Source organism: Microcaecilia unicolor, chromosome 11, assembly GCF_901765095.1.
Source record: "Microcaecilia unicolor chromosome 11, aMicUni1.1, whole genome shotgun sequence".
NCBI lineage: Eukaryota > Metazoa > Chordata > Amphibia > Gymnophiona > Siphonopidae > Microcaecilia > Microcaecilia unicolor.
In genome coordinates this window covers 52756588-53893416 of record NC_044041.1, presented here as the reverse complement: position 1 = coordinate 53893416, position 1136829 = coordinate 52756588, and the positions used below count along the sequence as shown (strand labels likewise).

At 43.8% G+C, this 1136829-nt stretch overlaps 4 protein-coding genes and 1 long non-coding RNA gene across 22 annotated transcripts; 2 read left to right on the top strand and 3 right to left on the bottom strand.

Moving 5' to 3' along the window:
* Window positions 1-79817: 79817 nt before the first annotated feature.
* On the top strand, window positions 79818-123487 carry LOC115480040. The gene is made up of 3 exons (XM_030218444.1): window positions 79818-79968; window positions 122757-123339; window positions 123444-123487. The coding sequence occupies exons 1-3, from the start codon at window positions 79882-79884 to the stop codon at window positions 123485-123487; spliced, it is 714 nt and encodes a 237-aa protein (XP_030074304.1). The 5' UTR covers window positions 79818-79881.
* On the top strand, window positions 123410-159318 carry LOC115479660. The gene is made up of 6 exons (XM_030217728.1): window positions 123410-123781; window positions 148298-148346; window positions 148458-148560; window positions 150938-151098; window positions 157244-157459; window positions 157942-159318. The coding sequence occupies exons 1-6, from the start codon at window positions 123561-123563 to the stop codon at window positions 158617-158619; spliced, it is 1428 nt and encodes a 475-aa protein (XP_030073588.1). The 5' UTR covers window positions 123410-123560; the 3' UTR covers window positions 158620-159318.
* A 10052-nt stretch (window positions 159319-169370) lies between these two features.
* On the bottom strand, window positions 169371-224894 carry CHFR (checkpoint with forkhead and ring finger domains). 4 transcript variants are annotated; one of them, XM_030217727.1, is made up of 18 exons: window positions 224814-224879; window positions 224400-224535; window positions 216463-216559; window positions 215143-215252; window positions 214177-214236; window positions 210872-211039; window positions 209092-209262; window positions 203799-203946; window positions 202001-202155; window positions 201731-201893; window positions 201181-201317; window positions 198129-198252; window positions 195773-195855; window positions 195209-195279; window positions 194576-194663; window positions 189821-189928; window positions 170165-170237; window positions 169371-169815 (listed from the first exon to the last, which is right to left on the bottom strand). In XM_030217727.1, exons 2-18 carry the CDS (start codon window positions 224506-224508, stop codon window positions 169773-169775), a joined length of 1908 nt encoding a protein of 635 aa, XP_030073587.1. In that variant the 5' UTR covers window positions 224509-224535; window positions 224814-224879; the 3' UTR covers window positions 169371-169772. The 4 variants fall into 4 exon arrangements, 1 of the variants encoding a protein (XP_030073587.1); XR_003943736.1 differs by lacking the exons at window positions 169371-169815; window positions 170165-170237; window positions 189821-189928 and having other exon boundaries at window positions 194643-194663; window positions 198133-198252; XR_003943735.1 differs by lacking the exons at window positions 169371-169815; window positions 170165-170237; window positions 189821-189928 and having other exon boundaries at window positions 194636-194663; window positions 195209-195855; window positions 198133-198252; window positions 224400-224520; window positions 224814-224894.
* Window positions 224895-289494: 64600 nt separating this feature from the next.
* FBRSL1 (fibrosin like 1) lies at window positions 289495-1097865 on the bottom strand. Of its 15 annotated transcripts, none has more exons than XM_030220293.1 (19): window positions 1096804-1097865; window positions 892104-892295; window positions 767768-767863; window positions 749747-749782; window positions 555200-555229; window positions 371942-371990; window positions 339775-340162; window positions 337906-338174; window positions 315406-315566; window positions 310915-310965; window positions 309385-309480; window positions 305002-305073; window positions 304659-304688; window positions 303350-303427; window positions 301790-301922; window positions 294912-294995; window positions 293492-293575; window positions 291732-291966; window positions 289495-291105 (listed from the first exon to the last, which is right to left on the bottom strand). In XM_030220293.1, exons 1-19 carry the CDS (start codon window positions 1097095-1097097, stop codon window positions 289881-289883), a joined length of 3603 nt encoding a protein of 1200 aa, XP_030076153.1. In that variant the 5' UTR covers window positions 1097098-1097865; the 3' UTR covers window positions 289495-289880. The 15 variants fall into 15 exon arrangements, with proteins under 15 accessions (XP_030076153.1, XP_030076146.1, XP_030076150.1 ...); XM_030220286.1 differs by lacking the exon at window positions 315406-315566 and adding an exon at window positions 315095-315309; XM_030220290.1 differs by lacking the exon at window positions 315406-315566 and adding an exon at window positions 315095-315309 and having other exon boundaries at window positions 294918-294995.
* Window positions 672962-673144, bottom strand: LOC115481203. The gene is made up of 2 exons (XR_003943902.1): window positions 673104-673144; window positions 672962-673015 (listed from the first exon to the last, which is right to left on the bottom strand). It is a non-coding gene; the product is annotated as an uncharacterized LOC115481203 (long non-coding RNA).
* Window positions 1097866-1136829: the final 38964 nt, after the last annotated feature.

Here is a 1136829-nt window from a genome sequence, read left to right as displayed (position 1 = left end):
CAAGGCCTTTGAGCATTTTGCGCAGAATAATGTGTGTGAAAATCAGGTGCTAACAGCTTTTTTTTTTTAATGCTAGTATTAGTTTTGGTTAAATACCACTTGTGCTCATTCAACGGGAGCACAAGTCCCATATAAAAAACTCTCTATCCTTTCAGCGCCTCTGGTACAGCATTGGCTGGAAAAGGGACATTCTCTTTCTGATTTTAGATGGAGGATTATTGATCACATCAGTATGGGGTGGGAGGGTGGTAATATTACTCAACTTTTAAACTTTAGGGAACAAAAATGGATATTCAAATTAAACACTCTTTTTCCTCATGGGCTCAACTCGGAATTAGATTGGTGGTCATTGGTGTAATCGTGATTGCTGCAGATTTATTGGTTGTTGTGCTTAAACTGAGTATCCAATCGCATTGTTCCTTTCCTGATCAGCTGTAGCTCATTTAAAAGTAAGGCTCGCGTAGAAACGCCGCGGCCATTTTGTGATATGCAGGATGAATTGGTAAAGATATTATTGTAACCCTAGTAAATAAGTATTTGTTTGTTGTAAGGATGGATATTAATGGTTATATGCTTTATATTTCAGAGAGCCTCTTCCTTGATAAAGCACTATGCGAAACTTGGCCATGTCGGCGGGGGTTCCCTGTTATTTTTAAGTCGCTGCTTTTTAAAGATAAGTTAATGTTTAAAAGCAATATATTTAATTACTTTTGCGAGTTTGCACAAGCTTGGGATATAAAACATGTAAAAATAACAAAAAAGAAGTAAAGGGATTACATGAGCATTTGCACCACACCATTTCGCTTATAGGCCCTCATGATCAAAAGCCCCGCGCTGTTCCAAACAGCGCCCTAAAAATAGCGCCTGGACAGCGCAGGGCTTTTCTGCATCGATGATCAAAGATAATGCATGCTAATCTAAGCAGCGCTATTATCTTTGATTATCATGTTGAAGTGCGGGAGAATTGCGCCCGAGCATGCACTCAGCACAAAAGCCCAAACCTGTCAAACAGCCTGGCCTGAGGCTCGAACAACGAGGCCCCCCCACCAAACCCCCAGAAAACGTTGTGGCCGCCGCCGCCAGTCAAACCCTCTCCCACCCTCCCACCCAGCGACGGGGGTGGGGGCTGGAGGATCGGTGGGTCTCCAGCCCCCGAAACCCCCAGTAATCGCTGGTCCATCGACGGGGGGGGGGGGGGTGCTGGAGGTCCGGTGGACCTCCAGCCCACCCCAAATCCTCCCCCCAGCGTTGTCTTTAAATTCCCTGGTGGTCCGTGGTGTGGTGACACCCCCCTGGCCCCGTCCCAGCCCCCTCCCGGCCCCCCTACCTTTCTGTTGGAGGAGGGACGCAGCCTACCTGCCTCCCTCCTCTTCCTGTCAGTCGAAGCCCAAAATGGCGGCGCCCAGCACCGCCCACTGCATCCTGGGATGCTCTGGGCGGGGCTACATACCATGTAAGGGAGCGATTCCCTTACATGGTCTGTAGCCCCGCCCAGTGCATCCCAGGATGCAGTGGGCAGTGCTGGGCGCCGCCATTTTGGGCTTCGACTGACAGGAAGAGGAGGGAGGCAGGCTGTGTCCCTCCTCCAACACAAGGTAGGGGGGACGGGGCCAGGGGGGTGTCACCACACCACGGACCACCAGGGAATTTAAGGAGAACGCTGGGGGGAGGATTTGGGGTGGGCTGGAGGTCCACCGGACCTCTAGCGCCCCCCCCCCCCCGTCGATGGAGCAACGATTTCTGGGGGTTTCGGGGGCTGGAGACCCACCGGACCTCCAGCCCCACCCCCCCCCCGTTGATGGATCGACGATTTCTGGGGATTTCGGGGGCTGGAGACCCACCGGACCTCCAGCCCCCGTTCGCGTTTGCCTTGGGGGGGGAAGGGGGGCCTGCCAGCATGCAACTGCATGCTGGACAGGGCTCACCATTCCTCCCCAATGATCCGCAAAATCTAACGCCAGCTCGGAGGTGGCGTTGATTTTGCTGCGGCCAGCAACCCAATCTTTGGCACGCTGGTCGCTGATCATTGGGGATGAATGCGTTAAGCGCCAATTAGCATGCATTTGCAAGCTAATTGCGCTAGAAGCCCTGTTTAGCATGCATTTGCATGCTACTTGCGCTGAGAGCCCTCGAGTGCGCTGTTTCAGGCGCTCGAGGGCTCTGATCATGGGTCGACTGCAAACTCTGGCGCTAGTATGGCGTTAACTGCCTCTATGCCCCTGTAGCTTTATTTTACTGTTTGTTGCCATTTTGAAAAAGGATTTTTCCCTTTTATCCACATCAGTGGCGTTCCTAGGCTGGCTGACACCCGGGGCGGATCGCCAATGCAACCCCCTCCCAGGCGAAATTACAACCCCCCCCCCCCCCCCCCCCGGGTGCATTTTTACCTGCTGGGGGGGGTGGGGGTGCCACGCGCCTGTCAGCTCCGAGTCTGCTCATTCCCTGCTACTCCCTCTGCCCCGGAACAGGAAGTAACCTGTTCCGCGCAGAGAAAGCAGCAGGGAGGGAACGAGCGGATTTGGCCAACAGGCGCGCGGCACCCCTCCCCCAGCGGCGTGCACCCGGGGCGGGCCGCCCCCCCCCCCCCCCCCTTGGAACGCGCTGATCCACATTGAATGTAATTTCTTAAAGCATTTTCTGTGTGTGAGTCATATTCTACACACGGAAATGGCTTTAATGAAAAAACAATTGTGGATGTATATGTAAGTACATGTAAATGTTTCTTTGTGCAGCTGCACACCTTCTCTTTAGAAGCCATGTACTAGTCCTGGCCTGCTGGAACTGTGGTTAGTGCAGCAGCCTGAGAACCTGGGGATCTGGGTTCAATTCCCACTGCAGCTCCTTGTGATTCTGGGCAAGTCACTTAACCCTCAGTTGCCCCAGGTACAAAATAAATATCTGTATATAATATGTAAACCGCTTTGATTGCAACCACAGAAAGGCGGTATATTTTTTAAATTTATTTATTTTGCTGCATTTGTATCCCGCATTTTCCCACCTATTTGCAGGCTCAATGTGGCTTACATTATGCCATAATGGCGATCGCCATTAACAGAATGATAAATATAGAGTATTATTGCAAATAAAATACAGAAAATATAAAATAAGTTAGAAATGATTAGCTATTCAATACATTTCAGGTATTTGAGAACAAGGATAATATATAACATTCAATAGTGTCAATGAGATTAAAGTAAACAAATGAGAGAAAAGTTCAATGTTAACTTGTATATCAAGTCCCATCACCTTTGCCCTTCATTCTCTTCCCTCCCTCTTGCTGCTACTCTGGCGGCGGCGGCTGCTGCTGCTGCTGCAGACCAGCAAAAAAACAAAGGACGTTCATGGCTGCTGGTCCCTGCCCCTCTGACATCACTTCCTGCTCTGGGGCAAAGCCACCAGCTGTAAAACTACACTGTGTGCTTCACAGTGTCTGTCTTTTGTTTTGGTGCTGCTGGTCTGGAGCAGTAGTAGTGGTGGGGATGAGCTCGGACACTGGAAGGAAAGGTCAGAGAGAAGGGACAAATGCTGGAAGGAGTGGGAGAGAGGGGACAGATGCTAGAAGGAAGGAGGGCTTTGGGCTTTTAAGTATTTATGCATGATTTTATGTTGGATTTTTATTTTCATTGATCTCTTTTGCTGTCTCTTTTTGGATTTTGCAGACTGCACATTTGCTTTCTTGTTACTTCACATTATGCCTGGTACTAGAGTTTGGATTTAGATCACACCTTTCTCAGTAGTAGCTCAAGGCAAGTTAAATTTAGGTACAGTAGGTATTTTCCTACTACTACTACTATTTAGCATTTCTATAGCGCTACAAAGCGTACGCAGCGCTGCACAAAAATAGAAGAAAGACAGTCCCTTCTCAAAGAGCTTACAATCTAGTAGACAAAAAATAAAGCAAACAAATCAATTAATGTGTAGAGGAAAGAGGAGAGGAGGGTAGGTGGAGGCGAGTGGAGCGCTTACAATTTTAAGTATTGTACCTGAGTCAATGGAGAATTTAGTGACTTGTCAAAGATCTCAAGGAACAGCAGTAGGGTTTGAATTCTGGCTTCCCTGGTTCTCACCTGCTGCTTTAACCATTAGGTACATATTAGCTGTACCTAATGTTTGGTAACTCAACAACCATCTAAAGGCTAGCAGAACCGAAGCCTGGTGGACCTTCGACAACCTCCAAAAAACATTTGAAGAGTAACATGGACCTCATCTGTCCCAGTATGTTCTTAGTTTATGGATGCCAGTGACCTCAAGATTTTTGTTACAGTGCTGCTGAAAATCACATGGCCAATAGGAAGATGCTGCAAATACTATTCCGTTTAATATGTTGTAGTATTTTGCTGTGCATTGTTTTGATTTTTCTTTTTTGGTACATAATTCCCTGAAGTTCCTATAGTGTTCAAACCACCCCAGCTAGACACAGTAGACACACTATTGACAAAATACACGCATGCATACTGCCTAATAGTTAATCCCGCCCCTCTGACGTAGGAAGTTTACATCAAAGGGGTGAGAGCAGCTGAGCTTGTGGCAGCACACGCACATCTTTGCTTGTAAAAAATGATACTGCCCAACCAAGAAAACAGCAACGGGGTGAGCAGGAGATAAGGGGAAGAGAGAGAAAGGAGAGGTGCTAGATGGATGAGATGGGGGGGAGGAGAGAGAGAGACAGGACAATGCTGGATAAAGGAAAAGAGACAGAGAGAGAGATAGGGTAATGCTTAATGCGGGGTACAGAGAGAGTTAAGAGGCGGGGTTAATGCTGGATGGGGTGAAATGAGAGAGGTGGGGAATAGTGCTAAAAGAGAAGAAATGAGAGAGGGAGACAGGGTAATGCTGGATTGGGGAGAAAGAGATGGGGTAATTCTTAATGGGGGAGAACGGACAGAGAGAGAAAGAGAGGGACTAGTGCTGGATGGGGTAAAGTGAGACAGAGAGGGAATAATGCTGGATAGAGAGAAGTGAGAGGGCGAGGAGGTAATGCTGGATGGAGGAGAAGATACACAAAGAGAAAGATGGGGTAATGCTGGATGGGGAGAAAAAAGAGAGAGATGGGTAATGGTGAATAGGAGAGAGGGACACAGGAGAGAGATGGGGATAATTCTGGACAGGGTGGCATGAGACAGAGATGAGGTAATGGTGGATGGGGAAAAAAGAGACGGGGTGATACTGGATAGAGGAGAAGAGGAAAGGAATGAGAGGGCCTGGGTAGAGTGAAAGATATGGAAAGCTTTAGTTAAATGTAGTGAATAAAGGGAGATGGGATAGTAAGAGTGAATTAAATTTGAATGGACAGAGGCAGAAAAATAGAAGAAAGCTGAACGGAAAAGATCAATGTCGGTGATGGAGAAAGTGAAGAAGACAGGAGAAGAGAGAAGAAAAACAAACAGGAGACCCTGGAAAGAGATCTAAGAGAAGACAAGAAAACAGTAACCAGAGACTAGGACCTATACAATGAGAAAAATTAAATGGCCAGACAACAAAGATAGAAAAAAAATGGGTGAAGCAGTGCATAGCAATGTTAGTTCACTTTAGATGTTAATAAATTAAAATAAAGCGAAAAACTGAAAATAAGGTGATATCTTTTCATTGGACTAGATACATTCTTTAGCTAGCACTTTCAGAGGTCAAAACCAACTTCCTCAGGTCAGCATAGAACCTGACCTGAAGAAGGAGGGGTTTTGGCTTCTCTCATCCTTGGTGATTTTAATATTCCTGCTAATGATCCTTCCAACTCTTATATTTCCAAGTTACTCACTTTAACGTCCTCCTTTAATCTCCAACTATGCTCCACCTCCCCCACTCATCAAAATGGTCACTGTCTTGATCTCATCTTCTCCTCCAACTGTTCACCCTCTAGTTTCCTTGCCTCTGATCTTCCCTCCTCTGATCACCATCTTATAACTTTCACACTTAAATCTCCTCCCTCCCAGTCCCGTCCTATCTTATCTAATTTATCTAGGAATCTTCACGATATTGACCCTTCATCTCTATCCTCCCATGTTTCAAACCTCCTCTCTACTGTAGCACCATCCACGTCTGTCAACGAGGCTGTTTCTTCTTACAACAATACTCTATCCTCTGCCTTAGACACTCTTGCACCTTTGATGACCCGCCCTGTAAGGCGTACAAAACCCCAACCTTGGCTGACTTCTAATATCCGCTACCTACGTTCCTGTACCCGCTCCGCCGAACGCCTCTGGCGGAAATCTCGGGCCCTTGCTGATTTCTTACACTTTAAGTTCATGCTGACCTCCTTCCAATCTGCTCTTTTACGTGCCAAACAGGATTATTATATCCAACTGACCAACTCTCTTGGCTCTAACCCTCGACTTCTCTTCACCACATTGAACTCTCTCTTCAAGGTGCCCCTCCCCCAACTCCCCCTTCATTATCTCCTCAGACCCTTGCTGAATTCTTTTACAACAAGGTTCAAAAGATAAACCTTGCTTTCTCTACCTCACCACCTCTCCCTCCACTAGTCCGTTCCCCTCTCTCCTTCCCCTCATTCCCTTTCCTCTTTTCCCGAAGTTACTATTGAGGAAACTACACTTCTCCTTTCTTCCTCAAAATGTACCACCTGTTCCTCTGATCCCATTCCCACCCACCTTCTTAATGCCATCTCTCCTGCTCTTATTTCTTTTATCTGTCACATTCTCAACCTCTCACTTTCCACTGCAACTGTCCCTGCTTCCTTTAAACATGCTGTGGTCACACCTCTCCTTAAGAAGCCTTCACTCGACCCTACTTGTCCCTCTAATTACCGACCCATCTCCCTCCTTCCTTTTCTCTCCAAATTACTTGAGCGTGCTGTTCACCGCCGCTGCCTTGATTTTCTCTCCTCACATGCTATTCTTGACCCACTACAATCTGGTTTTCGCCCTCTCCACTCAAACCGAAACTGCGCTTACTAAAGTCTCCAATGACCTATTACTGGCTAAATCCAGAGGTCAATATTCCATCCTCATTCTTCTTGATCTTTCCGCTGCTTTTGACACTGTCGATCACAGCATACTTCTCGATACCCTGTCCTCACTTGGATTCCAGGGCTCTGTCCTTTCCTGGTTCTCTTCCTACCTTTCCCTCCGCACCTTTAGTGTTCACTCTGGTGGATCCTCTTCTACTTCTATCCCTCTGCCTGTCGGCGTACCTCAGGGTTCTGTTCTTGGTCCCCTCCTCTTTTCTAACTACACTTCTTCCCTTGGTTCATTAATCTCATCCCATGGCTTTTCCTACCATCTCTATGCTGATGACTCCCAAATCTACCTTTCTACCCCTGATATCTCACCTTGCATCCAAACCAAAGTTTCAGCGTGCTTGTCTGACATTGCTGTCTGGATGTCTGAACGCCACCTGAAATTAAATATGACCAAAACCGAGCTTCTCATTTTCCCCCCCCAAACCCACCTCCCCGCTCCCCCCGTTTTCTATTTCTGTTGATGGCTCTCTCATTCTCCCTGTCTCCTCAGCTCGAAACCTTGGGGTCATCTTTGACTCTTCTCTCTCCTTCTCTGCTCATATCCAGAAGACTGCCAAGACCTGTCGTTTCTTTCTTTACAACATCCATAAAATCCGCCCCTTTCTTTCCGAGCAATCTACCAAAACCCTCATCCACACCTTTGTCACCTTTCGTTTAGACTACTGCAATCTGCTTCTTGCTGGCCTCCCACTTAGTCACCTCTCCCCTCTCCAGTCGGTTCAAAACTCTGCTGCCCATCTCGTCTTCCGCCAGGGTCGCTTTACTCATACTACCCCTCTCCTTAAGACCCTTCACTGGCTCCCTATCCGTTTTCGCATCCTGTTCAAACTTCTTCTACTAACCTATAAATGTACTCACTCTGCTGCTCCCCAGTATCTCTCCACACTCGTCCTTCCCTACACCCCTTCCCGTGCACTCCGCTCCATGGATAAATCCTTCTTATCTGTTCCCTTCTCCACTACTGCCAACTCCAGACTTCGCGCCTTCTGTTTCGCTGCACCCTACGCCTGGAATAAACTTCCTGAGCCCCTACGTCTTGCCCCATCCTTGGCCACCTTTAAATCTAGACTGAAAGCCCACCTCTTTAACATTGCTTTTGACTCGTAACCACTCACCTCCACCTACCCTCCTCTCTTCCTTCCCGTTCACATTAATTGATTTGATTTGCTTACTTTATTTATTTTTTGTCTATTAGATTGTAAGCTCTTTGAGCAGGGACTGTGTTTCTTCTATGTTTGTGCAGTGCTGCGTACGCCTTGTAGCGCTATAGAAATGCTAAATAGTAGTAGTAGTAATAGTAGTAGTAGTACTCTGAGGTATGACCTTTATTTTCAATTATTTAAATGTATTAATTTGTAATATGATTGGAATGTATCAGTTTCTGAAAGTTATATCTGTTTTCTCTATTTTGCATAGTACAGGAGGACATGTATCACTGTTTCTCTTTCTCTGTTGTTGCACTATATGCAGAGTCTGATTTCTTGGGGATTCCGTTTAATTTTGGTGTACATATTTCTATTCTTAGTTTGTGGTTTCTTATTCTATAGGTGGTAAGGGGTGTAACTGTATTCTGTTTGTGTGAAAAAAGGTATTGATTGCCCTTGTAGGATTGATATGTACTAATCTGGCTTATTTAGTTTTTCTAATGGTGTATTGATGTTCTGCTGCCCACTGCAATATTTAGTGTGTTGCCTTTTCTTAGGTAGGTCCTTGTGCGACTCCTGGAAGTTAGTGTATTATGGTATGGTAGAATGACTTAGGTCTTGAGTGATTTTTGTAGGGTTTTGTATTGATTCACAATATGTCTTGTAATAGATTTTGGATTTGGATTTAGCTCATGCTTTTCTTAGTAGTGGTATCAAGGTGAGTTACTTTCAGGTACAGGAGGTATTTTCCTGTCCCTGGAGGGCTTACGGTCTAAGTTTGTACCTGAGGTAATGGAGAGTTAAGTGACTTGCCAAGCGACATTGATTGAACCCTGGCTTCTCTGGTTCTCACACTATTGCTCTAACCATTAGATACTGATAATACGGATAATGCATATACTAAACCGTTAGCTCAACAATAAACTAAAAGTCAGCAGATCTGAAGCCTGGTGACCATTTGGCAACCTACCAAAAACATTGATAGACAATTCACGTTATGGTTGCCAGTAACCACAGGATTTCTGTTACAGTGCTGCTGAACATCACAGTTAACATGGCCAACAGGAAGATGCTGGACTGGGGGGCTAGGGTTGTCTGGAAGCCAAATGTTAAAGTACCTGCAGATGTTTCCAGAATACTGCAATATTCTGTTTAATATGTTGTATTGTTTTGGTGCATTTTCCTTTTTTTTATTTGGCACATAATTCCCTGGAGTGTATTCAATGTGCATATTACCATCAGTAATAGAGGTACTGTCAAGGCAGGCAGCTGGTGCAGCTGCACCACAGGGACACAGTGGAGAGATACTTCCCTACTGTGTTCTAAAGTAACCCATTTACTGCCACTATAGGTGTCGCTCCCCATTCTGCCCTATTTCACCCTAGCCCTACCCAGTCCCGCCCCTCTTTAGCCTCCCTAAACATCTGAGTCACCGACCATCGATGTTGTAGCTATTACCTTCCTCTGGCCAGCCCTGGGGTCCTTCTTCCCTTAGATACAACTTGTTTTGCCACATGGGTGCTGCAAAGGGAAAGGATCAGGGTGGCCAGTGGAAAGCTTGATACAATCGCTGCCGGCAACAGATATAAGTTAGTAAACTTGTGGCTGACAGGAAAGAAACCGGATCCCAGGGGTGAGGAGAAAGCAGGTAGGGAGATTAGATCCACAGGAGAGAACAGAAGTGGGAAAGAGGTGAGACATGCTGCACAGGAAAGTAGAAGGATAGACATACTGCACAATAAAGAGAAGGGAGAGGGAGGGACATGCACAAAAAGGGAAGAAGTCACAAACACAGGCAGCCAGATCCATTGAACGTTGGAGGTGAGAATTATTATATAGGATATAGCAGAAGTGCTTTTCAGCCTATATAGACAAGCTATAATGGCTGGCTTAAATTCAAACATTTAGAAGGAAGCTGAATTGGGTATTTAATAGTCATTTCCTGGATTTCTAGTTAACTAATGTTTACACTAAGTTATATTTTTGCTGTCTAAATTTAATATTTGTTTTCCTTGTTTTTTTTTATAGAATGCTCTGTATAAGATGGAAGTGATGGACTAGGACAGTTATCCCTGGAGTTTTACAAAAAAAATTGTTGGTCTTTCTCAGATGATAGTCCACCACAGCATCCAAGGGATGCACTCATGATCAATGTGAACTTGACTGACGAGCAAGAAAAGCAGATATGCCGGCAAAAGATGTGGAAGAAACTTGGTGAAAAGATCAACATTGTAGAAGTGATGAATAGGCATGAATACCTGCCACAGATACTCCAGGCTCCGCCCTTTCTGCCTCACCTCACCCCCATGCTTGGAATAAACTCCCTGAGCCCATACGCCAGGCCCCCTCCATGCCCATCTTCAAATCCTTACTCAAAGCCCCTCTCTTCAATGTCGCCTTCGGCACCTAACCACTATACCTCTATTCAAGAATTCTAGACTGCCCCAACTTAACATTTCGTCCTTTAGATTTTAAGCTCCTTTGAGCAGGAACTGGCCTTTTTTGTTAAACTGTACAGCGCTGTGTAACCCTAGTAGCGCTCTAGAAATGTTAAGTAGTAGATACCAGTTCAGTCAGAGGTGGACAATGGGGGGTTTTTTTTTTGTTTTTTAATGTAATTTACATATTACAGTATACACTTGTACAGAAAAATGCTAAAGATACAAACCATTATAAATGAAATGAAATATAATAAAGAAAAAAAATATTGCAGTAGCATCTATCAAGCCCACACTAAGAGGAATAGAAGGACAGAAAATTGAGAAGAAATAAGTTAGCAATAAAACAAACAGCAAAAAAGCACTGTGTTCCAGGAGCATTTAGATATATAGCAAACACAAATCTTAGACAAGATCTACACTCAGTTCCATCTTATTAATAAAGGTGACTGGAGGTTTGAACAATATATTTCACAGAACTGTATGTTGACTATATGTTTGCATGGAATTGGAGAAATGGTTTTGATAAAAGTTTAGTGGAGGTTCAGCCATACTTATACCATATGAATCTGTAACTTAGTAGGAGATTTTCTTATTATCCACTGATAACTCTCTCCCTTCAGCTAAGGATCTTGCCCTATTCTTTATGGGTGAAAGAAGATTTAGATGATCTCTTCTGAAAAATAATGAAGGCATAGTGTAGAAACTGGGCCTGTTTTCACCCTTCTACACAAACTTTAGTTACGATGTATTTGAAAAAATACTCCTCTACTATCCTGTACCTTGGACAACTGCCCAGTGTATCTAATAAGAAATGCCTCAGGAAGTTCTAGTTAAACAGCTGATCCACTGTCTGGTATACATGAACTCTGGTTCTTTTCCTTGCAATATTGGTCATATTATACCAACACCTATTAGTAAGATTTCCTCTTTAAGGATCAATGATGTAAGTAAGTAACTATAGATCGGTGGTATGTGTACCTCTATTAACTAAGGTGATAAAAGGAATATTTAGAACATTATAATATTCTACATGAATCTCAATTTGGTTTTAGACATGGTTATATCACGAAAACAGTTCTAGGAATTTTGCTATATTTATTTTATTTATTTGTTGCATTTGTATCCCACCTTATCCCACCTCTTTGCAGGCTCAAAGTGGCTTACAATACATCATGAGTAGTGGAAGAGTGTTAGTAATATAAACATTTAGTATTGCATGATTTTGGTTAGTATGATGATAAAAACAAAGTAGTAGTATACAAGCAGATTTTAAGAAACAATTCTGAAATTGGATAGGCGAGTTGTGTAGTGTATATTCACTTGGGTTGGTCTTTTTGGTATGCTCTTTCAAAGAGATGGGTCTTCAGTAATATGTGGAAGTTCGTTCTTTCATAGATCGATTTCAAGTTGCGCAGCATTGCGTTCCATAACTGTGTGCTCAAGTAGGTGAAGTTTGACATGTGCATTGATTTGTATTTCATTCTTTTACAACTGGGGAAGTGCATATGTGAGTTTAGAGGAGATTAGGCATGGTAAAAGGGTTCTTTTAATGCAATTAGATATATCAAGTGCATTTGATTTGGTGGATCATGATATCCTGTTGGACTTTATTAAGTCAATATGGTGTACGTGATTTAGGAAGAGAATAGTTCAAGGGTTTCCTGATGAGTCATTCTTATCAGGTTAAAATGAATAGCATTTGTTCTTTTTCCTGGGTCCTCACTTGTGCAGTGCCCCACGGTTCACCAATATCGTCAATCTTGTTTAATATTCTTCTAGCCCCCTTAGGTAATAAACTGTCCAAGAGTTTATATATATTTACAGAAGATTTTCAGAAATCGATACCTGATATCATAGGCGGTTAGCTTGGCAAAGTTTAAAAAGGGGTTGGACAGTTTCCTAAAGGACAAGTCCATAGACCGCTACTAAATGGACTTGGGAAAAATCCATAATTTCGGGAATAACATGTATAAAATGTTTGTACGTTTGGGTAGCTTGCCAAGTGCCCTTGACCTGGATTGGCCGCTGCCGGGGACAGGATGCTGGGCTCGATGGATCTTTGGTCTTTTCCCAGTATGGCATTACTTATGTACTTATGTGGGTTAGACATTTTAGAGTCTTGGGCATCAATGTTCAGATTTAAAACTTTAATAAAGACTAGATTAAATTTATAGTTTTTAGTAACATGTTTAATCTCATTCTAGAAAAAACTTGCACAGTTAATAGTATAAACTATAGTTTGGATCCCCAACTCAAGATACTTGGGGTAACTTTTGACAACTTTCTTACTTTCAATCACCAGGTTTAGGTACTCGGCACAAAAGTATTTAGATTTAGTTGTAAATTCAGGAGGGTTTAGATCCAGTTTTGATCTGGAATCTTTTCAGATAATCGCCCAACCAATGATCCTAGCTCATATTGATGGTTGCAATATCATTTATGTAGGTTGCAAACAAGCCACTTTAAAGAGGCCACCTTGCATGTAGGATATCAAAATTTGACAGTATAACCTTTTTTTTTTTTTTTAAAGCCCCATTGGTTACCGGTAGAAGCATGCATGATTTTCACTGTTCTTTAGTATTTTTAATCTTGAATGGTCAAGCTTCTGTTTACATGGCCATTCTCGTTCATTCTGCAGTCAGAAATTTTGAAGCTTCATTAAAACACCTTTTAACCATTAATTTTCCTAATATGAGTAAAATAAGTTTTATAAAACCCTATACAGTTTAAAAAAAAACAACAAAAAACACAATCGTAATACTTGTTTCTTTAAATGATAAAATGTATCCTTAAAGTGTTACATGACAATTTTAGCACATTGGCAGTGTGTTATGAGATTGAAAATCGCTGCTCTAGAGCAATAGTTTAAGGGCCCCTACCAAAGAGGGTGTGTTACAGTTCCCTTCTTCCCCGTGGTCCAGTATCTCTCCCTCTCTCTTTCCCTGTGGCACATCTCTTCCTCCTTCCGCTTCCCTCTGGCCTCAGGTCCAACATCTCACCCCGTCCTTCCTTCAACCTAGTGTTTCCTTAGTGTCTGGGCTGTATTATCCTTAACAAGCAAATTGTTCAGGTCAGCAAGTCTCTCCTCGCAAATCCCATACTATTTTTGTAGCTTTTCTTTGCACCACTTCCAGTCTTTTTACATCTTTAGCAAGATACGGCCTCCAAAACTGAACACAATACTCCAAGTGGGGCATCAACAACACCTTTCTTCTGCTGGTTATGCCCCTTTCTATGCAGCCTAGCATCCTTCTGGCCACGGCCGTCGACTTGTCGCTTTGTTTCTTCACCTTTAGATCCTGAAGACACCAACACCCCAAGGTCTCTCTCCTGAGTTGAGCTTACTAATCTCTCTCCTCCTATCCATTATCTCTCTTTTGGGTTTCCACTCGATGTGGAAACTCAAACGCCTGAAATAATTCTTCCCAAGGAATACATTTCGCAACCTGGTACAATCAATGGTACTAAGCCACCTAGATTACTGCAATGGAATTCACGTGGGATGCAAGGAACAGACCTTAAAGAAGCTACAGACCGCTCAGAACACCCGCTCAGAACACAGCAGCTAGACTTATATTTGGAAAAATGCAATATGAAAGCGCAAAACCCTTCTGCGAAAAACTACACTGGCTCCCAATCAAAGAATGCATTATCTTCAAAATCTGCACCATGGTTCACTAAATAATCTACGGTGAAACCCCTGGATACATGACAGACTTGATCGACTTACCAACTAGAAACACAATGTTTATAGTGGAGTTTGTTCTTATATGGCCCCCTCTGACAACCTAGTCTCAGAGAGAGCTGTAATTATGTGGGAATTATTTCTCTGATATATTTCTACTTACTATAGGAAATATACCATTTGGACAGGTGAGGCAACAGGGTTACTATCTCCTTACATCCACCCCAAGATACCGTGATAGCTTTTGTCCTTTCTGTCTTTTCTATGTTCCTTCCAAAGGGATAGTCTTTATTCCAATATAGATAATAACAAAGCAATCAGGCAATAGAGCAATTCGACAAAGTAATCAGGCAAAGTAACTAGGTAAAGTAATCAGACAAAGTAACAAATAGCAAAGAAATCAAGCAATAAACTCAGGAAATCCAGACTGCCCCTATCAGACTGACTGTTCATGTGTCCTTTAGATTGTAAGCTCTTTGAGCAGGGACTGTCCTTCTATGTTAAATTGTACAGCGCTGAGTAACCCTAGTAGCGCTTTAGAAATGTTAAGTAGTAGTAAGTAGCAATAGCAATTTGTTACGAGAAGGCGAGAGAGACCACTGTGATAAAGAGTCACTCAGTTGATCACCTCACCCCTCTAACTAGATACAACACAACAGTGCCTTATATACAGTGGATTGGGCATCAATTCCCTCCCAACTTGCAATTTCAGCTGATTTCTGTCTTACTTTGTTGTTTTACGTAGAATGGAACACGCTGTCTAAATGTTATAGCACACAGAACATTTGTTTATAGAACACAGAATTTCCAAGGTTTCCTCTACAGAAGATTGTAGTCGCCATTTCGTTACAGGAATTTCCCTAGCACCCATGTTTATCTTAGTGTTATCTAAAACCTCAACAATTCTTCGCCTTCAAACCTTGTGAAGGAGAATCAGTGGCACCAAACTCTGTCAGGGGAGGGGGAAGAGAGCTCTTAAGAGTCAGCATGACCCAGAATTTAAAGTTTCAGCAGAAAGTATAGAAATTGCTGCTGTAAGGACTCTGGCTACACAGAATGCTGAAACAGAGCTTTTAGCCAGAAAGATGCAGCTGTCAGGCTTCTTAAGTTTATGACCCATGAACTGCATGTCTAAAGGCTCAATCTGACTTGTCGGTGGTCAGAAAAGAGCAAATCAATTCAACATCAAAATCAACACGAACATATTTAAATCTGCATTACCCAAGCTGCAAAGGCCTCAAATACAAATCAACATGCATCCAGCTTTTCCTACATAAGCACACAACTCTGGAACACACTACCAAAAGCCTTGAAAACAACGCACGACCACCTAAGCTTCCGGAAATCACTAAAAACTAACCTATTCAAAAAAGTATACCCCGCCGATCCAACCTAAATGCCTGATCTCTGCGACACAACAAAATTAAAGTACATAATGGACATAATTCAGCTCCTCCGCTGCACGTTTCCTAAATGTGACTGCGCCACATGAACTTTATCCTACCGCATTATCACTTTGTATTTGCTCTCACCGGAGCCGGCAAACGCCTTCCGGTACTATGTAAGCCACATTGAGCCTACAAATATGCTACAAATAAATAAATAAAACTATCCTTTCTTTCAGCAGCGACTCCATTATTTTGCCTACCACAGACATGAGACTTACCGGTCTGTAGTTTCCCACTTCTTCCCTGTCTCCACTTTTGTGAAGAGGGACCACATCCGCTCATCTCCAATCTCTCAGAACTTCTCCCATCTCGAAAGATCTATTAAATCTTTAAGAGGTCCTGCCAAGACCTCTCTGAGCTCCTTCAGTATCCTGGGATGTATCCCATCTGGCCCCATAGCTTTGTCCACCTTCAGATTCTCCAGCTGTTTGTAAACTTTCATCCGTAAACAGCGCAGTATCCACTCCATTCCCAGACATTCACTCGGCAGCCAACCACGGTCCTCCAGGATTTTCCTCCGTGATTACAGAAGAGAAATAATTGTTTAGCACGTTTGCGTTATCTTCATCACTTTCCACATAGCCATTTTCATTATCTTTCAGTCTCGCAATTCCATTCCTATCTCTTCTTCTCTCTCCAATATATCTGAAAAAAGTCTTGTCACCTCTCTTTACACCTTTAGCCATGTTTTCTTCCGCGCGCGCTTTCGCTAACCATATTTCCCTCTTCACTTCTTTCAGTTTAATCTGATAATCTTTTCCATGATCCTCTTGTTGCGTTCTTTTGTATTTCTTGAACAAAGCCTCTTTTGCTCTTTATTTTCTCAGTTGTTCTTTCAGTCTGTTGGAGTGAACAATACAACTACTCTTCCTGCCTTCTTTTAAACAGGAGGATTGTTGTTCAGAATTGTGCTTCCTGCGCACGCTGGATGTGCAGCGAGTGTTTATTCAGTATTTGCAGGTTACTAATCACTTCTATTGCTCTGATTACCTTTTTGTTATTATGCAGCTTCCAAGGCAACTATTTATCAATGGATTATTATTATTATTTGTTACATTTGTATCCCACATTTTCCCACCTATTTGTAGGCTCAATGTGGCTTACATAGTACTGGAGCTGCGTTTGCAGACTCCGGTGTAAACAAATACAAAGTGATGATGTGGTAAGATAAAGTTTATGTGGCACAGCCACATTTGGGAATCGTACAACGGAAGAGTTGTGTCATGTCCTTTACGTACTTTACTTTTGGTTCGTTGCAGAGATTGCTATTTATGTTGGATTGGTAGGATATGCCTTTTTAAACAGGTAAGTTTGTAGTGATTTCCGGAAGTTTAGGTGGTCATGCGTGGTTTTCAAGGCTTTTGGTAATGCGTTCCACAGTTGTGTGCTTATGTAGGAGAAACTGGATTTGAGTCCTTTGCAGCTTGGGTAGTGTTGATTCGGGTGCGTTTCTAGTTAGTAGGTCGATCAGGTCTGTCATGTATCCCGGGGCTTCACCACGGATAATTTTGTGAACCAGAGTGCAGATTTTGAAGGCAATGCGTTCTTTGATTGGGAGCCAGTGTAGTTTTTTGCGGAGGGGTTTTGCGCTTTCAAATCACGTTTTTCCGAAGATAATCCTAGCTACCGTGCTTTGAGCGGTCTGAAGTTTCTTTAATGTTTGTTCTTTGCATCCCGCATAAATTCCATTGCAGTAGTCTACCTGGCTTAGTACCATTGATTTGTATCAGGTTGCGAAATGTTTCCCTCGGGAAGAATTGTTTTACGCGTGTGAGTTCCCACATTGAGTGGAACATTTTCTTTGTTGTGGATGTCACTTGGCTCTCTAATGTTAAGTTGCGGTCCATTGTAACGCTGAGACTTTTCAGGCTGTCTGAGATAGGGAGGGTGTAATCTAGGGTGTTGATGATTGTGGGGTTGTCCGCACTGTGTTGTGATGAGAGGATGAGACAGTGTGTTTTTTCTTTGTTGAGTTTTAGTTGAAATGCATTTGCCCAAGAGTCCATGATGTTCAAGCTGTTCTTGATTTCGTTGGTGATTTCTGTCAGTTTAGATTTGTAAGGAATGTATATTGTAACATCGTCTGCATAGATGAAGGGGTTAAGGCCTTGGTTGGATAAGGACTTGGCTAGTGGGGTCATCATTAGATTGAAGAGGATCGGTGATAGTGGTGATCATTGTGGTACTCCGCAGTCTGCTTTCCACGGTGATGATATGTTTGAGTTTGATTTTACTTGATATGTTCTTGTGGTTAGGAAACCCTTGATCCAGCTAAGTGTGTTTCCACCAATTCCGAACTTATCTAGTAATCTTATTAATATGTTATCGTTTACCATGTTGAATGCACTAGACATGTCGAATTGGAGGAGGAGGAGGAGGAGGAGGATGTTTTTGCCTATTGCTATTTCCTGCTTGAATTTGCTTAGGAGAGTGAGTAGTACTGTTTCTGTGCTGTGGAGGGGGAAAAACCTGACTGTGATTCTTGTAATGTTGAGAATCTGTTTATATAATCTGTAAATTGTTTGGCTACCATGCTTTCCATCAGTTTGACTGACAACGGGATGGATGCTACTGGACGGTAGTTAGTGATTTCATTGAGTTTTTTTCTTGGTGTCTTTTGGTATCGGGGTGAGTAGGATATTGCCATTTTCCTTAGGGAAGAGACCTTGCTGTAGCATGTAATTTAGATGGGATGTGAGGTCTGCTATGAAGCGGTGGGGGGCGGATTTCATTAGGTAGTTGGGGCAGGTATCCAGTTTACAGTGGGTGTTGGAGAACCTGCTGATCGCCTGTGTAACTGTATGGACGGTAAGGAGGGCAAAGTTTAACCAGGTTCGGTCAACTGGGTATTCTCCAGTGGTTGAGTCCAATTCATTAAGGAAGTTTTCGATGTCAGTGTTGTTCTGAGGTAGTGTGCTTATCTTCTGTCCAACAAACAGCTTCCTCTGGTTCTGCGGGCTCATTCTACCCAAACTACGGTGACTTCATGCGTGGAGTCTACCACTTTTAGAGATTTTTAGAGCAGCGATGTGGTTGTTATATACCTTTTGCTAAGCACTAACATTTGGATGTTGTGGCGAGGAGCAACATGGCCTTAGTGGCAGAAATGTCCGGTTCCCATCCGACATGACTGCTTTACTACATCCCACAAGTCTCTGGATTCATCTGCTGCTGACAATAAGGAAGGAAAAGTTATGTCTTGCCTGATAATTTTCTTTCCTTTAGTCGCAGCAGATGCACCCCACCCTTTCTTTATCACTTCTGTGGTTCGTGCAGTTTACTTCTGTGTTACAGTTCTAGTTGTTCCTGTTTGTTAGTTTTTTGGCCTCAGTTATGAAGGAGTCTGTTTCACTCTGTAAGGAAGAGGGTAAAGGAAGAACCAGGAGGGATACTGTCCTATAACATAGAATTCCCTGCTGGATTCATCTGCTGCATCTAAAGGAAAGAAAGTTATCAGGTAAGACATAACTTTTCCTTAGCAAAGAAAGTGTTTCCAGCCATGGTGTTTTGTTACTTTACATAGGACATGCAAGTCTTTTTCATTCTAGGTCCAGGTTTAGAAGGCCTTTAAGGACTGGTGAGGCCAGTGCTCACCTGCCCTTTGCAAAGTTCAGGTTCTCTAGATTCTCAGCTTTCTGCAACAGGGCTCAGCACTCTTAAGGTTCAGCTGCCAGTTCTCCCCTGTTTTCATAGCGAGAGCCTCTGTCTTGCCACTCATGTGGGCATTGTTCAGGTTTTAGAGGAGGTCATTCCTTTGCTGTCCCCCTGTGCTTGCTTCTTTCCTCTTGAATTTCAGCTTGGGGCTCAGTCTTTTCTCAGATTCTCTGAGCCTTTAAATTGGTTTTGATTAAGGACCTTATTCTGAAAACTGTAATCCTGGCGCCCATTTAGTCAGTCAGGAGAGGATCAGAGCCTAAGCTCCCGTTGGGATCCTTATTTCTCCTATTCAGAGGGTTTAGTTTATGTCTGCTCTCAGTGCCCTCCCTTCTGCTTGGCAGTTTGGGCTCTACTTCTGAAAGCTTCTCTGAGGTCAGCTGCAGGCAGCATGTGTGAAGCACTGCCAGTGTCCTCTAGTGCTAAACACAAATTTTGAAGGTGTTTATTTATTACATTTGTATTCCACATTTTCCCACTTATTTGCAGGCTCAATGTGGCTTACATAGTACTGTAAAGGCATTCGCCAATTCCGGTATGAACAAATACAGTATTGTGGTAGAATAAGGTTTGTGTGTACAGATACATTAGGGAATCGTAGAGAGGAAGAGTTATTATATGTCCATTACGAGCTTTGGTTTCGTTGTGTTGCAGGGTACAGGCATTTAAGTTGGGTCGGTACGGTATGCCTTTTTGAACAGGTTAGGTTTTAATGATTTCCGGAAGTTTAGGTGATCATAAGTTGTTTTCATGGCTTTTGGTAATGCATTCCATAGTTGTGTGCTTATGTAGGAAAAGCTGGATTCATAGGTTGATTTATATTTGAGTCCTTTGCAGCTTGGGTAGTGGAGATTTAGGTATGTTCGTGTTGATCCTGTTGTGTTTCTGGTTGGTAGGTCTATGAGGTCTGTCATGTATCCTGGGGCTTCGCCTTAGATAATTTTATGAACCATGGTGCAGATTTTGAAAGCAATACGTTCTTTGATTGGGAGCCAGTGCAGTTTTTCTTGGAGGGGTTTAGTGCTTTCGAATCGCATTTTTCCAAATATAAGCTTGGCTGCCGTGTTTTGAGCGCTCTGAAGTTTCTTTATAATTTGTACTTTGCGTTTGGGTTTCCACATTGAGTGGAACATTTTCTTTGTTGTAGATTTCACTTGGTTCTCTAGTGTGAGGTTACTGTCGATTGTAACACCGAGAATTTTCAGGCTGTCTGAGATAGGGAGGGTATAATCTGGGGTGTTTATGTTTGTGGGTTTGTTTGTATTGTATTGGGATGAGAGGGTGAGACTGTGTGTTTTTTCTGTGTTTTAGTTGAAATGCGTTTGCCCATGAGTCCATGATATTCAAGCTGAGCTTGATTTCATTGGTGATTTCTGTCAGATCATGTTTGTAAGGAATGTATATTGTGACATCGTCTGCATAAATGGAAGGGTTAAGGCCTTGGTTGGATAAGGATTTGGCTAGTGGGGTCATCATTAGGTTGAAAAGGATCGGTGATAGTGGTGATCCTTGAGGTACTCCACATTCTGCTTTCCACGGTGGTGATATGTTTGAGCTTGATTTCAGTTGATATGTTCTAGTGGTTAGGAAACCCTTGATCCAACTAAGTATGTGTCCGCCAATTCCGAAGTAATCTAGGAGTCTTAGTAGTATTTTATGGTTTACCATGTCGAACGCACTGGACATGTCGAATTGGAGGAGAAGTATGCTTTTGCCTGTTGCTATTTCCTGCTTGAATTTGGCTAGGCGGGTAATTAGTACTGTTACAGTGCTGTGGAGGGGGCGAAATCCTGGTTGTGATTCATGTAATATTGTGAATTTGTTTATATATTCAGTAAGTTGTTTGGTTACCATGCTTTCCATCAGTTTGACTACCAGTGGGATTGATGCTACTGGTCGGTAGTTAGTGATTTCGTTTGTATTTTTTCTTGGGATCTTTTGGTATTGGGGTGAGTAGGATGTTGCCATTTTCCTTAGGGAAGAGACCTTGTTGAAGCATGTAGTTTAAGTGGGATGTGAGGTCTGCTATGAAGCGGTGGGGGGCGGATTTTATTAGGTAGCTGGGGCAGGTATCCAATTGACAGTGAGAGTTAATCGCCTGGGTGACTGTTTCCCCGGTGAGGAGAGCGAAGTTTGACCAGGTTCGGTCCACTGGGTATTCACCAGGGGTTGGGTCCAAGCCAATGATGAAATTTTCGATATCGGTGTTGTCCTGAGGTAGCGTGTTACGTAGGTTTGCAATTTTTTTCTTTGACGTATTTAGCAGGGTTGTCTGCAAATGGGATGTCTGTATTGGTTGTGATGACCAAGGTGATGTTTTGTACTTTTTTGGGATCTTGCCAGGTATTTGTGACCTGAATTGACCACTGTTGGAAACAGGATGCTGGGCTTGATGGACCTTTGGCCTTTCCCAGTATGGCAATACTTATGTACTTCATCACATCAAGTAAGAATGAAATCCAAACAATGAGACTAACCTGATGAAAAGAGAACTCTGAAAAGTTTAAACAATCTATCGCTTGCAACTCTGTTGATTGACCCCTAGAGGGAGCTCTTTTCCCAAAGCAACATCTGGAAATCTGGATAACAAGTACATTACCTATTCTATTTGGTATGTGTAGCCCGTCCTGCACAACAGAAGATTTATGTAATTTGGTCTGGGAACAATCATTTAATAGCCTGGTTTGTATCCCCCTCGCTCTCAATGTTTATTTAATTACTTCTACACTATAGGCATGTGCCTGTGGATTACCCAGTCAGACTCAGAAATATGATGATTTATCAGAGGTCCAGTATAAATATATATTCCAGATTTATCAAAGAAACTGGAGCAAAGTGTTATTAAATCCTTCCTCATCTGTTAGGTTCATTATGCTCAAACACCATGTTAACACAGAAAGCAAGTGAGTGCCTGCATAATTTCTGTCGAGGAGCACAGAAAAATAACAAGGTGAGAAAAAGATCATACAAGTCTTTTTTTTTTTTTTTCACTTCTCTTTCAGTTAATTTATAGTTACCATTGAAAAACAATGCAATGCGCTACTGCTTTGTGGAAACTATACTGCTGAAGTATTTCAGTCCCTCTCAAATACTCCAGAACTATTCACAGAGCTCGGGTCCACTTTAGCGGTGGAGCAGACCTATGGAGTCTCCTGTATTCAGTGGGAGACTCTTGCTTCTGCATGTCATTTTCCCCACACTCGCTGGGGAGCCAAGAACTCCCGCTGAGCAGCCTCCCCTTCCATCAGCAGCAGGAGATGGTTAATAAGATGACATCTCCTGTTGCCGTGGGACCAGTCTCTCACACTAAAAACTGCAGAATCTCACAGAACTGGTCCAGTGTCAGGTGTTTTATTAAGGCATCTCCTACTGCTCGAGGGAGAGATCGGTTGTTGGTGCTGGCTGCGGTGGAGGAGGTCTGTAAGGGGGTGGGGCCAGGAGGTGGAGTAAGCAGAGTGGGGTGGAACTGGGGCAGAGCTGGTGGTGTAGAGGCCCCTTTGAAAGCTCTGGTGGAGGGAAGTTAAAATTGATGCTGCTGTGGCAGCTCCTACAGGCCATTGATAGGACATGGAAGGACGCACTGCTCCAGCCTTTGGATCAATGAAGATCACTTTTATCAGTTTGAGGAGAGGAAAGAGACAGATAACTGAGATTATAGAAAACTAAAAAAATTACCTAGCACCAATATCGGTGAACATCAAACATGATCCTTATCCAACATCAAATTTTATGTAATGGATAATATTTTTTAAAGTTTTATGTTAAACTGGACCTGCTGTACCACTGCCTTGGGTTAATTTGTTCATAAAGGCAGCTAATAGATCCCAATAAATAAATTATCCCAGGGGTAGACTGACACAGCTAGTATGTTTCACCCCACACCATATGGCTTACAGCTTCCCCTTCTCAGGCAGTGCTGTGTCACCTGTTTTTGCAAGTGGCTTCTGATTGTGTGGATTTGAGCACTGGATTCAAACTCCTGTAAGTTTCACATCACATGAAACACCATGTGTAAGAGATTTTTAACACATGCCTTGAGTGAGTAGTGAGCCAAATATCAAATGTCATCATAAATACAGTACATAAGCACTGTACTGAGATAGACTGAAGGGCCATCAAGCCCAGTATCCTGTTTCCAGCAATGGTCAATCGGCGTCACAAGTACCTGGCAGGATCCCAAAAGAGTAAAATGGATTTCATGCTGCTTATCACAGGAATAAGCATTGGATTTTCCTGAAGTCCACCTTCATAAGAGTTTATGAACTTTTCTTCTAGGAACTTGTCCAAACCTTTTTTGAAACCTGCTATGCTAATCACTTTTACCATGTTGGCAATGAATACCTGAAGTTAATTATACATGAGGTCCCAATGCTCAAAAGTAAACGGGCGCTTGAGGCCATTAGCTCCAGATTAGTGCCCGGGTTTACTGGCACAGGATGTTCAGAGGTCCAGAGTGCAAGAAGGAATAGTGCAATCAGTATGCAAATGCATGCTGATGAGCTCATTTGCTATTCCTCCTCAATGCTTAGTGGGCAGCTCACTAAAGGATGCTCAGAGCTGGCATAAGGGTACAGGAGAGGCAGGAGAAGGGCCCCCCCTTTCTTCCTCTCAGCACACTTCACTTGCTTATGTAGAATTTTTATACTCCCTCTACTAACAGTGATCAGATACTGCAAGCCAATCTAAAACAGACTCTGATGAGAAAGTCAAGCATTTCAATTTTGGTCAGTTGGATAGATGCTTCCTGCCCTGCTCAAGTTTTGTTTCGGTGTGTAACTCAATGACCTAACCAGGTAGTCACAGCAAGATCAACACCCTGCCCCTCTGTATTCTGAGCGACAGCCAGCGGTGACTCTGTGCAGACTGTCACAGTGGTAAATCTAGAAAGTACCTTGCAAATCCCAAAGACTGACTCAAAGGGCAGCTCTTTCTCCTCCCTCCCTTCTCCCCCTCCAGCGTTCTGGGCTTCTGCTTAAGAGCTGTACTTGACGCACAAGTCTTGAGTGCATGCGCCATGCACAATCCTCCCCCCTGAACTCCCTAATGATCAATGCTAATAGCATGCCTACATATGGATATATTTAGCGTTGAACATTAGGGAGTCCCTTCGCTGTGCTGATCTGGCGGCATTTTTCTGGCGCTGTTCAGAACAATGCCAGAGTTTTGATCATCTGCCTCTGAGTGAAGAAATACTTTCTATTTTTTGTTTTAAATATACTACTTAGTAACATCATTGTGTGCCCCCTAGTCCATGGCATACACCCCAGGGTACTGAAAGAACTCAAATATAAAATTGCTGACCTGTTGGTGGTGATCTGTAACCTGCCGTTAAGATCATCCGTAGCACCTGAAGATTAGAGGGTGGCCAATGTAATGCTGTTTTTGTTTTTAAATAGGTTCCAGGTTGATCCAGAAAATTACAGACCGGTAAGCCTGACTTCAGCACTGGGGAAATAGTGGAAACTATTATAAAGAATAAAATTATGGAACACATAGACAATGGGACAGAGTCAGCATGGGTTCAGCCAATTTGCCTCACCAATTTGCTTCATTTCTTTAAAGGCATAAATAAATATGTGGATAAAGGTGAGACGGTTGATGTAGTGTATCTGGATTTTCAGAAAGCTTAAGTTCCTCATGAGAGACGCCTGAGAAAATTAAGAAGTCATGGGATAGGAGGCAATGTCAGTCTGTGGGTTAGGAATTGGTTATTGGACAGAAAACAGAGGGTAGGGTTAAATGGTCATTTTTCTCAATGGAGGAGGGTGAATAGTGGAGTGCCCCAGGGATTTGTACTGGGACCGGTACTATTTAACATATTTATAAATGATCTGGAAAACGGAATGATGAGTGAGGTGATTACATTTGCAGATGACACAAAACTATTCAAAGATGTCAAAACACATGCGGATTGTGAAAAATTGCAGGAAGACCTTAGGAAACTGGAAGACTGAGCATCCAAATGGCAGATGAAACTTAATGTGGACAACTGCAAAGTGATGCACATTGGGAACAATAGTCCAAATTTTAGTTACCTGATGCTAGGGTCCACGTTAGGAGTCAGTACTCAAGAAAATGATCTAGGTGTCATTGTAGACTGTACTCTGAAATTTTCTGTCCAGTGTGTGGTGGCAGTGGCCAAAAAAAGCACAAACAGGATGGTAGGAATTATTAGGAAAGGGATGCAAAATAAAACCAAGAATATTATAATGCCTCTGTATTGCTCCATAGTGCGACCTTACCTGCAATATTGTGTTCAATTCTGGTCACTGTATCTCAAAAAAGATATAGTGGAATTAGGAAAGGTTTAAAGAAGAGCGAACAAAATGATAAAGGGGTAGAACTCCTCCCATATGAGGAAAGGCTAAAGAGGTTAGGGCTCTTCAGCTTGGAAAAGGGATTGCTGAGGAGGGATACGACTGAGGTCTAAAACCTTGAGTGGTGTAGAACAGGTAGAAGTGAATCAATTTTTCACTTTTCCAAAAAGTACAAAGACAGGGGACACTCAATGAAATTACATGGAAATACCATTTAAACAAATAGGAAGAAATATTTTTTCACTCAAAGAATAGTTAAGCTCTGGAACTTGCTGCTGGAGGGTGTGGTAACAGTGGTTAATGTATCTGGGTTTAAAAAAGGTTTGGACAAGTTCCTGGAAGAAAAGTCCATAGCTTGTTATTGAGATGGACATGGGGGAAGCCACTGCTTGCCCTGGGATTAGTAGCATGAAATGTTGCTACTAACTGGGTTTCTAGAAATCAGCACAAAAAGAGGAGAGGTGTGTAAAAAGTGTAGCAATCACCCAATTATGTTACAACTCATTTAAAGCTAAAGGTAGCCTGTTCCTTAGGACGTGGAGCCAGATGGTAACCCTAGAACATTATGATGTCATAACACATAGAGCTACCAAGTTACCCAGTTCCAGGTAGGAGTTATATGGCTAGATCTGAAGCTCTGACAGCCCCATCCTGATACATTATGGGACCGGCTGAATTGATTTCAACAGATAGACTACAGATATAGTGAATTGGAGATGTAGGTCAAAACCAGGACTGAGTAAAAAGTCTCCTTCCTGGAACTGGGTAATTTAGCAACTGTGTCAGCATCCATATGTCCTTCCCTAATGGCTTCTTCCCTTTCTAGTTTACTTTTACAGATTAGGGTGGCTTCAGAGCCCTGCCCACATTTTGTAAAATATTTAAACTTTTTTTTTTTTTTTTTAGATCTGTTACTTTTCTTGTGACATGGAACAAGGGCTGCCCAAGTTACTAAGCAATACACTCTAAACCTTGTCCCAAACAACCACAGCATTTTATAGTATTTTATTTTCTTTTTTCCTTTTCACTCACTGCAACAATGTAGCCCTCGGTAGCATAAATTTCTCTAACATTGTAGCTTTTATATTTAATTTGGGCTTCGGGGATCATCAGATACTAATGCTGCTCTCACAATGTGAACACAAAGTTCAGTGTTCACTGTCCATCCAGAAAAATGGTTGAGGCGCAAATCCTCATAGATAACCCAAGTTATCTTTACCTACAACATTAGCAAAATCCGCCCCTTCCTTTCTGATTATGCTACCAGAACCCTTATCCACACCCTTGTCACCTCTCGTTTGGACTATTGCAGTTTACTTCTCACTGGTCTTCCGCTCAGCCATCTCGCTCCTCTCCAATCTGACCAGAATTCTGCGGCACGACTTATTTTCCGCCAGAATCGTTATACCCACACTAGCCCACTCCTCAAGTCACTTCACTGGCTCCCTGTCCGCTTCCGCATACAGTATAAACTTCTCTTACTGACCTTTAAGTGCATCCACTCTGCAGCCCCCCCATTACCTCTCCGCTCTCATCTCTCCCTACATTCCTTCCCGTGAACTCCGCTCACTGGACAAATCTCTCTTGTCGTCCCCCTTCTCCTCTACTGCTAACTCCAGGCTTCGTTCCTTTTCTCTCGCGGCACCTTATGCCTGGAATCGACTTCCTGGATCTTTACGTCTAGCTCCATCTTTACCTGTTTTCAAATCCATGCTGAAAACCCACCTTTTCACTGCTGCTTTTGGCTCCTAGCCTCTACTCATTTGCCCTCCCTTGTTCCTTCCTTCCTTCTCACCCAGTACTTCCCTCATCCGTAACTGTCTTGTCTGTCTGTAGTATTTAGATTGTAAGCTCTTTTGAGCAGGGACTGTCTTTGTGTCAGGTGTTCAGCGCTGCGTGCGTCTGGTGGCGCTATGCAAATGCTAATAATAATAATAATACATTTCTACTACTTGTGTATCTATAGATTTTTTTGTAACATTTTGTTTTTCAATGAATTTTTTCTAACATTTTTCTTAAAAGTTGAACATTCATGACTGCACTGATCTTTCATATCGGCAGCATTTTTATCAACAGGAGAACCTCCGCCAAGTTACTAAGCAGCAGTTTTCTGCAGGAATTCCTGTTCTCTCAAGTTTTAAGTAGACTAATGTCAGGAACACAGATCACAACTGATAGAAAAGAGGAAAGATTACTTCAGAACTGGTTTGTAACCTGATAGGACTCTGTGCCGTTTCTTTCTGTTTGCATAACCTTTTAAAACATCAATGAACCACATGTTTGGGACAAAAAAAGTACTAAGCTTTAAGAACAGTGGGTGTATTATATTGCTCCTGTCCTTTTTTTTTCTTTTTTAGTAATGTGTTTTTAAATAAAGTAACAAAAGAATGTATACAAAATGATGTATGTAAAGGGAGGAAAATACACTTAAAGGTGATAGAAGCAATTCTAGTGTCTTGCCTTGCTCCCATTAAGGAATTTTTCTGATAGATCATATTACAGTGGAACCATGTTATAACGCACCCCGCAATAATGTGAACCCAATTATAATGTGATCATGTCTTGACTACCTTTTTACATACAGTTCCTCTGTCAGCAATGTCTAGCTACAGTGCCATGGGGCCCTTTCCTTGTGCCTGCATGAAAACCACTCCAGCTAATGTCTAGCCATGCTGAGGTGGGGGGGGGGGGGTCCACCCCCGTCCACCGCCTTCTCTATATGAAAAATACTGCAGCCAATGTCTAGCTATGCAGGGGTGGGCCTGGAGCCACCCCAGGGTGAACTCTGTCTACACCATTGAAGGCTGTCCTCAGTGCCGGTATGAAAACAGCTTAGGGTAACCTCTATGCAGCTGAAGGCCGCCCTCAGTGCCAGTGTGAAAACAACATAAGGTGAACTCTATCTATGCGACTGTAGGCTGTGAGCTCTGATCTACGTGGCTTGAAGGCTGCCCTTGGTGCTGGAGCAAAAACAGCTTCAGGTGAGCTCTGGTCTACATGGCTAAAGGCTGCCCTTGGTGCCGGTGTGAAAACAACTTAGACTATCTATGTGGCTGAAGGCTGCCCTCAGTGCTGGTGTGAAAACAGCTTGGGGTGAACTCTGTCCCACGGAGAAATTATCTCATAAGTGGAAGTCTTCCACTACTAAAGAAAAGTTATCTACATTCAATCAACTGACGTCTGGTAAGCAACAAACTCAGCTGACCAAACAGCTTGGCATCAATGAATCTACACTAAGAGGATGGAGGAAAGAAGAAGAAAAGCTACGAGATTTGCCCTGTATTTTAGGAGAGGAAGCAGAATAACAGAGAAAAAAATTAAAGTTGCTAGTGATGAAAACTTGGATTCAGCACTATATCAATGGTTTGTCCAAGCTCGGTCCCAAGGAGTCCCTATTTCTGTCCCCATCATGAAAACCCAAGCAGAAAAATTTGACCGACAGCTGAATGGCCAAGAGTTGATGTTCAAAACCAGTAATGGATGGCTTGACAGATTTAAAGAAAAGGCATGCCATCAGTCAAATCCTCATCTCAGCGGAGCTCTATTCAGCTCTCAAGGGCGCAGCAAATTCTTACCCAGAGAACTTTAAAAAACTGCTGGAAGAAGGAGAGAATACTGAGGATCACGTGTACAATTGTGACAAAACAGGACTGTGTTTCAAAATGTTACCAGATTATACATTTAGCAGCCAAGAATGATGTACACAAACAGGAAGGCTTTAAATAAATTAAAGACAAAGTGACCATTCTTTTTTGCGTTAGTAAATCTGTCAGTCATAGCACAGAAACAGTATTAGTCACTCTTATGACTAAATTTAAACAAATAATAGCAACTGGCAACAATATACTCCTCCTACAATTTGACATGTCAAGCGCCTTCGACATGGTCGACCACGGAATCCTACTACACATACTTGAATACTTTGGCATTGGAGGAAATGTCCTGAACTGGTTCAAGGGGTTCCTAACCCTGCGTTCGTATCAAGTCACATCAAATTCAACCACGTCCAAGGCATGGACACCTGAATGTGGAGTTCCACAAGGATCACCTGTCTCACCAACTATTTTCAACCTAATGATGATCCCTTTAGCAAAACTCCTATCAAACCATAACCTCAACCCATATATATACACCATTGATGTGACAATATACATCCCTTTCAAACAAGACATCAAAGAAATCTTCAACGAAATCAATCAAAGTCTATACATCATGAACACATGGGCAGATGCATTTCGTCTGAAATTAAATGCAGAAAAAACTCAATGCCTGATACTCACCTCCCAATACAACACAAATGAATTCAACGCGATAAACACACCAAACCTAAACCTTCCAATCTCAGAAACGCTAAAAATCCTTGGAGTCACTATCGACCGCCACCTAACACTCGAAACCCATGCAAACAACACAACTAAGAAGATGTTCTACTGCATGTGGAAATTGAAAAGGATAAGACCATTCTTCCCAAGATTCGTCTTTCGCAACCTAGTGCAATCCCTCGTCCTCAGCCATCTGGATTACTGCAACTCACTATACGCAGGCTGCAAAGAGCAAATACTGAGGAAACTTCAAACAGCCCAGAACACAGCAGCCAGACTCATCTTCGGAAAACCAAAATATGAAAGGGCAACACCACTATGAGAGAAACTACACTGGCTTCCACTTAAGGAACGCGTCACTTTTAAGGTATGCACATTAGTCCACAAGATCATTCACGGTGAAGCCCCAGCCTACATGTCCGAGTTGATAGACCTACCACCCAGAAATGCTAAAAGATCATCCCGAACATACCTCAACCTCCACTTCCCTAATTGCAAGGGCGTGAAATACAAGACGCTACACGCGTCAACCTTTTCTCACATGAGCACACAGCTTTGGAATACACTGCCGCGCAACTTAAGAACGATTTACGAACAAGCTTCCTTCCGCAAATTATTGAAGACCCATCTGTTTGAAACAATTTACGGAAAGAGCCAAAACACATAGAGTCCACACTCACTGTTCATCAGTGCATCATACATCCACTTCTGACCCTCATCCCCCGCAATTCCACACCACTCATACATTTACTCACAGAAATATGTACACCATATGTCTTTGTGTCTTAATACTGCCCTTTAAGCTTCCCATTGTCTCCTTCCAATGTTTCAGTGTTGATGTCCCATTGTTATATTCCTAACGATACTTCGATGGTCTCGCATAACTTGTACAATGTAACCCATAACCAAGTTGTAACAAATGTATTTCCATTATTCATATCTTATTGTAAGCCACACTGAGCCCGCAAAGAGGTGGGAAAATGTGGGATACAAATGCAATAAATAAAAAAAAATAAGTAAAGTAAAACCACTCATGATTGGGAAGTCCAAATCACCCAGGTGTTTTCACCATGTGAATATTAAATATTTGCCTTTTGAATATACAAACAGCAAGAATGCTTGGATGAACTCTTCAGTCTTTACAAACTCATAAATCCTTTGTTCCAGCTGTTAGAGCTCATCTACATAAACTTAAACAAGAGAAAAAGGCCCTATTTCTAGATTATATTATATCTCTGGTATTTGAATTTCAGTGCTGTTAAATGTGTATATTTTTGATACTGTTTCACTGTAGTTCTATTATTAGGTTTCAATATACTGTTTTCAAGTTTACCTCATTTATTGTATTTATGTTTATTCATGGTTATTTTACTATTATGCTGTTAAATTGTAAGTTTTATGTTAAACTGTACTTGCTGTACACTGCCTTTGGTGAGTCTCTTATAAAGCTGATTAATAAATCCCAATAGCTAACTGCCCAGCACACCCTGTGGCAGAAGAGCTTGTGAGCCGTGATGGTAACATCAAAGCGTCTTATCTACCAAGAATACGGCTTTGGAGATCCAACCCCTGGATCAGAGCATTATTTCAGTGTTTAAAACAAACTACCAACATGAATTGATTAAGAGGATGGTGGTAGATAACACTGATGTACACACAGAAGAAACAAATCTCCGCAAGAGTAAGGAGTGTAGAACAAAACAGCAAAGATGACTCAAAAACAATGGACGACGTTCCAGAAGAACATTTTTTTTTATTAAGGATGGTAAACACTCGCACAGCTGTGTTTCGGCCGACTAGGCCTGCATCTGGTGTCTTATTACAAAAAATCATAATAAAATCATAAATATTTACCTTTTAGGAAAATGTTAAAGTCCCATTTTTTCAAGCAAGTTTACCCTAATGGACCAGCTTAATTCCACCAGATCACCTACGATACTCCTGCTAAGACGTCGACGCTTACTCTGACCCCAATGTTATACTCAATCTCTCATCTTCTTCCCTCCATCCTTTACCATTTCCCTCCCATTCTCCTTCCCTTTCACCTATCATATCCTTGTCTACCTTCCCTTTTCTAGTTCATTACGTTCTTTTCACATGTCCTTTGTAATGCCTTTCATAATGTAAGTAGTTATGATCATCACAATTTATAATACTGTTCCTACATTTCCTTGTTTTTACTGTATTCTTTACCATGTAAGATGCTTTCTTTTACTATGTAAGCCACACTGGACCTGCTGTATGTGGGAAAGAGCGGGGTACAAATGTAATAAATAAACATAATATACAAACTAGCTTTAAAACATGAAAACAGCTTAAAACATAAATGCTTGAGAACATAAAAACAAACTTTGACACAGTCATACAATTCTAAAATTATGACACAATTATGCAGTTCTAAAATTATAAAAGTGGAGGGTGCAAACTAGATCTCCCACAAGACGTATAGCCAAAACTAAATAGAGTGACACTACTTTAGAAAAAAGACTCATAAATGATATATAATAGATAAAGTATTTATAATTTATTTACTTATTTATTTATTTATTTATTTTATTGCATTTGTATCCCACATTTTCCCACCTCTTTGCGGGCTCAGTGTGGCTTACAATATAAGATGAATGGTGGAAATACAATTCGTTACAACTTGGTTATGGATTACATTGTGAAGAATTATGCGAGACAATCAAAGTGTCGTTAAGGAATATAGCAATGGAACAAAACTTTGAAACATAGGAAGGAGACAAAGGGAAGCGAACAGGGCAGTATTAAGATACGAAGACATATGGTAGAAATAGTTCTGTGAGTCAAGGAATGAGTGAAATGAGGTTATGGGGGATGAGAGATCGGGAGTGGATTGTTGATGCATTAATGGACATTGGGTGTGGATTTTATGTGTTTCGGTTCTTTCCGTAAGTTTTTTCAAAAAGATGGGTCTTCAATAATTTGCGGAAGGAGGCTTGCTCATAGATCGTAGATACGTAAATAAGTACCTCTTGTGTTCACTAAGATCATCCACTTAGAATATCTAGGTAGAGTGAAACCAATATATGTCAATAATCAGAACTAGTAGTAAAAATAACATATCAAATCAAGCACATTTAAAAAAAATGAAAACAGAGTTGTAACAAAATGGCAACATAGCGTATTGAGACTTTGTAATTAATTACCAATTGAGAATGTTCTATGTGCTGCTTGTGAATAATAATGAAAATACTATGTGTGGAGTGGACCGTAGACTGTAATAAAAAGAGTAAATGGATGATAAACTTACTTGTTGTAAGTATAATAAAGCAACAAGTTGGTGCGCTCTGTGCACCAAAGTTGAGTAAAAGCTATGCACGGAAGAAAGTATATGTAAACATCTGAGACTGGCGCCAAAACTGCCATCAAGGCAAGAGAAACTAACAACGGAAACACTGCCACAGTTGATGCAGTGCCGGCATCACCCAACCTGAAAGACATCTGCCACCTCAGTGGAAAGGCCTGGGATTTTATCTCAGCAACTTGCATCGAGCGATGCTGAATGAAGGGGTTTGGATCTGTATTCCTCATCGACAATTGATGAGGGTGATGCCCACAAGGAAATTTTTTTGTGACTTTTCTCCAGAGGACATGTGGTTAGCTGAAGAGGCATTACAAAAATTCAAACATGTGCATAATGCTATCCTGAATTGGGTTTCGATTGATAACAAGTGCTCCACTTACGAACATGTGTCCGATGAAGAAATTGTGGCAAATGTGCAGTGAAAGGTCACAGCCATGCCATCGTAAGACAACACAGACTATAAGAAAGATGGTGATGATGGACCTCCTGCTCCTCCACTAAAAGTGTCAGAGGCTATAGAACATCTTAAGGCAAGTTTGAGATGGCTAGAAAATCAGGATGTGGACAGCATCAAAAGTTTACAGCTACAAAACTTTCTTGGTTTTGCAAAAAGCCAACAGTTTGCTTTAAGAAAACAGACCATGCCAACGCTAGATAGGTTCCTGTACTAGTACAGTATTGTACTGTATGATCTATTAATGTCAGGGCTGCCAAGAGACTGAGCCAGGCCTGGGGTAAGGCCGCCCCCCGGGGCCCCGCCGACACCCCCCCAATTGCTACTCAGGCCGCAGCCACAGTTCCAAGTCTCACCCACCTGTCCTCGGCTCTGTCGACAGCCCCTCTCCATCCACCACCGGGCCCCCTGCATTCAAATCGATTCAGCAGCGCCTCACCGCCATGTGAAAGTGCAGCGGCAGATCGCCTCCCTTTGGCCCTTCAATCCCTGTGCCCCGCCCTCGTGGAAACAGGAAGTTACATCAGACGAGGGCGGGACACAGGGAGAGAAGGCCCAAAAGGAAGGCGATCTGCTGCTGCACTTTCACACGGAGGTGAGGCGCTGCCGAATCGATTTGAATGCAGGGGGCCAGGTCGCGGACGGAGAGGGGCTGTCAACGGAGCCGAGGGATGGCAGGCGGGTGAGACCGGGGACTGCGGCCCCAGGCCCGGGGAATTTTGTCCCCCCTGCCCCCCCCCCCCCACCTCTGCGGCCCTGATTAATGTTGTACAATATATATATACACAGTGGTTCAGCCATAATGCTCACAGTTGCGTGCATGCTGTCTTGGTTTGTAGCAAATAAATCTGTTGCAGCAGATCAATTTTTGGTTCAATTGTCTCCATGTTCCATTGACCCCAATATAATGCGACCCCACATTTAACACGATGATATTTAATGGATCCCAGTCATCACGTTATAACAGGTTTCCACTGTATCTCAGATCTTCACCCACCATTTTATAGAATTTATCATTGTACATTTCACAGCTTGGAAATTACTTCACTGTTTGACATCAAATTTGTCATATCTGGACCTTTTTTTTACAGCAGGTTTATGAAAGTTGAAAATATTGTTGGGATGGGAAAAAAAAAAAACAATTAAAAATTGCATTTCTGCTTTTTTCACCGTACAGTGCTTACGGGGGAAAAAAATCAATCTTACTTTGCTGGGTGGACTTCCTTGCACTCACACTTGTACTTTAGAGGACACAGATGATTTCCTTGCTCAGCATGGAACAATTACATGTCTTTGATATCTCATCCACCGAGGAAGAGAAATTTCAACATATATGGGAGCAATTTTGGGCAACGTTGCAGCCAGCTGCTTGTAATAGAATCCTTAACCAGTAGGCCTCAGCCTCCAAGAGCTCCTTTATGATAATTGATCTGCAGTGTATAGGGAGGGGTGGGTGGATAAGGAGGAGGTTGGTATTGGGAGGGGATTATTTTTGTTAATTCTGTGTGTGTTATTGTGACTTGAGCAACCGATAAGAGTTACTGTATTGCCTTTTGAGTTGATTACTGTTTCAATGCTCATTGCCTGTTTCATGCTTAATAAAGAAGATTTAAACTGAAAAAATCTTTGCATCAAACTCTAGAGGCTATATCAGATAGAGTTTATATAAATCTTTTTGAAATACCTTCAGCCTTTACATTGACAGCTTGCTAATTATCTGTTTCAGTGATACAAGGGAAGGCCAAAAGCCCTATTTGATCAAAGTCAACTACAGCTGCAGATAAAAAAGCTACAGCTGAGTTCAGCATCTCTCAGAATCTCCTTGACCAAGCTGGACAGATTGACCTGGTGTGCAGCTCCAAAGTTGCCTGGTTTTACTTGCATGTAGACTGTTCATGGCTGCAGCACTTTGCTATTGCATTGTGTAAGATGTTTGGGGGTGGGATAGAGTTGTCATATGTCCTAGCTTTCCTTGAAAGGCCTTTGGTTTGGTTTTCTCCAGCCTCCAAGGAGGTTTATTTGACAGGAGACGGCAGGAGAGTGCTTGATTATCTGGCCTGAATCCAGTCGTCAGAGTTTGCCGCTATAGAAAGTAATATATTTTGAATGTATTAAGATGGTGGCAGCTGCGTAGGGAAGCAATTAAACCTCCTTGGGTGTAGACAGCTTCAGCCTTGTCATATGATGCTGTCTCCTGTCAATCAAACCTTGTACTGCCTCTTGTGAGAACTTACTTCTGTTGTCAGATCCTGGTTTTGATTGTGCCCAAAATGCACAGTCAGTCTGAGAACAGCCAGAAAAGTCCTACTTGTGCTACTGTAGCTGCCCTGCATTCTGTAGTGCAGTTCAGATTTTCTGCTTAGTCCAGAGTAAGTTTCTGGGTAGGGCTTTAATAAGCATTGAAAGAGCTGATGTTTCCCATCTTTTTTATTTTATTATTTTTTGTTACATTTGTACCCCGTGCTTTCCCACTCATGGCAGGCTAAATGTGGCTTACATGGGGCAATGGAGGGTTAAGTGACTACTAGGCCACTCCACTTCTGTAGTGCTTTGCTGTACAGCTTCTTAGAGTGTCCCTTAGTTCTACTTCTAGAAATGTGGCAGCCCTGTGAGGGGGACTTCCTCATTTATTATATCTGGATGACTTGCATTATTTAATCATGGTATTTGTGTACTGATGAATTAGTGTTTACCTTCTGGAATGCTGTGCACACTCTCAGTGATGCTTACAAATGAATAACAGTAGTATTAGTAAAATATACAGTGTCAGACTAATGGTCCATCTAGCCCAGTATCGTGTTTCCAACAGTGGCCAATCCAGGTCACAAGTACCTGGCAGAACCCAAAAGAGTAGCAACATTCCCGCATCCCAAGAAGTAGCAACATTCCATGCTATCAATCCCAGGGCAAGCAGTATTTTCCCCATTTTTATGTCAACAGTAGACTATGGACTTTTTTCTGCAGGAACTTCTCTAAACCTTTTCTTAAACCCAGATACGCTAACTGCTGTTACCACATCCTCTGGCAACGAGTTCTGGAGTGTAACTATTTCTTGAGTGAAAAAATATTTCCTCCTATTTGGTGTTGGTTTGTTTTATGGAGATTTGTAAGCTCAACTGCCAGGGTGCTAGAAAGCCAGTGAAAGAATCTCAGCTGGCTAGACTGAATGGGTCAATTTGGTCTTTTTCTGCTGTCATTTTCTATATGATACTATGCAACAGATGCATACCAGGCTTTCAGCTTTACTCATTCTTTCTTGGTAGTAGTAATACAGTATTACTGGGCTCAAGCTTTCAGAAAGTGTTTGGTGTTTTTTCATCATGGTGCCTTGGCTATACTTTTTAATATCTATTTGTGCCCTCTGTGCGCATTATATTGGGAATGTCATATAGAGCATATTCCAATGACATTCAGGTTTTTCCCCCCCTTTGTCTAGGGCTGATCCTGATGGAATTTCTAAATTACAAGAAATTTTGAATACTGTCTTGTCTTGGATGACCCAAAATAGATTACAATTGAATATTGAGAAAACAGAGGTTATGTATGTTGTTTGTGATTCATCTGTTGCGTTGTTCTGTACTTTATTGGTACTAGAAATGACTGTTGAAACATCTATACAAGTTTTAAAAAATTGAGGGTTATATTAATGTAACCAGTATAAAATATTTAGTTTTTTATTTATACCTGGTGAACCGTGGTGGACCCAGCGCCCCCTCCAGAGCTCCCAGGGCCAGGTATATATATAAAAAAACTAAATCTTTTATACTGGTTACACTAATATAACCCTCAATTTTTAAATAAATTTTTTCTATCAAATCACTAATCATACACACAATTATAACTCTAGCCAGCTTATTTTCGAAAAAGAGAAAGACGCCCATATTTCGACCCAAATCGGGAGATGGGCATCTTTCTCCCATGTGTGAACAAATCGGTATAATCGAAAGACGATTTTGGTCGTCTTCAACTGCACTCCGTCGCAGGAACGAATAAAGTTGATGGGGGCGTGTCGGAGGTGTGGCGAAGGCGGAACTGGGGCATGGTTATCGGCCGAGGAGAGATGTGCTTCTTTAGCTGATAATCGAAACAAGAAGGGCGTTTTGGACGAGAATTTGGTCTGTTTTATTTGGACCCTTTTTTTTCAGGTCCAAGTCCCAAAAAAGTGCCCCAACTGACCAGATGACCACCGGAGGGAATCGGAGATCACCTCCCCTGACTCCCCCAGTGGTCACTAACCCCCTCCCACCAAAAAAAACCCACTTTAAAAACTTTTTTTCCAGCCTCAAATGCTGTACCCACCTCCATGACATCAGAATGTGTTCTATCCTCTGACAGCCTTTCCCTGGTTCTGATGTGGGTCTCGGGTGAGTGTGACACCTTTTCTGTTATGCGCACTGCAGAGTCACATCAGCAATGCATTGTGGTGGGTGTATGTTATTGGGCTCCGTGATTCCACTAGCTTGTGTTAAATGCTCACGATGTTGGTAGTTGGTAGGCTCTACTCCCATGGTGCTTTTCCCCCTGCTTACTGGGTCAAAGTGTGCCCTGTTTTGTTTCCGGTAGTCCATGAGGTAGTGGCCATTTTTGTAACACAGTTCTAGATCCCTTTCATGTGTTAGCCACGTTACAGAACTTAGTTCTTCCCTTGAATGTTGCTGAAAGAGGGCATTGTACAGCATTCTGCCAGCTCTGACCTACTGCTAATCTCAGTACCAGGAAGACTCTTTGCCAGTGAGGCACAACCTCTGATCTGCAGTTAACTGTGAGTAAATGTGCTTATTCAAATAAAGGACTTTTTCAAAGAGATTAGTCTTCAGGTGTCAACTGGTGTGCCAAGGTTATACAGCAGCAAGTCCTAGAGGCCTGCGTGTATGCAGGTCCCTGGAGCACTTTTAGTGGGTACCGCAGTGCACTTAAGGCAGGCGGGACCCAGGCCCATCCCCCCCACCTGTAACACTTGTGCTGGTAAATGGGAGGACTCCAAAACCCACTGTACCCACATGTAGGTGCCCCATTCACCCCTAAGAGCTATGGTAGTGTTGTACATTTGTGGGTAGTGGGTTTTGGGGAAGGGGGGTTGGGGACTCAGCACCCGTGGGAAGGGAGCTATGCATGTGGGATCGTTTTCTGAAGTCCACCACACTGACCTCTAGGGTGTCCAGTTAGTGTCCTGGCATGTCAGGGGGGCGAGTGTACTACGAATCCTGGCCCCTCCCACGACCAAATGGCTTGGATTAGGACGTTTCTGAGCTGGGCGTTTGTATTTTCCATTATCGCCCAGCTCACAAATGACTAAATCCATGGCATTTTGGTCCATACAAACCGTATTTTCGAAACGAAAGATGGACGCCCATTTTTTTTTTAAATACGGTCTGTCCCACCCCTTCACGTACCCGTTCTCAGACATATATGCCCATGGAGATGGGCGTTCGCGTTCGATTATGCCCCTCCACATCAACTAAATTATTTAACATACTTCTTGTGCAATAATTACCTGAGGGTTCTGTGTGAGACATCTGTGAAAGAAAGAGTATTAGTATTGTAGAATCTGGATCAGTAGGTTAAATTTTTATTATTTTTTAACATTTTTAATTAGTTATATTTAATAGCTGGTGCAATAAATTCACTCTTTTGCACTTTATTGAATAGTTTATCTATTCTTACCTTGTGTGTGATATAAGTACATAAGTATTGCCACACTGGGACAGACCAAAGGTCCATCAAGCCCAGCATCCTGTTTCCAACAGTGGCCAGTCCAGGACACAAATACCTGGCAAGATCCTGAAAAAGTTCAATACATTTTATGCTGTTTATTCCAAAAATAGCAGTGGATTTTCCCCAAGTCAATTGAATAATGGTCTATGGACTTTTCCTTTAGGAAGCTGTCCAGACCTTTTTTAAACCTCACTAAGCTAACTGCCTTTACCACATTCTCTGGCAATGAATTCCAGAGTTTAATTACAACACGTTGAGTGAAGAAAAATGTTATATGATTCATATATGAGACTTGTAACATCAATTGACTCTCTTAACTGCCTTACACTCACACACTATAATCTATATTAATTTTCATCCAGAAACCTCCCTCCTGTGAGTTTATTTATTTATTTAGATTTTGCTCACACCTTTTTCAGTAGTAGCTCAAGGTGACTTACATTCAGGTACGGTGGATATTTCTGTCCCAGGAGGGCTCACAATCTAAGTTTGTACCTGAGGCAATGGAGGGTTAAGTGACTTGCCCAAGATCACAAGGAGCAGCAGCGGGATTTGAACTGCTGGTTACATTAGATCACATTTTCTCTTTTTGAGTACAAGTGCAAACAACAGTATGTAATGCTTATTACAACATGCTTATGTTGTGTAAGTTGAAACCATTATTGTTATAGGAATATTTCCAGAAGGTAGTGAATCAAACAAAATAAAACATGGAAAAGAAAATAAGATGATACCTTTTTTATTGTTCATAACTTAATACATTTCTTGATTAGCTTTCGAAGGTTGCCCTTCTTCCTCAGATTGGAAATAAGCAAATGTGCTAGCTGACAGTGTATATAAGTGAAAACATTCAAGCATTACTATGACAGTCTGACAGGGTGGGAGGATGGGGGTGGGTCGGAGGTATGCATGGGGACATCAAAGCATATCATTGATATTCTAACAGGATGGGTGTGGATAGGTGAGGGGTGGGGTGATCAACAGAGACATACAGCTTTATGGTTTATAATGGGCTAGGAACCCCAGGTCCTTGTTAAGTCCTTTCTGTTGGGTGTTAAAATATTCAATCATTCTGACTTCAAAGGTCTTACGTTCTTGTATGGTTTTAAAGTTACCTTTCAGTATTCTCACTGTGAAATCACTGGTACAGTGTCCTTGTTCTGTGAAGTGCTGTCCCACCGGGGTGGGGGCCCTACTGGCTGTATTGTTCATATGATGTCTATGTAAATTGAATCTTGTCTTAAGCATCTGGCCTGTTTCTCCAATATAGCATCCTTCATTACATTTTTTGCACTGAATGATATATACCACATTGGAAGATGAGCAAGTGAAAGATCCCTTTATGTTGAATATCTTTCCTTTGTGGATGACTTTGGGGTCCTGTGAAATATTTTGGCATAGTTTGCAACTGGATACATTACAGGGAAGTGTGCCCTTCTGTTCCTTTTCAGTCTGTGATGGAAGTTTACTTCTGATTAGCTTGTGTTTTAAGTTGGGTGGCTGTCGGAAGGCCAGTACTGGTGGGGATGGGAATATCTCTTTCAGTAATTCATCCTCCTGGAGTATAGGTTGTAGATCTCTTATGATTTTCCTCAGTTTTTCCAGCTCTGGATTGTATGTCACTACAAGGGGGATTCTGTCTGTGGATTTTTTTCTCCTTGTACTGTAGCAGATTCTCCCTGGATGTTTTGAGGGAGGAGGCAATATTCTTGGAGATTATTTTGGGGTTGTAGCCTTTCTGTTTGAAGGATGCACTCAGGCTTTTAAGGTGTCTGTCTCTGTCCCCTGGGTCAGAGCAGATACGGTGGTATCTTGTGGCTTGGCTGTAAATGATGGATCTTTTTGTTTGTGAAGGATGGAAGCTGGAGTTGTGGAGGTAGGTGCATCTGTCTGTGGGTTTCTTGTATATAGATGTTTGTATACAGCCATCACTGATTGAGACCGTGGTGTCCAAAAAATTGACTTTTTCTGGGGAGTAGTCAATTTTGAATCTGATTGTAGGATGGTATGTATTGAAGGCAGAATAAAATTGTTTCAGAGTTTCTTCACCCTCCGTCCAAATCATAAAAATGTCATCGATGTACCCATAGGCGCCCGGTATAAGAGGCTTGGGGAGGCTAAGCCTCCCCAGCCAGAAGTCCGTCAGATTTTGATTGACAGCTCAGCTGGTGGGATTCGGACCACGACGACGCCAACATGACACACACCGCATCGGCATCAGCCCCCAGTTCCGCCTGCGGGCCCCGGGGCTCGCCGCTTGGCCCAGCATCGTCTTTTTAAGACCCGCCGACGCGCGCGACCATGACGATGCCCACACACGGACGGGCACATGCACCATCCTAAATTCAGCCCGCCCAGCCCCAGGCCCTTGAGTTCCAAACTTCCGCCCGCTCGGGCTCTCACCAGCGCGCCGGTTGGTCCTGTGCTGCTGCCTTACTGCGAATCAGAAGACAAGACGGACGTGCGGCTAGCGGCTTCTTTTTCTTTCTTCGCCCCGCCCTCGGCTGGGCTCACCTAGGTCCTCCTCAGCTCACGTCAGCCTTCTTCGCGCTCTGGCTCGCTCCCGTCCCGTGGTGTACTGTTCCGCATAGGCGGGAACGCGTGGGACGGCACACGTAGTAGGAGAAGAAGAAAGACAGAGAGTACTCTCTGTCTGATGATCCCTCCCACTTCCTTCTAGAAATTTGCCCCGGGTCCGGGGGGGCCGCTTGGATTTCAGGAGACAGAGAGGTAAGTGCTGCTCTGCTGTGCTGACTGACTGAAGGAAGGTTTTTTAAAACAAAAGAAAGAAGTAAAAAAAAATTAAATATTTTGTTATTTTTCTAAGTTTCATGCAGATCTCTTTGTTTAAACATAACTTAGTTAAACAAAGAGATCTGCATGAAACTTACAAAAATAACAAAATATTTAATTTTTTTTTACTTGGGCAGTATGTTATACAAGGCTCTATGTGAACCCTTGTTTGAGCAGTAATTTCAATATTATTTGGAGCAAGTGGTAGCCATTTGTAGATAGTTTCAGTAGAATTTATGACATAAGAAATATTGCTGTTGATTTCATATCTTTTTTGAAAGGTATATCATTTCACTAGCCATGGTAATATGGCTCAGGGCATGTTCAGACTGAGCTGGAAAACCAAAAAGGAATTAAATATTTTCCCCGTTTGGAAAAAACATTCCTGTAACAGCTAGTGGATTTGGAAGCTGGTTTGAGAACAACCAAATAGGTCAAAGGGGATGAAGGAAATGCTGCATGTTGACAAGTACCATTAGAATTCTTACAATTCTTTTTTTTTAATCATTTATATTGGTGTATTAGGTTCTGCCCAGTGTAATATTTATGGTTCTGAGTGTGTTTTTGCACAAAGTTGTGCATAGTGTTTTGCAGTTGAGTGATTGTGGTTAGAATATGCTTTGAGCAACCACTTTATTCTTTGACATATGATACATATCTAATATCTAAATGTAATAAAAGGTATTGTGACTTTTATTTTTATTTATTTATTTTTTATGTGTGTTAACAGACAATTATGGATTTAAGCTTCACCCCGCCCCTTTAGCCTCCCCAAACAGTTGGGCCACCGACCGCCTATGGATGTACCGGTAGTATTTTAGAGGTTTGGTCTGGTGTGTATTCAGAAATGTCTCTTCCAGCTCAGCCATAAAAAGGTTGGCATATTGGGGTGCTGTCCTGGTGCCCATCGCAGTGCCCATTATTTGCAGATAGATATCATTGTCAAAGCGGAAGTAGTTGTGAGCTAAAATGAATTTGATTAATTTTGTAATAGTTTCTGGTGAGTATTGATGGTCCACTGTTTATTTGAAATGAGCTGTGATGTGATATGTACCGAAGCGTGCATTACAATCATGGGATCAACGCGATCTTTTAGTACCTGCTGTACAACACCTTCGTTTGGACTTGACTAGGGCCAGTGCTTTTTCTGCCATCATACCAGTAGAGTGGAATAAGTTGCCTTTATTCTTAAAGGCTGAATCCAGGCTAGTGCATTTCATGAGCGTTTTGAGACTATTTTGTTTGGCGGTTTTTTTTTTTAACCCTCTTGCTTTTGCTGTGCTTGTGGACTCAGTTTTAGCTGGGATTTGCTGCTACCATGGATTTTCATCCTTTTATTTGTATTTTTTTTATTATGTATAGTTTGTTTTTTGTTTGTTTTTATTCTCACCTTGGATAAAGGCAATGTATAAATAAACATTCTAAATTCCAATGCAGCATTACTGGGCTTAGGCTCTTGGAAAATTTTTTTTTTGGAGGGGGGGGGGGGTCACCATGGTGCCTTCCAAGCAGCCACATCTTCCCTCTTTAAATAAGAGGCTTCTCCAATCACATAGAAGACAAGTGGTAAAATTGCTAACTGACCTGGTATGCTGGAATGAACCCCAGGCATCCAGTGCAGACCTCACTCAAAGGAAACACATTTGTTTTGGATTAAATGCTGCAACTTCATAAAGGCTTTAAAAGAGATTGTCTTCCTGCTCTGGATTAGGAATTCTCGAGCGGGTGCTTTTTAAAATTTTTTTCTTGTCTTAGATTAATGTGGCTGCTTATTTATAGCAGTCCTGTGGTCTTCTTTAAACATGGCCAGGTGTTTGGTATGTTCCAGGCTCAACACAAGGAAAGTTTGCTACTGTCAAGTCCTGTTTCCTGTATTGAAAGAAGTTCCTATTTCTAGACCTGCTCCCAGTCACTGGAGAGGGACTTTGTAAAAAAAAAAAAAAAATAGCCAGGACTGGGAGCAGTTCTAGAAATAGGAACTTCTTTCAATACAGGAAACAGGACTTGACAGTAGCAAACTTTCCTTGTGTATTTTTGTTACCTGTAAGATCTGAGTTTGCATACATGTTGCTAGGATGACAAATCCCACAATACAGTGAGGTGACATTTACATTTAAAAAAGAACCAGGAGTAGTTTGAAGTTTCCTCACAATGGAACTGGCTGACTTGGAAGCACTGTATAAATTTCAGATTGAACCACCAGACCAGGGCTTCCCAACCATTAGGAACAAGTAGGCAGTCTCCTAGGGCACCTGCCTCTGGGGCGTGCCAATGAACAGCAACAGGCAAAACAAAACAATAGGTCCACTCCTGAGGACCACACCAACTCAGAGAAACAGCAGAAGATACTTTTTGTAGCATGGAGCTGGGCAGTTTTCAAATAACCTATTTATCCATATTATTGTGGGAAAGGTGGGGTTTGGGGTGATCATGAATGGTGCAGGGACTAAGGAGCTTAAGAGTTAATTAGGAGGGGGGCACAGGGCAGATTTTTTTTTTTTTTTTGCCTAGGGTAGTGTTTCCCAAGTCCAGTCCTGTCGTACCCCTTGCCAGTCAGGTTTTCAAGATATCCACAATTGCACCACCCTGTATGAGACTTTACTGTAGTTGTTTTGATGTGACCAATCACGGGGCTTAATGTTCATGTGCAAAGAGTCACATATGGCACAGGCCAGCAGGGAGAAGGAAATGACTGCTCTTGTCCCTGGTATGAGTCTGTGAGATAGTAGTGAGCATATGTACACACAGCAGTTATTGAACGCTCATGGTTTTTGCACCCAAATAACCCCTTGAAAAGGAATCGGATAAGAAGAAAAAAAGGTGCAGTTTTAGCATTGTATAATTTGTCAGGTCTTGATTTATTGAGCTTCCCCACCCCCAGACAGTAATGAGAGAAAAAGTATAATGAATGGGTACCTTCTGAAACATTATGCTAGTTCTATGAAACACTTCTTTTTGTAATGCTACTGAACATAGACAGAAGGAAAGGCTAAAGAGGTTAGGGCTCTTCAGCTTGGAAAAGAGACGGATGAGGGGAGATATGATTGAGGTCTACAAAATCCTGAGTGGTGTAGAACAAGTAGAAGTAAATTGATTTTTTTTACTCATTCCAAAAGTACAAAGACTAGGGGACATCCAAGGAAGTTACATGGAAATACTTTTATGTCTATGTTTAAATCATCTTTATTCATGTGACAAAGGTTGTGTGCGATACAAACAAACAAGTATTACTATCAGATTATACCCCCCCCCCCTTACCAAACTACTTCCTACCTCCCCCCCTCTCCACCTCTCCCCAAGACCACTATCTTGCCCCTCCCCCTCCTAAACCCCCTACCCCCCTCTCCCCCTTCCCCCCCTCCCTTCAGCACAAGTATTCAAATCGTTTAGTCATTTGTCCAAATGTACACTTAATTTAAGATTCTGCTTCTCGCTGCTGGTTGCAATGTATCCCCAAAATTTGTCCAGGTCTTTTGCAGGTGTTTGCCCTCCCTAGATGATAAGTCCTGGATTCCACACCTCTTCAGCTTCAAAAGTTTGATCATGTGCGCAGTGGCGCACCAAGGGGGGGCAGTGGGGGCGGTCCGCCCCAGGTGCATGCCGCTGGGGGGGGTGCCACGCGCCGGTCAGTGTCGTTCGTTTCCATGCTCCCTCTGCCCCAGAACAGGAAGTAACCTGTTCTGGGACAGAGGGAGCATGGAAACGAATGACGCTGACCGGCGCGCGGCACCCCCCCCAGCGGCTTACACCCGGGGGGGTTCTTTTGCTGGGGTGAGGGTGTCCTTTCACCGGGGGGGGCGCGCTGCACCGGGGGGGGGCGCTGCACCCGGGGGCGGAGTGCATCAGCGATCCGCCCCGGGTGTCAGCCCCTCTAGGAACGCCACTGCATGTGCGTCCTCCATATTCCTATGGATGGAGCCGCGCTGTCTCGCCAGTGAAGCAATATGATCTTCTTCCCAATCAACATCGCTCTCTGGAAATACTTTTAAAACAAATACGAGGAAATATTTTTTCACTCGATGAATAGTTAAGCTGTGGAACTCTTTTGCGGAGGATGTGGTAACAGCGTATTTGGCTGGCAGTTAGCGTATCTGGGTTTAAAAAAGGTTTGGACAAGTTTCTGGAAGAAAAGTCCATAGTCTGCTATTGAGACAGACATGGAGAAGCCACTTCTTGCCCTGGGATTTGTAGCACGGAATGTTGTGACAATTTGGGGTTTTGCCAGTTACTTGTGACCTGGATTGGCCACTGTTGGAAACAGGATACTGGGCTAGATGGACCATTGGTCTGACCCGGTATGGCTGTTCTTACGGAGGTATTCAGATACAATGTGCAGAGTTGTCAAGCTACCCAGTTCTAAGAGGGAGGCTTTTTGGCTAAGCTTGGTTTTGAACTGCCATCCCAAAAGCAATGTGGGATTTGAATCCTTGATTCTACCCAATTGAAATCAGAACTTCAGGTCCCATCGTGCAACAGAATAGGGTTGTCAGAAACTAGGACTGGCCTAGAATCTCCCTTTTAGAACTGGGTAACTTGGAAGCTTTGAATATGCCCCCTGCCACAAACAGCTGATCATGTAAATAGGTGCATGAATCACTAGGAAATAGTGCTTTACCTAAGATCACAACTGGTGGCAGAGAAGCAGGATTTGAACCTAGCTTTTAGCCCATTGCTGAAATCACTAGGCCACTTTTTTCACTTGTTAAGGATACCCACTTATTCCTTCAGCTGTTTTTCTTTTTTGTTCTAAACCCAAAACAGACGTGCTTAACAGATGTGGTTGCTTAATTTCTGACTCAAATGAATGTGGCCTCCTCAAAATGTCAGAGTAGTTAGGAGGACTTTTAGAAGGCTGCTGAGTAACATGTTAGGTATTATAAGTGCCAGAAGCTGGGCGGCCTCAGTCAGTCCCATTTCATTAGCTGCAGAATCAGTGGTCTGAGAGTCCTTAGCCAAGCATCAGGTTGCCAAATGTCCCTCGGGGGAAATAACATGACATATTGTGGGTTTTAGACTGCCTGCAGCTTTGGAAATATAAAAGTAACAAAAAAAAAAAAAGAGGCAATGTTGTTATAAACTCAAACCCAGCGTGATGTCCACGTGAATTTTCATTTGTCTACAACAAAAGTAGATTTTGATGTCCAAAAACCTTCTGTTTACTGCAAAATAAAAAAAAAGAAGATTAGTTAATGAAATCTACTGAAAATAATTGTGTCTGGATTAAGAACATAAGAAAAGCTTTTTTTTTTCCAGTTCAAACTTTTTTTATTGACTTTTAGAAAATATAACAAAACATAATTAACAATACAATAAGGATGGATGTCACAGAACAGAGGCATATATTACATGGAATTAAAGTATATTTAGAGTTCTTTTTCCCAACTCATGTTTGCTGGGAGAATAGATCTGCTTAAAGTTTTATAGAAGGATGGAATTGTTTTTCCTTCTATATAAGACTTTGTAACTAGTAATTGCAAGGAAGGGTTGTTTTGCAAATTTTCTAGATTGATCGAGCTCTTTTTTGTAGTGCGTATTAACTGTAACCAGTTAAACAAGACTTAGGAAGATTAAATTGATGGGTTAATTCTTCAAATGTGAGAAAAGTTGAGTTGTTTATAACTTGTTTTGATGACCAAATTCCAACACTTTTCCAGGATTTTCAAGATATTCTGAACTGATGTATTTTAAATTTTGGGTTGTTCCATAGATATTATAGAATTGCCATGTATTGATTTTTTTTTTTTTTGGAAAAACAAACAAACATGCTGGCGACAACTAGCAAAATTTGCATGGGGCTCCTGTACATTCCTGCTACCAGCACATCTTCTATTGCAGGAAGGACTGTGGAAGACAGGAGAGCTAGACTGAATCCTGAGATTGTTGATGACTTCTTATTCATCCACAGATTAAAAAATCATATCAGTACTTCATAGGGCATATTTTTCCTCTCTAGGGCATATAGAATGGGTTGTATTTTGTACCCCTGGACATTTTAACAGGGTGGATTAGGATTCCTTAGGGTAGTAGAAATCAGCTATTGTTGGGGTTGGAAGGGTAGAGGATGGTGGTGAGGAGGGTTTTTATAGCTGTTCACTTTTATTATTGCTTTTTATTTTTAATTTATACACAACAGTTGCACAGCATATTGTTCCTTTTTATACTTTAATACAAAGATTTAAATATAAAATCATAATTGTGCGAGGCTTCTGTAGATGAGGACAGAGTCCGTGGGGATGGAGCAGGGATGGAGACAGAACCCGTGGGGATGGGGCCAAACTTTGTCCCCATGTCATTTTCTAGTGTATATGCAAGGTCATCCTGGTGTCCAGTTGAATTTCTTCTCTTCCAGCCACTAGAGGTTCTGCCTACTCCGAGGAGTCAACATACAGCCTGAAGCCCATCCTAACAACATAGCTACGGAACATTTTTGGACTCTCTTATTCTTTCCCTATTTTCTCCTTTGCCTGTTTCTTCCATTCTATCTGATTTGATTGTAATTGTATCACCTCTGATCTGAAACAGTGTAAGCCACTTTGAGCCTGCACAACTGTGGGAAAAAGTGGGGTATAAATGTACGATAAATAAATAAATAAATAAATATATATATATATATATATATATATATATATATATATATATATATATATATATATATATATATATATATATATATATATATATATATATATTGTAAGGAATATGCCGAAAGGAAGAGGGACCCCAGCTACCCACCGGAGAAAAGAGAGCCGGAGGGTAGGAGGGAAGACCCTAGGGATGCTCAGGTTTTGCCCAAAAGGGACATAAAGATGGGAAACTACAACTCCCAGAAGGCCACAGGAGAGCTCCGGGGGAGGAGAAGTAGGGTGCAGAACCAAAGAGCTCCAGAAGAGGGCCGCCAGGGAAAAGGAAAAGCTGATTCTCCCACCTGGTGGAGGAGGTGGTGGAACCGGTGGCAGGAGAAGGAAAAGCAGCCTAGCAGAGTTAATGAAGAAAAGTGTAATCAGCTGGAAAAGGGGTGGGGGGAGGAGGAGGAGAAAATGGACTGGGCTACTGAAGGAGAAGGGGAGAAGGAACCAGAGAAGATGGAGCAAGAGGAGGCTGAGCTGGTCTTAGACGAACCCATGGAGCTCTTGGCTATGGCTCAGCCAGCACGGGAGGTATAGGGGAGAGGCCTGGGTCAAAGCGGGAGGAGGTCAGGAGAATAGAGACTGACCCAGAGGGTGGGACCCAAGGCTTTGAGCCCGCGCAAAGCCCAACTTTATTGAGCTGTGCTAAGAGAAGCCTGGCTGTACTTGGACTGTGTTTGAAACAGCCTAGCTCCATTGAACTGTGCTGAGAGAAGCCTGGCTGTAATTGGACTGTGTTGGAAACAGCCTGACTTTATTGAGCTGTGCTGAGAGAAGCCTAGCTGTACTTGGACTGTGTTTGAAACAGCCTAGCTCCATTGAACTGTACTGAGAGAAGCCTGGCTGTAATTGGACTGTGTTAGAAACAGCCTGACTTTATTGAGCTGTGCTGAGAGAAGCCTGGCTGTACTTGGACTGTGTTTGAAACAGCCTAGCTCCATTGAACTGTGCTGAAAGAAGCCTGGCTGTAATTGGACTGTGTTAGAAACAGCCCGACTTTATTGAGCTGTGCTGAGAGAACCCTGGCTGTAATTGGACTGGGTTTAAAACAGCCGAGGAGCTGTTGAAGAAAAGGGGGCTGGGTTGCAAATCCCAAAAACAGGCCCAAGAAAGAAGAAGAAACACATAAAGAGGAAAACAGAGAGCTCGGTGCTGGTGGTGAGGAGGCTTCACGGACTTAGCCAGTAGGAGCATTGTTTACAAGTGGTGGCAGTGGTGGGATTTTGCTGCGGGACCTGTCGCTAGAGGAGGCCGTGACCCGACTGGACGAGAAGCCCCACGAGAGGGCCAACGCTGAGAAAGGCGCAGACCCATCTTGGGTTCCGGTAAGCGGGCCTAACTGGGGGAGGGGGGAGGTGTTAGAGGGATCAGAGAAAGAGTCCAACTTAAGTGAGGTAATCGCACTTGGAGGTGGTTCTCTGTTGTTTTGTCCCTCCCCCAGGTGGCAGTGCCAGTGCCGTGATGGACCCCAAGGAGATCTTCGGGTGGATGACTCTCCAGTTCCAAAAACAGCAGGAGCTGACGGCCAAGATAGTCGAGGACTCTCTGATGGCGGCCCGGGATCAGCAGCAACCAGTACTCAACATGCTACAAGACTTTTTCCAGAGAGGGGCTAATGTTCCCCATGAGGGGGAAACCGGAGCAAATGGACACGAGCCCGGAGGAGGCGGTGCGGTAGGACATGTCTCCATGAATGCACTTAACTGGGGGAAGTTGTCCGAGCAGGATAATGTGGACGATTTTTTGACAGCATTTGAGAGGGTGGCTGGGGCGGCTGGGTGGCCACAAGAGCAGTGGGCCATGAGATTGGTGCCTTCTCTATCCGGGGAGGCTTTGGCAGCCTTTAGGGATTTGTCTCCGGAAGAGGCTGCCAACTATGGAAGGTTGAAAGAAGCTATCAAGGACAGATATGGACTCAGTACACAAGCTTACAGACGTAAGTTTAGAGCCACCAAATGGGAAAAGGGGACCCCCCCTAAAGCGGTAGCAAATAAGCTAATGGATTTAGTGAAAAAATGGTTGGAGCCCGAGCGACACAACCTGCACGAGGTACTGCAAGAATTAGTAGTGGAGCAATTCCTCCAGGGTCTGCCCGACGAATTTAGGGCCGAATTAATAAAGAGGGGATGTAAGACGGTAGAGGGGGTGACATCGGGTTTGGAATGTTACCTGGAAGCCCAGCAGTGGGGGGGGGGGGCTAGAGCGGGAGGGAGGCAGGACTCGGGCGTTAGAAAAAGGGGGCCCGAAAGTTTCCCTAATTAAGCCGGAGACCCCCGCAGGGAGTAAAAAGACCGAGTTAGACGCCGGCCCAAGTAGAAAGGCTATTCCTTTTGGGAGCAAGGGGTGTTTTAAGTGTGGTAAGGTAGGCCATTTCAAAAAGGATTGCCAGTGGCGGGAGGGGTGGATCTCTCAGGTAGAAAAAGGAGTTAGGCCCAGGTACCTAACTCAAGTTAAGGTGGAGGGAGTACCCATCACCGCCATGTTAGACTCTGGGGCCGACCAATCCATGATCTCCCGGAGGCTGTGGCAACAGATAAGAAAGAGGAGGGCCCCGGGCAGGGAGACCTATGATGGAGGGGTGTCTATCCAATGTATTCATGGGGCCAGGACCCGTTATGCACTCCAGCGGGTCAACTTACAGGGGCCCACCGGAGAGCTAGAGCTGGCCATGGCCGTTCTACCCAGATTGCCGCATGAGATGATTTTAGGGAGGGATTGGCCTCCATTTATAGAGTGTATGGGAGAGAGAAAAGTGTTAGTCACTACCAGGGCCCAGGCTCACCGCGAGGTAGATGAAGAAACAGAAGGAATAGGGGGGGTTTTTCCTTTTCAGGGGGAGGTATTGGGCGAACCGGGCCGGGAAAAAAAAAAGGAAAGCCGTGAAAAAAAAGGAGTAGAAGGGTGCCAAATTGGGAGCACTCGGGCGGAGGGAAACAGCTGGTGGTACCCCGAGCTTTTCGTCCGCTGGTGGTAAGGCTGGCCCACGACCATCCTCTGAGCGGACATAAGGGCTCCCAGGCCACCCTGACCCAAATATTGGCGAGGTTTTATTGGCCGGGCATATATGGGGAGGTGGAAAAATACTGCAAGTCCTGCCCCAGATGTCAGAAGGTATCAGACAGATTCCCTCCTAAAGCCCCATTAAAGCCGCTGCCACGGGTAGAGCAACCGGTGAGGAGAATAGCCATGGATATTGTGGGGCCAGTAACAAGGTCACAGAGAGGGTATCTCTATGTGTTAGTAGTTATGGACATGGCCACCAGGTATCCATGGGCCCTACCCTTAAGGAACATTTCGGCCAAGGGTATTGCCTGGGAACTCATAAAAATTTTTTGTGAGGTAGGTTTTCCCCAAGAAGTTTTGACAGATCGGGGTTCCAACTTTATGTCCCATACCTTAAGACAAGTATGGGAGGCCTTTGGGATAAAACATGTACGTACGGCGGCTTACCATCCCCAAACCAATGGGATGGTAGAACGCTTTAACAGGACCTTAAAGGGGATGCTAAAAAAAGCCTTGGGGGAGGATAGGACCGGGTGGGACCAACTTTTACCCTTTGTGCTCTATGCATACCGGGAGAAGGTGCAAGACTCCTTAGGAGTTTCACCGTATGAGTTAATGTTTGGCAGAAGACCCAGGGGTATATTAGATATCGTACAGGAACACTGGGTACCTCCGGAAACCAGCGAGCAGTCCGTGGGTGAATATTTGCAGGATCTAAGGGGCCGATTGGGTAGGATGCAGGAGTATGCCCAGGACCGGCTAGAACAGAGCCAAGAACAACAAAAGGGATATTACGATAGAGGGACTCGGAACAGGGAGTTTGCCGCCGGGGATAGGGTCCTCATCTTAATCTCGGAAGATCCCCATAGGTTCGCCTCTAGATGGAAAGGACCCTGGGTGGTGAAGAGGAGACTCGGTCCCCTCACGTATGAGGTGGCGAATGAGAGGGGTCGGGTCCAGACGTTTCACGTTAATCTTATGAAACCTTGGGTAGCGAGGGTAGGGTTTCAAACGCGAGGGGACGAAAAGGAAGGAGAGGAGTTAGGGCCTCAAATAAGAGAGATTTTCAAACCCTGCGAGCCCGGAGTTAACCCCCGGTTACCCCAGGGGCAGCAAAAAGAGATAGGAAGGCTCTTAGAGCGCTTTAAAGATGTTTTGACAGCATGCCCGGGGAGTACCCACCTAGTAGAGCATGACATTGTAACTGAACAGGGTAAGATAGTAAGGCAAAGGCCCTATAGACTCTCACCAATGAAAAGGAGGGAAGTCATTAAACAAGTGCAGGAAATGTTGGACTTTGGGGTAATTGAGGAATCCCATAGTCCCTGGTCCAGCCCGGTGGTGTTGGTGCCAAAACCTGAAGGGGAGTGGAGATTTTGTATTGATTTCCGTCAGCTTAATGCTATCTCTCAAGCTGATGCCTATCCTATGCCTTATATTGAAGAGTTGGTAGACAGGTTGGGGTCAGCCCAGTATCTTACCACTTTAGATTTAACAAAAGGGTACTGGCAGATTCCCCTTTCCCCCGGAGCCCAAGCAAAGACAGCTTTTAGTACCCCTATAGGCTTGTACCAATTCAAAAGGCTGCCCTTTGGCCTAAATTCGGCGGCGGCGAGCTGCCAACGATTGCTGGACCAAGTCCTCAGACCACATCAGACATATGCCGCGGCCTATATGGATGATGTGGTAGTACACAGTGAGGACTGGAACAATCATTTGAAACAGGTAGGGGCAGTGTTGCAATCGTTTAGGGAGGCTGGACTTACCCTTAACCCGAAGAAATGTTACTTTGCCCAGTATAGGGTGAAGTATTTGGGGTATAATGTAGGCCGGGGGGAGGTGCGACCCTTACTGAATAAAGTTAAAAGCATCCAAGACTTTCCCCGACCCAATCGAAAAAAACAATTGCGTAGGTTCCTGGGTATGGTGGGGTATTACAGGAGATTCATCCCGCACTTTTCTGTAATGGCTACTCCCTTAACGGACATGTTGAGGGGTAAGAGCCCGGACCAGCTGAGGTGGGGGGAGGCAGAGTTGCGAGCGTTAGAGCAGATGCAGCAGGCCCTGTGCCAGGAACCGGTGTTGAAGGCCGTAGATTTCGAAAAACCCTTTATCCTACAAACGGATGTGTCGGGGAGGGGGCTAGGGGCAGTGCTGTCTCAGGAACATGAAGGGGCAGAACATCCCGTGCTATATCTAAGCCGTAAACTCCTACCTCATGAGAACCATTACTCCACCATAGAGAAGGAGTGTTTAGCTATTAGGTGGGCAATACAAGAGTGTACGGTCTATCTCGAAGGGAGGCAATTTAAGCTAGTAACGGACCATGCCCCACTGAAGTGGCTAAATTTAATGAAAAATAACAATGGGAGGCTAATGCGGTGGTATTTAGCACTACAACCCTTCCAATACACAGTGGAGCATCGTCCGGGGAGATGTTTGGGAAATGTGGATGCCCTATCCCGGGTCGGCGAGGATAAGGAAGAAAAGGGGGAAGAATTGGGGAGTAAAAGCTTAAGGGAGGGGGTATGTAAGGAATATGCCGAAAGGAAGAGGGACCCCAGCTACCCACCGGAGAAAAGAGAGCCGGAGGGTAGGAGGGAAGACCCTAGGGATGCTCAGGTTTTGCCCAAAAGGGACATAAAGATGGGAAACTACAACTCCCAGAAGGCCACAGGAGAGCTCCGGGGGAGGAAAAGTAGGGTGCAGAACCAAGGAGCTCCAGAAGAGGGCCGCCAGGGAAAAGGAAAAGCTGATTCTCCCACCTGGTGGAGGAGGTGGTGGAACCGGTGGCAGGAGAAGGAAAAGCAGCCTAGCAGAGTTAATGAAGAAAAGTGTAATCAGCTGGAAAAGGGGTGGGGGGAGGAGGAGGAGAAAATGGACTGGGCTACTGAAGGAGAAGGGGAGAAGGAACCAGAGAAGATGGAGCAAGAGGAGGCTGAGCTGGTCTTAGACGAACCCATGGAGCTCTTGGCTATGGCTCAGCCAGCACGGGAGGTATAGGGGAGAGGCCTGGGTCAAAGCGGGAGGAGGTCAGGAGAATAGAGACTGACCCAGAGGGTGGGACCCCAGGCTTTGAGCCCGCGCAAAGCCCAACTTTATTGAGCTGTGCTGAGAGAAGCCTGGCTGTACTTGGACTGTGTTTGAAACAGCCTAGCTCCATTGAACTGTGCTGAGAGAAGCCTGGCTGTAATTGGACTGTGTTGGAAACAGCCTGACTTTATTGAGCTGTGCTGAGAGAAGCCTAGCTGTACTTGGACTGTGTTTGAAACAGCCTAGCTCCATTGAACTGTGCTGAGAGAAGCCTGGCTGTAATTGGACTGTGTTAGAAACAGCCTGACTTTATTGAGCTGTGCTGAGAGAAGCCTGGCTGTACTTGGACTGTGTTTGAAACAGCCTAGCTCCATTGAACTGTGCTGAGAGAAGCCTGGCTGTAATTGGACTGTGTTAGAAACAGCCCGACTTTATTGAGCTGTGCTGAGAGAACCCTGGCTGTAATTGGACTGGGTTTAAAACAGCCGAGGAGCTGTTGAAGAAAAGGGGGCTGGGTTGCAAATCCCAAAAACAGGCCCAAGAAAGAAGAAGAAACACATAAAGAGGAAAACAGAGAGCTCGGTGCTGGTGGTGAGGAGGCTTCACGGACTTAGCCAGTAGGAGCATTGTTTACAATATATATATATATATATATCAAACATATAAATGGCGAGTGTCATACTCGCAAATGCGCAGTAGAGACCCTCTCTGCCCCGCCCCCGCGTCAATACGTGATGATGGGGCGGAACAGAGAGAGTCTCTACTGCGCATTTGCGAGGGATGAAAATGCCGTCGCTAACGCTCCCCCCACCCTCCACCCGGCCGGGCCCTCGCTCCGCTATTGAAACAGCGAGGGAACGCAGCACACAGCTCTGCTCTGCTGAACTGCCGTCCTTCCTTCTTCTTCTCTGCCTGTGTCCCGCCCTCGACGACGTTACATCACACGAGAGTGCGACACAGGCAGAGAAGAAGAAGGAAGGCCGACGGCAGCTCAGCAGAGCAGAGCTGTGTGCTGCGTTCCCTCGCTGTTTCAATAGCGGAGCGAGGACCCGCGCCGGATGGAGGGGTGGCGGTGACTCGGGGGGGCCAGCTCGGCGGCGGGGGGGGCCTTGCTGTGGCGACGAGAAGGGGCTTTCAACCCCCCCCCTTCCTATACTAGCCCGTTTTTACGGGCTCAACGGCTAGTATATATATATATATATATATATATATATATATATACACATGGCTCTTTCTGGTTAAAGTTTGATCAAAACATCTGTTCCAAACCAGTTTGGTTAGAATAGGAATGCATTACTGAACTTCATTCCTGTGCAACTTATATTAGTGACAGACTTAACCCTCCTTTCAATAGATAATAAACCAGTACCATATTATCTGTTGAAAGGAGGGTTAAGTCTGTCACTAATGTAAGTTGCGCAGGAATGAAGTTCAGTAATGCATTTCCTATTTCTAACCAAACTGGTTTGGAAGAGAGATTTTGATCAAAATGTAACCAGAAAGAGCCAAAACAGGCAAGAGAGGGAAGTGATATGAATAAAAAATCAGAAAACCTACTTTCCTGATGTGTTTGGATTCTTTTAGCGTTTTTAATGCTATTCTGGGGGTTTTGTTTTCCAAAGAAATTTTGCTAATTTTGAATCAATATTTTTATAAAATGATTTAGGACATAATCTTGGTACCATGATAAAAATGTAATTAATCTGAGAAGGACCATTTTTATTGTTTCCATTGTGCCTCACCAGGACAAAAATAACAGTGACCATTTATGGAGGCCTCATCAATTAATTTATTGATGTTTTTTTCCATATTAATGTGTGCCGTTTGCTTGAGATCTTTGTGAGCTACATTCCCAAATATTTGAGCAGTAGAGGGGTCCATTTAAACTTTTAAGCCACAATATTGTCTTGGGTGGCAGTATTGTTCAGTGGCATTATTTCAGATTTATTCCAGTTTATATTCAGAAAACTGGGAGAAAGTGTCAACTGTATAGGAACTGGGATTAGGTACAAATATTAAAATGTCTTCTGGATATGCAGCTAGTTTAGTTTTATATTGGAATATCTTTATGCTTCTACTTTTGTCATTAAGGCGGTCATTTTGAAAGTACGTAGAAAGTAATGGTGTATTTTCAAAGCACTTAAACTTACAGAGTTCCATAGTGCTTTGAAAATAAGCCTCTGTATCTAATTGCAGTTATTAATTGTTTAAGAACAATATTAAAAAGAAGTGGAGATAAAGGACAGCCTTGTCCTGTACCTCTATGGAGTACTATAAAGAAAAAAGGAAAGCCACACTGCTTTGGGTTGTAAATTCAAAACCAAGCTTGTCACAAAACCTTCCATCTGGAACTGGGTAACTGGGCCTTTCTGTCTCTAAGGGATCCTTTTTGAATGGCGCACTAGCATTTTTAGGGCCCTGTCTACTAAGGTGCGTTAGTGTTTTTTAGCACACCTACACTTAGCGTGCGCGCTAATCATGTAGGCACCTGTAGGGATATTGTAAACGTACATGATTAATGCGCGTTAAAAATGTTAACGCGCCAATAACACTGCTTAGTAAACAGGGCCCTTAATGTGCAGTAAAAATAAACACACGCTACACGGTACAGCTGCCCATCTATTTCTATGGGCATCTCTAGCGTTTAGCGCACGCTAATCATTACCACACCTTTGTAAAATGACCCCTAATTATCTTCTTGAAGCAAAGATGAGAAAGCAAAGTTCCGGTCATCAGGGCCAGGTTCAGCCGGTCCAGGTTTTTCTTTCTCAGTTGTATCCAGGGAATTGTAATCCTGAATTCTCAACAACAACAAGAAAAGAAAGGATGACAGTGGAACTGTATTTAGATGTTGATATTCTGATCTATATTAGATTTTTCCAATAAAAAATCATATATAGATGTACATTTCTATGTGTAATTAAACATTCATAGGTGTTGTATGACAAAACCTAAGACTGTCTAAACCTGTCTTTAAGACTTATTATTAACCCTAATTGGGGTTGAACCCCTTCCCTTATCTCACTACCCCCTCCCCCCCCCCAGTTATTTGATTTAAAAAACAAGGGGGGGGGGGGGACTTGGATTTCCTTTCCCTTACCGAGCTGCTACTCTTGGTATAACCCTATAACCAAATAAAAAGCAGCAATGCGATCAAATAGACAATTGATTCTTCTTGGGTGTGAAGGCTACAACGGTGACTCAGAAGTTGTTCATTTCTCTTACAATGATCCTTTTTTTTCTCTCTGAGGAGCAGTGAAAGTGATATGTGTTTATGTTCTGTACAGGCAAGCTGAAGGTGGCTTTGTAAATAGATTTTTAGAAAATCTTTGAACCTTTAAGTTCTAACTTGGTACTCAGGTGAAGAATCTTTCATTCGTGGTGCAGCTGAACAAACAATAAAAATGCAACCAAGGCTCTGGGGACTGAGGGATAGAAGAACCAGACAGAATTTTGCAATACAGTACAAAGGAGTGGATGAGAGATTAGCTATAGCAGGGGTTTTTGTTTGTACTTTGAATGGGCATGAAGGCATGAGTCACTCAAATGTTAAACCAGCATTCAGAACAATTGTGGAAGGGGAATAGAGCAGCAGCATGAAAACAGGTAGCCACACTAGTGAACACCCACACACACACACTCATTTTGCCTTTTTAGTAAACCACTTGTACACATTTCCTTAAAGTAGAATGTTATTACCACACAGCAGGGGCGTAGCCAGACACCCAAGTTTGGGTGGGCCTGGGCTCAAGATGGGTGGGCAGAAGAACCTCGCCCCGTCCCACCCGTGATTTTGTCTCTCCTTCTCTCGCCTGCATGCCATATGGTCACTCAAACATCCCCCCTCTCCCGTATACCTTTTAAATAGCAGATTTTCACCAGCATCGAGCAGCAACTAATACACACTGCTCATGTTGGCCCTACACCCTTCCCTCTGATGCAACTTCCTGTTTCTGCCTAGGCAGAAATACATCAGAGGGAAGGCTGTAGGGCCGGTGCGAGCAGTATGTATGTCACTGCTCACTGCAGGCAAAGATCTGCTACTTACAAGGTATGCAGGAGGGACACTTGTTGGGAGTTTTTGGCTGGTGGGGCCTGGGGATCCCTGCCAGCCACATCATAGGTATGCTGCTACTGGGTGGGCCTAAACCCAAAGTGGGTGGGCATGTGCCCACCCAAGCCCACCCTTAGCTACGCCACTACCACACAGAATTTATTTTAACAGTGGAGAAGTGAGGAACGGGAAAACCCCTCCCACCACGCGTGTAGATTAGAGATAAAGGGAAGACGATCTCAGCACCACATCAACAGGTGGCAGCACACCAGCCGAAAAGGAGGAGGAATAAAACTGTGGATAAGATCTCAGCACCGTATCAACCAATGACAGCACACCAGCCAAAAAGAAGGCTGTATAAAGCTGGAGGTGCTCAAGTGCCATTCGATCAAGGGTAGGCAACCATGATCCTCAAGGGCCATAATCCAGTCTGATTTTCAAGATTTCCACAATGAATAGACATGAGATGTATTTGCATACAATGCAAGCAGTACAAGCAAACCAATGAAAACATATATGTATGTGTGTGTGTATATATATATATATATATATATATATTTTTTTTTTTTTTAGCAAAAACTTAATTGTCTACCAGTAAATACAGAGCTAAATGTAAAACTCTGTCTGATCTTCAAGGCCTTTAAACGAAATAGCCCCGAGTACCTGAAGAATAGGACACTAAGGAAGAAATAACTAACTTGCTAGTCTCACTCACATACACAAGGAGTGACACGGGCTGCACATTCTGCAGCAGGACATGTTTAATCCACTCCTACCCTAGCTGAGATAATATATAATTATCTCTCTGACCTCATGTGCACCTTTCTTTAAATTAGTCACCTTATTTTCTAACTCCTCTTACTCTCTTACCTATGTGTATGTTCCATCTTTGCTTATACCCTTCACTGTCAATTAAAATGTTCTATTACGTATTGTGTTGACATTGTAAGTAGTATACTATACTATACCATTCCTTGTATTGTTATTTGAATATTTTTACTGCTGTAATTGTCAATTGCTCATGCTTGATTTATTCTTATTGTACACTGCCTTGAATGAATTCCTTCAAAAAGGCAGTAAATAAATCCTAATAAATAAATAAAAGATAAGCTATGGCACGCACATCTGCTGCAATCAACTCAACCACCTCTCTCTCCCTATCCCACAGAGATCACAGTGGCCAAGTGACCACTGTGAACACCCATGAAACAAAGAGGAGGCCCAGGGCGGCATCTGAGTTTTGCACTTTAGGCCATCAAATGGGCGATTAAGGTCCCTTAGTTTTAGACCTCAGAAGCAGCATCTTTACCATTCCTTTTCCAGTTTTCCTATATTGAATATCAATAATAGGGGTCCTTTTACTAAAAGGACAAAAAAAAAGACCACAAAAGTGGAAACAACACAAAGGCCCCACGGGCTGGACAAAGTAAAAAAAACAAGAAGTGGGAACTGGATCAGCCTCTTCAAAAACAGACTCAGGACTTCAAAGTAAAATTATAGATGTTTAAGCTGACTCGACACGGTACCATGGTTCGGCACATACTTGCATGGCTCAGGAGTCTTGATGCATATACTTAACAATCACATTTGTCCTTGACAGTACGTCTGGTAAACTAAACATAAGCTGGTCTTTAAAAAGACTTGATGAAAGAAAAAGAAAATGATGAGTAGCATGTAAAATGCCTCTGTGGTGCATACACTATGATTAGCACATGGGTTTCCTCGTGCTCTGAGACCACTTTTAGTGTGGCTGTAAAATGACAGCATTTCCCTTTTTCCTCTATTAATCGCCAGGTGCTAATTAGCACATCAGCCCTTACTGACATTTAGTAGGTGGAAAGGGCTCACCCACTAACCATGTGGTAATCAGTTGATGTGCAGCAATGTAGCTGTGCTAACCAATTAGTGCTGGGTATGCCTAATCTCTGTCCCCTCCCCCCCACAAACAAGCCCTGACACTAAAAAATAGAACACGTTTTTTTGTGCCAGAGAAGTGTGTGCAGATGCCTGATATACTGCAGGGCACCTGAGCGTGCCCCAGGGTAGTGCATGCTGGCACACAGGAAGTACATGGTAGTGGTTATCGATGCTTAGTAAAAGGACTCTATACTGAGATATCACCCTCATTTTCAGGCTGATACTTCACTGAAGGACAGTCATGTTCTCTTTGCTCTGCACATTAACAGTATCCCCTTTCTATCAGATTTACCTACTATAACCCCTGGAAGGGACATAGCCTCATGCGTCAGTCCACACATCAAGATGAGAGAGAAGTAGATGACCATCAGTGACCTTGGTTATACTACTATTCTTCAAGGGCATGATTCACCAAGGACTTTGGAGAAGTGACCCAAGTGCTTAAAGCAACAGGCTGAGAACCAGGGAAGCCATGGTTCAAATCTTCCAGTTCCCATCTATGGTCATTGTGACTTCAGCCTTCACTGCCTCAGGCACAACCTAGATTGTAAGGGCACTCAGCTAGGGTGAGTACCTGATTACAACTCACCTTGCACCTGGATTTGGAAAGGCAAGTAATTAAATCTAAGAATCCAAGTTGGGGAGGTAGAGTCTTACAATAAGATAGGAATAAGTCCAATTTCTGTTAATGCAAAGCCATGTCTGAGAATTAATTTAAATGTAATTATTTTGCCTCCTATGAACAAAAGTATGGTCAATTGTCCTTGACTCATCCTTCCATTCTCTGAATGTTGCACACCTTCCAGATCCCTCGCCGTTGATGTATGGACTTTCTTGCTTGTTTGTTTATAGTACCGAAAAGCATTCACTGTGCTTAATTTTTGAAGTTAAAAGTGAAAGAAACACTAACTGGCTTTAGGACTTTTGGCATTTGAGAGGTACCTGTATGCTTTCCTTTTCCTGTGACATCAACCATCAAGACTTCTTGCCATATTAACAAACACCAGGTGTGTGCAGGACGCAAAATGAAAAGCATGCAATGGAAAATAATATGATTACTGTAATATATGTTACCATATATTACATTTTACAATATGCACTTTAAATGCTGAAATGAAGCCTCAGAGCGGTATAAATAATATATAGGAGGCCTTTTACTAAGCTGCAGTAAAAATAGGCCTTAGTGCAACCTTACATGGGTCTTTTCTGTGCACTAAGGCCATTTTTCCATCACCCTAAAATAGAGAGCTGCACGGGAACGGGGTTAGCGGGAATCCCCTCCAGGTCCATGGGACTCCTGCGGGGATGGATGCAGGCCCTGCAGGGTTCCCACAGGGATGGATGAAGGTCCTGCAGGGTTCCTGCAGAGGTACAATGCCAGGCTAGCCTATCTATCCTTTCTTTGTGTTTCTAAGCTAGCTTAGCAATTATAATAGCACTAAAAAAAATTAATGGATATGGTAGATAGCATTGAAATCCCCATAAGCACTGAGAGGGGAAATGGTCAACATGGGCTACTGTTGAGTTATTTTAACATGTCAGGTTATTTTTGTTCAGGGGACAGGCAGGGATAGAGGAGATTCCAGTGGGGAGGGGCGGTAACGGGTGAAACTTCTGTCCCTGTGCACAGTGACGATCCTAGGTCGGCTAACACCTGGGGTGAATCGCCAATGCACACCCCCCCCCCCGGGTGCAGCACGACACCCCCTCCTGGCGCAATGACACCCCCCTGGTGCATCAACCCCCCCCCCCCAGGCTCTCGGCTCCGCTGGCTCCCTGCTCCCTCTGCCCCGGAAAAGGAAGTAACCTGTTCTAGGGCAGAGGGAGCAGGGAACCAGCGGAGCCAACAGGTGCACAGCTGCTCTTTGCACCCCACCAGCAGCGTGCACCCGGGGCGGACCGCCCCCACCGCTCCGCCCTTGGTACGCTGTTGCCTGTGCAACTCTCTACCCTAAAACCCCCAATTTTCTATTTTTTTGCATTAATGGCCATGCACTAATGTTGTCATTAGCACACAAACATTTTTTTACAATAACCGCGTGAGCACTTACTGCCAGTGATTTTGTAGGTAGTAAAGGCTTCTGTGCACTAATCAGTTAGCATGTAGTAATATAGGTGTGCTAACTGGTCAGGCCAGAAACGCCCACTCTCCGCCCTGACACACCCCCTCACAAAAATGATAAACATTTTTTAGCGCATGGTTAATGCACACTAGAGAGTTGCACGGGGATAGAAATCTAACCTGTCTCCGCCCATCCTCACTGGAACCTCCTCCATCGTTGCCTATCCCAGCAATTAATCTCCGCCTGTTCTCTGCACTAAAATAACCCGACTTGTGCTACTATTAAGCTGGGTTATTTTACCACATGCTGATAATTCCTCTCGCAGCGCTTAGATGGGGATTTCAATGCACCATTTTTTAGTGCTATTATAATTGCTAAGATAGGAAAGGATAGGTAGGCTGGCCTGGCACTACATTTACGTGAGAACTCCGCAGGACCCGAGTCTATCCCCACAGACCCAGGGGCGTATGTGGACTCCGGCGGTAGGGGGGGCCAGAGCCAGAGGGAGGGGGCACATTTTAGCCCCCCCCCCCCGCCGCCACTGACCCCCCCCCCCGCCATTGTCAGAGCCCCCACCGCCACCAATGACGTCAGACTCCGAAGTGGATTCAACAGCTCCTATCAACAGCAGCATGGCCACGGAGGCCGAAGATGAATTTTAAACACCTCGGGGCGGCTGGCGGGGGTTTAGTGTCCCCCGCCGGCTGAAGAAGTAGTTTTTAAGGCAGCGGCAGGTGGAAGTGGACCTCGGCTGGCGGGGGTTGGGGCCCCCGCCAGCAAAAGTAAGCAGGGGAGCGTTGATGGCGGTAGGGGGGTCCAGGGCAAAATCTGTGGGGGCCCAGACCCCTGAGGCCCCACGCAGATATGCCCCTGCACAGACCTGCTCCACAGGATTCCTGCTAACCCTATTCCCATGTGGCTCTCTAGCGCACAAAGATTTCAAAGTTACTGCAGGACACCTGAGCCCATCCCATGGTAGTCCATTTTTTGTGCATTAGGCATACATTAACATCTAATGCAGCTTAATAAAAGGGTCCCATAGATAGACTGCTCACACTCATGCCACTCAATTCGTATGCATAACATTCATAATATTAAGCAGCTACACTCATTATGGGAAATAAGAGGCTGCAGATTTAGGTTTAATAATTTTTATTGATGAATGCAGAAACAGCACCAATCCATGTTAAACATAATAACTCAAACATTTAACATTGCCATCCTGTACTAATACAGCAAGACTACTATCATCAAGTTTTCTTTGTTCCTCCCCTCACCTTTCCCCCCCCTCCTCCCCCTCCATATTACTATATGAATTAACAATGGCATATGCATGCAACCGAGTTACACATGACTATGGTCAATAACTCTGCCTGTGATTTTTAACATGTATCAATTAGTGACCTAAACATTATGTAACAATGTTTAAAAATAAATATAAATCACTGGTGTCATTCTGTGTGCTTAGTTTTATTAATCTCCTATAAAACCACATTTCTTTAACTTAACTCTGTTTTCATCTGCTGCAGCATAAATACAACACACATCCTCCCCCACCCCTCCCTCCTCCCCCTCCCTCCCATCTCCTTACCCACCCTCCTCCCTCCCACATCAGCCTATTTTACCAACTCTTCTTTTTATCACAAGCTATATTGTGAGTGAGTTCACTAGTAAGCTGCGGGCTCTACCTGACAGGGCCTGTACATATGACTCCCAAATCTCCCAGAATCGGTGTTTACTCCTAGGGCTACGATGTACCTCACGCGCCTCCCAAAGCACCAGGGCATGAAGCGAATTCCTCCATTGCCAGAAAGAGGGCCCAATATCCTGAGTCCAAAATTGCATAATGCATTGCTTCCCTATAATTATTGCCTTATACATGAATATACCTTCTGTATGCCTCAGATTGAGCCCGCTCCCCCCTGGGCCCAATATTAGATTTTTAGGTACCCATCTAATTGTCTTATGAAGTAATGTCTCACAGAATTTCCTGACATTATCCCAGAATTTCTTAATGTCCGGACACTCCCACAGCATATGATATAGTGATGCTCTCTGGAAGTTACACTTGCTACAATGTGGTGCTTGTAGTCTTCCAGCATAGTAGGCCTGTACAGGGGAGAAGTATGCTCTCATAATGATTCTGAATTGGATCTCTCTATGTCGTGCACTAGTCACTTTATGTACTATTTCCTTCAGGGCCTGGGCTATATCTCCACTTCTAACCTCCACTCTCATATCCGCGGACCACCTTCGAGCAATGTCCTCATATTCACGGGGCGGGGAAATCATTCTCAGTTGTTTATAAAGTGTCGATATCGAGGTCTGTTCTCTACCCTGAGGTAGAAATATATTCACCAGTAGGTCATACAGCCCTCTCTCGCAACCAGCAGAATTTAACTGCTTGATATAACTATGTAATTGATAATAATCAAACCATGTCACATTCTCAGCTCCCACTATATCCTCTAAGACCTCTCTCGATATAATCTTCCCCGAATCCTGCATAACATCCGCCACCAATACTACCCCTTCCCGTGCCCAGTTTCTGATCCTCGGTTGTAAATTCCCAGGTTCAAAGGCGCTGTTCCCCACCAGAGGAAGCAGATCCGTACAGTGTGGATTCTTATTTAATCTCTTTAGTATATAATGCCAAACCCGTCGCATTGGATGTAATAAAATATGCTGACTCCATCCCTTAGGTAACCCCTTCCCTTGAGCATGCAGCATATAGTAGGGGTGATAAGGCTCAAACATTTCACACTCTGTACTCCACACCGTATGTTCCTCTGTGTCTAATATCCAATCCGCTAAGTGTCTGGCCAAACATGCCCAATTATATTGTTTGATATCAGGCATCTCAAAGCCTCCCTCTTTCCTACTTCCATACATATATTCCATTTTAACTTTGGCCTTCTTTCCACCCCAGCAAAATCTGGTCACCATTCTCCTAAGTTTCTTTAAATCCTTAATCTGTAATAAAATCGGCATTTGTCTTAAAACATACAGCCACCTCGGGAACAGCATCATAGCATACATACCAATTCGGCCACTCAATGTTAACGGCAGACCCTCTCATAGATCCAATTGATTCCTTGTATGGTTTAATAACTCATCCACATTTCTTCTATATAATCTTCTCAAGTCTCCGGTCAGTTTTATACCCAGGTACTTGAATTCCTGATCCGCCCATTTTAATGGAAATGGTCCCTTCCACCTCTCTCTTACCCTGCTGCTAGTGGGTAATCCTTCTGATTTTGAAAATTTAACCTAAAGCCCGAGAAGGCCCCGTATTCTGCAAATACTTCCATTAACACCGGCAGCGTTTCCTCCGGTCTCGCCAGATGGACTAAAATGTCATCAGCAAATGCCGATACTTTAAATTCTCGATGACCCAATTTTATCCCCTCTATCTCCACATTCCCCTGAATTTCCCTAATCAGGGGATCCAAGGTGATGGCAAATAATAAGGGGGACAGAGGGCAGCCCTGTCTGGTTCCCCGATTTATTGGGAAACATCGAGAATATGTGCCATTTACTAATACTCTCGCTGCCGGGTTCTTATACAAAATGGATATCGCTTGTGTAAAATATCCTTCAAGGCCATATGCTTTTAGCGATGCAAAGAGAAACTCCCACTCAACCCGATCAAACGCCTTTTCGGCGTCGAAGCTGATCAAGAGGGAGTTCTCTCCCTCCCTTCGCACTCTCTCCATCGTGGCCAATATCAACCTGATATTCTTCCCACTCTGTCTTCCCTGTATAAATCCCACCTGCGGTGGCGCCACTAGCCTAGAGGCCAAAATCTGAGCCAATAATTTAGCTTCATAGCTAATGAGTGATATAGGCCTATATGAGTCTGGCAAAGTCGAGTTTCTCCCTGGTTTCAAGAAAACCATAATATCTGCCAGACACAGGGATTGCGGTAGCTCCCCTAATTCAACTGACTTATTAAAGGCATCTGTCAGAGGTTCTCCTATATCCTGCATTAAGATCTTATACAGTTCTGCCCTAAATCCATCTGGCCCCGCAGCTTTATGTAATGCACTATCTCTAATTTCTCTCAGGACCTCTTCTAGATCTATCGGCTTGTTTAACTCTTCCTGCTGCTGCGCTGTTATCTTCGGCAACTTAGCATTCTCAAGATAGATATCTGGATCTAAATCATCCATCTCATTCTTAGTATACAGCTTAGCATAATAGTCATGAAATACATCTTGTATCTCTGTATCAGTATGTACCAGTCTCCCAGCCTGCGTCCGAATCGCAAACACTCTCCGCTGTCCCTTCGCCCTTCTCACTAGACCCGCCATCATCCTCCCTGGCTTATTACCAAACTTATACAATTGATATTTATAGTATTCTGCCGATTTATTAGCACGCTGATGTAATAACTCATTCAGAGATGTCTGCGTGGCTAATAATTGCTCACGAACGTGGTCCGCAGACTGTTGCCCGTAGGCTCTCCTCAACCGTAACAGGTTATCTCCTAATCTTATAATCTCCTTATCTCTACGTCTCTTCTTCCTAATGCTATATGCTATTATCTCTCCTCTTAAAACAGCCTTTCCAGCTTCCCAAAACAATATCGGGTTATGCCTGTGAGATGCGTTGTGTGCTGAGTATTCTTTCCACTTTTCTCTAATATACGTCCAAAACTCCGTGTCCTTATACAGATCCATAGGGAAAGCCCACCTAAACTGTCTATTATGTGAAGTTTGATCTCGAAATTTGATATATATCGCCGCATGATCTGATATAATCGTAGGATCAATATCAGCCTCCGCTATATGTGTGAAGCTCTCTTCATCTATCAATAAGTAATCAATCCTCGATTGAGTGTGATGGGCTCTTGAGTAGTGTGTATAATCTTTAGTATTTGGATGTAACACCCTCCACACATCAACCACTCCCAGTGCTCCACATAGCAGTTTTATGCCTTTCCCCGCCCCCACCACAGAATTTGCTGTCCCGTGGGATCTATCCAGCATTGAGTCCGCCACCACATTAAAGTCCCCTCCTATTATCTTCTGTTGGGTGTTAAATTGCTGTATCTTACTGATTATTGTATGATAAAATTGCTTACAATACACATTGGGGGCATAAATATTACTGACGAGACATACATTGCCATTCACCTTTACCTGTGCCAGTATATACCTCCCTTCAGAATCCGCACACACCTGTCCCACCTCCACCTGCAAGGACTTATGAAATAAAATAGCAACGCCCGCTTTTTTCCCCACTGCCGGGGCCTCCAACACAGTCCCCACCCACCAGGTTCTCAACTTCTCATGTTCCTGTTTTGATAAATGTGTCTCCTGAAGGAGCGCTACATCTGCCCTTTTCTTTTTAAGATTATGCAGTATTTTCTTTCTTTTTATGGGGGAAGATATTCCCCCCACATTCCAGGAGTACACTTTAAGGCCCTTCAAGCTCCATCATCTCTTACATATACCAGCTCACAATTCTTATCTAATGGTAAGTAGGCGTGGTGTCCCAGCGGCACCACCCCCACCATTCTGTCTCGCAGCCATTCAACATTCCACTCACTCACATATCTTCTTCTGCCCTCTTTTGGTAGTCGTTTCTCTGCTTCCCAACCCCTGATTTCTCCCCCCTCCCCCCCCCATGTATGCCCTACCTATTCCCTATTCCCCTATCCTTCCCCCCCATCCCTCCTGTTCCCAGAACTAGTCACGTTATAACACCTGCACTCCCCCTACAACATACCACACATCCCCCCTTCCCCCAGGGTTCTTTCCCAACTTCCCCAACATACATAACTTAACATGTCATATCTCTAGTGACAGATCTTAGTTGTCTCACACTTCCATTCCTGTGTAGATCCCCCGGTGTTCAGTATTACGTAGTTCTTATACTTCCAGATCCTGCAGACTTCTGACTTCTGCTCCATATCTAATAGTCACAATGTAATCATTGGAGGTCTGCCACGTCGTCAGCATCTGGAGCCACAAGGCGCCGAGACGATCCGGGTATACCCGGAATACTGTCTTGGGTACATTCCCAGAATATATCAGCACCATCTGTCATGGGTCCACCATCCATGTGCTCAGTCCAAAGGTTCACATCATCAATCTCCAAATCTTCTCTCCACTGTAAAACTATATTATAGTCTCCAACGTCCTCTTTTGAGCCTCTGTACCATCCTGCACACTACCTCCACTTCACTTAGGCTCTGATGTCCCTCCATGTTGTTGTAAATATTCTTTAGCTGCCTCCACCCATTCAAAAAACTGAGTTATACCATTTATAGTGAGTCTGAGCTTGGCAGGGTAGAGGAGTGCAAATTTTATCTTCTTGTTATATAACTCCGTGCATAATGACGCGAAGGATTTCCTCTTCAATTGTACCTGATGTGAATAGTCTTGAAAACAAAGGATTTTTTTCCCTTGATAGGTAAGTGATTGTCCTGCTCGAAGCGCCTCCAATATATATTGTTTATGTCTGAAATTAAGAGTCTTTAAGATCACCACTCTTGTTCTGTTCCCTGGCTGCCGCATGGGCCCCACCCGATGGGCCCGCTCCACGCAGAATTGTTGTAATTTATCCTCTATTTGTAAAGTTTTTGGCAGCCATTCTTCCAAGAAATTGGGCAAATCCCTATCCAATAGTGACTCTGGAAGTCCAATCAAGCGCAGATTATTGCGCCTGCTTCGATTCTCCAAATCATCCAGTTTAACCTCCAGATCCTGCACTCTCTTTTCCAGTTTCATATTTAGCTCCTTCTGCGCCTCCACGCTCCCCTCTACCTCTGATACGCGCTGCAGTCCATCCAGCTCTAAACTCATGCTATCAATGCGTTCATGAGCCTCCTCCGTGCGATCATATAGTTGTTGGAGCTTCTTGTCCAGCGCTGCCTCCACCGCTGCAGTTACTTCGGCGGTAATTTCTGCTAGCCACGCGGAGCCCACGGCAAGCTCCCCGGGCTCACGCTGGTCGGCCATCTTGGCATCGGCCGCCTTAGTCGTCTTTCTCTCTGCGAACTGTTTTCGCAGCCATGCCGTACCTCTGCACTGTTTCGGCGATCGCTATCGATGCCCACTTCTTTAACACACTAACCAGCGCCGTTTCCCTCCTTGGGGCCGTTAAATTTGCTGATTTTTGGGCGAATGTGCGCGGAGCCTAGCTATCCAGCGTCAGCCTTGCATCATGGCGTCACGTGATCCTCCGAGGCTGCAGATTTATTAAATCAACAAATCAGTCATTTTTGGAGGACACCTGAGCCATGAACCAAGTGGAGCCTTGCAGTCCCTCCTCAACTTGCCATGCCAACTAGGGCATTATATCATCAGAAGTCGAGCAGTGACCGCTGTGTTGTCCACCAGCCAGGTCACGTTATGCATCAAGTTTTCCAAACTGTGGAGCTTCATCAAGTTTTCCAAGCTGTGGAGCTGAACAAGCTCATGCCCACTGTGCTGTCCAGCTAGATACTACCACCAATGTTAACCACTTAGTATGTTCCAAAATCTTGGTTCATGCGCAGTATGATGTTCCCTTTGATCCAAGGATGCTCCTTTGGCTCAGGTGCCACCACCAGCTGAGACAAGTATAAACAAGGTTAAATTGCTACAAGGCACAGATATCCAAACTAGCCAAAAAAGCCATCCTGGCATCTAGACTACACAAAGACAGAATACGATGGCAACTGGGAATAACATCAGTAATAGGGGAGGGAGGATGGGAGAGCATCCATGAGGCAGGAACAAGAGGAACTGGTGTTAGCAAGCACCTCCCTTTATGTCAGCCCCTCATTGATGATCTAGCACATAAGTGGAGGAGTGGCCTAGTGGTTAGGGTGGTGGACTTTGGTCCTGAGGAACTGAGTTCAATTCCCGGCACAGGCAGCTCCTTGTGACTTTGGGCAAGTCACTTAACCCTCCATTGCCTGCTACATTGAGCCTGCCATGAGTGGGAAAGTGCGGGGTACAAATGTAACAAAAAAATAAAATAAGTGCATTACTGTTGCCATACTAGGACAGACTGGAGGTCCATCAAGCCCAGCATCCTGTTTCCAATCCAGGCTACAAGTACCTGGCAAGATCCCAATACATTTCATGCTGCTTATCCTAGTTATCCTAGAAATAAGTAGTGGATTTTCCCCAAGTCCATCTTAATAATCTTTTAGGAAGCTCTACCTGTTCTCCACCAAATCTTCACCAATCAGCATCCGAGGCCTATGATATGATGTAGCATGGCAAGACAGCAGGCACTGGGGCTTGGTTAGATATACAAGGGGGTGGAATGAGTTACCAGCACTGAGCATGGTCACTGCCATGTTACATGCAGCTCATAGCCCACCATTGCTATTTAGTTTCTTTGGGGAATGGAATACATCCCTTCCACGTACTGCAGCTTAAAAGGGGAAAGGGAATGAGACGTATATACTGCCTTTCTGTGGTTTTTCCAACTACATTCAAAGTGGTTTACATATTATATACAGGTACTTATTTGTACCTGGGACAATGGGTTACGTGACTTGCCCAGAGTCACAAGAAGCTGCAGTGGGAATCAAACCCACTTCCCCAGGATCAGAGTCCGCTGCACTAACCACTAGGCTACTCCTCCACTTGATAGCTAGCAGAAAACATAGAGCAAAATAATTACAATTCTCTCCTTCCGTTCCAATTTAGCTCTAATTTCTCTAAAGACAAATGTGTTACCACTAGTTTCTTAGAGGCTCTGGCCAGCCTGATTCCTTTTGGCATGATGTCCCCTGGGGCATGTCATGGGTAATTAAACTTCGGTGCTGCTGTACTCATTGCCAGAACTCTGGGCTAGGACCATCAGAAACACCTAGAACACAACTGACCAGTGACCTTGAACTGAAAAATACTTTTAAATACCCTTTATCGCAAGCAAATATTAAGATATAGGATCTTTTGAACAAATAACAATAAAAGGAAACCTAGAAATAAAACCTATACGTGGTAGCACAGGAGAGGAATGAAGGAAACAGTAAAGTAATGGTCTGATGGATATATAAATTAGTGAAGAGCAATTTAAAATTGCCTCCCCCCCCCCCCCCCCCCCCAGTGGAAGTGTGAATCACTTGTAGCATGCAATGCATCTGCTAATTAAACAGCTACAACACCATTTCACTATGGTAGTGCACCCTGGTTGCACAGATGCCATTTTACTGCCACAGATACTACAAAGGAGTCACTGAAGGACAGCTTAAGGCAGGAGTCTCAAATTCCTATCCTGGAGGGCCAGTGGTGTACCATGGGTCACCAGCACCTGGGGCCAATTGTTTACACTTAACAATTTTCCCTTTCTTGTGATCCTTCCTCTCTGTCTAGTATCTCCTCCCTTGGTCTTATGTCTCCCCTTTCTTACTTGCCCCCCCCCCTCCCCCCCAGTCTAGAAGGATGGTGTATCATTTTAGAAATCAAGCTTCTAATGCTTTACTCATTCTTTGCCTTAACCTTTTTTAGACTGTAAAAGTTGACAGTGAAAATTGTGTCTCATTTTATATAAACACACATGCTGCTCATTTTGGTTCTGTATTCATATGTTTGGTGTGTGCTGTTAATTGGATTGGACTTTTTTTTTCACCTCCCTGCCTATTTCTTGCTTTTTCCCCTCATGCTGGCCCCTCTTCTCCCTCAGCAGTTCTTGTTTCATTTTCATACAGCTGGGGCACTGTTAGAAGCCATTGGTTACTCTGTACATGGCAGATGTCTGGAATCTGAGCCCTGCTTATGAAAACTGAACAGCAGAAAAAAAAATACTCATCCTATTTCTTGCTCCATCTCTAGCCCTATTCAAATTTAGGCTAAAACGCCACCTTTTTGAGGCTGCTTTTAACTCAACCCCCTACTCACCAATTCAGTACCCATGTTTGTTTAATCATTCCCACAATAAATAACTCCCTAATCCTTGTTTGTCCTGTTTGTCTGTCTTGAATAGATTGTAAACTCTACTGAGCAGGGACTGTCTCATACGCTGTTTAGTGTACAGAGCTGCGTACGTCTAGTAGCACTATAGAAATGATAAGAAGTAGCAGTAGTAACAATAGAGGTACTTATCAAAGTGTAATAATGTGACTACCACACTGCTGCCTGCTGCAGTATGAAAAAAAACATACACTTAGATCTAAGATCATACATTGTGCCCGCGTGTGTGGGAAAATGTGGGGTAAGTTACCTACACTGACTACATAGTTTGTAACCTTTAGATTGTAAGCTCTTTTGAGCAGGGACTGTCCTTCCCCATGCTAAACTTTTACAGCGCTGCGTAACCCTAGCAGCGCTATAGAAATGCTAAGTAGTAGTAGTAGTAGTAGTAGAAATGTACTATAAATAAATAAGGAAGGAGACAAGACCCCAACATGGAGTAGCTTCCTTAACAGATAACCAAACTACTTATGCAGGATAACGTACGTTATTGATCACAGTTCTCATTATACTAAATTGGAGCAAACTCATAAGAACTGCCGTATTGGGACAGATCATCAAGGTCCATTAAGCCCAGTACCATTTTTCCAACAGTGTCAGCATTACCTGTCGATATCTTAAACAGTCGATACGCTTTTCCCAGGTCTACCTTAATAACTGTTTATCGATTTTTTTTCTCTCCAGTAACTTATCCAAAACTTTTTAAAACCCAGTTATAATTGTTTGTGACATCCTTCAGTAATGAGTTCCCGATCTTAATTATGCATTGCATAAAAAAATATTTTCTCAAATTCCTTTTAAATGTACTACTCAGGGGTAAGTTTATTGCATGATCTCTGGCTTTTGTACTTTTTACTGATTCACATTTATCTGTTTCAGTGGCATAGCCACAGGGTGGGCCCTCCAAAACTGGAGATCTTTGGAATGGCTGGCAGGGCTGCCGCTGCCCAAGCCCTGCCAGCTGAAGTGGTCCACTGCCTGAGTCCCCTCCTGCGCTGCCTGAACAGTGAAGAAGTCTGCCGGCATCAGCAGCTGAAGCACAGCGCCAATGCCGGCACTCTCGTGCACTCTCAGTATGTGCTGCTGAACTGACCATGTGTGATTTACAAGTTGCTTCATGGCCTGTGATTGTGTAGGCACGTGTTTTGGATGCGTGAAGGTCCATTTTTCAGCGCGCCTGCAAAAAAGGCCTTTTTTGTGGCCAAAAATGGACGTATGGCAAAATTAAAACTAGTGCGCATGCATTTTTGGCCTGAGACCTTACCACCACCCATTGACAGTGGTAAGCAGTGGTGTAGCTACGTGGGGCCACGGGAGCCTGGGCCCCCGTAGATTTGGCCCTGGACCTCCCCTGCTGATGACCCTCTCGACCTCCCCTCCCGCCACCAACCCGCCATTGCCTACCTTTGCTGGCGGGGGACCCCAACCCCATCCAGCCGAGGTCCTCTTCTTCCGGCAGAAGGCTTCGTTCTGTTTCCAAGTCTGACATCCTGTATGTATGTGCAGGACATCAGACTCAGAAACAGAACGAAGCCTTGCGACGGAAGAAGAGGACCTCGGCTGGTGGGGGTTGGGGGCAGTCAGGGGCAATCCTAAAATTTGCATGCAGTGCTATAGAATACTAGGGATGTGCTGAGGATTATATCTGCTTTTAGCAGGCATAAATCCTGGCACCTAAATTGGCACTCAGTGCTGTTCTATAATGGATGCTCATCTCCAAGTGCCCAGAATTGTATTGAGTACTGATTTTTGAGTGCCATTTACTGAATCTAGCCCTAAGTGACAAGCCACCATGTTAACAGCACACAATAATTCCCGACAAGGGCAGACTGAGAGCCAACTTTTCAAAATTATTGGGGGTGCTAAGCCCAGTGGAAATAATCCTTCCTTGGACACATATAAGGAATTTTCTCAATACTGGGGGTGCTCAAGCACCCCCAGAGTCGGCTCCTATGGTCTGAGCCCCTCCACTTGTCCTCTGCCTGACATCACCCCCTCCACCCTTGATGTCCTACCAGAGGGGTCCAGGTAGTCTGGTAGCCTCTGCAGGGGGGGGCATGTTCTTTTCTGCCTGCTGTGCTGCTGCTATTCTGCCACCTACCTGCCATGTTTTCAAAATGGCGGCTGAGATTCCTGTTGTAGTCTCGCAGGTTTCAACAGTCTCACAAGACTTCCGCAGAGAGTCTCGGCCGCCATTTTAAAAATACAGTGATGTCAGGAGGGGAGAGGGGGTAGCAGCAGCTCAGCGGGCTGGGCAGAAAAGAACATGGTCCCCCCCCCCCCCCCCCCCCGCTGAGGTCACTAGATCACCAGTGCTATGCCAGGCATCCACCCAGAGCCTCTGGACCCCCTAGAGCCGCTGGGCCCTTGGGCACTGCCTGGTTGCCCGAATGGTCAGTCTGCCACTGATTCCCTATGTTAACTGCTTAACACACTTTAGTAAAAGGGTTCCTTAGTGTCCTCCCTTAGTCAGTGGCGATCCTAGGTCAGCTGCCACCTGGGGTGGATCGACGCTGCGCACCCCCCCGGGTGCAGTGGCGTCCATCCCCCCAGGGTGCAGCATGACCCCCCCCCCCCCCCGGCGTAATGACACCCCCCTCCACGGCACATCAAGCCCTCCCCGGGTGCATTCTTGGCTGCTGGAGGGTGCAGAGAGCAGCCGCGCGCCTGTCGGCTCCACTGGCTCTCTGCTCCCTCTGCCCCGGAACAGGAAGTAACCTGTTCCGGGGCAGAGGGAGCAAGGAACCAGTGGAGCTGACAGGCGCGCGGCTGCTCTCTGCACCCTCCAGCAGCGTGCACCCGGGGCAGACTGCCCCCACCGCCCCACCCTTCCTACGCCACTGCCCTTAGTTCTTGAGCACTGTAACCCTGTAGTGTTTTAGGACTGAATATACATGAGATTTGATTGATTGATTGATTGATTGATTTAATTAATTAAACTCTACTCTGTCCATGATCTTCTAGGTGAAGTATAATTAAACACAAGCATAATTAAAAAAAAAACTAACATCATTAACTAATGCACATATATACACTCAAACTAAACAAAACCCATAGTACAAGTCATCCCTAATATATATTAAAAATGCTACTGATTCCCCACAACAGAATTCTTCCTCGCTGAAAATCAGCCTCCATTCTATGCCTGTCGGAACAGATATAGTAACATAGTAACATTTATTTATTGATTGCATTTGTATCCCACATTTTCCCACCTATTTGCAGGCTCAGTGTGGCTTACATAGTTTTGTTATGACATTATCATTACAGGATATCAGATACAATTAGTAGTGTGTGCAGATATTGAGTAAGGGAAGAAAGAAGGAAATGATTAGGTGGGTAAGTATAGAAGGTAGACTTTCATAGCTGGGTGGGTTGGTGGTGGATTAGTGAAGCTATGGGTTCTCTTTGTAGGCCTTGTTGAAGAAATATGTCTTCAGAGATTTGCGAAAGTTAGTTATTTCGTTGATTGATTTCAGGTCTGTAGGTAGTATATTCCATATCATAGTAGGTGACGGCAGAAAAAGACGGTCCATCCAGTCTGCCCAACAAGATAAACTCATATGTGCTACTTTTTGTGTATACCTTACCTTGATTTGTATCTGTCATTTTTAGGGCACAGCACTAGCCCCGCCTCCCACCACCGGCTCCACCCCCCAATCTCGGCTAAGCTTCTGAGGAGCTCTTTTTAGCGATTGCCTTCACTGTATGCAAATAGATCTCATACATATTCGCTGTTGGAAATCCTGAAAATGCGACTGTGTTGTGGCTCTTGAGGACCAAGTGTGCCCAGTCGTGTTCTATATGGACCTTTATGTTGAAAAGCAAGACACTTCCAGTGGAAGCAGATCACAAACATAGAAAACGTAACTTAATCCTCTTTGTTAGAAACTTAAAATAGTAAAGGACTATTTTTGGAAAAATATGATTAGCTTAATAAAGAGGCAGATGCACTAAAGCTAAATGAGCCTTTAATGACCCTCCAACGAGGAAAATTTGATCCGTTGCATGCATCAAAGGGCTTTTACCGAGGAAGCCAGCAGCTAACGAAAACGGAATGGAGATGAGCAATTAGTGTGAAAACCCCATTGAAACGACATGCACTAACCTTTTCCGATTGCCTTTACGCAGGAAAAAGGCAGGAAATCTAACGAGAGGTCTGGACCTCTCGTTAGGACAGTTCTGTGCCAGGAAAAATCATTAAGTGAAAAAATAAACAAACTTTGAGCCAATCCCAGCGCATTAGCAGAGCTAAAAACGCTGTGATTGGTCCAAAGGACGTCAGAAAACACATCAAATAAAAAAAATAAAAAAAGGATCGGGAGGGGGCAAGGGCGCTCATCAGGAGCGTCCTGTATGGACGGCCTTGCCCCCCCCCCGCTGCTCCCCACTTTCCGCCGCTCCCCCCCCCCCGAAAAAGCAAAATGCTAGCTGCCTCGGTCCCCCTCCCTTCCTGTTCCTGTGTTCTGCAGAGCTAACTCCGCCTCCCGTCATTCTTCTGCCCCGTGCCCCGCCCCCGCTGCCCCCCCTGAGGTCGATTACGCCGCTCCCCCCCTCCACCGAGACCCCCCTCCCTATTAACGACCCGAGCAGCGCCTCTCACCTCTTTCTGAAGCGCTGCAAAGGCAGGAAGATCTATTGTGTTGGTTGTAGAGTCTCCATGATGTCTCTTCTTCCCTGGCCTAGGCCCTGCCTCCTTCTGATGTAAGTAACCTACGTCAGAAGGAGGCGGGGCCTGGGCCAGGGAAGAAGAGATGTCATGGAGACTCTACAACCAACACAATAGATCTTCCTGCCCGTGCAGCGCTTCAGAAAGAGGTGAGAGGCGCTGCTTGGGTCGTTAATAGGGAGGGGGGTCTCGGTGGAGGGGGGGAGCGGCGTAGTCGACCTCAGGGGGGGCAGCGGGGGCAGGGCACGGGGCGAAAGAATGATGGGAGGCGGAGTTAGCTCTGCAGAACACAAGAACAGGAAGGGAGGGGGACCGGGGCAGCTAGCATTTTGCTTTTTCGTGGTGGGTGGGAAAACGGGGGAAGTGGGGAGCAGCCGGGGGGGGGGGGGGGGCAAGGCCGTCCATACAGGACGCCTCGGACGAGCGCCCTTGCCCCCTCCTGATCCTTTGTTTTTGGATTTTGCTGACTGGGTAGCCACGTGTATGTGTTGTGGCTTTTTTTTTGTTTGTTTTTACGTTTGCAGCATGCGCAGAGCAGCCAGCAAAACGCTTGGCTGCTCTGCGCATGATTTAGGGGCCGATTACCGATGTGTATTGTGATTCTTCTTTGATACATTGTACGTCTGAATACCGATCTGAGCATGTGTGACTTTTTTTTTTGGTGCATTCTTCGTTTTTTAAAAATCGTTAGGGACTTTAACGATTTTGATTTTTTTACGTTTGGTTGCTGCATCTGCCTCAAAGTGTTAGTGAGGGATCAAAATGTAATAAAGGAAATCTGGATTCTAAAACACATTTTATTAATTTGCCCAAAAAGGATCTTATTATCACATTGCAGTTATAGCACAAATCCCCTTAGCAATTTACAAAAAGTGATGGCCTCTGAGTAATTACAAGTATCCACAAACCAGTACTAAACCTGAAATACAAAGAGTTACAAAAACAAATAAAATATAAAATAAATCTATAGAAAGAATCCAGAGAAGACCAAACTTAAGCTAATACGCTGGGGAAAAAAAGGACCAGGGGAAGCAGGAAAGGAATGTGCTTTGCTCATGCTACTGTCCACATGCTGCAGGGAAAAGGCTGTGGAGGAGAGGTCAGAGAAAGACACTAGGTTAAGAAACTACAAAAAGAAAAAAAAAAGTAATGTGTGAGCAAGAAAAGGGGAAAAATTAAGGACACACCTCCTCTCTAAGTCCACCCTACCCAGGCAAAGCTGAGCAAAGTGGTAAAAACTGGACTGTAAGAAGGATACAAAGATGGGTAGAGTCAGGAGTAGGATGCAAAAACAGCTACCTTCAGGGCAGTATAGCAGAGACATCCGAAAGAAGGTTGACAATATGGACCAGTGAAAATAAATAAAGGCAGAAGCAAAGAGATGCAGGAAAAACAGTAGGTGACACATACAGAGACAAGGGATACACAAAGAGAATAGAGTAGGTGGGCCACCAACATAACAGCACTGAGGGAAGGGCTACACCGAGGAGGTAAGGCTGGAGCAACTAACCTCCTCGGGTAGAACAGACACCAACTTAACTACACAGAGGGAAGGGTTACTCATTAGAGCTGTGGGGCTGGAGAGACAAACGCACTGGGAAGGGTTACACAGAAGGGACAGAGCTGGAGGGACAGACAACACAGAGGGAAGGGCTAGAGAGACACAAGCAGAGACAAGAGGGTAGGAAAGATACAGAAAGGGGACCCAAGGGCTGGACAGGCTTACACTGTGGGGAGAAGATAGGAAAGATACACATAAAGAGGGAAGGGTTACACAGAAGAAAGAAGGGAGGGGTTGCACAGAGGAGAGCTGGGCTGGAGAGACACACAGGGAGGGCGAGAGCTGGGGAGCACAACAGAAGGAAGGGTTGGGGGAGGGAAGGACAGATAAACAAAGAGGGAAGGATTATACTGTGGAGAGGGGCTAGAGAGACAAACAGAGGGAGGGGGTTACACACAGGAGACAGAACTGGAGCGGGGGGGGGGGGGCTTTAGGAAAGATGCACCGTAGGGAAGGGGTGGAGTGGACAGACACACACAGAGGGAGCAGCAGGTTGCCCACAGGAAACAGAGCTGAAGAGGTGAGAAGGGCTGAGACCTGCATAGAGGGAAGGATTACACATGGGATGAAACGCACAGAGGGAAGGGTTAGACGACACGAGAGAGAGAGAGTTGCACACAGGGGAGCGAGTAGGAGGGACAGACTTCCAGTAAGAAGGGAGGGAGAGAGGGGTCCAGGCGGGGGAAGCGCAGCTGCTCGGTCAGTGCCACTGTCCCTCACTTCCATTCAGCGGATCCGGGACGGGTAGGAGCCGATCATGGGGAACCCTTCGCTCCCCAACTCCCTACGTTGGACCCTTATGACAGCTTTTTGCCTGTGGATCTGGAAGCCAGGAGAAGCCAAGGTAAAGTGCCCCAGCTACGATCAGCCCTTCTTTTCCCCAGCATAGGTCTGTCCGCGTTTGAAGGAGCGGCGAGCGACCCCAGTCTGAACCTCACTACACCGCTCTCTCTGTTCCTCCTTTTCCGGCACAAGAACATATCACAGGGGTCTCCGGCTGCTCCCTGTCCATCCGTCCTTTGCCCTGGGGGAGTCCTCAGATATTCCCTGTCTGTCCATCTGTCGGTGTCCGGGTGCTGCTTTCTGTCTGTCTCTCCGCCCCCACCCCTGAAAGGATAGAGGAGACTGACCACCCTGAGCTGCCCCTCGCCCGAAAGAGGGCGCAGATCAGACTCCGGCTCCCCGCCTGCCCCCGGCCTTTGCTGGCAGCTGCCCTCCCCGGGTACTCTGAGGACTCCGCCGCTTAGGTGAGTGGCATGTGCTACGTATAATTAGCTTTTAAGCGCTTTACTGATTTCGCTCTTACCTAGAAGTGCAAGAAAAGAAGTTTGAAATTCCTCAGATGCTAGTGGGGATTTAATTGAGTTTTCACACCTTGGAACTGGAAAGGCCCATTTTTTTTTTATCCACGGGGGTACCTGGGCCTGTGTAAGAATTTTGGGCACCCTAAGCAAAGCTTCAGCTTTACGCCTCTCCCTTCTCCCCCCCTCCCCATTAACTTTCAGAACCTAGCCGGTCCCCCCCCCCCCCCCGAAGGTTTCGATAATTAAACTCAACAGTCATGATCATCCTACATTGATCCTACAAAAACACATATCAATGACAAGTTCCAAAATTCATTTACCCAGGTGAATGGGCTATTTGAAAATCGCCTAATCCTCTGTGATGGTTCTTTGAGTTTCAGTGGCTGTCAGCACCCCTCGTTTTGCTTTGACTGCATCTGCTCTTTGCTACTCTCTAGAAATTGCTGTCCTAGGCAACTACCTGGTCTTGCCTAATGGTTAGGTCAGCATGGGAGGGGGATGCTCTGCCCTCCTGCCAGCCATTTGTAACTGGCACCATTCCACAGGTTCAAAATCTTGGGATGACTAGATAATTTCATACACAGCCAAGTAGCCCCTCCCCCTAACAGCTTGTGTTTTCCACCACTTATGCTGTAATAATTAGTTTAAATATTTCAATTAATTATGCATAAAATCATATTTTGTAGTGTATTTATACATTGAATTCCCTGCAATTCAGCTTTTTTTTCCTTCTTTTAATTTTTAATTTTTTTAATCATTTAACTGGTCAAGAGAGAAATGTAAACAATACAAAAAAGGGGACTACTTCCTCACCACCCCCCCTCATTAAACATATAACCAATCACCAGGAGAGTTCTGTCACAACTAACTGGACATCTTCTCTTCTGTTTTACACCTCACCTCAGTCCAGCTGTTACAAGAACAGTCCTCAGCTAGGAGCATACATTAGGACTTTTGTTACATTTGTACCCCACACTTTCCCACTCATAGCAGGTTCAATGTGGCTTACAATTATATACAGGTACTTATTTGTACCTGGGGCAATGGAGGGTTAAGTGACTTGCCCAGAGTCACAAGGAGCTGCCTGTGCCTGCAGTGGGAATTGAACCCAGTTCCCCAGGACCAAAGTCCACCACACTAACCACTAGGCCACTCCCCTTCCGGCAGCTTGCAGTCATCCTATATAATAAAACTCACCCTCAACGTTCTGAGGACAGTGACGTCACTGTCACTTCCTTCCAGAATGGTTCGTAAGACCGTGGTGGTGAAGCCACCGAAATCGCCCAGGCTATGGGCCCCGCCCTCGCAGCAAACGTCATGACATCGAGGGCGGAGCAATGGCATCCGGTGCGTCGAACAGGTGTGGAGCAATGGCGTCAGAACGACGAAGGGGTCCGTAGGTAGGTAGGGAGGGAGAAGGGGCGACGAAGGGGTCGGTAGGTAGGGAGGGAGGGAGGGAGAAGGGGGGGTTGGGGAGAAAAACCTTGCTAGCGCCCGTTTCATTTGCTCCTGAAACGGGCCTGTTTTACTAGTGGGTCATAAATTCAGTCATTGGGTGTCACTTTTGCAATATGACTGTAATACCTTCTCCCCCTTCTGCACCATCCACAGCCCACCTGGGTAGCTCTCCACTGCATCAGGTATACACTTAAGACCTTATTTACTACCATGAGCATTTATGTGATTTATTTATTTATTTATTTATTTATTGGGTGCCTTTATGAAGAGATTTACCCAAGGCGGTGTACAGCAGGTACAGTTTAACATAAATCTTACCATTTTGTTAACAGCATAACAATAGTAAAATATTCAAGAATAAACATAAATACAATAAATGAGGTAAACTTGAAAACAGTAAATTGAAACCTAATAATAGAACTACCATGAAACAGTATCAAAAATATAAACATTTAACAGCACTGGAATTCAAATACCAGAGGTATAATACAATGTTAGCCTAATACTAATGATACACCTAATAAGCATGCATTAGAACATTCAACTAACATAGATATGATGCTAAAGATTTTCTACAGTATGGCTTACCATATAGCTGAGGGGCCAAGAGCAGATATATGATGGGAGCAAGATGCATGGTACAGAGTCAGTTGGGATAATTGATGGTTAGTTAAAACTCAAGGCAAGTTCGTTGTATAGTTAAGCAACAGACAAGGAACTGATCTAAGTTACAGTAGGTGTAGCAAACTAGTCCAGGTGCAGAATGGGTGTATAGGCACCTTTGATATGGTGGACCATGGCCTGCTTCTTTCCCGTTTGGCAAGTTTGAGAATTGTCAATTCAGTACAGGTCAAAGTACACACAATAATGAAAATGTCAAAAAGCACCAAGGGCCGTTCAAGCATGGGATAGTAAAGAATCTTTAATAATAGACCAGACATGGGCTTTGTTTCAGCGTCAGGCACCTGCATCAGGGGTCAATAGGAATCAGTCTATTTAAAATAGCTGAAGGTTCATATGATCAGCGAATTGAAGCTGATGAGAAATATGTCAGAGAGTAAAAGTGTATTATCGCACACCATTGTCTTCAAATTGGCTCCAATTTGAAGATGCTGGTGTGCGATTACGCAGTTTTGTTCTGTTTATGACATATTTCACATCAGGTTTGATTCGCTAACAATATGAGCCTTCAGCTCACTATTTTAAATAGACTGATTCCTATTGACCCCTGATGACCTCAGTCACTATACATAAAATCCATGGTGTTTAATTCCTATTAGTAAATAAGGCCTTTAGACTGTAAGCCCTTTGGAGACATAGAAACATAGAAAATGACAGCAGATAAAGGCCATATGGCCCATCCAGTCTATACATCCATATCATCTGCTATCTCTTCATCCCCCCTAAGAGATCCCAAATGTCTGTCCCATACTTTATTGAATTCAGATACAGTCCTCATCTCCATCGCCTCCACTGGAAGGTCATTCCGCGGACCCACCACCCTTTCCGTAAAGAAGTATTTCCTTAGATTACTTTTGAGTCTATCTTCCTTTGGGTTTCTGTAGCCCAAGTACATGACCCTGCATTTTTTTGCATTAAATCTTAATTGCCAATTTCTGGACCATTCTTCTAGCTTAGCTAGATCCCTGCTCATGCTATTCACACCATCAGGGGTGTCTACCCTATTACAGAGTTTTGTATCATCTACAAAGAGGCATATCTTACCCGACAACTCTTCAGCAATATCACTTACAAAGATGTTAAAAAGAGCTAGGCCAAGAACCGATCCCTGTGGTACACCATTAGTAACATCCTTGTCCTCTGAGTGAACTCCATTTACCACCACCCTCTGTCTTCTTCCACTTAACCAGTTTCTAACCCAGTTAGTGACTTTTTGGTCCAGACCAAAGGCACTCAGTTTATCAACCAGTCGCTTATGTGGAGCCGTGTTAAAGGCTTTGCTGAAATCTAAGTACACCACATCTAGTGCTCCCCTTAAATCCAACCGTTTTGTCACCTAGTGGAATAAATTAATCAGAAGACCTTCCTCAAAACCATGCTACCTCGGATCATGCAATCCATTTAATTCGACAAACCTCTTTATTTTAGAAACATTTCCATTAATTTACTCACCACTGAGGTAAGACTAACCAGCCAGTAGTTCCCAACCTCCTCCTTACTTCTGCTTTTATGGAGAGGGACCACATCTTCCCTTCTCCAGTCCTCCGGGACCACTCCTGACTCTGGAGAATCATTAAAAAAGGTCAGACAGCAGAGACACCAGAACTTCCCTAAGCTCCTTCAGTGCTCTCGGATGTATCCCATCTGACCCCATCAGCCCCATCCCACTGGAAATACCTACTGTCTGTGAAGGTAACTTACTATGACCTCTGATTTGGAAAAGGCAAATATTTATTTATTATGGTTTATTTACTGCCCTTTAGAACAAATTCACTCAATGCGGTGTACAGCAAGAATAAGTCAAATATAGGCAATAGACAATTACAGCAGTAAAAATATTCATAGTATGGCATAATATACCACTTACAATGTCAACACAATATGCAGTAAAACATTTTCATAGACAATATAGGGTGTAAGCAAAGATGGAGCATATATATAGATAAGATAGAATAACAGGAGTTAGAAAATAAGGGAACTAATTTAAAGAAAGTTGCATGCAAAGTCAGAAAGATGCTTGGGGGGCCCTTTTACCAAGCTGTGGCAAAAGGGGGCCGTTTCTGGCATTGCTGCTTGTTTTACTTGCATTCCAAGGCCCCCTTTTACCGCAGCTGGTAAAAGGGAAGTCTCACTTTCTGACAGGACATGGCCGGGCGGCAAGTAAAGCACTTGCTGCATGGCCATTTTGGGGAGGAGCCCTTACCGCCACCCACTGAGGCGGTAAGGACTCCTGCGCTAACCCGGCGGTAACTGGGCAGCACGCAGGTACAGTCCGGCATTACAAAAATTTATGCGCAGTAGGGGTGGGAAGTACTGCTTGGCTGCTGCGGTAGCCTGGTGGTACTTCCATTATAGCGAGCGGTAAGCCCACATTGGGCTTACCGCCACTTAGTAAAAGGAGCCCTTGATTATTATCTTAGCTGGGATAGGAGTGGATAAGCAAGTGCAGCCAGTGTTAGTCCTTGTGTGTTAAATTATGAATTTATTAGAATTTCCTGGAGCACCTTTCAACATTATCAAAAGGATTAGCTATTTAAAAAGTATAAACTTAGTCTTGGAAAGGGAGCAGGAAGAGTCTGTGAGGTAAATGAAACTCCAGCCTGAGGCTAGCTGAATCCCTATAAATGGCCCAAAAAGCAGATGTACAATAGCAGTTGTGGTGAAGAAAGTTTGGCCTGGTCACCTCCGGTTGAGTCATGCACTAATTTGAAGCCAGTCCTCTGCTAATGCTGAAGTTTCACTTGTTTACTTGCTGAGGTAAACATTTCCGGGTGAAATCAGTTGACCTTTTACACTTCAGGAAACCCTCCACATGGTGGGGTTAAGGCAGTGATGGCAAACACATGGTTGCCCCATGGCTAATTCTGCTGGCACTTAGGAGCCAGAGATCACATTTTGTAGCCTTGAGCTCCTAAGACAGATTGACAGCATTCTGTGATGAGGGTGAGGCATGGAACCCTTCAGGGTATTTCGTAGCTAAAATAACTTTTTCTTTAATAATAATACATAATGTTTACACTTTTATACTGCCTTCATCCATATAATCATTGTTGTTACTCAAAGAATAAATGTGTATAAGAGAAATGATGAGTGTGTGTATATAGAAAACTTTTGTGGTCTTTCTCTGCCTGTCTGGCCTGCAGCCGTACCACTATGACTTCTAGCACCATAAAATCTCCAAAGTCCAGCAGAGTCTGGTGGTCTAGCTCATAGCTGGACCGAACATCTGCAAAGAACACAAACATTACTGGCAGTGGGCAGAGGGGCATCCATTCCTCTGAGCCAGAGCACACCAGCCTTGGTATATGTTGTGTGGGAGAGAGAGACACCTCAACTTTTGAAACTAGGTATTGCCTAGTCCAGTATTTCCCAACTCCAGTCCTGGAGCACCCCTTGCCAGTCAGGTTTTCAGCATATCCAGAATGAATATGCATGAACTTGATTTGTATACCTCCATTATATGCAAATCTCTTTCATTCACATTCATTGTGGATATCCTGAAACCCTGACTGGCAAAGGGGTACTCCAGGACTGGAGCTGGGAAACACTGGTCTAGTCTGTGAACATGAGAGCTCTTGGAGCACTTTTGTTAGAGCTGGGATGCTAATTCCCGTTTCATGGTCAGATTTCAGTAGAGTTTGAACAATCTGCCATCTCCCAAATTTCTTCTGAAGAAACAATCTGATTCAGTTGAGAAATTTTTGCTTTAGTTGTAGTCAATGTATGTCTCCTATGTTAACCTTTGTGCAATTCCTTGGATAGATCAGTTAAACAGGTGACCTCTGAAGTAGAGACCTGTGTGGCCTACAAAGCTCATGTACAAATCTATTTTGAGATAAGTCATAGGTTCTTGATCCAATAAATGGTATCACAGCCTGGAGAAAGCTGTAGTTTTGAGTGGGATCTGTAGCGCTACCTACAGAAGTCTGCACTATATGTGAGAAATAATGTTAAAAATTGTGTTTTGTAAGAGTAATTACCTAGCAAACGAATAACCATCCTTACAAACTTTAATGGTATCTTTTCTGTCTAGTATGATGTGTCTCTCTTAGGGACCCTTTTATGAACCCGGTAAAAAGTGGCCTTACTGCCTTATACAAGTCATTCTCACACACTAGGGCTGTTTTTACCACTGGGGTAAAATGGCTGATTTTCTTATTTTTTTTATTTATTAATGGCCATGTGCTAATTTTCCCGCTAGCACATAAACCCTTACCACCACCTATTCTGTATGCAGTCACACTACACCTTCATAAGTACATAAGTATTGCCACACTGGGACAGACCAAAGGTCCATCAAGCCCAGCATCCTGTTTCCAATCCAGGTCACAAATATCTGGCAAGATCCCGAAAAAGTTCAATACATTTTATGCTGCTTATCCCAGAAATAGACATTTAGTATTGCAAAAATATCTTGGGTGACATGATAATGATAAAGCATGATAGTAATATAACAAGCAAAAATCGTTAGGCAGTACTGGATATATGTGTAGGAGTTCACATTTGTTGATCTTTGTGGTATGCCTTGTCAAAGAGATGGGTCTTCAGTAGTTTGCGGAAGTTAGTTAGTTCATAGATCATTTTTAAGTTGCGCTGCAGCACGTTCCAGAATTGTGTGCTCAAGTAGGAAAAGGTTGACGCATGCGTTAGTTTGTATTTTAGACCTTTGCAGTTGGGGAAGTGAAGATTAAGGAATGTGCGGGATGTTTTTTTAGCGTTCCTGGGTGGTAGGTCTGTCAGGTCTGACATGTAGGCTGGGGCATCTCCATGAATGATTTTGTGAACTAGGGTACATACTTTGAATGTGATGCGTTCTTTGAATGGGAGCCAGTGTAGTTTTTCTCGTAGGGGTTTAGCACTTTCATATTTTGTTTTACCGAATATGAGTCTAGCTGCAGTGTTCTGGGCTGTCTGAAGTTTCTTGATTATTTGCTCTTTGCAGTCAGCATAGAGTGCGTTGCAATAGTCTAGATGGCTGAGAACCATTGATTGTACCAGGTTGCGGAAGACAGTCCTTGGGAAGAAAGGTCTTACTCTTTTTAATTTCCACATTGAGTGGAACATCTTCTTGGTTTCATCACATGCCCCCTAGTCCTAGTATTTTTGGAAAGAGTAAACAAATGATTCACGTCTACCTGTTCCACTCCACTCATTATTTTATAGACCTCTATCATATCTCCCCTCAGCCGACTTTTCTCCAAGCTGAAGAGCCCTAGACGTTTCAGCCTTTCCTCATAGGGAAGTTGTCCCATCCCCTTATCATTTTTGTCGCCCTTCTCGTCGCCCTTCTAATTCCACTATATCTTTTTTGAGATGCGGCAACCAGAATTGAACACGATATTCGAGGTGCGGTGGCACCATGGACCGACACGGAAGTTTTTTATTTAGTTATTTATTTATTGGGATTTATTAACCGCCTTTATGAAGAGATTCACTGAAGGTGGTGTACAGCAGGTACAGGTTAGTGCACGGCAATGCCCTGCTCTAATCGATTAGCGTAGAACACGCCTACTCTCTGCCCCAGACCTGCCCCCAGTGCTAAAAAATAATTTTTTATAGCACGTGGGTAGTGCATGCACATCCTCAAATTACCATGGGATGCCTCAGTGTGCCCTACTGTAATCCATTTTTTGCTGTGGTAAGCACAAATTAGTGCTTACTGCAGCTTTGTAAAATGGCTCCTCAGTTTCCCTTTTCGTGGACACTACTCTGATGGGGGATTTAAAAATATATTTGAAACAATTTTTTTTCCAAACAACATCTAGCTTGCTATGAGAGTCACTGGTGTTAAATTTTTTTGTTTGTTTATTTTTTTTGTCATGAGAGTGACTGATGTTTGATTTTCTTTGGTTTCTTTGGTTTCTTAGCATGAGAGTGATGAAGTTTGATTTTACGAGGAGGTTTTATGTTTATTTTCTTGGAATGAGAGTGTTTGGTATCTAATTTTCTTTGGGGGTTTTTTTTTTTTTGGCATTAGAGTGATTATTTTCTTTGGTTTATGTTCTTGGCATTAGAGTGATGGTGGTTGGTTTATTATTATTTTCTTGGCCTGCAAGTGACTGATGTTTGATTTTCTTGGCATGAGAATAACTTGTGCTTGATTTTTTCTTAGTTTATTCTTTTGTCCAATGGCACTTCAGTATTTTGCATTTGGTACCTACCTGAAGGTTAACTGAGTTCGATTCCCACTGCAGCTCTTTGTGACTCTGGGCAAGTCACTTAACCCTCCATTGCCCCTGGTACAAAATAAGTACCTCAGAAAGGCGGTATATCAAGTCCCATTTCCCTTTCCCCTTTCCCTTAAAGGGTCATAGAAGCTCAAAGGAAATAAAATTCCCTTGGGAGGCTTTCTTACAGCTTTATTGCAAAGGTAAAGCTTAATTGTTTTAAATAATTTCTCTGCATATGTTCAGTATCTCTTTTCCTACTACTGCCTTCAAACTTTATCCCAAGAATATTTCATTTTATACAATTACTAGTAAAAAAGCCCCGTTTCTGATGCAAATGAAACGGGGGCTAGCAAGGTTTTCTTCTGTGTGCATGTGGGAGTGTGTGTGTCCCTGCCCTCTGCCCTCTCTCCCCTCCCCCCTCGGAGTCCTTCACTGTTACAGAGAGAGCGATTTGATTTTGTGCTTTGCTGTGTTTTCCTTCACTGTTTGTGTTACAGAGAGAGCGAGGGCGGGGCAGACACTCATGGGGAAACCAGATATCTCTCCCCCTTCACACTTCCGGCTGGAGGCTTCATTTAGAACATTGGTGGTGCCTTTTATATATAGAGATATTCTGCCTTTTTAGAATAAAAGTACCGCTGAAAACATGAGAGAGCAAGTAAAATGGAACTGTTAAAATCCTAGATCAGATGCGTTCTGTTCTGCACTTGTAAGAATTCTCAGGGAGGGGAGAGTTAATGTCACCAAACAGCTCAGTTTTTCATGCACAGTGACAGTAATGAACCTTATTCTCAACGTAGGGTATGTGGAATATGATCGCAATCTTCAGTGCAAGAATCCTGGAGATCCCAAGGGTCTCCCACTGCAGCTCCTTGTGACTATAGGCAACTCACTTAACCTTCCTTTACCCCAGGTACAAAATAAGTACTTGTATTTAATGTGTAAACCACTTTGACTTGCGGAGGAGTGGCCTAGTGATTAGAGCACTGGTCTTGCAATCCAGAGGTGGCCAGTTTAAATCCTTATCGTGGGCAAGTCACTTAACCCTCCATTGCCTCAGGTACAAACTTAGATTATGAGCCCTCCTGGGACAGAGAAATATCCAGTGTACCTGAATGTAACTCGCCTTGAGCTACTACTGAAAAAGGTGTGAGCAAAATCCAAATAAATAAATAACCACAGAAAGGTGGTATATCAAATCTCATCCCCTTTCCCTTTCTCTATGAGGCTCAAGCTCAAACAGTGGAGAGTGAATTCGAAAAAGACGCCAAATAATCTGAAACATTTTCCATTGAGATTCATTTTTATCATCCACTGCCATTCTTTCCATAGTCAGCAATCGTTATCATTTGCGCTTGCCGTTTCTGTACCATAGGAGCTTATGTTGTTGTCCAAAGCAGTAACCAGGAAGACAAGTTGAAGTAACTCTGGTTAGGTAGGTGTTCTTGTTACACTTCACGCATATCATTAATCACTTAGAGGCCCTTTTACTAAGCTGTGTAAGGGCCAATGCGTGTACAGCATACGCCAAATCAGCACTACTGCGCCGGGTGGTAATTCTGAATTTGGCGCGCACCGAGGTCCCGATCTAATAAAATACAGAATGGGAGAAAGACCTTGCTGAATTAAAGAATTTTTGGATTGGCAGGTGATACATTTTTGTAAATAAATAAACTAGCCCTTAACCCTCAGATGCTATAAACAGCTACTAAAGTTGTGTGCGCAAATCAGCACGTGTAGCCAATTTGTGCACGCAACTCAATTGCTTAACAAGCTAATCAAGCACCAATAATTGGCCACTGACAAACAATTATTGGCACTAATTGGCACTAATTAGAATTTATGCACGCAACTTTCTAAGTGTATTCTGTAAAGTGGTGCACATAAATTCTAATGTGCAGATCACAAAGGGGCGTGGCCATGCGAGGGGCATGGGCGTTCCTATCAATTACGCGTACTGTTATAGAATACACCCGATCTGCACCTATATTTTAGTCATGGTACAGGTGCTAAGCATATTCTATGAGCTGCGTCTAACTTTAGGCGAGGTTTATAGATTAGCTCTAAACGTGTTTTTTTTCAGTGCCAGCATTTTAGGTACCATTTATAGAATTTGGTCCTAAGTGCTTAATCTTAGCCGGTTCTCTCAGCTGTCAAAACGTGGAATGTTTTAGAAGAACTTTGAATAAATTCTGTTTTTTGAACATCGTCTGTGAGGAGTTTTCGCTACTCTACTTCTTCCATTTTTTGAGTCTGAGTATCAGTCATGTGATTTGTATTTAATTTATATACCGAGGGGTGGTGGGGGGGAGGAGAATACTCTTTCACACTTCTGAATGTAACAAACCTTTTTTTAAGCCAACTGGCAAACAGAGGAGTGGGATTCATGCTCGTCCAGTACAAGGTAATCACCAACTGGACAGCCAGAAGCTTATAATTCTCAGGATTCATTTTATTAAGAGGCCTATCAGCATAATGAGTGGTAAACCCTAAAAGCATTAACATTTACTTCATGAGCAATTTAAGGCCTGTAATGTCAATTTTATGATTCCAAATCTTTATCTAAAATGCCTTTATAATTGGACAGTCTTACCAAACGTGTTCAGAAGTACAGTAATCTGCATTTCGTTTATGGAACAGGAGTTTCCAGTATTTTCAACTAAAAGCAGTGTTTTAAATATATTTCTTCCTCGTTGCTCTGTCCCCCTGCCAGGATCTTGTTCACGACCTTGTTCTTCTATAGATTACCAAAAGATTCTCAGCCCACAGTTTCCCTGAAGATTGAGTCTGTTGAGCCTGTTCACAGAGCTGCCAACTAAGGGGTCCTTTTACTAAGCTGCACTGAAATATGGCCTGCGGTAGTGTAGGTGGGGTTTTTTGGGCGCGCACAGAATCATTTTTCAGCACACCTGTAAAAAAAGGCCTTTTAAAAATTTTTTGCCGAAAATGGACGTGCGACAAAATCAAAATTGCTGCGCGCCCATTTTGGGTCTCAGACCTTACCGCCAGCCAATGACCTCCGCATGCCAAATGCCACTTGGCGTGCGTCTGATATGCGCGGCAGAAAATAAAAATTATTTTTCGGCCGCACGTATCGGACACGCACCAAAAATGAAATTACCACCATGCGGTAACTCGATTTTGGCGTGCGTTGGGCGCGCATAGATGCTTACGCGGCTTAGTAAAAGGGCTCCTAAAAGAGCCCAATGAGAGGGAGGTTTTAAGACACACTCAAACCCTGCCCTACTCCACCCAGTTCTGCTCTGTTCCAGCCCCATCCACTCTATCTCCTGGTTCCACTTCCTGACAGTACGGTATTAACAAGCCGCCTCCCCCCTCGGACAGGCTTAATAACATGTCATCTTGCATGAATTGAGCATGTGCAACGAGTCTCAGCAGCTAGAGAAAAGCAGCTGACTTTCTCTTATTGCAACAGGACAAGGAGGAGGAGAGCGGTTCAGGCAGTTCATGCAGCAAATTTCTTTGACTGATGGGGCTTCAGCAGCCCCACCAGCAAACAGTTCACCTCTTTGCCTTCCCCCCAAAAAAGTGGAGGGCTGGCTGTGCAAGGAAGGGGAGGCTGCTGAGCAAGAGTTTTTGGCTCCCTAGCAGGAGTGTGGGAGATGACTTGCCAAAGCAGGAGTTTCCCACTGACAGGCAGATGATCAAAAGCAAACGCCGGTGCTAGAGGCTGTTAGCGCCATACTAGCGCCGGCGTTTGCTACCGCCCCATGATCAGAGCCCTCGAGCACATGAAACAACGCGCTCGAGGGCTCTTAGCGGAAGCAGCCTGCAAATGCATGCTAATCAGCGCTTACCGCATTCATCCCCAATGATCAGCGTCCAGCGCGCTAAAGATTGGGTTGCTGGCCGCGACAAACCCTACTCCAGCTCCGAGCTGGCATTAGGGTTTGCAGATCATTGGGGAGGAATGGTGAGCCCTGTCCAACATGCATTTGCATGCTGGCAGGCCCCCATTTTCCCCTACAGCAAACCTGCCAGCAAGGGCAGTTGAAGACGTCCAAAATTTGGACGTTTCTGTGACGGGGCAGTTGAGGACGTCCAAAATTGGATGCTTCTATGAGAAAGACGTCTTTCTTATAGAACCATCCAATTTTGGACGTCCTTAACTGCCCATTGCAGAAACGTCCAAATTTTGTGGACGTCCTCTACTGCCCTGTCGCTATACCTCCGACACCCCCTTGAAATTTGGCCGTCCCTGCAACAGGACAGTTGAGGCTGTCCATCTTCTGATTTAAAGATGGACGTCCTCTTTTCATTGGTCTCCAGCCCAGACCTGTCAAACAAGTGCGGGAAGATTGTGCTGAGTGCATGCTCAGGCGCAATTCTCCCGCACTTCTACCCCATAATCAGAGATATTTGTGCTGCTTAAATTTGCATGCATGATCTCTGATCATAGGTCTAATAGCGCCCCACGCTGTTCCAGCGCTATTTTAGAGCGCTGTTTGGAACAGCGCAGGGCTTTTGATCATCTGCCTGTGAATGCGAGAGACTTGGCAGGCCTGTGTTCAGGCTGCAGTGTTGCAGAGGCAGTAATTCCAGTTTCCAGGTGTAGGCACTGACCTGTGTAGTGCAAGCTAGAGATTCATATTGGTGTTTCCTGGACTGTCTGTTTTGAAGGTGACAGTGTCTCAAGGTGGAGTTCTTACTGAGTCCTGATTTATTGCCCTTTACTAGGAAAATTGTGTCTGCTTTGAGGGAGGGTTGGCAGTGAGCCCCTTAGTCTGAACATTAGAATATTTCAGTTTGTGCTTCCCCCACACTTTCCACCACACTCCAACTTTCCTTTCCTTGGTTGCCAGGTAGCTGCAGATGGAACTTCAGGCCAGGGAGTTACAAAAATGTTTCTTCTCCAAAGGCTGTCCATTGTCTGTGTGAGGACTGATTGCTGGAGTAAACAGGGAGGGAGGAAGGCACTGCCAGGCGCTTTTCTCCCCATTCTTGCCCAGCTTGTGAGGAAGAATTTTCACTGTAGATTTATTTCCCACCGTCCTGGTACCTGACAGACCACACCCTGTGACATCTTTTGAATACGTTACATAGAGAAGGGAAGAGATTTTGGATTTAGCTCATGCTTTTTCAGGTACACTAGATATTTCCCTGTTCCTGGATAGCTTACAATCTGAGCGGCCCTTTTTCGGAGGCATGGTAGGGCTACTGTGTGAGTAGCATGTGCCAAAACAGCATTACCGCCAGGCACCTGGTAGTTCTGATTTTGGCACGTGCCGGGGGGGGGGGGGGAGCATTCCCAGTGGTAATTGGCAGCGCGGACACATTGGCATGAGCTTCCTGATTACCACCGGTTTAGGCGGTGAGCCCTTACCACCTAGCAAACAGGAGGTGGAAAGGGCTCACACAGTAAATGCCCAGGTGCTCATTCTGAACTTAGTCCCTGGCTATTATTGCCCTGGATCATCACGTACATTCATGAATCTCCACTACCCAAGTTGCAAAGGACTAAAATATAAACTAACATATGCATCCAGCTTCTCCTACATAAGTGCGCAACTATGGAATGCGTTACCAAAAGCCACAAAAACAATACACGACATAACTAATTTCCGAAAACAACTAAAAACCAACCTGTTCAATAAGGCATACCACAATGATCCATCCTAAATACTAGACAATAAAACTCATACCAGAACTGTACAAAACGGAACTCTCTATTCTTGACTGCTTAAGTTACTCTATCACGATGGAACTTTAATGAATTACCTTTTTATTCTCATTACGAACATGAATTCTCTTTACTTGAATGCCTAATCCACTCTGTCACCTGCAATATAACTATGTATTTCTCATTCCGGAATTGGCGATCGCCATTATGGAACAATGTAAGCCACAATGAACCTGCAAATAGGTGGAAAAATGTGGGATACAAATGCTACAAATAAATAAATAGAAAATCAGCTTTATTGCAGCCGTGCTAAGAGGTGGCCAGAGTGCGCTGGAAAATCACTACCGCCAGCCACCTTTTAGCGTAAAAGGGTCCCTAAATTTGTATGTGAGGCAACGGATGGTTAAGTGTCTTTCCTAAGATCACAAGGAGCGGCAGCAGCTTCCCTGGTTCTCAGCCCTGCTGCTGCAACTATCAGACCATTCCTCTATTCCACATAAACTGTACCAGGAACAAGCACCTGGCTCCCTTCAGAAAAATCATTAAAGGGTCAGGGCAAGGACAGACATGAAATGTTCTTATTTAATGGATTAATTCAAATAATGAGGGTAATGATATCATTGAAGACTATGGAGGCATGTGATACAGAGAAGTCTGAAAAGTGAGGAATGTGGAACCATTATTCAAAGTGTGGCGGATAGGTGAAACTCCAATTACAGCTGCTGGGAGTGCAGCTGAGACAATGGTTTTCAACATGTGAAGCAGGGTCCATCGCTGGGAGGAGGGGGCAGGAGACAGTTAAATGCTTCAGAACACTATGGAAAGAACTGAAGACCCGCCTTTTCAAAAATGTTTATAACTTAACAGCCTAAGATACCAATGTTCTACAGTACTTCCTAACTGTAAAACATTACTGCAATCAAGCCTAACTGTAAATTGTAAGCTAGGTTGAACCAAAACTTGTTTTTGGAAAATAGTGGAATGCTTAAATAAATAAATAAACTGCCCCTGTGCAAGGGTGCTGGGAAGCAGCCAGCTGTTTCCCACCTCCTCCTCCTGCTCCTGACCACTAAAGCAGCAGAAAGGAATTGAGACAAAGCAAGGGTATCTGCCTCTTTCCTGTTCCTGCCACCAGTGGAGAGGAAGTGGATAATAAGCAACACTAGCTTCCTTCTCCTCTCAACCCACTCAATGTTGGCAGAAGCCAAGAATGAGTGGGCATCTGAATCCCTCTGCCCTCCCCCACTTGCCTGCCTTCTCCATTTTAGTCAACAAATTCTTTACTGTCTGGAACTTATGTTCAGTGGCGTACCCCGGGTGTACGCTGCAAGGAGGCACAGGGAGCGGCTGCATGGCTGTCGGCTCGGCTCTGCCGGTTCCCTGCTCCCTCTGATGTTACTTCCTGTTCCAGGGCAGAGAACCAGTGATGCACTTAGGGTGGTGAAGGTGATGTGCCAGGGGAGGTGTGATTCGCTGAGGGGGGGGGGTGCAGTGGTGATCTACCCCGGATGGCAGCCGACCTAGGAACACCACTGCTTATGTTTGGTCCGATTCCTACTTGAGGTAAAGTAGTTTTCTTCCCTCATCCATGTGCTAGTCCTACACTGCCTCCACTATTCTATTTTCTTCTATCCTAATCTAAAAAGTTCCTCTATGAAACATTTACGATTGATTCAAAACAAGGCTGTGAAACTTCTCTATGACACAAGTTTTGTCTACGCTAGTCCTGTTCTAGCACTGGCTCCCCATCTCTTCCAGGTATAGATATAAGATGCTAGTGCTCTGCACCATGGCTCCCCTGCTTATCCTGTTTATACCCTTAGGGAAAGGGATGGATTAGTTCAAGGTGAGTTGCATTCAGGTGCAGTAGGTATTTTTCTTGGAGAGTTTATACTCTAAGACAGACTTATCCAACCTTTTTCTATCAGGGGCCACATTTTATACTTTGTAACATTCGGAGGGCCAAAACACGCACTTTTGTATGTTTCATCAAACAGTAGCAAAATATAATGGTTCATTATCCCCTCCCCAGCGTTTACCCAGTCTCACTCATGTAATCCCCCCCCCCCCAGCCTTTACCTAGTTTCTCTCACTCATATAACCCCCCACCCCCCCACCAGCCTTCACCGGATTTATTTTACCTCACCTGGCTTCAGCTACAGAAGAAACAGTGGGATTCTTGCTTCCCTACATGACTTTGCTCTCTGCAAGCTTGAGCCAAACCGTGCTGGAAGTTTGGGTTGATCTTGTTGTTTCAAGTCGAACTTCCAGCACTGTGTGGCTCACGCTTTCAGAGAACCAAGTTATGGTGGGGAAGCAGGAATCCCATTCTAAGCACCACAAGAATTGCCAAGCTTCTGAGGGCCAGAAAAAAAGCACTTGATGGGCCGTAGGTTGGACAAACCTGCTCTAAGAGGCTAATACTCAAAACCGAGCACGAAAACTCATAACACAACCACAACACAAAAAAAAAAATAGCAAAGCGATGCTCAAAAGAAATCATGTACAAATGACATACATTATTAATTTGCACTAACAAACCAAAAATAAGAGGAGGAACCTGCCTGGCACAGGCGCACAAAGGTTTTGTGATAAGCGTGGCTCTTGTGAGCATGCCCAAACAAAACTGGAAATGTAAGCACACATTGGTGCTGTTCTTCTGTACTTTTAAATATGAGCCTTTCAAAAATGGTTTGCACTTAACATTTTTGAAAGGCTGTTATTTAAGCACAGAAAAAAAAAAAGCACTGATGTGTGCTTTCCCTTTTGGTTGTGCTCAGACTTGCACACGTTTGTTTCTCACTATCAGCATTTAAAACTTGCACGGGTTTCCTTCTGCTTGTAAACGAAGATCAGACATAGAGTTTTAAATTTAGCCCTGTATTCTATTGGTAGCCAATGAAGTTTTTGCAAAAATGGGGTGATATGGTCACGTCGCTTGCAACCTTCTATGAGTCTTACTGCTGCATTCTGAATCAACTGGAGCTGGTGCAGGCCCTTTGTAGTCAGACCATTGTAGAGTGCATTACAGTAATCCACTCTTGATGTTATCATGGCATGTACAACTGGGATAAGATTTACCTTCTCGATGTAAGGAGAGAGGCAGTGTAGCTGTCGCAAATAGTAGAAGCAGCTCTTGAAGGTTGCTTGGATTTGGGGAATCAGAGTAAGTGTTGAATTTAACTGTATTCCAAGGTTTCTGACTTGTGATTTGGGAGGGAGTTCATACTTCCCAAAAGGGATTTTGATGTCAGGTATGTATCCACTTGGGTTAGGGACCCAGAGAAGCTCGGTTTTACTTGGGTTCCGGCAAAGTTTGTTGTGTTTAGCCCATTCTTGAATTGATGTTAGACAGGTAATCAGTTTATTCAAGGCTGTAGGTAAGTCAGGTTCAATGGGTATGAGTAGCTGCACATCATCCGCATAGTTGTAGAACTGAGTGTCCATTGACCAAATCAGCTCATCTAGTGGCTTGAGGTAGATATTGAACAGACTAGGTGACAGTATCGATCCTTGTGGTACCCCACAGGTCATTGTCCATGGTGGTGATGAGTTGCTGCCAAACATTGTGGATTGTTGCCTGTCTGATAGGTAGCATCTGAACCAAGCAAGTAATATTCCATTGATACCTGTTTCTGTCAATCGTGCTAGCATGATATCATGATCCACGGTGTCAAACGCTGCAGAGAAATCAAGCAATACTAACATTGAGGGATTCGTGCTTTTAATATACTTTAAAAAATTTTACTATGTGTTTTAGCCTGCAACGCAATCTTTTTTTCAAGTCCTTCTTTGCCTTCCTTATCAGCGCTTTGCATTTGACTTGCCATTCCTTATGCTGTTTCTTATTATTTTCAGTCAGATCCTTCTTCCATTTTCTGAAGGATTTTCCTTTAGCTCTAATAGTTTCCTTCAACGTATTTTTTAACCATGCTGGCTGTTGTTTGGTCTTCCTTCCTCCTTTTTTAATACACGGAATTTGATGGTATTTTTGAACAGCATCCACACCTGATGTAAATTTTTGACCTTCACAGCTGTTTGTCTGGGGTTTTTTTTCACCGTTCTTCTCATTTTATCAGTCTCCTTTTTGAAAGTTAAATGCTAACTTATTGGATTTCCTGTGTGTATGTACTCCAAAGCCAATATCAAATCTGATCATATTATGATCACTGTTATCAAGCGGAAAGAGAATTCTTTCCATTTCAGAATCAGGGTTAATACTTGACTCTCCTCACTGGCCTTTGGAAATAGGGGTCATGTCAGGAGATGGTGTCTTATTTTTTAGCCTAAATGATATGTATGTTTTTGGAACCAGGGCTCTGAGAGTCAAAGCTGGGCCCGGGGCAAACAATCTTCAAGGCTCCGCCACACCACATCCAACCCCCCCCAACCGCCTCCACCACCACTGCCGCCCCCCTTCTGCAGCAGTGAATGAGAGAGAGTGCTCTGACAGCTACAGGCCCTTCTTCCTGCCGCATCCCGCCTCCAGTGAAGTAACTTCCTGTTTCCGCATAGGTAGGATGTGGCAGGAAGAAGGACCTGTGGCCACAGAGCAGTCTCTTTTGATCGCTGGTACCGGGCCCTCCTTGCCCCCCGCCCCTGTCCTCTCGGTGGCCTTGTTTGGAACCATTTGTAATTATTTGTCCTCCAGCTTAATCCTATGCTCTCTCTGGGTATTTACAGCTGTCATCAGTGATTTTATCGTTGAGAATTATGGCATTTTCTTTGTGGTGTATATAATGAAAAGCAGTATATCAAATCATTAACATAAATTTAACTAAACTCCCCAGTGTGCAATAATCTCATTGGTCTCACACACAAAACAACTTTCCATTTGAAAGCTTTCCCCCCTCCCTTTGAAAAGGGCTATAGTGCTATAGGTTAGTGCTACAGCTTTCCCAGGATTGTAGGTCATTTTTCTGCTCAAAGTCCTTGTTAAAGCTGGGATAGCAAGAGGGGCATAATCGAATGGGGCGCCCAAGTTTTCCTGAGGATGTTTTCGCAGGACATCCCTGCGGAGGAGCGGGGAAACCCGTATTACCGAAGCAAGATGGGCGTCCATCTTTCGTTTCGATAATACAGTCAGGGACGCCCAAATCTCAGCACTTAGGTCGACCTTAGAGATGGTCGTTCCCGATTTTCGGCGATAATGGAAACCAAGGACGCCCATCTCAGAAACGACCAAATCCAAGCCATTTGGTCCTGGGAGGAGCCAGCATTCATAGTGCACTGGTCCCCCTCACATGCCAGGACACCAACCGGGCACCCTAGGGGGCACTGCAGTGGACTTCAGAAAAACCTCCCAGGTGCATAGCTCCCTTACCTTGTGTGCTGAGCCCCCCAAAACCCACTCTCCACTACTGTACACCACTACCATAGCCCTTAGGGATGAAGAGGGGGCCCCTAGATGTGGGTACTGTGGGTTTGTGTAACAGTGTAGGGGGGGATGGGCCTGGGTCCGCCTGCCTGAAGTGCACTACAGTACCCACTAAAACTGCTCCAGGGACCTGCATACTGCTGTCATGGAGCTGGGTATGATATTTGAGGCTGGCTTAGAGGCTGGAAAAATATTTAAACATTTTTTCTTAGGGTGGGAGGGGGTTAGTGACCACTGGGGGAATAAGGGGAGGTCATCCCCGATCCCCTCCAGTGGTCATCTGGTCATTTAGGGCACATTTTTGTGGCTTGGTTGTAAATAAAAAAGGACCAAGTAAAGTCGTCCAAGTGTTCGTCAGGGACGCCCTTCTTTTTTCCATTATCGGCCAAGGACGCCCATTTGTTAAGCATGCCCCAGTCCCTCCTTCGCTATGCTTCCCACATACCCCCGTGAACTTTGGTCGTCCCTGCGATGGAAAGCAGTTGAGGAATCCCAAAATCGACTTTCAATTATGCCGATTTGGGCGAGCCTGTGAGAAGGACGCCCATCTTGCGATTTGTGTCAAAAGATGGGTGCCCTTCTCTTTCGAAAATAAGTCTGCAAGTCACCTATCAACTGATTTGACTTGTGGTTTCCGCCCTCACACATTGGTTCAGCACAGCCTGTCCACAGTCTGTTCTATTTCCACTTAAATGAAAACCAGACTCTAAAAAGAAAAGCAACCCTTGTGGGTTTGTGCTGGCACTGCTGGATCCACTTCTGTACCATATTAGTGTGGGAGAGATTGATTCAGAACTCTCTCCCCTCCCCCCCCCCCTACTTGGACAGGAGACCCTGTCACCTTGAACTCATTCTACTGCTTTTCTCTTGTTTACAGTTTCCCAGTCAGATTCAGTTACATTATTTGTCAGAAGAGAAGTTCTTCTGATGCCTTTCCAGGCTTTCCTTTGTGTGGATAAGGAGGGAAGAGGAGGAATTCATCAGTATTAATTTATTTTACAAGAAGATATGTTGCTTGACTTCACATGATTAAAACCGGGGCGAAAGACATCTTTTTCTGGGCGCAGAAGGGCATTCCACCTGTATGCTTTAAAATGCGACCAAGCCATACCCAGCTTCTTCCTCTCCTCTCGCCCTACCACTCACAGCAGAGAAGAGACTGCAGGGGTGGGGAGAGAGGAGCTGTTAGGGACTTAGCTGAGCAGATTACCTCGCTCTTACATTCTCTGAAGGGATGGCTTCTTTTAGTTTAAACAGAAGTGGTTGGATTTTTAAAAATCATTTAAACTTAGATGCAGATATGTCGCCAGCTAGAAGTTTGGTCTTGTTTTCTTACCTCTAAGGTGTCATTTTCTATCTTATTTATTTATTTGGGATTTTATTAGCTGCCTTTATGAATAGATTCACCCAAGCCAATGTACAATAGGTGCCGTTCAATATAAAACTTACAGTGTTGTTAACAGCACAACAATAGTAAAATTGACCAAATATAAACATAAATACAATCAATGAGATAAACGTGGAAATGGCAAATTGAAACCTAGTATTAGGACTAACATAAAACAGTATCAACAATATACACATATAACAGTATTGCAGAACAGCCATATAACAGAAATATGATAAATATCAGAACAATACAAATTATACTATAATAGGCAGCTTGGAAGAACATTCAAATAACGTAGATTTGATGCTCCTGTTCCTATAATACAATGAAACATCTTACTATGTAGCTGAGGGACAGAGTGCAGATATATAGACTGGGATAAGATGGGTCGTACAAAGTAAATTGGGATAAATAGATGGGTGGCTAAACTGAAGGCAAATTATATGTACGGTTGAATAAAGTATGAAGAACTAGTCTTAGTTACAGAGTGTGAAGCAATTGAGTCCAATGTGGAGTGAGCGGATAGTCAGCCACCACATGAAGTAAAGGCTTGGGAAAAGAGCCAGGCTGTTTCCTGCTCTCTGAAGTAAAAGTGGTCTTGAGAGTTCAGCGTAACTACTACTACTACTTATCATTTCTGTAGTGCTACTAGGTGTATGCAGCACTGTACACTGGCCATGAAAAGACAGTTCCTGCTCAACAGCTTACAATCTAATTAGGACAGACAAACAGGACACATAAGGGGATAAGGGAATTACTGAGGTGGAAATGATAAACCATGGGTACTGAACAAGTGAGTAAGGGTTAGGAGTTAAAAGCAGCATCAAAAAGGTGGGCTTTTAGCCTAGATTTGAAGACATCCAGAGATGGAGCTTGACTTACTGGCTCAGGAAGGCTATTCCAGGCATATGGTGCAACAAGATAAAAGGAACAGAGTCTGAAGTTATCAGTTTAGGAGAAGGGTGCAGAAAAGAGAGATTTACCCAGTGAACGGAGTTCCCGGGGAGGACTATAGGGAGAGATAAGAGTGGAGAGGTACTGAGGAGCTGCAGAGTGAATTCACTTGTAAGTCAATAAGAGGAGTTTGAACTGTATGTGGAAACGGATAGGGAGCCAATGAAGTGACTTGAGGAGAGGGCTAATATGAGCATAGCGACACTAGTGGAATATAAGTCATGCAGCAGAATTTTGAACAGATTGAAGGGGAGAGAGATGGCTTAGAAGTTCCAGATTGTGTTTCCATTTCTAAGCTCTTTGGTCCAGGGATCCCTCTTTTCCTCATTGTACCTCTACAACTTACCTTTAAACCTTACTGAACCATTGTATTAGTTATCTGTGCATGCTTTCTTTAAAGCTGCAGTATTAGTATAGTGTAAAACAAATCATTTTTGGCCAGAAATTATATATATATATATATATATATATATATATATATATATAACATCTGATAAATCAAGTCATATTCTTGATCTTGTAAAGATATATTCTATAACACATGGATGGATTATCAACAAAAGTGTGCGTTCCTTATTATAGACCCAATCAAGCTGACAAATTGTAATGTGGTTTTCAATTTATGCATATATTCTAACTAAGAGGTCCTTTTACAAAGCTGTGATAGAGTGTGGCCTTAGTTCACCTTTACACGGGTCTTTCCCATGCGCTAAGGCCATTTCTACTACAGTTGGAAAATAGCTGATTTTTCATTTTCTGAATTAATGGCATTGCACTAATGTTAGACACAATGTTCACATGGAAACTATTGTATACGGGGAAAAGGTCTCATTTGTCACAGGGTCTTGGTACTCTGGTCTTCAACACCAGGTACATAGGTAAAGCCCACTAGTGACTGTTGTAGTCAACGACAAAAAAAACCCCTCCTACCTATAACTGTATTTGTATCTTTTTGATTGTATCTTTCAAAACTTTTCTCAACTCAGTAATGACACTGAAAAGTTCTCTATGGAGTAACTGGCAATTGGCATAAAGCTCATGTATTTTGATTACACCCTTTTCAGTAGTAGCTCAAGGTGAGTTACATTCAGGTACTCTGGATATTTCTCTGTCCCAGGAGGGCTCACAATCTAAGTTTGTACCTGAGGCAATGGAGGGTTAAGTGACTTGCCCAAGATCACAAGGAGCAGCAGTGGGATTTGAACTGGCTACTTCTGGATTGCAAGGCCAGTGCTCTAACCACTAGACCACTCCTTCACTCATGTAGTATCACTTCTCTTAAAACTGGTTGAACCTCGACAGGCACCCGTCTCGCTGCCGCTTTTTCAAGGGATCTGAACCAATGGATACATAGTGCTTAGCTTGCTCAATGCTGGCATCATAAGTCAGGTGTTCAGGATTACCCCAATGAATATTCATAGGATCTATTTGCATGCACTTCCTCCATTGTATGCTAATAGATCTCATGCATATTCACTGGGCAAATCCTGAAAACATGACCTGGCGAGGGCCAGTGTTGGACACCTCTTATGTATGTTATTTATACTCCACTTAGATTTTTAGATCATATGGGTTATATATTTTGTTTGTAAATAAATAAAGATCATCACACACATTCCTCAATCTCCACTATCCTAACTGTAAAGGGCTAAAATATAAATCCACATACGCGACCAGTTTCTAATACATCTGCACGCAGCTATGGAACGCACTACCGAAGGCCATAAAAACAACACAAGACCTAACCATCTTCCGAAGGCTACTGAAAACAGATCTCTTCAAGAAGGCATACCATAAACACTCATCTTTTAAACATGACCTATACAAAACCAAACTTTTATCACATGACTGACTAAACACTCTGCTATTAATAATCAAGCATTACCACTTTAAACTTTATGTCGAATAGGGTCTCTCTATAGTCGTTGACCTAATGTATATTACAATCCAATGTATTACTCAGGAACCTTCACGCAATACCATAATGTATTCTTCTTTAACATGCATGTATACACATGGTATATATATATATATACCATGATCTGTTCCATATATATTATGTTCCATGTATGTTACCATGTATGTATGCACCTTAATGCAATACCATTTGTGATTCTGTAACCCGGAAATGGCAACCGCCATTACGGCAAATGTAAGCCACATTGAACCTGCAAATTGGTGGGAAAATGTGGGATACAAATGCTACAAATAAATTAAATAAATAAATAGGACTCTGACAAGGCAATTTTTTTGTGTGTGGGGGGGGGGGGGGGAGGATACATGTATATGTGCAGACTGTAGTTGTGTGCACATCCTGGAAAGTAGGCTCCTTTAATAGGGATGGAAGTTATGGATTTTGTGTCAATGTCATCCAAGCAGTCCCTGTGGTATGGGGGGGAGGGGTCCAGGGAAGATGGTTCCCCATTTTAGCTGCTCCTGTATCTTCTGATGTGGATCTCCCTGTTCTGGGGCCTCTTTCTAATATTGTGCTTGGGAGCTTTTAATTTGAACTTCTGCCATTGATTGTGGACTTCATATCCCATCACATTCTGCTGTTTTCAGTTATGCGGGGGGGGGGGGGGGGGAGGATAAGAAGGGGGACATGAGGATGTCAGGACTAACAACTGGGTCAAACTACAGCAGAGTGGATCAGAAATAACACAATAGGTCCACTTCCTTGTAGGGAAAGGGCAGGGAAAATGTCCCTAGTTGTTAGTTCCACTAGCATCATATTAGCTGTTTCATTTGATACCCAAAACCACAGACTGTTCCTCATGCCACTGTGAAAGGGCTGTTGGATGACTCAGCACTGCAGATCTTCTAAAGAGAATTGTTGAAGTAAATGCTTACTCAAGGACAGACACTTCTGTCTCATACCACATAATGTCTTTGTTCCTGGGGAAGGTGTCCAATGCAGTCTCATGGACTGGGGGAAGGGGGCAGATTCCAACAGGCCAGGGAATCTGGCGCACTGGGAGCCATTGTCCAAATAGTGGTGTGCAATGCACACAGGGCCCCCCAAATCTGGTGTTGCTTTAAACCCCAAAATGTCTTAAAGTGCTCTTTCTGTCAGGCCAAGTAAATTCTATGTCTCTGCCTGTAAGACTGTATCCCATTATCTTGCCTGCTTCTTGTGCTCATATGTGTCATATCAAATGCTCTCCTCCTCCCACATCCCTACTTCCAATCTCTGCAAAAACAGAAATGTGGGGATGTTGACATCACAGTGCAATTATGCAGTTTGCTCAAGACGGGGGATCAAAATACAGGGCAGCTGTGAGGCCAGTGCCTCAAGGTCTTAAAGAAACAGCAGCAATGCTGGCGACACTTGAGAGACAAGTTAATCCCTGGAAATTGATCTGATTTGGGGTGCTGGGAGTGGAGCTTGTTGTAATTCCTCCATAGTTGGTGACACTAGTCTATCCTGGGTTCTCTGCAGGATGTCACATCCTTTTCAGCAATGATCTTCCCTGTTTTTAAGACAAAAGCCACCTTGGCACAAAGTCTTCAATGTGACAGCTAGGATTATAAGCAAAGTGGCCACTGCCTTTGTTGGGGGGCGGGTATCCTCTACTGATACAACTAACCCAGCTGCTCTGGTACACCCAGATCAACTCTGTCCATAGTACCTCCTTCAGCCCACTTCCCTCTAAACACCCTTTCCTCAGCTGGTCTTCCCCAATACACTCTTTCTCCCCAGTTCCCCTTCCCCCACACTTCACATTCACTCCAAGCTCCCTCCCAGCTAGTCTTAATACCTACCTGACTTTTCTACCAGTCAGCCTCAACCATCCTGTTTCCATGATCCCCTTCCCCTCTAAATTGTCTCTCCACCCACTGTATTACTATTTCTCTCACATTCTGCAGGGGCTTGTTGCCAGTTCCACCTGAAGAATAGCTGTTGTCATTTCTTGCGACATTGTGGGGAACCGAAATTTCTGCACTATTCTTATATTAGGATAAAAGTTGACAATGTGGCCGTGTAATGTGTCTAGAATTTGTGATAGCGCGTAATAAAAAAATGTTTGAAATAAAAAAAATTCTCATTGTACTTGACCAAAATGACATTTGCCCAGAAGAAAAGTTTTTTTTTGTTTTATTTTTAATTCACTTCTCTTAATCCCTCACAACAAATATTGGAATTTTCTTTCCTTTATGTTATGATTCCTTTTATACTTTAACTGATATTATTAAGTAGATTTCTGATTTCCTGGCCTTCCCTTGGGCACATAAGTACATAAGTATTGCCATACTGGGACAGACCGAAGGTTCATCATGCCCAGCATCCTGTTTCTAACAGTGGCCAATCTAGGTCACAAGTACCTGGCAAGATCCAAAAAAAAGTACAATGCATTTTATGCTGCTTAGAAATAAGCAGTGGATTTTCCCCAAGTCCTTTTTAATAATGGCCTATGGACTTTTCCTTTAGGAAGTCATCCAAACCTTTTTTAAACCCCACTATGCTAACTGCTTTTACTACATTCTCTGGCAATAAATTCCAGAGTTTAATTACACATTGAGTGAAGAAAAATTTTCTCTGATTCGTTTTAAATTTACTACTTTGTAGCTTCATCGCGTTCCCCCTAGTCCTAGTATTTTTGGAAAGAGTAAACAAGCAATTCACGTCTACCCGTTCCACTCCACTCCACTCATTATTTTATAGACCTCTGTCATATCTCCCCTCAGCTGTTTTTTTCTCCAAGCTGAAGAGCCCTAGCTGCTTCAGCCTTTCCTCATAGGGAAGTCTTCCCATCCCCTTTATCATTTTCGTCGCCCTTCTCTGTACCTTTTCTAATTCCACTATATCTTTTTTGAGATGCAACAACTAGAATTGAGCACAGTATTCAAGGTGCGGTCACACCATGGAGCGATACAAAAGCATTATAAGGTCCTCGTTTTTGTTTTCCATTCCTTTCCTAATAACACCTAGCATCCTATTTGCTTTCTTAGCCTCCACCACACACTGAGCAGAGGGTTTCAATGTATCATCAACGATGACGCTTAGATCCCTTTCCTGGTCAGTGACTCCTAATGTGGAACCTTGCATTATGTAGCTATAATTCAGGTTCCTCTTTCCCACATGTATCACTTTGCACTTGCTAACATTATACATCATCTGCCATTTAGACGCCCAGTCTCGTAAGGTCTTCTTGTAATTTTTCACAATCCTCTTACGATTTAACAACTTTGAATAACTTTATGTCATCGGCAAATTTAATTACCTCACTAGTTACTCCCATCTCTAGATCATCTATATAAATAAAATCCCCCCTCAGACGTTCTGAAGCTCACTCCATCTGTCCTGAACTCCTGTCCTCCTGGTAGGCTAGGCTATTCGGACTACTCACCCTCAGTCTCAGCCACGCTCATCTGGCCCGTAGGCCACGCCCCATCTGCACATAAAAAGCACCCTCAACGTTCTAAAGCACACTCTGAGGCTTCAACAGTTCGTATGTTCGAAGCTCTGTAACCATTTTTAAGCACCCTACATCTCTGCCCCGCCCTGACCTATCAGAGAAGGGAGGAGTGTCACAGCTGCACCGCTCTGACCTATCAAAGGGAACTGAAACAGGAAAAGGGAGGAGCGTCACACTGAATGACGGACCTATCAGGGAAGTCAAATAGAAGAAGGGAGGAGCATCAGAAGCCAAGGGGACGGCCGTATCTACGTCTCATAGGTTTCCTTGCTTTCTTTTCAGTGTATTGCAGCTGCAGCCACTTAGGTAAGTCTAGCAAGCCTGTCAGCTACTGAATACAGAAAGCAAAAGATAGCATGTGGAAACTTGCTCCATTTTGTTCTCTGGAATGCAGTGATTATTATACAAATGGTCTTGCTTTCATTATTTTGGTAGGGGCTGCCTTCATGACTGTCCACAGTCCCCCCAGTCCTGACACCTGACAGGGGGGACAGGGAAGGACACTCACTGTCTCACATAAGCACTCGCACACACTCATTCTCACATACACACACCCACTCTCTGTCACACACACACACTTGCACATTCTCACTCTCACACAGTCACTCTCACAGACACTCTCTCAAACATACACACTCCGCGCAAAACCTTGCTAGTGCCCGTTTCATTTCAGCCAGAAACGGGCCTTTTTTACTAGTTTATACATAATTTCGATAACAAAGCTATCCTTCTATTGGAATCAACCATATTAAGTTTGGCTGAATCAAGATTTGCTAAAATAGGATTCTGAAGATGAATTAGTATGATACCTCATCTCTAAACATAGTGGAGCCTCCCCAACTTAGCTTGTCTGACATTAGATTGCTTAAGCTTGAACACAAAATGGAGAACTTGAGTAGGTATAACAAAAAAAATCCAAATAAAAAAACTTGTGTACTTCCATTCTCAAATTAAATGATTAAATCCAACAGTCTTTAAAAAAAAAAAAAAAAATCTTAAGTGGAGAAAAAAAATCTCAGTAAAAAGTCATCTCAACCCCAACTATAAGGCTTAATGGTTGGACATTTCAATCATTGGTCATAAAAACAAAAATCAATGTGTAAAGAGAACCTTCTCTTATCTGAACAGGAGAACACTCAAATGTAGCCAAAACTTAAATGTCAGTCCAACATGATTGTTCACAGAGTTCGTTTAACTCACTGTAGTGTCTAATTGAAAGTAAAGACTATTCCACTTATAATCATAATGATAATCATAATTAATCTTGTATACCGTATCAACACCAAACAGTTCGGAATGGTTCACAAAAGAAAAAAGAATTAACACTCAGGAAAATCAATAGAACATAAGTTTCTCAATCTACCAGAAAATTTCAAATCATATTATACAGTACTTCAAGAATAGTATTTGGATAAAAACCAAGATTTAAGTAATTTCCGAAATCTGAGATAATTAGTCTCCATTCAGACACTAGAAGGCAAGGCGTTCCAGATGGGAATAACAGCTAGCGTAAATAATCGTTTACTCGTATTTGCTAGTTGAGGTTTTTGATAAAAGGGAAACTGCAATTTATTCACATGCATAATGCTGGTTGTAGACTTATGTAGTTGAACAAAAATCAAAGTTAAAAAATATTCAGGACAGAGTCCTTGCAAGATCTCAAAAATAAAGCATAAAGCCTTGAAATGCATCCTGGTCTGAACAGATAACTAATGTCTGCAACAGTGGTGTAACATGCTGGTCTTTACTTTTCAAAAGAATTAATTGAGCTCTTTCAAAAAGAGAATCTCATGTAGCCTGTATTCCATCCTAGTAACAAAGTCCCAACAAGGGCACACCCTGTTTCGCTGTAGCTGCTTCAGGGGATTTATTGGATTCTTGTCTTCCACAAATTGACTTTCAACATGGGAATGCCCTATCAATGTCAGTGTTACTGGGATGAGCACCACTAGCTGGTATGCTCAGCGTAATGCAGCATCTCTGAGCATGAAATATTACATGAGATTCTCTTTTGAAAGATAAGTGGAATATTCTCTGCTTTACAGTGATTGAAATTAACTGTATGAACATTGAAGCATGTTGGACTGATATTTAGGTTTGGATACATTTGAGTGTTCCATTCAGATAAGAGAAGGTTTTCTTTTTGCGTTAAGTAGAGGTTTTTTTATGATCAATGGTTGAAGATTCCAACCATTATTTTAGCTGGGTTTATTTATACAATTTGTTTCACCACCTTTCAATCCAGAGTATACCAAAAGGGTTTACAATATAATATATTCACTACAGAATAAAATAAAAATGTAAAAAGAAACGAAAGGAAGAGGAATGTAAATTACACAACAATTAAAATCCATCCAACAATTCTTTAAAATCATTGGCACACAAGGAAACTTAACTGCCCAGGGCTACTCAACCAAAATCATTGTAGACTGTAGAGTCAAATAAAAACAACTATCTAAACAACTATGGTCTTTTACAAAAATGCACTATGGATTAGCATGCGCTGAATGGGAAGAAGCCCATGGGAATTGAATGGGCTTCTTCGCATTCAGTAAGTACCCCGCTAATAGGTAGTGGCACTTTGTAAAAGGAGCCCTATGATTTTTACTGGGGTCTTTTTTTCTCCACTTGAGATGTTTTTGAAAGACCATTGGATTGTTGAAGACTCCTCCTGTCTTGATCTCACAGCAGGGTGTGGGGTGTGGTGATACAGGAATGTGTCTCTTTGAAGCTATATAGTAAGGAAAGGCTATTTCTACTGACAGCAAGACTGCCTTTGCTAGCTGGAAGAAGAATGGGAGGGGGGAGGTGAGAAGGGGTCAACTGAGTAACTTTGATATCAAGTCTGGCAAGTTATCATTCTGGATGGACTGTGAATTAAGGATCCTTTTACTAAAGATGTTCTCCCATTTTGTCTAAGGGGAAAAATTGTTTAGTAAATAAGGGTCTAAGTTGCTAAAGAAGTCATGGCACTGTAAACCTCTGAACCATCTAATTTTCTTGTTTGTGTGCAATTTCCTCTTTAAGTTGCTTTAATTTTGAAGGTTGCAACCATTTTACTCTTAAAGCATATGATATTTTTATCATGACTGTGCAGAATGAGGAACTGGGCCGAGGGGTAAGATCATTGATATTGAATAACCTGCTGCTTGATGTGAGACAGCAGGGCCGCTGAGAGGGGGGAGGGGGCAAGATTCCCATAGGCCTGGCCTTCAAGGGGGACCTGGTGCTGGCAATAGAAAAGCTGCTTTCTTGAGGCTTCCAGTGGCAGGCCCGGGAGAAGGCTGCTTCTCTGTGCCAGGTTGTCTCGTTATCATGTTAACTGCATATAGATGTCAGAGAAGGGCTACCCCTGTATTTGTTCACACCGGAGCCTACAAAGGCTTCTCCGGGTGTTATGTAAGCCACATTGAGCCTACAAATAGGTGGGAAAATGTGGGTTACAAATATAATAAATAATAAACTGTGCGTCCACATTCCACCTCCTGTGCGAAGAACTTCCTATTTCCACATCGGTGGGAGGGGATGTGGCAGGAGGGAGGACCAGGGCCGCCGAGAGGGGGGGACAGGGGGGACAAAATTCCCCGGGCCCGGGCCTCTACCCGCAGTCTGGCCCGCCCACCCGCCCTCCGTCGCTCCCTGGCATTGAACTTAAGCGCCTCACCTTCGAAAGTGAAGTAAACAGCAGCAGACCACTCCTTCCTTCCGTGTCCCGCGCTCGCCTGACGTAACTTCCGCGAGAGCGGGACACAGAAGGAAGGAGTGGTCTGCCGCTGCTTGCTGCGCTTTCGAAGGTGAGGCGCTTAAGGTCAGTGCAGAGGGCCAGGGGGTGGAGAGAGGGCCCGGCCTGGTGGCGGGGGGGGGGGGGAGGTGACCTCATGTGGGGGGGGGGGCCCGGGGGCGGCCTTGTCCCAGGCCTGGCCCAGTCTCTCGGCGGCCCTGGGAAGGACCCAAGGCCAGCAGAACAGAGTTAAAGCGATAATGTGGCACACAGGAACAGGAAACAGATGGAGCGAACAGTAAGTTACTGCAAAGTTGGGGGGGGGAACCACCCTCAATTGTTTGCCCCAGGTGTAGCTTGGTCTCTCTGTGGCTTTGTGAGAGAGCAGGAGACAGAGTTGTGGACAGGATGACTCATCAGTGCTATTGTGGAATGTAAGAGAGGACAAGATGAGGATTATCAGTGCTGTACACATTAGTATTATCATGAAAGTACTAAGGAAGAAACAGGAATGTGCTCTAAGGGACACTTCTCCCATTGGTGTGTTGTATGGTCTGCTTGGACATGTTATCATATATCATCATAAGGTGGAACTAATGCACACATAACCCTGTTCTAGTTACTGAGTGCCGCTCTCAGAGATGCACTTGGCTCTGATTTCAACACAGCTATTCGAACCGCCTGCCACCAGATGTCTTAACCAAACAAGCCTAAAGAAATAAACCAAAGACCTGCACTACTTTCAGAAATGGGTTCTTAAGCTGTGTTTCAGCATAACCAACTCACCCCTCCCCCATATGCAGACAGTTTCCAGAAGGAAAATTTTCTCTTTAAAATCTACTTTTCTCTGTATACTTTGGAGGTTGTCCCAGTCCACTCCCTCTGCTCTTCTCCTGGACACAGTCCAGCAGGGGAGAAGAATCTGAAGTTTGTTAATATTATTTGTACATTCAAAGGGTGTCTCGCTCTGTACTCCGATACCCCAGCAGAGAGTGCCAGCTATGGAAAATTACTTAGATTGACTTTTGCAGGGAATAAGAGTCTGTTGAGCTGAATTAATAGAACAGAAGGACATGACTGGGAAAATTCGTAACACCTACAATCCTATGAATCGTGTCCTTCAAAATAGAAGTGCAGGGATCCACAGTCTCCAGATAGATTCACCTTCACTCAAATCTGTTCAAATGAAGAGATGCCAAGTTACTAAGGCTGCCAAGTGGATCCCAATTTGTAGGACAGGGTTGATACTGAGTAGAGTGGAACAGGTAGATTTGAATTGCATGTTTATTCTTTCCAAGAATACTAGGACTAGGGAGCATGCAATGAAGCTACTAAGAAGTAAATTTAAAACAAACTGGATAAAATATTTCTTCACTTAACGTGTAATTAGACTCTGAAATTCATTGCCAGAGAATGTGGTAAAAGCGGTTAGCTTAGCAGAATTTAAGAAAGATTTGGATAATTTCCTACAAGAAAAGTCTATAAGCCATTATTAAGATGGACTTGGGAAAATCCACTACATATTCTAGGATAAGCAGCATAAAATCTGCTTTACTCTTTTGGGATCTTGCCAGGAACTTGTGAGCTGGATTGGCCACTGTTGGGACACAGGATACTGGGCTTGATAGACCTTCAGTCTGTCCCAGTGTGGCAACGCTTATGTTCTTATCCAGTCCTGGATTTATCCTGTTGCATGCAGGGACTTGTAGTTCTGATTTCCCTTTTCCAGTCCCTAAAAACAGCACGACTACAAGTCCCAGCATGTACTGTCCTGTGAATCTGGATCCAGTTGGCAGCCTTACAAGTTACCCAATTCCAGGCTGGAGATTTTGGAACAGGCCTGGTTCTGAACTTGCCTTGTAGTTCCTGATCTGCCCATTGAAATCAGTGTTGCAAGTTCAATAATGCACAAGGATTGGTTGGTCAAAAATCCAGGACTGTCCCAACATCTTCAACCTGGAACTGGGTAACTTGGCACAGTGCACCTCTGCAAATGCTATGTTAATGTTTTTCATATGTGGGCACAGCCTGTGACTAAAGAAGTAAGCATTTTATTTATTTATTTATTTATTTATTTATTTGGCTTTAGCTCACAGCCTTTTTCAGTTGTAGCTCAAAGTGAATTACATCAGGTACACTAGGCATTTCCCTGTCCCTGGAGAAGGCTCACAATCTAAGTGTATACATGAGACAACGGAGGGTTAAGTGAATGGCCCAAAATCACAAGGAGCAGCAGTGGGATTTGAACTGAGCTTCCGTGGTTGTCAGTCCAGTGTTCTAACCCTTTTGCTCTTCCTGCTGCTTTCCTTTGCCTCACAGATTTACATCTTTCACACATGTGACCTTCAGCTGCCTTTTCTTTATAAAAAATGGTAGACAAGGTTGAATTAGCACAAGGTTGAAACCTGCTCACGTTGACAACATCATCAAGGCTTCTGTAATGGTAGCTGATCATTTGTAAGTCTGGATACGGAAGCTTTAGCTAGCTATTTATTTGGATATAGCTTTTTTTTTTTTTTTTGTAGAGTAGCTCAAGGACAGGTGAGTTACATTCTGTAGGGATTTTCACATCCCTGGAGGGTTTATAATGATATTTAAACGGTTTTTATTGATGATCAGACATTTTAAACAAAATTATAGAAAGTAAACAGATTAAAGTCATAACAATACAGCATATGCATTTATATACATCTTAATTGTTTCATCAGTGATCATCAATTTTTTTATATAACAGTAACTCCCCTTCAACCATCTCCCTCCCCTCCCCCCCCCCCCCCCCCCCCCCCCCATAGCCTCTACTCTGAGCTCCTTACTTCATGGTATCATATTTCAAAAACCAACGTCAATCTATACCTAATTACACAAGCAGTACAGTATATGTCAACCGAGCTCTTCTCAAATTAGGATTTACCTAAATTATTGAGTACTGCACTTCTTGCTTTATGAGAGATATTTTGTAAGTATGGATTCCATATAGTTATAAAATGCTTCCTTCTCTTTGGGCTGTTAAAGGCCGATCTGGCCTCCCAGAGCATTAGCTCATGGAATCTATTCCTCCAGAGCCACACTGAGGGTGGCTCTGCCTGTGTCCAGTGCCTGAGTATACATTTCTTCCCCACTGCGTATGCCTTACAGAAGAGTAACTCCAAATTTTTATTTGAAATTCCATATGCATTATTTTTATTCAAAAGTACCCCTCTCCACATCCTTTGCCCCGATATTTTTTCAAGATAGTTTTGTATTGCTTTCCAATATGATTTAATTTTATTACATCTCCAGAATGTGTGCATAAAAGTGTTCCTCTCTTTGCTGCATTTCGGACATTGGGCATCAGATATCCATCCGGCCCTTGCTGCCTGCGATTGTGTTATGTATCCTCGGTGTATAATCCTATATTGACTCTCCTGCAGCTCCGCCCCACTTACTTGTTTGGGTATGTCTTTGATCAGTTTATCAAAATTTATTCCCTTCAGCTCATATCCCAAATCTTTACTCCATGAGTCTTTAAGCTTATCATATACTCGAGGTGGATTGAGCATCATTAAGGCTCTGTGTAAACCTGATATTGACACCTGTCCATTTGCATCTCCCCTCATAAAATCACGCAGCCTTTGACCTACCCTCATATCCAAGGCTGCTGGGTCCAAACTAAACCAATAATGATGTAATTGTCTATATGTATAGTAATCTTTATTGGTAAGTGAAAACCTCTGCTGCATGTCCTGAAATCCATACAATCCCCCTTCTTCATTCCTCAAATGTTCAAGCAAAGTGATTCCTGATGTCGACCATCTTTCAAATATCCCTTTCTCTAATCCCGGGGGGAAATCCCTGTTCCCTTTTAACGGAAGTTGATCACTTATATTAGGGTCTTGACTCCAGGATCGCATGAGATATTGCCAAATACGTCGCAATGGTTGCAGTAATACACTTTTCCTGCATACAGGTGGCAAACTCTTTGTTTTAGCCTGAAGAAGGAAATTCAAATGCCAAGGCCTAAATAATGCGCACTCCCAACTAAGTGGCGTATGTTGATTCATGTTAAGTAACCAATCCCTGAGGTGTCTCAAAAGACACGCCTGATTGTATCTTCTTATACAAGGGAATCCTAACCCTCCCTGCGCCCATCCATCATACAAAAGTTCAAATCGTATTTTAGACTTCCTTCCTCCCCACAGAAATTTCCGACACATCCTGTTTAGCTTGTTTAAATCTTTCCCAAGAATATGTATTGGCAACACCTGTAAAATATAAAGCCATCTCGGGAATATGACCATTTTAAATAAATTTATTCTACCCATTAACGAGATGGGTAGATGGTTCCATTTCTCAAGAGAACCTCTGGTATCCTGTAACAATTTGTCTATATTAAGTTTATAAAGCATATTAGTGTCCATCGCCGGAGGGTTTATAATTAAAATTTGTACCTGAGGCAATGGGTTAAGTGACTTGCTGGAGATCACAAGGAGCATCTGTGGGATTGGAACCCAGTTCTCCTGCATATATTTGACTACTAACCAATGGCAGGGCAGCTTTCAAAATGCTTATGATTTCCACTGACCTAAAGTAGTCCAGTTCTCAACAGGAAACAAAAAGAAAAATGGATTCTAAGTGCCGAGGGAGTTTGAGGGAACACATGAAAAGCATGAACCTGGAATCAGTGGGAAAAATGTGAATGAAATCAGATGGACAGTTCAAAATTGTTGAGGTGGGGGGAAACAGGCAAATAAGGTAGTGTTATAAGCCAAACTTTCCTTTATGATTATAGTCTAATAGCATACCATAATCCCTTTCCTCCTCGCCTCATTAAAAACTGTCATCTCCCGAGGTGACTGCAAGACTATTGTTAAAATGATGTTTGGAAATTTGCGTAAGAAGAATTTACATCTGTATTTATACGAGCTGGCACTAAGTGACCACATTGTTAAAGTCATACTCTAAAAATATTCTCCTTAGTAGAGTAACGTCAAAGAGTTCCAGTTTAAAATGGTTCTTTGAAAGGGAGAACGGCAGAAATGCAGTAGGGTGACCTGCTCTTCTACTTTCTTGAGAGTTGAAAGTTTTCACGATCCTTCACTTTCTCCATGGCAATATCTGAACGGGACAGTCTGTGCCTGCTCATAGTTAAAATAGGAGATGTGAATGCTCACAGCAAGGGACGTGCTTTGGTCTGGAAGACCTCATGGTACATAGACACCCACAAAGGGCTCAGACCACAAGAAGGTAAAAAGGAGTGAGCTCCCAGATCCAGAGGCCAACAGAAAGATAGAAGATGCTGGCAGAAAAGGAACGCAAGGTCCTCACCCTCTGCTCTCTTGTACCTGTCACAGGTCCTGTCTGAGCTGTGGTTTTCTCCTTGATTTAGCTACTAAGCAGAGATTTCAATTCCAGGCTGGAGATTTTGGAACAGGCCTGGTCTGAACTTACAACAGTATGGGACTTGTAGTGCCTGATCCTTTCCCATTTAAATCAGTGTTACAAGTCCCATAATGCAACAGGATGGGTTGGTCAGAACATAAGAATAGCCATACTGGGTCAGACCAATGGTCCGTCTAGCCCAGTATCCTGTTTCCCAACAGTGGCCAATCCAGGTCACAAGTACCTGGCAGAACCCCAAATAGTAGCAACATTACATGCTACCAACTCCAGGGCAAGCAGTGGCTTCCATATGTCTGTCTCAGTAGCAGACTATGGACTTTTCCTCCAGGAACTTGTCCAAACCTTTAAACTAATGTCTAGTTTGCCAGCACTCTTCTTATGTCTTCATCTCTTCTTGCAGTCACACATCCTTGACACTGGTTTTCTTGCCTTTAGGTTAATTTAAATCTTGGGGGGGGGGGGGGCTGAAAGGCCACTGCTGGTGCATTTATGGATATTCTACAATTATTTTAGAGCAGGTTGCTTTGATGGGACCCTTCATCAGAATAGCAGTGGAAACAGTATTAACAGCTAATGAGGACTCTCCTTTAATACAGTAGATACCACTGAAACACTAGTGCCTGGTACCAGGAGATTCATGATGATTTGCCTGCTAGAAGAGGCAGGCAGTCCTGATTTTGATGCTGGAAGAGATTTACAGCATTGAAGAATTCAGCCTCCTAGTAGTTTGTGGCTGTCAGACATCACCTGCGTAGGAGAAACTGGACTTATAAACCTCTATGAATATTTCTCTGGATCTCTTTAGGACTCACACTAGCGGATGAACCCAATGACTGAGGTCAGAGACTGGAACCAGTTAGAGAACAGAGTGGGGTTCTGTTTTGGAAAGTGCAATGCTGACAAACAGACCCTCTGATGACCTTGTAATGACCTTCAGATATTTATTGCTTTGACTTAGTGGTGAAATTCACCACACCACAGTCTTCTGTCACAGACTTGTTTCTCTGATCTTGATTAATGTGGTGCCTGCAACAAAGCAAAGATTTCTCTCCTGCAGCTGTCAAGGAAATGCCTTGGAAGTTCAGACAGGGTCTGGGAGGATGCCATGGCCCCTCAGTTCTGTACTGTGATGTGTTTCAGGAAAGGGGAGCCCTGATAGGGGATTCCTGGTGAGACTAGCTTCCTGCTGCCAATGAAGAATGTTTGACCTTTGTTTTCCAGGTCAGGCTCAGACTGCCTGCCTCAGGCACTTCAAAGGCATTCATTATTTGAAGTTCCAAAAACATTTTATGAACTTAGTTTTCTCCACTATTTCAGGTACCTCCAGTAATTTTGGTTTTAAGTCAAAGGGTTGAAGAGTAACAACAAATCATGAATTTACTCTTATAATTCTATATGATTTTAATGAAAGCATCATGATCTAGGGATGTCCCCTTTTTAAAAGTATAACAGTAGTCTTTTTCCATAAGCCCCTAGGTGACTGCAAGAATATTGTTGAAATGATGTTTGGAAGTTCAGACAGGGTCTGGAAGGATGCTATTTTGGATCCAAATGAGCTGAAGGAGAGCTGCCAAATATCTGACCAGTGTGTGTCAATGACATCTACCGCAGAAGGAATGAATGGAAAAATTTAACGCACCAGCCCGCTTTCAAACTTTTCATTGGGGATGTGCTTTCTTCATCACTTGAAAAATGCCTTGTCCTTCAAGCGTGTGGCTTTTCTTCCCATTCACTTTCCCCTTTCAGTCATCAGCTTTGGTAGAGAGGCAAAGAGTCGCAGAAAAAAAAAAGATGATGAAGAGGGCTGCCATTGGCCATCATGTCTTGCATGTTCTCCAACAAACACCACTAGTACTAGAGCCCCCGCCTTGAATCAGTGTTTGTGTACTACTACTACTTATCATAAGAACCTAAGGATAGCCATACTGGGTCAGACCCAATGGTCTATCTAGCCCAGTATCCTGCTTCCAACAGCCAATCCACATCATAAGTACCTGGCAGAAACCCAAATAACAGCAACATTGCATTCTACCAATCCCGGGGCAAGCAATCGTTTCCCCATGCCTGCCTAAATAGAACATGACAGAATTGTGGAAATCCAGTTAGTTATACTCTGCCGTGTAAGTGGCATTAATAAATTGGGAGCTAAAATGTCAGAGAAACCAAGAATCTAGGGCATTTAATGAATTCTAAGGAATGAGATGGATTAATGCCAGAAGACAAAGGTCACGCTAGGGCTTTTCATCAAACATTTCTTATTCTTATGTTATAATAGTCTCACATAAACCCCGAAGAAAGTCCCCAATCTGTACCTGCTGCTCCTGAAGAATGAAATAGCACCTTTCCGTGCTCATTAAAAGAGCTTAAAATAGCTGCAAGATCATTTTGGTCATGCTAAGCTTAGTGTTTTCATCTGGTAATAAGGTGGTTTACAATAGAGTGATGGAGTAGAAAGTTCAGGAAAGATGTGAGCAGCATAGAGACAGATTACAATCATAAGAGGCATCTGAGGTGGATTTAAGGAGGAATACACGGTCATCTATCCATTGTTTCTTTCATTCCATATTCTTGCAGCAAGTGTGGGGAAAAAAGTGAGTTTATACCCTAAAATGGTTGTTGAGAAACTGATTCTTCTTCTACATCAAGCTAAAGTAAAGCAGCTCAGGCCACTTAGTGGCCAATCCAGGTTACAAGTACCTGGCAGAAACCCAATTAGTAGCAACATTCCATGCTACCAATCCCAGAGCAAGCAGTGGCTTCCCCCATATCCATCTCAATAATAGACTATGAATCTTTCCTCCAAGAGCTTGTGCAAACCTTTTTTAAACACGGATACGCTAAATGCTGTTACCACATCCTCTGGCAACGAGTTCCAGAGCTTAACTATTCTTTGAGTGAAAAAATATTTCCTCCTATTTGTTTTAAAAGTATTTCTATGTAATTTCATTGAGTGTCCCCTGGTCTTTGTACTTTTTGAAAGAGTGAAAAATTGATTCACTTTTACCCGTTCTACTCCACTCAGGATTGTATAGATCTTAATTATATCTCCCCTCATCTGTCTCTTTTCCAAGCTAACCTCTTTAGCAGTGGCTTAGCTAGGTGGGGTGCCAGGGGAGCGGCCGCTACCCCAAACGGAGTTGTGCCTGCTCATATTTTTTTCTCGTCGTGTTTCATTGAAAATGTGTGCCAGTGCCAGCGGAAGTCCGCTTTCGCTCTCCCTGCACCGTCAACCTGGCTCCACTTCTGCCCTTTAGCCTTTTCTCATATGAGAGGAGTTCCTTTATCTCCTTTATCATTTTGGTCGCTCTTCTTTGAACCTTTTCTAATTCTGCTATATTTTTTTGAGATACGGCGACCAGAACTGAACGCAATACTCAAGTGCTATTAGAAATACACAGTGCTGTACACATTGGACTAAACTCTATATATGGTGCCTAAAAGATCAGTGCCAAAAATGCACTTAGCACTATTCTATAAACTTAGCTTAAAGTTAGGCATGGTTTATAGAATACGCCTAGCGCCCATTTCTGCAACTAAAATTTAGGCATGTCCATTTACACCAACTAAAACCTGATGTAAATACAGTTGCCTAACTTAGACGCAGATCAGGTGTATTCTATAGCACTGCGTGTTAATTTTAGGATCATTTTATGTTTTATAGTGGGATAGAAAGCTCAGATCTTTAAGTCCTGTCTGGTGGGTGTCAAAATATTTATCATTTTGACTTCAAAGGTCTTACGTTCCTGGGTTGTCTTAAAATGTCCTTTTAGTGTTCTTACCCACAGTATTCATACCCACAGAAAGGCGGTATATCAAATCCATGACCCTCAACCCCCTTTACTGTTGATGTTTAGTTAGGGTTACCATACATCTGGTTTTACCTGGACATGTCCTCTTTTTGAGGACATGGTCGGGCAACTGGGTGAGTTTTGCCAGCCTGCCCGCTTGTCCAGATTTGCGGACGAACTGGCAGGTGAACGGGCATCCTATCCTCCCCTCCCCTCCTTTACCTTAGTGTGGTACCCTGGTGGTCTAGTGACCTCTTTGGGGCAGAGAAGAGCCCCCTCTTTCCTGCCCGGCGTGTCTGCAGACTGTTTTTCTCCCAGCGCCAATTCAAAATGGCTGCCAAGAGGTCAAGTGGCAGCCTTGCAAGACTTCCACAGAAGTCTTGCAAGGTCACTGCTTGTGTTAGGCCTGCCCTAATCACGCCCCCGACTTCTCCCCTTGTATTTTAGCATACTGCTGATGAACTGCATAGATAAATGTCTGCAAAACAGGTTTCAAATATTCCGATTTAGATGTTTTGAGCAGGAATACGTCCAAATAGCACTTTATGCCATTTTTTTTAGATGTTTTTCTCTTTTGAAAATGAGCCCCATATTTAGGGTTACCATATTTTATCCCCCCGTCACACACCCCGTCACTCCCCCTCCCCGTCACCCCCCTCACCTTACCTTACTACTGCCCTGGTGGTCTAGTGACCTCTTCCGCCTTCGGGGCAGGAAAGAGCTCCCTCTTTCCTGACCGGAGCGCTGCCCTGCATGCATCCTTCCTGTTCGTGATCTTGGTGCCGGTTCAAAATGGCCACCAAGAGTTGAAGTCTCGCGAGGTCACTTCAACTCTCGGTGGCCATTTTGAATCGGCGCCGAGATCACGAACAGGAAGGATGCATGCAGTGCAGCGCTCCGGGCAGGAAAGAGGGGGCTCTTTCCTGCCCCGAAGGTGGAAGAGGTCACTAGACCACCAGGGCAGTAGTAATTAAGGGGAGGGGAGGCTAGCAATCTGCCTGTTTGTCCGGATTTCTGGACAAACGGGCAGATTGGCAAAACCAACCCGGTTGCCCGGACATGTCCTCAAAAAGAGGACATGTCCGGGTAAATCCAGACTTATGGTAACCCTACCCATATTATACTGAAGCAGTTTACCGTCAGATTCCTGTTCTCTGTCAAGCTATGGATCACCCCCTTCCTCCAGCCTTCTGTGAAGACGAAATATATGAAAATAGTTACTGAGAATTTGATGGCAGGTAAGGCCCATCCAGTCTGTCCACTTTCATTACACATGCAGTGCCATAGATCCCAGATCTTCTCTGACTTTCCTTTCACTTCTCTCTGCTTGTTCCAGTCTCTAAAATCTTTATCTTGGGAGGCCAATGGATATTCCTTGCATCTACTACCCTTTCCCTGAAGATATGTTTTTCTGATAGTACTCCTGAGACTCATACCATCATGCTGTCTTCTTAAAAAAAAAAAAAAAGAGAATTTGTGCATTATTTAAACCTTTGAAGAGGCATTCAAAAGTGTTTCCACATTTATTTTATCTTGATATTTATTTAGGGGTCCTTTCACAAAGCTGCGCTAAGCACTAGCATGTGCTTACCACAGCTGAAAAGGGCTTACTGCAAGATATGCTGAGGCTGCTTGCACTGGTCCTGAGCCTCTCCTCTGACCTGGTTCTGCCTATGTGGAAACAGGAAGTTGCATCAGAGGGAAGTCTTGGAGCCAGCGTGAGCACAGGTACAAGTTTCTGCTCACTGCCAGCAAAGAACGGAAATATTTAAAAGATGTGGAGGGGTTGGGGTGGAGTAGAGAGACCCCAGAATGCCTGTAGGGGAGAGGAGGGAGAAATGCCTGGTGGGAAGGGTGGGGTTCTCGTACCCACCCACTTTAGGCTCAGGCCCACACAAAATTGGGTGTCTGTCTATGCAGTGGTGTAGGAAGGGGGGGGGGGGGCGGTCCGCCCCGGGTGCACGCCGCTGGGGGGGGGGTGTCGACTCCGCTGGTTCCCTGCTCTCTCTGCCCTGGAACAGGTTACTTCCTTTTCCGGGGCAGAGAGAGCAGGGAACCAGCGGAGCCGACGCAGCTCCCAGTGACGTGCACTCCGGGCGGAGCGGCCCTCTCACCCATCCCATTTCCTACATTAGAGGTAAGAATGCGCTCCGGGGGGGTGTGCGCACGCCAAGGGGGGTGCGCAGCGGCAACCTGCCCCGGATGTCAGCCGCCCTCGCTACGGTACTGTGTCTATGCCCCTGAATAGGAGCAATTAGGATAAGATTTTCTCTGCTACTAAAGTGTTCCACAAGCAGACCTCACAACCATGATTATAAAGAAAACTTTTGCCATACTTTCTGTGTGTTGCAGGTCTATATTTCCTGTGGAGCAGAGCTGAACTCCATGGAGAGGGGCCTCATTTTATCACCAGGCTTCCCGAACAGCTATGACCCAGGGTCCCACTGTGTGTGGCAGTTTGTTGTGCCCGCTGGATACCAACTTGTGATGGAGATCTTTGACTTTGATGTTTTTGAGAACACAAGTGACTCCAGTGATAGCTTCCCCTTCTCTTTCAAAAGGCTCAATACAAATACGCCTTTCACAGAGGAGAGTTCGTTTAGTGACCTTCACCAAAGTATTCCCACAGCACCACCCTTTCATCATGCGGAACCTTGGAAGACATTGCACAATCAGCACCAGGACCCCCCCTTTGCGAGTGCTGAAGGTCATCTTGATGAGGTCTTCAGCAACATCAAAATATGGGAGTCAGCCAAACAGATGGATGAACAAAAGTGGCTCTCACAAGGAGACTCAGCCAAAGATCCGTCCAATGAATTGCAGTCTACAGCAGAAGCTTCAGTTTCTGTTAATTATAATGCTCCAAGACAAGAGATCAGTACTCAAGATACAGGCCAAAAAAGGATTACTAAAAACAAGTTTGCTCATCTGCCTGGTAGGAGGGAGAGAGGGAGCAAGACTAACAAAGACTATGATTTATATATACGTCAGCCACCCATAAGTGAAGGAGTAACAGAGTCTGTAACGGCTTTCCTTCAGGACTCCTCTTCTCTGCCCTTGCCGGTGGATATATGTCCTCATGACGTATTGTACATTTCAGACCTTATCACCTTTTCCTCACGTTTTTGTGGAACAAACTCCCCCTTAAACAAGACCATGGTCTTTGGGTCTTCAGTAGGGTTGGTGGAGGTCATTATGGAGCTCATCACCACCACAGATCGAGGGCGGGGTTTTGCTATGCTCTTTGAATATAAAAATGACACCGGAGTCACTTCTATGGATTTACGAAGGCACGGGGAAAATATGGTAATCTTGGCAATAATTACTGGAACAATCTTCTTCGCCTTGATTCTCACCACATTGTATTTGGTATACAGGTAAGAATGTTTCTCTATACAGAGCTTTATTTACGTATTAATTAGTAACATTCAGTATGCTTCAGTCAGTACTGTAGGTGTGTGTGTGTGTGTGTGTGAGCTACTTATTGGATTGGCTATCCACCTGGTCCTTAATATCTTACAATTTGACTTCATGAATCTATTTACAATTTTCAATAGTTTTTGCATGTGGAAAAGGAGGCAAATCACTGCTCATACTTTTTAATGCACACACCCATGGATTTTGAAGAGCAACCTTATTCATTTGGACTTAGCTCCAGTGCTTTTTTTGTAGGAAAAAAGGTACCGGTACTCATTATGGGTGGGGTCACCATATATGGCTCCACCCATATGGTAGCCACACCCCTTATACCAGCCATGGCGCATATAAACAGGTATCATTGAAAATACTATACCAGTATAGGAGAAAAAATAATTTGTAATTTTTTTTTTCATTATAAATAATTTCTGTAAGCTGTTACAGCTCCAGTATACCCAGTGCAAAAAAAGACAGCAGATGTAAATTCTCAAATTGGACATACTCCAAACACTAAAATAAAAATAAAATGATTTTTCTACCTCTGTTGTCTGGTGACTTTGTTTTTCTGATCATGTTGGTCCCAGTCTCTGATTCTGCTGCTCTCTATCTGTTCCCTTAACTCCGTTTCCAGAGTTTCCTTTCCATTTATTTCTTTACTTTCCTCCTTTCTTCTTTATTTCTTGCTCTACATCCATAGGTAAAAGCTGGGTCCTTCGCAGACTTGACTGGAGGAGGTATAGAGTGGATCCAGTTTTTGCCTGTTTTCTCCATCCAGGTGCAGTTTTTCTCCTCTTTTCCCTTTCCCTTATTGCCATCAGTATGCATCTCCTTCCTATTCTTCCCTCCCCTCCATCCATATGCATCTCCTTCCACTCTCTTCCCTCTCATCCATCCATGTCCAGCATTTCTCCTCTCTATCCATGTCCATCTCACTTCCTCTCTCTTCCCTCCCTCCATCCATGTCCAGCATTTCAACTCTCTCCCCTCCATCCATGTCCAGAATTTCTCATCTTCCCTAAATCCATGTGAATCTCCTCCTCTGTCTTCCCTCCCCTCCATCCATGTACAGCATTTCTCCTATCCCCGTCCCCTCCCCTCCATCCATGTTCATCTCACTTCCTCTCTCTTTCCTCCTCGCCATCCATGTCCAGCATTTCAACTCTCTCCCCTCCCCTCCATCCATGTGCATATCCTTCCTGTCTTCTCTCTCCTCCATCCATGTCCAGCATTTCTCCTCTCTCCCTTCCCCTCCATCCGTGTGCATCTTCTTCTTGTGTCTTTCCTTCCCTCCAACATTTCTCTTCCCTGCCCTCCACTCCATGTCCAGCATTTCTCCTCTCTCCCCTCCCCTCCATCCATGTGCATCTCCTTCATATCTTCCCTCTCCTCCATCCATGTCCAGCAATTCTCCTGCCCTCCCCTCCATCCATCCATGTCCAGCAACTTTCCCCTCTCCCCTCCCATCTATGCCCAGTGATTCTCCTCTCTCCCCTTCCCTCCCCTTCCATCCATGTCCAGCGATTCTCCTCTGGCCTCCCCTCCATGTCCAGCGATTCTCCTCTGGCCTCTCCTCCCATCCATGTCCAGCAATTCTCCTTTGCCCCTATCCTCCCCTCCCATCCATGTCTAGTGATTCTCCTCTCTCTCCTGCCATCCCCTCCCATCCATGTCCAGTGATTCTCCTCTCTCTCCTGCCATCCCCTCCTATCCATGTCCAGTGATTCTCCTTTGCCCCTATCCTTCCCTCCCATCCATGTCCACCAATTCTCCTCTGCCCTACCCTCCATGTCCAGCGATTCCCCTTTGCCCCCTATCCTCCCCCTCCCTTCCATATCCAGTGACTCGCCCCAGCCTCCACCTGCCCACCCTCAGCTCCCCGACTTTCCGTTCGTGCCCCCTGCATTGAAATCTTCTACTTTTTACCTGAAATCGCAGCAGCGAACCGGCAGTGAAAGCAGCAGACAGGCTCACCTCCTCGTCACTTCCCTTCTCTCTCAGCGTTCCGCCCTCGCGGAAAGGAAACATCAGAGGAAGGACTTGGGAAAATCCACTGCTTATTTCTAGGATACAAAAAAACAAAACTAATGGCTAAACCTTGTCCAACAATAATTTGTAGAAATACACAACAATAACTAGACAAAGTAAATGTATTGCAATAAAAAATCTAACGACTGAAGAGGTTATCTCATAACATCCAGAGTGTCCATGTATGCCAACTGCTATTATGGCTCACAAGTCTGTATATATTTGTAATCATTGAACACCTCCAGCCAGCCAGTAGTACCAAATAGTGCTCATATAAATAAGCTTAAGTGCCTCTTTGTTATTCACTGATTTTTCATTAATTGAATGAAAGCATAGATATCTAGGCACAGGAATATCAATGTGTACTACTGTTCAGAAAATTCAAAAATTAAACATTATTGCAATAAATAAGCAAATAATGCACAAAATGCACTTAACTTGATTATTTCTAGGATAAGCAGCATAAAATGTATTGCACTGTTTTGGGATGTTGCCAGGTACTTATGATGTGGATTGGCTGTTGGAAACAGGATACTGGGCTTGATGGACCGTCAGTCTGTCCCAGTATGGCAACACTTATGTACTTAAGTATGTAAATGCAAATGATAACACTGCCAAATATCAAGTTCTAATTAAACATGTGGCACAGGGAACTTTAGAACCAGCCAGAAGGTAATGCGTTAATGCTAAATATTAAGATGTGTGTATTAAATGTAGGAGATGGGTTCTGGCAAATGCTAAAGCAAATGAAAACAGAAGAACAAGCCCTCTCAATACACAAAGAACACCCAACACACAGTGAAGGTGACAAATTCACACCAAACTGCATTTTATATGTTCAAATCATTTAACATCCAAGACTCGACACTGGTTGTGTTTCGGCCACTAGGCCTGCATCAGGAGTCTGAGAGGGATGTGCATTCACTTGAGTATCGCACTGTAATAGAAAGCAGAAAAAAACTCGCCCAATGCTGACTTTGAAATAGAGCCAAGTGATGAGTCATGTTGGTAGTGGCAATTGCGTTTTCTGCATTTGAGACAAGACTGCTGCACTGAATGTAGCCCAAAGAGAATCCACACGCAGTGGAGAACTCAATAGATCCCACGGGTAGTGAAACAAAGAAAAAGAGGTGGGAAAATAAGTCAGGCTATCCAAAGGATGGAACCAAATGTTTATGTTAAAAAACAAAATTTATTAATCTTTAAACAAAAAATGATATAACAATAACTCATTAAGATTGACTCAATCTTAATGAGTTATTGTTATATCATTTTTTGTTTAAAGCACTGAATGTAGCAGCATAATTACTTACTCCTATTTGAAAGTCGGCATCTGCCATGTTTTTTTCTGCTTTTTATTGCAGCGCGATACTCAAGTGAATGCACATCCCTCTCAAACTCCTGATGCAGGCCTAGTGATTGAAACTCGGCCTGTGTCGAGTCTTGCATGTTAATAAATGATTTGAACATATAGAGCGCCATTTGTTGTGAATTTGTCACCTTTGCTGTGTGTTGAGTGTTGTTGGCAAATTCTGCCAGAGAGTTACTGGAAGCAGAGAAACCAAAAATAAATTTTTCCAGGTGATTTTGTGTTCTGCAGAAAGTGCTCAGAATTAAGCACAAGGATTACAGACATTGTCATGTGCGTTTGTAATGGCATAATAAGCTTTTGTGATAGCTGCTTGACTATCATTGGCCAGCGCTCTGCCTGACATGCAAATGACATGTTTATTGCATTCATAGATTCAGGCAGTTCTGATCTGTGACATTCTGAAAAGGATATCTAACATTAGGGTAGCAAAAGCCAAACAGACCCCTTCAGTTTGGAAAAGAGACGGAAGAGGGGAGATATGATTGAAGTCTACAAAATCCTGAGTGGTGTAGAACGAGTAGAAGTAAATTGATTTTCTACTCGTTCCAAAAGTACAAAGACTAGGGGACACTCAAGGAAATTGCATAGAAATACTTTTAAAGCAAATAGGAAGAAATATTTTTTTCACTGAATGAATAGTTCCCTCTGGAACTCTTTGCTGGAGTATATGGTAACAGCGGTTAGCGCATCTGGGTTTAAAAAAAGGTTTGGACAAGTTCCTGGAGGAAAAGTCCACAAGCTGCTATTGAGACAGACATGGGGAAGCAACTGCTTTCCTGGGATTTGTAGCACGAAATGTTATCATGATTTGGGTTTCTGACAGATACTTGTGACCTGGATTGGCCACTGTTGGAAACAGTATACTGGGCTAGATGGACCATTGGTCTGACCCAGTATGGCTACTCTTATGTTCTTATGAAATCTTTCAAAGAGGATTATCATAGGCAGCCTGGGGTCAAGCTTCCTCATGATCTGAGAAAAATAGAAGTAATCCACAAGGAATTCTCTAATTAATTCACATAAATTAATATAGATTAATTCTGAAAGCAGGGCTTTCACATTCGTTCTTTTCTAAATCAAACATATGAGATGACTCCCTTAGAAATGCTTCTTGCAATTCTGCAGAACATGGATCTTCTTTACTTAATATATCATGACTAAGTGTTAGAAGTTCTACCATGCCCTGACACAGGTCCTAGAAATTGCCAGGAGGGCCTAGTGGTTAGAGTGGTAGACTTTGGTCCTGGGGAACTGGGTTTGATTCCCACTGCAGGCACAGGCAGCTCCTTGTGACTCTGGGCAAGTCACTTAACCCTCCATTGCCCCAGGTACAAATAAGTACCTAAGCCACATTGAGCCTGCCATGAGTGGGAAAGCACAGGGTACAAAAAAAAAATTTGTGCCTGCAGCCCTAGTACTGTCTGAAAAACATTGTCAACGTGTCCCTTTAAAGCAGAGTGACCCTGGCTGCTGTGACAACAGTAACCATGTTTTTTAAATATGTAAACTACAAAAACAAATAGGAAAATTGACATTTGAATATTTCAAACTTTCCATTAGTCTAATACAGAACAAACAGTAAGACCAAGACCCCCTAAAAAGTACATCCCACCTGGCCAGACCACTGCGACTGTTCCCTATAAGCTGAGTGGGAGTCTTCCAACTGCATTGCTGCCAGGGGGGGGGGGGTGCTTCAATATTATGTTTTCTATTTCTAGGGACAAGTAGATTCCCTGGAGTCCTGCAGAGCTTGCCTGTCCCTCACTATTGAAAATGTGATAGTAAAACAGCACCCCCCCCCCCCCCCCCCACTGGCAGGACTGTAGGTGGAGAACTCCAGGAGTAGCCTAGTGGTTAGTGCAGTGGTCTTTGATCCTGGGGAACTGGGCTTGATTCCCAGTGCAGCTCCTTGTGACTCTGGGCAAGTCACTTAACCCTTCATTGCCCCTGGTACAAAATAAGTACCTGACTATATGTAAACCGCTTTGAATGTAGTTGCAAAAACCTCAGAAAGGTATATCAAGTCCCATTTCTCTTTCTGTATTTGAGATTCTACATGGAATGTTGCTGTTGCTACTAATTGAGATTCTGGAATGTTGCTACTATTGAGATTCTGTTGCTACTATTTGAGATTCTACATGGAATGTTGCTATTCCACTAGCAACATTCCATGTAGAAGCCTGCCCTTGCAGATCAGCAATGCGGCCGCGCAGGCTTCTGATTCTGTGGATCTGACGTCCTGCACGTACATTGAAAGTGGTGACTTGCCAGGAGTCACACAGAGCTGCAGTGGGAATCAAGCCCAGTTCCCCAGGATCAAAGACCACTGCACTAACCACTAGGCTACTCCACTAGCAACATTCCATGTAGAAGCCTGCCCTTGCAGATCAGAAACGCGGCTGCGCAGGCTTCTGTTTCTATGAGTCTGATGTCCTGCACTCCACGACCTAAAGATGCCAAGAAAAGCACAATGGACTTAACCAACTACCGACCAGTCGCTTCTATCCCACTCACAACAAAATTGATGGAAGGCATAGTGACGAAACAACTCACGGAATACCTGACCAAACACTCAATTCTACACGATTCTCAATCAGGATTTCGATCAAATCACAGCACTGAAACTGTACTAGTGTCGGTAATGAACACATTCAAAAAAACGATCGCAACCGCAAGAACATACTCATACTACAATTCGACATGTCCAGTGCCTTCGACATGGTGGATCATGAAATACTATTACACCTACTAGAGTATTTTGGAATCGGAGGCCCAGTTCTCAAATGGTTTGAAGGATTCCTCACCACCAGATCCTACCAAGTAACAACAAACACGGACAGATCGCCTCCTTGGAGACCAGAATGCGGAGTTCCTCTAGGATCCCCCCTCTCGCCGACTATCTTCAACCTAATGATGATACCATTAGCCAAACTCCTAGCCAATCAAAACCTTAACCCTTACATTTATGCCGATGACGTTACGATCCATATCCCGTTCAAAAGTGACTTAAATGAAATAACCAACGAGATCAACCGGAGCTTCCAGACCATGCACTCTTGGGCGGACTCATTCAAGCTAAAGCTCAATGCAGAAAAAACTCAGTGTCTAGTTCTCACCTCCCAACACAACACAAACAAATACCCCACAATAACCACACCCTACTGCACACTTCCCATCTCAGAAAATCTGAAAATCCTTGGAGTCACTGTAGATCGAAACCTTACTCTCGACACCCACGCGAAGAACATGACAAAAAAAATGTTCCAATCGATGTGGAAACTCAAAAGAATAAAACCTTTTTTCCCAAGAAACATCTTCCGCACCCTAGTGCAGTCATTGGTACTAAGCCACTTGGACTACTGTAACGCTCTGTACGCAGGCTGCAAAGAACAGACCATCAAAAAACTCCAAACAGCCCAGAACACCGCAGCCAGACTCATTTTTGGAACACCTAAATACGAAAGTGCGAAACCCCTCAGAGAGAAACTGCACTGGCTCCCGCTCAAGGAACGAATTGAGTTCAAGATCTGCACGTCTTTTCACAAAATCATTCACGCTGATGCCCCACTCTATATGTTAAACTTAGTGGAATTACTGCCAAGGAATGCCAAAAGATCGGCCCGCAAATTCCTCAACTTGAACTTTCCCAGCTGCAAAGGAATGAAATACAAACAGGCTTATGCTACTACCTTTGCGTACAAAAGTATACAGTCTTGGAACGCACTACCCATGGCCCTAAAAACCATGACCAATCTAACCAGTTTTCGCAAAGCTTTAAAAACACATCTCTTCAACAGAGCCTACAAAAGTCACCTTTAATGAAACAAATCATTCCTTAAACCACCCAAGTACACCAAAACACCTCTCACACGAACTTACCTAACACCTTCTACCTAATTTCCTCTTTCACCTTAGCTTATGATCGACTGTTTTCTTATATCATGTAATGACGTTTTCATTTCCATACTCTGTAAGCCACATTGAGCCTGCAAAAAGGTGGGAAAATGTGGGGTACAAATACAATAAATAAATAAATAAAAAATAAATAAATATAATTCAGATCAAACATTTATCTCTGATCAACTATCTCAGATCAAATATTTATTTCAGATCAAATATTAAGGTTTCCTTGCTTACAGTCACTTAAATCTACCTAGCCTTTATATAGCTTATAGGATTTAAACACTCTTAAACTGAAATTCACCCTTTTCTATTCTTCATAAACTTCAAGTAATGCTGAAATATTCAGATCCTTTTCTCACTAGAGAAACCTCAAACTTCAATCTCCACCAACCTCTTTTAATTCATATTTTCTCATTTACCACATAATCAGGCACTCTTTTATAATTTCAGTCAACACACACAGGAACTCACAGGTGCATGTCTCTCTTGGCCAAACCAACCGTCAGTTGCTGTCTCACTCTGTTCCCTTCCCGGCAGATTTCTAACAGAAGCTGATCATGCAATCAGAGAGCTCTATTTGAATGCAGATTAACATACAGACACTGTAATGGGAATTTTTAGTCAAAAACACTAGATAAACCCTTCGTTTTTGGATCAAACTTCACACTTTTGATCAGAGCCAAGACCTAACATTAAGGCTGTAAACATTTCCATAATTTTTTATCCATAAATATGCAAATGAGAACCTCCCAAAAACGGACTAATTTGCATATGATTTAAACAAATCTGAGCATATGACAACCAAGTACAGATTCCCAGCACCTGAATTCTGCAATTAGATTTAATGCAAATACTTTTAAAACTTATTTTTAGCACTTTTAACATTTCAGGTTCTATTTAATTTGAATGCTGTGCAAGCTCTGAAGCTCACCCTGAGTGAGGAGTTATCCCCAAACCAAAGCATATATAGCAATCTGGTTGCCTTCTCTCAAATAACTTGAAGAGCCTGCCTGCCTCAGTGAATACTGCTGTGTTGCTTTCACTTCCGGTTTGCCATGAAAAGGAGGGCAGGGGAGATAGGAGAATCGCAACTTCAGGTAAAAGATTTTGCAAGTGAGCGGAAGGCAGGGACGGCAGGGCAGCGGCGCCCCTCGAAGGCAGGCGCCCCCCTGCCTTGCTTACCCCGCTTACCACATTGGCATGGCCCTGATCAAGACCCATTCCCTTAGAGCAGGGGTTCTCAAACCAGTCCTTGGGACACACCTAGCCAGTCAGGTCTTCAGGATACCCCCAATAAATATTCAAGAGATAAATGGAGGTTGGGCATGCAAATATATTTCATGAGTATTGTGGGTATAACCTGACTGGCTTAGAGGGAACAGGAACTGTTGCTGAAGCCCCCATCCCTCCAGACTAAATCTCCAGTGCCTGTGGGGGGTGGGGATTGGAGCAGGACCAGCTACAGCCAAATTGTATTGGCTGTTTCTGCATTTTGTACCATCAGGGTTTAAGATGCATGCCATTCAGCCAGAGTGAAGGGTTCTGGGGAGACTCCAGGTTTCTTTAATTTTGAATTACCCAGCAATTAGTTTAAATCCATGTTGGACAGTTCTTTTATGTTTCAAGAGGCAAAAGTCTGGAATACCCTTCCACTACAGATTAGAGCAATAACTTCTTATATTCTTTTTCATGTCATATAGTTTAAGGTTTAGTTCATTAGTTGATACCCAGTTTTCTGACTTAATTTATGTAATTCTCAACATCTGAGCTGACTTCTTATTGAAATCTGCTTAGAATCCACATGGAACAGTGTGGGGTATATGCACCCAGAAAAGAATAGACAAGATTGATTTCTGTTGCACTGATACTTTGTTTACTGTTTCAAGTAAGGAATTAAATGGTCACCTGTTAACTGATCAGTAATTCTAATTGGTGTTGCCCATAAAGACCTGGCTTGAAGTCCTTTTAGCTTGCCTTCAAGAAACAGAACCTGGTTACCTTTATGAGGACCCCCCTCCCCAGAACACTCACTCCTGAGGATGCTCTAGAGGAAAGAGCAATCAGAAACCACCATATGATGTTGCACTCCCAGTATGAGCCCCGGGGTTTTTTTGTTGGTGTTTACAGAAAGAATCATTTATGGAGTTCAGCAAGTTCTTTTACTGTTACACTGTCTCAAAAATGCTAAAACAAATTTCCTAGTGCACTGGTTCTGTTTCCGACAGTGGCCAATAAAAGTCACAAGTACCTGGTAGAAACCCAAATAGTTGCAACATTCCAGAACCCCAAAGAGTAGCAACATTCTGGAATCCCAAGGAGTAGCAACATTCCATGCTACCAATTCCAGTGCAAATAGTGGCTTCCCCCATGTCCATTTCAATAATAGACTATGGACGTTTCCTCCAGGAACGTGTCCAAACCTTTTTTAAACCCAGGTATGCTAACTGCTGTTACCTTATCCTCCGGCAACAAGTTCCAAAGATTAACTATTTGTTGAATGAAAAAAATATTTCCTCCTATTTATTTTAAAAGTATTTCCGTGTAACTTCATTGAGTGTCCCCAACTATCTTTAAGGGAGGGACCCAATAAACCTGTTTCTCTTATTAAAGCCACCTTTCCTAAGCTAACTAGCCACACTTCTCCATCAGTCAGCACTGCTGGTCTGTGCGTCTCTGTTCTCCTTACAAAGATGAACAGGTATTTAGTATCCTCAGAAGGCTTCTTTAAGTTGAGGGAGTTTATATTCAGCCCTCGGGTTGTTAACCCTGAGAGAGAGTTCAAGGGTCCCAATCTGTTCTACAGAAACAGCAATCGCTTTCCTAGAAACATTGGGTATATTTATTGTTTAAGTCTCATAATCCTCAAATCTAGTCTCCATCTCACAGGTTTGCCTCCATTGCCGTAATTAAGCTGTTGGTTTACATTTGTTTATGTTTATATTTGCACTTACTCTTTTTTTTTAATTTATGGAAGATCTTTATTGAATCACAGCAAAATAGCCAAATAGTCATGCTTAATATATAATAGTATGAAATGTAATAACATAACCTGTTAAGTTTACAAAACTGCAATAACAAAGCTACAAAACTTTCAGGAATACAACTGTTTAGGAATTTATTTTCCCTTATTCCCCTCCCCCCCAAGAGGACGTCATCCAATCCACATATATTCAGCCAGCCACTACAATCATGCAGCAAAGGGGCCCATATTTTCTCCCATTTTCAAGTAGATGACTTCTGCTCAGCTACGCTCTTCTCCAAGCCCCAGCCAGAACTAGCTTCACTGCATGAAAGCAAACAGCCCATTTTGAGCCAGAGACAAACCCAACACCCTACATCTGCAACTTCTTCTTGACTTGATATACCACCCTTTGACAGATGCCATCAAGAAGGTTAGCAATAAAGCGAATGCTACATACCTGTAGAAGGTATTCTCCGAGGACAGCAGGCTGATTGTTCTCACTGATGGGTGACGTCCACGGCAGCCCCTCCAATCGGAAACTTCACTAGCAAAGTCCTTTGCTAGCCCTCGCGCGCCCGCGCGCACCGCGCATGCGCGGCCGTCTTCCCGCCCGAAACCGGCTCGAGCCGGCCAGTCCAGTATGTAGCAAGACAATACACTTCAAGGGAAGACACAACTCCAAAGGGGAGGCGGGCGGGTTTGTGAGAACAATCAGCCTGCTGTCCTCGGAGAATACCTTCTACAGGTATGTAGCATTCGCTTTCTCCGAGGACAAGCAGGCTGCTTGTTCTCACTGATGGGGTATCCCTAGCCCCCAGGCTCACTCAAAACAACAACATTGGTCAATTGGGCCTCGCAACGGCGAGGACATAACTGAGATTGACCTAAAAAATTTACCAACTAACTGAGAGTGTAGCCTGGAACAGAACAAACAGGGCCCTCGGGGGGTGGAGTTGGATCCTAAAGCCCAAACAGGTTCTGAAGAACTGACTGCCCGAACCGACTGTCACGTCGGGTATCCTGCTGCAGGCAGTAATGAGATGTGAATGTGTGGACAGATGACCACGTCGCAGCTTTGCAAATTTCCTCCATGGTGGCTGACTTCAAGTGGGCTACCGACGCTGCCATGGCTCTAACATTATGAGCCGTGACATGACCCTCAAGAGCCAGCCCAGCCTGGGCGTAAGTGAAGGAAATGCAATCTGCTAGCCAATTGGATATGGTGCGTTTCCCTACAGCCACTCCCCTTTTGTTGGGATCAAAAGAAACAAACAATTGGGCGGACTGTCTGTGGGGCTGTGTCCGCTCCAGATAGAAGGCCAATGCTCTCTTGCAGTCCAATGTGTGCAGCTGACGTTCAGCAGGGCAGGAATGAGGACGGGGAAAGAATGTTGGCAAGACAATTGACTGGTTCAGATGGAACTCCGACACAACCTTTGGCAGAAACTTAGGGTGAGTGCGGAGGACTACTCTGTTGTGATGAAATTTGGTGTAAGGGGCCTGGGCTACCAGGGCCTGAAGCTCACTGACTCTACGAGCCGAGGTAACTGCCACCAAGAAAATGACCTTCCAGGTCAAGTACTTCGGATGGCAGGAATTCAGTGGCTCGAAAGGAGGTTTCATCAGCTGGGTGAGAACGACATTGAGATCCCATGACACTGTAGGAGGCTTGACAGGGGGCTTTGACAAAAGCAAACCTCTCATGAAGCGAACAACTAAAGGCTGTCCTGAGATCGGCTTACCTTCCACTTGGTAATGGTATGCACTGATTGCACTAAGGTGAACCCTTACGGAGTTGGTCTTCAGACCAGACTCAGACAAGTGGAGAAGGTATTCAAGCAGGGTCTGTGTAGGACAAGAGCGAGGATCTAGGGCCTTGCTGTCACACCAGACGGCAAACCTCCTCCAATGAAAGAAGTAACTTCTCTTAGTGGAGTCTTTCCTGGAAGCAAGCAAGATGCGGGAGACACCCTCTGGCAGACCCAAAGAGGCAAAGTCTACGCCCTCAACATCCAGGCCGTGAGAGCCAGGGACTGGAGGTTGGGATGCAGAAGAGCCCCTTCGTCCTGCGTGATGAGGGTCGGAAAACACTCCAATCTCCACGGTTCTTCGGAGGATAACTCCAGAAGAAGAGGGAACCAGATCTGACGCGGCCAAAAGGGAGCAATCAGAATCATGGTGCCTCGGTCTTGCTTGAGTTTCAACAAAGTCTTCCCCACCAGAGGAATGGGAGGATAAGCATACAGCAGACCTTCCCCCAATCCAGGAGGAAGGCATCCGACGCCAGTCTGCCGTGGGCCTGAAGCCTGGAACAGAACTGAGGGACCTTGTGGTTCACTTGAGATGCGAAGAGATCCACCAGGGGGGTGCCCCACGCCTGGAAGATCTGTCGCACCACACGGGAATTGAGCGACCACTCGTGAGGTTGCATAATCCTGCTCAACCTGTCGGCCAGACTGTTGTTTACGCCTGCCAGATATGTGGCTTGGAGCACCATGCCTTGACGGCGAGCCCAGAGCCACATGCTGACGGCTTCCTGACACAGGGGGCGAGATCCGGTGCCCCCCTGCTTGTTGACATAGTACATGGCAACCTGATTGTCTGTCTGAATTTGGATAATTTGGTGGGACAGCCGATCTCTGAAAGCCTTCAGAGCGTTCCAGATCGCTCGCAACTCCAGAAGATTGATCTGTAGATCGCTTTCTTGGAGGGACCACCTTCCTTGGGTGTGAAGCCCATCGACATGAGCTCCCCATCCCAGGAGAGACGCATCCGTGGTCAGCACTTTTTGAGGCTGAGGAATTTGGAAGGGACGTCCCAGAGTCAAATTGGAGCAAATCGTCCACCAATACAGGGATTCGAGAAAACTCGTGGACAGGTGGATCACGTCCTCTAGACCCCCGGCGGCCTGATACCACTGGGAGGCTAGGGTCCATTGAGCAGATCTCATGTGAAGGCGGGCCATGGGAGTCACATGAACTGTGGAAGCCATGTGGCCCAGCAATCTCAACATCTGCCGAGCTGTGATCTGCTGGGACGCTCGCACCCGCGAGACGAGGGACAACAAGTTGTTGGCCCTCGCCTCTGGGAGATAGGCGCGAGCCGTCCGAGAATCCAGCAGGGCTCCGATGAATTCGAGTTTCTGCACTGGGAGAAGATGGGACTTTGGGTAATTTATCACAAACCCCAGTAGCTCCAGGAGGCGAATAGTCATCTGCATGGACTGCAGGGCTCCTGCCTCGGATGTGTTCTTCACCAGCCAATCGTCGAGATATGGGAACACGTGCACCCCCAGCCTGCGAAGCGCCGCTGCTACCACAGCTAGGCACTTTGTGAACACCCTGGGCGCAGAGGCGAGCCCAAAGGGTAGCACACAGTACTGGAAGTGGCGTGCGCCCAGCTGAAATCGCAGATACTGTCTGTGAGCTGGCAGTATCGGGATGTGTGTGTAGGCATCCTTCAAGTCCAGAGAGCATAGCCAATCGTTTTGCTGAATCATGGGGAGAAGGGTGCCCAGGGAAAGCATCCTGAACTTTTCTTTTACGAGATATTTGTTCAGGGCCCTTAGGTCTAGGATGGGACGCATCCCCCCTGTTTTCTTTTCCACAAGGAAGTACCTGGAATAGAACCCCAGCCCTTCTTGCCCGGATGGCACGGGCTCGACCGCATTGGCGCTGAGAAGGGCGGAGAGTTCCTCTGCAAGTACCTGCTTGTGCTGGAAGCTGTAGGACTGAGCTCCCGGTGGACAATTTGGAGGTTGTGAGGCCAAATTGAGGGTGTATCCTTGCCGGACTATTTGGAGAACCCACTGATCGGAGGTTATGAGAGGCCACCTTTGGTGAAAAGCTTTCAACCTCCCTCCGACAGGCAGGTCGCCCGGCACTGACACTTGGATGTCGGCTATGCTCTGCTGGAGCCAGTCAAAAGCTCGCCCCTTGCTTTTGCTGGGGAGCCGCGGGGCCTTGCTGATTCGCACGCTGCTGACGAGAGCGAGCGCGCTGGGGCTTAGCCTGGGCCGCAGGCTGTCGGGAAGGAGGATTGTACCTACGCTTGCCAGAAGTATAGGGAACAGTCTTCCTTCCCCCGAAAAATCGTCTACCTGTAGAGGTAGAAGCTGAAGGCTGCCGGCGGGCGAACTTGTCGAATGCGGTGTCCCGCTGGTGGAGAGACTCTACCACCTGCTCGACTTTTTCGCCAAAAATGTTATCCGCACGGCAAGGCGAGTCCGCAATCCGCTGCTGGATTCTATTCTCCAGGTCGGCGGCACGCAGCCATGAGAGCCTGCGCATCACCACACCTTGAGCAGCGGCCCTGGACGCAACATCAAAAGTGTCATAAACTCCTCTGGCCAGGAATTTTCTGCACGCCTTCAGCTGCCTGACCACCTCCTGAAAAGGCTTGGCTTGCTCAGGGGGAAGAGCATCAACCAAGCCCGCCAACTGCCGCACATTATTCCGCATGTGTATGCTCGTGTAGAGCTGGTAAGACTGGATCTTGGACACGAGCATAGAGGAATGGTAGGCCTTCCTCCCAAAGGAGTCTAAGGTTCTAGCGTCCTTGCCCGGGGGCGCCGAAGCATGTTCCCTAGAACTCTTAGCCTTCTTTAGGGCCAAATCCACAACTCCAGAGTCATGAGGCAACTGAGTGCGCATCAGCTCTGGGTCCCCATGGATCCGGTACTGGGACTCGATCTTCTTGGGAATGTGGGGATTAGTTAATGGCTTGGTCCAGTTCGCAAGCAATGTCTTCTTCAGGACATGGTGCAAGGGAACAGTGGACGCTTCCTTAGGTGGAGAAGGATAGTCCAGGAGCTCAAACATTTCAGCCCTGGGCTCGTCCTCCACAACCACCGGGAAGGGGATGGCCGTAGACATCTCCCGGACAAAGGAGGCAAAAGACAGACTCTCGGGAGGAGAAAGCTGTCTCTCAGGAGAGGGAGTGGGATCAGACGGAAGACCCTCAGACTCCTCGTCAGAGAAATATCTGGGATCTTCCTCTTCCTCCCACGAGGCCTCACCCTCGGTGTCAGACACAAGTTCACGGACCTGTGTCTGCAACCTCGCCCTGCTCGACTCCGTGGAACCCCGTCCACGATGGGGGCGTCGAGAGGTAGACTCCCTCGCCCGCATCGGCGAAGCTCCCTCCGCCGACGTAGTCGGGGAGCCTTCCTGGGAGGTGGCCGCGGTCGGTACCGCACGCGGTACCGACGTCGGGGACCTCAACCTGGGCGATGGGCCAGCCGGCGCCACGCTCGACGGTACCGGTGGCGCAAGCACCGCCGGTACCGGAGGGGTAGGGCGCAACAGCTCTCCCAGAATCTCTGGGAGAACGGCCCGGAGGCTCTCGTTTAGAGCGGCTGCAGAGAAAGGCTGAGAGGTCGATGCAGGCGTCGACGTCAGTAACCTGTTCCGGGCGTGGAGGCTGTTCCGGGCTGTCCAGAGCGGAGCGCATCGACACCTCCTGAACAGAGGGTGAGCGGTCCTCTCGGTGCCGATGCCTGCTGGGTGCCGAATCCCTCGGCGACCCAGAGCTCTCGGTGCCGACACGGGGAGGAGACCGGTGTCGATGCTTCTTCGATTTCTTCCGAAGCATGTCACCGGAGCTCCCCGGCACCGACGAGGAGGACGTCGAATCCATCCGTCGCTTCCTCGGGGCCGAGACTGAAGAAGGTCGATCTCGGGGGGGCTGTACCGCAGGAGCCCTCAGGGTAGGCGGAGACCCACCCGAGGGCTCACCGCCACCAGCAGGGGAATGGACAGCCCTCACCTGCACTCCACCCGATGCACCACCGTCCGACGACATCAGCAGACGAGGTCCTGGTACCACCGACGTCGATGCAGCTATCCGATGTCTCGGCGCCGATGCAGAGGCCCGATGCCTCGATGCACTCGATGCAGGGGCGGCCGAGGAAGAAGGTCTGGACGCTGACGACGTCGATGCACTCGAAGATCCCGGTGCCGATGCCGACGAAGAGCCCGAGAACAACACGTTCCACTGGGCTAGTCTCGCTACCTGAGTCCGCCTTTGAAGCAGGGAACACAGACTGCAGTTCTGAGGGCGGTGCTCGGCCCCCAGACACTGAAGACACGACGAGTGTCGATCAGTGAGCGAGATAACCCGGGCGCACTGGGTGCACTTCTTGAAGCCGCTGGAAGGCTTCGATGTCATGGGCGGAAAAATCACGCCGGCGAAATCAAAAGCCGAAATGGCGAAATTTGAAGCACCAAATTTAGAGGGAGAAAAAATCTCGACCGAGGCCGAAAAGAGGCCTACCCCGACGACGAAAGAAAACTTACCGGGGCAAAAAAGCTGGAAGTACGGGGAGGATTTACACGAAACCCGGCGGGGGGTTTCCGGAGCACTTCCCGACTAGGACAAAGCTTTCCCGAAGGAAAAAAAAACACGTTCAAAACAAATTGGACGCGCGAGGTCGACTTTCCGGGGCTCGACACGGCGAAAACACGACCGTACCGAGTGCGGACAAAAGAAGACTGGCCGGCTCGAGCCGGTTTCGGGCGGGAAGACGGCCGCGCATGCGCGGTGCGCGCGGGCGCGCGAGGGCTAGCAAAGGACTTTGCTAGTGAAGTTTCCGATTGGAGGGGCTGCCGTGGACGTCACCCATCAGTGAGAACAAGCAGCCTGCTTGTCCTCGGAGAATAACATTAAATACAATAAAATCTAAAAATGATAAAGCAAGAAAATAATAAATATGATCCATCAAAATACAAATAGCATAGAAAACTAGTAAATAACAAAGAGGACCTTTTACTAAGACACACCCAAAAGTGGCCTGCGCCGGTGTAGGCGCGTGTTTTGGATGCATACTGGTCCATTTCCTGAGTGTGCCTGGAAAAAAGAGGATTTTTTAATGTGCCAGAAAAATGAAAACCTGCATTCATCCATTTTCAGCGCCACCCATTGACTTGGCGGTAAGTGTGCAGCGCATGCCAACTGCTGATTACCGCCGGGTAAGGGCCCCGTGGTGTTTTGGGTGCATGCCAAAAGAAGAATTAGTGCCCAGGGCATGCAGTAGCTGGGCGGTAGTGCCAATTTGACTGGGTGACCAGAGAATGGAATCAAGGATGTGCTATAGATGTAATCTACTTAGGTTTCAGCAAAGCTTTTGACACGGTTCCCCACAGGAGGATCTTGAATAAATTTGACAGGCTGAAGATAGGATCCAGTGTGGTGAACTGGATTAGGAACTGGTTGACGGACAGACACCAGAGGGTGGTGGTTAATGGAATTCACTTGGATGAGGGAAAGGTGAGTAGTGGAGTGCCTCAGGGATTGGTGCTGGGGCCGATTCTGTTCAATATATTTGTGAGTGACATTGCCGAAGGGTTAGAAGGTAAAGTTTGCCTTTTTGTGGATGATACTAAGATTTGTAACAGAGTGGACACCCCGGAGGGAATGGAAAACATAAAAAAGGATCTGTGGAAGCTAGAAGAATGGTCTAAGGTTTGGCAATTAAAATTCAATGCGAAGAAATGCAAAGTCATGCACTTAGGGAGTAGAAATCCTTGGGAGACATATGTGTTAGGTTGTGAGAGTCTGATATGTACAGACAGGGAGAGGGATCTTGGGGTGATAGTATCTGAGGATCTGAAAGTGACAAAACAGTGTGACAAGGCGGTGGCTGTAGCCAGAAGGTTGCTAGGCTGTATAGAGAGGTGTGACCAGCAGAAGAAAGGAGGTGTTGATGCCCCTGTACACGTTGTTGGTGAGGCCCCACTTGGAGTATTGTGTTCAGTTTTGGAGGCCATATCTTACTAAGGATGTAAAAAGAATTGGTGGTGCAAAGAAAAGCTACAAAAGTGGTATGGGATTTGCGTTACAAGACGTATGAGGAGAGACTTGCTGACCTGAACATGTATACCCTGGAGGAAAGGAGAAACAGGGGTGATATGATACAGATATTCAAATATTTCAAAGGTATTAATCCGCAAACATGAAATGAGGTTGAAGGGGGGCAGACTCAAGAAAAATGCCAGGAAGTATTTTTTCATGGAGAGAGTGGTGGATACTTGGAATGCCCTCCCGCGGGAGGTGGTGGAGATGAAAACGGTAACGGAATTCAAAAATGTGTGGGATAAACATAAAGGAATCCTGTTCGGAAGGAATGGATCCTCAGAAGCTTAGCAGAGATTGGGTGGCAGCACCAGTGGTTGGGAGGCGGAGCTAGTGCTGGGCAGACTTCTACAGTCTGTGCCCTGAAAATGGCAGCTACAAATCAAGGTCAGGTATACATATAAAGTAGCACATATGAGTTTATCTTGTTGGGCAGACTGGATGGACCGTACAGGTCTTTCTCTGCTGTCATCTACTATGTTACTATGTTAGACGTGCATAGGTGTACTTATGGTGAAGGCGGTTAGCTTGGCAGAGTTTAAAAGGGAGTTAGACGGTTTCCTAAAAGACAAGTCCATAAACCGCTACTAAATGGACTTGGGAAAAATCCACAATTCCGGGAATAACATGTATAGAATGTTTGTACGTTTGGGAAGCTTGCCAGGTGCCCTTGGCCTGGATTGGCCGCTGTCGTGGACAGGATGCTGGGCTCGATGGACCCTTGGTCTTTTCCCAGTGTGGCATTACTTATGTACTTATGTACCCACCTTTGTAAAAGAGCCCCATAGTAAAGCTTTTTAAAAGAGAGCAAAAAAAGGAAAACCCCACAAATAAGATCAAAGAGTAATGATGACTTCCCAAATGGTAAACAAAGAAATAACAAACCCCGATCTGCCTCTGCAAGCCCTCAGCAAAGCTTCAAGCCGGCTCAAGCCAAGCTCTCAAATGCAGATTTGAAAAAAAAAATGTTTTGAGGCCTAAAGTCAATGGTGCTGAGTCACCTAGACTACTGCAATGCACTCTACGCTGGTTGTAAAGAACAAATCATCAAGAAACTTCAGACAGCCCAGAACACCGCCGCTAGACTCATATTTGGGAAAGCAAAGTATGAAAGCCCAAAACCCCTAAGAGAAAAACTACACTGGCTTCCACTTAAAGAACGTATCGCGGTCAAGGTCTGCACTCTAGTTCACAAAATCATTCACGGAGAAGCCCCGGCATACATGTCAGACCTGATCGACTTACCACCCAGGAACGCTAAAAGATCATCCCGAACATTCCTTAATCTTCACTTCCCCAACTGTAAGTGAATAAAATACAAACTAACACATGTGTCCAGTTTTTCCTACCTAAGCACGCAGATGTGGAATGTACTGCCACTTAACCTAAGAACAATTTACGAATTAACTAACTTTCGTATATCCCTGAAGACCTACCTCTTCAACAAGGCATACCACAATGAGCAACAATTATAATCATAATATATCGCTCCTGTTACCTTATATTCTAAACTGATTTCTTCCAAGATTTGGTTGTATAACAGTCTAATACTATTAAGTTTTATTTTCTATGTTCTCAATGTAACACCAATTTGTATTCTTCTCACTCTGGAATGGCAAATGCCATAATGGAGCATTGTAAGCCACATTGAGCCTGCAAATAGGTGGGGAAATGTGGGATACAAATGCAACAAATAAATAAAATAAATAAATAAAGACACAGGTAGAATGATAAGAAATTCCATAAGTTCAGGGCCAGTTTGGAGAGGTAACAAAGGTTGGAGACAGGACGGTTACTGGATGCTGAAGATAACTCCAGAGTAGGCTGCTTAAAACTGGGACGAAGAATAACTAATTTCCAGGTGGTCTGGAAGGAGTCCTTCTTACCTACAGAGGCTGGACCTAGCTAATCCTGCCTAAAGGATGTGAAGTAGCATTGTAACCCATGCTGGCTAAAGGCGGTCATAGCAAAGTGCAGCTTTAATGGAAAAACTTGGATTTGCAGAGCAGATGGCTGTTCAGGGTTTATCTTTCATAACTACTGTGCTGGAGGTAGAGAATTTAACATCTTGGACTGAGGATAGGCAGGTGGAGACGGGAGGGAATCAGGGATGATCCCCATTTACTTCCCCATTGGTCACTGACCCCCTCCCACCCCCAAAAAATGTGAATAAAAAATTACTTACCAGCCTTTATGACAGCTTCAGATATAATGGCCAGGTCTATTAGAGTGGCATAAAGGTCCCTGGAATAATGTAGTGCACTGTAGACATGGACCCAGGCCCATATCTCCCCCTACCTGTTACACTTGTGGTGGAAACTGTGAGCCCTCTCAAACTCACCAGAAACCTACTTTACCCGTATATATGTGCCCCTTCACCCATAACGGCTATTATAGTTTTGTACTCATTCTGCCTCGCCTCATCCTATGCTTGGAACAACCTTCCTTACGCCAAGCCCCCTCCCTGCCCATCTTCAAGTCTTTGCTTAAAGCCCACCTCTTCAATGCTGCATTCGGCACCTAACTCTTACCTTTCAGGAATTCCAGACTGCCCCAATTTGTCTGCCCATATCGGTCTGACTGTTCACGTGTCCTTTAGATTGTAAGCTCTTTGAGCAGGGATTGTCCTTCTATGTTAAATTGTACAGCGCTGTGTAACCCTAGTAGCGCTTTAGAAATGTTAAGTAGTAGTAGTAGTAGTAGTGTACAGATGGGGGCAGTGGGGTTTTGGTGGGTTTTGGAGGGCTCAGCAGACAAGATAAGGGAGCAAGAATGAGATGTGTACCTGGAAGCATTTATATGAAATCCGCAGTAGTGCCCCATTGCTCTCCTGGGATGTCTGAGGGACCAGTCTACTAAAAATGTACAATAACTTGATTTTCTCTGTTTTGCATTGGACTTTTTTTTTTTTTTTTAATGAACCAAAAAGATAAATGTTACAGTACATCTAGAAAATAGCCATTTTCAGAAAAAAAAAGATAGATGTTTTTCTGAATTTTGGATGTTTTGAGCAAAACGTCCAAAGGGGCATAATCGAATGGGGTGCCCAAGTTTTCCTGAGGGCGTCCTCGCAAGACGTCCCTGCGAAGGGGCGGGGAAACCTGTATTATTGAAACAAGATGGGCGTTCATCTTTCGTTTCGATAATACGGTCAGGGACACCCAAATCTGGAAATTTAGGTCAACCTTAGAGATGGTCGACATAAATGGTCGACCTTAGAGATGGTTGTTCCTGGTTTTCAATGATAATGGAAACCGAGGATGGCCATCTCAAATATGACCAAATCTAACTCATTTGGTCATGGGAGGAGCCAGCATTTGTAGTGCACTAGACCCCCTGACATGCCAGGACACCAACCGGGCACCCTAGGGGGCACTGCAGTGGACTAACTGATGCACTAACTGAACGGAAAAAGCCCTTCCCTTACCGATCCTTTAGCGATTCGGAAAGGAACGGGCATGCAAATGAGCTGCTCACTGTTAGCTCATTTGCACACGATTTTCTTCCTAAGGAGGGGAAGCCAGTACAGAGCAGCCACGCGTTATGCGTGGCTGCTCTGCGCATGCCAAAGACGGCTTCATATACGCAGACAAGATGCGTGTATAATAGCCGTCTACAACCTTAAAAAAACACAAGTCCAGGTGAAAATGTCCCAGTGCTTGTCAGGGACATCTTTTTTTTTTTTTTTTTTAGTATGGGTGAAGGATGTCCAAGTATTAGGTGCCTTCGCTATGCCTCCGTCCCTGCGATGGGCAGTTGAGGACGTCCAAAATGTGGATATTCATGCCTTTGCTATGCCTCTGACATTCCCCTTTATTTATTTATTTGGATTTTGGATCACAAGTAGCAGCAGTGGGATTTGAACTGGCCACCTCTGGATTGCAAGACCAGTGCTCTAACCACTAGGCCACTCCACTCCACTTCCTTGAAATTTGGCTGTCCTTGTAGGGGGGTAGTTCAGGACGTCCAAAATGTTTGAAAGAAGGACGTCCACGCCTTCGCTATGCCTCCATTGACACACATACACCTCCCCCCCCCCCCCCCCCAGGGACCTGCATACTGCTGCAATGGACTTGAGTATGATACTTGAGGCTGGCAAAAAAAGTTTTTAAAGTTGGGAGGGGGTTAGTCACCACTGGGGGAGTCAGGGGAGGTCATTCCCGATTACCTCCGGTGGTCATCTGGTCAGTTCGGGCACCTTTTTGAGGCTTGGTCGTAAGAAAAAATGGACCAAGTAAAGTTGGCCAAGTGCTCATCAGGGACACCCTTCTTTTTTCCATTATTGCTCGAGGACGCCCATCTGTTAGGCACACCCCAGCCCCGCCTTCGCTACACCTCCGACACACCCCCGGGAACTTTGGTCGTTCCCGCGACGGGAAGCAGTTGGGGATGCCCAAAATCGGCTTTCGATTATGCCGATTTGGGTGACCCTGAGAGAAGGACGCCCATCTCCCAATTTGTGTCGAAAGATGGGCGCCCTTCTCTTTCGAAAATAAGCCTGTTAGACATCTTATCGAAAATGCACCTCCACATAATCTAAGTACAATGCAATTTTGAGTCACTTTTAATTTTGCATGAAGACATTTTCTGTAATCCATTCCTCATTATATTAAGCTCTGTTAGACACAGGACTATGTAGAGAAACTTATATAGCTAGTATTCTAGGAGATTTGCCTCATTTAGAGATCTAATTTATTAATTTTTGTGTCCTGTCTTTCTGTGTGAAAGGCTCATAACAGGTTCAAACAAAACATCTACAAATACAAATATAACATTACACACTTCCTAACAATAACACTGAAACAACCCCATTATCATGAAATACAACACTAACAAACACACCTCATTAAAACAACAATAAACCACCCCATGAACACCAATGAAAGCCAAAAATCACAGACAAATGATTATGTAAAATACAACAGCTTGGCCTAAGAAAAACAAGTGTATCATTTCTGATCACATCTGAACCTTGAGTTTTGTGGCGATAAATATGTTTGTGCAGATTCTCCCTTCCCAAAAGTGCAGGAAATTAAATCCATGGGCACTATGTGAAACTAGTACATTTTTAGTTTTGCCCTGTCTATACCCCTTCTGTGAATTCCTTCTCTATAGAGCTCCTTGCTTAAACTAATGGAAATAGCTATCTTAGCATGAGAGACAGACTATTCCACATTGCCTGGATCTGATTGGTTCATAATGAAGTAGTTCCTGATTGTGTCATTGACATGGCTGTACCTAAAGTTGGGAAGAAGGAAGGCCAATTATAAGGTTTCAAAAATAAATGCCTCGTAGATGTCTCAGTATTACAGCTTGCAATGTGACTATTAGATATACTACATGGTATGGTGTGACAAAATTCATAGTCACCCGCCTGGGGCTAATCCTGCGGCCACCTGAAGGGTCTATCCCCAGCACAGCTCAGGTCCACCTGCACCTGCCGCTTGTGCTCTACACTAGCACCTTCCTCCCACCGACTGCATCCCAACCAGCTCTGGGCGAGTCTCCCGCTCTCAAATTATTCCCAAGTGATTTCTAGGACACTGGGGCTACACTCCAGGGGTCCCACAGTCCCAGAAAGCACCCATAGACTCAACACACAAATCACCAGGATTCTTGGTCAGTCCAGACAAGCAGAGGCAATAAACTAAAGAAGGTTTATTGTCATGAAAAATATTGAACAGTGAACCATAAAACAGATGAAACAAAAATAGCACACAATAAAAGGTAACTGAATATGGATCAATTATAAAACTAAACATTTTATCGCTACCTGAATAGTGGCTGGGGAGTTCAGGAAATATAGCTGCTCACAAGTTACAGAATGTAACTGATGACAGGGTCTCAGCAGAGAGGTCTTTCTTCCTCTACTTCCAAACTGAGACTAACAAATTACCTCAGTTAGGTGGGAAAAAGAAAACTGTCACTTCTGGTACAGCTCAAAAACAAAAAAAAGACAATCACCATCTGCTGGCCAACTAGGAGAAACACATCTCATCAGCAAAACAACCAGGAGAAATTCATGTCATCAGCAAAACAATACAGTTCATAGGCTCAGAAACCCATTGTTTCATCACATATGGCTTTCTTTGAAGAGATTAAAAAGTACATTTCTAGAGATACCAAGTTACCCAGGTCCAGGCTGGAGATTTGGGCCAGTCCTGTATTTCTGACCACCTCATCCTAGTGCAATACGGGACTTGCAACACTGATTTCAATGGTCAGGATCAGGCACTACAAATCCCCCACTTCTTTGGGATGTAAGTTCAAAACCAGGACTATCCCAAAAATCTCCAGCCTGGAACTAGGTAACTTGATATCTTTGAATTTCAGAGCACTAAAGCATTTCTTGTTTCTCTTTAGGCAGAAGATATGGTCCAAGAGACAATCAGGTGGCTTCAGTGAGCAGGAGGTAGAGTACATTTTCCACAGCCTCTGTGCGCCTTCTCTTCCTTTTGTTTTGTATGTGTTTTCCCTCTGTTATGCTCATCAGATGCTTACTGGGGCATGTTCTGAGTTGTAGAATGGAATCCAGAATGCAGCCGTCGATATTAGTGAGCTGCAGCTCGTAGTCCAGAGCTGGAAGAGTGATAACGACAGAAGCTTTATGGGCCCAGACATTGCTGGTAAGCCTGCTCTCCAGTTCAACAGGAGAGTGCTCCAGTTCCAGGTTTTGATCTCTCATCTCAACCTAAGGCTGCCAAATGGATCCAGATTCACAGGTTGATCCACTCCTGGGTTTACCTCATTGCATGCAGGGACTTGTAGTTCTGATTTCCCCATTGCACTCCCTAAGAAAAGCAAGACTACAAGTTCCAGCATACACTGAGGTAAACCTAGGACAGGATCAACCTTGTCCTGTGAATCTGGATCCAGTTGGCAGGAAGGTAAACAATAGGGTAGCTACCTGGCTCTGTGCCATAATGAAGAGGTTAATCCAGTCCAGTTTTGCCTCATGCATACATTAATTTGTAGTGCTAACATTTTGGGGGAAATACATGCATGCCATCCATGGAGTAAGCCCAGGGCTGGATCTTCTCTTTGTTATGGCATGGAGCCAGGTAGAAAAGCTTCTTTGCTCCTGCCACTTGTCTGTATCACTTTGTAGGAGAGGCATCTGGCTTCCCTTTTTGACCCTTTGATCTTGTTTCTTTCATTAAGTACTGGGTGTTCAATCCGGGCTTCCCAGAGATACCAAATTCCAGACTGAAGATTTTGGGCAGTCCTGGATTTCTGATCACCCCATCCTGTTGTATTATGGGACTTGTGGCACTGGTTTCAATGGGCAGGATCAGGCACTACAAAATTCTATACTATTTTGGGATGTAAGTTCAAAACCAGGAGTGGCCAAAGAGTCTCCGGTGTGGAACTTGGTAATTTGACATCTCTGGCTTCCCCAGAACCTCCAAGTTACTCAGACCCAGGAGGGAGATTTTAGAGCAGTCCTGGATTTCTGACAACCTCATCCTGATGCATTATGAGACCTTCAATTCTGATTTCTGCCTACTGCAGTGACCACTAGCTTACTCTTCAGACATGCTTTCTTCAATTCTGATTTCAATGTGTAGAATCAGAAACTACAAATCCAAACTAGAACTGGCCAAAAAGTCTGCCTCCTGGAACTGGGTAACTTGACAGCTCTGGCTTCCCTAATGTGTGTTGCAGAGCCAATGTTTTATTTTATTTATTTATTAGGATTTATTTACCACCTTTTTGAAGGAATTCACTGAAGGCAGTGTACAGCAAGAACATGGCAAACATAAGCACTAGACAATTACAGCAGTAAAAATATTCAAACAACAATACAAGGTTTGGCATAGTATACTACATTACAATGCCAACACAATACCCAATAAAACATTTTAATAGCATAGAATCTAAGCAAAGATGGAACATATAGAAAGATAAAACAGAGTAGCAGAAGTAAGAAAATAAGGGACTAGGTAAAGAGAATTGCAAATGAGTTCAGAAAGGTCCTTGAACATTAGCTTGGCTAGGGTAGGAGTGGATAAAACATGTCCTGCCATATTATGTGCAGCCGGTCTCATTTACTTCTTCTGTTAAAGACCTGGTTGAAGAGCCAAGCTTTCACCTACTTCCTGAAGCAGAGATAGTCTTGTGTTAAGTGAAGCCTTTCAAGAAGTTTATTTATTTATTGCATTTGTAGCCCACATTTTCCCACCTTTTTGCAGGCTCAATGTGGCTTACAATACATCATGAATAGTGGAAATATATAAGAAAATAGACATTTAGTATTGCAAAAAATCTTGGGTAAACATGATAATGATAAAGCATGATAGTAGTATAACAAGCAAGTATTGTAAGGCAGTACTGGATATATGTGTAGGAGTTCACATTTGTTGATCTTTGTGGTATGCCTTATTAAAGAGATGGGTCTTCAATAGTTTGCGGAAGTTAGTTAGTTCATAGTCCCTGTTCAGGCTATGCTTCCTACAGTATGGGGCGGACTTGGGACACTTGTTGCATGGGGGCCCAGGGTAAGAGCCTTGGTTGCTTGCACCCCTTAACCCTGGCCATGCAATGGAAACCTACTATATGCAAAGTTATTCCGTGATTGTGGAAGGTCATTGTGGATAGCCTGAAAATCTAACAGGGTGTGGGATCATGAGGACAGATTTAGGAAGCCCTGCCTTAAATTCAGATGCATTAATAAACACGGTATACCCTGCCCGTTCATCTGTTGTAAATAAACATCCTGGACATCCTACCTGATATCTGTAAAGCACTGTTGTCTGCCCTTGCAGCCATGGGGCAGCTAGACGAGACACCTCTCAGTGCATCTAGATACAGAGCCATGCATCACTACACAAAGCAAGTTTGGACAGAAGCAGGAATTGTAGATGAGCTGGGGCACTTAAATGATCTTTGCTTTGGACTGGGGTAGAGAGGGTGGGGGCTATGTTTGATTAAAAGAGACTTTTCAAGTGAAATCAGTGCAGCAAATGAGGGCGTGCTCTGAGTACCCTTTTACCCTTCTTTCAGGGAACAGCAGAGGGGGACAAGGCAGAGAACCCTCTCACCAGACACTCACAGAAGACCCATCATCCCCCTCAGCAGCAAGTGCTTCTGGAAGTGAGAAGGTCTTTGCTGGTTTATCTGGAGAAGGGACCAGTGAGCCGAGTTTTACAAGTTGCAGAATGCAGGTCAGTATTTTACATTTAATGTGGCTATAGATGGTGGGATTAACACTCCCAAGAGTTCCACAGAAAGTACTAACATAATAACATAGTAGATGATGGCAGATAAAAACCTGTATAGTCCATCCAGTCTGCTCAACAATATATACTCATAGCATAAGGTATGAGACAATACTACATATGCATACTTGATCTTGATTTGTCCTTGCCATTTTCAGGGCACAGACCATAGAAGTCTGCCCAACACTGGCCTTGTTCCCCCAGCTACTAAAGCTGTACTAAAGCCTCACTCCAGCCCATCCAAAATATGTCCAACCATGATCAAGGCACAGACCTTAGAAGCCTGCCTGGCACTGGCTTTGCTTCCCAATTAATGGAGTTGCCATCTAAGCACTGCTAAATTTGATTGTTTCCATTCTTTTTTTTTTTTTTAATAGCCGTACTGGGTCAGACCAATGATCCATCGAGCCTGATATCCTGCTTCCAGCAGTGATCAATCCAGGTCACAAGTACCTGGCAGAAACCCAATTAGAAGCAACATTCCAATCCCAGGGCAAGCAGTGGCTTCTCCGATGTCCATCTCAATAAAAGACTATGGACTTTTCCTCCAGGAACTTCTCCGAACCTTTTTTAAACCCTGATACGCTAACCACTGTTACCATATCCCCCGGCAAAGAGTTCCACAACTTATCTATTCTTTGAGTGAAAAAATATTTCCTCCTATTTGTTTTTAAAGTATTTTCATGTAATTTCATTCAGTGTCACCTGGCCTTTGCATTTTTTGAAAGAGTGAAAAATCGATTCACTTTTACCTGTTCTAAACCACGCAGGATTTTGTAGACCTCAGTCATAGCCCCTCCAGCTGTCTCTTTTTCAAGATGAAGAGTCCTAACCTCTTTAGCCTTTCCTCCTATGGGAGGAGTTCCATCCTCTTTATCATTTTGGTTGCTGTTCTTTGAACCTTTTCTAATTCTGCTATATCTTTTTAGAGATACGGCGACCAGGTTTGAACGCAATACTCAAGGTGAGGTTGCACCATGGAACAATACAGAAGCATTATAATATTCTTGGTCTTATTTTGCATCCCTTTCCTGTATTGTCTACAATGACAACTAGATCTTTCCATACAGGATTCCTTTGTGTTTATCCTGTGCATTTTTTAATTCCATTACTGTTTACATCAACACTGCCTCTGCAGGAGGGCATTCCAGGTATTTACCACCCTTTCCATGAAAAAGTACTGCCTGACTTTATTCCTGAGTCAGCCCCCCTGCAACCTAAATTCATGTCCTCTAGTTCTACTGCCTTCCCATCTTTGGAAAAGGTTTGTTTGTATATAAATATCTTTCAAATATTTGAATGTCTATATCATATCACCTGTTTCTCAATTCCTCCAGGGTATACAGGTCATCAAGTCTCTCCTCATACGTCTCGTGGTGCAAACCCCATACCATTTTTGTCGCTTTTCTCTAAACCATTTCAAGTATTTTTACGTCCTTAACAAGATAGTCTCCAAAACTGACCACCAATGACTTGTACAGGGGCATCAACAACTCCTTTCTTCTGCTGGTTATACCATTATCTATGCAGCCTAGCATCCTCCTGGCTGTGGCCACCACCTTGTCACATTGTTTTGTCACTTTGAGATCCTTCGAACCCATCATCCCAAGGTCCCTCTCCTGAGCTGTGCTTGTCATTCTCTCGTCTCCTTTGGCGCACTCTGCACTTCTACACATTAAATTTTAACTGCCAGACCTTTGCCTATTCTTCTAATTTTTGGAGATCTCTTCTCATGGTTTCTACTCCTTCCGAGGTATCCACTGTGTTGGTGATCTTCGAGTTAGCCTCAAAAAGGCAAGCTTTTCCTTCTACCCCTTCAGCAAATATATTAAACAGAATAGGACCCAGTACCAAACCCTGAGGCACTTCACTACTCACCTTCCTTTTCTCCAAATGAATTCCATTTAATCACCATCCTCTGTTGCCTGTCAGTCAACCAGTTTCCAATCCATTCACCACTTTGGGTCCTAGGTTCAGCCCTCTCAGCTTATTCATGCGTCCTTTGTGAGGAACCGTATCAAAGACTTTGCTGAAATCCAAGTAGATTACATCTAGTGCATGTCTTTTATCCAGTTCTTTGGTCACCCAGTGAAAGAAATCAATCAGATTTGTTTGGCAGGATTTTGCTTTGGTAAAACCAAGTTGCCTTGGATCCTGCAAACTGTTGGATTCTAGAAAGTTAACTATTTTTTCCTTCAGTAGAGACATCATTATTTTTCCTATGACCGACTTGAGGCTTACTGGCCTGTAGTTTCTCACCTCTTCCCTATCTCCGCTTTTCTGAAGAGGGACCAAATCCTCTCATTTCCAATCCTACGGAATTTCTCCCATCTCTAAAGATCTATTAAATAAATTCTTAAGCAGTCCCTCCAGGATTTCTCTGAGCTCCCCCAGTATTCTGGGATGTATCCATCCAGCCCCACAGCTTTGTCCAATTTCAGATTTTCCAGTTGTTTATAAACGCTTTCTTCCGTGAACAGTGCAATATCCACTCCATTCCGAGATATACTCTCAGCATCCAACCACAGTCCTTCTCCAGTTTTATGATAAGACCCAGTGGCCACTCCAAGAGCTGTAGTGGCAGAAGCATAGGTTGAGGGTGTGGGGGGAGCAGAAAGCAGACCGCCAACGGCATGTGTATTTTAAACACAACAGATCACGTCAAAAATAGGCGCCGGTGCCATTGGAAGTCCGTTTGGGGGAGTGGCTGCTCCCATGGCGACCCACCTAGCTACGCCTCTGAGTAGTGGAAGTAGCTGTCTCCTGTTTTAGTAGCCATAGAAGCACCAAAAAAAAAAAAAAAGGGAAGGACAAGTGTACAGAGAGGAGCAAAGCGCTAAACAAAACCTGTCTCACATGCCACAATCTTGAGGTGGGTCTAACGCACTCTAGTGGGTTATTTGAGAACTGCAATATCAGCATTGGGGAAACCTGCACAGAAAATGGGTTTAATCCTAAACAGTAGTAAAATAATTATACCCTGCTCGCCAAAAGTAATGGAGGTCACCTGCATGGAGTGGTCATTATATTTATATTTATTTTATTAAACACTTTTATGAAAAGATTCACTCAAAGTGATGTACCAGAGGTACAGCTTGACATAAAACTTACAATTTTGCATAACAATAATGACAAAGACCAAATATAAACATAAATACAATCAATGACGTTTAATGTGAGCAAGTGCAAAGTGATGCATGTGGGAAAGAGGGACCTGAATTATAGCTACATCATGCAAGGTTCCACGTTAGGAGTCACTGACCAAAAAGGGATCTAGGTGTCGTCGTTGATGATACGTTGAAACCTTCTGCTCAGTGTGCTGCTGAGGCTAAGAAAGCAAATAGAATGTTAGGTATTATTAGGAAAGGAATGGAAAACAAAAATGAGGATGTTATAATGCCTTCGTATCGCTCCATGGTGCGACCGCACCTCGAATACTGTGTTCAATTCTGGTCACTGCATCTCAAAAAAGATATAGTGGAATTAGAAAAGGTGCAGAGAAGGGCGAAGAAGATGATAAAGGGGATGGGATGACTTCCCTATGAGGAAAGGCTAAAGCGGCTAGGGCTCTTCAGCTTGGAGAAAAGGCGGCTGAGGGGAGATATGATAGAGGTCTATAAAATAATGAGTGGAGTTGAACAGGTAGATGTGAAGCATCTGTTTACGCTTTCCAAAAATACTAGGACTAGGGGGCATGCGATGAAGCTACAATTTAGTAAATTTAAAACAAATCGGAGAAAATGTTTCTTCACTCAACGTGTAATTAAACTCTGGAATTCGTTGCCAGAGAATGTGGTAAAGGCGGTTAGCGTAGCGGAGTTTAAAAAAGGTTTGGACAGCTTCCTAAAGGAAAAGTCCATAGGCCGTTATTAAATGGACTTGGGGAAAATCCACTATTTCTGGGATAAGCAGTATAAAATGTTTTGTACATTTTTGGGATCTTACCGGGTATTTGTGACCTGGATTGGCCACTGTAGGAAACAGGATGCTGGGCTCGATGGACCTTTGGTCTTTCCCAGTATGGCAATACTTATGTACTTATGTAGGACTATGATACAGTAGCAGAAATATAAACATTTAACAGCACTGTAAAACAATCATATAAGAGAAATATGTTAAAATGTCATACAGTACAAATGATATCATAATAGACAGCTTAGGAAAAAATTCAAATAACAGATTTGATACTCAGATTATCAGCCCAATACAAATGAAACTCCACAATAGGCACACACAGTAGAGCATTCAAATAACATAGATATGGTGCTAACGCTGTGTATACAATACAATGAAACATCTTAATAGGTAGCTGGGGGGGCAAATACAGTTGAGACATAGATGGGACAAGATACATAGTACAAAGTCATTGGGCGGCAGCAGGGGCAGACTCAGTGATCTGGGCCCCTGGGCAGAAGGGGTCATTGGGCGGCCACCGCCCCTGCCCCCACCTTTGTTTCCAGCCCCCCCCCCCCCCCCCGGGGCCTACCTTGAAGGGCCCTGGTAGTCTAGTGGCTTCTTCAGGGGACAGAAAAGAGCTCCACCCTTTCCTGCCTGCTGCTGCTTTACTCAGTGCTACTCCTTTTTCTTAATGGCTGCCTAGACTTCCTGCAGCAGTCTCTTGGGTCTTGGCTGCCGAGACTTCCTGCAGCAGTCACTTGGGTCTTGGCAGCCACTTTGAAGATGCAGCAGTGCCGGACAGAGCAGTGCAATGGGCAGGAAAGAGTGGGGTTCTTTCCTGTCCCCCAAAGAGGTCTCTAGACCACCAGAGCCCTTCAAAGTAGGCCCACTGAGGCTCAGGGGACTGTAGTGTGCGGGGGGGGGGGGGGGGGGGGCAGACCCTCTGGCACTGCCTGGTTGCCCGTATGGGAATTACAATAAGAAATTATCTACTGTCACTTCCAACTTGTCTATATACCATCTTATTTTTAAACTTCAGTGTCACTGTCACCATTTCCCTGCGCTCCATGAAGCATGTACAAGTTGGTGCACAAGAAATCTTTCTTCAGACACCCTAGCTGGCGTTACATTTTTAGCGGTAAGGGTAGGGTTTGTTTTGTGTGCTGTTTCTGAGCATTGGAAGGTAATAGCTAAAGACCTCATTTGCCTAGGATTAGCTGCATTTTAATGCTACTTGCAGTCATCTTTAGTGCACAGATTGTCCCCAGCATCAGTGCCCTCTGAACATTTTGCACATCCTAACGCTGGTACCATTCTGGCGTTAATCATCTCTAGCGCTGGCATTAGGTTCTGAATATCAGCCTATTGGTGCATTGTACTTCATGCCTATCAGTGTTAACTCCTTTCATTTCCAGAACTTGCAGCCCAGGAGTTTGACTGGTTACTGATTAGAGCCCCACCTACACGTAGGGAAAAAAAAACTGAGTGACTAGTGCAGACCTGAAAACAGAAATAATTTGCCCTTGCTGGCTTCTGATTCTTCAAATTAGCATCCTTGCCAATTGTATGTTTTGCTCTTTTATGTATTTTGTTTTCTTCTGCACCTTCAGTTATAAATCAAAACAAATAGTAAACTCCAGTGCGAAGCTTTGTAGAGATGCTAAGAGTTACCTAGTTCCAGGCTGGAGACTTTTTGGCCAGTGTGGGATTTGTAGGGCCTCATCTCTTCTCATTTAAATTGATGCTGGAAGTCCCATAATGCACAGAGTGGAATGTTCAAGAATCCAGGATTGTCCCAAAATCTCCAGCCTGGAAGTGAATAGCTTGGCATCTCTGCTACTGGGTTCCCTTTTGCATCAACCTCCTTTCCTTCCTCTGGGCCCTGTACATAAGCCAGCTGTGCTCCTGCCTAGAAGCTCAGGAAGAGGGCAGATTGTTTCACACTCTATCTTCAAGTCCTTATATGCCCAGTACCTGTAACACATCTTCCTACTGCATAAGGGGGAAAAGTTAAATATGCACTGGAGTGGGGGTTTCTAAACCCATTCCAATCAACCCACTGTCAATCTGGTTTTCAACTGTTCATGAAGAAATTTGTAACTGGGTTAGTGCATGTATATACAGTAGTTTCTCTATCTCAAAGTGCATGAATGTGAAAGATTGATTTCATGAAACCATAGTTCATTTGTTATAGGACAAAAACCTGAAGAGAAGCATTACAAGCCCAGCCTCTGTGTTTGCTGGGGAAGCCACAGACAACAGCAGTGAGAGAATTGTTCCTAACACACCAAGGCAACGAACCTGGAGTATCCGAACATTTCATGATCTCCTGCCACCCCTACCTCAACTACAGAGAAAAAGATGCAGCAGCTGGACCACAAATAGCCCCTTCACCAAACTTCTGGACAGCGTGAGTAGTGATGAGAGAGAACCTCTGAACTTCCTTACCTGTCTATATTCCAAATGCTTGATAGCGTACTTTGTGTTAAAGCACTCACTAATAAAGCTCACTATTGTAACCAACCTTTCATCCATTGCTCCAACTATCTGGTACCTAAGTTACCCCTCCTTAACTCTCTATAGTAGTAGCAGCAGCATCACCTGCCTGTATAAAGCAACACAGAACTTACTTGGCTCTATTTTACGTTTGCATCCATAACATTTCCCATCTCCATTTCTGAGGTCTTTGAGTCTTCTGTGCTCTCATGGCTAATAGATGGAGAGCAGACTGGGCAATGTTCTTCCCAAAGTTGTACATACAGACCCCCCACCCAATGCTTACACATCTAAATCAGATGCAGGCAGGAGGGGGGAATCAGGACCCTGATCAGAAGCTGGAAGATTTTCACCATGCTGCCATCATACTCATTGTCTTTCTTGACTTCATTGCAGGGCTCCTCCATAGATGCAAAGAACTGGAGTGAAGAAAGTCATAGGCCCAGCTGTTCAGCCCTTTATTCAGAACCATCCTGCAGCAATGCCACAGGTCAGCTATACCAACCTGCACAACAGCATCACAGGCTTGGCCCATGTCAACTCAAAAAGTCACTCTTTGGAAGCCCTTCCTTTGGATTTTTAACCAGTAGTAACCATGCTGTGGACAGGCAGAGCACTATAGTAGATTCTTATCAACCAGAGAATGGAAATCTTGGCCCAGACAACACCCTTGAACCTTTCGAACCCCACACAAGCAGTCAAGCCAACAGCTGCAGACCAAAAGAGCTTACTGCAGAACTGGAAACATTAAAACCAGTGTTTGTCATTTCTGAGGAAGAAGATGACCAGCTGCCTTTGGTGCTTGCTGAACAACTAAGCCAAACTAGTGACACACTACCCATAGGACGAGGTAATAGCGAAAGCACAGTAGGAACCAGGGCAGATACCCAGCAGCCATCACAGGGCTTCCTTCTGGGTTCCAACACCAACGTTGCCTCTGATCTCAGCACCCGGACAAGATCTCCAACTTCACATAACTTTCAGTATTTCAGTCACACTGGAGGCTTGAGGTCTCCCAGGAGCCTGAGCAGTCTGATTACATTGGATAGCAGTCAAACCAGGTCACCTATTTAAAATAAAACTCTACCCTGTTTCTGCAGCATGAACCCTAGTAAAAGTGCAAAGTGCATCAGGAATCTTACAAACACATTTACATTTTTTTCACCATTAACAAACCATAACTTAGTGCAACTCTGGGTTGGGGACCATTGCTTGAAGAAAATTTGCTTTCATGTATGTCTTAGACATATGACAGATAAATCTCTTAGAGTAATGTCTACAACTGGGTAATTATGCACATACCATGACGGAAGTGAACTTCACTTTATGCCAGAGTCTGCTGGACACAAGCACAGTCTCTCAGATTCACTGCTGATCTCAACACTTGCTTTGTGCCACAGCGACAGCGGTCTTACGTCTGGAGTTCATAAGGTGTAATATGCACAGGCAGTATACCAAGGTGTGCTTAGAGATTCTTTTTCGTCAGTTAGGACTATTTCTCTATCTTTCTGGGACATTGGCTTGGTCTCTGTTTGCAGTAGTCGATACTTGAGGCTCATCTCTTTTTCCACACAATGTACAGAATAGTTACTTAGCACTGACACCTCTATAACAGCACAATCCTTATGCTTTTAGCACAGGGGAGTGTAACTAGTTACGGTCCTGAAGGGTCACAACCCAGTCAAATGTTCAAGAATACATATGCATGATATCAAATTGCAGAAATGGAATTGGTACACACAACTCAATCAATCTCATGCATATTTTGTGGAAATCTTGAAAAGTCAAATGGGTTGTGGCCCTTATAGACTGTGGGTACCCACCCCTGTTCTATTGGCTGTTTGGGTGGAGGTAATGCTTTTGTCAGTAGCAAACTGTGGGAGAAGTCTACTTAGAGAAAAAAACCTGTTGACTCAAATATAAACCAAGATTAGAAATTTGGATGATCAACGTGAGCCAATCTACAAAGACTAGGACATCCTTGCCATAAGTTTTCTTGTTGTGGGAAGCAGGGTACAATTTGCTGCTATGAGTCTCGATTCACACATTTTTATATTCGCTCATTATTTACTACCCCTGCCACTTAAGCAGTGAGTGTCATCCAGCAGGGCTAGTACCAGAATCTCACAGTCATGGGTCCCAAATACAGGCCCTAGCTTCAACTGTTACTATAACCATGACTCAGGCAATGAAGGCAACATAGTAAGAGGACTATTGTACACCAGTTTATTAGAATAAAAACACCTGATGGAGGCCAAGAAAATTAGTTAAGAGTTAAAAATACATACAATCTCTTCTTCACCCCCGGCTGACTAGTATTTGTTCTCCTCCCCAACCGCCATCGCACTTACCTTTATGTTGCTCACTGAAGCTGACGTGAATGTTCTGAGCTAGGCCTTCAGCATCTGCGCGTACTCAAGGCCTACTGGCTCCCACCCTCCCCAGGATTCTCAGAGAGGGCAGGAGCCGGCAGACCTTGAGAGCACGTGCAGAAGCTCAAAGTCCTACACTAGCCTAGCACAGAGCATTCGCCTCAGCTTCAGTGAATGGCAGAAAGATAAGAGCAATGCCGGTGGGGGAGGGGGGGAAGGAGTAGAGGACAGTACTGCTGGTCATTGGGGGAGGGGGTGAGGTGAGGAGGATGAAAGTGCCAGTCATCAGGTGGGGGCTCAAAAATAAACCAAGATCACCACTTTTTGGCCCAAAAAGGAGAAATTAGGTCTTTCCTGCTAATTTTATTTCCTTTAAGCACTCCAGACTAGTCCAGCTTCTGATGTATGGATTATGCTCACCTACCAGCAGATGAAGACTAAGAACACAGTTTCCAAGACTTATAGATTAGGCTTGTGTCTTCTCTCAGCCAGCCAGTATGTAACTACCAAGGCAGATTAACTAGAGTCTGCTTGCGACTATTCTCTCTGTGAGAATGCTGCTGCGACTTATGACAAGCCACCCAGTGCAAAACTTTTTTATTTTATTATGTAAAAACTTGGAATAGAACCACACACACCACAGCAACCTTCACCTCCAAGAACAGGATGTGTCCACCAACTATGTACAGCCTTACTTATGAAGTAAGGAAGTCCTCTGCAAAGAATAAAAAAACCAAGACAGAAAGCCATTCTCAAAGATGTATCACAGAAATGCACAGGTGTTGCTGAGCCGGATAAATGGGAACATGCAGATGCTTCCATGTGGTCCAAGGAAGTGAGGAACTCCCCAGCCTAAACCGCCACAATGACAGACCAAAGGGTCTCCATGCAAAAATGAGGCACCTTTAAGGCTCTGTTATGCACTAAGTCTAGAATAGGATGGAAGGCACCCTCCAGTTTGGGTACCACGAAATAAATCGAATATGCTGCATTCCTGCAGAGGCACTGAAACCACAGTGCAGACCCCAATTAGTCTTTGCAAAGTGGACTTGACCACCACTACCTTCAAAGGAGCTCGGCAAGGAGACTCCACGAACAAATTGGGAACTGGGTGAGCGAAAACTAGAGGGTAACTGTCCCGCACCACTTCTAGGACCCACCTCCAATGAAACAACTCAGCCTCGCTCCCAAATTGGGAAGAGGAGGACCTGAGAAACCTTCACTGTGAGGCGCAGGATTGGCCTAAATCCCAGCCCCCCACGGCCACCCTGAAAGGACTGCATCCACTGGTAATAGTGACCACATTGAGGACCGCATGACCTGCCTTGCTTATAGCTGCATGTATCCTTCAGTCTTGGGCCTGTCCTCATGCAAGTGTGGAACCTTAGCTTCCCCTAAGCCCTTAACCAATTTGTTCGAGCTCTTCCCAAAAGAGCATAGAGCCTTCTAAAAGGGAGCAAACAGAGCTTAGCCTTGGAAGCCGCATTGGCAGCCCAATTACAAAGCCAAAGGGCTCTGTGGGCCGCAACTGCAAAGGCCATATTCTTGGCTGAAGCCCGCAGGAGGTCATATAAGGCGTCCGCCAGAAAGGAAGAGCCCATCTTCAACTCTGCCACCTCCTTGTCCACTAAGGCCCAATCACGTGATCTAAAACCCTCTCAGACCAACAGAAACCGGCTCTATCCACCAGACCACCACACAAGGCTGCCTGCAGCACACCAGGACAGATTGAAACTCTTCTTCAACAGAGATTGCATCTTCTGATCCTGCCACGCCTCTATCTACAGGAATAGTCTTCGTGGTAATGGCTATCACCAGGGCATTCACTGTAGGAGGATGCAACAACTCCTGGTCACTGGAAGGGATAGGGTACAGCTTAGGCAGGACCCACTGCACCTTACAAGATGAATATCGTTGAACTCCACTCGGCAAAGATCATCTCCCGGAGGTCTTTATTCATTGGAAAGGTCTTCGGAGGTCATCTACTTTCCTTAACCAAGTGGTCCACTTTCTGCGTGGACGACTCCACCACAGGTTTATTCTCAAAATGGATGGCACAGATCTGAGATGAGTTCCGCCAGCTCATCTCAGTGAAAGATCTGCGCCACTGCGGGATCCTCCCCTGGGAGAAGCTGCTCTCCCTCCACATCCAGAAGAACCAAATTGTCATCCTCCAGGTCACTGAAGTCCTCAGGGTGAAAAAATAAGTCCTCATAGACTCCACCACAGTAGTGGCACACGATATACTCGGTAAGGTATCGGTTCCTGCCAAAAAGGAAACCAGTACCGCATCTCCAACTCCACCCACGGGAACTCTTGCAGACCCATTGGTCACCGTCCTGCCCGTCTCTTGCATGCCTGCAGACTTCAGTTCTCCACAAAAAGCACTGGAAATTCCAGGCTGCAGCAGCCACACACCTTACAGCGAAGTAAGTGGGAAGACATGGCGTGCCCCTATGCAAACACTCCCAAAGTACCAAGGAGCCCCAAACTGGTCAAGCTGACTCACAGAGGACTTCCACCACACAGAAAAGGCACTGGCACTTGGAGAGCCTAAGTAGCAGCTGTTTCTATTTGCTCTATCCTTTTTGTTTTTTTAAGTGGTTGCTGCAATGTCCAGGAAGGCACCAAGTCCTCCCAGATGTCTGGGGCCTCAGGGGAGGGACCCGGCCAACTGGGTAACGGGTTTGCACCCCAGGGGTCACTGTGGCCCCCGTGGACCACTACTCCAGTAGCAGGTTCCCCTAAGGAAAGAACAGGCAGGAAAGCATAACCCCAAACCTTTATTTATTTTTTTACTTCTGTGTAATAGGAAGGGTTAAGCAAAGGCTTCTTCCAAAAAATAAAATCACCAGAAGAGAATGGCCCCCCCTACAGGCCTACCAGACTGGCTGTAGACTGCACGGGCTGCTCAACCACCATCTGCTGGAGACTAAAAACATACTGGCTGGCTTAGAGACAGGTCTTGGAAATTGTGTTCTCAGTCTCCATCTGCTGGTAGGCGAGCATAACCCACACATCAGCAGCTGGACCAGTCTGGAGCTCTCACTACTACTACTACTTATCATTTCTATAGCGCTACAAGGCACATGCAGCGCTGTACACCATACACAAAAAGACAGTCCGTGCTCAAAGAGCTTACAATCTAGATAGCTCACAAGGAATTTTCGTTTATAGTTGACTATATAAGTGCAGTAGTGGTTGCTGGTCTTCAATCTCTCATAGATGAAGCCTCTTCTCTACAGCTTTGGGTATATGTGTGACGGCTCTCATTTCTCTTATGCAATTTGGCTTTCTCCCAACTGCTTAGGCCTTTTGCTCTGTGAGTCCTGTCTTTTTTCAAGAAGGGCTCATTCAGAAAGTAGGGATGCATAATTTTAAATGTGTGAAAGAATCTTCAGCATGCTTATACAGTATTGTGCTCCTAATTTCAGTTCTAAAATAAGTGATTTTTTTCAACTCTCTCCAGAGAAGCTGCAATCAGAGCAAGGACATATATGCTCAGACTATCTCATGCAATATTTATAAGAATGAATTTTCTCAGTATTCCTAAAACAGCAGGTGTCATGTGCTTGCTTACCATAATCAGTACGTCTAGTGCCTTACAGAACAATTACAATTTACATGTAAAGTATTTTTTGAGATCTAAGTTAAACATGGCCATCAGCATACTCCTCTGTTTGTTTTTTCTAGTTTCTAGCTATAAACTTCTCCATCTGCTATGGTATGCAAATTCCTACTGGCTAATCGCTAAGGAGAAACAGGATCACCTAAGCTGTAGCACAGAAACAGCAAAGAGCAGAAATCGAGGTAGACCATCTTTTAAAAAAAACAAACATCTTAAGTGATCACAAGATTTCTGGCTCTATCACTTTTTAGTGTGGAACATCTACTAGCTGCATTAGATTCCTCCTCTACTTAATCTCCCTTATTTTGATCAATGGCAATTAGAAGTCTGTGGGTACACAGTTGAGCCAGTGAGGTTGTTCTTTACAGAAGAATGGGGTCGGTATGGATATCAAAGTGTTTAACAACAACAACAAAAAACCTTTGCAAAGTTGATTTAAGGATGGCATTTTCCCAGAAAGGGTAAATAATTCTTCAACAAAAGCAGTTGATCAGAATCGCTGCATGTATTTCAATTGGCATGTTTCCACGAAAATTTAACCCCCTTACACTGTTGTCTGGTCGTTATTTCTTTATAGTTGTGGCCCAACATCTTTGGGCTTTCACCAGTTTGGTTATAGCCTGTCCAATCTGGGTGCAATCAGGGCTGGGAGTAGACATTCTGGAGCCCAGGGGGCCCCAAAGGCTGTCAGTAAGCTGCACATTCTTCAATTCTGCGCAGGCTCTGGGTTCCTTTTGATATGGGGGCCCAGGGCAATTGTTCTGTTCACACCCACCTAATGCCAGCCCTGGCTGTAGTGTCCGGAGCTTCCAGGCCCAACCCAGTTACAACCTTCTGATAGAGAGGCACAGGACCCAGCTGATGCACTTGAGCCAGCCAGCCAGCAGGTGGCATTGTTGACCAATTCTCTAGCAAGGAGGCTTCTAGGGTCGCTTCCATAGCACCCAATTAAATGGTCTGCTGCACCATAACATGCTATTGGAGCAGTCTCCCCAGCTGTAAAAATATACAGCAAAAATATTGGCTACAGTTTTATTGTTCTGATAGGCTGGTCCTCAGAGTTGCCAATGCAGGCACAGCAAAAAGGAGGTGGTATGTTACTCTGTCTCGCACCCGAATCCCTTAAGTTAGAGAACACAAAGGGCTATGTGTGGTTTGATGGGCTGATGAGATCTAGGACCTCTTCCCATAGAGAGGATATAATAAACAGGCTGCACAGGGAGGTACAAGGAGCACATTTTCAGAAGAAAAACTCCCCTTAGCATTTCTCTTAAAATAATCTGGGCCTGCAACCACATATCAGCGGTATAAATTACCTATATACATTGTACATACATCTGCCTTCCCCAAAGTTGACAAAGCTGCAAAGCATATAAATTGAAACTTTAGGCCCATCAGTCACTATTACAAAATGGTTCCGTCTATCCCTTCTCTTCTGCTTTTGCTGCTAACAACCACCTTCTATTGAGGCTTGATGAATGTAAAGTCTGCACTTTTAGTACATGAACAAGACAGAAAAAAAAAAAAAAGACAGCAAGATTCAGAGCACACATTCCTCATTAATCTGCAGAGAAAGACTTTATGCACATGATAGACCTCATGATGTCTGTGTTACCATCAGAAAGAGGAGTGGCCTAGTGGTTAGGGTGGTGGACTTTGGTCCTGGGGAACTGAGGAACTGAGTTCGATTCCCACTTCAGGCACAGGCAGTGACTCTGGGCAAGTCACTTAACCCTCCATTGCCCCATGTAAGCCGCATTGAGCCTGCCATGAGTGGGAAAGCGCAGGGTACAAATGTAACAAAAATAAAATAGATACTATTGGAGATTCTACTTGGAATGTTACTAGCAACATTCCATGTAGAAGGCTGCGCAGGCTTCCGTTTCTGTGAGTCTGACGTCCTGCACGTCAGACTCGCAGAAGCCTGCGCGGCCACATTGGTGATCTGCAAGGGCTGACTTCTACATGGAATGTTGCTAATAGCAACATTCCATGTAGAATCTCAAATAGTAGCAACAGTGGAGGAGTGGCCTAGTGGTTAGGGTGGTGGACTTTGGTCCTGAGGAACTGAGTTTGATTCTCACTTCAGGCACAGGCAGCTCCTTGTGACTCTGGGCAAGTCACTTAACCCTCCATTGCCCCATGTAAGCCACACAGAGCCTGCTATGAGTGGGAAAGCGCAGGGTACAAATGTAACAAAAAAAAAAAAAAAAAAAGTAGGACAACACTCATTGGATATAAGTATTTATTCTGTGACAGGACACAGCGCAAGGCTGTAGTACAAAGGCAATACAATGAATGGCTGAACTTCTGGCCTCTAATAAGTTTTAAATGGCCATATTGAGACTGTTCGCACAGTTGTACAATACCTGTGCTTACAGAGGAAGGTCACTAAGGACCAGAAAAAAAGAGAGGTGCACAGGCTTCCTTTTATTAAGTTGAGCTCAATTTCTATCCTACACATGCACAGTAAGCCTCTGCATCTGGCACTACAATCTCTAACTTGTCCTGTCATGTTGAACAGTTGTATTGTAGTACAGTGTTTTATGATAACTCCTGTTGAATCAGATGTATAAATTTTAGCAAGAACATATTGAGATAATTATTCCAATACAAAAAGAAACCTTTTACAAAAATCACTTGTGCACTAGGTACATTATATTACAAAGAATGAGTTCACCTGACTATTGCTTTATCCCTGCTATGGCTGGTTGTGGGAAGGGTCTACTTCTAAAGGTGTTCATTTCCTCCTATGGGTCTCACAAATGACCTTCATTCAGAAAGCTGCTTCCACAGACCCTTAAAAAAATTCATATAATTTGAGACCTTTGCTTTAATTCTCATCACTGTTCAGAGCTTCTGAAGAAACACGCAAGTGATACTGTTTGGAAATCTGAAAGATCACTTATTACTGGATGTTAAAAGAGAAAGGGTGAGTGAGCTCCAATTCTGCTGTTCTAAAATTTATCTGCAGGACACTTTCAGGGGCATTTTCGAAAGAGAAGGGCGCCCATCTTCCAACACAAATTGGGAGATGGACGTCCTTCTCTCAGGGTCGCCCAAATCAAAAGCTGGTTTTGGGTGCCCTCAACCGCAGTCCGTCGCGGGGACGACCAAAGTTCACGGGGGCATGTCGGAGGCGTAGCGAAGGCAAGACTGGGGCGTGCTTAAGAGATGGGGGTCCTCAGCCGATAATGGAAAAAAGAAGGGCAGACCTGGCGAGCATTTGGTCGACTTGGTCCATTTTTTTTCACGACCAAGCCTCAAAAAGTTGCCCGAACTGACCAGATGACCACCGGAGGGAATTGGGGATACATAGTAACATAGTAAATGAAGGCAGATAAAGACCGACCTCCCTTTACTCCCCCAGTGGTCACCAACCCCCTCCCACCCTAAAAAAAAAATAAAATAAAAATTTTTTTTTGCCAGCCTCAAATGTCATACCAAGCTCCATGACAGCAGTATGCAGGTCCCTGGAGCAGTTTTAGTGGGTGCAGTGCACTTCAGGCAGGCGGACCCAGGCCCCCCCCCCCCCTAAACTGTTACACTTGTGCTGGTAAATCTGAGCCCTCCAAAACCCACCCGAAACCCACTGTACCCACATCTCGGTGCCCCCCTACACCCCTTAGGGCTATGGTAGTGGTGTACAGTTGTGGGGAGTGGGTTTTGGGGGGGGGGGGGGTTGGTGGGCTCAGCACACAAGGTAAGGGAGCTATGCACCTGGGAGCAATTTCTGAAGTCCACTGCAGTGCTCCCGTAGGGTGCCCGGTTGGTGTCCTGGCATGTGAGGGGGACCAGTGCACTACAAATGCTGGCTCCTCCCACGACCAAATGGCTTGGATTTGGTCGTTTTTGAGATGGGCGTCCTCGGTTTCCATTATTGCCGAAAACCGGGGACAACCATCTCTAAGGTCGACCTAAATGTTGAGATTTGGGCATCCCCAACCGTATTATCGAAACGAAAGATGAACGCCCATCTTGTTTCGATAATAGCGGTTTCCCCGCCCCTTCACGGGGACATCCTGCAGGGACACCCTCAGGAAAACTTGGGCGCCCTGTTCGATTATGCCCCTCTTTCACTACCTCACAATCTTGAATGGGGGAACAGTGCTACAACCTGTCCAGAAATCCTACTGAAGTAGCTCCCTGGCAGCAGCACGACCCATCTATAAACCTGGTAATTGAATTGTTTTAAAACAACCCCTCACCAGTGGACAACAGTACAACACAGGCATCACTCCTCCATGGAAAGAAAACAAGTTGGTCTGCTGGAGGTTTCAGAACAACTATCTTGGAGGGCTGCTGATACCGTTCTAATTTTGAGGTGTAGTTAGTTGATTTGATTTTAGTTCCTCACTACGTCTCCACTTTGCATAGCCTCCAGAAATCTCCCCGATTTCCGCTGCACTCCCTCTCCCATAACCAACCTACTATCAGCACAGCTTTCCTACCACAATGTCAGAAGTCACAAGAAAACACTGTCCCTCAGGCGTGTAACTGGAAGGCATCCCTGCCCGACATGCAAGAGAAAAAAATGTTAAAGTATTACTGTAGATTGAAATTTAAATTAGAAGCATTTTATTTATTCAATCCATTTTCCTTCATAATAGAATTATAAATCTCACTTGTGCTAACAGTTTGCATTATATCAAAAACAGTTAAAGACATCCCACAACCCTTCTAAACCAGGCAAAGCTTTCACCCACTTTAATAAGTAGCCGAAATGACCCCAGCCTGCCCTTTCCCTGGGGTACCTCTTTCTAACTGCCCCAATAATGTATCAATGAGAAAAACACAATTCTGCCCCAATATCAACATACTGTTCATTTTTTTTTTTAAGTGTAATACAGTTAAAGTAACAACCCAAAACTTCAATGAGGTCAGGAAAAGGGTAAGGTTTTTTTTTTTTTTTACAAAGAGCATGCCAACACTATTCTTCTAGCCTTCTGGGTATGCTTTAGGTACCAGATTAACAGTTCAGGAATTTTCCTTCCTCCTGAAAGTGACTAGAGCTGAATGAACCATAAAGTACTTCATCCTTTACTTGAGCCCAAACTCATCAATCCCATTCCACACCTGAACCCCAACCCCTTCTGACAGCAGATTTGAAGACAAAGTTTCAGAAATGTTCAGTTGATCACAATTTTTTTGTATAAATCAGAAATAAACCCATGATACTGAGATAGGGTTTACAAACTTAATCAAAACTGTTTTTCACACTCTGCTTCTACCAAGAACTTCCGTGTATAATTTAATATAATCAAACACCAGGGGACACCGGCATTGAATCCTACTACTAAATACCGACACAAGATATACTGAGGAATCCCCTTGTTCCTTCAGTGATTTACTATATAGTAATGGCTTAGTACAAAGTCACTCATGGCTTTAAGGCCTGACATCTGTGCTTCTGGAGTAGACACTCCCTACATACCTTAGCCATGAAGCTAATAGCAGAGGGGAGTTTTGCTAGACAGGACAACACACATATCAGATTTATCTTTTCAGGATATAAAGTGTTTTTGTGCTGACAGTTATCTTATTAAAAAAAACAAAAAAACAAAACAATGTTCCTTAATACAGAAGATGTGATAGAATGTAATAACAGCTGCTAGTTATGCTGTCAAGATTAACCATTAGCAAATCAGTGCTTGAGATTTCAAACGGAGTGGAGGAGTGGCCTAGTAGTTAGGGTGGTGGACTTTGGTCCTGGGGAACTGAGTTCTATTCCCACTTCAGGCACAGGCAGCTCCTTGTGACTCTGGGCAAGTCACTTAACCCTCCATTGCCCCAGGTACAAATAAGTACCTGTATATAATATGTAAGCCGCATTGAGCCTGCCATGAGTGGGAAAGCGCGGGGTACAAATGTAACAAAAAAAACTTTTCACTGGGTTTCAACCACCTCCAGGTCTGCATAGAGCTACTCTCCATTACAATGATGTAACCTACTCCCAGTTCAAAGTAATGCTCCAAACCTAAAACATGTAAATCCATACTGAGGCATTTATCCACTCCTCCGTTAATGTCCAGTAACATTTGTGATAGGTGGAATGAGTAAAGTGGGAGTTGCTGGTAAAGTGAGACCATGTAAAATTCTGAGATGGGAGATCACACCAGAGCACATGGGGAAGAGGTATTCACTTTGGGCCAGGAGAGCACTTGGGAGAATCACAACCCCTGATCCTGCTTTCCAATGTGGTGCCTGGACCAGTCGAGTGCAAAAGGTCAGTTCTTGAAACGAGTTTGTTCACAAATATGATTAAATTTCCTAAATAAAACAAAAAGAAAAAAAGCATTACAGGTGCCAGATTCATAACCTGTAAATCCCTCTAAATCAATCTGGGAAGCTTAAATTAAAGTCAAACCTGGAAAGGTCAAGGATTTGACATGCACATAAAAACAATGAATGCTGGAATGAAAGCCTCTTTCAGAGTCTCCTGTTCAGTGTGTCCTCCAGCACCTGCCATCATCCAAGCCGTTCACAACTTCCTGGATGCTGTCCACTATCCCTGAAAGCCTGGTCTGTGTGATGCATCCCCGATTCTGTCAGTCTGTTTTCACAAGACTGGGTCAGACCCCCAAAGCATTTTAAAATAAGGATTAAGTGTAAAACTCACGTGGCATGGTGCGCTTTAATCTGTGTACGACAGTTACGACCCCAATAACAGTTAGGACGGGAAGTTACTCCAACTGTAAGAAACCCAAAACAAGCATATGAGGAAAAGAATGAAGTTTCACTGGAGCAAGCTTCCTATTTTCATACTAATTTTTAAACTAATTTCTGTTTTTAACCATTTAAATGCAGATGCAGGAGTTGCTTGGGTGTATGTGTGTATTATATATTTATTTATTTATTTTTTAATGTAATGCTCATTAGGATCCTTTACCAGACCAGGAAGGGGCATGTCTGATACACTAGACTTTCAGGCTGCACTAAAGACCTCTCTTTTCTGACAAACATTTGACCCCAAATTCTATAAAAGTTTCTACAAATGAACATGCAAATTTGGGTGTGCATGCAATCTAATTGAATGAGCCAATCAGCACCGATAATTCTCTTCTTTACAAGCAATTATTGGCGCTAATTGGATTAATGTCAATTTTTTTTTATAATCTTTTTTATTGACATAACATCGTTATCACAGAGATATCACTTCGTCATAACACAATTCACATATGAAATACAACATTCGAACCATTTTTTTTTTCTTTATGTCAACGGTGAGTATTTCCCCCTTTACAAGAGAGTCCATAAAGGGGGTGGCTCCCACAATTTATGGGCCCCTTTTACAAAGCAGCGGTAAGCCCAATGCGGGCTTACCACTCACTAAACAGGAAGTACCACTGGGATACTGCAGCATCCCAGCAATACTTCCCACCCCCAGTGCGCCATCATATCCATATATTTTTGTGGCACCACTGTGTACCTGGCGGGGCACTGCCACGCATTGCCCAGTTACAGCCAGGTTAGCGAGGGAGCCCTTACCACCACCTCAATGGATGGCGGTAAGGACTCCCCCCTCCCCCCTAAAATGGCCAAGCAGCAAGTGCTTTGGTTGCAGCATGGCCATTTCCTGCTGAAAACAAAGACCTATCCTTTTACCTGCTGTGGTAAAAGGGGGCCTCGTCATGCATCAAAAACACGAACCAACGCCAGCACAGGCCACGTTTTGCCGCAGCTTGGTAAAAGGGGCCCTAAGTGCATTGATATAGAATAACGGGGGATTTACATCAAGGTTTTGTTGGTGTAAATGCTGGCGCTTAAAATTAGTCGCAGTTCCTGGCGCTAACAGCTAGTCTATAAATGGTGTCCAACTTTAAGCGCCGTTTATAGAATGGCACTAAGCTCTGGGTTTTTTCAGCGATGATTTTTTAGGGGCCATTTATAGAATTATGTGATAGACTCATTTCTTTCTAGGGAGATGAGGGAGCTGGGTTGCTCGGACCAAACTTTGATCTGGCTTGACTGGCAGTTTGACTCTCCTGAGTTGGGTCCGAACAGCTGGACCTTTCCACCTGACTTGTATACTGATCCAAAATTTCAGAACAAACTTCTGTAATGTTGGAGTGGAGGACTGGCCTAGTGGTTAGAGCACTGGTCTTGAAAGCCAGAGGTGGCTGGTTCAAATCCCACTGCTGCTCCTTGTGATCTTGGGCAAGTCACTTAACCCTCCATTGCCTCAGGTACAAACTTAGATTGTGAGCCCTCCTGGGACAGAGAAGTATCCAGTGTACCTGAATGTAACTCACCTTGAGCTACTACTGAAAAAGGTGTGAGCAGAATCTAAATAAATAAATATAAGGTGACTAACCAGGCCCATGAGGACAATTCAATATTGTACTGGGAAATGGCAAAACTGTTTTGCATAGCAAAATAATTAGTTACTCCAGCTCTGAGACCGGGAGCTCCTTAGATGGACTCTCCTATAGTTTTCAAGATAAACCATCACTGTTAGAAACACAGACTGCCTTAAATGAGCTAATTCATCAGTGGACCAGTCTCAGGAGTGCTATAAATTCCAGCTTTACAGGCATGGTAATAAAAGTGGCAGGCTTCTAGACCAGTTAATTGCTACTAAATCTGGCTCCAAAACAATTCTGTCATTGAAAAATGACGCTGGGGTGAGGGTCCATACTGATAGAGAAATATGTACCATCTTCCATGACTAATATACTAAAAGCTTTATGCCCCCCCCCCCCCGGGTGCACGCCCCTGGGGGGTGTCAGCTCCGCTGGTTCACTGCTTTCTCTGCCCTGGAACAGGTTACTTCCTGTTCCGGGGCAGAGAGAGCAAGGAACCAGCGGAGCCGACGCAGCTCCCAGCGACGACGTGCACTCAGGGTGGAGCGCCAGTGGTAAGAATGCGCTTCGGGGGGGGGGGTGCGCCGTGCTGCACCCGGGGGGGGGGGGGGGGTGCGCAGCCGCCCTCGCTACGCCACTGGGGTGTTCCCTTTAAAATGGGCACAGATATCTTTTATGTTTCAACGGTTTTTATTGATGACAATAAACATTGTAAACAGAGTCCATAAATTCAAACATTTCGTTAACCTAAGAACAGGTCACTGTTGCATACATACATCATAACTGCATCATCAATATTTTCTATCATCGTTTTCTCCCCCTCCCCCCCCCCCCCCAGGTTCACATCTTTACAATAATCTTTTTACTTCATAGCGTCTAGTCTTTTCCAATATCTATTACAGGACTATACCCATTTACATCCTGAAGTGCTTATCTCCGGAACACCTCATTTGCTAAGGCGCTCCAAGTCTATTTAGCACCGCACTTCGTGCTTTGTGGGATATGTTTTGCAAATACTTACTCCATATATTAATAAACTCCTTTCTTTTCTTTGGATTACCATAAGCCGTCCTAGCCTCCCAAAGCATTAATTCATGCATCCTATTTCTCCAGTACCAAAAGGAGGGTGGATCTTCTTGCATCCAGTGTTTAAGTATGCATTTTTTCCCCACTGCATATACCTTACATAAAAATAGCTCTATATGTCTGTTTGCTATCCCATATGCATCCCTTTTGTTCAACAACACTCCTCTCCATGAGGGGAGTAATCTTTGCCCTATGAGATGTTCAGTATAATTCTGTATCGCTCTCCAAAATAGTTTTATTCGAGCACATTTCCAGAATGCATGCAAAAAGGTATTACTTTCTCTATTGCACTTGGAGCATTGAGCTTCGCCTATCCAACCCGCTCTTGCTGCTTGATTTTGTGTTATGTATCCCCTGTGTATTACCCTATATTGACTCTCCTGTAACTCTGCCCCATCTACTTGGTGTGGTATATCTTTTATCAATTTTTCAAAATTTATTCCTTTCAATTCGTATCCCAGATCCTTACTCCATGCCTCTTTAAGTTTCTCGTATGTACGGGGGGGACTCAGTGCTACTAAAGCTCTATGTAAACTCGATATTGATACCTGCCCGTGTGCATCTCCCTTTAAAAATTCACGAAGCCTGCAACCAAGCCTCGTGCCTATTGCTTCTTGGTCCATACTGCCCCAATAATGATGTAATTGTCTATATGAGTAATGATCCTGGTTGGCTAAGGACAATCTTTGCTGCAGATCCTGGAATCCATACAACCCTCCCTCCTCATTAACTAGGTGTTCGAGCAAAGTAATCCCCGCCCTTGACCACCTATCAAATATACCTTTCTCCATTCCCGGTGGAAAGTCTCCATTTCCTTTTAGTGGAAGCTGATCGCTAACATTGGGGTTTTGCTTCCACATCTGCATAAGCGATCGCCATATGCTTCTCATTGGCCTTAGCAATATACTTTTTCGAAAGTTTAATGGTAAATTTTTTGTTTTGGCCTGCAATATAAAATTCAGGTGCCAGGGCTCAAATAGTGTTCTCTCCCATCTAGTCGGCGTATACTGGTTTGTATCTAGCATCCAATCCCTAAGATGTCGCAACAGGCAAGCTTGATTGTATCGTTTTATACAGGGTAATCCCACTCCCCCCTGCATCCAACCATCATACAGATATTCAAAACGAACTTTTGATTTCTTCCCCCCCCACAGGAACTTTCGGATTATCCTATTTAACTTTTTGATATCTTTACCCAGTATATGCAGTGGTAATACCTGCAGTATGTAGAGCCACCTTGGGAATATAATCATTTTAAACATATTGATTCTGCCTATTAAGGACAGGGGCAAATGGTTCCATCTCTCTAGAGAGCTGCTGGTGTCTTGTAACAGCTTTTCTATGTTAATTTTATATAGATTAGTAGTGTCCATAGTCAAGCGCACTCCCAGATATTTGAACGATTCCTCCGCCCATTTTAACGGTAGTTGTCCTTGCCATTCTCTAACATGGGCTCCCTCCCTCTGCATAGCTTCAGACTTCTCTAGATTTAGCTTAAAGCCTGAAAAGTCGCCATACTCTGCCATACACTCAACGAGAGCTGGTAGTGATTCCTCAGGCTGAGTCACATGTGCTAATAAGTCATCAGCAAATGCTGCTATTTTAAAAGTTTCCGTGCCCAGCCTAACTCCCTGTATATCGGGTGTTTGTTGAATATTCCTAATCAATGGGTCTAGTGTTAATACAAATAATAAAGGTGATAGTGGGCATCCCTGCCTTGTTCCCCGACAAATGGGAAAAGGAGGGGACAGTATTCCATTCGCCCACACCTGGGCTTGGGGAAGATAGTATAATGCTCTAATTGCCTCCTGAAAAAACCCCGTTATTCCATACGCATCCAATGTTCCAAACAAAAAGTCCCATACCACCCTGTCGAATGCCTTTTCGGCATCGAAGCTGACCAGCACCGACGGCGTGGCCCGCTCCGCTACCGCCTCCAATGTTACCAATATCTTTCTCACATTTTTTGTAATATTTCGACCCTGTACAAATCCCACCTGTGAATCTTCAATAATATCCGGCAGAATTCGCGATAATCGATTTGCCAAAACCTTGGCAAATAGTTTAGCCTCATAATTGAGTAGCGAAATTGGCCTATAAGATTCTGGTTTCTGTGTATCCCGTCCAGGTTTTGGGAGTACGATGATCTGAGCTGTTCTCAGGGAGATGGGCATTTGTTTTTCTTGTACTATGGCATTAAACATTAATGTGATGGGTACCACTACTTCATCCCTCAACATTTTATAGAATTCTCCTCTATATCCATCTGGTCCCGGGGCTTTCCCCAAGGGCCCCTGCTGTATGGCCCATGCTACTTCATCTTCCGTTATGGGGGCATTTAACATTTCTTGGCTCTCTATATCTATGCTCTGAAGATTTTGTCCCTCCAGATACATTTCGCTATCCATCGGAGGTGGGTCTGGGATATCATACAGCCGCCTGTAATACTCCTGCAAAATTCTATTTATTTGGGCATCTTTATTTTCTAAAGTTCCCTTGGCCGAATATAGTGCATTTATTTTTTGGGGTCCTTGCCTGGGTTTTGCTAACCTAGCCAACATCTTTCCCCCTCTGTTAGCATATTTATATAATTTATATCTGTAAGAACCATAGTTGTGTTGGGCCTTTCTATGAAGTCTCTCACTGAGGGTTTGCTGCAGTTCTAAAAGTTGGGCTTTTAGTGTGACAGTATGTTGGCGTCCATATTCCCGTCGTACCCGTGTTATTTCCTTCTCTAGCCAAATCTGTTCCTTCTCCCTTGCCTTTTTTTGATGGCTAGTATATGCGATTATCTCTCCCCTAAGTACTGCCTTTGCCGTGTCCCAATAAAGTATAGGAGTTGTTGTATGTGCCTGATTGGTGTCTTGGAACTGCTTATATTTTTTAATTATAAAGTCTCGGAATCCCTGATCTTTGTGTAACCAAATAGGGAACCTCCACTGGAACTGTCTAACCTCTCTCTCCATGGGCTCCCATACAGTCATTACCATTGCATGATCTGATATTTTAATGGGGCCTATTTCTGCACTACATATTTTAGTAAATATTGAACGAGATATGAATATATAATCAATCCTCGACATGGTGGCATGTGCGCGAGATAAATGAGTATAGTCTCGCTCTACGGGATGCAATGTTCTCCACACATCCACCAGGTCCAGGACCTCACTTAACACATCCAGTCCTCTTGATTCCATCCCTGCACCTCTTCTTCCCCCCTGTGACCTATCCAGTGTGGGATCCATTACTGCATTGAAATCTCCCCCAGCTAGTATGGGTGTTCCTTCAAAACTTATTAAATGGTGTAAAAGTTGTTTGTAAAAAGCTTTGTTATACGTGTTAGGAGCATATACATTACACACAACCACTGGTTGACGTTCTACAGTTAAATGTACTATTACAAATCTTCCCGCATCATCAGCTATTACTTTGTGTGTAGTTATTTGCACCCCTTTCTTGACTAGAATTATGACTCCCGCCTTTTTTGCCTGCGCTGGGGATTCATAATATGAGCCCACCCACCAGCGGCATAATTTCTCATGTTCCTTGGCATTTAAATGCGTTTCTTGAAGTAATGCAATTGACACCTTTTGCTTGTGGAGTGCTTGGAGTATCTTCTGCCTTTTTATCGGCGAAGAAATACCTCCCACATTCCATGTCACTACTTTAAGGGCCATTAGGTTACATCTTGAGTTAGCTGTAATATTACCTTGATTCCTTCTCTGACTGAGTGGGGAGGGCATCCCAGCCTATACCCCCCCCCCCCCCCCTGTAATTGATCCTGTTTCCACATGGGTGCTCATCCTGTGTGTCACCTGCTGTGTTGCCTGTATTCCCCTGTTCCTCTGTAACCATGAAGTTTTTGTCCCACATTATCCTTCTCCCTCTCCCTCCCCCACCCTCCCCCCTACTACCCAACTTCCCCATATTCTTATTAGCACCTATAGTGCTCTACTTCCGTGCTTCCGACCAGGGATCCCTTCTATACCAATCCTTGTTTGTATGGTTTTTTTTTTTTTTTTACCCCCTTCCCCCTCATTGTACCTTATTGACTTTACAAACAATATCAACAACTTCAAAACTTTATAACTCTGCATCAAATAGTCACTGGTCTCCTCACCACTTCTGCTTTTCCTCTTACTGTAGTACCAGTCTCTCTTTTATTATCCACTGCACTATTCAGGTTTTGCTCGCCGTTCTCGGCCTTTCTTCCTCCAGCCGGTCCACAAATGCTTGAGCGGCTTCCACCATGTCACAAAATTTGACTGAACCATTGTGCTGGATTCTCAATTTTGCTGGATATAATAGACTGAACCTTATCTGCATTTTATGTAGTCGCCCACATATTTGTGAATATTGCTTGCGCTGGAGGGAAACTTTGGTAGAATAGTCCTGAAAGCACAGTATCTTATGTCCGTCCACCTCCAGCTTCTCTCCTTTCCGAAGAGCTATTAATACATCCATCTTATGTTGATAATGTAGCATTCGCAATATGACCACTCTAGGCCTTGTGTTAGTCTCTTTTCTTGGACCCAAACGGTGTGCTCGTTCTATCTTGATTGGTCCCGCGGTACTTTGGTTGGTCAAAGACTTGGTGAGCCATGGCTCCAAAAAACCTCTCAGTTCCGCCTCTGGTATTGATTCTGGTATGCCTACCAGCCGAAGATTATTCCTTCGAGATCTATTCTCCAAGTCGTCCACCTTGTCTTCCAAGGTTGTCACCATTGCTTGTAGATGCTCGATGGATTTCGATGCCTCCTGCGAGGAGGTTTCCACCTCCCCCAGTCTCTGTTGAACCTCCTGGAACTCATTGGTAAACGTGGTGATTCTTTGATCCATTCCTTCAAGCTTGTCAATTATTTGCTGTAATTTGTTGTTCATGGTTTCCTCCACCGCCATTTTTACCTCTGTGACTATTTCGGTGGCCCAGACAGAGCTCACTGATGGTGACGGTGGGGAATTTTTGTCCGCCATCTTTGTGCCCCCGTTCTTGTTCTTCTCCGGCTCTTTCCTGGAGCTTCTGGTCGCCATACAGCAATACACGGGGCTGCTACAGTCTTTTCAACAAATTTAATACTATGCTTTGTCTCCGTTTCTCATCTGCAGTGGGTTAACTCAGCTTGTTATTATGTACTGGATACTGTTTTATTAGTCTTTGTCTCTATGCTAAATATTCCTCTGTCTCTTTATTCTTCAATTGGCACAGTTTCATATACAGTGACTGGTGCTGTGTTCCTTGCTCTTGTTTCCCCGTGCTTCTCTGCTCATTAGCTCTCCGCCATTTTCTCCCGATAGCACATTACCTTGTCCTCTATTCCTCTTGCCCCACGCTCTTGTCCGTCCTCCGCCGCAACCTCATCTGGCTGCTCCTACCTGCGATCCCAATCGCCCGTTCCAGAGCACATCAGCGAGACCCTTTTATCGTGATCTTCCAGGTCTCCCGCCCGCATCGGGCCCGTTCCGCTCCCTGCTTCTCGCTGGCCGCCTCCTGCCCCGGCTCCACGTGGTTGCGGTCGGACGCTCGATCGCCGTTTTTCACCGCGCCGTCTTTACCAAGCGGCTTCGCGGTTCTCAATTAGGCGCCTGGGACTTTCCTCCACAATAACCCGTCCACTCCGTCTTGTTCTGGGGGTTGGGGTTGTCTTAATCGGTAGGTTCCCTGGTCGTTGCCTGCAGGAGCTCACATTACAGCGGCCATCTTGGTTCGCAGCTCCACCGGAAGTCATCTGGGCACAGATATCTTTTAAATATATTCAGTTGTCACCTTTGGTTCCAGATTTTTACAAACTCAATGTAGCGGCCTTGATACCAACTACAGAATGACAACTAGCCCAATGGATGGAGTTACCACTTTCTTTAATAGGCAGAATAAGTCTCATCCGTATGGTCATTTTTCCTAGATGGCCACATGCCGCTGTGCCTGCTGCAGAAAGACCTGAGATATATCAATTTGTTATTTTCTAAATTCTGTTGGGCTCAGAAGAAACCCAAATTTAAATATGCCTTTTGCTGGGGAACTGGACACAGGGGAGCTTAGGTCTACCAAATTTACGATTATAGAATCATGCTTGTTTATTGCACCATATTAATGATTGGCAATTTAATACTGACGTTAACTACCCCATTGGCGTTAGAGACAGATTATTATGCCCCTTACTATCTCTTTTCACTTTTGCAGACCTCACTCAGGAAAGTTCCCTCACATCTACGTTCCAGTGTGTTATTGTGTCCTTTACGAGAGGGCCTGGAAACATTTAATTTCCTAGTTGGGTGGTTCCCCTTCCATTACTGAACTGCTTCCGATTAGAGGTAATGTTGACTTTCTCCCAGGTATGGATAATACAGCATAATTCCTGATGTTTAAAAACAAAAACCAAAACAAACACACAATTTTAGTCTTCCTATCGCAAAACCATCCTCCTGCCATCCTGGAAATAGCCAATCAGGATGAACACCAGTCATAAAAGGAGCAATGTAAAGTACCTAGAGGGCCTGTGTTCTTATGGCCTCCCAGGAGTCTAAACTAGCGAGACTGGTAGCTGGAAACTAACCAAAACAACAATAACCACATCTAGGTCTCAAGAGGAATTAAGTATGTCGCTCCGAGTCCTCGGTGATAATTTCTGAATATAGGGTTCCCATATGGAGAGGAATGGTCTTTTGTATTTAAGTGAAAAACAAGAACATTTATGTTCCATTAGCATCAAGGAATGAAGCTTATGGCACAATGCCCAGAAGGAGGGAGCTTTAGAGACTGTCCAAACCCCTAGAATAATTTTCTTACAAAGCAGCCCTGCCTTCCTAATAAAGTGCTGTGCCCCCCTGCCCTGCAGCACAAAAATCTCATAGCGGTCCAACAAAACACCCACCGGGGATAAAGGGATCGATGACTGTAAAACCGTCTCTACAAAATTAATGACAGATCTCCAAAAATGTTGAACAGAACATGACTAAAAGGTATGGAAAAAAGTGGCATCAACTTGATGGCATTTCTGGCAAAGGGACGTATCAACTTTACCAGTCTTAAATAACTGCTCCCTGGTGAGATAAGCACGATGTAACACCCTAAACTGGCATTCCCTTAAGTCTACATTACTAGTCAAACTAGAGATGTGTCCAGTTAAAGACAGTAGATCGAACGTTTAAGGGTTCTGATGGAGATCCGTACACCATTTATGAATTAAATCCACCAATGCTCACTGTGGAAGTAGCGCTGTTAATTTTTTATGCAGGAGAGAAACAGAAAGAAGGTCCACCCCTTCTCCCAGAAAAAAGGTGTGGAATCGAGTTGTGTGACCAGCCTGCAATGCCGTAATATCCAAGGAAGAAATATAATGTGTCAGTTGTCTGTAAGCAAAAACATCTCTAATTCCCAAGAGGGTACCATCCCCCAAAGAATGAAAAGGCTTTAATTTACCATTACCTCCCAGCACGTGATAAATATTTATCTAGTCTATCCCATAATTGAAATAAGTCTCATTATCCAACCCCAGGGGAAAGGCATTATTATCTTGAATAGGCAACATATCAAGAGACAGTGGCGGAGATATTCCAGCAACCTACCATAGCTCTACACATGGCTTAATACAGACTTTTTAACATAGGAGAAGCCATTACACTGTTGGAGCATGTTCTTGTAGGTGATACTCAATTACTTCCGTGGAAGATCTCCAACTGCATATAGGAGAGAGATGGGAGAACACATTCACATATTGCCAGTTAAAGTATTATGTGAATTCCTTGGATTGGCGATTAACCTCCTCACTGGAGCCAAATTAAGAGTTGCCTTTGGTGATATAGCGGAAGAGGTGGTCTCCATCTCAGAAATACATAAAGCTCTAGCCAAATTAGATACTAATAAAGACATGAGTGAGATTAGAGGCAGATGGAAACAAGATCTTGATCACGGCTTGCCAATATCAAAGTTATCCCAGGTTTAACTACTAATGCAAGTCTCCAAGAATGTTATTTTCGTACTTTGCACAGGGCATATTTTACTCAACTGCAACTACATACATCTGGTCATGCACAGTCCTCATTATTTAGAAGATGTCTGCTTTCTGATAATACTTTATTCCATGCTTTTTGGGCTTGCCCCCAAATTAGACTGTTTTGGTCAGCTATTGTACATTAAATTTCTGACTTGACAGGTCAAACTCTATTGAACTCGCCCATTAATCTTCTCCTGGACAAGCCTGGGACTACCAGGGGAAGTACTACAGGGGCTACTCTTCTTATTTGGAGACTATGGGGCTCATTTTCGAAAGAGAAGGACGTCCATCTTTTGACATAAATCGAGAGATGGACGTCCTCCTCCCAGGGACATCCAAAACGGTATAATCAAAGCTTGATTTAGGATGTCTCCAACTGCACTCTGTCGCAAGGACGGTCAAAGTTCAAGGGGGCGTGTCAGAACTTCAGACCGCTCAAAACAAGGCAGCCAGGCTTATATTTGGGAAAATGCGATTTGAAAGCACAAAACCCCTCCGTGAAAAACTGCACTGGCTCCCAATCAAAGAATGTATTGATTTCAAAACCTGCACCCTGGTTCATAAAATTTTCTTCGGCGAAGCCCCGGGATACATGACAGACCTCATAGACCTACCAACCAGAAACACATCCGAATCAACACGATCATATCTAAATCTCCACTACCCACACTGCAAAGGACTTAAATACAAATCAACTTACGCATCCAGTTTTTCCTACATAAGCACACAACTGTGGAACGCATTACCAAAAGCCTTGAAAACAACGTATGACCACCTAAACTTCCGGAAATCACTAAACACTAACCTGTTTAAAAAGGCACACCCTACCGATCCAACTTAAATGCTTGAACTCTGCAACACAACGAAACCAAAACACGTAATGGACATAACACAACTCTTCCACTCTACGATTCCCTAATGTGTCTGTTCCACATGAACCATATCTTACCACAACATCACTTTGTATTTGTTCATACTGGAGTCGGCGAACGCCTCTCCGGTACTATGTAAGCCACATCGAGCCTGCAAATAGGTGGGAAAATTTGGGATACAAATGTAACCAATAAAATAAAAATAAATACATATTTTTAAATCTCTGGGTCACTGGCAGAAGCCATAAGAACCAAGGCCAACGGTGATTTTATTTTTTGCTTCACAACGGGGAAGGGGGGTTGATAACGTGGGCTACAGCCAGGCATGGAGACCTCATCAAATACAGACAGAGGCAGTGTACTATCAAAAAAAAAACCCAAAAAAACCTTTATTCTGTTCAAAGCAAAAATAAGGAAATAACAGGCTTGTTCCCTTACTGGCTATTCACTCTCAAAGACTCTCTTAGGTTCAGAGGAACTAGCTTTAAATCCCCAGTATTTCACACGCAGGACTTCTGTTAGCCAGACCCAAGAACAGCAGTCGTATAAGGGCTTTAACGTGTACCTACCTTGTATCAGATCGGGTAGCTTCTACAAGTTGTGGAGACCCTCACTCCCGGTCAGCTTCTTTCCTCTCCAGGGTCTCCTTAACCTCTTGCTGGGGCTTTTACCTGGGGACCTTTCCCCTGCCCTGCTGAGCCTCATGGCTTTTAATTTCCCCCTGGCCTGAGCCCCAACCCTCTGGCTCAGGCACAGGCTTAGCCTCTGCAGCCTAACACCATCTGCTGCAAGATGGCTGAACTGTGTCAGCCTCAGCCAACTGACACCATCTGCCGAAGGGGGGCTGAACTGCACCAGTGAGGGAGTGTTTCCTGCCTCTACATCACTCTCTCCCTCACAGGGGGGGTCATATAAAAACTGGTGAAGCCTGTTTGAATTGTAGTTTACTAATCACTTTGCTGGCATGTGTTCTTTTTACTTTGTCTTCCTTTGTTCATTTGTTTTGTACAACATACTATTTGTTTGCTGGCTTGCCAATAAAAATTGTTTGATACTAAAATTGTTGGAGCACTGCAGATACAGTTTCAAGCATCCACCACTCTTTCATGGTAACGGTGATGCACGCCTGGAATGCCCTTCCACTGCAGGTGATGGAAACAAACAGTGATGTAATTTAAAATGCATGGGATAAACACAGTGGATCCCTATATGGCAGCGGTTCTCAACCTAGCCCTCAGGACACATCTAGCCAGTGTGGTTTTCAGGATATCCCCCAAGAATATACATGAGCTAGATTTGTATATAATGAAGGCAGTGGAAACAAATTTTGCTCGTGCATATTCATTGGGAATATCTGGAAAACCACACTTTTAGATGTGCCCCGCAGACTGGGTTGAGAACCTCTGCTATATGGCAAGGGGATGGAATCAAAGGTAAAATTATGTATAATCATACCTGATAATTTTCTTTCCATTAATCATAGCTGATCAATCCATAGACTGGTGGGTTGTGTCCATCTACCAGCAGGTGGAGATAGAGAGCAAACTTTTGCCTCCCTATATGTGGTCATGTGCTGCCGGAAACTCCTCAGTATGTCGATATCAAAGCTCCATCCGCAGGACTCAGCACTTAGAGAATTACACCCACGAAGGGACACTCTGCCCAGCTCACCACCGCCGAAACGGGGGAGGGGAATTAACCCAGCTCATCCCCACACAAGTGGGGGAGGGGAATCCGTCCAGCTCATCCCCGCGGAGCGGGGGAGGGACACCACACCCGCCGATGCGGGGGGATCTGGCTTATCCTGCAACCGCAACCGCGGGAGGAGCTGACTGACCCTAACACCGCCGAAGCGGGAGGGGTACAAAGCTGCCCTACAGCCGCACGAAGCGGGAGGGAGTGCCGGCAGAATTTATGTCTCAATCCAGCCCCGTAAAACGGAGGGGAGAGGAATGCAGCAGCTCACTGTAACACAAACTCGTCTCAACTCTTGAAGAATCCAAGTGAAAGAACTTGAACACGAAGTCTTTCTGAAATAACTGAAGACTAAACTTGAACCTGAAATGCAACCAGAATAAAAACAGAACAGATATCTGGGAGGGGCTATGGATTGATCAGCTATGATTAATGGAAAGAAAATTATCAGGTATGATTATACATAATTTTACCTTCCATATCATCAAGCTGATCAATCCATAGACTGGTGGGATGTACCGAAGCAGTACTCACCCAGGGCGGGACATTGAAATCCCTGACCTCAACACTGAAGCTCCAAACCGGGCCTCCGCCCGTGCAGCCACAGTCAAACGGTAATGCTTGGAGAATGTATGAGCCGAAGCCCAAGTTGCCGCCTTGCATATCTCTTCCAAGGAGACGGATCCGGCCTCTGCCATCGAGGCCGCCTGAGCTCTCGTGGAGTGAGCCTTCAGCTGGATAGGCGGCACCTTCCCCGCGGCCACATAAGCCGCTGCAATGGCTTCCTTGACCCATCTTGCCACTGTAGGCTTAGCAGCCTGCAGACCCTTACGAGGACCTGCAAACAGGACAAACAGATGATCCGATTTCCGGAAATCATTGGTCACTTCCAAGTATCTGAAGATGACTCGTCTCACATCCAGATAATTAAGAGCAGAGTACTCCTCTGGGTAGTCCTCCCTACGAAAGGAAGGGAGACAGAGCTGCTGATTCACATGGAAGCGAGAAACAATCTTGGGCAGGAAGGAAGGCACTGTGCGAATAGTCACTCCTGCCTCAGTGAACTGCAGAAAAGGCTCTCGACATGAGAGCGCCTGGAGCTCGGAACTCTTCTGGCTGAAGTGATAGCCACCAAAAAGACTGCTTTCAACGTCAGGTCTTTCAGAGATGCCCTCGACAAGGGTTCAAAAGGCGGCTTCTGCAATGCTCTTAGCACCAGGTTGAGATTCCACGCAGGCACCACTGAGTGCAGAGGAGGGCGCAGGTGATTAACTCCCTTGAGAAAGCGCACCACATCTGGCTGCGAAGCCAGGGAAGCACCCTTCAGGCGGCCCCTGAAGCAAGCCAGAGCCGCTACCTGGACTTTAAGGGAACTGAGCGACAGGCCTTTCTCCAGACCTTCTTGCAGGAACGCCAACACTGAAGAAATTGGAGCAGTGAAGGGAGAAAGTGAGCCTGCTTCACACCATGCTGCAAAGATACGCCAAACCCTGGCGTAAGCAGTAGAAGTAGAGCGTTTCCTCGCTCTCAGCATAGTGGCGATGACCTTGTCTGAGAAGCCCTTCTTCCTCAGACGCTGCCGCTCAATAGCCAGGCCGTAAGACCAAAGGGAGAGGGATCCTCCATCACCACGGGACCCTGATGTAACCGGCCCTGCTCCACTGACAGCCGCAGAGGATCGTCGACTGAGAGCCTGATCAAGTCCGCATACCAGGGACGTCTGGGCCAATCCGGACCCACCAGGATTACCCTGCCGGGATGCTTTGCCACCCGGTCTAGCACCCTGCCCAACATGGGCCAGGGCGGGAACACATAGAGGAGCTCTTGTGTCGGCCACTGTTGGAGAAGAGCATCTACTCCCAGGGATCGAGGGTCCCGTCCTCTGCTGAAAAAGCGCGGCACTTGGCAATTGGCCGATGACGCCATCAGATCTAGGCTCGGCTGGCCCCAGCGCTTCGTGATGTCCAAGAACGCCTGAGCAGATAGTTGCCACTCTCCGGGCTCCAAGGTATGGCGACTGAGAAAGTCCGCCTTGACATTCATGACTCCGGCAATGTGGGCCGCTGAAAGCTGCTCCAGGTTCGCTTCCGCCCACTGGCAAAGACTCATAGCCTCCTTGGCTAGAGGGGCGCTCTTGGTACCTCCCTGGCGGTTGATATAGGCCACAGCCGTGGCATTGTCTGACAGGACCCGTACAGGCTACAACACCAGTACCGGGATGAACTCCAATAACACCAACCGAATGGCTCTGAGTTCCAGGAGGTTGATAGACCACTTGCCTCTGCAGGAGACTAGAGCCCCTGCGCTGTCCTTCCCAAGCAGTGGGCTCCCCAGCCCATCAAAGAGGCGTCTGTCGTGATGACAATCCACTCCGGGGTCACCAGAGGCAATCCTGCAGACAACTTGTCTGTCTGCGTCCACCAGCTCAGCGCCTTGCGCACTGCTGGGTCCACGGGAAGGCGCACAGCATAATCCTCCGACATCGGAGTCCAGCGCAGCAGCAGAGATAGCTGTAGTGGTCTCATATGAGCCCTGGCCCAGGGCACTACTTCCATCGTGGCCGTCATAGAGCCCAACAGCTGCACGTAGTCCCAAGCCCGAATAGGAGAGGCTACTAGGAACTAGTCCACCTGAGCCTGAAGCTTGACAATCCGATTGTCTGGCAGGAACACTCTGCCCACTTGGGTGTCGAATCGAACTCCCAGATACTCCAGGGACTGAGTCGGGCGCAGCTGGCTCTTCTTCCAGTTGATGATCCATCCCAGGGAGCTCACAAGAGCAACTACCCGGTCCATAGCTTTGCCACACTCTGCATAAGAGGGGGCTCGGATCAACCAGTCGTCCAGATAAGGATGGACTTGTACTCCTTCCTTTAGCAGGAAGGCCGCTATGACCCCCATTACTTTGGAAAAGGTCCGCGGAGCAGTAGCCAACCCGAAAGGGAGGGCTCTGAACTGGAAGTGTCGTCTCAGGACTGTAAAACGCAGAAAGCGTTGGAGAGGAGGCCAGATGGGAATATGCAAGTACGCTTCCTTGATGTCCAAGGAAGCCAAGAACTCTCCTGCCTTCACTGCCGCTATAACAGAGCGGAGAGTCTCCATGCGAAAGTGCCTCACTTTCCAGGCCCGATTGACCCCTTTGAGGTCGAGGATAGGCCGGACAGAACCTCCTTTCTTTGGAACCACAAAGTAAATGGAGTAACGTCCCTTGCCAATCTGATTTTTTGGCACCGGAACGACCGCACCCAGGCGGATCAGGTTGTCCAAGGTCTGCTGCACTGCCACAGCTTGACCGGAGACTTGCAGGGAGAGAGTACAAACCCGTCTCTTAAGGGTTGGCAGAACTCTAGCTTGTAGCCGTCTCTGATGACTTCCAGCACCCACGCGTCTGAAGTTATAGTGGTCCACTCGCCCAGAAACGAGGACAGCCGTCCTCCAATCTGCACTGGGGCGTGGACCAAGGCCCCGTCATTGGGTACGAGACCCTGGGGGAGGACCGGAGGGAGCACCTCCGGGACGGCGGTCTCTGCGAAAGGAATGCTGCTTGGGGGAGAAATTCCTCTTGAAGGAAGAGGGGGCAGAGGAACCCGACTTGCCCGGGCGGTACCGACGGGCTTCCAGCAACCGTCCTCTGGAGGTACCGGGACGAGTACTAGCCCGAGCCCTGACCTCTGGTAATTTCTTGCCCTTAGACGTGCCGAGATCGGTCACGATTTTGTCCAGCTCGACCCCAAAGAGCAGCTTGCCTTTAAAAGGCAATCTAGCCAGGCGGAATTTAGAGGCGTGGTCAGCAGACCAATGTTTCAGCCAAAGCCACCGCCGCGCAGAGACTGTCTGAGCCATGCCTTTAGCTGAGGCTCTCAAGACATCATACAGCAAGTCTGCCAAATAGGCTAAGCCCGATTCCAGGGCCGGCCAATCAGCCCTCAAGGAAAGATCCGAGGGGGAAGCCCGCTGCACCATAGTCAGGCACGCCCTGGCCACATAGGAGCCGCAAACTGAGGCCTGCAAACTTAAAGCAGCTGCCTCAAAGGACGACCTTAAGGCCGCCTCCAATCTTCTGTCTTGGGCGTCCTTTAGGGCCGTGCCACCTTCCACCGGCAACGCCGTTTTCTTAGTCACCGCAGTGATTAAAGAATCCACGGTAGGCCACAGATAGGCCTCACGTTCACTCACAGCCAAAGGATAGAGGCGGGACATAGCCCTAGCCACTTTAAGGCTCGTTTCCGGGACATCCCATTGAGCCGCAATTAAGGTGTGCATGGCATCATGCACGTGGAAGGATCTAGGCGGGCGCTTCGTCCCCAGCATAATGGCAGAGCCAACAGGGGCTGAGGGAGAGACGTCCTCCGGAGAGGAAATCTTCAAAGTGTCCATGGCCTGTAAAAACAGGTTGGGCAAATCCTCTGGGCTAAAAAGCCGCGCTGCAGAGGGGTCATCCGCTCCATCCGAGCGGGGATCTATCTCCTCCAAGGAATCCGCAAAGGACCGTTGGGAGACCTCAGACACGCTGCGCTCATCTACACCGGAGGAGACAAAGTCCTCCAAGGCCTGGAAATCAACCCGAGGGCGTTTACCTCTGGGAACCTCAACCTCTTTATCAGAAGAGGGAGCAGGGGCAGCGTTTTGCATGAGGAAAGCCTGATGCAGCAGCAAAACAAACTCGGGGGAGAAACCCCCCAGACTGTGCACTTCCGCAGCCTGGGCAACAGCCCTAGACGCACTCTCAACCGGCGCTCGCAATAGCAGGGGAGAGACATGCTGCGCATCCAAAATGGCGTCCGGCGCGAAACTCCGCGAAGGAGCCGCGCGGGAAGAACGGCGCTTAACTTTAGCCGCTTGTGCCGTCGCCCAAATTAAGGGCGTTCATGGCATTAATGTCTCCAACCTCAAGGGCGGCCCACGAAGAAGCCGTCCGAGCCGCGTGGCCGGCCAAGATGGCGGAGGCGAGGAGCGGGGGATGGGCGTTTATGGCGGGAAAAAACCGCCACGCCGGAGGAACGACCGGGACATTCATCGGTCACTAAACTGTCACCCATCAAGGGCGAATCAGGTTGTAAAACCCCCGCATCCCCTCTAGAAGCGCTCCAGCGATCCGGGGAGCGACCCTTTGCGCCCTCGCCCTCCGACGCCATATGCCACGAGGAGAAGAATCGGGGAACCCCCTGCCCGCTATAAAAGGTAAAATTACCTGCTTGCCGCTCCGAGCTGTAACGAACTGGTGTCCCAGTGAGTAGCTGCAATGAACGTTTAAAGAAACGTCGAATTAAACGCCTTTAAAGACGTTTAAAATTTTTTTTTTTTTTTTTTTTTAAACGGAGCCAGCGGGAGGGGGGAGAAAAGGAGGGACCTGGCACCACCAGGTTTGCACTTGCTCAAAGAGCCCTCAACCCCAGGCCTCAACAAAACCTAAGGATTAGGCTTGGAGGCCTAGCCAGAGCTGCTGCTGTGTGTGACCACCACCTGCTGAGATAGAGAACATACTGGGGAGTTTCCGGCAGCACATGACCACATATAGGGAGGCAAAAGTTTGCTCTCTATCTCCACCTGCTGGTAGATGGACACAACCCACCAGTCTATGGATTGATCAGCTTGATGATATGGAAGTAAGATTATTTCCACTTATAGCAAGTCTTAAGTGATTTTCAAAATTAAAAAAAGACATTGGGGGGGGGGGGGGGGGGGGGGGCTAAAACTGCACGCCACCTTTCTGGGCAGACTAGACATGCTGGATCTTTATCTGCTCTCATTACTTATTTATTTTAAACATTTGTATACCGTTGCCGGAAAACGTGGTGAAGGCGGTTAGCTTGGCAGAGTTTAAAAAGGGGTTATACGGTTTCCTAAAGGACAAGTCCATAAACCACTACTAAATGGACTTGGGAAAAATCCACAATTCCAGGAATAACATGTATAGAATGTTTGTACATTTGAGAAAGCTTGCCATGTGCCCTTGGCTTGGATTGGCCGCTGTCGTGGACAGGATGCTGGTCTCGATGGACCCTTGGTCTTTTCCCAGTGTGGCATTACTTACGTACTTATGTACCTAAAACCTAGGTGGTTTCCAAAAATACACTCATAATAAAACGTATACAATACATAAGACAAAATTAATTGAACATAAAAATATATTTCTTCATTCCTAAGCCCTCGTTACTGAAAAGAGCTACCTAAGGAACACAGAACAGTCAAATTCTCAAAAGTATGCTACCACAAATAGCTGTATTTTCAAAAGTTTCTTAAATTGTGTAACAACGCATTCTATAAAACAGTTCCTGACACCGTAAAAGGTGGACACCCTTGTCTCTATGTTACTATGTTACTCATACCTGGGAGTTCAGAAGGAGAAATATTTTGCCTGTACTGATAGGTGAGCTCTCTGAAGCTGCGGAGGCCACAACAGTAACAGAGGACCGTGTTCCCACTTATTCTGTAATCTGTAGAGAAACAGCAGCAAAAATGTTAGAACATTGGAGTGGAGGAGCAGCCTAGTGGTTAAAGCAGCAGGATCAGAACCAGGGAAGACAAGGTTCAAATCCTCCTTCTCCCACCGATATTCCTTGTGATTTGGGAATTTCACTTAACCACTCTATTGTTTCAGGTACAAACTATTGTAAACCATCCACAGATAGTAAAATATATACTGTAGCTGAATCTAACTCACCTTCAATAACTACTAAAAAGCTATGAGCTAAATCCACATATCTATTTTATATACACACAAATGATGAGACTGAATACAATAAAACAGAATGGATACTTCTTACTGCATTGGATGGCTTACTCCAAAGTGAGATACGAGTTAAACTAAATTACAAACCATGGGGGTCGTTTACTATGCCGCAATAGCGTTTTTAGCTCACGGTGGAAATCAGTTAGCGGTAAATGCCAAGACACCCATAGGAATAGGAATATAATGGGATATGGACCAAAGTTGGTAAAAGTTTTGTGACCCTCCAACAGGACCCCAGATTTTGATTCCATTTACAAATAAAATCTGCATTGTCGAGTCACATCAAATCTCCATCAAGTTCCACATGTATAAGGACCTACCTGTTGGGACATCTATGTCAAGGAACTTGTGGATGGTATTCACATATCCTGTTTAGTATCCCCCTTGATCAAACAAATTCAGATAGCGATGCAACTGAGATTGGATGGCTGCAGGTCTCACTTTGCTTGTCGATTTGTCTATATAAGCCACTTCCGTCCCGTTGTCAGAGAAAACTCGGACCGGGGCCCCCCACCAGAAAGGAAGCAAAAGTTGCATAAAGTATTCCACACTGCCCTTCCACCGGCACAAGGTGGTCTTCTTAGTTACCACAAAAACAAGGGCATTCACCCTGGGAAGTTACAATTTACCCTTCTCTTCCGGAACCAATGGGTACAGGTGAACAATGGCTCTTCCCACTCTCAGTTCCGCATCCGGTGAGACCCATTCATGATCTAAACAAAATCATCAACGAAATCAACCAAAGCCTCCAAATCATGCACTCCTGGGCGGATGCATTCCAGCTCTCACTCAACACAGAAAAAACACAATGCCTTGTACTCCCTTCCCAACACAACACAAACAATTACTCCACCATAACCACACCATATTGTTCTCTTCCTGTCTCACAAAATCTGAAAATTCTTGGAGTTACCATTGATCGAAACCTCACACTCGATGCCCACGTGAAGAATACGACAAAAAAGATGTTCCACTCCATGTAGAAACTCAAAAGAGTAAAACCTTTCTTCCCGAGATACATCTTCCGTACCCTGGTACAGTCAATGGTAATAAGTTATCTGGACTACTGCAACACACTGTACACGCTGGCTGCAAAAAACAGACTATCAAAAAACTCCAAACAGCCCAGAATACCGCAGCCAGGCTCATATTTGGAAAAACTAAATATGAAAGTTCAAAACCCCTAAGAGAGAAACTTCACTGGCTCCCACCCAAGGAACGCATTGCGTTCAAGATATACACGATTGCACACAAAATCATTCACGCAGACACCCCAATCTACATGCAATCTGCACTTCCCCAGCTGTAAAGGGCTAAAATACAAGCTGACACATGCCACCACCTTCTTTTAAATGAGCATGCAGTTGTGGAATGCACTACCTACAGCCCTGAAAACCATTGACGAAATAACTAACTTTCGCAAATCTCGGAAGACACATCTCTTCAACAAGACCTACAAAGAGAACCCATAATCTTACAAAACTACCTCACCAATCTACCCAGTTATCAAAGCCCACCTTCTATACTATCCTGCCTAACACCTTCCTTCTCTCTTCCCTTACTTAATCGTTGTACATTACTAATTGTATCTGATATCCTGGAATGACTATGTCATAACAAAACTCTGTAAGCCACATTGAGCCTGCAAATAGGTGGGAAAATGTGGGATACAAATGCAATAAATAAATAATCAGGTCTTGAATCTCTGGATGGATTGGGAAGGCCTTAGAAGGACCTCTAAGCCCGCTCATGATTAATGAAAGAGGAACTTCTGACACTGAAGCAGAAGGCTCCTCAACTAAAAGCACCGCCAGTGCCTCAGAAGAGTACAGAGCTCCTCTTCATGAAACAACCTTGGTACTTTCGATCATCTCCCTCCTCTAGCTCCTACAGTAGCTCCTCTAAATAGACCAAGGCCACATCAGATAAGGAGGAAGAAGCAGAGATAGCCTCATCTATTCCTGGAGGTCTGAACGAGATCTCTTAGGAGCCAGAAGGGCAGCAAGATGAAGCACCATGTAGCAACTCTGACTGTTCGTGCTTCACTAAATAGGCCTGGTGTAAGTGCAATATAAACTCCAGAGAAAACAAAGATCCTGATGCAGCTGAATGCTCTGTCGGAACCGGACACTGTAAAACAGTGTCTGTGATCTGCACATGATCAGAGGAAGGCAGTTCCTCACTGCTAGTTGGACCCAACACCATTCCCATGCTCTCCTGCATCAAACTGTGCACCGGCCCTGCCAGAGAGCCCCCAGGTCCCCAGCATATTCGGATGCTGCGCCAAATCCAAAATTGTGCTTGCTACTGACCATTTCCTCCACATCCCTACTACTACTAATCATTTCTATAGCGCTACTAGACGTATGCAGCACTGTACACTTGAACATGAAGAGACGGTCCCTGCTCAAAAGAGCTTACAATCTAATCAGGACAGACAAACAGGACAAATAAGGGATAAGGGAATTAATAAGGTGGTAAAGATAAAACATACAAGGGTACTGTACAAGTGAATAGGGATTAGAAGTTAAAAGCAGCATCAAAAAGGTGGGCTTTTAGCCTAGATTTGAAGGCAGCCAGAGATGGAGCTTGACATACTGGCTCAGATCCTGGCTTGCACACACTGCAACGTCCCGATGCCAGCTGACTGGTCCCAAAGCGGGAGCACCACTTAATAGCCAACGTGAGAGTCACTATTCACCCTGTCACAGACGCTGCACAACACGGTCCCAAGCAATAAGTCAGTATCCCTCCACTGCCCCAAGTAGAACCTGCATCCCTCCAAGCAGTTCTGTCAAACTTTAGGTCGGACTTACAACTACTGGCCGCTCCCCCCAAGCTCAGACAAGCTCAGAGTCTCCAGATGTCCTACCTCAGATGAGAAAGGATCAGGACTCAATCTCCTCCTTTCTTTTCTTTTTTTTTCAAGGTTGTTGTGCTGGAAAAGGAGAGCTCCACAGAAAACAGGAGAGGTGAAGGGAGGGAAGAAGTAAATTCACAAGGCTCCAGAGTCAGGAATCTGAAGACCTCCAGATATGACTCTGCAGACTCAAGACACCTGCAAAACTCAACAGGGGACCAGTTGACCAACTGGACCAGGAGCAAAATCACTCAGGGACAGATACATTAAAGTCCCCAGAAACAATGTTGAACGTTGAGATACTCGGTAAAATTTACTGAGTTGGAAACAGCAAGCGAGTCCCAAAGAGAATCACATGCAAATGAGCTGCACAGACTTGCTGCTAGCTGTTTGGTAGCGAAAGTGCCCAGCGCATGTCTAGAGAAGTTAATCACTAAGCGTGGCTGCTGTGTGCATGCCCAGAACATCTTGTACACGTGTGTTCAGCTTTTTTTCTCTCTTGTGATCAGCACACAGCTGTGGCAGGCAGGAAGATGCTTTTTGGTGGCAGGGGTATGGATGCAGCTTTTGCCTATCTTTCCTAAGCAGGCAGGCAGGGAGAAGGAAGTGCCAGTGCTTTGTTTTTACAGGCTGGCAGTGCAGATACCCCTAACCCTCACCTTCTGTCTCTGGTCCCGGCTCAATCTGCCAATGCTTGGTGCTGCTCCTGCTGCTCCCTCTCTGCCCACATAGGTGACATCTTGCCCTTTAGGAGAGGCCCCAGCCTGTGACTTCATGCTGGGATCTGAATGCAGAACCCCAACCGCTTCTTCTATTAACAAGCAGCTGCTTCCCTCATCAGACTGCAGACTGCTCCACCGAGAAGCTACCATTACTGTACGACAGCTCCTGACCTCAAGTAAAATTTTCACCATAAAAAGGTAGAAGCTGTTGCACATTAACGTACTAATTAGCTCATTAAAAATCTTTGCATAGATTCCCATTAGCTGCTACCGCAACTGGAAAAGAGCCTGCAGAAACCTTTTGTGCATGTCTGGCTGGATTCTGTGTCTGTTAAACCAGCTAGAACCGGTAAAAAATGCACGTTGTTGTTTTATACATCTCAGAGGCTGAAAAGTGTGTCCATCCAACTGCTTGAGATAGAAAATACTGAGGTTCTGGACTAGATGCCAAGAGAGATACATCTCAGCAAAGTTTTCAGTTCTCTTTCTCCACCTGCTGGTTTGATGGACACAACTATCTCACAGGTTCTGGAATAGTGGGAAGCTATGTAATGGAAAGTAAAGTTTTAAGATCCTAGTCATGCATTCAGAAAACCTAAGAGATGATCGGTACAGAAGGAAGGGGAGCCAACACAGTTGTTTGTAATCAGAAACCCTTTGCAAATGGACATGAAGAAATGAGCAATTATCTTCCAGCATCTCTAGCTAAAAATCAAGTAAACACAAAAGCAGTAACGAAATACTAAAAACATGAAGGTAGATGTCCCACCTGATAGCATGAACACTCCTCTCTGAAGAGCCATGAGACTCTCATTTAGAACATTTTTCCAAGTAAGACTCCTGGATGCCAGGTAATTCTGAAAAGGAAGCAGAAAGGGGTTAGGGCACATCACATGAAGATTCAAGTGCTAGACAAAATCTTCAAAGACTTCAGCTGTAGACTCCCCCCTTCCCTCCCACCACAAGCTTCTGGCAGCTCCAGGATGCTGGGCAAAATGCTTTTCCCTTCCGCTTAATCCAGTTCATATCAGAATATTTTGATAAACTATAAACTCGTACTGATCAATTTTGGGGAAACCACTGAAGTCATCTGGCCAGATCTCCCGCATATACTTCGCGGAAATGAGATGTGCTTCATCATTAATTGATTTTTTTCTTTTATTGATTCCTTTGGAAAATAGTGACCAAAATTTGAAAGGAGAAATGACAAGATGCCTTGTTCTGAAAATACTTACAAGCAGAAAGAATATGTTAAAGGAAAAAAAAGAGCAAATACTAGTGGATGTTTAACTGAGCTGATAACCCAGCAAGGGTAGGTTTATGGCAACACAAATCAAACAATTTGACCCTTCAGATGAAGAATCTCTCTACGAAGACATTTTTAGAAAGAAATATAGAGTACCTTTAGAACATCCGATTCATAGTGGTTCTCATTTATAACACCATCTAAGCATTTTTCCCCAAGATTTAAATCTGCAAACAAAAAAAATGAGTTTTGGGGGTTTTTTTTTTTTTTGAAATTTTGATTGTACAGATTGTTTCGCTAATCTTCTGGGGAAACCCACACACAGCAGAAATTCTTGTGTTTGCCAGAAAATACCAAGTCATTCAGTTGACTGGTACTGGACACTGCATAGCAGAGAACTGGCATTCCACTGATTGAAGACCCCCACCATCAATTCACACCAAGAGCTAAAGGGTAATGGAAGGACTTGGAAGGATTAAACATTAATAAAAAAATGCATGGGGAAGATTTCCACATGTGTAAAGAAATAACCCAAACATTACAAGTTAAACTCACAGGATTCAGCTCTGTGGATGCTTGAGAACCCCCAACATTGAGCAAACTCTTTGAATGTGTCAAGGAAGGGGAACATTCTGGAAAATTGGCTCAAATGGTTAAACTTACTGAATGAGTTAGGAAAACTGCAGGAAAGAGGCTAAGGAACAGACTGGTGTACCGTACCACAGAATGGTGCCAGGCAGCCAAAACACCCCATTCGATCACAGCCCCAGTACATGTGACAGAAGAACTGAAACACACAGTGCCTGTGAACACAGAATAAACACTTGAAGCCAGCAGTGCTCTTGCAGTATTTAAGTACAAATACAGAAGGGAGACTTGTCCATCAGTTTGATATGGAAGGGACCGGATAGAGTAGATGAGGCATTTTATTAAACATAATGAAGAATGTCATTTGAATTTACAGAGATCCCTTCTGATCCCAACACCACCTTGACATGCTTTGTAAGTGAATACATCAGAAATGCACATGCAGCCACTCCTGGCAGAACAAACGAGAAAAAGAGGATTGAAATATATGACCCGGGAGAATACTAAACTACAAGTTAGAATGTCTAAGTTTCTCCTCTTACTCTGAGATAAAACAGGCAGCAAAACCTGGAACAAGGTATTAGAATCATCACTGTGGGTTGTATATGTCCAGCACTTTGCATTTCTGTGTACTTCACACACAAACACGAGGCACCAGCATCGTGAGCAGGAACCAAAAGAACAAACCCATAGACTGCTTAGAAAATATAAATACCTACTTTTCAACTCGCAATATAAGTGATAAATAGAAATAAAACAAAACATTGAAAAGAAATAAGGTGATACCTTTCGCATTGAGCTAACTTAATACATTCTTCTTCAGATCAGAAATAAGCAAATGATGACAAATATCAGAATACATAAGTGAAACACAAATGCGTTCCAAAGACAGTCTCATAGGAAGAGGGTGGGGTGGGGTGGGTTAGGAGAGAAACAGCGAGAGATGGGTGAGTGAGAGACAAAATGATGAAATATTTTGACACCCACCAGACAGGGCTTACAGATCTGGGTTTTCTATCCCACTACAAACCATAAAATTATATTGCTTTGTCACCCTCTTATTAGAGAGTTACACGGGGACAGAAATCTAACCTGTCCCCACAGAAATCTGACCCATCCCCGCTTGTCCCCACTGCAAGTAATCTCTTCCTACCCCTGGCCCATTCAGCCCCACCCCTGCTGCATCGCATCACACCCTGCCATACAGTCACCTTGACCCCCTCCCTCCCAAGAAAGCCATATTCTATAAGCAGTGAAAATACTGGTAAAAGTAACAAATGCATTTTCTAAAATTTTAAAATACGTACATTTTCAAAAAAGCAAACATCCATAAGCAACTTGTCCCCCTTTCCTTTCATCAATAAGCAGAATGTTCCCCTATCCTCTCTATCCCATATGCTCTATTTTCCCTTCTCCTCCTCACCAATCTTTTTCCAGCCCCCTCCCTCCCTCGCTGCAATCACACTCCATCTACCCTTTATACAGCTCCCTCCCACCCAACCACAACTCCATCCATCCATCCACCTCCCCTACCGAGTCAGGGTGCCCTCCACGAATGTACCTCAATGCACTCTGCTGGTCTAGTAGCCGCTTTGGGGCAGGAAAGATCCCCACTCTTTCCTGCCCCCTGCTGCTGCTTCTTTAAAATGGCTGCTGAGACTTCAAGCGGTGGCCTTGCAAGACTTCCGCTTGAATTCTCAGCAGCCATTTTGATGAAGTGGTGGCAGCAAGCAAATCGCCAGCAGTGGGCTGGAAAGAGCAAGGATCTTTCCTGCCCTGGAGGCCACTAAACCACCAGGGTGCATTCAGCTATATTCGTGGAGGGCACCGAGGCTCGGGGGGGGGGGGGGGGGGGAAGAAGGCTTGCATGCACTTGTACAGGAACCCCACAGGGCCTGGGTCCATCCCCACGGAAACCACGGGATTCCCATTAACCCCGTTCCCGTGCAACTCTCTACCTCTCATCACCCATCCATCTCTCCCTGTCTCTCACCTAACCCACCCCACCCTCTTCCTGTGAGACTGGTCATTGGAATGCTTTTGTGTTTCACTTACATACTCTGATATTTGTCAACATTCACTCACTCCTGATCTGAAGAAGGGATACTTTCGAAAAATAATCAAAAAATGTATTAAGTTCATTCAAAAGGTATCATCTTATTTTCTTTTCTCTGTTTTGTTTTGTTTTATTTCTATTTATTACTTTTAAAAAGTAGACTACCTGGTTACCACACCACAACTCTCAATATGCAATCCTAAAGACCATTCTGAAGATCTGTCAACTCTCCTTTTAATATACTAAGAATGGTGGATGTCTCCAAAAGTATGAATACCATTTGAACATTCACTCTGTGTGACACTCCCCTTTGCTTCATAAGTGGAGCAACATGCTCTTCACAAATAGTCTACGTGAAGTGTTCAGGCATGTCAGTTGCTTTGGGATAACGTGTTTTCAATTATCCTGACTGATCTGAAAGTCGGTAGTTGCTCACATTGCTGGGGAGGAATATGTGGGCTCCGCTCCCGTTCTGCTCTCCGATCTGGCATTGGCTGAAAGCAACATGTGCATATCACATGACTCCCTTGAAACGGGCATGTGTATTCCTGGACACCTGGAGAGTACAAAAGTGCAGAAACAAGCAGAATTAAACCAGTCTACAAATACCTCTTTTAGCAATGTGAGAAATCTCATCATTCATTCTATGGAGAAATTAGGTCTTACTTGATAAACTTTATCTCCATTAGTTCAACCCGCAGGCAGAGATAGAGAACTGAAAACTGAGCTGAGACATATCTCTTGGCATCCAGTCCAGCTCCTCAGTATTTACATAGACAAGCAGTAAAGAGAAACTCAGAACACACACAACCATCCTAAACAACTTGCTAACCTAAAACTAACCAGATGAGCAAACATGTCTGGACATCTTTCATCTCTGGCCAATTATAGAGAACAAGAGATATGCAGGAGACACCACGCAAGGTGAGTCATCTCACCCACTACGTCTCACTGACTAAACATCTCAGAAACCTCGGGTGGGTCTCTGGAATAGTGGAAGAACCAATGGAAAGAAAAATTATCAAGTAAGGCCTAATTTCGCCTTCCATTACGTAGCTTCCCACTATTCCAGAACCTGTGGGATTTTTTAAAAGCAATCCCTAAAGTGGGTGGGATCCTGGTGCTGCCGCCCTGAGGACCAACACTGTCTTCCGAGTGCGCTGCAGCGTCCACCCTGTAGTGCTTGGTAAAGGTATGCAGAGTTGACCACGTCACTGCCTTGCAAATATCCACTGCAGACAGTAAAGTAGTGCCTGCTTCCCTGCAAGCAAATAAGCTCACGCAATAGTCTCCTTCAGCCATCTAGCAATAGTGGGCTTGAAAGCCACAAGGCCAAGCCTTTGCTTACCAAAGTAAGGCTAACACACAAACCCTCCACTGCAAAACACTATGCACAAACTTGTGCAAAAACCACATTTAGAAACTTAACATCACTAACTCCCAGGACTCAAAATGAATCAACCTTATCTGTGTTATGGATCTCTATGCAGAATACAGCACCTTATAACAAATATAAAACAAGGGACCACAGATCAGTAGTACGGGTTCATGGGCTGCTGGAGTTACCTGAATATTCGGACTGCAAAGAAGTTGTGCAGCGCCTTGCGGCCCACTTGCTCTCTGACCCTGATAATCCCCATACACCTGCATCTATTCGGACTGAAAGTGCTCACCGAGCAATTTCTCTTTCTCCTTTGGAACCAGCGGGTAAAGGTGAGCCATGGCTCTTCCCACTCTCCAGCTCACATCCTGCTGTAATCAGGTTTTGAATGTCTGGATGCACTGGGAAGGCCTTAGAAGGACCTCTAAGCCCGCTCATGATTGACGAAGATCAATGGAAAGCACCACCAATGCCTCAGAAATAAGAGTACTGAGCTCCTCTTTATGAAACCACCCAGTACCTTCAGGTTATCTCCCTCCTCTAACAGCGCCTTCATTGATGGCTCATCTAGAAAGACCGAGGCCACATCTGATAAGGACAGAGAAGCAGAGGAAGACCTCCAGGAGTGGGCAGATGAGGCTAAACGAGATCTCTTAGGAATTGAACGGGCAGCGGGGCAAGAAACTGAAGAACTTGGGAGCAAATTCTGACTGTTTCTGCTTCAGTGTATGAATAATATAAACTCCAGAGAAAACAAACAAAGATACCAATGCAGCTGAATGCTCTGTTGCGCCCTGAGGTTGTAAAATGGAGGCTATGCTCCACGTGTGATGGCTGCTCCTCACTGCCAGTTGGCCCCAACAACATGGGGCCCATTCCCGTGCTCTCCCGCATCAAACTGCGCACCAGCTCTACCAGACTGCCTTAAGTCCCATATTTGGATACTGCAAAAGATCTGAAGATGCACTGCCGCCAACCGTTTCCCCCATGTCCCGTGGGATTCCTGCTTAGATGCACTGCAACGCCCCAATGAGAACACCGCTTAACTGCCTCTGTGGGAGTCGCCTTTCACCCCAACTGGCACAAGCACAGCACAATGTAGTCCCACATGGTGAGTCAGGATCCCACCCCTGCATTAAGTAGAACTTGGAGCCCTCCAAGGGGTTCTGAGTCAAACTTTAGTTGGACTTACCACTGCCGGGTGCTCCCCCCAAACCCACAGTCTCCACAAGCCTTACCCCAGATAAGAAAGAATCAGGACTGATACTCTGTCCCACGTTCTCCAGTAAATCTCTTTCCTTTTTATTTTTAAAGACTGTTCTGCTGAAAAAGGAGAACTCCACAGGAAACGGGAGAGGTGAATGGAGGCACCAGAGACAGGGATCTGAAGACCTCCAGATATGACTCTGCAGACTCAAGCCACCCACAAAGTTCAACTGGGGACCAGCTGACCAACTGGACCAGGAGCAAATCACTCAGAACCAGAGGCTGAATAGTGTGTCCATCCACCTGCTGGAGATAGAAAACACTGAGCAGCTGGACTGGATATCAAGAGAAATACATCTCAGCACAGTTATCAGTTCTCCATTTCCATCTGCTGGTTAATTGACACAACTATCCCACAGATCCTGGAATAGTGAGAAGCTACAAAATGGAACCTGAGTTTTCTGCAATTTAGATATCATTTTCTCGTTATTAACAATACATCATCTTGAGCCAGCCCAATAGCTCAGCAGCAGTGCAACGTGCTGTCATGCAGAAGACCTGATTCAATTTCTGGGCTGGGCATCGCTAGGCCTGAAACATTACACAATGGTGATACCTTCCGGCCAGACTGAAGATGAATGCACACCAGGTTGCGGAGGAAGCTGCAGTCTGGGTCATAGTCAAGGATGCTCACTGCAATGGCTAGACTAGGCATGTGCGTAGGTGAGAGTGGTAGAATAGGGGGAAACCCCCAACAGTTGTGAACATATGCTCAGGATGCCATAGTCCAATAAAAAGCTGGTCCTCACTTAAATGGAAATACAAAGAAACAGGAGAAAACCCCAAGACCAAAGTGTCTCCCTTTACCCTCAAAACTATGTAACATCTGTGACTAACCTGAAGGATCATCAGATGAGGTGGAGGGCACGTCACCTGGAACGCAGACTCCTGAGCTGCTCTCTGAGGCTGTGTAGAGCAGGGACTGAACAGCTGGTCTGTATCCTATACATTGCCTGCACGTTACATAAGGCTGACTGCAAAGAGGAAAACCAATTCATTAGGACTTTCAAATAGGAACCTTATCCTGTAGGTAATCTGACACACAGGACCTTAATCAAAAAGGTTTTCCTACTCTTATGTATGTAAAAAATTCTTAAGTCTTAAGGATCCCAGTTATTTAAGAATTGATACCCACAGGGAGGATAATTTCCAAAGTGCTTTAGCCTAATAAACAGGTATTTAACCAGGTATGCCCTGCTTGAGAACTGCCCCCCCCCCATGAGCTTCAACGTACATGCTTTTATCCAGACACAAGCATTCTCAGGGGGTCTTTAGGTTGGGATGGAAAGACTATAAATGCAGATTTGATTATTGGAAGCAACACATGCTGTGTGCTCTTGATTCCATGCCCCTATGCCAATGCTTTTAAATGTATGAAAGACATTACCCAATATCTGAGGATTCGCTGTCTATATCCGACAGCACCAGCAGCTCCTCCGAACTTCCTTCCTCATCTGAAAAGGAGAGGCGCACTTTGGGTTGCAGCATATCCTGTGTGATCTTGTTTCTGGCATCCATACTGCGAATATCCTCCTCACTCCGGCACTTATCTGGGAGTTCAACAACATGGCCAACATGCTTAGAGGGAGCAGACACCATCTCATATAGGCCACAATTTATGTATCACTCCGCTTGATAAAGACATCTTGTCACTTACCTGGGTGCTGGAGCAGATAAGCTTCTACCAAGTTGTTTAGGATGTGATTTTTACAGATGCGCTCAACAGGACAACGGCAGGTTGGACAGAGAGAAGATCGTTCCATCCAACCAGAGTAGCAGGCAGCACAGAATGTGTGCATGCAGGGCTGCAAGCTGCAAGCACAGAAGAGAGTTACAGCCCCGAGATGATAGCATGCTGCACATACTGAACAGAGGTACTGGTAAATTCAAAAGGCCCTCTCCTACATTCCATAAATGGCACCCAAAGTTAGGTGCGCAATTATAGAATAGTGCCAATTACGCACACAACAATTAACAGACCATAAATACCAACAACTGGTGCTAATTTGATGCTGTGCTTGTAACAGACTTACGCCTTTATTCTATAAACAGTGCATCTAACTTCTCTTGCATGCAAATGCAAAGGGCATGTCAATGTGGGAGGGGCATGGGCAAGTCAGGGGTACTGGGAGCCGATATTCAAACTGCGGGAGTTAGCTAGGCTGCCTCCTGTGGTCAGCGGCAAAGCCGGAAATTCAATGCTGGGCCATATCCGGCAACCGGCACTGAATTTCGGGGGGGGGGGGGGGGGGGGCCCGTCTGAACATTGCCAGTTAAGCCCATATTCATCAGCTGACTGGCTAAGCTATAGTGGCAAAAGATAGACTTGATATTTATGAGGGTCAATCTGGCCGCTAAACTTAACCAGTCAGCCAATTAATACTGGCTTTAACTGGCAATGACACGTACCATAGCAGGTAACCAGGCTAGCCACTAAGCACTAATATTCAGCTAAGACAGCCGCCTATCTCACACTGAATATTAGCACTTAGTCGGCCAGGAGCCATTTCTGGCCAGTTAAATAGCGCTGAATATCGGGTGGATTATGACTATTCTTGAGCACACTTAATAAAATAGTTGCATTTTTCTATGCAACTGCCGCATTTAGGCACCAAAGAAACACAACAGCAAAGGTGATGAAGAAGAATCCAAAAAGATCGATCCTGATGATAAAATACTTTATTGTGTCGACGGAAAGACTCTACACAAATTCGTGTTTTGGCCAAAAGGCCTTCATCAGGAGTCTGATCTTACAACTCGATCGTAAACAGAGTGATGCTACTTAAACGTACGCACACACTATTGTTCTTTGATACCAGCAACAAGCAGAACTGCCTGTTACCACCGTTAGCCTGTGTGTTTGTGTAGCTAAGTTTTTCTTCTCAATGTCCGCATCCTCATGAAGGTGTATGCGTACGTTTAAGTAGCATCACTCTGTTTAAGATCGAGTTGTAAGATCAAACTCCTGATGAAGGCCTTTTGGCCGAAACATGAATTCATGTAGAGTCTGTCAACACAATAAAGTATTTTGTCATCAGGATTGATTTTTAGGGATCCTTCTTCTTTGTTACCTTTGCTGTTGTGTTCCTTTGGTGTATTTACACAAGGGTGATCTCTTCTTTTTTTGGTGTGTTCACTGCATTTAGGCGCCACCATTAACACCAGCCATAGATATGGCGTGATAGCAGCTAAAGTTTGATGCATAACTGTGGACTTACACTAATATTCTATAATGGATTCGGTTCACAACTCTACAGTTACTAGCTTAATACCCAGTTTTTTTGCACTTAAGTTTTAGTGACCTATATTGAATTTACTCTCATATGTGTACTCAGCTATTTAAAGTGATGCTTGTGCTACTGACAAGTGAAAGTGCGACTATGGCCCCAAGGGAAGGAAAAAGCGGTTCCAGTTTCTCAAGAATAGGGCAGTGGCAGATTTGTGCCACTGCGTACCTCACACAGTCATGCAGCAGTTCCTGACAGATGATGCAGGTCAGAGTTTCTTCCATCTTGTCTGGTTTGATGCTCGTGGGCTTTGCTTCCTCTGGAAGGACTTTGTTCGTGCTGGGAACAGGCACTGTTGTGGATGTGATTTGCTCATCTGCAGCACAGAAAGTACAGCCATCATTTGGGGAAATAAATCCCCCAGATTGGCCAAAAAGGTTTCATGGCAGGGACTGGCATTTGGGAGGGGAGGGGGTGTGGGGTCAGGTGGTACTGAATATTCTATGGTATTATTAAGCTGGAAAACTTAAGCAATTATGGAACTGGGAGGGATCCCCTACTAAGGGGATGGAGGCGGTGCTGGAACAAGACCATTTTTGCTTTGGATGTCTCGAATTCCAACCGAGTTTTCTAGACGTATTGGAATCCTTTTATGACGCCTCTTTTGGGTTAAGGAGTCAAGTGAAGGGGAAGTTAGGTATTAGGGATCAGAGCTCTTCCTTGGCATCACTTAGATACAAACCTCAATATCAAGTGGGGAGGGAGAGTGGGGTATTCGCTTGGTGGGAGGAGAAGGGGCTTATACATTTTCGCATGTTTTTAGATGTTGGAGAGTTTATCCCCTTCAAGGCTTTGAAAGTTACATATAACTTAAATGACGGAGATGTTTTCCCATATTTGCAGGTTAAACATTAAATGATGGGGCAAGGTTGGCTTAAATCCGATCCTGATGAGACAGAACACTTTGAAAATCTGTGGAGGGACCTGGGTAAGTTTCATAGACCCCTCTCTGTTATACAGGTTTTTTAGAGGTTGGACTTTCTAGAAATTTGGGTTTCTGGAGAGCTGGGAGACTGATTTGGGAATGGAAATTACACAGAGTGAATGGAAATGTGTATTTCAAGAGGTACAACAATCTTCTCTTTGTGTATTGATTAAAAAGAATGCTTACACGCCAGTGGCGTAGCCAGAAGTCAATTTTTGGGTGGGCCAACAGGTTGGATGGGTGGGCACTAGACAGTGGTGTGCTGGTAAATGTTTAACAACAGGCTCTCTCCCCGGTCCACCTCTGCACCCGTCCATCTCCCCTCAAAATTGCAGAGCTGGCTATAGCCGGGGAGAGAGCCTGGGGGGGGGGGGGGGGGGGCAATGCATTACTGTCTCCAGGAAAAAAAAATTAAATGATCCCAGGTTCCAATTTAATTTATGTTTAATGTGGGATAAAATGCCATAAATAAGTAAATAAATATAAACTTTTAATGTTGAGCACCTGATTCTCAAAGTGGACATATTCCAAACACTATAATGAAAATAAAATGATTTTTTTCTACCTTTGTTGTCTGGTGACTGTTTTTCTGATCATGCTGGCCCAGTATCTGATTCTGCTGCTACCTGTCCTCTTAACTCCGTTTCCAAGGCTTCCTTTCCATTTATTTCTTTACTTTCCTCCTTTCTTCTTCATTTCTTGCTCTATATCCATAAGTAAAAGCTGGGTCCTCTGCAGACTTGACTGTCTAGTGGATCCAGCTTCTGCCTATTTTCTTCATCCATGTGCAGTTTTTCTCCTCTCTTCCTTTTCCCTCATCTCATCTCCTTCCTCATTCTTCCATCCCCTCCATCCATGTCCAGCATTTCTTCTCTCTCCCTTCCCTCTCATCCATCCATGTCCAGCAACCCTCCTCTCCCCTTCCCTCCATCCAGCAACCCTCCTCTCCCCTTCTTCCACCATGTCCAGCAACCCTCCTCTCCCCTTCATCCAACAACCCTCCTCTCCCCTGCTCTCTCCTCTCCCCTTCTTCCACCATGTCCAGCAACCCTCCTCTCCCCTTCCCTCCATCCAGCAACCCTCCTCTCCCCTTCTTCCACCATGTCCAGCAACCCTCCTCTCCCCTTCATCCAGCAACCCTCCTCTCCCCTTCCCTCTCCTCTCCCCTTCTTCCACCATGTCCAGCAACCCTCCTCTCCCCTTCCCTCCATCCAGCAACCCTCCTCTCCCCTTCTTCCACCATGTCCAGCAACCCTCCTCTCCCCTTCCCTCCATCCAACCCTCCTCTCCCCTTCTTCCACCATGTCCAGCAACCCTCCTCTCCCCTTCCCTCCATCCAACCCTCCTCTCCCCTTCTTCCACCATGTCCAGCAACCCTCCTCTCCCCTTCCCTTCATCCAGCAACCCTCCTCTCCCCTTCCCTCTCCTCTCCCCTTCTTCCACCATGTCCAGCAACCCTCCTCTCCCCTTCCCTCCATCCAGCAACCCTCCTCTCCCCTTCTTCCACCATGTGCAGCAACCCTCCTCCCCTTCTTCCACCATGTCCAGCAACCCTCCTCTCCCCTTCCCTCCATCCAGCAACCCTCCTCTCCCCTTCTTCCACCATGTCCAGCAACCCTCCTCTCCCCTTCTTCCACCATATCCAGCAACCCTCCTCTCCCCTTCTTCCACCATGTCCAGCAACCCTCCTCTCCTCTCCCGTCTGCCCTGTTTCCTTCCTGCCCCCCCCCCGCCGTACCTTTAAATATTATAGTTTTGCTGGAGTTGCGAGCAGCCGGCATTGAAGACATCGGCAGGCTTACGCCGGTTCCAGCAGCCTTCCCTTCCCTCGTTGCAAGTCAGATGATGGCTCCGCCCTCGTAGAAACAGGAAATACGTCAGAAGAGGGCGGAGCCATCATCCGACTTGCAACGAGGGAAGGGAAGGCTGCTGGAACCGGCATAAGCCTGCCGATGTCTTCAATGCCAGCTGCCCGCGACTCCAGCAAAACTGTAATATTTAAAGGTACGGCGGGCGGCGGCGGGGGGCGGGGCAGTGGCGGGCTGGGGAGGCAGATGCGGGATCGGAGCTCAGCCTGCTCCCTCCGCTCCGCTGCCTCCACTGCTGGGTGGGCCTGAACCAAAACTGCCGTGGCTACGCCCCTGTTACACGCTGGTACTGTACTCCTGTCAAATTAAAAGTGATGTTCCCCACTTTAAGTACTGTTGTCTGCTGGAGGTGTCTGGAGGCTAAAGGCTCTTTTTATCATACATGGTGGGAGTGTGGGAAAAATTCAACAGTAGTAGTACAGAGTATGATCCAGAGTCTAAGCAAACCGTTTCCCCAGACTCTTAAGGCTTGTTTGTTGGGCCCGTGTTAAAAAACTGGGATGCGGTGACATGTTCGCCTCAAAAGACTTTGTTTAGCTGTGGCGACGTGCAAGACTGCAGCTCACTGGAAACAAACAAGTGGTCCTACTGTGACGGATTGGTTGGTGAGAGTGACCCATCTTCATGAATTGGAAATACTTACTGATCGTCTTCATGGCCATTATGATTCAGACAAAGAGCAGTGGACTCATCTTATGTTGTCAGGTGTTGAGTGGGAGGGGTTTACAGAACTACAGTGTGTCCCTCATTTTGATTGTTCTGGGTTGTTTGGGAGTAGGTGAGGTGGGAGTGGGGGTGGAGATGAGAAGGGGTTTCTTTTGGGGGGGGGATTTTATCCATGTGTATTTTGGAGTGTTATGGGGTAGTTTGTACTTGTTCATAATTCTTTTTCTAGTTCAATAAAAATTTGATACAAAAAAAAAAGTACAGCCATCAGTAAATAGACAGACATGCGGCAGCTAAGGCAGGGCTTCAAGTTAAAGGATATAACCAATTAATAAAAGGGCAACTACCATTCAGCACTAATTACTTATGTTTAAATAAGTATGGCAGTTGGCTTCTGTGTAGGTAGCATTACGTGAGCCATTCCACTTTATTTTTATTGTAGTTTACTGAACACTGGGAGTCTCCAAACTATGACTCAAGGGCCAGATACAGCCCTTTGGAGCAAGACTTTCTTGCTAGCCTTCCTCTTATGTCCTCATGTCAGATCTGGCCCATGGAACCTTTTTTTGCCCATATTCCATCCTGCCTCTCCCCTTTCCTTCTGCAGCTGGAGAATTTCAGACAGAAAACTGAGCAATCTGTCCTCAGTCTCAGAGATTTTTTCCCTCTCCCCAATGGAGCTTACCACTGCTCTGGACCTCTTTCTTCCCTCTGATGGAGAGCGGCAACAGCCTCAGGAATAAGGTGAGAATTTGAGGAGGCTGGGAATAGCCAATGCCCCTGGAGTCCGAGACTGCTGACTTACCAATTGCCTCTGATCCCCATGATCGCAGCTGAGCCCCAAATTGCACGTCACAGACTGGGCATCTGGGCATCATTACTCCGGGGGGGGGGGGGGGGGGAGGGATAAAGGCATGCTCCCACTCTTGGTGACATAGGGCTGAAGCATATGTTTTGTCTCCATGCTCCAGGGCTACAGGACTTGGAGTACACGCAAGTACTTTTGCCTTCTAAGGCTGCAGTTCTGGTATATATGTGCAGGTGTCCCTGGACCAGCAGCCCTGGACCGGGGGGGGGGGGGGGTGGAGAGGACAGTAAGGAGACAAATGGGAAAAAGAAAGGAGAATAGACTTTGTATGGGAATCTGTCACATTTGGCACTTGCTGCCTATCCACCTTCCACTCCCCCCAAACGGAAGATGCTGGGGAAATGGAGGGGGGGAGATAGGGGGTAAGGTTATCTGCCACACTCTGGGGAACCCTGATTCCTGCTCCATCCTTCCACAGCATTTCAAAATTATTGAAAATGGCACATATAGGCCCCTATCCCCCAAAACTCAGCAAAACTCTTTTCCTAAGAGGACCCTGCCCCTGTCAGACCCTCCTGGCAATGTGAAGTGTCCTTTGTTGCCCTTCATATGAAAGGTTTGGGGACACCTACTATATACCATCACAGCAGGACACCTGTACTCAAAGCCCTCAGGACCCTGCACTTCATCATACCGTCAGCACTAATTTTATCCTTTTTGTTCTTGCTCCCCCTGCCCACCCCTGAGACCAGTACCACAAGAAATGTCCCATCAGGTAGGTCTCCTCAGATGCAGACACCCTTCATGCTGCATTTTAAACATACACATTTAAAATGGGTCAGAGTGAGCACGTTATTTCCCCCTAGAATGTGCCTGTGAAATTCATCAGGCTAGAACAGAGACCTGATCCAGGTTCCCAATTTAAATTACATTTTGGGAATTTATCTTCCAGGAGTTCAAAGTTGCCATATTAATGGCTATGGGCACTCTCTCAGCAGAGCTGACATTTCCCTATGGTACATACAGCACCCCACACCCAAGCAAACTTACAACACCCAATATCAAAGTGACAATTTATACTCCTACAATTCCTTCATGATTTCACATTATGACATGGGGTTATTCATTCCTCTCTGCCATTTAGATAAGTTCAAGCAGCAGCAACCTTTCAATGCAGAACCAGGAAATTCTGACCTCCTCTCATTTTCTTTCTCTTGGGTTCCAAATCCTCCTCCAATTCTTGTCCTACTGACGTGACAGAAGAAGAAACCTCAGCCCCTTCTGAAGGTATGTTAGAAGTTTCTGTAATTGTGTTCATCAGGTCACCATCTGAAGGTAATCCCAAGACAGCTGCACAATCAGTCCCTGGAGGAGAGAAGAGAGACCAGTAACCTGTTTGGACGGTGAGACTGAGGCAAAAGTTTATATGAGAAAAAAAAATCAGCTAAAGTTGCATAATTCACAGCTTTCTCTACACAGTAACTCAAATTTTTGTTGAAACTAAACTAACTTGCCAGATGCCCTGTAGTTACTGTGTATTTCTTAACATGGATGCCATTTAGCATTTGGATAAATGGGACATATGTTAAGCCACCAAAGGACTGTAATAAGTTTGGTCAAGAATTACATCATGGGGATTTATTCAAAGAAATCAGCTTTTTGGGCTTTTCTCATTTACATTTGCAACAGTTACTGTATTTTGGCTTTTCAGTACAATATAGTACAAAAACCACTCAAAGAATCAGAAAGAAGGAACAGTGGTTTCTGTACATAAACTGGCAAGCAGTTCAACCCAGGACCATTCAGTGCTGATGCAACAGACAAACTAGGGGAAGCAGTATTAAGCAGCACTGCTTTCAACAAAACAGAAATTCTGTAGTATAGTATGGCACAAGAACCACCATGAAGAAATTATGCAATCAACACAAATATGACTGCACATGCTGTCACAAAACGCCTAGCCACCCGCCTGGGGCTACCCTGTGGCCACTTAGAGGGTCTATCCCCAGCACAGCTCAGGTCCACCTGCTGCTTGTGCTCTACACTAGCATCCTCCTCCCACCGACAGGGTCCTAATTGCCTCTGGGCAAGTCTCCCACTCTCAAGATGTTCCCCAGTGATTTCTAGGTTACTGGGGCCTCACTCCCAGTGGTCCCACAGTTCCTAGAAAGCACTCACAGACCGAAGACTCAAACCACCAGGATTCTTAAGTCAGTCCAGACAAGCAGAGGCAATAAACTAAACATGTTTATTGTCATGAAAAATTAGAACAATGAACAGAAAAGGTGCAATCAGCAAACAGTAACAAGTAACTGAATATGGATCAATTACAAAACTAAACATTTGTTTACTATCTATATAGTACCTGGGGAGATCAGGACATATAGCTGTTCACAGGTTATCAAATACAACTGTTCACAGGGCCTCAGCAAAGAGATTTTTCTCTCTCTTCTCCCTGGCTAAGACTAGAGAAAAGGCCAGTACATTCCTAGATGAATTGAGCTCCTGGGACAATCATAGCCCAGAACACGTTTTAAAAGTAGCTGGCCACATCACTACAGGTTACCTCTTATCTGTGTTAACTAAAGACGGAACAGTCAGTTCTCTGTAACAGCTTTAAACATAAACATGTGCCACCTACTGGCCAAACAAGAGAAACACACTTCAAGAATTAATTACAGGCTTAAAAACCCACTGTTTGGTCACACTACCAGTGATCAATAAAAAAAAAATGATACAAGGAGGAGCTAGTCACAGTTCACAGCTGAGAGAATGTCAGAGTCTTAGATTTCCCGAGGACTTTGCCAGTGTTGTATTATCTGCAGGACATCTACAAACTGAATAAGGCCCTCTTGTTTATTGCCAATGATGCGTGATATCTAGGAATCTACCACAGGAAGGATTGGGTTGCTACCAGTTAAGGTCATTAGATCTCTATTGTTATGATCACTGTGTGATTTCATGTACTTCTTACCAGATACCGAATCAGCAAGCCGTGTGGCAGAAATGGGCTCAGACACAGAAGTGGATGGTTGTACCTCCTCATAAGACAGTGGAATGACCGGCAGTGATAATGAAACTTGGCTTTCTTCTGTACCTGAGGTAGCTTTGGTCACATGGCATGAACTTTCAACATTAGCTTCTGGAATATTGAACAAGGAAAAACGTGAAGGCAGTCTCTTCGGAAAACTCTAGGGAGTCTGTTTACTGGAGTTCACTGCACAAACAGCTACGGTGCTAAAAATCCCACACTAACTAATGTGGGATGGAATGGAGAATGGGTAGAGATGGAGATGCATCACACACTACTGTTAGTGCGTGGTAATTAGCATGTGCTGGCATTTGTGCAGCTAGCACAGGTGCACTTAGGACCAGATGGCAACTCCAACACTGTACTGAACAGCACAGGAGAAATACCGTTGGATCAGCACAGAACTTCCTAACGCCTAATGAGATGCAAATATTATCACTCTCATAGCGTTGAGCATTAGGGAGTTCGGCGGGAGAACAGTGTGTGGCATATGCGCTGAAGAGCTGTAAATTAAGCACAGCTCTTCAGGGCATGCCCAGAATGCCACAGGGGAGGAGGAAGAGGTGCCAACAGCGTTCAACAGTACTCATGAGCGACATCAACCCCAGGTTGTGCTGAGTTGCCTAAGGCTTTCTACTAGCGCTGCACGGTAAGAGCTTACCTGATGACCAGCAGTGTGGAGGAAGTCACAAAGCCTTTTCTTTCAAAAAGCAGGGGGATCAGGAGCAGTGATTGGCGGGGGGGGGGGGGGGGGGGGGGGAGTGAGCTGTGCCAGGCTTTGCAGTGGTGAACATGTGCCAGTCCACCACTAAACGTCTGCTTTTATTTCCGTCTCTCTCTTGCAGCCCTGGATTCTTTTGTTATCTAGCTATTCTGGTGGTTGAGTGGCTGTTTTACAGAGCTCAGGCTGAGCATGGCTGGACTGCTTTGCAAACCCTTACGCCAGCTCCGAGCTGTCCTCTGTGCATCAGGGATGAATGGTGAATCATCCCATTAGCATGCATTTGCATGCTTATTGCACTCAGAGCTGGCGAGCTTGTTGGTTCACACACTAGCTGGCTCTGGGCGCTAATGGCCTCTCGAGTCCACATTTGCTTCGGACCATTGGGGCCCTTAATGCACAGTAACGAACATTCCTTTGTAGTAACTGCTGGGCATGCCCTGAACAGTAACAGCAAGCTGCTGCACTTACTGCGTGTTAAATTTTAGCTGTTAAAGTGCATTAATGTGTCCTTTTACCAAGCCATGCTAGAAAGTGGCAGTGCTCTGATTAGCAAGTGGGTTTGCTGCGTGCTCCAGCCACTTTATAGCATGGCTGAAAAATGGCCGCACTCAGGTATTTTTTTTTAATGGCCACGTGCTAATTTCACCATTAGTGTATGACCATTACTGCCACCTATTTAGGAGCCGGTAAGGGCTCCCGCGCTAATCCTATGCTAAATCAGGTAGCGCACGGTAATATGCCCATGCTATCTGATTAGCGTAGGCACGCATACTCTCCAACCTCAGACATGCCTCCCGTGGCAAAAAGTTAAACAAATATTACCGCGGGATTAACGAATGCCCATGGCCAAACTCCCACGGTAGTGCCTTTTTACCGTCCCGTAGGCCCACATTAGGCCTACTGCACCTTAGTAAAAGGCCTAAGTGCCTAAGTGCAGGCCCTAAATAGGTATGGGCTTAATTATGTTAAAAGTTGTGCCTGTTACTGAGTCATGTGTACAGTTTTGTGATAACTTAAATACAAGTGTACAAGAAGTGAATTTCTGCTTTGAGAGTTTATAAGAAAGAGATCTGAACAAGAAACATGGTCAGCCCAGATTAATAAATCTGTTAAAAATATGCATACAAAGTATTGTCCTGGTTCTGTGTTGTGCGCATAGAATTTCTATTTACATATGTCTTTTAAAAAAGGGCTACATGAGTCTGAAGATATGATATAAAAGTCCATAGAGCCCTGTTTCATGGATTTGAAACAATACAAATTACAAGTAGGAACATTTTCAGGTTTCCATTTGAATACTATTAGCACACAGACTGGTAATAGCAAGAGTCAATCAATTTCTCTCTCTACATTTTGGATACTATAAACAATCTTTTGTTTAATTCCACGTAGTAGGGTTCCAGAGACAAAACGCCTAAAAAAACTTGCCTTCTGTAGCCTCCCCAGTCAGGGCAGAATTCAGAGACCACAGGGAAGAAATTTCAGTCACTGCTCTTTAGCAACACCTAAAGGCAAGACTCCAGGTACACACTGATCAGGTTTTAAAGGCAGCCAATCGCACACGGCTAAGGGGAAGGGGCTTGAAATTTTAAGAAAAATCCATGAGCAGTATTGAAAATTTATTATGTTGTAATGGTAGCTCATGGCACCATTAGTCATAGAAAAAGCTGTTTCCAACTAAGAGCAATAAACAGAAATAGCACAAAAAGAAAATTAGATGATACCTTTTATTAGACTAAATTACATTTTTTGACTAGCTTTCGAAGGCAGTACCTTCTTCAGATTAAAAGAAGGTACTGCCTTCGAAATCTAGTTAAAATGTATTAAGTTAGTCTTATTTTTAAAAAAAAAGGTATCATTTCATCTTTGTTTTATTTCTATTTATCACCTTTAAATTGGACTAACATGGCAACCACACTATTTTATCCAATTAAGCAAGAAGGAATTCTTGGATCTCACAAAAAAAAACAAATCCAAAACAAAAAATAACCCACCTTTCCTAATATTTTTTATTTTATTTATTTGGATTTTGGCTTACACCTTTTCAGTTGCAGCTCAAAGTGCGTTAGAAACATACCCCTATTGTAGCTGAATGTGTCATCATTACTACTTTTCTTTTCTCTCTTTAACAATCCTATATAATAAAACTCACCCTCAACGTTCTGAGGACACTGACTTCACTGTCAGGTCCTCTGGGCACTTCCTTTCGGTTCGAAGCCTTCGTGGTGGTGAAGCCACCAAAAACACAGTGTTGGGGCCCCGCCCTCGCGTCAAACGTGATGACGTCGAGGGCGGAGCAATGGCGTCAGTGGCTTCACAACTGACGCAGCAGATTGAAGGTGGCGTGCCGAGGTCCGCAACAATGGCGGCCAGTGCCATCAGAACGCCAAAAGGGGTGAGTAGGGGGGGGGAGGTTCGGAAGGAAACCGTGCTAGCGCCCGTTTCATTGGTGCAAGAAACGGGCATGTTTTACTAGTTATTAATAATCCTTCTGTAGCTTTCAGTTAAAATAGATCTTACTCACCAACAGGCTCTTTCAATGTCGCCTGGTCTGTGACCAATGTATTATAGAGATAAGCAATATCTGTAAAGAAGAAATACATTGAGTGTTTGCAGTCATATTTCTCTACCTATCTACAAACTGAGCAGTGTATGAGGACAGCGAGCAGATTTGACAACAGGGTGGCAGGCTGCCTGTAAACTGTTAATGGCATTAGCGCTAGTGAAGAGGGAACATATTTTCTCACATTTTGCCTTGTTGCTTGTGATATGGGAAGGTTTGTTTTTGAATTAAGTGGAAGATATTAGGGCATACTGTATTTTGATGCATTATACCTAATGATTTTGATGGAATCTGTTGAGAACAAGTTTTGGATTGGAGGAATATGAATTTTTTTTATATAAGAACCTTAACATAAGAAAAGCCACGGTGGGTCAGACCAAGGTTCACTAAGCTCAGCATCCCGTCTCTGATAGCGACCGGTCTAGTTCACAAATAGTTGGCTGATCCCAAAACATAGACCAAATTTATCATAGCTCATCTCCATGGATAAGCTATGGCTCTCTCAGGTATACCTGATTTGATATTTTCCTCCGGGAATTTTTGAATGCCACTAAGGGGTCATTTTTCTAAGCTGCGGGTAAAAGGGCCCTGCGGTAGCAGCAGGGGCTGTTTTTCCCACGCACCAGGGCCATTTTTACCGCAGCGGGTAAAGCCCCCCCCCCCCCCCCCCCCAAAATGGCCATGCGGCAGGGAGCACTTACTGCTACCCATTGAGGTGGTGATAAGGGCTCCAACGGTAAACTGGCAGCACGCTGGGTTAGTGTCGCACTAGGAAAAAAAATTTCCGGCACGCCAGAAATGGAATGCGCTGGAGCCAGAACTACAGCCAACACTGTAAATGAAACTTTCTATCCACTAAGGCAAGTATACAAGGCCAGCTCTGCCCCAGACTGTTCATAGCACTTTGAAAATACTCAGCTCCCTTACTATGCTCAGGCTCATTCTTCCTATAAACAATGTAGATCACGTCTCCAGTCTGTAAGGGGCAAGTCTGCCTTTTCACCACTTTCTGTTTATTAATAACAGTTCCATTTGTGCTGTGGAGAAATTGAAGGAAATATAAAACATCATTAAATTAAGCAGACACAGTTCTCTTGCATCGTGATGGCAGGACATCTGTTGCTGGTAAAACAAGCAGATATCAAGCATTAGGAAATTCCGAGATTTTTGGGGAGAACCTAGGATCTGATTATTATGTTGGAGGAGTTGCAGTTACAATGTCAATAATTTGAAGAGACAACAAGAATTAAGTTCTTCAAGTTATATATCCTTTTAAATAGTTAGACAGTCTAAGGGAAGGCAACACATTTATAAGCGTGTGTGTGTGAACACAAGAGAAACACAGAAGGTGAAGGAATGGATGTATTTTGTATCTAATGATTGAAGATAAACGGAATTCCATACCTTAAATATCTGCTGTTACTCTGAAGTTATGTATAACTACTTGTCGTCATAATTAGAATGTTAATAAAACTACTACTATAAAAATAAGCATCATAAAAAAAATCAGGACAAAGAAAACATTTCAGCACTGCAGACTTTACTTTGCAAGACAAGATAATGTCTGAATCTACCACCACCTCAACTTAAGATTTAAGTGAAACCTTTTCATTGAACTAACTCAATACACTGGTGACTAGCTGTGAAAAGTTAAGTCATAAAATAGAAAGGTCTCCCCTACAATCCATTTGTATACATTCAAGCAGACTAACATGGCAACCACAAAATCATCATAAAGCGTTTCTGTAGCCATTCATGAAATATAGGACAATTGGACTATAACCATATTAAAATTGCCAAACTGGGTCAGACCAAAAGGTTCATCTAAGCCCAGTGTTTCCCAAGTCCAGTCTTGGAGAACTCCTTGCCAGGCAGGTTTTCAGGATATCCACAATTAATATGCATGAACTTGATTTGCACACACTGCCTCCATTATATGCAAATCTCTTATGCATATTCATTGTGGATATCCTGAAAACCTGACTGGCAAGGGGTACTCTAGGACCAAATTTGGGAAACAAGCCCAATATCCTGCTTCCAGCAGTAGCCAGTCAATGTCACGAGTACTTGGCAGAATCCCAAGAACCAGCGAGATTCAGCGCTATCAACCCCCCCCCCCCCCCCCAGTGGTCAGTCAATGTCACGAGTACTTGGAAGAATACCAAGTACAAGCAAGATTCAGCGCTATCAACCCCCCAGGGCTAGAACCTCTCTGGAAAGTGCAGAGATGCTGTCACCTGTTCTTACCTGGTGTCTTCTAATGATACTAGACCAGAATCATCTACTGTGATCTTACAGTGATCTCCAGACACCAGCTTGTTGTCAGGCAAGGACAGGTCACAGCCTAGGGAGAGAGAAAAAAAATCCTAACTATGGGCAAGCCATGCACACAACCCTCGGATTATATATAAGGCACCCAGATTTGCACACATGAGATGCACATGCAAATTACTTGCTTAACAAGCTCAATGACATCAATAATTGGGAGCTAACAATTATTAGTACATAAGTACATAAGTATTGCCATACTGGGAAAGACCACAGGTTCATCAAGCCCAGCATCCTGATTGGTACTTAGTATTTGCATGCACATCTGGCTGCATGCCATTCTATAAGGCAGTACACCTAACTCCCATAGCACGATCTAGAAAACGATTGTGGCTATGAAGGGAGCATGGACGTGTCTAGGGCTTTCCAAAAATTTGCACACATAGTTATAGAATACTGGGGTCAGTGCACCTAACTTGGACACCAGCATTTACACCAGGTTTTAGCTAGGTGCGAGATCTGCGCTTAAGCGCTATTCTAGGTTGGGTATTTACATGAGCTATAGAGCTGGTGTAGGTGATCACGTCATAAATGTAGGCACATTATTCTGTAAAGAAAGGTAGGTACCTACTTTTCTTTACAGAATAGGCTTGAATAAAATGGTGTGTAGCTGTGTTAGTCCACTTTTAAAAGTAATGAATAGAAATAAAACAAAACAAAGATCAATAATACCTTCTTTACTGGACTATCTTAATACCGGTACATTTTCCCCCAGAACCCCAAATTGTGCACACAATTTACTTGAGTAATGAGCCAATAACTAGCAATATTTACATAAGAACATAAGAGTAGCCATACTGGGTCAGACCAATGGTCCATCTAGCCCAGTATCCAGTTTTCAAAACAGTGGCCAAGCCAGGTCACAAGTACCTGGCAAAAATCCAAATCGTGGCAACACTCCATACTACAAATCCCATGGCACACAGTTGCTTCCTATGTCTGCCTCAACAGCAGACTATGGACTTTTCCTCCAGGAATTTGTCCAAACCTTTTTTAAATGCTGATACACTAACCGCTGTTACCGTCTCCTACGGCAAAGAGTTCCAGAGCTTAACTATTCGCTGAGTGAAAAAATATTTCCTCCTATTTGTTTTAAAAGTATTTCCATGTAACTTCGAGTGTCCCCTCGTCTTTGTATTTTTGGAATGAGTAAAAAAAATCGATTTTCTTCTACTCATTCTACACAATTCAGGATTTTGCAGACCTCAATCATATCTCCCCTCATCCGTCTCTTTTCCAAGCTGAAGAGCCCTAACCTCTTTAGCCTTTCCTCATACGAGAGGAAGTTATTTTCAGTTAAATAGCTCCAATTTAGGATTTACACATGTATCTTGCCAAGCACTATGAAAACGTTTCTGCAAACATTTTAGCACGCAACTGAAAAGGGGTTGCGGCCATGGGAGAGGCATCCACTAAAGATGTGCGCAGTATTATAGAATTCGGGGGATCCACGCCTAACTTATGTGTAAGGATTTACACCAGGTTTGAGTTGGTGTAAATGCTCGTACCCAAAGTGAGGCACAGAGCCCGGCACCCAACTTGGAGCACGTTTTTATCGGCGCCATTTCCTGAATCTAGTCCTTTTCGATTAGCTTTTGAAAGCAACATCTTCTTCTTCAAGCCATATCACCCTGCTTCCCATAGCATCTTCAATATTTTTATAGTTTTATTGTCCTTCAAATTGATAAACAGCACTGAACCCTAACAAATACATTTAACTATTATAATTTTGAACTTTTGCTAAATAAAGATACTTGATATAAAAAAAACACTTCATTACAAAGTAATTTGTCAACATACAAGTTCAATTAAATTTTCTTCTTTCATGTATTGACCCTTCATTTCTGGAATGAAATCTTTGTCCTGGTAGCTAGTCACTGTGTGACACTGAGGTACTAGATTCCAGCACCACTGTGCCAGCTCGAACATATGGGCAGTAGTCAGCTCTTACCAATCTGCAAAACCATGGAAAGAGTAGATGCTGAAGGTAATCAGCTGCACAGGGGCCTGCTCAGGTAAAACTCTCTCTGAGAATAGCTGCTACACACTTCAAAGAAAGAACAAGCAGGTCTGGGATCCCTCCCTCTCCAAGTATTGGCCTTTTTAATTTTCAAAATTTTTATTGATGACATGTCCAGAAAGAAAATAGCAATCAACGAGTCAAATATCAAAACAGACACAAAGTCAATACAACAAATTCCATCATCATACATTTTACAATCCCCCCCCCCCCAACTCCATCTTTGATCCTCCCCTACTCTCTATTTTCTATATTTACCTCTGCGTGTTGCAAAATTGTAAAGCTGTTCAAAAGCGAACAACAGCAGCAGGTACTGTACAATATACTAAACAAACTGCAAATTAGAAACAATCAACGTAACACACAGAAACCCTCCCATTCATGAAATCAAGCAGTTGAAGGACATGCCTCGCAAGAAATTACGAACCAGTGTAACGACACCGAAATAGTTCCGTCAGAGAATGAGCCTTTTTAATTATTTCCACCTTTGTGGACTGTGTCTGTGAGGGAAATGGCTTTGCTAGAGTTTGGTGAAGAAATTACATCATCAATCTGGAAAGGACTGGGCTGAAGTATTGATTTGAAGGCAAAAGCTGAAACCTACTGCCACACTTGGAACCAGAGGCGTATCTGGACTTCGGCGGGAGGGGGGCCAGAGCCAGAGTGAGGGGGCACATTTTAGCCCCCCCCTGGTGCCGCCGACCGTCTCCACCTCCCCCTCCCGCCGCCAACCCTCCCCCGCCGCTGTCGCCTACCTTTGCTGGCGGGGCCGAGGTCCTCTCTTCCGTTGCAGCAAAGCTTCCTTCAGTTTCAAATTCTTCTGAGTCTGACATCCTGCACATTGTACGTGCAGGACGTCAGACTCAGAACAGGAAGCTTTGCTGCAACGGAAGAGAGGACCTCAGCTGGCGGGGGTTGGGGTCCCCCGCCAGCAAAGATAGGCGACGGCGGATTGGCGGCGGGAGGGGGGGTGGAGAGGGTCGTCGGCAGGGGGGTCCAGGGCCAAATCTACGGGGGCCCAGGCCCCCGTGGCCCCATGCAGATACGCCCTTGCTTGGAACTTATCAACGATTGTACTTTACCTCCTTTCTCTATTGTTTATTGTTGAGTATCCTCTAGCTTTTAAACTGTAAACCACCCAAAGGGCAAGATAGTAAATTTTCATAAAATGTGAAACTTGAGATAACTTTTTCACTTTTCCACTAAATTTGGGATTAGTGCTGCTGGTTTTGATGAGCTTTGAATATGAGTGATCAAATCACTACTACCTGGTTGTAGTACACACGAGCAAAGCCTGTTATCAGGCCAAACATTTTGTTTCGTTTAGTTTTCCTGTGTCATGGAATTTTTCATTGTCTTTGTTTTTGTTTGTTTATCTTTTTTGGATCATTGACATTTCCCATATTATTTCAAACAAATGTAGATCCCTAATTAACATGATTTCTCTCCTGAATGCTAACATCCACGACAACAAAGTTCCCTTTCCCCATTAAGCACTATGGGCTCTATTAGTTAATATAGTTCTGAATTCAGGAGCTATTCTTAAATTTGAGGATAAGTCAAGAGTCTTTGGAGTCATCTTGGACTGTAACGTAACTCTAACATTAGGTGAATGCATTAGTAAGAAGATTTTTTTTGTGCACTGCGACGACTTGGGGCTATTAGATCCTGTTTTAGTCCTAATAATTTTAGCGTTATTGCACAGACTATGTTACTCCCTAATCTGGATTATTATAACGCTTACAGGAAACCACAGAAAGAGACTTCAACTGCTCCAAAACATTACAGCTCAACTCTGGGAAGGGAAAATATACCGAAGCTACTCCACTGTTGAATGAATTACAATGGTTAAAGGTTGAGAGTCAAATCTATTTTAAACTTGTTTGTTTGGTTTTTAAAAGTATATTTGGGCTTAATTCAAATACTTTTAATCAGTTAATGATCGTTCTAAGCAGGAGACTCCATTCAAGAAGCAAGCAACGACTAATACTAGATTTTCCGACTTTAAAAGGAGTAAATCTGTTAGAGAACGATCAATTGATTTTCAAAGCATAAGGTTTTGAAACAGCAAAACTGTTCACCTGCGGCACATTAATTCATACTTTCCTATATAATAATTCTCACCTCCACCGTTCCATGCTTGGGACCGTGGGTCCCTGGCTGCAAGTGGTCTGCGAGGCAGACATGCAGGACGTCACTGACGTCAACACAGCTGACTGCAAGGCAAGGGGAGGAGTAGGGAAACACGTGTAGCCTCGAAATCAGCTGTCACCCCCCCCCCCCGCGCTATGGCCCTCTCGAAACCCACCCCCTCCCGTGAACCTGTCGACCCCACCCCCCCCCGCCGGAACGCCGAAAACTGCGTGCGTCAGACGCACGGAGTTAAACTTTCTAAGAAGATGATTGAACAACCTACGGGAAGGGAAGGTAGCACAACAACGGTGGCGACGGTGGTTTTCGGCATTCTGGGGTGGGGGGATCGACAGGTTCGCGGGAGGGGGTGGGTTCGAGGGGGCTGTAGCACGGGGGGGGGGGGATTGCCTGCCTAAGGCCCGTTTCCTTGCCTACAGAAACGGGCCTTTTTTACTAGTTTATTTAGAAAATCTTTGAAAACTTGCAGAATTTGTAATTTTAAGCAGAATTATGTATATCTTCTAGTTTTTAATATATTGATTATACAATTGTATATAAAGTCCTTCTGAATGCAGAAGTTTTATTATTGTAATCCGCTTTGAAATTCATGTTAAAGGTGGAACAGAAGCATATCATACAATTCAGTAAACGGCACTCAAAATCTGGCACTTATCCAACAAATGTACTCCAATTATGAATATACAAAATATTTGTTAATTATCAGAACATACACATACCAATATACTATAAACCACTACAGGTTTTGTAAAGTTCACATATACCCGTATAGTGTGTCTTCATGTGTAGCCCAACAAACATTCAATCTCAGCAATTTAGCCAGTTTTCTCTAGCTAAACTCAATTGCCTACTAAATCTCTGAATTGTTCAATATCACAGTCAGAAATGGAACTAAAAACCGCTACGCCTTTATTTGGGGCAACGAAAAATCCAATGGGAAAATTCCCGCATAAGAAATTGTCCAAGTGTCCACAACAACTTGCAAATAACAGTTGTGTTGAACCAGGTGCTACTCCTTCGTATTATCTGCACCTTGGCCACATGCTCAATGGATCACCTTAACGGGGACAGGATCTCAACAAAACTGCCAAACCAAGCTGGTCAGTTAGAATGAATACCGTTCCTCAAAACAGCAAAGCTGCTGCCGGGGGGGCTCTAATGCACGCCGCCTGGGTGGCGAGCCACCTTCCCCGCCGGCCTCTGATACAAAGCATTATTTCCCATGTGTTTACAGATTGTACTCAAAATCTGGCACCAGAAAAGACATCTGCGCTATTCTACAAAAGGGCGTGCGCCTTTTATAGACTCGTGGCCTTTTATAGACTGGTGTAAATGCTGGTGCTCGTTAGGCACACCGAGGCTATATTCTTTTAACTGCAGTGCAACTTCTCGGACTACCCCTGACACGCCTGTGGCCACACCCCTTTTGGAGTTACACGCTAGTAAAGATAGGCACCAAGCCTTACAGAATAGCGCACAGCTGGATACACATGCAAATTTTAATGAATGCCAATTAACATCAAATTGGTTGTTAGCAGGGGCGTAGCTAGGTGGGGCCACAGGGGCAAGGGCCCCCACAGATTAAGCCTGGCCCCCTGTACTTTGGACCCCCTCGTCGCCAGGTACCTGTTTAGCCTTTGTTCATAGGAGAGCAGTTCCATCCCTTTCATCATTCTGGTTACCCTTCTCTGTGCCTTTTCTAGATCCATTATATCTTTTCTGCGTTGAAGGGAACTAACCACCCCAATATCCAAAGTGCAAACTGATACAGAGGCATGATGTTTTCCGATGCTGTAGCCAACTTTAATTGTAGGTTGCAGATTACTAGTAACAGGTCTACAATTTCATATTTGCTATTAAGCCAGAAATTTTGAAAACTCATCTGGTCCTATTGATATGTTACTCTTATTTCGTCAATTTGCTCTTCCAGTTTCATAGTGATTTACTTCAGTTCCTCTGAATCATTAACAAAAATATGCTTTTGATACTGGCAGCTTCTCATCACTACTTAGTAAAGGCCAAAGCAAAATTAGTTTTCCTACTATGATCTTATCCTTCCTAAGAGGACTAGGTAAAAACCAGATCTCATGCTTTCCACCTTAAAAAACACTAGCATATCTGGGGGATCCAGCTTTTAACCATTTGCTTCTCCAGTTTGCAGATAAACTGGAGGGCGTCGCAGCTTCTCTGGGCAAGGGCTGGGTGTGGCACTTGCCCTTAAACTTAAAAACAGGTGCAGAGGATCTGAAGCAGATTTCTGGATCCCCCAGATCTGCTTTTAGGAAAAATTACCAGTGCGGCAACCAACTCATTGCTGAGGGAGGAAGGGAGGGACAGCCTAACACATCCGGTCCTACTATCTTCCCGGCTACTACCTGCTCTGTAGATAATCCACTCTCCTAGTGTCCAGCCAGGGTTCGGATAGCATGCAAAGGTTAACAAGAAAATAGGTATAAACTGAATCCTCTGGATACCGTACTTTCCACTTAAAATAAAGCTGCAGATCTGTTTTTGTTTTTACACACATCTTTAAAGCCACTTCTCCAAAGGTTAAAAAAAAAGTGATATAAAGACAAGGCCACATCTCTCTTTCTTTCCACTCACATAAAAATAATGGATAGATTTACTAAAATTTAATAAAATGCCCAAAATACCGCAGCCAGACTTATATTTGGAAAAACAAAATACGAAAGTACAAAACCCCTAAGAGAGAAATTACACTGGCTCCCACTTAAAGAACGTATCGCGTTCAAGATCTGCACGATTGTTCATAAAATTATATACGGAGAAGCCCCGTCATACATGCTTGACCGCGTGGACCTCCCACCCAGGAATGCTAAAAGATCTGCCCGCACTTTTCTTAATCTACATTTCCCCAGCTGCAAAGGATTAAAATACCGACTAACACATGCGTCAAGCTTTTCCTACATGAGCATGCAGTTGTGGAATGCCCTACCAACTCACTTGAAAACGATTAACGAAATAACTAACTTTCGCAAATCGTTGAAAACCTCTCTCTTTAACAAAGCCTACCATGAGAATCCATAATTAACTACAATACACCACCATATCCTCCCTTATTTTGACTGTCTTTCCATATCTGCTTGATTAGATCGTCTTCTTAGCCTTGATTATCTTTGTAACACCAATTGTATCTTTTGTACCCTGAAATGGTGATGCCATAACAGGTCTTTGTAAGCCACATTGAGCCTGCAAATAGGTGGGAAAACGTGGGATACAAGTGCAATAAATAAATAAAAGGCATGCCAGCATATGCACACTATTTACCACATGTCCCATTATATGCAATATAAAGTATTTTATCAAAACACACGTAAATGGCAGTAGTGCACTTTAGTAAATCTAGCTATAAATGAGAAGCTCCTGGAATTGTTCAATGCCTTCATTCCTACCCTTATTTTGCTTTACGAACACTGGTACATCTAAATAGGAAAATAAAATGTCAGATGATGAATGGGGCATTGCTATCACCCCCTGGGAACAATGAAAAGGAGGAAAGGCAACACTTAATTAAACTTAAGCATTTGATCATTTATTTTGCTTTCACGAGGGGGGTTTTTTTGTCAAAAATTTTTTTTAATTATGTATAGGTACCTGATCCTATTAAGCATTGAAGGCCTGGTAACCCTCACTTGGGAGCACAAGCACCCATCAGCTTCCTCACCTTTCCTCCTCCCGATGGTGCATTCCTTTTTATTGAGGACCAGCTCAGGTTCTGCACCCCCCAAACGACTCAACTTCCCCCAGGGCCTCCTCTCTTCTGAGCCTTCCATGGCCAGCAACACCTACTCACGAGCACACTAGAAATAGGAAAGGGAGAAAACCTTGTTAGTTCATGCAACATTTCTTTTGTAATCAGCTGCACAGTAGAGAGCGACAGCAATCGCACTAGACTTGTCTCCGATGCTTAGTTAAACTCCCTGCCTCAATGTTGCGGCTGGGCTCGGCCCAAGGGGGTCCATCTCCTCCCCCACCCCACTTCTCGCTTGCTGAGATTAATCGGGAGGGGCAGGTCTCTTTTCCCACTAATCCCAGCACGCTTTTGCGGTACTGTACTCTGAGCCCTCAGTCCCGTAACCTGTTTGTATCCGCTACCCAAGCTCCCAGCTCCAGTCCAGCAGCGCCTTGTAGTCACCGGAACCAGCCACACAGCAGCTGATCGAGGGGGCAGTGCTCTGCTGACGTAAAGCAGGACGCAAAACACGTAGATTAAATCTATGTGTTTCAAGCCTCACTGTGGCGACTGACGCCATGCCCTAAACATACAGAATCTATCAAAAAGGTTAGTGGTCTAATGAGGTTAGATTGAGAACAGGAGCCGGCATGACGTCAAGGAGCTGAAGCCATTTGGGTTAGTCTCACTTTCCGACTCCTCCGCGCAGCCGTCATTCCCGTGCACACAAAACAAAGCAAGCAAACCTATGACCTGCTGTATCCACGTTGTCGTTCTTTACTGTTGGTAACATTTTTATTTGATTTCATTTATATTTTCAAACATGCTGGCTTGTGCAGCATACGGATGTACACAGAGGAAGTACTGGTTTCATCAGTTAGAGTAGTAATTAATTCTAAATTGTAAATCATTGTGTCGTTTGGAGGGGCTAGTTTAGGAACTACCTGTATTCGTCCAAAGATGTTTTCGTGTTGTGAGAATGAGGTGTATAACAATAAGACTGACTATTTATAAGTACAATTTAAAAAGAAAACATTAATTAGGTTGAAACCTGGGAGCATTTAACATATTTTTTCCCCTGTTCATACATCAAAAGAAAAGATTACATATGGGAACTTGCTCCTTTTGTTTTGTGGAATGCAGTGGTATATTATGAAAATGCACTTGCCTTTTTTTATTACTACTATTTCACAGAGAGGTATTGAATAATGAGAGAAGGGCTTCATTCATGCATAAGTTCTGTTCAGAGTCAGTCTAAATATGCAAACTTTGTCCAGTTCAGCGCACTATTAGCCGCCGAATTCATATAATGTTAAAGGCCCTGTTTACTATTCCATGTTGTAGGTGCATTAGTGTTTTTAACGTGTGTTAACCGTGTACACATGTTAACTGTGTATGTGCCCACAATGTCCCTATAGGTGCCTACATGGTTAGCGTACATGCTAATTGTAGGTACGTTAAAAACGCTAATGCGCCTTAGTAAACAGGGCCCTAATTATGTTCAGTAGAAAATAAGGGCCCTGTTTATTGTGGCTCTAGCATTAGGGTGTGCTAAAATTTAGCGCACACTAAAAATGCATCTTAGTAAACAAGGTCCTAAGTCTGTTGGCTCAGGCTGCTTGCTATCCATCACTATTTCATTATTGCTGATAAGTATTACATATTAAGGGCGTTTGCTTTAAACTTTGTTTTAATTTTTTTTTGTTACATTTGTACTCTGTGCTTTCCCACTCATGGCAGGCTCAATGTGGTGGGCAATGGAGGGTTAAGTGACTTGCCCAGAGTCACAAGGAGCTGCCTGTGCTGGGAATTGAACTCAGTTCCTTAGGACTAAAGTCCACCACCCAAACCACTAGGCCACGCCTCCACTCCATTAGTTTATCCAGTCCTTACATGCACATGGTTTTGCTTTTTAAACCCAAAGGTGAATCCTAAGGGTGATTGAACAATTAGGTATAAACTGTGTTGTTTCTGACTTTACTTGTTTTGGACTGCTTTGGGTCCTACTGATCTGTACATCTGCTATCTAGAATGTGGATGTACTCTGTAGATGCTGTTGTTTACTTTTGCAGTGTGTGTACGGATGGATGCCTGTTCTGGTGTGTTCATGTGCCAATGTTTGAATGACTGTCTATAGTTATGGCTATGATTTCTGAGCATGCAGCATCATTAAAGAACAGACTTTTAAATGTGCAGTTGGGCATATATGCTAATCTCAACTTTGTTAAATGTTTCAGACATATCCATCTACTTGCTCCAATGATATAACTGAATTCTATTATTCTGTCTCACTGTATTTTCAAATGTAAGCCACATTGAGTTTGCTTGGGATAATGTGGGATTAGAAATGTCAATCCTCCACCTTTTAAGACACTGCCTATCCAGCTGGATGGTGATGGCACAAGAAAAGAAAGTTTGATCCAGGGAAGACTAACTCAAACTAACCTGTTCCTTAGCTGGGCTCTAGTATTACTATAACTGGCTTTCTTAAAAAGATTATATAACCTTTGGATGCATGACTAGGAACAAAAACAATTACTTATTTTTTCAGTATCACAATTCCTCATGTACAGCCACACACAAACAAAAACAGCTTTTAGGGTGGATACTTTTCACAGTGAGCTTCTTTTATTATCAACCAGTGGACTAGAGGAGTGGCCTAGTGCTAAAGCACTGGTCTTGAAATCCAGAGATGGCCGGTTCAAATCCCACTGCTGCTCCTTGTGATCTTGGGCAAGTCACTTAACCCTCCATTGCCTCAGGTACAAACTTAGATTGTGAGCCCTCCTGGGACAGAGAAATAGCCAGTGTACCTGAATGTAACTCACCTTGAGCTACTACTGAAAAAGGTGTAAGCAAAATCTAAATAAATAATAACCAGAGATAAGACTTTTCAGTTTTGGCACAGTATAAGTCACCACAAGAACAAAAATATAAGAAAACCAATGGACTGCATTAGGGGCTTATAGCCCATTTAGTTATGTTTAAACAAAAGAGATCTACATGAAACAATGTATTTATTTTTATTTTTGCTTATAAAACCACTTGTCCCTGAAACATGCTCAAAACAGAATAATTCATTTGTGTATCTAAAATGTAAACTTCTACAAAACACTTGAAGTGATTATGTTTCCATGTGCCCCAGTTAAAGGAGAGTTTAATTTTACTTCCATTTAATTTCAGTATATTCCATCTTTATAGCACCAGGCTTCCCAAGGCTGATTACAACAACAGTTAAAATGAACCCATCAGGAAACAGGCTATCCTCACTTAAATTTGGCCATTCTATATTGTATAGAACAGCACAAAATGCAGAGTTTATAGCTGCTGTTTCTACCAGCTACAATCATTTTAAAGCTGTTTTAGTGATACTCAATTTTTTATTTAATGATATTTATATCTACATTTGGGAAGTTTTCAAAATAAATTAAAAGGCTGCCAAATAAGTTAAAAAATATATATATTTTGGCCTCTACCTTTTAAGGCACTGACTATCCAACTGGATAGCTTTTGATTATTTTTACAGATGAACCACATATAAGCAGTCCGTTATTTCTAATAATCTTTTGCTATTGTTTTCAATAGCGTTTGCTATTGTTTTGGGTGAGAGAAAATGGTAGCAATCTCCGTCTACTGCCAGCAAGCTCTGCCTACTGGCTTCAGCCTATATAATGGGCTAGATAGGCTCATACCGTCTCATGCTCTCAATCTAACCTCCTTGTGGTGATCATTGGGCAGTCCTGATAATGGAGAATATGTTGACAGCAAAATGGGAGGAGCAGGATTGGCTTCATAGTCATAGAAAAACAACTTTGAAGAAATGTGTGGGAGTTAACTGCTGAACCTTTCTAGGCAAACTCAGGGCTTTCTTCAGGGGAGGGGGGAGAGAGGGGGTGCAGCTTGCAGGATATTGTGAAAAGATGGAAAGATATCCTTCTGTCTCACACCCTCCTCTTCCTTCTCCCAGCCTGCAGACTGGATTCCATCTCCCTTCTCTTTCCCCTTCCCCTACAATTACTGCCCAGCTCAGAGTTTCCCTGGAAGAACAAAATGTTTCACTTCATCTCATGTTCTCCCCTAACCCTAATTGCCTTTTGTCTCAGTCTCCTGCCCCACTCCATGTTTTCTCACCCCAGTCCCCTCTTCTAACACTGTGCTGGCTTCCATCCACTCCTCCTCATGCCCTCTTCCTCTACTTAACTGCTACTCCCCACCCCTTCTCCTATTGCTCCTGCTCTATCTCTCTTCCCACCCTGATTCCTACCCAGCACTCTCCTCTTGTGCCCCTCAACCCCTCTCTCTTCCCTCTTTTGCCCTCCATCCTTTCCTGCCATCTTGAACTCTTACCCACCCTCTACTACCAGCTACCTCTCTCTGCCCTTATCCCATCTCTTTTACCAACATTTACCCCCAAACTCTTCTCTTTGCTCCTCCCTCTCAACTCACACTCAGTATTGTTTCCTTTCCTTCCACCCTCTACCCAAGACTCGGCACCAGAATTCTTACCCAGCCTTCTGTGTATTTCTCACTCCCACATCAAACAAAAACACAACTGATAACTTTGGTCACGTCCTACATCTCCTTTGTGGGGGGGGGGAGAGGAGGAGTTGGGGAGCAGAGATCAATGGTTGCAGCACAACCCCAGCACTTCAATCCTCTTCCTACATCTCATTTGGGGATGGGGGGAATGGGTGTTCAATTGAGTCCCAAGGTAGTGTCCAGAGCCCATTGACAAAAGCCATGTCAGCAGTAGATTCAGGGCAGTAAGAGAGATGCACCGCATGGGGAAGGAGGCAGAAAAGGTATGAAACAGCTTCTTAAAATGACTTCTGGCTCCTATCTTTAGCTTCTGTGGCTGCCTTCCTATCCCACAGCATGGTATTTTAGCAGGGATTCTGCCTGTATACCTCCTCCCTGTGGCAGGCATGCTCTTTGGGGTACAGATACCATGGTTTGAGAAACCCTGATATGCTATGTGAAAAGAGATTTTGCATTTCTAGCCATGGGACAAGTAGTTGCCTAGTCTTCTTTCTGGGCAGTCATAATTTCCTACTTCAGACTTCATCTTTTGTTAATTGTGATTATACTGTATATTCTTATTTGCTGTGAACTGCTTTCAGTCTAGAATTGAACAAAGATGATCTATAAGTGGATTAGTAGAGTTACTGTCTGAATTAATTCACTGTAGCTGATAGAGGAAAGGGAGCACAAGATTTAACCTTCCTAAAGTAAAATAAAATAGGCAAGGAAAGGTGATACTTTTATAGAGGTAACACATGTCATGTTTTTCAATTTGCATTTTTAAAATATGTACATCAAGAGAATTTGACTTTTGTTTTGTTCTTAGGAAGGCCAGTGTGAAAGTTGTACAGGGTGATGCCCAGGGGGCTGGCATTAAACTTCCATTGAAAGAGATTCAGCAGGGTGATGTCCCTGGACTGGCAAAATATAGCTTCTGTATAAATAAGTGTGCATGAGAAATTCACTCTATGCTTGATAAAATGCACATGGTTCACGGGGACCCTAAGTTAAGCAGTGTTCCAAATGTAGAAAACAGCTTGATGCATTATGCAGGGCCAGCTTAACCATTGGACCAGGTGAGGCTCTGGCCCAAGGCACTGGTGATTAAGGGCGCCAAAATACCATCCTCTGACCTCATCAGGTCTACAGATTAGGCCTTTTCTACCTCCTCATTCCCCCCCATAGGTTCAGCACTGCTCTATCGCCACTCAGGTCTTCTCTTTGCTGCGTCCTGCGTCTTCTGATGCAATTTCCTGTGGGCAAGACGTGTCAGAGGGAAGACCCAGGGACTGGCTGAAGGCAGTCTGTCATTCTGCTGTTGCTATGCTTGGCGCCTGATGTAACCTTTACAGGCCATGGGGAAGTGAGAGGCAAGAGGGAGCAGTACTGGACCTGCAGGGAGGGGGACAGATGCTGAACCTATGGGGGGAGGGGTGCCAGATGCGTTGCAGTGGGAGGAGGGCGCCACCACAGCAAGGTGCTCAGGGCACTACTATCCCTTGAGCCAGCCCTGGCATTATGGGCCAGATTCTGTAAATGGCAACTAAAATATAGATACATCCAAAAAAGCGCTTAGCACTATTCTATAAGCCATGCCTAAAGTTAGGCACAGTTTATAGACTAGCGCATAGGGCCAGGGAATGTGCCTACATTTAGGTGCAGCCATTTACGCCACTGAAAACGTGCTGTAAATACCCGCACCTAAATGTAGATGCGTTCCCTGAATTCTATAACAACATGCGTAAATTTAAGTAATGCCCCTCGAGATGCCCACATGCCTCCCATGGCCACACTGCCTTTTTAGCTACTCGCATTAGGATTTCCACGCACCTTTTTGAATACTCCTAAAAAGAAGTGCATGTAAGTTCCAATTATTGCCAATTAGTGATAATTGGTTGTTATTGGCCAATTATCATCCTTGATTGGCTCATTACTCAAGGTACGCATGTAAATTGGGCACCGCACCTTATATAGAATCCGGGGTTATATGGATTGTTCATACGCTGGCCTCTTACTAAATTCTACCTCCCACCTCCAAAGACAACAGTTCAAGACAAGCTTAATTAAATGTCTTCAGGCACTTACCTGGGAAGATTGGCTAGAAATAAACTTGTTTGTGGGGCTAATTTTTCTTCTGGCAAAGTCTACTCATTCCCATTCCCATCTACGTCTTTCTGTCTGCTTTACAATTGGATTTGGTTCCCAAGGGAATATTTAATGTAAAATACCCTAATGCAACATCAGCAAGAAGACACAAGGAGATAAAAAGTCAGCTTCGTTTAAAGCCAGAATACTCTTTCTGTAGGATGCAATTTGGATTTCACTCTCTAATTTCCTTTTCTGCCCTACTGAGCTACAGCTGCCTGTCTTCAGTCACATTAGATAACAGAGCTGTCTCAAGCTGCACTCGGCTCCTCATGACACTGCCCTGTTATCATCTCGTTTTGGTAGTCTTCATTAATAAAATAGAGAGGGTCAGAGGTTGATGCAGAGGTAAAAACGAAAATCTATTATTTAGATAAAACGTCCCTTTCTGAAGCGAAATGCCACCACAGCAACTGACTCCTAGAGGAGGAAAGGAGGAGAGTGTGTTGTTGTGATTGTCCTGTGACCAAAAAATAAGCCACTTTACACCTTCTCTTTCAAACTTTCCTTACCCAGTACAAATGAGATGCTCATATTTTGGAAGCAAGCAAGCGGGAAACTCTGAAGGGAATGTCTATTTCAGCACAAGAGCGCTGCAGGAAGATTCTGAACGTGAGACAGAAAAGGGTTAGCAGTATTTATTACATTCATTTACAATCTGATGAATGTATGCACAGTGAGGTGAGGTAATCTACTTAAAGTCAGAGGGAGAACTTTAAGAAAAGAGGAGCTCCTGATTCTGACTCCCAGATTCCAGCTTTCCTGCTATTAATGTTTAAAATGAGGCACTTAAGAGCCCAAGGCACACCTGCATTATCAGGCAGAGCAGACATGGGGAGGGCTGCTGGTATGGCTAAAAACAGAGGTAAGGGAAGGGCTTAAGTCCCACCAGCCTCTTCTAAATTTTAAAACAAAAGAAAAAAAATGCAGAGCTGGCAAGTTATCCAGGTCCAGGAGGGAGACATTTTGATCAGTTGTTGTTTTAAACTTATATCTTAAGTAGAGAGGTGTGGTAGCCGTGTTAGTCCACTCTTATATCTGAAAGTAGTATGGTATTTGTAGTCCCTGATTGTAGCCATTGAAATCAGTGCTGTAGGTCCCATAATGCATTATTATTATTGTTTATTTATTAGGATTTATTTACTTCCTTTTTGGAGGAATTCATTCAAGACAGTATTAGGATGAGGTTGGCAGAAATCCAGGAGTGGCCTAAAATCTCCCTACTGGAACTGGGCAACTTGGAAGCTCTAAGGGTGGAGACCAGGGGCATAGCCATGGGTGGGCTTGGGTTGGCCTAAGTACACACACTTTGGGATGAGGCCCACCCAGCAGCTCTGCACCCTTGACAGCACTGGCATGGGGGGGGTGGGGAGCAAGCTAGGCTCCACAGTTCCAGAGGCTCCCATGGTCCTGCATCTCCCTCCCTTCCTTCACAAATGTTTCTCAAGTCAAAGGGTTGCTGGTAGCAGCAGTGATTCCCGCACACAAGATGGGGGTGGTGGTGGCAAAGAAATGAATGAGAGGATGTTAGTGATTATAGAGGGTAGAATTATGGTAATGGAGAGTTGATTGATGATGAAAGGGAAAAGGCTGGGAGAAGGAGTGAGATGGGCAATGGGAAAGTTAGTGAGTGAGATAGAAATTTGATAGCTGAAAAGTAGAAAGGAGAAGGATGAGAAAGAGGGTGAAATTTGAGTGAACAGAAAGACAATAAAGAAAAAAAGAGGAAAGAGCAAAAAGGAAATATAAATATGTCAAAGGTAGGTGTAGCAATGGAACGGAACAAGACAGGACAGAGGAGAAAAGACAAATGGACAGCAGCTGCTTGAAGGAGAATTAGCAGAAGGCAGACAGGAAAGCAGAAAGGAGAAACTGGAACCAACATGATGGAAAGGTAAAATGTCCAAACTACAAAGGTAGAAAAAATCATAAGTGTGCATAGCAGATGTCTTTGTATTATGTTCAGTGGTAAAGGAAATGCATTTCTTGTTTTATTTAGTGTTGCAATACATGACAAGTTAACTTCTTGGGGTTTCCCAGTTCAGTTTTTATGATCCCTTGTTCTGTATTTGGTGAAGGTCTGTCAGTATGATGGTAATCTCAGCGGTGTAACTTGCTGGTGTCAAATATTTTTATATTGCAGGATTTATAACACCCACCTCCTCATTGATCATTCTGATCAATGAGGAGGTGGGCGTTGTAAATCTTGCAGTGTAAAAACGTTTGACACCAGCAAGTTACACCGCTGAGATCTGTTGAACACTGTGGAAACTTGTATTTGTTGATATTCCACCTTTCCATAGTAGAGATTGCCATTGTTTGTGCAAGGTATGATAGTGTAACAAGAAAAATGATTTACTTGGGGAATATTGCTCTAAAGCACTCGCTACTGTTTATAATTTAAGAGCAGGCGCTGTATTTATAAGTTTTAGGATATTAATTTCTCCACCAATCACCAAAGGTGATAATTGCAATAAATTAAATAAATTAAGTATATATCTCTGTTGAAATACAGTATTCTGTACTGCAAGATTTGAAAGCATGTACTCAGAGCATGGCACTAAGTTTAAAAGTGTCCATGCGCTATCAGTATAACCTTAACAGATACCATATACTCAGAACACAAAGAGACTATATTTTTAGCTTCAGAAAAGGTTTATTTTAAAATACAATTGCAAACGAGAGTTCTTTAAGAGATCTTTACAGATAATCTGTACTTAAGTAAGGTAGCCAGGTCTAGATCAAAAGTTATGTTACTTACAAGTCCTTGTTACATAGTATGAACATGAAGCAAAAAAGTGAGGAGTGGATGAGGATACCAACTATTGTATATTTATTTGCTTAAAAAAGTTAAAAAATGTATGTATACATTAAAACGACCCGACACGGCCGTGGTTCGGCACAATGGCCTGCCTCAGGGGTCTTTGTAACCTTGAATATTGTAACATGAAATCTATACTCCAAGGAAAATAACGGGAAACAATCCTCTCTGGTCTCCTCTCTTCAAAACAATATATATGAGATGTATATCAAAAAACAAAACGAACTTCTAATACTCCTCTCAAAAGAGATGTCTGCAATTGTATTAGAAGTTCGTTTTGTTTTTTGATATACATCTCATATATATTGTTTTGAAGAGAGGAGACCAGAGAGGATTGTTTCCCGTTATTTTCCTTGGAGTATAGATTTCATGTTACAATATTCAAGGTTACAAAGACCCCTGAGGCAGGCCATTGTGCCGAAACACGGCCATGTCGGGTCGTTTTAATGTATACATACATTTTTTAACTTTTTTAAGCAAATAAATATACAATAGTTGGTATCCTCATCCACTCTCCTCACTTTTTTGCTTCATTTTCCACGATTTCGTGAGGGTTTTTCACCTCCTTTTTTGTTTTTACATAGTATGAACAGCATGAGGTAAGCACATGTTTGCAGAAGAGGTCCTCATAGCAGGCAGGTGGGCTACAGGTCCCAGGAAGAGAGAATCCGCAGAGAAGAATCTGTGTTGCAGTTGAAGGGAAGCATCTGCTTGTCTGGAACAGCTTCTATCTTTTATACTCTTGCAAGCTGCAGGAAGACATGCCATGTGAATCTCTGTCTTGGTTTCCTGGTTTGCACACGACCCTTGGGCATTTGCAAAGCATTGTGGTATCTTGGTCTCATGTCTTATGACATCACAAGGCTTGCTGTCTGGATTTTGCTGACAAATGGTTTATTGTAGTGCAGGGTTTCCTGCTTGAATTTCTGTGATAGATATTCTGATAAGATTTGTCTGGGGCGGCCAGCAGGTGTCCTTTGTCTTTAGTAGCTGTATTTCACACCTTTCCCACCTGCCTGTCTCCTTGCCTCTACTGGATACCTTTGATATTTGTTCTGTTAATCAGCCAGGCTTTTTGATCAGAGGAAGAGAGTCAATTTAGCCTTAAGGCAATCTCTGACTTGAGAAGTCTTTTGTTAAAGAGGGAGGAAAAGGGGGAGGTGAGGTCCTTGCAGTAGTACCTTTTGTCTTTTAAATATTCCCAAAGGGAGGGGGAAGAGGGCTTTGGAATGAAAGCCAGTTGCTTCTTCAAATATATATATTTTTAAAGCTGTATTTTTGTGTTGCTATATATATATATATTTGTATCTGATTCAGCACAATCTGCTCAATAATTCTGACACCATGAGGCATATTTTCAAAGCACTTAGCCTTCCAAAGTTCCATAGGTTTCTATGGAATTTTGGAAGGCTAAGTGCTTTGAAAATATGCCTCCATGTTACATAGTTCCCTTTCTTGATTCTTAGTGACAATATTTAACACAATATTGGAACGGAGAATCACAAATAACTATAAAAGGTTACAATTTTAACACTAACATAACACAGAAACAGAATTCAAATAAAACAATAGCAAAGATATTGGACTATTTACATTGGTGTGTATATTGGGAGAGGTGAATCTTTTGACAGTGGACAGTAAACAGACTGGATGGACTGTGCAGGTCTTTTCCTGCCGTCACCTACTATGTCACGTCACTATAAATCTTGGAATATGTCCTTAGTTGGAATATGACTGTTGTAAGCAAAAAGACTCATCATTATTACCTTTGTTTGCTCTTACTCATGCCTTACATTTAGGTAGCTAGGGTTAAGTTTTCTGTGGTCAGTTTCATTAGACTTCTATTCAGTCAGGTGGCAGAGTATGGCTTTGCTCTGGTTTAAAATAGGTTTGCAAGTACACTTTATATGACTTCAGTCACACAAGTGCCATTTTGCTCTATTTCCAGAGACCATCTCTTTTTGTGTCACCTGCTCAGGCGTAGGTTGATGCCACATGATATCTTACCCAGTATGCTAGCCAAATCAATAGCATGAGAGTGCGCAATTGACCAATTTATACCACCGCAATGGGGTGGAACAATCTATTCAGTCATATTCTCAGCGTTTGACATTCCAAGGAAAAATGCTCTGTGAATGTTTCCCTATATTCTCTATTTCAGAGGCTAACTGATGTATTAATAGCAATAACATCTAAGGGAATAGGTAGTAGTTCAGGGGTGTGTAGGGATAAATCATTGGAAACATACTGCAGCATTGGTCTGTAATTACTAAAATCACTTACTATGAACAGTACATCATTAGCAATAATAGAAAGACAGATAGTTCTAATACAGAAACAAGAATGGTAATATGGAACTGCTATACTACTGTTATCATTAGAAATAAGAAAGGCATATGTATGCAATTATCATAATAATACACAAAAAGAAAATAATTATTCCTATCAATCCTATACCACAATATCTACTTAATCATTGACCAAATAAGCAAAAACAGAGTCATGGTATAGTGCCATGAAATACCTTTCAGAGAGAAACCCCTTTTGGGTTTTTTTTCAGAGAGAAACCTTTTTTATTCAGAGAGAAATCTTTTATGAGTAATGAGTGTGGTAAAAGGTTACCATATTTATCTGCTTTAGCAGTGTTTAATGTAGCAATTTAATAGACCATACTCATGTGTTTAATGTTGTAAAGAATTTAGAAAAGATATATTAATTGTGCTTTGCACACAACCAATATTTAATTTCAGAGAGAGCCATTGTGTGCGTACTGGCTGTGATACAGAATATCAGAAACATTCACTATACTGACTGTATCTGGTGGATCATATAAAGAAAAACCTTTGCTCATATTTTCAAATATACACATGTGAATATATAACCTTAGATAGCAATTGGTAGAACTTAATATATGTGAGCCATAGCTTGAATGATTCTTTTCTATAGCTTGCCTGCCAGTGAAAAGTGGTCTCTTTTTCCTTTCTTGGAAAAGGACATGGTACAATGTGAACTAATGGAGGGACTGTTAGTAGGGAGGGTCTATGAATGTCTGTGTATAGTTTCTTGGGTACCCCATAACATAAAACAAACATGGAGACCACATGACAAACAAACAAAGAACTCTATTAGGTCTTTAGGTCTCCGATCGTCCATTCCAGATCCAGGATTGAGCGTAACCTGCAAGTAGAACACCAAAAGCACCAAAAGCAGCACCTGCAGCATCCATTTGGGATTACCATAGCAGTTTCATTCATTTAGAAATAAGTAACAATTAGCAAAATTATACATGTTCACTATCTCATAAGTAGAACAGGATCAGATCTATTCCTTTAAAAATGTAGAAGAGGCATAGATCTATTTTAAAATGTAGAACAGGTATCTGAGATAGCCATGTATGTATTAATTACTAGCACCATAAAAATATTAATATGTCATAAGTAGAACAGGATCACTATCTCATAAGTAGAAATTCGAACTCTGAAAAAGACAAGAAAAAGACACTTTCACATTAATATAGCAGGTCACATGGCTGGTTCTGGTGGGGGATCCCTCTCTTGTTCCGCAGTTCCTTCCTATAATCTTAGACCATAGTATACAAGCAGCGTGCAGACAGGCTTTAGTTAGTTCATTCTACAATAATAAGCATATCTTGTTAATTCACATTAAAGCACAATATTAAGTTTCAGCTCAAGTGGGAGTTACTTATTGGAAAGAGGCAATTTTAAAACTTCTTACCCAGTATTTTAGTTTCAACTCCAGTGGGAGTCACTCATCAGAAAAAGACATTTCTAAGTCCTTAAACAGTATTATCAAAAACAAATTACAATAGAAGCTAATCATAGAGAGACATTTTAAATCTTACTTATTGCAAAGAGACATAATTAAATCTTACACATTCAAAAGAACAATAGAAGCTACATTTTTAATTCTTTACAGTGTATCAAAAGGTTAATAGCAAAAACCTTTTCTATATTCCTGTCCAACCTATACTAAAAATTCAACCACCTGGATTCCATTGCCATTTGCAGGGTGGGTCATGCTGGAGAAGTCCAGTCCAGGCTGGACGTGTCTCCTCATGTTTATTAGGAATTAAATTGCAGGAAGGGCTGACAGAATGTCAGTTTCTGGTCCAGCAGGACTTGCAGTTATAAGTTTCTGTTTATCTGGTGGCAAATTTCTCTTTTTATAAGGTTCCTGGGTGGCTGTCTGCAATATCTGCAAGGCTCTTGCAGTAAGGGCACTAGTGGGTTTATTTTCCCAATATGAAAGATTCTCACCATGAGATTTTAAAATGTCACATGCTTGCTGGCGGTTTTCAGTAGCTACATACTGAGGAGCTGATTTCTTTATTAGAGATTCCCTTCTATGGGAGCTTAGATCAGAATGCAGTCCAGGTGGTGCATCTGTGTGTTGAGGAGCTGAATCATGAGCATTTAAATTAGACTGCAGAACAGGTTGTGTTCCTATGCACTGGGGATTTGGATGCTGTGAGGGGGCCTGTGGGGCCTGCTCTTGGTATGGAGCTAAATCAGGATATAGAACTGGCCTTGGATGCTGTGAGGGGGCCTGGGAACTAATGGTTCTAGTTGAACCTCCTGCTATGGGTGTGTACTGTGATACTGTTACCACAGCTGAAACAGGCATGGCTGTAGCTATATTTGGGTCTGGAGGGGCACATGGGAGACCCGTAATGGTTGAGACCTGCATACGAGCATCCTGTAAATTTTGTCTTAAGGTTTCTATCTCCTTGTGACAGTGTACATGATCAATATTCTCATCTATATGTGGCGTTTGCAGTATTAATTCTCTGATTAAATGCTTCAAGTCTGGAACCTGGCTGGCCTGCATTTCTAAAGCTAAAATTTGGGCTTTCATTTTAGTCTTCTGTGCTGCCTGCCGTTGCACCTGTATTCTAAGGGAATCTAATTGATCATTTAAGCAACTAGCCATTGTGATTAGAGAATCCTTTTCTGTGTCTATCTGCATGCATTCTTTCTGTTTTGCAGCTATTCTATCCTTCAATTCTGCATGTTCTTTTAAGGCTTTCCTATATATAGTCCACATTAACCAGAGACAGGCAGAATTCCTCTTGCTCCCTTACTTAATTGAATATAAATCAAATTTTGTTTCAATATCAGAGGGGGTGGAAAGATCATCAGTTACATTATGGGTCCAAGGATTAGGGCCAGAGGAATTTTTGTTGTATTGCAATCATCCCAGTGCTCATGTGATATGTGTTTAAAAACTTTCATGTTCTCAACATGCTGCACATTTCGCCAGATAGGCGTCTTCAGGAGAACAAAAATAGGAGGGCAGAAGTCCACAGTCCCGCCATTGTCAGTGATAAAACAGCCTGATTATTCACAGGATCCCGACTCACATCATAACAAGCTAAGTATTTTTTAGTAGTTGATTTTATCAGCTATAGGAAGGAAGGAAGGAAGGAAGGGATGTTAGTGCTATGCTGGTGAGTCCCAGTGATATGTCATAAGCTATTTTATGGCTGTAGTACATACACTGCAATCTGAGCACTATAATTTAATGTAATATTATACACCATTTCACATATAAGGGATATGGAGGTGTGAATAATATTAATGTGAGGTTTCTATTATATTTTTTATGTGAGAATATAAGAAGAAACCGTATATTTGTGAACCCCAGAGTTTTTATATTACAAATACTGACAGACAAGAGACAGGACTGAAAGCTGCAGACAGAGCCGGTCTTAGCAAGTGCGGGGCCCTGTGCAGACCAATTTGGTGGGGCCCCATCCTAGCCCTGCCCCCCACCCCAGCTCCACCCCATTGATAAGATTATTCAATTTGTAGAAAATGTTTTATTTATGAAATTTCAAATAAAGACAAATGAAGCTAAACTTGTACACAAAAATTGATTGAAACAATAAGCACAATGCTATCATGAACCCCCCCCCCCCCCCAGAAATTATTCAGTTCAAGTCCACTACAATTAGTAGTTCCAATTCTCATAACCCCGGGGGGTCAGAGGTGCGGACACACAATCTTTCCACTGCAAAACACTATACACAAACTTGTGCAAAAACACACTCATAACCTTACCAAACCATAACAGCACTAATTCCAAGGACAGGACGAGCTACAACCTTATGCGTGGAAAGGCATAGCTGTAATTACACCAGGCTCTAAAACACCAATACACTACCTTGTGAAAAAAAACAAAACAAAAAGGGCTGCAAATACTACACGCTAGCAGGATACTGCACCTTGATCACACATGAAAAACACATGACACAACAGATATGAAGGCAAAATACTGAACTGGAAAGTTACCTCAAGAAGTCAGACTCAGCATGCAGCAATACTAGAAAAATTGAAACTTAATTGCAAAATATCACAGATGCACATTTCCAAAAGCTGACATATTCCAATTAATAAATTCTGAATAAAATAGTTTTTTCTACCTTTGTTGTCTGAGCATTTAGTTTTTCTATTCACTTTGGAGGCAGGATGAGTGAGAGCGGAAGGATGAATGAAGTTAAGGGAGCACTGCAGCAAGGATGACTAAGGCTATAATACAGGCTACTGGGGAGATGAGAGGCTTGGACATAAATATTGGGAAAGGATAACAGGATCTGGAGTGGGAGAGCACTAAGAGAGGGAGATGGATGGGGATGTGTGGCAGCACTAGTGAGAGAATGAATGATACTGGGAGGGTGGAGGGTGACTGAGGTGTAGTGTGGAGTACAGGTGAGACTTGGGGTGAACCCTGGGGAAGGATGAGGCATATGGGACTACTTACGGGAGGATGAGTAAGGCTCAGAAGGAAGAATTAATAAAATTAAGGTGCATTGAAGAAGGGAGGTAAAAGATGATTAAAAGGATATCTATGGGTAAAGGTGGGCAGGGACTGAAAGGGGAGGAAGGGGACTACTGTGGCTCACTGGAAGCAAAGGTGGGTCCCACAGGCAAAAAAAACCTTTGACAAAATGGTGGACATACAGGCAGCTGAAACATTTCTCAAACCACCACAGACAGAGACAGACAGACAGTACTTTAATTTAAAAAGGTTCTTCCTAGAAAAAAAAAAAAAGCTATCAATCATACCTGGCTTGCTGCCTGCCTGCCTTAATGGAATCCGATTGATTTTGTTGTAGGCGTCAGCAGTGACGATGGCTCACCTCACCACCTCAGACCAGGCTCCAGCTTTTCCCGCTCAGTGACTCCCACCCTCGCGGTCCGGAAACAGGAAATACATCAGAAGGCGGGACATTGAGCAGGAAGCTGGAGCCTGGAGGTGAGCCGTTGCGCTGCAACTGTCTGTCGTCGCTGTCGGAGGCGGGGCTGTCGCTGCCTGGGCTGGCTCGCTGGCATCACTGCAAAGTTAGTCGCTGGGGTCCGGGGTCTCGGGAGCTGACGGCGGGCTCAGCGGGCCCAAGCCGGGGATGGGCGGCGTGCTGGTGGTGGCGGGAGTGGAGCAGGAGTGGGATGATGATTATGCGGACGGTTGTCCAAGGCGAGCAGCTGTGGAGGTCGGAGCAGAGGCACGAGCGAGGCAGAGTTGAGGCGCGCCGCGCGGGGCCCCCTTAGGCGCGGGGCCCTATGCGGCCGCCTTGGTCGCCTCTGCCTAAGACCGGCCCTGGCCGCAGAGCAGCCACTAAAACAGGATACAAATACTGACAGACAAGAGATAGGACTGAAAGCTGCAGAGCAGCCACTAAAACAGGGTACAAATACTGACAGACAAGAGTCAGGACTGAAAGCTGCAGAGCAGCCACTAAGCAAGAGACACAGACAAACAGAAACTAGACCAAGAATACAAACCAGAAACAAGACTAAGAAATAAGCAATAAACCTAAGCTAAACTACACACAGACTAACTAGAATCAGACAAGGAACTCTACAAGAAACCAGCCTAGGCAGAAGTGCAACAAAGTACCAAGAAACCAGGGACCTTAGACGATGCAAAGGCAGAAGCTTCCAGGTGGCTAATAAAGGCCACATGCAAGGGAGTTCACCAGGTATGGGTGCTGCTAAGTTCCAAAACTCCCAAGACAATCTGGGAGGCTGGAAGATCCGGACTGGACCGGCCTGACTTCTGGAACCTGGGAAACAGCACACAGACAGTCCAGTGCAGCCACCAGATCTGGCCACCAGGTGGCAAGATGACTGAGAGCCTGAAACATGGGCATGATCGTGACACCATCTAGTCTAACACCCTTGAGATTCATGGTTTGTCTCTCTTCTGTAAAATTCTATAGAAATAAAATTGTAGCGAAATCAGTTTTATCTAGAAATTATTTTTAAAGTTATTACCATACTAGTGTAATGGCCATTAAAAGTTATGAGGAGAAAAAGCATCTTCAACACTTTTCAATATAATGATGATTCCACTGGCCAAGTCCTTATCAAAGCAAGGCCTCAACCCGTTTATCTAAGCAGACGATGTCACAATATACATCCCCTTCAGCCATGATTTAACAGAAATCAATAATAAAATCAAACTCTGCCTGAACATCATGGACTCATGGGCAAACTCTTTTCAACTGAAACTGAACACTGAAAAAACACATTGCCTCATCTTATCATCTCAACACAATATGTACAAACCCACAACCTTAATCACCCCAGAACACACCCTCCCTATCTCAAGACAGCCTGAAAATACTCGGCGTTACAATTGACCGCAACCTCACACTCGAGAGCCAAGTTAACTCTACAACAAAGAAAATGTTCCATTCAATGTGGAAACTTAAACGTGTAAAACCTTTCTTCCCGAGGGAAATATTTCGTAACCTAATACAATCAATGGTTCTAAGCCATGCAGACTACTGCAACGGAATCTACGCTGGATGCAAAGAACAACTTACTAAGAAACTCCAGACCGCTGAAAACATCAGCCAGACTGATATTTGGTAAATCGTGATTCGAAAGCGCCAAACCCCTCTGAGAAAAATTGCACTGGCTTCCAATCAAGGAACGTATTACCTTCAAAATCTGCACCCTGATCCACAAAATCATCTACGACCAAGTCCCAGGATACATGACAGACCTCATAGACCTACCAATCAGAAACATAACCAGATCATCTCGAACATACTTAAACCTCCACTACCCAAATTGCAAAGGACTTAAATACAAAGCAACCTACGCATCCAGCTTCTCCTATATGGGTACACAACTATGGAACGCATTGCCAAAAACTGTGAAAACTATCTACGGCTACCTAAACTTCAGGAAATCACTAAAAACCAACCTTTTCAATAAGGCATACACCACCGACCCAACATAAATACCTACACTCTGCAACACAGCATAACTAAAGCTCGTAATGGACATTCATAACCTTTCCTCTCCTCGTTCCCCATCATCCCTGAAACACATGTACCTTTAATCGACCACAATATCATCTTGTATATGGTTCTCTACCGGACTCATGTACCTTGAATTAACCACAATATCACCTTGTATTTGTTTCTTTACCAGACCTGGCGAATGTCTTTACTGTACTATGTTAGCCACATTGAGCCTGCAAATAGGTGGGAAAATGTGGGATACAAATGCAACAAATAAATAAATAAATCTATGTGCATAGCTCACTGTGCTTTCCTGCCCCCTGGAATGCACTGTCTGCCAGGTCTTCATGGAATGTATGTACATTTCACATGTTCCTGAGCTCACACTTATGGAAAACACATAAAAGGCAAACATCAATTAACTTGTTTGGACTGTTTTGGATAGGACACTGAGGGAAGAGTCTAAGAAATCAAAAGCAAATATTGGACTGAAAAGGCAGCATAATGAATGACTAATTTATTGATATAGAGAGAGACATAGATATAGATTTTAGGTAGAAAATAGTAACAAGCACAAGAAGAGTTTGAATGAAGTCTGAAACGTATGAGTCTCAACAGATTGTTTTTCTAGGTAAATAGTGCAACTTCTAGACGTTTATTTATTTATTGAATTCATACCCCACATTTTCCCACCTCTTTGCAGGCTCAATGTGGCTTACATTACATTACATTGTGAATAGTGGAAATTTATAAGAAAATATACATTTTAGTATTGCTTAAGGATCTTGGGTAACATGATAATAGTAAGGCAAGGTAGTAGAATAACGAGCAATATACTTTAATATTGCTTATGGATCTTGGGTAACATGATAATAGTTAAACAGGATAGTAGAGTAACAAGCTACTTTTATGTTAATGCTGCTTACCTCCTGAAAGCGTCATGTGCTTTTAACCTGCCTGTGTGATAGTTTGATATCAGGTTAATTGCACTGTAAACCAGCCCAGACTGGGATGTGAGATGCACTGTAGCCAGGTTCCCCTCTCCCACCCATTTGAAGTGCAGTTTGCATTAGCAGACAGGCTGTATTGTTTTGCTGTAGTAGACTAACACTAGGTGGCACTGTTGCCCTTTCATAAGCTCACTGGCAGCCCCTTTATCTTTGGTTGACAGGTCTGGGAATATCACTGACTACTTTATGCTTCAATCCTTTCTTTCATCTCCTCCCTCCCACACGCACTAGCTCACTTTTGTAAACTCTTTGTACACCCTCAGGCAGTTTCACAGATAAAATTTAAAAAAAAGAAAGCCCACAGCAATCTGTCAAGTGTCTTTCATTATCACACCTCTCTCACACTACCAGACTCTCCTTTTCTGTTCAAATTGGCTTTTACAGAGCTGTGAACATGAAGCAGTGATTCTGGGGTCTCACAGCTGGACAAGGATGGTTACGTTGATTGTAAGTGTAGCACTTATTCTAAGACCTGCAAAGGAAACAAGTCCCCAGGCCTGATGATAAGCAAATGTAGATATACAACAAAAAAACCACTGGAACTATGTTTTCATTTATTTTGCTCCAGTCTCCAAGTCATTCATTTTTGGTGAGCAAAAACTATCTGGCTGATGTTACTACTACTACTTATAATTTCTATAGCGCTACTAGATGTACACAGCGCTGTACACTTGTATTTTTTCATGGAGAGAGTAGTGGATGCTTGGAATGCCCTCCCGCGGGAGGTGGTGGAAATGAAAACGGTAACAGAATTCAAACATGCGTGGGATAAGCATAAAGGAATCCTGTGCCAAAGGAATGGATCCTCAGGAGCTTAGTCAAGATCGGGAGGTGGGGCTGGTGGTTGGGAGGCGGGGATAGGGCTGGGCAGACTTATACGGTCTGTGCCAGAGCCGGTGGTGGGAAGTGGGACTGGTGGTTGGGAGGCGGGGATAGTGCTGGACAGACTTGTACGGGCTGTGCCAGAGCCGGGGTTGGGAGGCAGGGCTGGGGAGGTGAGGATAGTGCTGGGCAGACTTATACGGTCTGTGCCTGTGCCAGAGCCGGTGGTTGGGAGGTGGGGCTGGTGGTTGGGAGGCGGGGATAGTGCGGGGCAGATTATACGGTCTGTGCCCTGAAGAGCACAGGTACAAATCAAAGTAGGGTATACACAAAAAGCAGCAAATATGAGTTATCTTGTTGGGCAGACTGGATGGACCGTGCAGGTCTTTTTCTGCCGTCATCTACTATGTTACTATGAAGAGACAGTCCCTGCTCGACAGAGCTTACAATCTAATTAGGACAGACAGATAGAACAAACAACAGATAAGGGAATATTAAAGTGAGGATGATAAAATAAGGGTTCTGAACAAGTGAATAAGGGTTAGGAGTTAAAAGCAGCATCAAAAAGGTGGGCTTTTAGCTTAGATTTGAAGACGGCCAGAGATGGAGCTTGATGTACTGGCTCAGGAAGTCTATTCCAGGCATATGGTGCAGCAAGATAAAAGGAATGGAGTCTGGAGTTAGCAGTGGAGAAGGGTGCAGATAAGAGAGATTTACCCAGTGAATGGAGTTCCTGGGGAGGAATGTAGGGAGAGATGAGAGTGGAGAGATACTGAGGAGCTGCAGAGTGAATGCACTTATAGGCCAATAAGAGGAGTTTGAACTGTATGCGGAAATGGATAGGAAACCAGTGAAGTGACTTGAGGAGAGGGCTAATATGAGCATAACGACACTGGCGGAATATTAGTCGTGCATAAAATTTTGAACAGATTGAAGAGGAGAGATGGCTAAGTGGGAGACCTGTGAGAAGCAAGTTGCAATAGTCTAAGTGAGAGGTGATAAGAGTGTGGATGAGGGTTCTGGTAGTGTGCTCAGAAAGGAAAGGGTGAATTTTGGTGATATTATAGAGAAAGAAATGACAGGTTTTAGCAATCTGCTGAATATGTGCAGAGAAGGAGAGGGAGGAGTCAAAGATGAAACTAACGGCGGCATTACAGCCGATTAGCGCTGGACTAGTGCCATCGTTAATCTGCACAGAATGTTCAAAGGGTCTAGCGCAGGAAATAATGTGCATGCCAGAGATGGCTGCAAATTGTATTTAAATGTATTCAAAAGGATGTTAATGAGGTTTTTTGATATTCCTTCCCGATGCTTAGACGACAGCGCTGCAATGTGCAGAGGGCCTGGATGGCTTCTAAAGGCAAAATATTAACACCAGGTCCGGGGCAGCATTGTTCTGATGGAGAAGACTTGTTGAACTTTTACCAACTGGAACTGGTGATTCATCTTGTTTTAGAATTTAAAAATGTAGAATAAATAGAATAAATAACGTGTGCTTGTAAGAGCTAAACTGAAAGGAAAAATGGATTTGATTTTGTTGCCCGGCATGTACGTGCTTGCTGTGAATCTGTCAAATACGGGACTTGAAAACAGGGCTGCCGAGAGGGGCAAGGGGCAAAATTCCCTGGGTCCAGCCTCCAAGGGGACCAGGCACTAGGCCCCGGGGTCTGTCTCTCTCCTGCTTTTATCAGGATCTGGTCCCAGCACACTGGAGCAGGTGAGAGACAGACCGCAGTGCTGCCCCCCCCCTTGGAGGCCAGGGAGAAGCATATGTACTGACGTAGGGGGCAGGGACCCCCCCTCATCAATTAGTCTGTTCCTCCCTGGCCTCCAAGGGGGCCTAGCACCGGGATCTGGTGGCAGATCGAGAGTGAGTGAGGGGCAGCAGTGGTGGCTGTGTTCCAGGTTGGGCCCGGTGGCTGCGTCCCGAGTGTGGGTGGGGGGGGGCCCAGTGGTTGCGTCCTGAGTGTGGGGGGGGGCCCAATAGTTGCATCCTGAATATGGGTGTGGGGCTCAGTGGCTGCATCCCGAGCGGGGGGTGCCCGGCAGCTGGGTCCTGAGGGGGGGGGGGGAGACCCGGCAGCAGCCCTGCCCCAGGCCCGGCTCTGTCTGTCTGTAGCCCTGTTTAAAAAACACAATTGTGCACTTTTTTGTGCTGTTCATGTTGCTTAAAATAACAAAAAAAAAAGGATGGGGTATTTGACTATGGGGCATGCATAACAAATAGGTTCTTCCCCCCCCCCCCCCACACACACCAATGCACGATGAGAGCACACACAGACGCTGATGCAAAACAAAGAGACTGGTACTGTATGTATAACAAGCCTTAGAAAACCCTCAGCATTTACACCACTTTTCAGCAGTATTTCCACACTTTACGACACACATATGTTATACACACACATGACGCAGAACCACTACAGCGCATGCACGGTAGAGAACTGCATTCTGGGCTGGTACATGAAAGAAACTCACATGCATTTCACCTACTTGGCATTTTGTTAGTGCAGTTTCACCACGCATATAATTTGAATGCCATTAGTTTTGAGCATTGGAGGGCTGTTTTTCAGTGCTGTTCCTGCACTATTTCCCAGACACTGTTCACTATAGCACCGGAGTTCAGAGCATGAGCCTGAAGAATTGTGGTCTTAAATGTGTAATTTTATTTTCCAGGAATTCAGTAAAACTAGTTGATGTATGATATTATGGGAGCTCAGAAAGTATTTTTTTTCTTTGTAAACAGTGACCACCACCGATACTTTCAAGTGAAAATGTCTTTCTTCCTTTCTTCTTCTTTGTGGGGCACATCTCCTCTGTGATCTCAGTAGCATCATATAGCTGGGGAAGTGATGTCTCTCTTTTAATAATTGGTAGGGTGTATGTAACATAGTAACATAGTAGATGACGGCAGAAAAAGACCTGCACGGTCCATCCAGTCTGCTGAGGAGGAAGGAGGTGTTTTAGAGAGCTCTGCTGACTTCCAGTGGAAAGGGAGTGAGACCTAGCTCCCTCCCCAAAGATGAGGAGGGTCCCTGGGGAGAAGGCCTCAGGAAAGTCCCAGGCTATGGGGCCTCCTGGGGCCCGGGACCAGAAGGCCGAAAGGAGTGGCTCTCTCCCTGGTTTGACTACCGGGAGAAGGGAAAGGAGTCCAGTGGACCGAAGGGAGAAGCAGCCCAGTGGAGGCCACCAGAGCATTTCCCCCTCCATGGCCCAGCTTGCGGAAGGTAAGCGAGAAGACAGTGGAGGGGGGAGGAAGATAGTACAGGCCCCAGAAGGGCGCTTCCAAGGAAGGGAGAAGGAAGAGGCGATGGAAGTTTGCCAGAAGCCTTTGCTGGAGGCAGCTGAGAGTGAGAGTGAGGAGAGTGGATCGTCAGATGAGGAGTTCCTTGAAGTGAGCTATGACCCTGATGATCCAGCAAGTAGTGTGGTAAATATTGTAAGACGAATTAAGCTGGTGGAAAAAGAAGTAGTGGAGCTAGGAAAACGTCTGAAAATGGCAAGAACTATGTGTAAATTTGCCCCAGCGGAGCACAGACAAATGTATGTTAAAGAGGAAGCCCGGATATCGAAGTTGTTGGGGAAAAAAGAACACTTGTTGAACTGTTTAAAAAAGGGCTCTGTGAATCCTTTGAGGGAGCTCTATGTTAACCGAGAAAGGATGGCTTCGATACCACAGTCTGGGGGTTCTGGAACACTACAGTTGCAGCAAGCTTCAGTGTCTTCAGCAGCATTAGAATCAAAAGAGTTGTCTGGGTTCAGAGGTGACCCCACTTTAAAATACATGAGACAGTTGGCAACACAGTCCACAGCACTTACCCAGCAGCCAGAGGATAAGGAGGCAGCGGCAGGACATGGCTCTGAGGTGGGGGCTGGAGTAGAGATCCTACCTGTGGAGGGGAGGACAGAACTCAGTAACTTTTCAAAACTCCAGATAATGGAAGCAGCAGAGGGAGACGCAGGTAGCAGCCTGTTTTCTACAGAGGTGGTGGTCGAAGTCTCAGAGGGCTTACCTGCAGTTGTGCAAACAGCAGAGACAGGTGCCGTGAAGGAGGCCCTGTTGGAAAAGGGTCAGCAGAGGCAGACTCCGGTATTTTTGGCCGGGTCTGCAATGACTGAAGTGGAAACCGAAGCAGCATGGCATCTGGAGAAGCCCCGCCCACGAAGTCCGGGAGCAGGGGAGGTCTTCCCTGAGCATGGAGTAGCTGGCGGTTTACAGGAGAGGGGTCGGAGAGAGAGGAATAGGAGCGGGCAGCAGCTGGGAGCTCATTTGACCAGCTGCCCATTACAAGAGGTGAAATCGGGGGGTGCTAACAGCCAGCCTGTGGTGGAATCAGGAACAGACAAGCCATGCCCCCGGGAAGCGCCAGCCATTGGGAGAACGCAGGAGGGACTGCACCAGAAGCAAGGGGGAAGTAACCCGATTGTTGAGAGACTTTCGTTGACTACAGAAGTGGACATGGCAAGTCTAACAGATGTGCAGCGGGTGGTGGAGCAGACCTGCCAGCAGGACGGCTGGGAGCGAGGAGCCAAGGGGAGCGGCGGAGTTCCGGAGGCTTCGCCCCTGGTGCCGGAGGTTGGAGGGAGTTCGGGGGCGGAGCGAGCAGGGAGTCTGGTATCGCCAGCTGCAGACCTGACTGGGCAGGTGCCAGAGTATCGCCAGGAGACAGAGGAGAGGAGGCGATTAGCCCAGAGGCTGGAGCCTGCAGTGGCAGGGACGAGCAGGGACGTTCCAGGAAGTGGAGATGGGCAGGACAATCAGTTGGAGGCAGCCCAAGCCGCAGAACTGACTATGGACGTTGCTGGATGTTTGTCTGAGAGGGAAGGGGACGGGGGACAGCGGGAGGGGGGAGGGGGCGGTGGATATTGAGGAAGGGAGAGGGATGAGGGGAGGGGCAGAGGGACAGAAGGGGGGGAGGCAGAGGGAAGGGCTGGAACAAGTGTGGAGGGGGGGCGGTGGGGGCTGGGGTCCAAGTCCTTTGTGGCAGTAGTCCAGGGAGGGGGAAGGAGGGAGGGGGGGGAGATCGGGTGGTTTTGAGGGCCCAGGGAGGGGTTGGGGGGAGCGGGGACAGGGGGTGGACAGCTGCCTAAGCGGCGAAATGTGGTACAGCTCAAATGGATAGGGGAGGGGGCAATGCCCTCCAGGGATCGGGTCTTGAGGCTGGTGATGGGGATGGGGTTTATACCCGAGGACTTTTACGCGTGTATACACCCCATCAACATCCCAGAATATGACTTGAGCTTCATGACCCAGAGGGGGATGGAAATATTCTGGGAAAGGTACGAGGGGGTGAGGGGAAAGGGGGAGTGGCGGGACCTCAGGGCCATTCCAATCAGCAAGCCGGACCTGGTGCAGATCACCCTGCTCGTGAGAAATGAGTCTATCTCTGGGGCAGATTTAGCCTACTGGCTACAGAGGTACGCGGAGCTGAGATCCCCACTTACAAAGTTACCGGATCCAAGCAGGGTTTGGGCAGGAGGTTGGGGAGCCCTGGTCAAATTGAGACAGGAGAGCCATGTGGTCCAGCACATTCCTTCGGCTGCCTTTATCGGTCGTGACAGGATACTGTGCTTTTACAAGGGGCAGCCGCGGCAGTGCTTCAGATGTGGTTCGTTTAGGCACTTCAGCATGTCATGCCCAGTGGTAAAGTGTGGAAGATGCGGGGATCAGCATGCCACAGAGGACTGCACCGCGATCAGGTGCAACCTCTGCGGCGGGTTAGGCCATGCATATCGGAACTGCCCTAGGGCGGCCCATAACGAGTGGGATTTGTGGGGGAAGGGACGGGAAGGGGGGGTAATGGAGGAGGGATAGGGCAGGGGGTGATAGGCAGGGAGGGGCAAGGGGGGAGAAGGAGGGGATGCAGGAGGGGGGGCGGCAGGGGGCTGGGTCAGGAGTGGAGCAGGGGGGAGAGGGGGAGTGGGTACAAGTGCCACAGAGGAAAGGGAAGTTTCGGAGGGGGGGGAAACTAGGGGTGGGCAGGGAGGGGTCGCTGCAGGGGAAGAGGGGGGGGGAACAGATTTCAGGTGTTGGAGGAGGAGGAGGAGGATAGGGAGGTTGGGAGGGAGGAGGAAGAACAGGGGGAAGGAGAAGAGGTGGAGTTAATGGAGGAAGAGGGGGCGGCAGGGGGGATTGGAGAGGGCAAACGGAAATATGAGGAAGCACTGGAGGAGGGTACTGGTGGTAGGAAGAAAGGCGGGAAGGCTCTGGGGGGAGGGGGAGGGGTGAGGGAGGAGGAAGAGGGAAGGGAGGGAGGGAGGGGAAAGGGGAGTAAGAGGAAAGCTGAGGGGCCGGGCAGGTGGTGAAGGCCCAAGTGCAGGCTTGGGGGGACAGAGTGGAGTTAGAGGAGGATCTGGAGGACTTGGAGGACTTGGGGGAGGTGGAGGACTCGGAGGAGGAGGTAGGGGGCGGGGGTGAAGAGGGGAGAGGGAGGGATCAGGGGTGGGTCCGGATAGAGCAAAAGAAGAAAGGAAGGAAGAAAGGGGGAGGGGGGGTAAGGTGCAGACAGGACGGCTGCGGGGGGGGGGGGGAGGGGGATCTGGCAGGGGATGATGTAGACCGCATAGCAGAGGACCTGCTTCAGGGTAAGAAGGGGGTATCCCAGGAGATAAGGAAAGAAGTTGGGAGTGAGCAGACCCGTGACTCGCAATGAGGATGGCAGGCTTAGTGTTGACATTTGCCACGCTGAATGTGGCCAGCATCGCCTCTCCCGAAGAAGCAGGGTTTAGCGTATGACTGGTTCGCGAGGGTCCAAGCAGATTGCTTCCTGCTCCAGGAGACTCGGCTGCGGTCCATTGAGGTGATCAGGCGGGCAAGGCGGGCCTGGAAGTGGGGTCCCTCGGTGTGGGGGTGGGCGGGGGAGAGGTAGGGTGGGGTGGGGATCTTATTTAAGTCCCACCGGGTGAATATTCAGCGAGTGGTGGAGCTGGGGGTGGGGAGATGTCTTGTTGTGGATGCGATTTGGGAGGATAGAGCACTGAGGGTGGTGAATGTGTACGGGCCCCAAAGCAAGAAGGAAAGGGTGTTCCTCTTTGGGAAGATCAAGCCCTACCTATACACTTCGCGCCAAGTAGTCTGGGGGGGAGATTTTAACACCATATTACGGAAAAAGGATAGTGGGGGACGATCGGTACAGGTGGGCTATGACGGGGTGAGGCTGGCAGGGATCATGCGGGAGGCGGAGCTGGTAGACGCGCATGTGGCCTTCTGTGAGGAACAGGAGGGGTTCACATTCTTTCGAGGGCAGTGTAAAAGTAGAATCGATAGATTCCTGGTAAAGAAGGGGGTTTGTCTGGGGGGTCCACGAACCGTGGACGTGGACTTTTCAGACCACCACATGGTCCTCCTTCAGGTGGGGGGGGGCGGCAGCGCAGAGGCCAGGGAGGGGGTTATGGCGACTAAATTTAAAGTGGTTAGGTAGCGAGCAGGTGCGGGAGGAGTACCGCCGGTTTTTGGAAGATCAGGTGTCAGTGCAGGGGGCATTTCAGTCATTGGGGGAGTGGTGGGATACAGTGAAAAGACGAACGCGGGGATTCTTTCTCAGACAGGCGAGAAGGGAGGGGAGGGAAAGGACAAAGTTGGGCATGGCAATAAAGAAAAAGAGGGACACATTGATTTCACAAGGGGGGAGGAGGAAGAAATACATGATCTCCAAGCACTCCTGGAGCAGGTACAGTACAACCGCTACACCTCCTTGGTGTATGAGCGGGACTTCGGGAAAATGTGTAGCCCGACCCCTTCGCATGCTGCCGGTGAGCGGAGGGCGCGCAGGGTGATGGAGGGGGTGCAGGATGCACAGGGGGTCCTGCAGGACACCAGGGAGGGGATTCTGGGGGCAGTGAGGGACCACTTTGCGGCGTTCCTTTCAGCCCAGCAGATTGATATGGAGCAGATGGAGTGTTATGTGGAAGGAACCCCGGGGATAGGTCACGGGGGACCCCAGCTTCAGGCCCTCTTGAACCCGTGGACAGAACAGGAAGTGGAGGAAGCCATCGGGGCGCTCCACAGGAAGACCTCGCCGGGGCCGGATGGGCTAACAACTGAGTTCTACCAGGCCTTTAAGGAGCAGCTGGTGCCGATCCTGGTGAGGGTATGGGGGGCAGCCCAGTTGGAGGGTTCCTTGCCTAGTTCCTTGACAGAGGCGGCTCTTATCCTACTAAGTAAGGGGAAGGACCCGGCGATGCTGGCCAACTGGCGGCCTATAGCACTGCTTAATACGGATCGAAAAATTTTCGCGCGAATGCTATTCCAGAGAATGAGGCAGGTGTCTGGGGATTTGCTAGCAGCCTCGCAAGCCTGTGGGGTTAAAGGGAGAGGGGTCTTGGAAGCTGCAGCGTGGGTGCGGGAGGGGGTAGAACGCAGTAGAGTGGGAGGGCATGGTAGGCTGTTGGTAACACTCGACCAGGAAAAAGCGTTTGATAGAGTGCAGTGGGGTGTCCTATGGAGCATTCTGGAGCGCTATGGGTTTCCGAAGGGTTGGATTGAGCAATTACAGCTACTCTATCGGCATGCGGGGTGTTTTCCCCTGGTTAACGGGTGGAGAGGGCAGGGGTTTGAGGTAGGGGCAGGGGTCCGACAGGGGTGCCCACTCAGCCCGCTGTTGTATGCATACGCCATCGACCCTTTTATAGACGGCTGGAGAAGGGGGGGGCGGAGGGGCTGGAAGGGGTGGAGGTGGGGGACAATAACCAGTTAAGGGTCGTGGCGTATGCAGATGACGTTACAGTGTGGGTAGCGGACCAGAGGGAGGGAGGTAGATTGCAGAACCTGATCCAGAATACTCGCAGGCAACAGCGTCGCAGGTCAATTTTCAAAAGTCCAATAGCCTGTGGGTTGGGGATCAGGGGCTGCAATTTGAGTTGGGAGGTAGGATTTCCTACAGCTGTGGAACGTATAGGGTCTTGGGAATATACTTCGAGAAGGGGGATTATAGGCTCTACAACTGGGATAGGTGTCTCCAAGAAGTGAAGGGGAGGGTGGATAGATGGAAGGGGTGGAAAATGACCATTGGGGGAGCGGGTACAGCTCATCAAGGCACACTTAGTTCCGTTGGTTTCTGTTCGTCAGTTACATCTTGCTTGCTGCCGGAGAGCCGGTACGCGGCCTTGTAGGGGTGTTCTTCCGGCTGCTCTGGGGCAACAGGACGAATCCGGTAAAACGGAATGTTACCTATTCTGCCTAGGAGGGAGGGGGGGGGTGGGCATGATAAACCCAGTCCGTTTTTCAGCGCTTTGTTCCTGCAGTTCAATCTGGGGAGGGCGGTAGGGGGCGGGAGCACGGGGTGGGCTAGGAGTGTCCTGCAGTGGTGGCCAAGATATTGGGACCTATGGCGGGAGGGGGGGGAGGGTAGTGCACTGCGAAGGGGGCTCCGGGGGGGGGGTGAGTTATTGCAAGACCCTAGTGAATTGGTGAGGGTGTGGGGGCTGACGGTGGGGGGGGGGAAGGCAGGACAACGGGGGGTCTGGATGGACAGAGTACGGGCGCAGGTGTTCTCAGCTCCTCTGGCGCTGAGGGACGCGCCGGCCCCACGGATGCAGCAGGGGTTACGGTTGATTGCTTCGAACCGCATCCCGGTGAAGTATAAAGACCTGGCGTGGCTGTCCTTTCACGGTAGACTGTACGTCCGAGGAAATTTGAAATATCGCAATGTGCGGGATAGAGGGTGCCCACGGGAGGAATGTGCTGGAACTGAAGAGACGATGGAGCATTTCCTGGTGAGGTGCCCATTTACAGTCCAGGTCTCTGACCGGGTTTCCTCGTTGCTGCAGATCCCCAGTTTCCCGCAACTACAGCTATGCGGACTGGGTGTATGGCCCAGAGGGTGGAGAGGGACGCGGGGATCCGGTAACACGCTTTCTGATTTCGGTGATATTGCGGTACTGCCTCTGGATGGCGCGCTGCAGGGTGTCCCTGTACCAGGAGGTCCGGCCGGCGGAGGTAGTCAGCTGGGATGTGGTAAGGGCGGTGCAGGAAGCGGCAAAGTGGGAAAGGGTGGAAAAAGGGGTGGGGGTGGCTTCGAGGTGGTGGAGACACGTGAGGCTTAAGCCGCCATGAGGGGACATGCTTCCCAGGGGATTGTGTGCCAGTTGTCTGAAGGGGTTGTGGGGGGTCGGGGGGGGGGGTTGATCCATTGTATTATTGAGGAGGGGGTGTACATAGATAGGCAGACCATGTCTAGCTAGTAGCCTGGGGTTTGATTTGCATGTCCGGTTTTTTTTCTTTGGTCTTTCTAATAAACAGTTTCCACTGTACTATTGAGGAGGGGGAGGGGGTGTACATAGATAGGAGGACCGTGTATAGCTAGGGGCTTGTTTTTGATTTGTATGTTATTTGTTTTTAGTTTTTTCCAATAAAAAGAGTTTTCCAGTCTGCCCAATAAGATAAACTCATATGTGTATACCTTACCTTGATTTGTACCTGTCCTTTTCAGGGCACAGACCGTCTAAGTCTGCCCAGCACCAGCCCCGCCTCCCACCACCGGCTCTGGCACAGACCATATAAGTCTACCCAGCACTATTCCCCGGCTCCCAACCACCAGTCCCATCTCCCACCACTGGCTCTGGCACAGACCGTATAAGTCTGCCCACCACTATCCTCGCCTGCCAACCACCAACCCCTCTTCCCCCCACCGGCTCCGCCACCCAATTTTGGCTAAATATTCTTATGTAAAGGAAGCAAATTTATGAAGATGGCAAAGACAGGGCCCCTTCTCATGTATGTGTATGTGCCATTGGGCATGGGCATCCTGCCACAAGATTCCAAGAAGTTGGTCTGTAAACCAGGGGCGGACTGAGCATTTGGGCAACCGGGCAGTGCCTAAGGGTCCAGAGACTCTAGGGGGCCCAGAGTCTCTGCCTGGATGCCCAGCACACCGCTGGTGATCTAGTGGACTCAGCCGGGGGGGGGGGGGGAACATATTTTTCCTGCCTGGTTTGCTGGGCTGCTGCTATTCCTCCCTGCCTGGCACCACTGTATTTTAAAAATGGCAGCTGAGACTCCCTGTGGAAGTCTCGTAAAACTGTTGAGACACGCGAGACTACCACGGGAAGTCTCGGCCGCCATTTTGAAAATACGGCAGCACTGGCAGGCGGGAGAATAGCGGCAGTGCAGCGGACAAAAAAGACCCCCCCCCCCCCCGCAGAGTCCACCAGACTACCAGGACCCCTCAGCTAGGACCGGAGCAGTGTGGGCATCAGCTGCGGCAGCAGGGGGTGTTGGGCAGTGGCTGGGTGGGGGCCCCAGACCACCCTCAGTCCTAATATCCTTTCACCAGCACCAGGGACATTGAAGAGTGGCAGAAACAGAGCTGCAGGCAAACATTCTTCAGTTAATTTCACCTGATGCTAACTAGTACCTAATACACCTGTGGACTCTGTCCGTCCATCTGTCTGTGGTGGTGCACTTCAGTAGCGTCCACAAGGTAGCAGTATTCTATCATTATAAAAGCAGATGCTGACATCTTGTGGAACTGCCTGGTACTGCAGCCTTGCATATTTCCTGGACAGACATAAGAGAATTATCACAATAAATGATATCTGTCAAGTATTGCCCGCAAATAATCAGGATGAAGCTGATTTCAGTGAAGGTAGGCTACACTTGTCAGCAATGGTACAGCTGCATTAGAACTACAAACTGGTATGGGAACTTGCAGACAATGGACCGCTTTTACTAAAGTGTGTGAAGCAGTTAATGAGAGAATTAGTGTGTTCTGTTAGAAAACACCCATGTTAACAGTTAATGCAGCAACTTGATATTTAGCAAGTGCTAATTCTCACATAAACTGCGTAATGTAGAAAGGGAGGGAATGGGCATGGACTGTGCCTACAGTATTTTACCACACATTAAGTGTTAAAGCAGCAGACAACATAAAGCCGTTAAATCGCATTTCTGTTATCTGCAATGCAGTTAACATATGGTAAAAGTGTATTGTTTTTGCTTTAACTGTATAAGATTCTGGGCATGTGTCCAACAGTTAACACACAAACTTTGCAGTTGCCATGTATGAATTTTGTAACTAGCACTTTTTAATAGAAGAAAATTGTATGCAATTTAGTAAAAGGAGAACAGTGTCAGCCAGCAGTGAAAGTACAGCAGTAGAGCCGGAGAGTTTAGAAGTTACTTATACATTATCCCCCAAATTCTGTATAGGTCACCCAAAGTTAAGTGAGCAATTTTGGGCAGAGCACAGATTCACATGTAAAGTCATTGGCTAAATTGGTGATAATTAATAGTTGGCCTGCTCATTATCCTTGCATGCCCAATTCATCTTGTGTGCAACTCCAAAATGGGCGTGGTCAAGGGAGGGGGTATGGGCGGGGTAAGGGCATTCCCAGGATTTAGGTGCAGAGATATAAAATACTTCCATTTCTGCACCTGACAGTAGTTAGATGTGAGTATTTACACCAACCTTGGGCAGATGTAAATACTTCCACTTAAATTTAGATGCAAAAATTACTTAAGCTATAATTCTAAAAAGACGGTTCCATGTGGATACAGTGGGGGAAATAAGTATTTGATCCCTTGCTGATTTTGTAAGTTTGCCCACTGACAAAGACATGAGCAGCCCATAATTGAAGGGTAGGTTATTGGTAACAGTGAGAGATAGCACATCACAAATTAAATCCGGAAAATCACATTGTGGAAAGTATATGAATTTATTTGCATTCTGCAGAGGGAAATAAGTATTTAATCCCTCTGGCAAACAAGACCTAATACTTGGTGGCAAAACCCTTGTTGGCAAGCACAGCGGTCAGACGTCTTCTGTAGTTGATGATGAGGTTTGCACACATGTCAGGAGGAATTTTGGTCCACTCCTCTTTGCAGATCATCTCTAAATCATTAAGAGTTCTGGGCTGTCGCTTGGCAACTCGCAGCTTCAGCTCCCTCCATAAGTTTTCAATGGGATTAAGGTCTGGTGACTGGCTAGGCCACTCCATGACCCTAATGTGCTTCTTCCTGAGCCACTCCTTTGTTGCCTTGGCTGTATGTTTTGGGTCATTGTCGTGCTGGAAGACCCAGCCACGACCCATTTTTTAAGGCCCTGGCGGAGGGAAGGAGGTTGTCACTCAGAATTGTACGGTACATGGCCCCATCCATTCTCCCATTGATGCGGTGAAGTAGTCCTGTGCCCTTAGCAGAGAAACACCCCCAAAACATAACATTTCCACCTCCATGCTTGACAGTGGGGACGGTGTTCTTTGGGTCATAGGCAGCATTTCTCTTCCTCCAAACACGGCGAGTTGAGTTCATGCCAAAGAGCTCAATTTTTGTCTCATCTGACCACAGCACCTTCTCCCAATCACTCTCGGCATCATCCAGGTGTTCACTGGCAAACTTCAGACGGGCCGTCACATGTGCCTTCCGGAGCAGGGGGACCTTGCGGGCACTGCAGGATTGCAATCCGTTATGTCGTAATGTGTTACCAATGGTTTTCGTGGTGACAGTGGTCCCAGCTGCCTTGAGATCATTGACAAGTTCCCCCCTTGTAGTTGTAGGCTGATTTCTAACCTTCCTCATGATCAAGGATACCCCACGAGGTGAGATTTTGCGTGGAGCCCCAGATCTTTGTCGATTGACAGTCATTTTGTACTTCTTCCATTTTCTTACTATGGCACCAACAGTTGTCTCCTTCTCGCCCAGCGTCTTACTGATGGTTTTGTAGCCCATTCCAGCCTTGTGCAGGTGTATGATCTTGTCCCTGACATCCTTAGACAGCTCCTTGCTCTTGGCCATTTTGTAGAGGTTAGAGTCTGACTGATTCACTGAGTCTGTGGACAGGTGTCTTTCATACAGGTGACCATTGCCGACAGCTGTCTGTCATGCAGGTAACGAGTTGATTTGGAGCATCTACCTGGTCTGTAGGGGCCAGATCTCTTACTGGTTGGTGGGGGATCAAATACTTATTTCCCTCTGCAGAATGCAAATAAATTCATATACTTTCCACAATGTGATTTTCCGGATTTAATTGTGATGTGCTATCTCTCACTGTTACCAATAACCTACCCTTCAATTATGGGCTGCTCATGTCTTTGTCAGTGGGCAAACTTACAAAATCAGCAAGGGATCAAATACTTATTTCCCCCACTGTATGTCATTATAGAATTTGTACTTAGCACATTATCTTGGTGTCTAACTTGGGTGCCATTTACCGAATCTACTCCATCTCTTTTTTAAAAATATGTATCAAGAAGCACTGACTTTTGAATGTACGCCCTCCTCTTCTCTCCTCCCCTCCTACCTCAATAATATCTTATTCTGCACTCCCTGTGGTAATATTCTCCTTTTCCTCCACCTTTCTAAGTATGGTCTTTATATTACATTACATGTCAGATTTATATTCCACAAAAGCCTACACAGTTCCATGCGGATCACGATAATGACAACTGGAACAGTTTATCCAGGAATTACAAAATCCAGCATTGCTTCTTAAGTTGCAAATCAACTCACATGTTTCTTAAACAAGAATGTTTTAAGTTGCTTATGATATATTAAATAATCCATTGAGGAACAAACTGAAGCAGGAAGAGAGTTCCAAACTGACAAAGATAAGAACAACTGTCTAACAGATCTAACCAAACTCACTGAAAGGAATCTTAAATAAAACCTGCCCTCACAATATTTGTCTATTTAAAGGAGGAAAAAACACTACCAAATGTTATACGGTATACAATATACAACATAGTAACATAGTAAATGACAGCAGATAAAGATCTGTACGGTCCATCCAGTTTGCCCAACAAGATAAACTCATTTTACATTGTATGTGATACTTTATACCCGAGTTTGATTTGTCCTTGCCAGTCTCGGGGCACAGACCGTAGAAGTCTGCCCAGCACTTTTCTTGTACTAAAAGTTCTGAAACTTACGTGGAAGCCCCTTAAGGTTTATACTCAAGCCCATCCGTATCCAGTCACGATCAGGGCGTAGACCGAAGAAGTCTGCCCAGCACTGGTTTTGCTTCCCAATTACCAGCATCGCCACCCAATCTTCTAAGATTTTGTGGATCTATTCCTTCTGAACAGGATTCCTTTGTGTTTGTTGTTGTTGTTGTTGTTTTTTTTTAAATAGCCATAATTAATATGTATGAGATGTGAATAAGCAAATTAATATGCAAATGTGCCAAGCCACACCCTCCCCACCCAAATGAAAAAGTCTGCTCCCCCAAATATCAAAACCTAGCTACGCCTCTGCCTCCAGCCATGGTTGTAAGATAGAGGGAGCTATGAAGTAGGAATCAGCTGGTTCAAGGTACTGACAGGAGAAGTAAATGTTTGTCCACAAATATGTTAAGATGAAAAGAAGAAACATCCCATCAAAAGCAACAGTCCTTCACTGTCTCCAGCTGGGAATCCTTCTACTTATTGTTTACTTGAAGGCAGCAAGCAAAAAAGGTCCTTGACACAATAGCAGTGCAATGACCCACATTGTCCCTTCTGAGCATTGGTAAATAGTACATCAGCAGTGAAGTTTAACATTGTCAGAGGATGGACTATCTAAAGGGAACTCCAGCAGTCAGATAGCATAGCATACAGTGTGCTGTTCATTCACATTTATACATATTCAAAAGTTGCATTCTGCAACTATACAAGATTGATTGTTTAAGTCTTAATATATCTCTTTTCAATACCAAAATGTCAGTGGTTTACAAAGCAAAAATCGGGAAGAGAGGAGAACTACAAACACCTGGATAAGAAAGCGAAGAAACGGAAACAGAGAGAGTAGACAGGAGAGTAGATTAGAACAGGTCTGCCCACTGAATCCCACAACAGGCACTTTATATTTTACCCAGGAGGAAAGGTGGAATAGAAAAGATGGGTTTTTAGTCTCTCCTGGAGTTTCTTGTGGGTGGCCTGGTATTGTAGAGAAAGGGGTGAGGGGGGGAAAAAAAGGCCATTTGCCTTGTGGATTCCAGTCATGCATGCAAAACAGGGGACAGGAGGGGCAAACATGGATAAAGGTGAGCCCGCTGATATTGTGTATCTGAATTTTCTAAAAGGGAATTTGACAAAATACCTCATGAAAGACTCCAGAGGAAATTGGAGAGTCATGGGACAGGAGGTAGTGTTCTATTGTGGATTAAAAGCTGGTTAAAAGAAAATAGAGAATAGGGTTAAATGGTCAGTATTCTCAATGGAGAAGGGTAGATAGTGGGGGTTCCCCAGGGGTCTGTGCGACCGGTGCTTTTTAACATATTTATAAATGATCTAGAGATGGGAGTAACTAGTGAGGTAATTAAATTAGCTGATGACACAACAAGCTCTCCAAAGTGGGCTAGCAGTCCCAAAGATTTCTTCCAGTTGCAGCAGTTTATAATTTTGATATTGTTCAGAGGTCATCTTCAGAATAATCACCTTGTTTCATTACTCCATCCCAACATGGTCCATATTTCTTCACCTCAAGGCTTCTTCAGGGTAAATAATCTTACAACAGATTTCAACAGGAACCCATACAGATTAGTAGCTATCAGAAATAGAAAGTTTATCAAATCATAAGCCTTAACATAAAATTACGATCGCTACTTCAGGCTAAACTCCTTGCCTGCTTCAAAACATCCATCCAGGAAAACCACACAGCTGCAGAAAATCTAGTTAAAAAATGACCACAGTATCATTCACTTCAAGAACAAGAAAACACTATTACTGCCACAACACTAAAATATATCACATGAATAAGCCTGCCACGCCATCTTATCTGCTGCCAAAGGAATGGTTTCTTTTATTCAATGGCTGTCAGACAGCTCATCACTGTTGCTTTCAGATGTAAAAGAAACAACCTTTATATATTTTGTTTAGGGCTGCATTTTAAGCAGTTAACTCTGCGATTAATGCACCATTAATAATCGCGATTAAAAAAAATAATTGCATCGCACCATCTCCTGACTCCTTCAAACATCTTAATGTTGAGCATTAGGAAGTTCCTTCGCAGTTGTGGCGGTATTTTTCCAGCGCTGTTTAGTACAGTTATGGAGTTTTGAGCAGCTGGGCCTATGTGCGCTGAAACACAATGGAATACCTCCCCCCCCCCCCCACGCACACACAGATTATGGACAGCAAAACATCTTTTTGGTCGAGGACCTATAATAACCTTCAACTGTGTGCTCCAGGCTCCCTAGTTGTTGATGCCATGTGGCTAAAACAGAGATGCCAAGTTACTCAGTTCCAGGCTGGAGATTTTGGCCTAGTCCTGGTTTTGAACTTCCATTCCAAAGCAGTGTGAGATTTGTAGTACCTGATCCTGTCCATTTAAATCAGTGCTGCAAGTTCCATAATGCACCAGGATGGGGTGGTTAGAAATCTAGGACTGGCCCAAAATCTCCAGCCCGGACCTGGATAAATTGGCTTTTCTGTAAAAAGTTTACTGTGCCAAAGCCCTGGTGACCCACCCCATCCCACATAAACCAGTTTGTCATGAAATCCCCTGACCCAAATGGTTTTTGTTTGTTGGTTTTAATGGAAGCAAATCTTTAAAATCTGGTTTAATCAGTTAGCCCTACAGCACTGTGTGTTCCTGCATCAGAAGAATCTCCCTTTGGTCAGGAGATATTTTTATTGGGAGACAGGCGGGCAGCTTGCAGTACTAGACTCTTATCAGCTCTTATCAGTGCTGGGAGTTTTGCTCTGTGTAACATTGCAGGCTTTAAGTCTTTTCAACCTTGACATCAATATGTAGTGATAAGATAAAGCTGTTTATCTGCACCAGTTCCTCAGCCTTTGATAAGATAACCCCTGTTATGCCTTCTAACAAGAGGGCAAGTTCTCTGCCTTTTTCGAAGTAATCAGTAAAAAGTGAGGTGAAGGAAGCTATTAGAGCTAAAAGAAAATCCTTCAGAAAATGGAAGAAGGAACCGACTGAAAATAATAAGAAACAGCATAAGGAATGTTAAGTCAAATGCAAAGCGCTGATAAGGAAGGCTAAGAGGGACTTAAAAAAAAAGATTACGTTGGAGGCAAAACACATAGTAAAAGTTTTTTTAGGTATATTAAAAACAGGAAGCTGGCAAGAGAATCGGTTGGACTGCTAGATGACCGAGGAGTAAAAGGGGCGATCAGGGAAGACAAAGCCGTAGCGGAGAGATTAAATTAATTCTTTGCTTTAGTCTTCACCGAGGAAGATTTGGGTGGGATATCGGTGGCGGAAATGGTATTCGAAGCTGACGAGTGGGAGAAACTTAATGAATTCTCTGTAAACCTGGAGGATGTAATGGGGCAGTTCTACAAACTGAAGAGTAGCAAATCTCCTGGACCGGATGGTATTCATCCCAGAGTACTGATAGAACTGAAAAATTAGCTTGCAGAGCTATTGTTAGTAATATGTAATTTATCCTTAAAATCGAGCGTGGTACCGGAAGATTGGAGGGTGGTCAATGTAATGCCGATTTTTTTAAAAGGTTCCAGAGGAGATCTGGGAAATTATAGACCGGTGAGTCTGACATCGGTGCCGGGCAAAATGGTAGAGACTATTATTAAGAACAAAATTACAGAGCATATTCAAAAGCATGGATTAATGAGACAAAGTCAACATGGATTTAGTGAAGGAAATCTTGCCTCACCAATCTACTACATTTCTTTGAAGGGGTGAACAAACATGTGGCTAAAGGTGAGCCGGTTGATATTGTGTATCTGGATTTTCAGAAGGCGTTTGACAAAGTACCTCATGAAAGACTCCACAGGAAATTGGAGAGTAATGGGATAGGAGGTAGTGCTCTATTGTGGATTAAAAACTGGTTAAAAGATAGAAAACAGAGAGTAGGGTTAAATGGTCAGTATTCTCAATGAAGAAGGGTAGTTAGTGGGGTTCCCCAGGGGTCTGTGCTGGGACTGCTGCTTTTTAACATATTTATAAATGACCTAGAGATGGGAGTAACTAGTGAGGTAATTAAATTTGCTGATGACACAAAGTTATTCAAAGTCGTTAAATCGCAGGAGGATTGTGAAAAATTACAAGAGGACCTTACGAGATTGGGCGTCTAAATGGCAGATGACGTTTAATGTGAGCAAGTGCAAAGTGATGCATGTGGGAAAGAGGAACCCGAATTATAGCTACGTCATGCAAGGTTCCACGTTAAGAGTCATGGACCAAGAAAGGGATCTAGGTGTCTTCATTGATGATACGTTGAAACCTTCTGCTCAGTGTGCTGCTGCGGCTAAGAAAGCAAATAGAATGTTAGATATTATTAGGAAAGGAATGGAAAACAAAAATGAGGATGTTATAATGCCTTTGTATTGCTCCATGGTGCGACCGCACCTCGAATATTGTGTTCAATTGTGGTCGCTGCATCTCAAAAAATATATAGTGGAATTAGAAAAGGTGCAGAGAAGGGTGACGAAAATGATAAAGGGGATGGGACGACTTCCCTATGAGGAAAGGCTAAAGCGGCTAGGGCACTTCAGCTTGGAGAAAAGGCGGCTGAGGGGAGATATGATACAGCTCTATAAAATAATGAGTGGAGTTGAACAGGTAGATGTGAAGCATCTGTTTACGCTTTCCAAAAATACTAGGACTAGGGGGCATGCGATGAAGCTACAATGTAGTAAATTTAAAACGAATTGGAGAAAATGTTTCTTCACTCAACGTGTAATTAAACTCTGGAATTCGTTGCCAGAGAATGTGGTAAAGGCGGTTAGCTTAGCGGAGTTTTAAAAAGGTTTGGACGGCTTCCTAAAGGAAAAGTCCATAGACCGTTATTAAATGGACTTGGGGAAAATCCACTATTTCTGGGATAAGCAGTATAAAATGTTTTGTACTTTTTTTTGGATCTTGCCAGATATTTGTGACCTGGATTGGCCACTGTTGGAAACAGGATGCTGGGCTTAATGGACCTTTGGTCTTTCCCAGTATGGCAATACTTATGTACTTATGCAGTACATAGATTATATTAAGCACCTGTGGGTAAAAAGGAGAGGAAATTGGAAAGGCGCTATGAGAGAGAGGGAAGAGAGAGAAGAGATGATTGAAGAGGAGAGGAGCAGGGCAGGATTAAGGCATAGGCAAACTAGGCACATGCAGAGGATCCAAATGCTTAGTAGGAGCCTCTCAGACAGGGGCGTAGCCAGACCTCGGCAGGAGGGAGGTCCAGAGCCCGAGGTGAGGGGGCACATTTTAGCCCGCCTCCTCCCCCACTGCCGACCCTCCCCTGCCACTTTTGACCCCTCCCCCCTGCTGCCAACCCTCCCCCGCCACTTTCAACCCCCCCCCCCCGCTGACCCTCCCCCGCCGCCACCAGGTACCTTTGCTGGTGGGGGTCCTCAACCCCCGCCAGCCAAAGTCTTCTTCAGCACCGGGTTAGGGACCCCTGCCAGTAAAGGTACCTGGCGGTGGGAGGGGGGTCGAAAGTGGCCCCACCTAGCTATGCCCCTGCTCTCAGATGTGTAATTCAGTGGTTCCCAAGACAGATATTCGCTCTAAGTCAGCTGCTGAAAGAAAGAAGAATGGGAAGGGTGGGAGGGGAACCAGAGCTGCCACCACCACTTGCAAAGGACTGTTTATTTTCCCCACAGCCTCAGGCTGATTCTCAAAACCTAACACAAGTGGTATGGCCAGTTAGTGCGGGAATAGCATGCAAATAAATCTGCGCGGAATGCCCAGAGGGCTTTAACGCAGGAGACCTGCATGGCAGAGATGACCACAAGTTGTATTTAAATGTAGTCAAACATATGTTAATGATGTCATTTGCCATGCCTTCCCAATATTCAGAGAACAGCGCCCAAATAAACCCTGCTGTTACCGCTGGAAAAATCATACCAGCTCGGAGCTGGCGATGGAAAGTTTGAAAAGAGGATTTCTTTTGATTTCCAGTTTAAAATCTGCCAGTTTTGATTTCATTTGGAAGTGGAAGAAAGCCTGTGCAAGCCTATAAGCACTGGTACTGAGAAAGAAATGTGCATGAGTCCAGGCAAATCCAAAAGTGCAGTGGTGTTCCTAGGGGGGCTGACACCCAGGGCGGATCGCCGATGCGCCCTGCCCCCCGGGTGCAGCGCCCCCCCCCCGGTGCAGCACGACCCCACCCTGGTGAAAGAACCCCCCCCCCCGGGTGCACGCCGCTGGGGGGGTGTCGTGCGCCAGTCAGCTTCATTTGTTTCCATGCTCCCTCTTTCCCCCGGAACAGGTTACATCCTGTTCCGGGGCAGAGGAAGCATGGAAACGAACGAAGCTGACCGGCACGCAGCACTCCTCCAGCGGCGTGCACCCGGGGCGGACTGCCCCCACCGCCCCCCCTTTGGTACACCACTGCTAAAGTGAAAGCATGCATTGATGCCTGTTTTCTGTACTTAGATATAAGCCTTCCAAGTAAAAAAAAAATCATTTTGAAAAAGGGTGCGGAAGAACTGCGCTGATGTGTGCTGCACAGTCAGGTTTGCCTGGCGCATGTGCACAAGAGCTGCGCTTACTGCAAAACTCTTCTGCGCATGCATCAAGCATGTTCCTACCCCTTGCTTTTGCTTTTACAGTGTGCATATAATTTGAATATCATTTCCTTTGAGCATTGGAGAGATAATTTTCTGTGCTGTTCCAGTGGTATGTGGTATGCGGTATGCGCTGTTGGCTTTACTGCGGGAGTTCTGAGAATCGGCCTGGCTGTGCCTTGAAGTACTTGGTGGGTAGTTCTTGTCTGGTGGTTCCTTCAATGCAGACTTTGCAGGGCCCCATTTGTGGGCGTTTTTAGGTTTCAACATTTTTATTAATGATAATTCAAAGGCAATACATCCAACAATATGGGTGTACAGAGATTCAGATATCAAAGCGTACACAATAAAGACAGAATAATAAAGCCCATCATCAAACTTTTAACTATTTTATCCCCCTACCCCACTCCTAACCCACCTCTTCCCACTATGTTTCATTGAAACAGGTTATTGATGACTGTGAAAAGACAAAACAGGACAAAAGTCATCCCCGCTTTATTGTTTACCCTCTCCCATAGAAAGAATCTCCCAACCCTCTCCCTGCATCCTCAGTCGTGTCCAGAAAGAACGAAAAAGGGAGAACTTAGATCCTTAGTTCTCCCCCCCCCCTCCGTAACGATTAAAGGAAAAAGGCATAAACCACCAAAACAAGAAATACCCTACACTCTGACCAAAAAACACCCACCCAAGCCACTGCTACCCAAGACCCAATCTAGGAATGTATGTCAGTAAAAAAATAAACATCTGCTCCAAATGGAACCCCCCCCCCCCCCAAATGAAGAGAGAGAAGAAAAAAAGATTAAAAAATTACCCAGCAGAACTGGATATAGCACCCAATTGATTAAGCATATGACTATGAGCTTGGGGTGGGGGTCTAAAGAATTAACAAACACCCTCATTTGTAGGAGTTTTAAAATGTATTTAGATTACCATGTGGGCCCCAACACACTTCTTTGCATTGGGCCCCTGGAAGAGAGTGGTGATAGAGAAGGAGCAAGCTAGTGGAAAGGTGTATGTGGGGAGGAGGTAGGGGAGGTGTAATGAAGAAGGCATAGGAGGGCAGGGTGGTGTGAAAAAGGTATCACAAGAGACGGTGAGGCCTTAAGCTCTAACAGTACATTACAAGCTTACTGTATGTCCAAAGGCCCGAAAAAAGTGAACACAAAACAAGTCCTTCCATACAAGAGTGTCCCCCTGTAGCCTGCTCCTGAAGGGCCACAACATATGTTGCTAGGCTCTGGTCTGGCTCCCCAGAGTTACCAGCACAATCGTTGGCAGTTCACTGAGGCCAGCCAGGTCAAAGGTACCAAAAGTACAAGGTTCTAAGTCAAATTTGGCCTACCTTATGGTAGCGGTTATAGTTTCATACATAGGTGATGTAGGCATATGCAGTGGGGCATTGCCGCTTCCCACTGGGCCTCCTTAATCTTGCTGTGCCCTGAACTTTTTTATTTCCTAGTTTCTGCTCTCCTGTCTCCTGTGTCACTTCCCCCTTGGGTGGTTCTATGGACAATGTGAGGGAATATTCTTAAGGGAAAGTGGCAGCGTCCTATAGAGTCCCTTACAGGCTCCTGTTTTCTACAGGAGTTTCTTTAAAATTCTGCAGTGCAGCTTTTTATTTTATTTGGTAAAATTTCATATACCACCTTTCAAATGTTTTAAAAATTATTTTTATTGGAGTAGAAAAGAAAAACAATTATGTAAACATTAGTTCCAAAATGTAACAATAATAATAATAAAATACATACCAACTAAACAAACTTTCTTTGGCAGTGAAATCTATTTTACGTGTTCCATTTTTCATTAAACAATAGATCAGGAGTGGGGAAGGGGTTTCTTATATCCTCACCTCGAGCGAGCACATTAAGTTCAATGAACAAATAGACTATGGGCTCGTTTTTGAAATAGAAAAACTTCCAAAAGTGTCATAAAGCACCATTTGGGCGTTTTTCTTCTCAAAGCATCCAAATCGGTATTTTTTTGAAACCTATTTTGCAGACGTTTATCTATGCAATTCATCTGCAGTGTGTCCAAATCACAAGGGGGAGTGTCGGGGGCATTTCGAAGGCAGGATTAGGGCGTGCCTAACACTTGGACGTTTTACAGCCATAATGGAACAAAACAAATACATCCAGGACTAAAACAAGACGTTTTGGTCTAGACCTGTTAGCAGAATGAATAAGGCACAAAGAGTTACTACTACTACTACTTGACATTTCTAAAGCGCTACTAGGGTTACGCAGCGCTGTACAATTTAACATAGAAGGACAGTCCCTGCTCAAAGGAGCTTACAATCTAAAGGACAAATGTACAGTCAGTCAAATAGGGGCAGTCTACATTTCCTGAAAGGTATAAAGGTTAGGTGCCGAAAGCAACATTGAAGAGGTGGGCTTTGAGCAAGGATTTGAAGATGGGTAGGGAGGGGGCTTGGCGTAAGGGCTCAGGAAGTTGATTCCAAGCATAGGATGAGGCGAGGCAGAATGAGCGGAGCCTGGAGTTGGCGGTGGTGGAGAAGGGTACTGAGAGGAGGGATTTGTCCTGTGAGCGGAGGTTACGGGCGGGAACGTAAGGGGAAATGAGGGTAGAGAGGTAATGAGGGGCTGCAGACTGAGTGCATTTGTAGGTAAGAAGGAGAAGCTTGAACTGTATGCGGTATCTGATTGGAAGCCAGTGAATTGACCTGAGAAGAGGGGTGATATGAGTATATCGGTTCAGGCGGAATATAAGACGTGCAGCAGAGTTCTGAACAGATTGAAGGGGGGATAGATGGCTAAGTGGGAGGTCAGTAAGGAGTAGGTTGCAGTAGTCAAGGCGAGAGGTAATGAGAGCGTGGACGAGAGTACGGGTGGTGTGCTCAGAGAGGAAAGGGTGAATTTTGCTGATGTTAAAGAGAAAGAAGCGACAGGACTTGGCTATCTGCTGGATATGCACAGAGAAGGAGAGGGAGATGACTCCGAGGTTGCGGGCAGATGAAAAGGGGAGGATGAGGGTGCCATCAACTGAGATAGAGAGTGGAGGAAGAGGAGAAGTGGGTTTTGGTGGAAAGACGATAAGCTCGGTCTTGGACATGTTCAGTTTCAGGTGGTGGTTGGACATCCATGCAGCAATGTCGGATAAGCAGGCCGATACCTTGGCCTGGGTCTCCGCGGTGCTGTCTGGTGTGGAGAGCTGTAGCTGGGTGTCATCAGCATAAAGATGATACTGGAAACCATGAGATGAGATCAGTGAGCCCAGGAAGAGGTTGTAGATTGAAAAAGAAGGGGTCCAATGACAGATCCCTGGGGAACTCCAACAGAGAGCGGGATGGGGGTAGAGGAAGATCCATGAGAGTGTACTCTGAAGGTGCGGTGGGAGAGATAGGAGGAGAACCAGGAGAGGACAGAACCCTGGAACCCAAATGAGGACAGTGTGGCAAGAAGTAAATCACGATTGACAGTATCAAAAGCAGCGGATAGTTGAAGGAGGATGAGGATGGAGTAGTGGCCTCTGGATTTGGCAAGGAACAGGTAATTACAGACTTTAGAGAGTGCCGTTTCTGTCGAGTGTAGAGGGCGAAAACCGGATTGAAGCGGATCGAGGATGGCATGAGAGGAGAGAAAATCAAGGCAGCGGCTGTGAACAGCACGCTCAAGTATTTTGGAGAGGAAGGATAGGAGGGAGATGGGGCGGTAGTTGGAGGGACTGGTAAGGTCAAGTGATGTTTTTTTGAGGAGAGGTGTGACTATGGCGTGCTTGAAGGTGTCAGGGACAGTTGCAGTGGAGAGAGAGAGGTTGAGGATATGACAGATGGAGGGGGTGACAGTATGAGAGATGGTGTTAAGTAAGTTGGTGGGGATGGGATCAGAGGAACAAGTGGTGCATTTCGAGGAGGAAAGAAGGTGGGCGGTTTCCTCCTCGGTGATATCTGGAAAGGAGGAGAAAGAGGCCTGGGTTGCTTGGTTGAGGGAAAGGGTTGAAGGGTGAAGAGGAAGAGGTGCCTTGGTAGTGAACTCAAGGTTGATCTTTTGCACCTTGTCACGGAAGTAGTCAGCCAGTGATTAAGGTGAGAGTGTGGGGGGGGGTGGGAGCGGAGGGCACTTTGAGGAGGGAGTTAAGGGTGGCGAAGAGACGACGAGGGTTGGCGCTGAGAGAATTGGTCAATTGGGTGTAATAGTCCTGTTTGGCAAGGAATAGAGAGGACTGGAAGGAGGATAGCATGAATTGCCCTAAATGACCACTGGAGGGAATCAGGGGTGACCCTAAATACCCCCCCCCCAGTGGTCACTGACCCCCTCTCACCCCCTAAAAATGTGAATAAAAATATGAGTTACCAGCCTTTATGACCTAAAGTTAGGTCTATTAGAGCAGCATGCAGGTCCCTGGAGTAGTGTAGTGGTCAGTGCAGTACACAGTGGGGGACCCAGGTCCCTATCTCCCTCTACCTGCATATAGTAGTTCTACGGTCCACAGAATTGCAAATGCATCATGGGCTTGGAGAAATGGAACAAAAACAAGAGCATTTTGCATTTTCTGCATTCACCAAAAGATCTATTGTTGGATGTCCTCACCACTGGAAGAGACGACAAACAACTGTATATCTAATGACCACTCATAGGGATCAAGTTGATGACTGAGAAAGTCTGCAAGTTGATTCTCAATGCCTGGAAGGTAAACTGCTTGCAGTGTGGCATGAAGCGATTGTGCAAGGTGTCATATTCTTTGGGCTTCTCAGGGCAGAATTGCTGATCCTATACATCCTTACTTGATTATATAAAACATGGCTACTTGGCTGTCTGTTTTGATCAACACCACCTGGTGTCTGATTCATGTCTTGAAGGGCGTTAGAGCACTGCTGTGAGCTCCAATGAGTTGATGTGAAAAGCATGCTCTTGACAAGTCCATAAATATGGATGGCAAAGTGAAGAAGATGAGCTCCCCAATCATGGGTTGACACATCTGTGGTTAGAGAGATAGCAGCAAGTGGCCTTTTGAGAAGGGCATTATTTTAGGAAACTGACATGACACAGAAATGAAGGAATGGATGATGGCACAGGAGTTTTCTTGAGAGATTGACAATGCTGATCCCAATATTTCCTGAGAAGTCATTGGAGTGGCATCATGTGCAGACTGAACAACGGAAACATATGTATAACCTGGGTCTCACTCTCACATCAGCGTCCTCAGCCACTGACTAGCTCTCAGGGTTGGGAACTCTTGACCCAGGCCACAAACAGTTTTATTTTCTCTTGAGCTGGGCGCAGGCCGGGTTTGAACAAAATCCAGTAGGCTGTAGGGTGTTAAGCCAAACTTTGCTTTCTATGATAGTTCCGGAAGTAAATAACCGCTCTCACTGAAAGAAAGACTCCAGTCCAGGTTTTATGATCCAAACACAAACTTTACTTAAACTCTGCAACAGTCAGTTCGTCCAGACTTTATATACACTCTCTCCTCGATATCCAAAACCATTTAACCAGCCAGGAATGGCATCTGGTTGATTAAATGGCACTTAACTGGCTATCTGGTGATATTTAGTGGGTGTTAGCCAGTTATCCCCCACTGAATATTCCTGGTTAGCACCTAGGAGATACCTGGCTATATCTCGTGATATAGCTGGCTATCCCCGAATATTCAATTTATATCTGGCTATTGTAAGTGACCACATGGGACCGCTTAAATAGCTGGTATATCTTTGTCCAATTTAAAGTTGACCAGCTATCTTCATATATCAACTTAGCCAGTTAACTTGAAACCAGCTAAAAATAAACCAGATATTCAATGCTGGTCACCAGAAACAGCCTGGCATTGCGTATCCGGGCTGACTGACGACTGCAGGAGTTAGCCGGGCTCCTTCCCGCAGTCTGAATATTGTCCCCTCTGGAGGCAAACAATTATTTTTTTTTATATCATAGAAACATGATGGCAGATAAAGGCCATATGGCCCATCCAGATTGCCCAACCTCTGTAACCCCTAATTCTTCCTTTTCCTAAGCGAGCCCACATGCTTATCCCATGCCTTCTTAAATTCAGAAAAACAAGAGAGTCCAAAATCTCCCGCAAAAAAAACAAGAAAACAACAAAACAAGCGGAAGATATCCAGAAGGACCAGACTGAAGCCACAGATGTTGGAAACCAGAATGATTTATTACGACCCAACACGGTCCATGTTTCGGCCGAAAAGGCCTTCTTCAGGGGTCTTCAGACTGGCTTATACTGGTATTCCTCCAAAAAGGATCTCACAAAAGTGAGATGATTGATCGAGAACAGGGCCAAACTAACTGAAACTTCCGTGCCAGCGGCCGCTCTCTATCTCCTTAGCAACTAGCTACAGTGCTTGCCCCTGGACCCCCTGCTGGTGACCCTCTTGACCCCCATCCTGCCATCGCCAACCCGCCGTCGCCTACCTTTGCTGGCGGGGGACCCCAACCCCCGCCAGCCGAGCCGAGGTCCTCTTCTTCCCAATCCCACGCAAGGCTTCGTTCTAGTCTGACGTCCTGCACATTGTATGTGCAGGACATCAGACTCACAGAAACAGGACAAAGCCATCTTGCAAGGCTTCGTTCTGGTTCTGTGAGTCTGACATCCTGCACGTGTAGGACGTCAGACTAGAATGAAGCCTTGTGTGGGATTGTGAAGAAGAGGACCTCGGCTCGGCTGGTGGGGGTTGGGGTCCCCCGCCAGCAAAGATAGGCGATGGCGGGAGGGGGGTCGAGAGGGTAGTTGGCAGGGGGGGGTCAAAGTTGGTGTTGGGGGGGTTGGCAATGGCAGGGGGGGGTCAAAGTTGGTGGCGGGGGGGGGTCAGTGGCACCGAGGAGGGGGCTAAAATGTGCCCCCTCACCTCATGCTCTGGACCCCCTCCCGCCGAAGTCTGGCTACGCCCCTGGGCTATACATATAAAGTATCACATACCATGTATAAGTTTATCTTGTTGGGCAGACTGTATGGACCGTACAGGTCTTTATCTGCCATCATTTACAATGTTACTACAACATATGTTATATATGGTTTTGGATGTCTTGTGTTCTAACCCCCTAATTCTATAAAGTTGCACACTCAAATTTCTGACTAGAGTGCAAATTTGTATGGGCAAGTTACAGAATAAGCTCAGTTGCACACGCAAGAATTAAATAATTGGCTATTAAGTGGCGTTTTAACAGCCAATTATTGTCCTTAATTAGCCCTTAGTCACTATTAGTTGTGTGCTCAAATTCTAAAGTATGAAATTTCAAGGGGGTGTGGACCTAAGAGGGACATGGGCTGGTCAGGCAGTTAGGTATGCAAGTTATAGAATAAGCTATCTTTTACACACCTACCTATCTACAGTTAGGCATAAGTGGAGGAGTAGCCTAGTGGTTAGTGCTGTGGACTTTGATCCTGGGGAACTGGGTTTGATTCCCACTGCAGCTCCTTGTGACTCTGGGCACCTCATTTAACCCTCCATTGCCCCAGGTATAAATAAGTACCTGTATATAATATGTAAACCGCTTTGAATGTAGTTGCAAAAAACACAGAAAGGTGGTATATCAAGTCCCTTTCCACACTAGCAGAGTTACGTTAGTGTTCTATAATGGCAGTTGTGCACACAACTATTATAAAATTCACACTTAGTGTGCATCATCCTAATGCCTGAATTTTGGCAACCTTTTGAGAATTTACCCCTAAAATCCTGAGAATATTGTGGGCCATTGTTGAACATGTTCAGCTGAGCCGAAGACTGAGGTATACAATGGTGAAGGCTCTGTCTTACAGCAAGAAAACCTTTGCCTCAGATGTGTCCAGGTTGTGTGACAATAAGGAGCATCACTGAGGTTGGACTTCTGTTCATTGGTTAAGTAGCCCAGCATTTGTAAAACAAGAATTTGTTGGAAGGAGCATTGAACTTGGATCTTCAATGAGTCCGTAATTAGACAATTGTCTAGGTATGGAAAGATGCTGTGCCACTGCCCCCTCCCCTTTGCATAAATGGGCAGCGATTACAGCTAGATACTTTGTGAAGACTCTGGATACCCATGAAAGTCCAAAGTGGAGAACGTTATACTGGTAATTATAATGCAGAAGGTGAAACAGAGGTAGTACCAATGATTTGGATGGACAGGAATTTGGGAGAAGGCATCTTTCAGGTCTAGGGAAGCAAGCCAGTCATTCTTGTCTAGGAAAGAGAGAATAGTAGCCAAGTAGTTAATTTTTAACTTCTCTTTAAAACAAAAAAAAAGTGATACTGCAAAGATCCAGAATGAGTCTCAAACCTCCTGATTTTTGGGGGGGATAATAAAAAAGTAGAACCTTTAGTCATGAAGATGGTGGGAAGTTCTGCAATTGCATAGTTGTGAAGATTTGATATCTCTTCCTCTAGAATGCAATGGTATGGAAGTAGCTTGTTGGGCTTCAAGAGATTTGTGGTGGGTGGTTAGGTGGAGAAATTTCTGTATCTATGTTTGACTACATTGAGAACTCATTGATCTGTGGTTATCACTTGCCATGCCCTGAAGAACCGAATGTTGTCTTCCACTGATAGGTAGTCAAAAAGCTGTTGGAGCGGAAGATGGTGTAGCTAGTTGTTACTTATGCTTCCTTGGATGTTGACGTTAAGGATTCTGTCAGGTATTTGTGACCTGGCTTGGCCACTGTTGGAAGCAGGATATTTGGCTAGATAGACCTTTGATCTGATCCAGTGTGGCAATTCCTATGTCCTTATAGTCTATGTCTGAGAGGTTTGTAATTGCATAAGGATTCTTTGAGAAAGTTATCTTCTTGGGTAGAACTGCTGAACGTATTGGTAATGGTAAGGTCTCTTGAAGGAGGATTGTTGACTTCTTCAGTACTGGGATTAGGACTGTGAGGGGGAAGAGAGTTTTTTGATTGTGGAACCATAATCTTTTATCTGAGAAACTGCATCCTTGACTTTGTCTGGAAAGAGATTTTCCCCTAGTAAAGGAGCATTCACTAGATGGTCATGAAGGTCCTTTCTGAGGCACTGAGCCAAGCTATACAGCACACCATGATGGTAGCTGCTTCCTAGCTGCAGTGTCGTAAGCAGCATAAGATGATAGGTCAATCCTTGAAGATCTATGTGCAGTTACTCTTGTTGAGAAGTGGACAGCAGCTGAGTTGAGCTGAATCAGCCAATCAGAGGCAGGAAGGCATGCTGGTGGTGCAGAATTTGACGTTTAGCATTTTCAAATTTAGCATTGCACACTGAAAAGCTTTTTATCCTCAATAGGACTCAAACCTTGTTATCCTTTCCTGACAGAGCCTGGGAATTTGGTGTAGAAGATTTAGACTTCTTTAGTGCAGTTTCCGACACTACTTAGCATCTCTTACAATTCTTTATATACCTACCCATTTTTTCCCCATATTAACAATCACAGACTGAATCTCATGGACCTTCTTGTACACGCTGGGCCATCAGGCATAGTGCTGCTTTTTTTTTTATCACCTGCATTATGGAATGCTCTACCATTTCCTTTATGAGCAGAAACTCCTTATAATGTATTCAGATCAAACCTCAAGAACATATTTTTTTTTCAAAATGGCCTCTGAATTAGATGACAATTAATATTCAGTCCTTAGTGGTCTTCAAGTGAATGGTAGCAGCTCACAAGATACTGCTCTAGACCTTAGAACGTAAGCTTGACTATAATTTCTTATACGATTTAGTACTTTCCTGTTTTTTTGGTGTTCTTTTCTTTCTCATTACTTTATTTTGTAAATCGCTTTGACTTACAATGCAATTAGATGGCATATCAAAACCTAATAAACAATAAATAATGGGTTAGGTGGAGCTGGTCTTGCTCTGGAGCTAAAAAGTCTTTGTACTTTGAGTTGTCTGGAGATTAGATGACCTGAGAAAGGAGTCTTCAACACTAAAAGTTGAAAATCCTGAAGAACTTGATATACTGGTAATGTAGTTAGTTGTTTGGGTGCTCCAGAAGTTTGGTGAATAGACTGGAAGTCCTTTTTGTTTGGAATACAAGTTGGACAAGAGAACAAGCTTTGGAGATCTTCTGCAAAAACTTCTCATCTGCAGCGCAACTTCATGATTCAATGGTGACTGATCTGATGTAGACTAAGGGAGTTCTTTTCCACTGAGATGAAGTCCTAGCTATAAAAGAAAGAGAGACACAAAGAAGAACCAGGCTACTTGGCTTGATGGTGAGAGAGGGAGAGGTCTGGCAACCAGCTGCTCCCAACAGGGGTGGGGAAGTGAATGGGAAACCAAGGCTGAATAATAAGGGACTGGGGCTGATATCTGTGGCTAAAGTAAGGGAGTGAAATTCGAGGTTGTAGTGGGATGTCCTGGAGAAGAGTGGCCATGCCCTGCACAAATTTACTTATTTATTACATTTGTATCCCGCACTTTCCCACTAAAAGCAGGCTCAATGTGGCTTACATAGTAATAGGTAACACAGAATTTTCTTATGTAAAGTAGGAAATTAAGTATAACATAGTAATGATGGGTAGTAATAGGATGGATGTGTACGTAGAGATAGGTGATAGAGAGGAAGGTAAGGTGGGAGATAGAGTCTGGGTCAACGTCGTTTTCTCTTCGGTATCTGGTGAGGAGCTGGTGTGAGCCAGAGGCTGCTAGAGTGAGAGAACAGGCATTGCACAGTTTGCATAATTTCTCTTTACCTGTTTGGGAGATGCGCCAGTATAAGAAATCATGAGAGGAACACAGTGTGTTTTTTTATTTTTGTTACCTCGGAGTGAGAAGAAATCAATGGTGGTGGATTTTCTTTGTTAGTAGAAGAGGCAATTAGCTTTAATGCCCACTGTAAGAAACAGGCAACTTACCGCTTTGTTCTTTTTTTTTTTTTTTTCTGAAGGGAAGCAGGATTAGATGGTACTTAATTTCAGGTGCAGATATCACTGGGAGTGGAGCTATGGTCCTGGTGCTGAGAAACTGGAGCTTTGAGAGAAATTGCTGGGCCCAAGAGACAACTGCTCCTGAGGACTTAGCCAAAGCTGCTGAAGCTTATGCTACCCCAGAGAGAGACAAAGATGGGCATTGTGGGGAAGATGTGGCAGAAATTGTCATTTTCACTGGTATTGTTGACATCAAACAGTGCCGCTGGGAGCTGTGAAAATGAAAGTAAAACTGATAGCAGTCTGTGTTGGCAGACAGGCATGGTTTTAGTGAAGCGATTTGTATAAAAGCCTGCTTTTTTTTTTCTTTGTAATATATTTATTCAGTTTTCCATGCTTGAACATTGAGATAAAACTTTAACTTCATACAAAAGGGCTCACAATCTAATGCCCAGATGATTAAAAGCCCTGCGCTGGAACAGCATGCGGCTTTACTGCCCCTATGATCAAAGATAATAGCATGCAAATTTATGCACACTATTATCTCTGATTATTGGGTAAGAAGTGCTCAGGCACAATCCTCCTGCACTTGTTTGACAGGTCCAGGCTGTCAAAAATCCAGACCGTCAAACCCCCACCCAAAGCCAGTGACACGGGGGCTGGAGGTCTGCCAGACCTCCAGTTCCCCTAACCACCCCCTGAGACTTCATGGAAAGCTGGAGATCCAGTGGATCTCCAGCCCCCCCCTAACCCCCCTCGCACCCCAAAAAAAGCCTTGGTGGCCCAGTGGGCCGCAAACCAAGCCCCCCCCCCCAACCTGGCGGTCTAGCAGCCCTCTTCTCTGCCCCCGTACGTTTGTTGAAGGAGGGAGTAGTACACTCCCTCCACTTCCAGAACTGCCTTGAAAATGGCAGCGCCTAGCCCTGTGCATACTGAGATGCGCTGGGTGGGGCTTCAACCATATGGAAGGAATATGTTTAGCATGCATTTGCATGCTTCTTGCGGTCAGAGCCTGCGAATGCGTTGTTTCATGCGCTTGGGGGCTCTGATCATGGGACAGTAGCAAACATAGGTGCTAGTATGGCGCTAATAGCTTCTAGCACCCATGTTTGCTTCTGATCATTGGCCCATAATATAGTTTGCAGCCTAACCTCAATTAATAACAATTTTGAAAAACAGCATCTGACTCTGGTGGTTATGAGCAGTGCTGGCTGCTTGTAAATATGGGCACTTAGAGCCAGGGGCGTATCTGAGGTTCAGCGGTAGGGGGGGCAGGGGCTAGAGTGAGGGGGCACATTCTAGCCCTCCCTGGCCGCCACCGCCGACCTCCCCCACCGTTGCCGTCATCTACCCCCGCCAAGGTCCGCTTCCTCCTGCCTGCTGGTGCCTTTTACTTCAGCTGGCGGGGGACCCAACCCCCGCCAGCCCAGGCGAGGTCTTGTTTAAGTTTTCTTCCTCGTGCTGTGCTGTTAAAAGCTGCATCCCTTCCCTTCCAGTTTCGGACAGAGTCTGACGTCGCAGCACGTTGTACGTGCAGGACGTCAACGTGCTGCAACGTGCAACGTGCTGCAACGTGCTGCAACTGGAAGGGAAGGGATGCAGCTTTTAACAGCACAGCACGAGGAAGAAAACTTAAACAAGACCTCGGCTGGGCTGGCAGGGGTTGGGATCCCCCACCAGCTGAAGTAAAAGGCACCGGCAGGCAGGAGAAAGCGGACCTTGGCGGGGGTAGGTGATGGCGGGGGAGGGTTGACGGCAGTAGGGGGGGTCCAGGGCGAAATCTGCGGGGGCCCAGGCCCTGTGGCCCCACGCAGATACGCCCCTGCTTAGAGCCTGCTGATTCAGTCAGAAGTGGACTGCAAGTCCCTGGCACTCTGTTCCCTGAAATAAACAAGGGGGAAGGGGGCAGCTTTGCATGGAGCTTATCTCTGTTGCCACAGAAAAAGGCCTCAAACTCATGAACACTTGGAAGCTAATTAAGACCTTTCGCTGGCGTTTAAAAGGATGAGAATGAGTTTTGTATGCTAATAAGATATCCTTGGTTTTTTTTTTTAAAGGTCAACATTGCATATGCTTTCCTACCTTTTGTTCCCTACCATTTTAAGGATTCACATGTCTGTCATTTTTTCTCCAGAGTAAGCCGGGCTGCACATTGGCAGCAACTGTAATCACAAGCAGTGGTACTTTCCCAGCAGATGGTTAATGGTGTTCTACATACAGCATGGAGACCCAAACTCCGACTTCACCTCCATCACTCACTCACTGCGTGAACGTCAGCAATCCAAATAATCTTTGTGAACAGATGGTCTCTGTTCTTTGAAGAAGGAATCGTGCAGATACAGGACTTGGATTGTGTCAACTAACAAAACATGTGAAGAACTGCAAATGCATAGTGATTCATTTACCTGGCATAGAAGGGGGTATCACAGACTGGGTTTACAGGATCAACGCCAGGCAGCAACTGAACAAGTCATTCTGGGATTTTCTGCCTGTGTGCACCAGCCCTGCCAAAGGGGGGGGGGGGGGGGAAGAGGGATGCTTGGCACCTACACAAGGTTTTCCCAATACTGCAAGGACATGAACTAAGCGAGTAACGACACAAAATGGTGCCATCATCCAGTGGCGTAGCCACAGGTGGGCCCACCCACTTTAGACTCAGGCCCACCTAAAATTGTGACACTCTTGCTGTGGCTGGTGGGGATCCCCAAGCCTTGCCAACTGAAGATTCTCTCTCCTTGGGCACCAGCGCTCTTCCAAACGTCAGCTAGTGGCACTAGCCTGGAGACTGGCCCTTCTGCACATGCTCAGTTGTCACACATGCATAAGCACTGAGCATGCATGACATGCCGGTAGCAGCATCAGTTTCAGGCAAGTGCTGCTGGCTGCCGTTTGCTCGAGGAGGAAATCTTCAGGAAGCAGGGTTTGGGGATCCCCTCCTGCTCAAGTATTTAATATTTGGGGTCTGTGGGCAGGGAAGGGTGGAGAGAAGAGCAAACCAGAGGGGGATTGGGGGGGGGGGATGTGAATTCTATGCCCACCCATCCTGGGCTCAGGCCCCCCCAAATTTGACCATCTGGCTACGCCCCTGCCATCATCACAAGATCCCAGGGCTTTGGTGTCAAAGGTCTAAACTTAAAGAGTTCTGGTTGGTGATTTTATTTACATTATTCACTGTTGACTTTTAGGATGGATGGGTACAACTGACAACCTCCGACCTTGAGGAAAGAGATTTAGTTTTGCAGCGAGGGGACAAAGACTGTAAAGAAAATGCTGGGGTGGTGTCTACTGGAAAGTAGGGAAGGCAATATTAGCTGCATGAGTGATAGTCATGATGTTATTTCTTGGATTTGAGTTTGCTAGTGGATCCTGGAACTGCTGCAGGTAACCCATGAGCTGAAGTCCCATTGTACTCACTCAACCAGGAAAGGCAACAGTAGAAAAATGAACAGGGAGTTTCTCAGCACAAATACAACATACATTTTATGCACTTACAAATGCATCTTTGTATCAGGTAGTGGAATTGTAGAGGAATACTTGATTTAAATTGGCAGGATAAAGCCTAAATTCCTGCCAGTCTGTGCTGAGTGTTGCTTCTCTCTTGATTGCATACATCTCAGGTTAATATTCAATTAATTGCCTGCTAGGGGCCTGAACCACAGGCAGCAACACATCTTCAAACAGATTAAAATGGGCAATTGTGACCATTTTGATTTCATCTCCCCTCCCTGTTTGTAGGAATAGCATTTACACAATTAAGCATTGTTTGTGGAGAAAGATAATAAATAATAATAAAATAAGACAAAACAAAGAAAGTAAGATACCTTTTTTATTGGGCTAACAATACATTTTTTATTAGCTTTCAAAGGTAACTCTTCTTTAGTTCAGAAATGAGAAAATGATGACATATATCAGAATAAAATATATATATATATATATATATATATATATATATATATATATATATATATAGGAAAGGTAGGAGTGGGTGGGGGATGAGAAACAGGGAGATATGGATGGGTGTTCAGCAGGTGACAAAGCAGTATAATTTTATGGTTTATGATGTGATAGGTAACCCAGATCTATGTTAAGTCATATCTGGTGGGTGTCAAAATATTTTATAATTTTAACTTTAAAGGTTTTTCCATGATGGCTTTTTGAAATGTTCTTTTAGTATTCTCACCATAAAGTAATTCATGCAGTGCTCTGGTCTGGCAAAATGCTGTCCTATAGAAGTGTCACCCTGGTTAGCACTGTAGTGTTTAATATGGTGCAATGTAAATTGAGCCTGGTCTCTGGGTATTTTGAGAGAAGAGGCAAATTTTTTTGATTATACTGCTTTGTTACTCTGATCACTCATCCATCTCTCCCTGTTTCTCACCCCCCACCCACTCCTACCTATCCCCATGAGGCTGTCTTTGGAATGCTTTTATATTTCATATATATATTCTGATATATATAATCATTTACTCATTTCTGATCGGAGAAGGGTTACCTTCAAAAGCTAATCAAAAAATGTATTGTTAGTCCAATAAAAAAAGGTGTCATTTCTTTTGTTTCTATTTATTACCTTAAAAAGTGGACTAACACAGCTACCCTACCACTTCACCATGTGGAGAGAAAAAGCGACCACAGTTTTATTGAACATAAGAAATACTACCCAAGTCCTGTAATCATGCCAAATGGTACATCACAACTGCCCAAGCTAGACCATCAATATATGAAGCTATCTGGAAGTGTTCAAACTAGGCTAGCAATACTTGAATGTGTGTCATGCATAGGTAAGCTAGGCCACCACTTCCTTCCCTCTGTTTACCAGGAAGCACCATGCAACCAAGCTAATCTTGCCCTGTGTGTGCACATGTATGTGGGTGGGGGTGGGGGACCAGTCATATCTCTTCTCCAAGCTAGGCTGCCTTATGCTCCCTGGAAAGAGGAGGGGGGGGGGCGGGGACTTGGCCACTGCTTTCCTTTTCAGCTTATTCATAGATATCATGAAGATATCAAGCAGATAATGCTTGTTCCCCCTCCCCTAGCTGAAGGAAGAAATAAACCTCTTGGCTTGGGTACCCTGCCAAAGCAGCAAAAATAATACAGATAAACTTTGTGGCTGACAAGGAAAGTCTGCCACCAAACGGGTTGTATGGTTAGGTAGCAATTAGCTTGGGGACCAATGCTCAAAGGTTTGCAGTTGAGCAAAATTCCTTGATAGGGATGGCAGATCAGAACCACATTGGCAATTCAAGTTGGACGTTCAAGCAACATAAATGGAATTCCATTGTACCTGCTTTTCTATACGTAGAAACAAAATCTTAGTACACTTGTTCTGAGGATAGTTCAAAAAGGCCCATTTATTAACATAGAACCCCTGTTGATAGAAACTAGTACACTTCTTGTTCTCTGCAGAACATGCTCCAACTGTTAGAAAATCAAGGAAATCTTTTATTGTTGAAGGCAGAGATATTGAACACATGGGCAAAATCAACAAAATTAGCATAGGTGTTACCCAGCTTGAATAAGGGCGGGGGGGGGGGGGGGGGGGAGTAGTTACTTTCTGATCAATCTTTTTGTCTTCTAGGTTTTTGTTAAGCCCTCTATAGGGTACCACACTGTTCCCTCAGGCATACCATTCTTCTCTGGTTTTGATTAGTGCAGTCTCTTTACTTTGTCATATGTGGGGAACAGATTCCAAGCATGTTATTCTGTCATAACAAAATCAGGACTATGTTCAACATTTGTATATGGTCAGCAACCTCATGTGTCCTACCCTACTACATGCAAATCATGTGGCAATAAATACTCTGATCTCCTCAGTTAGCCTGTAGAACAAAGATGTTTGGAGAGAAAGGAAGCTTGGCTGAGCATGGACCTGGGTAAATTGTAGAAATACAGATCTAGCAATTACTCATCATGAGCAATTAAATAACTTGCATGTTTGAGCTCTGACTTTTCCCAAGAGTTAAAAAGAACTATCATTTTGTGTGTGTGTGTGGGTGGGGGGGGTTCAGGGGTCCTTTTACAAAGGCACGCTGAAAAATGGCTTGCAGAAGTGTAGGCGCAGGTTTTGGGCACGGGCCAATCCATCTTTCAGCGTGCCTGTGAAAAAGGCCTTTAAAAAAATGTTTGCCGAAAATGGATGTGCGGTAAAATGAACATGGCCACGCATCCATTTTGGGTCCGAGACCTTACCGCCAGCCATTAACCTAGTGGTAAAGACTCATACAGTCAGTAATGACCTATACACGCCTACTGCCACTTGGTGCGCGCATCCATTACGCATGCCCGAAAATAAAAAAATATTTTCCAGACGCGTGTATCGGATGTGCGCCAAAAATGAAATTACTGCAAGAGCCATGGTAGTCGGGAGGTAGCTCCATTTTGATGCGCGTAGACGCTTACATGGCTTAGTAAAAGGACCCCCAAGTTTTTTGGGGGGAGGGAGTTTGGGAAGGATGGTGGAAAAGTGTATTGTCATTTCAGTTGCACTTCCTTGCTATTTGATTGACTGCCTTTCAGTGACTTATTGAGCATTGTTTGTTGTTCTTGTTGAATATGACAATAAAGATATTTTCACATTTCACTGTGCTGGTTGAGTGACTATCAAGTCTGGTTACAGAATGAACTAAAATTGTCCACTCTGGGTACACGGTGGTATATAGGCTGCAATCTGGATCAGACCGTGGATTGTGATTTTAGAATAAGAGAAGGGATGTTAGCAATCAGACACCAGCTGATAGTCTTTAAAAGAGATGGAATGGCTCCATCCTTCAAACATGGCTTTCCTGTTTTGTGGTTACATTGTTTTCTATTTGTGTCTTGTTAATAAGTTTTCTTCCTTTAAAAAAAATAAATCAGGTTCTTTCTTATACTCTTCATCTTTTTGACAAATTTAAAAGTGAAGACCATGCTTCAAAGGATTATCTGGTTAACTTTGGGATAAATCCTGGCTAAATCATTAAATTTGAAAAAATAAAATATTCATTGGCCAAACTGTCAAGATGTTAACTGGCTATCTCAGGAGCGAGGTGTGCCAGGGGCATGGATTGACTTTAAATCTGATGGTGCCAATATTCAGTGCTCTCTGAATAGACCACAAAAATAGCTGTCTTGCAGTTAACTGGATAACGTACCACATTATTTCCTTTGAAGATCCCATTAAAGCTAACTTATTCAGGGGTCCTTTTACTAAGGTGTGCTGAAAAATGGCCTGCGGTAGTGTAGACGTAGGTTTTGGGTGCACGCTGCTCTATTTTTCAGCGTGCCTGTAAAAAAGGCCTTTTATTTTTGCCAAAAATGGACGTGCGGCAAAATAAAAATTGGCACATGTCCATTTTGGGTCTGAGGCCTTACCGCCAGCCATTGAGACCTAGCAGTAAGATCTAACGCAGTAATGACCTACATGCGTCAAATATTTGACGCACATAGCTGGCACGCATCAGAAAATAAAAATTACTTTTTGGACGCATGTAGCGGGCATGCACCAAAAATGAAATTACCACAAGAGCCATGTGGTAGCCAGGAAGTAACTCCAAATTGGCGCATACAGGCGCTTACGTGGCTTAGTAAAAGGGCCCCTCAGTTTTCATCATGTATCTAACTACTGAATATTGATCTATAGTTCTGAGATAATCAGCACAGCAATGCCCTGAGTGTACTTAAACATTGTTCAACAAAAGACAAAACGCAGACCTTGATGAAGAAAATGCATTAAAGACTGCGTTTTCTTCAAGGTCTGCTTTTTGTCTTTTATTCCACGGTGGATATTGTGGACCGATTGCCTTCTAGTTTTCTTACCCTACACGACTTTTCATAGTTTTGGGTAACAGCTGTAGCAGCTGCTTAAACCCCACATTTTTCACCAATGACAGATGATGGTGGTCCATCTAGGGCAGGGGCTCTCAACCCAGTCCTCAGGACATATACACCTAGTCAGGTTTTCAGGATACCCACAATGAATATGCATGACACAGATCTTCCTACAATGGAGGCAGTGTATACAAATCTATTTCATGCATATTCACTATGGGTATCCTGAAAACTTGACTGGCTGGGTGTGGCCAGAGGACTGGGTTGAGGACCTCTGATCTAGGGTGACCATTTCACTGATGTACTAGGTCACTAGCTTCAGTGCTATCTGTCCCTTGCCCTGCAATGATGAAGCTCATCATTCCATCTGTTTCATGGTGGTTTGCTACTGCTAACTTGAGTATGGCAGCTTCAAGCCTGTCACTCCCACTAGGGGAAAGGAGTCAGTTTGAGTTACATAGTTCCTCTTTCCTTCTGCTTCTTTAAGTGGAGGATGGAGTCCTTAGACTATGACCAGCCTCCCCTAAAACCAGTTAAGGCATCATACAAATATTCTGATCCTTAATAAGCACTAAAGTACCTCTTTATCTGTTTTTTTTGGGGGGGGGGGGGGGGGGGGGAATTCCCTCTTGATCCTTGTGGGCCACTGTGGGGTTGAGGGCAGAGCAGGAACAATGAGGTGCTTTCACAAAAGCATGCTAGCATTTTTAGTGTGCGCTAAATGCTAGATGCCCATAGTCCAGGGGTAGGCAACTCTGGTCCTCGAGAGCCGCAGGCAGGTCAGGTTTTCAGGATATCCACAATGAATATGCAGGAGATAGATTTGCATACCATGGAGGCAGTGCTTGCAAATCTATCTCCTGCATATTCATTGTGGATATCCTGAAAACCTGACCTGCCTGCGGCTCTCGAGGACTGGAGTTGCCTACCCCTGCCATAGTCTTAAGGGGGTCTCTAGCATTTAGTGCGCGCTTATCATTAGTGCAAGCTAAAAACACTACTGCACCTTTGTAGAGGCATTTGTCCTGATCTCAATTATCCAGTGTTGCTGGAGGGTGCTCTTGACCCTGGCAGTATCAGTCACTGTCCTTACGATTACTTCTATGGCTGTTCACTTGATGTCACACTACTAACCAAACACCTCTACCGTTTACAGATTTTCAGTAGGCCTTACTCTGAATCTTCAGAAGATTCATGTTTGGGACTTGAATCAGTGGGTTTTGAAAGATCTGCTAAGACACAGCTCAGAACAAAAAGAGGTGGCAGCCTGGGTGTCATCTTCTCATCAGCCAGCCCAAGGGTATCTTACACTCTAGGGCAGGCAAAGTTTCAGGTATGTGCCTCCCACCAAGGGAAGGCTCAAGGCCCTCCCCTCTTTAGGGTGTCCAGCAGCTTTGCTTCCCTTCTCCCCACCCCCCCCCCAAAAAAAAAAAACATGTGATGTTGGACTCAGGGAGTAGAAATAGGGAAAGGGAGATGCTGAACATGGGGAGAGGGTGCTGAGTCACCCCTTGGTACACATCCCTACTGGATGCTTATGATTTGTGGTGAATTCCATGAATCAGATGTTTCTGGCAGTTGATTCCCGTGAGTATAACCAAAATGCCTGCCCGAACAGACAACATGAATACCCTCAGTAAATGCAATATGGTTTTTCCATATTCTATAGCTTAGGAGGTATTTCACAGTACTGTGCAAACGTGTTGAGGCAGGAAGTTTGCTGGAAATCTCCATTGCTGGAAGATCTTAAGCACAGTTTGTACTAGTGGTTCTTAACCCAGTCATTGGGGCGCAACTAGCCAGTTGGGTTTTCAAGGTAGTCACAATGACTATGCATGAGATAGATTTGAATGCACTGCCTTTTTGGTATGTAAATCTCTTACACATATTCATTATAGATATCCTGAAAACCTGACTGGCTGGGTGTGCCCCAAGGACTGGGTTGAGAAGCACTGGTCTAGACCAGGGGTAGGCAACTCCAGTCCTCGAGAGCCGCAGGTAGGTCAGGTTTTCAGGATATCCACAATGAATATGCAGGAGATAGATTTGCAAGCACTGCCTCCATGGTATGCAAATCTATCTCCTGCATATTCATTGTGGATATCCTGAAAACCTGACCTGCCTGCGGCTCTCGATGACTGGGAGTTGCCTACCCCTGGTCTAGACAAACATTTGTCTGGGAAACTTTGCTGTGTTGTGGCACGAGGGGAAAACATTCCACTTGCACTTGTAATTATGGTCATTTGACAATGCCATTAGTAACCACTGACTGCGGCCAGCTCATATCAACCTTTACTTCTGCCAACAGCTACGTGCTTTCCAATTTTGATTCTCTCCTTGATCTGGTCCTAAAAACTGATCACTTTTTCATCTTGTTCTAACTCAGATCTTTCAAATGATTGTAGACACTTCCATATGTTTGAGACTTTGTGTCAATAGCTTGGAATCTAGCTTTCTTAATCAGAAAATCAAAATTACAAATTCATTAATATTCGAAGCACAGTGGTCAAACCAAGATCATATAGTTATGGTGTGACTTGATGATGGATTAGGAAAGATTTGTTTAAAAAGTTATATTTTGATTAAATTCTATTGAAGCATTGTTTTAAACCTTCAATGTAGTGTTGGACGTTTCCCTCAAGGTTAATGAAATACCAGTGTCTAAAGTCCTTAACCACCAGGCAAGGGCCCTACAGATAAGCGAAGTCACAATTTGTGATCTACAGACTCAAAATTCAAGATTTGTTTATCCAAGACAGTAGGGCTTTGTGATATTTTTACACAATCATAATTTCCCAGTTTGGATTATGAGTCAAGATCACTAAACTCATTAACCATTTAAACATTTTTGGGAAAATTCCAGTCCCCTTCCAGTCATTTTTGGATTTGGGTTTGTAGGATGGCTCTATTTACTAGGGAGTGATCTGGATCATCATCATCATCATCGTAGGAGAATAATAAACCCAAGGATATTTGAGAGTCTTTTCTCCCATACTAAGCTGACCATTCAAGCCACGGTTTTTAACAGGCTTCATCTTCTTTCACAATAAGTCATTAGTTTCAGAGTGAACATAAATAGCTATGATACACAAACACTCAACTACTTCTTTTTTCATTCAAAATCAATGGTGTATTTATCTTCATTGATCTACAAGGAAACCGAATGTTTAATTTTTAAGGAGGGAGGGAGAGAAGAAAGGATAAGTGGAGAAGAATAAAGTGGACAAAAAAAGGAAAAAAGAAGAGAACTGATGGTGAACTAACTAGAGAGAAAAAAACCCCAAGATGTATAAATGACACTGGAAAACAATTAGAAATGAGGAAGAAAGACAAGCCGAGGTTTACAGCAAGTTTAAAGACAATTTACATGAGTGAAAAATAATCTATGCGAAAAAAACATAAAATTTAATGAAATGTAGTTCAAGGGTGAACCACACAGAAACAAACATTGCGCATGGTCTCCATGTATGTAAGAGATAATATCAGAATTTTTTCTAAATTTTTGAAAAATTTTCCAACCATTATATTTTTTGCACTCCTAAAATTCTACTTTGTCTGGTATACAGATTCCAATAAGAAACACTGCACAATTAAAGCACAAGGGGTCCACACATATCTGTCCTTGTTCACCTCCAGCGAACCTGCTCACAGCCAAGGAGGAGAGGAAGTGAGGAGGTACTGTCCTGTGTGTTCCACAATTCTTTTCCAGGAGCCAATTCCACTGCAAAACTGTTCTGGTGGATACATACAATTAATTCTTTTTTTTTCTCTTATCCCTCCCCCCTCAAAAAATAAAATTATTCTTGGCAGGATTACTTTTGTGGGTGTGTGGGCACCTCTTGTTTTCATGGTATTTGCAAAGTGGTGCTCATTCCTTTTCATGAATTAATTTTTTTTGTGGTGAGTAGAGAGAGGTGCAGAGAAGGAAGGGGTTTTGGGGGCCTCCTCTCTATATACTCCCCAATACCGAAAAAAACCTGTCTTCCTAATTCTTGCATAGTTGAAATGTAGAACCCCCCCACAGTGAGCTTGGAATGCATGTCCAACCGGGAATATCAACAGTGTTAAAGGTGGTGGTGGATGGTTCTAGAAACTGTCTTTTATAAAGTCCTACCTAGGTTAAGAATTTATCATCAGTTAACATTTACAGGAATGGAATATATACAATTCATTTGTTTTGATAAACAAATCAAAAGAAAAATCCTCTTAAGATTTCTGCATAATATAATAAGGCAAAAAACAAACTTTTGTACATTATTAATATTATTATTATTAGTTTTAATTATATATATATATATCTGTAACTTCGGTTTTGAAAGTACCAAACTACTTGGAGAGGTGATGTGTTCGGTCAGGGTGAAGCTTCAGGGTAAGACCATTCAAACTCACCACCATAAATAATACTTCAAGGAACCCCAGGCATCTTCTGAAGAAAGCCCTACATGGTTTTTTTTTTGTTTGTTATTTTTGTTTTTTTGTTTGTTTTTTTGCAAATGAAAATTAAGTAAAAACAAAAAGGAAGAAAAAAATTTAAAAGTGAATAAAGAGCATAAAATTAAAAAAAATATATACAAATCCATTATAAATGTTTCTCACATTTGGGAAAAATGTACAAACTCGATTTGTTTTTATAATAACAACCCATTTTCAGCACAGAAAGGTACAGAACTTTTCTAAATCAATAGCTATATATTAAATTCCCATTTCTGTACTTAAGTCTTTAATCCCCCAGTAATCCATCTCTTCCATTTATTTATGGAAATGTGCTTAAGTTCTACAAATTTACATAAAAAATGCTCTGAGCAGTGCCTTTGTAAAAGAATTTTATATATATCCAGGACATTTTTTAAAATTTAGTTGGTTTTTTTTTTTTTTAATTTTGGGGGTTAGGGAGATTATCGTGCCTCTACTTCTTTTGGATTTCTAGAGGGTGAATAGTCCCTGGGCTCTGAGTTTGTAAGTGGAGTAGTCCTTCGCGGAGAGACAGGTCTCGTGCTGCTTGCTGGCACCAAAGGAGGTGGAGCACTCAATGCTGCTGTGGGTGGGGTTCGGTTTAATATTCCATTGTGCATGGCTGTGGAGGGACTCAGTCTGGGGTAATGTATCCCGCTTAAATGTGGCATAAAGGAAGGCATGTGTGCCAAGTGCGTTTCAATAGAGGACGAGTGCAAGTGATGTAGCCTTGCACGCTCTATCTCTTCCCGCAAGTGCAAGCGTTCCCGCTCCCTCTCATCTGCCTGACGCAATCTTTCCTGCTCTCTGCGAACCTCAAGAAGATGTTCATGGCTATAGTCATGGGGCTCCCTGTCGCGGTAACGCTCATGGTCATAGAAGCTGGAGGTGGTAGGGAACCTGTGCATAGCATCTGTTCGCAGCTGGAAGTCCATTCTTCGGTGAAGATCTAGGCTCCGGTAGGTATCCCGCAGCGGATCTCTCATTGGGTCCCAGGTAAATCCAGGGTGTGGTAACCTCTCCCTTCCTGCCAATGGGTTCATGCCCATGAGCGGTGTCATCATCCGTGTACGATCCAGAACATTCATACTGTTCATCTGGTGCATGTTACCCATTGTGAGGGGCATGGTGGCAGCCATGGAATGGTGCAGTTGTAAACTGTGCAGAGAGGATGGCGGGGGCTGCTCTACTGTCCTGGAATGTGGTGAGGGTTCTGACCCCACCAAGAGAACATCAGCATCCTCCTTACGTTCCTCTTTCACCTTGATATCATTCTTAATCTTCTGTAGATCGCTGGGAAGCTCTGGCTTCCTCTCTCCATCCTTACTGTTCACTAAATTACTAAGTTTCAGGCTTTCGCTTAATGCAGGTTTGCTGTAAGGGGATACAGACTGAATCACTGGCTTGGTATTGTCCTCTAAAGATCTCTTCTCATGACTTGTTGGTTCCTTCACTGGGGAACGACTGTCCTTGATTTTGTGTTCTATTGGAGGGGGGTCTCTGAGCCGATCAGAGTGCTGCTCTCTCTCTGGTTCCTTGGGTCTCTCTCTTTCAGTGACACTGGCATTTCCGCTGTTGCTACGAATGAGGTTGCTGATCTGATGGCTCACTGGAGCCGATGCCGGTGAAGATCGGTTTGAGTGATGACGAGTTTTATCCAGGCTATCCCTGTGGAAACACAAAATTGTACTTTTCAGCCAAAAACAATGGCACAAATAAATCACAGACACATGAGCTGCAATCTAAGCAACACAGTATTTTTTTTTTGTTTTGTTCAGCAGCAGACAGCGAGCTCCAGAGTAATTATTGTGGCAGCAATCAATAAATACAATCTGCCCTTCGTAATACTGTTAGTCTCTCATTAGCCAGATATGCTTCAGCAATCCAGATTCTTGCATTGATTTGAGGAAATGTGTCTTTGGTTTACACATTACTATTCACAGCTTAATGCTGGCGGTCTGACTGAGCTTTGTGAAGACTCCCAGGCACCAGAGGCACACTCACCTGACGGATCCAGAAGTGGTGGTGCTTAAATAGAGATGGAAGAAAGAAGTCTGCCCTGAATTTCTGAGAATCAGAACTGGCTTCTCTTTCTTGCTGTGAACAGGCCAACCAGCCAAGCTGCATTCAACATTATGGCCACCTCGCTAACATAGTCACAGTAAAAGCTATGAAACAGGTGCTCAGTCTCATCCAAAAAAAATGTAAGCATTGTTTAGCACTCACTGCATGTCTTAACACATACAGAATGGTGGCTAGATTGGAGAGTTTGCAGAAATACATCTCTTATATACCTTTCCTTGTCCCGCTCTTCCTTGCTGGATGAGAGATCCTTCTTTTCTGGCTCTCTCTCTCGGTCCCTGTCGTGATTAGTTACTGAGGAGCTTCGCTCCGGATCCCCAGGCTTAGGCCACTGTGGCGGGGTTGGAAAGGAAGGCGGGGTCCTATGGAGCCGGTTCCATGGTTCATGGGGGCTGTTAAAGGTTTGTAGGTTTGCACCTTCTTTGTGATCAAATATGCTGTTGTGAGCTATAAAAGGATGGAAAAAAGATTTTTTTTTTTACACAATACAGTTGAAAAGAATAACAAAGGAAAGTTGAAACATAGTTAGAAGCATTTAATTCCTAGTACAGCTGAAGTCATCTTTCCACAGCTGCTGACACCTTGTCTTCTGACATTTAAAAATCATATAGCGATGGCTACATGACAGTAGTCTTTGAAGGCTGGTCTCTTTTTGAGCAAAAGAATTGTTAGAAAAGATCAGAATTCATGTGATCAACTTGACCATTGAGACTATGAGGTCCACAATATGATTATTGTACTAATCCAATGCACATTCCCACTGCCTCACCCCTCTGTACGCTTCGTTCAAAAGATCCACAGTTAGTCAACATTTTTCATGCTTTGTGAAGCTGGTGAGAATAAGATGATACACCTGCTCAATATCCCAGATGACATAACCATTTCACTCTTCTAAATGTAGACCAATACAATAAGAAGAGTCAAGCTTGAGCTGTCTTTTCTCTGAATACATTACAGTTCCCAGCCCACTGGTTTATACTGTCATCAGCAGAGAGAACACAACCTGAGCCAGACAATCCATTTCCCTTGATAAAGCAGTGAAGCATGTTTTATAATAAAATTACAAACCACTCAAAATAGGCAACAGCAGATGTGATCTGGAAGTCAGACCAGCAGCAACCTAAAGGGCTCTCTCCCACCAGCAAGTGACTTTAAGCAGCATAGAGACAAACAGAGAAGCAAGGCTGCCAATCACCACAGGCAAGAGAAAACCCGCAAAGTATGCTGGCAGTAGCAGAAGATACTCCTCTCTTTCATGAAAATAAGAAGTGGAACACAAAGTCCCAGCCAAGGAAACTTGAATATTTCAGCAGTCCACTGGGTGGCCATCAGATGTCCAGGCTGTCAGGGGCACCAGTCCTGCTCTTTTCTTTAAACCCCAGGAAATTCTCAGCTTTGTAGTGATATTTTTTTGCAAAGGAAGCAAGGATTCACAAATACCTAGAAGAAAAACCTGGCTATACACATCCCACGGCACTTAGGTATACAGAGCTTGGTTGATCTATGGTCTGGGGAGAAGCCATTAGTTGCAGCTCGTAACTCTGTAATAAGCTTACTAGATAACACCATGGGGGACAGCACAAGCCAATCCTGGTTTTTACACTATTGCATTTATGAACTTCTAGTAAACTGAAACTATCAGTCCGCAGATGCAATGGGTAAAACAAGGAATAGTTCAGCCATACCTTCTGGCATGGGCTACTTAGCTACGGGCTGAACAAGATGCACTGTTTGGAGAGAGAAGAGAAGAGGGAAGGGGGTGGGAGACACCCAGTGAATGTGCTTCTGACTCTTATCAAGGAGAGATCTCATCAGCTCTATTCCAAGCAGTGAGAGGCTTTCTTTGGTTTTAGAAAATAAATCTAAAAAGGGGCTCTTTGGAAGCCCCTTTTAAGTATATCTCTAAAGAGATCCAACCGACTGCTGCAAACATTAGCAAGAGGTTTGTCTAGAAAGCCCAGCCAGTACTTACTCAGAGCAGGACTGCCTAATCCTCCAAAGGCATTGTTGCCTAAGCTCCCAAGGCCGCTGAAGGTGCTTGACCTGCTAAATGGATCTGGAAAGGCAAACAGGGATTTAAGGAGGCGTTTAGCCAAGAGTATTGGAGAATGAAACCAGTCCCACCCCATCCATAATTCCCACCCACCTCTTCCCTTCTCCAGCGGTCTGGGGTTCAAACTGGATTACACCAGGACTTTGGAAGCTAATCCTTCTTAGTGCAAAGTTCTCTGCACAGAGAACCTGGACTGTGTGAAAAGGGGGAGGGGAATCCACATTCAGACCATGTGGTTTGTTTAGGCACCAGATATATAACAGGAGGGGAAGAAGTAAAGCTGATAAAAACCAGAATTTCCAAGATCTAGCTGGGATATGGCAATGCTAATATTATAATCCAATGCAGAAACAAAACAAAAAAAAAACCTTTCCAAGCTGTGTTAAGAGAAATACGGTTGAATTATGTATACTGTGCACATATGCTGACCAACAATACAAAGCTAGTATTTTTCACATAGGTATTTATTTGAAACTGCAATTCTTAGGTTCACCTTGCCCCCCCCCCCCCCCCCCGAAACACACAGCAGCCACAATGGCAAAGGCATCATTAGTGACACTGCACATACAGAAAATGGACTGGTTAAATAAAATCACATGCAGTGTCTTTGTAATGACACGTCACACTGTCATCAGATAGGGCTGCTTCTGGTGGGTAGGGGGAGGACAGGCTTAACAGATGACTGAAGGAAGCAGCACTTGAAGAATATACAAAAAAAATTAAATGACAATGGTAACACCTACAGGCTGTTCACCACTAGCCAATACAGACACTTGTAAGTGCAGTGCAAGGATCCACAGGTCTCAATTCCTCTTGCTTATGACACTGTGCTACCATCCTGTCTTTCCTCACATGCCAGAAAACCATACCACATGCCAAGACTGTCAGAGTCTCTGGCAAAGACAACCACCAATAGCTTTTGCTGTTGCTGCCTCAGGAAAACCAGTGACATAATGAATTCCACCCCCACTCCCCCATCGCTTCTTAAATTAGAAACGAATAGCTGATTTTGTTGAAATTGATGTTTCTGAGGACTTCAGGAGGCCCTGACAGCTACAGTAACACCTGCATATAATTTATTTTGTTTGGTTGGTCTACTTCAAAAAGATAAGCTGAAACCTTCAGAGTAACTTCACTTACGTGAAATCCATTTCAGAATTCAGGGGGCAAATTTGTAGCCATACTTGCAGCACAAAAGAAATTGCCCTGGATAATGTTTTTGCACGTATCTCTGGAAGGCTGGCCTCATTCCCAGCCTCTTCTCTTCAAGCTCTGCCAGAGGTCATTGTTCAGAATTATAGTCATAAAGAGTAAGTATGACAAAAAGAGGGTTACTTACACTTACCTGCCAAGTGACTTGTAGGCAGGAAGCTGCTGTGGTGGGTGGAGGCTCCAAAGGGGGTGGCACCAGGATGGGCAGCACCTGTAGAAACACAACAGAAAAGAATTCTTAGTCCAGGCCTCAAGGAGTTAATGCTGCTAGTGGCTGCAGGTTCCATGTTATGGGGAAGAGGGGTCAATGGACTCTCTTTAAATGTGAAAGAGAAGGTATTGTGTTACCTAAAGTCAAATGGTAGGCAGGGCTGACAGATTGATAGCCTGCTCAAAGTTGTTTGCTCACAGATGTCTCTGCTCTGTAACAGGACAATTTTATAATGCTTTTTACACATATAAAACCTATTCTACATACAGTAAAGGTCTTTTATAAATTGTGCAATCACATATACGTGTCAAAAGTATAAACAAAGTGTGCGCCTATGTGTATCCAATCCGTGTGCAGGCGTTCCTAGGGGCAGTGTGAAGGCAGGTTTGCAATGTTCACACATATTTTATGAAATAGACGTACAAACTGAAGATACAAACAGTTTTTTTAAATTTTTTGAAATTTTAAGCATAAGAATCTATAATTTCAAATGATATTTTTTAGGCTGTTTTGGATACAGATTTGCTAATTGAGGGGGAAGTACTTTTAACCCCTTTATTAGTTTACGGAGAGGCGGAGTGGCCTAGTGGCTAGGGTGGTGGACTTTTGTCCTGGGGAACTGAGTTTGATTCCCAGCACAGGCAGCTCCTTGTGACTCTGGGCAAGTCACTTAACCCTCCATTGCCCACCGCATTGAGCCTGCCATGAGTGGGAAAGCGCGGGGTACAAATGTAACAAAAAAAAAAGTCTCCCTTTTGGGTTTATTTGTGATCACACTACTGAATAGAAATCTGTGCATGACTATTCTTTTTATTTGTAGTTCATTAAAAGACACAACATGTTGTTCACTTCTTATGAATGTCACTTCTGTTTTGCCTGAAATGCAATTTGACACATACTCTTTGTCTGACACCATTTTTATGCATGTTATAAGAAATATTATTGTTTATGATTTCAATGCATTTTATGTATGTATGGATTTTTGTTTAACAGATATGCATGGTCATTTATTTTAATGCATGGAATTATGCATGTTATTTTGGCTTTAAGTTTTTATGATTAATTTTAATCGTTGATTTTAATTTTATGTATGTCTGGTTAACAGAGTATGTTAAACCCCTGATGCAGCCTTATTGGCAAAATATGACCATGTTGGGTATTTGAGAATAAAGAATAGTATCTGCTCATCAGTTGGTCTGCTTTTTCCTGCTTGATGGTTTTCCTGTAAGCAGATGTGCCTCTTTTTGTTTGTTTATTACAAACACACATTTACACCTTCAGAGAAGATGTAGATTTGTGAAGGCAGATAGACACCTATCCTGCCTTTCTAAAATAGGCAGCTTTTTGTATTTCTCACCCAGGCCTCCTGTCATAAAATCAAGCCCTAAATGGATTCATACAGCTCTAATATTCCAGAGGTGTCTATATGGCCTGTGCCAACCAAGACTTCAACAGCATTAAGATGAAACAACGTAAAAGAAAGATGCCTACACCATATTTGGTTAGACCAAAGGTCTACTGCAGACACATCCTGTCTGAGGCCCAGATGCATAAAACCTAACGAGCCAGCAACGTGGTTTTTAAACTGGTTCTAGCTGGTTTAGCAAGCAAGAAGTACAGTTAGACATTCACAAAAGGGTTCTCACAGCTCTTTTTCTATCACGGTAGCAGCTAACGAAAATGGAATGCAAAGCTATTATAATGAGTTAATTACTATACAAATGTGTATGCAAAGTGACGCACAGCCCTTTTCTGACCCGAAGAACAGAAGCAACCCCTGCCTTTACAGTTGAAATTTTAATGGGAGGTCTGGAGCTGTCGGTCCTGACAATTCTTCATGGTGAGTGAGCTTCACACAACAAAATAACAGGGCAGAGAGTGCTTTAGGCAAATGCACTGTAACAGTAGGGAATACTTTTAACCAGAACACAAAAAGTGTGACAAAAATCCAACCTGAAAGGCTGTAGGGAGCTGGTGAGTCCCTGCGATGGGAGGAAAGGATCCTGCTTCAGCTGCCTGGGGCCAGGCAGATAGAGAAACCAAGCTGATAAAAATCACACCCTCAATTTAATTGCTGGTCATCAGTAACCTGCTGCTGGAGAGTTCACATGCAGGTGTAAAGGTCTCCCTAAATAAGGTGGTGCCTTATAGCTCTGCCTGTGCAGGGATTCCAACTTTGAAAAAGCATTTCCTGTTCTCATTGTATAAGTGAAACCAGCAAATATGATCCATTCTCTGAACGAGAGCTGAAAGTATCTGCCCTACAGCCAGCTGCCCTTCCTGTAATCTCCTTGGCTATACGAGCAGTCTCAGCAGCCCTGAGATGGGCATCTCTAGCAGCTAACTGCCGCCTACCCACCATAAAGACATTTTCAGATCTCGCGGGACAAGAGTGGAGGCTTGTGCTTGTGAAAAAAAAACCCCAAAAACAAAAAAAAGGCTACCTCTACTGCTTTCATAGACACTGCTTGTCTGCATGTGTGAAAGCCATCTGTAGCATGCACAAAGCAGCCAAGCGCATGCTCAGCTAACCGACTGGCTTCCCCCCCCCCCCCCCCCCAGTGAAGGAAATAGCATGCAAATGAGTTAACAGCGAACAGCTCATTTGCATGCGATTTCCTTCACGCATGCTCGGCTTTTCAAAATTGCTAAGCAGCAACAGGGATCAATGACATAAGGGTTTTATGCGTGGAGTTTAGTGCACCTGGGCCTGAGAGTGGCCAATCCAAGTCACAACAAGATCCAAAGAAATGATCTATTCTCCTTGTTGCTCACTCCCAGAGATAAGCAGTAGCTTTTCCAAATCTCTATGGCTAAAAACTGAGCTTTCCGTCAGTCATTTATCTAAACCCCTTTTAAGCCCGGTTGTGCTACCTGCCTTGACCACATAGGCACCTATTCGAACATAAGAAATGCCATACTGATTCAGACCAAGGGTTCATCAAACTCACTACCCTGTCTCTGACAGTAGCTAGGAAATACTTTACAGATATCAAAGAACAGATCCATTTTGAACCAAGGCATTTAAGTACTCTACAGCTCTAGTATGCATACGAATCCAAATAATTGTGAGGGATTATGTTGCTCCGCAAAACTTTGAAATATGGGACCTAGAGGCTTCTAGCTCATATTGTCAGCCAAGTAGGGTCCTTTTTTCATATGTGGTGGTGTTACCCTTACATTCAGAGTTTCTGGGTACAGCTTCAAGCCACTCTTTCCCAAATTATTGGATGCTGTTAGGGAACGATCCTGCTTGGCTGGTACCATGTCAGCATGTGAAATTAGAAAATGGGATGTTGCTAGATGCTAGAAGTGTAATCATGAGACACTGGAAGAAATCAATGACACCCTTCTAGTACAGAATGGCTCCGGAAAGTTTGGGAGCTTGATAGTATGAACAGATAATATGTGAGCTAAGAGACTGAAAACCCAAGTTTGCCAAACATTGGGCCTCATTTTTTTGGCATATGAAATTGTTTGGCGCTACTTGAAAACAGAAACCACTGTAAGTCATTCTGGGACTCTAAGGGCTACTATTCTGGGCAACACATATATTAGATCACTGTTGCATAGAGACGGCTGGGTAATAAGGTTGGCTCAATGCAGGACAGCAAAGAGGGGGCATGGGTACACTAGGCTGTGAATTTTATTGTAAATCATTCAAATGTGTATCACGATGGGTAGTATATCAATAAACTTGAACCCTTGTTGTTCCTCACTTTTTAATACGTAGAATTGGATGTACTATATTTCTTTAAGACAAGTTATTGTAATTTTTGTGAGAAGCTTCTATTGCACACAACAGCTTTGTGCACTGTAGTCGATCTGATATAATTGCATGGTTTGTAATTCAGAGTTGTAACTGATGTTTGGAAAATTCATTAAAAAGCATTAAAATTTAAAAAGAATAGATCCATTTCTTGCAATTCCCTCCCAGGGATGAGCACTAGCATTCTGAGGTTTTTTTAACTTATGAACTTCTCTAGGAATCTGTCCAAATTCCTTTTAAACTCATCTATGGTAGATGAATTGGCCACATTCTCTGAAGACAAATTCCATAACTTGATTGTTCGAGTGAAATTTTTTTCCCTATCTGTTTTAAATTTGCCACCTGTTAGTTTTATGGCATATCCCCCTAGTCCCGGAATAGTTTATCAAACTTGATATACCACAAAGTAAAGGATAGCTAAATGGTTTGCATACGTAACTAACAAATTGAAATTAAAAAGGAAAAAAGGATGTACAATAATCATACAGTTTTGTGCAAAATGATGAAGAGGTAGTCCAGGAGATAGCAGAAGACAAGGACCGTGTATAGCCTGCCTAACCCACCCTCCCATCAGTGCTCAAGTCTGTCATCTCTTATTATCCATTCCTTAAAAAAAAAAAAAAAAATTCAAACATTAAATTCTACAGCTAAGTGACAAAATAAATTTTCTACGTTGTTTTAAGAAGGTAACCTTATAAACCTTTTTCATGCATAAAACAATAAATCAACTCTCAAAAAACTTGATTACACCTAAAAGTATGCATGGTGCAAGCTGACAAAGGCATGTTCAGGAGTGGGGCTAGGGTGGACTCATGATTTACACACATATTTTACCAGGGCTTTTACTCAGGGGTACTGAGTACTGGCACCTTTTCCATTGCCTGCTACAAGTGACCCATGGTCCTCAAGTGGTAATGAAAGAGCCCAGTCTGCACACCAGTGATGCCTTTCCATAGATTCTGTGGCTGGCTATTGTGGGGCGAGTCCTTCAGTGATGATCCCACCCCTGAAGGATGGTCTGGCATTTTAGCTAGGAAAAACACTGTATTTTATAAAATACGTATATATGTGCATAAAGTAAGCAACTAACATTCATATTTGCTTTCAAGCAGGCATAATGTCTGTGCCTTCAATACAGGTGCAATTTCTGCAGGATTTGTGTTAGTATTTTATAAAGAAACAGTTTCCTCTTCACCTCCAGTCCTAGATGCCCTGTTACTATCTGAAAAGATAAATAGCTCATTCCTTATTTGTTCCACCACATTCATGATTTTATAGACTTCCAGCATATTCATTTATTTTCCAAGCTGACAAGCCCTAATCCAGAGCTTCACAAACTATGGGTTGCAACCCCAAATGGAGTTGCAGAACCTATGTTTGAGGTCACGACCTGGGCAAGCCCTCCATAGGGAACCACTTGCCTGTGCTGCCAGGGGGCCATATGCTAACTGTGGTCATGCGAACGGAGTCACAGACACAGAAAGATGGAAGAAAGCTAACCAATTTAGCCTTTGTTCAAAGGAGAGTTGTTCCACCCCCATAATCATATTGATTGACCTTCAGTCTGCCACTCCTGAAAAGTGGATGACAACCCTCTCCTAAAATAAACCTCCTAAAAATCAACCTTCTCTTGAGGATGGGATGAGGTGCACCAGGTAGATATTCATTTAAGGTCTACCTCATAGGCAGCCCTGACAGACCACATATAAGAGAATAACATGGGGACAAAGTTTGCCCCCGTCGGCACCCTGTCCCCTTGGGTTCTGTTTCCATCCCTACCCCATCCCATGGGCTATGTCTTCATCTTCAGAAGCCTCAAACAATTATATTTAAATCTTTCAATTAAAGTATAAAAAGGAACAATATAAATTACAAATAGAAAACAATAACAACAGCGAGCAGTTATAATAACCCTCCTCACCACCACTCTCTATCCTTCCATCCCCAACAATAGCTGATTTCTACTACCCCAAGGAATCCTAATCTACCCTGTTAAAATGTCCAGGGGTACAAAGTACAACCCGTTCTGTATGCTCTAGGGGGGAGAAATATGCCCTACGAAGCACTGTTATGATTTTTTAATCTGTGGATGAATAAGAAGTCATCAACAATCTCAGGATTCAGTCTAGCTCTCCTGTCTTCCACAGTCCATCCTGCAACAGAAGATGCCTTCTTAGAAGATGTGCTGGTAGCAGGATGTACAGGATCCCGCATACAAATTTTGCTAGCTGTGGCAAGAACGTTTGCTTGTTTTTCCAAAAAATAAAAATATTTTCATCTGCATCAATCAAACATACTTAACAATCCAGTTCATTATCAGGCTTCAAAGTAGAAAGTGACACGGGGCCAAAGTCTGTCCTTGTCCTCATGGGCTCTGTTCCCATCCCTGCGGGATCTGTCCTCGTCCCATCCCCGCAAGCTCTGTCTCCATCCCTGTAGTTACTGCGGGTCCCCGTGTCATTCTCTACCACATATGTCTTCTAGCTGTATCCCTCTACAAGCAGCTAGAAAGCCAGTGATACTCCATGCTTGGCAGTATTCTGGGGATAAAATGGAGGAAGTGATTTATCCCTTTGTAGATCACAGCTGACAGACATGCTGGCTACTGTATTGCTATTTATCTAGGGCCAGAGTGTCTCATTCAATAAATCTGTTTTGTGTGTTTTCCTAAGAGGCGCATTTGCAGTCATGCCTCCAGATGGCTGGCTTCTAAGGATCACACGTTGAAGCTAAACGGAGAATGAGTTTTAACAAAATTCCATTAAATTCTCAAAGAAGTAAAAGAAGATTCTAAAATAGTCACGATTCACATTTACAGGACCATGGCCTTATTCTGAGGCCTGTCACTCCAGCTTGACACAATTTGCTTCCATTAAAGATTACTATAAACCTGTTACACCACCACCCTCTCAACCATCTTGCTAGAGAAAAACAGTACTGGTTTCTTCAGTGCTACAGAATGCTGAAAGGCCTGTGCTTGTACCATGCACATGGCCTCTGATGCACAGAAGCTATATCTCCTCACCTGTGGTGGAGAAGAGAGGTCTGGTCAGGTCGTGTGGGTAAGGAAATCCTGGGAATACTCCAGGGGCTGGAGGCCTGCTGAAGAGGTCAAGTTTACCACAGATGTCTAGCTTGTGTGGATCCAACTGCATCTGCTGTGAAAATGGAGGACGATTAGCTCTTGTCAGGAAGGGATGGATTGCAATCTGGCCTTATTGCCAATGAACTAATAGCATTTACTAAGCTTCATTTCCAAAGCCTAGGGAGAGACCTTAGCTTCATGGCCCATGTGACACAGAGGGCTTGGGTCTAGGATAAGTACAGTGATAAACTTTGGCTGTATTGTGCCTCACCTTACTAAAATGTCCTTTCTTTTTAAAACTCATTTACTTTGCTCTGTATGAAAATGTTTCACTGGTAGAAAATTATTCTTGAAATTTATCACCTGCCTTTTTGGCAGAAACATGTACAGGACAGTGACTTCTTCACTGATAGTTGGTCCCTAGGCAAGTGGATATAATTCTCCCACTTACCAGGAGTTTATTATTCATCACTAAACTCCTAATGACCCTTTTGCCAATGTGAATAGGCACCACTGAATCTAAAATTGAGATATTTCCAGCATCTAGTTTACCTCTCTAATGGTGCTAAAGGTGGGGAGGGAGACAAAGTAAGAGAAGCATTTTCTAAGGTTGGTCACACAATATAAAAAATGACATTCTGGGTGAGATCAAAATTTCATTGACTCCAGTATCCTGTCTCTGTTTCCTGGAGTTACCTGGTGGATTCCAGTGCAGAAATCCATTCCTTGTTGCTTATTCATAAAAGTAAGAGGCAACAAACCTCTATCTGGCTAATGATTGTTAATGAACCTGTACTCCAGGATGCTTTCCAAACTATTTTTACATGTGGTTTTAGTACTGGCACTGACTAGCAACAAATTCCACAGCCTAACTGTGCACTGATGGAAACAAATACATTCTTAAATTTGTTTTAAATCTGCTTTCAGTTAATTTCATGAAATGTCCTATAATTTGCAAACCCATGCATAAAGAAATATTTGTAAATACCTGGGGTCACTCTAAATAGCATAATGTTTGTGGCTTCTTTTTTGCATGTAAGGTCAATCCAGATCATGCTTTATCCAACTGCATGCATAGTCATGCAGATCTCACTTCCCGATGAATGGGTGCAGAAAATCAAAAATCCACCCTTTCAGAAGGGCTTTATGCCTGAATTATAAGCATTTATAGGACATGAAATGAATAATGTATTTTATGTTTTTTATTGGTATCCCAAGGCCAGTTAAATTCAGGTACAGTAAGTATTTCCCTGTCTCCAGAGGGCTGTTCATATCTGAATACAGTATACTCGACCCCACTGGCCAGCACCAAGAGTTGCCAGAGGCACTCGATTTATTTAACTGGCAAGCTGATCCAGCATAGTTTTATTTCAATGCACGCCTGGAGTCAAGGAAATCAGAACATGTCAACTGATAACAACATGGTAAATCAAACCAGGATTGAACCAAAAACATGGAGCCAGATGGCAACCGTAGTAGGAAGTAAATTTTTGAAAATACCTTTACCTTCATCTTCTGTTGGTGGTGGTAGATCTGCCAGGCAATCTGGACATGCACAGCACACCACTTCCCAGGTTTCTGTGAATCCACAGACATGCGATTGAGGAACAAGGAGGTAGCATCAAGGCTCCTACAACATCAACCACTCATGCAACCTTTTTACAAAGGCAGCCCACTTTCAGCATCAAACCTTGCTTGTCCCACTCTCCACAGTACTTGGGTAAAAGTAGCTATAGCATCTCAGTTCTGCTATAACTATCTTTAATGGCTGATCAAGTCATGAGCTCTCAGTATGTTACAAAGCTGGACCACTATGGATATTTTTTTGAAATATCAGCTTGAAGTCTAATGGGTAAAATAAAAACAGGAACCTGAGTTCAAAACCTGTTTGTGTCGCTGACACTCATTTTAACCTTGGGAAGTCATTTTCTCCCAGTATTGCAGGTACCCACTTAGGAATGAAAACTTGCTAGCACAGGTGACTTATCGTATCTTATATAATTTGTTGTAAAGCATCCTGGTTATTATAACTCATATAACAAACATAAAAGGCACAGGCAGAACAAGGGGAAAGAAGTGGGGATCCTGAGTGAATGGTAGACAAAGCTAAATTGATTATCAGCTCAATGATAATGCTTGGATTATATAAAACATTTTGGCTCAGCAGAAGCTAGCATTTCATACATAGTTGTCCCTGAAATTGTCCTTTGAGCACTCTTTGGGATCTTTAGTGACTATGTATTGTATATACTACTTCCAGCAGCTCTGCTCTGGAAATATCTCTTTGATGACATCTTCAGTTTGCACACTGGGGTAGGGGAATGAGGTGGGATAAGATACATCAGTGCTGTATAATCTAAGCAGTCTTTGAAACTGAGGTTTGAAATGAATATGGGCTGAATAAATGATTAATTTAGGTTTATGTTTATTAACATTTGCTTAATCGCTTTTTTTAATAGCATATTTTTGCCTGGTTGTGGCACTTGAGGACCAGAAGTTTCTATCCCTGCCTTAGCTGTATTACAAAAGAACAAGTTCCGTGCAAGACTAATAAAGTCAACTTCTTGGAAGACAGGATTCACACATCTGCACACCCTCCTGAACCCTCTGACAGCAAGTGAAAATTAGGTGTGGATGATATCTAGCACAAAATGTATTGGGGAGGAGGGACACACAGACAAACATACAGACATGGTGATCTCATAAGACTCCTTCCCTTTACAAGCAAGCTAAAAATCAGCTAAATGGTTATTAAAAAGGAATCTATTACTAATTCTCAAAACAGAAAAATAAAGGCCCCTACACTTACCCGTACTGGTGCCCTATATGGATCCGAAACCTGTGGGAAAAGCAGAAAGTTAAAGACTTTTTTTTTACACTAATAACATTCTGGACAGACACAATTAGACGTTGCAAGGCATCATAGAATGATGTGAAGAGAGCATATCACTGTGTTAATGTCTTTGACCAAGATAGTGCTGGTGAGATGTTGTACTGTACCACAGCTATGGGATTTTGTGATAAAAGTTGCGGGTGGGGGGGGGGGGGGTGAGGGTTGACATTATGTGACTGTGATATATCATGGTGTGTTTGTAACCTATTTTGGTGATGTAGCTTGGAGTGCTTGCAGAAAAGACAGTACTGTTACATACCCCAGGGGTTTTCTGTAGGAGACCGTGATGAACAGCACTAGGTCTGCCTGCCACATCAATAGGGTTTGAAGTCTGAAACAGAAGGATGGGTACCTGAGCACAGCCTGAAATGTCTGAAATATATGCTAGCACACTGGATTAGTAGTGCAGGGAGAGATGCAGAAAACTGTTTTAGAGCTTTCAGGTAACCAAAGAATCTTAAATACATAATAGAGTATGCATATCAACCAAATTTTCACGTACGTCATATTGAAATAAGAATGAGATAACATATATATGCACACGGTCTATCAGAAACCTAATCAGATATGACAAAAACACTACTGCAAAGTCCCTTGCATGCTTTCTAGAATGCAGTTCAGTGAGCAAGAGAAGCCAGGTTAAGCTCTTTCTGCTGCCCATTCAGCCCCAGTAGAGTGATGGGGGTTCTTACCCTGCAATACCTTCCTTCAGATACTATCAGACACGAGTCCCATTTAGAGACCTTAAAAGGCAGAAACTAAACTCTTTCTATTTATTTGGCAAAGAGCAGAGATTCTGTTACAACACTCAGTGGCTCCCATTTGGATATACTGCCCCCCCATGAAGAGTTTTAGGAAATAATTTTAACTTAGTTATTCCAATGCCAAAGTCCTTGTAAATCACTCTGGCCTTTTTGAAGAATGGTATATCAAATGATGTAAACTATTATTAAAAATATTGTAAGATTTCAATTAGTTTTCTTTTCCCTTTTGCCTTGCCATTGCAGCTAGACCCTTTCCATTTCACTGGATGTAACTCAATTTTATCATGATATTTTTCATTCAGTCCTCGTTTCCGAACTGGTAGACCAGTGCTTTCTGATACAGCAGGAGGAAAGGACAGGGCTATGCTGAAACAGGTATTCAAAAAACAATGACAGTCCAAAAATTTCAGGACAACACACAAAGTAATATGGAGAAGTGGAGGAGTGGCCTAGTGGTTAGGGTGGTGGACTTTGGTCCTGGGGAACCGAGTTCGATTCCCACTTCAGGCACAGGCAGCTCCTTGTGACTCTGGGCAAGTCACTTAACCCTCCATTGCCCCATGTAAGCCGCATTGAGCCTGCCATGAGTGGGAAAGCGCGGGGTACAAATGTCACAAAAAAAAAAAGTCTGGATTAGGCAGTGGGGACAAAGAGGGTAAAAGCCAGAGAGCAAGTCGGGTTCGCAGTGGTGCAGCAGGAAGAGATAACTGTCAGATTTATAGAGGCACCACAGTTTAGATTCATTTACTGTTTATAATCTTCATTTCTATATAGTTTATGAGGATGAGGGTTGAAAGTAAACAGTACAATCTCCTTTGGAGGCCTGACCTCTTCCCTTAACCTAACTCTATAATATGACTAGTGGAGAATCAATTTGATCAGTATTGCTCCCTCCCCTCCTATGTCATTATATACTAAATAAATGAGGTTTTCCTCCAACCAACGTCTGTACCCTATCACCTTAAAGAGTTTAAACCTTCTGAGAACCAAGATGGCCGCGATCTGCTAAGACGTCCCATACCTCGTTCCTGAGATGCCGAAGCGAAGAGGAAAAGTAGCGGGTAGAGCTTCCCCGCTCCCGTCTCCTTTGCCGGGTCCAATTGACCGCTTTATGAGGCCGCGGACAATTGTGCAGCATAGCAGCACTTCGCCGATTGGGAACGCCGGCGAACAGGAGAATTCGGCTTCCCCCGGCTTTGAAACAACGCTGAGTCCTGCAGCGCGAACTCCACCTCCCCAACCGCTCGGTGAAAGCTCCTTCCTCTCTGACCCTACAGGGTCCCCCTTGGAACAAGGCACAGGCCCAGAAGAGCGTCGGGGTGAAGCGTCAATTCCAACTGAGGAAGGAATGGAGGGCATTTTGCCCAAAGAACCGCAGCAAAACGAGGGGAGAGAAACTGAGAGACGGAGTGAGGAAAATGAGCAGACTTCAATAAGGTTTGAATTACCTAAGGAACTAGTGGCCAAACCAAAGGAAGTAACTTTAGAAGTATTGTGGGATTTGATGTCTAATTTGGGACAAATTTTCCTTAAACAAACTAACGAATTTTTACCTAGGGTAAAACAGGTAGAAACTGATTTACAAAAAGAGGGAAAAGAGATTAAAGTTCTGAATGAAAAAATTGAAAAAATTGATCAAAGGATTATGAAAGTTGAAACATTACAGACTATAATTATAAAAGATGTGACAAATCTCAGACAAAAAATGGAGGTTTTTGATAACTTTACTAAGAACTATAATCTGAGATTTGTCAATTTTCCAAGGATACAAACACAGTTCTCCCTCTGGATATGCTGAAACGATATTTCTGTGAAGTTTTGAACATTTTGGAAAAGGACATTCCACCCTTTTCCCAAGTTTACTATGTCCCAGAGAGGAACATTAATCCAGATAATGAAAAACCGTTGGATATCTCCCTTTTGCTTGAGACCTCTGATTCCCAACTGGCGACTGCTGCTACTCTAGTGGCGTCAGTCGCATTGATCCCTGATAAGAATTGGATCTTCCGCCTTTTTTTCCGCAATAAGGATAAACCCTTTATGGGTTTTAAAATTATGTTATTTCCTGATGTCTCGAAAGAGACAAGACGACGGAGGAAACAATTTTTGCTTCTCAAGCCTGACGTTTTGCACTTGGGGGGTACCTTTTTTCTTAGATACCCCTGCAAGTGCATAATAAGGCTGGGAGGCAAGAAGTATATGTTTACTGAACCTGCTCATGTGTCATCACTTCTAGCCTCAGTTAAATTGGAGAAGCAACATTAGATAGGGGCACAATTTCTTAGCAGAGATTAATTTCCTTTATTTTCTCCTTTGTTATATTTCTCCCTTAGATTTCCTAAAATCTTGGATCTCCCTTTATGGACTTGAGTGTCTTTGAATTTTGAAGGTGTAATGATTTAATTGCTCTTTCATTTCTTTAATTTCCTGTGTAAAAGATTTTCTATTTGATTGACACTTTCTTAAACAAGAAGTTTCTTGTAAATTTTGATTAAACGAATAAATAAAAAAAAAAAAAAAAGAGTTTAAACCTTCTAAGATTCATTACATACACAGTTCCTGGGGGAAAGATCCAGATAGTTGTAAGAATTAATTAAAAATATATAATCAAGCAGGGGGGGGGGGGGGGGATTGCTTTTTTTAAAATTCTGCAATCAAAACCTAATTATATTCTGCGATTAGTTCCCTTAAAATATATTGACTGTGCCTCTCTATTTCATTCTTAGCAGAGGGAATTTTATTCCTGAAGAGGTAAAATTTTTGGAATTCATCATGGCTCGGATTAAAATGTTTATTCCTGTGAAACTGCTAGGAAATGAACAAGACCGTGGCTTAATTCTCACCTCAGCACTCTTCAGAACCCTGCTAAGTGCAGGCTGAAAGGAAACAGTACACACTGCCGACACTAAGACCAGCAAAGTACTGGACAGACTCAATCCTACTTTAGTCTTACTGTGTCACAGAATCTATACATTGTGAGTTAAACAGAGCTCTTGAAAGTGTATCTCTTGCTGGCTCCCTACTTATTTTCAACATGGTTTAATGAAAACCTCTATATTAATCCCCAGACTCTGTAAAATTCTTCTTTAACCCATTAGTGCCCAATGTTCCCATAATAAGCTAGCATATGGGAACGTTGGGCACTAATGGGTTAATTCAGTCACAATCTACAGTATCAACAGTGGCAACTATTTTGGCTGGTTGTTATAGATACAAGTTTAAGATGACAGGGCAACAGGCTCTTCACTTAATTCAGGAATGAAATTGTGCATAGTAGTTATCGTGCCTTGCTATAGGTGCCTTGATGTGTGACTATGGTATATTGTGATGTGACTGGCACCAATGTGACAAGTCAAAACAAGAAAAAGAAACGGAAGGAGCCAAACACCACAAGTCAGGATGTCATAAAATGGTTCACTTTATTAAATGTACCCATTGTACACTACTTTTTATGTACTTTATTGGGTAAAAGGCGGTAAATAAATCCTAATAAATAAAGTGTACAGTCCCATTGGACATTGTTCTCTGAAGACTTGTTTTTAATAAAGTGAGCCATTTTGTGACATCCTGGCTTGTGGTGGTTGGCTCCTTCCATTCCTTTTCTTGGACTGACTTGTTTCCAGAAGGATTTGTTTCCCCTGTTGTGTTTGACCAATGTGACAAGCACAAGAATTTAGGCTCATTCTCCTGTGGGATGTATATGAGAACAGAGAGTCAGATAAAACTCTTCCAGGAAACAAATCAGGGCCCAGAGTGGTGTACTGTGTTCTGGCTAGTCACTATAACTGGTGCAATGATGTATTTATTTAAAATATTCATAATCCACTCCATCCAAAGAGCACTGAGCAGAGAACAACATGAAGAGGTTTATACGGTACCTTCGGCTGAAAGGCCCCCTGGAGTGAGCTGAAGGGCCCTGAATGTGGAAGCATGGGAGGCATACCAGGCATCGTTGGTGGATACGATGGAAAGAACTGTAGAAATATGGGGGAAAAAAAAGCAGATATTGTAACAGACCCACCAGGAGAAGTGATACTGGGGTGTGACAGCAAATGTGACACTGAAATATAACAGGAGGCTGACACAAAATGGTGAGCACTGCTTAACCTGCAAGAAGCAGCAGCTTCAAATGTAAACAGTTTGTAGAGGGAAGGGCTGGTTTGTTGGCTTCTCCAGTGGGATATTCAGTCCTTACATGGGTGACATCATCCAGTGTAACCCAGGTCACAGAAAGGTTAAACAAAACCTCTCTAACAGCCTTCTAGAGGGGTGTACCACAAGTGCGAATCCTCCTGTGCTTTCATTTCTGCGTGGGCCCACTTCAACTCCAGTTTAATCTCTCCTTCTCAGAGAATATATCATGACAACTCAATGAGTCCAAGAGCTGGAGAGGTGACTCTCAAAATGCTCCCTTGGTTCTACCTGCTGAGTGGTAGAAGCCACCATAGTAGTATCAGCACCAACAATAACTGCCACCTCTCCTCATATCCTTTAGGCCTCAGCTCACCATTCCCAGCCACAGAATCAGCAGTATGGTCTTGTTTTTGTCTAAAACTGTTACTAAGCAATCTCTGTTCTGTCAGAATTAAAGAAATTAAGTCCAGTTATTGAGAGTACCATGAGACCTGTTTTTTCACTCAGGCTGTAATAGCTAAAACCAAATTGAACTGTAAAGTAAGAACAAAGGTTCTCGCATTTAAATAGTAAGTATTTAGAAATGCCACTGAATCCATCCTTGCGGAGCTGGGATCCTAATAAAAACCATTCTCCTTCATGCTGTGCAACATTACAGCCCAAGAAACAGCTAAAATGTTAAAACAAACTGAAAAAGGCTAAAGCAATTGAGAGGTTGAATGAACAGATGCTTATATTACTTTATTATAAACAAACATGTGGTAAAACTATGATAACAGCAGCTGGTGGGAACTGAAAGCATCTGAAACAGTCAAGGGAGAGGACCAGAGATGAAGGCAGACCATAAGAATGGAAGAACACAATGCCAGAGGTACGGGGAGGCTGTGGGAATGAAAGCATGCAAATGTCAGAGGTGGAGGGAGGAACTGGGAGATGCCAGAGGGTCTATGAAAATGGAAGCATGTGATGGCAGAGGTGGGGAGATAAGGGGATAGTGAGAATGTAAGTAGGTGATGCTATAAGTGCAAGGTGGAGGTGCTGGTGGTGGGAATGGAACCTTGCAATACCAGAGGTGGAGGGTAAAGCGGACAGAAAGAGTGTAAAGCATGTCATGCTGGAGTTAGAAGAGGAGCTGTGAAAAAGCAAGTGTGCAGTGTCGGAGGTGAAGAAATGGGCTTCCAGAAGGGTGTGGCCCACATCTCCAAATGTGGAAGGAGGAGTCATGATAATAGAAGCATGCAATGCCGGTGTTCTCTGAAAAAGGTCATACTTACAGTGGAATGTCGAAAGAAGGAATTATCCAACTTGGATGTATACTTGTCAAACTGAAAGAGAGACACAAGAGCAAAACAATGAATACATGTCCTTAGACTTCAGGGAACACAGCAAAGTCTTCTACAGTTCCTTTCTGTAATAACGTGAAACAGATACTGCACAAATGCATCACTTCGGAATGAACATTGACACCTTCTCAAGCTATGATTTTTTTCTAGTCAGGCACTTTGTTCTCTGAATATTGGCACACAGATTGTTTATCCCCTCTATCATTCCACCATATTTTGTGAGTAGCACACATTTGCATATGATCTGTCAAACATTCCCTCCCCCCACCATGCCTGTCTTGTACTTTTGCAGTAAGTAATCCCCTAGCCAATATAAAGTATAATATTAAGAACACTAAACAGCATTGGTTATAAAAAAAATCACAAAGTTAAATTTGCAGTTTGTTTTTAAGTTCAAGACTTGGCTGCTTTTCATTATTACCAAATGCTATGCCCTTAAATATCATGCAGTCATTACACTTCATGTATAATGAAGAGATGGCAAACTCTGGTTCGCAAAGATGTTACTTCTCCCACTGCCCACTCTTGGAATGAGGGTATAATGCTATCACAGCAATAAGACTTCAGCTTCTGCTACTGTTTGCCAAGAACTGCTTGGAAAAAGAAAAGCCCACGTTTCTATTTTCAAACAACAAAGGATTTTGTAGAAACACACCGTGTCAGCTCCTACAGGATACACTAAGGAAGATTAATATCAGCCCCTGGCACATCATGTGATACATAAGGGAAGAGAGTTTACTATCTGGGTGGCAGCATATGCTAAAAAAAACCCTCACCCAATGAAGTGAAGATGCCAAAGACGGCTGAGAGTAAACTGATTATATTCTCCAAAGGAAGGGCAAGACCAGTTGATGTACTCTTCACTTGATATGGCAGTGGGCTAGGGTATCATGGGACGAAGATGAAGAATAGCTGGACAGGAGTGACTGGGAACATGTCTCTAGAGAATAAACATGATCAATCACAACCACACACAGCCAGAGTACACAGCTCAGCAGCCATGAGTCATAAACCTAATGTATTCAATAGAAGGGGGTTGGGATGGGGGGAGCTCGGAGGCTGGTACAAGAGCTGGAGAAGGGTTTACCTAGGGGATTTACAATCCTGCTAGTCAAGGATTGGGTTGTGAGGGCGAATGTGTAAGGGCTGTCAAACATCATACCAAGACAAATTTCTTTTTAATAAGGATCTGTTTAGGATTGCAAGTTGGGCCCTTGTAACAGGAGGAAGGTGAAAAGGGTCTCATTTTGATGCATGCTAGACACAAACGTTTGGTGACAGATGTTACTTATTAGAGAAAATGGAGTCCTGCAGCTGGATGACTGCACACTCACTACTACTGGAACCTACAAATTTATAAAAACATCCAAAGAACTTCTTTCGTGTAAGGGAGTGTGTTTCAATTGCCTGTTCTTGACAGGTGTAGTTCCCCCAGTTTTGACTAGATAAAATGCAGAGAAAAGAAATGTAGGTTGATGCTTTAAGAAGTACTGCATTAATAATCCTATATAATAAAACACACCTCCAACGTTCTGAAGCCGAGAAAGTGAAGCCTTCAAGCCTTGAAGCATTCCTGCAACGTTCCGGAAATACGTGTCGTCAATTGAGGAGATGGAGCCTTACAGAGTGCACGAATGCTTCAAGGCTTGAAGGCTTCACTTTCTCGGCTTCAGAACGTTGGAGGTGTGTTTTATTATATAGGATGCGCTCGGTGCTTTTCTGTAGCACATGGGGGGAATTTAATATATGCTGATTAAAGTGGAGGAGTGGCTGGAGGGAGGGGCAGGGGAGATAGGACAATCGCTGGGTGGCTGGAGGGGGGCAGGGGAGAGAGGAGAATCGCTGGGTGGCTGGAGGGGGGGGCAGGGGAGATAGGAGAATCCCTGGGTGGCTGGAGGGGGCAAGGGAAAAAGGAGAATCGCTGGATGGCTGGAGGGGGGGCAGGGGACACAGGAGAATCACTGGGTGGGCTGGAGGGGGGGCAGGGGAGAGAGGAGAATCGCTGGGTGGCTAGAGGGGGACAGAGGAGACACACTCACACCCAGCAGTCTCACTCTCTCTCTGTCACACACAAACACTCGCACATTCACTCTTCTCTCTCTCACACACAGTCAATCTCACACATACTCTCTCAAACAAACACACTCCAAGGAAAACCTTGCTAGCGCCCGTTTCATTTGTGTCAGAAACGGGCCTGTTTTACTAGTATAATTATAATTAAAGAGAGATTCCATGTAGGCTAAATGCAGATAACTCTACAAGCTGCCAAGGTGACATGCACTACAGAACTGGCAAACTCATTCTTGTGCGCATAGTGTTAATAGTGCACAGTAGTGCACATACACCATCAACTCAGAGGAGTATCTCAAAATTCTTATCTTTTTTTTTTTAGCTGCATTTCAGGCAGAAAATGTTTTGGTGCACCACCAACATTAACAGTCACCCTTATGTTCCTGTTCATTCTATCCAAGGGTACAGAAATCCTGCAACCAAGTCACATGAGTTATACCAGCTTACCAATGTCCCAGACCACTGGGATATTCACAAGCCAGAATCTGAAGACACATCAAAATGTTGCTTTTTATAATGGTGAATCAGTGAATTATGTTATTTAATTTTAAGGTGTATATGGTTTCAGTTTTTGGAATTATGGACAGGGTAAGAAAAGTGATCATATCCCAGTCCTTTAAAAAGACATTAAGAATCACAAGTGTTATATGATTGTGATATCCAAGCTGCTAATCACTGATATATATGCTATTCACAATTTGCTGTGAGATGCAACCTGTATTTTTAAAGCTAGTCTACAGTAGGGTTGTTTTCTTGTTAGGGACAGTCTGTAACAAAATATGATACCTGTATGTGTGTGTGTACTTTGCTGTGTGATCTGCACTCACATACGCAATATCAAAATGCTGTACACAGGACAGACGTTGTTAACGTTTGCAGGGCATATAGGGCAAAACTCAGGATAAATATTTTCCGCAGTTATCATCATCAAATCAACTTATGTTGTCAGCAAAAGACAGACAGCAGGCTACATGTTGTGCTCGGTATCTCTTCTGCAGAGCAACAGCATGTGCAAAGAGCAATTTGAACTAGAGGGGCTTGGAAAGAGTAGCCTTTCACAATCAACTTAAAGGTCTCATTCTCCTGTGTGGGAGAGAACATGTGTGCTCTGGTAAGTCAAACTGAGTGGCCCCATGAGCACCCAGCTAAAAATGTGCAATGCTCGATCCACCGCCTCACCAAGCACTCTGGAGTTGTAGGCTTATAGTCTCAACATGAAAAGCAAGCCTGCTGGTCCTTCAGAACAGCAGTTCAATCCAAGCTACTGCTTTCCTGCTCAGGTGGAGAAAGTTCAGTTTTGCTTACTACACATTGCTTTTCATATCATACTATACCAACACCTGTTTCTGTACTAGGCCAGGGTACACTGGCTTTTAGTATTTCAGTTTCCATGTTATTTTCAAAAATTAATAATACAACTTTACAATTGTATTTAGAGATAGAGAAAGCAATCGGTTAAAAAAAAAAAAATCCCAAACAAAAATAAAGAAATTAGCAGTCGCACAACCAGAAAGGGAAAAGGGAAAGGGGATGGGATTTGATATACCGCCTTTCTGTGGTTACAATCAAAGCAGTTTACATATTATATACAGGTACTTATTTTATACCTGGGGCAATGGAGGGTTAAGTGACTTGCCCAGAGTCACAAGGAGCTGCAGTGGGAATTGAACCCGGTTCCCCAGGTTCTCATGCTGCTGCACTAACCAATAGGCTACTCCTCCACTTCCAACATGCCAACAGAGTTGCCTACATGCTCCACATCATAACTGACAGGGGATCCAGCCCTTTAGCCCTACTGTGTCTGTGGACTTGCAGTGCCAAGCTGCCTTAGACAACTTGACACTACAAGTTCATAGATGCAGTGTGACTATGACCAGGACTGAATCAGCCTGTCTGCTATACCTTGGAGCTTACTGGCAGGATTTGAGTAATCTCATTTGGTTCCCATATAGCAGAGGAGTAAGTTTTGACTGTGCTGGGAGAGGAGGGCAGGAGAGGGAAAGGTTAGTGTCGTGAACAGAGATGCTCTACTTATCCTCACATTTCGGGCTGGGTTACGCACCATGGGAGGTGCAGTGGGCGGCATCGATGGAAAAGGGGTGAATGTGTGCTGGTGCGTGTGTTGGTGCTGGTGCGTGTGTTGGTGCTGGTGAAACTCTGCCCTCAGCAGCGGCACCGAGCCAAGGGAGGCACCGGCCCGGTCCGAAGTCTGAACCAAAAACCGGTTATTCAGCTCCTGCCTCAGAAGTTCGTGATCTAGAAGAGAAAAATGGGGTGGGGGAAAAAAGGACACAAACACGCAGCCCTGTCAGTTTCAGCAAGACATAGAGGAAGAATATATCAGATAGTCACCTGGCATTCCCTGTTTCTGCAGGTCATGCTGTGGTGGTTTTCTACATGAGGACTCATTGGTGGAGGTAAGAGAGATGCCTGTGACAAAGTACCAATCAGAATCCCTGAATGAGGCTGGCAATACATGATTGGTTGGTTGAATGATATCAACAGGCTGGTATCTAAAGACAAGAGAGAACACCATGAGTCATCCCAGCAGAAAACACAGAGGGGCTTCACAATGCATAAATAGGTTATCACCCTCCCACCACTAATATCACCATGTCCCCAGTTCAAATATAACACTTGAAATAGTTCAAGATTAAAAGAAAAGGAGAAATTAGATCTTACCTGCTAATTTGCTTTCCTTTAGTTCCTCCGGACCAGCCCAGAATGTGACTGATGGGTTGTGCACTCCTTCTAGCAGGTGGAGACTGAGAATTCTGACTCTCGTGAGAGCCAATAAGAGCCCTGGCTAGCTACAGTGAGATTCAGTATTATTTTTACAAAGCAGGATAGAAAGGAGAAAAGCTTCTGTGCAACCGGAGAACTCAAACAGCCACTGTGTGCATACAGGAAAGACCTGTAGACCTTCACTTTATAATCAATTGCCTTGTTTGGCTAATTCTGTTTTTTTTTTTTTTTTAAAAGCACCAAAGTCAAACAGACAAAGCAGCTCTTCCCCAAAAAAATGGTAAGGGAGGGATCTGGGCCGGTCCGGAGGGACTAAAGGAAAGTAAATTAGCAGGTAAGATCTAATTTCTCCTTCCTTAGCGTCCCTCTGGACAGGCCAAGAATGTGACTGATGGGACGTAATAGAGCAGTACATTTAATGGAAGGACCGTAACTATCTGGCTATAAGAACTCTGGTCCAAAAAGAAATTGCATCGTGACCACACTTTACATCCAGCCTGTAATGTTTCAAACCAGAATGCAAGGAAAACAATATGATTACCGGACACAAATCCAAAGAAGGAACCCAAGAAAAAAACCCTGCTGTGTTCCATGACATCGCCTGCCCTTTGGGAGAAAGGACTTAATGAGTCTCTCCGGAACTAGCTTCTTGGAAGCAGATAAGCCGAAGCAATCTTCTCTTTAAGCCACCTAAAAATAGTGGGTTTAGATGCAGCAATCCCTTGTGGGACCGCCCCCCCCAGGTTAGAAGAAAAATAAATCTGAATGCTTAGAACCCTCAGGGATTGCAAATAGTGTTACAGAACTGTCAACATACAGTTTACATGGGAGGCGCTGGGCTTCCGATGCACAGGAAGAACCCAAGAGTGACAAAAATACCACTTACCTCAACTGAAATCTGGAAATGACTTTCAGAAAGAAAGAAGGAATGGGACACAAAAACCACCCGCTCCTCAGAAAACTCCCCCCCCCCCAAAAAAAAGAGAGCGGCAGGAAAACAATTGCCACACTGAAACATGCGTAGTAGAGACAATGGCCTGCAAGAATATTGACTTGAGGTACAAATCCTCTAGAGAGCAGGTCGATAAAGGCTCGAAGGAGGACAAAGGCTCAAAGGAGGACAAAAAAAACTCCTCTCTCTTAATATAAGCCCTAAAACAAGAAACACTCTCAATCAAGTAAGCGCCAAACCCTCCACGATGACTTTCATAAAAGGTTTGGCGCCTCCTCATCTAAATGTGCCCCTTAAATGCACGCAGAGGAGAAACTTGAATTTATTATTTTTTTTTTCTTTTTGGCACACCTAGGCTCGAAATATGCATCAAGTCTGACTATAGCATTGCGACTATTATTTTAGAAGAAAAACCATCTTAAACAAGTGTGCCCTCCCAAAACCCAAACCATAAGACAAAATCGAGCTGGATCTAGAAGAATCCGAGGTCCCTGAAGAAGAAGGCCGGGAGACTCCGTAAGCTTCAACAGAAAGTTCACTAGAATTGCACACAAGAGCAGCATACGAAGTCCTGCAAGACCCAACTGATATTATCAAGATTAGAAGACTGTTGATCCTTTGAACGAGTCTGCCTAGAAGATTCCACAGAGGAAAGAACTTAGAACAACTATGCCCCCCACTTAGTGATCATTCCTACGACTGAAGAATCGAGGAACTTTGCAACCACAATTGGTGTCATGAGAGCCAAGACAGGAGGAGCCCAACAATGGAGAACTGCATGAAACTCACGTGCTCCGAGGGACCACTCTCCCAGGACTAGACAGTGACAAGAAACAAATCTGCTGGAACCATTGTTGTTCCCGCTACATGAGACGCTTACCATTCCGAAAGATGCTGTCGTGCCCAGGCCATGAGAAGAGTTTCTTCCTGTTGTAAAGGATGACTCTTCGTCTCCCCGCAACGATTGACCCTGGCCACTGTCGTCGTGTAGCCTGAGAGCCCTTGAATAGATTGGGATTCCAGGAGATGACAGAAATTTTCTGACTGTAAAAGCAGAACGAATTGCCCATATTTTCAACAAAGAGATCGAACTGCTTGCTTCCATAGGGAACTCCCAACCCTGAGGAAGATACCCACTCACAGAGAGGAGAGGCCCCAAGCCCCCAGGACCGGCCCCCATTAACCACTGGGGCAAAAGCAATGAAAACACCCTTGAGAAGAAATTGGGGTTTGAAGGCACTCACGGAAACTCTCTGTTTTGTAAGGCCCGAGAGACAGATAGACAGATATCGGATCCGAAAGTGGAGACCTGTGGGACAGCTGTAGAGGTCTCCTGAGTGCCTTGGCCCAAGGTACTCCTCTATCGTAGCTGTCATGGAACCTAAAAATCCAAAGATAATCCTGTCCTACCGAAGAGACCCCCAGCCCTGACAGGGCTCTAAATGACTCATAATAAGGTTTACTACCCACCCAAGGGGTTGAAGAAGCTGGACAACTGGAGATGTACCGTGCAACCTCTACTGGCGAGACTTTGTGTTGATCAACCAATCATCCCGACAAGGGTGAACTAGAAAACCAACAAACCTGAGAGCTGCAGCTACGACTACCAAGAACTTGGAAAATAGTACAGAAACTGTAGCGCGAGGCAAAGCTTGAGAGAGAAGAATCCACTGATGAAATGGACGAATTGTGTCTTGAAGACAGGCCTCCGTTAAGTCCAGAGGTGTTAGAAACTCCCCTGAATGCATTGTGACTAAGATGGAATGAAGAGTTCCATAAGAAAAGAGAATAACTTGAGAACTTTTGCCCACTTTGAGAACTAAACCAGACTAAAGGACCCTTTCTCCTTCGGAATGGCGAAGTAAGTAGACTAGCGCCCTGTTCCAGTATCTGCCAGAGGCACTGTGCAAACAGCTTGAAGTTTGAGGAGCCTGTGTAAAATAGCACTGACAGCTTCCGCGTTGAGATGTGACCGAGAGGGAGACTCTAGAAAAGTATCTCAGGCTTCCCCGCAAACTTGAAGGCGCTTTGCTTCTGTCTCCCAGTAGTGGGGAAAAAAATGAAGCTGGAATCACCCAAGGTAGCCAACAGAAGGAGAAGGGAAGGATAACTGGATTAACCATTACAGAAGAGGCCTTTGGCTGGTAAAAATGAAGTTGGAGGAGAATCTAATGGGCTCTGAAACTCAGTGACATGTAGGAAGGAAGAAGAATTGCAAATGCCTAAGAAAGGCAAACTGAGATATCAGTTATGGAATTAGTGCTAACTAGGACAGTGTCCCAGCGCTATAGACATATGCCCATAGTATGCCACTTGCATACGTGGCAAAGTTGTGTTTAACTGGTATTTTTGAAAAATAAAATATCCTCTGAGCAGCAGCACATAATACCAAAATGTGCCCAAAAATGAGAGGAGCATGGGAAGACCATGGATAAGGAACCGAGAAACATTTGAATGTTATAGAATACTATAGGTCAACCTTGGCACTTGGAACATCTAGGCCAAACTGATTTACACCTGGCATACAGGGAGGAGAGAAAAAGTCTAACTGCCAGTGCAGTGAGTCGAGAACCCGTGGAACTGGTCTAGACCCCCAGTGCCATCCTATGTGAACCCGGGCAAGGCACCTCAGACCAAGATCCCAGTAGGGGCAGAAAAAATACCTGCACAAAGAGAGGTCAACCACACTGGCTGTACCCATAGAAAGGAGAGAGATCAAATCCATGACCTTTTTGTGCCTGAAATTATTTTTTTTCCCTACCATACGAGAGGTTTGCGCTAGCAAGCTTTAACCTATACTAGTAAGCTTTAGCTTAGATGTGCCTATATGCCATGCAAAAAAAGAACACCAAACACACCCTAAACAGAGGTGCCAAGGTACTTTTATTTATTGATAAGGAATTCTGTATGCTAAAACCAAGAGACAGACATCAATGCGTGTCCAGTGGAAGGAGAAAACTGGATTGGATTTTCCAGAAGATGGAATGACATCTTTTGATTAGTGTATCTTACTATAATCACCTAAAACATACCAACGGTATGAATGCACATGCATCCACAGCTACTACAGACCGAAGAGACTGCATAAGCAGTAAAAATAGAAACTGATTATTGAATGATCTTCTCCAGGTAACAGTGCATTCTGAAGGAAAAGCATGGATGCTGTGCCTCAAAAACTGTACATAGACATCCCAACAATTATCAATGTATAGAAATGACAAAACAGGGTATGACCCAGACACAGGGTCACCCACTAGGTCCCAGGAAACCCTGAGACGCTTAAACAAAGATAAAATCCTCTCAGCATCAGAAGAAAGTGAAGCAGAGAGAGCAGGCTGAAATAACAGAAAAAGAGTAGTATAGCATGCGAACAAATGAAGAAAGAATTCATCCCTCCAGAAGACCCAGCTGGTGATAAAAAAGCTGAGAAGAAAAATCCTAACAAAGAGGCTGTGAAAGAAAAACCAGGCTGTCTCCTCGGCAGTCCTTTTCTGTAAAACAACTGTGTTGCCCGCCAAAACTAAAGTCGATGTGCATGAACGCCCTCTGTGTTACAAGAAAATGGTCTCTTTGCCTCGGCAGTTCCGTTTTCTAAAATGGTGGCATTTCCTGCTGGAACTGAAGCCGATGCTTTCAGCGGTCCCTCGGCAGTAAGAGGAGAAACCGCGGCAATACAAAGGAAACCGCCAAAGGGCAAAGTAAGAAAGTGTCGAAAAAGTACCAAACAACAGCCGCCAAACTGACCTTTTTTTTTTTAAGAGACCTTGAAGAGCCGCAGTTTCTCTGCCCTCGCAGAGACTGGCGAACTCGGCTTTTTTTTTTTTTAATGCTGACACACTCCCAGCAAGGAAAGACAGCCAAGCAGCAGCATACCCAATAAAAGTTAGAGATGCTGAAGGAAGCCAAAATAGAGCAGATTCTGGGTTTTCTTTTCTTCAGAATCAGTGTGGCTGTCTCTCCCGGCTCTCAGAACATCATTCCCGCGAGGGGGCTGAGGCAGTGCAAATTGAAGCTAGAAGCACTAAACAAACATTTGAGAATTTTGGGGGAAGGAGCCTGGCCACCCGAGTTTAGCACTCCAGAGGCTTACTGAAAACCCCCACGGGTCTCAACCTCCAACTTTAAGAGAAACACCGGAGCACAGAAAGCATGGGATATAATCATAAGATTAAAAAAAAAATTTTTTTTAAATCAAAAGGGAGAAATTAGAAAGAGACCGAAGGGCTCACATCCTTCCACCTGCTAGAGACTGAGAATACTGAATCTCACTCTAGCTAGCCAGGCCTCTTATTGGCTCTTACGAGAGTCAGAATTCTCAGTCTCCACCTGCTGGAAGGAGTGTACAACCCACCAGTCACATTCTGGGCCGGTCCAGCGGGACATTAAGGAGCAAATTTTGTTGGAGGAGGGGGGAGAAAGGAAGGGTCCTAAAGGATCTATTATCGATCCATTATCTCTCTGGAGATAAGGTGGCCCATGACAGGCAGAAGCAAGGGACATTTAATTTTCTAAAGTCTGACCAACTGTGCAGATACATACCGTGTTTCCCCGAAAATAGGGCATCCCCATAAAATAAGACCTACCGAGGTTTTTGGTGCCCTTAGAAAATATAAGGCCTCCCCCGAAAGTAAGGCCTAGCAAAGTTTTGTTTTTCCCGGTAAGTAGGGTCCCCCCCCCCTGAGATCGCCGGGCCCCCCTCCGTCGTTCTGAAACTAACCCCCCACCCGAGGTCGTCCCCCCCCACCCGAGATGGCGCCCCCACCCGAGGTCGCCGGACCCCAACCCCCTCTGTCGCTCCGAAACTAACCTGCACTTAAGCCTCCTTTCACTTTCCTTCCAGTTCGCAGCAAGCAGCAGCAGGAGGGCAGGCCACTCCTTCCTTCCGTGTCCCGCCCTCGCCTGACGTAACGTAACGTCAGGCGAGGGTGGGGCTCGGAAGGAAGGAGAGGCCTGCCCTGCCCTGCTGCTCCTGCGAACTGGAAGGAAAGTGAAAGGAGGCTTAAGTTCAGGTTAGTTTCTGAGCGACGGAGGGGGGTGGGGTCCGGCGACTTCGGGTGGGAGTGCCATCTCGGGTGGGGGGGGCGACCTCGGGTGGGGGGTTACCGGTAGTTGCAGGAGCGACGGAGGGAAGGTGGGCGGGCCAACCGTGTTTCCCCGAAATATTAAGACATCCCCTGAAAATAAGACCTAGCGCCTTTTTGGGCGCAAAAATTAATATAAGGCAGTGTCTTATATTCGGGGAAACACGGTATCAGGCTCTGTCTAGGCTGGGCTTGTGCACTTCTGGTTGCCACCATAGTAGCCTAAGGAAACAAATGTTCCATGAGATACTGTAGTATTTTAGACTACTTCTTATCTTATTATCCCCCATTCCATCCAATTTGACGCTTCCTAAATATTCCTAAGAGGTGGAACACAAGGCTCCAGCAGCAAGAATCTCAAATGGTCATAGATGTTCCGCTCTCTTCCACTTGTATTTATGACCACATATCCCAACTGTCCCTGGGGTTCAAAGAACTAAAAATTAAAATGGCTAGAGACAGCACCAATTTCCAGCCCCTCCCCCTTGACAAGGAGTATATGAGTTCTGAGGCGGTTGCTGATCCCTTCTTTAACTGATACATTTATGATCAAAATCAGAGTGGGTACTCGATGAATTTCAATATGAATATATAACAAGACTTACTCAGACAGAGGAAGTGACAGCAGATCTGAGACATTTTCAAAAGAATTTGCCTGCGTAGTTAAGGAGTTACCCAGGTTAATTTCTCCAGGCAAACTGCTCTCCATGCCAGTGGCTAAAAGTATGTTTGCTGTGTGACAGCTGCATTCATTTTGATATGGAAAATTTTGCTGGGGTAAACTTATCACACACACATTTCATTTCCAAATTTGTGTTTAATTTGTAGCTACTGTAAAGCAGGTGCTAATTCAGAAGGTAGTTTTATACCCACAGTACCCACTGGCTCTGTAGATGGGCAAGTTATCTAGGCACTGTTTTTACAATTTCATAAACTGTTGTGAATTTTTTTACTGAATGTTTTTAATTGATATATCATATGCATCTGTTGTAAACTGCATTAAGCAGTAATTAAGTAGGCATGTAGTATAACAGAAATAAATTACATGAAATCCTTTCCCCCATAAAAGCTGCAAGGCCCATGCATTCTGCCCATTCATGCTCCTATACTGCACAGCCTGATCCATTTCAGCTTTTACCTTCACGGGATCATCCCAAACTTTCTTGGACTTTTATTGTTTTCATCTCTAGAAGATTCTACAGACCTATTAAGTTTTTTGAGGAGTAAATGCCACATGACTGATTCCTGTATTGAAAGTAATTAACTTGTCTCCAGCAAGATTAAACGTGTGGCCTACTTCAGTGTTGTATGGAAGGTGTCATAATGTATGCAGTTATGGGGGCCCAGGGGCTCTGCCCGGTTGCACGCCACCGTAACTACAGCCCCCATAGGGCTCTGGTGGACTAGTGGCTACTGCCGCTATTCTCCCTGGTTGAACTGCTGTGTTTACAAAATGGCTGCCATAGTCTCAGCAGCCATTTTGTAAACACGGCGCCGTGCCAGGCAGAGTAGAGGCAGTGAGTGGGCAGGAAAGAGGGGATTTATTTCCAGCCCCCGATGAAGCCACAGCCACTAGACCACCAGGGCCCTTCAAGGTGGTGGTGGGGGTATGGTGGGGGTACAGTGGCAACATGGTGGGAAGGAGGCAGCATGGTGAGGGGGGGGCACTGGTGGCGGTGGCAGCAGCATGGTGGGGAGCAGCACAGTATGGTGGGGCGCGGGGGCCCAGAGTAGTCTCAGTACCGGGGGGACCAGAGTGCTCTCAGTCCGCCCCTGGAGTTTAATAAAAAAACAGGAGGATGAAGTGATGCTAGGCTTTGTTTTTGAAAACTGGCTTGGAATTTTACTCTTGAATGTTTTTAATTGACTACTTGTGCTGGTTGTCTGTTTTTTTTTTAGCCTAGTTCAGGGGTAGGCAACTCCGGTCCTCGAGAGTCGCAGGCAGGTCAGGTTTTCAGGATATCCACAATGAATATGCAGGAGATAGATGTGCAAGCACTGCCTCCATTGTATGCAAATCTATCTCATGCATATGAATTGTGGATATCCTGAAAACCTGACCTGCCTGCGGCTCTTGAGGACCGGAGTTGCCTACCCCTGGCCTAGTTGATAAATGAACCTGATAACACCATCATCCTGAAACATCCTAAAGGGTTATGGGGATAACAATCTTTCTAAAACATGTTACTCAAAACACCAATGCACTGGCTATGCCATAGTCCCAAAAGTTACTTAAAGCCCATGCATGCAAGTGATTTAAATAGAGAAGACACCTATGGAATTTATCCCACGAGGTGCCATAACGTGGCTGAGCAAACCCATTTCCCCATACATCCATCACTGTAATGGGTGATGGGGAGGAGTAGGTTCAGAGCTGTATTGAAAACTGGTGATTGGTGCGCAAGATTATTCATGCACCAATCAAGGAAAAGCTGTTTCAGGAGGAGAATGTTAGTGTTTTGGCAGGCAGTAATTTTGTTGAGGCCTGGGCAGAGGAAGGTTTTTTTTTTAATCCATCCGCCCTCCATTGGGGGTGGGAAAGCAGTCAGGAGGCTCTGTGGTTGTTCAATTGGGTTAGCTTCCTTTCTAGGGATGGGGGTTTGGAATGCGGGGGATTGTAGAAGTGGAGTTGTTGGGCCTTTACCCCCTTCTAGATGGTCTAGAAATCTATATAAATAAAAATGTAAATGTTCGTTTGTTCAAAATCTTAAATCTCCGAAAGTTCTTCACCGATTGCTTTCAAATTTGGACACAACGTTGCATTCGAATACGCGCATGTTTTTATATACCTACTATTATATAGATGTCACAGCTGTCGTACTCGTGGAGCAGAAGCAGTGCGACGAGTAACTGCAAATCAGACTGAGGAAGAACGGCCATCACCGAACGAGCAAAACAGACAAAAAATGGCTCAAATACGTGCCGAGGATGCAGCAGAGCCACGTGCAGCCAGACTTGACGATGCACAGTTGCAAGCATGGCGATCGCGTTCTGCAGCTTCAGATCTGTTTTGTTCTCAACAGAATCAACGCGACAGGCTGAGAGTGGCTTAAATCTCCGAAAGTTCTTCACCGATTGCTTTGAAATTTTGACACAACGTTGCATTCGAATACGCGCGTGGTTTTATATACCTACAATTGCAAATCAAACTGAAGAAGAACGGGCATCAGCGAACGAGCGAAACAGACAAAGAATGGCTCAAATACGTGCCGAGGAAACAGCACAGCGAAAAACATCGTTCGAGGCTCTTGATCAATCATTGCAAGATTTGCGTGGAAACATCAGACCATTTGGGAACACTATTGCTTGCAGGAGATTTCAGGCAAACATTAACTGCATGTACTGCAATTGAAAATCGGCGTGCTAATTATCATGTTGCGAAATATCAACCAGCCAAAGCTTTCCAACCGCACGCGGCTTGCAGTAAAAAAAATTAATGAGCAATGTCGTACAAGCAACAATCTTGACAGGACCTTTCAAAGGTGAACATGTCCTCATTCCTCACATTCCTATGATTCCAATAGATATGCCATTTCAATTTAACACACTGCAATTCACAATTCGATTGGCGTTTGCAATCACCATCAACAAAGCTCAGGGCCAATCTTTACAATTCACCCGTTTACATCTACACACAGATTGCTTCTCACATGGACAATTATATGCTGCATGTTCTACAGTCGGCAAACCAGACAATCTCTATCTCTGCACACACAATGGAACAACAACAAATATTGTATACCCACAAGCATTGTGAAATTAAACATATTAGAAACGTGCGCTTCCTCTTTTCTTTCTTTTCCATTTAACCAGACTGAGCCACAGCAACGCATGGCCGGGTAGAGCTAGTAGGTTATAAATTAAGAATGGGCTAAAGACTGGCAAGAGAAGGGGGGTCCATGTGTGATACAGATACATGAAGTAATCAACCACCGCCCCACACATCAAATGTAGTAACTTAAAATAATAACCTTTAAATGTCAATTCCTGATTAGTCAGTAATGAACTAACCCAGGAGTGGACAAACACAGTCCTCGAGGGCCACAATCTAGTCAGGTTTTCAAGATTTCCACAATGAATACACATGAGATCTATTTACTTACAATCTCATGCATAGCCATTATGGAAGTCTTGAAAACCCAACTGGACTATGGCCCTCGAGGATCATGGTTGCCCACCTCTGGGTTAATTCATTACTGACTAATCAAGAATTGACATTTAAAAGTTATTATTTTGAGTTATTACATTTGATGTGCTATAGGGGGCAATAGTTCATGATTTCATATTATCTGTGCTAATAAAGCTGTAGCCAGTTACTGCCACATGATTTATTCTGGTAGGGTTTGAGGGAAGGGAGGACTATTGAAAGTTGGGAAGAGGAAGTGTGAACGCCTTTGTGAAGGCTTTTAACTCCTTGAGGTGACACTGCTTTCAAATCAGTAAGTTGGGTTTAAGGGCATGGGATGATTTTTATATACAGTACTAAACATTAATGTAAAAATCAAAATGGCAAGCACAATCACCAACAAACAACAATGTATATCACAAAATGTGTTGACAAAACTATAACTCACTTAAAATAAAGTTTTTAAATGTATTTATGTTTAAATCATTTTTATTAGATTAGAAGCACAAACATTTTTTTTTTTGGGGGGGGGGGGGTCTAGTGCATATTCCTATCCTCGGGCACCGTTTCTACATCAGACTGCTTTGGTTGGGAGTTTTTGCACTACATAAGAGATCACAGCTGCTTTCATGGGTGACTTACATTTTTACACTGCTGGGAGGTTGTGGTTCATAGTTGGTAAGGCTTTTTGAGATGTTGTTTTAGGGAGTCTTTTGAACTTCCAGCTGTCGTAGAGGCTGGTAAGTCATATTTTTTTCACATTTTTTGGAGGTGGGAGGGAGTCGGTGACTACTGGGGGGTGGTATTGAGGGAGGGGTCATCCCTGATTCCCTCCAATGGTCATCTGGTCATTTAGGGCCCCTTTTGTGGCTTATTCCTTCTGAAAATAGGTCTAGACCAAAGCATCTTGGTTTTAGTCCTGGACGTTTTTGTTTTGTTCCATTATGGCTGCAAAACATCCAAGTGTTAGGCACGCCCTAATTCCGCCTTCAAAACACCCCCTACAAGCCTCCCTTGTGATTTGGACACACTGCAGACGAATTGCATAGATAAACGTTGGCAAAATAGGTTTCGAAAAAACCAATTTGGTTGTTTTGAGAAGAAACACATCCAAATGGTGCTTTGACACTTTTTTTGGACGTTTTTATCTTTCGAAAATGAGCCCCAAAGTGATCTACAACACTGGAGTTACTGATGCTTCACCTGTCTTTTGCCATTTGCAGGACACAGACCGTAGAAGGTTATGTCTGGCTTCGACCTTAGTTCCCGCTACTCTTGCCCAACGTAACACCTCAACAGCAGTGTTACGCATTGATTGGGATTTTCTCTGTACAGTACCCTCACCCATCCGTGGACAGCCCAGGATGAGCAGCTCTCTGAGGAGAAAAGCATAAATGAAAAACAAACTTATAAAGCAGTTCATGGTGAGGAATACTAATGTTTCGGAAGTGCCAGAATAAAGGCCTGAAGAAGCGAGGTCTCAAAGGGAACCTGGAGGTCCCCACTCCAAGCAGCCACCAGTTTTATCATAGTCCACATCTGCAGTGGTATCTTGAAGATAATGGTGTTGGCAGGTCAAAGGGACATGCTGCTGGGACCCAAAAGTAAATGCTTCTGACAGCATCTCCTGCACATCCTCTGTGAGATTTTCTGAAGCCAAGGAATGAACATAGCATCACAGCTGAAAATAGGCAGAGGGAGCTTGTATGACTGTTGTAATTTCGTAAAAGGTTTCATATGTAGTAGGTACTGGGTACTGAATCCCTTTGCAAGCCCACTGAGTAAATATCCTAGCATTCTGTCCTGGAGGAAAAGGGTTAACACAGATATACAAAAAAGGGGTTTCCTGAGGAGAAATTGGTATCGCTTACAGACCCATCTTCAAACCGCCCTGCCCGCCTGTAAAATTGGGTGAATCTTAAAGGTGCCTGAAGGAAACCCACTAAGTCCATGCAGTAAATAATATGAAGTTGAGGGACAAGGGTGTCTCCACATCAGTAAGGGAAAAGGTTTGGGTCCCTCTAAACCAATCATTTAAGTGGTGCATGCCACAAGCTATAATTAGATGATGGACACTAAGTAAATCCATCCCCCCATGAAATACAGGAATTTGTAATCTGATCATGGAGAGATGGAGAAGTTTGCCTTGCCATAGATAATTTTGCAAAACTCAATTTAATGTGAGTTTGTCCCTCCATGTCAAATAAAGGGGCAACATTTGAAAAACATATAGCCACTCTGGCACCAAAATCAAATTATATAAGCTTATACAGCTCCACAATGTCAATGGATAGGACCTCCAAAGCTGTAACTTGATCCAAGTAGTCTCCAAGACTGGTGCCACGTTCGTTCGGCTGATAAAGGGAGGACAAATTGGATGGGACAAGAATGCCAAGATATTTTAATGCATGCTCCTCCCACTGAAGAGGAAATGGACTCAGGTATAACGCACTTACGAAACCAGCGGCAGAGCTTATCAAGATAGCTTGCCATACTCCCCAATAACCTATAACAATGTAGGGAGGGCCCTCTGAGGTTCAGTCAAAAGAATCGTAACATCATCTGTGAAAGCTAAAACTTAGATTTGACAGCCCTGCAACACCACGTCCAGAACCCAGGAATCCCTGTGCACAAGACAGAGCATGGGTTCCAGTGAGAGAAGAAACAAGAGGGGGAAAGCGGACACCCCTGCTAAGTGCCCCTATCAATGGAAAAGGGGGAAGCTTGCTCCCCGTTCACCAAAAGCTGGGTCATCAGCCTAGTGTATAAACCTGAACTGCCTGAAGAAACAACTGCCTATCCCGTAGCGAGGTAGCACCGCGAACAAAAACTCCCAGCTTACTTCATCAAATGCCTTTTCAGTGTCCAAGCTTAAGGCAACAGCGGGCACCCCTCGGGATTGACAGTGGAAAAACACTAAAAGGACCTTCTACACACTATTGAGGACCTATTCTACAACCTATTAAGGACTCACTAAAGTGGGCAGAGAGATGCCAGTCAGGTTGTCAAGATTTTTGACAAGAATTTAATGTCCACATTAATAAGGGAAATAAGGCGATAAGACTCCGCCAGCTCTTGGGGTTTCTGAGGCTTAGGAAGCAAGGTGATCAAGGCTGCGTTCTCATAAAGGGGGAAACAACCCTTTGCCACCACAGAATTATGTTTAAATCATATTTATTCAAACCAAATACACAGTAGCAAAACTATTTTTGTTACAGAAATGGAGTTTTTACATTTCTCCCCTTCCCCCTCTACTCCACTCCCCTTCCCCCTCCCTTGTATTAATATCACATTATTCATACATTCAATAAATAACTTCGTGCTGATGGAGTTAATGTATTCCAAAAAGGTGCCCACAATTGCTGAAATTTTTCCCCTGCCCGTGATTCAAAGTCAACAATCTCCACCCTCTCTATCCGCATCATTAACAGCATTTTCAACCGCCATTGTTGGAGGGAGGGCGCTTTAGTAGCCAACCACTCCGTTAGGATAATCTGTTTGCCAGCTATCACGGTTCTTGCTACGAATGCTGTAAAGCCCCTCGCCAAGGGCTGCCGCAGCTGGGGTTGGCCAAACAGTAGAGCCGGATCATAACTCCAACGCTGGTGCCAAATTTTATTAACATAGTTTATAATGGCCTTCCAGAATCCTTCTATGCTTTTGCATGTCCAAAACATGTGTCCCAAGTTGGCGCCCTCTGTTCCACACTTCGGGCATTCCCCCCAGGACGACAGACCTATATAAAACGCTCTTCTAGGGGGAATATGCAGCCGAAAAACAAATTTGTACTGTAATTCCCAGTGTGTAGACTGATATGTCACCCTTCTGATTGATAGTACGTGAGACCGCACCAATGCTGGTGTAACGTCTGTCCCCAGGTCTGTTGTCCACTGTTGGGATAGAGTTTTATAGTCGGTTCTGGCATAGTATCCTTTATGTGCCTGTGGTGATGAGAGAGTGGCACTCTCTGTTGGGCCTCTAGGGAGAAAGCCAACGCAAGTTCCTCCTGAACATCCTCTGCTAGGTGCTCCCAGGGCAGAGATGTCACATAATGTTTTAACTGCTCATAGTGAAATCGCTCTCCCTCAAGAAGGCCCTATTCTGTTTTCAGGGCCTCAAACGATTTCATGTGCCCTTCCCGGGTTAGCACCTGTAGCAGGTACTCCAATCCCCGCTTTTTCCATTTCCTAAATGTCCCATACATACTGCCTGGTACAAAGGCCGGGTTATCACAAATGGGTAAGTATGGCGAGACCTTTGTTGAAAAATGATGTATCCTACTAACCCATTTCCAGGTTGCTGCCGCTGTTCTCATAATCAGGGCTTGCTGTAAGACCTGCGGGATGGGTGCACCAGTCGAGTGCAGATAATTGCTAAAATGGGTCCCCAAAGTAAAACTCAGTTCCACAGAAGTATCTGAGAAGTCGCTTAGTCCTCGGAACCAATCGTTTATATGTCTCATTCCACAGGCCACATTAAAGTACCGCACACTCAATAGTCCTAATCCTCCATAGTCCACTGGTACGCATAGTACCTTCATCGGCAATCGAGCTTTTTTGCCCCGCCACAAGTAATGCTGAATCATTCTGTCCAGTTCTTTCTCGTCTTTCTTGTTCAGGTATAACGGCATTGTTTGTAGGACGTATAACCACCTCGGGGCAATGATCATGTTGTATAAGGCTATTCTGCCCAACAAAGAGAGAGGCAATGTTGTCCATGCTTGTAGACTATTTCTTGTATCCGTTAGCAGTCTTTGTATATTAAGATCATAGAGTTCCCTCCTCTCTGCGGAAACCAGGACTCCCAAATATTTAAATTTACCTTGAGCTATCTGGAAAGGTATCTGCCCTCCCCTTACTCCCCCCTCCCCCGCATGCCCTATCCGCAGTACCACTGATTTTGATAAATTTAACTTAAATCCTGATATATGACCATACTGCCTAATATGTTCTAATAGGACCTCTGTAGATCTTTGTGGGTTGGTCAACGTTAGCAACAAATCGTCCGCATATGCCAGCACTTTTATTGACTGCTCCCCCACCTGGACCCCTTCAACTGTTTGTTCTGCTTTCAGCGTGCGCAGTAGAGGCTCCAATGCCAGGATGAACAGCAGGGGAGAGAGGGGGCAACCTTGCCTCGTGCCCCGCTCTATTTCAAATTCACTACCTTTCAGGCCATTTACCAGCACTCGCGCCGTGGGGTGACAGTAAAGAACCTTAATTATTTCTAGAAACTTGCTAGTAATACCCATATGTTCAAGCGCCTGAAACAGGTAACCCCATTGCACCCGATCAAACGCTTTTTCCGCGTCTAGGCTGAGTATCCAAGCCGGCTCAGCTTTCTCTATGCACACTGCCATTGCCAAAAGTAATCTGCGAACATTTTGGGTAGATTGTCGACCTCTCACAAACCCTACTTGTTCAGTACCTATCAAGCGAGGTAGGCAGTCAGCTAGTCTTTCGGCCATCACTTTGGCTAAGATTTTAATATCTACGTTAAGTAGTGATATCGGCCTGTATGCATCTGCTCTGTCTGGTGACCTACCCGGCTTGGGAATTAGTGTAATCAAAGCCTGATTTGCATATGGAGGGAACTGGCCCGCATCTATTACACCCTCGTAATATTCCAACAAGGAAACCAACGCTTCCGGAGCCAGCATTTTATAGTATTCCCCCGTATAACCATCCGGGCCCGGGGCCGATCTGAGCTTTAACCCCTTAATCGTTCTTTTCAATTCCTCTAAGGTCAAAGGAGCATTTAATCCCTCTTGCTCTTCTTCGGTCAACCTATCCAAGCCAGCTTTCCTCAAATATTGCTCTATTATTTGTACTTCGCTTGTTGGCCCGGCTGCATATAGCTTGGCATAGTGCTCATCAAATATCTGTGCAATCTCTTCCCTAGAATTAACCAATGACCCCGCCTGATTTTTTACCGCTACAATAGCCCTAGATCCCCCCCAGGTCTTAATCACTCTTACTAACAAGGGACCTGCTTTATTCCCAAATCTACTTAACTTATATTTGTAGTATATAGCAGATCGTGTCTCCCGTTCATGCAGAAGGGTGTTCAACGCCACCTGCACCGCCCTCAATCTTTCTAATGACTCAGGAGTGAGCTTGCGCATGTGTGTACGTCTAGCCCTCTGAAATTGTTTCTCTAAATGTAAAATACTAGCTTGTTGTCGTTTGCGCCGGGCACTACAGTACGCGATAATATCTCCCCGTATCACTGCCTTGGAAGCATTCCAAAACAGCACCGGTTGTGTTTCTGTATGAACCCCATTATAAGTAATATATGTGTCCCATTTCTCTTGCAGATATGTCTGAAATCGCACATCTCCTTGCAAATATGCCGGGAACCGCCATCCCTTACCCCCTTCCCTATCCGCCGGAACAGCAATATCCAGCCACACCAGCGCATGGTCCGAGACTTCCTCGGGACCCACCTCTGCGGCCTGCACCCAGGGGAACATGGTAGACTCCAACAGTATGTAATCTAAACGGGCTAATGTGCCATGCGCCCGTGATCTATGAGTGTATTCTCTATCCCCAGGGTGTAGGATTCTCCAGGCATCCACCAACCCCAACATTCTCCGGAAGGCACTGAAATCTTTACGCCTTTGTCCTTGATAATGTGGAGAGGTGGGGCTCGAGGTATCCATCTCAGGGTCTGAGGCCATATTGAAATCCCCAACCACTATCAATTTTGCCTCTCTATACTGCAAACAGGCGCTTCCCAGGGCCGCATAAAAACCGGGTACATACCCATTAGGGCCGTATACATTTACCAATATAAACTCCACTCCTTGTATCCAGATCTTCAAAATAAGATACCTCCCCTGTCCGCCCTGAGTTAACACATCTACTTTACACGAGAGCCCTTTCCTAATCAAGACCGCCAGGCCCCCTCTCCTCCCCTGTGCAGCTACTGCATAACATTCTCCCACCCAGGTCTTTTTCAATTTAGTATGCTCCTGGCCATTCAGCCGCGTTTCCTGTAGACAAGCTATATCTGCTTTATGCCTTCGCAGCGCTTGCAAGATCTTGTAACGTTTTGTGGGGGTGCTAATCCCCCCCACGTTCCACGATATTATCCGTGCTGGCATGATGTTTCTAAAACTGCCTCCGCGACCAACCCCTGAGCTCCTTTCCCATCTATTTGACTTCTCCCCGTTATCAGCTGATCTCCCGTGTGTGTACCTGCATCAACTAACTTCATATATCTCCATCTTCTTTGCACGTTTAATCTGGTGATATTTAATAACCTCCCATTCCAACTACCCTTCCCCCCACCCAAACCCACCCTCCCATGCTTCCTTTTATCAACCCCCCTTTCCATATTCTAGGCCTCACCTAGTTATGGAACTGAATCACGCTTTTCAGCTAGTGACCCCCACCCTCCATGTTCAAATATGTGTAGATTGCTTTTCTCTCTACTCACGTACAGTCCAAACTTTGTGCCCCCTCTATGTTAGGGCCTGTTATCGTGTTCTTGTCCTGTTCCCGTGATATCTTTGTCCCGGAGGAATTTCCGTGCGGCCTCCACTGTCGGAAACGTATGCCATTGGTCCTGTAGCTGCACCTTTAATTGTGCTGGATATTGTAGGGCAAAACGGATTTTTTTGTTGATTAACGCAGTGCATAGTGGGTGGAACTGCTTACGCTTTGCTTGCACCTCAGTTGAGAAATCTTGGAATATTAAAACGTTCCTCCCGTTATACTTGAAAGTCTCTCTCTTCATGCGAAAGCCCTGTAAGATTTCTTGTTTGTGCCTGTAGTTTAACAGCTTGGCTACCACCACTCGGGGTATTCCCTGCGTCTCCATCTTTCTCCCCACTCGGTGGGCCCGTTCCACCACCACTGGCCCCATAGAATCTGTTAGGGCCAGTTCTTTCGATAGCCACATCTCCAGCCATACCTCCAGATTACGTTCCGGGAGCGATTCAGGGAGTCCCACCAGACGTATATTGTTTCTGCGGGAGCGATTCTCCAGATCTTCCAACTTAGAGGCATGCGTTTCCATCTGCTGCTGTAAACTGGTTATATCCGGCCCGTATGCACGCGCCTCATCCTCCATCGCCGCTATTCGCACTTCCTCGTCGCTCACGCGGGTTTGCAGACCTGCCAGCGCGGTTTGGATCCCTTCCAGCTTTCTGTCAAGCGCTGCCCATTTCGGCTCCCACGCTCTTGTCATTGCGGAGGTGAGTTGTTCTAGCTGCACCTCCGAGAACACCACTGGAGCCTCGTGTGCGCCGTCCGCCATTTTGTTTTCGCCGACCGCGACTTTGATTTTCTCTTTTTTAGTGGTCTTCGGAGCCTTTGTCGCGGGTGTGCTGCGGAGATATCTATCCATGTGGGGTTCACATGTTTCGCTGTGAAAAGATATTTCGACTGCAATCGTTAATTTATGCAAATTGCGGGTGAGGGTTCCGGAGCCCAAGCAACCGACTGCTGCTTAGCTCATAGCACCACAGAATTATAATAACCTATGAAGGGCCGTATTTGCTGAACTTGCAAACACTTATAAAATTCCCCAGAGAAACCATCACCACCAGGTGCAGAGTAATCCTATCGAGGACACTTACTTGCATGAAGAAGGGCGTGTAACAGTTTTGGAGTGGCAAGTCAGGGAGCAGCCAGCTAAAATTAATGATTTGGAGAATCACTTCTAATGTAGCAACCTCCGCTTGGTGGGCTTTCCTGAGCAGGTACCAGAGTGATGTTTGGTGACCGTGTAAGAAAACAGGTTTGCTAAAGAGTTTGCCCTTTCTGATAACGCCAGGGCCTTTTGCTTGGAGCACGTGCACCATGTAGGTAGCGTGCAGGAGTGCCAAAGGAGACTGTGTGTGGTGACCCTGAAAGTTCATAACTAAATCCACAAGGTTGACATCCTCCGTGGGTACTGCCAGAAGAGAGTCACTCTTCAACACGAGGGTACCACTATTAAAAATTTTCAAGGATACTCTACCTCTCTGCAAGAAAAGAGGAAGTGTTTTACTCCCTTATGTGTGGCCTTACATGAAAAAGGAATTCATTTTTGTTGCTGAATCCCACCATTCTCGGAGTCCATGTGGGTAGATGATTAAAAGTATCCGTATTTTGAACTGTATTAGCAGACATCGAACGGGTTTCTAGTATGATATCCCTTAGTAACATTATTAATAAGAATATTATTGTTGCTAACAGTTTGATGTATCAATACATAAATACACTAGCTGTCCCTGCTGGCATTGCTTACTGATAGGTTAGTACTTTGTAATTTAAAAAAGTAAGGTTTATTTGCATGTAATAACATTAGTATGCTGTTCAGTGAGTGTGTGTGGAGGTGTGCTCCTCTGGGGTATGTGAGAACGGGTGAGTGTCAGTGGGGATGTGGTACTGAGGGGTGAGTGGGAGTGTCCTATTCTGTGATGTGTGATTAGGGTTGTTTTGCTGTGGGGTGTGTGAGAATGGCTGAGTGTGACTGTGGTGTTTTGCTGAGGAGTGTGTGATAAAGGGTGACATTGACATTGAGTTTAATACTCCCTTAAATTAGAAAATGTGGAGACTGAATCCGTACCTAGCGCTAACCTTTCTTTTCTGATCAATTTGTTTAGGTTGATTTTCTTGATTAGTTGTTACTTTCAATCTAACAAATGCCTGCCATTTGGCTTTCACCATTTTCCTGTCAATACACAGCCTTCTTTTCAAGGGCATATTGAAATACAGTTTCCCACCCTTTTCGAGGATTCCCCTGGCGGGGTAGTGAATTCATGCAGATACACACACTTCCCAACCTGAACCCACTACTTTCTTCCTACCCTGTTCCCAGCAGTCTCTGAACCTCCCTTGTACTGAAATTGTTAGGGAAGAGAATGAGAGAGGGACAACTGCACAGCTGCTGTCCATGTTTCTCCCCACCAGTCTCTGAGCCCTCACCCTGTCCAAAGCAGTCTCTATAACAGCATCCCAACCCCTCAGGTTGTCGCTTAATAGTCTGTCTCATCTCATTGACTTGGGAGGGGGTAGTGAATTCATGCACATACACACGCTTTTCCCAGCCTTATCCCAATACTCTCTCCCTACCCTGTTCCCACCAGTCTCTGAACCTCCCTTGTACTGAAATTGTTAGGGAAGAGGGTATTTAGAGAATGAGAAAGGGACACCTGAACAGAAGCTGTCCATGTTTCTCCCCATCAGTCTCTGAGTCCCTCACCCTGTCCCTGTCCCAACCATATTGTTGCTTAGCAACAGCAAGAAAGCAGTTTGTCGCTTAGCAACAGCAGGAAAGAACTTTCCAATCTGCAGCCTATTCATTTATCGGATGGAGGTATTGCTCCCTTTCCCCGTGAACCAAATTGCTTCAAACTACACAATAACCTCTGTAACGGCGGGTAGAGTCTGCATGCTGGGTTTGGTGGCCGTAGCTCTTCGGAGGCTGAAGGAGTTTGGACACAACAAACAAACACACGCATCTGCTTTATATATATAGATTAAAAATGTTGTTTTAAGTGAGTTACAGTTTTGCCAAAACATTTTGACATATATAGTAAACATATATATGTCCTCTGATAGAAATCTGATCACTGCTTATTAAAATATTTACACAAACTACATATATATATTTGGTTTATGGGTCTTGTCTAATGCTATGGTTTATAATTACGCTTTTATTTTATAGTTCTTTTGCATTTTATTGCAGTGGTTTCCAAACCTGGTCCTGGAGGCACCCCAGTCAGTCAGGTTTTCAATATACCCACAATGAATATTCATGAGATAGATTTGCATGCAGTGGAGGCAGTACATGCAAATCTCTTTCATGAATATTCATTGTGGGTATCCTGAAAACCTGACTGTCTGGGTGTCTCCAGGTCATAAGTACATAAGTACGTAAGTATTGCCATACTGCGACAGACCAAAGGTCCATCAAACCCAGCATCCTGTTTCCAACAGTGACCAATCCAGGTCACAAATATCTGGCATGATCCCAAAAAAGTTCAAAACATTTTATACTGCTTATCCCAGAAATAAGCAGTGGATTTTCCCCAAGTCCATTTTAATAATGGTCTATGGACTTTTCCTTTAGGAAGTCGTTCAAACCTTTTTTAAACCCCGCTAAGCTAACTGCCTTTACCACATTCTCTGGTAACGAATTCCAGAGTTTAATTACACGTTGAGTGAAGAAAGATTTCCTCAGATTCGTTTTAAATTTACTACTTTGTAGCTTCATTGCATGCCCCCTAGTCCTAGTATTTTTGGAAAGAGTAAACAGACGCTTCACGTCTACCCTTTCCACTCCACTCATTATTTTATAGACCTCTATCATATCTCTCCTCAGCCGTCTTTTCTCCACGCTGAAGAGCCCTAGCCGCTTTAGCCTTTCCCAGATTTGAGAACCACTGCTTTATGGGATTGTTTTATGTTTTTATTATAAACCGTGTTGGGTGAAGCTAGGGAAGAGGTCTAGAAAATGTTTTAAATAAATAAAAGGATATGATGCTAGATTCCCATATATGCTTCTCTTTTCCTGACTTTTGTAATTGTATACATGCAGTAATATTGGTGACCTATATTATCATCGTTTCTTTTAATACCAGGATAGAAAGTTCCTGTGCCACTCGAAACCACATAAATATCAGAAAACCTATAAATTATCCTAGGTGTTGCTAAAAAGCGTAATGAGTCCAACGTTCATAAGAACTACTTAAAATAGATACCTGAAATCAAGAAGAAACATTTAGTTGTTCCACAAAGCCAACTTTTCAGTTCACATGAGACCTTCATGAGTCTTGAGAGGACACACCTTTCTCAACTTTAGTCTGTAAAATAGAACTACTTTCACCCACCTAGACTGGCTAATAGCTTAGAGAGATAGCTCCTAATTGTCCCTGGCCTTTCTTTCCTCCCTCCCTCCCTTCCTCCTCTACAATCTCTCCACTAGCACAGTGAGGTCTGGAAGATGGGACTTACCTGAGTAGCCTGTTCCTGCCGGATGGCCAGGTATCACAAGGCTGTTGGTGGGTAATGCTGGTGGAGGTGGTAACGTGGGAGGGGGAGCAAACATGGCCGGATGGTGTGAGTGCTGGGTTTGAGATCTGAGAGGGAACTGTGAGGTAGCAAGGTTAGAGATGGAGAGGGGTAAGCCTGGACCAGAAGAGGGATGAGGAGGAACCTGGGGGGAGGGGGCAAGGTGTCTGGGGAGGCTGAGGCTTGCTGTGCTGCTGGCACTGCTGCTCCTGCTTTAGAGAGTAAAAAAGGAAGAGAGAATACAGAACTCATTAGTAAAAAGGGTCATAAAAAGACACATCAACAAAGACAACAAGAAACAGAAACAATAAAAGTCAGAGGGCCCAATTTTAGCACTGACTGGGACAAGACATTAATTTTCAGCAGCGTTATCTGGATAATGGCATTGAAAATGTATACGGAGTGCCTCGACATAATCCAGAAAATGCTGGTTTGAGCCAGGGGTGGAGTCTGGGTTATGGGGCAGATCACCTGGATAGTGGTAACATCCAAATAACTTGAAGCAACAAAATAGCTGAATATCACTATTTTTCAGAAACTGTCAGTGGTGGCTGTTATACCTTGATAGTCAGTGATGATATCCAAGTGTATGTTTAAATGATGCCCGTAAAGTTTAAATATTAGCCCAAAATATTGTAAAATTAAGCCTTTTCTTACACATTCATATGCTTTGATCATTGGGAGGAATCACATGAACTTGGTGACAAACTGAATGGGCTTTGTTTTCTCACTGGCCTCTAACTTCTCATCCAAGGATGCCATATCCAGCCCTCTGAGGTGTTTCTTGTAGACCACGAGTCACACTACCCTCAGCAACTCTGGTTTGGTTCACTTGTAAAAACCCAGCAGCAAGACAACCGTTCCAACCCAGCAGCCAAAACAAATAATGCTTCTCTAGTGTGTTCTTGTTCCCATCCCTCCTGCAGCCTGTTGGCCCTCAGTATGTTCCCTAGGTAAGGAACTTGGAGCAGGAGTGGAAGAGAGCCCGAGAGCCCAGCACTATCTGCCTGCTCTCCAGGCAGTTGCTCCGATTGTATTGCCAGCATGGTCCAACATCATTGTTAAACTGGCTACGAGAACAGAGAAGATGAGAGCGATAAGAAGGGAAGTTGGGGAAGCAAGGAAAGGGAAGGGAAGAACAAAGGAATGAGGATGTGGAGAGGACCTCGTGGAAGTACTAGAAGGAACAGTGAACAAGGAGATCTGACATAGGTGAGAGATGCCTTGATAGAAGTGATAAGTAGTAGTAGTAGTAAATGCTGGAGAAAAGAGAAGGGGAAGACTAATCACAGAGGAGTAAATGTGTAGAAGAAAAAGCAGGTATACATCATAGTGGCAGAAATCAATGTAAATCCCTGAAGTTGGATGCCCCCTATCTTCTTTTAAGTTTATATAAGCAGACTTAGGATGTGTATGCATGATGAGAGAGCTCAAAAGGTTTAGTTCCTTTCTGAACTGTATGGTCATCATACGTTGGACTCTTTTCCTTGACTAAGTTGTTTTTGTATATTAACATGATCATTTTTCTTTTTCTCTGTATTGACACTTGAAAATACAATTAAAAAAAATAATAATCTGGAGTAGCTTCCTGTGCACAGGCTCTGTCAATCACATCACCCATGATGTGAGCGCTTGTATTGTGCTGTTCATGGAGTACACCTGCTACAGGTAAATAACTTGGATTTCTGTGCTATGTTTAGACAAGCTGTAGAATTCACACCATAATGTAGTTCTCTTTAGCTGCAATGCCACTTATCTACTCTAGGGCTGTGTTGCCCCACTGTATCAGACTAGGCTGTAGTGTTATCCTACCTGATGTTGTTGAATCCGTTGAGAGGCTGATGCCCTTGGTAAGCAAGGTGAGGAAGGATGTGGTTTGAAGGCTGGGGCCGAAGTTCGGGGAGCAGCAGTTGAGATGGGGGCTGAGACTGAGGTCGAGACTGGGGGCGAGGCTGCGGCTGTGGTGTGAGCCGTGGCGGCGTTGGTGCTGGGATTGCTGGCTCCTTTTTCACTACAGGGCTGGCTCGGGTGCTGGGAATGGGCACAAATGAGGCAGATGTCACAACGGTGGCACTGGGTGGTGGGCTGTGGACTGGCCGTACACAGCCCACTTCTGTGCTCAGCTCCTGGCTGCGCTCCAGCCCAGACACCTTGGGGACAATGATGGCTTTCGTTTCACACTTGTCATTCGTGGGTAGACCTGGAAAACATTGATTCAGCCATTAATTCCTAAAGTTTTATAACAAGGTGACTCAATCACTGATCTGATGAAAACAGTATTGTTTTAATGAACAAGGCTTTTTGCTGATTTTAAAGACGTAAACATCATGTATTGTGCACTGGATCACTATTCACAAGCACAACAGAGTGCAACTCAAACTTGGCAGAAGAATTTCAGTATGAGTACATGTTTTTTTGAATCCCCTGAGATGCTCCATGAGAATCCGACAAACATACAGGTGTTACCAAGTTATCACACACACACAATGCAGCTTTTGCACATTAGTATCGGCCTCTAATAGGTTAACAGATGCAATTCTTCTCTCTTGTTGACCATCTAAACCTGAGAGCACCAAACTAAGAATTCTATAGTCAACCTGAGGCAGCTCTGTAAGCAGGAGATCCCTACAACTTCAGCCACAGATACCTTTCAAAGAAGTAAAAAATTAATTCCCCAACAACACATCACCATCAGAAGTCTTTTCCTTTCTGATGTTGCCTTATGAAAGCCATCAGAAAGTAGAGGCCGCTGTAAATTCTTTATTAGGTGGCTGCAGAAAGCTACTATTGGGGGGAAGTCTGTCTAAAGAACAGCCATTCATCACCTTCTCTTACCACTATGATTTATACAGGGAAGGGAGAAGAGATAAAGGACAGCCACCCACACCGACAGATGTGCAGTATTTTCCCAGGAGTAAAATGTTTTGTGTATAGCAGTCAGACAGGAAACAGCTCCTTGGTTTTCTTCTGAGCTGAGGATTCTGGAGACAGAGTTAAGAGTGTGCTTGGCATAAAAACCGGTTGGAGGATGCTGGGTTAGCATATAGGAAATCTACTACAGGATATCCAAAGGCAATTAAGGAAACGAAGAGGAATTTGTTTTCTATATCTGAGTAGTCATTGAATAAGCCAAAGGCATTATCAGGATAGTTCAACCATTTGTATCATTTCCTTTGCCTATTTTATCTACGGATCGCTCTGTATCAGTTTGTAATTTGTTTGCATCTTTCTCTAAGAATAAAATGTTGATTCATGGGGAGTTTGATGTAGTGTCAACAGATTTGTGTTGGAGCAGTTAGCAATACAGAGGGAGTGTTCTTTAAGTGTACGTTGATGAGGGGGTGCAGTCAGAAGTGGGGTTGCAATAGGCAACACGGTAGCAACTGGATGATTGTTCATCATCCCTGATTGGGGATGAAGGAACTTTGGACAGGCTGATGAGGATTATGAGTATCTCCCCAAAACAGGGACCAGATCAAGATGTATTATAGTCAGGTTACCTAGATAGTTTACAATCAGGGTTCCATGGGACCTACAGTATGGATACATTGTTGGTTTTGTTGTCGATAATCTACATAGGGATTTTGATATGGGTGAGATGTTTTTGTGGATCTGTTGCCTTCAGTATAGTAGACCACATTGTTTTGGTCAACTGGCTGAGGATAGCAGGCTTGGCAGGCTGAGTTCTGTAGTGGCTCTTGTTCTTTTCCTCTTAATGGGTTTTGCCCTTTTGCTTACCCCACTGGGCAAAACCACAGTCTTCTCTGCTTTTAAGTATGTTTTACAGTGCTACTTTGCATGTTGATATTGTATGATATTCAGACTAATTTTCCCAGTTAGACATAAAGGGTTTTAGGAGATGAATGACATCAATCAAGGTCTTGCTGACATTTCAAACTGGTGAAAGGCTAATAAGCTCAGTTTGAATGTTAGGGAGACTACGGTCTTATAGGTGGGCTTTCAAGATAAAGATCTTGATCTTTTGATCCAGTTAAACAGGCAAGATCGTCCATGTAGAAATTCAGTCTGGAATCTGGTTGGACTCTTCTGTAAGGATGCATGCTCAAGTCTCAGCTGTGACTAGTGGTGTTGTTCAGGCCTTAACTGTTGCTGACAAAATTTTTAAAACTGTTAATTTTTTTGAAATACCACAGCAAGATTTGTAGGGGGTCCAAGGGCAAGGGACCCAGCATCCTGGCTGCTATGTGATTTACCCTTTATCGACTGACTAGTGAGTAAAATTCAAGTTGCTAATGTTCAGTGTTTAAAACCTTGCATAATTTGGAATCTTATTACTGGTTGGTAGGCCTACTATATTTTTGGGCTCCGAGATGATTGCAACTGAATCTTGTTCCTACTGTCCGCCCGGTCATACATGAAAGAATGAGGTTATATACGTTCTCAGTCGGCACATGTTGTGTATACTGTGCTTGTGAAAAGTGACCCAGTGCACAGCAGATGAGATTATTTTATGCAGACATACTAGTGCTGTTTACTTTTTTTTTTTTTTTTAAATCAGCAAAACTTGTTCATTAAATTCTCAATTGCTGATCCATTTTGTCCCTTATGAGGTTCAGACTTACTGATGACTATGTAAGCTTTCTGCAAACAGGTAAAGGTAAGATTGTGCCATCTGGCTTTGAATTAAACTGATTTTTACTGTTATAGCCTAGGTTATTATTTTATTGAATTATTTGCTTATATGATTTTCATATTTTATGTTATTTGTATTTTATCAATATTCTTCATGTGATATAAATTGCTTCAGTAGAAGCAATAAATAAATAAATAAAATAAGCATCAGTATGGGGGAGGATATTCTGTGTGGCTTGCACACTATAAGCATGATCCCTCCCCTTCCCTCTAAAAAAAAAAAAAAATCCCTAGGGAAGTAACAAGTTTAACCAGCAGACAACAAATGAAATGTTTCTTATTAGAAAGATCCCACTGCGCTGAGAACAGGAAAATGGAAAACACATGCAGACTGCAGGAGTGGCAAAGGGCATGAGAGGTCTCTCCTTGGAGTATAACGCTATCCATAATTCATGAAGAAAAGGAGCCCAGCTCAGCATGTCAGGTGACTACCCTCCCCACTCCCCCCACCAACTGCTCCGCAGATGCTGGTTTTTCAGTTTGCTTTAAACTTTCCCTCCAGCATTGAGCTCATGGTGGTCAGCATTTATGCCCACTGCTGCAGGCAAAAAAACCCCATTCAGATATTCAGAGGTAGTATCCAGAGAATGCCACTGAATATCCAGATGGAGCAATGAGGTGCTGGAACTCTCTGGATACAGGCAATAATCAGCCGGCATTTTGATCACGCTTAGGACAACTAATTTACCGCCCTGAGTTATCCAGACAGTGGTGCTGAAAACTGTTGCTATCTGGGTAAATTGTGTCTTCACCTTGGCAATATTCATTCAGATAGTGATACAGCAGTCTGTAGAGATACTCAATAGCATTATCTGGATAGTGTCGCTGAATCTCTCTCTCAGCAGCATTTATCAGGGTAGCAAAATACTTCTAAATACTGGCCCCTGTGTTTTTCTTAAACAGTAGTGCAGCTTTAAGATGAGTGTTCGTGTTACCCAAACCCACACACCTTCCGCACAACAGCTCGCTTGGGTGAGATAAAAATCTCAATACATACTGCTGCTATTATGCAGAATTACTGGTGGAAACACCCTCTTACAATATGTAATTTTGTACTTAAATACACATTGGGGCATATTTTACATATATATTTCCTTGTCAAAATTGGCTGTTTAGCAAGGAAAGTATATGTAAAATATGTAACAAATCACCATTCTGCTACAACTACAGTCAGATTCATCCATGCAGGTTCCTAGGCTGTGTGTACCAAAACAAGATCCCCCCCCCCCCCCCCCCCCCCCCCCCCCCCCCCCGCATATCCACATCAGGGCTGTGTAGGCAGTAAGAGCTGTTTCTGGTTTGTTGCATGTCATTTCATTTTAGTGCACATTAAAACAATTTCACTCGCTCTCAAATGGGTTTGAAGCAAGCTAAACATTTTAGCAAGAGCTAAATGAAATGAAATGGAGCAGCATATCCCTAATTCATACACATGCTAAACTGTGAGAATTACTATGCTCCATCTGTTGTACAGTACCAGTTTTCAACTGTATCCTTCCTACACAGCTGCACATGCAAGAGACACCCAATGGTACTGAAATAATCAAATTAGAACAAGCCAAGACTAGCAAAACGTAGACGTTAGATGTACACAGCATGGAACTGCAGTAGGATGGCATAAGGAATGGGCGTCCACAAGGAAGGATGGCAGTTCAGTATATGAGGGTGTTTTCACCAGGAAGAGCCTCGTGGGGATGAATTCCATCACTCTGGCCAAATAAAACCCTCTATAGCAAAAGTATCTTGGATCCAGTGGTGTAGTCAAGGTTGGGCCCGAGTGGGCTCAGGCCCACCCAATAGCAGCACACCTATGATGTGGCTGGCAAGGATCCCCAAGCCCCACCAGCCGAAAACTGCCAACAACTGTCCCTCCTGCATACCTTGTAAATAGCAGATCTTCGCCTGCAGCGAGCAGTGACTGATATATACTGTTTGCACCGGCCCCACAGCCTTCCCTCTGATGCATTCCCGCCTATGCAGAAACAGGATGCTGCATCAGAGGGAAGGCTGTGGGGCCAACATGAGCAGTGTGTATTAGGTACTGCTTGCTGCTGGTGGAAATCTGCTATTTAAAAGGTATGCGGGGGAGGGGGGATGTTTGAGAGATCATATGGCATGTAGGCGAGAGAGGGAGAGACAAAATCACTTATGGAACAGGGCGCAGTTCTTCTGTCCACCCAAAACTGGGTGTCTGGCTACTCCCCTGCTTGGATCACTGTTCGAACAGCTATACTCCTCTCTACTTTTTCATCCCTGGTCTTTCTTCATTTCACTTTATTACATATTGGTGATCAAAGTTCCTATAATTACCTATCAAACCTAAAGACAGTGACACAATAATATACGTTATTTCAATTCATTTACATTGATTGCCAGTTTACTTCTCAATTTAATTCAATTTCCATTCTTGCAGTGTTCAATTAATTCCTATTAAGTCCACTGCGTTTTCAAGGGAAATGTGCACACTCTCCTAGACCTCCCATTTAATTCAATGGTTTTTCATTAAAACAAATGGACCTCACTCATTTTCTTAGGTTCCATGAAATCCAATTAGTTCCCTCCATACAAGAGGCCCACTCCACGTCGGTGAAAGCTATGCAATAGTGTGATTATAGACGGTGTGAAATAACCAAGTTTCTAAGTTTTACTCCTAGCAGAATTCTGTGCAAAAAAAAAAAATGAAAATTCTGTACAAATGTATTTGTAATTTATCTTGTGCAGAATTTCCCCATTATAAGGGCTGACTCCTCCCCAGACATGAAATCATCCCCCACAGTTGTTCCCCCCCTCAGGTTCCACTTTCTCCAGCTCTCTCTTAGCCTGTATCCCTTCCTTTCCCTTGGTAAGTTCAGCTCCTTGCTTTCTCTGCCTCTTCTCCAGGGTAAACACCTTCTATTTTTTCCTCCTGTCCCCCCTCAATTTACTTGTTCTCTACCCTCCAGAAACTCTCTGCATTCCACAGTTTTTTCCCCACCTGTCAGAACTCACTGCCCCACTTCTCCGTCCCTCCCAGCAAGGCTCTACCTAACCTTTCTCCAGTTCTCTACTCACCCATGGCCTACACACTATCCATCTTTCTCCAGCCCCCATCACCCATGGCAGATACACCCCACCCCTTTTCGCTAGCCCTTCTCCACCCCATAGCACAAACACATACACACATCATCCACCTTTCTCTAACTCCCCCACCCATGGCAGACACATATTGTCCACCTTTCTCCAACCACCTCCCTCACCAATGATACACACCCCATACATCTTTCTCCAGGTCCCCCTCCATGGCATGCACATGCCATGCGCCTTTCTCCAGCCACTCCATCCCCCCATTATGGCACAAACTACATTCACCCTTCTCTAGCCACTCCCCTTACCCCCATTGCACAAATCACATGTATCCTTCTCGCCCCACTGATGGTTATAGGAGCCAGTTTTGTGGGTACTTAAGCACCCCCAATACTGAACAAACTCCTTGACTGTGTCCAGGGAGAGGTAATTTCTACTGGATTTAGCACCCCAATAGTTTCGAAATGATGGTGTGATGAAGCAGAGGAGGTTCATGGCTGTACATCAGGCTGTTTTTTCTTCCTTTGCTGTCATCGGCCTGACTGTTCCTTTGAACCATGTGGGCCTCTGTATAGCAACACAGTTTAAAGTAACAGTCAGGACCAAGATGGTGACTGGATTAGGGTTACCATATTTTGTCCTCTCAAAAGAGGACACATGTCCCCCCCCTTTCGCATCCCCACTCAGATTGTACATCATCCTGTAGCACTATAAATAAGAAAGACTTTCCATGGTGGTTAGAGGTCAAACGTAGGTTGTCATAACTCTGGTCTGTAGCATGCTTCAAGCTTTGCAAGTTACAAAGGATCAAAGCTAAACTGGATTTGGTTACATCTGGTCACTAACATCCCTACATGCTCTTCTTCTGGGTGCCACAGCTGAGGATACTGCTGCTTGTTCTCAAGTTGGAGTGGTTAGCTACAGTACCTTACCTCCCAAGTTAAAGCTACAGAAATGCCTGGACAGCCCTTTTTTAATAGTGAAGCGGACTTTGTTAGTTTTCATTCAATGCTGGTATCCTCATTTTGCATTTCACGTCTTTCTTTCTTACAAAAATTAAACTATGTATAGAACATTTCAGTGAGGTAAGCTGGCTCTGAACATCAAAAGTAAGCTATACAAAAGACAAAGGAATATTTTAGATCAGGAATCACACCATGACCTGGGGCAAACCCCAATTTAAATAAAAACCCTACTAAATAAAAACAAACAGTGAAACAGAAAAGAAAAAAGGTCTTTCTTTAAGTATTGCTTTGAAGTGGGAGAAATTTCCTGAATGGAAGTGAAGGTCCTGGGGATTGTTCCAAAGGCAGGAAGGAGCCTGCCTTCCAGAGATGCTGAGTCAAAGTCTAAGCCACAACAGCACTGTCTGTGCCCAAATATCATACCCGCAATTCTTCTTAATTACATTTCTTGTACTTTTCACTTCATGAGATAGAAAAGAGGAAAACGTTTTGTTGAATGAGGAAATGAGAAAAAAGTAACAGGAGTGGCCTAGTGGTTAGGGTGGTGGACTTTGGTCCTGGGGAACTGAGTTCGATTCCCACTTCAGGCACAGGCAGCTCCTTGTGACTCTGGGCAAGTCACTTAACCCTCCATTGCCCCAGGTACAAATAAGTACCTGTATATACTATATAAACCCCACAGAAAGGCAGCATATCAAGTCCCACTTACCCTTTCCCTATTTCAGATTCTACATGGAATGTTGCAACTATTGGAGATTCTACATGGAATGTTAATGTTGTATTCCACTACCACTAGCAACATTCCATGTAGAAGCCTGCCCTTGCAGCCGCGCAGGCTTCTGTTTCTGTGAGTCTGACGTCCTGCACGTATGTGCAGGACGTCAGACTCACAGAAACAGAAGCCTGCACGGCTGCAAGGGCAGGCTTCTACATGGAATGTTGCTAGTGGAGGAGTGGCCTAGTGGTTAGAGTGGTGGACTTTGGTCCTGGGGAACTGAGTTCGATTCCCACCAGGCACAGGCAGCTCCTTGTGACTCTGGGCAAGTCATTTAACTCTCCATTGCCCCATGTAAGCCGCATTGAGCCTGCCATGAGTGGGAAAGCGCGGGGTACAAATGTAACAAAAAAAAAAAAATAAGAGGGTGCTGGAAGTGCATCATGAAGTCCGTATCACAATGGCCCTGAAACTGTGTATCAGGCATCTTGTGCTCAGTTCACTGTATGTGAGTGAGCTCCCAGGTGTTTAAAAACCCTCTTCCAGGCTACTCTCATCCATGTCCACAAGAAATGCTGTGAGAGCACTTACAGAGCAGGACAGAACTTCACTGGTAAGTTATTTGCTGAGAAATTACTTTTACACTTGGGGAAAGTTAAACTTACAGTTAAATAGGTAATCTCAGTGTTTTTATTTTGTTACTCTGCTTATCTAGCAAAGCCTGTTTAAGGAATAGTTTTTTTTTAAGCATTTTATACTTTTGAGTTTATCATAGCATCAGTGTAGAGCTAATAGTCACAGGAGCCAAAAGAATTTTCAGAACATGGACAAAAGATCCAAATGAAGAAAACAAGAAGCAATATAAGCACTGGCAAGTTAGATGCAAAAGATTGCTAAAGAAGGCCAAAAAAGAATATAAAGAGAAACTTGCCTCTGAGGCAAAAACTCATAGTAATAACTTTTCAAGTATATCAGAAGCAAAAAGCCTGTGAGGAAATCCATGGGACTGTTAGATCATCAAGGTGTAAAACGGGTACTCAGTGGGGACAGAGTCACAACAGACTACTACTACTAATCATTTCTAGAGCGCTACTAGGCATACGCAGTGCTGTACACAATATATGCAAGTACTTTCTCTATCCCTAAAGGGCTCACAATGTAAGTTTTTGTACCTGGGGCAATGGAGGGTTAAGTGAAGACTTGCCCAAGGTCACAAGGAGTTGCAGTGGGAATAAAACCCAGGTTGCCACGATCAAAGACTGTGCACTAACCATTAGGCCTCAGTCTTTACTGAAGAAGATGTAAGAGATCTACCGGTACCAGAGATGGTTTTCAAGGGTGACGGATGCAGGGGAAATTAAAGAAATCTTGGTGAACATGGAAGAATGTATCGAGCCAAATCAACAAATTAAATAGTAATAAATCACCTGGTCGGGATGGTATAAACCCCAGGGTGCCGAAAGAATTCAAATATGAAATTGCAGATCTGCTGTTGTTAAAATCATCCATAGTACCTGAAGACTGGAGGGTGACCGATGTAATGCCTATTTTTTTTTTTTTTTTTTAAAGGATCCAGGGTGATCTGAGAATTACACACCAGGTGACTTCAGTGCCAGGCAAAATAGTGGAAATTATTATAAAGAATAAAAATCATTGAACACATAGGGAAACATGGTTTAATGGGTCAGAGTCAACATGGATTCAGGCAAGGGAAGTCTTGCCTCACCTATCTGCTTCATTTCTTTGAGTGTGTGAATAAACATGTGGATAAAGGTGAGTTGATGTAGTGTATCTAGATTTTATCTGTATTTGAACTGGTGCTATTCAACATATTCACTAATGATCTGGAAAAGAGAACGACAAGTGAGCTGATTAAATCTGCAGACGACACAAAACTACTCAAAGTTGTTAAAATGCATGCAGATTGTGAAAAACTGCAGGAAGACCCTTAGGAAGTTGGAAGTCTGGGCATCCAAATGGCAGATGAAATTTAATGTGGACAAGTGCAAAGTGATGCTCATTGGGAAGAATAATCCAAATTATAGTTATTTGATGCTAGGTTCCACCCTAGGAGTCAGAATCCATGAGAAAGATCTACGTGTCATCCTAGACAATATGCTGAAAACTTCTGCCCAGTATGTGGTGGAGGCCAAAAAAGCAAATAGAATGCTAGGAATTATTAGGGATAGAAAATAAGATAAAGAATATTATAATGCCGCTGTATTGCTCCATGGTGCGACCACACCTGGAGTATGATGCGCAATTCTGGTTGCCATATTTTACAAAAGATATAGCAGAATTAGAAGAGGTTTAGAGAAGGACACCAACATGGTTAAGGAGATGGAACTCCTCTTATATGAGGAAAGGCTAAAGAGGTTAGGACTCTTCAGCTTTGGAAAGAGACAGCTAAGGGGGATATGATAGAGGTCTAGAAAATCCTGAGTGGTGTAGAACGGGTAAACATGAATCAATTTTTTACTCTTTCATTAAGTACAAAGACTAGGGGACACTCAATGAAGTACATGGTACTACTTTTAAAATGAGTAGGAGGAAATATTTTTTTCACTCAATAAATAGTTAAATGCTGGAACTCATTGCCAGAGGATGTGGTATCAGAGGTTAGTGTATCTGGGTTTAAAAAAAAGGTTTGGATGGGTTCCTGGAAGAGAAGTCCATGGTTTGATATTGAGATATACATGGGAAAAGTAACTGCTTGTCCTCTGGGAAGGGCAGAGTTTAATGAATAGTTAAACTCTGCCCTTCAATAACCCCCCCCCCCCCCCCCCACCGAAGATATGAACACCATCTCCATAACATCAGCAGCCCCTGTTGATTCAGGAGCTGAACCAGAAACATGTGCACAGAGGTGCTTGAAACTACAACTGAATCCCTGGGACGGCATTAGAAGCTCTTTTTTATTAATTGAATATAAAGAGGGGCAAAATCGAAAGGGACGTCCAAGTTTTGATGAGGACGTCCTTGCAAAACGTCCCGATGCAGGGGTGGGGAAACCCATATTATCGAAACAAGATGGATGTCCATCTTTCGTTTCGATAATACGATCAGGGACATCCAAATCTTGAAATTTTGGTCGTCCTTAGAGATGGTCGTCCCTAGACTTGGTCGTTTTGATTTTTGGCGATAATGGAAACCAAGGACGTCCATCTCAGAAACAACCAAATGCAAGCCTTTGGTCATGGGAGGAGCCAGCATTTCTAGTGCACTGGTCCCCCTGACATGCCAGGACACCAACCGGGCATCCTAGGGGGCACTGCAGTGGACTTCAGAAATTGCTCCCAGGTACATAGCTCCCTTACCTTGTGTGCTGAGCCCCCCCAAACCCACTACCCACAACTGTACACCACTACCATAGCCCTTACAGGTGAAGGGGGGCACCTAGATGTGGGTACAGTGGGTTTCTGGTGGGTTTTGGAGGGCTCGCTGTTTCCTCCACAAACATAACAGGTAGGGGGGGTATGGGCCTGGGTCCGCCTGCCTGAACTGCACTGCACCCACTAAAACTGTTCCAGGGACCTGAGTATGACATCTGAGGCTGGCAAAAAATATTCTGAAAGATATTTTTTGAGGGTGGGAGGGGGTTAGTGACCACTGGGGGAGTAACAGGAGGTCATCCCCGATTCCCTCCAGTGGTCATCTGGTCAGTTCATGCACCTTTTTGTGCCTTGGTCATGAGAAAAACATGGCCAGGTAAAGTCATCCAAGTGCTCGTCAGGGGCGTCCTTTTTTTCCCATTATGGGTCGAGGACGTCCTAGTGTTAGGCACGCCCAAGTCCCGCCTTCACTACGCCTCCGATACGCCCCCTTGAACTTCAGCCATCCCTGTAACGGAAAGCAGTTGGGGACGTCCAAAATCGGCTTTCAATTATACTGATTTGGATGACCCTGTGAGGACGTCCATCTTCCGATTTGTGTCGAAAGATGGGCTTCCTTCTCTTTCGAAAATAAACCCGAAAGAGTGTTATTGCTATTGCCCATTTTTAAAAAACTGTCTTTGACTGGTATCTTAAGTTATTCATACCCCTGCTGTGGCTATAGATGCTTTTTAGGGGCACAGTGGTAATAAATGTCTGATATATTTGGGTCGGCAGCTGAACCAGCCCTACTGTTAATTTTATTCCCTCATACTTCCAATAATGCTGCAGATTCCTAAGTCCTTTCCTGCATAAACTGCTTTCAGAAGACTGCAGGAGAATCTCCTCCACAGTTCAGCACCTTCATATGCCAGAAGGGGTTTCTACAGCAGAAGTAATCATCCTTCCTCACAGAATCATCCTGCTCCCCCTGTACCATCCCACTTTCAAACCTTAGGATCAAAGTGCCAGTCCTGGTTTTCTAATCCCCCCCCCCCCCACCCCAGCTGTTCAGTTCTAGTCTGCAGCCTTGTTTTTCTATACAGATTAACCTGCTCAGCAAACCTCATGACCCAGCTACTTGCTAAACTAATGAATATACTGCTACTACTGAGCCTCTTCATACGTACATGAATTAGGAACTAATATCAAGGCAGGTTAACAGCATAGGCAAACCAGGCACGTGCCTAGGGCCCTCTTTAAATATGCTAAGTCAATAGCTCCCATGGCAGGTTTCTGCCCTGGTAAGTCACTTGCTGTCAGAAAGAATTGGGGAGAAAGATGGCTACAGGGTCTGTCTATTCTCCTGGCTCATGTGCACCGTCCACCGGTTGGCAGGAAGAGTCACCGAACAGCAGTTCTTACCAGCTGCTTCTTCCTCTGCCAGTTTTCCTATGCAGTCAGAACCATGCAGGGCACCATTTGTGGAAATTTTACATTATGATGGGGGTGGGGGGGGGGGGTCTAATGCACTTATTTAGGGCCTCCCAAATGATTAATCCTGACTAAAAAAAAAACAACAACGCAACCCAGAGTTTACAGACACTGCATCCATATGAAATGCAAGTGAAGTATATTGTAAGGTTAACAGTAGTGGACAGAAGTGCAGCTCTCTAGACCATCTCCTGAAACCCTGAAATAGGGGAACCCTTCTGCAGGCAGCAGACTAGATTACGCTCCTGTTGCTGGCTCTCTTTGTGCAGACCTGTCTATCACTTCACATCATCCTGTGCCATGTGAAGCGCAGTGGAGCAGCTGTCACTATCAATCAGCCCTTGAGGACAGGCCTGGCTGGCAGGCACAAGCACCTGCCACTTTTAATAAACTGAGCTGCTGGACTCATTTACCCTGCTGGGACACTTCTCCAGCCCTGAGGAAGCAGCCCCAGAGGGCATGCTCTGAGGGACACCTTTTCATGTGTGTCCACGGTTCATCATGATGTGATGTGCAGCAGTTGGGTTTTGGGCACAATAAGAATGAGTGATGATTTATTTAACTTTTATTTATTTAATTTCTTATATACCACCTGCAAGACCAAAAGCTATCGAACTAGTAAACATTCAGGTACAGCAGATACTTCTGTCCCTGGCTGAAGGGCTCACAATCTGAGTGAACCTGAGGCAATGGAGGGCTAGCGACTTGCCCATGGTCACAAGGAACCACAGTGGAATTTGAACCAGGTTCTCAGTTCGTTGCTCTAACCATTAGGTTACTCCTCCACTCCACTTCAGTACAAAGAACTGAATTCTTCAATGTAGTAACAGCAGCTTCATTACATTTTTCTTTCCACCCACCCAAGAACAGCTCACAGTTTCATTGCATCCAGAGATTAACAGCACTCCTCCTATCCCACCTTTGCTTTGGCCTTCCAGTGACAATGCTGTATTCTCTATATTCTGCCATACTGGGTCAGACTAAAGGTCTATCAAGCACAACATCCAACAAGGGCCTGTCCAAGCTACAAGTACATTCCCCTCATGCATCTCTAGTCCAGATCTTGGGCTTACTTTGTGCAGTTCAGTTGCTTTTGTGTCACTGAAAACTACAAAGGTTTGTAATGTCAGAGGGTTCTCGTTTAAAATTTTTTTTTTTAATATATATATCTTTATTGATCCAAATAAACAACTAAAAAAGCATCAAAACCTTATAACAGACGTACATCAAATAGAAACAATGGTACAATACAACCATAACTTTTGACCAGGCTGTTTCCTAGCTCAGTTCTAATAAGGGCTTTGGGGGTGGGGTAAGCACCATACCTCCTTTCAGAATCCTGCAATCATGAGTCATGCTGCTGCTGCTGCAGTGTCCTTGGCTGTGGCTAGCTTGGGGATTAGAAGAGCCCTCTTGGGAACGGAAACCAGGTCTCTCCATAGGCACAGTGCCACTGAGCCATCAGGTCAACTCAAAATGTGAATGTTTTATTGTAGTACCTACAGGCAGTGGCGTACCAAGGGGGAGGGGGCGATGGGGGTGGTCCTCCCCGGGCGCACGCCGCTGGGGGGTGCCGCAGCGCGCGCCTGCTCCGAGTTCGCTAAACTTCTTTGCTCGTTCACTGCAGCTCCCTCTGCCCCGGAACAGGTTACTTCCTGTTCCGGGGTAGAGGGAGCTGCAGCGAACGAGCAAAGAAGTTTAGCGAACTCGGAGCAGGCGCGCGCTGCGGCACCCCCCCCCCCGCGGCGTGCACCCGGAGGGGGGGGGTGTCATTTCGCCGGGGGGGGGGGGGAGAAGGTGTAATTTAGTGGGGGGGGGGGCGCATCGGCGCTCTGCCCCGGGTGCCATCCAGGCAAGGAACGTCACTGCCTACAGGTCACATTTCTTTTCCAGGTTGCGACATCTTGTCTTGCACCAAGGTAAGAATTAGCCTAGTAATGACACTATTCATGGGCATTTCAAGCCCACATGGGTCCCAAGCTGGAAAGCCCAAAGAAATGATGTTTGGATTATTAGGAAATAAAAGGCAGGGTAGAATGCAGGATGTGCACTTTTCTCCTGGACCAATGTAGCTGCTGAATTCTTACAATCTAAGTTTGAACCTGGATTCTCTGGTTGTCAGCCCACTGCTCTAACCACTAGGATACTCCTCCACTCCCCGTTATTTTGAGTATAATCTATGAAACCCTAAACAAATATACATAGCTATATAATACCTATACTTGGGATCCATCTGAGAAATGTTTTCTTCTTCACATCAGTGGGTCTTAGCCAGCGGGCACCTCTATAAACTGTTTACTTTCCTTCATCAGTGCATGTCTCTGATCGAAGACACTGAGCTCACCTTCCATGGAACCAGCCTCCTACCACCATGTACGTACTCCCTTGTGTATATTGCAGATCTGCTCAGGTCAACACCAGAGCCACAAGTATCTCACCTTTTACCACTCAAGCTCAAGAATTTCAACATGTTCCAAAGCCTTTACTGCTGGAGCCATCAGTGTTCATTATCAAGGCGACACTTAGGGGGACAGGGCACGTAGAATCAGGCATCTGAAGGGCACGCAGTAGAAACCTAGTCTATAAAGGCCAGTAGGCGCCTATATGGAATACTAGTGTGGGTACAGACGCACTAACATTTAGGCGACAGCACTTATACCAGCCATAGAGGCTAGTCATAGAGGTGGTGTGTGAGCACCTAAGTGTGGCAGATACTTATAATATTCTGTAAGCCAATGGTTCCCAAACCTGGTCCTGGAGGCACTCCAGCCAGTCAGGTTTTCAGGATATCCACAATTAATATTTATGAGAGAGATTTGCATGCAGTGTGAAGAAATAGTTTCTTTCAAAATTGCCCAAACTATTTTCCTAATGTCATTTTGCACACATTTTCACTTGAGATGAGCAGGTGTGTTCCGGTGTGTTCCTGGAAGTGAACTTGGGCCTGGTTTGGATTTACATGCATGTTTTGATTTTCAAAAGTTTGTGTGTAGCTTTTCAACAACATTTTGTGAGTACTAAATAGCAGGTGTACATGTGTTTTCTCTTAGAAAATCTGGTGTTAAGTTACATGCATACTGGCTTTCCCTAGTTAGGCAGCTTTTTAAAAAATTATCTTCAAGTTGGTGTCCAAGCTTAGGGAGAAACAAAAGCTTGCTCCATCCGGGCATGGAAAGCAAACTTTCCCTTTCTGACAGGCCCTGCTTTGTTTACCTTCCACTTTCCCCAATGCAGAGCTGTGGACAGAAGCAATCCTAGTGTCAAGGAGTCCAGAAACAATCTCATTAGGACCTACCAGAGGGGGAGGTGAACAATGTCACTGCCGAGTATCACACTGATTTTGCTTCTGATTTAAACAAAGCAAATAGTGCTGTCCAGAGTGAGACACCAGAGCAATAAACCCTTGCTCTGGGTCAATCATCCTCATGCTGTTGTCTTCACAACCTGCCCATTTGCAGGAGATTGCCACAGAACCCTGTGCACCTCCCCCACCCCCTAAGCACCCACCATCTATCCTCCCTTCATTAAGAAAGCCACTAACTCTTAGATAAGTAACAATAGCCTAAGCCATAAAATTACTCAAACTGAGCTCACAGGTGGCCAATCCATCGCCAGCGTGTATCAAATCTATCCTTGCTCCCCCTTCCTCCAGCATAAAATAGGGAACAGGAAATACGAGAACAGATTCCGATTACAGAAGTACAAAAAAAATGAGAATGGGAACATATAGAAAAACGATGCATTAACATAGAAACAATGTTTTCTACCTGCTCTCCCCTCCCCCCCAACCACATACAGAAAGTGGGTAGGTGCCAGCTAAATAGAGGAGGGAGCTGCAGGCACATTAGGACATGGTGCAATAATCATCCTTTTTTTGATACCAAGGTTTGAAAATAAAGATAAACCCCTCCTTCTTCCCCAGGAAACTCTGCTCACACATTTTTCTTTTTTTAATTTTTCCAATTTTTTATATCCCCACCATCCAAAAGTCCATATCACAGACAGCAAGAAACATAAAGTAGTTTTAGGAAATAGAGGGATTCTTTTACAAAGTTGCGGTAGTGATTATTGTGCACTGAATGCGACGAAGCCCATAGGAACTGAATGGGCTTTGTCGCATTTGGCACACCACTAATCGGTAGCGTGGCTTAATAACAGGAACCCAGAGATAATTAAAAGAAAAGTCTCTATAGACAAGAGCACAATTCTACCAACGACTCCAAAGCAAAATCCTCCGACCTTTCTTTTGACCACTGAGGAAAGCATATAAATATAAACATGATTCTCTTTCTTATTTACCAACATTTATTTTTATTTAGATAAGAATTCAACTTGCAAATATAGGGGCTCCTTTTATAAACCACCCTGGCAATTCTGGCACAGAAAATGCAAAGAAGTCCATTCAATTCCTATGGGCTTTGTCGCATTTGCCGTGAGGGAATCGCTAGCGTGGCTTTGTAAGTGGAGGCCATAGTTTTCTTTCCTCCACACTTTTATTAAATGCTTAGTGCTCATAGCTGGGAATAAAGAAACCACTGAGTATGTGTGTTTTTGTGGGGGCTTCAGGCCATACTGTATTAACAATTCCACAAAAACATCACCTATTTCTTCCTCTTACTTACCTTCGATTGTTTACAAATCCATCTTGACTGAGTCAGTAAAGACTTCATTGTGTCCGGCACTGAAGATCAGTTACTTGAGTAGACCAACAATTAAATCAGAGCTGTCAAGTTACCCTGTTCCAGGAGGGAGACTTTTTGGCCCATCTTGGTTTTGAACTTACATTCCAAAGAACTGTGGTATTTAGGGTTCCTGATTCTACTCATTGAAATCAGGGTTGCAAGTCTCATAATGCACCAAGAGAGGGTTGTCAGAAATCTAGAACTGGTCTGAAAAATTTCCCTACTGAAACCGGATAACTTGGCAATTATGATACATCTATTTCTGCACACAATATTTAAAACATTTTTCAAACTTCTGCCTGCTATATATTGGTCAAAATAACACAGAACATAAAGAAGTCTAAGTAACACAGAAACAGAGAAAATTATGGCAGATAAAAGCCATATGACTTACCTAGTCTGCACATCCATCTCAACTACTAAATTCTACAATCCCTCCCTCTCCGCTTGCCCCGTGCTTTCTTGAATTGAGATACAATCTTTGTACCCACCACTTCTACCAAGAATGCAGGCATCAACTTTTTTTTTGTAAAGAAGTATTTATTTAGATTACTCCTGAGTCTATCCCCTTTTAACTTCATCCTATGTCCCCTCATTCCAGAGTTTCTTTTCAACCGAGAGTTGCTTCCTATGCATTTATGCCATGAAATGTTTTTTAAATGTCTCCATCAATATCTCCTTCTCCTGCCTTACTTCCAAAGTATACATATTGAGATCTTTAAGTCCGTCCCCCATATGCTTTATGATGAAAATCACTGACCAATTAAGCAGTCACCTCCCGGACCAATTCCATCCTGTTTATATCCTTTTGAAACTGCAGTCTCCAGAGATTTATATAGAGACACTATCACGTCCTTTTTCCTGCTGGTCATTCTTCTGACTATGCTCAATCATCCCTCTGGCTTCTGCCATCACCTTTTCTACCTGTTTGGTCATCTTAAGATCAACAGCTGTAGAAAAGTTATTATCGGGTGCAGACTTCTTAATATTTCTATGAACAGTTCCCCTAGGAGTACACAGTGATGGTGGATCATTAAGATGACCCCTTTCATTCTATGGCACCCTCTAGCCTGACCTCTCCCCACCAGGCCTGACCCCTATCACTCTTGGCTCCCTTGGGCTTAATCCCTTCCTACTCCTCACTCTCTCTCAAGCTCAACCCTTTTTATTCCATTCCTCTCTCCCACTAGAGCCTAACCCATTCTCCTGTTTATGCACTCTTGGCAATACTAAAAGCGGTATAGTAAATCTTTAATAAACAATCTCTTTTGCACTTTCTCCCTCTGGGCCCAATTTCCTCCTTGCTCATAAGTTTAATTAAAACTTGATATACCGCCTTTCCTTTTTTAGAAGTCAAGGCGCTATACAATCTAAAATCAAATTAACATTGATAAAAGCTGGAAAGGAATTCCATTTGGATAGGAAAAAACACATTCATGTACGAAGGTATATTTTCAAACTAAGAAGTTAATTCAATGTAATTTATGCTGTCAGGCTGCAAAGGGGATAAGTTGAAGGCTAGTTGGAAAACATGTATTTTTTTAAACTAAGCTTTAAATTGGGCAGAAGAAAGCTCTGACCTGATAGTGGGAGAAAGGTTGTACCAAAGGCTAGGAGCTAGGAAGTAGAATGTTGCATTTCTACTACTACTACTACTATTTAGTATTTCTATAGCACTACAAAGCGTATGCAGTGCTGCACAAACAGAAGAAAGACAGTCCCTGCTCAAAGAGCTTACAATCTAGTAGACAAAAAGTAAAGCAAACAAATCAATTAATGTGTAGATGAAAGAGGAGAGGAGGGTAGGTGGAGGCGAGTGGATACAAGTGGTTATGAGTCAAAAGCAATGTTACAGAGGTGGGCTTTCAATCTAGATTTAAAGATGGTCAAGGATGGGGCAAGACGTAGGGGCTCAGGAAGTCTATTCCAGGCTTAGGGCGCAGCAAGACAGAAGGAGCGAAGTCTGGAGTTGGCAGTAGCGGAGAAGGGAACAGATAAGAAGGATTTATCCAGGGAACAGAGTGCACGGGAAGGGGTGTAGGGAAGGACGAGTGTGGAGAGATACTGGGGTGCAGCAGAGTGAGTACATTTCTAGTAGATTGATAATGGGCAAATTTAGGAGAGGGCAGAACAAAACAGTAAGAGTCAAGGGAACGAAGAGAGCATCGCTTCTGACATTCAGAGCAGAACTCAAGACCTTCCTTTCTATAATCCTTTCATAATCCCTCTCCATCCCTAAAGGGATCAAACTGATTAACAGTACAGTTGTGAAGTACCTTCACTCCCTTTTCCCCACCTTCCTATCCTACCTACATTATATTTCAACTCTCCTTTCCTTACTGCCATGATTTGTAATTGTCCGTCTTATTACTAATCTTGTACTTTAGAATGTAAGTTGCCCAGACATGTAACTGATGGGCGGGATAGAAAGTCCTACATAAACTTGAAAGCAGGAAGGGGTATAGGGAATTACCAAAGAAGCTAGATAAGAAGGTTTATCCATGAGAAGAATTCTGAACTGTATGCAAAATTTTATCGGAAGCCAGTGGAGTTGTATATACAGAGGAGTAAAGTTTTCAAACGTTTTTGCGTTAAAAGAGTAAACGGGCAAGGAGGAGTGAATGATTCACAAAGTCAAAGGCTACCAAAGGGGCAATATTGCCCTTGTCAAAAATGGAGTGAAGTTCACTGGAAAGAGCAGAAATAGTGATTTCAATGCTATGATTGGATCTGAAGCCAGTTTGTCTAGGATGAAGAACTGATAATTGTTTGGCTCTGAGAACAAGTTTATCAAAGACAATTTTCTTGGCAATTTTAGAATCAATACTAAGGTTTGAGATTGGTCTATAATGTGATGGGTTAGAAGGATCAGGAGTAGAATTTTTAAGTATTGGTTTCATGATAGCTTTTTTCCAAGCCAATGGAACCAAGCCAGATGATAGGCTTACGGAAACTAAATGAAGAAGAAATGGAGTAAGTCTGTGACATGTAGTCTTCAACTAACTAGAGGGTACAGGGTCAAGAAGCATGTGGCTAAGCGTATATGAGCTATAGTAGTTTCAAAAGATGTGAGAGAAGGTATAGAAAAAAAACCTCCAAATTAAGACAAGCTTACTGGAACCTATGTGTGATGGGTCTGAGACAGGACAGGGTGAGGAAAGGGACACCTGTAATGAAGTAGTGAACTACGTACAGCATCAATTTTATTTTGGAAATGGGAAGTCAATGAGTCTGCTGAAGGCGTACAGAATACATTGACTGTAGGATTGCAAGTCATAAGGTGTGACACTGTTAGGAATAATTGTTTAGTAGGATTGGTGGAGTTATTTATGAGCCTAGAATAGCAGCTTTTTTTTTTTTTTAGCAATCTTGAGTTCTCTGTTGTAATGTCTGGAGATAATATGAAACTTGTGGTAAGAATCCAGAGTTGGTGTTCCGCTCGCCAGAGTTGTCGTTGCAGAACGAATAACACATCATGAAATAGTATGGCCTGCTGAGTGTGTGGGAACATCAACTACTTGGTTGAAATTAGGATTGTTGAGAAATACAAGAAACAATGTTGATCTTGAGGCAGATGGATTGTCCGCATGAAAGTTGAAGTCTCCAATAATAATAATAAGACCTGAGAACTGGGTATATGTGTCTGCAAGCACCTGCAGAAGCAGGTCCCAGTTTTGTTGCGAAACTGTAGGAGGAAAAAGACTAGGAAGTGGACACAAAGGGAACCGTTACTTTAAGAATCAAAATTTATTTTAAGAAAAAGTAGTGGCTGGAATTTCTGTCAAAGTAAACGATGACGGTAAGCAAATAGCAATACCTCCCCCTTTCGACCTTCTCCTGAGCTTCCTCTGCTCTCTCTTCCCCTACTCTCACCAGTCATAATCCTTTCTGCTCTCTCTCTTACCCTACCATAAGAGCCAACTACCTCTGTGCTCTCTGTCCCACCTACCAAGGTCTGACACCCTCATTACCTTCCTTCTTCTTGACTGACTCCTTCCATGTGACACAGGTTCATGGTGATGTGATTTGCATTCCATCTACATGGTCTATCCTGACACGGTCTACATCCTCCCATCTATGTGGCCAGCAGTGAGTAACCTGCCTCCTTCTGGTTGGACATACTCACAATAAAACTAGCTACTTCCATTCACATGCCCAACCCTGCTCGCTTCTTTCCAGCTGTGTGGACTGACAATGATACATGCTGCATGAACACTAACTGCTTCCACCCTGTCCACCTCCTCACAGTCAAATTCTGTGCAAAATATACAATTTTGTGCTGCACAGTTAGGCGGGATTCTCCTAGGTGGATTAATACATAGCTTTAAAATCTCCCTCGCTCCATGATTATGAGGGCCTCTGTGCAAACTTCTTACCCACTTACTATGGCTGGCAAGGTTGAAAAATTGAGATGAACATGTTGAGATGTGAATCTGGGCTCTCAGGTGAACATGGATCTTACACAGGCTTAGAGAGGAAAAGATTAAGAGTGATCAGAGAGGAGAGAAAACTATTATTTACTGGGATTTGTTTAGCAGGGCCACCGGGGGGGGGGGGGGGGGGGGCTGCTTCTTCCGGGTCTGTTCTCCTGCGTGCCGCTCAAAACCCGGATGATTGCATTAACGCAACATCGTGTTAATGCAATCATTCGGGTCCCAACTCCCAGCATGAGCAGAAGAGGACAGACCAAGAAGGTTGGATGAAAACAGGAGATGGGATGATTTCAAAAAGCTGAAGCCAATTAGGTTAGTCTCTCTTTCTTCTTCCCTGCGACGCACTCATCTCACAACAAAGCAAACAAACCAATGAGCTGCTGCATCCACGTTGTGGTTCTTTATTGCTTGGTAGCATTTTTATTTGATTCCACTTATGTTTTCAAACATGCCAGCTTGCGCAGCAGGCAGGGGTGGTGTCGTGAGTGGTGTGGGGGTACGGCAGTCCAGTTCTGCCCCAGGTCCGACTGTCTCTTGGCGGCTCTGTTGTTTAGGAGGCCTGAGATGAGTGAGTGCTCATAAGCTGTTAATCGAGCAGCACTGACTGGAGCCTGCCCTTTGCATTTAGTCCCCATAGCAACCAGCTCTTGGCTCTGTAAAGATGCCTTGAGAAAGAAGGTGCCAAAATGCAGCCACCAACAGCACAGTACAAGAATGGGGGGGGGGGGGGGGGGGGTGTGTGGCTGTACACAGCATTAGAGATCCTCACTGGGGAGTCTTTGAAATGTATCTGCACCTCAGATACTGTAGTACTGTATTCAGGTGGTCTTTTGGCATGCCTCCCCTTGCCAATAGACTAATCATAACAGAGAACACAAAGACATGCCCTCCTTAAGGGGACAACCTCCCCCTTCCTAGAATGCCACAAGTCAGTATTTCCCTTACATAGTTCCCAGCCTTTGTCTCTCACTTCAGAAATGTTCTGACTTTCAGTGTCACATTCAGACACTAGCTTGTGTTTCCTACTTCCAATCTCTTCTGTTTAAAATAGTCTGCACTGCAGTTGAAAAGCTACACAGAGCTCTACACTTATTCTTCCCTCCTAATTCAGAACACAAATTGGAACGCAGGAAACATGCATATATAAATAAGTCTTACTAAATAACACTGCGTTTTATTTACTTAAATTTTCCTACTTTCCTGGCACAAGAAAAACATCCCATGATAAATTAAGTTAAGGGCTTAGTGTAATCTACTTTTTCCTAATTATTACTGGAAGACATCTAATTGGAAACTGATCTTGGACTTACAGCCCTCAGGGACTGATGCAGAAAGCTAGTTCATGTGATGCAGAAAAGGGGCTTGTGCAGAAACTAACCTTGCATAAACCCCTGATTTAGGCACCAGTGCACATCCTATTTAAATGTATGGCAAGGAGGCTATTCCACCCCCCCCCCCCCCCGCAGCAAACCTAGCAGCCTCCTTAACCACTGCATTGTGTCATCTCCTCCCTTCCCCCAAAACCTCTCAATTCGCCTTCCCCCCAATCCCAGAAAGGACCTGCTCCCCCCCCCATTTCACCCCGACACAACCCCCCCAAAAATCCCAGTAATCTAGTGGATCACCTCACCTCCTGACCACCCCAAAATATCCTTGGCAGTCTAATGGACCCTCAACCCGACATCTATCCCCCTCAAAAATATACCTTGTATTCTAGTAGACCTTATCTCCTCCAGGCAGCCCCCCATCTCCACATACCTTTAACCAGAGGCAGAATGCCCTCTCGCTCCTGCAGCTGTGCTACCATCTTGCAAAATGATGGAACCTGATCCCATGTGGTACACACCACATGGGGTCACTTGGCTGTATAGTGGAATTTTTTTCCTTATTTGGCAGACTCCATCCGGACTATTAAAATAAAGGAAAAATTCCCTTGTTTGGCAGACTCATCCCATGATGCCCTGAGAAAGATCAGGTTTTGAAAGACTACTAGAGGCAGGAACGAGTCAGCATCACTCCTGCTGTTGATTAAAAGTATGTTGGTGGGGGGCAGGTGTGGGATGGAGGTCAGGGTCCACTAAACTACCAGGGACATTTCTAGGGGGGAGGGGATCGGGGATTGTAGGGGACAGGGTCCACTAGACTATCAGGGATATTTTTTTTTGGGGGGGGGGGGATCAGGCAATTAGGGAGAGGATCCACTACACTACCAGAGATTCTTCTGAGTGTGGAGGGACAGAGAGCACCTCTCAGGAGTGGGGGATAGGAGCATGGGCGGATCCTTTCTAAGGTGAGGGATTGGAAGGATTTTTTTTTTTTGGGGGGGGGGTGGAAGTGACCTCCCACACAATAGTGGGTTTAAAAAAATATGCCTCTCTTCCTGTCAGTGTATGAGTCAATCACCATATGCACAGACAGGAAGGGAGACTTTTTTTTGCTCTTCTGCATCAATGGCTGCATAATACTACCATGGTGTGTGTTGTTTATGTCTGACAGTGCACACTTTTTAACACAGCATTAACTTGTATGCCATTAATTTACTACATTAAGGAGCAAAAATTGTGCAATAGAAATCATGAGCCATCAGCACATGGCTCTAATGCAAGCTTTCTGCTTCGGCGCCTCAGAGAGGGGAGTCTCCATCATTTCATAACACAATATCTAATGGCTAAACTCAGGGTCATGCGATCTGTGGTCCCTGGCCTAAGACTGAAAGTGAAGTGATTGGGTTAAATGGGAGCAGGCGGAAAACTTGTACAGCAGTGAATGAAGGCTCAGGATGTCCCAACTGCAAGAGGCCAGCTCTGGAAACTGACCAGCTGTAAAAGGACAAATCAAGGACAGCCCTGTGATCAAGGTTGTGATGTGCTAGACTGGTGAAGGGTCTCCCAGAAGTACAGTACTGTGTAGGGAAAGGAGTCTGACTCCCTTTCGTGTACTCTCCTGACTTCCACAGTACCAGCTTCATTTCACTGGTGGACTGCTTGAGAATACAGCCTTAAAACAATACTGTGACTCCTTTAAATGATATTGCATCTGAACTACTGACCTCAACAACAATTCTCTCTCTCCATCTACAAGATCATACCTCTCTGTTTCCCAATGATGTGACACATTTCCTTACAGACTATTATTTTAGATATGAAAAATGTCATCATGATCCGGTATGTAAAAGGAAAGCAGGACTAGAAATGTACTGTGACCAGGGACAATATATAGACCAGCACCAAAAACTGGAAATTCTCCTTGTTATTGCCATTTCTGTACCCTGCAATTTCAATATTTCCCTTTTTAAATTATTTTGATCACCTTCCCACTTGTTCTATAACTTGGAGCTTATTTGCACACTGAAATTTATAGAATACTAGCACTTCTGTAAGTGCACTCAGCACTGTTGGATAAATGATACACACAACCTGTTTAGCGCACACACGCGAGGGGGGCATTCACAAGTGAAAAGCATGCGAAGAACCAACGTTCATGTGCATAAACTTACATTATACTGTAAGTTACATGCTAAAGTGTCACATTTAGGTGTGTACATTTATGGCTGCTAGTGAATGGTGTGGCCTAAATGTAGGCATGTTGATGCTGACTCATACTAGTAATCTATAACAGAATTTTGGTGCAGATGCGGTTATAGAATTAATGGTCAGTGTGCTGCATCTAGATGCCTAAATTGTGGTGCCCAGATATAGCGAAGGGAAAGGGAGATGGGACTTGATATACTGCCTTTCTGAGGTTTTTGCAACTACATTCAAAGCGGTTTACATACATTCAGGTACTTATTTTGTACCAGGGGCAATGGAGGGTTAAGTGACTTGCCCAGAGTCACAAGGAGCTGCAGTGGGAATCCAACTCAGTTCCCCAGGATCAAAGTCCACTGCACTAACCACTAGGCTACTCCTCCAAAAAGGGAAAGGGGATGGGATTTGATATACCACCTGTGTTTACAGTCAAAGCAGTTTACATATATACAGGTACTTATTTTGTACCTAAGGAAATTGAGGGTTAAAGAGGGGGGAGGAGATTCGACAAGTGGTGTTATGGCCTAAACACCATAATACTGCTTCATGAATTCCCCCTTAAGTGACTTGCCAAGAGTCACAAGAAGCTGCAGTGGGAATCAAATGCTGTTCCTTAGTTCTTAGGCCACTGCCCTAACCATTAGGCTACTCCCTTATTACTTACGACAACATACATACAACTGTCATGCCAATAAAGTTATCTGAATCTGAACTGATATTCCATACATCCTGCGGATGGAGCAAATTCACATGTTTGGGACCGTCAAAGACAAATACCCGAGTACTGGGAAAAGGACATGATGGATGCATCTTTACTGCTATGTACTGTCACACTCTAAAGGACTTCTTGATGTCTGGGCTCAATAAAGCTCCAAGTGTCCCCCTGTGTCTGGGCCAACATGGGGCTGAAGTAATACTATCGCTACTGATCACACAGGCAAGGGGAAAGCAGGGGTATCTGTGTTGTGAAAGAAGTGAGATAGCAGCCCACTGACACTTCCATCTTAATGGCTCTTAAATTTAGTTTTATGGTGTTAATTTTCCCTCTCCTCTGACAAGCACAGTGGTCATAAAAAGCAAGAGATTACATTTCGTAAGGTCAGACTGTCCCAGCAATACAGGCTTGTCCATAGTGCTTTCAGATTTTGCTAGAATGCAAGATAAATTAGCCACAGGTGAGCAGAGGGGCCTGGAGTCTGAGCCTAGAGTGCAGAAGAACATTTTAAATTAATTCTGTAAAACTGAAGAGGACTGTTTGCTTTCACGTCTCTTCTTTTCAAAGCCTCCATTGAAATTTCCTTGGGAGTGTATATTTTTACTAGGCCACCGGGGCCCTAGTGGTGCAGCTGAGCCTTTTGGTGAGGTCAGGGGAAGTGCAGCTGCTCTCTCCATGGAGTACAATGGGTTCCCTTTAGCATACCCTCCCCTCCCCTCTCTGAGCAAGGTCTGGTGTCCATCCAGAGAAAACAAACAGCAGGACAGCAACAGGCAGCTCCTTCCCCCCCCCCCCCCCCCCCCTTAACTTGTCTGGAATAACAGTCATCAGAATTGGGCTGGGAATGCCACTTGCACATCCCATGGGCAGGTAAAAACAACAAGGGAGCCAGGGAGTCAGCCAAGCCACTGCTCTCTGCCAGAGTACACACAGAACTCTGTTCCTGCCAGAGAAAACTCTACAAGGCTCTGACTTCTGCTTGTCTGGCTTCCATAGGTTGCGGTAATTAATTCACAGAGAAGAGGGTGCAATTCTGTCTCCTCCCCTGAAGCAGGCCAGGAGAAGCCAACAGTGCCAGTTGTGGCATCCTGGTTTTTGATGGTGCTGCTGTACCTTATGACCTCAGCACTCGTGTCTCTGTTGTGCAGATTACCGCAACTCCTGGCCTGTTAGTGCTCCCAAGATTATGTCAGAACAGTCAGATGTCAGGGAACAATTATTGTGGCACTAGGGTGCTCCCTCTAAAGCACTAAGCCTGTGGTAATCACCTCAATCTCTCCTTTCATTGAGGACAGCCCTAGGGTACAGTCAGTAGCTGGTTTACACCTGGGGCTTTCTCACACTGGGCACCCAGAGCAGGGGGATTCTGCCCTACACCTTGGTGTGCTCAGGAAGACAGGCAGAGCTGCAAATATCCAGCACAAAATGCCATTAATAATCTTACCACAACAAGGTCAGAGCAGGACATAGATCTCAGTTTAACATGCTGTATCCCGAAATGACATGACTGTAGGAAAGGAAACAAGTTCCTCCAGTAAACAACACAAAGGTCCAGATGTTTTGGGCTCGCCAGAAATTTCTTTCTGCTCCTTTGAGCTTCTAGCTTGATCAGAACTGGGGCTGGGATCTGGTGCCATAAACCTTCATCTCCAATTAGCCAGGGATTCCCCCCCCCCCCTTTTTAATCACCCCCTTTGTAACTCTTCCAGTATGCTCAACAACACTCCTTGACTGATATGCAAAAAGTGCAGCTTCCCTACTGCTGCTTCATGACTGGGCTTCCCTGCCATCAGAATCTGCCAGCAACAGTGTCAGATTTACCTTTGGGCTACCATCAGCTCAGGCAGGAATTGAAGCGCATTGCCAAACATTTTTAATTTTTAAACCAAGGAGACAGGAAAATTAGAACGTATCTTTCATACAACTAAAAACATTTTTAACACACAGGTGGTCTTCAAGGACAAGCTCCACATCTCCTCTCCTTGTTACTCAATTAAGCTAAAATCTGGCCATCACAACAAAGCATCTTCTATATGAAAGGCCCCAGCTACATCCGGCACTCCTACCATTACAGGATGCAGCCATCACAGCCTATCCCTGCCTTTCTCTCCACAGCCTTGAGTTAATTCAGTTTGGTAAAGCTGCCTGTGAAATACATTTGGATGAATGTAAACACATTCTTAAAAGCAGCTGCCTGGGCTCATAACTGAATCCGAGACGCCTGAGGTGTTAGACAGCGAGCGATATGCTCTTTTACAGTGGGTTCCATGGTGGTGGCATGGCCACAAATCTTCCAATAATGGAATTCAGTTAAATAAAAAAGCAGACCCAGAATGATTTCCATTTCTCATTTTTTAAAATGTCTTTCCTTAGCAGAAACCAGAAACTTCTGAAGTTTTCAAGAGGCACATCCTCACCTTTATGGATGAACTCCAGGTGCTGCTGTTCTGATCATCATCAGACAGCTGTGTTAGCAACCCCGCTGGTATAAAGCTAAGAAAACAAAAGTATTTCCCATTCTGGAGAGCTCTGCTGCAGAGGTCTGGCAGTCAAGCTGGAAGCAGCAGGTAAAATATACACCTTCTACACTTTTATCCTCCTTCAAATCAGGCTAAGTGTTTTGCTGAAAAATTTGTGCACTACGCAAAACCAAGCCCAGAGGATCTGGGAGAGCCACAGGCATTTACAATGTTCGATGTGCAACTAATACAAAAATCAATTATTGACCTGTGGTGCCTATCAGTGCTTTGATTACAGCAGGGAAGAAACTATTACTGCCCATCACTGCTTCCTGACTTAGAAGGATATGGCTGTGAGCAATCACATGCTCCCCACCTCCCTCTGTGGCACTCTAAAATCATCCCCCCCTTCCCAGCAGTGCCACAGCATGATATATGAAGCCCAGTTCATAATTTCAAAGGAATGGACCAAAGGGCAGTGGGAGACCTCTATGATCAAAGACACTGCAGCTTTAAGATGGTTTACATGGAGAAAGTGCTGCGGTTGCCATGTTAGTCCACTTTAATGGTAATGGTTAATAAACAGAAATAAAACAAAACAAAAAGAAAGTGATATCTTTTTTGGACTAACCTGATTTTTTTTTTAAACTAGTTTTCAAAGAGCAGACCCTTTTCCTCAGGTCAGGGTAGGTCAGGCTTGCATGGAAACACAATGCTGACCCCAGGGTCACTTCCTCCTGATCTGCCAAATTGCTTGTCAATTGTAGGCCTGCTGGCCTGCCTGCTGAGGGCTGGAGACTGGTAGGGGAAAGATGCTACTGTATCCGTCTCCAGGAACCCCCTCCCAGAGTGGTGTATGGTCATGGATGGCTGGCTGTTCCCCTTAGCAAGTGATTTGCAGAACATGGAATGTAAAAGGATGGCAAAAGGGAAGGAAGCGCACAAGTTCTTGTGACCCTGAAACCAGCAAGACAACTCAAAAACAAATTCCTTGTGCTACTGGCATGCAGAACGCATCCAGGACTCTCCTAATGGCTGTTTCATAGTTTTAGCAAGTTTCTGCACCAGCTGGAGAAGGGCTTTAGGCAAGAGCAGGTGGTCAGGCAGTCAAAAGCTGTGTCTTGCCTTCTGTCATTGGCTCCTGTGTTGAATGTGGGCCATGAGTGCAAAGTCTATTCAAAGAAAACCTTGATGCTTTTTAATCTAAAGGCCACAAAGTCAGGAAGCAGAAAATCAAGGCATGCACAAATTGTGCTATGTGACACTCTTAAGAATGGGACACTGAACCAGCCTCACAGTGATCTTCTCCTGAGGTGGGCAACCTCTTATTCTAGAGATTCATGGGGGTTTTCCCCCCCAAATAGGTCCTTCTCTTCATTGAGTGTAATGGAAAGCGAATGTTATCAGCACAAGAGAGTCTAACACACCCAGGGTGTCATTAGCTTAATAATAAATGAGTCTGACTTATAAACTATTAATGCCATTCCTTCACTGACATTCCCCCGACGACCATTTCTCTTTCATGTGCTGTACAGGATTCACCTGCTGAACCGCTACAGTCAGCCTGAGATCTTGTGTGGCAAGAGCGATACTCGGCATTTAAGATGAAAAACTGGTTTACAGGGGTAAGTGAGGGTCTTTCAACTGAGTCTGAGATCTGTGGGTCTTCACCTCTGTTTCCCCTCTCTCCAAATATCAGTGCCATAGGTTTTGATAGCTTAAATCAAAAGGCAATTTCAGTCTGTAATAGCCAAATAAATAATTAAAGAGCTTTTATCTAAGGCAGAGTTGCCTCAATTCATTTAATCCCATTGGCAGATGAAAAAGAAAAAAACATTAAACCAGTACCTTACAAAACCATGAAAGAATCAGACCTCCCTGCTACTGGGACAGTTACAAAGAAGGTTTTGCCATGAAAGATAATTTTTAACCTTGGATTGAAAAAGGTACAGAAAATTAAACCTGGATTAGAGCCGATACTGGTCAAATGGGATTTGGGGACAGCTGCTTTTCAAAGTACCTAAACATTGAACTGCTTCCACCCCCTCCCCCCAACTACTGACATGTGATGCATGCCATTTACAGTGACCCGATAGGAAAATAATTCTAGAAACTTAAGTGGTAAAAGTACTGGAGTGAACTAGTTGCCTAGTGGTTAGAGAACTGGGTTGACAACCAGGCAAGCTGGTTCAAATCCCACTGCAGCTCCTTGTGATATTCGGAAAGTCATTTATCCCTTAATTGCCTCAGGTACAAAATTAGATTGTAAGCCCTCTGGGGACAAAGAAATACCTAGCTTCCTAGTGTACCTTAATGTATCTCACCTTGAGTTACCAGTGAAAAATGTATGAGCTAAATCTAAATAAATAAAGTCTATGGAAAGGGATGACCTGCATCTTGCTTTCAGACTATTATTGTGGATTCCGCATGTGAATCCTGACAATGAATGGTCAATGTGTTAGATTCTTGAAAAATCTCAGCTCCCATTTGCGTAAACGCCTTGGAAAGTTTGCACATCTTACATATTTATTTATGAAACTTATACCCCGCTTAAGCGGGTCACAGTATAATGGTGCCCTGCACCTACTGGATGGACTAGACATTTTAGCTCATGGTGAGATACATTTTGTTCAGTTATAGTAGGAATGCTCCTTATCCCCAGAAGGCTTACAAACAAAGTTAATATCTGAGGCAATGAAGGATGAAGTGACATTCCAGGAGTGTTGTGGGATTTGAAGATGGCTTCCCTGCTTCTGAACCTGCTGTTTTTTTTGTGGGGTTTTTTTTTAGTTTAAAAACTTTATATCCCATACCATCTATGATTCTGGGCGGCTTAACCACTAGGTTACTCCTCTACAATTAACATAATTTGGCTACAAAGATATATATATTTTCCCCCTGGATCAAAAGTACTGGTAAAATCTAAGTTAAATTTACCAGTACTTTTGATCCAGGGGGAAAATATAAGTTAGATTTACCAGTACTTCAGTTCTAGAACAAAAAATGTAAAGCCTAATATCAAAGGTTTGGTGTACAGACTCTGCAGCCCTGTCCATATGTACCTCAGACCCAAGGGACAGGCCAGGTGATGGCAACACAAACACTGGTGCATTTTAACTTGCTTTAAAAAAAAAAAAAAAAGGATCACAAAAGGGTCATAGTGGATAACAGCACGCACACAAACACACCTGTTTAGTAAGAAAATGCAACAAACAGACATCCACAACAGAGGCAGATCTGGTTACCATATTTATCATTATTGCCTATACTATCTCTGGAGCATCTCAGTGGCTTGCAGGGTGCCCATCCCCCTTCACAGCTATGAGCTGAGAGGTCACCCCGGGTCACGCTGCATACCACCCCCAATCCCATGGCACAAGATCTACAGTGCCCTCCATCTGTCACTGTCCCTCATGTAGAAACAGGAGGAGGAGGAGGGCCCAGGGGAAGCAGCAGCACTGCTTATTAAAGCTAACAAATGATATCTGTTAAGAATGAATCCCACTACTCAAGGAAAAAAAAGCATCCATTTGATATTCATTTCACAGCTCAAGTTCCAACAATACACTTCCAATGTTCGTCTCAGTCCTCTGATTGTGGTGGGAGCCGGTGCTTGTATCTTAACCAGGAGTCATTTGAGCTAAACACGCAAGGAGACATAGAAGTCCAGTTTTGTGTGCAGAAGACTAACTTGTACCGAAGTGCCGTACATTTCTATTGTACCCCACTCTGAAGTGCCCAGCAAGTAATCAAGTTTTAATACACAGATACCTCATCCCATTTGCTGCTGGTGTCAGGGGAAACCTGCAAAAACCCCCACTCATATACATGCACATCTCTTTTCGGTAATCAGACAGTGCATGGAAAGCAAAGTCCCGGGAGCACCATCTCAGTCACACATTTAATCAGTGTTCTGCAGACTGCCTCTCCAGGAGTGGTTTAACGAAACACATGGTGCTTACCTTTCGTTGCTGCCAGGGAGAACAGCTTCTCAGAACCCACGTCTGAACCCTGAAAGATAAAAGTTACGGATTACTTAGAGGAATACAGGCTCTAGAGCCGATCTCTACTAAATACACAACTTGAGCTGGGGAAGCCTGCTGGGCTGCAGTCGCATGGAAGATCTGAAGAGGGCAATCTTGAACTGCGTGAGAGAGCAAGGAGATGCAAAGACAGAGGTGCACATGCATTCTCAGTGCTCGCTCATTTGTGGGCAAATATTTCATTCACCATACTTCCCGTTTATTTATATATAATGGTGTGTATACATACACTACAACACATGCAAGTCTGCTTGGATGTATGTAATTTACAATCAAATTCTAAGCCAGGCTGCAGGCAATTTGCACATGATTAATCAGGGGAGTCAAATTAACAAAGAAAAGCACCTTAAAACCAAAGATTTTAAAATGTTGGGATTGCTGGGAGTAGGGAACCTCCAACATTTGAAAACAAACAAACAAACAAACAACAAAACAATTATTTGCTTTTGAGTTGGGGAGGGGGAAGAGGGGGGCATTCAGAATCTCAAGTTTTTAAATTGTTCTCACAAATTGAGAAATGAGAATCAACATGCACTTCATTTCTTAAAATATTCACCCTGCTAGGTGCAGCTTTATTGATTTGTATTGACCTCCCCCACCTTCAATTACCCACCCCTACATGAGAAAATTAGTTGCAAGAATTGGAAAACAAGATGATACAACAGATAATATGTTATGCAAATTCATTCCTAATGCTGCTTGTTAATGTCAAACTACAGCTAGAACACAAACCAAAAGAAATTCAAGATACAAGGAGAATGATGTGAAATGGCAAAATACAGAAAAGTGAGATTCCCAGACGCCATGTGAAATTGTCTGAAAACTTTGGATTGAGTGAGTGCAGCTTAATTACTGAGCACCATATTGTCTTTCCCTCATTTCACTTCTGGGGTTAAATACAGAGCCAGCCACTGAAGAGATTCAATTGTATTTTGGGTTCATGCCCACCCAGCTGTGGTGCAGGTGTAAGCCCTGGGCCATCTGAACATGGGTAAGGTTGGCAGCTGGCACCTTCTATCCATGCTCAATTCATGGTTGTGAACTGAGCATGCACGAGGGGGGGGGGGGGGGGTGCTAGCGTCAGTGGCTGGAATCCCGCTGCCAACTTTACCAGTGCTTAGACAGCTGAGGGGAGGGGATGTCCAGTGGAGGTCGTCCGCTAACACGGCATAGGAATTTCTGTCAGCCAAGGTATTAATTTTTAACACAGGGAGGAAATGTGTGGGCCAATCCAGAATTAACTTCTGGCTACATTACTGAGTTGTACTCTCTTTTAGAGGGTGGGTGGTATGGAACACTGTATCTACAGGACCTCTCACTCGTGTAAGACAGACATCCTACGTTGCATGTCTAACAGCAGCTCACCTTCTCTATGCAGGCATGCAATAAGGCTCAGTAAGAATTAACATCTGACGAAAGGATTAGGTATACTTCAAATGATCCCAACATAGGATTCTGTCTGTGTTCCTTACTGCTATAAGGATGGCTGAAGAATGTTTATGAGAGTCAGTTCTATGAGCTCTTGCCGTGGAAATAATGGAAAAATTATGTCTTGCCTGATAATTTTCTTTCCTTTAGTCAGAGCAGATGAATCCAGAGACTTTTAGGTTATGACAATCTATCAGAACGTGGAGATAGAGAGTATCAAACTGAACTCTTCCATACAGAACAATATGTTCCTTGGTCAGTCAGTATTTCTTGTAATAAAGCAGAAAGAATAATAAGGCAAACATTTCTTCCTCCTCACAAAAATGAGGAATAAACCTGTTAACTAGCAGAACTATGCACAGGCAACCACAGCAAGAAACTTAAGCAGTGAAACAGACTGAACTGATAAAGTCAACCTTGTGAAAGTGTAAGACTCTGGATTCATCTGCTGTGACTAAAGGAAAGAAAATGATCAGGTAAGACATAATTTTTCCTTCCTTGTTATCAGCAGCAGATGAATCCAGAGACTTGTGTGATGTAGCAAAGCAGCCTGTAAATAGGGTGGGAACCAAACAGAGCCACAGAAAGAACAGACACCTTGAAGGATGCATTAGACCTAGCCAAACCATCAACCGTACAAGGTAGGACCATGTGGATGACCTTCATAGAAGAGAATGAAGAGGAGACATGCCTGGAGGGCATACGCCCGAACAACAGGTGCCCGACTCCAGCAAGCTATGGCTGCATATGGTGCTGCACTGCCCCAACTGGGGCCCATGCTTAGACATCCATTGGTTGCCGAAGGTACCAGAAAGGCCTACAGTGATTGTGCTATAAAACAGCAGATGGAAATTCCCAGGATGATTTTCCTCCCAAAGAATGGAGGAAACAATGGTTGATAAATGGAAATGTGGAAAACAAAAAAGGAGAAGAAAATCACCCTATGGAGTAGCTCAAGTCCAAAAAAGAAAGTAGGGGAGGATCAATCAATTTCCAACACAAGGGAAATTTACACCAAGACTAGGCGGACTGCAAAAAAAAAAAAAAAAACAGCACCAGTTCAGGTATCAGCAAGTTTCTTTGAATTTAGCAGTGTTTGTATTATCCCTAGGATCCTACTTGCTCAAACTATGATGTGATCATGGACTCTGTGGTATCACAGGATATTTATCATTAGCTTTGCAATAGCACTTATACAAATGTAGTAGTCAGACTCTTCTTTTTCTTCAAGGATAAACAAGTTTATTGTTCAGACTCAACACAGATCTGCGTTTCGGCGCACAACTGTGAACCATAAAATCCTGCATCAGAACTGGCAAAAATGTTTCTCTCCCTCAGCCATCAGAGATGGAGCTGTGCCCCACCAGGCACAGACGGTCATGTTCAGAGTCAGGACTAGGTCTGCACTCCACACACAAAAAAAGGAGGGGTTTGCTCTCCATTCAGATATGGAGCCGTTCCAACTGACAGAAAGGAAACTGGGAACACGAGACAGAACCTGAGACTGGGACCAGCAAAACATAAGTGGACCATGTTAAGATATGGTGATGTGGCCATATCTGCGCAACCCCCAATAGGAAGGCCAATAGAGCAAGTGCTAAATAATCTGAAGGGCAATCGTCCATGCCGGAACAGCCCCAAAGTGGCTAAAGGTGTAGAGAGCTGCAAGGTGGAAATGCCACAGTATGCTGAAGTCGAAGTCTGCGAATGCAGTCAGGAGTTGAAGGCTGACAATGCCACAAGGGACTAAAAAGCAGGGCCAGACAACTGGGAGTCGAAAGCTCTCAGTGTTGCATGGGATCACTGCCTTAGGGAGGCTATGCTGGGATGACTTACATACCCCAAAAGCAGCCACTACAGGAGCATACCACTAGATGCTCCTGTGGACACGGACTGCCAGCTGCCCCTACATCAGAGTGGAGTAAAAAGCCCATGCCTCAGGAAGGAGAAAAAGCAGTTCAAGCAGCAATCCAGTACCCAGAGTAAACGCAGCAGAAGACAGCAAACGCCCCTGCAAGCAAGTGCACAAGCCGAAGGCTGCCTATGCAGCCGGGAAAGAGCAAGCCAGGCACTCATGCTGCCCTATAGGTAGAGGCAAGAAGGAAATACACTCCCCCCCAAGTCCACGCCAGCATAGTCCAGGCCTCAGAAAGGGAAATGAGCTGCAGACTAAAAACGCAGCCAGGAGTAACAGCCTGGAGAACACCACTGATGAGAAGGCTCCAAGGACAGCCAAGAGTGACCTGTGAGCAGTAAGGTCCAGGTTTCTTCTGTGCGGGGATTTGAAATGCAAGAAGGAGCCCAGACCTGAAACTACAAAGGCAGACAAAAAACCTCTGCCAATTAAAGGAAGAAGTGCCATCTGCACCACAACGGCCCGAAAGCTGCGAAGACAGAAAAGGAGAAAGAGTAATCCATTATTGCAGCCTGTGACTAAAATGGCTGCCCACCAACTGAAGAGATGTACTGTAAAAAGGTGAGCTAAAATCGCTCTCGTGTTGGCCCAACGGTACTCTCCCGAAAACATAAGCAAACCCCCACACAGGCTGCTCAAAAAGAAATAGTGTACTGATGCAGCTGCACTAACCTGAATGGCACAAACCTTACAGAGGGAAGAATGAAAGTTCATACTCGCAATTTTGCTGGCCCTACCAGTACCCACAGGCCTTCTGACTCTGATCAGGTGGCTGAATTCAAACAGCTGCAGGAGTGCAGAGATACCCCCTCTCCTCCAGAATGCCACCTAAGCAAAAATCTGCTCTCTTCCAGCATTATTTTAAAGTTCTGTGAGGAGGAGAAGGAAGGAAGTGGCAGGAGAAGGGGGAAGGCGGGAGAGACGGTCCACCGCCTGCTGGAGATAGAGAATATTGACTGACCAAGCAGCATATCATCCTATGTGGCAGAGTTCAGTTTGGTACTCTATATCTACCTACTGATAGATGGTAATAACCAACAAGTCTCTGGATTTGTCTGCTGCTGACAAGGAATTCTAGTTTACAAACATTGCCACTTATTAAAACATTCTTCTAAAGTCCTGATATATTGCCTCTGCCGGTAGCAAGTCCTGTTCCAAGAACAATCCACTGTGTATTTGTTCTACAGATTATCATGGGCATGCCCTGGCAACCACCATCAGCATATTGTCTGGCTGTTTTTAAATACATCTCGTCATAGTGACACAATCCTTCATGGCTGGGATCTCATACTGATAGAAATGCCCGTCAGCGCATATTCTAAGGGAGTTTTAGCTTTCACACAGAAAGTTGGAACTTTTCCATTCGTTCTGTTCTCCTCCTGTCTGGGTTCCTGCCATAAGCTGTTGCAGCTTGCTGGGATGAATTTAACAAATCCAATAAAGATCAACCATCTAACCAGCTTGATGACAATTAGCGTCACCATGTCTCATGCCTAGTGCTAAAGATAGATCTGGAAAACGGGTAACAAGTTACCAGGGTACTTCCCTTTTTCCCAAACTTATTATTTGGGCCCAGCAATTTCCTTTTGCTTCTTTGGGGCTTTAGCATCATGAGCCATGGTGCAGCTCCCAACCAACCCCACTCCTTACCCAAAACCAAAGAGACCAGAAACACAAAAAGGAGACAGAGGAAAATGATGGATGAGGGATGATGCATTAAAGTCATTTTCTCAATTCTTATATGCTGCTATTGTACTGCATTCGAATAATAAACCTATATACCGTACACGGGAAACCCAAGTCTATCATTATTCAACAACCAAAAAGCCTAGATATCCACTGCAAAATGATCCTGATGCATATAAGACTGGGAACCTTTGTGGTGTTTATTGTAACAGGTTGCCCACTAATTCTGCTTAAAAGTGATGAGGCTCATTTTCAAAGCACTTAGACTTACAATGTTACATAGTCTAAGTGCTTTGAAAATGAGCCCCTATGTAACTTTATAAGTCTAAATACTTTGAAAATACACATCTGTGTGTCTTATGTGGGTTGAGACAATATCAGGCTCATTTTCAAAAGAGATGGACGTCCAAAAAGTGACATAAATCTGCATTTGGACGTCCATCTCACAGAAATGTCCAAATCGGTATAATTGAAAACGCATTTTGGACGTCTTTCTCAGAAGTCCGTCGGAAGGACGTCCAAATCTCAAGAGGGCGTATCAGAGGCGTGTTCAAGGTGCGACTTGGGTGTTCCTAAGACTTGGACGTCTTTGAGCCATAATGGAACAAAGCAAAAACGTCCAGCACTAAAACTTGGACGTTTTGAGCTAGACCTGTTTTTGTTACAAATAAGGCACAAAAAGGTGCCCCAAATGACCTCCCCTTACTCCCCCAGGTCACTAACCCCCTCCCACCCCCAAAAAGTGTGTTGAAGAACATTACTTGCCAGCCTCTATGCCAGCCTCAGATGTCATATTCAGGTCCATGAGAGCAGTATGCAGGTCCCTGGAGTAGTTTAGTGCACTTCCTGTTACTCTTGTGCAGGAAACTGTGAACCCTCCAAAACCTACCAGAAACCCACTGTACCCACATATAGGTGCCCCCTTCACCTGTAAGGGCTATGGTAGTGGTGTACAGTTGGGGGTAGTGGGTTTTGGGGGAGGGGGTTGTGGGGCTCAGCACACAAGATAAGGGAGCTGTGTACCTGGAAGCATTTTCTGAAGTCCACTGCAGTGCCCCCTAGGGTGCCTGACTGTTGTCCTGGCATTGTCAGGGGGACAAGTCTACTAAAAATGCTGACTCCTCCCACATCCAAATAGCTTGACTTTGGCCGTTTTCCCCCCGAAAATGGTCGAAAATCAAAGACGCCCAAATCCAAGGACATCCATGGTATTTTCGAATATAAAAGATGGACATCCATCTTTTTCAAAAATTACCTTCTCCCCACTTTGGAATTTGGACGTCTTTGTAAAACGTCCAAATTCTGATTTAGACGTTTCTTTCAAAAATGTCCCTCTATATCGCATGCATGTGACGGCATTACAAGTTATATCTTGTAGAATATATACTTGAAAATCTTAAATTTTATAAAAGCATGTGCATTTCTTTCATGTCACTACTTCTGGGGAGACTGTTCTGGAGACTCGTGACAAAAGTTGGCTAAGTTAAAATGCTACCCATGATATCTTTTTGCTAGAGGCAACATGTGACAGACAGAAATCAAGCAAAACAATACTGTGGATCTCAATTTCAATAGTTATCTTATATTATATAAAGCAACATTAAATCTATGCAAAGCTAGTAATAACTATCCTGTGATACCATAGAGTCCATGATCACATCATAGTTTGAGCAAGCAGGATCCTGGGGATAGTACAAACAACACTGCCAAATTCAAAGAAACTTGCTGATCCTGAACTGGTGCTGTTTTTTTGCAGTCCGCCTAGTCTTGCCTAATATTTAAGCTGGCCCTAACGTGTGCTCTAAGTGCTGTACCATTTTAGTTACCCTTCTCTCAACTGCTCTGATCCTCCCAATGCCCTCGCAAGAGGTGTGGCCTCCAGAACTCCTTCCCCATGCTTAACCACTACTCAAGATCAAACTCAAACTTAGAACAGTTGGGTCCTTTACGAGAGGAACGCTGTAAACAATCTTGTCCGAATCACCCCTCCCCTTAACTCCAGCCCCATCCGTCTCTACCCTGTGTCATTCTTAGAACCTATCAAATGGCAATTAATACCGCTCTGTGATGTTAGAAGCAATATGACTTGTAACACAAAAAACAGAGAAAAAGAATTAAGAGTCAATTCAGAAGAGATAACTTATCATCCTCAGAAGTGCCAAGGTCCCTGACTGGTATAATCTGTATATAAAGGCAGCACTAATTCTGAGGTCCTTAGTGTTCAGAACAGATTTTTCTTCTGGTCATAAAGCAAGAACTATCATCACCTGGTTGACAGAAGGTTCTGGAAAGACAGATTCCATCACCTTCTAACAAGAACAGGGAGCCTGACATTGGCCTGGAACATAACAGGGTGTCTAAAGTGATAGAGATGTGGGGGAAATAAGGCTGAGAGGAAGAGGTATCTTTAACAAAAAGGAAGCTGACAGGTTGTCATCTTCTAGCTGCTAGATTAAGCCTGCTGCAGACTTTGGTGCTTTCATTAGGTCTTCTCTGTTGGAAGGCCACGATCATAAACTTACCCCTCGGCATCCTGGCTTCCATCAACCTCAAGTCAGCAAACAAATGTTGGAACCAACTGCCAAGCAGGATCTTGGCATTGCTAAGAGCCAACTGTGCGAATGGACCAGTTTTCATTTATTAAGGCCACCATAAAAGGAACTTGGTAGCCAGGGGTGAAAGGGAACAGAGTGGATGTGTCAGGTAACAGTTCATAGTAATCGCTGTAGGGCAATACAAACCCCCCACTGGAAATATTTGTCAGTTTCTAAATAAAGATGTCTGTTGTTATGACTGTCCGCGCTCAAGGAGGGCTTGCCTGAGCAGCAAAGAGGATAGGACAAAAAATACTTGCTTGAAAACTGATGCACTTTCCACTTGGACCCAGGATGCATTCATTCCTTGTATCCTCATATTCATGACAGTTGAGGGCTACACAACTCCAGAACTTAAAAACAGGTGAACAAGGACAAGCAGCTGCAGAGTATAAGAAACCTCTGCTGGCAGAGGCCAAGACTCAAGATGAGCCCAGCAGGGAGAAGGGACAAGGTGGATGCCAGTGAACAAATAGCAGGATGCAGCCAGACACACAGCAAGATCGGATTAGCGCATGATCCATTTGAGATAAGCAAGAAGCAGCCTACTGCAAAGACTAATGTTTTAAGATAAGTTGTTCACCAATAGCCTCAAAGTCCAATTATTTCATAACTAGGCATTTGGAGAAAATATGCTAATTCACTGGGGAGAATGGTAAGGGATTTGCGTTACAAGACATATGAGGAGAGACTTGTTGACCTGAACATGTATACCCTGGAGGAAAGGAGAAACAGGGGTGATATGATACAGACGTTCAAATATTTGAAAGGTATTAATCTGCAAACGAACCTTTTCCGGAGAGGGGAAGGCGGTAGAATGAGAGGACATGAAATGAGATTGAAGGGGGGCAGACTCAAGAAAAATGTCAGGAAGTATTTTTTCACGGAGAGAGTGGTGGATGCTTGGAATGCCCTCCCGCGGGAGGTTGTGGAGAGGAAAACGGTAACAGAATTCAAACATGCGTGGGATAAACATAAAGGAATCCTCCTCAGAAGGAAGGGATCCCCAGAAGCTTAGCCAGCCGTGGGAGGCAGGGCCGGTGGTTGGGAGGTGGGGATAGTGCTGGGCAGACTTATACGATCTGTGCCAGAGCCGGTGGCGGGGCGGGTGGTTGGGAGGTGGGGATAGTGCTGGGCAGACTTATACGGTCTGTGCCCTGAAAAAGACAGGTACAAATCAAGGTAAGGTATACACAAAAAATGGCACATGTGAGTTTATCTTGTTGGGCAGACTGGGTGGACTGTGCAGGTCTTTTTCTGCCATTATCTACTATGTTACTATGTGTTCATGTGATCCCTGTTACCCAATCAAGAAGTCCTATTTCCTCAGTATGTTTAATTACTCAGTAACTACACAACCAAATGCTAAAGATATATCTGCACAGTAACACACAGGCTGACCGAGGGCACACTAGTTACCTTTAGTAGCTCATTTGTGGTGCTGCATGTCCACATGGGGAGTTTATGTTGTCAGCAGAAACCCATGGATAGAGCTGAGTTCACCAGCCACCACAAGCAACCCCTCTCTCCATGCAATCACATAACTGTAAAAGCCCATTCACGCACATACACATCCTGTAGTGTTCTTCAGACTCCAGCATGTGTGATCTGCACAGCGTCCCAAACCCTTCATCATTCAAGTCTTCAAAATGAAATTTTCACCCTGAAGAATCAATGAACTTAGAAAACAGCAGGAATTAAGGGGGTAAAGTGTGGGAGGATTGTGTCTGAGCATATGCTCAGGCACAATCCTCCCACACTAGTATGACAGGTCCTGGCTGTCAAAAACCCAGTCCTACTAAACGCAGTGGGACCCTTGAACTTCTGCCAATCCATTTGGCCCTGGTATTATTGCCACCCAAGACCCCCAAGGGTCCCCCCCGACCCCCCCTCGACACAAGGGGCTGGAGATCCAGTTGGTCTCCAGTCCCCATAACCCTCCCTCACCTCCCCCCCCAAAAAGCATTGGTGGCCACGTGAGCCACAAACCCAACCCCCCCACCTGATGGTCTAGTGGCCCCCCTCTTCACCTGTACCTCCACAATGGAGAAGGGAGTAGCACACTCCCTCCTCTCCAGCGCCACCTTCAACATGGCAGTGCATTCTGGGATGTGCTGGGCAGGGCTTCCCTACCATATAAGGGAGAAAGACTGCAAGCCCACTAGAGACACAGAAAGTACCTGCATATAATACATGTAAACTGCTTTGGCTGTACCACAGAAAGGCAGTATATCAAATCTATGACCCTTCTCTCCCCTGGATATCTTAAGAGAGCTGTTCTATGCTTTAAGTTTTAACATGCTTTCCATGTTTATTTTTTTTACCGTGAATGTGTAACATATGTGGCTTTTCAAGCCTATTTCTGTGGACATGCATTACGCTCTTGGGTTGGCAATTAGTTTTAATTATGTATGTTAGTTGTGATCTGCTTAGTTAGAAGTGGAATACAAATAAAATAAAACAGATGTAAACATGAATGTATTCCTGCATGTTCTTGGAATGACTGGAATACTGGGTACAGAAATAAAGATTAGTGAATGAAAACAAAATTACTGCATACTTGGATGAGTGTTCCCAATTCCTCCAACAGAGGACTGAAGAGATCTAACCCCAGTTGTGGAATCTTTAATTCATAATTTGTTGAAGTGCAGGAATAGATATGCAACTCTTTAAAAGAGAACGGCCAGTAAAAATGGAGTCAGCAGGCAGGGAACGTCAACAAAGAAAATAACTCACTTACTGCTAAGGATCTGTAGCATATATATATATATATATATATATATACACACCCACACAGACTCACTCCTGTTTTGAATTCATGGATCTGAAACATCTCTTGGCTGCTTCCCAGAGCTGCAGCCCTATCTGCCCATCCCCAACGACAGGCATGGAGCAGCTGCTGAGGTTTATCTCAGCTGCCTGTCCAACGAGTTTACAAATTAACGCCCTATCCAGGCTGCAGAGGGCTGATTAATCAGACAGAGGCAGTCTGAGGGCTTTTATCACCTACAGCCACTGCTGGGAGAGAAGCCACAAATCTCTCAGGAGGCCAGAGATGCCAAACCAGTGAGAGAAGGGGGGGGGGGGGGGGAGAGAGAGGAGATTTCTTACATACTGAAGCTATGATGGGATGGAAAAATAAGGTTGAGAAAACATAAAAATGGCTAAAATCCTGAATAATAATTTCATTCTAATCACTAGTCATTCTTCTTCCAGAGACCATATAGTTACACAAGTCAACCCCACTGCACTAATAATCAAACGCAACTTCAGTGGCCCAAAAAAATAAAAATAAAAACCAGAAAGGCCTACAAACCTCCTTCATATACGTAATGTAAATAAAGTCTAAATGTATACCTATCTGAGCTACTGGCAATTAAATAGTTCTCCCATTTAAACAATAAATACACAGTTACCTGCAGTTGAATACAGGGGCGGGTGAATTCTTGGCCCCCTTCAACAAGCACCAATGCTCTTTCAAGCAGCCAGTAGCAGTCCAGGCTGCCTCAGTTAGGGTGTCCTATAGTGTGTGTTAGAAAAGGAGACCCTAGAAATCAGATGTGGGTCAACCTGAATTATCTCCACCTCCATGAGCAGGGCCACAAAAGCCAGGGCTTTTTTTGAGGGGGTACTTGGGGGTACTGAGTACCGGCACCTTTTCCATTGTGTGCTGAAATTGGCCCATGGTTCCCAAGTTTTAATGAAAGAGCTCAAGCTCACCACACCAATTCTGCCTTGTCATAGATTCTGTGCCTGGTTGCAGGGGTCCTGGCCATTGTGGGGTGAGTCCCTCAGTGAAGGGTGGCCTGACATTTGAGTACCGGCACCTTTTTTGCTAGAAGAAACACACTGACAAAAGCTAAAATGCTACAATCATTAAACAGTTAGTTTTCAATTCCCACTTTTAAATCTATTTATAGGCTATAGATAGATGTATCAATGAAATAAAATAGATATAAAGTCTTGTTAAAACAAAAAAAAGAAGCCTTCACTCCCTTGTACATTTTTCAGAATCTGTTGTCTAAAAAATACAATTTAAAATGCCAAGTCAGAGTGTGATTCACTGATCTACATTACAGACTCTACTTTTTCATGTTGAAAGTGTAATTATAGAAATATTTAAAAGTAATGGTTTGGTTTAAGCGGCGTACAAAATAACATGAATACATTTAAAATGCTCTTTCACGTTGGCTGGGAGGATGTCTGTGGATTGCAGCCTTCAGGTCTTCCACAGATTTTCTGTTGGATTTAGGTCTGGCCTTTGACTGAGCCACTCAAGAACATTCTCTTTTTTTCTTGTTGAGCCATTCCATTGTTGCTTTTGAGGTGTGTTTAGGATCATTATCCTATGGAACAGTGAATCTTCTCCTCGTCCTAGGTGTATGGCACACTGGAACAGGTTTTCCTCCAAGATCTGCCTGTACTTTGCACCATCCATCCCTTCCCTTGATTCTTACAAGCTTCCTCACTGCTATCACCAGCTTTACTGAAACAATGATGTTAGCAGAATGATGTGTCACTTATCACTTGGCACTGAGATCTTCAGCTACTACTACTACTTGACATTTCTAAAGCGCTACTAGGGTTACGCAGCGCTGTACAATTTAACATAGAAGGACAGTCCCTGCTCAAAGGAGCTTACAATCTAAAGGACAAATGTACAGTCAGTCAAATAGGGGCAGTCTACATTTCCTGAAAGGTATAAAGGTTAGGTGCCGAAAGCAACATTGAAGAGGTGGGCTTTGAGCAAGGATTTGAAGATGGGTAGGGAGGGGGCTTGGCGTAAGGGCTCAGGAAGTTGATTTCAAGCATAGGGTGAGGCGAGGCAGAATGAGCGGAGCCTGGAGTTGGCGGTGGTGGAGAAGGGTACTGAGAGGAGGGATTTGTCCTGTGAGCGGAGGTTACGGGCGGGAACGTAAGGGGAAATGAGGGTAGAGAGGTAATGGGCTGCAGACTGAGTGCATTTGTAGGTAAGAAGGAGAAGCTTGAACTGTATGCGGTATCTGATTGGAAGCCAGTGAAGTGACCTGAGAAGAGGGGTGATATGAGTATATCGGTTCAGGCGGAATATAAGACGTGCAGCAGAGTTCTGAACAGATTGAAGGGGGGATAGATGGCTAAGTGGGAGGCCAGCTCTCATCAGATCACAAAATCTTCCCCCACAGTAAGCAGCATGGCTCTGCATGTTTCTTCGCCAACACTGTGCATATCATATCTTTTTTCAGCAGGGTCGGTGAGAGACATAGCCAGAACCAGGGCAGAACTGGACTACTACAAGCCGCTGCCCCCCCTTACCTTTCTGTCTTTGTTTCCAAGGGGGGGAACTGAGTGCTTGCTCCTGTCCATGCTGGGAGTCAGGACCCGGATGATTGCATTAATGCGATATCATGCTAATGCAATCATCCGGGTCCTGGGCGGCATGCAGCAGCTGGGGAGGACAGACCCAGAAGCAAACAGTAAGAAGTAGCTTGCCAGCGCCGGGCCCAGGGAATTCTGCCCTCCAGCCCCCCCCCCCCCCCCCCCCCAGCGGCCCTGTTTTTCAGTAGTGGTTTCCTTCTTCTCACCCATCAAGACAGTATTTGTGGAGTAATTCTGAAAATGTTGAAAAACGAACATCTTCACCAGGAAAGCTCTGCAGTTCTTAAATACTCCTAGGTCTCACAGTGACCTTCCTCAGCAGATTCCTAACCACCTCCTGGACTACCAATTTTGAAGGGGGAGTCTGATCAAAGACAGTGTCTTGATGGTGCTAATCTGCTTTCACTTTACAGTCATGGCTCTGACAGTGCCATAAGGAATATTTAAATACACTGAAATTTTCTTGTAGCCTTCTCTAATCTATAGTTTTAAATAACAATTACACCATTACTAGTATCCCCTTGTTCACTGCACCTAGATCTTTGCTTCACATTCACTTCACACAACAGAAATAGCTTGATTCTTAATCTAGCAGTATTTGAATCAGTTCAACTACTGTGACTAGACACAGGTGGGCTCTATTTAACTTATTATGGGCCTCAAGGTAATTTTTCGAAATTGGAACTAATTTGGATTTGCTGTGACAAGAGTATGAAGCCTTATTCAATCAAGACTTTTTGGTTTCATACATTTTCATTTCATTTGCGTATTTATAAACCACTTAGATCTAAGTGGTTTACAGTTTCATTTTACCTAGTGGGCCCCTAGTGTTCTCAAAGTCTAAGTAGTACATTGTACTACTGTTGTACTTGGGGCAACGGAGGGTTGAGTGACTTGCCCAGTGTCACACGGAGCTGCAGAGGGAACTGAACCTGGTTCTCCAGGATCTCAACCCACTGCCGACCATCAGGCAGCAGCGGGAACTGAACCCAGTTCCCCATGTCCACAACCCGCTACACTAACCATTAGGCCACTCCTTCACTTCACTTCTACACAGTGGTTCAACTTCTCTCACGCTGAAAGTATAAAGTATTTTGTGTAAATCACCAAAACAAAAATACTTTGATGCATTTTGAATTCTATTTTTTAGATAGTAAAACAGTGTGTGAAGGGTGTGGGTTTTTTTACAAGTCACCATAAACACACACACACAAAGCATCAATTTTAATAGGAAGACAAATTTATTGATTACAATACTGGTATAGGTATTCAAAAAGAGGTCCTGGGATGCTCCTATACCACTGTGTAATCTTGGAGATTCACCATCTCCCTCTGTGCTCCGAGAGCCATGTGAAAAAAATCTGGTTTTCCCAATAAAGATTATGAAGGCAATTTTATAACCGAGGCTTCTAGATTAACACGTACATAGCTTTATAAAATACTAGCACAAATCCTGCCGAAACAGCACCTAGATTATAGGCACTGGCATTCACGTTTGCTTGCGAGAAAGGCCTAAACATTAGGGTGTAAAGCACATATATTTTACAAAATGTATATAAACTGCGACGCCGCTCACACTTTGCTCAAACTCCTCCCCTCAGCATGACAAGTATGCACTGGCTTACACTGCATGTACTTTCAGGCATGATCTTATTGTTATAAGGCTTACATCAAAAATACGTGGTGGAAGAAAAGACCTCAGAGATCCCAGGCAACTCAAATGTCCCTGTGAGAAATCGTATGTGGGAATGACCACTAGAATGCTAAAAGTTAGAATACTGGAACATCGATCAAACATTCGTAGACAAGCTGTAAAAGAGCCCATGGTAGAACATTGCATTGAGAAAAACCATAAATTTGAAGACTTTCAATGCTATGTAATTGATAGAATTGATGTATCAAATAGAGGTGGTGATCGTAAGTTAAAATTGCAGAGACGAGAGGCTCGGTGGATCTTTGATTTAGATTCATTAGAACCTAATGGCCTCAACAGTTCTATTGACTGGCATGTTTTTTATTAGCTCATCAGTCAATTATGATTGCAAGTCAATTTAGAACTCTATAATTATCAGATGACCCATAGATGACGCTGAGACGCCATTTTGAAATGCATGGTGCTCCGTTAAGCTGTAAGCGGATCCAAGTGTGACTGTGCCAGTGTGCACTTTTTGTATTTTTTGATTCTTTTCTGCTTAAGTTTAATTTTTAATCTAATCATTTTTGTAGATTTTCAGCATCATGATCTAGCGCTCTGTTCCTGATGAAGCCTTGATGTTGGGGTGAAACGGAGGTGGCCCCCGTCGAACATAAAGATAAGAGTGCTTTACTTTTGTTATTAAGCGAAGTAATGCTGGAAGTTTAATAGTTCAGCAATTAAGAATCATACCTTTAGATAGAGTTAAAATGTTTGATAAAATCTTGAAAAAATTCTAATAAGCAAACAGTGGAGTTTTTACACCCAATGATAGAATCTGGGCGGGTGTTACTTTTGATATTAGTAACCTCGCTCTAAACCTGCGACTGTCTGTCCCAGGTTTCTGAGGGTTTTCTCCACTTCTAAGCACATTATTTTGAAGCTTTGCTTCCTAGAGTCACTGCATATTTTGTAACTCAAATAGTGTGCCACAAGAAAGACTTCTGAACGTTACCAAATATCGGGACCAGTTATAATCACTGGTCAAAAACATCTACCACAAACTTAAAATAAAGTGCTACTTGCATATATTTATTATCAGTGGGGTAAAATAGTCACATTTATCTTGGACACTGATCCCGACGGGAGTCCGTTTCACCAGCTGCTTCTTCAGGGTATCCAACAATGTCACACCTGCCTCTATACGCTGACTTACTTGCTCCCGCTATGTCCAATGTCCAAGACCTTGCTGATAATAAATATATGCAAGTAGCACTTTATTTCAAGTTTGTGGAGGAGGTTTTTGTCCGATGATTAAAATTCTGGCCGTCGTATCTCAAAAAAGATATAGCGGAATTAGAAAAGGTTCAAAGAAGAGCGACCACAATGATAAAGGGCATGGAACTTCTCTCATATGAGGAAAGGCTAAAGAGGTTAGGGCTCTTCAGCTTGGAAAAGAGACGGCTGAGGGGGAATATGATTGAGATCTATAAAATCCTGAGTGGTGTAGATCTGGTAGAAATGAATCAATTTTTCACTCTTTCAGAAAGCACAAAGACTGGGGGACACTCAATGAAATTATATGGAACCACTTTTAAAACAAATAGGAGGAAATGTTTTTTCACTCAAAGAATAGTTAAGCTCTGGAACTTGATGCCGGAGGATATGGTAACAGTGGTTAGCGTACCTGGGTTTAAACAAGGTTTGGACAAGTTACTGGAGGAAAAGTCCATAGTCTGTTATTGAGATTGAGATGGACATGGGGGAAGCCACTGATTGGTAACATGAATCCAGCTACTATTGGGATTCTGTCAGATACGTGTGACCTGGATTGGCCACTGCTGGAAGCAGGATACTGGACTAGATGGATCATTGGTCTGACCCAGTATGGCTATTCTTATGTTCTTAACTGGTCCCGATATTTGGTAACTTTCAGAAGTCCTTTTTGTGACACAATATTTGAGTTTTGTGGGTTCTCTGAGGTCTTTTCCTCCAACATGTATTTTTGATTTAAGTTCAGTGAGTAGTAATGACCCATATGTTTTGCTGGTTTACATTTATGTGTGTTTTTCTACAGGTTCCCCCATTTGTTGAAATATAAAAGTGTTCTAATTTTTATGAGGCATTTTACATAAAAAAATGGTTTATAAAACTGCCCCTCCCCCACCCGTTCTATCTTGGTGTTCCTTGTGTGTTTTTCCTGTAGGTGTTATTTGGTGTGTACCAGTTATCAATTTGAAACCATTATTATTGTTGACTCTGATACAGACTGTATATGAAACACATCAGGCAGATGACACCAGTATAAGATTTTATGACTGAATGATACTGATTTCAAGCAACACCCTTGGTGCCTTATGGTTTTTACATTTGTTTTAGATGTTTGTATTTGAATAAGGAATTTTGCATGCATCCTGTTTATTGTACTGCTCTTTTGTTTAGACTTTGCAGTACTCGTGTGCTTCTTTTTGTACTTTTCAAAAGTGGGTAAAAACCAAATTACCCAGCTAGAATGCCAGTATTGAGATTTGTCCCACTTCTCCGTGGACTGAAAGTATGCATGCTTTTAGGGGAGATATTCCTGAGGCAGGTTTTGGGCAATGCACAACAATTACAGGAATGGGTTTTATGCACATTATTTTCTGTAAACAATTGTCTCAAGGACTTTGCACCTGGATGGAAAGTTTGAAAATTGGAACAGGTGGTGGAGGCTACCATAGACATCCAGAAGGCAAGGGGTAAGCACAGAGGATTCTTAGCTGCAACAAAATGAAGAGCCAGCAGAAGCAGGACCTAGTGGCATGTGATTAAAATACTCTATTCAACTGATTCAACAAGTGTTTGGACACCAGAATGAAAAAAAAAAAAAGCAGACAATATTAAATGATGAATGTCCTATTGGAAAATACAGGTAACTAAGCAGTCGTTTCTAACAGGCTATGATAACTGAATTAACTAGCAGTTGAGTCTGTCTAGCAGGCAGCAAGTACAGTAATAACTAGAAGACCTAGTGGAAACACAGGGGCTCACATAGGCGGGTACGTCTGGCAGGCTATAAACTCCTCATATTGCAGGTTAATGGTGGCAGCTTATTGTTCATAAAGACTATAGGAGCATAGAAGACTTGATGTTTGCATAATGGTCACACTGGGTTTGGGAGCTCCAAATAATAAATACTGGAATTTATTACATTCTTAAATTGCTATCTGAAAGCATGAATTACTGTGGGGTATTCCATGGAGAGGAAAGCCAGATATGAATTAAAAATAAAGGAGCCTGCATATTGGGTTGGAGTGGAGGAGTGACCTAATGGTCAGAGTAGCGAGTTAAGGTCCTAGGGAATTGGGTTTGATTTCTGCTGCTGCCCGATAGTCAGCAATGGGTTGAGATCCGGGGGAACCTGTTTCAATTCCCTCTGCAGTTCCATATGACCCTGGACAAGTCACGTAACTCTCTTTTACCCCAGGTACAACAGTACTACAATGTACTACTTAAGACTGTGAGCCCAGTAGGGACAGACACAGTACCTGTAAAATGAAAACTGTAAACCACTTAGGTCTAAGCGGTATATAAATACCTAAAAAAGAATGAAATGAATGAATGAGTACCAAGAACAAATGCAAAAATATTTTTAAAAAACCCAAAAAACACAACAAAAACCTCATCTATGGTAAGGAGTGATACCTTGCAGATGGTCACACTCTAAGGCAGGGATCTATCCTTGGAAGTGTGGACCCAAGTAACTGGGCAGATTGGATGGGTCACTTGGGGGTCGATATTCAAAACAATTTAACTAGCCAGAAATAGCTCCTGGCTGGTGAAATTGCCTGTTCAGGCCTAACCCGTTAGTGCCGCTGAAAATAACCGATTAGCACTGAACTGAAAACTGGTTACTTGGCGGGGGTGCACCAGGGATGGAGTCAGCACTTGGCAGATTAACTGTCAATATTGGCCAGGCTAACCATATAAATAGGACTACATAAAAGTCAGTCCTGTCTTTACCTGGTAACCCATAGCTCGTTAAGTGCTGACTATCACACTTAACTGGCTGTGCATTAGCTGGCTCCAAAAACCCAGAAATTCAATGCCGGACAATGGACATGGCCCAGCACTGAATTTCCAGGTTTAATGCCGGTGGCAGTTAACAAAACGCTGCCGGCATTTTCTGCTATCATCTACACCGTTACTATGTGGATTCTTAGGAAGGATCCTTTGTAGTCTTCAAAACTGCACTGCAACATTAATGGATCATTCTTCCCCTGGTCTCAGAAACCAAGAAACTTTAAGTTCACATAAGTCGGTGCAGCTGCATGAGACTGGCAACTTCTAGTAAATGTAACTGAAGGCAGCACCTCATGGAATATCAAGCAGAACACATCGTTAGTGTATCATATGCCAAAAATGGGAACCCATTCAAAGACATCTAGATCAGCACCGGCTCCTTTCTCTGGATCAAGACTGCTGTAATCAAAGCATCAGTTCATCACATTTAATAATGCTCAAGAATACTGTGATGTGCTATGGCCTTACCGAGATCTCTAATGTCACAGTTTAGGACAGAGCAGTGGTTCCCAAATCTGATCCTGGAGGCACCCCAGCCAGTCAGATTTTGGGGATATCCACAATGAATATGCATGAGAGATTTGAATGCAATGGGGGCAGTGCATGCAAATCTCTCCACATGAACATTCATTGTGTATATCCTAAAAACCTGACTGGCTGGGGCGCCTCCTATAGAGTTCAACAGGATTCAGCTCCCCCACCTGCCCATCAATACCCTCTCATCGCAGACTGAAGACACACTGGAAACCTCACCCATTTTAAAGGATGTCTCTTCAAAGACTGATCTATGGCAACTTTCATTAGCTCTCTGTGGCATGTCTGACCCCTGCTACGTGGCATGTCTGACCCCTGCTTGCCCTAAGTCTCAAGGGCAGAGCAGACATCTCTGTTCTGATTTATGTATAATGTTGATTTTGGTTATGTCATCAATAAAAATGATTAAACATAAAAAGCTGTGGCCATTATTTATTTATTTTGTTGCAAGATATTGAGGAGTCGCTATTCCAAGCAATATAATTAGCCAGAAACAACTCCTGACTGGTTAAATCACTTGTGTGGGGGCAATCCACCGATATTCAGTGGCACTGAAGTGGTTAGTGCCACTGAATAACACCACAGACCGCTAGCCGGCTATTTTATGGGCAGCTTATGGATGGAGTTAGCACTTGACCACCTATGTTGAACTGGCAAATCGGACTGCATGAAACAAAGTCCTATTTTTCTGTGGTGTCACTTAAGTGGTTAAGTGCTGAACATTGCCCTTAACTGCATAAGAGATAGCCGGCCACATAAACCCAGATACTCAATGCCCATGCCTAGACGTGGCCTGGCACTGAATACCTGGGAATAATGCCAGTGGCAGCTAAAAATTTGCTCACCACCACCACCACCTAAATATCTACCCCGTAGAAACTACAGTAGCACAGTGCATTCAGATATTCTCCTGACCCGATGAAGGGAATGGGACTTGATATACAGCCTTTCTGTGGTTACAATCAATCAAAGTGGCTTACATACTATATACTGGTACTCATTTTGTACCTGGGGCAATGGAGGGTTAAGTGATTTACCCAGAGTCACAAGGTGCTGCAATGGAAATCAAACCCAGTTCCCCAGGATCAAAGTCTGCTGCATTAACCACTAGGCTACCCCTCTACAGGTGGTTTTGGTCTCCCAAAGCTAGTCAAAAACTGTATTGTTATTTCAACAGAAAGGTATCACATTATTTTCTATTTTGTTACATTTGCATCCCACATTTTCCCACCTATTTGCAGGCTCAATGTGGCTTACATAATACCGGAGAGGCGTTTGCAGACTCCGGTGTGAACAAATACAATGTGATGTTGTGGTAAGATAAAGTTCATGTAGCATTGCCATATTAAGGAATTGTGCAATGGTAGAGTTGAGTTATGTTCATACGTACTTTAGTTTTGTTGTGTTGCAGAGCTCAGGTATTTAAGTTGGATCGGTAGGGTATGCTTTTTTAAACATGTTGGTTTTTAGCGATTTCCGGAAGTTTAGGTGGTCGTACGACATTTTCAAGGCTTTTGGTAGTGCATTCCACAGTTGTGTGCTTATGTAGGAGAAACTGGATGCGTAGGTTGATTTGTATTTAAGTGCTTTGCAGCTTGGGTAGTGCAGATTTAGAAATGTACGTGTTGATTCGGATGAGTTTCTGGTTGGTAGCTCGACCAAGTCTGTCATGTATGCCGGGGCTTTGCCTTAGATGATTTTGTGAACCAGGGAGTGGATTTTGAAAGCAATGCGTTCTTTGATTGGGAGCCAGTGTAGCTTTTCGCGGAGGGGTTTTGCGCTTTCAAATCGCATTTTTCCAAATATAAGCCTAGCTGCTGTGTTTTGTGCTGCCACACTACTTGTCACACGCCATATACTACTCAGCCAAACAACCAGAACCTAGATTTATTTGTTTGGACATATTATTCCAAAACCCTAGGTCCTGCTCAGGTTAATTCTCTGCAGGCACAAGCCAAATAGACCCGAAAGATCTCATGTGAAAGTTGTGGAGCAACTTGAGATTCATTTCCCTTCCTGGTGAAGGCGGATCTGGGATCCTTTCCCTTTAAATAGCTGTACTTCTGGAGATGATGAGGCCAACCTATTTATTTGTGGCCTGGAACAGTATAGATATACCCAGCACTGGCTCAGATCCCAAAGCTCTGAAAGCTGGCTCCCAGTCTTCTTTTAAATGACTTTTCCTTTCCCCCCCTTCTGCAAAATGTCATCAATTTATCTTAGCCTGGGGGCCCATTTCAGGTTTTACAGCTAAATACATTCTTCAAGCTGTTGCCACTTAACAGCACTGATATTGGGGGGGGGGGGGGGGGGGGGGGGAGGGAAGGCAATACTGTTTACACATTCTGCTCCTTGGAACAAAGTGCTGAGGCCACAACAGTGCCAGAGCTGCAAAGGAGACTTTGACTGTCTCTTTTATGAGAGTTCCTCTATTTGTGTTAGTCTCAACGGTCATAAAAATAGCTATAAATCAAAAAGGCACCACAAAATTAAAAGAACAGCTGACATGTGAAAGAGGCTTTGAGATGCAGAACCCTGAGCTGAGAGCCCGAGTTTAGCTGATTTAATACCAGGTGTGAGGGGGTCTTAACAAGCTGGCCACAAAGGTATCTGTTCATACCAGCTTACTAGGAGTGCAAGATGGCCTCATCCCTATCCCCCACAAGGTCTTGTTCTAACAGACCATTTTGAAATGCCTTCAAGTGAGCCTTAAATAAATAACTGGTAAAGACATAATTCTGTTTGAAGCATTAAAAAGGAAAAGTCAACTGAATGTCAAAACATGATTATGCTTTGAATTATGGTTGCTAAGCAAAATGGCAAGATGTTTCACAAGGCCCATCCCATTTCTGGCTCTACACTGCAGCCAGAAATGACACCATGCTTATTTCTCAAGATCTCAGGAGAACTCTGGCCTTCTCCCCCCCCCCCCCCCCCAAAAAAAAAAAAAAAACCCAAGCCCCCTTCTGTATGCCGTTAACCATGTCTAGTGTCTTCCCTAGAAAATATTGACAGCTGGGGGATGAAGGAGTAGCTTGGTGGGGGCAGGAGAGTAGTGCCCAGTATTAATATTTTCTGTTAAGTTAGTTGGGTGATGAGTAACATCAGCTGGGTGGTATGCCCAATTCAAAAAGTCCTGGGGAGAACACTGATGTCACATGCTCAGGGAAGGGTCACTGTCACAAGCCTGAACTTTCATCAGTAGAGTGGTCTACAAAAGGTGATTGAGACAGACACATGGTTAAGAAGGGGGAGAAAGGACCAGAGGTCAAACAACAATAGGCAGGGGAACTGAATGAGCTCTGCAGTCCTCAGTTATTAGAAGCATTGTTAGAAGCTGCAAAGGACTAAAATACAAATCAATATATGCATCCAGCTTCTCCTATATAAGTACACAAATATGGAATGCACTACCAAACATCATGAAAACAATGTAAGAGCTAACAACCTTTCGGAAATCATTAAAGACCAATCTGTTCAAGAAGGATTACCACAACGATCCAACCTAAACACCCGAACCCTGCAACACAATGAAACTTGTACCAGGACAGGACACTTAATTCTTCCTCCCCAACTACCTAAGACAGTCTGTTACTCATGAACTTTAACGCAATTAACACGCTGTATTTCTGACACCGGAATTGGCTTTCACCATCACGGTACTATGTAAGCCACATTGAGCCTGCAAATAGGTGGGAAAATGTGGGATACAAATGCAACAAATAAATAAAATAAATAAAATTATGAATAGTGTTTTCAGGAGTGAACCTTGCGCCATAGTAAAATCAAAGGACTAAGGGACAGTAAAAATATTTGCCTGTTCATTATTGGCCAGAAGGGCTAGTGGGGCAGAGATAGGCCACGTTTAGCAGGCAGAAAAGATCTGCCCCTTCATCCCATATTTTTCAATTTCTGTCAAGTAAAAAAATGGCTGCTGTCAGCTCCATCTTGTTTGTACCAGGAGCAGAAAGGCGAATGCAGGGCCAGCATTATGAGGTACAAACAAGGCAACTGCCCTGGGCCCCAATGCCACAAGGGTTTCAAAGCTGAAGGTGGCACAGCCTGCTGGCAGGCTTTGTGATCCCCTAGGCATACCAGACCTGGGCAAGTGGGAGGTAAAGATCAAAACAAGCCATTTAATGCCAACATCTGGATTCCAAGCAGAAAGACGAGCACACACAGTTCTTTCAGACTTACACTTGCTTGCTTCCTCAAACAGAACAACAGTCAAAAATCATCCTTGCTGAGAATATAAGAACACAAGAAACGCCATGCTGAATCAGAACAAGGTCCATCGAGCCTGGCATCATGTCCCCATCACAAGTACCTGGCATATCTTAAAAAGCATATTTCTCACAGCTCATTCCAAAGATGAATAATGGCTCTCCCAAGTCTACTTGGCTAATATTATTTTATGGACTTTTCCTCCAGAAACGTGTCCAATATTCTTCTAAACCCTGATGCTAGTCACCTTGATCCATTCTCCAGCAACAGTTTCCACAGCTTAATTATACACTGCATGAAAAAATAAACCCTGTTTTGTTTTTTTCACAATTTGTTTTCAATTTGCTGGTCATTAGTTTCATGGAGTGTAGTCTTGTTTTAGTGTTGTTGGAAAGTTTTAAACAACTTTTTCCTATTTACTCATTCTACACCACTCATGCTTTACAAATTTCTACCATACCCCCTTAGTCTTCTCTCTTCTTAGCTGAACACCTGTTTAGCTTCTTTATCATTTTGGTTCTCTGAACGTTTTCTAGTCCTGCTATGTTGTTTTTGAGATGGGGCAATATACCGCACACAATACTCAAAGTACTTTGACCTATATAGAGGCATTTAATTAAAACAATTTATATCTGCATGTCTAAAATAAATAGTCTATGCGGATCACAAATCAACATCCTGAGACCCTACGTCTTGCCCCATCCTTGGCCACCTTTAAATCTAGACTGAAAGCCCTCCTCTCTAACATTGCTTTTGACTCATAACCACTTGCCTCCACCTACCCTCCTCTCCTCCTTCCTGTACAAATTAATTGATTTGATTACTTTATTTTTTGTCTATTAGATTGTAAGCTCTTTGAGCAGGGACTGTCTTTCTTCTATGTTTGTGCAGCGCTGCGTACGCCTTGTAGCGCTATAGAAATGCTAAATAGTAGTAATAGTAGTAGTAGTAGTCTATAATAATTTGCACCTCCATCTGGATGCCTGGGTTCGTATTCGTAACACACTTCCCATTGGTACGCCCTGGGGATGACATCACAGGGCGGACCAATGGGAAGTGAGAGGGAAGGGGAAGCCAGCACCAGCCACCGGAGGTCTCTCTCTCTGTCCACTTGGAGTGCAATGACGACCTGGGAAGGGAAGGCAGCACCAGCCAGCGGAGGTCAGTACAAAATCGCACCCCCGAGTTCCAGCCCCCTCCCCTCTGAGTTCCATGCCCACCTCCCTCCATTCCCACGCCCCCCTCTCCTACAAGTTACAACGCCCCGTGCCTCCCTCCCTCTCTGTGCCCTCCGAGTGGAAGCAGGACGTGTGCGGCTGCCTCTCCCCTTCGTAAGTGCTGGCTGTTATTTAAAACTTCTTAAGCTCCTGGTCCGCTGGCAAGAGTGAAGTCCAGCAGGCACGGCGTTTTACACTGCCTTCTCTTCTGTTTCAGCTCTGCCTCTGGTCCCGCCCTTTCGCAAACAGGAAATGAGGGCAGGACCAGAGGCAGAGCTGAAACAGAAGCGAAGGCAGTCTGAAGCGCCGTGCCGTGCCTGCTGGACTTCACTGTTGCCGGCCGCCAAGGTGGTAAGAAGTTTTAAATAACAGCCAGCACTTACAAAGGGGAGGGGGCAGCCGCACATATCCTGCTTCCACTCGGAGGGCACAGAGAGAGAGGGAGGGAGGCGCGGGGGTGTGTAACTCGGACGACAGGGGGTGCATTGAACTCGGACGACAGGGGAGGAGAGGGAGGGAGAGAGGGGGGATCCTGGAACTGGAAGGGGAGGGAGGTAGGGGGCATGGAACTCGGAAGGGAAGGGGCCTGGAACTCCAAGGAGAGGGACGGACACGCGGAGGTGTGGAACTCCAAAAACAGGGGTGCAAGGAATTGGCCTGTGACTAACAAAGAGAGAGAGAGGGAAGGAGGGAGGCGTGGGCGTGTAAAGGAGGACAGCGAGGGAGGCAGTGACCAGGGGGTGGGCCTTGAACTCGGAGGAGAGGGAAACAGGGGGGCCTGGAACTCGAAGGACACAGACGGGGGCCTGCAACTCAGACGACAGAGACCGAGGGAGGGAGAGCTGGAACTCCGAGGAGAGGGGAGCATGGAACTCCGAAGACAGGGAGGGGGGCCTGGAATTCACATGACAGGAATGGAGGCAGGAGGCCAAGCTGCAACTGAGAGGAAAACCTTGCTAGCGCCCGTTTCGTTTCTATCAGAAATGGGCCTTTTTTACTAGTAAGATATAAGAACAGTACATAAAACACAATTCAACTTTAACTAAAAGAAAATATGAAGATAAAGCTAAAAAAGTCACATAAAAACGTAAGACTAGAACATTCACCCGCTTATGAAAGTTAAAATCAGTAGTGGATCTTCATGTCAGTGGCAACTTAATCCATGGTTCAGAACTTGTGGTTTCTAGTTCTAACTTTACACACAGATTTCATAAGAGGACTCTGGAGCAAGCTTTGGTCAGCAGATCATAGTTGCCTTTGGCAAACATGCCAATAAAAACTGTCTGAAAATAATCTGGAACTATGCTTTACATATCAAACAAAGAATTTTAAATCTTATTCAATTTCTCCAAAGGTAACTAATGCAAACAGGGTGAAATATGATCAAATTTGGAACTACTTACTAATAAATGAGCAGTTGTATTTTAGATTGCCTGCAAAGCTTTTAAAGAAGAAGCCAGCAGATCAAAATAAATTGAATTACAGTAATCCAATGATGACAAGCAAAAGATTGAACTGCTAAGTGAAAATCAGGAAACAATAAATAAGGTTTTAACCTCCTCAACATTATGTAGCTTAAAGAAAGAGCCATGAACCAGATTTAAAATTTGTGATTTCAAAGGTCAGATAAGAATCCAAAATAACTCCAAGACTTCAGAGAAATTGAAAAGTCACCAACCTCAGCAGCCACAGAGGACATGTCAACCGAAGCATACATAACCAATAAAAACTAAACAATTCGAAGCAAATTTATCAAATACTGTCAACAAACACTCCTCAACCCTTTGAATTTGTCTAAAGTAACTTTCGCAGAGATTTTTCAGTTTTGTTCTCCATTGTTTTTCAAACAAATTCTAACATTTTGTTTGCTTTTTTGGCAGCCGCAGCACACTGAGCTGAAAATTTCAACATATTGTTCACGACGACTCCAAGATCTTTTTCTTGGATGGCGATTCCTAACTCATCGCCCAGCATGTTTTACTCTATGTAGCTGGAATTATTTTTCCTTGTGCATCACGTTTCACTTGTCCACATTAAGTTTCATTTGTCATTTTGATGCCCGGTCTCAGTCTCACAAAATCTGTCTGCAATTCCTCACAATCTCTGCTGTTTTAACAGCTTTGAATAATTTTCTGTTCTCTGCGAAGCTGATGAATTCACTCAGTGCTCTTTTCACCAGATCATTTATGAATGCATTTAACAGCACAAGTCCCAGTACAGACTGGAAAACACACCATTTAGTCCTACCTTGTCCTGTTTTTTTTTAAAGCCAGTTTTCAATCCACAATAGGGCACTGCCTTCTATCCCATGGCTTTTACATTTCCTGAGGAGTCTCTTGTAAGGGATTTTGTAAAATGTCATTTGAAAATCCAAATACACTATGGGTGCAAGTTTATAACTGGAAGTCCATTTTGGATGTTCAAAAAAGTGCCCGTTTTAGAAAAGACAACACAGATACCATGTGTCTTTATTAAATAGGCTACCAGCACTAGACCCTGTAGAGTGCAAATGCAATATACATCTACATCTGCTCTGGAGGTGGTGTAAACATGTGCAGGTCATTTTGTAAAATATTGCCTACGCGTCTTTATAAAATACTAAGGACAAACTGGCAGAAATTACAGACATTCCCCGGGATTCTATACAGCACGCCTAGAGATCGGCGCCGAAATCCAAGCCTGTTCTATAACAACATGCTAACATAATTGGCTTAACAAGCTAATCAGCGTTGATAACAGCTCTTAAGCAATTATGAGCACTAATTGGCAACAATTAGAATTTACGTACACAACTCGCTAAGCGCATTCTGCGCCTAACTTCTAACGCATGCAGGCAAAAAGGGGCATGTTATGGGAGTGGAAATGGGCATTCCTTAGGCATTCTGAAATTTATGTGCGTAGTTATAGAATGTGGCCCAGTGCACCTAAATCTACGAGCTGGGATTTACGCCACATTTTCATTGGTGTAAATAGAGGCGCATAGTTTTAGGCACTGAGATATGGAGTGGAGGAATAGCATAACGGTTAAAATGCCATTCTTGACATCCAGAGGTGGCTGGTTCAAATCCCACTGCTGGCTCCTTGTGACCTTGGACAAGTCATTTAACCTTCCATAGCCTTAGGTACAAAATTAGATTGTGAGCTCTCCAGGGACAAAGAAACATCCACTGTACTTGAATGTAACTCACCTTCAGCTACTACTGAAAAAGGTGTGAGCAAAATCCAAATAAAAATATCAACTAAGCGTATTCTATATACTGCACCTAAATCTAGGCGCCACTTTTAGAATACGATTAGTTGGCACTGATTTCCATGCCAATTTTTAGGTGCCATATATATAGAATCTTCCCCATTACGTCTACTCAGGAACAGACATAAATACGCATAAAATATGCACGTATTTTATAAACATGTAAATTGTTACTCTGCCTGTGCTCCGCCCCTGGGCATGCTTACATGTGGGTTGTGTGGAAGTACACGTTTTCTTGACATCGTGCCTATTTTTATTATTATAAACATCCTTCTAAGTGCATAAAAAAACAGTTTACAAAATTGCCTCCTACGAGTGTACTCTTGTATTTTATAAAATAGGTGGGTACACCGCGGTTCTGCTCCTGCTCCACCCAAATACACACTCAACAGCGCCTATTTGTGGCGTTCATATATATCTATACTTGTACATGTTATATAACTTGGCATAATTTGATAAAAGGCCTTTTTCACATGTAAAGCAGGCTTTGAATGTGGGAAAACCTTTATAAAATTCACCCCCCCCCCAAAAAAAAAAAAAAAAAAATCAACCAGCTCACCTTTATCTACATATTTGTTTATACCTACAAAACAAATCTAATAAATTAGTAAGGCAGGCAAAGTTTACCTTTGCTAAACTCATACTGTCTCATTCCCATTAAACCATGTCTACCTATATAGATGCTTATTTTGTTTTTTAGAATAACTTCTACCATTTTGCTTGGCACTAACGTCAGGTTCACTGGTCTATAGTTCCCTGGATCACCTCTGAAGCCCTTTGTAAAACTTGCAATTATATTTGCCACCTGCCAGTACTCTGGTACCATGGCGGTTTTAAAAACAATTATAGATTATTAATAAAAGGTTAGCAATTTCACATGTGAGCTCTTTCAGAACTCTAAGGTAAAGACCATCTGGTCCTGGTGATTTTATTACTGCTTTAGCTCTACATCGTCTAGGTTTACAATAATTTGCTTCAGTTGCTCAGAGTCATCTCCTTGAGAGAAGGTTTCTGGAATGGATATAACTTCAATATCTTCGTCAGTAAAGACAGAGAAATAATTTAATCAGTTTATCCTCTCATGCTCAGATGATCAAAAGCCCCACGCTTTACCGCCCCTATTATCTGCGATAATAGCATGCAAATGTATGTGTGCTATCTCTGATCATATGGTAAAGTGAAGGAGTAATCCTTCCAAACAGCATGACTCTGGTGGTCTAGTGCCCCCACCCCAAGCCATGAACACGGCTGGAGGTCCTGAGTCAAACACTGAAACTTCACTGATTTCAACCAAAATGAAATTCAACCAAAGTGGAGAAAAAGGCCTCAGCAATATTCCAGAACCTCCATAAGCATACATAAGTACACACTGTCTAGAATGGATACAATCTAAATACTGTTAGAACGCTCTACGTCAAAATGATTCATTTATTTATTTTAAAGAAAAAAGTCCCAAGTTCACATTTCATCATCCAGAAATGTTATAAGAATCTAAGACATAAGTATCATGTTGGGTCAGTGTCCTATCTGGGTCACCTGAAAGTATCTGGCAGATACCAACAGGATAGTATGTTTCAAACTGCTTACTCCTAGAGGCAAGCAATGGAAACGTCCATGTCTATATAGATAATAATAGATTATGAACCTGCCCTCCAAAGAATTGTCCAAATCTTTTACTAAGTTCAGCTATATTAGCTTCCCTTGTTGCAATTTCTAGCTAGAGGCAGAAGAAGCTGTGTCAAGATCATAGGGACAATGCAAGCACAAAGCAACACAGACAACATAAACCCATCTATCAGTTTAAATGAAGGAGGGACAGGGAGATGACATGCCTTCAGGCTACACGATGAAACCTGTTAACACAACTGATGTTGTGTATGGGGGAAGTGATTTCTGTAAATTAGGAAGACTATGTGATAGAAGCACTGAACAATTTTGACATAAAAACTTTCAGAACACACAAATACTCTCAAGACACCTGCAGATAACCCAACTTATACTGTACACAGTGAGAGGACCCAAGAGACGGGGAAACTGTAGATCATAACAGTAATCTAACTGAATTCTTCTATATGATACTGAAGTTTGGATAGGATTGGTTTAATGGCCTTGTCTTTTTTCATCCATCCCAGTGGAAAGCTACAAGAAACAACAATTCCACTTCCCTCACCTTCAAATCTAACCCAACTGCCAAAAATAAAAACAATCCCTCTTAAATTCATCATATATATCTTAAATTAGAAAATCTAGCTGTACCATTCCACTGGGAATGGCAAATCTCTCTCCCAGTGAGTTCTTCCTACTTGTACCCAGCTTTGATCGTCATCTGAGGGTTCACCTTGCCTTCTTACTCAGCCTTTCATGCTTCTTGAGGTTCCTTCTATCTTAAGCATGATGTTGATGGAAGCAAGGCTGAAGTATCTTGTATGGGCTGCATGTTCCCATCATGACCCCCCCCCCCCCCCCCACACACACTAAAGGATGAACGGGTGCAATAGGGTTACAAATCATCTGATTTAATTATTTCCCCCCTTTCATTTCTAAAACTCAAAATAAAATAAGATCACCAGATGCCTCCTGGTCTTGCCGTGGCTTTCTCCCATGGCATTGTTGGATTTGTAGCTCTGGTGTCCCTATGGAAAGCCAGATTACAAGTCCATATTAGCTACGTGATGGGAGTTTAAAATGAGTCCTGGCTCAACCTCTCCCTAATGGCCTAGAGGCATCTGCTAACGTTCAGTACTGAGTGCCTGTCCAAGTTAAACACTAGTATTAATAATGTGAAGGGGACACATTCGTTTGTTCTAGGTTAACAGCCAAGACCAACAGGCTGCACAAATTCCCAGAGCAATAGCTGGGTGGTGTGCTTCAGCACAGATGGTGTGCGCTGGCTTCTTGGCAACTTCCCTTTATGTGTGAATTAAAGAAAAGCAGTAAGGCACAGTAATATAAAAGTAAAACCAATAATAAGATCTCGGGCTTGTTTAAGAAATGTTGCTAAGAGATTATTTTTGAAGTTTTTTAAACCACTCCACTGAGTTCAGCCATTGTAGCTAAATTCACAAATCCACTAACATTCAACACACTAGAAAGGCACATCTTGGTCTGATGTCACAAATGAGATCACACGCTGTATTAATGAATCAGATTTCATCCCATGTGAGCCGATTTGCACCTCAATTCGGCGAGAATGACTTAGCAGCCAAATTTTTAAAAATTAGTTTTAACGGCATAGAGAGGGTACAGAAATTTTGATTTGTCTTTTTTTCTAAACTGGCCAAATGGGAGGGGGATTTTCTAAGGCTACTCATGTCACAAGATGACAGATGGCAAAACATCAAGGATGTTCAGAACAAGGACTTTTATTTTTATAGTCCATATTCTAAAATGACTTTTTACATTTAATCTTTGCCTTGGAAAGCACACTGCTCCTTAGAAAATGTAAACCCAACCAAAGCAGCATGGATGTTAAAGAACAATTCACAAAGCTGCTAATGCAAAATGCAGAAATACAGGTTTTGCAGGATTTTTAGTGAGCTTTTGGCGGAGTCTTATGAGCTTTAGTCTGGGGATTAAAATACATTTTCTGATTTGAGAGCTTTATTTTGTAACTTCTAAGAGGAGACTGAATTTAGGGACAACATTTATTTTAATAACTACTAAGATGACTAAGTAGGATTTGAAATCATGTTGTTTTACATTAATGTCAGTATTTTTTTACTGGTTTGATTTGCATTATATTGCACAGGAGAGCTTAATGTTTGATGGTTTTAAACCCGCTGAAGCAGCTGCTCTCATCATCATAAATCTAAGCAGTAGCCAAGCTCTGTGGGTGCTGAGCATCCCCAATAAGCAAGCTCCTTCACTATGTCCAGGAAGGGGTAATTTGTATGGGGTTTAGCAACCCTAAACGTTTTGAAATATTGATGCCTATGAATCTAAGTAAATTGATTGGGGAGGGGGCGAAGGGGGTGCATGAGGCTACTCAGGTTTCACCCATCCTTGTATTTCACAGATACAGATTAATTTATAAAGCATTTTATATGCAGATAGCTGTTAGAAAATTTGAATGGGTGAATATGCATATACAAAAGAACACATGTATTTTATATAATGTGTGTAAGGGAAGAAGAGGATTGACAGGTCTAGGATTTTCTCCCGGATCTGTTAAACTTAAGCCTGTCCCCCTAAACACAAGGTCTGGAGGTCTTGGTGGACCTCTAGGCTGCCCCACCCCCTAACCACTAAAAAGACCCTGGTGGTCCAATTGGAGTACTAGCCCCCACCCCAACACTAAAAAGACCCTTGTGGTCCAGTGGAACTGCTAGCCCTCCACTCTCACACATGCCCCCCCCCCCCCCCACTTTCTACCTCGTAGTTGGAGAGGGGATGGAATAGCACTCCCTTCCTCCTCTGCAGGCACCTCCTCAAAATGGTGGCACCCTGTCTGGTGCATCCTGGGATGCGCTGGGTGGGGCTTAATTCTTATATGGAAGTTAAGCCCCACACATAGTAACATAGTAGATGACGGCAGAAAAAGACCTGCATGGTCCATCCAGTCTGCCCAACAAGATAAACTCATATGTGCTACTTTTTGTGTATACCTTGATTTGTATCTGTCATTTTCAGGGCACAGACTGTATAAGTCTGCCCAGCAATATCCTCGCCTCCCAACCACCAGCCCCGCCTCCCACCACTGGCTCTGCCACCTGATCTCAGCTAAGCTTCTGAGGATCCATTCACACGGAGCATCCCAGGATGTACTGGACAGGGCAGGGTGCTGCCATTTTGAGGAGTGCCCACAGAGGAGGGAGGGAGTGCTAGTCTCTCACTCCAACTATGAGGTGGGCCACGGGGAGGGGGGTGCAAGTGTGGAAGGGCTAGCGATCCCACTGGACCACCAGGGTCTTTTTAGTGGTTGGGGGGGGGGGGCTTAGGTTTGACAGGTCCAGGAGAAAATCCCGGACCTGCCAAAACCTCTTCTGTTGGTCTCCCCCATTCCTCCCTTGCTGGCAAACGCTAACACCAGCTCCGAGCAGGCAAATGTGGGTACTAGTCCAGTGCTAATGGCCTCTAGTGCCTGCGTTTGCTTCTGATCATTGGCCCATAAGATTGCATGCACTTCTTTTCAAGCACTACCAAGATGAAAATCTGTCACATGGCCAACCCTTGCCTTTCCTAATAAAAGAAATATATATATTTAAAAAAAAAAGAACCGAGGATCTAATAAACTTTCAGAAAAACATCTCCATTTAAAATAACATAAATACCATTTATTCTCTAGTTCTAGAAGAGTTTAAAGGAAAAGACATTTTTCATCTGAGAAAGGTGGTGGATGCCTGGAAAGACCTCTAAGGGGAGACGCTAACAGTAACAGAACTCAAGAAATCCTGGAAAACTCAAGGTGATAGGTTATCTAATTCTGGGTGCCTAGAATTTAGAACCTGTTGCCTCACACCATTCTCAGCCTAACGAGCTGCTGTTACCAGCCCAGGTCAGTGTGGAAAGCAAGAAAGAAACAGCTGCTACCTGCCTAGGTCAGGGAGGCATACACCCAGAGCTGGTGCAACAACACTGGGTGCCGTAGGTGAACTTTCAGCCTTAAATCCCCCCTCCCGCCAAGGGCTCAATTAACTTCCAGCTCCCTAATCAGGACAATTTCGAAAAGCCATGTCTGCACAAAAGTAAAATTAAAAAAATAATAATATTTTTTTCTTATGTAAAAGTTTTTTTTCGCATGTAAAAGAATTTTTTGGTAATGAATAAGTACATGTCCTCAATTTTCTAAAAGTAGTACTCCGGTTTTGTATTGGTGGTTCTTTGAGTTTGAGTGGCTCTCAAGATTATTTATTTTGCTTTGACTGCAGTTGCTCTCTGCTGCCCCCCGCCCTTCAGAAACTGTTGCCCTAGTCGCCCGCCTAGTCATTGTGGCTGGCCCTGGACATACCACTGCCACCAGCTTGGGCTGGCCAAAGAGCTAGTGAGGCTTGAGGAGAATAAAGGTAAAAAGTGAAAAGGAGTTTAAAAAATGTGCGTAATACGGGATAAGAAAACAGCAGCAAAAAAAAAAAAAAAAAAAAAAAAGAACAAAATAAGCAACTCATTAAAAACATAATTGGGGGATATAACATGTTTTAGTCAGGTGCCCAAGTTTTTTTGAAAATCTTTCCACCCTGACCACTGACATTCAGCAGATGAGAGGAAATGAAGGAAAAGCCAGAAATCAAGCAGAGTTTATGACAAGTGGAATTAATAACTTTGAGGGGGAGGGGGGGGATGTCCTTAGACACTGGAAAGCAGAGGTGGTGCCTCTTTTAAGTGGTACCTGGGAATGGCCCTGAAGTGGGAGAAGGCTCCTTTATAGCTTTGGTAATCAAAACCTTTAACATTTAGGGCCAGATGCACTAAACTTAACGAGCCATTAACGAGCAAGTAGTAAACCCTGGCATGCACTAAAGACCCCCCCCCCCCCCAATGATGATGGTAGCAGCTAACGAAAACGGAATGCAGATAACAAATTGTGAAGAAACCCTATTGTAATGAGATGCACTAACCTTTTCCGATTGGCTTAACGCTGGAAAATCTAACGAGAGGTCTGCACCTCTCGTTGGGGCTGCGTGGGATTGAAAAACTGCAACAAAAGTAACCAAAAAAAAATAGCGCTCCGCTTTGGCCATCATTCCCCCTCCCCCCGAAGACACCGCGCTGCTCACCCCCTCCGATGCGGCTCGATCCAGAGGACAGTGCAATTGAGGACGCCCATCCAAAGAAAACATCCATTTTGGCCGTCATCCCCCCCCCCCCCCAATAATAAAAACGTCTTTTTTTGGCAGTGCTTCACTCAGCTGAGAGACCTGGAAGTCCCTGAGCCAATCACAACGCGTTTAGCCTTTAGCCCAGCTAAACGCGCTGTGATTGGCTCAGAAAATTCCTGGTCTCTCAGCTGAGTGAAGCACTGCCAAAAAAGACGTTTTTATTATTGCGGGGGGGGGGGGGGGGGGGGATGACGGCCAAAATAGACGGGTTTTTTTGGATGGGCGTCCTCAACTGCACTGTCCTCTGGATCGAGCTGCATCGGAGGTGAGCAGCGCGACATCGTCGGGCGGCACAGGGAGGCATATTTGGTATGTGTAGAGCAGCCAGGATAATGCTTGGCTGCTCTGCGCATGCTCAACCGGCCGACTGTTTAACGATGGAATAGAGAATACAAGTGAGCTACAACGAGCAGCTCATTTGCATTCCCTTTCCTTAATGCATGCCCGTTCCTTACCGATTCGCTAAGGGAATCGGTAAGGGAAGGGCTCTAACGATTGTTTAGTGCATCTGGTCCTTAGTGCTCTAGGCAGTTACCTGTCTCTAGATCTGGGCTTGCCCACTCCCCCTTATACATCTTGGAACTGTGCATCTCTTGCTGAAAAGCTAAACTTCCTACAAGGGAGAAAAATTATATATTAAAAAAAAAATGCAAAAAAATCGGTCCGTGAAAAAAGTGCTGCAGCATTCCTACAAGCAGCTTCAGTCGGACCTTTGAGTGTCTGTCGATCAGAGGAAACCCACCTCTGGAAGGAAGGAGAACCTCCATCTGTTCTACCTTTCCAACAGTGCTTGTTAGTGGAGGAGTGGGGGGAGAGGGAGATCATGACAGAAAGACAGCCTGTGAAATCAGGACCCCCAACCGCAGTATCAGTTTATACAGCTCCTAGGTTCTTCCTTAAGTAGGCAATTAAACCAGATAATTGGTTCAATTAGCTGTCATTTTCTTGTGAAAAAAATATATATATAGGAAAAAGGCATTTATCCTGTCATATCAATCGATACAGGAGGTTGAGGAAGGACAAGGAAACAGGCTAAAAGAGGGAGGGAGGGAGACATTTTGCCAATTTAACGCTGTATGAGCTCACACATCAACCTTTGGGAGCCGTCAACTGCTGACGAATGCTGGCTTTAAAACCTACAAGCAAAGGAATGATAAACTGAACAGCAGGTACAGTAGGATGACGATTATCCAAACTCCAATTATCCAGCTTGCTTACGTTCTTTATTTTTAACATTTTATTGTAATTTATGTATTACAGTTATCACATTACGCCTGATATTCAGTAAAAAAAAATTATATATATATACATAACTTTTTTTTTTGTTACATTTGTACCCCGCGCTTTCCCACTCATGGCAGGCTCAATGCGGCTTACATAGTCACAAGGAGCTGCCTGTGCCTGAAGTGGGAATCGAACTCAGTTCCTCAGGACCAAAGTCCACCACCCTAACCACCACTCCTCCACTGTTGCTACTATGTGGCCGTGCAGGGTTCTGCTTCTGTGAGTCTGACGTCCTGCACGTACGTGCAGGACGTCAGACTCACAGAAACAGAAGCCTGCGCAGCCTTCTACATGGAATGTTGCTAGTGGAATAGCAACATTCCATGTGGAATCTCCAATAGTAGCAACATTCCATGTAGAATCTCCAATAGTAGCAACATTCCATCTAGAATCTCCAATAGTATCTATTTTATTTTTGTTACATTTGTACCCTCCGCTTTCCCACTCATGGCAGGCTCAATGCGGCTTACATGGGGCAATGGAGGGTTAAGTGACTTGCCCAGAGTCACAAGGAGCTGCCTGTGCCTGAAGTGGGAATCGAACTCAGTTCCTCAGGACCAAAGTCCACCACCCTAACCACCACTCCTCCACTGTTGCTACTATGTGGCCGCGCAGGCTTCTACATGGAATGTTGCTAGCAACATTCCATGTAGAATCTCCAATAGTAGCAACATTCCATGTAGAATCTCCAATAATAGCAACATTCCATGTAGATTCTCCAATAGTATCTATTTTATTTTTGTTACATTTGTACCCTGCGCTTTCTCACTCACGGCAGGCTCAATGCGGCTTACATGGGGCAATAGAGGGTTAAGTGACTTGGCCAGAGTCACAAGGAGCTGCCTGTGCCTGAAGTGGGAATTGAACTCTGTTCCTCAGTTCCCCAGGACCAAAGTCCACCACCCTAACCACTAGGCCACTCCTCCACAAATAGTTTGGAATTTTTCCCCGTTATTGAAAACAAAAAAAAAAATGCACTACATGTAACGCTCAAAGTGTGTGCTCTTTTCAAAACGGAATGTCCAATCATCTTGTTTTCCATTACCCAGACTGCTCTCTGCAGAGGTTAGTTCGGATAATAGGTGTCCTACTGTACATCTCAACACACCCCAGCACTACAGCTGTGTGGAATTCTGGGGGGTGAAGGGAATGTATGAATTTATTAAAAATAGTTGTTTTATCGTTTCACTTCCTAGCAAGGGGGGTGTGGCAGTGTACAATTGACTTGGGAAAAGGACAGATGAGATGAAATGAGATGAATGCAAGGTAATGCATCTAAACTCCTGGACTGCTAACAGAACACAGAATTTATCTGCAGCACATTTGAGAAAAGACCCCCCAGTGTGATTTACTAATTTCAGAAAATATGAACATAACCTGCCCCCTCCCCCCTCTGGACTTGATGTCCCTGCAGTAACCTGACTCCAAAAATCCGAAGGAACAAACTATTTCTCAGTTACATTTGAATGAACTGGGGTGAAGAGTGGGATAAAGGAAACTGCCTGGAGTTCAAAGTTCTTCACAAAGCAAAGTCTTGAGCTCATGCTCAATCACTGGTTATATCCGAGGCCAGGAGAAGAAAACATTTCCACACCACTAAACCTATTTATGACTGGTCATAATGTAAAGGTTCTGTAAGGGAGAAGTCAATTGTCCGAGTGTGAGGATGGTACATAACTCGCGAGAAAGATTTTTTTAGTATTGTCAATTGCCCCTAGATTATGAAGGTACATATTCACACTACATTAGGGGGGTGGAGGGAAGGAGAAAGGATGCCACCAGGCTAAAACTGAGCCTTTAGAGCAGTGGTTCTCAACCAGTGTATTGGGTGTGTCCCCAAGAGATTGAGAGGTGTGCCACAAAAAATTTTGATGTAGTTAGCAATCCTGTGTTTCCTTTACAACCACCACTGCCTGCAAGCTAGGAAGACCAGCAATCTTGAGTGTCAGGTTCTTCAAATCCCTGTAACTGGTCCCTATTTCTGCTTCCCCACTAACCCAATAACTGCTGCCTCCAGTCCCAACTGAACATGTTGCAGGTCTGCCATTTATAGATTCTGTTTGCTATATAGTTTCTGAATAGTATAGATGCAGGTTTTTGTGTTGCTTCACAGTGTCTGGCAGTGGAGGGATTTTGTGTTGCTATTACTGAGGTGACACCAGAACTTGAATATATATTTTGCCTTGTACTATGACAAGTAAGAAGTCTGGAATTGATGTGTTGCATACAGCTTTTTGATGTGGGATAGGCACATTCATACTAAACTTACAGTTAAACAATGAAATATTTAGGTGTGCTTTGTTCACCTCTGAATTTTAGTGTTTGGAGTGTCACATACACGAGCATTGTCCGACACCAGAAGAAAGGTTGAGAACCACTGCTTTAGGCCATTCCACAATGGAGTGACCATCTGTGTCTTGTGAGATATCAGGATTCACCATCTAACTCTTCTGTACCTAGCATGACCAGCAATGCTGGGGTAGCAAAGCTCAGAAAGCATTATCTGTGCACCCCCGGCATTAGTATGCAGCAAGTAAAGGAAAGAACCACCCTTAAGATTTCTACCTGCTCTCTAGACATCTCAAGTCACTCTGATCCCAGATACATAGTAAAATGGAGTCACATCCAACAGCATCACGTCTGGACTGCTTGGTGCAGGTGGGGAGAGAGAAACTAGGAAGGCATATAAGCACTGGCACATTAAATATAAAACATTAATAAAGCAGGCCAAGAGAGAATCTGATGAGAGACTTGACAAAGATGTAAAAGCTATCAAAATCTTCAAGTACATTAAAAACAAGACACCTGCAAGGGAGTATGTTGGGCCATGATCACAGCTGCGATAAAAGGAAAATAAGCTGATATCAAAAAAAATAAATTCATTTATTTTGGAGGACACTGTAGAGAGAGAGATACACACACCAGAACCATTCAATGTAACTGATGATTTAGAACAGGCGGGAGTAACCTGCAACTCTGCACGTGGCCTGCAACTGAATTCTGTGACCCACGAGTCCATGGGAAGTATGCACTGAAAATATCATTAAGCAGAGTTTTAGCAATTTTAAATACTTTATTTTGCAAATATTTTCAGAATAACCACTGTCAAAGTTTTGTTTCCATTTTTTTTTCAATTACATTTTTTCACTTATGGTCTATGGAGTTCTGTGCATTTCCAGTTCCGACATTATCTAATGTTGCGGCCCGCTAGGGATAGCGCTGACATTTATGCAGCCCTCTGTGTATAAAAGTTACCCACCCCTGCTTTAGAGAAACTGAAATATCGCTGTGAATCCTGACGATCTGTTAGAGCAAACTGACACATTAAATAGCAGCAAATCACCAGGGCCTATTGGTATGAAGTTGGGGGAGGGGTGTATCTCTGGATTTGAAAATCTGAGCTGTCTTGTGGGCTTTTCACAAGGAACATAAGGTGTGATTTTTTACACTATTTTTTATTGATATTGTTATATACTTATAATTTTTGAATTGTTGTAAACCATCTTGGAGATTTTGAAGAAAGTGGTATAAAATACTAATAAATTAAATAAATGCATGCAAAATTACATACCTATTACTGACAATCTACAACTTATTCTAACCTGTTTTTGTGAGAGAGGATGGTAAGGTGGCCAATTTTCCAAAAAAGGCTCCGGGTGGAGGGGTTGGACCAAAGTAATTTCACATTGGTGAGCTTGATATCAGTAGCAGCGTAAAATTGCAAAAAGCTATGAACGAATGTGGTACTATTTAACCTGTGATAGGTTAGTATTTTTAAAATACCTGAATATTCAGCACCCAGCTTTACCCAGATAACTTCCAGCGCCACCCATAGGCCATCCCAGCATTACCTGGTCATACTGAGAATCACTGACTGGTATCCTGTTTCCAACAGTGGCCAATCCAGGTCACAAATACCTGGCAAGATCCCAAAACAATACAATACATTTTATGCTGCTTATCCTAGAAATAAGCAGTGGATTTTCCCAAGTCCATTTTAATAATGGCTTATGGACTCTTCTTTTAGGAAGATATCCACACATTTTTTAAACCCTGCTAAGCTAACTGCTTTTATCACATTCTTTGGCAACAAATTCCAGAGTTTAATTACACACTGAGTGAAAAAAATATTTTCTACAATTCGTTTTAAATTTACTACTTTGTAGCTTCAGTGCATGCCCCCTAGTCCTAATATTTTTGGAAAGAGTAAACAAGCGATTCACGTCTACTCGTTCCACTCCACCCATTATTTTATAGACCTCTATCATCTCTCTCCTCTTTTCTCCAAGCTGAAGAGCCCTAGCCACTTTAGCCTTTCCTAACAGGGATGTCGTCCCATCCCCTTTATCATTTTTGTCGCCCTTCTCTGTACCTTTTCTAATTCCGTTATATCTTTTTTGAGATGCAGTGACCAGAATTGCACACAGTATTCGAGGTGTGGTCGCACCATGGAGTGATACAAAGGCATTATAACATCCTCGTTTTTATTTTTCATTCCTTTCCTAATAATACCTAACATTCTATTTGCTTTGCCGCTGCAGCATACTGAGCAGAGGGTTTCAAAGTATCATCGATGACTCATAGATCCTTTTCCTAGTCAGTGACTCCTAATGCGGAACCTTGCATCTCGTAGCTATAGTTTGGGTTCCTCTTTCCCACATGCATCACTTTGCACTTACCCCCATTAAACGTCATCTGCCGTTTGGATACCCAGTTTTGTAAGGTCATCTTGCAATTTTTCATAATCCTCTTGCGATTTAACAACTTTGAATAACTTTGTGTCATCGGCAAATTTAAATACCTCACTAGTTATTCCCATACCTAGATCATTTATAAATATGTTAAAAAGCAGCGGTCCCAGCACCGACCACTGTGGAACCCCACACTATCAACGTTTCTCCATTGCAAATACTGACCATTTAACCCTACTCTCTGTTTTCTATCTTTTAACCAGTTTTTAATCCACAATAGAACACTACCTCCTAACCCATGACTTTCCAATGTCCTCTGGTGTCTTTCATGCTCTATTTTGTCAAATGCCGTTTGAGAATCCAGATAGACAATATTGGCCAGATCACCTTTATCCATATTTGTTCACCCCTTCAAAGAAATGTACTACATTGATGAGGGAAGATTTCCCTTCACTAAATCCATGTTGGCTTTGTCTCATTAATCCATGCTTATGTATATGCTCTATAATTTTGCTCTTTATAATAGTCTCTACCATTTTGCCCGGCACCAACGTCAGGCTCACTGGTCTGTAATTTACCGGATCACCTCTGGAACTCTTTTTAAAAATCGGTGTTACATTGGCCACCCTCCAGTCTTCCAGTACCATGCTTGATTTTAAAGATAAATTACATATTACTAACAAGTTCTGCAAGTTCATTTTTCAATTTTATCAATAGTCTGAGGATGTATACCATCTGGTCCTGGTGATTTGCTATTCTTCAATTTGTCAAATTGACCCATTACATCTTCCAGGTTTACATAGATTTGATTCAGTTTCTCTGAGATTTGTTTATATGCTTATGAGGAATTGCCTTCCATCTATTACATTTCACAAAAAGTGTTAATAAGCATGTGGATAAATGACATTTGCATTAAGCAGTATTTTATGTGTGGAAATAGGTAATACCATCATCAACAAACAGGCATGGAAACCTCACAGGCAGGGCAGAGTTCACTCTGAAGTCAAAAGGAAACTTTTATTGGTGGAAAATAATTAAAGCAAGATAGTCTATTTGTCTCACAGGTTCATTTTGGTAACAATCACAATTAATCCCTTTTCTCTTAACGCTTCTAGTTTCATCAATACAGTTCCCACTACCTATCCAGGCCTGGCTCCAGCTAGGATACTCCCAGGGGCAGGGCTGAGAAGAGGTTGAATATATGCACATACTTAAAAAAAAATACAAGCATATGCATGTCAAATAACCTTGAAAACATGTACATGGTAAAGAGAAGCTCTAAAATGTAAGCACATAAATTCCCTGGCGTAATTTCACAGCAGAAGTATGCAAACATTTTTGATTCACCAGTATCAACACAGGGAAAGAATGCATGTACACTATTTACACACAAGCTCAATTCTAAAATAATTCCTGTGGAGGGGCATAATCAAACGGGGGGCGCCCAAGTTTTCCTGAGGGCGTCCTCGGAGGACGTCCCTGTGAAGGGGCGGGGAAACCCGTATTATCAAAACAAGATGGGCGGCTATCTTTCGTTTCGATAATATGGTAGGGGACACCCAAATCTCCACATTTAGGTCGACCTTAGAGATGGTCGACAAAAATGTTGAGACAGTGGCGTAGCCAAGGGTGGGCTTGGGTGGGCCCAGGCCCACCCAGTAGCAGCACATCTATGATGTGGCTGGCAGGGATTTCCCAAGCCCCACCAGTTGAAAACTCCCAACAACCGTCCCTCCTGCATACCTTGTAAATACCAGATGCCTGCAGTGAGCAGCGACTGATACATACTGCTCGCACCAGCCCCACAGCCTTCCCGCTGATTTATTCCTGCCTATGCGGAAACAGGAAGTTACATCAGAGGGAAGGCCGTGAGGCCAACATGAGCAGTGTGTATTAGTTGCTGCTCGCTGTCAGTGAAAATCTGCTATTTAAAAGGTATGCAGGGGAGGGGCTGATGTTTGAAGGACCATATGGCATGCAGGTGAGAAAGGGAGAGACCAAATCACTTGCGGAGTACTTCTGCCCACCCATCTTGGGCCCAGGCCCACCCAAAATTGGGTGCCTGGCTATGCCCCTGTGTTGAGAGGGTCGACCTTAGAGATGGTCGTCCCCGGTTTTCGGCGATAAAGGAAACCGGGGACGCCCATCTCAAAAACGACCAAATCCAAGTCATTTGGTCATGGGAGGAGCCAGCATTCGTAGTGCACTGGTCTCCCTAATGTGCCAGGACACCAACCGGGCACCCTAGGGGGAACTGAAGTGGACTAACTGATGCACTAACTGAACGGAAAAAGCTCTTCCCTTACCGACCCCTTAGCGATTCGGAAAGGAACGGGCATGCATGAAGGAAATCACATGCAAATGAGCTGCTCGCTGTTAGCTCATTTGCACATGATTTCCTTCCTAAGGAAGGGAAGCCAGTGCAGAGCAGCCGAGCGTTATGAGTGGCTGCTCTGCGCATACCAAAGACGGCTTCATACACGTAGACAAGCTGCATGTATAATAGCCATCTACAACCTTAAAAAAACACAAGCCCAGGTGAAAAGGTCTAATTGCTCATCAGGGACGTCTTTTTTTTTCTTTTTTGAGTATGGGTGAAGGACGTCCAAGAGTTAGGCGCCTTCGCTATGCCTCCGTCCCTGCGATGAGCAGTTGAGGAAGTCCAAAATGTGGATGTTTCTGTGAGGACGACGTCCATGCCTTTGCTATGCCTCCAACATCCCCTTTATTTATTTGGATTTTGGATCACAAGTAGCGGCATTGGATTTGAACCGGCCACCTCTGGATTGCAAGACCAGTGCTCTAACCACTAGGCCACTCCTCCACTCCACTCCCTTGAAATTTGGCCGTCCCTGTGGGGAGGGGGGGGGTCAGTTCAGGACGTCCAAAATGTTTGAAAGAAGGATGTCAAGGCCTTCGCTATGCCTCCGCTGACACACACACACCTCCCGCCCCCCCCAGGGACCTGCATACTGCTGCGATGGACCCGAGTATGATATTTGAGGCTGGCAAAAAAAGTTTTTTAAGTTGTTTTTTTTTCAGGGTGGGAGGGGGTTAGTCACCACTGGGGAAGTCAGGTGAGGTCAACCCCGATTCCCTCCGGTGGTCATCTGGTCAGTTTGGGCACCTTTTTGAGGCTTGGTCATAAGAAAAAAATGGACCAAGTAAAGTCGGCCAAGTGCTCGTCAGGGACGCCCTTCTTTTTTCTTTCCATTATCGCTTGAGGATGCCCATCTGTTAGACACGCACCAGTCCCGCCTTCGCTACGCCTCCGACACGCCCCCCCCCCCCCCGGGAACTTTGGTCATCCCTGCGACGGGAAGCAGTTGGGGGACGCCCAAAATCGGCTTTCGATTATGCCGATTTGGGCGACCCTGAGAGAAAGACGCCCATCTCCTGATTTGTGTAGAAAGATAGGCGTCCTTCTCTTTCGAAAATAAGCCTGATAGTGTACTTGAATCTTCAGAAGGCACTTGCTATTGGTCCCCATGAGAAACTGGAAATTAAGTCATCATTGCATAGGAGATGATGTCTTACAGTTAATCGGTGACTGCTTAAAAATAAAAAGAGAATAGGGCTAAATGGTCAATTTTCCCCAATGGAGAGAGGTAAATAGGAATGCCTAAGGGATCTGTATTGTAGCATCAGTGTTGATGAACCGAATCCTTAGCGATCTGGAAGAAGAAGTAACAAGTGGGGTGATCAAATCTGCAGATGACAAAAATATTTTACTTTGCAAGTGGATTGTGAGAAGTTACAGGAGCAGCTTCCCAAATAGGAACTGGGCATTTACACGGCAGACAAAATTTAACGTGGGCAAGTGCAAGGTGAAGTATATAGAGTAAACTAAGGGGGATGAATATTAGGAATCAGGAAAAGGACTCAATATGAACAATATGTTGAAATTCTCAACCGTTTTGTGCAGAAACAGTTTATAAAAGCAAATCAAATGTCAGAAATTATGCGCCAAAAATGGAAAATAAAACACATCACCATTCAGAGAAGAAAGAAAGAACCAGGGTCTGCATTCTGAAGTTTCTTCCACACTGTGGGCAGGGATGGAAACCAGTGTTCTATTATATACTGAAATTCATATTTACTTACTGATGCATTTTAATGATGAAAAACATTAGTAGATGCCAAAGTAGAAAACTCACTGTCAGGACAGATTTGCTTTTGTGTCCTTGCAGTAATGCAGAAAGTGAAGAGCTGAGGAGATTTTTGTGCACAGGAACTTTTACACTATGATCATTATTTTAGACATATATGCACATGTAAACTGAAACATTTACAAGTAAATCCACCCCATGCAGAGATTTCAAGAGGGTGTAGCTTGGTTGGGACTAATATCGGTTGTGTGTATTCCCATTTTAGAAAGGAAATACATGTACATACGAGGAAAAATTCCCACGTTAGGTTTTACACCACCTTAAAGGTGTGCATAGGTTTTAAAAGAGGTCTCGTTTAGGCTAGGGCTTTTACACAAGAGATTAAAGCAGTCATACTCCTTAATGTCACGCGGACAATCCTTTTGTCTACGAGCAAGTTTTCTCGCATAAGGTCTTTTTAAAGACCCACTTCGTAGATCAATACATTACGTGTTTCCTAACGCATGCATCAGCTGTTCACTGGTGTCAGAGACCCACCCTACGGAACACCGTCGAGTGAGATTCCTGATGCAGGCCTAACGGCCGAAACACAACGGTTGTGTCGAGTCCTTTTTTTTCATCAATAAACAAGCACTTTTAAGATCCATCTCTCCAGGTTTTGTCGTGGTAAAACATCCCACTTTCTTCTATACATATACATGCAGTTTATATCCACCACCAAAAGGAAAGCTAGGTAAAAGTGCAAACATGTAGGTTTGTGAAATGGGGCACGTACATATGGAGGTGCTGCCAAATGGAAGCTGCTAGGTTTGCGCCCTTTATTTTTTCAACATGTATATTTGTAAAATAGCTGTTTCTACTGCATGTACATTACTGTACAGGAAGTGAGCCTTTTTCAACTGAAGGACAGCTCTGGAACGAGGGGGGCATACGATGAAGTTAAGAGGGAATAAGATTAGGCGTAATCTAAGAAAGTATTATTTCACAGAAAGGGTGGTGGAATTGTGGAATGGCCTCCCGGTGGAGGTTGTGGAGTAGAGGACTCTGTCTGAATTTAAGAAGGCATGGGATAAGCATGTGGGATTGCTTAGGAAAAGGAAGAGTTAGGGGTTACAGAGGATGGGCATACTGGATGGGCCATTTGGTCTTTATCTGCCGCCATGTTTCTATGTGCACTCCTGCGTGTATTTTAGAAAGGCTATGCACTGGCAGAGCCTTTTCTAAAATATCATCGAAGTGAGCACATCCCAACCTGGATGTTTCAATTCTGATCTCTATGTTCTACACAAAACGGGCTCCATGTTCTTGAGCTCTGGGACATCCATTCTGTCTCCGTGACAGTGCAATGTCACTGGCTTGTGTGCTTGGCACAATCCTGCTCGTTGAGGGGAAAATTATAGTGTATGCCTTGTAGCGCTATAGAAATGATAAGTAGTAGTAGTAGTATATGAAAGAGGATATTTTGTTTACTAAATTAGGAACCAACACCATATTGTTACAGTTATTATTCAGTTCCAGGTAATTTAATCATTGGACTTTCCTTAAATGCAATCTTAGGTTGGGCAAAGTTTGCTTAGTGTTACATTAAAATGTAAATCTCTTAGTAAGAACAGAATGTCTTCACCTGCGCATATTATTTATTGCATTTGTATCCCACATTTTCCCACCTATTTGCAGGCTCAATGTGGCTTACAGAGTATTGTTATGACAGTGCTCCTGGTGAGAGAAGACATCAGACCAGAGATTTTCAACCCAGTCCTCAATGGGGGATATCCTGAAAACCCACAACTGGCTGGGTGTGCCCCGAGAACTGGGTTGAAAACCTCTGAATTAGACAATGCTTATGCTGAAACCCTGTTTCCCCAGCAATTCACTTCAAGGTTTGCAAATCCATTAACCTTCTCAGTCAAGCGCTTTCACAGAAAGAGGAAAAGAGTCTGCACCTCCTCAGGCTAATCACAATTGATGTGCCTGGTCAGTGCTTTTGATCTCTCAGAATGTAAAGTTTATGCAGCATAAGCCTTTCAATTCTGAACAATTTTCCATCATTCAATCCTTCCTTTTTATTCAATTATTAATGTATAAAGTATATTCCACTGCTAAGCAGGAGAGCAACTGTGTTGGAGAGAATATGCAATGGTGATAGATAAATTCTGCTTCCATGTAAGGGGAAAGGGAAATGGGACTTGATATACCGCCTTTCTGAGGTTTTTGCAACTACATTCAAAGCAGTTTACATATATTCAGGTACTTATTTTTGTACCAGGGGCAATGGAGGGTTAAGTGACTTGCCCAGAGTCACAAGGAGCTGCAGTGGGACTCTGGAGGAGAGCTGCACGGAAATGGGGATCATAGGATTCCCGCGGGGATGAAAGAAATTGCTGCATGATTCCTGTGGAATTGTAGCCAAAATCTCTGGCAATGCAAGAATGAGGCTCAGAATGCACTGAGCAAGGCAACTGGATGGCAATGTAGCTTGGAAAGCAATGAAAGCGCCAACTGGAGTGCCAGACTGAGGCTTGGAACACTCATTGGTTGAACAGTGAATACCACCCAAAAAAAACAGTGGGAGGCTTTTAGGGTCAGGATGAAACAAAGGGCTGTGAGCGAGTAAGTAATAGTGTCAACTCCTGTGGGTTTTAATGGGGATGGAGGAGAAGAGATAGGTGGGGATGGAATGTATTTTAGCAGGTACGATGAGTATGGGTTAGATTCCAGTGGGGACAGGCAGGGATGGGTGAAATTTCTGTCCTTATGCAACTGTCTACATCTGAGGGTCTTGGAGCATCAGCTAAAGAAAAACAAGATTTTTGGGATCTTGCCAGGTATTTGTGACCTCGACTGGCTACTGTTGGAAACAGGATGCTGGGCTTGATGGACCTTTGGTCTGTCCCAGTATGGCAATACTTATGTAAGATTCTTTACTCCCTTCTCCCCCACTATGGATGAAAGTACATTAAGCCTCTCCCCAGGAAGTGGCACACCATAATAAAAGTCAGCTAATCTCTTCTCTAATTCCACTTGCTGGGAGAGAGTCCTTTAGCAAGCAGCATCCGAGCCTGACTGCCACAAGGACACAGCAATTTCCCCCTCTTATTTCTGCTTCCTTTAGGCCTGGGGGGGGGGGGGGTGTTCTTTCCTCCTTCAATGGCTTCATCAGAACTTCTACCAGCTCAGACATAAAATTTAGGCCTTGGGGAGGGCCTGCAGGAACAGGAGAGCATATGTGAATGCATACTGGGAGAAGTACTACGCCATCCGTTGTCTTTTATAACAATTTCTTAATGTAACTTGCTGAGCAGCATATAATTAGAGATCTTGGGGAGTAGGTTCAAACTCTGCAGTACCCTTCTAACGACCTCAAGTGGATAATCAGCCAAAGGGCTGCGGGGCTCAGCACGTCTCCACTCCCGCCGGGTGGTTCAACCTAATAATTAGAAGCCTCCACACTCCACTGCATACAGGCAGATTGCAAGGACAGCATGAAGCTGAGAAATCACAATGCCTGTGGTGGAGAAAGACAATGCCCACCCCCACCCCCCCCCCCCCTCCAGCCCCAGACAGCCTCTCTGAGGATGCTGTAAGACTCTGAATACAAAGAATTAATTTGCCTTGAAAAAAAATCTTTTCACTTCCCTGTTCATAAGGGTCACAGTAGCGAGGGCTGTGCCTCACCATACACAAGCCTCATGGACAGGGCTTTGTTCCACCATATTCCTGTGAATACTTGTCTCCTGGTCTGCCTTACCACTATGTATCGTATATACAAGAATCTGGAAGATGCAGCTAGTGCTGCATCACAGTACCCAGAAGAGATGCTACAGTGTTCTATGAAAATTTCACGCAATGCAGGAAAAGGAGCAATTCTTCATGCAAGGAAACATACCTATATGGAAAACAGGCATTAAGACAGATGACGGCCACGTACCATCAGAAAAGACTTTTTGCCACATGCAATCATGCAATGCAAAGAATTCAAGGATCATCTCTGTGAACAGCCAATCTAAAATGTGTCTGTATTCAGATGGCTCCACTGCCTCTCATTTGACTATTGTTATTCTCTTGCCTGGGAATAGGCCATTGCACTCTGCAGTTTTATTTTGTACAGTTCTGATTTCTTTTTGTAAATGATTTTGTGTTGTTCACTAAGAATGAGAAGCACAGATACACACCATTATTAAGCTATTGCTACAAATGCCACCGATTCATGAGTAACAAACATTGGTGCATGCTGTATGAGGTCAACAAACACTCTGGAATTCATTGCCAGAGAATGTGGTAAAAGCAGTTAGTTTAGCAGGGTTTAAAAAAGGTTTGGCTAATTTCCAAAAAGAAAAATTCATAAGACATTAAGATGACTTTGGGAAAATCCACTGCTTATTTCTAGCTGTGATCTGTTTTACCCTTTTGGGATCTGGCCAGGTACTTGTACCTGCATTGGCCATTGTCTCGTCTTCCGCCAGGGTCGCTTTACTCATACTACCCCTCTCCTCAAGACCCTTCACTGGCTCCCTATCCGTTTTTGCATCCTGTTCAAACTTCTTCTACTAACCTATAAATGTACTCACTCTGCTGCTCCCCAGTATCTCTCCACACTCGTCCTTCCCTACACCCCTTCCCGTGCACTCCGCTCCATGGATAAATCCTTCTTATCTGTTCCCTTCTCCACTACTGCCAACTCCAGACTTCGCGCCTTCTGTCTCGCTGCACCCTACGCCTGGAATAAACTTCCTGAGCCCCTACGTCTTGCCCCATCCTTGGCCACCTTTAAATCTAGACTGAAAGCCCACCTCTTTGACATTGTTTTTGACTCGTAACCACTCGCCTCCACCTACCCTCCTCTCCTCCTTCCTGTACACATTAATTGATTTGATTACTTTATTTTTTGTCTATTAGATTGTAAGCTCTTTGAGCAGGGACTGTCTTTCTTCTATGTTTGTGAAGCTCCGTACGCCTTGTAACGCTATAGAAAAGCTAAATAGTAGTAGTAGTAGTTGAAAACAGGATACTGGGCTTGATGGACCTTCAGTCTGTACCGGTATAGCTTTTGTTGACAGAACAAAAAAAAAAAAAAAGAGAGAGCAGAACAGACCCCCTAGTAACAGTCAACAGAAACAAAAACAAGACAGGCAGCAGACCAATGTGGTTCCAAAACAAGTAGTTTAATGATAAATAGACAGGAGAGAAATCTGTATGCACTGGAAACCCAGTATATGCATATCAGTCTCAAGCATAGTCATTATGGGTATCCTGAAATCTGACTAGCTAGGGATCAGCAGAACATGTTTGGAAAGAGCTGTCTGATATTATAAGGAAGTTCTCTCAAAGCAGGCAGCGACTTTTAAAATCGCATTATTCCTACAATGCAGAGAACACAGAACAAGAGCATAACACAATGTGGTCTATAATCCATGTACTTATAAATGGATAACACTCTCTAGAATAAGCCACCCTCAAGAAGAACAGCAACAAACTTGCTTCGGTAAATGTTACAGGTCTTCTTTGGAATGATAAAGGACTCCCTAAGATGCCAATTCAACTACACTGAAAACAACACTAACGGAGTAGTTGTAATCCCACAATAATCAAACCAAAACAACAGGGTGAAATATTTTTGTTTCCTTTCTGAATCTCTGCCTTTTTCTTCCAGACCCACGCCTTCTCTCCCTACACCAGCTCTAGAGTTGGAGAGGTATCTCTTCCAAGACTGGTAGAGATGCCACTGAGGTGGTTGCCACTTTTCTTCCATACCCAGGCCTGGATGTACCACCACTATAACATGCCTGGACCTGGCTAATCCTGGGTCCCTCATTCTGCAGAATGCAGTACTGCACCCTGAATTAGACAGAGACTTGTACTTTTAAAAAATTGTTCTTGTTATTTTTAAATTATGAAGTACAAGGAGTGAGTGATGATAGAGTAGCATGGGATTATTCAACTGAGAACAATAATTTGAATTTATATTATAGCTGTGATCCAGTTTGAAACATGAGAGATGACACTTCAGAAAATGACTGCTTGCAGTCTGGGATGACAGTTGCATTCAGAAAAGTCAACAAGAGAGAGCTCTCATGAACTCATTACTTTCCCAGTAACCAGGCTCATGCATTGCTTGTCCTGTCCACCTAGGAAAGGAAGGTCCCATGTACCACAATACACAAGGATACAGGAATACATACAAGTGTTACTGAGATGTGGATGAGGTCTGGGGGACACACCTGAACCTCTGGCTTATCTTCCTTTTGGACAAGTCCTGGTGGACTTATAACCTACAAAATGTTTCCTTTCAGTTCTCCCCTCAGGTCTCTCTTCTACTTATGCTTCAGTCTTAGGCATCCTCCAGGGCTCTAGCCTTGCTCCTACTCTTTTCAATGTCTTTCTTGAACCAATTCTTTTAATTTTACAATCTCTTGGGGTGTGGGGGGGGGGGGGGGTAGACCCTACTGTTATGTTGATGACATTTGAATTTTGTTTCATTTTATACCCTGTGGCTATCTCATACTCTTCAATTACTGCTTGAGAGCAGTTTCCTCCTGGCTTTGTACTAATCCCCTTTTTTAAAACTCTACCAAATGCAATGCTCTTCCTTACCCTTTATGCACTTTGTCCCTCACCTTTACACCTGGGTGGTGTCGCTATTCCTTTTTGTTAAACAGTTCGTGTTCTAGGTATTATCTTTGACTCTCACCTTACTTGTGTCCCACAGACAAGTGACATTATCAGTGCCTCTTTTTCACAATGCACCATATTGGCCTGTCAAGCCTTTCCTTCCCTCCCATTTGATTCATACCCTCCTTCTAATATTCTGAATTGGCTACTACAACTCTCTTCATGTTGGTTTTCCTTGAAGACTCTGAAGAAAATCCAAATTGATTCAGTCTACCGCCATTAAATTACTTCCTACTGCCAGTAGAGTTTGATCATGTGATCCCTCTTCTTTCCAGCTGCTGGTTTCCTTTAGACTTCAATTTAAAATACTATTGCTGGTCTTTACGAAATTACTTCCATGGGCCCCTAATTACTGAACTTTTCTCATCATTCCCTACACTCCTGCTTGATTGCTTCACTCCTCTCAGGTTTCACTACTGACTGTCCTGCCTCCTTCTCAAACTTGGCTTGAAACCACTTGTGCAACTGCTTTTAGCTACTTGAGGTGAACCACCTTTAAAGAGGAACCTGGCTTTTATTCTCTACCACAATCAGCAGCCCTCCCTCCTTCCCAATTTTCCCCCTTTTCTCCCTTTGGTGTAGTTCTTTTCTGTTTCCACAAATTTCTGATATTTTATATTGGCACTATGTGCATTTAGGTAGTATATCAAGCACACTTAAATAAAATAAACAACACCCCGTTGCCAGTTTAGGCTTATTCAACTGCAAAGGGGTATATTCTGATAATTCGGCACCTTTCACAGAAAAGTACATTGTGATCCCAAGTGGATTACATGTCCAATATAAAAGTTCAAGTTACGTTTCTTAAAACAATAATCTTTTAGTGCATCAGGAATAGTAGTAGGAATTCAAAAACAGTTAAGACTCTTAAATGTCGCATTAAAACTACTCTTCAGGAACACACTGTTACGCTTCTTAATGTACACAGTACCCAGAAAAAAAGAGACCCCCAACACTTTTCCAAATAACCCAAAACGTCCTACTGCCTGCAATGCGAGACTTTTCTGAGGGGCCCTTTTACAAAGGCACATGCCTACCGCCTGGGTAGCGTGTGAGACCTTACCACTAAGTCAATGGGTGGTGGTAAGGTCTCAGGCCAAAAATGGATGCATGCTGGGTTTTATTTTGCCGCACGTCCATTTTCCAGCCCCTTAAAAAAAGGTCCTTTTTATAGGACGCGGCAAAAACTGGCCCAGTGCAAGCCCAGAAGACGTGCTTGTATTGCCGCAGGCCATTTTTTGCCATGGCTTAATAAAAGGGCCCCTGAGTATTTTATCTTTCAACAGGATAGAGCTCCAATGCATCCAGATCGCAAAACAGTCGCGCTCTTAATTAATGAAACCCCAGAATTAATTGAGCCAGCAGCTCAGAGGTGTTGAAGACTTTGTGAATGTGTCAAGGTTGAAGGAGGCCACTTTGAATACAAATTATGAATTAGCTAACAAAAAAAACCCATTGTACTAATGTATTTTCAAAAGTCATACTAAATGTTTAAACAATTGCAAAGTATTTAAAAACTAGATCCTTTGCATAGTTTCAAATCGTACACTGTGTACGAACTTGTCACCAAACCAAGTGCATGGAGTTAAAAATAGAGTAAACAAACAACTGGAAAGGAAAGCCTGCACATAAAAATTCACATGGAGTCAGTAGTATGGTATTAGACACTGGGGGGGGGGGGGGGGGGGGGGAGCCAGCTACACCACACAGAGATCCCAGGGACACCATTAGTTTTCCAGCTGTGACCACCAACAACAGGACATCACAGGACACAATGAACTCTGCAGTGCTGGCTTCCAAGTGCCTGACAGGAAAATACAATGGGGATGGATAAGCACAGTGGTTCTCAAACCTGGTCCTGGAGGCACCCCAGCCAGTCAAGCTTTCAGGATACCCATAATGAATATTCATGAGAGAGGTCTGCATACACTATCTCCACTGCATGCAAATCTCTCTCATGAATACACTGGATTAGTATAAGGCTTGAGGACAGGGCTAACAGCCTGGGTTTGTTCTGACTGTGCTGCCCCACACTCCGATATGCTCTACACTCTGATGCCCACCTCCAGAACATGAATGACCACACAATGCCCAAGGACTGGGTTATGGGCTCTGACTTTCTTGATTAATTTGTCTATAAGATTATCCCAGGGAAAGTAGGTGCACACATAAGGACAGGCACATATTAATTTGTAAAATAGGCACATTAATAGCTTATCCTCCTGCACACATGGCATCCCTTGGAACATCTATTTTTATATCGCATAACAGCAGGCGCTATATTTCTGTCCATCTGGAGCTCACCTAAGTATGTACAATGCTATTCTACACACAAGTTCCTTACTCTCTAATCAAACTGTATATTTTCACCAAGAGAATCCAGTTCTGGAGTTACTGAACCGACCCATACATGTGAAGGCAGCAGAACTAGAAAGCTATCTGGTTCCCCTCTTCTTGGGGGAAGGCACTTACAAACAGTTATGGGATTCTACTGACCTTTTTCAGCATTGTTGTTCCTTGTGACTATGTTTTTTGAAACCTGCAATTTAGTTGCAATGCACAATATTTCACTCTCTTGGTATTTGCACTACCAAGGACACTGTTTTATTTTCGTTGTTTTTTTCACACATCTTTGTACAGTGTCTGCATGAGTTTGTGTGCACTGATAGCCACACCCATCTAGATTAACTTGTCTCCTGAGGCAGGCGCCACGTGCTGAAATGCTAATCTGAATAGAGTCTGACTAATAAAATTGCTTTTTACTCCACTTGGAATTGTACTGGTTCTCCCCTACTTTCATTTTTGCTCTGAGTCTTGATTCCTAGGGGTTGTCTCCTCTTCTTTTTTGTTTTCATTCTACTGACCTTGCCACTGTAGACCAGGCTATTATAATCTATCACATGGACAGCAGTAATTATTCTGGCATTTAGACAGTACAGTAAACAAGCAGTTAAGAGCACAGAGCCCACAACCAGGAGAACCAGATTCAAATCTTACTGCTGCTCCTTGGATCTCGGGCAAGTCACTTTACCTTGATTGTAAGCTCTTCTGAGACAAGGAAATACTTAGGGACCAATGAAGAAAGCTACCACTAGATCAGTCACACAGATACCATGGGGTACACACACATCAGCCACACATGGGTGTACCTCATGCACCATATACGACTATACATTGCATTCAAATGAATGCATATAAGGCCATTAACTATGCCACAGTGATGGGGGGAAAAAAGTGGCCTCGACCATGTGGTTTGTGTGTCCAGGGCAAGCGCAGCCTGACCTGACCTCCCTGCCTGGTTAGCTTTCTGCACCAGCACCCTCTCCCCCACCCCCTACTGGACCTGACCGACATTTCCTGGTGTCTAGAGCACCCTTCCCCCAACCGACCCCGGATCTAGAGCACCCACTCAATCCCCCACTCAATCCCTTTCTTCCTTACAACTATTAAAAAAAACACCCAAATTTCCCTGGTGTTTAGTGGCATCCTTCCCTTCTCTCCCCACCTGGCCCAACTTTTTTTTTTAAGTCCCTGATGTCTAGTGGGAACCCCCCTACTCCTTGCTTAGGCCCCCTTCAGATTCATACCTTCGATGAAGCAGGAGCAATGCCTACTTGCTCCTGCTTTTCAGCACCATCATCTTCAAAATGGCAGCACTTTGTCCACAAGGCATATTTTGGGAAGCACCAGACAGGTCCAAGATGCCATATAAGGGAAAACCTACTCGAGATTGGCACCATAACTCCTCCATTATAAAATCACTAGCAAGTCGAAATCCAACTGAGCTATGTAACAGCACAAAGGAAAACAAACCCCACCCGAGACTGACAATGGCAGCTCTTCCATTATCAATCATCAAAACCCAACTAAGCCCCTAATAGAACCAAGAAAACAAAGCCCATCCAAGACTGGCAATGTAGTTCCTTCATTATTAATCACCAGCAAGTTGAAACCCAACTGAGCTTTGTAAACGCACAAAGCAAAGTAAATCAAAACAAAACCCCCAGGGACCGGCAATGGTAGCGCCTCAATTATTAATCACCAGCAAGTCAAAATCCAACTGAGCCCTGTAACAGCAAATCTATTGTTATTATTCACCAAGCAAAACAAACCTACCCACGGACGTTGTTCCTCATCAAACAAGCCAAACTCCAACCAAGTCCAGCATGGCAGCTCTCTGTCACTGTTCACCAAAGAGCAGGATTAGTCATGAATCATCTACACATACGTTTAAAGGAGGAGGGAAAATGCTCTTTAAAATATTAAACTAATAAAACCTATTTCTATTTCTCTTTGAAATGGGAATTATTAACAAATGTAAGATCTCAGATCGCCAGCCAAGTTGGCTACAGACCAGAGCAAATTTATGGCCACCATGTGCTGCAAATATCAACTCTGATCCAGAAATGCTAATTCTAGTCCAGTGCAGACTGCGTGGGGGGTTTTCATTCTGGTTTGTATTTGGCACTTCCAAAAATGGCAAAAAGAAAATTCCTGATTTCAAAAGCCTGGGAACAGGCCATGTAGTTAAACAGCACAGATGTTCAACAATCTGTACTTGTGTTAATTACTCTAATGTGAGCAGAAACTCAACAGATCTTTGCTAATGAAGGAGAAAGTTTTCCAGTGTGACTACCGTATGTTTCATTGTCACAATGTTGCCAGATTTTTTTTTCTATTTCCTTTCTCTTTCCTCTCCCGTACCTGTCTTTGCATATACATTGCCTGCCACTTCCAAACATGCAGAGAGCAAAGACTGCACACAGTCAAGGCTGATGTCGTTAAGACAACTGTAACAGCAGCTGCTGAATACCCGTAACTGGGAATTTTAAAATATATTTCAAAGGGAGACAGATGTAGGGTTGTCATGAGGTAACGGCCCAAGCTCTGGGGCAAACCCCAGTACATCTTGATGTGGTTGGATCGATGTACACAGCTGAATTATACTGGCTCATGCAATGATTAAAACCCTTTGTAGAACATTCAATATCAATATCGCACTGTATCAGTTCAGACCACATCACATGTGGCAGGGCTATGGCCCCCAGTCCTCTACAACAGTGATGGCGAACCTTTCAGAGATCGAGTGCCCAAACAGCAACCCAAAATCTAATTATTTATCGCAAAGTGCCAGTACTCATTATGGCGGGGTCACCACATATGACCCAACCCCTACGATAGCCACACCCCTTACACCAGCCATGGCGCATATAAACAGACATCATTGAAAATATTATACTTGTATAGGAGAAAAAAATAACATGAGTTTCTTTCATTATAAATCATTCCTGTAAGTTGTTACAGCTCCAGTATACCCAGTGCAAAATAAGACAACAGATGTAAATTCTCAAATTGGATCTTCTCCTGTCTTCTGAGAAAATATTAAGCCCTAAAGAAATAAAAATCTTGTGCTGGGTATGAGTGCCTCTCTCAGTTATTGTGTTTCCACTAGAGGAAACGTCAATGCTTCTCAGTTGCAATGTACAGCTCATGGGTTGTTTCCAGAACATTTTGGATCAACAATAGTCACTCTGCTTCTAGAGCAGCAACAGCTGCAGTGCAGGAGGAGGAAGAGGAGGCTAAAAGTTCTGCTCTTCTGATTGCATTGAACTGCAGACCCCTGCCACCTTCAGTGCCACCTTTCTCCAGAATGGAAGTACAATAGCTTCGAATACTGGGACAGACGGAAGGTCTATCAAGCCCAGAATCCTGTTTCCAAAGGTGGCCAATACTAGTCCAAGTACCTGGAAAGATCCCAAAAGGGTAAAACAGATTTTATGCTGCTGATCCCAAGAATAAGAAGTGGAGTTTCCCCAAGTCCATTTTAATATAGGTTTATAGACTTTAAACCCTAAGCTAACCACTTCTACCACATTCTCCGGCAACAAATTCCAAAGCTTACTTACATATTGAGTGAATACTACTATTACTACTATTTAGCATTTCTATAGCGCTACAAGGCGTACACAGTGCTGCACAAACATAGAAGAAAGACAGTCCCTGCTCAAAGAGCTTACAATCTAATAGACAAAAAAAAAAAATAAAGTAAGCAAATCAATCAATTAATGTGTACAGGAAGGAGGAGAGGAGGGTAGGTGGAGGCGAGTGGTTACAAGTGGTTACGAGTCAAAGCAATGTCAAAGAGGTGGGCTTTCAGTCTAGATTTAAAGGTGGCCAAGGATGGGGCAAGACGTAGGGGCTCAGGAAGTTTTCCAGGCGTAGGGTGCAGTGAGACAGAAGGCAGCGAAGTCTGGAGTTGGCAGTATGGAGAAGGGAACAGATAAGAAGATTATCCATGGAGCAGAGTGCACGGAAGGGGTGTAGGGAAGGACGAGTTGTGGAGACATACTGGTGAGCAGCAGAGTGAGTACATTTATAGGTTAGTAGAAGAAGTTTGAACAGGATGCGAAAACGGATAGGGAGCCAGTGAAGCGACTTGAGGAGAGGGGTAGTATGATAAAGCGACCCTGGTGGAAGACGAGACGGGCAGCTGAGTTTTGAACCGATTGGAGAGGGGAGAGGTGAATAATTTTTCTCCAATTGTTTAAAATTTACTACTTAGTAGCTTCACTGTGTGTCCCTATTTCTTATATTTTTGGAAAGAGTAAACAAGCAATGTATGTCTAGCTATTCCACTCCACTCAGTATATTACAGACCTCCGTCATATCTTCCCTCAGCCTTCTCTTCTAAGTTCATTAGCCTTTCCTCATAGAGGAGCATTTATCAGTATTTGTCACCCTTTTCTGTACCTTTTCTAATCTGTCTATATCTTTTAAAGAAAAGGTTTTAAAAAAATATGGGTAAGGTATGCAGGCAAGACTTTCCTCACACATACAGCCTAGAGGAGAGTACAAGAGGGGAAGATGAGGTCAGATAGATCCATGCCACAACAGGTTTGCAGCTGCATGCCTGCCAGGACTCTCTTCCAGCAGGAGCAGGACTTTAGTTTTCCACTTCTGCAATCATGAGGTGAGGTTGGAGAGCTGTTATACATGCTGAAAGTACAAGAGGCATCTAGTAGGTTCTTTTGGGATGGGTATATGGAAGAAGGGGCTGCTGACAGATGTGCATCTGGGACAGAGCGGAGTCATTAGTGATGTGGCATGGAGAGTTGTAGCTGGATACTTCTCCCCAAGGAGCTTGGTCTGCCACAACACTGGGAGGGGCCCACTTAAAAGGACATTTTTCCCCATTCAGCCCCACATTGAAATGGAATTTGACTTCATTGCTCTAGAGATCCTACTTAGTCTCTGGTTTCACCATCACCTCCCACCTCTAAGGACCCCTCGGTGCTTCCCCCAAACCTTCTTGAATCCCGATACTATTTTTTGCATTTGCTGTCGCCCAGTGGAAGATTGTTCCATGCATCAACCGTGTTTTCCTGCATGCAACTCCTCCTCCCATTTTTCTAGAATTTTTTTATCTACTGAAAAATGCTTGTTTCTTATGCATCGTTTACACCTCCCAGGTATTTGAATGTAAACATTAGGTCTCCCACTTTTTCTCCAGGGTACACTTATTCAGCTCTTAAGTCTTACATCATAGACCTTATGGTGCAAACTCGGTATCATTTCACTTTCCCTCTTCTGAATAACAGCTGTCAGTATTATGGCCAGAACCTCTCCAGGAACTCCCTATTTCCTGGAACGTACCTCACCTGACCCCTTTAACCTGAGTTTCTTAAATCTACTTGGATTAATTTTCCAATGTAGTTCACACTTCTTCTGTAGTAGCTCGAGGCGAGTTACATTCATGTACAGCAGGTATTTTCTTATCTATGGAGGGCTTAGAATTGTAGTCTATACCTGAGAGAAGGAAAGGTTAGGTAACTTGTGCTCCTGACATGTCTGCAGTCCATCACCATTCAAGTGAGGAGGGTTTGTTCTGTACTTTTCTACCTTTCCCCTATGGCTCACAATTCCATCTCTGCACTTCCCTCTTTCACCTTGCACAAAGGATCATTAAATAAAGAGAAGCAAAATTCATAATTACTAAGTCCCATTTATTTGGGACAAGAAGGTAGAGAAGTATAAAAGAATGCACAATTGCTAGGAACTCTCCAAATTCTCAGTACTATGCTTCACCTCAATCTATTTCTGCTCCAAAGCAGGGCTGTGGAGTCGGTACACTAAACTTTCGACTCCGACTTCTGCTATGTATAGTAAATCTAAGAGAAATTTGATTACGGAAACACAGGATATATGTACAAAATTAGGACAGACCACAAAATATATTTAAGTCTGAACATAGCCAAAAACGCCATCAAATGAAATATGCATTACACTTTTGTAAATTTCTCTTTTGAAGCTGGAGTCAGTCGGTATATTTTTACAGATGCCACCTAAAATTGCTTCTGACTCTGATTCCACAGCCCCACTCCAAAGGCCATCACAAGTCAGTGCAATCAGAAAGCTTGCTCTGAAAACACGCAGATGCTCACCTTAGCCAGACTTTGATACTTCTGTCTGCTGGAGACAAGTCACAACACAAGCAATCTATCTTTAAAATTTCTCCATCAAAACAAAGAGAATAAAAGGTATCCCTCAAATTGTTCTCAGTTTTTCTCCGTGTAAAGTGAACTTTACAATTAAATACGATAGACAAAAATGTGGGAGAGCAGCGTGGCTAGGAAGGGGCAGTAAGACCCAGCAGAAAAGGGTTTAGAAAGTGTTCTTGTTTCTACTGGGTACCCTCTTCATCAGGAACCCTGGAAGCAGCACAGCTGGCAATGGTAACTTCAAGCGCCCATGGGTCAGTGAAATGACATTTTCTGTAGTTAAAAAACTGAGCCGATTTAATTACTGCACTTAATAGTAACAAAAGATGTCTCAATTTAATCTTCAAACGGCCCTTCAAGATCAAAACACAGCTGGTCATAATAAGATGGCCTAGGCCAGCAAACAAGACAGCCCAGTCTACTCAAGAGCCCCCTTTCCACTCTGTGGCATAAGGGGTCATGGACCACTTAGGTCTGTTGAACAAAAAACACCCAAACAAACAAAAAAAAGAACTCACTTTTTATTCAAAGCCTTTTTAAAACCTGCTCTCTTCTTTTATATCACACAAAAAAGAGACAGCCGATAAAAAAAGCGCAGAAGAGCTGCAAGCAGTACATACAGAGGAGAATGATGGTCAACACTGAGAAAAGAAAAGAAGGTAAAAGCTTTGTTTAAGGGCTTGCATATTGTAAAGTGGATCCTCTTCCCTCACGGGTTGCAGCTCTCCACAACCTGAAGAACACCTTCCAGTACTGCTCCCTTCTTCCCTCAGGACAATGAAGCTTTTATGGCCTAGAAGGGGTTTCCCTCCTTCCCTCAGTTGTGGCCCCAAAACACAAAACACAGCTCAGTTTAGCCAGGCTTTCAAAAACACAGTTCAGTTCTAGCCAAGCTTTCAAAACACAGCTCAGTTTAGCCAGGCTTTCAAAACACAGTTCAGTAATGGCTTTGCGCGGGCTCAAAGCCTAGGGTCCCACCCTCTTGGTCAGTCATACTCCTACCTGACCTCCTCCGCATGACCCGGCTTGGCCCCGCTACTTCCTTGGCTTTCGCTGAGCCAGAGCCGAAAAGTCCATCGGCTCTTCCAGGGTGTTCTCCGGTTCAGTCAACTCCATAGGGCAAGGCTCACTCTGCCTCTCTCTCCTCAGGAGCCCAATCCATATTCTCCTCGCCCTGCCCTCTCCCAGCTGCTCACCCTTTCTTTCATTAAAGCTCTTTGGTGGCTCTTCTTTCTCCACACTGTTGCACCACCTCTTCCACCAGGTTGGAGAATCAGCCTTATTCCTTCCCTGCGGCCCTCCTCTGGAGACTCATGGGAAGCACATAGTTTCTCTTATCCCGGTCTCCCTTGGGGCCTGCTGGAGTTGTAGTTCTTTATTTCTAGTTTTTTCCTGGGGAATGCCTGCCTATAACGGGGGTATTCTGGCCTATCCCAGGGTTCCATTGGGGCCTGTCCTAATACTCTTTACAATATGAATAAGAAAAAGTAAAGGTTGAAAGACACACATGGATAAAGGCAACTGCATTCCATTCACCCTGTCCCTCAGCTGGCTCACATGTCAATACTAGGGTCTGGATGCTTGTGCAGGGGAAGAGTGGACATAGAGAAAAATCTGAATAAAACCAAAACTTGCCAGTTTACTGAGCCTTAAGCCATGTATGTCAGCCAATCTACTACTACTATTATTAAACATTTCTATAGGGCTACTAGACTTAGGCAGCGCTGTACAAATTAACATGAAAAGATAGTCCCTGCTCACAGAGCAATCTAAGCTATTTTCCCCTGAGGCGGGAAGCAAGAGGAGGGAGGAAAACAAGGGCACTTAGCAGGTAACTTCCTGGCTTAAGAGACAGGTAAACTAGCCCTACAGGCAGAGACTTGTAATCCACAGATGCACAAAAGGAGTTGGACAGAGCCAGAATGGGCTCCCCTTACTCTGACAACACAAAGCTGGGGTAATCTAGCAGAAGAGATGCCTACTGGCATGCCCACACCTCATTTTAAGACAAACGCCTATAAACAAATCTTTTAAAGACTTTAGGAAAAGTGAGAGTTAGGAAGCCCAGGTAAGCACTTCACCTCATTTTTTTGCGGGGGAGGGGGGGGGAAGCAAATGTCTCCCTTTGCATTTGTGTACTGTTTGCTAGACTACAACATCTAGAATAAACCTGTTTTTACCACGTTGCAAGATTTTACCCCCCCCCCTATAAAAACCACCAGATGACACTCCTATCCAGACACAGTGAGGACATCATCAGGAGCCATCTTTCAACAGCTGGTGCCTCAGCACCAGGAAAGCCCTAAAGGGTGGCAGCTGGACTACCCTCCACCCCCCCCCCCCCCCCCCCCCCCCCCCCCCCTCCCCCACCCCCCCCACCCCCCCCCCCCCCCCCCCCCCCCCCCCCCACCCCCCCCCCCCCCCCCCCCCCCCCCCCCCCCCACCCCCCCCCCCCCCCCCCCCCCCCCCCCCCCCCCCCCCCCCCCCCCCCCCCCCCCCCCCCCCCCCCCCCCCCCCCCCCCCACCAATGCTATGCTGGTTAGTTTCTTCTAATAATGCTGTGAGGCTCTGGCCTTGCTTAATCCAAATCTCTGGTCCTAACCAGGGCAGGCTAAATGAGGACAACTCAGTGTCAATATCCCTGTTAACCGACTCATCCCACCTGCCTCCCCATCCTCTGTAAAAAAAAACAAAACAAAAACAAATTCCATTAAGGTTTTAATATAATTTTCTGTGTTTCCCATCTCATTACCACTGCTAATTGAAGACATCTGTGTTCAGAACAGCAGATTTTCCTCTGAGGCCCTTCCTTCCCTTCCTCCTTCAGCCAAGGATGGAACAGCTCTGGGTTTCCGAAGGACAGGCAATGCTCTGTGCTCCATCACTTAGGAATCCAGGGCCGACGAATCCACAAACTGGCAGCTATGGGAACGAAGGCCAGTTCATATAACACCAAGGCCAAGGCATGTACAAATAACCAGAGTGGAACCAAACATTGCATTTTAAAGAGGGGGCTGATCTGAAACTCTTCAATCCAATACTTCACCGAGGGAGTCTAATGGCTAGTGCAGTGGATTGAGAACCTAGGGAACTGGGTTCAATTCCCACTGCAGCTCCTTGTGACCTTAGACAAGTCACTTAACCCTCCATTACTCCAGGTACAAAAACAGATTGCAAACTCAGTAGGGCCAGAGAAAGTACCTGTACAGAATATGTAAATCACTTTGGTTGTACCACAGCAAGGCGATATATCAAGTCAATGACCCTGACCTCTTTGGGGCATGGTTCATGTTCTTCAGTGCAGTCTGCAGCGAGGAAGATAATCAAGCATTCAGGTTTCCAGGAAATCAAATACATGCTCACACCTGAAACCAAGCTGCGTGCTTGTCTGCTGCGTTTCCATATTGATTTTGCTGTATCTTCAGTTTTTGTGTTAGTCTGAATTTAGAAACTAAACCTTTAAAAAAAAAATGTAAAACAGCTGGGAAATGTGCATGATTCAGAAATTCACTAAGTATTTTTACTCACTCTCTCTTTTCTGGTTGCTGAACTTGGGCCACCGAGAAACACAGCCGGGCCAGGACTGCTCCACCTCCCAACCTGGGACACCATGCGCATGTGCCCCCCACATTTGCACCGCCATCCTTGTGTGTCATCCCCCCTCCCACATACACACTCTGGGTGTGCTTGCCGACCCCCTTACCAGTTGAGTCTCAGTCTGACTGCTCCTCCTCTTCCCTCTGTCATCTTTATCTGTCTCAGATGATTGCATTAATGCAATCATTCTGGTCCTAGCACGCAGGAGCAGGAGAGACACAGACCTGGAAGCAGGAGGCTTGCCAGGCTGCCTGTGCTGAGCCCAGGGAATTTTGTCTCCCATTAACCCCTCTCTCGGGGGCCCTGGCTGACTTTTATAGTTTTCTCTTTTGTTTTTATACTATACATATATATTTTTCGCCTCAATCTAAAGTACTGGTAAATATACTTTAGACCCAGAACACAAACTTTAAAGCCAAATATCAGTAGGAGTCAGTAAGACAATAGAAAAACAGAGGAGTTGGAGTTGAAGGTTTGGTGTACCAACTCCTTAGCCCTTCCCATCATAATGCAAAATTTTAAATAGCAGTAATCCAGACTTTATATTTAACTCAATATTCAACTGGTGCTCTGCTGAGTGAGGAGTTATTTCTGAGTAAGAATATGTCTACTTAAAATATAATAAATTATTTTAAAACAATTTTAGTGATAAAAGTGCTATAGAACCGCCCACTCAGTTCTAAAGACATAATGATGTCCAAGCATCCTCTTATCGCAATCACTGGATTTCCCAGCAGGGACTTTTGCATCTGAAGCCAAACCCTCTCAGAGCAGGGCTTCCCAAAGAGTTAGTGTATGTTAGTTCAGCTGCTCTTTTCAGACCTATTGCCTCCATTACATTCTGTGCAACCTGGAAGTTATCAGTGGCTTATCTTCAATGCTACTTTATCTCGGGGATCTTCCCAAATACAGGAGCCCCTGCAATCCTAATTTGAGACTATAATTAATCCCTGTACTTTTTTTTGTTACATTTGTACCCTGTGCTTTCCCACTCATGGCAGGCTCAATGCGGCTTACATGGGGCAATGGAGAGTTAAGTGATTTGCCCAGAATCACAAGGAGCTGACTGCGCCTGAAGTGGAATGGAACTCAGTTCCTCAGGACCAAAGCCACCACCCTAACCACTAGGCCACTCCTCCTCTCACTCTGGGAAGTGGTTAACTATTTGCTTACTTTAGAGCAGGGATTCTTAATCTGTTTTGGCTCCCTCACCCCTTTAACTGATCGATGAGATTTTCACACCCTTTTCCTAAACCACATGTCAACCAGTCAGGGTTTTGCATGTCACTGTTTGCCACTAACAGTGCCAACACCTCACTAAAATACAGTAGTACACCTTTATACCACCAATGACTGTCACTATGACTAGAAAGTTTCAATAAATTGCCTTTTTTCGCCACATCCCTTGGTTAAGAACCCCTGCTTTAGAGTTGTAAATGGCTGAGTCTACTGTTATCTTCACTCAATTCACCTGCCCGGATTAAAAAAAAAAATCCATTACAGTATAATTACCCCAACGACAAAATCTTTCAGCCGAGAAAATGAAATTTTTGTTGCCATTTGTCCCTGCAAATTTCCAACAGGTTTTCACCTTGTTTTAATATATCCACATTGTAAGCAACTATCCAAGCCCCTAATACCAGTGGCACTCTGATTCTCCTGTTCTGATGCTAGCGCACACATGTTTTAAGCATGTGTAGACACTTCACAGAAGGTGCTCCTTGCAAGATACTCGCATGGGTCTGGTTACCTAAAAGCCAAGCTCAATTTTCACACTCCCAGTTCTGAGGTCATTTTATTTTATTTTTTTAAGGGAAACTGAACCACCATAAATGGGGTTGCATACGATTACAGGGCTGATTTGTCGTAAATCTACTCCCCTTTCTTCACAAAGCCAAATCTGATTTCAATCTCTCAGACACTAGTATGATGAAACTGGTCAAGTTTCATGCCGAAGACAACAAGAGCCTTCATTATGTTCTTGATATACGTTGAGGGACATATGGATAAGTGGGCAGGAGATGGCTGCTGTGGGATGCCACCACTCCATTATGACAGTCCAGTTTCTCCTAATTTTATTTCTCCAAAGCTGATTAACCCTAGCCACACAGACATGGTAATGCCCAGCATCACCAATGGAGAGCTCACTCTTACCTACTGATGACAGGACACTGCTTGGAAATGATTTCATGTCATTTTACATTGAAGCCGCTTATACCAAAAAAAACCCCCAAAAAACCATCATACACATCAGTATTTCTACAGAACATTTCAGTATGAGAATTCCGGGCTTCAACAACATGTCTGTGGCCTCAGTGTGAGCCACGAACATGCAATGAATGCGTGCACCAGTTACCTGGTTGCTGTCAATCCATCATCTATCATTACACAGCAACTGAAAAGCATGACTCCTGCAAAAAAAAAAAAAAAATCTTTAAATTCTCCCCCTGCCTTGAAAATCCTGTAGTTGGGCTGTACCATGTCCATGAAGGCCTAATACCCTCAATGCAGCCTAAAGGAGGAAAACTTAGGCCCGTGTTCTTCACTGGAAGGCCTGGAGGCCAGCAGCAGCTCCAATAAACCTAGGTGTGGCTCTCTTACTCCCTTCCCTCAATATGAACAGTCTTCTCTCACCCTTTTTTCAAAGCCTACTTTTGGCACTGCCTCCAGAACCACCATTCTGCTTTGCTTTGGGAGTGCAGGACTCTCAGTGAATTTGAGCTATGCAGTCTCCAAACACTCATGTTATTCTCATAAGACTATGAGAACCATGAAGGAATTTGGATACTGCATGGCTCAAACTCACCTAAAGCCACAGGATACTGAAAGGAAAGGATAGCTGTCCTGGAGGTGGCATCAGCAGCAAGATTCTGTGGAAGGTGGGAGAGCATTAACAAACTAAGTGGAGATGGCCTGGAGAGAGAGGCAACAGGATGATGGAGCTGGGTAGGGATTTTTTGGGAGGGTGGGGTGGGGATTGATGTGCTACAGACGACAAGAGGTGTGTTCAGGGAGAGAGCGAGTCTAGGGAATCAGACTTCATTTTAGTTACACATGTTGATCTAAGTGTGTTTTAACAGCCAGACCTGATGCATCTTTGCAGAGGGCCTTTCCTTGGTTTCACTGCCTAGGGAAGCTCAATGGTTCAGGCTCTCACACACTTGTCTTTTGACAATGTGGTCCCTGTTAAAAAAAGAGTGAAGATCACTGCCCTAGGCTGTTTAAAAAAATATTTTAAGGTCTGAGTCATTAGAAAATAATTTTGATTTTGAACTGTTTAGCATCACACAAAGATAGGATATTTCAACCATTTGAGTGGAACTGTAAAATCTAACTTTTGTTTGTAATATGAAGTCTTGTCATTTCACCTCCTCGGAAGTCAAAGCACTGAGCTACTCTCCAGGAAGAGAAGTACATGTGCAGGGGCATTTTCAATATGACGCCCAAATCCGATTTTGGGTGTTTTACAAAACACATCCAAAAACCCAGTGCCAAACAGAATCATTTTCGTACCAGAAAAATATATTTTTTTGGTTTGAAAATCGCCCTATTTTAAGGCTACTCCAGGGACCTGCTTGCTGCTCTAAGAGGAATGGCTATTATATCTGCAGCTGTCATAAAAGCCTGGTATGTATGGTCACTTTAACCTCTTAAGAGGGATGGGGGGGGGGAGGGGGGCCAAGCCTTTATCTGTCTAGCGACTGAGAAAAAAACAGAACAACCCTCCACAAATCTCAAGCAGAGTTACAAAACAGCGAAGGTGACAAGACACCAACAGCGCTATAGGTGCTAAAAAAAAAAAACGTATTGAGAGCAGACTCAACACAGACCGTGTTTCGGCCAATAGGCCTGGCCAGGAGTCTGAAAATGTCACTTGTAATGTCTCTAATGTGATGAAATCACATACTGATGGAAGACAACAATAATCCCAATAAGTTGTCGCATACAGAATAAATGACCAGTCCTGTTTGAACTTCAAATCAGCACAAAACTTCTGGTGCGGTCATCCATAGTCTGGCTATGGTACATGCTCAAATCTAGTCTCAATAAAAGACTTTTTAGCACCTATAGCCTGTGTTTGGTGTCTTTTGTCACTGCCACTGTTTTGTTACTCTGTTTATCCCTCCAGTGGTCATCTGGTCAGTTTGGGCCCTTTCAGGCACTTAGTTGTTACTGAAACAGGTCTAGCCAACAACATCTTATTTATTGCCCTGGATGTTTTTACAATGTTCCATTATTGCAGAAAATCATCTAAATCGTGAGCCCGCTCTAGTCCCATCCAAAACCTGCCTCCAACACGCTCCCTTGAGATTTAGACAAACTGCATAGAAAAATGTCTTATAAATGAGCTTTGAAAAAAAAAAACCGTCCATCTGCCGCTGTGTGTCATTTTTTGGATGTTTTTCTGTTTTGAAAATGAGCCCAATAGTAACACATACCTCAACCACTGGCACCACCACTCATGAATTTCAAACGTTTACCAAAACAATTAGTTTTATCTATTCAAACCGAGAAGACGCTTCTCAATAGTAGCTCTGTCTGATGCACCCAGATATTTTTTGGAGATACTGAAGGGTTCTATAAAGCAGGTTCCATCTGTTCTTTCTGAGGAACCATTAATTGGTCTGATATGGAGACAACTTCTAATTGCACCTGAGTGCACAAATCCCCCTCTCCAATAACCTGTTACCAAATGGTCAAACTCACTCAGGTATTCTCAGGCTTCCTATAATATTAGATTATATGCCTTTTAAAAGCAAACTTACCTGGGTTGGCAGATAGTTTTAACTGAAATCTCCTCTAGAAGAAACTTCTTGTCCTATTCCATTTACAACAGTCTAGTAGAGTATTACTGGGCAACTTCCTAATATGAGATCATGCAACCCTTTAGGTCAGTAAATGGTTTAGGATTCTGGTGTCCTCATGGATTCATCTGTGCTACCAACAGTTATGCAGATATAAAAGAAGAGAGGGGCAGGAAAAGCAAACAACTTATGGAGCTAACTTTTATGTGGAGGAGCCTAATGGTTAGTGCAATCGTCTGAGAACCTGGAGAACTAGCTTTGATTTCCATTGTAGCTCTTTGTGCTCTGAGCAAGTATTTCAACCACCATTGCCCGGCCCCACATACAAAAAGTTAGATTTGATAGTGAGCCCACTAAGGACAGAGAAAGGACCTGCACGTATAATAAATGTAACCCACTTTGGTTGTACCAAGAAAGGTGGTATAACAAATCCATGACCCCTTCTTTACATAGCAGAAGATTTAATCATTAGGCACTCAGGAGTAGGCTAGGAATCAGTTACTTAAACAGTGACAGTTCATAATTTTGTAGATGGGCATGTGTGTCTTTCTGCTGTATCACTACCTGAATCTGCTGAATTAGGGATGGATATGACAGTGTGCAACAAGCCCTTGCTAGTCATGAAGAACAGAAGCTGAGGTGGCAAGTGCCAGAACATGCATGGGGCAGATGAAAAGGGGATCACAGATGGAGTAAGACTTGTGACAGCATTAATGGTCAGACTGGGTGAACTAAGTGGTCCTTTTCTGTCTCCTATGTTTCTACGATTTGGTGCGAGGAGAACCTTCTTTTGGCTGTCTACACAAAGACCTCTCTAAAGCCTTCTTAAGGAAAGATTTTATATACACGTCATGGGACAGTATTCTGGCTTTCAGTGAGGCAATGATTTTTGGGGGGGGGGGGTAACATTATAATATATAGTAATACCAAAAGCTACTGATAAACATGAGAGGCCGGTCAGGATTGTGTTATCTGTTCTCTGCAGCAGCAAAAAGAAGGTAAGTGTCACAGAGCCTGTTTCCCCTACTGCTAACTCTGCACTGGCCTTTCTCCACTTCTGTTTCTTATTCAAAAAATCAGTCAGACCATGAAATTAAGTTTTCTTTTTGGCTCTATCATGCAAACCTGATTCCACCCTTATTATACAGCAAAGCATTTCACACAGCTTCCCCTTGCCATGCTGGAACCCACATAACAGAAGAGGACTTCTAAGAGCTATAACAGAGGACTACAGTGAGGTCCAATGTGGTTGGAAGATGCTGGCATGTTGTGAAAGGAAAACTGTCTTCTAGATCAGAAGCAAAAGCTGGAACTATGAAATGTCACAAGAGGTGTATGTTGGGGGGGGGGGGGGTGCTACTCTATAAACTTCAGAAAACCAAAATTTAATGTTTTCAAATCAAGATTTCTTTCAAGTACTGATTTTTAAAAACTATTTAAATGGTGATATTTATTCATGCCCAATTTTGTTTCCTATTAGACATCAGTGGGCTGTGCCCCCCAGCAGATGGAGGTACAGATACTGAACTCTTCTAGTAACATCACCGGTATAAGGAATGGTGCAGCCTTGAACCCTTCAGTATGCTACCACAACATAGAATAGAGAACTTGCTATACTCACTTTGTACCCCCAATGGGAACCAAATGTAGCATATTTTTACAAACCACAAGCAAAAATAGTTATATTCAAAACCCAGGAACAGAGCAAGCAAATCTCCAAAATTTCTCAGTGCCATGGTCTTCCAGGGCAAGCACTGGACTGGTCTAGCACGACTCAAGGAAAGGAAGTCAGCATATATGAATATTTTTCACCTTCCTTATCCTGCTAGACCAGTCCAGAACAATGGGATGTTCAAAAGCAACACCCTTTGGAAAAAGGTAAGACAAGAGTCTCTAAAATCACTGCTCTACCAAAGACCACATCGCCCTTGGCTAGATCATCAATCTTGTAATGCTTCACTAAGAAATGCAGTGAGGACTACATCATCATTTTGGAAATGTCTTCTGGAGTGACTGAAACTTCACCCAAGAAGCTGCCTAGGCCATGGTGGAATGCATCCACAAACCAGCCGGTAAAACTTTCTGATGAATGATGTAAGCTGCTTTAATCACAGCCTTAATCCACTACACTATAGAGGATTAAGAAGCTACCTGTTCCTTGTGTGGTCCCTGAAGCAACCAGATGACTCTTGGTATAATTCACCACTCAGTCAAGCCTCTCCAGGAGCTTGATCACAGCTGTCATAACCACCTCCGAATCATGTTTCCGAACTGGCTTGGATTAACCAGTCGCCCAAGTAGGGATGCACCTGGATCCTCTGCTTGCAGATATATGCAGCCACCCACAACTGTGATCTTGGAGAAGGTCCATGGTGTCGTCATCAGCTTGAAGGGCATAGCCCTGAGCTGGAAGTGCCTGCCAAGCATACAGATGTGCAGGAACCACTTGTGTGACTTCTGTATGCCAACAGGAAGACATGCATCCTCCAGGATCACAAAGGTAAGAAACATCTGGCCTGACCGAGGCCATCACAGACCACAGGTCTCCATCCTGAACCGCAGGACTGAGGCGCTGGCCCCTTTTAGATCCAAGGCTGGGTAAAAGCAGCCATCCTTCTTGGAAACCACAAAACAGATACGTTTGAGGCCATTTCAGTCACTCAATGCTGTAGAAACAGCGATCTGCAGGTCACCACCACAGACGCTACAGTCCAAGAATAGATATGGACGAGATCATAAAGCACATCTGCCAAACAACTGCATCATGACTGACTTTACCCCCTCCACAGTTGTACCCAACACAAGAGCACAAGCCACACACAGCCCCTGTACACTGTGCCCTGGACCCTGACCACTGAAGAGGCGAAGCTTGCATCAGGGGCTGCTCCACCTTCCTTTCATGGACATCCTTCAACATCAAGCCCCCTTTGATGGGAATGGCTGTCTAACAGCTTTGTGCCCTGGAGGATCCCCTCTGGTGCCTCCCATTTGGCTAAGATCACCTTGAATAGGGCCCTATGAAGTGGGAAGGCCTTTGGCAGCCTCCTGAGGCCCTCAAGGATGGGGGGGGGGGCTCCCATCTGAAGGCTCCATCTGGGCTGTAGCTAAGATTCACAGGGTAGCAATCACTGAATCAATGAGCTGGCCATGCTCTAGCACCTCCTCAACCAGCGATAGGTCCCACGGCTCTGAGGAAGCACCCTCCTATGAGACCTCCTCTTCTGGCCCTCATATGTCCCCATTGGGAACGTAGCTGGGATTATGGCCAGATCTGGATCCAAGGACTCACTGAGCTGATGTAAGTGCTTGGAGCCACAGGCAGAAGTCCCCAAAGGCCTCAGGGTCATGGAAACTTATGTGCAGTTGTGGACTGAGCTCCAAAGCTTGGGGGTCCCCTTCCTCACCTCGACTGCACTGCTTCCACCACTCAGCTTCACACTTAAGTAGGAGGAAAGAAAATGGCCTTCAGTTTGACCAAAGATGGGAGAACTGCAGCTAGTGCCCAATCTTGTCACATTCTCTGTGAAAGAGCTCCTCCAGAGGTGGAGTGGAGGGCCAAAACACATTTGCCTTGTTGCAACAAGGGCAGTAGGAGCCAATGGCAGAGTTTAGCTGCCTGTTCCTGAAGGCACTGCACCAGCGCTCACCTAGCATACTCACCGCCACAGGCCAAAGGATCAATCCTACCCCCACGTGGGACCCAGAGCACACCTCACCAGAGGGGACCTGAATCTGTCTGCTGCCTCTCTGGCAGAGTGCTGCTCCCCGCTGGGCTGCCTTCCACCCTGTTTCTTGCTTTCAATTTTTTTTTTCTTACCCCAACAACTTTATTCTCCTACCATCAGTAAAGGGAATAAAGCTGAAGTCTCACTGAGCAGAGCCAAACGTGCTCAGTTCAGGGTCTCAGAAGAATAAATCCCTCTAGGATGAACCAGGGTAAGGATCATGATTTGAACCCTGGGAGCACCTTGGCCAAGTGATCCAACTACAGAGGATGCAGGCTATGGACTATGCTCCAGGACGTCAGGCCTGCATGGAAAATCTACTTTATCTGAGGGAGACAGAGAAATAACAAAGAGTTCAAGGCTGCATCAGTCCTTGTAGTGACGATGTCATTGGAAGTGTTCAGTATCTCTTATCTCCCATCTGCTGGTAGGGGATCGCAACCCATTGGTCAGGACTGGTCTACAAGGATAACAAACTTAAGATTTCTTCTTGAAGTAAGGCAAATGATGAATGAGGAATGGACTAGTGGTTAGGGTGGTGGACTTTGGTCCTGGGGAACTGAGGAACTGAGTTTGATTCCCACTTCAGGCACAGGCAGCTCCCTTGTGACTCTGGGCAAGTCACTTAACCCTCCATTGCCCCATGTAAGTCGCATTGAGCCTGCCATGAGTGGGAAAGCACAGGGTACAAATAAAATAAATTAATTAAATTAATGATTAATAATGATGACTAAAAAGAAAAACTGTAGTATGTGTGTATACACAGAGAATCTTTTGGTATAACCTGTAGAACTTATTTCTGTGGCATCCAGTGAAAAGAAATCTTAACCTCACTCTCCACTGAACTGCAGATCTGGGACAACAGAACTTTCTTGGTAAAAAAAAAAAACCTCAAAAAACTGATCCTGATACATCCTTATCTGCTTGACACTAAAATGGCCTTGATATCACTGAATATGAGGTGGGACTGATAAATGAATAAACATTCAATTCCAACCTAAAATCTCTGTCTGTTATTTGGTTATTATCAATTAGGCACTATTATCCTATTGGATAATGGGTTTATCTTATTTCTCTTCTTCTATACCAATCCAGAGATGAACCATCAGTCTGTCACAAATTACTATTTAAAAAAATATATTTTTGCATTCAACTAGAGAGTCAGTGAGGAACAACTGCTCTGTTTGCCTGAAGGAAGCAGCAATGGAGGATAAATTTGATTTTCTAAAGCTTATCGGCTTCAGCGCCATAGAAGGGAACGCTGGCTTCTAAAGCTCTTGGATAACAAGTTGTCCTTTCAGCAAAGGTACTGCAGGCCTCAGGAGACTCCAGCAATACAATGAGAGTGACCTTCAGCTAATAAAGCAGAAAAGCCCACTCCTGAGTCCATGACAGCCTGGGGAATATTCATGAAAAGTTCAAGCTTACAAGGGCCTGGATACCTTCCAGCCACCATTAACGTTCTACAAAACCTGTTATTTACTCCCAAAAGGCTACCTTGCTTACTGCCTGCAGGCAGATCATATGGCGAGACAGGCACCATATTCTTCCTGATTTAAATAGGAAAACAAAAGTCATTCCTGACAGTGACACTAATCTTCCTCCCTTATATTTTGGGCAGTGAGGTTTCTTCTGTATTTTGGCCTGTGAACAGTGCCCCAAGTCAATACTTTACAACAAATTACACGAAGAGGTAATGAGCTTCCAATCTGAGTACCTAAACTTGCTCAAAGTCACAAGGATAGAATTAGAACTCAAGTCTCCCGGTTTCCAGACAATTAATCTAGACGTTAAGGTATCCCTCTCTCTCCCTGTAAGATACAAGAGCTTATTTAAATCTGCAATATACACCAAGCAGTGGAACCTGCTACCCAATATAGAAAGGAACAAGTCTCACATGTTGCAAGGTGTAGGTAAATGCATACTACTATGAGGTCCTAAAATACTAGTAAAGCAACTTACAGAAAGTGGTTATACACTGAATGCACTAACAGATCTATAAAACAGAATCACAGCTTGAAACTGATGCAGAATAAAGGAATAGCATTTGTGATCAGCAAGGTTAGGACATTACCCTCCCATTTTCCTCTGCAACTATCAGCAGCAGAGCACATGTTTTCACCCTAGCCACCCTAAAACTTCTCATGTGTTCATAGAGTAATAGGTCCATCCTTATACGTCCAAAGAATAGCAAATACTAAGGTCTAGAGAATGGGGAGAGGAAGAGAACAGGAAAAACCCACTGTCCAATCATGGATTACTGGTGTGCACATTCTTGGCAGAGTACAAAGGTCACCATTTCTAATGACAATCCCATAATAAATGGTACACTTAGACATTATCACAAGCTAAAAACCCTCAATCTAAAGCAATTTAGTTAACAAAACGAAAACTTCCACTTTTTTTTTTTTGGTCACTGCCATCTATTTTGGGGAAGCTGGCTACAGGAAACTTAACTGCCCTCAAGAGTTTGTCTTGATGCCTATCTGACATGTGACACCCAAATCCCAGCAGCAGTAAAATCATCTTCCCATGCTTTGGAGTTCTAACTGCCAGGCAGGGTAGGTTACCTTATCTGCATGCCTCCTCAGGAGTGCACAAAGGTCATTTCACTACTGCTTTTCAAGCTGAAGAACTCCTAAATTTCATTTCCATCCTCTTGCCCCTTAGGAATCCACTCTGTATATCCCATTCCTTTTGCAATTTTTCTATTGTTTCTGTCTAAAGATTTCCACAACAAGTCTGACTTTGTGTGTTCCTGAGAGGTAAGGAGATCCCCTTTTAGCCTTCTCTCCTCTGAGTTCAAGTTCTAAGTGTCAACTTATTCCCATCTTCTATCATATACCATGGTGTTACCAAAGTCCTGCTCGTCATCTCCACCACACTCTCTAAGGTGATGATTTCACTACCTCTAGGAGGCACCATCATCAACCCACAGCTTGACCAATGCCCAAATTCTATACAATATTATAAAAGAGCATTTATGAGTCCTGAACTCTGACTAGTACATTTCCCAAGAAAGCATACTAGTGGTACTAGGCCATAAGGTCTTTATCTACCATCATTTTCTGTTTCTATGTTTACTACAATATATATAGGGTCAGTGCTGAAAGGAAAACCCATTTACATTTTGTTCTTCACTGGGTGTTTGCATGTATCCGGTAACATCCCACATTGCCTCACACACTACTTATATGAATGTACATGAATGCATGTAACATGATATATTTACTTTACTTATAATATAGGAATTTCCAGGCATGGAGTAAAATGTGAATCCCATGTTATCCATAGCTAAATTTATGAACCATGTTGACGAGCAAGGCTGTAGAGTCAGAGTCGGTAAAAATGTACTGACTGATTCCGGCGTCAAAATAAAATCTTACATTATGTTTAAATTTGTTTATTGATTTGCACGGAAAATTCCATATCATATTCAGGAAAGGCTCTAAACAATTTTCATGTCTAACATAAACAGGTTATTTATAACTTCAACTATCTCTCAATTTTACTAACATCAACTTCTAATCTATCATGAAAATCTTACATTATAATATGATAAATTTATCATTTTATAATTATATTTTTTCTTCAATTCTTTGCTCAAACTTCAAATAAATATATTTTGTCATCTATTAGACCTAATTTTGTACATAAATATCCTATGTTTCTGTAATTAATCAAACTTCTCTTAGATTTACTATACATAGTGCGAGTCGGCGTTGGCTAGTGAAATATAGAGCTGAAGTCGACGGTTTGATGTACCGACTCCACAACCCTGTTAACGAGGATGACTGTATGGTCTCAATACCATTAAGAAGAATGGCTTGTAGCATCAGGCAAGCTGCAGGCAGGAAATTTGGAAATGGCTGTGTCTTTAAAGTTCATCTAAAGCTGCTGGCTTTTAAGGAACAATTTTCTTCCAAGCCACTGCCTGAGTGAAATACCGTTTTCCCCTCCCCATAAAGCCTTTTATTACAAGAGCTTGCCGTAAAGCTTCGCACCTCAGCTCCCGAGGACATTAAATCCTTATAAAACTGCCTGCATTTTAACCACCCAATATTTCAACATAGCAGGCGCCTCTTCCTAAAAGATAGCTCTTTAATGAGAGACGAGGGGAAAATACATAAACCAAACCTCATTAGCACATATTTTTTTGGGAGACAACCAGCCTGTGGTGACACAGTAATAGTGCAGTGATTACAAAGGGGCATCACACACTGCTTGAAAGGTAGAGACCTAGAGCTGGGCTGTTAGAGGAACAAGACAGATCACCAGGGTATCTTTAACCAGATTACTTTCTTGAAGAAAAGGACATAGTTGATGAACCGCCTTGGGTGAATCTCTTCATAAAGGCGGCTAATAAATCCCAATAAATAAATAATGAAGCTTTTGGAGAGTGCCTTCAATGTCAGCCACCAAATCTTGTCATCAACAAGCGTCAAGTTTAGGATACAAATAGGAGTAAACTCAATAAATGGCACTGAAATTTAGGCACCGGGATGATGCTTGATAAGCGTGAAATCTATATTATAGAATCCTGGTGTACGTTCACAGCTTTGCACCTAACCTTTGGAGCGAGCATTTTTGCCATGTCAAAGGCTACTGTAAGTGCTCAAGCCCAACTGTTGGCAGTTAGGCACATACTCTCAGATTCTATATAGTACGCCTAGCGATCTGCGCTGAAATCGGCATGGATTCTATAACAATGCGCGTAACTTAACAAGCTAATGAACGCTAACAGCACTTAACAAGCAATAATGAGAATTGGCACTGATTTGAATTTACACACATAACTCGCTAAGCGTATTCTGTAACGAAGTGTGCTGAACTTGTAAGGTGTACAGGCAAAAAAGGGGCATGGTTATGGGCGGGGAAATGGGCATTTCAAAATTTACACGCATAGTTATGGAATATGGCCTAGTCCGCGTAAATCTACATGTCGGGATTTATGCCACAATTTCGTTAGTGTAAATGGATGCGCGTAGTTTTAGGCACTGAGATATCAGCTAAGCTTATTCTATAATCGGCATAGATTATAGAATATGCTTAATCAGCACTGATTTCAGTGCCAATTTTTTTAGGCACCATATATAGAATCTCCCCCATAACCCCTAACTCAGGCACATCCCTGACCTGCCCCTTCAAGTTGTGCACAACAAAATTGCACGTGCAGCTTCTAGAATAGTGACTAAGATTAGCTGCATGTGCAACTGCCAGTAGCACCAATTTAAGCCAATAATTGGCTAATTTAACAATTGCCTGTTAATTTGGAGTGAAGTTGTATGCGCAACTGACCTTACTCTATAAACTGAGCACCAACTTTGCACGCTAAAGGGGAAACTTTATATATGGCGCCTAGAAAATCCATGCACAAAACACTTCCACCTAAGCATATTCTAAAAGGAGTGCTATATAGAATACGCTTAATTGATATCCTAATGCCTAAAACTACGCACCTCCATTTACACCAATGAAAACAAGGTGTAAATCCCTGTGTGTAGATTTAGGCACATTGGGTCATATTCTATAATATATGTGTACATTTTGGAATGTCCACAAAACGCCCATTTCCCTACCCATAACCACATCTCTTTTGCCTGCACATTACTGGCAGTGCTCACTATTAAGTGTTGTTAACAATGCTGATTAGCTTGTTAAGCCAATTAAGTTGTTACAGAATAAACTTGGATTTCAGCATGGAATGCTAGGCGCTATATATAGAATTGAGGGATAAGTGTCAATTGAGTGCTCAATTTTACAGAATTAGGGGAATAATGAATTCTTATTGAATTACATTTAGTTTAAGGTGCAGCCAAGTTGCCTGGTTGGCTTTATCCTGAAAAATCTGAGCTGACTGTAACTCCTAAGGATTGGAGTTGCCTCAGGCCTTTTTCAGTGCAATCCACTTGTGCTTTTCAAGACCTTCTAAACTTATGCCTTATTTTTGACCACCTTCTTCGCTACTGAAATACCACCAAAGCCATCCTTCCACTCATAGAAGCACCCTTTCAAACACAACTTCCACTAGGCGATAACCAATCCTCTCACACCCAGTACCCATGCTGTCCACCCAGAGTCAACACTTTCCTCAGCATCTTGGAAAAGTGTCCAGATTACCCATTTCTTGTTATTTGAAATCACATCCTGGCGTTTGCCTAGCTGATATGGAGGTAGAGAGTGTGGGAATCAAGCATTAGATGAAATAAAAAGATCAAGCAATAACTGAGAAAAAAATATGCTAAATGACCAGAATTATTCATTGACTTACTGCTTTCATATAGACTTTTCAAAGTACTAATCCAAAAATGACACAAAACCACAGTATAACAGCAGAGGTATCACTTATGCTAAATTCTGAAAGTTAAAATGTTCCACATTCAAATCTGATCATCGAAATAATTATCATACAGTTTCTGAACCCTTTTTCTCTCCGTTGGGTAGATCAGCATTTCTCAACCTTCTTGTGGAGGAACATAGAGACAGTTGGACTTTCAGGATTACCACAATCAATATAAATATATAGCACTGGAGATCCATAGTATGTAAAATTCTCTCATGCATACTTGTTGTAGTGATCTTGAAAATCTCCAGAACTGAGCTATGTACTACAGTGTCACAACCTAACCCTTTCAAAAGTTATTTCAGTCTCACAAACTCAAAAAAATCTGCAAGGTGACAGTGCCCCCACCAAGGGGATGTACCACTAAAACACAGTACTATATGTCCTCAAAAGAAAACCTTTACATTAAAACCTATTTACTCTGTAGTTTGAGGTTTGCTCCTGGGTACAGAAAAAAAAAAGCCTTGCATAAAACTTATCAGAATGTTTTCTATATAAATCCATTAGGCCTAATGGATTATGGGTGGGATTAACACCAGCTAGGATGACCTTTAGAGTAGCCTAGATTTCAACTTTCCCATCCAGCGACTCCCAAAATAAGAACCTTAATCTTCTCCATCTTCTGGCAAGTGAATCTGTGTTAGCGTTGGATTCCTCCACAGAAACCCTTCAAAGCTTCTAGTGAATGAAAAACAAATTTCTTTACTCTGAAGCCTGGCCTCTGGGCCACACAGATAGGTATATACAGGAGACCGAGACAGAAAGACATATACAGCAGACATACAGTGACATTGTAAAGAAGTCCCACCTTTGGTCTGGCAGTCTATGTGCCACCTTAAAGGAGAGGGGTTAGATATCACCTTGATGTGGCAGAAAGTGATCCTATATTCAGGATCTGCCCCTTCAGGGGATTCAATATCCTCTCACACTATCTCCAGAAAAAGAATTTCCCTGTCTTTGGCTTCCAAGGGGCCTTGAAGGTTTTACACTGGAACTTAATCTGTGCTGCAGGATTTGAGTGAAATTAACAGATAAGGAGGAATATATTATACAAAATTTCGGAAAGAATTTGTCTATTGAAGCCTCCTTTGTCATTGGTATGACCCCTGATGCAGGTGTGGCAGCACCGAAACACAGGTCTCTCTTCAATCAAAGTTCACCATTAAAGGATTATTTTAATGAAAAACTGTGTTCCTTCCCGTTTTTAAAGGCCCTTTGTGCTCTTCTTTTTTGTGTGATCAACCTTTGAACAGGTCCCTCTGCTTTCAATGGCCAGCGTTCAGCCTCTCTGACAGGCATTTCTGAACACCCTCCAGTAATTGGGGAAATAAGACCAGGGCCGGGCAGACTTCTATAGTCTGTGCCCTGAAAATAGCAAGGGCAGCTCAAGATCAAGTAGGCATATGCTACATCACATCATGCCATACGGTACGAGTTTATCCTGTCAGGCAGACTGGATGGACCATGCAGGTCTTCGTGTCTGCTGTCATCTGCTATGTTACTATGTAACATTTGCTGGCCACACAGGGCCTACAACATTCTTCACTCTGATTGTGCCACAGACACATGGACGTCCAAAGTGTATCCAGTAACACATGTATCTTTCAACCAAGCCATTGCTCGTGGGCTTTGATAACGTCTCATGATTTTGATATGTGCGTACAGGTGACCTGTGATTTTCTAGCCTTTTTAGCTGAAAAGGGGTATGAAGTTAATAAGAAAAAACTGAAGGTGGAACAGACCCTAGGTTACGTTTCTGGGCCATGAAATTGGTGCCCGGAAGCGAAGCCTCAGTCCTGATACTTTTGAAACATGCTTCCCAATTACATATGCCTTCCAATGTTACTGAACTTAGAGCTGTACTAGGTATGCTTAACTTTTGTCGCTTGTGGATACCTAATTATTCAGAACGAACTAAACCTTTTACCAGAAATTGCTAGGCAAACATAATTCTAATAGGAATCTCTTGAATTTACTGATGCTGAAACATTAGCCTTAGTGACTTTGGTAAAAGATGTAATGCAGAAGTTCTCCACTCGCTATGGTTGATGTGTCCCATGAAGTGCATCTGTGGATAACTCATGATGAAAATACATGGGCTGCTCTGATAACTCACCATGACGATGATATAGCTTGTGGATATTTATCCGGGACTTTTACCCCAGTTGAATTGGGATTTGCATTGTGTGAAAAAGGACTCGTAGCTGCTGCTACCGCTGGTTTAAAATTGTATAGTTATATACCTCATCTGCCAGTAGTTCTTCATAGCTCACATGATATTAAGTATCTTTTGGACAAACATATTAGTCATATGACCCCTTCACGATTGCATAAATATCAAGTAGTACTACTCAGCATTGTGCACTGAATACAGCCTCTTACTTCAGCGGAATTGCAACGTTTAGATCCTTTGATTACTGTTAACGAAAGGACTGGTTTATTTCCTCACCAGTGTACTGCTCAGCTACCCTCGTTGCCCGCTTCTTTAAACATTCAATTTGAAATATTGCATACGGGACCCGTTTGGTTTACGGATGGATCCACCAAAACGGCAATGTAGGCTTTGCTGCGGTACATTACACTGCTGATGAAATACCTCTTGAAATTGTACAATATAGACTTACTACTACTACTACTTAACATTTCTAGAGCGCTACTAGGGTTACGCAGCGCTGTACAATTTAACAAAGAGAGACAGTCCCTGCTCAAAGAGCTTACAATCTAATAGACAAATGAATGGTCGGTCCGATAGGGGCAGTCAAATTGGGGCAGTCTGGATTCACTGAACGGTAAGGGTTAGGTGCCGAACGCAGCATTGAAGAGGTGGGCTTTAAGCAAAGACTTGAAGTCGGGCAGGGAGGGGGCTTGGCGTAAGGGCTCAGGAAGGTTGTTCCAAGCATAGGGTGAGGCGAGGCAGAATGAGCGGAGCCTGGAGTTGGCGGTGGTGGAGAAGGGTACTGAGAGGAGGGATTTATCCTGTGAACGGAGGTTACGGGCGAGAACGTAAGGGGAGATGAGGGTAGAAAGATAGTGAGGGGCAGCAGACTGAGTGCATTTGTAGGTAAGAAGGAGAAGCTTGAATTGAATGCGGTATCTGATCGGAAGCCAGTGAAGTGACCTGAGGAGAGGGGTGATATGAGTATATCGGTTCTGGCGGAATATGAGACTTCCGGACACTTATACTGCCCAGACTGCAGAATTGGCTGTGGTTCTATAGTCCTGCAGTTTAAAGCACTGCAGGAGGAAGGATGTGTCTACAGTTACTGATTCTAGTTATGTTTTTTGCATTTGAAACACGCAGGAGGAAGAAGAGTGAGGATACTGTGCTCTATTTAACCAACCCGGCACTTGAATGCTATCTCCATTTCCGAACACAGGCTAGTCTTTAATGATCAACAGCAGCAGCAGAGCAACAGAAAATCTGCTGCAAAACCATTTATGCTGTGTAAATTCAAGATAATAGATTCTTTCCCGATCCTAATGAGCCATTCCTATTAAAATCTGTATTAGCTTCTGGAACAGCCGCTGCCAAAAGGCTCGTTGGCACCCCATCTCTCTGTACCGAGATGTGCTTTGTTTTCTTTTTTTTACAAATAGCTCTAAGATATTAGAGAACTTATCAGTGGTGCCAAGGAGCTTCTTTTATCATTACTACAACAGATAAAATAAATGGCCTCACCACAGATATGAAATATGGCATTTTCCCCAGCACATTTCCAGCAGACTACAAATGTAAACGGTTCAACACACAGAGAGAGGAGGGGGGAGAGCGAAAGAGGACTGAGGGAAAAGGACAGACTAAGGGCTTCTTTTATAAAGCCGCAGTAGTGATTCCCATGCAGCAATTGCAACGAAGCTCATAGGAACTGAACGGGCTTCGTCATATTAGCTGCACCAGGGATCACTACCACGGCTTAGTAAAAGGAACTCCAAGTGCCTTGACTGGAAGAGACAGAAAGCAAGATAGGACAATGGATTTGGAGGGGAAAAAAAAGGCCCTTTCCTGCAGGTGACAGTCTCAACAACGACATACACATTCAGGTAATTTTACTGATGTGACCATCTTACATACCGCTGACAATTCATACAGAAGGTAATTTTAGAAAGCCACCAATGCAAATGTATACGCAAGGAGCAATCCTAGGACTAGCTTTGTGTGTGTATAAAGGAGACTTTCCTGGGAGCTGAGTTGGTAGAGTTTGGGGTTTGTAGTCATACTTTATTTTACCAAGTATTGGCGATGCAGCGAGCTCCCATTAGAGTCGTGCACTGTTGCAAAATTTTAGCTCCTCAATGCAGTACCCATATTACATGCAAATAAGCACCGTGCAAAAAAAAAAAAAAAAATGTGCGCTAACATGGGAGATCACCCCGGACACATGCACACCCGGGTGTGCGCTAGGAGCAGCTGGAGCTTGTGTACAGATCGGAGTACAAAACAAAATTGTATTGGTGCCTGGATTTGCAGCAGACACATATGTGGACATGCTGGAATGCTATTCTGTGTGTCATGTGTTTGCAATTCCAATATTTATGCACAGAATTGCATTTCAGCATGTACGCTGATGTGTGCGCAGTCCCAGGTGTTGCAACAGTTGTGCTCAGACCTGTACGTACATGCAGCTCTCACCTTCCAGCTCTTTCAGAACATCACTCCTGTCTTTTTTGCTCTTACCTATGCTCTTTGTAGAGCCAAGGAATAAGTTGAGGTCCTATACGTTGGCACTAAAGAGAAGCAAACAGGCATGAAATCCCCACTAACATGGCCACAGAAGAACAAGTTAACCTTTTAAGCCTCCTCGGACTTGGCATTAAAGTCCCAGTGTTTTGTTCAGCCTTTCAAAGTTTTTGTCCACATTTCTCCAGCTGCACAAAATAACCACCAGCCTCCTTCCCATGTTTTAAATACGTTGAGCAATGGTGTCAATGCAAGGCATTGTGGAGGGGTAGCTCATGGCAAACCCCTTTAATGTATAATTTTGTCAGTTCACAGATGTAATAAAGTCACGCTAGACGGCCCATGCACAAAATCTAGAGCACCTTATGCATCAGATACTAGGTGCACTATAACCAAGCAGACATGCACACGTGTATTACACCTGTTCTGGAGCAGGCATAAATATATACATTGTGATAAACACAGTGTCTGCCCTTACATGAGGAGGCCGCCAGAGGGCGCTCTACCATTGAAACCTAAAAATATGCCCTGATCTGGCCACTAGAGGGAGCCAAAGAGTATAGTCCATGGTAGTGACCAGAAGGAACGGCTAGGGGGTGCTCGTGGCATAGGACCTGTACTTCCCTGGGGAGGCCACCAGGGGACTCTCTGAGTGGAAGCTGGAAAGGGTGAGAGAGTTCTGGTGCGGACCTTTCTGGAAGCAGGGGGAAAGTCCTAAAGAGAGGTGGGATGGATTATTGGGGACCCTATAAAAGCATCCTCTAAGCCAAGGGAGTGGGGAGCAGATGGGGTGGACCTGCAAACACCCAGAGCCTGAGGATTACTAGCAAGGAGACGGAAGAAAGAGGACCTGCTGAGGTGGAGCTCAAGAGAAAGGTCAGGAGAAGGTTTCCTCCAAACCCAAAGAGGTACTTACCTGGTGGGGGCCAGGCAATGATATGATTGTTATGCACAATTGCTACTGAGACAGAACTAACAGCCGTGGGGGTGGAGGATAGGACCGTAAGGGTTAGGTGAATAAAGGTTGTCCTATCCAGGGAGGTGGCTGTTATACCCCTGAGACCCAGAGTCCCCCCCAGTAAATGGTCTCAGGGGTGGGTGAATCGCAGTCAGAATAAGAGTTGGAAAAGCCAGGTTCCCAAAAGACTGTAACCTAGCTAATAAACTGAATTTACATGCAACCAGCTAATTTGCACATTTTGCAAGCAGAGGAAGCTGGGCTATCTTCCAGAGAAGGGTGACCTGGGGGCCCCCACCAGAAGAACTGGTAAGGTGGGTCGGTTACCAGGTGATACAGCGGGGAGGCCGGGCCAGGACTGCAGGTTAAGGAAGAGGTCACCCTGAGGGAAAGGGGAGGACCAAACCTAGAGGCCTGAGTCAATACAGTCACAGAGAAGTCTGGTTTCAAGGTGGTTCCCTGAGGCAAAAGGCTGGTGAGGCCGGGCCGGAGCCACTAGAGGGCCACTGCACACCAGAGCACCCCTGTGGGGGTTACAAAGGGCACTATCCCAGATGGGACCTTGTTGTGGAATAACCCCCTGAAGACAAGGACATCAGAGAAGCCCTGCTACCCTTGGCAGTTGAACAGTGTCTGAAAGTTGAAACCAAGGGAAGCAGAGGGTTGGTGGGACCCAGGCAATAATTGTATCCCTAGGGAAGTGTGCAGAAAGGCCCCACTGACTACAGGCGGGTTCTGGGGGACTAGAGAACTCAAAGCGAAGCTGAGTGGAAAAGGCATCAGTCTCCGAGGAGGTTCTCCTGTGTGGGGGATAGTTGGGAGCGGTTCAAGTTCCAGAGGCAGTCAGCAGAGTGCTACGAGGTCTCCTGTGTGTCCTTTTACAAGTCTCCTGTGTGGGGGATAGTGGGAGCTGTCGAGTTCCAGAGGCAAGTCAGCAGAGTGCTACGAGGTCTCCTGTGTGTCCTTTTTACAACATACAACACAATTTCAGAAGGTAAAGTACATAGGTACCTCTCCTTTCTAAAACACCACTTTTACATGTATGTTGGCAGCATCCATCTATGCAGCCGGTTCTAAAATCGCCCTCAAAATCATTAAGATACAAGAAGAAGTCCTTCAATCTGCTACAATGAAAGGGAAAACAGCACATGCCCAACGAAGACTCGCATGGTTGCTTTTTTTCCGAGAGATATTTGGAGAAAAACAGACACAGGATAGTACGAGAGGCAGAGAAACACAGGGAGGGTAAAGCAGAGAGAACCAAGCAGAGACATACACAGTAACACATAATACAAAAGAAATAAGAGGGGAAATGGAAGAAAAATATCTGAGATGCTCAAAAAAAAAAAGAGACAATCACAATGTAGCATCTTAGCTAATACAATCTCAATTTCTCTGGCTGAATGCTAGGAAGTGGAGACAGTATGTTTTTGCTGGTACTGATGTGCCATTAGCTTGGATTTTCTTTTTTTTTTCCCCCACCTTTTCCTCTACCCCAGTTGTGTATACTTGTACCTTTGTGATTCCTTAATGTGTATTACTGACACACAAACTTTTCTTTGAGGTCTTTTTACCCAGTTGTGTTAGGTGCTAAATGAGCCTAACAGCAAAAAATGGAATACCTTGGGATGCGCTCAGGTGTCCTGTGGTAATTTTGAAATGCACTTGTGCTAAAAAGTTTTGTTTTTTGTTTTTTTTAGGGGCCGTGTCATGGCAGAGAGTAGATTACAATGCGCTAATAGTTAAGGCAGGGATACCACGTGGCTTCACTACCTACAAAATAGGTGCCTGCAAGTGCTCAAGTGGTAATTTTAAAACATGGCTGTGCGCTCTAATGGCAATTTTAGCGCATGGCCATTAATACAAAAAAATAGGCCATGGTAAAATGGCCCTAGCGCACAAAAAGACCTGTATTTTTACTGCACCCCTCTGTTGCTTTGATGTGTGATATTTTTTTTGAAAAATAGAAAAAAAAGCATATGGGGAAAAAAATGTGATTAAGCTAAAGGGCAGACCACTAAGAGAATTTTATTTAAAATAGGAAGAAAGCCCATTTAAAAACAAAACACAGATAAAACTGTGATGGACAGAGGACCGTACCACCTTCATGTTGGTACTGTGCTTACTAAGCACTGCTGGGATAACAGTCACAAGGCACAGAGAAAAAAAAGAAACCATTCAGCTTCTCCTCTCTGGCCTCCAGAGAAAAACAACCCCTCCCCCCCTCCCCCAAAAAAAACGCCTCCTGGTGCTGTCCACTTTATCAAGGTTATCTATAATTGGGAGCGACAGGTGAAAATTAATCTCCTAATTATTTCTGCTGTGTAATCTGCACTAGAGGACCTGACACAAAAGGATTACAGGGCACTCCGTATGAAAGGAATTTCCAGAGAGTTGGTCACAGTAGCTTGTAGGATGCACAAGGTGGAGTCGGTGTTTATCCAGGATTTCAACCATGCAGAAAGCCAAGCACCTCTAGCCCATGACAGCAGGAGCAAGGAAGAACAAGGATGCCCCCAAATCTCTCATGGTGTAACATTCACTTTGATCAATTCTAGCCACACAGCACTCATAACGGACCTGAGAGAATTTCAAGCTTCAGAATTTGGCACTGGCGATTTTCCAATGAATGCCGAAACAGACAGACAGTTCCTGGCTTGTAGTGCAGCGGACTTTGATCCTGGGGAACTGGGTTCGATTCCCACTGCAGCTCGTTTGGGCAAGTCAGTTAACCCCTCCATTGTCCCAGGTACAAATAAGTACCTGTATATACTATGAATGTAGTTACAAAAACCACAGAAAGCGGTATATCAAGTCCATTCCCTTTCTCCTAGGTTCTAAATAAGAAACTCAGACATTCACAGTATCATAAGGACGGAGAGTAAGTCCATGGACTTAAATATCTTCTGTATCAGTGCTCAGAATTAGCTGATGATCCAGTCAGACAGAGCCAAAATACATTATTATTCTGAGTATTATCAAATTAAAAAGAGGAAGCAAGTCTCCCTAATACTGTACAGGGTACGGAGAACACAAACAGCTGCAATCCAACCAGTTGTTGGTAAGTCAGTACTGATTACCAGCTTTAAGAAACACTGCCAGACCACACTTGCTGGAATATAGATAGATAGATAGATAGATAGATAGATAGATAGATAGATAGATAGATAGATAGATAGATAGATAGATAGAGAGAGATTTATTTGGGTGGGGGGGGAATGAACTTGTCTGATGATCGCTGCACTCCCTAACCCATCATATCATAGGCATGGTGATGTCACAGTTTCCTAGATATACCTTCTGAAGATTTCATGCAGGGCAATCAACGGGGAAGGGGAGGGGGTGAAGAGAGAAAAAGCTCCTTCCCATCATATGCATTTTCAGTATGCTGATATGCTTTTATAATGAAAAAATAGGTCTTTTTATACCACAGATTATTTTTTATGTTTCTTCATTCCACAACCAACCTCACAAAGAAATTATAAATACATGTGGTCTGTACATACTGTGATGGAAATGCACCACATCTCCAGTCCCCATGAACCCTCATGGGCAACAAGAACCTGTTCTGCATGGTGCATTCTCATCCCAGTAGAAGAAACAGTTCCACATTTTTTTTCCCTCTCTAAGCAGGTACAAATTCTTCTAGATTATTCTCATATGAGAATGGGTAGCGAGGAGGGGAAGCTCAGCAGTTTCCTTTTACTTCTTGGAATTCCAGTTCTCTCAAACTAGGTTTGGTTATCTGGTGCAGTAAGCCTTCATTAGCAACTACCCAGATTTTTCCCTCCAGCCCAGCCAGCTTGCAGTTACTGATCCTGGAGTACAAAAGAGCATCTTCTAAAACTCAGAAATCATGTGCCCTAAACCAACCACTAGGTGTCATCACTGCATAATACTATGCTCCTCCCCCCAGTTGCTGTGAATGCCTCGTTCACAACACTTCTCACAAAATAGTTACCCAGCTCTCAATATACTTCAACCATACTTTTATACTTCGTAAAAGGGTATACTTTGCATTTTTTTAGGATCCATCAGATTTTCTATCACCATCACACAGGCTAATAATGTGAGCCAGGCACTTTTGTGATGGTAGGTATTCCTCACTTGATCCATTTTAATTAAATTCAATTTTAAGAATTTTTTTAACGACTGATCACTCATCCGGAGATTGCACCGACATGAATTCACGTTTTCGCAACTAGTGCTCAAACAACTCTGAGAAACAATTCTCTGCTTTCTCCATCGTGTATCCCCTCTATTAAGTATAAATAAAAGAGATACCCTAGTAGGTTGTTCACAACACTAGCAGTTAGTAGCACTCTCACTCCAGGAGTGTGCTGCCCTGCGCAAACTTCCCTCACCCTGCCAATTTCTACAGCAAAACTTGTTCTCAAATGTATTTACTTCATGCATTGTGCATCCCTCCAGGTCAGGATTCCAAGAATATCTTCCTCCCACCATTTCACATCCAGGAAACATTACTATAACTCTGCATTTAGCTTCCAATTTGAGCAATGTTTTTTGCAATCGCCATTGACTTCTAATTTCCATTAACCTCATTCAGTGGTCATGGCTAGCGGTCTGGGACATCTGTGCAAGAGGTGGAAACAAACATGCTGACATAGCTGATCAGTTAATTCTACATTTTTATGAAGGGACTTAGGTAGCCATACACCATTCTCAGATTTTAAAGTTCAACAACCCACCTCTTCTACTGACACATTTTAAATACTTAATAGTAACATAAATGGTGCATAACAACTTGAACTATAAATGCTGGGGTTTTTTTTTTTTAATCAGTAGCTGCTTTGACCAATTTATTCTCTTCATTTTAATAATTCAAAATTAGATATTGGAACAAGAAAAACATTTTTTCTTTTGTTTTAGGAGACAGAGGGAATGTTTGATATGATGTCTAAATCCAACTTGGACATTTTGCTGAAACGTCCAAAGTCAAGTAGTGAAAATGACCATTTTCAAAACATAAAAGTCTCTCTCTTCTTTGAAAATACCATTTCCTAGATGATGTTGTGCTTAATGCATCTATCTTTTGGACCATTAAAAAAAAAAAGTCAAAAGTGAAAAACGCACAAAATCAAGCCATTGGGACATAGGGCGGAGCCAGCTTTCCTAGTAGGACTGGTCACACAGGCATCCCTGCAGAAAACAGTGGGGCACCCTTGGGGGAAACTGCAGTGGACTTCACATAAAGGTCCCTAGGCACTCATCTCATTATTACCCCATACATTGTAAGGGTGAGCCCTTCAAAACCCATTAAAACCTACTGCACCCAAGTATACACAACTACAATAGCCCTTATGGTTGCAACTATCACCTATATGTGGGTTACAGGAGGTTTTGGGGGGCTGACACTTTCCACCACAAGTGTAATAGTTAAGAATGGATATGGGCCTGGGTCACCTTCTCTACAGTGCACTGCACCAACCACTAGGCTATAGGCTAGGCACTTGCTTGCTGCTCTAAAAGGACTGGTCATGGAGGCTGGTATGTATTGATTCATTTACATATGTGTATGGGGAGGGGGGGTCAGTGACCACTGAAGGAATAAAAAAGGATGTCATTCCTTTTTTTCCTAAAGTGGTCATTTAGGGCATTTTTTTTGTAGTTTATTCATTAGTAAAATAGGTCTAGACCAAAAACTTTCAACTTATAGCCCTGGATGTTTTTGTTTTGTTCCATTATGGCAGAAAAACGACCAAGTGTTAGGAATGCCCAGATCCTGCCCTTAACACGCCCCCTTGTGATCTGAACGTAATTCTGACGGACTTCATAGGAAAACTGCTAAAAATGGGTTTCCAAAATACCAATTGGACATTTTTGTGAGAAAAACGTTTCAAATTCAGATTTATGACACTTTTCAGACATTTTTCTCTTTGAAAATGAGCCCCATGCCAAAACAAACTTCGCAAAGGCTATTTTCCCTTCCAAAAGGAGGATTACAATTAGCATTTAGCCAGTTCGCAGATTCTGCCTTGCTTATGAGCCATTCATACGCAGACAAAAGTCATGGACAGATCAGCGGGAACACTGTGTTTGGCAGAAAACGGGGCCCAAATACTGGAGAGCACTGATCTGACGCAAACATAGATACGGGGTTGGAAAAGTATTTGAAAATCTACACTAGGAGAGAGTCTGCTATGAAAGAACCAATCTTTTCATAGAAAACTCTGGGAGGTGAAAAGTAAAGGTATGCAAAATGCTTACAGAAAATCTTTATCATGGGGAAGTGCTGCTAAATTCCATCAAAACTATGGTCCAGGGCAAAAGACATCTTTCATACAAAGACACAGAAAAGCGAGACAGCAAAGCTTTAGGCTGAAACAGACTCAGTAATAGGAATGGCCTAAATGAGAATTACGTGAGACTCAGTATTCGAACCTGGACTGAATGCCATTTGAGTAGTTCCACCAGACCTCTCTCCATGAAGATGTGCCTGCCGGCAGTAGAGTCGGCCAAGTATTTCCATGCCAAAAAAAGGAGAATTGCCATAGTATGTAACACCAAAGGTCATTCAAACTTAGTACCCTGTGTCCAGCATCGAGCAGGATCCCGTTAGATTCCATGATGTTTATCCCCCCTAGGTATAAGCAGTGGATTTCTCTAAGTCCATCTCAATGGTTTATGGCCTTTTCTGCCAGGAAACCTTTTTAAAACCCCGCTATGCTTAATGCTTTTACTGTATCCTCTGGCCACAAATTCCAGAGCTTAATTATGCATGGAGTGAAAAAAAATATTTTCTCCAATTTGTTTTAAATGTGCTACTTAGTAACTTCATGGCTGAACATGAATATGACTAATTCAGGTGGCTTCATGAGTTTAAGAATCGTTATGGCATTCATCTCCTGAGGGCAACTGGTGAGCTGCTGCCTGCAACTCAGGAAGCTGCGAAGAATGAGTGGAAGATTTTGCTCGACAGTCCCCGAGATAATGTAACCGCAGAGAACAAGTCGATGGCGCAGATTAAACTGAAATGCTGTGGTGATGATTGCAACAGCTTCCTACCCCCAGATGCAGAGTTCTACTGCTGCTGTATGCAATTTGGACCCTTGTTTATTGTCAGGTGCTCAAACAGGTACAAAACAGTGCATTCTTGGTGTGTGTTTGGGGGGGGGGGGGGGGGGGGGGGGAAGGTGACCGAACATTCCAGATAAAAAAAGTTGCTCATTTTATAATTATACACTGTTCCTTTTGGATAACCTTCTTCAGAGCACATATGTCTTCTTCATAAGGCTTCTAATGGGTTAGTGGTATTTACATGATCTTTAAAGGTAGTGCAATTTCAACACACTTAAAAAGAACCTAAGAACACACCTATTTGCCCAATGTCAGACCCCGAGTTCAAATTCTAGCCCAGGAATGCTGCAGAGGCGGTGATCATAACTCCCGGTGGGGAGGAGGATGAAACCTAGTCACCATTTCACAATGATCCCTAAATCTAGCAACTAGGTGTCATGCTTGTGGGGTTCCTGTGGAGACCTGATCCAAGGTTCATGGCCCCGACCACAGATGATTGCTACAATAACTGGGCCAAGCATGTTGGAAGGGGTTAGAGAATAGGGGAAAAAAAATCCCCACATGGTTATGAACTAAAAGCTCAAGATGTCCAATCATGCTCTGATTCTAACTGAGCTGAAAACCCAAAGGAACTATGGAACCCCCAGTGTCAAAAAGAGCCATACAAGTACTTAACTTCAAGAGATCAGAGGAGTTAAATGGGAATGAATCCTGTTCCTCCAGCACCTCCACTTATCTTTGCAGTAGGTTGAGCCTACTGGCAGATAGAGAACATGCTAAGATTTTCGGATTCTATTTCCTCCTGCATTGGGCAGAGCACAAATCATTTACATTTGCCTCAAACTGTACAGGATTTTTGCCCTCCCTCTCAAAGAGGCAAAGAATAGACCAGCCTGAATGCTCAATGGGTATGCTTTTGCTGCCATATGGGAGATAATGGGTTCAAATCCTGACCTGGAATGCCACAGAAAGTGTCCAACAGCAACACCTACTGGTCAGAGTTGTGGAGTGCAGGAGGAGCCAGAGCCCTACAAGCTGTAGCCAAAGATTGTTGCAGTGCCTAGACTAGATGAGAGGTGATAAAAATGAGAGAAAACCTGTGTGAATAAAGGCTATGATCCTCAGCCCTAGCAGAAGCTGGCTCTGATTGAGCTGGAGACTGAAAGCAGCAAAATACAAGGCAAGGATCAATCCCTTAGCCCTCCCCGACCAAAGGATCCGATATTTCACATATACCAGTACCTCACAACCAAGGGACCTCAGATGGGACCCTCTCTTTATAAAGCTCTTTGTTTTCCTTTTATTCAAAACAAACGTAATGGAATGGTCTAAATAATTATTTTATAATTTCTTATGAAAACATTCTGCAAAGATGACGTATAAATGGATAGGCATAAAATTTCTCAGAAGTAAGATGTGATTTTGGGGGATACAAGAAAAAAATAAATCTCCATGTATCAAACTGCCCCATATAAGAGGGTTAAGGGCTAGAATATAATTTAAAGTATGTCTCTTTTCTTTCTCATTCTATCAGCAATACCTTCAAAATGAAGATGGACATGCTCAAATGCATTTTAAACTTGCTTTCAACAGTTGACACAAGACCTGTATGTCATCTTGCCAAAATTATTTTCATCTGCTTCTGGAATGTTGCACATTTAAAGAAGTGCCATTTGGCAGAAGCAGCCCAGCAAGGTCCCCCAAGCTCTTTTTATTCCCCTTCTTCTTTCCATCCATGTGCCCCCCCCTCCCCCACAAACATGTTCTACACAAGTCACAGTTAAACCATAGGCTTACTTCCCAGAGTTGTTTAAATGGTCAGTGCCTCTACTAGCATTGCTGAACTGGGGTTGCACAGTACTGCAGCTAAATAGTACCCCTAACCCCCCCCCCCCCCAAAAAAAAACAACCTTTCCCACTAAATCCAGGAGCCATACTACTAAACATTTCTATAGCGCTACTAGATTTACGCAGCGCTGTACAAATGAGCACGAAGAGACAGTCCCTGCCTCAACAGAGCTTACAAGCCATACATAGAACCCCCCCCCCCCCCCCCCCCCAGCAACTCACTGGCTAAGAACTCCCATACTTGTATTCAAGCAGTGTTTATTTTATTATGAACAATTTAGTGTTATGTTTTCTTCTAGAAAATCATGTGTTTAGGAACTACTTCCCAGCAATTGTTGCGTTCGATCTTTTTATGAAACTCTTCTGGTGAAGCTTTCAGGACACAGTTTTGACAGGTTGAAAAAAAAAAAAATAGGCCACTTTACCAGCAGTCTGCATAAAAATAAATCTAGGTAGTAAATCCGTCGCCCTTTCCTTCCCTACGGTTCGTGCATTGTTAAACTACTCCAGTACCAAGGTCCTGCAGCAGTTATTCTATATTTCGCCATTATACGTGCAGGATTCTCAGTCACCCTTAATTTTAGTTTGCACAGTGTCTGCACCTCGCTATATTTTAAACTGTAATTTTTACCATTTCAATAGTACAAAATATATTGAAGACAAACTCAACATGCCAACTACATTAGAAAAGGGATGTAAGAGACATTCTCTTTGTATGTACGTATACAGTATATATTGTCCCCTGCCTATATAGTTAAGATACACAAACTGATGCTATATGCCAGTTGTATATGGCTAGACCTCCATTCCTGCATCTCCAGCATATCTGGCAGCGAGCTCCATCTGTCTTGCTTCGCTTGCTTCTTCCCCTGTCTCTCCCCTTCCCCCCCACCCAAAAAAAAAAAATCTTCTCGAAATCCCAAAATTTACACGTCTGCTCCTGTCCAGGCTTTCCTCTCCCTCCCTGCAGGGGATTTGAGCGCAGGACTCGGATTTCCTTCTGGGTAGAAGATTGCGCTTCAGACCTCTCTACTAGGAGGGCAAAAGCTACATGCAAAAAGGTCCTGGAACCGAAAAATCAGCTTCCTTGTATAAGCCTGTATAAGCCCCTGAGACACCTTCAAATAGCTTTCTACGGGCTTAACAACACAGAGCTACGTTTCAAACCAGTACACACTACATCCATTTTCTCCAGGGCTGGCGTTAGGGGGTGGCAAACAGGGCAATTGCCTTGGGTCTCCATACTACAAGGGGCCCCCAAGCCTGCCTTTAGAAGGCATAGTTTGAAGGCCAGCTTTGGGGCCCCTGAATGTCTAACACCAGCCCTGCTTTTCTCAAGGATGCATCTGAATATATTCGGTGGGGGGGGGGGGGGGTTAAAATTTTGATGGGAGGGGGATCAAAGCCTAATTTACACATCATTGAAGAATATGCCCCCCAAATCTTTGTTCATTCTTGTAATCTAGACAGAAAAAAGCATATCCAGCATTTGTGAATTCGTCCAAAGCATAGAGAAACGTACCGGCATCGGTGTGACCCGCTCCGATCTCACCCTGGAATAAATGCAGGATGAACACCCCCACCCCAAGGAGGGGGGGGGGGCAAAAGAATAAAATAGGGAAGGACATGCTCAAAACTTACCCAAAGCTGCCAGCACTTCCAACCAGGTACAAACCCAAACCAAAGCACAAGTTCAGCAAAATAATCCACAGAACAACAAGGGATAAAGAGAAACATCGGTAACAATAAAAATCAGCAAAATGGTGTAAAAACAAAAGCCAAAACCAAAAACCCAGCAGGAACAGCGAGCGCTGGAATCCAGAAGAGGAAAAAATTGTTTTAATCCAGGCAGAAGATTGTCCAGCCCTAAAACACAAAGAAGCAGGAAGAAAGGAACAGGGGTGAAATGCCAGATCTGCCCCTCTCTTCTCACAGCTGCAGGTCATATCCCTGCCCTTCCATTTTATTACTTGCTTTTGCTTTGTTTAACTCAAGTTATTTTTCTTCTCTCCTCCCTCCCCCCCCCCCGGATTTAATCGTACCCCCACCGTCTCATTCGAGGCTCTGTTCAGATATCCAGCAGTACCCAGACACCTCTCGGCATCCTGGAGAGCCTCACAGATGGTGGGGTCATTGCAAGGGAAAGAGAAAAATTAAAAGAAATCTCCGATTGTATTAAAAAAAAAAAAGCCCACCCCGGCGGCGGCAGAAGGCGGAGGCGGCAGCACCAGCCCTTCCCCTTCCCCCAGCAGACAGCGGCTCAGCGCACACACACACACACACCATCTGCTGACTTCCCCAGGCTGCGAGATGCGCTGTTTTCCTTCAAGTCTCCGGATCCATTAATCCCAAGCATGTAACCACAGAAAATGCAAAAGGTGGGGTGCCGGGGGGGGGGGGGGACGATGATACCACCCTCCAGCAGCTTGAACTGGGAGAGAAGACCTCACATTCCCCTTCCCCGACGCTTCTTCTGAAGCGAGTGCGACTGCTACGATCTGCAGCGCCACAGCCACTAAAAGGTGCAGTCAGAGCCCCGGCTGGGAACTAGACCCTATCAATCAGCCAAGAGTCAGAGACCCGCCACGGCCACCGTACCCTGCTGCAGAAAAACACTACACACTGAGGAGAGGAAGAAAGGGGGTGGGGGCCACAACTGATTAAAAAAAAAAAAGTGCAGAGCCCAGCTGGGAGCTAGACTCGACCAATCCATCCAAGAGCCAGAGAGAGCCCAGTGATGGGACGGGAGTGCTCTGCTGCAACTCACAAGGAGGCAGAGGAGTCAAAACTGATAGAAAGTGCAAAGCAGAGAGTCAATCCAGGGTCACCATTCCCTGCTGTGAACACACACTAGGAGGAGGGAGGGGTCACAAAAAGTACAGAGACCTGACTGGGAGCTACCGATCCAGCCACAGTCAGGCCTGCTCTGCTGCAATTCACTCTCTAGGAAGGGTTACTTCTGATTTAAAAAATGCCGAGCTCTGACCGAGCTAAACCTGACAATCCAGACAAGAGCCTGAGTCTTGTACCCAATTCACCCTCTGGAGGTCCAGGGGGTTAACGATTAAAAAAATAATAAATGCAGAGTCCTGGCTGGGAAGCTAGACCTGACCCAATCCAGACAAAAGCCCGAGAGCTAAAGGCTCCACATGCTCTGTTGCAACTCACACTTGGGAGGGGTAGGGTTACCATATGTCCGGATTTACCCGGACATGTTCTCTTTTTGAGGGCATGTCCCGGGCGGTTTTTGCCAATCTGCCCGTTTGTCCGGATTCTGGACGAACGGGCAGATTGCTAGCCTCCCCTCCCCTACTTACTGGTGGTCTACTGACCTCTTCCGCCTTCGGGGCAGGAAAGAGCCCCCTCTTTCCTGCCTGGAGAGCTGCCTGCATGCATCCTTCCTGTTCGTGATCTCGGTGCTGATTCAAAATGGCCACAGAGAGTTGAAGTAACCTCGCGAGACTTCAACTCTCGGCGGCTATTTTGAATCTGCGCCGAGATCACGAACAGGAAGGATGCATGCAGGGCAGCGCTCCGGCCAGGAAAGAGGGGGCTCTTTCCTGCCCCAAAGAGGTCACTAGACCACCAGGGCAGAAGTAAGGTAAGGGAGGGGGATGATGGGGTGTGTGACAAGGGGGTAGAGCGAGGGTGTGAAAGGGGGTGGGGCATGTGTCCTTATTTTGGGGGGACAAAATATGGTAACCCTAGGGAGGGGAGACTGGGAGGGGGTCACAACTGATAAAATGTACAGAGCTGGGAGCTAAACCAGACTAATCCAGCCAAGAGCCCGAGCCCCCAGGTAGCCTTCTGCAACGGGGGAGGGGGACAACTGATCGAAGAGGTCACTGACCACCAGGGCTGTATAGTAAGGTAAGTGGAGCGGAGGATAGGACACCACTAGGCCCGCCCAACCGCTTGTCCAGAAATCTGGACAAACAGGCAGGCTGGCAAAACCCGCCTGGCTGCCCAGGCATGTCCTCAAAAAGACGACATGTCTGTGTAAAACCGGACATATGGTAACCCTACTAATGTTACTTCTAGCTGAGATTCCAAATGTGTTTGTATGTTTAATTGCCTCCTTTTCATAGTGTAAAAGGAGAAACAATTGGGGCAGCTCTCCCATTTCTGGCAGCAAAACAGGGTATTTTTATGAGTAGTCTCTTTTTTGGATAGCTGAAAACTAGACTTTTACGATGTGAAAATGTATCCAGCAGTCAGTGTAGTTGGGCCAAAAGCTTTAGACAAGCTGTTTGAGGAAAAGTCCATAAACCGTTATTTATTTAAAAAACAAAATCATATCCCACACTGCTTATTTTAGTTAAGCAGCGGATTTCCCCAGGTCTATTATCCCTGGGGTAAGCAGCATGGAATCTATCTCTATTTTGGAGATCTACCAGCATTGCTGGATACTGCATTTCATGGACTTTGGTCTGATCCAATATGGCAATACTTTAGGGCTGCATTTTAATTGCAGTTAACTCTGGGATTAATGCATTAATCATGCTTGAGAAAATTAATCACACTGTGGTGTCTCCTGTCTCCTTCCAACATCTCTTCTGCTCCGGAGCAGCCCACAGACAGCATATGTGCGACAATGCCACTTCTAGGGACTAAGAGAAGACCACCTTTAAAGTAGATTGGCAGGGGGAATTGGGGGGGGGATGCTGAATTCCAGGTTGGGGAAGGGGAGTGAGCTGCAGACCAAGGAGCAAACCTGGAAGGGCCACTGATGGAAGCTATGGTTGAGGCAGTGAGCTCCAGCAGCCATGAAAGAGCTTGGGGCTACTCACCACCAAGTTTGTGTTGCTGCTCATGGGGATGGAATGGAGAGGGGGAAAAGAGAGAATGAACCCCAGGAAAGAAAGATTTCGGATCTGGGGGAAGAGGAGAGATCTTGGGTTGGAGGGGGGAGGGAGGGAGGAGAGATTCTGGATTGGGGAGAGAGGGATATCATCAGTCCTTTAGGGAGGGAATAAGTCGTGCAGCAGAATTTTGAAGGGGAGAGAGATGGCTTAACAGTGGGAAACCTGTGAGAAGCAAGTTGCAGTAGTCTAAGCAAGAGGTGATAAAGAGTGTGCTCAGACAGGAAAGGACGAATTTTGGTGATATAATAGAGAAAGAAACCACAGGTTTTGGCAGCCTGTTGGACATGTGCAGAGGAAGATGTACTGCTTTCCTTCCACATATAATGCCCATAAAAGCATGAGACCATAGGAGCCAGCTCTGTGAGTGCAGAGCAACCTGAATACTGAGCAAGCTCCTTCATTTTGTCCAGGGGGCACTAATAGTTATTGTGTTTGGCACCCCCAATCATTTTGAAATGTTGGCACCTATGCATGAGACTAAGGGCCTCTTTTACTAAAGCGCAATAGTGGATTTAGCACGGGCTAAACACTAAGACACCTATTATATTCCTATGGGCGTCTTACCATTTAGCACACACTAATATTTAATGTGCAATAAATCCGCTAGCATGCCTTAAAGGGGTCCTAACTCATTTGTTAAACAAAGTCCGATCTCAGCCGGGGAACAGGACATGTGAAATATTTTTCCTGCTTTCTCTACTGGGGTCTCAATGTGTTGCTGGTATTTTTGTATGTTCACCTTGATTCTTGGGGGAACATGCTGCTCCCGAGTTAGTTGAATTGTTCTCTCACACATAGAATATTTACCTCTAGAGGGTGTTCCGTTTCAGCAGAAACTGAATCTGTGGCCAAAATTCGCCACACAGTTGGCTGAAACCGAGTAGCACAGTGTCCCCCCCCCCCCCCCCCCCCCCCCCCCGAATCAAAAGCAAGCTGCATAGCCTTCTACCCTCTCCCCGACAGAAAGCCGGTTCCTCACCCCCCTGCCCCACTGAAAGTCACTGTTTCTGTCTCTCCCACCCCCACCACTCATAGGCCCTCTTTGGGCTTACGTTAGATGGCCTAGTGGTCTAATGGCCTTGCTGGGGCCAGGACTGAAACCCAGTTAGTCCTGTCCATGCTGTCTCCAATCTCAAAATGGCTGCCGTGATTTCCCACAGCCGTCTCACAAGACTGCCAATGGAAGCTGTGGCAACCATTTTGACTGCAGAGCCGGGTTTGGCTCCTGCCCCAACAAGGCCACTAGACCAACAAGACGTCTAAAGCAAGCCTGGGGAGGGCCTAAAGGTGGTGACAGAGTGGTGGCTTTTGGCTTGGTAGGGAGGGGAGGGGGAGACAGTAGTTGCACTTTTTGTTAGGGGGTGGGGGGGTTGGTTTCAGACTAAAATGTAGTGCATTTTCGACTGAAATCTAAACATGGCCAAATATGGATTTCGGACTGTTTTTGAAACCGAAACTTGGTCGGCCTTTATTCAACTCCATGATTCCCATGGGATTCTGTTTTCCACATACTAGGCAGCAAAGCATAATTTATTATGGTTACTTTTGTAATGATATATGGCCTCTTACAACCTAATATTCCCAAATATTCATTCCCAACACAGATGCAACTATGGTGGAATAAAGTTGTGGAAAGTTGATACAAAGTAATAGCCTGACAAGCCTTTAACACATCTGCGATTGAAGCTTCTATTAGGATAACTTGGCTGTAAAGCCCTGGCACAGAACAGAAGCTGTAAGGAGACTGAGAAAAGTTGTGAAGTGTGTACTGGCACGCCACCAGTAGTTTTACAATCTTAGTATTAGTGAGTGTGTTGGTGATTTAGCTACTCTGATTCATGTTTATGTGACCTTGAGGGTTGATTATTTTAACAGCTTATATTGTGGTTTACCAAATATCAATTGAAAAGACTGCAGTTAGTACAAAATACGGCGGCACGGTTACTGAAAAATAAAAAATCTGAGCATGTGGCATCAGTTTTAGTTGACCTACACTGGCTACAAATTGAACAATGTATCCATTTCAAGATATTGGGCTCAATTCTATAAATGGCGCCTGAAAAGTCTGCGCAAAAAAAAATACACCTAGGTGTATTCTATAAAGTATGCCTAAATTTTATAGAATATGCCTAATATTCCTTATGGCTTATAGAATACGCACGACTGAATTTAGTCGCGGGCAGTTACATCAAGTAAAAACTGGTGTAAACGCTTACACCTAAATTAGGAGCGGAGTGGGTGTATACTTTAACACTGAGCATGGATTTTTAAAAAGTCAACAACGCCCCCTTTTCAACTGTATGACTTAGAATTTATGTGCAGCACGTTATAGATAATTTGAAAATCCATGGTGTTACTATTGACAGGAACCTTACATTTGCGAGCCAAGTTAACTCTACAATCAAGAAAATGTTCCATTCAATGTGGAATCTTAAAAAAGTGAAACCATTCTTCCCAAGGGCAATATTTTGCAAACTGGTACAATCAATGGTCCTTAGTCATGCAGACTACTGTAACGGAATTTATGCCGGATGCAAAGAAAATCTCATAAAGAACATTGTAACATAGTAGATGACGGCAGAAAAAGACCTGCATGGTCCATCTAGTCTGCCCAAGATAAACTCATATCTTGAATTTGTAGCTGTCTTTTTCAGGGCACAGACCGTATAAGTCTGCCCAGCAGTATTTCCCGCCTCCCAACCACCAGTCCCGTCTCCCATCACCGGCTCTGGTACAGACTGTATAAGTCTGCCCTCCCCTATCCTAGCCTCCCAACCACCAACCCCTCTTCCCCCCACCTGCTCCGCCACCCAATTTCAGCTAAGCTTCTGAGGATCCATTCCTGCTGCACAGGATTCCTTTATGCATATCCCACGCATGTTTGAATTCCGTTACCGTTTTCATCTCCACCACCTCCCGCGGGAGGGCATTCCAAGCATCCACCACCCTCTCCGTGAAAAAATACTTCCTGACATCTTTTTTGAGTCTGCCCACCTTCAATCTCATTTCATGTCCTCTCGTTCTACCACCTTCCCATCTCCGGAAAAGATTTTATTCCGGATTAATACCTTTCAAGTATTTGAATGTCTGTATCATATCACCCCTGTTCCTCCAGGGTATACATGTTCAGGTCAGCAAGTCTTTGGTCATACGTCTTGGAACGCAAATCCCATACCATTCTTGTAGCTTTTCTTTGCACCACTTCCATTTTTTTAACATCCTTCGCAAGGTACGGCCTCCAAAACTGAACACAATACTCCAGGTGGGGCCTCACCAACGACTTGTACAGGGGCATCAACACTTCCTTTCTTCTGCTGATCACACCTCTCTCTATACAGCCTAGCAACCTTCTCGCTATGGCCACCGCCTTGTCACACTGTTTCGTCGCCTTCAGATCCTCGGATACTATCACCCCAAGATCCCTCTCCCCCTCAGTACCTATCAGACTCTCCCCGCCTAACACATACGTCTCTCATGGGTTTCTACTCCCTAAATGCATCACTTTGCATTTCTTCGCATTGAATTTTAATTGCCAAACCTCAGACCATTCTTCTAGCTTCCTCAGATCCCTTTTCATGCTTTCCACTCCCTCCCGGGCGTCCACTCTGTTGCAAATCTTAGTATCATCCGCTAATAGGCAAACTTTACCTTCTAACCCTTCGGCAATGTCACTCACAAATATATTGAACAGAATCGGCCCCAGCACCGATCCCTGAGGCACTCCGCTACTCACCTTTCCCTCCTCCGAAGCTTCAGACTGCTCAAAATACGGCAGCCAGGCTTGTATTTGGAAGACCGCGATATGATAGGGCCAAACCCCTTCTTGAAAGATTACACTGGCTACCAATTAGAGAACATATTGCTTTTAAGGTTTGTACCCTGGTCCATAAGATTATATATGGTGACGCCCTAGGATATATGTCTGACCTCATAGACCTACCAACCAGAAACTCAATCAGATCATCACACTCGTCTCCGCCATCCTAGTTGCAAAGGACTCAAATACAAATCAGTTCATGGATCCAGCTTCTCATATATAAGTACACAACTCTGGAATGCACTCCCAAAAACCGCGAAAAATACGTACGGCCACCTCAACTTCCGGAAATCACTAAAGACTTACCTGTTCGAAAAGGCATATCCTAATGACCCAACTTAATTATCTGAATCCAGCAACTCAAAGAAACCCAAACTTGTTATGAACTTAATGAACTTTATATAACCTCCCTCTCTGTGTTTCCCTAATGTGTCTGTACAAATCTATTTCATTTAAAATAACATCACTCTATATTTGTTTCTTCACCGGAGGAGGCTTTTGCCCCACGGCGCTGTATAAGCCACATTGAGCCTGCAAATAGGTGGGAACATGTGGGATACAAATGTAATAAATAAATATAGAATACGCTTAGACAGCTGTGCGCACAAATCCTAATTAATGACAATTAGTATCAATAATTGCTTAAGTGGCAATCAGCACTGATTGGCTTGTTAAGTAATTAAGGAAACTATATTTATTTATTTATTTGGACTTTGCTCACATCTTTTTCAGTAGTAGCTCAGGGTGAGTTACATTCAGGTACACTGGGTATTTCCCTGTCCCTGGAGAGCTCACAATCTAATTTTGTACCTGAGGCAATGGAGGGTTAAGTGACTTGCCCAAGATCACAAGAAGCAGCAGTGGGATTTGAATGGGTCACCTCTGGATGTCAAGACGGGTGCTCTAACCACTAGACCACTCTTCCGCTCCTTAGACAAGTAATGACACCACCACTGAAAGCTATGTAAGCTTTGCACAATTATCTATTCATTGTACCACCCCAGCAGCTTCAGGTTCACACTGAATTCATACTAAAACCTTAAGCAGTCACAACAAAATAACACATTATCCTTTGGGCTCCCCACAGCCCAGAATCTGGGGTAATCTCGGGCTCCATTGAAGAAGCTCAAGGCCTGTGACAGTGCCTCTAAGTCTGACCGGTTATAAAACTTTGCTGTTCCAAGCATGAGCAAACACTCAGCTGGCTATTAGAAATCCTATCAGTTGGATTTGGTAAATCTTAGCCCTTCTAGTCAGCAAATTTGGACTTCAGAGTTATGCATCATAGTGGAACTGGCAGGTTTAAGAACAGATGCTGATTCTGGTAGCTTTAAATGTGTCTATGCAGAGCATTATTGCACCTCAATGTCTCACAGTCCAAAGCCTGATCACATCTCTCTGGTCCTGTGTAATTTGCATTGGTTCCCTACTGAGTGGAGTCTGAAACTACCCTGATTAAATAAGGACCTTTATGAAGAGGCCCTACAGTGTAGCACTGTCTATTTCAGACCCAAGGATGAAGAAATTCAAGCTCTCTTGTCATACCATCCCTAAAAGTAGCCCATCTTGTAAGCACTTGTTCTAAATCACTCGTTCTGAACACCAACACTGGCCATGTCTTCTGGAAGAGTCGGCATCTGAGTAATATTTTCCTTTTCATGAGCTAAGGCTCACTTTTCTGTGTTTGCCTTTCACTGTTAGCCCTCTCTCTACTACTGGGCTGCACTTTTTGTGGAGATCACTCACTCCCTTGATCTTCCCCACAGAAGATTACGATTCTATTACTAGTTCTCTTTAGTTCATGATAGTTGAATTAATGCTCAATTGTTGTAATACACTGAGCAGGTTGCTACTGGATCAGTGGAATATAAATGCTTGTAAATAACTGATCAATATATAAAGTGAGACCCAAGAGGCACTGAGAGCATCCTCAGTCCCCTCCCTTTGGCACTAAAAGCTGTTCTCTCTGAAATATGGGGATGGTGTAAGATCAGAGAAGATCAGGCAACTACGTAACATAATTAATTTTTCCTCAATTTACTAAGAAATATTAAGATTCTTCATGCAAATAGCACAAGAACCTGGCTTCCCTGGTAGAGACCTGCATGGGAACAGAATTTGCAGGAAACCCGCGGAATCTGCAAGAATCCTCTCCAGGGTTGCGGGGACAGAAGCAGCTCTGCAGGATTCCTGTGGGGTTGGAAGCAGTTCTTGTGGGGTTCCCGTGGAAGTGTAAGGGATGGTAACAAAACAACTCACAAACTATCTAAACAAGTTCTCAATACTGCATGATGCCCAATCAGGATTCCGGTCGAATCACAGCACAGAAACAGTATTAATTACCCTAATGACTAAATTTAAACAAATGATTGCAACCGGCAACAATATACTCCTCCTACAATTTGACATGTCAAGTGCCTTTGATATGGTTGACCACGGAATCCTATTACACATACTTGAATATTTTGGCATCGGAGGAAATGTCCTAAACTGGTTCAAGGGGTTCCTAACCCTGCACTCATATCAAATCACATCAAATTCATCTACGTCTGCTACATGGACACCTGAATGTGGAGTACCGCAAGGATCACCCCTCTCACCAACTATTTTCAACCTAATGATGATCCCCTTGGCAAAACTTCTATCAAACCATAACCTTAACCCATATATATACGCCGATGATGTAACAATATATATCCCTTTCAAACAAGACATTAAAGAAATCTTCAATGAAATCAACCAAAGTCTACACATCATGAACACCTGGGCAGATGCATTTCGATTGAAAATGCAGAAAAAACTCAATGCCTGATACTCACCTCCCAATACAACAAGAATGAATTTACCGCTATAAACACACCAAAACTAAACCTTCCAATCTCAGAAACTTTAAAAATCCTTGGAGTCACTATTGACTGCCACCTAACTCTTGAAACTCATGCAAACAACACAACCAAAAAGATGTTCTACTGCATGTGGAAACTGAAAAGAATAAGACCATTCTTCCCAAGATCCGTCTTTCGCAGCCTAGTGCAATCCCTCGTACTCAGCCATCTGGATTATTGCAACTCACTATACGCAGGTTGTAAAGAGCAAATACTGAGGAAACTTCAAATAGCCCAGAACACAGCAGCCAGACTCGTCTTCAGAAAACCAAAATATGAAAGTGCAAAACCCTTACGAGAGAAGCTACACTGGCTCCCACTCAAGGAACGCATTACTTTTAAAGTATGCACATTAGTCCACAAAATCATTCACGGTGAAGCCCCAGCCTACATGTCTGACTTAATTGACCTACCACCCAGAAACGCTAAAAGATCATCCCGAACTTTCCTCAACCTCCACTTCCCTAATTACAAAGGCATAAAATACAAAGCGCTGCACGCATCAACCTTTTCTTATATGAGCACGCAATTCTGGAATACACTATCACGCAACCTGAAAACGATCTACGAACTAACCAACTTCTGCAAATTATTGAAGACTCATCTCTTTGATAAAATTTATTGAAAGGATCAAAACACATGAAGTCCACACACACTGTCAGTAATGCATCAATACACTCGCTTGGAATTTTCATCCCCCTTTAATATTACCACATTTATAGCTTTACTTACAGAAAAATGTTATACCGAATGATCTCCTACTATTGTTTTATTGCCCTATCAGTTTCCAGTTGTCTCTTTCCATTGTTCCATTGTTCTATTCCCTTAACGATACTTTGACTTTGTCTTCGCATAACTCCTCACAATGTAATCCATAACCGAGTTGTAACAAATTGTATTTCCATCATTCACAATGTATTGTAAGCCCCACTGAACCCGCAAATAGGTGGGAAAATGTGGGATACAAATGCAATAAATAAATAAATAATAAATAAACTGCACCTGTGTCAGCCTCTCACCTACCAAGTACCAAGTTCTTTGAGTGCCACCTCCGCCTCCTCCTTGCTTTAACAGTGCAGATGTAGAAAGTCTTTCTTCTCCCGGGGCTCAGCTTTGACACAGGCAGGAGCATCAGAGGTCACCTGACCTATTGACACCTGCATGTGGCGACCTCTCAGTACACAGTGCCAGCAAATCAGAGATGAGCCTTACAGGTGCACACCAGAGTGTTCCAACTTCCATTTCTCCCTTGCTTGCAGTGCTGCTGCTCAAACCCAGAGACAATCGTAATTTTTTTTTTTAGGGTACCATTAAATTCTTGCGGGATCGGGTGGGGACGGATAAGATTCCAGCAGGGATGGGCAAGATTTCTGTCCCCCTGCAACTCTCTATTCCCCGGTTCTCAGCCCTCTCTGCTCTAGTCATTAGGCTGCTCCAACATTCCATTCCTCCACTTTGCTGGAAAGGGTTTCACACAGGATACAAACCATGGAGTGAAAAGCTGGGGACTAACTCCCTTGTTTAGTGAAGTCCAAGAGGCCCTCAGAAGCTCCTGAGATTTAAATGTACCAGGGATGCCATTTGGATTTTGGAGAGGATGTCTGGTCAGTGCTGGGAAGGCTGCAAATGGCACCTCTTTTCCCTTCATTTTAAGCACAGCTGTAGGACATATAAAGAACTAACTAGATTCCCAACCACTCACTGACTATTGACTAGCTTATCACTAATTCCTGGCCTTTCTTTTAATGCATTTCCCTCTGCTGGAAGTGCTGAGAACTATTATTTAGCCAAAGTTTTGTCTAAACTTAAAAGGCTGCAGTTTGCGAGGCTGTAATTTTGTTATCCTAACAAAGAAAGTCTTTCGGAAGGACCATGCACAATACCTATTATTTCTCTGAGCTCATGAGAGCATGTCTGATGTATGATGAAGCAGCAGCACTACAGGTTTCTAAAAGCATTTTGCGGTATTCCGTCTTATACACACAGGAAAGGTGCACCATTTCTTCTGGAGAAAAACCTTGTAATTATTGCTGACAGTCTACTAATTATATGCCACTATCAAATCTAACAATTTTCCCCAATAAAAAATATAACCACTGTAGAACATAACCAATTGAATACATACACATCTATGTCCAATTCATTTTCAAGAAGTTGAATCTTGTAACAAGCTTTTTTGGCTGGTTCCTTTTTCACTTCCCTCAAAGCAGTTCGATCAGCTTCCTGGTCTAGTTTTATGCCACTAAACTGGATTTTATCTACATATCTAGATATGGATAGATAGGTGTAGATCGTAGATTTCTTCTTGCTTGGCATGAAATAAACCCTTATCCAATCAGATTGTGACTTATTACAGTACAATTCTGCACATATAATTACCTGATATCAAACATATCCACTGCATGTGGGTATCTGGAGGTTCTCCCTGCAGTTCCAGAGGCCCTGATCAATCTATGCACTGCCCAGCTCTTACAGCAAACCTCACAGCTCCAGTGAGGTCATTGTCTTTTTTTCACAAAATGAAATGGCCGTGCGGTAAGTGAATCACAACCAATCACAGCACGTTTAGCTGTCACCGGTATCAGCTAAATGCGTTGTGATTGGCTGAGAGAGACCTGGAGGGGGGCATAATCGAAAGAGACGTCCAAATAGTTTTTTATTTGGACGTCCTCGCAGAAGAACACCCATCACAAAAAAATCTGGGGAATAATGTCCAATTGATCGTCAGGGACGTCCTTCTTTTTTTTTAATGTTTCAGTGAAGGACGTCCATGTTAGGCGTCCTCGCACGTCCCGTTGCCGGCGGTGGTAATTTGTTGCAACTCTCACCCCTCATCACCCGCAGAGCCGCACGTTCCCGGGGAGAAGGGTCTGCACGGTCAGCCGCAATCCACCCTCTTCTTCCGAGAGTGGAGCGGCAGGGATCACCGGCTGTACCGGCGGCTGCAGCTTGCGCTCCAGCCCGTGGCTCTGACAAGTGGTCGTCAGGGATGTCCTTTTTGGACGTCTTTGGCATGTGTAGAGCAGCCAGCATAATGCTTGGCTGCTCTGCACATGCTGGACCCGGCCCACTGTTCCCCCCACCCCCCAGGAAATAGAGAATGCAAGTGAGCTACAAGGAGCAGCTCATTTGCATTCCATTTACTTGATGCATGGCTGTTCTCTACCCATTCACTGTGGAATGGGTAAGGGAATGGCTCTTCCAAGGACTTTAGTGCATCTAGCCCTCAGGCCAGGTCAGCAGACAAAGGAATGAAGGCTCCCTGTGTCTTCTCTCAGATAGAGACATCAGTCACCTGAAAAAAACGTAAAACACTGCCTCAAGCTGTCTTCCTTCCACTGCATTAGCTTTGTTCTCCAGAAGAATTACAAACTTGTGCAGCTGTCCATCCCTAGAGGCCATGGCTCAGCAATCCTTCTCTCACTCTATTCATCACATGTCCCAGAGTTGAGCTGCCTTCTAAATATCTTTACCTTATACATCATCCTGTGGCTTAACTATCCAGTACTAGTGCAGCCCGGGATAATTACTCTCCATTAATGAGATAAGGGCCTGAATCCTATCAAGTCTGGTAATTTTGTAGCTTACAGCACTAAGGATCACTGGGGACATAACACCTTGAAATCTGTTTAGATCTGGGAAGTCCTGAATGCAAAGGGAAGGAGACCATGCTAAAGCCTTATTATATTTTTCGTATTTAGCTCATTCCTTTCCAGTGGTAATCCAAGGCCAGTTATATTTAGGTTCAGTATGTGTTTCTTGGTTATAACACTCGGAGAAACATATTTCTTTAATTTCATTAATGAAATGGGAAAGCTGCTTGTGGTTTAATTCTTTTCAACGACATATTGAAAACAAGGGTCAGTTATGTTCCTGGCCCTGAGTAACTATTTAAGATGTGTACTGGTTAAGGGGCACTTTTACTAAGCTATAGTGCAAAGTTGCCTTAGCACACCATTGCACGGGTTTTTCCTGTGTGCTAAGGGCCACTTTTTGTCACAGCCATAAAATGGCTGGATTTTCATTTGTATTAATGGCCGAGTGCTAATGACTCACCAAAGAAAGTCATCTAGCGTGGACTGAGGCTCTTTTTACTACTACTACTACTATTTAGCATTTCTATAGCACTACAAGGCGTATGCAGCGCTGCACAAACAGAGAAGAAAGACAGTCCCTGCTCAAAGAGCTTACAATCTAATAGACAAAAAATAAATAAAGTAAGCAAATCAAATCAATTAATGTGAACGGGAAGGAAGAGAGGAGGGTAGGTGGAGGTGAGTGGTTACAAGTGGTTACGAGTCAAAAGCAATGTTAAAGAGGTGGGCTTTCAGTCTAGATTTAAAGGTGGCCAAGGATGGGGCAAGACGTAGGGGCTCAGGAAGTTTATTCCAGGCGTAGGGTGCAGCGAGACAGAAGGCGCGAAGTCTGGAGTTGGCAGTAGTGGAGAAGGGAACAGATAAGAAGGATTTATCCATGGAGCGGAGTGCACGGGAAGGGGTGTAGGGAAGGACGAGTGTGGAGAGATACTGGGGAGCAGCAGAGTCAGTACATTTATAGGTTAATAGAAGAAGTTTGAACAGGATACGAAAACGGATAGGGAGCCAGTGAAGCGACTTGAGGAGAGGGGTAGTATGAGTAAAGCGACCCTGGCGGAAGACGAGACGGGCAGCAGAGTTTTGAACCGATTGGAGAGGGAGAGGTGACTAAGTGGGAGACCAGCGAGAAGCAGATTGCAGTAGTCTAAACGAGAGGTGACAAGGGTGTGGATGAGGGTTTTGGTAGAGTGCTCGGAAAGAAAGGGGCGGATTTTACGGATGTTGTAAAGAAAGAAACGACAGGTCTTGGGAATCTGCTGGATTTGTGGGATTTAGGAACATTTGATTAACTAGAGTGATTCCTCAGTGAAGATATTTCGCATTCTGCTAAGTTGGATATTCAGTCAAGCGCTAACGTTGTCATAAAAAAAAATTATTGCGTGAGCACTTATCACCACCCATTTTGTAGGCAGTAAGGGCTCATGTGGTAATCCTGTGTTAACCAGTTAGCGCATGGTAATGTAGGTGCGTTAATTGTTAGCGCAGGAATGACCCCTGCACACCCTTCCAATTTCTTTTTAGTGCATGGTACTTATTGCACGATAGCTTGAGTACGTCCCATGGTACGCCATTTTAAGCTGTGTTAGGTAGATACTTGGAATGCCCTCCCGCGGGAGGTGGTGGAGATGAAAACGGTAGTGGAATTCAAGCATGCGTGGGATAAACATAAAGAAATCCTGTTCAGAAGGAATGGATCCTCAGAAGCTTAGCCGAGATTGGGAGGCGGGGCTGGTGCTGGGCAAGACTTCTACGGTCTGTGCCCGGAAAATGGCAGATACAAATCAAGGTAAGGTATACACAAGAAGTAGCACATATGAGTTTATCTTGTTGGGCAGACTAGATGGACCGTGCAGGTCTTTTTCTACCGTCATCTACTATGTTACTATGTTACATGTTAACATAGTAGATGACGGCAGAAAAAGACCTGCACGGTCCATCCAGTCTGCCCAACAAGATAACTCATATGTGCTACTTTTTGTGTATACCTTACCTTGATTTGTTATCTGTCTTTTTCAGGGCACAGACCACCTAATGCAGTTTAGTAAAAGGGCCCCCAAGTCATCTAGCAGCCCTTAGATGGGGTAGACTGGACTCTTTTAAACAGCAGTGGAAGTCATTTTGGTAGTGGTTATGGCCGTCTGATTGTTTGTCACCGATGTTACTGCTGTTTCTATATTTCAGGTGGAGGTTTAGACTTTGCCTAATAGCAGTATACCAGAGGATACTTACTAACCTTACTCTAGGAGGGATTTAAGTGGTAGTTTTAAAGCTGGAGGTATTTTTTTTTTTTGGGGGGGTAGGGGGTTCAAGAGGCTAGATGGCAATTATGTGAGAAGTTAAACCTTGGGTGTATTTGTTTTTTTGATCTGTTGAAATTTTAATTAAGAGTTAACATAAAAAAAACCCAACAAAAACAAAACAGACAGGACAAATAAACAAGTGAATAAACAAAGACACTTAAAAGGCCGCGGCATGGAGGCTGTCTTTCGTTAGAAGACAGAAGAAAGAGAATAGCAAAAGACAAATCCTCCTTTCTTGAGCTAAACCAAAACCTAGGTCACTGTGGCCCCTTAAACTAGGTGGTGTAGCTCAGGTAGTAAGTATCCAGCCTCTAATGAAGACCAACTAAGGATTATACCAGGGGGAGGGGCAGGAGGAGGACACTTCTAATGCCTGCAGATCAAGAATGAGAGAGGTGGGAAAGGAGGGAGGAGGAATGCCAGAGACCCTCTGATACTGCAGGACAGTGGTTAGTACAGGAGAGTGCATGGTCTAAAGCAAAGCTCTCAATCCTCTCCTGGAGACACACCTAGCCAGTTGGTTTTTATGTTTACCACACACAAACATGCATGAGATATTTATTTAGTTAGTTAGTTAGTTAGTTATTCATTCAGACTTTCTATACTGCCAGCAGTGTACAATGTACACTAAATATGCTAAAGTCCTGTAATGTGCAGATTTTTGGTGATGAAAACAATGGAGGGAATAGAGAGTTCATGCTCTGAAAATGTTAGTGGCATGCTACTGTTTTCCCTCCACCCATCCAGTGGCCTGAAGATTCCTTGCATGCACCAGGCTTCCTGGTTCTGTAGCAAATAAGAAATCTTCACTTCTGTGCCGGAAGCAGGGGCGTAGCTAGGTGGGGCCATGGGAGCATGGGCCCCCACAGATTTAGCCCTGGCCCCCTCTACTTCTGACCCCCCCACCACCGCCCCTCCCCTGCCACTTTCGACCCTCCCCCACTGCCGCCGCCAGGTACCTTTGCTGGCCCTCCGCCAGCCGAAATCTTCTTTAGTGCCGGTCTCCAGGGCATTCGCTGATCTGTTTCTGTGAATCCTGACTCCACTTCGGCTGGCGGGGGTTGGGGACCCCCACCAGCAAAGGTACCTGGTGGCGATGGGGGAGGGTCAGCAGCAGTGGGGTCGAAAGTGGCAGGGAGTTGGCGGCGGACTAAACTGTGCCCCCCCACCTCGGGCTCTGGACCTCCCTCCCAATGAGGTCTGGCTATGCCCCTGGCTGGAAGGGGTGGCATTGTGTACTATCAACACACTGGCACAGGTGACAAAGCAGCAATAACCCTGATGGAAGTTTAACTTAAAATAGCCCTGTGGCAATCTTGAACTCCTTATAGGTCTGGTGCAGAGCACCCTATTACCATGAAAATAGCATTATGCCTGCAAAGAAAGAATAAAAGGTAATGAATAAAGCTGCCTTCTCACATGCCATGTGCTGTTTTGCTCAAATAGTTCAGCCAATGCACCTAAATACCAGCCTTTATTATTTATTTAATACATTTATAACCTGCTTGTCCAACCATCTAGGTGAGGTACAATAAAACACTCATAAAAAATACAAAAACAGACAAAATCGTACAGACAATAAAAAAAAAACCCCAAATCTCAAAACCCAAACATCAACCAAATGCTCTGGAAAACAATCAGGTTTTTAACTGCTTCTTGAACTGAGGGAGAGATGCAAATTGGCGCATGGGCAAGGGCAAAAAAAAAAAATCCATAAACAAGAGCCTACAACCACAAAAACCCCAACTAGGAATTTCTTCTAAAGGCACCTGATGAAATGATGGCAAGGTCAGAAAATTCTGGTCCCGAGATTGTAACACCTGTGAAGAACAATAAGGCTGCAAAGTGCAAACAATGCATCAAAGCCAAAGGAGCAACACCCTGACATGCCTGAAACACCAATAACAAAGAGTTAAAAACTCAATACCCTGCTCTACAGGAGGCCTTCAGTACCTCCCTTCCATTCCAGTACTGATATTCTCAGATAGGGCTCTCCCAATGCACCTCCTTCCTATCCTACAGTTCACCTGACTATTCTAGTACTGAAATCCCCACATGCAATTCTGCAAATGCTGCCTTGCAGTACTCCTTATTTCAGCAGTAAACCCCTTCCCACAAATCCAAATCTACCAATGCCTCTCATTCCTAACATGCACTGCCTTCTAAACTGCAGAACTAATACCTCATGCACAGCTCTGCCAATGCACTTTAGAAGTTAGGACTTTTCTGTACTCTCTTGCTGTTTCTTTAATAAGATTTTCCTGAACTAGCAATGGCTGGTAGTGAATCTATTATCTATAGAGGTCCAGAGGGTGACCTAAGCCACTGCTAATGGAGAGCTGAAAATGGAGATGGGCTTGTTAAATCCCAGCATTATGCAGACTGTAGACTTTTTAGAAGCCACCCTGTCTCTCTGAGCTAAAGTCTCCAGAGATGACAGCTAAGTTTTGGCCATTCTGCTCCTCCAAATGTCATTCTAATTAAAAACACACACAAAAAAAGAGTCAGTGCATTAACACATGAAGAAAGATCCTTGCCTTTCCATCCCTAATTAGGAGGTAAAGCAAAAGAGGGGAGGAGGGGAAACAGGGCAAGAACTGACATAAAGCTGAAAACTCAGGGGGCTGAAAAACATAGAAAAGTGGCTATTTCAATAAATTCCAGCCCTTTCAGACAGCCTTTCAGTTGCACTGTTTTAGCACATGGTTTTCATGATCACAACACCCATCACTATCAGATGAGAAAGGAAAAGAAAGGGGGAAGGGAATGGGACTTGATATACCGCCTTTCTGTGTTTTTTGCAACTACATTCAAAGCGGTGGTTTACATAGTATATACAGGTACTTATTTGTTTCTGGGGCAATGGAGGGTTAAGTAACTTGCCCAGAGTCACAAGGAGCTACAGTGGGAATCTAACCCAGTTCCTCAGGATCAAAGTCCGTGCACTAACCACTAGGCTACTCCTCCACTCCAAGATGCATGAAGCCACGAGAACAGGAAAAAAGGTGTGATCATTTGTGTGTGACATATAGTAATACAGTCTTGGCCAAAACCCCGCCCGCCAACTTCATTTTTCTGGCCCAGAGAAGCTCAGTAGCAACACAGATTCCTCCAAAGAGATCCCTGCTTCTCTGCTGCAAGTTCTCTAACTGCAATCTCGAGCCGAGCCACATCGGAAATCTGGACTGGTTTCACAGTTTCAAGTCTCATGAGACCAACCCAAACTTCTGGCTCCAAGCATCTCAAGCTCGCAGTTAAAAGAGTCATGGTAGGGAAGCAGGGATCTCACCGGAGGACTTTGCAGCTGAAGCCAGGTGAGGCACAATCAGTCCAACTAAAACAAGAGAGAATTCTTCTTTTTTTCAGCTTTTTCTTCCTCTGCTACTTTATGGTCAACTGATATAAAAATTAACCAAATAAGGGCGAAAGGTGCATATGAGAGAAAGAGAGAGAATGGGTGATGGCAGGGGGAACGCATATGAGAGAGAGAGTGGGTGACGGCAAGGGGAATGCTAATAAATCCTAATAAATAAATATGAGAGAGAGAATGGGTGACGATGGGGGGGCACATATGAGATAGAGAGAATAGGTGAGGGTTGGGGGGGGCACATATGTGATTCTGAGAAAGAGAGCATGAGTGTGAGCATGCACGTGTGTTTTGGCCTTCTTACTGAACCACCATAAGAGTTAAATCAAAGATCTCGCTGTACATAACAGGACCTTTCTTCAGGTCACATTTGAAATAGGACTGGAATACACCATTAGATACTTTGTGTTGATCCCATCCAATAATGGGTCACGCCCTGTAAAAAATCCAGTTTTGTCCAGGACCTCTACAGATCTGTGATGCACGGACTAGTTGTGAATCACTGCAGATTTTGGTGAAGGCGTCGTTTGTTATGACCGACTATGGACCTTTTCCTCTTGGCATCCTTTCACTACTGTGACAGCTATAATTAGAGCTCAGTCAGCAGTAATGCCGGAAATGAGTTTTATACACACAGGGTATTTCTTTTCTCTGGAGCAGACAGCAGTGACGTACCCTGTATCCAGCGCGGCAAACATGTCAGGCCTCGTTTCCGAGACTTTTCCAGCTCTCGACAAGGCTAGATGCGTGGTTGTTAAATTTCAGCCTCCAAGGAATGCCCCTCCCTCCCTGAGAGGGCACAATTAGATCTTAAAACGGCAGCATGGCATGCCCTTAATTTTGTTTAACAGGGAAAATAACTGTGATCTGAAACACTTAATGTGGTTAGAAATCTGAAAGGAAATGGAGTGGGAATAGATTACTTGAGGAATAAGACCAGGCCGCTGGAGAGTACGCTGATATTAAATATTAGGTTTCTAAACCAAATATATATAATCCATTTAGGGACCTAATGGTGGTTCTCAGCAGCGCATTTATCTTTCGCTTATGGTTCAACAAGCACCGTTATAACTCCATTTCTCATCATTAGCGGAGCAGTGCCGATGTCATAATATAGCACTGGTCCTGATAAGGTGGGGTGGGGGGAGAAAGGAGTCAGATGTGGAGGCATCATGTTACAGGCACATGTGAGGAATAACCAGGTGAAAGGCATAGGTTAAAGGAGAAAACACACTTTTGGGGGAGTTTCTGATATAGAAACTTGCTCACAGTACAGAAGGAGGTCAACAAAGTCCAAATTCTAGGTCAGGGGTGGGCAACCTTTATACACAGAGGGCTGCATGACTGTCAGAACGACCTCTGGAAGGTCGCAACATTATGAAGTGTCAGAACAGGAAATGCACTGAGCTCCACAGACCTCTGTGATAAATAAGTAAACATTTTAACTAAGAATGATGGAAACAAACTGCTAGAGTGGCTACTCTGAAAATATTTGAGAAACACAGTATTTAAAATCACCAAATGACGTTTGCTGTGTATACTGCTCATGATCTCCCGGGCTGCCCACTCCTGCTCTAGGTTCTTAGCTAGCAGCCCTAATCCTGCCCAAAGCAGAAGAAAGTGAACTTTGCTAGCTTGCTTTGAGGCCTACTCCCTCCATTTTGTTGCCACTTGGTAGCAACATTCCACCGCAGGGCGTGACTGGGCTCTAAAAGGACAACTGCTAAATCTCTGGCGCAGCAGACATGTGGGTCCCTCTCCTCCCAGAGCCTTTCAGTCACTCCTGGTGAGTGAGCCACTCTGCAGCAGGATGGATAATCTATCAGACTCTATCACCTGAGCACAGGGCTTTTTTTTAGAGGGTACTGAGTACCGGCACCTTTTCCATTGTCTGCTAAAATTGACCCATGGACCCCTAGATTTAATGAAAGCGATCAGGCTCTACACACCACTTCTGCTTTGTCATAGATTCTGTGACTGGTTGCAGGGGCCTGGCTATTGTGGGGTGGGTCCCTCAGTGATCACTCCACCTGTCACGCTTCTTGCGGAACCTCTGGGTTAGTGAGCCCTTGGACCACTGCCGAGGAGCAGCAGGAGAATCACCCAAACACAAGACAGGCAGACCAGACGTTCCGGCGAACCCAGGATAAGAACTCTCAGATGCAGGCTGTCGCCGAGGCAACTCAAGCGGGCACAATTAAGACCGGAAAAAGCCCAAACTTCACCTGCACTTAGCCACCGTTCCTCAGGAGTTGAGCCCTGAGTGTAGGCGGCCGGCAGGACTTACCGGACAGGGCAGATGGCAGACAGTAGAGAAAACCAGGATACAAGCCGGATTTGGACAGGCAGCAGACAGTAGAGAAAACCAGGATACAAGCTGGGTCTGGACAGGCAGCAGGCAGAAGAGTAAACCAGGATACAAGCAAGATCAAAACCTAAAACAGGGAAACCTCAGCAGCACTGCAACAACTCCCACCAAAGGAAACACCTCTGAGGACCTCTGTTGCAAGGCAAATTAGAGACCTACCCAGGTGGTTCATAAAGGCAACCTACAAGGGAGTTCACTAAGTACGGATACTGCTTGGTTCCAAAAAACTCCCAAAACAATCTGGAAGACTGGAAGATCTGGACCGGTCCAGCATATCTTCTGGAACATGGGAAACGGTAAACCATCAGTTCCCAGCACCCACCAGGTCTAACCAACGGGGCCGAGGTGTCTGCAAGCAAGGATCCTGGCTGGGCACAACCATGACACCACCCCTGAAGGGTGGCCTAGCATTTGAGTGCAGGCACCTTTTTTGCTAGAAGAAACACACTGCCTGAGCATGTTTGCAATCATGCTCTGGACAAATTATCACACAACTTTTTTTTTTCTTTTTACTTTATTTGAAACCAAAATATATCAAACATACTAGAGCTTTAATTTTATGTTTTGTAGTTTTTCTTTTTCTTTTTTTTGTTGTTGTTAAGATTCCTCCTTATTTTTTTTTTTCAAACTGTACATTCCACATTTTAAGCTTTAACAAGCAGCAGACTGTGATGCCATTAAGCATTGTTTATATATTGCATATTTTATCTTCAGGATCTGCTTTGATGCAGTGTGTTTGTTAAAGACAGAATATTAAGTGTAATCAAATCAATCATCAAGAGTTCAGTGATATAAACAGCGTGATCTGTACACCGACCCTGGATTTCCCAGAAACCGTTCATAACCCCCCGAGAGTATACTTTTTTCTGGCCCATTTCCTAAAACATGTGCGCCATCAAATATTTCAGACCTTTTTATCATTATTATTATTATTATTTCTGAAACTCATTATTCTAATCAAGAGTAATTTTGAGTGACATTAAACAAACACACACTGAAATCAAGATGTGTGCAAAGCAAAACCCCTCTAACTCCAGGCCATAAGCACATGGTCTAAGTAGATCTCAATTACCGGTACTTTCCCAGGCTGGTTTTGTTCAATTTGTTCCACCAGACTTTGCTAAATCTCAGATCACATACCACCAGCTGATTCATAATTGGCCACATACTTAGCTCTAGTCAGAGAGCCTCTGCTCAGTACAGTACAGGTAGAGGTCTATATCTGTTTACATCTTCTTTGTTTGTTTTCCTGGTCTTTCAACTCCTGAAATTTCTCTGCAATATTGTCTTGAAGAGCTACAGCCAGTGTTCAATTGCAACTTTGTTTTTCAATAAAAAGATTTAGAGTAGAATACAAACATTGAACAATACTTGAGTTTCTGTTTCTTCCCAACAAATATCCTCAGCTCTCCAACTCCCCCTAACCCATACATTACTTTAGAACAGCAGTTTCCAAACTGTGCGGTACGTCACTCTGGTGCACTGCAGCGAACTCTCAGGGGTGCTGTGGCGCATCGCTCCCTACTTTCCCTTCCCGCAGGTCCGGCATCTGCTGCTTCCTGCCTTTTCCCCCCACAGATGTTGCAGTGCTTGCAGGTTACATTTTTGGGCCGGCCATGATTCACACAGGCACTGCTGGGACTTCTCTCTGCCGTGTCTGGTCCTCACAACAGGAAGTTGCATCAGAGAGGGCTGGACGTCGCAGACTGTGAAGGCCCCAGAATGCCTGTATGAACTGCAGATGGCCCGAAAATGTAAGCTGCAAGCACTGGAGATGTGGCAGGAGAAGGAGAAGGAAGCAGCAGCTATCCTGGACCTGCAGGAAGGAAGATAGCAAGGGATGCTAGATTTAAGGAAGGCAGAGGTGTGCTGGTGTGCGAGGAGGGGGATGCAGGGAAAGAGAGACCCATGTGGCGGGGGGGGGGGGGGGGGGGGAGACCCATATGACCAAGGGGGGGGGGGGTGCTATGAATTGAAAAAGTTTGGGAATCCCTGCTTTACAACATTTTTCATATATTGAGTCTGAATGACAATGTCATTTGCGACTTTAAAAGAAAGCACCGAATGTTAACGATCCCCAAGTCTCCTTCTGCTCTAGTGGGGTGTCATCTGACTCTTGCCATCTCTAGAGTATCTCTATAATGACAAAGTGGGGAGTGTGATTCACTGCTCTCTTGCAGGGTTTACTGTACAGCAAAAATCTAAATGAGCCCAGTGGAAGAGGTGCAACCTGCATGCAAATAACTTGAATTTGTGTGCTTGGTGGTGAACTATTAGTCAAGAAAGAATGTGTCAGATTAGGTTTCCTGTGGTGGGGGACCAGGGTATGGTTAAAGATTTTCTGTTAGAGTAAATAGTAGTTATTTGCACCCTCACAAAGTTCAGAAAAGTCTTGCATGGATGACCAAAGGTTTTGATAATGATTCATCACTCAATTCTTGCCAGACTGACTTATCTTTAAGGCCGGTGTTTTCTGCACAAGACCCCACTTTTTGGCCCTTACTGATTTATGGAAATGAGGCACTACATAAGGCCCCATATCCCTTCACATCCACCAGAGACCCCCCCCCCCCCCCCCCCGACGTGTAATTTATAACAAGCTACATCCACAGCTAGAACTCCTAATACAAAGAGGACATTTCCTCTTTCTGGGTTTTGATGCCCTTGTTCACTGGCCATATCACTTGTAGAGTACAATAATTTTATTGGCATCTTGACAAAGACTAACCACATCCTGCCTCAGAAGCAGCTTATCTGGCCCTCAAGAGACAAGCTCTTTGGGATGATGATGACACAACCCTGAGAAGATTATTCAACTACAGGTCAATGACTGTTTTAGCTATCCAACATTTGAAAAGGCTGTCAACCATAACGTGGTCCTCTATTAATGACAGCTAAGCAACCGTGCAACATACCATCAAAAATGGGAAGGAGCTTCCCATTTCTTCTCCTTGATGTACCTATAATTTGGATTGTTTCAGAGATGCTTGGAGGGTTGTTTTTTTTTGGCATTTCTTATTAAATATGCATTGAAGCTCCAGACTAATTTCTTACTCATTTCCTCTGAATCAGAGGTAAAATTAAACCTGTTGTACCACAATGCTTCCTAATGGCTCTCCCAGCCTTGTTTTTCTTGGGCCTCACATCTGGGACTAAACCAGTAAAACACTTGAAACCAGTAACGTCAGTTCTTTAGTTGAGTTTTGTGTCTAATCAGCAAGGAAGGGCCAGGCCCCAGGTCACATATGGAAATCACTACAGCTTTTTAAGTCACCAGAGGTTATTAATAAATCTCCCACTATTTCCTTAAGTAAATAATTGAAGGCCCATCTTTCAAACAAGTTATGTCTGGCTTTGTTATGGTACCAATTTTATCCTTCCTTCTCTCTTGCTCTCCAAGCAGGAAGAACAAATCTCTGGTGACAAGAATGGCAAAGCTGTGAATTATAAACATCCATGTGGCTCTCATTTGACTGCTTCCTCAAGTTTCTTTGACAGCTGGAAAAGAGAAAGTGAGTGGCAGAAAAGAAGGCAAGATGGAGAGAAAGAAAATGGAAAAGACAGAAGGTGAGCAGGATGGAGAAAGGAAGGAAAAGGGAAAACAAGAGCAGGATGAATATAGAAAGAACAGCAGACAGCAAAGGAGAGAGAACAGCAGAGGGAGGATGAGCACAGGCTAGAGGCAGAGAGAAAGCAGGAGTGAGTAGGGTAGAAAGGAAGAGAGACACAGGATGGCAGAGGAGAGACAGCAAAGTGGAGAGAGAGGAGGAAGCATGGAGATGAGAATGAGTGAGGAGAGGAGCTGCAGGCTTCATGACTGAGCACGGGGTTGCTTTTCACAGAATCCACAGCAGTTGTGGAAAATCCATTCACATGGTCTAATGCTGAGAAGGTAACGCCAGCACTAGAAGTGATTAGCGCCCACGTTAGGGTGCGCAGAATGTTCAGAGGGCACTAACGCTGTGGACAATGTGCACACCAAAGATGGCGCAAGCGGCATTAAATTGTAGTCAATCCTATGCAAATGAGGTCTTTAGCTATTCCCTCCCAATGCTGAGAAAAGGGCACAAACCGAACCCTTCCCTTATCACTGAAAACCTAATGCCAGCTCCTGTATACGTGTCACGGGGAGCGGGGTATGGGTGATGGTGATGCTGAAGTCTACAAATAAGATGGTATAGGACAAATGGGAAGAGAGAGTAGATAATTTTTTTTGCACCTCTGTGTACTGGTCTTGAAGTTAGCCCAAAAGCCCAATTTAAAAAAAAATATTTGCCCCATCACTGCCTCCAGCCTCTGGTTCTGACAGCTGACTGCCTAACTCTTGTGCACATGCACCAAGCACGTTCCTCCCACTTAACTTCCCAATGCTCAACAGCATGCACATAATTTGCATGCTATTAGTGTTGAGCACTGGGAAGTTTTTTTTCTGCAAGACTCCACGGTATTGGCACTGTTCCCTATGCCCAACAGAAAGCAGCTTTATAAAATGGATTAAACACTAGATACATTACTTTGGTTAGGTGGACAGATTTAGTTCCCCTGGGTGGCTGCTGCTGAGAGGGGGAATGGGCAGGAGATAAATGCTCTTAGTGAGGAAAGACAGACCTGCATCTCAACAAGCCTGGAGGAATTTCAGCTTCAACAACATTTTCACAGAAGAAAAAGTCACCCTCAGGCTCTGCATTGAAAGCAAATGTCCTAAAAAGCAACAGCATCGAACAGACAGTGTTCTGTACTATGCTATCCAGCTATCCTTTATTCACCCTTCATTCTCTATCTAGTCACGGTGGGGGTAATTTTATAACACATTTTCAGTGCTTCTTTTGTAGGAAAAGAGGTACCGGTACTCTATTTGTTCTCTTAACTCAGTTTCCAGGGCCTACTGTCCATTTCTTTCTTTACTCTCCTCCTTTCTTCTTCACTTCCTGTCTAAAAGGTGGGTCGCCCTCAGACTTGACTGGAGAAGGTATAGAGTGGATCCAGCTTTTATCTATTCTCTCCATCCATGTGCAGTTTTACTCCTCTCTTCCCTTTCCCTCCTTTGCATTCATGTGCATCTCCTTCCATCCCCTGTACTACATTTCTTCTCTCTTCCCTCCATCCATGTCCAGAATTTCTCCTCGCTCCCCTCCCCTCTTGCCTCCCAATCACCCCTCCTCTCGTCCCTCCCACTCACCCATTCATCCAGCCTCACCCACTCTCTCTATTTCCTCACTTCCTTCAGTTCAACCAACATTACCCCTTCTCTCTCCCCCCACCAAAGTTCAGTATTTCTTCATGAACCTTCCCTCCTTCTCCCGCTGCCTGCCTCTGGCAGTAATCAGACTGCACACGGCCTGGCACCAGCACTAACTTTGACGCATACATGTCAGAGAGGGTAGAACCAACAGCATCTGAGGGGTGGTACCAACAGGGCCTTCCCAAGCAAATGGGCATGAAGGCTCCTCAGCGTTTGAGTTAGCGCTGGTGCTGGGCCTTGTACTGTTTGATTTGTCTTTAAACCTCCTAGGTCTGATTACTGCCAGGGGCTGGACTCTCAGAGGCAGGCAGAGGGAGGGAAACGGGATCAGCCCCATAGCGATGCCAATGGGGGAGCACGTAAAAACGGTGCTGGTATGTAGTACTGGTGTGTACCAGCATAAAAAAAGTCCTGCCACATTTTCCTTGTACAAGACATGTTTTACACGGCTCATATAAAACTGCATTGCTGATTATGCGCATTCAAGGATATGTTCAAAGAGCAGTCATACTTTTAACTGGACTGTGTGCACGTATTCTCTGAATCAGGGAGGCAGGTGTGAGGTACACACATGGTTTATAAAATACACGCAGAGAGTACATGCAAAGGTTTACATAGGGTTACCATTTTGTGTCCTCTGAAAAAGAGGACACATGTCACGCCCCCCTACCCCGCCCCCGCCACGCCTCATGCCCCGCCCCTGCCACGCCCCCTTCAGGTCCGGGTTCCGCCCCTATTCCCCCCCCCCCGTCACATAGTCCCCTCCCCCCCATCACATACCCCCCCCTCACTTACTGTCTAGCCCTGGTGGTCTAGTAGCGTCTTCTCTTCGGGGCAGGAAAGAGCCCCCTCTTTCCTGCCCGGAGCGCTGCCTGCCCTTGCCTGCTGCATCCTCCTCGGTATGGCTGGGGATTCAAAATGGCCACCGAGAGTTGAAGCGGCCTCGCGAGAGTTCAACTCTCGGCGGCCATTTTGAATCCCCAGCCAGACCGAGAAGGATGATAGACAGGGGAGGCAGCGCTCCGGGCAGGAAAGAGGGGGCTCTTTCCTGCCCCGAAGACGTCACTAGACCACCAGGGAACATGGTAAGGAAGGGGAGGGGAGGGGACGGGAGACCAGGTCACCAGACCCACGGCGCCGATCGCCCGCCCACACGCCCACGTTTGTCCAGAAATCCGGACAAACATGGGCGGGGGCAAAATCCGCCGGACGCCCCGGACATGCCCTCAAAAAGAGGACATGTCCGGGGAAATCCGGACGTATGGTAACCCTAGGTTTACACCTGACTCAGAGTAGGTGTAAATTTGTGAGGACGCATTTCTGCACTACTGGGGAATCTTGCAGGAGCCTGTTTTATCAAGGTACACAGGAGTATGTGTTGCTTTTATAAAAGAGTTGCAAATCCCTCCCCCTTCCCCTCATGAGGGTACTATTTATACTGTACTGCCAGCATTGCTGCAAAATCTACTAATACGTTTTCTTCACAGATTTTCCAGTTTCATATTCAACATTGCTAAAGGAAAATGTATCTGCAGAGATCTGTACCCCCTTTTTTGTGGGTACTTTTTATGACCCAAACAATTCGCATACTTGTGAAACTACCTATGCACTTGCACTGTTTCAGTCTCTACCCTCCCCCCACCCCTAGAATACTTCCATTGAATGGGAGTGAAAATACAAGCGCTGTTCCACAATGTGCACATTTTAACTTGCACACAAGGGGGGAGGGGCATTTTCAAAACACTTTTACCCAATGAATGGCTTGGGGAGTTGCCTATAGGAAATGCACATTAATATCTAAAGCAGATGGCACAGTTCTGATGTCACAATTAATCAGGCTGATCACATCAGAGGATGAGCCGTATGATCTTTAGAATCTTAATATTAATAACAGGTTCCCTTATTTGTTGAATAGTTATAAACGAGGCCGCCTGGTGACACTTGTGCATCCTGCCTTGACTTCCTTGAACGGTGCTTCCTTGCTGACCTTTCACACCGTATTGAGTACTGTCCTCAGTCAGATATGCTTGGAGTAGCCGCCTAGAGCTTAGAGCAGTTGGGTTCAAATTCTACCTATAGACTTTGTGACCTTGTGCAAGTTACTTCATCCTAGGGACTCAGACTTATACCTACAGTACCTGAATGTGTCTTCAAACTACCAATGAAAAGATGTGAGCTAAATCCAAATAAATATATTCATTATATTGTTTGGATTAACTGCCATGATGTGTTCTATATAGAAGGCAGGGGTTAGGCAGTTGGACATATCTCATACCCCTTAATTTTAAGTAACCCATTGAGGCATATTTTCAAAGCACTTAGCCTCCCAAAGTTCCATAGAAACCTATGGAACTTAGCCTCCCAAAGTGCTTTGAAAATAAGCCTCTAAGTGCTTTGAAAATATGCCTCATTGTGTCTTTAGATGCTTCTCATTTTGCCATCTACATTTTGCCATCTACAAATTTTAAGTAACCCATTGTGTCTTTAGATGCTTCTCATTTTGCCATCTACATTGTAATTTCTACTCAGGGAAAGGGTGCCCCAAGGCTGAGCTTAGCCCTGCCTGGGGTCTAAGCTCTTGGCACAGAGGATACACAGCTGAAGTCCCAGCACTTCAATATCAGCACAGCAGATTCCTTTCATAGACCGATCGATCTACACTTAAACATCTCCCATGTGACTACAATGTTCAGCTCAAGGTAGCAAATCCTAATTTTCAAGTTTCCAAGTCAACTAACAGATGCTTCTAATAGGCAGAAGCGTGAGCAGATCCAGACGCAGCTCTTCTGCTACATTACCCTTCAATTGTTAAATGACAAATGGTTGCAATGCCGCCTTAATCCACCTTCTTCTTTGTTTTTGTGCTTGACAGGTAGGTATATTTCTCAATACTGTCATTAGATGATTTTTTTTCAAGATAGGGGAGAGTGGAAAAGAGGGGGGGGGGGGGGGGATGAGGCAAACCAAAATAGCAACACCAGTATTTCCTGACAGGTCTCTGGGACACACTGATCTTTGAATAAGCCGGGGGGGGGGGGGGGGGGGGGGGAATTTGAAACTCCCCAACTGCCAATAGGTATAAAGGACATCTGATTTTTCTGAGTAGATATTTTTGCTACAAAACGGTGTTTCCAACCCTGCCCTAAACACATCCTTTAAGCCCATGTACTGTGGAACCCCATGTGCACTTTTAACTTGACTGAGCAATTTTTGCAGAGCCAAATTACTGGAATAAATAACTTTTCAAATTGCATCCCCACTTTAACTAAAGGTGGCCTGGCAGTAATATGGACATAAAAATAGCCCTTTAGATCCTACTGAGTGATCCTGCTCCCCCTAAGCATGTATACTATGTACATGTTCCTTTTTTGGGGGGGTGGGGGGGGGGGGGTTGAATAGGAGGCAAGAATAACCTGGACATAGGTAATATTCAAAACACTAAAAAAACATTCAAATAACATAATACACTACTTCCAAGGTTGACAACACACATTAAAACATCTGCATGGGGCAATAGGTTCGCTTACGCACAGATTACACATTATATGAAATCTTTGAACCAGGCAACCCTGAAGGGGCGGATGGGTGAAACAATTTGAGGTTTCTTTGAGGAGTTGTTGACAGAGAGGTATTCGGTCTCTGGTCTGTATGGAGCCCTGGTTCGGCGTAGACCTAAGCGACAATATGAAGGCCTTAAACACAAATGGGAGCAGGATTTAGGGTCCTTGCTAGCATCTTGGGATGTGGCAGCTACTTTGAAGGGAATTCGTACACTAGTACAGGATGAAAGGCTGAGAGAATGTGGATATAGAGTGGCCCTTCGGGGCTACATGTCTAAAGCACAGCTGGCTCATGTGTTGGGGCCGGACAGTTCAGCATGTTCCAAATGTGGACGGGGTCCCAGCTCATTATATCATGCACTATGGCAATGCCCCAAGGTGCGTGTGTTTTGACAGCGGGTAAAGGGGTTTTTGATTAGACTGGGGAATAGGATTCAAGGCACGGAAAGGCAGTTTCTGCTAGATCAACCAAGAGCTTTTGCCCCACTACGTGCCCCCGCTATAAAGCTATGTAGGAAGCTGAGTTTGGTAGCTCGAAAATGCATTATGCAATATTGGACCTCTCCGGATGAGCCGGCTTACTGGCACTGGCGTAACCAGGTGCACCTTTTGGCTTCCTGGGAGGCTAGAGACTCAAAACAATCTCCCAAACGTAGAGCACAATTTATCCAGACCTGGATGCCGTACCTGCAAATTCTTAGCCCGAGAGGACGTAGCTTGCTTCTCAATGCCTGATAAAATTAAAGGGAAGCAGTGGGGGAGCGAAGGCTGCCTGAAGCTGGAGACAGAGGTAGCACCGTTGATGCTTGCTCGGGGGGGGGGGGGGGTAGGAGGGGGTAGTTTGGGGATAGGTTTGGGAGGTGTCTGGATGGATTGGAGGCTCGTGTGTTACGGTGGAGAAAAGGGATCTAGTATGAAGTTAATATTGCAGGGACCCATGGATGTGCTTTGATATCTTTGGGTTAATGAGGCATCCCTTCCGACAGAGTCCGGATGCCGAGAGGATGGGTGGTTTCTAGCCACATGGAGAGATATGATTGGACAAGTGTTGCTGCCCATCTGGCAAACAATTAACATGCTCCAGCAAGTACAAAGACAATAGGGGTGGGTTGGAGGGGGGGGGGGGTGGAGGGATAAATAATAAAGTTTGATACTGTTGAACTGTTAGGTGGTTTAAGCACTGCACGTTTTAAATGTTCTGTTATACTGCAATTATTATTGTGATGTATTATATATTCAGGTGTCAATAAAATAGTTGAAACATAAAACATCTTAATAGACAGCACAATGGGTAAGCAGAGGTGAAACAGACGGGAAAATAAAGAGAGAAATTTATGAATATGTTTTAGGCCACCAGCTAGCACCATAATTTCAGGATATGCTGAAATCAGAATCACAAGTCCCAGCATGCATTGGGGCAAGCCCAGGACTGGATGAAGCTGACCTGAAACCATGAAGTTAGCTGATCACCCAAAGGACAGCCTTGGCTCTTTCCCTAGAGTTTGCGAAACTAGCGTCAGCCCAACCCTTAGGCAAGATTAAATGGTTGCCTAGGGCAGCAGCTTCTTGGGCACATCCATATATGGATGGCTGACCTATAGCAGTAGTACTGCAACAGTACTAGAGTTGCAGTTGCCATTTTACAGCAGCAGCCACTAGAGGCAGGAGCAAGTGGGATTTGCTCTTGCCCCAATACTCACTGGACCACTTATGGTAGGCCCGGGAGACTTATTTGGACATGGGAACTGGGAGAGGTGGGGATTGGAATCAGAGGGGAAGTAATGGTGGTGGAGCTTGGGGGGGGGGCAGAATTGGGGGAGGAGCTTGTAATGCTGGCAGGGGGTCTGGTCATGTTGAGAGGGGGAAGGGAATAGGTGTGGGAGATGTAGGCTGCCACTGACAGCTACATAGCACATGGATGTCGGTCAATATTCACTGCCGCAGTCCTTTTGGTCGATTAGCTATGTGGAGGTGGCACCGAATATCGCTGGCTCCTTTCCAACTCTGCCTCTAGAATGCCCTTCTCCGGCTCAATTTAGAAACGGCCAATTAGTGCCGATATTGAGCGACACTGCCCGGCTAAGTGTCCCTGAATATCAGCATCCACTGTACAGAGCACGATTTAAGTGGGCAGTCAGCTAAAATCAAATGCCCTCCCTTTCCTCAGAACAGATGTGTGTGTGTGTGCGTGCGTGCAAGTCGCGCACATGTCTGCTTTGCAAATCCAAAATATAAAATAATAGTTTGGCAAGGCAATAAAGGAAATGGCACAAATCACTGGGATTATCTGACTTCCTTCAACTAAGCCATAAATTGTTTACAGCCGTGGTTTTTTTTTTTTTAATTTTTACAGAAAGGGGGTGGAGTGGAGATGGGGGAAATGCTTTGATCTAAATATTTTACAGTGAAGCAGAATATTTTTTCCTGTGCTTTTCGAAAGGAAGTGTCTGTTCATGTAGCCTGGAATTCTGTGCAAAACTTCTCAGTTCTCTTCCAGGTCATCAGAAAAGCCTGGGTGTTGATGGTGACTAAAAAGAAAAGCTGTGGTCATTTAAATAATCCAAAGAAGAGGGGAGAGAAGAGAGGGAAGGTGCAGAGAAAGGCAAGAGAAGGAAAACCAGCAGAAAGGACAAAAATTAAAATGAGACAAAGACATGTTGCTGAAAGTTTATATTTTTAGCCTGCACAGTGTTTAAGTAAAAGTTGTCGTTGTATTGGATTATTTTGTCACAAGGGTGGCAGACTAGCAGTAGAGAATTGCAAGCTCTCTCCGAGCACAGGCGGGTTGGTATTCAAGCAGGCAAGAGAGGCTCCTATCCGCTTAAATTGTTTGTACCCAACCCCGGATATCCAGCAGCACTTAACCGTACAGTGTTGCTAAATAACAGAACTCACCCATCATGTCTCAACTGGGCAGGTCAAGGGCATTACAGAGGGCAGAGCTGAAAGTTATGCAGGTGGCTGGGACTGAATATCGGCCAGCATCTGCATAACCTCCGGTACCAGCTGGCTCATGGTTCAATGTTCTCCCCTCCCTCTTTCCTACCCTTACAGTAGGATTCAATCACCCCTCCCACCCCCTGACATGTAAACAATCCATCTCTTCCCACCCCCTGACATGTAAACAATCCATCTCTTTCCCAGCCCCAATACTAGAGCAAAGTAGCCATTTTTACTGCAGAGCTGCTAGGGGCAGAAGTGAGTGGGATTTGCTCCTGCTGCCATCGCCTCCTTGGACCTCCTGGAAGTTCAGGTAGGCCTGGGGAGGGGGTGGGGCTGGGAGGGAAGTCTTTGTCTGGGGGTTGGGGGCTGGTTACTTGCAGGGGAGTGAGAGGAGGGTATTTACTTGTCAGGGAAGGGCATGGACACAGGACTTATACAGGTACCACCGATATTCAGCCAGGACCTGCCTAAGGGTCTTATATGGGTCCTGGCCGAACACTGGCCAGGACCACACATAAGGGCTGGTGGCCTAACACTCTGGCCAGCCACTAATATTCAATGCAAATGCATGGACACTGCCAGGAATTTAATATCAAGGCCTAATTCTGTTCACAGTGGTCAGTGTTTAAAAATAACGCTGACTGCCGCCAACTGAATGTTGACTTGAGGGTGTACAATGAAGACCTGCTAATATGGTCGACATTCTATCACAAGCCTGCACCTCATTTCAATGTGCCACATAAAATATACTGGGAAAGGTACAAGAAGGGTTAGAGTGGGCTTTGCCTATCAGGAAGGTTATGCCTCACCTTTTATCCAACCATTAACTTTATTTGATACCACTTACAGACCACAAGTCTGATTCAGAACTGAGCAATGCAGTAGTAGAAGAACATCCATAATAGACACATATATACAATACAAATATCAATAATGCTCAACAAACACTCTTAGCCACCAAAGACAAACCTAGATTGAAAAATAACCCTACTCTCTCTCCCTTTAGCCAAAGGCTTGCTTGAACAAAAACAACTTAAACTGTGTTTGAAGGTGCACATAATCAGCCTCATCCCACAGACCCAGCGGCAACCCATTTCACAAAACTAGGCCTGCCACAAAAAAGTGGCATTACGAATAATACTCAGCCTAGCCTCATGCAGCATGGAAAAACTCAGCTTTAGAGGCTGAGCGCAATGCACAATCTGGCAAGAAATCAAACGCCCATAATGGCTTCTTGCCACAAATGTGTGTGCGTGTGGGCGGGGCGGGGGGGGGGAGGGGGTAGGGGAAGACAGAGAAAATGGAGGGACTTGAACTCTGCTCCTGCAGAACCATTTCCCTCTGGAGGAAAATGCAGGTAAGACATCAGAGTCTTGTGTGACTCTTCTCGAAGTTTTCAGCTGCTCTTCCAGTGGCAGCAGAAATCTCCTCTGACGTATGAGGAATCTGGTAAAATATCTGGTTAAAAATATCCTACATTTATTCTACGTTTAATAAGTAGAAAAATACCCCCCCCCCCAAGGCTTCAATGCACCGCCTGTGACAGATAAAAACCGAGTAAGAGTAGTGGGGTTTTCAGATTAATTAACATGTTAAGAGACGACCTGGTGCTGTTCTCCCTTTTTCCTTTAACTATTCTAGGGTGACACAAATCCTTCATCCCCTTCGCCGTGTAATTTATTTGGCAGTCCGATATCAGATATTCGCTGCTAATTTGTAGTTCTGTCTTATCACATTACAGACAAACACAGGGTCCCCCTTTACACCATGTGCAACAGAACAGCATTATTAATGAAGTGGATGGATTAATTTCCTATTTCTGAGAAACTAACCAACTGGCTGGCTTACTGACAACACTATTAATGATCCTTAATGCCCTGTAGACAGTAATGGGTCCCTATGGGGAACCTGTGAGTATCGTGGCCTGCAGTGAGGATTTAGACATAACGCACACACATACACACATGCACAGGGGCCCTCCTGGGAGCTGATCAGCGGGCACCCCAGCAGAACATGGCAGACAAATAAAAGACAGCCTAGCGATTAAATCAAAACCTCTGTTTAAAGTGTCTTACTGTCACTAATAATCTAGTCCTCTTTAAAGCCTCCAGGGTCCCCCCAAGAACAGACACAGCAGAGTGCGGGAACAAAGGGAGAGAGTGGAGGAAGAGGAGAAGACAGTAAAAATGGAAGAGAAAAGGAGAACATAAAAAATGGGAGGGTAAGAGGAGAATATGGTGGAAAGGAAATGATATGAGAAAAATGGAAGGTGGAGGAGAAAAGAGTAAGAGAGCAGAACAGGCAGGAGGTGAAGAAGAGAAAGAGGGAGGAGGAGAAGAGTTGGAAATGAAGGAGAGGAAAAGAGGCGGAAGGAGAAGAGAGTAAGAAAGGGAGGGAGAGAGGAGAACATATAGTAACATAGTAGATGATGGCAGATAAAGACCTGTATGGTTCATCCAGTCTGCCCAATAAGATAAACTCATAGCATAAGGTATGATGTGATGCTATACTATACTTGATCTTGATTTGTCCTTGACGTTTTCACAACACAGTCCATAGAAGCCTGCCTGGCACTGGCCATGTTCTCCAGCTACTGAAGCTGTCATCGACGTCCTACTCCAGTCCATTCAAATTTGTCCTGCCACAATCAGGGCACAGACTGTACAAGTCTGCCCAGTACTGCCTTTGCTTCCCATTACTGGAGTTCTCATCTAATCACTGCTAAGTTTCTTTGATTCCTTTCTTTCCATACAGGATTCCTTTGTGTTTATCCCATGAGTTTTTGAATCCCTTACCATTTTCCATCTCCACCACCTCCTGTGGGAGGGCATTCCAGGTATCTAAAATACTCTCTGTGAAAAAGTACTTCCTGACATTATTCCTGAGTCGGGCCCCCTCTGCAATCTAAATTCATCTCCTCTAGTTCTACCGCCTTCCCATCAGCTGGCCTTTGTCCTATGCTTTATTCTTTGAGGTCACTGGGATTGAATTGATTGGATCTTCTGCTGCTGGTAGGGCTGGTAAGTCTTCCTGGCATAACAGGAAGATCTCTTGAACTAACAGACTGGTTTATTGAAGCAAGTTCTCCCACCACTGCAAAGAGCATCTGTAGGGTAAAGCAATGGACTTTATTTATTATAAATAGAAACACATGTTAAAAGAAAAGGAATATCTAGACTATTTGTGATTGAATCCAAGTTCAAATCTCACGTCAGCTGTTGGTTACCGCCATTGCTAGAGGATGGCGTTTTACCAAGTTATGAGGCAGAGCATTTTTGCTTCAAGTAGCAAGGTATTCAGACACAGTGGTTCTTTACATGATTTTAAGGTCTATGCTTGACAGAACTGGGACCCCTGCTTTTTTCTGATTTTCGAGAGTCCACATTGACACACTTCTCTGACACCTGATGCAGGCGTTTAGCGCCGAAACACGGCCCATGTCAGGTCAATGAATAAAGGGCCACCGTTTATCTCAACCTTGGCTCATTAATGTACAGAATACTGTAAATTATGCGTGTAAATGTCACATTTAGATGCTAACATCTACCCTGGCCTAAATGTCAGGGTCTACATGGAGGCGGAGGCATGTTGGTGCTAGTCTAGGAAATTTGCTTTCTGTTCCTAGTATACACATTATGAGAAGAGTAGGATGATGTTTCAAAGGCTTTCTGGGTTACTGGAACAGAGTTGTAGAACAAACTTCCCTTAGATTTGAGATTAGAGAGGAATCTTATATTGTTTAGAAGGAAGTTGAAAACATGTTTGTTCCCCTGATGACTTGATTTTTAGAATGTTAGACTGAAGTGGGTTCATTATGGTTGTTTTTCTTTTTCATCTCTGCATTATTGTTTTATATGGCCGTGAACCATTTTGAATATATATCAATTTCCTGATCAAAAATAGATCAAAGGTGAATAAGTAAATAAACAAATGACACATGTAAGTATTATTGTAGAATAGGTGCACAACCCCCTTAATTTGGGCAACTAAATGGTTGTAGAACTAAACCTGTTTGTGCTGAAAACCAGGTACCGATTGGCTATGTCCTCTTAACACAATTATTTGTGATCTTTCTTCATGTCACTTTAAAACAGAGAAAATGACTGCCTCCCCCCACCCTTACAAATAAATACCCCCCCATAAAAACACCGATGCGCTGCAGTCACCTACTCTCTCAAATAGTAAAGGCACTGCTATCCCCTTCCCTTCCGCCTAGTTTTATTTTATTTTGCTATGATGGCCAAAGCAGGGCCACAGCAGGGTGATTCCATTTCCCTCAGTGAGGGCTTTAGAGTTAACCCCTGCTGTGGGCCCTGTTATGACAGTTGTAGATACCTGACAGTGTTGGATGTATTGTTGATTTTATGCCATTCTGTAGAGAGGTGAAAACAAAGTGTTGCTTAGACAGGCTTTTCATGTTTCCTGTTTTAAATTTGTGTGTACAGTACATTGTCCGTCGACACTTAAAGATGATTATGTTTATTGTGAACATCAAAAAGAAATAATGGATTTGGCAGGCTATGAATAGAAATAAATAAATGAGGGAGGGAGGGAGAAAAAGGGGTTTATGGACATTTTTTTTATTATTTGAAAGGGTGGAGGTAGAGAGGAAAAGAGGGTCATTGCACTGTGGGTGCATTTTTATTTTTTCATTAAAAGAGTTAGGAAGGAGAGTGCCTAGAAATTTACAGGCCTGCTACTGCAACACTTAAATTTGTACAGGCAATTTGGGTGGCTAGTGATGAAAATCAGTACTAGCCACCTAACTTTCTAGTCCTGCTCTAACACCATTCCATGCCCACCTACAATCTGACTGGCTAAATTTAGCTACTTACTGAATTTCAGAAGCTAAATATAGACAACAAGCATGGTCAGTTTTTAAAGTCCCTTTAGACCACTCCAAATGATGTGTATATACCATCTAGGCCACTCCTATGGCAGCATATATACCAGTACCTAAGAGTGACTGTAAGGGGTCTTACAGATTTCTTTCTTCCATCAGAGCTGCTGAGAGGGGGAGGGGGAAGACTCCTGGAACCTTGTCTCTAAGAAGACTGCTCTGCTGGCCATGGGTCCTTCATCCTGTCACATCCTGTTTATGTGGAAACAGGAAGTTACTTCACAGGAGGCGGGATGTGGCAGGAAGAAGGACAAGTGGCCGGTAGAGCACTCTCACTCATTTGCTGCTTTGTATGTGTGTGTGTGTGTGTGGGGGGGGGGGGGGGGGGGGGGGGGGGGGGGACAAGGCCCTGAAGATTGTTTGCCCCAGACCTGGCTTTATCTCTTGGTGGTCCTGCCTCCCATCTTATGCTTTCTTTATCCTCTCCTGGACTTTTATACATGTCTTGGTATATTAGGATCCTTTTTTATTGACTGACAGAAGAATTATCCAAAGCTAAGAGGATGAGCTTTGCAGCCTACAAGCCTGAACATAGGTTCCTTCTTCATATGTGCTGTTTGATTTATAGCTGAATTTTCTAAGCATGCTGTGGATCTCTTCCTTCCCTCCCCCAGTGCCTCCCTCCAGCAAAGAGCAGGAGTGCACTGAGGGAGGAGGTGCTGTAATGACAATGCCCTTGGGAGGGCCAAGGTGGTCTGCCTCCACCACAGCACAGACTACTGTGCCTGCTCACTCATAACATTTGCCATTTATTCTGCCAGGTGCTATCAAATTAAAATGCAGCCAACAACTCATTTTTCCTGCTCTCAGGGTTACAAATTGTCAATTAGGCTGTCTGCTACAAGCCTTTTCTTCCTTTTCCCAGTAACGGCCTTAGAGAATTCCTTCATAATCTCAACATTCTCCTGGGATGCCCGGGGACAACAGATGGAGCAGCTCCTGGTAATACAAGGCATTTCTTAATGACACAACATGCTGGGCATCGTTTTGCTGGTGTATCTTATATTGATGTGGTTATGTCTGATTGCACACATCCAGCAGTAAATTTTCTCCAGCTTCTTTATTCTTTATCATGCTGGGCATCGGTTTTCTGGTGTATTTTATATTGTTGTGGCTATATCTGATTGCACACATCCATCAGTTATTCACTAGGCATCATTTTTCTGGTGTATTTCATACTGCTGTGGTTTATATCTGATTGCATACATCCATTCTCTCCAGTATCTTTATTCTTTTTGCCCATCTCCATCTTTAGCCTTTCCTCTACTTCTCTCCTTCACTGGACAGAACACAGAATGAAAGGGCTAGGGTAGCTATCAGACTAATTAATGCATTTTAATTGAATAATTGTTATTTCAAAAGTGAAAGCAGAATTCCTTCAGTGCAGACATCAGGTTTTTCTTTTTGTTTGGCAGTTTCCTCCTGCTTAGTAGTTCAGTTGGAATTAGTGGGGGGTTAGAAAGCCACAAGGCTTCATTCACAACTATTCAGGGTTTCACCCTACCTTTACATCCACTTCTTAACTAATGCTCTCTCTATGGTGTGCAGGGAACTTACCAACTTCTGCACAGGGTTTGTAGCAACTGTAGACTACATGGGCCCTGTGTTGATTCAAACCGTTAAAAGGCTGGAGTGTATCTGGTGGGGCAAGTGAGAGGTGTTGGTGTTCTCCTGTGCATCTTACTAAAACACTGCCTCAACACAGCAAAACAACTGCAGCAACAATCCAAATCCTAAATCGAGAAACTGTCATTATTTTCTGCAACCTGGCCAACGTGGCCATTAAGTCTCACCACTAGATGTCGCTACTGAGCAATGATGGAGCCTTCCCTCTCCCTGGAAGTCATGAATGTTCTCTCTCTGCACCATTTCAAGCCCTATTTGGCTGAAGAATCAAACACTGGTCCCTCTGCATAGAAGGGTGCAGCACTTGCCACTGAGACATCAGGCCAGCCCTCAACATTGGTTATTTTGACACATGGCTGGGATTTCATTTCTCCAGCCCCAGAAAAGTGCAGCACTGTTTTCCACAACCCCCCCCCCCCCCCCCAAAAAAAAAAAAAAAAGTTCTGAAAAACAAGACCCACTGTCAAAATGGAAGAAACCTTCCCTGAGTACACAAGTATTTCATATGCTGATCTAGTACAATCAAACCCACCTGCTGCTCCTTGTGATCTTGGGCAAATATTACCCTAGGCACAAAATTTGATTGTACATTCTCTGGGGGCAGGGAAATATCTAACTCACCTTGAGCTACAACTGAAAAAGATGTGAACTAAATCCAAATAAATAAACACAAATCTTGTATCTGATTGAATATTGTGGATTTGGGCAAAAGACTCCTGTCTCAAAGATTTTAGATGTGTTTAATGGTGGGAGAAGAGGGGGTGTGGTTGGGAAGCAAGGATAGGGGAGGGCAGACTTATACGGTCTGTACCAGAGCCGGTGATGGGAGGCGGGACTGGTGGTTGGGAGGCGGGAAATACTGCTGGGCAGACTTATATGGTCTGTGCCCTGAAAAGGACAGGTACAAATTCAATTCAAGTTAAGGTATACACATATGAGTTTGTCTTGGGCAGACTGGATGGACCATGCAGGTCTTTTTCTGCCGTCATCTACTATGTTACTGGATTAGGCACACAATAATCTGCATTTCTAGATTGTATTCCCAGTTTGAGCTCAAGGTTGTTTAAAATAGTTTTTGTCCCTGACTCAAAGAGGTTTCAATTAACAGACCAATATAATAAAGCATACGTGAAAAAATACACATTAAAATTTATTGTCCATTTTTCTAACTCATTAGTTTAAAAAGTTAACTTGCGATGTATCGTGATTTTCAGTGTGATGATAAGAAAATGTGGGCAAAAGTCAGCAAAAATGTTTGTTAAGCTTAGGGCAACTCTGTACGTTTGCCTTGTGAATGCATCGTTTCTTTTGAATATTAGCCCAAAAGTTTTTATGAATGCATGCAGATGATTAGAAAAAGTGCTGGAGACAGACTCCCATACACAAAGAAAGAAACACCTTCATCAAACAGTGTGAAAGTATCCAAGAAGTTCATGGTGGGAAACAGCCCAAAGACATGAAAGGTTCCCTCTAAGATGAGTGCAATGCCAGGACAGAAACAGAATTTGGAAAGTACTCCAACTGGCAGTGGTGCCCAAGAAAACCCAACCTCTGTAAACACTAGGCAATGTAGAAAAGTGGCATTTGTACATTGATTGTAGCCACAAGAAAATAGGTCATTTCCTTAATTTCATTGGAACAGAGAAGGCAGTCCTGCAGGGTTCCAACTGTGAGCAAAACAGTACACAAACACTGTAACCTGTTGGCATCATCTGTGAAGGCTGTTCTCTCTACAAACAACAACAACAAAAAAATCCCTAAAAAAACAAACCTGAAGGAGAACAAAAAAAAATCCCTAAAAAAACAAACCTGAAGGAGAAAATAAATCCCTAAAAAAACAAACCTGAAGGAGGAGAGAAATAAATCCCTAAAAAACAAACCTGAAGGAGAAAAAAAAACCCCTAAAAAACAAACCTGGAGGAGAACAAAAAAAAAAAATCCCTAAAAAACAAACCTAGAGGAGAAAAAACATCCCTAAAAAACAAACCTGAAGGAGGCGAAAAAAAAAAAGAGAGGCAGAGGACAGGATGAGAAAAGACTAGTTAAAAACATCCAGAACTAGTGGATAAGTGACTGGTGGAAAGAGCTCTTTAGCTTCTTTTCTGCATCGAATAATGTGTGCACAATTTTTGTTTTTCTCTCTACCTCTGTAATATACAAAACACCAATTTCTTGTGACTGAAGTCTTTAACTTCCTCTGTTTTGACCTTCAAGGTTTTGCGGTACTTTAATAAGCTTACCCATGTAAAGCAGGCAGGCATACAAATTAAGGTCAGCTTCCACATTTCCTTCTGTGGGAGAGATCTGTAATATCTGTGCAAAGTGATGCAGGTAGGGAAGAGGAACCCAAACTACAGCTACACGATGCAAGGTTCCACACAGAAAGCTGCATGGGAATGGGGATCATAGGAACCCCATGGGGATGGAAGAAGTTACCGTGGGATTCTCATGTGTGTACTCCAGTGCATGTAAGAGGTTTACAAATCTTGCTAGTTCTTTTATAGAAAGAGTTGAGTTTAGTTATATAAAACCGGAAGAAGTGGTCACAGGAATCCTGTGGGACTGGAAGTTGTCGCAGAATTCCTGTGGGAATGTAGTCAAAATCTTTGGTGATGCCAGAATGAGGCTTGGAATGCACTATGGGGCCCTTTTACTAAGCTGCGTAAGCGTCTACGCGTACCCAATGCACGCCAAAATGGAGTTACTGCCCGACTACCACGTGGATCTTGCGGTAATTTCATTTTTGGTGCACGTCCGATGCGCACATCTGAAAAATATATTTTGTTTTCAGTAGCGTGGAATGGACGCGTGCCAAGTGGCATTTAGCACGCGTTTGTCATTACTGTGCGTTTACCGCGTGAGTCTTTACTGCTAGGTCAATGGCTTGCAGTAAGGTCTACTACTACTACTATTTAGCATTTCTATAGCGCTACAAGGTCTCAGACCCAAAATGGACACGCGACAATTTTCATTTTGCTGCACATCCATTTTCTGCAAAAAAAAAAAAAAAAAAAAAGAGGCCTTTTTTACAGGCATGCTAAATAATGGATCGGTGCGCACCCAAAACCCGCGCCTACACTACCGCAAGCCATTTTTCAGTGTCCCTTTGTAAAAGGACCCCTAAGAGAGAAAAGTTGCTCCCACACTAGTTTTCACCCAACCTGACATCAAGTTTTGAAAGTTTTGCTTTAGAGGTTAACATTCTCAATCAAATTCAATGCAGCAACTATTCAAACAGCCACCATTATGTGCCAAAAAGCAAGCAATCACTTTGCATCCCGATTTTATATCATTTATGAACAGATGTTAAGGTTTACAAATATTTTTCTTAAAGCCCTCTAACTTATTTCTGTGTGCCATCTAATAAGGCTGTACTATACTGATTGTCATCAGAACTCTGACCAGCAGTTGCCATGCTGACACTGTGTAATCATGGAAAAGCAGACCTTTAAAAAATAAGGGAATGGATTTTTAATTAAAAAAAAAAAAGCTGTCTAACTTGTTTCTTTAAAAGACTATAGGTAAAATGTAAGATATGGGATCTGTTAAGTCAAAACAGAATGAGAACCCTGACATAAGACCAAAACAGGAAATAACCAAGCCAAGAAACTGGTAAATGGATGTTTTGAGCAGGCTGGTAACCGTGCTACTTTAAAAGGCAAACTGTGGTGCATGGGTTGAATTTCATTTTCATGTGTATTATGTAAATATACAGGAGAAGTAAGCTGGAAGTTACTCTGAGAATCTTTTGTGGTCCAGACACTGTTAGCCTGGAAAGTGAATGAAAACCTGCCAGCAGCTGCTTTTCCCTCTGCTGCTAGCCTCCCTCTGATCTGATCCCTCTCTGCGCCAAGCTACGACATTACCAATCTTGCATTATTTTTTTTCTTTCGCTCCAAGGTTATTACAAACCCCTGGAAACACAGCAACAGTGTGTGGCAGCCAAGACTCGCTAGAAGGTTCTCCCTTCTGCAACCATGCCAGATGGCTCTCAGAATCAAGTCTGAGCACTGCTGATGGATAAACGGGTTATTCTCAAAGCATCCTGTGCCAGGAGAAAAACATAACTATTTAAATAAAAGCAATTTTCTCCGATTTCTGTCCTTGGGCTGGAGAGCTTTACACTTCTCAGTGGACTGGGATACACTCCTGGGCTCCATTTGGGAGCAGATAACTCAGTGCCAGAACCAGGAGGAGCTCAAACACCACCAGAGAAGGAGGAAAAGGAGATAGGCCAAACCAGGGGCGTAGCCGGACAACAGATTTTGGTTGGGCCTAGGCAAGAAGTGGGTGGGCACCAAATGTTCTCCCCCCCCCCCCCCCCAACCAAAAAATATCTTAGCTTGCAGGAAAATGCTTCTTTCCACCCTGGCAGTCTGCAGCAGGCGTGCTGAAAACTGAGCATGTGAAGGTGTCGGTATCGTGGAGAGTAGTGTTTTCGTTACCATCAGGGGGAAGTCTTCAGCTGGCCAAATTTAGGATCCCCACCAGTTACTGTTAAACGTGTGCTACAGTTGGGTGGGCCTAAGCCCTAAGTGGGTGGGCCCTGGCCCACCCAGGCCCACCTGTGGCTATGCCACTGGGCCATACATCCTCCAGGTACCCAGGAACTGTCATTTGGAAGCTGTTTTCCATTTTGCCTCCAAACACACACACACACACACGAGTGCTTAGGTGGCAGCTTGCTGAACTTCCGACAATACATTTTGACCTGGATGATTTTTGATTGAGCATATAGCTGCAACAGAGATGCAAGACACACTTCCAAGATCTAGATATATCCAGGGTGTAGGGCTTGAGACATGATGCTACATCCCATCTTCACAGCAGGATCAGTAAAATAAAATGTGGGGCTTACGGAGTCTGTTCTCACAAAAAGCATGAGAGATTTCTATTCATCACTGTCTTTTATGAGTCTCTCTCAATCTCTCTCTTTTCTTGGCACAGCTTGAGCCCTCAAGCTTTAAAGTGAAACAGAAAAAAAAAAGTGCATTAAATGGGAGGAGGGAAGTGAGCAGAGAGCGGAGAAGGGGGAGACAGAGGAAAAAAAATAAAGGTTTAACAAGCTCCAGGTCGTAGATTATAAGCTGCTGCTAAAAATTTATGGATGTTTGGATCGCTGCCATACAGAACAGATTGGCAGGCTGATCAGAATCGCAGCAGGCTGTCTAATGAGTCCCACACAATTTTTCACCCCATATTTTTCCAATAAAAAAGCAGTTAAATACCAACCACAGCCACAGCAGAGCCGATACCATCTGGCTGCCTCTTTCTCCAGCCATCATTAAAATGACTCTTGGCAGTTCACACCTCCTTTCTCAGGGCAGATGTGCAACAAATTTTCTGACAAGGCTTTGGATGAGGCGGGTGTGGGGGGGGGAGGGGGATGACTTCTACTGAGATTTGCAGAATTAACCACCAACCTTCTGGGCCCGATTCCACGTGTGCTCCAATTTAACACCAGCACTTCTAAAACGTTCCAACTGAGAGGCTCAGAGCTCAGCCGGCCTGGGAACCTAAATCTGCCCTTTTCAGGTCAATCCTGGGCAGAGGGGAAAGACGGGGAAAAGTCTTCTTCTCAAGAGGAGGTATGAAGCTACATCTGAAGAATCAAAGAGGAAAACCAACATTCCCAAAACTACTTCCAGTGCTTAATGTTTGTACAGCACTATTAGACGTACACAAAAAAAACAGCCCCTCCTTCAAAGAAGGTGAATATGTGTGCAAGATCTCATGGAGGTTTTAATAGGTTACCTAGGTGGGGATGCAAAGTGAGTGTCTATTTTGAGGTTATTTTATAAAGACAAATAATTACAGTTATAGCGCAGCAAAAACCAGCTCAGAGACAAGGTGTAGGTTTGTTATTCTATAAATATGCACATACTCTTTCCTCAGCCTGTACAAATAGCTGCTTATTTGTTATGGCCTGTAGTCATACCTGTGGGGTATTTTATTAGAGGTTTTTATGTGCATGTGCTGGCATGGATGGAGGAGTGGCCTAGTGGATAGGGTGGTGGACTTTGGTCCTGAGGAACTGAGTTCCATTCCCACTTCAGGCACAGGCAGCTCCTTGTGACTCTGGGTAAGTCACTTAACCCTCCATTGCCCCAGGTACAAATAAGTACCTGTATACAATATGTAAGCCGCATTGAGCCTGCCATGAGTGGGAAAGCGTGGGGTACAAATGTAACAAAATATAGGCATGAAAAAACACCTCATAAATGTGCACATATATATTTATAAATACTTGCATACATCCAATTGTATCCCTGCTCTGTCCAAACTACAGCCCTGAGAAATCATATGCGTATGTGTATGTGGTCAGGCAGTTTTATGAGCCCTTGTTTGTGTGTAAAATATGTTTTACACAAGGAAACTGCCAAAGAGGGCAATTTCTAAAAGCCATTTACCTGGCAAGTGGGCTACTTGAAAACTGTCCATCCTCCATATAGGTAAAGTATACGCTGATAGTTTTCGAGTTTGTTTAGCTGTTGGGGTCCCACTGGGTTGCTTTGACTGCCACCACTCTTTGCTGCCCCTCTCCAAAGTTGTTGCACTAAGCAACTGTCTAGTAGGCCCAATGATTAAACCAGCCCTGGAATACTGCAGGGGGATTACCTTACGTAGAAAATTGAAAAGAGGTGGAGGCCTAGGCCTCACGTATAATATCCAGATGATATTACAGTCCTAATCCCAACCCCGGACAATGTCCACACAATAATACCCTGCATACAGCACTGTATCACTCAGATCACCGATTGGATACCCAACAGTCACTTGAAGTTGAACTATGAAAAATGCAAATTTTCCCTAGCAGGACACCATACCCCTACCAACCAGAATCACACCTTCACGGTACATGGCCTATCCTACACTTTAGAATGTTCCTTGAAAATTCTGAGCATCAGAATAGATCAGAATCTATTCTGGGAAGCACAGATAAATGGAATGGTAAAGAAATGTTTCTTCCTCATGCGCAAGAAAATACTTCACACAAGACCTCTTCAGACTCATGGTTCAGGCCCTAATACTAACTAAACAGGACTACTGCAACATCATCTACCTAGATTGCTCAAAGACCCTGCTGTGCAAACTAAAAAAGAATATAAAATGCTGCCATCAGGCTCATCTGTGGCTTGAAAAAATATGACAGGGTCTCTCATCGCTACACACAGTTCCACTGGTTACCCATAGAGGCCAAAATTGTTTTTAAACTCTGCCGCCTTATCCTCAGAATCATCCAGGGTTTTGTCCCACTCTATATGCTCCCTCTTATTACCGCACTGAACTTGGGCTACAATACCAGAAATGCCCACAAACTGTTATGGCCATCTTACAAAGGCTTTTGTTTCAAACACAGCTTCTCACGCCTTTTCCCATATCAGACCGCCAAGATCTAGAACACCCTGTGTACACCAATGCAGAGCATCATCTGCTATACACAGTTTCGCAAAGCCATAAAAGCTACATTATTCAGAGAACATGTTCTATCATAAATCTTCTTCTAAGACTCCACTACTCAAAGCCGTACAACAAACTATTTTAAGAAGCATAGACTACCACATCTCCTCCATTATTACCTATTCACTGTTGGCCCAAATCACAATGCTATAATGAATGAAATGTATCTTTGTTATATTTCACTAGTACTATTGTTAGTCGTGGCTACCTTGCGTAACCCATCCTAGTTATGATTGTCACTAGTTTTCTCCCTCTGTAACTTCCGCTGGAACTCCCCAAGGTGTATTACTATTCTGTCTAATTCATTCAAGTTGTAACTATTACGGTCTTCTTTCGTCTGTAACCTGCTTCAAACCTCTTGAGGTGCAAGCGAATATAAGCCCCGGCCCCCAGGTAAATTAGGCTGGAACTGTTACTTATAGTTTATTCTGAAATTTAAGGTCTTCAGCTAATAACCTCAGCAATCCTAACTCTTCGCAAAGAAGATATACCTTCTAATGCATGGGTGAGCAATCTTGGTCCTTGAGGGTGGCAACCCAATCAGGTCTTCAGGATGTTCCTAATGAATGTGCATGAGATCTATCTGCATACAATGCAGTGTATGTAGATCTCATGCATATTCATCGGGGAAATCCTGAAAATCCGACTGGGTTGTGGCCTCTACGACTGAGGTTACTTACGTCAGACGGGAGCGGGCCCAAGTCAGAGAAGGAGAGACGTCCTGAAGACTCGGCGGCGATCAGATGTTCTTCTTGCCCGTGCAGTGCCTTCACACAGAGGTGGGAGGCACTGACAGGCCCGGTAAGGCGGAGGGGGGCCCGGTGGAGTGGGGGGGGGAGCGGCGGCAACAACCTCAGGGGGGTGGGGCACGGGGGCGGAAGATGGTGGGAGGCAGGGCTGCGGGAGAAAGAGTAGAGAGAAAGGAAGAGAGGAAGGGAGGGGGGTCGGGGCTGCTAAAATTTAGATTTTTGATGCAGGGGGAAGCGGGGAGCAGCGGGGACCTTGGGCTCCTGACGAGCACCTTTGCCCCCTCCCGATCCTTTTTTGATTTTTGTTTTGATTTTCTATTTAATGCAGGGGGAAGCGGGGAGCCACGTGTTTGTGTTGGTTTTTTTGTTGTTGTTGTTTTGATGTTTGTGGCATGCACAGAGCAGCCAGCATAACGCTTGGCTGCTCTGTGCATGCTTTAGGGGCCGTTTACCGACGGGGATTACACCAGTTTAATGAATCTTTAATGCACTGTACTTTACAATACCGCACCGAACATGTGCGACTTGTTTTTTTGGTGCATTCTTCGTTTTTTCAAATTCATTAAGTACTTTTACGTTTTAGATTCTTTTACATTTGGTTGATGCATCTGGGCCCTAGTTGGCTGAAACTGTAACACAAGATGATAACGTCACTCTTCCTTCTTCCTCTTGGAAGTCTTTTATGCAGTCTGGTGATTATCTTCTTCTCCATCTCATTCTCTTCTCGCCTGCACTGACTTTAATAGGATCTCGCATTAATATCAGAAATATCCCATTATAACACTTGACAGTCACAGAATCCCTCTGCCTCACTGATGAGGCAAGGTCTAGAGGTAAAGACATTCCCTGCAGGAAACCAAGCTTAACCCTTTAGAGCATTTTTAGACCAGGAAAAATATGGTGGTAGTCGGGGGGGGGGGGGGGGGGGGTGGAGGGGGAGGGGGAGGGGGGAATAGGGCATAGTGAAAAGCATTTCAAATAAAAAGTAAGAACTCAGAGCTTGCAGGGATCCCCAAAACAGTAAATACCTCTCCAATAACATGCTACTATGCTCAAAATGAATGCAAGCAAACAGAAAAGTCAGATCATTGCAATTCCCTGGCCAGGCTTCTTAAAACACTCACATCCCCTGTGTTAACAGTTATGGCTGTCAGTAGGGGTGGGCAAGATGGCCATTTGCTGGAAAGGGAGCAACAGCATCCCATGTAGCTGCTATCAAGAAATAATTAAGCTCTAGCAGCCACCTCATTTCAGAGAGACAGTTTGGTTGATGCAACATCGGAGGGGGCCCTATCCTGCTCCCTGGTAATGGTTCTGTTGATAGCCAAAAGGGCCAATAAGGAATAGGATTTGATATACCATCTTTCTGTGGTTATTGCAACTACATTCAAAGCGGTTTACACAGTATATAAAGAAGGGTTAAGGCCTTGCCCAGAGTCACAAGGAGCTGCAGTGGGAATCGAACCCAGTTCCCTAGGATCAAAGTTTGCTGCACTAGCCACTAAGCTACTCCTCCACTCCACAGTAGCTCAATAACATACAGGCTGCACATCTCATTTACACCATCAGAGTCCATAAAGTCCAGGCTCTAAATTCAAAGGACTGAGGTAAAAGTATCCTTACCTTCAAAAAAACCCTCACATTTAAAACATTTACCTGCAGCGTATAGAACTGATTCCACCATGATCTCAACATTCATGCTTTTCTTTTACAAATTCCCCACCCTGATCTGCTCTTAAGCTCCAATTCCCTGTCCTTATCAGAATTCTAGGGTACGGCTCAGGTTTTGTATAAACACCCAGCACAAACCAGCCCAGTCTAGTCTAGTCCAGTCCAGATTCCATGCATGTGTAGGTGTGTAGGTGTTCACCGCAGTACAACACGCCAAGAAATAAAGCGGAAAGCTTAAACAGCTATTTGCTTCCACAGTAATGGAAGCCACAGGGGAGAAACTAACAGTTCTAGGATATGTTTTTCCTTGGTTTTCTTTTTCCCCCTCTGAGCTCTGACAGCAGTTAAAGCTAGGCTGGCTTCCCCTACCCTAAAGGCAGCCCTGTAGCCATTAGCAAGAATCACTATTCCCTCTGTCTGAGGCACAACTTGGCCCACTCTGTCACACAAAGTACAACTCAAGCCAGGAGGGGTGTTAATTAAGAATCTTATTTGGACACAGATCTCTGAACCGTGTGTTGCATGCTTTGTAAAGCCATGCCTATATCTATCTATATATCTGAATGCACATTCACACAGCGCAAATCACGTTTACTTGTTGAGAAATTTCAGTATAGAAGATAATTCCTCTATCAAAGGACAGGGATTACCTCCTAATCTGTGTCAAATATTTGTAAAACATAAGAACTCACTGGCACAAAGCCCATGTGCCAGCCTTGCTCACATGTAGTGATTTTCCTTTGCCAGTGTGCATGCTCAGGCACGTCTCTTCTACCTGCAGAATGTAGGTGAAGGTTTTCTCTGTCTGAAGACTTCTAGCCGCCTTCTTATTATTCACTGTACTAGTATATGTTCCATAAGGAGGAACTTTCTGTAATATCTGGGCGAGACACAGTGTGAGCAAAAACTCACACCAATCTGCTTTCCAACCTTGAAGAGGCCAAACCCAAGCGTCAAGCTTCTGAGTCTACATGCTTTTAGTCTGCAACATTTAGCTCCTAAAGCTATAAGATTTCTCAAGATTAATCGTACAGTATTTAGAAATAAACAGCTGTTTTCTCTTCCACTTAAGAGGCTGTGTGTATCTTTGAGCACTTTTGGGGAGGGTTTTTGGCCATTACTACAAGAATAAGCTCCTTGACGATCTTCTTCCCCTTCCCTTCGGTACTGGCGCCAGGCATCTTATAATTACTGTTTTACTTTTTACACGGTGGCTTACCTTCCACAATGCCATATATTATGTTTTACAGAGAGAACGCACAGAGCATGCAGCACCAACATTAGGGTCACAGTGGCTGCTACAGTCACGCAAGGTACAGGAATGGGATCCTGGGGACACACTTGGCTGCACAGTGCGCACACAAAGCCCATTGAGACACATGCACCTATATAATTCTCTCTAAGACCATGGTGTCACACCATCTCCTCTTAAGCTCACATTTGATTGTCATTACTGGTACGGAGCGTTCTTCCTAAGTTTCACTGCCAAGTCTTTGTGTTTTCTGGTCAAAAACATCACCATTTTTCATCACCTTGCTCCTGAAAGTTATCTTTGTATGAGGCAGTGGCGTAGCCAGGATTGAATGGGCCCCATGCGGAAAAATTGAGATGGGTCCCCTTGTAACACCATCGTTCTCAAGGTGCACACCGGGGGGGGGGGGGGGGGGTGCACACATCCCAAAGCTCACATATTACAATTAATAAATTCAGAAATTTTTTTTTTTAACCTTTGTTGTCTGAGCACGAATCATTTCTGTAGCATTACATCTAGTAGCACTATAGAAATGATTAGTAGTATAGTAATTAACTCTTTCCAGGGTCTCCTGATTTTCTGACATTTCTTCTCTATGTCCACCATCTATCTGTCTCTATCCATCCTGTCCAGTGTCTCCCCTTTTGTGTCCCTGTCCCTCCTCATGGCCAGCTTCTCTCCTCTCTCTCTCTTCCATTCTTCCTGCAACCCCCACCCACCTTTAATCTAGCTTCTCTCTCTCCTTCCCTCCTTTAGGCCAGCATTTTTCCCCAGTCCAGTCTCTGTCTCTCTTTTTCTTCCTTCTGCTCCCCCATTCCAGCATCTGCTCCATATCTTCCCCCTCCCTCTTATGCTCCAGGCAACTCTCTCCCTTTCCTCAGCTCCCTACCACCAGGTTCAGCATTTCTCTCCCTCTCTTCCCCTTCTCTTTTCCTCCAGGTATCTCTTGCTCTCTTTCTTTTCCTACTGTTCTCTCTCCTCCCCCAGGTCCGGTGGCTCTCCACCCTCCCCTCCCTCCTCCTGGCCCGTCCTCCAAATGCTGTGGCGAGACACAGCAGAGGCAGTACTGAAAGCTGCTCTCTACCCAGTGAGGCTTTTCCTCTACCGCATCCTGCCTCTCTGATGCAACTTCCAGTGAGTGGGATGCGGCAGAGGAAAGGCCAACTGGACAAAGAGCAGCTTTCAGTGCTGCCTCTGTCACGACCCGCTGCAGCATTTGGAAGACCAGGGGGCTACGGGTAGGCAGAACTGGACAGGTACGGATGCACGGGGGGGGGGGGGGGGGGGGGGGGAGGGAGGGGAAGAGACAGGTGGAGCCAGGCATGGGATGGGGGGAAAGAGGGTGCAATTTCAGGCAGCCCCTACCATTGGGAACCTTTAAGCATTTTGCTGGGCTTGCTCAAGAGTAGCTACAACCCTGGAATGAGACCTTTCTCCCTTGTCACTGTTCACATAGGAAGTCTGGCTTCGGGAGAGATCTCAGGACGTGGGGTAATTGTGGCATTATGGAGGAAAACTACGTGGAAGAAGAGAGGGGGACTTGGCATCCTGTAAAAGCACGTGCTAAAGCAACCAACCCTGCAACGTGCACCTATAGGGAGGTGATTCCAGCTCACAATCCAGTCCTTGCATTTAATCTGGCTTTTCCCATTATCTGTATATTGACAACTTTTGTACTTGGGGCAACGGAGGGTTAAGTAACTTGCCCAGGGTCACAAGGAGCTGCCCATTTCCCTTTGTTCTCAGCCCACTGCCCTAACCATTAGGCTACTCCTTCACTCCCAGCTCTCTCCTTCTGTCCCCTCTCTTATGATATCTATTCACACTAACTTTGATTAATGTTTATTATTGCCTAGTGGCTTCACTACCCTTGCTCTCTGCACTAGGTCCTATGTACCAGTAAGAACAAGATCTAAAGTAATTTCCCTTCTGTCCTGTCCCAGTCTAACAGCACAGACACAAGGGATCTTCAGACTAGCAGGAAGAGGTTCCACATCAATCCTTGGTGGGCTCTTTTTCTCTTGGCAAATCAAAATTTGGGGCTGAGAAACCACACCTAGAGGGTGGGGAACAGAACAGCTGGCACCATGTAAATAAGATGCCAGATGTAAAATATTTTAATGGTTGAAATGCACAGGGAGAGGTAAGGAACCCAGTGCTTCTTTCAGATTCAACACTGTACTTTCGTTCCCACAATATATCTGATCATAAAACCTCACATTAAATATTCTGTGATTATAAGATGCTGTTCTGACATCTGCCTATAATTTTAGTGGCTATTGATCCTCTGATGTCTTTCAACCTATGGTAGACTCGCCCTGTGTATTCACTTCCAAAAAAAGTCAAACTTTTAGGGTTTTTTTTTTTTTACACATAACATACGTAATTCAAGCCGTACTGGAAAACTCTACCCAGATATAAGGGGATGAATGGTAAGGGAAAAGGACCATGGGTCACGAAACTACACAGCAGGGACCTGCACCATGAGGTCCGTACATACAAACACAGAGGGGTCCTTTTACGAAGCTGTGACAAAAGGGGGCCTGCGCTGGCGTCAGCGTGTGTTCTTGATGCACGCTGAGGCCCCCTTTACCGCAGCGGGTAAAAGGCAGGTCTTTCTTTTTCTTTTTTTTTTAAATGGCCATGCGGCAAGTGAAGCACTTGCCACGTGGCCATTTCAGGGGGGACGGACGGAGGGTGGCGGTATGGGCTCCCGCGCTAACCCGGCAGCACGCGGCACTGCTTGGTTACTGCTGGGTACACACCTGCACTACGAAAATAAAAATATTTTTGTAGTGCTGGATATGGCGTGCAATGGGGGTGGGAACTACCAACGGGCTGCTGTGGTAGCCCGGTGGTGCTTCCGTTTTACCAAGCGGTATGTTCGCATTGGGCTTACTGCCGCTTTGTAAAAGGACCCCAGAATGAACAAAGAATATGGCTAATGCAAAATAATTAGGAACTATAGGTGAACCTATAGATTTTGTAACCCCATTAACTTTCAGAGCCCTAGTTCCCCTCATCTCTGATGATTTTGATAATTAAACACCACAATTAATATTACCCCAGCTCTACCCCTCCCAGAACAATCCTGTAAAAAAAAAATACTTGGGACATCATTCTGCTTATAATCGAACGAGAAAAACGCCCAAGTTCCGACCTAAATCGGGAGATGGACGTTTATTGCACAAAAACGAATAACACGGTATAATCGAAAGCCGAACTTGGACGTTTTCAACTGCACTCCATCGCGGAAGCATACAAAGTTGACGGGGGCGTGTCAGAGGCGTGGTGAAGGCGTGGGGCATGGTTATCACCCGAACAGAGATGGGCGCCTTTCGCCGATAATGGAAAAAAAGTATGCGTTTGTAGCTAGAATTTAGGGCACTTTTCCTGGACCCTGTTTTTTCACGAATAAGGTCCCAAAAGGTGCCCTAAATGACCAGATTACCCCCAGAGGGAATCGGGGATGACCTCCCCTGACTCCCCCAGTGGTCACTAACCCCCTCCCACCACAAAAAATGATGTTTCACAACTTTTTATTTTCACCCTCAAATGTCATACCCACCTCCCTGGCAGCAGTATGCAGGTCCCTGGAGCAGTTGTTAGGGGGTGCAGTGGACTTCAGGCAGGTGGACCCAGGCCCACCCCCACCTACCTGTTACAATTGTGCTGCTTAATGCTTAATCGTCCAACCCCCCCAAACCCACTGTACCCACATGTAGGTCCCCCCCTTCACCCCTTAGGGCTATAGTAATAGTGTAGACTTGTGGGCAGTGGGTTTTGAGGGGGATTTGGGGGGCACAACACACAAGGGAAGGGTGCTATGCTCCTGGGAGCTCCTTTTACCTTTTTTTTTTGTAAAAATGCCCCCTAGGGTGCCCGGTTGGTGTCCTGGCATGTGAGGGGGACCAGTGCACTACGAATCCTGGCCCCTCCCACGAACAAATGCCTTGGATTTATTCGTTTTTGAGCTGGGCGCTTTCATTTTCCATTATCGCTGAAAAACAAAAACGCCCAGCTCACAAATTGTCGAATAAAACATGGATGTCTATTTTTTTTCAAAAATACGGTTCGGTCCGCCCCTTCACGGACCCATTCTCGGAGATAAACGCCCATGGAGATAGACGTTTTTGTTCGATTATGCCCCTCCATGTATTTAAAATTTGGGTGGCACTTTGATAAAAATTTTTAATTGAGATTAATCGCTTGTTGTTTATTTATTTTTGTTCTTAGTGCAGCTCCTTGTGACTTTCCCAGAGTAATAAGGAACTGCAGTGGGAACAAAAAAAACAAACAAACAAAAAACCCCATGCAATTAATCGCGATTACAAACTTTAATCAAAATGCAGCTCTAAAAAAAGTAAAGAATAAAAAGATGAGAAATAAAAAAAAAAAACCCAAACAACCTGAAAAGTTACAAATTAAAGAACCTACAATAGCATGCAGAATAGCTATAAACAGCCTTACAGTTTTCAGAGCCTACTTCAGAAAAGGAAGCCTAGTTTAAATATTAAACAGAGTAAATAGGCTATCTGACAAGTGCCTCTTTCCCCCTTCCCATGGGATGAAGTATACATTGATGGTTGGAGTTAGTGTGACTGTTAGGATCTATTGTATTGCTTTGACTACAGCTGCTTTCTCTGCCTCCTAGAAGCTGTGACCCTGGGCCATCCCTTACTCTGTCTAATGGTTAAACCAGACTTGCTTATGAACATAAGAATAGCCATACTAGGTCAGACCAATGGGTCCATTTAGCCCAGTATCCTATTTCGAACAGTGGCCAATCCAGGTCACAAGTACCTGGCAGAATCTCAAATAGTTGCAAGATTCATGCTACTGATCCCAGCAGTGGCTTTCCCCATGTCTATCTCAATAGCAGATTATGGACTTTTCCTCCAGGAACTTGTCCAAACCTTTTTCAAGCCCAGATACACTAACCACTGTTACCATATCCTCTGGTAATGAGTTCCAGAGCTTAACTATTCTTTCAGTGAAAAATATTTCCTTCTATTTGTTTTAAAAGTATTTCCATGTAATTTCATTGAGTATCCCATGGCCTTTGTACTTTTTAAAAGAGTGAAAAATCAATTTCACTTTTACCCGTTCTACAACTACTCAGGATTTTGTAGACCTCAATCATATCCCCCCTCAGCCGTAAGCTGAAAAGCTCTAACCACTTTAGCTTTTCCTCATAGGAGAGAAGGTCCATCCCCTTTATCATTTTGGTTGTTCTTCTTTGAACCCTTTCTAATTCTGCTATATCTTTTTTTGAGATACGGTGATCAGAATTGAGCGCAATACTCAAGGTGAGGTCAAACCACGGAGTGATACAGAGGCATTATAATATTAGTACATAAGTACATAAGTACATAAGTAGTGCCATACTGGGAAAGACCAAAGGTCCATCTAGCCCAGCATCCTGTCACCGACAGTGGCCAATCCAGGTCAAGGGCACCTGGCACGCTCCCCAAACGTAAAAACATTCCAGACAAGTTATACCTAAAAATGAGGAATTTTTCCAGTCCATTTAATAGCGGTCTATGGACTTGTCCTTTAGGAATCTATCTAACCCCTTTTTAAACTCCGTCAAGCTAACCGCCCGTACCACGTTCTCCGGCAATGAATTCCAGAGTCTAATTACACGTTGGGTGAAGAAAAATTTTCTCCGATTCGTTTTAAATTTACCACACTGTAGCTTCAACTCATGCCCTCTAGTCCTAGTATTTTTGGATAGCGTGAACAGTCGCTTCACATCCACCCGATCCATTCCACTCATTATTTTATACACTTCTATCATATCTCCCCTCAGCCGTCTCTTCTCCAAGCTGAAAAGCCCTAGCCTTCTCAGCCTCTCTTCATAGGAAAGTCGTCCCATCCCCACTATCATTTTCGTCGCCCTTCGCTGTACCTTTTCCAATTCTACTATATCTTTTTTGAGATACGGAGACCAGTACTGAACACAATACTCCAGGTGCGGTCGCACCATGGAGCGATACAACGGCATTATAACATCCGCACACCTGGACTCCATACCCTTCTTAATAACACCCAACATTCTATTCGCTTTCCTAGCCGCAGCAGCACACTGAGCAGAAGGTTTCAGCGTATCATCGACGACGACACCCAGATCCCTTTCTTGATCCGTAACTCCTAACGCGGAACCTTGCAAGACGTAGCTATAATTCGGGTTCCTCTTACCCACATGCATCACTTTGCACTTGTCAACATTGAACTTCATCTGCCACTTGCACGCCCATTCTCCCAGTCTCGCAAGGTCCTCCTGTAATCGTTCACATTCCTCCTGCGACTTGACGACCCTGAATAATTTTGTGTCATCGGCGAATTTAATTACCTCACTAGTTATTCCCATCTCTAGGTCATTTATAAATACATTAAAAAGCAACGGGCCCAGCACAGACCCCTGCGGGACCCCACTAACTACCCTCCTCCACTGAGAATACTGGCCACGCAATCCTACTCTCTGCTTCCTATCTTTCAACCAGTTCTTAATCCATAATAATACCCTACCTCCGATTCCATGACTCTGCAATTTCTTCAGGAGTCTTTCGTGCGGCACTTTGTCAAACGCCTTCTGAAAATCCAGATATACAATATCAACCGGCTCCCCATTGTCCACATGTTTGCTTACCCCCTCAAAAAAATGCATTAGATTGGTGAGGCAAGACTTCCCTTCACTAAATCCGTGCTGACTTGTCTCATCAGTCCATGTTTTTGTATATGCTCTGCAATTTTATTCTTAATAATAGCCTCCACCATCTTGCCCGGCACCGACGTCAGACTCACCGGTCTATAATTTCCCGGATCTCCTCTGGAACCTTTCTTAAAAATCGGAGTAACATTGGCTACCCTCCAGTCTTCCGGTATTACACTCGATTTTAGGGACAGATTGCATATTTCTAACAGTAGCTCCGCAAGTTCATTTTTTAGTTCTATTAATACTCTGGGATGAATACCATCAGGTCCCGGTGATTTACTACTCTTCAGCTTGCTGAACTGACCCATTACATCCTCCAAGGTTACAGAGAATTTGTTTAGTTTCTCCGACTCCCCCGCTTCAAATATTCTTTCCGGCACCGGTGTCCCCCCCAAATCCTCCTCGGTGAAGACCGAAGCAAAGAATTCATTTAATTTCTCCGCTACGGCTTTGTCCTCCTTGATCGCCCCTTTAACACCATTTTCGTCCAGCGGCCCAACCGACTCTTTGGCCGGTTTCCTGCTTTTAATGTATCTAAAAAAGTTTTTTACTATGTATTTTTGCTTCCAACGCTAATTTCTTCTCAAAGTCCTTTTTTGCCCTCCTTATCTCCGCTTTGCATTTGGCTTGGCATTCCTTATGATCTATCCTGTTACTTTCAGTTGGTTCTCTTCTCCACTTTCTGAAGGATTGTTTTTTGGCTCTAATGATTTCCTTTATCTTACTGTTTAGCCACGCCGGCTGACGTTTAGTCTTTTTTCCCTTTTTTCTAATACGTGGAATATATTTGTCCTGAACCTCCAGGATGGTCTTATTTACCATCTCTTTCCTAATAACTGGATGAGTGGAAAGACAACCCCGTAGGTTAAACCCCTTTTATATTTCTCTCAGACTAAAGAGAAATGCTACTGACATCTATGACCACCAATAACCTGGGAATGGGGAATATGGTGTGTGTGCTGTTCTGGTCTTTCATGTCTGTGCATCGTCCCAATACACTACTTGCTCTTGGTGTGCCCACTTTGCGCCAGTCAATGCCAAAAGGCTTGGGTAAAGGCTTGCCAAGTGAAAGTATTATGAAATAATAGTTTTAAATGCATTCACTTAAAGAGAGTAACACAGAGACACATCCTCTGTCTTTTGCTTCACAAAGTGGCAGCCAGAAGTTTAGAGACTGGCTCTTCCCTTAAGAGAATGAGTCCCACTGAGTTTTATCTTGTTTGGGCAGACTGGATGGACCCTACAGGTCTTTATCTGCCGTCATTTATAATGTTACTATGTTTAAATAAACAGGGTGGTTTTTTTCCCCCCCTTTTAACTAAATGAGATTTAGTTGCGTCAATGCTTCTAAATACACAAAATCAAATATTTATAAAGCCAAAGTAAATAATGAAAACCATACAAAATCCTTCAGGCTTCTGTTGTTTTATCTTCTCTTTCTCCTTTTCCTTTCCTTTTCTTTTCTCCACCCCCTGGAAATCAAATATTTCAGAAAAAGGTTTCTGGCTGGAATGAGTTGAGAGGAGGGGACAGGGTTGGAGTTTGGGTTTTCAGTGTTGGACAAAACTAACTAAAAACCTGGTGTTTGTAGAGATTCCTCTAATTAAATGGGAAGGAGAGAGCGCTTCAGAAACCCCAGTGCTGGGGCATCAGTCCTGTTGTGGCTGGTCATGGCTATATCCTTGGTCTGCACGGAAATCAGGGGCACAAGAAAGCTGCTTTTAATTAATGCATTGCCCATGTACAAGCAATTACTGAGAGGGCTGTGTTTATTCAATAAAAGCACTCAATCATTCAGTTTACAAATGATCTTAAAATACAAAAATCCAGAAAAAAAATTAAAATATTTTTATGGATTACATCTGTGAAATATGAGCTTCCTCTTTTCTTAAGAGGGTAGCAATAACTGATTTTTGCTTCTTTATTTAAAAATATGTAAGAATCACATTAGTGGTGAATTAGTTCCCCAACCAGAGCCTTAATAGTAATGAGATCCCACCTACTAATGATTCAGCAGGCTAAGCAATAGAGAAACTAATTTACTGCTGAATCAGTGGGCTAGAAGATTGGGAATCTTACTGACTGCTTACTCAGCAGGCCAAGCAGTATGGAAGGGGTTCCCGAACCTGTCCTGGGTGAACCCCAGCCAGTCAAGTTTTCAGGATATCCACAATAACTATGCATGAAAGATTTGCAAACCAAGGAAGAACTGCATGCAAATCGATCTAATGAATTTTCATTGTGGATATACTGAAAACCTGATTGGCTGGGGTTCCCCCAGGACAGGCTTTGGAATCGCAACAATATGGGATGCCACCTACCAGTGATTCAGCAGGCCAAGCAGTATGGAATCTAATTCACTGTTGAATTGACAAGCTAGAAGATTCGTAATCTCATTCTTTAGTGACTTAGACATTAGGGAGGGAATTCAATAAATGGTGCAGAAAAAATTCAGCGCCGAACGCAATCCTATAAAAAGCACGTGCCTTATATAGAATGGGGTTTAGCATGGTCCCATGCCTAACTTTTGGATGCTGGACTTACGCCAGTTAAAACCTGGTATAAATGCTGGTGCCCAAGTTAGGCGCGGTTAGGCAGTATTCTGCAAATCCGCAGGCAACATTTCAGAATGACCCGTCATACCCATATTCACGCCCTTTTATATACAACCACGGGAGTTAGGTGCATGCCTTAGAACAGCGCGCATCTAGATGCTCGTGCAAAATTTTAATGAGTGCCAATGAACATCACTAATTGATTGTTAGAACTGACGTTTCAGAGCTCATTATCCAATGTATCTGCATGCGCATCTCGGAAGCACGGACAAACTTGAGCATACAACTTTATTTATTTATTTGTTTGTTATATTTATACCCCGCTCTTTCCCGCTCGATAGCAGGTTCAGTGCGGCTTACATAGTATGGGTTACAAAGAGGCATATTTTCAAAGCACTTAGACTTACAAAGTTCCATAGTAACCTGTGGAACTTTGTGAGTCTAAGTGCTTTGAAAATCAGCCCCAAAGTATCACAGAAAGAACACAGTTGTAGAATGGTAGATTTATGATGTGGTTGTATAGAGTAGGACAAGAAGGAGAGATGTGCAGGGGAGGTGTGAGGTAGAGGCAGTAGTAGTGGTGTGGACTAGGCTCTTAAATTAAGTCGGGTCATTTGGATAGGCTTGCTTAAAAAGGTAAGTTTTCAGCAACTTTCGGAAGGGTAGATGTCCGTTGGTTGTTCGGATGGATCTTGGTATGGCATTCCAGAGTTGGCTGCTTATAACGGAGAAGTTGGATGCGTAGTAGGTTTTGTACTTGAGGCCTTTGCAATTGGGAAGGTGAAGGTTGAGATATGTTCGAGAAGATTTTGACCCGTTCCTAGCTGGAAGGTCAATCAGATTGGTCATGTAACTTGGAGATTCTCCGTGGATAATCTTGTGAATCAGTGTGTGGACTTTGAAGTTTATTTGTTCTTTGATAGGGAGCCAGTGGAGTTTTTCACGGAGTGATGTTGCGCTTTCGAATCGTGATTTACCAAAAATATGTCTGGCTGCCGTGTTTTGGCCAGTTTGGAAGATGCTGTTGCAGTAGTCAGCGTGGGTGAGTACAGTGGGTTGTACCAAGTTGCGGAAAGTTTTTAGGGGGAGGTATGGTTTCACTCTTTTCAGTACGCACATCATGTTGAAATTTAGGTGTCATATATAGAATCTGAGGATAAATGATATGAATGTCACTCACTAATGACTTAGCAGGCTAAGATGACCAGCTTTCCCCCCAGATCGTGGCTTTGTCAGAGCTCTCAGAAGCTTTGGTAATATGGTTGACTTCTGATCACTATTGAAGTTAAAAAAAAATGGCACCTGCTATGGAATGGACCATTTCTGACACACAACAGATTTTCCAACAGAACCTCTTCTGGGTGGAATTCACTTGCTGGTTTTGCTGCATAGGCCCTCTACCATGCAGCTATCACTTAGACACAGATCACTCCTGTACATTTATGGCTGCAGAGTGGATTCCTCACCAATTATTCTAGCACACATAGGAAAGATGTATTGATGTGCTTGTCTTCTGGAAGGAACACAATCTACACTCTGTACCGGAGAGAGATAATAAATTGTGGTTGTTGTACTCTAGGTGATGCTATACTGTATTTTAAGCATCAACAAACTCATATTAAATGACAGCAGGAAGTCCTACAGAGGTGCATTTTATATCCATGTGAATATGAAATAAACAGGTAATGACTGCAATCTTCAGACTGCACCCCTGTGAAGGGGCGGTACAGTTTATGTACACATAATACATACACAGCGAAGAAAATATATGCAAGTGTATAACCTGTATATAATAAAGGTGTAATGAGCTGTCATGACATATAACGTGAATTTTGTTAATGTGTCTCCTACTTTACTGTGCCCATAGCAAATCTTTCTAGCATATGAAGGGCTACTGGACTCCTCCTGAAGTCCCACACAGGCAGGCTTATTCTTGTAAAGCACAACCTCCAGATAAGTTGCTGGAAAGTAGATTAATGGCCAGGGTTATAGTCAAATTTGTGCATACTGTGCTGTTCTTCCATCACTTCCCACAACATATATTTGTAAATATCTAAGAAATGAAATCAGGACATAAAGAAAAGTCAAAACAGAAGCAGAAGTAAAAGCAGGAAAGTGCAAGTTGCTGTTCCAAAGAATGCAACTAGCACTGGAGTTTTAAATAACAGAACTAAAAATATCAGATTATTTTATTTTTATTTATTTATTTGTTACATTTCTACCCCACATTTCCCCACCTATTTGCAGGCTCAATGTGGCTTACATAGTACCGTAAAGGCGTTTGCCAATTTGTTTGATAGCAAATACAAGGTTCTATTGTGGTCAAATGAGGTAGGTGTGAATTGAGCGTTATGAGGGTCGAAGGGAATGAAGATTGTAGATTGACCAGTATGATCATTGGTTATGCTGTGTTGCTGGGTGTGGGAGTTTAAGTTGGATCGGTGGGATAGGCCTTCTTGAAGAGGTGGGTTTTTAGTGATTTCCTGAAGTTTAGGTGGTCACAGATTATGTAGGAGAATCTAGATGTGTAAGTTGTTTTGTATTTAAGTCCTTTGCCATTTGGGTAATGTAGATTTAGGTATGATCATGATGATCCGATTCTGTTTCTGGTTGGTAGATATATGAGGTCTGTCATGTATCCTGGGACTACACCGTAGATAATTTTGTGGACCAAAGTGCAGACTTTGAAGATGATCCATTCTTTGATTGGGAGCCAGTGGAGCTTTTCTCGAAGGGGTTTAGCACTTTCGAATTGTGTTTTACCATATATCAGTCTGGCTGCTGTGTTTTGGACGGTCTGGAGTTTTTTTGTGAGTTGTTCTTTACATCCTGCATAGATTCCGTTGCAGTAATCTGCATGGCTTAGGACCATTGATTGTATTAGGTTTCGAAAAGCTTCCCTCGGGAAGAAAGGTTTTATTTGTTTGAGTTTCCACATTGAATAGAACATTTTCTATTAATTTTCAAGATACATTTTCAAGATTAACTTAACAACCCTCTCTGTGTATAGTATCTCCAGTGATGACAGCATGGACCGGTCTCTTATTCACTCAAATTCAGAATATCCCAGCACTGGTAAGAAAAGACTGCTCCCTCTCATTCATAATGTATTAACATTGTTCTCCAGAAGAACAGATTCTGGACATGCTAAAAGTAAATGAGCTTCACAATACTGTAACCCTTAATGTATATGGGCCATTTCCAATTAATCTAATATGCCCTGCTTTCCGAATGTCTCTTCTGGCACCAGCTCGTTGCTGCCACATCTGCTTTGTTCCCCTGGATCTGGCACCAAGCCAGAAGTTGGGGGTGAGAGAATGTGGCTGCCAAGAGCCACATCTCTGGAGCTGTTGAAAAGCTCACAGTTTCTCCTGTTTCATCAAGGCCAAATGTAGTAGTGTGAGGTTCATGGGGCTCCTCATCTTATTGTTCCAAGCAATTGACTTCCTCAGCTCAACAGACCATGTTCTATCCAGGGGAATCTTAGGTTCCAGATGAATGTGGAACAGGAGGACTCTAAGTTTATCAAATCTTTTGAAACTAACAAGTTCTGAAATCCTAAGCATTGGCTTCTGGTTGTTTTCAAAGTGAAATTTACAGTCTTGATCTTGGTTTTTAAAGTACTATTTATGGACGGACCTTAGCTTTTAAGGAATAAACTTCAATGGAATGTCCGACCTCTAGTGCCATGCTTTTCTCAGGAAACTCATATCAATGTCTTCAAATTAAGAATTAAGGATATGGTCATGAAACTGAGAGCTTTTTCCTGTGGTACTCAGTTTCAAATAAACCTAAAATCTTTTTGAACAGTCTAGTCTTAGGAAAGGTTAGGCATATTTCAGGGTGACTGTGCCTGTTGTGGACAGTCAGCTTATCTGTCCATCCTTCTGTATGCATATGTTTGTTTGCACATGTGTAGGAGCTCAGAACAGCGTTAAAGCAGTGGGCAGAAAGCAGCAAGGAGGCCAGGCTCCATCAACTGGTTATCAGAAGTCCGGAGTGGCAAGGGAAATAGCAGGGAGGGAGGTCCTATGACCTGAGCATGTGCAGAAGCTGATGGCAGATGGCCATAGAGGTGTCTTTGCCCCATGAAGAAATGCAGCTTATGTGAAAAAAGTTGACAAACACAGAATCAAAGAAGCAGAACACTGAGAACCGAGAAAGATCAGGGATGTCAAAAGAAAAGTAGATCGGATTAGAAGCTTGTTATGAGACAGGTTGGCAGCACTTTCTTTCTTATCCGTATTCACAGCCCCCAATGTCAGAGAATATTTTCCTCACAAATTGGTTTTAAATGAAAGAAAGTGAAGAAGGCAATGTGCCGTCTCAGCATTTTCCCAGGTGTGCTTAATCTAATTTCATTAAGGAGATCGGGACGGATGATTGCCACAGTTGAAACATTAAGTCTGTCCATTTCTGAATGAAAACCCATTAAGTCTGTCAAAACTGCCAACTGGTGGGTTGTTTGTTATTAGAGATGAAAAGTGCACTTTGCTTCTCCCAATAAACCATCAGGAGAATTTAACTACATATTAAGTCAGTAGACAGAGGTTTAAACAAAGATCTTTCTGCCCCCTCATATCATTTCCCAGATAGTTGTACTGATGAATCAGAGGAATGCACAGCTTGGATGAGGGCAATGGATTTGGCCATCATGGCCCCGCGTGTGGCTCTTACTGGGTTGAGTGCAATTCTTATTGCCCCAACTCAAGAAACATACAGCAGAACTAGAAAAGGTACAAAGAAAAGTGACCAAATGATGAAGATGATGGAATGACTTTCTGATGAGGAAAGGCTGAAGAGGTTAGGGCTCTTAACCTTGGAGAAGAGATAGCTGAGAGGAGATATGACAGAGGCCTATAAAATCATGAGTGGGATGGAATGGGTAAACAGGAAATGATTGTTTACCCTTTCAAATAGTACTAAGCCAAGGGGACACTTCACAAATGAGAGAAAGTATTTTTCATGTCACATACAATTTAAACTGTGGAATTTGTTACCAGAAAATGTCATCATAGCACTTAACATAGCTGGGTGAAGGCTTTGGAAAGCCACTGCTTATATTAGTACATAAGTACATAAGTAGTGCCATACTGGGAAAGACCAAAGGTCCATCTAGCCCAGCATCCTGTCACCGACAGTGGCCAATCCAGGTCAAGGGCACCTGGCACGCTCCCCAAACGTAAAAACATTCCAGACAAGTTGTACCTAAAAATGAGGAATTTTTCCAGTCCATTTAATAGCGGTCTATGGACTTGTCCTTTAGGAATCTATCTAACCCCTTTTTAAACTCCGTCAAGCTAACCGCCCGTACCACGTTCTCCGGCAATGAATTCCAGAGTCTAATTACACGTTGGGTGAAGAAAAATTTTCTCCGATTCGTTTTAAATTTACCACACTGTAGCTTCAACTCATGCCCTCTAGTCCTAGTATTTTTGGATAGCGTGAACAGTCGCTTCACATCCACCCGATCCATTCCACTCATTATTTTATACACTTCTATCATATCTCCCCTCAGCCGTCTCTTCTCCAAGCTGAAAAGCCCTAGCCTTCTCAGCCTCTCTTCATAGGAAAGTCGTCCCATCCCCACTATCATTTTCGTCGCCCTTCGCTGTACCTTTTCCAATTCTACTATATCTTTTTTGAGATACGGAGACCAGTACTGAACACAATACTCCAGGTGCGGTCGCACCATGGAGCGATACAACAGCATTATAACATCCGCACACCTGGACTCCATACCCTTCTTAATAACACCCAACATTCTATTCGCTTTCCTAGCCGCAGCAGCACACTGAGCAGAAGGTTTCAGCGTATCATCGACGACGACACCCAGATCCCTTTCTTGATCCGTAACTCCTAACGCGGAACCTTGCAAGACGTAGCTATAATTCGGGTTCCTCTTACCCACATGCATCACTTTGCACTTGTCAACATTGAACTTCATCTGCCACTTGCACGCCCATTCTCCCAGTCTCGCAAGGTCCTCCTGTAATCGTTCACATTCCTCCTGCGACTTGACGACCCTGAATAATTTTGTGTCATCGGCGAATTTAATTACCTCACTAGTTATTCCCATCTCTAGGTCATTTATAAATACATTAAAAAGCAACGGACCCAGCACAGACCCCTGCGGGACCCCACTAACTACCCTCCTCCACTGAGAATACTGGCCACGCAATCCTACTCTCTGCTTCCTATCTTTCAACCAGTTCTTAATCCATAATAATACCCTACCTCCGATTCCATGACTCTGCAATTTCTTCAGGAGTCTTTCGTGCGGCACTTTGTCAAACGCCTTCTGAAAATCCAGATATACAATATCAACCGGCTCCCCATTGTCCACATGTTTGCTTACCCCCTCAAAAAAATGCATTAGATTGGTGAGGCAAGACTTCCCTTCACTAAATCCGTGCTGACTTTGTCTCATCAGTCCATGTTTTTGTATATGCTCTGCAATTTTATTCTTAATAATAGCCTCCACCATCTTGCCCGGCACCGACGTCAGACTCACCGGTCTATAATTTCCCGGATCTCCTCTGGAACCCTTCTTAAAAATCGGAGTAACATTGGCTACCCTCCAGTCTTCCGGTATTACACTCGATTTTAGGGACAGATTGCATATTTCTAACAGTATGAACAATAAGGAATCGAGCTGTACTCCTTGGGAATCTGTCAGGTACTTGTGATTGGATTGGCCACTGTCAGAGACAGGATTCTCAGACCTATTATGGCACATCTTACAATAGGTTCTCAATGTGCTCGTGCTACCACTACTGCTACTGACGCGCCACTGAAAATGAGATACTATGAAGGGAGATAGTATTAAATATGAATTAATAAGGGATAACTGTATCTAAATGAGGAATCTAAAGACCCTCCAGGAGCTCAAGTGATTATTTTTCTTTTCCATTTCTCTGACAAAGGAACATTCAGAAGAGCAAATACTAGCACCAGTTGGTACAAAAAGGCCTGTTTCCAAACTCACAGCATCTAAAGGAAACCAGATGACTCCAGGGACAGATGGGATCCTCACCTCAGAGTATTTGGTAGCTATTTATTTTAGGACAAAAATTACTTCTTTCTTGGTTTTCTTTTCCAAGGTGAGTTGCCATGTTTTCAAGATGCAACCAGGACTCATGAGTATGGTTTAAGACCATGCTAAAGTCAATGCAACCTGCAGATCATTTTTCACGCTAAGAGATTATAGACAAAATCTCATTTTAACTGAATATCAAGCAGTTATTATATAAATTCTATTTTATACTTCTGGATGTATCATAGGCACACTTCCCTTTTTACATTTTTCATATAGGAGATAAGCAGCAAGTATGTGCAACAGTCTAACGGAATCAGCGCTATATGGAGGGTTTTATACTGCAAAGAAACAACAAAATGGATTCCTGTTCACTCAACCAGACCTGAAAATAAATCATCAATGGAAGGCTGTGAACTCTGAGAAATAAGCGGAACTTTATAATTTACCTGTTTGCTATATTACCCTGCACTACACACCAATTACTGCCTGAGGACATAAGTTGGTGGGTTATATAATAAGTACAGCCTGGAAAAAATGACAGCTCTTATTTGATAATTACACATCCTCTTTCCTTCAGGCCATGATAGGAGGCTTCACTTCATAGGAGTAAATATGCTATAATCAGCGCGGCTGTACAGAATGGCAGCACAGAAATCGACTAGAGGCAATTCATTTTCTTCTTAGAAAATTTTGGACTCCATTAAAATCATTTCCATGTTCTCAACCTTTTCGCAATATTGGGCTAAGGTGTTAGCTCCATCTTGAAGAATTATCACACTGGATGACAGAAAGCCCTTCCAGGCACAGAAACCACACCCTGGCAGCTGCAAATGAACAACTTTATCACCTCAATTTTCAGTTCAAGTTTTCAAATATAGTACTATAAAGCTTGAATAGAATCTGTCTCATCACGTGATCAAAACACATTTTTAGTTTTCAACAAGCGTGAGGTCCCCAAATTGTCCTTGAAGGGTTTTTGTCACTAAAGGTACTTAGAAGTCTATTTTCCCCTTTTCTTCAGACATGAAGTATGATTCACTGTCGTCAATAAAATCTCTTCAAGATACCATGCAGTGATAAAGGATTATGTTTACTGAAAAATTAGTCATGGCAAAACCTTGCATCCTTAAGAACATAAGTTGTGCCAAACTGGGTGAAACCAAAGTTTAATCAAACTCAAAAGCCCTGTCTCCAACAGTGAGATGTTCAGGTCACAGGTACGAAGCAGATCCATTTCTTTTAGCTCACACCCAGAAATAAGTAGTGAACTTGCTCAAGCCTACATCCTTCACCATTAATACTTGCTATTATAGCTGGTTCTGGTATCAGCAGTGCATCTGATTTACTGGTAGAATGGAAAAAGCTGAGCTGGGCTGCCACAAGGTTCCACAGTTGATTTCAGTTGCAGACAGAGAAACTGGCATGGTAATTTCCTCTCAGGTATAACCTCCCCCCTCCCCGAAGATGGTGCTGGTACCACAGCAAATCCTTGATACATTGGAGTACATTTCAGTTCTTCATGCTTCTTACTGCTTCAGCTTTATTAGACATGTTAATGGGGCACTCCTGGACATAGCAGTTAGTGGGCACTGGCTGAGAAGGGAAAGATAACCAACAGATTTCTCAGCGTGTTAAATGAACAAGGGGAGTATCCCTGAACTTCAGAAATTCAGCTGAGGAAGTGTCTGCTCTCATTGGGTACATAGATTCTATATAGGTTTATACATCAGAGTTTGTCTCTCATTTTCTCATCAGAGTTTTAAAAAAGGACTCGGTAAGCTTAGACCCCTGGGTTCTATAAACTTGAGTGCCCAAATTTATGACTACCATACAAATTTGTGTAAGTTATAGAATAAGTCAACAGCAGATTTTTGGCTTAACTTGGTGTTAAATTGGTGCAAATTGGCACCACTTAACATCTGTGCAAGCAATTGCTCTTAGTCACTATAGAATTCACACTTAGCACGCATTATCTCTCCACACTAGACATCACTGCGGAAACCCAGGCCAAAGTATCGGCCTGCTTATCTGACATTGCTGCCTGGATGTCCAACCGCCACCTAAAACTGAACATGGCCAAGACCGAGCTTATTGTCTTTCCACCCAAACCCACCTCTCCTCTCCCTCCACTCTCTATCTCAGTTGACAACACCCTCATCCTTCCCGTTCCATCTGCCCGCAACCTCGGAGTCATCTTCGACTCCTCCCTCTCCTTCTCTGCGCATATCCAGCAGATAGCCAAGACCTGTCGCTTCTTTATCTATAACATCAGCAAAATTCGCCCTTTCCTCTCTGAGCACACCACCCGAACACTCGTCCACTCTCTCATTACCTCTCGCCTTGACTACTGCAACCTACTCCTCACTGGCCTCCCACTTAGCCATCTATCCCCCCTTCAATCCATTCAGAACTCTGCTGCTTGTCTTATTTTCAGTCAGGACCGATATGCCCATATCACCCCTCTCCTCAAGTCACTTCACTGGCTTCCGATCAGGTACCGCATACAGTTCAAGCTTCTCCTACATACCTACAAATGCACTTGATCTGCAGCCCCTCATTACCTCTCTACCCTCATCTCCCCTTGCGTTCCTACCGAAACCTCCGCTCACAGATCAAATCCCTCCTCTCAGTACCCTTCTCCACCACCGTCAACTCCAGGCTCCGCCCTTTCTGCCTCGCCTCACCCTATTGACTATTGACTATTGCAACCTTCTCCTTGCTGGTCTCCCGCTTAGCCACCTATCCCCCCTTCAATCTGTCCAAAATTCCGCTGCACGTCTTATCTACCGCGTGAACCGATACTCTCATATCACCCCTCTCCTCAAGTCGCTTCACTGGCTCCCGATTCGCTACCGTATTCAGTTCAAGCTTCTCCTAATGACCTTCAAATGCACTCAATCTGCAGCCCCCCATTACCTCTCTACCCTCCTCTCCCCCTATGTCCCCACCCGTAACCTCCGCTCTCAGGACAAATCACTCCTATCTGTACCCTTCTCCACCACCGCTAACTCCAGACTCCGTCCCTTCTGCCTCCCATCACCTTATGCCTGGAACAGACTCCCCGAGCCCATACGCCATGCGCCCTCCCTGCCCATCTTTAAGTCCTTACTTAAAACCCATCTCTTCTCCCTTGCTTTTGGCGCCTAACCACCTTCCCCATTCATGATACACTGACTACACTGACTACATAGTTTGTTACCTTTAGATTGTAAGCTCTCTTGAGCAGGGATTGTCCTTCCCCATGTTTTAACTTGTACAGCGCTGCGTAACCCTAGTAGCGCTATAGAAATGCTAAGTAGTAGTAGTAGTAGTAGTCCTATGCTTGGAATAAACTCCCTGAGCCCATACGCCAAGCCCCCTCCCTGCCCATCTTCAAATCCTTACTCAAAGCCCACCTCTTCAATGTCTCCTTCGGCACATAACCATTATACCTCCATTCAGAATATCTAGACTGCCCCAACTTGACATTTCGTCCTTTAGATTGTAAGCTCCTTTGAGCAGGGACTGTCCTTCTTTGTTAAACTGTACAGCGCTGCTTAACCCTAGTAGCGCTTTAGAAATGTTAAGTAGTATCATCCTGATGTCTAAATTTTGGCGCTCTCTCATGATTTTACCCCAGTGTGTGCATGGTACAGGTATTCCACTGCCTCCCTCACACTGACATGGGCAGCCTGAGAAGGATGTGGCCTCATGTGCATAAGTTAGTAAGAGATGAGAAGTAGGTAGGGCCAGCCTTGCACAATGGCTGATTAGACCTCTTACAGCAAACCAAAACTGCCTGTATCTGCACTGAGCAATCATTTTTTTTGCATCAGCTTTTTTACCACCTTTCCAATTATAGCTCAAAGTGCTTTACAATGCCAATGATTTTCTGAAAAAAAAAAAAAAAAGTGAAGTCTCCATTCCATAAACAAGTGTTTGACGGGATTAGACTGTTCTTGTTTTTGGCCTCGTCTTTCTTGAAATGCTATAATATTTCACTCCTGAAATATTCTAATTCTTTCCTCTTTAGTGTTTGTTGAATTGTCTGTCTAAATCAGTCTCTTAATGCTGCTGTATTTTTTAAATTGCTGGTTTGCATTCTGCTATGATCATGTGTTTTGGATTAGTGGATAATACATTGACAATTAAGTAAAACCTGAGCACTTGTGCTCCAGAAAAATTAGCAAACCATTTAGAAGAGGCCTAGGAAAATATTAATGTTACAAACTAAAGCAAAACCTCACATTTTAGAGTATTTCACCTGCTCGCCAATGAATGACCAATCACAAAGCACTGGTCGTGTGAGACGCTTTCTGACTGATGGGCCCAAGTTGTGGTTACTTTCAGATTGGTTCATTTGTTGTTCAATAAGTTTGAAACAAGAGAAGCTCTTCCGAGTCATTCTTTTTTTGTACTATTATGATAGAAATTCATGCACAGGGGTCTTATCTTTCTCTCTCTCCCCCCCCCCCCCTTTCTATGCAATGGGAAGCAGCTTAATATGTCACAATTCTCTTTTGTTTGACTCAGAAGTTCCCTTCTGCTCCCCGCATGACTGAAACCAGATTTGGGATCTGGTACCATGAGCCTTCATATGCAAGTTCCCAGGGATTCCTTCCTCACACCTCCTAGACATTGTAGTGATGGCTCTGGGCCAGAGGCCATGCATCAGGTTTCCTTCTAGAATCCTGCAATCGTGGGTCATGAGTCCAGCCAATGGCACAAGAACTGCCATATTGGGTCACCCTTAAGCTATGACCAAGACTTCTTCCTTCTACTCCTTTATTCAGGGGAGGGAATTCCGGACACTGCTGCCTTCACAGTCATCCTCAGCCCTAGTTGACACAAGCCATCTTGATTATATTCAGAAAAGAGGCATATAAATATAGAAACTAGAAAAATACATAAGGTGGGTCATTTACAGATATAAAACAAAAATCTGCTTATGCAATGCTGGGTTTTGACAGTGACTCTCACCACACCTACTGATGGTTGTTGAGTTTATCCTGTTATACTGCTGCATTTTCTCAAGCTTAAAGGTTACATTGAACTTCATGTTCTGACAAGATGATTAAATCAGCTCTGCGTTTAAGGATGATTCTGGAATTCAGCTGTCAAACGAAGAATTTATTTCAATTAACAGATCTAACCACCTTTATCCCCTGCATTATTAAACAGATGTCAAGTTCTCTAACTCTTCAGATAAATATCTGCAAGTTTTTTTTATTTTCCAATTTCAGGAATCAGGAATCTCTCTAGCCTGCAGCAGGGGTTCTTAACCCAGTCCTCGGGCCACACCAATCCACTCGAGTTTTCAAGATAACCATAATGAATATGCATTAAATAGATATGCATACAACAGAGGAAGTGCATGCAAAGTTCTCTCATATATAATCATTGTAGATATCCTGAAAACTAGACTGGCTTGGTGGACTGGGTTGAGAACTCCTGGTCTACTGGGAGAGGATCAAGCTTCCTCATGCATTTTTCATCATCAGAATTGGTGCTGCTCAACATTTTAACCACAATATAGCAGAATTCCAGAATAGAAAGATCTTAAGGACTTAAGCATTTCAGTCTGTCTGATCGAGCACAGATGAAGAAAGTCATTGACACGATGTCTATGACATGGGACCGTACTAATGGCAAGTCTTTTTTTTTAAATATATTAATGACACACCACTGCAGATGAGAGTCTCAAATAACACACAGTAGAACCTATCACACTTCCCTCACCTATAAAAATATTTTACATAAATATAAATTTGAGGGCAGGGTATCCCAGGTGCTGTATTTTATTTATTTGTTATATTTGTATCCCACATTTTCCCACCTATTTGTAGGCTCAATGTGGCTTACATAGTACCAGAGGCGTTTGCCGTCACCGGTGTGAACAAATACAAATACAGCACTTCCAACTCGCTAAGCGTATTCTGTAATGAACTGTGCCTAAATTCTATGGCGTGCAGTTCAAAAGGGGTGTGGCTATGGGTGGGGAAATGGGCATTCTGTGGGCGCTCCCAAATGTATGCGCATAGTTACAGTATATGGCCCAGTGTGCATACATCTACACGCAGGGATTTACACCACATTTTCGCTGGTGTAAATGGAGGTGCATAGTTTTAGGCACCACTTATAGAATACGCTTAGGCGGAATTGTTAACCGTGCGGATTTATTAGGTGCCTTATATAGACTCTGGCCTTATTTGCCACTGCACCTATATTTCCTCATATTAATGGTTTACAAAAGGACTGTATGCTTTCCCCTTCTCCTTCAAGGAAGCTGGTTGGACTTTCTTTCTCTGAGGTGAATGCACATATCAATCTGTAGCGTGGGATTGGCAGGACCAGTATTGGTGGGGAGGGGTGCAAATAGGACAATTGCCTTGGGTTTTTATGCTATCTAGCAGCCCTAAGTCTGTCTGAAGCTGAAAGATATACAACCTGCAGGCAGGGCCACAGGGCCACCTGCAGGCAAAATTCCCTAGGTCCGGGCCTACAAGAGGGGCTCGGCATCGGAGTCGCTCTCTCTCTCCTGCTCCTGATGGGATCTGAGTGATCGCATCCCGACAGGAGCTGGAGAGAGAAAACTCTGGCGCCGGGCCCCCCTTGGAAGCTGGGGAGGATCCGGAGCTTCCTCCAGCACTGCTCTTCTGCCCATTGCTGAGCGACTGCTTTTCCTCTCAGGTGCGCATGCTCAATTTTGAAACAGAGCATGCTCTGAGAGGAAAAGCAGCCACAGGGGCAGGCAGTCAGCGCTGGAGGAAGAAGACATCTTCTGCTGGCGGGGCCTGGGATCCCCTCCAGCCAAGGTATTTCAGCAGCGGCAGTGATCGTGGGGGGGGGGGGGGGGGGGGGGGGGGGGGGGGAGGCGGCAGCGATCGGGGGGCAGCAGTGGCCCTGCCTGCATGTGGGCTTTGAGTCCCCTTCTCAGATTTCTGATCTGGCCTGGGATTCAGTTAGGATGAAAAAGCACACTTTTAAAATCCCAAATTATCATTATTACTGGTACTGGAGTACTCTTGTCTTGGATTAGCAGAACTTCAGGATTCACACTTGAAGGCCAGCAACAATTTTATATGGCACACCAAACACCTATTGTGAGTGCTGCCAGCTTACAGAAAGCTATGCACCTTAAAGAGAATCACCCAGATTTTCAGCCAGCGAAAGAGAGGTCCAGGTAACAGGGGAACATATCAATACTTAGCCTTTAGAGACAAGAAGAAGAAATCCAGCTGAAAATCTTTCAGCATAGTTATTAAGAGAAAAGGAGGCAACCTTCCAAGGGCCCTGCTACAGTAAGAACAGCCATCACTCACTCCCTTATTGCATGGGATTTGACTTTCTGGCTGTGCACAGAACGCCATTTAACAGAACACATTACCAAGCTGCTAGTCACTTTTCATACCAGGGAGCAGGCAGGTAAGAGACAGCAAGTGGGAATGTTGATGGTTTATATTACTCTGTTATGTTAATGTTCACTAAAGTCTGCCCATAAGCTCCCCTCATTACATGTGTAGAAACCAATTCTCAATGGTCTTATTCCTGGGCTAAATGCTATAACTACATAAATCTCGAATTAATGGAGACTTTATAGCTCCTGAAAATGAAGGGTAATTGCGATCCGTTAATGCTGTTGTTCCTATTAAAAGTATATATTTTCAGCAAAAATGTTTATGGGCCATGAGCTTTCTATCACTTCACTGTGTAACATCAGTGAACATAGCCACATGGGTACACACTCCCCCTCTCCTCTCATGAAAGCGCAGCAAGGATCCAGATTTACTGTTGCAAATTCCTGGGCAACAGGCTCCATATAATGAGACACCTGAATGCTAACCATAATCCAGACAACAGAAAGGGAAAGGAAAATCTCCCATGGTCAAAGCCTCTGGGAGCTTACCCTTGCTCAAAATCCCCCCATCACTTCCTTTTGCCTTCCCTTCAAGCATCCATTTTCAGAGGCTTGGGAAATGGTTGATCAGTGTGCTATGATGGACTTTGCAGCCCACTCCCCAAAACACACTTCACACAGCAATAAGCATCAGCAGCAGAATCACAGTGGTCTCCACAAAGACCATATTTATACAGTGCCAGTAAAGATACTTTCCGAAAAGGAACCAGTTACACTGCGAAACCAAGAAACTAGTTGTAGTAACTTTTTCAGCAACTCTGCAGCCAGCTGAAAGAAGAGATGCCAATGGATGGGCCACATTTTAGCTTGGCTGCAAATTTCCAAATAATAAAAAGCCATCTGTGGGCATGCTGTATACAAGAAATAAGCATAAACAAATGAAGCTGGAACATTTACAAGCCGCTTTTTCGGATGTGTTTTGCATGTCCATCTGTCTTGTCCATCCGTCCATATGTATGTTGGAAATCAGATGCTGCTGGACAGATTTGGCTGAAATTTGGCAAGGAGGATGAAGACTAAAAGCCATTGTAGAATTGCAATTTTTGCTCAGATTGCTGCAAAATTACAACTGATTGACAACCTTTTACTGTTCATCCTCCATGCTGATTCTCATTTGCTCTGAGAAAGGGAAACTGGCCTTTATTTCATACGTCTAGAAGGCATTTTGCAACTTGTGTAAATATAAAACAACTGTCCTTGAAAAATTAAAATATACTTTTCTTTCAAGAAAAACAAAACAAAAACCCATAGAAAATCAAAATGGACAGATACCTCAGATTTCTGTGGACTCCTCGAAGTTCAGAGTACTGGTTCAAGCATTAATACTATATAGACTTGATTACTGTAATGTAGTTTATATTGATTGTTCCATGACATCGCTTAAGTGAATCCAACTTATTCAAAACAAGGTGGCACGACTGATACATTCTGCTGGAAGGTTTGACTCTGCTTCTCGGTTGTTTGGTAAATTACATTGGCTCCCTGTGACTGCAAGGACCCAGTTCAAAGTTTGGCCTATTATTTTTAAGATAACGTATGGGAATGCTACATCCTATTTAGGTGACTGGGTTACATTGCTACACAAAGGTAATCTCAGTAAAACTTGTAATCAAATGCTATTAGGTTTTCAATCATCAAGACAGATTATGAAATGTCGAATGTTTGATTCCTCTTTTTACTATCAAGTTGCTATTGTGTGGAGTGAGCTGTCTTTGCAAATTCGCATGTCAGAGTATTTAACATTTTGTTAAGCCTAGGAATATGTGTAATTCAATATTCGCGATCTAGTATGAACAATTTGTAGCTCCTGGTTTGTTTTCCGGCTGTCTTGGTTTTTGTGATCCGCATTGAACCAGTAATGGTATTTGCGGAATAAAAGACCTATGTAACATAACAGAAGGTCCACACATAAAAACATAACTAGGAGTTACATTCTCAAGGAAAAAGTCATAATCGACGAAGTCATTTGTTATATTAGCTAGTCACAAAAGCAATTAGTTAAATGTAGTTACTCTACAATACAAGGGAAAAAAAGAGGGGATCATGCAGATCAGTTCTGAGCAACCCGAGGCCTCTTTCTTTGACTGGTCAGGACAGTAGCTTAGAAGTCAAACACACAATAATATCACCTCCTGTGACGACAACCTTAAGTCCCATATTCAGAAAGCTAAATCAACATTGTTCTAATTTCAACTTCCTTACTACAAAGTGAAGTCAAACTTAATCTATAAAATGTGAGCCTGAGCAATAATACAATGACAGGGGTACCTAGTTTAATTCACCTATCACTAACAGATCACCTGTAAAAAACAAAACAATGCATGTTACTCAGAGCTTCATCTCATAAATGACTAACATTCTTCTGATTGGGCAAAGTGGAAAAGTTTATGCTGAGCTATTCTACTCCTCATTGGCTGAACCTAGATGAGATCCTAACAACATGCTTTTGGGATGTGAGGAACCTTCAAGCCTATGCCAAAAGTCTTTTCCTTGAATAAGTGAGCCAATGTGATTTGAGGAAGAGTTACATCATATATTTTAGTTGAATACTAGTAAAAAAGCCCCGTTTCTGATGCAAATGAAACGGGGGCTAGCAATGTTTTCTTCTGTGTGCATGTGGGAGTGTGTGTGTCCCTGCCCTCTGGCCTCTCTCCCCTCCCCCCTCTGAGTCCTTCACTGTTACAGAGCCAGCGATTTGATTTCGTGCTCTGCTGTTTTCCTTCACTGACTGTGTTACAGAGAGGGCGGGGCAGACACTCATAGGGAAACCGGATATCTCGCCCCCTTCACACTTCCGGCTGGAGACTTCATAGAACGTTGGTGTTGCCTTTTACATAGAGAGATTTCAACCATTGGGTTCCTCATCTTATAAGAACTGCCCTACTGGGTTAGACCAAGGGTTCATCTGTCCATCTAGCTCAGTATCCTGTTTCCAGCAGTGGCCAACCCAGGTCACAAGTACCTGGCAGAATCCCATAACTGGTAAGACTCCATGCTACTTAATCTTAAGAATAAGCAGTAGCTTACCCCAGGTCTACCTTAATAACGGTTTATGGACTTTTCCTCCAGGAATTGGTCCAAACTTTTTTTTAAATCCAGCTACATTAACTGTTTTTACCACTTGCTCCTGCAAAGATTCTGAGTGAAAATCTATTTTCTCCTATTTGTTTTAAATGGGCCAATATGTAATGTGATGGAGTGTCCCCTAGTCTTTGTACTTTTTGAAAGAGAAAACAACCGATTCATGATTACCTGTTCCACTCCATTCAGGATTTTAGAGACCTTTATCATATTTCCCCTCAGCTATCTCTTCTCCACACTGAAGAACCCTAACCTCTTTAGCCTTTCCTCATACGAGAGTCCTTCCATCCTACTAATCGTTTGAAAAAATGTTTTTTGAATGATGATTTTAACTTAAGGAAAGAAAGTTCAGATCTGAGGGAAGGGGGAAGATCGTTCTAAAGTTTAGGGGCCAAGAAGGAAAATGCAGAAGAGCTAGTGGATTCATAGTGAGCTAACCTAGAGGAAGGAAGAACTAAATGGTGAATGGCAAGGCAGTGGAGAGAACAAGCAAGGGAATAGGGAATAATAACTAAAGAAAGGTAAGAGAGACAAACGGAATGGAGGACCTTATGAGTAAGGACCAGGATCTTAAACCAGGACTGATAGGGGATAGGTAACCAATGCAGTCCAAGAAATAAAGGAGTGACATAATCAAACGTCTTGACCTGCAGTAATATATGGGCTGCTGAGTTCCACAGCGTCCAAAGTCAGCTGAATTTGACAAACACCGGTATAGACTGAATTACAATAGTCTAAATGAGAAATGATAAAAGCATGGATTAACATGGATAGAGGAAAGTCCAAAAACCTACTAATAGAGCAGAGATGACGTAACCAAAAGAAGCCTGATTTAACAACTTGGGAAACGTAACCTGATGCTCGATAGTCAGATGAGCTTCGATGATAACCCCCAGGCAACGAAAGGAAAACACTGGTGACAAAGGAATGTTGAAGAGTGCAAAAGGAGTGGATGGAACAGAGTGTGACCCAGTTACCCAACAGACAATAGTCTTGGAAGTGTTTAGGACACGTTTGTGGGCAGAAAGCCAATCAGAAAATGCCTGTAAAGCCGTGTACAGCGACCTAAGATCAGAGGCGGAAAAAGAATTATGGAAAATAAGCAAGATATCAGCAGCACAGAAGAAGAAACTAATACTGAAGATCTGAAGCAGGGTTGCTACTGGGCTAAGAAAAATATTGAACAACAAGATTGCAAGAACAGAACCTTGAGGAACTTCACATTGAAGAGCAAATTCCCTAGATATGGAAGTACGAATAGAGATAGTAAAAGATCGTCCCGATAGGAAAGAAGTGAACCAAGAAAGTACAGTTCCCTCAATCACAACAGCCCATAAATGTAACGTAGAAGCATGCTCTCTTGAATTCAATACAATGTTCATCTCCACCACCATTCCATGCATCCACCACCCTTTTCTGTAAATAAGTACTTCCTTAGATTATTCCTTTTCACCTTCATCCCATGCCTCCTCATTCCAGAGGGTCCTGAGTGGTGCACAACAGTTAAAAGTGAATCAATGTTTTTCAAAAAGTACAAAGACTAGGGGACACTTAATGACATTACATGGAAATACTTTTAAAACAAATAGGAGGAAATATTTATTCACTCAAAGAATAGTTAAGGAAAGGGAAAGGGAAGGGAAAGTTAAGCTCTGGAGCTTGCTGTAGCAGGATGTGGTAACAGTGGTTACAGTGGTGTTCCTAGGGGGGCTGACACCCGGGGGGGATCGCTGATGCGCCCCGCCCCCCGGGTGCAGCGCCCCCCCCCGGCAAAATAACCCCCCCCCAGGTGCACACCCCTGGGGGGGGGGGGGTGCCGCGCGCCTGCCGGCTCTTCGTTTTCATGCTTCCTCTGCAGCATGAAAACGAAGAGCCGACAGGCGCGCGGCACCCCCCCAGCGGCGTGCACCCGGGGCGGACCGCTCCCCCTTGGTACGCCACTGAGTGGTTAGCATATCTGGGTTTAAAAAAGGGTTTGGACAAGTTTCTGGATAGACATGGGGAAGCCACTGCTTGCCCTGGGATTGGTAGCATGGAATGTTACCACTATTTGGGTTTCTGCTAGGTCCTTGTGACCTGGATTGGCTACTGTTGGAAACAGGATACTGGGCTGGATGGACCACTGGTCTGACCCTGTATGGCTATTCTTATGTTCTTAATGTTCTAATTGAAATAACTTGCCTCCTGTGCTGCACCATGCAGGTATAACAATATCTCCCCTCTGCTGCCTTTCTTTCAAAGTATACATATTTAGATCTTTAAGTCTGTTTCCACGTGCTGTATGACGAAGAACATTGACAATTTTAGTAGCCGCTTTCTGGACCGACCTAGATGAGGTCTCTCTAGAGACTTAAACAGAGGCACTATCACCTCCTTTTTCCTGCTAACCATTCCTCTCCCTATGCAATCAAATAAAACACACCAGAAAGAGATAAATAGATCCATCCAGTCTGCCCAGTTATTCCTGTTCACACTGCCAAAAATAAAACCCGGCTGCCAGTGACAAAATGTGACTGCTTGTAAGATAGCACTCCGTTGTACTCCATTATCTTAGGTAGATGAGCATGAAAGGTTGCAAGTTTATTAATTCCCAGGACCCCTCCCTTCCCATATCCAATCACAAAGCTTTGTCATAATATAAATAGCCACTATAGGTACCAACTTTGTGAGTGCAGTGGGTGCTGAGCAACCCTAATATTGAGCAAACTCTCTATGTCAAGGGATATATAACGTGCATGTTTAGCACCCTCAATAACTGTCAAACGTTGACACCTATGACAGCCGTCCACACTAGCATGGCCATTTCCTGAACATCTAGCCTCCCAGGTCATTGCAGCCTTTTTGGATAGTAGTCTGCCATTAACCTGGTCCAAATGAGGAGTATGTAAGCTTGCCAGACAGACCTGGCAATGTGACTGCCTGTGTTTCTACTGGGACTTCTACTTATTACTGTACTTCCAGCTTACTAGACAGACCCAGCTGCTAGTTAATTCTGTCACTGCAGCTTGCCAGAAAGACCCAGGTGCACAGTTGCCTGTGTTTTCTTCCTAAGTTCTAACGTTTCATATTACCTACTTTGTTATTCACTCTGGCAGTCCCAACATTCACTGTTGAATCATTCAAGTAAGACATAAGCACATGCTACTAAGTCTTTCTTTTGTTCTCACCACCTTTTTGCAACTAAGAATGCTCTGTGCTTATCCCATGCCTTCCTGAAGTATGTTACAAAGAAAACACAGAAACACACAAAAAAATGGCAGATAAAGACCATATGGCCTATCCAGTCTCTCCATCCATTATTATCCCATGCTGTCCAAAGCTCTCTTGAATTCAGATACAATCTTTGTTTTTTTTTGTTTTTTGTAATTTCAAATATATTTTTATTGTTATTAGAAACATAAAGAAATGAACAGTATAGCAGAATATTGATACAATCTTTGTCTCTACCGCCGAGAGGTTGTTTCACGGATCTATCACCCTTTCGGTAAAGAAATATTTCCTTAGATTACTTCCTGAATCTATTCGCTTTCACCTTCATCCTTTCTCCCTCATTCCAGAGCTTTCTTGCAACTGAAGGAAACTTGCCTCCTGTGCATTCATGCTGCAAAGTTTCTTAAAACGTCTCCCTCATATCTCCCCTCTGCTACCCTTTTTCCAAAGTATACATATTGGGATCTTTAAGTCCGTCCCCATATGCTTTTTGACAACAGAGAGTTTGAGTCTCCATCACCTCTTCTGGGAAGAAAGTCTGATCTTGCTTTTGAGCCTCCTCCTTCAGAGTCTCATGTCATGACCTATTGTTCTAGACGATTCATTCCACTGAAAAAAAGGTTGCAACTTGTGCATTATTCATACATCTTTATTATATATTTTCTATCTCACGTCTGCTCTAGGGGATGCTTACCAACAACCTTAAATCTCATCTCATATGGCTTTTGGTACAGATCCAACATCATTTTGATCACCCATTTCTGGATCATTTCCAATATATGTCCCTTCAGAGCTACAGTCTTCAGGACCTGGCATGGTATTTCATGTGAGGTCTCACCAATATGTCTGTACAATGGCACAATCGCTTTGTTCTTCTACTTATTACATCATTCCCTATGCACCCTAGCCTCCCTTTGACTCTGGCCACCAGTGTCTCCACTGTTTTGCTACCTTGTAACCACTAGATACCATCATTCCAAGGTCTCTCTCCTACCTTGTGGGCATCAGCGTTTCATGCTTCAATCACATGCAGAACTCTGCATATTTTAGGATTGATACAGAATTGATATAATCATTAAGCAGTCAAATTCACCTTGTGCTGTCTTAGACTGTTTCTCATTCTTTCTATTAGGCATGTCCACTCTGCTGAGGTCTTAGGATCATCCCCCAAAACAAAATCTTTTCTTTCTAAACCCTCCACAAAAATACAAAACAAAAAACTGATTCCAGGACAGGGTATTTGAGGTAGAATCTTCAGAGTGAACTCGATACCCCAATAACATCTGTTGCCCCTCTATTTCTAATTCAGGCCACAGCCTGAATTAGAATTGTTGGGCAGACTGGATGGACCGTTCAGGTCTTTATCTGCCATCATTTACTATGTTACTATATGCCTTAGGTCACATCCCTGCACCATTCAGTTTATGAGCCTTCAAGGAGGACAGAACCAAAAGCTTTGCTATAATCTAAGTACATCACATCCATTACATGCACCTAGGGGTAGTTCTATAAACGTATTACGCGTATAAATGTTTAGAATACTAGCATATATATGAGAATGTGTGCGCACGTATGCCTGTAAATGCCAAAATTCTGTTAAGCGTTATTCTGTAAATATGAACTTATCTTATATAGTGTGTATTTTACAACTCGGGGCTCATTTTCAAAACACAGATGTCTCAAAATGGCCAAAAAGTGTCTATTTGCCAAAATGTCCAAACTACGATTCTGGACTGGCAGAACTTGGACATCCTACACTGCAGTTTGTTCAAATAGCAAGAGGCGTATTGTGAGTTTGTTTTGGGCGGGTCTAGGGAGGGCCCAAAATTAGGACATCTAACAGCTATAATTGAACACGAAGAAATGGCCAAGTCTAAAAAAGGGGCATTTTTAATTAGACAAATTTCAGTCACATCTAGGGTACAAAATGGTGCTCTGATTGAGTGGCTGACCACTGGAGGGATTAAGGCATGATCCCTCCTTAATCCCTCAGTGGTTGTTGTCCCCTTCCATCTCCCCTGAAAGCGAAACCAAAAGGAATACCAGGCTCTATGACAGCTTCAGGTATTATGGGCATTCTGAACAAAACAGAAAGAAGGTCTGAGGAGTACCTAGTGGTCAGTGAAGTGGACTGTAAACCAGGGGATCCGGGTTCAATTCCCACTTCAGCTCTGCTTTTTTATCCCTTAAGTTGTGAAATGTCCCAAAAAATAGCGGAATGCCTGAATTTCCTTGAACAGTGGAGGAGTGGCCTAGTGGTTAGGGTGGTGGACTCGGGTCCTGGGGAACTAGGAACTGAGTTCGATTCCCACTTCAGGCGCGGCTCCTTGTGACTCTAGGCAAGTCACTTAACCCTCCATTGCCCCAGGTACAAACAAGTACCTGTATATACTATGTAAACCCCACAGAAAGGCAGCATACCAAGTCCCAGTTCCCTTTCCCTATTTCAGATTCTACATGGAATGTTGCTACTATTGGAGATTCTAGATGGAATGTTGCTACTATTTGAGATTCTACATGGAATGTTAATGTTGCTATTCCACTAGCAACATTCCATGTAGAAGCCTGCCCTTGCAGCCGCGCAGGCTTCTGTTTCTGTGAGTCTGACGTCCTTCACGTAGGTGCAGGACGTCAGACTCATAGAAACAAGAAGCCTGTGCGGCTGCAAGGGCAGGCTTCTACATGGAATGTTGCTAGTGGAGGAGTGGCCTAGTGGTGAGAGTGGTGGACTTTGGTCCTGGGGAACTGGGTTTGATTCCCACTGCAGGCACAGGCAGCTCCTTGTGACTCTGGGCAAGTCACTTAACCCTCCACTGCCCCAGGTACAAATAAGTACCTGTATATAATATGTAAGCCGCATTGAGCCTGCCATGAGTGGGAAAGCGCGGGGTACAAATGTAACTAAAATAAAAATAAATAAAAATTCAGGCTCATTATTTTAAATTAAATAAGGACAAAATGTAGTTTTTATAAATAGGACAGGATGACAATATGTGGAATGATCATATACTGAAACTGAGTAATCCTGATTTTAAAATTTTAATTGAGATTCAAAATATGAGGAGTCTTTCTGACACGTAGTTTAACAATGGCCAAGCAGGTAAATGTGTTGGTAAAGAAAGATTTCCCAATGCTAACGTAGAATACGATGTTATCTGGAACATTCAATCTTTACATTAGTAGTTCAAAGCCTTTTATTGTCCCAGTTAGATTATTCTAATGTTGTCCATATAGGTTGTCAGAAAAACCTTTTGAAAAAGTTGTAAACTACGCAGAACATGGCTGTCCGTTTGAATTTTGTTCGCCATAAAAATGAGAAAGTATCTCCTATGTTGGTAAGACTTCATTGGTTACCAGTGGAAGCCCGAATTCAATTTAAATTGTGTACGATGATTTGTAAGATATCACACTGATTTGTCCCGCAATATATGTCAGATTGGATCTACAACTCTAGGAGTGGCAGGTCTAATAAGCTACGTAAAACTCTATCGTTACACTTTCCTAATCCCAATGGAATATGCTCAAAGAGATTTCAATGGGGTTCCATTATTTGGCATCAACTGTTTGTAATGAACTTCCATATCAAATTAGGAAGATATGTAATTATTTGTTATTTAGAAAGTTGCTTAAAGATTATTATTATAAAATATATTTGGATGTTCAAGGATACTTCTTAAAAATGTGCTTCTGATGTATTATCCCAGATGATGTCTGGCCCTCTTAAATCTCTGGAATCCACATACTATCATATGGTATAGGCGGAATATAAGAACCTTTTGCAATGTAATAAGTCCACCAGAAACATACCTACTGTTAGGGGTTACCATTTTTTGTCCTCATAAAAAGAGGACACTTGCCCCGCCCCATTTCACGCCCTCACCCCGCCCCTTTCATGCCATCGCCCCGCCCCCGGTCGCTCCCTCTTCCCCCCATCACCTTCCCTTCCCCGTCACCTCCCCTTTCCCTTACGCTACTATCCCTGGTGGTCTAGAGGTACCGCTTCGCTAGGGGCAGGAAAGAAAGAGCCCCCCTCTTTCCTGCCTGGAGCACTGTTGCTAGCTGCCCTGCTGCATCCTGTGTGAGTCCGGCTCTCGGCGTTTCAAAATGGCCGCCAAGAGTTGACGCAGCCTCGCAAGACTTCAACTCTCAGTGGCCATTTTGAAATGCCGAGAGCCGGACTCACACAGGATGCAGCAGGGCAGCTAGCAGCAGCGCTCTGGGCAGGAAAGAGGGGGCTCTTTCTTTCCTGCCCCGAAGAGCGAAGAGGTACCTCTAGACCACCAGAGATAGTAGCGTAAGGGGAGGGGAAGGGAGTCCCGCTCCCGCCAGCCAGCCCGTTTGTCCAGAAATCCGGACAAACGGGCAGGCTGGCCAAATCCGTCCGGACATGTCCTCAAAAAGAGGACATATCCGGGTAGATCCGGACGTATGGTAACCCTACCTACTGTACCTAAATTTTTATGACACCTGCAAGTTTGAAGGCTATTGAGGCGGTGTACAGTCAGGTACATTAGGCATTCCCTTGTTCCTGGAGGTATCAACTTTTAAAATAAAAGAGTTATAGGGCGATATGAACCTGGGTGTCCTGGTTTACAATCCATTGCACTGACCACTAGATTGTCTCTCTGCTCTGCAAGGATGTCCTTGTGGCCATTTTTTTAAAAAATGCTGCCAAACGTCTTTGTCCCTGGTTTTTTGGCATTCATAACTTGGACGTATCAGTTTGCAAAATGGCTGTTCATTCTGGATATTCTCATGTAATTTCAAACAGGAAATCCCAAAGTATTTCCTGTTCAAAAACAGCTGTGAGATGGATGTGTTTTTTTTTAAATTTTTTTTAGACATTATGAGCAGGACATCCTAATTCTGACTTGGACATCCTTTCAAAAATGCCCCTTTAAGTGTACACGTAGATGGAGTCTCGGAAGAGCATGGGCAGAACTCACACTTAGGCGTCAGCATTTACCCTAGTTCTCTGGCTGGAATGAGTGCTCATGCCTAATCATATATGCATCTACATATTTGATTATGCTAGAATTCTATACAGGAAAGCAGGAGCCTCTTTTCCTTTACAGAATAGGTACACTATTATAGAAGTTCCCCTCTAGTCCTCAAAATGATCTCTCTCTGATAAAAACCAGGATGTCTCAGATCATTTCACAGTAGCATAGTAGATGACGGCAGATAAAGACCTGTACGGTCCATCCAGTCTGCCCAACAAGATAACCTCATAGCTGAAGGCATGATGTGATAATACATATGTATAGTCGACCTTGATTTGTTCTTGTCATTTTTCAGGGTACAGACCTCAGAAGTCTGCCCAGCGCTGGCCTTATTCTCCAACATTTGAAGTTGTCATCAAAACCCCACTCCAGACTATATGAATCTGTCCAGCCATGATCAGGCACTGACTGTAGAAGTCTGCCAAGCACTGGCCTGTCAGCCATGTTTTGTCTCTTCCTTCAAGAACCGTCTTTAAATCTCTTTTTTGTATATGTAATTCCTCCCCCCTCCCAATTTTTTTTAATGTAACCATTCTATGTTCATTTTCCAATCTGAACCTGTTGCAGCTGGGGTTTTAGCTGAAGGGCTTTCATTCTGGGGAACTCATGATACTTTGATGTGAGGGGAAATGGAGAGTAGCAGGTGGAGTCAGACCTCCAACACCCAGGGGACTTTCAACTTCAGCTGAGCTGGAATGCCTTTTTCAGGGGTGAGGTAAATAATCTAAAGGATAAAGTTATGAATCTACACATGAAATCAGAAGGCCGACAACATGTGTAATATGAATCAATATTTTGATATGGATACAGCTGAATCTGCACATCTAGCCAAAAAAACCCATCCCAATATTCAAACGCTTTTTATGCTGGTACCTTGTGTCTCAAAAGCAAACTGCTTTGTGCATGCTTAAAATTATACAAGTAACCTTGCTTTTTGTCAATAGTATCTATTTATCCTCCCTCCCCCTCAGGATTAGGCGGCGATCTTTTAGTGCTCCAGTATCCCAGGAACCTATGAGGGAGTGGCATGCTTTCATACACTGGTGCTATAAAATATTTAAAACCTTTTAGCTAGTCATCAAGTAGAACGTGAGCTAGATGTATTCCCTCATATCTTATTTTTCTGTCATTTTAGGCATGTATACAATTCTTATGCATGTTTTCTGTACCAACAATCCCTAGTTATACAACTGCATAAAATGTAATAATTTTGAAGGCAGAAGGTTGCAAACAACTATGAATTAAAATTAAATAAAAGCAAGATCAACTTGATACCCATGCTATTATCAGCTTCCATGGGTAATCTAACATGAAGAACCAAAAGGTCACGGAAACAAACTCTCTTGGATAACTAATATTCCCGTCCTGATTAATATCCATAGGCTGCTGTCTGTGAGCCTGACTAGCCATTGTCATTCGTCTACTCTATTAAAGGGATGACATGTTCAAAAGTTAGTATACATAAAATATGAGCTCTAGGTCAAGCTGTTGGCAGGGATTCTCTCCCCCTCCCAAAATAAGATGCATGCATCACTTCAATGACACATGACCCCTTTATGTTTGAATATCCGTTTTCGCATCCTGTTCAAACTTCTTCTACTGACCTATAAATGTATTCACTCTGCTGCTCCCCAGTATCTCTCCACACTCGTCCTTCCCTACACCCCTTCCCGTGCACTCCGCTCCATGGATAAATCCTTCTTATCTGTTCCCTTCTCCACTACTGCCAACTCCAGACTTCGCGCCTTCTGTCTCGCTGCACCCTACGCCTCGAATAAACTTCCTGAGCCCCTACGTCTTGCCCCATCCTTGGCCACCTTTAAATCTAGACTGAAAACCCACCTCTTTAACATTGCTTTTGACTCGTAACCACTCGCCTCCACCTACCCTCCTCTCTTCCTTCCCGTTCACATTAATTGATTTGATTTGCTTACTTTATTTATTTTTTGTCTATTAGATTGTAAGCTCTTTGAGCAGGGACTGTCTTTCTTCTATGTTTGTACAGCGCTGCGTATGCCTTGTAGCGCTATAGAAATGCTAAATAGTAGTAGTAGTAGTAGTAGTAGAATATATTTTATTTAAGTCACCAAGCACAAAACACAGCATGCAGAAAGGGAAAGCAGGGTTGGAGGCCATAGGCAAGAGCCTCATGCATGAGTTTTAGGTAAATATGGAAAGACTGTGGACTATGTCCTAGTTATTCTAGCACAGGAGTGGGCAACCTTTATACACAGAGGGCCACATGAATGTCAGCACTACCCCTAGCAGGTCACAATAGTACATAATGTCAAAACTGGAAATGCACTGAGCTCCACAGACCTCCGTGATAAATAAATGAAAGTATCACTACAAATGGTGGAAGCAAACTGCTAGAATGGCTATTCTGAAACATTTGTGAAATACAGCATTTAAAATCACCAAACTCTGATTAATGATGTCTGCTGTGTATACTTCCCATGGTCTCGCGGGCTGCATAAAATTAAATCGTAGACCGCATTCAGCCCACAGGTTGCCCACCTCTGCTCTACCACAATGCAAAACGTTCTCATCATGACAGTTAAAGACAATTTTAAATACCTCACATGTATTGCTTTTCTTCAAGTCATGGTCTTACCTTATCGTTAATATCACTCTCGCTGTCACACTGCAGAGAAAGAAAAACAAGCATGAATTAAAGTTCAGGAAGTATTAATATATCCATTAAATTCTTCTTGCAAAATATCAAGGGGGTAATTTTATTGATGACACAAGTCCAAATAGCATAAAGGCATCTACTTTATAAAGGCAACAGAGGTGCCAAGGCCAATTAAGGGGCCCTTTTACTAAGCCGCGTAAGCATCTATGCTGCGCCAAAAGAGTTACCGCCAGGCTACTGCGTGGCTCTTGCAGTAATTTCATTTTTGGCACACGTCCAATAAGCACATCCGAAAAATAATTTTTATTTTTGCACACGTGTATTGGGTGCTTGCCAAGTGGCATTTGACGCGCATAGGTCATTACCGCTGGTTACCTACCGCATGAGACTTTACCGCTAGGTCAATGGATGGTGGTAAGGTCTCAGACCCAAAATGGCTGTGCGGCAATTTTCATTTTGCTGAACGTCTATTTTCGGCAAAAAATTTAACATTTTTTTACAGGTACGCTGAAAAATGATTCTGCGTGCGCCCAAAACACGCATCTACACTACCGCAGGCTATTTTTCTGCATGCCTTTGTAAAAGGGCCCCTAAGACATTTACACCTGCTCCAAAGCTGATGTGCATCGCAACTCCATCTTTGCTCTACCCAAGGAATGCCTAGGAGTGATTTTGCAGCTTGGTGTATATACATGCAAGTAAATAGACTTATAATTTTATAAAAGGCATTTTCTGCATGGAAAGATCTTTATAAAATTATTCCCCACAAAATGTGTTTGACTGAAGCATATTTCTACAAGTACAGATCATAGCGGTTTTCTAAAACAGCCAAGAGGATTCTATACAAATCTTAACACTGGCAAACTAAGAAACATAGAAGATGCCTTAATGAATCTGTACATCAAACTTACCCTGGCAAATATTTAAAATCATATCTTTGGTCTCTTCTTGGGGAAGGCCTATATACTGAGGAAGGAATGCATCCTTAACCACTGGTTGCAAGATACTCCTCCCCTGTTTTGGACCTGCGTAGTAAATTACATGCTTTAATAACTTGGGAGACTTGGATAGCTTGTCCTCATCCCAAGCGGCAGAGGAGTTCTCTGCTCATTTGAGAACCCTATTTAGCTTCCACATCACCTATGGCTCGTAGCCAAGTGCTTCATAAATTTTTGAGGTTCTAGGTTACCTCCATAGTGGGAAGGAGGGGGTACATCTGTGTTTAGGGTTTGAGGCCATAAGAGAACAGGCCTCAGGTCCCCAGTGTATACTCAAGTTAGGTTTCATCATCTTTTCTAGTTCTTGGGGGGGGGGGGGGTTCACTTTGTATTGTGGATGTGGTTTTCTTTCAGACATTTGGAGTTGATCTATCCATGCCTTTGTATTCCATATTGCATTGTTGAATATTTTCTAAATAAAAAGATACTTTAAAAATAAAATCATATCTTTGAAGGAAAGGAACAATGCCTTGCAAAACAATCTAATCATTTTTGAAGTTTTAAAGAAATGAAATTCACATTAATTAGGTGGTGCTGGAACAGAAGAAAGGTCTCTGTGACCACAGGAACGTTCAAGCTACTCTTGCGTGTTTTGTTTTGACTCTCTGGCTGAAGGATTCTGAGATTTGAAATTGTGGGCTTCTTCTACTTACATACAGAAATACCCTAAATATTTGTACAGCAGGACTGAAATAAAACCAATGATGGTTGTCATTCTTAAATTTGAACCATTGCTGCAAACATCTAGAGGGTTAGTTGTGTTTACCATTTTTTTGGCTGCAGACTAAGAACCTGGTAGCACCTTACAGACTAATCGATTCACTGAAGCACATCCTTGAAAGTTCATATCTTTGTAAACTGGTTTGTCTGTAAGGTACCATCAGCCTCTTTGTAGTTTTAGTGTTTTGCAAGAAGAGGGTATGTTGACTAAGTGTTCAACATTTATTGAAGTTCACTAGTGAATGTATAGTCTTCCACCAAAAGTAATTATATGCTCAAACACACCTTCCTGTGTAACCTACATGTCAGTAATGTAGCACATGGCCTCTCATCAGCAATCCACTGAAGGAGAGGTGTAATTCTGTAGGTAAAGAGAGTGATGAACATCCCTTACTTCTCCTGCAATTTGGCTCCTAAATTGAAACATCCAAGAGAATTTCAACTGATATACAGACTATGAAGGGATCATTCACAAACAGACAACTGAAATATCCTCAGGGAAAAAGAGAAACCATCCCAATCCAATCCCTTGACTGAAGGTACCTAACGTAAAAAAAGACAGAAACCCTACACACTGGTCTAAAACACATTGGATTTCGAGCATCAGAATATACCTGAAGGGTGAGGGCAGGAAACAGAATGCAGCTTGATCATGATACTGTAATTATCATATCTGCATTTTAATTCTGACAAAAAGCGTTGGCTGCATATTTTTTGGGGTGTTTGAGAAAAGTGAAAAAGGATGTGCTACAATGTGAAGCCTTTGATCTGGGAAGACCAATAATGACAGCAGAAACAAAATATTGACTAAAACAACCTCAAGAAAAAAAAAAATCAATAACCAGTTCTGGTGAAAAATGCTTGAGCTGGTCCGTTCATTATGTGTCACAGGAACTTTCTTGTACATACAAAAGAACAGAAACTCTGGTGGCTGTTTGACAAACAAGGCTGACAAAGAAGCAAGGAACAGGGAAAAGAAAGAAAATAAAAGGATTTCTCTCTTAGGATACATATGAAAACTTACAACAACAACAAAGAAAATGCTTTAGTATAGTAGATGTCAATAGGCCGGCTAAGATTCTCTAGTAACTTCGTGTACTAGTCCCCTGCTCTTTGGTCTTGTCTTGCTCAAATACAAAGAAAAGATCTTTGGGTCAAGAAAGAAAAAGGAGGTGGCTGATGTTTTTGTGCTGTGAGGTGGCCCAAATGTATAATTAAGCAAAAAGGAGAAACTTCAGGTTGACCCGGTAGGATTCTCTGTGACCTCTTGAGAAAAGACGGTTTTGAAAAAGAAAGGAGACTGGGAGGGGGTGGAAGGAGAAGTTCCTGTGGTATTGTTAAAAAAAAAAAAAAGCAAAAGCTAATACTAAGAGGGTGTTGAGTCATACTACTAGTTTGCACACAAGCTCTGTTTTTTTTTTCTTTAAGGAATGTCAACAGTAAGGAAGAAAAAAAAAACCCCCACAATGAACAAAAAAGTACTCCAGCTTCACCTCCCACGCAGCTGTTATCAATGGGACAAAAGCTCTTGTCAAAATACAGCCTTCAAAAAATGCAAAGAATGGCAACTGTTGACAGCTATGGGGGCTCTCAAAGACAAGCGCCTGAATTACCTGGATTTTCCTAAAGGACTGTTACCACTCCTGCTGCATGAGTAAAAGCCTATACAGCCTATTGTGCGGTGCTCAGAAAGGCTTGTAAAGGGATTATTTGCCAAGTCCTACCAATTGCTTTTTAATTCCACCAGGAATGTTTGCAAAGCAGGCCCTAATTGCCCCCCAATATTTTATAAACAGTTTCCTCCCATGACAGGTTCAAGTTGAGACTTTTCATGGTGTGATAAATGGCAACACTAAAAAGAATAGAAAAGGCAAAAACAGAAAAACCCTCAAAACAAAGAAAAAGCCTTGATGATTTGACCAGGCCCGATACCTCAGATAAACCAATAATCCTGAAAAGAAGCAAGACCAAAAGTGTAAAATGGAAAGCAAGTAGACTGAGGAGACAAACTGCAGGCATGTATGAAACACAAAATTACCTGACTATGCAGAGGTTGCTAATGAACTCTAAACCTTTTGTCACTCCCAGGCCAACAATCCACTGTTTATACAGAGGCAGGAGTACCAGAAGCATGACTGATTGCTCATTTCCAAGAACAATATAGTGCAATCTCTAAGTTAGTCCACTTAAAAACAGAAATAAGGGGCAACAAATGAGAGGTAGGTGATATTTTTTATTGCACTTATTCAATATATTTATGACTAGCGTCTGCTCCATTCATCAGGTTAATGCACAATGAGTTACGAATTATGATGTTTGAATATACTAGCAAATTGTAGACAAGATTACATCATCAGCTCTGAAAAGCAAATACTGATAACGCAGAGGACATCATACATCTAGAAAAGTTACAATGGCCAACAAAAATGTCTACAGGCATGGAACAAATCTCCACACAAGATGCTAGAAACTAGGCCTCTTCAGCTTGGAAAAGAGAAAATGAAGATGAAATGGGACAGAGGGGTTCAAAATCATGGAAGATAAGGGAAAAGTAACTACAGAAGTGGTAATCACTATAAAACATATTACTGTTAGGGGAATTCTGTGCAACTATGCAATGCAGAATAGAGCTGGGGACACAGAAGTGATGCCATCACTGAGTTCTGCAGCCAAAGTGAGTTGGCTATGCAGGAAGGAAGAATAAAGGGGCTGCAGCTGACCCTACAGCTGGAAGAGACAGGGTGGAAGTATTGATGGGATGCTTGGGAAGAGATGGGGAGGCAGTGGTCAGTTGGCCTGAGTAAGAAAAGGAAGTTTGGTGGGTTGAGCTGAGAGGAGTGAGGTGGAAGAAAAGGAGGGAAGAGATTTGAGATGAAGGAGAGACAAGTATGGAAAGGAGAAGGGGGAAGACAGCTTGGGAAGGAATCAGAATACAGGAGATGGAGACAGCAAGCAACTGGTGACTGAACCTGGGGAATGGGAGGTAAAGCTTTGAGGTAGGGACCAAGCTGGGGGGTCAAGCCTGGATGAAAACAGGAGGAACAAAACAGGTTTTCAGTTAAGGTTAGTGTTTTCCCCTAACACATATATATTAAATCCTTCTCATACAAATAATGGATCCTTAATAAGTCAAGGTAGTACTTACTAGTACTTATTTCTATAGCGCTACTAGACATACGCAGCACTGAACTCTGGACATAAAGAGACAGTACCTGCTTGACAGAGTTCACAATCTAATTAGGGCAGACAAACAGGAAAAAGGTGAGCAGGTCCCTTCCTGTGCCCCATTCTCTCACCAACTACATTTTCTCATACAGTGTTTTCAATACGCTGCATACAAGGCAGGAAAAATGCGCTCATATCAGGTTTGTCCACTCCTGGATCTCTCCTCTCTCAGAAACCAGTAGTTCTTCCAATTTTCCCCTTAGCACTATCAAACAAACATATGTGCCAGGTGTACTCTGAAGCAAGGAGGTGGGGCCCTGAGGAAAAAGAGACTCAGCATACTCTATTTAGTGTATAAATGATAATCTGTGTAGGTCCATACACTATTTAGAATTCAGACGGATAAAGTACTAAGATGTTACATATTTTTTGTGCTAATAATGTACAGGCGAATACAGCATACATGCTATGGAGGTAATATTTTTGCATAAGTACATAAATATTGCCATACTGGGACAGACCAAAGGTCCATCAAGCCCAGCATCTTGTTTTCAACAGTGGCCAATCCAGGTCACAAACACCTGGCAAGATCCCTCAAAAAAGTACAAAACATTTTATGCTGCTTATCCCAGAAATATTTTCTCCAAGTCTAATGTAATAATGGTCTATGGACTTTTCCTTTAGGAAGTAGTCCAAACCTTTTTTAAACTGTGCTAAGCTAACCGCCTTTACCACATTTTCTGGCAACGAATTCCAGAGTTGAATTACACTTTTGAGTGAAGAAATATTTTATCCGATTTGTTTTAAATTTTCTATTTTGTAGCATCATCACATGCCCCCTAGTCCTAGTACTTCTGGAAAGCGTAAACAGACGCATCACGTCTACCCACTCCAATCCACTCATTATTTTATAGACCTCTATCATATCTCCCCTCAGCCGTCTTTTGTCCCAGCTGAAGAGCCCTAGCCGCTTCACCTTTCCTCATAGGGTAGTCATCCCATCCACTTTATCATTTTTGTCGCCCTTCTCATCACCTTTTCTAATTCTACTATATCTGTTTTGAGATGCGGTGACCAGAACTGAACACAATATTCGAGGTGCGGTTGCACCATGGAGCGATACAAAAGCATTATAACGTCCTCATTTTTGTTTTCCATTCCTTTCCTAATAATACCTAACATTCTATTGGTTTTCTTAGTCGCCGCAGCACACTGAGCAGAAGGTTTCAACATATCATCGACGAAGACACCTAGATCCCTTTCTTGGTCGGCGACTCCTAACGTGGAACCCTGCATGACCTAGCTATAATTCAGGTTCCTCTTTCCCACATGCATCACTTTGCACTTGCTCACATTAAACGTCATCTGCCATTTAGATGCCCAGTCTCATAAGGTCCTCTTGTAATTTTTCACAATCCTCCCGCGATTTAACTACTTTGAATAACTTTGTGTCGTCAGCAAATGTAATTACCTCACTAGTTACCCCCCATCTCTAGGTCATTTATAAATATGTTAAAAAGCAGCGATCCCAGCATGGACCCCTGGGGAACCCCACTAACTACCCTTCTTCATTGAGAATACTGACCATTAAACCCCACTCTCTGTTTTCTTTTAACCAGTTTTTAATCCACAATAGGACACTTCCTCCTATCCCATGACTCTCCAATTTCCTCCGGAGTCTTTCATGAGGTACTTTGTCAAACGCCTTTTGAAAATCCAGATACACAATATCAACCGGCTCACCTTTATCCACATGTTTGTTCACCCCTTCAAAGAAATGTCATAGATTGGTGAGGCAAGATTTCCCTTCACTAAATCCATGTTGACTTTGCCTCATTAATCCATGCTTTGAATATGCTCTGTAATTTTGTTCTTTATAATAGTCTCTACCATTTTGCCCGGCACCGACATGAGATGCATGCTAAAATGTTGTATATTGCCTTTTAAGTGGCATTTTTGCATACGTTACATTTTTACATATTTATTGTGCAAGCTTTAGGGCATAGGTCCCTTTGCCTCATAATACAAGAATTAGGGGGCATTTGACCAGTGGATTTAAAGCAAGCAAATGCTATCAATTCTTTGGTAGCAAGTTGTTAGCTTGTGGAACTCACTGTCAGAAGAATGCTGTGGTAGGTATGTATAGGGTTGCCAACTTTTTAACAGAGAAAAACCCATCTGCCCTGCCTTATGCCCCCCTCCTCTTGCCCCATCCATGCTCCACCCCAAGTCCCTTGCTATATCTACTGTTTCACCCTTTCTAGCATTTCTCTCTCTTTCTAGTCTCCCCCCTCTCTTCCAGGTTCATCCAACATCTCTTCTGCTGCCTCTCTCTCACTTCCCGTCCATCCAGCAAGTCTGTCTCCCCCCCCCCCCCCCACAACCAGCTGATCCAACATCTTTCCTTCTCCCTGCCTCCCTCTGGAAAGATCCAGCATCTCTTGCTCTCCCTAAGCCGATCCAGCATTTCTCTATCTCTCTCCTTCCCCCCCCCCCCCCACACACATACACATTTCTTAAGCCCATCTCTGCCTCCTCCTCACTTTCCCAGGTCTATCCAGTATATCTGCCCCCCCCCCCCCCCCCCCCCCCCGGTGCTGAAATGATGCCTTACATTCAGCAGGCAGTGATTCAAGCAGATGGTATCTGATGACGCCTTCCCTTCTCTGGGCTGTGTCCCGCCTGTGCGGTAACAGGAAGTTGCATCATAGGAGGCGGAACGCAGCCGAGGGAAAGGAAAGCACCACAGCTGGTCAGAAGCTGCCTGACTGAATTGCTGTAGCTGCTGAATATTAAGGCATTGTTTCAGCCTGGGGGGGAGGGGGGAGAAGAGGCAGAGATGCTGGATGGATCTGGGGAAGTGATGGGGAGGCAGTGGAAGAGGCATCGAATGGAAGCGAGAGGGACAGATTCTGGCAGTACTGGGTCAGTGTTTCTATTGCTGGTTTTGATAGTCTGCCAGCAGCTGGCCTGGCAGTTGAAATACTGGCCAGGCCTGCTGCAAACCAGCCTGTTGGCAACCCTAGGAACACAGGCAGAAATGGGAAAAGTACCTTGCCTATAAGGTAGGTCTTTCCAAACCTGTCCTGAAGGACCCACTGTCAGTCAAGATTTTCAGGATACCCACAATGAATATGCAGGAAATAAGTGTGCATATATTGAGAGTTCATCACGCTCACTGTGGATATCCTAAAAAACAAACTGGCAGTGGGCTCTACAGGCCAAGTTTGAGACACCTGTTATATGGGAAGCAGATGCAACACTCACGCTAGATACAGAATACATAAGAGGAACCATTGATCCTTCTCTCAACTGCACATCATGCACCTTCGGGTATTGTACCTTACAAGCAAGTCTACAAAAAATTGGGCCCAGCAGTTCAGGCAGTGGACCAGAAACCAAATTTCTTTTCCTCTTACTGTGTTACCAGAAGAAATGATACAGGAGCTCAGCTGCTCTTTGGGCACATAACATTTGTATACTTGGCAAAGCCAAGCTCACAGGACATGCAGGAAGAGAAGGTGATGGACTGGCTCATTCTATTTGAGTTTGAAGATACAAAAAGAGCTTGTCTGCTGTTTAACTTGGCCCAAAACAGGCTGGATTTGTCTTTGGCACAGACAGCAAAAGTTTAAACAAAAAAAAATACAGACAGAAAATCACAAGTCTAAATGAATCTCATTTAGCACAGGGGCTTGATTTGCCAGTGCATATTGAAAAGTTTCCAAGCAGTGTGCTAGCCAAAATAAAACCATCACCAAATAATGGAAGAAGCAAGAAAGGAGAAAAATGCAACCTGTCTGCAACTACAGAGATAAAATTTAAATAAATGAAAATCAGAGTGGCTCAGTAAGAGTTGACCTTCAAGACTCTTCACACAAGAATAGGAGTTAATTTTTTTTCTTTACAATCATCTTGAGGAAGGGTATATAAACCGTAATTTGACAGAAATCAGATCCAGGAGGTCCCTGCATGGAACAGAATAATCAGGTCTGTATTTAATGAGCAGAAGCCATCTGGTAACCCACTACGTAGGGTGGTCCTTTTTCAGTCTGACACAAGAAGACCTGGTTTTCTTTAGAATCTAATTATGCAAATAAATTATTTTTTTCATACAGTTTGCATACAAGTGATACTGCATGAGTATTTTATCAGGAATATCCTGAAGACCAGAGCAGACCGCCTTTGGCTAAATAAAACACTATGTATACTTCCTATTTCAATGAGTTAGAACAGTTCTGTATTGTGGAAGAGGAAGAGAAGATAAGGGATAGTTTAAAGGGTGTCACTAATTTTGGGCCTGGCCTGAATCAGTTGTCCTGTTCTATTACCCAGCTGTTGGCCATCATCAGAACGAGAAACTGAAAGACTAAAAGACCTGTGGTCCATAATACAGGGAAAGGCTCTTTTCTGCTGCTTCCTGTCACAAACCTCACTGATTCTTCATAACAGGGCAAAGTCATGCACTCAGGCATTGGTACTAGCACTGTAGCGACTTACAGAATTATTTAGCAGATTATCAGTAACAGAAGGTCATTATCACCTGAAAATTCTCCAGTGGCCTCCATGAAACCCACTAATGGTCTCAGACTAGTTTCCAGAGGACAGGGGCCACTTTTCCACTCCTCAGCTTCACCAGAGGGCCAAAAGTCAGATCAGAATGCAAACGCAATGACCTTTCCGCCTCCTAGGAAAACCCCTTCAGGGCAGGGTAAAATGATAAAAGTTTGTATGGGGAATATCTGTTTGTGGGTAAATGAAGACTTAGGCTTCCAGCACTGTCTCGCTGGTAAATTAAATCACAAATGATATTTACAAAAATATTATTGAAAACAAGAAAACATATTTTTAGGAAAATTCCTCAGTCAAAATGCAGTTTGCCCTGTCTGTTTTTAAGATGACATATACCACAGTTTGATTCATTAATTTCCTTTGGCTGAAAGCACAGAGAGGTTGATGCAGAAAGCTAATGTGAGCTGAAGCTCTGGGTTGCCGCACCATGAGCCTCTTTTACAAAGCTGTGCTATCGACTCTCGGTGTGGCAAATGAAAGGAAGCCCATTCAATTCCTATGGGCTTCCTCTCATTTGCTGTGCGGGAATCGCTAGCGCGGCTTTGTAAAAGAAGCCCGACGAGCGCATATGTTACTGGCCACACAAAGCAGAAAGGGGTTGAGCACGGGAGTTAACTTGCGTGGTACACATGGGCGCACACGGTAATAAAATGAATGGTAATGAGACCATTAAGTATCTCCCCCCACACACACACACACAATGCACAGAAGGAAAGTGTGGCTTTTAACAAGTGTACAATGTGATACATTTTTCACCAGGCAGTGTAGAAAAGTTGTATGAGAGGATTTAAACACCGTTTTTTTTAATTTCAGTGCCTGGAATTTTAAAAAACAGGCAGTAACAACCTATGTACATAATCCCCCCCCCCCCCCCCACACCCAAAAAATGAAAGTGGCAGCACACATATGTGCGCCCAGGTGCAGCCTAAGGCAAGACGCTGCCCCGCCCCAAGCCGGGCCAAGTTCTGGCATCTGCCCCCTTCCTTCCTCCACCCTGTTCCCCGATTTTACCTTCTTTTTATGACTTTTAAAAGCCGGCGGCAGCAGCGATTCACATATGCTGCTCTGCCACCGGCACCAGCCTCTTCTCTACTGGGGCCGCCTCTGAGGAAACAGGAAGTTACATCAGAGAGGCAGCCACAGTAAAGGGAAGAGGCGGGACAGGCTGCAGGGTAGCTGTAGGGAGAAATGAGGGTAGAGAGGTAGTGAGGGGCTGCAGAGTGAATGCACTTATAGGTCAATAAGAGGAGCTTGAATTGTATGGGAATCACTTGCCACCACCAGCTTTTAAAAAAACGTAAAAAGAAGGTAAAATCGGGGAACGACATGGAGGAAGGAAGGGGGGAGATGATGCTCCCGAAAAGAGTGCTGCCTGAGGCCCCCACCAGGTGGCCTAACGGTCAGGCTGCCCCTGTCTGCGCCTTTTCTTCTACGTATAATATTGCAAGGCTAATGTTTATGTGTAGAACAACATGTGCAGATAGGTGCTGGCACATTCCTTTTATTCGAACATGCACATAGGAAAGCACCCTTACCAAAGGACTCTTGTGTGCATGTGTTGGGCAGGCTTTCCCTGATTAACATGCAAATTATGTGTGCTGGATTTACATAGTAACATGGTAGATGACAGCAGATAAAGACCTGTACAGCCCATCCAGTCTGCCCAAACAAGATACAACTCAGAGGGACTCATTCTCTTAAGGGATGAGCCAGTCTCTAAACTTCTGGCTGCCACTTTGTGAAGCAAAAGACAGAGGATGTGTCTCTGTGTTACTATCTTTAAGTGAGTGCATTTAAAACTATTTTTTTCATAATACTTTCACTTGGCAAGCCTTTAGTCTAGAGCTCAGAAACTAAAGTAAATTTATTCACTCTTTTGCTTCAAAATTTGCTCCTTCCTTCTACCGCTACCATTAATCCCCCCAGCCCCCTTCCCACTCCAAGAAATCCTCATTAGATAGATGAATGAGAAGATGGGGAAAAACAGTACAATAGTTGCTTCTTATTAAATCTGGCATCAAATTCAACCTGCTGGGGCGTGCACATGAAAATGATAGGGACAGGGAACTTCTACCTGAAGCCAAGCTGACAGAAAAAGCTGCTAATGGGACTTGGGGTATAGTCAGGAAAGAAAGTGCCAAAAAATAAGCTGCTGCCTGGAGTCAGAAGGGGCCACTGATTTATTGCAGCAATTTTACCACTGTGTCCTTTAAAAGTCCCATAAGCCCCCTTCTTCCTGGCAAGGGACCAGAAGCTGCTGCAGTTCAAGGGAGAGCGGTTTAGACACTTAGAAGAGAAACTGGCTAACAGCGAGGGAATAAAAAGGAAAAGGAGGAAATTGAAAGCCGATTTGAACTTGCCCCGAGCAGGAGAGAGTCCTCTTAAAGGCTTGGCTGGTTCCTTGACAGTTTGATGAACTGAGTCAGGACCTCCCTGTGGCCTGACCAGCCTGGCCTTAAATGACCTGGCAAAGCAGTGAGAAACAGATCGAGCCTCAAGGCCATAACTACCTATTGTTTTGTGTTTTCCCCTGGGAGGAGGTTGAGATGAACTCCGCAGATATACATGTACAGGAGAGCGAAGGGACTGGTGGGGGTGGAACAGAGACAAGAAACTGGGCTACAGAGTGTTAGTGGTGGCAGCCAAGTACTGCCCCAGGCGGGGTAGCTAATTTTGAGGGGCAATGATGCATTTTATGGTCCTGCTTGCTATTTGGCTTGGGGGGGGGGGGGGGCTGTTGTGAAGCACTGTTGAGAAAACATTTTGTCATGTGACCAGGAACTGTCATTTTCCACCTGAGAGGGGCGAGGACATCAAAGAATGAGTATCTATAGCTTGCAGCCAGATCATGTAATCCTAGCACTCTGCATTCTTAGATGTATTCTTATCAAGGAGCAATACCTAGTACTGTCTGTGAAGTAATACCTTACAGACCAGCAAGGTTGTTATTCCTTCCATGCAGATTTCATCCTAACTCACTAATAGCCTTCTCAAGTGAAAGTATGGGTTATGGCTGCATTCTAGAACCGAACCTGGGTGTCATTACATTTAAAAGGAAATTCTAGAACCCAGGGCCACATGTAAACGTGCATTTTCCCCCGGATTCTATACATGGCCAGATTTACACACCCAGATGTGCACGCAAATTGAGTAACAAGCCCTGAACTATCAACAACCAATTATTGAAGTAAATCAGCACATGTTAAAATTTGCGCATGCATCTGGTTGTATGATATTCTATAAGGCAAGGAGCCTAACTCTACCAGTGCGTAACTCAAAAGAAGGCGTGGCCATAGGTGTGTTGGGGTGTTCTAAGAAGTTGTGGTGCAATGTTGTGTGTCTTTTCAGAAGGTTATGAGGACCTGGCTGCAATTAAGAGGAGGAGCTTGGCTTCCTTTAAGAGAATGTGAGCTCCACTTGATACTGACAATTAGCAATGTGCAAGCTTGAACCTAATCTCAGCATTGTATTACTATGTGGCCTGGGAGGACGGGAAGGAGTTTTCGAATTCTGAGTTGTTGCTGATTCTATATTGTAATTTAAAGTCAATAAAAATATTGAACATTTTGAATACTGTCTTAGTGTGCGCAACTTGGGTGTTGGCATTTATACCAGCTTTCAGTAGGCGAAAGTCTGGTATGGGAATTGGCAAATACCCTTTACAGAATCACGATTAGTGATCTTTTTCAGTGCCAAATTTTAAGTGCCGTTTATATAACTTCCCCTTATCCCCCGGATTCTATATATTGCACTGAGATTTCAGCCCTCTCCTGAAGTCACTTCACTGGCTCCCTATCCGTTTCCATATACAATTCAAGCTCCTCTTATTGACCTATAAGTGCATTCACTCTGCAGCCCCTCACTACCTCTCTACCCTCATTTCTCCCTACACTCCTTCCCAGGAACTCTGTTCACTAGGTAAATCTCTCCTAAATGCACCCTTCTCCTCCACCGCTAACTCCAGACTCCGTTCCTTTTATCTTGCCGCACCTTATGCCTGGAATAGACTTCCTGAGCCGCTACGTCAAGCTCCATCTCTGGCCGCCTTCAAATCCGGGCTAAAGGCCCACCTGTTTGATGTTGCTTTTGACTCCTAACTTTTCACTTGTTCGTAACCTTTATCTTGTCTTCCTCTATTCAATAGTCCCTTATCCCTATGTGTCCTATCTGCCTGTCCTACCCTTATCCCTTATTTGTCCTGTCTATCTGTCCTACACTTTTCCCTTTTTGTCCTGTCTGTCCTGAATTAGATTGTAAGCTCTCTTGAGCAGGGACTGTCTCTTCTTCATGTTCAATTGTGAAGCGCTGCGTACGACTGGTAGCGCTATAGAAATGATTTGTAGTAGTAGTAGTAATACTGTCTTAGTGTGCGCAACTTGGGTATCGGCATTTATACCAGCTTTCAGTAGACGTAAGTCTGGCACTAAAAGTTAGGTAAGGGAATTGGCAAATACCCTTTACAGAATCACGATTAGTGATCTTTTTCAGTGCCAAATTTTCAGTGCCGTTTATGTAACTCCCCCTTATCACCCGGATTCTATATATTGCACCGAGATTTCTGTGCGGAAATTGAAGCATATTCCGTAACAATGTGCATAAACGAATTGTTTAACAAGCCAATCAGCGTTGACAACTGCCAATTAACAAGCAATTGACACTAAATGGCATTAATTTGAATTTATGTGCAGAACTGTCTAGACATATTCTAAAACATGTAAATTCTAAGTTGCATAGTTGAGAAGGGAGCATGGCCATGGGTGTGGAATGGGCGGGTCGTGAGCATTTCTAAAATCTATGTGTGTTATAGAATACACCCTTGTCTGCGCCTAATTTAGGCGTCGGTATTTACACCAGGATTTACATGGCATAACTGCCTGCAACTAAGTTTAGTTGCATGTACGGGCGCACGATGTATTCTATAAGAGTGGAAATTTAGACTTATTCTATAAAGTGCACCTAAATTCAGGCATATTTTGTAGAATGTGCTGAGGCGAATTTCATTTTGGCGCTCATCTAGTCCTATGTGCCTACATGTTTAGAATACGATACACATTGTGCACATATCTGCCTATGTGTTAGCAAAGCATCTATGTACTGTTCTGCAAATACCTGCTTTACTTACAGAGCAGATATTTGCAATGGGGTGGGGGGTGTACACATGGGTGAAGCATGGACGGGGCTTCCGATTACACACATAACTTAGAGAATCCTGTAAGTTATACAAGTCTCTACTGTAGATAGATACAAACACATCCCAGCTCTAGAAAGGGTGCAAATATGGACATCTAAATTAGGCATGCCAAGACCAGGTTATGGCTGCATTCTAGAATGGAACCCGGGTGTCGTTACATAATAGGCACGAATGGAATTTCTTCTTTTACAGCCTGGAGTACTCGAGCGATTCAATATGGTACTGAATATAGTTGCTATCATATGTAGGAACCCATTGATATGCGATCAAATCCCCAAATGAATAAATCCAATTGGCTGACTCAAATAAAGCACCCTATGGGGCTCATTTTCGAAAGACAAAAACATCCAAAAAATGGCATAAACCAGAAGATGGACGTTTTTCTTGCAAAAATGTCCAAATCGCCATTTTCAAAACACATTTTTTAAAATGCTGTTTATTTGCAGTGCGTCCAAATCACAAGGGGGATGTCGGGGACGTATAATAGGTGAGATTTGGGTGTTCCTAACACTTGGCTGTTGTTCTGCCATAATGGAATAAAAAGAAAAAAGTGTCCATGGCTAAAAGTTGGACATTCTGGTCTAGACCAGTGTTCCCAACTTCTTCAAGCCAAATACCCCCTAAATCTAATAAATTTCAACTGAGTACTCCCGACGATCCATCAGCAGAGATTTTGAAATGGACATTTTATCATTAAACTGTTAACTAACTTGACAACATATATAACACGTACAGATCACATGGTATTCAGAACAAGACACAGTTATATTTCACTCCCATATAAACTGTCTGGCCCCTTGACAGCTGGTATGTTGTTCTTACAATCTGAGTAAAAATGAACAATGGGACTTACAGATGGGATCTATTTATAAAAATAGGAGAAAAAATTTCACATGTTAAACAGATTCCCTGTTTCAGATGAAACTTGATCGGTCACTATGGGTAACTTCTCCATTTTTGTGAAGAAACTTAATTTTTTTCTTAATAAATAGTCCTCAGTGAACCAAGGTACTTTTCTATACACATAACAAATGAAAACTAAAAATAAATAGTACATAGTAATGACACAGAAGTGCAAATGTCTTCAGAATATGCCAGGAATGTAACCACTTAAATGCAAAGTATGGCCTGTTACCAGGCTTAGAGTGCACTTGATTATGGATCTCTAAATAAATAATCTGCCCAACAGCTGTCCTGCATCAACATAAACCACATACAACTTAAAGGAAACACCAACAGGTAAAATACCTTTGAAGTCTTTTCCCTTCCTCTGTAGCCTGGCATCAGCCCTGCCCCACTCCCCATCCATCCCTGAAGCCCCCAATCAGCAATACCTTTCACTTTCACCATCCATCCATCTCTGTAGCTCGGAATCCGCCCTGCTCTTCCCCACCCCTCCCCATCCATCCCCCTAGCCCTATCCTTCCCTACCTCCCCACACCCTATAGCCCAGCATCAGCCCTGCCCTCCCCCACCCCTCCTCTATGGTCTGATATCAGCGCTGCCCTTCCCCACCCCCCTTCCCATAGTCTGGTATCTCCCCTGTCCTTCCCTACCCCCTCCCACACAGTCTGGCATCTCCCCTGCCCTTTCTAATCTCCACACCCCAAACCCAGAAGAACAGCAGCATACAATTGACAACTTTTTTTTTTAATGCCCTGGGCACTGCAGAGCCTGCCCCCACCCAGAAACCCACCAACATTAAATATAATTTATTATTTTTTTACCTGGGCACTGCAGAGCCCCAAACCCACCAACTGGAAACATAAAACATTTTTTTTAAACTGCAGAGCCCACCCCCACCCAGAAACCCACCAGCATTACCTTTATATATATATATATATATAAAAAATCTGGGCTTCCCTAGAAGTCTACTCCCCTCCCCCCCATTAGGTCCTGATCAGTGTGCACATGCTGCAAAGTGGGTGAGGCTCAACCTGGCTCCTTGTAGTGCCTGTTAGCCCCCACCGCCCCCCCTAGGAACGCCATTGCCGTAGGGAAAGGGCTGATGATTGGTGCTGGAGAAATCTAGGCACTCAACTCCCCAAATTTGCCATAGGCTTCTGAGTCCGGGTCCTAGGAGCCCAAACTTCACAAACACACTGCGCCTGGTGCGGTAAGATTATGGAGGAGAAGACCCAAGCCGTGGCAAACTGGTGAATGCAGGCCACAGGACCACTAACATCACCTGTGCAGGGCAGGCTAGATTCTATTTATTTGTTGCATTTGTATCCCACCTTATCCCACCTCTTTTCTAGCCTCCAGCAGCCCTCCTTCCTGCATTTTATTGCTGCTTGAGACTCAGGGAACCTGCTTCCTACCAATGTACCTCTCTGCTTCTGTCTGTATCCCCGCGGCTGCTGCTGATATTGCATGTAGGCCTGAATACAAAATCAGCTGCAGCCGCAGGAATACAGAGGCAGAGAGGTATGCCAGTTGCAAGCAGGCTCCTGAGTCCCAAGAAGCAACAAAACACTGCTCTGCTGGGATGTCTATGTGGCCCGTCTCCTAAGAATGCTGCCCCCCCCCCCCCCCAATACGTCCCAATGGCTTGTTTTTGTGCATTTTTCCATTGGCCTTTTTTTATTTTTAAGAAAATGGTACTAAAAGATAACGGACTAAGCACAAAATGTCTAAAAAACATGTATGAAATGGCCATGCTCGAAGAAAAAAAATAGACATTTTTCAGCTTCGAAAATGGTCACGTTCACTAATCGATTTTTGGACGTTTTCATGAAATGTCCAAAGTTGGATTTAGACGTTAAATAGAAAATGCCCCATATAAACTTTGAATCAGATCCTTTATTTATCCTGTTTACCTGCTTGGGAACCTATGTATGTTGAGCCATCTTTCTCTTCATATGGCAAAAGAATGAGAGCTTAGAACATTCTATTTAAATATTTCTACCCAAAACAGAGTAAATCAGCTAAAGTTCAGGATCAGTCAACAAAGGCCTGGATTTCTCTTTCTTAGTGCTCATAAATGAATCAGAACACCCTGGCTTAGTCAAAGGGTGTTGCACAACATAAGAGAAGATCCTTTGATAATCCAAGAGCAGATCTATGTATTTTGGATGGCTGGGGGTGGGGAAAACAGAGCAGTAGGAGAGGAATGGATACAAAAAGGGAAAAGAAAGCCTCCTTCCTCTTAATTTTGTTTCTCACCATTACTTAGGTTAAAAGCTGGAGGACTTTGTACCAAATCCTAGCTGACATGAAAATACTATAAATAATTCAGAAAAAGTGTCAAAAGAGAGAATATGGCTGCCTGATGTCTCTGATACTCAGTTTCTACAACGCTAAACGATTACTCAGAGCAAGAAAGGCCAGAACCAAAGCTTTGCTTCTTGAGAAACTGGCAGACAGAAGCACCCATGGGCTTCACCTTCCCCACATCTGCTCCCTTCTCACAGCTCATAATCCAGAAGGTAGGAAGCCCCAGTGGTAGTCAACACAGGGGGCTGGTCATGCTGATACCAGAGGGCTCACTTACAAAGAAATCATTTTATTTCAGGCAAGCAGGAATCTCTGTAGGCTGTGGTACCATTCAATGAATTTATGTGAGTTTTTTGAGCACAGGCCTTTTCTTCAAACATTATCAGCTTAACAAAACAAGCACTCTGAAAGTGCTTCTAGAGAAACTCCAGGATCTCCTCCCCTGTGCCTCCCAGGGAAACCATGAGGTACAAGAATGGCCTCTTTGTGGCCAAATCATGCACCTACAAAAGCCAGAAAATAAACCACCGGCTCTTGGTTCCTGCTCTCACTTCCCTCAGTAATGCAGAAGTTCTACAATTTCTTCAATTCCAGAAAGTACACATGTCACCTACCTCCCCCTCCCTGGCACATTTATCCAGCAGGAGCATCACTGCTAAAGCAGGAGGGGGAGGGGATACAGAGTGACATTGGCTCAGCTCTTTCATGAAGGATTAGCACCATTAGAGAAGGAAGTTTTATTTTTAGCAAGATGAGGTTTGAGAATGAACATTGCTCTTTGAATCACCACCATGCTGATTTTTTAATCTTTTTTTTTTCCTGGGTCACAAGAAAAAATTGCCTAGCAACTACAATTATGATACTTTTATGTCAAATGAATTATATTACAGGAAATAAATCTTCCTAAGATGTAGAAGAGGGTTATCTGGCTCCAGTCAGACTTATGCATTACTGATTTTATATGTTATACTCTTGCTGATTAATATAGGTAATCAAATTATATTGCCTTCCAGTGGTCTCTCAGATTCAAGGCTATAATGTTTTCAGTAGCAAAGTTCATAGAGCTGCCTTAAAATAAAAAAAGAAGTATCACATGCCATACCAGCCCCTTGATTGCTGCAGTAAAATGCCCTTTTCAATTTAGTAATAAGTGATATAAAACAGAGTGCTCTGATTGGCACAGATGTATTATTTGATTTTTACCACCAGTTACTCTCCTCCAGGCAGAAGAGTAACTAAGATACTAAGGGGGGCCTTTTTACAAAGCTGAGATAGGTACCATGGGGTCCCTTTAACAAGCTGCGGTAAAAAAAGGCCCTGGGCTAGTGGTGGGGACCGTGTTTGCCATGCGCTGAGGCCCTTTTTACTGCAGCAGGTAAAAAGGCCAAAAAAAAAAGACATGGCCATGTGGTAAGATTGCTCTTACCGTGTGGCAATGTGGTGGTGGGGGGAGGGGAGCACTTACTGCCACGCACTGAGGTGGTGGTAAGAGCTTCCGCACTAACCCGGCAGTAATCAGGTACCGTGAAGCGCTGACTGATTACCGCTGGGTTAGTGCCTCGCTAAAAAATAGGGGGCCAATTTTCCCAGGTGTGGGAAATGGTGCATGCCGGGGCTGGAACTACTGCTGGTGCCCACGTAGGGCCGGCGGTAATTACAGATTAGTGTGCTGAAAGCCTGTGTTGGGCTTGCCACCGCTTTGTAAAAGGGCCTTCTAATATAGCTTTGTAAAAGGGCCTACAGTGAGACATGCTCAGTGCGCTAAAAATATTAAAAAAAAATTATTTAAGGGGCGTGTCTGGGGGAGGCGGAGAGTGGGCGCTACTGTGCTAATCAGTTAGCACAGCTACATTACCGCACACTGTTTACCTCATGAATAGAGCATGAGTCCTTATTGCCTACAAAATGGGTGGTGGGGAGTGAACACATGCTAATAGCAACATTAGCGCATAGCCATTAGTACAACAATTATTTTAAAAGACCATTTTTATGGCTGTGGTAAAAACGGCCTTAGCACGCAGGAAAAACCTGCAGAAGGGCGCACTAAGGCCACTTTTTAACTTCAGCTTAGTAAAAGCTCCACTAAGTTATGGGGAGCCTGACCTAGGTGATCACACTCCAGTCATTCCACAAACAAGACCTTGAATGATCTGCTGAATTGACCCAGAGTTGAATGGAATTCAGAGCACAAAGCAGGGACAAAGCCACGGGCAGATTTGCTCTATCCACTTTCATATCGAGCTCACTCAGCAGTAGCACACTGTTGGTGTAGCTAGTGGAGATCCCCAAGAACTGAACATATGCAGGGTGCCGGATTTTATGGTGGGCTGAAAATGTCATCAGTTGGTGGAGCTCGGGGATTTAATTTTTAAGCTTGAGAGGGGGGGGGGGAGCGGAAGGTAGGGGAAGTGAGGAAATGTGCTGAGCACACCCATTCTACCATCTATGTTTTGCCCACCCAAAACTTTCCCATCTGGCTACACCAGTGGCACAAAGCTCCAGAGACTCACGAGAATGGCTCCAACTAGGCTCCGCCCCTTCTGTCTCGCCTCACCCCATGCCTGGAACATACTCCCTGAACCCATACGCCGTGCCCCCTCCCTACCCATCTTCAAATCAATGCTCAAAGCCCACCTCTTCAATGTCGCCTTCGGCACCTAATCACTACACCTCTTCTCAGGAAAACTTATCTACCCCAACTTGACATTTCGTCCTTTAGACTGTAAGCTCTTCCAAGCAGGGACCGTCCTTAATTGTTAATTTGTACAGCGCTGCGTAACCCTAGTAGCGCTCTAGAAATGTTAAGTAGTAGTAGTAGTAGAGAATGGCTACCAAGATTTTTTATGGCAGCAGGCCTGAAAGGACTGCGAGGCTGGCACAAGGCATAGCCCTCAATTTTTACCTGCTGCACAGCACACTTGATGTGCACTCTAGATTGCAGGAGAGATTACAGTCTGAATTATAATTTGTAATCATGTCAGCAAAAGTAAGCAATTCCATTTACATTCAAGATTTAAGAAAATATTGTGATAGTAAACGCTGCGAGAGAACATAATATACCACCCCTCTCTCTTTATATGTGCACCCAATTTTAACCTAGAGGGCTCTAAGCTGCTTCTGGAGTTAGGATCCCATCTGAGCAAATGATGTGAAACAAATACACCTGACTATTAATTCATAACCACCATTGCTGTATGTTCTTAGCATGAACACAACAGATTTCAGCTGGCACCACCATCTTACAAAAAAAAAAAAAAGCCTGGAACGCTACATTCAGTTTTTGCTCCCTTGGAAAGATGAGCTCATACAAGGTCTTGAAAACAACAGAAAAACGGTAATATAACTCTGTCATATCATGTTCCACTAATCTTTTGATTAAAAATAAATCTCTTGAATGTGGCCATGCCGCTGGAAGGGGAATTAATGTCTTCGTATTAAATGATCCACCGATATTAAACTAAATTGAAATGGCCTTAGAGAGAATATGTAACACTTAATGATGGGCCCTACACCACAGGAGGTTCAAGTTAGGACATAGGCATGATATTATAGCGGGGACAGGAGCAAGCAGCTGAAAAGAAAATTACAGAAACAGAAGCAAAGGATGAAGGAGAAACACCAAATAAAGAACTGGGACCACTATATAGAACACCCAGTCTTTGAGACACATACAGGCTTATTTTCGAAAGAGAAGGGCGCCCATCTTTCGACACAAATCGCAAGATGGGCGTCCTCACAAGGTCACCCAAATCGGCACAATCGAAAGCCGATTTTGGGCGTCCTCAACTGCTTTCCGTCGCGGGGACGACCAAAGTTCATGGGGGTGTGTCAGAAGCATAGCGAAGGTGGGACTGGGGCGTGCTTAACACATGGGCGTCCTCAGCCAATAATGGAAAAAAGAAGGGCGTCCCTGACAAACACTTGGGCGACTTTACTTGGTTCCTTTTTTTTTTTTTACGACCAAGCCACAAAAATGTGCCCTAAATGACCACATAACAACCGGAGGGAATCGGGGATGACTTCCCCTTACTCCCCCAGTGGTCACTAACTCCCTCACACCCTAAAAAAAAATGTTTAAATATTTTTTCCAACCTCTATGCTAGCCTCAAATATCATACCCAGCTCCATGACAGCAGTATGCAGGTCCCTGGAGCAGTTTTAGTGGGTACTGTAGTGCACTTCAGGCAGGTGGACCCAGGCCCATTCCCCCCTACCTGTTACACTTGTGGAGGAAACAGCGAGCCCTCCAAAACCCACCACAAACCCACTGTACCCACATCTAGGTGCCCTCCTTCATCCCTAAGGGATATGGTAGTGGTGTACAGTTGTGGGGAGTGGGTATTGGGGGGGAGTTGGGGGGCTCAGCACACAAGGTAAGGGAGCTATGCACCTGGGAGCTTTTTCTGAAGTCCACTGCAGTGCTCCCTAGGGTGTCTGGTTGGTGTCCTGGCATGTGAGGGGGACCAGTGCACTACGAATGCTGGCTCCTCCCATGACCAAATGGCTTGGATTTGGTAGTTTCTGAGATGGGCATCCTCGGTTTCCATTATCGCCGAAAACCGAGGACGACCATCTCTAAGGTCGACCTAAATGTTGAGATTTGGGTATCCCCGACCATATTATCGAAACGAAAGATGGACGCCCATCTTGTTTTGATAATACGGATTTCCCTGCCCCTTTGTGGGGACGTCCTGCGAGGACGTCCTCAGGAAAACTTGGGCCCGTTCGATTATGCCCCACATAATTTTCAAGATGCCCACAATGACTATCCAGTTTCCAACAGTGGCCAATCCAGGTCACAACTACCCAGCAGAAACCCAAATAGTAGCAAGATTCCAGAATGCCAAGGAGTACCAACATTCCATGCTTCCCCATGTTTGATTCAATAGCAGACTATGGACTTTTCCTCCAGAAACTTATCTCTCTCTCTCGTAAAATAACATTCCAAAAATTTAACAGACTGGGGAAAGTGGGCCACATTGGACTGGGGTTCCAGAGAAATAAACTCCAATAAATGGCATACTGCATATTCAATATGAGAAGCACTTCCAGGTTCTAGAACATAGAAATTCTGATACAGTGAAAAACAGGAGTTAGGGAAATGCGCCTTTCAAACTGCATCTCCCCCCTTCTCTACTCTCCATATCACAAATGCCACAGCTACATACAAAAGGCAGAGACATACACAAAACACAGACACACAGATACTGCCAGACAGACAGATACACACACACACACACACTGAGGGCTTAGAAATAATTAACTATGGGAGGGTTTTTTACTAAGCAGCGGGATAAGCCCACATTCGCTAATCTGGGACTATCACCAGGCTAACACAGCAGCCAAGCAGTAGTTCCCACTCCCAGTACGTGCCATTTCTGGCACTACAAAAATATTTTGTATTTTTGTAGTGCCGGTGTTCAACTGCTGGTAATTGGGCAGTGTTGCATGCTGCCCGGTTACCACTGGGTTAGCGTGGGAGCCCTTACTGCCACCTCATTGTGTGGCGGTAAGTGCTCCCCTCCTCCAAATGGCTGCATGGCAAATGGTTCACCTACCACATAGCTATTTCTTAGAAAAAAAAAAGGCCGCTTTTTACTTGCTGTGGTAAAAGAGGGCCTCAGTGCGCATCAAAAACACGCGCCGACGCCAACGTACGCTGTGATAAAAACAGTGCTTGCCCTACCCTGAGAAGTCCACCAGAGGGCGCTCTCTGCCTGGAAACAGGGAAAATACCATGATATGGCCCCTAGAGGGAGCTCCAATTGGACATCAGGATAAGGACCTGAAGGGGCCAGTAGAGGGAGCAGGGCAGGAAGAGAACACATCTTTACCAGCTGCTCAGAAGCAGAGTGCTAGAAAGCTGGGCACAGAGCGTGTGAGCCTGGACAAGAGCCACTAGAGGGCCTCAGCCCACACGAGCACCCCTGGGGGTTTACAACACCCCCTTTTGCTGCAGCCTAGCAAAAGGGGCCCTGAGAATGCTCTGCATGCTTTCCCCACCAGGCAAATCCCGTTTTTGCCATACCCGTAACTCTTTTGAGTGGCCACTTAGTGATTCAGATGTGCATTTCTTTTCCTTTGGTGTAAATTCTACTATGAAACCACTGATTGGACAGTATAGCTATCTTAATGGTTGCTATATGTTCTGTCAACTAATACCTGTTGCCACAGGACTGTGGCATCCTATGGTTAAACTGAAAAATCCTTCCTTTGAAATCTGTTAACAGTGTCATCTAATGGTTTGATATGTTATTACACTTCGTTTCATTTTTTGACTCTTTCCAAACCAACAGATCTTTGGATACTACTTCAACCAAACCACACCCTCAGCACAATCCTCCAAGTCAAAGAAATGCACAAAGAACACAGGTATGAACAGAGAGAGTGTGAGAGGGGAGTTGGAAAGAATTCTATGAGATATGCTCCACATGCTTTCCCCACTTTTTCAGATCTCCATTCTTAACCTAACCATGTCAACATTATTTTTAAAAAGGTTCCCAATTTGAACTTCCAAAGTATTTAATTACTTAATGTTGTTCAAAACAGATAATTAGAAATGTTCTTAAGTTCTCTTCACCTTCTTTAAATATCCTTCTTATGGGCTTTCTAATGTTGACTTGTGCTTTCTTTATAAAGAGACAAGTTTCCATAACTGAAATGTAACTGAACCCAGTTGCCCATCATCTAAAGATGTTAATTCTAACCTTGGTAAGATAAAAATATACCATACTATATTCTACAACACCCTTTCTACACTGCCAAATGCACATTTCTAGATCATGTGTCATTTAAGAGATATATGTTCAGCCTGCTCCCATTCTGGCCTGTTCCTGCTTAATTAACACTGCTGAACATTTGAGCTGGAAAACTGTAATCTTCCATTAAGCTGTCATTTTAGCTGTAGGTGATCAGACCTTTCAAGCTACAGTGAGTAATTATGCTAGCAGGAATTGTTCATCATCTGAATGCTGGCAAAGGAAAGTCACAAACACGTAGGAGTGAGTGCCATCCATGTTAAATCAGAGCAGAAACTGACAACCGAGCTATGAGCCATAATATCCTTAGCTTAAGCCCCACCTGTACTAACACCATTCAAAGGATAAATTATGCATTAACTAGTTCTGTGTCAGTAAGTGGATGACTGATGGAAGCATTGTTTTTTTGGCAAGATTTGGAAGCAACGATATCTAAGGAAGGATCATAAGTAGTCTCAAAATGTTCCACCTTTGAATATTTGGTTTTGTTTATACAACTGCCTTTGTTAGCCCTCAACTCATGTTGTAAATATTTTAGTGGGTTACGTCAATTCTGCTTTCTGAAATAAGAATCAGGATGGCAGCCAGAATTATTGGGTTAACTCTTGTTCTGGTGCTGACACGGTGGCCTTCCTACCTCCCTGTGCTACAGTTCTAATCCTGACTCTTAACAATACCTCTTTGTGTGTCCCTAGGCAACAGGTAATTTGATAATAACAGTAATAAATTACAGTAATAGTATTATGAAATCAGAGTTACACAGCTTATTAGCTGGTCTATCCAAGTCAGATACCTTCTTGTTACTTATCAGCTCTTGTAACAGCAAAATCCACGGGAAGACAGAAACTCACCGACTCCACAGAATATAATGGGGGTGGGGGAGGGGGGGAATCCTTCTCTGATCCTCAGAGGAGGTTTAAGCAAGGACTTAGCTGTGGATGTTGGCTGAAGTCCCTGGAGGAATACTTTTCCTCTCCATTCTTATCATACCCAATGACCTTCTTCTTACTTATCAGCACTTCTAATGGCAAAATCTAAGGGAAGACAGAAAATCACCGACTCCTCAGGATATAATGGGGGGGGGGGGGAAGGGGGGAGAGAATCCTTCGAATTTAAGCAAGGACATAGCAGAGGATGTCATAAGAAACAAGAGGTTGGCTGAAGCCCCTGAAGAAATACTTTTCACCGTCATACCCACTGATCCCTTTTTCCAATAAATTATAAACTCTTCGGAACACCATTGCTTCCTATCAACCTGCTTTTATGAAGACCAACAGGGTTCTATTAAGAGTTTACATGGTGAAACTTGTCTCTTAAGACCACCTTTGCCCATACATTTCTGATGTTTATAAACATATGGTTTTCTTACGAAGCTTTCTCATATCCAATCCAATACCAGCTGGGGAATAATTTGGTTTATCCAATACACTGTATAAACAGCAAGATACCTTTCATTGATCATGATCCAAGGTGCTGGACTGCTGGGATGTGTGCATCAGGCTTTGGGACTGGAGTTTCACCAATCCTGGCTCTTTTGTCTAATTCTCGTATTATTTTATTACATTTTACCATAGAAATATCAACACACATCAGAGACTGGTTTCCATGATTGAAAACCTCATGAAATTCTCTTCCCAGGGCTACAACTTACATTTTCTTCGGAAATGAAAACCTAAGATGACATGGTACGTACGAAGTTCTGTAACAAAATATTTATCACAAAAATGTGTTAATGGCTTGTCATCAGTGCTATGATAGAAAAAGAGACTTGGCTATTTGTTTTCATTTGATTTTAGAGGTTGCAGGGGGATGACTCAGGAATAATGTCAGGAAGTACTTTTTCACAGAGAAGGTGGTAGATGCCTGGAATACCCTCGCGTGGGAGGTGGTGGAGATGAAAACAGTAACAGAATTCAAAATGCGTGGGATAAACAGAAAGGAATCCTGTATAGAAGGCGTGGAACCAAAAAAGCTTAGAAATGATTAAATGGCAACACCAGTAATTGGGAAGCAAAGCCAGTGCTGGGCAGACTTCTAGTCTGAGCCCTGATCCTGGCAGGACAGATTTGGATGGGCTGGAGTGGGGCTTCAATGACAACTTCAGAAGTTGGAGAACCAGGCTGGTGCCAAGCAGACTTCTAATGGTCTGTGTCATGAAAATGGCAAGGACAAATCAAGATCACATGTACGTATGTAGTATCACATTATACCTTATGCTATGACTTCATCTTGTTGGGCAGACTGGATGGACTGTACACGGCTTTATCTGCTGTTACTAGATTTTCCTCATTATTATTAGGAAGTGGGATAGGTGGAATATAAATATTTTAAATAAAGATGTTCCTCCTTCAATTAAAAAAACCCCCAAAAAAACAATAATAATAATAAAACAGACCAGCAATACAAAACAGAATAGAATATGATTCAAAACCAGTGAAGATGCAGAATGTATAAAGTGCATCAGCTTAAACACACACCAAATTGTTTTTTCCTGCTTCAAATTACACATTTTTTTCTTTTGAGTTTCTACAGTCCAGGGGCGTATCTGCGTGGGGCCACAGGGGCCTGGGCCCCCGCAGATTTCGCCCTGGCCCCCCTCCCCGCCGTCAATGTGCTGCGACGTCAGACTCCGAACTGGATTCAACGAATCAGCAGTGTTACTTACAGCATGGCCACGGAGGAGTCGGAGGAAGACGAAATATGAAGACTTCGGGTCAGACCTCGGCTGGCGGGGGTTGGGGCCCCCCGCCAGCAAAAGTAAGCAGCAGGGGAGGGTTGACGGCGGGGGGGGGGGGGGGGGGGTGGGGAGGTGGGGGGGGTGGGGAGGGAGGCAAAAATGTGCCCCCTCTCTGTGGCTCTGGCCCCCCCTACCACCGGATTCCAGATACGCCCCTGCTACAGCCTCAGTACAACTAGAACGGGGTGCCAATTAAGTGGTATACTGAAAACCAAAACACAACAACATCACAGGCCACACCCCCATCAAGTCCCATGAGCTAGCGCCTGAGTACCAGGGGATTATTCCAATTGTCTTCCACTGCATCTTTGTCACAAGACAGTGAAATAGATGTACAGCAGAATTCTTATGAGACTGACAGAAGCCACAGCGTGAATGCTTCCGCTACTACTACTACTTATTTCTATAGCGCTACTAGACGTACGCAGCCGCTGTGGCCGCTGGAACTAGAATGAGACCAAATCTCATTTCACATATCCACCCTAGCTGGGATTTGAATCAACAGCTTAAAGGTGAAATGCCACACCTTTCAATGTGCCATCCATTCCTGATTATTCCGCAAGGCTAACTGAAGGACACAAGGACAGGAGTGGGGTAAGACGAAACCTTAAAATGTGTAAAAAGATCTGCACAGAGATGTATGCACAGGTTTCAGAGGTTGGGGTGCCTTACACATGGTTTTCATTCTAATATGCATGGTGATTTCAAGACAATCTGGTACTAAAGCCTTATTTAACCACTCTTCTGAGAATCCAGGCATCACTGGAAAAAAAAAACTAACATGATAACGACAAAACAAATGAAATGTTCTAATTAGTGCTCAAAAGGAACAAAGATCCTTTCTTATTAAGTATCATTAAATGGGCTGTACATTTTTCAGGATGGTGATGTGATGAAGCGGCTAAGGACAGTTCCTTTGTTACCATGAAACAATGTATCTCCTAGGCATGTATTTCTATTGCTTTTTCAGTGAATTTCAGGATTTTATTCTGCTGTATTGTACAATCCAAGCATGAAAATTACTGTGTAGAGGCAGGCTTCATTCACTTCTGTCTGATTCTAAAAGTGAACACCAAGACAAGGATCTCCCCATTAGAATCTGCCATATACTGCCAAGTGACCCAGATTGGCCACTACTGGAGATAGGGTGCTGGGCTCAGTGGACCTTTGCTTTGACCCAGCATGGCATTGCTTATTTTATTATGTAGGAGAGTGGAGTCATAATACTTGCAAGCCACTGTTTATCTACACCATTTTTTCCTCCAAGTTCTTGGCCTTCTCTTGAGTATGGCCACCTGCGGGGTTCCTCTTTGACCAAAGATTCTTTTGTTGAGATCAGGGAACTTGAAATTCAAATTCAAAATAAATTTAAGTCTCTAGAATTTGAAGTGCGGGCAGGAACTGAACAGGGCAAGCTTTTGTTTTGCAGACTTGGGGACAAGAAGAAGCTTTTGTCCTGCTTCAATGGGAAAGAAGGGCTCTGTCTTCAACAGGCCACTTGGTATGTTAAAACTTTTTATTGGTGACAACAACAATAGACGTATCTACATATGAAAAACGCAAGATAGTAATATAGCAGGAACCAGCACCAGAACATGAGAAAGTCACCAAAAATTTTCAAGGTTAAGTATTCTCCCCCCCCCCCAATTCCCTCATACAAACTAATGGGGAGCCAGCCAACCTACACGTGACAACCAATCAAAAACGACATTGAAATACACAATGCAATATATTGCCCATCTCACCCAACCCTCTACCCCAATAAAATCCATCCACGGCAACCACTAACTCCTCCTCTCCCTAAGAGATTCTCATGTGCCTGTGCCATGCTTTCTTAAATTCAGACACCGTCCACGACTCCACCACTTCCACCGGGAGGCGACTCCACACATCCACCACATTTCCTTGAAAAAGTACTTCTTTAGATTACTCCTGAGCCTATAACCTCTTAACGTCATCATATGCCCCCTCATTCCTGAGTTTTCCTTCATTTAAGTACATAAGTACATACGTATTGCAACACTGGGACAGACCAAAGGTCCATCAAGCCCAGCATCCTGTTTCCAACAGTGGCCAATCCAGGTCACAAATACCTGGCAAGATCCCCAAAAAAGTACAAAACATTTTATGGTTGCTTATCCCAGAAATAAGCAGTGGATTTTTCCCCCAAGTCCATTTTAATGATGGTCTATGGACCACCTTTAGGAAGCCATCCAAACCTTTTTTAAATCCTGCTAAGCTAACCGCCTTTACCACATTATCTGGCAACGAATTCCAGAGTTTAATTACATGTTGAGTGAAGAAACATTTTCTCCCATTCATTTTAAATTTACTACTTTGTAGCTTCATTGCATGCCCCCTAGTCCTAGTATTTTTGGAAAGAGTAAACAAACGATTCACATCTACCCATTCCACTCCACTCATTATTTGAAAGAGGCTCACCGCCTGTACATTAATGCCACAGAGGTATTTAAACATCTCTATTATATAACCCTCTCTCCTGCCTTTCTTCTAATGAATACATTTTGAGAACCTTAAGTCTGTACCCATATGCTTTGTGACAAGAGACCACTGACCAATTTTGTAGCCACACACTCTGGATCAACTCCATCCTGTTTATATCTTTTTGTAGATGTGGTCTCCAGAACTGCACACAGTATTCTAAATGGGGCCTCACCAGAGACTTATACAAGAGCACAATAACCTCTTTTCATTTGCTGGCCATTCCTCTTCCTATGCACCCGAGCATCCTTCTGGCTTTGACTGTCACCTTTTCTCTACATGTCTGGCCACCTTGAGATCATCCAACACAATCACCTCTCTTCTTTCGTACACAGAAGTACTTTACCCCCTATACTATACCAATCCCTTGGGTTTTTGCAACCTAAGCGCATGACCCTGCCGGTCCACAATTCAGAGATATACTGTCATCAACGCCTGCTGGCTGGACAGTGATGGAGGTGGGGATTAAGTAGCCATGGACGGCCACACAGCCACTGCCTGAACCTGCATGGCAATGGTGGCATTCGGGACCAGCAGAGGTGGGAAAAGACAGAGGTTGAGACTGGCTTGGCCCTGAGACATCACATCAATATATACAATAAAGTTGCAGCCCTGTTATATCACCAGATAAAGGGGTCCTTTTGAGTATCTACTTGACAGTGTAAGTTGGAATATCTTAGAAATAAAGAATTAAAGGACTTCCATTCGATAGGGAAAAAGTCAAAACAACATCTGTCAACTGGAATACCCTTTACTTCATCATCAACTATACCTACAGTAAATTCCATTGACTGGTTTGGAAACAAAGATCTAATAGACTAGATTTTAGAGTGAAAAAAGTAGCCAATTGAAGAGCAGTAGAGGAAGTCAGTTAATTTATTAAGTAACATCTGAGCCAATTTTCTTTGAATAAAAAACTAGTCTTTTGAACTTAAGGGAACTTTTATAGGTATGCATAGCTGCTCACCATAAAGCAATCTTCAGGACTCCCACTTTTAATCCATTTATGCTGTCTACATCTAAGCTTCAAACTAGAGAGCTCTTCATTATTCTATCTAGTAATTTTAGTTTTCATATGGACAGGAGAAATATCATCTAATACCTTCTGACTAGAATGCTTCCAATTTTCTTGAAATTTACAAGGATCCACTGTAATCCAGGAAAAGTCAACTTTTTTTCAAAATAAAGTCTTGCCTATTCTTCCTTTAGAAGAAAATGTTACTGTAGGCTTAGGTATTCTTTTCTAAAGGTGATCCCAATGTATATTGAACCTAAGCACAAAATGATCAGTCCAAATCATCTTTGACCAAACTGCCTCTGAGAAGACATTATCTGAGAAGATTAATGTCACCCATTTTGGGCCTAGCTGGACAAGTATATGCAAATAAATCTAAATGATGATCCTTCTCATACATGATTTGTAATGGAGGTATATAATAATTAAATGCAGCTAAAGATGAGGCCAAATTCTGAACCCTTGGGTCAGAGTTATCCTCCAAATGAATATTTATATCGTCCAAGATAAAATTATAGGATGAATATAAAGAATTCTGTGAAATAAAATAATTTGGTACATAAATACTGCATAAAATGATAGGGTGTTTGTTGACACTAATAGAGGCTATCGAAAATTTGCCTGACTTGTCTTTAACAATTTTGTGATGAACATCTTCCAGGCCCTTCCGAAACAGGATAACCCCTGCTTTCTTCCCCACTGCAAGAGTCTCTTTGGAAGGGATCCCCAGAAGCTTAGCCGGCGGTGGGAGGTGGGGATAGCGCTGGGCAGACTTATACGGTCTGTGCCCTGAAAAAGACAGGTACAAATCAAGGCAGACTAGGTGGACCGTGCAGGTCTTTTCTGCCATCATCTACTATGTTACTATGGTGCACCCACCATCGTTTCAATTTCTCATGCTCTAAAGAATCAAGATGGGTCTCTTGAAGGAATGCTACAAAAGCTTGGTGTCGTTGCAGTGCTTGCAGTATCTTAGAATGTTTAATTGGGGAGGAAAATTTCTTCCACATTCTAAGAGATCAGTCTACCTATTATCCGATTTCCTCAGGATACCAGACAACATGCAGAAAACTTGAATGCCATTCAAATGTGGAGGACCGTCCCAGCCTACAGCCCTCCCTCCACCATCCATAGGACTTATCCTGTTGAAGTTCCTGTGGACCCCTCCTGATCTGTGATCCCACCCTAAATCCTATGAAACTATCCTGTCCCCTTCTAATAAGATCTAACCCAGTACACTCCCCTTCTCCCTCCCCCCCACCCAACTCAGTACCCTTAGCTTTCCCATTAAAAAAAACAAAAACAACCCTTAACTCCCTCAACCATCCCCCATCATAGTCCCAGACCAACCCTAGGACCCATCATGTGAACAGCCCCCACCCTTCATCAAACCAGGAACAGACAAAATTTAAATTATCACACCAACACACTACATATAAGACTGTAACAACATTAACCATGGCAGCTTAAATACAAAATAGGTGTAGAAAAAGGGCCGGTATTCACACACAACAGGGCCTAAATGAGTTGCATTATTTTAACCAAGGCTCCCTTATAGTGATCCATAATCAAACAGTCTTGACCACTAAGCACAAAGCAATAGGCCCAAACACATGATGTTTAACATAAATGAATTAAAAGACATTTTTTTTCTTTCTTTTTTCCACTGAACTGTCCACTGGCTATAGAAAGAATAACAGCTCCAAAATGGAAAAAGATCTCCGAATGTTGGGATAAAATGTAACTTAACTACCCCTTCTATCAGAGGCACATGCATGGCCAATGGGCCAGAAATAAAAAACAGAATTTATGGTCCAAAATAAGGTTGAAGCAAAGCGAACAGGAAACCACCTCTACGGGAACACAAAGGCAATAAGACAAAGTACAGGAGACAAGAGTAGAAGCTCTGGGAGTATATGCAAAAAAATCCCACAAAGGTAATTGTCCAGTAGAAAACCTTTATTTGCACTAGTATGGACCCAAAATAAAATCACCATTAAAAGCAAAGTGAACTACAATGCGGTCCCATGTAGTACTTAGCCAATTCTTATTTACTCGGATAAAGTGAAACAAAATCCAACAGAAGAAAAACAGACTCTAAACTCCAAGTGCTTTTCTTATTCCTGCAAAAGCAGAATATGGTCATGGTGGCAGCTCATTAGTTGGTAGGGTTTTCACAAAAGTCTTTGCCCCTCTACAGGCTCAAACATATATGTTTGACCAGCATGAGTAATTTGGAGGTACTCCAGATAATGGAAAGCATATTAAACTTTCCAGGTATGAAGTTCTGAGCGCAAGGGGCCAAAGGCTCTCCAGTGGGCTCCAACAGCTGCAGAATAATCTTGGAATCACAACACTTCCTGTTATTGTAATCCAAATATGGCTTGCTTATGACCAATACGCGCATAACAACATATGGGTGGTCATGCTGACCTCACTTTGCTCTGAGTTTATGGGCTCGTTCGATCCTTAAGGGCCCAAGATGTTGATCCAGGTGCAGACACTGAGTAAGCAAAGTCTCTAAGAAATCCACCAGTTCTGCATCCTTCAGGGACTCGGACAGCCATATCAGATGCAAATTATTACACCTGAACCAATTTTCTAAATCATCCAGCTATAAGAACCGCCACTGAAATTGCTCCTGTTCCCATGCCATTGACTGTACCGTCTCCTTTAGTATTCTGGTGCGGTGCTGTTGCATGTTGAGCTCAAGGCCCATGCTGTCCGGTCATGGAGTTATTTGCATCTAGTGCTGCCTCAACAGCCACCCTGACCTCCGCATCAATCTCTGACGTCCATGCGGCACTAACAGAAGAACTTGTCAGGGTCAACTGATTTGCCATTTTGGCATTTGCTCCACTCTACTTCTGCTTGCCCTTCCTCACAGCTTTTGCCGCCATTCCGGTAAATTTACTTTGTTATCTCTCAGCCCTCTGCAGAATAAGCTGCTCCACGCCCTAACAGTAAGTTGAAATCCACTTCAGAATCAATAAGGACTAAAATGTGCAATAATTTAGGTGGGGAGATGGAGAAGTCAAGCAAGTCAGTCTCTGCTCCTGCTCATGGTATCATGTGATCTCTCCAACAGACTACTTTAATGGATAGTAAATTACCCATTACAAGTGACTTGATGTTTCATAATCCAAGAATTATTCTAAAAAGCTGAAGAGCTGGATTTGTGACTTGATGAACGTGCTGTGTCCTACGTGCTTAAATGAGAGTCTACACAATACCATAGATGAGGATTTTGAACAAGCGGCATAAAACCATTTCCTGTCACCCCTCCAAGCTGAGCAGCTGTCAGATTATACGTTTAAAAGAGCAAATATTCAGAAATGAAATATTTTACCAGGTACTTCAGCAATTCCTGGAGTATTTAATTTGCCTGACATAAAAGCACAAGGTTGGAGAGTAGTTTTCACTAAGTGGATGTAAAGCATGTTATGCAGAGATCCCTATAATTAAAAAAAAGAAAATCATTGTCATTAATGCACAAGCAAGATCATAAATGAATACATGATTAAGTCCTACTGAATTAATGTTTAACTGCAATAGAGTCTAAATTGAATGAGGCAATTAATCAGAGCAAGAAGTGATGGAAAAGAGGCATATTTGATTCTGCCCCACTTTGAATATGTTAAACACTAGGACCTTCAGAGCTAAGTTTCCAATCAAAGCCAGCTGCCCACTAGTCACATAACCCCAGGGCCTCTGGGAAGAGAAAATCTCTAGTCAGGAGAACACTCAGTGTAGGTTCTCCAACATTACTAGGAAGAGTATAAAGCCCAGGAGAATAAAATGCTGTATCTTGAGAGTCCCTGGAAAGCTAAAAATAAAAAGACAAAGGAAACGAGGAGAGCTCATATCACATCATTTGCACTCCAGACCTATATCTTCAGAAAGGATGAAGGAAATGGGCAGTTATCACACACACACACACAAAAAAATCATTTTTAACAATTAAATGGGTTTGTGTTCCATGGGCAACCCCCCTAGTGACCCTACAGCAGTTGGGCCCAAAACCTGTCCTGGTGACCCCCTGTGGTCATCCAGGCCCCTTCTCTTCCCCTATCCTCTGTCCTATCGAATTATTGGTGTCCCTTTCTGCTTTCTTGATGTTTTAGCGTGTGAATCATTTTGATGTACCTGACACAAAAGGCGGTATAGTAAACATTAATAAACATAAAGGGAAATATACAGATAACTGTGGCACTTATCCAGATATTTGCCTTAGCCATGGCTGTTTGGGGATATTTGGTGGTGCTACTCGGAGAGTATCCTTGGAGACCACCTTGGCGCAGTCTGTGGGAGGAGCTGGGACAGAAATCAAAATTATCCAGGTATGGCGATATTCAGTCTTCTAACTGGATAAATATTCAGCCGGAGGTGATCAGCAGCTTTTTTTTGACTGCTGCAACATTACACCTGAATATTTAATGGTAGGCCATGTCCAGGCACTGGCACTAAATATCCAGGTATGTGGTGGCTAGTTAGCACTTACCCATATAAGTTAAACCGGACAAAGAGAGGACTGTGTTTTATGCGGTACTATTTGTGCAATACGTACCTAAATGCCTTCTGAGTACCTTTATCCCATGATAAATCCAAAAAGGGGTTCCATCACTCTAAACCTTTTTTCCAGTACTGTTTAGTTGAAGGGCTCCCCCCTCCCAAATAAATAAATTAGTCCCTTTGCACTCTGTTCTTCTAAATCATTTTGTAATCTTGGTATAAAGGAGCCCTGCCTCACCGTGATTGGCAGAGTAATTTCCTCATCAGGGCTCATTAATTTTAGCTGAAAATGGATTGAAAGGCACTACCCAATTTGCTGCCACTCTTACCAAATGCTAATCAACTTTAAATATCTAAAAGAACCATTTAAGATTGAGCACCACTAGTGAAAAAAACATCTTTCCCAACAGCAGAGGAAGGGGGTGGGGGAGGAGGGACCTAGGTGTGGCTGACCACCAGCATTGAAGTTATCAGTACTGTTAAAAGGATATGGTACTGGACCTAGGCAGGCCATTAACTGGTCACAAGAATGTGTGTAATATTTTAAACTCAAAGCTTTCAATGGGAAGCGGAGTGGTTTTATTTATACTTTCGGGGGCATGGAAAAAACTTACATATTGTTTACATAATGCCTCATACAAGATAAACCAGGCAACAGAGAAGGATTTCAGAAGCTTAAGTTCCCAGTGCCAGAAGGTTAAGTTCAAGATCACAAAACAAGTATCAGATTGACAAAGGAAACTGGCTCTCTGCCTATCTATTCAGGCAACTTTACTATAATAAACAAAGGGAAATACCTCTGCTGGTATGGAGTTAGTAAGAAGTTGAATTAGTAATAAGTGTAAACAAATGAGGTGCCAGGAGATAAAGTGGATTAGATCCTTGAGCCTGGATATTGCCACCCCAGGCACTGCCCACATGATTCTCAGGAAACAAGGATCAAAAGCTTAGATTTTCAATGTGGTAAGGAGGATAATACAAGCAATCTAGAGCAACATGGATCAAAAGCTGGGACTACTGCCTGAGAGATACAAGAAGTCAGTATATCCATTGCAGATACCTTGTGGCTGCAGGCACTGTGCTGTCAGTAACTGAACCTGGCAGAGCATAAGCACCCTCCATGTGTAGAAGCAAAAGCCAGAACTACTGCTGAAAAGGCCTGAGCTAACGCCAAAGTGATGACAACAACTCTGGCCAAACAACTGTTCATGTTCAGAAATTCTAAGGAAATGAGAATGCTGCAAATGTAGGAAGGACCACATGGGAACAAGTCCATTACAAGCAAAATACTTCTCTTCCCCTAACTAGAATGCTTAACTATTTTGACATGAGCGTTTTGGCCTTGTCTCTCAGAAGTCAGCCATATTTATTATTGAAGGTTCCGACAGTTTGTGATGAAAGAAAAGAAAGCTGTATAGTGCCCAAAGCTTCAACCAACCTCATCAGGATTTACATCTGACACTTTGAATATAAAAATGTTTATTTCAAGTCACGCAGAAGCCTTTCTGTTTCTATCAAACATAGATCATGTGGTCAAAAATTCAACAGAACTGCTAAAACCTGTAAGAAAAATTCCACGCTCATTTCAAAATGCCTTACATTCATATTGCATACAACAGAAGCAATTTTCTGTATAGTATTTAACAAATGTTCAAATGAAGTTCAAATATTTATGTGTCACCATCCCACCTATACAGGTCACCAAAATTTGGGTGTGGATCCCAGATCTGTGCATAAACATTAGTTAATGAGCCGTTAACAGTCAATAATTGGTGTTAATTGGTACTCATTTGAATTTATGCGCAGATTCTGTGAAATGTGTGCCTAAATTTTATAGTGTGTAACTCAAAAGTGGCCATGGAAGGGGCGTTCCCAGAAATTTGGTGCGATGTTATAGAGTCATTCACATGCCCAATTGCCATGAGTTGCACACCAACCAGCATTTACATCAGATTTTAGCAGATGTAAGTGCGGCAGCCAATGTTAGGCAAAACATCAGCATTTAGAGCAGTATTCTCTTAAGGGTGCTCCATGCAGAACACCATTTTAGAATGGATCTTCCTACAGCTTAACTTTGGTGCCACTTACAGAATTACCTCCCATGTGCCAATCTGCTTGTTTTCTCCTTTTATCAGATGTACCTTCTTCTTGGGAGATCCGAGTCAAGATTCTAATCCTATCATGCTTTTATGGATTTTGTTCTGTTGCACACCATCTTGACTAGGATCTCCCAAGAACAAGGTATATAAAGATGTTAAATACATAAATAAATAAAATATAAATGGAGAAAACAAGCAGAGTACAAAATTATGACCTTGGAGTTTAAATGATTTTGAGTTGGAGGGTCACAAGGTGAGTAGATAACAGAGCTAAACCCAAGACCTTTCAGCTTCAGCCACTACTAAGCCACAGTGCTGGCCCTATAGACATCTTCCTGCCAGCACCAATGAACAAGGAGCCCTGATTGCCAAAGTATTAGTGATTAATAAAAGAGTAGTGAAGTCACACAGGCACTAGCAAAGCAATCCAGTTTACCGGCACCTGAATGCAAATGAAAACATTTAACAATATCCAACTAATTACCAGCACAGCTAATTGACCCAATTGCGAAAGGGTGGGGAAAAGACTGGAGGGAAGAAAGAGACAAAAGAGCAAAAGAGAGGAGAGGAGAGAGTAGAGAACAGCAAAATATAGTGTTTCTTGCCATGGAGCCAGAAATCTAATCTGACCAGATAGAATCGGACCCAGCACAAGAATCTAACAACTGTTGTTGTTATTGACTTTCTGCATGTGTTTTATATAATTTATTTAATAGCTAAGAGCCAGTTTCCATGGTTAAAAAGCTTTTGACCTATGTAAAATCAGGATTTTGAAAATAGCCAATTCTCAACAGGGTAAGAGAGTGAGGATTGTTCTATAATGTACACTTTTATCCACATGAGCAGATGGTGACTGATTCCAAGTGTATTTGGGTCAGAGGAGAAAGCTACCACACACTAATTTCCATTCTAAGTCTCTCTATGCTGTTTTCCTTTTAATTTTTCCCACATATAAAAAGCAGACACAGAGTTTTTCTTTGGTACTGGTGCAAACCCCATGAGTAAAATGCATCTTTTCTCTTTGCACCAAGGTGGGGCACTTTCTTTATTGCCCCCAAATGGGTACTCTGACACACATGTATTATTAAGGGGAACAGTTATCAACATGGGCTTCCTTTAAGATGTAATAGTTTACCACATGTCCCATTTTATGCAATGAAACCTAGTTACTAATAATAATTGGGGTTAACAGTAAAATAACACATCTTAATGGGAGCCCACATGGATAACTTCCCTCTTAATTAAAGAAAAACGAAATGTCTCAAGAAATCAAAATCACTGTTGTATGTAATAAAAGTGAAGTATAATACAATCAAGTCATTGTGACATCACTGATGATGGCATTGGTGGAATGAGGCATTACGACATCACAATATCAGCTCTGATTACCAGATACTGAAACTCTTCAAACTAAGGGGGGAAGTTATCAACATGGGCTACCATTAAGATATGTTATTTTATCACTAACTTGTGCTATTTTAACAGGTCCCATTTTTATGCAATGATACCTAGTTACTAATATGTGGGGTTAACAGTAAAGTAATATATCTTAACGGTAGCCCATGTTGATAACTTTTCCCCTTAATTAAAGAAAGTAAATCTAGAAATTGAAATCACTGAGTCAAACAGAGAGCAATCAAGCAATTGTGACATCACTGATGAGGTTGGCTCTTAAGCATTGGTGGAATGAAACTCTTCCCACTAACGTGGAGGGGGGTGGGGTAGTTATCAACATGGGCTACTGTTAAGATGTGTTATTTTAGCACAAGTCCCATTTTATGCAATGATATCTAGTTACTAATAACTGGGATTAACAGTAAAATAACATGTCTTAACAGTAGACCACACTGCTAACTTTCTCCCCCCCCCAGGCATAATTTTATAAGGTTTTTCTACATGTATTTGGCAGTGTATATACATGGGGGGGGGGGTAATTCTTTGACAGTACACCTATATTTAGGTGCCTAGAGAGAAACCGATGACCGCTGCTGGCTGAATAGTGAGGGAGCTAATGTCCATACACGAGCTTGTAGGAACTCTGGTATGGGCATGTTCAGAGACAAAGTCTGGAGGGAGCATGGGCATAGGAGCCAGCTCTGTGGGTGCTGTAGGCACTTGAGCACCCCCAATACTGAGCAAACTCTTTGACGGTGTTTAGAGAGGGGTAATTCCCATTGGGGTCGATTTTTAGACCATAGGAGGCAGCCCAGCTAACTCCTGTGGTTGGCGGTGAGGCAAGATATTCCAGGCCAGGTTGTTTCTGGTGACAGCAACTGAACATCTGGGTTATTTTTGGCCGGCTTAAACCAGCCAAGTCAATATTCAGCGCTGGCCGGTTAAGTTTATAGTGGGCCAAAGATAGGCCTACTATTCAGACGGCCCAATTTGGCCTCCAAACTTAGTTGGCACTGTGCTGAATATTCATGGCTAGCCACCTATATCACACAGAAATGGGGATGACTCTATATATGGCACCTAAAAAAATTGGTGCGGAAATCAATTCTGATTAAGAGTATTCTATAAGCAGCGCATAGATTTAGGCATGGTATATAGAATATGCTTAGTTGATATCTCAGCGCCTAAAACTACATGCCTCCATTTACACCAATGAAAACACGGAGTAAATCCTGGCACATAGATTTAGGGGCACTGGGCCCACGAAACACCCATTTCCCTGCCCATAACCACTCCTCTTTTGAACTGCGTGCACTAGCATTTAGGCACAGTTCATTACAGAATATGCTTAGTAAGTTGCGCGTGTAAATTCTAATTATTGACAATTAGTGCTCATTATTGCTTAAGAGCTACTACTACTACTATTTAGCATTTCTATAGCGCTACAAGGCGTACGCAGCGCTGCACAAACACAGAAGAAAGACAGTCCCTGCTCAAAGAGCTTACAATCTAATAGACAAAAAATAAAGTAAGCAAATCAAATCAATTAATGTGTACAGGAAGGAGGAGAGGAGGGTAGGTGGAGGCAAGTGGTTACAAGTGGTTACGAGTCAAAAGCAATGTCAAAGAGGTGGGCTTTCAGTCTAGATTTAAAGGTGGCCAAGGATGGGGCAAGACATAGGGGCTCAGGAAGTTTATTCCAGGCGTAGGGTGCAGCGAGACAGAAGGCACGAAGTCTGGAGTTGGCAGTAGTGGAGAAGGGAACAGATAAGCTTGTTAAGCCAATTAAATTACACGCATAGTTATGCAATAAGCTTAGATTTTGGAATGGATCTATAGGCACGCTATATAGAATCCAGGGGTATATGCTGACCGCGAATATTTGGCAGGAGATAGCTGACTATCCCCGCTGAATATTCGCGGATAACCGGTTAAGTGCTATTTAACTGGCCAGGAGCCATTCCTGGCCAGTTAAACAGCACTTAATATTGGCCGGATTGAGTTTAGCATCCCTAATCATTTTGAAAAGTTGGCTCCTATGAGCATGGGTAGAGTCACAATACATGCAGCAGGACATGATTATCCACTAGGTGAGATAATATTTAACCATCTCTCTGACCTCATGTGCAACTTTCTTTAAATTAATCACCTTATTCTCTAACTCCTCTTACTCTCTTACCTATCTATATGTTAACCATCTCTCTGACCTCGTGTGCAATTCTCTAATTTAGTCGCCTTACTTTCTAACTCTTCTTACTCTCTTACCTATCTATATGTTCCATCTTTGCATTGTCAATTAAAATGTTCTATTACGTATTGTGTTGACATTGTAAGTAGTATACTAAAAAAAAAATCAAGAAAAACTGTAAGAGTGCAGAAAAATCAATAGAAACTATATCTAAATCAGCACTCTGTCATAATATCTTAGATTAGGCACTTTGATCAAAAATGCAAAGATAATCTATATAAAAAAGCCTCAAAAGTCCAGGGTACCAATAACTTAGGACACCACTGTAATGGCTAGCATCATAGGCTCCTCCTCCTTCCGAAAAAACCCACAAAGTAAAAACTTCCAAATTCAATTTTAATGGAAGAAAAAATCTGTAGTTAAAAAAATGGAAGAAAGGATAATAACTTTTAACAATTTTATTGATCAAAATACTCAAATCTAAGCTAAATTGTTCAGTACTATGCCATACTTTGTATTGTTATTTGAATATTTTTACTGCTGTAATTGTCTTTTGCTCATGTTTGATCTATTCTTACTGTACACAGCCTTGAGTGAATTCCTTAAAAAAGGCTGTAAATAAATCCTAATAATAAATAAATAAATAAATAATGAACGTTCTTGGTAAGATATGTGAAGTTGTACTCATTGTACTTGTATACATTTTCACTAGCTCTTGAACTGCTGTAAATGTATGCAAGTCTATTTTACTCACAATTTCTGCAGCTTTGGTGGACCAATTTTACAAAGACACTTGTCTTTATAAAATACGACCAAAACAGGAGCCCACTTGCACTTCACACACAGGCGCCCAGTTGTAAAATTACTCTCTAATTGTCCTGCCAATATCATTTTCTGAATATGAATCTGATTCAGAGGAAAGTAGAAACATGTAGAGAGAGGATGTAGCAGGTAGGGAGTGAGGACAGAGGGAGAGGCTAGCAGAGAAAAGGGAGGAGAGCTGGAGACCTGTAAGAGACAGGGAGCAAAGGAAGGGTGCCATTAGCAAAGAGAGGAGGAGGAGAGATAGGGGAACTGTAAAAGAAAGCCCAGCAGAGAAGGTGGGAGGAGCAATGGAGACCTGAGACTAGCTGTGGGGGAGGTAGGGAATAATCACTGGCATAGGCAAATCTACAAGATAAAAATCAACAAAGTAATTAAGCTTCAACAATAACAAGACACTTTTTTTACACTGTGGATGTTAATTACTGTGCTTTATAGCAGAGCTCAGAAGAGGGCTCTACAATATGGCATTTTGATAAAGATATGAAAAATTCATGAAGGAAGAGACATTCCTGTTGAGCTCCAGCTTCCTTGTCAAATATTTCAGCTCAGGAGGATCCTGGAAGGTTGCATGGAAAACTAAGAGCAGCACATCACCTTATTCTTATGCTATGGCAGATTTATAAGCCATGTATAATGCTGACCGATTCCGTGATATTTCCCACCCCCCTACCACCCCCAGAATGGAGGAATAGCTTAAGGGTTAGAGCAGCAGGCTGAGAGCAAGGGAAACCTAGTTCAAATCCCACTGTGGCTCTTTGTGATCTTGGCCAAGTCTCTTAACCCTGCATTGCCTTAGGTACAAACATGCAGGGAGATTCTACAACTGGGTGTGTGAAGTAATGTGCACCTTGCATATCTAAGTGTTGAGAAAATTGGCCTTATACTCATAAGCACTATGCACTATTGTGTAACAGAGAACCTAAGTGCCCTAGTGTGTAACTGCAAGGGGTGTGTACATGTGGATGGAGCATGGGCATGTCTCCATCTTACACATGTAACACCTAGAATACTATCACAAAAAACCTAGACTTTAATCACAAGCATAAACCTTAGAAACTAAATTCTTTATTATTAACTAGCATAATAAAACATAATAAATCCCAATATACATATCAAGGTGATTTAACTGGAAGATCTATTATACTCAAAACACATTTATTTATTTAGATTTTGCTCACACCTTTTTCAGTAGTAGCTCAAGGTGAGCTACATTCAGGTACTCTGGATATTTCATCAGATGCTAAAACAAAATCAAGCAAAAACCCTCAACACAAGTTACTCATCCCCATTTCCCTGTTGTTCAATCCTACACCACAGTCTAAAATCAAGTTCATTTTGAAAAAGCCTTAAGCTGAAAAATTCAGTTTAAATCCAAGCCAGGTCTTCCACTCAACTTCTTCAAAATAGACCCAGGACCAATTAGTTTCAGAAGCAGAGATGAAAAAACCTTAATCTTCACATAGCAGCAGCAAATCATGGGGCCCTTTTACTAAGCCGCGTAAGAGTCTACGCGTTCCCAACGCGCACCAAAATGGAGTTACCGTCCAACTACTGTGTGGCACTTGCAGTAATTTCATTTTTGGCGTGCGTCCGATACGCGTGTCTGAAAAATACTTTTTATTTTCGGATGTGCGCCAAGTGTCATTTGACGCACATAGGTCATAACTGCCCAGATTCTTTGCCGCTAGGTCAATGGCTAGAGGTAATGTCTCAGACCCAAAATGGAAGCGTGGCAATTTTGATTTTGCCACACATCCATTTTTGGCCAAAGAAAAAGGCCATTTTTGCAGGCATGCTGAAAAATGGACCTGCGCACGTCCACATGCGTCTACACCAGCGCAGGCCATTTTTTGGTGCACTTTAGTAAAAGGACCCCTAAGGGACTTATTAATAATACATGTTAGCAGCAATGCAATTTTATCAATCACTTGTTGAATAACCCCAGATGAATACAGGTCAGATAAAGACCGAGCAGGAGTAATTACAGAAACCATTCTTGTCACTTCCTGAACCACAATCTCCTCAAACTCAACCCATATAGGTTCTGTAATCAATGCTTCATGATCTTCCAATTGATGACAACAATCACTCACCCGCTGCTCAAGCATGGCCATCTCATCCTTCAAAAAAATCAGCATAGGCCATAGCATCAGGTCCACTTCTCTGATCTATATCCTCATACCACAACAATCCATCCTAAATTTCAGTCAACGAAACCTATACCAGAACTCTCTATAGCTGATTGCCTCATCAACTTGTCACGAATGAACTGTAACACTACATCATTCTATTTCTTATCCCGATAATGAATACTCTATACTTTTTAATGCAAATCCAAATTGTATTTCCTCATGCCGGAATGGCGATCGCCATTACAGAATATTGTAAGCCACATTGAGCCTGCAAATAGGTGGGAAAATGTGGGATACAAATGCAATCAATAAATAAATACCCTTAAATCAAAAACTTTACTATATGATACAGTTTCTGCAGTCTGTTCAGAGCATCCTGTATTTGCTTACGAAAGTAATCATTTCTCATGCATTCACATAAATCAAGATATTCCAGTAAACATAACTTATAACTGTCATAATTCTCAACACCACAGGTTTTTCTCCATTTTCTCTCAGCCTGCTTTAATTCTCTCCTAACTTGCATAACTGGTTCAGTTCTCCAAGGACATGGTTTGTAAACGCTGTTCTTTGTCAAAAATTTCACAGGGGTTACAACATTCAATGCTTCACTCAAGGGCCTATTCCACTTTTCAACAGCTTCTCGAACAGAACAATCATCATCAATATTCAATGAAGGTAGCCACTGATCAGCCAAATCATCAATTGCAAAATGTGATCTAACAGACAAGATCAAAGGACACATCTTGGTACATACATCCTTTTTTGCAACCCAAAATGCAAAATTTATTTTTGTCTGCAGGGTTAGTACAGGTTCTGTGTCAGAGACCAGTAGTTAAGATTGCTCCTTGGTCAGATCAGTATTTAATATAAGATCTGATACATGACCTGCCTTATGAGTAGCCTCATTAACAACTTACTGCAACTGCATAGCAGACAATCCACAAAAAATAACATGATCCTTTTTTCAAAAATATATCCCCAATGGATCAAACGGAATATTAAAATCTCCCATCACACATACATTCTCACTATCACCACACCATTGAAACGAAAATTCTAACAAAAAGAACAATCCACTTTCACCCTTAGCGGACAATACAATACACACAACATTAAATTCATATTTCTTAACACCAAACACTCTCCAAAATCATCAGCGCTCACACATACCACCTTAAAACCCAAGCACTCTCTAAAAAAAAAAAAAAAAAAAATCACAATTACCCCTCCTCTCTTGCGAAAATGACATGCTCATCACTCCTATTTAAACCCTGGTGGGCAACACTGTCTCACCACAATTAAATCAGACGTCAATAGCCTCGACTCAGTCACATATAAAATATCATAATTATCTTCCAGTAACAAATTATAAATCAGCACTACCTTCTTCTTAATTGATCTTGCATTCATCAAGCCTACCTGTAAAATATCCATACAACCAATCTAATTCATCTCCACAGCTTTCAAAAATCCAGTCACACCAGGAAATTCTTGCTGAAGAATGATTGTGAAAGTTATATAAAAAAAAACTAGGAAGCTTAGCGGCATTGTTGTGTCTATTTAGGCACTAAAACTATATCAGCCACTTTTGAAGGTCCAAAATAAATCTTTGAAAAATTAGTATGAATGCTTGTGAGTGATTTGAGCAATTGTATGACACATTACGAGATTTAAAAAATGAACTAATTATTGGTGCTGGGTTTCTTAACAATTCTTGGGCCTTTTTGTCTCAAAATGTCTGTGACTGATAACAATGTTGAGGTCTTTGAGATCTCTGCCTTAATTGATTACTGTATGGCTGCTAATGTTTATACTGATAGTATGACCTTTTATAAGTAAAATACGAGCATTAAATCTACCCTGCTCAATATTGCCAGCAGCCATAGACTGAATAATAGAACAGTTGTCCTTTATCATAGACACTGTCTACTGGACCTTTTCACCAACCAAATTCTCTCTTTTGCATAGGACATTAGTTATCCAATCGTGCACGTAGCCGTAGCCCTGATGCCTTTAACCATGCCAATCATCTAGTAGCTATGGCTACAACTGCTTCTCTTGCTGCTGTATCAGAAGTGGTGTCATATGCAGATCTAATAAGATGTTTAGCACATCCTTCCAAACTGCAGTAGATTGATAATGGGAGCCTGTGACAGGAAAACAACCTTGTAACTTCTCAATGATATTGTAGAGATACTAGGTCATTAGAAACTGATGTGCTGCTATCCTGGCATTAAGCTTCTTATTTTGATGAACTCTTTTCCTAGTAAAGCCCAGCAATCTTGGATCTTTTCCTGGTAGTGTATCAGAAGAGCTCTTATAACTTCTCAATGCTGATTCTATCACCACTGATTGATATGGTAATTATAACTTTTTATTTCTCATGATAGGTTGTACCCTTGACTTTGTTTCTAGACTTTTAAAGGATGGCTTTGAGGAGTAAGGTGATTGTCAAATCTTTTCTTGCAAGTCAAGAAGAATTTCATATACTGAGAAGGATGCTGTCTCTTTCAGGGCATCCAAACATTTTAAAGCTCTTAGAAACTTTGCTCTAGGGTCCAGTCTATCTTGAATGGATAAATCTAACTCCTGTGAAATCTTCTGTAGAAATTTCAGGTATGATGTATCCTCTGTCAGCTGTGATGGTGAGGAGTTTGATGGAATTCCTGAGGAATTATAAACTTGTGGAGAGGTTAAAGGAGATGTATGATCTTCTGATCAAAAATCAGAAGAGCCTATATTGGATTTCTCCAGATGCTTATTCAGTCTTACCAGTGTGGCTACTGGTCTTTTAACACCTCACCTAGGAGCACTGGTTCTCAATTAAATACTCCCTCAATTTTGACACCTTGAGCTTGCACTTAATGGCTTTGGCCCAAGCAATGGAAACACTGCTCCTGTGCGTCCATCAACGGGTCTTGGCATTATTATTTCAATGAAAGACTTTGAACAGAACGGAACACCAAAATGTAAGAAGGTAGTTGAAGTCCTGTTGAATGTGATCACAGATGAAAAACAACTGCTTCTTAATGGCTGTTCCTGGTAGTTCAAGGACACCTACTTGTGTTCATGACACTTTACTAGAGCTGGCAATGCTCTGACATTAAGTCTGTGCTGAGTGCCATCAGCAATGACTACCATCTGTGTGGCTGAATGGATCCTAGTCACCCAAAGAGAAATATATGTCTACAAGAACAACAGTTCTCAAGTCAGTCAGCCAGGGGGGTTGCCAGAACCTCTGGTTCATTGCATAGTTGCTCCATCACCATATCTCAAATGTGAACCTTCTACCTTGCTGTAATGCCTGAGATGGCCTTCCTGAATGTGTGTATTGTACTCCCTCTTTCCGGATTCAAACTCAACCTAAAAATTCAAATATTTGAAGTCACTTTGATAGCTTGAATATTAATTATTCTCATTCATAGCCTTTTTTACTTTAACCATTGTCCAGGTAGCCCAGAACCTCTTATTTGTCTTGGCTTGACGGAGCAGGCACTTTCTATTATGTGGTTCTGTACAGTGCCGTGTATGCCTTGTTAGCAACATACAAATTATTAATAACAAAAATATTAAATATGGCACATGTGTGTCTGAATCAAGCCCTCTGGTGAATATGGCTTAATATAGTTGCTTCCTGCTGGCTTCCACGGTCTCAGTCATCAGAATGAGACAAAGGCAAAGCAAGGAATTCAGATCAAAGGTCCTTATGCCTGCAGTGCACCAAGAGTTAGATGGGGTCCTGATGCATAATCCATACCTCCTGCTCTAGCCTTTGCATACCCTCACCTTTCATAGTCAACAGGAAGCCATACACAAGACTGCTTAATGTGCATGCTTCTAATTTATTTGCTAGGTGATAAAAATGCAGACCTTCCAGAAATTGACAGCCTGGGTGCAGCGGCTTCCAGCTGTGGCTTGTAGTGTGATCCTTTCATTAGACTAACAAGACAGTGGTGAAACACAGCCCAAGCAATGCCAAGGTGTTTTCAAGCCTCAATGTATTTGTAGAGAGGTGTTTCAAAGATCCAGGAAGCTTATAAACAATACTGCTACAATCTTAATGTTACAGAATATATGTCACCCTGCACATCATTAAACCACAAATAAAACAGCTTATTTAAATCTCTTCTCCTCCTTGGTCTGACTTCTGAAATATGTATTCTTTTTTTGCTTTCAAAACTTTTATGGTGTATGATCTTTGTGATGGTCTGGACATTAAAGCAGAGGCAGACAGTTGCAGTTTGAGTTGTTTAATACCATCTTAACAAGAAATGCAACCCAAGTTGGGAAGCTTCTCCCCCTGGAGGTAAAGCAGTCTCAAATGCTAGTCCTCAAGGGTCACAAACCAGTCAGGCCTTTAAGATACCCCAATTTTATTTATTTAAACAATATATAACCTGCACTATCAAAAATTCTAGGCTGTTCATAAAATTAATTTTAAAACATCTAAAAAAAACCCAAGAAACAAGATTTGGATACAATGGAGGCAGTGTACATGCAAATGTATCTCATAAATATTCATTCTGAGCGTACTGAAAACGCAACTTGGATTATGCTTCAAGGCCCTGAGTTTCAGACCCTGGTATAGAAGGTACATGTAACCCCTGTTCTAGGTACAGCCTTCAAGCTGAGCAGAGACTGAAGCTTTTGGAGGTCTGCACCTGCTGTCATGATTCTGTGCTTTCAATCCTTGGCATTTATGATTATAGATTGCCCTCCCTCGTTGGTCTGAAACTTAAGCTGCCACCTGCGTGGCAGGGTGTGGGGAACTCCTTTTGTGTGCAAGCCTTTTTGATCGATACAAGTTGAGAGTTTCCTACAAAACATCCTAATCTCCTCAAGGGGCCACCAGGCTGACCTACCACCCCACGAAAATGACACGGAATGAAGAGGAAATGGGAAATTGAAAAGAGCAAGAGAAGAAGGTTCATCTAACTCACTGTTTTTTTCCCCTAAGTTTTTTACCTGAGTGAAAACAACATCTGACCTCAATACTGTTTCTCTTATGCATCAGAACGGCGACTATTTGTGCAGCTCATAACTGCTGCAGCAACAAAGGCTCAGGGCTGGAACACATAGATATAGCATGTGGTTTGCCTACACAACATGAACAGTCCTTGCAGCTCTAAAGTGTGGCTAGTCGGAGCAGCACTTCCCCAACAGCACCTCTGCATTCCCTTGTGCAAGCACATATACACATGTATGCGTATACAATGTCTTGCAAGAGTCTTCACATCTTCGTACACATTCTTCAGTCTAAAAATTACAATTTGACATGTGTTAAAGCAGAGGTTCCCAAATCTGGTCCTGGAGGCACCCCAGCCAGTCAGGTTTTCAGGATATCCACAATGAATAGTCGTGAGAGGGATTTGCATGCAGTGGGGGCAGTGGACATCCTGTAAACCTGACTGGCTGGGTTGCCTCCAGGACCAGCTTTGGGAACCACTGCATTAAAATTTCTTTCATTGAGCTACACACAATACTCTATACTTTCAACATGAAAGAACCATTATAAAAATTTTCAAAAAATAATCATACGACACCAACAATTCTTGATTACATAAATCTTCATACCCTTTGTTATAGCAAACCCAAATTAGCTCTGGTTTAAGGTTTAAACAATTCCAATAACAAGACACACAGTGAGTTAAATACAGCCCATCTGTGTCCAGTCACAGTAAATGAGCTGATCTGAATAATCCTGGATGAAGAATTAAGCTGTTTCGTTCACATGAAGTGAATTTGAAGCAAAGGTCTAAACATGCAGAATACAAAGCTACCAAAAGAATCTCTGCAAAAGACTATTTCAATACAGACAGTGAAAGTTATAAAATTTGAATATTCCATTAGGTTCTATCAGGCCCATCACTGTAAAGTGAAAATCCTTTGGCACCACCTCAATCCTGCTGTCCTTCCATGTCAGTAGTTGTGCCATTAAAGAACAGCAGAGGAAGGTCACTGTGAGGCCTAAGATTACTATGCTTTAAAAGAACTATGGAGGTCCACGGCTGATACTGCGGAAAGTGGTGGTTATTCAACAATTTCAAGAGTTGAATAACAGTTTGCCAGTTTTGCACAAATGACTTTTGGCTATTCCTACTGCACATGTGGCTTCCACCAAGTACTGAATCAATATTTTTTTCAAAATATTGCCATAATTGTTCTTTCATACTGAATGTGTGAAAAACATCTACTTTGATTAATGTTTAATGTTTTTTAGACAGCAGAATGTGAAATGTGTATATAGGTTTGAAGACCTTTATGCTAAATAAATATTTATTTTTATTTATAGCTCTTTCCTCCAGCTCCTTTTGCTTTCCAGCTAAACTGGGACAAAAGCTGGGAACATACACCATGAGCCATGTTTTTTTTCCACTATTTTATATCCCTCCTCAACTCACCTAGCCCATTTATCCCAGCTACAGTCTTTGTATGGGGGCCTTGCAACAGAATTTCTTCTACAGCCTTACAGTCATGGCCCTAAATCCAGCCACTAGGTGTCACTGTTACAAAATGAGTGGTACTCCTCGCTAAAAGCACTGTCACTGCACCAGACTTAGGGTGCCATTTACTAAGCTGCGCTAGAGACGCGTTAGTGCTTTTAGCGTGCGCTAACCATTAGAGTGCGCTGTGTGGGCGCCCACAACATTTCTATGGGCACCTACACAGTTAGCGTGCGCTAATTTTGTGTGCGCGCTAAAAACGCTAGCACACCTTAGTAAACAGAGCCCTAAATGTCAACCAACCTGGGAGGACAATGCCCTGAGCCAGAGGTGATCAAACCCAAGCTCTCTGCCTGTCACTTAGCAGCACTACTGCTGGACCACCCAGGTAGCATTCTTTTTTTTTTTGTTACATTCCTGTATCCCCCACCCCTAACACCCAAGGAAGATCACCATAAGCTCTGTTCTTGCACTATTTCAGCTGTGACCATTCCAAAGAGAGACATCTGAACAGCTACCTATAACAGCAGAGCTTTGACCAAGAGATTAAGAGCATTCCTGCAGGGTAAAATGTCACAACACTACTCATACAGACCAGCAGAAAGCTTTCTGGCTGTTCAGAAATCCTACAGAGTAACAAGTCCACAGGGGAAAAAAAAAAGAAACACTATGTGTATACCTCTAACACTGCCAAAGTAACCACAGGGTTGGCACACCAATGATGTGGTTATGATTTACAACACAATGCTGCTTTTATATTCCCTTCTTTTTATCAGTCTTCTGATTCCATGTTTAGAAATATATATTTTATGCATTATTTCAAAAGTACAAAAGATAGTGGCAATACTTCTACCTGACATTAGCAATGCAAATTTTGCTACGACACTATCATTTTGCAAGCTCTGGGAGGCTTGTTGGCCAGGGAATCACAAACTCTTCATTATTGAGACCTCTTCTGTTGTATATTTTCAAAATTATACAGCGTGTGGGGCGGGGGAGGGGGGAGGCTTGCCTTTCTTGTAAGGCTTGAATGGCTTGCTTTCTGAGCTGTGTCACCTAAAGATCTGTAATTCAGTGACTCAAAGATTGCTTTGCTGAATGCCTCCCAGTTAGCACAGTAAGTGGCAAAGATTAGCCATTGTAGCCTGAAGTCCATCTGGGAACAATAAGCAATTTTACTTTCTATTATCCTGTACCAAGACCTTTTATTGCGCCCAGCAATCAAAAAAACAAATGAAAGGGGCACAATATTTAAAGCCACGTGCAGCTCATCAACAGAACAACTGTGAAGTGGGTCCCACTCTGACAATGCACCCCACCCTGTAGCTGCATACAGCATCCAAATTTTGCAGATTTGGCCAATTTGAACTACAATACATACTTTAATTATTGTTTTATTTATTATATACAAGTACATAAGTATTGCCATACTGGGACAGACCAAAGGTCCATCAAGCCCAGCAGTGGCCAATCCAGGTCACAAGTACCAGGCAAGATCCCAAAACAGTACATTTTATGCTGCTTATTCTAGAAATAAGCAGTAGATTTTCCCCAAGTCTATTTTAATAAAGGTCTATGGACTTTTCCTTGAGGAAGCCATCCAAACCTTTTTTAAACTCCATTAAGCTAACTGCTTTTACTACATTCTCCGGCAACGAATCCTAGAGTTTAATTACACGTTGAGTGAACAGATATTTTCTCAGATTTTTAAAAATTTACTACTCTGTAGTTTCATTGTGTGCCCCGTAGTCCTAGTGTTTTTGGAAAGAGTAAACAGACAATTCACGTCTACCCATTCCACTCCACTCATTATTTTATAGACCTATATCATATCTCCCCTCATCTGTCTTGTAAATCCATTGTTAACTGCAGATTATCAAGCCCCTAAGAAGAAGGACTTCAAGAAGTAAAAAATAATCATCTTAACACAAGGGACAAGATTTTGTACTCTCAGCTAACATGGTACAAAAAGTCAGGAAGACCTACAGTACTGAGTCACTGCATTCCTGAAGAGATCACACTGGGAATGTTATGTATCACTACAGGCCCAATCAATTCAGAGTATTACCCTTTTGCAAAGCTTTCCCTAACAGAAAAACATGAGCCTCAGACCATCAATCAGTATTGCTGCCTCACTCCCATAAAGTTTACACCTGCATCTTCAGAACCAGAGAGAACTAGAAAATGCACGTTTACACCTACATGTTCCATACATGCATAACGGGATGACTTCTGTTTCACTTTACACCATTTTCAGAAGACAAAGAAGCAGCAGTTCATCTCCCTGCCATAACAATTCAAAAATCACTGTCTACTCACAGCATCCAGAGGGGAGGCCCCTGTTTTTCTGCAGCAGCAGCAGACAGGACAAAGAAACTGGTAGCATCTCCTAGACTAACACATATCTTGAAGTATGAGCCTTCAAGGACAAGAATTCATTTTGTGAGACGCACAGCATATAAGGCATCACGAGAGCTGTACCAAGCACTGCAGCAGCTTGGAGGATTAAGCACAAAAATGTATGCACACTCCTACATTACCTCTGGCATGCCTTTTACTCAAGGTTACAGAAGCAGCAGAGCGCCAATCCTCTCAACAACTGTGTTCCTCCCGATCATAAATTCCAGGAAGTCGCAGGTAGTGACTCTGGACAGCTAGAAACGTGAAGCAGATGCCAAGCTGCACATAGCTGCCTCAGCGAGGCTGCTGTTGGGTTACAGATGCGCAGCAGGGGAGTTACTGAGACCCTGACCCACTTCCTCATGGTTTGAGTCACTTCTGTCCTCCCACAGTCACTTTCAGTCTGAGTCTTTGACTGTTCAATGAGAACCTTTTGGCTGCTGCTTTTTTCCCTTCTTTTGTTTTTTTTTTTCTTTCAGTATTGAACTATAAAAATGAAGAAGGTTTTAGTGACATACAAACACTTTCATGAAAATTTTTCCTTTGATTTTCTCCACGCACTCCAAGCACCATCACCTTATTTTCAAATGCATCCTGGAGGTACAGAGAGATGAAATGCTTCAACACAGGATCTTGCACCAAGATCAGTGATAGAGCAGGAGACTAGAGCTGAGGCCAAGGAGAAAGTGATTTGCTTGCACTCCCACATAGAGAGTCAGTGACAGAGGAGATCAACTCCTTTCCCCAGTACTGTACTTTCTAGGTTGCTCCTTCTCACATAAGTACCTAAGTATTGCCATACTGGGACAGACCAAAGATCTATCAAGCCCAGCATCCTGTGTCCAACAGTGGCCAATCCAGGTCACAAATACTGGCAAGATCCCAAAACAGTACAATACATTTTATGCTGCTTATCCCAGAAATAAGTAGCGGATTTCCTCCAAATCCATTTTAATAATGGTCTATGGGCATTTCCTTTAGGAAGCCATCCAAAACTTTTGTAAACCCTGCTAAGCTAACCGCCTTTACCACATTCTCTGGCAACGAATTGCAGAGTTTAATTTCACGTTGAGTGAAGAAACATTTTCTCAGATTAATTTTAAACGTATTGCTTTGTAGCTTCATCGCATGTCCCCTAGTCCTAGTATTTTTGGAGAGTAAACAAGCGATTCACATCTACCCATTCCACTCCACTCATTATTTTATAGACCTCTATCTTAGCTCCCCTCTACCATCTTTTCTCCAAGCTGAAGATCCCTAGCCGCTTCACCTTTCCTCATTGGGAAGTCATCCCATCCCCTTTATCTTTTTCGTCACATTTCTCTGCACTTTTCCTAATTCCACTATATCTTCTTTGAGATGGGGTGACCAGAACTGAACACAATATTCAAGGTGCGGTTGCACCATGGAGCAATACAAAGGCATTATAACGTCCTCATTTTTGTTTTCCATTCCGTTCCTAATAATACCTAACATTCTATTTGCTTTCTTAGCCGCTGCAGCACACTGAGCAGAGGGTTTCAATGTATCATCAACGACAATGCCTAGATCCCTTTCTTGGTCCGTGACTCCTAACGTGGAACCTTGCATGACATAGCTATAATTCGGGTTCCTCTTTCCCACATGTATCACTTTGCACTTGCTCACATTAAAAGTCATCTGCCATTTAGACGCCCAGTCTCCCAGTCTCATGAGGTCCTCTTGTAATTTTTCACGATCCTCTCAAAATTTGACAACTTTGAATACCTTTGTGTTATCAGCAAATTCAATTACCTCACTAGCTACTCCCATCTCTAGGTCATTTATAAATACGTTAAAAAACAGCGGTCCCAGCACAGACCCCACTATCCACCCTTCTCCACTGAGAATACTGACCATTTAACCCTACTCTCTGTTTTTTATCTTTTAACCAGTTTTTAATCCACAATAGGACCCCAAGTCATCCACAAAGGAAAGATATTCAACATAAAGGGATCTTTCACTTGCTCATCTTCCAATGTGGTATATATCATTCAGTGTAAAAAATGTAATGAAGGATGCTATATTGGAGAAACAGGCCAGATGCTTAAGACAAGATTCAATTTACATAGATATCATATAAACAATGCTGGTGCCAGCAGAGTTCCCACGCCTGTTGGGCAACATTTTACAAGACCAGGACACTGCACCAGTGACTTCACAGTGAGAATCCTCAAAGGTAACTTTAAAACCATACAAGAACGTAAGACCTTTGAAGTCAGAATGATTGAATATTTTAACACCCAACAGAAAGGACTTAACAAGGACCTAGGGTTCCTAGCCCATTATAAACCATAAAGCTGTATGTCTCTGTTGATCACCCTCCCCTCACCTATCCACACCCACCCTGTTAGAATACCAATGATATGCTTTGATGTCCCCATGCATACTTCCTACCCACCCCCATCCTCCCACCCTGTCAGACTGTCATAGCAATGCTTGAATGTTCTCACTTATATACACTGTCAGCTAGCACATTTGCTTATTTCCGATCTGACGAAGAAGGGCAACCTTCGAAAGCTAATCAAGAAATGTATTAAGTTATGTCCAATAAAAAAGGTATCATCTTATTTTCTTTTCCATGTTTTATTTTGTTTGATTTCTATTGATAATCCACAATAGGACACTAACTCTAAGGTAGGTTCTTGTTGAGGTAAACATCTTGTCATGTCACACTTCCGAAATCTGAGAACCCTTTACATTAGACACGTAGCAGAACTGAACTGCTCTCAGCCAGACTACAAACAATGTCTATTACTACCATCTTCCTTTTCCATTGTACTTCCCTCTGTTTCATGCCCATATGTCCCTCAGTGATTTAACTTGTCACCTGAAAATTGCTCACTCAATAAATGGGGCAGTTTGAAGTTGAATGATTGCAGTGCATGAATAGAAAACAAATCTGCAGGCGTGTAACTTTACTCTTGAGCTACAGAAAAGTTTAGGGCTTTCTGTTTTTAGAAATGGATTTGTCTTAATCTGACTTTCCTGATAAACAAACTAAACTGAGAAGACAATTTTCGTATACCATGTGAGACTGCAAGCTGATTTTCAAAGGGAAACCCCATAGGGAATTTCCCTTTGAAAATCCCTTAGTGAGCTGGTGCCACAGGGATGCTTTATTCCTGCATACTTTGCATGCATGGTTTTCAAAATGAAATCCCCATGCATACATTAGCAAGCCCTCCGGGACTCTGCCCTTATTCTTCTTCCACACATAATGGAGGGCCCTTTGTGATGGATTGGGTACGATCAGCAACTTCTGTTTGTGATTTTATGATTATGTATGTTTATTTTTTACTCTGCCTAGTTGCAGGCGGATTAGAAAAGTTTAAATAATTAAATAAATACATTTCCAAAAGTGAGCATTTTCAAACGATTTGCAGGAGAAGGTTCCTGGCTAAGTTCACATTGACAAATTACCCAAAACAACGAAGGACATCATACCAATAAACCAGAACTATAACTCCCAAATAGGTTACCCATTCTGTCACTTTCATTTATCTGCTACCCAAATTTTCTCATTTTTTTTGGTTTACTTGTTAGATTCAGTCTGTGGAGAGACATAAACAGGGTCTGCACGCAGTAGCTTGGATGCCACCTGGGGCGGTGCATCACCCCTCCCCCCTCCTCCAAGCAGTAAGTGGGGTACATTTGGTTGTGGGGCCGCGGTCTACATTCGCACAGCTATCAGCTCTGCCAGTTCCTTGCCCCATAACAGGAAGTTGACGTCAGAGGGGACAGGGGACTGGCAGAGCCGATAGCCGAATGAAAGTAGACTGTGTCTCTATGACTGCTCAATGCAGCCCCTTGCTGCCTGCACCTGGGGTGGACTACACCCACCGTTTGCCCATGGACTGTCTGCATGTACTTCTCTTTAACCTCAGCTTGTACATCATATGCTTTTTCTAACGTTGCTCCCATGGCCCTGTGCTTTGCAACACATTCTGTAGGAGGAAGCACACAGTAGATCAATGGGGATTTGAACCCAGGAGCCTTTTGGCTTCTCATTCTTTGCTCAGAGCAGTGTATGGTGGCTTAGCCTTTTCCTTCTCTAAACTGTGATTCATATAAACCTGGCAACAAAAGGCATGAGTTGATTCCAAAGATAAGTAAAAAGAGAAGCCACTGACTGCCGTGATAATAACAAGCAACCCACAGTCACAGACAACATTCTCTTATTTCCCTGGATGAAAGGCGACAGGTGCTCAGCCTGGACACTACAGGTTAGTTAAGCAGTTGACCCTTTATGGGGAGATCACAAGTTACTATCTTGACAGGGAGAAAAACAAGACTATTCCACCAGCCAGGATAAAATGACCCTTTTGAGCCATTCATCCTATGAATCAATATGACTGACCTTTTAAACAAAAAAGAAAATGGTTTCTCAAGAGATGAATCTTTCAGAAAGTGCTCTCTTATTGTGAAGAGAGACAGCAGAGGTTTGCTATGGCACGTGGCCCTATCCACTGAAGTCACATCAGAGCTGTCTCATGCTGTCTTCCTGCAGGACACTGGAATATGTTATGGCTTGCCTGTTTTAGCAAGGCAATGGGTATATCACATGACTCCCACTTTCCCAGTCTGTGCATTTCCTCTGTGTTTTTATTGTGGTTCTAATCTTAGAGACAAACTTGTCTTGTTTTGTCTGGCCTGTAGACTGCAAGATGGAGTCTGCAGGTTATGATCTCTCTGAATCAATAAAAACAAAAGGGGCAGAGAGAGTGTGTGATCTGAAATTGTCAGGCCTGAGTCAGGAGAATTCCTGGAAAATGGATGGGTCTTTTCTCTCAGTGGGGATTGCATTAATGAGTCTGAAATATTCCACTAAGAAGTCCGACTAGATCCTGTCTGGATGAAAAGCATCTACCAAAATCCTAATGACTACTGTTTATAATTACTTACCTATAAATAACGTTCAATTGTTCTTGAAATACAGGATTATGAAGCTGTCAAGATGTGTGGATACAAAAACAAAGAATTTCAGTACACAGGTGGCTTCTGACCATTTCAAAGACTAGGAGCAACAGCATCACAGCTACCTCCTCTGTTAACATCACTAGAGTTTGGAAAAGTTTAAACACAGGGGCTGATGCAAAATCCTTGCTGTAAGTGTTGTGCTCTATTGTTTAGCACATGGCTTCATAATGCAAGAGTAACACTAAAGTTTTGCTGCATAATGCAGTAATCAAACAGGATGCAAGCAGGCCGAGTGCAACAAATACATAACATGGGAGTGTGCACCGGACGCCTGTGTACACAGGTATGGCCTGGTGGCAGCTATAACTTGCACATAAATCAGCAACCAGACATCTACACATGTTCTGCAATGCTATTCTGTGCATAAAATGTTTGCAATACTCGTATTTAAGTGCAGAAAAGCATTCCGGCACATGTGCTGGTGTATGCACACAGAGCTCTGGATGCTGATTACATTTTCTGTTCTTGGGTCTTGTGTGTGCATGCAATTCTCAGCAGTCAAACACTTCCCCCTCTAGTGTACCAAGGGCGGGGCGGTAGGGAAGGTCTGCCCTCTGTGCAGGTAGCAAGGTGGTGTGAGGAGCAGTAGTCCTGAGGCTGTTGGCTCTGCAGGTCCACTGCCCCCTCTGAAGTCAACCGCCTGTTTCGGGGCAGAGGACCGGCGACCGACAGCCGCGTGACTGCTCAGCGCTCCCCCTTGCTTGGGAGGAGGGGGTGCTCCATCCCGGATGGCAACTACGGTAGGTACGCCACTGACTTCCCCCTCCTAGTTTTGTCTCTTTTTTAATATTTTTAACCTATGCTGTTTGTGGAACACAGAAAAAAGGTTGTGGTTCTTTATCACAGGAAAGAAGAACCAGGCATGAAATCCTCACCAATACTGGTCAGGAGCTGATCTTTCACATCTCTTCGGCCCTTGCTGTGTTGAGCTCAGCATTTTGGTCTTCTGCACACTGCTCTGATCCGTGCTGAATAACTAATAGCTTCATTAGCGTGGATTTAAATGTGCTGTCAGCTAGTGTCTACACAACGCTTTGCGCACGGTTTGCTCGTGTATAAAACTCATTTTTGTATTGTATGCTCACAAATTTGTGCTAAAAGCCGGTCTAGCCAGTGTGCAAAGCCTAGCACACTCTACTGTATCAGACACAGAGACAAACGGATCTGCTGAAGGTCACACAGAGGACTCAGGAGAAGAGCCAGAATTAGAACCTCAACACCCCAATTCCCAGTCTCAAGCTCTGAGCAGGGAACCTCACATTTTCATGACAGTCACCTCCCTTGCTAGTTTCACAATTAGGTTGTGTTAGGGTTAACAGATGAAACAAGATCAAAAGGGGACAGGTTGAGTCAGTCTGGAATTTTTTAACCCCTCCACATCAAAAGGACAGAACCAGGACCAGCTCAACTGCTCCTTTATGACCTAGAATTGAGGGTAGCTGTAAGGCTGCCTGGCATGCCTTCATCAGCACAAAAGGGAAGAAAACAATATGAAAAGCATGAATGCCATCATCTCAGAGTCTAAAATCTGAAGGGGATCACAAGGACAATCAGCTGCCCAAGTAGCAAAAAAGCACGTCAGCATTGAGCATACATTCATACCCAGGAACACAGCTAACGTGTTCCAATCAAAACCAGCCCCTTTCTCCCAATGAAACCCCACACTGTGACAATGTGTTCTACAAATACTCCTACAGAGAAGGCTAAGTAAATTAATCCATTCCCAATGACACAAAACTGCTTGCTATGTATACCCAGATTGGTTTTCGTTTGCCTGACAGAGGATGTAGTCTATGGAAGTGGCTTACCAATAGCTCCCCGGGATGTCCTTCGGATAACTGTGTGATTAAATCTTTCTACCAGTTGTAGCCTAAACACACAATTTACAGGCTCAATATTTTCACCATATCTGTGCAAATCTATCTATCTATCTATCTATCTATCTATCTATCTATCTATCTATCTATCTATCTATCAGCAACCAGAGACCAACGTCTCATGGCAGTCCTCAAATCTCCAATAACTGAGGAGGATATTAGACGAGGAGGAAAAGAATCAAAAGATCCTTCCCTAGGATTTATGGACATCCATAAAGGACCTCAGGGAGCCAACGTTCAAGGAGAAAAGTGAATAAAAAGATTCAGATTGAAAATTTCATATGATTAATGGATGGTGGGGGAAGAGTATGGAGGTGATGAATTTAATAGGACAGTCTCCAGAGAGCTCTGAAAACCTATGTGCCGTATGAAAACACACAATTTTAAACAGATGTGTCAAGTCCCACTCATTAAGAATACGTCTGGTGCAATTTAAGGTAATCTCACTCATTGCTCACACCATTAACTTTATACACCTCACTGGGATCTCACTCTAACAACAACAAAAATCACCCCACTAACCCATTCCTAAGCCAAATTCATCTGGCTAGGCAATACTGTACCTCTTGAAGAAAACTTTGATTAATTAAGACTATACACACTACACACTGCTTCTCTGTCCATTTTTTTTTTGTGCTCACAAAAGGGAATGTGCCAAGAGAAGACAGTTTGATGAAAATGTAGCATAGCAGTGGGACCAGTCAGCTTTACACAGCTGTATCAGGTCAACTCCTCTATAAGGACAGGGCAAGAGTATTCACCCTGTGCTGGGGGGAGCACAACGGTACATACAATCACTCTGAAGTTACTGGCTTCTGGCATTTTTAGAGTATTCAGATTAGGGCTGCACATTTAATGCTTTATGAACGCAACTAACACATTAACAATTTAACCCGCGCTAAAACATGTAATGAGATTAACGCATTAAGCTGTCTGCTCCTTTTCTCCCATACTCTGGCATCTGATTCTTCTTCCTTCTGGCATTTCTCAGCACTCCTACAGCCTCCCCCTCCCCCGGGCACATCTCTCTCTCTCTCCCGGCACCTCTTCTTACTTGTCCCCACACCCCAAGAGCCCCTTCTCCTCTGCGCACTCCCTCTCAGTCTCCTTTCCCCTGCCCCTCGTGAACCCTTGGAACTGGCCTTGAATGCTGCAGCGAAAGAATGCTGCTTCTCACCCACACCAAAGCCTTGCTCTGTAATGTCGGTAACAGGAAGTTCTGTCAGAGGAGGCAGGATGCTACTAAGAGGCTTTGGGCTGGTAGAGAAGCGGCGTGCTTTCGCTGCAGCTTTCAAGGCAAGTTCCGAGGGCTGCGAGGCAATGGAGAAGGACAGTGAACACATAGAGGACAGGGGGCTGTCAGAGTGTGACCAGAGGTTAAGAACTGGTGCCAGGAGAAAGAGGAGAAAAGAGAAAGAGATAAATGCGAATGGGGGGGGGGGGGGGGGGGAGAGGGGCAGGAGAAAGAAGAAAAAAAAAGAGAGATGTGTGTGTGTGTGTGGGGGGGGGGGGGGGGTGTTAGAGAAACAGATGTTGGAAATAGGGGATGAAAGAATCTACAAAGGGAAATTGTAACCATAGAAGGGAAGGGAGGTGAGGAAAGAAGGGAGGGGAAAAATGGTGATCATGGATGAGGGGAGGGGAGAGAGAAGGGTAATTGATGGGAGGATATGGTGCCCATGGAGGGGACAGAAGACAGTGCCCATAGAGAGGAGGGGAGGGGAGAGAAGAGAGATGGGAAGAGATGGTGCCCATGGAGAGGAGGGGAAAGGAACAGAAATGAGGAGATGGTGCCCATGGAGAGAAGGGGAAGGAATGGGGAGACAATTATAAAAATAAAATCATCAGACAACAAAGGTAAAAAAAAAAAAATTATATATATATATATATATATATAGTTTAGTAATTGAAATATGTAGTTTTTTAGAATTTACATCTGCTGTCTATATTTTGCACTATACAGGAGAAAATGTGAAGGGGTACTTTATGCGATTAAAAATGTTAATCAATGTGCAGCCCTAATTCAGATTGATTTGCATACACAGTAGATGACAGCAGAAAAAGACCTGCATGGTCCATTCACTCAGCCCAACAAGATAAACTCATATGTGCTACTTTTTGTGTACACCTTACCTTGATTTGTATCTGCCATTTTCAGGGCACAGACTGTAGAAGTGTTCCCAGCACTAGCCCCGCCTCCCAACCACCAGCCCGGTCTCCCACCAGTGGCTCTGCCACCCAATCTCTGCTAAGCTTCTGAGGATCCATTCCTTCTGAACAGGATTCCTTTATGTTTATCCCACGTATGGTTGAATTCCGTTACTGTTTTCCACCACCTCCCGCGGGAGGGCATTCCAAGTATCCACCACGCTCTCCGTGAAAAAATACTTCCTGACATTTTTCTTGAGCCTGCCCCCTTCAATCTCATTTCATGTCCTCTAGTTCTACCGCCTTCCCATCTACGGAAAAGATTCATTTGCGGATTAATACCTTTCAAATATTTGAACATCTGTATCATATCACCCCTGTTTCTCCTTTCCTCCAGAGTATACATGTTCAGGTCAGCAAGTCTCTCCTCATACGTCTTGTAACGCAAATCCCATACCATTCTCTTAGCTTTTCTTTGCACTGCTTCAATTCTTTTTACATCCTTAGCACGATATGGCCTCCAAAACTGAACACAATACTCCAGGTGGGGCCTCACCAACAACTTAAACAGCTTGTTCAGGAAAAAAATACAGCCCTTTAGGAAAATAAGTCTCCACCTGCAATACCACAACTTTTGCTCAAACCCAGGTGAGGGTAACCTGCGGTCTGAATGTAGCCCACAAGACCATGGGAAGTATACACAGAAAACATCATGAAGCAGAGTTCTGGCAATTTTAAATATTGTATTTCACAAATATTTCTATAGCCACTCTAGCAGTTTGTTTCCATCATTTTTAGTTAATTTTTTTTACTTATTTATCATATAAGGTCTACTATGGAGCTCATGCTGCCCTCTGTGTATAAAGGCTGCCCACCTCTGCTTCAACCAATATGATAGGATTAGAAGTGTCAAGGAAACGTTCTTTGCTAATTTGGTGGTATTCATAGAAAATTAGTTAGACTGCTCATCCAAGGAAACATTTCTCTAAGCAGTTTACAATAAACACATGCATAACATACTGATTCTAACTTGAATTCAAGAATGGGCTAAACACAACAAACTTTGCCTGAACCCAAGTAAAACCGAACTTCTCTGGGTCCCAAACACAAGTGGACACGTACCTGACATCGAAATCTCTTTTGGGAAGTACAAACTCCCCCTCAATCACAAGTCAGGAACCTTGGAATACAGTTAGATTCAACGCTTAGTCTAGTGATTCCCCAAATCCAAGCAACCTTCAAGAGCTGCTCCTACTATTTGCGACAGCTACACTGCCTCTCTCCTAACATTGAGAAGGCAAATCTTATCCCAGTTGTGCATGCCATGATAACATCAAGAGTGGATTACTGTAATGCACTCTACAATGGTCTGACTACAAAGGGTCTCCAATTGATTCAGAATGCTACAGCAAGACTAATAGAAAGTTGCAAGCGACGTGACATCACATCACACCATTTCTGCAAAATATTCACTGGCTACCAGTACAATACAGGGATAAATTTAAAACGCTATGTCTGATCTTCAAGGCCCTTACAAGAAATGGCTCCGAGTACTTGAAGAACAGGTTGACCCTCTACACACCCTCTCCAAAAGACATTACATGATGCAATAACCGCATGACATGACAACAGCCTTCTCCGGAGTAGCCCCCACACTCTGGAATGCACTCGCCTGAAAGGCTCCGCTTAACACAAGACTATCTCTACTTCAGAAAGCAGGTGAAAACTTGGTTCTTCAACCAGGCCTTTAATGGAAGAAATAACTAACTTGTTAGTCTCATACACACACAAAGAGTGACACAGGCTGCACATACTGCAGCAGGGCATGTTTATCCACTTCTACCCTAGATGAGATAACATTTAGTCAGCTCTCTGACCTCTTGTGCACCTTTCTTTAAATTAGTCACCTTATTTTCTAACTCCTCTTGCTCTCTTACCTATCTATATGCTCTTTCTTTGCTTATACCCTATGCTGTCTATTAAAATGTTCTATTATGTATTGTGTTGACATTGTAAATAGTATACTATGCCGTACTTTGTATTGTTATTTGAATATTTTTACTGCTGTAATTGTCGATTGCTCATGTTTGATTTATTCTTATTGTATACCGCCTTGAGTGAATTCTTTCAAAAAGAAAGAAATCCTAATAAATAAACATACATACATACATTTTAAACGGAGAGCATAGGACATCGGTATTAAGAGCTATTTAAAATATTAATACATTTTTGGGAAATTTGGGGGTGGACAGCTCAGTTGATTTTACAGTTTGTTTTGTTTTTTTATAAGTGAAATTTAAGAGTGCAGCATTGCCTTTTTGCACTGGATTTCAAGAAGTGTGTCATTAGTTTGTTTGAACCCCAGAAGCTGGTGACTTTGCTGAAACACCTTGATGTTGGAATTAGTGGCCTCCTTGGCTTTGGGCTCCTTTTACAGAGTGGCGCTGCCGACTGGTGTGCACTGAGTGCACAAAAGGCCATGGAAACTGAATGTTTTTTTTTTTGCAGCCACTTTGTAAAAGTGTTATGGATATAAGTACTTGCTTGATTTTCTATAAATATGTATCAGTGGTGTTACTATACGAAGAGTGTTTGGAGTACGTTCACGGACATTTTCAGCATTCACAAACTGGGAAGCAGATGATTTGATTACAATCTATTTGGTCTGGACACTACTGAGGGATTGATTCCCTGATAAAAATCCTTTGAAAATTCTGATGCCTCTCGTTTATATATCTACTAGCTGTTAAGCCCGTAACAACGGGCTAGTTTTTTGCCCCCCCAACCCCCGTCCACCAACCCTGCTCTCTCCCCTGCCCTCCTCCCAGCGTCTGTTTCCCTCGGTTCCGCCCCCTCCTTCCCTCCCTGCTCCCTCCTCCTCCGATTTCCACGCCCATGTCCAAGCCCTCCTCCTTATTGGGTTGTACTGCTGGTGGAGGCGGGGCTTGGACTTCTACACTCTCAGCGTTCCGACTCTACTGCGCATTTGCAGGTGAGTCGGTCACTTGCCGTTTATATGTTTGATATATCAGTGGTTCCCAAACCTGGTCCTGGAGGAACCCCAGCCAGTCAGGTTTTCAGGATACCCCCAATAAATATTCATGAAAGAGATTTGCATGGAGTGCAGGCAGTGCATGCAAATATCTCTCATGAAAACCCCCACGTTCCCTCTCCGTACCAGTCTGGGTTTAGATGGATTTCGGTTATGGAACTCTTGGACCAGTTCAGGGGCGTTGACATTCGTAGCAGGCTCCCAGGAATTGTCTTCTGGACCAAAGTGATTCTAGGATAGCAGGTAGAACAGCCGTCCCCTCTGACGTTTGGAGTCTAGAATCTCCTCTACCTCAAATTCAGGATCAGACTCGGAATCAGGAACGATGATCCTCTTGGGTTCTGGATGCCATCTGGAAGTTAAAAATGGTTTAAGCAGGGCTACATGGAAGGCGTTGTGAACCTTGAGGTTAGCGGGTAGTTGGAGACGGTAAGTGACAGCCCCCATCCAAGATTGCACTGGAAATGGCCCTATAAATCGGGGAGCAAATTTGAAAGAGGGTAGGCGAAGCCTCAAGTATTTGGTGCTGAGCCAGACCTTTTGTCCAGGTTGGAAAACTGGCGCAGTTTGTCTTTTCCGATCCGCGAAGAGCTTGTACTTAGCTGAGGCTCGCTGAAGATGTTGCTGGACCTTGCATATTTTTCTCGGCCGGTCGGAACACCAGGTAGAAATTAAAATGGGCAAAGAATAATGACCAGCGAGCCAACCTTTTAGCCTCCTGAAGGTATAAGAGATTCTTGTGATCTGTGATTACCGTGATGGGGTGCAAAGCCTCTTCCAGGAGGTAGCGCCACTCTTGAAAGGCCAATTTAAGGGCCAACAGTTCCTGATCTCCGACGGTATAATTTTGTTCGGCTGGAGAAAATTTTTTAGAAAAGAAAAAACAGGGGTGACGTTTGCCATACTCTGAGGCTTGAGAAAGAAGGGCCCCTGCCTCGAGGGAAGAGGCATCAACCTCCATAACGAACGGTCTTTTAACATCAGGACTTCGAAGTACTGGGGCAGACAGAAAAGCTAATTTAAGGGTGGTGAAGGCATCTAGGGCTTCCAGTGTCCAGTTCTTCACATCTGCCCCCTTCCTGGTCAACGCAGTGAGAGAGGCAGTGATGATGGAATATCGATGGATGAACTGCCGGTAGTAGTTAGCAAAGCCCAAAATTCGTTGCAAGGCCCAGAGACCCTGGGGCACGGGCCAATCGTGGATGGCTTGGAGTTTAGTGGGGTCCATTTCGAGGCCATTTGAGGAGACGATATATCCCAAGAATGGGATAGACCATTGATGAAACGAGCACTTCTCCAGCTTGGCGAATAAGCGGTGACTCCAGAGGCGCTGAAGGACCGTATGCACATGATGGACATGGTCCTTAACAGAAGTAGAGAAAACCAGGATGTCATCCAAGTAAACTATGACCGAGGAGTACAGAAGATCTTGAAAAATAAAATTGATGAATTCCTGGAACACCGCGGGTGCGTTGCAAAGGCCAAACGGCATAACTAAATATTCAAAATGTCCCTCATGGGTATTAAAAGCAGTCTTCTATTCGTCCCCATGGTGAATTCAGACTAGGTTGTATGCCCCTTGGACATCAAACTTGGTGAAGATAGATGCCCCTTGCAGACGGTCAAAAAGTTCTGGAATGAGGGGAAGCAGATACCGATTCTTGATGGTTATTTCGTTCAAACCTCAGTAGTCAATGCAGGGTCGCAACAAGCCATCTTTTTGGAAACAAAAAAGAACCCTACCCCCGCCGGGGATGAAGAGGGTCTGATGAAGCCCTTATGGAGGTTTTCTTGAATATATTCCCCCATGGTATTAGACTCCTCCTGAGAAAGGGTGTAGAGCCGGCCCCGAGGGGGCATTTTGCCTCGGAGTTGCTCAATGGGGCAGTCAAAAGGGCGATGTGGAGGAAGGGAGTCTGCCTCCTGCGCATTAAAGACGTCTTGGAAATCACTGTATTCCTTGGGGAGAGAAGCATCACAAGGGCACAAAACACCCAGGGAGGCCACAATATTCCTCGGGGATGACACCACTGGCGTGAGACATTTGGCGAAACATTGAGAACCCCAACTGCCGATATCACCCGTAGTCCAGTTGATACTTGGTGCGTGTAGTCGTAACCAGGGTAGGCCCAAAATAACAGGATGAATGGCCTGGGGAAGCACCAAAAATTGAATCTCCTCCTTATGCAAAATTCCAACTTGCATCTGTAAGGGCTGGGCAACGTGAGTGATGGAGTAGGGAAAAGTTAAACCTTGAATAGAGGTCATTTGTAGCGTAGGTTTGCAAAGAATTGAAGGAGCTCCTAGTTGGTTCAGGAGACTGGTGTCATTAAAATTTCCTCTGGCCCCAGAATCAATCAAAGCCACATTGTTAATACAGAGTTCCTTCCAGCGCAGGGAAATAGGGATGGCGACAAGATTATCTGGAAGAGGTGAAAAACGACCCAGGGCCACCCCCTTTCAATGACCCTGGGTCATGGCATTTCCCGGTTTATTCGGACAATGTCTCAGAAAGTGGCCAGCCTTCCCACAGAGGCGATGTCGTCCGATAACCATTGGCTCTTCAGGGACTCCAGAAGTAGGGTTTGCCGCACTTTTGGGAGAAGGGTGCGGCGTCCGAGAAGATGGTTTCTGAGAGCGGCGCTGAGTAGACCGTTCCAGTGACCTTTCTTGAAACCATACGTTGATACGGACGCAGAGGGTGATCAGAGCATCCAAAGCATTCGGAAGTTCCCGGCCGGCCAGTTTATCCTTGATCCGGTAGTTGAGTCCTTGCCAGAAAATGGCCATAAGGGCCTCTTGGTTCCATCTTACCTCTGAAGCTAGAGTTCGAAAGCGAACGGCATAGGTACCAACAGAACAATTGCCTTATTGAATTTGTAGAAGTTCTGCGGCAGCAGAGGAGGGCCGCCCCTGGCACATCGAAAACTAACCAGAAGTGGCAAAGAAATTCTCCATGGTCAGTGAGTAAAGGGCCCCGTTGCTCCCAGAGAGGAGAGGCCCAAGCCAAGGCGGATCTGGAGAGTAGAGAGATGATATTGGTTATCTTGAGTCTATCCGTAGAAAAGGCTGCCGGTTGCATTTCAAACAGCATACGACATTGGTTGAGGAACCCCCGGCAAGCAGAAGGGGTGCCGTCAAACCGGGGAGGCTCAGGAAGCCGCAACCATGGAGTAGGTAACATGGATCTGGATGACACAGCAGGAGACTGTCGTTGGGACTGAAGGTTTGACATCAGGGAACACACATCCTGTAGAACTCCGGACAGACGGTATAGTTGGGCCTGTTGCTGCTGAAGAACCTGGGCCAATTCAGACAGATTGGGTTTGTCCGGCGAACTCATGGCTTCGGCTTACTGTCAGACTTGTGAGTTCTTGTACCAATTAGAGCGCTGCTGAGCCTAGTACCCGGACCAGGTTCTGCTTGGTGGCAGAATCCTGGGTTTCACCTGCGTTGACTGCCATTCCCCAGAGGTTGAGCCCCTAGGTGTGGGCAGCATGCTGGACTTACGAGACAGAGCTGGAAGCGGGATGGTGAACGTACTGGCCAGGCAGGCGGCAGGCAAGAGAGTAATCCAGGCACAGGCAAAGTCAGAAGGCAGGCTGCAGGCAGAAGAGTAATCCAGGTACAGGCGAAAGTCAGTAACGAGGGACAAGTAGATAAGAAGCAGACTACAGAGTAAGTAACACCTACCAAGGTAGAAGCCAAAGCACAGAGGCAACAGAAAGTTCAGTAGAAATAGTGCTGGCATCTGACATCAGCAGAAACCAGCAGAGAAGGGAAGCTGCCATAGCACAGGCGATAACGAGACAGACAAGGGCCAATGAGAGCGAGGCACAAGGGAATCCAAGACAGCCAACAGGCTGGGGATCAACAGAGGGAGGAGACCAGTAGCCCAATTGTCGGGGTTGGCCAATCCTCAGAAAAGCAGAGGGCGGACCGCAGGGCAAAGCACCGGGAAGATGGATGGCAGCGCTGAGGACATAGGCGGATCAAAATGGAGGGGAGTCTTGTGCTTCTGGAGGAAACCACCGCTGCCGAGGAAAGTCGCACAGCAGGCAGGGGCCGCTGAGGACGCGGTGAGGAGCATGACACTTACTCCACATCAATCAATAACAAAGACGGATAATGACAACAAGAGCAGGGTTTTAGACCAAACACATCTGATAGCTCTTGTGATGAGGACAAATGTCCTCCAGGGAGTAGGCCGACTACAGTTAAGCAATGCAGTACAGAGGCATAACCGCTGCTGTGTCAGTTACATTTTGCCCATTCATTTTTCATACTCATCATGGAATGGGGGGGGGGGGGGTGCTATCTGTTACAAATGTCCTCAATCCCCAACATTGTATTCCTTAAAAATATCATACATATGTTGCAGAAATTCTTTCCCATTGTTACTCCACTGCTCTGGCAGTCTTCTCCTTGACTGCCTAACAGTGAATCTCAGTAGCTTTGTGGATTTAGACTTTTTAGTTCTCATCTGAGTGACAGCCTTGAGACTACCTCATGAAGATTTCACTTCATGGCACTCTAAGACCTAGGCACTGCCTCTCCTCCCAGACAGCCTGTTTCCCTGTTCTTTTTCATACATACTGCATTTAATGGGTATTAACAGTGGGCGTACAGACAATATGCAATTTTCCATCACGGACACGAGAGGGACTTTTTCAACCTTTTGGTTGGGGTGGTAGGTGGTAAACTGCTTGCCTACGGCTCTCTCCAGCATTGTCTGCATGCTGGCATTCTATTTCCTGACTACTGTGCTCGCCTCACTCAGGTTTCAGGCAGTGACACATGGTAATTAACCTCCTTTTCACCTCTTTTGATTCAATTACATAGCATATATACAATATGGCACAGTAGGCGGCAAAATCTGTATTTTATTTCAGTTCTGCAGGAGTCCAAGATACAAACCGATAAGTCTTTAATTTATGCTGATTCAAGTCAAGGCTTGATGTGCTATGTGGAATGTGCTGCGAGTTGAACTAAAGTTCTTTTATTTTTCATAGCTTTATACCAAGACAAAAAAGACCAGGATTATGAATCTCAGTCATACAGATCACTGTGAAAAAGCCACACTGGTGAAGCCTAGCAGTTATCTGGGACAGGCAAAGAATCCTAGAAGTGCGGTGGAAAAGGGACATCAGGAGGCCTTTTTTCATGCTGAGTTATATTCGGTAGAACATTCTGCCCAAACATGATACAAGCAAAAATAAGTCATGTCATCTTCTGCCAGTATACTGCAATTCAGAGAGAGTACAGTTTTGATGTCTGCACTCCCAATGGGTACTGTACACAGGCATGGGCATGGCATTCTCTGCAGTTTCGTCTCCAGTGCTGATTGGACGGCTCTCTCACTGCCCTCTTCCATTCCAGTACCTACTCTAGTTTGTGCATAATGGACCCAAATCTGTCAACAGTGTTTCAAGTTTATTAAAGGCTTTTTACCCCACCCATCAAAAAATGTCCAAGCGGCTTACAATGTAAGGGGGGGAAGAAAGAGTAAAGGGGAAAATAGAGACGATAACAGAACTACAGTATGAGGGATGAAATATAAAAAGAAAAGCAAAAAAGGCAGTATGGGGGGAGGGTGTATTGTGTTTTCCAGGGTACCATCACTCCCAAAGATCGTGGAGGGGTAGGTTAACTAAATCAGTAGGTTTCAAGCTTAAACTGAACATTGTATAGAGCTATTACTCTTAGCAGTACCAAACTGGTCAAATTAGAGAAAGTTACCTTCTGAATTCTAAGAAGGGTGACCTGAAAACTTAACAACCAGACCCCATACTTTCAGAATCTGGCTGAAGACGGAGGATGGAAGCAATCCATTTGAAACTAAGAACAGATGACGCAGTCATTGTTTGAAGAACAATCCGAAACAAACCTATTCATAGTGGGCCGTTCTCATCACGCTGGTGCATATGTGGTCACTTGGAACAGTCTAGTGACCTTTGCCTACCTTCAACCCTGGAGAACACAATAGAAGCACTATAAAGTCTTGCATGATTTTTTCAAGAGATGACACCTTCATGCAGTACAACAGTCTCTTAGCTCCAGGTAGAGCTACCTTATGTCCTAGTGTGCAAAACCTGTAAACTTAGGGGCCCTTTCACTCAGCTGTGTTAGGTGTTAACACGTGCCTAATGCAGCTTAAATGGCGTACCGTGGGATGTGCTCAGGTGTCCTATGGCAATTGCCAAATGTGTACATGCTGTATGCTAAAAAATATTTTTATATTTTGGGGCTGGAGCATGTCTGGGGGTGGAGAGTTGGCGTTTCTGCACTAACCAGTTAGTACATTACAATTACTCCTTTGGTTCTCAACAGTCTTCTTTTGCACTCTGCAGTGTTTGAACCAGTTTCCATAACTAGCAGAAGACCCTCTATCTACACATCCTTCCTGCTCCACACAGCAAACAGCAGACTCATATAAGTATATAGACAGCTGAGAGACAGCCAGTATATACTGAATACTAATGAGGTACATAAGAACATAAGCATTGCCATACTGGGACAGACTGAAGGTCCATCAAGCCCTGTATCCTGTTTCCAACAGTGGCCAATCCAGGTCACAAGTGGCTGGCAAGATTCCAGAACAGCAAAACAGATTTTATGCCACTTATCCTAGAAATAAGCAGCATCGCGCGCTGCCCTGTTACCGCCAGGGTAGTGATAAGTGGTCCCCACCCCCGCATGGCCATGCGGTAAATGCAATTCTATCACATGGCCATGTCAATTTTTGGCCTTTTCTACCTGCTGTTGTAAAAAGGGCCCTGGTGCATGGCAAAAACAGCTGCGGCATCTACCGCTGGGCCCTTTTTATTGCAACTTGGTAAAAGGACCCCTAAATTTGTATCTGAGGCAATGGAATAAATACAATACACAGGTAGAGGTGTAGAGTATAAATACATTTACCCTTCTTTAGTACAGATTTGAGCATTGGCATTTGCATGCTACTGGAGCTGGTTTTTGGGAGCCTATTTACAAAGGCAAATAAGATATTTCTGCCGCCTTTATAAAACCGCACAAAACAATGTGATATGCAATGATATATTTGTGGGGAAGAATACTGCACTTTTGGAGTTTTCAATAAGATGAATGAAATATAAGATTTCAATCTGATACATTTATAAATAATAACAAATTATCAAGAAATAAAAATTGGATGGATGAATACTTTAGTGAGAGGCTAATGAAAAAAATGTTCTTGTGGTGAAAGTTTGATTAGCCGTAAAACGGACTTAATATGGGCTTCTCGCATAGGTGACTTGTTAGAAAATTACCTCTGGGTCTATAAAACAACCAGAGGCAACAAATTTTTAAAAGGAAAGGAATATAATTTTCCTTATATCTTTTTCCCATTTCTTCTGTGATCAAAGAGCAAAGTCTCTGCCCATGTATCCTTAAGCTACTTACAACTGATGTTTCCTATTATTGTATGTATATATCAAACTGAATGTTTCCAGATATGTAAACAAAATGTAAATACATAAAACACAGGTTTTAAATTATTACTTCATTTAGTTAAGGAAAAAAGTTATCCATCATCCCTATGACCCCCCATGTGAAAAAATAACTGCCCCCTTAGTTAATCAACCAATTGACCAAATTTAATTGATAATTAGATTCAGCTGATTGAACACAGCTGGGTTTGATTGCAGCCAGCCCTCTTGAATCTAAACCTCACTATTACTATATACTGAACTTTACCATGACAGTGAAGTAGTCACCACAAAGTTTCTACAAGAATGCTATGCCGCAATCAAAGGAAATTCCAGGAGAGATTAGGGGGAAAAAAAAGTTGCTGAAATGTTATCAGTCTGGAAGGAATTGAAAAGTCATTTCTAAAGCTCTAGAGCTCCTCAAAACCACTGTGAGAGCCATTACCTCCTAATGGAGAAGACTTGGTGAATCTGCCTAGGAGTCGCCAGCCTGCCAAAACTACTCCAAGGGCACAATGACAACTCATCCGGGAAATCAAACACATCCCCACAAAATCCAAGGCCTCTCTACCCTCAGCTATGGTCAGTGTTCATAACTCGACAATAAGAAAGAGAGGGAGCAAAAATGGGATTCATGGGCGAGTAGCAAGGTGGAAATTGCTGCTATGCAAGGGTAGCATCAATGCTCATCTCACATTTGCAAAAACACACCTGGATGATCCCCAATCTTTTGGGGATAATGTTATATGGACAGACGAATCAAAAGTGTAACTCTTCGTACAACATAGATCCCATTCTGTCTGGCATAAAGCAAATGCAGCATTCCACAGTAAGAATATCATACCAATAATCAAACATGGTGGTGGTGGCGGCAGTGTGATGGTGTGGGGATGCTTTGTTGCCTCAGGACCTGGAAAGCTTACCGTTATTGAAGGAACCTTGAATTCTGCACTGCACCAAAAACTGCTTATGGAAAATGTCCAGTCATGATCTGTCTATGAGCTGAAGCATACTTGGGTTATGCATCAATGATCCAACACACAAAAGCAAGTCTATATCTGAATGGCTGAGAAGAAACAAAATTTTGAACAAAGTTTTGAAATGGCCTAGTCAGAGTCCTGTCTTGACTTGAACCCAACACAGATGTTGTGGCAGAACCTGAAATAAGCAGTTTATACACGAAAACCTACGAATTTGTCTGAATTAAAGTAGCTCTGCAAAGAAGAGTGGGTTAAGATTCCTCAACAGTGTCGTTAAAGACAGATATCAAATTAAAAGAAATGTTTGGTTGCAATTATTGCTGCTAAAAGTAAAGTATAGGGGGCTGTGACTCTGTCACACGGGTGATAAAGGTGTTAGATAACTTTGTTCCTTAAATAAATTAATTCTTAATTTAAAAACTGTGCTGTTTACTTAGGTTCTCTTAACATTATGGTATAACATTTTGTTTAAAGATCAGTTTGACATATATGCCATAAGAGGGGAAATCAGGAGGATGGAAAAATGTTTTCATATTACTGACTTTAGACTGGTCACGGTCACTGAGTTATTTTAATTCCAGAAAGAAAAACATAATAGCACTAAATTCAAATACTGAAAGAATATGTGGTAATTGGAAAAAAAAATCCAACTACTATGGACACAGTTCAAATATGGATAAAGTGGTGTGGTTGTCATTTTAGTCTACTTTAAGAGTAACAGAAATAACACAAAAAAGGACTATAAGATGATAGTTTTTTCTATTAGACTAAGTTAATGCATTTTTTAATTTGCCTTTGAAGGCCAGATCCTTCTTCCTCAAGTTAGGACAATATGAGCAAAAGATGGCAAAATATCAGAATATGTAAGAGAAACAACATGAAGTAACCCCACTCCTGCTCTTCGTCATATACAGTAAACATCTTTCAATGCAGAAAATGTGGTACCACCTGAGATACTACAAAGCAAACCAAGGTGGCACTTATGTGGGTGAGAATTTTTCAGGACCAAAGCACTACATCAATGACCTTATGGTCAGAATTCTAAAAGGAAACACTCCAGGGAATCATAAGACCTTAGGAAAATTATACTGCTTTGTCCCCTTCTGATCACCCATCTATTTCTTACCCCCCCCCCCAAAAAAAAAAACATTCCCCTTAAAATCATTCCAGTGACAGTCTTATGTTCCACTTATATATTCTGATATTGTCATTTTTTGCTCATATTGTCCTGATCCAAGGTAAAAGGTTATGGCCTTCGAAAGCTAGTCAAAAGATATTTATATTTAGTCCAGTAGAAAGGGGAAAGGGTCATGGGTTTGATTAGGTCTAGGATGGGACGCATCCCCCTTGTCTTTTTCTGCACAAGGAAGTACCTGGAATAGAACCCCTGCCCTTCTTCCCCTGGTGGAATGGGTTCGACCGTATGGGCCTTGAGAAAGGTGGTGAGTTCCTCTGCAAGTACCTGCTTGTGCTGAGATTTGAAAGAATGGATTCTCGGAGGACAATTGGAGGTTTGGAAAGCAAATTGAGGGTGTACCTGAGCCGGACTATTTTGAAGAAACCACCAGCGGGCTTACCACTCACTATACAGGAAGTGCTGCCGGGCTACCACAGCAGCCTGGCGGTACTTACCACCCCTAGCGCACCATCATTTCCAGCAATACAAAAATGTAATTATTTTTGTAGTGCCAGAGTGTAGCCAGTGGTAATCGGGTAGTGGTGCGCACTGCCTGGCTAAAGCCGGGTTAACCCTCAATGGGTGGCAGTAAGTGCTCTCCCCTGAAATGGCTGTGCGGCAAGTGCTTTACTTGTCGTTTGTCCATTTCCTGTAGGAAAGTGAGACTTCCCTTTTACCAGCTGCAGTAAAAGGGGGCCTCGGCGCACGTGTAAAATATGAACCGATGCCAGTGCCGGTCCTCTTTTGCCGTAGCTTGGTAAAAGGGGCCCTAAGTGACTTGCCCAAGGTTCACAAGGAGTCACAGTGGGAATCGAACCCAGTTCCCCAGGTTCTCAGTCCACTACTCCTCCACTAATTATTTCCTGGTTTTTTTTTTGTGTGTGTGTGTATCATTTCTATTTAAATATTACTGTGAAATGCATAGTTAAACCTTTAATAAAATTTCAAAGCATAGGAGAGGAAGAATAGACAGAGGATGTGGTTGCTAAGGTTATTAGCACCTTAGAAAGGATAAATCAAGAGAAACTGGACAGAACAGGAGATCAAGAGTATCACTCATGCAAACAAGAAACAGATGAAGGGCCCTACTTTCTCTTCTGAATAAGACAAAGGATATGAGGATTAAAAAACAAACGTTCCTGTACGTTTAATATGTCTTTGACAGCATTAACTAAGTATATGTAATTTGTCTTTGATTATTGATTTAACCTTGACCCTAGATGTACACTTCTACTAATTTGTATTTTTGAAGGTAATATCAACTGTTCTTGATTGTTTGTATTATATTTTGTTATATAATAAAATTGTAAACTGCTTAGTGGTACATCAAATACATTGAACCATTTACCTGGCACGCAAATCTGCGTGCCCGACACTGCATGTGGCAACACACTTCAAACAAGAAGGAGAGAAATGCTGTAACATGGAGGAACCTTATCATAAAGCATCAACAAATATCCCATTAATTGGAGCTTTGTAAACTATGTATCAGGAAGGCCTCATCAATTTGAAGAGAGGAAGAAAAAAGTCTCTCTGGAACAGAGGGAGGAGTTAGGGGATTGTCAGCTAAGTGAATGATCTGACTGGCTACATGTCTGGTACTTGGCAATTTTAATAGGAAAATAGAAATTCTAACAGACAGTTATGCATGGTGTATGCAAGGTCCCGGTGGCCTCTCTCTCTCTGTCACACACATACACAAACACAAAAATGATATTTTACAATAAAATAGTATAACAATAAAATATATGTGTAATGTTATGAAACTGAAGTGTCAACACATTCAGCTGTGGGTTTTGGAAATCTAACAAAGGTAGGACAACATCCATTGCCTGGACCATGCACGCATTAATCCTACTGAGCATTCGATCAAAGGACCACCACTTTTCAGCTTTAGCTCTATAATCTCAGGCCTCTCTCCCCTGCAGAAGGTCAACCTTCAGAAGTAACCAGACACAGCTAATCTCTCTCTATTCCAGCTCCAAAGGGAAGGTGACAATGGAAAAAAGACGGGAAGATGCTTAGCCCATGTCAGACATCACAAATGATGATAACCCTCAGCCACATAGACATTTTGTGGGTCTTGTCCAAAACACTTATCATATTGATACCTTACCCAAGTCCCTTAAAATTTAGCCATGTCATTCTTTAGATGGTTGCCCTACTTCATATGTATAAAAGAAGGGCTGATTCTGATGTAAACTTGTGCAACTTGTGTGTTTCATGAGACAGGCCATGAGAAGATTTGGGATTTAGCCCAAGGCAACACAGGCACATGCTTGGGTGCCCCAAACACCCAAAACTAAAACCTTTCTCCAGCTCTGCATTCTCCAAGGGGAATCTGCCACCCCTCTCCCAGTCCTCTCTATGAGCACTGCTTGTCCCATGCTTTCTTGTATTTGGAGACAGTCCTCATTTTCCACCAACTCATTTTTCATTCAGTACAGAAAATCCTTTGTGATCCCAAGATAGTGGTCAAAAGAAGCTCCTAAGTCATTCTCCATTAACACAAGTTTTTCAATAAAAATTAAGAGCCAGAAATGCCAATAATCTTCTATTAGTCCTTAACTGATGAGGTCTGTTTCAGGTGACAGGATAAGAACATACTGGTCAGACCAATGGTCCTTCTAGCCCAGTATCCTGTTTCCAACAGAGGTCAATCCAGGTACCTGGCAGAAACCCAAATAATAGAAACATTCCATGCTACCAATCCCAGGGTAAGCAGTGGCTTCCCCATGTCTGTTTGGACTATGGACTTTTCCTCCAGGAACTTGTCCAAACCTTTTTAAAACACAGATACGCTAATCGCTATTACCAAATCCTCCAGCAATAAGTTTTAGAGTTTAACTATTCATTCAGTGAAAAAATATTTCCTCCTATTTGTTTTAAAAGCAATTCCATGTAACTTCACTGAGTGTCCCATAGTATTTATGAAAGAATTAAAAAAATCGATTCAATTCTACTCGTTCTATACCACTCAGGAGTTTGTAGATCTCAATCATATCTCCCCTCAGCTATCTCTTTTCCAAGCTGAAGAGCCTCTTTAGTCTTTTCTCATATGAGAGAAGTCCCATCCTCTTTATAATTTTGATCACTCTTATTTGAACCTTTTCTAATTCCACAATATCTTTTTTTAAATATGGTGACCATAATTAAACGCAATACTCAAGGTGAGGTCGCACCATGGAGCGATACAGAGGCATTATAGTACTCTTGGTCTTAATTACCATCCCTTTCCTAATAACTCCTAGCATCCTGTTTGCTCTTTTGGTCACTGCCGCACACTGGGCAGAAGATTTCAGAGCTTCACCCCTTAGTATAAAGACCCACCTGTGTACCTAATGAAGCTGTTCCTTGATTGGAAACTATATAACTAGGTTTAAACTAAGAGGCTGGCTTGCCCAAGTGATGAACACTATTCAGAAGTCTACCTTTTTGTTACCTGGAGCCAGGATTTTCCAACCTGCAAAGCACATTAAAGCCTGCACCTTCTAATATGGTGTTGAAGAAGGAAGTACAGGCCTTAACAAATTCTACATATTCTTATGATCTGCTCTATTGACTATCCAGCAGTCACTACTTAGAAACAGAGAAAATGACAGCAGATAAAGGCCATATGGCCCACCTAGTCTGCCCATCCATATTATCCGCTATCTCTTCCTCCCCCTAAGAGATCCCACATACCTGTACCACACTTTCTTGAATTCAGATACAGTCCTCGTCTCCACCACATCCACTGGGAAGCTGTTCAACACATCCACCACCCTTTTCGTAAAGAAGTATTTTCTTAGATTACTTCTGAATCTAACCCCTTTTAACTTCATCTTATGCCCTCTTGTTCCAGAGCTTCCTTTCAGTTGAAAGAGACCTGCCTCCTGTGCATTTATGCCGCAGAGATATTTAAATGTCTCAATCATAACTCCTCTCTCTCGTGTTCCTTCCATATTGAGGTCTTTGAGTCTGTCTCTATATGCTTTATGATGAAGACCACTGACCATTTTAGTAGCTGCCCTTGGACCAACTCCATCCTATTTATATCTTTTTGAAGAGGTGGCCTCCAGAACTGTACACAGTACTCTAAATAGGGCCTCACCAGAGACTACTTATACACTCTAAAGGGTAATTTCTCAACCAACTTGCAATTACCGCACCATGAGAACATGAACTCTCCAAGTGCTCATATCTCTTGGGCAACTTACAATTAAAAGTACAAAACTATGCCAATTATATAATGTGTAGTTGGAGTAGCTAAACTGGGATTTTAATAAGCCTGGGTATTCAGGAACATACATTGGGAAATGCAGGTAACTTTGCCAGTTAGGTGCAGTAAAATGATTCTCATTCTGGAAGGGGAGGACATCCTGGAGGTGCGATGTTTTCTGTGCAACCAGGTTTTTCACCAAGAGAAATGCTGGCTGTGCTTCCAATGGCAAATGAATGGAGCAGCTACAGCACTTTCATTGCAGTTCTTTGTTCACTGTGTTATATAGATAGATCTTGGAGATTGGTGGAATGAAGGAAACATATGACAACAATATAAATGGTCCAAATATCTAGGCGTGATGCCTACTTAACATTCAGTCAGTAGGTTGAGAAGTAGCCTAGTGGTTAGAGCACCAGTCTTTGCATCCAGAGGTGGCCGGTTCAAATCCCACTGCTGCTCCTTGTGATCTTGGGCAAGACCCTCTATTAACCCTCTATTGCCTCAGGTACAAAGTTAGATTGCAAGCCCTTCAGGGACAAAGAAATGCCCAGTGTACCTGAATGTAACTCACTTTGAGCTACTACTGTAAAAGGTGTGAGCTAAATAAATAAAATAAATGGATTTAACCTGAATAGAAAATGTGGGAAAAGATGGAAGTAAATTGTATCCCATATAAAATCACAAGTGTGATGCTAAATATTAGTGAGAAAGCATATTAAAAGAAACACCACATTCGACAAAAGAGATGTTGAACTGGAAAGAGACTTGTACTGGCAACAATAAAGGCGATTACATTTATGCTTCATGGCTGGCACAAAGAGGAACTCTGTATCCAAAACATTATTGGAGAAAGTATATGGCATTGATCTGTGCTTTCATTTGCCTGATCTCTTATATGCATAATAATAAAAAAGCGGAAATACTCTCAGGACAGGTTAACTTTATCAACCTAAGGATTTTGCATAGCATCAGGAAATTTGTATAAGAGTGTTGTTGAACACACAAAGATGCATATAAACCACATAGCCTTCTCTCTCATTTTTTTTTAAAGAAAAATTATGTTCATTAAGTAGGGTTATGAGATTGAATATCTTTTTCTCCTGGTAACTCTGCATTAAAGGCAGGCTATTCTTATTTTACTTGTTAAATGTTGTATTATTTTCCTGTAAACCACTTTGAAACTCTCGTGGGCAACTGCGATATTCCAAAAGTTGTAATAATCAAATATAAACCTGATAAATGAATTTCAGAGGGGATGTTTCACATGTAACTGTGTCTTTCCCCCTCAAGACATCCCTCCAAGTAATTCCTGCAATATTCAATAACATATGCAGTACCGATTTTGCTTTTGAAATCCTGGAGAATTTTTAGCTTAGACCTTTCCACTTACTGCTCACGCCACATTCATCAGATGGTTAGTCACAGCTCCTGGCAGCTAAACACAAACCACAAGCTTTTAGAAAGAGAAGTAATTAGAGTAGGCCAGATGTGGTAAACAGCATGCTGTACAGAGTTAGTCAAGACAAGTGTGGTTTTTGTCTGGCTTGATCTGTAAGCCTGCACTACTCTCTATCCAAATGAGGATGCTTTTGCATTACACCAACTGAGCTCCTGGAGGTGAACTGTATTTACTGGATGTTCAGAAGTTTTGAGTCACTCTGAAAGTTGATAATCCACAAGGATGCTGCAATGGATTCTCTGGCATCAGAAAGGCAAGCACTTATAAGAGGTACACTAGTATGGCTTCCACGTGAGTTATATAACCTCTTTCGAAATCAATCTCAATCTCACATATAACCAACTGCCTGCCTACAGGTAACCAAGAAAAAATGAACTTGAGGGCATGTCCTCTTTCTTCAGCTAAACTAAAAAAAAAAAAAAAAATCCACAAAAACACAATAGGGTGAGTTGAGACTTGAGGGGGAGGGGGATGAGTTTGTGAAAACACGAATTCATCTACAATCTGGGTTTTCATTTGCAGGACAAACACAACTGACACATGTCAGTTTTCCATTTCATTAGTCAAGAGAAATGCTACAAGCAAAACGCACAGACGCATTTCAGTTGAGAAGTCAATATCCTTTTGCAGAGCACTCGCCTTTAAACCCATAATGCTCATCATACTTTATTTTGGTAAGTGAAGCCTAATAAAGTGTTATATTCCTATAGTATACACCTTTATGATTTGTACACCTTTATGATTTATCTATAGATAAGGTTGCAGACCCTGGTCCTCCACACTGCATCCCTTCCTTTCCCTTGTGGAGTCTTGCCTTTATGCTGGTGGGGTATTAATCAGTGCTCTCCAGGGGCGCATCATTAAGGAACTCAGAAACAGCTCCCATGTCTTAAGAAGTTTTTTCACCATTGCTTTCCTGCATTTTTCAGAGTCAGCTTCTCCATCCTTAATACTTCATGTGTTTGATTTCTCCACAAAGTAAGATCCAATGGTCTCTCTCTTATCCAGCGTCACAATCATAGGTCATTCTGGATAAGAGCCACTGAACCTAGTGGAAGCTCCTCTCACACATTCAAGGGACCTCTCTAGGCTTTTTTTTTAATCCATCTTTACTCCTATCAGCTTTACCGAATAGATGAAATAGAGAAGATAATGCTATAGCACATAGTGGGGAATGGCCAGACTAAATAAGCATTCCAGTCTTTCAGGCCAATGTACTAACCCCATGGGATTTCCTGTAGGCTGGCAGCTTCTTCAACTGTAATTTTTCTATGCATGTGAATGAGCTCTATTTAAAAAAAAAAAAAAACTGCCAAGAAAATTAACTACAGGACCAAGCAAAAAAATGTTATCCATATGTTTAAGGTGAAGTTATATTTTGCCAGGGACAACTAGTGCCCAAAAACGTTTCTACTAGCTGGTTTCCAAACCATGCGATAAAAATGAGCTGCTTTACATGTTTCTGCATTGCAGCAGCTCATTATTAATGAATTTGCATAAACTTCATTCATAGTGGCTACATGCAAAGGTTTACTAAAAAGACTGGGCACAAATGTCACAAATGGGCCCTACATATGAAAAAATAGCATTTTTTTTCTTTGCGCACATACCTCAACTGCAAAATAAATACGTAAATTTGCAGCTTACTACATTAGTTGTCATAGCCTGTGTTTCTGTATCATGTTATGCTCCTTGAGATGAGCTACATAATACAGCAAAACAAGGGCAGGGAACAAACAGAGCAGCAGCTTCGATACCTGTGAATCAAACATGATCATCTGGTTAATTCAGCCTCTGAACCGTCAGGCAACAAAACAGCAGGTTAAGAGTTTTAAAATTACGTTCAGCTGCAGCGACCTTTGAGAGAAATACAGAAATAAAACGAGAGAGAATGGATTCTTTCAGACCTTGGGAGAATTGCAAAAACCCTCTCCCGACTGCACTCCTGAGCGTGAATCAATTTTCTTTTAGTCGATAACTAGCGCAAAGGTTCTAACCTTCATTTGGGCTCCAAATACTCAATCGGGGATGTAGAACACATACCAATTAAGCAATTCAGCTAAAATAAGGAGGCCGTGAACCGGCATAGCTGCTGCAGTTGCCCCTGAGGAATTGAGGGTTATCAGCTTGGGGAAAAAGGTAATTTATTGAGCTTAATACTCTGCGAAATGTTCTCATGATAATAAGATTGTAAGATCATTTTAATATCTGGAGTCATGTTGGAAAGGTCATTCCTCATCTTTCACACCTCCTGCGGTCGTGTAAATCAGAGCTACTCAAACACGCTCAGGCAGGCTTCTCAGCAAAGAGGGTTGTGTTGTTTTTACTCTTTATTGGCTAAAGGAAGAGGAAAAATAAGAGAAAAGGTCAGTAGGCAAACATGACCCCCTTCCAGAGGTGATCAGGGAAATTACAGACTGGTGAGCCTGACATCGGTGTTGCGCAAAATGGTAGAGACTATTATAAAGAACAAAATACAGAGCATACGCATAAGTATGGGTTAATGTGACAAAGCCAACATGGATTTAGTCAAGGAAAAATCTTGCCTCACCAATCTACTACATTTTTCAGAGTGAATAAACATGTAGATAAAGGTGAACCGGTCGATATTGTCTATCTGGATTTTCAAAAGGCACTTGACAAAGTACCTCATGAAACATTCCTGAAGAAATTAGAAAGTCATGGAATAGGAAATAATGTCCTATTGTGGATTAAAAACTGGTTAAAAGATAGAAAATGAGGACTAGGGTTAAATGGCCAGTATTCTCAATGGAGAAGAATAGATAGTGGGGTTCCCCAGGGGTCTGTGTTGGGACCGCTGCTTTTTAACATATTTATAAATGATCTAGAGATGGGAAAAACTAGTGAGATAATTAAATTTGCTGAAGGCAAGAGGATTGTGAAAAATTGCAAGATGACCTTACGAGACTGGGCATCCAAATAGATGACGACGTTTAATGTGAGCAAGTGCAAAGTGATGCATGAGGGAAAGAGGAACCCAAACTATAACTACAAGATGCAAGGTTCCACATTAGGGGTCACTGATCAGGAAAGAGATTCTAGATGTCATCGTTGACAATACATTTAAACCCTCTGCTCAGTGTGCAGCTGTAGCTAAAAATGCAAAGAGAATGTTAGGAATTATTAGGAAAGGAACAGAATGAGAATGTTATAATGCCTTTGTATTGCTCCATTCTGATCAATGCATCTCAAGAAAGATATAGCAGAATTAGAAAAGGTACACAGAATGGCGACAAAAATGATAAAAGGGATGGGACGACCTCCCTATGAGGAAAGACTAAAGTAGCTAGAGCTCTTCTGCTTGAAGAAGAGACAGCTGAGGGGAGATATGAAAGAGGTCTATAAAATACTAAGTGGAGTGGAACGGGTAGAGCTGAATCGCTTGTTTACTCTTTCCAAAAATACTAGGACTAGGGGCTCACAATGAAGCTACTACATAGTAAATTTAAAACAAACCAGAGAAAATATTTCTTCACTCAACGTGTAATTAAACTCTGAAATTCATTGCCAGAGAATATGGGAAAAGCTGTTAGTTTAGCCATGTTTAAAAAAGGTTTGGCTAATTTCCTAAAAGAAAAGTCCATAAACTAGTGGTTCCCAAGCTTTAACCGCTGCTTCTGCCGACGGGATTGAGTCCTACTTTTGCTGGCAGGGATGCCCAAGCCCCACCAGCTGAAGAGGTCCACTGCTCGAAGCCTGAGCTCCAGAGCAAATCAGTGACATGCTTCAGCCACTAATGCCGGCACGTACATGCAGGATGTCAGACTCACAGAAACAGAAGCCTGTGCGGCCGCATTGCTGATCTGCAAGGGCAGACTTCTACATGGAATGTTGCTAGTGGAATAGCAACATTCCATGTAGAATCTCAAATAGTAGCAACAGAATCTCAATAGTAGCAACATTCCAGAATCTCAAATAGTAGCAACAGCAACATTCCATGTAGAATCTCAAATAGGGAAAGGGAAATGGGACTTGATATACCACCTTTCTGAAGTTTTTGCAACAACATTCAAAGCGGTTTACATATTATATACAGGTACTTATTTTCTACCTGGGGCAATGGAGGGATAAGTGGCTTGCCCAGAGTCACAAGGCGCTGCAGTGGGAATTGAACCCAGTTCACCTGGATCAAAGCCAGCTGCACTAACCATTAGGCTGGACGTATAGTAGCAGACACAAAGGATGGCCAATCAGAAAAAGTTTCAAACTTGAAAACAGTAGTGCCGTTTAGAAAAAAAAAACATATATCTGAAATGATTTACTTCCTCCCCACACTCTTTCTGTTTTCTTGTTTGTGGTGTTGTTAGGTTCGGGATGCTTTGGAGGCATCAAAACTGCATACTAAGGCTCATCAAAGCCCTGGCTACACCATGAAGATGTTTCTAGAAGACCTCAGGAATGATTAGGCTACTGTAGACTAGAGATAACGTCACTGAAGTTGAAAAGAATGTTTTTGAAAAGGTTTCTTCATCCACTCTTCACCTTGGATATTTCCATCAATGGAAGTTATTCTGTTCTATTCCTACAACCACCTTATTCCCCTACATGGCTTACATTAGAAAGAAGTGGAGATGAAAAGATGCCAAGTGAATGCTGAACTGCTCCATCCTGTGTCATGTTGGAGCAGGGGCGTAGCCACAGGTGGGCCTGGACGGGCCCAGGCCCAGCCAGTTTCCCTCCAGGCCCGCCCAGCCCCGGGTGTCAGCAGGTGGGGAGGGGGGATGCTCTGCTGGCGCTGCAGTCCCCACCTGCCTACCAGCTCCACGATCGACGAGCAGACGACCCTCGTCTTCCATCCGGCATCGAGTCTTAAAAGAAAAAAAAAAGCCCGGAGAAACGCCTCGCGTCTGCTGTGCACTGCTGTAAAGCAAGCAGCAAATCGTCTCGTCGGTCCTTCCTTCACTGTGCCCGCCCTTGCGGAAATAGGAAGTTACATCAGAGGGCGGGACACAGTGAAGGAAGGACCGACGAGACGATTTGCTGCTTGCTTTACAGCAGTGCACAGCAGACGCGAGGCGTTTCTCAGGGCTTTTTTTTTTTTAAAGACTCGATGCCGGATGGAAGACGAGGGTCGTCTGCTCGTCGATCGTGGAGCTGGTAGGCAGGTGGGGACTGGGTCGTGCAGGGGGGCTCAGATGGGATGTCGGGGTAGGGAGGGGTTCAAATTTATAGTATTTAACTTTTAAAGTTCATGGGGGGGGGGGGGTAGAGAAGGGAAGAAGAAATGCATGCCCACCCAACCTACCCACTGGCTCACCCAAAAATTACATTCGGGCTACGCCACTGTGTTGGAGTTCCCCACACCAATACAACTGGAAAATGAAGTATCTGCCAGTTAACCAAAAAACCACCACAACCAGCAAACACGTAAACTGAAAAGAGTGAATTTACATACTCCTGGGAGTGCCATCCTACTTCGGTCCCTTCACAGCAACAACACTACAAAAAGCATATCTTAAATGATGAATAGTTTTAAGAAACCACTATCTAGTTCTGATTTCTATCGCCCAAGTACAAATATTTGTTTAAAGTTCCTGAGAGTAACTAGATAATAACAGCACTGGCTATAGAGCTGGGTGACTCTGTATCTATCATCACTGGAAACCAACCCTTATCACCATGATCCATTTGAAGGATGTATGCGAGATAAGCCCATAACGCATATAATTTGCATACTACCCATGATCCCTGGGCTTCTGGTGGTTACTGCTAGCTGTGTACAATGGAGGCACTGTGAAAGCAAAGCAGAGCACTGGCCTAGAAACATCTTACTCATGCAGGCTAGGAAAGATACTAAAAACGTCTCTCCATCTACAAAGCTGAAAGTTTAATCACAAATATCTCCACACTTAAACTGATAAAAATCATGGTCAAAGACTTCTGCAGAGAGATTACAGATTTATAACAAGCACAAGCAAAATTAAAAAGTTATGGCAGAGTTGTGCAATATATCTACCACAGACAAACAGAGATTACATGGAAGAGTAGTAAGTTTTTATAACCTACTATGATACCTCAAAAGACCTTTATTTTTCCAGGGTCCCTTTTGAACTCATCTGCCATGAGCAGCAGAAATTTAGGAGTCAATGTAGAAAGCTACTATGGGCCGCAGTGCAAGTGAAAGTGAATGGGACTTGATATACCGTCTTTCTGTGGTTTTTGCAACTACATTCAAAGCGGTTTATACAGGTACTTATTCGTACCTAGGGCAATGGAGGGTTAAGTGACTTTCCCAGAGTCAGGAGAAGCTGCAGTGGGAATTGAACCAGTTCCCCAGGATCAAAGTCTGCTGCTCCATGGTAAACAAGCACTTTACCTGCTCATTAATGGCCACTGTATATAAAAAGGGTTTCTGCACTGAATTCAACTCCAACATTAGACACACCATTGCAAAGTGTGGGCACAGCCTACCAAATAAGAGGAAAATTCTCTTATATGGCAGACCAATCCTGCTCAGTGCATCCCCAGTATGCACTGGTCAGGGTCAAGCACCACCATTTTGAACGATGGCATTGCTCCTGCCTCATTAAGATATAGGAGTCTTGGGTGAGAGGGGGGTGGTTTGGGGCATTGCAATAGACCATCAAGGAAAGATTTATTTATGGTTGGGGAGGGAGGGAGGATTGGGGGGTGCACTAGACATCAGGGACATTTTCTTTAAATATCAGGGGGAGGGAGGGTGATCAGATTGGGTCAGGGGCAGTTTGTCAGGGCACTAGCTCAGGGGGTGGGGGGGGGGGGCAATGCCGATGTTTTATTTGCCCACAGCTTGTTTTTTTAATGTCACGCTATCTGTCAGTGCATGAGCCAGTCACTGCTCACATACTGACAGGAAGGGCAACATTTTGTAATGAGATGCAGAATTACTGCTGCAATTTTAATGCAGCAGTAAAACGCATGCTCATTGCTTAAAGCATGCTGTGGTATATTTTGATCTATAATTTTGTGGTAGAAGTCATGCATGAGCTGGCTCTACTGTGTGGCTTTCTGCATTGGTCCCAAAGTGCTTGTCATCAGTCTACTATAAAGACAGCACTGACTTTACTGAAGGGTCGAGTGATCTTTTAACTACAGCCGGATTAATCAAGAGTCCCTACCTGCCCTTTTCAGCCCACAATCAGCTAGGTGTTCAAGTTATCCACAGTGAATATAGAGATAAACTGGCATACACTGTACTACTACTACTACTTGACATTTCTAAAGCGCTACTAGGGTTACGCAGCGCTGTACAATTTAACATAGAAGGACAGTCCCTGCTCAAGGAGCTTACAATCTAAAGGACAAATGTAGACACAATACAGTGGAGGAGTGGCCTAGTGGTTAGAGCACTGGTCTTGCAATCCAGAGGTGGCCGGTTCAAATCCCACTGCTGCTCTTTGTGATCTTGGGCAAGTCACTTAACCTTCCACTGCCTCAGGTACAAACTTAGATTGTGAGCCCTCCTGGGACACAGAAATATCCAGAGTACCTGAATGTAACTCAACTTGAGCTACTACTGAAAAAGGTGTGAGTAAAATAAATAAAAATAAAAAAATTTATCACCCTGTTTACTAAGCCGCACTAGTGGCTGCGATGCACTAATGCCGACACAGCCCATTCACTTTGAATGGGCTGTGTCGGCATTGCACACAGCTTAGCATTTCCTTTAAATTCAGTTCACACCTTTTCATTGGTAGCTAAAGTTGAGTTACATTCATGTACAGTAGGTGTTTCCCTATCCCCAGAGGACTTACAATGTAAGTTTGTCCTTGAGGCAACAGGAGATAAGTGACTAAGTGACTTGACCATGATTCACAAGGAGATTCAGGGGGATAAAGAAGATTTGAACCTTGTTTTCCCCCAGTTTTTAGCTTGCTGCTCTAACTGCTACTCCCAAAAAGCAGCAAGGCAAACGATCCACAAACTCCAAAGTGGAAAACAACAAAGCAGATCAGTGGTAGATGCACACAAGATTCATTAATAGAATCGCATTAAAAACATAAATGCCCGACACAGGCTGTGTTTCGCCCAGCAGGGCTGCGTCAGGGGCTACCCTGTGATGATAGGACGTATGACTGTGAATAGATGTTGTCCCTCAGTTCTACAAATATGATCTGTGCTGTTTTTTTCTGTCCTCGGTACAGTTGATAAACATTGTTGGAACAAACATCTTTTTAGAAGAATTTCATAGTAAGGATCACTGAGTAGCCCCTGTCGCAGCCCTCCTGGGCAAAACACGGCCTGTGTCGGGCATTTATGTTTTTAATGCGATTCTATTAATAAAGCTTGTGTACATCTACCAGTGATCTGCTTTGTTGTTTTCCACTAACCACTACTCCTCCTTATACACTCATTGGGGATATCCTGAAATTTTGCTTGGCTATGGAACACACTGCACAGTTTTGGGAAGTCCTGATCTGAACCATGAACTCACTAGATAGCTGAAACAAAGATTGCCTCATGGGGCCAGAGCACAAATTCACCACAATTGAGTGGATTATAAGATAACATTTTTGCTATGCGTTTCATATGAAGTGGAGGCCTCCCTCTCTGTTTCTGCTAGATACGAGTATGTTAATAGATGATAAATTGGCCCTCAGTGGCCAAAAATCTCTCATATTTTGATAAACACTTATAAAGTAAAAGGCTGAAACTTGTTAATGTCAGGTATTCAGCTCCTTGGCCAGTTTAAAACATTCCGTCGAGAAGCCTGTATGTCATTACTGGTTGCAGAAAACATCTGCAAACTGAGGGGAAAAAAAAAGACACATGTACCTTCCTCCTCTGGCACATCCCACAAAACAACCAGGTTAATCTGTAGACAGAAAAGAAGTGGAATGGGCAAATGGGGGAGGAAGCAGGCCAGGGACTGGAGCAAGGGAAGGAGGGCTGAATTGGGGAGCAGAGTGGTTGTCTTCTGCCCTCCTCTAAGCTTATCCCCTCTTCTGTGTAGTCTGTGAGGAAGGGAGGGGCTGGAGTAGAGCATAGAGTTGCTCTAGTTCTGGAGTCCAAGAAGTGGTGGCTGAACTGACTCCAAGTCAATTCTCCAGAAATTTCCCTGAAATCAACAATCCACACAGCACTTCTGTACTATAAAGTCTGAAATAAAGATATAATTTCATCTAAAAACAGAGGGTGGAAGAAGAACAGAGCATATACAGCTAGTATATGAACAGGAAATGGGTCAAACTGAGTTTTGGATTATAAGTGGAGGCTCATAACAAAGAGACAATTTGCACTACATTTCCCTTTTATTCAGCACAATGTGAAGAAAGACGGACTGCAAAAGGGTGTCAGATATCATATGACAAGTTACAATCAATTAGAGGCAACAGGGAATGAACCCCACTGAGCCACCCTTACTGAGTCATAATATAATGCTCAGTAGCATACCAAGGGCAGGGCGGTGGGGGCGATCCGCCCAGGGTGCAGCAGCAAGGAGATGCACAGAGCAGTTGTGTGGCTGTCGGCTCTGCTGGTCCTCTACCTTCTCTGATGTTACTTCCTGTTCTAGGGCAGGGGACCGGCAGAGCCGCCAGCCGCAACGCTGCTCCATGAACACCCCCTTGCTAGGAGGAAGGATGCTGGGGGTGATGCACCTCAGGGGGTTGGGGTTTGATGCACCTCTGGGGTTGACATGCCTCAGAGGGGGGCGCAGCAGTGATTTAGAATAAAATATTTGGAATAATTTGGAATAATTTACTTGAAAGTTGTTATTTAAACATTGATGTATCATTCAAAGTGTGTTATCTTTGTTTAAAGCAAAATTAATAAAGAATTAAAAATTAACTATTAAAATATTTTGAAGCATTTTGTTGCCCTTTTTTCATCCCCACTGTTTTGCTTGTCTTGGACTTTTTGTAGAGGACTTCTCGTGTTGTTTTCTGCATGTACCACACTCATTCCACCCAGAACCCCCAGGACCCTAATGGGCATGGTGGTGCACCCCAAACTTTTGTCTGCCTCACCCAATCCCCCAGCAGGTTCAAAGCCCCCCACCCCTCCACCAGGAGTTCCAATCCCTCCCCCTGTCATGTCCGATCCCTCTCCACCATGAAGTCCAATCCCCCACACACCAAACCCGCCCCCATCCTTAACAGCAGCGGCCCACCAGAGCCTTAATCTCTCCCACTGCCTCAACACCCCCTTCCCCTACACTCACAGGGACTTACCCAGGGCTGTGGCAGTATTGCCAGGCAGTAGGGGTGTCTATTTTCTGCTGCCTGGGATAGCGCCAGGATCCAAGATTAAGCATCCCAAAAGGTGCGACTAACCACCTCCACAGAATGAGATTTTTAGACAGTGTATCCCGGGTATAAATCTAGAAAAATAAGTGTAGTATTGCTTTGTAAATGAAAAAAAGCATTACAAAATGGCATTTGCTTGTCTTTGGACCTCTGAAAGGATAGCATGGAGGTAATATGGGTGAATTCTATGAGATGAAAACTGCCTTCTGTTCAGTAGCTGGTTTCACAGCACCTGTGGTTGTAGGTGGGTAGGGGGAGACAGTACACATAAAGGTGGAGCCTCTCATGAGAGTAGAAATCAGGACCATTGCACCTGCTGAAGCTCAGATGAATGAGAAAAGGGGGAGGGTCAGAGCACTTTCAGATGAAAGCAACATATTCCTAATGAGTGAGCCTTGGCATTTCCAAATAAATGTAGACACATCTAAGCCTGCTAAATGGTGCCTATATAACTAGTGTGTTAATGGTCAGGAGATACACTTTCCAATAAATCTTAGACCAAAAATATTGCACTGCAGGAGCTTTTTAACAAAAACAAAAAAACAAACAAAAAACACTCAAAGCAAAAGAGAACTATTTCACCCAAAGCTTTCAGATATTCATGCTCTACTGCATGGTACTTCCCAAAGAAGAGTAACAGACACCAGGATTAGATAAACCTGTGTACTGGCAATGAGATATAAATCCTTCCGCATTTAAGCTGCAGGCACAGCTTGCCATGACCGAACGGATTTGCAATTTGATTACCGTTCAGCATTTAATCTGAAATGAGAAGGCGATGGACATCAAGAAATCTGTCTTTCAATATGTCACTCCTTGACGCCTTCTGTATTCTCAGGGAAGAAGCCAAGAGCTATACAAACAATGAAAGGGAACTTCCCTCTCACCCTTGAGAAGCTGGCCTTTCTGAGGTAGATTCTGGCATCTGTTCACTGTATCCCTGCCAGGGTCTCTGTCTTACTTCCACAGTTCTTCTCTAATGAATACTTCATATTCAAAATACACCTCCAAAGCTAAATGAATCAACAGTAAAGGGAAAGCTGTGTTGGACAGACACATGACTTGACATTTCAGGAAGGACCAGAGGGAGGTTGGAGAAATCCCACCCCCTCAACCCAGGACCAGAGTCTACTCTCTTATGAAAGAGGGCATAATTAGTTAACATGTCTATGTGCTTTGGTGACCTCGGCGCTTGGCTGCTCCACCATCAACATGTATATCAGAATGAAGGAAAACTCTCCCTAATGATTCTAAGCTTACTGATAACACTGGCTGTACATAAGGAACTATGGAAAAACCAACCTTTACAGAGGGGGTTGGACCCTTGAGAGTGAAACCTCTAGTCAATGTATATCCTTTCATTTATATTAGTTTCCTCTTTCAAGGTTTTATTTATGATTACCATTAAATACCTAACTGATGTCAGAAAACCCCCACAACCTTCTAATTCCACTGTATGGCAGATACTTTTCTTTTTAACATCCTTGTATCGCCAATACGATGCAACACTTGATCGGAAACAAGTATAAATTAAAAAATCTAGAAAGGAAAATTAGGAAATAACTAGGTCTACACTTTAATTGGGAAGGCCAGGAAGGGAAGAGAAAGATACCAGACCATAAATGGAGGGGGAGGGGGAAGAGAGGGAGAGATGCAGAACAGAAGGAAGGAGGGAGGGAGGGAGGGAGGAAGGCAAGGGAGGGAGATTTAGTCACTGGAGTATACATGGTGCAGGGGTGGCCTTGGGGCTCAGGTCTCCTTCAATGCTGCAGTACCTGTTCAATGGTTGGTGGGGTAGCCGAAGCCCTGCCAGCCAAAGAAATCCACTGCCTCAGTTGTACCCCTTCTTCCACGTATTGCCTCAGGAGCAAGGAAGTTGGCAACGTGCCTCCAGCCACCGACGCTAGCACTTCAGGGAGTACTAGCATTAGTGGTTGGAGACACACTGCTGACATCTTTGCCCTTCAGGCAGTACAAGGAGGAAGGGGGCGAACAGCAGCGGATTTCATCGACTGAGGGGGGGGGGGCTTCTGCATCCTCACCAGCAAAGGTGGAGGGACAAGGTATACGTGCCCCCCACCAATGGATTGCTGGCTACGCCCCTGCCTTTAATTGCACGGTTAACAATTTTAATGGACAAGCAGCCCTAAAAATAACAAAGGCTGCATCTTATTAGGCTTCAAGAGAAGTAGGCCAAGAAATCTGTCTTTCCATATGTCACTCCTTGATGCCTCCTGTAGTGAAGAGGCTAATATAAGGACAGCAAACACATTTTTCAATCTACAGAAGGAAGCAACACTGCTTTCATGCTGTAGAACCGAGGCCCTGAACTGGGATGGTCTTCATCAGACAGCAGAACAGACAGAACTGTCAGCCACTACCATGTTACACAGCCTTCCTTCAACCACACGGCTTGATCACAATCTAGCAGCTCAGCCACTGGGCTACTTTAATCAAGCAAACTGTGAGGGTGCCTTTCCTGATCTGCTTTCATAAACATGTACTGGGATGAACAGCCCCCCCCCCCCCCCCCCGAACAATCCTCTCTACCATCACCAGGAAAAGAAAAATAATAAAAGGTTGATTAATTATGCGCAATAACTGGGACCGCATATCATGAAAATTCCATTCTTGTTTACTCAGCTAATTCACTTTTTATGAGTGTTTAGGCTTTAAAGCAAAACAAAGCACTAATTACCCAATTAACAAGCAATTAAGTTACTGCAGCCTAATAGCCTGTACAGTGACTGCCTTTATGAGTCTGATGGTGAGTTAGAGACCCATTAAACAAATTTATACACAGCTGTAGCAAACACTACACATTCTGAGATGCGGCGTTACATGTTAATATTTCCATAGTACTGTCTTACTTGCTGCCTTTGTGGGTACAGAATGAATAGTAATCCAGAAACATCTCCCATCTATCTGATATAAATCATTATTTCCTTTTTCTAGTTTGCATACTTTTCTGTGTCACTCTGTGCCTGAGGAAGCGTAAGTCTACATTTATGGATGACAAACACAGTACTTGCTGTTCCTTTATTCTTTTCTTGCAAGCTTGATGGAGACAATTTTCAGCTTTTTCATCTTTGCATAGCAGAGCTGAATTATCCTCAAGTTACCATAACAAGCTTATCTAATGGTTCACTGGTAACACACAAAGCACAACCGTGCAAGGTGAGCTAGGCCGGATTCACAAGATTTTAGATTTAGTTATTTAAGTTTCCAATCTGAGCTCAAGGAATGTTTCAGATCCAGATAAAGCAGCGATTCCTTGCCTAAAGGGCCTTACAAGCTAAGGGACATTTTTGCTAAAAGGCACAAATAGATATTAATGTGTTTTATTTACCACAAGGCCCATTTTATGAAATTGGACCTATTTACTAATAATGGATGTCGGTGATGTTAGCATGTGCTAACACACTTAATTAAATCAAGCCTTATTTTGTACCTGACCACATTGAAGGTGAAGGGACTTGCCCAAGGTCACAAAAAGAAACAGTTTCCTTGGCTCTCATCCCAGTGCTCTCTAACCACAAGGCTACTCTTACACTTTAGGAATGTTTAGTACAGACAACTAGGAGATCAAAGTATGACATTGATAGGTTAGTATGAGAAGCTTCACCTGGTCTCATTTGCTTTGTTAGAGAAGCATTTTGTCATGGATTCAAACTAATAACTTCTATGCCACTCAGCAGACAGCCACATTTTTTTTAGACCTGTGCTGACCAGTGATGCTGGAAGCGGTTCTGACCATGGAAACACCCTTCCATTTGACCACTACTGCAGATGCTAGGTGCTCAAGCTGGCTCAGCATGTGTTGCCACCCACCCTCCTCTGGAACTATGAACCAACTATGGATAGGAACTATGGTTGCTAAGATTTGCTGCATATACTACTACTACTACACATTTCTATAACGCTACTAGACATACACAGCACTGTACATTGGACATGAAGAGACAGTCTCTGCTTGACAAAGCTCACAATCTAATTAGGACAGACAAACAGGACAAATAAGGGATAAGGGAGTTACAAAGGTGGGAATGTTAAAACATGGGTATTGAACAAGTGAGTAAGGGTTAAGAGTTAAAAACAGAATCAAAAAGGTGGGCTTTTAGCTTAGATTTGAAGACGGCCAGAGATGGAGCTTGATGTACCGGCTCAGGAAGTCTATTCCAGGCATATGGTGCAGCAAGATAAAAGGAACGGAGTCTGGAGTTAGCAGTGGAGAAGGGTGAAGATAAGAGAGCTTTACTCAGTGAATGGAGTTCCCAGGCAGGAATGTAGGGAGAGGTAAGAGTGGAGACGTACTGAGGAGCTGCAGAGTGAATGCACTTGTAGGTCAATAAGAGGAGTTTGAACTGTATGCAGAAATGGATAGGGAGCCAATGAAGTGCCTTGAGGAGAGGGCTAATACGAGCATAGCGACACTGGCGGAATATAAGTCACGCAGCAGAAATTAGAACAGATTGAAGGGGAGAGAGATGGCTTAGTGGGAGACCTGTGAGAAGCAAGTTGCAATAGTCTAAGTGAGAGGTGATAAGAGTGTGGATAAGGGTTCTGGTAGTGTTCTCAGAAAGGAGTGGGTTGCAAAACTTCGTTCTAACATAAACTAATTTGTCACCTGTCCTGTATTCTCATGTTCTAAGTGTAGCCAGTTTAATTTGACTATTTACTGATAAGTCAATGTTTTCGTTCATCTGTGAATGACACTTGAATGCTACATGGTGCAGAAGTAGGGTTTGATCACCATCTCATAAGATGCAAGATTGAGCTAACATTGAAAGCTCTACCAAGTTATCAACCACTACATTGATTACAGCGTGCTCTATTCCTGCATTTGCCATATTAAAAACAATTCCAAATTGAATTCCACAATTGTTTTGAGGCCCCAAAGCAAGAGAATTAATGAAAGAAATTCAAAAGAAGTTGAACAGTGACAGGGAAGATTTTTGGAACAAAAATTGCTATGGACATGGAAGCTGCTGCTGGATGGGGTGATCAAAGAACACTTTTTTGACAATAAAAATACTCACAGGCAAGTGCAGCCAGTCATCTGTAAATGTCCTCTAATCTCTTCTGGGGTAAAGGGAGTATTAATTCGCTCTATATCTTCTGCTGTCTAGACAGTCAAAAGGCTTAAAGCCAGATTTTGCAAATTGCAGCTTACTTCGGGAGCCGAGTACAACTTTTTAAAACATATTTTAAAATTGATGAACTATATGTTGATTTGATTCCATACTTAACTCTGATCATCTAATAAAGCTTCCACATAATATGGATCCAGCCATGGATGGAGAATGCCTATCAGTAGCCTAACGATCTTATTGCCAAAAGTCTACAAGTTATATTTATAATAAGTATTGTTTTTCTTGGCTCTTTCATGCACCATGGTGATTAGAATTTATGCTTATTCCACACTTGATATACTATCTTTCTGTAGATAAAGTCAAAGCAGTTTATATATACTATTTTTTTGCAGGTACTTTTCTGTCCCTAATGGGCTCACAATCTAAGGTTATTGGTATCTGGCGAATGAAGGATTAAGTGACTTACCCAGGGTCACAAGTTGCTGTAGTGGAAACTGAACCCAGTTCCCCAGGATCTCAACCTACTGCACTTTAAGAAGCCTATATGTTTTCATTCAACGAAGAGTTAAGCTCTGGAACTTTTTGCCGGAGGATGCAGTAACAGCAGTTAGCATATCTGGGTTTAAAAAAAGGTTTGGACAAATTCCTGGAGGAAAAGTCCATAGTCTGCTATTGAGACAGTCATGGGGAAACAACTGCTTCCCCGGGATTGGTAGCATGGAATGTTGCTGCTAATTGGGTTTCTGCCAGGTACTTGTGATACTGTGCTAGATGGACCATTGGTCTGACCCAGTATGGCTACTCTTTTATGTTCTATTCTAATTCTCCACTGGGGAGACTGGCTAAGTCATCTATGTTCTCATTGGAAGTCCAGCTCAAAATTTTAAAATATTTCTTGACAGTTCTTTCTTCTTTTTCATTGTATAGGCTATAATCAGGCTTATTTTTGAAAGAAAAGGGCGCCCATCTTTTCGACACAAATCGGGAGATGAGAGTCCTTCTCCCAGGGTCGCCCAAATTGGCATAATCGAAAGCCGATTTTGGGATCCTCAACTGCTTTCCATCACGGGGTGACCAAAGTTCACGGGGGCGTACTTAACACATGGGCGTCCTCGGCCGATAATGGAAAAAAGAGCGTCCCTGACAAACATTTGGCCGACTTTACTTAGTCCTTTTTTTTTCACGAACAAGCCAAGAAAATGTGCCCTAAATGACCAGATGACCACCGGAGGGAATTGGGGATGACCTCCCCTTACTCCCCCAGTGGTCACTAACCCCCTCCCACCCTAAAAAAATTTTTAAATATTTTTTCCAGCCTCTATGCCAGCCTCAAATATCATACCCAGCTCCATGACAGCAGTATGCAGGTCCACGGAGTAGTTTTAGTGGGTACGGCAGTGCACTTCAGGCAGACGGACCCAGGCCCACCCCCCCCTACCTGTTATACTTGTGGTGGTAAATGTGAGCCCTCCAAAACCCACCAGAAACCCACTGTACCCACATTTAGGTGCCCCCTCCCTTCATCCATAAGGGCTATGGTAGGGGTGTACAGTTGTGGGGAGTGGGTTTTGGGGGGCTCAGCACACAAAGTAAGGGAGCTATGCACCTGGGAGCTTTTTCTGAAGTCCACTGCAGTGTCCCCTAGGGTGCCTGGTTGGCATGTCAGGGGGACCAGTGCACTACGAATGCTGACTCCTCCCACGACCAAACGGCTTGGATTTGGTCGTTTCTGAGATGGGCGTCCTCGGTTTCCATTATCGCCGAAAATCGGGGACAACCATCTCTAAGGTCGACCTAAATGTTGAGATTTGGGCGTCCCTGACCGTATTATTGAAACAAAAGATGGCCGCCCATCTTGTTTCGATAATACGGGTTTCCCCGCCCCTTCGTGAGGACATCCTGTGAGGACGTTCTCAGGAAAACTTGGGCGCTCCGTTTGATTATGGCCCTCCGTGTCTCCTTTTAGCACGGCCTTAGCCGCATGCCAAAAAAAGAAGCAGGACTTCATAATGTTACTGGTTATGTGCACAGTAGTTGTCCCAGCTTTTTAACAAATAAGGCTGAAAATGTGGATCTTTGTAAAGATACTTACTATAGGAAACACCTTTTCCACCTACATTAGTGAGTGAATCGCTACTACATGGGGTCAATCTTGATATAAAAATACAGTCCAGCCTGGATGTGGAGGTATGGGCATAAATTCCTTCTCGGTCGGATGTAGTGTACACAACACATCCACCACATGTAAGCTAGAGCAAAGATAAGGCAAGCCTCGCAATGTTGGCACCCTCACCTCAGATCCTGCCAGTCTTTTATCCATGATTAAGTCTATTACTATGTTAAAGTCTCCACACAAAGACTGGCACCTCTCCTGGCCCAGTGCATTACTGGGTAACTTTCAACAAAAAATTACCACCATCAATATTAGGGCAATAAATATTGGCTATGAGTAATATTTGTTTTTGTCACTTCAAGATTAGCAATACATATGTCCCCCCTCCCCCCAAGGTCTTTTGCTACCTTCGCCACTATTCCCTGAAGAGCTTTACCAATCATTATAACCAATGTTCCCTCTAAGCTCTCCACACCTGACATCACTGCGGAGACTCAGGCCAAGGTATCGGCCTGTTTATCCGACATTGCGGCATGGATATCCAACCACCACCTGAAGCTGAACATGTCCAAGACCGAGCTCCTTGTCTTTCCTCCTAAACCCACTTCTCCTCTTCCTCCACTCTCTATCTCTGTTGATAACACCCTCATCCTCCCCGTCTCATCTGCCCGCAACCTCGGAGTCACCTTCGACTCCTCCCTCTCCTTCTCTGCGCATATCCAACAGACTGCCAAGACCTGTCGCTTCTTCCTTCTCAATATCAGCAAAATTCGCCCTTTCCTCTCTGAGCATACCACCAGAACTCTCGTCCACGCTCTCATTACCTCTCGCCTCGATTACTGCAACTTACTCCTCACCGGCCTCCCACTCGGCCATCTATCCCCCCTTCAATCCGTTCAGAACGCTGCTGCACGTCTTATATTCCGCCAAAACCGTTATACTCATACCACCCCTCTCCTTAAATCACTTCATTGGCTTCCGATCAGATATTGCATACAATTCAAGCTCCTCCTCCTTACCTACAAATGCACTCAGGCTGCGGCTCCTCACTACCTCTCCACCCTCATCTCCCCCTATGTTCCCGCCCGCAACCTCCGCTCACAGGACAAAGCCCTTCTCTCAGTACCCTTCTCCACTACTGCCAACTCCAGGCTCCGCTCATTCTGCCTTGCCTCACCCTATGCCTGGAATAATCTTCCTTTAACCATACGCCATGCCCCCTCCCTACCCATCTTCAAATCTCTGCTTAAAACTCACCTCTTCAATGCTGCCTTCGGCGCCTAACCGCTCGAGAAATATAAAATACCCCAATCTATCCACCCTATCAGATTAACTGTTCACTCGTTCTCTAGATTGTTCACTTGTCTTTAGTTTGTTCTCTTGTTTTTTAGATTGTAAGCTCTTTGAGCAGGGACTGTCCTTCTATGTTTGAATTGTACAGCGCTGCGTAACCCTAGTAGCACTTTAGAAATGATTGTTGTTGTTGTTGTTGTTGTAAGCTGTGCGGGAGTCCTCCACCTACATTCCTGCCAGCTTTGGTGTGGTTTCAATATCACATTTTCAACAGCAACAGACTTGAATGCTTTGCAGAACTCCAGAGGACTTGCTTGTCCATAGTAACTGAAAACACAATATTGAAGCACTGCCCTCCACTAGAAGGAATGCAGTTGGAGGACTTCCACATAGCTTAGAGGGAACATTGATTATGACCACTCCAGCTCTTTGGTGACCAGAGGAGGCATAAATAACTTTATGAATCCACATTTTTCTTTAGCTTTGTACATTGTTGTCCAACCAAGTCTCTTGCAAACAGGCCAACTGAATTTTTTGTCTCCACAGTTTGGTCAAAATGTTATGCCTTTTAATTGGGGAGCCTATACTCAATATATTTCAAGTTGCCACTTTCAACTTATCCATGTAATAATATACTTCAATGTGCATTTCCATATTTGGACCCTGGGTACCCTGCCTCCACCCATAAATCCCTGTTCCCAGGAACCTTAACAAAACTCTCATTTAGTAGTACTCTCATCTCCATGAACTCCCTTCTTATCCCTCCCCACCCCCCCAGTCTCCTGCCCCTTTGCCCATACTCACTCCCACCTAACCTTCTCCCATAGGCCCAGTCATGGCTTTGATGCCCCTCCCCCTTCCCTACTCATACTTACCACATGCACTCAACAGTTGCCAGCAATCATCTCACGTCCAGACTCAGTTATACATCACTCACCAATACCTCCAATCACACCAACATTCAGCATCTCAGATCTCCCACTTCCACATCAGCTTCCAAATGGAATATAACTTTCTCGAACTTTTTGAATTTTAGTGAGAGCATCCACAAATAACTCATGACCACTTAATCTTATACTGTGCCCTGGGCCATTAGACATTGCTCATCTTCAATAGCAAGGGCAGCCAATGGTAACAATCTGTTGTTCTTAATCTCCCATTTCACATTCTTTTCCGCCCTCCATTGAGGAACCTGCACACAGTGGTGCTTGGTCAAAGGTGTTGTGGAGTAAGGGTTCCAATGTTTGACAGGTAGCCCTTGGTCCCAAGGGGAGGGGCTAGGCTTCCGAGCTCCAGATGGCCACTGTACTCCAGTGACTGAAAATCACTGAAACATCTCTTGCTTTCTGTCATGAGAACTGAAAGCCAAGTGATGAGGAAGGAATTATAAATCCATGCTCAGAATTTGGTTCTGTTGAATATTCACTGTCTCCTGCCCATTGCTTGTTGCAAGTTAATCAATCTACTGGTCTGCAGTTGCCACAGTCTCAAACATCTTCACCTCTCCATTATGCCACAGACGGAGCCTGACCAGGTACAGCACAGTAAAATGCAATTTGCGTTCTACGAACTGCATGAAAATCTTGACATAGCTTTTTCAAAGGGCTACCATTACTGGTAACTAAATAGTCAACAGAATGAAATTCTAAGCATGGATGTATTATTTCTTCCTCTACTCCTGGCTCTTGCATGGATACAGTGCAACCAATCAGAAAACAACTGTTGATGAGCAGTCATTATGGTTGCAAACTGCTTTTTGTTTGGTTGATCTGCAGTTCTCATACTGCCAGAAAGTAAGAGATGTTTGCCAATTTTCAGCTACTGGAGTACAGTGGCCAACAGGTGCTTAGAAACCTAGCCCCTCCCCCATAAGACCAAGATTAGCACCCTTAATCCACAGCACCTTCCACCAAGCACTGCTGTGTGCAGCATCTCAAAGGGTGCATGTCATTTTCAGTGCATGGTGCCTTAAATGCCAAAGCATACATTTTAATCACTTCATCAATATGCAATGTTTTGTATTTTAAATATATACTGGCCTATTGGATTTGTGAGATTCAGATTTTTTTTTAACTGATATTGAAAGGCAAAGTGAGAGATATCAAATCCAATATCCTCTTTCTCATTAGCGCTTTTCCCATGTAGACCTTCAAATGCGCTAATAATTAATGAGTCTGTGTCAGAAAATGAATAAAAGATGGCTAAGATGTTTCACTGTAGGGGCTGACCTTTCGCGCAGTCTACTGTATTAATATATTCCTCTGTTGTCAGGCCTCAAACAGCTAACTGCCTTATGAATTATTTATCAACATAAAAAGTCTTAACCAGAAACAGTGTTAACATTAATTTCTAACCCTCTGTGTCACAGCAAAGCCTGCCTGCCTGCACTGCATAATTGAATTTTAGGTTTAAAAAAACAGTCAGAGCAGAAGGAGCTGTTGCCGTAAGGGTGGGTACTTGGGCTAGCAGAGAAAATAGGGATGGCCATGGTGGGGGTAGCAGTTCTCTTAACTGAACGTCAGCTACCTCAGAGCTTCAATGAAGTTTAATTTTTATTGGTTTTAACCTAGTACCTCCTCCCTTTCCCTGCAGGTGACGTACAACAGGTGTCCCATTTGTAGCATTTCAGGCGCATTGCTTGTGTGTCCTCTCCATGCCCCAACATGACTTCATCATGGAGTGGAGGAGTGGCCTAGTGGTTAGAGCACTGGTCTTGCAATCCAGAGGTGGCCAGTTCAAATCCCACCACTGCTCCTTGGACAAGTCACTTAACCCTCCATTGCCTCAGGTACAAACTTAGATTGTGAGCCCTCCTGGGACACAGAAATATCCAGAGTACCTGAATGTAACTCACCTTGAGCTACTACTGAAAAAAAGGTGTGAGCAAAATCTAAATAAATAAATCATGTCTCATACAAGACAAGCAAAGTCTCTTTCACCACAACACGAACAGCACACTACACAAACATCACATCTCTCCCTTGTTTCAGTAAACTTGAAGGGCCCTATCTAATTCCTTCTGAGTGGTATAATAGCAAATATCTGGAGACAAGACAGACTGTGTTGTCTGCATAGTGGCTTTCAATTCCAATGATTCAACTCTTATCGTCATTCTATTTCTAATTAATAACGATGTAGTAATTTACAGCAGCTCCATTGTATGCTTTTTTTCCTCGTGTGATGTACAGTGCTAATTATAAATATTTTCAAGAAATATACATCAGGTACCTAAGTTTAATTGTGTGTGGTACATGACACTTTGGCAGTCCTTCACATGGTCAGCTGATGGATATCCACGTTCATACAGCAGCCGTCATTTCAGAAGCTCATACATGTGTAAATACCAGCACTTACACAAGTATATAGTCTAAGAGGACAGGTACAAATCAAGGTAGGGTATACACAAAAAGTACTATGTATGTATGTATGTATGTATGTATGTATGTAATGTACAAAATCCAATTTTAGAGAGACCCAGTAATTACATGTGTACATAGGGTCTACGTTTATTTTGCAAGGGGAAGTGGTTTGGGCAGTCTAGGGCACAGTTACAGTAGGATTGAAATTTAAATAAGTATTTCCCTACCTCAAGAGGGGACAACACAAGTATGTCCTAACACTTTGCTTCATTACTACCTATCTCTCTCTGCCAGTCATCCATTCCACCTACTATCCCTATCACTTCCTTAGAGATCCTATGTACTTGTCCCAAGTTCTCTTGAATTCAGATACTATTTTTGTCTCCACCACATCCACCAGGAGGCTGTTACATGAATTCACCATCCTTTCCATGAATAAGTATTTCCTCAGGTTACTTCTGAGTCTATTCCCTTTCACCTTCATCCTATGCCCCCTTGTTCCAGAGCCTCCTTTCAATTGAAAGACACTTGCCTCCTGTGTACTTATGCCTCATAGGTATTTAAATGTCTATCATATCTCCCCTCTCCCACCTTTCTTACAAAGTGTACATATTGAGATCTTTACTTCTGTCCCCACACACTTTATGACGTTGACCACTGACCATTTTAGTTGCTGACCGCTGGACTGACTCCATCCTGTTTATGACTGTTTGAAGGTGTGGTCGCCAGAATTGTACACAATAAAATTAGGTCTCACCAGCACCTTATACAGGGGCATCAATACCTCCTTTTTTCTACTAGCCATTCCTCTGCTACCTATGCACCCAAGCATCCTTCTAGCTTTTGCTGTCACCTTTTCTACCTGTTTGACCACATTCAGATCATCACATATGATCACACCCAAGTCCCGCTCCTCTTTTGTGCCTAAAGGTCTTCACCCCCTAAACTGTACTATCTACATGTCTAGGTTTGTAAAAGGCAAATTATGTGTGTACATGCCACCATGTACAGGTTTAGGTTGGTATTTTGCAACCTATATGTGTAAGTGGCAATATACACACATTTAAGATGTGTGTATACTTTCCAAAATCAAACCTTCTCCTACATATAGCTGACACCTAACCTATACATGTGGCACCTAAAATAAAATTGCTGGCACCTACACATATATTCCCAGGTGCAAACATATGCTGATTTTAGATGGGACCTACACATGCACACCTGCCTTTCTAAAATGATGGCCAAAACTATAAGTGGACACTTCAATGTGTATTTTTGGGGATAGAGAAACTATCTAAAATGTGTCTTAACATTTGGCAATGCCACTGGAGAGCCATGTAGTCTTTCAAATGAAAAGATTAATCTAGAATGTCAGCCATTTATATTTAATCTGCAGGAAATGATGAGTCACCTTCCAAAAGATTAAGAAGAAGAGTTATATCTGCTCAGTTTTAAGGAAAGGAATGGAAAATCCATGAAAAAGAGAAATGCAGACTGCCATTACAAAATCTATTCACCAGCATAAAATCACAAGTCTCAATGTAAACTTCTGAGGGTGATTATCGGTGAACAAGATCAAGCAACAATATCTGCAGCTCCATTCAATACTGCCATCACACAGAATGCTGGAGAGAGCAGGGGTGGGAAGGGGAGGGCAAATGGCCAGTGACAGCAATTATGTATCTAGTAAACCTTCTGAGTGGGACCTGACTGAATCCTACCTCAAAAAGCACTCAATCCGCTTTGTTGTGATGGCGTTGTAGGACTGAGAACAAAAAGAGGAGGAGAAGATCCAAAACCTCACAGAAGTGCAGACATCAACGAAGTAGTGAGGTGAATACAACAAGGATGTTTAAAGATCAAGGACTTTATTATAGTCACAAAAACGACACATGTAGGACGCAAGTAGGCTGTGTTTCAGCGCGTGAGCCTGCCTCAGGGGTGATCAAACCTGTAAGCATATATCGGTGGGAATTCAAGCAGTGGCGTAGCCAAGGGTGGGCCCAGGTGGGCCCAGGCCCACCCACTTTGAGCTCAGGCCCACTCAGTAGCAGCACACCTATGATGTGGGTGACAGGGATCCCAAGCCCCACCAGCCGAAAACTCTCAACAACTGCTTACCTTGTAAATAGCAGATCTTCACCTGCAGCGATGAACAACTGATACATGCTATGGGGCCAACATGAGCCGTGTAAATTAGTTGCTGCTCACTGCCAATGAAAATCTACTATTTAAAAGGTATGTGGGGGGGGGGATGTTTGAGAGACCATATGGCATGCAGGCGAGAGAGGACGAGACCATATCACTTGTGGGACAAGGCGGAGTTCTGCCCACCCATCTTTGGCCCAGGCCCACCCAAAATTGGGTGTCTGGCTACGCCCCTGAATTCAAGTGACAAATATTTTAAAGAAAACAGTCCTGTGTTAAGTCAATTGCAGTGCCTGATCTTAGTAAACAGGATACATTTTAGCAAATCAGAGAGAAGACAGCTTTTTAGTCCGCAGACCGACCTATCATGGGCTTATTTAATCACTTGTCTTACAAAAACAGGCTGAAGGCAAGATACAACAAGGTACTTCCCTTCCCTCAGAGGGTTTATAACCTACATTTAAATCTGAGGCAACGGAGGGTGAAGTTACTTGCCCAAGGCCACAAGAAGCATCAGTGGGATTTGAACCTAGCTTTCCTGCATCTTAGGCCTGCTACTCTAACCATTAAGCCACTCTTCCAGACCTGATGAATGGATGTTCAGGATTCCATTTTTCATCAGGTTTCACTGGTGGTACTCAGAGCAAGCAATGGGCCAAAGGGTCATGGGTCAGCAGATTGAATGGGTCACAAAAATTATGGATGGGTCAGATATATCATGCGTTTGTATACTAATAATATGAGCCATCTTTTTAAAGTAGGAGCCTACCCATTCAAGCTCAATTTCAAATATTACTTCACAGTTTTCTATTACAGTTGTCATTCCCATGTACTGTCTCTCCTGGAGAATTCGATCCACTTTGATGGTGGGGGCAGCAGTGACCGATTTCCCATACATTCAGACATTGCCAGGAGGATATTCGTGATTCTCACTTCGTCTGCTGAATGTGAAAGGCATTTCAGTGCTTTCAACTCTCATATTATTACGGCACAACGAAACAACAAGAATCCAGAAACTATAATTGTGGCAATGTCAATTGTCCTTGAAGGATATAAGAACAAACTGCTAAAGCGACTTATGCAACAGTTGTCATTGATTATATTCAATATATTGCGGGTGGGTCATGGATAATGAGTTATGCAACTGATGGGTCAAATGGGTCATAGGTCAGTTTGTACAACCCATTGCTTGCTCTGGCCTAGTACTTAATTCAGAAAGATGCTATTTCCCCCTCCCTTATGTTTAGAATGAGCAAACACTGGACTTCTTTGACCATCTTCCTAAACCTTACAATATGCACTAGACCAGGGGTAGGCAACTCCGGTCCTCGAGAGCCGCAGGCAGGTCAGGTTTTCAGGATATCCACAATGAATATGCAGGAGATAGATTTGTAAGCACTGCCTCCATGGTATGCAAATCTATCTCCTGCATATTCATTGTGGATATCCTGAAAACCTGACCTGCCTGCGGCTCTCGAGGACCGGAGTTGCCTACCCCTGCACTAGAATGAACAGCACATAGCACCAGAGAATAAATTCAGTAGTTTCTGGAGGGAGAGAAGAATTTCGTTATTCAATAGAGAAGACTACCCGCTCCTTTCCAAATAGGTTCAACAACATTTTTCTTTGCTGCTTGAACTATGACCCACAGGGTCTATATAAAAGGGGAGGATATGACCTGCATGCATGTGTGTTAAGCAGAAAGGATTCTTTAATTTGGCACATTCAAACTCTTTCTGTTCATTAAGACCAACGTTTAACAAAACGATCTTTTAAACTCTGGAAGGCCAAAAGGAAATACTTTCACGTTAAGACTTCATGCCAGTTAAAAGTCTTTCTGTAAGATAAGCGTTTATTAGATCTTCCCAGACATTTCCGGCAGCCTTGCAAAGCTTGGTGATAGTCAGCAGTGCCTGCACCACAGACTCTGCAGCAGCATTATGGAAAACGACAGCAGAAGCCAACTGGAAGCTGATGAGTTTCTGTTTGAGCCAACTAAGTGCATGAGTTTTACGAATGGCAGATACACAGAGGTTGATTTCTGTTACCACTAGAGGCCCATGGAAGACATAATCCACCTGTCAGGCATTACAGCACTGGCGCGAGTCTAGAAATAGCTGTTTGGTTTATAGCTCTTCTGCACATATGGTAAACCTGCCTTGCGTTCCATCTTTTTTTTTGTATCTAACCTCTCCATGTCTCCTGCACAGAATCTCTCACTACTGGGAAACACTGTATAGTTTATGTGTTTTTTCACATCTCCAACATCAACATCCCAGAGTAGGTTTGTAAAAATCAGACGGTCACGCTCTTTTACAATAACGAAACACCCACCCTGGCAGTTATGACATAACCCTACAGACTTTTCTTGTTACTATGCTGTTTTAAGTGCCTCACTCAATGTGTATCCAATTACTGAGGATTTTGTTTTCCCCAACAAAGGGACTGTGTTTCAGGGGCCCTGTCTCATCTGGCTTTAATCATCTCTTAGGAGGGGAGCTTGGTAACAACCACCTTAGGACATCTTTTATGACAGTTTTAGGAAGGTACATGGGGTGAAAGAGTGGTAGAAGTAGGCAATTTCTTTTTTTCTGACAAGTGCATAAGTCTTCTCAGAATGACTCCATAAAGCCTTGATGTGGCACACTACAGAAAAGCTTGGAGACTATTCTGCATCGGCCACTGCTAGCAAATCAGATTGTAAAAATCCCCAAGAGACCTCTGAAAAAAGTCCCATGCATGTGGAAACTGCATGCTCTTCACTACCAAATGACTGGGCCCAGCAAGGAGGGAAGGTAACAAGTTCAAACTCTTTTGCCTCTACCTCTTACTTACTGGTTAATGACAGATGTCCATAATTTCCACATTTATTTTTCTTAGTCCGGCTCCTAGGAGTTGTGCTGTATGTCTCTAACTGAGCCAAGTAAGAGAAGGCACTAAGTCAAGCTATTAACCAACACTCATCACAACAAAACAAGATCAATGGCCAAAGTTAGGGCATCTTTACAGATACTCACTACCATTCAGAATTATTTATTTATTTGGATTTCCTCACACCTCTTTCGGTAGTAGCTCAAGGTGAATTACATTCAAGTATACTGGGTATTTCCCTGTCCCAGAAGGGCTCACAGTTTGTGCCTGAGGCAATGGAGGGTTAAGTGACTTGTCCAAGATCACAAGGAGCAGCAGCAAGATTTTAACTGGGCACCACTGGATGTCAAGACTGCTATTCTAACCACTAGGCCATTCCTCCACTCCACATTATGTTATATTTGTAGGACCTTTCATAAAATTAACTACAACTTCTAACTCTCTCGGGATTAGACGACCATCTCTATACTTCAGGTGGCAGTGTTCTTCAAGTCAACTGGTCTGCCTAAATTATTTGTAATAATCTAAACACGAGGTAGCTATTCTGGACAAAGTAGGCATCTTATATGTCTTAAGTATAAATCTTTGCAAAAATCTGTATTACATTTAGTTCTTTCCGCTTCTTTTTTTCCCCTCCATTTTCCTGTGACTTCAGACTTGTTCTGCTCTCTATCTTGCTGTCTTCCCAACATATAAAAACCATCTATTTTAATTCTGTCACCAAGCCAACTCAAACCTGACAAGTACTTGGCGCAATGCCAAAATTGCCAGGCAGAAAGGAGGCAACCACAAACCTTGCTGCCCTTTCTCGTTATGCCAAATGGTACCAAATGTCCTTTGATGACACTGGCAATCATCATAACATTGAAAGGAGAAGCGTAGTGATTCGAGACTAAGAGCATAGGAAGGTCAGTGCGCTTATAAAAATCATTATTGTGATTTCTGAATCTCACTTAACAAAAAACGGGTCCCGACAGTAGGACTTCCCAACAAAATAACCACAATAGTATATTCACAGATTAGTACATTAGACTAGGCGTATTGCATGAGTTATTAAAGTCCATTCCAGCGCCAAGGACAACTTAATTCACAGCTGTACACGAGATTAACACTGGCTGCCAATCATAAGAAGAGATCAATAACTTATTGCATATAAAGCAAAGCACTGCTGCTGTTCAAGGAAAAACACTTATTCACCTCTCCCCTTTCTTATGTGCAATAAATCTGATTCCTGCTTCCACCTCCCCCTACAAAAAACCAAGAAAAATCACATTTCTCTGTCACTATTCTAATGATTTCCAGAACATTTCATACCTTTGTGCAAACTTAAATCTGGAAATCGGCCTTCAAAAGGAATGAATGATTTCTTTTCTCTAAATCAGAAAAGTATGCAGCGTCCTTTGTAGAGCCCCACAACAATATAATTGTGGTTTCTCTGTCATTATGTGGAATGCTTTTGGTGGCTTGTTTACAAGCCAAATAAATAGCTACACACAACATCTGGAACCACAATACATCTTAAAAAAAAAAAAAGTTGCTTTGAGAAGAGCTTAGAGCCTCAATCATCGGTGGGTGCAAATGTTTCTGGCCTGCTAAGTGGGACATTAATTTATTTCATGGAAACATTTGATAAAAGCTAGGAATTCTTCAAGCGGCAAACAAAAATTTATCATTGCTCAAAACACGACTGCACTGATCTTTTCACACATAGGAAATACAGCTTTCTTGGGTGAGAACTGGCACACTGACTCAAGAAGACAGCTTTTGGAAAAGACAGTGTTACTTATTGGAGGAAGTAGAAACACTGCAAATTGAGCGCTAAGTGCTGGGAAATGAATAAGAAGATAGCAATTATGGTAAACTGTTCAATTTTTCTCAAATTTTGTTTAAAAAAACAAAGGCCTAAGTGCAAAACGCACAAAATCAAGGCACTGGGATGTAGCAGGAGCCAGCATTTTTAGTAGACTGGTCCCCCAGATATCCCAGGAAAGCAATAGGGCACCCTAGGGGCACTGCAGTGACTTGCCCAGAGTCACAAGGAGCTGCCTGTGCCTGAGGTGGGAATCGAACTCAGTTCCTCAGTTTCCCAGGACCAAAGTCCACCACCCTAACCACTAGGCCACTCCTCAACTGTACACCACTGAAGGTGGCACCTATATGTGGGTACAGTGGGTTTCTGCTGAGTTTTGGAGGACTCACAGTTTCCTCCACAAGTGTAACAGGTAGGGGGAGGTATGAACCTGGGACCACCTGTCTGCAGTGCACTGCACCGACCACTACACTAGTCCAGGGACCTGCATGCCGCTCTAATGGGCCTGAATATTACATCTGAGGCTGGAATAGAAGCTGGCAAATAATGTTTTAAATCACATTTTTGGGGGGTGGGAGGGGGTTAGTGAACACTGGGGGAGTAAGGAGAGGTCATTCCCGATTCCCTCCAGTGGTCATCTGGTCATTCAGAGCACCTTTGTGTGCCTTTTTCGTTATAAAAATAGGTCTACCTCAAAACGTCTTAGTTTTAGTCCTGTACGGTTTTGTTTTGTTCCATTATGGCTGAAAAACTTGCAAGTATTAGGAACGCTCGATCACACCCTTAATGTGCCCCTGACACACTCCATTGTGATTTTAACACACTTCTGATGGACTTCGTAGAAAGATATCTAAGAATTGGTTTTGAAAATACCAATTTGAACGTTTGTGAGAAAAACGTCCAAATGCAGATTTATGCCACTTTTTGGACGTTTTTCTGTTTTGAAAATGAGCTCCAATGAGTACTAAGCTAGTATTCTGTAAAGGTGGTTTCATGCACAGTGCCCGTTACAGAATACTAGCTTAGTATGGGTCATCCTGGTGCCTAATTCCCCCTAGTGTGTCCACTGGCCAGCAGGGATCAAAGCCCTTCACACCCTTCAGGGCCAAGTACACCATATCTCTGTAGCCTTCACTGCATGCAAATCTCTCTCATAAATAATCATTGTGGATATCCTGAAAACCTGACTGGCTGGGGTGCCTCCAGGGGGAACCACTGCCTAGCACATACTGTTCTTTTGGATTTCCACACCCCAAGTGCATCACTTTGCACTTTTTCACATTCATTTTTAACTGTGTGTTACTGTGTATTCACCTAGGAGATATTTCTGTCATTTACTTGTGGATGTGGCCACAGAGGTACATACACGACCTCATATTTATAACAGATCTAACGAAAAACGTGAATTTTACGCTACAAAATGGACTCTTCCCAAAGGAGAAAGGAAACATTCTACTCACCCCTATACCACTATAGAAGCATGCCGGATTGCAACACAGTCACTGCTCTTATACTCTTCCATCATGATCTCCAAAAATACTTAACAGATTTTAGGTACAATGTAGATAGCAGAATTTAGGCATCAAGTCAGAGTCTCAAATTCCACCAAAATCTTAGAAATACATCTGCCAATGTAGAGCAATTTCTAAAACGTAGCAGGAATGGGCACATATGTGACTACGTGAAGCTATAACACCCATTTTGCAAATGTCAGCTTCTACAATATCAATGGAGACAACTCAGCTGCAACACGTCTATCTGCAGATATGTGTAGTTTGTTATTTTAGAACATATATGTGTATATACCAGCACACAGATGTGCGTATGGTTGCCATTTTACCGGCACAAAAATGCATATGGCTGCCAATTTACCGGCACACAGGTATGCGTACGGCTGCCATTTTACTGGAACAGAAATGCATACGTCTGCCGTTTTACCAGCACAGACATGCGTACGGCTGCCATTTTACTGGAATAGAAATGCATACGTCTGCCGTTTTACCCGCACAGACGTGCGTACGTCTGCCATTTTACCGGCACAGCCATGCATACATCTGTCACTTTACCAGCACAGATATGCATAAATCTGCAGTTTTACCAGAACATAGATGTGTACATCTGCATGTCTGTGTTTTCCCCATCTGTCATAGAGTCTGGCATTATGTGCCAATATCGCTTTCAGGGAGGTGGGGAACAAAAAAACCCCATCATGAATTAAGGGGAGACCTCTTCTAATCTCTCCCCTAGAGAAATGCACAAACAGAGCACATTTAAATAACCTAGACATCCCCAGAAGCAGCTGTAAGCCCTGATGTCCATCTGAAATGGAGAGTGCATGTGCATATTTTAACCATGCATTAGTCCCATCCACATGTCCAGTCCATGTCCCCTTGACTTGGGATGTGTTACATCCCAGCTGTCTAAAATCAAGATTTAGATGTTTATGCGATATACACATCCAAATCACGAATGGGGATTCTAAAACAACTGACTTAGGCCCAGATGCACTAAATGTTTTTCATCGTTAAATGAGCGCTTAAGGAAGAATTTCCTATCCTTTCCATGCACTAAAGCCTATTTTTCAACGGCAGTAGCAGCTAACGAAACTGGAATGCAAATGAGAAACTACCATTGAAATGTAGACAATTCGGAATGCACTAACCATACCAACGATAGCAACGATTCACTTACCGCCAGAAATTTAACGTCAGCTCAGACCTGTCGTTAAAGCCTGAGCTGTCATCTCCCCACTGCCCCCTGCACGATGAAAAACCAAATTGCTGGCATGTTTTAAAAGAAAAGTGGCTCCCTACTTCCCTGTGCCTAAAATAAAAAAGGAAACTAAATTAAAAAAGGATTGGGAGGGGGCAAAGGCGCTCATCAGCAGCGTCCTGTATGGACGGCCTTGCCTTGCCCCCCCCCCCGAAGTCCCCGCTGCTCCCCGCTGCTCCGTTTGTGAAATAAAAGCTTTTAAAAATGAAACCTTTGCAGTTGCTGGGCTCCCCCTCCCTTCCTGTGTCTCTCTTCTTTAGTCGGCAATGCTCTGCCTCCTGCCCTCCTCCACCTCCATGCCCCGCCCCCCCGATTTCGTCCCCGCCGCTCCCCCCCCCCACCGGACCCCCCCTCCACTATAATGGCCGGTGCAGCGCCTCTCACCTATGTTTGAAGGCGCTGCACAGGATGGATCAGCTGTTCTTGAGCTCTTCTGTCTCTTCCGATGTCTCCTTTTTCTTCCTGTGTCCGCCCTCCTCTGACGTCAGTTATCTACGTAGATAGTTGACGTCAGAGGAGGGCGGACACAGGAAGAAAAAGGAGACAGAAGAGCTCAAGAATAGCTGATCCATCCTGTGCAGCGCCTTCAAACATAGGTGAGAGGCGCTGCACCGGCCATTATGGTGGAGGGGAGTCCAGTGGGGAGGGGGGGGAGAGGCGGGGACGAAATCTGGGGGGGGGCGGGGCACGGAGGTGGAGGAGGGCAGGAGGCGGAGCATTGCCGACTAAAGAAGAGAGACACAGGAAGGGAGGGGGAGCCCAGCAACTGCAAAGGTTTCATTTTTAAAAGCTTTTATTTCACAAACGGAGCAGCGGGGAGCAGCGGGGACTTCAGGGGGGGGGGGCAAGGCAAGGCCGTCCATACAGGACGCTGCTGATGAGCGCCTTTGCCCCCTCCCGATCCTTTAATGTTTGTGGAGACATGCAGGGGAAAGTGGGAAGCCACGTGTTTGTGTTTTCTTTTTTTTCTTACGTTTCTGGCATGTGCAGAGCAGCCAGCATAACGCTTGGCTGCTTTGCGCATGCTTTACGAGCCGATTACCGACGGGGATTAGTGCATCGTTCTTTACAATACCGCACCAAACTTTTTGGGGCTGTGTTTTTGGAGCATGCTTCGTTATTTCAGATTCGGTAAAGGTTTTTACGTTTCTGATTTTTTTACGTTTGCTTGATGCATCTACCCCTTAGTGTACCTGAATATAACTCACCTTGAATTACCTACTGATAAGGTGCGACTTAAACCAAATCCATAAATGAAAAGATTTCTTTTATATACACTACATCAGATATGTAGAGAAAGTAAAGCAATTTTGTAATTGTAGAAAAAAAGATGCACTGAACATGCATAGCAATAGTCACAAACTTTGGCACTGTACCATATTACACTGTGTGATGTCATCAGACATTATTTTCAGTCATTTTGTCCCTTTATTTTTACAGGATTATTTGCAGTCTCTGTGGGGTTCCATGTAGGTAAGTAAAAAGACTCATGCCTATTGACAGAATGTCTACAAGGAATAGACCTGGAGTCAATCTGCAATTGTACCAAACAACTTGCTCTCCTTCCCACTCAATGTAAGAACAGAAGAATAGAAAGGCAGACGTAGATATATATTTCTGTGTTTGCAAGCTCTGACTTGTTTGATATTTTCCCATCACATTTTATTCTTTACCTGCAGCAGTAACTATTTTTATTGCACTTGTTTAAGCTGAACATGAAGAACTGAGTTTAAAGATGGTCTTCAGAATGGCGTTAAGGGCATTAAACAGTAATATTCAGGAATATTTCCTCACAAATATCATCTCACCACGCAACTTATACATATAACGTGTGTTTTGACTGCTCAGGGCTCTATAGGTGCAGCATGAAGGATCACCATCTCTGGAAGGTGACAAATTCTACCATCAACAGAGATTCCAATGATCAAAGCAATTTACTTAAATTATACATTACTTGAAACGAGATAAAAGAAATGATATTGAAGGAATAAAGGAACCCCAGGGGTGTCTCTATCATGGAATAATAAGACCCCACGGGGTGCCAAGGCACAAGACACAGCTGTATCACAAGCTGAACAGGTAATTATTTTTCTTCCGTTAGGCTGTGAGTCAATGAAAGGGAAGTTTACGAACTGATTTTCTAATGAGAACACCATTAAAGAAACAAATAGAAAAGCCATGAGCACACATTATTTATAAATATATATTTATAGAGAAGGAAATATAAAGAAATTACCTGCCTGCCATTTACTTTTGGAGTTGCAGTACAATCAAGTAGTTAAAAGCATGAAAAAGTTTGTTCTACCCTCTAGAAAGATCTCCAATTAGACAGGGAGAGAGAATGCAGTCACCCCCCATTGTCTTTGTTTCATACAGCTATAAATGTGCCTGCAGGGCAAGGGAGAAAGGCTGTCAATGTCCCTTCAAGCAGCATAAAGGGTTGTAAAGGTTTTCCACCACAGGAGGAGAAATATCTCACATTAAGTGTCTGGCTGTGAAATACATAGAGGGCTCATGCAAATCTATGCACACAGCATCCAGCCTGCAAATGCAGGGCAGGTGGGAGGAGGAGAAGAGATGTCTTTCCAGGCTCTAATTTGCTTGTCTTTTTCAATAAAACTTGAATATTGATGGAAAACTCCAGGTAAATATATTTGTTAGAATATACAGCCCAGCTTCACAAGGCCATGGTTCACCATGGAATCCTCCCTCCTCTTCTACATACATAATTACCCACACACTTAAAGCTTTCTGCATCCAGTAAAGATGTCTGGGCTGGGGAAGAGGGGGGAATTCAGGATTATGAAGGGCATGCAAAATTCTCTTGTTTTAAATTCACATCAGGCCCAAACATGGTGAATGCCACCTCACAGGCAAGGTCAGGAGATGCTGGAATGTCGTGACTAGGTGTATTTGGGGGGGGGGGGGGGGGGGGGAGTCGGGAGGCTATATAATATGTATATGCACACATACAGGACTCTGGGGGGAACTTCTTTGAGGATAGGAGTGATCATGAGGAAAGGCAGAGAATAATTATTGGTCATTATGAATCCAACAAGGATAAAAAAACAGTGAGAGTTCTGTGCTGGTCCACTTAATTGTGCTGAAATAAAGACCAAAAGCAATGCAAGATGTTATCTTTTACTGGACTAACTTGACTTAGCTTTCTGGAAATGCACTCTCTCTATATACATACAGTGCATTACATGACCAAAACTGAGCTTCTCATTTTTCCCCCCAAACCCACCTCCCCACTCTACTAACCTATAAATGTACTCACTCTGCTGCTCCCCCCCAGTATCTCTCCACACTTGTCCTTCCCTACACCCCTTCCTGTGCACTCCGCTCCATGGATAAATCCTTCTTATCTGTTCCCTTCTCCACTACTGCCAACTCCAGACTTCGCGCTGTCTGTCTCGCTGCACCCTACGCCTGGAATAAACTTCCTCAGCCCTTACGTCTTGCCCCATCCTTGGCCACCTTTAAATCTAGACTGAAAGCCCACCTCTTTAACATTGCTCTTGACTCGTAACCACTCACCTCCACCTACCCTCCTCTCCTTCCTGTACACATTAATTGATTTGATTACTTTATTTTTTGTCCATTAGATTGTAAGCTCTTTGAGTAGGGACTGTCTTTCTTCTATGTTTGTGCAGCGCTGCGTACGCCTTGTAGCGCTATAGAAATGCTAAATAGTAGTAGTAGTAGCATTATATATAAATCTAAAGTACATCTTTATATATACAGTCAGTATATGAAAAGTACCTATTTTACAACTTGTGTTACCTTATTCAAATGTAACAATTAAAATGGTACAAATTATGAGAACACATTGGCATATTAGGCAGCTATATTTGATCTTCAATGATTTCCTAGTTATAGCACATAAAAGGGGGAAAATTATAGGTGAGCAATTATCCAAACAAATATATGATAAATTCGATAAGGATGATACATTGTGATTACACCGACAGTGTGGGCGATGTCAATGGTGGTCACAAACCTTAGAAGGGTCCAGCTGGCCAGATAAACTAAACGCCGCTGAATAACAGGCTTAAGAACCGTTAGCTCCTGATGCCATCTCGGAGCTAAACCGTTGTTTGGCTGTATACTGGCCCGATTTTGTTTGCGCTGGCTTCCTTTGTTGCTGCAGAGAGATCTGATTTTCACTTTATCACCTGTTTCGGTCCGTATTACCACAGGGAAGCTCCGGCCGACATTACTCATCACCAGCGTATCGGTGGGCCGTCTGACAGCCCAATCGCATCATCCGTGCCCGTGTAACGGAGTGGGGAGTCATTGGCTTCGGGGGCCCTCGGGTTATCCACTGGCGTTTGGCCGTGGATCAGCTCCTTATCGCTGGACCTGGGCCTGTCATGGTCTGGGGCGCCGTGGGAAGCCGGTTGGGCTGTTGCTGTTTAGTCGGATCAGCTCGTTGCTGCAGTTCTGCCGACCAGCCGCCGACCAACTGCGGCCTGACCCGTTCGTGCTCCAGCTGTTGCCGCTCACCTCCGGTTCCATTTTCATCACTCCGGGCCACTTACTACTACTACTACTACTATTTAGCATTTCTATAGCGCTACAAGGCATACGCAGCGCTGCACAAACACTCCTGCTTCTTTTGCACTTTGTCAGTGCCTCCTGGTACTCAGCCTGCCTGTACACCAACCATTGTTCATGGAGGCAGCACCATTGGGCCTTTAGCACCTCATCTCCTGGTCCCTGCATCCATCGTTTAGGGTGCTGGTGTGAACAGTTAAGAAACAGTTTTCCTGGCTACTTGCAACATGCTATTCCAGCTTGGCCAGTCCGGCCACATCTTTTCCTGCCTTCAAGGGTTCTAATTGTGGCCTGCTTCTTTCTCCTGGTCTGGATGGGTATTTCACCTGCTCCCCATCATGGATTGCCTTGCTGACAGTTGTACAAGCTACCCTGAACCGTCTCAGAATCTGGAGTCTAATGTAGACCAGCCTATCTCTGACTGCCATCTTCAGAATTTTAACATATTGCCTACAGTCCTTCCTAATAAAATGTCCCTAGCCCTTTTTTTGTCTCTTTTACCCTTTCCCTATTTCTTCTCTGTTCCTTCTCTCCTATTTAATGTAATTGTATTTGTAAAACAACTGGTCTGGCTATTGCCTTATCAGAACATTGTAAGCCACTTTAGAGTCCGCATCCCTGTGGAAAAAAGTGGGATATAAATGTGTAAATGAATAAATAAATAAATAAAGACCAGGGCTAGAATAAATATAACATGCAATAGTTCAAATGCATTACAATGTCCCTGTAAATTGATTTATTTGGGTCAGCCTATAAAGCCGAGTGGCGAAGTCTAACGGTTAAAGCAGCAGCCTGGAGAATTGGGTTCAATTCCTTCCGCAGCTCTTTGTGACCCTGGGCAAGACACTTAACCATCCATTGCCTCAAGTACAAAATAAGCACCTGTGTATAATATGTAAACCACTTTGACTGTAACCACAGAAAGGCAGTATATCAAATCCCATCCGCTTTCCTATAAGGGCACTTGTATGTGAATATTGGAAGTATCTGGGCACCTGTAGGTGAATCCTGGGAGTATCTGGGCACTTGTAGGTGAATCCTGGAAGTATTGATGAACCAAAAAAGACTGCTTTTCTTCATAAGGTCTGCTTTTCTTTTTGTTCCACATTGGATCTAGTAGACCATTTGCCTTCTTGTTTTCTCACCGTATCAGGAAGCAGGTGAAAGCTTGGCTCTTCAAGCAGGCCTTTAATGGAAGAAGTAACTAACTTCTTAGTCTCACTCACACACACGGAGTGACATAGGCTGCACATACTGCAGCAGGACATGTTTATCCACACCTACCCTAGCTGACATAACATTTAATAATCTCTCTGACCTGATGTGCAACTTTCTTAAATCAGTCACCTTGTTGTCTAACTCCTCTTACTCTCGTACCCATCTATACGTTAACCATCTCTATTGACCTCATGTGCAACTTTCTTTAAATTAGTCACCTTATTTTCTAACTCCTCTTACTCTCTTACCTATCTACATGTTCCATTATTGCTTATACCCTACGCTGTCTATTAAAATATTCTATTACGTATTGTGATGATATTGTAAGTAGTATACTATGCCATACTTTGTATTGTTATTTGAATATTTTTACTGCTATAAATGTCTGTTGCTTATGTTTGATTTATTCTTATTGTATACCACCTTGAGTGAATTCTTTTCGGTAAATAAATCCTAATAAATAAATAAATGCGTGCGCTGCTAGTTCAACAGTGGCTGGAGAAGTAGCACACCGATCAGGATCTAAAATGGTGGATCACTGATCAGGTGGCAGAAGAGTGGGAGGGTGGACATCAATGAAAGGATTTTTAATTGTAAAAATGTGTAGCTTCATCTAGGGTCTCAAGCCAGGAGGAAGCTAAAAACCCTGAGGCTGCACAGTTTAGGGAAGCCTCGACACAGAGGTTTCCAACTAGGGAGGAAAGAAGCCGCCCAGGAGTGAGGGGCTCCAAAGAGTGTGTGTCCATTTTCGGCAAAAAAAAAAAAAGACATTTTTTGTATGTGCGCTAAAAAACTCATTCTGCGCACGCCCAAAACATGAATCTACACTACTGCAGGCCATTTTTCAGTGCACCTTAGTAAAAGGACCCCCTACTGCATTTGGCCTCTGAAATAACCCTTAATAACCAAACTAACCCTTAGTGACCAAACAATTCACAAATTATCTAAATAAATTCTCAATACTCCACGACTCCCAGTCAGGATTCCGGTCTAACCACAGCACTGAAATAGTACTGGTTACCCTTATGACCAAATTCAAACAAATGATTGCAACTGGAAAGACCATACTACTTCTACAATTTGACATGTCAAGCGCTTTCGACATGGTCGACCATGGAATACTACTACATATCCTTGAGTGCTTCGGAATTGGAGGTAACGTTCTCACTTGGTTTAAGGGATTCCTAACCACACGATCATACCAAGTAACATCTAATTTGACTACCTCAGCCACATGGATACCTGAATGCGGAGTCCCACAGGGATCCCCCCTTTTGCCGACTCTATTCAACCTAATGATGACACCCTTAGCCAAACTATTATCAAACCAAAACCTTAACCCATACATTTATGCAGACGACATAATGATCTACATCCCATTTAAACATGATTTAATGGAAATTTCCAATGAGATCAACCAAAGCCTCCAGACCATGCATTCATGGGTGGATGCATTTCGGCTGAAACTTAATGCAGAAAAGACCCAATGCCTAATACTCACCTCTCAACATAACAAGAATGAATTCACCACCATCAACACACCAAATCTGAACCTTCCCAATCTCAGAAACCGTGAAAATTCTTGGAGTTACCATCGATCGACACCTAACACTCGACAGCCACGCGAAAAACACAACCAAGAAGATGTTCCACTCAATGTGGAAACTAAAAAGAGTAAGACCTTTCTTCCCAAGGACTGTTTTCCGTAACCTGGTACAATCAATGGTGCTCAGTCACCTAGATTACTTTAACGCACTCTACGCCGGCTGCAAAGAACAAATAATTAAGAAACTTCAGACAGCCCAGAACACTGCAGCTAGACTCATATTCGGTAAAACAAAATATGAAAGTGCTAAACCCCTATAAGAAAAGCTACACTGGCTCCCAATTAAAGAATGCATCATGTTCAAAATATGCTCCTTAGTCCACAAAATCATTCACAGAGATGCGCCAGCCTACATGTCAGACCTGATAGACTTATCACCCAGGATTTGCTGAAAGATCATCCCGCACATTCCTCAATCTGCACTACCCTAACTGCAAAGGTCTAAAATACAAACTAATGCACGCATCAAACTTTACCTACTTGAGCACACAGCTATGGAACGCATTTCCGCGCTACCTAAAAATGATCTACGAACTAATGAACTTCCGCAAACTGCTGAAGACCCATCTCTTTAACAAGGCATACCACAAAGATCAACCAATGTGAACACATACAGTTCCTCCACATATATTCAAAACTGTCTGCTTGTTATACTATTATCTTGCTTTTTCATTATCATATTGCCCAAGATTCCTCTGTAATACTAAATGTCTATTTTCTAATGTCTTCTATGTTTCAAGATGTATTGTAAGCCACATTGAGCCTGCAAAAAGGTGGGAAAATGTGGGATACAAATGCAATAAATAAATAACTATTTGAGATCCTGAAGGGGCTATGCAGAAGTCCAATATACATTATGATGGGGCATACTTTCTAAATTACAGATAGGTAACAAATTATTTTTGGCCATAAGTGGACTTACTTCCTTCTGCTGCAGAGCAGAATGTCTCGGCAGGGTTATTGGTGGTGAATTTATGGAATGGCCTCCTGGTGGAAGTGGTAGAGAGAAAAACTATCTGCAGGGCTGCCAAGAGAAACAGCTGGGCACAGGGCAGAACTGGACGGCCCCACCCCATCCTCTCTACTCATGTCGCTGCCCCTGCCCGCTGCACAAGTCGGCATGTTTGAAAATATAAGTGGGATCAAATAAAAATGCTGCCGAGCAATAAAGGACCACTATGTGGATGCAGCAGCTCATAGGTTTGTTTGATTTGTTGTGGGATGACTGCTGTGTGGGGAAGGCGAAGGAGAGACTAACCTATTTGGCTTCAACTTTTTGACATCATCCTGTCTCCTATTTTCATCCAACCTCCTTGGTCTGCCTTCTTCTGCTCACACTAGGACTCGGATGACAGCATCAACACGATATTGTGTTAATGCAATCATCCGGGTCCCGGCGACACGCAGGAGAGGACAAACCCAGAAGAAGGCAGGAAAGAAGAAGCTTGCCAGTGCCAAGGCTGGGCCTGAGGAATTCCCCATTCTTCCCCCCTCTGCGTGGCCCTGAGTATCTGAATTCAAGAGAGTTGGGACAAACACATAGGACCTCTAAGGGAGTGAAAGGGAGAGTAGACGGCATGGATGGGCAGACTGGATAAGCCAAATGGTTTTTACCTGCCTACATTTTTCTATGCTATGGAACGGAAGGCGACAGACAAGGCATTAAACATATGTTTTGCTGGAAATTCCCAACTCAAAAAATGCCTTGACTTTCAAACACTGGAATGGAGAAGTAGATAGTGTTTTCACGTTCAGATAGTGGCTTGGAGGACTGGCCTAATGGTTAGTGTAGCGGGTGTACATCTAGTAGCACTATAGAAATGATTATTATTAGTAGTAGTAGTAGATAAGATGGAGATGACTAAGGGCTCCTTTTACTAAGGTACGCTAAATGCTAAGAAACTTGTTTTATTCATTTGAGTTTCTTAGCATTTAGCGTGTGCTAAATTTGTTATCAAACTTTAGTAAAAGGACCCCTAGTCCTTAGTAGTACAGTAGTGACTTGGAAACATGCTGTAGCTTTTCCATTGCAAATACTGTGGTTGCTTTGCCATTTTGTTCAAGAATCCGCAGTTACTAGAGTTCTGGGATCCTTCTGACATATACAAAGAGCAAAGGCAGCTTTTGGTGTGATTTGTGGTGGTTGGAAAACACCAATAAGGGCATTCTGTGTACAGTGGGATGTACATCAATGATACAAAATGAGAAGGTACATGGCTTCTGTCATTGCTGACAACGCTCCTTAAAATGTAGCCAGTGCAGCAGGTCGGCTAATCACTCCATGGCTAGTATTAAGTCTAAAACAATCTCCAGGAGAGATGTCATTAATCTGTGCATGACAGCTTAAAGGTCAAAGTGAGAACACAGTGCTTCTTGACTGTAAAGAAGGAACTGGCTTATTTTTATCTCTTCTTTAAAAATTAGAGCAGCCATGAAGTGACTGAAGGCGCAGAATAATGAACGTCATAAACCTGCCTCATAAAAATGGCATTCATGCAGCAGTACCGCAGGTCAGATGAGCAGGGAACATTTCATTAAAAACTCCCCTTCTTGCCTGCCCAAGAGAGGCTTAAAACTAATCATATAAAATGGCCGAGTGACACCATTAATGAGCTTTAATATTTTAAAGCTTTAATAGTACAACAGAGCTAGGCTGTTATATTAAAATTATACAACCCTATCAGACACTTGGCAGAATTGTACTTGAACTGTCAGAAACCCCCACAGAAAATATTACAGTAGCCAAGGTGAACAGTATAAATACCTTAGAGCAGCGATTCCCACCACGGGGCGCTACAGTGAACTCACATGGAAGCTTCAGCATATTTTAAGACCCCATGGAATGGGTGGCGGGGATGCCCAAGTCCCCGCCGCTGAAGTGTTCTGCTGCCCAAACCCCGCCGACATGTGCAGGAGTGTTGGCGTTGACGACAGAAGCATGTCGCCAAGTTCCTTGAAGCTTGGAGCTCAGGCATCCCCAAAAGCAAAGGCAGAACTCCATGCCCCCATAAGGGGGTGCCATTAGGAGCACTGTGAAAAAATTACTTAAACATTAAGGGCTCCATGAACCGAGAAAGTTTGGGAACCATTGCCTTAGAGACTTGTTAGTCCATGGCAGGGAAACCTTTTGGACCAACCAGCCATGGCTAGAACCTTAACCTCTGAAGCACATGATGATGAATGGGTCAATCTTTGATCTTTCTAAGAAAGATGACCTGAATTTTTCTACTCAGTTTTTCTTGTTGAAATTTTGGAAATACCAGCTCCAAATATATTGCAGCCACCTGACAAGGACAGGCAACTCTCACCTACGTTAAAGCACCACCTGCAGTAAACATCCCTGCTTGATGCAGCATTAGTTTTGGTCTTGCTGTGTATTAAAATCTTGCATTACAACATGTTAAGCACAAAACAACGCTTTCTTGTAGAAAGGCGCCTTGGTCACTAAAGAAATCAAAAGTATTTTTTCAAACTAACCAGAAGACTCGTTTACGGAAGCAAAAATGGTAAGAAGGTGAGTAAACCTTAGATAAATCAGGCTGACCATTTATCTAATTACATTTTGTTTTTTTCTGCTTTGTGACAAATGTAATCCCAATAATACTTTACAGACATCAACACCCAAGAACAGTATAAAAATGCAGTCAGGTCCAATCTTTCACATAATAGGTTTAAAATTTAAAGTACACTTTTATAATCTGCCCAGCTCACTTAAAAGATGAATCTCCTATCTGTCCTCTTCCATCTTAATGAAGATCTCCTGAATAAGTCTACCTTACAAGTGCTCCCCCACCCCCATTGTTACCAGTTGGCTATCTCCTCTTTCTGAGGTTTGCCAGAGATTTAGAGACTGGGGTAGCAAATTAGGACAAAATTAGATTACATTGGCTCCTGGTTGAAGCTAGGTTACATTTTAAAGTTTGTGCTTTTGCTTATAAGGTTTTATATGAAGAATTACCTATATATATATGGGAGATAATTTCCAACTGTTGTCAGGTTTATCCTCACGGAATATGAGAAACTTCGTCAAAATGCATAAAACCTCATAAATTGTTAAGCAATTCATTACCCTACCAGGCAGCACTAATCTGGAACGATCTTCCTTTACCAATTAAGGGAACTACAGATTATCTTTGCTCTAGAAAACTATTGAAAATGTTTTTGTTTAGAAAATATGTAAACTAGAAGGTAGGGGTGACAAAAGAAAACAAGGGAATTCGGAAAGTCACCCCCAAAATAAACTTAATGGCAGAGGGAAAGGTCATCTAAATATAGAAAACCACCTAAACTCACTATGCAGATGGAAAGCAATGAGCACAAATGCTTTTAGTCTAGGTAAAAAGGTTCAAGACTTGCAAACCCTAATGTTTGAAGAAAACTTGGATATTGCTGCTATTACAGAGATGTGGTTCAAAGATTCCCATGAATGGGATATAACTATACCAGGCTATAATCTTTTTAGAAAGGATACAGAGGGCCGAAGGGGTGGAGGAGTGGTGCTGTATGTGAGAGACAATATAAGAGCGGCTGAAATGCGGGGGACATGGGGAAAGGAAAAAGCTTTATGGATCGTCCTGTAAAGAGAAAATGGAACCTGTATCCATATGGTGGTTATCTACAGACCTCCAGCTCAAACGGAGAAGCTATACAAGGATCTGATAGAGGATATTCAAAAGACTGGTATTAAAGGGGAGGTGCTACTGTTGGGAGATTTTAACTTGTCTGATGTGGACTGGAACATCCCGTATGCGGAATCGGAAAGAAGTAAGGAGATTGTGGGCGTCTGTCAAAGTGCCTTGCTCAGACAAATGGTGACGGAACCCATGAGAGAAGGGTTGATGCTGGATCTAGTGTTCACGAATGGAGGAAGTGTTTCTAATATCCGGGTGGGTGCCCACCTATGTAATAGTGATCATCACACGATATGGTTTGATATAAGGGCAAAGGCAGAGTGTGGATGCACAAAACTCAAAGTACTGGATTTCAGACGTACTGATTTTGATAAAATGGGGGAATACCTGAAAAAGGAGCTGTTGGACTGGGAAGGCATAGGAGAAGTGGAACATCAGTGGTCAAAGCTGAAGGCTGCTATAAATATGGTGACTGATCTTTACACGAGGAAAGAAAACAAAAACAAGAGAAACAGGAAGCCTATATGGTTCTCCAACCAAGTAGTTGAAAAAATAAGAGCAAAAGAGACTTTGTTCAAGAAATACAAAAGAAAGAAATGGAAAAGATTATCGGATTAAACTCAAAGAAAAGAAGAGGAAATACAGCTAGCGAAAGCGTGAACAGAAGTAAAATGGCTAAAGATGTAAAAAGAGGTGACAAGACCTTTTTCAGATATATTAGAGAAAGGAGAAAAGATAGGAATGGAATTGCGAGACAAAGATAATGAGAACGGTTATGTGGAGAGTGAGGAGGATAAAGCCAATGTGCTAAACAATTACTTCTCTTCGGTGTTTACGGAGGAAAATCCTGGTGAAGTACCACGGTTGGCTGCCAAAGGAATATCTGGGAATTCAATGGATACTGCGGTGTTTACGGAAGAAAGAGTTTATAAACAGCTTGAGAATCTGAAGGTGGACAAAGCTATGGGGCCGGATGGGATACATCCCAGGATACTGAGGGAGCTCAGGGAGGTCCCGGCGGGACCTCTTAAAGATGTATTTAACAGATCTTTAGAGATGGGAGAGGTTCCGCGAGATTGGAGATGAGCGGATGTGGTCCCTCTTCACAAAAGTGGAGACAGGGAAGAAGTGGGAAACTACAGACCAGTAAATCTCACGTTGATGGTAGGAAAAATAATGGAGTCACTGCTGAAAGAAAGGACAGTTCATTTTCTAGAAGACAATGGGTTACAGGACCCGAGGCAACATGGCTTTACCAAAAGAAAATCTTTCCAAACGAATCTCATTGACTTCTTTGACTGGGTGACAAAAGAAATGGATGAAGGCCATGCGCTAGATGTAATCTACTTGGATTTCAGCAAAGCCTTTGATACGGTCCCCCACAGAAGACTCGTGAATAAGCTGAAAGGGCTGAACTTAGGTGAACTGGATTGAAAACTGGTTGATCAATAGGTGGCAGAGGGTGGTTGTAAATGGAATCCTTTGGAGGAAAGCATGGTGAGCAGTGGAGTTCCTCAGGGGTTGGTACTGGGGCCCATTTTGTTTAATATATTTGTGAGAGATATTGCTGAAGGGTTGGAAGGAAAGGTTTGCCTTTTTGTGGATGACAAGAAAATAGCCAATACCCTGGAGGGAGTAGAAACAATGAGAAGGGATCACCAAAAGTTAGACGAATGGTCGAGGGTCTGGCAGTTAAAATTTAATAAGCTGATGAATATGGTGGGTTTTCAGTTAAATGTCGGTTTCCAACTAAGTAAACTTATTAGTATAACAGAAACCAAAATGCAAATGTGTTTAAGAAAAATCAATGATATGCAACATTTAAATAAAAAATTATATATAGTGAATTGTGCTCAGTTTTTTTAGGTGCTTTACAGTGACCCGAGGGCTGCAGATATAAAAACACCATTCCAGCATCATCGCATACCCTACCTCCTAGCCTATAAAAGGTTACCAAAAAAGAAAAAAGTCATAAACAGTCATAAAAATAGCTACTTAGCTGTATAGTCGTAGCAACTCTTGTAGAATCTGGAGGGGGATGATTTTATAAGTAGGATGATGAGAGCACTGGTGTCCTGTGCAGAAAAACGATGCAAGCCCCGGGGCAAAGTAATGCTTTTATATTGCAAAACACTCCATGATACATGAACGGCGTTCAATCTTCCTTGATCTTTATCTTTGGTTCCCTACATGGACCATGTTTCGCCGAGATACTGGCGTCTTCAGGGGAACTGATAGATCAGCAACTACGGGAAGGGGCAACTTTTCTCAAACCATCAAAACTTCATCAACATTTGAATGACAGACCTCTACCCAACACTGGGGTACTTGCAGGAGGTGGTGCTGGTCATCTGTCAGAAACATACTTCCTCCCAAGTCTCAATTAAATTACTGTCCCACTGAAGTATTATGGGAACAGAATTCGCTCTTCTCAGAATGCCCTATATGGTATGTATGAGACCACATAGGATGCAGTCTTTCCAGTGAAGTGCTCTATGACAGCGTTTCTCAAGTATGGTCCTGGAGTACCCCTTGTCAGTTAGGTTTTCAGGATATCCACAATGAATATGCATGAAAGAGATTTGCATATAATGGAGGCAGTGTATGCAAATCAAGTTCATGTACATTAATTGTGGATATCCTGAAAACCTGACTGGCAAGGGGTACTCCAGGACTGGAATTAGGAAAACACTGCTCTATGATTTCCAGTTCAGATTAAAATATTCTAGTCTTCTTAAAATTCTCTTGTGATAACTGGAACAGGAGGAGAAAGTTCTCCCTACCTCCATCAAAACCCTGGACTGAATATTCTGGAAAATAAGATAATCATCTGAATAGGCCTTTTAAAAAAAAAAAATACTTTTGCCTGACAATAGTAAATGGAAATGCTTTCCCTTTCCAAAACTATAGACTGAAATGTATTAATTTATTACCCTGCTCCAATATTGTTGATTGCCTTCAGCTTGCCATGTTGCTGCACAAAACCTGTATTAATGAGCCTGCATTTGAAGTAGCTCCTTTCAAATGTTATTAGCTGTGAATACATTATACTTTAGCTCTGAATAATGGTGAATTAAAAATATTACACTCATTTAAAAGCACATATTTCTTGACAGAAATGCAGTTAATATGCAAGGTTGAACACGTCTGTAAAAGGCCTCCTGACGAGTAAAAGGCGTGATAGCTCCTTCATTCTTGACACATTAAACATGGAGTCACATGTTGTCATCTGACTTAAGAGGCATTGGATGCTTCAACTGTGGAAAATGTCAACACCGTTCTCCTACCAATCCTTATCCACATTTCCCTAAACTGATGCACAGATCTGAAACAAATTGATAATAGCAACATACATAAACTTTATTGTCAAGCTCTATTTGTCCTCATTTGGATTTCATGGCTCTGTTCTTTCCTGGTTCTCCTCTTATCTCTCCCACCGTACCTACTTCAGAGTATATTCTGGTGGATCATCCTCCACCCCTATCCCACTCTCAGTTGGAGTACCTCAGGGATCTGTCCTTGGACCCCTTCTTTTTTCCATTGACACTTCTTCCCTGGGTTCTCTGATCTCATCTCATGGTTTCCAATACCATCTTTATGCTGACGACACCCAGCTCTACCTCTTCACACCTGACATTACTGCTGAAACCCAAGCCAAAGTTTCAGCCTTATTTTCCGCCAGAGTCGATATGTTCACATCAGCCCTCTCCTCATAGGCGGTCAGTGGCCCAACTGTTTGGGGAGGCTAAAGGGGGTGGGGTTAGGGGTGGGGCCAGGGGTGGAGCTTAAATTCATAATTGTCTGATAACACACAGAAAAAATAAATAAAAATAAAAGTCACAATTAATACCTTTTATTAAATTTAGATATTAGATATGTATCATATGTCAAAGAATAAAGTGGTTGCTCAAAGCATATTCTAAGCACAATCGCTCAACTGCAAAACACTATGCACAACTTTGTGCAAAAACACACTCAGAACCTTACTGTACCATAAATATTACACTGGGCAGAACCTAATACACCAATATACCACCCATACAGAAAATGCAGACCGTCAACAATATGAAACAAGGGATCATATCATCACAATTCTCATGTAGAGCCACAAAACACCCTAATTCATGTTTAATGTGGGATAAAATGCCATAAATAAGTAAATAAATATAAACTTTTAATGATGAGCACCTGATTCTCAAAGTGGACATATTCCAAACACTATAATGAAAATAAAATAATCTTTTCTACCTTTGTTGTCTGGTTGTCCGATTCTGCTGCTATCTGTTCTCAGTGCAGGTCAGGAAGTCATCCTCCTTAAATATCTCCCTGGCAACCCAGCCAACCCCCCCCCCCCCCCCGCAGTAAGGTAAACAAACCATAAACCAATTTCTACAATTGGTTACACAAGGCTAGAGGGCTTTCACTGCAGCTCCTGCTGTGAGGATGGAGGTAAATCAACAATTTAAACCTCTCAGAGCACAGCAGGGGAGGCTTAGCCTGTCCAAGCCTCTTATACCGGGCGCCTATGCCTCTCCTGATGTCACTTCACTGGCTTTCCGATCCATTACCGCATACAATTCAAGCTTCTCCTACTAACCTACAAATGCTCTCACTCTGCTGCCCCTCCTTACCTCTCCACCCTCATCTCCCCCTACATTCCTATTCGGAACCTCCGCTCACTGGACAAATCCCTCCTTTCTGCTCCCTTCTCCACCTCCGCTAACTCCAGACTCCGCTCTTTCTGCCTCGCTTCACCCTTTGCCTGGAATAGACTTGATACGTCAGGCTCCATCCCTACTCATCTTCAAATCCTTGCTCAAAGCCCATCTTTTCAACTCTGCTTTTGGCACTTAACCTAACCATTACTCCTCTATTCAATACCACTACCAATCTGTCTGTATTATGCATTTGCATACCTTAATTATCTTTAGCTGTTTATATCTATTAGTCTGTCCCGATGAACTATTGTGTAATCAGATGTACTATGCTGTCCTAATTTGATTGTCTCTGTTGTTATGTCCTTTAGATTGTAAGCTCTTTTGAGCAGGGACTGTCTCTCTTCATGCTTGACTGTACAGCGCTGCCTAAGTCTGGTAGCGCTTTAGAAATGTTGAGTAGTAGTAGTATTTAAATAAGAACATTAAGAACGTCCATCCGATAGTCAAAAGCAATTAACCAGGCAGGAGATGCTTCTGCCTGGTCAAGCCAGCTGAGCAGTCTGGCACACAATTTTCAGAGGCACTTAACCAGCTGGTGCTGTAAAATATCACTGCTAACCGCCCATCTCCTAACCAGTTAGATTAGGGGCAGGCCGGGAGCAGAACACCTGCTTAGCCAGTTAGCAATGATTTTCAGTCCACTAACTGGCTAAGTAACCGTATAAAGTCAGGATAGCAAAAAGGCTCTGCTAACTTGCACTAAAGTTAACTGGGCATCGGTCTGAATATTGGCCAGTGTCTGGTTAACTTCTGGGTGACCACTGAGACCCGGATATGCAATGCCGGGAGCAGAGCATGCCCCGGCATTGAATATCTGGGGTCAGTTCAGCCCATGGCTGTGAGTGGCTCAGACATCGCTTATCGTCACAGCCTGCATACCGGGTGGTTTATTTCCTTCCTTTGCCTTGTAGCGATCCTCTGTGTACATCCACTTCTTTTTGAATTCCATTTGCTCCATCACCTTCTCAAGGAGGACAACCACCAAGTTACAAGTTTATGTGATAAACCACCCTTTGGTGAGCCACCTGGGTGGTTTACAATGGTATTAACCACCACCCTTTCCTTGAATAAATGTTTCCTGCCATTGTTCAAGTCTACCTCCCTGCAACTTCATATGTTCCTTAGGTCTACAGCTTTTTTTTCTTTGGAAAAAATGTTTGATTCTTGGCTAATCTATATTAATAATTCTCACCTCCAATTCTGAAGCTCACAGTGTGGCAGGGAACCACTGAAGCCCTGCACTGCTGTACCCTGTCAGCACCACTCACTCTCACTCTCACTCATACACCTGCCCTCAGCCACGCCCCTAGCCACACCCTTTCCGGACATAATTCGCTACCTCAAGGTTCTATTGAGGCCCCAAGCTCCAGCCACTTCCGTGAAGGGTTCGTGGATTCATGGTGGTGAAGCCTCTCCATGGTGGTGACGCCCTCGCGTCCAACGTTATGACGTCGCGGCCGGAGCGATTTTCAAGATGGCACTGAACAGGAACGTGATGACATCGCTGACGTCACGATTTTCTGGAACGCGAATGGCGCCGAACAGGAATATCAGGACGGTGCGCCCGCACCGATTTTCACCAATGCGACGAAACGAAGATGGCACCCAACACCAGCGCAACACAAATGCACAAAACCGCTTCGGGGGCGACGCAGCCAGCCACACACACTGAACGTCGGACGGTGCAAGGGACGGATGACAACGTGGATGCAACACCTCACAGGTTTCCTCTTCTCTCCCTGTATGCCGATGATGGGAGAGGGAGGGGGAGGGGAAGGGAACCTTGCTAGCGCCCGTTTCATTTCTTACAGAAACGGGCATTTATTGCTAGTATCTTATAATGTCTGGATTGTATCTCCCCTTTCCCACCTCTCCTCTACTGTAGTGTGTGTACTGTAGTCTTTTCTCATGTGTCTTCTGGAAGAGATCACACACAATTTTGACCGCTTTCCCTCTAAACCACCCCAGAATCTTTCAATCCTTACTGAGATACAGCTTTTAGAACAGAGTGCAGACGTGAGACATTATCATTTCCTTTTTTTCTGCTTAGTCTCTCTATGTAGACCTGCATTTCTCTGATCAACATCATATCACTTTCCTGCCCACTGCTGCCACTTCTTGAAAATGGCTGCTGAGACTTCAAGCGGTGGCCTTGCAAGACTTCCGCAAAGTCTCATGAGGCCTCCACTTGATGTTTCGGCTGCCATTTTCAAGAAGCGGAGGTAGCTGGGAGGTCAGCAGCAGTGGGCAGAAAAGAGTGGAGTTCTTTCCTGCCCTGAAGAGGCTACTAGACCACCAGGGTGCGCTATGGTAGGCTGGGGGTGGGGGGACAAGTCCATCCACCAGCCCATTCGGACAAATGGGCTGGCTGGAAAAAAGCATCCAGACTCCTGACAGACCCCTGAAAAGGAGGACATCTCCAGGGAAATCTGGAAGTATGGTAATCCTACTCTTGACACCTTGCCAAGAGTTACTGTTCTCTACTTCTTCCTGGCCCCGAATCGACCTCAATCTATGAGCATTTTAATCTCAGAGATTAGTTCCCATAAAGGAAGCACACAGCTCTGTTCAGCCACATCCAACAAACATTTGAAGGTTTGATAAATGATAGCCTGATTGAAAATGGTTTCATGTTGCTAAGACCTGGTAATTATTTCCATCTGAACCTGGATTTCATTGTGCAGCAATCTCCATACAATAGTTTATGAGGCACCTAGTGATTTGTCAGGCTCCCTTCAGAGGTCACCTTCCTGACTTATTTTCAAACTGATTATGACAGTCACCACTTTTTTGGTTATATATAACAAAACATTCAAAACAGTTTCAGACTGCGAATGCTTAATTTTAATAAAATGCAAATACACAAGACTTCCCCCTCCCCAGGCTTTGAGGCCCAGTATGCTGTATGCAACTTCCACACTTTGATCATTATAAGGTTTCTTCCTTTTGTGCAATTTCCTTCTAGCTCCGGCTGCACAGCCGGCTCTGAGAAAGTTTTGTCTAATGCTCTCCTTCACCTGTGTGTGGAATTCTGGTTAAAATCATGACAAGGTAGTCCTTTCATTTACTTGGGAAGTAAAGAGAGGAAAGCTGGTGGTGAAGTTCCATAACAATACCATAAAAGACAACTTTAAAATGAGTGAAGAGTGAAACACTTTCAAATAACGAACAGATCAAGTCACACTCAACAATTTCAAGAAATGAGACCGATAACAACCACTCGGAAAATGTGTGAGGCCCAGAAAGTGCCTCCAACAATCTAAACAGCAACAGAATGAAAACCAACCATTTACACCAACACACTAGGTATAATGGAATGGAGGAGTGGCCTAGTGGTTAGAGCACCAGTCTTGCAATCCAGAGGTGGCCGGTTCAAATCCCACTGCTGCTCCTTGTCATCTTGGGCAAGTCACTTAACCTTCCATTGCCTCAGGTACAAATTTAGACTGTGAGCCCTCCTGGGACACAGAAATACCCAGTGTACCTGAATGTAACTCATCTTGAGCTACTACTGAAAAGGGTGTGAGCAAAATCTAAATAAATAAATAGTCACAGTGTTACTTCAGAGGCTTAAGGGTTCCACACTTGGCTGCAGCCTTCTACAGTTTTGCAGTCTATGTTTCCAACAAGGACACTAGAGATGCCAATTTATACTTTTCTGGTGCTAATTTAGAGCTGTACTGCTAAATCATATATTGCCCTAGCCAAGCTAGACAGTTCCTATTATCAGCACAATTGTTTTCTATTCTCTGCATATTACTTCATCCCCACCATAAGACAGCAAGTTCCTTTTTATTATGGTAGTTAGAAGGAAAACCAACTTTCATCTACAAGGATGAGGAGCAATCTGTTTTCCTGTCATGCATTTCAAGGCAATCTCTCTTTTTCCCTGTATTGTTTGTCTCCAGAAACATCAATGGCATAAGAAAACTGTCGCCCAAACTGACTTTAAAAAAAAAAAAAAACAACTACAAAATCTCTCGTCAGTGGTGTGGGCGAGTCCACTGGCTGGTGGGCCTGGGCAGAACCTGCCAATTCCTGCATTAGGTAGGTCCAACTATCTTTGACTTACAGAATAACTACACAGTTATCTGTGATGGTAAAATGGATGCTAGTAGCAAACCAGGTGTTCATAGAGGTAGAAGACAACTGGAAAATTTGAGGCTCTTTTGTCTGGCTCCAGATACAGTCACCTGGCACCTGGGGAGGTTGATGCACTTCTCTTGGACTGAGACATTGAAAGATGGTCAAAGTCTCTGTCTGCAGCAGCATTAAGGACATTCTCTGAGGAGACCACACCACATGGGTGGGAAGAAACCAGAGTTTGTAAATGAATGCCCCAAGGTCAAGGGAAAACACTACAGAGAAGTGGAAAAGAAGTGTAGAAGAGAAATAGATAGGTGAGGATAGGTAAGGAAAGAGGGTGGAGAAGAAAAGAAAATTTAGAGAGGAGGTAAAGGGAAGTGGACTTTTGAGAAAGGAGTGGTACAGAAATATAAGACAATTCTAGTCTAATATAATAAAATGCACCGTGAATGTTCTGAAGACAACGTTCTGAAGTCACTCAAACACTCCCTGAAGGGATCGTGGATTCATGTGGTGAAGCCAGCCAGCCGTCTCTGCCCCGCCCTCGCGTCAAACGTCATGACGTCGAGGGCGGAAAAAAAAAACCCAACGGATCGCACCAACGCACGGGGAGGAGTAGGGAAAGGACCATAGGCGCCCCGTATAAGAGGCTTGGGGAGGCTAAGCCTCCCCAGCCCAACCGTAACCTTTCCCTTGCTGCTACCCGTCCCCGCCCCCCAAACGCGGGGCTGCCTGGCACTGCAGCCAAGCAGCTCTCGGAGCTTTCCTCCAATCCTTCCCGCCCTCAGCTGAGCTTCCCGATGACAGCCCTCCTCTCTCCGTCCCCTCCCCCCCTCCCCCCCCGCGCATGTTTAACTTTTTTACTTACTGGCAGCGAGTAGCGACGGCAGTGATGAAGAAGAAAGCACTTCGGGCACCTCCAGCTTCTCCCCTCCTTTCCATCACACGTGTCCCGCCTTCTGCGATGACGTATTTCCTGTTTCCGTGAGGGCGGGACACTGTGTGACGGAAGAGAAGGGAGAAGCTGGAGGAACCCGCAGTTCTTTCTTCTTCATCACTGCCGTCGCCACTCGCTGCCAGTAAGTAAAACAGTTAAACATGCGCCCGGGGGGGGGGGGGGGGGGTGCGGAGAGAGGAGGGTTGTCATCGGGAATGTTTCAAAATTGCTTTTGCTAAGTGAAAAACGGGAGAAGCTGGAGGAACCCGCAGTTCTTTCTTCTTCATCACTGCCGTCGCCACTCGCTGCCAGTAAGTAAAACAGTTAAACATGCGCCCGGGGGGGGGTGCGGAGAGAGGAGGGTTGTCATCGGGAATATTTCAAAATTGCTTTTGCTAAGTGAAAATTGTGGCAGTCTTAGGTTTCTTCAAGTGATGCTGCCTGGAGTATGCCTGGGATCCTACACTCATGCTAACACTAAACCTTTCTAACCACTTCTCCTACACAAACAGATCAATGCCTCTAAGATTTGGCCAGAGAAAGAAAAGCCTTATTGTGTTTGGGATCGGAAAGGTTAAGAAAATGAAGCCTGGAAAAGCCCAACCTTTGTTTGGGAGGGGGCCTGACACCAGAGAGACACAGGAAGGGAGGTATCTCTGTCACACACACACACTCTCTCTCTCATATACAATGTCTTTCTGACTCTCACACACTCTGTCTCACACTGTATCACATTCACTCTCTATGTGCCACACAGTCACTCACACACTCGCTTGGTCTCATACACTCACTCTCACAGAGAATCTGTGTCTCACACACACTCTCTCTCTTGCACACACACACACTCTCTCTCTCACACTGTGTCTCACATACACACTTGCACACACTCTCATTCTCACACACACACTCTCTCACAAACACACTCACACCCAGACTCACTCTCTCTCTCACACACACACACTCACACTTTCACTCTGTCTCTCACACAGTCACTCTGACATACACTCTCCCAAACATACACACTCCGAGGAAAACCTTGCTAGCGCCCGTTTCATTTGTGTCAGAAACGGGCCTTTTTTACTAGTGTTATAAGAAGGGAACCATGCAATATAGACCATAATACCCTAGCTATAGCCCTCAAAAAATTAAACTGACAGGGACTGAACCACTCACCCTTCCACTATAACAATTTTAGGCGTTAGCACATCAGTGCTTGCATGAAAATTAGATCAAAAATGACTCATAAGAATGAAATACCTTATTTAAAATAGCTCCTTACGAATATTTGCATATTTAGTGCTCTGAGCTTGAGGAATAAGCAATGCCATTCTCTCAAAGAGCACGCTGTCTCCAAGGGCACCAGGAGACGTCACATAACTTCCCTTTTCTCTTTTCTTTGCAACACTGTGTTCTTTCACCTAATAAATCAAGTCAAGCCTCTTTGAGTAAAGAATGGCTTCTGCAGACATAGTGAAGAACCGCTTCATTTGACAATGCAAAAGAAGAGGGGGGGAAAAACCTCCCCATCTAATGGGGAAGTCAGCTTCATTTCAAGGTGACACTAAGCGGAGACAGAGAGCACAGCAGATTGGTATTCTACTAGGCTGTGTGCAGTCACCAGGCAAGACAGTCTTCTGATTTCAGGGAGTCTCAGTCCATTAATTCAAAATCCTTCTGAAGAGGAGGGAAGGCGGGGAGGGGGGGGGGGAGGAATAAAGAAAGGACGATGGTGGGAAGGCATAGAGCAATATGCATTATGTATCTGCTACAAAACTATTGTGTCAAAGCAATATTTAGTGGTGAATTATGGTGCTATCAGGAGTGGGATACCACATACATAAATCAATTTGTCTATCGTGCTGGCAGGATTGTGAGAAAATGATAAGAGAGCATTACTGCCATTATGGAGAGAGGGAGACGGGGGGGGGGAAAGGGGGGGGGGGGGGAGAGGGGGAGGGGGGAAAGATGCAAACACAGCCATCAAGTGTATGTAAGAAAGCTCAGAGAGCCTCAGGCTTTGGAGAATACTCTTTTGATGGTATCTGTGAAAAGGAATAGTGCCTGCAGCTTGAAGCATTGCTGCTGTCTCCCCCCCCCCCCCCCCCAACACACAAATGTTTATTTTTTTGTAATGCCATGACAGATCTAGTGATTGAGCTGAGGAATGGAGGAAGACATTTTTCTACTGTTTGCTCGGAACAGATAATTTTATGCAATTTTCTTACTTCATGGTTAATGGGCTGGATGCAGGGCACCTTGCAGAGCTGCAAACAGATTTTGGCACCTTACTAGCCCTCACCAGTAACCCCTGTGTAAAGGTTCATGCTACCTCCTTTAAATGGACTGGGTGTGCCTTCCAGCTGTAGAGAGAAAAGTACTTCATTTCCCTGCCACAGTGAGATCTCAGCCCCCAAAGAAATACCACCACCAGACAACAAAAGTGAGGCTGCATAAACTGTCCAGAATGTTGATCTGTTTCCCCTTTTTAATAGGGATCCATACTGAACAGAGGCCTGCATCAGTGCTGCATGCCCGAAGGCTTGTGCTACAACCCAGAGGTGTGGAAAGTGAGAGGCACAAGAGGTCTGTTTTGTGGGTCAGGTATATAGTCATTACCCCAGATTTCTACCCTACCCTTTGTTCTCTGATTCAGATTAAACCATGACAGAAGTATTCTCGCTGAAATGTTGAGAGAGAGAGAGAGAGAGAGAGAGAGAGAGAGAGAGAGAGAGGAGATGAACTGCACTACTGAAAGGAAATAAGAGAAAGCAATGCAATGTAATTAATGCTTTTCTTGAGATGTTCTGTTAATTACTGGGTCATCGTTCTTTGTTTTGCAATCGAGTTGTCAATTTGTGGCTAATTTATATCACGCCAGCCTAATAGCTATGTGCAGAGTGTGAAATTGCTGGAAGGGCGGAGCACATGGCCTGAAGGCAGCAGATACCATCTTGGGAGTGCCTGGGCAACCTATCATTTCAGCAACTGAGTGCCACAACCACAGACGCCTGGGGTACGCACACACAATAACTGTAAACATAGCAAGAGGAGAAAACACACATACACAGCTCGCTCCTGTATTCACACTAAGATAATAAGGTGGGGACTGTATCCTCCAGTTGCATCCTACCCTGTACTTAGGGAGGCTATATAAAGACTCTAATTATTCCCTATGTGCTCTTTTTTTTTTTGTCATCATACTGAGTGTCTTTTGTAGTGGAGTGGTAATGGTTTATTGGGATTTAGTGAATCACTTTTCCTCGGGAAGATAACAAAGTGATATACATTAAAATCAAAATAAGGTGTAGGGAGAAAGGAACGCCATTTCACTACAGGATAGGATAGAGGGAGGAAGAATAATAGCAGTAGATGAGTCAGTCATAAGTATGAAAGACTGCAGACTAGTGGATCCCCCGAAGGCCATTTCCCCCGTCTGAATTGCGAAGGTAATCTGTTTCTTAATTGTGTACATCCCAAAACCGTATGATCTCAGAACTCAAAATCCAAAAAGGAACCAATGAAAGGCAGAGACTCTGATCTCTCCCTGACATTCTGCTCCTCTTCTCACTCCTGCAAGGACATGGGAAAAAATGTAGATCTGTCTCACGTATCTAATTTATAAATCACACTAGCTGTGTGTGTGGGAGAAGAAGGGCTGTGGAGTCGGTACACTAAACCTTCAACTCCAACTCCTTTATTTTTCTACTGTCTGACTATGAATCCATATATTGGGCTTTAATTTTTTTGTTCTAGATCTAAAGTACTGGTAAACATAACATTAGATCCAGGACAAAGAAAAGAATATATAAGTATAAAATTAAAAATTTACCATATATTATAATATTTTTTTTATTTTGAAGTGGAGTCAGTATATTTTTACAGACTTCGACTCCAAAACTGCTTCCAATTGCATCTCCGACTTCGCAGTCCTGTAGAGAAGGGAGAGGTTTTCAGTCTATCAAACCACTTGATGGGTTCACATGTTCTTGTATATGTTAGAGAAGGGAGGAGCTTTTGGCCCGTCAAACCATGAGTGGATGAGTAGCCTAGTGGTTAGTACAGTAGCCTGAGAACCAGGGGAACCAGGTTTGATTCCCACCGCAGCTCCTTATGACTTTGGGCAAGTCACAACCCTCCATAGCCCCAGGTACAAAATAAGTACCTGTATATAATATGTAAACCGCTTTGACTGTAACCACAGAACGGCGGTATATCAAATCCCATCCTCTTTCCCTTTCCTTTGATGGGTTCACATGTTCCTTGCCTCTTTTTTAATACCCTTATTCATGAACTTATGGGTGGTCTTCACAGATTTTTTTCTTGCGATGTGGTCACTGCTGAAATCTGTTACCTCACCATGGTACTCTGGCAGAACCATTCACATAATTCACTAATTTGATGGTAGCTTCACCTAAGCATACATACAATAAGAAACATCAAACCATAAGAAGTCAGAAATCAAGTGGGGTTTACATTAACCTTTGTGCTAAAAGAAGATTTCATTTACCACCTAGTGAGCACATTGAAGAGTGCAGAAGACAGGAGGACAAGGGCAGCACTGATGGCTTGTTCTCTCCTTCATCTTATTCTCTCTTTCAACATACAGAGGCATTTCTAAAAGGAGTTTGAAACTTGAATGGAATATATTTCAAACATGTCTGAGAAACTTAAATGAAAACTGAACTATAAGTAAAAAAAAAAATCATGCAGGAGACCAAGACAGAGCTGTAATAACAATTCATGACAAGGGAAAAAAACATAAAAGGTTAACAGAAAAATTGATGTAACAAACATCTTCAAGTAGATTAGAAAGTACTTGATAAAATTATCAGTTTGCAACTGTATAAACAATTTTAAGTCAATTTAAAAAAAACAACCTGAAGGCAATCAAGTAAATCAGGTAATTATATCCCATAAGGGCACATAACGTTGCGAAAATTAGCTACACTTCAGCACGCAAAAGCAAAGCACGCTTTAGTTACAGAATTTCATGCTGTTACACAGTACCAGGGAACTGCATACCAAGCCCCCTTGTTTTCTCAATTGTGCCTTATCCCACCAGAACCTACTCTGGCCCTCCTCTGTCCCTCCTACCATCTCATCATCTCCTGCTTTGTCCCACCCCCAATCCAAACTCTTCTCCTTTCCTTTCAGGTATCATCAACCATAACTAGGAAGGGGGGAGCATGTAAATTCATGGATATAACTCTTTCATTCCACTTTGATTAGGAGTTGGGCTCATGGTAGGCCATAAGTAATATCTAAGTATATTACAAAGTTATATCCACATGGTCTGATACCTTCAGACCACCACAGATACATATGAGGGAAACAATTCTTATATTACCATACTTAATTTTAAGCCTCTATCATATCCCCTTCTTGCCATGCCTTTTCCAAGGTGAAGAGCTCTAACTGGTTTAGACTTTCTTCAAAAGAGAGACTTTTTTTTGCTTTTGGTTACAATATATCCCTTTTCAGAGATGATCTCTTCAAAGACTTTACCCTCAGTATCACTCCTGTAGTGGTACTTTTCTACCCTCATTTCCCAGACTCAATCATATACCTTCTGCAGCATGAGTGGTCCTACTGGCTATACTCAAAGACCTAAGCACTTCTCCTCTGATGGATACAGTCAAAGAATCACAGAAGGAGCACCAGCATCTCCCATTGTACCTATATTATCCCAAACATACACTTGACCAAGTATTAAAATCTCCCGGTGACAGATTCTTCCACTTGTATAGATAACCTGCTACCTTCACAGACTTGACTCTTCTACCAAATGTCACATTTGGATACACAGCTAAATTGAATGTGTGGGTAACTAAGTGATAAGGAACACAATGAAAATGCTCTGACTGTAGCATGTCTGCTTATGTGCTCTGGAATGACCTGCCTGGTACCCATTCATAAGCAATCATTCTTTCTTTTTCAAAGTAGTCCAGTTTCTCAATCCAAATAATTTCAAGCACATATGTAGAAACTAGGCCAAACTTGCCCTACCCTGTGAGACCTAGAATCATACTTGGGTGCCTTTGTCTGATTAAGCACTGTGGACAGTGAAAACCATCTTAAAGACACCCAAGAGTACTACAAAGAGCAGTGATATTTGGGCTGGGGAATACATACAGCAACATTTACACAGCATACAGCTTTGGCATGTAAATACAGAATAAAAAATGTAATTGAAAAAAGAAAACAAAACAACAGAACATCACAACTATTTATCAACGGTGAAGAGCCCTTCTAGAGGAAACACTCAACTTGGCACAGCCTCAAACAAACCCCAGGTGCTGGTGTCCACTGTCAGCATAGGTGACCACTTTTTCCTTTTCTGGGCAATGTGTGCATTTTAGATTTAAACTGAACCACTGCTTTAATGGGTTTCAACTGCAAACAGCCATATGCAATCCCTACTGAACAGAAGTCACTATGCACATTTTATTATTGTTATAAGGTGATGTAAAATTACACTAAATGATTGTTTGTATGTATGTAGATGTTGTACACGGCAACAGTGGAGTGCAATAAAAAGTGGAATTAAATATCCAGAAAAAAATTCTACCTTTTAAAGCTATAGTCTTTATATTCCCTACTGACATCAACAGCTGTTGGCAAACCTCCACCTTTTCTCCAAGGAATCTAGCTTAAGAGTAGAAAGGTTCCTGAAATCCCTGATGAGTCTAATGCTCCTTAAAGCAATTTCAGACACACAAAAATGGACAGGACCAGAAAGACAAGAAGACAGAACTGGACAGCTGATCAACGGACATTCCTGTCCAATAACAAACCAGGGATCAGCTTGTCTAATATTAAGCTAGAGCCTTTTAAATTATGGGATATTATGGGCTGAGGTGCTTCACTTTTAAGTGATAGCATTTCATACATATTCATGAAATAATTTATTACTAGCACTTTAGGATTATGCACACCCAATAACAAAAATAAACCAATTAAGAGTTAAATAGCACTGACTGTAGCTGTGAAAGAAGCATAAATACAATCTGTACATAACTGAATGTTCATAGAGTGCATGACAATCAAGGTGGTGTATGGAAATTTTTTCCTACCTCCTTGCTAAAGTAAGACCGGTCTATAGACTGCACAGAGAAAACAGCGCTCTCCCCCCTTACTGTAATTACTCTGAACGATTTTAGCTTCACAGTCTCAGACACAGTCATGTATATGAAATATTTATTTTATAAAATATACACTATATTGCAACTTTGACCCAGATCCACCCAAGCTACACCCGTGGGCATTTTGTGGAAAAGGCTTCTTAAAATTACCCCTAGTGCATGCTATCAAGCAACTACAGAATATACAGGTAGAAAATCTAATCCCAGAGAATGCGGCAGGAAATATTGTCACATCTTTTCCTTCTCTTGATCTTGCTAGGAGTGTACATATGGTAATAATTTTGTAAACAAATGATGGAAACGACAGAGTCTGCAGTGTTAAGCAGTTAAGACCTTTTTGCAAATTTTGTTCCCGCTCTCAGGGCAGGCTGGAGGGTATGAGTACTGCTGAAATAATGCATATAGCTTCAGAACAGAGAGACCACTGGTTTTTGGAAACTCTTTCCTGTATTCTCAGACTGTTCTACTGTGGTATGAAGGTGTGGTATCTTCTCTGTTGACAAGATATTGGGCTTCAATACACTAAGGAGTCTGGTGACTAACTGAAGAACAGGTCAGTGGTAGATACCATGTTAGTTAAAAAAAAACCCCAACAATAACAACAACAAACTTTAATTCCAGGAACAGCAATGCTTTACCCTACCAGAGTCCCTGGAAGACTCTTGGGAGAGGGTGTTTGATGTCATCCGCCGTCAACAGAAGAACCCTTTAAAATCAATGCCAGTATTAAAGTGCATGACCAAAGGGGCACGTTAAGTCCCTTAGGAGCTCCAAAGGAACCGCAAAGAAGCAGAGACTCTGCTCAGCTTTTCCCTCAAGGTACTGTGGCCTATTTTGTATTATGAGGAAGCGAAAAGGGAAAATTAAGATGGGAGCTTCCAGCACCCCAAAAATTAATGAGCCTATGGACAGACATTTGGTATCTAAGGAAAACCCTCCATCATTGGACTAGACCCCTCTCAGAAATACCACTTCCTAATGTCCCTATGCAGAAAATGGTGACGTGTCCAACCTTTGAGGATATGGACTTATAAACAAAAGAGGAAATAACTTTACAAGATATCTAGAAAGTTGTAGTTAGGACTGAGGGGTGGATAAAGTAAATGGTGCCACAATTTATGTCAGTTTTCACAGCAGACTCTAGATAAATGATCTGAAATTGAAACCATAATTATATCCATGGACTCCAGATTGACTTAGATAGCTACACTGGCTTCAAGTTTACAAGCTACTTCAGTATCTTTCATTAAAGACAGTTTGACAATACATAGGCAGTTTGACAATACATGTAGAATGTGTGCTACAACTGTACATTTTTTTTAATTTTTTTTTAAATTTTAAAAGATGGTGTCTTCTGTCCTCTGAGATTCTGTAACGTAAATATTTGAAGTATTACTTCTTGAAAATGTGGGTTTCTCTACTTGTTTTGTTTTTAAAGCTGTCCCCCCCCCCCCCCCCACCCCATCAAGAGGGCAATTTTGAGTCTTGCCATGAGATTGCAGTCTTGTAAATATTGGAACTGCAAGTTCACTTTCAAAGAGAAACTTCTTAGAGAAAATTAAGTGGTACTAGTATATTAATTATTGCAGATTTTAATAAAATATAAACTAAACTATACCGCTTACCCAATAACAATCTCAGTGGTTTACAACAGAATAATCTCAGCGGTTTTCAACAGAATAAATAAAGCAAGAATAAAAGACTCCATATAAGGATAGAACAGCCTAACCAAACACACAAAAACACCACACAAACTGCAATCCATTAGGGGACATTTGTGCTTGCTGCAGTTTCAGGGGAGGTAGGCACCTGTGCCAGTAAGCTCCAGAAAGAGGAAAACTATTAAGGAGTAATACACCATAATGAAATGAAAGGAGGTCATGATTTGGATGTCTGCCAGCCCATGGTTTGGAGATATACTGTTATCAACGCTTGCTGGATAGACAGTGATGGAGGTGGGGTTTAAGTAGCCATGGGCGGCCACACAGCCACTGCCTGAACCTGCATGGCAATGGTGGCGTTTGGTACCAGCAGAGGTGGGAAAAGACAGAGGTTGGGACTGGCTTGGGCCTGAGACATCACATCAAAATATATAATAAAGTTGCAGCCCTGTTATGTCACCAGATAAAAATAAGCATGTACTAAACGTTAGCGTCACCTATATATTTCTATGGGTGTCGCTAATGATTAGCATGCCCTAAAACCACTAGCACACATTTGTAAAAGAAGCCAAAAGTGTGCTCTGCTCTTCTGGAGGGGTAAAGAGGGAGCTTATAGCTGCTTGAATTGTGATGTGCTGGAGAAGGCTCCTGGAAGTCCTTTATGACACCATTTTCAGAAAACAATGACTGTCCCACCAGATGCAAGAACCCTGATAAAGAATTGGTAGCACCTCACTGACATATAATGAATGAAATAAGGTACATGGCAGCCCCCCCCCCCCCCCCCAATGTCTCTAATGTCATGGCTTCTCCTAGTGTTTCACTGGTTAGTGTTTCGTTGATTAAAGACATTGATTTATAAAAGCTCTACTAAGATATGGTGTCAGGCAACCTTTTGAAATTTTATATCGTGGATCTGATTTATCAGAGAATTTTTCCCATTCTGGGCCCCATGGATAAGTTGTTTTCATAGATCAGAATTTGTACCAAATCACTGCTGTGTTCACACAACCCCTCCCTCCCCGAAAATAAAATAACAAAAGCTGAGTATAAGATAAACCATAAAAAGCAGATAAGCTGGAATCGTGCAGTCTCATATCTTCTCAATTTCGCGGATGAACTGACTGAAATATTTCCCTCTGAAGTCAAAAATATTTTAGGAGAAAATTTATCATCCCTCACAAATAATTCTCTAGAAAGAATGCCAATTTGAGAATGAAACAGTTCAGCAGAGAGTTAAACAGAGGCATATAAGATATGCCACTGAGCACTCGAACAGTTTGGTTGTTGTTAAAACTCTTACTCTGATATATAGATATAATTAGAGAAAGAGAGAATAATATTAAAATATTGGATTACCAGCATGTGTATGCATATATTTGTGCACTGAAAGGATATCTGAAAGCTCAGAGTTGATACGATATTAGTTTTGACATTTCTCCTGTGGCAAGGAGATGCATAGCTCCTCAGGGTTTTGACCTCCACATTCTTCTCTTAAAATTCGCTGTCTAAGCCAGTTTTCTACTAGGCTTTCCCTTACCAATAAAAGTTGTTATTTTTTATGTGATCACAAAGTAAATGGAAGGAGTGCACATCATGTGACAGAACTGCAAATAACAATAAAACCAATGTCAAATAATTTGAGGTTTTGGGCTCACCAACGGTGTTTTATTTCTCTGGATCTCCCTCTCCAATCTGGCTCATTTTCAAACTCAATGTGTCTTTTCCTGGTTTTTCCCCTACGCCAAATCTGGTCCTGTTTTATTAAGTTTTTGGAAAGTTTTTTTTTTCTTTTTGTCAACTCAGTATGCATAACATCTTTCCAAAACTCTGTTAGGGTGGAAAGAATTTTTATAAAACAACAAAAAAAAACAACCTAAGCTGTACGCCATCTGTAAGAGGTTGGTCTTGCCTTACTATTACTAGAATGATCACGTGTGTCTACGGACCCTCTCCCAGAGCCCAAGTACCTCATGTCCCTGATATGAATCCTGGATCCCATCTATCTTGGACAACAGGCCCAAAATCATGTTCTCTTGCATTGCAATGCACGGCTCTGCAGGTACATTCTGGAAGCATTTACATGGCTGTTCTGGAGGGTTATTGGTTGAGTTCAAATTGAGTGGGAGGGAGGGTGTTGATTCTGAAAAATATGTAAACTATAAAGAACAGAGATGGATTTATTCCTTGAATACAGTAAGCCTGTTCAGTCTAAATGCAGAGATCGAATGGAGTTCTTTAATTTAACTTTGACATTTTGCAATTGGCTGTCATATGGTCAGCTGTGCTCAGTGGGGTATATTAAGAGGCGTTTTAAACGCCGCCACCATCTTGGTCATGAAAGAGTTGTGGCTTTTGATGTCTGCGGCATAAGGTATTGTATTGTATAAGACTTTTTCTAAAATACTTTTGTAACATTTTTAACCACCCATGAGTACATTCAAACTAGGCAAAGAATCAACTTCTCTAGATCATCACATCCCTAGTTCTAATTAAAGCAATAAAAACCCACCAGATTCAGATCAGAAAATACTTTCCCCTCTCTCTCCGACAGTCATTGTTCTAACAGCAATGTTACGGGTGTTTTAACTTAATGAAGTCAATGATGTGAGTAATTAAAATTAGATGATGAAAAAGAAACACTTTTTCCCTGCTTTGAAGCAACTCCGTGATCCTACTGGGAAAGTGTAGAGATGGAGCCAAGATCATCTCTCTAGCTTAGTATAGAGACTTTTCTTGTTTTGTTTTTAATACTCATCTCAAATCTTCTTGGGCCTAATATTCAAAACATAAGCTAAGCTCCTAAATTTGTGTCCTATATTCAGCCAAACTTAAAAGCCTTAGGAGCCCCTTTACTAAAGGGTTGGCGAGTGTCAACGGGCTTGTTGAGTGTCAATCTGCAACTACCGCCAGGCTACTGCATGAGTCTGACAGTAGTTCCCATCTCCAGCGCGCACCATTTCCGGTGATAAAAGAGAGGCTTTTCAAACTGCATTGTGGTTACAAGGTTGTTTTTGTTATTGGGAATATTTAGATTGATTTACAAAAGGAAAGTTATATTCCAGGGGAATTTGAAAGTTTAATCTTGAACTGAAAATCCCTTGCTCAGACTTGCTAGAGAACTTTCATTGATACAGCAACAAGCTGACTCACATTCACATTCCAAGCGTGGAGAAGCAGTGCTGACCTGTCTTACAAATGTGAAATTGAAGCCCTGAAGCAGCCGTGCGAAACGCTGGCCACCGTCAGCTTAACACATAGATAATAGAAAGAAGAGAGGGAAACAGTACAACACGCGGATTTGAGAGTTCTCACTATAAAGATAAGTGGGTTACTAAGTAACATATAACTGATTGAACTGTCTATGAAGGTGGAATACATATATATACATTGTATCCACAATCAATTTGTGTTAATTTAACAATGTAAAGCAGGTTTTTGGCCAAGGATGAAAGTAGGGTCTTGAGACCCGGTGTAGCTTCTGCAGATCTATTGATGACCTGGAAGCTTTTTGAGGCCTTTTTTCCTGCTAATACGAAGATAACCTCCGCAGGAGGCAATTTCAGTCATTCACCAGCAGCAGATCCTTTTTCGTATTAGAGTGTTGATTGCCTGATCTGCATTCGAATTGTAATTGGAATTAGATAAAGACCTGATCGCAGATATTCAAAGGTTGGGAAACAAGAGAGAGGTGCTCTTGCTGGGAGATTTCAATCTGCCGGATGTAGATTGGAAGGTTCCATCTGCGGAATCGAAAAGAAGTAGAGAGATCGTGGATGCTTTCCAAAGTGTCTTGCTCAGACAAATGGTGACGGAACCCACGAGGGAGGGAGCGACGCTGGATCTGGTGCTCACAAATGGGGATAGCATGTCAAATATCCGAGTGGGAGCCCACCTGGGCAGCAGTGACCATCAAACGGTTTAGTTTGATATTACAGCTAAAGTGGAGAGCGGCCACTCAAAACTCAAAGTCCTGGACTTCAAGCGTGCTGACTTTAGTAAAATGGGGGAATACCTGAGAAAGGAGCTGATGGGCTGGGAGGAAATACGAGAAGTGGAAGGACAGTGGTCCAGGCTGAAAGAAGCTATAAATAGGGCCACGAACCTTTATATAAGGAAAGTAAATAAAAGCAAGAGAAAAAGGAAACCGATATGGTTCTCCAAGCAAGTGGATGAGAAAATAAAGGCTAAAGAGTTGGCGTTCCAGAAATACAAAAAAATTCAAGAAAAGGAACACGAGGAGGAATACCGGATGAAACTGAAAGAAGCCAAGAGAGAGATATGTCTGGCGAAAGCACAAGCGGAAGAACAAATGGCTAGAAATGTAAGAAGGGGTGGCAAAAATTTCTTCAGGTATATTAGTGAAAGGAGAATGACTAAAAAGGGAATTGTGAGACTAAAAGATTCTGCGAACCGCTATGTGGATAATGATGAAGAAAAAGCAAATTTGCTAAATAGATACTTCTGTTCTGTTTTCACAGAAGAAAATCCTGGAGAAGGACTACGATGGACTGGAAAAAGTACAAATGAAACTGAAGTGGATAGAGCACCGTTCATGGAAGAGAGTGTGTATGAACAACTTGAAAAGCTAAAGGTGGACAAAGCCATGGGACCGGATGGGATCCACCCCAGGATATTGAGGGAGCTCAGAGAGGTTCTGGCGGGTCCTCTTAAAGATTTTTTAATATATCCTTGCAGACGGGAGAGGTTCCGAGGGATTGGAGAACGGCGGATGTGGTCCTTCTTCACAAAAGTGGTGATAGGGAAGAAGCTGGAAACTACAGGCCGGTAAGCCTCACTTCGGTTACTGGAAAAGTAATGGACGCGATGCTGAAGGAAAGGATAGTGAATCTCCTGGAAGCCGATAAGTTGCAAGATCCGAGATAACATGGTTTTACCAAAGGGAAATCGTGCCTAACGAATCTCATTGAGTTCTTTGATTTGGTGACAGGAGAATTAAATCAGGGACGAGCTATAGATGTAATCTACTTAGATTTCAGCAAAGCTTTTGACACGGTTCCCCACAGGAGGCTCTTAAATAAATTGGATGGGCTGAAGATAGGACCCAAAGTGGTGAACTGGATTAGGAACTGGTTGACAGACAGGCGCCAGAGGGTGGTGGTGAATGGAATTCGCTCAGAGGAGGGAAAGGTGAGTAGTGGAGTGCCTCAGGGATCGGTGCTGGGGCCGATTCTGTTCAATATATTTGTGAGTGACATTGCCAAAGGGTTAGAAGGTAAAGTTTGCCTATTTGCGGATGATACTAAGATCTGTAACAGAGTGGACACCCCGGAGGGAGTGGAAAACATGAAAAAGGACCTACGGAAGCTAGAAGAATGGTCTAAGGTTTGGCAATTAAAATTCAATGCGAAGAAATGCAAAGTGATGCACTTAGGGAATAGAAATCCACAGGAGACGTATGTGTTAAGTGGTGAGAGTCTGATAGGTACGGATGGGGAGAGGGATCTTGGGGTGATAGTATCTGAGGATTTGAAGGCGACAAAACAGTGTGACAAGGCGGTAGCCGTAGCTAGAAGGTTGTTAGGCTGTATAGAGAGAGGTGTGACCAGCAGAAGAAAGGGGGTGTTGATGCCCCTGTATAAGTCATTGGTGAGGCCCCACCTGGAGTATTGTGTTCAGTTTTGGAGGCCATATCTTGTTAAGGATGTAAAAAGAATTGAAGCGGTGCAAAGAAAAGCTACGAGAATGGTATGAGATTTGCGTTACAAGATGTATGAGGAGAGACTTGCAGACCTGAACATGTATACTCTAGAGAAAAGGAGAAACAGGGGTGATATGATACAGACGTTCAAATAATTGAAAGGTATTAATTCGCAAACGAACCTTTTCCGGAGATGCGAAGGTGGTAGAACGAGAGGACATGAAATGAGATTGAAGGGGGGCAGACTCAAGAAAAATGTCAGGAAGTATTTTTTCACAGAGAGAGTAGTGGATGCTTGGAATGCCCTCCCGCGGGAGGTGGTGGAAATGAAAACGGTAACGGAATTCAAACATGCGTGGGATAAACATAAAGGAATCCTGTTCAGAAGGAATGGATCCTAAGGAGCTTAGCCGAGATTGGGTGGCAGAGCCGGGAGGCAGGGGTGGTGCTGGGCAGACTTATACGGTCTACTACTACTACTACTACTATTTGACATTTCTAAAGCGCTGCTAGGGTTTCGCAGCGCTGTACAATTTAACATAGAAAGACAATCCCTGCTCAAAGAGCTTACAATCTAAAGGACAAATGAACAGTCAGTCCGATAGGGGCCGTCAAATTGGGCAGTCTGGATTTCCTGAAAGGTAAGAGTTAGGTGCCGAAAGCAGCACTGAAGAGGTGGGCTTTCAGCAAAGACTTGAATATGGGTAGGGAGGGGGCTTGGCGTAAGGGCTCAGGAAGGTTGTTCCAAGCATAGGGTGAGGCGAGGCAGTGCATGCAGGCTATTTTTGTATTTATTTGTTGCATTTGTATCCCACCTTTTTGCAGGCTCATCCTATATAATAATTCTCACCGCCAACCAACGTTCTGTGCCTGGGACCGTGGCTCCCTAGGCTGGAGGTGGTCTGCTAGGCAGACACGCACTGACGTCACTGACGTCATGACAGCTGATTCCAAGGCAAGGGGAGGAGCAGGGAAACACGCGCAGCGTCCCACTCCTCCCCCTGCCTCGGAATCAGCTGTCACCCCCCGCGCTACAGCCCCCTCGACCCCCCCCCCCTCCGCGAAACCGCCGCCCCCCCGGACCACCGAAAACCACCCCCCGCCGCCGCCGTGCACCACCCACGCCGAGAGTCTGCGCCAGAGCCGGTGGTGGGAGGTGGGACTGGTGGTTGGGAGGTGGGGATAGTGCTGGGCAGATTTATACGGTCTGTGCCCTGAAAAGGACAGGTACAAATCAAGGTAAGGTATACACAAAAAGTAGCACATATGAGTTTATCTTGTTGGGCAGACTGGATGGACCGTGCAGGTCTTTTTCTGCTGTCATCTACTATGTTACTAAAGTTTGAACCAGCCAAAGATAGGCCTGGTATTCATGCAGCCAAATATGGCCGCCAAATGATCTGAAAATCAGTGGAAAGCTGGTTATATCCCACAATATAACTGGCTGAAAATTTGCCGATAGCTGGTTATGATGCATTTAACTGACCAGATGCCGATCCTGGCCAGTTAAATGCTTACGAATACCTGGGGGATTTTCTGTCTAAATGATGTATAGCATTTTCAGCTGCAACCACATGATAAGCTTTTTATTCACTCTGGGGGCAGTTCTATGACTGGGTGGCTCCGTTTGGCCTCCCCAGGATGTGTGATGAGATCTTATTCAATGATGACATCTAGGCACCCAGATTCAGCATAACCTGGTATTGACATGCCTTAGATTTACACACCAACAGGTACACCAACCACAGAGAAGGAATAACTGCAGTCATGTGAATGTGGCACATACGCGAGAACCTTACTGTATTCTGCAAGCCACAAGCAAAAAGTGTGAGCCCTCTGCATTTAAGTATTAACCCCCGATTCTATATAGCGTGACTTGAGTGCTCAAATCCGGTCGTATTCTGGATTTGCGCATGCAACTAATTAGCTAACAAACCAATCAGCTCTGATAATTGCCAATTAACAAGCCATTCCTGACACAAGCTGGCATTAATTAGAATTTACACGCACAACTAAGCATATTCTGTAACGTGATAGGCGTAAATTCTAAGTTGCATAGTTGAAAAGGGGTGTGGCCATGGAATGAGCAGGTTGTGGGCGTTTCTAAAATCTATGCACGTTGTTATAGAATACACCCGGTCCGTGACTAATTTAGGTGTCAACATTTACACCAAGTTTTACTTGGCATAACTGCCTGCAGCTAAATTTAGTTGCACGGATGGGCGCGCGATGTATCCTATAAACTATGCAGAAATTTAGGCGTATTCAAAAAGTATACATAAATTTAGGCTTACTTTATAGACTATGCACCTAGGCAGAGTTTTTTTGCCTCCAAATTTTTAGGTGTGTTATATAAAATCTAGCCCTATGCCACTTACATGTACTTAGATGCCCTGCTAGCACTTTTGCATTTTAAGTGTATACTTACTCGCAAAAATGTCACTATTTTATAAATTTACACACACAAGGGGCGCATAAATGTGAGCACCCAGTTATAGAGCCGAAAACACCTATGTATTACAACTGAATTCTATACTATTCGATTTTTATTCCCAAAATTTAAAAAATAATAATAATTTTACAGTGTTAAGTTTTTCCAAATTAAAACAACTGAGCTAAATTGTTAGATTTATAGCAGAGTTTTATAGATACAGGAGTAAGAATCGAGTATCAAGGAAAAGGCATACAGGTGTCTTTAAATCTTTAGCAAGTGCCTTTACAGCAGTTAATTTCTGAATGCACCAAACTATTACTGGCGGTAATTTTATTTCGATTGAATATGTGAACGGCTCCTGCTGCTTGAGGGCAGGCACTTACTGAAGCAGGTCGCTAAGGTGTTGCAACAAAATGTAATAATGCTCTGTGCAGATTAAAACAAAAACCATTAGTGTTCTAGCTGGTGTTCAAAATCTAATCCCCACCCCACCTGCCAGCTGTGGGGTTCCACGACTGCCTTAAAAGGGGAAATTTGAAAAAGACTGAAATCTGCTTACAGATTTTCAACAGCCACTGCTCAAGCTCCAAGCAGAGACGAGGAGATGAGCTGGTTACTGCCAGACTCATATCAGTGTTTTCTTAGGCAGCAATACCTCTTAGGCGTATCTTGCTGGTCTGCACAAAAATGGAGCCGCTACCAAGTATTAAATGACCAAAAGTTTTTTGAGGCTGGACTAATGGTACGGTTATCATCTCTTACATTTAGGATTCAAAATCCCAGAACACTCTGGAACAGAAGAACAAACCAAGATGGACAAAGGTGTGCTTGTTGCAAAATCTGGAAAACACCAGTGCTTTTTTTTAGGGGGAACTCTGCAGTACCAGCACATTTTTCACTGCCTGCTAAACTGAGGAAGAAATGCCTTCAGCCAATCCTTGCAGGCCTATGGGAGAACATTGTGGACCTGTGGCCTGCCTGCAGGAGATCATGGAGGCATAACTCCTGGTAGTGCATAAACAGCCCAGGCCCTGCAAGACCTGGGGGAGTCAGGCTACAGCAGCCAAGCTGTTCACATAATAAAGCTACAAAAAAAGTGTAGTTTTGGTTTAGTCAGGGCCACCGAGAGACTGACCCAGGCCCAGGGCAGGGCTGCTGCCCCCCCCCCCCCCCCCAGGATCATCGCCGCCGTCGACGCCCCTCCCCAGGATTATCGCCGCCGTCGACGCCCCTCCCCAGGATTGCTGCCGCCCCCTGCCCATAGCAACTGGAAATACCTTGGCTGGCAGGGATCCCATGGCTCCGTCAGCAGAAGAGTCTTCCTCCAGCGCTGCTCTTCTTCACTCTGCTGCATGGCCTGCCCCTGCAGCTGCTTTTTCTCTCACGTCACGCATGCTCAGTTTCAGCAGAGTGAAGAAGAGTAGCGCTGGAGGAAGATCTCTTCTGCTTGCGGAGCCTGGGGAGACTCTTGCCAGCCTGCTGTGTTTGGGTCCTCCCCAGCCTCCATAAGGGGCCCAATGCCGGTTTTCTCTCTCCTGCTCCTGTCGGGACATGATCACCCAGGTCCTGTAAGGAGCAGGATAGAGAGAGAGAGATCCTGGCACCGGGCCCCCCTTGGAGGTCCAGGCTCGGGAAAGTTTTGGCTCCCCCCAATCTCTCGGCGGCCCTGGGTTTAGTGATTTTAATATGCCAACTTTGGGAATTCAAATGTACAGCATCTCTAATATCTCTGTATTTTGCACAGTACAAGAGAGAATGCATTTCTGCTTATATTTGTCTCGTGTTGTGCTCCATGTAGCCTGGCATTTTGGAGTTTCCAGCTCAGTTTTTGTTTGCAGTGTAAGGATGACCTTGCATGTGAGTACCAGCAACTTTTTTTTTTTTTTTTAAAGAAGCACTAGAAAGCCCTATCAAATTTCTAAGAATTGATGCAAATTTTAAAGATCTAGGAAAAGAATTTGTGCAGCAGAAATCGAGTTTGTGAAGGTCACAGTTAGGAACAAAGAGCTTGGTCAATCCATTAGCCCTCAAGCTTGGGGGGGGGGGTGTCTTTTATGAAAGCTTAGCTCGAGTTATCTGCAGCAGGGCCCATAGGAATAAAATGGGCCCTGCTGCAGATAACTCGAGCTAAGCTTTAGTAAAATACCCCCTTAATTTTATATTGTGATTTCAACTTGGTCCTGAGGTAATTTGTCTATGTTAATCACAATAGTGAGGAATAACCACAAACCTTTCTCTCAGATCTATTATTTTAAGGTTTAATGTTACGTAGGTGGATAGTTTAGGAGTATGTTTCATCCCAGGTCTGGTATTAAGTGCTGAATTTCTAAATTACAGAGAAATCTTTATATTATTGATGAATCATTTTCATTTTGTTTTCTCTGTGCATATTAATGGCCAAAATAGCTGAGCATCTAGACAACTACTACTACTATTTAGCATTTCTATAGCGCTACAAGGCGTACGCAGCGCTGCACAAACTGTTCATTAAATACAACATAGCCTCTTTACCATTCCACCGGTATTCGGACTCTTACTCAGAGATCAACGTTAAGATGTAATACACTGATACAAGCTTTGTTATTGTAGGTTTTACTTCTTCTTTTGTACAGTTGTTTAAATCACAGCAAGGAAGAAATGTTTCCTTGTTTTTTTTTTTTTATGACTAACAGGAAGACACAGTGAAGAGATAAAAAAGTGGCAATTCATTCTTCATGACTACCTCCAAGGACAAAGAGTGAAGATGTACCAAACTACCCTAGTCTGTGCCTAGTAGTTTTATGATACAAAAAAAATATGATTTATGCTCCAACGTCCTCCATCTATTGAACCACCCAGTCTCTTAAAATAAATACAATTTTCTTATTTACTGTCTTTTTCAAGAAATACAAGTGTAACTGGACATAATGAAATGCTTATTACATCCTGGTTCTACCGAATATCTAACGTTTCAGAGATATCCATCCACAAAGGAACATGTTTCGAGTGCCTAAACTAAGTAACTGTACCGTGAATACCAGTGCCCTGAGATAGCCTCCCTACAGATGAGAATTCATCTTCTTTATATTATCTATTTGCCAACTCAGTTATAATGTTAGTAAGTATTTTTTCACTGAGAGGGTGGTGGATACTTGGAATGCCCTTCCACAGCAGGTGGTGAATATGAAAACCATAATGAAATTCAAAAATGTGTGGGATAAACACATAGGAATCCTGTTTAGAAGAAATTGATCCAAAGAAGCTTAGCAGGGACTAGGTGGCAGCACTGGTAATTGGAATGCACTGGGCAGATTTCTATGGTCTGTGAGCTGATCGTGGACGGATGTGGATGGGCTGGAATGGAGCTTTTCAGGGGCTTTGATGACAACTTCAGAAGTTTTAGAACATGGACAGTGCCGGAAAGACTTCCACGGTCTATGCCCTGAAAATGGCATGGACAAATCAAGAGCAGGTATACATATGAAGTATCACCTTATACCTTATATAATGAGTTTATCTTCTCGAGCAGATTGGATGGACTGTACAGGTCTTTATCTGCCATCATCTACTATGTTACCAACAGGCTTATTTTCAAAAGAGAAGGGCGCCCATCTTTCGACACAAATCGCAAGATGGGCGTCCTTCTCAAAGGGTTGCACAAATCGGCATAATCGAAAGCCGATTTTGGGCGTCCTCAACTGTTTTCCGTCGCGAGGATGACCAAAGTTCACGGGGGCGTGTAGGAGGCATAGCAAAGGCGGGACGGGCGTGCCTAACAAATGGGCAACCTCGACCAATAATGGAAAAAAGAAGGGCGTCCCTGACGAACACTTGGACGACTTTATCTGGTCCTTTTTTTTCTTACAACCAAGCCACAAAAATGTGCCCTAAATGACCAGATGACCACTGGAGGGAATCAGGGATGACCTCCCCAGTGGTCACCAACCCCCCTCCCATCCTAAAAAAAAAATAAATAAATTTTTTGCCAGCCTCTATGCCAGTATCAAATGTCATACCCAGCTCCATGACAGCAATATGCAGGGTCCCTGGAGCTGTTTTAATGGGTGCAGTGCACTTCAGGCAGGCGGACCCAGGCCCATCCCCCCCTACCTGTTACACTTGTGGTGGTAAATGTGAGCCCTTCAAAACCCACCACAAACCCACTGTACCCACATCTAGGTGCCCCCCTTCACCCATAAGGGCTATAGTAGTGGTGTACAGTTGTTGGGAGTGCGTTTTTTGGGGGGGGGGTTGGGGGCTTCAGTACACAAGGTAAGGAAGCTATGCACCTGGGAGCAATTTGTGAAGTCCACTGCAGTGCCCCCTAGGGTGCCCGGTTGGTGTCTTGGCATGTCAGGGGGACCAGTGCACTATAAATGTTGGCTCCTCCCATGACCAAATGGCTTGCATTCGGTCGTTTCTGAGATGGGCGTCCTCGATTTCCATTATTATTGAAACTCGGGGACGACCATCTCTAAGGACGACCTAAATTTCGCTATTTGGGCATCCCCGACCATATTATCGAAACGAAAGATGGACGCCCATCTTGTTTCAATAATACGGGTTTCCCCGCCCCTTTGCTGGGACATCTTGCGAGGACATCCTCAGTAAAACTTGGGCGCCCCTTTAGATTATGCCCCTCTATGTATTTGCACATTTGTTATACTGCCTTTCACGTGAATATCAAAGCGGTTTACAATAAGTCAACAAAAATCCAGAAACAATAAAAACCCCATACTTGACAAACAAATAATACAAAAGGAAAGGAAAATTGTACAACAATTATTTTCATAGATGCTATACTGGACCATTCAATTCTGTATTCTTACTTGCTCCTAAAATTCAAAATGTTAATACTTAAAAAAAAACATTTAAAAATTTCTGAAATAACAAAGTTTTCAATCCTTTCTTAAATTTTTGATAAGAGAATTCTAAACTAAGAGCAACTGGAAGAGAATTCTAGTAGGTTGGAGCTACACAACTGAAGGCAGAATGCCTAGATGAATCAAGCCATATTTTCTTATCAGCTCCTCATGACTCAAGGCATATGGAAAAAGTAATGAAGGAAGATAAATTGGAATACAAGTTCAGTAGGCTTGATGGGTCAAGATCAAAATCTTGTGCTTTAATCGAGCTGCAACTGGAAGCCAATGATGTTCTTGTAAAAGCGGAGAAATATGTTCCAAAGATTTACTGTTATGAAGGGCTGCTGGCAAACCTAGACTACAAAAGCTCTTCTTTTATCAATACAGTCTCTCTGATCAGCAACTTTAAACTTTCTGCACATCCTACTTGCAATGTGGAAGGTGTACCTAAATCAAGTTCACCTCATGAACCAGATGTGCTAATTTCTTTTATCTCCAAACTAATCTGATGTTTTTCTGCACTGGAACATTTTATTTTCCCCAAATGTCTCTTGGTACAAAACAATGAAGGCCACAAAAGGAAGTAGAAAAAGAAAACATGAAGTGAACAGAAGCCCTCAAGGTGTACATGTGTGAGTTTCAGCTCATGCAGTGTAGAGAAGGGTGCCACAGCATGAAGCCTACTGATAACAGCCTTTGAATTCTGGCACACTCAATCTTGCATGTGAAATCCATTAGGAAGGAACAATGTTTCAAAGGCCACAACAGTCAGGCACATGAGTTAAAAAAGAGAAAATATGAGGGTTATTTTAAAACCAAAGTCTGGGTAAAACACATTCATTCAGATCTCTGGACAAGAAGCTTTTGCTTATTTTGGACCAAAACTTTGGAAAACGTTGCCTGAAGAACTCCATTCAATGAGAGATTATCTGAAAGAAAATCCAGGCTTGGCTGTTTGATCAGGCTTTGATAAGATGATAGAGACATTTTTTCTTTAAATAATGCATTCTGACTCGATTTCAATCTCCTTCCTGGAACATACCAATTGATCCTCTCTTGTAAATTTTGGGGCTCTCTCCTCTCCCACAGTATCGTTTCAAATCAGGGTCACTAAGCTAACTGACCAAAAACGCCCCCCTCTAGAACAAATTTCTTATGGGAGGGGAGGGACAGTGGGTTAAGTGATTATTTTCTCTTGATAATTCATAGTCAAAGATTTAGGCAATTCTCGTGATTTACTGACCTGGATACTGAAGACAGAATTTCTCTCTCCTGATGGTTGAAGTGTGACCGAATAGGAAAGATTATTCATTTCTTTACTGTGAAAGAGGCACATTATTTCATTTTGTTCTGAACTTCTTTTTTAATCTGCATTTTTAATGAAGGACATTTCTTTATAATTAATGCCCGAGGTTATGAGGCACAGGTTGGGCACAAGTGGCCATGAAGACCCTATCCAGCTTTTGGTCTATTCAAATTTGCACAGAGCGTACAAATTTCCAGCTCTGGGTCTTCAGTCCAATGCTCTTGGCCACAGAATCAGTGCAATTTTGGTCACCAGCTGTGAATGTGGGAGATCAGAACACAGCTGTGGGGAACCCAGTCATGTGAGGATACATAAGATGGCAATTTCAAGGAAGCTTGTCCTATCATGTCTAGGGGTGAATATGGTGTCAATTAATAATATACCTCTTAAGAATGGTAAGATTAAGGGGCCCTTTTATTACAGTGCAGTAAAACCTTGCAGTTACTATGCCTTATTTGCAAAAATCATCATAAAATAACTATGTTGTAACTATTGTTGTTAAAGGTAATTAGGGACGCAAACAAACTGGGCAACACAATAATAATGGGTGATTTCAATTACCCCGATATTGACTGGGTAAACGTAACATTGGGGCACGCTAGGGAGGTAAAATTCCTTGATGAAATCACGGACAGCTTTATGGAGCAGCTGGAACAAGAGCCCACGAGAGAAGGAAAAATTCTAGACCTAGCCCTTACTGGAGCGCATGATCTGGAGCAGGAGGTAACGGTGCTGAGGCCGCTTGATAACAGTGATCATAATATGATCGGATCTGATATTAGCTTTGAAATATATATAGGAAATCAAATACGTTAGCGTTTAACTTTAAAAAAGGAGACTATGATAAAATGAGAAAAACTTAGAGAAGCGGCTGAGAGGGTCAAAAATTTACATCAGACGTGGATGCTGTTCAAAAACACCATCCTGAAAGCCCAGGCCAAATATATTCTGTGTATTAAAAAAGGAGGACTGAAGACCAAACGACAGACGGCGTGGTTAAAAAGTGAGGTGAAGGAAGCTATTAGAGTTAAAAGAAAATCCTTCAGAAAATGGAAGAAGGAACCGACTGAAAATAATAAGAAACAGCATAAGGAATGTCAAGTCAAATGCAAAGCGCTGATAAGGAAGGCTAAGAAGAACTTCGAAAAAAAAAATTGCATTGGAGGCAAAAACACATAGTAAAATTGTTTTTAGGTATATTAAAAGCAGGAAGCCGGCCAAAGAATTGGTTGACCCGCTAGATGACTGAGGAGTAAAAGGGGCCATCAGGGAAGACAAAGCCGTAGTGGAGAGATTAAATTAATTCTTTACTTTGGTCTTCACCAAGGAAGATTTGGGTGGGATACCGATGCCGGAAATGGTATTCGAAGCTGACGAGTGGGAGAAACTTAATGAATTCTCTGTAAACCTGGAGGATGTAATGGGGCAGTTCTACAAACAGAAGAGTAGCAAATCTCCTGGACCGGATGGTATTCATCCCAGAGTACTGATAGAACTGAAAAATGAGCTTGCAGAGCTATTGTTAGAAATATGTAATTTATCCTTAAAATCGAGCGTGGTACCGGAAGATTGGAGGGTGGCCAATGTAATGGCGATTTTTAAAAAAGGTTCCAGAGGAGATCCGGGAAATTATAGACCAGTGAATCTGACGTCGGTGCCGGGCAAAATGAAACAGACTATTATAAAGAACAAAATTACAGAACATATTCAAAAGCATGGATTAATGAGACAAAGTCAACATGGATTTAGTGAAGGGAAATCTTGCCTCACCAATCTACTACATTTCTTTTAAGGGGTGAACAAACATGTGGATAAAGGTGAGCCAGTTGATACTGTGTATCTGGATTTTCAGAAGGCATTTGACAAAGTACCTCATGAAAGACTCCAGAGGAAATTGGAGAGTCATGGGATAGGAGGTAGTATTCTATTGTGGATTAAAAACTGGTTAAAAGATAGAAAACAGAGAGTGGGGTTAAATGGTCAGTATGCTCAATGGAGAAGGGTAGTTAGTGGGGTTCCCCAGGGGTCTGTGCTAGGACCGCTGCTTTTTAACATATTTATAAATGACCTAGAGATGGGAGTAACTAGTGAGGTAATTACATTCGCTGACGACACAAAGTTGCTCAAAGTCGTTAAATCGCGGGAGGATTGTGAAAAATTACAAGAGGACCTTATAAGACTAGGAGACTGGGCGTCTAAATGGCAGATGACGTTTAATGTGAGCAAGTGCAAAGTGATGCATGTGGGAAAGAGGAACCCGAATTATAGCTACGTCATGCAAGGTTCCACGTTAGGGAGTCACGGGATCTAGGTGTCATCGCTGATGATACGTTGAAACCTTCTGCTCAGTGTGCTGCTGCAGCTAAGAAAGCAAATAGAATGTTAGGTATTATTAGGAAAGGAATGGAAAACAAAAATGAGGATGTTATAATGCCTTTGTATCGCTACATGGTGCGACCGCACCTCGAATATTGTGTTCAATTCTGGTCGCCACATCTCAAAAAAGATATAGTGGAATTAGAAAAGGTGCAGAGAAGGGCGACGACAATGATAAAGTGGATGGGCCAACTTCCCTATGAGGAAAGGCTAAAGCGGCTAGGGCTCTTCAGCTTGGAGAAAAGGCGGCTGAGGGGAGATATGATAGAGGTCTATAAAATAATGAGTGGAATTGAACGGGTAGATGTGAAGCGTCTGTTTACGCTTTCTAAAAATACTAGGACTAGGGGGCATGCGATGAAGCTACAATGTAGTAAATTTAAAACGAATTGGAGAAAATGTTTCTTCACTCAACGTGCAATTAAACTCTGGAATTCGTTGCCAGAGAATGTGGTAAAGGCGGTTAGCTTAGAAGAGTTTAAAAAAGGTTTGGACGGCTTCCTAAAGGAAAAGTCCATAGACCATTATTAAATGGACTAGGGGAAAATCCACTATTTCTGGGATAAGCAGTGTAAAATGTTTTGCACTTTTTTGGGATCTTGCCAGGTATTTGTGACCTGGACTGGCCACTGTTGGAAACAGGATGCTGGGCTTGATGGACCTTTGGTCTTTCCCAGTATGGCAATACTGATGTACTTATGAACTGGGGGCTGCTCAGCATTTTCCCATATAGTTGGCTTACAGACAATATAACACAGAAGCACTTAACACCACCATTCCCTACCCCTTTCCACACTATATGCAAAATATGGGAATGGATGCTGTGAGGTTGCCATGTTAACCATTAGCACAAGTCTGTGTTAAAGAAGGGCATAACCACTGCTGTACTTGGCAGGGATTCCTAAGCCCTTCCAGCTGAAGACTTATTCTGAAGGCCTCTGGAGCTCATCTCATCTCACTCAACCTCAGCAATCAGCAACAGCAGTCCTGAGCTGTCAAGGCCAGCAACCTACACATGCTCAGTTCACGTATGCCAGTGCTGGCCTCTCAAGAACGCTGCCACTGACTGCCGCACTTCACGGTGGGGAGCTCTGGGGGCCTTCGAATGTCTCCAGCTGGTGGAGACTGGAGATTCCCACTAGTTAATGTATGTAAATTTTAAGCTTTAGTTGGGGAGGAGGTGGAACAGGAGAAAAAAAGAAATGCATCATGGCCACCCCCTTTCCCCACTGGTCCTCTCAAAATTGGAGTCTGTCTACACCACTGGTGCTAACAGAACATGCTAACTTACACATATGCAGGGGAATTCTATCAATGGCACTTAAATTTGGGTGCATGCCCAATTTGAGTAATGATCCTATTAGCGCCAATAATTGGGCACAAACAATTACTGGTACCAATCGGCAACAATTTATGGGCACATCTGGCCAGGTACTATTCTATAAAGATGCATGTGTGAATTCAGTATGCAACTGAAAAGGGGGCGTGGCCATGAGGGGAGCATGGGCGGATCAGGGGCATTCACTACAGACACACACAGTAGGTACATCCTTGTGCCCAAGATCCCAGTGCTAAGCACTATTCTAAAAACAGCAGCCAACTCTGAGCACCATTTATAGAACAGTGCTCATTTTTTTCAGCACCCAAATCTGGGTGCCATTTACTGAATCTAGTCATAAGTGCTTAATGCATATTAGCAAAATGGCCCCTAAATATGGCAAATGCCTTTTGCCAGAATAGACCTGGAAAACTGTGCAGCATCTACCAAGACGCCAGAAGCTGATGTAGGTATTTCTTCAAGACCATGAAGGTAAAAAAATTGAAGCGGTGCAAAGGAAAGCAACAATAATGGTATGGGATTTGCGTTACAAGATGTATGCGGAGAGACTTGCGGACCTGAACATGTATACCCTGGAGGAAAGGAGAAACAGAGGTGATATGATACAGGCGTCCAAATATTTGAAAGGTATTAATCCGCAAACGAAACTTTTCCGGAGATGGGAAGGCGGTAGAACTAGAGGGCATGAAATGAGATTGAAGGGGGGCAGACTCAAGAAAAATGTCAGGAAGTATTTTTTCACAGAGTGAGTGGTGGATACTTGGAATGCCCTCCTGCGGGAGGTGGTGGAGATGAAAACGGTAATGGAATTCAAAAATGCGTGGGATAAACATAAAGGAATCCTGTTCAGAAGCAATGGATCCACAGAAACTTAGCAGAGATTGGGTGGCAGAGCCGGTGGTGGGAGGTGGGGCTAGTGCTGGGCAGACTTATACGGTGTGTGCCCTGAAAATGGCAGATAATGGCAGATACAAATCTACTACTACTACTTAATATTTCTAAAGCGCTACTAGGGTTACGCAGCGCTGTACAATTTAACATAGAGGGACAGTCCCTGCTCAATGGGCTTACAATCTAAAAGACAAGTGAACAGTCAGTCCGAAAGGGGCAGTCAAATTGGGGCAGTCTTGATTTACTGAACGGTAAGAGTTAGGTGCCGAACGCAGCATTGAAGAGGTGGGCTTTAAGCAAAGACTTGAAGATGAGCAGGGAGGGGGCTTGGCGTAAGGGCTCAGGAAGGTTGTTCCAAGCATAGGGTGAGGCGAGGCAGAAGGAGCGGAGCCTGGAGTTGGCAGTGGTGGAGAAGGGTACTGAGAGGAGGGATTTGTCCTGTGAACGGAAATTTCGGGTGGGAACGTAAGGGGAGATGAGGGTAGAGAGGTAGTGAGGGGCGGCAGACTGAGTGCATTTGTAGGTAAGAAGGAGAAGCTTCAATTGAATGTGGTATCTGATATGAAGCCAGTGAAGTGACCTGAGGAGAGGGGTGATATGAGTATATCGGTTCTGGCGGAATATAAGATGTGCAGCAGAGTTCTGAACAAATTGAAGGGGGGATAGATGGCTAAGTGGGAGGCCGGTGAGGAGTAAGTTGCAGTAGTCAAGGCAAGAGGTAATGAGAGCGTGGACGAGAGTTCGGGTGGTGTGTTCAGAGAGGAAAGGGCGAATTTTGCTGATGTTAAAGAGGAAGAAGCGACAGGTCTTGGCTATCTGCTGGATATGTGCAGAGAAGGAGAGGGAGGAGTCAAAGATGACTCCGAGGTTGCGGGCAGATGAGACGGGGAGGATGAGGGTGTTATCAACTGAGATAGAAAGTGGAGGAAGAGGAGAAGTGGGTTTTGGTGGAAAGACGATGAGCTCGGTCTTGGACATGTTCAGTTTCAGGTGGCGGTTGGACATCCAGGCAGCAATGTCGGATAAGCAGGCTGATACCTTTTTGCCTGGGTCTCCGCGGTGATGTCTGGTGTGGAGAGATACAGCTGGGTGTCATCAGCATAGAGATGATACTGGAAACCATGAGATGAGATCAGTGAGCCCAGGGAAGAGGTGTAGACTGAGAAGAGAAGGAGTCCAAGGACAGATCCCTGGGGAACACCAACAGAGAGCGGGATGGGGTGGAGGAAGATCCATGAGAGTGAACCCTGAAGGTGCGGTGGGAGAGATAGAAGGAGAACCAGGAGAGGACAGAACCCTGGAACCCAAATGAGGACAGTGTAGCAAGGAGTAAGTCATGATTGACCGTGTCAAAAGCGGCGGATAGATCGAGGAGGATGAGGATGGAGTAGTGTCCTCTGGATTTGGCCAGGAACAGGTCATTACAGACTTTAGAGAGTGCTGTTTCTGTCGAGTGTAGAGGGCGAAAACCAGATAGAAGTGGATCGAGGATGGCATGAGAGGAGAGAAAATCAAGGCAGCGGCTGTGAACAGCACGCTCAAGTATTTTGGAGAGGAAGGGTAGGAGGGAGATGGGGCGGTAGTTAGAGGGACAGGTAGGGTCAAGTGATGGTTTTTTGAGGAGAGGTGTGACTACGGCGTGCTTGAAGGTGTCAGGGACAGTTGCAGTGGAGAGAGAGAGGTTGAGGATATGACAGATGGAGGGGGTGACAGTATGAGAGATGATGATAAGTAAGTTGGTGGGGATGGGATCAGAAGAGCAGGTGGTGCATTTCGAGGAGGAAAGAAGGGAGCGGTTTCCTCCTCGGTGATGTCAGGAAAGGAGGAGAAGGAGGCCTGGGTTGGTTGGTTGAGGGAGAGGGTTGACGGGTGAAGAGGAGGAGATGGCTTGGTAGTGAACTCAAGGTTGATCTTTTGCACCTTGTCACGGAAGTAATTAGCTAGTGATTGAAGAAAGAGCGAGGGGAGGTGTGGGAGCGGAGGGCACTTTGAGGAGGGAGTTAAGGGTGGCGAAGAGACGACGGGGGTTGGAGCTGAAAGAATTGGTCAATTGGGTGTAATAGTCCTGTTTGGCAAGGAATAGGGAGGAGTGGAAGGAGGATAGCATGAATTTGTAGTGAAGGAAGTCTGAATGGGTGTGAGATTTCCTCCAGAGGTGTTCAGCAGATCGGGTGCAGGAGCGAAGATAACGGATGCAAGAAGTCAGCGAAGGCTGGGGATTAGTATGCTTTGTGGGACGGGAGGTGGATGGTGCGAGGGTGTCCAGAGCAGAGGAAAGAGTGGTATTGTAAGCGGAGACAGCCTTGTTGACAGACTCTGAGGACATGATGGAGGGGAGGAGATTAGAGATACTAGCGGATAGGGTGGGAGGGTCAATAGCCTGGAGATTCCTGGAGGTAGTGGTTAAAGTTGGACAGGGCTGAGGGGGGGGGGGGGGTGAAGAAGAGTGAAGGTGATTAGGTGATGATCGGAGAGAGGAAGAGCTGAGGCGTGGAAATTGGAGGGAGAGCCGGAAGAGGAGAGGACGAGGTCAAGACAATGGCCGTCTCGGTGAGTAGGGGTGGTGGAACATAGCTGGAGGTTGAAGGAGGATGTTAGCGTGAGGAACTGAGAAGCGTGAGGGTCAGATTGGTCATCAACGTGTATGTTAAAGTCTCCGAGAATGAGGGACGGAGATGAGGGTTCAAGAAAAACGGAAAGTCAGGCATCGAAGTCAGTGAGGAAGGAAGAGAGGGATTCATTAGGGGGGCGGTAAATGACTGCCACTCTGAGTGGTAGTGGGTAGAATAGCCGGATGGAGTGTGCTTCAAAGGATGAGAACGAGTGAGACTGCGGTAGGAGGAGGGGTTGGAAACTACAGGAGGGCGAGAGTAGTAGCCCGACGCCTCCACCGCGGCCAGCTGGGCGGGGAGTGTGGAAGAAGAGATAACCTCCATGACAAAGGGTCGCGACTGAGGCAGAGTCGTCAGGGGAGAGCCAGGTTTCAGTTAGGGCGAGCAGTTGAAGGGAACGAGAGATGAAGAGATCGTGGGTGAAGGGCAGTTTGTTGCAGACCGAGTGGGCATTCCACAAGGCACACGAGAAGGGGAGGAAAGAGGGGGGGAGGAAGGGAATAGAAACGAGATTGGAGATATCACGGAATCGTTTGCATGGATAAGAGGAGGACAGGTGAGGGGGGCCTGGATTAGGATTAATGTCTCCCGCAGATAGCAGGAGGAGGAGCAAGAGAGTGCGGAGGAGGGTGGGGGAGGTTGGGCGACGAAGGCGGGGTGCACTTAGGAGGAATGGTGATGGGTTAATGGCAGGAAGGAAGTGTTGAAGGTTAAGAGCTAGGAAAGAGGAGGGGGACAAGAGAGATGGTGAGGTGGTGAGGGATGGGGGTGAATAGGGTATTGCCGTAGTGAGTAGGACGGAAGGGGACATGGGTGGGCAATGAGTTCCAGCGGTAGACAGCGGTAGGGGGAGGGGAAAAAGGTTAGGAAGGGACAGGGCAAGGACGAGAATGTGGACAGGGGCCATAAGTAGTGATTGCGGTTAACAGGTGTATGTGTAGTGACTGAGGTGAGATGCAGATAGATAAAGCGGAAAAGCTGGATTGGAGGCTTGGAATTGGTGTAATTGATGGACTGGAGAGCAGGTAAGTCAATGGCTGACAAGTTAGCAAGTCAGGTATACACATAAAAGAGCACATATGAGTTTATCTTGTTGGGCAGACTGGCTGGACCGTACAGGTCTTTCTCTGCCGTCATCTACTATGAATTGTCTGACTTTAAAAAATTGTTTTTCTTCAATAAATGCCATGTACAAGAATGTATTTTTCCATATGAACAGAGCTTTGCCTTTAATTAAGACCTAAAAAAGTTTTATGCTTAGAAAAAGAAAATTAAAGGGTTAATTATATGCACCATAAAACTTTTTTTTTTTTAATGATTTACATTGCACAGCCAATGTCTATAATGTGGCCATAAATAAAAGGAGAGGCTGGGAGAGCTGCAGGCAGGCAGGAGAGCAGCACACCAGCTTTAATGGGCAGTTATATGACATCCTGCTAGTCCAGGGGCAGTAAATCAGCAGAAACATCTTTTATAGAGTTCTTGGTTTTATGATATCATTAACTTTCCTCCTTATACTTAAGGGATAATGAATTAAAGTCATAAGGAGGGATCAAAGGAGGAAACCCATGCAGGGCCATTTGAAACAGCCACAGAGAAAGAACAGGCATTGCTCACTTGGCCTCCTGGACATTTCAATTAAGGCGTAGAGAGTAGGGTGTAGGGTGGGAGTGGCTTAGACTATGCATGACTTAGACATATGATAAAATGAACCATTTTGGGACATGGGCTTTATTATCACTAATATTCAAATCTCTCTCATGAATATTCATTATGGATATCCTGAAAACCTGGGTCAGAGAAATGGTATGAGAACCGGGGAAGCTAGGTTTCAGTTCCTGCTTCTGTTATTGACACTCCTTGTGACCTTAGGAAAGCCACGTTACCTCTCATTGCCTCGGATACCCATTTAGACTGTAAACCCTTTGGTTAGGTCATATTGCGCCTGAATACTCATCACCACCACCACATTCAGTTGTGCTATAAAATTGATGATGATTATTATTCTTAAGTAACCACCAGAGGCAGCACTTCCCCTATCCCTCATGCAGTGGGGAGGCTTATTGTGCTTGCTGACTGAGGACTAGATTTACTAAAACATGATACCACATTAGGGTGCGTCATTAGTGTGTATTTTCAGTATATAGATCTCACTGCGCTAAGCTGGTAGTATTTTCTACCTTTGAATTAGATATTCTTCAAAATGTTTTTTTTTTTTTGGGGGGGGGGGGGGGGAACGACGACGAGGAGTCCTGTAGTTCAATCAGCATTGGCCTTCTATGGGACCATGAGTCTTCACACTCACAGCATATTTTGCATCCTTGTTCTACCCAAAACCCATCCCAACTAGTGCAACAATGCTCCTTAGCTGCTGCTGCTGCTCCTAATAACATCCTAATCCAGTCCTCAGCCCTCTACGTGTGTTAGATATCGTTACAGTGGATGCAGACACTTCATACTTGTATTTTTTTTTTGAGGGGGGGGGGAGGTCCCAAACTTTAAATAATAATCATCACTATAAAGCACTATTTTGCAGCCAAGCTATGCCTTCTACTCTTTCCAAAAGCATCTCAATCATGTACACAGGAGCAATGAGAAGCTCCCTAAAGAGCCTACACATATACAGTGGTAGGTCCGCTATGGTTTTTCCTATACATTAAATTCTACTGCTCAGCCGGTACCACACTGAGGGCCCAATGCAAGGCACTACAGACGAGCTTCTGAAGGAGAGGACAGCACACCTTTGGCTGTTTATCTTACTTGGTATTAACTTCACATCCACATTCATTATGTGAATGAGCTGTGCAAACTGCTTCTATGAACAACTGGTGAGCTCCGCAGGCTGAGCTACCTCACTTCAATTTTAAGGTAACAGCAAATTCAATCACCGAGATGGTTATGTTCACTGCCTGGTGCAGTTCCTCATTTAGAGGCGTTTGAATGCATAAAGCTCTGTGAGCAAAGCTGCAATACTCCCATCTTTAACTTTTTCAGGCAGATCCAATATCTTCTTTTTTTTTAATTAAAACAGTAAAACGTCCTTCCTTTCTTAATATTTAGTGTTTTTGTTACTGATATCAAGAAAAGCACATAGCTGTAGTGAGCGTTTAAGTATTGTCTGCAGTACCACGGTCAAGTGCAACAACTGAAAGGATATTTTTCTCTTAACAAACCTCCTTATGCCATCAAAAGAAAGCATCGCAGGGGGCCAAGCAAGCATCAGTACAGTCCTGGAAACAGACATTTTCCAATTATCCAAGCTTCCTCCATCTGTGTGCTCCCTTTCTGGAGCTGAAAAGGAGGAGGAGCTTTCCTCATCATGACTTTCATCCCAGAAGCATGGCTACCTTTCAACTTTCTTCTCCTCAAGTTCCTCAACTCTGATATATTTCCATAGCAAACAGAAAGACTAAGGGACCCTGTTACTAATCCTTAGTATGTGCTATCTGCTGCCACAGCCTGTTTTATTACTATGGGCGTGGTGGCAATTAGCACACACTAAGGCTTGTTAATACATGCTAAGCATTAGTAAACAAACAAACAAACAAACAAATAAACATAAGAGCATATAAAGAATTTTTGAAGGTTGACTTGCGCATGTGGAGGAGTAGCCTAATGTTAGTGCAGTGGCCTGAGAACAAGAGGAAGTGGGTTTGAGTCTCACTGCAGCTCCTTATGATGCTGAGCAAGTCACGTAACCCTTCACTGCCCCAGGTACAAAACAAGTACCTGTATATAATATGTAAACCGCGTTGATTGTAACCACAGAAAGGCGGTTTATCAAGTCTCTTTCCCTTTCCTGTACAGTAGGACCTGGCAACCTTTCACTCAGTCCTCTGAGGAGTACAGAGGGCAAAGACATAGTGAAGAAAGTAAATAACAATCAAAAACACAAGATAGAAATAATGAGGGAAAAATGAGGAAGGATCCAGTGAGAAGAGTCACACTGGCTCCAGAGGAAGCTTGAGCTACACAAGCTTCTGGGGACCTAAACAGAAGTGGCCAGCAGTGAAACAGTCCCTTAGAGAAACACAACACCTACAGGGATGAAGAACAGCGTGTGGGTGCCCCTCAGCATCTCGCTTTCTTGTGGCTTCACTGTGGTACATTAAAACAGCAGAAGGAAAGCACTGAGCCATGTAGAGTATCCGCTTACTTGTATAAGCATCTAGCCATGTGGTACTGCCAACAGGATCCGATGCCAAACTCTACTTTAAGCTATTAAGGTTTTAATAGGTTTACTGCAGACATCAGCAGATGCGATAGAAGGAGGATGATAGATTAAGAAAATGAAAGAGTGAGGTTTTTGTGCACAGAAAACAGTTTCCCAGAATAAACATGTTTGCAAGAGCACAAGTCCAATGAGGCGCTCCCCTAGAGCATTTAAGCTGTGCTTTGCATTCAACCCTTCCATTTTATGTATTACTATTGCACCAAACTTTCCAAAGCACCCCTTTCATCTGCTGAAAGAGAAACTTTTCTGTATGTGGGAACAAACCTCTATCTGAACAAAGAAACAACAAAGAAAGAAAGAAAGGGAGAAAAAAATATCAAAGAATTATTAGTAAAATGAAGTTTTCTGGACTGAATTACCCAGTCTGCACCATAGCAAGTTCAGCCACTGGAAATTATTTAGAGACAACTAAAGGGGAGGGCCAAAGGCCCCAAGGCCTTTATCTGGGCTTTATGATTGATGTGCTATGGGCCCTGCTGAGCTTAACAGTGATTTTTATCTGTTGCTAGCAGCAACAGTCAGGGTCTCAGCATGAGGCCAGCAGCAGGCCTCATCACTGAAGCAGGCCCGCACACAGGGACAGACAAACAGCCTTTTCATGCTGGACAGGTCTCATGGGGGGTTTTGACATAAAAGGCCCTTTGGAAAAGCTGGAATTGTCAGTCCTTTGATGGTGTCACGCTGGGCCATTAGCTTCTGTTACTAATTTGCAGTGCCTGTGAGAGGGCAGAGCAACATGAACACCTGCAAGTGACTGCACTGCATTCTGGGAAGGCCTGAATTTCAGCATAATGCACTGCCCAAAGCAATTCCCCCTCAGTGAAAAAAAACCCGGGCATTATTACATTTAAATTATAAAAGATGGCAAATTTAAGGGTCATCTGACATAAGTGTGACCTTGTTAAATTTTAAACATAAAATGTTATGTTTCCTTTTCTTCTTAAAGGAGGAAATTTGTTCAAGGATGTGTTTAAGCAGCATAGACTAGGTTTGTTTCTTTGCTCTCATTGTTACAGTTCTGCTTTTAAGGGAATTGTTCAACATAAAATTGGAAGTGGTAATGGAATAGAATCATACCACGTACAGTAAGCGCTAGCTAATATCCTTACAACCTTCCTTCTCCAATGGAGCCATAATATATGAGAGCAACACTGCAGGAGCTATCACCAGTAAAACAGGACTGCCAAGTGCCCCATCATTAATTTTATGGAAAATATGTTTGACCAATTGTCTCACAAAACTGAGTTGATTATTTCAGGCTCCAGTAAACCATCTAATTTCACCCAACCAATGTCAATTTGCTTCTGACAGTCATGAGTACTTGTACTAATTCAGGCCCCTATTTTAAACCCTGCAGGACTGCAAAGCTTAGGAAAACAAAGGGGCCGGCTACACCATGGGTACAAAAGTGCCTGTAGACTCTGCATCTGCTTTTCAGCAAACAAAAAAGTTTATGGATGAAACTGCCATCACAAATCCCTGAAGGGGAGGGGAAAGAACACTGCCCTTTTTGATGCAGAGAAAAGTGTCTGTAATGTTTGCCCCTCAAGAATAATCCCAAATTTCAAGCTTTATCAATAAGAACATAGAACTATTAGCTCCCAAAGGCTAGTCAAGAAATGTACTGAGCGAGGCCAATTTAAAAAAGTGCCACTTTATATTATTTTTTGTTTATTAAACTTTTACTTCTATGAACTGTCCTCAGAATCCCAGCATTCTTCACGAATTGTGCTCATATTGTCTTACAAATTTAACATTCTGCATGGATTGTTCTTGAGATTACGGTGCACTGCAGGGATTATCTTTAAGAATCTAGAATTCTCTGTTTCTGTCAGACATTGCAGGACTATTTTAGCACAAGGCCCAAAAGAAAGCGATGAAGCCATGGATACAAGCTGTTTTAGACACATTATAAAGTTTACATGAAGTCTACTTGGCTGTATACCAAAAGGTTCTTATTCTCATGGGAAACTGTTCCATCTCAAGTTTCCTGAAGGTACTAACCAATTCTTGCCTCATCTCCCCATCTCGATGAATGAATTCTTTATTGAAAACAGCACCTTTCTCTTCTCAGTTTAAAGGGAACTGGAGAGATCTGAGTGGAGATAACTGCATTAGATTTGGCAGGCCCAACTACACTTTACATTTAAGGAGAATATTTGAAGGACACACATGCTCTTTAAACTTTTTCATTTTTGTTTGTTCTGAATTATAAATACAGGAATAAAGACAGGACATCTCCCACAATAAAACAAAAGAAACGAATGTAGTCAAAATACACAGAGCAAAGCCAAGCTTGCAAATAGGCATGAAAATAAGGAAATCTAGGTATAAAGCTGTACAGTTGCTTGAAGGCAAGTATGGTTACCAGTTCTGATGGAAACAAAGCTCTGTGGCTTCTGTCTGAAAGAGAGGGTAGACCAATAAAAAATGGAAATGCTGGGCTACTATGCAACCATCTCAAAGCTCTATAAGCAGAGCCAGAGGTCTGCCCTTGTGCTTTTATAATCTAGAGCAGTGGTTTTCAATCCAGTCCTTAGGGACAACCTGGCCAGTCGGGTTTTCAGGGTATCCACAATGAGTATGCATAAGAGAGAACTGCACACCCATAAGGCAGTGCATGCAAATCTATCTCATGCATATTCACTGTGGATATCCTGAAGACCCGATTGGCCATGTAGCCCTGAGGACTGAGTTGAAAACCACTGCTCTAGATTATAAATTATAAAAGCACAAGGGTATTAGCAAACTAAACCTAAAGGCATGGCAGGAATGGGCAGAGTTCACTGTTCAGTACTGGTGGAGCCATCAGTAGCAAGCAGGCAGGAAATCTAGCTCTCCTGTGGAAAGGGGGGTGGCACCTCAAGCACTGGATGCTCTTGTTGCAGAGGCAGCAGTAATGGGATCTGTGGTACCTGCTGTGGTTACACTAAATACACATCCTGGTTGTGTCACTCTTAGTTCAGGAACTCTAGCAAAATACCTGCAACTGTATCCGATACCAGAGCAGCCTGGTACCAAAACAGTCTGCGGACAGCACAATGGCTTGTGTTACCTATGACTTGCTCAGTGTATATCATTTACTATTTCTGAGCATGAGAAGTCTGGTAATGAAGCAACATCCAGAAGATGAACCCATTCACTCTTCCACCTTTCTTCAATGTAATTAATGTCAACTTTATCTGGTTCATGACACACGCTTATGCACAGAGATATGCTTGGAACAATATCATCAGAGCAGCAAAATAAATGTTTAATATATATTCAATTTTCTTTTAGAACAAAAACAAAGATATTAGATTACCAAGTACATGCACTGGACAGACATCAACAAACCCGCAGAAATATTTCTGCTTCAACAGACACAGTGTGGCCTCACTAAATATTTCAGGGTTTCAAACGGATGCCTTACCCGTAGCACGGTTTTTATTTCCACAAGGGCAGGAAGAAAGTATTTAGAGAAGGCTTGAAGCAAAATGGAGCACTTTCCTGTAAAACTTTAACTGAGAAACTGACACACTATACATCACTCTACATCACTGACTGTGAGCTGCTGTTAAAAATTTAAAGCTGTCTCAGAAGAGCTGGGTTGTTAAAATTACCATATTATGAGTAGCAGACACAATCTGTACCAGAAAAAGAAGCCGATGTTTGAGGTAGAACACGTGTTCACAGGTCTTGTTGTCATGGTTGAAACACATCATAAAGAAGACCATATACAGGAATGCAGGGGCTCCACCATTCCAGATACACAATTTGTAAATTGAGAGCACAAAGAGAGATGGCTTGACATCCAGGTGTCCTTAATAATGATGATTGATAATTATTGAGGAAGGGGCTCCTTTTCATCTCCCATAAACACACACACAAAAAGCCATCATAAGACACTCAACCACATAGGTAAGACATGTAAACAGAGCTGGCAGAAAATTTCCTACCTAAATGTATGTAAAAGTATGTGTGGGAGGAATAATCTACGGACTTATCTGCTCCTGCAGGTTATGTCATAGCTGTACACCTTGAAAACTATGTGTTGTTTTTCAGGGAAGAGCCATTTGCAGAAAAAGCAGGTCTAAATCTCAAAGTTACATTGTTCCTGGGCAACTATCAAAAAGTACAAAGAGTATTGGGAAAACTGCATATGAATTTTGTTTCTACTTGCATAGTTTTCAAAATTGCCCTAAAAATGACTTAGGCGCCAATGCACAGAAATCCCCGTAAAAACCCCCTGTTGCTTTTAGATCCCTTGTAAAAGTTAACAAGTTTGAAATAGCGAGTGATGCTCAAAGGAAATTGCATGCAAATGAGCTGCTTGCAATAACAGCAAGCAGCTCGATAGGGAAAGCGCCAGCACATACGTAGAACAGCCACCCACTAAGCGGCACAGGCGTAGGACAGTCACTTACTAAGCATCAACGCTATCTGCATGCCCAGAACAGCATGTGCTAGGATGCGCCTCCACAGCGCACTGCTACACACAGTTTTCATATAGGCATATAAAAACAGTAAACCACCCGTGGTGTGAAAGCTTCTTTTTGTGGGGTTCCACTCCAGCTTTCACACCCCAGGGGTTACTGTTTGTATGTGCCTGTATGAAAGTGAGATGTAGCTTTTTTTTCCAAAACTGCAGGTGACGTATGAGCGCCATTTTGAAGTGAGCAATGGAGGAAGGTGTATGTGAACCATAGGTTGGTTTTAAACTTTTGATTGCTCTCTTTTGAAGAATTTGTAGGTTATTTTCATAGGTAAACAGTGATATTTTGGTAAGTGTGGAACAGCACAGCTCCTGAAGAAGCTTTTGCGGAGGCAAAATGGTGTCTCCATTGGGCAAAACAGATACAGTGGGGGAAATAAGTATTTGATCCCTTGCTGATTTTGTAAGTTTGCCCACTGACAAAGACATGAGCAGCCCATAATTGAAGGGTAGGTTATTGGTAACAGTGAGAGATAGCACATCACAAATTAAATCCGGAAAATCACATTGTGGAAAGTATATGAATTTATTTGCATTCTGCAGAGGGAAATAAGTATTTGATCCCTCTGGCAAACAAGACCTAATACTTGGTGGCAAAACCCTTGTTGGCAAGCACAGCGGTCAGACGTCTTCTGTAGTTGATGATGAGGTTTGCACACATGTCAGGAGGAATTTTGGTCCACTCCTCTTTGCAGATCATCTCTAAATCATTAAGAGTTCTGGGCTGTCGCTTGGCAACTCGCAGCTTCAGCTCCCTCCATAAGTTTTCAATGGGATTAAGGTCTGGTGACTGGCTAGGCCACTCCATGACCCTAATGTGCTTCTTCCTGAGCCACTCCTTTGTTGCCTTGGCTGTATGTTTTGGGTCATTGTCGTGCTGGAAGACCCAGCCACGACCCATTTTTAAGGCCCTGGCGAAGGGAAGGAGGTTGTCACTCAGAATTGTACGGTACATGGCCCCATCCATTCTCCCATTGATGCGGTGAAGTAGTCCTGTGCCCTTAGCAGAGAACACCCCCAAAACATAACATTTCCACCTCCATGCTTGACAGTGGGGACGGTGTTCTTTGGGTCATAGGCAGCATTTCTCTTCCTCCAAACACGGCGAGTTGAGTTCATGCCAAAGAGCTCAATTTTTGTCTCATCTGACCACAGCACCTTCTCCCAATCACTCTCGGCATCATCCAGGTGTTCACTGGCAAACTTCAGACGGGCCGTCACATGTGCCTTCCGGAGCAGGGGGACCTTGCGGGCACTGCAGGATTGCAATCCGTTATGTCGTAATGTGTTACCAATGGTTTTCGTGGTGACAGTGGTCCCAGCTGCCTTGAGATCATTGACAAGTTCCCCCCTTGTAGTTGTAGGCTGATTTCTAACCTTCCTCATGATCAAGGATACCCCACGAGGTGAGATTTTGCGTGGAGCCCCAGATCTTTGTCGATTGACAGTTATTTTGTACTTCTTCCATTTTCTTACTATGGCACCAACAGTTGTCTCCTTCTCGCCCAGCGTCTTACTGATGGTTTTGTAGCCCATTCCAGCCTTGTGCAGGTGTATGATCTTGTCCCTGACATCCTTAGACAGCTCCTTGCTCTTGGCCATTTTGTAGAGGTTAGAGTCTGACTGATTCACTGAGTCTGTGGACAGGTGTCTTTCATACAGGTGACCATTGCCGACAGCTGTCTGTCATGCAGGTAACGAGTTGATTTGGAGCATCTACCTGGTCTGTAGGGGCCAGATCTCTTACTGGTTGGTGGGGGATCAAATACTTATTTCCCTCTGCAGAATGCAAATAAATTCATATACTTTCCACAATGTGATTTTCCGGATTTAATTTGTGATGTGCTATCTCTCACTGTTACCAATAACCTACCCTTCAATTATGGGCTGCTCATGTCTTTGTCAGTGGGCAAACTTACAAAATCAGCAAGGGATCAAATACTTATTTCCCCCACTGTAAGTGTTGAGCTGTTCATGGTGCTATAAATAACACCACTGAAAGTGTAAGACTTATGGAGTATTTAAATAGATATTAAATCAGAGTGTACTAATAAGAGGAAGCACAATATAAAAAGTGATGAAGTTTTGAGACCGATGAAAGAGAAACAAGTTCCAGCTATTTTCAGTTCTGGCATGGAATGTTTAACTATTTGGGTTTCAGCCAGGTACTTGCGACCGGGCTTGGCCACTGTTGGAAACAGGATACTGGACTAGATGGACCACTGGTCTGACCCAGTATGGCTATTCTTATGACCCCCTTGAGTGGGTCTCTGAGGTCTCTTTCTCCATAAAAAAAAGAGAATTTAAGATTTATGAGATTGTGTGCGGATACATTTAAGAGAGTGTGTCCACCATTTGAGAGGGATCATTCACAACACTGGTAAATGTTCATTGGATTTGTATTCATTACCTTAGTATCTGGACCAGTTTGGCAGACTGGTTTGGGACTGCTGTTAATGGTGCAAAAAACTCAAAGAGAATGATACCTCACTCTCCTCCCCCAAAAACATTTTACGAGAAAGTTCTACTTTCCTCTCATTGTACACCCCCACAAGGTTGGCTAAGGCTGAAATTCTGCTAAATGTAATTTGAGTGAAGAGGATATTGCAGGCCACACTGGAGAATATGGGTTAACAGTTTCTCAGCCCGAAAGAGATAAGTAAAGTTTCCTTTGACGTTGTAATATCTCTAAGTGGTTAGCGATAGCAGTTTCTGTTTATGATGCCTTCTCAGAAAGTGCTCCTGATTCTATCAGCCTGCAGCATGATCGTCAGATAACCGACCATCTCCAGTCTGAGCCTCCCTCTCCACCTTCCTACCCCAAGAGAAACCACACTGAGACAAGACAGGTCTCAACACAACCACAGCCCAAGCCCCAACAGATGAGGCAGGTGGGAACCTAGGCCCACTCAGCTCCTAGCTTCTTTCTCTGCTAACCAGGGGTTGGCCGCAAGCTACACAGGGGCTGGACCGCAGATAATCACACTGATAACAAGATCAAGTTTGGGTGAAGTGGCAGCTTCCTGTCAGAAGGCTCTCACAATGACAGTACTTCTCAGACTAGATTTCTTGCACAAAGCATACCCAGTCAAACAAATGATCAGGCTCCCTCACAGTATGAGACACAAAGACAACGCAACAGTGTGTTTGAATTTAAAAATTCAGAACTTGTCATAACTCCTTCATTGCAACCAGGGGTGTGCTGGTAAATTTTTAACAACAGGTTCTTTCACTGGACGTAGCCAGCTCTGCAGTTGGAAGGGCCAGGGGTGGCCGGAGGTGGGGGGGGGGGGGGAACAACACTTGTCTCTCTCTTCTCCCTCCCATCGTGCGGGCATGCTAGGCATACCTTTGCTGGCAGCCAATAAATGGACTGCCACCACTCCCAACATCTTGCTCTGAGCAGCATGCTGGAACTTCTCTCACATGCTCGAGAAGTCCCAGCCTGCTGCCCAGAGCTGGAAACAAGCAGAGGGGAGCAGCAGTAGTCTATTTACTTGGCTGGCAGGGCTCAGCATCCCCACCAGCAAAGTAAAAGATAATTCAGCAGGTTGCCCAAGCCCACATTTTGGAAGCCAGTTGTTAAAGTAGCCATGGAGGGCCCCTACTTTAACAACCGGCTCCCAAAATTCTTAAAAAACTTAACAACCGGCTCTTGCGAGCCTGTGAGCGCCTGCTCCAGCACACCACTGATTGCAACTGAACTTCACTCACTGGAAAGTAAATGTACCCATGTTCCATTATACATCTGTACATCTGATTAAAAATTAGAGCACAATCTTGTTATACTGAATGCACCCCATACACTCTTTTTTAAAATGTATTTATTTGGGTTTATCTCTTATTTTTGTTAGTAAGTTGAGGTAAGGCTCATTTAGGAACAATAGGTATTTTTCTGCTCCTGAAGTGCTTACAATCTAAGGGGTTGATATTCAAAGTGATTTAATTGGCCAGAATTGGCTCTGGGCCAGTTAAACTGCCCATCAGGGCTAACTGCTAATTTTCAGCACCACCTAACTGGTTAGTGTCCCCCTTCTCCCCCACTGCTAACTCCCGGCTCCGTTCCTTCTATCTCGCTGCTCCTTATGCCTGGAATAGACTCCCTGAGCCAGTACTTCAGGCTCAGTCTCTGGCTGTCTTCAAGTGATGTGCAATTCACCATGTGGTTACCAGTAAGATGACACCTATGTCCAAAAAACTCCATAGAAAACAATTAAAGACCTCCAGGTTTCCACACTGTTTGTGTTTGATGAGGAACTTTTATAAATTTTCACATGTGTGGCAATGGCTTACTCATGTTATTGATATGAATGCTGTTGCTACAGTCTATAGCAGAAGATATATGGGTAGGTGTTCAAATATTTGAAAGGTATTAATCCACAAACCTTCTCCAGAGAGGGGAAGGCGCTAGAGGACATGAATTGAGGATGAAAGGGTGCAGACTCAGGAATAATGACAGTAAGTATTTTTTTTTACACTGAAAGGGTGGTAGATAACTAGAATGCCCTCCCACTGGAGGTGGTGGAGATTAAAACAGTAACAGAATTTTAAAAATGCATGGGATAAACACAAAGGAATCCTGTTTAGAAGAAAATGGATCCAAAGAAGCTTAGCGGAGATTAGGAAGCAACACCGGTAATTGGGAAGCAAAGCCAGTACTGGGCAGACTTGTACGGTCTGTGCTCTAATCCTGGCTGAACTGATTCAGCTTCAGAAGTGGAGAACAAGGCCAATGCTGGCCAGACTTCTACAGTCTGTGCCGTGATCCTGGCTGAATAGATTTGGATGGGCTGAAGTGGAGCTTTTCAGGGGCTTCGACGTTAGCTTCAGAAATTTTAGAAAAAGGACAGTGCTGGGCAGACTTCTACGGTCTATATCCTGAAAATGGCAAGGACAAATCAAGACCAGGTATATATATGAAGTATCACATACCATATGTAATGAGTTTATCTTGTTGGGCAGACTGGATGGACCGTACAAGTGTTTATCTGCCATCATTCACTATGTTACAATAGCACAGTTTAAAACGAGGTGTCACCCCAAAAGAAGATACATCTGAAGATCTGAGATTAGCTAGGTCTGACCATGTTATTTTTGTCTACATTGAAATTAAACTCATTTCCTTACTATCACAAGGCAAAGGGAAAAAAAAAACAACAACAAAAAAAAGCTTGCTGGTATATTTTAACACTAATCTTTCTGCCTGGAGTCTGAAGTGCTGGCATTTCAGTCATCAGGTTCAACTCTTGAGAATGAAGTAATATGTTTAGCAGGAAGATTCACTTCATAACGTATAGGCAGTGTTATACACCTTATTAATAGCTTGTTAAATTACACTCAGCACACACACACACACACACACACATACTCACTCACAAACACGGTTTGATATTTTTTTTTTTTTGTTACCCTCCCAATTTGCAGTTTTGCTAACACAAGGCTAAATCCTCAAGTGTTAATAGGAATCCTCACAGCTGTCACATCTGACTTGGTGTTATATCTGATGCATGGGTTGATGCCGCACCTTGCGCTTTTGTTGGAAAGGTGAGTTAGAGGAGAAGAACTTGCCTGTGATCAGGGAAAAGGTGGAGCAGGAGCTCATTCCCCACAAAATATCATCAGTGCCCACAAGGGCTTGGTCTGCTCCACCAGTTAAGGCAAATCTGTCCAACACAATCACAGAAGATGAGAGAAAGTCTCCTCAGTTCCCATAGGGCAACCAGCTTGATAGCTGAATGACACTGCTGTGTTGAGGGACCTGGTTTTTATTCTCTGCTTAGGTCTTCTGCTGTTTCAGTCAACTGGGGTTAGATTGAAACTATAGAGGCAGGGCTTGCAGCCATTCAGGGGAGGGGCACCTAGGGGGTATTTGTATGTGCCTACTTTCCTTTACAGAATACTAGATATACACATGCATGCATGCAAGACTTACATCAGCCATATAGCTGGCATGTGTACTTAAATGCCCACACCTGCCCAAACTCTGCCTATGTGTACACCTAGGAGTGGAGGAGTAGCATAATGGTTAGTGCAATGGGCTGAGAAACTGGGGAACTGGGTTCAATTCCCAATGCGGCTCCTTGTGATCCTGGGCAAGTCACTTAACCCTCCACTTCCCCAGGTACAAAACTTAAGACTGTGGGGCCACTAGGGAGAGAAAGCACCTGTATATAATATATGTAAACAGCTTTGGTTGTACCACAGAAAGGCAATATATTTAATCTATGACCTGTTACACTTTACCCTTACACCTACCTGTAAAATACTATCTATGTAAGATATGTGTGTATTTTCAGAAAGCACTTATATGGGTTTTTGGCATGCATGTGAATTTATTTTGTTTCATTTTATTATTTATTTATTTGTTAGATTTTGCTCACACCTTTTTCAGTAGTAGCTCAAGGTGAGATAGATTCAGGTACACTGGATATTTCTCTGTCCCAAGAAGGCTTTTTTTTTTTTTTTGTTACATTTGTATCCCGCGCTTTCCCACTCATGGCAGGCTCAATGCAGCGGGCAATGGAGGGTTAAGTGACTTGCCCAGAGTCACAAGGAGCTGCCTGTGCCGGGAATCGAACTCAGTTCCCCAGGAGCAAAGTCCACCACCCTAACCACTAGGCCACTCCTCCACTAAGTTTGTATCTGAGGAAATGGAAGGTTAAGTGACTTGCCCAAGATCACAAGGAGCAGCAGTGGGATTGGCTCTAACCACTAGGCCACTCCTCCCACAAACACATTTTTAAAAATGCATGATTAAAGAACAGGAAATCATGACAGAAAGGCGAAAGACATGGGTCATAATGAATCACATCTATAAAAATAAATTTCTTAAATAAAAAAAAGTTTTTAAATTTTTTTGTGCGAAACTTCACATATAAGGATTCGCAACAAATATCTTTATGTAGAGCATTCCACCATTTAGATGTGTTATACTGAAAACCCACCACAAAAACTGACTTACAAACCACCCCTTTGCAAATGGGAAAATGGAGAACGTGATAGTCCCTTACCTCCTTAGTTGCACTGCGTAATGGCAATTCTACTAGGGATAACATATAACTGGAAGCCATACCATAAAGCATCTGATAAACACACAGACTCTAAAGATCACCCTGGCTCTAACTGGCAACCAATATAAAAGTTGCAGAAGAGGGGTAACGTATCATGAAGCCCCAAAAATTAATCGTGCAGCAATGTTTTGCGCTGTTTGCAACTTTTTAAAAATAATGTCCTTACATCCAATAGTCAAAAAGCAGGAAGACAGGTAGTCCGCCAAACCCAATAAGGAAGATAAAACAACAAGGCAGACCTCGTAAAAAAAAAAGCACAGTTTTTATTAATAGACTAAAAGCTCCCAGCATTTCAACATAAAATGCCCGACATGGTCATGTTTTGCCAGTAGAAATGGCTGCGTCAGGGGCAGTGGGTCACCAGCTGATATAAAATTCTAAAATTTGCCTGGCTGGTGAAGCTGTTAAAACAGAGCAAGCTAAATCCTGGGATCGGTCTCTCATAAAAACGCTGTGATTGCAGTGAAACATATAAATAATACATTTCCTCAAACTTTGTAAAAAACACATCAGGGGCTGTTTTCATAAGAAAGTTAGAGCAGGTATCCAATATACAATGGGGCTGATATTCAGACCATGGGAGGGAACCTGGCTAACTCCTGTAGTGACTGCTAAACCCAGATATTCAATGCCGGGCTGTTTCCGGTTACCGGCATTGAACATCTGGTTTATTTTTAGCCGGTTAGAAGATATGTTGATATTCAGCAGGTTATCGTATAACCTGCCAAAGATATCCCACATATTCACGCAGCCAAATATAGCTGCTAAAGTGGGGCTGAAAATCGGCAGATGGCTGGTTATGTCGGCTGATATAACCGGCTATCTGCTAACTAGTGATATTCAGAGGGAGATAACTGGCTATCTCCTGCTGCATATCGCCATATAGCCAGTTATGGGGCATTTAATCGGCCAGGTGCTGATTCTGGCTGATTAAATACGTTTGAATATTAGGGGGAATAAGATTTAGAGTACCTGCTTACAAAATGTCTGACCATATCATACCACTCTGCGGTTATTCAGAATTTCATGACAGTGTAACTTGCCCATTAGCTACTACTATGAAAATCCTGGGTATAACCATTGACCACCATCTGTCCTTTGAACCTCAGGTGTCTAAGGTGGTTTCTTGTGTCTTCAATATATTGTGGAGATTGAAGCGATTGTACCCTTTCTTTTCAAACTCTGTCTTCCGTTCTCTGGTCCAAACATTAGTTCTTTCCAAATTTGATTATTGTAATGCTGTTTGCTCAGGTCTGAAGTGCTTCTTAGTCAGGAAATTAAAATCAGCGCAGAATACTGCTGCCCGTCTTGTGTGTGGAGCTCCCCGCCATTCTAGGGCAAATCCTCTCCTGGTTAAATTGCATTAGCTTCAATAAATCTCGGATCACCTTTAAGCTTTGAATACTTGTTTACCAAATTCTCTATGGCTTATTGCCTAGTTACACGCAGATCCTGATAGACCTGACTTCAAGAAATGCTTTTCCTACATCTAGGGAATATCTCATGCTTCACTATCCAAGAATCTTCACTATAAATCTATTCATACTGCAGGTTTTATTTATCAGGCTTCTAAGATGTGGAACTCTTTGCCAAATACCAAATGCATTGAGATATGTTACTGATTATTATTTCGTAAGTTGCTGAAGGAACTTCTATTTTAACCATAAAATACTACTAAACATACTAGAATACTTCAGAATCGGTGGAAGTGTACTCAGCTGGATTAATGGCTTCCTAACCGCAAGAACATACCAAGTGATAGCAAACTCAAACACATCATTACCATGGAAACCAGAATGTGGAGTACCCCAAGGATCACCACTATCACTGACCCTTTTCAACCTAATGATGACCCCACTAGCTAAATCCCTATCTACCCAAGGCCTCAACCCCTACATCTACGCAGACGATATCACGATATACATCCCGTTCAAACATGATCTAACAGAAATCACAAACGAAATTAAACTCAGCCTCCAAACCATGAACGAATGGGCGGACACATTTCAACTAAAACTCAACATAGAAAAAACACACTGTCTTATCCTTTCATCATCATACAACACAAACAATTACACACACATAAACACCCCAGATTACACCCTTCTTGTTTCAGACAGCCTGAAAATTCTTGGAGTTACAATCGACCGAAATCTCACCCTAGAGCCAAGCGAAAAACACAACAAAGAAAATGTTCCATTCAATGTGGAAACTTAAACGAGTTGAACCTTTCTTCCCAAGGGAAATATTCCACAGCCTGGTACAATCAATGGTCACATAGAGTACTGCAATGCAATCTATGCTGGATGCAAAGAGCAAATCATGACGAAACTTCAAACTGCCCAAAACACCGCAGCCAGACTCATATTTGGAAAAACGAAATACGAAAGTGCCGAGCCATTACTTGAAAAACTACATTGGCTCCCAATCAAACAGCAAATCGCATACAAAATCTGCACCATGGTTCATAAAATTATTCATGGCGAGGCCCCAGTCTATATGGCAGACCTTATAGACCTACCAACCAGGAACACAAAAAGATCAGCACGTACATACCTAAATCTCCACTACCCTAGCTGCAAAGGATTAAAATATAAATCAACATATGCATCCAGCTTCTCTTATATAAGCATGCAACTATGGAATACACTCCCAAACGTCATGAAAACAATGCACGACCTAACACATTTCCGGAAATTGTTAAAAGCCAACCTGTTCTCAAAGGCGTACCAGAACGATCCAACCTAAACACCTATAACCCTGCAACACAATCAAAACTCCTACCAGAACTGGACAAAACTTAACTCTCTCTCCTTGTATTTATTTATTTATGTATTTATTTATTGCATTTGTATCCCTCATTTTCCCACCTCTTTGCAGGCTCAATGTGGCTTACAATACATCATGGATAGTGGAAATGAGAAGAGAGTAGACATTTGATGTTACAGAAGGATTTGGGTTGCATGGTATTGGAGTACATAATAGTAAAATACAGAAGGCATTAATTTACATTCAGGGTATATGTGGGAGTTTCACATGACTTGGTCTTTGTGGTAAATCTTGTCGAAGAGACGGGTCTTTAGTATAATATACTCTGTCACTTATGAACATTAATACTAGATCACTCTGTATTTCGCTCACCGTAATTGGCGATCACCATCACAGTACTATGTAAGCCACATTGAGCCTGCAAATAGGTGGGAAAATGTGGGATACAAATGCAACAAATAAAATAAATAAAATAAAAATAAAAATAATATTTGATCAATCCCTCACCTGAACTAGTGCTTGTTAGTTTCTAAGCATGTTATCTTATTTTGGTTACTGTACATAGGTGATTTTTTTTTTGGATTGTATATGCTCACACAGGGCTGGTCTTAGACAGGGACGATAGGGACGGTAGCACAGGGCCTTGCGCTCCCAGGGGCCCCATGCCAGCTTTGGCGTGTCCCTCTCTCTCCTTCTCCCCACTTTAAATCCAGCATCTCTCCTTCCCTCCCAGATCCGCTAAAATTGCTTCATCCCCTTCCCTGATGCCAGCTGCAATTAAGACATGCTGCTGTGGCTGGCGTTGGGGCTTTCCCTCTGCTGGTACTGCCCGTGTGGAAATAGGAAGTTACCTCAACCGGAAGACGCCAAGGTGAGACCGGCGTGAAAAACATGTTTTAAATCCTGGTTTAGACATGGGGAAGATGAGGTTTGCTACATTAAACTCCTGAATGTTTAATTAAGAACAGGAAATAAAAGAAAAGATAAAAATATTTGTTGTGAGTTAAAAGGCACTGCGGGTCTTTATGCTACCATGGACAAAAAAGAACTGAATGCTAACAGCTGTTACAGTCTTTATATAGTATGTACAATAGCGGGAATGGGGGAGCATGCGCAGAAAGTTCATTTGAGCTTTCTTAGGTTTGAAAGGCCCGGGTCAGTGACGTAGCTTTGGCGTCACATCACATGTGTGGCTGAAAGAGTCTTCTGTCATTGGAGAAAACTGCTGCTTTCACTGCAAATGGAGAGGCTGTTAGCATGCACTTTCAATCATCTCTGCCCCCAAAACCAAAGCAATTGTTTATTCCTGCCTTTGTTTTTCTCTCTGTGGTTTGTAGATGGGAAAGTCAGTACAGATATACACCCACTGCACCGCAAGACAAAGAGTAGGACACCCACTGTCAGGGTAAGATCTTGAAACCAGGCCTAACAGGAAGTGTAACTAACAGATGAGTGTACGGGGGAAGGGATAGTTGAGCTCTTTGTGAAGTCCTATGAACAGTTTCCACCAGCTTTCAACACATATCTTAACAGAAACCCATCCTAGAAAGGAAATGCACTATTATGTTGCCATAAGCCACATTTCTATTAGCAGTTTATCTTCTCACTCAGTAGCAGATAACAGTATATGTATCAGAATGTTAACATACCATTATGGCAGCCTTGATCCCAGGTTTTGAAACATTCCATGGACTGGAGACAAGAGCTGATAGCGCAAGGAGGAGGAGGAAAAAATGCACCAGCTATCATAGCCAAAATATGCAGTGTTTTACACTGGTTTGCCATGTGGCATGGTTATCAGAGGTCCAAACAAAAAAAGCTACAAAGCACCAAGGCACTTTCACTTTCTGTATCCATTTGGATACAGAAAGTGAAAGTGCCTTGGTGCTTTGTAGCTTTTACTATATGAGACGTGGGGTAAGGAATAATATACTGTAGAGGAATATATTCGAGTTATTCCCCAAGTTTTCCACGTCATCACTGTGACCCCTGACGCAGGTGCTAGTCACCGAAACACGGCCCGTGTCGGGTCTTTTTATCAAGGCTCATTCATTAAAGAACTGTGTTCCATTTTTAAAGGCCCGTGGTGCTGTCTTTTTTGTTTGGACTTTAGTTTGTACTTCGTTCCCTCTCTTTTGTTATATGGTTATCAGAGGTGAAATTATTTGAGAGCTCTGCCACGTGGAAATCCCTCAACTGATCTAGGCTCCTGTCTCATTACCATTGCACACTGACCTGCCACAGAGGAGGGAGGATTAGCCTTGCTATCAATGCCCCTTGTGTAAATATCCATGCAAATGAGCTGGTAAGGACCCCAAGAACCCTCAGCTGGCAACCCAAGCTGAGGAACTGGCCCCACACCACATCTGGTGCACACAATCAGCTTATAGTCAACAACCAATGTAGCCCCGTCCCATGGGGGGGCGGGCCTTCCTAGATCCCCTGACACAAAGGCACTGGCACGGGGGAGGATTACCCATCTGGAGCCTCCACCTCATGACTACATTGCTCCTCCACTCAGCCCACATTTTGGTGGGCTGGGGCCAAAATGGCCACCATTACCAACAAAGGAAAAAAAACAGGACCCCGCCCCCCCCCCTGTGGTTGGTGCCCAAGATTGCAACACCCAGCACACACAGGTAAAAAAGAACAAGCGGTACTGCTCTGCCACTGGTTTCAAAAGACCCCGTACCTCCAGGCATCACACTGATCTAAAACTGAGGGGAAACCCACCCCCTGACAGACAACAAGTCCGAACTCACCTCGCTCAGGTGCCAGGACATAGCTCTCTCCCCTCACTGGTGTCTAACTCCTTGTCAACAGCCTGCACTGCCAGCTCTATCCTCTCAGGGATCATTGCTATTTGTCTTTTTTATTTTTCTGAACAAACTTTAATTTCCCAAGCATACAGCCTTGGGAAATAAAGCTAACTAACAAAAAAAACCCAAACTGTCCCACTGTTGGAAGTTCCAAAAAAAACAGCAAGGCAAATGATCTGCAGACCGTTTAAGTTCTGCAGGGGTACGCTTCAGGGGGAACAAACACATGTCCCCTCCCCCAGTAGGTGTCCTGCACAGACAGCTGCCAAGCTGCCACACCATGCACAATCCCATGGGCTTGGCTCAGGGCTTCCTTGTGAGAACACCTTGACCAGGGTAAGGACCATGAGCTGAAATCCAGAAGCAAATGGCCAAAGTAGTCAACCTCACAGACGCAGGGTGTAGACTGTGGCTCGGGAAATCAGGCCCAGCAACAAAACTACTACTCTAGCTCAACCTACACCATCTGCTGGAGGTACAGAAATACCGAAGAAGATTTCCAGACTGCACCAGCTCTTATACTGGTGATGTCACTGAAAGAGGTCAGTTTTCCTACCTCCATCTGCAAGTAGGAGGACACAACCCAGTCATCTGGACTGGTCTAGCAGGATGAAAAGGAATTAATGTTTTGCTATAAAACTGCAGGATTCTGTGTTTGTGTAAAGCACCTGCTAAGAAACAGTACCTATGACAGAAAGGCTGAATTTTTCTTGAAAAGAGGAAGACACATCCAGTCAAATTCATCAGTCCTGCTGGGACCCTAATGTGGCAGCATAATTCCTCTTCCTCTACCACCCACCGTCCCTGTCACTATCTGCATTTACCACTGGTCTGATTGCTCCCCAGGGACAGCCTTCATTCATTATTGAGAGAAGTCTTAGGTAATCTTTGCAAACTGAACAGTGTACTGTCTATCCTTTCTTGGTCTCTGCTATCTAAGCTCTATATTATCAGACATATTGATTTCTGGGACTCGACAAGGGAGAAAACAGTGGTTAACGAAAGATGACTGGACTGGCTGGCAGCAGCTTGGCTGGCCACACCACGCCTGATGTTTCACAGCAGTGCACTGCGGAGTATGAACAGACTTATCTTCCCAAAGTGCAGTGCTCATATTTATCATCCTATCGATAACGAAAAAAATGTATCTAAATATTTATATAATATGCAGGTGCACACCCTCTCCTCTCTTCGATACCCCATCCATAAATCCTATGTTTTCTGCTGTACTTATCCCAAATAGCCAGTTGCACACTAACCCAAGTGCTGCAGGATCCTCTCCAGTTTGTCCTGTTTTGCTTTATGGCTGGGAAATGCAAGAGCTGAACAGAAGATGGAGGATGACAGGAGTGGCTGGGGGTGTAGACTGCCAGCTTTGAAGCTGCAAGGGGAAAGGACTGAACACAGTTCACAAATCATCCCAAGGGAGGCATTTTCTTTCTGAATGGCTCAACCAAGAAGCGGTTTGTCAGCATGTCATCAATGTCTTTAACCTCTTAACCCCTCACTTCTGCTTATTTGCTAAACATAGGAGAGGAGTGGACAAATAGATACGTTTAAGGAATCACTGGCCTGTAATGACTTACATGCAAGGTGACACTTGACACATGATATTGGGGAGAAATCTGAGATACATGCAGAAGTGAGGCTCTCAAATACACAAAACAACTGACAGCTTAGCAGTAACAGTTCTACAACCAATCTGAATATATATGGCTTGGACTTTTGCACATGAAGGAGAGCAGCCTATTGATTAGAGCCAGGGTTCAAATCTCACTTCCACTGATGCTCCTTGTGACTTTGGGCAGGTTACATTACTTTTCATTGTCTCAGGCTCAGCTTAGACTGTGAACCTTTGGTGGACCAGGAAATAAATGCCTTGAGCTCAGATTTAGAAAAGACAATTAATTACATCTAAAATGTTAAATCCATTTTGAAGGGCTGCTACCAGACATCTTGCTTGTAACCAAAGTTTTTCTTGTTTTTACTCGGTCTTATTTAAAATGCAAAACCATCAGAACAGTAATCATATTTTCCCTTCTTCTTGAAACCTTTGAGAACAGGTGCTTTTCCAAAGCACTGCTAGCTGCTGCTTTATAAAAAAATGTTAGATTCAACAGACCCTGAAGCTCTATAAACTTTTAATAATTACTATTTATTTTATTTGTTGCATTTGTACCCCACATTTTCCCACCTATTTGCAGGCTCAATGTGGCTAGAGGCATTTGCCTAGTTGGTTGATAACAGATACAAGGTTATATAATGATCGTATGAGGTATAAGTGGAGGGTCGGAAGGGATGATGATTGCGTGTTGTCCAGTACGATTATAGTCTTGCTGTGTTTCTGGGTGAAGAGGTTTACGTGGGGTCGTTGGGGTAAGCCGTTTTGAAGAGGTTGGTTTTTAGAGATTTCCTGAAGTTCAGGTGGTCGTGGATTGTTTTCACAGCTTTTGGGAGGCCGTTCCATAGTTTTGCGCTTATGTAGGAGAAGCTGGATGCGTAAATTGTTTTGTATTTCAGTCCTTTGCAATTTGGGTAGTGTAGGTTTAGGTAGGATCTTGACGATCTGATTTTGTTTCTTATTGGCAGATCTATAAGGTCTGTCATGTATCCTGGGACTACACCGTATATGATTTTGTGGACTAAGGTGCAGATTTTGAAGGTGATCCGTTCTTTGATTGGGAGACAATGCAACTTTTCTTGAAGAGGTTTGGCACTTTCGTAGCGTGTGTTGCTGAATATCAGCCTGGTTGCTGTATTTTGGGCGGTCTGGAGTTTTTTTATGAGTTGTTCTTTGCAACCCGCGTAGATTCCATTGCAATAATCTGCATGGCTTAGGACCATTGATTGTATTAGATATCGAAAGGATGCTCTTGGGAAGAAAGGTTTTAATCGTTTGAGCTTCCACATTGAATAGAACATTGTCTTTGTTACAGAGTTTACTTGGCTCTCGAGAGTAAGGTTGCGGTCAAGTGTGACGCCGAATAAGCCTGTATCACCTGCACCCCTGCAGAGGCCAAAATCTGAACCTCTGGCTAGCAACAGTGTGTCCCACACCTCCAGCATATGTCTCACCATCCCTGAGTCCGTAACCCTCCCCCCGGCTAATCTCCTCTGTCTACCTTTAACGTCAGTTTTCCCCTCCCGAACATTGGTAGCGTTTCATCTAACACCACCCGCACCAGCCACTGCATCTTCCCCTGCAGAAATATTAAATGTCGTCGGGGGAGGGGGGAAGGTCGAGACATGGCAGAGGGAAGATGCCGGGACTGGTGCGGGTTGTGTTAAGTGAAATGTTGCCAGTGCTCAGGAGGGGAAAACCACTTTTAAAGGTAGACTGGGGGTGAAGGGAGGAGTGGTAAAGAGAGGGGAGCGGTGCCAAACCTAAAGTTGGCTTAAGGCACTGAACCAAAAGTTGGTTAAAGGTGCCACAGTCTCTTGAGCCAGCCACCCCTCCCCCCCCCCAAAAGAAAAAAAATAAAACATCACTCAAATAGTAGTTATTCTTTCATTACAAATATTTTTGCTGCCAAATTGCCTAGGGCAGTACTTGCTGCATTAAGTGGTGCCAGTTACCTCCTGCCAAACTTTCTGGCTTGACCACAGGGCTGGTGAATGGCAGCCAGCTCACATGCACGGGATATGTACACCTGCGTTATACACCAGGGGTGTAGTTAGCAATCTATTTTTTGAAGGGGGGTCTGGGTGGACTGGGGGCACATATATTTCCTCTCCTTCCACCCCTTCTACCGCTTAAGTATCATACCTTTGCCGGTGGGAATTCTGAAGTCTCACCAGCCAAAGAAATCCTCTGCCCAAACTGCCCCCTACCTCCTTGTGCAGTCTCAGGAGAAAGGAAGTTGGCAGGGTGTCTCCAGCCACCAGTGCTAGCACTCCTGAGTTCACAGGTGAACTGAGCATGCTCAGGTTGTGCCAGTGTTGGTGGCTGGAAGCACACTGCCGACTTCTTCATTCGTGATGTAGCATGGTTCGGACAACAGATTTCTTCAACAGACAGGGCTTTGGCATCCACGCTAGTCACTGAACAGCTTTGGAGGAGATGTGAGCCTGAAATAGGAGGGGGGACCCAGATCCACAAAGCCTCTCCCCCACGGCTGCTCACTGTTATACACCCCATGGCATAGGCACCAACACCACAAAATGATCGGGAGTGCTAAACACAACACAAGTTATCCCTCCCTGGACATGAAAGAGCTTGCTTAATATAAGGAATGTTCAGCAACCACTGACTCCTATGTCCCGTGGTCACATTTAGCCAAATTCTAACAAACTGAAGCAAGACAGATCTGTTCCCTCTCAGCTTTATCAAATTCAGCTGCAGTTCTAACATTTAAATGCCAGATTAACTTAGTGTTGCCTCATGTTTTAATCCCAAACCCCAGCAGATAAGATTAGCGTTGTGTCATTAAAGAAAGCCGCATATGCTCATATCAGAGATTACATACAGCCGCCTGCTAAAAATACTTGCAGGATTGATTCAATTACTTCTGTCATGGTTCCATTTGTTTTCAGAGGTTTCAGCCCTGCTCAGAAGCTGGAAAGGTGCAGAATGCTTTCTCTCAGTCAGATGCAAGGTGTCAGGCTGTTTTCACATGATCAAGGACATTGGAAAGGCTGTATCAAACTTGCTTAAAATAGCAGGATCAGGGCTTTATTTAACATTCCATCACATTAAGCAGCATTCATGGAAGCCATCAGCAGAATGTCTGATAGCTGCACAGACATTACAGGACTCAGGAGGGGAAGTTTCAGTAATCAGTCTGTGGTTTCCCCACTCCTGAGTCATAAAAACTCCTCCCCTCACTCAGGAGTAGTAAGTAGAATGCCTTTAGTTAATGGACAATCATTGTGAACAATGAATGCATTTGTGTGTCTGACACAAACTAAGAGATGCTAACAATAAAACAAAAATGAAAAATAATCCTCACTCAAATTTATACATATATGCAAAGGTAGGTTAGGAAGTACTATGAAATATGATGTATTTTGAAAGTGTTTTGGATGCAGATATATATATATATTCTATTGTGCTTAAAATCTAAATAAATACCTACTACTGTATCTGGCTATAACTCACCTGAAAAAGATATCAGATTCAGATCATTACATGCATTGACTTCACCTTATCTGACATTGTAAATAGTATACTATGACATACTTTGTATTGTTATTTGAATATTTTTACTGCTGTAATTGCCTATTGCTCATGTTTGATTTATTCTTACTGTACACCGCCTTGAGCGAATTCCTTCAAAAAGGTGGTAAATAAATTCTAATAAATAAATAAAATATCTGCAAAATATTGGAACGAGTTACCGATTCAGAAAAGTCCATAGACCATTATTGAAATGGACTTGGGGAAACTCCACTGCTTACAAGCAGCATAAAATGTTTTGTACTTTTTTGGGATCATGCCAGGTATTTGTGACCTGGATTGGCCACTGTTGGAAACAGGATGCTGGGCTTGATGGACCTTTGGTCTGTCCCAGTATGGCAATACTTATGTAGATTAGATAACGACCATAACTCATTTTGGAACAAAGTCATATTATTATATGATATTCCAAGCCCCCCCTCCCCATGTTGTAAATTTCACTATGTAACTCTGACGAATGTACTGCTTTGCTTGATGTAAGTCACACTGAACTCTATATGGGAATATTGGTGACTAATAAGAATTAAAGTGAAGTAAAGGTGTGAGATAAATCCAAATAATGCAAATAATAAACAAAAAATACAGCGATGGTGCAAAAAGTTCAGAGAAAGCCTGAGCAGGTTAGGGCTCTGCAGCTTGGAAAAAAGATGACAGAGAAAATATGATAGACATCTATAAAATCATGAGTAGGTGGCAGGGGTTTAACCTTTGGAAAAACACAAAAGGAGGAAAAAAAATCCAGAACCTCACGGACGTGTAGACAACGAGGATTTCCAGAGTTTTAGGACTTTTAATGTAGTCACAACACGGCCATGTTGGGTCCTAGATGTGTTGAATTTTTTTACTACATTAAAGGTTATAAAACGTTGGAAATCCTCCTTGTTTTTACCTTACTACTTTGCCGTTGGGGGTTTAACCTTTCGAACAATACTAAAATGAGGAATCACTGTGTGAAACTAATACATACTTTGTCATTTAAACTGCTGTGTTCTGTTCGCCAGCGAAAGCGGTATAGTAAGTGTAAATAAAGAATAAAGAATTAAACTATGGAACTAGTTGCCGGAGGATACGGTCAAGGCAGTTAACATACCCTGTTTCCCCGAAAATAAGACCTAGTAGAGGTTTTGCTGAATTGCTAAATATAAGGCCTCCCCTGAAAGTAAGACCTAGCAAAGTTTTTGTTTGGCCCTGATGGGACATGGACACAGAAACCTTAATTTTTTTCGCTGCAACCCAAAGACGAAATAACATTAAAGAAATGCAAGAAACAAGACTGAGGTGGAAAATCTATCGTCCAGCGGACTCCTACCATCCCCCTTCACGCTTTTGTGAAGATCAACTACCGGTAAGTGAGCCCGGAAAGAAAAGAAACATCCCCCTTGCAGAAATAATGAAAGAAAAGAAAATGAGTAACCGAGCCCTTTCGGCGCTGCTCCATCGCCCAAGGGCTAAGTCAGACTAGAAGGATGGAAAGTGTTGTGAAAGTACAGGAGGAGCGCATAAAGCGCCACCAACGGGGAACGGAGCTACCGTAGAATTTTTTTTTTTTAACGTTTGTAATACAGTAGGGATGATCCTGCGCCCTAAGCCCTCTCACAACCTCCCGAGACCCCCAGCCAGAGCAGCTCGGCCCCACATTCCATTACCTTCCCTAGTGCATACCCCTCCTCCATTCCCAGCCCGGCCACTGTGGGCAGATAGGCGAGCTATGGCCTACTCCTGCAGGATACCGCCCCCCACTTCAATACAGTTCCCGACCGCCACAGTCCCCCTACTACTCCTGAATAAGACATCCCCTGAAAATAAGACCTAGCGCATCTTTGGGAGCAAAACTTTATATAAGACACGGTCTTATTTTTGGGGAAACACGGTAGCTGGGCTTAGAAAGGGTTTAGACATGTTCTCAAAGGAAAAGTCTATTAACTATTAGTCATGCAGATTTGGGAAATCCACCCCTCATCCCTGGTAGTAACAAGGAACGGATGCACTCTTCGGGATCCTGTCGGGTACCTGTGAGTGACCTGGACTGGCTACTGTCAAAGAGAGGATGCTGGCTTTAATGGACCTTTGAATAACCCATATTCTTACTTTCTTACATTTTTGTACTTTCATATAATTTTGTAAATAAGAGAATATTTCATATAGAGATGCGAATACATATATATATCCTCCTTCCTCTCTGCAAGATTTAAAACCTGCTCCATTTTTCTTATACAGTAAAAAGAACAAGAAAAATTCTGGGGATACTTGGGGCCAGATGCACTAAACTTTAACGACCCTTTTACAACCCTTTAACGAACAAGTTTTAAACCGTGACATGCATTAAAGGCCTTTTTCCGACAACGGTAGCAGCTAACGAAAATGGAATGCGGATGAGCAATTCATGTACAAACCCCATTGTAACGAGATGCACTAACCTTTTCCGATTGCCTTAACGCAGGAAAAACGCAGGAAATCTAACGAGAGGTCTGTACCTCTCGTTAGGGCTGCCCGGCTTCCAAACTGCAATGTTCAAACATTTTACACATTTCCACCACAGGCATCAGGCGCTGACAAAAAAAAAAATCTCCCTCTCTCTACAACTGAAAAGACGCCACAGGCCTTAAACAAATTCCCCTAGAAAGAAATGTAATCGTGAAACGCTATTTTTTTTTTTTTAATCCCTGGATGACCTGGCACAGAGAGCTATCTACCCACCCTGATCGCTTGCCAAGCAAAAATAAACAATGTGCAGTAAGACCTATATCATTAGAACCACCGATTTGATTTCTTGAAGTGCAAACTTTTTGATAACAAAACTGCTCTGTATCACTATTTAAAAAAAAACACAATAAACATTTTATTTACAGTATGTTCAGTGCACACCACGTAATTTTCTTGTGCTCCGGCCCCCCTCCCTTTCTCTCTTTCTCCCCAGCTCCGCCTCCCGCCATCCTCCGCCCCCTGCCCCGCCCCCTGAGGTCGTTGCCGCCGCTCCCCCCTCCATCTTTCCAGGCCCGCGCAGCGCCCCTCACCTCTGTATGAAGGCGCTGCACGGGCAAGAAGAACATCTGATCGCCGCCAAGTCTTCAGGACGTCTCTCTTTTCCTGACCTGGGCCCGCCCCCGTCTGACATAAGTAACTATGTTGGTTACTTACGTAAGACGGGGGCGGGTCCAGGTCAGGACAGGAGAGACGTCCTGAACACTCGGCGGCAATCAGATGTTCTTCTTGCCCGTGCAGCGCCTTCACACAGAGGTGAGAGGCACTGCGTGGGCCTGGTAAGACAGAGGGGGGGACTGGTGGAGGGGGGAGCGGTGGTGACGACCTCGGGGGGGGGGCGGCGGGGGGGCACGGGGGCGGAGGATGGCAGGAGGCGGAGCTGTGGGAGAAAGAAAGGAAGAGAGGAAGGGAGGGGGGCCGGGGCTGCTAAAGTTTGGATTTCTAAGCTGCAGGGGGAAGCGGGGGAAGCGGGGAGCAGCGGTGACCTCGGGGGGGGGGGGGCAAGGCCATCCATACAGGACGCTCCTGACAAGCACCTTTGCCCCCTCCCGAAACACACGTGTTTGTGTTTTGGTTTTTTTTTGTTGTTTTGGCGTTTGTAGCATGCGCAGAGCAGCCAGCTTGGCTGCTCTGCGCATGCTTTAGGGGCCGATTACCGACGGGGATTACACCATTTTAATGCATTGTACTTTTCAATACCCCACCGAACATGTGCGACTTGTTTTTTTGGTGCATTCTTCGTTTTTTCAAATTCGTTAAGGACTTTTACGTTTTAGATTTTTTTTACGTTTGGTTGCTGCATCTGTACCATAAAGGTTTAGCCTGTGTTTTCTTTTTCTCTGCATCCCTAAATCTCACAGCATGGAGGCAGAGTCAGGCCCCAACTGAGTTACAGCTGTGTCACACCCCAAGTTAAACAAGAGCATGTTTTTAAAGCTGCTTTCTCTGGCTCTGTATCCCCCACCCCGTACAAGTGGACCCAGAAGCAAGTAGTTGAGCCTCTGCAATCATCATGTACAACAGCTAGAAAAGAGAAAGCTAATAAACTGGTAAAGGACTTACAGAGTATCCTCTTCCTGAAAATGACTGTGCAGAACTCTGTGGAAAGAAAAGATGTACCACAGTCAGAAATGCAAGAAACAAAGGTGGGAGGCAAGGTGAGAAACACTGCAGCATTTTAACATTCTGTAAATCAGGTCTCAGTGTTTTTCAGCTGCCAGTTCTGGTAGCCACATCATTTCAGCTTTCTAATTTAACAGCAGTTAAACAGCTAGATTTACAATAGTTCTGTTGCTAAGGGGACGGGGGGGGGGGGGGGGGGGGGGGGATGCAATCACAAACAGGGTGTCCCAATCTCATTTCTGGATCATTGGTATAGACAGACCTAGTATTCTGGGTGAGTCCTCCCCTCCCCATGTGCATCCAACATCTCTCCCTCTCTCCCCAATCCTTCATCCCAACTCCTCCTCTCTCTGAACCACCTACCCCCGCCATCCCTCACATTTCATTTTTGCTGTCTGTGCCAGCCCCATAGGCTTCTCTCTGCCATGTCCCATCCTCACTGACATCACTTCCTGTTTCCTTACTGGAGGGACGCAACAGAGCAGAGGGAAGCCTGCAGGGCCAGCACAGGCAGCAAAAATGAATCGCTACAGCCACCAGGTACACCCGGAAGGGAATTTAGATACAGGGGCAGATACTGGGCTGCTGGTGGAAGAGAGTGAGAGAGGGGAGTGTGATGCTGCCACTTGGTGGGCCTGTACCCATCCAGACCCAACCGCAGCTATGCCACTGTGTCTGGATGAGAAAGTTGGACAGTGTTGTTTCTTTCCAGGTCTTTTTTCATTCCCAAATGAAAGTCGAGAGTGCATATTCTTTTTAAAGGAGCATCTATACTATGTGCAAAACGGGTACATTCTTTTTAAAGAATGCACACTCTTCCTGTTGGTCTGCACATGCTGGGCTACCCATTATGCATCTGTGTTTCACAATTCAATATACTGTGTCTATATTTTATGATTTCAGTGGGTACTGAACACCAGCTGACCTGCTGGAGGAGATGTCCATTCTATACTACAGATGTAGGGGAGTGAGAGTCTGGCAGTGAGCTAAAGGACAGATGTTTGCAATCAGCCAGTGACTAGTACTGGGAACCAAAATTCAGCATTTTCTGCATGGAAGGTTATTCATCCAGAGGTGTTACTGCAGCTTAGTATACTGCCTGAGTCATTAACCTATGGTAATACAGCACCATGGGATAGTGGCCCCTGCGGTAAATGAATGAAGAAACTTGCAATCAAACTTGCAAGATGGGTCATTCTCCTCCCCAGGAGCAATGACATCTAACATGTGGCCCAGTGCTCAAAAGGAGACATTTTAACAGGGCTAGAGCTTTAGCTCCATGAAGTGTGGTGTCTTACCTCCTTCCTCTACTCTTCCTCCGCCCCAACCTCCCCATGATATTTTTAAATTCCACAATCCAAGCCCCCTCCTCTCAGAATCTCCCTGGAACCAGTGTCTGGTGGGCTAATGCTCAAAAAGTAATGCCAGCGCTAGAGGCAAATAGCGCCGGACTAGTGCTAGCGTGAGTGCAGAATGTTCAGAGGGCTCTAGCGCAGGAGACAATGTGCACACTGAGGATTAGCACAAATAGCATGCAAATGTAGTCAAATGGATGTTAATGAGGTCATTTCCTATTCCCTCCCAATGCTCAGAGTATAGCGCACAAAACAAATGCGCCTTTACCGCTGAAAACCTAATACCAGCTCGGACCAGGAGTTAGGGTGTTTGAAGAGAGGATTTCTCAAGATTCTCTCTTTAAAACCTACTGGTTTTTATTTAATTTGTAAGCAGAAGAAAGCCTGTGCAAGCCCCTAGGCGCTGGTAGTGAGAGACCAATGTGTGCGAGTCAGAGCAAAACCAAACGTGAAAGCACACATTGGCCCCTGTTTCTTGCCCTTAAATATAAGTGTTCCAAGTAAAAAAAAATTAAATACAATTTTGAAAAGCTTATATTTAAAGGCGCAGAAAACAGGTCCTAATGTGTGCTTCACTTTCAGGTTTGACTGGAACAACAGCTGAACTTACCATGAGACTCTTGTGCGCTAAGCATGTTCGCCTCCCCCCCCCCCCCGTTTTCGCTTTTACAGTGCGCATGTAATTTGAATACCATTTCCTTTGAGCATTGGTGAGCTAGTTTTCTGCACTGTTCCAGCAGCATGGGTTCTGCACTGTTGGCTATATCGTGAGAATTCTGAGCATCGGCCAGTGGGTTGGGGACCTTTGCTTGGGGGACAGAGGGAACAGGGGATGAGAGACCATGTTTCATGTTATTAAAGTTACAGCCCTTTAAGATGATGCCTGGGAGCATCGGGCTGCATCTTGGCAGCCCAATGCTCTTGAGCAGGAAAATTAACACTAGCTTTGAGCAGGCATTATTTTCAAGGAATAATGCAGCTTGTAAAGTTTGATGCAAGCTGTGTTATTCGATTTACATACTAATGAGCAGTTCTGAATGCACCTTCACTCTTTGCATTTCATTATTTTGTAACCCATGTTATCTTACACTAACATTGCATATGGTACAATAATGGGTGTTAAAAATGACAAAATCATGCATTATTCCCTTAACGCATTTTAGTAACTATCCTCCTAAATGCATTCTCCTTTTATATGTAAATATATACAACACACAAGCACAAAAAAGAAAAAAAAACATGCTGTCATCTTTGATAACTTATTTTTAATCTAGCTCACTTAAACAACATGGAGAAAGCCAGGGATTAAACAGATTTCACTGAACCCACATGACCTTTAATTTGTATTAAAGCTGATAACATTATGCATGCAGTTTAGCTGCAGAATGCGTCAATAAACCCTTCCAGCTCAGAGAGTCTTCGAAAGAAAATGGATCTTGCCAGTGGCGACTTGCTGCCAGGTCACCTTTTTTCATCTGGCTTTCTTTTCTTGAGTTCAGCTGGAGTGGAAGGTGCCCCACCCCGCCCCCCACCAGCTTGACCTGGTAACTAAAAAGCCACCACTGGGTCTTATGAGAGCAGTTGTATAAGTTGGGAGTCTGTATATTATTGCTATGGCTCAGCCTATGATTGTCTCTGTGATCCTTAAGTGTGCTGACCCTGTTCCATTTACTCTGCAGACACATCCTTCTTCCTCATTTTCAAGTACACTCACATTTTCTCTCACTTTGGGAAGAGGTCAAGCATGTAATACAGTAAATAATGGCAGGTAAAAACCTGCATGGTCCATCCAGTCTACCCAGAAGTCACATTCATCATCAATTCATAGTAATGTAGTAGATGACAGCTGATGAAGGCCAGTCTGCCCAACAAGATGAACTCATAGTATACGGAATGATCTTGATTTGCCCTTGCCACAGTCCATAGAAGCCTGCGCAGCACTGGCTTTGGTTCCCAATTACTGGTGTTGCCATCTAATCACTGCTAAGCTTGTTTGATTCTACGCCTTCTATACAGGATTCCTTTGGTTCTATCCCACGCATTTTTTAATTCTGTTACTGTTTTCATCTCCACCACCTCCCATGGGAGGTATTCCAGGCATCTACCATCCTCTCCATGAAAAAGCACTTCCTGATATTATTCCTCTAACACGACCTTACCTAATACCTTCTAACTAATTCCTCTTCTACCTCCAGTTTATTACCTACTGTATCTAAGATTATGTAATGACTATACCATATTAACACCCTGTAAGCCACATTGAGCCTGCAAAAAGGTGGGATAATGTGGGGTACAAATGCAATAAATAAATTCCTGAGTCGGCCCCCCCAACAATTCAATTGTATTATTAACAACATTTTACTCGCTAAGTTGCACTTTAAGATATCTTCCCCTTCCCCACTGACATATACAGTACCTGCACTCATAGCATAAGGTATGAATGTAGTATAAAATACACATATTTGATCTTGAGCCATCCTTGCCATTTTCAGGGCTCAGATCTTAAAAGTCTGCCTGGCACTGGCCCTACCTACAGGTATATACATGAAACCCACTGTGCGCTTTATATGTCAGCAATGGCTACACACATCTTTCTTTTATGTGTTTTGAAGGAAATGGGAAGCTTCAGATTCCTACACTTTAACTTGATTCAGATCTCCAATAGTCTTGCTGAAAGTTCAGCATATGGGCTCTGTCCACGGCCAGGCTGCTACATCCACAGTTAAGGCTTCCTAGCCTCTTGGAATTTCTGGCATTGTAACCAGAAATGTGCAATCATCTTCCAAAAAACTGAACAATCCCACATACCTGAAAATATTTCAAATTATCCATCGGGGGGGGGGGGGGGTTCTTACAAAAAGCCCTTCCTTTCTCCCCCCCCCCCCCCCCCCCCCCCCCCCAAACACCTCAGTAATAAAAACAAAATGTAAAGTGAAATGGATCCAAGAACTTTGGAAAGAAATCTGAAAATAATCCAACTGATCTCAAATTCCTTCCAGATCTACTGAGGAACAACTGAGCAAATTTGCCCAGCAGGTCTGGACGAAATAAGAAAATTCCTTCAATACAGGTTGAAACCCTCTTAGCTGAACTGGGTTCGATTCCCACTGCAGCGCCTTGTGACTCTGGGCAAGTCACTTAACCCTCCATTGCCCCAGGTACAAATAAGTACCTGTACATACTATGTAGACCGCTTTGAATGTCATCTAACACTAGCATAGCCTACAACCATCTCTAAATGTCTACCCTTTAAATGCTAATAAACAGAATGTTACAAAAAACAAAAAAGTGATTTGAGTCCATGCAATTTAAATGGCTCACTGAAAGAGAACAACCATCAAAGAGAAATTTGCACCATTTCAAACAACTTCAGGATGCCCCTCCCCCCATATAGTCAAATTGAACTAGTGTCCATGACCTTGTCCTGCTTATTTATTTCACCAATTATAAAGGGGGTTCCAGAAAGTTTGGAATGCAAGTACCCTGTGATCCTCGTATGCCGCAACTCACTCCATCAGGCAGATGTTCAGCATTTTGAATGACATAATTCCTTGAGGGTGGTGCAGATCGTCTCCAACCACATGCAATGCAATTCTTTGTGGCAAGTAGGCAGAGGAGTATGAAAACTGCAGTCTGGCCCTGCCACTTGTATTAATCAGGCTCAATAAGCAACACTCGGGGGTGATGCAAAAAGACTTCCCTGTTATAACCCCAATTAATTCCCTCACCTTTTCCTACAGGATATGGATAAATGTACAGCCCCACCACAAATGTAAAAAGGACCCTGCCTGCCCAGAATCTTATAACCTGTCTCTAGCAGCTGCGCTGAGACTCGAGTTATTCACATATTTTGAAATATAGTACTCCACTCCTCAAAGGCAAGAGCCCTCCCCAGTTCTGCCTCCTATCTCTCTCTGAATCTCACCTGTACCCCAGTGGCCTCAATAAGCATCCCATATATAGCCGATAGGATGCCTTTACCACATTATAATAATACCTTTATATCGCTCCATGTTGCAACCGCACCTTGATGTGTGCAGTTCTGGTCACCGCATCTCAAAAAAGATATGCTGGAATTAGAAAAGGTACAGAGAAAGGCAAAAAATATGATAATGGGGATGGGCCAACTTCCCTATGAGGGAAGGGAAGGGAAATGGGACTTGATATACCGCCTTTCTGAGGTTTTTGTAACTACATTCAAAGTGGTTTATATATATTCAGGTACTTATTTTGTACCTTAAGTGACTTGCCCAGAGTCACAAAGAGCTGCAGTGGGAATCGAACTCAGTTCCCCAGGATCAAAGTCTACTGCACTAACCACTAGGCTACTCCTCCACTCCAGAAAGACTAAAGCGACTAGGGCTCTTTAGCTTGGAGAAGAGACGGCTGAGGAGAGATATGATAGAGGTCTATAAAATAATGAGTGGAGTGGAACGGGTAAACGTGAATTGATTGTTTACGCTTTCCAAAAATACTAGGGCTAGCGGGCATGCAACAAAGCTACAAAGTAGTAGATTTAAAACGAATTGGAGAAAATATTTCTTCACTCAACGTGTAATTAAACTCTGGGATTCGTTGCCAGAGAATGTAATAAAAGCAGTTAGGTTAGTGGGATTTAAAAAAGGTTTGGATAACTTCCTAAAAGAAAAGTCCATAAGCCATTATTTAAATGGACTTGGAGAAAATCCACTGCTTATTTAATAAGCAGCATAAAATGTATTGTACTGTTTTGGGATCTTGCCAGGTACTTGTGACCTGGATTGGCCACTGTTAGAAACAGGATGCTGGGCTTGATGGACCTTCAGTCTGTCCCAGTATGGCAATACTTATGTACTATATTTGCCACAGAATTTTTCAAAGGAAGTCTTTTTATATGCCATATTCTTTGTTAGAATGTAATGTCATATTTGCATATAGTCCAGGAAAGCGTGCTTCCCCAACCCATACTGCTGCTTTAACTTCTCAGAAGGAAGGAGCTGCCCATCAGTACCTACCAGTTGGGTCACTGTACTAAGACCGTAATGCTCCCATTTTCTATACATGGAATACACAGAACCCACTTCAAATTGTTTACTAAAATGGATAGGCATAAAAAAAAGAAAAACAAAACCCTGTCTCTTACCCCCTAAAAGATCACCACGCCCTCTATCTCAAATCCACATAGTCAACTGGGGATATGGGTGTGGAAAGGAAGGCTCATATCGCTGTTCCTTATGGATCCAACAGGTTCCCCCATAAGGGGGCCTCACCCAACACTGCATACTCTAATTGCGTCCAGACTTTCATCTGTTGAGGCCTTTGCCATTCCAGCATTGCCTGTAATTGGATAGCTCTATAATAATCAGCCAAGTGTGGCACCCCTAATCCCCCCTTGCTTTAATCTGAAAATCACTTTTACAGCTGGGAAAAAGCAAACACTGGGTTAACTAGTCATAAATGACTTTGAAAAGACAGCACAGTAGAAAAGTAGGCAAGATAACATTTATTAGGCCAAGAAATATTGAAAAATGCATGTTCTCAGCTCCTCGGCTATTCACTGCCCCACAGCTGTTTATTCAGACATATTTCTTATTTCAAGACTGGACTCAAAGGATCAATTAGGCTAATATTAGTCCCCTTTGATCCCTCTGGAGATCCCATAGGACATCCTGTGTTACATTCTACTCTGTAAAGACCAATGATTGATTCAAGCTATTCCTCTTCACGGCTTCACTGTGGCATAAATAGGGAAGGGAAAACAGGCAACACAAACGCACCAGGTCCTAATGGAAATGTATTACAATTTACAGAAACAGTCCTACTGAAGAAGAAGAAATCCTAATACATCTGAGAGCTGGACTGAAAGGCAAAATATGAACCAGTCCAACCTCCTTTACCATACTGTGGGTCACACCCATAGCATTTCAGTCACATCTGTTATGTTCTTAATTTCTGACTTTCCAACAAGAATTACCGTATTCTCTCTAATAGTTGCCTGGGCTATTAATAGAAGCACTGGATTTTCTGAAGTCTAGGGTGGACTGTTAATGGAGGCACCATTTCTCTCCTCCAGCCCCCCTTGATAACCACCATTTCTCTCCTCCACCCTGCTCCTTAAAGTAACTGGCACTGCCCTCCTCCCCCCACAACGACCAGATCTCTCTTCTTACCTCATCTTGAGGTTATGGTACTGGGCTGGTGCAGGGCCTTGAACATCTACGAATGCTTAAAATCTTGAGCATGCGCAGATGCTCAACGCCCTGCCCCAGGCCAGTACCATAACCTTAAGATGAGGTAAGAAGTGAGATCTGTTCATTGCTTGGGGGGTGGGGTGGGTGGGGTGGAAGGAAGTGATCGGACGATTATTGGGGGAATCCTGGTTTGCTCCGAAGACCAAATTTTTCAATGTTTTTGGGTTCCTAAGCAGGGGAGTGGGCGATTATTGGAGGTGGGTGTTTATTAGAGATAATTCGATGCCAGCTCTACTCTAGTCTGCAATACTTTCAGAACTTGGTGATGCAAAGGGCTTGAAGACCCTGTGTGCTCACAGTAGCACATATGGGTGATGAACTGAGGAGGGGCACTCTTGTAGGGACTAGTGACCATAAAGAAACTCCTTGCGACTTGGCAGTACCCTAGATTTTTCCACCGCTACTTGTGCCCCTTCTTAGTGATGCTGTCACTTTTAAGGAAATCTCCTGAATGATATGGGGCCATGACAAGCTGGTGCACTGAAGGTGTTCCATCATCCCTCATGGCAGGGTACCAGTTCTACAAAGCTATGGAGTTTGCCCAAGTACCCCAAATCAAATTTAATGCATCCAATGTCCCCTCCATCAAGACCTCAGGCAGTGGCTTTTTTCTTGCAGCCTCATGGGTTAAGCAGCCCATTCTGGGAATTGACCCAGGTTGTCCACATGGCACAACATATCCAGATCATCAGGCTGGCCAAGGACCAGGGCCTACTCAAACTTTCAAATTTCTTTCAAACAATGGCAGGGTTAAAAAAAAAAAATTCTCAAAGTCTTTAAAACAGTAGGAGGATCACAAAGGTGTTAATTTACAAGAGTTCAAAGCCTGCAGTATAGATAATCTCTTCTAAACAACAGGGGGCATTTTGTCTCTTAAGTAGATAGCACCTTTTGCAAAATATTTCCCAATCAGCTTGTTTGTACGGTCAATACTTTATATTTCCAATTTTCCCCTGAACTCTCAGCAAAAGCATCGCACCTGCCAACCTTTTCAGCTGGTCCAATAATTGCCAATTTGCTCCTTGCCTTACTATATCACTCAATTTAGCCCTTGCTGTGCCCTGCATACATCTTCATCCATCTACTTGCCCCATGACAATTAGAGTGTTACCTTCAGCTAACTAGGGTAACCTATTCTGCAGGGCTTAGAAGAGAATTAGTAGTCTATTTTTCTATCCTATGGCAAAAAAAAAAAAAATTGAGAATCCATGACAATTACATTCAGCAATTCCTTACTCTACTGCTTCCTCCTCCCCTAGCCCCTCACCTTAAAAATATTGCAAATTATCAAAGCTCTACAACCACATTCAAATTTCCCATGTTCACAGGGAGTGAGGCTCCTATTTAAATGATAATGAGGGACAATCCATTCCATTTAGTGAGGAGAAAATCCATTAAAGGCAGGCAGTTCTTAAGCTGACAGGTCAAGAAACAGATAAGACCCTTTTTTAAAAGCCATTATACAAGGCTCTATATGGATTTTTACACATCTCGGGACATCAAAAAGATTAACAGGACAATTACACAACCAAGCAGAAGTAAGGAAAAAGGAAAAAAAATACTCTCCGCTTTTACTTGGGTCAACACGGCAACATAGCAGCGGTCATTTATTCACCTCTTAATTCTCTGCTAACTTCCAATTACCTTTTCATGAAAAGACCAGAGAAGAAAGTTCCAATTCAGTCAAAGGTTTCTGGTTCTGTGTTGGTGCTACATGCAACTTGACAGAACATTGCAGGGGCATGTGGAAATGGAAGCCCTAGAGCAGACTTTGCTAAGCAAGGGCTTGAAATGGATTAAGGAAAATCTTCCTTCAAACCTGGTGATGGGGACCTGAATGAAAACAATGGCAGGCAATGATTTTCTTTAGTAAAAGCTCAAGATGTTCTGTTGAATACAGATGCACAATGTGGCATCCAATTTTTCAAAGTCAGTGGTAAAAATAAAAAGCTCTCCATGCACGATTATGAAAAAAATGCACAAAGACCATATATCTGCCTTCTCGTGTTCATTACCCAGTCCTGTCAAAATAGATTGACCAATATAAACAATTAAAATAGTTTGCTAGCCAGGAAAGCCCAGAGGTACAGGGAGCTCAAGTGACTTGGCCAAAGTCATAGACTCAACTCTCTAGACTTGACCTCATGTCCAGGACCTCTGCAGAAACATCCCTGAGCCCAAATCTTCTCCTCCTACTAACAGCTCTTCCTAAAATGTCTCACAATGTCAAGCTGCTAACTGGGATGCTGTGACTGTCTTGTGGGTTGATCTTCCATGTTGTTAGGCAATGTTATACTTCCATATCACCTTCCCTTAAACCATTAAGAAAGTTTACAAAACAACAAAATACAAAAACACAGTAGTACATTACAATAATTATCAAATTATCAAAATACAATCGGAATTCAATAGATAATTTTACAAAAATTTAAAATGTGTGTATGTATCCTTTAGAAGTTTTTCACAAGTTTTCTATTGTACGTGTGACTCTGTTTTTTATATAGATATATTACTCCTGGGAAAATTCTGCACAAAATAATTTGAAAATTCAGCAAAATTCTGCACACACTATTTGTACTTTTTTTGTGCAGGATTCCCCATTATAAGGGCTGGCATCTCTCCCCAAGCATAAAACATACCCTCCCCACCACCATCACAGCACTTTGTCATGCATCTTTCTGCAGATCTCCACACCATTCCCATGGTGCACACACAAACACACACCAACCTTTTTCCAGTCCTCCAACACTCCTTCCACCTTTTCTTCTAGCCTCCTCCCTGCACACACATATACCATCCACCTTTTTTCTAGCCCCCCCATACGCCCCATCCACCTTTTTTCAGCCCCCCACTCCATCTATACTTCTTCCAGAACCCTCCCCCCTCCCTGCACACACACCATTCTAGTATAGCAAGAGGAGGAGCTGAACAATGGTACATTGGGCTGCTTCTTACTGCTCTGCCATCCCAGGCCCAACTGTTCCTTTGAGCCATGTAGGCTTCCCTACAGCCACTCAGCTGGGACCAAGGCAGCAGAGGCGGAAGCAGCGTGACCTGTGGATGTGTAGCTCCTCCTCTTGCCGCACTGGGGCAGTAAGGGAAGCAGGCAGGCAGCTGGAGAGTGAATATTTGAGCTGCAAAAGCAGACTGCACAGAATTCTGCATGGTAAAGGCAAAACATTGCGCAGTCTGCGGAGTTGGGGAATTCTATGCAAATTCTGCATTGCGCAGTAGGCACAGAAATTCCCCCAGGAGTAATATTTTCTGTTGTCCTAATTTGCAGCTTGTACAGTAAGACCTGACTGCAAGTCTTCTAGGGTTGATTCTATAATCTGTGTAGCGAGTTGTGGACCTGGGGAACTGGGTTTGATTCCTGCTGCTGCCCGATGGTCGGCAGGGTGTTGAGATCCTGGCAGTGGGAGTTCCTAGGGTGACTGACACCCGTGGCGGATTGCCGATGCGCCCCCTCTCCTCGGGTGCAGCGTGACCCCCCCACCCCCGATGAAAGGGCACCTCCCCCCCGCGAAAGGACCACCCCCCCGGGTGCATTTTTACCTGCTGGGGGGGGGGGGTGTTGCGCGCCTGTCGGCTTTGCTCATTCCCTGCTCCCTCTGCCCCGGAACAGGAAGTAACCTGTTCCAGGACAGAGGGAGCAGAGAACGAGCGGAGCTCACAGGTGCGCGGCACCCCCCCCCCCCCAGCGGCGTGCACCCGGGGCGGACCGCCCCCCCTTGGTGCACCACTGGATCCTGGGGAACCAGGTTCAATTCCCTCTGCAGTTCCATGTAACCGTGGGCAAGTCACTTATCCCTCCGCTGCCCCAGGTACAACAGTAGTACAATGTACTACTTGGAATGTGAGCCCACTAGGAACAGACCCAGTACCTGTAAAATTAAACTGTAAACCGCTTAGGTCTTTGCAGTATATAAATACTGAAATAAATGAATCTTGCTAAATTATGAAGACCTGTTGCAAGAATCAGTAGAACTTATCCACAAACACAGGATCAGCATTCTATCTAGCTCTGGTCACAATTTTTATGGCAAAAATTCCCAAATTTGCCCCCTCCTGCAGCTCCAAAAGCACCTCCTAACTTTTTTAATTAAATGATCTAATATCTCTCCAATTACTTAGCTACACAGCATGTTTGGCTGAGCAGGAATGGCAGACAATTCTTGTACGCCACACACAAGTCTGGTGTCCAGTTAATCCGAGATATGTAAATTAACTAAAGCCACTTATGTGCTAATGTGTCTCATAAATATTTATCGTGGCTATTCTGAAAATCAGAGAGCCTGATATTCTAAACAATTTAAACAACTTTTAAATCACCTGTCCAGGGCTAACCGGATTTTTTCAGTGGCACTATCTGCTTAATGCCCAAGCTGCTGGTTTGGGGGTGGAGTCAGAGCTTAACTGACTAAGAAAACCGCATAAATAGGACTGCATAAAACGCATTCTTATCATTGTGTGGTTCTTCATAGCCAGCTAAGTGCCGGATATTGCACTTAACCAGCTATGTTGTTGTCGGCTCTGTATACCTGGAAATTCAATGCTGGAACCCGGTTATGGCCTGGCTTTGAATTTCTGGGTTTAATGCCAGTGATGATCAGCAAAACACTGATCACCACGGGCTGAATATCAGGCCCAGATTTTTTTTTGTGGAACTGAAGAGATGAAGTCTACCCCTGACAGTTAGTTGGTCTATCCGACATATTCACTGGGCAGGTGGGTACCTATATAGCCAAATCCGTCAGTTACTTCCAAGTCTTTACTTTTAACTGTCTTCTGTTCCTACAGCAGCCTCTTGCTTTAGCTATAGCTACTCTTCATTTAAGGCCTCTTTAGACTTATATATACTACTTACCCCCCCCCCCCCCCCCGTTTACTAAGCTACATTAGCGTCTGCTGCCCACCAATGCTGACACAGCCCATTCAAAATAAATGGGCTGTGTCGGCATTAGTGCACTGCCACCCGCTAGTGCGGCTTAGTAAACAGGGGGGTAGATTGTGAGCCCACTAGGGATAGACTCAGTACCTGTAAAATGAAACTAAGCGGTATATAAATACTTGAATGAATGAATGAATGAATGAATGAATGAATGAATGAATGAATGAATGAATGAATGAAAATACAGCTGGACAACCCCAAGAACTTGAACTTTTTCTTAGAGAGTTTTACTAGATTTCCATTTTCTTTTGGGATCCAGAATAAAATTGTCTTATTGATCTTTTAGATCTTGAGGGGGGGGGGGGGGCTACCCCGGAAACTTCGTCAGGGTTTCACTTGCAATACCACTTAACTGATCTGTTTCCCTCCTTCCTTACTGCTCCACTACCAAAACTTACCACTGTTGATGAAAGAAATCTTGACTGCTTCTCTCTACCCCATCAATGAAACTTTTTGTTTTGATTTTACACAATCCTCTTTCCAGGTTCTACGCACAGATGAAAAACTTTTCTCCCTTGCCCCTTTATTCCAAATCCTTGCATGGGCTGGTATTCAAACTGTTTGCAAACCCCACTCCTCCATAGCCTTTACTGCATTATTGAGTTTGCATTTTTTTTCTTGAAGGAATTGTGAAGCACCTGGGGGGGGGGGGGGGTGCATTTGCATTAAAGATGCTTTATACCCCTGTTACTGTACTATGTCATTTACACAGGTGCCTCAGAAGTCAAGCTGGTGTCACAGAAGAGAAGGACATTGAAATCACCACAGGACACCTTTATAATAAAAAATGCAGAGTCAAACATGAGTAAAAAAAACTAAAGAACATTTGTCTGCCGAGAAACTGCATTTTAATTTTGTGTGCGGTATGGTGCACTTTTCCAGGATTCACACAACCCACAGCCAGAGAGGGGACAAAAGCGATGAGCTTTGATCCTATCGGAGCATGCTTTCCCCAGCACTCCATTCACACACAGAACATGTAGCATGAAGCCCCCCCCCCCCTTCCCTCCAAGTTCCCCCCACCTCGCTGTATTTCACTGTCAGAGCCATCAAGCCGAATCCCGCTTTAATCTGCCAAAAGCACTTTTCTGCTGACATTTTTAATAAATACTTTCAGCTTTTAAACACATTTGTGAGCGCTGTTTCCCCCCTTCCTTTTCTCTCTCTCTCTCTTGATGCAGAATGGGCTCTGAAAGCCTTAATAGCAAATACATTACACTTATCAAATGGGTTTTTTCTCCTTTTTTTTTTTCCCCCTGCCATTCGTATCCCGAAGCAGAGGTAGTGTTTTCAATTTTAAAGCTAAATTAACTGTCCAATTGAATTTGGTCGGCCTGCAATGTTTTCTGTGACAGGTTTTGCTTTATAGGAAGCATATTTTGCATTAATAGGACTCAACATGAAAACTGTGTCCATGGGGATTTCTCCAGCTCACCAATGAAATGTTAAATCTAATATTTTAGACAGACTTGTGAACGCATTTGAGTGATTTCTTGCGTTTTGGAGAAAGGACATCTGTGTGCATGTGTGTATGTCATTTCAAGCTCTCTTAGGGAGACAGGAGGCAACAGCCTTAAATGGCATTAATTTTTTTTTTTTAAGTATGTTTTAAAGACATAGAAAGCTAATTGTTAAAACAAAAGCTTTCATATTTTAATTTCAGTCACGCTGTCAGGGTCTGGGTATTTTTCTCGAATCATAAGCTCATTTGTGTTTACCCATAGCACTGTTGATTTGCATGCATATATTCACATATTTCTTTTACCATTTGTTTTATTTTTCTTTCAGCACAGCACATCACTCAGCATTGGAGGAGAAGTATCCTAAAAGCAGCAGTACCAGGCGTTCGGCCTCCCTGCATGTGGAGAACTTATTTCTGAAACATGAGGTCATGTGGCAAAAAACAGGAAAAGGTTGGCAACATTTTCGTAAACAGATGCCAAATATCCATTTACTGCAATGCAACCTGTTTATTGGTAAGCGGTCTTGGTCATGAAACATGTGGAGGGGCATAATCAAACGGGGCGGGGCGCCCAAGTTTTCCTGAGGATGTCCCTGCGAAGGGGCGGGGAAACCCGTATTATCGAAACAAGAAGGGTGTCCATCTTTTGTTTCGATAATAAGGTCGGGGACGCCCAAATCTCAACTTTTAGGTTGACCATCTCAAAAACGACCAAATTCAAGCCATTTGGTCGTAGGAGGAGCCAGCATTTGTAGTGCACTGGTCCCCCTCACATGCCAGGACACCCTAGGGGGCACTGCAGGACTTCAGAAAAAGCTTCTAGGTGCATAGCTCCCTTACCTTGTGTGCTGTGCCCCCCAAAACCCACTCCCCACAACTGTACACCACTACCATAGCCCTTAGGGATAAAGGGGGTTTGGAGGGTTCACATTTACTACCACAAGTGCAACAGGTAGGAGGGGATGGGCCTGGGTCCATCTGCCTGACGTGCACTGCAGTACCCCCTAAAACTGCTCCAGGGAACTGAATACTGCTGTCATGGGGCAGGGTATGATATTTGAGGCTGGTATAGAGGCTGGAAAAAATATTTACATTTTTTTTTAGGGTAGGAGGGGGTTAGTGACCACTGGGGGAGTAAGGGGAGGTCATCCCGATTCCCTCCGGTGGTCATTTGGTCAGTTCGGGCACCTTTTTGAGGCTTGGTCGTAAGAAAAAAATGGACCAAGTAAAGTCACCCAAGTGCTTGTCAGGGACGCCTTTTTGTTTTCCATTATGGGTCGAGGACGTCCATGTGTTAGGCACGCCCCAATCCCGCCTTCGCTATGCTTCCGACACACCCCCGTGAACTTTGGTCGTCCCCATGACTGAAAGCAGTTGAGGACGCCCAAAATCGGCTTTCGATTATGCCGATTTGGGCAACCCTGGGAGAAGGACGCCCATCTCCTGATTTTTGTCGAAAGATGGGCGTCCTTCTCTTTTGAAAATAAGCCTGATAGGGACAGGCTTAGGAACCTCAACATGTATACAATGGAAGAGAGAGGAGGATATGATAAGAGACGTTAAAATACCTCAGTGGCATTAATATACAGGAGGTAAGCCTTTTTCAAATGAAGGAAAACTCTGGAATGAGGGGGAATAGGATGAAGTTAAGAGGAAACAGGCTTAGAAGGAATCTAAGAAAATACTCTTTCAAGGAAAGGGTGGTGGATGCTTGGCATGGCCTCCAGGGAGGTCGTAGAGACAAGGACTGTGTCTGAATTTAAGAAACAGCGTGACAGGCATGTGGGATCTCTTAGGAAAAGGAAGAGTTAGTGGTTACAGAGGATGGGCAGACTGGATGGGCCAGTTGGCCCTTATCTGCCGTTATGTTTCTAACCTCATTCTTTCATCTCTTCAGACATTAATATCCATATATATGTTACCAAGATATACCCAGACCACAGATATGCAATAATACATACATACATTCATTTTGGCCCCCAGGATATGATCAGTTATACCAAGGGTGTCCAAACTCAATCCTCGAGAGCCACAACCCAGCTGCTTTTTCAGGATTTCTCCAATGAATATGCATGAGATCTATTTGTATGTAACTAGATCTCATGCATATTCACTGTGGAAATCCTGAAAGCCCAACTGGCCATGGGTTGAGGTTGGACATCCCTGATGTTATACCATACATACATTTTTGGAATAAGACTTATTTGGTTTCCTCCATGAGTTACATCAAACATTATCAGCATCCACTTAACTTTATAAGTAACTTGAGGGTGTAGAAGAGCACTTCACATACCCTGGCATATTCACACATAAAACTAGGTGCTTGGAAAACTTAGCACCTCCTTCTATGTCATACTCAGGAAGAAGAAATTGGGTGGGGTAGGTGGGGGTAGGATTAGCACTCATGCATGTGTCTTATAAAACAGGCACCAAACAAATATCCTGCTTCCCTTAACCATAAGCTGAATAAATATTATAAAGTAAGAAGGGACTATCACACTATGAGTTAAGCCATAATGCAGTCAAAAGTCAAAGTGTCTTTATAGGCTAATCATTCTTTTATATTCATGGAGTCCCTTCTAATGGAAAAAGATGTGCTCAAACAATAAAAAAAAAAATAAGGCTAACATTAACATCCTGAAATGTGAAAAAACCCCCAATACTAATACAAAATAAAGTCACACTTATCAGGAGCAGCTCTTTCAAAAATAAATCAAACTCATCACATTCCCCAAAACCTGACTTGCCAAATTTCACCAATGCTGCTTAGGGAGTTGGGGAAAATTTGCCACTTCATCCATGTGCCTTCAGAGCCTAATTGCCCTGTTTAGAAATTACCCTTTCAGTTAGTTTGAACTGTCTACCCTTGTACTGAGAAAACAGCAGGGGAAACGATTCCACAAGATCCAAGATGATAATGAAAACTGAGCAGATCAAATAGACGGTAAAATAAAATGTATTAAATATGCAAACAAACAATGACCAAAGTGCCCGACACAGGCCGTGCTTCACCCACACAAGAGCTGCATCAGGGGCCGAGTGGTATGGCAAATGAAGATTACCACAATAGTGGTCACGAAGTATAGCAAAAAAACAGAAGATGGCAGCCTCCATCAGAAATCTGTGCTGTGTCTCTGCTCCTCCCTGATGCAGCCCTTGCATGGGCGAAACACAGTCTGTGTCGGGAACTTTGGGCACTGTTTTTTTGCATATTTTTAATAAATTTATTTTACCATCCATTTGATCTGCACAGTTTTCATTACTGTCTACCCTTGTAGTCGGACCATTTTGGGGTCAATATTCAAAGCGATTTAACCAGCCAGAAACGGGGTTAAATCGCTTGTGCACTTAATCGGTTAGTGCCGTTGAATATCACCACAGACTGCTCAAGGAAAAGCCGGCTACTTTGTAAGTGGTCTGGGAAGCAGAGTTCGCACTTTTGTAGTTAAGTGCCAATATTCAGCGCTGAACCGTCTAAGTTAAGTGGTCGTATTGACTGCACAAAACTCAATCCTATCTTAGGGGGTCTTTTGAAAAGCGTTGGTAAGCCCAAAGCAGTAAAAAGGGCCCTGGTGCGTGAGAAAAATGGCCCCCACCACTAGCGCAGGGCCGTTTTTCCCGCAGCTTGGAAAAAGGATCCCTTAATGCGGTGCCCCCTTAGACAGTTAAGTGCTGAACATTGTACTTAACCTCATAAGGGATAGCCGGGCTGCAGGAATCCACATGTTCAATGCCGATGCCTGGACGTGTCCTTGCACTGAATATCCGGGAATAAAGCTGCCGCCAGTGACTAAAAAAACTGCTGCCTGCTGCTGGCTGAATATTTATCCCTTTGTTTCTAACATAACCCTGCTTCTGCTCTCTCGCTTTTATATAATGTACATCAGGATCAGAATGGTGATAGAGTGATGCATAACCAGCAACTTTCACTCCTTTCCTGTATTTTTTTCTCAGGGAACTTACATCGCTGAGACGGTCCCTGGAGCTGCTGCGCTGAGAGCTGGTGGCCTCCCGGTCCTCCTCACTGTTTCTGCTGCTTTTGGTTGCAGAGAACGCCATCTGAGAAAAAGCAAGAGGATAGGAAAGAGTAAAGTTTCAGTAACAGACACCTTTTAGTGGAGTCATTTACATAACTTTTGCCAAGATGATTATCATGTATACTGGGAGTTGAAAATACAAACAGGTGAAAGGCATATCAATTCTGGGACTCCACACAGCTGTAACATCTCTATCCTGTCTGCTAGCCCCCTGCGATTCCAGTATTAAGAAGGACACAGCCAGGGACAACACAACACATCTAGGATTCCAACACAGTATTCTCAAGATACCATTTTATGTCCCAGGATACACTGTCTACACCCACCCCCTACTTTTCCATAATTTCACTGGGTCAGTGTGGAGAAAGTTGCCATGAGGTTGAGTTTTGGCTTTGGTCTCCTACACAACACTCTCAACAAAAAAAGTCAACATGCAAATCCTCCAGGATAGTCTCATTTTATTTCTATAAAGTATCCTAATTGTAAGACAAGTAATCTACTGTTTGATCAATTTTTTTTCAACAGAGCTAAATGAAATGCTCTTTTACTAAACAGATCTACAGAAAGAAGATGGGTTACTGTACATTTATATTCTATGGAAACAGTGTTGTTGTTGCTTTATCCTATTTGTATGCTGTTTTTTTATTTTTATGCCTGATGTTTTTTTACATTTATATCTTTTATATGGTTTTTTTTTTTGTTTTACACCTTTGTACATCACCTACAGCTTATGAGAAAGTAGGGGATTAATAAATGTAATAAATAAAGAAATGCTTGACAACTAGCATTTTCATATGCTATCAAAGGGTAAATCCTCACCAGTTCTTCCTTGGTATTGCCAAGAAATGGGAGATATACCTTCACATGGCAAAAAAGTAAGCCCATACAGCTTAGAGAGGCCCCATTTGGGTAAACAGATTAGAAGTAGAGCTGGTAATCATTAACCTTTCCCAGTAAATGGCATTTGTTCAACATACCCAACACTTATGCTACCCCTTTTCTGTTACTGCTGTTTAAAAGGGTCAGCAGAAGTCTTTGACAAGTCTCGCTCACTTACACCTGCTGCCTGCCAGCAGGGGAGCCCACACAGAGTGCTAAGCCAAGCTGCCTTAATTCATCAGTAATTACCCTAATGAACCACAGAAACAGGACAACCAGGATAAGTTGCTGTGCTAAATGGAAGCTCAGGCTCTCTCAGGCACACAGCCTTGTCCCCCTCCCTACATGTGGAAAACAGATTAGATAAACAATTAATGCAATTGACCAGAGAGACCCAGGAAGCAAATAATTCTCCTTAAGACCCTCACTGTGTCTCTTTCATGCATTCAAAAGACCCAGCTTTTGTTTTGCTCTGTTTTATTTTTACAGACTAAAATATAGCTAAAACTTAAATATGGAGAGCAAAGGATAATACGACTGTGGGGCACAGATTTGGTTCACTGGCAATGAAAATCACCCATTTCTAGAATATCATGCACAGACACCAATCTTCCAACCCACCCCCCACCCCCCAAAAAAAGGGTGAAGAGAGGCACAAATATCAAGAAAGCTTACAGCAGCCACTGCACAACTGTCTCACTTGTGCAATTGTTTTTTTTATTTTATTGTTTTGTTTGTTTTTTTTGCATCCTTCTTATGGTAGCTGGTTTAAACTGGCACTCCAAGGTAAATGCGTTTTAAACAGAGCAATGCCAGAAACTTACTTTTTAAGCAGCAGAGGAAAAATGTTTTCACTGTGAAATTCTGCTGAGGATTCCACAGAACGCCCTAGAAGGATATCTTTTCCTAGGAGGTTCCGTGCCATTCTGTCACTAAAGCGAAATTTAAACCCACCCTGGTGAAGTGCGCTTGCTCCACAAACATAACACCATTTTATAGGCCTTTGCTCCTCCAGGCATCAAGTCACGGGGCCAAAGCTCCAACACCTGACACATGATTTCCTCTCCTCTATGTCTCCTCCACAAAGCCATTGTTGTTATTGAAAATGTTAAGCACCACCTTTTCACAGACAGAAGATCCCTTTGTGAAGAAAAAAATATGCATGTTCATTATGACTGTTATGGCTGCTGGCCCTGCTTTTTAATGATAATAGAGCAGTGAACTCCATTTATATAAGCTTTCCATAGAATGGCACATTTTAATACGACGCATCACTTTTCAAATCATAGGCACATTGCCCTCAGTCATTATTAATAAATACACTTCCATTTATCAAAAGCTCCATCTGAGTGCCAGAGGGAGCCTGGGGCAAAAGGAGACAAATTCTTTTCTTAAGTTGTTCTGAAAGGTGGGGGGCTTAGAGCCCCTCACCCCCATTAACCCAGCAAAGCTAGTACGCTCCTACTGGGAGCGCCACAGCTTACACAGCGGCAAACTCAGAGTGATCTTCTGCCATCTCAATATATTTGTTCATTATCCTGCGCACACACAGAAGCATTTGGAAATGTACTCGGGGCACAGGCCAAATTGAATCATCTGCCTTCATTTTCCACACGATCTGAAGCTACAGCTGCTACAAACAGCCTGTGCCATTTTTTTCAAAGCTGTTTTTCTCTCTTAAAGCCCCAGCAAGGCTTTTTTTTTTTTAATCCAATTCTCCAGAGATGCCAAGTTACCCAGTTCCAGGCTGGAGATTTGGGGAGACTCCTGGATTTCTGACCACCCCCATCTGGTGTATTATGGAACTCACAGCACTGATTTTAACGGGCAGGATCAGGCACTACAAATCATTCTCACACTGCTTTGGCATGTAAATTCAAAATGGGTCTGGTCAAAAATCTCCAGCTTGGAACTGGGGGATCCTTTTACTAAGCTGCAGGAAAAAAGGGCCCCGCGGTAGCAACGTGGGCCATTTTTCCTGCTCACCAGGGCCCTTTTTACCACAGCGGGTAAAATGCCCCCCCCCCCCCAAATGGTCATGCGGTAAGATAATTCTTACCACGTGGCCATGCAGTGGGGAGCACTTACCACCACCGAGGTGGCGGTAACCGGGCAGCATGTGGCGATGCCCAATTACTGCAGGGTTAGTGCCTCATTATAAAAACAAAATTCAGGTGCACCAGAAATGGCGCATGCTGGAGCTGGAACTACTGTCGGCAGTCGCACTAAGCCTGCAGTAGTTCCGGGATAGCATGCAGTAAGCCCATGTTGTGTTTACCGCCGCTTTGTAAAAGGGCCCAACTTGATATCTCTGATTCTCATGGTGCATACGCATGTACATTTGTCCCCCGTGCAGGTACAGGTGCCTGTGTGGTACCAGCCTGTCTGTAAATATGTTTATATAGTAACATAGTAGATGACGGCAGAAAAAGACCTGCACGGTCCATCCAGTCTGCCCAACAAGATAACTCATATTTGCTGCTTTTTGTGTATACCCTACCTTGATTTGTACCTGTCCTCTTCAGGGCACAGACCGTATAAGTCTGCCCAGCACTATCCCCGCCTCCCACCCACCAGCCCCGCCTCCCACCACCGGCTCTGGCACAGACCGTATAAGTCTGCCCAGCACTATCCTCACCTCCCCAGCCCTGCCTCCCAACCCCGGCTCTGGCACAGACCGTACAAGTCTGTCCAGCACTATCCCCGCCTCCCAACCACCAGTCCCGCTTCCCACCACCGGCTCTGGCACAGACTGTATAAGTCTGCCCAGCCCTATCCCCGCCTCCCAACCACCAGCCCCGCCTCCCGATCTTGACTAAGCTCCTGAGGATCCATTCCTTCGGCACAGGATTCCTTTATGCCTATCCCACGCATGTTTGAATTCCGTTACTGTTTTCATTCCCACCACCTCCCGCGGGAGGGCATTCCAAGCATCCACTACTCTCTCCGTGAAAAAATACTTCCTGACATTTTTCTTGAGTCTGCCCCCCTTCAATCTCATTTCATGTCCTCTCGTTCTACCACCTTCCCATCTCCGGAAAAGATTTGTTTGGGGATTAATAGAGTTACCAATAGGCTTCATCTATTCGGGATTCACCTCAATCCATTCATGAATCTGTAGCTTTGATTTTCTTTGGGAAATCAGTGGGAAAAATCTAATTGCAAGTCACGGCAGGTAATGGAGAAAAACCAGGACAGGACTAGCCAACTTCAGATGGGTATATCTCTGTCCATTTTTGTTTCTCTCTGCCCCTGCCACCCCAGTATATGTGAACTTACTTGATTTACTTGCACAGGCCTGGGATTGGAGGGGGAGGGCACAGAACAAGGGTACATAAATAAAGTCTCTGTTTACTGGCTAATAACTGGAGTTGTTTTCTGCCGCAACAGGAGAAATCCTGAAGAAATGCAGAGCAAATAGTTCTATTAATCCATTAATCATCCACATTGCTGCACCAAGTTGCTCCTGGTAGGAACTGGCTGCCCCACCTGCCTGCCACAGCAATACACATAGACAGTGGGGGCCCAGAAGGTCAGCCTGGCAAATTTTCACTGATGCATGGAAGCTGTCTGCAGCTGGGATATGTGCTGTTTCTCATGGGAAAAATGGTACTAGTCTCGGGAGATGCATTAATTTCCTGACATCTCATTAGGAATTTGTACAATCTGTTTTCTTTTTTTTTTTATTCGTTTGTAAGACAGATATAGATGTACACTACCATTCCAAGGAAACAAGTATCTTATATTGGCTTAGACAAGGGTGAGTGGAAACCATGATATCAAAGCAACTAAAAGAAAATCAACACCTGCTTGGCAGCGTTCACAGTCAAAATAGATAATCAAGGTTGTACTTCAGGTCACCATGACACTAATGTTCCAGCCTGCCTCCTGTTAAATCACCTGTGCTAGGTAGCCCCAGAGGAGGGAAGGGAAGAGTTATTATCCCTATGCTAGAAATGTAAACAGTGCTTCTATTAAACAGCACTATGAGAATGGAATTTATTTGACATTTCACAGGATCCCTAAAAAGCTCAATGCGGGCTTCATACGAACAAGTATAATATAATATGTATAAATACAAATTTAAATCCCTAAAATCCAACAGAAACCTCAGAATACTCTCATTTATTTATTCATACTTGTATCCCACAATTATCCAAAAATGAGTTTTGGTTCAATGTGGCTTACATTTAACAGTTGTTAGAGATTACATTGATTCAGTTACAATAACAAGGTTGTATGATGCTGTGTTTTGCAGTGGATGGCAAGATAACTATTAATGCATACGGAATACTCATTGGATTTCTTTAGAACTGTATGTCTTAGTTCTAATCTTAAATTAAAAGATGCATTAAAATTAGTGGTTGTGTTGTGTATTGTTGTTCCAGAATGATTAGTACATATTTTACTCATAGAATTTCCTGAAGAGGTAGGTCTTTAGGTCTTTTCTGAACTGGAGGTACTTTGTGATACTTCTTATGACTATGGGAATTGAGTTCCACCATTTTGAGCCCAGGTAGCCCATTCTCATGACAAGACATGTAGCCATAGGGCAGTACAAACAACAGATCTTAGGCTTTCCTTCTCAAAGGTAAGCAACATGTTTCCTCCAAGGAGATTAAGTGCTGGTCCAAACTAAGTGCAAAGTGGAAGGCGATTTGGCTGTTCCCAGAGAAGGCTTAGCCAAAGAGAGCGCTGAGAAGACCAAAGAGACTTGCTAGGCTGGTATCATTCTATCAGAAAGGTCAAATAGGTTGGACCAATTTGATAGAAAGACTTAAAGGCTAGAATGGTAGCTCTGAACTCAAAGTAGGCATTGCTGGAGAGCCAATGCAACTCCTCCAGAGCAGGAATAATATAACAACTCAACACTCTATGTTCTAGAGGTGCTGTAAGCTAATGAATGGAATTCTGGGCAGACTTGTACAGTGTCCCATGTCCTGTATATGACAATCTGGTTTAGGATGGGCTGGAAAGGGGTTCGACAGCAACTTCAGTGGCTGGAACCAGAGGACAGTGCTAGGCACACTTCTAGAGTCTGTGTCCCACAAATGACTACTACTACTACTACACAAGACAGATAGGCTGGAGTGGGCTTCGACAGCAATAGTTGGAACGTAAGGACAGGGCTGGGTGGAAGTCTACGGGCTATGCCAAAGAAACCATGACCAAGTATTTTGCATCACATTCATTGTTGATTTAATCATGAATTGATAATAAGCGTGACAGTTGGGCAGACTGGATGGACTCTTCAGGTCTTTATCTGCCGTCACTTACTATATTACTATGATTAATTACAAAAGTTAATCCTCTTCGTAATAACAAAGGTATGATGAAGGTCAGATCCTTCTACTTAAAAGTGTCCATAAAGGGTGAATTCTGTTAAGAGACACTGCTGATATCTATAGTTCATTTAAAAATGTTCATACCACTTTTTACAAACAACTGGTCAAAGAGGTATACAATAAAAATAATTATAGATAAAAGTCAAACTGCATGAAGCAAGGTCGGAAAAGAATGCCATAAAGTTAGTATAGGATAGACTCTACACACTCTAAAAGAGGGGAGGGGCATACTACATGGGCCTGGGTCCTTCCAGTCATATGTCAAAATGTTATGAGGAACACTTTGAGGGACTGAATGTCATTTGATAAAAAGTGGGTTCTTAAAAGGGACTTAAATTTGGGAAAGGACATTTCTGATCTAATTGCTGGGGGAAGGTCATTCCGATATTTAGGAGCTACAAAAAAATAAAAAAAAAAACAGAAAGCTGAGGCGTGGGTCGATTCATAGTGGGCAAAATGAGGTGAGGGATGGACAAGTAGGTTTGAGTCAAGGGATCTGAGAGATCAGGCAGGTGTATATTGGTCAGAGAGGACAGGAAGAAAGGGGAGCCAAGATGAACAGCCTTATAAGCCAGACAAAGAATTTTGAAAATAGGTTGACAATGAATAGGGAGCCAGTACAAATTACTCAGAAATGGAATGATGTGGTTGAATTTGCGAGCCTTACAAATGAAAGAGCGAAGAGTAAAAATAAAAGCCCTAAACTATGTACTACTTGACCCTTTAAATTTCAGCTTCAGAGTACATTAGACTATTTTCAAAATCATACTATACCAAGACATTTCAGCCCATGAGATTTCTGTTTTACAACCTTGTAACACAGGACAACTCCAATCTAGTTGACAAAGTTCTATAACCAAAAACGCATCTAAGAGTGAAACTTTGTAGCAAGATACACAAAGCAAAGGGTAAAGCAGCTCTTTAGTAGCCAGGACTAGCAGCCAATTTGGAAGTACAAGGAACTGAATTAAGGGGCTTATCCAACCCTTTCTTTCTTATCGAGTTTCCTATTTCCAGCAGGATTGGGCTACTCCAAGAACTATTCTGATTCAGTAGTAAAAGAACCCAGGACAAGATAGACCAAAGCCTGAAAAAGTATTGAGAATGGCTTCCTGGCAATCCTGCTAAAAGATTTCACAAGACTAGAGTAATAATCTACTTGTATCAAATCCAAAATCTGGAACTGCAACATGGTTTCAGATCAGAGAAGAGAGGTCATTTTATTTAGAGCATAACAAAGGTGAAAAACAAAAACTCAGCACCCCTTTGGTATATGCTGTAGCTGGATACTAGTTTAAGGATAGTACACAGCTCAGCTAATGCCATGTAAAGTCACTCCTCCGCTGTGACCATATAACAACATCATCTCAATCAGAAGGCAACAAACATCCTTATTAAACACAAATGGACATTTTAATTAAAAAATATACAGGAAATTAGAACAAGAGTTTCCAAGGATGACTCATCCTCTATAAAGCACAGCACATCATTGGAAGCTACACAGGCGGGGCTGATTATATCCCAGATCACTGATTTCAAACCTTTTTGAACTGCAGAACAATCTTTGTCTTTTCTACACTGTAACTTTTTTTTGGAGGGGAAGGGGGAGGTAGAGACTCAGGCTGGCTCTGAGTCAGCACTTTTATTTGGGATGTGTGTGTGTATGGGGGGAGGGGGGGTAGCCCCTACTGTCCTTGACAGTATCTTTTCAGGGGAAAGGTGGAGGCCCTACTGTTCCCAATACCTTTTAGGGGAGAGAGGGAGGATAGAGGCCTCAACAGTACCTTTTTTTCCGGGGGGGGGGGGGGGGGGGAGGCTCCCACTAGCTCTGACTCTAACTTTTTTTGGAGGGGGGAGGGTCTACACTCTGCCCCCCCTTTTTTAAATGAAAATCATAACTTGCTTAAGTGTGCTATAACAGGCACCCAAGGAGAAAGGAGAACACCGCTTAGGGTAATTCAGTCAAGACCCCATGCAAATCTCTTCTGGGGGGGAAAAAAAATCACTAGACCAGCTTGCAGGTTTCAGTGCTTTAAAAATAAAAGCACTTCCTTAAAGCCAAAAAAGCCTATATATCAAACCAGAGCACAAAATCAGCTAAATACATTACCTCTGACTTCTTTCTTTGAAAACTGAGCGTTAATGCATTCTAACAGAATTTATCTATCCCAAGCATACGCCATAATGAGATCAGCTGGGAAAAATATCAACCGTGTTTGTATACTTTTTATGTGCTCTAACTTGGCAGTTTGGAGATTACGTATTCCCCAGGTTCCTCCTTAACTCGCTTCACACACCACAATTTGATTTTCTTTGCCTCCCCTATGCCACAATTTTTTAAAATATATTTTATTGAGTTCTGCCTCACGGGGAAACATTCTCTTTGAATTAAGGGTGCAATAATTTTCTCTAAATATGGGGATATAGCATAAAGAGCGATGTTATGGCCTGAGGATTTTATGGTTAAGGTAGGACTTGTTAAATTAAGAAACATAATTTTTGAGAAACCCATTCATTTCAAACAGATGAGGTCTTATTTTATATTTGACTAAATATAATGGTCCTATTCAGTGAAGACAAGGCGTCAAAATCACGGCCATCGTTCTCTTCACAGATGTGTCTTATCAGCCACTGCAGCCATCATGGCGATAGGTAGCCAAAGAATGCTGCAGCATTTCTACATGGCACAGGGAAGGCCGATGACCTTAAAATCCAGTTGGCAATGTTCCATAACAGAAAGCACATCTTGGAGTGGAACTAAGTACCAAGACACTCAAAAAACAAACAAACAAAAAAAAGGATTGTACAGTCAGTTTAATTCCCAAAGCTGATGTCGGCAGCAGAAACAAAACCATCATTGTGAGTTGATGTACACTCCTCAGGGTTGCCATGCTAATGCCATGTTGTCATCCTGTGATGTTACACCCCTCCCACCCGGGGGCTTAATTAATGCGCCATGGAAGGAATTCAATAAATGGTATCAAAAATTGGCGTTGAAAAATTCAGTGCCAAGCACTATTCTATAAAAGGCTTGCACTTAAATTTTGGGTGCTGGATTTACGCCAGTTAAAACCTGGTGTAAATGCCCCTGACAGGCCCATGGCTATGTCCTCTTTTGAGAGATAAGTGACATGGAGTTAGAATAGTATGCATCCAGATCTGTGCACAAATTTTAACAAGTGTCAATTAACGTCAATAATTGGTTGTTAGCAGAGCTTTTCATTCAAATTATTTGTGCGTGCAATGTTGGGTGCCATATGTAGAATCCGGGGCCCTCTAACCAAAATCAAAGAAATTGTGCAAGATGGCTCACAGTACACAATGCACCGCTCTGGGGCGAGGTGCTGTGCAGTACTGAGCACTCTGACTTCTGCAAAGGCGTTCTGTGCTGATACCACCACGGTAATAAATTGAGTCGAGTCTACACAATGCTTCTGAACATAAGAACTGACAGCTTTAACTTCACTGTCATCAAAGCGCAGAAATGCCATCTATTACAAGCTAACGTAAACAGATGCGCTGTGCATAGCAACAGTAAATTTGATACACATATTAAATTGTCCACAGCTACAAGAGACAGATGATAATACACCAAAATCTCAGACAAAACGTAATTTGTCCTTCAGAGCTCACATCTGCCTGCCTGAAAACCCACATGCAAGGAACACTAGAACAAAGGTTCTCAACCCCTCCCTGGGGCAACGCTGATTCAGTCAGGTTTTCAGGATATCCACAATGAATACGCATTATTATTATTATTAGCATTTGTATAGCGCTACCAGATGCACGCAGCGCTAAACACCTGACACCTGAACACCTGAGACAGTCCCTGCTCAATAGAGCTTACAATCTAAGTAATACAGACAGACAAGACAGTTACAGGGTGAGGGAAGTACTGGGTGAGAAGGAGGGAAGGAACAAAGCAAATGAGTAGTGGCTAGGAGCCAAAAGCAGCAGTGAAAAGATGGGTTTTCAGCATAGATTTGAAAATAGGTAGAGATGGGGCTAATAGGTCCAGGAAGTCTATTCCAGGCATAAGGTGCCGTGGAGAGAAAAGGAACGAAGCCTGGAGTTAGCAGTGGAGGAGAAGGGGGACGACAAGAGAGGTTTGTCTAGTGAGCGGAGTTCACGGGGAGGAATGTAGGGAGAGATGAGATTGGAGAGGTAATGAGACACATTTACAAACCAAGGAGTGTATATCATTGTGGATATCCTGAAAACCTGACTGGCTGGGTGTGCTCTGAGAACTGGGTTGAGAACCACTGCACTAGAAGCTCAAAGTCTTACTGTACCTAGGAACTTTATGAGGTCAGTTAAAACACTGGGACTTGGGCGTCGGCACCGAAAGCAGCCCAAAATGTCAAAGGTTTGAGAAAAAAAAAGACATACCAAGGTAGATGCTGACAGACCAGGATGGTTTTCAAGGCTGGAGCAGTTGCCTAATGGTTAAAGCAGCAGGATGAGAACCAGGGAAGTCTGATTCAAATCTCCATCCACTCCTTGTAATCTTGTAGCAAGTTACTGAACTTTCTCGTTGCCACAGATACATAATTAAGCCCTCAGAAGACAGGAAAATGCCTACCAAACCTAGGTTTACAGTATAATTAATCTATGAAGGACAGCCTGAAGCTCCAGTAGCCTATACACACCTGGCAGATGAAGACATGAAAACTTCTAAATCAAAACACAGTGGCCTTAATATCAATAAACCTGTCCTGGGACCCTACCGCTAGTCAGGTTATCAGGATATCCTCAATGGATAAGTATGAAATCAATGTACATGCACTAGAGTCTCAGTATATGTGACCCACTGAGTGAAAAGTTACCAAAAATGTGGTATGTGACTTCTTTATACCAACTGCATAATTCTGCAAAATTTCATGCTCAGGCATAGATTAATTCCACCTTTAAAAAATTAGAACATTTATCAATAAAAAAGTTAATTAACCCCAGAAATCACATAACCCACTTTAGGTACCTCCAGTTTTTACAATGTAGAACATGAAAACCATCAAAATTGTAAAAAAATGCAAATAATAAAAAAAGAAATTGCATAGCCCCATTCTATTGACCCTATAGTACACAAAATTTAAAAAAAAAATGAAAGTTGCCCCTCCAAACATTTATACCTTTTATTTATGTTATTTGTAACCCCACTTTTGGCACCTTTTCGCTAAGTGGGTCACATATGCATATTCATTATACGGATTCTGAAAATCTGACTGGCAGTGGGGTCTCCAGGACAGGTTTGGGAAGCCCTAATCTATGCACCGAGGAAGCTATTTCACTAGCTGAGTATCTCCTGTCCTACAGGACTACTTCTTACCTAGAGTAAATCTGTTCTACAGGTGAGTAATAAAGCAGCTAAGAACACACTTCTTACAGATACTAAATAAAGAAGAGAGATAATTTTACTTATTTAGATTTTGCTCACACCTTTTGCAGTAGTAGATCAAGGTGAGTTACATCCAGGTACACTGGGTAGTTCCCTGTCCCTAGAGGGCTCACAATCTAATTTTGTACCTGAGGCAATGGAGGGTTCAGTGACTTGCCCAAGATCACAAGAAGCAGCAGTGGGATTTGAGCCGGCCACCTCTGGATGTCAAGAGCAGTGATCTAACCACTAGGCCATTGCTATTCCTCCTGAGATGGCAATGGCTTGGCAACTTGCTCCTAGTAATGTAGGTCATTGGTCCAGAGGAGATGGAATGGAAGAATTCATAGTGAACATAGCATTTCATTATTTTTCTGTATTTATACAGGGCCCGAAAATAAACTGCATACCGGTATAATGCGTTCCTTCCCCAGGAAGTTTATAATTATTATTATTATTATTATTATTATTATCAGTGCTTTTTTTGTAAAAAAAAAAAAAAAAAAAAAAAAAAGGTGCCGTACTCATTGTGGGCGGAGTCATCACATATGACTCCACCCCTATTATAGCCACACCCACATAAGCCACACCCCTTATACCAGCCATAGCGCATATAAACAGACATCATTGAAAATATTATACTAGTATAGGAGAAAATAATAATGTGATTTTTTTTTCATTATAAATAATTTCTGTAAGCTGTTACAGCTCCAGTATACCCAGTGCAAAATAAGACAGCAGATGTAAATTCTCAAATTGGACATATTCCAGACACTAAAATGAAAATAAAAGAATTTTTTTCTACTTTTGTTGTCTGGTGACTTTGTTTTTCTGATCATGCTGGCCCAGTATCCGATTCTGCTGCTATCTGTCCTCTTAACTCCGTTTCCAGGGCTTCCTTTCCATTTATTTCTTTACTTTCCGCCTTTCTTCTTCATTTCTTGCCCTACATCCGTAAGTAAAAGCTGGGTCCTCTGCAGACTTGACTGTCCAGTGGATCCAGCTTCTGCCTATTTTCTACATCCATGTGTAGTTTTTCTCCTCTCTTCCTTTTCCCTCACCTCTTTCCTCACTCTTCCCTCGCCTCCATCCACCTACCCATGTCCAGCATTTATTCTCTCTCTCTCTCCCTGCCCTCCCCTCCATCCACCCATGTCCAGCGACCCTCCTTTCCCCCCTGCCATCCACCTATGTCCAGAAACCCCCTCCATCCACCCATGTCCAGTGACCCTCGTGTCCCCCCTGCCCTCCCCTGCCATCCACCTATGTCCAGAAACCCCCCTCCCCTCTATCCACCCATGTCCAGCGACCCTCCTGTCCCCCCTGCCATCCACCTATGTCCAGAAACCCCACCCCCCTCCATCCACCCATGTCCAGTGACCCTCGTGTCCCCCCTGCCCGCCCCTGCCATCCACCTATGTCCAGAAACCCCTCCCCTCTATCCACCTATGTCCAGCGACCCTCCTGTCCCCCCTGCCATCTACCTATGTCCAGAAACCCCTCCCCTCTATCCACCCATGTCCAGCGACCCTCCTGCCCCCCTGCCATCCACCTATGTCCAGAAACCCCCCTCCCCTCCATCTACCCATGTCCATTGACCCTCCTGTCCCCCTGCCATCCACCTATGTCCAGAAACCCCACCCCCTCCATCCACCCATGTCCAGTGACCCTCGTGTCCCCCCTGCCCTCCCCTGCCATCCACCTATGTCCAGAAACCCCCCTCCCCTCTATCCACCCATGTCCATTGACCCTCCTGTCCCCCCTGCCATCCACCTATGTCCAGAAACCCCATCCCCTCCATCCACCCATGTCCAGTGACCCTCCTGTCCCCCCTGCCCTCCCAGATGCCAAGCAATTCTCTCTTCCCTTCCCTCTCCTCCCCTCCCATCGATGTCCAGCAATTGTCTCTCCCCTGCCCCTGCCCTCCCATCGATGTCCAGCCATTCTTTCTTCCCTGCCCTCCCCTCCCATGATTTCCAGCGATTTTCCTCTCCTCCCCTGCTCTCCTGTCTCCCATGTCCAGCGTAGCGATTCTTCCCACAGCCCATCCTCCTCCCAGCCCGTCCTCATTCTCCACAGGCTGTCAGCATCGGAGTGAGCGAGCAGCCAGGCAGCAGCGCGAACGCCGGTGCAGGTAGCGAATCAGTGAGTGAGAGAGGCTGTCAGCATCAAAGCTTCCCTCTGACAGTCCCGCCTATGCGGAAACAGGAAGTTGTAACAACATAGGCGGGACTGTCAGAGGGAAGCTCCGACGCTGACAGCCTCTCTCACTCGCTGATTCGTTAACTGCACCGGCGTTCATGCTGCTGCTAGCTCAGTCCGACGCTGACACTACAGAGCCGTCAAAGTAAGTAGGGGGGGAGAAAAAGGTGCCGGTACGCCGTACCGTTGCGTACCGGCACAAAAAAAGCACTGATTATTATTAACATTTGTATAGTGTAAGTGGACACCTGAGACAATGGGAAATGGTGACTTTTCCAAAGTCACAATGACTGTCAGTAGGCAGGTTCAGATTTTCAACCCTGGTTTCCAGCCCATTATTCTTGCCCAGGAGTTTTCAACCCAGTCAGGTTGTCAAAATATACACAATAAATATGCATGAGATTGATTTGCATAGATTCATTGTTAATATCCTGAAAACCTGACTGGCTAGGTGTGTCCCAAGGACTGGGTGGGTTGAGAACCACTGCTCTAATCACAAGGGGGCCCTTTTACTAAGCCGCATAGGAGCCTACATGCGCCCGTGTGTCAATTTGGAGACACTGCCTGGCTACCGTGAAGCCCGGGCAGTAATTTTGTTTTTTAAGCGCATCTGCTATGCATGCTTGAATTTGTATTTTCTTGCGTGCGGCAGAAACCGTGTGGTAATCGTCATTCTACACGTGTGGACGATTACCACAAGGTTACCGCATGAGACCTTACTGCTAAGTCAATGGCTATCAGTAAGGTCTCAGACCCAAAATGGACATGCGCCAATTTTTATTTTGCCACACGTCCATTTTCGGCAAAAATACAAAAAAGGCCTTTTTTACTGGCGCGCTGAAAAATAGACCTGCGTGCACCCAAAACACGCGCCTACACTAGCGCAGCACATTTTTCAGCGTATCTTAGAAATAGAACCCCTAGGTCATTTACAGGATCATTTTCGAAAGAGAAGGACACCCATCTTTCCACACAAATCGGAAGATGGGCATCCTTCTCACAGGGTACCCAAATCGGTATAATCGAAAGCCGATTTTGGGCGTTCTCAACTGCTTTCCGTTGTGGGGACGAGCAAAGTTCACGGGGACGTGTCAGAGGTGTAGCGAAGGTGGGACTTGGGCGTGCCTTACACATGGACGTCCTCGACCCATAATGGAAAAAAAAGGGCATCCCTGACAAGCACTTGGACGACTACCTGGTCCTGTTTTTTTTTTACGACCAAGGCACAAAAAGGTGCCCGAACTGACCAGATGACCACCGGAGGGAATCAGGGATCACCTCCCCTTACTCCCCTAGTGGTCACTAACCCCCCTCCCACCCTAAAAAAACGTTTTTAAAAATATTTTTTGCCAGCCTCAAATGTCAAACTCAGGTCCATGACAGCAGTATGCAGGTCCTTGGAGCAGTTTTAATGGGTGCAGTGCACTTCAGGCAGGCAGACCCAGCCCCATCCCCCTCTACCTGCTACACTTGTGGTGGTAAATGTGAGACCTCCAAACCCCACCACAAACCTCCTGTACCCACATCTATGTGACCCCCTTCACCCCTAAGGGCTATGGTAGTGGTGTACAGTTATGGGTTTTGGGGGGCTCAGCACACAAGGTAAGGGAGCTATTTACCTAGGAGCAATTTATGAAGTCCACTGCAGTGCCCCCTAGGGTGCCCGGCTGGCATCCTGGCATGTCAGGGGGACCAGTGCACTACGAATGCTGGCTCCTCCCACGACCAAAGGGCTTGCATTTGGTCGTTTCTGAGATGGGCGTCATTGGTTTCCATTATCGCCAAAAATCAGAAACGACCAAGTCTAGGGACGACCATCTCTAAGGATGACCTAAATTTCAGGATTTGGGCGTCCCCAACCGTATTATCAAAACAAAAGATGGACGTCCATCTTGTTTCGATAATACGGGCCCCGCCCCTCCACTGTACATTTTGTGAGGACGTCCTCAGCAAAACTTGGGCGTCCCTTTCGATTATGCCCCTCTTAGGGTCTTGTCTTGGATGCTACAAAAGGTATTAAAACATATTCGACAATGTAGTCATGTAAACAATACCAGTTAGAACTCAGCGGACACAGAGATGTAAAACATCAGACACAACAAAGTCTTGCTGAAATAACCAGGTTCGCTCTAGCAGGGTAGGCTTGGTTTGACTGTGAAAGCATTCTGGATTTCAAACAGCAATCAAATTGTCAAATAGCAGGTAGCAAAAACATTTCTAGCAGTGCAGCTCAATGAAGCCAGAATGCAAAATTATTGTTGGCAAAAAAAAAAAGTAATCTGCCTTGCTTAATTAAATATTACACATTATTTAGAGACTTGTGACAGGCCTTGAAGCTGAGATCTTACTGTAAAAGCCACGTCCATCCTAACTGGACTAAACTGTAAATGCTTTAAGAACATAATAGCCATACTGGGTCAGAGCAATGGTCCATCCAGCCCAGCACCCTGCCTTCAACAGTGGCCAATCCAGGAGACAAGCATCTGGCAGAAAGCCAAATAGTAGCATGATTCTATGCTAGCAATCCCAGAGCAAGCAGTGGCTTCCCCCATGTCTATCTCAATAGCAAACTATGGACTTTTCCTCCAGGAACTCAAAACCTTTTTTTCAACTCAGATTTACACCAACCGCTATTACCACATCCTCTGGCAACGAGTTCCAGAGCTTACCTATTCTTTGAATGAAAAAATATTTCCTCCTATTTGTTTGAAATGAGTTTCCATGTAATTTCATTGGAGGTCCCCTAGTCTTTGTACTTTTTGAAAGAGTGAAAAATCAATTAACTTTTACCTGTTCTACACCACAATCATATCTCCCTTCATCCGTCTCTTTTCCAAGCTGAAGAGCCCTAACATCTTTAACCTTTCCTCATATGAGAGGAGTTCCATCCCCTTTATCATTTTGGTCGCTCTTCTTTGAACCTTTTCTAATTCCGCTATCTCTTTTTTGAGATATGGTGACTGCTGTTCACCCCTGCACATTAGCCATGAGCTTCCTGGTTTTTTTCTCTACACAAATAGCTTACTAAGATAATACTGTAACTTGGGACGTGTGAATAGAATACACAGGCGTGATACATTTCTATGATGTGGAATTCCAGCCTGATGTCTCTGGACAAGTCCAAAACGGATTCTCTTAAATTTGGCACTCTCTTTGGAATTACTACTACTTAACATTTCTAAAGCGCTACTAGGGTTAAGCAGCGCTGTACAGTTTAACATAGAAGGCCAGTCCCTGCTCAAGGAGCTTACAATCTAAAGGACAAATGTACAGTCAGTCAAATAGGGCAGTCTAGATTTCATGAATGGGTATAAAGGTTAGGTGCTGAAGGCAACACTGAAGAGGTGGGCTTTGAGCAAGGATTTGAAGATCGGTAGGGAGGGGGCTTGGCGCAAGGGCTCAGGAAGTTTATTCCAAGCATAGGGTGAGGCGAGGCAGAAAGGGCGGAGCCTGGAGTTGGCGGTGGTGGAGAAGGGTGCTGAGAGGAGGGATTTGTCCTGTGAGCAGAGGTTTCGGGTGGGAACGTAAGGGGAGATGAGGGTAGAGAGTTAATGAGGGGCTGCAGATTGAGTGCATTTGTAGGTAAGAAGAAACTTGAACTGTATGCGGTATCTGATCGGAAGCCAGTGAAGTGACTTGAGGAGAGGGGTGATATGAGCATATCGGTCTAGGCGGAATATAAGACGTGCAGCAGAGTTCTGAACACACCACCCGAACTCTCGTCCATGCTCTCATTACCTCTCGCCTTGACTACTGCAACTTACTCTTCACCGGCCTCCCACTTAGCCATCTATCCCCCCTTCAATCTGTTCAGAACTCTGCTGCACATCTTATATTCCGCCTGAACCGATATACTCATATCACCCCTCTTCTCAGGTCAATTCACTGGCTTCCAATCAGATACCGCATACAGTTCAAGCTTTTCCTTCTTACCTACAAATGCATTCAGTCTGCTGCCCCTCACTACTTCTCTACCCTCATCTCCCCTTATGTTCCCGCCCGTAACCTCCGTTCACAGGACAAATCCCTCCTCTCTGTACCAGGGGCGTATCTGCGTGGGGCCTCAGGGGCCTGGGCCCCCGCAGATTTCGCCCTGGACCCCCCTACCGCTGCCAACCCTCCCCCTCCGTTGCTCGCTTACCTTCGCTGGCGGGGGACCCCAACCCCCGCCAGCCGAGGTCCGCGTCCTCCTGCCGCTGCCGGCTGCCTTTGGTGCTTTCATTTGTCCATTGAAGCTGGCGCCGATGAAAGTTTCTTTTGAGTCTGACGTCGCTGCACGTTGTACGTGCAGGACGTCAGACTCAGAAACATTTTCTGAGTCTGACGTCCTGCACGTACAACGTGCAGCGACGTCAGAGTCAAAAGAAACTTTAGTGGGCGCCAGCTTCAATGGACAAATGAAAGCACCAAAGGCAGCCGGCAGCGGCAGCGGCAGGAGGACGCGGACCTCGGCTGGCGGGGGTTTGGGGTCCCCCGCCAGCGAAGGTAAGCGAGCAACGGAGGGGGAGGGTTGGCAATGGTAGCGGCTGGGGGGAGGGGGATCGGCAATGGCGGCGGCGGCGGCGGCGGGGGGGGGGGGGCTATAATGTGCCCCCTCACTCTGGCCCTGGCCCCCCCTACCGCCGCAGTTCAGATACGCCCCTGCTCTGTACCCTTCTCCAACACCGCCAACTCCAGGCTCCACTCACTCTGCCTCGCCTCACCCTATGCTTGGAACAACCTTCCTGAGCCCTTACGCCAAGCCCCCTCCCTGCCCATCTTCAAGTCTTTGCTTAAAACCCACCTCTTCAATGCTGCGTTCGGCACCTAACTCTTACCGTTCAGTAAATCCAGACTGCCCCAATTTGACCGCCCCCATCGGACTGTCCATTCACTTGTCTCTTAGATTGTAAGCTCCTTGAGCAGGGACCGTCCCTCTATGTTAATTTGTACAGCGCTGCGTAACCCTAGTAGCGCTTTAGAAATGTGTAGTAGTAGTAGTAGTAAGTGGGAGGCCAGTAAGTAGTAGGTTGCAGTAGTCAAGGCGAGAGGTAATTACTTGCTTAGCACAGGTTTAAAACAGTCTACTATGTCCTTCTTGCCCCTAACCTGATAGGATCCTTGTACAGCTTCCCCTACAGGAAAGAGCAGGACTTTTCCTTGTTATGTCTATCAAGTTTCCTGGCAGTAAGGTACAGAGCCACCTGCTAGTTCAGCACATGAAAACCTGTCTTCTCAGTAAGAGTTCCCAAGAGAACTTCTTCCTCTCCAGATCCCTCCTGCTGCTGCTGCTCCCCCCCCCCCCCCCCCCCCCCCCCACAGGCCTGCCAACAATACTGTGTAGACATAAGAACACTGACAGCAGCAAAACTGAAACAAGTTATAACATGAGCACAGACCCGCATTATATTAAGTCCACACCCTCTCAAACACACTTAACGAAGTAGGTTTGATTAAGACTGGCAAGAAACTAACAGAAAGAGAATTAGCAGAAAAGAGAAATTTCTCTTCTGGTGTATCTGGCAGTCCATACCAAACCCGACACTGTACTGATCTACTTGAGTGGGTTCAATACGACTTGTAAAACTCTTCTTCTCAATGCCCTACCTACCACACTGCCCACCAGCTAACATGGTAATGTTTAGTGAAAGTCTATACAAGCTCTGAAAAACAGAAATGAAAGACAGAGGCTGCATATCACTGATTCGTCTCACCAGATTGATCTGTACCAGCAAAATGTTTTCCGCCACGAAAAGTATAGAAATCAAAGCCAGCAGTTGAAAAGGAGGATTCACAATCAACTTCATATGCCAACCTATTAATCAACTTTCTTTCTGTTTATGAAATATTTAAATGTCTTGCATATGTGCAATCACATGAATAAAGTAAATGTGACTAATGAGACCTAGCACAAGGTCGCCCCATCTCCTACCTACAGGCAGGTTTACTTCCCGAGTTCCTACTCTCCTGATCATAGGCAGTGTCATCTCAACTAGTCTGTCTGGGAATTCATCTTAAATATATGAAGTGCTGAAAAGATCATTCCCCTCTGCCTACAACAGAGCCTTTGAGGTTTCTAATATCAGCCTGGGACTCTTTGTCACTGTTTAAGTGCATTATTATTAGCATTTTGACATTTATTTTCTTCTGCAAAATTGTCTGAATTTATGCGAATGTCCTGTTGCACAACCTTCTGCTAGAAGATTGCAACACATTTCCAACTGCTCCCATTCAACATAATAACCAGTGGTGTCTCATAAAAGAGATTAGCCATCAAAGTCTCTTGTCTGTATGCAACTGCCGATTTGTTTTTTTCCAAAATAAGGCAATGAGTTGCTGAAGGAGGAGTCTGGGACAGGGAGAGCAAAAGTAAGGCCAAGAGGGTAGGACTGAGGCTGGTTGATGAAGAGGTGATTATTGAGGGGGTGATAAAGGCTCAGCTGGGTAGGGGACTTAGGAAAGGGAAGGGAAATGGGACTTGATATACCGCCTTTCTGAGGTTTTTTTTTTTTGCAACTACATTCAAAGCGGTTTACATATATTCAGGTACTTATTTTGTACCAGGGGCAATGGAGGGTTAAGTGACTTGCCCAGAGTCACAAGGAGCTGCAGGGAGAATCGAACTCAGTTCCCCAGGATCAAAGTCCACTGCACTAACCACTAGGCTACTCAAATTATTATTATTAATGACATTTATATCCCATGTTATGCCGAGTAGAATTCAGGTTCATTGTGGCTTACACAACAATTAGAAAAGCATGAACATATTCAAAATACATTAATAGAAAGTAAAATACATCATATAATGTTAGACCAGTAAAACTTGAGTTAGGAAAGGTTAAGGAAAGACGAAAAGGTTGAGGGGAAAAAGGAGAAAAGACTGGTGACCAAACAGACACACAAATATACAAGGGGGAAAATACAGAAGAGGAATGATTGATACTGAGGGAATAGTAAAGCTTTGGGGGGGGGGGGGGGGGAGAAAGAACTATAGATTGAGTGGGGCAAGAAAAAAGAACAGATATACAGCACAAACAGATGCATGCAATGAAGAAACACCTTCAAAAATGACGTGAACACCATGACATAGGCCATTCCAATCTTGACAGGGGAAGAACTGTGTACTCTGCCAAGAAATCTTCAAATGCTCATCTATATATATAAAACTCACCCTCAACGTTCTATTGGCTGCTGACGTCACTGAAGCCAAGGTTCGTATGTTCGAAGCTCTGAAGCCTCCTCGAAAATCACAGTCTCTGGGCCCCGCCCTCGCGTCAAACGTTATGACGTTGACAGCGGAGGCGGAGCAATTCACCGCCCTCGCGTCAAACGTTATGGCGTTGAGGGCGGAGGCGGAGCAATTCACCCACATCGACGACGGGGGGGGGGGGGGGGGGGAGCCACAGTAAAGCCTTGCTAGCGCCCGTTTCATTGGCTCCAGAAACGGGCCTTTTTTTACTAGTATTTAATCATTTATAATGAGCGTTCATCTACTTTCCAGAATATTCATGTGCCAATATCTCCCTTCCTGAAACCAAAGCCCTAAAACAATGGTTCCCCAGCCATGTAAACTTACATCTTGTGAAATTAATATTTAACTTTTTTTTTTCAACAAGGCTCTTCCTTTCTCTGAATTATCTCTTGAAGACTAGCAGGTCAGAAACTACACAAGCACCTAGGGCAACTGGAAACTCTCTGCCATATTGTCTCTCGATGTTTTCCGTTCTTTACAAAGAGATGTGATAAGCTATCATGTGTTTGGGAAACTGTACCATGGACCTCTCTCTCATAGGCATCATTAAATCTTAAAATGTTAAATATTTGCTGCTGTAAACAGACACCTAATCCAACTCTCAAATCCCTTCAACAGACTTGGGTGAAGAGCTTTTATTTAATAAACATGTTGCCTGAAGTCAGAACTGTGATTAGGGCAAAACAGGAGTCCCTAAGAGGCTCTGTTTGTCACCTAATACATACCAGGGGCAAGACGCATTACACAAAGAGAGTGTTCCTGCTTATTATGCATATTAATCTCCAAGCAAAACACAGTGATAATTACTTGAAATAATTGTTGCTTCTTTTTTTCCCAAGCTATTCAGTGATAAGTTACTGTGTGATTTCACTTGAACTGTTCTAGCTTTAATTACGCCTGGGTTTTTTTTTTTTCAGGATATGTGAAGCGATAAATAGGATGTATCCAGGTATTCTCTGAGCAAACACCAGCCTGCTTCCCCCTGCTAAAACTAACTTTGTAGGTTTCTTAATAGTTTTTACTGTTCTCATATGTTCTCTCCCCCTCCCCCTTCTCTTTGCCTACTGCCAGATCTGCGGCAGTGGAGAACCTGTGACCTCACGATGAGTTTCCATGGCAACACATACTAAAGCGCTAAAGTTTTCACCACTGGTAGCGTGAGATCATTAACACAAAGTCAGCAAGCAGTAAATAAATACGTTCACATAATACACGAAAATTAGAAAAACTCAAGCAAATAATCCTTTATTATAAGCTATGGAGGTAACATAAAATATTTACTAATAACGATAATCATCATCTTATCATTGTTTTGAGGTTTTACTTGCTCTAAGAATTCACCTTTGGGGCTTGAAAGTGAAGGTGCAGACTAGTAAAAAGAGCAGCACCTGAAAATTTCCATGTGAAGTGAGGAGGATGAAAGAAGCAGACAAAAGGAATGTTTCGTGAGCGTCTCCTTTCCAAAATTCAAAAAGGCAAACACCAAGGGGTCCTTTTACTAATGCAGAGTAAAAGGGGGCCTGCGCTAGCATCACACCTGTTTTTCACACTGCTGAGCGCCCCCCCCCCCCCCCCCCCCCCCCCCGTTTACTGCAAGAAAGAAAGAAAGAAAGAATGGCCATGCAGAAAGTGAATCAATTACCACGCAACCATTTCAGGGGGGAGCACTTACCACTGAGGTAGTGGTAAGAGCTCCTGTGCTAACCCGGCAGTGATTCTACAAAACAGAAAATATTTTTGTAGCGCTAGAAATGGCACTCACTGGGGGTGGGAACTACTGCCACGCTGCTGCAGTAGCCTGGTGCTAATTCCTGTTTGGCTGGCTGTAAGCCCGGGGTGGGCTTACCAGCGCTTAGTAAAAGGGCCCCCCAAATTAGTTACTGCATAGAAAGATATCTGGTCACCTGTGGGGCAAGCAAGACAGAGGCATCACCAGGAGACAGCCACAAGGCTCTTTATGCACCTTTACAAAACTGATTTTCAAAAAGGAAACTGCTCAAGGCTTACTTTTTTCCCTCAGGCTTTTTGTTAGCGAGATACTTGGTTTTAGAACTGATTTTATTCTACTGTCTATACAGTCTTGTGTTCAGAATTTTATTGTGAATTTTTTTTTTTTTTTGTAAACCGCCTAGGACCTAGGATAGCGCAGTCTATAAACTGTTATAAATAAATAAAACTGACCCAGCTATTTTTTTTTGTGAGTTTCCCGTCCGCAGCAGCATAAGTTTTGCACGGAGCGCAGGAACCTCTCTTTTAAAGAATTTTCAACTGTCATGGTCAAATTAATTTAAACCGCGTTTAAACCACTGGCAACAGTGTTTAATTATCCACTAGTATTTAGTTTAGGCCTGCCATGTAGCAGGCATCAATTAAATGTGGCTGAATATCGTGGCTCTCCCCTCACTTCACTACACAGATGGTGTCAGGTCAGTCAGAATGATTTTATACCAGACTCTGTAAGGCCATTTCTATAATTTGGTGACTAATGCTAGACATCAAGTGCTTATCTGTGTTATAGAATTCTAGCACTTATGCGCATCCGAGGTGCCAATAATTATAATGATGTACCTAAGTGCCAGGCGTTATAATGAATATCGTAGCATACCGATTGAGATCTGTGAATGATACATCTAAGGAATTTTGGAATGAGGAGTGTATACACAAGCTGGAGGAAGTGACGCAATCTGAGTTTGAGGAGATGGGAGGAGCTTATGCTCCTTTTAAAATGGCGTCTGAAACTAACAGAGGCTTACCGACCTGCAGTAACTCTGAGCAGGAAACGGAGTGGAACAACTGTGGATGTAATTTTGTGTGGAAAACTTTGGAAACAACCCCTGACGCAGCACCAGCGAAACGGGGGCTCCCTGTCGGGTTTTGGAATGGCGAGTGCCGCCTGGAGAGGAACACTAGAGCGAAAGTACTGAGCTAAGTGGTTTCGGGTGACACCTTCTCGATAGACTTGTTATTTGCATTCTACAGAACATTGGTTGATATGAAAATTCCACTAGTAGCATACAGTACATTGACATAAGTTATAGTGGACACACAAAGCAGACAGCAGTGCACACAGTGTATTTGGTGATTTGAAATTTAACACACATGTAGGAGTGGAGGGTTTTTTTTAAGCTATATGATGGCAGCCTTACAGTCTTGCTTAGTTGGACTGGCTGGGCGGCGACTCTGAAGCTTTTTTTCTCCACTTTTAAAACACTGGCTTAAGCTGTTAACTGAGTGGGGGTTCCACATTACAATTACTACTACTTAACATTTCTAGAGCGCTACTAGGGTTACGCAGCGCTGTACAAAATAAACAAAGAAGGACGGTCCCTGCTCAAATGAGCTTACAATCTAAAGAACGAAATGTCAAGTTGGGCAGTCTAGATTTCCTGGGTAGAGGTGTAGAGGTTAGGTGCCGATTGCAATTACACAGGGAGTGTGAACCTGTGTTAAGAATTTCATCTATTATATTGAGCTTGCGTGTATTAATATTCGTTATAATGAATATGCCAAAATTGCTTAACGCATAACTGTGAGAGGGCAAACATGGGGGTGCAGCACAGGCAGGCCATGGATGTGACACCAAGCGACACACACACCATATAGAATACTATCAGTGGTGTGCGTTGCCTGGCGTACAGGAGTGCCAACTTACACCAGCCATTGGCCTAAGGGAGCACGCCAGGGTACCTTTGTGCTAGTATCCTCCAAGGGCTAGGGGTGCCCTGAAGCCATTACAGAACAGGTTCTAAGCTCCCCTTGGGAATACTTTCTACATGTTTTTGAAGGAGGTTTTCAAATATCCTGAAGAAGGCTTACCACCTATTTGTTTCATCTACTATGGTGGAGAGAGCAGATGGACAGCTTTTAGCTGGATTTGTCTTGAGACAGCTTGAACGTTTTAGCAGGTTTGGAGAATTCTCAGGAGGAATTGGCCTTTAGGGCCACCCTCCTGGTTTCTTTTGTTTTTCTTCAAGAAAAGAAGCTTTGATCAGACTGTATTTACATCAAGCTGCCTCATTTTATGCTCTTGGGAGAGCCTATTCGTATATTTCCTGATGTTTCCAGATGGACACAGGAGAGAAGGAAAACGTTTCTGTTGATGAGACAGGAGGTGCTGGCTTTGGAGTCCAGATACCAGCTGAGGTTTCCCTGTAAATGTGTTTTGCATATAGATTATTCTACCTTTCATTTTTTTTAAACCTTCACAGCTACATAATTTCTTGGGTGGCAGATCTTAGATGGAAGTTGGACGTTAAAAGATTTAATTGCTGTTTATTTTATTTTCCCCCTTTCTGTATAACTTCTTCTCAGGTTCTGTGAATTGTTCAAGAGTACCTGTTTGTGGACTATGAGCCTGTTCTAATATTTCTGCAGGCTGTTTGCCCCGTAAAAATCAGCGCTGAAAAAAAAAACACCTAGGTGTATTGTATAAACCACGCCTAACTTTAGGCATGGTTTACAGAATACAGCCCATCTACGCAACTAAATCTAGTCGTGGGAATTTACAACAAGAAAAACTTGGTGTAAATGTCAGTGATTAAGGGTTCCTTTTACCAGGCTGAGGCAAAAGGGGACCGGCGCTGGCATCGGCACGTGTTTTGCACGCACGCTGAGGCTCCCTTTTACCGCAGCTGGTAAAAGGGAAGTCTCGCCTTTCTACAGGAAATAGCTGTGCAGCAAGTAAAGCATTTGCTGAACTGTCATTTCAGAAGGGAGCCCTTTCCGCCACCCATTGAGGTGGCAATAAGGGCTCCTGCATTAACCCGGTGGTAATCGGGCAGTGATTACCGCTGGGTACATTCCTGCGCTACAAAAATTAATACATTTTTGTAGCGCCGACGGCACGCTGGGGTGGGAAGTACCGCCGGGCTGCTGCAGTAGCCCAGTGGTACTTTCTGTATAATGAGTGGTAAGCCCGCACAGGGCTTACCGCCGGTTAGTAAAAGGAGCCTTTAGGTGCAAAGCGGGTGTATTCTATAACAGCACACATAATTTTTAGTAACGCCCATGATCTGCCCATTCCACACCCATGGCCACCCTCCATTTTTGGCAGTATGCATTAGAATTTACATGCATTACTTTATAGAACTCGCTTAGCAAGTTGTGAGCATACATTCTAATTAAAGCCAATTAGTGCCCGTTAATTGACAATTATTGGCAGTGACTGGCTTCTTAAGCTAATTACGTTGCACACGCAATACAGAATATGACCTGAATTGTGTGTGCAACTCAAGCCGCACTACAAAGAATCTGGAGGATACACTGATTATTACCTTTGCTAATTTATGGCGTTTTTCTTTGGGTTGTACATTCAAAATTTCTACAAATAAAAAATGTTTAAAAAAAAATGTTGGCTTTAAGATTTGCCCACTGTGGCACCTACATCTTGGTGTCAAGCTATGGACTAGCCCCGGAAATGATATGGTCAGTGGGCTTATATGTATACCGGCCTCCAATGAATGAATGAGCCTGTTGGGAACACTGACCCTGCAGCTGTTAGCAGAAATGGTTTCAGAACATTTTTCAGCCAAATCTCCTACATCAGTGTGAAGACACAAACTGCCTATGGCTGTGCTGGGGTCAGTCCATTCACTACTGCTGATGACTTAAGAGGGCACTGACTGGGTCATATCTGGAAACATTAATATCTTCAGGTAGTTCCCTCTATTAGGCCACTCAATCCCATGCTCGAGGCCTGTCACAGAGCAACTATGGGGAGCATTTGAAAACTTAGAAGTGTTCTGAAGTGCAAGAGAGGGGCGAGAGAGAACCAGCTCAGCGCTTACATCAACCAAATTACACAGAAAATATATTTATAACGAAGATTCTATTCTCTTTGGAGGAAGGCGTAAATCGTGTGCTTTACTGTTAAACACCTGAAGGACTTATTCCAACCCATTCACTTCCGAGTTAGGTTGGATAAAATTTTGAAATAGATGCATCAGTTTTCCTGACTAAAAATAAAACATGTTTGCTATCCCCTGTGTTCAATGGGGAAGAGGTCCTGGAACCTGTAGGTAAAGGGTTAAGTCTGCATGTGCATGGAGGACTCAGGGACTGGTTACTGTGGTTTAAAAGAATCAAAAGGAAGGTAACAGAGGATTCCTGCATAGCCTCATCTACAAAATAGATTTAGCATGGATGGGGAATCTGATAATGGCTCAGTGAGTCTGAGTTGAAAATTTTGGGCGCTGCAGAGACATACAGCAGGACCATTGTTCCCTCTAAGCTGAGTGGGAATCTTCCAAATGCATTGCTGCCCGGGGAGGGGGGGATTTCAATATTGTGTTTTCAATTGCATGAGGGAGGAGTGGCTTAATGGTTAGTGCAGCGGGCATAGATCCTGGCATCCTGGGTTCGATTCCCACTACAGCTCCTTGTGACCTTGGGCAAGTCACTTAACCCTCCCTTACTTCAGGTACAAAAATTTAGATTGTGAGTCTTCTAGGGACAGAGAAAATACCTACATATATAATGTGTACAGCGCTGCGTATGTCCAGTAGAGCTATACAAATGATTAGTAGTAGTAGTAGGGACAGGTAAGTCTATTTATTTATTTATTTATATTTTGCTCACACCTTTTTCAGTAGTAGCTCAAGATGAATTACATTCAGGTACACTGGATATTTCTCTGTCCCAGGAGGGCTCAAAATCTAAGTTTGTACCTGAGGCAATGGAGGGTTAAGTGACTTGCCCAAGATCACAAGGAGCAGCAGTGGGATTTGAAGCGGCCACCTCTGGATTGCAAGACCGGTGCTCTAACCACTAGGCCACTCCTCCACTCAGGTTCCCTGAAGTCCTGCAGAGCTTGCCTGTCCCCCAACAGGATAGTGAAAGAGCACCCCCACCACCACTGGCAGGACTGTAGGCGGTGAACTCCCACCACCTAGAGGAACAGTGAGCAGGACTCTTGCCAATGAGCTCAGCAAAAAGCATCTTTTTAAGAAGCTGCTGACAGGTATATCCTGAGTAAATAAGGTGAAGACGTATTTAAATATTTAAACTGGAGGAGGAAGAGAAATGAGAGCAAACAAAGGCTGAAAAATGTTCCTTTCATTTAACATGCATGTGTATGTTATAGCAAGAAGAACTGGTATGTATCAAACATACAAAACAATAAGAAAAGAACATAAGTTTGTTAGAAAGAAATGAATGTACGGCATGAACAGGACAATCTGAGTGTTAGCGTGTGAGAGCATGAGCGCGAGTATGGATGGATGGCAAGAACAGGGAAACGTGCGTGTGTGAGCATGTATGGAACAGGGCAATATGCGAGTGTGTGCACGCATATGCAAACACACGTGAAAGTACAGCAAAACACTTGATACAGACCGTATGCAAATCCACTACCCTAGATAAGGTAGAGCAATCTCTCTGGCCAGGGTTCAAATCTCAACCTAAAAGAAACAACTATAATGATCTCAGCCCAACCTTATGTAGACTTTTTTTCATATCAAGAAAGAAACACAAAATGCAGCACATTCGGCCGGCTTTTCTTAATAGAGATGCTGGGATGAAAGAGGAAAGACAGAAAAGACTGAGACACACAGAGTGGCAAAAAACAATGTTTATGCTTTGAGCTGGGATGGGGACAGGATAGGGTTTCCAAGTTGGGACAATATGGCAGTCCAGGCCAGGGCAGTGTAGAGATCAGGAATGAAACAGGATGGAGGACTTCATTCAGAATGATTTTTTTGCATTTACAAAATGCCAGGGTACAAAACCATTCTGAATAGCAGATCACATGAAACACTTGCACACTGGACATTTAAGCAACTTCATGCAAAAACAGTTTTTATTCTTTGTCCTCATTTATGACAAATCTAGAAGTACAAGCAGATCCTGGTAAACAAAAGAACGCTCCTTAAGGCAGCACAGAAGCTCTCAAACATCCTGGATGGCTGCTCATGTGTGCACCTCAGGGGTTATACACTTCCTTGGGATGCAGTCCCTCAACTGGGTGCTCATCACCATAAATAAACCCTGCCAGCAGAGTACTCTCTGAATAACTGAAGGGCTGTCATCTCTGCTACCTCAAAAATCAGCTAATTCCTGAACCTACAAAGGCCGCTTTGCCTGCAAGAATGTTCTTATGATCCTTACCTTCCCACCTCATATGGCCCATCCATGATATGTCATAGTTGACATCTTGTTAATTGCTGGCTAGTTCCAGAATGACTCTGCAGCAGGGTCAGCTGATACCTTGCTCTGGTATCCATAAGGACAGCATGACACCTTGAAATTCACACTCCTTGACAAATGACTACACATTCTTAACACAGAAAATGACAGCAGATAAAAACTTGTATGGTCCGTCCAGTCTGTCCAACAAGGCAGCCAACATTGTGCCTGGACCCTTTTATGCCCTGTTTGAAGTGTAAAGATAATTTAAGCTTGGCTTTGATTCCCTCCTCTTTCTATATAGGGATGCTCAGTATTAATCATATCTGTTTTTGAATAACGTCACTGTTTTTTCCTCCCCCAGGAAGGAATTCCAGGCATCCTGATATATTACTCCTAAATCTACCACCCTCCAACCTCTAATTCTAGTGCTTCTCCGTCTCTGAAAAAGATGTGTCTTTATATTAATACCTTTCAAGTATTATATCTCCCTTCTACCTCCTTTCCTCCAGGGTATACATATTCAAGTGTTCAAGACTCTTCTCATACATCTTTTGGCACAAACCCAATACCATTTTTGTCGCTTTCGTCTGAACAGCTTCAAGTCTTTTTATGTCCTCAGTGATATATGGCTGCCAAAACTAAACAAAATATTCCCAAATGGGGCCTCACCGATGACTTATACGGGGCATTAACACCTCCTTTCTTCTGCTGGTTACGCCCTGCTACCTGTTCTGGCCACTACCTTTTTGTCACATTGTTTTGCCACCCTGAGATCCTCAGACACTATCACCTCAAGGTCCCTTTCCTGGTCTGTTCTATCACATAGAGTTCCTTTGAATTTCTACAGCCCAAGCGCATTTTTTTCACATTATATTTTAACTGTTTTTCTAATTTTTTTGTAAATCACTTCTCATGTGGTCTCCATCCTTTAGGATGTCCATTCTGTTGCAAATCTTTTATCTCATCTTCTAGTCCTCCTATAAGCAATTAAAACTGTGGTAGCCGCATCCTTCATTGTCCTGCCAAAGGTCAGCTTTCATATCACCATTAACAAGAGTCATCTTATGAAAGTCAGAAACTACAAGTTGCCATTTTCTCTGCTCCTGAACAGAACTTAAACTCCACCATCAGCCACCACAGGAGCCATCTCACTACAGGCAGAATACATGTGGAAATTTTGCTGAATCAGAATTATTGTGTGTGTACATGCAATTCTGTTCCTTCTTCTGTTCTGACTACTGTATTCTGTTTCATTAGTCTGCAAACCACTTTGCTGTGATGCCCTCTAAAAAAATGGCACAGTAAATGCCTAATAATCTTCACTTCTGGTCTTTTACTTTCCTGAGATGACCTGTGAAACAGATTTTGATTTTAGAATGTAATCTTGCCTTCGTGTTTACTCAGCACTGGGCCACATGGTGCCTGTGAATTTGCAATTCAAAGCAATATGGATGTTAAAGGAAACCATTAGCTGGCAGTGGAAGAGGGGAGGTGAAGGAAACAATCCAATCCAATGCGCCCACAATGTCCTAAAGCAATTAACTGCTGAGTTTACAGGGAAATGCATGTTAGTACAACAGATGCATACGCATTTATTTCGGCCCTTTGGTAAAAATGCACCGCTTTCAGGCCAGATGTTTTCTTTCATGCCAAAGCAGAATCCAGTTGCATCAAGCTGTGAAATTCTCCTCTGATCTGTCAAAATCTGCCATGAGCCAGAACAGAAAGGAAGAGAACCCGTGTCTGGAATAGAAGGCTTTTTCCCACTTGGGATTACAACACCATCTGTGTTTTAAAAGCTTGTAGAGTACTTGAAGTCCCTCTGTTGAAGTTTACAACATAGCAGGCAAAGGACATTAAAATACAAAATGCAGACATCCTTTACTGCCCCAAGGAAATACAGTTTAAAAGACTGCACACATAAAAAAGAAAAAGAAAAAGAACAGAGCACTTTAGAAATCACCTTTAAAATTGTTCACTTTAAATTTATACTGGTAAGAAGTATATGCTGCAGACTCCAGTGTCTGTGACAAAGTCCCCTCAAACTAGGGTTACCATATGTCCGGATTTACTCGCACATGTCCTCTTTTTGAGGACATGTCCGGGCAACCGGGCGGGTTTTGCCAATCTGCCCGTTTGTCCAGAAATCCGGACAAACGGGCAGATTGCTAGTCTCCCCTCCCCTTACTTACTACTGCCCTGGTGGTCTAGTGACCTCTTCCGCCTTCGGAGCAGGAAAGAGCCCCCTCTTTCCTGCCCGGAGCGCTGCCCTGCATACATACATTTATTTATTTATTGCATTTGTACCCCACATTTTCCCACCTATTTGCAGGCTCAATGTGGCTTACAGAGTGTTGTTATGACAAAGTCATGACAGGGAGTTGGATACAATCAAATTAATCAGAAGATGGATGATGAGTTAGAAAGGATGGTATTAGATAGGATAGTTTTGATAGGAGGTGATTTATGTCTTTAAGGGTTCTCTTTGTAGGCTCTTTTGAATAGATGTGTCTTCAGAGATTTGCGAAAATTGCTTAGATAGTCCATAGTTTTTAGGGCTGGGGGTAACCCATTCCATATCTGTGTACTTCTGTAGGAGAAGGTAGTGCCATATGCCTGCTTATATTTAAGTCCTTTGCAACTGGGGAAGTTCAGATTTAGGAATTTGCGGGCTGATCTCTTGGCATTTCTGGGCGGTAGGTCCACAAGGTTAGACATGTACAGTGGAGCATCTGCGTGAATGATCTTGTGTATGGTTGTGTAGATCTTGAATTCGATCCGTTCCTTGAGTGGAAGCCAGTGAAGTTTCTCTCTTAAGGGTTTCGCACTTTCGTATTTAGTCTTTCCAAATACGAGTCTGGCTGCGGTATTTTGGGCTGTTTGGAGTTTCTTAATAGTCTGTTCTTTGCAGCCAGCGTACAGAGTGTTACAATAGTCCAGGTGACTGATTACCATTGATTGTACCAAGGTACGGAAAATGTTTCTCGGGAAGAAAGACTTAATTCTTTTGAGTTTCCACATCGAGTAGAACATCTTTCCTGTTTGTGATCTCAGCGCCGATTCAAAATGGCCGCAGAGAGCTGAAATGATTTCGCGAGACTTCAACTCTCAGCAGCCATTTTGAATCAGCGCCGAGATCACAAACAGGAAGGATGCATGCAGGGCAGCGCTCCAGGCAGGAAAGAGGGGGCTCTTTCCTGCCCCGAAGAGATCACTAGACCACCAGGGCAGTAGTAAGATAAGGGGAGGGGTGACGGGGAGGGGGAGAAGGGGAAAATGTGACAGGGGCGGAGCGAGGGTGTCAAAGGGGGCGGGATGGGGTGTGAAAGGGGTGGGGCGGGATGTCAGGGGGTGGGGTGTCAAAGGGGGCGGGGCAGGATGTGAAAGGGGACGGGGCATGTGTCCTCCTCGACGCCCACAACCCATTCGGGTTTTCAAAATTTCCACAAAACTAGATTGATCTGCATGTGCTGCTTCCATTGTATGCAAATAGATCTCATGCATATTTATTATGGAAATCTTGAAAACCTAACTGGGTTGTGGCCCTCAAGGACCACAGTTGCCCACCCCTGATCTAGAGCAAGACAAAAAAGAGGAGGAGGAAAAGGAAGGACTTAGATCTGGTAGTCACTTTTTTATGGTTCCTGCAACCAGAGTACCGGACTATGAAACTAAGGAAGCAAGGCTTCAAATCCTGCTTCTACCATTTCATCCTTCCATTGCCTCAGGTACACAAAGAGGAAGGCAATGGCAAACCAACCTAACAGTCTGCCAAGAAACCAACACACAAATGGTGGTCCCCGTAAGTCATTCATGACTTGGTACTTGCGTACAGGGTTCTACCTTTACATTTACCTGTGTAAATGAATTTAGATCTGACAGACCCAGAATCAAGTCACATTACACTGAGGTAGCACTACCAGAGCAAAAACCAAATGAAGGTCTCCTCCACTTCTAGCAGTTGTGGCCTATGGTTGAATAGATTTTGCTCTCGTTTAACTCCATCCTCAGAGGCAAGCTCCTCTCTCACCCCCTCTAGCCTAACCTTTCCATTTACACATTTACAAGGTAGTATAAATGCCAGAATTGTCATAAAGCCATCAATTTAATTTCTCCCAAGTCTAGAAGTTCAATATTCAATCATTTTAGAACAGAGATCTTTCCCTTAGCTTCAGCTGCCCATGGTGGAAATACAGGCATAGTATGTGCACGCAAGCAAGTGCAAGTCTGGAAGTGTGCAAGCGAGTGGTGACTTTAGTGCAAAATATGTTAGCCAGCACCATAACAAGTGGCCACTAAACAATTCACAAGGATGCATATTTTCAAAGCACTTAGCCTTCCAAAGTTCCATAGGTTTCTATGGAACTTTGAAAGGCTAAGTGCTTTGAAAATATGCCTCAAGTGCACTCACAAAATCTCCTTCCCTCCTTTATGCAATTTACCTATTTCCAAGGCCTAGTTTCTCCACAAGAGGTAAGCCCACACCAGGGCTCTATTTGCGAAAACAACTGCTCCAATTCAATGCCTATGGTAAAATATCATAATAACTTTGTCTGATTGCATTCAGATTTAGTTTCCAGAGGATCCCTCAGTTTTCCTATAAAATAATCACTTAGACTAGCAGAGAACCAACCATTTCCTTTCAATAAACCTGATCTCTAGAGACCCTAATTTTAGAAATAAACTTATGAGTCCCTCAAAGGGTACATTTCAGGTAGTCCACAGAGTTTCCTTTTGAAAATCAAAAAATAATCCATGGCACCTGCTGCTCTGTAAGTATTCAGATGAAAAACAACATGCAAGGATTTCAAAATATAATCCCCATTTGAACTTCAGTTGCTCCACTGCTGGTTTTCACCCTGCTTCATGAACAGTGGGGGGGGGGGAATGGGGACAATACGTTTTAAAATAGCCTTCCATGAGGGTAAACTCCTGTTTACTGCAGCTGCCAAGAAGCCCTCTGAAAACTGGTCTCCTTGGTATGGGCTCTTTTTAATATTCTACTCATTCTAGATATTCCCTAATTTTGAAAGGATTGACTCTCAAGACTATCAGCCTATGGGCAAGCTGCTTTTCATCTGGCTTTATCTTCTCTTAATGTTCACTTTTCTCCATTTTTCACATTATAAGGAATCATTATGAGGTATTCATTTGTTATGTCTAATGTAAGGACTTGGATAACATGAACATAAAAATCCAGGCGGACAGTGTTCACATTATTAAACATTTCTTAAGTAAACATATGTTTGACAAGGATAAGGTCAGAGAGGGGCAGAGGGCCAAAACAGACTGAAAATCAAACCATATAACCTCTAAGCTAGTAGTATAACACTCTGACCTGCTAATCTCTTACAAGTTTGACAGACAAGCATTCAGACTTCTCCATTGCCTCGGGTAAAAAGCTTAGATTGCAAAGCCCTCCAGGAACAGGAAAATGCCTACTGTACCTAAATGTAACTTGCCTTGAGTTACAACTGAAAAAGACATGAGCCAAATCTAAAAATCCTTTCCCCTTCCCTTCTCCTGGAGACAATCAGGAAGCGTGTTTCTAAGCTTTGAGTGGCAGAAGTGAATTCCCTTATTATCAGTGTCAAAACGCAGTTGACAGAACTGAAGCAGAAGGATATAAAAGGAGACTTGCTCAAAGTCACACAAGATTCAGAACGAGGGGTGGGGCATTTGAACCCTCTGGATCCCTCAGGATCTAACCTAACTAATAATACTAAATAATCCTTGACTAGACTTTACAAATAAAGATATATAAATATGTTTATGTAACAAAATTATTTTAATGATCTGGAATATTTATTTAAAAATGTAAAAATGCTGGTCTAGTTCTTATACAATCTTGAGGCAGCCACTCAACAGAGGGCTCAAATATTTCTAAGCATCTCTCAGTTCTCCTAACCCCCAAAACAAAGAACAGCAAAAACCCTTTGATTCTCTTCTGCATTATAATCAGCCATTCCCATCGCAGGTAATTTATCAAGGACCAGGGTTTCTACATCTAGTTGGGCAGAGGGAATAATCAGACGCTTGATAAGGAAGTGCTAAATTTTTCATTACAACTCTTCTCCTGAGGTTTGGTGTTTAATAATTTGTACTGTATAAAATTTCACATATGGGAAAACACGAAAGCAGCGAGCCTCTCCAGATGCTTGTTCCTGTTGCTAATCATGTGAGCCCCACAGCTAAGAAGAGTGGATTTAGGGTATAATTAAAGCTTTATACTTTAATGGTGCTGCGTGCAAAAGCAACAATTTTACCTTCAAGAAGAAAACGTTACATTTCATTATAACCTTGTTTTATTAAGCACTGGGTTCTCGGCCAGAAATACTCCTGTTTCAGCCACAGACGTGGCATTAAATGGGATGTTTTCACAAGCACACAAGGCTCTCGTAAGAGCAGGATGGTTACCATCAGCAATTACGCACATTTGGGTGCATTATAAATTCAATACTGCTACAGGGGATAAGAATGCTTTGTAGAAATGCTTTCTATGATCTGGACAAACTATCTGACTCAAATTCACCTCACTATCTTTCCCTCATCTCCAGTTTTCCTGCCACTCTCCCCCCCCCCCTCCCCTTCAATCCTGCTCACCTCTCCCACTCATTTCTGTCCTCATCTCTGCTTGCTTTGTCTCACTCTCTGCCCTCTCAACCAACTGAGCTCTCCACCCACCTTCTCCAAAGCCATCTACCTCTGTCCTTCTCACTGCCCCTCATTCCGTTCCACTCACTTGCTCCTCTAGAAAGTGCTCTCTCCTCATCTCCAGCCTTTCTGCCTCTAGCGCTCTCACATTCAATCCAACTCACTCCTCCCCACTTTTCAAAAATATTCTTCACCCTATCTCCAGTCTCTTTCCCCCTGAAAATCTTCAGTCCTGCTCATCCCCCCCCCCCCCCACTCTTCGTGCTCTCTCCTCCACTAAACCCTACCCAGTTTACCTTTCCATCCCCTCTCAACTCCAGTCTATCTCTCAAATTCTCTTATCCAATCCAAGCATACCAGCCTTAGAATTCTGGAGACCGCACCTTCAAAAAGATAAACAGGATGAACAGCGGTCTTTGTCATAAAGTGTACGGGGACAGACTATTTTGGCAGAAAGGCGGGAGAGGGAAGACATGATACAGACATTCAAATACTTCCATGGCACAAATGCACAGGAGGCGAATCTCTTTCAATGAAAGGAAGCTTGGGAATGAGGGAACAGGATGAAGGTGAAAGGGTACAGATTCAGGAGTAACCGGAGGAAATATTTCTTCACGTTCCTGGAACAGCCTCCTGCTGGAGGTGGTGAAGACCAACTGTATTTGAATTCAAGCAAGCTTGGGACAAGTACATAAGATCTCTAAGGGAGAAAAAGGGACAGTAGATGGCATGGATGGGCAGACTGGATAGGCCACAGGATCATTGTTTGCCTTAATTTTTCCCTGTTTCTATTATGTTATACATAAAGCGGTTATTACAACTTTTCACTATAGAAGAAAGAAAGGGTCAAATGCAGGTGATTAAGTTATCTGACCAGCTTCTATAAAGTAGACAGGTGGTGGCATTTTCTATAATAAAAGCTCAAGGACAAAGAGTCGGGATATGAAGCTGAATGGAGGGAGGTATACGTGTTTATGAGAGAAGAATAGCTGCCTGGAATAATAATAGGCATAAATCCAAGGAATGCCCCCATTCCGCCCATGATCCTCCCATTTCCGCACTTTTTTTTTTTACTTGCATCCAAATTAATGCGCATAAATTCTAATTAAATCTAATTAGTGCCAATAACTGCTTGTTTAAAAGCCAATTATCGGTGCTAATTATCTCATTATTCAATTAAGTTGTGTGCTCAATTTTTGGCAAATTTTACAGAATTGTGGGGTATGCGCAGTTAGAGCATGTTAGAGCTTTATTAGCCTCTGAAGTCGTAAATCAATGGACACTACTTAGGCCTTTAGACTTTGGGTTCTTTTTCTTCTTCGGTGTGTCCAGCAACAATGTTTCAAATAAAAAAAACAATGAGGACTTGTCGGTGACTGATGAACTCCCAGTTTGAGCCACAATTTTTGTATCCAAAAAATTTACGAACGCTTGTGCAGAACTACATGAGCTATCGAGTGGTTTGGAGCACGAAGAGGGTGCTGTGGGTTGAATAATACTTCAAATAACGCCATATACAATATAAATCTTACATCTAAAGGCCCAGAGGCAGTATGGTGCACTGCCATGTGAGCAATCCTGGTTTGATTCTTCTGCTCTTTGGGATGGCTGAGGATGGGGATTCTTTTGACAGCACCTGGCAAAAAGAATCACAGCCCTTGCTCAACAGGCACTTGATAACCACATTGAAAGTGCACATGTACTGACTGCCAGAGAGAGCTGCAGTCTGTAGCCCCTGGCTGAGGAGTGTCACTGTGATGGATTGGAGATAGGGTTAAAAAACAGGAGAGAAAACCTCAGGAAGCTGCAAATGAAGATTCATGATAACTGCACTAGCAGCATGGGGTCTCCTCCAACTAAGGTAGAAGTTCAAAGGAGCAGCAGGAAACAGCAGTCCCAAAAAAATAACTTCCCACCAAGTTCAGACTCTGGAAAGGAGCCAAAATGAATGGCCTCCATGGCTAGGTTCGCATTAGTTTTAAGTAATTCCTTGTGCAATCTGACATTGTAGTTAGAGCACCGAGTTTCAAATCTGGAGATCCTGATTCAGATTCCACCCCCTTCCCTCACCGCATGAGCCTCCATGCAGTGAGTGAAGGGGGTGCCTCCATCTCTTACTGCGGGGGGGGGGGGGGGGGGGGACATAGAACGGGCTTTTCTATTAAGGTTTGCTGCGTACTTTTCAAGTGACCTAGACTGGCTACTCTTACGATAGGATGCTGAGCATGACAGACCACTGGTCTGAGCCACCATGGTCTCAGAGCCAAATACTACTACTACTTAACATTTCTAAAGCGCTACTAGGGTTACGCAGCGCTGTACAATTTAACATAGACGGACGGTCCCTGCTCAAGGAGCTTACAATCTAAGAGTAATTCTCAATGATAAAATGAAGTCTGTGAGTGCCACCGAAATGCAGGATTCCTATCAGCACTTGGCAACACACCCGTGGCAGCTAAGTTTAGTAAAGGCAAAATTGTTTGAGCTGAACTATTGGTCCTATAGTCCCTGTTGTCATAAATCACCCACACACTAGTGCTCTGAAAAGAGCCTCCATGTAAACTGTGATCCACAGAGACTCCTACACACTAACTCATGTGTGCCTTTGTCAGATAGTTATTACATAATACATGTGGTCTGACTCTGATCCCAGTCAGGATGCCACAGGGATTCATAATTTAATGCCAGAACATACACAAAGATGCCTTTATAATGTCATCAGCAGGTTTTGCAAATTTAGAAGCGATGAATGTTCACCAGTATTTACCAGTCAAGAGAAATGCTAAATCAACTTGTTGAATTTTAAGATGAACTGAAACTGGATCATGAATGAATTAAGGAGAAAACAAGACTGTTACTATCTCTGGAATGAGAGGGCATAAGATGAAGTTGAAGAGGGAAATACTTCTTTACGAAAGTGTGGTGGATGTGTTGAACAACCTCCCAGTGGAAGTGGTAGAGATGAGGACTGTACCTGAATTCAATAAATCATGAGACAAGTATGTGGGTTCTCTTAGGGGAAGGAAGAGATAGATGATATAAATGGTCAGACTGGATAGGCCATAGGGCCTTTATCTGCTGTCATTTTCTATGTTTCTGGAGGTCAAGAAAGGATGCAGTATTACTGGGGAGCAGCATAGAACAAAAAATGGCAGAACTTTCAAATGAAAACCTCTACAGTGTGAACTCTTCAGTGGTATCTATCTGCACACCAGTCACAAATCCTGGGGCCTCCCCAGCCAGTCCGGTTTTTAGGATATCCACAACCCCACCCCGCTAGCTCCATATCACAAGCTAAACAGCATTACCTTCTACCTATTCCTCTTCAATGCCTCCACTGCCCCATCAATCTGCTCAAAGACATTAATGTGCTCTATTTATTTTTATTTATTTGAATTTTGCTCACACCTTTTTTCAGTAGTACGGGAGCTTAAGGTGAATTACATTTGGGTACACTGGGTATTTCTCTGTACCTGGAGGGCTCACAATCCAAGTTTGTACCTGAGGCAATGGGGGGATTAATGACTTGTCCAAGATCACAAGGAGCAGCTGTGGGAATTGAAACGGGCACCTCTGGATATCAAGACTGGTGCTCTAACCAGTAGGCCACTCCTCCACTCCACACATTTGTAGACCACACTACTAATCCCCCCTGTTTAAAAGGGGCTAGCTTCAGTTATTCTAATCAGAACCCATTTTTACCATAACTTTCTGGCAACCCTACCCCACTAATAAGCCTAATTCCCACTTGATATTAACTCTTTAATCAGAACATCCAGAAAGTGACCTGGGAACTGGAGACGCACCCAGTAGACCATGCATATATATACAGCCCTGAGAAAGACAAGCCACTGAACTTTTATCACAGAGGAGGAAGGAAATCCTAGTTGCAGAAAAACATAGTCCATATCAGTGCTCTGTGTTCCTTGGAGTTAAAAAAATTTCAAAATGCATCACTGAAACAAAAAACTAAATAAATATCCTTATCTTTTTAGTTACTGTAAATAATACTTAAGTGCAAATCAAATAGTGGCTAATTTCAACACAGCAGCAGAACAAAAAGGTGCACTGTTAACATTATGCTCCCAAACTCTGCAATTCTTAATTAACATATGACATATCTGCTTTTGTAATCAGTCATTACTGATTAAATAGCAGGGAATGGTGTTGGGTATCTAATATGAATGGTTAGCACTCTGTTACCAAGGTGTTACATTTTGAAATTGCATGTGAATTGATTTCTTTTATTGAATTAAAAAGCGTTATCATACAGTACAGAAAGCAAAATTGCCAGTGAATGTGAATAACAACACATAATTAGAGAAAATCTAATTCCAATCTGCACATCCAAACCAGGTGTCAACGTTTGTTAAGGATATACAATCACGTCAAAAACTCAAGCCCTTACCTCCAAGAAGTTGACCATTTATTTCATTTTTAAAAATGTATTTATAGATATCGCTAAGATTCATGGAGGGTTACAATCAAACATTCATAAGCAGAGTAACATAACAGACATAACAAAAAAATCACACATAACATTTGTTCACGCAGAGATTAAGTCGCTATTTTCTTAAAGGAATAAACTGAGCATCCTATTCCCTACATTTTGTACAAAATCCTAGTAGGGTTAACTATGAATGAACTAGAACGTTAATAGGTCTGCAGGACTTTCGAAAATTCTGAAAGTTTTGCATTTTCCTTACATAACTGGGTAAAATATTCCACAATCATGGTGCATAGCAAGTAAATGCACAGCTCTTGTTCTGTGGTTTCTAACCAAAAAACAATGATGGCAATGTATATGTATTCTGCAATCCTGCACAGAGATACAAGTTGGAAGTATGCATTGTTAAAAGGGCATCTACTTTGTCAAATTATTGGTAAGTTTAAAGACCAACACGAAAATTCTATTTGATTTGATGCTCAACAACCATTCAAAGGAGCTGTGTCAACACTAGGGTAATATAATCAAGCCAAGACATTCCCAAAACAAGTCTAGATGCCACCTTCATTACTAACTGTAAATATTTAACTGTGGAAAACAGCAAGCTATGTAAATCACATTGCCATAGTCCGGGCACGGGCAATGCATTATAACTGCCCGAAAGGTGGAACAAAAGTCTCCATCATCTAAAATCAGATGCAAATAGCATAATACTTTCATTTATGAAATGCCGTGCCAATCGGCCTAGTGACATGTGACCTCATAGTGAAACATTGGTCCAAAATCACTCCCAACATATTTTTACATCTCTTCCTCTGTTTTGTCATGGCCAAGACTAGAAAGCTTGATTTGATTTATTTTGTCTTATTTATTTAGGTCCTCCATGAGACTTTGCAAGTCTTGGCTATTTGTAATTGTTTGGCACAAATGACTTATCACATGCAATAAAAAGGGTCTCTCAACCAAGCTGCAACATCTTGGAAGCAATTAATCTTGCCCAGCGCTTTTTTCCTTGAAAGAAAGGTGCAGGCACTTAGAAGCAGGATCGTCCTTTGGGCTGGGGCTGAATGGAGGGTGACCTGATTATTCGAGTGCCCTGCACCCCACAGCTACAGTAGCCCACTACTGCAACCAGTCGCAATTTGATCACTCCATTTTCCCATCATCCTTCTTGTGGGCAGAAGGCATAAGAGCTCATTATGTGCTGGTGCCTCTTCTGTTGTGCTCATGACACTGGAGAAGCACAAGGGAGAGAGGTTGGAAGAAATTCACCACAGCTGATTTCTCTCTCTCCCCTTCCTCCCTACTGCTACTGTTTTCTCTCCTTGCCCTACTGATGCTGTTTTTCAGATTCAGGAAACTACTGGCACAACAACCTTTATATGTGTCGTCAAAATAATAAAGTTGTTAGGAGTAGAAAAAAAGAAAAAAAAATCTAATAGCAGTAATTAAAATCACAAGGTACAGAATGGATAATTACATAGACCCTTAACATTTGCTATTCTGAATTGTCTGTGGTCACAGTATACAGGCTGCAAGTCAGACCCTCTTCTCCCAGACAGCAGCCTAGAGGGATATGGACAGGAGGGCTGAGAATGGAGCGGACAGAACAAAGAAACTGACATTTCCCAGGGCTAAAGCAGAAAACTAAAAAAGATGGACTTATTAAGTCTTCAAGAGGCAGCCAATAAAACAGGAGCGTGGGCCCACCCAATTTAGGGTCAGGCCCGCCTAGCAGCAGTGTTCCTGCACAGCGATTCCAGGTGCAGTCTCGGCTCGCAGTGATTCCCACACACTGCCTGCCGCTCAACAATCTCCTTGCAGCTACTAAGCGCTAACCCAGAAGCCTCTCCTTTGCTACATTTTGACTGGGTAGAAACTAGAAGTTGTGGCAGAGGAGAGGCTTCTGGGTTAGCGCTTAGTAGCTGCAAGGAGATTGTTGAGCGGCATCCGGCAGGCAGCATGTGGGAATCGCTGCGAGCCGAGCCTGCGACCGGAATCGCTGCAAGGTACAGGAACACTGCTGCTGGGCGGGCCTGAAGGAGGGTGAGGGAAGATGGGATGAAAGTTGCTGCACGGGGGAAGGGATGATGGGGAAAAGATGTTGCACGGGGGAGGGAAGACGGGGGACAGCAGTTGCACGGGGGAGGGAAGACGGGGGACAGCAGTTGCACGGGGGAGGGAAGACGGGGGACAGCAGTTGCACAGGGGGGAGGGAAGATGGAAGGAAAGATGCTGCACAGGGGGGAGGGAAGATGGAAAGATGAGGCATGATGGGTGGGGGAGATGCTGCACGAGGAAGGGGGAGATGCAGCAAAGGGGTGGAGGGGTGAGGAAGGGAGAAGTCTTGGCTCCATACGAGGTGGAGGGGAGGGAGGCATACTGCATAGAGAGGGGATAGGTGGTGATAGGGGGAGAAATGTTGAACATAGGGGTGGAGAGGAGGGAGAAATGGTGGGCATAGGGAAGGAAGAAATGTTAGACATGATGGTAGAGGGGAGGAAGGGAGAGATGCTGCATGGGAAGGGGAGAGAGATGTTGGACCAGAGCACAAGGGAGAGGGAGAGAGAAATGTTGGACATGATGGTAGAGGGGAGGAAGGTAGAGATGCTGTATGAGAAGGGGAGAGAGATGTTGGACCCAGAACACAAAGGAAAGGGAGAGAGAGAGATGGTGGACAGTGGGAATGAGAGGGAGAGATAGACATGGGGGTGGATGAGAGGGAGGGAGAGGTACACAGTAGGTAGTGAGGGGGAAAAATGCTGGGCCATGGGGGAGAGGACAGGAATGAAGAGAGAAGGGGCAGAAAAATATAAGGCTACCAGGGTGGGGCGGGGAGGGGATCAGATGCTGGTTAGAAGGGTGGAGGGAGGAATATGATGGGAATGGTGGAACCCTGTGGGAGAGGCAGGGGTGGCAAGGAAATGAATGAGAGATAGTGAGGGTAGAAATATGGTAATGGGGAGTAGATTAAAGATAAAAGAGAAAGTAGGGATGGGGAGGAGTAAGATGGGGAATGGGATAGCTAGTGGGTGAAAGAAGAAGATGGAAATTTGATAGGTAGTTGAAAAGTAAAAAGGAGACGAAGAAGGGTGAGAGAGGCAGAAAAGAGCTAAAAAGGAATGATCAATATGTCAGAGGCAGGAATAGTGAGGGAGGAGAGAGGAGAAAAGACAAATGTACTGCAGCTGCTTGAAGAAGAATTAGCAGATGACAGAGAGAAGTGGCGTTCCTAGGCTAGTTGACATCCGGGGCGGATCACCGATGCCCCCCCCCCCCCCGGCGAAATTACCCCCCCCCCCGGGTGCAGCATGACCCCCTGGGTGCATTTTTACCTGCTTGGGGGGGGGGGGTGCCGCGCCCCTGTCGGCTCCGAGTCCGCTTGTTCCCTGCTGCTCCCTCTGCCCCAGAACAGGATGTAACCTGTTCCGCGCAGAGGGAGCAGCAGAGAGGGAACGAGCGGACTCGGCCAACAGGCGCGCGGCACCCCCCCCCCCCCAGCGGCGTGCACCCGGGGCGGACCCCCCCCCCCCCCCACCCTTGGTACGCCACTGACAGAGAGGAAAGCAGAAAAGAGAAATTGGAACCAGCAAGATGGAAAAATAAAATGTCCAGACAACAAAGGTAGAAACAAAGCATTTTATTTTCAATGTTTTAAATGGAATACGTTAGCTTTTGGAAATGTGCATAGCAAATGTCTTTGTATTGTGTTCTGTAGAAAAGGAAATGCATCTCTGTTTTATGTCTCCAGTGTTGCAGTAATGCTGTGTTTAACGTCTTGGGGTTCCCTTTCAAATTTTTGTCTAAATATTTTTATTTCTAATTTGTGATCCCTTGTTCTGTATTTGGTGAGGGTCTGTTGGTGTGATAGTAATGGCAGGTGGGAAATTGGAGGGGAGGAAAAGAGGAGAGGGAATCGGGGAGGGGAGCTCTCCTTTATTTTCTGACCTGGGCCAAATAGGTCTTACAACAGTCCTAACCCTTGCTGTATAGCTGGTGAGGATTCCCAGGCATCCCCAGCTAAGGACCTCCTCCAAAGGCGGCCAGAACTCCCTTCTACCAAGCTCTGGCAACAGCATCCTTGAGCCATTGACAGCTAAGCATGTGTGGGGTGCTGGCATCAGTGGCTTAGGGTCATTGCTGCTGCCTGCCAAGCTTGGTAAAAGAGAGTTCTGGCCACCTTCAGAGAAAGTCTTCAGCTGACTGAGCTTGAGGATCCTCATTAGCTAAAGTATTTATATTTTGAGGTGGAGGTAGGGCAGAGCAGAGAAAATTTTGTGCCCACCCACTTTGGGCTCAGGCCCACCCAAAACTGGCTGTCTGGCTATGCCACTGCAATAAAAAGCTCTGCTCCTGCCACATCAGCCAATGATCTTCTTTCTTTGTTATTTGTCCGTAGATGAACGTACAGTCAGGTAAGAAACTTGTCACTTCCCCTCCCCCCCCCACCACACACACATCCAAATGCAGCACTGCAGCCCTGTCACCATTTTATGATTAATCTTGCCCCCTTGGGACCTGGACATAGACATATCACAGCTCTCTGCAATTCAACAATCACTTTTCCCTACTGGGCTCTCTACTGGTCCACATGACTGAACATATAGTCCATCATTATTTACTCTTCCCTATTTCATTTCACTGCTGCTCTCACCACTGTCCTGAGTAACTCTCCTAAGCATGCTCTGTCACAGTTGTGTTTACTACCACCTCTCCCGATGGGTTAGCCAAGAGATCCAGCACCACCCTCTCAGCTGTGAACTGCTTTTCCCCAGTTCATCTCTCCAGCTTCATACCCTCACCCTAGAACTGTTATTTATATAAGTCCCCTTGTTGTATAGGTGAGCTAGGCAGTTGCCTAGTCACTGCTCCAGTCTCTGAATCCTTGCTCCTGCAAGTGCCATGAATGTCTAACTGGGTAGGTATAGATAGGCCAATTTTCTCTCTCTTTTCCTCTTCGGGTGCCAGCTGCAGGTATTGGTAGAAATGGGGCTCTCCCCTGACAGGTATGGTCAGTGGCGGGAGAGGTTCCAAAGACAAGCTTTTTGGCAGCAGTCAGAGTTTAAATCTTCTTTTTGGCGTATACTACTACCATTAGCAATACCCCTTCAGAAGGTCTAACGTCTCCCTTTCTTCCAGGTTCCCTTCCAGAAACAACCAAAAACTGCTCTACTCCCCTGGCAGGATCTGGTGCCAGAAGGTCTGAGTACCTAATGCACTAGGAACAGGTGCAGGAAGCATATAGGAAAAAACAGCAGGTCCAAAGTGCAGCCTAGAGACCCTAGGTCTTATAGCTTGAAACAAAATGCTGGGTCAGGTTGACGGTGGAAATCCACCAACAACTCACTCTTATTGGCTAACAGAAAAGAAGACTGCCAGCCCCCTGCTAGATACAGACATTGATGCACTGCTAGGAACAGCAAGGGGAAAAATTAATACAGCCCTATACTGTTACATTTTTATAATGGCAAATGTCACCACCTTCTACTGTACTGAAAACTACTAACTACATACCATATTTTTCGGACTATAAGACGCACCGGACCATAAGACGCACCTAGGTTTTAGAGGAGGGAAATAGGAAAAAAAATTTTTTTCCTTTTTCCCTCCTCTAAAACCTAGGTGCTCCGGTGCGTCTTGTACGAGTTCGGGATCGCCCTCCCCTACTCACGTCACGCGATGTTCTCTGGTGGTCTAGTGACGTCGGAGCAGGAAAGAGCCCCCTCTTTCCTGCCCAGCGCGCTGCTCTCCGTCCTCCTGTATGCTGCCTGACGGTCTCGGCGAGATTCAAAATGGCCGCCGAGACTTCAATTCTCGGCGGCCATTTTGAATCTCGCCGAGACCGTCAGGCAGCATACAGGAGGACGGAGAGCAGCGCGCTGGGCAGGAAAGAGGGGGCTCTTTCCTGCCCCGACGTCACTAGACCACCAGGGAACATCGCGTGACGTGAGTAGGGGAGGGCGATCCCAAAATCGGACCTCGCTACCTTCGGACTATAAGACGCACCCCCCATTTTCCTCCCAAATTTGGGGGGAAAAAAGTGCATCTTATAGTCCGAAAAATACGGTAAATGTTTTGTTTCTCTCTCACCCAACATGTACATTTTGACTTCCTTAGGCCTCCCTCTGCAAAGTTTCCAGTGCAGCATTTTGATATGTTTGGTCTATGCAAAATGGCAAGAACCAAAGTGTTCTTAGATAAGATACAGTCATGACAATCTGTGGAAACTGGTTGGAGATATCACACCACTGTATGATTTTTCTCTTTTTTTTTTTTTTTTTTTTTTAAATATTTGTTTTTACATTTTTTGGAGAATGACAAGAACCAAAGAATAAAATATGCGCCTGTAAACTAGAGACACAAGAAATAAAAAAAAAATAAGCAACTGCAAACCATGCATGCGTCAAAATTCTGGAACCCATGTTTACTTACACAGCTGAGGCCACATGCTCTGGTGGGAAGGGAAAACACCAACAACCAGAGAGATCCAAGGAATATGAAAGAAATCAAAGCATTGCCACATCAAACCCCTGCCCCAACTCTCTCTTTCTCATTCCTGGCACCCTTGCTGACCACTCATCAGCTGGCAAATCCAGAAGTTAATCTCACAGCTGCTCAATATGCTTACGTCAACATAGACAGCCCAAATCAAATATTCCCTTTTTAGCATGCTTTGTGCTTGGAACTAAATGTAGGAAAATGCAGAGTAATATGTACCAAAAGCAGGATTCTAATCCTGCATCAACTCCTCTTTGATGGCTCTAATTTACTTCTGGCAGGTTCAATGTGTCTTGGAAATAACCTGCAGTGGAGAAGTCCCTGCACTAATCATAACATGTATAGAAATTGTAAATACCGGAGGTACTCTAATTTATAACTAATAAATGAATGTTTGTACTTAAAAATCATTCAACCAGTCATTGACTGTGGCCAAAGAATGATTTTCATTAACATTAGCCTGTATAACGAACTGTGTAGATTATATATCCCTGTTCGCCACAAGGTTAAAAAATTATGGTTGCCATTTTACTGCTCAGGCCACCAAAAGCCTTCAGGTAGCTGCTGTTCTTGGCTAATACAACCCTATAGCAGCAAGCACTAAAGAGCATTGCCTCAAGCTACTATACTGCCAATAAGACCAACTGACCAGCGCTGAGTAGGCACTCTTCTTGGATAGCCAGCTTTTGGGCTTCGACACCGAAAGCCTTGCAGGCTTTACACTGATCTGTGACTACTAACAAGGCTCTTTTCTTGGAAATCTAGCTGTTGGGTTTCGACACTGGAAGCCCTGCAGGCTCTATGCTCATATGATCTTGCTAGCAAGGTGCTCTCTTTGAAAATTCAGCTGTTGGGTTTCGACACTGGAATCCCTGCAGGCTCTACGAGGCCTGTTCTTGCTAGTCTTGCCTGGGCCAACACAGCCACTCATAATCTGAGAATGCTGGGGGCCAACGTTCACCTCTTTCATCTTGTACTTTTTTTTGGAGGAATTGCAAGGTTTTGATTAGGGACCATCAGGGTTTAGGATTAGTTTTAGCACTGAAATGGTGCTGGTGAAATGCAATGGATGAAATGCACCACCATTTGGATGCTAAAGAAAGGGAATTGTTGGTGCTATTGGATATTTCTGCAGTGTTTGATATATTGAATCATGCCCACCTATTAAGTAGGTTGCAGGAGGTGGGGTTTTTTATGGCATGGAAATACTTTCAGTCTTGAGTGATGTGGAAATGTTCCTCTTTTTTTTTTTTTTTTTAAATTAGTGAACAAAGTTTCCAGGTTTTGGGTCATGATAATTTTTCTCCTCAGATGCAGATGAAAAATTAAGTGCAGCAGGGTTCTCCCCTTTTGCCGACTTTAATTTATATTTTAGAAACACAGAAACATGATGGCAGATAAGGGCCAAATGACCCATCCAGTCCTGCTCTTTCTTAGTAACCACTAACTCCTCCTCCTCCATCCCACATGCCTGTCCCATGCTTTCTTAAATTCTGACACAGTCTTCATCTCCACGACCTCCACCGGGAGGCCATTCCACACATCCACCACCCTTTCTGTGAAGGAGTATTTTCTTAGATTCCTCCTAAAACTATTTTTTCCTCTTTGCCTTAACTTCATCCTATGCCCTCTCATTCCAGAGTTTTCCTTCATTTGAAAAAGGCTCACCTCCTGTACGTTAACGACACTGAGGCATTTAAACATCTGTATCATATCCCCTCTCTCCCAGCATATACGTGTTGAGGTTCAAAAGCCTGCCCCTATGTTTTATGAGTGTTGAGGTTCAAAAGCCTGCCCCTATGTTTTATGACAAAGACCGCTTACCAATTTAAACCTTTAGCAGATGTGATTCAAGAGTTTGGGCTCAGGCCTTTTTCTAATCTTGATGACACCCAGATTTTAGTATCACAGGTTACTACCGTGACCATTTTGAAGACCACAGTTCGGGAATGTCTGCTGGCAAGTGAATGCTTGGTTGATGCAAAATTAACTGTTTTGAATATAAGACACAGATTTTGTGGGTTGGGGCCTCGGATCTGCCAGAGAATATCTCTGTACTTTCTTATTCATCATGTGATATTCAGGTGGTATCAGAAGTGAGAACATTACGGGTTATTTTAGTTTCAGGCATAGGCAGGTGACATCCAGCTTAGAGGATCCTGTTCCCTGCATGCCAGAAGCAAGTTTTAGGCTGAGATTCCCAGGGGGAAGATAGCTAAAGAAAATGAAAGCCAGAAGAGATAGGGAAGGGGCATTGTCTGGGAAGCTTCAGGACTGAATTCGAACTAAGGGTGAGCCCCTTGAAACATTGCCTAGTGTGGAGGGCTGGGAACCAGCAGTGCTGTTCTCGGGAAGGCTGGCCAAATGAAGCACAAAAGACCTTTCTAGTGAGTCAAACTTGAACCCCAGTTGGGGAAAAGAAAAGGCGGACTCTTGAGTGGAAAGAACTGCATTGAATTTGCTGCTAAGAAGCATACACCACAGATAATGTTTTGTTTGGATTTGGGACTGATGTTATTTTTACCTTAAAGCTTTGAGTTTCTGCCAGTGGGAACTGTCTTTAAGGAAACAATAAAAGCATTTGTTTTAGAACTAGAAAACCTGGACTAGCTCTTTTTACTTCTATGGCCTGAACTCTAAGGAGGATTCAACTGGTGATTAGGAAGGGAACAGGCACTCCAGTGTAGCGCTTCTCATTATCCACATTACAAGAGGCACTGTTTACAGGTCCTGTAGGAAAAGAGAGTCTCTTCCATCTCTCAGTAATGACACCTACATAAGTACATTATTGCCATACTGGGAAAGACCAAAGGTCCATCAAGCCCAGCATCCTGTTTCCAACAGTGGTCAATACAGGTCACAAATACCTGGCAAGATCTCCCAAAAACTATAAAACATGTTATGCTGCTTATCCCAGAAATAGTGGCTATAACTACAGGCTTCTAGAAGGTGCCATGATCTGTAACCCCCAGTGAGAAAGTGCAATGGCTGGCTAAATGAGCTGATAGAATATAAAATGGAACCCTTGAGTGACTTGTGAATGAAGTCTCATAGCACTGTAGCTCAACAGAGACCAGTTTTAATTTGGTGGAGCAGAAGGAAGTACCAGATGAAACTAAACCATAACAATAACCACAGGAGTGGTTCAAAGGCACTCCACTAGTTTTGAAGATAATGGGCAGAATCTGTTCACAGGGTTATAAAACACAGCCAGTCATAAAGGGGAAGTCGCTGTGTCAAATTACTATGGCAACCAAGTACTGAGGGCAAACCAATGTCCATCCCACAGCTCTGTGGGTTAAAAGATCATTCATTATGGCCTGACCTGTGGTGAAATGCAACACCGGCCACTGTCCCTGACAAACCTTCAGCCTCACCTCTTCCTATGAAACTGGAGGGAGGAGAAGGGGGTAGAGAGGAGGACAAAGCCTTAGCAAGAAGAAACTCCACTCTCCTAGGACAAGCAGGATACGTCAGCCTATAAGTGATGTCATCTGACGGCACCCATTGGACGGAGATGCTCTCCAATAGCTCAGAGAGATTTTTTTTAAAATCCCTCTGAGCATGTGCAACAGATGCCCCCGCTGGGTGAGTCCAGGCAACTCCATTTCCTGCCTCACTCTAAGTTTTCCGCTGTTCCCAATGGTCAGATTTTTCAGCTCTCCACCAACAAACATTTAATCTGCTCATCAATTTACACATCGAGAAACAAGCTTCAGGATACCAACATCTGGATGCGGGCACCCACATGAAGGATCCAGACACACGAGGTGTATGTTCGAGATCTAGGACTAGCAGACCTCGTCTTGCCTTTTAGGAAACTGTTGCGAGGTGAACTTACATCTTCAGCAAAGTGCCCTGCAAAAATACAGGGGTGCAGAAGGGCCTAGTTGCCAAAATAGGAAAAAGAAGATACTAGATTTCCCATCCCTAGAGAGCCTGCATGCCAAAAAAGGAGACAGGGTGAAGAATGTGGGGGACCATTAAGAGAGGTCTGAAGGCGATTTCAGAGTGTTTATTGTGTCATCTAGTTGTTTCAGCTATTTGTTCAAGATTGTATCTCCTTGTCCTAAAATCTGCAGAAGCAGCAGTTGAGAAAACAAAGTTGCATTGATTTGAAAGAGAATTTTTTTTAAGGTGCCAAACTGTAGGAAAGCATCACGAACAAGAACACAGCCAAGTTCTGCTACTGAAATTACTGTCAGAGTTCCAAAATTCTAAGATAGTTCCTTAATGGTAAACTCCGTTCACTTTTCTCAGTCTATTAAAAGCACAGTGTTTTTCCACTCTCCAATAACATTCATTCTCATCTTTTTTTTTTTTTAATGTAAACAAAGACCTGTCTCTTACATCAAACAGCACCAGTTGCCTTTAAGCCCATGTAACTCTCTTGTCTTTAACACAGCATAATGTGTTACTCGATTTGAAGATCTTAAAGGGAAAAGCTGGGAGACAGACCCTGCTGTGTGTCTTAGATTTCCACTGAAGTGCTAGAAAATCTCAATTCAGTTCTATTCTCCGCCCACTAAGTGGCACCAATGTACTGCAAACCATCAGGAAGCTTCCAGCAAGCAGAGCTTGCAACAAAATAAATAAAATAACTAAAAATTAAAGTCCTGTAAAGTCTGAGCCTTGCCCAAAAGAAACTGTGTCATTAAATATTCACTGACGAAGGCTAGGTAGGGCCCTGGAGGAATAGCCGCTATAAAAACCTGCCTCCTACATCCACAATTGCCTTCACTTGTAATGTACTAGAACAAACCCGGGCCTGGTGCTTGCGCCATTCGCTCTACCCTTACTGTTATAGGCCATGTTCTCCAAATGGCAAGTACACTATTCCTTTCCAAAGACTGAATCAGTTTTACCTTAAGTACATGAATTACCTCACAAAATCCTACTCATTAAACAAGTGAGCAGTCTGTCAGGTGTACTGGAAAGCATTCCAGAAAAATTTACATTACATTACAAAAACAGAGCTCTCTGAACTGCTTATTTTCACACCTGGCCACAGGACATGTTATTTTCAGAGACTGCTAATCACCCACTGCAGTGAAACACAAACCAAATACACTGGATCAGAGGGGGGAAAAGGGGGGGGGGGGCTGAATACTTAATTATGTCTCTCAGTGGATCCTATAAGGGGGCAGCAAAGGAGTGTAAAGATATATCCAGCTAAGTGTGTCTGTCTTTTCCCAACCACAGTGGCACAGGAGGTAAACAACCATTTACAAGCCTGGAGAAAGTTGGACTGTGTGAACCATTTTGTCTGTTACTAAACCAACATAAGACTTATCTAAAAATACTGCTGGATGCAAAGTTTTATCCCTTCTTCTGCAATCCAACTGCAGCAATAATTAAAGGTCCACAGCAGCAATGATGATGACCTGTTAAGGGTGTCAGCAGCAGGGACTCTGACCCTTGCAATACAGGGGAACCTTGAGTGAGTATGGTAAAGTATGTCATCACAGCTTCTATTGTAAGTTTATAAGAACACTGAAGAAAATTTATACCACAAGTTAAAACTCACCATCCTTACAAAAAAAAACAACAACATTTAAAAACACTATGACCTGGAAACTAATTCTTTAGCAATCAAAAATTCTCAACAAATACAAGTTAATCTAATTAAAGAAAATTTACATCTTCAAAATAGAATTGAAATATTAGAGAATTATCAACGTTCAAATGCCCTCAGACTGATAAACTTTCCTAAGCAGATTGCTATTTCTCCATTGATAACCTTCAAGCAATATTTAACAGAGGTTTTAAAAATCCCAGAAAAATCACACCCACCAATTTCAAAGATTTTCTATATAGAACCATTTCGGAAGAAAGATTTAATACAAGAAGAGGAAGTAAAAGCTCAATCTTTGGACTTAAATCTGACTCAAATTATTGAAGGAGACAATGTGGGCCTAACAACTGCTACACTTAAAGTGAATTTTATACTTCAACCGGACAGAGACTGGATACTTAAACAATTTTTTTTGAATAAAAGACCAGATTTCCTAGATTGTAAAATTAGGATGTATCCTGATGTCTCAAGAATAACGCAGAAGAAAAGAAAAGAATTTCTTAAACTGAGACCAAAGGCAATTCAACTTGGAGCACTATTTTGGCTGAACTTTCCTTGCAAGTGCGTAATAAAATTAAATTCAATTAAATATGTATTTTTTGAGGCAAACCAATTGAACTCTTTTCTAGAAGCAAAGCTGAGAGACTCGCAACTCCCATCACCAGAGACATTAACAACTTCAATCCCATAACTAGTAAATATTGCCTGGAATGCCTATACTAGCCTTCATGTTTTGATTTAGAAGTTTGATTCTAAAAACTCTATTTGAATTTCCTGAAAATTGTGATAATCCCCTATTATTGTGGACTATAGACGAGTAATGGTATCTTTGTTAATTATAATTATTTTTACAAAGTTTATATTTTTTCTTAAAAGTGTAATTTCTTAAGACACTAAATCGTCTTTATCTGTATTCAAGATATAATACTTGATGTAATTGAAAAATTTAAATAAATTAAAAAAAAAAACAAAAAAACACTATGACCTATCTGAGCCCTCTATAGGGATACTGACAATGTCAAGAAAAACGTATCACAGTCAATCTAATATATGCTAAAAATACCTTTACATAGGGTTAGCATATGGCTCCAGAAAAAAAGGAGAGAATAAGGAGAAACCACACAAAAGTGGAGGAGCACATTTTAATCCCCACGAAGAAACAGTCCAATGCAAAGCGGAGAAGGAGTAGGGAAGGTGGCTCTTTCCAACTGTTTTCTTATTTATACGTCTCTCTCACTGGTTGGAAAGAGCCAGCTTCCCTACTCCTTCTCCGCTGTCCAGAAAAAGGAGGACACATTGATCCAGTCCGGGTTTTGCTTCCATTGAAAGGAATGGAAGTAAAACCCAGACTGGCTCAATCTGTCCTCCTTTTTCTGGAGCCATATGGTAACCCTACCTTTACACCAAAGCAAGGAGACAGCTTGGTTTTTGTTATAAAAGTCATATGTTACCAAGGGGGACAGAAGGAGCTGTTCTGACACTGGAATCTCATTAAGGGGGTCTTTTACTAAAGGTTAGCTCGAGTTGTCTGCAGTAGGGCCCACAGGAATAAAATGGGGCCTGCTGCAGATAACGAGCTAATCTTTAGTACAAGACCCCATAAATGAGTACTTTGTGTAGCCACAATGACACTGAAGATAGTGTGTCATGTCCCCTACCTCAATGCAAGTGGCATCCTCTGGCTGCGCGGGGTCTCGTCGACATGCACACTTGACTGGCACTGCCCTGAGAAATGTGTGTGTAGTTCATCTCTGGGTTTGTTCAGACAGACAGTGGTTGCATTGCTTCCATGCACCTGTGTCTGCTCTCTCTCTCTCTGCCTGGCTTCCAGGCTCCTTGATTGCTTTGCTTCCACCCACGGCAGTCAGCGCAGGTGAAACCCGGGGTTGTCTGGCCACCAAGCAGAACTTGGTCCGAGTACTGGGCTCAGCAGCGCTCTACTTGGTACAAGAACTCACAAGTCTGACACTGTGATAATTCCATTGGTCCAACAAAAAAAAAAAGAAAGAAAAAACATCCAGAAAAACTGGATGTGCATAAGCCACACAGGTTTCTTCATCTGATGGAATATTCATCCCTACTTAAGATGGGTCATGTGGGCCTCTGGATGTCCTAGGTACAAACTTAGATTGTGAGCCCTCCTGGGACAGTGAAATATCCAGACTATCTGAATGTAACTCACCTTGAGCTTCTACTGAAAAAGGTAAGAGCAAAATCTAAATAAATAAATAGGAGAGGACAAGCCAATCAGATTTCCTTGAAAATCTGTAGCTGATACAGAAAAGGAAGAGGATCCTGGGATAAGCCGTCAGCCCTGAGTAGGAGTTGTGATCAAAGTTGTTGTGGGGATTTAGCAAAGCTGGCTTCAAGTATTAAGGAGGGAAAAGCCCTTCAGGTTGAGATGAAAGGCATAAACTGTGTCATCTCTTTGCAACATCAACACTTTTAATTGTTTACTTTATTTTATGAAAATAGAGACAGGCTTGTGATGTGGACTTTGCACCACCCTGCTGACCTTAGGAGGTCCACACTGTAAGAAAGCCTAATTTCTATGGCAAAAAAACACACTAAAACATGATCCAACAGCTAACTGGGTTTGCAGGGTATCCACAATGAGTATACAAGAGATAAAGATATGTAAATTTATCTCATATTTTTAGGACGTCTCTGTGGAAGTCCTAAAAATGCAACTGGCTCTGGGATTACTGGCACAGATTTGGGAAGCCCTGCAATAAAGGGGAGGAGACAGAGTCAAAAGTAGAGGAAATGAAATCCAGGTTATCAGGAACCAATTCCTTTCCAACACACCTTTTTACCTGCAGCATTCATATTCAGGGACTACAAGCCATTTGTGCAGTACTAGGAATTCAAAAGGACCCTATGCCCCCCCTCGCCCCTCTCCCCCCCCCCCCCCCCGCCGCCAAAAGTCAGATCAGGCCAGTTTGCAGCCCTTGATACACATTTGCTGCCCTCATCATCCATGTGCTATCCAGCAGCTGACTATTTCACTCAAATAATTAAGCCTAGTGATCTGCAGACTGTATACACTGTTATTTACAGCTGATTATGTCCCATTTATCTCTCTTTAAATAGTTCAGGACATGGAAGAGATCCCACTCCATACCTGTGACTGATTAGAAACACCAGCTGTGTGGAGGTACCATCTCATCTCCCACTAGTGCAGAAATAAAACTTGCGGCAAGACCACAGTTTCTTACAGGCCAAAATGTTAGCTGTAAACCTCCTTGCTGCATCTCTTGCGTAAAATTGTTCATTAGTCCAAGTCCTAATGAAAGAGTGAACTACTGCGCTTCAGGATTTGGGGGGACAGAAGTGAAAAGGTCAACATGAAATATGGCTGCCGATAAAAGAAAAACAATCAGTCAAAATTACAGTTCTCACTGCCAAAATATACTCTCTTAATTTTGCAGCCTGACCACATGACATACTGGAATTTCTAGAGTTTTCCAATTGCTAGGTTAAGCCACCATTAAGTGTTGACTCATGAGTGAAGTTTTGGTTTCTCGTTGTTGTAGAGAAGCACAAACTAAATATAAGGTGTGGGAGCTGGGGGAGGTAAAAATCCAATTAAGGAATGATTGTTTCTCCAAGCATTTGGACAAGGACTCTCCTACTACAGAGAAAACCAATACCCTTGTTCACTGTTGAATGGGGGGGGGGGGGGGACATATATGTTTTCTTCTGTTTTATATATATTTTTATTTAATTATTAACTGCTCTGATCTTAGTATGGAAGGACAATTGATTAAGTCTGTAAAGAAATACATTTAAAAGGGGTACTGAGTGGATGGAAGTATGCCTGTCTTTGGTTCTTTGCATGGGGGATTCACATGGGCAGAGTGCACATTTATGAATGTAACTTATAACAGTCTATAAGTTATGCGCTTATTTCCTGCATCTAGGTGCCAGCACATACATAACTTATGCTATGAGTTTATCTTTTTTTATTGATGGTCCTCATTTGTGGAATTTGTTACTGTTGGTTATGCGCCAGTCGGCATCTGTTTCATAGTTCAAGAAATTGTTAAAAACCTGGCTATTTGCTAGGGCATTTGGCTGATGGGGGTTTTGTGATTTATAAGACTGTGTATTATTTGTGTTTTTTTAAATGAATGTTTTATTGTAATTCACCTAGATTTTTGGAGAGGCAGGTTATAAATGAAATACATACATACCATCCCAGTGTGTGTAGGCCTTTGCAGTTCTTTTCTGAATAACAATGTTCTTGTGGTTGAAAATCTCACCAGAAATCTGATCTGTAAACGCTCCTATGCATATTTGCAGATCATATGTACCACATTACATACTGACTGCATCACGTTCCTTTCCACTAGCTAAACAAAGAGATTTATGGGTTTATAAAGTGGAATTGCCCTCCCTTTTAATAGAGGCGGCAGCCCTGGTAACTAGTGAAGAACAGAATGACTTGATCTCTTCTGTAATCCTGGTCTTGGCGTTGAATTCAAGTTGGCACTTGTGTAAATTCTGACAGCAATTTTAGCCCAAGGAGCAGAAGCAGCTGAGCTGATAATGAAACAGATACAGCGAGTCACACTTATGTGCAGCAGAAGGCGAGCTACACATTCAACAACAGCGCCACCAAGAGCGATCATTCAGTCAATCCACGTAGAAATAAAAAACAGGAACAGTTTGATTCTTAATGCATTTTGAGTTGTTAGGCTTCCGGTCTTGTTGGGATCTCTTCTGCTGCTTGGGGGAGGGGAGGTCTTTGTGTGGCGCATGTCGAGAGTAATCACCCAGGGAGTGTGTGTGTTTTGATTTATTTCTCCGTCTTTTCCCAGATAGTTCTGGGGTGCTATAAGAATCCAGGCACTCCAGTCTTTCATCTCTTTTGCAGGTTGCGCTCGGAGGCTGATTCTATCTCCTTTATTTTCATCTATTATTATCCTTGGGTTATTATCTGGAGTTCTGTGCCTCTGTATTAGCAATGGGTGGGTTTGAGGTGAAGGTGGGGGGACCTTCGCTGCTTCAGATGCTGTTCCTCTGCATTACATTAAAATGTGCTGTTTCACCATGGTTTGGAGAGGCAATGTTGGGGGGGGGGGGGGGGGGGAAGATGCTTATCTTGAAAATTATATGCTGCTTCTCTTATGTTTTGAAGTTGGTTATTGTGCTACTCCTCTTTTGCAGCTCGTGCATACTGACATGTGTATTTATATTGTTGTTCTCACCAATATTTAAAATCTAACCATCCACATACTTAGTGGCGCGCTGTGAATTTGATGTGCTGCTGCCAGTAGTTTAGCTACAGTTGGACCTGGATGGGCACAGCCCACCCAATCGTGGATCAGGCCCACCTAGCGGGGGTACCACACTGCTCATGGGGGAAGCCACTGCTTGCTGTGGGACTGGTAGCGTGGAATGGTGCTCCTGACTCTGAACCCCCTCCCTCCTCAGTGTACCGTCCAGGCATCCTCACTGCCGGCAATGATTCATTCTTGCTGCGTGCGCCAGCCTCGCAGGCTTCCATCTGCCGCATCCTGCCAGACAGGAAACAAGCAATGACGTCAGCGAGGGCAGGCTGCGGCAGATGGAAGCCTGTGGGGCTCGTGCAAACAGTGAGAATTAATCGCTGCAGGCACTGAAGATGCCTCTACAGTACACTGGGAAAGAATGGGGTTCAGAGATAGCAGCGCTGATGCCGGGATGCCATGGGGGGGGGGGGGGGGGGGGGGGGGGGGGGAGATGCGGGATAAGTGAAAAAAAATTCTGTAATTTTAAAAAACACCCCCCGGGAAGATATTGGGGAGGGGGACGTAGAAGGGCCCATCCAAAATACTGAGTCAGGCTATGCCTCTGGCTGTTGCTTGTGTTTCACATCCACCATTTAGAAATTTTCTGATGGACAACCTAACATGCATTTCTACTGGTAGAAGTCTCCATCGGGGAGTACGGCTGTAAAGTGTTAAAACGATTACTACTACCTTAGCATTTTTGGGGACAGGTGACACTGAGAGGCCGATGCAGAAAGCCTTGCAGTGCAGTCAGCTCAGTAGGCAGCTCTACTGCAAAACTACCACTCCAAAAACACCAAGGCACATTCTAAGCAATAAGCATGCAAATTACTGCCCTGTTTAAACAAAAACTACCACTCCAAAAACACCAAGGCACATTCTAAGAAATAAGCATGCAAATTACTGGACTGTTAAAACAGTGCCAGTAGTCCACAGTTTATAGCAAAATGCTACCCCTCCTCTCATTGCCTGCACCTTGACTGCTTCAGGCACTGACAGGAGGGGTAACATTAAAAAAAAAAAATGGCCAGCCACGGGCACAGTCCTCTGATCCACCCAGTTTGGCCCAACCCCATCCCCTCCCCCACAATATTAAAAAAAAATCTCTGGAGTCTACTGGCCCTCCCCCCCCATCCAAAGTGATCAGCACCAGCCTCCAGCCCCCCTTCCCTCCCTGCACACTGATGTCTACCACAGGAGTGGACATCAGCACAGAAACCCTTTTAGCATTCCGCGGCCATTAAAAAGCAGGTAAACTGCATCAGCGCTGACTTTGCTACTTCCCGCCTGCAGCCATGGGCTGGAACCCTGCTTCTGGTGCTCTAAGTCTTGGTCCAGATAATGCTGACAAAGCCATGTCACACCACCTTCTAGCACTAGGCTTCTTCTGTGTGTAAGAAACTAGCCCAACAGTGCTTCCAGGTACCACTGCCCTATTCACTTGTGTTACCATTTAAAGGGTCAACATTTTCACAATTTGCCGATAACTCTTAGGAGAGGAGTATTTAGATGTTCGTTTTTAAAAAATATATATATATCTTATATATATTATTTTGAAGAGAGGAGACCAGAGAGATTTGTTTCCTGTTATTTCCCTTGGAACATATATTCTAAACTACATCATTCAAGGTTATAAAGACCCCTGAAGCAGGCCATTGTGCCGAAACACGGCCGTGTCGGGTCGCTGTTATGTACATATAATTTTTTAAGTGAATAAATATAAAACAGTTGGTATCCTCATCCATTCTCCTCACTTTTTTGTTTCATCTTCACGGTGTCGTGAGGATTTTTTACCTCCTTTTTTGCCTTCGCTTAACTTTTTAAACACTCATTAAATTGCTGCTGGGGACCATCACAACTTATCTTTTAAGTTCCTCACAGTCTGGTCACATGCCTCTGACTATGATGGCCTCCCTTATGGAAGATCACCCTACCAATCCCTCACTGCAACATGACAATTATGCATCATATTAACAAAGACAGAGACAGTGTTCCATCATGTTTCTCTGTTCTGAGAGAGCGCACACCTGGCAGAGACGTGAAAATATGTCAGCAAGCACAGTGGTGGACGTTTCAAACCCATTGGTACATTTAGGGCCCTGTTTACTAAGCTGTGTTATAGATACGTTAGTGTCTTTAACAGGCGTTAACCATGTACGCGTGTTATCTGTGTATGCACCTACAATATCCCTATAGGCGCCTACACAGTTAGCGCATGCGCTAATTGTAGGTGCGTTAAAAACGCTAACGCGCCTTAGTTGGCAGTGTTGTCATGGTACAAACACTGTTACCAAGATTAATCTTCAAATACTATATTTAGTTTAAATTTGATATTTATATCCCATACCCAATATGAGAACGCCTACTTTCTCATTAGAAAAGGTACAGCAGATATCTCCCTGACCTTAGAATGCTTAACAAAATACATGGTTAGGCTTGGAGGTTCAAAATAAACAACTGAAATCTTTCTAGAAGCAAATGCAAACGTTCCAATACAATAGGAAGTCAACTGCATTGACTGGATTCAACGTGGCTTGATAGGTTCCTTTATTTCGTACTCTTTTAATGTTAATATAAGATCATCTCCTAGATATTTTCTGTGATCTCCTGCAATACTTGCTGGGGGCTTGGTTACTGATACAGTGATAAATGTGCAAATGTACATGTTGCCTGTATTATCATGTATTGTTCTAGTTATTTTTAGCATTTTCTGGGCAAAAGATTATGTTTCTTTGTTATTTATAAAACTCTATTTAAAAAAAAAAAAAGCAAAATCTAATGTGATTTAATACACAATTTTCAGCACAATTCCCATTACTGTCAAAGGAGCCTTACATTTTAGTAAATCAAGCAACAAAGTGTTAAGTGACTGGCTCAGGGTCTCAAACAAGCATCAGCAGGATTTGAACCCCAGCTCCCACAATTCTTAGCTTGCTGCTCTAACCACTTGGCTGCTTACTCAGGCAGGACATGTTAATTGCACCTTTCAGGAAGAATACGGTAAGCAAGGAACTCGCAGGCTACACCAGCGCAAATAAAAAATAAAACAATCCCAGAGAGTGTACAGAAAAAGGAGAGTCTGGCATTCACTCCTCACCAGCAGTTTCAAAAGAGCTGTAAGCTATAGAATGTTATCTAGGATTTATCACACTTCAGCATTTATCTAAACCAAACAATCACTAGAACAGCAGCTGATAAGTGTTCCTGACAGGGCACTTTAAGAGCTGCAGCCATCCTACTACACCTAGGAAACATTTAACCTGTCACTTACCAGCCTCCTTTTACACTTTTTCACTTTTGGGCTCCACAATTTCCTTCTGATCCTTTTGGGCTTCCAGTTCAGCTGGAAACACGCCTTAGATCTGCAACCAAGGGGTTTAATTCACAAAGACCTGGGGATTATTTTTTCCCCCCATTTCTCGCTCTCTCTCTTCAGTTTGGTCCTTGCCAGGGATCCTTCTGGGCCAGGTGTCTGCCTAGGACAGCTGAATTCCGGGGGGGGGGGGGGGGGGGTGGATGGAGTGGCGGCAGCAGCAGTCCTTTGCATATCCATATACACAAAGCCAAACAAATCCTCCCCCTCCAGCAGGAAGTCTGTGTCAGGTAATGGAACACTGAAGATCTGGAACGCAGGAGTGGAGGAGTTGCCTAGTGTTTAGTGCTGCGGACTTTGATCCTGGGGAACTGGGTTTGATTCCCACTGCAGCTCCTTGCAATTCTGGGCAAGTCACTTAACCCTCCATTGCCTCAGGTACAAATAAGTACCTGTATAAACTACGTAAACTGCTTTCAATGTAGTTGCAAAAACCACAGAAAGGTGGTATATCAAGTCCCATGCCCTTTTCCTTACTCAAAGGCACTGCGCTTCTTCCTGTTCAGGTGGAGGACAGAGGTAAGATGGTAGTGGTGCAAGAGGAAGCGAAGGAGAGATGATGGATATGGTGAGGAGAGGAGGGGAAACGAGGGGGAGAGAAAGCCAGATGATGAATACCCGGGGGGGGGGGGGGGGGGGGAGGAGAGGAAGATGCTGAACTACAGTGGAGGTAAGGGTGTAGAATAGGAGATGCTGGACCATGGGTGGGAGGTGGATGGTGAAGGCTCAGCTAGGGTGTTAGATATCCCTGGGGAGACCATGAATGCTGCAACTGAAGTAACCTCCTTAGGTCAGGAGGAGGAAGAGGGGGGATAGGGCAGAAGACCTCAGCTGGGAATCTAACCCTGGTCTTTCACAGGGTGGTGCAGAGCCCTGCTAATCAACTACTGGCACAGCCCCTTCCTTCCTTACTGAATAATGCACATTTACAGTTGTTTACATAAGATGGCTGCTGTCCAGAACTCTTTTACCACAGGCAATCCTAGTCCAGTCCTGTTTTTCTTATAAAACACACCTTTTATCCAAGATCAACAAAATATAACACAGAAGTAATGTTGCTGGAACACTATCCTGCATCTCCATTACCACCTTAAAAAAAGGAAACAATGCTACGAGCTTTCAAGGAAGTGGCAAACGCACACCAGAACAGGAAGAGTCACCTGGGCTGGGTGGGCCAGGGGCAAAGAATACAGAATATCTGGATCCTGATTTTTGAATCCATCTTAATTTACGCTGATGCTTTTCATCCAGACACTGCATCAGAATGGGAGATAAAAATATGGATAAAGGGGGGTGTGGAGGGGCACAGGCATTATGGTCGTATTATTATTGTGTGAATATATCATGTTGGAATTAAATGGAAGGTGTATGGACAGGCCACACACATTACCTCTGCTGATGTAATACACCCTCACCCTGTAAAATATCCGCACGGCAAAAATGAATTCTCCCAACAGACTTCAGTGTCTCTATATCAATGATTCATCACACAAGACAATTTTTCTTTCTAAATGGCACTTTGAGACTCATGTCTGGTTGGGAGAGCAGGTGGGAGGGGGGCTGTTTTGCCTAAGAACTTCCTTTTCTCTGCCTGTCCCAGAGAAAATGCAGGTATAATTTGTGTAGTTAGTGCTTTCGAGAGCCAAATCTATCTGCTGAGCGCTGGCACTCAAGATGTTTATCATGAGCTATAAATATGTCTGAATAGCACTGGACAATGTATCCTGCAATGCTTCCTTCATAAAAGCATCTGCATGCAGGGATACCTTGCAAATATGAAGCAAAGACAATAACACAGCACTCCCCTGGGCTGACTGCGCTCTCCCTGCTAAAAGTCCAGCATTCACACCACCCTCCACCTAAGGCCCTGGTTTCTACCCTTGGTAATTAAGACCTGGCTTTGAAAATGCCACTTGCCCTGAGACCCAACAAAGAGCCATTATTTTGCAATGCACTGCTGGTTCTTTTATAATTATTTTAAATAAATTCATTTAGTTTTTCTTGTATAAATTGTTGACTCACTTCTGTCTCGTTTCAAAATGCCCTGGTCCACTGCAATGCTGAAGATGGTGCTGATGGCAGGGTGGAAGTCATTTAACCCCCACCCCCACCCCCCAATTGTAATTACATTATTATGATCTGTTAATCCTGCAGCCTCACTAATGCTGTTCACTAAAGTGCGGAACGAACCTAATTCTCGCACGCACAACTTACAGAATAAGATCAGTTGCGTTTGAAACTTAGGGGCCCTTTTACAAAGGGCCTACGCGTGCGCAATGTGCGTCAAATTGGCATTACCACCCAGCTAGCGCATTCACCTGGCAGTAATTCCGAGTTTGGCGTGCACTGAAAACCCCGTGGTAAAAAATAACTTTCTATTTTCTACCGTGGGAGCGTTTCCGGCAGTAATCAGCAGTTGGCGCGTACTAGACGGTTATTGCGTGGGTAATGCGTCAGCCCTTACCAATAAGTAAATGGGTGGCGTTAAGAGCTCAGGCCATAACTAGACGAACGCTGGTTTTCATTTTGCCATACATCCATTTCCTGGTGTGTGCCCCCCCCCCCCCATCAAAAAACGTTTTTTTCCAGAAAATGGTCCAGCGTGCTGGGCCATTTTTTACCGTAGCTGGGGAAAAGGCCCTTTTTAATGGGTCAGTAAATGGCCATGTGCTAAAAATAAAAGTGGAACGTGGCTATTTACTGCCTGAGCCCTTATTGCAACCCACTGACCTAGCGGTAAGGGCTCATGCACTACTCACGTGGTAATCAGGCAGCATGTGCCAATTACTGCCGGGAATGCTCCCCGCTGTAGAAAACAGAAAATTATTTTCTACCACGGGAAACAGTGTGCGCCAACTTCGAAACTACCACAGACCATCCACGCTACCCCTGCGGTAGTGCCAATGTGGCGTGCATCAGCCCTACCACTGCTTAGTAAAAGGCAGAAGGGATCTGATGAGTTCATATCTGGTGTATGATGTCGTTTGTGACATCACTGTCATTATAGACCAACAGGATCCAGTAAGTTTTAGGCAACCTATGACTCTCTAGATAACATGGCTGTTTACAGAGGTTCAGAGGAATTTGAGGAAGTAGGCTCAAAAGAAATTCCCATCAAATGACTTAGTAGTAACCTTTTTAAACCTGATATATATACGAAGTACACGAAGGTATATTTTCTAAAACCTCTCCAACAGAGTTCCAAAGATCTAAAAGTATTCTAGAAAAACACCCTTACAGGTACCTCAGGCTCCAGCAAAACATGTTGGGGGTGGGCTAGAGATTAATGTTTTCTAGCTAAGAGGATTTATACACAACCTTCAGCTGACTTCTGTCATACTAACCAAATGAGCACTGGTAATAGACCAGGAGAGTAGGAAATATATATGTGTAGATCCCTCAGACTTCTCCAGTTACACAGCCCCTCACCTCCATCTTGCAGCCATGCAGAAAATGCCAGGTTATTGAATTTAAGGTAACGTACATAGTAACCTGGCATTCCTCCATCTCCTGGGCATGCAGAAAATAGCAGGTTAGAGATCCCGTCAAGACAAACACAACCTCTATCAGAATATGTGTACGAGCCATTATTGACTAAAGCATGGCTATTATGTCTATTCAGACTATGATGAAAAACTTAAATGAGCAGCTAGTGTGTCTGGTACATTACAAGTACAGCAGTCAGTAGCAGGCTAGCACACAGGAGATCACACAGTCAATCGGGTCTATGCAGCAGGTACACAGGGGACTTGCGAGGTTGGACACTGCGGTAAGAACGATGCTAATACTAGCAGTTACTTGGACTACTGCAAAGCTTTATGGTTAGAAATGGGATTGAGGGGAGGGAGCAGGCTGTGAGCTAAATGGAAAATGTCATATGCTTATCCTCCTAAAAGACAGGTCAAAAAATGAGAACAAATTCTGCACAGGTTAAGATATTTTACAAATTGTCGTGCTCTACGGTTGGCGTCTGGTACTATTGCAGTAATGGGTGAATCTCTTCATAAAGGTGGTTAATAAAGCACAATAAATGAACAGAGGAAGGGAAAGTTGGGCAGAACGAATGGGCCGATTGGTCTTTTTCATTATCTTACTACATATTTATAAACAGAAATTTTGCCTTAGACAGAAAGGTATGGAATCACAGTGATTTTCTTTACAGTGATATAATTAACATGTTTTTTTTTTTTTGGGGGGGGGGGGGCAGCATAGTAGAAGTAATGTCATTCTAGTGAACCCCACCCAAGGTGAAGGCGCTGCCATACTATAAACTCCACCACTACAGACTGAGCAAAGGACACAGCAAGCATCGAACAAGAGGGCTTTCTTATTTAAAAATAATAACAAAAATAACAGATGAATCTAGTAGGAACTACTGTCCACGTTACAAATTCTTTTTAAAGAACCGTCATATAGCTGAACTATTACAGACACTGTACCAAAAATGCTTGCTATTAAAGAGACTGCCTGGAAGCTAGTGCGCTCTCTCATGTCTGTGATATGGTCTTACCTGGCTACGCCAGTGCGAACACCTCGCTTCTCTCTTCCAGCCCCATGCACATCACCAGGACCCCCATCCATCTGATTTGTTCAAAGAAACGGCTCTCCCCTCTCCTCAACCTCCTTCACGGCTGTAATTTTTATGAAAAGTTCTTTTTCCTCCCATTCACCACACCTGAGGGCTGTGATCATTTTATTCACTTTACCACCTGACTGAACAGGAATAAAGTTTGCAGTTCATTTTTTATGGGGGGAAAAACCGTACTGGCTTTGTGCAGCTGCCTTATCTCTGTTTGCACTCATTATCTGACCCAGTTAAATTTAGTTCCTTCACAGAGTTACAAGTGCATATCATTAAGCACAGCCCTTATGATAAGATGGCCATAAAGCCAGACTTTTATTGTTCCTTCAGTAATTCACACTTCTTATATATATCTGTTATTGTTTACGGAGACTGTTTTACTGCAGCCATTTGAACCCACAGTTAATGAAACAAAGAGAGAGCCATTACCTTAGCACCAAAGCACAAGCTCTCATCAGGTGGCCAGTTTATGGCATGTTCTCAAGTCCAGTCTATTATCAATGATGCATGCGAGACTACAAAATCCTGAATGCTTTGGGAGTTTTAAAAATCCCATATATGAACCAAGACAAGGTAAATCAAATATACCTACACATATGGCTCACTTGCAATTTTTCTAAAACGTTTTTATATGCTTCCAAAAAGGAAGGAGTGAGACTAACCCAGTGAAGAGAGACCTCTATTTAAAGAAAACTTTGTTTTTAATAGACAAAGATTTTGGTTTGATTATGCTTTTACAGTTATAAAGCCTGAGCTGCAAGTTTAAGGTAAGTTATTTTACATTGATATTAGCAGTGGCGTTCCTGGGGGGGGGGGGTGACACCCGGGGCGGATCGCCGATGTGCCCCCCCCGGTGAAAGGACACCCCCCGTGAAAGAACCCCCCCCCCCGGGTGCGTGCCGCTGGGGGGGGGGGCGGGTGCCGCGCGCACCGCGCGCGCCTGTTCTTCGTTCGTTCCATGCTCCCTCTGCCCCGGAACAGGTTACTTCCTGTTCCGGGGCAGAGGGAGTATGGAACGAACGAAGGACAGGCGTGCACCCGGGGCGGACCGCACCCACCATCCCCCCCCCCCTTAGGAACGCCACTGGATATTAGAAAAGTAAGGACCAGCAGGCATTAATCCTGAAGGTCTTCTCTGAGGCTCTTTCTTCCTAACTTTTTAAGCATATCATTTTTTTAATTGAAAACTGCAAGTGATTCATATTTGAAGGGCGTATTTGAGCTATCTAGTTTTTAAAATCCCAACACCATCCCCGCCCCCTTAAAAAACACACACACACACAACAACAACAACAAAAAGCATTTTGTCCTGGAACCGAGTCATCCCTCCATTGATAACCAAGATAGAACTGTTGGTTCCTAAATCCTTTGAAGGCTTTTTCCTAGCTGGATGGGCTCAGCACTGCAGGTTTACAGACAGCTCACCTGAATCCATTCCTCTAGTGTGGCAGCCTGACCTGCACTGATACCTGGTGAAGTTCAATGACATTTTGACAGTGGTTCTTATCTCTGCTAGTGTAACATTAACCAGCTTCATTCATTTTACTGCAGATCCTTATGACTAATTAGGGAAGGTCAGGAGCACAAAGATTTGTTTAGTTTTGCTAAACAGTAGAAATATAAAAAGGAGGAAGGGGGAGACTACTCTTTCTATCCAGACAGGTAAAAAGAAGTGGCCATGTCTGTGAACAGTTTTAAATCTAATGTGTGATCCTGGTTTTGATTGCATTTGTGAGTTAAACTATATAGAATTTTACTTAGAGCTCTGTTTTACTTTCTACTGGATCAAGTGCACTCCAGTAGCCATTTTGGCTGGTGCACTGTGAGACCACTGACCTTCCTAGTTGAGTCTTGCAACTAGGCTTTAGAAACATGAAACAAATGAACGTCTTGCTCTGTCTTGCAGATAGAGCTACGTATCAATTTTAAGCCTCAGGGCACATGACCATTCTTAATTTATCTTCAGGTCAGAGGTTAATGCTCTCACATTGAGGCGTGTTTAGTTAGAGGTCCTTTCACTAAGCTGTGGTAAAAGGGGGCCTGCACTAGCCCCAGCGAGTATTTTTGACGTGAGCTGAGGCTCCCTTTTACCACAGCGGATAAATGTCTGGCCATTTGGGGGGAAAAGAAATGGCCATGCGATGTGAACCACTTACCCAACGGACATTTTGGTAGGGAGCCCTTACCACCGGCCACTGAGATTGGCGGTAAGTGCTCCCACGCTAACCTGGCAGTAACCGGCAGCCTGCGGCGCTGCCCAATTACCACAAGTTCTGGTGCTATAAAAATCTCAAAAATTACTGCAGCGCTGGAAATCGCCAGCAATAGTTCCGGATTGGCGCATGGCAAGCCTCTTGCCGCGTGCCAACTCTTTAGTAAAAAGGCCCCTTAGAGAGCATGAGAGTTTCTCTCGCTTAGCCCCACACCAACTATGATGGCGATGGAATCTCCCTTTGATGGCAGCTCCATTTGACTAACAATCTATTTGTTCACTGATGTAAGACCAACGCCTGAACTGCAAACAAAATTACAGGTGATGCAGTTGAAACCTGCACTTGATTAAGTTGCAGAGTTTGCTTTACTTCACTCATTCTAATTGCCCAGGGGATATGTGTGCACATAAAATATGTACACAAACACATATGGGTCAATATTTAACTTAAAGGGTGAGACCAGCTTGTCCAGAAGCCCAACCGTTACAGGAGGATGAGCGGCACCCCGCCGGCCTGGCCGGTGACTGCGAGCTTCCAGGCTGGGTCAAAGTGAATGTGGGGAATGCTGGGCAGTGGGGGGGGGGGGGGGTCGCCGGCAAACAATCCCGAGTGGGATTGGAAGGTGACCCTAAACCCTGCAGTGGTGGGAAGGATCTGCCTATCAGGAGTCAAGAGAGAGGTTTTTAAAGGGGGATCTTCCATGGAGAAGGTCTCTTCCTACTCCTTGGAGGCGAACTGCTTCCCCTCCCCCCCTCCCCATACATAAATATTGCCATACTGGGAGAGACCAAAGGCCCGTCAAGCCCAGCATCCTGTTTCCAACAGTGGCCATACCTGGCAAGATCCCCCAAAAAGTACAAACCATTCTATACTGCTTATCCCAGATAATACTGGCAAGGTTGAACTGTTGCAGCTTGTGGGGGGGTACCTGAGCTAATGGCAGCTTTAAAGGAGGCCCTTTGAAGTAGACTTTAACGTTCACCCAGCGGTCAGCGTTAAGTCTACGCTTGCTCTGCAAGACTAGAGGTCTAGGCCTGTAACTTGCTCCAGCTGGCATGGTGGAGTTAAAGGTTAATTTGTCTGTATGGGTCTCCTAGCCAGGGGTGTAGCTATGTGGGGCCACGGGGGCATGGGCCCCCACAGATTACGCCCTGGCCCCCTCTACATTTGACCCCCCCCACCCCGCCGCTGCCCACCCCCCGCATCAAGTACCTTGTTTGCTGGCGGGGGTCCCCAATCCCTGCCAGCCAAAAAGTCTTCTTCAGCACCGGTCGACTCCGGTGCCTTCATTGTGTGATCATCTGTTTCTGACGCCTTATGTCCTGCACGGGGCTACATGGCCTAAGAACCAGACTACTTTGTGGACCTCAAGGATTAAAGGTTCAGGGTTTATGAATGGCACCTACCACAGAAAAAAATGTGCCCATGCAAAATGAAAGCCTAAAAGATCCCAGCAAACAAGGTACCTGATGCAGCAGCGGGGCAGGGGGCGAGTGGGCGGCGGCGGGGGGGCAGCAGCTAAACAGTGCCCCCCCCCCACCTCAGGCTCTGGCTCCCCCTCCCGTTGAGGTCTGGCTACGCCCCTGCTCCAAGCTATGCATGGCAGGAGGTCCCTTGAGGTTGTTGTACTTATTCATAGCTCGGGTAAGGCATGTTTCCACCCACAGGCTAAGCTGTGGCCAAAAAATATTTCCAATAAAACTCGTCTTCTCTATGGTGGTTCCAAGGAGGGTGGTGGGTCTCGCATCCCCCATTAAGCCGAGACACTCAGCATTTTTGTTTTTGAAGGCCAGTCACTGAGGCCGAATTCAATTTGGAGACTCCAGAATCCAGATAGAGGTGGGCGCTGAATATCCAGATAGGGTACACGCAGTGCTGATTTTATCTGGATAAAGGCAATATTCAGCCTGTTATTCAAATAACGTTAGGAGAGCCTTTTTGCTGTCCTAACTTTATCCAGATTGTTATCCAGTGAGCAGAATGAATATTGCTAATAAACGGATAACTTTGGGAACTATGTTGGTGCTATCCAGACAGTGCTACACAAGAAAAATGCAGCGGATGATAGGTGAAACTGAAAAATGGAGCCTCAAGTTAGAGGAAGCAAACATTTGTTTAAAGTACCCAACACGGCCCGTGTTTCGGCAATGTGCCTGCGTCAGTGGTCATATGTCAGTCTCAAGATCAGACGGCTGCTTGTCTACTTGCGTCACAAAACCAGTTAAAATCTGTGCTCTTGCTTTTCAACTCCCTGCTAAACTTTTTTTTCTCTCTCTGAAGTCTTGGTGCAAACCTGTACATAAATGTAAACTGCTTTGGTTGTACCACAGAAAGGCAGTATATCAAATACATGACCCTTACCCTATTTGCAGCGGCATTATCTGGATAGTACACTAAAATCAATGACTGGTGCTGATTAGTAAGTACTTCACTAGAAAACAGGTGCTGCTCCCCAGACAAATGTTTTCAATCTCCAGCTGGCAGCCTCTACTTATGTGTTATACTAAGAGGAACTCCTGGGAGTGGAAAATAGGCAAAGTGGGGGTGGGACTGGCACTTAGAAGAACATAAGTGTTGCCATACTGGGACAGACCAAAGGTCCATCAAGCCCAGTATCCTGTTTCCAACAGTGGCTAATTCAGGTTACAAGTACCTGGCAAGATCACAAAACCGTATGCTGCTTATCCCAGGTATAATTAGTGGCTTTTCCCCAAGTGCATCTTAATAATGGCTTTTATGAAGTTATCCAAACCTTTTTAAAACCCTGCTAAGCTAACTGCTTTTACCACATTCTATAGCAACGAACTCCAGAGTTTAATTACACGTTGAGTGAATAATAAATAGAAATAAAATAAAACATAGAAAAGAAAAGAAGATGATACCTTTTTTACTGGCTAAGTTAATACATTTTTTGATTAGCTTTCGAAGGTAACCCTTCTTCTTCAGATCAGAAATAAACAAATGTTGATAAATAACAGTATAAATAAGTGAAACATCAAAGCACTGTTATTTATCAGCCGTCTTTTCTCCAAGCCTTTGCCGCTTTAGCCTTTCCTCATAGGGAAAACATCTCACCCTCTATCATTTTCATTGACCTTCTCTGTACTTTTTCTAGTTCCACTATATCTTTTTTGAGATGCGGCGACCAGAACTGCATATAGTATTCGAGGTGCAGTCGCACCATGGAGTGATACAAAGGCATTATAACATTCTCATTCTTGCTTTCCATTCCTTCCCTAACAATACCTAACATTATATTTGTTTATGTGCATATGGTTATGCTTTCTAGTACATACTCAAACACTATAATACCTGTCTTGCAGCAGGTGTAAATGTGTGTAGCTATGGGGTAATTTTACAGAGGCATCTAGGGACATTTAAAATAAAGCTCAAAACAAGATATAGAAAACTTCCACTATGAGAGTATAAACTCAGTATAGCAAATCAAATGATCACTGTTGTTATCCAGCAACACAATCGTAAATAGTATAGGACCATCAGAGAGGGACAAAACAGAATGGTCCACTGAGCTCTTTGTCAGCTACTCAGTAATTCATCAGTCCAAATATTCATTAAGGGGTCCTTTTATTAAGGTGCGCCGAAAAGTGGCCTGTGCTGGTGTACTGGACACGCGTCGGTTCATTTTTCAGCGCACCTGCAAAAAAGGCCCTTTTTTAATTTTTTTTGGCTGAAAATGGATGTGCAGCGAAATGAAAATTGGCGCACGTCCATTTTGGGCCTCACACCTTGCCGCCACCCATTAACTTAGCGGTAAGGTCTCACGCGTTAATGGGGCTGTAATTGTCAGCACACGTACAATGTCAATTACTGCCCAGTTAGTGCCACGTGCCAGAAAATTTCCGGCACGCATAGTGGGCAAACATTAAAAAAATGAAATTACCACTCGGGCCACGCAGTAGCCTGGCAATAGTTCTTAGCATGGTGCTCTGTGTAAATGAACATTGCCGAGTTCTAGATTTCAATTAAGGACTGAAACTGTTTGACCGGAGAACGTGGCGGAGAATGTGGTGAAGGCAGTTAGCTTGGCAGAGTTTAAAAAGGGGTTAGACGGTTTCCTAAAGGACAAGTCCATAAACCACTACTAAATGGACTTGGGAAAAATCCACAATTCCAGGAATAACATGTATAGAATGTTTGTATGTTTGGGAATCTTGCCAGGTGCCCTTGGCCTGGATTGGCCACTGTCGTGGACAGGATGCTGGGCTCGATGGACCCTTGGTCTTTTCCCAGTGTGGCATTACTTATGTACTTATGACCAAAATCATTTATTTTCCCTGATGTAGGGTTGGTCCCGAAACACGATCATGTCAGATCTTGAGTTCTAAGGACCCAGTGGAGTATCATTTATGCCTATTGCAAGTTTCAATCTTAAAATAATCTTTTAAATATATTTATTGATTTATGGATATTTAGGGGTCTTTTTACTAAGCTGCAGTAAAAAACGGCCTTAGCGCTCAGGGAAGAACCTGCAGCTGGAAAATTGACGATCTCCTAGTTTTTCTATTAATGGTCATGTGCTAAGGTTGCCAACACCTGTTGTGAAGGTGGCAAGGGCTCAAGTGGTAATCCTAGGCTAGCCAGCATAAATCACTTCCTGGTAGTCTCTGTCAGATTAATGATTATTATTCTTTTAGGAAAGGTTTAAAATCTTTTTAATATAAGGCATTTGTTTAGGTTTTTAGATTATTGTTTTAATATCACAGTGAACGACTTTGGAGGTATCTGCGGAATAGAAATACTGGATTATGTTAACTGATTAGCACAGAAACGCCTGCTCTCTGCCCACTCAAACAAAAATTAAGAGAGATTTTTTAGTACACGGGTCGCACATGTATATGTGGAACTTCGCACGATGCCTGAGCACGTTCCACAGTAAGCTATTTTAAGGCGCAGTAAGCGCACACCAGTGCTTACCGCAACTTAGTAAAAGGACTCCATATTGAATATTTGGACGGATGAATGACTAGTGAGAGTAGCTGACAGTCTGGTGGAGCGTTCCATTTTTGTGCCCCTCTCTGATGCTCTTTATAATTGTGTTTCTGGACAATAGCTATAATTTGATTTGCCTTTATAAATTAGACACAAGAAATGCCTAAATGCCCTATTATAAAATTCCACATTTAATGTTTCCAAGCTTCGGATAGCCAAGTGACAGTAACTACCTCCATCTGACCCTGTCCATGGGACTGTCCTCCCAACCACTGAGGGGCCACCTTGCAGATTTTAAGGAGGTACTCGAGGGTGTCCTTCTAACCTATAATCTTATCCGTGATCCGCAGTCACTTTTCAACTGGCCATAGAACACAATTTTTTTGGATTCTGCTGCTCTCCATCCTTACAATAAAGCCTGTTTGCCGAAGACGAGCTGGATTTTTCTCCACTACAGGAACGGGACAAATTAGGCTATTGTCATCAATCTGTTGCACCTTAACTGAGAAATGCAAAAACTAAAGTGTCATTTCAGGGGAGAAGACCAGCCTATTAACAAACCTTAGCACAAGTAAAACATAGGAAATGGAGAATGAAAGACGAGCTTAAAATGAGGCAGACAGTAGGAGAAGAACATGTAGCAGTGGGTCCTATTTCCAGCCAGTCCCTGGATTAGTTATGGTGATTCTACGCAACGATTCCCTTTGCTTGCGATGCTGCTTTCTTTGTCGCATGAAGAGTAAGGCAATGCATGCTGTCATATCTCCATTCTTCAAGTCTAACCCAGCACAAAGCACACATACCAAGAGCAGCAAAATAACTTTGCTAAACTGTGGCATGCAGTGCCTCTACTTCAACCCAGAAGAAAGATTTAACACTAGGCTTCTGCTGTTCTGAAAGGGGAAAGGAAGGAAAAGGGAGTAGGTTTTGTCAGCAACCGCATTTGCCGCTGCCCAAGGCCCACGTGTCAGAAATGTTCTGCCACAAAGAGCTATGTCAGTTCAGTGCAGTTAATGCTCCCTGACTATGTGAGCCTTGAGCAAGAGGCTATAAATAAAAGCCAGAGGCAGGGTCACTTGTGAGCAAAAAGAAGAAAATAAAAATTCAAGAGAAAACCTAGTGCCCCAAGGTTTTTACAGCTGCTTAACAGACTTGAAACACATGCAGCCACTTAGCACAAAAAGGCACCCGATATATTTTTAAAACCTGGAGGATTAAGCTGGGGCAGTGTATGAGGATCACCTCAAGAGCCACGATTTTATCTGGTTTTCAGGTGATGCACAATATTGATCAGACGTATTTTCATACATCTGGCCTATGAACAGTGCCGTAGCGAGGGCTAATGGCACCCAAGGCGGGTCGCCGCTGCGCACCCCCCCCCCCCCCGGGTGCACGTCACTCGGAGCTGCGTCGGCCCCGCTGGTTACTACTACTACTACTATTTAGCATTTCTATAGCGCTACAAGGCATACGCAGCGCTGCACAAACATACCAGCGGGGCCGGCACCCCCCAAGCGCGTGCACCCGGGGCGGACCGCCCCTCCCTTCCTACGCCACTGCCTATGAACCAGATTAATTTGCACAGTCTGACTGGCCTAAGAACCAGACCACTTTGTGGACCTCAAGGACTAAAGGTTCAGGGTTTATGAATGGCACCTACCACAGAAAAAAAATGTGCCCCTGCAAAATGAAAGCCTAAAAGATCCCAGAAAATTAGGTAGAGGAAACAGAACATTTTCAGAGCAGTCAATAGCTTGGGGGTATTTCCAAAGACCTAGGGCTGGTAAAGGAACAAAGAAATTGTCACAAAATTTCAGAGAAAAAAAATACCTAAACAAATCCATAGTATAAACTTAAGCTCCTATTAAAAATGGGATACCTGGCATATATGCCTTCCAGTACTAGATTGCAAGCATGCGCTAGATGAGGGATACTTGAATTTCTGAAAAGCCTCTGATATTGTCCTGCACAGGAGGCTCATAAGTAAACTGAGCAGCCTGGGGTGGTCTGGTTTAGAAAGTGAGTGACTGAGGGCCAGCATGGTGACTCAGATGATAAATGCTCTGCATATCCATATGATTCCCAGTTTAGGACTTCCACACCCCAGGGAATTACAACCATCGTCTTGCCAACTCTGCTCATTAAGACCAATTGTCACAGCCACCTCTCAGAGGGGCCTCCCCTTCCCTCCTCTCAGCCAGGTCTCACAGGGGCCTCCCTTCCCCCCCCCAGCCCCCTCTCACAGGGACCTCTCCTTCTCCCCTCCAGTTTCCTCTCACAGGGACTTGCTCTCCCCACCTTCAAGCCACCTCTCACAGTCTGATCCTCCCCCTTCAGCCTCCTCTCACAGGGACTGATCCTCCTTCTCCCTCACAGGGACGGATCCTCCCCTTTTCCGATCTCAAAGGATATGATCCTTCCCCTCTCCCAGACACCTATTAGAGGGACCTATTCCTCTCCCCTTCTCCCAGCCACCTCTCACAGAGACTGATCCTCCCCCTCTTAAGCCTCCTCTCACAGGGATTGATCCACCCCCCTCAGCCTCCTCTTACAGGGACTGATCCTCTTTCTCCCTCTCAGTCACCTCTAACAGAGACTGATCATCCTCCCTTCCACAGGGTCCAATCCCTACTTCAGTCTCCTCTCACAGGGCTTGATCCCTCCTCCTCAGCCCCCCTCTTACAGTGACAGATCCCCCCCTCAGCCTCCTCTCACAGGGACTGATCCTCCTTCTCCCTCCCAGTCACCTGTCACAGGGACGGCCCCTCCTCTCTTCTGACCACCTCTCACAGGATATCCTTCCCAGACATCTCTTAGAGGGACCTATTCCTCTCCCAGCCACCTCTCACGGGGACTGACTCCCCCTCCTCCTAGCCACCTCTCACAGAGACTGATCCCCCCCCCCCCTCAGCCACCACTCCTCTTGTCTGAAACTTTCAGAATGAGCTTAATGGATACATTAGATCAGAGAGCTGGTGTAAATGCAATGGGTAATGACCTGTGTGATAGAATAATCTGCGAAATATAATTGTCAGATAAAAGCCAGGGGATTGCTTATTGTGGGATAGAGCAGGTCTATTAGTTTGATAAATCGGAGTAACGAGATATTGGATTTCAAGTCTTCACATTGCTCTATGCCTCAGGCCAACATTTCTTTTTTGCTTCATCTTTTCTGATTTGACTTTGCAACATTCTGAAAAGCTTTTCCTTTGTGGTAGGTCTTATGTATGACATCTAGAACACTGTTATTACAGTATTCACTACTTCATCTTTCTAAAGTATCAGAGAGAAACGATCATTCTCTTGAAGATAGTGGACTCTTGCTAACGGCATTCTATTGGTTTTGGCACATCAAGAAAACAGAGCTCAAAGCTCTAATCTCCATTAGAATTAGTGATGTGGATTGGAAGAAAGAAAGGAAAAGGAAATCAACCAATGACATAGGGGTGAAGTGCATATACAACAGTGACCAAGAAAAATGAGATTGCAGAAAGGGAAGAGAAGCACAACTAGGGAAAGGGGAAAGGGGATGGGACTTGATATACCACCTTTCTGTGGTTACAATCAAAGCAGTTTACATATTATATACAGGTACTTATTTTGTACCTGGGGCAATGGAGAGTTGAGTGACTTGCCCAGAGTCCCAAGGAGTTGCAATGGGAATTTCCCAGATTCTCAGGCCCCGGCATTAACCACTAGGCTACTCCTCCACTCAGACTGCGTAGCAACGCTCCAGGGAGAGGAGAACAAAAGGTTGGGACAGGTAGTGCTACTGTTGGAGAAGGGGGGGGTGAAGGGCAAAGGGCCAGCATGGGGATGAGAGCTGCAAAAAAGATAAGCAATGTTATGAGGGAAAGAGCAACCTCATGAGGTAGCAAAAGGTTGTGAAGAGCAGAGCAGAATATAGTGCCATCACTGGTGGGGAGGGGTGAAGAGCAGAGTAGCGCTACTGTGGGGAAACTGTGGGGCCAAGAGCACTGCTAAAGGGTGGGAGATGGACAACTCCACAGATAAAGAGAAGAAAATTCGACGGGATAAAATCTGGAGTGGCACTGCTTGCCTGCACACATTACAGGACTGTACCTTCTGCTTCACATCTCCCACAGACCGACTTGATTGTGTTTGTCAGCTGTAGTGAATCCAATTATAAACACCTTTAGTACACTAATTGCAGCTGAGCTGACAGGAAGCAAAGGCAGAGAATGCAAGCTACAACTCAAAAGCGCTGCCTGCCCTCGGCTGCCCAAAACCATCTAATTTCTCTGGCAAGAAGTGGAGGGAGCAGGGAGTCCACAAAATAATCTGCCTTGCCAAATAACCGTAATTAAATCCCATCACACAGGTTAAAGTGATTAACCTAGCGAATGCTGTTCAGAGCTCACTAAACAGCATGCACAGCTCTAGGTGCAGAGAGAGAAAAGGGAAGGGGAGGCCGCAGGGGGAACACCGGCCTGTCATCCCAAACAAAGCAAATGAGAAGGCTCCCAAAATACATCAGTCTTATTTCTGGATTGTTGGTAGACCCATGAAAGTGCTCAAAGTGATTATGGAAGCCAATGCTGTTGGTGACATAGGAGCCAATACAGAAAGCAGCTGTGGGCTTAGCCATGGGGTTTCTCGTAGGCTGAATCTGGATTTTACACGTCAACCAATGCACAGAGGAATCATGCTCAGGTGTTAGCTCACGTGGGAAGATACACCGCAGGTTGTATTAAAATGTATGCAAACGAGCTAATTAAGGTATTCTATGCAATGCAGAGAGCATGCTGCCCACAAGAATTTTTCCACGAGGGTGCGGGGTAGCACAGAAAGTTTTGCGGTGAGGATTTCTTGTCAACCTTTCCCATATAAGAGCTGGTTTTGTCTTGTTCTGCAAGTGGAAGGTAGCCCATGCAAGTTTTAAAGGCAGATGTTAAGTAACAAACATATGCGCATGTCCGAAACCAAAAGTAAAAGCACACATTGGTGTCTTGTTCTTCTGCGCCTAAATATGAGCTTCTCAAAAATTTCAAAGCAAACAGTTTGTGCAAGGCTCATATTTAGACACAGAAAAATAAGTGCCGATGTGTGCTGACACTTTCGGTTTTTGGTTTGGACATATGTACAAGAAGCCACGTTTACCTCGAAACCTTGTGCACATGCATCCAGCACCCCCCCCCCCCCCCCCCCCCCCCCGTATTTGCTGCAGGTTTGCAGCATATAAAATTTTAATGTAATCTGCTTCTTGCATACCGTGGTATTATGATCGTGGTGGAAGCCATGTGCTCAGACATCCATCACATGTGGCTCTACCGTGAGCTTTTCTGCATCACGGCCACGGTAGGGTGAAGGGCACTCCAGAGCCACAGCTCCAGTCAACTGCTGAGAGACGGCCCCTAGAAGCTCCTAGAAGGCCAGAGTTGGGACTATTTTAAGAAAAGAGAATAAAGCCTCAGTGACTGAGGAAGAGCTGGAAAAGAAGGGAAAAGGAAATGGGACTTGATATACCGCCTTTCTGAGGTTTTTGCAACTACATTCAAAGCGGTTTACATATATTCAGGTACTTATTTTGTACCAGGGGCAATGGAGGGTTAAGTGACTTGCCCAGAGTCACAAGGAGCTGCAGTGGGAATCGAACTCAGTTCCTCAAGATCAAAGTCCACTGCACTAACGACTAGGCTACTCCTCTACTCCAGGTTACAGTACACCACTTTACAGCTCCTATGTACAATGAGGTTCCTCTGGCACTAGCACCCCACAGATCTGCTAATTCCAGATGTCTGGCAATAAGGCATCTAGGAGAGCGGAGGGAATAGCAGGTGGGCAGAGAGAGCCTTGCTAATTTTCCACAAGTTGTATTAAAGAAAACAGCTGGAGTGCTCGCTGCAGGACAGTTATTACAGCGTGTTAATTCCACACATGTACATCATGCAGATCTCCACTAATTTACATATTTAACATACACAAGCAATTCTACATGAGCTGACACCTTGCAGCATCAGGAGCTGGCATAAACGCTGAAAAAGCATTCCACCAAATTAATATGCCATGCTAACGAACACTGTGATATCTATCCCACAACAGCACTTCTGGGCGGGACTAGCAAAAACCCTTCTCCTTTTCAATATGTTCATTTAGATAGCACCATTAATTGCTGATGTCCACTGTTGAAAGATATATTTCATCCCAGTACAGGGATTGTGTGTCTAAGATGCAAGTACAACTAGCCTGTTAGCCAGTTTGGGCAGGGAAATAACTCATGTAACGGAATGCAATACATCCAGATATCTATGGTGACTTCAAATTTAAACAAGTTGACAAAATATTTCTGTAAAAAAAAAGCATAGATGAACAACTGAGGCATCAGTATTTCATGTAATAACTCAGGAAACTAAGCCCATTCTCTCCTTCCTGCCCAATCTGTACCCCAGATTCCCATTATCTACTTTCCACTGAATCCCTAAACTCACAGAAAAATCACATTTCATATTCAGTGCTGTAACAGGGCCACAGTTTTATTCTATACCATCCCCACCTTCTACATGCTAATGCCATTTTCTCCGCCACTACTCCTAGCCTGCTCTGTTTATAGCCTTATTCACACACAGAAGGGGTGTATGGGTACAGGAAGAGGAAATGAAGACGTTACCAGCCAGCTCCTCTTTTACGCACCCCTAACATTCCCCCCTTCCCCCCGTGCTGATCACATCTGTTGCTTGGATTAAAGGAAGGGAGGAAAGAGGGGTACTCTCAGAGAGGGTAGGGGCTGATCAACAATCAAGTATCAAAAATATGCAGAATAAATTGGGGGAGGGGACATAAAAGCCAGAGTAGGAGGAGAAAGAAGAGAAGGATACAAGTTTCTGTGAAAGAACATCGGGAGGAGAGAAACAAATACTGGTTAATGCTGCCACCAGTGAACAAGACTGGCTAAGAACAGGGGAGGAGAGGAAAGGATCTCAATTCATAATCGAAGGAAGGCTGGGAAAAGAGATATACTACTACTACTTGACATTTCTAAAGCGCTACTAGGGTTACGCAGCGCTGTACAATTTAACATAGAAGGACAGTCCCTGCTCAAAGGAGCTTACAATCTAAAGGACAAATGTACAGTCAGTCAAATAGGGGCAGTCTAGATTTCCTGAAAGGTATATCAAACAAATAAATGGCGAGTGTTGTACTCACTCGCAAATGCGCAGTAGAGACCCTCTCTGCCCCGCCCCCGCGTCAATACGTTATGATGGGGGCGGAACAGAGAGGGTCTCTACTGTGCATTTGCGAGGGATGAAACCGCCGTTGCTAATGCTCCCCCCACCCTCCACCCGGCCGGGCCCTCGCTCCGCTATTGAAACAGCGAGGGAATGCAGCATACAGCTCTGTTGAGCTGCCGTCCTTCCTTCTTCTTCTCTGCCTGTGTCCCGCCCTCAACAACGTTACATCACACGAGGGCGGGACACAGGCAGAGAAGAAGAAGGAAGGACGGCAGCTCAACAGCGTTCCCTCGCTGTTTCAATAGTGGAGCGAGGGCCCGGGCCGGATGGAGGGGTGGTGGTGGTGGCGGCGACTCGGGGGGGGGGTGCGAGCTCAGCGGCGGGGGGGGGGCCTTGCAGTGGCAACGGGAAGGGGCTTTCAACCCCCCCTTCCTATACTAGCCCGTTTTTACGGGCTCATCGGCTAGTGTTTTATATAAAACCTTAAATTTTGAAAAGAAGGTTCCGTTCTAATATAGAAAGAGAGATTCTTCCAAAAGACTGGGGCCAGCACACTGAAGCTGCAGTGTCTACTAGAGTCACAATGGATCTGGCAGTGGGATCCTGTAAGCCACTGAGAGCTGGTTCTCATAAAGAAAAAATGGAGAGATATGGTCAAATTTCCTTAATGCAAAAAGAAGCCTGATAGCCTTGTTCTGTACAAGTTGGAGTCTTCAGAGTTGGATAAGCTGCAAACCACAGTATAGAGAATTGCAGTAATCCACCCAAGAGATCACAAGGCCAAGAAGGAGTGTATGGAAGGAGGAGAGTTTGAGGATAGAGCAAATAAGGCATTAAGTGACATCTAGAAACAACTCTCAGGATATTGGGGCAAGGAGGAAGAGTATACAATCAGTTATGACCTCAAAAATCTTTACAGAATCTCTAAGAAGGGACTGGGTTCCATGCATACTGGAGAAAGAGCCTATGACAGACGGAGTCTGCCACAAGAAGATGAGAGAATCAGAGTTTGTTGTATTGAGCTTCAATTTGTTTTCAAAAAAGCAGTCAGTTATCTTATCTAAATTAGCAAAGATAGTAGCCATCGAGGAGTGTGCCTGGGAATTAAGAAGAGAGAAGATCTAGATGTCATCAGCAAAACTGAAAAATATAAAGCCAAAGGATTGGTTGAGCAAAGCAAGACATGCAAGGAATATATTAGAGGACTGAACCTAGAATGGAATCCGGAGGGATACCAGAGACAAAAAGCATGAGTGTGGATGACTTCTTGGACCACTGAACTATGAATGACCTATTAGTAAGGTAGGATTCAAACCAGGAAAGGTTGGTGCCAGAGATGTGCGAATCTCTGAGTCTACAGAGGAGCTTGGAGTAGTTAACCAAGTCAAAAAGCAACAGATACAGTTGGTCAAGGGAAACAAAGAGCACATCTCTACCACTGTGTCTAGGATTAGGCTAATGTGTTTGGTAAGTCCAAGAAGGGTTCGTTCAGTCAAACTGTGATTGTGAAAGCCAGTTTGAAAAGGATGCAGAGCATTGGTTTTAGTAAGGAAATCTGTAGGTTGTGCCACAACAAATTGTTCAGCCAATCTGGATACAAAGGGGAGATTAGAGGAAGTTGTAGTAAAAGTGGTAAACTCTCAGGTGGAGAATGACACGGGGATAGGGACATGCGGTTAACCACAAGGACAGAGCCCGTGAGGATCGGGTTGGGGCAAACTTTGTACCCATGTCATTCTCTAAAGGCTTGAGAGTAGCCTTAAAAAGGCTGTTCCAACTAGAAGGAACAGCATCTATAAAATGATAGTATCAATACGAAAAACACATCTTAGATAACTGACAACTGAATTCAATCATAAAAAAGCTGCTTTTAGATTTAAACAAAGCACTGTTAAATAACATCATCCGTGTCTTGTCTGCTGATCAGACTACTACTATCTGCAACATCCTTTCACCACGTGCCCAGTTGCTCAAGCATCTTACTGTTACTGCAACAGATTCATTCATTCTCGCTGGCATCAAGGAGCATTTCCAACACTTAATTGACACTTATTTTCCTGTGTTAGTTCTCTTCCACACCCATGTCCCTTCTGAAAGACAATCCAATTATCTTCCCAGTTGATATAAAAAGTCAGGCAACCGAAACTTTGAGAAGAGTGTATCAAAACCAGATCAAAATGAAAGGCTTGAGTCCATCATCAAGTCAGGATCCTCCACAACCCACATTCCCAGAAAGTGTCACATCTGTGGAAGAGCCCCCCTCTCCCCACTCCAAAAGAATGAAAATGGCTGTTAGCAGTTTTATGAGCAAATTTTATGGAACAATGTCTCCTCTGAAGGCTATTGTTAATGAATTGGACAGTTATTTATATTTGAGTGATGTAGACGATTATGTTTTGATTTTTTACAAAAACAAGCAAAAGTGCTGGACAAAATTTGTAAAACTTGCACAGTGGTGTTCATGATTACCGTATTTTTCGGACTATAAGACGCACTTTTTTCCCCCAAAATTTGGGAGAAAAATGGGGGGTGCGTCTTATAGTCCGAAGGTAGCGTTTTTGGACCTCCGTTGTATACTTACAGGATTCCATGTTCCCTGGTGGTCTAGTGACGTCGGGGCAGGAAAGAGCCCCCTCTTTCCTGCCCATCGCGCTGCTCTCCGTGCTTCTCAATGCTTTCTGACGGTCTCGGCGAGATTCAAAATGGCCGCCGAGATACAACATACATCTCATACATCCGTATTGACACAGGCAATGACCCCTGATGCAGGCATAGTGCCGAAATTGTAATTACACCTGCTGTTCATGGCTCCATTCTGGTTGGCCACCTCGGCTTTGTGGGTTTCCAGACATAAAACAACTGACAAACTCTCTCTCTCCCTGCCAATTTGGGCCACAGACCAGAGAAGACTATTTGGCACTGGTCCTATTCTGAACTACTGGAGTTGCCGCTGAAGCCCACTCCAGCCGTGACCCTGATCCGTTTTTTTGCCATTTCCATGACCCAGACCATAGAGGTCTATCTGGCATTGGTCTTCCCAATCTCTGAAGCTGCCGTCAAAGCTCATTCCAGTTATGAGGTCATTTACGTTTTGCTTTAACTGGATTCCATCCTTTTCCATATAGTGTTCCTACACATTCTTGAATTCTGTCACTTTTTTGTCTTCATAATCCTCCACGGGAGGGTATTCCAGGCATCCACCACCTTTTCTGTGACATAACTTCCACCTCTAGCCAAACTCTCCTCCCAGACCACCCAGCACTAACCTGCAACTGCTGCAACAAAAGAATACATTTATATATAAATCCAAATGCATTATTTTTTCTATCCAGAGACCGAGTAAAGTTTGGATCAATGATTACAGAACCAGGTAGTGTATTTGGGTGACATAAGAAACCAACCTGCATAAATGAAAGTTTACTATTAACTGTGTTGCTATATGAATATGTTTGTGAACAAAAGTTTAGGTTGAAACTTTTTTTTTTTAGACTTTTTTTGTTCCATTTCCTCTTTAAACATATATATTGTACATCTTGTGGGTTTTGAGTAATTCATTAAGCAAACCACATTGAAAAACTGAGCTTCCGTGCTGAGGACACAGCTCTTCCTGCAGCTCGCCTCAGCTTCCCTGAAGACAGGACACAAAATACACTGCACAGGGAAATGAACTTACACTTTCCCAGGCAGAGCAGCTTAGCAGAGGCCTTGGGAGCTGGAGGCCCAAGCAACTGGCCGGGCATGGGATTTACATTAATTGTAATAAATCAGTACCTTACCATGTGTGTGTTCACTCTCATCTCTAAGGAAAGAGGGGGGAGGAGGGGGGCAGAAGGGGAGGGGAAGGGTCATCAGCCAGACAGAACTGTAATCACAATAATACTGTTATAATTATTAATGATAAGGCACTCCACACAGCAATATGGCAAACAAGACCTGACTCTCCATATTTTTGACCAGTGTGCACCCCAAATATTTTCATATGGGATCCAGTGACAATTGTAGGAAAGCACCAAATTCACACTTGGGAGTCCTTCACAGTTTGAATCTGAGAGCCAAAGAATTGCAAAGCTAATCTCTATCTGCCTGAGTCCCCTCATCCTACAATACCACAGTTAAAGGCAGGGCTGTGGAGTAGAGCCTGATCAAACCCAACATTTTTGATTTCTGCAGAAACCAAATCTGCGACTGAAACTGGACACTCAGTTTTGACAGAAAACAAACTGAAAGTGAAACTCCCCCATGCCCGCCCTACCCGGGCCCTACCTTAGGATGGACTGGTGGTCTAGTGGTTTTGCAACGGCAGCTGAGACTTCCTGCAGCAGTTTCGCTAGGCTGCTACGGGAGGACCCGGCAGTCATTTTGCGATTGGACCCAGCACTGATAGGAGCAGGTCTCTTGCCCGTCCTTATTCCAATCGCAAAATGGCTGCCGGGACCTCCTGTGGGAAGTCTCAGCAGCCACAGCAAATGGAGCAGCGGCACTGAGCAGAAATTAATGGGGTTTAATTGCTGCTCCTAAAGACTCCACTAGACTACCAAGTCTTCTTAACGTAGGAATGGGGATGGCCTACGGGTAGAATGAGGGGGTGGAAGTAGCCTAATGGTTAGTGCAGCAGGCTTTGATCCTGGTGACCTGGGTTCAATTTCCACTGCAGCTCCTTGTGACCTTGGGTAAGTCACATAACCCTCCATTGCCCTAGGTATAAAAACTTACATTGTGGACCCTCTAGTAACAGAGAAAGTACCTGCTCATAGTGTGTACAGTGCTGCGTACATCTAGTAGTGATATAGAAATGACTAGTAGTAGTAGTGATCGTACAGGGGAGGGAGGTGTGAGTTTTAGATTTCGATCCAATTTTGGAGACGAATCCAAAACCAAAATTCAGTTGGCTTCAACTATGGAGTCAGTACACCAAATCTTCAACTCTGACTCATCTATTTTTCTACTGTCCGTCTCCAACTCTTACTACATATAGTAAATCTATGAGAAATTTGATTAATTACAGAAACATAGGATCTTTCTTTATGTACAAAATTAGGACTAACAGATCAGAAAAGATATTTATTTGAAATCTGAACAAAGAAACTGAGTAAAAAAATCTATAAATATAAAATGATAAATTTACCATATAATACTGTTGTAAGTTTTATTTTGAAGTTGGCTTCAGAATCAGTACATTTTTATCAACCCTAACTACACAGCTCTGGTTAAAGGCCATCTCCAGCTTTATGACTGCTCTACCCCACTATGAATTCTCAGTCATAGTAGCCCTGTGTTTTCTTTAAGACCCCACCTCCCTTACCATTTTGGCTCCCATCACCTCCTCTGGGAGGGTGTTTCCCCGTCCAGTGACCTGCCCATTGCTCCCCAGTCTGTGAGCATACTGCTCTGTTAAATACCGAATAGTAGCTTGCCCTGGCTATACTACCACTGAAATGCTTCACCTTGTCAGCCACCCGCACAGCATTCAGGATGTATTAGTTGACCCTGACATGCCGTTTTGCCTTCCAAACTTTCAGCTAGTTGCACGGGACCTAGGCCAGCTGTCTGCAAATCAGTGAGGGGGAGATGCTCCAGTGTCAAAAGTCAGTGAGAAGCAGTTCAAATGGTTATGACGGCTGCGTCTCTGAAACCTCTCACTAGATGACCCATGGCAGTAAGGGAAGGGACCACTTTCACTGAGCAGGCAGAGGGGTGAGGTTACTAGAAGGTATGCTGTTACATTTTAACGAAAAGCTCTCAGACACACGGTTACCACATCCAGTTCTCATGCAGGAAACCCTTTCAGAGCTGTTCTCATGTCTGCAGTGAAGTGAGTTCCCCCAGGTCCCTTTTTAACATCCTATCCTCTGAGTCACTTTCATGAGAAAAGGGAGGGGGAAGGGAGGGAAGAGAGGGAATTCTCCATCTGCAAGTGTTTAAATTGATTAGCCTTCAGCAAAAAGTGCTGAAAAGCCTTCAGGAGCAGTGTTCAGGTGCAGGGAGACAGCGGGGAGGAGATCTAAGTGGATTATGGATAATTAGGGAAAGAGGGAGCTGTGCTGGAAGAAAATAAAATAAAAATTAAATTAGGCTATTGAATGTGACTCCCAATATCAATAATCCAAGGTGAGCAGCCTAACAGCCGCTAACAAGGAAGCAGTGAGAGATTTGCTATTTTGGATCAGCTAGAATGGCAATGCACCAGTCGAGCTGTATCTAATAAATGTCAGAGACCATTAACGCCATCTCTTCTGCACTACATCTCAGAAGAGTGATTTTATGGCTTCTAGTAGTTATAAGATCTGGGAGGGTGACACCTCAGAAACCTACAAAGGGGTGCCTCAGAGGATGGCTGACAAGGGTTTACTAAGTTGATCGGACAAGCAATAACCGGTAGGTTGAGGATAGAGGAATAACACAAAAATTACATTAATAGTTACCCATGTGTCAAACAGTAAGTATACTGATTATTTATCTGCTGACAGGGCTGTCTGTACCCTCTCCTCCTCCCTCCCCAATCTGTATCTTTGCAGGCATACTGAACAGCAGAGCTACAAGGCTTACCGTTGCCTTTGATGTTAGGCTGTGCAGGGATTAGCAGTAGGTCCAAGTTTCCAATTTACTCACAAGAACATAAGAAGTGTCATGTTTTGTCAGAACAATGGCCGATCAATACGTTTCCACCTTACTCTTCCCTTCTCAAAAATGGTGTTCTCTCCTCCCTCCCATGCATCTCTTTTCTTCCGTGGTAAACTGCAGACACAGCACTGAGTTTCGGCCATGAAGGCCTGCTTCAGGAGTTTGAGTACTGTAACTAGTGTAAAATTATCCACTGATTCAAATGAGGAATTGGTCAACAAACGAGAGTCTACAGGTGGCATCTTGCCACAAAGAACTCATATCTTATCAAAGGACTTTTTCAAGACCATCTTTCCAACTCTCATTTGTTGACCATTGCTCATTTGAATCAGTGGATAATTTTACACTAATTACAGTACTCCGACTCCTGAAGCAGGCCTTCATGACTGAAAACTATGCTGTGTCAAGTCTGCAGTTTACCAATAAATTCTGGAGTTCTCGAAAAGCAAAACTCCAATTCCCTGTCTCTTTTCTTTCATAACATACATCCAACGCCTCTTCTCCACCTCTCTCAAACAGTGGCCAACATGGGTCACTTGGAAGCATCCAGGACAATCTTCTCTCTGCTGTTCACTCCCGTATGCAAGAGACCGTAACCCCCACATCTGCATGCCTAATAACTGTTAATGGGCCAGTCCTTCAGAAACTTTTCCAAATGTTTTTTTTTTTCAACTCACACTATTAACCATGACCACATCCTCCAGTAACAAATTCCACAGTTTGATTGTGTATTCCTTTAATTTGTTTTAAATCTGCTACCACTTAGTACTAGGACTAGGGGATGCTCCATAAAGCTATCTGAAAGGGTAAATTAATGTTCCCTATTAACCTGTTCTACCCTACTCATGATTTATAAACTTCTTTCATATTTCCTCTGTCTATTCTCCAAGCAGAACAGCAGTTACACATTTAATCTTTCTTCATGGGGAACCATTCCATCCCTTTATCATTTTTCTTCCCCTGCTTTGAACCTTTCTAATTCTGCTAAATCTTTTCTGAGATGGCTTGGCCAGACTGTCACAGAATACTCAAGCTGTGATTGCACCACTGATCCATTCAGGGCAGTTATGATATTATCAGTTTCATTCTCTATTCTTTTCTACATGATTCTTAAGATTTTATTTGATATTTTGACCACTGCCACAAATTGAGCTGAAGATTCAACATCTTGACCCTCTTCATAAAGTCCATTTCTTAACTTTACTGTTTATTGATTCAAACACGTATCACAATATCATATTGGCTTGATGGACCTTTGGTCTGTCCCAGTAAGGCAATACTTATGTACTTATGCAATATAGAATGTAGTCATTTATCTTTCAAACATGAACCCCAACCTTACTGCCCCATTCCTCCCCCTTCCAAAGTGCTGTGCCCCCCCCCCCCCTAATAGGGATACCTTTCTTTTACTTCGCATAGTCGGTCCACCCTCCTCATACTCCCCTATTAGTAGTTCATCATGGCAAATACAAAGTATCATACACCCCCCCCCCCCCCCAAAATACTGTCAGTCAATCATTCCTGCTTTAAATTTCTCATTCCAGATATTGTGGGCTTCTCCATTTTCTCCTGCCAATCGATCATCAGAGGGCCTGATTACAAAGTGTGGGGGGAAGCCCCCGAGGTCCCTCCATGGCTACACTGTTGGTACTAATGCCTTGCACTACTGTCTGTTCATAGAGTAAGGAGTCATTAAGGGCCCCTTTTACTAAGCTGTGTAAGCATCTACATGCGCCTAATGTGTGCCAAAATGGAGTTACTGCCCGGCTACCGCGCGAGACTTAACCGCTAAGTCAATGGCTGGTGGTAAGGTCTCAGACCCAAAATGGACGTGCAGTATTTTCATTTGCTGAACGTCCATTTTCAGCAAAAAATTTTAAAAGGCATTTTTTTTACAGGTGCGCTGAAAAATGATTCTGTGCACACCCAAAACAGGTGTCTATACTAACGCAGGCCATTTTCCAGTGCACCTTTGGAAAAGGGCCCCTAAGCCTCCAATAAACCTTTCCCCTCTCCTCCCCAAACCCTTCATCTCAATTCATACAGAAGAGAGATCCAAACAATCATGCTTCCAACCTCCGATCCCTTCACTCTATGGAAGAAATTCCTGCTTGTGTAAACCAAGGGCATGTGAAAATAGAAGTAATTTCTTTCTTTAAGATATATGATGCACTCACCATATATCTACCAGGTTGAGTTTCCCAGCAAGTGCTTCAGGCTCCTGCTGTGTATAGCACTTCACTTCCTCTCTCTGGAATGTTCCAGAGCCATTTCACCTTTAACAAAACTGAACAACCCATGTTTCCCCTGCATATAAAAAGCATCAGATTGACACTGGGCGCATACACCTTAATCAATTAAAACTTCTCCCCTTGGCATATCCCCTTTAAGAAGTTTTGATAACCTCTGTCCTTTTGAAGTTTCTTTCAGTTTAATTGATGCAACACAGTTGTCAAACGGGTCCAATGATGTTGGCTGGCATCAGAGGCCAACCAAAACCAACTCAAAATCTGGATTCGGGTTTCAGATGAAAATGCTTGTGCATTTTCATATGGAATCAAAACTCTCCAACCCCCGGGATCATTCTCCTCTGCTGATGACGACACTCCCCCCCCCCCCCCCCCCCAGCAGGACCATCCTGGACCAGCCAACCATCTGACCCTAACCCCTTCAACCTCCTACCACCTGAAGGCCTTCCATGGGCCCACCTTTAAATGGCCTTATGGTCGAGTGGTTTCTTCTAGGAAAGAGCGATCCCCAGTCACTCTTGGCCCCGCAGGTTCCTCAGCCAAAATGTCTGCCAAAAATGCCTCAAGAAGTCCCCATGGCTATTTTGGGATTGGAAGCAGCATAAGCAGGATCAACTGGAGACTGCTCCTGCTTATGCTGTTTCCAATCCCAAGTTGGCTGCCCATCTTGAGATTGGAAGTTATTTTGGCTGAGGAACCGAGGCAAGAATGACTGGAGATCGCTCTGGCCCAGAAGAATCCACTAGACCCATCAGGCCATTTAAAGAAAAGGTAGGCCTGGGGAGGGCCTTCAGGTAACGGAAGGTTGGAAGGGTTTGGGTTGAGTGGCTGGCAAGTTGGCCAGCCCTCTTCTGGGTGGGGGGGGGGGGCTGGCAGCTGACCTGGGAGGACCCATGAGGCTTCATTTCAGATGGAATCAAACCACTGGTTTCGGTCAGAATCTAGCTGACATTTTGACAGGTCTTTAAATACTGCAGGTTGGTGGGCTTCTTCAATGCAGTATTTTTTTCTGAAACACTGGTGGTAACTTTATTAATTTTTTAAAAACCTTTTCTAACCTTCTTTTAGCATTCCTTTTATATTTCCAAAATGGTTTCATTTTATGTGGTTCATATAAAATTCCAATTGGTATAAAAGTGCTAACGCTGGTAGGTGTGTACAGAGGCAGAATTTGGGTGGAGTTCACAAGTGCATATATGTTGGGCGTGGCCATTTCCACCCCCTTAAGAGCAGGTTACGTGCCCGCACCTGCAAGGTAGACATGACTTCTCCACTTAAACTAATATTTCATAAAGGTGGCCAAAGGTAGAAAAGGTAAAGGCAAACGTTAGATGGATGTTTGGTGCAGAGGGAGAGGAATGGCCAGTAAGAAAAAAGAGGTGATGATGCCCCTGTAGAAGACTCTGGCGAGACCTCATTTAGAATATTGTCTACAATTCCAGAGACCACACTTTTAAAAATATATAAACAGGATGGAGTCAGTCCAAAGGGCAGCTACTAAAAGGGTCAGAGGTCTTCATCATAAAGCATATGGGGACATACTTAAAGATCTCAATTTGTATACTTTGGAAGGAAGGCAGGTGAGGGAGATACAATAGAGACCTTTAAATACCTATGCAGTATAAATGCACAGGAGGCGGGCGAGTCTCTTCCAATTAAAAGGAAGCTCTGGAACGAGGGGGCATAGGATGAAAGTGAAATGAGATAACTCAGAAGTAACCTGAAGAAATACTTCTTCACAGAAAGGGTGGTGTATTCGTGGAATGGCCTTTCAGTGGAAATAAAAACAGTATCTGAATTCAAGAGAGTTGGGACAAGTACATAGGATCTCTAAGGGAGTGATAAGGAGAGTAGATGCAGGGCCGGTCTTAGGGCGAGGTGACCACATAGGGCCTCGCGCTCAAGGGCGCCCCGCGCGGCGCACCTGAACTCGCCCCACCCCGACTGCCCGAGCTCCAGTTCCCCCTCCCTCTGAATTTTAAAAGTTTACCTCGTTGACGTCGGGTCACAGCGGCCGGCAGGTAGCAGCAGAAGTGAAAAGCGTGCAAGCAGCTCGCACGCTTTTCACTGCTGCTGCTACTTGCCGGTCGCTGTAACCCGACGTCGACGAGGTAAACTTTTAAAATTCGGGGGGGGGAGGAAGCAGGCCTTGGAGCTGGGAGGAAGGGGGACCTTGGAGCTGGGTGGGAAGCAGGGGGGCCCTGAAGCTGGCAGGGAGGCCTTGGAGCTGGGAGGGAGGGGGGGGGAGCCCTGGAGCTGGGGGGCCCTGGGGGGAGGCAGCCCTGGAGCTTGGAAGGGGAGGTGGCCGCCCTGGAGCTCAGAGGGAGGGGTGGACACCCTGGAGCTCAGAGGGAGGGGTGGCCGGCCCTGGAGCTAGGGTGGGGGTGGAACTTGGGTGGGGCGGGGCTAGGATGGGGCCCCATCAAACTGGTCTGCATAGGGGCCCCGCACTTGCTAAGACCAGCCCTGAGTAGATGGCATGGATGGGCAGACTGGATAGGCCATATGGTCTTTATCTGCCTACATTTTTCTGTTTCTATATGGGTACCTATATGTCTTTACAAAATAGCACTTAAGTAGGCAACCTGTTATAAAATTACCCTCTGCATAGACCACAACTGTGCACGCACAGAAAAGTGTAAACAGTTCACTTCCACAGTGATGTCAAGAGCAGGAATGATATAGTGAGGTTTACCTAAGGAATCAAAGATATTTGGTATCCTTGCTCACATCCTGCGCATCAAATAAAATGAGAGGCTGCTCTAAGGATGGAAGTATCTGGGAAGTATCTCCTGCTCTGATCTCTTGGCAATGAGGAGAGAGTCTGGTTTGCATCTGGCTGGTTTTGCAGACAAAAAAAAGCACTCAGCCTGTGACAGTCATTCACAAGAGAAGGCCAGCAGAGGGCCCCCATGATTCAGACACGCTGTGTTCCTGGCACTGCACACAACACATGGGCAGACAGAGGTGACACTGTCTGCTTAGAAATGTATACGTTCAAGTGCATGTGTACTCAAACCCAACCCCTGCACCCCAAAACCAGAGCTGAATTACGGAGAGGGTCTACAGGATGTGATGCCTCTGTATAAGTCGTTGGTGAGGCCCCATCTAGAGTATTGTGTTCAGTTTTGGAGGCCGTATCTTGCTAAGGATGTAAAAAGAATCGAAGCGGTGCAAAGAAAAGCTACGAGAATGGTATGGGATTTGCGTAACAAGACGTATGAGGAGAGACTTGCTGACCTGAACATGTATACCCTGGAGGAAAGGAGAAACAGGGGTGATATGATACAGACGTTCAAATATTTGAAAGGTATTAATCCGCAAACGAACCTTTTCCGGAGATACGAAGGCGGTAGAACGAGAGGACATGAAATGAGATTGAAGGGGGGCAGACTCAAGAAAAATGTCAGGAAGTATTTCTTCACGGAGAGACTGGTGGATGCTTGGAATGCCCTCCCGCGGGAGGTGGTGGAGAGGAAAACGGTAACGGAATTCAAACATGCGTGGGATAAACATAAAGGAATCCTGTTCAGAAGGAAAGGATCCTCAGGAGCTTAACTGAGATTGGATAGCAGAGCCGGTAGTGGGAGGCGGGCTGGAGGTTGGGAGGCGGGGATAGTGCGGGGCAGACTTATACGGTCTGTGCCAGAGCCAGTGGTGGGAGGCAGGACTGGAGGTTGGGAGGCAGGGATAGCGCTGGGCAGACTTATACGGTCTGTGCCAGAGCCGGTGGTGGGAGGCGGGGATAGTGCTGGGCAGACTTATACGGTCTGTGCCCTGAAGAGCACAGGTACAAATCAAAGTAGGGTATACACAAAAGTAGCACACATGAGTTGTCTTGTTGGGCAGACTGGATGGACCGTGCAGGTCTTTTTCTGCCGTCATCTACTATGTTACTATGTTAGGATCCAGTTAGTCCGACATTCTCAAGACCCGTGTCAAGAAACCCCAGGAGTAGATTCCCTGATAACTTGCAAACATTTGCATATATTTCATATTAGGTAAAATGCAGCACATTTTTTTCCTACAGAATCTTTCCCTTTTTGAACATTTTTATTAAAAAAAAAAAAAGTAAGCATTGTCTGTTTTTCTGTGTATGGATCATTTCCCCTCTATTTTTCTTTACATCTGCCTTTTCTACTATGCCTGTTTTATGCATGTCTTTTCACCTCAACCTTACTCTTGCTATCCCTCCTTCACACTGTGACTCCATTTTACTCCCTCACTCCTGTCATGTATCCAGGGGTGTGCTGGTAAATTTTAACAACGGGCTTTCTCTCCGGGCATAACCGGCCCTGAAATTTGGGGGGGGGGGGGGGGGGGGGGAATACATGCTTCTCTCTCCCCTCCCTTTAGCAGGCATGCTAGGCATACCTTTGCCGAGCCCCACCAGCCAATAAATGGACTGCCACCATTCTCTGCTGCTTGTTTCTGGCTCTGAGCAGCATGATGGAACCTTCTTGCGCTTGCATGAAAAGTCCCAGCCTGATGCTCAGAGTCAGAAAACAAGGAGCAGGGTAGCAGCAGCAGTCTCTTTACCTTGGCTGGTGGGGCCAGCATCACTGCCAGCAAAGTAAAAGAGAATACAGGAGTGGGGCCCAAGCCCACATTTGGGAGTCAGTTGTTAGTAGCCATGGGGAGGCCTACTTTAACAACCGGCTCCCCAAATCCTTAAAAACTTAACAAACGGCTCTCGCGAGCCCGTGAGAGCCCACTCCAGCACACCACTGCATGTATCCCATCGTTCTCCCTTTCCTCTCCACCTCTAGTATGTGCCATCTATTGGACCTGCAGTTGCTGGTAGAATAGTGAGCCCCAGTGGAGGGGAGTCTCAGCTGCAAAGGGGAGAGAAGTAGGGGTAGCAGGCAGCACTGGCTAGAACAGTAGGAGGCAGCTGCTGCCATTTTAAAGGAAAAAGATTCTGTGGCAAACCCAGGCCCAGAGTACACTCCAGCAGTGCAGATCAACAGCTATACTGGCCCTGAGGAAAACCGGAGTTTTGTTTTGTTTTGACTTTATTTTTTAATTACAGAAAACACCAGGACAATAACTGATCCATAATTACAACAACAAAACAAGACAACACAAGATCTTCACCTAAACTACCCTTTTCTTGATCTTTCCTGTTGTTTACATTTTCATTTTATATTTCTAATATGAAAGTACTACTAAAGGATACTACTGAAGTAATTCTCCAACTACCCCCCCACATGATTACCAATGCTACATATGCGATGAAATTCACACTGGTAAGGAACTACAACCACATATTGCAAAACGGCAGCTTAATAAGACAATATGGTAACAACACCAGTAAACTTCCAGTTAACCCCATTCAGCTTACAATACCAGCCCAGGTTGTATGATACCACACATCCCCTTCCCTTCAGCTCATGTTACCTTTACACATATCTATTTCTTTACACACTATGTCCAGAAAACTGGACAAAGGCGCAATAGTATTTTTAGCACACACTAAAGCGTGCGCTAAATGCTAGAGATGCCCATATATTCCTACGGACGTCTCTGGTATTTAGCATGTGCTAAAGGCACTAGCGCGCCTTTGTTTTTTTAATAATAATTTTTATTATTGTCGAGGGAAATGTACAAAAACAACATCCAACATGCTATAAAACATCCACTCACATAGCTCCGTGTACAGACTCTTGCAGATATCTTGTGCTGCTCTCGTGGCACTCTTTTACAGTAAATACATTGGACCACAATATAATAACTGCCGTGGGCATGAGTTCCCCAGCCTCACCATCCCAAGTATCCATTTATACACAAAGTACCATTCCCACCAATTACAGCCAAAAAGTGCGCCTTTGTAAAAGACTCCCTTAGTGAGTAGTGTTACGTTTTAAAGGACCACAAAAAAAATTGTACCAAGGAGCTTTCATGTCGGGTGGAGAATCAACCTGCTGTCTAACACAAAAGAACAGTCTAAGCAACTTCAAACAGGAGCATGAAATCTGGAAGAGAAGGACCTGTACCACGGGCAAGAGTTCTTCACCCAGTCTGCAGGACACACTGAGCCAGTCGGATTTTCAGGATATCCACGTGCATAGGAAATACATTTGCGTGCACTACCCTTTATTGAATGCAAATCTATCTCTTGCATATTGTTTGTGGATATCCTGAAAACCCAAGTGGCTGGGTGTGCACTGAGGACTGGGTTGAGAGCCACTGCCCTATATTGGAGGGTGTGTCAAAAATGGTGAGAGGCCAGGGAATGGTGTGGAGCTGACTCCATAGTAAAAATTTTTTTAGATACATTAAAAGCAGGAAACCGGCCAAAGAGTCGGTTGGGCCGCTGGACGAAAATGGTGTTAAAGGGGCGATCAAGGAGGACAAAGCCGTAGCGGAGAAATTAAATGAATTCTTTGCTTCGGTCTTCACCGAGGAGGATTGGGGGGGACACCGGTGCCGGAAAGAATATTTGAAGCGGGGGAGTCGGAGAAACTAAACAAATTCTCTGTAACCTTGGAGGATGTGATGGGTCAGTTCAGCAAGCTGAAGAGTAGTAAATCACCGGGACCTGATGGTATTCATCCCAGAGTATTAATAGAACTAAAAAATGAACTTGCGGAGCTACTGTTAGAAATATGCAATCTGTCCCTAAATCGAGTGTAGTACCGGAAGACTGGAGGGTAGCCAATGTTACTCCGATTTTTAAGAAGGGTTCCAGAGGAGATCCGGGAAATTATAGACCGGTGAGTCTGACGTCGGTGCCGGGCAAGATGGTGGAGGCTATTATTAGAATAAAATTGCAGAGCATATACAAAAACATGGACTGATGAGACAAAGTCAGCACGGATTTAGTGAAGGGAAGTCTTGCCTCACCAATCTAATGCATTTTTTTGAGGGGGTAAGCAAACATGTGGACAATGGGGAGCCGGTTGATATTGTATATCTGGATTTTCAGAAGGCGTTTGACAAAGTGCCGCACGAAAGACTCCTGAAGAAATTGCAGAGTCATGGAATCGGAGGTAGGGTATTATTATGGATTAAGAACTGGTTGAAAGATAGGAAGCAGAGAGTAGGATTGCGTGGCCAGTATTCTCAGTGGAGGAGGGTAGTTAGTGGGGTCCCGCAGGGGGTCTGTGCTGGATCCGTGCTTTTTAATGTATTTATAAATGACCTAGAGATGGGAATAACTAGTGAGGTAATTAAATTCGCCGATGACACAAAATTATTCAGGGTCGTCAAGTCGCAGGAGGAATGTGAACGATTACAGGAGGACCTTGCGAGACTGGGAGAATGGGCGTGCAAGTGGCAGATGAAGTTCAATGTTGACAAGTGCAAAGTGATGCATGTGGGTAAGAGGAACCCGAATTATAGCTACGTCTTGCAAGGTTCCGCGTTAGGAGTTACGGATCAAGAAAGGGATCTGGGTGTCGTCGTCGATGAAACGCTGAAACCTTCTGCTCAGTGTGCTGCTGCGGCTAGGAAAGCGAATAGAATGTTGGGTGTTATTAGGAAGGGTATGGAGTCCAGGTGTGCGGATGTTATAATGCCGTTGTATCGCTCCATGGTGCGACCGCACCTGGAGTATTGTGTTCAGTACTGGTCTCCGTATCTCAAAAAAGATATAGTAGAATTGGAAAAGGTACAGCGAAGGGCGACAAAAATGATAGTGGGGATGGGACGACTTTCCTATGAAGAGAGGCTGAGAAGGCTAGGGCTTTTCAGCTTGGAGAAGAGACGGCTGAGGGGAGATATGATAGAAGTGTATAAAATAATGAGTGGAATGGATCGGGTGGATGTGAAGCGACTGTTCACGCTATCCAAAAATACTAGGACTAGAGGGCATGAGTTGAAGCTACAGTGTGGTAAATTTAAAACGAATCGGAGAAAATGTTTCTTCACCCAACGTGTAATTAGACTCTGGAATTCGTTGCCGGAGAACGTGGTACGGGCGGTTAGCTTGACGGAGTTTAAAAAGGGGTTAGATAGATTCCTAAAGGACAAGTCCATAGACCGCTATTAAATGGACTTGGAAAAATTCCGCATTTTTAGGTATAACTTGTCTGGAATGTTTTTACGTTTGGGGAGCGTGCCAGGTGCCCTTGACCTGGATTGGCCACTGTCGGTGACAGGATGCTGGGCTAGATGGACCTTTGGTCTTTCCCAGTATGGCACTACTTATGTACTTATGTACTTATGTAAGTGTGCCAGAGTAAAAGAGAAGTGAGTCCAGCTGGACCAGGCTGAAACTACATGAACTCCACAAATGAGCAGAATATCAGGTTGAACCTCTTCCCCCAATATTTAAAAGGTTCCATGTCCCCTTTGAAAGTCTACATGTAGGGCAAGCTCCAGAAACATGCTCACACTGCAAGTACCCCAGGGGTGGCTGTATGTCTATTTCTAGGATATAAATCTATAAAATTAATTGGAACAGTGGCTAGGTGACAACATGCTCCACAAATCCAAATAATTCGTATTATTTACATGCTAAAACGTACGGCTTTGCTATCTGGGTGTTTCAGATAGAAAACTGGTAATATCTGGAATTAATTGCACCATGGTAACACAGAGAAGACCTTCCTGGGCCAGTGCTCTGCTCAGAGAATGCCAGCCACCTGCTCCAGTAATCATGTTATCCCCTGGATCACGGGCCTGGGCTGACACATGCACACTCCCACAGCCTCTCTTGTTTACTGACAGTCAGAGTCCGGTGTCTGACTGTCCCCTCCACTGTTCTATATAAGTTACCAGCAACCATCCTAACCCCAGAGAAAACTGCAGGAAGCCAGGCTTTGGCACCCTGAGGCAGGCCTTGTTCTAAGCACATTGTAAGTTCTGAAGTGCCCATAGGGTTTATTCTGGAACACTGAAAAATAAACAGAAGCTAGACCACAGTGACTGAATTGTTGAAAGAGAAAAGGAAAGATGTACCTAAACAGAAAGCATTCCCAAAGGCAAGAAACATTCACCACGGGCAGTCACTGGATTTTCAGAACCACCACGAAAACATGTGAGATGTATACCCAGTCTGGTGTTTTTGTAAACCGTTTTGATGATGCCGTGTAGGCCTTTGGCAGTATATCAAATGTGTCAAATAAATAAATATACTGGAGAACTCAGAACCTGTCATGGATTTGATATACCAACTTTTTGTGGAACAAGCAAGGCAGTTTGCATATTATGTCCCTAGTGGGTTCAGTTTCGCACCTGGAGCAATGGAGAGTTAAGTGATTTGCCCATAAGGAGCTGTAGTGGGACTTCAACCCAGTTCCCCAGGTTCTTAGGCTACTTGGTTCAGGGGGAGGGGGGGGCACCAAACTAGGTCTGGGAACCTTGAGTTTCTATCTTCATTTCCTCTCAACTAGAGAATGACACGGGGATGTGGATCCACACGGGGGGGGGGGGGGGGGAGACAGGGACAGAGCCCACGAGGATGGGGACAGAGCCCATGGGACAAACTTTGTCCCCGTGTCATTTTCTACTTTGAAGCCTGTTAATGAACTGGATTGTTATTCATGTTTGAGTGATGCAGACAACGATATTTTGATTTTTTGGAAAAACAAGCAAACATGCTGGCCACAACTAGCAAAATTTGCATGGGGGATCCTGTACATCCTGCTACCAGCACATCTTCTAAGAAGACATCTTCTATTGCAGGACGGACTGTGGAAGACAGGAGAGCTAGACTGAATCCTGAGATTGTTGATGACTTCTTATTCATCCACAGATTAAAAAATCATATCAGTACTTCATAGGGCATATTTTTCCTCTCTAGGGCATATAGAATGGGTTGTATTTTGTACCCCTGGACATTTTAACAGGGTGGATTAGGATTCCTTGGGGTAGTAAAAATCAGCTATTGTTGGGGTTGGAAGGGTAGAGGGTGGTGGTGGTGGGAGAGTTATTATAGCTGCTCATTGTTATTATTGCTTTCTATTTGTAATTTATACACAATAGTTGCATAGCATATTGTTCCTTTTTATACTTTAATAAAAACCTGCAGGGACGGAGACAGGGCCTATGGGGATGGAGACAGAACCTGCGGGAGACGGGGCGGGAATGGAGACAGAACCCACAGGGATGGGGTGGGGACAAACTTTGTCCCCGTGTCATTCTCTATTCTCAACTTATTGTGAACTTGCTTGAATTCTGTTCCTGGTTTTGCCTCCGTCACTCTTTACGGGCATCCACCACCCTTTTTTGTGAAGAAATGCTTCCTTCTGTAGCTTTGCCATTTTCGACCTTATGTCAAAGTACAGGAGCCAGACAAGAATCATCAGGATAGATGCATTCAGAACATGCTACAGCTACATTTATTCACTTCCCTGGGCACAGCCAGTCTGTCAGATACATTATCTGCTCAGGTTACTGTTTAACTTCATACCCAAAACATTCCCGAGTCTGAATGCTGGCCATGCTCATAAAACCTAATGCAGGGGACTCAGAGAGCCTGCTAACATTATCACCTGTTTTAATTCTCTCACAAGATATGCTGCTTTTGAACAGAAAAAATCTGACTTTTTACTAAGTTCGACTTAGACTGAACCTGGAGTTGGTCAAGTACCAGCTGAGCAAGTCTGGATTCTACTAGGCGACCTAGAATTCATATTATGTTAACTAGCGTTTTGTTCATTCCTCTAGGGGTTCTGTAAGGGGTGAATACGAAGGAACTTCAGAGTCAGGATGAATGAAATGACTGCTCCCTCAGCAGAACCTTCCATGCCAGCATGCTCGCGGCTCTATTGTCTCATATCTTATATCTGCAAGCCAAAATAGGTATTATAACCAACCTCCCCAGGGAAGCATATAAAACAAATTCTGAATGACAGAAGTTAAAAGCCAAAGCAATGTCTATCTTAAAATATGTTTGTGCTCATATGGACCATATGGTCTCAAAATTTCTAATCATCGCACATCAACTTATCAAAATATTTTTAATCCAAAAAAACCTTCAACGATTTTCAAAGTTATTTTCTCTTACCTGCTAAAATTACTAACTGCCACCTAATTGGAAATATTCAGCAGCACTTAACGTGATAGTGTAACTAAATATCCCTACACATAGACTATCCAACAAAAAAGTGGGCTGATCAAGGGCGGTGCTGGGGACAGCATTAGGGAAGAGCTGGGGGTTATGCTGGTGCCAGCAATATTCAAAAGCTGTCCTAAATTAACCCACCTAGCTATGCAGGTCAAGCACTAAATATTGGCCGGGACCTGCATTGCTTTTTAAATGTTTTAGAGGCTCCCCAATCCCCTTCCTGGCCTCCAAATAGCCCTGCTCTCCCTCCCCCAGCCCATGGATTTCTGCACTTTTTGACATTAAGGTTTTACTGCCAGACCCTTTCTTCTCATTTTTGGAGATCTCTCATGGTTTCTACCCCCTCCAGGTTATCATCTCTATTGGCTATCTTTGTGTCATCCACAAAAAGGTAAACTTTCCTTTCTAACTCTTCAGCAATGTCTCTCACAAATATATTAAACAGAATCTGTCCCAGTACAGACACCTGAGGTACTTCACTGCTCACCTTCCTTTCCACCAAGCGGATTCCATTTACCACCACCATACTTTTAATTAGAGAAGGGAAATGAAAATGATAAAGGACATGGGACAACTTCCCTATGAGGAAAGGCTAAAGCGGCTAGGATGCTTCTGCTTGGAGAAGAGACAACAGAGGGGAGATATGATAGAGGTTTACAAAATGAGTGGAGTGTAATGGGTAGATGTGAATCGCTTGCTTACTCTTTCCAAAAATACTAGCACTAGGGGGCCCGCAATGAAGCTACAAAGTAGTAAAATTAAAACAAATGGGAGAAAATATTTCTTCACTCAACGCGTAATTAAACTCTGGAATTCGTTGCCAGAGAATGTGGTAAAGCAAGTTAGCTTAGCGAGGTTTAAAAAAGGTTTGGATAACTTCTTAAAAGAAAAGTCCATAAGCCATTATTAAGATGAACTTGGGGAAAATCCACAGCTTATTTCTAGGATAAGCAGCATAAAATGTACAAGGGGCGTAGCCACGGGTGGGCCCTGGGTGGGCCCAGGCCCACCCAGTTTTGTTTCAGGCCCACCAGCAGTGGAGGCAGCGGAGCGGAGGGAGCAGGCTGAGCTCCGATCCCGCATCTGCCTCCCCAGCCCGCCACTGCCCCGCCGCCGCCCGCCGTACCTTTAAATATTACAGTTTTGCTGGAGTCGCGGGCAGCCGGCATTGAAGACATCGGCAGGCTTACGCCGGTTCCAGGAGCCTTCCCTTCCCTCGTTGCAAGTCGGATGATGGCTCCGCCCTCTTCTGACGTATTTCCTGTATCTACGAGGGCGGAGCCATCATCCGACTTGCAACGAGGGAAGGGAAGGCTCCTGGAACCGGCGTAAGCCTGCCGATGTCTTCAATGCCGGCTGCCCGCGACTCCAGCAAAACTATAATATTTAAAGGTACGGCGGGGGAGGGGCAGGAAGGAAACAGGGCAGACGGGAGAGGAGAGGAGAGGAGGGGTTGCTGCACATGGTGGAAGAAGGGGAGAGGAGGGTTGCTGGATGGAGGGAAGGGGAGAGGAGGGTTGCTGGACATGGTGGAAGAAGGGGAGAGGAGGGTTGCTGGACATGGTGGAAGAAGGGGAGAGGAGGGTTGCTGGATGAAGGGAAGGGGAGAGGAGGGTTGCTGGACATGGTGGAAGAAGAGGAGAGGGCAGGGGAGAGGAGGGTTGCTGGATGAAGGGAAGGGGAGAGGAGGGTTGCTGGACATGGTGGAAGAAGGGGAGAGGAGGGTTGCTGGATGAAGGGAAGGGGAGAGGAGGGTTGCTGGACATGGTGGAAGAAGGGGAGAGGAGGGTTGCTGGACATGGTGGAAGAAGGGGAGAGGAGGGTTGCTGGATGAAGGGAAGGGGAGAGGAGGGTTGCTGGACATGGTGGAAGAAGGGGAGAGGAGAGGGCAGGGGAGAGGAGGGTTGCTGGACATGGTGAAGAAGGGGAGAGGAGGGTTGCTGGACATGGTGGAAGAAGGGGAGAGGAGGGTTGCTGGACATGGTGGAAGAAGGGGAGAGGAGGGTTGCGGGATGGAGGGAAGGGGAGAGGAGGGTTGCTGGACATGGTGGAAGAAGGGGAGAGGAGGGTTGCTGGATGAAGGGAAGGGGAGAGGAGGGTTGCTGGACATGGTGGAAGAAGGGGAGAGGAGGGTTGCTGGATGAAGGGAAGGGGAGAGGAGGGTTGCTGGACATGGTGGAAGAAGGGGAGAGGAGGAGGGCAGGGGAGAGGAGGGTTGCTGGATGAAGGGAAGGGGAGAGGAGGGTTGCTGGACATGGTGGAAGAAGGGGAGAGGAGGGTTGCTGGATGGAGGGAAGGAGAGAGGAGGGTTGCTGGACATGGTGGAAGAAGGGGAGAGGAGGGTTGCTGGATGGAGGGAAGGGGAGAGGAGGGTTGCTGGACATGGATGGATGAGAGGGAAGGGAGAGAGAAGAAATGCTGGACATGGATGGAGGGGATGGAAGAATGAGGAAGGAGATGAGATGAGGGAAAAGGAAGAGAGGAGAAAAACTGCACATGGATGAAGAAAATAGGCAGAAGCTGGATCCACTAGACAGTCAAGTCTGCAGAGGACCCAGCTTTTACTTATGGATATAGAGCAAGAAATGAAGAAGAAAGGAGGAAAGTAAAGAAATAAATGGAAAGGAAGCCCTGGAAACGGAGTTAAGAGGACAGATAGCAGCAGAATCGGATACTGGGCCAGCATGATCAGAAAAACAGTCACCAGACAACAAAGGTAGAAAAAAAATCATTTTATTTTCATTATAGTGTTTGGAATATGTCCACTTTGAGAATCAGGTGCTCAACATTAAAAGTTTATATTTATTTACTTATTTATGGCATTTTATCCCACATTAAACATAAATTAAATTGGAACCTGGGATCATTTAAATTTTTTTTCCTGGAGACAGTAATGCATTGCCCCCCCCCCCCCCAGGCTCTCTCCCCGGCTATAGCCAGCTCTGCAATTTTGAGGGGAGGTGGACGGGTGCAGAGGTGGACCGGGGAGAGAGCCTGTTGTTAAACATTTACCAGCACACCACTGTCTAGTGCCCACCCATCCAACCTGTTGGCCCACCCAAAAGTTGACTTCTGGCTACGCCACTGAAATGTACTGTACTGTTTTGGGATCTTGCAAGGTACCTGTGACCTGAATTGGCCACTGTTGAAAACAGAATGCTGGGCTTGATGGACCTTCAGTATGCCCCAGTATGGCAATGCTTATGTTCTTATGCTACCTGTCAGTCAACCAGTTTCCAATCCAGTTCACCACTTTGGATCCCACATTTAGCCCTCTCAGTTTATTCATGAGTCCTCTGTGAAGGACTGTATCAAAGGCTTTGCTGAAATCCAAGTAACATAGTAGATGACGGCAGAAAAAGACCTGCATGGTCCATCCAGTCTGCCCAAGAAATGTGCCACTTTTTTTGTGTATACCTTACCTTGATTTGTACCTGTCTTTTTCAGGGCACAGACCGTACAAGTCTGCCCAGCACTATCCCCGCCTCCCACCATTGGCTCTAGCACAGACCGTATAAGTCTGCCCGGCACTATCCCCGCCTCCCACTACCGGCTCTGTTATCCAATCTCGGCTAAGCTCTAGCGTATGTCCATTATCCAGTTCTTTGGTCACCCAGTCAAAGAAGTCAATCAGATTAATTTGGAAGGATTTTTACCACTTTTTCACCCATCCTCATTCCACACCAAGCCACACCCTTTAAGTATATAAAACTTTGGCCATTTTATGAATAAAATGGCAAATACCCACAATCAGCAGAGAAATCTTTTTTAAAAGCTTTTATGGGGCTGGCAGTGGTGCCGACAGAATTCCTGCTTTTGAGAATCAGCCTGAGGAAGTTTTCCCCTTTACACACCTCCAGTTTGTATCCAGGAAAATGAATGGAGAAAAGTGGAGTTTGCTGAACTGTACAGCGTATATTACTGCTGTGCCATGACTTGGGGAAGTTCCAGAAACCTGGCCTCAGAATAATTTAGAAGGGAGCTACCTAGGGCCAGTCCACATCAGGAAAACAGCTTCTCAGTATTCCTTTGCCCAATCTATATATACATATATAAAAGGCAAGACCAACGTTCTGAGCCTCCAGCCGGAAGTGTGAAGCGCCAGAGATATCCGGTTTCCCCATGAGTGAAGGAAAACAGCACAGCACTAAATCCCTCTCTCTGTAACAGTGAAGGACTCAGAGGGGGAGGGGAGAGAGATGCCCTCACTCTCTCTGTAACACAGAACAGCAGGAAACTTAACACTGAAGGACTGGACTCCAAGGGGGGAGGGGGAGGGAGAGAGGGCAGAGGGCAGGGACACACACTCCCACATGCACACTCTGAAGAAAACCTTGCTAGCCCCCGTTTCATTTGCATCAGAAACGGGGCTTTTTTACTAGTTTTCAATAATGTTGACACATTTTTGGATGTAACTTATATTTATTTATTTATTTATTTATTTATTTGTTGTATTTGTGTCCCACATTTTCCCACCTATTTGCAGGCTCAGTGTGGCTTACAATACATTGTAAAGGATGGAAATACAATTTGTTGCAGTACGATTATGGGTTACATTGTGAGGAGTTATGGGAAGACAAAGTCAAATATCATATGGGGAATAGAACAATGGAATGTAACAATAGGGAACTGATAAGACGATAAAACAATAGCAAGAGAACATTAGGGTATAACCATTTTATCTGTGGGTGGAGTTTTAAGTGTGGTGAAAATACAGGGGAAGAGAACTCAGAAGAAAGTGTATTGATGCGTTTCTATTAGTGTGTATGGACTTCATGTGTTTTGATCCTTGCAGTAGATTTTCTCAAAGAGATGAGTCTTCAATAGTTTGCGGAAGTCGGTTAGTTCGTAGATCGTTTTCAGGTTGCATGGAAGTGTATTCCAGAATTGCGTGCTCATATAAGAGAAGGTTGATGCGTGCAGTACTTTGTATTTTATGCCTTTGCACTTAGGGAAGTGGAGATTGAGGAAAGTTCGGGATGATCTTTTAGCGTTTCTGGGTGCTTTCGGAGATGGCAAAAGGATAGTAATATCAGCATATATATTAAAAAAAAGATACTTTCAACTGCTCCAGAAGACTCCCTAATGGTTGTAATAAATATTGAACAGCACAGGTGAGAGGGATGAGCCCTATGGTACTCCATAGACAAGTACCCAGCAATCCGAGAGGACACCTTGCATTTTAACTCTATAATTCCCACCCATCAAAAATCCCTTGAACCAATTCATCACTGCACCGAATATCCCAAAACTTTCCTGGTTTCTTTTTGAAAGGGTCTTTTCTTAAGAGGGTTGATGGTGTAGATCTGCAATGTGGGGTTTTTCTCTTTTCCTCTCACTTTCCCTTTTTCTGTTCTGTCTGTAATTTGGAGTTTATTTTCCTGTTCTATGTTTTGATTTTATTGTAAAAGGCAGTATATCAAGTTTTAAATAAAGATATCTCACCTCTAATGCAGGAAGTGAGGACTAAATAAAAGTATAGACTATTATCCAATGAAAGTAAAACATAAATGACTCACACAAACGTAGAGAGAGAGAGATGCAATCCTGGACCCCTTTTGGGGGTAGACTGGATGGACCGTGCTGGTCTTTATCTTCCATTATTTACTTTGTATGCATGTTACTATAATGTCATGTTTGGTAGGGTTGAAGGTCAATGCAAAAGAGGAAGACCAGCATTGTGATGGAGCAATACATTAAAAGCAGCTATGGATGCACCTCGACCAACAATTAGCTGCCTGACTGAGCATTGTTCAGGACAACTAGTCATAGGATCATCATGTCGATATCAACTCAACAGCAAGTAACAAAATGTTACATAATTTGTCTTGTTTATAGACAGAAAATGTGTGTGTATTTGTATATCTGTAAGTGTTTGATCCCAAATAGCTACAAGCCATATACATTATATTACAAGCTGTATATATTATTTTGCTCAGTAGAGTTGTGAAGGTGATTTATACATTTTTTTTAAGCTAAAATTTGTAATTAAATGTATCAAATCTTCCAGCCTAGCTGTCTTTCTAGGTTTGGGGTCCTCTACCACTATTCTACTTCCACAGTACGTGTAGAGATAATGTAGCAGTGAATGAAAATCTGATGGGGTCGGGGGATGGACAGATGTCAGATGCAGAGGTGGACAGCAGAGGTTCAAATGGTGCATGGAAACTACAGAGCAGCAGGGAAGAGAACGAGGAAGCAGCATTTGAGAAATTAGCCTGCCTTTTCCAAGGAGGCTTGAGGTAGTTTAAACATTTTTAGGATTCCAGAACAGTAAGTCCTTTCCCCAAAGAGCTTACACTCGACCTCGGTATCTGAAGCAGGGGTAGTCAAAGTGATCTGCTCAAGGATGCACGGTGTGTTAGTGAGACTTGGTTATAATTTCTGAAATGCTATGCATAAGTGCTCCAACAGGATCTTTTCATGCTGTCCTTTAACTGTCCAGGCACCCAGAATAGGAGAAACCTGTGACAGTAAAGGTATGTCTGAGTCAAGCAGGTCAGCTGAGGCTTTTTCCTCCTTGTATTTCTTCCTCTTATGTTCAATTTCAGTGTGAGGATTGCTTTCAGTTATTTTTGAGTCAAGCAAGGTCCAAATGCCACTTAAACTCAAAATCATCTATTTTTAATAAGACACAAACAATGTAACCCTAGTGCAGCAATTATTAATCATTTCAAGTTGCATTATGTATGGTCCAACTCACCACAATCCATTCCCAGCTAATAGAATAATGTCACACTGTTTCAATCAGGCAATCTACATGGAAAAGCTGCGAACACGGTATGCACGGAAAGTCCACGTATAATGACACCGAGGAGTGTACCGCGTACCAACAGATGTGTTACATTTGATTACCATGTCTAAGGCATGTAAGGTTGTGATACAGCCTAAAAGGGAAATACATAGCTTGAATTCCTGCTGTCTAAGAGGTGTGCAGGGAATCAATTACCATGAAACATTTTACAACTGCAAAGCAAGGACATTATTTTACGTGCTCTGTTAAACAAGGCATCATTCTGACATGGCAATTGTCACAGGTGCAAGGTGGTGTGCTTCTTTTCCAATAGAGGATTTTTTTTTTTAATCCTGTAAATTCCACATCCCCGTTTCTCTTTCAAAAAGGAGAAAGTTTTTGAGATTACTCCAGGTGCAGCTCAAAACCAAAACAAAACAAAAAATCTCTGACATCGTCCACTGCTGGTCAGTGCAGGGATTCTGCTCTGCTAACACTTCTTTCCTCTGTTCCACGCACGGTACAGTATATGTCTACACCTCGAAACACTACATAAATCGTTTTGTAGTCACGGCTTCCCCAATCTGGTCCTCAAGAACTCATAGCAAATCTGCTTTCATGATCATTTTTATATGCGGTAAATTTACTGTATTTGTGTTTTTTGTTTAAATCAAACATTTATGCAATGGTGCCAACTGCATAGTGTAATTAATTCCAAAAAATGGAATCTAAGTTATATTAATCATGTCCTGGATCTTACTAGCTTTGTTGAAGACCATTGTAGATTAAACCACAGGGCCTCTTTATTTTATAAAATAATGTAATCCTACACTACTACTTCTTGTAGGTCTACTCAACAAGTATGGAAATTAGATCTCAATGACTCATTATCAGATACTCATTGGTCTCATGTTTGGTCCACTGGCCCAAAAGCCTCTTTATCAGCTGCCTTAACACAATCTCTTTTCTTTATCTATCATAGGGCCCTTTGGACGCCAAGAAAGAGTAAGTTGATTCCTCAAATTTCGACCTATGTTGGTCATGAAAAATATATACTGGAACTCTTATGCATCTTTTACTAGAATGCCCTAATCAAGTTTTATTTTGGTCAGATGTCTGCGATAAATTGAAGATTGTTGGTTTCCAAGAATCTTTTTACCCAAATATATAATTTGGAAGTCCATTTGTATTCCATTTCTTCTTTCAGATTATGATAAATTATTGTTTGACTTTCTAATTTCTGTTGCACTAAAATTAATAATCTCACATTGGAAAGACAACTCTCAAGTGAATGTTTATCTTTGGTGGAACTGGATTTTACTATACAAAAAATATTACTTATTCCTCACTAAGTCCTCCAACTGGCCTTAAGAAATGGAAAACTTTAGATCTTTTTCTTTCTCCTATTACTTAGCCATATAGTGTTGTTATAAAACTCAGCTTTGGTTATTATATATTCTACTAATGTACATGTTTTAGTGTTTTGAAAATGTTTGTTGTATTTTTGTAAAATTCAATAAAAATAAATTACTTAAAAAACCATGTATAAGTGCATTTCATGAATATTCATTCAGGATATGCAGAAAAGCTGACCTGTATCCGACAGATATGTGCATAATCTGGTTCCATTTTCTGTGAGGCCCTTTAGGAGATGTGTTTAGAGCCCTATGGAAAGGGAATTGCTGTAGTTGGCAGTTTTTGTTTTCTCTTATTTTAGCTTCTGGGTTAGCTAGCACACTGCCCCCATGCTGTGGGGGGGGGGGGGGGGGTTAATTTTTGTTATTCTGACTATTTTAGCTCCACCACCTAGTTCTTCAGGAGGATTAAACAGGCAGTTTAGCTGCCTTTACTGCTTAACAGCAATTGGAAAACTAACTCTTTCGGCAACCCTCATGCCTCAGGGTAGAGAATGACCTGAGGATGGGGACCCACAGTAACCGTGGGGACAGGGACATAGCCCATGGGGACGGGGCGGGGACAGAGCCTAAGGGGACATGGCAGGGATGGGGACAGAGCCTGTGGGGATGGGGACGAACCTTGACCCTGTGTCATTCTCTACTTTGAAGCCTGTTAAAGAACTGGACCATTATTTATGTTTGAGTGATGCAGACAATGATATTTTGATTTTGTTTTAAACATGCTGGACAACTGGCAAAATTTGCATGGGGGATCCTGTATGTTCTTGCTACCAGCACATCTTCTGAGAAGACAATTTCTATTGCAGGAAGGACTGTGGAAGGCAGGAGAGCTAGACTGAATCCTGAGGTTGTTGATTACTTATTCATCCACAGATTAAAAAAAAATCATAACAGTGCTTCATAGGGCATATTTTTCCTGCTAGGGCATACAGAACGGGTTGGATTTTGTACCTCCTGGACATTTTAACAGGGTGGATTAGGATTCCTTGGTGTAGAAGAAGTCAGGTATTGTTGGGGTTGGAAGGATACAGGGTGGTTGTGGTGGGGTTATTATAGTTGCTTGTTGTTATTATTGTTTTCTATTTGTGCTTTATAAACAGTTGCACAGCATACTATTCCTTTGTATATTTTAATAAAAAGATTTAAATATAAAATCCTAAGTGTTTGAGGCTTTTGCAGATGAGGACAGAGCTCACGGGGTCAGGGTGGGAATGAAGACAGGGCCCGTGGGGATGGGACGAAGACAGAATCTGCATGGACGGGGGCGGGGACAGGGACAAACTTTGTCCCCGTGTCATTCTCTATCGCAAGAGTCACCTTTCTTGTGATCAACCTCTCCGTCCCTATAAATGAACAAGGACACCCTCTGCAATGACAGGAAATGCACATGATGAACCCCCCCATCCATCAACCCTGAACCCCCACCCCCCAATGTTGCAGCCTGGTATGGATACCATATCGGCTCTTCATTTCTATAGCAGCTGAGTAACAGCCATATCTCCCAGCACATGCATCAGCTAACCTGGGCTGAATAATAACCTACAGTTATTGAAATATCAATTAAAGATACAGCCCTGTAATGCTGTGAACAGTCTCGGCACACAAGCTGAAGCCCTCTGTAACTGGGCAGTGTACTGTGTATCTATTCTTCCGAGTGGCGTAATGGGACACCTTGTACCAATTTGAAATCTATTAAGACTGTAATTAATTCCTCTGTAAGCCAAAGTGAAGCCGCCGTGGCTTCTGAGCAGGGCTGCAATTTAGCTTTGTGAGTTTCAGATCAGGCAGCAGGATGCAGAGAAACAAAAGAAGGAGAGAAAAATGTTAAAAGCCATGATATTTGCTTGTTTAAATTTAATGGAAAACCAACCAACTGTCCCTGTGAAGGGACAGTGCTGAGGGGCCTTGACAGTGACTGAAAGGTGTACCCTCACCCTGCATCCTTGCACTGGAGTGGGCCATCCTGATTTTGTAGGAAATAATGTTACATTTAAAATTATTTTTGCCTTCTGAGCATACATGACTGAGCCCTGCTGGTAACAATGCCCAGATCTTCTGATACCCAACTCAAGAGGAGGTGAGGTTTAGATAGTGCAAAGGAGAAAGATATCTGAAGAGTTATTTTTATTGTGGAATCAGCAGCAGAAGCCTTACTTCTGCCATCAAGATAAATTGCTCCCCTATGACCTGTGGCTGCCAACATGCATTTCAGTTTGCACAATAAAAACACAACAATAACAAAAAAACCAAAACAAAACAAAAGTTAGAGCTAGGCAAATAAATACTGTTATTCAGATCAGACAATCCCTCCCAGTGCAGCAGCTGCAAGAGACAGTTAAAAGCAGAGTGAAAGCCCTGGGATGCAAAGTCCGGGGGGGGGGGGGGGGGGTGTCCTGCTGCCATTAAACAGCAATTGTGAATCTCCAAACAGGGTGGATCAGTACACTGTCCCATTACATAGGGCTTCAGTTTATGCACCAGGACTGTTCCTAGCTTCTCAAGGCAGTGTCTTTTAATTGATATTTCAATAAGCGTAATTTATTAGTACTGATTAGTTGATGCCTAAAAATGGAGGGGGGACACCATTCTGTGCAGCAAGGGTCTTGATCCCTCTGAGCTTCGCCAGTTAGGTTTGCATCTATAATGCACAGCTGTACTCCAACAGTCTTGGGGTCATCGAAGTGGTACACTTTGTCTAGGCACAGGCGAATCCAGGGATTTTCAGCTGGGACCATTAAAGGGAAACTCTCTATTGCCCTTCGTGATCCTACCCTGCTCTGTCAAGGCAGCAAGCCGTTTCCTTCTGTTCAACCCCAGAACCTACAAAGCACTGGACTAGGGACCAACAAGAACATAAAGCTGGAAAATGTTGCCTCAATCTTACATGCATGAAGGTAGTGTAGGCAGGTGTCAAACATTCCAGACAGCATGGTACAAGCATAGAGGAGACTTTGTTGTGGAGAATGAGGGAAGGTCTGTGGAATTACAGCAAGAAAGGAACTGCATGAAGAGGTCCTTGCAGACCTGATGCACTATCATATTCTCTGTTTCTAGGCATTCTGGGCTAGATTCTATATATGGCGACTTAAAAAACCTGCTTAAGCAGTATTCTATAAGCTGCACCTAAAGTTCAGCGTGGTTTATAGAATTAGTGCTAAAGTGGAGAGGTTATGCATAAATTTAGGCGCCACCATCTGCGCCAACAAAACCATGGTTCAAATGCCCATGCCTAAATTTACGAGTGAAGCACCAATATTCTATAATTACGCATGTAACTCAAAACCATATCCCCAATCTGTCCCGATAAGTCCATGACCCTCCCATTTCTGTGCCCCCTTTTTCAGGCCGCATCTACATTTATGTAAGTCCCAATTAAATCTAATTAGTGCCAATAATTTCTTGTTAAAAGCCAATTATTGGCACTAATTGGATCATTATTCTATTAAATTGTGTGCGCAAATCAGGAACGCGCTTAAAGTTTTGACAACTGTTATAGAATCAGTGGGTCTATGAAAAGCAGCTCTAGGATCATGGTTGGAGTACCACAAATTAAAATGCTTAGGAAGGCCTTTACATCCAATTCAAAACCTCTCTCCTATATCCCTGCCGAGTACCGGGTGATATGTTGGCACCACGTCATACACAAAACACATCATGCACATAAAACTCAGTTCATATGTCTTAAGGAGCAGAAGCAGGAAAGTAACAGGCCAAACCACAAGAAAGCATTCTGATGTTGACAAACGCCCTTAGATTTAAAGTCACACAGCATCTGTAGCAGATAGACATTTTTTTTTTAGGTTAGTGGTACCTTTTTCCACTTTTGCTATTTCTAATTTCTCCCCATGACAAGACAGGAAAAGGAAATATAAAAAGCCATCTACAGTTTGTGGTAAGTCCAATTCAGCTGCTGTGTGGGAGGAAAAAAAATATAAAATTAAAATAAACTAGACACCGTGCCAGGAAGTGAGTGTGCTGCAAACAGGTTTCTCCAGTCTGGAGAGCAACTAGTATCTGCTTATAAATACAGCCACCTCCTTCAACATGAAACAAGATGACACAGTGCTAGAAGTCTACAAACATCTTGACAGGCAGACACCCAGTTGCCACAGGCACAGGAGGACCTCTGGGTCCCTGCATACTGTACTGTCACAGGTCTTACTCCATCTGTGGTCTTTTCCCTCCCTCCTCCTCTAAAGTCTATGTGTGTTTATCCCATGCATGCTGAATTCTGCTTTGGCTCTTATAGCTTCAACTGGAAGTCAGTTCCAGGTATCCACCATCCTTAGTGGAAAAAGTAAGGGTAAGAGTCATGGATTTCATACACCGCCTTTCTAACTGAGCTTCTCATTCCATGGAAAAAGATTTCCCCCCCCCCCCCCCCACCACTACACAGAAACCTGACAGATATTTCAATAATTTATCTCCTATTTCGGATTCCCTTCTTTCTTTCGGGCAACACATTGCTGGTTCCTTCAGTCAGTCAGTATAAAATTGATAGAACAGGCCACACACCATTTTGGTGACCTTCCTTTGAACTGTCTCTGCCTTATCAATGACAGAGTCAGAAACTGAGAAAGATGTCCCATGAGACGCATACGATACACACTGTGTGTGGACCAACAGCCACAGCTGAGAAATCTCCCAATATAAGGCACAAAGGTAATGCGTGCTACAACATGACACATATATTTATTTATTTTTATTTATTTGCTGCATTTATATCCCACATTTTCCCACCTATTTGCAGGCTCAATGTGGCTTACATTATGCCGCAATGGCGATCGCCATTAACGGGATGAGAAATTCAGATTATTAATTCAATTAAGGTACATAGTAAATAAATAAATAAATAATTCATATCAGGCATATGAGATCAAGGACAAGGTATAACATACAATAATAATAATGTGATTAAAGTAACCTAATAATAACAGTTCAAGATTGATTTGTTCTGGTGTAGTTTTGAAGTTAAGTCTTTTATGAAGGATTCATTTCATAAGACTCTTTAAACAGGTTGGTCTTCAACAGTTTCCGGAAAGTTATCAGATCATGCGTTGTTTTTATGGCATTCGGTAATGCATTCTGACAAACTTAAAATTCTCAGCGGCTTACTATATGGACGCTCACATGCAATAAAACACGGTCAGCTGTAATACTGCACAAACAAAAAAAAAGGATACTTAAACATTGTTCTGTTTGATATGTTGCAAACCCCAGGAACACCTTTACAAAGTAGTGATCCAGTGTCAGCCCTGCATACCCTCCCCCAGCCTCTAACAGTGCTTCAGGATATAGAAACAGTGATCTCACTCTCCAGGACACAGAGCAGAGGGATGAGTGGAGGGTCTTCTGGTCAGAAACCAAGAAATTAATTCTGCAGAGGACTGCACCGACTGTAGGCTCCAGAATACGGATACAAAGTGTGAGGTGTGGAAGTATTTACTCAACTTTCTGGGCACCTGATGCAGAAAAAGATTTGGGCAGAATATATCAGGCAGGGTTAGGCACCACCATTTGGAAGATGGCAGTGCGGAGGCAGAAGTGAGTGGGCATCGCTCCTACCTCTTCTTCAAGTAATGGGGGGGGGGGGGGAGGGTTCTGGGGGGGCCAAGGTGGGTTGCAGGAGCTGAAGGTCCACTACTACTACTACTACTCAACATTTCTAAAGCGCTACCATTCTTACACAGCGCTGTACAGTCAAACATGAAGAGAGACAGTCCCTGCTCACTAGACTAATAGGGATTTGCTTTTGGGGTGTCAGAGGGTCATCTCGATGAGGGGGGGGGTGAGGTAGAAGCACCTCATCGTGCCTCCTTCAGTCTTTTTTTTTTTTTTAATGTTCCCGTCAGTGCATGAGCCAATCACTGTTCATGCATTGACAGCAAATAGCTGCATATTACTGTCGCGGTACGTGTTTTATCTGACAGCACACACTTTTTAATGTGATAGTAATTTGCATGCCATTAGTTTACTCCACTGGAGAGCAAAACTTTCACATTAGGTTTGCGTTAGAAGCAGTGCACTCAGCCATTAGCGCACAGATCTAACATTGAGGGGCCGATGTAGAAAGCCGCATGTTAGATCTTACCTTGTTGCGCCTCAAGAAAAACAAAGCATCTGAACTCATGTCCATCACCATTTCTCAGCCATGGTTGCAATTAACCAGATCCCCCTCCCCCTCTCCAATATCATTCACTCCCATCCTACACTCTCTTTCTTGGCAAAACTTCAAGCAATACAAAGAAAAGCCCTCCTTTGATAAGACATTCAAACAACCAGCTCCTAGACTGTCACCCTGTATTCCCCTCACTCCTGCCTCTCCCTGCCCCACCACAGACACAGTTACTTTCCCTAAGAGACTGAGATGTGCTTCCCTGAGCCCTGTGTAATCACAGTACTTCATGTACACCATCAATCAGTCTGAAGTATGAAAATTACCTCCCTGAAGATTTCATGGAGAGAGGGAGAGAGCGAGAGCAGGAGCTGTGTGACAGCCCCAGGCAGCTCTTTGTGAGAGCAGTACTGCTGAACAATGGAACACAACAGAATCTTTGATATGTTTTCCAAGGAAAGCCAACAGAAATGGCAAAATGTCGTTAAAATGTCTTTAAACCAACAGCCAGCTCATAATCAACACTACAAAAAGACACTTCAGACGCCTACATGAATCTTAACCGAGTCGGCTGAAAATTAGATTTATTGCTGAGGTAGATTTCAGTGGCAGGCAAGGCCATTCATTCTTCCTTCCTTTCCAGCTATCTCAGACTGCAGTTACAGGATTGTGAATCAAACAAAGCCATTATATCCATGTTCAGAACCTGCTGCTGGGGGGTGGCCATTTTGTGTTATAGTGCCTGAGTGGTGACATCAGCTTCTCCCGCCCTCAACATACCACAGATAGCAGCAGCGAGGAGCGGGGGGGGGGGGGGGGGGGGGGGGGGGAGAATCCTGCTCAAGTCTCAAAGCTTCTTATTCAAGCCAGTGAGCATTACAATCAATGGAGGGTTAAGTGATCTATGGTAGGTCACAAAAACTGGCAGTGGAATTTCAACCCTGGCTTCCCTGGTTTTTCACCCCGCTGCTCTAACCACAAGGTTCTCTCATTAGAGACTGTTCACGGAATTGGTCATCGAGTGTTTTTATTTGGGGGATACTACTGGTTTACACTGATTCCCTAAAATCCAACATTCTATCTGCCTGCTTACACCAGTATGAATCATATGATTCAGGGGTGTCAGGGATGTCACCCTGGTATCAAGGGATCCTTAAAGCAGGACTGGTTGTGACAAGGCATAGTTGACTGTGTGTATGTCCAGTACTTTCACCCACTGGTTGCTCCTTTCAGAGACAGGACCCCAGGCAAGCTACACATTTGCATAAGAAGATCTGCAGCTCTGTACTAGGGAGACAAAACTTCATATGTTTATGGCAGTCTGGCAAGACAACAAGAAAGCATTCACGCAGGGAACATTTGAACAAATCCTGGGCCAGAACTATGCTGAAGGTTCTTGTATTTCAATTCATCCTGAGGGAGACTGGTACCAGACCAGCCCCTCTCTTCCAGGTGTGATGTGATGTGGTATGCTACTCCCCATAGCTGAGTTTGAAGAACTGAGCCTGGGCTTATGGCAGCTTTTTCAAATTAGCTCCTGACAGTGCAAACTGATTGGTATTGATTGGACCAAGGCTGGTTTTTTTAGGCCTTGGATTAACAGACCAGAGGACTGAACTGTCATGTCACCTGTTTGAGACCTTTGTTGCGAGGCTCCCTGGAGGGTAATTCAAGCCATACTGAATTCTTTGCCATCTCGAATCAGTGCATAAGAAGGGGCACAGCCATCCCTATCTTCATGGAATGGCAAGGTCATCTGTGGACTGTAGTTCTAATATATCTCAAGAAAGCAAAACCAGAAGAAAAGGTGTCACATAAGCTGCTCTGTGTTCTAGCCGCTCAGGACAGAGGAAAAAGAGGAATAGAGTGGTTAAAACGACAGTGATCGTGGCCTCAGTGCCCTGTGAAGGTGTAGATTGCTCTGTCGATTCTCTGAGTACTGCGAGGAGCTATATCCTGGCTGGTCTCCTATGCCCACCATAAATACAAGCAGTGCAAAGAAAAGCTAAAAAAAAAAATGGTATGGGATTTGCGTTGCAAACCGTACGAGAGACTTGCCAACCTGAACATGTATACCTTGGAGTAAAGGAGAAACGGGGTAACACGATACAGATGCTCAAATATTTGAAAGGTATTAATCCGCAAACAAACCTTTTCCGGAGACTGGAAGGCGGTAGAACTAGAGGACATGAATTGAGGTTGAAAGGGGGCAGACTCAGAAGTAATGTCAGGAAGTATTTTTTTCACGGTGGTGGATACTTGGAATGCCCTCCTGCGAGAGGTGGTGGAGATGAAAACGGTAATGGAATTCAAACATGCGTGGGATAAACACAAAGGAATCCTGTTTAGAAGGAATGTATCCACGGAATCAGCGGTGATTGGGTGGCAACGCTGGTAACTGGGAAGCAAAACCGGTGCTGGGCAGACTTCTACGGTCTAAGCCCTGATCGTGACTGAATAGATATGGATGGGCTTGAGTGTAAATTTTAAAGGGCTTCGACATTAGCTTCACAACTTTTAGTACAAGAACAGTGCTGGGCAGACGTCTATGGTCTGTGCCCTGAGAATGGCAAGGGCAAACCAAACTCGGGTATACATATAAAGTATCACACGCCATGTAAAATGAGTTTATCTTGTTGGGCAGACTGGATGGACCGTACAGGTCTTTATCTGCCGTCATTTACTATGTTACTAAGATATGAGGTACTCCCTTCACATATTCCTTGCTTATTTACGCCATCATTTGCTTCTAAACAAATGCATCTTTGTTTGCCTGCAACTGTTTATGACAATTATTCTCCTAAAGCACGAAGAGTGTTCAGGAAGATTGTGATATGTACAGGCAAAGGGTTTTCGTTGCCCCTAGTTCCTACAGGGATTTTCTGGCTTGGGGATACTGCCAACATATAAGCATAATCCTAGAATGCCCAAATCTTCTCTTTAAAAGGTTCTGAAGCCTTGCAAACATAACTTCTTAATCTGCTCAGCTACAGGAGCACTCCATAACAAAATAGGATAAGGCATGCAACGTCAGACTAAAGTCCATCAAGCCCAGGTTTCTGTCTTCAACAGTGGCCAGCTGGAGGTGTATTTTCAAAGCACTTAGACTTACATAGTTTCATAGTAACCTATGGAACTTTGTATGTCTAAGTGCTTTGAAAATAAGCCCCCTGGGGTCACAAATACTTGGTAGATCCCCAAAAGCCAATCTGCCAATCATCGGTGATGGTTTTCCGAAGCCTATCTGGCTAAATTTCTTTTTCTGGGCTTTTCCTTCGGGAACTTGTCCAAATCTCTTTTGAACTTTGCAAGGTTAATCACTTTCGTTACATCCTCCGGCAACAGATTCTGCAGCTTAATTATGCACTGCATGGAAAAAAAAAACTTCTACAATTTATTTTTAATCTGCTGGCAGTTAGTTTCATGTAGTGGCCTCTTGTTTTGCTGCTGTTTGAAGGTTTAAACAACTGATCCCTATTTAAGCGTTCTACCTGACTTAAGATTTGATATTAAACTTCGATCATATCTTTTTCTAAGCTGGACAGAGGCGTAGCTATGGGGGGGCCACGGGGGCCTGGCCCCCTCAACTGGATCTATGCCCTGGTTTGGCTGGCGGAGGTCCCCAACCCCTGCCAGCTGAAGTGTTTTTTCCAGCGCTGGTCTCCGGCGGCGCCGCATTTCCTGCCCTGCTCTCTCTTCCCCTCTCATCCAGCACGCTCGTTTTAGTGAAACTGAGCATGCGCTGAAAAATGCGCTTCAGTCTCCTATCAGCCAAGGCATGTGTGGCGGCAGTGGCGGTGCTTCAGTTGGCGGGGGTTGGGGACCCCCGCCTGTCAAGATATGTAGGTGGGTGGGGGGGTGGGGGCGGCAAGGCGGCAGTGGCAGGGAGGTGGACCAAAATGTGCCCCCTCACTTTGGGTTCTGGACCCCTCTCACCTCAAGGTCTGGCTACGCCCCTGAAGCTGAAGAATCTTAAACTGTTTAGCCTTTCCTTATAAGGCAGGTGTTCTATCCCCTGTATTACTTTTGTTCAGGGCTTTTTTTGAGGGGGTACTTGGGGGTACTGAATTTCCACTGTCTGCTAAAAGTGACCTATGGTCCCCAAGTTTTAATGAAAGAGCTCAGGCTCTCCACACAAATTCTGCCTTGTCATAGATTCTGTGACTGGTTGCAAGGGGCCTGGCTATTGTGGGATGGGTCCCTCAGTGATCACCCCACCCCTGAAGGCTGGCCTGGCATTTGAGTACCGGCACCTTTTTGTGCTAGAAAAAATGCACTGCTTTTGTTGCCTTTCTCTGAACCTTTATTAGTTCTACTATATCCCTTTTTGAGATGGGACCACTAGAACTACACTCAATACACCGTCATACCAGGAACCAAATTCTCTCTCAGTTTCCTTTCAAACAACATATTATTTGCTTTTTCACAATTTGGCACACTGAACTATATACTGTATTCTGTACTATGACTTTGGTGAATTATAAGTCACCTTCAATTTTCATTCTACAGGAGGTATGTAATCAAGTAAACATCACATTGTCCATCCCGCAGTCCTCAGGTACTGCAGCTATTCTAAACAAGTTACTAGTAACATGTTTATTTATTTATTTCATTTATAGCCCACATTATCCCAATATATCAGGTTCAATGCGGCTAACAACTTATTGTGATTAACAGTACAAAAAGGTGATGTGGGATAGTATATATTAAGTAGTAATAACGAAGTAAATGAGGATTTAGTAATTACAATATGTAATATGGAAATGAATGCTAGATGAATGTTACCAATTTTGTGTTTGAATTCGTTCAGAACTCTTGAGGTGAATACCATCTGGTCCTGGTACTTTGCTACTCTTTTTCAATTTCCTCTATTACATCTTCCAGATTTACAGTGATTTACTTAGTTGCTTTGACTCCATGCTTCTGGTGCAGTTATGACTCCAACATCCACCTCAGCTAAGACAAAGGCAAAGATTTAATTTAGAGACCTGTTTACTAAGCCGTGCTGTAGGCGCACTAACATTTCTAATGCACGCTAAAAATTAGCACACGCTAACATTAGAGACACCCATAGGAATATATGGGTGTCTCTAGCATTAGCATGCGCTAATTATTAGCATGTGCTAAAAACGCTAGCACACCTTAGTTTTTCTGCTACTACCTTGACTTCTTTGAGTGCTCCTTTTACCCCATGGTCATCTAGCAGTCTAACTGACTCTCCTATGGACTTTATGTTTGAAATGTATTTGAAAAAGATTTTAGTACTTATGTTTGCCTCTACTACACACTTCTATCTGAAGTCACTTTGCCTGCTTTATTCTTTCCAACCCTAGAGGTTGGCCCAATCTGACTGGAGATTCCAGAGAAATAAGCATTTCTTTGGAAGGAGTTCCAGCAGAACTTTTATCCTTCCTATTACATCCTAATTTGATCTGCCCTGTCTGGAGATGGAATGAACAGAAAGAAATGAGGGGGAGGGGATAGAGGGAGAAAGAGATGAGGATAGCAATACAAAGGCCTGGAGTGGTCTGATCCCCTCCTAATCTCCAACCTCCAAGTCCTTCTCCCAGTAAAACCCATAACAAAGTATAGCATTAAATTTTGGGCTAGGAAAATGACATATATTTACAAAGGAATGCATTAAATTGCAGAATGGACAAAGCATCTTAACAAGGGAATGATTACAAGTACAAGCATGGTGCAATATTAGAACTCCTCCTCACTGACAACTTAATCTCGTTTCCCAAAGAGCCCTTAAATCACTCCTTTGTATATTTGTCCAAAGATTAGCAGGATGCTGCCATTTCAATGCTTAGTTTGATTTACTAAAGAACCGTTCCCAGATACATATACACATCACAGACATAATTCAGCAAGGAATGGAGGGGGATGGAGAAGTGGAGACAAGAGGGAAAACATGGAACAGAGAAGAGAGAAGAGGAAAAGAATGGCAGTGAAAAGACGCGAGAAGGAGGAGAAAGCAAGGAGTGAAGGGGAGAGGACATCAGTACCGAATACTGAATGAGGATTCACTGAATAAATTAATATTAAGTCCTGGCTATATTGATACTTAATATTCAGCCTCCTGGTCTCTCTTCTTCTTCCTACTGGGCTAGATGGCCATCTCTTTTTAAAATTATTGGAGGGGAGGGGGTTTGACTGGATCCTCTCAATCTGTTACATATATATTTTTTTAATACGATACTGGAGGTGGAGGAGTCCATTCTGCCCCTACTTTTTAAAATGCTTGGGGTCAAAAAGGGGGTCCACTTTTTGCTTGCTTTCCCCACCCGGGAAAAATAGGTAAGCCAGAAAAATAATTGCAGGTAAGTCACGTTGGCACATAAAGCCAGCACAGAAACTTACATTAATGCTAGCAACTTTACTCCACCACATACCAGAAATTAAGCTCCCAGCAATACAAACCTATATGTTAAGCCTTCAGGGCTTGCACTGATGAATAATAGCCAAGGTCTTAATTAACAAAGGATTTAAATGGCAGTGCGGTTACATGAATGTACATTCTGACAAGCATATTTCTGCACAGTAAATTCCTTCCTGAGGGACTCGCTAAAAATGTGAGCACGGCCTGGCGCCAAGTCGTGCGTACAGCTTAATGCTCCTTATCTAACAATTAGGCTACTGGGGAACCGGGTTCAATTCCCACTGCGGCTCTTTGGGACTCTGGGCAACTCACTTAACCCTCCACTGCCCCAGGTACTAAACAGATTGTGAGCCCACTAGAGACAGGAAAGTAAACCGCTTTGGTTGTACCACAGTAAGGTCCTTTATCAAAAATCCAATACTACTACTGCCATCCACTGAAAATAACTGTAATTCATCCAATACAATTGTGCCTCTCTCCTCCCTGATAAACTGGACCTTGGCTTCAAAAAGGTGTTTCCTGACTGTGTCTATAGCAAAAGTTATATAATAGCGTTGGCTCTGCAGGACCATTTCAGGAACAGCAAAGTCCACAGAGACATGACCCCTTTAACCCCCAGATTTTCCTCTAACAGGGCTGAGCTTATTTAAAGGGTTAATGCATATCTCAAGGGGGATTCAGGAAGTTAATTTGACCACCACAAAGCACTTAACATGGGTTACATCTTGATATGGTCTTGTTAGAGATATACTTTCCTCTCTGCTGAACAGATGCTGAAACTGAAAATTTGTATGCTTAAACAATTGTATTGAAAATAAACATAGTAAACAAACCAACAGGGTATTTGTTGTTTCCTTTTAACTAAACAACAATATCAGAAATTGTGAGATAAATACAAAATTCTCTCCCCTCCATCCACCCTTCCAGCTCCCCTGATCCCTTTTCCCAAGGAGTGCAGTAGCCAGCCTCAGAAGGCCTGGATCACCTTCCACGCCACTAACAAGAAAACAAACCTAACTAATCCCCCCCCCCAAACAAACTCCATGTAAAGGATATGGTTGCATTAGCAGGCGGAAATGTCGAGGAACAATAACCTATAAGCTCTCGGGATCAAACTCCGACCCCGTGGATTAAGGGTTTGTAAACAAGGATCCCAAAACAGCAAAAAAACGCTTTTTATGTTTAGGTGATCCTTTCACATCTCTAGCCTCCCATGTCAGCAACAAACACAGTTGATTCCTCCAGTGCTAATAAGCCGGAGGTTCAGGTGATGTCCAGTAATGTAAAATACATTTATGTGCTACCAAACACATTTTATGGAATAACATGGTATTACCTTTGTGCAATCCCCCGGAAGGCTCCTGGTTTATCAATGTTCCACTGTAACCTGATACCCCTTCTCCCGACAGAGTTATCATGTATCTCCTGATTGTGGCCCAAAAACTTTGGACCCCAGGACAGGTCCAAAACGAATGACAGAATGAGTTAGCAGGTTGACAACACTTAGGACAAAGAGGGTCATGTATCCCATCCATGCAGAACAACTGTAGCTGAACCAAATGAGTCCGGTACAAAACTCTGTAATATCATTCCCTCAATCTCGCATTGGTTTTGAGGGCTGGAATACTCTTGAAATTTGACAGTATGTCCCACTCTGGTAAAGGGGTTCCCAAATCATTCTCCCCTCTATGTCTTAGTTCTGCTAAATTGTTTTTGGGCTCCTACTTACTAAGGGACTTATGAAGTCCCAAAACTGAGATCTCATCTTCAAATATCTCCTGAAAAAAAAAATCTTCAGACTCGGTCTCCCACATAATGGGTTAAGAGCCCTTTATCCAAAGAAGCAATGTGGTGACCTGGCAATAAGCAAACCTATTACCCCAGGTGGCTCCCACTCAAACTTGTACCTCCTCAAACGGGATTAAGTCACCCTCCCTGCCCAACAAGTGCTCTAATAAATATATACCTTTTTGTTCCCACAAAGCAAAAATAGTATTATCTAGTCCCGGTTCAAAGGCCACATTTCCCCTTATAAAGAGTTGATCCGTGACTAAGGGCCCCCCCCCCCCTAAACGTTTAAGAAGCGCAGTCCACACATCTTGCACCAGATGAAACAATGCGCTCCCGTTTAAAAGCTTGAGGGAGAAGGGTATGTCTGTTATACCAAAGAGTAAAAGTTATAAGGGGCATAAAATGCGCTTTTTAACTCCAATGGAATAAGAGACTGGCCCGATAATATAGTTTCATATTGGGAAGCCCCAGTGTCTCCCCCCCCCCCCCCCCCCGACTCCAACCCACCATCAAGAAAGAAAATTGTATCTTTGGTTTCTTATGGGCCTAGCAAAAATGGGAGAGTAGATGGTTGAGGCCTTTCAGATCCTTCTGTAATAAACGCAGAGGTAATGTTTGCAAAAAGTAAAGCCATTTCGGAAAAGGCAGAAACTGAAAAATGCATAAATGATCATTTCCAGGCCTGCTTAGCTGATAAACAACTGAATACATGTTTTATCTGCATTTAACTTAACCCACCAAGCACAGACATTTACCATTAATTAACAGAGCAATGAGATCTGCCTATCCATCTGGTGTCACACACAGCTCCAAAGGTTACAGATGGAGACTCACTCCAGTACAGCAAAATAAACACAAAATGCACGTTTCACATTTGGCACTTCAAATACTTTCCATACGTGATTCTAAAAAAAATAACATTGAACTCAGACTGCCTTGGGGATGCTTAGACTGCTGCATTTAGACCAACCCAGCACTTGTGTGGCAGGAAAGTTTCATGTTAAATGCTCCACAAAAGGACCATATGAAATACCACTGCATTGGCATTGAAATTCACATGAATGCTGCTTACAGGCTAACCAAGCATCAGAGGACTCTACATGACAGTAGCTGGAAAGGCTCTGGTGTTATAAAGGTGTACACAACACACAGATGACACTGAAAAGATGCCAATGTACCTGATACCACACCAAAAGGTGCTTATTTACTAACCAGGAGCTGATTTATCAAATGCATGCATACTGAAAAGGTGATAATTTACCAAAGATGTCCATGTGGTTTTACTAAATAGGCTCGCTGACATTGGTAATGAAGAGGGTAATAACCGAACAAGTGAGGAACGCATGCAGACCGCAGCTCACAGGGTTCTTTCCAACCTCTCTGTGTAGTTTTTGGAAGTGTGGGACAGTTTGAAAGGCAGTGGGGTAGATAGAGGTATAGTGTTTCTAGGGTGGGGTCAGTTTGGGTGTGTTGGGAGAGAGGAGGAAAGGGAGAGGCTATGTGAAAAGAGAAATCTGTAACTGCTGTATTTCACTGTTGGTAAGTTTCTATGCTGCAGACCCTGGAACTCCTTCTCTATGGAAATGTACTGGGATTTGGGGGGAAAGGGGGGGCTTATTTCTCTGAAACCCATGGATTAATTGATCAATTTTTAAAACTCAATTTGGTGGTGGGGTGGGGGGGTCCCACATGCCAAGTTTCATTCCATTAAGTTTTTGGAGTTATTTTGCCCACAGACAGACATAATCGACCCGTTTGTATAATTATTTCCAACATCCATTGAGCTGGAAAGAATAAAGAAGCTAACTCCTGAATTTAGGTCTGTCATTCGTTTGCCTACATTTAGGAGTCTTGTGCTGTTGCCCATCAGTTCTAAATGCCTAACTTTTTTCCCCTCCCTAAATCTACCCCCTTATGTAGGCTACTCACTTTTAGACTCCTAGATGTTTTAGGTAATGAACACAGAGGCCTTTTCTCATCTCCTATCTCAAAAAGTAACAAACAAATGGTTTACCAGTCCTACCTGTTTAGAAATTTTCAGGGGGAACTTTCGGTCCTTGCCCCGGTCCAGCTCCCTTGTGGAGTTCCTCATACCGTTCCTATGTCCATTTTCACCTGCTTCGGCTGAAAAGCAGTTTTGTGACTCTCTGGGCTTTTTGCTTGGGTGCCTCTCCCATTTCTCCTTCCGCTCCTGGGGTTTTAATGCCGCATCCTTCTGCAAAGGGTAAAACAATACGAAAAAGAAAACTTAATTACATTTTGACAATGAAAAGATAACTGGACCAATTTCATACAACAGGGTATTAAATTCAAACTATTTTACTGGCGCCATTGTGCACACTGATCCTTTTCTATTCCCCTGGGACTCTACATCATTTTGTATGTATTGTTTGTTTTTGACTCATTTTATTCAATGACATCACAATCCAACATTTGTGACCTCACAGTCAGAGACCAGCAAGAGAAGAAGGCAGAGCTTCTATTAAACACAATTTTCAATAGACCTGCTAGGAAGGGTGTATGTGAACAGGGAAGTGGGAGGGAGAGAGAGGCAGCATTTATAATTCTTTACGCTACCTAAGCAGAAAGCCATGTTCATATCTTATATTTTTATTAAGCTTCTGTTTGTTACATTTGATTCTATGCTGCTTAAAGTATATTTTTGTGGTTTCAAAAAAACTGCCAGGAGTCCCCTATTGCTTCTAGGCACTGCAGCTTTAAGGCAGAGCTTGTGAAAGTGGGACACAAGAATCACTGCTTGGGCTGGTATTTAATGGAAATGCCAATGACCTGGAAGAAGGAATGAGAGCTGAGAACTGAAAAGGCCACCAAATTATTGTAAACACACAGCAGGAGTCCATGCCTGTACAGAGGGATACAAATATGCTGGCATGTGAAATTCAATGTGCGAGCTAAGATATCTGAGTGCAACAAGATTTGAAAGGTGTAACATTAACACCAGCCCAGGAGAGGTACTGGACTGTATTAGCTGATAATAAACTGGAAACAAGAGTATGAGACCAAGCATCAGCAGCTGAGGAAGGGTATAAAGACCTCCATGGGGACTCATAATGGAGCTCAGGATTGTGCATCCTTCTTTCAAGTCAACTCCCAAATACTAGAAAGAGTGGAAGAGCAAGGCAGTGAGAGCTAACTGAAGGAGACTGAGAGATTACTTAAACTGAAAGACTGCTACATTTGTAAACAGATTTGTATAGTGTAGTTATTTTATTTTTTTACATATTTTTTTCTTATTTTTTCACATTTTTTTTTTAAGGAGAACAGCTGCCTCATCCTATGTAATGTTTTAACAGATGCATTAATTCTCCTGCTGTCGGCACATCATGGTTGTGGTTGTCATCATGACCCACAGTGCTGTTAGATGAGATGGCAGGTGTTTTCCACCCCAGTACTGTACATGCTCTCAATCTCAGTCCAAGGGCCTCAGCTCAACTGTAGTCAGCAGCCGGAGCAGGGCTTTCCAGATTTGTCCTGGTAATCCCACATTCACTTTTCAGGTTATCGAGAATGAATACGCGTGCAATAAATTTGCATGCCTGGAAGGACCAGTATGACTATCTGAAAAGCTCCTGGCTACAATCCACTCATGAGCCACTTATACCATGAAGTAACTTCAGAAGGAAATTTGACAGTTTCATTTATGAAAAAAAACCCCCTGTAAATTACAAGTCAAGAGACTCCAGAAAAAAAGTAACTTTTCTAGAGACTAATGATTAAGAACCATATTTTTTTTTTTGGGGGGGGGGGGGGATGTTTTGTTGAAGGGGGGGGGGCGGGGGGGGGAATAGGTATGACAGGTGTTGCTTTACTGTTATTTGATTACTATTATGCTCCTGCTATAGAGCTATTGATGTTTGCAACAATACTGTCGCTAATATGTATCTTTGAGTTTCAATAAAAAATTTTAAAACTAAAAAAAAATAAAAAAAAGAACCATATTTTAGAGAGGGATAGAATCTTTTTCATTGGGCTACAGGATTGTAGGCTTTCTTTGTCCCAGGATCATGAGCAGGTACCCGCTGGTCTTGGTGGAGCTTTGGTTAACATAGGGGCCTTTTTACTAAACTGCGGTAAGTGCTCCTATTCGCTTACTGCAGGACACGCTCTGGCGTCCTGCAGTAATTGCCATATCAGCATGCACTAAAAAATATTTGCTACTTTTCCACTGAGGTTACAGGGAGTGGGCATTGAATTCCTGCGCTAATCAGTTAGTGCAGCTACTGACAGGTTAGTATACAAATAGCATGTGAGCCTGTTCTGCCTACAAAATGGGTGGTGGTTAAGTGCACATGCACTAATTTTTTTTTTTGTTATGGCTGCGTGCTAATGGCAACATTAGCGCATAGCCGTTGATACAAAAAATGGAAAAGGAGAAATTTCTTTAGTCAGCAACACTGTTCTGAATGAATGCGTTCTTATCCCCTCCTACCAGCAGATGGAGGTAGAGAAAACTGAATTCTACCAGTGACATCACTGTTTAAGCCATGGTGCAGAAGTACCTTTGTAACGCGCCCAGCCCCATCAACCACTGCAGCTACAATGATAAGCAAGAGAGCAAAACACCACAGAGTGGCACTCGCTACCCTGCATATATCAGGGAATAGGCATCTCATGGGAACCCCGTATGGCTGCCAATCAGAATTATAACTGGGCTTTTTTTTCCCCAAAGAACTGAAAGAGAACACAGAGCATACCGAAAACCCCGGGACGAGGTCTTTCATGGGTGGAATTTCAGAACAGTATCGCTGACTAAAGAAAATAAAATTATCGGGAGAGACATAATTTCTCCTTTCTTTGTGTCAGCTCCACTTTCTGAATGACTGGGATGTACCAAATCAGATCTATTGGGTGGGAGAACACAAAGCCCCCTTTCTTTGTGTCAGCTCCACTTTCTGAATGACTGGGATCTACCAAATCAGATCTATTGGGTGGGAGAACACAAAGCCCCCTGAATGATTGCTCTGCCAAAGTCCAAATGGGCTCTGGCCGCACCAACAGCAGACCTACCACCTCCTGGAAGGTAGAGAAAAATATTGGACTGTTCCAAGGAGCACCACAGCTTATACAGTGATGTCACTGGTAGAACTCAGTTTCCACTACCTCCATCTGCTGGTAGGAGGGGATAACATCTCATTCATTCAGAACAGTGGAGCCCACGCTAAGTAAAGGCCCATTTTTATTGCTGCAGTAAAAATGGCCTTGGTGTGCCTTTAGTATAGTTTATAGTATATATAACTTGCTAGACCGCTCTGGCTGAGAAAGCAGTACGAGCGGTTTTACAGACTAAAAACAAAGAAATTGGAAAAGCACCTCCATTGTTTTAATAGGAAGTTCAACAGCCACACTAGAACAGAAAGGAGTAGAGGGGAAAAAATGGAGGAAAGAGAGTTGAAGTAGAGGTTCTTTCCTTGTCTGATTTTAATTTTTAATTGTACATCGCCTTGCAATTTCAAAAGGAAAGGTGGTATATCAAATAAAGCAAACCGTAAGGGACGCTAAGGCTTTTAAAAACAGCTTAGTAACTTTTCATATTTGACAATTCAAAAAGGGTAACTGACAACACAACCAAAACATTTTTAACCCTCCCAACTCTATCCTTCTTTTACCAGCACTGCTCACAGTAAGGTGGGAACATTGCCACTCCTTTGAATAACCTCTTTTAAGCATCCGGTCTTCCTAACACACCTCAGAGAGACTACTTTTGTCCTTTATTAACCTTTCATGCCAGCTAATTGGAACAGATTAGAAGCTGCTGTTAAGAATGACATGTACAGCAAAATCCATTTTTTTACCAGATTGTTAACTCATGGAGAGCCCGACACCCTCTAATCTTCTCTGCAACACATCCCTATCCTCCCCTACACTGCTGGACTCCCATCACCAGGGAATAGCAATATTTTGAAGATCCGTTCATATGCTTTCTCTCCCCCACCAACCTCAGAGTTACTCCCTATGCAGACCAGGCAAAGGAGGCAAGAGTGTCACAGTGAGGGGCATTTTTGAAAGGGACGCTCCACGTTCGATTTGGACAGTCCTCGCAAAATGTCCCAATGAGGGGCGGGGAAACCCGTTATTTTCGAAAACAAGATGGACGTCATCTTTCGTTTCGAACAATACATCAGGGGACGTCCAAATCCTTAAATTGGTTGTCCTTAGAGATGGACATCCCTAGAGATGGTCATCTCTGATTTTCAGCGATTTTCGAAACCAAGGACGTCCATACTCAGAACGACCAAATGCAAGCCATTCTAGTCGTTGGAGGAGCCAGCATTTGTAGGTGCACTGGTCCCCCTCACATGCCAGGACACCCAACCGGGCACCCCTAGGGAGCACTGCAGGGAATCTTCATAAATTGCTCCCAGGTCTACATAGCTCTTTTACCTTGTGTGCTGAGCCCCCCAACCCCCTCCAAAACCCACTACCCCAACTGTAAACCATTACCATAGCCCGTACGGGTGAAGGGGGCACCTAGATGTGGGTACGGTGGGTTTTGGATGGCTCGCTGTTTCCTCCACAAACGTAACAGGTGTGGGGGGGGGGGGCTGGGGTCCGCCTGTCTGAAGTGCACTCACCCACTAAAACTGCTCCAGGCACCTGGATACCGCTGTCATGGACCTAAGTACGACATCTGAGGCTGGCACGAAACATTTTTAAAGATGTTTTTTGAAGGCGGGAGGGGGTTAGTGACCACTTGAGGGGTAATGGGAGGTCATCCCCGATTCTCTCCGGTGGTCATCTGGTCAGTTCGGACACCATTTTGTGCCTTAGTCGTAATAAAAACAGGTCCGGGTGAAAACGTCCACGTGCTCGCCAGGGACGTCCTTATTTTTTTCCATTATGGGTCAATGACATCCAAGTCTTAGGCATGCCCAAGTCCTGCCTTCACTACGCCTCCAACACGCCCTCCTTGAACTTTGGCCGACCCTGCAACAGAGTGCAGTTGGGGACGTCCAAAATCGACTTTCGATTATACTCATCTGGACGACCCTGGGAGAAGAACGTCCATCTTCCAATTTATGTCGAAAGATGGGCGTCCTTCTCTTTTGAAAATGAGCCCAAGTGTAAATTAAAGACTCATCCATAAGTAATGCCATGCTGGGTCAGATCAATGATGCATTCTTATCCAGAATCCTGTCTTTGATACCTGCCAGGCTGGGTCATTTGGAAACACCCAGAAAATCCTAAAGGGAAGACCTCCTTCCCCACTATTCACTCTAAGAAGAAATGGCAACCCCCACAGCCACCTGAATAATAATTGTTAATCAACCTGAAAATTTAAACCCAACTATGCTAATAACCACCTACATCTTCTTGCAACAAATTTCATGGTGTAATTGTGTTAAATTTGTTTTAAACTGCCACCACTTAGTTTCATAAAGTGCTTCCTGCTCCGAGTACTATTTAAAATAGTAAAATATTAATTTCCTAATAACTTATTCCACACCATTGATGATGTTATAAACTTCTACCATACATCGTCTCAGTCATCTCTTCTCCAAGCTCCTTCATGCCCTAGGATTTTTCTTTAACTAACACAAGGCCCCTTTTACTAAGCGGCGGTAAGCCCAATGCGGGCTTACTGCTCGCTAAACAGGAAGTACTTCTCACCCCTAGCGCGCCATCCTATCCGGCGTTACAAAAATATATTAATTTTTGTAGCACCGGAGTGTACTCGGTGGTAATCGGGCAGTACCGCGCACTGCCTGGTTACCACCAGATTAGCACGGGAGCCATTACTGCCACCTCAATGGGTACATGGCCATTTCCTGCAAGAAAGAGAGACTTCCCTTTTTTACCCGCGGCGGTAAAAGGGGGCCTCACGCGCCGACACCAGTGCAGGCTCCCTTTTGCCCCAGCTTGGTAAAAGGGGCCCACGGTGACCTCTGGACAGCTCCATGTAACCTTTGAAAATTCCAGGTGGCCAAACATCTGATGGCTTTCACGCTTCTCCTCTGAATTTTCCCCAGGCCCCAATACCCTGCAGAACCAAATGGTGCTCACTAACTCCTCGCCCTTCCAGCAGGGACCTGGTTCTCACCCTGACCTAAGACAATAACAGAGATCCGGTTCTCTCCTACACTGGCCTTCCAGCGGAATGGCCACTCACAACCAAGCCAGGCTGAAAAAAAGCAACCCTGAAGGAAGGCAATAGCAGAACTTCAACACAATAAGGTACAAGTGGAAGGGAGAGCTGCAGATCATTCCTGTCAACAGCAGGAGCAATCGCCTAGTTATTCTCCTAGACAAACCATCCTAGAAGCTGCAACAGATTCAATGGTTTAAATTTCCCAAATAATCAATCAAAATAACACATAACTATATAGTCTATGAAAGGTACTATAAAAATCGTTCTTTGGTACATATTTACAATGGCCCACAGTGCTATATCACTTCAATAAAATACTTTTTAAGAGAAGGTTATTTGGCAAATAGAAATATACCAAGCTCATACATGTACCAGCTCAGCAATGCAGCACGGTAGAAGGATCATTCAACATTTTCTTTTTCTCTACGGCTATAATAAGAATTGTGTTATTTTACTGGGTGAGTTAGTCTTAATATATTTGAAGTTCAACAACGAATATACTAAAGTGATGGAGAGAAGAACCTCCTTGTCCTTTCAGAGCATCTTTATAGTGAAGAACATACAATTAGAGGATCTGCCCATTGGGCTTCGCAGGAGTAGCCCCCACAATCTGGAACTCCCTTTCCAGAGGGGCTACGCTGAACTTAAGACTACAGGAAGCAGGTGTAAGCCTGGCACTTCTCTCAAGCTTTTAATACATGAGGTGACTGACTATGCACTCACTCCACATCTGGACAGTCCTTCACATCTTCTTCAACTGTACCTGTAAATCTGCCTTCAGTTTAGCCACCCATCCATTTATCCCAATTGACTTTGTACTTCCATCTTATCCCATCTATATATCTCAACTGTACTGCCCCCCCCAGCTGTTTCACTATACTGTATGAACAGTGTTAGAACATTCAAATAATATAGATATGATGCTAACGAATGCTTTTCTTAAAGTGGTTCATTTACATTTTGCTGACATCACATCATATATATGTTATACGAATGTTCTTCCATGCTACCTATTATGGTATCATTCGTATTCAGCTGACATTTATCATATTTCTGTTATATGGTTGCTTTTACAGTGCTGTTAAATGTGTATATTTCTGATACTATATTAGGATACTCCTATTTCTAGGATTTAACTTGCCATATCCAAATTTAACTCATTCACTGTATTTATGCTTTTATATGGTCATTTTACTATTGTTACGTTGCTAACAAAACTATGCTTTATGTCAAGCTGTACCTGCTGTACACCGCCTTGAGTGAATCTCTTCATAAAGGCAATTAATAAATCCCACTCAATCAATAACATGCTACTGTCCTCCCAAAAGGATCAATTTTGATTACGGTTATAATCTAGAGATCCCAAAGAGGAAAGGGATTTGGGGAGGGGGGAGGCGATGAGAACAGGGAAAGAACACAGAGATCTATATTATATTATTAGAATTCAGATTCCAGGATAATATTTGTTCCCCTCATTCCACTCCCACCCACTACAAAATCATTCCATCAGTTCAAACTTTTTAAGTTTAAGAAAATCTATACTTTCTATAGCTTAAGTCATCTGCTCTACCCCAAACCTCTAACGTAACCAAAACCACAGGAAGCAGTGTATCTTTTTAACCAACACTGTAAGCCACAGGAGCACATGGCTAAGAAGCTGGTGTGCAACATGCTGAGTCACTAAAGCACTAATCACTGTTAAATGCATCCCAACAAGGCAATGCCAGTCACATTAGACAATACAGAAGCCCTCTGAAGCAGAAAAATAGCACCAATCCTCAACCCCATGTCCTAAAAGCTGGAACTATTTCCCCAAATTCCCTCCTCCTTTTAAGCTGCCTAGATCTGGCAAACTTGGGGAGGAGTAAAGGTTTGTTGAAGGTGGGGACTGAGACACAAGGGATGGCAAGGGTGCCCCCAAAATGGGGGGTTCTGCAGCCAAAGAACATCCCTCAGCTGACTTCTCCTGCCTGATAAGGCCTAATTGAGATTTAATTACTTAATTTTGCTTATATGTTATACAATGTTTTTAGAATATGCTTATGTTTCTTGTTCTTGTACATCACATTCCCATTCACCAAAAACAAAAGCAAGCAAGCCTATGAGCTGTTTTATCCACGTTGTCGTTGTTTATTGTTGGTAGCATTTTTATTTAATCTCACTTATATTTTCAAAACATGCTAATTGTGCAGCATACGGATGTACACAGAGGAAGCAGTGACGATCCTAGGTCAGTTGCCACCAGGGGCAGATTGCCGCTGCGCACCCCCTCCCCAGATAAAAATCCTTTATCCTCCACCTTTTAAGACACTGCCTATCCAGCTGGATGGTGATGGCACAAGGAAAGCAAGTCTGGTCCAGTAACTCAAAATAACCGGTTCCTTAGCTGGACTCCAGTATTACCATATTGAAAATGCGACCGTACCCTGCCTCTGTGGTTATGCTCCACTAATAAGTTAAACGCTTAACTGGTTTTCATGAAAAGATTATATAACCTTTGAATGCATGACTACAACAAAAAACATATACTTATTTATTCAATATCACAATTCCTTAAGTACAGCCACAAAACAACCTTTTAGGGTGGATAGTGTTCACAGTGAGCTCCTTTTATTATCAACCAGATAGAAGAGATAAGAGTTTTCAGTTCTGACACAGAATAAATCACAAGAACAAAATAAACAAAAACAAATGGACTACATTAGGGGCTTATAGCCCATTTAGTAATGTTTAAACAAAAGAAATCTGCATGAAACAAAATATTTATTTTTATTCTGACTTATAAAACTATTGTTATGCTGTTAACCAAATTGTAAAGTTTTAAGTTAAACTGTACTTGCTGTACACCACCTTAGGTGAATCTCTTCATAATGGTGGTTAATAAATCCCCCAATAACCCTGCCCCCCCCCCCCCACACTTGTCCCTGAAACATGCTCAAAACAGATCAATTTGTGTATCTAAAACGTAAACTTCTACAAAACAGAAGTGAAGACGTGATTTGCCCCAATGAAAGGAGAGTTTAATTTTACTTCCATTTAATTTCAACATATTCCATCTTTATACCACCAGGCTTCCCAAGGCAGATTACAGCAACAGTTAAGATGAACCCATTAGGAAACAGGATATCCTACCTTAAATTTGGCCATCTGTATTGTATAGAACAGTGTAGAAAAATTAGCATAAAATACAGAGTTTATTACTGCTGTTTCCAGCAGCTGCAATCATTTTTTTAAGTTGTTTTAGTGATACTCAATTTTTATTTCATGATATTTATATCTACATATGGGAAACTTTCAAATAAATTAAAAAGCTGTCAAATAAGTACACAAAATTTTTTTTTTGTCCTCCACCTTTTAAGGCACTGCCTCTCCAACTGGAACAGCTTTTGACCTTTTACAGATGGGTCACGCATAGGAAGTCCGTTATTTCTAATAATATTTTGCTATTGTTTTCAATAGTGTTTGCTATTGTTTTACGTGAGCAAAAACTGTAGCAATCTCCGCCTACCTCCAGCAAGCTCCACCTACTGGCTTCAGCCCATATAACGGGATAGATAGGCTTATGCCATCTCCTGTTCTCAATCTAACCTCCTTGGGTCACAGGGCTGGAAATCTCATTGCCTGAATATATTGCTCCAGGGACACAAATCAACAGTAACAGAAAAAAAAAAAAAGCAGCTGATCTCTATGACTTAAGCTGCTGTATGCCATATGGTTTGGGGGTTTTCTTAAGAATAAAAACCTTGGGGAACAAACGTGCAATCAGAAGGAAAGGGGCCCTTAGACCCTACCTTTACTTAAAGGTTCTGGATGCCTTCATGCACTTTTTGTGAAGCTGTTTCCCACATTTACAGTAAAACTTACTATGCCTCAACTGGAACCAAATTGTGCATTCTGATATGCAGACCTGGGAACTGTCATGTCACATCCCCCACCCTTGAAATGTCATTTCCACTCTTAGCTTCATCACCACTCTGATGCTTTAATGGGAAATTCTACTGCCCTCCTCTGGAGCTTCTTCCCACAGCTGTTTTGACTATGTTTGCCCCACTCTTGCTCACTATCCACTAGCAAATGTTTGTTTTTCTCTGGTCTAGCATCCACCTCCCCCCCACCCCCGACTGACTATGATGCCGGCCAACCTGGCACAGCCCCATCCTGTTATCTCTCCCAGTGCAGACATATAACCTGAGTTAATCAGCTTTATAACATCTTGTACTACAGTTATACAATAATAGACATTAGCACTTACCAAGACTGAATAGAAAAACTCAGCCAAGAAAAGAAAAGAACAGTTCAAATAGGAAACTCAGTTACTATTCAGCGCTTCTGTGCCTCTTTCACCACTTTGGTTTATTAAGGGCCCTTTTACAAAGGTGTGTAAGGGCCTACGTGTATCCAGAGCGTGCCAATACAACATTACCACCTGGCTACCGTGTGCCCCGGGCAGTAATTGTGAATGTGGCATGCGCTGAAAACACACGGTAGAAAATATTTTCTATTTTCTACCACGTGGCACTTACCCATCGGTAAACGGCAGTGGATGCGCGCTGCATGCCTACCGCCCGGGTAGCATGTGAGACCTTACCACTAAGTCAATGAGTGGCGGTAAGATCTCTGGCCAAAAATGGATGTGAGCTGGTTTTTATTTTGCCACACGTCCATTTTCCGGCCCCTTAAAAAAAAGCCCTTTTTTCCCAGAATGCGGCAAAAACTAGCCGAGCACATCACTGATTCAGATATAACTCCATTAAAAGGCAGTCCTCAGTAGCAGCACCTCACAGAACTTGGCTACCTCTGCACTTCAGCCATTTAGCCCTTTACGAGCAGCTCATTTTTATTTTCAAGTGGAAATAATAACAATAATGGCTCAAGCTCCCTGTCAATGGCTATTTTTCCCCTTTCTAATGGAAATTTTATGGCAAGGTCTGAGCTGCGGTTTAGCAGTCCTTCAATATTTAAAGAGGCACTTTGACTCTGGCTGAAACACCAGCCACTAAAATGTAGCATAATGTGCCACCAGGAGGGAGAAGCAACCTAAATAAGCAACTATTTCCTCCAAGCTATGAAGTCTAAAATGCAAAGCAATGCCTGTTCATCCATTTCCTTCTTGCACCCTTGGGCAATAAAAATGCCATGCAAACAAACACTACCACATCCTGAGCTTTTCAGGCCATCTCTACTCTGCAGGTGACCAAGCACAAAAAAGCAAACTGAAGAGACAAAAAGCTAGAAATAACTGAGAAGCCCACCCAAAGGCAGCCTCAGGTGCTAAGTGTTACTAGGAGGGCTATTTCAAGATTAGGGTACAGGTAGAGGAGTGTCCAGTGGATAATGAGAGTCCTGTTTGACAGAAGCAAGAAAGAGAAGATAACAGGAGCCCAAATGTACCAAAGCCCCCCCCCCCTCCATTTAGGGTATATGTACATCTGCTCATGTAAGACTATCACAAGCTCCTCAACACTGTTTCTTGACTAATCTCAGGGTGCGCACATTTATTCACGTGAAGAAAGGGTTTTAATTTCATTAATATTAAGGTGGTTTAAAAAAAAAAAAAACAATTTCCTGTGGCAGTTCTGGAGTGTCAGATGGGAGGGAGAGAACATGATCCATTCCTACTGCCCAAGAATCCTGGTTATGGAATATTTGATATATTTTGCTTACACAAAAGAAGTTCACCAAGACCCTGAGGTGGGTCTGAACACCTTATTCAGAGGAATTTCCTAGGCAGCAAACCTGTTGGCATTACTCAGTGGGAAGTCACCAGCAATCATCAGGTTTTTATGTACCTTCCCATACATCTGCTATTTTTTTAACTCACAAAGTGGGTACAGAGCGATATTAAAAATTGAAATTGAACCCAGTACAGCAGGATCTCTCTCTCCACAGGATTCTGAAGCAGATGCTAATGAATGAAAGCAGGCATCCTGTCAAACAGTCTGTGTATGAGGTTCAACCACTTGTCTATTACATTCCTGTCCTTTCATACCTCCATCCTTAACAGGACTAAATGAGGGCTTAGATATAAACACACTCCAGTAATTAGGAGGGGCATGGTGATGGAACCTGTGGGTAGACTCTAAGGCCCAAATGCGTCAACCAAACGTGAAAAAAATCAAAAACGTAAAAGTCCTTAACGAATTTTAAAAAAAACGAACAATGCACCAAAAAAACAAGTCCCACATGTTCGGTGCGGTATTTGAAAGTGCAATGCATCAAACTGGTGGAATCCCCGTCGGTAATCGGCCCCTAAAGCATGCGCAGAGCAGCCAAGCCTTATGCTGGCTGCTCTGCGCATGCCACAAACATAAAAAAACAAAAAAAAAACCCAAAACACGTGGATCGGGAAGGGGCAAAAGCGCTCATCAGGAGCGTCCTGTATGTACGGCCTTGCCCCCCCCCCCCCGCCCGTGTTCGCCGCTGCTCCCCGCTTCCTCCCGCAGCATTAAATTAAAAAACAAAACAAAAATCAAAGCTTTAGGAGCCCCAGCCCCCCTCCCTTCCTGTCTCTCAACTCTTTCTCCACACAGCCCTGCCTTCCTCCACCCTCCGCCCCGTGCCCCGCCCCCGCCCTGAGGTCGTCGCTGCCGATCCCCCCCTCCACCGGGCCCCCCCTCCGCATTACCGGGCCCGTGCAGCGCCTCTCACCTCTGTATGAAGGCGCTGCATGAGCAAGAAGACCATCAGATCATTGTAGTCTTCAGGACATCTCTCTCCTTCATCTTCCCTGACCTGGGCCCACCCCCGATGGGGGCGCTGCACGGGCCCGGTAATGTGGAGGGGGGGATCGGCGGCGACGACCTCAGGGGGGCGGCAGGGGCGGGGCACGGGGCGGAGGATGGCGGGAGGCGGGGCTGTGTGGAGAAAGAGTTGAGAGACAGGAAGGGAGGGGGGCCGGGGATCCTAAAGCTTTGATTTTTGTTTTGTTTTTTAATTTAATGCTGGGGGAGGAAGCGGGGAGCAGCGGCAACCACAGGCGAGCAGGGAGGGGGGGACAAGGCCGTCCATAAAGGACGCTCCTGACGAACGCCTTTGTCCCCTCCCGAACCTTTTTTTGTCCACTTTTATATTGATGCAGGGGGAGCAGCAGCGACCTCGGGCGTCAATAAAAGACGCCCCTGATGCGCGTTTTCATCCCCTTGCTTTTTTTTTTTGTTTGTTTTTTACATTAAAGTTTTTAGTCGGACAGCCCTAACGACAGGTACAGACCTGTCGTTAGCTTTACGGCAGTTTTCCAGCGTTAGGGTAGTCGGAAAACTTTGATGCATCTCGTTTTAATAGGGTTTCTACACAATTTGCTCATCTGCATTCCGTTTTCGTTTTCTGCTACCGTCGTCGGAAAATGGCCTTTAATGCATGCCACGGTTCGAAAATTCTTCGTTAAAGGGTCGTTAAAGTTTAGTGCATCTGGGCCTAAAGCTCAAGTAGAGTGATGCTGGATAATCTGGATGAATATCTTTGTAAAGGCGGTTAATAAATACCAATAAATAAATAAATCTTTGTGCCATTTTGGTAAAACGTATCACAACCTGAAAAGAATCCATCTATGGCTATAAATCAGTGCTTCACACCCCTCTCCTGAAGGCACACCTAGCCAATCCGATTTTCAAGATTACCACAGTGAATGTGCATGAGATAGATTTGCATTTATTAGAAATCTACTGTACACAAATCTCTTTTATGCATATTCATTGTGGTAATCCTGAAAACCTGACTGGCTAGGTATGTCTTCAAGATAGGGGTGGAAAGGAGAAATTATGTCTTACTGAATAATTTTCTTTTCTTTGGTCAGCGACACCACTCTGCAAGAATGGGTATGTTCCCCTCCCGCCTACAGGTGGACGTAGAGAAAAACTGAATTCTACTAATGACATCACCAGCATAAGCAGAAGAGCTCCCTGGAACAATCCAGTATGCATCTGCCCAAGCAGGACCCTCAGTCTGGTGCTTGGCTCCCATCAAGGACTTGACTATCCAGACCGTGTGTCTGGTGGCTTTCCCTTTGCTTATGCCGAGCTACAGGCATTGTATTGCTGGGACCCATATCTCCTTCACGGAGGACTCGGTGTCCATGTGTACAATTCCCTCCTTTCTGTCAAGAGTGATCTCTCCATTCCACATGACTCAGGAGGACTGCTTCCCCTCCTTTTTGACAAAGGGTTCCACTCCTGTAATTCGAAGGCTCCACAAGCTGGATCTCCGGAAGACGCTGCTCCAGTACCTGAGGGAGAGGACTAAATTTCGTCTCTCTATCCTCCCTTTTTTTTTTTTCTTTCCATGGATCTCGGAAGGGCCAGGCGGTCTCTGCCTCCATTGCGAGGTGGATCAAGGCAGTTATCAAGTCCATCTGCAAGAATCATCTGGTGCCTCAAGGGCTGAAGGGCCATTCTACTAGGTCTCAGGCTTCCACCTGGGCAATGTTCCCTGAGGACAATTGTAGGGGGGCAACTTGGTCATTCTTTGCAAAGCGCTAGAGGCTGGATGTGCTGCCACTTGGACTTTGGCAGAGCTGTCATTTGAAGGGCCTTGTCTTCCCCCGCCCAATAGACTGCTTCAGTACCTCCCATTTCTGCAGAATGGTGTTGCTGACACTAAGAGGGGCATAATCGAAAGGGGCGCCCAAGTTCTCCTGAGGACGTCCTCAAAGGACTTCCCAGCGAAGGGGCAGGGAAACCCGTATTATCGAAACAAGATGGGCGTCCATCTTTCGTTTATGGTTGGGATGCCCAAATCGCGAAATTTAGGTCGACCTTAGAGATGGTCATCCCCGATTTTTGGTGATAATGGAAACCTAGGATGCCCATCTCAGAAACGACCAAATCCAAGCTCTTTGGTCATGGGAAGAGCCAGCATTCATAGTGCACTGGTCACCCAGACATGCCAAGACACCAACTGGGCACCCTAGGGGGCACTGCAGTAGATTTCAGAAATTGCTCCCAGGTGCATAGCTCCCTTACCTTGTGTGCTCAGCCCCCCAAAACCCACTACCCACAACTGTACACTACTAACATAGTCCTTACAGGTGACGGGGGCAACTACATATGGGTACAGTGGGTTTGTGGTGGGTTTTGAAGGGCGCACATTTACCACCACAAGTGTAACAGGTGGGGGGGGGGGGGATGGGCCTGGGTCTGCCTGCCTGAAGTGCACTGCACCCACTAAAACAGCTCCAAGGACCTGCATACTGCTGTCATAGAGCTGGGTATGATATTTGAGGCTGGCATAGAGGCTTGAAAAAATATTTTTAAAAAATTTTTTTTGAGGGTGGGAGGGGGTTAGTGACCACTGGGGGAGTAAGGGGAGGTCATCTCCGATGCCCTCCGGTAGTCATCTGGTCATTTAGGGCACATTTTTGTGGCTTGGTCGTAAAAAAAAAAAAAAAGGACCAGGTAAAGTCGTCCAAGTGTTAGTCAGGGCCTCCCTTCTTTTTTCCATTATCTGTCAAGGATGCCCATGTGTTAGGCACGTCCCAGTCCCGCCTTCGCTACGCCTCCGACACGCCCCTGAACTTTGGTCATCCCCGTGAGATGGAAAGCAGTTGAGGACACCCAAAATCAGCTTTTGATTATGCCGATTTGGGCAACCCTGTGAGAAGAAGTGATTATGTCTTACTGGATTATTTTCTTTTCTTTAGTCAGCGACACTGTTCTGCAATCCTAACCATGGAAGACCATGCCCCAGGGATCTGGATGTGCTCTGTGCTTCTTTTTCAGTGCTTTTTTTTTTTAAGGGAATTCATCTTGTGATTGGCTGCCATACAGATTCCAGTGATATGGCTATATCCTCATATATGCAGGATAGCAAGTGCCACTCCGTGATGTTTTACTCACTTCATTATTATTGTAGTTGCAGTGGTTGGTGGGGCATGGGTGTGTTACAAAGGATGCTGCTGCACCTGGAGCTTCTCCACTCCCTCCCCCTCTGACAGAAAAGCCATCCCTATGGCCATGTCGAAGCATACCCTGGAACTGAGACACAGCAAAAGGGCTTCTGGGTTAGATCACCTCCCACCCTTCCAGGAGGAAAATGACCTAAGAGGTGATCAGACTTGCCCCGAAGCCAAGATGCATCTGAAACAGCCAGTTGTCCAGGAAGCAAAGAACCCACATACCCCGATGTTGGAGGCACGCAGCCACCAACATATCACCTTAGAAAACGTGCAAGGCAGTGTAGCCACTTGAGCCAAAATGGCTGCCATTCCCACCGAAGGCATCAGGACCTTGGGTCCTAATGCCTCAGCTGAGAGAACAGTAGCAGCATGGAGACCTTCTTCAGTTAAGGCCTCAAGTAGCCCTGCTGTTCCCTGCAGTAAGCAGGGGGCCATTAGCGTGTGGCCATTAAAATAAATTACCACGTGAGCGCTTACCCTCACCTATTTTGTATATGGGAAGGGTGCACACAGTAATCTAGCCAAACTAACTGATTAGCATAGGAACAACCACTCTCCACCCCTCCCTGACACAAACCCTTCCGCAAAAAATTTTCATCACACAATTAGAATGCACCAATTTGGAACTTACCACAGGATGCCAGAGCATGTCCCGCGGTAAGCACATGCTAGTACTTTCTGCAGCTTAGTAAAAGGCTCCCTCAGCTTTCTATGCATTTTATAAATAACTAGTAAAAAAGGCCCGTTTCTGGATCAAATGAAACGGGCGCTAGCAAGGTTTTCCTCCCCAACACCCCCTCCCTCCGTACCCACCGGTTCGTCATTCTGAAGCCACTGACGCCATAGGTCCGCACCTCGATCAGCTTCTTGGTTGTGAAGCCACTGACGCCATTGCCCCGCCCTCGATGCGTGACGCCATTGCTCCGCCCTCGACGTCATCACATTTGACGCGAGGGCGGGGCCCAGCGACATGGTGCTTTCGGTGGCTTCACCACCACGAACCCTTCATTAGGGAAGTGACGTCCGTGTCCTCAGAACGTTGAGGGTGAGTTTTATTATATTAGATAATAACTTAAAGATTTTTAAATATTTTATTTTTTATATTTTAAACACTAACAGGGCCTGTCCAACTGTTTCTGACCTTGTCAAAGAGGATGGGAGGTCTTCCCTATGAGGAAAGGCTTAAAAGGATAGGACTCTTCAGTTTAGAGAAGAGAGGGTCGAGGGGATATAAGATAAAATACTGAGTGAAGTGGAACAGGTAGATGTGAACTGTTTGTTTACTCTTTCCAAAAATACGAGTAGGGGGCATACAATGATGATACTAAGTAGTAAATTTAAAACAAATCTGAGAAAATATTTCTTCACGCAATGTGTAATTAAACTCTGGATTTCGTTGCCAGAGATGTGGTAAAAGCCGTTAGCTTAACAGGGTTTAAAAAAAGGCTTGGACAAGTTCCTGGGGGGAAAAGTCCATAAGTCGTCATAAAAATAGATTTGGGAAAATCCACTACTTCGGATAAGCAGCATGAAATCTATTTTACTTTTTTAGGATCCTACCAGGTACTACTGACCTGGATTGGCTACTGTTAGAAACAGGATAATGAGTTTGATGGACCTTCGGTCTGTCCCAGTACAGTAATGGTTATGTTCTTATGCAGCTTCCTTCTTTATACCTGTGAATTCACAGTGCTTCAACAGAAAATTCTGTGGATGCACGCTTTCAAAATCTTAAACCCGGGTTCTCTGTTTATAGCCTTGTTGTTTTAGGCCATTTTTTGTGTCTGAAGACTTTTTTGTTCTTTGCAATAATATAAAAATAGAACACTTTGATTCTAATATAAGAGTAAACAATTATATTAAGCAGCATGGACTCTCTCTCTCTACTTTTTGGGATTCTGCCAGGTACTTGTGACCTGAGGAGAGCACCTTCCCTGGTTCTGCAGTCCCTTCAGCTGCTTTCACTGGCTGCCCTAATGCCTCCCTCCAGCTGCAAAGTATGCAATCTGAAGCCAGAAGGGAGAGGCAGCAAAGTGGACTATATATATGGGGGAGGGGGAGGGAATGAATGATTAGGAAACAGCATGGGGCATGAATGTTTATGTTTATTGTACAATTTGCTATACCTTTTAGCTCAGTAGTTGCCAAACCTGGTCCTGGAGACACCACAGCCAGTCAGGTTTTCAGAATATCCACAATGAATATTCATGAGAGAGATTTGCATGCACTACCTCTACTGCATGCAAATCTCTCTCATAAATATTCATTGTGATTATTCTGAAAACCTGACTGGCTGGGGTGCCTTCCAGGACCAGGTTTGGCAACCACTAAGCTACTGGTTTAGTTAAAGCAATAGATCACAGCGGTTTAATCATAAAACATTAAAAACAATAGAAAAGAACTTCATTACAAACAGAACAGAATCCACAGCAGACAATCTCACCCATCCACCCAAGAGAGAGCCTAGTCAACAATTAGAGAGACCTCAAATCAGAACTCAACAATGTTAAGTTGAATGGGGGGGGGGGGGGGGTAAAGGAATGTGAACAAGTGGGTGTGTGAGAAAGTGTGGGAGAAGGGGTAGAAAATAGAGGCTGACCAAATTTTGGGTTCAGTTTCAGAATCGGCACCTGACCTGAAATCCAGTTTCTGCTGAAAATGCCTGTGAAGGTCTCCACAGCTATTTTGTAGTTGGAACAAGCAAGAGCAAGAGAGAGAGTGAGAGTGTGGGACATTTTATAGTGCCTCCCCCAATACACATCCCTACAGGTCTGCCATCAGCAGATATATCCCACCCACAACCACAGACCTGCATGTTTCAAACATCCTCACAAACTTCCCTTGACATAAGTCAGCCAGCCACAAGCAACTGCAAGACAAATAAAGCCTGCCATAAAAGGAACTCTTTTAAGTTGTCATCCAATTCTAGACTTCTTATCTGGTGATTTTCAACTTAAACTACTGCTTTGGAAGCACAGGGGACCCTAGACTGTGAGCCCTCCAGGGACAGTGAAATACCCAGAGTACCTGAAGGTAACTCACTTTGAACTACTACTGAAAAAGGTGTGAGCAAAATCTAAATAAATAAAGTAGGCTCTAAACAGGGACCTTCCAGGTTTATGAACACAGGTGCCCTGTTTAAAAATTATCCTCCGCATACCCAGAGCAGGGGGCTGGTAGGCACCCAGACAGATAAGGAATCCTTAAATTTCAGGAGCTCAGAATATCAAGAGCTGAGTGAGGCAGGGGATCCCAAAGCACCACACTGTTAGCAGCTTCCATTGCTCACCACAGTCCACTGCAATGGTTTGTGCAATCCTGTGCCTGCTCTTCCTAGTGACCTGGTCTCAATATCCGCTGTCATTACCCCGAGCTAAATTTCTGTAATCATACACAGAGACATGGTGCAGGTGCCTGAAGCTCTCTAATTTATGGTATCATGAATCTGTAACTTGTAACAAAGGCCCCGAAGTTTATGCATGGGGGGGGGGGGGGGGGGGGGGGGGGACACTGTGTGCCTGGAGGCAGCAGGAGAAAGAGTGCCTGATGATGGCCTGCAGCCAAGGTGGAGTCTTTGTCTATCAACCTGTCAGACCCATTCCTGTAACACTAGTACAGCACATTGCTTGTCTGGAACTGCTTTTAGCATTCTGCTCTTAAGGAGATTTTCTCCGAGTCCCCTTGACTCTTCTCCAGAATACAAAATGAATTTCTGTGCATAGTCCTCAAATGCTCCTTCCTATGGACATCTGTATCTACTTATCACAACATTTTTTTTCAATCTCATTGCATTTCTCTTTTTGAATGTATAATGATTCGAGTTACATAGAAAACTTTGGCTCTGTACTTTGTCCTTGTACCTTAGTCTTTATTTCCAGTCCTCAAGGGCTACCAGAGGGTCCAGTTTTCAGGATAACCCTCATGAATATGCAGAAGAAAGGTTGCATACAATGGAAGTAATAGGCATGTAAATTTCTCATGCATATTCATGAGGGATAGCCTGAAAATTTGTCCTGTTGGCGTTACTCAGGGACTGGAAGTAAAGAACTACGTCCTACTGCATTCCTATCTATTTCAGGTAATTTCGGTTGTAAGACTATTCCAGTTTGGTCCCAAAGATGTTTGTGTAAGATCTCATTGCTTTCTGTCCACGCAAAACAAAATAAGGGTGTGGAGCTAGAACTGCCTCACATGGAAGGATATTTTGAGGGTTTTTTTTTTTCCTTTAAAGATTGCCTATGTTATCTATTCCTCCATTTCAACAAAGAGTGCTACATAACATGTAGGGAATGCTATATGATATATTTCCTCCTGTTTAGTATGTAAGGAAAATCCTTTGATAAACAGTAATAATAAATAGTTTAGGTCTTGATTTGCTAAAAGTCAGTACTGCGCGACTACATGCTAAAATGCACAGACGTATATTATTTACTGCAGGTCCATTTTATGCAAGTGGACTCTATTACTAATAATGCACATTAAGTGCATTAGCATATTTGTGAATCTACTCTTTAATCCAGTGTTTTTAACCAGTGTGCCTTGGCTGATCCCCAGGTGTGTCGAAGGGAGTTGGGCCAGCTTAATTTTTGCCATAATGGAATAAGTTTTATATTCTCTAGCGGTCAGTAGCAGGGAGCAGTGATTCATACAGCTTGTTCATGCCAATCCTGAAGCCTTCTCTCTGATGTAACTTCCTAATTCCACTTAGACAGGAAATGTCAGATAGAAGGCTCCAGGGTTGGTGTGAGCAGGCTGTATGAATTGCTGCTCCCTGCCACTGACTGCTAGAGACCATAAAATTTGTAAAAGGCAGGGGGGGGGGGGGGGGCTGGCTGGCTGGAGAGGGGACAGAAAGGAGAGATGCTGGACTATTTTTGTGGAGTTGTGGGTGAGGGTAAAAGAAGGTAAATGCTGGACTATTTGTGAGGGTGGGTGTGGGGAACAGAAGGTAAATGCTGGACTCTGTGTGGGTGGGGGAGAAGAGAATGTAAAATGCTGGACTGGGTGGGGTGGGTGCAAGTGAGGTAAGGTAGAGTGGAGTGGGAAGAAGGTAAAATGTTGGACCACGTGTGGAGGTGTGCCTTGACAATTTTAGTGCCCTGTAAGTGTGCTGTGAGACGAAAAAGATTGAAAATCTCTGTCTTCATCTGTTAACAAGGGGGGGGGGGGGGGGGGAAAGAAGGCAAAACAAATTGAATATCTTGTTTTCAATTGGCTCCACACACTGAAAAGCACTCCCAGTAAAGCTTCACTTAACACAAAGATTATCTGTACTTCAGGAAACAGGTGAAAGTTTGTCTCTTCAACCAGGCCTTTAATGGAAGAAGTAGCTAACTTGCTAGTCACACAAACGTATACACACAAGGAGCGACACTGGCTGCACATACTATAGCAGCACGTGTTTATCCACTCCTACCTTAGCTAAGATAATATTCAAGCACTATTCTAACCTCATGTGCAGCTTTCTTTAAATTAGTCCCCTTATTTTCTAACACCTGTTGTCTGTTCTACCTCCACTTACACCCTCTGCTGTCCATTAAGATGTTTTAATGTGTATTGTGTTGACAATGTAAATAGCATACAGTGAGCTGTATCTTCAAAGCACTTAGACTTATAAAGTTACATAGCAACCTAGGAACTCTGTAAGTCTAAGTACTTTGAAAATGAGCCGCTATTGGGCTCATTTTCATAGTAACATAGTAAATGACGGCAGATAAAGACCTGAACGGTCCATCCAGTCTGTCCAACAAAATAAACTCATTTTACATGGTATGCGATACTTTATATGTATACCCAAGTTTGATTTGTCCTTGCCATTCTCAGGGCACAGACCGCAGAACCCTGCCCAGCACTCTTCTTGTACTAAAAATTCAGAAGCTAATGTCGAAGCCCCTTAAAATTTACACTCAAGTCCATCCATATCTATTCAGTCACGATCAGTGAGTAGACCGTAGAAGTCTGCCCAGCACCGGTTTTGCTTCCCAGTAACCGGCGGCGTCACCCAATCTTCGCTAAGATTCCATGGATCCATTCCTTCTAAACAGGATTCCTTTGTGTTTATTCCACGCACGTTTGAATTCCATTACCATTTTCATCTCCAACACCTCCCACAGGAGGGCATTCCATGTATCCACCACCCTTCTGTGAAAAAATACTTCTTGACATTACTCCTGAGTCTGCCCCCCTTCAACCTCAATTCACATCCTCTAGTTCTACCATCTTCCAGCTTCCAGAAAAGGTTTGTTTGTGGATTAATACCTTTCAAATATTTCAATGTTTGTATAATGTCACCCCTGTTTCTCCTTTCCTCCAAATTTGTGTCCATTCATATTGAAGTATACATATGTGATGATAATAGACAACAAAACAGAGAGGGTGATACAGCATACACAGCTTTTACTACCAGAATTACTGAGAATAAGACCCGAGGCAAACAGAAAAACTTCTAAAAAGTGGCATAAAGCAGAATTTGGATGTTTTTCTCACAAAAACGTACAAATCAGTATTTTCAAAACCAATTTTTAGATGTTTTTCTATGAAGTTCGTCAGAAGTGCATCCAAATCTCAAGGGGGAGTACCAGGGGAGTACTCAGGGCGGGACTTGGGCGTTCCTGAGATGTTTTTCAGCCATAATGGAAAAAAACAAAAACGTTCAGGACTAAAACTAAGACATTTCGAGCTAGAACTGTTTAACGAATAAGGCACAAAAAGGTGCCCTACATAACCAGATGACCACTGGAGGAAATCAGGGATGACCTCCCCTTATTCCCCCAGTGGTCACTAACCTTCTCCCACCCCCCCACCCCCAAAAAAAATGTGATGAAAAACATTACTTGCTAGCATCTGTGCCAGCCTCAGAAGTTACACTCAGGTCCATTAAAACAGCATGCAGGTCCCTGGAGTAGTCTAGTGGTGGGTGAAGTGCAATGCAGACAGGTGGACCCAGGCTTCTACCTCCCCCTACCTGTTACACTTGTGGAGGAAACTGTGAGCCCTCCAAAACTCACCAGAAACCCACTGTACCCACATATAGGTGCTCCTTTTACCCGTAAGGGCTATGGTAGTAGTGTACAGTTGGGGGTAGTGGGTTTTGGGAGGGCTCAGCAGACAAGGTAAGGGAGCAATGGTCAGATGTGTACCTGGGAGCATTTTATGAAGTCCACTGCTGTGCCCCCTAGGGTGCCCTATTGCTTTCCTGGGATGTCAGGGGGACCAGTCTACTAAAAATGCTGGTTCCTCCTATATCTCAATGGCTTGATTTTGTGCGTTTTGCACTTGGACCTTTTTTTTTTTGGGGGGGGGGGGGGGGGGGGGGTGAAAATGGACCAAAAAATAAAACGTCCAAATCACAAAACCTTCTATTTTCGAAACAAAAGATAGACATTTTTGTTTTTTTGAAAATTACCTTCTTTTGCTATTCAGATTTTGGACGCTTTTTGCAAAACGTCCAAGTCAAATTAGAGTCATATCGGGTACTGTTATTTCAACCGTTTACTGCTGTAATTAGCTATTGCCTATGTCAGCTTATTCTGCTGTACACTGCTTAGGGTGACTTTTTTCAAAAAAGACGGTAATACTTGCCCAAGGTCAAGCCAGGTAATCCTCACACTCATGCCCAGGCCTTCTCCTGAACAACGACACAATTCAGGTTGCTCCACCACTACCATTGCGTATCATTTCTACAGCACCACTAGACATACACAGCAGGTAAACAAAAGATGTAAGATAAATCCCTGCTTGACCGAGCTACAATCATTCAGCACCTGTACATTGCTTAAAACGACTGATTATCAAGGTATACCCCACTGACCGGCTATATATTCCTGGAGAATATGAAAAATGGAAGACCTTGACTGCTGATGGCTTAATCTGGACTCTGCTCAGGGATATGACCATGAGCTTCTGGAGATGGCTCGTTAATAGGTAAGAAGGAAGACCAGTCCCGTACCACAGCAAAAGAGCAGGACTCTTCTGCTATTTTTCAGGCAATAACTGCACATATTGGGCACAGCAATATTAAATGATTGTAGTTTTATGACAGGAAACAGGAATATTATTTAAACAAAACTAAAATCAGTACCACTGGCATAGTAGCTCTGCTTTGCTGTACATGAATAACATTTCTTTTTTGTCTTTCTCTCTCAGGAAAAATGTAATAAAGCTATGCTAGGAGACCATACTCCCTGTTTCTTATGCAGCGTGATGGTCATTGTGGGTCCTATTGCCCCTTACAGAGAATGATAAGAGATGGAAAAGACTTCACCTTCAATGAACAGCTCTACCAGAGATTCCTTTTTTAGGGGCTAAAAAGAGGGAAGACTGGCAGAAGAAAAAAGGCAGGCCCAAGTCCCTGTGTAACACCAGATCAACACTCCCCTCTCCCTGAAGCTGTCAACTAGAAAAGAGGCCCCCTCTGTATCTCAAGCACCCCTCATTCACTCCTCCTCATTCCCGCAGTGATGGAGTGTCTGTCACAGCCACTGTACAAGCCAGAGCTCAGTGATGACAAATCACCAGCCATTACTCATCAACACAATCAACAAGCGGGAAGACAGACAGAGGGAAACAGACAGCACGTGCATTCCACCACAGATAGACAATATCAAGACAGGGCTAAAAACAGCCAGCAGAGAGCCAGGTCAGGCACTGAGAGGCCAATGTAAATATAATAAAATGCAGAGGCTTATTACACAGCCTGGGTGGGCTCAGCACACAAATTTTTGCACTGTTATGGCCAACCCCGTGTACTAAGAAGTTCTTTTCACAAGAAATCAACAGGACTACACATTAAAATCCAATTGTAATTATTTGATACTTTATTTAATTTAAATATATTTATTGGGTAATGAAGGTCTTTGTTATTAAACCTGCATGCAAAAAAGAGCCTAAGGCTGAGCACATGGTTTTCTTTTTTCTTGCAACTTAGGGCCCCTTTTACAAAGGCGCTTAAAAATTAATGTGCGTTTTAAACGCTAAGACACCCATTATATTTCTGTGGGCATCCTAGCGTTTAGAGCACGTGACGTTTTAGTGTGCCGTTATAAAAGACTCCCTTAGTTGTTGTTTTTTGGGTTTTTTTTAAACAATCTATAATACATCAGTTCTTTCATTTACATATACAATAATGTGCTGATTCCATCAATATTGCATTAGAAATTCCATTACACTCCCAAATCCCAGGGAAAAAACAAAAACCATGTATTTTGTATTACAAAACTTAATCTTACAATTAGAGAATGAAACAGGGACAAAGTCTGTCCCCATCCCCACCCCATCCCAGTGGGTTTTGTCTCTGTCCCCACCCCATCCATGTAGGTTCTGTCTCCATCTCTGTCCCGTCCCTGTAGGCTCTGTCTTTGTCCCTGCCCAATCCCCGTGGGCTCTGTCCTCATCTGCAGAACCCTCAAACACTTATGATTTTATATTTAAATCTTTTTATTAAAGTATAAAAAGGAACAATATGCTGTGCAACTGTTATGTCCCCTACCTCAATGCACGCGGCATCCTCGGGCTGCGCGGGGTCCCCTTTCAACACGCACACTTGACTGGCACAGCCCTGAGCCGTGTGTGTGTAGTTTTTCTCTGGCTGCAGGTTCCTTGATTGCTTTGCTTCTATGCACCTGGGTCTGCTCTCTCTCTCACTCTGCCTGGCTTCCCTTGCTTCTCTCCTATTGGTCTTCCGGTTCCTCCTTCCCCTGCTCTTGTCCTATGGCTGTGCTCCTTCTCCCTGCTGATGTCAGACGTCAGCACTTTATCAGCTGAGCTCTTCATGGACTCCATGCTTTGGCTTCTATTTTGATAGGTGTTACTTGCTCAGTAGTGTGCTTCTTCTCTACTTGGTCCCTTGTTGCTGACTTTGCCTGTGCCTGGATCTCTCTCTTGACCTGCTGCCTGCCTACTGACTTTGCCTGTACCTGGATTACTCTCTTGCTTGCTGCCTGCCTACTAACTTTGCCTGTACCTGGATTACTCTCTTGCTTGCTTGCTGCCTGCCTACTGACTTTACCTGTGCCTGGATTACTCTCTTGTCTGTTGTTTGCCTATTGACATTGCCTATACCTGGATCACTCCCCTGCCTGCTGCCTGCCTGTTGACATTGCCTGTTCCTGGATTATTCCCTTGCCTGCTGCCTGCCTATTGACTTTGCCTGTACCTAGATCACTCTCTTGCCTGTTGCTTGTCTGGCCATTACGTTCCCCACCCCGCTCCCTGCTCCATCTCGTAAGTCCTACAGGTCACCCGAACCTAGGGCTCATCCTCTGGGGAACGGTGGTCAGTGTAGGTGAAACCCAAGCGGAACCTGGTCCGAGTACCTGGCTCAGCAGTGCTCTACTTAGTACAAGAATTCACAAGTCTGAGAGCAAGGGTAAATTAGGCCTTACCTGCTAATTTGCTTTCCTTTAGTCCCTCCAGACCGGCCCAGAATGTGACTGATGGGGTTGTGCACGCCTTTCAGCAGGTGGAGACTGAGAAAAAAACTGTGACTCTAGCGAGCCAATAAGAGCCCTTGCCAGCTAGAGAAAGATCCAGTAACAAAGTACCAAAGTAGAAGGAAAATCACAGAAGAAATATATAACCTGTGCATCCAAAAAACCTGAGCAGCCACCGGCACTTTGCCAACATAGGGTGAGTGCCTCCAAACATAACATGTTCCTGCAAAACAGGACGCTTTATTTATTTATTTCTCTATTATTCATTTTTTTTTTAAGTACAGAATTAAACTACCAACAAGCAACACAGCTCCAAATAAAGAAAACTCTCTTAACGACGGAACATACAGATATCTGAAGGGAGGGATCTGGGTCGGTCCAGAGGGACTAAAGGAAAGCAAATTAGCAGGTAAGGCCTAATTTACCCTTCCTTAGCGCCCCTCCGGACTGGCCCGGCCCAGAATGTGACTGATGGGAAGTAACAAAGCAGTGAAATTATGGGAGGGACCCTAGTAGCCCCGTTGACAAGACGCATGCTCCGAAAGCAACCTGCTGATGATTGAGGACGTCCAAACGATAGAGCTTAGAAAAAGAATGCAAAGACAATGATTTCACAGCCCTACAAATGTCTTCCAGAGGCACCAGATAACTCTCTGCCCAAGAGGCTGCCTGATCTCTTGTAGAGTGAGCTTTAACATGCTCTGGAACAGATTTCCCAGAAAGAAGATAAGGTGAGGCAATCATTTCTTTAAGCCATCGAGAAATAGTGGGCTTAGAGGCCATGAACCCTTTGCATGAACCTCCAATCAGAATAAACAAATGATCAGATCGCCGAATGTCATCAGTAGACTTGATATAGTGTTTCAACACCCGTTTGACATCCAAACACTTCAAAAGTCGCTGCTCTTCTGAGCTGGAGAAAGAACCTAATACAGGCAAAACCACCAGCTGAGAAACATGAAACCATAATAAGACAGTCACCACCTTGAGAAGAAAGGAAGGAACTGGCCGCAAAACTACCCGATCATTACAGAACTCCAAAAATGGTGATCTACACGACAACACCTGCAACTCCGAAACTTGCCTAGCCGAAGCAACGGCCACCAAAAATACTGGCTTCAGAGTCAAGTCTTTCAGAGTACAGGACGACAAAGGCTCGAAGGGAGGTTTAGTAAGAACTGAAAGCACCAAACTCAGATCCCAACGAGGAAAAGAACTCCGAGACAGAGGATGAAGAAGATTAACCCCCCTCAAAAAACGCACCACATCCGGATGACTAGAAAGAGATTTTCCTTGAACACGACCACGAAAACATGTTAAAGCTGCAATCTGCACCTTAAGAGAAGCCAAAGCAAGGCCCTTGTCAAAGCCTCTCTGCAAAAAATCTAAAATTTGCGGACCCGAAGTACGAAAAGGAGAAAGACTCAATTCCTTACACCATTCCTCAAATATCCTCCAGGTGTGCACATAATTCAAAGATGTTGAACGGCGACAAGAGCGAAGCATAGTAGCAATGACCTGAGCAGAATAAGCTTTCTTAGTCAGCTTAGCCCTCTCAAGACCCAGCCGAAAAACAGAATCGATCCAGATCCGGATGAACGACCAGACCCTGCGACAACAGATCTTGCGTGACCAGAAGCCTGAAGGGAACATCCACCAGAAGATGCCAAAGGTTGGCGTACCACGGCCTGCGAGGCCAATCCGGTGCTACCAAGATCAGACGTTCCTTGTGAGCCTCGACTTTCTGAAGAAGACACCCTATCAGAGGCCACGGAGGAAAAGCATACATTAGACCAACTGGCCATGATTGAAGAAGAGCGTCTACGCCCTGTGCTTTGGGATCCTTGCGACGACTGAAGAACAAAGGAAGCTTTGCATTCCCGGCTGAGGCAAACAGATCCATCCCGGGTGACCCCCAACGATTGACCAGTTGCTGAAACGCCACGTCACTTAGCAACCACTCTCCGGGATCGAGCCAGTGACGACGGAGAAAATCTGCCTGGACATTTAGGACCCCTACCACGTGAGCCACTGAAAGAGCTACCAGATGGACCTCCGCCCACTGAAGCAGCAGCAACGCCTCTCTCCCCAACTGCAGGCTCCTCGTCCTTCCTTGCCAATTGATATATGCAACCGCTGTGGCATTGTCCGACATCACTCAGACTGCCCAGCCTCTCAGCAGATGAAGAAACTTCTGGACTGCCAGACGAATCGCTCTGGTTTCTAACAGATTGATTAAAAAACAAGTCTCGAGACCAGAGACCCTGAGCAAACTGCCCCTGACAGTGAGCGCCCCAGCCTTGGAGACTGGCATCTGTCGTTTCCACAGTCCAACTGGGCTGTTCTAGTGGCATACCTTTAGTCACATTGGCCTCTCGAAGCCACCATCGAAGACTGGTCCTCACCTGGAGAGAAAGTGGCAACCTTTGATGAAGAGAATCTATCTGGGATGACCATCTCGACAGAAGTGACCTCTGGAGAGTCCTCATTTGAGCCCTGGCCCAGGGCACTGCCTTGATTGCTGCCGCCATGGATCCCAGATAGTCCCTTGCAGACGGACTCGGAAACTGCAAGAACTGATGAATCTGAGTCTGCAATTTGAGGACAAGAGCCAGCGGAAGAAACACTCGACTCCGTTTTGTGTCGAACAGACCTCCCAGATACTCCGACGACTGAGAAGGCTGAAGCCGGCTCTTCTGCACATTTACTACCCAACCTAGGGACTGTAAAAATTCTACTACCCGAGCTGTCACCTGAACACTCTCTTGATACGACTTTGCCCAGATCAACCAGTCACCTAAATAAGGATGGACTAAAATGCCCTCCGTTCTGAGAGCCACAGCTACAACTACCATGACCTTGTTAAACATACGAGGAGCAGTTGCCAGTCCAAAGGGAAGAGCCCGAAACTGAAAATGGCAACCCAGCACTGCAAAACAAAGGTAACGTTGATGCGCAGGACAAATAGGAATGTGGAAATAGGCCTCTGTAAAATCGAGCGAAGTCAGAAACTCCCCGGACCGGACCGCAACAATGACAGACCGCAAAGTCTCCATACGAAACAAGGGCACTTTGAGAGCTTGATTCACCACCTTGAGATCTAAAATTGGCTGGAAGCATCCCTCCTTTTTGGGTACCAGAAAGTAGATGGCGTAACGGCCTTGACGCTGCTCCGCCAAAGGAACCGGACAAATGGCACGAAGGTCCAGAAGTCTGCTGAGAGTATCTCTGACGGCACCGGCTTTGATGCGAGAACAGCAAGGGGATTTTAGGAAGGCATCCGACAAAGTATGAGCAAACTCTAATGCGTACCCTTCTCGAATAACCTCTAATACCCACTGGTCCGAAGTAATCTGGGCCCACCTAACTTGAAACTGTGCCAACCGAGCACCCACTTGGACTAGAAGCTGGACCCACAAACCTTCATTGTTGAGGACGGGAAGAGGAGGAAAAGGAACCACCTGCTTCTCCCCCCCCCCCCCCCCCCCTCTACAACCTCCTCGAAAGGACTGAGTCCTTTGGAGAAATCTGGAGTGCTGCCCCTGAAAAACTCTGCCTGGCTGAAAACGACGAAAATCACGGCCCCTACCACGACCAGAGAAACTGCCACGACCAGACCCCCTAGGATGATCCTCCAGCAACCTTGGAACCTTAGCCTCACCCAGGCAGAGAGAGCCATAGACTTAGAAGAAGACCGAAGCAAATCATAAAGAGCATCAGCCAAAAAAGCCAAACCCATTTCCAGCTTTGCCACCTCATTATCAATAGCAGAAAGATCATCTGAAGAACGGTCCAACACTCTTTCTGACCAGCGGAAACAAGCTGTCACTACCAAGGACCCGCAAATTGCAGCCTGTACTGCCAACAAAGGAATTCTTCAGCAACGACTCAATACGACGATCCTGGGTATCTCGCAGAGCCGTACCGCCATCCACAGGAACCGTGTTTCGCTTGGTAACCGCGGAAACTACCGCATCCACTACCGGGGGGGGGGGGGGTGCAAAAGGTCTTTATCTGAGTCAGGAACCGGATAAAGCCTAACCATTGATCTAGCAAGCCTAAAAGCAGAATCAGGAATCTCCCACTGAGCCTGAATAATATCTCTAATATCCTGATGCATAGGAAAGGACTTACCTGCTCTGCGAATACCCTTGACCAACAAATCCACCTTTCTGGGCTCGGACACCTGAAGATCCTGATCATCAAAATGCAAAGTAGAAGAAACCTGCAAGATAAGCTCTTGAAGGTCATCTTTATGAAAAATCTTTACCACCGAAGTATCCTCTCCCACAGGAAGAGATTGCTCACCTTTTGCCGTGTAGTCCAGCTTCTCAGCAAACTGCTCCTCAGGAAAACATACCTCCTCATCTAAGGTAGGCATTTCCTGGTCCGGAGAAAAAGAAAATTCTTGCTTTACCTCCTCAGAGAATCTAAAACGCTTTTGAGCTATAGAATAACCCTCCAGAGAACTTCTCCCAGGAGGGACCACAGGAACAGCCTTCTGCAGGAGAAAAGCCTGGTACACCTGTACCACAAATTCAGGAGGAAAACCTCCTTTCCCCGGTGGTAAAATGGGTGTTTGTGAAGCAGAAACAGGCCCAGCAGCCAGAGGAGCAGCAGATGGCGAGACACCCAAGATGGCGGCGTTTCCCGCCAAAATCGGCACCGGGAGGGAAGGGGATGCGACCGTCGGCAAAACACCAGTATCGGACCCCCCCCCCCCCCCCCATCGGCAGCACCAACAATTTTCCGGTTCCTGCACCCTGGTCCTCCACAGCGGTGCAGTACCTACATACCCCACTCACACCAAGCCCCCACCGCTGACAGACAGAGAAGCAGCAGAGTTTCTCCGAAATCACAAATCAAACAGCCGATCACAAAAATAAAGGCGCGAAGGAGTTGCCCTGCTTGTTTTTTTAAAGAAACAGACCAAGAACGGCTCTGCATAAACCAGCAGACTGGATGGCCCAAAATTTTCTCTCTTTCCAAGTAGCTGCCTCTCCCCACTTCCAAAGCTCCTCCCTTGAAGAGCTTGAGGAAAACTTTCTCTCTTATCTTTACTTTTAAACTGCTAGAATTGGATTCAAATAGATTCAAATAGATTAAAATAGCCAGCATCAAAGAGATATCAGGGAGGAAATGGAGGGAGGGACTCGGCCTCCCGAGTGTAACACCCCTGAGGCACCAAGAGACCCCCACGGACCTCTGCCTTTGAAAACAGGGGGGTTTTTTGTTTTCTTTTTTCATAAATGCACAGGTAACTAATCAATCTACCAATCAAGAAGATTAACCAGAAAGATAAAAAGAATTAAAGAATAGAAAGAAAGGACTGAGACTAAAGGACTCACCACCTTCCACCTGCTGGAGACTGAGATTACTGGATCTTTCTGTAGCTGGCAAGGGCTCTTATTGTCTCACTAGAGTCACAGTTTTTTTCTCAGTCTCCACCTGCTGGAAGGCGTGCGCAACCCCATCAGCCACATTCTGGGCCGGTCTGGAGGGACACTAAGGAACTGTTGTTTATAAATTACAAATAGAAAACAATAACAACAATGAGCAACTATAATAACCTACCCCCGCTACCCTTCCAACCCCAACATTAGCTGACTTCTACTACCCCAAGAAATCCTAATCCACCCTGTTAAAATGTCCAGGGGTACAAAATACAACCCATTCTGTACGCCATAGCCCTAGCACTGTTATGATTTTTGAAATCTGTGGATGAATAATAAGTCATCAACAATCTCAGGATTCAGTCTAGCTCTCCTGTCTTCCACAGTCCTTCCTGCAATAAAAGATGTCTTCTTAGATGTGCTATAACAGGAATGTACAGGATCCCTCACACAAATGTTGCTAGTTGTGGCCAGCATGTTGGCTTGTTTTTCCAAAAAAATAAAAATATCATCGTCTGCATCACTCAAACATAAATAACAGTCCAGTTCATTAACAGGCTTCAAAGTAGAAATGACACATGGATGAAGTTTGTTCCCCTCCCCATGACCTCTGTCCTCATCCCTACCCCCATCCCCGCACCCATGGTTACCTTAGGTTCCCCCCTCCTCCACCCCCCCCCCGGTCCCTGTGTCATTCTCTACTTACAACTCTTATAGATGAGGCATAAAAATGTGTGTTCAAATGCGTGGTGTTCATCTGTTTTTGTACTGATCCTTATATTAATTGTTGTTAGGGTGCAATGGGTTTGGGTCCCTATTTCTATTCTGGCCTATGGCCCGAGATTTTCTCTGTGTATCTGATTTAATGCATGTCAAGATCATTCTAAATTCTGGAGACCACACCTATGAAAAGATATAAACAGGATGAAGTTGGTCCACAGGGCGGCTACACGGTCAGTGGTCTCTGTCGTAAAGCCTATGGGGACAGACTAAAGGCTCTCAATATGTATGCATTAGAAGAAAACCAGGAGACAGGGGATATGATAGAGATGTTTTAAAACCTCTGTGGCATTAATGTACAGGAAGAGTGCCTCTTTCAAAGGAAGGAAAACTCTGGAATGAGAGGGCATAGGATGAAGTTAAAAGGATGCAGGCTCAGGAGTATTCTCAAACGTTGTTTCATGCTAGCTTATAGGGAGTTGTCCATTGTTTCAGAGAATTTTAATAAGGGGAATATTGGCTTGTAATATGCAATATGGATTGCAATTATAATTTAGTTATTCTTGGTGTATGCTGGAGTTTTGTTTTATATTCACCGTTTTAGTTATGATGTTTTTGTATGTTATCTGTAACTCATCCAGAAGTCTTTTTACGGGTAACAAATAAATAGAATAAGAATTCTGTCTTCTTACCATTGCAGAGAAGCCCTCCCTTCCTCTGACATATCTTTTTATTTCACTCCCTTAAGATGGGGAGGAGATGAAGATTCTTCCAACTCCAGGCAATTACCAGCCTAGCTGCCAGTAACAAAGTTCAATAGGTCTTTTTTTTCCTTATCATTAAAGACACTTGTGCTGCACTATAGCCTATTAACATTCAAGAACAGCTCCAGGGAATTTGTGTACCAGTAATTAATTTAATTGCCTTCAGAATCTTTGCCCAGAAAGATCTGATCTTAAGGCATTTCCACCACCTATGTCTAAATGCACCTTTTTTTTCACACCTTCTCCACCAATTCTCCATTCCTGCATTTGAAAGCTCATACATCTGGGCAAGGCTAGGATTTTACTTGTCCTGAACTCAAGTGCCCATAGCAGGCTTTCTAATATTATTCCAAATCTCTACCTATTGCTCATCAGTCCATGTCTGCTGTAGGCCCCTTTCCCACTTCTGGTATTGATGAATCTGGTGCCTGTCCTCACCTATTATAATCCCTTAAATCTTGGATATCAGTCCCCTGGCTAGACCTCCCTTGTACAGTAACATTTTTATAGAGTTCAGCTTTTTCAGCTATAGTTTGGTACTTGATTGCAAAGAATGTTCTACTTATATGAGCATGGGTGAAGGAAGGAGAGAACAGGCGTCTTGCTAGAGGACGGGGGAAATGAGATGGGGGGTATCAAGCCTGTGGGGGGGGGGCAGAGGGAAAGATAAAACTGAGGGTCTTGTGGGTGTGCATAGAAAGTTAGGGAGGGGGAATGTCAGGGAGTAGGGAGAGAAAAGAATGGGGAAGAGGGTCTGAGCCTTGGGGGAGGATGGGCAGAGAAAATTATCTTCCAGGGAACGGTGGGGTGGGGTGGGTTAACCCTGGTTGGGCAAAAAGACAAAGTGGGAAGGGGGGATTCATGCCTAGGGAAGGGGTGGGGTTGTCAACTCTGTAGAAGTCAAAACATGTTCTAAACAGGAAGGGAAAGCCAGCCGAGGTCTTACAATGGAATATAAGAGTAGCCATACTGGGTCAGACCAATGGTCCATCTAGCACAGTATCCTGTTTTCCAAACAGTGCCCAATTAGCAGCAACATTCCATGCCACCAATCCTGTGGCAAGCAGTTGCTTCCCCATGTCTGTCTCAATAGCAGACTATGGACTTTTCCTCCAGGAATTTGTCCAAACCTTTTTTAAACCCAGATACGCTAACCGTTGTTACCACATCCTCCAGCAAAGAGTTCCAGAGTTTAACTATTTGTTGAGTGAAAAAAATATTTTCTCCTATTTGTTTTAAAAGTATTTCCATTTAACTTCATTGAGTGTGCCCTAGTCTTTGCACTTTTGTAATGAGTAAAAAATCGATTTACTCCTGCACAAACAAAAAGTAAAACATCTTTGAGTAATATTTATAACACAATGCAAAAAGAAGATACTCTGTGCATCCCAAAACAGACTGGGAATACCATTGTAATGTTATGTCACATCCTGTGGTCAGCTTTTTCCACTTTCTTTAGAACAGGTGTTATTAACTTTTTTGTGCCATTGACCCCCTTTTAGAGTCAGGTTAAACCTAAGGACCCCTTCTCCAAAATGTATTTAAATGCATAAAATAAAATATAGATAGATAGTATTACAAAGGAAACCAATTACAGTTATCAAAATGTTCCACTATATCGTTTTTGAGATGCAACAACCAGAATTGCACAGCATACAAGATGTAGTTTCACCATGAAATGATACAAAGGCAGTATGATATTCTTTGTTTTATTCTCTGTTCCTTTCCTAATAATTCCTAACACTGTTTGCTTTTTTTTTTGTCTGCCACCACTCACTGAGCAGAAGATTTCAACATATCGTCCACGATGACACACACATTCTGAGAATGACAAAGGGACAGGGACACGTAGTTAACCGCAGGGACAAGGCAGAAATGGGGACAGAGCACACGGGGATGGGGACAAACTTTGTCCCTGTGCCATTCTCTAAAAGGGAAGGGAAATGGGACTTGATATACCACTTTTCTGTGGTCTTTGCAATTACATTCAAAGGGGTACTTATTTGTACCTGAGGCAATGAAGGGTTAAGTGACTTGAGCAAGGAGCTGCAGTGGGAATGGAACCCTGTTCCCCATGATCAAAGTCCCCTGCACTAACCACTAGGCTATGAGACTAGCCTTAAACAGGTTGTTCCAACTAGATGGAACAGCATCTATAAAATGCTACTATCAATATGTAAAATTTAACACATCTTTGACAACTGACAACTGAATCCAATCATAAAAAAACTACAAAAGCTGCTTTTGGATTTAAATGAAGTACTGTTAAATGACATCATTTGTGTCTTGACTGCCTTTGATGTGGCAACAAGAGTCTTGTCTGCTAATCAGCCTCCTACCATCTGCAACGCCCTTCCACTACGTGCCCCAGTTATTCAAGCATCTTACTATTACTGCAACAGATTCATTCATTTTGCTGGCATTAAGGAGCATTTTCAACACTTCATTGACACTCATTTTCCTGTTCAACTACTACACAGTGTTGATTCTCTTATACCCATGTTTGAAATACAATCCAATTAACTTCCCAGATGATGTAAGAACATAGGCAATTTAATCTTTCAGAAGGTTGTATCACATCTGTGGAAGAGCCCCCCCCCCCCCCAAACTCCAAAATAATTAAAATGGATGCTAGCAATTTTATGAGCAACTTTTATAGAACAATGCCTCCTTTGAAGGCTATTGTTAATGAATTAGACAGATTAGACAGTTATTTATATTCGAGTGATGCAGACAACAATGTTTTGTTTTGTTTTAAAGAGCAAAAGTCCTAGCCAAAACTGGCAAAATTTGCACAGGGGCTCCTGTGCATTCCTGCTACCAGTACAACTTCTGAGAGGTCATTTTCTATTGCGGGAAGGACTGTGGATGACAGGAGAGCTAGACTGAATCCTGAGATTGTCGATGACTTATTCATCCGCAATTTTTAAAAATCATAATGGTGCTTCATAAAGCATATTTCTCTTCCGCTAGGACATACAGATGGTTTGTATTTTGTCCTCCGGACATTTTAACATGGTAGATTAGGGTTCCTTGGTGTACTAGAAGTCAGATATTGTTGAGATTGGAAGGGCAGGGGGGCGGGGGAAGGGGTTATTTCAGTTGCTCATTATTATTGTTTTCTATTTGTGATTTATAAACAGCTATACAGAATCTTGTTCCTTTTTATACTTTAATAAAAAGATTTAAATATAAAATCATAAGTGTTCAAAGCCTGTGTAGATGAGGAAGAGCTGGCAGGGATGGGGACAGAGCGGAGATGAGGACAAACTATGTACCTATGCTATTTTCTACTCCTAATGTGATACCTAGCATCATTTGCTGTAATTTACGTTATTATTCCCAATGTGCATCACTATGCACTCGCCCACATTAAATTTCATCTGCCATTTGGATGCCCAGTCTTCCAGCCTCCCAAGGTCCTCTTGCAATTTCATGCTGTCCGCAGGCAATTTGAATAGTTTTGTGTCATCTGCAAATTTGATCACCTTGTCCAATGAAAGTTAAAACAAATGGAGTGCTTCTCTCCTCCTATTCTGCTCTGAACAGTTTCTGGGCTTTGTATTGAGGCCTCCTGCTCTCTCTTTCTCCTCAGGACCTCTGTATTGGGGCCTCCTGCTCGCTCTTTCTTCTCAGGACCTCTGTATTGGGGCCTCCTGCTTTTTCTCCTCAGGACCTCTGTATTGAGGCCTCCTGCTCTCCTTTCTCCTCGGGACCTTTATATCGGGGCCCCCTGCTCTCTCTTTCTCCTCAGGACCTCTGTATCTGGGCCTCCTGCTCGCTCGCTCTCTCTCCTCCTCGGGCCCTCCTGCTCTTTCTTTCTCCTTGGGACCTCTGTATTGGGCCTCCTTGATCTGTACTGCTCGAGGGCTTTTAGCTCCCTCCTGGCCTGAGCCCCGCCCCTCTGACAGGCTCAGCCTCTGTAGCCTAGCGCTATCTGCTGCTAGGTGGCTAAACTGAGTCAGCCTCAGCAGAGTAGTGCCATCTGCTGAAAGGGGGCATCAGTGAGGGAGTGTTTCCTGCCCCTACACTACTCACTCCCTCACATCATCATTTACTCAGGCTTTTTTTTTCATAATTTTTGTACTCTACAGAGCAAGTGAGCAGTTCAAAGGGACTTCTACAAGAGAGCTCACTTACCTATTAAATGCACTCATGTGAGCTGGGCTCCTTCAAGAATGCAAGAAGGCCGCCAAGGGGGGGGGGGGGGGCAGGGGGAACAAAATTCCCCAGACCCGGGCCTCCAAGGGGGGCCCGGCGCCCGGGTCAGGCTGCCGCCGCTGCAGTTCCCGGTCTCACCTGCCTGCCTCCTCGGCTCCGGGCCCCTTGCATTCGAAGCAGCAGTCACAGATCACCTCCCCTTTGGGCCTTCTCTCCCTGTGTCCCACCCTAGCGGAAACCAGAAGTTACATCAGATGAGGGCGGGACACAGGGAGGGAAGGCCAGAAGAGAGGTAGATCTGCGACTGCCACCTTGAATGCAGGGGGCCCTGAGCCTTGGAGGCTGGCAGGTGAGACTGTAGCAACCGGGGGGGGGGGGGGGGGGGCGGCAGCGGCGGGAGGCTACAGGGGTGGAGGCGGGGCAGCCTTGCCCCAGGCCTGGCCTACTCTCTTGGCGGGCCTGCTTACCAGTATTATCAGCATGATCTTAGTATGAATGTCCATGCTGGAGAGAGACCTAGAGTGCCAGGACTTCAGGGCCCATCACAATACAGACATATGCCACCAGCTCTAGGAGGAAGTTCTACTGGGTAAGCGCAAATTTCCTCTAATCTTTTATTTACTGGATATTCATAAGAAACAGTTCACTTTTCTATTCCTATTAACAAAGGCCACAAGATTCCTGCTACATTATAGTTTTTCAAAGAATGTTACTGGCAGGGCAGTAATCCTAAATTCTGAAATTACCTTTCACATTTTTCAGCTAATTAGTATTCCACCTTCTTATGCAGTTTAGCTCTGCCAGATCTCTCTCCCCTCCCCTTTCTACTTTTGTTCTTTCTTCCTTTTTCTTCCAAACATCTTCCTTCAACCCCATACAAGCATCATGGAGTTTAAGTAAATCAGGCTGTTCCCATGCTGTTCGCATTCAACCCCAATCCTGGTTCTTGATCTCTTTTGACATAGAAATGGCACCAAAACGATGATCAAATATTCTCACCCCCTCCTCCTCCTCCTTTAATTTGTATAAAATGATAATCTGGCTATGAAACAAGTAGCAGTTAGAAATTAAGCTGTTTTTTGGGGGGGAGGCGGAGAAGAAAGACCAGGACAAAACCAGCAACAAGGCAGACAATGGACATAAGTAAGGAAGAACGCTGATCATAAATTATCTGGGGTGAGGAACTAATTTCTCCATTATACTGTCTTATCTAGGTTTACCTTGTACAAGGTCGTTTTATTGCCATAACTATCTATGAAAAACAATTATAAAAAAGACCAGTGGAATTAAAAGAAATCCAATTTTCTGTTTCTTTGTGGCTTCTTTTTTATGTTGAACCAGGGACTTGTGAAACTAACTGGAGATCTTAGGTATGTGAATTGTTTTTTGGTTTATTTATCTGGTCTTCTTTTCTTGCTGAGATTTATAGTTTGTAATATTTCATGGAACTTGTTTTTGTAGATAAGTTCTCAAACAAATTCACAATTTTTTAACCATGTGTTTGGCCTGGTTATTTCTCTGATGCAAAAACCTCAAACTTCCACTCCTATTCCTACCCTTCATCAATTCATAATGCCCTACCACCTTCTAGGTTAAACAGGAGGGCACAGAATTTAGGAAGATGTGGGTTGGACTGCATTGCTTTGCTGTAAAAGGCATTTGCAAACAGCTTGGGGGGATGGGGAGGAGGGAATAAGAATGAAGCCTGCGCCAGACCCAATTCAGAAAGCCAATTTCATTGTGAAGTGCACAAGGTGGAAATGGCCCTTCATTCCCTTGGGAAAATGTGATGCAGGGAAGGAAACCTGACACAGCATTTTCCTACAAACATTTTTTTTTATTCAACCCTTTGGGCTGCTCTAGATCCACTTACACGTTTTATGCATGGGATCACATTCTCTGTGTTTTTATATTATATAATCCAAGACTATTTCAATTACCTTAAGGGGTAAACAAAAAACAAAACAAAAACAACTTTCTAATTAAAAATCACTTAACTAGATATTTTCTCCTAATTCTCTATGGTTTTGTTATCCCTGAAAGCCCATTATGCTAATGCTGGGGCCTATGGGGGTACATTACTGGGATTGGGGGGGGGGGGGCAGAGAAGATCAGGAATTCCTGATGTGGTCTATTTCCAGAATGTGGATGGTAACTTACAAAACAATCCTTTTCTGAAACACTGTAATAAAGCCAACTTTCACAAGGGAAAATTACCCATCTGTCACTTCCTGGAGCGGAGGAGCAGTAGGCCAAGAACCAGGGAAGCCAAGGTTCAAATCCCAGTATGGCATCTTGTGATTTTGGGTCAGTCACTTAACCCTCATTGCCTGATGTACAAATTTCCCCGTTTACTAAGCCGTACTAGCGGCTGCCAGTGTGCTAATGCCGACACAGCCCATTCGCTTTGAAAGGGCTGTGTCGGCATTGCCACGTGACTCAGTAAACAGGGGGGTTAGATTGTAAGTTCTCAGGGGACAAGTAAATACTTCTTGGACCTGACTAAAACACACCTTGACCTACTACTGAAAAAGGCATGAGCTAAATCCAAAGTCCCTTTCCCTTCTTCTTTCTCACAGAAGGCCAAGCAAGCAACTAGAAGACAACAATTTCCAGAAATGCAGTTTTTGGATGAAATGAAGGTCAACGTACTACTCCAGGTTGCTGGAGAAACAACGTGAGCAGAGTCAGCCTGGGAAGCCCCTGTCTCAAACAGCAAAAGCCTTCCAAAACCAGAGAGAAGTGGCCATGCAGGCACCAAGCTTCTCAGCATGTTGACCACCACAAAGAGAAATGTGGACGGACAGGTGATGTGACTCTTCTTGTCTCTTCCCTTCTGGTTTTTTAGTGATGAAGTGGCCTTTCTTTGCAGAAAGCTGATCTGGAGAAGAATGGGCTTGAGCTGCTGTTTCAAGACAGGTTCTATTTGCGCAATTGAGTAGGAACACTAGCTGGAGAATGGCCAAGGAATTTGGCAGGACAAGGGCATTAGAGTTTAGTGCCAGGCTGGGAAGAAAAGTAAACACCATAAAAGATATATTTAAGTAAGCTACCAGCACCAGTTTGTGGATAGCCCGGCTGCATCCAGAAACACATAATTTATTTCTCTTTCTGCATGCTTCGTGACTCTAGCTCAGCATACACCTATAAGAAAACTTATTCTGTAACTGTGCTTTTTGCTTTCAATTTAAGAAAACAAATGATGCAGGGCTGGTGTGCAGAGACAAGGATTCAATTCCAGGTGCTGGCACTGGCACCTCATGTCAGAAAGGAATGGGGCATTAGAGAAACAACATTCACAGCCACCCAGGAGGAAGAACTAAGCATTACTCATAGCCGGTACCTACAGGTTGGCTCATAAACACTATTCTTCTAGCTGGTGAAGGAAACTATGATCCAGGACTTTCAGTAAAAGGACTGTCGCTGTAGTGACTGGACTTGGGAGTGTGGAGAAAAAAAACCCCCAATATTGTGGGCACCGCAGTCACAGGAGGATTTGACTCTAATTATAATTCATACTCATAGAAGAAGAAGTTAGGTCTTACTGGACCATTTTCTTTCTATTATTTCTCCCCATTATTCCAGAACCTGTGGGACAGTTGTGTCCATCAACCATCAGGTAGAGATGGAGAACTGAAAACTGAGCTGAGGCATCTCTCACTTGGAATCAGTCCAGCTCCTCAGTATTTACATAGACAAGCAGTAAGAAGCAACTCAGAATAAATGCAACAACCTTAAACAACTTGCTAACCTAACATTAACCAGATGAGCAAACATCTCTGGACAACTTTTAGAGAACAAGACATATCCAGGCAGCACCATGCAAGTTGACAGTCATTATTTGGCCCATTACTTTGCACCAACTAAACATCTCAGAAACCTCGGGCGGGTCTCTGGAATAGTGGGAAGGACTAATGGAAAGAAAATTATCAGGTAAGACTTAGGTTCCCTTTCCATTACGTCATTTCCCACTACTCCAGAACCTGTGGGATGTATAGAAGTATCCTTAGAGTGGGTGGGATCCTGGCACCGCTGCCCTGAGAACCAAAGCCCCAAAACTGGCTTCCAAGTGAGCAGCAACTTCCACCCTGTAGTGTTTGGCAAAGGTGTGCAGCGCTGACCACGTCACCATCTTGCAAATATCCACCAGAGATAGTAAAGCAGTCTCCACCCAGGATGTCACTGTACACCTTATAGAATGAGCCTGCAAGGCCTGAGAAGCCTGCTTCCCCGCAAGCAAATAAGCTGACGCAATAGTCTCCTTTAGCCATCTAGCAATTGTAGGCTTTAAAGCCATGAGGCCAAGCCTCCATTTATCAAAAAGCAAGGTCAGTCTGTCCAATTTGTGAAATAACTTCCAGATATCTAATGAGGACTCTACGAACATTGAGTTTCAAGGAAGTACCAAGTCTCTTCATCCTCTCTGTGAAAGAATGGAAGCTCCACAGATTGGTTGTTGATAATTTTCTTTCCATTAGTCCTTTCCACTATTCCAGAGGCCTGCCCGAGGTTTCTGAGATACCATACCACTTTCGGAAGAAAGGAAGGAACCGTGCACAGGGAGGCCCCTGCCTTTGAAAAGCAGAGAAAGGATCCTGACGAGATCCTGAAGCTCAAAAACCCTACATGACAACGCAACAGCCACCAAGAACACTACCTTTAGCATAAGATCTTTCAAGAAGGCCTTCCAGAGTGACTCAAAAGGAGGCTTCAAGCCCAAAGGACTAAATTCAGGCTCTACTCTGGACATAGATTTCTGTGTGTACTTACTCCAGAAATTATATCAAATCTGATCATGTTATGATCACTGTTATCAAGTGGCCCCAACACCATTACCTCCTGCACCACATTCATGCGGGTCTGAGCCAAACTTTAGCTGGACTAACCACTGCCAGCTGCTCTCCTCAAGCTCACAATCTGCACAAGTCTTACCTCAGATGAAACAGAATCAGGACTGATACTCTGTCCCATGCTCTCCAGCAAACTTCTTTCATTTTCCTCTCTTTTTTTTAAAGGTTGTTGTGCTGGAAAGAAGATCTCCACACAAAACAGGGGAGAGGTGAAGGGAGGGAAGAAGTAAATTTGTGGGGCACCAGAGACAGGGATCTGAAGACCTCCAGATATGATTCTGCAGACTCAAGCCACCTGCAAAGCTCAACTGATGACCAGTTGACCAACAAGACAAGGAGCAAATCACTCAGATCCAGAGGCTGAAAAGTGTGTCCCACCCACCTGCTGGAGATAGAAAATACTGAGAAGCTGGACTTGATGCTAAGAGATGTCTTAGCTTAATTTTCAGTTCTCTTCCTCCACCTGCTAGTTGATGGACACAACTATCCACAGGTTCTGGAATAGTGGGAAGCTACATAATGGAAAGAGGTTCTAAAAAAAAAAAAGGAAGATCGAAGTTTAACTTTTGGGTTCTTCTAACAAAAGTTTAATCAAAAACTATTTTAAACACACAATTTACTTTTAAACACACAATTTATACAATGCACTTTCTACATTGTCTCTGACTGCAACCTTCATAAAAGGGTTACACAAATTTAAAATTAAATAAGATCAAATTGATTGGCTTCACTACAAAGACTTCCATGCCAAGAAATTACTTGAAATCACTCTTTAAATTTAATGCTCAATTATTTTAGTGGGTCACTAGACTCTCTCTTGCACACAGCTGTGGAGCTCAGGCTGGGCATTTCTCAGTCCAGTCACAGTACACCACACTGAGGTGATGAAGGAAGGAAGGGCTCATCCCACCTGAACCTGACGATCACTCTTGTCCCTAACCTAAGCTCAAGAAAAACAATATGCCACACACAGGCTCTATGGGAAACAGATTTCTTCCTTACCCATAAAATATGGCTGCATAATGAGAAAAAGTTCTGCTGTTCATGATGGTGACACAAAGATCTAGGCTGGCAAATGAAGTGGTAAGCCAGGGGATGGGATTCCCTGCAAGGTGATCTACAAAGTACCATCAAGTGAAACAATGCAAACCAGCCAGCACAAGAATGCATCACATCCCCTGGGGTTTCAGCACTCAACAGCACAGTACTTATCAATGCACCTGAATACAACAAACATTCTGGGGTAGTGAAATGGAAACACCGCTGGTGGCTTGCAATACATAAGAGTTTGGAGATTTTCAAATCTTCTGTTGATTCTAATCCCAAATCAAACTTTATAAATAATCCAGCACCAATACCGAAAAAAAAATTTGCCACCTATTTGCAGGCTCAATGTGGTTTACATAGTACCGTGAGGCGATCGCCTTTCCGGTATGACAAATACAGAGTGATACCATGGTATAATAGAGTGCATGTGTGAGACACATAAGGGAATGGAAAGGAGGAAGCGTTATGTTAAGTCCAGTTTGAGTATTAATATTGTTGTGTTGCAGGATGCAGGTGTTTGTCGGGTCGTTAGGGTATGCCTTTTTGAACAAGATAGTCTATAGTGATTTCCAGAAGTTTAGTAGGTCAGACTTGTTTTCACGGTGATTGGTAGTGCGTTCCAAAGTTTTGTGCTTATATAGGAGAAGCTGGATGCATAGGTTGATTTGTATTTGAGACCTTTGCAGCTTGGGTGGTGAAGATTTAGGAATGAGAGTGTCGATCTTGTTGTATTTCTGGTTGGTAGGTCTATGAGGTTTAACATGTATCCCGGGGCTTCGCAGTAGATGATTTTATGAACCAGAGTGCAGATTTTGAACACAATACGTTCTCTGATTGGGAGCCAATGCAGTTTTTCTCGTAGGGATTTGGCGCTTTCGAATCTTGTTTTGCCAATTATAAGCCTGGCTGCAATGTTTTGAGCAGTTTGGAGTTTCTTTATGATTATTTCTTTGCATCCCGCATAGATTCCATTACAGTAGTCTAGGTGGCTCAGTACCATTGATTGTACCAAGTTGTGGAATATTTCCCTTGGGAAGAAACATTTTACTCGTTTGAGTTTCCACACTGAGTGGAACATTTTCTTCGTTACAGATTTCACTTGGCTTTCCAGCGTGAGGTTTCGGTCTATTGTGACTCAAGAATTTTCAGGCTGTCTGAAACAGGAGGGGTGTAGTCTGGGGTGCTTATGTTGGTGGGTTTGTTCGTGTTGTATTGGGATGAGAGGATGAGACAGTGTGTTTTTTCTGCGTTGAGTTTTAGTTGAAATGCATTTGCCCATGATGTTCAAGTTTGATTTCATTGTTGATTTCTGCTAGATCATGTTTGTAAGGGATGTATATCGTGACATTGTCGGCGTAAATGTACGGGTTAAGGCCTTGGGTGGATAAGGACTTAGCTAATGGGGTCATCAGTAGGTTGAAAAGGATCGGTGATAGCAGTGATCCTTGGGGTACTCCGCAGTCTGTTTTCCATGGTGGTGATAAGTTCGAATTTGATTTCACTTGATATGTTCTAGTGGTTAGAAAACCCTTAATCCAATTAAGTACATTTCCACCTATTCCGAAGTATTCTAGAATGTTTAGTACTATTTTGTGGTTAACCATGTCGAATGCGCTAGACATGTCGAATTGTAGGAGAAGTATGCTTTTGCTAGTTGCAATTTCTTGTTTAAATTTGGTTAGGAGAGAAATTAGTACTGTTTCTGTGCTGTGGTTGGAGCGAAATCCTGATTGTGATTCGTGTAATATTGTGAATTTGTTTATCTAATCTGTGAGTTGTTTGGTTACCATGCTCTCCATCAGTTTGACTACCAGTGGGATGGATGCTACTGGGCAGTAGTTGGTGATTTCATTCATTTTTTTCTTTGTATCTTTGTATATAATTTCCTGGTGTTAATATGTCACGTCACAGTTCAAATAACATCAGCTGCATTAAGGTTTTGAAGCAGGCTTGTCCATTTTCAGGATATCCCCAATAAATATGAGGTGCCTCCTCATGCCCAGCTCTGGTGGAAAGGGCCAGAAGTTTGATTCCCAGCCCGTGTTCAGCGCTGCGTAACCCTAGTAGCGCTTTAGAAATGTTAAGTAGTAGTAGTAAGTAGTGTTCCCATTTCTCAGGATATGTGGACAAAAAGCACCGGATAGGCATGCTCACAGCCATGGTGACTCTTTAAGGTACTGTTCTTAAGCCCACAGAGATCAGAAGTGATCAACAAGATGTAGTCAGACCCACTGCAGAGATGATAGATAAATTCAAACGGCCGGCTAAAACCAGGGACAAGCACACACAAAATTAGAATTACCAGGGCAGTATCTCATCACTGTAGATTCTGTTTTCAAGGTGAACTTACTCATTCTAAGAAAGATTCAATAATATTTATATTTAGTTTTATTTCTTTATATATATATATATTTTTTTTGTTACATTTGTACCACGCGCTTTCCCACTCATAGCATGTTCAATGCGGCTTACATATTGTATATTCAACTGATACAGCAACCGTAAGATACAAGAATAAATAAACAAGTTCAAATGTAAACAAACGATAATTCCCAGATTGAAAGGCATGCAGAGAAACAAACCCAGCTCTAAGGGGAAAACTAAATCATCTACATTTCTCTATGGATTACAAAATGAACAGCCAAACAAGCTAATTTCCAAGCAATTATAAAGTCATGTCTAGCTACTTAGAGTCAAATGGTCACTAAAGAGAAATCCAGTGTGATCAAAGTTACGCACTAGCTGTGGAGAGGCTCTTTATTAATCCTTCTGTAAATATCACATGGTGGGACTGTTAAGACAAGGCACACACGGCACACATTTGCGTAAACAGCAGCACTGATCCATTTTCGGCTATCACAGCACCTGGAACTGATGCCCAGTAAATGTACTACTGACCACCTTTCTTCCGTCGGGACACACTGCACTCTACATTTTGAAGCTGAATGAAAAATGCTTACTAATATTTTATTTTTCGTTAAAAATGATTCAAGGGAAACATAAAATATTCTTAACAGAATTTACTTTGGAGCCCTTTTACTCAGCTGCACTAAGAAATGGGCTTCGTACGTCCTTACGTGGGCCTTTCCCGTATATTAATCCCATTTCTAGCATGGCTGTCAAAAAGGGCTTTTTCCTATCTGTTTTATTTCTGGCCATGTGCTTATGTTAGCGTTAGCGCGCGGCCATTTTAAAAACTTACCATGGGAGCACTTACCATCTATTTAGGAGGCGGTAAGGGCTCCTGCATTATGGGCATTAGCACCTAACGCAGTCGAGTAAAAGGACTTCTTTAATTTCAATATGTTTATTTTAAATATCAAGTTATTAAATGTTTTTTTAGATCACAGAAGTTTTATCTTCACTTACTTCATCAGTTTTTTGATATGGGGTTGAATGGTAGATAAATTCACACTGAACTTACTACCAACATCACCGGCCCTGTTTAAAAAGGCGCGCTGTTTTTGGCACACACTAAAAATCAGCACGCCCCAATGCTAGAGACACCTATATATTCCTATGTCTCTCTATAGTATTAGTGTGTGCTAAAAACATTAGCACGCCTACAGAGCGGCTCAGAGAACAGGGTCCCAAGAAAGCTAGGATGTTTCTCCTCACACACTGCTGTACAAAATAATTATAGTGTCACCTCAGTAACAGCAACACAAAATCCCTCCACTGTCAGATACCTCGTGAAGTGACATGAAAAGTGACTTGCCCCAAGATCCCAAGGAGCACAGTGATATTTAAGCCCTGGGTTTCCAATTCTCAACTTGCTGCTCTCACCACTAGGCTACTCCTCTACTTTCTTTATAGTGTGAAAGAGGAGGATTTGATAGCAGGAAACTGTTTTGGTCCTATATTGTATAATGCAGCATTCTGGCAGCCCTGCAGAAACCTGAAGTGATATAAGGCCAAAGTCCTGGGTTCATCATAACATTCAGGCACAGTGCTCTTACACTGACCCAATAAAAACGATTAGTAAACAAACCCCATGAACAATAATGGGGCTTGCTTTGATCTGCGTTAAACAGCATTAAATGTTAAAATACAATAACACATATTATTGCATTAACTCTAGTTAGTAAATGCATGAGGATCCTCAGAAGCTTAGCGGAGATAGGGTGGCAGAGCCGGTGGTGGGGGACGGGGCTGGTGGTTGGGAGGCAGGGCTAGTGCTGGGCAGACTTCTACAGTCTGTGCCGTGAAAATGGCAGATACTAATCAAGGTCAGGTATACACAAAAAGTAGCACATATGAGTTATCTTGTTGGGCAGACTGGATGGACCGTGCAGGTCTTTTTTTCTGCCGTCATCTACTATGTTACTATGTTTATTAAGCGGCAATAAGAACTAACACTGTTTAAAATGGCATCCTGCGGTAACTGACAAATCTGCGTGTGTTAACCACATGCTAAAAAATATATGTTCATTTTTTGGAGGTGGCAGTCTGGGAGTGGAGAATGGGTGTGACTACATTAGTATGCATTAAACAGTTAGTGTACAGATACTACATGAACCCTTACTGTCTACAAAGTGGATGGCCATAGGTGCTCACACAGTACATTTTTTAATGGCCGTGTGCTAATGGCAACATTAGCGCATAGCCATTAATACAGCTGCGGTAAAAACGGCCTTAACATGTAGGAAAAAACCATATGTGGGAGGCAGTGACGTCATCCTAAGGAATGGATGCCTAAGAGCTTAGCTCCGCAGAGTGAGCAGTATAATCCTGACATATCCCCTCTATCCAGAGCTCCGCAGACAAGATAAGGGAGCAATGGTGAGATGTGTACCTGGGTGCATTTTATGAAGTCCACGGCAGTGCCCCCTAGGGTGCCCTATTGCTTTTCTGGGATGTCAGGGGGACCAGTCTACTAAAAATGCTGGCTCTTCCTACATACCAATGGCTTGATTTTAAGCTTTATGCACTTGGACGATTTTTGTTTGAAAATGAACAAAAAACCAAAATGACCAAACCACAAAACCTTGCTCAAAACAGTATTTTCGGGGGGGGGGGGGGGGGAAGAGAGGAAATACACATTTTTCTTTTTTTTTTTAAATGACCTTTTTTCCTATTCAGATTTTGGACGTTTTTTGCAAAACTTAGACATCATATTGAAAATGCCCCTCCAAGTAACACATATTTCCTGTACTTCTTTACAAGTAAAAGTTACATTTACTTAGTTACTATACAGCATTGCAAACAATTCCTGTGTGCATTACTCGCTTAATAACATTTGCTTTACACTGGCTACAACCGGCCTAAAGCAAACATTCCTGACAGAGGGGCCCTTTTAAAAAAGCGCACCAAAAAGTGGCCTGCAGTAGTGTGGGCACGTGTGTTGGACACGCACTGAACCATTTCTCCACTGCGTCTGGCAAAAAGGAGGGTTTGGGGGGCCGGGAAATGGACATGTGGCAAAATTAAAACCAGAGTGCGTCTATTTACAGCCTGAGCCCTTAATGCCACACATTAACAGCGGTAAAGGCTCACATGTTACTCTCATGGTAACAGTCCAGAGTGCGCCAACTGCCGATTACCACTGGGAATGCATTTTCTACCGCGGGTTTTCAGCGCGCACAAAATTCGGAATTATCACCGGGTGAACGCACTAGCTGGGCAGTAATACAGATTTGACACACATGCTTTGTGAAAGGGCCCCACAGTAAGGTAACCCTTAGATGCCTTAGATAGAAACTTAGGCTAGGTTTACCAAATTATGTTAATACATCAGTACCAGGGGCGTATCTGTGTGGGGCCACAGGGGCCTGGGCCTCCGCAGATTTCGCCCTGGACCCCCCTACCGTCGCCAACCCTCCCCGGCTGTTGCTGTCGCCTACCTTCGCTGGCGGGGGACCCCAACCCCCGCCAGCCGAGGTCCGCTTCTTCCTGCCGCTGCCGGCTGCCTTTAAAAGAATTCCTTCAGTTGGCGGGGGACCCCCAACCCCTGCCAGCCAAGCCGAGGTGCTTTCATTTCTTCCACTGCAGTCTGCAAAGCTGGCGCCGAAAGTTTCTTGAGTCTGACGTCGCTGTCCCCCGCCAGCTGAAGAAATTCTTTTAAAGGCAGCCGGCAGTGGCAGGAGGAAGCGGACCTCGGCTGGCGGGGGTTGGGGTCTCCCGCCAGCGAAGGTAGGTGACAGCAACGGCGGGGGGAGGTTGGCAATGGCAGCGGCTGGGGGAAGGGAGATCGGCAATGGCGGCGGCAACAGTGGCGGCGGGGGCTATAATGTGCCCCCTCACTCTGGCCCTGGCCCCCCCTACCGCCGCAGTTCAGATACGCCCCTGATCAGTACACATATTAATCACAGTCAGCAAAGATCTCTGGCTTGTTTTCTTTTTGAGGTTTGCCCTTAGCAGGGAATGGGCCTGTTTTGTAAACAGAACCCTTTTTAGCTTCACCTGGGAAGGGAAGGAGAGAAACCCAAATTATTTCAACATCATCACTGTTTTTCCCTAAAAGCAAAACAAAAGTCAGAAAGGACTAACCTAGCACCTGACTCATTTCCTGTGGTTCTGAACCTCATCTCTCACTAGAATAGTTATCTGCAGAGACTCTTCAAGGAGAAACGCTTTCAAGGGGTTTTTTTTCTCCTCTTCAGCATGGATTCAAGTGTCAAACCTATAGATCTTCCCTTCTCCTTTCTCTCCCTTTCCCCTTTAAACTTCAAAAAGGGGGAAGTCAAAAAGACTGAACTATCATGGGCTAATATATTTTTAACAAACACTGTTCTATAAACACTACAAAGGGCTCCCAGCTCTGCAGAGCCTCCTATGTTCCCAGGCAATGCTGACATTAGAAAGGCCTTTGCCTCACCCTGCAGCTTGGTTTTGTTCAAATGAACACACAGAAGCCCTTCACTCAGTGACCTTCTGCTGGCTCTCAGCACAAAGTGGAGGGCATCTCCTTGTGTCAAGCCTGCTCGCTGCCACTGTCCTTCCTGCCACTCTGGAACACACAACTTCTCTGGGATCATTAACCCTAAAAGGCCAGCAGACAAGGCTGGGAGATGGAAAGGAATACCAGAGGTGAATTAAGTACCAGCTCATTTTAATTAATTTCTTTCTTTTACTAATTGTACTGTTCATCCGTTTCCTTCTCCTCATTTGGGTTTTCATCTTAAATTGGGGGGGGGGGGGGGGGGGGGAGTAGGAATAGGCTAGAAAACAATTAGATTTGTATTTAGCTCACGCCTTTCTCAGAACTTCAAGATGAGTTATATCTAGGTACACCGTACATTAGATATTTTTCTGTCCCTGGAAGGTGTGTAGCTATGGGAATGGAGGGTAAGTGACTTATCCCAAGATCACAAGGAGCAGCAGTGGAACTTGAACCCAGGCTTCCCTGGTTCTCAGCCTGTTGCCCTATCTGTTAGGCTAGTCATCCACTCCTCCAGGAACAAAACCTGGAGCAAGACGATTCACTCACATTTGCACCTTTACAAACTAATTTTAAAAATCAGCCAAGGAGTGAGATTATTTTCAAATTCTGGAAAGTCAGTGCAATAGTAAATATACCTAATACTTTGGAAAGCAAAGAATTCCACCCTCTAATCTTCAGTTTCTCCCCTTTCAAATCAAATAGCCACTGCTTCTTACATAGAAGTCTTGCTGCTGGTTGGTTCTTGACGGGTTCAGAAGTGGAAACTAAGGGAATTATGCAACTAAGCTGCAAGCAAACTATAAAACTACTCTTCCATAACTGTGTGACTGCCCTATTTATTATGTCAGTATTTGATCATGACACAGTGTAACCGCTGAGTGGCAGACGTGGCCCTGGCCCGCCTTATTAGGCAGACTACATGGACTATGCGGGTACATAATGTGTACAGCGCTGCGTACGTCTAGTAGCACTACAGAAATGATTAGCAGTAGTAGTAGTAGTTTATCTGCCATCATATACAGTAAAGTCTCGATTATCTGATGTAAACAGGACTGACCCATTGTCGGATAAATGAAAAGTCGGATACTACGGAAAACAATGGTAACCCCTCAAACAAAGCAGAAACAAGGCAGAAAAAGCAGGGTCCCAGCTCACAACAGTGGTAAAAGTAGGATCCCGGGTTCAGAAAACGGAACGAGAAGCTGCTTGACATCCCCGGGGGGGGGGGGGGGGGGGGGTCTGTCGGACATGACGAGCGGCCAGATTAGCGAAGGTTAGATAAGCTAGACTGTACTGTACTGTGTTACAATGACTAAGGAACAGATGGGGACAGCCAAAGGATGCCTCTCCTTATGCTGACCTCTATTCCAGCCTTTAATCCTCTTAGTTCAATTTGACTACACCCTTCATCAACAGAACCCCCAAAATTACTATCAAAATTTAAACACCACAAAACAATTCCATAGTTATTAAAAAAAAAAGGACCACTCACACAATCAACCTTGCCCATATCACAACCCAAACCCACCAAGCCTCCAATATCTCAGACAATACCCACTTCTAGCCCAACCGTCCCAATTCCCACCACAACCCTCCCCTCCACACCTCTCTCTTCAAATCGGAAAGGAGAGGGGAGAATGGGACGAAAGATTTCTACAGCCCAAAATAAGGATTCACCTTCCTGAAAAGTATACATTTTAGAGTGTGACTACTTGAAAAGCTGTCAATCATAGCTTCAGGTCCAGCAAATTCTATTCTGTATAGCACAAAGCTGCTCAAATTGTGGATCGGGACCCTCAAATTAGGTCACAAAACTCGCATTTAGATCGAAGACCCGGGTGGGATCTCTACAGATGCATCATTATTCTGCACCTCCGGGGGGGGGGCTCACACAATTTTATTTGACCATGATCAGTCAAATAAAGCCACAAAAAGATTGATAAGCACTGATGTAGTCTCTCGTTATTTCTTCACTATGAAAGTACAATAAACTGTGAATATTAGCTATGAATAGGCAATAATATAACCACGAGTATCAATAAAGGCTTCCTATCAACACACACACATCTCTAAGCAGATTTGCAAAGTAATGAATTTTGTGCAATGTAACAATCAGCCTTGCCTATGAAAACCAATGTTGTAATTCCTAATTGATTGTAGATGTTAATCTTGCGAGCCTCCTGTTTTTATGCCATGATTTATTAACTGAATCAATGACAAATTGCTTTCAACTCGGCAGGCTGCTGTTTTACACATTTTTTCCAGAAGCTCTGTGTCACTGAACCACAGGCACAGAAAAACAAAGGGAAGTGTGAGGGAGGGAGCAGGAGATTAGGTCAGCAAAGCTACTTGAAGTAATCTGAGACCATCAGTAATTAACCAGCAATTACCCTCTCACTAAATAAATGGCTAACAGTGCCAGTCCTCAACTACACAAAGGTCTGCCAATATATCACCTCTGACTATGCAAGACATTAGAATAAATTTGTATTTTGACTGAGAACCATTTTAACATGAATATTTTGGAGGCACTGAAAACTGGATCTGATGGGCAACTGTATCTGTATGCACACTACCTTAGCTATCCTTTCTGAGGAAAGGCGGTTTATTAAATATCAATAAACCATAAGTGCAGTAACAGGAGTTGAGAATCATGGTGTCTGGCCAGTACCTGGATGTGAGACCAACAGAAAATACCAAGAAGGTTAGATTGAGACAGGAGATGGCATGATGTCAAAAAGCTGACACCAAGGAAGTTTATCTACCCTTCCCTCTCCCCACAAAGCTGTCATCCCCATACACCCAAAACAAAGCAAACAAAGCTATGTGCTACCACATCCATGTTGTCGTTCTTTATTGTTGGTAGCATTTTTATTTGATCTCACTTATATTTTCAAACACGCCAGCTTGTGCAGCATACAGATGTACACAGAGGAAGTATCGGTTTCATTGGTTAGAGTACTTAATTAGTTCTAAACTGTAATCATTGTGTCATTTGAAGGGGCTGGTTATAGAGAATCCCTGTATTCGTGCAGAGATCTTTTCACCTAGTATAGGACCACCAACATAGATATGTTATGAGAATCAGGTGATCAGCAATCAGAGTTACTATTTGTAAGTACAAATGTTTTTTTTTTTTATTTTAACATGAATTAGGTTGAAACCTGGGAGCATTTAATATCTTTTTTTTCCTGTGAATACATCAAAAGAAAAATATGGCATGTGGGAATTTGCTCCTTTTGTTTTGCGGAATGCAGTGGTGTATTATAAAAACGCACTTGCCTTTTTTTATTACTACTATTCCAACAGAGAGGTATTGAATAATGAGGGAAGGGCTTCTTTCATGTAGAAGTTCTGTCCAGAGACAGTCTAAATGTGCCAACATTGTCCAGTTCAGCACTATTAGCTGCCAAGTTCATATAAAGTTAATTATGTTCAGTGGAAAATAAATGTATTGGCTGCCTGCTATGTGAATATTTCATCACTGTTTCATTATTGCCACCAAGTATTGCATATTATGGGCATTTGTTGTAAACTTTGATTGTTCTAATTTGTTTATACAGACCTTACATGCACACGGTATTGCTTGTTAAACCCAAAGGAGAAACTTATGGGTAGTTAAACAATTTGGCATAAACTGTGTTGTGCTGTAGAAGTTGTTGTTTACTTTTGCAATGTGTGTTTGGTTGTCTGTTCTGGTATGTGTATGTGATAATGTTTGAATAACTGTCTATATTTATGGATATGATTTCTGAACATGCAGCAACATTAAAGGACAGACTTTTAAATGAACAGTTGGGTATATATGCTAATCCCAACTTTGTTAAAAGTTTCAGACATATCTATTGACTTGCTCCTATGATGTTACTGAATTCTATTATTCTGTCTCACTGTATTTCCAAATGTAAACCACATTGAACCCGAGTTTGCTTGGGATAATGTGGGATACAAATGTCAAATAATTTTTAACAATCTTTTATCCTCCATCTTTTAATGCACTGCCTATCCAACTGGATGGTGATGGCATAAGGAAAGCAAGTTTGGTCCAGTGAAGGCTAACTCAAAATAACTTGTTCTTTAGCTGGGTTCTAGTATTACCATATTGAAAATGCGACCATACCATGACTTTGTTGTTATGTTCCACTAATAAGTTCAACGATTAACTGGCTTTCTTGAAAGGATTATATAATATTTGGATGCATGACTAGGAACAAAAACATACATTTATGCAATATCACAATTCCTCATGTACAGACACAAAACAATGTTTTAGGGTGGATGGTGTTCACAGTCAGCTCTTTTTAATATCAACCAGAGAGAAAACAGCTTTCAGTTTTGGCACAGTATAAGTCAGCTCAAGAAAAAAATATAAGAAAATCAATGGACTAGATTAGGGGCTTATTAGCCCTTTTAAACAAATGAGAGATCTGCATGAAATAAAATAGTAAATATTTATTTTTATTATTTTGACTTACAAAACCACTTGTCCCCAAACATGCTAAAAAAACAGAATGAGAAATTAGGCCTTACCTGCTAATTTGCTTTCCTTTAGTCCCTCCAGTCCGGCCCACCTGCTGGAAGGCGTGCACAACCCATCAGTCAATCACTGGGCCAGTCCGGAGGGACGCCAAGGAATAATCCATTTGTGTATCTAAAATGTAAACTTCTACAAATGAGATGGGGTGAAGATGTGTGCCCCAATGACAGGAGAGTGTAATTTTATTTTCATTTAATTTCAATATATTCCATCTTTATAACACCAGGCTTCCCAAGGCAGATTACAACAACAGTTAAGATGAACCCATAAGGAAACAAGATACCCTCACTTAAATTTGGCAATATATTACTGTACTCTATAGAACAGTGTAGAAAAATTAGCACAAAATACAGAGTTTATTACTGCTGTTTCTACCAGCTACAATAGTTTTTTTAAACTGTTTTAGTGATATTCAATTTTATTTTATGATATATATCTAGATATGGGAAGCTTTCAAATAAGTTTTTTTTAAATCCTTTATCCTCTACCTTTTAAGGCACTGCCTATACAACTGGAACAGCTTTAGACTTTTTACAGGTGGACCACACCTAGGCAGTCCGTTATTTCTAATAATCTTTTGCTATTGTTTTCAATAGCGTTTGCTATTGCTTTGAGTGAACTAAAATGCCAGCAAGTTCTGCCTACTGGCTTCTGCCCACATAAATGTTCTCAATCTAGCAGTTCACCTGCTGTGCCAGCTAAGTATCAGTCCGTCACCAGTGGGCACACAGGTCCTCGCCTCGTGCAGTCAAACTCTATTTCTTCTTCCATTAAGGGGGGGTGACCCTCCTCCAATGATGTACTCATTCCTGTCCCATGCTGGAACTTCCTGCCACCAACAGCACATCAGCGGTGTCATGATTCCCCCACCACCACCACCAACACCTTGCCATATTAACTGTTGGTCAATTAGTGATGGTCTCAGATTACCTCCTGCTTTCTGATCCCCTTCCTTTTCTTTTGTTGTCTGCGGTTAGTGCTGGCTCAGAGGAAGAGTGTCCCCTATGTCCCAGGGTACAGGGGCATGCTTCCTTCTGAACTAGTACTGATTCAGTGCCCAAGTACATTGCTAAATATGCTTAAAGCTTGCTGTATTCAGACAGACATATTACACTGAGGTCCTGTCCTGTCCATGGACATGACTTTTTTTTTTTCACACCACAGGGTTGCTAATCCCAGTGTCATGCCTATAAAAAGAAACTAATCTGGTGTCTGCCAAACTTCTCCTTACAGCAGGAACGTAGACAGGCTGCAGTGGCATGCTCTGCAAACTGACAAATAACCCTCTTGGGTCTGAAGTGCCAGAGCATAATGTGTAAAGCTTGGCCAAGGCCACTCAGGGGAAACTTGCACAAAAGCTTCTGACAGACCCAGGGAGGAAATAAGCTTCAGCCACTGAACCAGTGGGCATGAGAAATAATAGGACAATATTCTACAACACTCTGAAAGATGCTAAATATTGGCCCTGGGCAGCTTCCTCAGTTTAACGCCAGGACCCCTAGCTTCTCTGCTACAGTGGCACTAGGACAAATTCCCGCCACCACTCTCTGAGTGACCGTATTCTGTTACATGTGATCAAACCAGATTCCTAACCTCTCTTGCCTTTCTATGGCTTCACTTCAGTACAGAACCACCACCAGCATTCTGAGCCCAGTCACTGCAGAAAGGAATGTTAGAAAAGAAAATCCAGAGAACCCTGGATGCAGGATCGCGCCATGCATGTGGGGTGCAAGGAAGGAATGCCAGCTGTGCTCATATCTTACAAACTGGCCCCAGCCATCTCTTGGTGGCCAGGATGCTCCAGATGGCATTCAGTCATATGCTGTTGCATTCTGACAAGCAAGCCCTCTCTTTCATTATGTTGTAATTACTAGTTGGCTGGCAGCTAGGCTTAGCATGTTAATTGTAGTGCTAATTTGAGACAAAGAGAGAGAGAGCATCAGAGTGACAGGGAGGGAGGTCACTGCTATTGTGTATTCTATTACTGATTAATACAGAACCTCCACCCAGTGCCTCACATATTAGCAAGAGTCAAATACTTCCCACAGGTATGTACAGTCCAAATCTACTTATTCATTCCAAGTAGCACTGACAGCGTGAACTGCCTAAGAAGAGAGAGGGTGCCGGCCTCGCGGTCACAGCTTATAAGCGCCACCGCTCCTCCAGTCAGCACCCTGTCTTCTGTTGCACGTCTATGACGCACTACCTGTTCGCGGCTCTTGCAATCGTTGGGAGCCGCACGTATCGTGAGGGCAGGGCTAGGGGCATGGTGCCAGGTTATCCCTGGCTGCCGGGCACTCTGGCCAATGGCCCCCTCAAAGGCATAGATTTAAGCTCTCATTCCCCAGGAGCTTAACATAGGGAGGATAAGCGATTTCCTTAAAATCACACCATGAACAACGTGCAGGGAGTATGCTCACATGTGTAGTATCCCTATGACTTCCTTATGAGGAAAGACTAAAGTGGCTAGGGCTGTTCAGCTTGGAGAAGAGATGACTGAGGGACGAGAAGGTAGAGGTCTATAACACACTGAGTGGAATGGAATGGAGACGTGAATCATTTGTTTACTCTTTCCAAAAATACTTGGACTAGGGGGCATGCAATGAAGCTGCTAAGTAGTAAATTTAAAATAAACCAGAGAAAATATTTCTTCATTCTATGTGCAATTAAACTCTGGAATTCGTCGCCAGAGAATGTGGTAAAAGCAATTAGCTTAACAGGGTTTAAAAAAGGTTTAGAGAATTTCCTAAAAGAAAAGCCCATAAGACATTATAAAGATGGACTTGGGAAAATCCACTGCTTATTTCTAGGATAAACAGCATAAAATCTGTTTTACTGTTCTGGGATCTTTGACCTGGATTGGCCACGGTTGGAAACAGGATACTGGGCTTGATGGACCATCAGTCTATCTCAGTATGGCAACACTTATGTTCTTATGTAGATGCGTATTTTTTAAAATACACTGGCTTTTGAGGAAGTTTTTTGTTGTTGTTGTAATCTTCACCATTCATGGTTACTTGTATACGGCAATGCTACAGTTCCATAAGAGCAGTCCTTGCCCAGTCTCAGCTCTACTGCTCAGTGCAGAATCATATTAAAATGTGGAAGGCTTGGAAGAAAAGTGGAAGGGTGTTTTTCAAAGGAACGTTTCTAAAGAACTCAGTAGCTCCTCACATCTCTCTCTGTATATAGACCGTGATATGAAGCTGATAGATTAGACAGATATCTTCTGCGACTGAGGCACATATGCCACTACAGCACGTCGTCATGGATACAGCTGTAATGAGCTCAATAACAGGGACATTAAACTAAAGTGAGCAATAACAGGGGTTCCTTGATGTGTTGGAGGAGGAAGCTCCTGCTTCACAAGGCAAGCCCAGAAGCATGCAGCAGCACCATGCACACAGTTCTAGACACCTGTCAGAGAATCCATGATACCTCCTCTTAGAGGACAGGCTCTGTCTAACAAAATCAGGCCATTTGACTCAACAGCAGGTTTCTGACACCTCAGGGGTGCAAATTGTAGAGTGATAATCCAAGGCACTGAGAGAATTCAGTCATAAGAACAGCCATGCTGAGTTACAGTACGGTCAGACAAGCCCAATCTGAAATCTCTGACAATGACCAGCTCAGATCACAAAAAGTAGATCCATATCTCATCACTTAAAAGCAATAACTCTCCCAAGTCTATCTGGCCAATCAGTTTTATGAACCTTTCCTCCAGGAACTAAACCAAACCTCTTTCGAACCCCACTGTGTTAGTCACGTTGATCACCTCCTCTGGCAACAGATTCCATAGCTTGATTATGCACTGCATGAAAAATATTTTTATAATTTGTTTTTAATCTGCTGGTCATTAGTTTCCTGGAGTAACTCCTATTGTTAGTGTTGTTTGAAAGATTAAACACCCATTCTCTACTGAACTATTCCACTCCACTAATGATTTTATAAACGTCTATCATTTCCCCTTCTCAGTTGTCTTTTGTCCAGGTCATCATAGGTATTCTCCATCGTCCCAGGATAAGGCAATGATGGAAGCTCTCACCAGAATGACGCTCACTGCATAAGTCTACATCCATTGCTAGAATAGTCTCTGAATCTGGTGTTCCCCAGTGCGGCGGTCCATCCTAGATCCAAGAGGCCTTCCTCCTCAGGGTGGCTGATCGCGGTGAAGATCTTCTCCTTCTGGGGGGTCCCCTTCGTCTCTGAAGAGAATGAGTTCATTGATGGCGCACAGTTTAGGGTCCCCTGCCCCAGGAAGCACAGGTATGATGGCACCCAAGTCTGAAGGGCTGTAATAACCCCCACACCGGTACCTGGAAGGGTGACTGTGAGCTTTGTAGAAAAAACCCTAACTTTTTTTTCCTCCAAAAATTCTTGCGCTGCTCTTTTCTCTACAATAGCTTTCATACATGCAGATTGTATGCATGTATGAAAGCTGTGAAATGCTATTCTGAGCAACCAAACGGCACAGAAGCCACGCTTAGCAATTGACTGTTCAGCGCATGCGCATCTTAGCAATTGCATTTTTCTTTACCGAGCAGCTCATTTGCATGCGATTTTCTTTGAGAATCGCTCGGTATTTCCAGCTGGGTTTCCAAAACAGCAATTTGAACGTTTTGGCGAAAAAAGTCCATCTACCACTTTGGACCACTTTTGAAACATTTTTCTCTTTTGAAAATGAGCCCCATATGCACCTTATGTGTATTTTGAAAAATTTTAGGGTGTATTTATCCCTCCCAATATGGTGGGCCATCCACCAATACCTAGGAAGAAATAAATCACCCAAGGCTGCATCGGTTTGCTCTTTATTAGATACCTTATCAAGTATTTGTACAATTAGCAGATCAGTGATATCTCACTGTGAGTACAGAACATTGCTACACAAAATTACTTCTATATCTGAGACTCCAAAGAATATATATAAGCAACCAATAGTTTTATTATTCTCCAAATATATGTACAATCAGTTGCTTATGGGAGTACAGTACCACAGCTACACATAAGTGTTCTTCTGGGTCTGAGTCTCTAACGTTTCATTTACCAGCCAAAGCCAATAGATATAAAAGACTCAAGGCTAATTATGAAAAAGCAATAGGATTATTTGCCAATTCAGATACAATTGATTGGTTTCTCATGAGAGTGCAGCCCTGCTTGCACAAAGGTGCTGGCTGTGACTGTCTCACTCCAAAGAAATAGGAAATACACTCATTTTTTATATGCCCATTTAGGATACAGACAAAATGACAGTAACACGCCTTATTGGATATAATATATTGTAGTCACCACCTTAGTGACCATATATGGTATCATTTACCGTATGTGCTTGGCTTTTTTTTTTAGCATTGCTCAGAAAGCTTGGTCACCTTCTTGCGAGACCACTCAGTTCTACATTTCTGACCATATCTTCCTGGAAGTAACTGACCCTGCCCTGTTGGTAGACTGCACCATCCTGTTTTTGAGGTTTTTGCACCCAAGCCCCTTCCTCATTTTGCTGCATGGTGTGTCACAATAGCTCAGGAGCTTTACTGAAACTCTAGAGTTCAAAATTGGAGTTACAGGCCTGTAAGCTTTTCTGTCATTTTTAAATCCAAAGTCTCAGGCCTTACCAAAGCGCCTAGCTATGATGATAATATTCATCTCCCCCCTTGAAGGGCTTTAAAGACCTTCACCAAATATGGGAATTGCTAGTGTTCCTTGCAAGTGACCTAGTCCTGCTCCTAGGTGTTTGCGTTCACCTCAAAATCAAATTCTGATAATATTCAATTTATAGAATACTCCAAATTGCAAATTGTAGATGTGCTCTTTTAAGCGGGGGCTCAACCTTCAAACCAAACAAAACGCCCAACGCTCACATGGATTCTTCAATATCTTTATTGGTGAACAATTCTTGTGGAGGGGCATAATCGAACGGCCCAAGTTTTCATGAGGGCGTCCTTGCAGGATGGCCCCGCAAAGGGGCGGGGAAACCCGTATTATCGAAACAAGATGGGCATCCATCTTTCGTTTCGATAATAGGGTCGGGGACGCCCAAATCATGAAATTTAGGTTGACCTTAGAGATGGTTGTCCTTAGGTCGTTTTTGAGATGGTCGTCCCCGGTTTTCGGCGATAATGGAAACTGATGCCCATCTCAAAAACGACCAAATCCAAGCCATTTGGTCGTGGGAGGAGCCAGCATTCGTAGTGCACTGGTCCCCCTAACATGCCAGGACACAAACCGGGCACTGCAGTGGACTTCAGAAAAAGGCTTCAGAAAAAGGGGTGCTGAGCCCCCCAACCCCCCCCCCCCCAAAATCCACAACTGTACACCACTACCATAACCCTAAGGGATGAAGGGGGGCACCTAGATGTGGGTACAGTGGGTTTCTGGTGGGTTTTGAAGGGCTCACATTTACCACCACAAGTGTAACAGGTAGGGGTGGATGGGCCTGGGTCCACCTGCCTGAAGTACACTGCACCCACTACAACTGCTCCAGGTACCTGCATACTGCTGCGATGGACCTAAGACAGCATTGAGGGCATTGCAATTAGTAGAATTGGTGTTTTAAATATTTTTGTGTTTTATCTTTTTAATTTGTATTTTATGTATATTATGTTTGTATTTTGTAAACTACTTGGATTTAAGCAATATAGAAGTTTGGAAAATAAAATAAATAAATAAATATACATTATAAAATAAACCCCCATCCCCAAATCTAAGAATTCCACTTCTAAAGTATTGTGTTCCTGTCTGCACAGTGGCGTACCAAGGGGTGGGGGCGGTCCGCCCCGGGTGCACACCGCTGGGAGGGTGCTGTGTGTCTGTCGACTTCACTCGTTCCCTGCTCCCTCTGCCCCGGAACGGGTTACTTCCTGTTCCGGGGCAGAGGGAGCAGGGAACGAGTGAAGTCGACAGGCGCGCAGCACCCCCCCAGCAGGTAAAGATGCACCCGGGGGGTGGTGTCGTTTTGCCAGGAAAAGATGTCCGTCGTTTTGCCGCTGGGGGGGGCCGTACGTCTGTCAGCAACGCTTGTTCCCTGTTCCCTCTGCCCCGGAACAGGAAGTAACTCGTTCCGGGGCAGAGGGAGCAGGGAACGAGTGTTGCTGACAGACGCGCGGCACCCCCCCCCCCCCCCCAGCAGGTAAAGATGCACCCGGGGGGGGGGGTGTCTGTCGTTTCGCCGGGGGGTCGCGCTGCACCCGGGGGGGGGGGGGGGGGGCGGGCGCATCGGCGATCCGCCCCGGGTGGCAGCGACCCTAGGAATGCCACTTTGTCTGCATATGCAAAATATTTCAAAGAACATACAGCACATTAAACTTTCCCTTCTGGGCCTATAAAGAAGCAATTGTATCTATGGAATTGGTGGATACACCTTTGGGGCAACATTTAAAAAAATAAACGGTTGTGCATGTATGCTATCAAGCTATTGCCCCAAGGTTAGCAGAGAAGTACTATAATTTCTGACAGAAAACATAGGACCTGAGAAGTCACAGACCCTCCCATCATGATGTAGTATGAAATCAAAGAAAAGGTGTAAACCAGAGGCATTTCAAACCAGTCTGCTGTAGACCTGGTTAACGTTTCAAGTTTCATGTTTATTTTGTGTTTGATATATCGCCAAATCAGAGAACTTTCAAGGCAGTTTACAGACTACAGTTAAAAGAAAAACCAAACAAGGTATGTTAGGCATAATAATAAAAACAAAGCACGTGAAATATTTGTTGATGAAATATGATTGCATTTATCTGACATTTGCAGGCATCAGAAGGAGAGCTTCTAAGGTCACCTCCAGAGAAAGGGAGAAGTTTGCAGAATATCAAATGCCATTTCATCTGCTGGAAAGTTGGCAAGTGAATAACAATGGGATCAAACTTTCAGGAGTTCTGCCAAATGGTACAAAAATGGAGAAAAGCTTTTGAAAACAGGGATTAATAATATTTACCTTAGGAAGAATGAACATCTAAAAAAATAAATAAATAAAATTAATTTAGAAGGACAATGTGACATTTTTAAGTGCAAATGATTCCATCAGACGGCAACATTATGTTTTTATGAACTGTGTCTGACTCAGGATTTTAAAAAAGGCAGGCGGGACATGCCATTTCTGGCTAGGATCTCATATCACCTGGCTTTTCTTCATGAATGCCCTTCTAGTGCCCTGATCCAGATCTTTGTCAAAACCCCTTTTTTCCTTACATGGTGGCACGACACCCTAGCAGAAAGATGGCCAACAGTCCCTTCCAAAGCAAACCTGACACTCTGGGGCTGATTTTCTGTTAAACGTATCCAAAGGTGAAATGTAAACTTATCTATTCATTTCCTCTCATTGAGTCCTACTAGACCAGTACAGACCGATGGATTATACCTGAGCTTTCCAGTTACATCACCAGTATAAGGAACTATGTAGCCTGGAACTTACCAGTACGCCAACATCAAAGCTGATACAGAAAGAAAAAATGACAAACCAACAAACAGGACCCCCCCCCCCCCACACACACACACATATAACACACAAAGGAAATCCTCTGCTAGGCTAACCAGAAATCTGAGCTGAAAGAGGTTAAATGCAAGGTCAATTCAGGAGAAGCCCCCCCCCCCCCCCCCCCCCCCGAGAGCTACAGTCTATCGAGGTAGGACCTGGACTAGTCTACCAACATTCAAGGAAAGGAAATTAGCAAGAACAAATTTCACCTTCCTTATTATCCTGCTGATGGGATGTGCCACAGCTTGAGCAGGTGCTGTGAGGAACCTTACCACGCTAATTGCTTCCTGAGTGAGGCAGACAACAGAACTCTGATTTTGTACTGCAGAGACTTTGGAGACCAGAAGTGCCCACTGCCCAGGGCACCACTTCCAATATGGCCATCATGGAGCCCAGAAGATAATCCCAGGCCCTCAAGACCCACAGAGCACAAAACATCAACCACTGGGCCTGCAATTTGACTACTCTCTCCTGAGTCAGAGATGTCATTCCCACACTGGGAACCCAGCCAAAGCTCTCCAGTAGACAAAGCACTCTGGTTTGTGGCTGAACAAGACTCCACCAAAAAGTCAACCAAAATCAACCAATTGTTCAAGTAAAGGAGAACCTTTATCCCTTCCATGCAAAGGATGGTTGCTTTCATCACCGCGACTTTTGAAGAGGTCCTAGGGGCTGTCATGAGCCCAAAGGAGAGCATCCTAAACTGAAAGTGCATGCTTAGGACACAGAATCACAGGAAGCGCCTGAGCCTATTTCTGATCATTTTGTGCAAGTATGTCTTGGACAGATCCACAGAGGTCAGAAATTCCCCTGGCCTGACCAACGAGATCATGGAGTGCAAGGTCTTTGTGCAGAAACTGGACACCCAGAGGGAAGCATTCACCCCCTTGAAATCCAAGATGTAATAGAAAGTTCTTCTCTTCTTGGGAACAACAAAGCAGATAGAGGAACGGGGTGGAGGCATTAATCTATGAGGACTGGCTCAATGGGTCCTAACTGGAGGAGCCACTGGAGCATCTTGCCATTTTCATTAGCACTGGAAATGGACTCCACTTGCTCCAGAGCATATTCCTGTTGAATGACCTTGAGAATCCACTGAGCTGAAATAATATTGACCTGCTCCTGATATAACAGATTAAATTAGCCCCCCCCCCCCTAGCTGCACCCCAACAGAGTGGTCTGCTGCTTCTTGGAACTGAAGGAGGAGGAAGGCCCTCCTCTAGCCCTTGCCCTACAGACTCCATGAAGGGCATTAATTCTTCTGGATTTTAAGAATCAAGGAGGCAGATGACATCTGCTGTCAGAATCCAAACCATCCTCTGTCTTTTGGACTGGATTGACCCCCCAGTACCTCTGACTGTGGAAAGTGTCTTACAGAACCTCCGAAGCCTGGCTTCCCCCTAGGTCCCTGCCTAGTTTCTCTAGCTCCTTTTTGAAACAGCAACTGGCCGTGGAAGGAAAACTTGGTCAGGCGCACCTTGGATGCCCAGTGTACCAACTAAATGTGCAGGCACCATCATTTGTAGGCCGCCACCACCAAGGACTAAGAGCTGATCTGGATCACGCCATAAAGGGCATCCGGTAGAAAGGACACTGCTGACTCCAACAAAAACACATCTGGGGACTCTGGCAACTACTGAATCCAGCAAAGCAGGCTCTGGCCACCATCCGCACAGACTGCTTGAGCAGAACTTCTACCTTATAGTACTGGGAATCCTTCAAAGCCAGTCCATCTTCCACTGGAATGATGGTTTTTGTATTCTCTACCATCACTCTGGGAATGCAGAAGAGTTGGGTCCAGATCCTCCAGAAGAGGAGGATACAACCTATTAATCACCCTTGTGAACTTCAATACCAACTCCACAGCTTCCCACTCAGCCAAACCATCGGAAGAGCCTTGTGGACTGGAAAGGTCCTAGATGGCTTCACAGACACTCCAATACTGGGTCACTGTTTGCTGCCTCTTCCAGTGCCACTTCTGCCATCCGAAACACAGAAATCACCTGAGTAATTGGGAAGGTCTCTCAATGAGGACCTAGAGGGAAAATTACCGAAGCTCAAAGAAGGCAAAAGTCTGCAGACCAATCCTTGAGAGCTCCATGTGACCAAAGACTCTACCAATGGGCACAGGCCATGGACTGTGCTCCAGGAGTCAGACCTCAACAGAAGAATCCTGCTGAACCACTCCAATGAGCACCGAAGTAGGCTAAAAAATAAAATAATAACAGCCCCCATGGTTTCTCATTGTCTTAATCAGGGGCATAATTTTGCTGCCATGCAGTGGTTGATTATAGAACAAGTTTCATCAGGTTATCAGGGAGACAGGGATGCATTTTTGGCATTATGTGAACAATATTGGATTTTTGAACTAAAGGCTGTATTTCCGGAAGGTCTTAATGAAGAAATTGAATGGAACACTACCATCTAAATGGTCTTTTCAAAAATCATTGTTTATAGGGATCTCATTGGACATTTGAGTGGCTTGATATATCGTTTTTTGAACTCTTCCATTAGTTATTGCAAGTACATGTTGACGTCACTTTCGGGTTAAAAGACGTTTGCCATCAGCTGGGAACATTTAATTAAGGAGTACCTTTCAGACGTTTAAGCACTGGCGTCCCTGACGAAGATTTGTTTTGAAATGGGGATTTCTTTAGGACCTGGATGTGAACAATGTTCATGAAAATGCCTTTAATATTCTGCTAAATGATGGAGACAAATTATTCAAGACTCAGATTAGGTTTTTTTTTCCTGTTATCCTTTATTCAGTGCTGCTTTGTACCCATTGGGGTTGTGTGATTGTAGTATTAGGTTGTCTAAGTTAGATTTTTTTGACTTTGTGATTTTGATTTTTGTTTGGATACACACATTTATTAACAAATTAGAGGAATTAGAGTGATTTCGTTTCAAACAAAACAAAAAACAGGGAGTTACACATAAGAGAGTAAAAAATGATGTATGGAACGTGTTAGTGTCAGTGAGCCACATTGCGGCCAGACTCACTAAGAACAGCTCGGCTGTGGCTACAGCCCATATTGATCTCTCTGTGTACTCCTCACTAATATATTAAGTACAGAACATCTGGCACTGCAATTAGTAAAAAGCTGTTTGTCCTCACAAACTTCATACACCTAAAATATAGAGTGGGATTGACTCTTTATACAGTACATTTTGTTTTTGTCTCTCCTGTGGGATTTTTTCATTACATTGAACCACTCCAACCTGCAGCTCTATTGAAAATCAAAAGAACCCCCCCTTCCCTCTTCAAACCCCCCCAAGCCAATGCCAGCTCTGAGCTGGTGGTAGGTTTGCAAGCTGTTCTCTGAGCATTGGGAGGGAATAGCAAATTACCTCAACACCCGTTTGACTACATTTAAATATAATTTGTGGCCATCTCTGGAGTGCACATTGTTTCCTGCACTAAAGCCCTCTGACCATTCTGCACAGATTAATATGTGCTCTATTCTGGAGCTAACTGACCTTAACACCGGTGGTAGGTTTTAAGAATCAGCACCCTAGGCCTGCCCTGATGCTCAGAAGCAAACGCAGGTGCTTGAGGCCATTAGCGCTAGACTAGCGCCCACATTAGTAAGCGCAGAATGCTCAGAGGCTCTAGCGTGGGAAACGAGTGTGCCACAGCACAAATGACATGCTAATGTAGTCAAATGGATGTTAATGAGGTCATTTCCTATTTCCTCCCAATGCTCAGAGAACAGCGCACAAAACAAAGCCGCCCTTATCACTGAAAAAATAACACCAGCTCAGAGCAGGCATTTCTCAAGATATTCTTTTTAAAATCTGCTGGTTTTTATATCGTTTAGAAGCAGAAGGAAGCCTGTGAAAAGCCCCTATGTGCCAGTAGTAAGAAACAAATGTGCACTGGTCAAAACAAACTCGAAAGTGAAAGCACACAAAGGCGCCTGTTTCCTGTGTTTAAATATAAACCTTCCAAGGAAAAAAAAAAAAAAAAAAAAAAAGATTGAAACGCTAATATTTAAAGGCGCAGAAAATCATGTTTGGGTTTGCCTGGAGCATGCGCACTGCAGCTGGGCTTACCGCAAAACTCTTCTGCGCATGTGCCAAGCACGTCCCCCCTTCCTTGCTTTTGCTTTAACAGCATGCATATGATTTGCATACCATTTCCTTTGAGCACTGGCGAGCTAATTTTTTGCATTGTTCCAGCGGTATACTTTCTACGCTGTTGGCTTAGAGCAGGCATTCTGAGCATCAGGGCACTGGTTAGCTAGGTCTGGCTGAAAACTTAGCCAAACTGGCTGTTTCAGGTGCTTAGCACCTTGTCAAAACCTGACCCCTATGGAATTAGCTGCCACGGAGGGTAATGCAGCTGATACTATGCCTCCCAAGAGCATGTCTGTTGCAAAACAGGGACAAGATGCAAACAAGCCCCCTGCAGCCTGAGAGATCTTCAAAGGTAGAATAGATGGTCAGCATAATTTTCCACTAAATTTCTCTCAGCTGAAAGCTGTCTCGTGTTCTGGATTGCTCATAGGTGTCCACATATTCCTCTCTCTTCATCCTAAGTAATTATCTAACATACCCACTCTCACAAGAAGCCTCTCACCACACTGCTTGCAGACAAACTGGCTTCTGAGCCATATCCCACTGCAACAATAACCTTCAATTCTAATTAAAGGCTCCTACACTCTACTAGTAAAAGTCCATTACATCTGCTTAGTCACATGGCATGATCATTTCCACTTATTTCGCACATCACTCAGCAAGCTGTGTGAGAAAGCCAGGCTCCTGGCCCAGGCCTCTCCAGGGCGGACTAGGGATGCTGAAAGTAATTAAGATCTAACCAGTGATGATTCCCCCACCCCCACCCCACACACACCATTACTGCTGCTATTCTTTGATGTAACCCAGCTGCCAAAACTTTTAATTCTCTCTCTCACTAGATCAGAGCTAAAATGTTTGAAATAATTTCTTAACAAAACAAAAAGAGGTTGCCGAAAGGAACCTTATGACAGCTGCTCGAACAGTCATCGGCAGGCGAAACCTTTGAAAATGCTGCATATCTTGCTCTAACCTACTCGTCCCTGGAGAAATTTGTGCTCTTCTGCACCGGTAATAGGCTAGAGGTACTGCCAAATATCTACCGAACCCACCACCTCACAGTTTTAGTCAAGCTACCAAAGGGTCTAGTCCTACCAACCTTGTACATCATCAACTACAGAAGACGTCTGACCGCTGTGCTTGCCAACAAGGGTTTTGCCACCAAGTATTAGGTCTTGTTTGCCAGAGGGATTAAATACTTATTTCCCTCTGCAGAATGCAAATAAATTCATATACTTTCCACAATGTGATTTTCCGGATTTAATTTGTGATGTGCTATCTCTCACTGTTACCAATAACCTACCCTTCAATTATGGGCTGCTCATGTCTTTGTCAGTGGGCAAACTTACAAAATCAGCAAGGGATCAAATACTTATTTCCCCCACTGTATATGATCTCTAATAAAACCAATAGAAAATAATCAGCAGTCCTAAGTTTTCAAGAAAACACTACAATGTACTGAATAATACCTTACGTTTGAACGGTTTTTATTTGGGATCAGTAGAACCAGAGAACAATCACCTGAACAATAAGACTAGGCAAAGTTAACTGTCAAGTACAGCAAAGTAAAGATAAGAGAACAAGAAACTTGACATCACACAGCAATAAAGCAAAAGACACTTACGGTCCCAATTATGTTACCATCCCCACTAGCACTCACCCTCATAACCCGATTCTAAAGATATGACTTGGACAGTCCATGTCTGGACTCTTAGGACTCCAGGCCATTTTATTAGGATGAGTGTGACCAAAAACCTAAACCTTCCCATCCACCTCAGCACCCCCCCCCCCCCCCCCCCGGCAGAGGATCTCGGTGCGGCCGCTTGCTTGGCAACAAACATAGCACAAAGAACGCGGGGAAACTGTTCAGGACCGCACTCTGTGCCCTATGGGAAATAGTGTGCAAATAACAATTCCAGACTGACAAAAAGGCCTTTCGTCGTTTTGGGATGGTATGTGCAGCCCACACCTCCCATAACATTAAAGGCATGTAGCTTGTTTCTCCAATACCAATGATTAAGTATACACTTCTTACCCAATGCATAAAGCTTTAACTGAGGAACAAACGGGAAGCCTTGTCAGCAATCCCTCAGGCTTCCCACTTAGCCAACAAAGCTCCTGTTGACCAACAAGGGTCCCCAAATATCTATGAATTTGTCTCCAGAAGGCCTGGATGCCACTGCAACTCCAGAAGGCATGAAAAAAGGAACTGTCCCCCCCCCCCACTGACATTTGGAACATTGAGCCGCTTGCATTAAATAATGGAGACTATATACCCAGAGGATAAAACTGTAGCTTTTGGGGGGGGGGGGGTTATCCTACTGCTGATCTAGTGAGTAATATTAGTAGAATCTTAAGAAAACATTGGTATATAGTGCAAAGCTTGGATTGCTTTTCTGGAAAAGAGTTCACAGTAGTGTACACGAGGGGAAGAAAACTTAAGGACCTTTTAGCCCTGTCAGTCCTATCATTAGTGACGGCTGTAGATAATTCAGCAGCACTTCAGATGTGGAACATTTATGGTGTGCTCAGGTACTATACACAGCCATTTTGCAACCTGCAACTTAACAGCATTTTAGTTTTATTGGATTTATAATCAATTGTTTTGAATTTCACCACTCTATTAAACATTGCGGGGCCCTTTTACTAAAGTGTGCTAAAATCTGGGCTTAATGTGGTGTAATAAAGCATTTTACCACATGCTAAGCCCAGATTTAACGTGGCACATTTTGAGGACATTCTGTCATGCATGAATGTAGCCATTAGCGCTCAGTAACTGCAGGATGGTACCTCCTATTTAGGAGGCACTAAGAGCTGCTGCATTAACTCTGCATTAGTTTAGTTTAACCCATTAGTGCCCAATGTTCCCATAATAAGCCATATGGGAACAAACTAGGCAAAAAAAAAAAAAAAAAATCTGCAAGCCCTAATGGTAGCGGAAGACTTGGATATTGCTATCATAGATATGTGATTCAATGACATCCATTAAGATGATACTGCCATATCACTATCTTCTTTGTTAAGGAAGTACAGGAATGGCAAAAAGAAAGAACAGCAATTCCTTATGTACAATATATCAAAGTGACTGACATGCAGAGCAAATGGACGAACAGTAAAGTGTTGCGAGTCAACTTGGCAACAAGCAACAGCTCTTCCATTTTCACTGGGGTGGTCAACAGACCTCAGATTCAAGACACAAGAACTGGACAAAGACATCCAAAGGAGGGAACGAATGGGGAAGCACTATTGGTAGGAGACTTTAGGAACAGCAAAACAGGAAAAAAAACCTCTATGACGAATCTGCACAGTGAAAAGGGAGTAGAGGCTGACCATAGACTAAACCAACTCTGGAGATGATGTTGATAAAAACACTTTTTTGAATATTCAAGGGACCTGACATGGTCCATGTTTCAACGCACAAAGGCATCTGCCTCAGGGGTCACAAAGGATGCTCACAGAGTACACACGTAAAACAGAAATATAACCAAAGGTGAACTCTATGAAATTCAAATCAAGTTTCCTCCACGTACTAACTCAATGGAGAAAAAACCAACAGCATAACGGCAGGAAAATACTGCTCGTGATTTGAATTTCATAGTGTTCACCTTTGGTTATAATTCTGTTTTACATGTGTACTCTGTGAACATCCTTTCTGACCCCTGAGGCAGACACCTTTGTGGGTAGGAGACTTTGAAAATGTGGGATATAAATGTAACAAATAAATAAATAACCTGTCAGATATGGATTGATCTGCTGAATCAGTTAAGTAAAAAGATTCTGGATGCGCTACAGGATTCTCTGCTCAGACAAATGCTGATGGAACACGAGGGAAGGAGAGACAGTGAACCTGCTACTTTCAGCTCGTTAAAGTATCTCAGATGTTTCAGTAGGAGCCCACATGAGCATCAGATGATATGGACTGACATAATAGCCAAAGAGGAGAGAAGGCATGTGAAATGCAAATCCTGAATTTCCAAATTCTGAGTTTAATAAAATAGACATGCACCTTCAGAAAGCAGGGTAGGAAAGGGTAGACGAAAGGGAAGAACGGGGACAAACCAAAAAGATCTATAAAAACAACAAACCTTGATGCCAGAAAAGTACATAAAGTATAAAGAGAAGGAAGCTTTTATATTTGGTGTTATATATTTGATTTGATTTTAATTTAATTATATATGTGTTATGTTATTTTATAGACCCCTGATGAAGGCTTTTTTAAAAGCCGAAACACGGACCGTGTAGGGTCCCTAATAAAGCTTTCCTGAAGCATCTCACCCCTTGTCTCGGATTGATCTCTTGAAGTTGTGTTTTTCCACTTTTTTCTTTTTTTGTTGAACTTTTGTGGAAACTTCGAACCCCTTTTTGTTTCTCCAAAGACATGGCAGAAAAAAATAAAGGCAAAAAGTTTAGCATTCAGAAAGAGGACCACAGAGAACACCATCTTGGAAAGCTAAATGAAATTAGAAAATAAATCAGCAGGGCAACTTCAAGAGTGGAAGAAAAGATGATTAAAGAGGTAAAGCATGAAGAAAAGACATTTTTCAGGATTGTCAAATAAAGAATGGAGACCAGATGTGGAATTGTAAAACTGAAAGGTGACCAGAAGCAATGTGTAGAGAGAGACAAGAGTTAAAATCAGAAACTATAAACAAATACTTCTACTTGGTATTCACTTTGGACAAGGACTGCTGGCAAAAGTTTATATTAAAATGAGGAGGATATGACACTATCTATGAACATAATGTGTGGAACTGCCAATACTGAGAGTACACAATGCTATGGGTCCAAAAGGGATAAGATGTAGGACTGGAACAGAAACAGGTTGAGTAACAAACAGTGGCAGCAAATAAAAAGTGATCACTTCATTGCTGAGGCCTCACCTCTGGAGAACGTAAATCAAAAAGGACAGAGATAGGTTAAAAGCGGTCCATAAAAAGGCAACCAAAATGTTTTTGTTTGGGTCTGCTGCAGAAGTCATATGAGATGAGACTCCGGGATCTACATACACCTAGGCTAGTGGAGAGGAGAGATGGGAGGATGGGACAGAGACATTTAAAGGCTGATTTTTATAACGCTCAACAAGCAAACCTTTTTCAATGGAAAGTTCTAGAACTTGGAGTCACAATACAAAACAATAAGGCAGTAGACTCAGGAAAAACACCACAAATTTCTTTTTTTCCAGGAAGGGGTGATGGATGCATGGAATTCCCTCCAGGAGGAAGTGGTAAAAACAAATTAGGATTGTTGAATTAAAAAAAATCCAAAGATAAACAAAGAGGCTCACAGAGGCATTAAGATGAAAATGAAGCAGCCCTTACAACCCTAAAACCACTGAATCTGCATGCAAGCACTGGGAGTTAGCTGCACAGCATCACAGGTACAACCCTAAAAGGCAAAGGTTAGAATAGAAAAATGGAGGAAAGGAGACCGGATGCTGGATTCCATATGGTAACTTGTATGAGCTATCTTCCCAAAATGGACAAATCGCTGCTGGGCACACACTGGATGGACCGTTTTTGGTCTTTGCCTGCCGTCATTTACCAGATTAGGCTCCTTATCACGCTTATTTTCGAAAGAGAAGGACGCCCATCTTTCGACACAAATCGGGAGATGGGCATCCTTCTCGCAAGGTCGTCCAAATCGGCATAATCGAAAGCCAATTTTTTGACACCCTCGACTGCTTTCTGTCGCGGGGACGACCAAAGTTCACAGGGGCGTGTTGGCAGGGTAGCGAAGGCGGGACTGGGGCGTGATTAGGAGATGTCGGCCGATAATAGAAAAAAGAAGGGCATCCCTGACAAGCACTTGGCCGACTTTACTTGGTCCATTTTTTTTGGTGACATTTGTACCCCGCGCTTCCCCACTCATGGCAGGCTCAATGCGGCTTACATGGGGCAATGGAGGGTTAAGGGACTTGCCCAGAGTCACAAGGAGCTGCCTGTGCCTGAAGTGGGAATCGAACTCAGTTCCTCAGTTCCCCAGGACCAAAGTCCACCACCCTAACCACTAGGCCACTCCTCCACTCACAACCAAGCCTCAAAAAGGTGCCCCAACTGACCAGATGACCACCGGAGGGAATCGGGGATGACTCCCCCAGTGGTCACTAACCCCCTCCCACCATAAAAAAACAAGTTTATAAATACTTTTTTGCCAGTCTCTATGCCAGCCTCAAATGCCATACTCAGGTCCACTGCAGCAGTATATAGATCCCTGGAGCAGTTGTAGTGGGTGCAGTGTACTTCAGGCAGGCGGACATGGGGGGGGGGTTGGGGTGCTAAGCAACCAAGATAAGGGAGCTATACACCTGGGAGCAATTTCTGAAGTCCACTGCAGTGCCCCCTAGGGTGCCCGGTTGGTGTCCTGGCATGTGAGGGGGATCAGTGCACTACAAATGCTGGCTCCTCCAACGACCAAAGGGCTTGGATTTGGACATTTTTGAGATAGACGTCTTTGGTTTCCATTATTGCCAAAAACTGAGGACGACCATCTCTAAAGTCAACCTAAATGTCAAGATTTGGGCGTCCCCGACAGTATTATCGAAACGAAAGATGGACGCCCATCTTATTTCGATAATACGCGTTGCCCTACCCCTTCACCAGAACGTCCTTAGAGATGGACGCAGTTAGAGATGGTCGTCCCCGTTCGATTATGCCCCTCTATGTCTTCTTTCTTAGGATCTTTCGTGCAGATATTGCACCATTTTGCTAGAACTCCAACAGACTCTCTCTGCTTCAACTACATCCTTCCGTAGCTGCATTCTCCAGAACAGAGCAGAATTTCCTTCTAAAAGTTTGTTTACTTATTTTCCATCCCTTTCCTCATCCCACACTTTCTATTTATTGATTTACATGGATCTCACATTTCTCCTCTCCTCCAAAACAAATGGATTTGTTAATAAGCAGTGAAAGGTACACAGAAGAAAATGCCACGTGCCCATTTTCAGCCATGACACAAAATACATTTTCCAAGAAAATTTATGTCAGTCTAGACCAGCATCCTCAGCCCATCCATGAGCAGACTGAAAGAGTGGTAAAATGCCATGCTTACAACTGAAGAGCAGTGTTCCTGCGATTGGCGAGCTTCTTCAGTAAATATGAACCCCCAAAAAATCCCTTGGTATCCCGTCTCCTGTTGGATCCTACCTTATATTTCCTTCCCTCTTTTTCCTAATAAATACAGTTATATTAGGGTGGTTGTAACCCAAAGCTCTGCCTTATGAGGGCAAAAGTAGCGATTTGTCCAAAATATCCTACAAAACTTTCCTTAGTCCGGTGCACTTTAATGTGAGATTAAAACTCATCTCTCATTCACCTCCCCTTAAAATACCATTCATGAGACCTGCCAAATGTCGGAAAGGGCAGTATGACAACTGGCTTTCAGCCTCGAACAAGCACTGTCTGTCTGATCTCATTAATGGACTGAAATATGTAAGAGGTCTGGAGGTCATACTGTGTGTACTTCATTAAATTTAAGTGTACAGGCAAGTCAAATACCCTGATGTTCTGAGCTCTGTATTAGCTACTTGGCATTCAGCACTCCCAAGTCATGCCAACCTAACTCACTGAGGGTCACCCCAGTCATTCTCTATCTATTATTCCCCTGATTTACCGTGACAATATCGCCCTTGCCAACACCAAACCTTCTGCTCCTTCAGGCAGTGGTCGTTGTCTCTTAATTAGCAAAAGCTTTGTCATTCTAGATTTGCATTCTGACAAATTTATGATCACAGATGTAACTGCCAACAACTCCAGCCATCATTCACTGAGGTTTCAGTGAGCTCTGTGGGACACTATTCTACTCCCCTGAGCTTTTTAGCACTCACCATGCTGAGCATGCAACATGTAAAGGACACAGGATTTTCCACAGTACAGAAATACTGTTGCTGCTTTTAGCACTATAGAGGGTGGGAAGGAGAGAGAGAGAGGTACGCGTCTTACCTAATGAGAACCATCTTGAGCTGATGACCAGCGTCTCTGTGGAGAGGGATCTTTGGAAGAGGATGAAGGAGTGAAAATATGAGGGTGATTAGCACGGTAATTCCAAACAACCCTTTTTCAGTTTGCTCTCCAACGTTCTCAGTGCCTGCCACGTTTCTTGTGTTTCTAGCATGTCAGTGCACTACACTACGTTTTCCTTCTGTTCCAAAATGGGTTTTTTTTCTTCCTTTCTACTTGAGTTTCATCATATCTAGCTGATTAGACAGAAACTGCAGAAAAATATCAACAGATTTCTAGCAAACCTTCAAGATATAGCTTTAAAAGCTGCCATGGAGACCATACCTAGGGTTGGAAAAATATTTTGACTCCATTCAAATTGGTTTTGTTGTTGTGGTTGTTTTGTTGCTGTTTTATTTTTGTTTGGTTTGTTTTTAATAAGCCAAAGAATTTCTCTCGCTCTTTTTTTTTTTTTTTTTGCCTCTAGTTTTTTTTCCCCTACGCTCCTTTAGGCTGGGAGCTCAGTTGGAACCAGAGCTTGGATCTGATGCCAGGAGTCTTCATCTGTAACTACTCAGGGATTTTCCTTTACTCGATATCCTTCCCTTAATCTGGTCCTTGCAGAGACAGTCTTCATCAAGAGGTCATGTATTAGGGGGCTTTTCAAAAACTCTTTAACCATGGGGATCTCAACACCAGCAACCAGATGTTGCCACTGTGTAACGACCATGGCTCCTTCCCCACAGGTGCAAATTAACTTTGCTGTCATACATACTCAGTACCTGCCGACCTAGGAAGTGAAAGACTTCACTTTTTTATTGTTAATTTGAGGGTATCTTCGTATGTTGCTCTTCACCTTTTTTGTCTATTGTTTAGGCATTTTTTATTTTATTTAGGGGGTCTTTTATTAGTGTGTGCTAGCATTTTTAGCTCATGCTAAAAATCAGCTGGCGCTAAATGCTGAGACATCCATTATATTCCTATGGGTTTAGCACCAGCTGATATTTAGTACGAGCTAAAAACGATAGCGCACCTTTAGTAAAAGACCCCTTTAATTGCTTATATATCGCCTACAAGCCTTAAGCCTATCGAAGACATGTACACTCAGGCACAGTAGGTATTTTTCTTTCTCAAGAAGGCTCACAATCTAAGGGGTCCTTTTACTAAGCTGTGGTAAAAAGTGGCCTTAGTGCACCCTTGCATGGGTTTTTCCTGTGGACTAAGGCCATTTTTACCATAGTCAGAAAATGGACAATTTTCTATTTTTTCTATTAATGGCCATGCGCTAATGTTGCAATTAGCGTGCAGCCATTAAAAAAAATCACTGCATGAGCACTTACGGACACTATTTTGGAGGCAGTAATTCTGCGCAGGTATGCCCACTCTCCACCCCCTGACACACCCCCTCCAACAAAAAGAATTTAAAATTATTAGACCAATCAGCGCGCGCAGATTTGGAATTTACTGCAGGATGCCTGAAGACACCTGAGCACATTCTGTGATACGCCATTTTAAGCAGAGATAAATGTGCACTAGTGGTTACTGCAACTTCGTGAAAAGGCCCCTAAGTTTGTATGTGAGGCAATGGAGGGTTAAGTGACTCGCCCAGAACACAAGGAGCCACAGAGGGGCATAATCGAACGGCGGCCGCCATCTATATGGCTGGCGCTGCAAAGAGCAGTCCTGAACCGTATTATCGAAAAAGATGGCCGGCCATCTTTCATTTCGATAATACGGTTGGGGCCGACCAAATGTCAGAGATGGCCAGGTTTGAGATGGCTGGCATCGGTTTTCACCGATAATGGAAACCGATGCCAGCCATCTCAAACCCGGCCAAATCCAAGGCATTTGGTTGTGGGAGGAGCTAGCATTTGTACTGCACTGGTCCCCCTGACATGCCAGGACACCAACCAGGCACCCTAGGGGGCACTGCAGTGGACTTGAAAAATTGCTCCTAGGTGCATAGCTCCCTTACCTTGTGTGCTGAGCCCCCCCCAAAACCCACTCCCCACAACTGTACACCATTACCATAGCCCTTATGGGTGAAGGGGGGCACCTATATGTGGATACAGTGGGTTTTCGGGGGTGGGGGGTGGGAGGGCTCCCATTTACCACCACAAGTGTAACAGGTAGGGGGGGATGGGCCTGGGTTCACCTGCCTGAAGTGCACTGCACCCACTAAAAACTGCTCCAGGGACCTGCATACTGCTGTCATGGAGCTGGGTATGACATTTCAGGCTGGCATAGAGGCTGGAAAAAATGTTTTTTTAATTAGTTATTTTGGGTGGGAGGGGGTTGGTGACCACTGGGGGAGTAAGGGGAGGTGATCCCCGATTCCCTCCGGTGGTCATCTGGTCAATTCGGGCACCTTTTCGAGGCTTGGTCGTGAACAAAAAGGGACCAAGTAATGTCGGCCAAATGCTCATCAGGGACACCCTTCCTTTTTCCATTATCGGCCGAAGCCGGCCATCTCTTAACCACGCCCCCGCCCTTGGTACACTGCCGACACGCCCCCTTGAACTTTCGCCAGCTCCGCGACGGAAAGCAGTTGAAGCCGGCCAAAATCGGCTTTCAATTGTACCGATTTGGCCAGGTTTAGGAGATGACCAGCCATCTCCCGATTTGTGTCGGAAGATGGCCGGCCTTTTTGTTCGAAAATGAGCTGGACAGTGAGATTTCAATGAGTTGCCCTGATTCATTCTCAGCCCCTGCTCTAACCATTAGACTACGACTTCCTTTCACTTCTAATGCTTTTACTATTTTTTAAAAATTTGAATTTGTATTTTATTTGTTTGCTGTCTCCTCCTATCTTCCCCTCTTTCCAGGTGCTCTCGCCGCTTTTCCCCAACGTACTCCCTACCGGCATAGTAGTACAAGGCCTAACTAAGTAGGCGGCTCTGGGCCATAGTGATAACATGTTTTCAGGCCTGCCCCTCTCCCTATATTTCCAACATCTCCATCGTCTCCAGGTACTGCATTTTTGCTGCTCAACAGACCAGCAGGCTGATTCTAAGAACTCCTGCGGTAAAACCAACAGCGCATAACCCATACCACCGAAACAGTGCAGAAAACTAGCTCACCAATACTCAAAGGAAATGATATTCAAATTATATGCACACCCTCCAAAAGAATGCATAGAAGCAACTTAATAGAACGGACTCTGAAATGTTTCATCATCAAACAAATGGTTGGACACCAAAGAGAGTTATGTGGTGGCCCTTCCGGCTTTGCATCACCACCGCTCTTTGGCATGAATGAACAGGTCGTATAACAGGTACATTGTGAGGTTAGTAATCCATGTACATTGTAAAAGCAACATTAATCTTTGTACACTACAGCAATTCCTTGCACCTTTCACTTGTTCCCACCAACTTCTTAGAGGGCTTCACTCTGTTAACACTGCAGGGAAGACACACTTAAGATTGTGGTTATCTCTAAGCGCAAACACATTTTAGGGGGAGGTGTCAAAGGTTGTATGTTTTACATATTGTATAACTCCTATGCCCTGCTTTATGTCCATAAATCTAAGAACTTATCAAACCTGGGAAGGAAGAAGGTGTCTTTAACCTGGATTTAAACATAACTGGTGTGACAGATCTCCTGGACAGCAGAAGGGAGCTTGTTCCACAGAAGAGGCGCAAGGACCAAAAGCAGCATGGAAGTCATGAGAAGCAGCACGGAGAGAAACATCTGATGAGAGGAGAAGAGGAGTGATATTGAAAATGGAGTGCCTAGTGGTCAAAGCACCAAGCTGACAACCAGGGAAGCCTGGTTCAAATCCCACTGCTGCTCCTTGTGATCTTGGGCCAGTCACGTAACCATTTACTCAGGTACAAACTTAAATCATAAACACTCTGGGGGAAAGGGAAGGACCTAGTGTACCTGAATAACTCACCTTGAGCCACTACTGAAAATGGTGTGAGCCAAATCCAAAATTAATAAATCTACTGCCCTCTCTAAACATGTAAAAGCAATACAACTAGAGAAAGAAAAGCTGTCAACTTCCCTGGGAATATCACGGAAAATGGCGGCTACCCTTTCGGGTGTTCTGAGGATTGGGAAACCCATTTCTAACTGAAAAATAATCTAAATGAGCACAGCAGACTAGAATACATTTTGGCAAAACTGGCCAAAGTTAGGAGCTTTGGCGTTTCCCTCTTCCTTGCTGTGAAAAAGAGGTAAGAGGTGAGCTATCAAAACAGCTTTATGTAACCCTGGAGGTTATGTCCCTCTCAGTAAACACCCACCCAGCCTAGACTACAATTCCTTCAGCTACCTTTATTTCGTACCTGGGCCTGGAGCACCTCTAAGTAGGATATCCAGAGTCTGCATGAGATAGATTTGCATTTACAGCCTCCAGTGCACAGATATTAGTTGTGGATATCCTGAAAACCAGACTGGCTAAGGATACTCCAGAGCTGGCTTAAGAAGCACTGTGCTAAACAGACCTTCACTGAAGCCACCAACTGCGCAGGCGAGTTTAATATAGCAACTCTATAAATTCTACAGCATAAGCATGGCCTATTAACTGCAATTAGAGTCGCCTTCCAGTCTTCAGATCTACGAGGCTGACAGGTTTGGCCAGACAATCAACTGCAAATGAGGCATCGCTGAAAATATGGCTTCCATTTAATCTCCAAAACAGTACGGAAAGCCAGGGTTCATGCCTTATGTATGGGTACACCCTTCACTGTTAGGTGAATTCATGGGTACGGAAAAAAAGGTAATACCATTAAAACCTTTAGGCATGAACAAGAAGTCCCTTTTCTCAGTCTGCTACTCAATGCTTTCACAAGTTCTTAACATTTGTAGAATAAAAGGACCCAGTCCACCACAGTGCATATTTTACTATTACCAATTATTCCACTTCTCAAACCTTTCTTTCAAGGTCTTATGGGACAATACTGAAAAGCAGAAAGATGTTTAGTCAGTATTTGCTGGTATTTCTTCTTTCTGAAAAATAACGTTTGAGATGGTCTTAGTACTCCCCATGTTAGAAATTCCAACAACACACAGAACAGATAGACTCGCCTGCAGAAACTGGCAAAATTGTGGCAGAGGATATGCTACAAGCATCAGCAAAATTCAGAACACAGAAGCTTAAAAATATCAAAGACTGCAGCTGACAGGCCATAAGGGTAGTGTCTTTGAGAGGAGGAGGAGAAAGTTTGTTTTCTGAGGTCTGAGAAGGCAGCATTACCTCTTTGTGGACAGGAGACAAAAAAAGAGTGCAGGGGTGGGAAAATGTGGATTGTGGGGCCCGGAAATAGACTGCTGTCTCTTCTGCTGTGTTTGAAAAGGATAAAGCCCCTTACTATCAACATCAGTTCTTTAAAAAATTCAGTTGGTGTCAGAGTATTTTTTTTCCTTTGCAACCCCTCCACAGCTTTTTTTTTCTTATTCTTTTCTATTTTGTCTTGCTTATGGTGGTGGTGATGGTTTTCTCGCTTCTTGTTTGACCGTCATTCCCTGGGTTAGTCACATCACCAGCTCCATCCTCATTACCAATCACTATCTCACTGTCTTCTGGGTTATGAAGAGATAATCCACATCACCCTCAGTCCTGTTTCCAGCTTCATTATAGATCACTGTTGGTTTGAATCTCTTTTTCCTGTAGAGCAATACTGTACAGCTTCTTTTTCATATCTTACATTTTCCATTTTGGCTACATCTTGTTTTCCACCATTCTTTATGGCACTTTAGCTAGGGGTCCTTTTACTAAGCCGTGTAAGCATCTATGTGTGCCCAACGTGCACCAAAATGGAGTTACCTCATGGCTCTTGCGATAATTTAATTTTTGGCGTGCATCCGATACACGCGTCTGAAAAATATTTGTTATTTTCGGGAACGCCCCCCCCCGGAGCGCGAACATACCCCCCCCCCCGGAGTGCAGTCTTACCAAGGGGGGTGGGCGGGAGGACCGCTCCGCCCCGAGTACAGTCGCTGGGAGCTGCGTCGGCTCCGTTGGTTCCCCTGCTCTCTCTGCCCCGGAACAGGAAGTAACCTGTTCCAGGGCAGAGAGAGCAGTGAACAAGCGGAGACGACACCCCCCCAGTGGCATGCACCCGGGGCGGACCGCCCCACCGCCCCCCTTCCTACACCACTGCGTGCCAAGTGGCATTTGGCGCACATAGGTCATTACCACCCAGTTACCGTGTGAGTCTTTACCGCTAGGTCAATGCCTGGCGGTAAGGTCTCAGATCCAGAATGGACATGCGGCAATTTTCATTTTGACGCATGTCCATTTTCGGCAAAAATTTTTAAAAAGGCCTTTTGTACAGGCACGCTAAAAAATGGATTGGCGCATGCCCAAAACCTGCGCCTACACTAACGCAAGCCACTTTTCAGCGCGCCTTTGTAAAAGGACCCCCTATTGTGCAGAACCCATATTTCAGATCCATAGGAAAGCGCTAGTGATGCCATAACTATATTAAATTTAAGTTGTTTTTATCTTCTAATTTTTCCCTTTAATAATCTGTGGCCAGTATTTCATATTTAGTGAAACTGATGAAGTTTGTTTCTTATACCATTGCCAGGTTTTATCCCCTTTTCCCTATGTGTCCTGTCCGTCCTTCCCTTATTTGTCCTGTCTGTCTGTCCTGATGTAGATTGTAAGCTCTTTTGAGCAGGGACTGTCTTTTCTTCATGTTCAATTGTGAAGCGCTGCGTACGACTGGTAGCGCTATAGAAATGATTTGAAGTAGTAGTAGGTTTAAAAGAAGAATTACAATTAAGGTAAATAAAATGGGAAAAATGTGTTAACAGTAATCAATAACCATCTTAGCTCCACTGGCTCACATGCCTTTAAATGCCATGGCGTTAATTCTCTTAAGGATATTTTGAGATCACAGATCTATAAGAAATTATGCTCTCTTTCTGTTGATGGTATCCTCTCTTCTTCAATATTTGCCACAATAAACCACAACTTTTATTTGTATTATTATTATTTCACTCATTTTCTTTTGTCATTTTGCCTTTAGATGTTTTCTTTTTTAATTTTTGCCTTAGTTCTCACTCCAGCTTCTCTACCCCTCCCCCATGTCTCCTCCCAGGTCTAGGCCAGCTGCGACAGCAGCAGCATCTGCTAATAATCCCAACATAGTGGTAACAGCAGCAGCAGTGTCTTTTGCTGGGCACAGACAGGGAGGGGGTGGCAGCTTTGATAGAACCTGGGCTAAGGACAATGGCAATAAAAGAAAGTAGATCACAGGAAGTGAATTTATAACTGCTTTTATTAAACTAGCCTAACATGGGCATGTTTCGCCTATGAAAGGCTGCTTCAGGGGCAGCAACTAAAGGGAATATTGAAAACCACACCTCCCCTCAGTAAAAAGCAATGTTGCTGGAAAACAGCCAGGCACTACTTCCCTATAGTTGTTGCTACTATTGACTATGGATCCTTTTTGCCTCTTCCATATGTGTACCTAAGGACAGTGGCATTTGATGCTAACTACAAGCAACCAGGATTTTCTAAACCTATTCTGTGCATAATGATGTTAGAAGAGGGGTTCACCATTGTCTGTTGCAAAGCTGGGATATACATGAGTTTCAGGAAATTTAAAGGTAGCAGTAGAGAGAAGAAAGCAAGGAAAGGTGATTTTAGATTCTTTTCCCTAAGACTAAGCTGACATTATGTCACAAGTATGAACCATGTTCTTCCTCCACCCTCCTCCAGAAGAGTGACTTAGCAGGTCTGAAAAGGAGGGTGAGCCTCCCACGTTATTCAGCACACACCAGAGAACAGGGAGGAAGGAGGAAGGTCTAAAATTGATACTGGGATCGACTTTGATTAGCCCACGCTAATGCATACAGGTATTTTTAATTTCATTTTTGAAAAAGAAAATATCTATGCTGCTTCCCTTAGAAAATCAGAAGTTTGTTTGGAAAACATACACCACCTTGGGTGAATTTCTTCAAAAATGTGAAAAATTAATCCTAATACATAAAATAAAAAAGTATTTACATAGTACTGTAGGTCTGGGTGATAAAGAGGGAGTGAAACAGCATGTGCACACCTGAAAATCAAACCTGTATGTGTTGTTTCACTCCCTCCACCCCTGGAACACCTCTTATTAGCCTGACACACAGTTTTAGACAGACAGTTAAGCAGCTACACCCAGTTAAACAGTGATTTACCTCTATAAACAGTTCCAAAAACTGTCATCAGAAAGGGGATTTATTTGGGGTTGCTGAGATGCACAGAGACTTACAGCATGACTGCAAAATTACTCGTTTTGCTGGAAATTCCTCCAAAAGTACAAGGGTGGGGGGGCTGCACTGACAGTCCAAAAAGTTTAAATTCCAAATAATAGTTACCTGACGCTAGGGTCCATTTGGGGGTCAGCACCTAAGACTGAAAATAATATAATGCCTCTGTATCGCTCCATGGTGTGACTGCACCTTTAGCACTGCGTTCAGTTCTGGTCACTGTATCTCAAAAAAGATATAGCGGACTTAGAAAAGGTTCAAAGAAGAAGGAGCAAAATGATAAAGGGGTTGGAACTCCTCTCGTATGAGGAAAGGCTAAAGAGGTTAGGGCTCTTCAGCTTATAAAAGAGACAGATGAAGGGAGAAATGATTGAGGTCTACAAAATCCTGAGTGGTGTAGAAGTAAATCGATTTTTTACTCGTTCCAAAAATACAAAGACTAGGGGACACTCAAGGAAGTTACATGGAAATATTTTTTTCACTCAACGAATAGTTAAGCTCTGGAACTCTTTGCTGGAGGATGTGGTAACAGCGGTTAGCGTATCTGGGTTTAAAAAAGGTTTGGACTATTTCCCGGAGGAAAAGTCCATAGTTTGCTATTGAGACAGACATGGAGAGGCAGCTGCTTGCCCAGGGAGTGGTAGCATGGAATGTTGTTAATAATTGGGTTTCTGCCAGGTACTTGTGATCTGGCTTGGCCACTTTTTGGAAACAGGATACTGGGCTAGATGGACCATTGGTCTGACCCAGGATGGCTACTCTTACGTTCTTATATAAAAATCAAAAACAGCTGAGCCTCTAATAGCCTAAAGTCATTTACCATAGTAACATTGCAAATAACACCAGATAAAGCCCAGTTTGGTCTATCCAGTCTGCCCAGAAAGGTGGCCACTCTTTTTAATTTGTGTGAGTCATTTATGTCTTACATTGAGTAAAAATACTTTATCCTTTTATTCTATCCTCTTCCCATGGAGCAGTAGTTTTCAAACTTGTACTGGGAGACCACCAGCCAGCCAGGTTTCCAGGATCTTTCTAATGAATATGCATGAGAGCAATTTGCATATAACAGAGGTGACAGGTTTGCAAATCTGCCTCATGCATATTCATTAAGGAGATCAGAAAAAAAACAACTGGCGGGTGGTTCCCCCCCCCCCCCCCCCCCCGGACAGGTTTGAAAACCACTGCTGTAAAGATCCTCTGCGTTTATCCCATGTTTTTTTTAAATTTCATCACTGTTTTCATCCCCACCCCTTCCTGCAGAAGAGCATTCCAGGTATCCATTATCATCTCCGTAAAAAAGTATTTCCTGATGTTGCTTTTCAGTTTCTCTTTGCAGCTTTGTTTCATGTCCTCTAGTTCTATAGTCTCTTAGGGGCCCTTTTACTAAGATAAACTAAGAAATAGACTTAGTGTGTTTTAATGTGGGACTTTCCCATGTGCTAAGCCCTTTTCTAAAGTGCCCCTAAAATACAGTTTTATTCTTTTTGCAGGTCTCATGCTAATTTGTCCATTAGCACCAGGGCTGTGGAGTCGGAAGCAATTCTGGGTGGAGTTGAGGTCAGAGTCGGTAAAATAATGTTCCCTCTAAACCAGGGGTTCTCAGTCCAGTTCTCAGGACATACCAAGCCAGTCAGGTTTTCAGCATACCCACAATGAATATGCAAGTGATACATTTGAATCCACTGCTTCCACTGTAAGTAAATCTCTCTTGTATATTCACTGTGGGTGTACTGAAAACCTGACTGGCTTTGGAGGCTGACCGAAACCAGGATTCTTGGTTTTTGACTGAAACCGAATCAGCAGCTGAAATTTACTGTTCGGTTTCAGCCAATACCAAACCCAAAAACAGTACCCCCCCCCCCCCAAGCAAACGGGTCCTTCCAAGCTGACAGCACTACCCCCGCTCCTTCACCCACAGAAACTAGATACCGGCGCTGCCAGGGGGAGGGGTACCCCTACTATCCACCGTCCCACCCACCCCTCCCCTAGAGGAGAGTGGGTGTTGCTGAGCCAGCCGACCTCAAGGCCCTCCCTGGGCCTACCTTTAACTAGTGGCCTCTTCGGGGCAGAAGCTATCCCAATTGCTCCTGCCCCCACCGGTTCCTCCATCAAAATTGCTGCCAAGAGTTCCCACAGCAGGGGCAAGAGTGACTGGGATACCTCCTACCCCGGGGCCTCTGGGTGGGTGGGTGGGTGGCTGGCTTGCCAGCACCTGCTCTTTTCCTGGGAGGGAGCCAGGTGGGTGGCCAGCACAGCCCAGCCTGTCTGAGCCAAATCTCGGGAGGGAGGGGGGTGGATAATGGCGGATGTGTCAGGGGCCAGAGAACTTGCTTTGGTGGGGGGGAGGGGAAGTTTTAGTTTTTGCCAAAAATATATTTGCATATTCCGCAGAAACTTGAACTCGAATTTCAGGCTAGTTTCTGTGCTGAAACCGAACCTGAAACTCAGTCGGCCTCTAACTGATTTGGTATTTCTTGAGGATTGGGTTGAGAACCCCTGCTCTAAAATGAGCAGGAGTCCTCCAACTGCATTGCTGCCAGTAGGGGGGGTGGCACTTCAGTACTGTGTTTTCAATCACTAGGGACAAGCAGGTTTCCTGGAGTCCCGCAGAGCTTGCCTGTCCCTCACTACTGAAAATGTGATAGTGAAACAGCACCCCCCATTGGCAGCACTGTAGATGGAAAGCTCCAGCTCAGCTTACAAGTATTTTAGATCCAGAAAAAAAAAAAATTAAAGCCTAAAATCAGTAGGAGTCGGAGTTTGAGTTGGAGTCAAGACAGTAGAAGAATAGAGGTGCCAACTCCACAGCCCTGATTAGCACGAGACCTGCAAAAAAATATTAACGTGCTGTAGTATCTAATCTGGATACTACACTGGAAGTTATCTGGGAAGGGAGGAGGCATGCTTTTGATATACCACAGGCTGATATTCAGCGCCACTTCCAGATAAATATCTGGGAAAGTCACAACAGCAGTTTCTGAGGTCCTACTTGCCCAGATAATAATCCAAGCACAGCCACCCTAACTCTGCCATCGGACTGCTCCAGCACTAACCAGAGATTCCTGCAGTGGACAGAGCAGAAATTCAGTAGCACAATCTGGTGAACTGCTGCTGAATATTTGTTGTAGAGCCAGTCAGCGTGATTTAATCAGGCAGGAACCTATCTTCTCCAGTTAAATAATTGTCAATTTCAGGCCCAACAACATTATTATATGAGCTACAAACACATGCACTCTGGACAGGGTGACTTTCTTGCCAAAAGGGTTAAAATGTTATCTGTTTTCCTTCCCATCAAGCAGAAATATGGAGCAGACTATATTTGACTGGTTACACAAAAAAAAATCCCTTGTGTTTACAGAGATGAACAACTGACTAGGAAATTTACGAGATCTAAACAGATGCTGCTGCCGCCTTTCTCCTATACCAGCATCAGTGATTAGACAGAAGAATTACAAATAGAAATCGCTCTCCAAAACATGCTTTTTTTTGTTGCTGTTGCCGCACTGTAAGTATTCATGTTATGGAACTACTTCTCATCTGCAATTATAAGCACACTATATGAGCTGCCCACCCCTGAAAAATGTACAGTTGAGATTTATTCATATCAAAAGCCTCATTAATGTAGGAATTCAGTATGATCTGGCTCCTTCCGGTGAAACAGGGCGCTGTGTAACGCAGGGCAAGCTCACAGCCAGTGCGTTAGCTGTGCAGAAACACAGAGTCTCCCAAGAGAGGAAGACATGACAGCAACTTCCTCTGTCAATGACTTTCCTGCTTATGCTTTAAAAAAAAAAAAAAAAAAGGTATTTCAGCATGTGTCCCTTCAGATCCAGGGTAATGAATGAGCAACAGGAGCCACTGATAGGATCTGTATTCAAAATCCAGGAACTTAACTAGAGTGTGTGAGGTAAAATAGCTACACTTTGCATCGGTCTTTATCTGGGCTTTGGGTATAAAGGATACAGGTGTTGAATAGGTGATTACAGATCAGAGGCAGATGTGAGAGAACTGAAGATTAACGAACAGAAAAAAAAAAAGCACATAACACAGCAGATGGTACACAGACCTGGGTAAAGAATCTTACTACCTGAGAATACAAAGCAGAATGCTACTGCCAAGAGTCACCTCTCCATCCCCCAGTAAACATTAGGACAGAATGGGTCATGCATGGGATCTCCACAGTGGTACACAGCTCTGGAGATCTGGATCATATTTTAAAAAATAAAAGAAAGGGAAAAGGCAGCAGGTGCCAGAACTGTAAAGAATAAAGACAATGTCATTATGGGCCAAGTGGTAAACTGTCCTGTCCAAGGGCGCTCTTGAACCTTACTGGGGGCATAGATCCACCACTGAATGCCCTTCTTCAGAGTATTACTGCCATCTCACAGTCAAAGTATTTCATACAAAAGATTATATTACAAATTACAAGCCCACCAATTACCACAAGCTTGCTGTACTCTGACAATGCCCCAGCTCAATACCGAAGACCTTTCTCACAGATGGAAGGTCAAAGACAGCAACCTGGAGGTTTATCAATATAAGAGTGGAAATAGTAAGGATCCAGTACAGATGCAGACTGCAGTTATGCATGCTTGAATCTAGGCTTGCCCTCACCAAGCTGTACAGTTTCTTCTACTTCCTCTCTCAACCCCTGCTAGGGATCAGCCAGCTGTCCGTGTGAGCAAGTTTCATAAAAGATTAATAGGCACCACAAGGATTCTCAGCCTTGAAGAAAAAAAGCCACAAAGAAATAAATGCATTCAAGGTTAAATATTTCAGTGCTTTTCATCGAACATCTGTCCTTCATGGTGCACTTGACAAAACAGTAAGCCTCCCCACAGAGATTAACAAACATCTGTTCGATGAACCCAGTGAGGTTGAAGGAGGAAGGCTATAGACAGCCTGCTTTACCTCCTGAAGAGTTGCTGCAGTCCAAGACCTAGAAATGCATCGAGATCCAAGGAGACACATTTATAATTTATTATCAAACTTGATATACTAATGCAAAGATCTTTAAGCGCCTTATAAAAATAAAATAGAATAGAAATTATGTAAATAATACAAATCACAACTACAAAAAACTCAAATTAGCTAAAATGCAAATATCATTAAAACGCAAGTGTTCAAAACCAATAAACACCAAGCACACTAGTTTACTCATCACCACTGAACCCCATCCGGGCAAAGCCCTGGAACGCCTGGACACACATCCAGGTCCACGGCTGCTTTTGGAACGCCAACAATTTTGTTCCAGGTACAACCAAAGGGGGGTGGGGGGAGCTTATTTTATACTACAGGTACTGTACAACTAAAAAAACTGAGTGGTAAATATTTAGCCAGCAGTGGTCTGCGTGTTTTTTTTTTTTTTTTTGTCTATCGCTGGCTTTATTGCCCAGATACTGAATACTAGGCCACGTCCGGGCTCCAGCATTGAACATCCAGGCATACATAGCTGGATAAAACAAAGCCGGTTAAGGGGTCCATTTACCAAGCTGCGCTAAAAATTGGTCGGTGCTGGTGTCAGCGCATGGGTTTTCCGTGCGCTGCAGTCATTTTTAGTGCAGCGGTAAAATTTTCACCTTGTTATATATTTTTTTGTAATGGTCACACACTAATTTCCCCACTAGCATGCGGCCATTACCACGGAAGCCCTTACCGCCACCTTATTTGGGGGTGGTAAGGGCTTCCACGCTAATCGGGTAGCACGCGGTAATGTGCAAGTCTACTCTCCGCTCATGGGCATGCCTCCCGCACTGGAAAATAAACAATATTTTCCAGCATAGGCTTAGCATGCGCTAAGCAGAAAAATACCATGGGATGCCTCAGTACGTCCCATGGTAGTGGCCTTTTGGCACACAGCAGGCCCGCATTAGGCCTACCGCGCCTTAGTAAAAGGGCCCCTCAGTGTGATATTCAGCATTTAGCTGCCTATGATGAACCGCATAAAGATAAGATTGTGCGTTATGAAGTCCTATTTATGCAGCTATCCTAGCCTGTTAAAGTGCTGCATTTCGACACTTAACCGGCTAAGTGCTGACTCCACTCTTGGAATACCCACAAACTAGCCAGTTTCAGCTTAGGTGCTAACTGGGCATTCTCAGCGGCTCTATCCAGTTAAGTGCAATTGAACATGCCCGGTTAGCCCTGGACAAGTGAGTTATTTATTTATTAGTACCAGCAAAAATCCACCAAGGTGGAGAACTCTGAATTCCCACGGGAGAAAACAGAAAGGGAGAAAAAGGTAGGAAAAAGACCACAGACTCCAAAGATGAGAGAGAAAACCTTGATACTTAAGGTAATTTATTCAAAGACTTGACACAGCACTGTGTTTCGGCCTATGGCCTGCTTCAGGAGTCTGTGAATAATCAAACGTCCAAAAACGTATCTTTTCGATAATGCAAAGAGTGGGTCTTTAAAAAGAACTTTGTAGTGGTAGATGGTTTCGGTGTCTTTTGTATGGCATAAAAACAATTGTTCACAAAATATTAAAAACAGCAAATCAAGTCAGATAGCTTAGAATATCATTTTACCCAGATTGAAGATTAAAAGCTAAGGAGAAAAAAATGAGTTTTTAGCAAAGACAATTTTCTTTTTAAAGATAGTTCTTTCCAAAGAGATTTAGCTCCTTCAAGTATTTTAGTAGTGAAGTTTTGCAATAGCTGCAATCTACTCATCGTATCTTTTGAAAGGCCTAAAAATAAATGAGTTATAGCAGTCAACTCTACTTATAACAAATGCCTGCAGAACCAGCCACATGTTAGCTGACTAAAGAGAAATCTGCCAAATCCTGTGCATATACTACTACTACTACTACTACACATTTCTAAAGCGCTACTAGGGTTATGCAGCGCTGTACAGTTTAACGAAGAAGGACAGTCCCTGCTCAAAGGCTTACAATCTAAAGGACGAAATGTCAAGTTGGGGCAGTCTAGATTTCCTGAATAGAGGTATAATGGTTAGGTGCCAAATGCGACATTGAAGAGGTGGGCTTTGAGCAAAGCTTTGAAGATGGGCAGTGAGGGGGCCTGGTGTATGGGCTCAGGAAGATTATTCCAGGCATGGGGTGAGGCGAGGCAGAAAGGGCGGAGCCTGGAGTTGGCGGTGGAGGAGAAGGGTACTGAGAGGAAGGATTTGTCCTGTGAGCGGAGGTTTCGGGTAGGAACGTAAGGGGAGATGAGGGTAGAGATTGAATGCATTTGTAGGTTAGTAGGAGAAGCTTGAACTGTATGCGGTACCTGATCGGAAGCCAGTGGAGTGACTTGAGGAGAGGGGTGATATCAGCATATCGGTCCAGACGTGCAGCAGAGTTCTGAACGGATTGAAGGGGGGAAAGATGGCTAAGTGGGAGGCCGGTGAGGAGTAGGTTGCAGTAGTAGTAGTAGAAAGGCTGAACAAATTACAGAAGATACATGGGTTTCCATGCTCAGTTTAAGAGTCCATGTTCCCACCTAGGGACTAACATAACAACTAAGCAAGAATGGCGAAAGGATTGATTCTTGTGGTACAACAAAGGTCACCTGATGCTCCAGATGAGATTCACCCTAATGCAGTGCTTACCAAACTAACATACCTCTGACTCCCACCCTTTTTAGCCTCTATAGCAAGACAGTATGATCAACCCTACAGAAAGCAGCTGACAGATCTATGCCTAGTATCAATGCCTTTGAAAGTCATCATCAGTTATCACCATCAGAATTTATTCAGTGCTATGATTTTCTCTGAACCATAGTGTCATATCACATTTCCAAGTGATGCATCACCATACTCTTAAAAAAAAAAAAAAAAAAAAAAAGATCCAGGGTGGCATACACATCGTGTACAAAAAATACCATAATCACAAACTAATAAAAAAAAAAGCAATAAACTATCCCCTTCCTTTCCCTTCCTCTCACAAGTGAAAAGGACAATATCCTATATCATTCCTAGCAAAAATCATTACCAGAAAAAAAACGTTCTCCTTCTTGGCTGCTACAGAAAGAGGTGATCCCCTAACTCCCCTACAGCAGACCAGCTCTTGTAGTAGGATCGTGATGACATCATCAAGAGCAGGAGTGGAAAACAGCAGCAAAAGCCTACATCATCACACTAGGGTATCAGATGGCAGGTTGTCTCTTCCCCCTGTGGCAATTCCCAGCTATCCTGCAAACTTCAAAATTCAGGTTCTACCTACTCTCATCACGTTTAGTCTGTCCTACAGGGTGGAATTTAAATTCTCTTCATGCAAAAAGATCCACACCACTAACAGTCTTATAGGGGTCATCCATCAATTTAGGTATGCCTTGCAGGTCTCAAGCTTTTTAAATCAAAATGCTTAGTGGAAAGCATATAAAGAGCGCCATGAGGCTGAGAAGCCACATTCTAGTTCAGCATCCCTGGTTTCCTCCACTACGGCAAATTTAGCTTTGACACATTACGCTACATCCCATTGACACTGTTTCTGGTGAAAAATGATAATGGCAAACATGTAAGTAAGATTATGCCTGACCATTACATCTTCCTCAGCAACATCAGAGGGCACAAGAAAGAGAGAAATTTGTCATGACAATCATTTCATTTTTGAAATCCACTGAGAACACTTTCCATTATTTACCAGCTTACTCTGAAAGATGCAACTTGAATAAGAGCAGAGCTATCTAACTAGGGTGCATGAAACTGAACACAAGGGAACGCACGAGTGAAATACTAGGAAAGTACAAAACACCTCCTCTGTTTGGTTTTAAGATCCAGATCCAGGTCTGGAATAACAGCTCAATGACCTTGCATTTTGGGATAAATGAGTCAAAAGATTCATTGTGGCTGCTAGACCACGGTGAGGAATTCGTAAAGCCAAGTCAACAGAGAGCAGTAATAACTTCAGTGGAAAAAGTACCATTGTATCCTTCCACTAACACAGTGTTTACCTAACTTTCTGGGACTGTGACCCCATTTTCACGGCCAAAATTCAAGTATAAAACCTCTAAGCCCTACCTTGGATCTGTGCCACTGCTCCTGGCCCTCCTACAGCATAGGCTACAAAACTCTGCTGTCATCGCCCGTCTTCTGTGGAGCCCCTGCAAGTCTACTTATAGTGCAAGCTCAACAGGGATGTATAGGATAATGACTTTTTGTTGGGGGGGAGGGGGGTTTGGTCCCAACTTTATGCAACCCCATTTAGGGTTGCAACCCACACTTTGGGCATTACTGTTCTAATGCTTAATGATAATCCAGTGCTTGTGCAGTTGCGCAAGACAATTACCTGTGCCAATCAGATAAACAGTGTTGAAAGGAAACATATCTAATGAGCATGCCGTCAACTATCTTATGGTGCTCACTCCCAAGAGCAGTGTCAGTGTGGAAAACCCAAATGAAAAAATTATCTGTTCAATGAGCTTTTCTTTCCAACTTTTTCCTATTTCTTCTCTCCCTCTCTGCTCCCCATTTGTCTCCCGCGTCCTCTATTGCATGACCTTCAAAGGAAGCCTGTTCTTTCCAGAGAAAGCATAACAAGGAAGGGGGTCCAGGCACCTCAAAACTGACACATTCATCATCATCATCATTTATTTGAAATACTACAAAGTCAAAATATTATCTAAGCAGTTTACATGTTAAAATATAACATAATAGAAAGGAAATACATTAAAATGGTGCCAATGATCTGGTTTTGTGTTAGTTGGAATATCATAAAATGACTTGGTATACGCAGTAAGAGGGGGGAGGGTGAGGGATGGGTCTTAAGGGAAGGAGAAATTGGGGGGGAAAATTTGATGATGTGCTTACTGCTTATTTTATCAACACTAATTTGATTATAGTCGCAAAGTACTTCTATTATTATGTTGATAGAGATGTTCGTTTACTTTTTGGATTCATCAATAAAAATTATTGAAACATAAAAATAGAAAGGAAAAATAAGTTTCTTACCTGATACTTTTCTTTCCATTAGTCCCAACAGATCAATCCAGAGGCTAGCGGGTTATGTCCATCTACCAGCAGGTGGTGACTAAGAGAACACTAGAGCTCTGCCACAGAGGACCCTGTGCAGCAGCCTCTCTTTCAGTATAATCAATACAGAGAAGCACACAAACCAGAGGAGAAAAAATCCCCTACCTCCAAAATCACACAATCAAATAAAAGATAGAAACCAGACATAACCCGCTAGTCTCTGGATTGATCTGTGGGAAGCTATGGAAATACAACGCAACAAGACACGAAAGGGGAAAGTTACAAATTACAAAGCCAAAAGTTAATATTAATTGACGGGGAGAGGGGGACAATAGGAAGGAAAGTGGATTTACAAGACAAACTATTGCAAACACTTTCCTGGTCCTATTATATTCATGCACAAAACATATTTTATGCCAAAAAAGGCACAAGAAAATTGTCAAAATACATTAATCAAAAAATACTGCAGAAAGTTTTTTATCCAATCTTTTGTCCTATTTTTATGATAAGGATAAATAGCCCATCCTTTAAAAATGTGTGATTTTTTAAAAATGTTTTCCTGATCTTTCCGAAACAAATTCATACCTAAATAGGTAGAAAGGGAGTAGGGAAGAGAGCAGACACACAGTTTATATGTAAGTGCCCCAAAAGGAAATGGAGACCACTGTATGTCTAACTCCTAGCTGGTTTTCTCCATCTGGTGATGTACCTTCTGCAGTCATAAATGAATTAGATATGCAGCTCTCTGGGTTCTCCTGTGGCAGCAATGCCACTTTGAATTTAATTTCCGTTTCCACACATCAAAACAAACTGTTAAGCTTCCCTCCCTTCCTCTCAACTTGACAAACTAGAACTCTGTGGTTAAACCACAAGCAGCTCTCAATAGTAGCTCAGCAGCTGCCAGCTTGACTGCAGTGATGTGGATGAGCACATTTAACTCATGGGGGTCAGTGCTTTTCAAAAGAAGAACTAGAAGTCCAAGAATTTGAAGAGTATACATAGCCAGGACCAAAAACACACAAAAAAGGTGGGAATGACCAAAGAAGTTCCAACAAAGGGATATTTATTAAAATCAACACAAAACATGTATATAAAAAAAAAAAAAAAAAAAGACTTGAAGCAGTCCTGCATTTCGGCACACCTGTCTTGGGAGTCTAAATACTTCAATCTGAGTTGATATTAGGGAAGTGTAACATAACACACATAGTAGGTGATGGCAGAAAAAGAACTGTACGGTCCATCCAGTCTGCCCAACAAGATAAACTCATATGTGCTACTTTATATGTATACCTGACCTTGATTTGTTATCTGTCATTTTCAGGGCACAGACCGTAGAAGTCTGCCCAGCACTAGCCCCGCCTTCCAACCACTAGCCCCGCCTTCTAACCACCGGTGCTGCCACCCAATCTCTGCTAAGCTTCTGAGGATCCATTCCTTCTGAACAGGATTCCTTTATGTTTATCCCACGCTTTTTTGAATTCCACCACCACTGAATTCAAAAGGTACACAGATAAAACACCATCAAAAGGTGAATCTAAATGTAAAACGCTAGCTGCAGTCAAATAATGAAACCAACAAATGACTGGCGTTTGGATTTCTTCTAGGGGAGATATGATAGAGGTCTATAAAATACTGAATGGAGTGGAACAGGTAGACATGAATTGCTTGTTTACTCTTTCCAAAAATACTGGGACTAGGGGGCATGCAATGAAGCTACTAAGTAGTACATTTAAAACGAATCGGAGAAAATATCTCTTCATTCAACATGTAATTAAACTGTGGAATTCATTGTTAGAGAATATGGTAAAAGCAGTTGACTTAGCAGGGTTTAGAAAAAAAAGGTTTGGATAATTTTCTGAAAGAAAAGTCCATAAGCAATTATTAAGATGGACTTGGGAAAATCCACTGAATATTCTAGGATAAGCAGCATAAAATCTGTTTTGCTGTTCTGTGTTCTTGCCAGGTACTTGTGACCTGGCTTGGCCACTGTTAATAATAATGAACAGAAATATAATGTAAATCATCACCACTGTTGGAAACAGGATACTGGGCTTGAAGGAGCTTCGATCTGTCCCAGTATGGCAACGCTTATGTTCTTATTTGTCACGTTCATTATTTGACTGCATCTGGCGTTTTACATTTAGATTCACCTTTTGATGGTGTTTTATCTGTGTACCTTTGAGTGGAGGAGTGGCCTACTGGTTAGGGTGGTGGACTTTGGTCCTGAGGAACTGAGTTTGATTCCCACTTCAGGCACAGACAGCTCCTTGTGACTCTGGGCAAGTCACTTAAACCCTCCATTGCCCCATGTAAGCCGCATTGAGCCTGCCATGAGTGGGAAAGCGCAGGGTACAAATGTAACAAAAATAAAATAGATACTATTGGAGATTCTACATGGAATGGAATGTTGCTACTATTGGAGATTCTACATGGAATGTTGCTACTATTGGAGATTCTACATGGAATGTTGCTAGCAACATTCCATGTAGAAGGCTGCGCAGGCTTCTGTTTCTGCGAGTCTGACGTCCTGCACGTACGTGCAGGACGTCAGACTCACAGAAGCAGAAGCCTGCGCGGCCACATTGGTGATCTGCAAGGGCTGACTTCTACATGGAATGTTGCTAATAGCAACATTCCATGTAGAATCTCAAATAGTAGCAACAGTGGAGGAGTGGCCTAGTGGTTAGGGTGGTGGACTTTGGTCCTGAGGAACTGAGTTCGATTCCCACTTCAGGCACAGGCAGCTCCTTGTGACTCTGGGCAAGTCACTTAAACCCTCCATTGCCCCATGTAAGCCGCATTGAGCCTGCCATGAGTGGGAAAGCGCAGGGTACAAATGTAACAAAAATAAAATAGATACTATTGGAGATTCTACATGGAATGGAATGTTGCTACTATTGGAGATTCTACATGGAATGTTGCTACTATTGGAGATTCTACATGGAATGTTGCTAGCAACATTCCATGTAGAAGGCTGCGCAGGCTTCTGTTTCTGTGAGTCTGACGTCCTGTGGGGTACAAATGTAACAAAAAAAAAAATTTTATGCCGGGCACTTCCAATATCAACTCAGATTGAAGTATTTAGATTCCTGAGGCAGGTAAGTCCTCCAAAGATAGGAAAATACCTTTTGTACCTGAATGTAACTCTCCTTGAGCTACTACTGAGAAAGGTGGGAGCAAATCTGAACTCCAGCACTAAACATACTGTGAAGTAATACAAAAATCCACAACATCACTCAGGACCAATAAAGCAATTCACTAACTTCCAGGAGTCATACAAGGGCCTGCACTGTAAACACTCCAGTGGGTAGTAGCTCAATACACTTATTGGGAAAACTAAACAAGCTGGATTAGCACAGATCAATCCTATGCAGACATTCAGTGCTAACAGAATACCTTGCCTTTTTCACACACACTGAATACAGATTAACCCTAACCAAGTAACCACAAACTAAAAATAGCAACATGGACAAAAAAAACTGAACCCCCAGGAAGCCAGACTCTGCATACAGTGCAACATCAGAGAAAGTGTGATGCACGTCCCCATGTAGTGTAAAAAAAATATGAAGACGATAGGTGTAAATTTCAAAAACTGACTTATTCCACTCACTAAATTAAATATTAATAAAATAAAATATGGAAAGTAAGGTGATGCATTTTTGACTAGCTTTCAGAGGCCACAACCTCCTTTCTGAAGTCAGAGGTGGTTTGGTCTCTGAAAGCTAGTCAAAAATATTTAGTCTAATCAGTGTGTTTTTTCTAGCAAAAAAGGAGCTCTGTCAATCACACCCCTCCAATGCAAGAAGTTTACATCAGAGCTGCTGGCACAACAGAACTGGGAAGATAGCGGACCTGGCATATGGCCAATTGATTTTCGCAGAATGCTTTGGTTCAGTTTTGCTGCACTCTTGTATCTGCAGCCAACCTATGTTTGCTATTCATCCAAGATTTAGCGGCCTAGTGGTTAGAGCACCCGTCTTGACATCCAGAGGTGGCCAGTTCAAATCCCACTGCTAATCCTTGCGATCTTGGGCAAGTCAGGTACAAACTTACATTGTGAGCTTCCAGGAACAGAGAAATACCCAGTGTACCTGAATGTAACTCACCTTTGAGCTACTACTGAAAAGGTGTGAGCAAAATCCAAATAAAATAAAATAGAGTTGCATCCCAATCTGCTCAATCTTTTCCCAATAAATTTACTGACATTAAATCTGACATATGACTTACTGTCAGAATATCTCTCACCCCATATACCCAACTACTGGGAAACTGGAACAAGCTGGACTGTTACAGATTCCAACACAGACACTACATGCCAGCAGAATCCTTCACCTCAGTTGCACACACAGAACATAGACAGACCCTCAACTGATACAAAATAGGGGGCCACAAAAAAAACACATGCAGACAAAAACTTGAGATCCCCAAGAAAGCCACATTCTGGTAAAAGTAACAGAAATACATTTTCTTCTTTACTCTGCTAAACACAAAACTAGAAAAGATGTACATTTCCAAAAAAGCAAACATCCATGAGCAGCATGTCCCCCTCTCCTCTCCATCCTATGTGCTGCATTGCTCCCTTCCCTCCTTATACAGCAATATCCCCCTCTCCTCTCCCTTCCACCCACATGCAGCTTGTCCCTTCTCTCTCTCTCTCATCCACATACAGCTTTTGTTCCCCTTCTCTCCCTCTCACCCATGTGCAGCTTGTCCCCCTTCTCTTCCTCCCATCCATGCACATGTGTATCAACACCACCTCTCCTTCCCGGGCCTACCTCAGCCCTGGTGGTCCAGTGGTGAGCTGGAGCAGGAACAATCCTCTACACTCCTGCCCATGCAATCTGCACTTTCCATACTGGAAATAGCTGCCGCAATTTCTGGCGGAGAGTGCAGACTGCACGGGCAAGAGCGTAGGAGGATTGCTCCTGCCCCAGCTGATCTGGCTCAACAACCGGCTTGCAACATTTTACAAAACCTAACAACCAGCTCCTGCACACCGCTAGTTGGTTTGACTTTTTCCTGCACCCTAACATATGAAGAAGATGCCTTGATCACAAGTTTGACTCAAGTGACATTTCCCAATTCGTTGCTAATGGTTCAGTTTTATATTTTTATACACAGCTGGGGATGTTCATATTCCTTCCTCAGAACGTGCATGGTAGTTTAACATTTCCCTCCACCCCCTCCTCCTTAACCATCACTAGCTATTCCTGGCCTTATATATATATATATTTTTTTTGAGACGTTTCCGCACGTTGATCAGCTTGGGAATCTGTGGATACCGATGACCTGGCTTGTAAGTAATTTGAGATCCAGGACTTTGCTGTGGTCAATGTCAGAAATTTCAAGGAGCGAACAGCCGCATGGATGAGTGTTCAATTAACTATGAGAACATATGCGCTCATCTACCCAGCACAATAACAAAAAAAAAACAAAGAATAGGATAATAAAAACCAACTTGGATAAGGAGTGATAATGCACAAGCAGTCAGGCTTCCAATGCTGGCAGCTGGGATAAATCCTTCTCAGTACAGAGCAGAATAGTTGGGCAGAATAGATGGGCCAACTGATCTTCAGCCCACATCATCTAGGTCTTTACTATGCAAAGAGAGCGGCTGCTAAGTCTCTGTCGGTCAGCCATAAAGCTGGCAAAATGCTCTGTCCCTCACAGCCAAGTAGCCGGATCCCAGACAGAAGAGTCGAAGCACGGAAGCCAGTGAACCTGGGATTATTCTCTCACACTGTTATTAATTTCCATATCAGTTCAAAACTGAAAAGAAAGTGCTATCTTTTTTTTAACCATATTTGGATCAACTTTACAAAAAAATAGCTAAACTGTTACAGGATTATAAAATTTAATGCAAAATGCTGGATGCCAAGCAATTAGAAGAAAAAAAAAAAAAAAAAAAGACTTTCATGCATCTGCTCAGACTCGATCTTGCCAAATCATATCCTGTAAATCCCATACTCTAGTGATGGAACACTAAGTCTGCTCTTTTATTTCTCATCTTGCATTCAGGATTGTTTTCCTGGACTTAAGTCATGGGTTACTATTTTAGTTTGATTATAGATGTAATGATGGATGTTTGAACTGCTTTATTTTACTTTATTTGTATTGATATGTTTTAGGGAAAATTTTCATTTACTTACTTAGGGGTCCTTTTACTAAGCTAAGCAAAAAGTGGCCTTAGTGGGCTCTTACGCAGTTTTTTCCCAAAACGCTAAGGCTTTTTTTTTACGGCAGCTGTAAAAATGGCTGTTTTCTATCAATGGCCATGAGCTAAGGTTGCCATTAGAGTGCAGCTATTAAAAGTTTTTATCATGTGAGCACTTACCACCACTCATTTTATAGGCCCAGATTCAAGGGCCGGCAAAAACTCAATGAACTCGTCCGCTGAAGAATCCTTTTGTACCCACAAAAGGCACTCTCGGGCCGTAGACGAGCGACACACGGATGCCTGGAGAGTCAAAGTCGCTACCTCAAAGGACAGTTTGAAGAAAGACTCCATCTTTCGGTCCTGTGGGTCCTTCAGAGCTAGGCCTCCTTCAACTGGGAGGGTGGTCTTTTTAGTGACCACCGTGAATAGAGAATCCACTGTAGGAAGCCTTAAAGACTCCAAATCTGCCGGGGGCATACAGGTGCGCCATAGCCCATGCCATCCGTAGACCAGCGTCCGGCGCATCTCACTAAACCAAAATGAGGATTTTCATAGCCTCATGAATGTGAACAAATTTAAAGGGTCTCTTGGTCCCCGACATAAAAGAAGGAGAAAGTAGTGGTGTGGATGTCAAGTCTGGAGACAAAATATTCAAAAACTCCAGCACCTGGATGATAAGGATGGGAAGCTCTTCCTTTCAGAACGGGAGTGCCGCAGCGGGGTCAACCCCATCCTCCAGCGGCAACTGTTCCTCCTCCAGAATGTCCCCTGGAGGGGAATCCTCAGACCAGCGATCATCTTCAGCATCTGAGTGAACTGAGATGTTGTCAAAATCCTGCAAGGTCTCGACCCTTGGCCGATTGGGTAAAGACATCTGACGACCGACTATGGGCCCCGGGGAAGGGGACTAGATTTCAGAAGCCTTGTGCAGAAGTTGATGCATTAGCAGCACAAACTCTGGAGAGAACTGTGAACTACCTCCCCCTGAAATCTCCATCAGGTCCCCCACACGAAAAGGAGTCAGAATGAGCAGGAGACTGCTCCAACTGAGCCCAGCCTGCCACCATGTGCGAGGCCAAACGCTGCAGGAGAGAAAAGATGGCATCTGCAGGAATGCGTGCTGAAGCAAGCCCTGACGTTCCTGCCAAAACAGGACCCGGCACCTCCGTGGACTCAACTGAATCCTGACTTCCCGCTGCTGCCAATCGTGGCGACTCAAAAGCACCAAGCCACGTACAAGTCTCAAACACATCTGACGCGGCTCTCTGGCTCCCACATCGGGAGCAACATTTAGTAGCCTCACGCAGTGCCAACGTTGCGCCCTGAGAAATAGACTGACCTCCCCCTCCCTCGTGTTGGTACTCCTACCCAGCGCTCCTTCGCTTGTCTTGTTCTCTTTTAGTATATATATATTTTTTATACAGTGCTCAGCAGCTGCCACTTACCTCATAACAGGTTCTCCCCCCCACCCCCCCAAGAGATGCAGGAGAGAGAACTGTACACAAGTTGGAGCCGGATAACCCAAAGAAACAAAGCCCAGAGAGAGAGAGAGAGGGGTCGGTGGAAGGGAGGAAAGGAAGGACCTGGCACCACCAGGTATACCCAAATTTCCCTAGCAAGGAGCCCTTAACCCCAAGACAGGCTACAGTGGACCCAGGGGACAGGACAGAAACCACAACAATCCAGAGCTGCATGGTTGTGACCCTCCACCTGCTAGATAAAGAGAATACTGAGGTTAAGGTGGCTGCATGTAACCACATACAGCAAATTCTGAAGCAGTACTTTCTTTCTCCACCTGCTGGCAGAGGGACATCACCCACAAGTCTCTGGATTGATCTGTGGGACAGCTTAGTAAATGGGCCCCTTAATAAGCCTCCTATTAGGTTCTATTTGTTGGCTATAACTTTGTATAATTTGCTTTGAACCAGTCTGCCAGTAAAAGAAGAAAAAGTGCCAAATTAAATTAATCTCTAACCACTGAAGAATTTGCACTTTCTTCTACACCTAAAGGCCGGGAACACTAGGACCTGTAAAATAATCCCACCCGTCTGGGGCCAGAGAGAAAACCCCCTATCATTATCACACTTTTGGCAGTCAATATTGTGAAAACACAGATCAGATAGATTTGTAAACATTTAGTTTTTGTCAAAAATTGTTAGAAAAAAGAATTGATTCCTTTGTTGCACTTCAATCTTTGCCACTTGCCAGGCGGTGACCTGCCTCATATGGTAAGAACATAGCCAGCAAGGAGTCAGTTGTGCAGTAAATTTGCTTACAATGATTTTAATCTCCCAGTAAGGACAGAGCTGTGGCTAAGGAGGAGAGGAATACTAATTTGGCGGATGGCTGCTTAGAAAAACAGTCATGTCATTAAGCGCTGAAGCTTCTATCTGCAAGGATTTTTTTCCACATATTCCTGGAACTCTGCCAGATGTCTCTTAAGCTGACAACACTACCACATATGTTATTTTAAGGCTGGTCTGAATATCAAACAAAGCCAAGAGAGGTAACATTTGTTAGCAGGAGACTCTCCCCTCTTGAGCAGCTCCTTGAGATGGCAGTTTACAAAAAGGCGTGTAGCAGTTGCAAATCGAGAGTTAACATTACCAGAGGCCTTTGCACTAGCTCTCAAAGGGAAAGCATGTGCCTGCAAAAAAATGCCTGCCTAAATTTGCTTCTGCTTCCTTTTCTGTGGAAGCCTATTTTATGAACAGTACCATGCATGATCTGGAAAATGTAGGATTTTTGTCCCACCATTTTCCCCCCATGAGCAGAAGTACATGTTCTGTGGAACCTCATGCACACCTCTATCCAAGGAATAGCCTACTGCCTAGGGGGCCCTTTTACTAATGTGGGACAGGCCTAACGTGGGCCCATCATATGCTAAAAGGCCAGTACCGTGGGATGCGCTGAGGCATCCTGCGGGAGTTTCCCCACTCAGCACGAGCTAATCCCGCACTGGAAAATAATTGTTAGTTTCTAGCACTGGAGGTATACCCACAGGCAGAGAGTAGGTGTGCCTGCGCTAATTGGGTAGTGCGGGCACATTACCACATGCTACCTAATTAGCGCAGGAATGGCAAGGGAGCCCTTACTGCCTTCTAAATAGGTGAGGGTAAGGGCTCCCGCGGTAATGGCCACATGCTAATGGGGAGAATAAACCAGCAGATCAGTATAATATCCAAAATACTTTACTGAAGATACCGTAAGTTAGACAATTGAAGATACTGTAAGTTAGACAACTGTCTAACATATGGTATCTTCAATAAAGTATTTTGGATATTATACTGATCTGCTGGTTTATTTTCCACGTTGGATTTTGTAGATCATTTGCCTTGTTGTTTTCTGGGACCCACATGCTAATGGGGAAATTATCATGTGGCCATTACAAAAAAGTATGGCACAGCGGCCATTTTACCACCACACTAAAAGTGGTCACAGCACAAGGAAAACCCACACACTGACACCAGTGCTGTCCACTTTTTAAGGCAGCTTGGTAAAAGGACCCCTAGGTGAACAGCATAGGAAAATCACACTCTGTTTTCAAAGGGTTTCCCTACTTCGCTCCTACAGCACAATGAGAACCTGAGAATTAATACAGTGGAACGTGGAAGGCAAAAGTATGAATACTGAGTACTGACCTCCTTCACCAACTGCCCCAACAGAGGCTCTGATGCTCAAAGCTACCACAAGCACAAAGCACACGATTAATGTCGAATGTGCACGGTACAGGTGGCAGCAAACTGTATTGAAATGTATTCAAATGGATATAGTAGTAGTAGTAGTATGTTAATGAGGTCAGTAAGAAGGAAATGATGGCCTATAACACCAAAATGTTTTTGCAAGGTCAGGGACAGAGTAGAAGGTTTTGAGGAGAGGATTTCTTCTCAGTTTTTCAGAACAAACTACCGGTTTTGTCTTCTTTTAGAAGCAGACGGCGGCTCCTGCAAGTTTTAAAGACAGACGGGAAGTAACAAACGTGTCTGAGCAAAACCAAAAGTAAAAGCACACATCTGCGTCTGTTCTTCTGCGCCTAAATAAAGTCCTTGCAAAAAATTCCGTGTGCTAGTGATATTTGTGAGGCTCATGTTTAGGTGCTGAAGAATGAGCGCTGATGTGTATTGACACTTCCATTTTTATCCAAACATGAACACCAGAGCTATGCTTACCATAAAAGGTTTGTGCGCATGTGTGAGGCACGTTCCTCCCCTCACCTCCCCTCATTAGTCACAAGCTTTGAATTTAATAACGTAATTTAACTGTGCATAAATTTTAATATGATTTGCTTCAAACATCTTAGCGCTATTTTTTGCATTGCTGTTGCATTGTGGGCCCATCTGCGCGTGGCTTTGAGCATCGGCCCCACAGTTACTTGAATATGAATATTACATGACATTTCACAACCAGCTTCCTTCGTGTTCATGTATTCCAGCGCCACAGCCATTTCCTCCGTCTTTCTATAATTAAGAGTCATTTACACTGGTCAAACCAAAAAAGAGCTTGCATCAGCTCCAATTCATTCAGAATGTTGCAGACGGACTGATAGAAGGCTGCAAGCAGTATGATCACACCCTTCCTGCAAAAACTACACTGGCTACCGGTATCTTACAGGGCTAAATCTTAAACTCTGTGTTTGATTTTCAAGGTCCTCAGAAAAAATGGGCCAGAGTACCTGTCGCTTCTTCCTCTTCAACATCAGCAAAATTCGCCCTTTCCTCTCTGAGCACACCACCAGAACTCTCGTCCACGCTCTCATTACCTCTCGCCTTGATTACTGCAACTTACTCCTCACCGGCCTCCCACTCAGCCATCTATCCCCCCTTCAATCTGTTCAGAACGCTGCCGCACGTCTTATATTCCGCCAGAACCGATATACTCACATCACCTCTCTCCTCAAATCACTTCATTGGCTTCCGATCAGATATCGCATACAATTCAAGCTCCTCCTCCTTACATACAAATGCACTCAGTCTGCGGCTCCTCACTACCTCTCCACCCTCATCTCCCCCTATGTTCCCGCCCGTAACCTCCGCTCACAGGACAAAGCCCTTCTCTCAGTACCCTTCTCCACCACTGCCAAATCCAGGCTCCGCTCATTCTGCCTTGCCTCACCCTATGCCTGGAACAATCTTCCTTTACCCATACGCCATGCCCCCTCCCTACCCATCTTCAAATCTCTGCTTTAAACTCACCTCTTCAATGCTGCCTTCGGCGCCTAACCGCTTGAGAAATATAGAATGCCCCAATCTATCCACCCTATCAGATTAACTGTTCACTCGTCCTCTAGATTGTACACTTGTCTTTAGATTGTTCTCTTGTCTTTTAGATTGTAAGCTCTTTGAGCAGGGACTGTCCTTCTATGTTTAAATTGTACAGCGCTGCGTAACCCTAGTAGCGCTTTAGAAATGTTAGTAGTTAGTTAGTTAGTTAAAGAATAAGTTAGCCCTTTACACAACTTTGAGACCTCTAAGGTCCTCTCAAAGAGCATCACTATCTGTCCTCTCATCAAAAGAAATTGTATGATGTGATACCTGCCAGCAAACCTTCTCAGGAGTAGCCACCACACTCTGGAACTTACTCCCAGAGGATCTACGTCTAACTCCAGACTACTTCTACTTCAGGAAGGAGGTGTAAGACTGGCTCTTCTCACTTTAATATATGTGGAGAATGACTATATATAATCACTCTGCACATGGACTAGCTTGCTGCACACCCTGTAACTTAGACCAGTTCCTCATATCTTGTTTAACTGTACAAAGATTTTGCTTTGAGTTTCGCCACCCATCTATTTATCTCAATTGACTCTGTACTACCCATCTTGTCCCTGTCTATATATCTGCACTTGGCCCCTCAACTTGATAGATATGATGCTATTGCTTTTCTATGTTATTTGAATGTTCTATTGCGTTGCTTATTACGTGTTTCATTGGTATTATGTTGACATCGTATTATATCTATATTATTTGAATATTCTGCCATGCTATTATGGGATTGTTTGTATTGTACTGATATCATATTTCCAAGTTTACCTCATTTATTGTAGTTATGTTTACATTTGGTCATTTTATTATTGTTACAAGGTTAACAAAATTGTAAGTTTTATGTTAAACTGGACCTGTTACACACCGCCTTGGTAAACCTGCTCATAAAGGCAGTTAATAAATCCCAATAAATAAAATTAGTATTCAGGAAGGGGATATGTCCCAGTGCACAGCTCTGGTCAGGCCTATTCATCCTGACTGACAAAAACCCTCATCTAACCATGAAGCCTACCTTAAGCATAAACCTCCAATTCTGTTGTAAACTGTGTGGTGGTTTCATAGGTTTCTCGGGGGGGGGGGGGGGGGGGGGGGGTCTGCACAAGCATCCATCACTGGACTAATTTCCTTGAGGTGTCTGCTGAAATTTTTTACCCATATCCCCCAAAGAAAGGAAAGCATTAAATCGGTCAGTTGCATTATACTCTCCTGTTTCTTCTTTTGAATTCACTATCCATTGAATGTAATTTTCACTGGATTCAGTTTCAGTTCCTGAAAAAAGTATAGTTTATATAACATCTGACTTCTGTAAAGAATCTAAAAATTACACATAATTATAAAATATTGCAAGCAATGAAAACATTGCCATGAATAATGTTAATGTTACAGTTTGGGGAAGGGGGGGGCCTCTACAATGAAAAAAAAAGAGGGAGTGAAAATCCACATGAGATAATCAGTATGCTAAGCACTCCCACATGTCTGGTAATGATCTTATTCCCTCCCCCCACCCCCACTCTCACATCTTAAACCATTTTAAACACTGATCTAGGCTGCAAGGAATTCAAAGAGGTGGGCTTTAAAACCAAGGAACTTTCCTGATCTGTAACAACAACAGAAAAAGCCAACAAAAAGAAAAGAAAATCAGAAGCCAAGGAGGCTTTCGAGGAACTCCACAGACAGAGTCACTCAGAGTCTCTAGTTTACAGCCCTCTGCGCTACATGATACACTACACACATTTGTACATGATGTACATATTAAGACGTGTGTTTGCATGTGCGCATCAGAGTAAGAGGGCATATGCACAGGCATCCAATACATGTAAATGTTACTCTCCTGAGAGTATGTTTCTAGCCACTCCTTTCCAACCATTTTCTTGCTTCTGCTCATCCCTCCTCCCTTAGTCCATATGCCACCATTAAGGCCACCTCATTGTTCTTCCTCTCAAAGCTTCTCCTGGATGCCAAGCCTCAGAGCCCAGAGCTCCTGCTTCACCCTTTCTTATCATGGATCCTCCTAGCACAGAGCACGATGCTCGAGGTCATAGGCAAAAGCCACACGCAAATAGGTCCACCAAAAAAAAAAAAAATTGCGCCACAAAGCTTGAAGCAAATCATAATTAAATGCTATGAGTGACTAAATCACACTATTAAACAGAAAATTTGCTACTAACGGGAGGAGGAATGTGCCTGACACATGTGAACAAAGGTTTTGTGGTAAGCGCAGCTCTTGTGTGAATGCCAAGACAAAAATGGAAATAGCAGCACATATCGGCGCTCATTCTTCAGCATCTAAATATGAGCCTCACAAATATTACTAGCAAATGGAATTTTTGCAAGGTTCATATTTACACGCAGAAGAACAGGGTAGGATCCGTTCTTTTACTTTCGATTTTGCTCAGACATGTGCACATTTATTACTTCCTGTCTGTCCTTAAACTTGCAGAAGCCGCCTTCCGCTTGTGAAAGAAGACAAAACCGGCAGTTCGATGTGAAAAAAAAAATGATAAGAAATCCTCTCTTCAAAACCTTTTTATGCTGCCCCTGACCCGGTGAAAACCTTTTGTCCTTACAGGCCATAATTTCCTTCTATCCATTACAGAACTTCCACATGTGTATTGCAAAGGAATACTTACTGGCCTCATTAACATCCATTTAAATACATTTCAATTTAGTTTGCAGCCTCCTGTACCACACATGTTGATACCCGCTAAGCATCTGGGGACAGGTTCTATATAAGGCACCTAAAAAAATCCGCATAGTATATAGAATACGCTCATTTGGTATCCCAGCGCCTAAAACTACGAGCGTCCATTTACACCGACGAAAATGTGGCATACATCCCTGCGCGTAGATTTACGTGCACTGGGCCATGTTCTATAACAATGCACGTAAATTGGGAACGCCCACAGCCATGCCCCTTTTGAACTGTGCGCATTAGAATTTTGGCGCACTTCATTACAGAATACACTTAGTGAGTTGTGCGTGTAATTCTAATTATTGCCAATTAGTGTTCATTAGTGCTTGTTAAGAGCTGTTAAAACGCCAATTGCTTGTTAAGCTAATTAAGTTACACGCATTGTTATAGAATACCCCTAATTATTACGCAGATCTCCAGGCGTGTTATACAGAATCCGGGAGTTGGCGCACAATTACGTGCATGCACACCCTATCTTTCTCAGTACCCCCCCCCCCCCCCCTGCAGTGCTTAGGATGCCAAGCAAGATAATTGCCTTATAGAGGTTTTTTTTTTCCTTCCTGCAGAGCACTTACATAAAATGCACTTCAATTCACAGCTCTTTCTTCCCTCCCTTGCACTAATGACTTACCACTTCAGAAACTGCCATGCAGTGCGAAAGGCTTTAAAAAAAACGTGTTAGAAGATGTCTGTCAACCACAGAAGAAGTTGAATGTACATTTTTGAAGTGCCCCAAGTAAGGCACTGGAAATCCTGTTTAGATGACAGCTACTATCAAAACAAAAGAAAATTAATACAATACATCATGAAAAGAAATTGTGTCTTTCAATTTAAACATTACTTCTTCCCAGTATACAGTTTTTATCAATGTAACTTTTAACAAGAAGAACACTTCATCTGAACTCTACAAGGAGGCTCCAAAAAGGGGGGGGAAGGGAAATGGGACTTGATATACCGCCTTTCTGAGGTTTTTGCTACATTCAAAGCTGTTTACAATGGAGGGTTAAGTGACTTGCCCAGAGTCACAAGGAGCTGCAGTAGGAATCGAACTCAGTTCCCCAGGATTAAAGTCCACTGCACTAACCACTAGGCTACTCCTCCCTTGAACTCCCCCCAAAGGATACAAGACATCATTTGAGGACAAAAATAATTAATTATGGAGACAGCAATGGGCACATGAAATGAGATACAGAAAAAGATTTATATAGTTGCTTTCTGATAGAATTTAAATACATGCATAAAAATCACGGACACTTCCCGTACGCTGGTTTTTAAGGTGGCCGAGGGTAGAAACTGAAGTTCTGAATAATCATTTATGCTTGGGTGCATAAAAAGAGGGGAAAAGGAGGTGCTAGTGCCATTGTATAAGTCTCTGGTGAGGCCCCATTTGGAGTACTGTGTGCAGTTCTGGAGACCGCACTTACGAAAAGATATAAATAGGATGGAGTCGGTCCAGAGGGTGGCTACAAAATTAGTAAGTGGTCTGGAACACAACAAAAATATAGGGACAGGCTTATGAACCTCAACATCTATATGCTGGAAGAGATGAGATATAATACAGACGTTTAAATATCTCAAGGGCATTATGTATAGGAAGTGAACCTTTTTCAGCTACAGGAAAACTCTGGAACGAGGGGGCACACAATGACGTTAAGAAGGAATAGGCTTAGGAGTAATCTAAGAAAGTATTATTTCAAGGAAAGGGTGGGTGAAGGGTGGAATGGCCTCCCAGTGGAGGTTGTGGAGTCGAGGACTGTGTCAAAATTTAAAAAGGCATGGGATAAGCAAGTGGAATCGCCTAGGAAAAAGAAGAGCTAGGAGTTACAGAGGATGGATGGGCAGACTGGATGGGCCATTTGGCCTTTATCTGCCATCATGTTTCTATGAATACTGAAATTTCTCTTTCCACCTTGACCTGTTCATAACAGGTACCAAACGACATCTAGGTAAACAGTACAGGCTGGTTGGAGATCCAACCAGAGGAAACTGGCATACTGCAGCTTAGAAACCAATGTGCCAAATGGAATGCTGCACTCTACAGACCATATTAATGCATGTTCAATTATGCACAGTTTCTGTAAGGACGCACAGCCTTGGAAGTATACCAGCCTACAAATAAGGAGCAGTAACCCAGATAGTAAACATCAAACAGAACATTTGGACTTTCGAAGGCCCTGGACATGTATGTACACCTGAAGTCACTAACGTACACATCCAAAACAGATGTGGAAACAGCAGCTACTAAAGTCCCCTAGACTACAGGTGTCCCAATTTGTCTTGCCTCGTACCTGTCCTAAAAGAATTCTTCCTGCTTATACCAGATGGGCTCTTAAGCATTCTTTCCTTGTTATTTCCACTTTGCCTAATCCTAGGAGCTTCTGCTCTCTGCTGAATACTTTAATTAAACGCATCACCTTTTCTCTGTCATGTAGCTGGGCTTATTTCTACAGGAGCTGTATCTGCCTGTTTAAATCTGTATCAATGATGAATGCCTTCCCCAACCCTAACCATCTTGACTATACGTTTATTTTCAGGAAATCCTGTGCTAATCATGAAAGTTACAGGTCTGGCAATGCTTTCCTACTGATTTCCTGCAGAGGTGCCATCAGCGGACTAAAGGAGGAAAGCCAGCCATGTAGCTATCATCCAGGCACAGGCTGCCAAACCATCAGGACTAGCCTCAGTCTCCATGAATAAAAGACTGACCTCATTATGAACCTTCAAACACAAATTAACATTTAGGGCCCCGTTTACAAAGGCGCGCTAGCGTTTTTAACGTGTGCTAACTGAGTAGATGGCCATAGGAATATTATGGGCGTCTAAATGGATAGCGCGTGCTAAAAATGCTAGCTCGCCTCTAGCGCAGTTTAGGAAACAGGCCCATAACATAAAATAAAATATACAGTTAAATATAATTAATCACAAGTCCAACAACCATCAGTAAATAGAAGCAAAAGCCCATGTGAACATGTTTGCCTTTAACTGCTTTCTAAATTGCACAGTAGAGCAAATTTTAAACAGAGCTTCAGGTAATGCATTCCATAAAACAGGCCTCTCTATATAAAATATTGAGGATCTATAGATTATATCTAGCCTACCCCACCAAGACAGATTAAAGGGGGGCCATTTTGTGGTAGCTTCACTAATGATGGTCAAACGTTTTTAGTATTAATCTATACAGTTTGTTCTAAATCTTTATTAAGCCACATTCTTAGATATTTTAATTGACTTGGGGACCCATTTAAAGCTGTTTAGTCCAATATTATATTGTGTAGTATATTGATTAATTGGCAAGACTTCAGATTTTTCTCAGTTTATTTTGTATCCTGAGAAAGTAGAGAAATTATTTACTGTAATCATCAAATGTTTGATGGATAATTCTGGCTGAGATGGGAACAGAAGGAGATCGTCTGCACAAGCAACGACTTATCTTAGTATTAATAGTGCCTATCCCCATAATATTGAGATTCTGCTTAACTGTCAATAGTAGTGGTTCCAAACCCAGATTAAAGAGTAATGGAGAGAGAGGACAACCCTGTCTTGCACTTCTTTTAAGTTGTATTGAGTTAGTAATATTATTATTAATCATGATTCTTGAGGTTAGTGAATGATAAAGGATTTTACGCAAATTAGCTCAGCTGAAGAAAGGGACCTTGGGGGTGATGGTGTCTGAAGATCTCAAGGTGACAAAACAGTGCGACAAGGCAATGGCCACGACCAGAAGGATGCTAGGCTGCACAGAGAGGGGTATAACCTGCAGAAGAAAGGAGGTGTTGATGCCCCTGTACAAGTCATTGGTGAAGCCACACTTGGAGTATTGTGTTCAGTTTTAGAGGCCTTATCTCACTAAGGATGTAAAAAGACTGGAAGCACTTCAGAGAAAAGTGACTAAAATAGTAGGGGGTTTACATAGAAACACACACGTGGAGAGAGGTGGAGGGGCATTTTGGAAACGTCCCGATCCAGGGGTGGGGAAACCCATATTTTTGACACAAGATGGACGTCCATCCTTCGTTTTGAAAATACCGTCAGGGACGTCCAAATCCTTAAATTTGGTTGTCCCTAGACTTGGTCGTTTCTGATTTTCAGCGATAATAGAAACCAAGGACGTCCATCTCAGAAACGACCAAATACAAGCCATTTGGTCGTGGGAGGAGCCAGCATTTGTAGTGCACTGGTCCCCCTGAAATGCCAGGACACCAACCGGGCACCCTAGGGGGCACTGCAGTGGACTTCAAAAATTGCTCCGTTACATAGCTTCCTTACCTTGTGTGCTGAGCCCCCCAACCGCCCCCCCCAAAACCCACTACCCACAACTGTACACCACTTGGAGGGCACCTAGATGTGGGTACAGTGGTTTCTGGTGGGTTTTGGAGGGCTCGCTGTTTCCTCCACAAACGTAACAGGTAGGGGGGGGTATGGGCCTGGGTCTGCCTGCCTGAAGTGCCCTGCACCCACTAAAACTGCTCCAGGGACCTGCATACTGCTATCTTGGACCTGAGTATGACATCTGAGGCTGGCAATTAATATTTTTAAAGATATTTTTTGAGAGTGGGAGGGGGTTAGTGACCACTGGGGGAGTATGGGGAAGTCATCCCTGATTCTCTCCGGTGGTCATCTGGTCATTTCGGGCACCTTTTTGTGCCTTTGTCGTAAGAAAAACACGACCAGGTAAAGTCATCTAAGTGTTCGTCAGGGACGTCTTTGTTTCTTTTGATTATGGGTCAAGGATGTCCAAAGTGTTAGGCACACCCAAGTCCCGCCTTCGCTACGCCTCTGACACGCCTCCTTGAACTTTGGCCATCCCTGAAACGGAAAGCAGTTTGGGACATCCAAAATTGGCTTTCGATTATACCGATTTGGACGACCCTGGGAGAAGGATGTCCATCTTCCGATTTATGTTGAAAGATGGGCGTCCTTGTCTTTCAAAAATGAGCCCATTACTGACCTAAACATGTAAATCCTGGAGGGAAGTAGAAACAGGGGTGATATGAGACAGACATTCAAATATTTAAAAGTTATTAATCCACAAACAAACCTTTTCTAGAAACAGGGAAGGTGGTAGAAGCAGAGGGCATGAATTGAAGTTGAAAGGGGGCTGACTCAGGAATAATACCAAGAAGTATTTTTCCACTGAGATGGTGGTACATACCTTGAATGCCCTCCCATGGGAGGTGGTAGATATGAAAACAGTAACGGAATTCAAAAATGGGTGAGACAAATACAAAGGAATCCTTATTAGAAGAATCAGATCCAAAGAAGCTTAGTGGAGATTAAGTTGGAAAGTCAGTGTTGGGCAGACTTCTACAGTCTGTGCCCAGATCGAGGCTGAATAGATTTGGATGGGCTGAGTGGAGCTATTCAGGGGCTTTGACAACAACTTCAGAAATTTTAGAACGATCCAGTGCTGGGCAGACTTCTACGGTCTACAAGGATAAATCAAGATCAGGTATACATATGATATATCACTTCATACCAAATGGAATGAGTTTATCTTATTGGGCAGAGACTGAATGGACTATTTCCTATTTGTTTTAAAAGTATTTCCATGTAACTTCCTTCGTACTTTTGGAATGAGTAAAAAATCAATTTACTTCTACTCGTTTCACACCATTCAGGATTTTATAGACCTCAATCATATCTCCCCTAATCCGTCTCTTTTATTTATTTATTTGCTGCACTTGTATCCCACATTTTCCCACCTATTTGCAGGCTCAATGTGGCTTACATAGTTTTGTTATGACATTATCATTACAGGATATCAGATACAATTAGTAGTGTGCCGATATTGAGTAAGTGAAGAACGAAGGAAATGATTAGGCGGGTAAGTATAACAGGTGGACTGTCATAGCTGGGTGGGTTGGTGAAGTGGATTAGTGAAGCTGAAGAGCCCTAACCTCTTTAGCCTTTCCTCATACAAGAGGAGTTCCATCTCCTTAATCACTGATTATAGAATATGCTTAGTCGGCACTGATTTCAGCACCAATTGTTTAGGCACCATATATAGAATCTCCCCCTTTATGTCCTACATCATCCCTAGATGAGCTTATACCAGGCAGGGGAGTCATTACATTGATAGGCTTAGAAGGAGACTCCATATTATGACAACAATCTAAATGCTGGATAAGTCAAGAATTATAATAACCCCCTATAAAAGAGAATATAGTTAACTTTACTTATATCAATACATATATACATCCCTGACAGCCAATAATCAAGTGGAAACTAGTAAGAAGTTGCAGAAAAAGAAAATAACAATGGTCTGAGCTATCATTTCACTCGCAATCACATTTGTAGGTATCGCTGACGTGTATAACCAGAATTAAGGGCTTCTTTTACAAAGCCGTGCTACAGATTCTTGGCGCAGCAAGTGAGAGGAAGCCCATTCAATTCCTGTGGACTTCCTCTCATTTGCTGCGCGGGAATCGCTAGTGCGGCTTTGTAAAAGAAGCCCTCAGTAATTTGATCAGAATAGAAAAAAAAACTTGCTAAAAGGTTAAACACATAACATAATAATGCAAAAACAAATAATGATGTCATTAATAAACCCTTTCTAGTAACATATGATGAAGTCAGCCATACAGAGCAAAGGATTGCAGCCATATTGATATAGTTGCTGTAATCAGTTTCAGTTTCAAAGCAAATACAAATCTATATCTTTAAAAGTGGATAAAGATAACATGAGGTACTGCAATATTCTTCAATTGCCTGCAGAAGTAGCCTTGAAGAGAGCTCAATAAGTACATCAACAGTATAAAACTCATGATATTATGAAATACTTCTGCAGATTGAAGATTCTTATTGATATGGATGTCATTCAAACTGTTGAGGTTTAGCCTTGATCAAAGAAATTATTCTCAGGGCTCCATCTAATGTGCAAAGTCAACAGTACATCACCACAATTAAGATTCCAGAAATTTCCAAATGTTTGGTATCGCTGCATCATCTGGCTAGAATTTCCAAGTTTATATCATGTCTGTGATTTTTCAAGGGGTTTCATGCATATAGAAGGTAGCGGTTGTGAGCAAACATCAAGAAATGACTTAAGATGACTTGTTAGTGTCTGTTTTCTCAGCATTTTGTGACTTCAAAGTCCAATGATTCAGAGTAAAGTAGCATCTAAATCTGCCAGCAAGATTTTTATAAAGAGATGTAATTCGAGTTTTTATTTAGCAACCGCATAACAGCCAGAAGTCACAGTCGTATAACTGTGTACATATTGCTAAGTAAATGGTAACAGTTTTTGCAGAATAAACATCTGCCTTTTTAAGACATTTATGATCATAATGTTTGCAGATTTGAATAGAGAAAGTAAGATGATAAATATACATATAGAACATTGCATCTTGTTTCAGGATCTACATATGAACTCGTTTTGTTGTTACAAGTCACTAGAATTCTTTCTGGCTGGGTATAATAATCCAAATTTTACACCCATGTCTTTAAGGTCAGATCTCATAATCAGAAAAGACCTCCACTTTAAAGCTATCATTTTAGCAAGATTGGGAACAATCAATATCTTATCACCTTGAAACAGCAATTGTTTTTGATTTGTAGCCACAGTTAAAATCCTTAAAGTATGCTGCAGTAGCGTACCAAGGCTGGGGCGGTGGGAGCAGTCCACCCTGGGTGCTGGCTCCGCCACAGCCGACAGCCACGCGACTGCTCCATGAACCCCTTTGTTAGCAGGAAGGGTGGTGGGGATGATGTGCTTCGGGGGGGGGGGGGGGGGCGGAACGCAGCGGCGACCCGCCCTTGGTGGAAAGCAAGCTAGGTACGCCACTGGTATGCTGGTAATGCAGAATTTTTGCCACTACAGCCAGGTCCTTGATGTTTATTTCCTGTTAGCAGCCTAGAGGGAACTCTGTGACTGTGTGCTCACTCTATTTCCAGTTCAGGATCAAAGGAAAGTTCCAGAACTTTTAGTTGCCATGCAGTTATAAATGCAAACCATATCATTCCCCTCAGATAATTCTGGTAAAGGATTCTGATGTTACTTCTTCTGTACCTATTTGAAAGAACTTCCAGGTCCAGTTGTAATTTTTTGATCTGTTTCTTTTTTCTTACAAAGTTGCATGCTGGTCTACAAGTTAGTAGTTCTCTGTTCTAGATCTTCGATTTTGTGCTGAGAAATGTTTAGCTTTGCATTAAGGTTTTCCAGCTCTTTTTGCATATCTCTGGTGAGCTCTGTGTTTTAAGCAAGTCCTTAAGGGTCTGTAGCTCCTTAAGGACTGGATCTTGTACTTCCAATTTTCAGCCATTTTGTCAGGGGTCAGAGGTGCTGGGTTTTTTTGTCTTCTTAGTCCAGAAGAAACTGAATAGTGCTGATCAGATTTAGACTTCTTGGACTTAACCATGACACAAAAGAAGGGATATTACCTGTTGGTAAGGTTTAGTGAAAAAAAAAACAGCAATTGTGTAGCAAAATAGTCTCTGTTCAGAGGAGCTCTCACATCACACTTCTGTCCGGGTCAAGCTCCCTAGCTCCTCCTAGTGATCTGCTTTAAACATTTTCACCAGCACCTGCTCTGACTATGCATTTTTAAGCTTAACCGAAACGGATCACTAGCTCTGATCTGAAAGCTTTGCTCAAGCGAAACAAAGGATACTGTTTCCTTACTAAAAATAAAGCCTAGCTAACACTCCATCTGATAAGCTGGCACGGCTCGTTAAGAACCTAAATATGCCACTCACAGAAACAGGGAACAGTCTGTCCTTAGATTCCTCCTTTAATCACAAGGATTTCTATCTCTCTCTTCTAGCTCCCCATACAAGCTTAATGTCCTCATTCAATTAGCACAGACAGTGCCTGCAAAATAACTGTGACTGGTATTTTCTTATAAAGTATCTCAGTAGTTTGCTTGATGAATACAACACCCCCATCACCGATAAGACTGCCAAAGACCCTGGCCTTAGGGTTGACAGGGACTGTAGAGAAATGCTATTTCAGATCCACAAGTGTTAAAGAGCAGGCTAGGAGCATAGTAAGGCGGCTGATCCTGTCCTTTACAAGGTAGATGGAACAGGTAGGCTGCTCCCCTTCCTTGCCTTAACACTGCTATCAAAGCTATCCCAACACTTTGACATCATACCCACTGGAAAAGTATCATGTCTTCAGTGTAGCAATAGAGAATCTAAACATAAGGCAACTTCAGTTCAAATACAGAGTCTGCCTGTACTGCCTTAGTACCAGGAAGTTTCATGCCAAAGTCTAACACCAAAGCCAAGTGATTCTCGGGTCTGGTCCCTAAAGCCTGCATACGTCTGGTTTTCAGGGCAGTCGTGCATGAGATACCTGTGCACACTTGTTCCATGGAACAGGCTAATATGCATTAATCAGTTGCCTCGAAAACTCAAATGTTTGGGGAGCATAATTTGAGAAATACAGCCTCATATAGAAGAACCGATTTCAACCTGCCAGCCGACACCTCAGTAATCAGGAACCCTCTTATCCTTATGGTTATGGCTTATTTTTCTTTATATACCACTTTTCCTGCAAGCATTACAAAGCGGTTTACATAAAAGAATCATAAGCAATGTAAGGTAAATGAATGGGGTCAGTGAACCCAGGTTGCTGGGCTGTTAAGTAAGTGAATGATCACCAAAAGCCTTATGGAATAAAAAAAAAAAAGTCTTCAAGGCTGTTCTAAATTTGGGTAGGATAATTCATATCATATATTATTAGCTGGAAGTGAGTTCCACAGAGAAAGAGAGGCATAGTAAAAAGCACAGTGCCTTATCGTGCCTAGCCTAGCATCTCGTGTGGCAGGGATTCACAAGCAACGGTCATTGAGAGACCGCAGTGGTGTACGGGGTGCATAACGTACAATAATGGAAGCAAGATAGGAGGGGACACTAAGATGCAACACTTTATGAGTAAGGACAAGAATTTTAAACTGAACACAGAAGGAAATAAGTTACCGGAATAATGAGTAGCATCATAAGGTCTCATGTGTAGCACATAAGGCTCTTCATTTCGGATCACCATCTTATCTTTGCTCTTTGACGATTCCATATACACCTACTCATATGCTCCGCTCTATGGAAGCCCACCAGTTGGTTCGTCACCTGCCTAAACAGGACTATTATGAATTAACCAGAAATTCACCATTCATTTTTATTGCTCCGAATGATCTATCAATAACCATCTGGTCAGAACTATCATTTAGTAGGTTTAAGGTCCTTCTTAAGACACATTTTTTCAAATTGTACTTGGAATGTCTTCTGTGCCTAGCCATTGATGTTAGCTGGATCTGTACACTGGCACAATTACAGTTCGTTTTAGTCTCCTTCTGCCTTATGTTATGCAAGTGCGAGCTTTCCTATTTTAATTGGCATTACCTTTTCTACTTTCTTTTATGTAATTTTACTTTATTTTATTGTCAACCGCTCTGACCTGTGAACCAGAAAGGGCAGTATATCAAATCTTGTAATAAACATAAATGTGAACAAATCGGAAATGGAAGGAATGAAACAATCTCTCAGAATGACACATCACAAAATCAGTAAGAGCTCGAGCAGGAGATATAGAGAAAGAAGGAATACTCTGAATGGAGTGCCCTGGAGCGCTGACACGAGAACAGCTGGACATTTCCTACCCAAAAACAGGGAGTTTCCCTTTCCAAAGAAGGAGAGGTGGTTAATGCCAATAATGAAATAAATTGTGAACATGAAGCGCTTGTGTGGTCCTTGGTCAATAGCCTTCAGTGTTCAAAGAGCATCTAATAAAGCACTGTAAAATACCCTTTGCTTCAGCAATTCTAAAGCACATCAATAAAAAGAGAAACGAAAAAAAAGAGAAACGAAAAAGAAGAGATACGCCATCCCTCAATATGAAAGGGTCTTCTCCCTACTAAGACTCAAAGAATTCTCTCCATCACTTTTTCTCTCTGGTGGCCTGAGAGCCTATGGTTAACTCCCCTCTCCCCAAGTAAATTTAACCCTTCTGCTTCAGCAATGTCCATTACATCCTTTTTTCTCCAATTAGGGTTGGGTGGCAGCAGAACACCCCTTCATACAGTGCAGGTTCTCAGTTTCAGCCAAAATACCAAGAGGAGGTATCCTGAGGTCATGACTGAGGTCATGGCTGAGAACTAGGTTGCAGCCATAAAGAGACCAAGAAGCAATGTAGGGCAATGGATAAAGCCAAGATGTTCTTAAGAGATGGTTTGAAACTGTTAACTGAGCACGGCTGCTCAGCAAAACAGTAAAGAGAAATCACAGACCAGGGGTGTCCAACCTCAGCCCTTGCCAGATCAGGTTTTCAGGATTTCCACAAAGAATATGCAAAGACCTATATACATACAATGGAGGCAGTGCATGCAAATTCATTAGGGAAACCTTGAAAACCCAACTGGATCGTGGCCCTCGAGGACCAGGGTTGGACACTGCTGCCATAGACTGACAGCTGATCAGAAACGAACATCCTATATGTGGAGAATTGGAAATCATGCCTAATTTCTTTTATTCAGTGTATCAGATTTGCCACAATTGGTGCTAGTGTTCATATTATTGTTAAATAATTTTGCCCAGAATATGCTATTTCATACAATATCAACTAACTGCTAGTTAAAGTAATAGAAATAAGGGATGGAACTTTGCTTTTACTAATGCTGGTTTCTTTGAATGCAACGTTACAAAATATTATCTTAGGTTGGCAAAAGCTGTTGAGTGACCATAATCTGTTCACTATCAAGCCTAATTCCCACAGTTAAACCAAGAGAAGAAACTGTAAGGAAACCCACACTGTGTCTGCTGGCTGTAAAATAACTATCACAATAAATTATAATTAAATGCTCAAAAACCAAAGAAACTGAATCTTCTGGGAAGGTATCAATGCCACAGGAACAAGTAGTTTTATACAAGACTATTTGGACTACTCTGGAATCTACACACAAGTTATATGACGCAGTTTTGCCTACTGTATGTGAAAATGCAGACAGGATTCAAAAAGTAGGAGACGTTTTAAAATGAGGGAAAGTTTAAAGAGATGACAGTCCAAGTTCGACAGTAAATACAAGCTCAAAGTACTCTAAAGCAAGACGTCTTCTGTTTCAGAGAAAATTGGAGAAGTTTGAAAATTATACAAAACAACTGAACTTGCGCTTGTTGAACTTTCCTCAATTAATTACAATGTCACCAAAGGAAGTTTTCTATAAATATTTGCAAGAAGTGTTTAAATATTCTCCAGAGGGTTTTCCTCCATTACACAGAATCTATTATATACCAATTCCAAAGAAACAATCAACTCCTGTTAGAAAATCATCTATGGAGGTTGTGTCTTCATATAGTTTGGACTTGACTGGCATTTTGGTAAAATCTCAGGAGGAGGTCATTACGAAGACAACCTTGCTAGTTACTTCTATTTTCAACCAAGATAAGGATGCTTTATTTGTTTATTTTATTTATTTTTAACATTTGTATCCCACATTTTCCCACCTATTTGCAGGCTCAATGTGGCTTACATAGATCCGTAAATGGTGAATACCAGTTCCGGAGAAGAGAAATACATAGTTAAGGTAGAGGATACAGAGTGAATTTGGTTACAGGAAGGAAAGTTTGTCTTATAATAAGAATTGAAAGGTATTAGGTTAACTTCGTTCGTGAAAGATTAACTTGAACAATTAGGAATATTAAAACTACAAATCAAGATACTTTAGCAAAAAGCAATTAAGGCTTAATGAATACATTTGCATATGTACAATTGTTAATTGGCATTTAGGATGAATTATTATTGTATGCTTTCTTAAATAAATAGATTTTCAATAATTTACGGAAATTCACTAAGTTGTGGGTTATTTTTATGGATTTTGGTAATTCATTCCAAATTTGCGTGCATATGTAGGAGAAGCTAGATGCACATGTTAATTTATATTTCAGTCCCTTACAGTTGGGATAGTGGAGATTCAGGAACGTTCGAAATGAGCTGTTAGAGTTCCTGGTTGGTAGGTCAATAAGGTCTGACATATACCCCGGAGCTTCCCCATGTATGATCTTATGAACCATGGTGCAAATCTTGAAAGCAATGCGCTCTCTTAATGGAAGCCAATGTAGTTTTTCTCGTAGGGGACTGGCGTTTGTCAACTATGAGTCTGGCTGCCGTGTTTTGTGCAGTTTGGAGTTTTTTGATAATTTGTTTACTGCGTTTAGGTCTGAAAATGTGAACTTTCTAGGTGGAAAGGTTTATATATTTCCTGATGTGGCAAGGTCCACTCAATCCACATGTAGGCGATTCCTTGCCCTCCAACAATGTGTGGTTGATATTGGAACTAAGTTTCAGTTGAGATATCTGTATAAATGTTATTCATTTTTATAATCATCAATATGTATTTTATGATATTTCTCGATTGCAGTTTTCCTTGGAAGGGAAAGGTTCTGCCGCAAATGGAGACTGAATCATCTCAATAAGTATGAGCTGTTATCCAAGTAATAATGCGCCCTTTTGAATTTCCCTATTTCCTCGGGAGTATGGACTCTTGCCTCTCTCCATTTGTGGACTACATAGGGGTTAATTTAATTTTGTAATCTAGTTATTAGTGTTTCCTTTGAATCAGTTTTTTTCTTTGTGTTAATCCTTTATCCTTATTCAATTTAATTTGAATGTAAATTTGAATGCAAAAAAAAAAAAGTAGTCTCAAACAATCTAACATTCCCATAAGTATTTATTTATCACCCATGTACCAACCAGAGCCTGGCACAACCAGAAAGGCTCACCTACACAATCAATTTAGTCAACTCTATAAGTGCAAAGTGTTCTGGAAGGCCTTTCCAAATAGTCTAAAGCAGGGGTTCTTTACCCGTAATGCCAAAACCCCCAAGGGTGCAGGAAGAGGTCAAATAGAGTGCGAAGAAGGGTCTTGAAATCTGAGGCAATTTATTGAAACTTTCTAGACAGAGTGAAGGCAGTTATTAGGACACTTACTGGTGGTATAACTGTGCAATGCTGTAATTCTGGTTACCACTGTTAGCAGTGAACAGTTAGCAATATATGTAGCTGTCAGTAGTCACCAGTGGACATGTGGTTTAGAAAGGGGGTGCGACAGTTTCACTGACCAATTAAAGAAGTGTGGGGACCAAAAATGTTTAAGAACCTCTGGTCTAAGGCCTGCAACACAAATCCATCTCTCAGAGGCTTCAAGAACTCAAGATATATTCACAAAAAGACAGATTGCAAAAGGTAGGATACAACAGAAATATTCAAATAAACAGCAGGACAAGAGGTCATGAAATGAAGATGAAGGGAGAGAGACGGGCTTGGAGGAAATAGTTTCTTTCAGCAAAGATAGCAGAAGGCTGAAAAACCCTCCCAGCAAAGATAGTATCAACCAAAAAGGTGGAAGAATTTAAACATACTTGTGTGGCAGGGAGATACCAGGCAAACAAGGTGAAGAACACGAAACACCAGTGGTGTTCCTGGGGGGGGGGTGCGGTGGGTGCACGCCGCTGGGGGGGGTGCCACGCGCGCCTGTCCGTCGTTCGTTCCATGCTCCCTCTGTTCCGGGGCAGAGGGAGCATGGAACGAACGATGGACAGGCGCGCGTGGCACCCCCCCCCCAGCGGCGTGCACCCGGGCGGGGGGTTCTTTCGCGGGGGGGTCCCACTGCATCCGGGGGGGGGGGGCGCTGCACATGGGGGGTGGGGCGCATCGGCGATCCACCCCGGGTGTCAGCCCCCCTAGGAACGCCACTGCGAAACACAGTGCAAGTGTAACACATACTCGGCTGTAACCCTGGCAAAGAAAAAGAAAGACATCATATCGAAAATGCCCTTCCATGTCAAAGTCCGAACTGAGACAGTCAGTGTAACATACAACGAAATGTAAGGGAGTTATAGCAAGTATTCAAGGATTCACACTGAAGGCAGACATACAGGAGGGGGTCTGTACAGAAATGAAATGAGATGGTCATGTAAAAGTTATTTAAACAACGGAGATGTGTATTATGTAAAATACCTGGCACATAATATAGCCCTACTGTACAGGTACAAACTGGGTTTGGGCAGAATTTGTTTTCCTCAAAAGTGTGTGAAGATGTGAGAGGTCAGATATTGACCTTCTCAAACTACCCCTTGATCAACTTTTGCAAACTACTCATGTCTGGCTTGTATCATTTTATGCACCTTTTGCCATAAGTACATAAGTACATAAGTAGTGCCATACTGGGAAAGACCAAAGGTCCATCTAGCCCAGCATCCTGTCACCGACAGTGGCCAATCCAGGTCAAGGGCACCTGGCACGCTCCCCAAACGTAAAAACATTCCAGACAAGTTATACCTAAAAATGCGGAATTTTTCCAAGTCCATTTAATAGCGGTCTATGGACTTGTCCTTTAGGAATCTATCTAACCCCTTTTTAAACTCCGTCAAAATAGGCAATGCTAGAGATCATCACTCATTAGTGAGAGACAGCAAAATTAGCAAGGGTTATGTTACTAATCAGTACGATGTGTATGTACTAACGAGCCATGTATGTATTATCCTGGGTTGTACTTAAGGAAATCACAGTATTGTAACACTATATAAGAGACAGCACAAAGCTTCTAGCTCAGACAGCGAACCTGATTACTGAATCTCTGTCTCTCAGTGCTGATACAATAAACATTTTCTTATAATGCTATGAGAACTGGTCATTTAATTCTTTACCAATATTGGTGGATGGGAATCTGGAGACTTTGAATTGGACTGTTTCAAGTTGATCTGGGATAATGGTTACTACCTTGGCACCAGGGAAGACATTTGTTCTTACTTATATGCAGTGCTGTACGTGGCTGGGTTTTCTCTCTGGATCCTCATCTCTCACCATTTTTTTCCCTCCTGCTAATACAAAGCCAATATAGCAGTATATACTCCTGCCAGACTTCTGCGCAACTGTGGAGTGCAGAATTTGTGCAAAATTCAACATTTCTGCACAGAATCTACGAAAGGATGGACCCCCGCCACTCAGCTGACCCCCCCCCCCCCCGCCTGCCTGACTCTCCGTACGCTGCCACCCGGCCTACCTGTGCATTCCCTGATGGTCTAGTGGCCTCTTCAGGGGGGGCAGGAAAGTACCCACTCTTTACTGCCCTGCTTCCGCCGCTCTCTTGCTGGTGACATGCATTTTCAAAATGTCCACTGAGACTTCAAGCGGTAATCTCATGAATCTACCGCTTGAAGTCTCGGTGATCATTTGAAAAAGCACAGCACCAGAAAGAGAGCAGCGGCAGCGGGGCAGGAAAGAGTAGGGTTCTTTCCTACCACCAAAGAGTACTCTCGCTGCAGCTCCTACTCCTCCTAGCTCAGGTGAGTGTGGGGGAGGGAGGGAAGGAGCGGTTTTTAAAAAGGGGGGGGACATGCTGGGCTGGGATGCTGTGGATGGGAGGGGGCTATAAAATAAGGGGGATGCTGTGGGTGGGAGGAAGGAGGATGCAAAAAAAACTTTTGAAAATTGTGTGTGCAGAATTTTGCAGAACTTGCAAACTGTGTGTGCAGAATTTTGAAATTTTTTGTGCAGAATTTTAATTTTTTGGGGGGGCGCAGAATTCCGGCAGGAGTAATTATAGAAACTTTGAAGGTGGTTTATTTAACTGAATAATTTGGCCAAATACTTCTGCTTGCACTTTTGTTACTTCCTTCTCACAGCTGGGAATTTTTCTGTTCTAATCTCAGTGTTTCACTCTCAGGGTTGATTTCAGGGATACCCTTCTTTCCAGTCTGAAGAATCCTCGAGCCCCCTCTGGGTGACACCCCTCTTTCCTGGTTGAGGGGCTCCCAGGTCTGTCCCCTCACATCCTAGCACCTACATTTTGGCAACCTTTACAGAATTACACCTTAGGAAAACAACAAATCCATCACTGACATCCCTCATCAACATTAGATAAATCCTATACAACTGTCTGCCTTAGTGGAAAGGCCAAAATACCTTCTGTGGTCCATTGCTACCTTCACTATTTCATACTTCACAGAATGTATCTCACAAGAGTCATATGTGCTAACCATCTTCCCCACTGATATCCCATGTCTCTGAAGCAGACTATAACAGTCACCACATACACAAACCCTGTGTCAGGACAGATAGAAGGAAACAAAAACAAAAAACAAAAAAGTTCCCTCAACCTCAGAAAGTGATTGAGGGATGCATTAAAATGGCCCTGGGATGTGACAAGCTAGCAATGAAATCATAAACCCACTAGCCAGAGACAAAACAAAATACCAGAATATTTATTTGCCAAGTGATATTGACCCATATTTCATGCTCAGCTTACAGCTGGATAATTACTAATTTTATTAAACTGAGATTATAATATTTTAATGAGCTATAAATAACAGAAGAAAATGCTTGCCAGGAGGGACTGGCTGGCCTGGTGGCTCAGTGTGATGCACTACTAAGCGGATGGACTTGGGTTTATCAGATTAGGTTGTCTGCTTCCCGGGTTGGCTGGAACTGGAGATGTCATGGAGGCAGCACTCACAGCCCCTAGAGAGGAAAGGGGTCCCTCACAGGGGGGGGGGGGGGAATGCCCAGGTATGGCAGTGGGGATGTCAGCCTTGGCTCAGACGCAGCTGGAAGTTCAGACAAGGAGAAGCAAACTGCCAAAGCAAATACTAGGAAAGATCTATTAAAACACTTAATTGCAAGGGAAGCCACGGCAAGATGGCTTAGTGGGGTTTTTAAAAGGTTTGGACGGCTTCCTAAAGGAAACGTCCATAGACCATTATTAAAATGGACGGGGAAAATCCACTGCTTATTTCTGGGATAAGCAGCATAAAATGTTTTGTACTTTTTTGGGATCTTGCCAGGTATTTGTGACATGGATTGGCCACTGATGGAAACAGGATGCTGGGCTTGATGGATCCTTTGGTCTGTCCCAGTATGGCAATACTTATTTATTTATTTATTTTATTTAGAATTTGCTCACACCTTTTTCAGTAGTAGCTCAAGGTGAGCTACATTCAGGTACACTGGGTATTTCTCTGTCCCAGGAGGACTCACAATCTAAGTTTGTACCTGAGGCAATGGAGGGTCAAGTGACTTGCCCAAGATCACAAGGGGCAGCAGTGGAATTTGAATCGGCCACCTCTGGATTGCAAGACCACTAGGCCACTAGGCCACTCATCCTCTGAAGCGGAACTGACATAACCAAATCCTATGCCTTCAAGTAAGCACCCACTGTCAGATGATGGGCATAAATGTGCAGATGGCATTTGCAGATGGGCAAAAGGCTTACAGATGTGATACTGACCATGTAGCAGTGACACTCACTTCCCAGAACTGACTAATGCTCACCTCTGTCCCTTCAGTGACCTCAGTCTGACCTTTCACATCAAGGCAATCTTTTCATTCATTCATTCTTTTTTTTTTTTTTTTTTTAAATTGTGCAGCACAGATTCTACAGGAACAAATCCTTTAAAAACCAGGTTAGAAAGGCTTACAGTGAAACTGTTTACGACTCTGAAATCACAGCTGTTACTTTCAGACATACCCACCATGGTTTAAAAACACACAAGAGATGAGGTACAGAAACCCTTCCACATCAACACAAGGCGGGGGTTTCCACTCACTCTGTGACTTTTGCCAGAGCTTTCACTAGGCTCTAACAAAACTTCCTGAGGTTTACAAAAGGCCCTACAAGTGGTTTTCTTCCAGACAGCCCCCAAAAGCAATTTTTGCCATATTCCCCCACCCCAATCCGTAGCAAAGGCAGAGTTCAAGGTTCAAGGTTATTAAAATTTTCTATCCCATCCCGATACCTTCAGGATGTTGCACTCGCTTTGTGAAACACTCTTGCTATTTCCCTTAAGACTGAACTTTCCACTGTACAATTTAAGGGCTGCCTTAAAGAATACTTATTCTCTCAGACATTCCCACAAACCTAACCCTCCTCCCTGTAAGTTGTAGTCCTGTTCTTCCTAATTTTTTTTTCCTGCTGTTTTACCCTCTACCCGGCTCTCCTTATACCCTTTTGACAATTATAATACTATCCTCTCCTACTGTGGTTCTTCCCATGTATCTCTCCCCCTTTTGACTGTTTTTGATTACTCTGTCTATTATGTGTTTGCTTTGTTCTTTGATTCTATATACCCTCTTCCCAATTATCGCTGATTTGAATTGTAAACTGCTTAGATGTCTTATGTACGAATAGCAGTATATGAAATGAAATTGAACTTGAATGAAGAGCTTTGATGCCATTTGGCCCTTTTCCATCTATACTGGGTCACTTGTTCAGCCTCAAACTACACAAACCCCAGCATTCAGGATAATGAAGAGGTCTCCATTTAAATAACAGCTGCAGAGGAAAAACTGACACCTTCCAGAGAGGTAAGTCACAAATCAAAACAATACGCCCACACACATCACAAAGTTCAGGCCACCAGACTTGCAAGATTTAGTGCCCCTTCTCCAAGAAACAGGAGCAAAAATGTTGGGCAATTACCCAGAAATCAAAATGCAGAAATGTTTAGTAAGTACTTAGAAAAAACAATTAGCTTATTTCTGCTTTACTAAGGGCCAGCTCATTCATCCTTGACACAAACACAACCCATGCTTGAGGCATGTCAAAATCAAGTCATTCTGTTTCTAGAGATGACAGAAAATCACATATCTCTACCAATGCCCCTACCCCCTTACATTAGGAGTCACTGCCTAGAAAAAGAACCTAGGTGTCATCATTGATGATACACTGAAATCCCTCTGCTCAGTGTGTAGCAGTGACTAAAAAAAGCAAACAGGATTCATTATGAATGGAATAGAGAACAAAACTGAGATTATTATAATGCCTTTCTATCCCTCCATGGTGCGATTGCACCTCAAATATTGTGTGCAGTTCTGGTCACCGCATCTAAAAAAAAAAAAAGATATACCTGAATTAGAAAATGATAAAGGGGATAGAATGACTGTCCTATGAGGAAAGGCTAAACAGGTTCATCAGCTTACAGAAGAGACAGGATAGATGATAGAGGTCTATAAAATGCTGACTGGAGTGGAACAGATAAATATGAATCGCTTGTTACTCTTTCCAAAAATACAAAGATGAGGGGGCATGCAATGAAGCTATTAACTAGTTCATTTAAAACAAATTTGAGAAAATATTTCTTCATTCAATATGTAATTAAACTCTGGAATTTGTTGTCAATGTGGTAAAAGCAGTTAGCATAGCAGGGTTTAAAAAAGGTTTGGACAAGTTCCTAAAAGAAAAAAAAAACATAAATCATTAGGATGAGCTTGCAAAAATCCACTGCTTATTCCTGGGGTAAGTAGCATAAAGTTCCGTTTTACTTTTTGGGATCTTTCCAGGTACTTGGTAACAGGATACTGGGCTTGATGGATCTTCAGTCTGTCTCTAGGCAATGCTTATGTACATTCATAGCACCTGCCCTCTAAGTGCAGATTATAAATCACAACAGCCCACTCTGAGAAGGGTTAACTATCAGCACTGCACACTGCCCTTTAACCCTTCTCCAGGGCACAGCAGATATATTTACAAAGTAGTGCTGGTGGCATTGGAGTAGAGACAGGTGGAAAGACAGTAAAAAGCAGGATACACAAATGGTCCAAAGTAAAGACAGCTCTTCTCTCTGTTACTACTAATGCTGAAGACACCTTTGGGTGTTTACCAGTTTACACAAGAAGCAGGATTAAATAGCTTGGCAGCTGATCCTTCTGGGGAGGGGGAGGGTTTACCACAAATGCAACAGTAGGATGGTTAGTGCACATTGCTGGTATTTATGTAAAAGGGACCAGCTTTCCACCACAGGGAGTTCATGGGGAATGGCAGGCTAAGCAGCAGACAATTGGATAACATGTCACTCCAAAACTATTTATATCATAACAATGCAAGCTGCGAATTTATTATTATATATGTGTTTGTGTGCGCCTGCATGCACCTCCTCGGGGGGATAGAGGCAGTATACCGAGATGTGAAAAGGTTGTTTGTAAACACAGAAAGCGCTGAACACGTCCCGCTATGCCACTGCTGGGAGAGAACTGGCACACCTGCACAGGGACAGCTGTGCGCAAGAGAGAGCGCTCACAGGAGGTAATACAGTCATCTATTCCAGCTAATCCGTAGAAGCTAGCACCTTTAGGTGATTATTAAATATCCCCCACCCCAGGATACCTTTTTGGTTTGTTATCTAAATCCTATGGAAGCCAGAAGCTGCCAGGGTCATTTCATTAAAATAACATGCTTTTTCTTGCCTCTTTATCTGTCCATTTAACCAGGGCTTTTTTTGAGGGGGTACTTGGGGGTACTGAGTACCGGCACCTTTTCCATTGTTTGCTAAAATTGACTCATGGTCCCCAAGTTTTTATGAAAGAGCTCAGGCCCTACACACCAATTCTGCCTTGTCATAGATTCTGTGACTGGTTGCAGGGGGCCTGGCTATTGTGGGGTGGGTCCCTCAGTGACCTAGCATTTGAGTACCAGCACCTTTTTCGCTAGAAAAAAGCGTACTGCCATTTACTTACCTATAGCGGGGGCCATTTACATGGATGAGCACTGACAGAAGAGCCTTTTACCAAGGTGCCAATGGTACTGTCACATTTCAGTAACATTCACCCGATACATGTCCTGAGAGATCGAGACCTCCCATGATTTCACCAGAGCTTAAAAACACAAGGTATCTAGGAACTGAGTTTTCCACGCATTGCACTAGAAGCTGTGTAACACACGCATCCAAGGCGCGAGTACAATTTTAAGGGAAAAAGTATTAGAAGCAAGGTTTAACTGAAAGACCTTGAAACTCGCTGGTCCTTATCAAAGGAGTTTGATGCATATATATAAACTATTGTCAAAAGAGTAAAACCGAGGCATTTGAGGGGAAAAAACCCCACTGTGCAAGCATTTATCAGCAATAATCTGTTTTACCTGAAAAGCAGAGGCATTTAGCAATTGGATGTACAACTTTCTAAGTTAAAGAGCGTCCTGATAAACAAGGATGTGGAATTGTATAGCAAACCTTCGACTCCTCTATTTTTCTACTGTCCAACGCCAACTCCGACCGATATTAGGGTTTAATTTTTTTTTTGTTCTGGATTTAAAATATAGGTCAATATTTTATATGTATTTACTTATATATATATAACATGATAAATTTACCATACATTATAAACAGTAAAACGCTTCAGCAAAGGAACATTTCCCATCTACAATGACTCTAGATTTGTGTCTCAACAGATGCTAAACAGGGCACCACTGATTGTCCACCCAGCCTGCTCTGGTTATCCCATGACTGACCATCTGCAGGATATCACTCTTTAGCCATGTCCACATTTTTGTTTCCCTGTAAACTTTAATATATTAATCAATAACCAGTCCTCCGCCCCCTCTCCTTTCCTCACGTACCTCCATTTATTTTATCTAACCTCTCCTCATTCTATTCACATCATAGCCCTCTGTATTACTACACAAGCAGGCTCATTTTAGTCAACGCTCTGGTTATCAATTTTCTGTACTGTGCATTGCTCATGAGGCATGAGTTTCATTGTGACTGCAGCAATCCAAGCATGAATTGTAATACAGTGGCTCCCAAACCCACCTGGGGAATCCACAGAGTCAGGTTTTCAGGATATCCTCAATGAATATGCATAAGAGAACTCAGTAGCAATGAAGGCAGTGCATGCAAATCTTACCTCATGCATATTCATTGAGGACATCCTGAAAACTGGCTAGGGGGCCCTCCAGGATACGTTTGAGAACCACTGGGGTAATATGATTTATTTCCTAACTAGAAACCAAAATTACATGCATCAGAAATTTAAGGCATTGCTGGGATTGCTGAAAACTGGAACAATGAATGAGGTGATTAAATTTGCAGGTGACACAAACTATTCAAAGTTGTCAAAACACATGAAGGTTGTGAAAAATTGCACGTAGACCTTTTTTTTTTTTTGGATGCTGGAACAAAAGAAACCTCAGACTCTGTTTAAAATCAGAACCACTGAACCCTGGTCAGGCAGAGGAGGGGGCGACAGGGGATGAAGGGAGGAACCTGGCACCACCAGGTGTGCACCCAAGTCCCAGGACCAGGATACCTCAGACCACAGAAGTTCTACTAGACCCAGGGAACCAGGCTAGGAGTCAATCAATCCAGAGATGACGGTTATGACCATCCACCTGCTTGAAAGAGAGAATACTGAAGGTGGCTGCACATGACCACATATAGTAAACCTCTGCAGTTCGCTCTATCTCCACCTGCTGGCAGAGGGACATAACCCACAAGTCTCTGGATTGATCTGTGGGACGCTATGGAATCAATGTATATCTAATTAGTAGAGGTGTTACAGAATAAAATCTACGAGTACTGCATAATAAAGCGGGGGCCGAATACTGCAGTTTGTAGACATTTAAGTTGAAGTTTAGTAATACCAGCGTATATGGAATTACAATAGTTAATCTATGACATTAAAAAGAAATGAACTAAAGTGTACAATGTGTGAAAATTTCACAAGATTACGTAGAGAACAGATGCTATGCAATCCTGAGAACCCCATCTTAAGAACATGAGAAATTTGTTTTTGAAATGAATTTGGAATCAAGAATGACCCCAAGATAACGAAAGGAACTAACAGTGGTAAATGGTCTATCAGAAAGAATCAGTATCAGACTTTCTGAAATCCAGCAAGTAACAGTCTTCTCTGGATTCAGTATTAGCTTGTGAAGAGTAAGCCGATCAGCCACGGCTTTCAAACAAGTCTTCGGTGGTTGAAGATCTGGTGAAAGAGGTGAAGAAGGAAAGAGCAGACAGATATTATCCGCATAAATAAAAGCTTTAATGTTGAAATCCTAAATTAGAATTGCAAGGGGACTTACAAAGATGTCGAATAACAGACGGGATAGTATAGACCCCTGGGGGGGCACCACAATATAGTCAGAGGACATTGAGGTAGATGTGGTAACTGCAAAGGAACAACTGAAAAGGAAACTGAAGAACCAGTGCCAATTTCTCTTACCTGGCAAAGCAAGAGAGAATGATCTACTAGACCAAGGCTGCTGTAAGATCAAGTTTTTTTTTTTGTTGTTTTTTTTTACATTTGTATCCCACGTTTTTCCCACTCATGGCAGGCTCAATGCGGCTTACATGGGGCAATGGAGGGTTAAGTGACTTGCCCAGAGTCACAAGGAGCTGCCTGTGCCTGAAGTGGGAATCAAACTCAGTTCCTCAGGACCAAAGTCCACCACCCTAACCACTAGGCCACTCCTCCACTGTTGCTACTATTTGAGATTCTACATGGATCACCAATGTGGCCGCGCAGGCTTCTGCTTCTGTGAGTCTGACGTCCTGCACGTACGTGCAGGACGTCAGACTCACAGAAACAGAAGCCTGCGCAGCCTTCTACATGGAATGTTGCTAGTGGAATAGCAACATTCCATGTAGAATCTCCAATAGTAGCAACATTCCATGTAGAATCTCCAATAGTATCTATTTTATTTTTGTTACATTTGTACCCCGCGTTTTCCCACTCATGGCAGGCTCAATGCGGCTTACATGGGGCAATGGAGGGTTAAGTGACTTGCCCAGAGTCACAAGGAGCTGCCTGTGCCTGAAGTGGGAATCAAACTCAGTTCCTCAGTTCCAAAGTCCACCACCCTAACCACTAGGCCACTCCTCCACTGTTGCTACTATTTGAGATTCTACATGGAATGTTGCTATTAGCAACATTCCATGTAGAAGTCAGCCCTTGCAGATCACCAATGTGGCCGCGCAGGCTTCTGCTTCTGTGAGTCTGACGTCCTGCACGTATGTAGCAACATTCCATGTAGAATCTCCAATAGTAGCAACATTCCATTCCATGTAGAATCTCCAATAGTATCTATTTTATTTTTGTTACATTTGTACCCTGCGCTTTCCCACTCATGGCAGGCTCAATGCGGCTTACATGGGGCAATGGAGGGTTAAGTGACTTGCCCAGAGTCACAAGGAGCTGCCTGTGCCTGAAGTGGGAATCGAACTCAGTTCCTCAGTTCCCCAGGACCAAAGTCCACCACCCTAACCACTAGGCCACTCCTCCACCAAGTGATACTGAAGCCTCCTAAGACATATACAAATTAAATTAAAGGGAGTTTTGGGGCTCCCTTTGCACTGCCCAGCAGGGAAGGTCAGGGGCAGAATATGAAGTAACAGCCAGTTGTCTGGTACATTAAGATAAGCCTGAGAAAAGCGGATGACCCACACACCAGTTTCTGCCACCCTATTATCCCAATACATAGATGAAAAGGCTGAACGTGCCTCTTGAGGGTCCAGTGGATAACATGCAGATGGGCTTAGGCACAGAGTCAGTAATTTCAAGCCTCGTGACAAAAAGCGAAGCTGCTACCAGGTTCTCTGTTGCTCTCACACACAGATAGTTGCAGGGCTTGACCACGCCTGTTGACACTGGCTCGGGCTGTGAACCTGAGAGGCTCCAAACTAAACTGGCAGAGATGGAGAAGGCAGGATGCATGGGCAGGGCAAGGCAAGGACAAGAGCTGAATGGCAAAACGCCGTGGGTCAGCCCTCAAGCGTCGCTAGGAAACCACAAAGCATGCCCCGCACAACCCAGCACATTCTGGCTGCTAGTGTTCTCTCATTAACTGGGTTTATATTAAGGAGCGGTGAAACACGAGCCAGTGTGGCAGCCTGCTCCCAAAGCTGGGAACCCAGCCAGAAATGCTACATCTTAAAAAACACACCACCACCACCAGGGTCAGACACTCAAGAAAGGGTCTTTTCTCCTGCAGGCTTACAAGCCTTTTTTTCTTTTAAATAATGGATGTGAAGATACTGTAGCACTAGGAAGCTAGTGACAAATGCATCACGCTAGTCTAATAATGGGATCTCACTGACAGCTTGTTTGTTTTTTTACCTTTTTTTTTTTCTTTGTACAGCCCCCTCACTGCATTTCAATTTCTAAGAACAACATACTTGGTAGAATTTTAAGAAAGTAAATGATTCATTTTCTATAAATACAATGTTTTGAACTATTACAGCATCTATATGATTTAGTAGCAGAAGAATGAGGCATAGCTGTGAGCTTTAAAGAACTGCCTGACTACATTTTGTTATCTTCATGATACCAGGAACAAAAATTAGGCACAGATTACTGCAGGCCAGACAAACTAAACCCAACACCACATCCCTCTCCCTCCCCCAATATGATCCACCCTCAGCCAAAGGTGTGGTATATTATTTATTTATTACATTTGTACCCCGCGCTTTCCCACTCATCGCAGGCTCAATGCGGCTTACATAGTAACAAGAGAGTAGTATCAGAAACAACAAAGGAGGTATGTGGTAGAACAAATGAACAAGGGGTAAATGGGATAAAAGAGGTATGAGAGAAAGGATAAGGATAGGTAAGGAGGTGGAGCGATAAAGAGAGGTATGGGAAGAGCATGGAGGGTAGTAAGGTTGGTAGGGGGTAATTTCTGTGTCATTGTTGTTAATGATTAGATGAACCGGTAAATGGATTGTTTGCTTATGGTAGGTCAAGTCGTTCGGGTAAATCTGTTTGGATTTATAGTAGCATAGTAGTAGTACTCACTCTGCTGCTCCCCAGTATCTCTCCACACTCGTCCTTCCCTACACCCCTTCCCGTGCACTCCGCTCCATGGATAAATCCTTCTTATCTGTTCCCTTCTCCACTACTGCCAACTCCAGACTTCGCGCCTTCTGTCTCGCTGCACCCTACGCCTGGAATAAACTTCCTGAGCCCCTACGTCTTGCCCCATCCTTGGCCACCTTTAAATCTAGACTGAAAGCCCACCTCTTTAACATTGCTTTTGACTCGTAACCACTCGCCTCCACCTACCCTCCTCTCTTCCTTCCCGTTGATTTGCTTACTTTATTTATTTTTTGTCTATTAGATTGTAAGCTCTTTGACCAGGGACTGTCTTTCTTCTATGTTTGTGCAGCGCTGCGTACGCCTTGTAGCGCTATAGAAATGCTAAATAGTAGTAGTAGTAGTAGTAGTAATAGATGGGTTTTCAATAGCTTCCTAAAGGGAAGGTATTCACTAGTTGATCGAATGTATCTGGGTAGAGCGTTCTAGAGTTGGGATCCCAGGTAGGGGAAGTATATCCCAATTTTTCTTATATTTGCTTTTAATTACTTGCCTTTTCCAAAACCAGGGTCAAGGCAAGTTACAAACAGGTACACAGGTTTTTCCCTGTCCATCTCGGCTGACATCAATCTAAATTTGTACCTGAAGCAATGGAGAGTGAAGCGATAGTCTTAAGGTCATTTGAATCCTAGCTTCGTTGGTTCTCTGCCCACTAAGCTACTCCTGCAGAGACTGTGCTCAAGGCTTGCACTATATTTCACTTAATTTCATCAGCTAAGGAATGAAAGAACAGAAGACAGTGATCCAGTTTGAAGCAGATGATAATGCTGCTTCAAAGGGCCTTCTATCTCCCCATAGTTCCTCAAAGTGGCTGACATACAGGGAATCTGTTTAGGAAAATGGTCCTGATGAGATGAAGAGAATAAGCAAATGACCAGAAATATTGCAAGGAAGGTAGAGTCCTACAGCTATATTCCCAGGTCTCATGTGAGAAGAATGGCATCGTACAACATCTGAAAGGATGCATATAGAAACTACCAAACTACCGCAGCCCGAAAACACATTGGCAAAGGGATAGTCTTTGCAAACAACAGACAATGAGTGTGGCCTAGCTCATTGGAATATCCATTCAAGGTGCATGTGTTGCTTACGCATCCCTTGTCACACAGCCGATCTGAATTTTTCCTCCTGCCCTCCGCGCAGTCTGCATTTCTCAATCCCTTCCCGCCCCTCCTGACGCAACTTCCTGTTTTCTGAAGGGCAAGCTAGTTCAGAAAGAAAGTCCTCATGCAGGCCGCATGCAACCTATGAGTGCCACTGCCACTGTCCGGGTGAAGACTGGAGTGGAGGTGATTTTAAGGTACGGAGGGATGGGGAGGACAGGAGACACACTCCCTGTTAAAAACTCCTGGATACACCACTGTTCAAGCTCCTTCTAAACTGCAGTTCAAGCACAGCAAAGTATGCACCCCCTCTTCCAAGGCAAGATTTCTGAGCATCTCTTCTATTCAGCACATGCAATAAAAGAACCAAGCCAGGTTGGTTCAGTGGCAATGCCAGTCACAGCTGTGAAGATGGCCCGGGGTTCCATTCCTGGGCCAGGACTCTGCTCCACACAGGTTGGCTGGAGTTGAGAATGCTACAGAGAGCAAAAGTGGACCCAACTTACTGCACAATAACGACACCTACTGGCTGAATTTAGGGCCCATGAACTCATGGCTCTAGAAGAGGTCCAGGTGCATGGACTGGGCTGAGTTTGGAAGGAAATATGTAACTGAGGGAGGAGAGAATTCCTAGGTAGCTGTGAATGGAGGTTTATGGTGCTACATGCCAGTCCCAATGGAGTTGGAAGCTGAAACAAACAGGAGCAAACTGCAAGTAAAAAAAAAAAAAGAAGACGAAGAAGGCGGGCTGGCTCCGAGGAGACTGTGTTTTCCTAAAGAAACCACTACTAACTGCTGCTCCCATTCAGGAAAGGTGGGAAGCTCACATAATAACGTACTAACAATGCCCAAGGACTGTCAGCAAAAGGAAACACTTACATTTTCAGATTTGTCTAACCATAGAATTAATTATGACTACAAAGTAGACAGAATCATTCCCTATAGAAAACCTAACCAGTTTTATTAAAAACAAGCCATGAAATGTTGAATTCTGATTTGCAAATGTCTGCAGTAGTATTTTGGGGGTGGAGGGGGTCTTCCTCAGCATCCATCCCCAGCAAAGGAGACTCTGAAAACCTGAGTCCACGAACTGCATTTTCTGCAGCACGGTAAACCAGATGCACATCTTCAAACAATCTGTCCTACTATTGTTCCAGCAGCTCAAAAACACCCAGAGACTGGGGAAAAGATTTCACTGCTTTTATCAAGAGCCAGGAAGATAAAGATAAGAAAAATAAAATAAAAGGCTGGACAATCCTTCAGCTCTCAACCCATACAGGCAGGTTAGCATGCAGCTGCAGGTCCCCAGGCCAGGATGAATACGGACTGTTTAGTTATTTTAATTTAGATAGACTCATACTCCTGGTTTTCTCAGGGAATGGGAAGATAACGAGTGTCAGAAAATCCAAACAAGAAAGTAAACAGCAGCCTGCCCCTGAGAGTCCAGAGTCTGCTTTTAATTCGTCACTAACTCTAAAATTGATATGGTCCACTTCGCACTGAATGGGAACCAAGTAACGCAGATTTCAATTCTACAATCCATTCTCTCCATCACTCCTTCTTCAGTGTGGTGTGATTGATTGGCCATCGAATTGATCTTCTATGCATCACTGTCTAATAATGCAGTTAACTTCCCGGGGAAACGAAATACCAGGACACTGCTAAGTTAAACTTGGGCGTGTCTACTAACACAACTCAAAGTTCAAAGCCCTTCATCAAAGCTCTTTTATACCTGTAAAGGCCACAGTTTTCATCTTCCCTCTCCCAATTAACCAAATCACTCTATAAACTCAATCAAAAAATAGTGATTCTAGTGCAGCATTCACTATAAGGATGAGGGGGAAACCAATACCGACAGTGCAAAAGAATTCCAAGCTGCCTTCTGTCCCATGGATCTATGAAACAGAGCTGGATAATCCTAGGGGATCATCCTCAGCCAAAAGCAAGGAGCAGGGAGGCCTAGATCTTCCACACTGGAGAAGGGTGAATAGCAGCCTGACGCCACACAATATGCAGTCCTCAGTGTGAGGACAGAGAGGGGAATGAGGAGGTGAAGGGAAACAGAAAAATGTACAATTGCCATTTGGATTTGAACTGGAGATTGTAAGCTCTATGAGCAGGGACTGTCTTTTTTGTGTATGGTGTACAGCGCTGCGTATGCCTTGTAGCGCTATAGAAATGTTAAACAGTAGTAGTAGTAATAAAATCACTCACTGTAAAAACTAGGCAAATAAACCTGTATTACCCTTCAGCCAACAGACAGAATAGAAAGGCGCAGTGCCCCTGAGGTGCACGGAGCCGTAGCTAACAGGGCGACGTGCACCGAGGGGCATGCGCGTTCATGCCGGCAGGGTGCCCGAGAAGCGGAGTGGGCACATTCCCGCTGCAAATGGGGGCACCCCGCTGGCATGGGAGGAGAGAGAGCGGGGTTTAAAACCCTGGGGCGGAGCCCGGACAGCCTCTTCTCGCACCAGGTGCAGCACCTCACCTTCTCGCGTCCGGGCTCCAGGTGCAGCACCTCACCTTCTTCCAGCGGCGGCGGCTTTCAACGCGACGAGCGCTTCACTTCCGGGATCGCTAACACGCTTCGGAGACCAGAGGCTGCGATTTAGGCCCTGGTCAGCCTGCAGAGGTGCCTCGAACCGCCACAAGAAGTAATAAAATCACTCACTGTAAAAACTAGGCAAATAAACCTGTATTACCCTTCAGCCAACAGACAGAGCAGTCCCTTGCTTCAGTGCTACTTCGCCATGATTTTCTCTTCTGTTCTGACTACATGTTTTCTAAAAACCAATCAACCAGAGGCTCACAGTTCTCTGCTTCAGTGCCAGCACTGGGGGCCCCTCTCCTGAGTGTAGGGATACTTCATCAAACTCCAGGCACATCATTCAGACTCATCAACCTTGAGTTGCTCTTTTCTGCTTATAAACAAGGCAATAAAGTTAAAAAGCCAGCTCAAGAGTACATAAACATCAAACTTAAAGAACTCCCAAGGGCTTGTCCGTAGCACAAGCCAGGCCATACTAACTTAAGCATGACAAGTGCTTTTCAGTCGCAGTCAGTGAGACACAACAACCAACCTCAGCTTTCATACACCCCCTACCACACACACACACACAATGTGGATATGCCCACACACAGTCAAGAAACATCAGCCTCTGTGTTCTGCAACATTCCCAAGTCGCATAAACGGCCGAACATCTGGAGATATTCAACCTGCAACATTTCTGCTCGTACTGCAAAACAGATGTTCAGGCCAGCTTGGGACTGGGGGAGTGGGAGCAAGAGTGTTACTCGGCTCCATCCCAGACTTTACTTCTGTACAGGACTGTCTGCATGTACCACAACGTAACAGACTACAGACCACTGTGCCCAATTACAATCTAATGAACTGGACTACATGGAGGCAAAATATTTCTAGTACAGTAAAACTAGCTTAGTGCGGATCATAGCTGCACCTAACTTTGGGCATCATTTCTTGAATTCCCCTCCAGCTGTTTTGAACTCAATATATGGATTTCTTTGAGTATCACCTGCTATAGTAGACAGCTGAAGGAAGGTGTCATCTCACACTTCTCAGGAAAAATCCTAAAAATTTCAGATTCTAATCCATCACCTACCCTGTGTACAGCATTAGATAAGCACACCTATTTCCCTGAAGCTCGATCTGGTCATGGTGACTGCACTTTAACAATGTTATGCCAGCTCCTGTCACCTTTTTAGCAGCACATGCAAGAAAAATGAGCGTTCAGAGGTTGCCACACGTACCTTCCTTCATGCCGTTTATATGAAAGACACCAACATAAATCCAGTCTGCTGTAGATTTTATCCTCCCTCAAGTAAATCAGAAAAGGAAACAAGTGTGCCATGTGTAGAGACCTGCCTGATAAATTTATTTATTTATTTAGATTTTCCTCACACCTTTTTCAGTAGTAGCTCAAGGTGAGATACATTCAGGTACTCTGGATATTTCTCTGTCCCAGGAGGGCTCACAATCTAAGTTTGTACCTGAGGCAATGGAGGGTTAAGTGACTTGCCCAAGATCACAAGGAGCAGCAGTGGGATTTGAACTGGCCACCTCTTGATTTCAAGACCAGTGCTCTAACCACTAGGACACTCCTCCTCCTTCCATGCAGAGAAGCTGCTGAAACATGCCACACACACCCTGGCTCTCCCTTTGCAAAGTTTAAAATAAAACAGGGGGTTAAAAGAGAGAAAAAAAACGTGTGAGAGTGTGTGTGTTTCTTGCCTCCAGCAGATAAAACAAGTATCTACATCAAAAGAACTGGAGGGCAAATTCCTCGATGGGAAGAATGGCGATAGAAGGGTGGCGAGACAGAGGTGAAAGCTCAGAAATTACAATTCTATGAAAGGAAAATTATAACAAAGTAAAGCCACTTACAAAAGATCGCTGAATATGAGCTGTAACCTGACCCTTGTCCCATTATCTATAAACAGCAGCGTCTGCTAAAAATAAACACGGTGAGCTTTTCCTGGCTGCTGTGTCAGGGTTTGTTTCTGAGGACATTTTTTATTTTTTAATCTTTGGTCTGCTATTCACCTGTGGACCTCATTGCCCTCGGATATGAGAGTGAAGAGCAATTACTCACAGTTCGGGAAACTGCCACGGCTCGGCTGTTTGGTTGATTCTTTGATTCTTTGACTCTTGTTGCTTGTGCATTATTTATCAGTTTTATTTGCTTTAGAGATTATTAATTTAGAGGCCCTTTCACTAAAGCTTAACGCGTGCTAAATGCTAAGCCACCCATCGGTATTTATTTTGATTTTAATATATAAACCTTGTTTTGTATATTTACTTCTACGAACTGCAAATTGCATAATTCTATGCAAGGAGTGGTATAGCAAACACAAAAACACAGAATCAGAGAAAAATGAAGGTAGATAAAGAACATATGGCCTATCCAGTCTACACATGTATTGCCATCTACTATCCCTTCCTCTTCCTTGAAGATTCCACGTACTGGTCCCAAGCGTTCTCGAAATCAGATACAACGTTCATCTCCACCACCTCCACTTGGAGGCACAGTTCCACAAATTCACCACCCTTTCTGTGAAGAAGTGTTCCTCAAATAAAATAGGAAGAAACTGGGAGTAAGAGGGCTAAAAATTTATGCAGCTTTTCTTTCTTAATAAGCATTGTTACAATCTATAAATTAAATTTAATAGAAGTTTCAAAAAATTATAGAAACCAGAAAAGTGGGTAAATGGCATCCAAATTTGTGCACCAAAATACGTGCCAAGCGCTGCATACGTCTAGTAGCGCTATAGAAATGATAAGTAGTAGTCTATAAAGGGCGCTCTGAGATGGGCACTATTTAGAGAATAGCACCGGGATCCGCATCCAACTTTTAGGCGCAAGGATTTATATCAACTGAACCCTGGTGTACATCCCTGCACCTCAACCCTCTCTCCAGTTTACAAACACCTACACCCCCTCCCTCCTCAGCCACCTCTAACTGGCAAAAATATGGTGAAATGAAACAGAGACAGACTGGCTATATAAAACTTTCTTTCACAAAACCTGTTCCGTAACAGCAAATTGATTTCCCATACATTTAATACAGTTACAAGACTTGCCAGGCAAGAAAACAAGTAATCTTTAACTTGTACACACACCCTGCCACAAAGCTCCAATCCTTCTGGTCATTATAGGTAATGGAGGCTGCAGTACAGACATATCCAATTACACACAGATTCCAATGGTAGTAAGCCAACAGCACCAGATCCATTCAAAAAGTACCACAGAATTTTGACTATGATGGCTCCTTCATGAGCTATGGCTTAATGGTTCTAGCGCTGGGACATGATTCAGGAAAAGGACTGAGACATGAACTCAAAAGCTGCAAACTCAGCTTTTTTTTTTTTTTTTTTCCAAACCATATACTCTCCCAATCAAGGAAAGACAGCCAAGAAGCAGAAAACCCCATACAAAGGTATGGCTGCAGCAGAAAGCTAAAATAGAGCTGCTTTGCTTGTCTGTTTTATCTTCCTTTGTTTTGTTTTTTTCAATTTCAGAAGCAGCGTGGCTGTCTCTCCCAGCTCTCAGGACACCCTTCCCGCGAAGAGGCCTAGGCAGTGCCAATCCAAAACTTCAGCCAACTGAAGATAGAGGCATTCAGACAAACAATTGGGAGGAATTAGGGGGAAGGGACCCGGCCACCGGAGTTTAGCACCCCCGAGGCTTACAGAAGTAGAATTATTTAGTTATTAAAACCAAAGGATAGAAAATTAGAAAGAGACTGAAGGACACACTTCCTTCCACCTGCTGGAGACTGAGAATACTGGATCTCACTCTAGCTATCCTGGGTTCTTATTGGCTCTCACGAGAGTCAGAGTTCTCAGTCTCCACCTGCTGGAAGGAGTGCAAAACCCATCAGTCACATTCTGGGCCGGTCCAGAGGGCCGCTAAGGAATGGCTAAATGATTATACCACTGGGACAGGATTCAGGAAAAGGACTGAGACATGAACTCAAAACCTGAGGCCTGCTCTTTGGGCAAGTTTGTGCCTTTGGGACCAAATTGAATACAAAGGGCCCAATATTTAAAGGGACTTATATGTTTATCAGCAGCCATCAAATCCTAAAAGTCCCCAATTAATGAATTTTCACACCAGTATACAGACATAGCCATTGAAAATTCCCTCTAAACACTCCAGACAGTGCAGGGCAAGGGCATTTCACATAGCTATACAGTGTCATACAGTCGTACTGTGTAGGAGAGAAGAATGGGACCTGGGGGGTGATCATATCTGATGATCTTGAGGTGACCAAACAGGTAGAAAAGGCACACAGTCAAAGCCAGAAGGATGTTCGAGTGCAAGGGGAGAGGAATAGCCAGAAGGGGAAAAAAAAAAAGAGGCAATAGTGCCCTTAGTATAAGCCTCTGGCGCGACCCCATTTAGAATGCTGTGTGCAATTCTGGAGACCGCACCTACAAAAAGATATAAACAGGATGGAATCAGTCCAGAGGGTGGCTACAAAACTGATCCGTGGTCTCTGTCATAAAGTGTACGGAGACAGACTTGCAGACCTCAATATGTATATTTTGGAAGAAAGGCAGGAGAGAGGGGATATGACAGAGAAATTCAAATACCTCTGTGTCATTAATGAACAGGAGATGAGCTTTTTCCAAATGAAGGAAAACTCCAAAATGAAAGGGCCTACGATGAAGTTAAGAGGTTACAGGCTCAGGAGTAATCTAAGGAAATGCTTTTTCACAGAAAGGGTGGTGGAAGCGTGGAATAGCCTCACGGCGGAGGAGGTGGAGACAAGGACTGTGTCCGAATTTAAGAAACCATGGGACAGGCATGTGAGATCTCTCGGAGAAAGAGGGAAATAGTGGATGCTGAGGATGGGCAGACGGAATGGGCAATTTGGCCCTTATTTGCTGACATGTCTCTATACAAATAAGAGTCAATATTCAGACACTATCCGTCTACCGCTGCACTACTGGCTATATGTACCACAGCACTGAATATCTTTTATTATTATTATTTTAAATCCTGTGGCAGATATTAAATAAAAAACAAAAACAGGCTGACCATCAGCTTTAAATATTTGGCCTAAAGTGTTTGAGTTAATCAGTTTTTCTCCGGTCAACAAAATTAAAATAAGTTATTTAAAAGATAGCAGAAAGCAAAATACAACTTTCAGAAGCCGCTTCCTTCCCCGAGGAAACCCAGGCAGAGCTGAACAGTAGGCTGGGTTTGATGTTAAGCTGCAACAACAACAACAAAAAATCATCAATCTCACCCTATTGTAAAACACGCAGGATGATCAGATAATCAGAACATATTGAAAACTGGCAACAATACCATCCATGACAGAACATCCTCCCACTGCACACAATAACATTTAATTATGCTGGTAATAAGTCATCATCTTGCACAAGCCTTCAGTGCTTGCAAGAAAGGAGAAGATTCTGAGACAACCCGACTTGTTCCACTGCAGTTCTGATGGTACTTGGAGTATTCGGTACCGCATCTATTCTCCTTCTGGAGCAACAAGACCTGTCTGATTTTTGGTACAGAAAAATGGAGAGAAAAAGATGCTGTGACAGAAGGGAGTACAGTGTTTGTAACAGAACTGAACAGACCAGTGAAGGAGCAGCTTACCACTGAATGCTTTAAAATGTGTTTTCTGCTGGGCCAGTCTGGTGCTATGCACTGCAGTGTGGAAGACAAAAGTTCAGATTCCTGGGCCCAGCTTCCAGTACCAAAGTCCAAACAAATCCTTTATTCAAAAAGACCCGACGTGGCCACGTTTCACCAATTAGGCTGCATCAGGGGTAGAGACATAAAACAGCTAACCAGGGGCAGAGAAGACTTAACTGAATAGATATGGATGGGCTGGAGTGTAAATTTTAAGGGGCTTTGACGTTAGCTTCAGAATTATTAATACAAGAACAGTTCTGGGCAGACTTTTACGGTCTGTGCCCCAGAAAGGCAAGGACCAATCAAACTCGGGTATACTTATAAAGTATCACATACCATGTAAAATGAGTTTATCTTGGGCAGACTGGATGGACCGTTCAGGTCTTTATCTGCTGTCATTTACTATGTTACTTAGCCCAGGTAGTACAACTGACCATTCAAGATGACTTCAGTATTACGTTTCCTCACAGGAAGTTGAGCAACCTCTGCAGAGGTATCAAGCTGTCCTATTTTTAGACCCCCGATGCAGGCTTTTCGCCGAAACACAGTACTGTGTCAGGTTTTGAAGAATAAAGATTTTGACCATTAGAACTTGTGTCCGCTGTTTTTTTGTGGAAGAGCCCTGCTACCTTCACTACTCCTTCTGCTAGTTTAGTTTAGTGATACCTACTGGCCAGACCTTGTGGAGGGTTGCATGTACCAGGCTCTTAAAAAAGCCACAATCTGCAGCTCGTGACCAAGAACTGTCAGATCAATGATCAGATTAGGTGGGAAAGAAGGTAACATATGTGGCATCACAGAACAACAGGAAATGATACCATTTGAACTGGAAGACCAACAGGAGCTGAAATGTTGGGTAATAAAGACAGAGATGGAATAGGATTTTTTTAATGCATCGGTGGCTGATAATCCATAGCTTTTCCCTAGCTCTGAAGGTAGTGATGCCACCATTTGGACACATTTGATCCACAGGCCAGAACCTCATTCTAAGTGTCATTGCATTAAAGTGGAGAAATGCCATTTTCTTTCAAGAACGGTCTTTCAACTTAAAGAGAGATGCTTCGCTGCAAACAAGTTTCATAACACAGAACCACTTTCAAAATCAGTTCAGATTTTCTCCAGGCAAGAAAGATATCATGACAGATTACAGGTCTGCTAGCTGAAAGAACCCATCACAAAATGGCTGACAAACACAGCCTCTCCCATCCACGCTACTGGTACTCTCCCCTCCTCTGTGCTACGCCACTATCAGCAGGGACATGGGCATCTAACTCTTTCCCTGCACTGCTGGCTCCTGGACTGCTATGCACTGGTCACTACTGCCTAATATATATAGTGGAACAATGGTAAGAAGTGCTTCACACACTACTATCAACATTAGAGATACCTTGAATGGTAAATGCTCTCAATTATTCTACTCCCTCTTCTGATCCTATGCCTACCTATCTCCTCAAGAAATGCACTGATCTACTATTGCATAATTTGCACTCCAAGCACAAAGAAAAAAAGGAGGAGCATTTTCTTCAGACCATGGAAGTGGAAAACATCAATGCTCCAGGTGACGTCAGACCCCTGAGGAAGGCTTTGTGTCGAAACACAGCCCATGTAGGGTCTTTGTATCAGTATATTTTTGCAAATAAACTCTTGGACACTGTTACTCCTTGTTTGCCTTAGTTATTTGGAACTTTCCTCACTTCCACCCTCGCTGGTGCTGCTACTTTGCACTCCATCATTATAAACTGTCTTCAGTCTGGGACTTTCCCACAACAATTGAAGTTATCTTCTGTTTGTCCTCAACTTGAAGATGTGAAGTTAGATCCCACTGTTGCCACTAATTATTTCTTTCATTTATTATCTTTTATAAACCGCTCTTATCCAGAGGAGGATACAAAGATCATATGCACAATATAAAAACAATACAATAAAAATAACAAATATACCAAATAAATAATACAAACAGGCTCATCACTGTGTGGTGTCCTCACTACAAAGAGAGCAGATTGAAGCTTACATCAAAAAATGCTACTTCAATAATTTTTTTAAAAAGAGTCCAAAGTTTTTCTGATGTTTATACCCCATGTTATTCCTGCAACCTGAGTTCAATGTGGCTAACAAAACAGTTAATCAAGGCTAAAGAACACAAAGCAAAATTAATACAACTACATCATACAATATTACAGAGAATAAAAAACACTACAATGCCTGGATCAGACAAAGAGACAGAAAGGTAAGGGTGATCAGATCAGCCTAAATAGGAAGATCAGGGACTGCTTCCTGAAATCTGCTAAAGAGGAAGGTCTTTAGCATTTTTCAAAATGGCATGTAATCACATTGACCAAAGACAGGTTTAGGTAAGAAGTTCCAATATTTAGCGCCCTGATAAGCAAATCCTGCTTGAAAAACTGACATATGCAATTTTCTTACTGCTCAGATAGTGTAACTACCAAATTTGCCATTCCTTTCTAAATTCCTGCAAAGGTAGTATTGTCTCAGTTAGCTTCCTAATTGGATAAAGTTAATACTTTACAACCTCAGCAAACAGGATTCTCCCTACAACACTGTACAGAACGATTTCTGCTTAGAATGCTAAAAGTCATTCATACTACTCTGGAGAACGTGAGACCCTGATACTGTTAACTCAACCTTTCTGTGGCTTTTGTTTTAGTGGATCATTCCTTACTCATTCATCAGCCTTCAGAATACCCTAGAATCTGCTATATATTTCTCAGTTCACTGGCTCAATTCCATCTCCACACCTCATGCTTTCTCATGTGGTGTCCTACAGGGTTCCGTGTTGGAGCTTATACTATTTTCCCCTTGGCCCTGCTCCTTCAAACCCTGGGTCTGACTTTTTTAATTCACAAAGATGACATACAGTTACTGATAGTTATGAATTCCTTTTCACCAGATTTTCTTTTTCTGATCTTACAGCTAAGCTGGATAGAATTGAAGACTGGCTTACTATGTGTGGAATTAAATTGAATCCTTCAAAAACAGAAGCTGTTCTCTTCACTTGGAGTAGTTCCACCCCAACCTAGACCTGCTTAAGATTCAAAGGGCTAATTTGTACTTGGAGATACTATATATATAGTAACATAGTAACATAGTAAATGACGGCAGAAAAAGACCTGCATGGTCCATCCAGTCTGCCCAACAAGACAAACTCATATGTGCTACTTTTTGTGTATACCCTACTTTGATTTGTACCTCTTCAGGGCACAGACAGTTTAAGTTTGTCCAGCACTATCCCCGTCTCCCAACCACCAGCCCTGCCTCCCACCACTGGCTCTGGCACAGACCTTATAAGTCTGCCCAGCACTATCCTCACCTCCCACCACGGGCTGGCTCTGCCACCCAATCTCGGCTAAGCTCCTTAGGATCCATTCCTTCTGAATAGGATTCCTTTATAAAAGCTATGTATTATTCTGTATAAGTTCCTTACACTTAATGTTCACATCTATACCAATATAGAGCTGTACAGTTCATCACTTGTTGGACCACAAATCTTTAAGACTCCTTCACGATTTAGTCTTGTCCCAGTTAGACTACTGCAGATCTTTATAACATAGACTGCCTCTCCATAGTATTCCAAGACTCCAGCTGATTCAAGTACTTCTGCCAAATTATTGGTTGGGGCTAAAAGATCTGAGTTACTCCTTCGCTTCATAATGGGCACCGGTTGCCAGCAGCATTTCACATAAAATCCTTATCCGTGGATATCAGGCATATTGCACCAGATCTCCACAACTTCTCTTCAAATCACTCATTCCTTATACCCCAGAATGTACTTTCTGCTCATCCCAGCAATCCTTCCTGATCAGCCATCTCACTTAAAAATTTGGTTGGCCGTAGCATGCCAAGCTACAGAGGTATTGGGTGGGGCAGGTTTATTCTGCATCATTCAATTCCAGGAGCAGGGGTTTTTATTCTTATACACAAATCATTCGCCCTGAGAGTTGATAGTTCTGTCATTGACAGCGACGGACGATACGTTCTTTTACAATGTCAATTAGGGGCTTCGGTATTTGTTCTTATGGAACACTACAGCCACCTTTTGGAAAATCACTCCAACCTTTGATTAATGGGCTACTCAAGTGGTTGAAATTCCTCCGACAGAAAAGTTATCCTACACTTTCAAAGAAAGATATGATGTTTATTCCAAGGCATGTAACAAGTATTGAGCTTATCGTGATCGCAGAACCCGTGCTGCATAGCTCTTCTCCATTTTACTTCATGTTTACAAAGGGCCAGTTCATAATTTGTTCTTGCTTGGTTTTGTTTATTTTTAAGCAATTGTTTCTCCTGTTGGATCATATATTTATACTGTGTATTGCTTGTTTTGTGTGTGATCTACCAAATAAAATAAAATGTTTAAAAAAATGTTTGATTGAATCATACCCAACACTCTTGTTTCAGTCTGTTAGCTACCACTTTGTGGACTGCCCTTCCCCTTCATCTTCATTCAGAATCCTCATTTCAGCGTTTTAAGGCAATGATAAAAACCTATTATTTTAGTTTGGCATTGACTATTTACACCTTGTGGTGATTCCAGCTGCAACTCCCTATGTCTGCACTGCTCTTGTACTTTTTGAAGCACCCCTCTGTCCTTCCTAACATCTTTTAGTTATCCAATATTACAGAATTATTTTGTTATATTTTAATATTATGTTACTATGGGGCTCATTTTCAAAGCACTTAGACTTTCAAAGTTCATTAGGTTACTATGGAACTTTGCAAGTCTAAGTGCTTTGGAAATATGCCTCCGTGTATTGTAACCTAGACCCTATTGTCCTTTCTGAACTTTACCCTCTAGTATATTTAGAGCCTCTTTTATCAAGCCGCTCTAGCGGTTCTCGTGTGGCAATGCCAAATGAGCCCATTCAAAGTGAACAGGCTTTGTTGGCATTACCACACCAGGAGCCACCTGCCCGGCTTGATAAAAAAGGTCCTTCATGCTGTAAACCACTTAGATATGTCAGTGGTATATCAAATAAAGCTGAACTATGAACTAGTAAAATAACCTTCTAGAGGGAGTCCATACTAAGAGCAATGTAACACTTCCTGGATGTCACACCACACAACATTTAACATGACATCAAGATTTTGGTAATGGATATGGTTCATGAGGAGAATGGAAGAAGAGCATTTTAAGCTGCAAACTGCCTCAGGTGATTTATTTCAGACAATAGAAAAATACAATAATAAAACAAGTTCAAGTATTTTAATCTAACATCTCAAGCAAAAACTGCCAAGCTTCTGAGGATGATCAGAATGGAAACTCTCTGGAATAAACCAAGCAGAAGAGGAGGAGCAACATGGTTTGAAAAATCCATTCAGCGGCTCTTCTGAGTTGAAAGAATTCTCTCTGTAGGTGAGACAATGTCTTAGGCCTTCATCGGGGCCCGGCCTGAGGGGAGAGGATGAATGAGAGGACTGGAAGGGGGTGAGGGGAGAAAAGTGAGGACTACATGGAGATGTGGTGTAGTTCACAAGACAAAACTGCTAAAGATGGCTGCATACAAAACTGAAAAGCATTCCAGTATCCTATTTGAATGCAAGCGATGCAGAAACATTTCTTTAATCACTTTAAAGTAAAGCTTCCCAAGCAACACTGCTACAGAGATCCCTTTTATAGCAACACACTATAAAAAGGAACTGTATAAGAATCACATTGCTGGGGGCATAATACTCATTTGCAATAAGGTTATAAAGAGTCCACTGTATATTAAGAAAGAGACAAGCAGAATATTGGTCTAAGGAGGCAGAAATGGTAACAGGATCAGGAAAGCCTGGGACAGGCAGACAGGATCCCGGACAGCAGGCAGGAGGAAGAAACAGGGCTCCCAGTATTATTTATCTGCACAATACACAGAACTGATTCCTTGTATCACATGACGCTCAGGGATGGGAAGGGGGGAGGGGTGCTTACTTAGCAGAGGAGAACCAAGGAGAGGATAGTACTGAGGGGAGGAGAAGTAATACAAGCAGCCATGAGCAGAAAGTACTTGTGCACCCACACACACAGCCTCAGGGACCAAGGATCTTTTCTGGTCCGCACCCTGCTGGCTTACTTGTCTTTTTTTTTTCTTCCTAATTACAGAGCATATAAGCAGGGAGATTAGCTCAGTGTAGACTCCCCTCTCTAATTTATTTTCTGTATGCCTGCTGACTAGACAGAGGGAGAAGTTATTGTATGAAGGAGGTTAAGTTACATTATTTATTCTTGATGTACTGCTGTTAACCGACTTGTGGACCAAAGCAATTCACAAATACAAAATCAATAAGAAATAGAAAAGAACTACAATATAATCACAGGAAAGGTAAACACTCAAACCAAAAAGAAAAGAATGAAGGGCAAGAGTACAAAGAAAAAGAACTGTAACGTTAACGTATCAACAATCCAGCTCTTTAAATATAAGGGACCTTGCGCCCAGCTGCTTCAGTTTCGCTCTGCTTTTACTAGTCATAAAAATATTTCTGCTGTAGACAGTGGCTACAGAATACAGCTCGCTTATTGAAGCGAAGATCAACAGACTTCACTTCCTGCACTAGGCCCTGAAGCAGCGGCCCACCCTTGCATCCAAGCTGAAGTTCTGTCTTTATCTGAGATACTACGTTAGAGTCATGCCATCGAGGCAGTTCACAATTCATAAAATAATATGTGAACATGAAAAAAATGAAAGTTACAATATTTTATATATAAGAGTATAGGATAGTCACATAAAACAGAACCATAACCTGCCAGATTTCTGCCTTCATTCCTTCCTCACCCAACCAACGGTGAGCAGACAGCTTTCGAGGTTATTTCCCCAAAGATTTTACCATTGAAGGTAACGCGCAGGGTAATTAAGGAACATGAAAGGTGATGGTACACTTCTGGTTCTGGGCTCTAATCATGGCATTGAATACTGTAAGGCACTAGACTGCACGTTTCACTCACTTTTATTTATTTTATTATTGAATTATCTATACCGACAAAGGCCTGCACATATGAATTTTTAAGGCCTGTTTGAAAGCTGAAAGTGAAGGTTAGTGCCTGTGGTTTCGGGGTATTCATTTCATAGTTTAGGGCCAATATACCTGAAAGCGGTGTTGTAGAAGACGTTGAGACGGAGGAGGGAGGGTGGGGGGGAAGGTAAGGAGATTATTTTTAGCAGAGCAGAGGCAAAGGAGCAGGGTACAAGGAATAAGCAGGTTATTAAGGTAAACAGAAGCAGGGGGGCTTGAAACTTATAGACCAGAAGTAGGATTTTGTATTTAATATGAACAGCAATAGGCAGCCAATGTACTAAATGGAGAACAGGAGTGACGTGATTGAAACGATGTGCATTGTGAAGGAGCTTAACAGTAGTGGATTGGACAAGTTGAAGATGCTTAAGGGAGTGGAGGAGTAGGCCAGCGTACAGTGAAGTACAATAGTCGAGGTGTATTATAACAACAGACAGAATGAGGGTGAGCAGAAGTGAAGCAGGAAGGAAGGGACGAACAGAGTGAATACGATGGAGTGCAAAGAATGAAGAGCGGAAAACGTTGTCTACTTGGGCTTTGTAAGAGAGATGAGTGACAAAGGTGACACCAAGAATCTTTATTGAGTCCTTAAAAGGGAGAGAGTAGCCATCCAATAACAGAGCTGGATAGGAAATGCTGCAGCAGGAAGAAAAAAAATTAATTCACATTGGGTAGAGTTCAGGTAGAGGAGATTTGATTTGAGTCAGGAGGAGACAAGAGACAAACAGGATTAAGACAGGTAACAGAAGAGGAATCGGAGATTTTGCAGAATATTTAAACGTCATAGGAGTATGAAAATGGAGTGCAAGAGTAGTCTTAGATAATAGTGAAGAGAGGTGCAAGAAAGATGTTGAAGAGGGCTGGAGCAAAAAAAGAGCCCTGTGGGACGCCAGAGAGGAGAGGAAGGGAGGCAGTGGAGGAGTGATCAAAGTAGAATTAGTAATACAGTGTCCAGAGAGATAGCTAGAACAGTACCAGAAAGTCCAATAGAGTGGAATCGCTGTAAGAGAAGAGTGTGATCAACTAGAACGACAGAAAAGTGTTGGTCTAAAGAGGAGTGAATGAGATTATTCAAGGCTAGGAGTAAGGTCTCAGTGCTATGGTGGGGGCATAATCCTAATTAATAAGGATGAAGTATGTTGCTGTGTTCTACATGCTGTACCAACTGGTGATAGACAAGTTTCTCTAAGACTTTGGAGAAGAAAGGTAGATTTGAGATGGGACAAAACCTGGAGGGTTGAGACAGGTCAAGGTGCGTTTCTTTTTTTAAGAAGAGGGTGTACTAAAGTGTGCTTCTGGAGGGGGGGGGGACCACAGCCGTTGGCTACTGAGGAAGACAAGAGAAGGAGAAGATAAGGGATAAGAAGCTGTGAGAGTCATTTGAAGAGGAAAGTGGATCAAGGAATGATGGAGAAAGATGAGAGACAGATTGAATGAGAGAGAGTGTGTGTGTGAGTGAGTGAGTGAGTGAGTGAGTGAGTGAGTGAGTGAGTGTGTGTGTGTGTGTGTGTGTGTGTGTGTGTGTGTGTGTGTGTGTGTGTGTGTGTGTGTGTGTGTAGGGGTTGGGGAGGGGGACGACTGAATTAGATGAGGGGGAGAGGGCAGGAAGGATGTGTAGAACTGACTGTAGGGTGGACAGTAGGAGGAGAAAGCGCAGGCGAGGTGAGCAATGCAGAGCAAAGAGTGGCAGTTTTGTTCTGCAAGGCATTTGCCAGTGTTTCTAGAGGAAGTACTGAGGGGTCATAGTCAGGGGAGACAGTGGAGAATGGCATGACGGTAGACTAAATGCAATAGAGGGTCTGAGGGCAGTTGAGGGAACAAGATATGCTATCACTGAAGAGATTAGTTTTAGACTGGCGAATGGCCCAACAATATCTTCTATATTGGGAGAGGAAAAGAAAGTGGGCCTCAGAGAAGAGCGTTTTACGCCAAGCCTGTTCTGCAGAACAGAGGTGAGAAGGAAAAAAAACAGGGGTCTGAACAGGAATTGGAGGGGGAAAACTTGGCGAGGGGGGTATGATGGTCCAAGATGGCGGTGAAAGAGTGGTCAAACTACGGTACACATTACTACTACTACTATTTATCATTTCTATAGCGCTACAAGGCATACACAGCGCTGTACACCATACACAAAAAGACAGTCCCTGCTCAAAGAGCTTACAATCTAGATATATTGCTCAATAGACAGAGAAAGTGGAAAACTCCTTTATATGGTAGGAAAGCCCCGCCCAGCATGCAATAGGCAGGGGCAGGGTGCCGCCATTTTGAAGGTGGTACTGGATGAGGAGGGAGCTGCTACTCCCTCCTTCATCGGAGAGGTGGAGGAGGGCTCCGCTAGACCACCAGGGAGCATCAAGGTTTGGGATGGCGGCCCACTTGGGCCACAAGAGATTCTTTTTTGGGTGTTGGGGGGATCAGGGGGGCTGGAGATCCACCGGACCTCCAGAACCCCAGGCCCTCATGTGGGGAAGGGGTCCCTCCAGCCCGTGTCGCTGTGTGGGGGTCTTGGGGTGGCAACTGGTAGAGGTCTGGGGGTCCCTCAGACCTCCACCTCCTCACTTGACAGGTCCGGTCTTTTGACAGTCCGGACCTGTCAAACTAGTGCAAGAGGATTGCGCTCAGGCACAATCCTCCCGCACTTTCCCCCTATGATCAGAGCTAATAGCGTGCCTATATTTGCATGCTATTAGCGCTGATCATAGGGGCGGTATAGCCCCGCGCTGTTTCAGTGCTATTTTTAGAACACTGTTTGGAACAGCGTGGAACTTCTGATCATTTGCCCAACAGTGAGAATAGCCCCCTGTCTCTCTACCCATGAGAATGCAAAGGAAAAAACTACTCCCTCTAACCCTCACAATCAAATCTCAGCTATACCCTCCATGCCCAGTTTAGTTCATCCCAGTTTTACCTCTAAATCTTTAGTTGTTTTTTTTGTCTGTGTCTTATCATTCTGTCTTGACTAGACTGTGGGCCTAAAGGAGTAGTCTGTCTACTTTTATATATGTCTGTAATAAGCTGCATGTGCCAAGCAGTGCTACACAAACAAGAACAATAGTAATAATGCCAGAGCAGCCCCCAAACATCAAACAGTGACAAAGTAGCCCCTATCCCCCCCCCTAAAAAATATTAATGATCATGCAGTGATACAACACTATCTCTGACATTTCAATCTACAACGCAACAGCTGTATAAATGGATGCATGAAGCTGTTAATATTTCTGGCCCACAGGTGATAAAGCTGCAGAAGCAGCAAAAAGATTGACCCCAAACCTGCCTCAAGATAGATTTTCTTTCATTTATTTTTATTTGTTCAATATTACGCCTTGTCCTGGGGAGGGCACAATGTAAATTACAGAGTAATGTTATAACTACACAGCAAAGAACCAAATACTCAGGGCAACCAAAAGCGACAACCAGAGTTACAGACACGGACTGTGAGCATCTAATCATTGCTTCCCAGACACAGACACACCATAATGTGGAAGAGGTCTTGACTCATTCATTCACAATCCTGGCTCTCTGTGAAGCAGTAATACACTGGAGGTTTGCAGGGTTCTCCTTTTCCACTTACACTGCTACAGCTTTGTGATTACCAAAAATAGTGATGGAATTTACATAATGTTTGGGGCAAACACAGAAAGCGGCAGGAAGGAGATGTCCTGAGATAGGGTAGGGTCTGCAGAGGCACAGCAGACAGCCTTGAGTGGATAAAAAGCTGTTTATCTGCTGACATTTCATTTACATTGCACATTTTTGTGACACATACCGCAAATCTCAAAATAAATCAAATGGTTTGAAGCAATTAAATAAGTATGGGAAACAAATAGTCGGGAGAGAAACTGGGTTCAATTCCCACTGCAGCTCCTTCTGACTTTGGGTAAGTCACTTAGAGGCCCTTTTACAAAGGCACGCTGAAAAATGGCCAGCGGCAGTGTAGGCGTGTGCTTTGGGCGTACGCAGAATCATTTTTCAGCGCACCTGTAAAAAAAATGGCTTTTTAAAAATATTTTGCTGAAAATGGATGTGCGGCAAAATGAAAATTGCCGTGTGTTCATTTTGGGTCTGAGACCTTACTGCCAGCCATTCACCTAGCAGTAAAGTCTCACGCTTTAACTGGGCGGTAATGGTGTACGCGTGTAGAATGACAATTACCGCCTGCGCACCAGAAAATAAAAATATTTTCCAGCGTGCCTTAGCAGACGCGCGTCAAAAATGAAATTACCGCAAGGGCCACACAGTATCCGGGCGGTAACTCAAAACTGACGCGCGTTGAGGGTGCGTAGACTCTTACGTTGCTTAGTTAAAGGGCCCCTTAACCCTCCATTGGCCCAGGTACAAATAAGTACCTGTATATACTATGTAAATTGCTTTGAATGTAGTTGCAAAAAAAAAAAAACCACACAGAAAGGCAGTATATCAAGTCTCATGTCCTTTCTCTTTCCCCTATATTAGGAGGCTGAGGATACAATGATCCTAACCCCACACTAGGCTCAACTTCTTCCCTATAAAGAGTTCTTCTCCTGAGTTTGTGTCATCAAAGCACAGTTAAAGGTTTCTGATCAAACACATAAGCTCGTCACAGTTCACAAAACATATCACTGTTTTCACTAGGTCTATGAGCTCATATACAAAAGCACTTATGCAGCCAGCAGCAGTGTGCTTTTTTCCAAACTATTTGTGGGGGGTTTATATATATCTAATATAATAATTCGCACCTCCAACGTTCTGAAGCTGACTCCGTGGCAGTGTGGCAGTGAAGCCGTGTAGTGTTCGTAGGGTTTGTAATCGCCCCGCCCTCGAGGGAACTCTGTATAGTTGCCAGGGAAAGAAACGCAACGTCAGAAGGAGAAGGGACCAACCACAGGCCTCGCACTCACTCTCAGTGCCCCACCCTCAGAGGGAAGAGAAGGCTACATATAATATTTACCCACCGGAAGTTCATTCCCTCCCTCCGAGTTCCAGGGTCGTCGTCCGTCCCCCCTCCCTCCCAGTTCCAGCGTCCCCCCTCCCTCCCAATTCCAGGGTCCTCCCTCCCTCCCAGTTCCAGGGTTGTAGTCCCTCCCTCCCTTCCAGTTCCAGGCCTCCCTCCCAATTCCAGGGTCCCCCCTCCCTCCTTCCCTTCCAGTTCCAGGCCCCCTCCCTCCAAATTTTAAAAGTCATCCTGAGGCTTGGTACTTACTTCAGTTTTCCCTCTGGTCCCGCCCTTGTGGAAACAGGAAATGAGGGCGGGACCAGAGCTGAGAGACAGAGAAGGAAAGTGGGCACACACAATTTTTGGCAACTTTTATACAATTAGGGCTAGACTCTATATATGGTGCCTAAAAAAAATCGACGCAGATTTATGCGTATTCTATAAGATTTAGGCGCGGTTTATAGATTATACTTAGTTGATACCGTAGTGCCTAAATCTGTGTGTGCCCATTTATGCCAATAAAACCCTGGTGTAAATCCAGGCGCGTATATTTAGGCGCACTGACCCGTATTCTGTAATTAGGCGCAAAATATTTTGGCACACCCACGAAACACCCATAAACACACCCCTTTTAAACTACACACATTTAGCGCTCATTAGCTTTTTAAGCCAATTAAGTTACACGCAGTGTTATACAGTACATGCCTATTTTGGCACCTAAATCTAAGCGCACTATATAGAATTCAGGGGCTAGGGGGTAATTCCTAAGGGGTCCTTTTACTAAGGTGCACGAATGGATTTAATGCACACTGATTAGTGTGCGCTAAATTATAAGATGCCCACTACCTGCTGGATTCTACATAGCGCGCCTATAGATCCACATCAAAATCCAGGAGTATTCCATAACAACGCGCATAACTTAATTGGTTTAACAAGCTTATCAGCGTCGATAATAGCACTTAACAAGCAATAATGAGCACTAATTGGCAATAATTATTTACAGCACAACTAAGTGTATTCTGTAACGAACTGCGCCTAAATTCTAAAGCGCGCAGTTCAAAAGGGGTGTGGCTAGGGGGCAGGGAAATGGGCATGTCATGGGCATTCCAAAGTTTATGCACGCTGTTATAGAATATGGCCCAGTACGAGTAAATCAACGGGCAGGGATTTACGCCACATTTTTGTTGGTGTAATGGAGGCGTGTAGTTTTAGGCGCTGAGATGTCAACTAAGTGCATTCTATATACAGCGCCTAAATCTAGGCACCACTTATAGAATACGCTTAGGCGGAAATGTTTGCCGCGTGGATTTTTTTTTAGGTGCCTTATATAGAATCTGGTCCTATATTCATATGGGCATCTTATCATTTAGTGCATGTTAAATCTATTGGTGCACCTTCGTAAAAGCTAAGATAGAAATGTTATGTGCCCACGAGTTAAACAGTATGTAAGACTTTAAAAAGATAAGCTTCTATTTAAGAGCCCTGTTTACTAAGGTGCGTTAGTGTTTTTAGCGTGCCTACACTTAGCGCGAACGCTAACCATGTAGCACCTATAGGGATATTGTAGGCATGTACATGGTTAACATGTGTTAAAAATTTTAACGCACCTATAAGGCTGCTTAGTAAACAGGTCCCTAAATTTGTACAACTTTTTCCGAAGAGGCGGTTTACACATTTTTCCTGCTACTGAAAATACGTACAAAACCTTAAAACATATACCTTATAATTTTTTATTTATTTAAAAATGTGTATTCCGCACTACTGTCAAGGTTCTACGCGGATTACAACCTTGCATACATAATAAATCATTTCATACAATTTTTGCAACATTATAAACTCCCAGGGCTGCCGAGAAGGGGGAGAGGGGGGCACGGGCGACAATTTTCCCCAGGTCATGACTCCAAGGGGAGGGCCCAGGCTTGGGCTTGGAAAGCTTCTTCCTGCCTGCTTCCGGGTCTGTCCTCTTCTGCTCATGCGTGCTGCCCAGGATCCGGATGATTGCATTAACACAATCATCCAAGTCCCGACTCCCAGCATGGACAGGAGCAGCGCAGGAGAGGACAGAGCGAGGGAGCATACAGAAAGGTGCGGGGGCAGCGGCCCAAGTGTGGGAGAGTGCAGGATGTGTCAGCAGTCCGGGGGGGGGGGGGGGGGGGAGAAGGGCACATGGCGGTCCAGTCCTGCCCCGGACCCGGCTATACCTCTCGGCGGCTCTGCAAACTCCAGACACACGTAATCTACTTTACAGTATACATCATTCTCAGTATTCTATTGTTAAAATATATCAACACGTTGTGCTTCTCATATCAACAATTTAGATTCCCCCATAGGCCTCAATGAATAATAGTATTTTAATCTGTACTCGTGCCACTGAATATTAGAAAATTAAAGCTAGATCAAATGCCTGATGTTAATGCCTAGCAAATTATTCAACTGGAAAATGTCCCAGACCATTGACTTTAATGGTTTGGAAAACACGTTTTCCCTTCAAAGAAATCAATATTTTGAGGTTATTCGCTGCCAATTTGTTGAGACTATTGCCGATCAGGGTTATTTTATGCATGTTTCAGAACACATGTATGTATCATGTGCACATGTGTAGAAAGAGATAGATACGTTGATACATGTGCTGGGGTCCAGGGACTCATACTGCTGAGGCAAAAAAAGAAAAAAAAACTCAAATAAAAAAATCATAAATCCATAATGAGCTGAAATGTGTCCAATTCCTGACACATAGCCCATGTGAACTTTCATAACTTGTTCACTGAAAAGAATAAAAGGCAAACCTAGAGAAAAGAAACCCTGAAATCTCATTGGTTCAGTCTGCTCTGCAATGTACCAGTAAACCATTCAGGCTGGCTTGCCCCAGAGACTTTAGTTACTGAACCGGGGTAGATTCACTGAGCTGTGGCTGGGAATTCACCATGCAACTCTGTGCATGGTAGCATTCTGTCTTACAGGTTACAGAAACATCCATCTTATTTCCATATCAGATTAACATGCAGGTTACTAATGCCACAAGAGATCACTGATGTGAAAAACTGCTAACTCCACTTCCTTCCTCCCTCCCCATTTTTACCATTTCTTTCAATCAACAGGACTCCAGGAGATCCTCATGATAAGAGTAAGTCTCATGCTGTTTTCTTGTAATATGATAAGCACTCGGCTTTCACAAATGCACAAGATCAATCTGCCTTGAGTGTACAAATTCTGTGTCACCTATCCAGGAGAGAAGTCCAGTGAGCCACAACCCAGGAGAAGGTATTCTGAAATTCATTGTCCTCTCAAGAGAACTTCCTTTGGCTTTAACCCATTCATTTATTTTCATTAAATCAATCAGCACTCGGATCCAGCTCGGCAAAAGGACAAAAAGTTGCTCACATCTGACAACCTTGGAAGAAGGGGGAAGGGGGGGATGTATTGATTCAATTAACTGGAAATTTCCTTCTCTTCCACTTGCACAATAATATAGAATTAAATACATAAAAACCTGAAGGGAGAGGCACAAGTACAGGATTCTGTGTGGTTCCTGCCCCGTTTCATTCTTAAGACTTTCCCAGCAAAGATGAATGGACTGTCAGCTTAGGAGTGAGTGAAAATAATTTACATATGCAAATATCTACATATACAAACACAGAAATCTGTATTACAGATTTAATTACTTGATTTTTCAAATCTTAGCTTGAGATGAGTTATAGTCATGTACAATAGGTAACTCCCTGCCCTTGTCAGTCTGTGAATAAACGTATTATATATACACACGTGTACATACACACACACAAAATATGTATCTGTACTAAGAACTGCTCTCTCCACTGGCCTGGGACAGGAGATTCCTGGCCATTTACCACAGGTCACTGAATGCAGCTGTAATATTCACAGCTTTTCAACTGCAAATAATCTGTTTCCCCTCCTCCTTCAAAGTAAGTGTACTTTTATCAAACAATAATTTCTAAAGAAAGCTACAGCACTTAAATGCTCAAGCAACAACTGCATAAGATGGGCCAAAGACGACAGGAAGCGTCCCAAAATCACGTTCACACAGGAACTGTACATTTGCTATTAATCTGTACATCTGTCAAGAAAACAGTTAAATGACAAGAACACCTACTTGTCTCTCTAAACATACACAAACACACACTCATGAAGCTAGACATCTCTGAAATCAATTTTCAGCAGGACATCTATGAAAATTTGAATGTCTAATACAGGGGCCCTTTTACCAAGCTGCGGAAAAAGCGGCCCTGCGGTGGTACATGCGCATGAATTTGCTGCGCACCAACTTTACCACAGCATTTTTTTTTTAAAGGAAGGGGCCAATATTTAGACCATGGGAGCTAAATTGGCTATCCGTCGGTGCCAAGCCCGAATAACTCAATGCCAGACTGTTTCTGGTGACCGGCAATGAATATCTTTATTTTTGGCCAGTTTAAAGATAGCTGGCTAAATCGATATTCAGTAATCTTTAAACCAGTCAAAGATATCCCACGTTTTCATGAGGTTAAATACAGCCACTGAACTGGCTTTAAAAATAGGTAGATATATAACTGGCTATCTGCTAGCCGTTAACCGGGAATATCCAGTAGGGGATATAGCCAGTTATCCCCCACTGAATAGCAACAAATAGCCGGTTAAGTGCTATTTAACCAGTTAGCAGCCGTTCTGGCTGGTTAATTAGCGCTGAATGTTGGGGGGGGGGGGGGGAATGGTTGTGTGGTAAGTACAAACTTGCTGTGCAGCCATTTCCTGGGGGAGTCCTTACTGTCTCCTATTTAGAAGGCAATTAAGGTTTGCTGCACTAACCCGGCATGAAAACCAAAAAATAGTTCCGTGTGCGGTGAGGGCGGCAATACCGCCAGTTCCCACAGTGGGTCGGCTGTAGGGCAAGATTAACACCGCGATAGCTCTACCACAGCACTGTAAAAGGGCCCCAAAGCATTTCTTAAAGAAACTTCAGACCGCACAAAATACAGCAGCTAGATTCATCTTCGGAAAAACACGATTCGAAAGCGTAAAGCCCCTCCGCAAAAAACTACATTGTCTCTCAATCAAAGAATGCATTGCCTTCAAAATCTGCACTATGGTTCACAAAATTATCTACGGGGAAGCACCAGGCTACATGACAGCCTTGATTGACCTACCATCTAGAAATACATCCGAATCAACACGAACGTACCTAAATCTACACTACCCAAGATGCAAAGGACTCAAATACAAATCAACCTACACATCCAGTTTTTCTTACATCAGCACGCAACTGTGGAACGCACTACCAAAAGACTTGAAAACCACACACGACCATTTACACTTCAGAAACTCACTCAAGACCCACCTGTTTAAAAAAAGGCCTACCCTACCGATCCAACGTAAATGCCTGATCTCTGCGACACAACAACACTAAAGTTCGTAATGATCTTCACACAACCCTCTGCCGACCGATTCCTTTATGTGGTCCTACCACATGAACAGTATCTTACCACTACACCACATTGTATTTGCTTACCCCGGAGTCTGGAAACAGCTCTCCAGCACTAAGTAAGCCACATTGAACCTACAAAGAGGTGGGAAAATGTGGGGTACAAATGAAACAAATAAATAAATGATAGCAACAGGCTATATCATATGGGAGGAGGCAATATCCAACTGCTCTAAAAAAACCATTGTTTCTGATTTTGTTTTTAATGCCTGCTTTTGTATGTTTTTCTATATTTTTTTTACAATTTTTTAAAAATAAATCATCTTTATTATGCTTGAAATAGAAATGGAAATGATCACCAAAGAAAATTGAAAAAAAAAAGAAACTTCCCTCCCTCCCCTCCCAGCAATTAACTGTGTGGGTCTTTTACTAAGCGACGGTAAGTAATATTTTTATTTTTGTAGCACCAGTGTTTACTGGGCGGCAATCAGGCAGTCCGCATGCTGCCTGGTTACTGCTGGGTTAGCATGGGAGCCCTTACCACCAACTCAATGGGTGGCGGTAAGTGACCCCCTAAATGGCCACGTGGAAAGTGCTTCACTTGCCACTGTGGCCATTTCTTCTTCTTTTTTTTTAAACCCAGCCTTTTACCTGCTGCGGTAAAAGGGGGCCTCAGCGAACGTCAAAAACATGTTGCCGACGTCAGCGCAGGCCCCCTTTTGCCGCAGCTTAGTAAAAGTACCCCTGTGAGTCCAAGAATGTTTTAGAATTTTTTATATTCATTTTTCTTTTATAGTTTTCATACATTTTTTATTTTCTTTTCCCAAAAATAAAAATAAATTTTTTCGGCCACTGTCCACTGTTCCAAGGATAGATTGTATAAGTATATTCAGCAGTGCTATACGTATACTAAACACTGTCAAATATACAAGTGTACATCCTGCTACATGAACAAATTAAACATATAAGAACAGAATATTGGCACTTCTACAGAGTGAGGTAACCACCCTACAGTTTTTTGCAGTTCTCTCAGCAAACACCTTAAATTTCAACAAGAAATTTTATGCATATATTTATCATGCTTATGTATTTCTATTAAACATTTATTTATCTTAAGCTATGTTGATGCTACTGACATTTTAGCATTACAACCTAGTAATTTGTGTGTTAAAAATGTTAAAATTATTGTTTAAAAAAACTTATCACTGTGACATCATTAACAGTAAGCTGGTACATTTTTTTTTTTTTTTCAAATAATGGTAGTTTTGCAGTGCAAACATTTTTTAATTCGTCAAAATCTCTGGGTGGTCACACTAAAAAGCCTGTAACTTCGCCATGTTTAAAGATAATCTCATTCCACTCACCATATAAACACAGACTGTAACAACAGATGAAGCCGTAAAATTTCACATTGAAATTCCAAGCGGTTGCTGAGAAAACAGCAAAATCTCTAGGGGGTTACTTTTTTTTCCCCTTACCCTGTACATGTAAAAGCACCAAATATCAACGCTTATACATTTGGCTCAGCTGCTTAATTTATACCTGACATGTAAACTAAACATATAGGAACGTGTAGACGTGAATCGCTTGTTTACTCTTTTCCAAAATACTAGAACTAGAGGGCACACAATAAAGCTACAAAGTAGTAAATTTAAAACGAAGCGTAGAAAATATTTCTTCACTAAACGTGTAATTAAACTCTGGAATACGTTGACAGAGAATGTAGTAAAAGCAGTTAGTTAGCGGGGTTTAAAAAAGGTTTGGATGGCTTCCTAAAGGAAAAGTCCATAGACCATTATTAAAATGGACTTGGGGAAAATCTACTGCTTATTTCTAGAATAAGTAGTATAAAATGTATCGTACTGTTTCGGGATCTTGCCAGATACTTGTGACCTGGATTGGCCACTATTGGAAACAGGATGCTGGGCTTGATGAACCTTCGGTCTGTCCCAGTATGGCAATACTTATGTACTTATGACTAGATTCTATATTTGGCACCTGAAAAGCTGAAGCCGAAAAAATTTCCGCCTAGGCATTTTCTGTAAACCGAGCCTAGATTTAGGCCCGGTTTATGGAATACACCTAGTAAGTTTAAAGAATACGCCTAGCGGCGATGTGTGCACCTAACTCGAGGCGCATCCATTTATGCCAAGTAAATACCGGCACCTAAGTTAGGCGCAGAGCGGGTGTATTCCATAACCGTGCGCGTAGATTTTTGAAATGCCCGTGGTTTGCCCATTCCATGCCCATGGCAACACCCCTTTAGGCAGCACGCATTAGAATTTACACGCACCATTTTACAGAATACACCTAGCAAGTTGTGCGTGTAAATTCTAATTAATGCCAATTAGTGTCAATAATTGCTTGTGCAATGGCAATTATCAGTGCTGACTGGCTTGTGAAGTAATTAAATTGCTCGTTCAAATCCAGAATACATGTTACCACCACATATTAGGTTCTCATTTGTCCCATACCAAGACCATTACATTTGTGAGCGTTAATCACAATGAAAATAACTATGTTCCCAGTTGTGTGCCAGTTGGGACCACCAGCAAATCGCATAAGCACACAGCATGTTCCCTGCCAAGGAACACTGTGCTCACCGTCCTCCCAACTATACACAGCAGGCCAACCAAGAAATCAAACAACAGACTGGCAGCACACAGTGCTGCAGGAGTGGAACTGAACAGATAAGATAAGATAACAGAAGGGAACTGATTACCTTTTACTATTTAACTTTTTTCAGTTCATAAGAACTGCCGTCCTACATCGGGCCAAGGGTCTTTCAAGCCCAGTATCCTACTTCTAAGTCACAAATACTTGGCAGGATGCCAAAGTACACTGACCAAAGCACCTCCAGGCCAACTCCCCAGTTCAGGGTCTGCTGCTACAGGATCTTGCATTTGTTGTTATTTTACAGATAAAACTGAAAAGTTACAGCCCTTGCTCAGGGGGCTTCCTAATTAGTGGTGAAAGGAAGGTCTGAAGAGCAGGTAGTGGATGGGGAAGCATGCAAATCTCTGCAGCCTTCCACTTTACCTTCCATTCACTGAGAGGGTGTGACATTGTGAAAGAACACGCAACACAATCAGAGCTAAAAAAAAAAAAACAAACACACATTCATATTTGATAAGATGTTTTATAAGAGAATCACCAGAGATAAAGAGATGGGTGGAGGCGGCCACTTCCACTGCAGAGATTTTCTCTCTCTTGCACTAATTCTGAACAACTGGCTTTCATCTGGCAACTCAAACACCACCAATATGTCAGAAGTTCTTCCTACCTATCCCCTTTGCTCTCCAAGCAATTCCATATCAACTGCTTGGAAGGCTTCTCATCTCTTTAAATATCATGATTAAAGCTGCTGGAAGAAACTTGTCCCCATCAGCTCCATTGTTCCTAAAAAGGTCATGGGCAAATCACAGGAAGTATCAGTCTCGCATGTAAGCTGGGTGATTTTCAAAAAACAACAGATGGTACAGTGGATTGTGAAGGGGGGAGGCAGTCAGGGAAGGAGTACACACCAACATCAAACTTCTCTCTAGCCCTTCTTCTACAGAGCCGCCACTCAACTGACCTGAAGTTGCATCAATCCCCCTGCCTCAGTTTTTCCCCACTGTTTCATGGTTAAGAGTTGATTTGATTATCAGAGGGCCTAAGGCCCACCGAGTCCAGCTATCTTCTGATGACCTCACAGCTACCTTCAGCTTTTTTGGATTTAACTCACACCTTTTTCAGTAGTAGCTCAAGATGAGTTACACTCAGGTGCAATAGGCATTTCCTGTTCTCAGAGGGCTTACAACGTAAGAGGCTGACGCTCAAAAGCTGATGCCAGCGTTAAAGGCAGCTAGCTCCAGACTGGCACACATGTTAATGTGCACAGCATGTTCAGAGAGTTATTAACGTGTGCACCAAAGATGGATGAATTCAAATGGCTGTTAATGATCAGGTGGTAGGCGCAGAAGCAAATGCTGGCCTTAATGTTGAAAATCTACTGCCAGTTCAGGGGTAGCGTTGAAGGTTTTCAGGAGAAGATGTCTTGTCAATCTAGCAGACTGAAGTGTGGGTTTTAAGCGCCAATAGTGAGAAACACACACCTGTGTGAGCCCAAACAGAACCAAAAGTGAAAGCTCACACTGGCGCCCGTTTATCTGCGCTTCAATATGAGCCTTAAAATGAAAATAATTTTTAAAAGGCTCATCTTTAAAAGTGCCGATTGCCTGCACTTCTGGTTTCACCTGGACACGCACAAGAAATTTGCTTACCGCGAAACTCTTGTGCACATGTGCCAGGCACCTAACTCCCCCTACTTTCACCGCACATAAAATTTAAATGATTAGCTTTGCAAATTCGTTAGCTTTTTTTTCTGCGCTGTTGTCGCGTTACAGGGTTCTGCACTGTGGGCTTGGCGTGAACGTTTGAGCATTTGCCCCTAAGTTTGTACCTAAGACAATGGAGAGTTAAGTGACTTCCCCAAGACTATAAGAAGCCAAGGGGATTTATCCGCTCCATGGATAAATCCTTCTTATCTGTTCCCTTCTCCACTACTGCCAACTCCAGACTTCGCGCCTTCTGTCTCGCTGCACCGTACGCCTGGAATAAACTTCCTGAGCCCCTACGTCTTGCCCCATCCTTGGCCACCTTTAAATCTAGACTGAAAGTCCACCTCTTTAACATTGCTTTTGACTCGTAACCACTTGTAACCACTCGCCTCCACCTACCCTCCTCTCCTCCTTCCTGTACACATTAATTGATTTGATTTGCTTACTTTATTCTTTGTCTATTAGATTGTAAGCTCTTTGAGCAGGGACTGTCTTTTTTCTATGTTTGTGCAGCGCCTTGTAGCGCTATAGAAATGCTAAATAGTAGTAGTAGTAATAATTCTGGCTTCCTTTGTTTTCAGCCCTCTGATTTAACCATTAGGCCTACTCTTCTGCTCTAACAAAGGTTAAAATGAAAGAAAAATACAGCAGAATAAGTCCATCTTTAGCTAGTTATGCAGCACCGAGCTCCTAGATCAGCATTTTCTGGGTAATTTAGCTATAATAAGTGCTTAGGTTGTAAATCCTTGAAGCTAGGAGACTGTTATTATGTTACGACAGTACACAATGGCACAACCCCCAACGGTAATGGAGACAAAGATTGAATTTTGAAGAAAACATTGAGGCCCCACATCCCACAAGCACCTCCCTCCTGCTTCACTTCCACATGTTGGGCTAAATGTTCAGTACTGAGAATAACAGAGTCTCCTGCATGTAGAGTGAGGGGTAAAGAAAAAATAAATTTGAAAAACTGATGCGCCAGGTAAAAGTTTTAAGAACCGGGGGGAGGGGGGAGGAGAACTATGTAGTTTTTCTTTGTTTCTTTCTTCTTTTTTTTTTATTTTTATTTAGACCTTTGCCCTTCCTACCTGCTTCCAACCTTTTACTTTTCCCTTCAACCTTTATCCCCTAGTCCTTCTTGCACAATGAGTACCACTGTTCCCCTCCCCCAGCCTCATTCTAGGCATCCAACATTAAATAGGCAGGCGACGTGTATTTTTCCAATCCACCACATAATAAACAAATCTATTTTTATTTTTTATTCATCATTTTCCAATACAGAAAAACAACAAATATTCCAAAATTCCAACAATACAGTTTCTTGACCCAAACCATAAACCATGGAGAGATAAACCACATATCCCTTTACCTCATGGATCAACTAATATCACCTGCGGAGTCGCTGTATCCCCCCCCCCCTTACCAATGAAGAAGCAAATCACCCCCATCCTCTGATAGGTGCAATCTGAGAAATACCTCTGTTTATCCTCAGCTGCTTCTTCCCTCCCTCCTAAAATCTCAGTACCGTTTGTCTTCTTTCTCCTCTTCTTTCCATTTCTCTCCTTCCCACGGGATCAGGTCCAATGGAAGCCTTTAGCATCTAACCTTTCTAAGTCCACCCACTGCCTCCACTCCACAGTGAGTTGAACTGTTTTAAAATACCACTCAAACTGGGACACCCCTAACCAACCTTTCAGTTTAGCTGCATACAGTGTGGCTGCTGCTCTGATAGGTGCCATTCCTATCCATATGAGCCATATTAATTGTTTCTGCAGAATCTCCAATACTCTTCTCAGTATCAAAATGGGAAGAGTTCAAAATAGGTAGGTAACCCATATATGGCTTCCAGTGGTGAGCGCCCTTGTGGAGTGCGCTGTTCTCTGAGCATAGAATGGAATAGGAAATTACCTCATTTGACTATATTAGCATGCTATTTGCGCTGTTCTTTGGCAAGCTCATTGTTTCCCCCGGTAAGGGCCTCTGAGCATTGTGCGCTGCTAATTGCAGATGCTAGCCCAGCTCTAATGGCCTCTAGCGCCCATGTTTACTTCTGAGCAGTCTTACAGTATATCTCACCTCACGCTTTATCGGGCAAGGCGAGTAATCGAAAGATTTTAACGTAAAGTAAGTCTTGTGAGATGTGCCAGCGCTGTATGATTCCAATTGCAGACTGATTTTGTTATTATCAGAATTATTCCCCCCCCCCACACCACCCCATATCCTTCCCCTGCACCTATTTTAAAATATCAATTACTGTTTCTTGAAGGTTCCATTACAGCATAAACTGCCATAATTCTAAAGGAATTAAATTCCATAATTTAAGTCCCACATAGCATCAAGGCCTATAAGTACATAAGTACATAAGTAGTGCCATACTGGGAAAGACCAAAGGTCCATCTAGCCCAGCATGCTGTCACCGACAGTGGCCAATCCAGGTCAAGGGCACCTGGCACGCTCCCCAAACGTAAAAACATTCCAGACAAGTTATACCTAAAAATGCTGAATTTTTCCAAGTCCATTTAATAGCGGTCTATGGACTTGTCCTTTAGGAATCTATCTAACCCCTTTTTAAACTCCGTCAAGCTAACCGCCCGTACCAAGTTCTCCGGCAACGAATTCCAGAGTCTAATTACACGTTGGGTGAAGAAAAATTTTCTCCGATTCGTTTTAAATTTACCACACTGTAGCTTCAACTCATGCCCTCTAGTCCTAGTATTTTTGGATAGCGTGAACAGTCGCTTCACATCCACCCGATCCATTCCACTCATTATTTTATACACTTCTATCATATCTCCCCTCAGCCGTCTCTTCTCCAAGCTGAAAAGCCCTAGCCTTCTCAGCCTCTCTTCATAGGAAAGTCGTCCCATCCCCACTATCATTTTCGTCGCCCTTCGCTGTACCTTTTCCAATTCTACTATATCTTTTTTGAGATACGGAGACCAGTACTGAACACAATACTCCAGGTGCGGTCGCACCATGGAGCGATACAATGGCATTATAACATCCGCACACCTGGACTCCATACCCTTCCTAATAACACCCAACATTCTATTCGCTTTCCTAGCCGCAGCAGCACACTGAGCAGAAGGTTTCAGCGTATCATCGACGACGACACCCAGATCCCTTTCTTGATCCGTAACTCCTAACGCGGAACTTTGCAAGACGTAGCTATAATTCGGGTTCCTCTTACCCACATGCATCACTTTGCACTTGTCAACATTGAACTTCATCTGCCACTTGCACGCCCATTCTCCCAGTCTCGCAAGGTCCTCCTGTAATCGTTCACATTCCTCCTGTGGTTCCAATTGCAGGGGAAAGCCAGCAGAGTTAAGAAGTGGGGAGGACAGTGATTATTGCTGAAGGAGGGGATGAAGTAAATGATGTAACTGGACCAGGAGAGCAGCAGCATTGGGGGGGGGGGGGGGAGAAGAGGATACATGTTTGCTACAGCTCATCAAAGAATTACTCCTGCTCTGATTGGAAATATATCATATGATATTACAATTTGTGTCTTATATTTATAGTGTAATTTTGGAAAGCTGCAAACTACTACTACTACTACTTAACATTTCTAAAGCGCTACTAGGGTTACGCAGCGCTGTACAAATTAACATAGAGGGACGGTCCCTGCTCAAGGAGCTTACAATCTAAGAGACAAGTGAACAGACAGTCCGATAGGGGTGGTCAAATTGGGGCAGTCTGGATTTACTGAACGGTAAGGGTTAGGTGCCGAATGCAGCATTGAAGAGGTGGGTTTTAAGCAAAGACTTGAAGATGGGCATGGAGGGGGCTTGGCGTAAGGGCTCAGGAAGGTTGTTCCAAGCATAGGGTGAGGCGAGGCAGAATGAGCAGAGCCTGGAGTTGGCGGTGTTGGAGAAGGAAAGCTGCAAACAATATCTAAACAGTTTAAATTGTTGTTAGGACCTCTTCCGGTGCACCTTCTTCCCTGAATTAATAGACCTGGGCTTCCACTTGGCTTGCACTGCAGCTAAACGTTTGGACAAGTATCGCAGATAAGCATCTTGCCTTTGCAGGATCTGCCAGTTAAAGCTATCATTAAATCATATCAAAAGGACATGACTGCAGCCACAACAAAGTTATAAAAAAAATGATCCCATAAATCTTGATTCTTCTCCAGAAAAAAAAAACAGACCAGGCACAGAAAAGGCTCACGTCACCAGAAGCTTGCAGCTTGTAACCAGAAGAGGCAATTCTGGTCCCCTTGCTGGGTCTGTTGCCACATATCCAAAATAGAGGCACTTATTTTCCCCTACAACAAAAGTTGCTCTTCAGCAGACCAGTTTTGAAATTGTAAACAGCCTTTCTAACAATAAGGATTTCAAAATGCGGCCCTCTGGTCTGACAAAGGATATTAGCTATGCACAATTCTACCCACAGCCTATAAAAAGAAAATATGCTGTCAGAAAACCTCCAAGGTAATTTGCTGAAGGTTAGGAGGTTATACAGTACAATCTCAGCAGCTGTTACTGGTTAAGCAAAGACCAAGTCCAACAGCCCCTGAGTAACTAAAGCAACTGGGCAGGTGAGGCCACTGTCCCCCCCCCCCACCCCCCCCCCCCTTTCTTCTCTTTTGGGATTATTAGGAAATCAAATCAGTGAAATAATCCAGGTAAATCCCATCTATTAACCACAGCTGAAGACAAGGCACAAAAAGACACCTGGTTAAGCCAGTTCTGGCACTAGGTTGAATCTGCCTCTGCTTCACAAAGGTCCTCCCCCTCCCTACCTCTCTCCGGTCATTCTCAACATTTAGACACGGGTGCAGGCCAAATAGCTCAAGGATCAAGAAGTGTTTATCACGCTCACTCTGAAAAAGAAAAGAAACTGAAGCTATCTTAGGGGGTGTTTTACACGTAGGCACGCTGGCGTTTTTAGTGAGCGCTGAACGCTAAAGACGCCAATGTATTTCTATGGGCGTCTTTAGCATTTAGCGAGCTCTAAAAATGCCAGCACGCCTACATAAAAGACCCCCTTAATCTAGACGTCTAAAAGACAGAAGACTGTGGGTTACTTAAAGGTCTCTCTGGCAAACTCTAGGAACTTGGCGAAGGGCATTGGGAGACCAGATGCTGTCTCACACATACAGGATGCCAAGGGCAGTGCTGCCCTGCTCTACAGGGAAATATTATTTAAGAATCTTGCTAGGGCCTCTGGTATACATCTGTAATGCTTAAAAATAGTGAAATCTGATTTAAAAAAAAAGTTTCTCCTTGTTTGATTACTCAACATGGTCATCTACAACAGAGGGGACCGTCACTGCATGCGGATTTCTGAATCACCAGAGCTATAAATCGCTCTGGGCCTCTGCTCTGGAGGATACAGCATACAAATCATCTCGCTACCATCTTTTCTGCATCATCTTCCCCTCTATTCCTCACTTCCAATGCACTGAGCATATACACTAGAGCAGAGCCAAGTTACTTTCATTACCTCATTGTGCGTTACAGCAGGATGGTGGAAAAGAAATTTCTCTACTTGCTGCCCACAGACTACAGTGGGAAGACAGAATTGAAACCTGTGATATTAGCAATCGCAGAGGAAGCCAGATTTGCTGAGTCTAGGGGTCAGACTTTCTATACATGAATAAAGACTGAAGAGGGGAAGGAATAGCAGCACAAATGATAGAAGAGTGCAGAGTACTGAATCAGTTTTCAATCACTCTCAAATGGGAAAGAGTGATTTGGTCTTGGAAAAGATGTATCTTCCTATATTGATAGGGTTACCATATGTCCAGATTTACCCAGACATGCCCTCTTTTTGAGAACATATCCGGGAAGCCGGGCGGGTTTTGCCAATCTGCCCGTTTGTCTGGATTTCTGGACAAACGGGCAGACTGGTGGGTGGGCCGTCCTATAGGACGATTGCTAGCCTCCCCTCCCCTTACTTACTACTGCCCTGGTGGTCCAGTGACCTCTTCCGCTTTCGGGGCAGGAAAGAGCCCCCTCTTTCCTGCCCGGAGCGCAGCCCTGCATGCACCCTTCCTGTTCGTGATCTCGGCGCCGATTCAAAATGGCCACCGAGAGTTAAAGTGACCTCGCGAGACTTCAACTCTCGGCGGCCATTTTGAATCGGTGCCGAGATCACGAACAGGAAGGATGCATGCAGGGCAGCGCTCCGGGCAGGAAAGAGGGGGCTCTTTCCTGCCCCGAAGAGGTCACTAGACCACCAGGGCAGTAGTAAGGTAAGGGGAAGGGGTGACGGGGAGGGGGAGTGACGGGGTGTGTGACAGGGGGGAGGGGAAAATGTGACAGGGGGCGGAGCGAGGACATCAAAGGGGGCGGGGCATGTGTCCTCCTTTTGGGGGGGCAAAATATGGTAACCCTATATATTGAGGGCTTGCTGCATGATTGATGTTGTGCTCTCAGACAGCAGGGAATGCCTGCTAGGTCCCATCATTGTGGGGTAGGGGGAGGCAGGGCAAGAAAGCCATGGACCAGGCAGCAGGGGCATACTGCCACGTGAGTGCACAACCCTTGTTAGTTTCAGCAGCCCTACTGCACCTGCAATAACACAGAAAGGTGGTAATAAGCCCCTGAAACCTTTCCAGCAAAGTACAACCCTCAGCCAGCTTTGCCAAGTACATGTGACTTATTACACACTGATTGGTCTCATTTCCCATGTTTGTTATCTACTGGGGCCTATTTGGCCTCTGGCATAAAATGCCATACTGGCACCAGTGACCCCCTAAAAACAGTGTGTGACAAATGACCTTGCCAGTTCCATAAAAATCTGACAAAGAGAGACAGAAAAAAAAACGTAGATAAAATCAGGTTGTTTTTCTCCCACAACCCTTTTGGCAGGTGTAAATATTATCAGATATCACAAACCAAAGCATGACCTCTGCTAAGTTGAGCAGAGCAAGAGTTTCCTGCTGACAAAACTCAAAGCTCTTGATGACATGAGGCAGAAGTCCCTCCCCCCCCCCCCCCTAAGAGAGCCACAGGAAAAAAAATAGCCTTTAAATCAAGATACCTTGCACACAGCTACACTCTAACAGATTAGCGTTAGTTGAGATCACACTCCACGTGCCCTGATTTAGGAGTGAGGTTCATCCCTCTCATGGTACGCAAAAAACTAACCTCAAAAAAAAGGAACCCGAAAGGGCCTCCAAGACTGGAACAAACAAGAGTTCTTTATTCAAAAGACCCTACACGGGCTGTGTTTCGGCATGAACTACGCCTGCATCAGGGGTCGATGCAGTTAGGAACTCTTGAATATGCAAAGGTTCAAAAAACCGCAAATGCCTATGCCGTTCCAATATTACTTATTACTCCTGCCAGAATTCTATGCGAGTGCGAAGTGCGGAATTTGCGCACAGTTCCCCACTCATGGAGAATTTAACATTTCCACACAGAATCGAACCCACCGTCGCTCAGCTGACCACCCCGCCCGCCTGTTCACCCAACTCTTGGGCCGCTGCCACCCAGTCTACCTATGCACTCCCTGCTGATCTAGTGGCCTCTTCAGGGGCAGGAAAGTACCTCACTCTTTCCTGGTGCCATGCTTTTTCAAAATGGCCACTGAGACTTCAAGCACAGCACAGGAAGAGAGCAGCGGCAGTGGGGCAGGGAAGTGTGGGGTTCTTTCCTGCCCCCGAAGAGGTACTCCCACTGCAGCTCCCACTCCTCCTACCTCAGGTGAGAGTGCGGGGGGGTGTCTGGAGAGAGGGAGTGGCTGTAAAAAAAAAAATTTTTTAAGGGTGGACGGGGAAAGGGAGGGAGGGAGGGAGGAGTATGCAAAAACATTGCAAATTTTGTGCACAGAATTTGCAAAACTTTGTGCATATAATTTTGAAATTTTTTGCTCAGGATTTTAATTTTTGGGTGCAGAATTCCGTCAGGATTAAAATATATGAAGTCACCTCAATGCGCAATGGCAGGGTGATCAAAGCACACTGACGAAGGTGTAGTTCACGCTGAAACACAGCTCGTGTCAGGTCTTTTGAATAAGGAACTCGTTTGTTCCAGTCTTGAAGGCCCTTTCGGGTTCCTTTTTTTTTTGTGGCTGCTTTCTGTGTACTTCTGACCCTCTCTTCTGTTACCTTGTATGCACAAAACTAACCCATTTTGAGAAACTACCCCCATGAGACAGACAAGATGTTTCCTCCATGATGGAAAGCTATCCTAATTTGGAAATCCAAGTGTCTGAACTACAAGCATGAGGCATATTTTCAGAGCACTTAGTCTTCCAAAGTTCCATAGGTTTCTATGGAACTTTGGAAGGCTAAGTGCTTTGAAAATATGCAAGTCTCACATTATTCTCTTGGCGCAGCCTTGCTCATGAAACAAACTAAATCTAACTTCAACCAGAGTTTTAGTACACAGATCTCTCTTCCATCATATTGTAAAGGGGGGGGATCCGCTTCCCCTCTTGGGTGGAGCCAGCAAGCCTGCGGGGGGGGGGGGGGGGGGGGGGGGCTCCCAGGGTTCCAGGACAGAATGCTGCTGATACTGGGACTCAGGGCCTAAGTATTTTATTATCAAGGCAATTTCATACCAAAAATCATACGATATTCTTCAAAACAAAAGGTACAGCCCTCTTAATATAGTCTTCAAAAGAAAAAGGTACAGTCCTCATAAGATAATCTTCAAAAGAAAAAAAGGTACAGTCCAGGTCCCAAAATCCCTCAGCAAACGCTCAGTTCCTCAGGTCTTCTATTAGGGCATTAGCTTTCCCTTCCCCCTCCTTCAGAAGGGTTTAGTAAGAGTTCAGCACACTTCCAATATAGCACAACAGTTCAGAACAAATCTTCATGGACAGCCTTTGCACATCAAACCAATACCACAAATCACCTGCCTTTTCACAGCACAGAGGGAACCCTGTAAGGAGCAGGGTTGGCAGTTTCTCCTACCTCTCAGCCCCACGCCCGGTGTGGCCTCCTCCACTGCCTTCAAGTGCTGGGCTGGGCAACCTTTGAATTCTCCCACTCCATGGTAGCTGGCTCCTCTCCCTTAGGCAGCTCTAGTGGCAGGCAACTTCCTTCCTCCACATACTCCATGGAATCTCTCTCTCCATTCGTCTCCCTCTCTCCTGGTGACTGAGAGCCTCCAGGAAATCTGCTCTCCCCTTCTCACAGTTGGGGGGAATTATATACTGATGGCAAAGCCAGGAAAACTGAGCTTCATCCTTCCCTCTCCCTCTAGTGGGTAAGGGAATAACAGGCTCACCCTGCCTCCAGCCATCGCTCCCCCTTGCTGGGGCTGGGAATCTATTCCATTTTTTTTAGGACTACTCTGTTCTCTCATTCTTACAAGGACTTCTGGGACCCATAGCTCTGGGCTCAACTGCTTCACTGGGGAATCTCTGGGGCTTGCTTTGTCACAATATAAGAGAAAATGAACTTTGCATAAGGAGGGTTGAGGAATAACCCCCAGTCTTCAGAATCTCTTCTTTAAAGTAAATCTGCAGTAATCACATTTGCAAAGCAAAACTTATAAGGTCTTTAATAATCAGGCACATGCAGACAGGTCACGCCCGTGGAAAGTGGACAAGCAATTCTCCATTCAGAGGCAAACTGGATGGAAAGAAAAGTGTCCGTAAGAAGGGGGCAGAGGTCGCTTTTAGAGTCAATGGCTACCCGGACCCTGCCAGTGTGCGGAAGAAAGGAGAAGCCCCCAGAGAGAGAGTGCAAGAATTGGTAATCCTGGAGGTCTCATTGTGCACCAAAAGGGCAAGTCTATAAATGGCACACAAATTTCCGTGTGCAAAATTGCACGCCATCTTGAGATAGGCGTGTAACTAAATTGGCCAACGAGCCAATCAGCGTCATTAATTGGGTGCTATCAATTACTGGCGTTAATTGGCAATAATTTGAATTTGCGCACATCTTGCTAAGTGCTATGCTATAAAGATCCATATGCAAATCATACCGCACACAACTCAAAAGGGAACGTAGCAATGGGAGGAGCATTCACTAAAGATGTGGGCAGTATTACTGAATACCAGTGATCTGCACCTAAATTACAGGCCAGGAGTTTACACTAGGTTTCAGCAGTGCCATAGCGAGGGCGGCTGACACCCGGGACGGGTCGCCGCTGCGCCCCCCCCTGCGTGCAGCACGGCGCACCCCCCCCCCGGGAGCGCATTCTTACCACTGGCGTAGGAAAGGGGATGGGTGGGAGGGCCGCTCCGCCCCGAGTGCATGTCGCTGGGAGCTGCGTCGGCTCCGCTGGTTCCCTGCTCTCTCTGCCCCGGAACAGGAAGTAACCTGTTCCGGGGCAGAAAGAGCAGGGAACTAGTGGAGCCGACACCCCCCCAGTGGCGTGCATCCGGGGCGGACCGTCCCACCCTTCCTACGCCACTGGGTTTCAGTGAATCCTTTGCGCCCAATGTTTGGCGTGGATATCAGTCCCGAGTGCTATTCTATAAATAGTGCCCAACTTGGAGAGCTGTTCATAAAATTGCGCTCCATGTGGATTTTTTCAGTGCTGTTTTTTTTTTTTAACACGAATTACTGACTCTAGTCCCAAGTACATTTATTTATTCATGCTTGTATCCCACAATTATCCAAAAAAACGAGTTTCGGTTCAATGTGGCTTACATTTAACAGTTGTTAGAGATTACATTGATTCAATTACATTTACAAGGTTGTGTGATGCTGTGTTTTTCTATCATCTTATCGTGGTACAAATGCTACATTTGTTCTTGCGCCATTTGTGAAGTGAAAGAAAAATAACTTTTTTTGTTTGTTTTTTTAATTCTGTTTTTACAGAACTTGGTCCCTGCTCAGGCATCAGCTGCAATGTAACACTGAGATCTAGGGTTTGAAGCTAAGCGTCTCCTTTCTGCTGAGCATCCAGTGAATTCACAGAGTCCTTCCACACAACAGTGGTCATGAATCTTTAGCTGTTTCTGAAGCAAGTCTCATCAGTTATTCTTTTCTAACATTTATATTCCACCTCCCTCCACCCTCCCAGATAGGGCCCGAAGCAGTTAACAACATAGTTAGCACAATATTTACATAGCATAAAAATGCATTTAACTCCCCCATAAGCATAAAATCAACAGTTTACATCACACAGATCTAATCCTAATCCCATCCCTTTGCTCTCACTAAGGGATAAGATACTGAAAGAAACCTGCTTCTTAATGTGTCAAGGATCCTGACCCCTTGCACTTACTGCAAGCTATAGCCTAGAGAAAAGCTCCTGTCTGCACCGCACTGTCCCTGCTCCTGAAATCCTGGCCCTCCCTGATTCTGAAACCTTCCCTACTTACACAGCTGGCTGTTTTCCCATGCATCACAATCTCCTTTTACTCATCCTTCTGACCTCCTCTCTGATTTTCTTTTCCTTTTACTATTAACTCTGTAATTGAGTTCTTTTCCACTTTAACTTTATTTGTACACTGCCTTGGTTTGCTAAAAGAAAGGAGTTAATATTAAATTTGAAATAAACATAAATATAAATCCTGCTACCCCCAGATAATCCAAAAGCACCAAGGGACAATCAAAATACATAAGTCCTTTAATGTGATCAATTCCTGCACAATTTGCCATAAAAGCCCAAGCCGTTATGTCAGACTTTACAAACCACCAGCCCAAAAGTGTAGAAAGTATATCTGACGTTAATTGTAATTGGTTAAAGAGCTCATAATACACATCAGCAATAACCACCTATCACCTCAACAACACCATCTGCCTCAGGGAGTTTAGAACTTGGCTTAAGTCTGCAGGGAATACATTTAACGCAGGCTTCAAACTGAGGAAAAGGTTTCTTATCATTCACGAATAAATGTTTCCATGTTTATAACAAACTAACAGAATTATATCATGGCAGAAGCTTCCATTAAATCACGTCTGCTTTTTCAGAGTGTCTGTAAATCACAGCTAATACCCTTTCACACACACACTGTTCTTTTCGTTATATAATTCATCAGTGCAGTTCAGAAACAGGTTCCATATCCACTCAAAGTTTGGATCTTTCTCTATTCTCATGTTGGCTAGCAGATTGCTGACGCTTTAATAGATGGAAACGTTACGTGCTTCCATATCTAGAATATAATTTTTGCAATCACTATTTATGTGATACTTCAAATTTTATTTGCCTTTATCTTTATTCACTATTCCTTCCAGTTCCAGTAATCGCCACATTTATATCTCAAAATCCAATGCTTAAGAGACGCTATCTAGCGCACTTTGCAAGAATGTTCTTATCTCCCTGTGCTCCCAGAACACATACTTGTGTTTTCATATCAGGACCAAACACCGTTTCCTCACTTCCATACTCCATAATGTGTATGGAAGCAACTTGAGAAAGATATGTGGTGATCCTCTGCTCCCAAACTGAGAGAAACCAAGGAGCAGGGTAGATTGGCTCTTCCAATAAACCGAGGGAGACAATAGTTCAAAAAGGTTATCTTTATTGGAACAACTCGAAAAACTCGACTCAGCTGCTGTGTTTCGGCGTCAAAACACCTACTTCAGGAGTCTCGTGATGACCGTTGTTCAGAGATAGGCAAAGTTTTCTGAGATCACACACAACTTTGGCGTTTAGCTGATATAAGTTTTATGCACTCTCATGGACTTTGGATCCACTTTATTTATTCAAAGTTGTTCCAATAAAGATCACCTTTTTGAACTACTGGCTCCCTTGGTTTACTGGAAGAGACAATCTACCCTACTCCTTGGTTTCTCTCTTGCTGGCGTATGTAGGGATTGATTGTTCCTCCACTCTGTGTGGCTGCTCCCAAACTGCCCATTGTCCCGGCTAGCTCTATATCCGCTCACAGCTAACAAAACAGCAATGTAAATGTCAGGTCATTTAAATAAGATTAATTTCAAACTCAAAACTGTATAACCTACCTAACTCCTATCAATACCAAGTTCCCAGAAGAGGACTCAGGAAACATGCAAACTCATATTTAAAAAAATATAATAATAAAATAAAAAAAAAGCAAATGATTCATTTCTTTAAAACTAGAGCAAATGCTTGTGAGAACCTTGGAATCTGTGAATTTGTTACTTGATTGGCAGGCAGAGGCAGCTGAGATGTGTATACGCTAAATGGAGAGACTGAAAGTTACTTGAATAAATGATTTATGATAGAATAGCTTTAGGGATAGTCCTTTACCATTTTCATTTCAAAACCCAACTTTTTTTTCATCCTGTTAGAATGGTCCACACAAGTGCGTTGCGCCACCCAATCAGCAGATGGAGGCAGGAAAAAAAAAAGACATAAGAGAAGCGAAAACTGATTTCCAGTGACCTCATCACCAATACAATGACTGATACAACCCTGGAACTTACCAGTATTCTCTGCCTGCAGCAAATGGTTGTAGTTTGGATTGGTGTAGCAGAATCTTCTGGGATCTGGCTCCTTGGGTGTGGCCAAGGTTGAGCTCCACTCCTAGGAAATCAGTCTGTTGGCCTTTGTCCTATCCATCAGAGAAGAGCCTCTTTCAGGGCGTAGACAAGCAGGTCTGAGTCCTGGTGGGCCAGATACAGTAGGGCCAATGGTCAGCCTTCATCTGTCTTCTTTCCTCCTTCCCTCTGTCTTAAATTCAAGCAGACAGAGGCAAGGCAGGAGTTGTTTAAAGGTAATACTAAAGATTTAAAAAGGCTGAAATGGCAAAGGGAAGGCAGCAGGCAGAGATCTTGACTAGAGCTTCAGGACTGAGAGGAATTCCCAGGTCATCAGAGGTGGAGGCCGCAAGACTGGGCGGTGAGCAACATTTAAGGACGTGCACCATATGTGGGGCTCACAAATCAGCACCACTGCAGGCTCTTTCTGCCCTGCCTGAAACGGAGATTCAATGAGGCAGTCAAAGAGGATAATTTTTAGGAGAAATCATAATATTTCTGAATGGCCTTACAGAAGACTAAGTAAGCCTTCTTCCTCCACAAACTGCTCCAGAGGATGGTCCTAGCTGAGTGGGAAACAGAAGAGGTGGTGTTCAAGGGTTCTAGATTCATGAGCAGATTCTATCCCATTCAAGAAGCCTGGGATCATAGCAAGGGCAAAAAAGGCCAGTGGAGGGAGGTTTGGCTTTGAAGGATTTCCATTCCAGGACAAAAAAATGGAGATTCTACTGAAATCAGCACTCACTTCTTCATTATTTGGTGTTCAAGCGGTGATCTACACCATGTAGGCACTCTTAACTTCCAAAGAGTCAGAAAACAAAATTTTTTTGGTGATGACAGCAACCTTTTTGGCAGACATGTTGTACTAACTGATCTACACTAGAACTAGTTCAGTGGCTTCCATACTAGTGGTGTGCAAACTTGTCAGCTGATTCAGCCTTCATGGCATGCCTTAACAAGCTGCCACTTTGTGGCCATAGATGGTGGTAGGGCAGCATTTCTTCACAGGGAGGGGATCAGAGTGCATCTCTATCAAGATGATTAGCTCATTCAAGTCAGAGAAGGAAGCAAAAGAAGCCATGCACAGGCGAGTACATTATAATGCAACAGTACTTCAAAATGAATGAGCTGTATAAACAACAATATTTGTCCTGGTGCATTTCAGAGATCCAAGGGCTGGCTTGGGAGGCAGTGGCCTCAATCCTGAGAAGGCACATCTGACCATAAATATATAGCTACGTCTATACAATTGAAAACTGAAAAGCACATTGCAGATTTAATCCAGTGTATTTCTGAGTTACTGCAAACATCCAGCAACACAGAGGGCAAAAATTAGTCTTGATTTCTGGTTTCTATAACTAGAATCTCTCAAGTGAAGCCCCAACTTAGACTGTCAGTTCACTGAGGAAGGGATCATTTATCCTCATATTCAATTATCACTGTTCTGGCTTTGTCCTTGGGATCTGCTGGGTTCTTTTGACCCAGACTGGCCACTGTCAGACAGGATGCTGTGATCAATCGACCTCGGTCCAACTTAGCACGGTAATTCTTATGCTCTTAATTTAAAAAGAAAATACATTTTGGGTTTTGTTTTAGTCAGTTGGACTCAGGCAACCGAGCACAATGAAATGTGCCTAACAATGAACCCACAGACATCTGTGCAGATTGAAGAATGACCATAAAGGAAAGTGTTTTATGTGTTCCAGCAGCTTGAAAGTAACCGGGCATTAGTAATATTAAATCACAGCATGCTACAGATCACCAGTCTCAGTTGGTCTTTAGGAGAAAGCTAGCTCAGGACTGATTCTCAAGAGAAGGGTTTGACATCAGCTGTTCCTCTATTTCCTATGATTAAGATGATTATTGTAGGTATTTTAATAAAACAAGCTCAATGTTATGAACAGAATAAAAAGGTAAGAGTCATCTATGAGTGGGGATCTTGGACTGATTTCTTTTGGTTTCCCACACCATGGACCTGCAGTTATAGTCTGTACCAGCCACTAACATATTTCAAGGACTAGAAGCATCCCAGGCTCCTAAAATTCAGGGCTTCACACCCAGTGGACCATGTTCAGACCAGAGAGAGGAAGTTGCAAAGGTTAATGGCAGCAGGACCAGGGAGGAGAAATAGCAGCTGAAGCAGCATCTGCAGGGCCAAAGAATGAACGAGGACTGGTGGGACCCTATTACTGCAACACAGGAAAGGAGAAGAGAGAAAGGGAAAAAGCTGGGAAGGAGGAGGGGTTTACTACTAATACTAGTAATCACTTCGCTAGTGCTACCAGATCCATTAAGTGCTAACCCCCAGAACCTATATATGGTGCCAACATTTTGGTGTAGATCCAAGATCTATGCACAACTAAATTAATTAATGAGCTATCAACTATATTTCATTGGCCTTATCAATTACTGATGTAAATTGGCACTAATTTGGACTTGCGCATGCGTCTGCCTACATGCTATTCTGTAATCCCCGTGCACCTCAAAAGGAGGCATGGTTGGGGGAGGGGGGTTTGTGTGGACAGGTCAGGAGTGTTCTGAAAATTTGTGCACAGATTTATAGAATAGGGTCATTTATGCGCCAAAATGCCATAAGATGAGTTCCCAGTCAAATTAGTGAGACCTTAAATTTATTGTGTGGGGACTCAAATACAATGTAATTCAAATAATGTCCCAAACACTCCAAGTAAAGTACGTGTTTGGGACATTATTTGAATTACATAAGATGAGTGCTGGCATTTACATCAGGTTTCAGCTGGCATAATTACTGGCACTCAAACTTTCGGCACGAGAATCAGCTCTAAGCTCTATTCGATAAAGAGCGTCCTTTATAGAATTCTGCTTAGCGACGATTTTATAGAATCCCCCTTAAAACACAGATGAGACAGACCCTGCTCAACAGAGCTTGCAATCTACTCAGAACAGACAAACGGGACAAAAAAAAAGATTAAAGAGTTTCATTTATTATTTCATTTATTATGGGGAAAGAGGTGGGCTGTGAGAGAGTACCTGAGAGCAGGAAGAAAGAGGAACCGGAAAGCAATAGAAAAAAATAGAGCAAAAGAGTCTAAAGAAAAAGTGTTACTGGATTCCTAAATATTGTTGGCTGGTAGTATGTTACTGCTTGTGGCATGCTATCAAAGGCACAGTACAGGACAAGCACGGACTAATGTGGACTCTACTTGCTTCCAAGGCACAAAGAGGCTGGTTCTGCCCACTGGAAAATACATTTGGAAGAGCAGCAATTCTTTCAACCCACTATTCGTGTTCAATTGGGCTCCATGGAGCTGCAAAAGAGCTGAAGCCTTTTAAATGCTCTTGTGTTGCTCATACTTCATTGCACTGGCTGTGGTGTCAGCAGGCTCCCCCTTTTTCACTTGGTCTTTCATTTGGCAGGCAAACTGCCAGGGACTATAAACATTAAAAAGACAACAGTGTTTGGCTGTCGTGCGTTCAAAAGCCCAAAGGTACTTTTGTTGTTCATTTTCTACCAGTTTGGTAAAACGATCCCAAGATCGATCTGCCACATTCTTCTCCAACTCCCAAGGCTAAGGATGGCAGCTGAGCACTGCACATTGCTCTCTGCCAGTGAATATACCCTGAAAAGCATCCCATCTGCAGGGTGAGAGACTGGCACAAACTGCAGCTTTCAGAAAAACATAGAGCATTAATACCTTTATGGCCTCATTCCTCCTCCTATGTTTTAATTTTCTATAGTGGCTAAGCACTTCTGCAATTCACACAGACTTTCAAAATGCCACTGCTTACACACGGCAAGTGACTGGATCTGCAGGAACTGCCTGGTGATAGCAAAAGGACTGAATGTCCAACATTTTGTTAATATGCCTCAATCCACAGGAAAGTGACAACTTGCAGATCTGAAGATCACTGTGAAAAAGTGTGTCTTCTACCCTCAAAGACCTGTCAGCAGGAGTTAAGGCAATTAAGTCTTTCTTAACAAAAATGAAGCGTGAAAAGTGAGGCATACTGGTTCTGCCTTAAAAAAGAAGATAATATGTCATTGATAGTTTGTTATATGATCTGAAGATCTAAGAATGTCTAATTTGTTGCCATTTAGGACATTAAAGTGGTTGAGAGGAACTATTACCTAGCTTAAGGATTAAAAAAAAAGGTTTGGACAAGGTCCTGGAGGAAAAAGTCCATAGTCTGCTATTGAGATAGAAATGAGGAAGCCACTGCTGGTCCCTGGGATCAGTAGTATGGAATCCTGCTACTCTTTGGGATTCTGCCAGGTGTTTGTGACCTGGATTGGCCACTGCTAGAAGCAGGACACTGGGCTAGATGGACCATCAGTCTGCCCCTGTATGGCTATTTTTTTGTTCTTATGTCTTGGGTAGGTCCCATGAATTTAGCAGGTCTTGGTACAGGGCCTCAGGTTGGTGCAACCATGTAGCTATTTCCTCACACAAGAAAGCGGCTGTGCTAACAGCTGCTGAATAATGGACTGGTCTCTCTGGCATAAGAATTGCACTCCAGAAAAGCCCCACTGGGAGATTGTTAACCAAGAAAGTCAAAGACCAAAAGCCAAGGCCAACACAAGCACAACAATCCCTCCATAAAGGCAGGCTACACATTTTCAAAGTTAAAACACTCCATGGCAACATCCATAAACTAAATTAGGGGGTGTATGTCCGCTTGCAAGAAAACTCACACGAGGTTTCTGCTCCTGGTTGTTAGGACAACAGGAGGTTGTGGCAAGAACCAAGAAGACACTGTTCGAGTGGGGTGGCCCAAATTCCCTTAAGGTGATAGATAGGCTTCTTATCTCCTTCTACTGCAACACCTTCCCACAGTGTTGCGTGGTTTGGCACTCCGCAAAAATCATTCACCTTTCTTCTTCTCACATTCTCCTTGCCTCTAGATCATGGTTTCTCAATCAAGTCCTCGAGGGATCCCCAAGCCAGTCAGGTTTTCAAGTTATACACAAACATAGGAGCCAACTTTTCAAAATCATTGGGGGTGCTAAGCCCAATGGAAATAACCCCTCCCTGGACACATACAAGGAATTTTCTCAATATTGGGGGTGCTCAAGCACCCACAGAGTCGGCACCTATGTCCACAATATTATGAACGTTTTTATATACTCCGGCAAAGGGGGAATATAAATAACAACAACATGAGATATATTTGCAAACAATGGAGGCAGTGCATGCAAATTTCTCTCATGCGTATTCATTGTGGATATCTTGAAAGGCAGACTGGCTTGGGATTGCCCATGGACTGGGTTGAGAAACCCTTTTCTAGATGCCCGGTCTTCACTCTCAGTCCTCGAGGACTGCCAACAGATCATGGTTTCAAGATATCCCTAATAAATAATGCATGAGAAAGATCTGCATACCTACTAGTCCTGTTGTATGGAAATCTCTTTAGATACCAGCAGTGTCTTGATTTCTAATCTCAGTTTCGCATTAGCCTTTAACATCGCTCCTCATCCCCCAAACACACATATACTCTTAAAATGTACTGGTGTAGATTCATTTTTTAAAGAACATTAGGTAGAAATGATTGTTGCAGGGGTTTAACAAACTTTATTAAGTCAGTGTCTAGTCACTGAATTAAATACCATCCGATATCAAAGTTAATTCTGCATTCACATGCTTGGCGATCTTGCTTTGTGAGACTGAAGAACCTCCATGGTTCTACGGTCCTTGCTAAAAATGCAAGAAACTAGGTTGGGAAATGTAAATACAACTGCTACAGTATTCACAGTAAATATAACTGTACTCAACGTGTAATTTAACTCTGGAAGTCGTTGCCAGAGAATGTGGTAAAGGCGGTTAGCTTAGCGGAGTTTTAAAAAGGTTTGGACGGCTTCCTAAAGGAAAAGTCCATAGACCGTTATTAAATGGACTTGGGGAAAATCCACTATTTCTGGGATAAGCAGTATAAAATGTTTTGTACAGTTTGGGGATCTTGCTGGGTATTTGTGACCTGGATTGGCCACTGTTGGAAACAGGGTGCTGGGCTCGATGGACCTTTGGTCTTTCCCAGTATGGCAATACTTAAGTACTTATGTATACTTTACTCCATTTATTCTCTCATGACTATGTGATACCTGCTAAAAATACATATCTTTTTTGTGTGCTTGACTGCAGGTAGGTTTCGGTGAATGGAATTCTTCTTTATCAGGACAGTTGTTTCCATTAATCAGGCTTTCCTGGTTACCAACTTACAGTCACCACAAGGAACACATGACACAAGCGAATGCTACCCTAGAAAGCTCTTGCGGAAGAGGGTTTTAGTTAGTAGGTTAGTTATAAAGTTTTCTTCACTGCCCTTCCAACCAGGTTTATCAGAGCAATTTACAAATAAAAATCCATGTCTCAATTTGTAAACCACAGAAGGCAAAGTATGAACTACAGGAAGTACGCTCTGCAACCAACCGTAATCATTACATATTATCTTCACACCTGCATGACTTTTATCCAATCGGTTGAACAGTTTTTGCTTAGTGGTGCAAATATGAGGCTCAAAGGAACACGGTCCTCTTTGGCAAATTAGGTCCCTCTCCCTTTTCACTGGTATCACGCATTACAACCTGTGTTGCAGCTAATAAAGCACGATAGCTCTCAGAAAAAGTGTTGCTCCCCACCAAGACCCAGAGGGCAGGGTGCTCCGACAAAGATACAGTATTGGCTCAGACGGAAGAATCACCCAGGCCACTATTCTGAACCACCCCGAGCTCCTGGGAAGTTTCCCATCAGACTTCAGTCCACAGCTGCAACCCGAACCATTTAAATTCGGTATTTCCAAACCAAACTCATCACCTTTGCTGAATGGACTGAATGCAAAATGCTGCTGCAAACATAATGGGCCCCATGTTCAGCCGGTGGTATCAAACCCAGATATTCAACGCTGGCCCATTTCCAGCGACTGGCATTGAATATCTGGGGGGAGGGGGGTGGTTAACCACTACTGATCAGCTGTACCAAAACTCAGCGCTAACCAGTTAACTTTTTAGTGGTTAAAGATAGGATCACATATATAGCTGTCCTGTTTGACTGCTAAACTTATTTGGTTAGGCATAGTAACATAGTAGATGACGGCAGAAAAAGACCTGCATGGTCCATCCAGTCTGCCCAAGACAAACTCATATGTGTATACCTTACCTTGAATTTGTACCTGTCCTTTTCAGGGCACAGACCATATAAGTCTGCCCAGCAGTATTTCCCACCTCCCAACCACCAGTCCCGCCTCCCATCACCGGCTCTGGTACAGACCGTATAAGTCTGCCCTCCCCTATCCTTGCTTCCCAACCACCACCCCCTCTTCCCCCCACCTGCTCCGCCACCCAATTTCAGCTAAGCTTCTGAGGATCCATAGGCGATGAGTATCGGTGCCTAACTGGATAAGTCGCAGGATATAGCCGGTTATGCACTGGGTGCTAACTGGCAATAGGTGGGGGGGGGGGGGATGATACCAATGCTGGCTGGGATGTTAAAAGTCTCCTGGTGAAAATGATTCATCTTGAACAATAGCTGCTTAAGAAGAGCCTTACTAATTACCTGCAATCACTAGACTCCCCTGGAATGGGGCCAGCAAAAACCTGTCTAATCAGTTAATTACATGACAAAAAGAGGGAAATAAAATGCCTGGTAGCACAAGGCTATAAGGTGACTCAGAGCATTTTTCCCCACATACTTTCCAAGTTACACATACAGACAGACACACACACAAACACGTGCGACACACTCACATACTGTCCCCCACCCCCAACAGAACAACCTCGGTACAAATAACAGTGGTGTAAGCTTCACACATACACACTGCACCACTACAGAGCATTACCACTTCCTCTGCCATTAATCTGCCACTGTACCTCAATACTATTGATATAGTCTTTCAGTGTTTAACCTTTGGGTTCAGACCACAAGCAGAGTGGCTAGTGACATGGCAATCGAAGCTATGTGGAAGGATCTTGCCACAGATATAAGGACTGGCCACAGGGACCTGTATTGCACTGGCAACTAATATCCACATGACTTTTACTCTCACTACTGATTTGGATGGGCAGCCAAGAGCGGAAGAGTCTGTGACCCCTTCTAAAGCCTGCTACGGCAGCCCACCCACCTCAGAAGCAGAACTGTCACAGAGCAATGTCAGCCAAACAGATGGTTTAAAGTGGTGACATTAAAACACAGCAAACTTTGAGCTGCCACTGCCTCCTGCACACATGGTGGAGTGACTGATGGCCAGAAAAACCAAGGTACAGAACCCGAGAGAGTCCAGACAGACTGACATTATATGGGTGGCTAACAATGTCCTGCAAAATCAGATCACATGTCCTTCTCACAGAACACACCCTGCGTAATCTTCTTAGGATATGGACCCTGGGTCTGCTAGTCCACATTCCATAGCCTTTTTAATCTAATATTTCCATCACTGAATTAGGACCACAGAGGCATGCTAAGAATCAGTGTACAATACAGAGTTACAGTTGAACACCTCACTACAAAGAGGAGTCCCAGAGAATAAATGTGAGAACTCATCTGAAGGCCTCCCTTCTGAGAAACCAAAGGATTCATCAATCTGCCTGAACGACTTTCTTTTACCGCTTCTCCTGGGCTATAACATGTGTTAAAGTACGGTGGCTGTTTCAAGTATTTTATTTTCAGTACAAGCCAGACTTTGTACATAATGCTCGGTTTCTGTTTGCTTTCTCGCTGCAGGCACTTTTGCTGAAAGATACAGGCCCCCAAAGTCTGCACTCTTTAAAGAGGCAGGTATTCGTTTATTTCCAAAGTTTAAACCCCACAGAATCTACCATTCTCAGCGGAACACATTACATACATAATCAAAAACATAAAATAACAATACCTAAAATATCAAACAACCAACATAAAAATCACCAAGTGTTAGGACAGAGAATCCCTTCTGCACAGTTACAAGTGTCCCTGGCCTCTGTTTTCATTATATAATCTCTAAATTGCAAGCTGGGTTTGCTTGTGCTGCAATTGTTTTTTTTAATATCAAATCAATGTACAAAGAAATCAATTTTACATCTGCCTTAAAAGTATAAATCATAGTTCCATGTCAATATCCAGGAAACACTGATGCAGATTTAAATAAGACAATGCCTCATTAAATCAGTGGTTCTCAAACCTGTTCTGGAGGGACCACCAGCCATTTGGATTTTCAGGATATCCACAATGAATATTCATGAGAGAGATTTGCAAGCACCACAGAATACTTTCTGACATTTTTATTATTTGATAATTTTTTGGATCAGAAAGTTATAAAGACTAAAATAAAGGCATTTATTGTGAAAACAGCACTGTGAAAAACTACAGCAGATATACTTCGAGCTCCATAAAACTACCTGCCCTCTGTCAAGCTTCTCACACAAGGAACACGTCACATACCTCAAAAGTGGTTTAGTAATTGCCTGAAAGAGCCCGTGTTTCTGTAGGACCAGCACTCACTCGAGATGCAACAAAAGAATATCCTTACAGGCATTTTCTTTTCCCCTAAAAAGCTTTCCTTTCAAACGCCTTATCTATGCTAAAATCTTGAGATGTAACAGAACCAGCTACAGCGTGTCAGTGCTAGTCAATAACTGGCTTAAAAGTGACAACGCAAAGCAACATGAATTTTTAGACTCCGTTAGCAGGAGTAAACATCGATCAGGTTGGAAGACGGGGGATCAGCATGTTCTCCAAAGTCTGGGTGTGCTATAAGATCTCTGGATAATTCTTACGCTTCTTGTAAAAAGTACTGCAGTCTGGAGAGGATACAGACTTCTCGGCAGCCAGGTATACTAGAACTATACAGTACCTCTACAATGCAATTTAAAAGCTCTTCCCTCCCCCCCCCCCCCCCCCCCACACACATACATCCCCCTGTTCTCACTGTGAATTCCTAAGATTCATATGTTTAAACATACATACATAGTAACATAGTAGATGACGGCAGAAAAAGACCTGCACGGTTCATCCAGTCTGCCCAACTTTTTCTGTATACCCTACTTTGATTTGTACCTGTGCTCTTCAGGGCACAGACCGTATAAGTCTGCCCAGCACTATCCCCGAAAGGAATTTAATGCTCCTTCCACTCTGCCATGCTGGTCATCTATTTTATACCTTTATATGTATTCGTTGGTACGGTATATACCTGACTTTTTGTTGATCTGCTGTCAATAGCAATCAGTATGTATTTGGGATTTCATTCTTGTGCACATCTCCATAGGGTTCCCTTTGAAAGATGATTCAAAATATAGCTACATACATAAAATATGTATGGAGAGGGAAAGTGCTGCTGCGCTATTCATCATCAGAACTCCTGGCAGACAGCATATAAGCCTTAACATTTTTAATAATACTGATTTTTATAGCACCGCTGGACATGCACAGAGCTGTGCAAGTAAAGAATAAAGTAGCCAAAAAAAACTTTTGGGGGGGGGAGGGGAGAAGAATTTTAAAAGCTAGGAGTGAGGGGGGAAGATAATAGGGCAGGAAGAAACATGTTGATCCACCAGGTCAAGAACATTTGCAATACTTTGCAATTACACTTTCCCAATGCCACAGGTCTAAAAAACAGAGTAAGTTTTACTTCTTGTTTTAATTATCAAGCTCCATTAATTTGGAATGATCTTCCTTTGGAAATCAGATCAATCCAAAGCTTTTTATTCTTTAAAAAAAAGCATTGTTCCAAAGTGCTTGAGTGATTATGATTTTTTAAAGCAGGAATATGTAATTTCTGGTATATTATTCTTATTTGACGTTGTATTTGAGTATTGTAATCCGCATAAAACCCATTTGGGTAATTGTAGAATATAAGAATGCATGTAAAGTTAAGTTAAGTTGACAGTATCATCTCTCAAAGTGCTCTTAAGCAGCCACAGAAAACTGAATATGTCTCTTCCACCCCTCTGCCACCCACTATCATCACCTATTCAAATCTTAGTGTGATATTTGACTGTAAACTTAGTTTTTGTCCACAAACTGATTCAGTTATTAGGACATCTTTTTTTCATCATTAATAGAATCAGGCCATTGTGTTCTATCTTCCTCCTGGACTCATCTGCTACTTTCACTCCTCATCACCCATCTGGACTACTGCAATTGCCCTTTACCTTGTTTTTCCTTCTTCTCTTTGAAACAGTTACAGCTCATTCGATGAACAGCAGTAAAACTCCTCCATATCTCCTCCCGCTTTGACCATGTCACACTCCTACTTACCAAGAAGCAGTAGCCTATCCTGCTTATAATCGAAATAGAAAAACGTCTATATTGTGACCCAAATCGGGAGATAGACGTTTATCTCACAAAAATGAATAAAGCGGTATAATCGAAAGCCGAATTTGGACGTTTTCAACTGCACTCCGTCGCGGATGCGGACAAAGTTGATGGGGGCGTGTCGAAAGCGTGGTGAAGCCGGAACTGGGGCGTGGTTATCGGCCGATCAGAGATGGGCGCCTTTCGCCGATAATGGAAAAAAAATATGCGTTTGTAGCGAGAATTTAGGGCACTTTTCCTGGACCCTGTTTTTCCACAAATAAGGCCCCAATAAGTGCCCTAAATGACCAAATGACCACTGGAGGGAATCGGGGATGACCTCCCCTGACTCCCCCAGTGGTCACAAACCCCCTCCCACCACAAAATATGCCGTTTCACAACTTTTTATTTTCACCCTCAAATGTCATACCCACCTCCCTGGCAGCAGTATGCAGGTCACTGGAGCAGTTATTAGGGGGTGCAGTGGACTTTAGGCAGGTGGACCCAGGCCCATCCCCCCCACCTGTTACACTTGTGCTGGTAAATGGGAGCCCTCCAAACCGCCCCCCAAACCCATTGTACCCACATGTAGGTGCCCCCCTTCACCCCTTAGGGCTATAGTAATGGTGTAGACTTGTGGGCAGTGGGTTGTGGGGGGCTCAACACACAAGGGAAGGGTGCTATGCACCTGGGAGCTCTTTTACCTTTTTTTTTGTTTTTGTAGAAGTGCCCCCTAGGGTGCCCGGTTGGTGTCCTGGCATGTGAGGGGGAACAGTGCACTACGAATCCTGGCCCCTCCCACGAATAAATGTCTTGGAGTTATTCGTTTTTGAGCTGGGCGCTTTCATTTTCCGTTATCGCTGAAAAACAAAAACGCCCACCTCACAAATTGTCGAATAAAACATGGACGTCTATTTTTTGCGAAAATACAGTTCGGTCCGCCCCTTCACGGACCCGTTCTCGGAGATAAACGCCCATGGAGATAGACGTTGCCGTTCGATTATGCCCCTTTATGTCATCCCATGTGAAATTCAAACTACTCACACTGGTATTTAAAAGGTAAGACTACATCCTGCCCCAGAGTATATTTCTAATTTATTGGTTCCCTCTGCTCCTCTCAGCATTACTGCACTCAACTCCACCCAGATATTACATGTGACACAGATTTTTCCTACATCAGCCCCCATCTATGTAACTCACTTCCACTCAAACTCAGACTCGAGACCTCCAACCGCAACAAAGCAGTTAAAACCTGGCTATTACGGAAACCTTCAGCTCTCATCCTTAGTTTAACTAAGGGGGGGTAGACTCAGAAGTAATGTCAGGAAGTATTTTTTCACAGAGAGGGTGGTGGATATGTGATGTGGAATGCCCTCCCGCAGGAGGTAGTGGAGATGAAAACGGTAATGGAATTCAAACACACGTGGGATAAACACAAAGGAATCCTGTTCAGAAGGAATGGATCCATGGAATCTTAGCAGAGATTAGGTGGTGACGCTGATAATTGGGAAGCAGAACTGGTGCTCGGAAGACTTCTTCGGTCTACGCCCTGATCGTGACTGGATGGGCTGGAGTGTAAATTTTAAGGGATTTCGACGTTTGCTTCAGGATTTAGTATAAGAAGAGTGATGGCAGACTTCTACGGTCTGTGCCCTGAGAATGGAAAGGACAAATCAAACTCGAGTATAAAGTATCACATACCATGTAAAAATGAGTTTATCTTGTTGGGCAGACTGAATGGATCGTACAGGTCTTTATCTGTCGTCATTTACTATGTTACTATAGGGGCTTATTTTCAAAGCACTTAGCCTTCCAAAGTTCCATAGAAACCTATGGAACTTTGGAAGGCTAAGTGCTTTGAAAATATGCCTCTTTGTTAACTAACAGCCCTTCTTATGCACTCTGTTCTCCTTTCCTTCTGCTTTTACTCCCTCCCTCCCTTCCCCCCCCCCCCGACACACACATTATTTTCTTTATTTTAATTTATAAACCATATAGTGACACTTTCTGATGCAATTGGCCATATATCAAGTAATGACAAATAAATAAGCACTATTATTGCAAACATATTAATAACTCAGCTATCATAACGCTTCTAAGCAAGTTTCAACATAACATACATAACAATTATAAATCTCTCAACAACTGGTTAACATAAGAGGCTAATACATGGGACAGAGACACGATGTGAGCCTTTAATATCTTACCACAGGTCCTATTTTGTGAGTACAGTCATGGTCTATGTATGAGAAGTCAGAAGCGAGATCTCAAAGAACATTCTAGAGCCCCTTCTCTTGTTTATTACTAGGTGATTCATCAGCCACCCCCAAAACAAAATTAGCTAGTGCATCTGAATGTAAGGAAGCAGTCGCAGATGTTTCAGACCCCCCCCCCCCCCACCTTCTTGTTTCAAATGCCGTTGCTTATTCAAACCCTGTCCTGGCTTAGTCAGATGTTTTTTTGCACGTCAAACATGAAACGACTACAAAAGATGTTTTTAAATGAATGTAGTTTAATCTCACTTTCTTATGTGCCAGGAATTCCCCATGGAAAGTGTCAATGTAGAATCGAAACCTTTCTGTCTCGTTTATGGTGCAAATCATTCAGGTCTGACAGGAGAAACGCACTGGCTCAGAATCTGGTGTCAGCACACTTTGACCTGGTAAAGTGGCAGGATGCAGCAACTGAAGAACCCCGGCACAAATTAATGGGGCCCTTTTTAACAAGCAGCGGTAAAAAGTGGCCCACAGTAGTGTTGGTGCGTGGAATTGCCGCGCGCCGAGGCCGCTTTTTAATGCGACAGGAAAAGGGCCTTTTTTCTTTTGGCATCATTAATGGCTGTGCGCCAATATCAAAATTAGCGTGTGGCCATTTACTGCCTGAATCCTTACCGCCATCTGTTCAGTAGGCAGTAAGGGCTCACTCGCTAAGCCGGTGCGATAATATGCCCGTGCTGACCAATTACCGCCGGGAACATCTGTTCCCTACCCCCACCCCAGTTCTAGAAAATCACAATTATTTTCTCGCGTGGGAAATGGTACACAGCAGACTCAGAGCTACTGCTGGGCGCCTGGATGAAACCAGTGCTGATTTGCCGCATACTACTCGCACGGTAGTCCTCTCGCTACTTCGTAAAAGGGAACCAAAGGCTGCAATGCCTCCTAAAAGCTTAAAAACAATGTTCAAGTCTCCCGAAAGAAAGACACTCCAAGGAGGAGTCGCCTTTTTAATATCATCTCTCTCATGCTTAGTTTTGGCTCCTCAACATGGATCCCAACCACCAGGTAAACTGGTCATCAGTCCTGGTTCTTTCCTTGCATCCACAGCAAGACACAACATTTGGGCTTGAGTCACAGGTAAGGAGGATACTGTAGTGTTTTGCTATGCATTTCATGAGTCAAAATAACTAAAAAAAGAAGCTGTAAAATGAGAATTTCCCATTGCAAAGCTAAAGACAATTTGCTCCTGTGTATACCCCTGGGAGGAAGCGAGGTCTAGTTCCTAAAAGTGTATAGTATGGGACCATGAGTCAGAAAAAAAAAAACCCTAGGAGTTCCCTTTATGTGACCCTAAGCAAGCCGCTTTATCTCCCTGCACCTCCAGGACCCAGAAAACAAGGCCTTTGTGGAAACAGGAGTTTCCTGATTAACAACTAAATCTCCTCCTCCTTCCCAAGAAAATAAGGCATGTAACTGATCTACAGGGGTTTCAGGAAAAGGATGAGCAAGTAACATCTGCTCTTCCTCCACCTCAACAGTATACCATGCTACACACATGAGAATAAAACCAGTCTCCCTGAAGAGGGCAGCCTCTCCGGCACTTTCAGCCCACCCAGAGTGCAAAGACCTGACTGGGGGCTGAACTAGGACCTTGTACTAAGCTACCAGGCCAGCCATCATCCAAAACATTTAGGGGGTCTTTTACAAAGGCTGAAAAATGGCTTGCGGTAATGTAGGTGCGGGTTTTGGGCACGGGCGCCAATCCATTTTTAGCGCGCCAGTGAGAAAAAAGGACTCTTTTTCTTTTGTTGCTGAAAATGGACGTAGGGCAAAATCAAAATTGCTGCGCGTCCATTTAGGGTCTCAGACCTTACTGCCAGCCATAGACCTAGTGGTAAAGAATCTGGGCAGTAATGACCTGCAAGTGTCCGTTACACGTGCCAGAAAATAAAAATTATTTTTCAGACGCACGCCAAAATTGAAATTACCGCAAGGGCCGGGCGGTAATTCCAATTTGGCACGTGGTTGGTGCACATAGGCGCCTACGCGGCTTAGAAAAAGTGGCCCTTAATTCCACATGGTTATATCTTGTAAAGGTTTTATTTGCATTCTTCATGAACATATGTAAAATCACGTATGAATTCACCTTTTCACAAATAAGTTTTGTATTCTGAACTCTCTTTTGCTTAATATATAGTGGTGGAAATAAGTATTTGATCCCTTGCTGATTTTGTAAGTTTGCCCACTGACAAAGACATGAGCAGCCCATAATTGAAGGGTAGTAACAGTGAGAGATAGCACATCACAAATTAAATCCGGAAAATCACATTGTGGAAAGTATATGAATTTATTTGCATTCTGCAGAGAGAAATAAGTATTTAATCCCTCTGGCAAACAAGACCTAATACTTGGTGGCAAAACCCTTGTTGGCAAGCACAGCGGTCAGACGTCTTCTGTAGTTGATGATGAGGTTTGCACACATGTCAGGAGGAATTTTGGTCCACTCCTCTTTGCAGATCATCTCTAAATCATTAAGAGTTCTGGGCTGTCGCTTGGCAACTCGCAGCTTTAGCTCCCTCCATAAGTTTTCAATGGGATTAAGGTCTGGTGACTGGCTAGGCCACTCCATGACCCTAATGTGCTTCTTCCTGAGCCACTCCTTTGTTGCCTTGGCTGTATGTTTTGGGTCATTGTCGTGCTGGAAGACCCAGCCACGACCCATTTTTAAGGCCCTGGCGGAGGGAAGGAGGTTGTCACTCAGAATTGTACGGTACATGGCCCCATCCATTCTCCCATTGATGCGGTGAAGTAGTCCTGTGCCCTTAGCAGAGAAACACCCCCAAAAATAACATTTCCACCTCCATGCTTGACAGTGGGGACGGTGTTCTTTGGGTCATAGGCAGCATTTCTCTTCCTCCAAACACGGCGAGTTGAGTTCATGCCAAAGAGCTCAATTTTTGTCTCATCTGACCACAGCACCTTCTCCCAATCACTCTCGGCATCATCCAGGTGTTCACTGGCAAACTTCAGACGGGCCGTCACATGTGCCTTCCGGAGCAGGGGGACCTTGCGGGCACTGCAGGATTGCAATCCGTTATGTCGTAATGTGTTACCAATGGTTTTCGTGGTGACAGTGGTCCCAGCTGCCTTGAGATCATTGACAAGTTCCCCCCTTGTAGTTGTAGGCTGATTTCTAACCTTCCTCATGATCAAGGATACCCCACGAGGTGAGATTTTGCGTGGAGCCCCAGATCTTTGTCGATTGACAGTCATTTTGTACTTCTTCCATTTTCTTACTATGGCACCAACAGTTGTCTCCTTCTCGCCCAGCGTCTTACTGATGGTTTTGTAGCCCATTCCAGCCTTGTGCAGGTGTATGATCTTGTCCCTGACATCCTTAGACAGCTCCTTGCTCTTGGCCATTTTGTAGAGGTTAGAGTCTGACTGATTCACTGAGTCTGTGGACAGGTGTCTTTCATACAGGTGACCATTGCCGACAGCTGTCTGTCATGCAGGTAACGAGTTGATTTGGAGCATCTACCTGGTCTGTAGGGGCCAGATCTCTTACTGGTTGGTGGGGGATCAAATACTTATTTCCCTCTGCAGAATGCAAATAAATTCATATACTTTCCACAATGTGATTTTCCGGATTTAATTTGTGATGTGCTATCTCTCACTGTTACCAATAACCTACCCTTCAATTATGGGCTGCTCATGTCTTTGTCAGTGGGCAAACTTACAAAATCAGCAAGGGATCAAATACTTATTTCCACCACTGTAGGCTTTTTTTAGTTTATATTTTTTCAGAATTACAATTGATGAGGTTTGTTTTTTTTTTAATTCTACTTGGTTTTTCCTTTTTTTTCATCTATCAGAATAAGAGGCACTACCTCAGGGAGATTTAAAGATTTTTAGATTTCAGAACCATGGCCTTACAAAACTACCTCTCCAACCCACCCAGTTATTAAAATCCATCATCTATACTATCCTGCCCAACACCATCCTTCTCTCTTCCCTTTCTTAATCTCTGTATATTACTAATTGTATCTGATATCCTGGAATGACTATGTCATAACCAAACTCTGTAAGCCACATTGAGCCTGCAAATAGGTGGGAAAATGTGGGATACAAATGCAATAAATAAATAAATAAGGGAGCAGAGGAAGGAGAGATCCATCTCTTCTGATCTGTCTCTCACCACAAAAATCTTTTCTAAAGTTAAAGCAGTTTAATTACTGTGGGGAACAGCACAGTCTAGCTAACCCATCTCTTGTAATCACAGGTTCCCTTAAATCTGCATGAAACAAAAGGAGGAGCAGCAGCCGACTGGGAGCAAAAATTTACAACTCCCACCACCACATGGGCTCCACTTATGTTTGAAAGAAAAGAATGAATGCAGGTCAACTTTCTGAGCACTGCACTGCCCTGCACAAGTAAGTTTTACTCGAACTTCTGAGAGGCTGGGAGCCTATTTAGTGCTCTTAGCACAGGGGTGAAAAGGGCAGAGGGACAAACATCAAAATCTATGTACTGAGGAGCCCCAGCACTAAATATATAAACATTGCCATACTGGGACAGATCGAAGGTTCATCAAGCCTAGTATCCTGTTTCCAACAGCATCCAATCCAGGTCCCAAGTACCTCGCAGGATCACAACAGAATAAATAAATTCCATGCTGTTTATCCCACAATAAAGCAGTGGATTTTCCCCAAGTACACTTTAATAATGGTTTATGGAATTTTCTTCCAGGAACTTATACAAACCTTTTTTTTAAATCCTGCTGTGCTAATGGCTTTTACCACATTCTTTGGCAATGAATTCTAGAGTTAATAAATATTTTCTCCTATTTGTACTACTTAGTACCTTCACTGTATGCTCTCTGCTCCTTGTGCTTCTGGAAAGAGGAAACAGGTGATGGACGTCTACCCATCCCACCTGTTTTATAGACCTGTATCATATCTCCCGTCAGCTGTTTCTTCTGCAAGCCGACACATAAAATAAATGTATGCATGTATTTTACTGTATTTATATGGATTTGGCTCACACCTTTTTTCAGCTGCACCTCAAGATGAGTTACTTTCAGGTACAGTAGGTATGTTCTATTCCCTGCAGCCTTCAGTTGTCATTAGCAATTCAGGTTAAGCAACTTTTTTTTTTTTAAGTAGTTTCTATAGATTACCGGTTTTGGCAAACAGTAATTGTCTGGTGGATGGGTCTTGCTCAGCACATATATACAGTGGGGGAAATAAGTATTTGATCCCTTGCTGATTTTGTAAGTTTGCCCACTGACAAAGACATGAGCAGCCCATAATTGAAGGGTAGGTTATTGGTAACAGTGAGAGATAGCACATCACAAATTAAATCCGGAAAATCACATTGTGGAAAGTATATGAATTTATTTGCATTCTGCAGAGGGAAATAAGTATTTAATCCCTCTGGCAAACAAGACCTAATACTTGGTGGCAAAACCCTTGTTGGCAAGCACAGCGGTCAGACGTCTTCTGTAGTTGATGATGAGGTTTGCACACATGTCAGGAGGAATTTTGGTCCACTCCTCTTTGCAGATCATCTCTAAATCATTAAGAGTTCTGGGCTGTCGCTTGGCAACTCGCAGCTTCAGCTCCCTCCATAAGTTTTCAATGGGATTAAGGTCTGGTGACTGGCTAGGCCACTCCATGACCCTAATGTGCTTCTTCCTGAGCCACTCCTTTGTTGCCTTGGCTGTATGTTTTGGGTCATTGTCGTGCTGGAAGACCCAGCCACGACCCATTTTTTAAGGCCCTGGCGGAGGGAAGGAGGTTGTCACTCAGAATTGTACGGTACATGGCCCCATCCATTCTCCCATTGATGCGGTGAAGTAGTCCTGTGCCCTTAGCAGAGAAACACCCCCAAAACATAACATTTCCACCTCCATGCTTGACAGTGGGGACGGTGTTCTTTGGGTCATAGGCAGCATTTCTCTTCCTCCAAACACGGCGAGTTGAGTTCATGCCAAAGAGCTCAATTTTTGTCTCATCTGACCACAGCACCTTCTCCCAATCACTCTCGGCATCATCCAGGTGTTCACTGGCAAACTTCAGACGGGCCGTCACATGTGCCTTCCGGAGCAGGGGGACCTTGCGGGCACTGCAGGATTGCAATCCGTTATGTCGTAATGTGTTACCAATGGTTTTCGTGGTGACAGTGGTCCCAGCTGCCTTGAGATCATTGACAAGTTCCCCCCTTGTAGTTGTAGGCTGATTTCTAACCTTCCTCATGATCAAGGATACCCCACGAGGTGAGATTTTGCGTGGAGCCCCAGATCTTTGTCGATTGACAGTCATTTTGTACTTCTTCCATTTTCTTACTATGGCACCAACAGTTGTCTCCTTCTCGCCCAGCGTCTTACTGATGGTTTTGTAGCCCATTCCAGCCTTGTGCAGGTGTATGATCTTGTCCCTGACATCCTTAGACAGCTCCTTGCTCTTGGCCATTTTGTAGAGGTTAGAGTCTGACTGATTCACTGAGTCTGTGGACAGGTGTCTTTCATACAGGTGACCATTGCCGACAGCTGTCTGTCATGCAGGTAACAAGTTGATTTGGAGCATCTACCTGGTCTGTAGGGGCCAGATCTCTTACTGGTTGGTGGGGGATCAAATACTTATTTCCCTCTGCAGAATGCAAATAAATTCATATACTTTCCACAATGTGATTTTCCGGATTTAATTTGTGATGTGCTATCTCTCACTGTTACCAATAACCTACCCTTCAATTATGGGCTGCTCATGTCTTTGTCAGTGGGCAAACTTACAAAATCAGCAAGGGATCAAATACTTATTTCCCCCACTGTACATATGGACTTTGTATTAATATAGATTACTTTATATAAATTACACTGATTACACTCATATGGGAGAGGACCAGTGACGGAAGACGAGCTGTTATGATTGGCCAGTTATAGTAGCACTTTCATATTATATTGCTTGCAGGTCTATGGGAGTGGCCCTCCCATACACTTTATAATTTATTTCCCCTTTTAGTTTACTATTGTGTGTCCAAGAGGGTTTTCTAGTACTGGACAATACCCTACAAACAGCAGGGACGGAAGGGAGACTGGTATCAGAGCGTCAGCTTCACTTATTAGAATTAGTGCCCCAGTATGAAAACTGATGCACAGTTAATGGACATCAGAAGAAAAGGTGGGGGGGGGGGGGGGAGATGGGGGCTCAATATCACATTTGATGTGCCAACAAAAAAAAAACAAAAAAAAGAGAACAGTAAAACCTCACTGGTCAGAAGTAAGGTTCTCACCATAGTCTGTAATCCCAGTGACAATCACTAATCAAGCTCATTGTGGAGGCTCTTACTAAGGCACCTCAAATATATGGAGTTTCCTGCTTCAGTTTAAAAAAAAAAAAGCCATTAAAAAGAGACAGTGGAATTCTGCTTACACTGCTTGTTCCTGTGAGCCAGGGGAAATGCAGGACTTTGAAGAGCATATCCTGTTTGTGTGCGGGGCAGAGCTCCAGAAAGTCACTTCTTCCCAATTGTCCAGTTCTATCTTTTACCTCTACCTTCTCACGCCACCATACGCAGCAGTTAGTATTTTCAAGTTATAGCAAATTATGAGGTGCATTTTTTGGAATGCAAAAAAAAAAAAAAGGGAGGGATTTTTTTTTTTAGTTACTTTAATTCAAAATGGTCAGAATAAAGTGCAAAAGCATTATGGTGTCCATTATCAACACTCCTACACAGATAACTTACACTCACTGGGTCCAATCTGGATTTTCAGGGGTATTACCCAAAGAATACTGCTGAAAATCTGGGCAGACCACCTCAGCACTGTCTGGTTAGTGCTGGGGCAGAGCCAGGAGTTAACCAGACAGCTATCCGGGTACCAGTATTGAAAATCTATGGGGCTCTTATAACTAAAGACAGAAAGAAGGCTTTCCTAAGTTAACTGGTACCTATCCGCGTAACGCCTAGGAATATTGGCGATGCACAAGTGCTAGTGTGCTAGTAGTAAGATAGGGGCCAGCACTAAACATCCAGGTCTGTGGAGTGGAGGAGTGGCCTAATAGTTAGTGCAGCGGGCTTTGATCCTGGCAACCTGGGTTCGATTCCCACTGCAGCTCCTTGTGACCTTGGACAAGTCACTTAACCCCCCATTGCCCCAGGTACAAAAATATAGATTGTGAGCCCTCTAGGGACAGAGAAAGTACCTGCATATAATGTGTACAGCACTGTGTAGGTCTAGTAGTGCTATAGAAATGATTACTAGTAATTCAGCCTGCAGCCCACCATCTTTTAAAATAAAAAGCCTGACTGCAACATGCTGAAAATGGTCCCCTTTACAAACAATGGAGGTGGGGGGGTGGTATTTTTTTTGGCTTATGATTACATTTTTTAAAGGTTTTATTTGCGTTCTTTGTAGAGCTCTACTGAACAGTATAGTAACATAGAAACATAGTAGATGACGGCAGAAAAAGACCTGCACGGTCCATCCAGTCTGACCAACAAGATAACTCATATTTGCTGCTTTTTGTGTATACCCTACTTTGATTTGTACCTGTGCTCTTCAGGGCACAGACCGTATAAGTCTGCCCAGCACTATCCCCGCCTCCCAACCACCAGCCCCGCCTCCCACCTCCAGCTCTGGCACAGACCGTATAAGTCTGCCTGGCACAGACCGTATAAGTCTGCCCAGCACTATCAACGCCTCCCAACCACCAGCCCCGCCTCCCAACCACCGGCTCTGGCACAGATCGTACAAGTCTGCCCAGCACTATCCCCGCCTCCCAACCACCAGCCCCGCCTCCCGATCTTGACTAAGCTCCTGAAGATCCATTCCTTCGGCACATTATAACATTTGGAAGAGATTATAATGGAGTAAAGGGTAAGATGGCCAAATAATAAGATCAAGTATTAGTCTATATTACATGATGAGGTTAAGAGACCACATATATGGCATCATTTTGAGGAAAGTTTATATTTTATTTACTGAGAATTTTGGCTATTGCTGATTGTCGTGTATTTATCTTACTTAACTGTGTATTGAACGTAATCTGCCTAGAACATCTGAAATAGTGTATTTTACTATTCAGCAGAATATGAATAATGATAATGGGAACTGAGCTTTAACATAACAAATAATAAAAGAAGCAACGTGAAATCAGAGAGCAAGGGAGGCCCTTTTAGTGTGTGCTAAAAATTAGCGCGAACTAACCGTGTAGACGTCCATAGGAATATTATGTGTGTTTACATGGTTAGCGAATGCTAATTCTTAGCACGCACTAAAAACGCTAACGCACCTTAAGTACAGCTTAGTAAACAGGGCCCCAAGTGTTTATTTCGGTAGGATTTAGCACTGTAGAGCCCCAGATTACTAGTATTTTAATTTCAATCATTATTTGGCAGAATGCATATGATGTATTTGGGGCTAAACTGAATCCGAACATTTGGTACAGCCCTAGTTCTCTGTGAAAATATCCGAAGCCACATATGAATTCACTTTCATATATGTCAACTTATGTATGTGGGGGGGGGGGGGGGGTTCTTTAATCCTACTTGTTTTTTCCTCTTTTTCTATCAGAATAAGGGGCCAACATACCACAGTTTTCTCCTCCTCTGTGGACGGGACGACTTCCCTATAAGGAAAGGCTGAAATGGCTTGGGCTCTTCAGCTTGAAGAAAAGTTGGCTGAGGGAAGATATAATACAGGTATATAAAATAATGAGTGGAGTGGAATGAATAGATGTGAATCGCTTGTTTACTCTTTCCAAAAATACTAGGACTAGAGGGCACACAACGAAGCTACAAAGTGGTAAATTTAAAATGAATCGGAGCAAATATTTCTTCACTCAACGTGTAATTAAACTCTGGAATTCATTGCCAGAGAATGTGGTAAAAGCAGTTAGCTCAGCGGTGTTTAAAAAAAAGGTTTGGCTCGCTTCCTAAAAGAAAAGTCCATAAGCCATTATTAAAATGGACTTGGCAAAATCCACTGCTTATTTCTGTTATATTTCTGGGATAAGCAGCATAAAATGTACTGTACTGTTTTGGGATCTTGGCAGGTACTTGTGACCTGGATTGGCCACTGTTGGAAATAGGATACTGCGCTTGATGGACCTTCAGTCTGTCCCTGTATGGCAACACTTATGGACTTATGTACAGATCAAATACTTAGTACACTTGACCCTTTGGGGGTAATTTTATAAAAAGAATGTTTGTAACATTTGTGAGCAAAACATGTCTGTTTTAGGTTTATTTTCTAAAGGCAACACAGGTGCTTAGACCTAGCACAAGTGGAAGCGTAAAAATATGGACGCAAACTGTGCCTCTAGGAATACTTATAAACAGTATGTATACATATACATATATATATATATATATATATATATATATATATATATATATATATATATATATACACACACACACACACCTATTTTTTCCAAAGCATTGGACAGCTGACTGCTCCCACCAGCCAGGAAGGAGCGGAGTCCCCCTGAATCTTCCCCTCACACACACACATACAATCACAGGTTGCAGTGGGCCCAATGAAGTTCACCTTGATGTTGTACCAATCACCTTTAAATAAGGAGAGGACTAGGCAGGACCATGACTTCCAGAGGTGAGGTGGCTACATCAGGCAGTGGACAGCTCTATTAGAAGTTCACCTCTGTGTGCATCCATGACTCTAGGAAATTTCTCTTAAGTTTCAAAGTGCTTTCTGCCCTATTGGCTCGAAGGAACCTTCTCACAGATGTGTTTGAGGGTGCCATGCCCAGCAAAAATAAAACAGTAATTACATGGCAAGGCATGGCCTCTATTATGAAACAACCAGGACACACACAAATTCTATATAGAACTACACATATTTATGAGAACACGTTAGTCTGCTGAGATGCCAAGCTAACATCCCACAACAGATTTTATTACAAGCCAAAAAACACACCTCATGTCCGTCCCCACCCATCAATCTGGTCAAATTAAGTACCATGAATCATCTTTCAATTTTAGCTGATGACAAACAGTATGGCAGAAGGATCTCAAATCAGCTTCAATTGCTGAATATGCCATGGTAACTCACCTTCAATCCTCCCAAATAAGCCACCTCTCAGCGTTTCTGATTTCATGTCTGCTATGTCCCACCCAGAACTGGTGGCAGTACATAATGCCTGGGCCTACCCAGCCCAGCACATCAGGCAAAGTGGAACCTCTTCAGAAACTTGGCAGGCTGACAATTTATTCATCAATTAAATGGCCAAATGATCTTTGTGGTCCACCACTGACTTCCTGAGCAATGGAGTTCTACCTGGCAAAGAAAAGCTGAGGTCTCTGACCAAGAGGGAATCCCAATTCCTACCCTAAAGCGAACCACATTAAGAGAAAGCCCCAGGATCAGCTTTTGGTCACCTAAAAGCACAACTTGCAGACAAAAGATGACCCTTCCACTAGTCACACATAAGTGGACCAAAGAAAAAGCACTGCCTAGGAGGATAACACCTTTCTGTATCACTGAAACTCAATTAAGGATCTCCACCACACTAAAAACAAGGAACACTGAAAATTCTGCAAGGATAAATGAGTGATCTTACAAGTAAATATGAACAGGAAAGCTGAGAGATATAGGTGGTTTTGTTTTCCATTTACCAGTAATTTTGGTCAAAAGACAAACACAAAGAAGAGTTGAATTAGCATAAGTCTGAAAAGCCTTAATGACTGGAAATACTGCTCATAACTTTGAAATATGTGCTAAATCATCCTTTTTTTTCTCTATCATCATATGTCCACTATACACAAACACAATTTTCAGTAAAAAGACAAGAAACTGAAGTTCTTAATTACTGTACACTTTTCCTGCACTTTTGAGACAGTACTATGAAAACATGATTATCCTCAACTGAGACTTTTTTTTTTATCTCTTGCCTAAGTATATTTTAAGGCACTCCTACTTTGCACTGAGAAATCAAAACAATCTGTGGCATGAACCTCACAATGCTCTCGAAAACTTATACTAGCTAACAAGTGTTACATGGTTTGTGTGATTAGCACAGTGTTACTCAGATGCATAGTACCTGGCCAAAGGATAAAGACATTCTCCACTACATAACATCATAAATTAAATCACAGCATCTTTCTCTCCCAACCAGTGTCAAACACTGCCTACTGCCCCATTCCCCCTTGAGTGCACATACACATGTTTTGATAACAGGCAGCACATGTACAAGGGCCTTTGCAAAACAGTCTTCTTTCTCCTCAAAGAAAAGCAATATACAAAAAAAAAAAGGGTAACAAGTGAGGGTAACCACATTCATCCACTACCACCAAACACAGGAGAATCTTAAACAGGTCCAGCATTCCTGCAGATGCCACTAAACTGTAAATAAACATAGGGTAATACACATGAAATAAAAAAAAACCTGCAGACACCCACAAGTCAATAATAACTATTAAATGCCTTTCCAATGTCACAAGGTTTGTGTTATGCTTACATACATTACTTAAAAACACAATTTTCAATAGTTTAATGTCTGGCTACACTCAGCAATGAAACATCCTGACCAGATAATCCATTCTGTATGCCTCATTGTCCTCAAAGGAACATGTGTCATCTTCAAATCTTAAAATTAACGGCAATAACCTATTTTAAAAAATCTTCCCTTTTCTCTGATATTAATAGAGTGTTCGACATTCACCAAAACGCATCATTTGTGTGCCCCCATGGAGATCTGTGTCAGTAAATACCACCATCAACACTAAAAATACATATATATTGCAGTAGTCATTTGAACATTTTTTTAAGTTAGCTAAGTGGAACCCATAAAAATAAATAAATAAAATGCACACCCTTCAGAAGGATTTCCCCTACCACAACATACAGCAGCACCACACCTTGATCACCAAGCCCATAACTAAGAACAAAATAATAATCGGTATATTAACAAAAAAAAAACTGTTTCCTACCTCTAAAGCTTCCAAGGAATTGAAGCTGGCTATAGCAAATCCATCAATTAAATCCTCTTCCTGGGAGCTGGATTCTCGTCTCCTACGCCTGGGAGGTCTGGCACTTCTGGCTGAAGCAGCCGAATTTTTAGAATTTGTGCAGTTTTGGCTTGCATTCTCCTTCCCAGGGCTCGCTTCTCTCTCTGAAGCCGAGGAAGGGCTGTGATTTCTGGCATCCCTGGCAGAAGCCTCCCTTCTCCTCACCCTGTCCCTCTGGGACCTTGATCTCCTGCTCTGCCTTATTTTCCCATCCATTTCCAAATCCTTTAAAAACCTCCCTTGCGAAGGGAGGGGTGGAAAAGCCCTCGGATCCAAGAAATTTATAAATCCACAGTAGATTCCACAAAATGACCTTGACTCGAACCCTAAAACGGTAATTAAAAAAAAAATCAAGTGTTTTAAAACCACCTCTTCTGGAAGGAAAAAAAAATAAACAGGAATAATCCAAAGGAAATTGACCCTTTAAAATAATCCACAAAGCCGAAATGCACGATCCGAAAGAGGAAAAATCGGGTTTGGGGAGGCTTTTTCCCCCCAGGTAGCAAATTCCAACCAAATATCACTTGCTTTCGAACTTTGTTACAACGTCGAGAGACAATTTTCCCAGATGCATGGCTTCAAACCCCACCTCGGCGGGTTCAAGCCCCCGGCTGCATCCTGGCTCTGTGGCAGAGCCCTGACATATTTGCAGATTAAATCCCGGGGAAGGGAAGTGGTGGAGGTAGAAGAAGGAGGGGGTCCACCCTTAGATATTTGTAAGTTTCATCAGTGAGCGGCTTGTCAATTCCCACCAGCGGAGAGCCGAGAGGCACCAGACGCTTCCCAGTCTGCTCCCTTCAAGCTTTTGTAATGATTTCGGAAGCCCATCCGCTCGTCCCAGAGCCCGATCCTCGGCCCAGCTCTTCACCGGTGCTTGGTCCTCCGTCGGATACTGAAAGGGCTGAAAAACGGGGGGGTCAGGGGAACGATCGGAGCCAGAGAAGGGAGAGACGGGGGCAGCCGCTCGCTGTCTGAATCGCACAGTGCAGCAGAGCCCGGAGCAGATAACAAGTGACGCACTTCCGGCAGCCTGGAATTAGCAGAGGAAGTGAGCCACTTTACAAAGAGTTTGCAGGGACTGGGAGCGCTGCTGCTCCCTTGTACTGGCCCAGAAAGGAGGGTGGGAGAGCTGTACCTCTTGCAGCAGCACCCCCCCCCCTAACTGAGGCACCTGGCTTCTGCCCACACTTTCATATTTTTAACATTTATTATTTAATTTTCATCTCAGATCTTGGGGTGTTAGTGCCATTTATTTTCAACAAAAAATAGGGGAGGGGAGGGGATATGGATGGCAGGTGGACTTACCTTCACCTAAGGGTAGAGTAGTGCGGTTTTCCTCTTACTCTAAAAGTTGGCACATGTACTAAGTTAATTACATTTTTAAAAAGTTTTTTTTTGTTTGTTTTATTGACTTTAAGGGAAAGGAGCTGCAGTGGCTTAAAGTACCGAGAAGTTAGGATTTTTGTGTGGGAGGGGTGTACTTTGAGTTTAGGGATCATTGGCCCTTTAAAATGGCATAGAGGCACTGGTAGCCAGTCACTGGGAGGGATAGAGTTTAGGAGAGGCATTACAAAAGGGGGATATATTGTACTTAAAAAAATTACAAATAAAACACAACAGGTCCCCTGAAATTTGTACGAGTGTATGAAAACACAAGGGGATCCTTTTACTAGGGTGCACTAATTAATTTAGCATGCACTAATAATTAGCATACACTACATGCTAAGAAGCCCATTTTATACCTATGGGTTTCTTAGCTTTTAGCACAAGCTATTCATTAGTGTTAGCACACCTTATTAAAAGGACCGCAAGGACAGTTCGGCCTGCAGGGCTTAAACTCTTTCAGATGGGGGGTAGGTGACTAATAGTAGGGAATGTGATGTCATCAATCTGTAAAATGTGATGGAGAAATGGAGGTTTTATTACAAACTGGGAAGAGGAGAGAATAATTATGTAAAGCTCCATGTTTTTTTCCCTCGGAAATATGGTTTTAGTCCATTTTATTACTTGATTAAAAAAAAATAAAAATAACAATTTTACATCAACATGCCCTTTTTGAGAGTTTGTTCATTGCAGCTAACTGTAAAAGAGGGCAAATGGTTCCTCATCTGCATATTGGTAGAAGTTCATAAGCCCAGTAAGGGACAGGGTAAGGGTAGGTATATTGACTCCTGAAATTAACTGTCATCCCAGGAAATTTTAGAGGTGACTATTTCTTTCTCTCTAACCTGACATCATTACTCTTCTCATTCCTGGCCAGCATCCCCAGCCTATGGGTATGCAACCTTCAACCCCCCTCCTGACCATCCACTGTGACTCCTTCCCTCCCTATCCACAGGAGCTGCTACCTTTCCTTTAACCCAACAGACAGGCACCAGTGCCAGAACCTATGGCCATTATATATCTATAAATCAATTTACATGAAAGCCACAATATACAGCTCATCCGAGGGACTTGCAGCAGCCCTGTACCACTCTCTCCACCAAGTACAACCTCAGCTTCTTAGAAGGAATGTGGTAACATGAGGGAGGTAGTTAGATAGATAGGGGCCCTTTTACTAAAGTTTAGCTTGTGCTAAATGCTAAGAGGCCCATAGCTATAAAATGCGCATTGTAGTATTTAACTCACACTAATTCTGTCAGCTACATAAGTATTGCCATACTGGGACAGACCAAAGGTCCATCAAGCCCAGCATCCTGTTTCCAACAGTTGTCAATCCAGGTCACAAATACGTGGCAAGAACTAAGAGGACATGAATTGAAGTTGCAAGGGGTCCAACTGAGGAATGATGTCAGGAAGTACTTGTTCACTGAGTGGGTAGTAGATATTTGGAATGCCCTCCCACGGGTAATGGAATTTAAAAATGCATGGGATAAACACAAAGGAATCCTGTATAGAAAGCATGGAACCAAACAAACATAGCAATTATTAGATGGAAACACCAGTAATTGGGAAGCAAAGTCAATGCTGGGCAGACTTCTATGGCCTGTGTCCTGATCATGGCTGGACAGGTTCAGCTTCAGTAGCTGGACAGCAAGGACAGTGCTTTGTCAAACTTCTACGGTCTGTGCCCTAAAAATGGCAAGGACAAATTAAGATCAAGTATATATATGTAGTATCACATCATACCTTATCTTGTTGGGCAGACTGGATGGACCATATAAGTCTTTATCTGCTGTCATCTACTATGTTACTATGCTTTAGTACAATGGATATAGTGGGCATGAAAATCTTTCTCATGCTTATTCATTAGGGATATCCTGAAAACCTGGCCTGTTTGCCGACCTCGAGAACTGAACTTGGACAAACCTGTAGTGAGGGAGAGAGACAGACAGACAGACTACACTTCCTCAGGGCCATATTTAAGATTTCTGGTTCCCAAAAGCAAGAGTAGAAAGAGCAGGTGTGGAGGAGGTTAGAATATCAGGTGGCACACTTTTAACTTTGGTATTTGGCACCTTGAAAATTTGATACCCTCATTCACTAGTTCTCAAACCTGGCTTAGGGGGGTGGAGTCACTGGCCAGTTCAAGTCTCTTTATTTTTTGATATACCTCCAAGGGTACAAGCCAGCAAAGCGGGTTACAATAAACAGTATAAAAGAAAAATCATTAAAAAGAAGTGAACTATTTGGAAAGCAATTCATTATAGACTGCAGAGGTGGTTGGGACACTCCATTCCTTGGTCACCAGTGTATTTCCTTTTCCACAAGAAAGTCCCAGGATTAACACCTTCTCAGGCCACTTAGATGCGGCATGCTATGAGTGCTGCCCAAGTGACCTTGGCAGCACACTGGAAGCAACAATCTGTTCCTCCACTGGTGAAGTAGCTCAACAAACTGGTATATTTGTTTAATGGAGTGTTTATTAGCAGAGTATTGAAATCAGCTACATAAATGGGAAGCCATTTGAGACCCTTTTACTTCTCATTGTTCTGCTTGAATATTACTTTCTAGGACCATGTTGGACTCCAACTGGGCAGGGTTTCTTGTGCTTCCTTGGCTAGATGAGGGATGGGAAGGTTTGGGAGGGGAAGTTGGGGGGGGGGGGGGTCATTTTCTTTACCACACAAAACATTCTGAAGTTTCAAAATTACATATGGTTATCCTTATCCTGTTGGGGCTGGAGGGGAAAACTGCTTTTTTTCCATTGCTGTATGTTTTTACATGCGTACTTTGGCATATAACACATTCTTGTTAGATGGCAGACTGTTTTTTTTTTTTTTACCTCCATGCTTGAACTATTACTAAAGACTTACAAATAAAAAAAAAAGAATAAGTGAGCAGAGTAGGAAAAAAGTGAGGGAGTACAGAAAGAGTTCATAGCTAATGGCTAATAGCTCAGTGTCCCATCCAGTAGAACCACATCAAGAGGCCATTAGACATATTTTCAGGATATCCTTAATGAATATGTATGAGACAGATTTGCATTTCTGTAACCGTCATTATATGCACATTTCACTCATGCGTATTCATTAAGGATATCCTGAAAACCCCGACTGGCTGCTGGTCCTCCAGAGGTATGAAAAAGAGTTGGATAGAATACACACACCCCTGTTTACTAAGCCATGTTAGCAGCTGTGGTGCGTTAATGCAGACAAAGCCCATTCACTTTGAATGGGTTGAGTCGGCATTGCTGCGCAGCACTAGCACAGCTGGGGGGGGGGGGGGACAGTCCAGTGCACTATAGTAAAAAGTCACTTTTATTCAGTGTTTTATAGTATCTAAGTAAATGTATCTAGTTACTGTATGTAAGTAAATGTTTTGTTAACTTTACTTGTAAACATTTGTTACTTTTACTGAATTTTGCCCATTTTTACTGCTTTCACTCTCTTACATCTGATGCTTGCAGTTAAAAGTAGAAGGTAAAAGAGGAAGCAAAATGTAAATGATGATTCCTCAGTAAACCAAATCAAACGGCAAAACCAGGAACAGGATTTTATTATTGCAAATCTTGTCACTCAAACAGTGGATCATCTCATCTTAACTTTTGCTGTTCAGTGAATATAGCTTGTAAGAACAGTGGAGTTACTTATGTTTGTTCAACTGGTTACTGGTGTCCAGCCAAAGAGAACAGTGATGAGTTGGGTCACTTTGAAGCAGAGATTACGCTGAAGCTGGTTGCAATTCTTGGTGAACAGATATGCCTCTACCACAACAGACTGAGGGTCATCCCATGGAAAATGATTAATCCAGTGGGCAGTCACCTCAAAGTGAAGAGTCTTTAGAGATGAAATCTGCTTGTCTGGCCTTAAGACTGAAGGGTTCCCACACATTTGATGTTCTTCCATCAGTTCACAAAGATATTCATAGTTTGCCATCACACAAAAATTGTTAGATTAACAACAGATGATGATTACAACTTGGTGAAAGGTTTCTTTGTAATTGGACAGCATCAGGGCCGCCGAGAGACTGGGCTGGGCCCGGAGCAAGGCCGCCCCTGGGGCTGCGCCCCCGCCTTCCCGAGGTTGTCATCATCGCCGCCCTCTTCCATCCACCATCGGGCCGGGCCCCCCTGAATTCAAATCATAGCGCCTCACCTCAACCTCGCTCCGTGTGAAAGAAGTGCAGCAGCGGCAGTTCGCCTCCCTTCGGGCCTTCCCTCCCTGTGTCCCACCCAGGGAGGGAAGGGCCGAAGGGAGGCAATCTGCAGACTGCCGCTGCTGCGCTTCTTTCACACGGAGCGAGGTCGAGGTGAGGTGCTATGATTTGAATTCAGGGGGGCTCGGCCTGGTGGTGGACGGGGGGGGGGTGCGGGTGGAGGGGACTGCGGTGCCGGTCCCCCCCTTGGAGGCCTGGGGAATTTTGTCCCCCCTGCGCCCCCCCTCTCGGCGGCCCTGGACAGCATGACAATAATAATGAAGAAAAAGATGAAGATGTAAGTGATGAATTAGACAGCACTACTTCTAATGCAGATGATAATGACAATAATGATAATAAAATGTTTCAGACAGAGATCCCCTTGATCAAATCTGCTGACCGAGTCAGAAGACATCAGTAATATTGCAGCCTGACCTGATTTGAAAGAACTTTTCATCAGACTGAAGATTCCATTTCCTGCAAGTGCAGTTGTTGAACACCTTTTTAGCTGTGCTGGATTCATGACTCGCACGCACACTCGCATGAGTGACAGTCATTTTCAAAAATTTAGTTTTGCTAAAAGCAAAGTGGATTGAATTGCAGAGCGGTATAGTTGTTGGGATAAAAACATTAACACTATTTACATTCATTGTAGTTCTTGTACTTTTACTTTTTACTCAAAAAGTGTTATATTAGGCAATAACTTTTTTACTTTCACTTAAGTAAGGACCCTGTTTACGAAGCCGCGCTGTAGGCATGCTAACAGTACAGACACCATAGGAATATATGGGCATCTCTAGCATTAGCGCATGCTACTACTGCTACTATTTAGCATTTCTATAGCGCTACAAGGCATACGCAGCGCTGCACAAACATAGAAGAAAGACAGTCCCTGCTCAAAGAGCTTACAATCTAATATATGGGCGTCTCTAGCATTACCGCATGCTCATTTTTAGCACACGCTAAAAACATTAGCACGCCTTAGTACACACTCCTTAATGTGTTTTTCATTGTATTTTTACTTTTAATTAAGTATTAAAATATACATTTATACTTTGACCTAGTACTTTGAACAATACTGCTTTTATTCAAACTAATTCGACATGGCCACATTTCAGCTTGCGCCTGCATCAGGGGCATAAACAAGATCTACAACCAAATCAAAATAAAAACATCAATAAAAGTGACTTTTACTATATTGCACTGGACTGTGTGTTTTATCCAACTTTTTTTCATACCTTTGGGGGGGGGGGTCGATCCTGCCTCTATTTTTCAACCTAGTCCTCAGGGAACCCTAAGCTAGTCTGATTTTCAAGATATCCACAATGAATATGCATGAAATACATTTGTATGATAAATCAAATATACAAAGTCCCAATGGTCCTCAATATACCAGGGTTAATAATATACTTCAACAACAGCAACCCAGCGCTCAATGTATATTTTTAAATTTTACAATTCCAAGTATGTGGGTACAACACCTTTTATAAGTCATGAAAGAGCCTCGGCAGTGACTCGTTTTACACAAGGCATATAACCTTATGGCTCGCCAAAATCATCATCAGCTCCAGCATCTCATGACTTTAAAATCCACTTTAATATACTTTTTATTATCTAATATCTCTTAAACTCTTGTCAACATTTCTTTAGAAACATATAAAATATATAAAACTTATCTGTTTCATATGCATTAAGACTGGAACCACGCCAACATGGGTCATGTTTTGCTATGCTGTTTCATGGCAAATAGTCCTTATATACCCGAGGGTGCTTAAGGAACTCGGAGAAGTTCTGTCGGCTCTACTGACGAACCTCTTCAATGCTTCCTTAGAAACTGGAGTGGTCCCAGTGGACTGGAGAAGGGCGGATGTGGTTCCTTTGCACAAGAGTGGAATTAAGGAGGAGGTTGGGAATTACAGACCTGTCAGTCTGACCTTGGTGGTGAGTAAGCTAATGGAAACGCTTCTAAAGAGGAGGATTGTGAGATTTCTTGAACTAAATGGAATGTGGGACCCGAGGCAGCATGGCTTCACTAGTGGCAGGTCATGTCAGATGAATCTGACTGTCTTCTTCAACTAGGTGACCAAACAGTTGGATGTGGAAGGGGTGCTTGATGTGGTATACTTGGATTTCAGCAAAGCCTTTGACACAGTTCCGCACAGACAATTGATAAATAAATTGAGTGCCCTCGGTATGGGACCTAGAGTAACTGATTGGGTTAAAAATTGGTTGAATGATAGGAGAAAGAGGGTAGTGGTAAATGGAGCTTGCTCTGAAGGAAAGGATGTTGTCAGTGGAGTACCACAGGGATTGGTCCTAGGGCCAGCTCTTTTTAATGTCTTTTTTTTTTTGTTACATTTGTACTCTGTGCTTTCCCACTCATGGCAGGCTCAATGCAGCTTACATGAGGCAATAGAGGATTAAGTGACTTGCCCAGAGTCACAAGGAGCTTGCCTGTGCCTGAAGTGGGAATTGAACTCAGTTCCTCAGGACCAAAGTCCACCACCCTAACCACTAGGCCACTCCTCCACTCCATTGTCTTTGTGAATGATATTGTGGAAGGGCTGTCTGGTAAGGTTTGTCTCTTTGCGGATTATACTAAACTCTGCAACAGGGTGGAATGGTACAGTATAGGGGGTGAAGTGCTTCAGTGTACAAAAGAAGAGTGGGACTTGGGGGTGATTGTGTCTGATGACCTTAAAGCTTCCAAACAGGTAGAAAAAGCGACAGTCAAAGCCAGAAGGATGCTTGGGTGCATAAAGAGAGGCATGACCAGCAGGAAAAGGAGGTGATAGTGTTGTTGTATAAGTCTCTGGTGAGGCCCCATTTGGAGTACTGCGTGCAGTTCTGGAGACCGCACACCTACAGAAAGATATAAATAGGATGGAGTCACTCCAGAGGGCGGCTACAAAATTAGTAAGCGGTCTTGAACGCAAAAATTATAGGGACAGGCTTATGAACCTCAACAAGAGAGGAGGGAGAGAGGAGACATGATAGAGACGTTTAAAAATCTCAAGAGCATTTATGTACAGGGAGAGCCTTTTTCAAATGAAGGAGAGCTCTGGAATGAGGGGGCATTTGACAAAGTTAAGAGGGAATAGGCTTAGGAGTAACCTAAGGAAGTATTATTTCACAGAAAGGGTGGTGGAGGCATGGTATGGCCTCCTGGTGGAGGTGGGGGAGTCTAGGACTGTTCCAGAATTTTAAAAGGCATGGGATAATCATGTGGGATCACTTAGGAACAGGAAGAATTAGGGGTTACAGAGGATGGGCAGACTGGATGGGTCATATGGCCCTTATCTGCCGTCATGTTTCTATGACACCATTGCCTTCATTGTATGCAAATCTCTCTCATCATGTGCATTAGAGAGATCCTGAAAACCCGACTGACTGATGGTTGCCCGGGAAAGGTTTGAAAAGCACTACCCTAGATAGTTGCCTATGTTGTCTATGCCTAAATCCGGGCCAGTATTTGTTTCAGGCCACTGCATCACTTCAGTCTGCACCACCCACACATAAAAGCTGCCCAACTACTCACTAGCTCACAACAGTATAAACACCAAATCCAATTCTGGCCAGAACTGTGCTATAGACTTTCATACTGATAAATAAGAGCTGCAATCTATGCTACATCTAATGCCAAAAACAGAGATCAATAAAACTCCCACAGAAGAAAGAGTATACAAAACCTCAGCAGGTTCCAATAAGTGTGAATACTTGCAGCAAGAATGGACACATATCATGAATGACAATATTATAATTTAAGTGGGCACCTTTCGGGGGTCCTGAACCTTCTACCAAAAAAACATTTTAACACAATTTATTGTAGGGTATGACTGTTGCAATATAAGCAGATGGACACTGACGCACTCTATGTGTAGAAGACATGAGAAAGTATTTATTTTAAACTGAGTTTTCTGTAAACTCACCCGTGTTTAACATTCTAAAACTTCTCTTGGCACATTAACATGGTGTTCCTGAGAAGAATAAAAATCATTCCCTTACCTTAGTGGCTGTTTTGTGACTTTAGGAATTAAGGTCTGCTATCAGATATCAATTCAAATACCTGACTTTACAGATTTGTTTTTCATTTTATACCCTAGATCCCCCTTTCAACTTCTGGGCAAATAAAGCAATGGGGTAGGGTTGACCCATCAATGGAGCTCTGTAGACGGTGTTAAAAGATAAAGGCAGGGTTTCCCCCTCTTAAACCCCTGGCACTGTGTGTGCAAATCTCCTGCAACCTCAATACACTGCATTGCACCAGAGTGACATGAAGAAGGCAGCATCTATCAAGACAAGTGCTCCAGAGGGGATCTTCCTCAATAGCCCCTTCCTTATTTATTCCCCATCCAACCATTCAAGGTAATGGAGGACTAGGGAGCAATTGCTGAGCCCACGATTTGAGAAACTTACAGTACTCTCCCTGTAATTTTTATTAGCATCTATAAAGTTTGATACAGCGGGTAAGCAGGATCTGGGGGAAAGAAATCTACAGTTAAAATCCATCCAACATTTAAAAAAAACTAATCTTTAGCTGATCACAGGAGTGGAAGAGCAGAAAAAAAAGCCAGGCTTCCACACGTGATTACAGAAAAGTGCAGTGGCTCATGTTGATAGACTCTCTATAAGAGATTGTTTTAGCCAGGAAAACAAATTATCTTTATGAAGCAGAAACCATGGAGGGCTTAACACTGACAATAAAATAAACACTTGTGCTCTAAGTATTAAAGAATTAATTTAATTACAGACCAATCTTATTAATCAAATGTGTCAGTTTTTTTTTTTTTTTTTTTTTCAACCAACCAAATCACTTTCACATTTTCAATAACAAAAAAATACATCCCCAGTCGTTTTATGGATCACCTGGCTTTGTAATATCTGTAATATCCTAATAGGAGGCAAACCAGTCCTTTGCACCTCTCCAGTGCTCCAGTCAATGCCTCACAGCACAGCATCCTCTCTGTTACCGGAGTAGAAGGAATTATCACAAACAATGAGGCAATTTCATTAAACTTCCATATTTGGTTTTCACTTTTGGAATGCCTAAGTCCTTTTGGCTGTTCATCTAAGATATCGTCAAATCAGGTCCAAAGTCTATAATTTCAATGGATCAAAAACATGCCCTACCTACCAATTAGTTCCAGCCCAGTGCTTTCATTTGAGGTTCTTCCAAACTGTGTTCCACTAGAAAGAAAGAAAAGAACCAAATTGGAAAAAAAAAAAATACAAATTCCAAGTTGTAAAAACAATGATGTGAATTTCCACTGGTACCACAGAGAAGGAGTGAGGTTCATTATTGTCATGATATGCACAAAACTAACAGCACAGTTTACTTCAATTATTATTGCCAAAAAGCATACTCAAGAATGGTGTCACTGCAATCCCTCAGTTAGTATTGTAAGTAAGCTGAGCAGTTAGCTTTCTGTTGCTTACTACTATTTAATTATGCACAAAACTAACCCATTTGGAGACATTGCCCCTGAGAGAAATTACTTTTTCATGCTATCTAGTGGTAGAAAAAAAAAATAAAAGCCACAACCTGGCTAGTGTCTGTGATGTCACATCCATGTCTTTGTGCCCAGTGGAAGTAATGGCAGGACATAAAATATTTTTTTTTAAAACAGATCTTCTTAAGAAGACTGTAGCTTCTATATTACATTTAGGAGAATCCAGGTTCCACCCTATAAAAGTCATCACACCATTTCTTAGAAACAGAGAAACATGACGGCAGATAAAGGCCATATGACCCATCCAGTCTGCCCATCCTCTGTAACCCCTAATTCTTCCTGTTCCTAAGCGATCCCACATGATTATCCTATGCCTTTTCAAATTCTGGAACACTCCTTGACTCCACCACCTCCACCGGAAGGCTATTCCAAGCTTCCACCACCCTTTCTGTGAAATAATACTTCCTTAGGTTACTCCTAAACCTATTCCCTCTTAACTTTGTCATATGCCCCCTCATTCCAGAGCTCTCCTTCATTTGGAAAAGGCTCTCTTCCTGTACATAAATGCCCTCAAGATATTTAAACGTTTCTATCATGTCTCCTCTCTCCCTTCTCTCTTCCAGCATATACATGTTGAAGTTCATAAGCCTGTCCCTATAATTTTTGCATTCAAGACCGCTTACTAATTTCGTAGCCACCCTCTGGACCGACTCTATCCTGTTTATATCTTTCCGTAGGTGCGGTCTCCAGACCTGCATGCAGTATTCCAAATGAGGCTCGCTCATCAGTCAATCACTTACCACATCAAGGCAGGCGAGGCACTCCATTATGCTGAAGTATAACTTGCAGACAGGAGAGAGTCAATGAACATTCCAACACCATACGAAAAGGTCAAGACAATCAGATTCTTTCTTGTTAATATCCCACAGGGTGGATCATGTAGGAAGACTCATTTCATAAGTGCAACAATACATTCAGGGTCAGCTGCATGTTCATATAAGGACAGTCACATGTCTTGGTTACCTCGAGGCACATGTCTTTTTCAGTTGTCTGAAGATGTAATCAAGGCATTTGGTTACCCACTAGGAAAACATCTTATCTTCTACTCAATTCATCACTTGTAGAGGATTAGCCTAATGGTTAAGGTAGTGGTCTGGGAAGTGGGTTAAATTCTCCTCTGTGGCTCCTTGTGACCCTGAGCGTCACCTAGGGACCCTTCTACAGAGTGGTGGTAAGCCCAATGCGGGCTTACCACTCGATCTTCTGGGACTACCGCTGGCCCAACGGCGTTGCCAGCAGTAGTTCTACCCTGAGTGCGTGCCATTTCCGGGGGAAAAAGAAAACTCCCAGAAATGGCTTGCGCAGTGGTAACCAGGCGGTAATTGGGCATTGCTGCACGTTGCCAGTTACTGCTGGGTTAGCGCAGGACCCCTTATTGTCACCTCAATGGGTGGTGGTAAGGGCTCCCCACCAGATGGCCATGCAGTACTCTTACCCTGTGGCCATGTGTGTCTGGGGGCTTTTTAAACTACAGCAATAAAAAGGAGCCTGACACGTGGGAAAAATAGCCCTTGCCGCTAATGCTGGGACCTTTTTTCCCACAGCTTGGTAAAAGGACCTCCTAATCCTCCATTAGCCCAGGTACATAAACTTAGGGCTCCTTTAACAAAGCAGTGCTACCAATTAGCGTGCGCTGAATTCGAAGAAGCTCATTAGAGTTGAATAGGTTTCTTCACATTCAGCACACACTAATCAGTAGTGCTGCTTTGTAAAAAATGCCCTTAGATTGCGAGCTCACTAAGGACATAGAAAATACCTGAATATATGGCGCCTAAAAAAAATCGGCATTGAAATCAGTGCCGACTAAGCGTATTCTATATCTAAGCGCTGATTATAGAATAAGCTTAGTTGATACATCAGTGCCTAAAATTACGCGCATCCATTTACACCAACAAAAATGTGGTGTAAATCCCAGCACATAGCTTTACGTACACCGGGCCATATTCTATAACTACACACATAAATTTCAGAACGCCCACAAAACAGCCATTTACCTGCCTGTAACCATGCCCCTTTTTGCCTGCATGCGTTAGAAGTTCAGCGCACTAGATACAATTCATAAAGTTCATGAGGTTCGGCAAAAGTAATTCAACACACAGCTACTCAAAAGGTTACGTATCTGGATATGCAGTGTAGATAAACCGCTGGCCCTACAGAGCTCCGTTTTGGAAACTCCTTAATCAGGAACCCCGGTATCCAAAAGTATGAAGAGGAGTTGCATTTTAACAGCCGTTAACTTTCCTGTTGAATGATTTTCCAAAACAGAGCTCTGTAGCACCAGCGGTTTATCTACACTGCATATCCAGATACGTAACCTTTTGAGTAGTTGTGTGTTGGATTGTATCTATTTTGGGGGACACCTGATAGAACTGTGACAGTAGTGGATGCATTTTAGATTTGAGACTAAACATTTGCACTATCAAACATGTTACACTTGATCAAAGGTTCATTTTAGGATGTATCCAAGCATGTAATGAGAGTCCTTTTGAGCGTGTTCATTGTATTGTATTGCCCATGAAGCTGAGGGTGTAGTTCACCACGGCTTGGATAACTGAGAGGAGCCATTTATCACTTTAATTATTTTGCTGATTTGTACATCCCCTACTAGCTTTGATTTTGCTTGCAAATTATAAGTGGTAAGCATTTTGGTTGTACCACAGAAAGATGGCACAACCAAATCCGCGACCCTTTTTAAGACTTGGCCAACTGTTAGACTCGGTTGCACAAGCACTTAAAAAGCCCCAAAAGATGGTCACCAAACCACTGGTTTTGTTACACAAAAAATAAGAAGGAAACCTCACACGATGTTCTTCGCCATACTACTGTCCTTATTTTTACAGCGCTACTGGACATATGTGGCATTGTACAATGGTGAAATTATTCAGGTATAAGGTTCTTCCCACAAACGCTTACACTCTAAGGTACCCGAGAGAACAGGAGGTAAAGTTACTTGCTCAAGGTCACAATTTCAGTGGTAGAACTGGGATTTTAACCCTGGCTTTCAGCCAACTTCTGTAACCATTAGGCCACTTCCCTTGCCCTGCTCATAACTCTCCTTACAACAAGGGTCATACAGAAAGAATCCCAGGGCAAATAGGAAGGATAAGGACAATCCCATTTGAATGAAAACTATTACAAATACATAGGGATGCCACACCTACGTCAGGCGTTCACCTATAAACTCTAATCCCAAGTAACAGGCTTCGTATCCATTATCTCTGTCTGTAATAGCTCCATAAGTGTCACATATAAGTGTGCAATAATTATAATATATTCTGAGATTATAGACCAACAGTCACTACATGAGAACAAAATTAGCACTGTTTCACTTTTTCAAAAGGGGAGGATCTGAAGGAAACATTTGCAGCTATGGATGGGAAAATGTAAGACATGGGAATTCATAAAGCAAAGCAACTAATTCCAGCAATGTTTCATTCTAATGAGGCAGATATTCTCACCCAACAGGATTCTATCCTGTACTTAGCTCCGTCATTAATCTTCTGAAGAGGTTTTGCATAGCACATGTTTGACACAGAACTAGATCAATAATCATCTAGGCCTTTCTGACCTGCAGTGCCAGGGGTCAAGGTCTGGCATTTACCTCTTATCCTTTCCCTAGATTTTATTTTTTTTTATTAGTTAGCCTGAAAAAAACAAAGTGACTGCCACTAAATTTGTAGTTTTGAATTGTAGAAGCCTTAGGCACTGTTTACACATATAAAAATATCAGATCTACTTATGTAAATTGGTATATACATTTAAGTAGTTATTTCAGAAAAGGTTTTACTTATAAACAGAGATGGCACCACGCAGAAATTTCAAGAGGCTGTGCTCTGGGCAGTCCTTCAAAATATCTTTGAAGTTTTTTTTTACTATTTAATCCAGAGAATAAACAACAAAAATCAACACACCTGTGTACAATTGTTCCTTTTCCAGGAATAGAACATTAATGCAACTCTGAACAATAATTTCTCCTTTTCCCTCTCTGCCCTATTAGCCTCCCCAGCCCCCCCCCCCCCAACTCATAATTGTCACAAAAGTCAGGAATCGTGAGCCCTTGCCTTGGGCCACTACCGGTGACCGGCAGCAGCAGGCGAACCAGCCAAACAAGGATCTAAGCTGGAAATGGACAGGACTAGTACAAGTAGGACCAAAATTGAAGCGGAAGACAGGCAGAACTGGAACAGCAGGACTGGAGCTGAAGCTGTAGGCAGGAAGGACTGGAACAACAGGACTGGAGCTGAAGCTGAAAACAGGCAGGACTGGAGCTGAAGCTGTAGGAAGGCAGGACTGGAACAAGAGGACTGGAACTGAAGCTGAGGGCAGGCAGGGCTGGAACAGCAGGAATGGAACAAGCAGGACTGGAACTGAAGCTGAAGGCAGACAGGGCTTGGAACAAGCAGAGCTGGAACTGAAGCTGAAGACTTACAGGAGTGGAACAAGCAAGGTTGGGATTGAAGTTGAAGACAGGCAGAACAGGAAAAAGCAGAGCTGGAACTGCAACAAACACACAGACGAAAACTCATCTGAAGGCCTCTGTTGCAAAGGCAAAGCAGGAAGGTTTCTAAGCGCTTTATAATGGCATTTACTGATGATGCCACGAGTGAGAATGAGGCTTGGCAGCAGGAACACCAGAGCAAGGCTTGGCTGCAAGAACACCACAGCGATGCTTGGCCATAGGAACACCAAAGCAAGGCTGGAATGCTTGAACATCAGAACAGGACTGGAATGAACTCTGGAACACGATTGGGAAAAGGGAGGAGGCAGTCTACAGCAGCCACAGGGCCTGGTCACTGGAAGGAGAGGTGAGTGTAGACCCGGAGCACGGCCACAACCGTGACAATAATCTTCCCCATTCCTATGCATGAACATGCAAATATTACTACAGTACATCAACGTTCAGTCCTGGACATGCAGGAGATACTAGTCCAGTCCTATACCATAATCCCTTCTCCTCCATTTACACCCATGCAAAAAGCCTCATGGTAGAGCCATGGCTCTACTGCAAAATTATTGCAGCAAAACTACTGGTGGTCTAGTGACCTCTTTGGGACAGGAAAGAGCCCCCTATTTCCTGCCTGGCGCCTCTGCAGACTGTCTTGCTCCTGGCACCGCTTCAAAATGGCTGACAAGAGTTCAAACAGCGGCCTTGCAAGACTTCTGGTGTGATTGGGTAGTGCCGTGTGCTGCCTGGTTACCGCTGGGTTAGTGCGGGAGCCCTTACCGCCACCTCAATGGGTGGCGGTAAGGGCTCCCCTCCCCGAAATGGCCCCGCGGCAAGTGCTTCACTTGCCACAAGGCCATTTCTTTAAAAAAAGAAAGTCTACTTTTTACCCACTGCAGTAAAAGTGGGCCTCGGTGCGCATCAAAAACACACACCAATGCCAGTGCAGGCCCCCTTTTGCCATAGCTTGGTAAAAGGAGCCCTTTGTTATTTCCCACAATCAAGTTGGTTAAACAACTTTCAGCTTCAATTCCATATCAAGCCGCAACAATATGGAATTCTCTTCCTTCTGTCCATTATCTAACTCATTTATGGTCTTTCCGTAAACAACTGAAGACGGGTTTATTTAAAAAAAAAAAGTGAAATGATTATATTTGGGGTATTGTTTTTAGGTTTTGTAAATTCCCAGATGATTATTCTAGTTCTCTTTTAACAAGTTATCCGCATGGAACTGAACAGGTTATTGTGGAATAGAAGCTCTTGATGTAATATAATGTAAAGAATACTCACTGTCTCTGTTTTACGCCGACACTCCCTTTTCTACCTCAAATATACTTCCTGCAATCTATCTAACGCCAATCACAACACACTTCTGCTCTCTCCCTTACCAGGCCAAACTGTAATATTAATGAGATAGTAAAAGGGCCCCTTAAAGAGCACTCCATTTACTAAGGACATAGACCAATTATAGACATTACCTCGCTGAAGCACCTTTTAAAGCTGTAATGGGGATACAGAGAGGGGCATTTTCGAAAGAAATGTCCAAGTTGTGATTTGGACGTCCTTGCAAAATAGCGAAATCCCGGGGCGGGGAAACCTGTATTTTCGTAACAAGATGGACGTCCATCTTTCGTTTTGAAAATTCCATCAGAGATGTCCAAATCCTTAAATTTGGACGTCCCTAGATCTGGACATCCCAAGACATGGATGTTTCTGACTTTCGGCAATTTTCGAAACCAAAGACGTCCATGTCAAAAACGACCAAATGCAAGCCATTTGGGCGTGGGAGGAGCCAGCATTTGTAGTGCACTGGTCCCCCTGACATGCCAGGACACCAACCGGGCACCCTAGGGGGCACTTCAGTGGACTTCATAAAATGCTCCCAGGAACATAGCTCCCTTACCTTGTATGCTGAGTCCCCCAAAAACCCACTACCCACAACTGTACACCCCTACTATAACTCTTACAGGTGAAGGAGGGCACCTATATATGGGTACAGTGGGTTTGTGGTGGGTTTTGGAGAGCTCGCTGTTTCCTCCACAAATGTAACAGGTAGGCGGGGGGGGGGGGGGGTATGGGCCTGGGTCCACCTGTCTGAAGTGCACTGCAGTATCCACTAAAACTGCTCCTGGGACCTTCATACGCTGTCATGGACCTGAGTAGGACATCTGAGGCTGGCAAAGAGGCTGGCACGACATATTTTTAAAGATGTTTTTTGAGGGTGGGGGGTTAGTGACCACTGGGGGAGTAATGGGAGGTCATCCCCGATTCTCGCTGGTGGTCATATGGTCATTTCGGGCACCTTTTTGTGCCTTATTCGTAATAAAAACACGTCCGAGTGAAAATGTCCAAGTGCTCGTCAGGGACGTCCTTTTTTTTCGATTATGGGTCAAAGATGTCCAAGTGTTAGGCACGCTGAAGTCCCACCTTTGCTACGCCTCTGACACGCCCCCTTGAACTTTGGATGTCGTTGCGGCAGACTGCAGAAGGAGACATCCAAAATCAGGTTTTGATTATACCGATTTGGACGTCCCTGGGAGAAGGACGTCCATCTTCCGATTTATGTCGAAAGATGGACGTCCTTCTCTTTCGAAAATGAGCCCAAGAGAGAACTTAAAAGTCACAGGGCATAGGATAAGGGTTTTATCTGCTTTTTAGGAGACTTTGAACAGAAGAAATGTTTGGGAAGGACCATGGATTAAAACAAGTATTGCTCTCTTACTTCACAATAATAATTTTTAATTGATTTTGGCTAGGGAAGCAGGAGGGGAATTCTTAATAGTAAAACATGGACTGGACATTATCCACTTCTTTTGTTTTCACTTCCATGAAACCACTGGGATTCTGCTGCACCTTTCAGCTACCATCTCTGAGCTGTAACTGGGTCCCTGAGCTAGGGCTGTCTCCCTGCACATCTCACTTGTGATCTCTCTTCAGATACTGCAAAGAAAACACTTACATGCTACTAGCTCTTCCTGTGGTGCTGTTTCTGAAAACAGCAGTGTTAGAACTGCCAAACTTTGTGCCGCAATCTTGTGATATCAGTAAACAGGAAACCTGAGTATACAGGAATATTTGCAAACAGGATGGTCAGTTTTTCTTAATGTAACAGATTCCCACATCATGAGAAGCAGCAATGCATGAAAAGTTATTGCCCGGGGCAGCACTGATGTCCATAGTCATAGGCGCCGACTCCGTGGGTGCTGTGGGTGCTCGAGCTCCCCAATATTTCACCCACCGGAAGTTCGTTCCCACCCTCCCTCCTCCCATCGAGTTCCAGGCCCCCACCCTCCAAATTTTAAAAGTCATCTATTTTACCTCGTCTGGGTTAGGGTGGCAGCAGCGGTAAAAAGCTTGCGGGCTCGGCTCGGTGCTTAGTTGTTTTCCCTTCTCTCTCTCTCAGCTCTGGTCCCGCCCTCATTTCCTGTTTCCGCAAGGGCGACACCAGAGCTGAGAGAGAGAGAAGGGAAAACAACTATGCACCGAGCCGAGCCTGCATGCTTTTTACCGCTGCTGCTGCCGTAACCCCGACGAGGTAAGATAGATGGCTTTTAAAATTCAGAGGGAGGGGGCCTGGAACTCTAAGGGAGGGAGGGAGGGAGGAAGGGAGGGACAACGACCCTGGAACTGGGAGGGAGGGAGGGAGGGAGGGCGGACCCTGGAACTGGGAGGGAGGGAGACGGAAAGGAGAGAGAGAGAGGGGAGGGAGGGGGGGCCTGGAACACGGAGGGAGGTGGAGGGGGACAGGGAGGGGAGGGAGGGGGGACAGCGGAGAGGGGGAGGGGGAGAGGGAGGGGGACAAGGGGGAGGGGGGGAATGCACCACCTGTAAAAAAAAAAAAAAATCAGCACCCCCAATCATTTTGAAAACTTGGCTCCTATGTCCATAGTAATGTGCCATCCTTAGCACAAATGGATATCTTTCAAGAGGTTTCCAAATTAGTTACACCTCTGCTCATCAGGCCAACCCTGTTCTGGTTTATAAATAAATCAAAATCCAATAAATAATTAAATAAATACCATGGTCTGTATGGATTACATAGACAACTGAGGATTTAACCTCCACCCCACTACCTCTAGGGTGAGATCTAAACATTGGGAGCCCTTAAGCAACAGGGGGGGGGAGGGAAAAGAGGATGCCCCTAAAAATGATCAAAGAGTGCAGTGCAAAATACCCTTCTCCCAGAGATCATTGACAGATGTGCAGGGGAGCAAAGGAAGAAGTCTTCTTTTCCACAGAAATCATCAGTGCAAGGGCAGTCCCCGCCTCAAATACTCCCCTTCTCCCTTACCTCTGGCCTTGCCATCTTTTCTGCAGCTGGCTACAGCAGCAAACTTGCAGAAAATTCACCAGGGGACCTCTGAGCTGGCATGCAGTCACAGACCCTGCAATGCCCCACCCCTTCCTCATGACTAGGGTTACCATATTTCCGGATTTACCCGGACATGTCCTCTTTTTGAGGACATGTCTGGGCAACCGGGCGGGTTTTGCCAACCTGCCCGTTTGTCCGGATTTCTGGACAAATGGGCAGATTGCTAGCCTCCCCTCCCCTTACTTACTAGTGCTCTGGTGGTCTAGTGACCTCTTCCGCCTTCGGGGCAGAAAAGAGCCCCCTCTTTTCTGCCCGGAGCGCTGCCCTGCATGCATCCTTCCTGTTGCTGATCCTCGGTGCCGATTCAAAATGGCCGCCGAGAGTTGAAGTGATCTCGCGAGAAGTCAACTCTCGGCGGCCATTTTGAATCGGCGCCACGGATCAGCAACAGGAAGGCTGCATGCAGGGCAGCACTCTGGGCAGGAAAGAGGGGGCTCTTTCCTGCCCCGAAGAGGTCACTAGACAACTAGGGCAGTAGTAATATAAGGGGAGGGGGATGACGGGGAGGTGGGGTGACGGGGTATGTGATAGGGGGGAGAGGAAAATGTGACAGGGGTGAAGCAAGGGTGTGAGGGGCGGAGCGAGGGTGTGAAAGGGGGCGGGGCATGTGTCCTCCTTTTTGGGGGACAAAATATGGCAACCCTACTCATGACACACTTCTTGTCAGGTGGACACCAAACGAAGCAGATACGTATGTGGAAAACAATATTTAATTGATATGGATCAATAAAAAATTAACAAGCCCGACACAGGCCGTGTTTCGCCCCACTGGGCTGCATCAGGGGCTAATCGATATCTATAAAATCACGTGATAGTCTCCACTTGAGTATCTATTTGTTGAACTCGCAATTAAAATGCACACTTTGACAGATGGCACTTCACAAAAACAAACCTTCTGAAATCGTGAACCGACATATGCCACCATAAAAATATAAATAAAAGAGAAATATTTATATTTTTATGGTGGCATATGTCGGTTCACGATTTCAGAAGGTTTGTTTTTGTGAAGTGCCATCTGTCAAAGTGTGCATTTTAATTGCGAGTTCAACAAATAGATACTCAAGTGGAGACTATCACGTGATTTTATAGATATCGATTAGCCCCTGATGCAGCCCAGTGGGGCGAAACACGGCCTGTGTCGGGCTTGTTAATTTTTTATTGATCCATCTCAATTAAATATTGTTTTCCACATACGTATCTGCTTCGTTTGGTGTCCATCTTGGAGTTTGCAGATCGATTACCCTGCTGTTTTCTTGGACACTTCTTGTCAGGGCCTGAGCAGTGGGTCTGCAATAGCCCCAGGCACAGGATTACCATACATCTGGTTTTACCTGGACATGTCCTCTTTACTACAGACATGTCCTCAGCATGGGTTTCTTAGTACCATGGAAACTCATGTACAAGGTGGGAGGTCAGTAGGGCCTGCAACCCTGCACCACCTCCAAGGTCCCATGGCGACCCTTCTGCAAGCTTGTTACTGCAGATGACTGCAGAAGACAACACCAATGGAGGCAGAGATGACACTCTAGCATCTATCAAAATTTGGTGCTACAGACAATTGCCTATATTACCTATGTGTAAATCTGAGCCTGCATCTTCCACTCCCACCTACCTGCACTTATTAAATGCTAAATTTGTGACCTGAGGAAGTATCTCTCTCCACAGCATAGATGACCTGGAGGAAATTCACCTCCTATGACCAAGTGTCAGCAGTCACAAGGCATGGCTGCTAAGCAAACTTCATTCAAGGGCTTTCTCATCTGCCTATGGGGAAGTCTGTTCCTGATAACTTGTTTCTGTTAAGCAACACTACAAGTCCCATAATGCATTGTGATAAAACCATGACCGGATCAGCCTGACCAGTAAAAAAGGATCCAGTTCATAATCCCTCATCATAAGGCAAGGATAAATTGATAGAGTTTCCAGTTATACAACAAACAGCCAAGATTCAAATAATACTTGCACATCTGATAAACCGTCCTTCAGATAAATAAATGTTCTTTTTTTCCCCAAAAGCTAGTCCACAAATTCTATACACTTTAGTGCAATAAAAGGTATTACCTGGACCCTAGCTGTAGGCTTTGTCCGACTTAGAGGCAGCAAGAAACTTCAGACAGCAGGCTTAGTATCAGAAGGATGGTTATTTATCCTAGAGCTTAGAAAGTCAGCCCGTCAGCCAACATGAATTAGTCTTACAAGTGAGCACGTAATGCAGACTCTCGCCAACAGTCAGCATACCACAGCTGTAAAGCTGGTTCTATTTTATAAAGATGTGCTGGAGAACAAAAATGTCAAAAACAAAACAAAGAAACATCAGCAAATCGCAAAGAACTGAAGATCAAAGAAGTCCAATTTATTCACCACAATAAAATGATAAATAGATAAATAATTAAAAGCCTGACACATCCATGTTTCGCCCTGACAAGGGTTGAGTCAAGGGGTTTTTAAAACACCCAGAGGTTGTTGAAAAAAATGGATAAGGAGTTTGTGAGACCAGCAGGCAGTGCTTTTTTTGTAGAAAAAAAGGTGCTGGTACTCATTATGGGTGGGGTCACCACATATGGCCCCACCCCTATTATAGCCACACCCACATTAGCCACACTCCTTATACCAGCCATGGCGCATATAAACAGATATCATTGAGAATATTATACTAGTATAGGAGAAAAAAATAACGTGATTTTATTCATTATAAATAATTTCTGTAAGCTGTTACAGCTCCAGTATACCCATTGCAAAATAAGACAGCAGATGTAAATTCTCAAATTGTACATATTCCAAACAATAAAATGAAAATAAAATGATTTTTTTTACCTTTGTTGTCTGGTGACTTTGTTTTTCTATCCATATTGGTCCCAGTCTCTGATTCTGCTGCTCTCTATCTGTTCTCTGAACTCCGTTTCCAGGGCTTCCTTCCATATATTTTTTTACTTTCCTCCTTTCTTCTTCATTTCTTGCCCTACATCCATAAGTAAAAGCTGGGTCCTCCTCCGTGGAATTGACTGGAGGAGGTATAACGTGGATCCAGTTTTTGCCTATTTTCTCCATCCATGTGCAGTTTTTCTCCTCTCTTCCCTTTCCCTCATATCCATCCATGTGCATCTTCTTCTTTTTTCTTTCCTCCCCTCCATCCATATCCAGCACTTTTCCTCTCTCCTCTCCTCTCCTCCATCCATGTCCAGCATTTCTCCTCTCTCTTCCCTTCCCTGTATCCATATAAAGCAATAATTCTCTCTCCCCTCTCCTCCATCCAAGTCCAGCATTTCTCCTCTCTCCCCGCCAACCCCTCCATCCTTCCATGTCCAGCAATTCTCCTCTATCTCCTGCTCTCCTCTCCATCCATTTCCAGCATTTCTCCTCTCTTCCCTGCCCTCCCCTCCCATCCATGTCCAGTGATTCTTCTCTGCCCCTTGTCCTCCCATGTCCAGCAATTCTTTCTTCCCTGCCCTCCCTCCTATCCATGTCCAGCATGTCTCCTCTCTCCCCTGTCCTCCCCTCCCATCCATGTCCAGCGATTCTCCCTCCGAGTTCCAGGGTCCCTCCTCCCTCCCTCCCTCCGAGTTCCACAGGGTCCTCCCCCCTTCCCTCCCTATTCCACAGGGCCCTTCCCTCCCTGTTCCACAGGGTCCCCTCCCTCCCTCTGAGTTCCAGGGTGTTCCACAGGGTCCCCTCCCTCCCTCTGAGTTCCAGGGCCTTCCCTCCGAGTTCCAGGGTCGTCGTCCCTCCCTTCCTCCCTCCCTCCCTTCGAGGTCCAGGTTCCCTCCCTCTGAATTTTAAAAGTCATCTTGACTTACCTCGTCAGGGTTACAGCAGCCAGCAGCAGCGGTAAAAAGTGTGAAGCTCGGAGCTTACTTCAGTTTTCCCTTCTCTCTCTCTCAGCTCTGGTCCCACCCTCATTTCCTGTTTCCGCAAGGGCAGGACCAGAGCTGAGAGAGAGAGAAGGGAAAACTGAAGTAAGCGCCGTAACCCCGACGAGGTAAGTCAAGAGGACTTTTAAAATTCGGAGGGAGGGGGCCTGGACCTTGAAGGGAGGGAGGGAGGAAGGGAGGGATGACGACCCTGGAACTCTGAGGGGAGGTCGACCCTGGAACTCGGAGGGAGGGAGGAAGGGAGGGATGACAATCCTGGAACTCGGAGGGGAGGGGGACGACCCTCGAACTTGGAGGGAGGGAGGGAGGGAGCAAACTTCCGGAGTTGGCGCCTATGGGTGAGCTGGACCTCACAAAAAAGGTGCCGGTATGCTGTACCGGCGCGTACCGGCACAAAAAAAGCACTGCCAGTATGTGATATTTTTTCAACACACCTCTGGGTGTTTTAAATGCCCCTGATTCAACCCTTGTTAGGGTGAAATGTGGCTATGTCGGCTTTTAACTATTTATCATTTTATTGTGGTAAATAAATTGGACTTGTTTGATCTTCAATTCGTTTCGATCTCTGTTTTGGTTTTTTTTCTTACATTTGGTCTGGATCTCGTGGATCTTTTGGCTGTCTTAGGACCTGGAGAACAAAAATTTATATTTTGGTTAAGAATGATCCGATCCAAATATTCAGAATGTCAAGGAGCCATGACTTTCCAAAGCTGAGCTGTGTGTAAATGAGCTGGGACTTGTTGCCAAAGCCCAGAGGCCAGATCCTGTCTTTGGGTGGGCTTGCGGGGACCCTCACAGGAGTAGAGTCACACCACTACTATATCCACATTCTTTTGAGGACCAGAGAGAGAGAGAGCAGGATGTTACCTTCTCCCACCCCTTCTCTTCGCCCATCAACAAATCACAAACTCCCAAAATGAGACTTCTGCCTAGTTAAAAGCCATTTGGGAAATAAATCCAATGCGTTTTTTCTAGTGATAAAGGTGCCGGTACTCAAATGCCAGGCCACCCTTCAAGGGTGGGGTGATCACTGAAGGACCCACCTCACAATAGCCAGGCCCCCTGCAACCAGTCACAGAATCTATGACAAGGCAGAATTGGTGTGTAGAGCCTAAGCTCTTTTATTCAAACTTGGGGACCATGGGTCAATTTTAGCAGACAATGGAAAAGGTACCAGTACTCAGTACCCCCTAAAAAAAAAAGCCCTGAATAAATCTAACCAGCAAAAGAAAAGATCAAGACACGTAGTACCAAGATAGGGAAGAGGTTTACATTTTACATCTAAATGCTATTTTATTATGTATGTGAAATGTAAACCATATAGTACACATTTGTGAGATATTACAGCATATAAATTCTAATAAATATTGGGCTACTTACTGGTCTTCTGAGAATGAAAGCTGAAGATGAAAAAGCAACAGTCAGCTATTTTAACAGATTTTGGGCTCACTTAAGATGGATTTGGAGGGCAGTGGTAGCAAAAGAGATGAAAGGTTGGGTGAAGATACAGGATAGGGTGGGCTGCATAAGAAATACGTTCATCTTCTCAACTGGAAGAATCTCAAGTTTGGTTTTTATCTGGCATCATCTTTCATGTTATTGTGTTCACCAAGATGAAAAAAAAAACAGCAATCCTCATTATCTCCAAATAAAAAGGGGTTAAAAAGCAGGAAATTCTGACCCACCCTCCCAAGGCCTTTCTAAACAAAATTCTCTTCCTTTGTCTCTTTCAAGGATGCCCTAGAACTAAAAGTGAAACTGAGGACATGGTGGGAAGCTGCCAACTTAAGGCACCAGGGGTTAGCTGAAAGTGCAGCTGCCTTCCCTTCTTAGCAGCTATACTTGAGACAAGAACAACCACAGAAATGGTTCACTCTAGAGCCCAAGCAGATGCTGTCTAATGCTGGAATTTATAACCCACTAAGCACCTGCTTCAATATGAATTTTATCATTATTTTGTTAACAAGTTGTCATTAGATAATAAGAATGGATTTTAAACTTAGCCTGACAATGAAAGGACAAGCGCCAGATAGTGGAAGGGTGACAGGAAGCACTTCCTGTAGTGTGGAGTGCCTCAGAGAGGAGATTGTAGGCAGCAGCACAAACCTTTCAAATTTTGCCAGAGAAAATCAGAAACCAGGAGCAAGCGGAGCCTTGCACAGGTGGCAGCGTCCTGTGCCACCATGGCGCACTTCAACTCTGAAGAATTGAAAGGCCACAAATGCTAGTCTAGAATGCAAGGTCCATTGACAGCCTGCATCTCCACATAAAGGATTCCTCTTTATCAGTGAAGACATAAGGCAAGTGAGCTGGGATCCTCATCTGTTTCTTTGCAGCAACACTGCAGCTTTATTTCTCCTCTTATAATTTAGGAGCTGGAAAACAGATAATTCTTTCTCTTCTCCTGCACACATATCTTAATGAATGGCATTTATAGGATACACCAGGCTGGTTCAGAACAACATGACACTTTTTCAAGGCTCTGGGAGTTTAATGTATACGTTCTCTCTCAATGCAAGAATAGTCAAGATGGAAAGGGGGACAAGTCTAGATATAATAGGTTTATACTATATTTAAGCTTTCAATTTGTACCAGTTATGCAATACACTAAGGGCTGATTCTATATATGGTGCCTAAAATTAACGCATGTTAGGCAATTACGCCTAAGCGTATTCGAAATACTGCACGAAAATCAATGCATGGTATTCAGAATACACTTAGGTGTAGTTCATGCAATTAAATCTATGCACGTCCATTTACACCAACGAAAGCTGGTGTAAAACCCTGCGTGTAGATTTACACTCACTGGCCCATATTTTGTAACAATGAGCGTAGATTTTGGAACACCCACAAAAACGCCCATTTCCACGCCCCTAAGCACACACCTTTTTGCCTGCGCATGTTAGAATGTAGGCGCAGTACATTACAGAATACACTTAGCAATGTATGTGCGTAAATTCTAATTTTTGCCCATTAGTGCTCGTTAAGAGCTGTTAACGCTTAACAGCTTGTTAAAACAATTAATATATGCGCGTAGTTATAGAATATGCCTAGATTAGGCACGTTATTTAGAATCCTGTTATCAAATCATGCCATTTCCAGCACTAGAAAATATTTTTCTATTTTCTAGCATTGGGGGGGGGGGGGGGGGGGGGGGGGAGGGGCGTGCCTGGCAGTAATCAAGCAGAGCCATGCACAGCCTGGTTACTGCCAGGCTACTGCCAGAGCCCTTACCTCCTCCTAAATAGGAGGCAGTAAGGTCTCCCTCAGGAAATGGTCATAGGCTAATGCCATTGCTTAGCGAACGGCTATTTCCCTCCCTTTACTGGAAAACATTTTTTACCAGTGGCGGTAAAAGGCAGCCTCATTCAGCGGCAAACCTGCACGCTGATGCCACTGCAGGGCCCCTTTTACCACCACTTGGTAAAAGGAACCCTAAGAACGAGGGAGCAAGTGTGTCAGTGCATGCCTGTGTGTAATCCTTTGCAGACTTGATATGGCAGAAGGGCTGTGAAGGACAGCAGGCAGGGCTGGTGTTAGGGGTGGACAAACAGGGCAATTGCCCTGGGCCCCCTGTCACTGAGGGCTCCAAACCTGCCTTAAGTTGAAAGAGGGACAATCTGCAAGCATTCTTTGGGGATCCCTCCCTAGTGTCTATCCTGGGCCCCATCATGTCTAGCACCGGCCCTGACAACAGGCACCCGACCACCTCCTTGTAACATAGCTATTTTGTTAATTTACTTAAGTTCTGTATTGTGCACCTTTGTGAATCATCTTTTTCTTGCATTGTATTTTTCTTGGAAATTGTCCTACCTCTTTTTTTTTTTTTATTGTAAGCTGCTTTGATCTAGTTTTGGCTTGAGCAACATATAAGCAATAAATGTAATGTAATGTAATTAAGACAAACATGAAAACTAGAAAATGCAACTTGTTAAGTTTGTGGGGGATGGGGAGGGAGGGAGGAGGAGGGGGAAAGGGGAATTGAGGGATGGTGTTTGGGGAATGGATGGGGATGGGAGAGGGAGGGAGAGGAAGGGAAGGCTATGTGAAAATTGCTGATGGTGTGCATGGATCCATATGGATATTTAGATGCTGGATGTAACACTAGCGCTCCTGAATGTAAGGGGATTAAATGTGCCTATGAAGCGCCAGCTTCTGTTTTGGGAGTTAGTTCGTTTAAAGGTAGACATTGCTCTGATTCAGCGACATGAATCTCTGTGTAGACACTGCAATTACCCCCATATATATTTTGCTTCTAACTGCACAGGCTCTAAAAGTAAGGGGGTTGTGATAGCGTTTAATGACTCTCGCCCTTGGCAAATTGAAAAAGTAATCAGAGATAAAGGGGGCCGTTATAGTTTGATAATCTTCCACATGGGATTGCAGAAATACACCTTAATAAACATATACGGGCCCAATATAGATCATAGGGAATTTTTTCATCAATTAGATCAAGTGCTATTGACACATGGAGAGGGGTCAGTGCTAGTGGGGGGAGATTTTAACCTCACCCTTGTTATGATTGGGGTCTGAACCCCTCTCAAACTTACCTCTTTCCTGGGGGTCAGCTTCTTAGCTGGCTTCTGTTTCTTTTCTCTGTCCTTTCTGAGCTGGCTCTGTCTCTCTGTGCTGGCAGCTTCCAGCAGCATGGGGTTAATTGTTTTACTTTACTACAGCTGTGTGTTGCCTGAGTTGCTCTAACTCTCTTTGGGTGTTCTGGCTTCAAGTGTTTCACGGTTTTGCATTGGTGTGGGTTGGGCCTCTCTGGGTCAGTGTGCTTTTGCCTAGGTCTAGGGAGTGTGACATCATCAGGGAGGGCCTTGATAAGGAAGTGGTGTTGTTTCCTTCAGGGCCTTTGCAACAGTGGTGTTTGCTGTAGGTAGGGTGGTGCAGTGTGCACTTCTGACTGTGTCTAGTTTCCCTGCTTGCTTTTGCTAAGGTCCAGGTTAGTGTTAGTGCAGTGTGCACTGGTGTTTGTGTGTTTGGTCCCCCTGCTTTTCCCTCTTGGTTTTGGAAGCATTGCTGTGTGTAGGGCTTTGGAAGCTCTGTTGCTGATAGAAGTACTTCAGGGTTTGGTGTTGTTAGGAACACTGCAGAGTTTGCTGTTAGAAGTACTTCTGGTGTTTGTGCTATTGGGAGCATTGCAGTCTTTGCTGTTGGTGTTTGGTGATTTAGAATCACTTTTGGCTTATGTGTTAGCTTCCCTTCTTTTTCCTTGTGGCTCCCCTGTCTTCCCTTTTAGTGCTAGGAGCTCTTCTGGTTGCTTGCCAGAGTAGTGCTTAGGAAGCACCTTGTTAGTTGTATCTAGCTTGCTAGAGCAGTGCTTAGGTAGCTGGTTAGTTCTGTGTTTAGCTTATTAGTGTAAAGCTCTGCTTGTAGCTTGGTGCTTAGTAGCACCTGTGTTAGCTTTGTGTTTAGTTCCCTGCTCTGTTAGTTTAGGGCTTAGGAAGTCCCTTTCTTGAGCAGGGATTAGGAGCTCCTGTTTAGTATAGGGCTTAGGAAGTCCTTTTGTCAGTTTACTGTTAGGAACACTCCTGCTGGTTTAGGACTTGGGAGCACGTAGATCAGTTTAGGTTTAGGAGCACTTCTGTTTCCAGTCCTGGTCCCTATGTCATCCGGTATCCAGTAAGTCCTGTCGGCTACTCGAACCCAGGAGCTCAACTTCTGGGGGGCTTAGTAGCTAAGTGCAGGTGAAGCTGTGTGGACCAGTCCAGTGTGCTCCAGTCCCGTGTTCCAGTCCTGTGTCCTCCAGTCCGGGGGACCAGTCCAGTGTGCTCCAGTCCCGTGTTCCAGTCCTGTGTCCTCCAGTCCGGGGGACCAGTCCAGTGTGCTCCAGTCCAGTGTGTTCCGATCCGGTGGGTGTTCCAGTCTGGTGTGTTCCGGTCCGGTGTGTGTTCCAGTCCGGGGGATTCCAGTCCATGTGTTCCGGTTCGCTGGGCAGTGCCTGCAGTCCCTGCCGGTGTGCTTACCCAGTGTTGGTTGGTGGGTTTTGCCTGCTGCTGTCGCTCCTCGTCAGCAGCCCAAGGGCTCACGTTTGCTCCAGAGCCCAGCCCCGCGGGCTCTGAACCTGAGAACCTGACAACCCTTAACCCGCGATGAGATAACTCCACCTCATCAGTACAATATGCTCAGCAGGGGCGGTCCTTGCTCCATAATTTCTTAGCTAGATGGCAATTGAGGGATCTTTGGAGGCATGCTAACCCTGCACAAAGAAAATATACATATTTTTCCTCAGTTCACAAATCTTTTCTCGTATTGATTTTTGGCTTGGAGACACTTCTGTGGTGAGCTGTATTCGAGACCAGCAGATTGAGTCGTGAATGTGGTCGGACCACAGTTCGGTTATCCTTTCATTACAATCTCCAGGAGAGTTCAGGGTTACCCCACAGTGGCGCTTAGATGATGCGTTGTTATCGGATGTGTCTAATGTCTTTCAACTAGAGGGATTGATTAAAGAGTATATCCAATTCAATGATAATGGGGAGGTCTCTCCAGGGACGAGATGGGAGGGCTTTAAGGCCTTAATGCGGGGGCACTTTATTGCTTTAAAAGCTCATGTGAGGAGGGAATGCAGCCAGGCGGAAGAATCTTTGCGAAAGCGTTTGACAAAGGTCGAAAAACTATTAGGTGGGCGCGGTTCTGGATCTCCAACATTGCTAGATCAAGGGCATAAACTCAGACAGGAGATCTCTGAGTTACAGTTGCCCGATATCTCAGAACAGCTGCAGAGGGTTCGCCAGGCTCACTTTGAGTTTGACAATAAGACTAGTAAGCTTCTGGCCCATAAATTAAAACAGCAGACAAACCGGGCGTATGTTTCCCAACTGTGAAACAATATGGGTGAGATGACTTCTGATCCATCAGCTATGCAATCACTCTTTAGACTTTTCTATGAAAAACTTTATACCCCGGACATTAGTCCCTCAGAGGACGATATCACCACATACTTAGACAAGGTCACATTGCCTGAGTTGGCAGAGGGAGCCCAAATAGGTTATCCAGACAGATTGAATTGGAAGAGATCACACAGGCAATTAAGGACTTAGCCCCCAGTAAGACTCTGGGGCCTGATGGCTTTACAAACAAGTTTTACAAGACCTTTGGGAAACTCGTGGCACCCCTCTTTCTGAAGGTGTTTAATTCCTTGGGGGAGGCGCAATCTCTCCCGGAGACTTGGCACCTGGCACTTATTACAGTTTTGCCCAAACTGGGTAAGGACCTACAACTGTGTAGTTCTTAGACCAATATCTCTGCTTGGGGTCAATTATAAAATCTTTACCAAAATATTAGCATCCTGTTTAAAACACTATCTTCCACACCTGGTCCATGAGGATCAAGCGAGGTTTATCCATGGGCGTCAAACATTCGACAGTATCCGAAGGGTGCTCCATCTTATCCACTGTGCACGAGATAAAAAAAATTCCACTTTGCTTGCTTTCTCTAGATGCAGATAAAGCATTCGATAGGGTGCACTGGCCATTTTTGTTTGCAGTTTTGCAGAAGGTGGGAATCTCAGGGTGTTTTTTACATTGGCTCTCTCTGCTTTATAGGGCACCCACCACTTCGGTTCGGGTTAATGGGGGGCAGCCTCCTGCATTTTCCTTGAAATGAGGGATACGGCAAGGCTGTGCCCTATCACCTCTTCTTTTTGCTTTGGTGGTTGAGCCCTTGGCTGTCTGTATTAGGACACACCCAGATATTAAGGGATTGAAGTGGGAGGCAATTGATTCTCGGATCCTTCTTTTTGCGGATGATATTCTTCTCACCTTAACAGATCCCAGAAGCTCATTTTCAATCATAACCTCGGCCCTGCAAGATTATGGTTTGGTGTCCGGGTTTAAGATCAATATGGACAAACCAGAGGCATTGAACATTACTATCCCAGAACACCAGGTAGCTATATTGTGAGCTAGCTTTCCCTTTTGTTGGGCTTCCAAATATATCAAATGCTTAGGGGTCAATCTAGTAAAGCGCTTGGAGGATCTGCATGATGCGAATTTCCCTGCTAAATTGCAAGAGCTCTTCTTGGAGCTTGATAGGTGGGAGGGATTAACACTGTCCTGGATTGGGCGTATTAATGCGGTTACGATGATCCTGTTACCTAAATTGTTATATTTGTTCATGGCACTCCAAATTTCTTTACCAGAAAAGTTCTTTAGGGGCCTACAGCGAAGAGTCTTTTCTTTTGTTTGGAAGAGGAAACCACCAAGGGTGCGCCGAGCGGTAATGCATCAGCCACGAGCCCATGGGGGAATGTGAGTCCCTTCTTTTTTTCTCTACTTCCAAGCGACTCACCTATGAATCTTAGTGGAATGGCTTCAGGGAGGAAAAAAGATTTGGAAATCTTTGGAGTAGACTTGGTATGCCTCCTATCCACTGAGGGCCATTCCTTGGCTACCAGATCAAGAACTGAAGGAGGTACTCAGGGCAGTGCCACCACTTATTAGATGGTCTCTTGCGACTTGGAGTGGAATCCGAAGCCGTTTATTTGAGGGGCATACACACTAACTGCATATGTCAATCTGCTTTGCGCCGGGATTTCTCCCAGGAATTTCTGATCCCTGTTTTGGGAACTGGGAGAAACTGGGGCTTTGTGAGCTGGGACAGGTGTGGGCAGATGGGGAACTCCCAGCTTTTGGAGAAATACAAGAGGAGTATGGAATTCCTGCCTCGAATGCTTTCCAATACCATCAGTTGACGGATTATATTCTTAGGCGGGCGAAGGGGGAGTTGAGCATAGCAGAAACACAATTAGAGCAGGCGATGCCGAGCGGAGGGGGAAAAGGGGGAATATCCAGAATTTATAAGGCACTCCTCCTACAAAAGAAGCCTATTCTTTATTATCTACAGAAATGGGAAAAAGCGCTGGGTGTCTCTTATGGGTACTCAGATTGGGAACGGGTGTTTAAATCATTGCTCAGGGTGTCAGTGTCCAGTGCTCTAGTTGAGAATGGATAAAAGATATTATATTGCTGGTACTACGCCCCTCAGCGTTCAGATAAAAGGTTTAAAGAGGGATCAGCTTTATGTTGGCGCCAATGTGGTATGGAAGGGGACATGTACCATATTTGGTGGTCCTATTCTCACGCCCAACAGTTCTGGACAAGGGTCTTGAAACTGGTGTTTAGCTTAACCAAGACTGCTTATCCCATGAAAATGGAACATTGTCTTCTACATGTTGGGTTACAGGGAAGCAAAAGGTATACTTACCAACTGGCCATTCAGGTGTTTGTGGCCAGTAAATTAGTGCTGGCAGCGGCATGGAAGCAGCAAACCTTGCCTGGCCTTCGGGTGGTCTTGCGGAAACTAGAGTATATTCACTTGATGTCTAAGCTTACAGCTATGCGTACAGGTCGCTTAATATCCTATCACTGCATCTGGGATCCATATGTTAAGTGTTCTTCTCAATCTGATCCTTCTTTGCTAGCTAAATAGGAATGGTTGGGGGGGGGGGTGATGTAAGATAGAAGCTATATTTGAAAGTTTTGTTATCTTTCAATAACTACTACTACTACTACTATTTATCATTTCTATAGCGCTACAAGGCATACACAGCGCTGTACACCATACACAAAAAGACAGTCCCTTCTCAAAGAGCTTACAATCTAGATACATTGCTCAATAGACAGAGAAAGTGGAAAACTCCCTTATATGGTAGGGAAGCCCCGCCCAGCACATCCCAGCATGCAATAGGCAGGGTGCCGCCATTTTGAAGGTGGCACTGGATGAGGAGGGAGCTGCTACTCCCTCCTTCATCGGAGAGGTGGAGGAGGGCTCCGCTAGACCACCAGGGAGCATCAAGGTTTGGGATGGCCTCCCAGTTGGGCCACAAGGGATTCTTTTTTGGGTGTTGGGGGGATCAGGGGGGCTGGAGATCCACAGGACCTCCAGAACCCCAGGCCCTCATGTGGGGAAGGGGTCCCTCCAGCCCGTGTCGCTGTGTGGGGATCTTGGGGTGGCAGCTGGTAGAGGTCTGGGGGGTCCCTCAGACCTCCACCTCCTCACTTGACAGGTCTGGGCTTTTGACAGTCCGGACCTGTCAAACCAGTGCAAGAGGATTGCGCTCAGGCACATTCCTCCCGCACTTTTTCCCTATGATCAGAGCTAATAGTGTGCCTATATTTGCATGCCATTAGCTCTGATCATAAATACAAATAAACATGGAAAAAAAAAAGAAAATGCAACTTGTTAACCTAAAAACTTTAAAAGGAGTAGGCATGTTAGTCTGGTGTGACAAAAATGACAAGAGGCAGGGGCACCTTATAGACTAACCAATTTGAGCCATGAACTTTCAAGGAACAGAATCCACTTCGCTAGATACATGTAGTGAAGTTCAGGAGGTGGGAAATATATACCAAGATGCATGGGGAAGGAGTTGGGATAAAGAGAAAGTATTGAAAAGCACAGGGCAGGATGCACTATCATAATATTCTTTCCTGCCTTTCACTTTTCAATGCCTTTTCTATACTCTGTATCCACCCTTAACCCCCCCCCCCCCAGCCTCTTCTTGTAAACTTACCCACCTCCTGAACTTCACTTTCCACAGCTGAGGAAGTGGAGTCTGATCCTTGAAAGCTCATGCCTCAATAGATTAGTTAGTCCATAATGCGTTGACTGCCTCTGTCATTAGGTCACACTGATATTTTCTGTAGTATTTTAAATAAACTATATCAGATTTGTGTGGAACAAGTCTCTCTCTGTTCTCTAAGGCTTCCTCAGCTGGCGTCATAATTGTTGCAGTTGTCCGGGTCTTGCCATGTCTGAGTAAGTGGAACCGACATTTCAGCCATCGTGCTGTGGCTTTCTTCAGGGTATGCTGACACGGCAAGACCCGGACAACTGCAACAAAGTCTCTCTCTGTCCTGGTCTTACAGTGCAAGGCTAGAGACAAATTATGTTGACAAGTTACTTCTTCTAAAGAGCTTATGATTTCACTTTGATCAAACGGATGTCAAGTAACCTACCCAGAGCTAGTGCAATCCGGTAAGTGCAATAAGTACGGCAGGGGCACTGACATTTGGAGGCACCAAAAACTGCCATGATTGCTCTTACCTTTTGTGTCAGCCTTGAAGAACGGTAGAAGAGGCATCACATCATAGGTTCCAGGCAGATTCTCCCCCTCTTTTTTCTTCTACTGCCCCTATGCCTGGGTTGATTACCCTTCCCTTCTGCTGCCACCTCCAGGCCTGTTGCAGCAATACACAAAGCAACCGTGATAAGTGTCAAAAGGTTCAGTATATGTCAGAGATGTGAGAGTGGAAGAGGAGCCTAATGGTTAGAGCAGTAGATTGAGAACCTGGGGAACTGGGTTTGACTCTCACTGCAGGCCCTTGTGACCCTGAGTAAGTCACTTAACCCTCCATTGCCCCAGGTACAAAACAGATTGTGAGCCCAATAGGGACAGAGAAAGTATTTGAAACTGCTTTGGTTGTAACCAGAGAAAGGCAGTAAATCAAATCCATCATTTACCCTTTACATTTATCAGGAAGGCATTCACAAGTACATGGGTTTGAAGGCTGTCCGGCACTTATCCCGGTTGCTTTGTTCTTTGCTGTCATGGGCCTGGAGGCACAGCAAAAGGGAGGGAAGTAGGTTTCAGGAAAAATGGTGAACAGAAGATGAGGAAGAGAAGGGGTGATGCTGGATGGGTGAGTGAGAGGGGAGGGATGAGAGGAGAACTGATGCTGGACAGGGGGAAAGGAGGGAAGACAGGAGAAAAGGAAGATACTGCACTGGGGGATAGGAGGAAAGAGAAGAGAAATGGGGGATGCTGAACTAGGGGAGGGGGTGGGAAGAGAAACAGAAAATACTGGACTAGAGGGGGGCTGGGAAGAGAGGAGAAATGGGAAATGCTGGACAGGAGGAGAAGAGGTGGACAAGGGATGAGAAAAGGTAGATGCTGGAAAGAGGGATTGAGGTAGGAGAAGAGAAAAAGGAGAAGCTGGACAGGAGAAGGAAGGGCAGAGGAAGGGAGTGGATGGTGCTGGTGTATAGATTGTAGGGGAGGGGGACACCAGAAACCGTAGCTTTGAAAAAAAGTTTTTTAGGGGAACATGATGGAGTTTTTGAAAAAACAGATCGTTAAGATTTGAAGAAAAAGTTAAAATGTTGGATCCATGAGGATGTGATTAATGAACACCAAAAATGCTGGAACAAGTTTCCTTGAAGGTGTATGCTGCCAGTTTAAATCTGAAGATCCACATTTATCACATAGTGTTGTGTTATGATAATATATATTGGAGAGAGAAGAGAAATGCCACTGACTAATCTGGAAGAAATTTTTAACTATAGTGTTTGAGATATTTGCAGAAGGGTTGATGTATAATCTCCACACGTTTGAATAGAGGTCTCTTTAATTTGATTGGGCAACCAACTAATGGCATTTGAGCATGTATAACACTACACTCAACTTTTTTGAAATGCCCCTGGCTTGACCATGCCCCTCACCTGGCCACACCCCCTTTTGAGTTCTGCACTATGGGATTTGGGCACCCAGTGTTACAGAATGGCGAGCAGGCAGATGCGCCCGCAAAACCAAATTAGTGCTAATTAACTTCAATAATTGACTGTTAAGGTGAATTAATTGACAGTTGATGGTTCGTTAACCGATTTGTTAGCACGTGCATCTTGGATCTGCACTGAAATTTCAGTGCGAAAATTTTAGCAACATATATAGAATCTTGGGGACAGCTTTGATAAAGAAATACAACCCCCATATTGACCAGCATGCCATAGAGGGGCATAATCGAACGGGGCGCCCAAGTTTTCATGGGGGCGTCCTCGCAGGATGGCCCCGTAAAGGGGCGGGGCAACCCGTATTATCGAAACAAGATGGGCGTCCATCTTTCGTTTCGATAATATGGTCGGGGACGCCCAAATCATGAAATTTAGGTCGACCTTAGTGTCACATCCGTCGCTCCCTCCGGCTGCTCCTCCGCGGGAAGCAGGAGACGGCGTCCACCTCGACGAAGGCCGGCTTTCTTGAGGCCTCGGAGGGAAGCTGGGGCTCGCCGTGGTGATGGCCGCCCAGTCCGGGGCCGAGGCCGGAGGCCGGCGATTGCGGCTGCTGGACTCTCGATCGCCGGCTATGGGGGCTGTGTTTGCGCCAATAGGGGAGATGGCGCTGAGGCGCGATGGCCGGCGTCTTCTTCATTCTTGGGCGCGGGAACCCAAAGCTCCGCCTCAGAGGAGTTGGACTGGAGGGCCGGCATGATAGATCCGCCTGGGAGTTCGATCCGAGCCAATCAGAAGGGTTCTGTCGATAACCAAGTTCTGATTGGCCGGCTATGTCTACGGGGGCTGGGCGGCTGACTGCCGAACAGTATTTAAGGAATGAGCCGGAGATGGATGTTGCTTCAGGTTCTTTTACCCAAGGCCAGTCTCCGTGGTTCCTGTGTTCCGTGATTTCCTGGTGTTGCTGATTTTGAACTTTTGGACTATTTCCTGGTTTACTCTGCTAGCTGCCTGCCTTGACCTCTTGCCTGACTTTGATTACTCTACAAGCCGCCTGCCTAGACCTCTTGCCGGACTCTGACTACGCTGTTAGCTGCCTGCCCCGATCTGCTGCCAGTTTGTGGACTTCTCTTTTCCACCTGCCCACTTCTCTCCTGGTTCCAGTCCAGGTCAGTCCGTCAACCCCGCGGTTCCTGAAGTCCCGTTGACTGCCTGCAGCTGGGGGCTCAACCCCTGGTGAATGGCGGTCGCCGCGGGTGAAGACTTGGGGTTGCACGACTGTCCTTTGAGGTCCTTTGGGGCCTTACGGGACCTTAGGGCTCACCTTCCTTGTGGACAAGACACTTAGGTCATTTTTGAGATGGGCGTCTCCTGTTTTTGGCGATAATGGAAACCGAGGACGCCCATCTCAAAAACGACCAAATGCAAGCCATTTGGTCGTGGGACGAGCCAGCATTCGTAGTGCGCTGGTCCCCCTGACATGCCAGTAAACCAACTGGGCACCCTAGGGGGCACTGCAGTGGACTTCAGAAAAAGCTCCCAGGTGCATAGCTCCCTTACTTTGGGTGCTGAGCCCCCCAACACCCCCCCACAAAACCCACTCCCCACAACTGTACACCACTACCATAGCCCTTACAGATGAAGGGGGGCACCTACAAGTGGGTACAGTGGGTTTGTGGTGGGTTTTGGAGGGCTCATATTTACCACCACAAGTGTAACAGGTGGGGGGGGGGGGATGGGCCTGGGTCCGCCTGCCTGAAGTACACTGCACCCACTACAACTGCTCCAGGTACCTGCATACTGCTGCAATGGACCTGAGTATGGCATTTGAGGCTGGCAAAAAAGTATTTTTAAAGATTTTTTTTGAGCATGGGAGGGGATTAGTGACCACTGGGGGAGTAAGGGGAAGTGATCCCCGATTCCCTCCGGTGGTCATCTGATCAGTTCAGGCACCTTTTTGATTTTTCGTGAAAAAAAACTGACCAAGTAAAGTCGCCCAAGTGTTCATCAGGGACGTCCTTCTTTTTTCCATTATTGGCCGAGGACGCCCATCTCCTAAGCACGCCCCAGTCCCGCCTTCGCTACACTGACACGCCCCCGTGAACTTTGGTTGTCCCTGCGACGGAAAGCAGTTGAGGGCGCCCAAAATCAGCTTTCGATTATGCCGATTTGGGCCATCTTGCGAGAAGGACGCCCATCTCCCAATTTGTGTTGGAAGATGGGCGCTCTTCTCTTTCAAAATGCACCTGATAGTTTCCTCCTCCCATCAAAGTGACAAAACAGCAATATGAACTGCATTCAAATATAAACTACATTCAATGGGGGCAACAGGCATTCCCATCGTAGGTCTCTGATCTATATAGCAGAGCCCACAGGCTAGGGTTACCATATGTCCGGATTTACCCAGACATGTCCTCTTTTTGAGGACATGTCCGGGCAACCGGGCGGGTTTTGCCAATGTGCCCGTTTGTCCGGATTTCTGGACAAACGGGCAGGCTGGTGGGCGTGCCGCTGAGAGTTGAAGTGACTTCGCGAGACTTAAACTCTCGGCAGCCATTTTGAATCGGCGCCGAGATCACCGACAGGAAGGTTGCATGTAGGGCAGCGCTCCGGGCAGGAAAGAAGGGGCTCTTTCCTGCCCCGTAGAGGTCACTAGACCACCATGGCAGTAGTAAGGTAAGGGGAGGGGGTGACGGGGAGGGGGGGTGATGGGGTGTGTGACAGGGGGGAGGGGAAAATGTGACAGGGGGCGGAGCAAGGGCGTGAAAGAGGGTAGAGCGAGGGTGTGAAAGGGGGCGGGCGGGGTGTGTGGTGGGGCGGGGCATGTGTCCTCCTTTTTGGGGGACAAAATATGGTAACCCTACCACAGGCCAATGTTTAGAACTCCTGTGGTAAGCCAACAGCGCAGAAACCTAGGTCACCAATGCTCAAAGGAAATAATATTCAAATTATATGTGAGCAGTAAAAGCGAAAGCAAGGGGGTGAACGTGCTTGGTACATGTGCATAAGAATTTTGCAGTAAGCTCAGCTCCTGTGTGCATGCATTTGGCAAACCTGAAAGTGAAGCACACACTGGCATCTGTTTTCTGTGCCTTTAAATATAAGCATTTCAATGTTTAAAACTTGGAACACTTATATTTAAAAGCAGAAAACAGGCGCCAACGTGTACTTTCTCTTTTAGGTATGCTCTGACTTGCACATATTCATCTCCCACTACCAGCACTTAGGGGCTTGCACAAGCTTCCTTCTGCTTCCAAATTACATAAAAACTGGAAGAATCATGAGAAATTGTCTCAACGCCAGCTCTGAGCTGGCATTATTTTTTCAGCGGTAAGGGCGGCTTTGTTTTGTGCACTGTTCTCTGAGCATTGGGAGTGAATAGAAAATGACCTCATTAACATTAGTTTGACTACATTAGCATGCTATTTGCGTTGATTTTCGAGCATGAGGGAGAATAGGGAATGGCCTCATTTAAATGTGGCTTGCGCTATCCCTCTGCACACATGTTATTCCCCATGGTGGGGGCCTTTGAGCACGATGCGCCGGCATATGCGGGAGCTAGTCCGGTGCTAATGGCTTCCAGCGTCCGCATTTGCTTCTGAGCATCGGGGCCAGAGAGAACTGATTACATTGAAGACCACATCTGTAAACTGCTCTGATATAGTACTTGAAGGGTGGTATAACAATTATCTCTAAATAAATAAATGTTTTAAAGGTTTGATT

What these genes read in the sequence shown, in the direction of transcription:
- LOC115480040 (XM_030218444.1), top strand. Translation starts at nt 79,882, where the DNA reads ATGGGGAACCCTTCGCTCCCCAACTCCCTACGTTGGACCCTTATGACA. An exon ending in GGAAGCCAGGAGAAGCCAAG is followed by an intron (nt 79,969 to 122,756) that starts GTAAAGTGCCCC and finishes TGTGTGTTGCAG; the next exon opens with GTCTATATTTCCTGTGGAGC. An exon ending in CAAGTTTGCTCATCTGCCTG is followed by an intron (nt 123,340 to 123,443) that starts GTAGGAGGGAGA and finishes GCTTTCCTTCAG; the next exon opens with GACTCCTCTTCTCTGCCCTT.
- LOC115479660 (XM_030217728.1), top strand. Translation starts at nt 123,561, where the DNA reads ATGGTCTTTGGGTCTTCAGTAGGGTTGGTGGAGGTCATTATGGAGCTC. An exon ending in TTACAAGTTGCAGAATGCAG is followed by an intron (nt 151,099 to 157,243) that starts GTCAGTATTTTA and finishes CATTTGTTATAG; the next exon opens with GACAAAAACCTGAAGAGAAG. An exon ending in TCACCAAACTTCTGGACAGC is followed by an intron (nt 157,460 to 157,941) that starts GTGAGTAGTGAT and finishes ACTTCATTGCAG; the next exon opens with GGCTCCTCCATAGATGCAAA.
- CHFR (XM_030217727.1), bottom strand. Translation starts at nt 224,508, where the DNA reads ATGGAAGGCTCAGAAGAGAGGAGGCCCTGGGGGAAGTTGAGTCGTTTG. An exon ending in CTGCTGCATGACTGTGTGAG is followed by an intron (nt 202,156 to 203,798) that starts GTACGCAGTGGC and finishes CTGTGCTTGCAG; the next exon opens with CTTGCAGCCCTGCATGCACA. An exon ending in ATTCCTCCCCAGCAATGTGA is followed by an intron (nt 195,856 to 198,128) that starts GCAACTACCGAC and finishes CTGTGTTCACAG; the next exon opens with GCACTGTGTGTTTCAGTTCT.
- FBRSL1 (XM_030220286.1), bottom strand. Translation starts at nt 1,097,097, where the DNA reads ATGGATGGGAAAATAAGGCAGAGCAGGAGATCAAGGTCCCAGAGGGAC. An exon ending in GGCAGGAACAGGCTACTCAG is followed by an intron (nt 315,310 to 337,905) that starts GTAAGTCCCATC and finishes TTTCTCTTCTAG; the next exon opens with ATCACGAACTTCTGAGGCAG. An exon ending in AACAGAAGATGAAGGTAAAG is followed by an intron (nt 301,923 to 303,349) that starts GTATTTTCAAAA and finishes CCATTTTCACAG; the next exon opens with CAGATGCAGTTGGATCCACA.